Here is a 1,150,972-nt window from a genome sequence, read left to right on the forward strand (position 1 = left end):
TATCATTTGAAATGTTTATAAAATTGGCTCAACTCCAAAATCACATCCAATACCCTCCTCAATATTTCTGCAAATTCCTAGAGGCTTCTATTTTCATGGTTACCCCTCTCTCTGGTTTCATATTTCCAATGAACTCTTCATCTCATCCTTCATTTCTCACCCCTCTGCAGCTCCTCTCTCACCACAATATTGTTCTTCCTCTCTGGGTTGTTCCTCCATTTTTCTACTTTCCACTGTCCACAAATTCCTGGTCATTGTGTGAAACCATTTAGCCACAACTTTGGATTTTTTTCTGTTCACCTTTTATACCCAAAACAGATATTAAGATATTTTGCTAAACAGAAGGTTGCATACCGTGATGATAGTGCCATGTGATTTGGAATTGTTAGATGATTGGATTGGTATCACATTTGGATATACTTATCTGTCATTCTTACTCATAGTTTCTTCTCAAAACAGAAGTCAATCTTCCATCTTTTAAAAACAACTTCTGATTATGTGTTTTAGAAAATGCAAATGAAAGAGACAGCATTAAAGAAGCTTGGCAAAAGGCCATTTTATCAGGTTCTGCAGAATATTTTCCTATCAATTCAAGATTTTAGAATTATTCTGAAATTTGGGGTAAAATTAGAATTCCTGAAGATAGTACTGGACTTCCCAGGAACAATGTTAGAATTCCCAGAAATAATGTCAGTACCATAGGGTTAATGTTGGAATTCCCATGGATAATCCTGAAGTACACAGAGGCAATGCTGAAGTTCCTCATAAGTAATGTTGAGGTTCCTATGAATAATGCTGGGGTTCCCAGAGGCAATGCTGGAGTGCTCATGTGTAATCTTGAAGTTCCTAGAGGCAATGGTTGTGTTCCCAAGAGCAGTGGTGTTGGAGTTCCCATGGGCAATGTTGAAACTCTCAGGCATAATGTTGGAACTTCCAGCAGACACACTGTATCCTCTCACCTCCTGAGCTTTCAAAGATAGGTGATCTCCAATTATAAAAACTGACATCTTACAAAGTAGTCCTAATAGTTAAATAAACCCATCACAACACTTAACATCTAAACAGAGATGTACCAAGTCTTACAACCCAAAATAGTAAATGTAATATTTAAATTCAAAATGAATAAATAACTATATAAATACACTGATTATGATTGTCTTTTTTGGCATTGGATTGGGTTTATTTGCTAGTTTATTCTGAATGGGAACCATCAATTATCTATGAGATAATTTGGTTACGGGTTGAGTTGTGAAGGAGTAAGATGCTTAATTCCTCAAGCCTAGATTTCTACTTGCTAAAGAGATACAGTGTCTATATCACTAAACAAAATAGCAACTAACCTTCAAATAATATTGTGTATCTCATATTCCCAATAATGACAGGTCTTCTTGGATATTTTGATGGGCAAATGAAAGCAATCTCATAGTTATTAACTGTTATCCATATGAGTCTAGCTTAATATCCAAGAAATTTATTGACTGAAAGCTAAGGAAACAGGAAATTTGGCAAAAGATTATTGAATACAGTGCTTCTCTGAAATGTCCAGATAGAACCTCTGAAGAAAGCTCATTAACAAGAGTATTTAAATACGTGTATTTATTTTTGTGAAACATATCTGAAAAAAGTATAAACACTTACTGGAATTCTTTCTCTCTTTTTTTTTTTTTTTTGAGACAGAGTCTTGCTCTGTCACCCAGGCTGGAGTGCAATGGCGCGATCTCGGCTCACTGCAACCTCTGCCTCCCGGATTCAAGCAATTCTCCTGCCTCAGCCTCCTGAGTAGCTGGGATTACAGGCACCCGCCACCATGCCTGGCTAATTTTTGTATTTTTAGTAGAGACGGGGTTTCACCATGTTGGTCAGGCTGGTCTCGAACCCCTGACCTCGTGATCTGCCCTCCTTGATCTCCCAAAGTGCTGGGATTCCAGGCGTGAGCCACCGCACCCGGCTCATTAACTGGAGTTCTTAAAAATATTAGAAGAAAAACAACTGTAGAACTGTAAATATTACATGTAGTGTTAATGTAAATAATATAAATAAGACAACACTAACAACACCACAGGATGCCTAAAATATTGCATGTTAAAACAATACTTTTGTTTTGAAAATTAATTTAGTTTATTCCTCTCAACTACCAAATTAGTTTGGTGTAAAAAGACACAAGGCATAAGGGGGAAATTATTGAAATATTTTACTAAATCACTGAGTAGTATGCCCTTCTCAGAGAGAAGAGGACCACTTTTTAATGGCCAGATGATCATCATGGTATTCAAATTACACAACCATAGTTACCTGTAAAATTTGGTTTTAAAAAACATTTATTTCGGCCAGGCATGGTGGCTTATGCCTGTAATCCCAGCACTTTGGGAGGCCGAGGCGGGTGGATCACCTGAAATTGGGAGTTCGAGACCAGCCTGACCAATATGGAGAAACCCTGTCTCTAATAAAAATACAAAAAATTAGCCAGGCATCGTGGTGCATACCTGTAAACCCAGCTACTCGGGAGGCTGAGGCAGGAGAATTGCTTGAAGCCGGGAGGCAGAGGTTGTGGTGAGCCGAGATCGTGCCATTGTGCTCCAGCCTGGGCAACAAGAGCGAAACTCTGTCTCAAAACAAAAACAAAAACAAAAACAAACAAACAAACAAAAAAAAAAGCAAAAAAAAAATTATTTCACAAAAACCGTTAAGATAGGTAAGATATGACTGGAAGGTAATGAGGCTAGCTCATAAACTACAGGGGGGAGATAATCTCATTATATTCAAGCATAATCTATTTTTTTCCAAAGTTTTGGGGTGTGTGGGCCATTATTCAATTTGTACATTTAAATTTTCAACTATGCTGAATAATGGTAGCTGTTGTTTTTACAAAACCAAGGGCAATTTAAATTTTAGGTTACCACCTAACCCCTAATTATGTGTCTTACCACGTAATGCGAGGGGTGGTAATCTGTAGTCTAATGGCAAACTCCTGCCCACTCACATGATCCATTTGGTCTTTGAGGAAGAAGGTAAAGAGGATAGCCCTCTCTTCACTACCCCCTGGTTCAGTGTGTGCTTACTGAACCATGGCTTTGGCATCAGAAGAAAAGGACAAGTAGTGAGATTTCTTTCCCCTATTTCTTACCAGCCCAGAAGACAGGATACCACTTCAGACTTGAGTTCTGAAGGATACAGGAAGGATACAGGCTGCCATACTTCAGGTACTGCCAATGCCTGACTCAGAAAAAAACAAACTGACAATTCACCTTGTTTAACAGAGAGTCTATATATACACGATCTTGTCACACTGACTTTGTGAAACAGAACTATTACATTTCTGATCTTCAGAGGGAACCACCTTGTGGGTGCGAAAACAGTAAAATAAGATGGAAACTGAGAAATGGCTTACTAAGAACTAACATTTACTACAAAGCAAGTGAAAAAAAAGTCAAACAAAATTGTGTTCAACCATATATAATAATGACATATAATTGAAAATGGTCACTAAAACACTACCACCATCAACAACAGCAGCAAAACCCTGCTATGTCAGTGTTATTTCTCATCCTTTATGATCAATATTTTTTGGGGTACTGTATTTAGTGACTTTAAACATAAAAAATTATATGTGAAGTGGCCAGGTGCTTCTTTGCAAAATTTTAAGAAATTGAATGAAACTAAGGTAAAGAATCAAATGTGAAGATGGTCTAAGAAGATAATTCTGAATCTTATAAAGAAAATTACTTCCAAATATTGTTAGTTCAGAACTGAGCAATGCAAAAGTTTCAATGACACATCACTATCTTCCAAGAATGTCCCATGTCTTCTTAGGGCTCTCTATGTCAAGTAAATTATCTAAAGTCATTCAATAATCATCATAATTCTAGAGGAAAGAGAGAGTAAAGAACATGGAATATATGGAATAAGAAATTTTCCTCACAAATTTCACGTAAATTGAACCTGAGGCCTTCATGGAAAAAAAAATGTTAAAATTGAAAATCTAAAGGCATAGGATTGAAGAAGGAAAATGATGAGCCATTTCTAATTCTCTTGCGTTTTCCAAATAAATGACAGATTAAAATTACCTACATGTAATATTTCTATATTTTAATACGTTCCTATAAAATAAAAAGAAAATTACTTGCTAAAATTGATGATAGCATAGGATGGGAGAAAGAACTCTGAAAGTGTCCTGCATATTTTACTATGCAAGAAAGAACAGTTAATCAGAAAACAGCAATAAATAGTTATTGGTTAACCACCATAATTAGCCATATTGTTTCCTTCTAAGGCTCTAGAAAAATGTGAAGTGTGCACTGCTCAGTGTGAGTAACAGATGAATTCTTCTAATTTTACAGATGTTTTACATACATTCCCCTAATTATACTAAAATAATTTTAACTTGTAAATTAAATTTTACAATGTGCATTCAGATAAGTTGAAATAACTTTTAATTCACAAGTTACTTAGCAGAAGAATGAAAGAGTTTTCTTTACTAAATAATATTTCTTTTATGTCTGTTTAAGTCTTCAAAAATTAAGCAAATGAAAAAATATTTTCCTCAAAGGTTAATATGATGGAACTAAGGGGAAAAATATTTGACACAAAAACACTTATCTGAGAACCAACAAAATGTAGTATTCAAATATCATAACTGCTACTTTCATTTCAATAAACATAGTGTTAGAAAAATATTTCTCAAAGCATTTAATTCAATTCAAAATATTTTTGAAGCATTCTGAATAGGGAAATCATTCATACACAACCACGACCTGTACATTAGAATAAAGGGACTTCAACAGTTTGTAACATTAAAAAAATATATTTCAAATGGTCTGTTTGTCTATAATTAGAAGGCAAAATGAAGAATTGAGGCTTTACACATGCAGTGAAACCTTAATTTATTTCAGAAAACCACAATATCAGGAATCATTATAAAATTACAACACACAACTATAGAAGAAAATTTATCCAAAAAATCAAGCAAGGGCATTAATTTTGAACATTAAACTCATGGTAACTGAATGTACAACAGTATTTCTTTTTAAGAATGAGACAGTATAGACAGTGTGTATAATTTATATTAAAATCCATTAACTAGCAAGAAAGCTTCATTTATTGCATGTGGCGTTTCCACCTAATGATTAAACTTTAAGTATGTTTTAGAAGTGAAAACTCAAAATACAGCAAATTGCTTTTAGTAGATCATAGGGTATAAAGTACATATGTCTGTTCAATAAATCTTTTAAGAGCAAAGAACCTCATTGATGTGTGATAATCTTGTAGAAAGTGGGGGGATAAAAGAAGAGCAAAACAGAAATTAGAATAAAACTGTAGCAAACCACCATGACACACGTTTACCTATATAACAAACCTACACATCCTGAATATGTACCCCTGAACCTAAAAGTTGAAAATCAAAAAAGAAACTTAGAAATTAATGATAAAATATTGTGAGCAGTCCCAGATCATATTTTAGCATTCTTTTGCCAAGTGAATGGAATGATTATGAAACAGATATCTCATTTGCCATTAGAAAAGGAATTAGTTGCATAATAATAGACTTGATTATATTGTTTGTCTCACTGTCTTCCCACTTTTCATGTGGGCAGCATCTCATTTTTTTTTGTATCCTTTGCTGGTATGCAAAATAGATTGATACATTTGTTTTAAAAAAGGAAAAAAATAAAATGATGTATTTTGAAGGTTTTTACAAATTTTTTTGCACGTTTGAACTTGTCATTTTACTTTTTATTAATATGAACAAATAAGCCTTACAATAATTAAACTTTAGCACTAACATCCCTTAAGTTTATGCTACCCCTGGCCGGGTGCAGTGGCTCACGCCTATAATTCCAGCACTTTGGGAGGCTGAGATGGGTGGATCATGAGGTCAAGAGATGGAGATCATCCTGACCAACATGCTGAAACTCAGTGTCTATTAAAAATACAAAAATTAGCCAGGCGTGGTGGTGTGCGCCTGTAGTCCCAGCTACTCAGGAGGCTGAGGCAGGAGAGTCGCTTGAACCCGGGAGGCAGAGGTTGCAGTGAGCCGAGATCATGCCACTGTACTCCAGCCTGGGTGACAGAGCAAGACTCCATCTTAAAAAAAACAAAAAAGTTTATGCTATCACTGATTTCCTAATTCTTATGATATACATCATCAATTTATGAATTTGCCTAGAGCATATTTTTGCTATTAAAAAGTAATATTTAAGAGTTTATTTTTAAAGCCGACTTACCTCCAGTAGATTTGATTATCTTATGCGACTAGTATTTACCTACAAACTATGTTTTCTATTCTTATACATATACTAGAGTAAAATAAGAGCTCATCTTCAAAATAAAACTTTAGAAATGCAGTGACATTCAAAATTACAGCTAATATAATATTAAATTCTGTTTGAATTATTAACAGTTAATATTGCTGATTTTCCCCAAAGCCCAACAATACTGAAGATCATCATGAAAATACTAATTTTCATAATTCTTCCATAAGTGTATCTAGTCATTCAAAAATAAATATACATACATTTCAGAATTTTAAAGTTGCAGAATAATAATGGACAAAGTTCATTCCTGAAACTTAACATTTCAATACTATATAATAAGTGCTAATGGCAAGACATGTGCAGTACTCAGACGGATTAAAAAGTCTGTGAAGAAGAAAAGATCACAAAGATGTCGTATTGACTTGGAAATATCCATTATTGTCAAAATTCGGTAATAACACCTCCACACATTACACCTTCTCAAACCTTTAAGCCTGTCAAATTCTCAAACCAAGTGTTTGTTGGTTGTATCTGTGTGCAATATGTTTCAAGTAAGTGACTTTATATTTCTCTTTTTCTATATTTATCACCAGTGACTAGAGAACAAATTTGTCTGAACTTAAAAAACAAGCAAACAAACAAAAAAAAAACCCTTCCCGGATTCAAGAAAATGAGCAAGAGCTGATGCAGTGCTTAAAATTTTACTATTCATTATGAATTTAAACTTTCTACCTTTCGGAAATGAAAGGTACAACTTGAATTTATTTTCAAAGAAAAGGACAGTGAGTAAAGTACACTGGTATTATGAAACACCTTCCATTTTTACACTGATACTGTATTCAATTTTTTAAAATGTGTATTGCCATTAATTGCTGGCCATTGTTGACTTCTGTCTTATGTATGAAGTGTCTACTTGGATAGGCTTAAACAGTGTAGCATTCAAGGTGATATTTTAATACATATGTGGCATGTATACCTTGGCCTCTATTGTATCTTTAAATAAAATGCGGTATAGATTGATGTGATAGTTTTTTTTTTAAATTCTGGGGTTGAATTATCACAACACTGGGATATTAAACTGTTGGTGCTCAATCTGTACAATTATCCTAATCTTGCAAAGCTTACAACAGGTATTTTAATATCTTACTAAGTTAAAATTCTAATAAAGAATATTGCAGAGGGGTTATAACAATTTAAACGCGAAATTTTTACTAGATTAATTTTATTTCTGCAGCAAAATTTACCAATCATTTATTAGGATTGTTTGCAAAAATATACAAAATTAGGCTGGATGCGGTGGCTCACATCTGTACTCCCAGCACTTTGGGAGGTCGAGGTGGGAGGATTGCTTGAAGCCCAGGAGTTCAAGACCAGCCTAGGCAACAAAGTGAGACCACCCCACCCCCCGCCATCTCTACAAAAAATAAAAAAATTAGCCAGTCACGCTTGCAGTCCCTGCTACTAGGGAAGCTGAGACAGGAGGATCACTTGAGTCCAGGAGTTCCAGGTTACAGTAAGCCATGATCATGTCACTGTACTCCAGCCAGGATGACAGAGTGAGACCCTGTCTCAAAAAATAATAATAAAATCGAAATCACTTCTACACCTACTGATGCAGCTGCTACCATGGTCTTTTGTCCAAGTGTCGTGGTATGATGTAGGCACTATCGTCTTTTTGTTTTTCTCTGTGTGTGTGTGCATGAATGCACATATATGTGAAACACAGAGAAAGGAGACTTGGAAATAAATATATACACCATCATTCGCACTTATGTTTAATCACTGACAGTTTTAACACAGTTACTTTCTTAAGCACCTTAAGATTATTTTATATTTTACTGTAGAAAGATTCCAATATCACTTCATTTGTACTGGTAATATACACCTGTGGTTCTTATACTTTGCCTTGCTAAGCTGGCAAGCGGAGAAATAGGTATTTCAAATGTTACCTTTTGTGTCCGAAATTCGTAATTAAATATCATAAAAAAGTAGAAAAAATGTTATGATTAATTCTATGTAATAAAAAGAAGAGCTAAGCTACCGACGACTTTCTTTCTTTTTTTTTTTTTTGAGACGGAGTCTCTCTCTGTTGCCCAGGCTGGAGCGCAGTGGCGCACTCCTCCCGGGTTCACGCCATTCTCCTGCCTCAGCCTCTGGAGTAGCTGGGACTATAGGCGCCCGCCACTACGCCCGGCTAATTTTTTGTATTTTTAGTAGAGGCGGGGTTTCACTGTGTTAGCCAGGATGGTCTCGATCTCCTGACCTCATGATCCGCCCCCCTCTGCCTCCCAAAGTGCTGGGATTACAGGCATGAGCCACCTCACCCTGCCAGATTAACCTACCGACTTTCACACTGAAAATCTTGGTTGGTTCTATGTTTAACATGTTTCGTTTATATACAAAATCTCATTAAAAATTCAGTTTTTATTCAGAAAGTGAACTATTTTGTGAAATGCAAAAGATTAAGAAACACGAACTAAAACACTAGAAATGTTTGATGCTACAGGAATTAAAATTAACTCACTTCTGTCTTATATCTTAAAACTAAATTTCAACTGGTGGATAAGGTTGTTTCTCCTAAATATTTTAAATTTTGTATTTGTAACATGCTGAGACTTGTACTCTAAGTTATGTAACCTATAAGTGTTAGTTGTTTCTTTTCCTTCTTCTCATCAAGTAAATTATGAAACTTATTGTAATTGATGCCATTTTGCTATCAGATTTCTGCCAGATACCTTGTTAATATTTAGTGTCTGGTAAGATTTGTTGATGGTGAGTGTTACTGTGCAGTCCTTATTAGGCATATATTTTCCAATACATTACAATGATATGCAAGGTCCACTGCAAACATGTTTTAAAATGGTCTTTTTTCTAACATATTGATCTGCTGCAAATAATATATATTTGGCACAATAGTGAAAGGAACATATTTCTTCCTAAATTCAATTTTTTTCCCGCTTTTTTTTATTTTTTTATTTTTTATTTACTTTAAGTTCTGGGATACATGTGCTGAAAGTACAGGTTTGTTACATAGGTATACATGTGCCGTGGTGGTTTGCTACACCTATCAACCTGTCAGTTAGGTTTTAAGCCCTGCATACATTAGGTATTTGTCCTAATGCTCTCCCTCTCCTTTCCCCCCGACCCCCCGACAGCCCCTGGTGTGTGATGTTCCCCTCCCTGTGTCCATGTGTTCCCATTGTTCAACTCCAACTTATGAGTGAGAACACGCAGTGTTTGGTTTTCTGTTCCTGTGTTAGTTTGCTGAGGATGATAGTTTCCAGTTTCATCTACGTCCCTGCAAAGGACATGATCTCATTCCCTTTTATCTCTGAATAGTATTCCATGGTGTATATATACCACATTTTCTTTATCCAGTCTATCATTGATGGGCATTTGGGTTGGTTCCAAGTCTTTGCTTTTGTAAAGAGTGCTGCAAAAGACATATGTGTGCATGTGTCTTTATAGGAGAATGATTTATAATCCTTTGGGTATATACGCAGTAATGGGATTGCTGGGTCAGATGGTATTTCTGGTTCTAGATCCTTGAGGAATTGCCACTCCACAATGGTTGAACTAATTTACACTCTCACCAACAGTGTAAAAGTGTTTCTATTTCTCCACAGCTTTGCCAGCATCTGTTGTTTCTGGACTTTTTAATGATTGCCATTCTAACTGGTGTGAGATGGTATCTCATTGTGGTTTTGATTTGCATTTCTCTAATGACCAGTGATGAAGAGCTTTTCTTAAGAAAAAAAAATCCCACAAAAAAGTGGGTGAAGGATATGAACAGACACTTCTCAAAAGAAGACATTTATGTGCCCTAAATTCAAATTTATCTTTTGCTTAAAAACTTCATTTACAAATTTAGATTTCAATAAATGGTGTCACCTGCTCTCAAGTATTATATTTTTTCTTTTTATTTCTTTCAGATACAGTTTGCTTAGTGTTACAATCATCCCTTGGTATTTGTGTGGGATTGGTTCCAGGACCCCTTCAGATAACAAAATCCACAGATACTTAAGATTTTTATATAAAATGGCGTAGTATTTGTATATAGCCTACACACAACCTCTCATATACTTTAAATCATCTCTAGATCACTTATAATACCTAATACAATGTAAATGCTATGTAGACAGTTGTTATACTGTATTGTTAAGGGAATAGTGACAAAAAAATCTGTGCATGTTTAGTACAGACACAATCACCCATTTTTTTCCCCAAATATTTTTGATCCACAGATAATTGAATCCATGGATGTGGAATCTGTGGATATGGAGGGCCAACTGTACAAACATCCCTAATTCAGATATGTTGAATCTCAATCAAATAATAATAGAGCTAATTATTTGAATGCTTGAAGCCTCAAGCCATACTCCATAAAACAGTCCAGTAATTTAAAAAGCATTTGATGGTGCTACTTTAAATCTTGAGTGACTTATGGTTGAACCCAGTTGTGTGTAAACAAAACCTATTAAGCAACGTTAGAATTTGTGAAAAACACAAGCTTCCATCACATCCCAGGATTCTGACACACATAGGTCTCCAGCTAGAACTTTGCTAAAGGCTTCTCTTCCCAGTTCACGAATCTTTCAATAATGTTACTGATGTGCCCCAGGTGTAGATGGGGTGACTTTTCACTTTGGGGAACTTCAAGCATTTCAGAGGTCCAAACATGCTGAACATAACTTCAGAAGAGCACTATTTACTCCTTTCCACTATATAGATGTTGAGAAAATATTGATATGTTTAATGAGTATATATATTCATTAATATATGTATATGCTAATATGTATTGCACATATTAGAGTTTATTCTAACTACATTACATTGATGAGACAAAGATAATGAATAAGGCCAAACCAAATCAGCTATCGTTCTTTATTACCTGGTCCCAATTTTAATTTCTGGCTATTTTTATAACTTAAAAAGCTGGGGCCGGGCACGGTGGCTCACGCCTGTAATCCCAGCACTTTGGGAGGCTGAGGCGAGTAGATCACCTGAGGCCAGGAGTTTGAGACCAGCCTGGCCAACATGGCAAAACTCTGTCTCTGCTAAAAATACAAAAATCAGCTGAGCATTGTGGAGGGTGCCTGTAATCCCAGCTACTCAGGAGGCTGAGGCAGAAGAATCGCTTGAACCTGGGAGGCGGAGGTTGCAGTGAGCCGAGATCATGCCACTGCACTCCAGTCTGGATGACAGAGTGGGACTCTGTCTCAAAAAAAAAAATGAACATTTTATGTGGGATAAAATATTCTAACCAATGAATGAATGAACATCAGTATGCTAATAACAGTGTTTCATTGAGAAGAGAATTACCACAGAAAACTTGAGAAGAGAGAGCTATGGCATCCATTACTTTTATTCAACATACAGTTGAGCACCAACCCTATAACCTGTACTGAGCTAGGCACTAGGGAATATAATGATGGAAAAAACAATCTCATTCATACATACACTCTGGAAACATACAAGCTCATTGGGGATACAGAGTAAATAATTAGGGTGGTCATAAAAGGCCACTTTGGCAACAACTGGTAATTACTTTCACTTCATTTTTATAGGAAATAACTCTTAAAACCAGCTACAAATAAAGCATTCATACAGACAAAAAGGTCTGCTTCAGTCCTTACCGCGTTTTTATAACATAAAATAGCCTTGGACAAATATTGAGTGGTATCCTATAAGAATTCCAGAAAAGTATTCTCTCTCTGAAAATCAGCAAAGTCTTAGGCATGAAATCCTATAATAACTCAACACAACCACAGCAAAGAAATCAACTCACAAATGTTGCTCCTGTTTATCTTGTTGATAAGTTTTCTCCAATGCAATGACTCAGATTTGATGTGCAGCGAAATGTCTTGGAGACGTAGTTACAAGGACCAATTTTGAAGCCAGACCTTAATACTAAATAAGAATCTTTGAAGATAGGACATAGGAGCCTATATTTTTATTTTTATTTTGAAACAATTGCATACTTAGAATAAAAGTATAAGTGCAGTAGAAAACATTTTTATTTCGGAACCGTCTCAAACTAAGTTGCTCACCTGATGCAATAATTTAGCGTGTATTTCCTACAAGCAAGGACACCATCTATGTAACCACAATATAATCATCAAAACAAGACAATTAACAGACCCTATTGGAATTTTACCAAGAGTCTCAATAATGTACATTATGGCAAAAGAATCCAGTTCAGTATCACATGTTGTATTTAGATGCCATGATTCTTTAGTCTCCTTCAACCTGGAGCAGTCCTTCAGTCTGTCCTAGAGTTTCATGACCTTGACTTTTTTTGAGGATTACAAGCTAGTAAGTTTTTGTGTGTTTATTTGTTTGTTTAGAATGTTTATGAATTGGGTTTGTCTCATGCTTCGTCATCACTAGATTCAGGTTATGTATCTTCAGCAGGAATATCACAGGATGTTGTGATCTTATTGTGTCCTATTGGATGGCACACAATTTCAATTTGTCTTATTTAGCTATTCTGTTCTCCATCAAACTTTTAATTTGTCATTCATTTATTTATATCTCCAAGGACACACTAGTTTCTGATTTATTCAATGATTTATAATCTACTATTAATATTATTTTTATGCCCCAAATATCCTCCATTTAGTCAGTAGGATTTCCTTAAGACCTGACTTCTTATCCTTTCAACATGTCACCATTGTTCTTTTGTACTTCCTGGCTCTATGGCACAAGATGTCCCAGGTTCATCTAGTATTTTTCCTGTACCAGCCCAGGAATCACCATTTCTCCAAAGAACCATCATTCCTTTTAGTGGAGATTGGCATTTAGAGGCCTAAATCTAGGTATTAAGTGTTCAATACTATAGGGGTGTGGTGGCTTTTAGGGTTCATGGTCAAACAAAAACCACAGTGTGTATTCTCATTTTCTCCTTTTCCAAATTTGTAACGTCCTTCTCTAGCAGTGAGAAACCTGGCTTTAATTACACTTAATATACTTACTTCTTTGATTAAGAAACCAATCTCCCATTTATGCATCCACAACCCTCCCCCTTGCAGATACTATCTTATCTCTGTTCTCACTCTGAGTCCCCATTCTGAGCCAAACATATCCCCCAGCCTACCTGAATGCCCTCCTCATGCTACTTAAGATATGAGTTCCTGAGCCAGGCCACCCCTCTGTAGATATGCCATCCTTACCTTGCTAAGGCTTGGACTCAATATCTTTAGAACTGAATTGCTCAGGAATAGAATAAAAGAGAAGAGAGAGAAAAGAAGGGAAGGGAAGGGGAAGGGGAAGGGGAAGGGGAAGGGGAAGGGGAAAGGGTGCTAGTCTGGGACCTCTGAGGAGTAAACCCTAAGATGCAGTTAAATGTACAAGATTTTTATTAGGGGAGACACCAGTGACAGAAAATGGGAAGGGAGCTGGGAAAGACTGCAAAAGTCATCCGACCTAAAATGAAGGAGTGAGGGAAGAAAAGTTGGGTAGAAGTGTTCTAGACTACCTTGTGATTTCAGGAAGGTTTGTCAAGACTGTGGTGGAGTGCTCAAACCCATGACATTTGTCCAGAGGAGTTCCATGTCTCTTAGGAATTTGCCTGCCTTAATTTGCCTGCCATGCTCAATCATATGGCAGGAACAGTCCATAGGAGGCATGATTTTAGTCCAAATACAGCAGTGAATTTTGGAGTACTGTACCTGAGGCCCTTGATGAATTACACTTACTGTAGTTGGAAGCCTATAAGGAACTTTCTCAACGCGTCCACCTGAGAGAGAAAGGAAGGGATTAAAAAAGTAGAGAAGTATACCCAACAGAGCATCTCGAAGTCATTGTGCTGTTTGTTGAATATTATAAAAAAGTATTTATGGGAGGAAAAGGACTTCCTGGAGGTGGAGCAAGATGGCAGAATAGAAGGCTTAACCGATCATAAAGGACACGAATTTAACAACTATCTACATGAAAAAATAAAAAAAAACACCTTCATAAGAACTGAAAATCAGGCCAGCCTTCATAGTACCTGGTTTTAACTCTGTATCATTGAAAGAGGCACTGAAGAGATAGAAAAATCATGCACTTGGAAATATGAAAACAGTGTGTAGAGATTTACATTGTGAACTTCTATCCAAGAAGTAACATGGGAGCTCAGGATAAAAGCAAAAGAAACTTTGGATCCTCTGAAAAATATGATAGATGGCAGACTGCATGGTGGGTGCAGCAGAAGACTGTGAGTAAAGCCTCAGTTCTTGAGAGAGGTAGAGAAGGTTTCTATGATATACATTCCCACTGGGGAGTCAAGCAATCAAGGCTACCTGGGGGCTCCTTGAGCCCACCAAACACCGGATCTGATGTGGGGAGCAGTGGGGAGACCCTGGGAAAAAGTGTCAGCAGAAATTGCCTCATGCATGCTCCCAGTCCCTGGCAACAATAGAGGGAGCAGCAGTCACTGTTTTAAAGAGTGATTGCTGTCCATGATGTCACCAGAGTGGCCAGAGACACAGTTTCCTGACTGTGGATGGCGATCTACCCTCAAGTGGAGTGGTGAGTGTGGCATGGGTTCCAGCCACTGGCCTGGGAGTTGGGCACCTCCTCACACTGCAAGACCAGACTGGGAAAGCTATGGCCTGGGAGCCATGGTTTTTCACCTAGGCAGAGAGTTCCTTAACCTAGGATAGGTTTGCAATCTGAGGACAGACTGCTTGTGACGTGGCTGGCTGTTCTCACTTGCTGTGGCCAGCTATGGGCCACAGGAGGGAGTCTCAGTGGGCCAAGATCATAGGAGTGAGGTGGGTCCCACTGCAGCCTGCTAGTCTGTGGAGCCTTAGCCACCCCTCTTTCTTCATGCTGGCTCTTTGGTGTGGCAGTGGTTGCTCCACTCCTCCCTGGAGCATTGGCCCAGTGACCTGAGAACTGTCTTCTGACCCCCATCAGGGTAAGCCCTTGTGTGAGCTCTTAGGGATCCCAAGCATGGGCTTTCCTGGCTCAGCCCTGCTTGGCTTGCCCCCTATACCTGCCTCAGAAGCAGAGCATGGGACAAGGACCTCTGGGAGTTCCACAGTCAAATTCATTGCCTAAGACATCTGACATCTCCTGGTTAAAAAAGTTGAAGCATACATGGGATACTATGCAGCCATAAAAAAGGATGAGCTCATGTCCTTTATAGGGACATGGATGAAGCTGGAATCCATTATACTGAGCAAACTATCGGAAGGACAGAAAACCAAACACCGCATGTTCTCACTCATAGGTGGGAATTGAACAATGAGAACACATGGACACAGGGTGGGGAACATCACACACCAGGGCTTGTCATGGAGTGCGGGGAGGGATAGCATTAGGAGATACGCCTAATGTAAATGACGAGTTAACGGTTGCAGCACACCACCATGGCACATGTATACATAGGTAACAAACCTGCACGTTGTGCACATGTACCATAGAACTTTAAGTATAACAAAAAAAAAAAAGTTGAAGCATAAACTCTACTGTCACCACTGTGGCTGGCGCTCATATGAAAGTACCACCTACTGGCTGGGAGGTCAACCTGCACAGACCATTACAGCATCTGCTGATACAATTGCACAGTGCTTAGGAAGGAGATAAATTTGTGTAACCGCTGCTACCACCATTGTGCACACCACCCTAGCTACTCAGAAGGCCCTGAGTCCATTCACTTGCCCAGTACATTACTACTACAGCTGGCATTTGAGAAAGCCACCACATTTAGGCTATTTATGACCCAGGAAATCATACAGAGACTATGCCACTGAATGCACCCGTAATCAAAGCCAAATGACCCTACAAACCAGACATCATAAACACATCCTGAAGAAAAAAAGTCCTGCCCTAATAAAAGTAAACTCAAAAATCAGAAATGATTGTTACTTCAGATGCAAAGGAATCAGTGCAATAATACTAGAAACTTAAAAAAGAGCCAAGATGCAATGACACTCTTGAAGGAATACAGTAATTCTCTAGCAATAGATCCTAAACAAAGAGAAATCTTCAAAATAGCAGATAACGAATTAAAAATACAGATTGTAAAGGTCAATGAGATACAAGAGAAATCTGAAAACCAATACAAAAAAAATCAGAAAATCAACTCAGGATATGAATGAGAAATATATCGAAGAGATAGATTTTTTTTAAAGCCAACAGAACTTCTAGAAATGAAAAATTCATTGAAATAATTAAACATATAGTTGAAAGTTTCAACAATACACTTGACAAAGAAGAAGAAATCCTCTTGGAACTTGAAGACAGGTCTTTCAAATTAATCTGGTCAGACAAAAAGAAAAAAGAATTTAAAAAAATGAACAAAGCCTTTGAGAAGTATAGAATTATGCAAAATGACTGAACCTATGAATTAAAGATATTCACACAGAAGAAGAAAGAGCAAGAGCAAAAAGTTTGGAAAATTAATTTCAGGAAATAACTGAGGAAAACTTCCTAGTCTAGCAAAAGATATAGATATCCTGATACAAGAAGCTCAGTAAATACATTGCAAGAAGGACCTCACCATGACATATAGGCATCAGACTAAGATCATCAAGGAAAAAACCTAAAATCAGCAAAAGTATCTAGTCATCTATAAATGATACCCCACTAGACTAATAGCAGACTTCTTAGCAGAAACTCTATGAGCCAGAATGGAGTGGGACTCTTTTATCAAAAGTGGTTAAATTAAAAAAAAAAAAAAAAGCCAAACTCAAATTTTGTATTCTCTGAGAAGAGCTTCATAAATTAAGGAAAAATAAAGTCTTTCTCAGTCAAGCAAACACTGACAGAATTTGACACCTTTAGACTAATCCTAACAAAAATAAGCAAAGGAGTTCTAAACATAGAAACAAAAGATCGATACTCACTATACTAAAATCCCATGAAAGTATAAAACTCACAGACTTTATAAAACAATCACACAAATAAGAATGAGAAAGAAAGAAAATGGCAGCATGACAGAACTCCACCAAATCACAAAAAGACAGAGAAAAAAAGAAACAAAGAATCTACAAAGCAACTAGATAACAATATTATGACAGGAACAAAACCTCACATATCAATTTTAACTTTTAACAGAAATGGATGAAATGTTCCATTCAAATGATACAGATTTGCAGAATGGATAAAAACACGGATTAACTATATGCTACTTACAAGAAACTCACTCTTAAAGACACATAGACTGAAGGTAAAAGGGTGGAAAAATGATATTCCATGGAAACAGAAACCATAAAGCAAACAGGAGTCCAGGTGTGGTGGCTCACGCCTGTAATTCCAGCACTTTGGGAGGCTGAGGCAGGTGGATCACTTAAGGTCAGGGGTTTGAGCCCAGCCTGGCCAACGAGGTGAAACCCCATCTCTACTAAAAATACAAAAAAAAAAAAAATTATCCAGGCATGGTGGTGCGTGCCTGTAATCCCAGCTACTTGGGAGGCTGAGGCAGGAGAATTACTTGAACCTGGGAGGCGAAGGTTGAGGTGAGCCAAGATTGTGCCACTGCACTCCAGCCTGGGTGACAGATTGAGACTCCTTCTCAAAAGAAAAACAAAACACATACACACAAACAAGAGTAGCTATACTTATCTAAGATAAAACAGAATTTAAATCAACAGTAAAAAAAGTCAAAGAAAAGTGATTATATAATGATAAATGGATTCAACTAATAAGAAGATATAAAAATCCTGCATCTATCTGCACCCAATCCTGGAGCACCCAGATTCATAACACAAATATTACTAGACCTACCAAAAAGACGGAATGCAATATAAGAATAATGGGGGAATTGAACACTCCACTGACAGCACTATACAGATTATCAAGTCAGAAAATCAACAAGAAAACACTACTTATATTGGACTTTAGACCAAATTGATCTAATAGATATTTATAAAACATTCTATCCAACAACAACAGAATATACATTCTTATCATCAGCACACAGACTGTGTTCCAAGACAAACCATGTATTAGGCCACAAAAGAAGTCTCAATACATTTTTAAAAATTGAAATCATATCAAGTATCTTCTTGGACAAAAGTAGAATAAAACTACAAATCAATTCCAAGAGGAACTCTTGAAAAAATACATAGTAATTAAACAACACACTACTGAATAATATTTGGATCAATGATGAAATTAAGATAAAAACTTTAAACATTTTGGAAACAAATGAAAATGGAGACACAACATATTAAAACCCCTAGGATACAATAAAAACACTGCTAAGAGGAAAGTTTGTCGTGCTAAATGCCTACATCAAAAAACTCAGAACACAAATTAACAACCTAATGTCACACCTCAAGGAACTAGAAAAGTAAGAACCAAACATAAAGCTAGCAAAAGAAAATAAATAACAAACATCTCAGAAGACCTTAATGAAATTGAGGTAAAAAAAATACAAAGAATCAATTAAACAAAAAGTTGATTATTTCAAAAGATAAACAAAATTGGAAAAATTTTGCAATCTATCTATCTGACAAAGGGCTAATATCCAGGATCTACAAATAACTTAAACAAATTTACAAGAAAAAAAACAAACAACCCCATCGAAAAGTGGGCAAAAGATATGAACAGACACCTATCAAAAGAAGACATTTATGCAGCCAACAAACGCATGAAAAAATGCTCATCATCACTGGTCATTACAGAAATGCAAATCAAAACCACAATGTGATACCACCTCACACCAGTTAGAATGGCAATCATTAAAAAGTCAGGAAACAACAGATGCTGGAGAGGATGTGAAAAAATAGGAACGCTTTTACACTGTTGGTGGGAGTGTAAATTAGTTCAACCATTGTGGAAGACAGTGTGGTGATTCCTCATGGATCTGGAACTAGAAATACCATTTGACCCAGCAATCCCATTTCTGGGTATATACCCAATGGATTACAAATCATTCTACTAGAAAGACTTATGCACATGTATGTTTACTGTGGCACTGTTCACAATAGCAAAGACTTGGAACCAACCCAAGTGCCCATCAATGATAGACTGGATTAAGAAAATGTGGCACACATACACCATGGAATACTATGCAGCCATAAAAAAGGATGAGTTCATATCCTTTGCAGGGACAAGGATGAAGCTGGAAATCATCATTCTCAGCAAACTAACACAAGAACGGAAAACCAAACACTGCAGGTTCTCACTCATAAGTGGGAGCTGAACAATGAGAACACATGGATACAGGGAGGGGAACATCACACATCGGGGCCTGTCAGGGGTTGGGCGGCTAGGGGAGGGATAGCATTAGGAGAAATACCTAATGTTGATGATAGGTTGATGGGTGCAGTAAACCACCATGGCACATGTATACCTATGTAACAAACCTGTACGTTCTGCACATGTACTGCAGAACTTAAAGTATAATAAAAAATACAAATAAAAAAATAAAATAAAAGGCTGTTTATAAAAAAATACAAAGAATCTATTAAACAAAAAGTTTTTTATTTCAAAAGATAAAAAAAATTGAGGCCAAGTGCAGTGGCTCATGCTTATAATCCCAGCACTTTGGGAAGCTGAGGTGGGAAGATACTAATGATACTAATCAGCCATAAAAAAGAACAAAATCATATCTTTTGCAGTAACATGGATGGAACTGGAGGCCATTATCTTAAATGAAATAACTTAGAAACAGAAAGTCAAATATCACATGATCTCACTTATAAATAGGAGCTAAATAATGTTTATACATGAACATAGAGTGTGGGATAATAAACATTAGAGACTCAGAGGTGTGGGAGGTGGGAGAGGTGTGAGGGATGAGAAAATACTTAATGGATACAAAGTATACTATTTGGGTGATAGTTATACCAAAAGCTCAGACTTCACCACTACACAATATACCCATGTATAAAAATTGCACTTGTACCCCCTAAATTTATACAAATAAAAAATAATAAAATAACATAGCCACAATAGAGAAGAGGAGAATTAGCTGCCTAAGGTCAGGTATATTTATCCTGAATGTAGGGTTTTTTTCGAAGAGTAAAATGAAACTTTTCCAGTGAGACTGGGTAGATGAGTTTATTGGCAAAAAAGTGGTTGAAGAGATGTACCACAAGGTCTAGGCTGGTTAGAAAATAAAATGAGGCCAGAAGGGACTAACAGATAGTGAAAAAGGTGATGTGATGGTGGCTTTAAAATATGTATTTAAAGTCTTTGGTATTCCTGCATTTAAAGCTAGAGCCTACTAACTCTATGAGCTCTATGAGGACACTGAGTCAACCTTATGGAGTGATTCACATGGCATATCTGAAGGCTCCTATCAACAACCACCAAAGCGAATGAGCCATTTTGGAAGTGGATCCTTAAACCCCAATCAAGCCTTCTGATAACTGCAGCTCTGGCTGATATCTTGAGTACAACCTCACGAGAGATGAGTATAATCATCCAGGTAAACCACTTCAGAACTCTTGACCCACAGGAACTGTGAGACAATACATGCTTGTTTTTTATGTTGCTAAATTTGGGGTAAAGTGTTGTGCAGCCAAAGATAGCTAATATAGATATTAAGGTCTAGAGAGCTCAAGGAAAACAATAAAATGTGTGGGTCAAAGAGCTCAAGAGAAAATAGTTGAAGTCTGAAAAAATAATGTTTGAATTTAAAATTTCAGAGGTAATGGAGTTTTCTTAGTGATAACAGAGTCAAAACCATGGCCATTGTTGTGGATAGCTGAGGTGAAGTGAAAATAAAAGTCACTGGAGAAGAGGATTTCATGTGTGCACAAGAATACTGTTGTTGCCCAGGATCACCAAATACCATTAAATAAGAGCCCTTACATGATCCTAGGATGTCAGAGCTAGAAATAACATACCAGTGTTAAATTACGTAGTCCATATAAGTGTACTTGATTTGTTTCTCAATATGTGACTCCAGGAATATCCATATTAGAAACACCTGGGGTACTTTTCAGACACGCCCCTACATCAGAACAAATAAATACCAATATCTAAGGGAAGGGTGGGATCCAGGAATTCTCATTTTATCAAATTATCCAGGTGATTCCCAAATACACTAACTTTTGGAACATCTGGTCTGGCTCAGCTCCTTCAAGATTCTGCCTTTAGAGGCCAAGATTTTATTTTGATGCTAATACTTTCCATTATACAAAGCTGCCTTTTGTGCCCAAAGCAATTAGTGGCAATTGATAAACTTACAATAATAAATCAAGGAATATTTAAGAATAAATAGCCTAAAAGAAAATCCAAATTCTTTATATAGATCTGGTTCCTGCCAGACTCTTCTATCACTTTCTGCCTTACTTATGGTGCTCCAGTAAGTTTATTTTCACCTCACGGTCTTTGCATTAGTTGTTCCTTCTGCTTGGAGTGCTCAAATATTAACATGAGTAGACTCACGTTTTACTCAAGACTGCTGAAACATCTGCTCCTTCAAGAGGTATTCCCAATCTAAAGTAACTTTCACCCCAAACCAGAGACTAAATACTATAGTCACTCTCTATAGTATTTATCAGCATTTAAAATAATCTTAATTTACTTACTGTCTTAGTCAAAATATACTTAAGCTCCCTGGGACCAGGGATTGTGTCTGTGTTGTTCATTGCCTCAAGCCCAGTATATATTTTTTCTGACTTTTTAAATATTTCTGTCACTAATTGGGACATCACATAGACATATTCTGAGAATTACACTTCTTTTTATTCTCATACACAATAGTTCCGTGTCCTATAGATCATTCTTACGTAAAGTCAAAGCATTTAGTTGACAAAAACATGCCAATCATAAGCTTCCATATTTGTGGATAAGGTCATAAAAGCATTGAATGCATTCCATTGATTTATTCTTGATTGTTCATATAGGAAAAGATGAGTGTAAGGGAATTATAAATTTTTTTTCTATTTTTGGATTTAAAAAGTTAATATTGTTTTTATTTATTTATTTACTTTTTTAAAAACTTTTATTTTAGGTTCTTGGGTACATGTGCAGGTTTGTTATATAGGTAAAGTTGTGTTATAGGGGTTTGTTGTACAGATTATTTCATCACCCAGGTACTAAGCCTAGCACCAAATAGTTATTTTTCTGACCTTCTCCCTCCTCCCACCCTCTACCCTCAAGTGGGCCCCAATGTTTGTTGTTCCCCTCTTTGTGTTCACATGCTCTCATCATTTGGCTCCCACTTATAAGTGAGAGAATGGAATATTTGGTTTTCCGTTCCTGCATTAGTTTAAAATAAAAGCCTCCAGCTCCATCCATGTTGCTTCAAAGGACATGATATCATTCTTTTTTTGGCTGTGTAGTATTTCATGGCGTATATGTACCACATTTTCTTTACCCAGTCTGTAGTGATTGGGCATTTAGGTTGATTCCATGTCTGTTATTGGGAATAGTGCTGCAATAAACATATGTGTGCATGTGTCTTCATGATAGAACAATTTACATTCTTTTGTGTATTTACTCGGTAATGGGATTGCTCTGTTGAATGGTATTTCTGTTTCTAGCTCTTTGAGGAATTGCCACACTGCTTTCTATAATCGTTGAACTAATTTACACTCCCACCAACAGTGTATTATGTTCCCTTTTCTCTGCAACCTCACCAGCATCTGTTATTTTTTTGACTTTTTAATAATACCCATTCTGACTGGTATGAGATGGTATCTTATTGTGATTTTGATTTACATTTCTCTAATGATCACTGATATTTAACTTTTTTTCATATGCTTGTTGGCCGCATGTATATCTTCTTTTGAGAAGTGTCTGTTCATGTCCTTTGCCCACTTTTTAATGGGGTTGTTTGATTTTCTTGTAAATTTGTTTAAATTCCTTACAGAAGCTGGATATTATTTTCTCCCATTCTGTAGGCTATCTGTTTATTGATAGTTTCTTTTGCTGTGCAGAAGCTCTTTAGTTTAATTAGATCCCATTTGTCAGTTTTTGCTTTTGTTGCAATTATTTTGGTGTCTTTGTCATGAAATCTTTGCTAGTTCCTATGTCCAGAATGGCATTGCCTAGGTTGTCTTCCAGAGTTTTTATAGTTTTGAGTTTTACATTTAGGTCTCTAATCCATCTTGAGTTAATTTTTTATTATGGTATAAGGAAGTGGTCCAGTTTCAGTCTTCTGCCTATGGCTTGCCAGTTTTCCCAGCACCATTTATTGAATAGGGAGTCCATTATTGGGTATATACCCAAAGGAATATAAGTCATTCTACTATAAAGACACATGCATGGGTCTGTTCATTACAGCACTATTCTCACTAGCAAAAACATTGACTCAACCTAAATGCCCATCAACAGTAGACTGGATAAAGAAAATGTGATACATATATACCATGGAATACTATGCAGCCATCAAAAACATAAAAAAGAATAAGATCATATCCTTGGCAGCACCATGGGTGGAGCTGGAAGCCATTATCCTCAGTGAACTAGTGCAGGAACAGAAAACCAAATACTGCAGGCTCTGACTTATAAGTGGGAACTAAATGGTGAGTATGCATAGACATGGAAACAATAGACACTGGGGCCTACTTGACGGTGGAAGGTGGAAGGAATGTGAGGATTGAAAAACTACCTATCAAGTGCTATGCTTATTACCTGGGTGAGGAAATAATCTGTATGTCAAACCCACTTGACATGCAATTGTCCTGTATAACAAACGTGCACATGTACCCAAACTCAAAATAAAAGTTAAAGTTGGAAAAGCAATAACAACAACTACAACAACAAAACATGGGTGTTATTGAAATTCCTGAAATTTTTGGGAAATAAGATTGTTATAAATTTATTCTAAGCTTATTCACAATTTTAAGACTTTTCTTATTTGCCTGTTGATTATTGTGAAATAAACCTGACTGATATTAAAATCAATAAAAAGTGTGCATCAATCAGTTATGAACAAAGTTAGCTTGACAAATCTAGGTATACCATTTATTTAATATGCAGAAATGTTAAATTTGGATGAAATGATTGACAAATACACAGAGGTTAAGGCTCAAAAACAGAAACTGTAATATTATTATTCATTCCTGTGGTAGACCACTATGTAGATATAAGTATCTTTCCTTTGAAAAATACATTAATGCAATTAAAACACCTTGATCCATTTTTTTCCTTTTTGGTTCTGTACTATTTATTTTGCATTTTATTTTTATATTGGCATATATATGTATGTATATGTTTATATTAAGTTCAATAAAAGAAAATAGTCACTCAATGTTTCTTTTGTAGCCAGTATTATTAGTTTCATTTCATCATTATTTCTTAAAATAATTTTGTCATTTACAGGACAGTTCAGTTAAAAAGGATCTGTTTTGGGTAAGAAATGTGATAGGTATCAACTAATGCCTAGTATACAGTTTGCACTTAATAAATATTTGTTGACTGAATGAATGAATACATGAATTAATATTGGGACTGTTAATGGGCATATTATGAGCATCTTCTTTCCTCAGAATCCTTCATGGAGGCCTACGGCAGACCTTGCTCCTGTTGTGAATATTGCAATATGCCCTTAGTATATTCTCCTGATAGCACCAAAATCATCCTTTAAAAATGTAAATTAGATCACATCACACCTTTGCTCAAAATCCTCCAATGATTTCCCATCTTATTCAGCATAAAATCCAAATTTATTTTGGCGGCACGAAAGCCCCTACACTGTGTTACTTCGCTACCTCTGAAATTATTGCTCCAGCCTCACTGGACTTTTTCATTGCTGTTCCTTCCGTATGCAACCCTCTTCTCTAAATTCCTCCAGGACTTTTATCAAATGAGCTTATCAGAGTCTTTCTCTCATTGATATAAACCAGTAAACTCCCACCTCATTCCCATAATGTTTTATTTTCCTTCATAGCATTTGTCTCTTTTTTAAAATTTATTATTTATTTTTATTTATTTATTTATTTTTTTTTGAGACGGAGTCTCGCTCTGTCTCCCCGGCTGGAGTGCAGTGGCGCGATCTCGGCTTACTACAAGCTCCGCCTCCCGGGTTCACGCCATTCTCCTGCCTCAGCCTCCCGAGTAGGTAGTAATACAGGCGCCCGCTACTACGCCTGGCTAATTTTTTTTGTACTTTTAGTAGAGACGGGGTTTCACCGTGTTAGCCAGGATGGTCTCGATCTCCTGACCTCGTGATCCGCCCGTCTCGGCCTCCCAAAGTGCTGGGATTACAGGCGTGAGCCACCGCGCCGGCCTCATTTGTCTCTTTTACTCCTGTAATCATAAGCTCTGTGAGGAAGCCACTATGTTTTGTCTATGCCCCGAACAACTGCCCGGCATAGAGTACGCTCTCCGTGACTTAGTTTTAGAATGAATGAACTTACCCATGTTTCGCAGAGGTAATAAGTTGTTTTTCTGACTATATAATTAATTATTAAAGCAGCTACACTTGGGTATTAAGTCCTTATCTAGACATATCACATATGCCTGAAACAAAATAATTAAAAGTTCTGCACCCAGGAAAATAACTCCCAACTGGACTATGGATAATGTTCTGGAAGGCTTTATCTGGGACCGGGAGGGTCAACCACAGGGGTGAACAGTTTCTCCAGAAGACAGCTGACCGAAACCGCAGCAGTTGCCAAGGCAGCTGGAGGAGGGCGGAGAAAAGGCGGTAACTGGCAGGCAAGGGGCGTAACAGGGTGGGGCTGTCGTAAGGGAAGCCTAGTCGAACTGATTTGTCCCTCTCCGCTCTCCGTCTGAAAACCTTGGCCGAAAGGGTTGTAGACATGGCGGCCATCAGGGTAAGCGAAAACGAACTTGCTTAATTTCTGTGGGTGCCGATAGTATCCCGGTAACTGTAAAAGGGATCCTACTAACTTCTGAAGGAGCCCCGGAACAAGGGGCGGGGTGGAGGTGGGTTTTGAGATAATTGCAGTCTTTATCGTTTGAAGCCTCAAGACACCTGCCTTTCCCCATTAGGGTTTTATCAGCCTGGGACGCTGCTCCCTCAATCCCCTGTGGTTGTCGATTTACACAGTGGCACAGTACAAACTGGGAAACGGCTGGGTGAAAATGGCTGGCCAGGCGACGAGCCGCAGTAGACGTTTCGGTCTTCAGCTGCAATAAAGAGAAAAAAATATATATATATAAACTTGGCATTTGTCTCGGCGCACAGGGCAAGGCCTCATGACCCTATGGAAGGACTTTGTTGAAACATTTGGGGTGAAACTGACCAGGATAGAGAGGTCCCATAGTCTTTCAGCAGTGCGCTGGTTTACACATAGTGTTGTTGCTCTCTGCTCGAATAACCTGTTCCCTTCGAGTTTTACGCTTGGAAAATGTGCCTTTACTTGGTAGTCCGTGTACAGTGAGTGACTCAGCTGGCAGCTTGCTGCAGTTCCCTAAGTAGTGTTTAATAATGGTAGTCTACAGATATTTACGTAGTGGGTTTTAATTGTAAAATATTCTGTTAGGCTTGCAGGAGATACAGTATGAATAATTCAGTTCCTCTGAAGTTTAAGTTGGCAGCGTCTACAGTTCTGGTTCTCATACTTCATCTGAGTTCTTTGAACAACCTCGTACCTGAACTTGCTACCTCAAGCCTGGCTCTCATGTAATCTGTTTTCCTCTGTGTTGCCAAAGTACATCTACCAAAATGCAAATTTGATTTTTGCCTCCCCCCGCATTTAAAAAACTTTATGGGCATGTCATCATCTCCCCTCTGGGGTCAGGCCATACTCTTACGTCTAGAACGTCTGATTTTACCTAGACTTTCCAGCCTCATCTCTTGTCACTCAGGAACCCTCCTCCTGTTGATACTGAGCTACTTGCTTGATCCCTCCATGCTTTTTTACGTGCTCTTTCTCTGGGCCTAAAGTGCCTTTTCCCATGCTTATCTAGTTGTATTTATAGTTCATTCATTCATTCAACAGCTATTTGTGTACAGCCTCCCCATATGCAAAACACAAAAATGCCTTGTTTAATAGTGCCCTTGATCTCCCCAGTCTATTTTATTTTATTTTTGATTTTTGATTTTTGAGACGGAATCTCTCTCTGTCTCCCAGGCTTGAGTGCAGTGGCGCGATCTCAGCTCACTGAAACCTCCACCTCCCAGGTTCAAGCGATTCTCCTGCCTCAGCCTCCTGAGTAGCTGGGACTACAGGCGCATGCCAACCATGCCCGGCTAGTTGTTTTTATTTTTATGTTTTAGTCGAGACGGGGTTTCACCATGTTGGTCACGCTGGTCTCGAACTCCTGACCTCATGATGCACCCGCCTGGGCCTCCCAAAGTACTGGGATTACAGGCGTGAGCCACCGCGCCCGGTCTTCGCCAGTCTATTTTAAATAACTCTTGTCTGTGCTCCCAGAGGACTCTGGGCACACTCTTAACCAAGCATTTATTCCACTGCACATATAGACTACTTGTCTGTTCTAGCTACCTAAACTATAAGCTCCTTGAAGACAGTAATTATATTAACCTTTGTATCCGTAGTACCTAGCACAGGTCTGATGTATATTAGGTAGTCAACATGTTCTACATGAATAAAGTGCCAGGCAATGAGGACAAAAGTGATTAAGTGGTGGAGATATAACACAAATGACTGTGATTCAGAGTAAGGGAAGTTTCTTACCTCAAGAGAAGTACAAAGTGCTCTGAGGCTCAAAAGGAGAGAGAGCTCACACTTGGTTTGAAGAGAGTAAAGAGAGGCTTCATGGAGAAGATGCAGAGACAGAAGGAATGGTCAGTGGCAAAAAGCAAACCAGAATAGTGTGTTTTCATTGAAACTTAGAGAAGAAGAGAGTTGACCAGTCCTTTGATTTCACCATTAATAAGTTGCTGCGATTATCATTTATTAAGTGCTTACTCCAGGCCAGGCACTATGCTAAAACACGTTACATGTGTTAATTCACTAATTCTCAAGACAACTTTATGTGGTGGGTATTACCATTTTACACATGAAAATTAAGGTTTAGAGAAGTCAGATTATTCAAAACCATGCTAATAAGAGCTGAAGTGAGCTAAAGAGATAAATAGAGTGGTAGAGGAACAACCAAGATTGTACGGGGTTAGGAAAAGAATAAGGGATGGAGAACTGGCATTCATTTAGCACCTACTTTGGCCAGATGATTTACATATATTATTTTAGTTTAATCCTCCTGATGACCCTAAGAAGTGGATAATATATCCATTTTACAGATGAAAAAACGGAGGCTTAGAAAAACTGCTTGCTCCAGGTCATACAACCACTAAGTGGAAGAACTAGGTTCAAACAGTATATTTATCTCCAAAGTCTTTCCACTACTCCTTGCTTCCTCTGGAAAGGAGTTATACATTACTCTTTAGAGAAGTTTGGTGGTGAAAAGAAGGAACAAAATCTTGGAATGAGGGTAGCAAATTCCAGAAAAGGTGTCCTTTTTTTTTTTTTATTTAGCCATTAAGTTTCATTAAAATATTTTCTGCTAAAATCTACTAAATCACTAATATTCAAAATACAACAATATAGTTACCAAGTTTGACTCCATGAATGAGAATATTCATTCACCAAATGCATTAGGTAAGCTGTGTAAGAGGAGATTCCCTGCAAGATTGTTTATGAGTAAAAACATGGGTCAATCTAAACAGCCATCAATAGACATCTCGTTAAATAAACTATGATCCAATCATACAATGGGATACTACAGAAAAGGTTTCTTAATTAAAAGAAAAAAAAACTAAAAACAAAACAGGAGACAGAAGACTTGAGCTACTTTGGAGACAAGGGAAAATGTACCAGGAGGTATCTAGAGGGAAAGATAATAGTATTTACAGCTATTATGTTATTGAATATTGACTATGTGCCTAGGAATTTTGCTAAGCACTTTATGTGGATTCTCTCATTTATGTTTCACATTGGCCCTATGAGTAGGAACTGTTATTAATCACTTTTTACAGGTAGGGAAACAGAAGCTTAAAAAGGTTGAGTAACTCCAAGGTCACACAGGAGTAAAGTGGTAGAGCTGGATCTGAAATCACATGGTGTGAGTCCTGAACCTGGACTCTTAACCATACTTTGTAAGAAAGTGGTAAAATCAAGAGAACAAGTGGAGGGATTAACCTTGCAAAGAGGAGACACACTTTGCTTCAAAGGCCAGAGTTGGTCGAGATAGAAGGTGAAGATACAAAGTGATTTCGAAGAACAGGGGAAGTAGAGGTGGGAGCTCACATTGGAGGTCTGTATCTTCTGGGTGGAAGGTCATCTGCTGAGAGCGGAAAATGTGCCTTTAGGAGTTTAAGAATGGGATAGGCTTGGAAAAGGTGCTTTAGGAAATTCAGTAAAGTATCAGTAGACATTGAATAAAATATTAATAATTGCTGAGAAGTGAGGGCCTGGCTAATGTTGGCTCTAGTAGTGACTTTCTCCAGCAGTGCTCATAGCATAGGAGGGAAAGAGGAGACAGTGGGGTTGCTCAAGTGCTGAGTGTTATCAAAGTGAGAATGATAGAAGATCTAGGGAATTTATCCAAATAGTCATCCACTGTGGATAAGGAGACAAAGAAGAAGATTGAAGTGATGGACTAGGGTACTAGAAGATTTATGGCCATAGTGAGAAAGAAGAACTAGTTCAAAAAGAGTAGGAGAGTTGAAAGAGCATTCTATTTTAATGAGGGAAATTTCAAGCATTTAGGATCTTGAAGGTGAAACGATTTCTAATAATTGCAAGGTAGGGTAACTGTGTTAGAAATGGCTAAGATTTGTGGAGATCATGGTGCTTGAGAAGCAAGGACTGTGCTGATCTCTCGGGTCTTCTGGAATCAGGGGCAATTGCTGGGGGTCTGGCCTTCAATTAAGTGGATTGGGAGGAATGTATAATAGTAGTGTCAAAAAAAAGCCAAGTTTCATTTAATGCCAGAGGTTGAGAGTGAGTTTGAGAACAATTTGGGTATTGGCAGATAATTTGTTTTTAATGAATACTTAAAATCAAAATTTGTCTATGATTTATTGAGGACTTACTGTGTATCAGTTACTGTGCTAAGCTGTTGATACTCATTATTTCATTTAATTCTCACTAAAAGTCTTCTAAGGTAGGTAACTTTACCTGTAAGAACTGAAGTAGATCAGTAAGGAAATCGAAACTGTAATGATAGGAGGTTGTACTCAGAGAAAAGCTTGCTGAATTTATGATTTTAGCTATTAAGAAGTTCTAGGGAATGATAAATTCAAGATGTCCCCAGGGAATAGGTAGCTATAAGACCCTCTGGGTTTATGTATTTTTTTTTTCTTTTTTTTTCCCCAGCTTTATTGAGGTATAACTGACAAATAAAATTGTTTGATTTTAAGGTGTGCAGTGTGATGATTTGATATACATATATTTTGTGGAATGATTACCAGAATCAAATTAGTTTATATGTATCACTTCACCATGCTGTGTATTATATCCCTTGAACTTACCTGTCGTTGAAAGTTTGTGCCCTTTGGCCAACCTCCCAACCTCTCACCTTTCCTTTACCTTTGCCTGTGGGAACCACCATTCTACTCTCTAGTTCAGTAAGTTCAACTTCTTAAAATTCCACGTACAAATAAAATCAGGCAGAGTTTGTCTTTCTCTGTCTGACTTACTTTACTCAGCATAGTACCCTTGAGGGTTATCCATGTTGTTGCAAATGACAGGATTTCTTTCTTTTTTTTGTGGTTGAATGATAACCCGTTGTGTGTGTGTGTGTGTGTGTGTGTGTGTGTGTGTCTACCACAGTTTCTTCATCCGTTGATCTATTGGCAGACACTTCGATTAGACACTTAGGTTGTTTTCATGTTTTGGCTATTGCGAATAATACTGCAATGAATATGGGAGTGCAGTTATCTTTGCAATTGCTGATTTCATTTGCTTTGGTTGTACACCTACTTTGGCTATTCAGAGTCTTTTGTGATTCCATACAAATTTTGCAATTGTTTATTTTTTCTATGTCTGTGAAAAATGCCACTAGAATTGAATCTGTGGATTGCTTTGGGTAGTATGGATATTTTGACGACATTAATTCTTCCAGTTCATGAACACAGGATATCTTGCCATTCATTTGTATCTTCAGTTTTGTCCATTATGGTTTGATAGTTTTCAATATACAGCTCTTTGACCTCTTGGGTTAAGTTTATTCTCAAGTGTTTTATTCTTTCTGATGCTATTTTAAATGGGATTTCTTTCTTTCTTTCTTTTTTGGGTAGGTCATCTTCGATAGTGTATAGAAATGTAACTGCTTTTTTGTATGTTGACTTTGTATCCTGCAGTTCCCTGAGTTTATTTATTAGTTCTAACAGCTTTTTGGTGGCGTATTTAAGATCTTCTATGTATAATATCATGTAATCTGGGAAAAGAGACAATTTTACTTCTTTTCCAATTTGTATGTCTTTCATTTCTTTCTCTTGCCTAATTGCTTTGACTAGAACTTCCAGTGCTATGTTAAATAGAAGTGGCAAGAGACTTGTTCCTGATCTTAGAGGAAAAGCTTTTAGCTTTTCACCATTGGGTATGATATTAGTTGTGGCCTTATCATATATGGCTTTTATTATATTGAGGTACATACCTTGGATAATTAATTTGTTGAGAGTTTTTATCACAAAAGGATGTTGAATTTTGCCAAATGCTTTTTCCACATTCATTGAAATGATCGTGTTGTTTTTGTCTTTCATTCTCTTAATGTGGTGTATCATGTTTATTGATTTGGATATGTTGAACCATCCTTGCACCTCTGGGATAAAACTTATTGATCATGGTGAATGAGCCTTTTACTTTTATTTATTTATTTACTTTTTTTTCAACTTCTATTTTAGGTTCAGGTGTACATGTGAAGATTTGTTACACAGGTAAACTCGTATCACGGGCATTTGTTGTGCAGATTATTTCATCACCCAGCTGTTAAGCTTATTACCCAATAGTTATCTTTTCTGCTCCTCTCCTTGCTCCCACTCGTTACTCTCAGTGTCTGTGGTTTCCTTCTTTGTGTTTGTAAGTTCTCATCATTTAAGCTCTCATCATTTAAGTTCTCATCATTTAGCTCCCACTTATAAGTAAGAACATGTGGTATTTGGTTTTCTGTTTCTGCGTTTACTTGCTAAAGATAATAGCCTACAGCTCCATCCATGTTCGTGATGGAAGATATGATCTCATTTCTTTTTATGGCTGCATAGTATTCCATGGTGTATATGTACCAATTTTTTTTAATCCAATCTGTTATTGGTGAACATTTGGGTTGATTCCATATCTTTGCTATTGTGAATAGTGCTGTCAAGCTATTCTAAGTGGCTGTACCATTTTGCATTCCTACTAGCAATGAATGAGACTTCCTGTTTCTCCATGTTCTCCCCAGCATTTACCATCGTCAGTGTTTCAGATTTGCACCCTGCTAGTAGGTATACAGTGGTATCTCATTGTTGTTTTAATTTGTAATTCTCCAATGACATGCTGTTAAGCATCTTTTCATATGCTTATTTGCCATCTGTGTATCTTTGATGAAGTATCTGTTCAGATATTTTGCCCATTTAAAAAAATTTTAATAGTTTTTCAGGAACAGGTGGTTTTAGGTTAGATGGATGAGTTCTTTAGTGGTGATTACTGAGATTTTGGTGCACCTGTCACCTGAGCAGTTTACACTGTCTCCAGTGTGCAGTATTTTGTCCCTTACCCCCTCCCAGTATTCCCAAGTCCCCAAAGTGCATTATCTTATTTTTATGCCTTTGCATCCTCATAGCTTAGCCCCCACTTACTAGTGAAAACATGATAGTTGGTTTTCAATACCTGAGTTACTTCGCTTGGAATAATGTTCTCCAACTGCATCTGGGTTGCTGCAAATGCCATTATTTTGTTTCTTTTTATGTCTGAGTAGTATTCCATGTTGTATACATACCACATTTTCTTGATCTACTCATTGGTTGATGGGCATTTGGGTTGGTTACATATTTTCACAATTGTAAATTGTACTGCTGTAAACATGCATGTGCAAGTGACTTTTTTATATAATGACTTTTTTTCTTTGGGTAAATACCCTGTAGTGGGGTTGCTGGATCAAATAGTAGTTCTACTTTTAGTTCTTTAAGGAATCTCCATACTGTTTTCCATAGTGGTTGTACTAGCTTACATTCCCACCAGCAGTGTAAAAGTGTTCCCTTTTCACCACATCCACACCAACATCTATTATTTTTTTATTTTTAATTATGGCCATTCTTGCAGGAGTAAGATGGTATCGCATTGTGGTTTTAATTTCCATTTCCCTGATAATTAGTGATGTTAAGCATTTTTTCATATGTTTGTTGGACATTTGCATATTTTGAGAATTGTCTATTCATGACCTTCGCCTACTTTTTGATGCAATTATTTGTTCTTTTCTTGATTTGTTTGAGTTCCTTGTAGATACTGGATATTAGTCCTTTGTCAGATGCATAGTTTGTGAGTCTTTTCTCCCACTCTGTCGGTTGTCTGTTTTCTCTGCTATTGTGTTTGCTGTGTAGAAGCTTTTTAGTTTAATTAGGTCCCATCTATTTATTTTTGTTTTTGTTGAATTTGCTTTTGGGTTCTTGGTCATGAACTACTCTTTGCCTAAGCCAATGTCCAGAAGAGTTTTTCTGATGTTATCTTCTGGAATTTTTATGGTTTCAGGTCTTAGATTTAAGTCTTTGATCCATCTTGAGTTGATTTTTGTATAAGGTGAGAGATTAGGATCCAGTTTAATTCTTCTACATGTGGCTTGCCAGTTATTCCAACACGATTTGTTGAACAGGGTGTGTGTGCTTTTCCCACTCTGTTTTTATTTGCTTTGCCTAACATCAATTGGCTGTTAAGTATTTGGCTTTATTTCTTGGTTCTCTACTGTGTTCCATTGGTCTACGTGCCTACTTTTATACCAGTACCATGTTTTGATAACTGTAGCCTAGTTTGTTGTATAGTTTGAAGTTGGGTAATACGATGCCTTCAGATTTGTTCTTTTTGCTTACTATTACTTCAGCTATGTGGGCTCTTTTTTGGTTCCATATGAATTTAAGGATTGTTTTCTTCTAGTTCTGTGGAGAATGATGATGATATTTTATGTGAATTGTATTGAATCCGTAGATCACTTTTGGCAGTGTGGTCATTTTCACAATATTGATTGTACCCATCCACGAGCATGGGATATGATTGCATTTGTTTGTGTCATCTATAATTTCTTTCAGTAGTGTTTTATAGTTTTCTTGTAGAGATCTTCCACCTCCTGAGGTTTTTTTTGTTTGTTTATTTTTTTGTTTCTGTTTTGCAGCTGTCGTAAAAGGGATTGAATTATTGATTTGATTCTCAGCTTGGTCATTGTTGGTGTATAGCAGTCCTACTGATTTGTGTACATTGATTTTGTAACCTGAGACTTTACTGAATTATTTGTTAGATCTAGGAGCTTTTTGGATGAGTTCTTAGACTTTTCTAGGTATACTGTCATATCATTGGTGAACAGCAGTGGTTTGACTTCCTCTTTTCTGATTTGGGTGCCCTTTATTTCTTTCTCTTGTCTGATTTCTTTGGCTAGGACTTCCAGTATCATGTTGAATAGAAGTGGTGACAGTGGTTATCCTTGTCTTGTTTCAGTTCTCATTGGAATGCTTTCAATTTTTCCCCATTTAGTATGATATTGGCTGTGGGTTTGTCATAAATGGCTTTTATTACCTTGAGATCTGTCCCTTCTATGCCAGTTTTGCAGAAGGTTTTTATCATGAAGGGAGCCAGGAGTTTTTCAAATGCTTTTTCTGCTTCTGTTGAGGTGATCTTATGATCTTATGATTTTTAGTTTTAATTCCATTTATGTGATGTATCACATTTATTGACTTCTGTATGTTAAACCATCCCTGCATCCCTGGTATGAAACCCACTTGCTCATCTTTTTGATATGCTGTTTGGATTCAGTTAGCTAGTATTTTGTTGAGGATTTTTGCATCTATGTTCATCAGGGATATTGGTCTGTAGTTTTCTTTTTTTTGTTATGTCCTTTCCTGGTTTTGATATTTGGGTAATATTGGTTTCATAGAATGATCTAGGGAGGACTCCCTCTTTCTTTATTTTTTGTAATAGTTTCAGTAGGATTGGTACCAATTCTTCTTTGAATATCTGATGCAGTTTAGCTGTGAATCCATCTGGTCCTGGAATCTTTTTGTTGGCAGTTTTTAAATTACTGTTTTGATTTCGCTATTGGTCTGTTCAGTTTCTGTTTCTTCCTTATTTAATCTAGGAGGATTGTATATTTCCAGGAATGTATCCATCTATTCTAGGTTTTCTAGTTTGTGTGCACAAAGGTGTTCATAGTAGCCTTCAATGATCTTTTGCATTTCTGTAGTATCAGTTGTAATATCTCCCTTTTCATTTCTATGTGAGCTAATTTGGATATTCTCTCTTCTTTAATCTCTCTAATGGTCAATCAGTTTTCTTAATCATTTCAAATAAACAGATCTTTGTTTTATTTATCTGTTGTATTTTTTTTTTTCAATTTTATTTGGTCCTGCTCTGATTTTGTTATTTCTTTTCTTCTAGCTTTAGGTTTAGTTTGACCTTGTTTCTCCAGTTCCTAGAGGTGTGATATTTGATTGTCAATATTTGGGCTCTTTTACACTTCTTGATGTAGGCATTTAATGCCATGAACTTTCCTCTTAGCACTACTTTTGCTGTATCCCAGAGGTTTTGATAAGTTGTGTTACTGTTATTCAGGTGAAAGACTTTTTAAATTTCCATCTTGATTTCATTGTTGGCCCAAAGATCATTCAGTAGTAGATTATTTAATTTACATGTATTTGTATAGTTTTGAGGGTTCCCTTTGGAGTTGATTTCAGTTTTATTCTACAGTGGTCTGAAAAGATGCTTAATATGATTTTGATTTTCTTAAATTTATTCAGGAGTGTTTTGTGTCCTATCATGTGGTCTGTCTTAGAGAGTGTTCCATGTCCTGATGAAAAGAATGTATATTCTGCAGTTTTGGGGTAGTAAGTTCTGTAAATATCTAAGTCCATTTGTTCTAGGATGTAGTTTAAATCCATTGTTTCTTTGTTGACTTTCTGTCTTGATGACCTGTCTAGTGCTGTCAGTGTAGTATTGAAGTCCCCTACTATTATTGTGTTGCTGTCTATCTCATTTCTTAGGTCTAGTAGTAATTGTTCTATGAATTTTGGAGCTCCCGTGTTAGGTACATATGTGTTTAGGACTGTGATATTTTCCTGTTGGAGTAGTCCTCTTATCACTGTATAATATCCCTCTTTGTCTTTTTAAACTTGTTATTTTAAAGTGTGTTTTTTCTGATATAAGAGTAGCTACTCCTGCTCACTTTTGGTGTCCGTTTGCATGGACTATCTTTTTCCACCCCTTTACCTTAAGTATATGTGAGTCCTTATGTGTTAAGTGAGTCTCAGCAATTACTTGGTTGGTGGATTTTTATTCATTCTGCCATTCTTTAAGTGGAGCATTTAGGCCATTTACTATCAGCGTTAGTATTGAGACGTGAGGTACTGTTCTATTTATCATGCTAGTTGTTGCCTGAATACCTTTTTTAAAATTGCATTATTGTTTTATAGGCCTTGTGAGATTTATGCTTTTAGTTGGCTGTATTTTGGTGTATTTTGAGGTTTTCTTTCAAGATTTAGAACTGCTTTTAGCAGTTCTTGTAGTGCTGGCTTGGTAGTGGCAAATTCTCAGCATTTTTTTTTTTTTTTTTTTGTCTGGAAACGACTTTATCTCTCCTTTATTTATGAAGTTTAGGTTTGCTGGAAACAAAATTACTGTCTGACAATTATTTTATTTAAGGAGGTTAAAGATAGGACCCCAATTCCTTCTGGCTATAAAGTTTCTGCTAGGAAATTTGCTGTTAGTCTGATAGGTTTTTCTTTATAGTTTACCTGATGCTTTTGTCTCACAGCTCTTAAGATTCTTTCCTTCACCTTGAGTTTAGATAACCCGATGACTGTGTGTCTAGGTGATGATCTTTTTTGTGATGAATTTCCCAGAAGTTCTTTGAGCTTCTTTTAGTTGGATGTCTAGATCTCTAGCAAGACCAGGGAATTTTTTCTCAATTATTCCTTCAAACGAGTTTTCCAAACTTTTAGATTTGTCTTCTTCCTCAGGAACACCAATTATTCTTAGATTTGCCCATTTAACATAATCCTCAGTTTATTGGAAGCTTTGTTCATTTTTTTAGATTACTTTTTCCTTGTCTTTTTTTGATTGGGTTAATTCGAAAGCCTTGTCTTCGAGCTCTGAAATTCTTTCTTCTACTGGTTCTAGTCTATTTTTGAAAATTTCCACTATATTTTATATTTCACTAAGCATGTCTTTCATTTCCAGAAGTTGTGATTGGTTTTTCTTTATGATACCTATTTCTATGGAAAACGTTTCATTCATATCCTGTATTTTTTAAAAAAATTATCTAAGGTCTTTTTCACCTTTCTGTGGTATCTCCTTGAGTAGTTTAATAATCAGCCTTCTAAAGTCTTTATCTGGCAATTCAGAGATTTCTTCTTGGTTTGGATCCACTGCTCGGGAGCTGGTGTGATTATTTGGGGGTGTTATAGAACCCTGTATTGTCATTACCAGAATTACTTTTCTGGTTTCTTCTCATTTATGTAGACTATTTCTTAAAATTGTTCTTGAATCTTTTTTTGATTGGACTTCTTTTTTATTTTAAATTTCTCTTTTTCCTTCTTAAGGATCAGACTTTAATATTTATTTATTTATTTATGAGATGGAGTTTCACTCTTGTGGCCCAGGCTGGAGTGCAATGGCGTGATCTCTGTTCACTGCAACCTCCGCCTCCCTGGTTTAAGTGATTCTTCTGCCTCAGCCTCCCGAGTAGCTGGGATTATAGGTGTGTGCCACCATGCACGGCTAATTTTGTATTTTTATTAGAGATGGGGTTTCACCATGTTGGCCAGGCTGGTCTCAAACTCCTGACCTCAGGTGATCCACCCGCCTCGGCCTCCCAAAGTGCTGGGATTACCGGCATGAGCCACCATGCCTGGCCCAGACTTTAATGTTTATTTTAGCCTAATTTGGTTCTTTGTGCTTGCAGGGGTGATGACTCTGTATGAGATCCTTAGTTTTAAAGAGAGCCTTTGTGTGCTGGCTTTCCCTGATGCTGGTTGTAGTAGTTATATTTGTGGTGTGTGGGTGAGTTCACTGTCTCCTATGGAGTTGGAATGGCAGGGATCTTTTGAAGGTTGTCTCATTCTCTCATGGCATACAATTTATTTATTTACTTAATTTTTTCCATTTTTTTATTTACTAAATTGATGATTCAGTCTTCAGTCTAATAGGGAAAGTATCCCTGGATAGTCACCACTTGTGGCTAAGATAGGGTTGGTGCAAAAGTAATTGAGGTTTTTGCCATTGATGGCAAAAACCTCAATTACTTTTGCACCAACCTTATAATGCCCAACTGTGGGCCAAGGTCCCAACCTTGATGAGGGTTGCTGGGGGAGCTCTCAGTGAGATCTACTGAGGTTTTATCAGAGTGAAGAGTAGGAGCTACCTCAGCTCCCCTGCCAGGCCAGCAGGAAAGTTATTCACATCATAGCCTCACTCCTGTCTTTGTGTTTCAGCTACTTGGATCATACAGGCACATCTTTTCATGTATAGGAATGTTGATCTTCCAGGTAGGGAGGAATTGTGACTCTGCCTCTCTTGCTGGCCTGAACCTGGAGTGTGCTCCTCTTATGGGGATACACTCACCCTGGATTGTTCCAGCAAGTCTGTCTATACATTCCTCTAGGCTGCGTTCCTGTTGGGGAAGCCCCTGCTGTGTCTTCAGTGGAGTGCCGGGGGGAACAAGGTCCCCTTCTCCAAGACCTTTTATGATCACAGAGGCTGCCTGCCTGTTGGGGTATAGGTGTAGACTTTCTCTACTGTGCCCAGCATTGCAATTGTGTCTCTGCTGTGAGAAACTACCCACCAACAGAAAGATCTAGAACTCAAGTCCTGCTGTTCAGATTCTTTTATCCCATGGGGTGATCACCTGACGTGGTGCTCTCCCCCTTCTTAGGAGCAGGGTTATTCTGTCATGGGTTGCTGTAATGGCCTGAGGTAATTGGCCTCCAGTCAGGAGGTAACACATTCAAGATAACACCAGCTGTGGTAGCAGCAGTGAGATATAAGCTTGCCCTAAGTTTGCCAGAGGAAGTGTTCTGTTTTCTCAGGTAATGGGCAGGGCCATAAAGCTCCCAAGAGTTCATGTCTTTTGTACTTGGTTACCAGGGCAGGTTGGAAAATACCACCACGTGGGGGCAGGGTTATTAGGTGGATCTGAGCTTAGACTCTTCTTGCACGGGGCTTGCATAGGCCTCTTTAGGGGTTGAGGGGGGTGGTTCTCAGGCCAATGGGGTTATGTTCCAGAGGGGATTATGGCTGCCTCTGCTGCGCAGTATAGTTCTCCAGGGATTTGGAATATAGCCAGTAGTGAAAGGACTCACCCAGCTCCCATGCATTTGGCGAGGCCAATCTTGATTCTGCAGTGCCCTGCTAACAGTTTAGATCCAGGCAGCCTGTGCACAGAGCTCAGACCTGCCCTGGGCCATAATTTGCCTTGCTAAGAACACAAGCATGGCTTTCAGGCCCTCTTCCCTCTCTGTGTACTCACAATGTTGGTGATTCCTATGCTCGTATTTGCAGCAGTTCCCGTTCACCCCCTATATTCTGCTCAAGAATGTTTGTGCCCAGTCAAAATTATTACAAAATTCAGTTGGAAGTTTCTTTCACCCTTTGACCCCTCCCTAATTCTGCTGGCTGTCTTCTCTGAGGGCCCCTGTGAGATATAGTTAGGGATGGCTTCCCTGGGCTTGAGCTGGAGACTCTGAGTGCCTACAAGGTCCTTCCCCACTGCTGCTTTTACCTTTATATTTCATGCGGCTCCTGAAATCTATTCCAGCTCTAGGCAAGGTTAAATCCTTCTCCCGTGATCTGGATTTTTAGATTCCCCAGTGGAATGTGTGTTTGGAGGCAGGTTTTCACCCTCTCTCACTATGGGAACTCACCCATCTCATGGAATTTGCAGCAGCGCTCCACTACCATCAAAGGATCTGTGAATTCTTTTGGTTTTCCTGGTATGTTCCTGCAGTGGTTCTTGGAACAAAAGTTCATGGTATGAGTCTCCATACACTGTTCTGTCTGTCCAAGTGGGAGATGCTTGTTAGCCCTGCTTCCTATTTGCTATTTTCCTCCCATCCATGAATGAGTCTTTTAATGTGCTGTTGAATTTAGTTTGCTAGTATTTTGTTGAGGACTTTAGCATCTATATTGTATTAGACCATTTTTGTATTGCTATAAAGGAATATCTGAAGCTAGCTAATTTGTGAAAAGAGGTTTTATTTTTGGCTTACAGTACTGCAGGCTGTACAGGAAGCATGATGCTGACATGTTTATGGTGAGGGCCTCAGGAAGCTAACTATCATGCCAGAAGACAATGAGGAGCCAGTATGTCATATGGTGAGAGTGGGAGCAAGAAAGTAAGTGGGGAGGTGCCACAAAATTTTAAACAACCAGATCTTGCAAAAACTCACTCACAATTATGAGGACAGCACCAAGTTATTTATGAGGGACTGCTCCCATGATCCAGTAACCTCCCACTGGGCCCCACCTTCAAATTTGAGATGACATTTCAACATGAGATTTGAAGGGGACAAACATCCAAATGTGATCAGTGATTCAGTTGATAGTGTCCCGTAAGTTCCTCAGGTTTTCTTCACTATTTTTCATTCTTTTTTTTTATCTTCTCAATGGATAATTTCATAAGATCTGCCTTCAAGTTTGCAGATTCTTTCTTCTGTTTGATCATGTTTGCTGTTTGAAGCTCTCTTTTACATTTTTATTTCATTCATTATATTCTTCAGTTCTAAAATTTTTGTTTGGTTCTTTTTGATAATTTCTGTTTCTTTGTTGAACTTGTTTTGTTTATTACTCTCCTGAGTTCATTGAGCTGTATGTGTTCTCTTGTATCTCATTGATCTTCCTTAAAATAATTATTTTTAATTCTTTTTCAGATAACATAGATCTCTGTTTCTTTGAGATCACTTACTGCATAGTTACTGTGTTTCTTTAGTGGTATCATATTTCCTTGATGTTTTCATTTTTCTGGCAGGCTTATGTTTATATGTGTGCAGTCTGTGGTGGCTATAGTGGCTAGGGCTCTTGTGGTCTTTGGTAGTGGTGGCTGCTGGGTTCCTCCTGCACTCCTTTTCTCTCATGGGGGGATATTCTAGCCAAGGTTATTCCTCTTGGCACTGGCTGTGGCATGCTGGCATTCACACAACCGCAGCTGTGGTGATGCTGGGATTGGGGCAGGCGCATGATCAGTGGCTGCTATGGTTTGAATGTGGGCATTCCCTTCAATTTTATATGTTGGAAACTAATACCGTATGTGACAGTTTTAATAAGTGAGGCCTATCTGAAAGATATTAAGTCATGAGGGCTCTGCCCTCACAAATGGGATTAGTGCCCCCATAATAGAGACTGAAGGGAATGCACTTACTTCTTCTGCCATGTAAGGATGCTGGAAGAAGTTACCATCTTTGAAACACAGAGCAAGCCCTCATTAGAGACTGTATCTTCTGTTGCCTTGATATGTGACTTTCTAGCCTCCAGAACTGTAAGCAATACATTTCTATAATTTATAAATAATCCAGCTTAAGGCATTTTGTTATAGCAGCCCAAAGAGGCTAAGACAGTGATGGTGGTACCAGTGCTTAAGGCACAGGTATTTGGAGTAGCAGCTGATGTGAGGATCTGTGGTTAAGTGTGCACAGAACTGCTGTGGCATTTGGGGACTGGGGCACAGACGTACTTGCTGGGGTAGTAGTGCCAGTGATTAAGACATGGTCTTGTGCAGATCATCTACAGAGTTCAGGGTGGGTCTCTAGGACATTCCACAATGACTTGACCTCATGGGGAAGGGATATAACAGTAACACAGATCCAGCAATGACAGGACCAAGAAGAGGACTGGGCTGTGGATCTATGGTGCAAGTGTAGTGTGGCCCAAGGGGTAGCTGGTTGTAGCCAAAACTCAGGCCCCAGGGAGTGGGGCAAACAGCAGTGATAGCTGTGACTTAAGCCCCAGAGTGTAGAGTCTAGAGCAGTGGCAGCGTAACCCCAGTGATGGTTATCAAAGCCCTGGCTCAAGACCCATGGGCTAGGGCACAGAGTAGTGGGAATGCATCCTCAGTAAGGACATGTGAAAGCCCTGATTCCGGACCTAGGGGTGGGGTGCTGAACAGAGGCATTGTCAGCAGGATCGGTGATGATGATATGACTCGTCAAAACCCTGACTCAGAGAAAAGCATCAGCAAGATGGCAGAATAGGAAGCTCCAGCAGTCATTCCCTTGCAGAAACATCAATTCGAAGATCCCTCCATATACGAAATGACCTTTATAGGAGCTAAGGAAACCAAGTGAGAAATTACAGCTCCTGGGTGTAGCACAAAATTATGAAAAGATGCATTGATGAGGGCAGGAGGGACGGTCAGTTTTACATTGCCCATGTCACCCCTCCCTCAACACCAGGCAGTGTAGTGTGGAGAGAAAGAGGTCAGTGGACACCGGACTTTGCCTTGGACACCAGCAACAGGCTTGTCTCAGTAAAACACAATGCAGCGTAGGCCCCCACAGCTCCAGACTCCAGGTCAGTATCTATGGACTAAGCCTCTAAGCCCACCTGTTCTAGCACCAGGCTGCATCCCACAGCCCCAGGCTCCAGACCTATGCAGCAGACTTGGTCTCCAGGCTGCTTTACTGTCAGGACAACCTCAGGACCCTCAGGTTCTGGACTGTCCTCAATGTTGAGCTGACCTTAGTGGTCCTAAGCTCTAGGCTACCCCCAGCACCAGGCTGGCTCCTGCAGCCTTAGTCATCAGGCTAGCATGTGTGGATACAGGTTCCAGGTCTGCTCAGTACCAGGCTAGCCCCTTTACTCCAGGTTCAAGTTAATACCTGCAGATACAGCCTGAAAGCCCACCCTGGTATCAGGCAGGAACCTCTAGCCCCAAGCTCCAGGCCTCCCTAGTGCTAGGCCAACATCGGTAGCTCCGGGCTCTAGACTATCCCCAGCCCCAGACAGGTCCTTGCAGTTTTAGGCTCCAGAGCCACCCCAGGGCAAGGCCACCCCTAGTGACACTAGGATCAGGATTGTCCCCAGCAATGGGCCAGTTCTCATGGCCATAGGCTTGAGGTCCACTCCTTAGCACTCTTAGCCTCTGACACTAGGCAGGAACTCAGAGACACAGGCTCTAGGCCTGCCCAGTGTTAGGCCAGTCCCTGTGGCCCCATGCCCCAGCAGACCCAGGGTCCAGGCCTGTCCCAGTAGATACCGCTAGTGGATTGGCCTCAATGGACCCAGGCTCCGGGAACACCCATGTATACCCAGGACCCAGGCTGGCCCCAGAACCCAGGCCAGTCCTTTCAGACTTAGCCTCTAGACAAGCACCTATACACTCAGCCTCCAGCCAACACCAGCAGACACAGGCTCCAGGCCTGTCTCCACAGCCCTAGGATCCTGGCCATTTCCAGTGGCTCCAGGTACCAGGCCAGTGCCATAATCCTAGGCTTCAGACCAGCCCCTACAGTACCAAGCTCCATGCTGGCCCCAGGCTCTAGAGAACCCAGAGTTCAGGCCCACTCCAGCAGACCCAGGGTCCATTCTCACTCCAATACTGGGACAGAGCCTATGGACTGAGATGCTAAGACAACCCAGACCCAGGTTCTAGGTCCATCCCAGTGGTCCCAGGTGCCAAGCCTCTCTCAGCGCCAGGCCAGTTCCTGTGGATTCAGGCTCCAGGTTCCAAATATAAAACCTAATGTTACACCTCAAGAAGCTAGGAAAAAAAAACAAACAAACAAAAACTAAGCCCAAAGTTAGCAGAAAGAAGGAAATAATAAAGATCAGAGCACAAATAAATGAAATAGAAACCAGAAAAACAATATAAAAGATCAGTGAAACTAAGAGTTGGTTTTTGCGGAAAGGTAACATAGATAAACCTTTAGCTAGACTCAGTTCTAAAAAAGAGAGAAGACAAATCAGAAATGAAAGAAGAGACGTTACAAATGATACCACAGAAATACTAAAACTCTTGAGACTACTGTGAACAATTATATGCCAACAAACTGGATAACCTAGAAAAAAAACTGATAAATTGCTGGACACATACAATTTACCAAGACTGAATTACAAAGAAATAGAAAATCTGAACAGAGCGCTAATGGATAAGGAGATTGAGTCACTTGTAAAAAGTCTGTCAAAGAAAAGCCGAGGACACGATGGCTTCACTGCTGAATTCTACCAAACATTTAAAGAAGGCGTAATACCAGTTCTTCTCAAACTCTTCAAAAACTGAACAACAGGCAATACTTTCAAATGCATTTTACAAGGCCAGCATTACTATGATACAAAAGCCAGACAAGGATACAACAAGAAAAGAAAATTCCAGGTCAGTATTCCTGATGAACTTAGATGCAAAAGTCTTCAACAAAATACTAGTAAACTGAACTCAATAGCACATTAAAATAATCATTTACCCTGATCAGTGGGATTTATCCAAGGGATGGAAGGATGGTTCAAAATATGCAGATCAATAAATGTGACATATGACATTAACAAAAGGAAGGACAAAAGCCATATGATCATGTCAATAGATGCAGAAAAGGCATTTGACAAAATTCAACATCCTTTGATGATAAAAACTTCAAAAATTAGTTATACAAGGAATATACCTAAACATGGTAAAGGCCATATATGAGAATCCTACATTTAACATCATACTCAATGGTGAAAAGCTAAAAGCTTTTCCTCTAAGACCAAGCACAAGACAAGGATGCCCACTCTTGCCATTTCTATTTAATATAGTACTGGAAGTCCTACCTAGAGCAATTAGGCAAGAGAAAGAAATAAAACATATCTCAATTGAGAAGGAAGAAGTTAAATTGTGCTTATGCTATAATCTGGATGTATTTTTCCCCAAACCTCATATTGAAATTTGTTTCCCAATGTTGGAGGTGGGTCCTCATGGTAGATGTTTGGGCCACAGGGCCAGATCCCCCATGAATGGTTTGGTGCAGTCCTTACTATAATGAGGGAGTTTACACTCCATATTTCCTGCAAGAGCTGGTGGTTACAAAGAGCCTGGGACCTCCACTCTCTCTCTTGCTTCCTCTCTTGCCATGTATCTAGCCTTCCAGCCAGCTGAATCGTGAGCCAAATAAACGTTTTTTCTTTATAAATTACCCAGTCTCAGATATTCCTTCATAACAACACAAAAGGACTAAGACCCTGTTTGAAACAACATGATCTTTATATACAGAAAACCCTAGACTACACAAAAATCTTTTAAAAGTAATAAATAAATTTAGTAAAGTTGAAGAATACAAAACCAGCATACAAAATCAGTGTTTCTATATACTAACAGTGAACTATCCAAAAAAATCAAGAAAATTATTTCTTTTAAAATAGCTACTATAAAAAATACTTAGAAATAAATTTAGCCAAGTAAGTGAAAGATCTGCACACTGAAAACTTTAAAACACTGATGAAATGGAAGACAGAAAGAAATTGAAAGCTATCCCATGGTTATGAATTGAGAGAATTCATATTATTAAAATGTCTGTACTACCCAAAACAGTCTACATATTCAGTGCAACCCCTATCAAAATTTCAATGACACTTTCCCCAGAAACAGAAAAACAATCTTAAAATCCATATGCAACCAGAAGAGACTCCGAACAGCCAGAACAATATTGGCAAAAAGAAGAAAGCCAGAGGCATCACATTGCATGATTTGAAAATCTATTCCAACGCTATAATAATAAAAAAGCTTGGCACTGGCATAAATACATACACACAGATTAAGGCAACAGAGTAGAGTCCAGAGTAAGTCCACTAGACAAAATAGCTTTCAAGACAAAAATATAAGAAGAAAGAGAATATCACTGCATCCATCTGGATTTTCTCTAAGATAATTTCTATTGGGTCAAAACTTCCCGTTTATTTGCATGTTTTATATTTTTGTGTTGTAAATGGGACATTTTAGATAATATATTGTAGCAACTCTGGTTTCCAATAGCACCCTTCATCCCACCCCAGGCTTCTTGTTGTTGTTGTTTGTTCCCTTATTTGTTTAGTGACTTTCTTGGACTTACTCTGTGAAGTCTATTTGTAACATGGTATGAAGTCTCAGGTATCCCTGCCTAGATACCTTTTTTCTGTTTTTATCTTTAGGCCTAGATTTCTAGGGATTGCCTCTGTGTCAGCATGCTTAGTGATCAGTGGTTGGCCAGAGGTTGTGATTAAGCATTTTAAACCAGCAAGGTGTTTACCCTTTACTGTTGATTCTGTTTGTGGCTTGGAGAGTGCTTTCACAGTTCAAGGAGCTTGAGGTTGCCTCATATTCAGCCAAAAACTAGATAATCATTTTTCTCTTCAAGCATTCCTTGGAGTATGCAGCCTTGGGTATGTGCCTAGTATTCTGGGCCACTAGTGATGACTGGTATTTGTGGAGTTCTCTTTGTCTCTTTTTCTGATCTCCCCAATAATGGCTCTTGGCTTCTATTTATATCATACCAAACTTTTAGTCTCCACTGATTGCTGTTAGTTCTGTTGTTTTCGATAACAATCCAGAGCATAGATTGCCCTGCAGTTTGATCCAGATAAAGTCTAGTTGCTTGGCAAAGTTAGGGTGTTGCCAGTTTTCACACTTGATCCAGTTTTCCCCTGGGAAGAACCCCTGCCATATCTAACTGGGATACCACTTTTGCACCATAAAGTTGGGAGATATGCAAGATTCCACATGGGTGTTTTAACTCCTAGACCAGCTCTTCAGTCACACAGAGCTATGAGGGACTAGGGAACTGGACTTTTCACCAGCAGCCGTCTTTTCTGAATCCTCTATGGGGCAGAAGCTTTGGCTGAGAAAGCAGCATATTTCCCAGTTTTCACCATCTGTCAAATCCATCTGGAATATCTCTTTTAGTGCAGGGAATTGGAAAAGATGAGAGTTGCCAGTCTGCTGGTGAGCTCTTTGAAATAGCTCTTTCAAAACAGAGCTCTGAATGGGTATGGGTACAGACCATTGTTGTAAACTGGACTGTGTTAGGCCATTTGTGCATTGCTATAAAGAAATACCTGAGACTGGGTAATTTATAAGCAAAAGAGGTTTAATTGGCTCACGATTGTTTAGGCTTTACAGGAAGCATGGTGGCATCTGCTTCTGGGGAGGCCTCACAAAGCCTCCAATCATGGCAGACTACAAAAGGGGGAGTAGGCATCTCCCATGACAAGAGAAAGGGCAAGAGAGAGAGACAGAGAGTATGTGGGGAGGGGAGGTTCCACACAGTTTTAAATGACCAGGTCTCGCAACAGCTCACTCACTGTCATGAAGACAACACCAAGCCATAAGGGATCTGCTACCATAATGCAAACACCTCCCACTAGGTCTCACCTTCAGCGTTGGGGATTATAATTCAACATGAGATTTGGGCAGGGACAAATATCCAAATTACATCATTCCACCTCTGGCCCCTCCTAAATCTCATGTCCTTCCCACATTGCAAAATACAATCGTACCTTCCCAACAGTCCCCAAAAGTCTTAACTCCTTCCAGTGTTAACTCAAAATTGCAAAGTCCAAAGTCTTATCTGAGACAAGGCAAGTCCCTTCCACCTATAAGCCTGTCAGATAAAAAACAGGTTTTTTATTTGTTGGGTATAGGCATTAGGTAAACATTCTCTTTCCAAAAGGGAGAAATCAGCTAAAATAAATGGGCTACAGGCCCCATGTACATTCAGCACCCAGCAGGGCAGTCATTAAATCTTAAAGCTCCAAAATAATCTCCTTTGACTCTATGTTCCATGCCCAGGGCACACTGCTGCAAAGGGTGGGCTTCCAAGGCCTTGGGCAGCTCCGCCCCTGTGTCTTTGCAGGATTCATCCCCCAGGGCTGCTCTTATGGATTGGATTTGAATGACTGTAGCTTTTCTAGGTGCAGGGTGCAAGCAGCTGGTGAATCTACCATTCTGGGGTCTGGAGGTTGGTATCCCCTTTCTCACAGCTCCACTAGGCAGTGCTCTATTGGGGACCAACACTTGGCACTGCCATAGTGTGTGGGGGCTCCAACCCTTGGCACTGCCATAGTAGAGGTTCTCTGTGAGGGCTCCACCTCTGCAGTAGGCTCCTGCCTCAGTACCGAGGCTTTCTCATATATCCTCAATATCCTCATGTATCCTCAGGGAAGAGACTGCCAAGTATTCATCACTGTTGGATTTTGCACCCGTACAGGCTGAACACTACATAGAAGCTACCAAGGCTTATATCTTGCATTCTCCAGAGTGGTAGCCTGAACTCTACCAGGGCCCCTTTGGGCCATGGCTGGAGCTAGAATGGCTGGGATATGGGAAACAGTGTTCTGAGGCTGTGCAGGGCTATGGGGCCCTGAGCCTGGCCTACAAAACCCTTCTATCCTCCTAGGCCCCTGGGCCTGTGATGGGAGGGGCCGCTGCAAAGGTGTTTGAAATACCTTCAAGGCCTTTTCCCCATTGTCTTGGATATTAGTCCTTGGCTCCCTTTTAGTTATATGACTATCTCTAGCAGGTGGTTGCTCAGCAGCCTGTTTGAAGAAGCTTTTTCTTTGTCTGCCACATGGCCAGGCTGCAAATATTTCAAACTTTTATGCTGCCTTCTGTTTAAATATAATTTCTAACTTTAAGTCATTTATTGGTTCTTGCATCTCAGTGTGGGCTGTTATAAGCAGCCACATCACTTCTTGAATGCTTTGCTACTTAGAATTTTTTTTTTTCTATCGGATACGCTAGGTCATCAGATCCCTAGGGCATGGACACAATATAGCCAAGTTCTTTACTAAGGCATAGCAAGGTTGACCTTCTCTCCAATTCCCAAAATATCCTCGTTTCCATCTCAGACCTCAGCAGCCTAGAGTTCATTGTCCATATCACTGTCAGCATTTTGGTCAAAACCATTTAACCAGTCTCTAAGAAGTTCCAGACTTTCCCTCATCTTCCTATTTTCTGAGCCCTCCACACTTTTCCAACCTCTGTCCATTACCCAGTTGCAGAGTCACTTTCAAATTTTCAGGTGTCTTTATAGCAATGCCCCACTCCTGATACCAATTTTCTGTGTTAGGCATTCTGGCATTGCTATAAGGAAATACCTGACACTGGGTAATTTATAAAGAAAAGAGGTTTAATTGGCTCACAGTTTTGCAGGCTTTACAGGAAGCATGGTGGCATCTGCTTCTGTGAAGATTCTCAGGAAGCTTCTAATTATAGTGGAAAGTGAAGCTGGAGCAAGCATCTTACATGGCAGAAGCAAGAGAAGTGGGGGGAGGGAAGGAGAAAGGGAGAAGGGAAGGTACCACAGACTTTTAAACAAGATTTCACGAACTCACTGTCGTGAAGACAGCACCAAGCCATGAGGGATCTGCCACCATGAGCCAAACACCTCCCACCGCCAGGCCCCACTTCCAATATCGGGGATTAATATTCAACATGTGATTTGGGAAGGGATAAATATCCAAACTATATCACAGACATTTTAGATAATATATTGGAGCAACTCTGGTTTCTGATAACACTTCACAACCCCACCTCACACTTGTTATTGGTGTTGCATGTTTGTTCACTTATTTGTTTGGTGGCTTTCCTGGACTAACTGTGATGTCTCTTTCCCATATAGCATGAAGTCTCAGCTATCTGATATGTGTTCCGGATACTAATGCTCTGTTAGATGAATAGCTTGGGTCAGTATTTTTCATCCACTCTGCCAATATCTGCCTTAATTAGTATATTTAAACAATTTACATGTAATTCAGTTATTGATATGTTAGGGTTTAAGTCGCCATGAATGCCATTGCCTCCCACTCTTCTTACCAAATTCTATAGATTTTGTTGAATAAATGCATCTCAATTTGTTGTGAGTGATTTGATCAATATTCAGAGAACTTGCTAATTTTTACTAGTTTGATAGGTGTCTCCCCGAGGGAGAAGTTTCATCAAGCTTTTCATACTGCCACTCAAGAACCAAGTGAATGTTTCCAGTTTGGGCTGTTGCAAATAAAGCTGCTACAAACAATTGTGTACAGGATTTTTTGTGGATATAAATTTCATTTTACTGGTATAAATGCCCAGCAGTATGATTGCTGAGTCCTATGGTAATTACATTTAGTTGTTTTAAAAAATGATTCTTGGTGGTTTGACACTTCTATTAAGTTTTTATAGCTGCTGTAACAGATTACCACAGCCTCAGTGGCCAAAAACAACAAAAATTTGTTTCCTCACAGTTCTGGAGGTCATAAGTCTAAAATAAGGTGTTGGCAGGCATGTGTTCCTTCTGGGAGTTTTAGGGGAGAATCCATTTCTTTGCCTTTTGTATTTGCTAGAGACCATCAGCATTCCTAGTCTCATGATGACTTCTTCCATTTTGAAAGCCAATAATGGCTATGCAAATCCTACACATTCTGCCTCACTATGATACTCTTCTGTAATCAAATCTCTCTCTTTTTTATTTTCATGCTTTTTAAAAGTTTTGTAGGTACATAGTACATGTATATATTTATGGGACACATGAGATATTATGATGTAGGCATGCAATGTGAAATAAGTACATTATGGAGAATGGGGTATCCATTCCCTCAAGCATTTATCCTTTGAGTTACAAGCAGTCCAGTTGCACTCTTTAAGTTCTTTTAAAATGAACAAGTTATTATTGACTCTAGTCACACTATTGTGCTACCAAATAGTAGGTCTGATTGATTTTTTTTTTTTTTTTTTTTTGTAGTAACTAACCATTCCCACATCTCCCCTTACCCCTATCACTATCCTTCCCAGCCTCTGGTAATCATCCTTCTACTCCCTATGTCCATGAATTCAATTGTTTTGATTTTTAGATCTCACAAGTAAGTGAAAACATACGATCTTTGTCTTTCTGTGCCTGACTTATTTCATTTAACATAATGACCTCCAGTTTCATCCTTGTTGTTGAAAATACTGGATCTCATACTTTTTTGTGGCTGAATAGTACTTAATCGTGTATAGGTACCACATTTTCTTTATTCATTGATCTGTTGATGGACACTTAGGTTGTTTCCAAATCTTAGCTATTGTGAACAGTGCTGCAACAAACAGAGTGCAGATATCTGTTGGCTATACTGATTTCCTTTCTTTTGGGTATATATCCAGCAGTGAGATTGCTGGATTATATGATAGCTCAATTTTTAGTTTTTTTGAGGAACCTCCAAAGTGTTCTCCATAGTAATTGTACTAACTTACATTCCCAGAAACAATATACAAGGGTTCCCTTTTCTCCACATCCTTGCCAGCATTTATTACTGCCTGTCTTTTGGGTATAAGCCATTTTAACTGGACTCACATGAGAATTTCCCTGCCCTATCATATAAAAGCTGTATAACTTTGGGCAGATCACATAAATGATCTAAGTGTGTTTTCTTATCTGAGTAGTTAAAATAAGAATTGTACTTGTTTCCCAGGGTTTTTATACTGGAAAATACTAAATTGATAATAGGTAATGTGCACAACACTATGCTAGGGCTATTTCAAATGTTCAGTAATTGCTAGCTTCTGCTGTTATTTTGTTTTAGAAGAATTCTTTTTTTCCCAGTACCTAGTGTAGTGCAATATTTCTTCTGATCTTCAGATCTCAGTTTAATTCTCACTTTCTTCATGCCAGTGGACTAATAACCTGTTTCTCATCACAGTGAACATCAAAAGTCTCAAGCAATTATAATGGAAATTTGTTGTGTAGTATTATCAAACAGAATCTATAAGGAACTCAAATCACCAAGAAAAACAAATAATCCCATCAAAAAGTGGGCAAAGAACATAAACAGGCATTTCTCAAAAGATGTACAAACAGTCATCAAACATATTACAAAATTCTTAACATCACTAATCATCAGGGTAATACAAATTAAAACCACAATGAAATACCACTTACTTCTGCAAGAATGGCCATAATTAAAAAGCCAAAAAGCAGTAGCTGTTCATGTGGATGTGGTGAAAAGGGAACACTTTTACACTGCTGGAGTGTAAATTAGTACAACCACTATGGAAAACAGTATGAGGATTCTTTAAATAACTAAAAGTATATGTACCACTTGATCCAGCAGTCCCACTACTGGGTGTCTACCCAAAGGAGAAGAAGTCATGATATGAAAAAGACATGCACATGCATGTTTATAGCAGCACAATTCACAATTGCAAAAACATGGAACCAACCTAAATTCCCATCAACCAATGAGTAGATCAAGAAAATATGGTATATATACAGCATGGAGTACTACTGAGCCATTAAAAGGAATGAAATAATGTCTTTTGTGGCATCTTGGATGGAGCTGGCAGTCATTATTCTAAGTGAAGTAACACAGGAGTGGAAAACCAAAAAACATATGTTCTCACTTATAAGTAGGAGCTAAGCTATGAGTACACAAAGGCATACAGAGTGATATAACAGACTTTAAGAGAGTCAGAATGGGTATACTGGGAGGTGGGTCAGGGATTAAAAAAAAACACTACACCTTAGGTATAATGTTTACTGTTCAGGTGACAGGTGCACTAAAATTTCTACTACATAATTCATCCATGTGACCAAAAACCACTTGTACCCCAAAAGCTATTGAATTAAAAATAAATAAGTAGATAAATAAATACAATGTAATGTTGTGTATACACCACGGAGTACTACTTATCCACAAATAACAGTGAAAGAATGTCTTTTGTAGCAACTTGGATGGGACTGGCAGCCATTCTTCTAAATGAAGTAACTCAGGAATGGAAAGCCAAATACCCTCTGTTCTCACTTATAAGTGGGAGTTAAGCTATAGGTATGCAAAGACATACAGAGTAGTGTAATGGAATTTGGGGACTCAGAAAGGGCAGAGTGGAAGGAGGACTCAAGATGAAAAAGTACTTATTAGGTTAAAATGTATACTATTTGGGTTATGGGTGCACTAAAATCTCATAGTTTACCTCTATACAATTCACCCATGTACACAAAAACCACTTGTACTCTAAAAACTATTGAAATAGTAGATATATAGAAATTAAAAATAATAAAATAATTTTTCAGAGTTCACCAGAATTGTATTTGATTCTTAGAGCACTCCTGAGGGAATTTTGTATCTACATATCAAGATAAAATGTACTTGTGATAAATTTCATTTGTGTTGGAGCCAGATTCATTGGGTCCTCAAATGCCTCAGAGTGTGTTGGCCTGCAAGCATATGCAAAAATTTCAGAGTAAGTACATGTTGAGCTAAGATAGTTAATAACTTTCATTAGATTTTCAGAAAGTTAAGATTGCTGAATCAGTCTTACAATTTCAGTTTCGCTTTAGGGCCTTTAGTTGTTTGCCTCCACAAATGCTTGGTATATAGGCATCTCATAAATGTTATTACATAAAATGACTTAGTAGATTCTCTGTGTGTACTGCCCTATTTAAACCTGCGTGTCATTTTATTATTTAGTTTTAAGGTCCTTAGTCGTGCAAAGTCTTTTGGATACGAGAGGTGTAAGACTACTCACAGGAGTCTATATTTAATAGAAAAATAGGCTGCATATATTTCAAAAAGATAAATAATAATATAATGTTATATTTGTTAAACACCAGATTAGTGCCTCACAAAAATATGAACTGTGTGAATTCAGAGAGATGTCTTTGAGTGAACTAGTGGGAATTGAGCCAGTCCTTCAGTGAAGGGCAGGGTTTTGGTAAGTGTGTTCATTCAATAATTATTTTTTTGAGTACCTGCTGTGTGTCAAGTACTGTTAGGTACAGGAGAGGAGAGGGCATTCTAGTACAACACATGCAGTGTGTGAAGGCACTGAGGGAGGAATGTGCTTGACATGTTTGGGGCCTAGGAAGATTAATTTGGCTAGGGCCAGAGGAAGGCGGTAAAGGTTTGTAGAGCTGAGAGAACAAACAGTATTTTAGAAAGATCAGTTCAGCATTTCTGTGTAGCTTATTTAATCCTGTTTTGAAATTTTGTAACGTCTGAATTCTAAACTGACAACAACTTTAAAATCATCTTTTATTGGAGTGCTACAATCTTTTCAAGTAAATAGAATGCTCTCAATATTCCTCTCCCAAATTTCCACCAGGGAGATACAGCCTAATTTTTTTCCCCAGATATAGCATATGTGTATATATGTGTGTATCAAAGGAGGCTGTTAGGTGTTTTTCAAAATCTGGTTACTGAGTTTGACAGTATTTGGTATTTGTCAATGTACTGATTAAAATATCTAAAAAAAAAATACTCATAAAATACTTTAGCCTGATTAACAAACTGGCTAAAGTGGAATTTTGCTGATCTGTTGTGCCATTTCTGGAGGATTTTTAAGATGTTTAGTTGTGGCTGGGCACGGTGGCTCATGCCTGTAATCCCAGCACTTTGGGAGGCCGAGGCGGGCCGATCAACTGAGGTCGGGAGTTCAAGACTAGCCTGACCAACATGGAGAAACCCCGTCTCTACTAAAAATACAAAATTAGCCGGGCATGGTGGCACATGCCTGTAATCCCAGCTACTTGGGAGGCTGAGGCAGTAGAATCACTTGAACCTGGGTGGCGGAGGTTGCAGTGAGCCGAGATCGCACCATGGCACTCCAGCCTGGGCAACAAGAGTGAAATTCCTTCTCAAAAAAAAAAAAAAAAGTTTTAAAAAAGATGTTTAATTGTGTAAATATACTCCCTATGTATGTTTTTATTTTTAATTTTCTAGTTAGATTTTTATTTAAGATAAACTTTTGATACTTTCAAATATTACCCAGTAATAATTGCAACACAATTATTGAATGATTAATATGTTCAGAAATTTCAGAATAATTCTTTCATACATCATAATTAAAGTAACTTAGTGCTTGAAATGCTTTACGATTAATATTGTGTAATTTCGTAATACAACCACACTGATCTAGACGCTTATTTGTTGTAGGAAACTTAAGATTGGTCTTTTAAGTGCTAGAGCTCTAATTTTGATGAACGTTGTATCTTGAATGTACTACGTGACTCCCACCTATGTTAAACCAGACAGTTGAACCCTTTCTTCGTAACTCAGTATCTTTAGTTTTTAACTTTGCCAATTGTAATATGTTGTATTTGTTATCTAAGTGAAGGCATAGATAGTGGACCTGAATGGGTATTGAGCCCGGAAGTAGTCTTAGAAAGTGCTATATTGAAAAAGTGGCTGGTGTCATTTGCTTTTTCTTCCATAATTGTGAATTGAAATCTTGGCTTTGTGGGCAGGGTGACATGCTCAGTGAATCAAAGGCAGCCTTTTTCCAAGTATTTTTCTGTTCTCCAAAGACCACTGCTGGTATTTGTGTTCTTTACTTGTATCCAAATACTTTCTGGTGCATAGTAGGCGTTCAGCAAATGTTAATTACCCCTTTTCCATTGCTATTATATTAGACCACAGGTGTTATTTTGTCAGCACATTCATCTTCAGAGTATTTGACTTTTAGAGCTGTGTTACAGGTCACTCCTTTCTCTTAGTATTCTTAATATTTAGTTTTCAAGAAAACACCAGATGCTATGCATCATTTTAAATGGCAGTTTGATGTGGGCAACAGAGAAAAATGGAAGAACCTGGATTCTCAGTAAGCTAGTGAATTAACCAATCCTTATGTCTGCCCGCTCCTAGACTTTGTTATATGGAGAATAAGTTTTTTTCATTGTTGAAGCCAGTTTAAGTTGGAGATTCCAGAATTTTAGCCAAAAGCATCTTAAATAAGACCCACTATATTGGATTATTGTGAAGATTAAAAAGACTAGATCTGTATAAAGCACCTGGCACATAGTATGCACTCATTAAATACAGAACAAACACACTGTCATCAGAGATCTCTTTTCTTTTCAGGGACATTATAATGAGGTGTGGCACAGGTACCATAACACTACCAGATTGTAGAGCTTTTCCATCATGCATTTGTAGCTTTGTTGCTGGTTCTTTTCCTTTGCCAGCCATACTGTGCCTCTGGTACTTTTATTCTCTTTTTATTATTTCTTAACTCTTCTATTCCTTGTTACTTCTCCCATTTTGTGACTTTTGGTAGGTATAATCTTAACTTTTATAATCAGAAGTGGCCAACTGGAGTAACCTTACCTCTAATACTCAGCGGTTTTTCTCCCTTTGTGTTGGTTGCTGGATGTTCCAGGACAGGTTTTTGGCCACAAGAGATTTTGAAAATGTCTTGTTTCTTTTCCCCCTTTGCTGGTTGAGGAACTCCTCTAGAAGCTGAAAAGTTCTAGATAGCTGAGTCACACAATATATATTTTCTAAATAAAAAAAAAATACCATTAGTCAAGATAGGTGTTATTGGGGAAAAGTATATTTTCTTGCAGAATGACTTTTTTCTCCTCTTTTATTTTAGAATCAGGTTGTATTTGATCATGTTTCCCCATAATGTTGTTAGACTAGAAGTAATAAAACAGATTATTGAAATGTTTTATAAATATTATTTTAGAAAAATGCTACATGATAGAGAATAATTACGGAAATCAGCCCTATGTTTTTAGTAAAAGTAATAGGCTTCATAATTAAATTCTAGTTGGCACCTTTTTGGTTTTTTTTTTTAATAATTTCAACTTTTATTCTAGGTTTGGGGTACATGTGCAGGTTTGTTACAAGAGTATATTGAATGATGCTGATGTATGGGGTTTGATCCCATCACCCAGGTAGTGAGCATATTACCCAATAGTTTTTCAATTCTTTTCTCCCTCCCTCCCCCATCTACTAGTCCTCAGTGTCTATTGTTCCCATCTATATGTCCATGTGTACCAAATGTTTAGTTTTCACTTATAAGTGAGAACATGCAGTATTTGATTTTCTGTTCCTGCATTAATTCAGTTAGGATAATGACTTCCAGCTGCATCCATGTTGCTGTAAAGGACATGCTTTCTTCTTTTTTATGGATGCATAGTATTCCATGGTGTATATGTATCTCATTTTCTATATTCAGTACACCACTGATGGGCACCTAGGTTTATTCCATGTATTTGGTATTGTGAATAGTGCTGTGATGAACACATGAGTGCATGTATATATGTTAAAATAATTTATATTCCTTTGGATATATACCCAGTAGTGGAATTGCTGAGTCAAATGATAGTTCTGTTTTAATTTCTCTGAGAAATATCCAAACTGCTTTCCACAGTGGCTGAACTAATCTGTATTCCCACCATCAGTGTATAATGTTCCCTTTTCTCAGCAGCCTCACCAGCATCTGCTGTTTTTTGATTTTTTATAGTAGCCATTCTGACTGGTGTGAGATGGTATCTCACTGTGGTTTTGATTTGCATTTCTGTGATAATTAGTGATGTTGAGCTTATTTTCATATATTTGTTGGCCACTTTTGACAAGTGTCTGTTCAGATCTTTTCCCCATTTTTTAATGGGGTAAATTGTTTTCTGCTTGTTCAATTCTCTAAGTTTTGTGTAGATTCTGGATATGAGACCTTTTTAGATGCATAGTTTGTGAATATTTCCTCATGTTCAGTAAGTTATCTGTTTAATAGTTTCTTTTGCTGTGCACATGCTCTTTAGTTTAATTAGGTTCCATTTGTCAATTTTTGCTTTTGTTGGAATTGCTTTTGGTGTCTTTGCCGGGAAACCTTTGCCAGGGCCGATGTCCAGAATGGTATTTTCTAGCTTATCTTCAGGGTTTTTATTTTTTTAGGCTTTACATTTAAGTCTTTAAACCATCTTGAGTTGATTTTCGTGTATGGTGAAAGGCAGAAGTTTAGTTTTAATCTTCTGCATAGGGCTCACCGGTTATCCCAGCACCACTTGTTGAATAGGGAATTCTTTACCCATTACTTGTTTTTGTTGAGTTTGTCAAAGATCAGATGGTTATAGTTGTGTGGCTTTATTTCTGGGTTCTCCAACGTCTGACCTGGGTTCTCTAACCTCTAACCTGTTACATTGGTCTATGTGTCTGTTTTTGTACCAGTACCATGCTGTGTTGGTTACTATAGCCTTGTACTATAGTTTGAAGTCAGGAAGTGTGATGACACCAGCTTTGTTCTTTTTACTTAGGATAGTTTTGGCTATTTGGGCTTGTTTTTGGTTCCATATTAATTTTAGAATAGTTGTTTCTACTTCTGTGACAAATGTCGTTGGTAGTTTGATAGGAATAACTTGAATCTGTAAATTGCTTTGGGCAGTGTGACCATTTAAAAAATATTGATTCTTCCTATCCATGAGCATGGAATGTTTTCCCATTTGTTTGTGTGATCTCTGATTTCTTTCAGCAGTGTTTTATAGTTCTGATTGTAGAGATCTTTCACCTCTGTGGTTAGCTGTATTCCTAGGTATTTTATTCTATTCATGGCTAATGTGAATGAGATTGTATTCTTAAGTTGGCTCTCAACTTGGATGTTGATAATTTATGGAAATGCTCCTGATTTTTCAAATATTTATTTTGTATCCTAAAACTTTGCTGGAGTTGTTTATTAGAACCACAACCTATTGGACAGAGACTATGGGGTTTTCTAGGTATAAGATCATATCTTCTTTGAAGAGACTTTGTCTTTTCATATTTGGATCAATTTTATATATTTCTTTTGCCTGACTCCTGGCTAGGACTTTCAGTACTGTATTGACTAGGCATGAAAAGAGTGCACGTCCTTGTCTTATTATAGTTGTCAAAGGGAATGCTTCCAGGTTTTGCCCATTCAGTTAGATGTTGGCTGTGAGTTTGTCATAGATGGCTGTTATTATTTTGAGGTATGTTCCTTTGATGCCTAATTTGTTGAGGGTTTTTAAAATGAAGGGTTCTTGAATTTTATTTTATTTTTAAAATTTTGTTTCAATAGTTTTGGGGGAGCAAGTGGTTTTTGGTTACATGGATAAGTTCTTTAGTAGTGATTTCTGAGATTTGGTGTACACGTCACCTGAGCAGTGTACACTGTACCCAGTATGTAGTCTTTTTTCCCTCGCATCCCTCTCATCCTTCCCCTTGAGTCCCCAGAGCCCATTATATTATTATTATGTCTTGCATCCTCATGTGTTAGCTCTCCTCCAGCTTAGCTCTCATGTATAAGTGAAAACATACAATATTTGGTTTTCCATTTCTGAGTTACATCACTTAGAATAATGGCCTCCAACTCCATCCAAGTTGCTGCAGAGGCCATTATTTCATTCTGTTTCATGGCTGAGTAGTATTCTATGGTGTATATATCACACATTTTCTTTATCCACTCCTTGGATGATGGTTGTTTAGGTTGGATCCATATTTTTGCAGTTGCAAAAGGTGCTGCTATAAACGTGTGTGTATGTGTCTTTTTCAAATCTGGAGGCATCACATTACTTGATGATATGGGTTGGCTGTGTTCCCACCCAAATCTCATCTTGTATTGTAGCTCCCATAATTTGCTCATGTTGTGGGAGATAACTGAGTCACTGGGGCGGTTTCCCCCATACTGTTCTCTTGGTAGTGAATAAGTCTCATGAGATCTGATGGTTTTATAAGGGGAAACCCCTTTTGCTTTGCTGTCATTCTTCTCTTGTGTGCTGCCATATGAGACATGGCTTTTACCTTCTGCCATGATTTTGAGGCCTCCCTAGCCATGTGGAACTGTGAGTCCATTAAACCTCTTTCTTTGGCAAATTGCCCAGTCTCAGATATGTCTTTATCAGCAGTGTGAAAACAGACTAGTACACCTGACTTCAAACTATACTATAAGGCTATAGTTACCAAAGCAGCATGGTACTGGTGTAAAACTAGGCACATAGACCAATGGAACAGAATAGAGAACCCAGAAATAAAGCCAAATACAGCCAACTGATCTTCGACAAAGCATACAAAAACATAAAGTAGGGAAAGCACACCCTATTGAACAAGTGGTGCTGGGATAACTGGTAAGCTGCACATAGAAGAATGAAAATGGATCCCTATCTGACACCATATACAAACATCAACTCAAGATTGATCAAAGCCTTAAATATAAGGCTTGAAACTATAAAAATTCTAGAAGACAACATTGTAAAAACTCTTGTAGACATCAGTCTAGGCAAAGAATTCATGACTAAGACCCCCAAAACAAATACAACAAAAACAAAAATAAACGAATGGCACCTAATTAAACTAAAAAGCTTCTGCACAGCAAAAGAAATCATCAGCAGAGAAAACAGACAACCTACAGAGTGGGAGAAAATATTTGCAAACTATGCATTTGACAAAGGTTGTTGAATTTTACTGAAATCCTTTTCTGCATCTATTAAGAGGATCATAGGGTCTTGTTTTTAGTTCTGTTTATGTGATTAATTACATTTCTTAATTTGCATCTATTAAACCACCCTTGCATCCCAGGTTTAAAGCCTTCTTGGTCGTGGTGTTTTCCTAGATTTGGCTTTCTAGTATTTTGTTTAGAATTTTTACATCTATGTTTATCAGAGTATTGGCCGGAAGTTTTCGTCTTTTGTTGTGTTTCTGTGGAGTTTTGTATTACAATGATGCTATAGCCTCATAGAATGAGTTAGGGAGGAGTCCCTCCTCCTCAATTTTTGGAATACTTTTAGTAGGATTGGTACCAGCTCTTCTTTATACATCTGGTAGAACTAAGCTGTGAATCTATCTGGTCCAAGTTTGTTTTTTTTTTTTTTTTTTTTTCGTGGTTGGTAGGCTTTTTGTTACTGATTAAATTTCTGAACTCATTATTTCTCTGTTCCAAGTTTTAATTTCTTCATGGTTCAATCTTGGGTGGTATATATTTCTAGGAATTTATTTGTTTCTTCCAGGTTTTCTAGCTCGTGTTCACAGAGGATTTCATAATAGTTTCTAGGGGTTGTTTGTATTTCCATGTAGTTGGTAGTAATGTTCCATTTGTCATTTCTGATTGTGTTTATTTGGATCTTCTTTTATTCATTATTAGTCTAGCTAGTTGTCTCTCAATCTTATTTCTTCAAAAAACCAACTTTTTTTATCTTTTGTATCGTTTTTCACATCTCTACTATATTGAGTTGCTCTATGATTTTGGTTATTATTTTTCTTCTGCTACCTTTTTGGTTGGTTGGTTCTTGTTTTTCAAGTTCCTCTAGGTGTGATGTTAGGTGATGTTAATTTGAGATCTGTCAAGCTTTTTGATGTGGATTTTCAGTGCTATAAACTTTCCTCTTAATAGTGCTTTAGCTGTGTCCCAGGGCTTCTGGTATGTTGTATCTTTGTTTTCATTAGTTTCAAATAATTTTTTGGTTTCTGCCCTAATTTCATTGTGTACCCAAAAGTAATTCAGGAGCATATTGTTTAATTTCCATGTAATTGTATGGTTTTGAGAGATTTTGGTATAGACTTCTTTTTTTTTTTAATTGCACTGTCATCTGAGAATGTGATTGGTATGATTTCAGTTTTTTTGGTGTGTGTATTTTTTGAGAACTGCTTTAGGGCTGATTGTGTGGTCAATTTTAGAGTATGTGCCATGTGCAGATGAGATTAATGTATATTCTGTTTTTGTTGGGTGGAGTGTTATGTAGATGTCTGTTAGATCCATATGGTCATGTGTCAAGTTCAGGTCCTGGTATCTGTGTTAATTTTCTGTCTTGATATTTCTAGTACTGCCAGTGGGGTGTTGAAGTTTCCCACTGTTATTGTGTATTTATGTAAGTCTCCTTGTAGGTCTCTGAGAACTAGAACTTACTTTATGAATCTGGGCACTCCAGTATTGGGTGCATATATATTTAGGATTGTTAAGTCTTCTTGAATTGAACTCCTTATTATATAATGTACTTCTTTGTCCTTTTTTGATCGTTGGTTTAAAGTCTTTTTTGTGTGAAATTAGATTAGCACCCCCTGCCCTTTTTCATATTGTGTTTCCTTGGTGAATTTTTCTCCATCCATTTAATTTGAGCCTATGGATGTCACTGCATGTGAGAGATGGGTCTCTTGAAGACAGCATACAATTGGTTTTTTACTTCTTTATCTAACTTGCCACTGCATGCCTTTCAAATGGGGCATTTAGCCTGTTTACATTCAAGTTTAACATTGATATATGCAAATTTGGTCCTGTCATCATGTTGTTAGCGGGTTAATATGCAGATTTGATTGTATGGTTGCTTTGTAGTATCAATAGTCTATGTACTTAAGGGGATTTTTGTGGTGCCACTAACAGTCTTTCATTTCCATGTTTAGCCCTCCTTTAAGGACCTCTTGTAAGGCAGATCTGGTGGTAACAAATTTCCTTAGCATTTGTTTGTCTGACAAGAATCTTATTTCTCATTAGCTTATGAAGCATATTTTGGCTGGATATGATATTCTTGTTTGGAATTTGTTTTATTTAAGAATGCTGCATATAGGCCCCAAATCTCTTCTGGCTTATAGCATTTCTGCTGGAAGGCCACTCTTAGCCTGATGGAGCTCCCTTTACCAATGACCTGCTTCTTCTCTCTAGCTGCCTTTAATATTTTTTCACATTGACCCTGAAGAATATGATGAGTATGTGTCTTGGGGATGGTCATCTTATATACTGTCTCACATGGCTTCTATTCATTTCTTAAATTTGAACGTTGACCTTTCTAGTGAGGTTGGGGACATTTTCATGGACAATACTCAAATATGTTTTCCAAGTTACTGTCTCTTTCTCTCTGTGTTTTAGGGATGCCAGTGAGTCATTGGTTTGGTCTCTTTACATAATTCCACATTTCCAGAGGTTTTGTTCCTTTTTTATTCTCTTTGTTTTTGTCTAACTGAGTTGATTGGACTGATCTTCAAGCTCAGATTCTTCCCTCAGGTTGGTCTTTTCTGCTGTTAGTACTTCTGATTATATTATGAAATTTTTACAGTGCATTTTTTCAGCTCTTTCTATTGGTTTTGGTTCTTAAAATGGCAATTTTATCTTTCAACTCTTGTATTGTTTTATTTAATTCTTTAGATTCTTTGGATTTGGTTCAACTTTCTTCTGAATCTTGATGTTCTTCATTCCTATCTATATTCTAAAACTTTTGTCTTTCATTTCCACCACTTTAGTCTGGTTAAGTACCATTGCTGTGGAGGTAGTGCAGTTGTTTGGAGGTAAGAAGACACTGGCTTTTCCAGTTGCCTGAGTTCTTGCACTCATTCTTTTTCATGTGTGGGCTGATGTTCCTTTAATGTTTGATGTTACTGTCCTTTGGATTTGTTGTTGTTATTGTTTTGTTTTGCTGCATTAATTGTAAAAGTGGTGTGTCTCTTGATTACTTCTGGGAGCTCCATCCCAGGGAAATGCAGAGCTGCTGCCAGCCCAAGTGCTCAGATTGGGGTAGGGTGGCTGTACTGGGGACCCTGGTAGGGAAGCTCTGCTCAGTGAGGAGTAGCACTGGCAGAGACCTGCATGGAAAATAATCTGGCCGCTTTTCTGTAAGGCTGCTGCAGTGTGCTGGAGGCCAGCAATATTTTGGGCTCTTCTCTCCCTTCTCAGCCTGAATGTAGTAGAGGTGGGGGCTGAGGCATTGGCAAAAATGTCAGTCCTGTCAGTTACCTCTGGGAGGTTTATCCCATAAGAATTGCAGAGCTGCTATTGGCCTGAATTCTTAGGTGGGGTTGGTGTGGTTGTGTTAGGATCCCAGGCCAGTGGGTTTTGCCTAGACAGGTATAGCAGAGGCAAAACCTACAGTCCATCCATTCCTCAGCACCATGAATATGGCCCCTATCCTGGGGGCATGTGAGAGAGTCTGGCCTCCCTTGTTGGTGGAGCTATGTAGGTGGTGCAAGAGTGCTCAGGAGACCAAGGCCCTTGGGCATCCTTATGTGCCTGAGTGGCAACTCTGCCCACCCAGAAAACTCCAGGCAACCTGTGTCAGTCTGGAGGCCTTGGGAATAGAGGGTCTATGGGGATCTCCTGTGTCCAGGACTGCAAAGGTTCATGGCATAAGTGTGAGTGTCTGGGGGCTTTTGCCGACTTACCATTTCCCTGTGGTGGGGAGCCCCTGCTTGTCTTCCTGCCAGTCCTGGGTGGGCAGCTGTCCTGTCTTGCACTTCTGTGCTCTCTGTGGGTCATGGTGCTCCCTTGATGAATTCCAGCATGTCCTCCTGGATGATTCAGTGGAAGAGCTTGTGTTCACTGGCTACTGTGTATCTTCTCCTTGAGAGCAGCACACACTGGCTGCTTCTAATCAGCCATCTTCACACCTCCCAAAACAGAAATTCTTAATAGCAAGAGCTAACCAAATACAAAATCAGTAGAAGAAAAGAAATAATAAAGATCAGAACAGAAATAAATGAAATTGAAATGAAGAAAATAATATAAAAGATCAATGAAACAAAAAGTTGGTTGTTTTAAAAGATGAAATTTACAAACCTTTAGCTAGACTAACAAAACAAAAGAGAGAGAACACCCAAATAAATAAAATCAGAGATGAAAAAGGAGACATTCAACCAACACTGCAGACATTCAGAGGATCATTAGTGGCTGCTGTGATCAACTATATGCCAATAAATTGGAAAATCTAGAAGAAATGGATAAATTCCCAGACACACACAACCTACCAACATTGAACCATGAAGAAATCCAAAATCTGAACAGACATAACAATGAGATGGAAGATGCAGTAAAAATCTCCCCAGAAGGAAAAGCCTGGGACTTGATGGATTCACTGCTGGATTTTACCAAATATTTAAAGAAGAAATACCAGTTCTACTGAAAGTATTCTGAAAAACAGAGAAGAGGGGAATACTTCCAAACTCATTCTACAAGGCTAATATTACCCTGATATTAAAACACATCAATAAAGAAAACTATAGACCAATATCCCTGATGAATATTGATGCAAAAATCCTCAACAAAATACCAGCAAACCAAATTCCAAAACACATTCAAAAGATCATTCATCATGACCAAGTGGGATTTATCCCAGCGATGCAAGGATGGTTCAGCATATGCAAATCAGTTAGTGTGGTACATCATATCAACAGAATGAAGGATCAAAATCATATAATCATTTCAACTGATGCTGAAAAAGCATTTGATAAAATTCAACATCAGTTCATGATAAAAAAAAAACCTTCAAAAAACTTGCTATCACAGGAAGCTCACCCTGTATTTTTCCCTGGAGAAACGGTACAGTATTCTGTAAATCAGTATTCACATCTACTTTATAGAATCTAACTGCTGGAAATAACAAGAATCAGCTATATTTTTATTTCAGGCACAGTTGGAGGGGCTGAGTCTTACAGGTAAATTACCTCATGCTCATCTTTTAGCCCTGCTGTTTGTAAATTTCCATGTGAGAGAATTCTGTTTTAGGACCTGTTATATTTTGTAGAGAGCCAGTTTTTAATCTTTCATTGATTTTAAGTAAGTCGTAATTTTGACTTGACGAGTTATTATTTCGAGTTACAAATAGTTTTAAGTCAAGGTCTTTCCTCTTGTGAAAACTCGATTATCTCTGCTCACTTTTAATGCTGTTTGATTAATGACAGCCTCATGAGGCTGTAAGTTTTTTATAACACCCCAAACTCTAATAACTTTTTGAATATCTTATTTGGTTTTCTAAATGGGAGGCTGGCAATTTTTTTTTTTTTTTTTGTAAATGGCCACATAGTAAATGTTTTAGGCTTTACAGGATGCATAAGATTTCTTGTCACATATTCTTCTTTGTTTTTACAAATCTTTAAATATGTTTTTTAAAAACATTTTAAGCTTAGAGTCCAGGCCAGATTTAGCCCAGAGTTGTAGCTTGCCAATCTTTGTTCAAAAATTTTCGATGTGCTGTACCATTAGCTTTCCCTCTTTAAGATAGTGACATGTACTTCACCAGTATAACTTAGACTTGTAGATACCGTAGTGTGCCAGTCTTCCTGATTTCTTTTGACAAAAATTGCAACCTTTTTTTGTTTGGAGGTAATAAATATGTTGGATAGATTTTATTGTTATCACTGTTCTCACTAGAGCCTGATTAGCATGAAATACATGTGAAAAGAAAAATGAGGAATAAGCAGAGCCACTTAATTTTTTTATTCAGCAAACAGAAGGAATGGGAAACTAAACTTAGTTGCCTATGTACCAAGTGTAAGCCATTTTAATATAACTCCTTATTTAATCCTTGTGATAATCAACAGGATGGCATACACATTTTTTCAGATATTTAACCTAATAATAATTAGTTAACCTAATTAAGACATCACTGTCCACTAGAATTTTCTGCAATGATGGGCTTGTTTTATATCTGTGCTCTACATTATGGCTGTTGAGCACTTGAAATGGGACTAATGTGACTGAAGTTATTTATTAATATTTTTAATTTCAATTTAAATAACCACATGTGGCTAGTAGTTACCATACTGGGCAGCATAACTTGAAGAGCTTCAATAATTGATTCAAGTTTAGACAGTAAGTTCTGTGTAACTCCTAAGCTCATATTTATATGTGTGTATATATATATATGTATTTTTTTGTTGAGACAGAGTTTTGCTCTTGTTGCCCAGGCTGGAGTGCAGTGGTGCTATTTCGGCTCACTGCAACCTCCACCTCCTGGGTTCAAGTGATTCTCCTGCCTCAGCCTCCCAAGTAGCTGGGATTACAGGCATGCACCACCACACTCAGCTAATTTTGTATTTTCAGTAGAGACAGGGTTTCACCATGTTGGTCAGGCTGGTCTTGAACTCCTGACCTCAGGTGATCCACCCACCTCTGCCTCCCAAAGTGCTGGGATTACAGGCGTGAGCCACCACTCCCGGCCCTAAGCTCATATTTTTTTTCCATTGTGCCATACTGCCTCCTCAATAAAAGTCAAGGAATCTATGAAGACAGTAGGAAAGAACGGGTGGACCTTTATTACCTTACAGAGTAAAAAATGTGGAGAAAGTACTTAGGCAATTTTCAAGGTATATTAACTTTTAGGCCATGAGCTCAATTAGTAAATCCATAATCTGGAATATTAGATCATAATTATCAGCAATATCTATGAAATTCTTTTATAGTCTACATATTATTATTGCATTATATGAAGTAACACGAGTATACTCTGTGATCATTAGTGTGTTGAAAAAATTCAGATATTAGCATACTTTGAAAGTATTTGTCTTATATCCAGGGAGTAGTCTCTTAAGAAGAAGTAAAGTCTAGTCAGGTATTTCAAAAAAAGCTTTTCAATGTCATAAAATTTTGCGTCCTTCCTATAATATAGAGTTTTTATTAACAAAATTTCCCTGGTTCATGGGGACCACACTTGCTGGCATCAGTTTTAATATACATTTAAATTATACCTGACATAGGTATGGTGTGGAAATCTTGTTATTTTATTAATGAATACCAACTGGGTATAAGAAATAAAAAAAGTGATGTCTTTAAGGGAAGCATGTGCAGATAAATCATTCTATGATGCTGTTTCCTGTACTAGAAGGAGGCATGGGGGAGGAGAATAAAAAAAATTTATCTTAGTGTTGACTCTTAATTTTACCCTGTATTTTTACAGCCCCAATCTAAATCAGAGTCCTGCCCAGTTTAAACAGGAAATTACTTAACTGATTGATGCTTTTGAGTAGCTTCCCTTGCTCTTCTCAGAAAATATTAAAAACAGTGTCAGAAATGAAGTATTACTGTCACTGGAGAACGTTTAGAATCCTTTAGCCAATGATTCTTCCAGGTGTTGCACAATTTTATTTGTGTGTAAAACAAGGAGACTGCTTCCCTCATAATGTCCTTTGTCAAATTCAGGAAGCTTCTTTCCCATCTAAAGAATCAGAGTGTTAATATATTTGTACCTTGGAAAGCTTTACAATTGGCCTTGTTGAATGGATAATCTTTGGGAATTATTTTGGTACCTGAATAATACTAGAAGACTTTATTCTTAGAGCCAGTACTTTTCCTCATTCTTAATTCAAATCAAGTTATAGCTAAAACAAAGATCACTTTTTGCTTTAGATTTAGCAAGAAACAGGTAAAAGGGAATGCATTGGGAAAATCAGGGGCAAAGGATTTATAATAGAAAGAGTTCATTTTTTATGGATAATGTTAATATAAATTGTATTTCAAGATGCAGCCTGCGTCACTCAGTACTCCAGACCACTCTTATCCTTTACTTTCTCCAGAGCATTTATCAACTTATAATATAACATATAGTTTATTGTGTTTATTGCCTGTCTCCTCTCTACTAGAATGTCATTTGTATGAGAACAGGAATCTTTGTTTTGTTCACTGATATATTCTAAGCACTAAGACCAGAGTCTGGCACATAGTAGGTGTTCAGTTGATGTTTGTGGACTGAATGAATATCAAGACCAATCCCACTCCATTCCTCAGATTTTAGTAATTATTGCATTGCTATATTATTATATAATAATATTCCAGATAAATATTATATTGCTATATTTCTTATGAAGTAGTTAACAAACAGGTAAAAATAGTGCTCTGCCATCCAATATGAGAAGATAATTTTATGAACTATGTCTTAAAAATGTATGAGGTAATTTGGAGTGTTTGAGTATTTAATATATTAAAGTGAAACCAATAGATTTCCTGAGATTCCTCCAGAATTTATTAGGAAATGGAAGATGGAAAGCTTTTCCACTAAAAAGATGTTTTTGATATATCTTTCTTAGATGGGAAAACTGACAACCATGCCTGCAGGTCTGATATATGCATCTGTAAGTGTACATGCAGCCAAAGAAGAGGAATCCAAAAAGCAGCTAGTGAAACCAGAGCAGGTAATTTGCCTACAAAGGTTTATGAACTTTGTATAATATCAAGATGACACAAAAGCTATATTTTTTAAAATTATCTTTGCTCATCAAAAATGTCTTAGAAGTCTTTGTTAGGTAGATATTAAAAGTTGAGAGAAATAGTTATGAAGTATCTCAAAAGACAATATGTAACTCAAACATCTAAAATTCTAACTCCAATGAAAAACAACTAGTGATTTTTCTTAATGAATAATCAATAAGTAGTGGAGGGTGTTAGAGTTCTAGGCAGTCTGATTTTTCTTTCTTGAAAAACTTACACAGGTACATTCAGTATTAGGAAACTTCAGTTTAAGAAATTCATTAAGATCTCAGTTTTGGAAGTGACCTTAGATGTTTTCTAGATCAACCTTTCTGTATGGTACTGTAATTCCCTCTATAGTAGGCACATTTAGTGGCCATATATCTTCTACATGAATAAAACTCTAGGTAAAGGAGCCTAAGGAGCCCATTCCATTTTCTAAATCCTCTCATTTAACTTAAGGTCCTTTCTTATATCAGACAGAAATTTGTCTCATAATAACATCTACCTGTTGGTGCTGTATCTCTTGCATTGGTGCCATACAGAAAACTCTCTTAAAAAAAACAAGCCTTTAAATATCAGTTATACTTTAAGTAATTTTGCTTCCAGGATAAACATTTTAAAGCATTTAGTAGCTTCAACTATTTCTCATACATCACAGCTTTGAGTTCCTCACTATCATGATCAGCCTCTGCCAAGCATGTTCAGGATAGTTAGTGTTTTCTTCAGGTGTAAGTAGTTTGTTTTTCTTTTTAAAAAACATTTTGGTTTTTGGTGCCATGACTTGGATGTATGAACCACAGCGTTTTGACTGCTACAGGATAGTCAGTCTCTGACTTCTTCTCTTCTAGATGTTATATTTCTATTAATGCTGCCTAAGATCACATTAGTTTTTATATTTGAGCGCTCAAAATCAACCATGCTCATAAGCAGCCTTTGACCATGACATAGTAAGCATGTGGTTCTCTAAAATTCATTAAGCCTTTTTACATGGACTACTGGTAAAGTATGCCTCATCCCAGTCTGTACTTAGGCATTTGAACTTTTTGGACTCTGTTGAAGGTATGTTTATACCTGTTTAAATTTTACCTTGTTGATCTGGCTTATCATGCCAGCCTGTTGAGCTGTAATTGTGGTTACTAATTCTATTCATCATTGTGCTTTTTATCTCTTCCCACTTTAAGTCACCCTTAAGATTTATCTACACTTAATAATATGTTTTTGAATCAGGCCTGAATTTGAATCCTGATTCCACGACTGACTAGTTAGATGACATTGGGCAGAATTCTTAATGGTGTCATAAGTATTCTGTTGTATGAATGTACTACCATCAAATAAATATAAAATTTTCATAAATTTTTTGAAATGTGGACTATTTCCAGCTATTGCTATTGTAATCAGTACTTGTTGAACCACTTTGTATTGAATCTATATATACATCTATAACCATTTCCTTAGAATGAATTTCTATAAGCAGAAGTGTAGGTCAAAAGGCACAAAAAATTGATAATATTGCCAAACTAACATGCATAAAGGTAATATTCATAAATTCAACCAAAAATATTTTCTAAGCTCCTCTTATATATTTGTGAGGCACTGTTCTAATTACTAGATAAGGTTTATTTTCATTAATGGTCTAGGGTAGAGTCATTTCCCTACCCGCTAACTGATTCTAAGTATTTTTTTATTTTTTCTTTTTATTAATCTTAGGAGGATGTTGATTTTAAGGCTTCCTTGACACTCCCATATCTGGACAGCTCAAATCTAGGTAGGAAGATAAATCCCTAATGGCTGAATTTAATTTTTGAAATTGTAAAATAAAGTAGTGCTGTTTATTATGGAATACGCAGTATTCCTTGGTATTTATTGTATTCCCCAAGTACATTTAAATATCATTTAATTGAATTACTTATTAAACAAAGTTGGTTGCCAGCTATGTGCTAGGGACTATACACAAAGTCAGGATCTAGTCCTTGAGGAATGTAGAATTTCTGAAGGGATTAAAATGTGATTTATGCGCAACATTTCTAGCTACTTTTATTGTGTAAAGTGAGCTATACTTCTGTTTAAATCTGTAATAACACTTCTACTAAATCAGAATACTTTATGAATGAAGTGTTCTGGTTATTTGGTTATTTGAATCTTTTGGTAAACTTGTAGCTAAACAGAAAATCTGTTGTAGTTCAACTCTTCTCACTAAACATCTTTTTAAATATTCTCAATGTATTCCTGCCTTATATGCCATCTAGTGAACATAATTAAATCTCTCTTTAATAGAAAACTGTAGGACCATGAGACAATCATTTTTTTTTAACCATGAAATCTGTAATATTCAGATCAGTAAAATGACTGGCAATTGGAATGCATGTATACAGCCAGCCCTAGACATCCCTGGACATTTCTTTTTAAAATCCCTCTATGAGATGAATTATACTTATTTTCTTGTCATTTGCTTGTTGTCACTGAGAAATAACAGAAAAATACTGATTTGAGAGTTTTAGTTACTTTGGTTCAATTTAATTTTAAATGTGGTTTTACAGCTTACTCAATGTAATCATAATTTCTAAATGAGAACATACAAGTTCTGTCTATACAATAAGTGGCATTTAAGCACCAAGGCCTCTAAAATTTATAGTGAGAATGCTCTTCTCAATGGAGACTATAGTAACATGCTACTGGCTAGCTCTTAAAATTCTTAAAGTAGAGCTGAAATCCTATCATCATAAATCTTTCAACTATGCCTGTGCCTTAGAAGGAAAATACTTTAAAACACTGGTTCTTAACCATTCTGACCCCTTTGAGAGTCTGATAAAAACTTTGAATGCTCTTCCTAGAAAACTACATATACAAAATTTTGTTTATAATAGGCAACAAACAGATAAAGAACCTGAATCCGTGAGGCACAGTGCCTCACGCTTGTAATCCCAGCACTTTAGGATGCCAAGGCGGGCGGATTGCTTGAGCTCAAGAATTGGAGACCAGTCTGGGCAACAGGGTGAAACCCCATCTCTGCAAAAAAATACAAAAATTAGCTGGGTTTGTTGAGGGTGTGCCTGTAGTCCCAGCTACTCGGGATGCTGAGGTGGGAGGATTGCTTGAGCCCGGGAGGTTGAGGCTACAGTGAGCTGTGTTCATGCCACTGTACTCTAGACTGGATGACAAAGCAAGACCCTGTCTCAAAAAACAAACAAACCAACAAAAAAACAACTTAATCAGCAGGTTTTAATGGGGACAGAGGAGAGAGAATAAGAACAATGAGTGTAATAAAGTTTGGAATTGGGATGCGTAAATAATAAAGAGGATAGAAACATGATGGACAAACATGTAAGTAAATAACGTTGCCCACTCTGACACCAGTACATCCACATATATCTCTCCATTCTAGGGGAGAGAAGAAACTTGCCTACTTGCAGTGCACCTGCTTTTTATATATAAATGCATCTTTAATAAGATATGCATCTGTCACCTTCCTAATTATACATAGTTGCCAGTGTGGTGAATTTAATCTAAGCATTAGTCCAGAAAGATAAACACTAACTCTTTAATCCTGGTATGAGTAGTAAAGAGTCATTTAATGGTAAAACAAGACTTTTCTGACTTATTACTGGAAAAGCTTTACCAAACTCACACTGTCTTATGTTTTATATATTTTTAAATTTAAATAAAAAAACTGACATAAAATTGTATGCATTTACCTTGTACAGCATGATGCTTTGAAGTATATATACATTGTGGAATGACTAAATCTGTCTAATTTACATATGTATTACCTTGAATAGTTATCATTTTTGTGATGAGGACATTTTATACCCACTCTTAGCATTGTTCAAGAATACAATATAGTGTTAACTATAGTTTCATGTTTATTGTTGGTAGAGGACCAAATTCAAAGTCATTAATCATCTAGTTCCCTTGATGTTGATTTGTAAACTTGATTCTTCCCAGTTCTATCTTCCTCAAACACCAAGCTTCATAGGAGGATTTATACCTTAAATATAAAAGCAAAAAAAAAAAAAATTTTTTTTTTAAAGGAATTAAGTCCCTCCCTGGTTAAGTTTTTCATTGTTCTTTTGTGTATGTTTGTTTTTATTAAATACTAATTAGAATCAAAAGGCTGTTCAAAATATGAAAGGTATGAATAATAATATGATGATGATAATGATGTACAACCATATACCTAGCACCCAATTTAAAGGAAAGGAAAATCCTCTGTGTTTCCATTTCATTCCATTCAGAGGTTACCATTACCCTGAATTTTTACTATTATTCCCCTCCTTTACTTTTTAATTTTACCTTATATGTCTGTATTGCTAAGCAATATGTTTTTTTTAAGTAACCTTATATTCCTGAAATTCATCCAAATTTTTCCATGTTGCTGTAATTTTTATATTTACCCCCTAATTTCTAATATTTCTTTGTACGAATATACCCCAAAGGATCCATTTTACTGTGGATGGACATTGGGTTGGTTGTAATTAAAATGTTGCTGTGAACGTTATTATACTAACTCTGGGTGTGCAAAGACAGTAGTTTCTATAAATATACATAGGAGTAGAACCATTGGATTATATTATATTTGGCATCTTTTAATTTCTGGGTTTTAAACAGTCTTTATGAACAGTTTACCACATCATTCCTGTATTTAAGATGGTTTTTTAAAAGTATTTTATCAGCATTTTTAGTTGTTTTTGGAAAGAAGGCTGATGAGGATTCCTGTTCTGCCATACTGCTGTTATGGACAGTCCAGCTATTTTATGTTTTTGACATGAACATTTTTTGCCTGTAGCTCCCCATATATACTGCACCACCGCTCCAGTCTAAATATGTTGAAGAGCAGCCTGGTCATTTACAAATGGGCTTTGCTTCCATCCGCACTGCAACCGGTTGTTATATTGGCTGGTGCAAGGTAAGTCAATTCTGATAGTGGTTTAATATCAGAGATTTTTGATTAATTGTTCCAGTTACCTATTGATGTGTAGAAAACTAATCCAAAACTTAATGGTTTAAAACCACAACCATTATATTACATCTTATGATCTTGTAAGTCATGAATTTGATCTGAGTTCAGACATGTGATTTGTCTGTTGCATGTGGCATTGACAGAGGTGGCCCAGTGGTGTTCATCTGGCAAATGAGCTGATCTAGACAGTTCAAGACAGCTTTATTTGCATCTCTGGCACCTTGTTAAGGATGGCTGGATGGCTGGGTTCAGCTGGGATTATTGACTAGAACACCTACACATGGCCTCTCAAGCATGGTGATCTCAAATAGGTCAGATATAACTTACATGGGTAATTCAGGGCTCCTAAAGACAATGTTACAAGTGGCCCTAGGCAGAATTTGCCAGGCTTTTTGCCTGTCATCAGATGTCCAAGAAAGTCACTTCTACAGCATTCTATTGTTAAGTCACTAAGGCCAGCTCAGTTTTAAAGGGAAGGGAATTAGATGCCAACTCTCAGTAGAAGTAGCAGCAAATAATTTGTGGCTATGTTGAACCTACTCTACCACTACTGCATAGATTAAAGTAGTTCAGCAAGGATTTATGTCACCTAGCATGTACACAGTATCACTCACTTTTTATGTGAAGTTCTGAGATTACTTCTGAATATTTTCTTCTTTGGCTAAGCTAAGTGTTATTTACTTGTTGGGGTTAGCTCATAAGACCATTCTAACTACAGTAAGCTATTGGGCAAAGTAGAATACACGTGACTTTAATGCTTAGCCTTCAATCAGAGATATCCATCAGCAGAGTGGTGGAGTAAGCCGATGCAACACTAATGTTTCATTATCATCACATAAACATCATTGTGTTAGCATCAGTATCTCCAGTGTCAGTATCTTAATGTTGGTACCAGTGTTTTCATCATTCTGACCTAGTAACCATGCGACTTTTCCCCAAATATAGCCTGATGGTGGACCATTGTTCTTTTTTAGTTTCTATCCATTATCTTTAAAAAGAAATCTAATGAGCTTATGAAAAATAATTTGTGCTTAGGTGAAATACCAAATCAATGAACTCTGGTAATTCCAGATAATATTTCAAATATCTGATAAATACATGATGTTATTTTTGAAAACTTGTGTTTGTCATACAATTCTTATGGTACTAGTTGTACTACACACTATTAATAGTTCGATCTAGGAGGGAAATACCTTAACCAATTATGGTCTGAATCGTGCCCCTATGACTATGTGCCAATAGCTAGATGATTCAGACTTAAGCCTCCTGAGATATAATTTTCCATAATGTTCTGAAATTTTTCTTCAGTGAGATAAAATGTTCCTGAGAGGTCTTTAAATTGCTATTGTAACTGTCATCCAATTTAAGATTCGAAAGAATGTTTTATTCCATTAATATGCTCAAACAAATAGGTTGAAGAAAGGCAATTTCCAATGCATTTTGTCCTAAATGTAAACAACTATTTTTCCCTAATTTTCCCCTAAAAATGTAATCTATTCTTTAAAAATTACGTCTGACTCAAATTCGTTCCACATTAAACCTTGAATCATGTAGAGCAAATTCAATTTCTACTCCTGCTAGCTTAGTGTTTTGAAATTTAGGTAGCACTGACCCCATGTGGTAAAAATGAATTCCTTAGCAGAGCTAAGAAAAATTTTTTTTGAAAGATGACTAATTTTCTTCCTTAATGGTTAAATGATTCCCAATCGACTGGTCAATAGGTATTTTAACTTTGAAGGTGAAATATTCTCAAGACAGTCCCTACAGAAAAGTAGTTCAATAGCAGTTAGCATTTATGCTGATTTGTACAATTTTAAACCAAGATGAACCTCTGCATCTCTCTGATAACCATTAAAATATGTAAGACAAAATTACAAAACCAAGCTATCTCTATAACAAAAACTTATTTCTTCCCTGTCCAATATAATAATCTCTGTTTTCTCTGCTTTGAAAGTCTCTTTTGTTCTTGTTTTTATCCCATGGTTTCATAGCAGCTAGTTCAGAGAAGGATTGTGTTTTCTGGTTCCATCGACAGAGTACAATATGACCACGAGTAAATCATTTTGTGACTTCCTTTTTTTTCTTATCTAAGTGAGGTAATACCTAGCACTCAATAAATATATTTAACACTCTTTTGCACTAAAATGAATCAGTTAGAAACAGGTAAAGTTAAAGATTTGCTTTAAAACTTTAGTTCCTCTGATGTATTAACATAGTTTTGATTTCTAGAGAATTTATGTTCCGATTTAAAAACAGGATAAACACTGGTCTATGTAGGATGATTTCTGTCCTGAGGTAATTTAGATTTTTTTTCTCATTCTAATGCACACTAAGAAAAGGGAGGAAGATGAAGCCCTTTGCTTTAGGCTTTTTGCTCTTTTTTTCCCTCCACAAATCATTATGTTGTTGCTGTTGCATCTTTATTAATCAGATGTTGGTTCGAAACTGAAATATACCTCCCTTCTTCTTTATTTAAATTCCATTTATTTTTCTAGGTCATCATAAAATAAGATGATAAATCTTTATTTTTTTCAGTATCATTTCTGCTCTGATTATTTCATAGGCACATTATCCATTTATATGAGAAAAATGGTATAAATGTTATCCATGTTAAATAGAATGAAAAGCAGGAAATGAAAACAAGCTGGTAGTGAATACATAGGAAAGTTGGATTTAGATTTGGGCATAATGTTAAGTCACCCTTTTAATATAATCTTAGAGATGCAGGCAATTTTATCTCATTATCAACAGCTTCAAAAATGCAGATGTCTTCCCCCCCTTTTTTTTGCTTAGGGTGTTTATGTCTTTGTGAAAAATGGGATAATGGATACAGTACAATTTGGAAAAGGTAGGTGAGTAAATAATTAGAAATGTTTTATTGTGTTTTTAAATTGCATTGTTTAAATGTGAGAAAAATAAACTTGGTATGTTACCCATTATCATGCATTTACCAACTCAGAAGGTACTCTCTGTAGCAATTTATTGATTAGTTTATTTATTATTTGTTGATTACTGATTAATAGCAAAGCAGTAATATTCATTATTCAGCAGTTATTATTGGCTAAGGTGTTGTACTTAGCATTTTACATAATTTTTGTCACAATTATGTTAGTATTGGTATTATAATTATTCCTATTTTACAGATGAGGGCAACTGAGGTTTAGGAAGGTTAAGTAGGTTTATCGAGGTTACATAACTGTAAGTGGTAGTGCTAGGATACAAACTGAGGTCTGTTTTAACTACAAAGTCTATATTATATATCATAAAGCATAAATTAAAAACATGTCTCCATTGTTGCTAATTAGTTTAAGTGCTACTTGCTGTTAAAATACATTGTATTTTGCTGTCAATTGCTGGGAAATGTTATAGCAATCACTAACCCTGGAATATTTAAGCTAATGGTTAAAAAGCAATTATACTTGACTCTTTAGCTTGTTAATGGTGTTTGGCAACAGATATAGCTTTGTAATATTCTTGGCTTATGCCAGTTGTCATAATAAATATGTATAGGAGATAGAAAGATGAGCTAAAATGTTGAAAGTTTCCATGAAGTTGATGACCTGTATTTGAATTGTCATTATTTAATGTATTAGGAATAAATTCAAAATTATATTCCGCATCAATCATGAGGAATAGGATTAAATATGTGATTGCCATTAAATAATGAACTGTGATAGAAAAGTATACTTTTGGAACCAGAAACAAATTCAACATATAGAAAGCCAAGAACTACTCTTCATCTACTTTTTGTCTAGGCTCACTGATGATTGAGTTTAACCAACAGCAGTGGCTGTCCTGAGGTTATTAGGGAGTAGTGGCAAGCAAGGTCTAGTAGCTGTGTATATCCTTAAACTATTATTCAAAACTCCTTAATAAAATATCTATTTCAGTTCTTACTGGAGGCTACCAGTGTTTGAACAGATAAGGGCAGAAGTTCATTATAGAGATATAATACATATGCAGTCAGAAATTTACCTTATGGTAACCCATATTAAGATGTGCCCTCTAGCATTACATTTCTTTATAGTAATAACCATCAGTATCATTAAGAAAAGGAATATTAAATCAGCTACGGAAGGAAAATTTTATTTTGTAAAAAGTAAATATATCTAGTTTTTTAGCTTGCTACTCATATTGTCATTATATATAGCTCTTTTGAAGAATGTTTAAACCTCATTATTATCTTAGCAAATCTCTTTAACCTTCCTGCATTATAACTGTATAGAATATCCAGTAGAATTCAGTTATTTATGTTAATTTTTAACTGATTTCTTGAGATGCTTATGTCTATATGAAGAATCCTCCTCGAGATTTTCTTCCGAAAATGGGAGTTATTACAGTTTCAGGATTGGCGGGCTTGGTTTCAGCGAGAAAAGGTAGGGTTTTAAAAAATATATTCTCTCTTAATGCCATGATATTAGTTTCTGAATTTTGCAGTCATGAGAAAACCTCATTTGCTTTATTGAATATTATCTGGATAGGCTACTGTAAAGATTTTTAGATTCTGTATTACAGCATGCTTACTTTTATAAGGACTTTGTGTTTTCAAAGCTATAGCTATTCCAAAGGCTGTTCAACGTCATTAGTCATTAGGGAAATGCAGATGAAAACTAGAATGAGATACCATGTCAGTCCCAACAACATTGGTCAGGATGAGACCAAGAGAAAATCAAATTTTATCTCATATATCAGTATCTCTGTCTCAAATCTTTAAAGTAGCTGCCAGAATATGGGGGTCATGACTGAGAAAAGTAGTTTGAGTGATTAGTATATATTTTTACATTAAGATAAAACTCTCAAGAAATTTTTTCGGTAGTTAGTGACTCTTAAGGCCTTAAAAAAAAGTTACCTAGAAAACAAAATGACAAATTATAATTTTAATAGAAATAGCTATATATTTAAAAAAATTTTTGGCCGGGTGTGGTGGCTCACGCCTATAATCCCAGCACTTTGGGAGGCCGAGGTGGGTGGATCACCTGAGGTCGGGAGTTTGAGACCAGCCTTACCAACATGGAGAAACCCTGTCTCTACTAAAAATACAAAATTAGCCAGGCGTGGTGGCATATGCCTGTAATCCCAGCTACTCGGGAGGCTGAGGCAGGAGAATCACTTGAACCCGGGAGGCAGAGGTTGTGATGAGCCAAGATCATGCCATTACACTCCAGTCTGGGCAACAAGAGCGAAACTCCATCTCAAAAAAAAAAAAAAAATTTTAAATTATCACACAGTAAATTCATACAATTCTATCAGTTTTAATATATACATAGAGTCATGTAACCATCACCACAGCCAGGATACAGAACAGTTATATCATTCCCAAAAAGTACCTCATGCTGTCTGTCTGCAGTCAGACCTTCTTCCCACTTCTAACTCCCAGAAACACTCATCTGTTCTCTGTCACTATAGCTCTGTCTTTTTGAGAATGCCATCTAAATGGAATCATACATAGACTGGCTTCTTTCACTTAGATTATCAAGATTGTTGCATGTGTCAATAGCTTGTTCCTTTTTGTTACTAAGTAGTATTCCTTCATATGGATGTGCCACAGTTTACTTTATCACTTAACCTGTTGGACATTTGGGTTGTTTCCAGCTTTTGGTGATTAGGAATAGAGCTACTATGAAAATTTGTATACAGGTTTTTCATTTCTCCACGCCCTTATTACTAAGCTGGTGTAGTTCTCTAGTCACTAGCCATTTTGGTCACCTTTCATCCATCCTTTGTCCACATTCCAGTTGCCAGACATTGTCCCCAAACTAAATTACTTATATTGGAAGGCACAGTTCTGAGCCAGTCTGGAATCTGATGTCAGGTACTTTGTAGTTTGTTTTTCCGGCTATAGTCCTAAAAGCCTCAAATCAAGGCATAATTAGGTACAAAACTGCTGTGCAATTATAAGAACATTCTAGTATCCTAACTCATATATATATATATAAAATATATATATAAAACATATATATATAACATATATATAATGTAGATATATAACATATATATAATATATATATGAGAGGATGCTAGAATGTTCTTATTGTATATATATCTCATCTGAATGGATGATATACATATATCTCATCTGAATGGATGATATACATGTATCTCATCTGAATGGATGATATATATATATATCTCTCATCTGAATGGATGATATACATATATCTCATCTGAATGGATGATATATATATATATCTCCCTATAGCTAATATTAATGCTTCCCTATATCCTATTTCTTATTATAGTAGGTAAGCAGCTTCTAATTGAATAGGTATTATAAATTATTCAGTAAGAAATAATTACAAACCAAGATCACCATATAAAACAATAAGACTCAAAGAATTAAATTTTGAAGGAAATTGTCCAAAATGTATTACTCAGTTTCTCAGTAAAAAACTTATACCATTCTTGTAAGAGAAAATGTTCGTTAGGTCATTCACCGTGTTTTCAAATGTCAGGGCTAGAATAATCTAAGCCAGTGTTTTTCAAATTGGAGATCTCAACCTATTAGTAGGTAGTGACATAAATATAATGAATCTCAGGAGACATTTTACCTTTTTTTAAAAAATTATATTTTAAGTTCCAGGGTACATGTACAGCATGTTTAGATTTGTTACATAGGTAAATGTGCGCCATGATGGTTTTGTGCACCTATCAACTCATCACCTAGATGTAAGCCCAGCATGCATCAGCTATTTTTCCTGATGTTCTTCCCCCACCACCCTCCCACAACAGGCCCCAGTGTGTGTTGTTCCCCTCCCTGTGTCCATGTCTTCTCATTGTTGAGCTCCCACTTATAAGTGAGAACGTGCAGTGTTTGGTTTTCTGTTCCTGTGTTGGTTTGCTGAGGATAATGGCTTTCCAGCTTCATCCATGTGCCTGCAAAGGACATTGATCTCATTCCTTTTTATGGCTACATAGTATTCCATGGTGTATATGTACCACATTTTCTTTATCCAGTCTATCATTGATGGACATTTGGGTTGATTTCATGTTTTTGCTATTGTGAATAGTGCTGCAATGAACATATGCATGCATGTATCTTTATAATAGAATGATTTATGTTCCTTTGGGTATATACCTAGTAATGGGATTGCTGGGTCAAATGGTATTTCCAGTTCTAAATCTTTGAGGAATCACCACATTATCTTCCACAATGGTTGAACTAATTTACATCCCCACCAACAGTGTAAAAGTGTTCGCTTCTCTCCACAACTTCACCAACATCTGTTATTTTATGACTTTAGTAATAGACGTTCTGACTGGTGTGAGAGATTATCTCATTATGGTTTTGATTTGCATTTCTCTGATGGCCAGTGATGATGAGCATTTTTTCATGTGTTTTTTGGCTGCATAAATGTCTTCTTTTGAGATGTGTCTGTTCATATCCTTTGCCCACTTTTTGATGGGGTTGTTTGTTTTTTTGTTGTAAATTTGTTTGAGTTCATTGTAGAGTCTGGATATTAGCTCTTTGTCAGATGAGTAGGTTACAAAAATTTTCTCCGATTCTGTAGGTTGCCTGTTCACTCTGATGGTAGTTTCTTTTGCTGTGCAGAAGCTCTTTAGTTTAATTAGATCCCATTTGTCAATTTTGGCTTTTGTTGCCATTGCTTTTGTTGTTTGAGACATGAAGTCCTTGCCCATGCATGTGTCCTGAATGGTATTGCCTAGGTTTTCTTTTAGGGTTTTTATGGTTTTAGGTCTAACATGTAAGTCTTTAATCCATCTTGAATTAATTTTTGTATAAGGTGTAAGGAAGGGATCCAGTTTCAGCTTTCTACATATGGCTATCCAGTTTTCCCAGCACCATTTATTAAATAGGGAATCCTTTCCCCATTGCTTGTTTTTGTCAGGTTTGTCAAAGATCAGATAGTTGTAGATATGCGGCATTATTTCTGAGGGCTCTGTTCTGTTCCATTGTTCTATATCTCTGTTTTGGTACCAGTACCATGCTGTTTTGGTTACTGTAGCCTTGTAGTATAGTTTGAAGTCAGGTAGCGTGATGCCTCCGGCTTTGTTCTTTTGGCTTAGGATTGACTTGGCGATGTGGGCTCTTTTTTGGTTCCGTATGAACTTTAAAGTAGTTTTTTCCAATTCTGTGAAGAAAGTCATTGGTAGCTTGATGGGGATGGCATTGAATCTATAAATTACCTTGGGCAGGGTGGCCATTTTCATGATATTGATTCTTCCTACCCATGAGCATGGAATGTTCTTCCACTTGTTTGTATCCTCTTTTATTTCATTGAGCAGTGGTTTGTAGTTTTCCTTGAAGAGGTCCTTCACATCCCTTGTAAGTTGGATTCCTAGGTATTTTATTCTCTTTGAAGCAACTGTGAATGGCAGTTCACTCATGATTTGGCTCTCTGTTTGTCTGTTATTGGTGTCTAAGAATGCTTGTGATTTTTGTACATTGATTTTGTATCCTGAGACTTTGCTGAAGTTGCTTCTCAGCTTAAGGAGATTTTGGGCTGAGATGATGGGGTTTTCTAGATATACAATCATGTCATCTGCAAACAGGGACAATTTGACTTCCTCTTTTCCTAATTGAATACCCTTTATTTCCTTCTCCTGCCTGATTGGCCTTGCCAGAACTTCCAACACTATGTTGAACAGGAGTGGTGAGAGAGGACATCCCTGTCTTGTGCCAGTTTTCAGAGGGAATGCTTCCAGTTTTTGCCTGTTCAGTATGATATTGGCTGTGGGTTTGTCATAGATAGCTCTTATTATTTTGAGATACGTCCCATCAATACCTAATTTATTGAGAATTTTTAGCATGAAGGGTTGTTGAATTTTGTTAAAGGCCTTTTCTGCATCTCTTGAGATGATCATGTGGTTTTTGTCTTTGGTTCTGTTTATACGCTGGATTACATTTATTGATTTGCGTATATTGAACCAGCCTTGCATCCCAGGGATGAAGCCCACTTGATCATGGTGGATAAGCTTTTTGATGTGCTGCTGGATTTGGTTTGCCAGTATTTTATTGAGGATTTTTACATCGATGTTCATCAAGGATATTGGTCTAAAATTATCTTTTTTGGTTGTGTCTCTGCCAGGCTTTGGTATCAGGATGATGCTGGCCTCATAAAATGAGTTAAGGAGGACTCCCTCTTTTTCTATTGATTGGAATGGTTTCAGAAGGAATGGTACCAGCTCCTCTTTGTACCTCTGGTAGAATTCGGCTGTGAATCCATCTGGTCCTGGACTTTTTTTGGTTGGTAAGCTGTTCATTATTGCCTCAATTTCAGAGCCTATTATTGGTCTATTCAGAGATTCAGCTTCTTCCTGGTTTAGTCTTGGGAGGATGTATGTGTCCAGGAATTTATCCATTTCTTCTAGATTTTCGAGTTTATTTGCATAGAGGTGTTTATAGTATTCTCTGATGGTAGTTTGTATTTCTGTGAGATCAGTGGTGATATCCCCTTTATCATTTTTTATTGTGTCTATTTGATTCTTCTCTCTTTTATTCTTTATTAGTCTTGCTAGCAGTCTATCAATTTTGTTGGTCTTTTTAAAAAACCAGCTCCTGGATTCATTTATTTTTTGAAGGGTTTTTTGTGTCTCTATTTCCTTCAGTTCTGCTCTGATCTTAGTTATTTCTTGCCTTCTGCTAGCTTTTGAATGTGTTTGCTCTTGCTTTTCTAGTTCTTTTAATTGTGATGTTAGGGTGTCAATTTTAGATCTTTCCTGCTTTCTCTTGTGGGCATTTAGTGCTATAAATTTCCCTCTTCACACTGCTTTGAATGTGTCCCAGAGATTCTGGTATGTTGTGTCTTTGTTCTCATTGGTTTCAAACAACATCTTTATTTCTGCTTTCATTTCATTATTTACCCAGTAGTCATTCAGGAGCAGGTGTTCTTTTGAGAAGTGTTTGTTCATGTCCTTTGCCTATTTTTAAATGGGGTTCTTAGTTTTTTTTCTTATAAATTTGCTTAAGTTCCTTGTAGATTCTGGATATTAGACCTTTGTCAGATGGATAGATTGCAAAATTTTTCTCCCATTCTGTAGGTTGTGTGTTCACTCTGATGATGGTTTCTTTTGCTATGCAGAAGCTCTTTAGTTTAATTAGATCTCATTTGTCAATTTTTGCTTTTGTTGTGATTGCTTTTGGTGATTTCATCATAAAATGTTTGCCCGTGCCTATGTCAGAATGGTATTGCCTATATTTTCTTCTAGGTTTTTATAGTTTTGGGTTTTACATTTTAAGTCTTTAATCCATCATGAGTTACTTTTTGTATAAGGTGTAAGGAAGGGATCAAATTTCAGTTTTCCTGCATATGGCTAGCCAGTTTTCCCAGCACCATTTATTAAATAGTGAATCCTTTCCCCATTGCTTGATTTTGTCAGGTTTGTCAAAGATCAGATGGTTGTAGATGGGCGGTTTTAGTTCTCTATTCTGTTCCATTGGTCTATGTGCCCGTTTTTGTAGCAATACCTTGCTGTTTTGGCTACTGTAGCCTTGTGGTATAGTTTGAAGTCAGGTAGCATGATGGCTCCAACTTTTTTCTTTTTCGCTTAGGGTTGTCCTGGCTATATGAGCTCTTTTTTGGTTCCATGTGAATTTTAAAATAGTTTTTTCTAATTCTGTGAAGAATGTCAGTGATAACTGAATGGGAATAGCATTGAATCTTTAAATTCCTTTGGGCAGTGTGGCCATTTTCACGATATTGTTTCTTCCTATCCATGAGCATGGAAAGTTTTTCCATTTGTTTGTGTCTTCTCTGATTTCCTCGAGCAATGGTTTGTAGTTCTCCTTGAAGAGGTCCGTCACTTCCCGTTAGCTGTATTCCTAGGTATTTTATTCTTTTGTGGCAATTGTGAATGGGAATTCATTTATGATTTGGCTCTCTTCTTGCCTGTTGTTGGTGTATACAAATGCTAGCAAATTTTGCACATTGATTTTTGTATCTTGAGGCTTAGCTGAAGTTGCTTATCAGCTTAAGAAGCTTTTGGGCTGAGTTGAGGGGGTTTTCTAGATATAGGGATCATATCATCTGCAAATAAAGACAATTTGACTTCCTCTCTTGCTCTTTCAATACCCTTTATTTTTTTTTATCTTGCCTAATTGCCCTGGCAAGAACTTCCAACACTATGTTGAATAAGAGTGGTGAGAGAGGGCATCCTTGTCTTGTGCCAGTTTTCAAGGGGAATGCTTCCAGCCTTTGCCCGTTCATTATGATATTGGCTGTGGGTTTGTCATAAATGGCTCTTATTATTTTGAGACATGTTCCTTCGATACCTAGTTTATTGAGAGTTTTTAACATGAAGGGATGTTGAATTTTATCAAAGGCCTTTTCTGTGTCTATTCAGATAATCATGTGGTTTTTGTCTTTAGTTCTTTTTACGTGATGAATTACATTTATTGATTTTGCGTATGTTGAACCAGCCTTGCATCCCAGGGATGAAGCCAACTTGATCATGGTGGATAAGATTTTTGATGTGCTTCTGGATTTGATTTGCCAGTATTTTATTGAGGATTTTTGCATCGATGGTCATCAGGAATATTGGCCTGAAGTTTTCTTTTCTTTTCTTTTTTTTTTTTTTTTTTTTGTTGTATCTCTGCCAGGTTTTGGTATCAGGATGATGCTGGCCTCATACAATGAGTTAGGGAGGAGTCCCTCCTTTTCAGTTGTTTGAAATAGTTTCAGAAGAAATGGTACCAGCTCCTCTTTCTATCTCTGGTAGAATTAAGCTGTAAATGCATCTGGTCCTGAGCTTTTTTTGGATAGTAGGCTATTCATTACTGCCTCAATTTCAGAACGTTTTTCTGGCCTATTCAGGGATTCAACTTTTTCCTGGTTCAGTCTTGGGAGGGTCCAGAAATTTATTCATTTTTAGATTTTATAGTGTATTTGCATAGAAGTGTTTATAGTATTCTCTGATGGTGTTTTGTATTTCTGTGGGATCAGTGGTGGTATCTTCTTTATCATTTCAGATTGTGTTTGTTTGAATCTTCTCTCTTTTTTTTTCTTTATTAGTGTAGCTAGCAGTCTATTTTATTGTTGTTGTTTTTTGTTTTTTGTTTTCAAAAAAACAGCTCCTGGATTTTTTTTTTTTTTTTTTTTGAGGGGATTTTTGTGCCTTTGTCACCTTCAGCTCTGAAGCTTGGTTATTTCTTGTCTTCTGCTAGGTCTGTGGTTTGTTGGCTCTTGGTTCTCTAGTTATTTTAGTTGTCATGTTAGGATGTCAATTTGAGATCTTTCTAGCTTTTCGATGTGGGCATTTAGTGCTATAAATTTCCCTCTTTATGCCACTTTAGCTGTGTCGCAGAGATTCTGGCATGTTGTCTCTTTGTTCTCATTAGTTTCAAAGAACATCTTGATCTCTGCCTTAATTTCATTATTTACCCAGAAGTCATTCAAGAACAGCTTGTACAATTTCCATGTAGTCATGTGGTTTTGAGTGAGTTTCTTAATCTTGAGTTCTAATTTGATTGTGCTGTGGTCTGAGAGACTATTATGATTTCAGGTTTTTTACATTTGCTGAGGAGTGTTTTACTTCCAATTATGTGATCAATTTTAGAGTAAGTGCCACATGGCACTGAGAAAAATGTATATTCTGTTTTTTTTTGGAGGGGTGGAGAGTTCTATAGATATCTATCAGGTCCACTTGATCTAGAGCTGAGTTCAAGTCCGAGTATCTTTGGTAATTTTCTATCTCGATGATCTTTCTGATATTGACAGTGGGGTATTAAAGTCTCCCACTATTATTATGTGGAGGTCTGTGTCTCTTGGTAGGTCTTTAGTACTTGCTTTATGAATCTGGGTGCTCCTGTATTGGGTACATATATATTTAGGATAGTTAGCTCTTCTTGTTGAATTGAGCCCTTTACCATTATGTAATGACCTTCTTTGTGTTTTTTGACATCTGTTGGTTTAAAGTCTATTTTGTCAGACACTGGGATTGCAACCTCTGTTTTTTTCTGCTTTCCATTTGCTTGGTAAATTTTCCTCCATCCCTTTATTTTGAGCCTATGTGTGTCTTTGCACATGAGGTGTGTCTCTTGAATACAGCACACCAATGGGTCTTGTCTTTTTGTCCAGCTTACCATCCTGTGTCTTTAATTAGGGCATTTAGTCCATTTTCATTTAAGGTTAATATTGTTATGTGTGAATTTGATCCTGTCATAATGATGCTGGCTAGTTAATTTGCAGACTTGTTAATGTAGTTGCTTCATAGTGTCATTGGTCTGTGTACTTTAGTGTGTTTTTGTAGTGGCTGGTAATGGTTTTTCCTTTCCATGTTTAGTGCACAACACAGGTATGGTGGTGATGAAATCCCTCAGTATTTGCTTGTCAGGATGCATTTCATTTAAAAATAGAGGAGAATAGCAAATATCAGAGTAGTTTGTTCTTGCAGACTGGCCTTTCTTATCAGGTAAAGAGAGGATGACTATGAGTCTTTTTAATCTTTAAAATGACACATAAGGAAAAACTGCCACCTACTATGTTTAGGAGCAGCACAATTAGGGGAATTTGATTAAGTCAAGGGAACTTATCTCAAGAGATACTAGGATTATAAAATAAGAAATTTAACTGTAGGTAATAGAATAATAGCAAGCAGGACTAGAGTAAAGGAGCAATTTAGGACATTTTAATATACTTAAACCCTCTTTCTGCATACCACAAAAGTCTAAATCTAACGAAAAGCTAAACTAGTTTGAATCAGCCTGGCCATCCACCACCCCCCACCTCAGTCCATTATAGACATGACTATAGAAAGCTTCCTTAATAATAGTTAAACCAGACCGAGATAGACCTCTTGTTTTTCCCTTCCCTAAACTGCAAATTTGCCTGCAAACATTCATTTTCATTTGTATAATGTACCAGATAGGCTGTTCCCTTTTTAGATTAGGGATTGTATAAGCTGCTTCAGATCGTAAAAGTACTTATCCCAATTAAAAAACCCATCATCTGGTTACCTGGATCATACATACAGTATAAGATACTCAGACAAGCGTTTAACATACATATTATTTTGAACCAACAATCTGTTGGAACTAAGCTATGGCTTAAAGTGGTGGATTTCAAACTATTCTGTAGAACCCTTAGTTTCATGGAAGTGTTTAGTGGTGCTATCAGGATAAAGGAAAAGCTACACAGCTAGGGTTTGATACAGAGCTTCCCACCCCCAAGTTAGAGCAGCATCAAGTTTATAGGTTTTATATATTGAAGTTCCTAGGGAGATTCTATTTGAAAGATATTTTGAAAGGATTTTGTTATCAAAAAAAGATATGAAAATAACTTAAATGATGCATAGTTAAGGCACTTATTGATATGCATTACTTATGTCAGGTTACTTGCAATTATTATTCAGTATTGTAAGTCAGTGACATGAAGGAGTTTTGTACCTGTTAAAGTCCTTAGTTGATGATTTAGTTGAGTCATTCACCTTTCCAAATACTTAATCAAAAAAGAACATGTAAGAGAGAGTCCATTTCACTTTTACATGGTGTCACAAACACAGTAGTTAATGAATTATCTATATTATCATGCTTTATTAGATACTTGCAAAATTGTGGTTATAAATTTGGGTTTCATAGGACATGAAAAATACCTAGCTTTCAAGCAGAAGAAAATCATCAATTCCTTTTGTGTAGGTAATTGTGAATATTAGATTGAGAATACTTTTGTTAAATTGGACATGACAGCTAAGGGGTTATTGGCTTGAGATCCTTAAGGGCATTTTAGCTTCCATCTTGATTGGTGTAATTACCTAAAAAGTAATTTAACAGAGGGTGATGGCTTACCAGGGGAGCAAAGAAAGCATTACAGTATAAGAACATCAAGTCTCTGGTGGTATATATTTGGAGTTTAATAATTTATTTGCATTTTATAGGTTCCAAGTTTAAGAAAATTACTTATCCTCTGGGACTGGCCACTTTAGGAGCAACTGTTTGCTACCCAGTTCAGTCCGTAATAATTGCTAAGGTAAGTTCTTTTTAAATAATAGCAACATTTCAGTATTTGTTTAAACTCTCAATGTGACAATATTTAAATGTTACACAGCACCTGCAACATTTAATTTTAAGAGACATAGTTGGTATCAACTCTTACGTTGGCCAAATCACCTTAGCATCTCAGCATGGTAAATGCCATTGTTAATAGGATGAATTTGTGTAAATATAATTCAACAATGTAAAGGCAGATTTGAGGATTACATTCAGAGACACTGTATTAGAATTTATGGGGAGAAATACTGCTCCATTGTTGAGGTATATAAACTTCAATTTTTATTTAAAAGAAGATTAAAATGCTAGCAGCTGTTTGGTTCAGCAGATTAACCTGACATAAGAAACAACCAGTTGATAGATTGGCTTCAGTGGTTTCTGAAGGTAAAACACACATACACACACACACACACACACACACACACACACAGGAACTCAGTATTGAAACCACTTAGAATTAAGAAACACCTGTATAAATGCTTATTATAGTTGTTTTGTCTTTTTCTTGTGAGCTTAAGTACAAATCCAGATTCTCTTAATGATTTGAACAGTTTTTTTCAGTATTTTATTTTTAACACATGTTCAGATGGAGAAGGAAAACTTTGGGTTCTGCACTTTTTCCCCTCTTTTCCTTCTCTTAATTACCAACAGTTAACATTTTCCCCTCATGCTTGAAACAATGTGTAATGTTACCAGAAGGACTTTCTGTACTTGTATTCCCATTACATCATCCCTTTAACTATTGATGTAGAGAAAGTTGCCTATCAATATTTTGAGAATGTCAAGGATATGGTGTACTATGTAGTTTGTAATGTGATCAAACTATAAAAGCTCATAACAAAGGAAGAGAGCATTATTCATTAAGTCTACTTATACCTGAAATAATTGATAACATGGTAAACTTATTTTTAAAACTCTTTCTTAATAATTTACATAGGAATTAACCACTTAAGTTAATAAAATGCTAGTATTGAAAGAAACTGTTAAGCTCATTTAATTCAACTTTGATCTTTTCTCATTTATCTATAGGGAAACTCTAGCTCAGGAGTTTCACAGTGACTGACTTGCCCAGCATCATACTGACATTCAGATTTTTTGGCCTCCATGTTCATTACTCCTCCCAGTGGACGATGCTTCTACTGATTCTTCTTCTGTTTTTCTTTTTCCTTTTTTTTTGAGATGGGGTCTTGCTCTGTCGCCCAGGCTGGAGTGCAATGGCCCAATCTTGGCTAACTGCAGCCTCCACCTCCTGGGTTCAAGTGATTCTCCTGCCTCAGCCTCCCGAGTAGCTGGGATTACAGGCGCCCACCACCACGTCCAGCTAATTTTTGTATTTTTAGTAGAGACGGGGTTTCACCAGGCTGGCCAGGCTGGTCTTGAACTCCTGACCTCAAGTGATCCATCCGCCTCGGCTTCTCAAAGTGCTGGGATTACAGGTGTGAGCCATCGTGCCCGGTCCTGATTCTTCTTTTTTCTAAGAGTAATGACATCATGGTTGCTTTTAAAAATTAAACCTGCTTATCTTTAGATAATCTAAATATTTCAGAAAAGTTTAGGAAAAAAAACAACAACCCAAAATGCATCTATCCATACAAATATCCATGTCCACATTTGGATAGAATGTTCTTCTAGACATCTTAACATGCATACACAGAGATAGAAAAACAGATTATGAATAGGCAGATAAGAATGAGATCATAGTATGTGTCTTATTTTTATTTTTTAAAATAAAGTGTTTAACTGAATTTTACTTTACAAAAGGAAAAACAAAATAATTGCTGAACTTCAAATGAAAATTTTTCTAATATAAGAGATTAATTTTTAAATGTTCTTCTAGGGTAAATAATAATTGTTACTTTAATTCTTAGAGTTGAAATCCTTGCTTTTCTTTTGACTATAATAATATCATATTTAATATTTTACAAATTCAAATACATGATTTTTTTTTAACCTGAGATCCGTGATGGACTTTAGAGAGTCTGTAGCACACCCTCCTATCCAAAACTTTATGAAAAGTCATGTATGTACAAGAAAAACTTTCTTATTTGACATAATCAGGACCAGTAGTTAACAATTAATCAAAAATGTTAAAGCAGCGAGTTGTAAAAATATATATATAAATATATACCCACAATTTTACTTCAAATTAAACATAAATGTCTTTCTTCACCCTGGCCAATGTGTTGAAACCCCATCTCTAGTAAAAATACAAAAATTAGCCAGGCCTGGTGGTGGACACCTGCAATTCCAGCTACTCGGGAGGCTGAGGCACGAGAATCACATGAACCCAGGTGGCGGAGGTTGCAGTGAGCCGAGATTACACCACTGCACTCCAGCCTGGGTGCCAGAGTGAGACGTCATCTCAAAAAAAAAAAAAAAAAAAAAAAAAAAAAAGTCTTTCCTTCTTCTCTATTTTGAAGTAGGGCTTTTCTTTGAGTATTGGTCTCCTGGTTAAAGATCTATAACATCTTTCCAACCATAAGCCATATCTGTAGTATGTCTTCTACAATTTCCAGATTAGATTCCTTTAAAACAGAATGAACAGTTAAAAACATTAAAAAAAAATTGATGCAGAATCCTTTTAGATGTTTATTATTTCTCCCAGCTGTTATAATTGTCTTGCTCACCTCTAATTTCATAGCAGTTATTTTTTTAGCCATTCACATTTGCGTCTTTACGAAGCATTTAACTTAATTTTCCTAGAAACAATAATTCTTTTTATACTCATTTTATCATATTAAGTTACATTTAGACTGTTTAATTTCAAGTAAAACTGATGCAGCAACTTGGGGAAAAAAGGAACTTACTCTTAATAAGCATACTAATCAACTTGTGAAAGATAGTACCTTCGCATATTGGAGAGCACCTGATAGGGATGAATATTCAGCATTCTACAAACATCATTTATAATAAATTAAAAAAACATTTTATTAATCAGTCAAGTCTCCTAAAAGGATGTCAGGTGAGAGCTTTTTACTGTATCTGTATTTTTCTGAGGGAAAGGGCCTATAGCTTTCAAGAGCTTCTCCAAGGTATCTGTGATATTAAAAAGTTTAAGAAATGATAGTCTAGAAGGTCCTTTGAGAAACGAAAGACTCACTCCAGTTATTCATCATTTTGAAAATACACTTCAAGATGGAATTACTCTTTGCTTTTTATAATTTTCCTCACAATATTTTTATTAACTTATGTAAAGAGTAGCAAGTAGTCTGTCTTTGAAAGCTATAAAATATCTAGGAATAGAACCAAATAATGTTTTAATGCCTGTTTAAAAGAAAAATAAACTATCAAACTTTACTGAAGGGTATTTTTAAATTTTCACAATATTTAATTGATGAATAAAGATTGAATATATTCAAGGTGTACAACACGGTGATTTGACATACATATACATTGTGTAATGATTATTACAATCAAATTAACATATCCATCACCACCCATGCAGCACATTATATACCCAGAACTTGTTCATCATATGACTGAAAGTTTGTACCCTTTGACCAACATCTCATTTACCTCACTGCTATCCCCTGGCAACCTCCATTCTACTCTCTGCTTCTATTCTGCGTATATATCCAAAAAAAAAAAAAATGAAATCAGTATCTTGAAGAGGTATATGCACCTCCATGTTCACTGCAGCATTATTCACAATAGTCAAGATTAGAAACAACCTAAGTGTCTCTCAGTAGATAAAGGGATAAAGATAATTTGGCACATATATACAACAGAATGCTATTTAACCATCAAAAATGGAAATTCTGCCATTTGCAATGGCATGGATAACCCAGAGGACATTATACTCAGTGAAATAAGATAGACACAGAAAGACAAATACTGTTTGATCTCACTTATATGTGAAGGATATTTAACAAAAAATCTTGAATGTCTTTGGACATATATCCTGTTTCTAGATGAAAGACTAAATGTTGAAATACGGCGAGTATTTCAAAGTCTAGAAATTTAATTCAGTTCTTACAAAAGCTCTGGATTTGAATGGAGTGTGACATTCATTCACCTAGTATTTGTTGTCTGTCTACTGTGTATTGGTTACTATAGTATACACAATAAAATAGATCAAGAGGACAAAAGAGAATATCCAAACAATTATATTGAGTGTATTTTTGTACACATGAGGGTAGGGGATTGATCTGTGGTACAGGTGACATTTCAAATCAGTGTGTAATGGAAAGCATGGATTTTTTTTTTTCCAAGAAATGTGTTGGGATAATTGGCTGTTTGGAAAATTACTCAGACCTTTACCAACTATCATGGGAAAACTAATTCTAGGTGGAATACAGATCTAATCATAAACTAGAATACTATAAAAGGTATGAGAAGAAATAAGAGGAATACCTGTTTAATCTTGAGATAGGAAAAGCTTTGTTAAGCAAAATACAATCTATAAGCCGTCAAAGAAAAAGTTGACATATTTGACTACATCAAAATTAATACATTTCTGTAGATTACAATATACCATACACAAAGTTAATGGATACATGAAAAACTGGGAAAACTATTTGTAACATATATGACAAAGTACTAATATCCTTCATGTATTAAGAACTCCTGGCCAGGCGTGGTGGCTCACGCCTGTAATCCCAGCACTTTGGGAAGCCGAGGCAGACGGATCACGAGGTCAGGAGATCGAGACCATCCTGGCTAACACGGTGAAACCCCGTCTCTACTAAAAATACAAAAAATTAGCCGGGCATGGTGGCGTGCGCCTGTAGTCCCAGCTACTTGGGAGGCTGAGACAGGAGAATGGGCGTGAACCTGGGAGGCAGAGCTTGCAGCTGAGATCACGCCACTGCACTCCAGCCTGGATGACAGAGAGAGACTCCATCTCAAAAAAAAAATAAAAATAATAAGAAAATAAAGAAGTCCTATAAATCAATGAGCAAAAGATGAATGTGCCCTCTGGGAAAATGAAAAAAGCAGTCTACAAAATAAGAAAGATAAATGGCCTAATATATGTAAGATACTTGATTTCATCAACAAATAAATGGAAATTTGAAAAATCATTTAGGTATTGGTTTTTAGCCTTTAAATTTGACAAAGATTTAAAAGACTTAAATATCACTGCTGGTAAATAGGGTAGGAAAACAGACATATACTCTTCGTGGTAGTGTAAATTGCTGCAGTATATTGCTGACTTACTGGAGAGCAACATGGTAATACTGTCAAAAATTAATATGTGTATACTCTTCAGTGCAGAAATTTCAGCTCTAGGAATTTATCCTGAGGAAATACTATAAGGGTTATGGTCCCAGTTATATGTATAAGGATGCTAATTTCATCATTGCTTATACTTGCCATCTCCCTGCCCCCAAAAAGGAAAACAGCCCATATGCTCACCAATGGGATTTGTTAAATCATCGTGCCTCAATAGGGAATTTGTTAAACAAATTGTGGTGCATACATTATAGAATACTAAACTAAGCAGCAAATTTAAAAAGTAGATTTACGGTATATAAAGTAATATAGAACCGTGCCTTTGAAATACTGTCAAGCTTTTAAAAAAATCATATCTCAGAATAATATGTTTACTGTGATCTCAAGTATTTGAAAAGGAAATCAAACTAAATACGTATGTAATTTATTTTAAAATTTAATTGAAAACATAATTGAGATTGGATTGTATAATCTATTCTGTAACTTTTTCAAATTAGTGGTTCATCGTGCACTTCCATTCATGCCAGTACATATAGATCTACTTCATCTTTTTTGAAAGATCTGTAAATATTAACATTACGTTTGTTTTAAAATTTGTGTATGTATAATGTATATATGAGTAAAAATTCAGGAAGGATATATGTATAACTATTAACAAAGGTTATATTTGGGGAGGAAGAGGAATTTCTTTATATTAGTGTATTACTTAACTTTTCAACTGTAGGTATATACTTAGTAAAAACAATAAAAATATTTCTATTTGAGGATGGAAACATAATTTTTAAAATATTTATGTTTGTAGAAATTATAATCCTGAAAAACACCTCAAAACATCTTCAAAACTTGAAAAATCAATGGCTGTTGAAATTACTTTAACTATAATGAACAAAAGGATTGGAGAAGAATAGGAAAAAGAAGAAATCTGAAGTAGATTTTCAAAGAGAAATAGAGATGAATGAAAATAACGGTAACTTTAGGAATTCAGCCAGCATCCTGGCCTCTGCTTGAGTGTATTTATCAGTCATTGTTTATTTTACCTTTCTACCAAAAAAGAATATTATTCTTTGGAGGAATTAGTTGATGCCTTTTATTTCTTTATGAATGGAGAAAGCACCATCAAATTTTAAGCAAAAGCATTAACTTTGTAGCATGTTAAAAATCTCATTTTCTCAGTCAGCAGTTTATTATCTCAAACTATATTCCGTAAACTCCTGTTAATAGACACAGTTTTCACTTATATCAAATCACCATGTTATATACCTTAAATAGATAACAATTTTATATATGTCAATCTAATCTCACTAAAGCTGAAAAAAATTTGAAAAATAGACATAGTTTTAAATTTATGTGTTACAATGTGAATGCAGATTATACATTTCTTATAACCCTTTGCGTGACACAAAAAATTTTTCATATAAGATTTTAGAAATGGTGCTTTGTGTTATATGATTTAGAGATTTATATCTTTATTGATTCTGACTTGAGTGTTCATGTAAAATACCTGACAAATCTAAAATACATTTTCAATTTTAACTTTTAAAAATATGTTATTTGACTTACTTTTTGTTTTAATTAGGTAACAGCAAAAAAGATATATGCTACAAGCCAGCAAATTTTTGGAGCAGTTAAATCATTGTGGACAAAAAGCAGCAAAGAAGAGTCACTCCCTAAACCTAAAGAAAAAACTAAGGTAGAGTTTACATGGAGCAAGATGGTCAACATTGAGTTTTGTTTGGGTGGGTGTTGGCTTGTAATGAGAGTACTGGACAGAGGTCGAGGATAAAATGAGAAAGTAGATGAAGGAATTAGTAAAATGATTTACTTATGAAGGAAAAATCTGTTTGGTAAACAGCTAGGATCCTCTTCCGAAATAGAAGTACCTGCAAAAACAACTCACGTCTTGAAACACTCAGTGCCCTTGCCAACAGAACTCAGCTCTGAAGCAAAGACCAAATCAGAATCCACCTCAGGTTTGTTGGGTATAAGTCAATTTTGTTTTCATTCTTTTCTTAAATAATTTGATAGCATTATCATTAGTGGTTTGAACTTAAGATGTGTTCTCCCCATAAATATTTTGTCTTTCTCATATCTGTGGTTTCTGTTTCTTTTTAGGTTATGAGGTACTTAGGTACCTGCAATTGCTTTAAATGATCACATAGTTCATAATATAGATCTTTGTATGTGAGTATATAGAGTAACACTGACAGGTTGATTAGTGAAGCATTTAATATAACTTTATAAATATGAGCTGTTAGGTGGGGGAAAATGGGCCTTTCTAGATTCTGTAATTTTAAAGGGATGAGTCACACCTACATAAAGAAATGTCAGCTTCCATTTTTTGTGCTATTTACCTATCAGTCTCCCTGTCAATCTTAAGACTATTTTATTTTTATTAAGTTTAGTTTTACTAACTTTAGGCACCAAAAGAACTTTCAGCATCAAATAGTAGAAATATCATCAATTATAATACTTATAACATTGCTAGTATTCCATACTGGCAATAAATACTTTGTGGGACCAAGCAGTGACAATTATACTTTCTAAACAAATACTGCTGTGATTTTACTGTGATCAAAAAGAAGGTGACAAAGTGTTTAATACCATTTTGACAATGTATTCATATTGATTTGCGTAGGTTTATCTATATGTACAATGTGAATTATAAAACCCGCTAAGTTGTCTTATTGCAAAGGAAGGTGGCTAATTCAGAGGTTGGGGAATAATAATAATATCCACCCTTTATCGAGCACCTACTGTGATGCAGAGAGCTAGAAGTTTATTATGTTATTCAGCCCTTACCCACAAAGCAAAACAAAAACCTCTGCTGGATCGGTAATTATTCCCATTTTATGATGAAGAGACTGAGACTCAGGGAGCTAAAATAAGTTGCCCCAAATCATATAGCTTGTGAGTAGCAGAGTTCTGTTTATGGCCTAGATCTTCTTGACATCAAAGTCTAAGCTCTTTCCATTGTCTATAGATTATCTAATTTAAAACTGGAAGTTAGTCTCTAATTTCAGCCTCCTCCTCTCACTTAATCTTTATAAAAACTGTCATTGAATAACAAACCTGATTTGAGTTTTACTATTTTCCTCTGTCCTCTCTCTTTTCTAATCAAGAGGTGCTATACAGTTTTTAGACTCTGAATAATCTACAGGTGACCATATTCTCACAAGAATATAATGTATGGTCATTTTCCCAATGCCTGTTAATTCCAGAGTATCTTTATGAAGATGAAACATACTACAGCTTAACAGTGGGACCAAAACCTTCCCAAGCTAATGTCTTTTCCTCACACATCTAGATTCTGGAGCCCTTTATTTGCCTGTCTTGGGTGATGTGGTATATGAAAAGCATTCTATGGAGACAATGCAGAGGGAGAAAGAGATGCCAGTGCTACTCATTCTTATCAGATGTCTTGGTCAGTTTGAGCTGCTGTAAAAAATACCATAGACTGGGTGGCTTATAAACAACAGAAATTTATTTCTCATAGTTCTAGAGACTGAAATTCTGAGATCAGGGTGCCAACATGGTCAGATTCTGGTGAAGACCCTCTTCTGGCTTGTAGACAGCCTACTTCTCATTGTATTCTCACATGGCAGAGAACAGAGGGAAGCAAACTCTCTCAAGATTCATAAGGGCACTACTGATCGCATTCACGAAGACTGTACCCTCATCACCTCCTCTAATTCTTACCACTTCCCAAAGCTCTCCATCTCCTAATACCATCACAATGGGGGAGATAGGGTCTCAACATGTGAATTTTGGGGGGACACCAACACCCAGTACATAACAATATATCATTTGGAGTTTATTATACAGTATAACCTTGGGATTCACCATTTCCACATTTCATATGTAGAATAAAACTTTTTTTTTATTTTTTTTTTTTTTGGCCATGGGAAACAGTAGTGATTGTGAGCACAGGTTATAGAATAAGACTTGAATCGAAATCCCAGATCCAGCATTTACTAGTTCTGTTACCTGGGGCAAGTTGTCAAACACCTCAAGCCTCAGTCTCCTCATTCAACAAAAAGGGGACAATAATAGTTCTCACATGGTTATGAGGATTAAGTGAGATATTGCATGTAAAGCACTAACTACAATGCCAGGGACATACTAAGGGGTATCAGTGGGTATTAAAATATATCATCATTATTATTTGCCTGGAACAATTAGCCATTTTGATGAGAAACAGATTTTCATTGAGCATACTTAAGGAGCAAGTCACTTACCTAGTGAGCCTAGCCATGGCTATAACTTATCACCATACAGAACAGATAGGGTGTACTGTCCAACTATATGTTGTGGCTCTGAATATGAGTTTGGTTGTTCTCTACCATCTCATGTACATTAATGGAGAAAATTGCTATTTTGGGAATCACAAATTTAGAATTTGGTGTCATAGACCTCTTCAAGAATCTGATGAAAGCAGAATGAAATCTCTCACAGTCTTGCAAGATTAATGTCTCTCTAAAGCAGAAGGTGACAAACTGTGGCCCGTATGCCAATTCTGACTATGTTTTTTTTTAGGTGATAAATTTGCTAAACCTATATATATATATATATATTTTTTTTTTTTAATTATACTTTAAGTTCTAGGGTACATGTGCACAACATGCAGGTTTGTTACATAGGTATACATGTGCCATTGTTGGTTTGCTGCACCCATTAACTCGTCATTTACATGAGGTATTTCTCCTAATGCTATCCCTCCCCCTGCCCCCCACCCCACAACAGACCCCTGTGTATGATGTTCCCCGCCCTGTGTCCAAGTGTTCTCATCGTTCAATTCCCACCTATAAGTGAGAATATGCGGTGTTTGGTTTTCTTTCCTTTTGATAGTCTGCTCAGAATGATGGTTTCCAGCTTCATCCATGTCCCTGCAAAGGACATGAACTCATCATTTTTTATGGCTGCATGGTATTCCATGGTGTATATGTGCCACATTTTCTTAATCCAGTCTATCATTGATGGACATTTGGGTTGGATCCATGTTTTTGCTATTGTGAATAGTGCCACAATAAACATATGTGTGCATGTGTGTTTATAGTAGCATGATTTATAATCCTTTGGGTATATGGTATTTCTAGCTCTAGATCCTTGAGGAATCGCCACACTGTCTTCCAGAATGGTTGAACTAATTTACACTCCCACCAACAGTGTAAAAGCATTCCTATTTCTCCACATCCTCTCCAGCATCTGTTTTTTCTTGACTTTTTAATGATCGCCATTCTAACTGGTGTGAGATGGTATCTCATTGTGGTTTTGATTTGCAGTGATGATGAGCATTTTTTCATGTGTCTGTTGGCTGCATAAATGTCTTCTTTTGAGAAGTGTCTGTTCATATCCTTCACCCACTTTTTGATGGGGTTGTTTGTTTTTTTCTTGTAAATTTGTTTAAGTTCTTTGTAGATTCTGGATATTAACCCTTTGTCAGATGGGTAGATTGCAAAAATTTTCTCCCATTTTGTAGGTTGCCTGTTCACTCTGATGGTAGTTTCTTTTGCTGTGCAGAAGCTCTTTAGTTTAATTAGATGCCATTTGTCAATTTTGGCTTTTGTTGCCATTGCTTTTGGTGTTTTACTCATGAAGTCCTTTCCCATGCCTATGTCCTGAATGGTATTGCCTAAGTTTTCTTCTAGGGTTTTTATGGTTTTGAGTCTAACATTTAAGTCTGTAATCCATCTTGAATTAATTTTTGTATAAGGTGTAAGGAAGGGATCCAGTTTCAGCTTTCTACATATGGCTATCCAGTTTTCCCAGCACCATTTATTAAATAGGGAATCCTTTCCCCATTTCTTGTTTTTGTCAGGTTTGTCAAAGATCAGATGGTTGTAGATGTGTGGTATTACTTCTGAGGTGCCTGTTCTGTTCCATTGGTCTATCTCTCTGTTTTGGTACCAGTACCATGCTATTTTGGTTAGTGTAGCCTTGTAGTATAGTTTGAAGTCAGGTAGCATGATGCCTCCAGCTTCGTTCTTTTTGCTTAGGATTGTCTTGGCAATGCGGGCTCTTTTTTGGTTCCATATGAACTTTAGATTTTTTCCAATTCTGTGAAGAAAGTCATTGGTAGCTTGATGGGGATGGCATTGAAACTATGAATTACCTTGGGCAGTATGGCCATTTTCACGATATTGATTGTTCCTATCCATGAGCATGGAATGTTCTTCCATTTGTTTGTGTCCTCTTTTATTTTGTTGAGCAGTGGCTTGTAGTTCTGTTGAAGAGGTCCTTCACATCCCTTGTAAGTTGGATTCCTAGGTATTTTATTCTCTTTGTAGCAACTGTGAATGGGAGTTCACTCATGATTTGGCTCTCTGTTTGTCTGTTATTGGTGTCTAAGAATGCTTGTGATTTTTGCACATTGATTTTGTATCCTGAGACTTTGCTGAAGTTGCTTCTCAGCTTAAGGAGATTTTGGGCCGAGACGATGGGGTTTTCTAAATATACAATCATGTCATCTGCAAACAGGGACAATTTGACTTCCTCTTTTCCTAATTGAATACCCTTTATTTCTTTCTCTTGCCTGATTGCCCTGGCTGGAACTTCCAACACTATGTTGAATAGGAGTGGTGAGAGAGGGCATCCCTGTCTTGTGCCAGTTTTCAAAGGGAATGCTTCCAGTTTTTGCCCATTCAGTATGACACTGGCTGTGGGTTTGTCATAAATAGCTCTTATTATATTTAGATATGTTCCATCAATACCTAGTTTATTGAGAGTTTTTAACATGAAGGGCAGTTGAATTTTGTCGAAGGGTTTTCTGCATCTATTGAGATAATCATGTTGTTTTTGTCGTTGGTTCTGTTTATGTGATGGATTACATTTATTGATTTGCATATGTTGAACCAGTCTTGCATCCCAGGGAGGAAGCCGACTTAATCGTGGCGGATAAGCTTTTTGATGTGCTGCTTGATTCGGTTTGCCAGTATTTTATTGAGGATTTTCACATCAATGTTCATCAGAGATATTGGTCTAAAATTCTCTTTTTTTTGTTGTGTCTCTGCCAGGGTTTGGTATCAGGATGATGCTGGCCTCAGAAAATGAGTTAGGGAGAATTCCCTCTTTTTCTATTGATTTGAATAGTTTCAGAAGGAATGGTACCAGCTCCTCTTTGTACCTCTGGTAGAGGTACCTCTTTGTACCTCTGGCTGTGAATGTGTCTCGTCTTGGACTTTTTTTGGTTAGTAGGCTATTAATTATTGCCTCAATTTCAGAGCCTGTTATTGGTCTATTCAGAGATTCAACTTCTTCCTGGTTTAGTCTTGGGAGGGTCTATGTGTCCAGGAATTTATCCACTTCTAGATTTTCTAGTTTATTTGTGTAGAGGTGTTTATAGTATTCTCTGATGGTAGTTTGTATTTCTGTGGGATCGGTGGTGATATCCCCTTTATCATTTTTTATTGCGTCTATTTGATTCTTCTCTCTTTTCTTCTTTATTAGTCTTGCTGGCAGTCTATCAATTTTGTTGATCTTTTCAAATAATCAGCTCCTGGATTCATTGATTTTTTGAAGGGTTTTTTGTGTCTCTATCTTTTTCATTTCTGCTCTGATCTTAGTTATTTCTTGCCTTCTGCTAGCTTTTGAATGTGTTTGCTCTTGCTTCTCTAGTTCTTTTAATTGTGATGTTAGGGTGTCAATTTTACATCTTTCCTGCTTTCTCTTGTGGGCATTTAGTGCTATAAATTTCCCTCTACACACTGCCTTAAATGTGTCCCAGAGGTTCTGGTACGTTGTGTCTTTGTTCTCGTTGGTTTCAAAGAACATCTTTATTTCTGCCTTCATTTTGTTCTGTACCCAGTAGTCATTCAGGAGCAGGTTATTCAGTTTCCATGTAGTTGAGCGGTTTTGAGTGAGTTTCTTAATCCTGAGTTCTAATTTGATTGCACTGTTGTCTGAGAGACAGTTTGTTGTGATTTCTGTTCTTTTACATTTGCTGAGTGCTTTACTTCCAACTATGTGGTCAGTTTTGGAATAAGTATAATGTGGTGCTGAGAAGAATGTATATTCTGTTGATTTGGGGTGGAACGTTCTGTAGATGTCTATTAGATCTGCTTGGTGCAGAGCTGAGTTCAAGTCCTGGATATCCTTGTTAACCTTCTGTGTCATTGATCTGTCTAATATTGACAGTGGGGTGTTAAAGTCTCCCATTATTATTGTGTGGGAGTCTAAAGTCTCTTTGTAGGTCATTAAGGACTTGATTTATGAATCTGGGTGCTCCTGTATTGGGTGCATGTATATTTAGGATAGTTAGCACTTCTTGTTGATTTGTTCCCTTTACCATTATGTAATTGGCCTTCTTTGTCTCTTTTGATGTTTGTTGGTTTAAAGTCTGTTTTTTCGGAGACTAGGATTGCAACCCCTGCTTTTTTTTGCTCTCCATCTGTTTGTTAGATCTTCCTCCTCCCCTTTGTTTTGAGCCTATGTGTGTCTCTGCATGTGAGATGGGTCTCCTGAATACAGCACACTGATGGGTCTTGACTCTTTATCCAATTTGCCAGTCTGTGTCTTTTAATTAGGGCATTTAGCCCATTTACATTTAAGGTTAATATTGTTATGTGTGAATTTGATCCTGTCGTTATGATGTTAGCTGGTTATTTTGCCAGTTAGTTGATGCAGTTTTTTCCTAGCATCGATGGTCTTTACAATTTGGCATGTTTTTGCAGTGGTTGGTACCGGTTGTTCCTTTCCATGTTTAGTGCTTCCTTCAGGAGCTCTTTTAAGACAGGCCTGATGTTGACAAAATCTCTCAGCATTTGCTTGTCTGTAAAGTATTTTATTTCTCCTTCACTTATAAAGCTTAGTTTGGCTGGATATGAAATTCTGGGTTGAAAATTCTTTTCTTTAAGAAAGTTGAATATCGGCCCCCACTCTCTTCTGGCTTGTAGAGTTTCTGCCGAGAGATCCGCTGTTAGTCTGATAGGCTTCCCTTTGTGGGTAACCTGACCTTTCTCTCTGGCTGCCCTTAACATTTTTTCCTTCATTTCAACTTTGGTGAATCTGACAGTTATGTGTCTTGGGGTTATTCTTCTCGATTAGTATCTTTGTGGTGTTCTCTGTATTTCCTGAATTTAAATGTTGGCATGCCTTGCTAGGTTGGGGAAGTTCTCCTGGATAATATCCTGCAGAGTGTTTTCCAACTTGGTTCCATTCTCCCCGTCACTTTCAGGTACACCAATCAAATGTAGATTTGGTCTTTTCTCATAGTCCCATATTTCTTGGAGGCTTTCTTCCTTTCTTTTTACTCTTTTGTCTCTAAACTTCTCTTCTCGCTTTATTTCATTAATTTTTCATTAATTCAATCACTAATACCCTTTCTTCACTTAATCGAATCAGCTGTTGAAGCTTGTGCATGAGTCATGTAGCTCTCGTGCCATGATTTTCAGCTCCATCAGGTCATTTAAGGTCTTCTCTACACTGTTCTAGTTAGCCATTCATCTAATCTTTTTTCAAGGTTTTTAACTTCCTTGCGGTGGGTTCAAACATTCTCCTTTAGTTTGGAGAAGTTTGTTATTACCGACCTTCTGAAGCCTACTTCTGTCAGTTCGTCAAAGTCATTCTCCATCCAGCTTTGTTCCATTGATGGCGAGGAGCTGTGATCCTTTGGAGGAGAAGAGGTGCTCTGGTTTTTAGAATTTTCAGATTTTCTACTCTGGTTTTTCCCCATCTTTGCGGTTTTATCTACCTTTGGTCTTTGATGCTGGTGACCTACAGATGGGGTTTTGGTGTGGATGTCGTTTTTGTTGATGTTGATGCTATTCCTTTCTGTTTGTTAGTTTTCCTTCTAACACTCAGGATCCTCAGCTGCAGGTCTGTTGGAATTTGCTAAAGGTCCACTCCAGACCGTGTTTGCTTGGGTATACTGAGCGGAGGCTACAGAACAGCAAATATTGCAGAACAGAAAATATTGCTGCCTGATCCTTCTTCCGTAAGCTTTGTCCCAGAGGGGCACCTGCATGTATGAGGTGTCCTGACTCACTATTTTTGTATATTCTGCAAGCTAACCATGATGATTGAAAAAAAATCAAAAGAATAATATTTCATAGCAGGTAAAAATTACATGAAATTCGGATCTCAATGTCCAGAAATAATGTTTTATTAGAACATACCCACACACATTGATCTATGTATTGTCTATGGCTGCTTTTAAACTACAGTGGCAGAGTCGAGCACTTGTGACAGAGACCATATGGTTCACAAAGTCAAAAATATTTACTACTGACCTTTTGCAGAAAAGTTTGCCAATTCTTCTTCTAGAGAGAGGGCATGTGCCACATATGCATGACTCATGTCCCCCTCATGGTAGTTGCCAGATTTTTTGTGGATTCAGAGACTAAATAGCCAAACTCAAAACCTCTTCAGGGCAAAATCGAATTTCCTACAGTTTTTTGGTGCTGTGGAGACAGAAGCTAGTCAGTCTGTCAGTCAGAAGCTTGGGAGTGCCATAGGTGAACTGGGAGGAACCAGAGGTTAACTGACTCTTACTAAAATTAGAACGCAGCCCAGACCCAGCTCAATGCCTGACTAGATTGAGATGATAAGTGTTTCACCCTTTGTAAAGAGAGTAAGGGCACCCCTGTCTGGTGCCCTTTATCTTCTGGAGCTTCTACCTTTCTTTTATACCTAATGTCCAGTATACAAACAAACAAAATACTAGTTATGCAAAAAGGCAGGAAGATGTGACTGACAGTCAAAAGAAAAAATACATAAATATAACAATAACAACAGACCCACAGATGACCTAAATATTGAAGTTAACTGAAAAGGACTTTACAATAACTATAATTAATATATTAAATAAAAAAAAAAGATGGACAAAATGGATGAAAAGATGGAGAATGTCACAGGGACTTGGAGTCTGTTAAAAAAATTCTAGTGGATATTCTAGAAGTGAAAAATACAGTACCCGAAATTAAGAACTCATTGGATGGGTTTAACAGCAGAATATTTACCAGAAAGCACAGAATTAATGAATTCAAAGACAAGTCAATAAAAAATAGCCAAACTGAAGCACACAGAGAAAAAAGGGATGGAAAAGTTTGAGAAAGTACTTTATAGTGACTAGTGTCTTTAAGTATTTGAGTTGCTAAGAAGCTGAATGCTGAATGTCATCCTGATTTTATACACAAACCAAAAGAGAATTTGTAACAATCCTAACTTCACTCAGCAATTTATTAGTTATCTGTCCTTTTTTTGGTAACTAACTTGCTTAAAATATCAATGAGATAACATGTGAACTAAATTATCAGTTATGTGATATTATCAGATACCACATAAGGGCTATTTGAGACTATAATTCATTGCTGTCTTATAACTTTAAACATATTTCTTTCCTATTTGTAATAACACCAACTTTTTGAATAGTCTGCTAAAAAGCTTTAAGCAGAAAATGTTCTTATTAGAGAGCAAACATATAAAATTGCAAAGGAATGCATCATGATGATTAGGGCATTCAGATTCAAGAAGAGTTTTATGACAGCTTATTCTTTGGGAGTGTAAGAGAGCCCTTAATCCATTCAAGAGATGAAGAAATTTCTAAGAAAGATATAATTCTTAGTTGCTTATAAGAGCATGAGATGAAGCTTTTTTTTTTTTTTGAGATGGAGTCTCGCTCTGTTACCCAGGCTGGAGTGCAGTGGTGCGATCTCGGCTCACTGTAACCTCTGCCTCCTGGGTTCAAGCGATTCTCCTGTCTCAGCCTCCCAAGTAACTGAGACTCCAGGCACCTGCCACCATGCCCAGCTAATTTTTTGTATTTTTGGTAGAGACGGGCTTTCACTGTGTTAGCCAGGATGGGCTTGATTTCCTGAGCTTGTGATCCTCCCACCTCAGCCTCCCAAAGTGCTGGGATTACATGCTTGAGCTACCATGCCCGGCCTTTGAGATGAAGCTTTTTAAAAAGATGAATCAAATGACAGGCTAAGTGGTTCTGAACCAGAGAGATCCATATCACAATTACTTGAGGGTTTTTTTTTTTTCCCTCAAAATTCTTAGGTCCAGACTCTACCAAGAATTATAAATCTGAATCTCCAGAGGTGAAGCCTCTAAGCAGGTGGATTTTAGGAAGAGCTTTACAGGGGATTCTGATACATATTACTCTCGCTAATAATCTCTGTTTTAAGCTGTGAATAAATTAAAATCTTGAAGCCTTTTAAGAAATTTTGAGGGGTGATCTAATGGCAAAAGAATCTTTCTAATTCAGGAAATTGGGGTAAGCTGAATCTTTCACCAAACTTTGAACAAGAATATAAATTAAGGAAGTATATACAAGTGCTAGAGAACTTAGTCAGTTGATGGACATTGTTTAGCAAATTTGACACACTGAGATTTACATAAAATAATTATTTGTCACATGCCTACTATATAGTGTTTTCTGCTTGATAAAACTTGTTGCACACTTTTCACTTGTACTGAGCAATGGTTCCCACCAGATGGCAGTAGAGATGTAGCAGAACCACCAGTGGATTCCTAACCATTTTTTGTGCTACAGCCTCTTCTCAGAATAATGTTTTCAAATGCAGAAAATAAAATACATAGTAATGTATGAACTTACTTAAGTGTATTAAACAACAATATCTAACAATAGGTCTAATAACTTAATTTTTAAGTAGCGATGAGTGTGAATATTTTGAGATAATCTGCAACTATAATGTAATAAGATATCTGTGATTTCTGTTGGTGACAAAGAAATCTAAGGTACTGCTGATACTATTGTGCTTTGTTGCCTGTATACATTATTGAAGACAATGTCCATTTAAGTCAGAGGTAAGTGAAAATAATGACACATTTTCCTCATCCAAGTTAATAGATCACATGAGTTCTATAACATACCCCCAGAGACACGAGATTAAGAATTTATTCTATGGAGAGCTGCATTACCTGTACCATCATGAATACTAATTACTTATGAATCTGGTTGTTTTGTTAATATATTTGGTGATGAAGTTACACATAGGTGTGTCACACTGTAAAATACGTTTCAGAAAAGATAGGTATAAGATAAATCATTGTATTCCAATTTCTCTCCTTTGTTTTCATTATAAAACTGGAAATTAAATTCTTTTATGCAAAAAAGGTATGGTTCCCAAATGTAATAAAATTAATTTTAAAATGAATCCGATTTTGAACATATTTAAAATAAAAACAAATTTTTGAAAAAATGTTTGTAGTATTGTGTCACAAAGTAAATATAAAATAGTTGTCTCTTGCCTACGTACCATGCACAAGGTATTATATGCAGCAGTTTGTGTGCATTATCATGTTTAGTACTAAAACTAGTTGTATGAGATTTTTACTGCTATAAACATCATTTTAAGAAGAGCCTGGGTTGTTATGTTGTGGTCAGACAAATGTGAATTCATTCCTGGATCCACCACTTATCAGCTGAATGACTTTGGTCAAGTTAGTTAACCTCTACAAATTAAAATTTTCTTATCTGTAAAATAAAGACAATGTAAAAATAGTATCTGCTTCATGGTGGGATTATGAGATAATTCGTGAAAATAACTTAGCTACTTGCCGGGGACACAGGAAGCTTGTCAAGATCAACAGTGATCCACACATTGCCAAATCCAGGAGTCGATTCTCAATCTCCATCTTATGCAATCCATCAGTAACCTTTGACACAGGTTAAATTCCTTCCTCCTTCAATCTCTTCACTTGGCCTGTGGGATATCTCTTGCTCTTGGTTCTCTTTCCTCATTCACTGGCTTTCCACCTTAGTCTTCTTTCCTACATTCTCCTAACCCTCTTAACATCTTCTAATCTTAACCCAAAAGACTCATTTGTACTCAGATGTCTAGTAAGCAATTCAAATTTAACACATCCAACATTTAATGATTCATTTGTTTTCCCCTAAACCTGCTTCTCCCACATTTTCCCCTATCTCAATAAATGTCACCTCCATTCTTCCAGTTTCTCAAGTTGAAGAGTCTCTCTCACAAGACATAGTCAGTCCATTTAGGAAATCTTGTCTATTCTACCTTCAACATTATCCAGAAATCTGGTACCTTTTCACCACTTCTACTGCTACCATCCTAACTAAAGCCCTCAGCATGTCTTCTGGAGTATTGTAATTGCTTTCTAACTGGTCTCCCTGCTTTTATCCCTTGTTTCCCTATAGTTTCTTTTCCCCATAGCCAAGAGTGATCTTTTTAAAAACATAGCATCATTCACTCCTCTACTCAAAATTGTCCAGTAGCTTCTCATCTCACTTAAAGCCAAAATCTTTACCATGGCCCTATGTGACCTAGCTTTCCATTGTCTTTTTGATCACATCTCCTATCATCTCACTGCCTTGCCGCCACCCCTACATACACCACATTTGTCTTCTGTGTTTCAACCATATTGGTTCCTCAGACATACCTCAGGTCCATTACACTTGCCATCTGCTCATCCTGGAAGGCATTGCCTGCTGGTATCTATAGGGTGCACACCCTCAACTCCTTCAGTTCTCAGCTCATGTATCACCTTTCCAGAAGGCTTTCCCTGGCTGCCCTATTTAAAATTACAAATCACCTAAGCACTCCATATATCCTTCCTTGTTTCATTTTTTCACATAGCACTTAACCACCATCTGATATATATTTAATTAGTTTGTCTGTCTCACCTAACTCAAGTGTTAGGTCTATGTCACCAGAGATTTTTATCTGGTTTGTTCACTGCTGTCTTCCCAGTATCAAAAATAAATTTGTTAAGTGACTAATTTTTCTTTTCATTTTAATACTTTATCAGGTGGAACACAGTTTATGCCTGACCCCAAGCTCATGGATCACGGGCAGTCCCACCCAGAAGATATAGATATGTACAGCACTAGAAGCTGAAGCAGACTGCATGCAGAGACTACACAGAAAACTACAAGATGTGTGACGTTGCAAATAATGATGAAAAAAAATCATGTAATGGGTAACTGATACGTAGAGTATTACCTAAACCAAGTTTCTCCCTTACATCTCCAAATGTGCAATTTGATAAATTACATAAGTGGTTAACACACAAACTGTGAATGCAATGTAAACAATATTAAATGATTGATGAGGAGACTTAGGTAGAAGTATTAGCTTGCATTTGATGACCTTTAAGGGCACTTAAAAAAAAAATGAAGACATGAATTCTAGTGAGATTAAAATCTAAAAATACATATATATACATATATGTATAAAGACACACATATTTATACATATAAACATATATTTCTGCTCTAGCTTTCCCAGATTAATGCCAACTAAATTAGAATGGTGTATGGAAAGGTGTGTTTCCCTCTGTGTTTTTTTTCCATTTCCTAGTGCTGGAATAAAATATCCATGTTTTATGGGACTTGAGCTTGGCTTTGTCCCTTGGTTTTGTTAATGTTAATTCCTCTTAAATATCTAAAAACATCTCTACCTATTTGAGGGGGCATATGCTACACAGGCTTCCTAATACTGCTTAGCAATCCTTCTACTGGTTCCTAGGTGGTTTACTATTGTGTTCCCTGGAAGAGGTATTACAAACGTTTTATTCTCCTCAAGCCTCTTATAACTGTCAAAGTTGACTGTGCCTCCTATTTCATAGAGAAAAAAGTAAATTATTAGATATGACCATTCCCAAAACTTCTTCCCATCTACCTTCAAGACTCACCTCTTTTCAGCCATGCATCCCCCTTTTCTAAGACATGCTTCTCTTTGTGTTCTTGACCTATTTCCTTCCCATCTAAGACCATATTCCACCCTGTTTAATTTCTAGTCTTTGGTTTCTCTTTTTACTAGTTTCTTTCCTCCACCTCTACATAGCTGCAGGTCTTCTCTGTCTTAAATAAACAATAACAGAACAAGACAAAAACCTTTCCTTAACTCGGCCTCTTCCCTTGAACTGTTTTTTCTCTCTCCTTCCTATAATTGTTATACTTCTTTAAAAAGTAATTGTTACTTTTTGACAAAAGTAAATATTGTCCCTTTTTTCCCTACTTTCAAGTCCTCTCTATCTTGTGACATTCTGGCATCCATACCTGCTTAATTTTTTTTGAGATGAGGTCTTGCTCTGTTGCCCAGGCTGGAGTGCAGTGGCACAAACACAGCTCACTGCAACCTCCACCTCCCAGGATCAAGCAATCCTCCCATCTCACCCTCCCAAGTAGCTGGGACTATAGGCACCCGCCACCATATACAAAATACACCAAATACACCAAATACACAAATACACCAAATACACAAAATACCACCAAATACAAAAAATACTAATTTTTTGTATTTTTGGTAGTGACAGGGTTTCACCATGTTGTCTAGGCTGGTCTCGAACTTCTGAGCTCAAGCATCTGTCCGACTCAGCCTCCCACAGTGTTGGGATTACAGGCGTGAGCCACCGCACCCAGCCCCTACTTGAATTTTTATGTCATTATTGACTCCTCACTACTCTCTCCTTGAAACTCACTTATCCCTTTGCTTTCTATTTTTCCTGCTTTTGTTATTCTTCATTTTTCTTCTCTTGGTCTGAATCCCTTAAATGCTGAGGCTGCTCAAGTTTCATCCCTAGTCCTATTTTCTCATTCTATATGCACTCTCATTTTTCATTTAACAGACTTCACTGGCTTCAGGCACCATTTGTTTTATTATTCATATTTTCAACCCCCATATCTCTCTAGTGCTGTAGACCTTTATTTCTACTTACTAGTTATATTCACCTAACATCCCATAGATATGCCAGTGTCAATGTGCCTGAAACAAAATTGTCTCTACCTCCCGCTCCTTCAAATCTATTCTGTCTTCTCTAATCCTATAATTACTCTCCCTCAAGTCATCGTCATCACTTTTCTGGGTTACTGTAATAGCCTTCAGGCCAATTTGCTCACTGTCAGTCTTGCTGTCTCTCATTTCAGAGTATGTTCTGCTTGCAGGTGACAGTAAACTAGTTAAACAAATATTTAATATTAGCTTAAGCAAAAAAAAAAAAAAAAAAAAAAAAAGGCCTGTCCTATTTATAGCCTAGAATTAGGCAGTATAGGGTTGGGACAGTGGCTCATTGGTGCTATCAAAGACGTAGACTTTTTCTCTTTCCACTCTGTCCTCTACAGCATGCTGGTTTGTCACCTCATGGTCACAAGATGTCTGCTGTACCTCCAGGGAGCAGATACACATTCAAAGTAGGAAATAGCAGATAAAAATTTACACAAGATGCGTCTGACTCCCTTTTATCAGAAAAGTAAATGCTTTCTTAGAATCTCCTCAGAAGACCTCTGTGTATATCACAACCAGTACTTGTCATGTAGCCACACACTTAGCTCAAGGAAGATAGGGAATAGAGAAATCATGTTTCTTATCCCCTGTGGTGAGGAAGGCAAGGGGTAAGGGGTTGGGAACAGGTGCTGAATTAAAGCTAACATACAGTATCTGCTACCCTATTCTTCTAACCCATTTGTCTATTATGACATAGTTGTCTTCCTGACAACTATAATGAATAGTTGTCTTTCTGAAATCTTTAGTGGCTCATCATTGCCCACAGAATCAAAACCCCTTAGTTTGATATACAAGGCCCTTCATATCTGATTCCAGCTTACCTTCTAATCCTATCTTCCCTCTCCTTACCCACCCTACTGCTGATGTGTATTATATTGTCTTTATGACATACCATTTGTTTCTTGAACATGCTTTGCTCATTATTGCCTCTTTCTCTGCCTGTGCTAGTGTGTCCTCTTAGAATGTTCTTCCATCTTATCCTGCTCTACATTCTATCTTCTACCCATCCTACAAGTCCAATTCCAGTGTCGTGTTCCCTTTCTCAATCCTCCAGGGTAGAATTTAGATGTTACCTCTTTTAGAGATAGGTCTTGCTATGTTGCCCAGGCTGGTCTCAAACTCATGGCCTCAAGCGATCCTCCCACCTCAGCCAACCAGACGTGAGTGACTGTGCTCAGCCTTTTTTAAAAAAATGAAGGTATTTGATATGGCCGGGTATGGTGGCTCACACCTATAATCCCAGCACTTTGGGAGGCCAAGGTGGGTGAATCACCTGAGGTCAGGAGTTCGAGACCAGCCTGACCAACATAGTGAAACCCTGTCTCTACTAAAAACACACACAAAAAGTACAAAATTAGCTAGGCGTGTTGGCTCATGCCTGTAATTCCAGCTACTTGGGAGGCTGAGGCAGGAGAATCACTTGAACCCGGGAGGTGGAGGCTGCAGTGAGCCGAGATCGTGCCATTGCACTTCAGCCTGGGCACAAGAACAAAACTCAATCTCAAAAAATAAATAATAAAAAATAAAGGTATATAATATGTCTTAGATTTGATGAAATATGAGTGTGTGTGAGATCTGATCCAAGGTTTTAAAAAATTCATTTCAAATACTGGAGATAAATTCTGAGGAGCTTACTTATGAAAAACTAGCAAGTGATAGCTGGTATTTACAGATACGGTACTTTACACAATTTATGTAATTAATATTTTCTCTCAGACAAGGTTCCTTGTGGATATCACTGAATAATTTTTGTGTAGTTTCTATGCCCATGAAGTGCCTGGTAGGTAGTAGGAACTCACATGTTCTGCTATGCTGGTTGCAGCACAGGCACAAAAGTTAGAATTATTTCAAAGGACTTATACTCTACTAGGAAAGAGAGAAACATAGAAGTATAGTGTTGTATGTGGTATCTTCCCTAAGATAAGTACAACCAAAGAGCTATGGATGTTCAGAGATAGAATGTAGTACTGGGATGATGTCAAGGAGGCAGTGGTACTTAAGCTGCTCAAGGTAGGGAAGCAGTTTACTTGCTAGTTTTTCATAAGTAAGCTCTTCAGAATTTATCTCCAGTATTTGAAATGAATTTTTTAAACCTCAGATCTGAATATATTCAAACACCCATATTTCATCAAATCTAAGGCATATCATATACCTTTAATTTAAAAAAAAAATGCTGAGCAGAGTTGCTTATGTCTGGGAGGCTGAAGTGGGAGGATTGCTTGAGGCCAAAAGTTTGAGACCAGCCTGAGCAACATAGCAAGATCCTGCCTCTAAAAACAAACAAACAAAAAATGCTGCCAGTTGATCATTACATTTATCCCAACATCAGATATGTCAAATTGTGAAAAAAGAAGCATCTTAATTTTGATGAAATATGGTAGGTAAAAAATAGCGCAAAGCTAAGTATAAGTGACTTTTAAATTATCTGCTCTTTTGGATTATCACTACTGCTACTAGCCATTAGAATACTGGTTTGGATAATGGAAAGTTGACTAGAGCTACAAAATCTGTTTCAAAATAAAAGATCTGCTCAAACAAGAATGTGATGATCACTTGCTGTATTGTACAACAAAGTCAAACTGCTGTTAGACTCAGGTGACAGTCAAATGTTGGAGGCTGTGTTGGGATGAGTTGTTACAAGGCCTCTTTCATTCTTCCCATGCCATGTCCAGGAGTTCTTCTCTGTTAAACCTGAAGAGATGCCAGCCCTCCTCAGAGGAAAGGTCTAAAGCCCCTCGACTAGTATAGTAGTTGATAGAAGCTTGGTTCCAAATGACGACAAGAAAGCGCATGCAGTTACATTGAGTTGTGATGGCTATCTGTTTAAAAACAAACAAGCAAATATTACTTTCATTTGAAAGTATAATCTTCATTAACACATACATTTTATTGAAGGTCTACTCTATGCAAGACACTATGTGTGAATAATACTTCCAAATATAGTAGTTACCTTTTGAACTTTTCTATAGCTGTAAAAAGAAAAAAGTCACTGTTCTGAGCTTTAAAGCCCTCTTTAAAATCCCAAAACTGATTTGCAAAGCCTTTATCGTACAGAAAAGGTGTACCTAAAAGAACACATGTTCTCATATGTTTCCAAAATACAAGAAGATCTTGCTTTTATAGTCTTGTAATATTCATACTGTGAGCCTGTTTTTTTGAATAAAAATGCTTTCTAATCTCCCTCCTCCTTACTTTCACTTGATAGCAAAAGGGGTGTATAGTGTGGTTGTGGATTATATATAAATCAATTTTAATTGACTATAACTCATATACTCTATATGATCATCTGATTTGAAAATCCAGTTTAATTTGGGTAGAAATTTGAAGTATATGTTGGGGTTATGTTCAAATGGTGAGATTAATGATTTAATTTATGCCCTGTGAATATTTATTGAAGAAAAGGTTAATGTATAGAATATCAATACTAATTGTAATACATACCTGACTTAGCCTCTTCAGCATTTCAGCTCCAATACCTAGGCCTTTTAAATAGACAATGCAAAATGAAAACTGCAAATTTCACTTAACTAGTTATTTGCTTTAGTTTAAAATAAATAATATCTAAAATTCTGTATCTGCTTTTTGTATATTATTAATAGCTTCTGGAAACACAACTCATGAATGCTTTCATATCCCTTTTTCCTAATTGGAATGAGATACCAAAGGTCATAGAAGAGTTTGGGTTTATTTTAAAGATCAGTGAAGAAGTGAGTCTCTGCCACTATTGTCTTATAACGGTATATTTCTTATCTATTTTTACTGAAAACCACCTAAAATGTAAAAGCATTTTTTAAAGATAAAAGTATAGCTGTGTGGCCAGGCACGATGGCTCACACCTGTAATCCCAGCACTTTGGGAGGCCAAGGCAGGAGGATCACTTGAGCCCAGGAGTTTGAGACCAGCCTGGGCAACACAGACCCTGTTTCTCCAAAAAATAAAGAATTAGCTGGGTGCTGTGGCACATGCCTGTAGCTCCAACTACTTGGGAGGCTGAGGTGGGAGGATTGCTTGAGTGTAGAAGGTTGAGGTTGCAATGAGACATGATCACACCACTGCACTCTAGCCTGGGTGACAGAAAACCCTGTCTCAAAAACAAAATAAAAAATATATAGCTATGTGATAGCTTGGCTTATTCAAACCTTGAGAAGAACTAATAAAATGTTTTTCTCATCTGTGACTGAGTCTTCACAGTCACAGATTAGAGCAAACTCATTAGGATAGTGATCAAACTCATTAAGTAGCAATAAGTTACATTAACTAAAACACCGTATGTAAAGCCCTATCTCCTTAAAATATGTCATTTTAATTTTTAAAGTATTTAAAAGTAATATCATAAATTTTAGTTTTACCTTGGTAAGCTTGTGTGACATAAAAGTCCTCTAGGTAAAGTACCTTGCCAGTCCGTGAGTCATATGTAAAGTAGTACATGGCAAATCCAACAGTCAGTTTGCCTAGGAAGGGAGAAGAAAGGGTGTAGAAAGGTTGTGTTGAATCTTAGCCAGTTCTTTACCCCCAAATTGAATGTCTTTTGGCGTTTGTTTAACTATTAAAGTAATAAATGCTCACTGGAAAAAAATAACAATACAAAAACATATAGTGTAGAGGACTTAAGTCCCTTAAAATACAACCTTTAAGATATAAGCCCTCTTTTTATAGTGTGGTGTACGGTCTTCCAAAAAATTTTAACTGGGCGCAGTGGCTCATGGCTGTAATCCCTGTGCTTTGGGAGGCCAAGGCAGGAGGGTCGCTTGAGCTCAGGAGTTTGAGACCAGTCTGGGCAACATAGTGACACCCTGTCTCTACAAAAAATAATATTAAATTAGTTGGACATAGTGGCACATGTCTGTAGTCCCAGCTACTCGGGAGTCTGAGACACTTGTGCACAGGAGTTTAGTTGGAGGCTGCAGTGAGTCATGATCATGCCACTGCACTCCAGCCTGGGTGACAGAGCGAGACCCTGTCTCTTAATAATAATGCTTATACAAACATAAGTACATACCATGCATTTTCTTTAAAAAAAACTGGGTTTATACACATTCTCTTCTCTTCTGCTTAATAGTAATTATATGCTACAAAACTGTACTATTTTTCAGCATGGAAAAAATATACTCCAGATTAAACTGGAGAAGAAAGATTTACTCTACCTGATGGTTTTTGTTGATCGTTTACTTCTGCAATCAGGCAGTAGAAAAGGGGATTGTCCCCAAAGCCATCTCTGAGTAAATCTGAAATATCAATTCATATATAGGATGTCAGAAAGTTTATAGCAGAGAGAAGGAGATGGTGGATAGGAAGCACTAGGAATTTCTCTCTCCACCTGGATAGCAATTGTATTGGTGGAATCTGAAGTGAATATTTTGGAACTCTGGTGTTTATCTGAACATTTGCAACTTACAGGAGACAGCCTGGCTGGTCAACTGCAGTTAATTTGGATCAAATTCAGCCATCAGTGAGGTGGCAGCTACCCAGCACTCAGCACCCTCTACTCCATGGGAACAGCAACCTGTATTTCTGTAGCAGCTTGCTGGAGCAAGGGTGACCAATAAACATCTTGTCCTCAAAATACTGAAGTTCTGTGTTTTGACTGTGTATTGTTACTCTGATCACTCAGGTGAGGACTTGGAGGTTAACTGCCATTGTTCCAACCCCCACGAGCTGAAGTGGCTTCCAGGAGATTTAAAGGAGCTGCCCTGTTTTATGAGACATTTGGGAATTAAAAACATATATACAGGGGAATTTAGAAAGTTACCATGTGTGACTAGATAAAGATACAGAGGGGACCTGAGAACACATTAAGCTTTCAACTCAGGCTGATCCCTGACACAGAGACACCCTGTAATGCTTTAAAATAAACTCCATCAAATCCTGGGGAAAAAGGAGAATCTGATTTCCAAAGTTACCATAGTATAAGTTTCAAATGTCTAGCTTTCAACAAAAATCACAAGAAACGATGGTCATTCAAAGGAATAAAATACATTAACAAAAAACACACCTGAAGAAAGCCAGATGTTTGACTTACTAAACAACTTAAAACATCTGTCTTAAAGATGCCCAGAGAGATAAGACATGCACAAATACAGGAAAATATATATAAACAAAATAATATAGATTTAAAAAATTCCACCCCCTAACATTCTGAAGCTTAAAAGTTCAATAACTGAAATGAAAAAAAAAAAATGCACTGCACTGGAGGGGTTCAAAGGCACATTTGAATAAGTTGAAGAAAGAATCTGTGAACCTGAAACTAGGCCAGGTGAAATTATTGAGTCTGAGACACAGAAAAGGGATGAGGAAAAGTGAACAAAGCCAAAAGTGTCTGTAGAACATCATCATCAAGTGGAACAGGATATATCTTGTGGGACTTAGGAGAGAGAGAGAGAATTTGAAAAAACAGCTGCTGAAAACCAAATTTGACATAAAACATGAATCTACAAATACAAGAAGCTCAACAAACTCTAAGTAGGATACACCCAAAGAAATCCACACCAAGACACATTATAATGAAAGTCTCAAAAACCAAAGACAGAATCTTACACAGCAAGAGAAGCAATCTGTCATATATGAGGGATCCTGAATTAGATTACCATCTGATTTCCCATCAGAAACCTTGGAAGCCAAAAAGCAGTGGATTGATATTTAAAGTCTTGGGGGCGGGGGGAGCAGGGACTGTCAACTAAGAATTTTATATCCACCAAAACTGTCCTTCAAAATGAGGGATAAATTAAGACATTCCCAAACACCCCCCACCACGGCCCCCTCAAAAAAAAGAAACTGAAGGAATTCATTACCGTTAGACCTGCCCAGCAAGAAATGCCAAAAGGAGTCTTTCAGGTTGAAATGAAAGTAATCTAAACAGTAACTCAAAGTTGTATGAATAAAGATTTCTGGTAAAGACAGATATATGAGCAATTATAAGAGGTGGTATTGTAATTATGTTTATACAGTCGACCCTTGAACAACATGGTTTGCAACTGTGCAAGTACACTTACACGTGGATTTTCAAACACAGATCAAGAACGATATTCATTGGAGGAGAAACCCACATATACAGAGGACTGACTTTTCATATATGTGAGTTCAGTAGGACTCACTGCGGGACTTGAGTATGCATGGATTTGGGTATATGCAGTGGGTCCTGGAACCAATCTCCTGCATATACTGAGAGATGACCCTAACTCCACGTTTTGTTTTCTACATTGTCTAAAAGACAAATGGATAAAAATATTAATTTTTATTTTTTTGAAACAGTCTTGCTCACCCAGGTTGGAGTGCAGTGGCATGATCTCAGCTCGCTGCAACCTCTGCCTCCTGGGTTCAGGTAGTTCTCATGCCTCAGCCTCCCATGTAGCTGGGACTACAGACACCTGCCATCATGCCCAGCTAATTTTTTAAAGTATTTTTAGTAGAGATGGGGTTTTGCCATGTTGGCCAGGCTAGTCTCGAACTCCTGGCCTCAAGTGATCCACCCACCTCAGCCTTCCAAAGTGCTGGGGTTACAGGCGTGAGCCACCATGCCCAGCCTAATGTATGTTATGGGGCACACAATGTATAAAGATGTAATCCCTGACATCAATAACAGAAGAGGGGGACAGAGATATATATAAGAAGAATTTTGTATGCTATTGAAGTTAAGTTGGTTTAAATCAAAATTAGATTGTTATAACCATCAAATATAATCCCCATGGTAAACACAAAATATCTATAAAATACACACATAAGGAAATGAGAAGGAATCAAAATGTTTCACTACAAAAATAAAACACACAAAAAAAGGTCTAATGGAGGAAAGTAGGAACAACCAAAAGCTTTAAGGCGTATGGAAGACAGTTAAATAGTACAGGTGAGTCTTTCCTCATCAGTAATTACATGTAAATGGATTAAAGACTCCTGCCAAAACACAGAGATAGGCAGAATAGATTAAGGAAAACAAACAAACAAAAACATGATCCAAGTATATACTGTCTACAAGAGACATACTGTAGATCCAAAGTCACAAATATGTTGAAAATGAAATGATGGAAAAAGGTATTTCATGCAAATAGTAACTAAAAGAGAGCTAGGATGGCTATACTAGTATCAGACAAAATAGACTTTAAGTCAAAAACAGTTACAAGAGACAAAGTACATTATGAAATGATAAAGGAGTTAATTCACCAAGAACATATAGCATTTATAAATATACATGCATTGAACGTCACAGCTCCAAAATACATGAAGCAAACACTGACAGAACTGAGAGAAGTACACAGCAAGACAATAATAGGAGATTCAGTACCCCACTTTCAGTAATATATAGGACAACCAGACAGAAAAGTAGATGACTTGAACACTATAGACCAATTGTATCTAACAGACATATACAGAAGCCTCTAGCCAACTACAACAGAACACACATTTTTTTCCCTCAAGTACACATGGAACTTTCTTTATGATAGATACATTAGGTCACATACCAAGTCTTAATAAATTTTAAAATATGAAAATCACACACAGTATTTTTTTCTAATGACAGTACAATGATACTAGAAATCAGCGGGGAAAAAACTTGAGAAATTTACAACTATGTGGAAATTAAACAACGCACTGTACACAACCAATGGGTCAAAGAGGAAAGTATAAGGGAAATAGGAAAACACTTAGAGAGATGAACGAAAATGAAAACACAACAAACAAAAGCTTACGAGATGCAGTGAAAGTAGTGCTCAGAGGGAAAATTATAGCTGTAAATGCCATTTAAAAAATTATCTAAAACAATAATCTAACTTTATGCCTTAAGGAACTAGAAAAAGAAGAGCAAACTAAGCCCAAAGCTTGCAGAAGTAAGGTAATAATAAAAATTGGATAGACATAAAACAGAGGATAGAAAAACATGGAGAAAATCAATGAAGGTTGATTATTGGAAAACATCAACAAAATTGACAGCTAGACTGACAAAGAAGATGCAAATAATTAAAATCAGAAATGAAAATAAGGACATTACTGCCAACACTACAACGTTAAAAGGGAGTATAAAAATATTATGATTTATATAACAACAAATTAGATAACCTAGAAGAAATGGACACATTCCTTCAAACATACAAATTACCTAAACCTACTTAAGAAACAGAAAATCTCAACAGACCTGCAAGAGTTTGAATCAGTAATCAAAGATCTCCCAACAAAAAAAAGTAAGGAACCAAATGGCCTCGTCACTGGTGAATTCTACCAAACATTTACAGAAGAATTAATACCAGTCATTCTCTAACTCTCCCCAAAAAATGAAGAGACGGGAACACTTTGTAATTAATTCTGTGAGGTCAGCATTACTCTGATTCCAAAGGTAGTCAAAGATATTAGAAGAAAGTTACAGGCCAATATTCCTTAATAATATAGGTTAAAAAATTCTCCACAAAATTGGAAATTGAACTCAACAGCATATTAAAGGGATTATTCACCATAATCAAGTGTGATTTATCCTAGGAATGTAAGGGTGCACCAACATAAGAATATCAATTTAATACATCATATTAATGAAACAAAGGGGGAAAAACCCACATAATCAAATCAATGAATGCCGAAAAAGGCGTTTGACTAAAGCACAACACTTTCATGATAAAAGCTTTTATAAAACTAGGAAGGGACATTCCTCAACATGATACAGTGTACTCATGAAAACATTATACTCAATGGTGAATGACTGAAAACATTCCCCCTAAGATTAGGAAGAAGACAAAGATGCCCATTTTCACCACTGGTATTCAACATTGTACTGGAAGTTATGGCCAGAGCTATTAGACAAGAAAAATAAATAAAAACCATCCATAGGCCAGGCCCAGTGTCTCACGCCTGTAATCCCAACACTTTGGGAGGCCAAGGCGAGTGGATCACCTGATGTCAGGAGTTTGTGAACAGCCTGGCCAACATGGTGAAATCCCATCTCTACTAAAAATACAAAAATTAGCCAGGTGTGGTGGCATGCACCTGTAATCCCAGCTACTCGGGAGGCTGAGGCAGGAGAATCGCTTTAACGTGGGACGTGGAGGTTGCAGTGAGCCGAGATCGTGCCAATGCACAACAGAGCAAGACTCTGTCTCAAAACAAAACAAAACAAAACAAAACAAAACAAAAAAACCAAAAAAAATCCATAGTAGAAAGGAAAAGGTAAAACTATCTCTATTTGCAGATCACATGATTCTATATAGAGAAAATTCCAAAGAATCTAAGAGAAAGCTTCTAGAGCTGTAAACAAATTCAGCAAAGTTGCAGGGTACAAGATCAACAAACAAAAATAAGTTGTGTTTCTATATAGCAGCAAAAAACAAACCAAAAAATAAATTAGGAAAGCAGTACCACTTACAATAACCTCTAAAAGAATTGAATACCTAGGAATAAATCTAATCAAGGAGGTTAAAAACTTGTATACTGAAAGCTGTAAAACATTGCTGAAAGAAACTGGAAAATATCCAAAGAAATTAAAAAAAAAAACAACAACAACCCTTTGTATGCATAGGAATACAACATTTGGTAGGATGCCAATACTATTCAAAATGATCTACATATTTAATGCAGTCCCTATTACAATTCCAACAGCCTTTTTCACAGAAATAGAAAAGCTGATCCTCACATTCCTATGGAATTCCAAGGGGCCCCAAATAGCCAAAACAATCTTGAAAACAAAGAGTAATATTGGAGGACTCACACTTCCTGACTTTGAAACTTATTACAAAGCTACAGCAGTTAATACTGTAGGGTAGTGACAAAAGGACAGACATATAGACCAATGGAACAGAATAGAGACCTCAGAAACAAACCCTTACATATCTGATCCATTGATTTTTGACAAGGGTTCTATGACCATTCATGGGGAAAAGGACTGTCTTTTCAACAAACAGTACTAGGGAAACTGAATATCCATATGCAAAATAATGAAGTTGGACCTTAACTTCACACCATGTACAAAATGTAACTCAAAATAGATCAAATACCTCAACATAAGTGCTAAACCTATAAAACTCTTAGAAGAAACATGGGAAATCTTCAAGACATTGGATTTGGCAATGATTTCTTGGATATAACACCAAAAGCACAAGTGACAAAAGAATGAATAAATTGGACTTTATCAAAAATAAAATCTTTTGTATGTGAAAGGATAATATCAAGAGTAAAAAGGCAACCCATGGAATGGGAGAAAGTATTTGGAAATAACATCTGATAAGGGATTAATATCCAGACTATATAAAGGACTCCTACAACTCAACAACAAAAAGCAACTCAATTCCAAAATGTGGAAATATCATAAATAGACACTTCTCAAAGAAGATATACAAAGGGTCAATAAGCACATGAAAAGGTGTTCAACATCACTAATCATTAGTGCAATGCACATCAAAACACAATGAGATATCACTTCATACCGACTAGGATGGGTATTACAAAAAAACAAAAATAAGTGTTGGTGAGGATGTGGAGAAATTAGAACCCTTGTGCTTTGCTAATGAGTATGTAACATGATGCAGCTGTTGTGGAAAACAGTATGAAGGCTCCTCAGAAAAACCCCAAAATTATCATATGATCCAGCTATTCCACTTTTAGGTACATGCCCAAAATAATGAAAGCAGCTACTCAGACAGATACTTGTACACCAATGTTTCACAGCAGCATTATTCACAATAGCCAAAATTTGGAAACAGCCAAAATAAACAAAATGATATATATATCTATCTCACATTTTATATATACACAATGGAATGTTATTCAGCTTTGAAAAGGAAAGAAATTCAGATACAGGCTACAACTTGGATGAAACCTGAAACATTATGCTAAGTGAAATAAGGCAGACACACAAGGACAAATATATGTTTCCAGTCATATGAGGTACCTAGAATAGACAAATTTGTAGAGATAGAAAGTAGAATAGTAGTTATGAGAGCCTAGGGGGAGGGAGGTCGGCAATGGGGATTTATTGTTTAATGATTACAGAGTTTCAGCTGGGTGATGAAAAGGTCTGGAGATGGATAGTGGTGCTGATTGCACAACAATGGATGTATTGAATGTCACAGAAATATACAGTTACAAATAGTTAAAATGATATGTGTATTTAATCACATTTTTTAAAAGTTTACGACAATAGGTAAGAGTAAACAAAAATCAAATATCTCAAATATCTCACCGGCCTCTATACAAGTACATAAGGACATTTTAAGATGAAAACAGGACTGGGGACATTATGAAATTACTGCAATTTAAATATATACTGAAATCCTAAGGCAGGATGCTGGAGTATACAAAGTATTCTGTTGTTTGTTGTTTATGATTGTTACATATTACCCTGAGCAGTATTTTTCTAACTACAATGAAATAGTGTAGGGGCATTATCTCAACATAGTACAGATTGAGTATTTCTTATCCAAAATTCTTGGGACCAGAAGTGTTTTGAATGTCTGATTTTTTTTTTGATTTTTAAAATATGTCATTATATACTCAACAGTTGAGCATCCCTAATCTGAAATCTGAAATGCTCCAATGAACATTTCCTTTGAGTGTAATGCCAGTGCTCAAAAAGTTTCTGATTTTGGAGCATTTCAGATTTCAGATTATCAGGTTAGGGATGCTCATTTTGTTATGCTGTTTCAGTTTGAGTACTGCTTTCATAGAGTGTACATTACTTTCAACTTTGTATTTCTTACTATTTATTTTAAGCCAACAAAATTACTATTTAGTTAACATTCTAGTGGTGTTAATTATCAAGTATAAGAACATAAGTATCATCACATAAGACGACTGATCCATGATCTATGCAGTTCAGAATTCTATTTCTGACCAAGGCACTAAGACTAGTTTGTTAGGGCATGGCGCAAAAGACTCCACAAAACATCCCATAACTTCCTTCTGAATCTGTCACCCAGTATTATAGTGAAACCATTTATCTCCTTGGTAGAATGTTCTCAGTTTATTACATGCATTCTGAAGTATTCAACTTCAAGGAGTTATCCTTCATCGATTCTTCTAGATTTTGATAACTGTCTTCACCTAGTCTTTGCCATTTGTAATTTTATATACATTAATAATCTTTTCATCTTCATATTTACTGCCTAAAATGTTCTAATTCAGAAATCACTAGCCTATCCTATTAATCTTGATGACTATCAAAATGTAGTAAATACTTTGAAAATATTTTAAATCATTTTGCTTTTATCAATTTCCTTGTATCAAGTTACTACCAACATACTGGGTGTTAAATTATACTTTTTTGACTAGTAACACTCCTCATTTTACATTCTGAAAACCAGCTGAAGTCTATTGGAGCTGTAAAGGTGTAAGAGCTCTTAAGTATCACTTTTGTACTAAAAATAAGGAAAATAAAATAGTGGAGCACTGCCAAAGCTATCAAATTTATGTCCTGTACATGTTAGTAATGGTGTCATCTTTATGTACCAAGAACAATAGCTTCCACATATCTAAGTAGTACTGTGTGTTTCTTTTTCTTGCTCTGAAAATACCACAAAACTTCTTACCAGCTGCTGTTAACTCCATTGCATCTAGCATGTTTTCACAGGCAGCCAATTCCTGTCAAAGTAGATAAAACCTTCAGTTTATGATTTAGCAATAAATTATTAAGATGATAAACATCATAAAATTTGTATTAAACATTTATTGACACGTGATGTCCTGGGCAGTGTTAAAAGTGAGTCAGACTTAATCCCAGTCATCTAGAAACAAAATCTAAAACAGTAATGCAACAAAAAGATATATAAATATTATTAGAGAGAGAGATTAACTATGTTTATACCTCACACATATGAATGTCAATTATCCAGATTAGTAACCTTGAATGCAGCCAGAAACTGGGAAGTAAAGCAAAAAAAGTTACTGAGCATTCAAGGCAGCTGTCATAAAGTTTATGTACTATGAAGCTCATAGGGTTTACAGAGAAGTCTCTCAGATGTTTGCCTGTGAGATGTTTTTGCCAGTTTAATTTGAGGCTTTTTTATTGTGGCTTTTTACTATATCATTTTATTTTACATACTCAGGTTCTTTCCTTCACGGTTTATATCTCATGCTTGGAAAGCAAAAAATATTCACTCGTTTTCTTTTTAAGATTATAATATTAACAAATTGATTTGTTCAACTTTTTTTGGCGTAAGAAGTTAGGTACAGTTTCACCTTTATCTTTTCCTCCCAATTGTCCCAACAGCACTTACTGAATAACCCATCTTGGCTGACTTGACATGTCCTTTTATCATATACTACATCCTCATTTACAGTCATCCCTTTGTATCCATGGGAGATTAGTTTCAGGACCTGCTCCCTCAGCCCCAGGATACCAAAATCTGAGAGTGTTCAAGCCCCTTATATAGCAGACTATTTGCATGTACCCTATGTACATCCTCTCATATACTGTAAATCATCTCTGGATTACTTACAATATCTAATACAATGTAAATATTATGTAAATAGTTATACTGTATTGTATAGGGAATAATGACAAGAAAAAAGTCTGTACATGTTCAGTACAGTTGCAATTTTTACAAATCTTTTCAATCCATGGTTGTTTGAATCTACAGATGCAGAAGCCATGGATACAGAAGGCTGACTGCATACTTAGGAGAACTTCTGGACTCTTCATTCTGTCCCATTGATCTATCTTTCCACTAGTTACCATAGTATTTTAATTACTTACAGTTTTGTAATATCTGGTATAGATCATCTCCCCTCATTACTCTTCTTTTTTGAATTTTTAAAATGTTTCTATGTGAAAATTTGGAGATTTTGACCGGAATTGCATTAAACTTTTAATGGAAAAAAGCTTTTAAAATACAGGAGAACCCCAAGGGCCAGATTACATAGAGCATTAGTAAGAAGTTTGGATTTTATTCTCAAGACAACCAGAAGCTCAATGGAGTTTTAAGCATTTTGGCTGCTGTGTAGAGAATGGATTGGTCAGGGAGGACAATATTTATGTCGATACCTCCCCTAAGACACTGTAAACTCCTTGAGGGTAGAGACTGTAATCCAAGAATCCTTATATCTTTTATACTACTTGGTATATAATCTTCCCCTAATATGCATTCAATGTTTGTATAATGAACAAAAATAAAATATTAATATGACCCAGCACCACTCCTTAAGGACCACCGCAATAAAAAGCTTTAGAAATTCTGGTAAGCAAGAAGTATGGCTGCCTGGCAATGAAATGACTAGGCTCCCAAATAATGCTGTGATGTGGTGATTGAGAATCGTATAAAATGAGTTCATACAGAGGATACTTGGAATGGGACAGTCAATAAAACCTGCAATATATTCAGCTAAGCAATTACTGTGATTGCAAACTCTAATAAACTCCTCTGCAAAGAGAATGTTTTGCAAACTTAGCAATGAACAGGAGTTAGGACAAATGGACATAAAATATTAAGAAGAGCATAAAACTCAAAGCCAATTAATCATTATATACATGTATGTGAGAGAGTAATTTAGCTTTTCTATTATTTTTCCACAGTGAATACTCATTAAAATTACTCCCAATAAACATCTTATGTATTATCAGATACATGTGGCAAATTAAAAAGTAAATGTGGCCGGAAATCCTTCAGATAGTTTCATTGAAATGGGGTAATCTAGTGATGTATTATTCCCTTGGTGATGACAATGGGCATTGCTTGGAAAGCTAGGAAAAGTGCATTTGTCCAGGTAAAGAGATTAATTGTCATTCAACAATAAATTTATTAATTGCCGACCGAGTGTCAGATGCTAGAACTACAAAAAACTCTTTAAAAAATGTTTTCTACCACCTGGAAGAATGTGGATCTGTAATAATCTGTTGGGCATAGTATTTTGATAGGTTATCTAATCATTCAGATTAATGCCAGTTATAGAAATGATGTGAGAATTTGTGGAAATGGAATAGAATGTAAGCCATAAAAGGATAGATAACCCAATTCTTACAGATCTGTAACCAGGCCTAGAATCACTTCAACAGGTGGATTTCCCTAGAAAACTATGGGTATTTTATTTTGGCCATTAAAACACACTCTCCAAAGGGAACACAAACTTGGCCTGATTTAGATAAGATTTAAATATATTAGTGAGGATATTATTAAAACATTTTCATTACAAAACACTTATGAGGGCTGCATATCTATAATCTATGCCTTGCTCCAGCCACATATTTACTCCATAAAGAACCTGGTCTACAGCTTTATATGGAATTGTGTAGGTTGTCCATCACATAAATGAGTGCTTTCAGCACCACAGAACTTCAGCACAGTAACTGTGACTACTAGATAGCTTGTCCCTTTAATTAACTGGAATGATTTCCAAGGGAGCCATTAAAATAAATATTTAAATGAGAAATATGTAACCCAGCTCCTTGGCTCCTGGGGCTGTCTGTGGATGGGCTTCAGTGATCAATGAACTGTCTGAAAACGTATGGAAAATTTGTTGCATGTGAATATTGTTTTTTAGGTAGCTGATCATCAGTTTCTACAAGTAGGTGTGGCCTTAGAAGCAATGCGACTCCCTACCGCAAAATCTTAGCCACTAAAATATGAAATTCTATCATTGGTCGGTCATTTGTTTAAGGTAAGCATTTCTTTTCTCTAAGACACTCTTTTAAAGTTAAAATTTCCCCAGGAAAGAGAACACATTCAGTCCCTAAAATTTCCAGGAATTGGTTCCCCTATAACTTTTTGAGCCCCTTACTATATGCCAAGCAATTTATGTGTAATCATTTTATGTTATTGTTTCATAACAACAATCTTTTGAGATATATATTGTTATAATCTTGATTTTAGATGCAGAAAATGAAGAGTAAAGAGGTTAAGTAACTACCAGAGGTTATGTACACATAACTAGCAGAGGCAGAATTCGAACCCCAACTATGCCTCCCTTACTCTTTCAGCCCTACACCAATGCCATGAGGCTCCATGTAATAAAAATAGGCTTACTTTAATCAGTCGCAAAATTTCTGGGCAGTCTCTAGCCTCTGCACGTCTTATTTGAAAGTAATCCATGCTTGTTTGCCTCATGCCCATTTGGATCACACTTGGTTGGCTCCTGCCTGGTTGACTCAGGCCTGGTTGGCTCAGCACTAATTGGTTCAGGTCTTGTTGGCTCAGGCCTGGGTGACTCGGCCCCGGTTCCCATATGCCTGGTTGACCCCTGCCTGGATGGCTCATGCCTGTTTGGTTCTTACTTGATTGTCTAGTGCCTGGTTGTCTCATGCCCAGTTGGCTGGGGACTTGCTGGCTTATGCCTGGTTGCCACATGCCTGATTGCCACATGCCTGGTTGCCACATGCCTGGTGGACTCTTGTTTGGTTGCCTCGGGACTGGTTGGCTCAGGCCTGTTTGCCATGTGCCTGGTTGGCTCATGCCTATTTGGCTTGTGCCTGATTGGCTGGTGCCTACTTGTCTCATGCTTGGTTGGCTCCTACCTGACTGTCTCATGTCTAGTTGCCACATCAGTGGTTGGCTTATACCTGATTGGTTTGTGCCTGCTTGGCTCGTGCTTGATTGTCTGGGGCCTGATTGGCTTGGGCCTGGTTGCGATGGACCTGGTTGGCTTATGCCTGCTTCACTCAGGACTAGTTGGCTCAGGCTTTGTGGCCACATGCGTGGTTGGCTCCTACCTAATTGCCATGTGCCTGGTTGTTTCATGCCAGGTTGGTTTATGTCTGGTAGGTTTGTACCTGATTGCCTCGTGCCATCTTGGCTCATGCTTGGTTGTTTCATGTCCACTTGGTTCATTTCATATAGGCTTGCACTCCATTGGTTCATGTCCAGTTGCTTCATACCAACTAAGCTTGGGCTTGGCTGGTTTATACCTGTTTGGTTGGAATCTGATAAACTTGATTGGTTTGTGTCTGGTTGGCTCATGTCTGTTTGGTTCTTACATGATTGGCTAGTGTCTGGTTGCCTTATGCCTGGTTGGCTGGGGACTTGCTGGCTCATGCCTGGTTGCCATATGCCTGGTTGACTCATGTCTGGGTGGCTTGGGACTTGCTGGCTGATGCCTGGTTGTCGCATGCCTGGTTGCCACATGCCTGGTGGACTCATGTTTGGTTGCCTCGGGACTGGTTGGCTCAGGCCTGTTTGCCATGTGCCTGGTTGGCTCATGCCTATTTGGCTTGTGCCTGATTGGCTGGTGCCTACTTGTCTCATGCTTGGTTGGCTCCCACCTGACTGGCTGTCTAGTTGCTGCATCACTGGTTGGCTCATACCTGATTGGTTCGTGCCTATTTGCCTCATGCTTGATTGGCTAGGGCCTGATTGGCTTGGGCCTGGTTGCGATGGGTCTGGTTGGCTTATGCCTGCTTTGCTCAGGACTAGTTGGCTCAGTTCTTGTTGCAGCATGCCTGGTTGGCTCCTACCTAATTGCCATGTGCCTGGTTGTTTCATGTCGGGTTGGTTTATGTCTGGTAGGTTTGTACCTGATTGCCTCATGCCAGCTTGGCTCATGCTTGGTTGTTTCATGTCCACTTGGTTCATTTCATATAGGCTTGCACTCCGTTGGTTCATGTCCATTTGGTTCATACCAAGTGAGCTTGTGCTTGGCTGGTTTATGCCTGCTTGGCTCGAGTCTGATAAACTTGATTGGTTCGTGCCTGATTGGTTCATGCCCAGTTGATTCCTGCTTGGTTGACTAAGGGTGGGATGGCAGATGATGGGTTGGCAGACAACTGATTGGCTGATGGCTAACTGTCTTGATGGAACAGGATCCCTTAACTGTAGTGCTGTGGTGGAAGGTTGTTGGCTGTTCTCAGTTCTTCTCAATTTGATTCGCCGACTTTGAGATACCCCTCTATCAAGGTGGGAATTGGAAAAAGAGAGGACCACCTCAGGAAGGTTATTAATGCCTCCGATTTGCTGGAGTTGACTTCACCAGCGACCACAGCTGCAAGCTTGGCTGAGTTTCAGGTTGTCATCTGGCCTTTCCCTGCCAAAAGGGGGGAAGTAAAGGGAAGAAGAAAATGATCCTGGTGGAGTATAACTACCAGCCCGCCCCTGCGTGGTCACTGCATCATAATGGCGAAGTCACAATGCAGGTATCAAAGTGCCTACGTGCTCCCCCGTGTGGTGAGGGTGGGGCAAAGCAGGGCTCGCTTGACCACTTTATTTCATCCTCTCTTAAGAGCTTAAAATGGTGAAGCAAGAGGCTGTAATGAGTCTCAGAGCTTATGCTTGGCACTCCCAAGAGTCCCTGCTGTTTTAGCCAATTCAAATAAACTTGCCCCAACTCCCCTCCCTTTCCCTACATCCCATTCCTCAAATAATTCAATTCCTATTTCCTTCCTCATTTTTCACTTACACTGGAAACTAGTTGTCCCGATGAAGTGCTCAAGTCTCGAATGCAGATACTACGTCTTTAAAAATAATAATAGCTGGGCTGGACGTGGTGACTCACACCTGTAATCCCAGCACTTTGGAAAGCCATGGCGGGTGGATGGCCTGGGGTCAGGAGTTACAGACCAGCCTGGCCAATATAATGAAACCTCATGTCTACTAAAAATACAAAAAATTAGCTGGCCATGGTGGCGGGCACCTGTAATCCCAGCTACTCGGGAGGCTGAGGCAGGAGAATCGCTTGAACCCAGGAGGTGGAGGTTGCAGTGAGCTGAGATCGCACTATTGCACTCCAGCCTGGGCAACAAGAGTGAAACTCCGTCTCAAAAATAATATTAATAATAATAGCTACAGCTAACATTTACTGAGTTCCTTTATGGCCTAGGCTCAGTGGAATGTACATTTCATTTTCTTATTCAATCCACATCAACACTATTATCCCCAATTCTGAGGAAACTGACTCAAAAGATTTGGTTACCTCCCCAAGGCTTCGTAAAAGTTGGTGGAGAGCCTGAATTCAGACCCAGATCTATCTTTCGAGGCTTTTTATTATTACTCCGTCCTGCCTCTTAAACACATTCCACTCGTTCTCCATCCTCATATCTGTGAGGTCAGGCATTTTGTCCTTTTACCTCTCCCCTCTGCAGGATTCATTCTCCCATCATTTTAACTGCTGGCTTACTTCCTCAACAATGTATATTATATAACTGGTTCTAATATTGTTTCAGATGGAATATTGTTTATTTTTTAAATATACCAGAGAACTTTGGTTGAGGCTGTTCTAAGTCTCACGCTGTGATAAGGGCTTTACATATGTATTATCTCACTTAATCATCAAAATAACCCCGTGATGCATGTACTGTTGTTCCCCATTTTATCAATAAACTGGAAGTTAAGTTAACTCAGTTCCCCAAGTGTAGTAAACGGAGGAATGGGGATGGGTATCCAAGGCCCATCCCATAGATAGAAGCTTTCAATTTAAATTGGAGAGCCCAATCACTATTAGGCCTATGCTAGCTATAAATTGTACCTAGAGAGCCCATCTTAGCATGACAAGCAAATCAAGTCACATCGCAGAACTATGTCAAGCCTAATACAAATTAGATGTATGTGTGTTGCTGCTTTCCATCTACCTTATGGTAAAAACAAGAGCTAATATTTAGTGAATTATTTCTGTAGCGTCAGGCATGGTTCTAAGGAACACTTGTATTAACCCAATCCTCATAACAATCCAATGAGGTAGGAGATAGTCTCATCCCCATTTTTCAAGTAAAGAAACAGATTGAGAGAGGTTAAGTAACTTGACATAGGTCACACAGCTAAAAATCCAGACAAAACAAGGAAAACCCAGTTATTTTGTTTTCTTCTGAAATGCAGGCAAAGAGATGAGATAATTTTGCTGTTTACTTTACAAAATCAAGCAATTTGCATAATTTGTTGTGAGAATGGATGAAGTTTGTCTTTTGCTTTCTTAGAGGAAGAGGCAAGTAATAGGTTTCTGGTTGATGTCTTTAATAAGTAAAGTTAGAAAAATGCAGTTTCATAATCTAGAATTGGTTAATGAGTTTATTTTGCATTTTCTTTACATGAGTTGAAGACTATTTAGATATTTGTTTTTTGTTATTTTTAAATAATATTGGGTTTGAACATAATGTATTTGTGTTTTTAAGGGAACATACACAAAATACATTTTTGCTTAAAGTTACTTATTAGAATAATTTGTCCCATCTTGGAAACTCAGAATAAGACTGGCTCCATCAAACATTCAAAAATCCACTTTAATTGGTACACCATCAGGGAAAACAGTTTTTAATAGACTATTTTTAAAAGAGCTTCAGTGGTCAATCTTTGCCACAAGGCGGCAGTGTTATCCAGTTTAGGAACCAAAAATCTAAGAAATATTGTAAGCTTGTTTATTTGAATTTGAAGTTTTCTTTTATTCCAGATATTAACAGAAAATTTCTAAAAGCCTAATTTTAGTTTCAACATACTATTTTATTAAAGATCTAGTTTAGGTAGTGAGTTTTGTAGGCCAAGACTTCCAAAATTCTTTTTCTAAAACTTCAAAATGTACATGCATTGTCCACTCTACCAAAATGTTTTGAATTAATGTAACATATGAAGCCACCCGTCAGAGATCTATAATACATACAATCCCCTTTTCTGTAGGTGCTAAGTAAAATCCAGACACTTTTAGTAGCAGAATGTATCCAAATCATGAGACAACAAAGTATATTACCTGCAGCAAATTTGTAAGGGTCTGTAGCAACCTCAATTCTTGCTGCCCCAGAAGAAAGAATTAGACTGAGGGGCATAAGGTGGAAGAAGAGACCAAGGCAAGTTTTAGAGCAGTAGTGAAAGTTTATTAAAAAGTTTTAGAGGCCAGGTGCGGTGGCTCAGGCCTGTAATCCCAGCACTGTGGGAGGCCGAAGTGGGTGGATCAGTTGAGGTCAGGAGTTTGAGAACAGCTTGGCCAACATTGTGAAACCCTGTCTGTATTAAAAATACAAAAAATTAGCCAGGCATAGTGGTGAGTGCGTGTAATCCCAGCTACTCAGGAGGCTGAGGCAAGAGAATCGCTTAAACCTGGGAGGTGGAGGTTGCAGTGAGCTGAGATCGTGCCATTGCACTCCAGCCTGGGTAACAGAGTGAGACTCTGTCTCAAAAAAACAGCTTTAGAGCAGGAAGAAAAGGAAGTAAAGTACACTTGGAAGAGCGCCAAGCAGGTGACTTGCGGGATGAAGCGCACGGTTTGACCTTTGACTTAGGGCTATATATGTTGGCTTACTTCCGGGGTCTTATGTTCCTTTTCCACCAATTCTTCCCTTGGGCAGGGCTGTCTACATGCACAGTGGCCTGCTACCGCTTGGGAGGGGTGTGTTTACTGGAGTTGTATGCATGCTCACTTGAGGCATTCTTCCCTTACCAGACGAATAATCCTAGAGGGTCACATACCTGTTGGACTCTGCCATTTTGCCTTTTAATGCGCATGCTTGAGTCCACTCACCCAACTCCTGAGATCTTATTGGGAAGATGCTGACCACCAGTTTCAGGTTTTTATATCTAAGGGAGACTGCCTTTCCTGGTGCCAGCTGTGACCAATTATTATGTTAGCAAAACAGTTAACAACTGCCTGACCATCATCTGATGGTCGCCTGACATTCCTGGTCAGGGGGGCTCTCCTGCCCTGCTCATGTCTGCCTGACTAACTACTGTAACATTTCCCCCATCAAGAGTTCAAGACCCTAATTCTTTGGGGAAAATGAATGAAAGTAAGTCTTCTGTAACTGCTTCCTTTTTCCTTCTGACAGTGCGGGGCTGGTGATGGTGGTTCTGTGGGTCTTGGACTCTTGCTACCTGTCAGGGCAGAGTGGCTCCATGGGTTAGTGAAAGTGGTATTTAGCTAGGTCCAAGGGAGTCAGGGGCCGAATTATGCCTCTGTTGTGTCCCACTGATGGGTAGTCTAGGGTTTCTCGGTAAAAGGGTGACTCTTGAATATTGAGAGGATGATATCCCTCACTGAGGATCATTTGGAGCGTGATGGCCTGAAGGCAAGAGGAGACAAATCAGGTTATTTTTTAGAAGAATGTCAAACCAAAATAATAGGCTGCAGATAGCTCCAGAAAATCCTGAGGCTACTGACATGCTGCAGTAATGCCTGCTAAGAGTTAGATGCATGGGGTTGTTAGCTGATTTCAATATGTGCCCGGAATTAGAGTGTTGATCCACATTTTTGCATTATCCATCCCTTTTGTTTCCTCTGAGCTGCAGGCAGAGATCACTAGTTGGTTCAGAGGAAAAAGCAGGGTTAGTCTACATTGCAGACAAAAACTCAAAAACAACTGATGAATCTAGAGCCTAATAACATGTATACTATATTTTTTTAAACATAATTTTTCTGTCTCCAGTCCTCATTTGTATTAAAAACAAATCATGATAAGACTGATTTGTTTTGCAAAATAAGCTTTAGTTTTATTATACTTGGCTTGATCATTTGCATAAAGCACAGCAAGAATAATTATTTGCCATATAAGCTCCTTTTAAAATTGGTTTTGATGGAACTTTGTTCCATAAGAAATCTCAGGTAAGACTTTTTAAAACCTTAAGCCCAGCCATAGGTGGGTGCTATCAAATACCATATGAATTGGGTAAATTCTTCTCCTCTTGAGATCCCAAGATAACTTGGGATCCCTGGGCCTGTCAGAAAGTGACATTCTTTACTTACCACAGGTTAGTAACCATGTACAGGGACTGTGTATAAAAGGTATGAGGCCAGTTTTCACAAGAGACTTTTATTGGCTCTCTAAGTTACATTTGATTCCTTAAAAGAAAGCATGCTGTTCCAGTCAAAGATTTGGTAAAATAACTAGTGGCTCTAATTGTGTCCTATTACAAAAGGAAACAGATTTTTATTGCACTTATAAAAATAACTGAATTGTTATAAGTTAAGAATATTCACAAATAGTTTCCAAATTACTGAGAAACCAGGTAGAGAGGAACTAATATGCTCCAAATTTTATTTATAAGAGTATACTGTACTCAATTGTTAAAAGTTCTAAATAGCTCAAAAGAAATGTTTTCTTGACTCTGAAAAAAAGGATTAGCAACATTTTAAGCAAAAAGTCATTGAAGGATTATTTCAGTCCTCTATTTGTTCACTGCATGCAGTCCTGCTCTGCTTGATATTCATGAACATTTTAGCTCTCCATGAGAGTTCTGAAAGTGTTTTCCTCTATTCTAATGTCACAATCTCCAAAGTTATCAGAAACCTGCTTTTGAGAGCAACTGTTAAAGTTCTATAGCTGATTATAAAACCACATTTTTAAGAGGATTAAAACAAGACAACAATTGTCTGTGGATAACAAAAAGTCTTAGGGCAGCGAGAGTCAAAGACAAAATTGAAAAGGAAATGTGTTACCTCTGTGGGACACAATAATTTAACATAACATATACTAAGTTATATCAGAATTACAGGAGGTTTGCATAACTTTGAAACGCATACCAATAACACATTTATAGAAATACGTCTAAAGAAAGCCAGATTTTACCTTTGCATTAGTATACTATTGATGTCAAACCCAGTTCTTAATAAAATCTTATAGACAAATCTATACAATCTTAATCAGTTTGACCATAAGGTAGGATTCTTATAAAACTTTTATAACCCTTTACAATTTTCTGTCAAAGAGCAGAATTACCTGTCTGATTCCCATATCTTATGATCTTTAAGGAGATGAGTAGCCTATTTTTTAAATAACTGCCACAAGGGGGCTGGACTTCCCTCCCTTTGAATATGAACTTGAAGGTCTTGATGCATATTGAGAAGGGCTTGGAATTGATTAGAGAAATGGAGGCTACAGGAGGAAGTGGAAGGAAGTGAGAGGAATATTCATGGAAAGCCTTCAAATGCTTGAAAAAACAGCAGCCTTTGGATTCCAGAGGGTAAAGTTTATTTGCCCTCTTGACCTAATGGAGGGAAATTTGCAGTACTTGGGGCTTGAGGTAAGAACTTGCAAATGGCAAAGGAAGGATTTCTCCTCCTCCCAAAGGGGAGCTAACTCAAAAAAAAGCAAATAGGTGAGTTCCTCAAAGGGCAACAGAGTGAGGCCCTATGCAGGCAGAAAAAGTGCTTCAAACGCCACTGGAATAGTTGGCCCTGTGGCATAACAGGAATGAAAAGTATATGGTAAGTCATAAAGAGCTGGGACAGCTGGGGTTCCAATTAGTGTCTGTCCTGGCAATGTGCCAGAAGACAGGAGAAGGGTTGGAGGTCATCTGAGCTGGTAGGTTAAAAACAGGTATAAATCTCAGGGGATATCCACAGAGGAGCCCATGTTTTTGCTGCCAAGAAAATGTGGCAAGAGCTCTGGGTGCAAAAATAACAGGGAATGTGTGTTTAAGAAGTCACATGGCATGTGAAGTCTAACTAGAGAAAAGGCAGACTTGCCCCCAAGGTGTACATTCTGGCAGGTGCACAAGGCCATTTCAAAACACACACAGAGAGAACAGGAAAATAGGCAGTGTGAGTTCTTTGGAAAGAGCCAATTTTAGTTGAACAAGCTGAAGAAACCTCAGACATTGCACAGTTTTAGGCTTTCGCTCTGCCACTGTCATGAGCGTCCTGTCCAGGAGGGCCATTAATGTTTCAGTTCTAATCAGTGTGGACCCCAGGATCCTTCCCACCACCCCTGAAAGCCACCCATCAGGGTGAGCTGAGAGATCAGCCACGGAGAGCAGAGCCATTTGTGGCTGAGAGGAATCATTCTAGGGGTTGGTTAGTAAGCAGGAGAGTGAATAGGGAGAAGAAAAGTGCATATGGGGGTTGAACACCTCTAGCCAAAGAACGAAAAGTATAGAGGTTACACGCCTCTATAAAGTGAAGTGGAGAGGTGTGTTACCACTGGGAAATGTATCTAAGTCACATGGCACCAAAGTATGTTAGCAGCAGGTTATATCCCAGTCACATGGCATCAACGTATGCTACTGGTGGTGAATCCATGTGGGTCTGCAGAACAAAGAATTTGATTGAGAGGCATAAGGCAGAAGGAGAGACTGAGGCAAATTTTAGAGCAGCAGTGAAAGTTTATTAAAAAGCTTTAGCGCAGGAACAAAAGGAATTAACGTACACTTGGAAGAGGGCCAAGCAGGCAACTTGAGAGATCAAGTACAGAGTTTGACTTTTGACTTGGGGTTTTCTATGTTGGCATACTTCCGGGGTCTTATGACCCTTCTCCCATGACTCTTCCCTTAGGGTGGGCTCTCTCTCTGCATGTGCAGTGGCCTGTTAGCACTCGGGAGGGGCTGCATGTGCAGTGGAGTCCTATGCATGCTCACTTGAGGCATTTCTTCCCTTACCAGCCAAATGTTACTAGAAGGTCATATACCAGTTAGACTCCACCATTTTGCCTCATAATGTGTATGCTTGAGCCCGCTCACCCAACTTCTGAGAGACAGGAGAGACAGTATTTCAGAGAAACAGTTAACAACCAACTGACCATCACCTGATGGTCGCCAGACATTCCTGGTGGGCTGGGGGGTCTCTACTGCCCTGCTCATGTCTGTCTACCTACCTACTCCAATAGTAGGTAGTCTCTAAAACGATAATTGGTCACAGCTAGCACCAGGGAAAGGCAGTCTCCCAATAGATAGAAAAACCCAAAACTGACAATCAGCAGCTTCCCAATAAGATCGCAGGAGTTGGGCATGTGGGCTCAAGCATGTGCACTAAGAGGCAAAATAGTAGAGTCTAACTGGCATATGACCTTCCAGGAACATTTGGTTGGTAAGGGAAGAATGCCTCAAGTGAGCATGTGTATAACTCTAGTAAACATACCGCATGTGCTCCCTTCCCAACCGGTAGTAGGCCACTGCACATGCGGGCAGCCCAGCCCAAGGGAAGAATCAGGGGATAAGGGACACAAGGCCCCAGAAGTATGCCAACATATAAAACCCTAAGTCAAAGGTCAAACCATGTGCTTGATCTTTCAAGTTGCCCACTTGGCCATCTTCCAGGTGTACTTTACTTTCTTTCATTCTCACGTTAAAGCTTTATAATAAACTTTCCCTCCTGTTCTAAAACTTGCCTCAGTCTCTCCTTCTGCCTTATTTTCCTCAGTCGAATTATTTCTTCTGAGGAGGCAAGAACTGAGGTTGTTGCAGACCCACGTGGATTTGCTACTGGTAACAACTCCAGCTTGGTTTCATCTAAATAAATACTTGTGATTAAGAAAGGCATTTGTATAATCTTCATCTACAGCAAGCAGAGTTTAAATTTGTGAGAATCTCCTTACCTCAGAGCCAATATTGTTTTTTCTCTCCCTTTTAAGTTCATAGGCTTTTTTGGTACCCCTGTAAGATTCAAACAGAAAGGAAGAGAGAGAGAAAGGGAGAGAAAAGGAAAGGTTAGGGGAAGGAGACCTTAAAGCAAGGAGCCAGACTGGAACAGAGCTGACAAATGGGATAGGTTCTGAAATAAGAACTTGAAGTGCTTTGGAGATATTCATCCATAAGCAACACTTACTTTTTAAAGTAATATTTACTGTATTATATTTTATTAAAGAATGCATGTTCATTGTAGAAAATGTCTATGACAGGTAGACAGAAAATTACCTCTAGAGTTTGTTGTAATTGAAAAAAAGCACACTCAAGAATTTGAATTTTCTTCTTTTCCAGATATCATCAGCAAATTTCCAATTAAGGGAAAATCTCTCTCTTTGTTTTTGCTGTCTCTTTGCTTAGCTAAGGGTGGAGATCAGGGACAAAAGAATTTTTTTGTTTATAAAAGTTATCCAGCAGTAAGTAACCTTTTGTGAAAGGCAAGATGGATCTGGGGGCTAGTCTGGGATAGGGGCTGATAATGAAACTGCTTTGCAAAAAAAAAAAAAAAAACTTAGCTTTTTTTTTTTTTTTTTTTTTTTTTTCCAGAGTGCAGTCTAGAGAAAGAGGCTGAGAAGAGGGGTTAAATGTAAGGTCAGAGCTCTTGGCATGAGGAGCAGAACCTGGCAAAACGGGTAGTAGGCTGAGGCCTAGGGCACAAAACAGCCAGTAAAAGGTTATCTTTAAGATGTCAATATTCAGTTTTAAATGTTTTCCTATTTGGTGCTATATGGAAATATGTCTACCTTTTCCCCAATACTTTAGTTAAAGCTGCTTACCACACACCAGTCTTGTATTTGCGGTAGTGCATTTGGGAGGCATGAAAGTGAAGGGATGAGGAGCGCATGTGAGCCGAGGTGCTGAAAGAGGACAACAGCCACAGGAGCTGAACCCAGGGACTGTAGCCTGGACTGAGTCATGAACAGGTTTATAAGAAGAAGGTAACCCTTGAGAAGGAAGGCTGAGTAAAGAGAATAAATCCTGTTACCTGGGATGGAAACTCAAGACATTTTGTTATTACAAAAATAAGTGACTCCAGAAGACTGGAAGACATTTAGGTCACTTACAAAACACATAAAATAGAAATGAAAAATTGCTTAGAATCCTATCTGGAGATAACTACTATTTACATTTCAGTGACTATCCTTCTACTCTTTTCTTTTTAAATACACAGAATGAATTTTTAAATAAAATTGAAGTCATAGTTGCTTTTTTTCACTGAAAAATATACTGTACTCTTGAAAATCACTGGGAGTAGATTTTAAGTGTTCTTATCACAAAAATGATAAGTATCTGAGGTAATACGTATGTTAATTAGCTTGATTTAGCCATTTCACAATGGATACATACTTCAACACAGCATGTTGTACACGATAAATATATACAAGTTTTGTCAACTAAAGTTAATTAAATAAATTTTTATAAGCAAACAAATATACACATATATATATATATCATTAGTCTTCCACAGATCCATAGCATTACATATATTTCAAAAAATTATTATCATTCAACAAATACTTATTAAACATTAACTATGTGCCAAGCTGTTTGAGGCAATGCCAAACATTAATCAAGTGCCAGGTAGTGTGGCAAATACTTTTTATACATAATCCCATTTATTCATCACAATGAATTAGGCCATAAGGACCCCAATTTCACAGGTAAGTAAACTGAGGCTTAGAAAAGCTACAGTCCCTGGGTTCAGCTCCTGTCACTGTTGTCCTCTTTCAGCACCTCTGCTCACATGTGATCCTCATCCCTTCACTTTCATGCCCCCAAATGCACTACCGCAAATACAAGACTGGTGTGTGGTAAGCAACTTTAAATTATTGGAGAAAAAGTAGACATCGTGTGCCCATGATTACAAAGCTTCAAAATGATTGAGCCAGATTCCAGATCCAGAGCTAGTGTGACTCCAGAGCCCACTGCTCTCAATCAAATGCTGTCACTTCACTGCTTAAGTATATGTTTTCATTTATTTAACCAATCTCATATTTGATGTGCATTTTAATTGTTTCCTATTTTGTGGCATTAAACAATGTTCCAGGAAACATATTTGTATAATACATTTTAAAATAAATATCTCTTTAAATATTTCTTGGAAACTCTGGAGACTTTTTGTAAAAATATCAGTTGACAATGCCTAGAAAAAGGCCCTATTTAAGATGCTTAAATACCTTGCATTTGATATATAAGTCAGGGAATGCCAACTTAGAGCCTACTTTTTATGTTAAAAAAATCTGGCTTTACTTTAGCTCCTCAAATATTTTAAGGAGAATCAGAGGAAATTGGTGGAGAAAAGCTATCCTTAAAAGGGATTTCGGATACCATTAGTAACAATTAATGATACTTAAAATATCTAGGTATTTTTATTTTAATAACCAAGAATAAAATGAAGTTTAGTGTTTTCTTAAATTAAGTGAGTAAAAGGCTAAAATAAAAAAATGTTCAAGTACTAGAATAGGATAATTCAGCATATATTTATGAAGTAACTTGTTCTCACTTTGAGTCTTAATTATGAAGAACTTTAAATCCCGCTTTTTCTCCTTCAAATAGTCCTCCTTTTAAACTGCCTAGTAACCCAACTAAATATTACTATAATCTTGTTGTTTTAGTCTCTTCAAATATCCCTGTTCCTGGGCTAGTACTTTGAGAAAGCTTGTCTCTCCAGGGCATGGTTGAGGTGAAATGGGGCAGATACTACAGCTGTGACCCCAGAGAAATTTTTATATTCCCTTTATTTGTACCACAAATCTTACTAACCTTTGACTATTTACTTACTGTCTTTCTGGAATGTCCCCAGTTTAGAAGGAAATCCCAGCTCCAAAAGAGGAAAAATACCAGTCTTTCTGTACTTCCAATGAAGAAGTGATATTTGTGGAAAAATTGAGAGGTAAATTTAAAAACTGTTCAGAGGAACATAATTTTGGGATGAAAGGGACCAAAAAGAGCTAACAAGTTTGATGAAATTGAGAAATTGGTTTACTTTGGGATTATTGGGAAACATCCAACATAGCAGGAAACAAAGTTAGAGGAACTGCATTTCCAGAAATTGAGTTTATGTTAATGGTGGTTGATGAGAGAATCCTGCTTCATTTAAACTTTGGAAATTGTAAAATCATAGCCATAAACTATCTTATGTAATATCTTGAAACATTATCGAAAAGGTTTTTACAATAAATATTGTGCTTAGTTAATAAGTACTCATTAGATGCTAGTGATTTAGCAACGTATACTTGAAGACATTCCTTTTCATCTATGAGCCTTTCTATTACAAAAAATATTTAGAATTGTCTGTCATAGCAAGGCGTGAAAGACAAATGGGGTCCTGCTTAAATTGACCTGAGACCTTTTGAATCATCACCTATGGTGATGATACTCCCAACATTGTAATGGCCTTCAGTTGGCTGGAGTATATAAAATCTTGGAGGATAATCTCAGAATTCAAGATGCTGTCAAATATGGAAAGAGGTAGTAGAAGAACAATGAACTGGGCAAAAGCAAAATAAAAAGCAAAACATAACAAACATAAAAAATTCTACTGAATTAGCTCTGTGCTTCTTAGTAACTTTGAGACCTTAAGAACCTTAACCTCCATGAGCTTCAGATGTTTTATCTGTAAAATGGAAGTGATAACACTTGCCCAACCTACCTCATAGATTTTTTGTGGGGATCCATTCAGATGAAAAAATGTATAAGAAAGTGCAAATGTAAGGGACTGTTATATTATTTATTTTATTTTTATTTTTTGTGGGTACACAGTAGATGAATTATTATATTTAGAGAGAGAATAATATGTATATATAAATATAAGTATGTATATAAATATACAAATATATACTATATATAAATATATGTATTTCTTGTTATTAGCTATTTCTTGTTAGTATATAGTAAATATTTATATATATAGTATATATAGTATATATAGTATATATAAAGAGTATATATCATATATATAGTATATATAAATGGTATATATAGTATATATAAATAGTATAGTAAATATAATATAGTGTATATAAATATATATACTATATTTATATAGTATATATATTAATACCTACTGTACTTATACAGTATATAATATATACTGTATAAATACAGTATATAAAATATATATACTGTATAAATACAGTATATAAAATATATACACTGTATAAATACAGTATATAACAATATATACACTGTATAAATACAGTATATAAAATATATACACTGTATAAATACAGTATATAAAAATATATACACCGTATAAATACAGTATATAAAATATATACACCGTATAAATACAGAGTGTAAAATATATACAGTATATAGATGAATATGTACACTGTATTTATACAGTATATAGATGAATATGTACACCGTATTTATACAGTATATAGATGAATATGTACACCATATTTATACAGTAGATAGAAATAAGTATACTTATTTATACAGTAGATAGAAATAAGCATACTTATTTATACAGTATATAGAAATAAGCATACTTATTTATACAGTATGTAGAAATAAGCATACTGTATTTATACAGTATGTAGAAATAAGCATACTGTATTTATACAGTATATAGTATATAACTATATCTACTGTATTTGTATAGTATAGAAATATATCTACTGTATTTATATAGTATATAAATGTATCTACTGTATTTATATAGTATATAAATATATCTACTGTCTTTATATAGTATATATAAATATATCTACTGTCTTTATATAGTATATAGAAATATATCTACTGTCTTTATATAGTATATATAAATATATCTACTGTCTTTATATAGTATATATAAATATATCTATACTGTCTTTATATAGTATATATAAATATATCTATACTGTCTTTATATAGTATATATAAATATATCTATACTGTCTTTATATAGTATATATAAATATATCTATACTGTCTTTATATAGTATATATAAATATATATACTGTATTTATATAGTATATATAAATATATATACTGTATTTATATAGTATATATAAATATATGTATACTGTATTTATATAGTATATATAAATATATACACTGTATTCATATAGTATATATACTATCTAAATATATATAGTATATTATAACATATATATAACTTATACATATAAATTATATATAATTTATATATTATATATACCATATATACTATATATTATATAGTATATATACTATATTTATATTATATAGTATATATACTATATAATATAATACTATATAGTATATATACTGTAATATATAATATATAATAAATAATATATGTTATATATAAGATATATATAATATATAATACATAATATAGAATATGTAATATATATGATATATACTATATTATATATACCATATAATATATATACTATATAATATAGTATATTTATTATATGGTATATATAATATACTATATACACTATATAATGTGTATATATATTATATAGTATATATACTATAGTATATATACTATATACTATAATATTTATTATATAGTATATATACTATAATATATATATTATATAGTATATATATTATATAGTATATACACTATATATAATATATACTATGTAGTATATATAGTGTATATATAGTATATATATAGTATAATATATTATACTATATATATACTATATATAGTATATACTATAATACTATATATACTATATACATATAAATATAGTATATATACACTATATAAATATAATATATATACTATATATAGTAGATATAGTTTATATAGTAGATATAGTATATATAGTGTATATATATAGTATTATATATACTATATCTACTATATATACTATATCTACTATATATAGTATATATATACTATAGTATAATATATATATGAATATATATACTATATATACTATATATAGTTCATATATATATACTATATATAGTATGTTTATATATAGTATGTGTATATATAGTATATATATACATAGTATATATATAGTATATATAGTATATATAGTATATATATAATATGGTATATATAGTATATATATAGTATATATACTATGTATAGTATATATATAGTATATATACTATGTATAGTATATATACTATGTATAGTATATATATAGTATATATACTATGTATAGTATATATATAGTATATATACTATGTATAGTATATATATAATCTACTATATAATATATATACAATATATATAATATATATACCATATTGTATATATATACTATATATATAGTATATATATAGTATATATTATATAGTATATACATTATATAGTAGATATTATATGGTATATATACTATGTTTCATAGTATATATATTATATAATATAGTATATATATTATATTTATATAGTGTATATATACTATATTTATATATAGTATATACTATATATACTATATAGTATATATATTTATATAGTATATATACAACATATATATTTATATATACTATATATAAATATATATATAGTATATATACTATATAAATATATATACTATATAGTATATATAAAATATATAGATAAAAAATATATTTAAATATATATGTAAATCTATACTATATATACTATATAAATATATATATACTATATAAATAAATTTTTGTTTAGACAGTAGGAATAAGTTCTGGGGATCTATTGTACAGCATGCTAACTATAAATAATAATAACGTATAGTATACTTGAAAATTGCTAAGAGAGTAGATTTTAAATGTTCTCACCACAAAAAATAAGAAGGATATAAGATGCTGGATATGTTAATTAGCATGATTTAATCATTCCAATGTATACATATATCAGAACATCGTGTTGTACACCAGAGATACATACAAATTGTCATTTGTCAGTTTAAAAATAACTAAATAGGTAAAAAAAAACAACCCTCAACTCTTTAGACATATTGAACTTCTTTCAATTTCTTAGTGCAGGCATTGTCTCTTGCTCTCATATTCAGGCAAGTCTTTCTTCTTGTTATGCTCTTATTTACTTCCCAACCCCCAACTTTCCACTGTCTAGTTAATTCTTACTCATTGTTCATCTCAATTTAGACGTAACTTTTTGCAGACATCTTCCCTGACGTCCTTTAAACAAAGCTGCCCACCATACACTTTCCTTTGCACCCTGTTCTTCTATAAACTGCCAAAAGAAAACATCCACATTAGAATCACCTATGGAGCTTATTAAAATGTAGATTCCTGGGATCCACCCTCCAGGTATTCTGATTCAGTGGATTTGGTGTAGGGCCAGTCTGCAAATTTAACACGCATCCCAACACTCTGAAGTTTAAGAATCACATTCTATCATACTACTTATCACCATGAGTTAAAATTGTATACTTCTGTCTTCCCTCTAACCTATAATGAGAGCTAGGACCCTGCCTGTTTTGCTCACCACTGTATTCCCAGAGCCCGGCATATTGTAAGCACTCGATTCATATTGGAACAAATAAATAAATATACAAAAAGAAGAAAAGAAGAAGAAATAAAGTTTTCTTTTTCCTTACAACTTTTATTTTAGGTTTGTGGGGGTACCTGTGCAGGTTTGTTACATGGGTAAGCTGTATGTTGCAGGAGTTGGGTGTACAGACTATTTTGTCACCCAGGTGATAAGTGTAGTACTTGATAGGTAGTTTTTTAATCCTCACCCACTCCCCACACTTTGCCCTCAGGTAGGCCCCAGTGTCTATTGTTTACTTGTTTGTGCTTGTGTGTATTCAATGTTTAGCCCCCACTGATAAGTGAGATCATGAGGTATTTGGTTTTCTGTTCCTGCATTAATTTGCTTAGGATAATGGCCTCCAGCTACATCAATGTTGCTGTAGAGGGCATGATTCCATTGTTTTTTATGACTGCATAGAATTCCGTGATGCGTATATATCACATTTTCTTTATCCAGTCCACCATTGATGGGCATTTTGGTTGATTCCATGCCTTTGCTATTGTGAATAGTGCTACAATGAACATATGTGTGCACATGTCTTTATGGTAGAATAATTTATATTATTTTGGGTATATACCCAATAATGGGATTGCTGGATCAAACAGAAATTCTGTTTTAAAATCTTTGAGAAATCTCAAAACTGCTTTCTACAGTGGCTAAGCTAACTTACACTCCCATCAGGAGTGTGTGTTTCCTTTCCCCCACAACCTCACCAGTATCTGTTATTTTTTGACTTTTTAATTATAGCCATTCTGACTGGTGTGAGATGGTATCTCATTGTGGTTTTGATTTGTATTTTTCTAATGATCAGTGATATCAAGCATGTTTTCATATGCTTGTTGCCCATATGTATGTCTTCTTTTGAAAAGTGTCTGTTCACGTCCTTTGCCCACTTTTTAATGGGGGTGTTGTTTGTTTTTTAGTTGTTAATTTGTTTAAGTTCCTTATGGATTCTGGATGTTAGACCTTTGCTGGATGCATAGTTTGCAAATATTTTCTCCCATTCTGTAGGTTGTCTGTTTACTCTGTTGATAGTTTCTTTTGCTGTGCAGAAACTCTTTAAGAAAGAGTCTTCTAAAGTTGGAAGGACCACATGAACTCTGCATGACCCTTTGAACCCTGAATATCAATGATTACAAAGAAACATCCTCTAAGAACACAAACACTAAATGAAAACATTTACCTACTCCTGGTTTCCCTGTCATAGTAATTGTCAACTATGATTTCATATCAGTCTTTTAATAAAAACAGCTGATGATTTTTCAGAAACAATAAAAGCATGGACACAACACAGCAAACTGTTAACTCTGGTTACCACTGAAGAGTAGGATGGTGGGAGGGTAAATGATTTGGGGTTTTACTTTATATACTTCTGTATTTTTTAAGTTAGAAGTATATATTACATTAAAATTTTTTAATTATGAAAAATAAAATAATTGTTTTAAAAAGTCAAGGACTGTGTTATTGACTCCATGATTTATATATATGCTAGCCTACAAAATGCATTTGGATAATTGTTTACAATCCAACTTTCTTTGTGATAATTAGATATTAGAAATTGATGTGGAGCTATTTAGCTTTGAATATTTGCTTCATTCCTTTGTTTTGTCACTTTTTAATATTACCCCCAGGCATATCTTTTACATTATAGATTAAATGGAGAAGTTACATTAAGCAGATATTGAAACTATGGAGTAGAGTGAAGAGCATTAGCTTTGAAGTCAAACAGTCCTCAGTTTGAATTCTGGCATTGCCATTTAATAATTCTGTGACATTAGAAATGTTACTTAATCTTTCTGAACTTCAGTTTCCTCATCTTTAAAATGATGGTAATAATACCTTCCTCACAGAACTATTGTGAAGAATAAATGTGAGTTTACATATAAAGTGTTTAGCATAGGGCTAGGTGATCAATAAATGCTAGCTTTCCTCTCCATTTTGTTCATTAAACAAATATGTACTTAGCACCTATGTGTTGTGAAGCAGGTTCACTAATAAGTAACCCTAAGAGAAGACTCCCACTGTGTGGAGGGTAGCAAAGATCATCACTATGCCAACCATCAGGAATAGGAGTCCAAATCTTTCTGCCCACTGCATTTTGGGCTGCAGCTTTATTTATTGCCTGAGTTCAATGAGAGAACACACATAAAACAAGTTATATGAAGCAGATTTATTACTTATAGATAGTAAGCAAGGGACAGGAGAAGCCTTTGGATCCATTGTGAGCTGGTGCCCCAAGGCTCAATAAATCTACCCAGGGCGGATGGAGTCTTGACTGCACGTGCCCCATTTGTACCACAGCTAAGGGACCCCTAAAGGATGTCTACTCTGGGTTTTATACCTCAGGAGTAATATGAGTCATTGAGAAAAGTTTTTAAGGACATTCTGCTTCCAGAGGTGAAAGGAACCAAAGCCCAGACTGTCCCAGGCAGTTTCTCTCTCACTCAAGGAGAGACAGGAATAAGACCCAGGCTGTTTCAGGCAGTTCTTCCTTATCTTAGGATATTGCATACCCAGGGTACTTTATAGTTATTTTGAGAACTATAGGCAAGAAAAAGAATAGACTGGGTTGGCCAAGGCTATCCAGGGACCATCCAGCTCATGCCAGACATCATTTTATGCATTGGAGATACATGGTACACAGACATTAAATTATATATACCTATCTATTTAGTGAAAAAGTACAATAAGTACCATGAAGAAGAATCACAGGATGGTATGAGAGAGTGTTACAAAGATATCTAATTTATTTTTGTTTTAGTTTTAACGTGGAAATGTGGGTACCTTCCTTGGGAAGTGACAATTACACTGAGTAGTACTGGGCCAGGCAAAATGTGCAATCAAAAGCAAAAAGTACACTGTATTGCTTTAATCTTAAGTATGTCCCTTTTTTTCTTCCACTTGAAGGTAAAAACACATAGGAAAGTGTGTGTGTGTGTGTGTGTGTGTGTGTAAGAGACAGAGAAGAGTGATAGAATTGTCCATTGCCTTATGTAAATGGTGTAAATGGTAGATACAACTTATAAACTCTGAACACATGAGAACATATCTCAAGTCAATCTATGATGAGCCCATAGGAATTTGCTTAAACAAACATCTACAGCACCATACCATTCACTGTTAGATATCAGATGAAAAAAAATTTTAAATATATATGTATAGCTAATCCATTATTGAATCATTCAATTAAAATCCTTACCAAATATGTGATCCATTGCAAGCAGTGTCTTAAATTTCCACATTTAACTTTTTATGAATTATGATCTGTCTTCTAAGAGTACTTAGTCAATTTCAGGGTAAAGAATTCCCTGGCCAGTGATGGATGCCAGGGAATTCAAATTATGCTTTACTCATTGTAATCCTGTGTTACCCTTGATCCAGAAGATCTCTTTAGGGCCAAAAAGGATTTCAGGTCTTTTTCATTACAGGCCCAGGGAACCCTAAATGATCTTGAAGATCCCAGAATTGACCTACCCTCACAAGAGTTAATCTGAGGATAAATGCAGACCACAATACATTTCAGGCTCTTCCTCCCCTTCTGTATCTCCAATCCGCTTCCAAAGGAGCCCATCTTTCCTTTGAGCTTTTTATCTGTTACATCTTCCCTATCCTTCAACACTCCAGCCTAGATTACTGCAACAGCTTCTCATTTGGTCTCCCTAGCTTCAGCCTTTCCTACTTTTGTCAGTCCTTCTTGTGGATCCAGATTATTAATCATTTTATTTATGTTTTACTCACATGTAAAGCATTGGGTACTTGGAATTTTTCTAAACATTACAAACATATTAATTCATTTAATCCTACCAATAATCCTATAATATTGGTGAGGAACCTGAGGCACAGGAGAGGTTAAAGTAAGTTGCCTAAGGCCACACAATAAGTAGTAAAAATCAAATTGAAATTAGACAATCTAGCACCAGAGTTTGTGCATTTTACCACTACTGCTGCTTTCAGTATAATGAGACAATCTCTAGCTACTCTAGCCCTACTGATTTTCTTTTCTGTGGATTATAAACTGTACCACTTTAGTATTTTTTGTATAATTTTTTATGCCTATTGATTTGGACAGTCCAACCAGGGTGTAAAATTCTCAAGGAGCAGCAACCACATCTTATCAAAATTTTGTAGCCCTCAGAACCCTTAGCACAAATTAGGTACCTAGTAAATTGCCCAGGACTTGAACCAGCCTCCAGGGATTGAAGCACCAAATGATGGCCTTTATTCCTTTCACAAGTTTTACCCCCACCACCACACCCCTCCCACCCCATTTTGGGTAAGCTGATATATACCATTATAGGAAATGTATTCACTGTAGTTAGAATGATTCATGTATCAAAATTCAAAGTTACTTTGAAACACTGGTAAACTGACTCAGGGAACATTTTCATTTATTAACTTCCTTGCAGTCGGTCACCATATAATTTTAATGTATTATTTTTCAAAAAGGAAAGAATAAAAATAAACAGTTAAATTCTTGTCACTAACTTGCTGATTCAGAGTCCTATGCAATATACTGTGATCTAGTGTGCAATTTATAGTCAAAAGACTTGAATCCTATTCCCTATTCGATACTTTACTAGTTATATGTTTTTAAGAGGTTACTTAATCTCTCTGAGCCTGACACTCTACCACCTCACTTCACCCCACTCCTGTTTTCTCATCTATAAGTCAGGGATAATATTTGCCTTACCTCAAAGATAACTTTGAGGATCAAAGAAGATAATGTATCTGAAAGTCCTTTTTAAACTCTAAAGCACTATATAAATGTAGGTTGTATTATTATTCATAGTATCAGATCCAAGAACCAAGGAATGTTAGTTTAGATTTAGTTTTGTCTCTATTCCAAGCCATGTGATCCGGATGAAGGCATTAACTTCTCTGTACCTCATTCTTTCCATTTGTAAAATGAAACAGCTTACAATTTTAACCCTTTGTGATCTAATTCTCTTAACTTGCTCCATATCCTGTTGGCAAATAACACAAAATCTGCTTTGTTACTGGACTTTTTCAATCCAAATGACTACCAATCCATGAAGTGAATTATTATTATTTTTATTATACTTTAAGTTCTAGGTTACATGTGCACAACATGCAGGTTTGTTACTTATGTATACATGTGCCATGTTGGTGTGCTGCACCCATTAACTCATCATTTACATTAGGTATTTCTCCTAATGCTATCCCTCCCCAATCCCCCCACCCCACAACAGGCCCCAGTGTGTGATGTTCCCTGCCCTATGTCCAAGTGTTCTCATTGTTCAATTCCCACCTATGAGTGAGAACATGCGGTGTTCGGTTTTCTGTCCTTGTGATAGTCTGCTCAGAATTATGGTTTCCAGTTTCATCCATGACGCTACAAAGGACATGAACTTACCCTTTTTTATGGCAGCATAGTATTCCATGGTGTATATGTGCCACATTTTCTTAATCCAGTCTGTCATTGATGGACATTAGGGTTGGTTCCAAGTCTCTGCTATTGTGAATAGTGCCACAATAAACATACGTGTGCATGTGTCTTTATAGTAGCATAATTTATAATCCTTTGGGTACATACCCAGTAATGGGATTGCTGGGTCAAATGGTATTTCTAGTTCTAGATCCTTGAGGAATTGCCACACTGTCTTCCACAATGGTTGAACAAATTTACACTCCCACCAACAGTGTAAAAGCCTTCCTATTTCTCCACATCCTCTCCAGCACCTGTTGTTTCCTGACTTTTTAATGATCACCATTCTAAATCGTGTGAGATGTTATCTCATTGTGGTTTTGATTTGCATTTCTCTGATGACCAGTGATGATGAGCATTTTTTCATGTGTCTGTTGGCTGCATAAGTGTCTTCTTTTGAGAAGTGTCTGTTCATATCCTTTACCCACTTTTTGATGGGGTTGTTTGATTTTTTCTTGTAAATTTGTTTAAGTTCTTTGTAGATTCTGGATATTAGCCCTTTGTCAGATGGGTAGATTGCAAAAATGTTCTCCCATTCTTTAGATTGCCTGTTCACTCTGATGTTAGTTTCTTTTGCTGTGCAGAAGCTCTTTAGTTTAATTAGATCCCATTTGTCTATTTTGGCTTTTGTTGCCATTGCTTTTGGGGTTTTAGACATGAAGCCCTTGCCCATGCCTGTGTCCCTGAATGGTATTGCCTAGGTTTTCTTCTAGGGTTTTTATGGTTTTAGGTCTAATATTTAAGTCCTTAATCAATCTTGAATTAATTTTTGTATAAAGTGTAAGGAAGGGATCCAGTTTCAGCTTTCTACATATGGCTAGCCAGTTTTCCCAGCACCATTTATTAAAAAGGGAATCTTTTCCCCATTTCTTATTTTTGTCAGGTTTGTCAAAGATCAGATGGTTGTAGATGTGTGGTGTTATTTCTGAGGGCTCTATTCTGTTCCATTGGTCTATATCTCTGTTTTGGTATCAGTGCCATGCTGTTTTGGTTACTGTAGCCTTGTAGTATAGCTTGAAGTCAGGTAGCATGATGCCTCCAGCTTTGTTCTTTTGGCTTAGGATTGTCTTGGCAATGCAGGCTCTTTTTTGGTTCCACATGAACTTCAAAGTAGTTTTTTCCAATTCTGTGAAGAAAATTATTGGTAGCTTGATGGGGATGGCATTAAATCTATAAATTACCTTGGGCAGAATGGCCATTTTCATGATACTGACTCTTCCTATCCATGAGTATGGAATGTTCTTCCATTTGTTTGTGTCCTCTTTTATTTTGTTGAGCAGTGGTTTGTAGTTCTCTTGAAGAGGTCCTTCGCATCCCTTGTAAGTTGGATTCCTAGGTATTTTATTCTCTTTGTAGCAATTGTGAATGGGAGTTCACTCATGATTTGGCTCTCTGTTTGTCTGTTATTGGTGTCTAAGAATGCTTGTGATTTTTACATCGTGATTTTGTATCCTGAGACTTTGCTGAAGTTGCTTCTCAGCTTAAGGAGATTTTAGGCTGAGGTGATGGGGTTTTCTAGATATACAATCATGTCATCTGCAAACAGGGACAATTTGACTTCCTCTTTTCCTAATTGAATACGCTTTATTTCTTTCTCTTGCCTGATTGCCCTGGCCAGAACTTCCAACACTATGTTGAATAGGAGTGGTGAGAGAGGGCATCCCTGTCTTGTGCCAGTTTTCAAAGGGAATGCTTCCAGTTTTTGCCCATTCAGTATGATATCAGCTGTGGGTTTGTCATAAATAGTCTTATTATTTTGAGATACGTTCCATCAGTACCTAGTTTATTGAGAGTTTTTAGCATGAAGGGTTGTTGAATTTTGTCAAAGGTCTTTTCTGCATCTATTGAGATAATCATGTTGTTTTTGTCTTTGGTTCTGTTTATGTGATGGATTATGTTTATTGATTTGTGTATGTTGAACCAGGCGTGCATCCTAGGGTTGAAGCCAACTTGATCATGGTGGATAAGCTTTTTGATGTGCTGCTGGATTCGTTTTGCCAGTATTTTATTGAGGATTTTCACATCGATGTTCATCAGGGATATTCATCTAAAATTCTCTTTTTTTGTTGTATCTCTGCCAGGCTTTGGAATCAGGATAATGCTGGCCTCATAAAATGAGTTAAGGAGGATTCCCTCTTTTTCTATTGATGGGAATAGTTTCAGAAGGAATGGTGCCAGCTCCTCTTTGTACATCTGGTAGAATTTGGCTGTGAATCCATCTGGTCCTGGACTTTTTTTGGTTAGTAGGCTATTAATTATCGCCTCAATTTCAGAGCCTGTTATTGGTCTATTCAGAGATTCAGCTTCTTCCTGGTTTAGTCTTGGGAGAGTGTATGTGTCCAGGAATTTATCCATTTCTTCTAGATTTTCGAGTTTATTTGCATAGAGGTGTTTATAGTATTCTCTGATGGTAGTTTGTATTTCTGTGGGATCAGTGGTGATATCCCCTTTATCATTTTTTATTGCATCTATTTGATTCTTCTCCCTTATATTCTTTATTAGTCTTGCTAGCAGTCTATCAATTTTGTTGATGTTTTCAAAAAACCAGCTCCTAGATTCATTGATTTTTTGAAGGTTTTTTTGTGTCTCTATCTCCTTCAGTTCTGCTCTGATCTTAGTTATTCTTGCCTTCTGCTAGCTTTTGAATGTGTTTGCTCTTGCTTCTCTAGTTCTTTTAATTGTAATGTTAGGGTGTCAATTTTAGATCTTTCCTGCTTTCTCTTGGGGGCGTTTAGTACTGTAAATTTCCCTCTACACACTGCTTTAAATGTGTCCCAGAGATTCTGCTACATTGTGTCTTTGTTCTCATTGGTTTCATAGAACATCTTTATTTCTGCCTTTATTTCGTTATGTACCCAGTAGTCATTTAGGAGCAGGTTGTTCAGTTTCCATGTAGTTGTGCGGTTTTGAGTGAGTTTCTTAATCCTGAGTTCTAATTTGATTGCACTGTGGTCTGAGAGACAGTTTGTTGTGATTTCTGTTCTTTTACATTTGCTGAGGAGTGCTTTACTTCCAACTATGTGGTCAATTTTGGAATAAGTGCGATGTGGTGCTGAGAAGAATGTATATTTTGTTGATTTGGGATAGAGAGTTCTGTAGATGTCTATTAGGTCTTCTTGGTGCAGAGCTGAGTTCAATTCTTGGATATCCTTGTTAACTTTTTGTCTTGTTGATCTGTCTAATGTTGACAGTGGGATGTTAAAGTCTCCTACTATTATTGTGTGGGGGTCTAAGTCTCTTTGTAAGTCTCTAAGAACTTGCTTTATGAATCTGGGTGCTCCTGTATTGGGTGCATATATATTTAGGATAGTTAGCTCTTCTTGTTGAATTGATCCCCCTACCATTATGTAATGGCCTTCTTTGTCTCTTTTGGTCTTTGCTGGTTTAAAGTCTGTTTTATCAGAGACTAGGATTGCAACCTCTGCTTTTTTTTTTCTTTCCATTTGCTTGTTAGATCGTCCTCCATCCCTTTATTTTGAGCCCATGTGTGTATCTGCACGTGAGATGGGTCTCCTGAATACAGCACACTGATGGGTCTTGACTCTTTATCCAATTTGCCAGTTTGTGTCTTTTAATTGGGGCATTTAGCCCATTTACATTTAAGGTTAATATTGTTATGCATGAATTTGATCCTGTCATTGTGGTGTTAGCTGGTTATTTTGCCCATTAGTTGATGCAGTTTTTTCCTAGCATCGATGGTCTTTACAATTTGGCATGTTTTTGCAGTGGTTGGTACCGGTTGTTCCTTTCCATGTTTAGTGCTTCCTTCAGGAGCTCTTGTAAGGCAGGCCTGATGGTGACAAAATCTCTCAGCATTTGCTAGTCTGTAAAGTATTGTATTTCTCCTTCACTTATGAAGCTTAGTTTGGCTGGATATGAAATTCTGTGTTGAAAATTCTTTTCTTTAAGACTACTGAATATTGGCCCCCACTCTCTTCTGGCTTGTAAGGTTTCTACCGAGAGATCTTCTGTTAGTCTGATGGGCTTCCCTTTGTGGGTAACCCGACTTTTCTCTCTGGCTGCCCTTAACATTTTTTCCTTCATTTCAGCCTTGGTGTATCTGACAATTATGTGTCTTGGGGTTGCTCTTCTCGATGTGTATCTTTGTGGCATTCTCTGTATTTCCTGAATTTGAATGTTGGCCTGCCTTGCTAGGTTGGGGAAGTTCTCCTGGATAATATCCTGAAGAGTGTTTTCCAGCTTGGTTCCATTCTCCTCATCACTTTCAGGTGCACCAATCAAATGAAGACTTGGTCTTTTCACATACTCCCATATTTCTTGGAGGCTTTGTTCATTTCTTTTTATTCTTTTTTTTTCTAAACTTCTCTTCTCGCTTCATTTCATTAATTTGATCTTCAATCACTGGTACCCTTTCTTCCACTTGACTGATTCGGCTATTGAAGCTTGTGCATGCGTCACGTAGTCCTCATGCTGTGGTTTTCAGCTCCATCAGGTCATTTAAGGTCTTTTCTACACTGTTTATTCTAGTTAGCCATTCATCTAATCTTTTTTCAAGGTTTTTAGCTTCCTTGCAATGGATTCGAACGTCCTCCTTTAGCTCAGAGAAGTTTGTTATTACTAACCTTCTAAAGTCTACTTCTGTCAACTTGTCAAAGTCATTCTCTGTCCAGCTTTGTTCCGTTGCTGGCATGGAGCTGCTATCCTTTGGAGGAGAAGGGGCGCTCTGGTTTTTAGAATTTTCAGCTTTTCCGCTCTGGTTTCTCCCCATCTTTGTGGTTTTATCTATGTTTCGGCTTTGATGATGGTGACCTACAGATGGAGTTTTGGTGTGGATGTCCTTTTTGTTGATGTTGATGCTATTCCCTTCTGTTTGTTAGTTTTCCTTCTAACAGTCAGGTCCCTCAGCTGCAGGTCTGCTGGAGTTTGCTGGAGGTCCACTCCAGACCCTGTTTGCCTGGGTATCACCAGCAGAGGTTGCAGAACAGCAAATATTGCAGAACAGCAAATATTGCTGCCTGATCCTTCCTCTGGGAGCTTCATCTCAGAGGGGCACCCGGCTGTATGAGGTGCCAGTTGGCCCCTACAGGGAGTTGTCTCCAAGTTAGGCTACATGAGGGTCAGGGACCCACTTGAGGAGGCAGTCTGTCCATTCTCAGAGCTAAAACACCATGGTGGGAGAACGACTACTCTCTTCAGAGCTGTCAGACAGGACATTTAAGTTGGCAGAAGTTTCTGCTGCCTTTTGTTCAGCTATGCTGTGCCCCCAGAGGTGGGGCCTACAGAGGCAGGTGGGCCTCCTTGAGCTGCGGTGGGCTCCACCCAGTTCAAGCTTCCTGGCGGCTTTGTATACCTACTCAAGCCTCAGCAATGGTGGACACCCCTCCCCCAGCCAGGCTTGCTGCCTCACAGTACGATCTCAGACTAGCAGTGAGCAAGGCTCCATGGGTGTGGGACCCGCTGAGCCAAGCGCAGGATATAATCTCCTGGTGTGCCATTTGCTAAGACCATTGGAAAAGTGCGGTGTTTAGGTGGCAGTGTCCTGATTTTCCCAGTACAGTCTGTCACAGCTTCCCTTGGCTAGGAAAGGGAAATCCCTTGACCCCTTGCACCTCCCAGCTGAGGTGATGCCCCACCCTGCTTCGTCTTGCCCTCTGTGGGCTGCACCCACTGTCCGACCAGTCCCAGTGAAATGAACCAGGTACCTCATTTGGAAATGCAGAAATCACCCGTCTTCTGTGTCAATCATGCTGGGAACTGCAGACCAGAGCTATTCCTATTTGGCCATCTTGGACCAGTCCTCTGAAGTGAATTATTTTATATTGTTGCCTTATATTGCCACTTAGAATTTACATAAATCTTTTGCATGATTAAATTATTTTAATGTCTCCTGTTTTATACAATTATCAATTATGATACAGAAAATGCTATATTCACATTGTTTTACATAGAAAAGATTAAATTTCTTTCTTTTCATTGTTCAAAAAGAAACTGAAAGAAATACACATTTTAGAGTGCTCTTGAAGGAAATAAATGAATTTTGCACCAGGAAGAAGAACATTTCTTCCCTGCTCAGAATTAAAGCTTCAAAAGCATATGTGAACTCCCAATTAATGAGTGTTTCAATAATAACATAAAGCATCTACAAATATATATGTATGTGTGTATGTATATATATATGTGTGTGTGTGTGTGTATAGTGTGTGTGTTTGTGTGTGTGTATACTATTATGTTTATTGTTAATGGAAAGCTTCAAGATGGAAGTATTTAAAAAGAGACATTAAACCTAAAATGAGAAATGTCTGACTCATGAGAAAGGGAAGGTATGAAAGGAGGAGAATGTACAACCTTGCAGATTAAATTGAAGGTAGGGGCGAAGCTCTCATTTACTTAACCATTCATTCAAAAAATTTGATTACCTTCTATGTGCCAGGTAGGTATAATGCTAGGCACTAGGGAGACAAGAAAATGAACAGACAAATCTCTGTTTTCAAGAGTCTCAGTATTGTTGGAGAGGCAGTCCTATATATAGATATAAGTCAATGTAAGTGCTGTGCTAGAGATATGCAGAGGGTGCCAAAGGAGCAACAGAAAGAACATCTATCTCAAAGTAAAGATCAAGTAAAGCTTCCTGGAAGAAGCTTCCTGAGCTGAGTTTTAAGTGGGAAATAGAAGTTATTCATGTTAAATGAGAATGGTATGTATTCCAGGTAGTAAAAGAAGCTTTTATGAAAGTCTGGAGATAACAAAATGCGAGAAGGATGCCAGGGGTCTGTAAGGTTTTCAGTGCTTAGAGTATGAGGAAGGAGTAGCAACAGATGAAGTTGAAGAGGTAGGCGGTAGCTAGATCTTAAAAGGACTTGGTATGCCATACTCAAATGTTTGGATTTATCCTGAAGGTGACTGAGAATCATCAAAATAATTTAAAAGTAACAGTGACATGATAAGTTTTATCTTTTAGAGAGATAACCCATGGAATACTATGCAGCCATAAAAAGGAACAAGATCATGTCCTTTGCAGGGACATGGATGGAGCTGGGAGCTGTTATCCTCAGCAAACTAATGCAGGAAGAGAAAACCAAATGCTGCATGTTCTCACTTCTAAGTGGGAGCTGAACAATGAGAGCACATGGACACATGACAGGAAACAACACACACTGGGGCCTGTCGATGGGGGATGGGGGTAGGGAGAGCACCAGGAAGAATAGCTAATGAATGCTGGGCTTAATTCCTGGCTGATGGGTTGATCTGTGAAGCAAACAACCATGGCACACATTTACCTATGTAACAAACCTGCACATCCTGCACGTGTACCCCGGAACTTAAAAGTTGAAGAAAAAAAAACTTCAAATATTTTCTAAGTGATAGTCTTGTGCTGCAGAAGTGAAATGTGAAATGATGGGTGTGTTATACTGCCTTACAATTTTGTTGGGAAAATTACAACAAAAATCAATACTTGATTCACTCTCCTTGGTTCTGAGAAGTACTGCATTTAATTATAAATTATATTTTGTTACTTATAAAATAAAATGCATTTGCTTTCATTAAAAAAAAAAGAGTGAGATAAATCCTGTGTGTGTGTGTGTGTGTGAGACAGGGCCTCACTTTGTCACCCAGGCTGGAGTGCAGTGACATGATCTCGGCTCACTACAGACTCGACCTCCCAGGCTCAAGCGATCCTCCCCCCTCAACCCCCCAACCTGAAGTAGCTGAGACTATAGGCACTCACCACCGTGCTTGAGTAATTTTTTTGTACTTTTCATAGAGATAGGGTTTCACCATGTTGCTCAGGCTGGTCTCAAACTCCTGAGCGCAAGCGTTCCATCTGCCTTGGCCTCGCAAAATGCTAGGATTACAGGCATGAGCTACTGTGCCCAGCCTAGAGAGATAAATCTAATGAAAAAAGGAAAGATCCAAAACCAGTTAGGAGTTGTTGTTTTAATCTAGGTAAGTAATAATAATAATAATAATGAGTTCCCGAAATAAAGCAGTAGAGGTAGGGAAGAAAAAGGACACAATTCAAGAGTTATTTAGGAGGTAGAAGTGAGGAGAGTTGGTGACCGACTATTAATACATGTGAGGATGAGGGGGATCGTAGGGCAGAGGAAGACCCCTGGATTTTGGGCTTTCATGAATAGTTGAGAGTGCAATTTAATGAAACATGGCATATAGGAGAAAGAATAGGTAGGGAGACAAGATTATGAGTTCAGCTTCAGTCATATAAAATTTTAGGTGTCTGAAATTTTCAAGCAGAGATGTTCATTAAGCAGTTGGATATCTACACTGGAGATAGATTTGAGAATATTTTTATAGAGAGTATAGATGAAGACATAATCACAGTGAGATTACTCAACAAAGAGTACAAAAACTTAGATCAGAACCCCAATGGTATAGTCCTAAGAAGTCCCAATGTTTATGGACTAAATGGAAGAAGATGAGCACCTGAAGACTGAAAATATTATCTATAGAGGTATGGGGAAAGTCTGGAAGACAGTAATGTCACAGAATCTAAGGGAGCACAGAGTTTCCAGAAGGGAGTTGTCACCAGTGTCAAAGGCTGCAAATGTTCACAGAAGATCAGGTTGGAAAAGTGCCTGCTAGATTTAGCAACTAGTAAGTTATATATAACCTTGATGTATACAGTTTCAATTTCAGTGGCCTGAAGGGAATGGAATAAAAATGCAGTAGGCTGAGGAGTAGTAAGAAGTGAGGAAGCCCAAGGACATTTTCTTTGGCAGCCCCACAAATATTTTCTTTTGGGAGCGCATAGCAAATAGTAAAGTGTACCTGCATCCTCGTTATATATAATTTCTCTCTGTAGCATTTATTAAAAGATTTTCAGCAAAAATAAGTGAGCATAGGCAATGAGTGATTATTACTCTTCCAACAGGCTGTGCTATAAAGAAAAGGCAATAAATAGTGATAACTCTCCCCTCTCCCCATCTCTGTCTGTTTCTCTGTCACTGAAAATACTCGAACATGTTTAAATACTAATGGGAAGGAGCCAATGGAAAGGAAGAGGTTGAGGATTCAGAAACAAGGGGAATAATCGATGGAAAAGGAACCAGAAAGAGGCAGAAAAGGGTGGGATCAGGAACACATATGGAAGAATGGGATTCGTTAGGATTGGGAAACACCTCTTCCATTGAGATGGGAATGGAAGAGTTAAGGATGAACGCCAATGCAGAGAAGTTTATAGGTGGGGGCTGAATGGTAAGGACCAGGGAGTGGAACTGTTCTTACATCATAACCCCAATTTTACCCCATGAAAATTTTTATTTGGAGTAGTGAAAGTATGAAATAGTAGGTGAATGTAATAATTGAAAGAGATGACTAAGATAAAGAATTCCTCATGAGACTGACGCTAGGGGGCAATGAATATTTCATGCTGTTCATCTCTATTCTTATATCCCATTTCCAATCCATCAGGAAATTCTACAGCTTTATCTTCAAAATATACCCCAAATCCAACCACTTTTCTCCACTTACACTGCCACCACCCTAGTTTGAACCATCACAGTCTCTCTTTGATTACTGTAATAGCTTTTCCCACTCCACTCCACCCCACCTCTACCCCACTCTGGCTTCTTTCAAGATTTTCTCTTTGTCTTTGGTTTTTAGCAGTTTAAATTATATATCTAGGTATAGAGTTTTTGGTATTTATCCTGGTTAGTATTCTCTGAGATTCCTGGATCTGTGGTTTGGTGTCTGCTATTAACTTCAGAAAATTATCAGCCATTATCACTTCAAATATTTCTTCTGTTCTTTTCTTTCTTTCTTCTCCTTCCGGTATTCCCATTATGCATACATCATAGCTTTTTAATTGTCCGACAGTTCTTAGGTATTCTACTTTTTTAATTCTTTTTTTCTCTTTGCATTTCAGTTTGGGAAGTTTCTACTGAGATATTTTTCAGCTCAGATTCTTTCCTCAGCCATGTTCAGTCTACTAATAAGCGCATCAAAGACATTCTTCACTTCTGTCACAGTGTTTTGATTTCTAGCATTTCATTTTGATTCTTTCTTAGGGTTTCCATCTCTGCTAACATTACCTATCTATTCCTGTATATTGTCCACTTTTTCCATTAAAATCTTTAGCATATTAATCATGCTTATTTTAAATTTCCTGTCTGAAAATTCCAAAGTCTCTGCCACATTTGAGTCTGGTTCTGGTGCTTTGTCTCTTCAGACTATTTTCCCTGCCTTTTAGCATGCTTTGTAATTTTTTACATGATGTATCGGATAAAAGGAGTGTGAGGTTTTATGTTTATCTGGCTAGGAGTTAGGTTCTTAGTGTTTGCTGTAGTTGTGGTGCCAACAGCTAAAATTTTCCCTAGTGACCTTGGTTTTGTCTCCCCTGTTGGGAGTTTTCCTGGAGCCTCCTTAAATACAGTCTGAGTCTTGCAGCTCTCACAGTTGTGATCCACTATTATTATACTGCAGCCCTGTTGATTTGGTAGTAAGGTATTGAAAGTGTGAGAGTCCCCCTAAGAATGTGACTCGGGAGTTTTTTTTTTTTTTTTAACTCCTAAGCAGGTCCATTCTCAGCTTATAGCAATTTGTCAATCACCATTTAGGTGTTCCTACCAGTTATTGACTCCAGTGGTTTCTGCTCCAGCTAAATTAATCTGGACTTTTATTTCTTTGCATAACAGGAGCAGATTGGTAAGGAAAAAGTTGGACTGAAGTGGGTTCAAGATAGAATAGGGAAGAAATATTGGAAACAGCATTTCTTTTGAGGAGTTTTGCTGTGAATGGGAGTAGAGAAAAGAAAAATAGCTGAAGGAAGATATGGGGCAAATATTTTTTGTTTTGGAGATTAAGGAAATCAGAGCATATTTATTGATGAGAATGATCCAATGGAAAGCTGAAAATTCTAATGCAGGAGAGAAATGAAGATTTTCCGCAGCAAAGTCCTTAAGTAGGCAAGAAGAAATGAGATGGGAGCCAATGTACAAATTATTATTATCATTAAAAATATTATTGTTACTTTTTTACTACTATTCCTTTCAGTACAAATGTTCAAATGATCTTTGGCTTGCCTGATTCATGTGAATCTGTTTCTACTGTTCTATGCAGAATTTTCTAGCTGTTTGCTGACCACCATCATAACGAGCCTTTCACTTCGATAAATCACAGTTTGGAGGCCAGGATGGAGCCTTAATCCTACCAGAGTCCCTCAACATTTGGGATAAAGTTTTTAAACGGAGAGGAGCCTAGAATCTATAATAACAGCTAATACTTTTATAGCATCTATGTGCCAAGCACTGTGGTAAATACATACATGTATATATGTATATGTATTTATCATATACGTAAATTGGGTACATATATATATGCAACCTCATTGGGTCATTGTGATAAAAAATGAGTTGATATATATAACTCATATTATTATCACAGTAACCCACTGAGGTACATGCGCTGTTATTCTCATTTTACAGATGGAGAAACTGAAATACACAGCGAGTAAATGGGGGAGCCAAGAGATATGAACCCAAAGTCTTGGGCTCTGGAGTCTATATACTTAACTCCACCATAAATCTTTCCCTTTTCTGAGCAAGAATTCATTTAAGGCCATGATGGGATAATGTCAAGGTTCACTGAGCTTAGTTCAGTCTCTGAAGAGAGGAACACAAGCTTAGTTCCTCATTATACTGTCCTGAGAAATCTTCGTAAATCTCAGAAAGACCCCTCAGATTAATCTCATTTTCTTATGGCTTATTATTTATGAATTTGTCTTTGTCCATAAACAGGTAAAGTATACTATGCCTCTTTCAAGATAAGAATCTGACTTTATTTTACAGTAGATTTACACTATTTTTATGAACACCCAACCTGCCTTTTAAAAATATTTTTTACTAAAGTATTACATTCAGAAAAGTATCATAAATGCACAGTTAGATAAATCTTCACACAGTGAGCAAGCCCATGTAACTAGTACCTAGATCAAGAACCAGAATATTATTAGCACCCCAGTGTCCCCTTCTTGCCAACTTTCAGTCACTATCCTCCCAAAGGTAACTGCTATTAGTTATGTTTTTGAACTTAAATCCAAACTAGTAGATTGGTATATTAATGGCAAAAACCGCAATTACGTTTGAACCAATCTAATACTTTTAAATTAACCCCTACTTCCATTAACAATCTACACATTTCTTGCCTGATTTTTTCCAACTCATTCAAGGATGAAAGCTAAAATTGTGTCATGTCCTGCTCACCTAAATGACCACATTTTGTTCTGAGTTTTTATTTGAACTACGTTTATGTGATAAAATAATAAATAATAATAGTAGCCACACTTATTGAGCACTTACTATGTGCCAGGTAAGTGTTTTACTTGTCTAATCCCCATAACAACCCTAAGAGGGTGGTGTTATTATTTTAATTTCTACTTTTCAAAAGAGGAAACTGAAGCACAGAGAGATTAGGTAACCTTCCCAAGGCCACACAGTTAGCAAGTGGCAGAATTAAGGTAATTTTTTCTCCCTTTGAAATATGTTTGGCCATATGTAGATCAGGCAAATATATCCTAGTTCATCTAGATGGACTCTTGTTATTATAAGATTAGTTTTAATGAATTATTTAAATACAGTTATCTATTATATCTGATTATACTTTAATTGCAGTCCACACTGAATTCCCCTTTATACAATCAATTCAAAATTTAGAATCTATTGTTAACCTTCTTGGATTTAATTGTGTCCTGTTTCATGCATCAGATTAACAGGTTGCTAGCTACTGTTCCCAATGTGTAGAATACAGAATATTTACGTTATATCCCTAGAATTTTTTTCAAAGGCATTTTGGTTGATCCATATTATTGTCCCTTTAATTAACATGGTTTGTCAGTTAGAATACTTTTGGCTGCAAGTAAGAGAACACCCAACTAAACATATTTTAAACAGCAAAGATTTATTAATAAATCTCACATAACAAGAAGTCTTAGGTTAGGCAGTCCCAGGCTTGATTCATTAGTTCACTGAGGTTATCAAGGACCCTATTTTTTTTCCCTATCTTTCTGCTCTGGAACCTCCAGTTTATTAGGATGATTCTTCTCAGGGTTGCAAGATGACTGCAGCCATTCCAAGCATCACATCATGACACAGCTGTATGCAAAGCAGGAAGAAAGGGGCTGCAAGGGAAGGCTGCCCTTTCCTTTTTTACAGAAGAAACTTTCTGAGAAACCCCAGCAAACTTCCCCTTATGTCTCATTGGCTAGAATTGTTCCATGTGGCCACTCCTAGCTGCAAGGCAGGCTGAGATAACAATAATTAACACCCCCAGCCTCTGTTGGGAGAAGAAAGGTGTTTATTGGGCAATATGTTGTTACATAGGTAACCACCATTATGTGCTTCACATAGATAATTTACAGCTAACCTTAAGTCTTAGAAAGGATATAGATGAAGAAAGGCAATATTAACTACACCCATAGTATATTGGATGTGTAAGCTGAAATGTTGCCTTCCTATGACTTGTCAGTCTGATAGTCTTGATGCTACTGTATTTCTGAAGTCTCACCATATGGTAGGACTTTCTAAGTGTGTCACAGTGAATTTGCTCCATATTGGCTGGAAGTTTCAGGAAAATAGAATTTGGTTTAATAGAAAGAAGTATATTTCTGACAGAGCTGGTTGTTTCCAGAAGGTTTGAAACACATGTCACCAAAATGTTTAAGTAGAGTGCTTCAGTTTACAATAATAACAATAATAATTACAATAATAATATATAAATTCTGAATCAAGAGATACTCAGCCTCCTGTCAAAAACCAATGGATTTTTGTAGAGGGAATTCATGTGGAGCTTAGATAAAGAATTAGAGTCTATCTATGATGTATAACCTTTTGTATCTTATTTCTTACTAAATACTCAAATAATTATTTGTCTCTTACCATAATAAAAACAAATAAACAAAAATGCCTGTTTTCCAAAAATGTGCATGTATATTTTCATAATATTGTACTAATATTAGGTTGGTGCAAAAGTAATTGCTGTTTTGCCGTTAAAAATAATTGCAAAAACTGCAATTACTTTGGCACCAACCTAATAATATTAAGTACATACTTTATTGCTATGATATTATAAAACAAGGAGATCATTTTTTAAACATTGAAGTAGAGGCCAGGCGCGGTGGCTCACGTCTGTAATCCCAGCACTTTGGGAGGCCGAGGCGGGCGGATCACGAGGTTAGGAAATCGAGACCATCCTGGCTAACACGGTGAAACCCCGTCTCTACTAAAAATACAAAAAATTAGCCGGGCGTGGTGGCGGGCGCCTGTAGTCCCAGCTACTCAGGAGGCTGAGGCAGGAGAATGGCGTGAACCCGGGAGGCGGAGCTTGCAGTGAGCCGAGGTCGCGCCACTACAGTCCAGCCTGGGCAACACAGCGAGACTCCATCTCAAAAAAAAAAAAAAAAAAAAAAAAAATTGAAGTAGAGTTGTTGAGAGCAAACAAATTATACCAGGTCAAGGTAAGCTGGGTAGATAAAAAATTATCTGTATTAACAGGTGGCATGAAGGTTCAACCTGAAACTCCCATGAAACTGCAATTTTATTAGTGGCAAGAAAGGAAGAATGGTGAATAAAGTACAATAATAGATAATTCCAGCAGAAATACTTACATAAAAATAAATATACATGCCAGCAGGTGGGGAGAAGAGTGGATTCTGAGGCACACAGGGGCTACAAGGTTAACGATAGCTTGTCAAGGTGACTTAGATGGAAAATATATGGCAGATATGATTAGGTGAATTGGCATCCTGACAAATGTGGATCTAAGGAGAAAAAGAGAGAGAATATCCTAATGAAAGCCTGGTATCCCAACTGGATTACATCTGTATTTGTTTCCTTACCGGACACTTGCTTCTCTGTCTTCTCTTTATTTTCTCCTCCTGAAAACTCTCCTTACTTTTGTTTCTCTCTTTCTGCCCTCTTCCACTTTCATTTCTTTCTCTTATCTTTTCTTCATCTCTTCTCTTTGCCAGTGATACCCAATGATGTCCTCAGATGATTGTTCAGCATTCTTGGTGGCTGTAAGGTCAGAAATCTCTGGTTATGAGCAGGGTTGGAAAATGTATTAGTAGCAATATGTTTCAAGCAAAGGTTTAACTTTGGCAAATAATAAAACATGAATCTTAGTACAAAGATGAACAAATAGTTCTTGGAAATAATAAATGGCTATGACTGAACTCAAGTGGTATACAACTCATACACAATTCATGCATGTTCTATATACAGGAAGTATAGATATGGGGATCTGACAAGTGCACAACCAAAAAGTTAACTAGTAATTTACACATGCTGTAAGGAACAAGTTCAAAATCCATGGTCCCTTATCTCCTATATAAACCATTCACAATCTCTGCTGATTGCCTCTCCTAATTGCAGCAGTCTTTAAATGTAGTTGTCAGGACTGCCTTCTTCTGTCTTACTCTCATGATGGTGGATCGCTTGTTTATACTGTTTTGAATTCTGTTCCTCTCTTGGTGTTTTCTGACTGCACATTGTGAATAATGTAAGAAAAATTTTAGTTGCTTTATTTCTATAGGTTAAAGATATAAATAATTAATTATGGTTTAATTAGAGAGGGAATCAATGCTTTGTAGTATCTAAGGCTAAGGAACTAGACAGTATTACAAGCAAATGTTCTGTTGTTTAAAATTCACAAACCTGAAAGTATCTGTTTTTTTTAAAGGTGATTATTTTTAGAAGAGATAAATAATTATTTTCTCTTAAAGATAACATGTTTGTCTCTGATCTTTGAGATAAATATGAAAAATTCTATGGACCAGTAACTAAAATTTTTACTTGTGTCAATATTAGTAATTGTTTTAGGCTACTTATATTTAACACTGTTTCTTAGAATATCTAAAGGTTGTACTATATTTTTAAGAAAATTTTCAATCTGCAATGTGTTCAATACAAATGTGTACTTACATGATATAATAAAAACCGTGTGAATCCATGTAAAAGGAAAGAAATGCCCAAAGAAATAAGTGGCATAATCATACCTGTCTATGAAACAGCATAAAATCTTTGCCAAGCCAAGAAGTACAACTTTTTTTTCTAAATATTGGCTATTGAAAACAGATGTGACTTAAATTTCTCTAAACAGCACCATTTGACATAGTAATTCCGGTGGGCACTTTTGGAATGTTGGGTAGTTGAATGTTCAGTGGGTCATTTTGGCCCAGTGAAGTTGTTTCCATATTTAAAGGTGTAAATGAAACTTTTAAAGTACTGTACTATGTTTTTACCTAAAAACTGCGTTATGTTTTCTGATGTTGCCCTTTCACTCCTTTTAGCAATGTGTTTATGTAGTAGAATCAGTGTGTCATATTTTACATTATGAAAAAAATACGCTCTACAAAGGGCAAACAGCTTCCTTTTGGATTTTATGTACCTAATCTTATCAAAGAAACTTCCCCTTCTTGCCTATCACCTCCATCCCCAAACATACTCGGATACTCAGAGACCTGGGATTCAGACAATCTGAACTCTGACTCCATGGAATCTCTTCTTTGTGTTTAGGCTGGAGGAAGGTTAAAATAGTTCTTCTTTTCTTGGAATTGCAGTTTCTGTGCATGTTTATAGGTCCTGTGAATTGACTCGTGAGAAACGTTCCTACTGAGTTTCAGACTTTAGAAAACTTTTTCTCAGTTCAGATCAGGGAGGAGACACTGCAGCCATATCCTGGGCAAAATGACTCTCCACAGTTTTCTTGAAATTATCAAAACGTCACTAAGAGTTGGGGCTGTCTGGGTACAGTGGCATATGCCTGTAATCCCAGCTACTCAGGAGGCTGAGACGGCTGGGTCTCTTGAGCTCAGAAGTTCAAGACCAGCCTGGGCAACACAGTGAGACCCAGTCTCTTCAAAATATAAAATAATAATAATAAAAGAGCCAAGTGTGGTGGTGTACAACTATAATCCCAGGTACTTGGGAGCTGAGGTGGGAGGATTACTTGAGTCCAGGAGGTAGATGCTGCATGAGCTGTGATTGCACCATTGCAATCCAGCCTGGGTGACAGAGCTAGGCCCTGTCTCAAATAAAATAAAACAAAATAAAACAAAATAAAATAAAATAAAATAAAATAAAATAAAATAAAATAAAAAAGAGAGCGAGAGATGTGGCAGAGGTGCCTGCCACCCCTAGTGGCCTACTAGTAGAGTGACTATTTAATCTATCTGTCTAAATTAGTGCACATTGGGAATGAAGAGAGCATTACTAATAATTATTCTGGGACAACAGGCATAAACTGGAAATGTCCTAGCAACCCAGTATTTATGTTGACCCTATCTTTGGGTACTGTGCATCTTGTCAAATTTACTAATTATGCTTATTTTTATGTCTGTCTTTCTCTTGTATATTGTAAGCTATTTAAAAACGTAGATCTTTATTTTAACCATGATTACCTATGAAATGCCTGGAATAGTACTTGGTACCCAATAAATCTTATTGAATGAGTGAAATATTATTGTATAATAGGCCATTTTTTTGTGATTCATTCCTAGGCTAAACGAGAAATATACTCTTGTGAAAGTCCTTTTCCAGGAAGAAATCTATGAGTATGAATAAGATATATTTGAAAAATATACTTTGACCTCCAATAAATGACAGTGTATTACATATTAAAAGCCACATCCTTTTAAGTAGAGTACCACCTATTTGAAGCTGGTAGATGCATTTTCTTAGAGAATCCTAGACAGTCATAGCTATGAAAGATTATAGTAATCACCTAACCAATCTTTTCATGTCAGCTATGACAGTATGCCATAATATAGCAGTCCCCCTTATTTGCAGTTTCACTTCCTGTGGTTTCAGTTACCTGTGGTACCACGATCTGAAAATACTACATACAGTAAGATATCTTGTAAGAGACCACATTCACATAACATTTATTACAGTATATTCTTTTTTTTTTTTTGAGACGGCGTCTCGCTCTGTCGCCCGGGCTGGAGTGCAGTGGCGCGATCTCGGCTCACTGCAAGCTCCGCCTCCCAGGTTCACGCCATTCTCCTGCCTCAGCCTCCCGAGCAGCTGGGACTACAGGCGCCCGCCACCACGCCCGGCAATTTTTTTGTATTTTTAGTAGAGACGGGGTTTCACCGTGTGTTAGCCAGGCTGATCTCGATCTCCTGACCTCGTGATCCACCCGCCTCGGCCTCCCAAAGTGCTGGGATTACAGGCGTGAGCCACTGTGCCCGGCCTACAATATATTCTTATAATCACTCTATTTTACCAATTGTTATTCTTGTTAATCTCTTACTATGTCCAATTTATAAATTAACAGGATGACTACAGCCAAAGATAATTTATTGTCCATTTAAAAATAATTAAGAGTATAATTAGATTATTGGTAACACAAAGAAAGGATAAATGCTTGAGGTGATGGACACCCCATTTACCCTGATATGATGATTATGCATTGCATTCCTGTATCAGAATAGCTCATGTACTCTATAAATACATACACCTACTATGTGCCCACAAAAATTAAAAATTAAAAAAATAAACTTTATCATAGGTATGTATGTATAGGAAAAATCATAGTGCATATAGGGTTCAGTACTATCTGCAATTTCAAGTATCCACTGGGAGTCCTGGAATCTATCACCTGTGAATAAGTGGGGACTACTGTTTATTGGAATAACACATACTAGGAGTACCTTACTTAGGATCTGACATTTACTGTTCGATGGGGTAACCTGATAACAATTCTGCAGGAGGCAATGAAGCCCTCTCTAAAGATACTATATGAACAATTGTTGCCAGTAGTCACTCCCATTGGGGAATTTGGGAAAGTCATATTCTCCCTCTCCATAAATGCATCGACATTTCTATGTGATGTATGCCATCTCAGTTTTCAGTATATGCATCAGAGAACCACATTCACATTATTTGGCAGGGTCTCAAGATTTTATAAAAACACTAGAAGTTCATATATGAGTCATTTATTTCTATAAAATAGAGAAGGAAAATCTGGAATCATGGGAAAGATGGGGGCAGATAGATTTTGCTGGCAGTCTTTTCTCATCTTCTCATGTTTCTTCTTGCATTTGCTACAGAGGGGCCAAGTTAGTCTGTTAACCTACATTCATTGCTGTAGGAGTAGGTGCGAGGAAACACTCAGATTGCAGGTATGGAACTGGAAGCCTAGGCCGCTTCGACCTCTTCAGAGCAGTGATATAACTAGTGTAGCCAAAGTGAATACAGGTATAAGCCGTAGGCAAAATGCTGACAATTTTAAAAACAGTCTTGAGACAGCCCTTGTGGATGAGCTTTATTTTTCTTCATACGTGCCACATCTTCATTGCCTAATGATTGGGAAATCTTGACAGCCTTCTGCATGCTGACTCAGTGTGTTAAAACCTGTAGGCTTTAGAGTGTTTGCTCAGGTGGAAAATGGGACAACATAAAACTCTTGAAGGCCTTAAGGAGAAATGTGATGAATGAGTTACAATGAAATGTTTGATTCATTCAAGGGAGACCATTTGTTTTTTCCTAATATGTGAGCTTTTTCTATTTCTCTCTATGTAGATGTCCAAATTTCAGAAGTCGGTGGAAAAATTATTGGTACATGGGGACCAAATGTGACCAACTCTGGAGTACTCTGGATCTGATTTTAGTAGCGGCATTGCCTGGAATACGATTGGCTTTAATAGTTGGTGTAACAATCCAGACTATGTACTGCTGTAAAAAGAAGTCAAAGAAGAATATAGCTGACCACTAGTAAGAAATTTCTAAATACCTTGAGAATGATGGCAAATCTCTTGTTAGATCAGCAAATGAATCCAGAAATAATGAATATAATTTATCATGCATATTACATACAGGTAGTATGTTCTCTTTCACATTCATCAACATTATAATTAAATTCTAACAAAAGTCAGATTAACACTGCCACACCAGACATATTTTGTTGAGGATTTGGATAAAGCAATAACTGGAAAGTCACTTCCCCAGACAGAAGCCAAGTGTAATTCACAAAGTAACTGTCCTACTTCAGTGTTTTCCTTCCCACCAAGGGTCAGTATTTGTGTGCACCCCCATATACTGTCCTAATAGTGTGTGTTGGCCGGGGGTGGGAGATGGCATACCATTACCTCCCACTCACTCCCTAATCCCAGCAACAATGCCAGATAAATGGAAAGAGGAATCCAATAGACTTACTCTAATCTGAGTCTGTCTTGGGTAAATCTCTTCACCTCACTGGGCTTCATGTTCCTAATCTATAATACAGAAATTGTTATAATCAGATCTACCCACCTCACAGAGATGGTGGAATGATACTTAAAGCAGCAATCGTTTATTGAGAGTTTATTATGTGTATCAGGCTGAATTATAAATGTTTCACACCTATCAACTCATTTAATACTCACCACCCTATAAAGTCCGGATGAGATTACTGAGGCACAAAGAGATCAAATAACTTAGCCAAGGTTACAGGCCTAACTCTGAACCCAGGCAGTCTGGCCACCAGATCTAAACTCTTAACTCCAGACTATACTAATGGAATCTAATGAGATAAAATAGTGCTTAGAAAGCTGTAAAGCCATGCTATATTCCCTTCACTTATTTGTTTAAAAGCAAACTGTATTCTTTATACTTTGCACTGTCTCTGAATGAGAGGTATGAGGGGTAAATAACAGTATAGTAAAATCTCATAAATTTTATATCAGTAAATCGAATTAACATCTACATTAAATTATAATTCCCCAGTGACAAGATAATGTTACCCTCTATGCAGTATAAAGGTAGTTTGAAATATTACTTTAAAATTGGAAGTGGCTGATACTGTGAGCTGCATACTCCTAAGAATAGGCTTATAAATTGTAATAAAATCAGAAATTTGAACTGCCTCAGATATTTGTCTCTGGGAGGAATGAGATAAACTCTTCAACCTTTTTGTCATTTCAAAATCCTAAACTTTGCACCATAATTCCGTATCCTTTAAAGCATCATGTGGTATACATATATACATAGGCATACAATCAATGCTAAACATTAATTTTTAAAATTTAAATTACTGTGGAGAATTCCATATCACCATTTGACAGAGGTTGGAAACCCCCTGAGATGTTAATCATTATGATTAGAAATCACACCTGTAAATATGTCACTTTTGAACTATTCTCCATAGCTTTCCTACTCCAAGGTTTTCTAGAACACTGGATTTGTATTCCAATCTTTCTCTTCCTCTAATTGGGTATAACTTTGAGGTGATCACTTAGCCCCTATTTCCTCCTTTAGAAGTAGGGAGAGGGATAATACATATCTTACTTCCCTATACTTGTGAGATTCAAATGAAATAATTAATGAAAAATTGTATTGAGAAGCAAAAGTAAAACAGAAAGATTTATTATAAATCACAAGCACTTGGGGTTATTTACATGCTTTTTGGGTAAATAATTAAGCTGCTTTATTTTCTTCCAATTAAAATGCAGTTTAGTTTGAGCTCCATTTTATTCCCCCTCTGCCATTTCCTGATTTGTGAATTGACAAAGTAACTTTAAATATACTCTGGGAGATTCTTTAGTGTAGTGAAAAAAATAGGGGCCATGGTGCCAGACAGAATGAGACTCAATTCCCTGCCCCATAAATCACTGACTATGTGGCCTAGGGGAACTTTCTTAAAATTTCTTAGAGTTGGGTTTCTTATCCACAAAATGAAGTTAAAATTACCTATCTTGCAGGCTTTTTGTAAATATTTAAATAAAATAATGTAATATTTTTGTGAAATATACTGATGTCTGCAATTTACTTTTGAGTGTTTCAAAAAATAAGGTGTATTAATGGATAGACAAAGGAATGAATAGATGGACAGATATATATTAAAGCAAGTATATAAAATTTTAATGGTATTATTAAGTTGGTAGATAAATGGGCACTAACTGTAAAATTCTTTCAGCTTTGCTATATGTTTCAGTGTTTTTATAATAAAATGTTGGATGAATCAGACAATCTTAAGTAAACCACTCTGAACATGGAAAACATTAAAAAAGGTCGCCATTCTCATTGCTTTCTCTTGGGTATAGTCTGAAAATGGGAGCATTCATTCTATATTGTCACAAAACAGTTTATCAAAGAAAAAGATTTATAACCAATTAAGCAAATGCTCTATCCTATGTTGTTGTTGTTGTTTTTCAAATGTGCCAGAGAACAGAGGCGTTCATCAAGACTCCAACCTTAGCAGAATTCTACGTATGATTTTGATACTGATATGAGGCCTCCTCAACCTGATCAAGGCTGGGTAAACACTGGAACTCATTTGCCAGATAAACTAAGTTTACAGAAGGCACCATAAACAAAATGCCTCGGAGAAACAAAAAGAACCTTGGGAGATCAAAGGAGTAGTCAGAGACAACAAAATGAGATGTAATCAGAAGATCAAATTGCATAAATATGGGACGGTTGATGACAGGTAGAGTACAGGTTGATGATCAGTAGAGTACAGGCCAGGCCTGGGGCATTTACACTGGGAGTGCTGTCTACTATTCCTCCCCACCATTTGTTTCCAGGTAGCATCAAGTTAAAACACATATCTAAGGCAGCCTTGGGGAAAGTTAAAACATATCAAAGAGGCAAAGAAGTCCGCAAAAGAGGGCCAGAAAGATATGGATAACAGTACAAGGATTTGAACCATGTGGATATATATATATATATATATATATATATAAAATACGTATTTTATATATATATAAAATACGTATTTTATATATATATAAAATATGTAAATCTCTTCTCATCTAATGTTCCTAGTAGCACAGATTCTCTAACAGAGACTTGTGGGAATCTCTTCAATTCATTTCATTGTACTTTAGGAGCAGCTCTGAATGAAGAGTAAGAGGGGTCTGCGTGTCATATTAGGCCACAAGTATCAGAAACGGCAGCAATGCTTTTATTGTTTTAAATCGAACAAATCATATGTAAAACACTACAAAATCATCTTTTTGTTATGGCATACTAAGTCCTAGAATATGCCCAATTATGAGCTCTATATTTGAGGAAGTAATTCTACATATGTTTCTGATATGGCTCTGTCTTAATAACATCAAGGCCAGTTAAACACTGAAACTCATAAAAAGGTTAAATTAAAGGGTTGATGAATCAAGGAGAGTGGCAAGATACTTTCTAGTTGAAGTCAAAAAATTAAATATTGAAACAAATTATAGTATGAAGGGTTTGTTGTAATCTATAGTATTTTTCAAAAAAGAAGGTTAAAGTACTCTAGGTGAATATCCTACTATGAATATTGTTGATGTCTCCAAAAGGCTAAACTCTAGAACTGTCAAATGATTTTGGTTGCCCATTTTTCCCAATTATTTTCTAGATAAACCCTAAAAGTTAGAGAACTGTGCAGGTAGAAGGCACCTTTCTTTTTCTAAGGATTCACTTTTTCTTAGTCTCCCTAGTTACTTCTGTCACCCACCTATTTTTCAAATTTCCAAGTTGACATTCTCATCTTTTCTCCTCTATAATAATCTCTCTTTTTAACTTAATGCTATACAAGCTCTAATTGTGGATGAAATTCATGAGGAAAGCCAAGTATAATGCCCATCACTTAGGCTATGTTCAATAAATGTCACTCTCCTTTTCCCTGTCTCAAATTTCCTATGGCTAAATCTCTGCTATAGTTCTTGTTAAATATGAATACTTATGGATACTTTTTATTTAATGCTTTAACGATTTCCTAAAATTTCCTTGTCTAGGAAAGCCACAAGCGAACTACCATACCTGTCCCAATCTACATATTCTTCTCTTTCAGATTGTTTCCCAAAGTCTGGGGAATTAGGAAGCAGAAATGGACTACAGGTTAACAACTTAATAGAAAACTAAGAGACTTTTAAACCAACTTAAACTGTTTAGTAAGGTGTCCAGATGCACTTTGCTCTGAACGTACATTTGAAATATTCACTTTTGCAAGTAATGACTTCTCAGAAGCTAAGGATCAGAAGAAGTTTCCACAGAATTAATGTTTTTTCATGAAAATTCATTACTGTTTTTTTCTTTATTCAGCTAGCTCACACACACAACCAGGAACTAATAATCAGAGGTTGAATTCCTTCTTGAATTGTCTATGTTAACCTTTTCTAACTGATTTAGCAGTTAGATTTGAGTAAGTAGAGGTGAGACTACATATTTGCTACCTCTTATTCACCCCATCCCCACCTCCACTTTTACCTTTAGCACAAAGTAGCTTATAGCTTTCAAAGTTGTTACAATTGTAGCGTGAGCATATAATTAGAAATCCCAATACATTCTGTAAATCTTTGACAGAAAGAGGTGCTCCATAGTTTAGTCCTGTGAAAAAAATTCACCGTTGCCTTTGTTGGTTATTTTCGTTGTTGTTCTCATCATAAATACTTTTTAAAAATTTATCTACCTTTAAAACAAAGCTTTTATAGTTCAGCCTTTTCCATAGGAAAGGAATATGCTTGAATTAGTTTTACCTGGTGAAAATACACAACAATTATATTAGGAGAATAAAAACTACATTTCCTAGGAGATCCAGCTAATGGGCATATTCTTAAGAGTATAGAAATAAATACTGGTATGGTTTAACGAGCATAAAAAGAATACCAAGCCATATAATAGAAGCAACAAATATGGATAAATGCTCACTGAAAAGGAAGAATACTGAATAATAATCCGATTTTCTAAATGTGGCAGTGATAATCACAAACTTACCAGATTGTTGACTTTATTATATTTTCAAATGGAATAAATTGAAAGTAGGAGGAGACAAGCTAAGCTTTAAATTATCAAGTTTTTAAATCCAGGAAATTATTCTTCCTAGATAATAATATGAAAATAATATCTAATTATTTAAAGTATTCTTTACATACCTGAGAGTATTATCATAACTTAATAATTTGTCATTTGAAGTTGTTCATACCATCTTCAAATAGTTAAATATTATCAAGCACTCCATAACAGACAACACTGTACAAATTGTGATAATCTCCAGCCCTTCACTATAATTTCAATATGTAATATCACTGGATAAGTATAAGATTAACTCCACCCTATAAGTACCTGGTTAGTCACAGCTTTATGACTGTGCATATTTACATGGTTAAATCACTATGTCATATCACTTATGTAATTCATGAAATGAATATTTTTAGACAACCAGTTATATACAACAGGGGTCCCCACCCTCCTGGCCATGGACCCATACTGAGGGGGCATTAACACCTGAGTTCCACCTCCTGTCAGATTAGTGGCAGCATTAGATTCTCATAGGCATGCAAACCCTATCGTGAACTACACATGCGAGAGATTGAGGTTGCACGCTCCTTATGAGAATCTAATGCCTGATGATCTGAGATGGAACAGTTTCATCCTGAAACAATCCCCACCTGACTGCCCTACCCCCAATACACAGAAATATTGTCTTCCAGGAAACTGGTCCCTGGTGCCAAAAAGATTGGGGATCGCCGATCTAAAGTGTACTGGAAATAAGAAAGGTAGAAATAACATATTTTACCATGATTTTTTTTCCAAAATAAATAGTACAACGTTTTGCTTTAAAAAATATTAGCCCCCATGGTAACATCACCATGAACACAACTGCATGCAGTTGCTAGAGGGTCCCCCCGACCAAGCCGTATTGCCTCTGTGAATGCCCACATGGAAGCCAGCAACCTGGCACCTGCTAGCATCCTGCTGTAGCTGATAAGCATGAACCCTGCCATGCTGCCACTGCTGCTGCTGCTGAGACATGTGAACAAGGATGGATCCTGCTGCCACCACCCTATGTGAACAAGGATGGATCCTGCTGTCACCACCCTACGAAACACCTTGGCTGGCACCATCCATTGGCGTTCTGGGACCAGCAGGTTGGGAGCACATAGGCCCCCACCATCACAGTGTGTTCTTAAACTTGAAGAGCCAGAAAACAAAGTCGGGGCCCAATATCAGTCCCCCAGTGTTAGAGCATGCAGTTCAGGAGTTGTGAGCTGAGCCTTGGCCCCCTACAATCTTCCAGAAATGAAGTCAGTTGACTGAACCCACCTTACACCACAATCAAACTCTCAAAGTCACCAAATAGGAGAAAAGAAAAAAAAATCTAGAGGACAGCGACTTTAAAGATGGAAGGAATATCAGCCCATAAACATGAGAAAGAATCAGTGCAAGATCTCTGACAACTCAAAAAGCCAGAGTGCCTTCTTTCCTCCAAACAACCACACTAGCTCTCCAGCAAGGGTTCTGACCTGGGATGAGATGGCTGAAATTACAGAAATAGAATTCAGAATATGGATAGGAACAAAGATCATCAAGGTGCAGCAGTAAATTGAAACCCAATCCAAGAAAACTAAGGATCACAGTAAAACGATACAGGAGCTGACAGAAAAAATAGCCAGTATAGAAATGAATGAAACTGACCTGATAGAGCTGAAAAACACACTACAAGAATGTCATAATGCAATCCCAAGTAGAATACCAGAATAGACCAAGCTGAAGAAAGAATTCCAGAGCTTGAAGACTGGCTTTCTGAGATAAGACAGTCAGAAAAGAATAGAGAAAAAAGAATGAAAAGGAACAAATAAAACCTCGAGAAATATGACATTATGTAAAGCGATCAAATCTATGACTCATTGGTGTCCCTGAAAGATGGCAAGAATGGAAGCAACTTGGAAAACATATTTCGGGATGTCATACATGAGAACGTCTTCAACCTAGCAAGAGAAGCTAACATTGAAATTTAGGAAATGCAGAGAACCCTAGAAGGTACTTCACAAGATCTACCCGAGACACACATCATCAGTTTCTCCAAGGTTGAAATGAAAGAAAAAAATCTTAAAGGCAGCTAGAGAGAAAGGTCAGGCCACATACATAAGACTAACAGTGGAACTCTCAGCAGAAACCCTACAAGCCAGAAGAGATTGGGGGCCAATATTCAACATTCTTAAAGAAAAGTAATAAGAACCAAAAATCTCATATATGGCCAAACTAAGCTTAATAAGCAAAGGAAAAATAAGATTCTTTTCAGATAAGCAAATACTGAGGAAATTTGTTACCACCAGACATTCCTTAAAAGAGTTCCTGAGGGAAGCAGTAAGTGTAGAAAGGAAAGACCATTACCAGCCACCACAAAAACACACTGAAATACACAGACCAGTGACACTATAAAGGAACCACACGAACAAGTCTGCATAATAACATCTAACACATCATGATGACAGGATCAAATCCACACATATCAATACTAACCTTCAGTGCAAATGGGCGAAATGCCCCGATTTAAAAGGCACAGAGTGGCAAGCTCAATAAAGAAGCAAGATCCAATGGTATGCCATCTTCCAGAGTCCCATCTCACATGCAGTGACACACACAGGCTCAAAATAAAGCAATGGAAAAAATCTGCCAAGCAAATAAAAAAACAGAAAAAAGCAGGGGCTACAATCCTAATTTCAGACAAAACAGACTTTAAACCAACAGAGATCAAAACAGACAAAGAAGGGAACTACATAACAGTAAAGGGTTCAATTCAACAAGAAGACCTAACTATCCTAAATATATATGCAGCCAATACAGAAGCATCCAGATTCATAAAGCAAGTTCTTAGAGACCTACAAAGAGACTTAAACTCCCACATAATAATAATGGTAGACTACAATACCTACTGACAGAATTAGACAGACAATTGAGGCAGAAAATTGGATATTCAGGACCTGAATTCAGCACTGGACCAAATAGACCTCATAGACATCTACAGAACTCTCCATCCAAAACTAACAGAATATATATTTTTCTAATTGCCACATGTCACATTCTCTAAAATCGACCACACCATTGGACATAAAACAGTCCTCAGCAAATATAAAAGAACTGATATCGTACTAACCACTCTCTCAGACCACAGTATGATAAAATTAGAAATCGAGACTAAGAAAAATCACTTGAACCCATATAGTTATGTGGAAATTGAATAATCTCCTCCTGAATGGCTTTTGGGTCAATAATGAAATTAAGGCAAAAATCAAAAAGTTATTTGAAACTAATGAGAACAAAGATACAACATACCAGAATCTCTGAGATACAGCTAAGGCAGTGTTAAGAAAGAAATTATAGCACTAAATGCCCACGATAAAAAGTTAGAAAGGTCTCATGTTAAAAACCTAACATCACAACTAAAAAGAGAACCAGGAGCAAACCAACCCCAAAGCTAGCAGAAAACAGGAAATAACCAAAACCAGAGGTGAACTGAAGGAGACTGAGACATGAAAACCATTCAAAAGATCAATCAGTGCTACTGATTTGTGTACATTGATTTTGTATCTTGAAACTTTACTGAATTCATTTATCAGATCTAGGAGCTTTTTGGATGAGTCCTTAGAGTTTTGTAGGTATACTATCATATCATTGGTGAACAGCAACAGTTTGACTTCCTCATTTCCGATTTGGGTGCCCTTTATTTCTTTCTCTTGTCTGATTTCTCTGGCTAGGACTTTCAAGTACTATGTTGAATAGAAGTGGTGAAAGTGGTTATACTTGTCTTGTTTCAGTTCTCATTGGGAATGCTTTCAATTTTTCCCCATTTAGTATGATACTGGCTGTGAGTTTGTCATAAATGGCTTTTATTACCTTGAGGTCTGTTCCTCCTATGCCAATTTTGCTGGAGGTTTTTATCATGAAGGGATCCAGGATTTTTTCAAATACTTTTTCTGCTCCCATTGAGATGATCATATGATTTTTAGTTTTAATTCTTTTCATGTGGTGTATCACATTTGCTGACTTGCATATGTTAAACCATTCCTGCATCCCTGGTATGAAACCCACTTCACCATGGTGTATTATCTTTTTGATATGCTGTTGGATTCAGTTAGCTTGTATTTTGTTGAGGATTTTTACATCTATATTCATCAGAGGTATTGGTCTGTAGTTTTCTTTTTTTTTCGTTATGTCCTTTCCTGGTTTTGGTATTTGGGTGATACTGGCTTCATAGAATGATTTAGGGAGGATTCCCTCTTTCTCTACCTTTTGGAACAGTTTCAGTAGGATTGGTACCAATTCTTCTTTTAATGTCTGATAGAATTCAGCTGTGAATCCATCTGGTCCTGGAGTTTTTGTTGTTGTTGTTGTTGTTATTGTTGTTGGCAATTTCTTAATTACTGTTTCAATCTTGCTACTTGTTATTGGTCTGTTCAGTCTTTCTGTTTCTTCCTGGTTTAATCTTTTCTTCTGCTGGGTTTGGGTATAATTTATTCTTGTTTCCCTAATTCCTTGGCATGTGAGCTCAGATTTTCTATTTGTGCCCCTTCAGACTTTTTAATGTAGGCATTTAAGACTATGAACTTTTTTCTCAGCATGACTTTTTCTGTATCCCAGAGGTTTTGATAGGTTGTGTCATTATTATCGTGAAGTTCAATTAATTTTTAATTTCCATCTTTATTTCATTGTTGACCCAAAGTTCATTCAGAAGCAGATTATTTAATTTCCATGCATTTGTATAGTTTTGCAGGTTTCTTTTGGAGTTAACTTCCAATTTTGTTCCACTCTGGTCTGAGAGAGTGTTTCATATATTTTAGATTGTGTTAAATTTATTGAGACTTGTTTTGTGGCCTACAATATGGTCTAGGAGAATGTTCCATGTGCTGATGAAAAGAATGCATATTCTACAGTTGTTGGGTAGAATGTTCTGTAAATATATATTAAGTCCATTTGTTCTGGGGTATAGTTTAAGTCCATTGTTTCTTTGTTGACTTTCTGTCTTAATGACCTGTCTAATGCTGTCAGTGGAGTATTGAAGTCCCCTACTATTATTGTCTTGCAGTCTGTCTCATTTCTTAAGTCTAGTAGTAATCATTTTATAAATCTGGGACCTCCAGTGTTAGGCGGATATATATTTAGAACTGTGATATTTTCCTGTTGGACTAGTCCTTTTATCATTATATAATGTCCCTCTTTGTCTTTTTAAACTGTGGTTGTTTTAAAGTCTGTTTTGTCTGATATAAGAATCCTGTTTACTTTTGGTGTACATGTGCATGGAATATTTTTTCCATTTCCTTACCTTAAATTTATGTGAGTCCTTGTGTGTTAAGTGAGTCTCAGCAAATACTTGGTTGGTGGATTTTTATCCATTCTGTATCTTTTACGTACAACATTTAGGCCATTTACATTCAACATTAGTATTGAGATGTGAGGTACTGTTCTATTCATTGTGCTAGTTGTTGCCTGATTACCTTGTTTTTTTATTGTGTCATTATTTTATAGGCCTTGTGAGATTTATGCTTTAAAGAGGTTGTATTTTGGTGTATTTTGAGGTTCTGTTTCAAGATTTAGAACTGCTTTTAGCAACTCTTGTAGTGCTGGCTTGGTAGTGGCGAATGCTCTTAGCATTTGTTTGTCTGAAAAAGTCTTTATCTCTCCTTCATTTATAAAGCCTAGTTTTGCTGGATACAAAATTCTTGGTTGATAATTATTTTATTTAAGGAGGCTAAAGATAGGACCCCAATCTCTTCTAGCTTGTGGGGTTTCTGCTGAGAAATCTGCTGTTAATCTGATAGGGTTTTCTTTTTGGTTACCTGATACTTTTCCTCACAGCTCTTAAGATTCTTTCCTTAATCTTGACTTTAGCTAACTTAATGACTATGTGCCTAGGTGATGATTTTTTTTTCTTCTTTAGATGGAGTTTCACTCTTGTTACACAAGCTGGAGTTCAATGGTGCGATCTCAGCTCACGGCAACCTCCACCTCCCGGGTTCAAGCAATTCTCCTGCGTCAGCCTCCCGAGTAGCTGGGATTACAGGCATGCACCACCACACCTGGCTAATTTTGTATTTTTAATAGAGACGGGCTATCTCCATGTTGGTCAGGCTGGTCTTGAACTCCTGACCTCAGGTGATCTGCCCACCTCGGCCTCCCAAAGTGCTGGGATTGCAGGCGTGAGCCACTGCACCCGGCCTGATCTTTTTGTAATAAATTTTCTGGGTGTTCTTTGAGCTTCTTGTGTTTGGATGTCTAGATCTCTAACAAGGCCAGGGAAGTTTTCCTTGATTATTCCCTCAAATAAGTTTTCCAGACATTTAGATTTCTTTTCTCCCTCAGGAAAACTAATTATTCTTATGTCTAGTCATTTAACATAATCCTCAATTTCTTGGAGGCTTTGTTCATTTTTTAAAATTCTTTTTTCTTTGTCTTGGTTGGATTAGGTTAATTTGAAAGCCTTGTCTTCAAGCTCTGAAGTTCTTTCTTTTACTTGTTCTAGTCTATTGTTGGAATTTTCCAGTTAATTTTGTATTTCTCTAAGTGTGTCTTTCATTTCCAGAAGCTGTGATTTTTTTTTCTTTATGATCTCTATTTCTCTGGAGACTTTTTCAGCCATATGCTGTATTTTTTCTTTTTTTTCTTTAAGTTGATTTTCACCTTTCTCTGGTACCTAATTGAATAGCTTAATTATCAACCTTCTGAATGCTTTATCTGGCAATTTAGAGATTTCTTGTTGGTTTGGATCCATTGCTGAAGACCTAATGTAATCTTTGGGAGGTGTTAAGGACCTTGTTTTGTAATATTACCAGAATTTACTTTTCTGGTTTCTTCTCATTTGGGTAGACTGTTTCAGTGGAAATATCTGAAACTCAATGGCTGCTTTTCAGACTATTTTGTCCCACAGGGTGATCCCTTGATATGGTGCTATCCCCCGTTGAAAAAATAATTCTAAAATTCTTATGAAACCAAAAAAGAGCCCTCATAGCCAAAGGAAGACTAAACAAAAAGAACAAATCTAGAGGCATCACATTACCTGAGTTCAAACTATACTACCAGCCTATAGTTACCAAAGCAGCATGGTACTGGTATAATAGTAGGCAAGTAGATCAGTGGAACAGAATAGAAAACCAAAAAATAAAGCCAAATACCTATGGCCAACTGATCTTCAACAAGACATACAAAAACAAAAAGTGGGGAAAGGACACCCTATGTAATAAATGGTGCTGGGATAATTGGCAAGCCACATGTAGAAAAATGAAACTGGATCCTTATCTCTCACCTTGTTAAAAAATCAACTCAAGATGGATCAAAGACTTAAATCTAAGACCCCAAACCACAAAAATTCTAGAAGATAACACCAAAAAACTCTTCTGGACATTGGCTTAGGCAAAGAATTAATGACCAATAGCACAAAGGTACCTGCAACAACAACAAAAAAGATAAATAGCTGGGACTTAATTAAACTAAAAAGGTTCTGCACAGCAAGAGAAATAATCAGCAAACAGACAACCCACAGAGTGGGAGAAAATTTTCACAATCTGTGCATCCAACAAAGGACTAATATCCAGAATCTACAAGGAACTCAAACAAATCATCAATAAAAAATTCAAATAATTCCATCACAACTGAGCTAAGGACATGAATAGACAGTTCTCAAAAGAAGATATACAAATGGCCAATGAATATATTAAAAAATGCCCAAAATCACTAATTATCAGAGAAATACAAATCAAAACCACAATGTGATACCACCTTACTCCTACAAGAATGGCCATAACTAAAAAATCAAAAAATAATAAATGTTGGTGTGGATATGGTGAAAAGGGAACACTTTTACACTGCTGGTGGAAATGTAAACTAGTACAACCATTATGGAAAACAGTATGGAGACTCCTTAAAGAACTAAAAGTAGAACTACAATTTGATCCAGCAATCCCACTGCTGGGTATCTACCTGGAGGAAAAGAAGTCACTATATGAAAAAGATACCTGCACATGCATGTTTATACCAGCACAATCCACAATTGCAAAAATACGGAACCAGTCTAAGTGACCATCAACCAATGAGTGAATACAGAAAATGGGGTATATATATATACACAAATATATATATACATATATATGGGTATATATATATACACAAATATATATATACATATATGTGTATATATGTGTATATGTTTATATGTGTATATGTATATGTATATATGTGTATATGTATATGTGTATATGTGTATATGTATATATATATACATATATATGTGTGTGTGTATATATATACATGGTATACAGGTGTGTGTATATATATGTGGTATATATGTGTGTGTATATATATACATATCTCATGGAATACTACTCAGCCATAAAAAGGAACAAAATAATGGCATTCTCAGCTACCTGGGTGGAGTTGGAGACCATTATTCTATGTGAAGTAACTCAAGAATAGAAAACCAAACATCATATGTTCTCACTTGTAGGCTGGAGCTAAGCTGTGAGGACACAAAAGCATAAGGATGATATAATGAACTCTGGGGACTCAGAGAGATGGGTGGGGTGATGAGGGATAAAACACCACACATTGGGTACAGTGTACACTTGTTCAGTTGATGGGTGCACCAAAATCTCAGATATCACCACTAAATAACTTATACATGTAACCAAACACCACTTGTTCCCCCAAAACTATTGAAATAATAATAATAAAATGGAAATAAAAATAAACATAATTAAAAATGACAAATGGGATATTACCACTGATGCCACAGATATACAAATAACCATCAGAAAATATTATGAACACAACTATGCACACAAACTAGAAAATTTAGAGGAAATGGATAAATTCCTGGACACATACATCCTCCCAAGACTGAACCAGGAAGAAATTGAATCCCCAAACAGACCAATAATGAGTTCTGAAATTGAGGCAGTAATAAGTAGCTTAGCAACAACAAGAAAAAAGCCCAGGATCGGATGGATTCACACCCAAATTTTACCAGATGTACAAAGAAGAGCTGGTACCACTCCTATTGAAACTACTCCAAAAAATTGAGGAAGAGGGACTCATTCTATGAGGCTAGCATCATCCTGATACCAAAACTTGGTAGAGATAAAACAAAACCAGAAAACTTCAAGCCTATATCCTTGAACATCAATGGAAAAATCCTCAACAAAATACTAGCAAGCCTAACTGAGCAGCACATCAAAGCCTACTTGTCCATCACGATCAAGTAGGCTTTATCCCTGGGATGCAAGATTGGTTCAACATACACAAATCAATAAATGTGATTAATCACTTAAATAGAACTAAGAACAAAAAAAAAAACATGATTGTCTCAATAGATGCAGAAAGGCTTTTGATAAAATTCAACACCCTTTCATATTAAAAACTCTCAATAAACTAGCTATTGAAGGAATATACCTCAAAATAATAAGAGCCATCTATAACAAACCCATAGTCAACCTGATACTGAATGGGCAAAAGCTGGAAGCGTTCCCCTTGAAAAATCAGACAAGGATGCCCTCTCCCACCACTCCTATTCAACATAGTATCAGAAGTCCTGGCCAGAGCAATAAGGCAAGAGAAGAAATAAAGGAGATTCAAATAGGAAAAGAGGAAGTCAAACTATCCCTGTTTGCACACGACATGATCCTATATCTATAAAGTTCCATAGTCTCAGCCAAAAAGCTCATTAAGCTGATAAACAACTTCAGCAAAGTCTAGGATACAAAATCAATGTATAAAAGTCATTAGCATTCCTATACACCAAAAATGGTCAAGCTGAGAGCCAAATCAGGAATGAACTCTCATTTACAATTGCCACAAAAAGAATATGTAGGAATACAGCTAACCAGAGAGGTGAAATATTTCTACAATGAGAACTACAAAACACTGTTCAAAGAAATCGGAGATGACACAAAGAAGTGGAAAAACATTCCATGCTCATGGATATGAAAAATAAATGTTGTTAAAATGGCCATACTTCCCAAAACAATTTATAGGTTCAATGCTATTCCTATCAACCTAGCAATTACTTTCCTCACAGAACTAGAAAAAACTATTTTAAAATTCAAATGGAACCAAAAATGAGCCTGAATAGCCACAACAATCCTAAGCAGAAAGAACAAAGCTGGAGGTATCACATTACCCAACTTCAAACTATATTACAGGGCTACAATAACCGAAACAGCATACTACTTGTACAAAAACAGACTCATAGACCAATAGAACAGAATACAGAGCCCAGAAATAAGGCCATACACCTATAACCATCCGATCTTTGACAAAGATGACAAAAACAAGCAATGGGAAAAAGACTCCCTATTCAATAAATGGTGCTGGGTTAAGTGGCTAGCCATATGCAGAAGACTAACTGGATCCCACTCTTATACCATACACAAAAATAAACTCAAGATGGAGTAAAGACTTAAATGTAAAACCCAAAAGCATAAAAACCCTGGAAGACAACCTAGGCAATACCGTTCTGGACATAGGAATGGGCAAATATTTCATGACAAAGATGCCAGAACCAACTGCAACAAAAGCAAAAATTGACAAATAAGATGTAATTAAACTAAAGAGTTTCTTCACAGCAAAAGAAACTATCAACAAAGTAAGCAGATGACCTATAGAATGGGTGAAAATATTTGTAAGCTGCATCTGACAAAGGTCTAATATCCAGCATCTATAAGGAACTTTAACAAATTTACAAGAATAAAACAAGCAATCCCATTAAAAAGTGGGCAAAAGACAAGAAAAGACACTTTTCAAAAGAAAACATACATGCAGCCAACAAGAATATGCAAAAGCTCAACATCATTGATCATTAGAGAAATGCAAATCAAAACCACAATGAGATACTATCTCACACCACTCAGAATGTCTATTATTAAAAAGTCAAAAAGTAACAGATGCTGGTGAGGTTGTGGAGAAAAAGGAATGCTTATACACTGTTGGTTGGAGGTAAATTAATTCAACAATTGTGGAAAGTAGTGTTGTGATTCCCCAAATAGCTAAAAACAGAACTACCGTTAGATTCAGCAATCCCATTACTTGGTATATACTTAAAGAAATATAAATTGTTCTATCATAAAGACACATGTAGCACTATTCACAATGGCAAAGACATGAAATCAACCTAAATGCCCATCAATGGTAGATTGCATGAAGAAAATGTGATACATGTAAAGCATGGAATACTATGCAGCTATAAAAAAGAACAAGATTATCATCCAGGAATACGGATAGAGCTGGAGGTCATTATCCTTAGCAAACTAATGAAGAACAACAACAACAACAACAAAAAATACCACATGTTCTCACTTATGAGTGGGAGCTAAATGATGAGAACATATGGACACATAGAGGGGAACAATAGATACTGGGGCCTACCTAAGGGTGGAGGTTGGGACAAGGGAGAGGATCAGAAAAAATAACTAACGGGTACTAGGCTTAATACCTGGGTGACAAAATAATCTGTACAACAAACCCCCATGAGATGAGTTTTCCTCTATAACAAACCTGCACATGTACCTGTGAACTTAAAATAAAAGTTTAAAATACAAGAAAAGTAACAAAAATATTTAGTTGGGGGAGGGGGGAGGGATAACATTGGGAGATATACCTAATGCTAGATGACGAGTTGGTGGGTGCAGTGCACCAGCATGGCACATGTATACATATGTAACTTACTGCACATTGGGCACATGTACCATAAAACCTAAAGTATAATAATAATAATAATAATAATAATAATTACAATAAAAGAAAAAAAAAATATTTAGTTGTCCAGAAACACTAAAGGAATCTCAGTAATTGAACAGGAATATTTTTTCTGCGACATTTTATTTTGCCTTTCTCAGATCAACAGTGATATATGGAAAATATTAGTTTAATTGGTTTAAAAGATTATTCAAAGCAATCTATGTACCGATGAAAAGCAAACAGTATGTCTTACAATCTTAGGCTAATGTGCACAGCAGGAAAGAACAATTAGTAAAATCATGAATTATCCCTCTGTTTTTAGTTTCACTTAAAAGTCTGTCTTTTGGTTTGTATGTTTCATGGCTTGAGAAAATCAGGAATTTCAATATAAATGTGTTAACTGAGTTTGGATTCTAGTGTAAAATGCAAAACCTGTGTAAGTCAAACATTGATTTGGATAAATGAAATGGAAATGCGCTTAAAACAATAGTAGTCTTTAATGAAGAAACAATATATGAGACAAAAGGAAAGAAGTTAGCTCTTTTGTTAGAGGTCTAGACAAAGGATCATTTGTGAATTTGATATTTTTCATCCAGTTATTAACATTATCTGGTATAAGCATGAGACATACAACAGAAATTATATAAATGTTTGAACACATGAATTAATACATGAATGAACAAATACTCTCATGAGTTTTATTTTACTGTGTGAATAAATTTTCATAAAATATCATGTGTGTCATATCTGGATGATCTGATCACTAAAAAGGTCACCTCTAGAGTCAAGAAAATCTTGCATAACTGGTAATTTAAAAGTAAGAAATACTAATAGAATAATATGGTCATAAGCCATAAATGTCAGCCACTGATTACAAGAGAGCACATATGAGAACCGGCATAAATCAGGGTAAACTTATTCTCACTCCTGTATTGTGATCACAAGGCAAAAGTCTGTTTTAGGTGCCCTAGTGATCTAGTTAGAACTAAATATTTCTTTTATTGTTTGTTGTTTACTTTTTGAATCTCATAAGATTGAATCCATGGGAATATTAAAACTTAACTGTGAATATTTATTTTTATAATAGCATCAACACTCTAAGAACTGTACTTTCTTGTATCGTTATTTCAATTATGTTATTGAAGTATGGTTAATGAATACATAATTGCAATCTGCAATATCATTCTAATGCTTTCATGTTTAGAAAATCTCTCCTTTTCTGTTTCTGTTCAAATTATGATAAGAAAATCTAGCTTTCTTTTCCTATTCACATAAGTGTAAATACCCTCAACCTGAAAAGAGAAGATATAAAGTCTCTCTCACATTCAGGAAATTTGTCTTTGCTAAATACTCCTGAATCGAGTGGGTCATTAGAAAAGACATTACTCTTTGTCTAGTTTCTAAAAAATGGGGACAAAACTTACCCACCTTGTGGGAACTATATATAGCAACAAATCATTCACTATATGAGGCTATAGCTAGCATTCTTTAGTTTATGAAATGAAGGGTAAAGCCCCTTGTAAGTATTTCTGCATACTCTGCTCAAAAGAGCATTGTATTAAGTGAACAAGTCCTCTCTCATGTGTTTATGAGCATTAATGTCTAGATTGCAGGAATGATTTAAAGAGAATGCCAAGTCAAAGAAATTGTTCTACTAATGACAACTTCTAGCAGCGCCATGGCAGACTGACAAGAGATATAATTCAATACATAATTTGTTTCCCCCTGAAATCATATCACTCACACTGCTTTTGAAGTGATCACTGTGGCCACAATTTCCTGAATTCTTCACTAAGACATTAAAAAGCAAGAAAAGGAAAATTATCAACCAATTATCTTATATCTTCTTTCCTTCAATTATCTTATATCTTCTTTCCTTCTCCTTCAAACCCTCTGGAACTTTTACTGGGAGAAAAAGGAAATATTCATGTGGATATTTACATAAAGAGGATATACGCATGTATGTGGGGAATGTCTGTAAAGTGTTTAACCATAACATTCATTTACATAGACATTTATTAAAAAATGTTTATTGAGTACCTACTACATGTTAGACACTCTATTTGATACTGGAGATGTAATGTCAAATAACACAAACAGTTTTACCTATCATAGTGCTTCCAGTCTAGTAAAAAAAGATGACTATACATGAAATATTCATACAAATAAATGTGAAATTGTTACTGTGAGAAGTGTTTAGAAGAAAGACAATGTGGTGCTTAGAGAGTTCAAATAGCATGAATACTAGACCAGAGGTAAAGGAAAGTGCTTTCCTTTATTCTATACTTCAAATGTTCTACCATTCTTTCATCTTTCCTTCTGTTCTCCATGCTTCCTTGACAGACTGTCTTAACTTAGGGCTCATATAGGCACGTCTTATGCAATAATAAATACATAAATACATGGATCAACAATTTAAAAAATAGATAATTAAAATACAACTTTTAACCACTACCTTGTGTTAAACTACTGTTAATATATTGCCTAGATTCTATGGCATCATAGATAACATGAATCCTAAAAGTCCTACTTACAAAGAAAACAAAAACAAACAAATAGAAACCTGGTTACAGGGTTATTAGCTGATTTAGGAGCCATAAGATTAGATTAGTTTTGTACCTCTATAAGATGAGCATCTATATTAAAAAGAAAAGCCAAGAGAAAGAATGTTATATTTTGACTAAAGTCCTAAAATTTCTTAATTTTCATTCTGATTTTTCTTGCCATGTTAGTTAATATTATGATGCCCTCAAATTTTCTAGAATTATTTTTAAAATATGTTTTTATAAACAAATATCCACGCCATGAGAAAAAGCCACTAGATGAAATTCTCAATTTTTAAGAGTAGATGGTGATGGCAGTGATTAACTTTTATATCATTGTTCATGTTTTCCATGTCTTTGAGCAGGAGCCTCTTCTGTGAAAACTCAAAATAATAAAACCTGTAGTTAAGCATCCAGGGCCAAATTATTTACTGGACTGTACAAGTAGTATCAGATTATGCTGATTTTTATATCATTGTTCATGTTTTCCATGTCTTTGAGCAGGAGCCTCTTCTGTGAAAACTCAAAATAATAAAACCTATAGTTAAGGACCCAGGGCCAAATTATTTACTGGACTGTACAAGTAGTATCAGATTATGCTGATTTTCATAAAATTTTAAGTGATTTGCATTATACTAAAGCCATTTTAAAACAAGACTCCATCAAGTAAAAAATAGGAAAATATGAAACTGTAGATATTGAAGGATCAGTACTATCCTTTTTTCTAATGTATACATAAATTAAAGAAATACATTTACCAAAATATGGACCGCATTTTTCTTTATGGGTGAGACTACAGGTCTTTTTTTCTCCATTATTGAAATTTTTCCATAGTTTTCTTTTTTTATGGTAATTAAATGTTTTATTTTCTAATATACATTTTTAAGTTGTTGATTAATATTGACAGATTTTCAAAGCCATTATAGTTTTGAAGTTTTTCCCCTTCTACCCATATACAACTTTCCAAATTAGGAGATATAACTTTTAGAGGAAAGCATTTCAAACACTTAAACACACACATTAAAAAAAATTGTAAGGTTTTAAATGTAAACATGCATTTGATCTATATGTCCTACGTTTTCAATCTTTCAAATTGCCTCCAGAAGTCTTTTTTTAAAATTATTATTATACTTTAAGTTATAGGGTACACGTGCGCAACGTACAGGTTTGTTACATATGTATACATGTGCCATGTTGGTGTGCTGCACCCATTAACTCGTCATTTACATTAGGTATGTATCCTAATGCTATCCCTCCCCCCTCCCCCCACCCCACGACAGGCCCTGGTGTGTGATGTTCCCCACCCTGTGTCCAAGTGTTCTCATTGTTCAATTCCCACCTATGAGTGAGAACATGCGGTGTTTGGTTTTTCTGTCCTTGTGATAGTTTGCTCAGAATGATGGTTTCCAGCTTCATCAATGTCCCTAAAAAGGACATGAATTCATCCTTTTTTATGGCTGCATAGTATTCCATGGTGTATATGTGCCACATTTTCTTTATCCAGTCTATCATTGATGGACATTTGGGTTGGTTCCAAGTCTTTGCTACTGTGAATAGTGCCGCAACAAACATACATGTGCATGTTTCTTTATAGCAGCAATAAAAAGACCAAATACCTAAGCATATACTTAATAAAAGTATAAGACCTGTATGGATAAAACTTTCTTTTTTGAGATGGAGTCTCGCTTTTGTTGCCCAGGCTGGAGTGCAATGGCATAATCTCGGCTCACTGCAACCTCCACCTCCTGGGTTCAAGTGATTCTCCTGTTTCAGCCTCCCAAGTATTTGGGATTACAGGCAACTGCCACCACACCTGGCTAATTTTTGTATTTTTAGTAGAGATGGGGTTTCACCATATTGGTCAGGCTGGTCTCAAACCCCTGACCTCAGGTGATCTGCCTGCCTCAGCCTCCCAAAGTGGTGGGATTACAGGTGTAAGCCACTGCGTCTGGCAGATAAAACTTTTGAACACCGGAAATCTAAGAGAATAACTGAACAGATGGGGAAAGACATACTATTTTCAGGGACAATCAAAATCAAAATCAAATAGTATAAATTTTCTCTCAACTAATAACATTCCCATGATTGCAATAAAAATATAATAGATTTGTAATATTTGTTTTAGCTAGATGAACTGATTCTAAATTTCATATGAAAATAAATAGAGAATGAAACTGAAAAAGACAATGAGAAGATACTAGTCTTATCAGATATTAAAATATAAGGCTTTAATAACAAAACCTATATGGTACAGAGGCATTAATAAACAATCCAACAAAGCAAAAACGAATCTAGGCATTGACTAGACATCAGAATTAAGTATACTGTAGATGTGAAGGAGAGTTGGAATAATTAACTAGTGTTGTGACAACCAGGAAGCAATTTAGAAAAAACTAATATTGGATCTATGCCTTACAGAAATGATTTTCAGTGTGCTTCAGACCAGTGCATCAGCATCAACCACGGAACTTGTTAGTAATGAAATTTGTTGGGCCCCACTCCAGACTTAGTGAATTAGAACCTCTAGGGCACACCCCAGCAATCTGTTTTAAAAAGTTCTCTAGGTGATTTGAATGCACGCTCAGGTTTTAGACCACCTGCCTTACTCTATACACCAGAGTAATTCAAAATGAATCAAATATTTACCTATAAAGAATTGAAACCACATAACTACTAGAAGAAAATAGGAGATAAATCTTTTATAACATTGGAGTGGGAAAGTTCTTTCCAACTATGACTCAAAATACAGCAAACATAAAAATTACTAATAAAATTTTACCACATTGGAAACAAAACAAAACACTTCTAAATTGACAAATCACCCTGAGAAAAGACATGAGGAAACTGTAATAAAACATTTGCAACTCATATTGTATTAACCAGAATCCCAGGAAGAAACAGATGGCACAGGAAATCAGATTAATTAAAGGACAGTTTAATAAAGGGACTATTTGGAAAGGTGTGGACAGATTAAATAAAGGAACCACAAGAATAATGTAATACCCCAGAGCTAGAAATATTAAGGCTTTTGATGACCCTTGGCTTAAAAAAAAAATGAGGAGAGGGAATGGTTACTGGAACCTGGGAGGAAAGAACGTTATGGAGAAGACCACTTTAGTCAAGGGGGGCAGTCATTGCAAGGCAACCTGGTAAAGAAGGAGCTGGAGGAATAAATACTTCAATCTTACTCTCCTCCCTCCCTCTTATCTCCTGATATTACTTCCTATTGACCAAACTCAATCAGAAGCCAGAGGCCAAGGAAGCCCATTGATAATTATATGGGTCAGCATTCTGAGGGCAGAGAGCAAAGATGGAGATTACATCTAAAGCAGCAAACAAAAGATATCCAGGATAAATATTACAAAGGGCTAATTTTCCTTAATATATAAAGATATCTTCAAAATCTTGAAGTAAAGGATCAACAACTTATTTTTTTAAATGGGCAAATTAGATGAACAATTACTGAAAAGGAAACTCAAATGGATCTTAAACATATAAAAAGACTCCACTCATAATAAGAGAAATGTGACTATAATCACACTGAGGTACCATTTTTGTCTACCATTTTGGTAAAGATACAAAAGCGTGATAATATATTCTATTGGCAAGACTGCGAGGAAAATGGCTGGTGAAAAAGCAGTTTGGCAATTGCAAATGCATATATCATTTGACTCAGCTATATCACTTCTGGTAGTCTATCCTATAGAATATATTTCCACAGGTACAAACTGATGTATTCACACAACTTTTATTGCAGTATAAATTGCAATAGAAAAGGACTGGAAATCAGACAAATGCCTACTAAGAGAGCCTGGTTAAATAAATCTATCGTACATCTATACAATGGAATACTATGGAACTCTGCAAAAGAAGAATAGTTATCTCTGTACTGATCTGAATAGCTCTCCAAGATACGCTAAGTGAACAAAACAATGCACAAAAGAGTGTGTATAATATGTTTGCTTTTCTGTATGAAAGGGGAGGAAATTAGAATATATGTACATATTTGCTTACATTTATATAAATAAATTCTACACAAGCAACCATAAAATTGATTGCTGTTTAGGGGGTCAGAGGTTGGGAACTGAGTGGTTGGAGAAGATAAGTCGGAAAAAATTTTTCACTATTTAAATTAGTACTCATTCAGAAATTTTTCAGTGTTTTGCTTTTAATAATGGAATAAATAAAACTATGTTTTAAAAACAATCTGGCAGACACCACCTTAACTATGTAAACCAAGGTTAACATTACGAGTAATAAGATATATCAACATCATGTAATCCCTAATATGATGCACTATGAAGGGCAGGTCACTTCTGTGGTTTTCTTGCCAAAAATGAGTGGCCTCAATGTAATCATGAGAAAGCATCAAACTCATTGAAGGGACATTCTACAAAATAACTAACTAGCATTATTCAAGTATGTCAAGGTCATGTAAAACAAAGAAAGACTGGGTGTCTCTAAACAGAGTTGAAGAGACTAAGGAGAGATAAGTACAATGTGGGATTCTGAATTAGATCCTAGACCAGGAAAATTATATTAGTGGGAAAACTGTTGAAATTCACATAAGATCTAGAGTTTAGTTAATATTGTTCCTTTGCTATTTTCCTGATTTTGATAATGTACTATGGCTACATAAGGTATGAGAACTAGGAGAAGCTGAGTCAAAGTAATATCAGAACTCACTGTACTATTTTTGCAACTTTTTTGTAGGTCAAATTATATCAAACTTAAAAAGTTATTTTAAAATAAACTTTTGTTGCCAACCTCTTAGGTCCCCAGTCCTTTGCTGGGATGTGTGGGAATACAGACAAACATCATTATTCCTGATATCTGCGATATGACAAAAATCCATGAAACAATGGACAAGTCTAGGTCAAGTTCTTCTGTCATACACTCTTGTAGGAAGATGTTTCTCTCTTTTGTAACACATCTCACTGTGCACCTATATACCCAATTTGGGTGGTTATTTTTTAAATGTTTGCTTTCCTTCTAGACTCTAAGTGTAATAGGAGCAGGAAAAATATTCTGTACATATTGTACATGATTTATGTCATAAAGTATAGATAGGACATTTATGTGGAAGAGCAATTATACTAATTTTGCAAAGTTCCAAAAGGCAGAACCAAAACTCATGGTGGAGATTACAGGGTGGGGGAAATTTCAGCTCAATGTAATGCATTTAGTTTCTAACAATTGGGTCAATAAATAATTAAATGGATTGTTCCAGTGAGGTGGTTCACACCTAAAAAAAAATCCCTCAAAATTGGAAGCATTCCAGAAAACTAAGATGAGATAGAAGGAGCATCTTCAGATGGGAAAGCAGACTAGAGGTCAGCTAAGATTATATGATATTCCAGTGTAAGATTCTGTATCCTTTTCAGCATATCATATTTTAAATTTCCTTAAGCTTCCTTCATATCTGAAGAATCAAAGGAGCTTTTTTTGGCCATCCTTTAACTCTGTGATCTCAGTATGTCATATGTCAAGGTTACCCTTTGAAGCCCATTTACTAATAAATAACATTTAGCTCACAGAAGATTATCTGTTTCAGTTCTGCCTCTCATTCAGCCTTGGCAGATCCCTATGTAGATTATCCTCGTCAATTTGACAGTTCATTCCCAAGAATGCCAACAGCAAATATTAGTCTGGAAGAAATTCTGGAGACCATCTATTTAATGACAGATGCTCTCTCTAGCTCCATGCTGACATAAATTTTAAAGGTCCTTTGGTATGGAAACCTGTCAAAGGTTTTGTTTTTGTTTTTGTTTTAGAAACAGTCTCCCTATGTTTCCCAGGCAGGTCTTGAACTCTTGGGCCCAACTGATCCTCCTGCCTTAGCCTTCCAAGTAGCTGGAATTCTAGTAGTGCAACATAAGTGTCTGGCTTTTGTCAAAAGTTTTTGAAGGTCTAAATGAGTTATAACCACTTCAGCCGACACAAAATGCTCAAAAAAAAAAAAAACCTCTAGTTGATTTAGTCAGTCATAATTTTTCTTTACAGAAATCATGATTATTTTTACCTTTTAGGTTATGTTTTCTTAAGCATTTTATGATCTTTGTTAATCTACCACCTCACTCACCATGAAAGAACAAGAATTATTGGTCTATAGTTCTCATTATTCTATCTTTATGGAATGTAGTTAACGTGGTGATCATTTGTAACAAAATGCAACACTTCTCGGTCATTTGTCCCACATTTCAACTTTTACTTCCAGACTCTTCAGGAGATGCTCTCTGGCCCTTATGATTCTCCTATACTTAGTAAATTGATTAACTCTTGACCAATGATTTCAAATGGAACTTTCCATGATGATGTAAATGTTCTATAAATCTGTGCTATACAGGATGTTACCCACTAGGCACATGTGGCTATTGTGGACTTGAAATGTGGCAAGTATAACTAAGGAACAGATTTTTAGAATTTTCATTTTATTTTATTAAATTCAAATTTATACGTAAATAGCCACATCTGGCTAGTGGCTACTATATTGGACAGAACAGACATAGACCATTCTACATATTTAAAATAATTTACACAATACCTCTGACATATTTGATTTACTAAACCTTTTGAGACAAGTGCTATTCTTAATATTTTTCTCAGTAAAAACCAATGAAAATAATTCAAGTAGTCTGTTATCTAATTTTTTAAAAAAATATCAGAATAGTTTTTGTTTCTGTTTCGTCATTTTCCACTTTGGGTTATAGTGTACTAAGCTCCTAGTTTGGAAGCATGTGGTCAGCATCTGAGAAATCGTTCAGTGATCTTGATCTTTTCACTTATTTAATTTATTTAATCAGAACCTATTGAATCACAGTAATCCAGTAGTTCTAATGTTTTCTTTTTCTTTTCCCAATCAACTGTCCATTCAATATTCATTAGCCTTTACTGTGAGCTAGGTACTCTGGGATGTAATAGGAATAAGGTAATGGAGTAGAGAAGAACTAACATATATTGAGTGTCTACCATATACCATATTTTCCTATATATAGGATATCTATAAAATAGGACTTCTGTTTTAATTTTCAACACTGCCCTGCATAGTCTTACTACCTCTATTTTTACAAACAAGGAAATCAAGGGCAAGAAAGGTTAAGAGACTGCACAGGGCCACGGGACTAAGCAAGAGAACCAGGATTCAAAACCAGGTCTTTGAACTAGAAGTTCAATCTTCTTTCCACTAAATCACAGCTGACTCCTGAATAATTAAAAAGAAAACAATAATACCTAGCATAGTTTGAGTATTCATGTGCCAGGATGTATGCTGGGTACTTTATATACATTACCATTTAATTCTCACAATATCCTCAAAACTCATTTAATCCTCACAACATCCTCAAAACTCATAGGAATGAGTTTTACAGATAAGAAACTATAAAACACAGGTTAAATAACTTTAAGTTAGCAGGGTCAAATGCTTTAGCGAGGTCAAAAAGGATTTAAATAGCTCTTCTACCACGTTCAAAGCACTATATTAGGTTGGGACAGAGTAGGCAGATCACTGTCTTCAAAAGTCTTTTCCTCTTCCATTCTCTTCAGTATTCCTTCCCTCCCCTGTTCACTTTCTATATGCAGTCAGGCAATGGAGGTATGTTCTGAGAATGCACCATTAGGCACTTCTGTTATTATGAGAACATCATAGAGTGGACTTACACAAACCTAGATGATATAGCCTACTACATACCTAGGTTATATGGTATAGCCTATTGTTCCTAGGCTACACACATGTACAGTATGTAACTGTACTGAACACTGTAGGCAACCAACACAATGGTATTTGTGTATCTAAACATATTGTTTATATTGTGTTATAATCTTATGGAACCAGCATCATATATGCCATCCGTCATTGACAGAAATGCCCTTATGTGGCAAATGACTGTAATTTATCAAAGTATATTCAATCCGAAAATCAAGTTAATGATACATAATTTTCATTTATTGCAAATTTGATTCCTGTTACAAATTGTATTCCAATTATATTGGAGTAGGCAGAGAAAGGGTGGAATGTGCTTAAAATTAAGACTGGACTCAAAGTTAACAGCAGAGCAGTTGCTTCTAGTTTATAAGCTCCTGATTCAATTTTTTCCACCTTGTTTCATGACTTAGCTATTCTACCTTGTCTCACACATTTCAGATTTTGACTTTTTTATAACATTCAAAAATGTTATATATATTTTCAAGATGCATATAGTTAATTTCCTTATTCTCCTTATTTTAATTTCTCTTCTTTGCTTCAGGAGACATTAAGTACATTAAGACATTAAGTACAATCTAAGTGGAAAGATGAGAACTGCTGCTGGCCAAAATGGTATATATTTTCAAGAGGCGTATTGTTAATTTCCTTATTCTCCTTACTTAATTTCTCTTCTTTGCTTCAGGAGACATTAAGTACAATCTAAGTGGAAAGATGAGAACTGCTGCTGGCCAAGATTATAAAAATCGTTTAACAAGGGAAAAATGTGTCATTTGATAAAAAACCTCAACCTGAAAAACGTAAGTGAAAAACAGCTGAATGTAATGTGTGTGTGTGTATATCATACATGTGTGACAGAGTATATACACACACTCATACACACAGACATATATATATTCATTTCCCTCCTGGAACCAAATATTGAGAAAAATTCATCTAAGTGAATGCCCATGGAAATACTGCTTTCCTCTCTTTCTTTTTGGTAGTCCATTTCTGATTCAGTCTAAGGAGGAACCAGAGGATTATCTAAAGTCTAGAGCAATTCAAGATGCCTACTCCAAGAGACGTGAGGCAGTTCCCAGATTAACCTAGTATTTCAGTTTTATTTTGAGAGGAACTGCGGATTCAGTATGGATCAAAATCTCTGGGAGCATTCCAGACTACCTCAGAGCAGACTCAAATCCAACTTGCTAGTCGGGTGTGGATGGGTAGGAGTCAGATTTTTCTGAGTGTTAGTCACCAGTCCCTCTCCTTTAACTCTGAAAGCAAAACCTGAATGCAATCTGCAAAATCATACTCAAATTATTTCAAAGGTCCTTATCTCTCAGAAAGAGCATACATCTATGGGTTTGGCTAGTGCTCACAGTCAAATCACAGCTCTTTATATTTGTTTTCTCACCTCTAAAAAAGAAGAAAAAATTGGAATATGAGCCATCTCTGTCTTGCAGGCCTGTTTTAACTACTTAAAGGTAAAGTGCTTCAAATACCAAAATTGTAATACAAACTAGTAGATTATTATAGAGAAAGATACAAATTCTTTTTAGCATGAAGCACTAAAAACGACGTCTACATTTTTCTGTTTTTTTGTACATTTGAAACGTATACCTCTTAAAGCAAGATTTTTTTAATTAAAAAAATTTTAACTGGACACATAATAATTACACATATTTATGGAGTACACAGTGATATTGTTATACATATAATGTATATTAATCAGATCAGGGTAATTAGCATATCCATCACATCAAACATTTATCATTTCTTTGTATTGAAAATTTTTGATATCCTCTTTTATCTATTTGAAACTATATATTGTTGTTAACTATAGTCATCCTACAGTAGTACAGAACACTGCAAATTAATCCTCCTATCTAGCTGTAATTTTGTACCCTTTAACAAATATTTCCGTATCCTCTCCTTTCCCCTACTCTTCCCAATCCCTAATAACCATAATTCTTCTCTCTACTTTTATGAGGTCACCTTATTCTGCTCCCAAATATAAGTGAGAACATGCACTATTTATATTTCTATTCCTGGCTTATTTCATTAACATAATGTTCTCCAGTTCCATCCATGTTGCCAGGAATGACAGGATTTCATTCTGTTTTATGGCTGAATAGTATTCCATTGTGTATACATACCACATTTTCTTTATCCACTCATCTGTTGTTTGACACCTTGGTTGTTTCTATATCGTAGCTACCGTGAATAGTGCTTCAGTAAACGTGGTGCAGATACCTCTTTGATATCCTTTGATTTCCTTTCCTCGCATGGTAGTAGAATTGCTAAATCATATGTTAGTTCTATTTTTAGTTTTTTGAGGAACTTCCATACCGCTTCTCCATAGTGGCTGTACTAATTTACATTTCCACCAACAGTGTGTAAGAGTATCTTTTCTCCACCTCCTCACCAGCATTTGTTATTTTTTTTTGTCTTGTTGATAATATGCATCTTAACCAGGGTGAGAGGATACCTCATTGTGGTTTTGATATCAATTTCCCTGATGATAAGTGATGTTGAGCATTTTTTCATGTATTTGTTGGCCATTTGTATGTCTTCTTTTCAAAAATATGTTTAGACCAACTGCCCATTTTTAAATTGGATTGCTTGTTTTTTATTGAGATGCTTGAGTTCCTTGTGCATTTTGGATATTAATCTCTTGTTAGATGAATACTTTGCAAATATTTCTCCTATTCTTCATGTTGTTTTTATTCTATTGATTGTTTCCTTTGCTGTGCAGAAGCTTTTCAGTTTGATCCCATTTGTTTATTTTTGCTTTTGTTGCCTATGCTTTTGAGGTTGTAATCATAAAGTCTTTTCCCAGACCAATGTCTTGAAGGATTTCCCTTATTTTTTTAACTAGTATTTTTATAGTTTCGGGTTCTATATTTAGGTCTCTCTTCCATTTTGAGTTGATTTTTGTATAGGTTGAGAGGTGAGGATCTACTTTCATTCTTGTGTATATGAATATCCAGTTTCCCCAACACCTTCATTGAAGAGACTGTCCTTTCCCCAGTGTTCTGGGTGCCTTTGTCAAAAATCAGTTGGTTGTAGATATATGGATTAACTTCTGGGCTCTCTTTTCTATACCATTGGCCTATGTATCTGTGTTTATACTTGTACTATGCTCTTCTGGTTACTAAGGCTTTGTAGTATATTTTGAATTTGGTAGTATGATACCTGAAAGCTCTGTTCTTTTTGCTCAGAACTGCTTTGGCTACTTGGGGTCTTTTGTGCCACCATACAATTATAAGATATAAAAACAATTATGTGAAGAATGTCATGAGTATTTTGTTTTTTGTTTAGTTTTCCTTTTTTAAAAGAAGTTGTGTGGCACACAGTAGGAGTATATATTTATGGAGTACAGTAGATATTTTGATACAGGCACACAATGCATAATAATCACAACAGAATAAATCAGGTTATCCATCACCTCAATTATTGATCCTTTCTCTGTGATAAACAATCCAATTATATCTTTTTGTTATTTAAAAATATCCAATAAGTTATTGTTGACTGTAGCCATCCTGCTATGCTATCAAATACTAGATCTTATTCATTCTATCTAAGTATATTTTTAAATCCATTGGTCATCTCCTCTTTCCCCACCCCACTACCTTTCCCAGGCTCCAGTAACCGTCATTCTGCTATCATCATTAGTTCAGCTATTTTAATTTTTAGCTTTCACAAATAAGTGAGAACATGTGAAGTTTGTCTTTCTGCTCCTGGCTTATTTCACTTAATGCCCTCCAGTTCCATCTATATTGTTGCAAATGACAGTATCTCATTCTTTTTATGGCTGAATAGTTTTCCATTGAGTATAGGTGCCACATTTAATTTCTCCATTCATCTGCTGATGGACACTTAGGTTGCTTCCAAACCTATAAGGTTTCCACCGAAAAGTCTGCTACTTTTAGGATCTTTTATTTTTCCTTGACCTTTAGGGGCTTGATCACTATGTTTCTTGGGATAGCCTTATTTTGAGTTAAATCTTCTTGGTATGCTATAGTCTTCTTGTACTTGAATATTGATATCTTTCTCCAGGTTTGGGAAGTTCTTTGTTATTATCCTTTTGAATAAACTTTCTACCCCTATCTCTCTCTCTACCTCCTCTTTAAGGCTAGTAACTCTTAGATTTGTCCTTCTGAGACTATTTTCTAGATGTGTAGGTGTGCTTCATTCTTTTCTATTCATTTTTTATCTCCTCTGACTACATATTTTCAAATAGTCTGTCTTCAAGCTCAATAATTCTTTTTTTGCTGAATCAATTCTGAAGAGACTCTGATGCATTCTTCAGTGTGTCAATTGCATTTTTCAGATCCAGAATGTCTGCTTGATTCTTTTAAATTATTTCGATCACTTTGTTCATCTTATCTGATAGGAATATGAATTCCATCTCTGTGTTATTTTTGAATTTCTTTGTGTTTCCTCAACATGGATATTTTGAATTCTCTGTCTGAAAGGTGACGTATTTCTAACTTCCCATAATTGGTCACTGGTGCCTTATGTAGTTCATCTGGTGAAGTCTTGTTTACCTGAATGGTCTCTGCATGTGTATGTTTGTTGGTGTCTGGGTATTGAAAAGTTAGGTATTTATTGCAATATTCACAGTCTGGGCTTGTTTGTACCCATTCTTTTTGGTAAGATTTTCCAGGTATTTGAAGGGACTTAGATGTTTTGATCTAAGCCTTTGGTCACTGCACTTATATCTGCATTAGGGGTCAGCCCAAGCCCATAACATTGTGGATCTTGCAGCCCCATAGGTACCACCTTGTTGGTCTTGGGTAAAATCCAGGAGATTTCCCTGGATTACCAGGCAGACACTCTTTTCTCTCTTCTCTTACATTTCCCTCAGTCTCTCTCTGTGTGTGGAACTGCCTGGAGCTAGGGAATGGGTGACACAAGCACCCCTGTGGCCATCATCACTGGTAATCTGCAGGGTCAGACCTGAAGCCAGCACTGTATTTCACTCAAGGCTCATGGTGACCACTGCCTGGCAAGTGCCTAGTTTCACTCAGGGACCTACGGCTCTACAATCAGCAGGTGGCGAAGCCAGCCAGCTTGTGTCCTTACCTTCAGGGCAGTGAGTTCTCCCTGGCCCCTGTGGGTCCAGAGATGCCATCCAATAGCCAGGGCCTGAGGTAGGGAATCTTAGGAATCTACCTGGTGATCTATTCTACTGTAGCTGATCTGCCACCCAAGCCACAAGACAAAGTCCTTCCTACATTCCCTCACTTTTCCTCAAGCAGAGCAGTCTCTCCCTATGGCTATCACTACCCCAGGCCTGTGGCAAGTACTGCCTGGCTACCACTGATGTTCCCTCAAGTCTTAAGGGCTCTTCAGTCAGCTTTTAGTAAACACTACCAGGCCTGATTCTTTCCCTTTATGGTAATGGGCTCCCTTCTGGTCCAGGGCAGGACCAGAAATTCCATCCAGGAACCAAGGTCTTGAATCATGGATGCCAGGAGCCCACTTGGTGCTCTACCCCCTTGTGGCCAAGGTGGTACCTAAGCTGCAAGACTAAGTCCCCTTTACTCTTCCCTCTCCTCTCCTCAAGCAGGAATCTCTTCTCATGACCATCACAGCTGGGAATGTGCTGGGTCACACCTGAAGCTAGCCTAGTTCTGGGTCTCACCCAAGGCCCATGGCGAGTACCACCTGGTTACCACTGCTGGTTAAAAGGATTCTTTAGTTAGCAGGTGATAAATTCTGCCAGGACTGGGTCCTTTCCTTCAAGGCAGCAGTTTCACTTCTGGCCCTGGGCGTGCTTGGAAATGTCATCCCAGAGCTGGGGCTTGGAATGGGGGCCCCTCAGGACTCTGCCTGGTGCCCTAATCTACTGAGGCTGAGCTGGTATCCAAGTTGCAAGACAAAGTCCTCTTTACTCTACCCTGTCCTCTCCTCAAGCAGAAGGAAGGAGTCTCTCCCAGACCTGTGCACTGAGCTGCCTGGTGTTGGGGAAGGGGTGATGCAAGCACTCCCTTGGCTGCCCCAGCTGTTGTCTCACTAGGACACGTGCACCCCAAGTCTAAAGGCTCTTAGCCCAGCCTAGCACCAGGATTTCACCAGGAATTTCAGTCCTTTTGGCCTAGACTGCCTTTCAAGTTTATTTAGGCCCCCAGAGCACTTTGGCGCATGGTGGTATGGCTTGCTGGAACTCAGGCTTTTATGTGGCTGGGATGGACAATTCGCCTCTGTCTGGGTCTGGTCTAAATGCTCCCTCTGTGGACACAGTGGTGCTTTCTGCTGTGACAGGGCAATACTAAATTCCAGTAGGAAGTCCCACAATCACTGTGGTCTCTTTCCCCTAAGTATGCAGATTTTCTTTCTTCAGCATATGGTAGCTGCTGCAGGAATCCTGGAAGGACAAGACTGTCCTTCTTACCCTCTTCAGTGCCTCTTTCCTTAATATGATGTTAAAACCAGGCAGTGTGATTGCTCACCTGATTTCTGGGTGTTATGAAGGTGCTTTTTTGTGTTTGTGGATAGTTGTTCAATTTGGTGTTCTGGTGTGTATCTATTCAGCCATCTTGCTCCACCTTTTTCTGTCACATGTAGTTTGATATAGATTGCTTTGATTATATAGATTGTCTTGGGTAGCATGGTCTTTTTAACAATAGTAAGTTTTCTCATCCATGGGCATGGGCTATTTTTCCATTTGTTTGTATCCTCTTTGGTTTCTTTCATCAGTGTTTTGTAGTTTTGGTTTATTCCTAAATATTTTCTGTAGCTATTGTAAATGGGACTGAATTGATTTCTTTTTCAGATAGTTCATTGTTTGTGTACAGAAACATTAATAATTTTTTGAGTTTTGATTTTGGATACTGCTACTTTACTGTATAATTTTATTCATTCTAACATTTTTTGGTGGATTCTTTAGGTTTCTCTCTATATAAAAGACCATGTCATCTGCAAATAGGGACTTTCCAATTTGGATGCCCTTTATTTATTTTTTTCTCTTGCCTAAAATTGCTCTGGTTAGAATTTCCAGTATTATGTAGAGTAAGAGTGGTGAGAGTGGGCATCCTTACCTTGTTCTAGTTCTTAGAGAAAAATATTTCAGTTTTTCCCCATTCTGAGCAGTGTGTTTATCATATATAACCTTTATTGTGTTGAGGTACTTTCCTTCTATAACCAATTTATTGAGAGTTTTTGTCATAAAAGGACGTTGATCTTTATCAAATGCCTTTTCTGCAGCTATTGAGATGATCGTATGGTTTTTGTCCTTAATTCTGTTAATGTAATATATCACATTTATTGATTTCCATATCTTGAACCATCCTCACATTCCTGGGATAAATTCCATTTGATCATGGTGTATTACCTTTTTGATATGTTGTTGGTTTTCATTTGTTAGTATTTTCTTGAGGACTTTTGCATCTATGTTCATCAGAAATACTGGCCTGTAGTTTTGTTGTTATTGTTGTTGTGTCCTTGTCTGGTTTGGTATCAGAGTTATGCTGGCCTTGTAGAATCAGTTAGGAAGAGTTTCTGCCTTTTAAAAAATGTTTGGGGAATAGTTTGAGAAGAATTTTCATTAATTTCTCTTTAATGTTTTTTTTAAGTTCTAAACCTTTTAAATTCTCCTAGAAGCCTCTCATCCCTACTCTATAATTGTAAAAAGGAAACAAATTAGCACAGAAGTCAAAAAGTTTCTAATTTGTTCATCTAAAAATTACTATGATTCTGTGAAAGTTATCGGGTACATTTTTAGCATATTCTACCATTTATTATCTCTTTGCAAATAAATTTTTACCTTTCTTGCATGCAAAGAAATGCTGTACGTAAAAAGACAATTGGCCATAGCATACAAATGAAAATTCAAAAAATATATTTTAGCTGGGTGGAAATATGTTACCCTGTTTCTTTTTACTTTCCATGAAAATAATTAACTGCTAACTTTCAAGCTAATATGGGGTTTAAGGGTCCTTTTAGATATGTATGAGTGAGGTGAGACGTGCAGACATGTGGGGACTTAAAAAAGTTGGGAAGAGGTGTGTGGTGTGTATGTGTGTTAAGTTATGGTAAGAAGTAAAAATAGTTAAACCTATAAAAGGAAATCTGTAGATAAAAACAATTGTAATATCAATTAGCTACAACCGTTTTATGCAGAGATAGGTTTCTCAAAAATGTTTGCACCTGGGCGCAGTGGCTTCTATCTGTAGTCCCAGCTACTTGGGAGGCTGAGGTGAGAGGATCACTTGAGCCCAGGTGTCTGAGGCTATAGTGAGCTGTGATTGCACCACTGCACTCCAGTCTGGGCAACAGAGCAAGACTTCATCTCTCTAAAAAAAAAAATTGCATACCCAAAACTATACTTTTGAAAAAAGAGATCTAAAATATTTGCAAAAATATCTTCATTACTTTTCTATGTGGATTGCAAATTTCTTAACAATCAGGATACATTCATCTTGATATTTCTTCATACTTGTATGAGTGCTATGCACCTTGTGAATGCTCAATTAATATTATTGAATGTTGATAAAGAGCAATAGTATCTAGTAAACAGTGCTTCTTTTCCCTTCTCACTTCTAGTTCTCATACTGAATTAAAGACAAAGCATTATCTACATTGATATGTGGCTGCCAAATTGGCCACAATATTCTTGGATTTTGTATTTCAGTGAATAAAGTAAATTTTTGATCACAGAATTAGCTCACCCATACAGAAGTATAACTTAGCCATTAAAGTGATCAACTGATACTAAATTCTTTCATGCTGCAGATTTTTAGTTATATATGCCAAACACAGGAACTGTGAAGTTTTATTTGTTAAATTTGCTGGAATGTTCTCTTAAAACTTTCCTCTATCCCTGGTTATTTTATTTTTGTTTTAAGAGATGGGTTTCTCACTATGTTGCCATAGCAACAGTCAAACTCCTGGGCTCAATTGATCCTCCTACCTCATCCTTCCCAGTAGCTGAGACTACAGGTATGTGCCACTGTGCCAGGCTATCCTTGGTTCTATGAGCATGACTCCCAAAAAACTTGTTGCAGAGAAAGTCCCTGTTTGAAGCAGACAACATTTTGATGTGGCAATATGGTTGTATCAAAAAGTCTACATCCATGTTCCTGCATTGTAACGTGGTGAATTCTGAGTATGTGTGGAACAGTTTTGGGCTTCCCCACAGTTAAAGACTTAAACGTAATCACATAAGATTTCCTAACAGCTACGCGGCATCCCAAAAGGTAGCCACTTTGTGAATCTACTATTTTAAAACCTCCCCTCTCAGATAAAAATTCTCTGTGAAATTTATGCTAATATCCACTTGAATAATATATGGAGTTTTCAGAATTAGGCATAGCAAGACATCTGTAACACAAGACTATGAATACTACTTGGCAAGATTTGATATTCAATTGGTATTCATTGCTCTAATATGGATATTTCACAGTTGGAGCGAGACAACTGCTAGCAATACAGCATGGTCAGAATGGCTAATAGGAGCATTCAATAAGTAAATGCACAGAAAAAGAAACTTCTTGTCTCTTCTTTAATCATTTCTTTGCTAGTTAGTTCTAATTTATTCCAATACCAATCTATTACTAAATTGAAAAATATGATTGCCAAGCTCCTTTTTAGAAATATAAAAGCTTAAAAGTTTGAGCATTAATTCATGCTTAAACATATTCTTTTATAATGAACTTTCTCAGTCTGTATAGTTATTGCAGTTTGATATTTAATAAAATTATTTCAAAATGTATTTATTTGAATTTATGGTTATAACACAGCTACATTTGACCCATACTGCCTACATTTGTTATAATAAGCTAAGGAAAAAATAATGTAGGCTATAGGATACACAAAATTTGAAAAACTAGAAATAAAAATCAGTATATCAAAAACGTTTTTTCTCTAATAAAATTAGAAAGTTTTATTCTAATAAATAATGTCCTTATCCAATAGGATCTATCCTGTTTGAATAAGATAAAGTCAGTCATCTGACATAAAAATAAAATAGCAATAGTAATAATGCTAGAATCTCATGATTATCTACAGATGGTTAATCCACACACTTTGGCATCTAACTCAGCTAGATAAAGGCTATGGTCCTATTTTTCAAGGAACTCAATCTCGCTTTCTTTTTTCCCACTAATAGGCAAAATAACTGTGTTAAGATTAATCACTGGCAAATGTGCTATCAACAAACTATCAACATCGAAGGCAGAATATCTTAGATAATACCCACTAAAAGATATACTAGATGTTAAAACAACTATTCTTCTACTTAATAAAATAGGACTTATTCAGCTAGCAGTTTTACTTGTGTTGTCACCAGACCTGTCAATCTTTCAAAAGATAAGGAAATTCACAGTTCTATAAAATAACGAGGCCAATTCTTATAAGGTAAACAAAAAATTAGCCTCATTATGTTATTATCACAGTCCTATTGTGACTATGGTAAAGAGTTGATGCAAATAGTGTTATAACAAAAAAGGATGAGTTCATGTCCTTTGCACGGACATGGATGAAGCTGGAAACCATCATTCTCAGCAAACTATAGCAAGGACAGAAAACCAAACACCGCATGTTCTCACTCATAGGTGGGAATTGAACAATGAGAACACTTGGACACAGGATGGGGAACATCAGACACCCCGGGGCCTGTCGTGGTGTGGGGGGAGGGGGGAGGGATAGCATTAGGAGATATACCCTAATGTAAATGATGAGTTAATGGGTTCAGCACACCAACATGGCACACGTATACATATGTAACAAATCTGCATGTTGTGCACAAGTACCCTAGAACTTAAAGTATAATAATAATAATAATAAACGATACCTATTATTTATGCAATTGTGTAATATCATGCATTCTAGAAGGCAATACTTCTACACACATAATATTTAAATCATTCTGACATTATTTTCTCAAAGTTTTATTTCATTTTAAATTGACACATAATAATTGTGCATATTTATTGGATACATTTTGATATTTTGATACATGTATACACTGTATATGATCAAATCAGGGTACTTAGCTTATCCATCACCTCAAACAATTATCATTTCTTTTTTTTTCCTTGTTCCCACACTACACAGATGTAACAACGATCATTTCTTTGTGATGAGAACATTCAAAGTCCTCTTTTCTAGTTACAGTTGACCCTTGAACAACGTGGGGGTTAGGAGCACTGACACCATGTGCAATAGAAAATCCGTGTATAACTTTTGATTCCTCAAATACTTAACTACTAATAGCCTACTATTGACTAGAAGCCTTACTGATAACATAAACAGTTGATTAACACATATTCCATGTTATATGTATTATATACTGTATTATTACAGTAAACTAAGCCAGAGAAAAAAATGTTATTAAGAAAATCATAAGGAAGATAAAATGTATTTACTATTCATTAAGTGGAAATGGATCATCATAAAGGTCTTCATCCTTGTTGTCTTCATGTTGAGTAGGCTGAGGAGGAGGAAGAGAAGGGGTTGATCTTGCTGTCTCAGAGATAGCAGAGGTGGAAGAAAATCTGTGTAAAAGTGGACATGCACAGTTCAAACCTGCATTGTTCAAGGTTCAACTGTATATTTACTATAAATACTTAACAGTGTAATCCATTGAAACCTAATCTGTCTCAGTAAAAGAGACCATTACTCACCCAAGTTATACAAGACAGAAACATGGACTTGATCCTTGAGTATTCTCTCTTCCTCACTTGGTGTATCAATTATCACATCCCATCTGTTAGCTCTTCATATTTCTTAAAGCCATCAATTGTCTCCATCTCTACTGCTACTGTCATAGTCCAACCACCCTTCATCTTTTACCTTGTCTGTTACCATAGCCTTTTAGGTGGACTATAAGTTTCTATTTTTGCCCTGTCTCAACTTTCACCATTCATTCTCCATGGTGGATCCAGCATGACCTTTCCAAAACATAAATATAATCTTGTTACTTTCTTAAGTAAAAGCTTTTTAATTGTGCTCAGTAACCTACAGGATGAAAATTCTATTTTTTGGCATAAAGCCTTTCCTGGTTGGCCCCTGCCTTCTTTGCCAACCTCATTTTCCATGCCTTCTCTTCCCCTCCATTGTCCTGTATTCTAACCATTTCGAGGTACTTGGAGTTCCACAAACACTACCTACATTTTCACACTTTCCACATTTTACACATGTTCTTTTTTCTGTCTTTATGTCCTCACTTTTCTTTGGCCCCTACTCCCACATACCTGAAAAACTCATACTTGTTCTTCCAAGCTTAGATTAAAAAAACACATTCTTTGTAGAATACTTCACTGATGAAGCCAAGCAGTCACTTGTTTTGTCCACTTGCTTCCACAGCACCTCATATATACTCCCCCCATACTGCATACTACATTGAAGTATAAAAATATGTCAATCCATATTCCCCATTAGTTTTTGAGCTATTTAAGGGCAGAAACTGTGTCATATTCTTTTCTTTATCCCTAGTATTTAGCAGACTGCCTAGTACCTAATAAGGTATAAAAAATCATACATTATTTGACTACTTATAGATGACATTTGGTAAATGAATTACAGATAATATACTAGAAATAAAACATTTATGTGTATTTTAAAAATCACATACAGAAGTTTTAATCTTAAGTGTTTAACCTCACTCTACTCTACTCTAGATTCTTGCACTCTAAAAGTGGAAAAATCAAAGCTAGAAATACTACAACAGTTTTAGTTAAATGAAAGTTGTGGTTATGTCTTTAATGGGAGTTAAGTACTTTTAAGATATGCAAATGTCAGGGAATAATGGTACTATATATTCCATATCATTCATTCAACAGATATTGATTACCTAATTGATTCCTGTTACTGTACAAATTGCTAGAGATAAAACATATATGATTATATCACAGTACTCAAACTAACAGTCTAATGGGGAGGAAAAACGATGACAGTACAATGTGTTCAATACTGTAAGAGGGTAACTCACAGGATGCTATGTGAATTCATACATGCCTAACCCAGGAAATATTAAGGAAGGCTTTTCAAATATAAGTAGCAGCTAGCCAGGCGAAGAAGAAGGATAGATAATCCAGGCAATGGCAAGAGTCTGAAAAGCCATTAAAGTGAGTGCAAGTGTGTCTTATTTGAAGAGCTGCCCACTGTATATATTCATGTTTCAACATATCTAGAGCATAGGGGGCACAGTCCAGTCAAATACTTTTTTTATCTTATATTTTAGGTTCAGAGGTACCTGTGAAGGTTTGTTACATAGGTGAACTTGTGTCATGATGGTTTGTTGTACAGATTATTTCATCACTCAGGTACTAAGCCCAGCATTCAATAGTTATCTTTTCTGCTCCTCTCTGTCCTCCCAGCCTCCACCCTTAACTAGACTTCAGTATCTGTTGTTCCCTTCTTTGTGTTCATAGGTTATCATCATTTAGCTCCCACTTATAAGTGAGAACATGTGGTATTTGGCTTTCTGTTCCTGCATTAGTTTGCTAAGAATAATGGCCTTCAGCTCCATCCATGTTCCCGCAAAAGACAAATCTCAATCTTTTTATGACTGCATAGTATTCCATGGTGTATATATGCCACATTTTCTTTATACAATTTGTCATTGGTGGGCATTTAGGTTGATTCTATGTCTTTGCTATTGTGAACAGTGCTGCAATAAACGTTTGTGTCCATGGGTCTTTATGGTAGAATGATTTATATTCCTCTGGGTATATACCCAGAAATGGGACTGGTAGGTCAAATGGTAGTTCTGCTTTTAGCTCTTTGAGGAATAACCATACTGCTTTCCACAATGGTTGAACTAATTTATACTTCTACCAACAGTATATAAGTGTTCCCTTTTCTCTACAACCTTGCCAGCATCTGTTATTTCAAAGACTTTTCTAAGTCATGGTAAGAAATTTTATTATGAAGACAGTGGCAGGTGGTAGGCAGTTGGAGAGGAGAATTGAAGGATTTTAAAAAGAAGAGTGCTGTGATCAGATCTGCATTTTAGAAATATCACTGGTTACCTTGTACAAAATGTATGGGAGTGGAGGAAAGAGTTGTCAAGATTGGAGACACAGACACCAGTTACGGTCAAGGTAAGATGTGATCATGGCCTAGTAGTAATAACTTAGTAGTAACAGAGGTGAAAAAAATGTATTTAAAATATAGAACTGACAGGTATGAGAGACTGTGTAAAGGGGTGTCCAGAATAGAGTCTTAGTTCTCTGATTTGGATTACTGGGTGTTTGGTAACACCATTCACTATGTGTGGGCATAATAAAAGGACAGTATTCACAATAGCAAAGACTTGGAACCAACCCAAATGTCCATCAATGATAGACTGGATAAAGAAGATGTGGCACATATACACCATGGAATACCATGCAGCCATAAAAAAGGATGAGTTCATGTCCTTTGCAGGGACATGGATGAAGCTGGAAACCATCATTCTCAGCAAACTATCATAAGAACAGAAAACCAAACACTTCATGTTCTCACTCGTAAGTGGGAGTTGAACAATGAGAACACATGGACACAGGGAGGGGTACATCACACACTGGGGCCTATCGGGGGGTGGGAGGGTAGGGGACAGATAGCATTAGGAGAAATACCTAATGTAGTTGATGAGTTGATGGGTGCAGCAAACCCCCATGGCATGTGTATACCTATGTAACAAAACTGCACATTCTGCACATGTACCCCAGAACTTAAAGTGTATATATATACATAAAAAGACAACAGTTTTGACCCTGTTTGGAGAACCTGTGTGTCATAGGATGGAGAAATACAGTAGGTAGGTGGAGACATACAGTAGGTCTGCAGCTTAGGAAAAAGGCCTTAGCTATAAATACTGACCTAGAAGATATCATCATAGAAATGGTAGTTAAAACTATGGGAATAAATAACTCTCAAATCTCTGCTTTTGGCCAAGACTTTTGTTCTGGGCTCTAGACTGAGAATGAGCACATATTTTCAGTGGAATGGTGGAGGACAGAAAGCAGACAGTGGTAGACTGGGAAGAGAGTGAGTGGTAAAAAAATGGAAGTAGTGTAGTCCACATTTTTAGAAGATTGAGTGTTAAGAGTCTCCAAAATAGTGTTATTCATGGAGAAAATTTATGATCAAACAGTTGATGAGGGGAGGTGGGACTCAAAAAGAAGGACATATTTTGGATTAGAACTGGAAACAAACAATGAAGAATTAATCTGGATAAAAATAGGCTGGGCGCAGTGGCTCACGCCTGTAATCCCAGCACTTTGGGAGGCTGAGGTGGGTGGATCACCTGAGGTCAGGAGTTCAAGACCAGCCTGGCCAATGTGGTGAAACCTCGTCTCTACTGAAAATACAAAAATTAGCTGGGCGTGGTGGCAGGCGCCTGTAATCCCAGCTACTTGGGAGGCTGAGGCAGGAGAATTGCTTGAACCCAGGAGGTGGAGGTTGCAGTGAGCCAAAATTGCCTGGGCGACAAGAGTAAGACTCCGTCTTAAATAATAATAATATTATTAATAATAATAATAGTTTTGTCTATGGGGGTTCAAAACGTTGAGAGCACGTTCAGAACTGCATTTGACAAAAGATCACTGTGAGAACATGTGACAACTGAATTGCAGGTTGAATTAATTCATAAGTGTGTGCATTCTTCAAGGCTGGGGGGAAATCCCAAGGTTTCAGCTCTTAATGGAAGAAACAGAGCACACCAAAACACATTCCTACAAACCCACACCAGTCATGGAGTTGAATGTAACCTCAGGTTATACTGAGCCTGTTGTTGAAATTGAGCAGGATACAAGATCAATACACAAAAATAAATTTTATTTCTATACACTAACAATGAAGAATCCTAAAATGAAATTTAAAAATAGATTCATTTACAATGGTATCAAAATGGATTAACTACTTAGAAATAAATTTAACAAGAAAGCACAAAGCTACAAACTACAAAACATTGAAATAAATTAAGGAAAAAATAAAGTAAAATAAAATTGTCAAAATAAAGTAAAGAAGACCTTAATAAATGAAAAGACATCCCGTGTTTATGGATTAAAAGACAGTATTGTTAAGATGACAATACTCCCCAAATTGACATACAGATACAATATGCAAGCCCTATGAAAATCCCCACTGCATTTTTTTGCAGTACACTGTGATGCTAAAATTCATATGCAAATGCCAGAGTGCCAGAACAGCCAAAACAATCTTGAAAAAGAGGAACAAAAATGGAGGATGCATACATCACTACAAAGGATGTAATCGAGACAGTGAAGTACTTCAAAGCATGAAGTAGGCTAATTTCAAAAAAAGACAGTGAGGTGCTGATATAAGAATAGACATATTGATCAATGGAGTAGAACTGAGAGTTCAAAAATAAACCCTCACATTTATTGTCAAGTGATTTTTTTTTACAAGGGTGCCAATAAAATCCAATGGGAACAAGATTTGTCTTCTCAAAAAAATCATCCTGGGACAACTGGATATCCATATACAAAATAATGAAACTGGACATCTACTTCACACAATATATAAAATTAACTGAAAACAGATCAAAAACCTAAATGTAAGGAGCTAAAACTATACAACTCTTAGAAGAAAACAAGTGCAAATCTTTGTGACCTTGGGATAAGCAATGGTTTCTTAGATATGACACCAAAGGCATAACTGATAAAAGAAAAAATAAGTAGACTGGAAATGATCAAACTTTAAAATTTTGTGTTCAAAGGACATCACCAAGCAAGTAAAAAGAGAGTAAGAGAGTGAGAGAAAATGTTGGTACGTCATATGTCTGCTAAAGGACTTGTATCGAGAATATATTGAAGAGCTCCTACAACTCAAAAGTAAAAGGACAAATAACCCAATTAAATATTTGGCAAAGTATACGAATAGACATTTCTCTCATTTTAATTTTTTTAATTTTAATTTTTAATTTTTCTGGGTACACAGTAGATGTATATATATATGGAGTACATGAGCTATTTTGATACATGCATGCAATGCATAATAATCACATCAATGTAAATGGGGTATACATCACTTCAAGAATTTACCTTTCTTTGTGTTACAAAAAAATCCTTTTAGTTATTAATACCCTTTTAGTTATTTTTAAAAGTACAATAAATGATTGTTGGCTGTAGTCACTCTGTTATGCTACCAAATACTAGATCTTCTTCATTCTATCTAATTATATTTTTGAACCCAATACAAATCCCCACTCCTTGCCCCTGCCACTACTCTTCTCAGCCTCTGGTAGCCATCATTCTACTTTATATTACCATGAGTTCAAGTGTTTTAATTTTTAGCTCCCACAAATAAGTGAGAACATGTAAAATCTGGCTTTATGTGCCTGGCTTATTTTACTTAACATAATGTCCTCCGGTTCCATCTGTGTTTTTGTGCATGACTGAATCTCATTCTTTTTAATGGCTAAATAGTATTCCATTGTGCATATGTACTATATTTTCTTTCTCTATTCTGTTGATAGACATTTAGGTTGCTTCCAAATCTTGGCTATTGTGAATATTGCTGCAATAGACTTGAGAATGCAGACAACTCTTGGGTATCTTGATTTCCTTACTTTTGGGTACATAGCTAGCAGGGGGATGGCTGGATCCTATATTACTTCTATTTTTAGTTTCTTGAGGAATCTCCAAACTGTTCTCCATAGTGGTTGTACTAATTTACGTTCCCACTAACAGTGTAGAGGGTTCCCTTTTCTCCATATCTTCGTCAGCATTTGCCTGTCTTTTGAATTAAAAAGCCATTTTAACTCGGGTGAGATGCTATAACATTGTAGTTATGATATACATTTCTCTGATGGTCAATGATGTTGAGTACCTTTAAATTTTTTTATTTTAATTTTTGTGGGTACATAATAGGTATATATATATATATATATATATATGGGGCATCAAATGTTTTGATACAGGCATGGAATATATAATAATCACATCATGTAAAAATGGGGTATCCATCCCCTCAAGCATGTATCCTTTGTATTACAAACAATTCACTAATACTCTTTTAGTTATTTTAAAATGTACAATTAAATTATTACTGACTATAATCACCCTGTTGTCCTATCAAATACTAGATCTTATTCATTCTTTTTTTTTTTTTTGAGATGGAGTCTTGCTCTGTCACCAGGCTGGAGCGCAGTGACACAATCTCGGTTCACTGCAACCTCCGCCTCCCTGGTTCAAGTGATTCCTCTGCCTCAGCCTCCAAGTAGCTAGGACTATAGGCGCACACCACCATGCCCAGCTAATTTTTTTGTAATTTTTAGTAGAGACGGGGTTTCACCATGTTGGCCAGGATGGTCTCGATCTCCTAACCTCGTGATTAGCCCGCCTGGGCCTCCCAAAGTGCTAGGATTACAGGCTTATTCATTCTTTCTATATTTTTGTACCCATTAACCATCCCTACCTCCCCACACTCCCCCCACTACCCTTAGCAGTGTCTTGTAACCATTCCTCTGCTCTCTGCCTCCATGAGTTCAATTCTTTAGATTTTCAGGTCCCACAAATTAGTAAGAACATATTAAATTTGCTAGCAAGGATGCGGAGAAAAGGGAACCCTCATACACTGTTGGTGGGAACGTAAATTTGTATATCACTACGGAGAACGGTTTGGAAGCTCCTCAAAAAACTAAAAGTAGAGCTACCATATGATCCAGCAATCCCACTGCTGGGTATATACCCCAAAGAAAGAAAAGCAGTATATGGAAAGGATAGCTGCAGTCCCACATTTATTGTAGCAGTGTTTACAGTAGCCAAGATTTGGAAGCAACGTAAGTGTCCCTCAACAGATGGAGAAAGCAAGTGTGGTACCTATACACAAGGAAGTACGATTTAGCCATAAAAAGAATGAAGTTCTGTCATTTGCAACAACATGGGTGGAACTGGATATCATTATGTTAAGTGAAATAAACCAGGCACAGAAAGACAAACTTCACATGATCTCATTCACTCATGAGAGCTAAAAATTAAAACACTTGAACTCATGGAGATAGAGTGTAGAATAAGGTTGCCAGAGGCTGAGTATAGAATAAGGTTGCCAGAGGCTGTGAAAGGTAGTGGTTGGGGGATTGGACATGATTAATGGGTGTATAATTTAGTTAAACATATTGAATAAGATCTAATATTTGATAGCATAACAGGGTGATTACAGTCAACAATAATTTATTGTATATTTTAAAATAAGTAAGATTATAACTTGAATGTTTGTAACACAAAGAAAGGATAAATGCTTGAGGTGATGGATACCCCATTTACCCTGATGTGATTATTACATGTTGTATGCCTGTATCAAAATATATCACTTACCCCATAAATATATACACCTACTATGTACCTACAGAAATTAAAATTTAAAAATGAATAAGTATAAATGACCAGAAATCCCTCACTTTTGTTTTTCGTGCCTCATTTTTAAAGTAATTCATATGTGTCCTCTCACTTGTTCCTCTCATCATTCTTTAGAGACAAAGACTATTTACTTGTCTGTCTTCCCTTCCCCCGGAACTATAACATCTATGTCTTGTGTATCTCTGTGTCTAGATTCTAAAAAGAAAAAAAAATTGTAAATAAAAAAATAAAAAATAAAAAATAAAAAAAAATAAATTAAAAAAAAAAACAAAAGAAAGTACTCAATAAAAAATGACATAAATAATTGAAGAAGTAACATCCCTTTATTGACACACAATGAGCAGATATACCTTGCCAATCACTGGACTGAGCACTTCATACATATTATCTCATTTAGCATTCGTAACAGAAAACTATGAGGCAGACATTGTTATTATTAGTTCCACTTAAAAACTAAGGAACGTAAGGCTCCAATAGGTTAAAAAGTGTGAAGCTGGTACTGAAAACCTGTCAGTATATGTGATCACCCAAGGAGAGCACATGGATATAAATTAAAGGGACTGATGCTAGAAACTTGACCATGATCCCCAGGCTTATTCCACTAAATTTTGTGTTCACTTACTCATCACTAATTCACAAAGGAATTTCTTTAAAATAAGAGGTGATACATGTATAGTAATTATATTTTCTGATCTAAAAATTAGGACGTGGTATAAAAAAGTTTTTTTTAAATCCATTTATCTACATTAAAAGTTTTACACAGGCATAACATATCCAGGTAATACCGTTAGCAATTTATTATATATAATATTATATAATTAAAATTTATTGAAAAAATGTTACATAAAATCAGTGCTGTCCCTATAAAAACTTAAAACATATGGTCTTTATTAGGTGTACTGCCAATGAAGAAATCTGTGAGGAACATGAGTCAGATTCTCTCAGGATTTAAATTCTCTATAGTTGTAAAATGTGCACCTTTAGCAGACGCATTCACTCTTTCTTGTCTACAGTACTTCAGGGTACTATTTAATGGTGTTAAATAGAACTCAAGGAAGATGACTGCATTTTAATGCAGCTTCCAGCACGTTCACATAAATGTATATTCGTGTGTGCCTTTGTGCATGTGTGTGTGCACTCATGCATGTGTGTGGGGGTGACTTAGATCAGAAGTAGGGAAATGTTTTACTTAGAGATTTAAAATACTTAATTTCATTACATTTCTATGCTTCTGGCAATAGAGAATTTAAAGATAGTATAGGGGACTGTTAATTAACAATAATTTTAATTAATAGAGATTCTGGTTCTATTTTGCTGGCTTTTAAGGCCCAATTTTAAGATCGTATCTCGTTGTGGTTTTGATTTGCATTTCTCTGATGGCCAGTGACTGTGAGCATTTTTTCATGTGTTTTTTGGCTGCATAAATGTCTTCTTTTGAGAAGTGTCTGTTCATGTCCTTTGCCCACTTTTTGATGGGGTTGTTTGTTTTTTTCTTGTAAATTTGTTTGAGTTCATTGTAGATTCTGGATATTGTAGATTCTGGTTGCGAAAATTTTCTCCCATTTTGTAGGTTGCCTGTTCACTCTGATGGTAGTTTCTTTTGCTGTGCAGAAGCTCTTGAGTTTAATTAGATCCCATTTGTCAATTTTGGCTTTTGTTGCCATTGCTTTTGGTGTTTTAGACATGAAGTCCTTGCCCATGCCTATGTCCTGAATGGTATTGCCCAGGTTTTCTTCTAGGGTTTTTATGGTTTTAGGTCTAACGTTTAAGTCTTTAATCCATCTTGAATTAATTTTTGTATAAGGTGTAAGGAAGGGATCCAGTTTCAGCTTTCTACATATGGCTAGCCAGTTTTCCCAGCACCATTTATTAAATAGGGAATCCTTTCCCCATTGCTTGTTTTTCTCAGGTTTGTCAAAGATCAGATAGTTGTAGATATGCCGCGTTATTTCTGAGGGCTCTGTTCTGATCCATTGATCTGTATCTGTTTTGGTACCAGTACCATGCCAGTTACAATGGCAATCATTAAAAAGTCAGCAAACAACAGGTGCTGGAGAGGATGTGGAGAAATAGGAACACTTCTACACTGTTGGTGGGACTGTAAACTAGTTCAACCATTGTGGAAGTCAGTGTGGTGATTCCTCAGGGATCTAGAACTAGAAATACCATTTGACCCAGCCATCCCATTACTGGGTATATACCCAAAGAACTATAAATCATGCTGCTATAAAGACACACGCACACATATGTTTATTGCGGCACTATTCACAATAGCAAAGACTTGGAACCAACCCAAATGTCCAACAATGATAGACTGGATTAAGAAAATGTGGCACATATACACCATGGAATACTATGCAGCCATAAAAAATGATGAGTTCATGTCCTTTGTAGGGACATGGATGAAATTGGAAACAATCATTCTCAGTAAACTATGGCAAGAACAAAAAACCAAACACCGCATATTCTCACTCATAGGTGGGAACTGAACAATGAGAACACATGGACACAGGAAGGGGAACATCACACTCTCGGGACTGTTGTGGGGTGGGGGGAGGGGGGAGGGATAGCATTAGGAGATATACCTAATGCTAGATGACGAGTTAGTGGGTGCAGCACACCAGCATGGCACATGTATACATATGTAACAGACTTGCACATTGTGCACATGTACCCTAAAACTTAAAGTATGACAATAATAATAATAATAATAATAAAAAAGAATACCAGAGAAGAGATAAATGAAAGTAAAAAAAAAAAAAGATTGTATCGTGTGCCATTGTATACCCTGATCTATTGTAAGTTATGCTTTCAATGAGTTATTCTAACTCCATTTATGTATACTTTCTTTTTTGAATTTTAATTTTAGGTTTGGGGTACATGTGAAGGTTTGTTACACAGATAAATATGTGTCACGGGAGTTTGTTGTACATATTATTACATCACCCAGGTATTAAACTCAGTACCCAATAGTTATCTTTTCTGCTCCTCTCCCTCCTTCTACCCTCCCTTCTCAAGTAGATCCCAGTGTCTGCTGCTTCCTTGTGTTCATAAATTTTTATCATTGAACTCCCACTTATAAGTGGGAACATGCGGTATTTGGTTTTCTGTTCCTGTGTTAAGTTTGCTAAGGATGATAGCCTCCAGCTCCATCCATGTTCCACAAAAGAAATGACCTCCTTCTTTTATGGCTGTATAATGTTCCGTGGTGTATATGTACCACATTTTCTTTATCCAGTTTGTCATTGATGGGCATTTAGGTTGATTCCATGTCTTTGCTATTGTGAACAGTGCTGCAATGAACATTTGTGTACATGTGTCTTTATGGTAGAATGCTTTGTATTCCTCTGGCTATACACCCAGTAATGACATTGATGGGTTGAATGGTACTTCTGCTTTCAGCTCGTTGGGGAATCGCCACTACTTTCCACAATGGTTGAACTAATTTGCATTCCCACCACAGTGTATAAGGGTTCCCTTTTCTCCACAACCTCACCAGCATGTTATTTTTTGACTTTTTAATAATAGCTATTCTGGCTGGTGTGAGATGGTATCTCTTTTAATTTAAGTTCTCTATAGATGCTGGATATTAGACCTTTGTCAGATACATAGTTTGCAAACATTTTCTCCCATTCTGTAGGCTGTTTACTATGTTGATAGTTTATTTTGCTGTGCAGAAGCTTCAAAGTTTAATTATATCCCATTTGCCAATTTTTGCTTTTGTTGCAGTTGCTCTTGGTGTCTTTGAACAGTATTTCTGTCTTTACGTCTTTGGTAGAGTTTTGCTTGGTTATGTGGCTCCCCTGTGTTTCCTCACAGTTGCAGCTCTGTTCCCTCGCCGTGCTCTGAAAGTGTGGGTTCCTCTCCCTCTTGAGTGCTGGCTATAGTTTGTGACTTGGCACTCCAATGCTAGGCACTGAAGCTCTGGGGCAATCTCAGTGTTTATGTTCTTTCCCCAGCTTAGAGGCAGCAGAGAAAGAAATCCTAGTGGGGGTTGTTGCCAAGGGTCCTTCGCTAATTCCTAGAGGCTTCAATCCGTAGCGATGCAGGTCAGCAATCACTTAGTGCAGTCAGCCCAAGATGGAGGGTTTGTGCTGTGGGCCCAAGCCAGGCATTCCCTTTCTGGTGATGAGCCATGGAGGGTGTGCAGGGCCTATGGGAGATGGACTGGCCTCCTCTCCTTGGGTCAACTGCAGCTTGTTGGAGGGGTGGATAGGGCACTTAGGGTCTTTGCTCCTTCATTAGTCCAAGGGTGGCAAGGGCAGTTCCACTGTAGAGGCAGTGACCAAGCGGCTGTCAGTTGCCCCTGGGGCCTCTGTCCAGAGAGTTACTGATTTGGTACTGGCTCAGTAGCTCTGGTGGGGGGTGGCTGCAGGTCCAGGCCTGCAGGACCTGCCCAGTGAGGAGATATGGGAACGGGCACCCACGTAACAGTCTGGCCACTTTTCCATAGGGCTGCTGCGGTATGCTTGGGGCCTGTTCCAGTCCCTAGTCACCTCGGATTTTCCAGAACCTGGAGGTGTGTCACCAGTGAAGCCTGCAAAATAGCAAAGATGGCAGCCCGTCCTTCCCTGTGGGAGCTTTGTCCCAGGGAGGTATGGACCTGTTGCTGGACCAACGGCACCTTCAGGAAGTGGCTGGAGACCCCAGTTGAGAGGTCCCACCCAGTGAGGAAGAATGGGAAAGGCACCCACTTAAAAAAGCAGTCTGGCCACGTTTTGGTAATGCAGCCATGCTGTGCTAGGGGTCCACTTCAGCCTCCTGTCATCTCACACACTATGAAGGCCAAAGGCTGGAATGGCTAAGTCACCCAAAGAGCAAAGCACTTCGAAGGCCAAAGGCTGGAATGGCTAAGTCATCCAAACAGCAAAGATGGCATCCCACCCCTCTCTCTGGGAGTACCACCTCAGGGAGAATTCAGATCTCTGTCAGCTGGACAGCTCTACTGGGGAAGGCTGGAGACCCCAGTTGGGAGATCCTGCCCAGTGAGGAGGATCAGGACCAGGCACCTGCTTAAAGCAGCAGTCTGGCCACATTTTGGTAGAGCAGCTGTGCTGTGCTGGAGGATCCCTTCTGCCCCGGGTCACCTCAGACTCTCCAAAGCCTGAAGGCTGGAATGGCTAAGGTACCTGAACAGCAAAGATGGCGGCCCGCCCCTTTCCCCCGGAGCTCCTTCTTAGTGAGGTGCAATGCCGCCACTGGTAGCTGGCTGGAATTCCAAGCCAGTGGGTCTTATCTTGTGTAGTGCCGTGGAAGTGAGGCTTGTAGGCTGTTGCTGCTCAACCCCAAGGATTCAGCCTTTTTCCTAGGAGTATGTACAGGAGTGTAACTTTTCACTTTGCCAAAGCTGCAGTTACTTTTGCTGGAATGCCTGAGTATCTAAGTCTTCAAGGCCTTCACGCATGCCCGAGCAGCTGCTCTGCCAGGACTCCATGTAGCTCTGTCTGTCAGACTGAAGACTGAAGGCTCTGGTGGAGTGGGTTCACAAGGAGATCTCCTGACTTAAGGGTTGCAAAGATCTGTGGGAGAAGGGTAGTTTCCCAGGGTCGTTCATTCACTTACTGCTTCCCTCAGCTGGGGAGGATCCCCTGGCTCCCTGTTGCTCCCAGGTGGGTTGTTGTCCTGTCTTGCTTTTCTTCATTCTCTGTGCGTCAAGTTGTTTCTTTGATTAATCCCAATGTGAGTACCTGGATGTTTCAGTTGAAGGTATTATATTTATCACTGCTTCTGTTCCTCTCCATGACAGCCACGCACACTAGTTGCTTCTAGTCAGCCATTTTGGCCACTCCTCCCATTTATATATACTTGCTATACATTTATGGCTTTTTTTTTAAAATCCTGGGTGTGAAACTTTTCATTTCACAAGCCTATCTGGCATGCATTAAAGAACATTGAGAAAGTTAAAATTCACTTCACAGCTGATCCAGAAGAGCTCATAGGGTTCTGTGAGTCACTATGTTTTTGGATAAGGCTATTATTTGGAGCAAAGACAGGAAAAGAAACAATTCCTTTCTAATTGTTGGAGTAATCCTAGAGTAGGGGGTTGAAGACTAATTACCTCTTTGACTTTATTTTATTTCCTTGACTCACTGATCCCCTGTGAATACGCACAGGGGTTATGTGACCACTATTCATTCGCCAGATCTTAAATACCCAATGCTTAATTATCTTTAGCTCTGATCAAGAAGTGAGACTAAAGGAAATATGTATGTATTAAATCTTCAAACAAAAAAAAATTAATCCAATTTCCTTTTAGAACATTTTCTTCTACCAACCTTGGACTAAAGCTGATAATAGAAGCCAAATTGATTAGTTTGAGTAACAAATTGTATTTCTTGTTCTTATTCTTCTTATGAGGGCACAAAGATAACAAAAGGCAGTTAGCCAGAAGGATGGAAAATTAAAGGATCCTGGATAGTGGATTGGTTCTGATTGAGAGCTCACTTTGCCTTATTTATTGCTCAGATTACTCGTCATCTGTGCTTAGCATTATCTTGGATATTTCAAGAGACCATTAAAGTATAGGGTCACAGCATTGAGATTACAGACTCTATAGGAGAAGGAACCAATGTTATTCCTTTTGGTCTTTAGCATAAAAATGCACTCATCACTGTTCAGTAGATATCATTCATTGATTCATTCAACAAAATTTATTGAATGCCTACTATATGCCTAAAACCATTCTATACATTGGTGAAACAGTGGTATCTCATATTGAGTCTTGTCCTCATAGTATTTACATTCAAGAAGGGAGAGAAGGAAGACAATAAACAAATAAGCGAGTAAATAAAATAATTTCAGATTGTGATAAATTCTATAAATAAAATAAAACAGGATGATATAACAGTGACTTGGGAGTGGATAACATTAAATGGAAAAGTTAGGCAAGACTTTGAAGAGATATTTGAATTGAGAATAAAGGCTGAGGAAAACCCTTCCATATAAAAAGGGAAATAACTTTCTAAACAGAGAGAAGAACTACTACAAAAATCCTTAGGGAAAAACGGGCTTGATGTTTTCAAAGAAAGAAATTCAACATGGCTGAAATGTTGATAAGGTAGATATGTCATGCTGGGCTTTGTAGGATACAGTAAGATATTTGGTTTTGTTGTCAGTTCAGTGGAAAGTCATACAGGAGCACTGTCTCTATGGTAATAATTCTAAATGTTGTAAAGAGAATGGTTTGGAGGGGCCATGACTATAAGCAGGAAGAAGAGTCCAGAATCTGATAGAAGTCTAAGAAAGAGATGATGTCTTGAACCACAGTGGTGACAATGGGGATAGAGAGAAGTGGGCTTCGAGGTCTATTTTATAAATAGAACAAACAAAACTTGCTGACTGGCCAAACACGGGGCATGAAGGAAAGACAGAAATCAAGCATGACCATAAATATTTTGGTTTGAGTAACTGGATGGGTAAGGAACATGGGAGGCAGAGCAGGTTTGAGGCTGGTGGTGAGAAAGGATAAAAAATTTTGGTTTTGACATGTTTAACTGGAGATGCCTATCAGAAATCCAAGTGGAAATAGTGAATAGACAGTTGGATATGCAAATACAGATCTCAGGAGACAAGCATGGGCTGAAAAATATAAACTTATCAGGATATGGGTGCTATTTAAAGTCATGTTAATGGACTTACAGCCAGAGTATAGATTCAGAGGAAAAAAGAGCTTAGTAACAAGCCCTTAGGTGCTTCAACATTTAGAGGTCAGGTAGTGAAAGAGTAGCTGGGTTGGTAAAAGGAATTAGGGTAAATCAGAAATAGCAATAAGAGAAAAACCCAGAGAGTGTGGTGGCATACCAGAAAAGAGAAAGAAGAAAGTATTTCAAGAAATACAGAAAGGTCTACTGTATTAAGTGCTACTGAGAGATCAAATCAGAGGAGGACAGAGCAATTACTATTAGATTTGGCAACATGGAGGTGGTTGATAACCTTGACAAAAGCACTTTCAGCAAAGAGGTGGGAACAGAAGCAAGCCTGAAATAAATTGAAAACTGAAAGAGTGGTGAAGGAGTGTTGAAAATTAGGGTAGACAACTTTTTCTGAGATGTTTTATAATGATAGGCAGCAGAAAAATGAGGCAGTGGCTAAGAGAAAATATGGAATTAATGGTTTTTATGGAATTCACATCTATATGTTAATAGAAATGATCCAATAGAAAAGAAGAAAGTGTAAATATAAGACAAAATGCAAATTATTGCATGAGTAAAAGCTCTGGGGAGGCAAGAGGAGGAATCCTGAGAACATTTGGAAGGCTGCGCCTTTTATACAAGCAGAGAAAGTTTATTCACAGCAGAGTGTATTAATACAGATGCAGATAGGTTGGTAAATTTGGTGGTGAGAAGATGAAATAGTTCTCTTCTGATTGTTTCTACTTTATTTGTGAAATAAGAAGTGAGGTTATCTGGGAATAAACAACATGGAGAAGCTGGAGGTTTTAAGAGAGAGAAGATAGTGAAATATTTGTCTCAGAGAGTAGAAAAATAATTAATTAGGGAATTGTAGGATAGGTTGAGCAGTGCTGTTGAACTTCTGGAAATTCTTTATCATAAATTATAAAGCCTTCAATTCATCTGAGAAACCCAGATCTAGCCTTCCATTGTTCAGTGTACTCCTCGTTCTGAGCATTGCTTCCCTAGATACAGTCTTTATTCTGTAACAATTGGAAAAACTTCATTGGCATTAGGGAGGAGAATGAACAGCGCAACTCCTTTGCCTGTTACTTCAAATACAAAAGACTCCTACTCAGGCTGTTCCACATAGATTAGATGTAACTTCATATCTTCCTGTGCACAATATTTTTGATCTTTGGAATGTCATCAGTGAGTCCCACAAACTTCTCTTCATTTAGTTACTTTTCCCAGCCTGCAGATGATGTTTTGCAATTTGATCATAAATTTAAATGGGAATCTGCTCACTTTCCTACACTTATGTCCTAATGAGCCCCCTTCACGACTTCATATTTATACCTTGAAATTTGCAAGCTGAACCATGGCTTAATGGTGCATTGGACACATCTGTCCCAGATTCTCACAGCATCCCCCTCACTGTGGCTGTGGAAAAATGGAATCCCTGATTGTGCCTATACAATACCCAAAAGGGTGTGTCAAAGGTTTTTGAAATAAGACATGGAAGTTAAATTTCTTTTGATGAAGAAAGTGGAAGTCACATTGACTATGTTTCTGGAGAACATGGGGAGGCTCAGCTTTGGGTCCACCAATTGTGACTTCATAGTAGGGTGACCAGGACAGTCCCAGTATCTGTCTGTTATTATTAATTTTTTAAATTATACTTTAAGTTCTAGGGTACACGTGCACAATGTGCAGGTTTGATACATAGGTATACATGTGCCATGTTGGTTTGCAGCACCCATCAACTCATCATTTACATTAGGTGTTTCTCCTAATGCTATCCCTCCCCCAGCTCCCCACCCCCTAACAGGCCCCGGTGTGTGATGTTCCCTGCCCTGTGTCCAAGTGATCTCATTGTTCAATTCCCACCTATGAGTGAGAACATGTGGTGTTTGGTTTTCTGTCCTTATGACAGTCTGCTCAGAATGTTGGTTTCCAGCTGCATCTATGTCCCTGCAAAGGACATGAACTCATCCTTTTTTATGGCTGCATAGTATTCCATGGTGTATATGTACCATATTTTCTTAATTCAGTCTGTCACTGATGGACATTTGGGTTGGTTCCAAGTCTTTACTATTGTGAATAGTGCCGCAATAAACATATGTGTGCATATCTTTGTAGCAGCATGATTTATAATCCTTTGGGTATATACCCAGTAATAGGGTTGCTGGGCCAAACGGTAACTCTAGTTTTAGATCCTTGAGGAATCACCACACTGTCTTCCACAATGGTTGAACTAATTTACACTCCAACAGTGTAAAAGCATTCCTATTTCTCCACATCCTCTCCAGCATATGTTGTTTCCTGACTTTTTAATGATTGCCATTCTAACTGGTGTGAAATGGTATCTCATTGAGGTTTTGACTTGCATTTCTTTGATGACCAGTGATGATGAGCATCTTTTCTTGTGTCTGCTGGCTGCATAGATGTCTTCTTTTGAGAAGAGTCTGTTCATATCCTTTGCCCACTTTTTGACGGGCTTGTTTTTCTCTTGTAAATTTGTTTGAGTTCTTTGTAGATTCTGGATATTAGCCCTTTGTCAGATGGGTAGATTGTAAAATTTTTCTTCCATTCTGTAGGTTGCCTGTTCACTCTGATGGTAATTTCTTTTGCTGTGCAGAAGCTCTTTAGTTTAATTAGATCCCATTTGTCAATTTTGGCTTTTGTTGCCATTGCTTTTGGTGTTTTAGTCATGAAGTCCTTGCCCATGCCTATGTCCTGAATGGTGTTGCCTAGATTATCTTCTAGGGTTTTTATGGTTTCAGGTCTAACATTTAATCCATCTTGAATTAATTTTTGTATAAGGTGTAAGGAAGGGATCCAGTTTCAGCTTTCTGCATAGGCTAGCCAGTTTTCCCAGCACCATTTATTAAAAAGGGAATCCTTTCCCCATTTCTTGTTTTTGTCAGGTTTGTCAAAGATCAGATGGTTGTTGATGTGTGGTGTTATTTCTGTTCCATTGGTCTATCTCTCTGTTTTGGTACCAGTACCATGCTGTTTTGGTTACTGAAGCCTTGTAGTATAGTTTGAAGTCAGGTAGCGTGATGCCTCCAGCTTTGTTCTTTTGGCTTAGGATTGTCTTGGCAATGCAGGCTCTTTTTGGTTCCATATGAACTTTAAAGTAGCTTTTTCCAATTCTGTGAAGAAAGTCATTGGTAGCTTGATGGGGATGGCATTGAATCTATAAATTACCTTGGGCAGTATGACCATTTTCACAATATTGATTCTTCCTATCCATGAGCATGGAATATTCTTTCATTTGTTTGTGTCCTCTTTTATTTCCTTGAGCAGCGGTTTGTAGTTCTCCTTGAAGAGGTCCTTCACATCCCTTGTAAGTTGGATTCCTAGGTATTTTATTCTCTTTGTAGCAATTGTGAATGGGAGTTCACTCATGATTTGGCTGTTTGTCTGTTCTTCATCATTTTTTATTGTGTCTATTTGATTCTTCTCCCTTTTCTTCTTTATTAGTCTTGCTAACGGTCTACCAATTTTGTTGATGTTTTCAAAAAACCAGCTCCTGGATTCATTGGTGTTTTGAAGGTTTTTTTGTGTCTCCATCTCCTTCAGTTCTGCTTGATCTTAGTTATTTCTTGCCGTGTGCTAGCTTTTGAATGTGTTTGCTCTTGCTTCTCTAGTTCTTTTAATTGTAATGTTAGGGTGTCAATTTTAGATCTTTCCTGCTTTCTCTTGTGGACATTTAGTGCTATAAATTTCCCTCTACACACTTCTGCCTGTTATTTTAATGTAAACCTTAACAGCTGCCACTGCCACTCTCATAAGTGTTCTGGTTTGGGCAAGAGATTATATGGTTACCCTACCTCCAGAGTTTGATATGGTCACTACTTCCAGAGAAACCTGCCTTCACTAACTAGCTACTGTTTTTTTTTCTGTACCCTCATGTGCACATATGAGTGGAGTGCCACACTCTTATAGCCACTACCATCGCCACTCTTTCTGAGACCGGATCTCAAAAATAATCTCACCATTGCCGTTACTCTTTGGCCCTGCCATCTACTTTATAATTTTCTACTCCTTAAGTTTTGCTTAAAACAATTTTCTATATCTACCTAGTTGGATCGAGGACTGGGTTTGGATTAATAAGTTTAAATTCGGTCCAAACTGATAAAAAAAAAAAAAAAGGAGGCACACAGCCATCCCTCTATATTTGGAGACCCCTACTGCTTCCAAAGGAATCCTCCCTAACACATCCACACTGCTGAAGCTAAAGAGTCTGTGTTTAGCTCCACCAAATCCAAATTTTATATAGGCCTTGTTTCATCCCATCAGATATACTACTCTTTCTTGCCTGATAAGAGAAAGAACCAAAAATGGATAACTGGTATTTGTTAACATAATAAGTTGTGGTTCTTTTGAGAGGGGGACATTTTTGGTTGACCGCATAGCAAAATAACATTCCCCCAAAAAACCGCATTGTGAATTAATGAGTGACCTCACAGTGATAAATTAAGGAAACACAGATTTGCAGTTTTAAGGATTTTGATTATGCAGTAAGACAAAATGCCAGCTGTGTGATTGAATAAAAACAGGTTTTTCTAATGTACTTAGCATATATTAGGAAAGATATACCATCTATGAGGACAAGTGATGAAAGATAGAACTGAAAAAAAAGAACTTTCATGGGACATGTAAAATCATTAAGAGAATTAAATAAGAGAGAATGGCACTGAACTCATTTTGGGTCAATACATGTGGAAACTCAAAAAGAGAAAACCTCAGTAAGAAAAGAGGAAAGGGTAATATCGAGAATATAGAGGGGAAGCTGGCCAGTCTTAAATGTAGGTGACTTCAGAATCAGTTTTGATCTGTGTATTAGTTCCCTATTGCTGCATAACAAATTATCAGACTTGTCAACTTATAGAAACACATATTTATTATCTCACAGTTTCTGTGTGTCTTAGTCCATTTTGTGTTACTATAAAAAACCCTGGGGCTCAGTAATTTATAAAAATGAAAAGTTTATTTGTCTCATGGTTCTGCAGGCTGTACAAGAAACATGGCACCAACATCTATTTCTGGTGAGGACTTTAGGCTGCTTCCACTCATGGTGGAAGGCAAAAAGGAGCTGGCATGTGCAGAGATCACGTAGCAAGAGAGGATACAAGGAGGTTTCCAGGCTCTTTTTTAACAATCAGCTCTCATGAGAACTAATAGAGGAAGAAGTCACTTACTACTGAGAGAGTGGCTCCAAGCCATTCATAAGGAATCCACCACCATGACACACTAGGCCTCATCTCCAAAACTGGGAATCACATTTCAACATGAGATTTGGAAGGGTCAAATATCCAAACTATAGCATTCTACCCCTGAACCCCTAAGTATCATGTCCTTCTCACAAGCAAAATACAATAATTTTATCCCAATAGTTCCCGAAAACTTTAACTTTTCCAGCATCGACTCAGAAATCTAAAGTTCAAAGTTCTATCTGAGACTCAAGGCAATTTACTTACAACTGTGAGCCTGTATAATTAAAAAACAAGTTATTTAACTCCAAGGCACAATGGTGGTACAGGCATTCAGTAAATATTCCCATTCCAAAAGGGAGAAATTGGCCAAAAGAAAGGGGGAATAAGCCCTACACGATTCCAAAACCCAGCAGAGCAGACATCAAATCTTAAAGCTCCAAGATAATCTGCTTTGACTCCATGTCTTGCATCCTGGGCACACTGGTAGGCAGGGTGGGCTCTGAAGACCTCAAGAAGCCCCACTCCCATGGTTCTGCTAGGTGCACCCACGTGGCTGCTCTCATGGGTTGCAGTCCAATGCTTACAGTTTTATGAGGCTGCAGTTGCACACTTCCAGGGGCTCTATAATTCTGGAGTCTGGAAGGTGGTAGCACTGCCCTAGTAGGCACCATTTGTGGGGGCTCCAAACCCTATTGCATTCTGAGCACCTGTGGATATAACACCATATGCATGCCACCAAGGCTTACAGCTTGTGTCCTCTGGAGCAGTAGCTTGAGCAGTACCTGGGGCCTTTGAGCCACAGCTGGAGCCGAAGCAGTGGTGATGTAGGAAGGAACATCCTGAGACAGCACAGGACAGCAGAACCTGGGCCTGGCACCCAAAACCATTCTGTCTTCTTAGGCCTCTGGGCCTGTGATTGGGTCTTTTACCCATAGTCTTGACTATCAGTGCCTGGCTTCCATTTAGTCATGGTAATCTCTTTAGCAAGTGGTAGTTCCACAACATCCTTGGATTCCTCTCCTGAAAACACTCTTTTCTTCTCTATCACATGGCCAGGCTGAAAATTTTCCAGATTTTTACACTCTGCTTCCTTTCTAATCATAAATTTCAACTTTAGGTCATCCCTTTACTCCCAGATAATATTGTAAGTTGTTAAAAGTAGTCATGCCACTCTTGAATGCCTTGCTACTTAGAAATTTCTTTCACCAGATACCCTAGGTCATCACTCTTAAGTTCAGCCTTCCACAAAGCCCTAGCGCATGGACACAATGCAGCCAAGTTCTTTGCTACAGTGTCACACTGACCTTTCTCCAGTTACCATTAAGTTGCTCATTTCCATTTGAGACCTCATCAGCATGGCCTTTACTGTCTTTATTTCTATCAGCATTTTGCTCACAACCACAACCAATCTCTAAGAAGTTCCAAACTTTCACCTATCTCCCAGTCTTCTTCTGAGTGCTCCAAACTTTTATAACTTCTGCCCATTAGCCAGTTCCCAAGCTGCTTTCACGTTTTCAGGTATCTTTATAGCAATGCCCCACCCTTGGTACCAACTTTCTGTCTTGGTCTGTTTTTGTTTTGCTATAAAGGAATACCTAAAGCTAGGTAATATTAAGAAAAGAGGTTTACTTGGCTCATGATTCTGCAGGCTAGATGACCGGGAGTCTGGTGAAAGCCTCAATCTGTTTCCACTAATGGCAGAAAATGAAGGAAAACTGGCATGTACATAAATCACATGGTGAGAAAGGAAGCAAGAGCAGGGAGGTGACAGGCTCTTTTTAACAGCCAGCCCTCATGGGAATTAATGGACTGAGAACTCACTACTGAGAGAATGGCACCAAATCATTCATGAGGCATCTGCCCCCATGACCCAAACACTTCCCACTAGGACCCACCTCCAACACTGGAGATCAAATTTCAACATGAGATTTGGAGGGGTCAATTATCCAAACTATAGCACCATGAATCAGGAGTCTGAATATGGCTTATCTGGGTCCTCCACTCAGGGTCTTTCAATGCTGTGATCAAGGTGTCAAGCAGACTGCATTCTCATCTGGAGTTTGGGTCCTCTCCCAAGCTCATGCATTTGTTGGGAGAATCCACTTCCATGCAACTATAGAACTTCATTCTCTTTCCTACCCTTTTCCTTGCTAGCTGTCATCTAAAGGTCACTGTCAGCTCTTAGAAGTCACTTGCAGTTGCTACAGGGCCCTCTGATAGACCCTCTCACAACATTGCAGTTTATCTCTTCAAGGCCAGCAGAAGAATGGCTAGGATGGAGTCCTAAATAACAATGTATTCAAGAGAGTAACTATTGTATTGATATTCCGTATCATTTTCTCCCTATTGGCCAGATGCAAGTCACAGGTTCTTCCTATGCTCCAGAGAAGGGGTTTATGCAATCGATGTAGCTCATTGAGGGCATCATTCAATTTCAATGTGTGTCCACATAATCAACAATTTACCCTTTAAAGAGGACTAAAATTGAATAGCTCCGCTTTTTCCTAGAAGCCTAGGTGAACAGGGGAAAAATGGTGACCCTTGAAGGTTATAGAAAGCCTGGGACAGATAATCTTTTAAAACTGAATGAAACTAATTGAGGAATGTAACCTTTTCATTCATTCAACCAATTCGTTAAACCTACTGGTGCCTAGTATGTGCCAAGACCAGTGGTATTTAAACTGATGAAAAATGTTACTGTCTTGACCTATGGAACTATACTACAGTGGAGGGAAACATATATTAAACAGCTGAATATGTATATAATTAAAAATTGTGATAAGTACTACAAAATAAAAGCTCAGAGGGTAGTAAGAGAGAATGACAAGGGTGATGCAATCACCTGTGGTGCAGTGTGTGTATCAGTATTACCCTTAATTATAGCCACCAAAAGAAAAGCAGTAATGGTACAAGAGGTGGATAAGAGACTCAAAAAAGAAGTGAGTCAGAGCTGTTTTTTGTAGCTACCTCAGTCAAAAAGTAGTGGTAGTAACTTCCAAGAAGTAGGGGCAGGATTGGAGGTGGAAGAGGCAAAATAAGACAAAAAGTTGAAATGACATGGGTATTGATAAGAGAAAGATAGTGCCAAAGACAAGAAACAACGTGCCTAAAGTTCCTTAGGAAAAGCTGTGGAAAAGTTTCATCTCAGTCTCTGCTAACAAATTAAACTTTTCCTCAACAAAGCTCTCACTGTACTTTTTTTTCAAGGATACATGGTAACCAAGCTCAGCATTCTGTTAAAGCACATTGTTAAAGTTGCTCTCACTGAGTGTCCCAGTAATATGTTAGATATCAAATCCAAAAGCCTATTTTAAGACTTCACCTTATCTGATATCTCTATAGACATTTGATACTTAATGTTTCCTGAACACTTCCAGGCTAATACTCTCCTAGTGGTCTGCCTATCTCTCTGACTATAATTCCCCAAACTCCTTCTGAAACATCTTCTAATCTCTAATCAGAGGCAGTGCCTGCCACAAAATGTTGGGCAACAAATATATATATTTTAAACTTTTGAACCATTCTTGTATGAATGGAGAAGATAGCCAGTATAATGTTTTTCAGTAAACATAAAAAATTCTCACCATTATCCTAAGTAAACTAATGCAGGAATATAAAAACAAATACCGCATGTTCTCACTTATAAGTGGGAAGTAAACAATGAGACCGCATGGACACAAGGAGGGGAACAACAGACATTGGGGATCACTTTAGAGTGGAAAGTAGAAGGGAGAAGATAAAAAAAAAAAACCCGCCAATTGGGTACTATGCTTATTACCTGGGTGACAAAATAATCTGTACACCAAATCGCTGTAACACACAGTTTACCTATATAACAAACCTTCACATATAACCCTGAACTTAAAATAAAACTTAAAAAAATAAAATCTTCCATTCAGTAAAAAAAAAAAAAAATCCTAAAATAAAGGCCTACAGTATTCATACTTTCTCAGATCTGTTTTAAAATGACATTTTTAAATGTTCATGGACCTGTTTCCTTATGGTCCCTGGAATAGAAAAGTAAATTTATGAATGGAGATTTTTAATTGCCAAAAAGTAACATGTTATGCTGGGGAAATTAAGTTTTAGCATGAACCTCTATCATAAAACAATTCTATGCCAAGACGAAACTCTGGTTATGTGACACAAATAATGTTATGATAACATATGTTGTGAAAACAATTAGTCATGTATTTTAAAATGTGTGCATATGATCATACAAAAAAGACAAATGGAATATTTCATAAAAGCAACAAATTTAATTTTGTGTTAGTACAGTACTAACATTCATAATTGTGCAATACTAGAGTGTGGACCTTGGTACTATAGTATGATAAAAAAAGAAATATTTGCTTTTCTTATGTAAATTTTCTCCTGTAATGTTTGCTTTTTACTTTAGTATGGAAACTGGATTGCCTAATATCTAAACCAGTATAAAGGAACTATTTTACAAGTATTTAATGGTTATTTAAAAGCAGCCAGGAATTATTTTACTAAAATAAGATATTTTCATGTGTTGTTTTAAATCACTACAGATTTCTGAGAGTGATTAAATAGATTTCTAAAATAACTAAACATAAGCATATCTGAATGAGAATAAAAATTTTATTAAATGCCATTTAATTACATTTGATATTTTTCACTTATTTGCAGAGTTTTTCTACACCAGGAGTTCCAAAGTCAAGCTACATTCAAAGAGAGAAACAACACATTGGATACTCAAGTTATGAACAGTCAGAAGAGTCAGAAATTCCTTATAGGATAGAACATGTGCAATTGAAATCTAATATTTTCTGTGGAAAAAAACATATATGTGTACTATATGGCCATCTGATCATTTTAAAAACATACTCAGAATACTTTAATAAAACACTATGAGCATGAATTATCTATGCTCTAAACACTTTACTTCTCTTTCTGCGTTTATGCCATCACTTCTTATCTCTTTATACCTTGAATTTTTCTTTCCTCCCTCTCTCACTCTATGTCTCCTGAACAAAACTTTCATTTCCAATATCTAACTTCACTAACTAAGTAGGGATGGCAGATGTTATCACCAAAATGCAGCATAACACTTGCAAACTGGTTTATGACATGCATCTTTATAAAGTGCTCAGTGAAATTCATAAACGATTGATTGAAAATTGGTCAAAGAGAATATTGAGTACTTTATTAGTTACTGGCTAAAGCTAAGGAGTTACACAACAGCATCATATCTAAATAAGGAATTTTATTTGAAATATGTAATTTCATTATGAATAAATTCCATAAAATAAACTAAGAATTGCTAAATGATTTCTGTAAACTGATTGGTGCTACAGAATGATCCCATAACCTGGGCCCCTGACTCCTTCTTTCCTTTCTTCCTTCATTCCTTCTTCTCTTCCTTTATCCCTCCTTTATTTAAAGGGTACCCAGCGTGGAGCAAGATGGTGGAATAGAAGCCTCCACCAATCGCTGCACATTACCCCCAGCAAGGACACCAATTTAACAACTATCCACACAGAAAAAAAACACCCATATAAGAACCAAAATTCAGGTGAGCCCTCATAGTACCTGGTTTTTAACTCCATGTTACTGAAAGAAATACTGAAGAGATAGAAAAAAAAAACCACCTTGAATCACTGACACTACCTCTCCCCAACTCCCCAGCAGCAGTGTGGAGTGGAGCATCTCTGGGCATTGGGGAAGGGACAGCATAACAATTGTGAGGCATCAAACTCAGTGCTGTCCTGTTAAAGCAGAAAGGAAAACAGAATAAAACTCAGCTGACACCCACCCACAGAGGGAGCATTTAAACCAGTCCTAGCCAGAGGGGAATCTTGTAACCCAATGGGTGGAACTTGAGTTCCTGCAGACCTTGCCACCCAGGACCAAAGTGCTCTGGATTTCTAAGCAAACTTGATAGGCAGTGTAGGCCACAGGGACTACAACTTTTAAGTCCTAGTGCTGAACTGGGCCCAGAAACAGTGGTCTGAGGGTGCATATGACCTACTGAGACATCAGTGGGAGCAGCTAAGGGAGTGCTGGCATCACCCCTCCCCTAAACTCTCGGCTGTACAGCTTGTGGCTCCAAAAAGAGACCCCTTTCTTCCTCTTGAGGTGAAGAGAGGGAAGAATGTGGAGGACTTTGTTTTGCATTTTGGATACCAGCTCAGCCACAGCAGCATAGGGCACCGATCAGAGTCATAAGGACCCTGTTCCAGGCCCTAGCTCCCAGGCAGCACTTCTGTGTTAAAAAACAAAACAAAAAAACAAAACAAAACAAAACTCTCCTGAATCTAAGATGCATCACAAAGTGTCCTACACGATCTGTCAACTATTGGTCCTGTTCTTCAGTCATCTCTCCTTAATTCCCTGGGGTGTAAAAGAGGAAATTAGGAAAAGAAAAAAGAGAAAAAGAAATTGTTAAGTGCTCACCAGTCACTGTCCCTTCTACTTCCTAAACAGATCTCAAATATGTCCCCTCTCCTACCGTTATCTCTATTCATTCTGACACTATCATCATCTGAAATACCACCACGTTCTCCCTGGACAATTGTAACTGACACCCAATTGGTCCCCCCATATCTTACACTTGCCTCAGTCCAATCGTATTGCCACAGTACAGCTAGGGTAATATTTTAATATACATGCCTAGTCTTGTTATATTTCTCCTTAAACCTCTTCAATAGCTTCCAACTACCTTAGAATAAAATTTCAAGTTCTCACCATGGATCACAAGGCACTCTAAGACCCCAAGATATCGGGTCTCTGTCACTCTGTCTTTCTGTCTCCTTCTATCTATATTTACATCCATATCTACATCTATATCATGTATGTGTTTGTGTGTTACTGTGTAATATTCATAAGAATACTTACTATGATGTAAGCACAAAATACTTTACATGCAATCTTACGCCATCCTCCCATCACTATGAGGTAGGTACTGTTATTTTTCCCATGTACAAATGAGGAAATCGAGACTTTAAGTAGTTTAGTAACTTGTGCAAAGCCCCATAATTAGTGTCAGAGCCCAGGATTCAAACACAATCAGCCTGATTCAAAACTCTGTAACTAGGAACAGCATATTTTTTTCCAATTTCTTCACTTACTTCACTTACCACTCTCCATCTTGCTATGTGCTCTAGTCATACTTGACTTTCGGTTTCTCTTTTAGGGCCTTCCTACATGTCATTCTCTCTGCCTGGATAACCTGATTATAAATAAGTCCTTGGAATTCAGACACTTCTATGGAAAATGTGGCTATCCCAGAAAAAAACCTCTAAGTTAGGGTGCCCATGAAAGAGTTCCTGGTTGGTTGAAAGTTTTCTGTGAATGTCACATAGTCCAGAATAGAAACAAGCTTCCAGTTGTTGAAAGATTCCTTTATTCATACTGAGAATCATGTAGGGCCAGACCCTGGGTGGTAGGACTTCTGTAGATGTTTAATACAACACAAGACCAGGCTCTAACTGGCTCCTATCAGTCTAAGCAGGAATAGACATTGAGTATTCAGAGTTTTAGCCTCTTGATGCTGAGGCTGGCCTAAGAACAGGGTCTGGGTGGTTAGAGGTTTTGTTTGTATGCACTGAAAACTTCATAAATTGTCAGAGGCTGCTATTGTAAGTGCTAGAGTCAGAGTAGGAGAAGACCGAGGATGGTCAAGGGCATAGTTATATATAGGAGATAATCTAGCACAGTGGTTAACAGCTTAAACAACTCTGTAGTGAGCCTGCCGCATTGAAATTCCATATTCCACACTTCCTAGCTGTGGGACATTGGGCAAGTGACTTATCCTTTATCTCTGTTTCATCTTCTCTAAAGTGAGAATAACAGTCTGTACTCCATAGGGCTGTCATGAGGATTAAATAAGACATGTAAAGCACTTGAGACAGTGCCCAGCAAATAGTGATTAGTCAAGAAATCATAACTATTATCTGCTATAGCCTAGTACAGGAATAAGGCTAAAGTGGACAAAGGTTTCTTCTGTAGGTGCTCTCTGCACTCCAAGGAACAAATCTCATGTTTGAACTTATAGTCTATGTTTGAATATACCTGTCTTACCTGACTTTTCCAAACTTTGCCCAATATATATATATTTGAAATATATATATTTCGGGAAAGAGAGAGAGAGAAAGAATTTATTCTTTCCAATCCTGTCTACTCTGATGTATGCCACCTGGACTGCCTGATCTAACCACCTAAATACAATCAGGTCTGTTTGTTGATTCCTACATCTATCTCATAGTGACAAAGGTAATTTTGATTTTAATTGCTTCCTGCTAAGCTCAAAGATGTGTTTGGTTTGCCTTTCTAACGCTGCCAAGCAACAATCATAAGTCCTTATATCCTTTGCTTCTTACAAGTAGAGGAGAGTGACAAAAGGTAGTAACAAAGATAACAATATGCTAAGATGGTAAGTACTCCCATAAATAGGTTCTTCTCCACTAGGAGAGAATCTTTTTACTGAACTCTTAAAAAATGAAATGTTCCACTTGGTATTACTCTTCTAACTAGAAGTCACTAGTAGCTAAGATTATACGTTTATACACAGTAACTTTTCTTTTAGAATGGCCTTGATATAACTACAATGTTATAGTCTTGTACACAAAGTTGTTCAAGCTGTTTTCTGAAGGAATATTCATCCCTTCTGAGATTTTTAACAGTTTCAGAGGAATTTTCCCTCTTTCTTCTACTGCTAAGCTTTTATTTTAATAGATGTTTTCAGCATATTGTATATTTAGTTATGACTGGCCTAGTAGTATGTGTCCAAAATTTGTGCTTTTATATCATCTGTTTGAGATACTGTCCCAGTAAGAATGTTTTGTTAGGAATTATCCCATTTCCTTTATCACAAAGTTTTTGCTACTGACACTTGTAATTTAGAGACTTGGTAGTATTGGGTAAGTGCCTGGCTGTGAATTTCATTAGACTGGAAAAAGGATATGAGTATAGCAGAATTTTTTTTCTCATATGACCTCAAAAAAGATGGTAGTTAAGGCCAAGAGAAGACGGAAGATATGATAGAGCCAAGAAGAAAGATGAAGTCAAGTTTTCAGTTTCTGTCTCTAAAGTGAAGGGGTTAGATTAGATGACCTCTTGGTTCCCTTCCAGAAATGATATTGCATCATCCGAATCCTGGATGATGAGCCAAGATAAGAAGCCTAGGTTCAGAAAGTGGGTCAGATCTAGGAGGACAATTAGCAGAGACCAGAAACCCAGGCTTGCTGACTGGGAACAAAAATCCTAGACCAAAGTCAAGGCCACAAAAGGTTGCTATGTAATTATGGGATCCGTGTGATAGGCATAGGGATCAGCAGCAAGAGAGAAGCCTGGTACTGTGCCAAACTCCTTTACAGGCAGGAACTTTCTACAGGTTTCCTGCCCAGAGTAACTCAGAATAGTTTTCAACATGTGTGCAAGGCTTGAACCTATAGAGACAAAAATAGGAGTGACTGTTTGAAGTAATGGACTAGGGGAGCAGGGAAAAAAATACTTCTAGATAATGACCATCAGAGCAATTATTTTTGTCAGGAGTTGAGGAGGAGATCAAAAGGAACACTCCTAGCTCTGATAAGTGGCAAAGGAAGACCTTGAATTCAGATCTGACTCTAATGTCAGTGCTCTTAACTATTGTATTAGTTTCCTGTGGCTGCCATAACAAATTACCACAAATTGGGTTACATAAAACAGCAGCTATTTATTCTCTCACGGTTCTGGAGGCCAGAAGTTTTAAATCAAGGTGTCAGCAGGGTCACGCTCCCTCCAGAGGCTCTAGGGGAAAATCCATTCCTTACCTCTTCCAGCTTCTGATGGCTTTGGTATTTCTTGGCTTGTAGCCACACCACTGAGATCTCTGCCTCCCTTTTCACATCATCTTCTCCTCTATGTGTGTCTATGTCTCCTCTTCTGCCTGTATCTTAACAGATAAGCAAGATCTTTATTTAACTTAATCACATATTTTGTCACATAAGTAATGTTCACAGATCCCAGGAATTAGAGCATGGACATATGTTTTTGAGGACCACCATTCAGCCTACTATTATTCCTATGATAAAATTTTTTTCTATTCAGCTTCTTTCATTCTGAGACATTGACATTTTAGCAGGCACTGTTAATTTCATCACAAATATCCCTTTAATCTTTGCTAACAGAATCCAAATTTTGTTTGAAATATCTAAGGTTGTTCCTTTTTTACAGCCTCCATTGCCACTAGTTCTGGTCAATGAGATTGAAGGGGAAGTGTGATAGTGAGAGGATTTCAGGAAAGTTTTTGCCTTCCTGATAAGAGGAGATGGACTTACCCTTTAAGTCCCTGGTCCTTCCACTATATTCAGCAGTTCCACTCCTAAGTATATATCAAAAAAAAAAAAAAAAAAAAGAGGAAAACTTACATTCCCACAAAAACCTGCACTGTATACAAATAGAAGATTTCTTTGTAACAGCCAAAAACTGGAAAGGAGACACTTTGCCTTCAACTAGTGAATGAATAAACAAACCATGACACATGTTTCACTGTTCCATACAATGTTTCACTGTTCAACAGTAAAAGGAATGAACTATACATACATGCAACAACCTGAATGGATCCCCAAGGATTATGCTAAGTGAAAAAAAGACAATCCCCAAAGGTTCCATACTGTAACTCCATTTTTATAATACTTTGAAATGACTAAATTTTAGACAAAGAGGACAGATTAGTGGTTGTCAGAGATTGAGTTAGGGAGGTGGGAGAAAAGTAGGTGTGGTTACAAAAGGACAACAAAACGGATCCTTGTAGTGATGAAATTGTTCTGTATCTTGACTGTGGTAGTGGATACATGAACTTACACATATAACATTTTATAGAACAAATACACACACACAACTACAGATAAAACTAGGGAAATTGGAATAACATGGGTGAATTGTGTCAATGTCAATCTTATTGTAATACTGAACTAAAGTTCTACAAGATGTTCCATTGGGGGAAACCGGGTAAATGGTACATGGAATATTTCTGTATCATGTCTTACAATTGCATGTGAATCCACACTATCCCAGTAAAAATTCAATAAAAATTAAATGTCAAGATGATGACATATTTATGGAGTACTAAGGAATACAACAGGAGGAAGTCCCTAAATTTTCCTTAAATATGCAAAGGCAGAAAGACTGCATGGAAGAGACACTTAAGCTAAGTCGTGAAGAATGAATAGAAGCATTCTGGATAGATGGGGGATGGATGGGAGATAAACCAGGAAGAGGGATCAGCAGGCAAAAAGATATAAGAGAACATGGTGTACTGAGGGAACTTCAAGTAATTCAAGTATGGCTGAAGCACAAAGTTCATATGCAAGAAATATCTCTTTTTCTCTGATGTTCTCCTTTAGTAGTACTCAAAAGAGATTTCTGGCATTCAACCCTATGATACACAGGAATCAAAAAGGAATCCAGAGCCCCTTGTGCTCCAGGAATTAGGAGGGAGCTATCCCCTGTTCCCTGGTCTTGATCTTTATATTACACGAATGAAGAACTGGCCTCATAGCTTTCTGCATTCCTTGCAGGACCCCCATCTCTCTCTCCCCCAACCCCCACACTCATAGTCTCACAACCATTACCTGCTTTGATATTACTAGAATTATATAATTATGTCCTTTATCTCTGTTTACTTCAGTCAACTAAAGAAGTCCAGAAATCCCAAATCCCTACACTTTATTCCCCATGCAACTCTGCACATTATTTTTTGACCCTATTTCCCACCCTTCCCCATTTCCTGAAACTCTCCTGCAGTGTCTACTAGAACTTACAGTCCATCACCAGAAAAAATATTTATATCCTCAACCTCTTTTCCAAATATTCCTTTCACCTACTTGCTCTAAGAACTCTAGCTTTCCAGTGAAGACACTGCTTCCCTAAAGCCCAAATGGCAACTGCTTTTTTTCCCATATTCCTCAAATCAATGGTCCTAAAGTTGGGTTAGATGTCCTATTTGCACCTCATTACCACTTCCAGGCCATTATCCTTCTGTCTTCCTTAAACGCCACCCAGCTTTGAATTTCAAGTCATTCAGTCATTTAGTTGTTCATTCATAAAGCAATCATGTATTGAACACTCTACTATATGACAGTTATTATTCTAAGGGTTAGGGATACGATGATAAAACTGGACAAAATTCCCTGTCCACATGGAGCTTATATTTTACTGTTCCTTCTTATTGAGTTATACTACTCATTACTTGAGGAGTTTAGATTCTGGCCTAGTGACTGTCATAATACTTGGCGATCAATATATATTAATAAATGTTCAGATTTATTGGGTTCTCATTTCCTTGATCTCCTCTCTTCCAGGGAGCTATCCACCACTTTTCCTCAGCCCCTCTTATATTCATTCCCTGTCTATAATCTCAATTTTAAACATTCCACTATCTAATCAGCACCTTTCATCTCTTCAGCACACTCCTTTTAGCACCCTGGCTTTTATAATTCTTCAATGTTTACAAGATATGCATTCTTTGGACCCTATCAGCTTTTTACAGTAACTTATCATTCTCATGTCCCGTTTCCCCTCTACCTAATGCAAATTCCATAATCACTCCCTTGTATATGTCCTGAATATTCTTGCCTTTTTCTTGCTTGAGTTCAGCTGCCAAAACCAAAGCCTGCTTAAGGCCAGTCCTTTCCTTACTTTAACCTACCTCCATACAGGTGAAGGTGATTTTTAAAAAGCATACAACCACACTTATTGGTCTTAATTAAATTCTTGACCACGAACCTCATCTGTGCTCTTATTGCTACCTAGCAATCATACTAAATCTCTCTAGTCCAATCATGTTGCCTCTCATTTAGATGTCTATTTCACACCTTCTCTTCCTAAAATCTCTAATATTTCCTATCTCTCTTCATTCTACCTGATACCCTTACTTACTACTTCACCGAGAAAATTAAAGCAATCCAAACAAAACTTTGAACTGCACAAAAGTATAACTTAAAAGAAAAGAGGAAATGCTTTTCTTTTTACAAATATTCCTGCTAATTCCAGAAACACCCAATCAATTAATAGATCTAAACAAAAATTATCAATGGCTGCTAACATCCCAACAAAGGAAACAACTGGACATTATGTGCTTCTTGATAGAAGTATATACCACCATTTATAAAGTATTCTTGCAAACATTATACCCAGATCTCATCAAACCTCTGAATGAGGAATTACAGAGAACAGAAGAACATGTTGAAAGTCACCATGGGGATGCAATCGCAAAATACAGACTGGGGGGGACTCTACAGGACAAATAGTTCAGTTTTATCAAGAAATAAACTGGGTAATGTAGATGAAAAGAGCATCTATAGATTAAAAGTGACATAAGAGACACATCAATCAATCACAATACATGGTCTTTATGTGGGCCACAATTCAAACAAACATTATAAAAAGACAACTGGGGAATTTGGAACATGGTTTGGACATATAATAATATTAAGGAATTATTGTTAATATTTTAGGTATGGTGATGTGGTTATATTTTTTAAAGCACCATCTTTTAGAGGCATATAATAAAATACTTAGAGTTGTAATAATACGATACATGGGATTTACTTCAAAATAATCTGGGGAGGGGAAAGAGTGTAGAGGGGGCTATAGAACAAAATATAGGTCATGAACAGATAATTGTTAAAGTTGGGTGATGAGAGCATGAAGGTTCATTAATCTATTAGGTTCATTAATCTATTCTCTCTACTTTCATAAATTTTTGGAACTTCCATAATGATGAACTTCTTAAAGGAGAGATTTTCTACAAGCATCAGAAGATAACTTCCAACTGACCTAACTGCAAGAATGCACACATATCCTGCCTCTGCTCTTGTCCTTATCCATACTCCTAAGTAAGGCAGACTCCTTCATTGTGTACTAGAACACATACCTTCTCCCTATTCAAAGATGTCATTCCAGTAATTCTTTTCTTACCTGCCCTATTAATTTCCCCTTCTCTACTGGACCAGTTCCAATCAGCATAGAAATGTGCTATAATTTCTCACATTTAAAAAAAATGTCTATTGATGTCCCTGTAGCCCCCTCTAGCTATTGCCCAATTTCTCTGCCTCCTTTAGAAGAAAATCCCTCAAAGGAGTTTTCTTGATTTCTAGTTTCCAATTCCATTCATCCCATTCTTTATAGAGCTCATTACAACTAGGCTTTTATACCTACCACTCCACTGAAATTGCTCTTGTAAAGGTCACCAATGACCTCAATGTTGCAAAATCCAATGGTCAATTCTCAGTCCCCATCTTCTTTGAACTATCAGTACATTCCATGCAACTGGTCACTTCTTTAGGCTTCCAAAACATCATACTCTCCTAGTTTTCCTCCTACCTTGTTGGTCTCTTCTTCTCAGTGTTATTTGCTAGTTTATTCTCATTTTTATGATTTCTAACAATTCTCCAGAGTTCAGTCCTTCTCTTCTAAATATACACTCTTTCTTGATGATCTCCAAATTTTGTATTTCTATTCTGGACTTCTCTGCTGAAATCCAACTCAACTTGAATATTTAACAAACATCATGAACTTAGATCCACAGCTGAACTCGCTAAAAATTTGCTCCACTTTTACAGACTTCCCCATTTCAGATGGCAGCAACTCCATCCTTCCTCTTGCTCAGGCTGAAAACTTTGGAGTCATCCTTGACTTTTCTCTTTATCTCTACTCCACATCCAATCTACCAGTGAAATGCTAAATAGCATTTTTCAAGTCACAATGAAAAGGCACTAAACTGAAACAGGAAAGACACTGGATCATTAATCAACTACTCCCAGCAAAGAGAAGTCCAGGACCAGATGCCTTCACTGGTGAATTCTACCAAATATCTAAAAAAAGAATTAACACCAATCCTTCTCATACTTTTAAAAAACAGAAGAGGAAGAAATACTTCCAAATTCATGTTATGAGGCTAGCATTACCCTGATACCAGAGACATACAAAGATATTCCAAGAAAAGAAAACTGAAGAGCAATTAATCCTTGATTAACAAAGAGGCAAAAATTCTCAACAAAATACTAGCAAACCAAATTCAATACCATATTAAAAGTATCATACACCACAACTAAGTGGGATTCATCCCTCATATGCAAGGATGGTTAATATATGCAAATCTCAGAGTGTAATATAACAAATTAACATAAGTATAAAAACCACATTATAATCTCAATAGAAGCAGGAAAAGCATTTGACAGAATTCAACACCCATTCAGAATTTAAAAAAAAAAGTCTCAACAGATCAGTTATAGAAGAAATTTACCTTGAGATAATCTCATATCTAGAAAACTGTAAAGATTCCACAAAACAATTGTTTGAACTAATAAACTGATTCAGTAAAGTTGTGGGATACAGATTTAACATACAAAAACTGTTGTGTTTATATACAGTAACAATGAACTATTAGAAAAGGAAATAATTCCAATTACAATAGCATCTAAAAGAATAAAATACTTGAATACAAACTTAAAGTAGGTGAAAGACTTCTAAACTGAAAACCTCAAAACACTGATGAAAAAATTAAAGACACAAATACATAGAAAGGCATCCTATGTTCATGAGTTGGAAAACTTAATATTGTTAAAATGTTCATACTACCCAAAGAGATCTATGGATTCAATGCAATCCCTATCAAAATCCCAATGACATTTTTTACACAAATAAAAAACACAATCCTAAAATTCATATGGAACCACGAAAAGAACCCAAAAAGCCAAAGCAATCTTGAGAAACAACAAAGCTGGAGGCATCACATTTCCTGATTTCAATATATATTACAAAGCTATAGTAATAAAAACAATATGCACTGGCATAAAATCAGACATATAGACCAATGGAACAGAATAGATATCGCAGAAATAAAATCATGCATATACAACCAATTGATCTTCAATAAGGATGCCAAGAATACACAATGAGAACATGATAATCTCTTCAAGAAGAGGTGTTGGGAAAACTAGATATACACAAGCAAAATAACGAAATTGGTCATTTCTTTATTTTATGTCATACACAAAAATCAACTATAAATGAATTAAAGGTTTAAACATAAGACCTCAAACTGTAAAACGCCTATGAGAAAACATATGAGAAAAGCTTTATGATATTTGTCTTGGCATTTATTTCTTGGATATGAAACAAAAAGCAGAAGCAACAACAAAAACCAAGATAGACAAGTGGGAATACATCAAACTAAAAAGCTTCTACACAGCAAAGGAAACAGTCCACAGAGTGAAATGACAAACTATGGAATGAGAGAAAATATTTCTAAATCTGATAAGGGCTTAATATCCAAAATACATAACAAACTCTTACAAATAAAAAGCAAACAAAACAAAGCAAAAGAACCAAATAACCCAATTAAAAAATAGGCAAAAGAGTTGAATAGACATTTCTCCACAGAGGACATACATATGGCCAATAAATATATGAAATGATGCTCAATATCCTTAGTTATCAGGAAATGCATATCGAAACCACAGTAAGAAGTAACATCACATCTGTTAGAATGGCTATTATTAAAAAATAAAAACACAACAAATGTTGGCAAGTCTTGTACATTGCTGGTGGGAATGTATATTGGTATGGCCATTATGGAAAAAGTATGGAAGTTCCTTTAAAAACTAAAAATAGAGCTACCATATGATGCAGCAACCCCACTTCTGGGTATATATCCAAAAGAATTGAAATAAGGATCTCAAAGAGATACCTGCACTCCCATGTTCACTGAAACATTATTCATAGTAGCTAAGAGATGGAAACAAGCTAAATTTATACCCACAAATGAATGCATAAAGAAAATGTGGTATATGCATACAAAAGAATACTAGTCAACCTTGAATATAAAAGACATCCTGCCACTTGGATTAATACGGATGAAGCTGGAGGACATTATGCTAAAAGGAATAAACTAGTCACAGAAGGACAAATTTTGCATGATTCCACTTAAAGGCAGTATCTAAAATACTCAAACTCAGTGGGAGGTGGAGTAAGATGGCCAAATAGAAGATTCCAGTAATCATCCTCCCTGTGGGAACACCAAATTGAACAACTATCCACACAAAAAAGTACCTTCATTAGAACCAAATAATCAGGTAAGGGATCACAGTACTAGATTTAACTTCATATCACTGAAAGAGGTACTGAAGAAGGTAGGAAAAGCAGTCTTCAATTTCCAATGCCACCACTCCTCCATGCCAGGGCAGTGGCAGAGTGGTGCAAAGAGAGAACCTGTGTGCTTGGGGGAGGCAGAGTGCAAGGACTGTGAGACTTTGCATTAGAACTCAGTGCTCTCCTGCCACAGGGAAAAGCAACATCAGGCAGAACTCAGCTGGTGCCCACAGAGGGAATATTTAGACTAGCTCTAGCCAGAAGGCCATCCCAGTACTTGGAACCTGGGTTCCAGAAAGCCTTGCCACTGCGGGCTAAAGTGCTCTGGGAATCTAAATAAACTTGAAAGGCAGTCTAGGCCATAAGAACTGCAATTCCTATGCAAGTACTCCTGCTGTGCTGGGCTCAGAGTTAGTGGACTTGGGGGACATACAACCTAATAAGACACTAGCTGGGGCAGGCAAGGGAGTGCTTGCACCACCACTCCCACAACTCCAGGCACATAGCTCACAGCTCTGAAAGAAACTCCTTTCTTCTGCTTGAAGAGAGGAGAGGAAGAGTAAAGAAGACGTTGTCTTGCAACTTGGATACCAGCTCACCCACAGTAGGAGAGAGCACTGAGCCAAGTTGTGAGGCCCCATTACAAGACCTGGCTCCCAGACAAAAATCTAGACACAGCCTGGGCCAGAACAGAACTCACAAGCTTAAAGGGAAGAACCCAGTCCTGGCAAGATGAATCATCTGCTGAATAAACAGCGCTTGGGTCCTGAATGGTGCCCAGGCAACACTCAGTGTGGGTTTTGGGTGATACTCAGAGATGTGCTGGCTTAAGGTGGCGAGTGCTGGCTTAATCCAGTACATTCCCAGCTGGTGTGGCTATGGAGAGAGGTTCCTTTTGTTTGAGAAAAGAAGAGGAACGTGTAAAGGGGACTTTGCCTTGCAGCATGGCTACCAGTTCAGCCACAGGGAACAAGAGCACCAAGTAAGCTCTTGGGATCCCTGAATCCAGGCCTTGGCTCTTGGATGTCATTTCTAGACTTATATTGGGCTAGAGAAAAGCCCACTATCCTGTGGGGAGAGTCCCAGGCCTGGCAGCATTCACCACAACAGGCTGAATAGCCCTTGGGCCTTGAGTGAACATTGGTGGTGTCTAGGCAGTACTCGCCATGGCTCTGGGATGTTTGTGGCCACAGGAAGCAACTCCTTTGCTTGTGAAAAGAAAAGGGAAGAGTGTAAATGACTTTGACTTGTGGCTTGGGTCCCAGCTCTGCCACACTAGAATAGAGCACCAGGTACATTTCTAAGGTTTCTAACTCCAGGGCCTGGCTCCTGGATGACATCTCTGGACCTGCCTGTGGACAGGGGAAACTTGCCATCCTGAAGGGAAAAACACAAACCTGGCTGGCTTCACAACATCCAGATTGTAGAGCCATAGGGTCTTGAGTAAATATAGGCAGTAATCAGGTAGTGGTTACTGCAGGCCTTAGGTGAGACCCCCTTAACCTATTGGCTTTAGGTTTGGTCCAGCACAGTGTCAGTGGTGGTGGCCACAGGGTTGCTTGTGTCAGCCTTCCCTCAGCTCCAGGCAGCTCAGCACAGAAAGACAGATTCCAATATTTGGGAGAAAGTAAGGGAAGAGAAAAAGAGTCTCTGCCTGGTAATCCAGAGAATTCTTCCAGATCTTAACCAAGACAACCAAGTCAGTAGAACCACAGTGTTAGTGGTCTTGGGGTGTCTCCTAATGAAGATATGGCTGCAGTGAACAAAAACTTAGAACACGGAAGTCCCTTCAAACACCCAGAAAGCCTTGCCAAGAAGAAAGGCTCCAAACAAGCCCAGACTGTGAAGATTACAAGAAATACTTAACTCTTCAGTGTCCACACACCAATGAACATTCACAAACATCCACCTAGGAAAACATGACCTCACCAAACAAACTAAATAAGACACGAGTGACCAATCCCAGAGTGACAGAGGTATGTGACCTTTCAGACAGATAATTCAAAATAGCTGTATTGAAGAAACCCAAAGAAATTCAAGATAACACAAAGAAGGAATTCAGAATCCTATCAGATAAATTTAACAAAGAGGTTGAAATAATTAAAAAGAACAAAGCAGAAACTCTGGAATCCAAAAATGTGATGGACATACAGAAGAATGCATCAGTCTCTTAACTGCATAATTGATCAAACAGAAAAAAAGAATTATTGAGCTTTGAGATAGATTATTTGAAAATACACGGTGAGAAGAGACAAAAATAAAAAGAATAAAATGAATAAAACATGCATACAAGATCTAGAAAATAGCCTCAGTAAGGGCAAATCTAAGAATTATTGGTCTTAAAGAGGAAGTAGAGAGATAGAGATCAGGATAGACAGCTTGTTCAAAGGGATAATAACAGAGAATGTCCCAAACCTAGAGAAAGATGTCAATATTCAAGCACAAGGAGGTTATAAAACACCAAGCAAATGTAACCTAAATGAGACTACCTTAAGATATGTAATAAACAAATTTCCAAAGGTCACAGATAAAGAAAGGATACTAAACACAGCAAGATAAAAGAAATGAACATGCAAAAACACTCTAATACGTCTGGCAGAAGGCTTTTCAGTGGAAACTTTACAGGCCAGGAGAGAGTGGCATGACATATTTAAAGTGCTGAAGGAAAAAAAAAAACTTTTACCCTGGAATAGCATACCCAGTGATATTATACTTTGAACATGAAAGAAAAATAAAGACTTTCCAGACCAACAAAAGCTGAGGGATTTCAGCAATGCCAGGTCTGTCCTACAAGAAATGCTAAAAGGAGTTCATCAGTCTGAAAGAAAAGAGTGTTAATGCATAATAAGAAATCACCTGAAGGTACAAAATTCACTGGTAGTGGTAAATACACAGAAAAGCACAGAATATCATAGCACTGTAATTATGAATGTGTAAACTACTCATATCTTAAATAGAAAGACTAAAAGATAAATTGATCAAAAATAATAACTACAACTTTTCAACACATAAGACAGTACATTACGACATAAATAGAAATGACAAAAAGTTAAAATGGGGACACAAAGCTAAAGTGTAGTTTTCATTAGTTTTCTTTTTGCTTATTAGTTTGTTTACGCAATTAGTATTAGGCTGCCTTCAGTTTAAAGTAATGGATTACAAGATATTCTTTGTAAGCCTCATGTTAACCTCAAATCAAAAAACATACTACAGATTTACAAAAAATAAAAAGCAAGAAACTAAATCATGCTACCAGAGGAAATCACTTCCACTACAAGGAATACAGGAAGGGAGGAAAGAAGGACGATAAGACCACAAAACAACCAGAAAACAAAAAACAAAATGGCAGGAGTAAATCCTTACATATCAATAATGACACTGAATGTAAATGGACTTAACTCTCTAATCAAAAGACATAGAATGGCTGAATGGATTTAAAAAAACAATAACAAGACACAACAATCTGCTGCTTATAAGAATCACACTTCACCCATAAGGACACATATAGACTGAAAATAAAGGGATGAAAAAATATGTTCCATGCAAATAGAAACCGAAAAAGAGCAAGAGTAAGTATACTTATTTGAGACAAAATAGATTTTAAGACAAAAACTATAAAAAGAAACAAAGAACTTTTCTTAATGATAAAAGTGTCAATTCAGAAAGAGGTTATAACAATTATATGTGCAACCAACACTAGAGCACCCAGATACCTAAAGCAAATATTATTATTGCTAAGAGAGAGATACATCCCAATAAAATAATAGATGGAGACCTCCCATTTTAGCATGAGACAGATCATCCACACAAAAAATCAACAAAGAAACATTATACTTAATCTGCACTATAGACCAAATGAACTTAATAGATATTTACAGAACACTTCATTCAAAAGCTACAGAAGACACATTCTTCTCTTTAGCACATGAATTATTCTCCAAGATAGGACAATATAAGTCTTAAAAATTCAAAAACAATCAAATTACATCAAGTATCTTTTCTGACCACAATAGAATAAAACTAGAAATTAATTACAAGAAGAATTTTGGAAACTATACGAACACACAGAAATGAAACAACATGCTTCTGAATGATCAGTGGGGCAATGAAGAAATGAAGAAGGAAACTGAAAAATTTATTGAAACAAATGAAAATGGAAACACAATATACCAAAATCTGTGAGATATAGCCAAAGCAGTACTAAAAGGAAATTGTATAGCTATAAGCACCTACATCAAAAAAGTAGAAAAACTTTAAATAAACAACCTAATGATGCATCTTAAAGAACTACTAAAGCAAAAACAAACCAAACCCGAAAATAGTAGAAAAAATAACAATAAAGATCAGAGTAGAAATAAATGAAATTTAAACAAAAATACAATAAAAAGATTGATGAAATAAAAAGTTGGTTTTTAAAACAGATTTTAAAAATAGACCAACTTTTAGCCAGACTAATCAAGATAAAAAGAGAGAAGACACAAATAAATAAAATTAGAGATGAAAAAGACATTACTACTAATTCCACAGAAATTAAAGGAATCATTAGAGACTACTATGGGCAACTATATACCAATAAACTGGAAAACCTAGAAGAAATTGATAAATTCCTACACGTGTACAACCTACGAAGATTGAACCATGAAGAAATTCAAAAGCTGAACAAACCAATAACAAGTAACGAGACTCAAGCTGTAATAAAGTCTCCAGTAACAAAAATCCTGGGACCCGATGGCTTCACTGCTGAACTTTACCAAACATTTAAAGAATTAATACCAATCCTATTCAAGCTATTCTGAAAAATAGAGGAAGAGGAGGGAATGAATACTTCTGAACTCATTCTATGAAACCAGTATTACCATGATGCAAAAACCAAAGACATATCAAAAAAGTAAGGGTACAAGTTAATAAGTTAATATTCCTAATGAAAATTGATGCAAAAATCCTCAAAATTCTAGTAAACTGAATTCAACAACACATTAAAAATATTATTCGTCATGAACCAAGTGAGGTTATCCCAGAATGTAATTATGGTTCAACATATAAAAATCAATCGACGTGATACATCATACTAACAGAATGTAGGACAAAAAACATATGATCATTTCAATTGATGCTGAACAGGCATTTGATGAAGTTCAACAATCCTTCATGATGAAAACCCTCAAAAAACTGGTAATAGAAGGAATGTACCACAACACAGTAAAAGTCACACATGACAGACTCACAGCTAGTATCATAATGAATGGGGAAATACTGAAAGCCTTTCCTTTAAGATGTGGAACATGACAAGGATGCCCACTTTCATGAGTATCATTCAACATAGTACTGGAAGTCCTATTTAGACCAATAAGACAAAAGAAATAAAGGGCATCTGAATTTAAAAGGAAGAAGTCAAATTATCCTTGTTTGCAGATGCTATGATCTTATATTTGGAAAACTATGAGAACTGGTAAACAAATTCAGTAACATTACGGGATACGAAATCAGTAGCATTTCTATATGCCAAAGTGAACAATCTGAAAAAGAAATTTTTAAAAATCGCATTTAAAATATCCACACATAAAATTAAGTACCTAGGAATAAATGAACTAAATTAAAGGTCTATATAATTAAAACTATAAAACACTGATGAAATAGATTGAATAGGACAAAACAATGAAAAGATAATCCATGTTTGTTAGGATTGCTACAAGCAGCAATCCTAAAATTTATACAGAACCACAAAAGATGCAGAATAGCTAAAGCTATCTTAAGCAAAAAGAACAAAACTGGAGGAATCACATTACCTGACTTCAAATTATACTACAGAGCTATAGTAAACAAAACAGCATAGTAAACAAAGCATTTTGGCATTAAAATAGACACATAAATTAATGGAACGAATAGAGAACCAATTCTGAATGAATATCCAGAAACAAATCCACACGCCTACACTGAATTCATTTTCAACAAAGGTGCCAAGAACATACGCTGGGGTAAAGACAGTCTCTTTAATAAATGGTGCTGGGAAAACTGGATTTGTATATGCAGAGAATGAAACTAGATCCCTATTCATCACCATATACAAAAAGCAAATCCAAATAAATTAAGAACTCAAATATAAGACTTCAAGCTAATAAACTACTAATAGAAAACATTGGGGGAAACTCTCCAGTACATTTATCTGGGCAAAGGTTTCTTAAGTAATACCCCAGAAGCACAGGACCAAAGAAAAAATGGACAAATAGGATCATATCAAGTTAAACAGCTTATGCACAGCAAAGGAAATAATCAATAAAGTGTACAGACAATTCACAAAATGGGAGAATATATTTGCAAACTACCCATCTGACAAGGGATTAATAACCAGAATATATACGGAGCTCAAACAATAGGAAAAAAATCTAGTAATTCAATTTAAAAATGGGTCAAATATCTGAGTAGACATTTCTCAATAGAAGGCATACAAATTGCAAACAGGTGTATAAAAACATGCTCAACATAACTGATAATCAGAGAAATGCAAATCAAAACTATAGTGAGATATTATCTCACCCCAGAAAAATGGATTTTATCCAAAAGACAGGCAATAACAAATGCTGGTGAGTATGTGGAGGAAACAGAACTCTTGTACACTGTTGGTTGGAATGCAAATTAGTACAACCACCATAAAGAACACTTTGGAGGTTCCTCAAAAAACTAAAAGTAGAGCTACCATATAATCTAGCAATCTCACTGCTATATATATACCCCAAATAAAGGAATTCGGTATATTGAAGAGGTATCTGCATTCCCATGTTTGCTGCAGTACTGCTCACAATAGCCAAGATCTGGAAGCAACCTAAGTGTCCATCAACAAATGAACAGATAAAGAAAATGTGGTACATATACACAATGGAGTACTACTCAGCCATAGAAAAGAATGGCATCCTGTCATTTGCAACAACATGGATGGAACTGGAGGTCATTATGTTAAGTGAAATAAGCCAGGCACAGAAACAAACTTTGCATGCTCTCACTTATTTGTTGGAGCTAAAAATTAAAATAATTGAACTCATGGAAATAGAGACCAGAATGATGGTTACTAGAGTCTGGGACAGGTAGTGGGAGGTTGGGGGAAGTGGGGATAGTGAATGGGTACAAAAAATATAGTTCAATAGAATGAAAAAGAGCTGGTGTCTGGTAGCATAGCAGTGTGACTACAGTCAACAATAACTTATTGCACATTTAGAAATAACTAAAAGAATATAATTGGATTGTCACACAAAGAAATGACAAATGCTTGAGATGAGAGATACTCCATTTTCCCTGAGATGTGTTTATTACATATTGTATGCCTGTATTAAACTATCTCCTGTATCCCACAAATATATACATCTACTATGTACCCATAAATATTAAATACAAAAAAATACAATAAAATTGTCAAACTCATAGAATGAAAGAGTAAAGTGGTGATTCTTAGGGGCTGGGGGACTGGGAAATGTGCAGTTGTTTTTAATTTGTATAAAGTTTCAGTAGTCAAGATGATTAATATCTACAAATATGCTGTACAATATTGTGGCTTTAGTTAACAATACTGCATTGTACAACTAGATATTTGTTGAAAGGGTTGATTTCACGTTGTGTTCTTACCACAATTAATAAAATAAAATAAAATGAAATGAAATAAAATAAAATAAAATAAGCTGAGTGAACCCTAAAGAGGATAAACATAAAAAAGTCCAAGCCCAGACATATTATATTCAAACTGCTTATAACTAAATACAGAGAAAAATTTGAAACTGCAATTTTAAAAATGCCATTTACAATAGCTCCTAAAACTGAAAATGTTTGGTACAAACCTAACAAAGCATGTGCAGAATGTATATACTGAAAATGACAAAACACTGATGAAACAAATCCAAGAAGACCTAAATAAATGGACATACTGTGTTCATGAACAGAAGAGTCATTATAGTAATGATGTCAATTCTCCCTCAAAGAGATCTATAGATTAACACAATATCAACCTAAATCCCAGCAGAAATTTGTATAGATATAGACATGCTAATATTCAAATTTACATGTAAAGACACAAGAACTAGAATAGCTCATTACATTTTGACAAAGAAAAACAAAGTTAGAGGAATCACACTACTTAATTTTAAAAGTTACTATAAAGCTAGAGTAATCAAGTCAGAGCAGTGTTTGTAAAGGGATAGATACACAAATCAATGGAATCTAACAAATAGGACAGATATGCACCTACATGAATATGGCCATTTGATATTTTTACAAAGATACACAGGCAATTCAGTGGAGAAAAGGTTGTCTTTTGAACAAATATTGCTGGAACCTTTGAAAATGAATCTTAACCTGAATTTCACACCTTATATAAAGACCAACTCAAAATAATTAATATATGTAAATGTAAAAACTAAAACATTAAACTTTTAGGGAAAAAAAAAACCTTAAAACTGACACCAAAGCACAACACATGCAAGAAAAAAAAATGACAAATTTGACTTCATCAAATTTGAAAACTTTTTTCTGCCCAAGGCACTGTAAAGTGAATGAAAAGACCCAGTAATGATGTACAGAAAATATTTTCAAATCACGTATCTGATAAAGGACTAGTATCCAGAAAATGTATTTTTTTTTTAAACTCTGAAAACTCAATAGTAAGGAAACAACCACATTAAAAGATGGGCAAAGAACTTAAACGGATGCTTCATCAAAGAAGTTATGGCAAATAAGGACACAAACAGGTGTTAATTATTAGCTATTAGACAAATTATTAGCTGTCAGACAATGAGATATCACTATACAACTATCTGATCAGCTGAAATAAAGAATAATGACAATACCAAATGTTGTCAATGATAAAATTATTACAGGGTTCAGGTGATGACGGCCTGAACTCCTTAATAAACTTTTTCATCTCATGTTTCACCCACTGATGATCCTTGCCTGGATCTGTTACATCATTGGAGGTTGTAAAATAGTGATTTTCTACATTTATTTCTGGAATTTTTTCTACATTTACCAACTGTATTTCTTGCAAAAAGAACTTTCTCTTATCAAACTAGGGCTTTCTTGTTGTTCTGAAAGTTTGTACAAAAAAAGCAGAATAAAATACTGATTTTTTTTTCTTTTGACTGCTAATTGTCAGAATAAGGAGTCGATGTTCTATTTACCTTAAATGGTATTCAACGAGGTTTCATTCTTTGGTAGTAGGGGGATCCCTCTCTATCGGTATCATTAATCAACTCATGCATTTTTATATAGTCAATGTGTTTTCATCATTCAAAGTTACTATTATTGTTTGACGCTCCTGTGTACTTTTTTTTTTTTTTGTATTTTTGATAGAGAGGGGGTTTCACCGTGTTAGCCAGGATGGTCTCGATCTCCTGACCTCGTGATCCGCCCACCTCGGCCTCCCAAAGTGCTGGGATTACAGGCGTGAGCCACCACACCTGGCCTCCTGTGTACTTTTGACATTAGACTTTGATGGTACCCCTGCTCTCTGACACAGTATGTCACAATCTCATCTTATTTGTTTTTTTATCTCAAACTTGGAATTAGCTATTCCCCCCAAGGAGTCCTGGTACCTTTTACGTGGGATAGTATTTACAGACTTTTTGTGTGTCATTTTGTATTTTTTATTAGACTATTTTAAAGGAAAAATTGTACTCTCAATGTTCATTTAAATTATGGAAGTTTTATTATAATGTTACTTAAATATGAACAACAGTAGAGCCATATATATATGAATGCTTTGTTTAGGTACACATGGACATAAAGATGAGAACAGACACTGAGGACTACTGGAGAGGAGAGAGAAGGAGGGCGGGCAAGTGCTAAAAAACTACCTGTTAGGTACTATGTTCACTACCTGAGGGATGGGATCATTCATACACCAAACTTCAGCATCACGCAATATACCCAGGTGACAAGCCCCCATATGTATCTCCTGAATATAAAACAAAAGTTGAAATTTTAAAATAAAATAGAAAAAAATGAATGCTTTGGGCTTATGATGCCTATATAATTATAAAACCACACAATAAACAACAAAACCAATAATTTAACAGCATGAATTTCATGTTATGCATTATATTGTTTTGCTGAAATTAAATTGCAGCTCACAACATGAACATGACTCCGTATTGGCATATTGAATGTGGTTTGCCTTATTGTACACTATAGGCTGACTCGCTTCCCCCACCACTCTATTCTAACTACCAAGAAATTGTATTATGTATAGTGAACCTGATAGAATCACGTAATTTAAAAACAAAGTATGACACCTTCACTTCAAATCAGCTCAAAACAATTAAAATACTACTATCTGTTGTCAATGTGCTGTAAATACAAATGTGAGTGTTGATAATGTATGACAGTATTTAGTTATAAGGAGGTTTTCTAGATAACCCAGAATATCCTCATGTTAATTTACTTTAGATTATCTCCTTGGGAGTTGCCCAGGTTACAGTGAAAGCAGGGTATGAGTTTTCCTAGATGAGGCTGAGATTGAAGATAATATAGTTGACGACAAACTGTGAGTCCAGAGGCAGAAGGGACAGCAATTTTTAAATGTACCATAGCAAAACACTATTAGTTGGCCAGGATTACCAAGGCTAGTAGAGGGAGTGAAGTGAACCACCTACACAACAAAGAAGCTACAAATTACAAAGTTTATAGCACCTAATTAACATTATTGGTCTTGAGACTAATATGAAACTTCAAAAATGTTAACACATGCATATAAAAACAATACTATTTTCCAAAATAGCATAAACAGCCAGCTCTAACAGTTTTTTTTTTCCCATTTATTAGTCAGTTTCTTCCTTTAAATAAGTATTGGCCAAATATCTAAAGGACATATGTTGGATGGTCTCCCCATTGTTCCCCAGCCGGGATTACCAAAACTCTCTTTTTGTACTTGTCTGGGTGTTATCCTTGACTTCTAGTGGAAACTGATAGCAATGTTTAAGCAGGCGAGTAAAATAATCAGTTTTGTTTGTTTTGTTATGCAAGTGAATTCAGTGATGATGTAGACTCTACACTGTAAAAGATACCAAGTGGAGCAGAGAAATAAGTCAGAAGACTATTACTACTGTCTCATTGGTGAGGGCCTCAACTGAAGTGAAAATGGAATGGGGAGAATCGACTTGATATATTTTTCTGATTTTGTCATTTTTGATTTGGGAATTTGGTGAGTAAATGGACACAGAGGAACTAGTTAGCAAGGTGTTGCAATAATCCAGTTAAGAAGACATGTGAACCTGAACAAGGTAATGATATTAGGTAAAAGGGGGATTAATTCCACGGATATTAAAGAGGAAGAATTCTCAGGATATTTTCATTGACTAGATGTTTGGATAAAGAGGGAAGAGCAAGGATGGCCTTCAGGTTTTAAAAATTATCTCCCACAGTGTACCATTCACAAAGGTGATTGATGTAAAAACCCCACATCTTTCTCAGCTTTCTTCTTTGAGTGTCCTGTTGGAATTGCCATGGGACAAGACCATTATTTGCCAGGCTATCCAACACAGAAAAATATCATGTATGAGGACACACTCATAAAAACATCTTTCTTCTTCTAGAATGGAAAATAAAAGCTTAAGTAAATGAAACCTACAGAGGTGGGCAAACTATGGCCCACAAGCCAAATCTGGACTGCTGCCTGTTATTCTATGGCCTATGACTAAGATGATTTTTACATTTTTAATTGTAGAAAAAATTCAAAGAAGAATAATTTTTCACTGAGCATTAAGATGAAATAAAATTCAAATGTCAGCGTTCATAAATAAAGTTCTACTGGAACACAGCCATGCTCACTTATCTCTCCCTGGAACTCAAAAGTAAGGAAAACAAATATTTTACCATCATTACACATGCACATACACATACATACCACATGTGCGCACACGAGCATGCTCCTTCTCTGTGCCCACTGTGTACGGGCTTTGCAGAAATTGCATTTCTTGCAGAGAAACTTTGAACCTCATACTGGAAGGTAATTTACCAATCTCTTATCTATCTATTTATCATACTTCACGTTTTAGTAATAACTGAATTTCACCCTTTTCAAGCTTGGAAATTGTATCTCCTCATTCTGCTGAACGTGTCTATGGCCACTTTGGGGCTACAATGGCAGAGCAGAGTAGTTGTGACAGAGACGCTATAGCCCTCAAAAAATATTTTGCTTACTACTATTTATTTACAAAAATAAAATATTTACTATCCGGCCCTTTATAGGGAAAGTTTGCCGACTCCTGGTCTACTATGAGCCAGGTACTGTGCTAGGACTTTCACATCTTCTATAATTTTATCAAAAACTTTAGTGGTATATTAGGTTATAGAGACCTGAAGAATGTATCTAGAATCGAGAATAATAACATGCTTTATTTGTAAATATTCAAATGATTTGCAAAGATAAAGAGTTACTTTCTTTAGGATCCTATCCTTTCCCTGCTTAAACACTGTTATTGATTCCAAATGCTTATAGAATTAAAGCTAAAATAGGCAAAACATAAGACCCTTTGCTTACGCAATCTAGTCCCCACCTACCTTTCATTACATCTCATCACTGTTTTCCCCATCCCTCACCCAACAAATTTCTCACTGTCCTCCCACTTTTTGCAGACAGAAGCTGAAAGTGACACATTCATGAGATATTTAGTGTCCACTTCATTGAGGTCCCTTGTTCATCTTTTCCTTTCTATACCTTTCTTCACTCTCCTTCACTTTCTTCATCGAATTGTCTACCATTACAAAATAGAAAAGAAATGAAGGGAGGGAGGAAGGGAAACTGCAACACACACAGGTTTTATTGGGGTGAGGCATACCTCTTATCACTCTGGTCAGTCTAATTTGTCAAATCCTCGAGGGTAGGGACGATACATTTTTTTTTTTTAACGTCGTCCAACATCTATTAGAGGTTCAGTCATTGATTATCCCCCTCCCTTTCTTCGTTTCCCTTGGGAAACCTGGAAAACAGAAAATCTTCCCACAGAAACTCCTCAGGGGCGCGCCGAGATCTGGGCTTGCGCACTTGGACTTGGCCGGCGCTCAGCCCCCGCCGCAAGCCGGCGGGGTCTCGCACTAACCTAGCGCGGGCGCCTCGATCTCCCGCGCGCGCGCGTGCGCGAGACCCCCCTTTGGCCCTCTACCCTGCAGCAAGGGTAGCGTGACGTAATGCAACCTCAGCATGTCAGCAGCAATATAAAGGAGAACGAGGCGGCGCGCCTCCCAGACGCAGAGTAGATTGTGATTGGCTCGGGCTGCGGAACCTCGGAAACCCGAATGTGAGGACCTTAAGGGATCCACAGCTGCCGCCCCCCGCAGCCATCCAGAGCGCGGTCACAGTCCGACTGGCGGCACGGAGGCGGCGGCGGCGGCGGCAGCGGCGGCGGCAGCTGTAGCTGCAGCAGCAGGTAAGGAGACTCCTGACGAGAAACTAGAGGGACGTGGATCCACCGCGTTCAGTGTCTCTTGTCTGAGGGGAGGAGAGGCTCACACCCAGCGTGTAGCGTAGGGCGAAGGGAACAATGGAAGTGGCGTCCAGTCCCTGAGCTTTCCTCCCGCCTCGGGCGGAGTTTTCTCTTCAGCCGCAGCCGCAGCCGTGGGCTGGAGGAATTGAGGGAAGTAAGGATTTTCCCCTTTAGCCAACCTCCTCTTTCCCTAGGCCAGAGCCCCAGGGAGCTAGAGCCGTCGTTGAGACCGTCGGTGGTTTAGGGTGACGGGAAAATGGCGGAAAACAAAACGGTGAAGTGAAGAATGCAGCGTCCCCCTGGCATTTTCTCTCAGCTATCCCTCCACCCCATATTCCTTTCACTGGCGCCCCAGTCGCCTCGCCCCCGCCCCCTGACCGAGCTAATAGTAACCTTTGGAATGCGCGAGGGATGGCGGCGTGTGCGAGGAAGTGGCACCGAATCGGCATTTTAGGGGATTGGGAGCCGTCAGAGCCTGGGAGTTGGGGGGAGGGGGGGGGCGTGTGCGACAACTGTCGCCTACACTAAAACACCACCATTTTGGTTCCCAACCGTCTCCCACGTAGCGGGGCAGAGGAAGCTGGAGGAGGCTGAGGGGCTGGGCAGCACGGCGTGGGTAGCAGCGGTGGCGACCGCTGCACCAAGTGAGAGGAGGGAGGAGGGGAAAGGGTATTCTTGTCTCATCGGTCTCTTCCTTTCTACTGCGAAGGTTCTCTTGTTAGGTTTAAGATCTAGTCAGATGGGTAATACCTCAGAGGGCACGTGTGTGCATTCTGCTCGAAATGATTGAAACTTGGCATGGTCGTGGGAAAGGGAGACTTATGCGGGAAGAGGGCTGCGTCCAAAGCTGCAATACTGCTACTTGCCAGGGCTCCTTTGTCTCCCATCTCTGCAAATACTACTTTCGCATTCTCTTGTTCTGCCGCCTTACCATTTCTCATCTATCCGTCACCCTATTGACATCACTAAGAAGCTAGGTCCTGAATGAGCTATGTTAGAAGAGACAGATTTTGTTTTTGTGATTTCTACTCCCCATGCATTAATGGAAAGATGTTTACTTGAAACGTACTTGGTGGGTTATCTCCATTCAATAAGGATATGAGATACACTCTAGAGAAGACCAAGAAGCCTAGCTATCTGTAATGGTTATTAAATGCTTAACACACTGCTGTTTTCATACCTCATTTATTATTGATTTTATTGAAACTTCCTATGTGGGGAAAGATACTCCGGTTTATTTTTTTGGTATTCACATAGTGTAATACTTTTATAATAGTTGCACTATGTGTTGTAATTTTTACACTTCATTGAGTGCTAGTGCAGACTTTTCAGTATGGATTTGGCAAGGATAAAGCTTGCCCTTGATTCTTTCACTTTCTAAAATAAGGTGTTGTTTGTGATTTCTAAGATGTGCTTTAGAGAAGATTTTGGTTTAATCAAGTGGTAGCATTCTAAGTATAATAATGTTGCTAACGTAGTCAGTAGTTGTTTTTGTTGGAATCCGTTGGGTTGCTTTTAAGATTACTACAGATTTAAGCATATGAACCCTTCCCAGCCTCACTATGCAAGTTCAGGTATAAAGAAAAATATTAAGTTGTGTAAGAAACTTAGTTTAAAATATTTTAAAGTATCTGATTTTGAATGTATTTTTATAATAGGTAAAGAGAGCGTTTTCCCAAAGAAAATAACATAGCACAGAAGGAAAAATAAAAAGAAATTACTGCAGATTTTACTTTATGTAAGAAAATCTACAATTTCTTCGAGACACTCATATAAAGGTGATTAACAAATTACTTATTGTTTTATCTTATTTAACAGTTAAATAAAATTAAGTTTTTAAAAACATTTTAAGACATTTGTAGTTGTTCTATTAGTTATGTGGTAAAGAAAGTAATTACTCTAATTAAAATCCAAATAGTACACTGTTTTAAATGTTAAGATCAAGTCCCTTTCAGATTTATTTTGTTAACACACAGGTAGTTTATTGTGAACTCTCTTGGCCTTGGACCTCATTTTGCATAATAGCAAAGCAGAAAACAATGTGGCATTTGAAAAAAGATACACAACTAAGAATTTCTAAAAATGTGAAGTTTTGCTCATACATAAAGTAATTCTGTCTGAATCGTTTGTTATACAGAAATGTCACCTACTTCTGTAGCATATTTATGTATACACCTAAACTAGTGATAGGGGTTCCTCTGAGACTCTCCTGCCTCCTGAATACCAATTTAGCCATCACTCTTTATTTAAGAATATATCAAGTTGTATTACGTGTCACCTTCTGAAACTTTCATTAAGGATGCAGCTTTATCTGTTGTGCAATATGGTACAATTTATTAAGCACTCCTATGTGAAAAGGAGATAAATGCCTTATAAAATTGACAGGTTTTTGTTGATTTACTTATAATCTTATGTTTGAAGAGAAAATGCACATATATACGTCTAAGAAATATATTGAGTGACAGCATCTGACTTTATGTTCCATACTATCAAATGATCGTAAATATAGGATAAGTCATTTGAAATGAAATAGATTGAGCCCTTGTTTTCAAAACCACCATGAAGCTAGCATAATTTTATTAATCACTAATAAAAAGTCAGTTGTACAATTACAAGTAAATGATATGCCGAGATAAATAATTTGTTAAATGTTTGTATGTGATCGATCTTATTTTTACCATATTTAGGAATCAGTCATGTTTCATGAGTCCTCAAAACTGACACAAGAGAATGTAGTAGAGTGAGGCCAGAAGTCCTTACTGGTTCAAAGAACTCCGGGGAAACTGGGATAGAACATTTTACATTATAAGTAGAACCCTGGGAGCCAGAGGTGAATACGAGTTTATCTGCAGAGCTCCGCTGCAGGGCTGATCTGGGTCTGGAAGAAATGGATGAGAGCCAGTGGATGAAATTCACTAATACTAGACATCTGAGTCCTCTAGTAATGTATAAATATCCTAACTATTGTTTGTTGTCATCTCGTTCTTCTTTTATAACCTATGTTTTAACTGGAACTTTAGCACTGCAGTTTTGTTGTTTTGCTTTCTTCTACCACTTCCCTATGGCTCATCAGCTTGACTGTGCCTTTGTCTCCATTATTTTTGGTTTACTTCCACTTGGCACTTCTTTTATTTATGGTTGTCACATAAAGCATCTAACCATGGTTTTTCTTTGTTTTGCTTTCTTTTGTAATGAGCTTTCCACACTTGGTTGAAAGGCATATTGTCAATTGCATTTTTTTCTCAAAACAACTAACTTTGGAGTAAATGTATTAAAACTATTTTAAAAGCCATTTCTTTTGCAGATATTGGTGAATGAACTTTGCTAAGTATGGATTCAGGTGGTGGAAGTCTTGGATTGCACACGCCAGACTCTAGAATGGCCCATACCATGATTATGCAAGATTTTGGTAAAGCATTTTCTTTGTTGTATTTTTCTCTTTTTTAAAAGTAAGGGGATAATAAAAATCAAAAATAAGTTGAGGAAGGGGAGAATTACAATGAAAACTTGTTCTTTTACTAGGAAAATATATTTGTAGAGCTTATTCTCATAAAGCTGTGTGTCAGTGGTCTACTTAACATCACTCTTACAATTTAGGGGAAGGTTGTGTTAGAGACACTTGAAATATAGTGGTAATATGTTACTGGAAATGAAAAACTCAATTTACATAAATAACTGCATAATTATATCACATTCTGTTCTGATAGTATATATCAGCTCTCATGTGTAGGAAATGTTAAACTGGCTTTCTAAAACATTTTAAGTTGCATTGTTAATAAAGTTGGAAAAAGAAGTGCTTACATCAACTAAAAAAATAAGATGTTTATATAGTGATATGCAAAATCATGCACTAGCTGATTATTATTGTGATGCTATTTCCTCAGAAAGTTGTTACCATTAGAATACATTTTTCTCTCTCTCTTTTTTTTTTTTTTTTAAAAAAAAGAGGCCGGGCTTGGTGGCTCATGCCTGTAATCCCAGCACTTTGGGAGGCAAAGGCGGGTGGATCACGAGGTCAAGAGATTGAGATCATTCTGGCCAGCATGGTGAAACCCCGTCTCTACTAAAAGTACAAAAAATTAGCCGAGCGTGGTGGAGCACGCCTGTAGTCCCAGCTACTCAGGAGGCTGAGGCAGGAGAATCGCTTGAGCCCATGAGGCGGAGGTTTCAGTGAGCTGAGCTGAGATGGTGCCACTGCACTCCAGCCTGGTGACAGAATGAGACTCAGTCTCAAAAAAAAAAAAAAAGACTCCTTACTCTTGTGGCCAGGTTGTTTGTAAGTAGCCTCTTAACAGTAGTCATTTTGATGAGGATGCCAAGACTCCATTGACATTCAACAAATAAACTGAATTTGGCCAGGGATGATCTGAATTACAGAGGAGATAGAGCTATTTGAAGTATAAAAGGCAGGGGTGAGATCAAAAGAGTTGAAGATAAGATTGGAGTGAAAGCAGAAAAGACAAATGGTGAACTGCGATAAAAGAACAGGAAACGAGGTAATAAGGAATTGTTGAAGCTGAAATTAGTGATGAGGGAATAGAACTGTGATACTTTGCTAAGTTAAGAAAATGCTACTATTGTTCGTTGATAATATGGTTGAATGTATCATTTGGTACCCTGTAGTAAATCCCACAGTAACGGAAGTCAGTAAAGCCGTATTCTAGTCATGGCAGTGCTGTTAACTAGCTGTGTAAACTTGGATAAATTACTGAATTCCCTTTTATAATGATTGCACGAGATAACATTTAAGGTCCTCTCCAGTTAAATAATTCTTTGACATTTCTTTCTGATGAATAAAGTTGAGTAGTCCAATATTGGATGTGAGTTAATTGATGAAATATAAAGAAATCATGGATGTATTCTTCTGAAAGCTAAGTGAATTGTGTTGACTACAGATGATTTAGAAATGACTTTGGGTGAAAAAAACTCATCAATAAATTCTAGAGGAAGGATAATAGGGCCAAAGAGTAAGAGATTAAAGATATTCCCATGAATTCTTTAGTAGAGAGTTGATAGTTTTTAGAATAATGGAACACTGGAATTTCAGTGTGGTAAATAAATTTTGGTTGAAATGTCAACTTTAATTTTTTACCTTTTAAAATAAGATATTTTTTTAAATGGAAGTATTATAGTAGTTTCTCCATTTAATACAAAATATTACCTCTCCTACAGCATTTGATAAAGTGCCAAAACTCACTTCATTCCTGAAGAGGTTGGCTATTAGCTAGTAAAGTGTGATTCCTTTCAAAAGATGAAAAAAAGATCTGATTGGTGCTGGTGAATATTTACATAATGTTCCTTTTAATCTTCCTTTCCATTGTTTATCCTCAATGTCTTTAGAATTAATTACTCCTTTATTACATCTACTACTTTTTTTCTTTAAGTTGTTAGGGGAATAGAATATGCATATTGAAATATTTAACATGTATGTTTTTTCTTCTTTACTTTTTATTCAGATACATTCACATACCATTCCATTCATCCATTTTTATAAAGTATACAATTCAATGGTTTTTAGCATATTCACAAAATTGTATAACCATCACTAGTACCTAGTTTTAGAACATTTTCGTATCCTAAAAAAAGACACCTCATACCCATTAGCAGTCATTCCCCATTCTGCCTCTCTCCACCAGCCCTAGGCAGCCACTAATCTTTCTGTCTGTGGATTTAATTATTCTGAACATTTTATATAAGTGGAATCATATATGGTCGTTGTGTCTGACTTCTTTCACTTAGCATGTTCTTAAGTGTCATCCATGTTATAGCATGTATCAGTACATACTTCATTCGTTTTCACTGCCAGTGATATTCCATTGTATGAGTACACCACATTTGGTTTATTTGTTTATCAGTTGATAGACATTTGGGTTGTTGAAATATTTTTAATCCACTAGAAATATTTTGTGTTTGACAAAATAAGCTTTGCATTTTAGATTGGAGTATGAGTGCCTTTGGAGGCGTGTGACAGTATGCCAAGGCATACCTGAAACCACAGAATAAATAGCACAGCCTCTTGGAATTTTTTTTTTCATCTGAATTGAGGAGAATATATATACACACATATACCTATACACAATTATAGCTGCATAAATATGTAGAAAGTAAGATTTTCATTCACTATCCCCTCCCTTTTTAGAAATAATAAAATTGAAAGGTTTGCGAACTACTTCTAATTTTTAATTAGTATTTTCATATTATCATTTAAAGCCCTCTCTAAAATGAATTTAATAGAGTAAACTGATTTATATCAGAAAAATGTTTAAAGGCACTTTTTGTTGTTTTTGTTGTTATATACCTGTTTATGATTTAACTGGTAGTATTTTGAGTTAGTGGTTTTTTCAAATGATGCATTCTTTTTAAATTTCATTTTTATGCTCTCTTAAATCAAGGTATATAACTCAATGGCAACTAAATTACTTTTGCATTTTTGGTGAGACTGTTTTTCTGAATTTGCTATTAGATCAAGAATAACTAATATGGGTAATGCTCACTCATTTGTGCTTAGGGATAATGTTGACCTGAAATATGTTAAGTTTCCATTTGTCCTTGGTAAATTCTGAACTCTTAAAAGGCAGTAACTCACTCTATTTTTGATATGTGGTTCCCAGCACAATTTCATTTATAGGCATTTTCATTTTTTGTATGATATTTTGTGAAATGCAAAGGTTGTCAAACAGACCTAAACCTAAAAAGACCTTTATTGGGGGACTTTAGGAAATTTTAGCCCTGATAACTTAGATTTCTTCTGAAAGCAGCCCCCCCATGCTTATTTTACCTACCTGTTAAAATTTCTAAATTCTAAAATTTCATTAGAAATTAGGTACATTCTCTTTAAATTCTGTTAGCGTCAAAACTTAGATATTTGCAGCCCCATAAATTATTGACATTTGTGAAACTTAGAGTTTAACATACACAGAGCTAACCAAATAGAAACACCGTGGCACAAAATCTCCAAATTCTGTAAGGTTCTTGGTTGATACAATACAGAAAATCTGAAACATTAATTTAATGCATAATTCATTGGACCAATTTATTTTGAAGAATATTTGAGACTTAGAAATCTACAACTTTGTTCAATAACCTTGCTGGTGTCTCAGTATAATAGCTGTCCTTGAAGTATGAGATTGAATTTAATAGTTGTTTAAGATTTTAATGCTACAAAAAGTCTGTGTTGTTTTAGGATATAAATAGCAAAACACCCTTAGATAGTGGCCCAAGACAGACCTGACACGTAACAGATTTTATGCTGTCATTCTGGTGATGTTCCAAGTATTCATATTTAAATGGAATAACTTTAATAAAATGGGAAATACTTGAAATCAGGACATGTTTCTTACTGTTGCCTGATTATTTAATTTTATACTTTTTAAATGATTTTTTCTTATTGTTTATAATTTTCTAAGCTAGTAAGATAAATTATTAATGCAATTTAATGCCGTTTACTAAATGATTTAAAATTTAAATGAGCGACCACATGATAGGCCATTTTACTGTTTATCTCAAGCTGTTCCTCTAGCTGTGCCTCACTTAGTTAATCTTACGCATCTCTTTAAAAAACAGTATCTAGGGTAAATATACTCTAATCTCTTCCCAGGCAAGTAGAAAAAAGGCAGTCTGGAGTCAAACAATGAGTTCAGTTTCCAGCTAGGACCTTGTGGCAACCTTATATAACATCTGTAAACCATAGTTCCTCCTTATTTAAAATGAGGATAATCGCACTCACCTTATACAGTTGTTCTGAGGATTAAATGAGATGATACTTGTATTAGCAGGTTGCTTGTTGGATAGTTAGTGCTCAATAAATATAGCTAATCTATAGCTAAGTGACTTTGTTTAGAAAGTCAGTAGAATCTAACAGATGAACTGATAAGAAGAACAAGCAAAATTTGATAAGAGATATCTTGGATCTTGGTCTAAGTAATCTGCTGGTACCCTGTGAGGGACTTAATCAGTTCTTGGTCTAGGATCCTTGAGAGCATTTGGTTCAGGGTAAACAAACATATTTGGATTTATTTATTTAGTTTTTTAGATCTGATCTATTTTGACTTGTAAGTTCCTGCTAGAGGCTAGGTGAACTAGCACTGTTCCTTCAGTCTGTCTTCTTAGAATCCACCCAACCAGGTTGATCTGAACCCAGGTCCCCACTAGCATTACTCTACCCTTCTTTCCTTCCCTGTGGTCTACTTTCAGGGACCAGACTAATCTTCAGCAGTGTTCTAAAATAAATGGAATTTCCCATATTTTAAATCTGGTTTGTGAAAAGATTTTTGTGAATTAGTAATTTAATTGTTTAGATATATAGAATTCCAGTACAGTTAATTTTACAGGATTAATATTTTAATTTTTTCCTTGCTAAAAAACCACATTTCCAGTCTGATTAAATGCTAAATTTGAACCGCCACCTCCTCCCCATTTCTGAAATGCCCAGTGGAGTAACAACTGAATTAAAAATACTTGTTTTATACATACTCCCTTTGTGTACCAGACTTCCAGGATTGTGGCTGTGTCCTTTTGGGGTAATTTAGTGGTTTAGGTGAGAGTTTGAGACGGTGAGAAGGATTTAAAAGGGTTGAAAGGAAAGTATCCCAAAAACGCTGTTGAAAGCTCGGCTTTCCCTTTTCACCTTGTTCTTTGATGTGTTAGTGTATTGATGGTGTCCATTGGTCTCTATCCTAACTTGGTAACTAACTTCCATAATGAATTGATTAAAAATAATGAACACTATATGACAAATAACACTCTTTCAGGTACTACTTTATAGAAAGTGATCAAAAGGTTTTGTACTGGATGATTTCTTGTGGATAATTTATTATAACCAGATCCACAAACCCTCTTAATTTGTTTTTGTACCACCTCAGGGAGCAGAACTTAGCAGAATTCCTCATGAAGGGATTTTACACTCGTACAATATTTACAGGGCAGGTAGGAGTTGGTGTTTACCATGCTGCTCAAGAAAAACATTAAAGCTTTATTCCTACAGATTTACTATTATCAAACCAAATGTTAGTCTAAGATGAGTAGAGAGTTTTTCCCCCTAAATCAGGTGTTGAAAGATGCCTTCCAATTTTGGATATAGTAATTATTATAAGTTAAAGAAGTTCAGACACTTTCATGTTTGTGATGCATATTTTATAATAGAATATTTTATTAACTCACTTAACATATTAGTATCCTTTTACGTTTTTGTGCCTTTTTAATTTTTTGAAACAATTATAGACTCACAAGCAATAGAGCAAAGGAGTACATACAGTCCATGTACCCTTTACTTACCTTCCTGTAATGGTGTCATCTTACATAACTGTAGTACAGTACAAAAACCAGGAAATTGACATTCACGCATTACTGTTAACTAGACTACAGACCTAATTCAGTTTTCACCATTTTTAACATACATTCGTGTGTATGTGAGTGTATATATTCTATGCAGTTTTATCCCACATATAGATTTGTGTAAATACCACCACAATGAAGATGCAGTTATTCTATCACTGTATATATGCTATCCCTGTGTGTTCACAGACACACACATACGCACACACACACACAGACACCCTTGGCAACCAATAATCTGTTCTCCATCTCTGTAGCTTTATTGTTTTGAGATAATAGAAATTATTCCATTTATACATTATACAGTATCATAACCTTTGGTGATTGTCTTTTTTTCCCTCAGCAAAATTTTCTGGAGGAAATTCAGGTTGTCGAATATATCAACAGTGTGTGCATTTTTATTGCCGGGTAGTATTCCATAGTAGGGATGTGCCAGAGTTGGTGGAACCAACATTCACCTGCTAAAGGACATTTGGGTTGTGTCTAATTTTTTGCTACTATGAGTAATAGCTACTATGAGCTGTTAGGAATATTTCTGTACAGTTTTTGGTATAAACATATATTTTCATTTTTCTGGGGAAAAATGCCCGAGATTGCAATGGTTGGATTGTATAGTAAGTGCATATTTAGTTTTGTAAGAAATTGCCAAACTACAGGTGGATCATGAGGTCAGGAGATTGAGACCATCCTGGCTAACACGGTGAAATCCCATCTCTACTAAAAATACAAAAAATTAGCCGGACGCGGTGGCGGGCGCCTGTAGTCCCAGCTACTCAGGAGGCTGAGGCAGGAGAATGACGTGAACCCGGGAGGTGGAGTTTGCAGTGAGCCGACATCACGCCACTGCACTCTAGCCTGGGCGACAGAGCGAGACTCTGTCTCAAAAAAAAGAAAAAAGAAATCGCCAAACTATTTTCGAGAGTGGCTGCTACTATTTTACGTTTGCACCAATAACATTTGAGAAATCCAGTTTCTCCACATCCTCACCAGCCTGTGGTGCTATCACTGTTTTTTATGTTAACTGTTTTAATTGGAATGTAGTGATATCTCATTATGGCTTTTATGTTTTACTTGAAAATAAAGTATATTATTTAAAGGTCTTCATGTAGATTTTACTAACATTGTTTTCACCCAGCTCTAACCCAATTCCTGGTTGTTGGTGATTTTAATTGCAGTTAAATTGTCAATGATTTTAAAAAATGATTTATTTGGCCAAGATTACTTAATATTTAAGAAATATTTATAGCATTTGATTTATTAAATACAGTACTCTAAATTAATAAAATAACTTTACCTTTTTTGGATAATTGTTTGTATTATAGTGGCTGGAATGGCTGGTACTGCACATATCGATGGAGACCATATTGTTGTTTCAGTTCCTGAAGCTGTATTAGTTTCTGATGTTGTCACAGATGATGGGATAACTCTTGATCATGGCCTTGCAGCTGAAGTTGTCCATGGACCTGATATCATCACAGAGACTGATGTAGTAACAGAAGGTGTGATTGTTCCTGAAGCGGTACTTGAAGCTGATGTTGCCATTGAAGAGGATTTAGAGGAAGATGATGGTGATCACATCTTGACTTCTGAACTAATTACAGAAACCGTTAGGGTACCAGAGCAGGTTTTCGTGGCTGACCTTGTTACTGGTCCTAATGGACACTTAGAACATGTGGTCCAAGATTGTGTTTCAGGGGTCGACTCCCCCACAATGGTATCAGAGGAGGTTCTTGTAACTAATTCAGATACAGAAACTGTGATTCAAGCAGCTGGAGGTGTTCCTGGTTCTACAGTTACTATAAAAACCGAAGATGATGATGATGATGATGATGTCAAGAGCACTTCTGAAGACTACTTAATGATATCTTGTAAGTGAAACATAAAGTCCATAATTACTCAGGAGATTGATTTATATAATCTGGAAAAGTTTTCTGGGATGAGGGATATATTCAATAAAAGTTATAGGGGAATCTTTTTGAAAAATAATTTTTTGAAGCAGTGTCATTAAGATGCTGTTTTGAGTTTACTGATGTTTTTAATTTATTCAATGAAAATTCATACCTGAAATGAAGTAAAATAATGCAGTTTATTAGTATTTTAAAATAGAGGTATAGATTTGGCAACAACAAGAACATTAACTGATACAAAATTTTAATGATAAATATATATATTTCAACATGGGAACTTTCTTATGTAGCCACTGCTTTTTTTTTAATGACAGGCACTGGAATTGTCAATTAAGTTTTTCTTAGGAACTTAAGCAGAATGTGTTAAGAAATGTTGTATTGATTTTTAAATTAAATACTTGAAAAGTAAATCATAAACTTAGATAATGTCCTACAGTTCTCCCTGTGTTTATATTGCATTTGCTGAAATATGTGCGTGTATATTCTATGCAAAGCTATTTAACATGTTTATTTTAGACTGCTTTGCAAGATTGCTAAAACATTCTGTCTGAAGCGGGAAGATAGAAATATTTTGTTCTCTATCGCTTCTCGGCCTTTTGGCTAAGATCATGTGTAGAAATATTTTGTTCTCATTTTAAATGATGGGTTTATGAGAGCAGCAACAAAAATAAAAAATATCTTGATAAGTTATTGATGGAGCTTAAAGAAGTAGGTATATTAGTTATTAAATTTGAAGGGATCATGCTACAAGCAGTTAAGATTAGACAAATTTTTTTGACTTTTCCAGGGAAGATTTTTATTCTTTTTAAAATACAGAAATGGTTGACTGGGAAGTGTATCGCCAGGTAGAGTGTGTGTGTGTGTGTATAAAGTGATCGTATGTGTATGTGTATTAGTGAATTTAAAACTGAAAATAAACTAAATTTATTTAATTTGTGAATTTAATTCTGAAGTTTAGCATGTTAACTTTTTTCTTCTATAAGCACTTTTGAAGGTGAATTTTTACATTGTTTTTAAGAAAATAATGTAAGCCACTAAAAGACTGCAAATATTGTTACCTATTTTTAAATAGATATAGATTACTAAGGCAACTCCATATTTACATCTTAACGTGGCATTTTTTAAAAGATTATAGTATGGTTATCATGTAAAATGGTGTGGCAAAAGTTTGTAGTCTATACTAAAATTCAGTATGTCTTCAAAAGAGTATTCATTAATTTAAACTGTTTGATGTTAAAGTAGTGCAAAATTTAGATGTCATGTATTGTGAATAGTCATACCTTGTGTTCTATGATTTAATTCTGCAAAAGTTTTTTTAAAAAGTTTCTGGAATATTCTAAGTTAGAATAATTATTTTGATAACTACCTCATATATCAAATACAAGGACTCCTTTGAAGAATATAATTTTATTTTTTGTTCATTTGTTTGGTTTCAACTTTTATTTTAGGATTTGTATGGGTATGAATGATCCCATCTCCCAGGTACTGAGCATAGTACCCAACAGTTAGTTTTTCGGTCCTCGCCCCACTCCCTCCCTCCCACCTCTAGTAATCCTCAATGTCTGTTGTTGCCATCTTTATGTCCATGAGGACCCCATGTTTAGACCCCACTTATAAGTGAGAACATGCAGTATTTGGTTTTCTGTTCTTGCATTAATTTGCTTAGAATAATGACCCACAGCAGCATCCATATTACTACAAAGGACGTGATTTCTTCTTTTCTTATGGCTGTGTAGTATTCTGTGGTGTATATGTACCACATTTCCTTTATCCAGTCCACTGTTGATGGGCACCTAGGTTGATTCCCTGTCTTTGCTATTGTAAATAATGCTGTGATGAACACACAAGTGCATGTGTCTTCATGGTAGAATGATTTGTTTTCCATTGGATGTATACCCAGAGTGGGACTGCTGAGTTGAATGGTAGTTCTGTTTTAAATTCTCTGATAAATTTCCAAACTGCTTTCCACAGTGGCTGAACTAATTTACATCCCACCAACAGTGTTTAAGTGTCCCTTTTTCTCCACAGCCTCACCAACATCTGTTGTTTTTTTGACATTTTAGTAGTGGCCATTCTGACCATAATAAAAAAATAGTAGATGTTGGCATGGATGCAGTGAAAAGGGAACACTTTTACACTGTTGGTGGGAATGTAAACTAGTACAACCACTATGGAAAACAGTGTGGAGATCCCCCTTAAGGAACTAAAAGTAGATCTACTGTTTGATCCAGCAATCCCACTACTAGGTATCTACCCAGAAGAAAATAAGTCATTATACAAAAAAGATACTTTCACATGCATGTTCATAGCAGCACAATTTGCAATTGCATAAAAATATGGAACCAGCCCAAATGCCCATCAATCAACGAGTGGATAAAGAAAATGTGGTATACTATGGAATACTACTCAGCCATAAAAAGGAATGATATAATGGCATTGCAGCAACCTAGATGGAATTGGAGACTGTTATTCTAAGTGAAGTAACTCAGGAACAGAAAACCAAATATCATATGTTTTTTCTCATATATGGGAGCTAAGCTATGAGGATGCAAAGCATAAGAATGATACATTAGACTTTCGGGACTCGGGAGAAAGGGTTGTGAGTGGTGAAGGATACAAGAGTAAACATTGGGTACAGTGTACGCTGCTCGGGATATGAGTGCACTAAAATCTCATAAATCACCACTAAAGAACTTATTCATGTAACCAAACACCACCTATTCCCCAAAAAGCTATTGAAATAAAAACATTTTAAAAAATAGCTTTGTCAGTATGAACAAGCAAAATAATAATAATAATAATAATAATAATAATAATAATAGTCATTCTCACTGGTGCAAGGTGATGTCTCATTGTGGTTTTGATTTGCATTTCTCTGATGATTAGTGATGTGGAACATTTTTTCCTATGTTTGTTGACCACTTGTATGTTTTCTTTTGGGAAGTGTCTATTCATGCCTTTTCCCCGTTTTTATTGGAGTTACTTGTTTTCTGCTTGCTGATTTGTTTAAGTTCTTTGTAGATTCTGGATATTAGACCTTTGTCAGATGCATAGTTTGTGAATACTTTTCTCCCATTCTGTAGGTTGTCTTTTTACTCCATTGATAGTTTCTGTTGCTGTGCAGAAGCTCTTTAGTTTAATTAGTTCCGACTTGTCAATTTTTGCTTTTGTTGCAATTGGTTTTAGGGACTTAGTCATAAATTCTTTCCCAAGGCCAATGTCCAGAATAGTGTTTACTAGGTTTTCTTCTAGGATTCTTATGGCTAGAGGTTTTATCTTTAAACTTTGGTCCATCTTGGCTAAATTTTGTATGCTGAAACATAGCGGTCCAGTTTCATTCTTCTGGATATGGCTTCCCAGTTCTCCCAGCACCATTTATTGAATAGGGGGTCCTTTCCCATTGCTTACTTTTGTTGATTTTGCCAAAGATTAGATGGTTGTAGTTATGTGGCTTTGTTTCTGGGTTCTCTTTTCTGTTCCTTTGGTCTATGTGTTTGTTTTTGTACTAGTAACATGCTGTTTATGTTACTGTAGCCTTGTAGTGTAGTTTCAAGTTGGGTAATTGATGCCTCTGGCTTTGTTCTTTTTGCTTAGGGTTATTTTGGCTATTTCTTTCTTGATTCCGTATGAATTTTAGTGTAGTTTTTTCCAACTCTGTGAAAATGACGTTAGTAGTTTGATAGGAATAGCATTGAATCTGTAGATTGCTTTGGGCAGTATGTCCATTTTAATGATATTGATTCTTCCAATCCTTGAGCATGGAATGTTTTTCCATTTGTTTGTGTCATCTGTGATTTCATTTATTAGTGTTTTATAGTACTCCTTGTAGAGGTTTTTCACCTCCTTGGTTAAATATATTCCTGGGTATATTTTTGAGGCTGTTGTACATGTAATTGCATTCTTGATTTGGCTCTCAGCTTGGATGTTGTTGGTGTGTAGAAATGCTACTGATTTTTGTACATTGATTTTGTATCCTGAAGCCTTAATTTGTTTATCGGTTCTAATAGCCTTTGGCAGAGTCCTTAGGGTTTTCTAAGTATAGAATCGTATCATCAGCAAGAGAGATAGTTTGACTTATTTTACTGTTTGGATGTCTTTTATTTCTTTCTCTTGCCTGATTTCTCTGGTTAGGATTTCCAGTGCTATGCTGAATAGGAGTGATGAGAGTAGGCATCCTTGTCTTATTCCAGTTCTCAAAAAGAATGCTTCCAGTTTTTGCTCATTCAGTTCGATATTGGCTGTGGGTTTGTCATAAATGGCTGTTATTATTTTGAGATATGTTCCTTTGATGCCTAGTTTCTTGAGGGTTTTTATCATGAAGGGTGAATACATTTTGATTTTATCAAAAGCTTTTCCCGTATCTACTGCAATGATCACATGGTTTTTGCTTGTAATTCTGTTTATGTGGTGAATCACATTTATTGATATGCATATGTTGAACCAACCTTTCATCCTTGGAATGAAACCTAGTTGATCATGGTGTTTTAACTTTTTGATGTGCTGTTGAATTTAGTTTACTAGTATTTTCTTGAGGATTCTTGCTTAAGGAACATAATTTTGTATAAAGCAAAATATCTTGTTAACATCATGATGGGAGATCTCATTCAAACCTCCCTAATTTCAGGGGTAAAAAAAGTTAACACCTTTATAATTTTAAAAACTATAATGGCTTTTTTGACACATAATTTACACATCCTTTCATTTACCCATTTGAAGTGTGCAAATAAGTGGTTTTTCATATATTCACAGGGTTGTACAACCATTACCACAATCAATTTTAGAACTTTTTCATCACCACAAAAAGAAACCCTATACCCTTTAGCTGTTACCCTCCCACTCCATCCACTCTGAGGCAACCATGCCTCTATAGATTTGCCTATCCTGGATATTTCATATAAATGGAGTTATACAATATGTGGCATTTTATGTCTGGCTTTTTTTACTTCACATAATGTTTTCAAGGGTCATTCATGTCATAGCATGTATCAGTACATTTGACCCTTGAGCAATGCAGGGGTTAGGGGTGCTGAACCCCGCCCCCCTGCCAACATACACACAGTTGAAAAGCCATATGTAAGTTTCAGCTTACCAAAAACATAACTACTAACAGCCTACTGTTGACCAGAAGTCTTACCAATAACAGTCAATTAACATGTTTTGTATGTTATATGTATCATATTCTGTATTCTTAACAATAAACTGGAGGAAAGAAAATGTTAAAATCATAAGGAAAATAAAATATATTTACTATTCATTAAGTGGAAGTGGGTCATCATAAAGGTCCTCATCCTTATTGTCCTCACATTGAGTAGGCTGAAGGAGAGGAAGAAGGGTTGGTCATGCTGTCTCAGAGGTAGCAGAGCAGAAGAAAATTCATGAATAAGCGGACCTGCACAATTCAAACCTATGTTATTCAAGGGTCAACTGTACTTCATTCAGTATTACTAATAACATTCCATTATATGGGTGTTATCACATTTTGTTTATCCATTCATCCATCAGTTAATGGACATTTAGGTTGTTTCCACTTTTTGGCTATTATGAATAATGCTCCATGAACATTTATGTACAAGTTTTTATGTGGGTGTATATTTTTAGTTTTCTTGGGTATATACATGGGAGTGGCATACCTCTGAAATCTAAAGGTGACTATCTTGTTGTTCACTTTTTCACTCTATTGTGAAATACAGGTTCTTTGTATATTGGCTAATCCCATCACTGTGGTATATCAGTATACTGTATAGTTTTTATACCATACTCACCATATGATTTTGGTAGATGTAAGTAACATGCAACAGGTAAAATAAAAAGCCTACCTAACTTTTAAAAAGGAATGTCATATTGTACATTTTACTAAAATGAAATTTTAATTAAATTGTGTGAGTGGGCCATAAAATAATATCGAATGTTACCAAACTTTGCAGTGTTGGCAAACAATGCACTTCACTTTCTTATATTATATTTAGTGCCAGAAGAATTCTGTGGTGGGTATTTTCTTACTTATTGCTGGATTGAGAAACAACACTATTGGACTTGAATATCGCATACCTTACAACAAGCAAAAAAGTTAAGCTTGAATTTAAGGTATTTTGAGTATTATCTGCATTAAGAAGGGCCTTTGGGGATTTATTTCTAAAGTCAGTTGATTGCCTATTAAGTCTTTGTTAATTTCGTACTTTTCATAACAAAGGATATAGAATAAATATTGGTCAAGTTGATGGTTTACCTCTTAAAACTGCGTGCCAACATCTTTAATAATTTTATCATCTTCTGTGAACTTAAAATACAGAATAAGTTCAGTTAGTACATTTCAAAATTGCCATTCTGAGGAATCTAAGTAAAAATTAATGGATGCATTAAACTTAAAAGTATGAACCTTAGGAAAAGGTAGAAATGGAATCAGAGAGAATAGTATTAGTAATTTCATACTTATTGCTAAAATTATGGTACAAAACTATTAAGAAGTGGTGAAAAAAATGTGACTTTCATTTCATGAACTTTAATTTTGTGAATTATAGTTTTAACTCAGCTTATCCCAGAAGGAACTGTGATCGCTTTAAACTATTCATGTATAATAAAGTAGAATTTATAAAATGAGAGTATTTTTATTATTTTATTAATTTACCATAAGTTATTTCAGCCTAAAAGTTTGTATTTTTGGACACTTTTTGAAGTTTTTTTATATTCTGTTTTTAATTAATGAGAATATAGTTTTTTTTCTGAAAACTTATAATTTTTTCTATGTCATTTTTATTCAACATTATAAGAGAAGCTATTAAGCCAGTAATATCAAATACTTAATCATTTTTTATTTTAATTTGTACCATTGTAAAAAATGTTGCCAAAAGTTTAGTAATATAATTAGGAGCTGTGATGGAATGAAAATATGTAGACTTTATTTTGATCATTTGGATGCTATCTTTCATAGACAGTAAGCTATTAAAATTTGTAAATAGGATAGAATCATTTATATTTAATCACAAAGTTAAAGTAGCTCTGCAATGTAAAAATAATTTTTGATATGTGTTGTTTTCCACTATTTTGAAAGGCCTAAGGAATATTTTTCAAGTTGTATGTATCAAGTTTGAAACTGAAGTAAGGAAAATCTAGACTTTGACCCATTTAGATCTTGCTAAAATTGTTTTTAGGAGTGCTGAATTAATAGCTTTTTAATGCCATTTTATTCTGTTTTTAATGGTTCTAGAATTGTTAGATGTATGTAGGGGCTTCAAAATTTGATGTTTCATATTTAGTACTGTGACATATATATAATAAGGAGCAGATTTTCAATTTAGATTACATTTGTGTTTTTATAGGAACAGCATTAAAAGAAAAAATTATAGGCATATAATATTTAGGAGGAATATATTGTTTGAATATTATTTATGGTCAGAGGAAAGAGTTTATTAATCTATTCATTGCATAGTTCATGCATAGTATTCATGTGAACTTAAATGTTATCCTAAAAGACTATACAGTGGAGAATCAAAAATTTTAAGTATATTTAAAATGTAAGCAATAGGTCCAAATACTGTTGCCTTATCTTTATATATGATTTTCTTTTGATAAGGAAAAAGAGGGGGAAATACCCATTTATTTCCCTTACATATAATTTTGAAATAAAGCATACATTGCATAATCTAGATATATACAAAATTCATGGCTTGAAGTTGTCTTCCATTGACCCTGCAGAAATTAGAGTATTTACTAAGATTTTATTTCCATGATTTATGAAAACCCGTTTTTATAGTCATTTAGGTGTTCTCTGTGTTTTTTTTTTTAATCCTAGATCTTGTATGCTAATTTGTTTTAGAAACAACCACTATTTAATTTGGGAACTGTTGTTTATGTGAACTCATTTTATGAGTAATATATGTTTTATGTTCTTAATTTTTCTGTTATTAAATTTGGTGTTAGGATTTACCTTAAAATGTTGAAAGTGATAGAATTTGAAGCCATTTTAATTAAAGCTATATGGTTAAGTATTTTGTATCTATTAATTTAAATCTGTAAATAGATTTTTATATAATTACGATTATGTAATATAACTGATCTTGTATACTGTTTTTCCATGAACCTTTATGCTTTTTTAAATTTTAAAAATAATTTTATTGTTATAGATTTATGTTGCACATGTACAGGTTTATTACATGGATGTAATATTGTGTAGTGGTGGGGTTTGGGCTTCTAGTGTACCTGTCACCTGAATAGTGAACATTGTATCCAATAGATAAATTTTCAGCCCTCATAATCTCCTCTCCCCCTACCTTTTTGAAGTCCCCAATGTCTATTATTCATGAATCATAATACTTTTCATGGCTTCATAATAGGTTATTAAGTGAATACAGTGGGTAGGTGGTTAACATTATTTCACGTTACACTTCAGCTTAACACCCACTAAATAGTGGTAATTTTTCTTGTTTTGTTTTTTGGTTTTTGTCAATGGTATTTTTTGACTGAAATAATTTTCTGTTTATATTTTATAGTGGATGATGTTGGAGAGAAATTAGAGCATATGGGGAATACACCATTAAAAATTGGCAGTGATGGTTCACAAGAAGATGCTAAAGAGGATGGGTTTGGTTCTGAAGTAATAAAAGTGTATATATTTAAAGCGGAGGCCGAAGATGATGTTGAAATAGGTACAAACACTAATTTTAATTTATTCCTCCAATAGGAGTTATAATTTATTATATTTTCTGGGGACTAGTCTAAAAATGTTCTCAAAGCATGGGGTTTTTTTTAATACGTTTTCTTTGAGAATAATCTACTTTTAAAAATTGTATATGAATATAAAGCAGGAATGCAGAATATGTCATTCTTTGATTCTTTCAAGCATGAGTAGAATACTGCAGCAGAAAATATCAAAACAAATGATTGGAGAGGATTTGGTTTAGATTAAGAAACTATAATGAGTTTTTACGAGCATGGATTCTAGAGGCAGGCTGCTTGAGTTTTAAATAGGTCCTGTCACTTAGCTGAGTGACCTTTGATAAGTTACTTAACCGCCTTCTGTCTATTTCCTCATCCATAAAATTCTCATAATAATAACAGCTGCCTATAGGGCTGTTGTGAAGGTTAAAGGGGTAAATATGTATAAAAAACTTATATACTGCTTGGCATATAAGCTTGATGTAAGGATTAACAATTGTCATTTCTCAGTGATAGCTGAAAATTTAAAGTATAATTTATATGAAAATGTTCTTGGCACTTTGAAATTTATTTTGGAATTTATTTTTTTTTTCTAAAGGGAACTATTTCTGTATATTCTCCTTATTGATTTAGGTGATTATTCCATGATACTTCTCTATTTTAATATGTGTTTTAATTTTTAAGGTGGAACAGAAATTGTCACAGAGAGTGAGTACACCAGTGGACATTCAGTAGCTGGAGTGCTTGACCAGAGCCGAATGCAGCGGGAGAAGATGGTTTACATGGCAGTTAAAGATTCTTCTCAAGAAGAAGATGATATCAGTAAGAAAATAAGGGCACTGTAGTGACTTATCAGTAGCCATCATGCATTATTTTAAAAAAATCTCAGAGATGCAAGCACTGTATAGGAACAAAGTTCAATAAAATAAGCCTGACCCCTTGACCCTTTGCTGTAAATAATTTAAAAGTGAAGGGTCCTTTTGACCATTCATTTGTACATGTATTGTTCAAATAACCAAACATTAAATAATATATCTTAGTATACTATACTAGAAATACAGAGATGAGCAACATACAGCTCCTGACATCAGTGAAGCTCAAAAATATGTAATTACTGAGTACCTACTTTCTGTGTGTTACTGAATATGTTGCAAGATATTATCTCGTTTAATTCTTACAACTCATATCTGAGGTAGGTGGTATTTTTCCTGTCTTATGGAAGGAAAAAAAAAGATTCAGGGAAAATAATTTATCCAAGATCATTCCAGTATTAAGTGTGAAGGGCAGGATTTTAATGGTTATCTAACTCCACTGCCAATGTTCTTTCCACATGGCAGTGGGCACTGTTGGCTTCTCTCTGGATTTAGCAATTGAAGGGCTGATGGTTTGTTCTGTCACTAAGGGGTTATCTTATGTAAGTATTCTTCCAAGCCAAGCTGTCAGGAGTTTGATTTCCTATGCTGTTGATGGTCTCTAAGCAGTTGCTGCTTAAGGTTTTGTGGGGCTAAGTACCACAGGACGATCAAACCTCCTCAGGTTTCCTTTCCTGCCATACGGCAGGTTTCCTTATGAAGTCATTTTGCTCTCTGCCTACTTTCTCCTCACCTCAGTATAGGAATGCAGCCCTTTCGTAAGGCTATTCCTGTCTTCTTACTATGCTGAGAAAAACACAATGTTGCCTTGCCCTAGAAGGGTAAGAGCCTCCATTTCACTGCATTAACTTGACAATATTGGGCTTTACCTGTGCTGCACTCTGATACCTACTCCAAGTTTCCTTCCCTAGAAGTTGTAGGGTGCTGAATTCCACCCCCAAACAGCTGAAAATATAAAAACAAATGAGTGGAGAAGATTCTGATGGATAGGAAAAGAGTTTAATCAAATAATTTCTATTTGGTCTCTAAATTCTTTATTTTTTTATTCATTGGTAAGGAAAGGGGCACAGTAGGAAATGGGAGATTGAAGTTTAAGTTAACTTATGCCAGAATTCTATGGGAATGTGGGAAACTTAGACCAGTGTCTCTTTTTGGTTAATAGAGAGAAGACAAACTTGGGAGACGAGGGATACTTTTTTCCCATGTTTTTCCCCACATTTCTTCTGTAGTCATCCAGGATCCCAGTATGTGAATCAAAGGAAAAGCAAAAATTCAAGACAATTTTCTATTTAACAAGTTAAATGTAAACAGATTATTTTATATAAAGTATATTGTGGCTCTCTAGGTTTAAATATTTTTTTTTCTTACCACAATATTGTTTTGTTAAATGAAGCTCATTTAATGCTTTCCCTCCTCAGTAGAATCTCTTAAAGTCTGGCCTATTGAAGAGTGTCCACATATTCTTGATCACTAACATTATATACATATATAATTTTTATTTTTATTTTTATTTTTTTTCAATTAGTATTTTTGATGGTTTTTATTATATGTATAGTACTGCATTTCATTTATAATACAGTATATGAGATAGTATGGACCACTTTCTAGTATTATTTCTATGAGAAATATTTTCTGAGTCCCCAAAGACTGTCAGCCAAATAAATGTATAATGCCTGATAGAATGTAAGATCATTCAGTGTATTTCAAGCGCACATGTTTTTATAAAATTTTTAAAAGCCATTTCTATAGAACTTGGTTCTAAGAGGAGAATAAGAATTTTGGTAAATGATTGTCTCCTAGTGGCACTAGCCTCCAAAAGTGCCTAATAAAAATTGAAATTAAATTTATAAATTTTTAAATTAACCAAACTGAAATTTGAAAGTTGAAAGATTTACATTGTTTGGAATTTTTACCCACTTATTAAATATTTGGGGTTATAAACAAGCAATTATTTCTAAAATTTAGGTTGCGCTGAAATAGCAGATGAAGTTTACATGGAAGTCATTGTAGGGGAAGAGGAAGGAACTTCTCTCCCTGAGATTCAGCTTGAGGACTCTGATGTTAATAAAACAGTTGTCCCTGTTGTCTGGGCTGCGGCATATGGTAGGATACTGGCATTTTTTCACCTGATAAGTACATAATATGTATTTACTCAGCCTTTAGGCCATTAAATAAGCTGTGTGAATGCCACCATGAATTGGCTAATATAATAAAATGTTTTACACTGTGGACTGATTCATCTCTAGTTACTTTAGATGATTTTTCTACCACATACCTTGTACTATTTAAAATGAACCTTGCTTAATGCATTATGTTTTTCAGTATGATCTATTTTAAATCCTACCTGTATAAGTGAGTGCCATAAAAAATTTTATTTTTCTAAAATAGGAATATCCTTTGAAAATCGATCCTTCCTCTTTTGGAAAAACTTATTTCATTTATTAACTCTACAGATGATAAGGTTTTGGGGTTTTGAAAAAGAAACAGAAACCCAGGTATGCTCTTTTAGAAAGCATATAATGAAAGGTAAATTTATCAACTTATTTTTTCCCTTTCAGTCTTATTTTATTTCATTCCTATGTAACGTACAAGATGGTCCAGGTATACTCTTTACTTTGAAAAATTTTGATGTTCAAATGCATTAATTTATCTAAACTTGGTTCTTCCAAAGGTTCATTCATTCAACAGTCATTTATTGAGCATCTTCAAAGTTGGGGGTACACTGCAGAAATATCTACCCAGTTTTCATTTAAAAAGTAAAATTGTTCTAGATGTTAACAATTCCAAGGATGCTGAACAGCAGCCCTTATTTTCAGTTTGTGACATTATCTAACCTATAGGAGTGGAAGAACACAACAATTTTTTTAACCCAAGGAATGGTGGGCAAAGTAAGATTTTGTAGATTAAGATGTGATCCACTAGTAGTCATTATAATTAGCACATCGGTTTGTAATTGGTCTTTTTTTTTTTTTTTTTTTTTTTTTTTTTTTTAGGAGATGAAAGAAGAGTTTCCCGAAGGTATGAAGATTGTCAAGCATCAGGTGAGAGAGCATTGTATATGAGATGTGAGTTAAAGGTCTGGCTTTATATACTGCTTGGTAAGTAACAAGTTTGTGTCTACAGACACATTTGTTGGACTCTTACTTGCTTAGTCATACCTAATCTAGTTAGTTAGATAGGAGTTTGCCTCTTTGAGGAATTAATTTATATGTGGACATAATGTGTGTTAATCTGTAAATGCAGTTCCATTTAGATTTCCCTCAAACTTTAAGCATCAGGCAGTTTATCAAATGGACCATAACAGGTTGCTATGGAAAAAATGAAATAGAAATTATTTGGACAGAAAAGTAAAAATTATTCATGATATCAACCCCTTGTTAATGTTCTTTTTGGGGCAGAACTGTTTTCTTAATTTCTATGGCAACCGGTGCATTTATATATAACTGTTATATAAAACCCATGTGTCAGCTTAATTTTTTTTAGTTTTAATACACTCTATATGGTGTTATTCTCTAGTTGATCTTCTTGTTAAGTTTTCTTAAGCAAGGAGATATTTTCTTATGATAACGTGTCATTGTTCTGTTTCTACCCTTGGGAAGTATTTGACTCTCTAAACTTAAGTGTTGATTTTGAGAAATTGACGAGAAGTATAGATCACAGCATATAAGTTAACCTGACAGTTTTGTAGGTCTACATTTTTTAGCTAAATTGCGTAAAACCACAACGGATTTTTGATAACTAGGATTTTATTAAGTACTTTTTAATGTATGCACTGATCACACTGAAATTGCAATAAATTGCCTACCATATGTTAACCCGTAAAATCAATCTTAATATGTAGTACTCTTTATATCGAGTACACTATTCTGAAGCATATCTACAAGAGATCTGTTTTGTTTTTTATGCGTTACACTTAGTCACCATAACTATAATGGTTCACTAATATGTCTACATTTCTTTTTCAATTAATTTCATCAGCCTTCATTGGTAAAAAAAAAATTGGTCTGATGCCAAGATTTTGTTTCTAATTCAGTTTCTTTTCTTTCTTTTTTTTTCTTTTTCTTTTTTTTTTCAAGAGACAGGGTCTTGCTCTGTTACCCAGACTGGTGTGCAGTAGCACAGTCATAGCTCACTGCAACCTTGGACTCCTGGGCTCAAGCAATCCTCCCATCTCAGGCTCCTGAGTAGCTGGGACTACAGGTGCATGCCACCATGCCTGGCCAGTTTGTTTTTTGTAGAGACAGGATCTTATTATGTTGCCTAGGGCGGACTGAAACTCCTGACCTCAAGCAATCCTCCTGCCTCAGCCTCCCAAAGTGCTGGGATTACAGGTGTGGGCCATCATGCCCACCCCAAATCCAGTTTCTTATATTACATTCATCTTATCAGTTTATTCCTGATAAAATTGAGATATTTTAAATTTAATTGATGATCAAATTGAGATATTTTAAAGTTAATTTCCTATTCATGATAACCTATTCAAAATATTTACACATACATGTCTTTACTTGTGAGTGAGAGAGAACAAGAGTGAGAGAGAGAAAGAGAATCATAAGATGGATATCTTTGTGAAGTTTACTACCACAGTGGTAACTTGGTGTCATGTCATCTGTAGTAACTCATCCAACAGAACCAAAAAAGTATAAATGTATGTGATTTAATGATGTTTCAATTTTTTTTTCCAGGAAATACTTTGGACTCAGCATTAGAAAGCAGAAGTAGTACAGCAGCACAGTACCTTCAAATTTGTGACGGCATTAATACAAATAAAGTACTTAAACAAAAAGCCAAGAAGAGGAGAAGGGGAGAAACCAGGCAGTGGCAAACAGGTAAATACTTTGCTTTATGAATATTATAATTATTTGAGATGTGGAAGTATTTTTTTGTCACCAAAGAAAAATATCTGTGGTTTACACAGCAGTTCTACTCTCCATGTACCTGTTTGTGTATACTATAGATATTTGTTTTTTTTTTTCACATTGTGTGACTGGTACTTAATAAAACTGTGCTTGTTTGCTGTTTATTCCAAAGATACTTTTACAGAGAATTTTCAGGTTGGTTTAACAATAAAGGGTACCTGTTTTTGGTATTCAAAGTATATATGATATTGCATTTTGGCATGTGAGTGTTTCATAGTAGAGTGCTTCTCATTACTTTTTAGTGAGCTACTTTGCCATTAATTGCTTTTATTATGTATTTTTTATATTACAGGATTTTATTCAACTAGTATAGTTTTCACATAGTGAATGCCAACTAGTTTTGGCACCTTTGTTATAAAATCCTTTAAAACAGTCTGACCAAATGTCACAACTTTCTCTTTTCTTTATCTAGCTGTTATAATAGGTCCTGATGGACAGCCCCTCACAGTGTACCCTTGCCATATTTGCACAAAAAAGTTTAAATCCAGGGGATTCTTAAAAAGACACATGAAGAATCATCCTGATCATTTAATGAGAAAAAAATATCAGTGTACAGATTGTGACTTTACAACTAACAAGAAAGTGAGTTTCCATAACCACTTAGAAAGCCATAAGCTTATAAACAAAGTCGACAAAACCCATGAATTTACAGAATACACACGAAGATACAGAGAGGCTAGTCCACTGAGTTCCAATAAACTTATTTTAAGAGACAAGGAGCCGAAGATGCACAAGTGCAAATACTGTGACTATGAAACTGCAGAACAAGGACTGTTAAACAGGCATTTGTTGGCCGTTCACAGCAAGAATTTTCCTCATGTTTGTGTTGAGTGTGGGAAGGGTTTTCGACATCCTTCTGAACTCAAGAAACATATGAGAACCCATACTGGTGAGAAGCCATATCAGTGTCAGTATTGTATTTTCAGGTGTGCAGATCAATCAAATCTGAAAACTCACATTAAGTCTAAACATGGTAACAATTTGCCATATAAATGTGAGCATTGTCCCCAAGCATTTGGTGATGAGAGGGAGCTTCAACGCCATCTGGATTTGTTTCAAGGACATAAGACACACCAGTGTCCTCATTGTGACCATAAGAGCACCAATTCAAGTGACCTTAAGCGGCACATCATATCTGTCCATACTAAGGATTTTCCTCACAAATGTGAGGTCTGTGATAAAGGTTTTCATCGTCCTTCTGAGCTCAAAAAGCATAGTGATATCCATAAGGGTAGGAAGATTCATCAGTGTAGGCACTGTGACTTTAAAACATCCGATCCATTTATTCTTAGTGGCCATATCCTTTCAGTTCATACTAAAGATCAGCCATTGAAATGTAAAAGGTGCAAGAGAGGATTCAGACAACAAAATGAGCTCAAAAAACATATGAAGACCCATACTGGAAGGAAGATTTACCAATGTGAGTATTGTGAATACAGCACTACAGATGCATCTGGCTTTAAACGACATGTGATATCAATACATACAAAAGACTATCCACACAGGTGTGAATTCTGCAAGAAGGGATTCCGAAGACCATCAGAAAAAAATCAGCATATTATGAGGCACCACAAAGAGGCTCTTATGTAATATGATCAATATAAAGAAAGAAGCTATTTAGGAGATATGATATGCTACTTGGGAGAAAACTCTCACTAACTGTCTCACCGGGTTTCAAAGCTTGATACTAAACCATGACTTTACATTCTTTGTATTAAAGATCTTAAAATATTTGAATTCACGGAGGATCCCATAGCCCTTTGAAAATTACTTAAAGAATTTAAGAAGCACTATAGAACGGTCACAGAAAAACTTCTTAAGTATCTGTGTAATAGTATTATATGCATATTTAAACTACAGAGAGGAAAAGCAAAGACAAATACTTCATTTGGCTGATTATGTTAGATAACAAATGTTTCTGAAAAGAGAATACATAATTGAGTTTAGCGATGCTTTGCTATAGCAAGCAAACCCACTTTTATGCAATTTTAGAAATGGGGCGGGGAAACAAAATGTGGTCATTCATCAGTCACTTGGTCATTGAGCCTTTTATATTGTACCTGGAAATTAAATTCCAGAAATGACAAAAGTTTTGTGTATTCATTAGAAGAAAACTAACTGGAAAACAGGTTAGATTAATTCAGTACTATTAAAAAAGAATTCAGAGCTGTTAATATTTTATCACAGGATAGGATACTTAAAATATAGCATTCTGTGCTGAGGTCTAAGGTGAAGTCTATAAAGATTAAAGTTCCCTTTTTTCTGATGTTCAAGTTGATTGTTGTTCAGTATGGCATATATGACAAAAGTATATTTGAGTCAAATGTGGCTTTCTAAAATGGATGCAACATTAGCGTTGCAAACAAAATCAGCACTATATTTCTTAATGATCTAAAGATTAAATTGAGAGAACACAGTTTTCTTAAATATTATAATGTCTAGAGTTTTTTTAGGACAGTCTTAGCAAGTATGATTGTTCTAGTCTTACTTGCTCTAATGTTTAAAGGTGCAATTTTATGCCATTATTGAAATTGATTTTTAAAATCTATATACCATATTATTAACATGCATTTTCAATATGAGGCATTGTTTATGCAGTATTTAATAGAGCAATCTGCTGCCAATAGAGTTTGGAGGTGGATATTTAGTTTACAGTGTATAAACTTAAAATATGCATCCCTTTAACAACGCTTTGTGTTAGCATGCTGCAAATCAAAATGGCACTTAATATTAAAAGCTGGTTTAGGGAAATTTTATGAAAATCCTGTTCATAAATGTAATGCATATGATATGTACTTTTAAGTTTTAGTTGCTTCATGTTTACATTCAGCTGTTCAACATAATTAAAATGTAATTTTACTTCATGCTATATTGTGGCTTTGTGTTTCAAATAATGTTCACCTTTCTGTTTTTGCACCAGATAAGAATCAGTTCCTTGAGAATAAATTTTTTATCTTTCTTAACTTCAGAATATTAAATTTGGAATATCTACTAAAATGGTGTGTTATGTGGCTGTAAATGATGTACACGCTGTAAAATAAGATCGCTACTGTTATGTGGGATTATTATTTCTAAATGTTACTCATTGAAATGAGCATACAATAAAAAGCATTTATTGCACTTCATGGTTTTATGAGTTTATTTAAAGTTGCAATATTTTTTATTAAAAGACTTTTCACTTCAGAGTTACTTAGGCAGATTGGTCCTTTCTTTAATGTCTTGTTGAATTTTGTTCATTAACAACAACATGAACTAGGAATTTAAACAGTTATGATAACTATGTAATGCATATTTCTTAAGAATATATGTTATTTGCTAAAATCATAATGAAATACTATAAATAAAAGTGTCCATTTTAAGATCTTAGATTTCATATTAGAGAGAAAACTAAAAGTTCTTAACTTGCTTAAATGACACAATCCTGAGCAGTGAATACATCTAATTATGTTTCCAATATACATTCAAAAGGAAAAGTATTGTTGTGTGTATTTGGCAAAGATTTCTGCAAATGAGCATAAAAATAACTTTCTATGTTCAAACCAGTGAGCATTTCATAGAATTCTATATATATGGCACTGTTAGTTAAGACTCTTTGTCAGTTGAATTATTAATTATTAATTAATCACTAGCAGAAAAGGAAAATATCAGCCTCACATGTTAGACCAGTGCTTCTTAAATTTAAAGTCTGTAGAGCTCACCTAGGGGACTTGCTGAAATGCATATTCTGATTCAATAGATTTGTGGTGGGGCCTACAATTCTGCATTCCTATTAAGTTCCCATGTGTTGCTACCATATGAGTAATAAGGTGGTAGACAAAAGCACCTGCTGTAATTCTGCCACATGTTAATTACTTTGCTTAAACAGATAGTTGTGGGTGAGTGGACAGAGGGAATTCTTACTGAGGACATGACATTAGAGCTGAGATATGAGTGGCAAGAAGGAGCCAGCCATATGAAGATCTTGTGGAAGAGCAAGGCAGAGAAACCTGCAGATGCAAACAACCTGAGATGCAACAAGCTTTGGCTGGACAATGGTTAGCAAGGGGGAGTGATAAGAGACGGTTGCAGTGATCCGAGATCGCGCCATCGCACTCCAGCCTGGGTGACAAGAGTGAAACTCCGTTTCAAAAAAAAAAAAAAAAGAGAGATGAGACCTATGAGAAGTTTGAAACGGGAAGTCCTTGGGAAAAGTTAAGGAAAACAGTACTGTTATGTTTTAAAAATCACTCTGGAGGCTCTAAGAAATGTAGAGGAGCTGAACGATGCAGCCATGTTAAGTGGTTATTCTAGTTGTCATGGTTACAGTGGAGCTGGAGAAAAGTATATGGATTTTCTTCTACTTGTATATTGGGCTTAGAAAATGCCAGCCCAGGTAGAGCAGACATGAATTTAGCCCATGTTACAAACAAAATATTGTCTTTAAAATACAGATTTTCCTGGCATAAGGCTTTCCTACATACCAGGACAGATTCCACCTAGAATGTAGGTCTATAAGTCAAAGTACCTTCACAAGACAAAGAAAAAATTGGGAATTACTGAAAAAGGATTTTTCCAGAACAGTTCAGGGTCATATGTGTAGATGGATTTATCCAATTGTCACTTTTAAATTGCTTATGCCATGATGGAGAAGATAGTATTTGGGAACTCTTACACAGATAGGGCTCTTAAGTTCAACTGCTCATGTCTCTTACATGACAACCACAAGTTTAGTTTGAACCTTGAACTTCCCTTAAAGATATATATCCCTTTAATTGCAGAAAACCATGTACAAAAATAGAAAAATATAATGAACCTCTACATAGCCATCACCCAGCTTCAACAATTACTACTTTATGGCCAATCTTGTTTCATTTGTATTCTTCCTCACTTATCCCTTCATCCACTTACACCTGATTAGCTTATTTTGATGCTTCCCTCCCCCACTGGTTTAATTTGTAGCAAATCCCAGACATGTTTGCAACAATTTTTGAAGGATATAGCACAACTCTTGACATGCCTACTTCCAAGGGGGAAATGACTCGTCCTCTATGAAGGCAGAGGAACAAAATAATCATCTCATTTAACTCTTTCAACTTCCCCTTGTGAGAACCAAGAAAAAGCTGACTAGGCTTGGAATTCTGTACAGTACAATTTTTTTGAACTAATAAGGCTTTAGAGAAGCTGCAGGACTAGATTAGAACCTTAGAATATAATTGGTTTGAGACCATTCCCAATCTCCCAACTTTGTTCAGCTCCACCCTGTCTTTCCAAAAGAATTATAACTTGTAAATTTGGAACTGATTGAGAAAGATCTCTCAGAGTCTTGGATCCTGGATAAGAACTGGATATTGTTATGAGGGGTCTTTAGATTCCTAAAGATCCTGCAGAAGAAATTGGCCAATTTGTAACTTCAAGGGTATAGCACTAGATGTCCCAAACTAAAAATGTGTCGCTTGCCTGTTTCAGTTATGTCTTTCTCTTTGAGCATTACTCCAAAGGGAACTCTCCTCCATTTTAAAATCTGGACCAATTGACAATATTGACACTATCTCATTTAACCTATAATGTAAGTCCTAGTCACTCCCATCTGATTCCAAAACCCTCTTATCCTAGATTCCAGCACCATTCACCCATCATGACATGGCTGGCTCATCAGACCCTTTCAGGGAACTAGAACAAAAAGTCTATATTTTCTCCCATTTAAAGAATTCATCTGTCTTATTGGATCTTGGCACATATGAATTATAAGTATTCAACACTGTTAGCAAACAAACTACAGAATCAAAGCATTACATTGGAAGCACTGTTCCTTAACATAAAGGATCTCTGGAACATATACTTCAATTTGAAAAAGAATTTTTTTAATGTGGTAGGATGGGAAACCAAACATAAAGGCTATGAACTTAACAACATCTCATTGTCTGTGTCAGGCCAGTCTAAGATTACCAAGACTGCCTATCTAATTTTCTCATAAAACAATTCTGAGGTATGTCTTCTTCAGGACTAAATATTGTTAAATGTTTTATTAAGAAAGATGCACTTGTTTATTACTTCCTTTATTTAAATGTTTTCTATATACTATTTCATATGTCCTAAGTTGTGAATGAAATACTTTGTATTTTTTTAACTGGACAAAAAGTACTATGGAAATCCAGTCAATTTAGTTTTGGCATGTGGTGGGGAAGATGTACCTCATAAGGAAACCTTTTCACAACATATTATTTACTTTCAAAAGAATCATTTTCAAAAGAAACATGTCATCTTTGTAGATTGCAATATGGGAAAGGTGTGATGATGGCTTTTTGTTAAGGTGATCTAAATTGGGTAGTGAGATGGAAAGTTTTTTAAAGCTTTATTTTGTTCCTTTTGTACTGTCTATGTTAAGAAGAGTAAGGCAGCAAAAGCACCATTACAAGGATGGGAAGAATGCTTTATGGAACAAATGAGTTATGGAACTTAGAAATCTAAGTTTGAAAGCAAAGAAATTCTAATTTAAAGAAGAAACTTGCTTCAACTGGAGGTTGAACTATGTTAAAGTAGTCCACATAAGGAAGTTTTCTGCTTTTGTTTGGTTTTTAATGAGAGTGATGCTTGTTAGCTCCAACATAAACATTCACATGATGATAATTTCCTGACAAAAATATACAGCTAAGCTAAAAATCCTTCTGCATATTTCCTACTTGGACTTTAACACAAACCATGTAAATACTTCACATATTTTATTTAGACACATAAACAGATTACTTTGCATGTCATTGCGCAGTCTCCATTTTATGTGACAAATCTAAAGTGAAAACATACTGGAATAGAAATTAGATAAATAGGCACTCCTCACCTGACAACTTTGAAGTTTTCAGAGATAAGCAGTGTGAAACTTATGAGAGGGAAATATATCACTACTACCTCTATTGATCTTAATCACAAATTGGAAAAGAAATATATATATTTAAATATTTAAATATATTTAAATATATATATTTATATCATCACATTTTGTATTACAATTTAAAAAATTGTTAAGTATGATAAGGACGTTGTTATGACCCCAATTCACTATCCATGGATCAAGTGAACCAATAAAGTGCTGACTTCTTACTTTTTAAAATCTTTGTGGATATATAATAGGTGTACATATTTATGAGGTACATGAGATATTTTGATTCAGGCATGCAATGTGAAATAATCACATCATGGAGAATTGGGTATCCATCCACTCAAGTATTTATTTGCGTTACAAACAATCCAATTATACTCTTAGTTATTTGTACAATTAAGCTATTATTGACTATACTCACCCGGTTGTGCTATCAAATACTAGGTCTTATTCATACTTTCTAACTACATAGTTTTTGTACACATTAAGCATCCCCAGTTCCCCTCACACACCCCTTTTCCCAGCCACTGGTAACCATCCTTCTACTCTCTATATCCATGAGTTCAATTGTTCTGACTTTTAGATCCCGCAAATAATTGAGAACATGCAATGTTTGTTTCTGGCTTATGTCACTTAATATAGTGACCTCTAGTTCCATCCATGACTCCCTAACTGCCCCCGAATTTTTGACACTATTATTTTTAAGTATTTTGGAAAACTCACACCTGTTCTCATTTTTAAACCTTAATAATAACAGTTTCCTACTAAGCTAATAAAACTTCCCCTTATATTATTTGTAATGTGTGCATAGCATAGTACACTTTTGTTACAGTTATATATATGAATAGTTAGCAGAGGAGAAACTCCTCTGTTGTTCCTACACCAAGGGAAAAAATGTAAGGACTGTATAGCTCATGAAGAATATTAACATTTTTCTATCACAAAATATTGATAAAATTGGAATTGTATCAATTCATGTTATGGAGCTTAACATTTTAGCCAAAATATTAAGATAATATAAATAAGGCTTTTAGCTTCATATCAAGACCTATTTGAACACTTCTAGAAAAGAACATTAAAAGTTTTTTCCTCATTTATGGTTTGATTTAGTGTAGTGCCTCAACTGTTCTTAATGGTGTCTTAGTATAATGCATAATTATTAGAATATAATTGTAAGGCATTACAGAATTTTATGTGGATACTTGCAAAGATATTTCAGTGCAAAACTTCAAATTATATACCCAAATATGTTTGTTGCCTTAATCTATACTTGGACAAAGGCAACATTTTAATTTTTCCTAAGTCTTAACTTTAGCCAGATGGGTTGAAATTTAAAATTTTCATCCTCATCTTGCATTGAAAAAATACTTGTGTTCACTTATGTTCACTTTGTAAGGTCATTAAAGCCCAATTGCTAAATCAACTTCTAAGTATACTAAATACTCTGCTACAAAATATTTCTCCCAAGTAGGATAAATCTATCAAGTATTTATTGTTGCTATTTTTATTCCCTAAGTCTTTATATCTATGTAATATTTCAATGATATGTTTGCATACCACTATGAAAAAACTTACCTTCCTTCCACCTACTACTACCATATTGTGTTATATGTTTTTTAAGAAGTAGGTAGGCTCATTTGGGGAAGGTATGCTTTGAAAGAACAGATTTGCCAAGGGACTAATATGTACTTAGAACCAGAATAGCATACTGTATAATTTAGTGGACTTAGTTATTTCAAAAGATATTATTCCACTTCCCTGCTAAATGAAATTAATCATCACCTTTGACTTAGCTATATCTTCAAGAGGTGAAAATAGCGTGTAATAAAGCATATCTTTTAGCCATCAGGCCTAGTGTGAAAAGCAAATACAGACTGCATATATTATATACTAGCTGTTATTTTTTACTTCAATTGTGTTTTATCTCTTTTGTTAAAAAATCATGATTTCATCTTGTAACTGAACTGCACATATAATATCAGAGAAAATCTTCTAATGGCATAACTTGTAAAATCTCTACCCCAACAAATTAGTTCGATATCTAGGAGGTACCCTATCTGAAACATAATGAGTTATGTTCTACAGTGTCTGCAATCAAACTTTAAACAATCAGGTCCCTCTTTCAGTTACTATGTTGTTATACTGAATACATGAGTGTTATGGAAAAGATTTAGGTCTCATAAATGGCTGAAGAAATTATCATCTACAGAACTAATTCATTCCATTAGATTTCTTGGGTAGCAGCATGGTTCCAAATTCTGATTGGCCTTTAGTGATGGAAAAATAACAAAGTACTAATGCAGAGACACACACACACAAAAATCGCCTTTGAATTGTAATACTTTAAAGTGGATCCATTCATGGCTAGAAAAGAAGAAAAAAGGTTATCTTACAACCGGTTCATAATTAAAGTCATTGTTACTGTATGCAAAGTTATGGAAAATTATTTAAATTGGTTTGTATAAAACCAAAGGACATGTATTGCACTTCTGTGGCACTCTTATATATATATATATTCAATGAAACAATGATTTGTCTTTCTTACTTTAGTCATGGTATGTTTCAAATGACTTTAAGCAAGAGTGAAGGACAATTAAGTAGATTTCCTTCTTAGTAATATTTAGAGTTTAAATATGTCCAATCATCTCTTAATAAATATGGATTTTCATCTGTGAATGCATTTAAATATATTCTGACCTTGCTATCAGTATCTATAGATTCTTCAAATATCAATTTTGATTTTTACTGCTGCACATTTTTAATGCAGAGAATAGTGGCTACTATTCTGTAGAAACTTTATTTGGCAGGTCTTCATATTGCCACCTCTGGGATACATGTGGTTAGGGTTAGTAGCAGCAATTGCTTCTCAGTTCTAACTTTGGGCATCAAATTATCTTTGAGTGGCCAATTTTAAATTCTATGGGTTGATAATTAGTAGTAAGTAATTTTCAGCTAACTAATGACCTAAAAAAAACAACATTTCAGAGTTTAAATGCAGTTATTTTTACTTTGGGATTACTAAACATTGGTTGTTTTCATTGATGATAACAACCATACTTAAAAGATTGATGGCTGTATTGTAGTTAAAGAAGAGCTTCAGTGCTAAAGAAACTTTTTGAATTTTTTTTGTTGACTCAAATATTTGAGCTTGTTCAACCAAAAGATGTTTCTAAAAGTTATTTAACAGATGTTTAGATGTTTAATTTTATTAACTATACATCTGAAGCGTAATTTTTAAATATTTTTCAAAAGGTTCTGCAGAATACTGGATTGATATTTGTATATTTGTCTATTGCTCACCACGGTACACTTAAGCATTTTAAGGCTTTTATTGAAGTATAATAAACATGTAGAAAAAAATGGAAATATTATATAAGTATTCAAATAAATGAATTTTCCCAAACTGAACACGCATATGCAACCATCTCCCAGACAAAGAAACAGAACATTATTAAGACCCTGAATCTCTCCTTATGCTTCCTTTTAATCAGTATCCACCCCACAAGGATAACCATTTCTTTATTTAATAGCCATAGATTTAGTTTTGCCTACTTTTATACCTCAGTAGTTTGACAGGTAGATAATTTTATCATAAGAAGTCAAAGGCTGTCATTTTCACAATGTTTTAAGTCAGATATGTATGATTTGAGAACTAGGATCCTCAAACATTTCTCTGTTCATTTCACCGGAAGGATATCACACATTCCTATGATCCCTACCAGTGGCTTACTATTAGAATCTCTTGCACCAGTATAGGAGTATATAATTAGGAAAAAAACCCAAGAGCATTCTGTTAGCAGAGTTTTTCAACCTCAACACTATTTATTAGGGGCTGGATAATTCTTTGTTATGGGAGACTGTCCTGCACATCGTAGTATGTTCAGAAGCATCCTAGTTCTCTAACCACTAGATGCCAATAATACCCACCCCTCTGGTTGTGAAAACCAAAAATGTCTCTAGACATTGCTAAATGTCCCGTAAGGTACAAAATTGCTGCTGTAGACAGCAACTATGCTAGGGAATATATAGTTGGTCCTTGGTATTCATGGGTTCCCCACCAATGATGGGTTGAAAATATTCAGGAAAAAAATCATTTCTGTACTGAACATGTACAGACTTTTTTTTTTACTGTTATTACCTCCTAAACAAGACAGTATAACACGTACTTAGAATTTACATTGAATTAGGTATTGTAAGCCAGAAATGACTTAAAGTATACAGTAAGATATGCATAGGTTATATGCAAATATTATGCCGATAAGGGACTTGAGCATCTACAGATTTTGATATCTATAGGGGATCCTGGAACCAATCTCTCATGGATATTGAGTGACAACTATATATCACCTGTTTGATGATCATTACTTTAAAAGTTAATAGAGCAATATGTAAAAGTTTTAGGGAAGTAGCTCTCAGTCCCTTATAAGAAGGTTTCAATAATCAGTCCCCTTAGCAATGGATTGGACCACTTAGAAAGATGCCAAGGTCCATGTCACCTGGCCATCTTGGAGGATGTTGTAGAAGGTAGAGTAAATATTGGAGTATATGATGTTTAAAGTACTCTTCAGCAACCTCACTATAACTGGGATTTAAAGCTGGAGGATGTTACAATCTAGTGAGGAAGCTAGAAACATCTCTTCTTTCTAAATCCTAATATATAATATATATATGTAAAATCCACAGGAATAAGTACCACATGCAAGATTGCAAGACAAATTCTATTGAAACATGCCTCTTCTCCGTTTTCCAGTTGCCTTCATAATTGTCTATGATACTTGCTACCTGCTTTAGAAAAAGGGAAACTGTTTTGGAAAATTTGAATGGAACCCATTCAATAACTACTGAGCTAGGCAAGAAAATAAATAAAATTATCATATCACTAATGTTAATCTTCTCCTTTTGAAGGGCAAAAATTATATTTATATTATAGCTTAAATAATCAATTATATTGCCACATGTATGAATCTTTCCAAAATTTCTTAATTCCCACTATATATCAATAATGGAAACAGAAAATCTCAAAAGAAAAAATACTCAAAGTTTTTAGTTCATTTGATATTTTACCTCAGTTTTAAAAGGCTGTACATATATAGTCAAAATAGGGCTAAAAATGCCCAAGTGAACTTACACAAGTGTATTTGTCTTCTGTTTTCTCAATCACAATAGTCTGTGTTTCACTACCTGGTGGTATATATTCGTAGTCATCATACAGGAGGCCTAGGATTGGATATTGTGTCCTGTACCTGTAGACAAGAAAAGAGTTAATTTACAGGCTGCATGAGAAAATAACTTTCATTCCTTTTTAGTCACTCCTAGTTTGATTGCCCTAATTAAGCCAATTCGGCTCTGAATGACTTTTTAACCGTTACTGAAAAAACAAAAAAATAAAAAACCCTATTTCAATGGACAAAGATGTACAACTATTATTTTCAAGAAAATAAAATAGAGGGACTTCTGTTTCTGGCCATGATGGACCACTGGCAGCACAGGACAGTGACCCCAGAAAAGGGAAGCAAATGATATGGGCCCTACAAGTGCCTAGCTCACGGCCTGGAGAGATTTTCTTGGTCACGGGATAAGGAAAAGGAAGCTAAACAGATCCCAGCAGTCTCACCAAGATGAGGTCATAAAGTTTAGAGTAAATATAGGCAAAGGCACCCAGAGTTTTTGGGGCAGAGTATCAGACAGAAGAGAGCTACATAGATAGAGAGAGGTCAGGACAGCTGTAGAGGTTTTCCCAAGAGACTTTGGGTGAGTACTGATCAGTGTGCCTGTATGTGAAGAAGCTACCAAGACTTAGGAAATAATGACTAGAAAGGAGCAGGCTGGCAATTTTTGGAGTTCTCATAGGGATGGTAATGTTTTGTGTTCCACTAACCAAACCAGAGTGAAAAGCTCTCCTGATATAGAGGCCATCAGATAGATACCACAGAATATTGCCTTAGTAGTGGGATAAAATTAGCCTCAAAGTACAGGTTATTCTCAAAGAGTTTAAAAGCAAGGCTTGAATGTATTAAATTGTTTCCAAATAATTTCATCTCAGAACAAAACTCCAAATATTTTGTCATACCCTAGCAAAAATCTAAAACTCAGCAATATAAAATCACAATTCATGGCATTCACTGAAAAATGAATAGTCATGCAATGGACGATATGACTAATAATGAAGAGAAATATAAATTAGTAGAAACAGACCAAGAGACAATACTGATAAAAAAATTAGTAGGCAAATGTGCATCTATTAGAAACATACAAAATATACAAGGTATATTCAAGAAGTTAGAGGAAAGCATGAACACAGTGAGGAGAGAAATAGAGAATATAAAAAAGATCCACATTGGACTACTAAAGATTAAAAAAATTAGATGGAATTAACAGCAGATTAGGCACTGCATTAAAAAAAAACCAACAAATTAACAGCAGATTAGGCACTGCATTAAAAAAAGACCAATAAATTTGAATACATCAAGATAAATAATCTAAAATAAAACATAAAAGAAACGGAAAAAAATGAATGCAGCATGAAATAACTGTGGAAAATATCAAATGTCCTTATATATGTATAATTAAAGTCCTGCAGGATTGGTGGCAGAAAAAAATAATTGAAGACATAATGACCAAATTATTTCCAAGTGTGATGTAAAGCTATAAACACACGTATCCAAGAAGCTCAGTGAACGCGAAAAAAAGAAACATTAAGAAAACTACAGAGAGGCACATCATTGTCAAATTGCTGAAAACCAGTGAAAGAGAATCTTAAACACAGCCTCAGAGAAGAAAGGACATTATTGAAAGAACAAAAATCATACGATTAACAAAAAACTTCTCAGTCACAATGAAAGTCAGAAGACAGAAGAGCAATATTGTTAAAAGTACTTTTTAAAAAAAAAATGTAAAAAAATCTCCTTAAGCTGATAAGTAACTTCAGCAAAGTCTCAGGATACAAAATCAATGTGCAAAAATCACAAGCATTCCTATACACCAATAACAGACAGAGAGCCAAATCACGAGTGAACTCCCACTCACAATTGCTTCAAAGAGCATAAAATACCTAGGAATCCAACTTACAAGGGATGTGAAGGACCTCTTCCAGAACTACAAACAACTGCTCAAGGAAATAAAAGAGGACACAAACAAGTGGAAGAACAGTCCATGCTGATGGGTAGGAAGAATCAATATCGTGAAAATGGCCATACTGCCCAGGGTAATTTATAGATTCAATGCCATCCCCGTCAAGCTACCAATGACTTTTTTCACAGAATTGGAAAAAACTACTTTAAAGTTCATATGGAACCAAAAAAGAGCCCACATTGCCAAGAAAAACCCAGCCAAAAGAAAAAAGCTGGAGGCATCACGCTACCTGACTTCAAACTATACTACAATGCTACAGTAACCAAAACAGCATGGTACTGGTACCAAAACAGAAATATAGACCAATGGAACAGAACAGAGCCCTCAGAAATAATACCACACATCTACAATCACCTGATCTTTGACAAACCTGACAAAAACAAGAAATGGGGAAAGGATTCCCTTTTTAATAAATGGTGCTGGGATAACTGGCTAGCCATATGTAGAAAGCTGAAACTGGATCCCTTCCTTACACCTTATATAAAATTAATTCAAGATGGATTAAAGACTTAAATGTTAGACCTAAAACCATAAAAACCCTAGAAGAAAACCTAGGCAATACCATTCAGGACATAGGCATGGGCAAAGACTTCATGACTAAAACACCAAAAGCAATGGCAACAAAAGCCAAAATTGACAAATGGGATCTAATTAAACTCAAGAGCTTCTGCACAGCAAAAGAAACTACCATCAGAGTGAACGGGCAACCTACAGAATGGGAGAACATTTTTACAATCTACCCATCTGACAAAGGGCTAATATCCAGAATCTACAAAGAACTCAAACAAATTTACAAGAAAAAATCAAACATCCCCATCAAAAAGTGGGCAAAGGATATGAACAGACACTTCTCAAAAGAAGACATTTATGCAGCCAACAGACACATGAAAAAAATGCTCATCATCACTGGCCATCAGAGAAATGCAAATTAAAACCACAATGATCTCAGGCCACTTACAATGGCGATCATTAAAAAGTCAGGAAACAACATGTGCTGGAGAGGATGTGGAGAAATAGGAACACTTTTACACTGTTGGTAGGACTGTAAACTAGTTCAGCCATTGTGGAAGGTAGTGTGGTGATTCCTCAAGGATCTAGAACTAGAAATACCATTTGACCCAGCCATCCCATTACTGGGTATATACCCAAAGGATTATAAATCATGCTGCTATAAAGACACATGCATACGTATGTTTATTGTGGCACTATTCACAATAGCAAAGACTTAGAACCAACCCAAATGTCCATCAATGATAGACTGGATTAAGAAAATGTGGCACATATGCACCATGGAATAACTATGCAGCCATAAAAAAGGATGAGTTCATGTCCTTTGTAGGGACATGGATGAAGCTGGAAACCATCATTCTCAGCAAACTATTGCAAGGTCAGAAAACCAAACACCACATGTTCTCACTCATAGGTGGGAATTGAACAATGAGAACACTTGGACACAGGTTGGGGAACATCACACACTGGGGCCTGTTGTGGGGTTGGGGGAGGGGGAAGAGATAGCATTAGGAGATATACCTAATACAAATGATGAGTTAATGGGTGCAGCACACCAACATGGCACATGTATACATATGTAACAATCCTGCACATTGTGCACACGTACCCTAGAAGTTAAAGTATAATAAAAACTTTTTAAAAATGACCAGCTTACTCTCCTATACACAACAAAAATATTTTTGAATAACAAAGAATTGATAAAGACTGTTTTCAGACTTAAAAGGCCAAAAGAAGTCTTCACCACAAAAGAAGCATGATAAAAAATGTTAAAAGAAGTTTTTAAGGCAAAGGGAAAATGATACAAGATAGAAATTTGAATTTGATCAAAGTAATACATAGCACCAGAAAAGATAAATTTGTAGGTAAATTTACATTGTTTTTCTTAATGTTAACATTTCTTTAAAAGATAGTTGGCTGTTGAAAACAAAAATAATAATGTATTTAGGGGCTAATAATATATGTAAAAGAAGTATATATGATAAAAATAGTAAAAGTCATATTAGTCATATGAAGGGGAAATGGAAGTTGATTATTACAGAGTTGTTATGCTACATGTGATGGGATATAATATTACTGGAAGTAGGCAGTGATCACTTAAAGAAGAATATTATGAACCCTACAGCAATCAAAAGAAAGAAGTATACCTAATAAGCTAATAAAAGAGGTTAAATGAAACATGAAGAAATAATTCATCCAAAAGAAAAGAGGAGAAGAGAAAGAAAGAAAATGTGAGGTAACTAGAAAACAAATAGCAAGATAGTACCTTTAAATCTATCCATATAGATATGTATGGCCTAAACACTCCAATTAAAAAACAAAGATTGTTAAATTAGATAAAAACTCAAGACCCAACTACATATGCTATTTACAAAAACCACACAATCCTTAACACTTTAAATACAAACAAACTAATAGAGTAAAAGGATGGAAACATATGTACCATGCAATTTCTAATCAAAAGAAAGTTGGAGTAGTTATATAAATATCAGATGAAGTAGCCTTCAGAATAAGAAGCATTAGTGCAGATAAAGGGTGATTTTATAATGATAAAGGTGTCAATTCATCAACAAAATGTAGCAGTCCTAAATGTTCATTCATCAATAAAACATAACAATCCTAAATGTTTATGTACCCTCCCAGCAGAAATTCAAAATATATGAAGCAAATACTGATAGAACTGAAAAGAGAAATAAACAAATCCACAATCAGAGTTGGAGATTTTGGCATGCCTTTCAAGGTAATTGATATAAGTAGAAAGAAATTAGTCAATATATAGATGAAATCCCCAAATATGTGGAAACCAAAAAATTTAAATCTAAAAAACCTGTAGATCCAAGTACAAATTAAAAGGGAAATTAGAAAATATTTTGAACTGAATGCAAATGAAAATATAACTTATCAAAATTGTGGGATGCAGGTAAAATAGTGCTTAAGTAGAAATTTACAGCATTCAAATTTTACATTACGAAAGAAGAATGGTCTAAAATCAATGACCTATGTTTCCATGTTTTGAAACTGGAAAAGAAACAGAAAAGTAAGTGGAAAATAACATAAGAAAAAACAAAGATAGGAGAAGAAATTAGTGAAATAGGAAAGAGAGAAACAGTATAGGAAAATCAATTAAATTGAAAGTTGGTTCTTCAAGTATATCACTAAAATTGACACAACTCTAGTCAGACTGGTTAGCAAAGAAAGAGAACATACAGTTTACCAATATCAAGAAAGAAAGAAGGGATATCCCTATAGGTCCTACAGTCTTTGAAAGAATAATAAAGAAATATTGTGGCAATTTTATGCCAAAAACTTGGCAATTTAGATGAAATGCACAAATTCCTCAAGAGACAGAAACTACAAAAGCTCACTCAAGAAGCAATAGATAATCTGAATAAGTATGGGTCAATTTTTAAAATTGAATTTACAATTAGATGCTTTCACACAAAGTCAACTCCAGTCCAGGATGACTTTACTAGTTAACTCTACCAAAAAATTAACAAATAAATAATATCAATCTTACATAAACTCTTCCAAAATATAAAATAGTAGGGCATACTTCTCAACTCGTTCTATGAGGTCAGCATTACTCTGGTGACAAAGCAGTCAGAGGCATCATGAGAAAAGAAATGTATAGGCTAATATCACTAGTAGAATACAGGTGTCAGATCCTTAACAAAATTTTAGCAAATTGGATCTAGCAATATATAAAAAGGATACTACATTAATCCAGCATAATTTATCCCAGTAACAAAAGTTTGGTTTAATATTCAAAAATCAACAATTCATCATTTTAACAGATCAAACAATAAAAACTTATGTTCGGGTTTGGGATTTTAAGAATGGAGAAATAAGGATTTTGACAGACACTCTCTACGATAAAACAATGATTCAATGATTTCACTGGTGAAAATTACATATTTTTAAAAAATTAATCATTTTAAGTCTCTGGAACTCATTTAAGGGAGGACAGCAAATAGAAAAATATTCAAGAAAATCTACTAAATCTTGTTAAGAACATTGAAAGTCTATGATATTTGAGCCATGACTTGCTTCATCCAACTACCTCCTGCCCCTCAGCTCCTGTTTCGGGCAAGAGTGGTTGAGAAGTCGTACTCTCTTCCTCTACCCTGTCCCCGACTTGTAGAATGGAAACTCTATACCAGACATTGCAGGCTGAAAATATTGGGTTCCTGATCAACTCCATCCAACATACTCCTTGGTCAGAGATTCTACAATGAGAGGAGCAAGCCAAGGAGACCATAGACTGCCACCTCCCCTCAATGCCCACTGACAGAACAGAGATTGTCACTGGAAAAAGTGGGTACCTGCCCCAGTTCTGGTGCAGTGGCACAGGGATTCTTCCCAGGTTGAAAGGCAGTGATATGGTTTGGCTGCCTCTCCACCAAAATCTCAACTTGAATTGTATCTCCCAGAATTCCCGTGTGTTGTGGGAGAGACCCAGGGGGAGGTAATCAAATCATGGGGGCGGGTCTTTCCCATGCTTTTCTCTTGATATTGAGTAAACCTCATGAAATCTTATGGGTTTATCAGGGATTTCCATTTTTGCATCTTTCTCATTTTCTCTTGCCACCGCCATGTTAAGAAGTGCCTTTCACCTCTCGCCATAATTCTGAGGCCTCCCCAGCTATGTGGAACTGTTAAGTTCAATTAAACCTCTTTTTGTTCTCAGTTTCAGATATGTGTTCATCAGCAGCATGAAAACGAACTAATACAGGCAGTCTATAAGTACAAATGCTATGCAGCTCTGTGTGATGGGACTGACTTCATTTGGAAGAGATAATGTAAAAATCCACATCTAAGAATGTTGCTGAAAATAACGGTGGACTTGGTGGAGAGCAATTAAGAGGAGGCTGGAGGCTCTAGAATACAAGCAAAATGGCAGAACAGCCTGAAGATAAATAGGGAAAGAGATGGCTAAAAAGAGTCCTCCTGGGACTCTTTTATGGGAGTCAAGAAAGCTATGCACATGTGCTAGGCCGCAACCACTCAGGCGCATGTAGAACAGAAAGTGGGGGAAGAAATGAAAGCATATCACAAGCTGGACAGACCATCAACACAGGTCACATGACTCACTGGCGCAAGGGGCTTAAATGTAACCTCTAACAAATTGTTGAACAAAAAGTTGCTCTGGTCCAGGGGCAATTCCTAGGAAACCAAGCTAAAAATAAAATCAGGTTCATACATGGCAGTCTGGACAACCACGTGCATGCCCAAGGCTGCACGCTCTCATGTGCAATCACGGAGGGAGCTTCCAATACACTAGTCTCTGGCCGAATGTGGGTCAAAAAAATGCAAATATCCTGAACTGCAATGGCAGCTCCCAAGCCACACATATATCCAATAGTGTAAAAATATAACTGGGTAAGGTGTCATAAGCACAACTTTTTACCACTAGTTGGCTTATTCAAGCCCGGGGGCATTCCCTGGGTAGTTCAGTCAGAAGGGAAAAAACAAACAAACAAAAAAACTAAAACCAAAACAAACAAACAAAAAACCAAGAGAAAAAAATCTGAACAGGGACAACATTAGAAGATAAACAATTTGGAGAAAACAAAAGACTTTGAAGAATTAGTTTAGAGAAAGTACTAAGTACATAATCACGCAAACAACCCCTAGCAAGAGGTGGGGGTATGGGAACAGGGATCAGTATCCAGAGTTGCTACAGCATATTATTCAAAATGTCTAATTTTCAACAGAAAATTATAAAACTTGCAAATAAAGAAGAAATGCTGACACATAAAGGGAGGGAGGAAAGCAGGCAATATAAAATAATTTTTGTATTTTATTTATTTTTCAACTTATATTTCAGAATAAGGCAGTACAAGCGCAGGTTTGTTACAAAGGTTTACATGATGCTGAGGTTTGTGGTATGAATGATCCTATCACCCAAGTAGTGAATATGGTACCCATAGTTTTTCAGCCCTTGCCTGCCGCCATCTCTCCACCCTTCAATAGTCCCCAGTGTCTACTGTTCCAATCTTTATGCTCATGAGTATCCCATGTTTAGCTCCCACATTTAAGTGAGAAAATGCACTATCTGGTTTTCTGCTTCTGTTCGTTTTATATAGGATAATAGCCTCCAGCTACATCCATTTTGCTTCAAAAGACATGATTTTTTTTTATGGCTGCACAGTATTACATGGTGTATATGTACCACATTTTCTTTTTCCAGTCCAACACTGATGGGCACCTGGGTTGATTCCATGTTTTTGCTATTTTGAAATAACACTGCAATGAACATGCAGGTGCATGTGTCTTTGGGTAGAATGATTTTTTTTTTACTTTGGGTATATACCCAGAAATGAGAATGCTGGGTCAAATGGTAAACTCGTAGTTCTTTGAGGAATCTCCAAACCGCTTTCCACAGTGGCTGAACTAATTTACATTCCTACCAACAGTGCGTAAGCATTCCCTTTGATCTGCACCCTCACCAGCATCTGTTGTTTATTGACTTTTTAATAATAGCCATTCTAACTGGTGTGAAATGGTTATCTCATTGTGGTTTTAATTTTCATTTCTCTGATCACTAGTGATGATGAGCATTTTATTCATGTTTGGTGGTTGCTTGTATGTCTTCATTTGAGAAGTGTATGTTCATATCCATTGCCCACTTTTTAATGATTTTTTTGCTTGTTGATTTAAGTTCCTTACAGATTCTGCATATTAGAACTTTGTCAGATACAGAGTTTGTGCATATTTTCTCCTATTTTGTAGGTTGTCTGTTTACTCCCTTGATATTTTCTCTTGCTCAGCAGAAGCTCTTTGGTTTAATTAGATACCATTTGTCAGTTTTCGCTTTTGTTGCCGTTGCTTTTGACATCTTCATCATTAAATCTTTGTCCATGCCTATGTCCTGAATGGTAATGCCTAGATTGTCTTCCAGGAATTTTATAGTTTTGGAGTTTACATTTAAGTCTTTAGTTCATCTTTAGTTTATTTTTGCATATAGTGTAAGGAGGGGTCCAGTTTCAATCTTCTGCATATGGCTAGCCAGTTATCCTGGCACCATTTATTCAATAGGGAATTCTTTCCCCATTACTTGTTTTTGAAAGCTTGGTCAAAGATCAGATAGTTATAGGTGTGTGGCCTTATTTCTGGGTTCTCTATTCTGTTCCATTGGTCTATGTGTCTGTTTTTGTACAAGTACCATGCTGTTTTGGTTAGTGTAGCCCTGTAGTATAAATTAAAGTTAAGTAGTGTGATGCCCCCAAGCTTTGTTCTTTTTGCTTTGTATTGCCTTAGCTATACAGCTCTTTTTTCATTCCATATGATTTTGAAAAGTTTTTTTGTAGTTCTGTGAAGAATGTCAAAGATAGTTAAGTGGAAATAGCATTGAATCTGTAAATTGCTTTGTGCAGTATGGTCATTTTAACAATATCGATTCTTCCTATCCATAAGCATGGAATCATTTTCCATTTCTTTGTGTCATCTCTGATTTTTTTTTTTTGAACAGTGTTTTGTAGTTCTACTTGTAGAAATCTTTCACCTCCCTAATTAGCTGTATTCCTTTTTGTGGCAATTGTGAATAGGAGGTCATTTCTGATTTGGCTCTCTGCTTGACTTTTGTTGGTGGATAGGAATGCTAGTGATTTTTGCACATTGATTTTGTATCCTGAGACTTTGCTGAAGTTGTTTATCAGCTTAAGAAACTTTTGGACTGAGATTGTGGAGTTTTCTAGATATAGGATCATGTCATCTGCAAACAGGGATAGTTTGACTTCCTCTCTTCCTATTTGGATGCCTTTATTTCTTTCTCTTGCCTGATTGCCCTGTTCAGTACTTGAATGTTCAACATTCAATACTATGTTCAGTAGGAGTGGTGAGAGAGGGCATCCTTTTCTTGTGCTGGTTTTCAATGGGAATGCTTCCAGCTTTTGCCCATTCAGTATGATGTTGGCTGTGGGTTTTTCACACATGGCTCTTATCATTTTGAGGTATGTTCCTTCCATACCTAGTTTATTGAGAGATTTTGACATAAATGGGTGTTGAATTTTATGGAAAGCCTTTTTTGCATCTATTGAGATAATCATGTGTTTTTTTGTCTTTAGTTGTGTTTATGTGATAAATCACAGTTATTAATTTGTATATGTCTAACCAACCTTGCATTCCAGGGATGAAGCCTACTTGATTGTGGTGGATAAGCTTTTTGATGAGCTGCTGGATTTGGTTTGCCAGTATTTGTTGAGGATTTTTGCAATGATGTTCATCAAGGGTATTGACCTGAAGTTTTCATTTTTTGTTGTATCTCTGCCAGGTTTTGATATCAGGATGATGCTGGCCTCATAGAATGAGCTAGGGAGGAGTCCCTCTTCCTCTATCTTGTGGAATAGTTTCAGCAGGAATGGTCCCAGCTCTTCTTTGTACATTTGGTAGAATTCAGCTGCGAATCTGCCTAGTCCTGGCCTTTTTGTTGTTGTTGTTTGGCAGGCTATTTATTACTGCCTCAATTTCAAAACTCATTATTAGTCTGTTAAAGGATTAAATTTCTTCCTGGTTCACTCTTGGGAGGGTGTATGTGTCCAGGAATTAATCCTGGACACAGCAAAGGAAACTGTCAACAGAGTAAACAGACAACCTACAGAATGGGCAAAATGTTTTTGCAAACTGTGCATCTGACAGAGGTCTAATATCCAGCTTCTGTAAGGAACTTAACAAGTTTACAAGAAAAAAAAACAAACAACCCCTTAAAAAAAAAAAAAGACAGCAAAGGACATGAATAGATACTTTTCAAAAGAAGACATATATGTGACCAACAAGCATATGATAAAAAGCTCAACATCACTGATCATTAGAGAAATGCAAATCAAAACAACAATGAGATACCGTCTCACACCAGATTGACTATTATTAAAAAACCAAAAATGACAGATGCTGGTGAGGTTGTGGAGTAAAATGAACACTTATACACTGTTGGAGGTGTGTAAATTAGTTCAGCCATTATGAAAGTGTGGCAATTCCTCAAAGACCTAAAGACAGAGATACCATTCAACACAGCAATCTCATTACTGGGTATATACCTAAAGCAAAATAAATCATTCAATTGTAAAGATGCATGCATGTGTATGTTTGCTGCAGCACTATTCACAATAGCAGACATGGAATCAACCTAATGCCCATCAATGATAGGCTGGATAAAGAAAACATGGTACATGTACACCATGGAATACTATGCACCCATAAAAAGAACAAGATCATATCCTTTTCAGGGACATGCATGGAGCTGGAGGCCATTATTCTTAGCAAACTAACACAGGACCAGAAAATCAAATACTGCATGTTCTCACTTAGAAGTGGGAGCTAAATGATGAGAACACATGGACATGTAGAGAGGAGCAACACACACTTGGCCTTTTAGAAGGTGGAAGGTGGGAGGAGGGAGAGGATCAGGAAGAATAACTAATGGATACTAAGCTTAGTACATGGGTTACAAAATAATCTGTACAACAAACCTCTGTGACTCATTTACCTATGTAACATATCTGCACTTGCACCACTGAACATAAAATAAAAGTTAAAGAAGAAAAAACAGGCCAGGCATGGTGGCTCATGCCTGTAATCCCAGCACTTTGGGAGGCCAAGAGGCAGATCACTTGAGGTCAGGAGTTCAAGACCAGCCTGGCCAACATGGTGAAACCCTGTCTGTACTAAAAATACAAAAAATTAGCCGGGAGTGGTGGTGCATGCCTGTAATCCCAGCTACACTGGAGGCTGAGGCAGGAGAATCGCTTGAATCTGGGAATCAGTGGCTGCAGTGATCCAGGATCATGCCACTGCACTCCAGTCTGGGTGACAGAGCAAGACTCTGTCAAAAAAAAAAAAAAAAAAAATGAAGAAGAAGAAGAAGAAGAAGGAGACAGAGAAGGAGGAGGAGAGGAACATTTAAAAAGAATTAAAGAAAATGCTACTGAATTTTTACATTAGTTTTGTATTCTGAAACTTTACTGAAGTCATTTACTAGGTCTAGGAGGCTTTTGGTGGAGTCTTTAGTCTTTTCTAAGTATAGAATCCTATCAGCAAGGAGAGACAGTTTGACTTCTTTTCTTAATTGGATGCCTTTTATTTCTTGTTCTTGTCTGATTGCTCTGTCTAGGACTTCCCATACTATGTTGAATGGGAGGGTTAGAGAGAACATCTTTGTCTTGTTCCAGTTCTGAAGAAGAATGTTTCCAGCTTTTGTGTGTTCAGTATGCTATTGGCTGTGGGTTTCTCATAGATGGCTATTATTATTTTGAGGTATGTTTCTTTGATGCCTAGTTTCTTGAGGATTTTTATCATGAAGGGATGTTGGACTTTATTGATAGCTATTTCTGCATCACTTAAGATAATCACATGTTCTTTTGTTTTCAATTCTGCTTATGTGGTGAATCACATTTATTGATTTGCATAAGTTGAACCAACCTGGAATCCCAGGAATAAAGCCTACTTGAATGTGGTGAATTAACTTTTTGTTGTACTGCTGGATTGAGCTTGCAAGTATTTTGTTGATGATTTTTGTGTTTATGTTCGTCATGGTTATTGGCATGAAATTTTCTTTTTTCATTGTGTTTATGCCAGATTTTGGTATCAGGATAATGCTGGCTTCACAGAATGAGTTAAAGAGGACTCCTTCCTCCTCTATTTTTGGAATAGCTATGGTAGGATTGATAGCAATTCTTCCTTGTATGTCTGGTAGTATTTACCTGTGAATCCTTCTGATCCAGGGCTTTTGTTGTTGTTGTTTCGTAGGAGTTTTTCAATTACTAATTCAATTTTAGAATTCATTATTTGTCAGTTCAAGTTTTCACTTTCTTCCTGGTTCAATCTTGGAAGGGTATGTGTTTTTATGAATTTATCCATTTCCTCTATATTTTCCAATTTGTGTTATAGAGGTTTTCATAATAGTCTGAGGACCTTTTGTATTTCTGTGGGATTGGTTGTAAAGCCATCTTTTTTATTTCTGATTATGCTTAGTTGAAACTTATCTTTTTCTTTGTTAATCTAGCTAGTGTTCAATTTGTCTTTTTTATTCTTTTGAAATACCAACTTTTGGTTTCATTGATCTTTGGTATGAACTTTGCATCTCAATTTCGTTCAGTTTTTTTCTAATTTTAGTTATTTATTTTCATCTGCTATCTTTGGATTTGGTTTGTTCTTGTTTTTCTAGTTCCGTTAGGTGCAATATTAGATTGTTAACTTGAGATCTTTCTAACTTTTGTTGTAGGTGTTGAGTGATGTAAACTTCCTCTTAACACTGCTTTGGATGCATCCCAAATATTTTGATATGTTATTTCTCTATTTTCATTAATCTCAAAGAAATTATTTTTTATTTCTTTCTTGATTTTGTTGTTCACCCAAAAGTCATTTGGGAGCAAGTTGTTTAATTTCCATGTAATTGTGCAGTTTTGAGATATCTTCTTGGTATTGATTTCTATTTTCATTGCACTGTGGTCTGAGCATATGCTTGGTATAATTTTGATTTTTTAAAATATATTGAGGCTTACTTTATGGTCAAGCATATGCTCAATATTAGAATATGTTCTGTGTGCAGCGAAAGTGTGTTTTGTGGTTGTAGGGTGGATGATTCTGTAGATGTCTATTAGGTCCAGTTGGTTGAGTGTCAAATTTAAGCCCCAAATTCCTTTGTCAGTTTCCTGCCTCAGTGATCTCTCTTATGCTGTCAGTGGGGTGTTGCAGTCTCCCATTGTTATTTTGTGGTTGCCTAAATCTTTTCATAGGTCCAAAAGAACTTCTTTTACAAATCTGTTTGTATGCAGATGTTATGCTCCAATGTTGGATGCATACATATTTAGGACAGTTAAGTCTTCTTGTTAAATTGAACCCATTATCATTATGTAATGCCTTTCTTTGTCTTTCTTGATTGTTGTGGGTTTAAACTGTTTTATATGATATGAGAAGAGTAACCCCTACTCTTTTTTTGTTTGCCATTTGCATGATAGATCTTTCTCTATCCCTTTACTTTGAGTCTGTGGGTGTCACTGCCTGGGAGATGGGTCTCTTGAAGACAGCAGACAGTTGCCTCTTGTCTTTTTATTGAACTTACCACTCTATGTCTTTTAAGTGGGGCATTTTGACTTTTTTACATTCAAGGTTAGTATTGATACGTAAGATTTTGATCATGTCATCTTGTTGTTAGCCGTTTGTTGTGTAGCTTTGGTTGTGTAGTTGCTTCATAGTGTCTGTGGGATATGTGCTTAAGTGTGTTTTCATGGTAGAAGATTTAATTATTTCATTTCCATGTTTATCATTTCCGTAAGAACCTCTTGTATAGCTGGTTTAGTGATAATAAATTCCCTTAGTGTTTGCTTGCTTTGGAAGTTTATTTCTTCTTTGCTTATGAAGCATAGTTTGGTGGGATATGAAATTCTTGGTTGGAATTTATTTTCTTTAAGAATGCTGAATATAGAACCACAATCTTTTCTGGCTTGTAAGTTTTCTGATGAGAGGTCTTCTTCTAGCCTGATGGGGTTTCCTTTGTAAGTGACTAGAGCCTTCTCTCTTGTTGCCTTTAACAATTTTTTCTTTCACATTGACCTTCGTGAATCTGATGACTATGTGTCTTGGGAATGTTTGTCTTGTATAGTATCTCACAGAGGTTCTCTATATTTCTTGAATTTGCATGTCAACCACTCTAATGAGATTGAGGAAATTTTCATGGACCATATCCTCAAATATGTTTTCCAAGTTATTTCTTCTCTCTCCTGTCAGGAATATCAATTAGTTTTAGATTAGTCTTGTTACATAATCCCATATTTCTCAGAGGTTTTGTCACAATTTAATTTTTTTTATTTTTGTCTAAGTTGATTATAAGATTCTGTCTTCAAGCTCCAAGATTCTTTCTTTGGCTTGGTCTATTCTGTTGTTAATGCTTCAAAATGTATTAGGTAATTTTTGTAGTAATTTTTTCAATTCCAGAAGTTCCATTTGGTTCTTTCTTAAAGTGGCTATTTTGTCTTCTTTCTACTTTTGGATAGTTTTACTGGATACCTTGGATTGGGTTTCAACTTTTACCTGTATCTTGATCAGCTTCCTTGCCATCCAGATTCTGAACTTTATGGCTTTCATTTAAGTCATTTCAATTTGGTTAAGAACCATTGCAGAAGAGTTGCCTTGTTTGAAGATAAAGGGAAACTCTGACTTTTTGAATTGCCAGAGTTCTAGCACTGATTCTTTCTCATCTGAGCAGGCATGTGCTCCTTTGTGTTTTGGATTTGCTGTAATTTCTATGAGGATTTTTGTGTTGATATTCTTTATTTCCCTTTAGGGTTTAACTGTGATGCAAGTTGAGTATAGTTAATTAGCTTTGTTTCTAGGTGCTTCCAGAGGGCCAAGGCTCTGTATGGGATCTTTATTTGTGGCTAGATTCTTACCTTGGGTTTCACCGGCAATGTGTATTGGCAGAATACTTTTGGTATTGTAATTTGGGCAGTGATCGAGTAGATGAGTAATGGTTGGCAGAGAGTCTTACTCTGCTCTGTGGTTCTTTTATATTTCTGCACATTTGCAGTGGTACTCTGTGGGGACCAGGGGAGAGAGATGACACCCTAGCCAGGTCCATTCCCAGGCCTTAGGGTAGCCCCCCTTGATCACTGGCACTGCATCCACATTTCATTTGTTAGATGTTCTAGGCCGTGGGGCTCTCTCAGGCAGAGATTGTGTCTAGCAGACAGGCCTCACCCTTCCTGGACAGGCCCTGGAGACAGAGGTGTGCCCTGCTTCTGCACTGGCCTATGAACTCACACCTAACACTCAGTGTATTGAGACTGGGGGCTCCTCCCCAGATTGAGTTCTGGCAAAAATCTCAACTCAGAACTCCTGAGTGTGTGCTGCAAACTTGGGGCATCGGAACCATGCCTGTGGCTTTGTCCTCTACCTCCTTGGGATCAGGCACCTGTTGTGCTGGGAGAGCTGAAGTGTTCCCAGGCTGTGGGGAAAGCACTCCAGCAGGGCCACTGGCAAGACTGTCAGGCCAGTCAGTGGAGGCTGTGCTGTGTGAACACAGTTGCAGAATCAGCAGGCAAGAGCCTTGTAGGGATTGTGGACAGGAAGACATGCAGAACAGATGTGTTCAGAGACCCTTGGGGGAATGGGTGCCTATGGCCACATTTTGTTGCAGCTGCTCCACATGTAAAACCCCCTGGGGTCCATGCAGGCTAGAGCTCTGTCTTTGTCTATTCTTTGGGCAGATCCTCCTGACAATTGAAATGACTGCAAGAGTCCTGAGATCTCTTGTAGCTAGGATGCCAGAGGTACATGGTGAGAGTGGTTTGCCCTGCTGTCACTTCACTCACCCGTTCCTTAGGAGGTGTTCAGGACCAGGAACTAATCCTGGTGCTGGGCACACCAATGCAGTTTTCCCAGCTTTCTCCCTATTCAGCCTTAGTATCTGTGTTACCTATCAAATCTCAGTGTTTTCTCTCCAAAGATCTGTTTGAAGTACAAACAGATAGTGGAGTATTTGCTGGTTTGTTTATTGGATATTTTGGTCTTTTGTGGTGGGAGAAGTGCTTCCTGAATGTGTCTACTTGGCCATCTTTTCTCTCCCTCCAGAAACTACTTTTAAAGAGGACCAGATGGTGTATTTAGAAGATAAAGACTTCAAAGAAGCTATAATAAATATGTTTATAGGGCTGGGCTCAGTGGCTCATGCCTGTAACCCCAACACTTTGAGACGTCATCATGGGATGATTGCTTGAGACCAGGAATTTGAGGCCAGCCTGGGCAACATAGTGAGAATACAAAGAACTAAAAAAAAAACATGCTTAAGGAAGTAATGGAAGACAATGTCAGTGAAAATATATAACAACCTCCAGAAATGCTCTATGCCATAAAAGAAAAAGGAAATCTGGCCAAAAAAAAATCAAAATTAACTTTATCAGAACTCTCAAAATTAATAAACTTTTACAGCCATCAGAGAGCATTTATTTAGGAAAAAAAGTTAAATCAGCAAGCTTTGTGGCATTTGAAATTGTTCTATTCTCATCTCTGTCTCTCCAACTATGTAATAGAATTTTAAAACAATCTTTTTTTTTTGAGACGGAGTCTTGCTCAGTCACCCAGGCTGTAGTGCAGTGGCGCAATCTCAGCTCACTGCAAGCTCCAACTCCTGTTTTCACACCATTCTCCTGCCTCAGCCTCCCGAGTAGCTGGGACTACAGGTGCCCGCCACCATGCCTGGCTAATTTTTTTTTGTATTTTTAGTAGAGACGGGGTTTCACCATGTTAGCCAGGATGGTCTCAATTTCCTGACCTCGTGATCCACCCACCTAGGCCTCCCAAAATGCTGGGATTACAGGCATGAGCCACCGTGCCTGGCCCTTAAAACAATCTTGGTAAAACCCAGGAGCCTGGCAGCCACTAGAAGACAAAACAAGGTTAGAGCTCCTTCAAAGTCACATTGTCGTTATTATAATTGTCATTGTTTGATTTGAATGTTGATTCTGTGGAAAACTCCACTTGCAAGGATGCCTTTTAAAACTTGACTTGTAACTCAACCAATTTGCAAATCCTTTTTCCTGGGAACATTTGTCGAAAATAATGTGTGGAAATTGTTTAATATCACAACTACCTGAGGTGGCTATAATAGTTCAGGCAGACAAGAAATTGACCAAAAATGATAAAAGGAAAAACTGAGGAATAAATTGTCCATAGTGGGCTTTGAAAAGTTGTTATATGTTCCTGGGAATCTAGAAAGCCACAAGCATGTGTAGGGCTTTGTATATGCCCAAGGATGTATGCATGTGAAGGAAAGACCTGAGAAAACCCTGAGCCCTTAGTACTGGCTAACCTTAAAACTCTGTGTAAGCAGGAACTGGGAGCTAAGGATGAGCTATAAATTGCCTACCAGAACATTGAAGAGGTGTCCAAACACAGACAAAGAGCCTCTCAGTGAAAACTAGGAGACTTACTAGTTTCATGTTTGTAACGAAACCTCTGTTTAAATGTTAACTGACCACTAAGATAAATGAGCAGAGACTTCAGTGACCACATATGAAAAGAATACAGACTTTATAGAATTAAATCAGAAAAGCCACTAAACAAAAGACAATAACATCAACAGCAAACAATAGCAACAATGAACACCTTGGCAAGAGGGAGTATCTAATTTCCAGAGTTACCACATTATATTATTTTCAATGTCACGTTTTCAATAAAACATTATAAGACATGCAAAGAAACAAGAAAATATTGCCTATCATGGAAAAAATCACTTGAAACTGTCCATTAAGAAGCCAGATGTTGCATTTACATAGCCTTTAAATTGGCTATTTTAAGTATGCTCAAAGAACTAAAGAACTAAAGGAAAGGATGAGAGTTGTGCTTTATGGAATAAAAAACATTATTAAAGAAAGAGAAATTACTTTTAAGAGAAACTACAGTAATTCTGAGGTAAAAAAGATAATAACTAGATTTAAATTTCTCAACAGCCGATGTATGCAAACGGAAGAAAGAATCAACAAATTGCAAAGAAGGTCCGTTGAGTTTATCTAGTCTGAGGAACAGAAAGAAAAAAGAATGAAGAAAAATGAACAGAGCCTCAGATAACTGTGAGATACCATAAACAGAACATTCTGTTCTGTTTATGGGGACTCCACAAGGAGAGGGAGGAAAGTGGCAGGAATAATAGCTGAAGAAATGTCTGAAAACTTCCCAGATTTGATTAAAAATATCAATCTGCACATCAAAGAAGCTCAGCAAATGCCAAATAGTGAAAAATAAGAGATCCAAACCTTGACACATAATAATCAAACTGTCAAGGGCCATAGAAAAAAAGAATCTTGAAAGCAGTAAAAAAGAAACATATCAGGGGGATCCTCAATTAAAAATTATCAACTGATTTCTCATCAGAAATTATAGAGGCCAGAAGGCAATGGGATGACATATTCCAAGTAACAAAAAAACACTGTCAACTGAGAATTATTTTATCCAGCAAAACCATTCTTCAAAAATGAAGGAAAACAATATATTCCCATGCAAGCAAAAACTCAAAGAATTTGTCACTACAAAACCTGTTCTACAAGAAATGCTAAAGGGAGTCCTACAAGAAATACTAAAGGAGTCCTTCAGGCTGAAATTTAAGGACTGTATACAGCATCCCAAATCCATTTGAAGAAATAAAGATCACCAGTAAAGGTAACTATACAGGTAAATATTAATTAAATTTCTGGGGGAAACCTAAGGGGAAAAACTCAGAAAATATAGTAAAAGTAACTAAAATGGAATTAAAATGTTACTGTAGAAAATATTTTACACAGAAGAAGGCAGGAATGGAGGAACAGAAGAACAAAAAACATAAGACATAGAAACAAATAACAAAATAGCTAATGTAAATTCTAACTTATAAATTACATTAAATGTAAGTGCATTAAATATTCCAACTAAAAGCAGAGACTGGCAGAATGTATAAAAAGATACAACTATGTGTGGTTTACAAGAGTCACAATTTAGACATGAAGTCCTTGCCCATGCCTATGTCCTGAATGGTAATGCCTAGGTTTTCTTCTAGGGTTTTTATGGTTTTAGGTCTAACATTTAAGTCTTGAATCCATCTTGAATTGATTTTTGTATAAGGTGTAAGGAAGGGATCCAGTTTCAGCTTTCTACATATGGCTAGCCAGTTTTCCCAGCACCATTTATTAAATAGGGAATCCTTTCCCCATTTCTTGTTTTTGTCAGGTTTGTCAAAGATCAGATACTTGTAGATACGTGGCATTATTTCTGACGGCTCTGTTCTGTTCCATTGATCTATATCTCTGTTTTGGTACCAGTACCATGCTGTTTTGGTTACTGTAGCCTTGTAGTATAGTTTGAAGTCAGGTAGTGTGATGCCTCCAGCTTTGTTCTTTTGGCTTAGGATTGACTTGGCGATGCGGGCTCTTTTTTGGTTCCATATGAACTTTAAAGTAGTTTTTTCCAATTCTGTGAAGAAAGTCATTGGTAGCTTGATGGGGATGGCATTGAATCTGTAAATTACCTTGGGAAGGATGGCCATTTTCATGATATTGATTCTTCCTACCCATGAAACACCAAAAGCAATGGCAACAAAAGCCAAAATTGACAAATGGGATCTAATTAAACTAAAGAGCTTCTGCACAGCAAAGGAAACTACCATCAGAGTGAACAGGCAACCTACAAAATGGGAGAAAATTTTCGCAACCTACTCATCTGACAAAGGGCTACTATCCAGAATCTACAATGAACTCCAACAAATTTACAAGAAAAAAACAAACAACCCCATCAAAAAGTGGGCGAAGGACATGAACAGACGGTTCTCAAAAGAAGACATTTATGCAGCCAAAAAACACATGAAAAAATGCTCACCATCACTGGCCATCAGAGAAATGCAAATCAAAACCACAATGAGATACCATCTCACACCAGTTAGAATGGCAATCATTAAAAAGTCAGGAAACAACAGGTGCTGGAGAGGATGTGGAGAAATAGGAACACTTTTACACTGTTGGTGGGACTGTAAACTAGTTCAACCCTTGTGGAAGTCAGTGTGGCGATTCCTCAGGGATCTAGAACTAGAAATTCCATTCGACCCAGCCATCCCATTACTGGGTATATACCCAAAGGACTATAAATCATGCTGCTATAAAGACACATGCACACGTATGTTTATTGCCGCATTATTCACAATAGCAAAGACTTGGAACCAACCCAAATGTCCAGCAATGATAGACTGGATTAAGAAAATGTGGCACATATACACCATGGAATACTATGCAGCCATAAAAAATGATGAGTTCATGTCCTTTGTAGGGACATGGATGAAACTGGAAATCATCATTCTCAGTAAACTATCGCAAGAACAGGAAACCAAACACCGCATATTCTCACTCATAGGTGGGAATTGAACAATGAGAACACATGGACACAGGAAGGGGAACATCACACTTTGGGGACTGTTGTGGGGTGGGGGGAGGGGGAGGGATAGCACTGGGAGATATACCTAATGCTAGATGACAAGTTGGTGGGTGCAGCGCACCAGCATGGCACATGTATACATATGTAACTTACCTGCACATTGCGCACATGTACCATAAAACCTAAAGTATAATAATGATAATAATAATAATAATAATAAAAGAAAAAAAAAAGAAAAAAAAAAATAAATAAATAAATAAAAGAGTCACAATTTAGAATCAAATACACAAATAGGTCAAAAATGAAAGGACAGAAAAAGATATTTCATACAATTGGTAACCAGAAGACAGTTTATATTGATATAAGACAAAATACATATGAATGTAAAAATTTATGATCTTGGGTTAGTCAACAGTTTCTTGTATATAATACCAAAAGCACAAGCAAGAAAAAATATAGATGAATTAGATTTTTTTCTATATTAAATACTTATGCTGCATATTGTACTCTCAAGATAGTGAAAAGACAACCCATGGAATTGATGAAAATATTTGCAAATCTTGTCTCTGATAAGGGACTTGTGAACATGTGAAAATCTCTTGCAATTCAACTATAAAAAGACAACCCACTTAAAAAATGGAAAAAAAATTGGATGGACATTTCTTCAAACAAGATGTATAAATGGCCAATAAGCACATAAAAATTGCTTAAAAACATTAGTTATTAGGGAAATACAAATCAAAACTCCAATTGGATACCACTTTCCACCACCTAGGATGGCCATAATCCAAGAGATGAACAATAACAAATGGCAATGAGGATGGGGAGAAAGTGGAACCCTCATACACTACTAGGAATGCATGATGGTGCTTTTGCTTTAGAACACAGTATGGCAATTCCTTAAGCATAGAGTTATCATGTGACCTATCAATTCCACTCCTAGGTATATACTCAAAATAAATGAATACATGTACCTTACACACTTGTACATACATGTTCACAGCAGCGTTATTCACAATAGCCAAAAATTGAAAACAACCCAAATGTCCAACTGATTAATCAATAAATAAAATGTATATCCATACAACTGGATATTATTTAGCAACCAAAAGGAATGAAGTCTTGACTCATGCCAAATCATGCTTGCATCCTGCAAACATTATACAAAATGAAAAATTCAGACACAAAAGACTACATATTGTATTATTTCATTTATATGAAATATCCAAAATAGACTTCTGCTGAAGCTATTCATAATTACTCTATATTTGGTTTTGCTAAATGGCTGGAATGTAATTTGTGGTCATATTGCTACCATGAGGGTAGACCTTACCTGATTAAGATGTCTACACAGGAAAGAGCAGAGCCAAGATATACAGAAAGACATATTATAAAGGCATATTTTGAACACACAAATCCATCTGGATACCAAGTAACCCCATTTAAGTGAATTTAAAAAGTCCCAGTTTACATTGGGTCTCTTGTCACATGAAACAGAAAGAGTCCTAACTAATGTGGTTGGTTAAAAAAACAATTATTTGTTTTTCACTTCCAAGGTAATTAATATATTGTAAATTCAGGAAAGATGTGCTTCAGGATTTTTTTGACCACAATAGTGATGTCTTTTTGTGAATATTCATTCTTCAGTAGAATAATTGGCCAGCAGAAAACACCAAACTCTGTCTAGCTTGTATATACCAATTAAACATGAAATAACTTGGATTATATCATCATAATTTTTATATTCAAATTTCATTTAAAAATACATTACTTTTTAGTGGTAATAGTAGTCCTTCCACCAGTGGAGGGTTGGTTATGAGAGGAATATATTTCTTGCCGCAACTTTGAGAGTTCCTTACAAATAAAAGATAATATAATCATTTGATGGAAAGTAGAAACATGAGATAATAAATATATTTAATCATTTAGAAGGGTTACTAACAATGATTACACCCCCTCTCTTTTACCCCTTTTTAGCCTTGAGGTAATAATGTTCTAATCCCACTTGTTGAATATCACCTAGTGTTGCTTCACAGTACCTAATAAGTTATATTATATGCCTGTGCAGGAACCTGCAACTGATACAGGATATCTAAATTTGGAGGATAACTTAAGATTGAATGGGCGTGGTTCTCAAGATGAGGATGTGAAAGTTTTTGCTCTGAAAAGCCTGAAAAGTATATCCATAGAAGAAAAGTATTGAAACTTCAATATATAAGCAGATATAGTTTCTTAACAGAGAGTTTATCAATGAATGTTACTACAAGCACCATTTGCTCCATAACAGCAATACAATATTACCCATAATTTTTGACAATTCCTTCAGTACCTATTGAATGCCAGGTCGTGGGCTACATGCTACAGATACAAGGAGGAATATAACACATGCTTTAATGAAGCAGCTCATAATGTAGTAAGGAGGTCACAGTCTACTGGGAATTTCACTGCTAATGAAATATAAAATCAATGTCTTAAAAATATTAAATGTATAACAGCACTTATTTTTTGCTTCAATTCTAACTTTCATTTGAATTGTTTCTCCTGAAATATGTATATTCTACTTCCTCACTTGCACCTACATTTTATTTTGTGAAATAAAGTGACTCTTGGATATGTGTCCTTTTCTAGTCCATGGGAAGTATTTAACCTACAGTACTACAGTACTAAGTTGTATAACTTTTCTCCATCCCCACCCCTTCCTTTTATACCTCTGACTGACGCTTTATAAGGGAATCCTTCTCTTCCAGCAAGCTTGTCAGTTCATGAAGCTTAAATTGGAAGTCACTACAACTTCCTTCTCTCTTTGAAACATCTTTATGGTACTGGTTTAATTGGGACTAAGGATTTAAAAAGAAATAAATATTATTATAATCTTCATATAGAAAATGTGTAACTGAGTTCCAGGGAGGTTAAGTGACACAAACTCACACAGTTAGTTATGAAATGAAAGTAAAATACCAATAGTCATAAACGTTCGAAGAATTTCATGAGTATGTAATGTGAAATGAAATGCCAATTACAAATTTCTCCTTTTTTTAAGGTGTCTTTGCTATGTAGGACTAAACATTATCTACGTAACAGTCTTAGGCCACAAGATTTAAAGTAAAGCTAAGAAAACAGGCACTTCAGAGTCCTTGAAATAATAATTAAGGAAATTGCAATACCAAATTACTACTATTATATTCTGATTTTCAGTTCACAAAATATTCCTCCTGCATGAATTATCTCAGTTCTCACAGCAGTCCCATGAAATAAGCATTATTATAATCTTCATTTACAAAACAGATAATGGGCTCCAGAGAGGTTAAATGACACAGTGACGCAGTAACATAGCTGCAACTCCAAAGCAGGTCTTCTGACTACGAATCTTGTCAATTTCCCTCTTTACCTCATATGTGTGTAGCTTAGATAGAAGTGCTATTAGTAATGTTGGGATGGAAAAGAAATCAGTGGAGGAAATCTGCTAGAAATATTGGTAGGTTTTTAAAACAAATTATATTTTGTTTCATTTTGATTTTTGGTAAAAATTATACAGTGATGTTTGGAGAGACAAATTTGTGGTTATTTTGTTTATTAAAATATTTAAGTATATTTTACTACATTTAGGAATCAGTAAAATAAGGGTTAGATTAAGTAAATTCAACCTAGAATTACAAGATAAGGCAATATATACTTACAAATATCACCTTAATTTTGATGTCAACTATAGGTACATAAAACTTAACACTGTTTTCCTCCTCATGCTTGGCAAAGTCCTTGCTCTTCATCATCCCTCGAAATTAAGTGAGAATTTTTACAAATCTAACTGTGGCTCTGTTGAGTAATCTCATATATTGCTTTTGCCTACATAAGCATGCTTTAGGCAAGATCATGAAGAGTCCTCCACCTATCCCAAAAAATAAATTAATAAAAACCAAAACCAAAACACTGAAATGAATATCTTCTTTTACTTTCCTAGAAGAAATTGAGCTAAATTAGAAAATCATTTAACAGTTATATTTTAGATACAGTAATGTATTTAAAACAAATGAATACATGACATATTTCTAAAACTCTAACTTCAGCTAATTTTTTCTGGTAGCTTTAAACTTGAAGCCATCATTATCTTGCTAGAAAGTTTGTGCTGACCTGTGTATTTATGCAATGTAGGATCAACATACCCTCAGTCTGCAGATCTCTCTATCTTTCTCCATTCTCAAGTTTTTTACCATCTCCGTGTAGTGGTTGCCAATCTCATCCATTTTAGCCTGCAGCATTGGGCCTGTGCAAGTCTCAGAAACCTACAGAAGGCAAAATAACTATCTGTAATTGGATTGTTTTGAAGAAAATACATGTTATGTTACAAGGATTGTTATTAGATGAAAACCACATGATTAAGACATCGAAATAATGAAAGTGATTTTCAGGAACTGCATTATAAAGCTCAAATGTCAGTGATTAAGATCTAACAGTATGTGAGGGAAAGCAGTCCATATATTTTCTAAATGCTAGGATTACAATGATGTAACTAAGGTAATACTGTATATTTAAAAGGAAGTTTTAATACCTGCATTCTAAGGTTTTGATTCTCTTGCTCTAAATTACGTTTACAATATTCCAGTTCTTTTAGTCTGTATTCCATGTCTGATAGTGTATGTCGAAGAGAGAGATTGTTTTCTTCCAATGCCTGGCATTTTGAACTTGAGTCTTGAAGTCCTTGCTGTAAAGAAGAGACAAGTACATAAGACAAATGCATTTTGTTTTTGGTGAGGGAGTGTTCTTTTTATTGATTCATTAAATTGAATCAAGTAAATATTTTCCTATGCCCAGTTTTCTTATACTCTTGGTCTTAGATGGTACATTAAGTCACCCATGTAAGATATTATAGTGTTGCCTCTAGTCTCACTTGTCTATTTTGTGAGAGAGGGAATCATGACTAGATGAATTTATAATGTCTCAATTTAACAATCAGACTCTTGCTACTCTGTGACAATACTGTACCCTGCTTTCTAGTAGGCACAGAAACGACCATATGCCTGATTATTTACATGACAACTAGTAACTGAGCAAGAATTTGGGACAGCCATAGGAGTAAAGATCAGGAAGAGGGTAATCCTTAGAGACTACTTACAATTTCCTAGGAATTCTCTCTGCTCAGACAACCAGAGAATTCATCTAGAGTTTTTTCAATCATTTATTTATTGCACAAACATGTGTTAAGGTCTACAACAGCTTTTTTCATTGACATGTTAGTAGATTAAATAAATGCATGAACCTAGATTTTTAGTATTTATACAATTGTGGTCACCCAACGAGACAAATAATTGTGTCCCATATGTACTTTATATCTAAAATAGATAAGATTGTCTGTTTTTCTGAGAGGGCTTTCAGCCATTGGAAATACCCAAAGCCACTCAAGTCTCATATGAACAAATTTTTCCATCATATTTTAATTCTGTCTTGATTATATCTCATAACTCCAATGTGCCAGTAATTGTGCATATGAAAAGCTATCAATCTAGATTAACACCAATAAAAGCATCAATTTACCTGCTGCTGGTGATTATTTGCTCTCACTGATGCCAAGAGTTCTTCGTACTCTTTTAATTGAGTTTCTTTGAATGATAAATCTTTCTCAAGTCTCATCTTGTCATTTTCCAGTGACTAGAAGCATAAATTATTTGTTATGATTCAGAATTACAAAAACTTAACAGTCACATAATACAAAGACTTGTTTACCTTGAAAGATTTAAATAAGCACTTGTTTCATTTGTACTTGCTTAATAAAGCAGAATTCTTAAAAGTTAAGACAATACGGGATAGGAAATGATTGAAACTTCTAAAACCTTCATTGAAAGAGACATTTTGATGGACTAACTATACATGAAATGAAGCACAACCGTCTGAAATGTTTTAATGTTTTCCTCCAATCTACAAAGAGTCCTTGTTAATCCCAGCAAGTGGTAAATTTTTAAATTAGAGTCTAAATATGTTCATCATAACCCAGAAACAACAAAACTACTCCAAAGTCCTCAAGGCATTATTCAACGTGTGGAAAGCATTCTGAATGTATCTAGCTGATGGCACCAAGAACACCAATTAAAATAGAAAATGGAAAAAAATTAATTTTCTAGAGAAAAATGTTTTCAAGTTATTATATTTGAATGGAAATTCAGAGTATGCTTTATAATTATGAAAAAGGGGGAATTTACCTCCAATGAGTCAGATTATTTTAACTTTGCAGACTACTCTCTGGCTTTAAGCATTAAATTGCCTTAGTGGTAAACTAAATGATAAGTGCACATCCAACATTCTTTCATTTATACTTTGGATACTTCTTTTCTTCTCTCTCAATGCCAATTAACTGTTTGAAGAAAATAATTTCGCTTTGTCTGAATAAGCATAATATTGTGCTATATTAAATTTTAAAAACATGTACTGGACATCTTTATTTCTGTATTAGGAAGCTAGGAACTAGAAAGGCTTTGGAAAAAATCAAAATAAATCTTACTGTCAAGTCATTTTGAAGATGTCCAAGCTCCTCCCGTATGTTGCTAAATGTGGACAGCACTAGTCGGAGTGACTTATCAGACATACCCCTCATCTGCAGGAAGAAAGGATTAATGGTTTAGTTTTATTAACATTTGAAAATAGGCAATATAAGTGAAAGTTATCTTTTTTTTGTTCCTACTAGCAAACTTATTAATAATTTTACTTTGATATGGCAAATTAGAAAGGTGATATAAGGCATTTTGTCAATAGTGTGTTTAAGTAATCCAGATAATATTCCTGAAGATAGCATAGCTAGTATTTATAACAAATATTTATTATTTTTTCCATGACAAAGTATCATCTTTGTCACAAAGTGGAATTCTATCAGCAAAATTTAATTTTTACATTATTCTTTATTTAAAAGATTAGAAGAGATGAGACAGTCAATCATCAAATAATGAAATGAATCTCCCTAAGTGTATTGCCAACTGCCTGAATTTTGCCTGAGGTGAGAAGAATATAATTATAATTAAGTTTAACTTTAAAGTATAGAGCTATCTCAATTTTTTTTTTTTTTTTTTTTTTTTTTTTTTTTTTTACCAGAGTCTCACTCTGTCACCTAGGCTGGAGTGTAGTGGCATGATCTCAGTTCACTGCAATCTCTGCCCTCTGGGTTTAAGCAATTCTTCCACCTCAGCCTCCCAAGTAGCTGGGACTACAGGCATGCACCAACACACCTGGTGAATTTTTGTATTCTGAGTAGAGAACGGATTTCACTGTGTTGGCCAGGCTGGTCTCGAACTCCTGACCTCAAGTGATCCACCAGCCTTGACCTCCTAAAGTGCTGGGATTACAGATGTGAGCCACTGCACCTGGCTTATCTCAAATTTTAAAGAGAGGGGAAACTCTTTTACTAGATTATTCTTATTTCTTTAAAGAAAAATGGTTTAAAAAAACAGACAACTTCAGCTTCTGGGAAGACAGTAAAAATACTTTCCACAACCAATCAGACGTTGTTTAAGGTGTAACTTTGTAACTTCAGCCTCTGATTGGTCACTTTCTGCAACCAATCTGACTGATAATGGGCCACTACTTCATTTACATAGAGTGTACCCCAAGTTACCAATGCGAAACCTCTAGAGGGCATTTAAACCACATAAAATTCTCTAACTGTGCACTTGAGCCAATTGCTCACCCCACTCCCACCCTGTGGAGTGTGCTTTCATTTTCAATAAATCTCTACTTTTGTTGCTTCACAAAAAAAAGAAAGAAAAAAGAAAAAAAAATACTTTTCCCTAGCCTTCCTGTTAATTGCAGCTAAAAACCCTGGACATTGTATATAAAACAAATATAAAAAGACTCAAATTGGTGAAAAGAGAAATGATTGGTTAGGAATCTTGGGACCTGAGAAATGACACAGCAGTGAGTTCCTGGATTTTCTTTTTGCTTCATATATTAGATCAGTGTTGGGGAAGCTGGTGATCTAGTTACATCAATGGACAACAAAAGTCCTGAGAAAAGCCTTCTCTCTCTAGCCAAAGGACCATGAAAGGGTCAGCCTAGGAGGACAGAAAACTTTTAGATAGTAACCACTCTATCTTAGCCAAACACCACAGAAGAAACTGCAACTCTACTTCCACACGGACCATCAAAGGCCAAGAAGAGAGCTTAGACTGCCCCCTTGTCAGGCTCTAGGGAGGAACACAACACCATTCACTGGGGTGGTGTCAGAAAAGACAGAGTGAAGAATGGTGCTTTCATTCCTACTGGCCAAAAATGAAATTCCATGCACTGTGATGTCAGTTGAGACTGTGAAGGGAGCTTGGGCTTTCACCCTATTGCATCAAGAGAAGCTGAGTGGGGGAACCTCAACTTCTACCACCAGCTGGCAGTAATAGGTAGTGCACACACTTTCTCTGATATTTGAATATTTGAATGAGACCCAAAGAGTCACAACATAAAAATGGCCAGGTCTCACATCCAAGTACTAGCCAGGCTCAATCCTGTTTAGCTTCTGAGATCAAACAAGATCAGGCATGTTCAGGGTCAATTGAAAATCACTCATAATTCCAAGAACAACAAAAATCTCAACTCAATAAGAAAAAACACTTAATTGATGACAACATCAAGATAATAGAAATGTTAGAATTATCTGATAAAGTGTATAAAACAACCATCATAAATACTTCAACAAGAAGTTGCAAGGAGACTGTAAAAACACATTGTCTCAATGACAAAATAGAAAGTCTCAGCAAATAAATAGAAGACATAAAGAATACCTAAATGGAAATTTTAGAACTGAAAAGGACAGTAAAAAGACAAAGAAACAAAAACCAAACCAAAACAACAAAACTCTCAAGGAGTGGGCTAAAAAGCAGAATGGAGAGAACAGAGGAAAGAATTAATGAACTTAAAGATAGAATAAAATAAAGTATATAATCTGAATATCAGAAACAAATAGATTAGAAAAAATTAAACAGAGCTTAAGGGTCTGTGGGTGTACACCGCCTATCTAGCTTTCATATTCAGAGTCCTGGAAGGAGAGGAGAAAGAGGATGGAGCTGAAAAAATATTCAAAAAAATTATGGCTGAGAAGTTTCCTAAATTAGTAAAACCTGGTAACATACATATTCAAGAAGCTGAGCATATCCCAAATAGTATAAACCCAAAGAAATCCATTACCAGACAAATCAGAGTCAAACTTCTTAAAACTAAAGACAAACTAAAAATTTTCAAAGCAGCAAGAAAAACATTAATTATTGGGAATAACAATTAAAATGACAACAGATTTCTCATTACAAATCATGAAGCCCAGAAGGAACTAGGATACTATTTTTTAAGTACTAAAAGAAAATAATTGTCAACTGTAAATTCTATACGCAGTGAAATTATCCTTTAGGAATGGAGGGAAATTCACGTTTTCAGATGAGGGAAAATGAAAATAATTTGTCACTAGCAGACCTACCCTTAAAGAATAGCTAAAAGAAGTTGTCTAAAGAGAAGAAAATGATAAAAGAAAAAATTTGGAATATTAAGAAGGAAGATATAGCATGGTAAGCAAAAATATGGTAAATACAATAAGTTTTCCTTCTTTTCTAGAGTTTTCTTTTTTTATTATACTTTAAGTTCTGGAATACATGTGCAGAACGTGCAGGTTTGTTACATAGGTATACACGTGCCATGGTGGTTTCCTGCACCCTTCAACCTGTCATCTACATTAGGTATTTCTCCTAATGCTATCCCTCCCCTAACCCCCCACCCCCTGACAGGTCCCAGTGTGTGATGCTCCCATGTGTTCTCACTGTTCAGCTCCCACTTATGAGTGAGAACATGAGGTGTTTGGTTTTCTGTTTCTGCGTCAGTTTGCTGAGAATGATGGTTTTCAGCTTCATCCATGTCCCTGCAAAGGACATGAACTCATCCTTTTTAATGGCTGCATAGTATTCCATGGTGCATATGTCCCACATTTTCTTTATCTAGTCTATCATTGATGGGCAATTTGGGTTGATTCCAAGTCTTTGCTATTGTGAATAGTGCTGCAATAAACATACGTGTGCATGTGTCTTTATAGTAGAATGATTTATAATCTTTGGGTATATACCCAGTAATGGGATTGCTGAGTCAAATGGTATTTCTAGTTCTAGATCCTTGAGGAAGCGCCACACTGGTTGAACTAATTTACACTCCCACCAATAATCTAAAAGCGTTCCTATTTCTCCACATCCACTCCAGCATCTGTTTTTTCCTGACTTTTTGATGATCGCCATTTTAACTCACATGAGATGGTATCTCATTGTGGTTTTGATTTGCATTTCTCTAATGACCAGTGATGATGAGCATTTTTTCATGTTTGTTGGCTGCATTAATGTCTTATTTTGAGAAATGTCTGTTCATACCCTTTGGCCACTTTTTGATGGGGTGGGTTGTTTGATTCTTGTAAATTTGTTTAAATTCTTTGCAGATTCTGGGTATTAGCCCTTTGTCAGATGGATAGATTGCAGATATTTTCTCCCATTCTGTAGGGTGCCTGTTCACTCTGATGATAGTTTCTTTTGCTGTGCAGAAGCTCTTTAGTTTAGTTAGATCCCATTTGTCAATTTTTGCTTTTGTTGCCGTTGCTTTTGGTGTTTTAGTCATGAAGTCTTCCCCATGCCTATGTCCTGAATGGTACTGCCTAGGTTTTCTTCTAGAGTTTTTATGGTTTTAGGTCTTACCTTTAAGTCTTTAATCCATCCTGAGTTAATTTTTGTATAAAGTGTAAGGAAGGGGTCCAGTTTCAGTTTTCAGCATACGGCTAGCCAGTTTCCCCAGCATTATTTATTAAATAGGGAATCCTTTCCCCATTGCTTGTTTTTGTCAGGTTTGTCAAAGATCCAATAGTTGTAAATGTGTGGCATTATTTCTGAGGTCTCTGTTCTGTTCCATTGGTCTATCTCTCTGTTTTGGTACTGGTACCATGCTGTTTTCGTTACTGAAACCTTGTAGTATAGTTTGAAGTCAGGTAGCGTGATGCCTCCAGCTTTGTTCTTTTGGCTTAGGATTGTCTTGGATATATGGGCTCTTTTTTTGGTTCCATATGTAATTTAAAGTATTTTTTCTAATTCTGTGAAGAAAGTCAATGGTAGCTTGATGGGGTTAGCATTGAATCTATAAATTATTTTCAGTTGTATGGCCATTTTCACGATATTGATTCTTCCTATCCATAACAATGGAATGTTTCTCCATTTGTTTGTGTCCTCTCTTATTTCCTTGAGCAGTGGTTTGTAGCTCTCCTTGAAGAAGTCCTTCACATCACTTATAAGTTACATTCCTAGGTATTTTATTCTCTTTGTAGAAATTGTGAATGTGAGTTCACTCAAGATTTGGCCCTCTGTTTGTCTATTATTGGTGTGTAGGAATGTTTGTGATTTTTGCACATTGATTTTGTATCTTGAGACTTTGCTGAAGTTGCTTATCAGCTTAAGGAGATTTTGGGTTGAGACGATGGGGTTTTCTAAATATACAATCATGTCATCTGCAAACAGAGACAATTTGACTTCCTCTCTTGCTGTTTGAATCCCCTTTATTTCTTTCACTTGCCTTGTTGCCCTGGCCAGAACTTCCAATACTATGTTGAATAGGAGTAGTGAGAGAGGGCATCCTTGTCTTGTGCCGGTTTTCAAAGACAATGCTTCCAGCTTTTGTCCATTCAGTATGATATTGGCTGTTGGTTTGTCATAAATAGCTCTTATTATTTTGAGATACATCCCATCAATACCCAGTTTATTGAGAGTTTTTAGCATGAAGCGGTGTTGAATTTTATCAAAGGTCTTTTCTGCCTCTATTGAGATAATCATGTGGTTTTTGTCATTGGTTCTGTTTATGTAATGGATTATGTTTATTGATTTGCATATGTTGAATCAGCCTTGCATTCCAGCGATGAAGCTGATTTGATCATGGTGGATAAGCTTTTTGATATGCTGCTGGATTCAGTTTCCCTGTATTTTATTGAGGATTTTTGCATCGATGTTCATCAGGGATATTGGCCTGAAATTTTCCTTTTTTGTTCTGTCTCTGCCAGGTTTTGGTATCAGGATGATGCTGGCCTCATAAAACGAGTTAGAGGGGAGTCTCTCTTTTACTATTGTTTGGAATAGTTTCAGAAGGAATGTTACCAGCTCCTCTTTGTACCCCTGGTAGAATTTGGCTGTGAATCCATCTGGTCCTGGACTTTTTCTTTTTCTTTTGTTTTTTTGGTTGGTAGGCTATTAATTACTGCCTCAATTTCAGAACTTGTTATTGGTCTTTTCAAGGATTCAACTTCTTCCTGGTTTAGCCTTGGGAGGGTGTATGTTTCTAGGATTTTTTCCATTTCTTCTAGTTTTTCTGGTTTATTTGCGTAGATGTGTTTATAGTATTCTCTGATGGTAGTTTGTATTTCTGTGGGATCAGTGGTGATATCCCCTTTATCATTTTTTATTGTGTCTATTTGATTTTTCTCTCTTTTCTTCTTTATCAGTCTGGCTAGTGGTAGGGAAGAGGGTGGAATGGAGAAGAGGAAGGCAAAAAATATGAGATAGAGTCAGATTGTACTAAAGTGCTGAGGAGTGAATAAGGGCATTCTACAGAAGGGAACAATATTTCAAGAATGTTTTCCCAAATGCTAGTCATTCAATATAATTTTTGGTGATCTCACTAAACTGAAATATAACCCTTGTCTAACCAAAGAATCCTCAACTCTTAGGAAAGATGATTTTAATTTGGGACTTTCTGTTCTTAATTAAGGGAAGCAACCTAGGAAGCTGTTTGTTAGTGTTGATTTCACACATCCACTCTTGACCCCATCTCACCTGCAGAATGTAGCGTATTTGCTGTTTTGTAAACTCTGATAATCCTTTAGGAATCAATGATTCAATGTCTTCCGACTGTAAGAAAAAAAGGCTTATCCATGGAACAGATACATATCAATCTTAAGATCAGCAATCCACAGACTTTTGTGTAATGGGACATATTTTAGGAATATTAAAAGACAAATTCACTTTTTGAGAAACAGTTTCTATGAATTTAATTTCTAGCCTTATCAGTTCTTATTTTAAAAAAACAATTATATTACAAACAGTATAAAAATAATCCTGAATTCCATGCATTTTAGGGAAAACCTTTGGGCAACCAATGAGAAGTTCCATTTCTATTTTTAAAAAGATGAAATTAAAAGCAAAATGGTCTATTAAATTCCTTTACACACTTTATTCATTGTATATTTTTAAAAACTGGAAGTTTTGTTGGGTGATAGATATAACATTCTAGAAGCTGATTTTTGAAATAATGAAAACTTTGGGAAATAAAAATTAAAGGAGTTACAGGTTTTACTGAGAATTTACATAGAGCTGTGGTGACTTTTGGAAGATTATGATGTTGCCACCACAACACTGAAACAGCTTCAACTAATTTTAAGTGAGGAGCTGAAGTGAAGTATTTCTCAAAGGCAATTTAGGAATTACTGCGTAATTGTAATGAATGCAGTATACCAGTACACTGGAAAAAACGATTAAAAACACAAAAAAGGAATTGTGCTTTTTATCGCATTGAAATAGGTTTTTCTCTCTCTGATTACTCTATTAAAAGCAATTAAGATAATATGCATATGTAATAGATTAATACTTGAAAATATTTTTACTTTAACTTGCTGACTGGCATGGCACATATAAGGTTTTGAAGCATATTAAAACTAAATTTGTTATTTAATTAATCATATAGATTTCAGTTTTCTAAAGCAGAGAATATGTGGTCAGTGAAACATCTCTTGTACCCCATAAATAAATACACCTACTATGTACACACAAAAATTAAAAATGGAACATTTCAAATAAACATTGCAAAAAGCATAGACAAATTAAATCATAAAGTGACAGCTGATAACAATTTTTTTGTGAATAATTACTAGCTTTATAGCTATTATAAATATGTAGTGTTTATATAATTTTAAAGGCAAAATGGCCATAAATTTTTTCACTTACCTGCATTTTCAGTCTAGTAAGGTACTTAACTGAAAGAATATTATTATTGCAAATATCAGAATCGACTTCGTTATTATACTATATTCGATTTTCAACTATCTTTGCACTTACCTCATCTGTAGACTCAAAGTCCTGTTTGCTGCAACAACAAAAAAAAGATAGACAACTTTAGGAAAATATATTCACTGATCATATATAAATGCTAGTTTTCTATTAATTTTATCTTACTTTTTGAAATATAAGAGGACTTATTCAATTTATAAGCACAAGTGAAAATGTTAAAACTAAAATGGCACTTTTACTTAGTTTGACTAAATTTTTTTTCTGGAATTAGCAGATCTATTAAAAAATAGATCTGAATAACAAAATAATAAAATATGCAGAAGTGGTTAGTACCATCTGTTAGCACCAGTTTAATTGTGGCTGGATTAGAAGTCCTCAGTGCTTGGCAATAAATGCTTCTTGGGTGAATAAACAACAAAAATAGCTTTTATCTCTCTATTTCCACCTTCATTTTCTCCTTGTATGTTTCAGTGCTGATTCCATCTTCTCTCCACAGTGTTTTCAAGTTCTTCATACCCTCTTTAACAAAATCAAAGCTTGCAAGACAAGCCTGAACAACTCATTTAATCTATACTAGAGTATATTTGGTAATGACTGGCTTGAAGGATATTTGAATCTTTACATAGGGACAAAGCATTAAGCAAAATGATCAAAATTCTAGTGGGGTAAGAATTTCCAGCATCATAATGAGGATTTGGTCACAGGGGTCGAAAGACCCTTTGTGGAGCCGTGATAGGTAGGAAAATGCTGAAGGAGAATTGTTACTGGTTATATCAGACTGGCACTTACTCCTTTGGGAATGTTGAAAACTGGAAAGGATACATTGATAGTCTTGTCTGGGGCAAGACATAGGCCTTCATTTTTGCCAACTTGTTCCCGCTGCACTTGATGGAAGAATTAGGCCCAAAATATATATGGTAATCATACTTCTCAAACAAACAAATGAAGAAAAAACAGTAAACATGGGTTCTGACAGCAAGACAGAATATTTATTTCATTTAAAGTAATTAACTTGACTTTATCATGAAAACATTCCAAGATTGATTTGTCTATTCATTTTTTTTAACTTTTATTTTAGGTTGAGGGGTACCTGTACAGGTTTGTTATATAGGTAAATTGCATTTTGTGGTGGTTTGGTGTACAAATGATTTCATCAATGAGGTAATAAGCACAGTAACCAATAGGTAGTTTTTTGATCCTCATCCTCCTCCCACCCTCCACTCTCAAGTAGGTCCCAGTGTCTGTTGTTCCCTTCTTTGTGTCTATATGTACTCAATGTTTAGCTCCCACTTATAAGTAATAACATGCAGTATTTGGCTTTCTGTTCCTACATTAGTTTGCTAAGAATAATAGCCTCCAGCTCTGTCTATGTCCCTGCAAAGAACATGATCTCATTCTTTTATATGGCTATATACTATTCCATGGTGTAGATGTACCACATTTCCTTTATCCAGTCTATCATCAGTGGGCATTTAGGTTGATTCCATGTCGTTGCTATTGTGAATAGTGCTGCGATGAACATAGGTGTGCAAGTGTCTGTATGGTAGAATGATTTATATTCCTTTGGGTATTGTTGAAAACAGTTTGGCAATTAGTCCAAGAACTTAAAACAGAATCAGCATTTCATTCAATGGAATTGCTGGGTCAAATGCTGATTCTATTTTAAGTTCTTGGACAAATTGGCCAAACTGTTTTTCAAAATGGCTGAACTAGTTTAGATTCCCACCACCAGTGCATAAGCATTACCTTTTCTCCACAACCATACCAGAATCTGTCATTTTTTTGACTTTTTAATAACAACCATTCTGACTGGTGTGAGAAGGTATTTCATTGTGGTTTTGATTTGCATTTCTCTAATGTTCAGTGATGTTGAGATTTTTTCATATGCTTGTCAGCCACATGTATGTCTTCTTTTGAAAAGTGTCTGTTCATGTCATTTGCCCACTTTTTAATGAGGTTGTTTGTTTTTTGCTTGTAAATTGTCAAAAAGAAGTGTGGCAATTTTTCAAAGACCTAAAGACAGAGATACCATTTGACCCAGCAATCCCATTACTGTGTATATACCCAGAAGAATATAAATAATTCTACTGTAAAGACACATGCTTGTGTAAGTTCATTGCAGCACTATTCACAATAGCAAAGACATGGAATCAATCTAAATGCCCAGCAGTGATAGACTGGATAAAGAAAATGTGGTACATATACACCATGGAATACTACGTACCCATAAAAAACAACAAGATCATGCCCTTTGCAGGGACATGGATGGGAGCTGGAGGCCGTGATTCTTAGCAAACTAACACAGGAACAGAAAACCAAAGACTGCATGTTCTCACTTATAAGTGGGAGCTAAATGATGAGAACATATGGACACATAGAGGGGGAACAACACATACTGGGGCCTATTAAAAGGTAGAGGGTGGGAGGAGGAAGAGGATCAGAAAAAATAACTAATGGGTACTAAGCTTAATACCTGGGTGATGAAATAATCTGTACAACAAACCCCCATGACACAAGTTTACCTGTGTAACAAGCCTGTACTTGTACTCCTGAACTTTAAAAAAATGTTTAAATTCCTTATAGATTCTGGATATTAGACCTGTGTTGGATGTATAGTTTGCAAATATTTTCTTCTCTTATTCTGTAGATTGTCTTTTAAGTCGGTTAAGTCTGTTGATAGTTTATTTTGCTGTGCAGAAGGTCTTTAGTTCAATTAGGTCCCATTTGTCCATTTTTGTTTTTGTTGTCATTGCTTTTGGCATCTTTGTCATGAAGTCTTTGTCAGGTCTTATGTCTAGAATGATATTTCCTAGGTTATCTTCCAGAGTTTTTATAGATTTTGGTTTCAGGTTTAAGACTTTAATCCAACTTGAGTTAATTTTTGTATATCGTATAAGGAGAGTTCCACTTTCAATATTCTGCATATGGCTAACCAGTTATCCCAGCACCATCTATTGAATAGGGAATCCTTTCCCCATTGCTTAGTTTTGTAGATTTTGTCAAAGGTCAGATAGTTGTAGGTGTTTGGCATTATTTCTGGGATCTCTATTCTGTTCCATGGGTCTATGTGTCTGTTTTTGTAGAAATACCATGCTGTTTTGGTTATTGTTGCCTTGTAGTAGAGTTTTAAGTTGGGTAATTTGATGCCTTCAACTTTGTTCTTTTTGCTTAGGATTGTCTTGCTATTCCAGTCTTTTATGGTTCCATATGAATTTCAAAATAGTTTTCTTTAATTCTGTGAAGAATGACATTGCTAGTTTGATAGGAATAGCATTGAATCTGTAAACGGCTTTGGGCAGTATTGCCATTTTGATAATACTGATTATTCCCATCCATTAGCATGGGATGTTTTTCCATTTGTTGGCGTCGTCTCTGATTTCTTTGAGCAGTGTTTTCTAATTCGTATTGTAGAGGTCTTTTACTTCCTGGGTTAGCTGTATTCCTAAGTATTTTACTCTTTTTGTGGCAATTGTGAATGGGATTGTGTTTCTGATTTGGCTTTCAGCTTGGATATTGTTGGTGTATCGAAATGTAACTGATTTTTGTACATTGATTTCATATCCTAAAACTTTGTTTAAGTGGTGTATCAAATCAAGGAGCTTTTGGGCAGAGACTATGGAGTTTTCTAGGTATAGAATCATACTGTCTGCAAACAGGGATAGTTTGACTTCCTTTCTTCCTGCTTGAATGCCCTTTCTTTCTTTCTCTTCCCTGACAGCTCTGGCTGGGACTTCCAGTGCTATGTTGCATAGAAGTGGTGAGAGAGAACATTCTTATCTTGTTCTGGTTTCAGAAGAATGCTTCTATCTTTTGCCCATTTAGTATGATGTTGCCCAAGGGCTTGTTAGAGATGGCTCTTATTATTCTGAAGTATGTTTCTCCAATTCCTAGTTTCTTGAGAGTTTTTAACATAAAGCAATCTTACATTTCATCAAAAAACCTTTTCCGTATCTATTGAGTGATCATGTGGTTTTTGTTTTCAGTTCTGTACATGTAGTAAGTAGCATTTATTGATTTGCATATGTTAAACCAATCTTGCCTCCCAGAAATAAAGCCTACTTGACTGTGGTGTGGATTAGCTTTTTGATGTGCTGCTTAATTTGGTTTGCTAGTATTTTATTGGGGATTTTTGCATCAATGTTCATCAAGCATATTGGCCTTAAGTTTTATTTTTTGTTGTGTCCATGCCAGGTTTTGGTATCAGGATGATGCTGGTCTTATAGAATGAGTTAGAAAGGAGTACCTCTTTCTTATTTTTTCAGAAGAGTTTCAGCAGAAATGATACCAACTCTTCCTTATACATTTGGTAGAATTTCATTGTGAATCCATCTGGTTTTGGGCTTTTTCTATTTGCTAGGCTCTTTATTACTGACTCAGTTTCAGAACTCATTATTGGTCTGTTCAGGGATTCAGTCTCTTCCTGGTTCAATCTTCAGAAGTTGTATGTTTTCAGGAATGTATTTCTTTTAGGTTTTCTAGCTTGTGTGCATAAGGGTGTTTGTAATAATCTCTGAGGGATTTTTGTATTTCTATCCCCTTTTCATTTCTGATTTCATTTATTTGTATCTTCTCACTTTTCCTCTTTATTAGTCTAGCTAAAGGTCTATCTTTCTCATTCATTCTTTCAAAGAACCAGCTTCTGGATTCATTGCTCTTTTGTATGGTTTTTTTATGTCTCAATTTCCTTCAGTTCAGCTTGAACTTGGTTATTTCTTGTCTTCTACTGTCTTTGGGGTTAGTTTTCTCTTGTTTCTATAGTTCCTCTACATGTGGTTTTGGGTTGTTAATTTGAGATCTTTCTAACTTTTTGATATGGGAGGTTAGTACTATAAACTTCTCTTATAACATTGCTTTGTCTATATCCTAGAGATTCTGATATGTTGTATCTTTGTTATCATTCGTTTCAAAGAATTTCTTGATTTCTGGCTTAATTTCATTATTTACCCAGAAGTCATTCAGGAGCAGGTTGTTTCATTTCCATTTAATTATATGGTTTTGAGTGATTCTCTTAGCATCAATTTCTATTTTTATTGCACTGTGGTTCAAGAGTATAGTTCTTGTTATTTCATGTTTTTGTATTTGCTGATGATTGTTTTATGCTCAATTTTTGGGTCAATTTTGGAATATGTGCCATGTGCAGATGAGAAGAATGTATAGTCTGTTGTTTTGAGGTGGAGAGTTTTGTAGCTATCTATTAGGTCCATTTTGTCAAGTGTTGATTTAAGGTTCCAAATATCTTTGTTAGTGTTCTGTCTTGCTGATATGTCTAATACTGTCAGTGGAGTGTAACAGTCTCCCACTGTTATAGTGTTGTTATCTAAATCTCTTCATAGCTCTCTATGAACTTTCTTTATGTATCTTGGTGTGCCTGTGTTGGGTGCATATGTATGTAGGATTGTTAGGTCTTGAATTGAGCCCTTTACCATTATGTAATGCCCTTCGTCTTATTTGATTTTTGTTAGTTTAAAATCTGTTTTTTTTCTGAAATTAGGGTTGCAACCCCTGCTTTTTTCTGTTTTCCATTTGCTTGGTCGATTTTTCTCCATCTCTTTACTTTGGGCCTATGGGTGTCATTTTATGTCACATGAGTCTCTTGAAGATAGGATACCTTTGAGTTTTGCTTCTTTATCCAACTTGCCACCCTGTGCCTTTTTATTGGAGTATTTAGCTCATTTGTATTCAAGGTTGGTATTGATCCTGTCATCATGTTGTTAGCTGAGTATTATGTAGACTTGTTGATGTGGTTGCTTTATAGTATCACTGGCCTATGTACTTAAGTGTGTTTTTATGGTGTTTAATAAAGGTCTTCCTTTCCATATTTAGCAATTCTTTCAGGACTTCTTGTAAGGTATGTTTGGTGGTACCAAATTCCCTAAGCATTTGCTTCTCTGAAAAGGATCTTATTTCTCCTTTGCTTGTAAAGCTTAGTTTGGCCAGATGTGAAATTCTTGGTTGAAAATTATTTTCTTTAAGAGTGCTGAACACAGGCCCCTATTCTCTTTTGGCCTGTAGGATTTCTGACAGGTCTGCTGCTGGCCCAATGAGATTTCCTTTGTAGGTGACCTGCCCTTTCTGTCTAGTTGCCTTTTACATTTTTTCTTTCATTTCGAGAATCTGATGACAATGTGTCTTGCGTGGTCTTCTTGTGTAGTATTTTGCAGGGGTTCTCTGCATTTCCTGAATTTTAATATTGGCTTCTCTAGCGAGGTTGGGGCAATTTTCATGGACGAGATCCTGAAATATGTTTTCCAAGTTGCTTCATTTTTCTGTCTCTCAGGCATGCCCGGGAGTCATAGATTGGGTCTCTTTACATAATCCCTTATTTCTCACATGTTTTGTTCATCCTTCTTTATTGTTTGTTCTTTTTCTCTGAGTTATTTTGGTGAGCCAGTCTTCAAGCTCTGAGATTTTTTGCCCACCTTTGTCAATTCTGCTGTTAAAACTTGCAATTACATTATGAAATTCTTACAGCGCGTTTTTCAGCTCTATTAAATCAGTTTGGTTCTTTCTTATAATAGCCATTTTGTCTATCAGCTCCTGCATTGTTTTATTGTAATCCTTAAATTCCTTGGATTGGGTTTCAACTTTCTCCTCCATGTCGATGATCTTTGTTCCTATCCGTATTCTGAATTCTATTTCTGTCATTTCAGCCATCTCATCCTGGTTAGGAACCATTGCTGGGGTACTAGTGCAATCCTTTTGAGGTAGAAAGGCACTCTGGCTTTTTGAGTTGCCCAGAGTTCTTGCACTGGTTATCTCTAATCTTTGTGGGCTGATGTTCCTTCAGTCTTTGAAGTTGCTGACCTTTGGTTGGTTGTTTTTTTTCTTTTATCCTGTTTGGTGTCCTTGGAGGTTTGGTTGTAGTATAAGGTGAGTACAGTCGACTGGCTTCGTTTCTGGAGGATTTTAGGGGGCCAAGACTCAGCTAAGGACTCCTGGAAATGCATGCTCTAATTCCGGGGAGTCATATTGGGCCAGGCTTTGATATGTGGCCCCTGAATGTTAGGAACTTGCCACACTGGAGAGGCTGAATTCTTCCTGGACCGCTGGTCACAACACTCCTACGGGTGGTGCCAGCCACCATACTCCGTAGAGTGGTGGCAGTGTGATCCACCCTCGTTTGCACATGCCAACAGCAGTGGCAGTATTGTGGGGTGCACATTCATTGGCTGCAACATGGAGATTGCAGGTGCAGGCGTGCCGGCCTCTGTGGTGGTGTTCACAGTGGCAGCGGTGGCAGCATGGTGGTGGGGGGGGAGGCATCAGGCTCCGCCAGTGTCCCTGCATGCGTTTGCCCGGCAGTGGTGTTAGCAAAGGGGTGGGGCACTGGTAGCACTGGACTGTGCGTGCCCTTTATGTGCGCATTCACACAGGCGGCAGCTACTGCTGGGGGTGGGGGCGGGTCCACTGCTCTCCCCACATATTTTCACACAGGCAGCAGTGTCAGTGCAAGTGCGGGGCGCTGGTGGGTGTTGGACTAGTGGTCTCTGAGCCGGCGAATGCTCTGATGACAATGGCGGCATAGCAGGGGATTGGGGGGGCGGGATGCACGGACGCTGGCAGCTGTGGCACAGGAAGATGCATGCGCACATTCACGCTAGCGGGAAAGGGGAGGCAAGGCCCGTCTGCACACACGCACTGTCAAAACGATGTGGCGGATTAGGGGTGGCCATGAGAGAGTGCGTGCAAGCAAAGTGGCACGAGGGAGGCTGTTATGGGGAGGACACGGGCAGACTGCTGCATGCCCACGGGGGCTGCTTCCCCTCCCACTTGAGCTCTTCACTGATCAAGTACTGTCTGCCAGTGGAGGAGGTATAATGAGGGCCCCCAGGAGGCACCCCACCTGGGCATCTGAGGCTGCACTACAAGCAGGCAGAGCCAGTCTGGGGCCGCGGGAGAAGGCAGTAGACTGAGGGGTGTTCTGGCCTCTTCTCATGAGCAAGGCTACCCTGCAACGTTTAGGTCCAACAGTTTCCCTAGGGCTAAAGTGTCCTAGGGATGGGCATCTTTGGCCATGCTCCACCACAGAGGCTCCCACACCAACCCTCTGGGCTCCGCACTGACTGGAGTTCTGCCCCTACCACTTCTCTAAGCATCTCTCCCTGCCAACTCACATGTTCATGGGAGTTGTGGAGTCTCCTGCTGGCAGGTTTCCAGAGGCCCACGGCAAGTGCAGGTTGCTCCTTACCTGCTCAACTCACTCCTTCCCGAGGAGTTGTTGGGGCCTAGAAAGGAGCCCCAGTATGTGGTAGCCCCTTTCAGGGTTCCCAGATTCTTCCCTCTTCAGCCCCCATAATATTTATTTTAAAGTAAAATAGTTGTAGTGTGTTAACTCCTACCACTACCTTCTTTATAATTGCTTATGAGTAATATATTGCCTACAGAGACAAATGGGTCACTTGCTGTGCAAAACCTATTACACACACTTATAAAACTATATGAACTAGTGAGTAGAAAGAGAACTGAAGGTTCCCTTTTCCAAGGCATGAGTACATATGTGCAATTGTCTGCATGTACCTGTGTGGTATTTCCTGTGTTGCCCAAAATAGAATTTATAGGGAGGCCCTAGCAAAAGTAGAAATATCTTCTTGTTTTTTAATGCTTTACTAAAGTAACTACATGTATAGATGCAAAGCTAAAGCAAGTTAAAAACTGTGAATCACAATGCAGTTTTTGTAGCTTTGCATTACTCTTAACTGGAATTATGATAGTATTAATAGAGCTTTTGCATTTAAAAGATACTAATCCTTACTTCTCCCAATTCAAATGCCAACCTGGTATACATGTCCCTAGTCACTTTTCTTTCTATAAATAAGAAAACAAAACAAAGAAACAAAACAAGGAACAATAAATAGCACTTAATATCAGAATTTTAAAAAGTAACCAGAATGGTTTCATGTGACAAACTTCCTTAATTTTTACCTTGCAGCCCACTAATTGCTGAATTGCATTTTGGAAAAATATGAAAAGTGGATACAAAAGGGGAGGGAGAGATGGAGAACGTGGAAGCAAAGAGAGCAGATTAGGGAGGTGGAAAGGTCAGTGTGAAGTATATCTCTATTCAACACTGGAAGATGGTGGCTAGAACTACATTGGGCAGAAAAAGGAACAGAGTGACACTGCCTGTATACAATATCTTTTTTATTTATTTATTTATTTATTTTTTGAGACGGAGTCTGGCTCTGTCGCCCAGACTGGAGTGCAGTGGCGCGATCTCGGCTCACTGCAAGCTCCGCCTCCCGGGTTCACGCCATTCTCCTGCCTCAGCCTCCTGAGTAGCTGGGACTACAGGCGCCCGCCACTACGCCCGGCTAATTTTTTGTATTTTTAGTAGAGACGGGGTTTCACCATGTTAGCCAGGATGGTCTCGATCTCCTGATCTCGTGATCTGCCCGCCTTGGCCTCTCAAAGTGCTGGGATTACAGGCGTGAGCCACTACAAAATCTTAAACAATTTGCCTGATATTACACATCTAGTGTTGCAAGGTTAAGTGATTTTCCTAAGGAAAATTGGTTCTCAGAGTGTGGGTTCTAGTCCCAGATTTTGCCACTTTTGCAACCTTAGCTTAGTGGTTCTCAAACTTGATCATGTATCAGAATCCTCTGAAGAGCGTGTTGCTGAGCCCTCCCCACAGAATTTCTAATTCTTTAGGTCTATTTCTAAATGTTCACATGATGCGGATGCCACTTGTAACTACATGTCTTGACTCATTTATTGCTTTAACAAACGAATAAGTATTTTTACTTTCCTGATACTATACATTTAGTATGTAAAAAAAAAAAAAAAAAAAAAAAACTGTGACATGAACCCAGGATATGAACTCTGGATCTAGAATAAGGGTACTTAAGACTATGTCCTATATACTTCTGAATTTTACAATGTGATACTTTGATAGAAATATTCACAGGGCATGGTTAATGCACCGAAGTAGAGCACCTAGGACAAACTGAAGATTTAGGGAAGGCTTTGCAGAAAAGTTCATAGATTATAGATAAAGGAGTACTCAAAAATGTCTGAATCCATCTCAGGCACTTAGTAGCTGTGTGATCTTAATAACTTATTTTCTTTGGGTCTTCATCTGAAATTTTGTAAGGTTATCATGCAAATTAGGTAATATAGATAATGCCTGGCGCATGGTGGCTGCTTAACATATAGCTGATTATTACATTAAGGGAAATATTTTAAAATAATGAACATGTGTAAAGAGATGAAATAGTTGTTTGGGTAATGGGAAACAGGGAGACTTGTTTGTGTAATGGGTAATGGCGATGGTGTTGATTAGGATAAAACTATGATGAAGGCCAAGTTGAAGATAGAAATCATGCATTTATAATGGCACCAGCTCAAATAAATGGCTCTGCTTTTCTCTAGCAGTGATCAGCCGCATGGACATAACAGTAATGAAGGCATTTGTTCATTCAGCAATTATCTATTGAGCACCACAGTAAACCAGCCACCACACTATACACCAAGGACATCAGGGTAAATAAAGCAGCCCTCACGGAGCCCTCTGCATTCTAAAGATAGTGGGTTTTGGATGAAGGAGGTGGTGGGTTTTTTTTTTTCTTTTTTTAAAAAAGAATAAGGCAGAGAGTTAGAGTAATCCAGAGTTGGGGTTTTGCTAAGTGGGAAGGGCAGTTCAATAAGGAGGCAAAGCAGTTGAGGGTGACAGTAAGATAATGGTTGTAGTCATTAATATGAAAGCAAGAAAAATCAAGTGGGAGGGAGCTAATACATGGAGAAAAGACAAGATATACAAGAAATTAAAAGAGAATACATTACAGACACCAAAATATTGACATGGAAAAATATATACTATATATATTTGAGTGAGAAAACGTACAAAATAGTATATATGGTGTCATCCCATTTACTTTAACCTATATATTATATAAAATTATATATTATTTAAAATCTAAGAATTAGAAGAATCTAGTTAGTGAAAAGTCTGAATTAGAAAATATTCTATTGACTTTCCTTTATCTTCCAAATTATTTTGAATTTGTGGAGCTTTCCTAGATTTTGCCTGACAGATGGCCACAGATATGCTGTAACTATATAGTAGAAGGCACCTTTTGGGGTGTAGCTTATAGAATTCATTTCATGACAAAATATGGTCTCATCCACACATGAACAGTTGATAAATTTTTAATGAATATCTATTTAAATCTGTATAATTTTATATTGTGTTATATAAAGTTATGTTTATGTTTATATCTATTGATATATTTTTAATTTAATATAATAGATAATATAATATACAAAGTTTATATATAATATATGACATATCAAATATATTTTAAACTCTGGCCTACATATGTTAAAATCACATAAGTGGAAGACAAACAGTGGTGTGTTGGCAGTAGGACGGTACCTAATATCATCAGTGTAATATCTTAAAACAAGTTATAGTATGCCATGCATTTTTGAGCTCCTTGCCCAAGATGTTGCTTGTGCCATGAAAGTACATCACAAAGGAAGGTACATGGAATTCTTTACTAATCCTAAAAGGGCTTGTGTTTTTTGTTTTTTGTCTGATGATTTTCATAATATACATTAACTCTTAAAATGAGACATTTGCTCATATCCGCCCTGTTACCTGGGGGGAGGGAGGAGGGATAGCATTAGGAGATATACCTAATGTAAATGACGAGTTAATGGATGCAGCACACCAACATGGCGCATGTATACATATGTAAGAAACCTGCACGTTGTGCACATGTACCCTAGAACTTAAAGTATAATAAAAAAAAAATAGAAAGTACTAGAGTTTTTGCTGTAAACCTAAAACTGAAGTCTATTTTTAAAGTACTAGAATGTTGTAAAATGTTTGATAGCTACAACATCAAGGCAAATAATATGTTTACAGTACCTTCCTCCAATTCTCTGCAAGTGTTCTAATAAGCAGTGATATAGATCCGTATTCTTACGGCTCAGATCAGCAAGCAACTCTCCAAAATATCTGGGGTCCAATTTTTCAGGGCCATCATCCTGAATTATCACCTGAAGCAAACATCAATCACAATTGTAAGCAATATTAAGTTTTTCTAAGTTCATAGATATTTTTATGTGAAGCGAAAGAAAGATAACCTATTAAAGTCATCACATAAATCAAGCCATTTTTTTCAGGGATACATTTTTTAATGTGGGAGAAATTTAAAGAAAAATCAACATTGCAATGGCAATTTCAACTTCATTTCACTCGATTCTAAGTGTTCGAATGAAAGCGAAACTTGAATAGCATAAACATTCTTGAATATAGGCACTTAAATAAAACACCAAAATGAGTAAATTAAATCACATGGCTTATTCATATGTCTCCTGTGGAAAAAGAAAATGTGAATTATATTTTTTATTAATTTTTAAAATTAAAAAATTAATTGAAACATAGTAAAAGTACATATTTATGAGTTTTAGTGTGCTACTTCAATACCTGCATACAATCTGTAATAATCAAATCAGGATAATAGCATATCCATCACCTCAAACAATAATCATTTCTTCATGGTGAGAACATTTAAAATCCTCTCTGCTAGATATTTGAAAATATAGAGTAAATTTCTGTTAGCTATAGTCTCCCTACAGTGTTATAGAACACTGGAACTTATTTTTTCTACGTAGTGGTAGTTTTGGATTTGTTAACCAATCTCTTCCTATACTTTCTTCCCCCTCCTTTCTAAGCCTCTTGCTACCACTATTCTACTTTCTACTTGCATGACATCAATATATTTATATATTTAGCTCCCCCATATAAGTGAGAACATGTGATATTTATCTTTCTGTGCTCTGCTTATTTCAGTTTACATAATGTCCTCCAGGCTTATCAATGTTGCCTCAAATGACAGGATTTTATTCCTTTTTATGGCTGAATATACTCCATTGTGTACATTGTGTATACACATACCATATTTTCTTTATCCACTTATCCATTGATGGACGCTTAGGTTGATTTCATATCTTGGATATTGTTAATAGTGCTGCAATCAACATGGGAGTGTAGATATATCTGCGCCATACTGATTTTTGAATTATACTGACTATAGAAGAATTACTTCCAGTTGGACTCACATATTCTAAGTGAAAGTCAGCCTGATTTGTTAGTATATCTTAAAGGTAGATAAACCTACTCAATTCAATGTGTTTTAACGTATTTCTTGTTTGACTTCCCCCGTTTACTATTTAAAGCCAATATTTAGTCAATCTCACATGGGAAAGAGTAGCTCAGGGCCAACTGTAGAGAGCTCATAGACTTCAGAGACATTTGAAATCCTAGACGCAAATTACTATGAACAGTGTCCTAAATAAGACACATTCTATTGGCTTCCTATTCTTGGGTATCAATCTTTTCAATATTATTGGGCACTGTGGCTCCCATCCCCAAAATGCACGGTCTGGAGGATAATAACTTAGGTTACACTCCATACTACTTTCAACATTGCATGTAAAACCAAGTGCCCTAAAAACACATTTATTCTTAAGCATATAGATGGTAAATGGGTTTGAATTTGACTACTGATACTTCCTTTTCAACCTCTCCTCTGAATGCAGACCTTAAAAAACTGTACATTCTAAGGCAAATGGAATAATTGCAAAGTAAGCAAAGATAAGTTTTCATAATTACATCTGTGACACAAAAATCAGTTTATAAAATACTGGTCAGTTAAAAAAAGTGAGACACACAAAAAAGTGCAGTATCATCACATTTTTGTTCAGTCTAGATGAATATACCACAATGTTAGTTATCTTGTCCATGTACCCTTTGGAGTTGCTTTCCTGAGTAAATAATGATTATTTCTTAAAAAGAATAAACTCTCATATGTGAAGGCATGAGTAGATGGGTAAACCTGTAAAGTCAATATCATCACATAGTATGTCTAAATATCATAGAATTAACAAGTAGTGTATATTTAGAGATGTAGATAACATGAAAATAGATATAGATTCATATGTCTATATCTACATATTCCATATAAAACCTTTAAATACTTACATAAACATAAATTTATTTTTTTCCCAGTACATTCTCTCCTTCAGCCATAGTAGATTTCACTCTTTGGGGCACACACCATACATTCCTGCCTCTAGGATTTTACTCACATTGTTTTCTGCTTAAATACCCTCTGTCCTTCTTGTTGTGTATCCAAATCTTACCCATCCTTTGAAACTCATCTCAAAATCTACCATATCCATGAAAACTAAAACTATGCCAGCCAACAAGCTAATTGAATTCAGCTCTTTGTGCTCAATTATTTTGAATTGTTTTATTTTATTATACAGATGTAAGTCTTGTTTTCTCAGCACCCTCTTGTTACCACAAAAGAAATAAACAAGAATGAGTCATACTTTTTGATATATTTGATAGTATCTAATACAATACTGATTAAATACTCTACAGCTGCTCACTAAAACTTGTTGCATTGAAAGAAATCATCTACCTGATTAGAACTGCCCCCAAGTGCTAGTAATTCTGGGAAGAATTTTTTTACAGGGTTCTCTCTTAAAGCCTCCAACAACAACAACAAACGGTTAACAAAGTCAGCAAAAGTATAGGCAGCCCTTCCTTAGGAATATCATGGTGATCCCTTGAGCCTTCCTTACTAGGAAGAGTCAGTATCATCACACAGTCTAATTGGAGCAACTAAACTGAACTCCTTGTAGAGTTGGAGGCTGGTATTTGAGTTCTACGTAGACTTCTGGATAATGTCCATCAGATTCTCAGTGATTGATTCCTCTCAGGAAATGAAAGTCAAAAGCAGGTAAGTCGTTATTCAGAATTATGTCACATTTAAAGAGTCAATGTGTTTAGGAAAATCATAAGATAGGGACCAAACCAGCCCTTTTGGAATCCATAATCCATCTGGGTTCAAATTTGGGAGGAGAGAGGACTGAGGGAATTAAAATTCTCATCTATTGTTAAGTCAGGACTATTGCTCAAGACCAAGGTGAAATCTCCTAACCATAAACTGTGTTGTGCTAGTTAGCAATATTTTCCATTACTAAATCACAGCTCTTTGGAGCTTCTTAATTTTAATGGAACTATTTGTGGGTGTGTTTTGACATAGCTTTTAGAGTTGGCTCAAAGCTATCTTTTTTGTTGCCTTGAGAAAGCCAAGATAGAAGTCGTCCCAAGGATACATGAGTGCCTTGGGCCAGAATAATGGTAGCAGTAATGGATAGAAGTTTTCTCCCTGTTACAATACTGACTTGAAATATGGCTGCACCTCATATATACTCATCTGCCTGATGAATGAGAGCTATCTCAAATGTTAATCTTGGATAATTAATTTAGTTGTTTATCTATAATCAAGGAAGGAATACAGGCTGTGCTGAAGAATATAAACATATATGGATATACAAAACATGATAATTTTCTAAAAAATTACAAAAATTGTTAGATTCGTGAGCATGCATCAATGAAGTACGTTTAATCAGATCACTATTTGACTATAATAATTGCCAAACAGTCTAATTTCTTGTCTCTAATTATAGATGAGAAGCCCATGATGATAATTGCTCCAGCAAACTCAAGGCAAGGCAACAATGCTTAAGTGTGCAACCAGAGGCAAATTAGTGTCCATTTTCCAGAAAAATCTGTAGAAAGGAAGTAATTTCAAAAAGAAGTCATTTCTAAAGAGAAATTACAGACCTCACCTCACTACTGCCTTGGAAGTTCTTGACCTGGTTCCGATTTGGGGTGCTGTTTCATATTTGTGGTCTATAAGTAGTAGGTGGACTTTTCTTACTAGCCTCTACACTTTATAAACTTTCATATTCAAAGGCAACACACTTAACCAACCATATTTACATAGTTCAGTGGTAGTGATTATAAGGCACAATCAATAGTTGCTGATTTCAGCTGAGCTATCTATATTCTCTTGCCTGGTTTCCCTTCAGCTTAAGAACAAACATTTGTGAGAATGCTTCTCAGGGGTAGGGATAGTTTGTAGTCAAGGAACAAATGACAATCCAGTAGAACAGTCTTGGCTTAATTAAATTTATTCCTACCAGGTAACTGGCTTAAATGTGTGCATGTTTCACCTATTTAGAAGGGTTGTTTAGAGATTATAAAGTGCTTAAGATGCCATGTTATATAAATACAATTATATCTAAGTAACTAAACTCCTAAAAGGTCATGAAAATATTAAGTAATAAGATCTGCTGTATTAAGATCCAACTGGGTAGTAAGTTTTGAACTGTTGCATGGCAATGGAAAACCTCACTATTAGTAAAAGGTTATAATATATAGATTATACATATCTGTCCAGCAAAAATTATAAGGATGTGGTGACAGTTTTGGATGTATAAGATTACTACTTGATTTTGCTCCGCTTTGGAACATTTAATATCTGTTAGACTGATTCAAACATAGTTAATCCAGTGGGCATTAATCCCTGACAAAATTAAATGCATTTGAGATACAATGTCATTTGGCTAATGAGGTAAAAATAAATAATTGGTCTCTCCCTATTTTATACCAGGAGTAGCAATTCTAACAAGCGAAAAAGTAAAAGAATTTTAGGTTCTGAAAATCCTCACTATTATTTTAATCTATATAGATATTTTAATAAAGAAATGATGCTACCTAGTGCATATTAGATTATCTTTTATATTTTTTCTTTTTCTTTAATTTTTAATTTTTGTGTGTATATAGTAGATGTACATATTTATGGGATATATGAGATATTTTCATACAGGCATACAATATGTAATAATCACATCAGGGTAAATGGGGTATCCATCACCTTAAGTAGTTATGCTTTCTCTGTGTTACAAACAATTCATAATGCTCTTTTAGTCATTTTTAAATGTACAATTAAATTATTGTTGATTATAGTTACACTGTTTTTCTATCAAATACTAGGTCTTATTCTTTCTAATTCTTTATTGTGCCCATTAACAATCCCTAATACTCTCTCACCCCCGCCCCACTACCCTTCTCAACCTCTGGTAACCAAACTCTACTCTCTATCTCCATGAGTTCTAATGTTTTATATTTTAGTTTCCACAAATAAGTGAAAACATGTGATATTTGTTTTTCTGTGCCTGGCTTATTTCACTTAACATAATGTCCTCCTTTTCCACCCATGTTATTGTAACTGACAGGATATCATTCTTTTTATGGCTGAATAGTACTTCATTGTGTATATGTACCAAATTTTCTTTATCCATTAGACTGTTGGATAAAGAAAATTTTTAGATTCCTTCCAAATGTTGGTTATTTCCTTTCTTTTATGTATCTACCCAGCAGTGGAATTGCTGGATCATATGGTAGCTCTATTTTTAGTTTTTTGAGGAACCTCCAAACTGTTCTCCATAGTAGTTGCACTAATTTACATTCCCACAAACAGTGTACTATGGGTCCCTTTTCTCCACATACTCACCAGCATGTGTTATTGCCTGTCTTTTAGATAAAATCCATTTTAACTGGGGTGAGACAATCTCTCACTGTAGTTTTGATTTGCATTTCTCTGATGATCAATGATGTTGAGCACATTTTTACACCTCCCGTTTGCCATTTGTACACCTTCTATTGAGAAATCTCTACTCAGATATTTGGCCCATTTTAAAAAATTAAATTATTAGATTTTTTTCCTATTGTTTGAGCTCCTCATATATTCTGGTTATTACCTCCTTGTCAGATGGGTAGTATGCAAATATTTTCTTTCACTCTGTGGGTTGTCTCTTCACAAGTTAAAAGCTGTACAGAAGATTTTAACTTGATGTAATCCCATTTGTTCATTTTTGCTTCGGTTGTTGGTGCTTCTGGGTTATTACTCAAGAAATCTTTGCCCAGTCCAATGTCCTGGATAGTTTCCTCAATGTTTTCTTGTAGTAGTTTCATAGTTTGAGGTATTAGATTTATGTCTTTAGTCCATTTTGATTTTATTCTTGTATATGGTGAGAGATAGAGGTTTAATTTCATCCTTTGCATATGGATACCCAGTTTTCCCAGCACAGTTTGTGGAAAAGACTGTCCTTTTCCCAATGCGTGTTCATGGCACCTTGGTTGAAAATGAGTTCACTATAGATACATGAATTTGTTTCTGGGTTCTCTATTCTATTCCATTCATCTATGTGTCTGTTTTATGCCATTACCAGGCTATTTTACCAGGTTACTGTAGCTCTGCAGTATAATTTGAAGTCAGTTGAGTTCTGCCCAATTTTGGCAACACTGAGTTCCAATGCAAAGTCCCACACTCACCTTGCTCTCCCTCCCTCAAGCACACAGATTCTCTCTCCCTGCCACACAGCCTCTGTCAGGTTATGAGGGATGGGTGGCATCAGCAATTCAAGACTGTTTTTCCTACCCTTATCAGTGCCTCTTTCAGTGATACGAAGTTATATTCAGGTACTGTGATCACTCACCTAATTTTTGGTTCTTATGAAGATGCTTTTTTTTGTATGTAGCTAGTTGTTAATTCTGGTGTTCCTGCAGGGAGGACAATCGGTGGAAGCTTCTCTTTGTCCATCTTGCCCCACCTCCTGGTTCATATTAGATTTTCAACACATGTTGTCGCTGAATTGAATGTACTGTACAATAGCCACAATTCTAAAATGAAGACTTCTTTAACTATAACAGTTCTGTACTTGAAATAAAGAACTAATTTAACTTTCTATGTGAAAAAACATAGATAGCAAAGTGTTGCAATGAAAAAAGAATTGAATTTGAGAACAAATGTGGAGCTTCCATTTCCCATTTGTGAGTTAAGTAAATTGCTTAACTTCTCTGTGCCTGCATTTCTCAACTGTATTATGTAGGCAATTTAGTACTTATTTTATAAAATTGCAGAAGGCATCAAATAAAATTAAATGGGGGGGGGACGTGCTCAGTAAATTGTTAAACAATTGTGCAAATAATTTTCTTTAATTTAAGGCATGTGTACAGTTTGCTACTGAAATGACAGAAGAAATGAAAGACAATTGCCTCATTTTCTATAAGACTCTCAGCTGCCTGGGAGTAGAGATACTGTTGTTTTTTAAGTTCTAGTGCTTAGCATGGTGTCTGAATATAATAAGTCCTAAGTAAACATTTGTTGAATAAAAATATTTTTACCACCATAAAAATAATAATAATGCTGATTCTGCATCAACTCATCTTGTTCACCAAAAGAAATATTAAGGGCATCCCTTTTAATAGCCTAATCTTTCAAGGTAAGTAAGTAGTGAGAAAGTTGATTATAATAAAGGATAAAATTGGAGCTACATATTAAGCAGAACAGAGGGAAAAGCATTGGTTGTAAGAGGTGCTTTAACAAATCACACTGAAATGGATTTAGTGAAACTTATTCAAAGCTCTTCTCACTTCCTTTTGGTGTGTGAGTGTGTGTTTCCAGTTTGCCATTCTTCTTTTCCAAACCAATTAAAAACAATGTAGGTGGTTTGGGTTGTAATTTTATAATGAGTATAAGTGACTGAATAATAACATTTGTAACAGCGTAAATTATTCTTTCTCATGGGAAAATAAAATGTATGATATTTTCTTGTACTACAAAGTGAGTATCAAGAATTTGCAAACCTTTTTCTCATAAACAATGGGAATTCTGCAACAAGAGCTCTAACGAGAGCTATAGATCAAATGCTAAGAGTTCCAAGAAGAAAACCTAACTTTCAGCTGTGTGAGAGAGGTTGTATGAAGAAAGAATCATCAAACTATGACAACTGATTAGGTGTGGAGTGGCAAAGTAGACAGAACAGTAAAAAAATGATGTTAAATATTAAGACTAGTAAATAAAGCACTGGATATATCATTATTAGATGAGAGAGAGTGAAAAACTGATATGATTCATTTGAGATGACTGTGGGACAGTCAAATAGAGATGTCAGGTAGGCAATTAAAAATGACGCATTGGAGCTGAGAAAGTTTTGGGTATTGTCCATACGAAAGTAGTAGCAAAAGTCAAGATTTCATATCATGTTGTCAAGGGATAGAGGGTAGAGAAAAAAGAAGGGTGGCTGTATTAGTCTGTTCTCATGCTGTTGATAAAGACATACTTGAGAATGGACAATTTATAAAAGGAAGAGATTTAATGGACTTACAGTTCCACATGGCTTGGGAGGCCTCACAATCATGGTGGGAGATAAGGAAGACCAAGCCATGTCTTACATGGATGGCAGCAGGCAAAAAGAGAGAGCTTGTGCAGGGAAACTCCCTCTTATAAAACCATCAGATCTCATGAGACTTACTCACTATCACAAGAATAGCACGGGAAAGACCTGTCCCCATGATACAGTTACCTCCCACTGGGTCCCTCCCACAACACATGATCATTCAAGATGAGATTTTGGTGGGTACTCAGCCAAACTATATCAGGGGCCAAGAACGGGTCCTTGGAGAAGAGTCCAGATGAAAGAAGGAAGAAGTGCCTGAGAAGAAGTCATAGAAGCTGCAGTACAGTATAATGGAAAGAAAGATATCAAGACTAGAATAGATTAGCAGTGCTAAATGCAGTAGAACTGAAACAAAATGAGGGTCAAGAAAAGTAAGTGGGATTGGGCAACTTGGAGGTCAATAAAAGCAGTTTCGGGAACATAGTGAAGCTAGAATCTGGTTTGCAATGTTGAGGAATGTGTGAGTAGTGAGAATATAGCATCTGAGAGTATGCCTCCCTCTTTTGGAAATTTTTCAGATGAAGGGAACAAAAGAGATGAGATCATAAGTCAATAGAATGGTAGGGTCACAAAGGGAGTCACCCTGATCACAAAGTTAGAGTCTTAATTCTTGAAGATCAAAAGAATCAGAAGTTTGCTGAAGGTATAGAAAATTTTTTCGGTAAAGTGGGGCATTGAAGGAATTCATGTGGTGAACCAAAATCGTGGTCCCTGGGCCAGTAAAGGCAGGGAACTTGAAAATGCAGATTATCAGGCCCCAGCAATCTCTCCTTAAATAATTCTTCCAATTGATTCTGGTGCCCACTAAAGTTTGAGTTCCACCATCCATTGTTAGTAGAAGGCAAGGCTACCTGCAGAGAGGGAGACATCAGCAGTGAGACTTGGAGTATGAGCAGGGTGGGACGGATAAGAATCAGACATTGAAGACTGGTAATGAGTTGATTAGAATCAATTAAAAAGGCTGTTTAACAATGGTGGGAGTCCAGAAAGACCAAGACAATCTGTACTAGACTAAATTGGTTTAGTCTGAAGACTTTCTCTAGTATATAAAGAAGTCAAAATCTAGGGGCACAGAAGGTGGATGGCAGTCTACACAAAGCAAAGGATCACCAAAGTGATGCCAATAAAAGGAGAAGGGCTTCTAGCAAGATCATTGCTGAACTGGCTGACAATGGAAACCAGTGTGGCTTAGAATTGAGGGCTGGAGAGTTTGGTGAAGGTGACGTTAAACAGAAATGAGAGAGTAAGAGATAAAATAAGAATGTGATGGCAAGAGAAAGAGACATTCAGAATCCCAGGTTAAACAGTTTCAAGTGAAGATATAAATTCAAGTACTGGCCAAAGGCTATGTGAACTGAAGATGTAGAAATGAAGAAATTGAGAGCGAGGAAGAACCGTGAAGACAGTGTGGGAAAGGGTACTGATGTGGGTGGTGAAGTTCTTATAGATGATTCTAGATTCAGTAGGAAGTGAAGAGTGTAAGTTGGCTGATGAAACTGCTGAAGGACAGGGAGAGTGACCAAAATGTCAGTAAAGAGTGATAATTCAAACCAAGGCTGGTGGTGTATACGGATTACAGAGTTCCAAGGAGAGTAGAAAGCTGATAAGGGATAATTGATCAATAGGAGCCAGAAGATTTGTGTATTGAGAAAAGAATTAACAATAGATACACAAAAACCAAGCAAATGAAAAAAAAAATAGAGAATTATTAACACCAGCAAAAAGTTGTGCGAAGAAAAGAAGCAAAATAACACACAATTTGGTTCATCAGTAAATGATATTTTATAGCAACAATAATATAAACACTGAACACTGATTTACCAAAAATAAATGGAGATTTAACTATATTGGGATGATGGAAGGGATGAAAACAGTTGGATGAGAGATTAAGAGAATTAAACCTTTGTGTGTCAGAATTATCAACAGATAATATGTAATACTGATAAATCAAGACATAGCAGCATAAGTATATCCATACTATAAGTTTATGCTTACTAAAAATACATGCATGCCATTTAGCTTTATATATAGCTATTTGGCTAAATGCAAGTAAATATCACAAGACGAAGCTAACAATTGAAAATGATTGCCTCTGGGGATCAGCTCTGGGTGGTGAAGAGGGTAGGGACAGGGAGTTGCTGTTTGTTATATGCCTTTTACTACTATTTGGCCTTTTAAACTATGTACATATATTACTTTAACTAAAAAAAACTAATTTATAAAAAAGCAAATAAGTAACAATGTGTTAAAAATAAAGTTGAGTTTGCCATAAAACAATAGTTCTAAAAGGTTTCATAGTAAGAGGTTGCAGAGGTTGCAGAAGACAGATAAGGTAGTGTTGGGAAAAGATAGGCCCCAAATGGACACTAATTAAATTTGTGGAAGCAGCAGCAGGGGATACAAGTTTACATAAAAGGCACTCATTTTCAATAATGGGATTGAAGAGGGCAATAAACATGGAGAGGAACTTGAGCCACCTGTTAATGAGCGAGGGGATAGACAGAACTGCTGAGTTTATTGAACTAACCAGCCCCGAAATTCTATCATTGGTGAATGACATGTTAAATAAACATTATAGCGAGCTTCGCAGAGACCTGCCAGAAAAAGCACCTGACACTAAGATCTGATTTTTTTTGTCAATTCATTAAAGGCATCACATCACAAATTGGAGTATTTTTCATTGGCAATAGCACTATCCAGGTGATCAGGACTGTTCCCTTTACATCTTCCCATGACTACAAAAGACTTCCCTGAATCCTTAAGCCAAGTGGAAGAGAGTTGCACACACACTATATACACTTATTTGAATATTTCTTACAAATGCCACCTATATGACAACTTGTAAAATGAGTTCAGCTGAGCTGTTCCCTGTCATCAACAGGTGTAAAATTATCTGTTCCTTGCTAATGACAGGAAAATGATCACAGCATGTTATCCTTAATTTCTTCAGGGAAGTATATGTAACTTGTAATATTTTGAATTTGAAATCAAAAGGGTGATATTAGTAGGGAGGACCATGGAAAAATGTACATAAATTAATTTTATAAAAATATTTTAAAGCCAGGGTTTTAGATATCTGATTTTGAAAAATATTTTTAATGCCTTTCACTTTGGGGAAAGTACTTTAAAGGTGATCTAGTTTCATCTAAAAATAGTCTTACAATCAAACTAATTTCTTACATTGGTGATTTGAAACATTTGCGACCCAGAGTTGGGGCAAGAAGATCAATAATCAAACATTAATTTCAGCATCTGCTATGTACTTGACACTAAGATAGGTGCTTTGCGTATTTTATCTTATTTAATCCTCTTGTAGGATATATTGTACATTAAAGTATGATTCTTCCCCTTTTAGAGATGTAGAAACTGAGGTTCAGTCCAGCTAAGTCTATTGCTGAAGGTCATACAGCTCAGCAGGATCAGGTTTTATAAATTCAGATAATTAAATTGAATGCCTGTGTTCTATTCCTCTTTACCACACTCCTTCCAAATTACAGTTTAACTCTAAACACAAACTGTGAAAATGGGTCCTACTTTAGTTTTAAAAGAGCCTAATCTATGTCTGCACATCACTCTTTAAAGATACTCTTCTACCCACATATCACTACAGGGGACATGTAAACACCAAGGTGCCTAGGTGGGAGAACTCCCTCCTTTGTCCATGTGATCCGCACAAGCAGGTTACCCTGTCATCACTCTGAGCAGGAATGGACCCAATCCAATGTAATCTATACAAGTGAAATTACTAACTCTAAGCTTGCAATAGACTGGTGCTTCCAAGGGCCTATTCTATTTTCAGCAGCACTTCAACTTTATCCTTATAAAATATTGAAAAAGCTGGGGTTGGGGGGCTGGGGAGGGATAGCACTGGGAGAAATACCTAATGTAGATGACAGGTTGATGAGTGCAGCAAACCGTCATGGCACATGTATACCTATGTAAACAAACCTGCACGTTCTGTACATGTATCCGAGAACTTAAAGTATAATGAAAAAAGAGATTATCTAAAATGGAAAAAAAGCAGAATTTAATAAAATTAAAGAAAAAAATCCTCCAGCCTTTACAGAAGCTACATAGAAATCTCAGACTACAGTATGAATAATAAAAAAGTGATACATTAGTTACCCAACTCTGCCCCTTTACTGAGTAGACAACATATAATCTAGTCAAATGTATTATTAGATGTACTAAGCTGGGGAAAGAATATCATAACATTACTGTTGCCACTGGACAAAACTCTTAATCCTGTCATACAGTTCCCATCTCTGATAATTGTCCCTCCTACCATTTCTATTGTCATTATTCTACTTTGTTTTACACCTAGACTATGGAAATAGCATCAAATAATCTTTTATTTGCAGTTTTCTCCACTGATTTTTTTCAAGTTGTAGACTTTGTAGTTTATAAAAAATTTCCAGCACATATTTTTATTTCGTATTTAATGGATGAGGATGTTGCTGAGAGATTTTGTATTACTAAGAACACATAGCTTGAGAGGAACAGAGTTAGGACAAGAACCCATGTCTCCATAAACTGAAACTAGTCTGCTTTCTGTCACCAATACCTTCCCTGTGGCAGACTCTTCTTAACCAAGTGCTTTCTTTATGTTTATACTATTGCTCAAGGACTCTGCACATAAGTGACCCAAATTCAAGGAGGAACTATCAATGGGCTCTGGAGTCAGCCTACATATGTATAAATCTTGGCTCTACCGCATGCTGGCTGTACAAGCCTTTGCAAATAATTTAAACTCTTTGCAACTCGGTTACCTTATATGAGCAATAAGGACAACAATAGCACCTTCCTAATCTGATCATTGTAAGAGGAAAATTAATCAATATGCTAGCCATATCTATTGGTATTTTCCTACTCGGCAACCTTCACTCACCCTCCATTGCCTACTAAAGAAAGCCCAAAGTTTTTAAATTAACACTTAAGAATCTCATGACCTGGCCTTAATGTATCATATTAACACTACACCATAATACTCCTTGTCACATGTCTTTCATGCCATACAAATCAAACCCCTAACTTTTTCTGAAAGCCAGAATTTACTTTCCCAAATCTATAACTTTGTTTATGTGATTCTCTCTTCCTAGGATATTATTTCCATGCAATATCACAATACCATATATGGAAATTCTGCCCATTTTTCTAAGCCCAGGTTAATTACTTCCTCAACATAGCCTTCCTTGATCTCTCAGCCAAAATTAATTTCTTCAGTCTTTTGTTCCCAAAGTGTGTTGTTTTTTCCTCTTTTATGACTGAAAACACTTTGGTTTGTATTATGCTTTTTTATGTGCCTGCCACTTTCCCCTATTAGAGGAAACTAAGGCAAAGCAAAGTTAAGGATTAGGTTGAACTGTATAAAATTGTTGCTATTATACCAGTTTCAACCTACAAAAATGACAATTTCAAATGATCTAATCTAATAAAATGGCTCTTTTATGATTATATCTAATGCACTTAAGGTAAATATTCAATACCTTCTGGACTGTATTCTATGAGTTATTCTAGAGGCCAATGTTTCTGTGCAGATATACAGAAGAAAGACAATTTTAGGCTTTTTTTTAAATTAGAAAATTTAAAAAAATGCAGAGATAAGGGTCTCACTATGTTGCCCAGGCTTGTCTTGAACTGCTGGCTTCAAGAGATCCTCCAGCCTTGGCCTACCAAAGTGCTGAGAATGCAGATGTGAGTCACCGAACCTGGCTCTAGGCTTTTCTTAGATTGAAAAATCATGGATTTTAAATCTTTTGTAGTTCTTTTTGATTAATGTGGCCAAAATGTGTATTTCAAAATTTCAGTTCTTAGAAATAATCTCATGTGTATTTAATATAAAATAATCAAATTCTTATGTGGGCTGGCTCTTTATTTTTTTTCTTGTTTTCTTTTGTCTTTTAGTAAGAGGTGCCTATGAAAGAGGTCAATTGGAGATCTAGAAAAATACAAGTGATGGTTGATTCCCCGTTGTTCCAGTTATTAATGTTAGTTTTACCAACATACAAGAAAATCTTTTTTCCTTCAACACTTGTATAGCAAATGTTTACAAGATTCCAAAGTTTTCATAACATAAATTAATTACCAAGAATTGTATTACATGAGATTTCTCCTTAGCAACTAAGTTCTAGTTTCTATTTTGTCAATGTGATACATAATAAAATCTATACATATTTTGACTTGATTCTCAAGTCAAATAATATATTCTCAAAGAAGACATGCAGAAAGTATGTATATATTCTCAAAGAAGACATACAGGAAGTAAATACCAGTTTGTGAAATGTGACCATTAAAATCATCTTAGATAATATAACTTCCAATTTATTGTTCATTTAAATACCATACCTCGTGAAAATATTTAACTTTGCACAACTGTTGGGCCCATTTTAGAACTGAAGATCAGCTACAAATTAGGTATTCATTAACCAGTTCATGACTAACCTCATAGATTTAATGACTTAATGGACCTAAATTGTTTTGTCTTCTGAGAGAAGATGGGAAGATTTGTTCTAAAAATGCTATGACAAGGCACAAATACCAGTGATATAACTTCTCAGTATTTTGACGAAAATTTAACGGGAGCACCTGCATAGTGGTATGAGAAGAGTTCAAGAACGTTATTTCAGTTTGTTAAGGAATCAGCTGATTGATCTTACCTGCTCATGAATCTGGCTTGATCCACTATGGCACAGTTCATTTCCAATATGTGTAGAAATTGGATCATTTCCTGTGATGGCTTGGATTTGCTGGCTAGAATCAGGTTGTTGCCAGTGTGCAGAGTGGATGACCTGGGGCTGTTGGACAATGTGATGATGGCATTGAGCCTGAGGATGGCACCCCTAAGACACATACACATGCCAAAAACAGTCACTTAGGATAAACATTACTAATCAAGAAAAACAACGGAAACCATTTTTTTAAGCTCAATGTTTTCTTTCACTATAATTCAAACCCTAGGATTTATAGATTTAACTAGCGATATTTTTTAATTTTTTTTCATTGGGAAAATTTGTATTGAATTTTGTTTTTATTTGATCAGGTTGTCATGACCATCCAAAAACTTACGTAGATTGGCCAAGGCATTGCATGTTCTAATTAAATTAATATTCCAGCTATACTTAACACTAAAACCATAATGAATATTAATATTAATATTACTTTGATGATTCAGTAGGCACTTCAGAATCTAATTACATAAAACACTATAATACCGAAGATATAGGTAAATTTAAAATAAAAAAAAATATAGTGATTTTCAATGTCAGGAAGCATATTAGAATCACAGTGGCTGAGGAGCAAAGTTCTTATCCTTATGAAACTTAAGGATAAATTTCTTAAAAAGATAAAAAAAAAAAACAGTGACTGAAACTTCAGACCTAGAAAACATAGATTCTAACTCTGATTTTATCACTAACTCTAATCTTGAGAAACTGTATATGCAACCTTTATGAGCCTCCGTTTTCCCATTTATAAAAGTGAAGATGGTACATATTCCATAGGGGTGCTATGAGGAGTAAATAAGCTAATGTCTGTAAGTTGATTACTACAAAGTAGGTGAGTAACAAACATTATTATTATGATCACATCATCAGCATTGTCATAGTCATAATCAACTTTATCATCATTTACCCTACTAATTTTGCAGATGGAAAAAAAAACTCTGAGGTCTAGAAAAGTAAGATAATTTGCTCATAGTAACGCAGCTAATTAATGACAAACTTGGGACTGGAACTCATGATTTCCAGCTTAGACTTCTTTTAGGATATTAGGCTGAATTTGCAATGACTTCAAGATATCCTGGAATTTGTTGTTTTTAAACTAAATCATTGTTATCTGCTTATTTGTCATGGCTTTTGCCTGGTAAGTATAGAGCACAGACTAAGAAAATATATCCAGTTATTTTAGTTTGGGGGATTTCAGGCATACTTGAATTTGCTTTCTTATCTTGTGATTATTCTACTTCGATAAGAGACATCTGGAAGCCTGTTTTCAAAAGAAACATACTGTATTTTGAATCACAGTGCTACATGTATGCACATACAATTAATTTTGAAAGTAAAAATGCAATGCACTATATCCTTTTGACTATGGAAGTTGACCTATATTAATACAGTAAAACACTTCATATTTTACATTTTTATATGAAACAATTTTCAAGCTGTATTAAATGGAAAAAAGTACAAAAGAATGAAATAGTATACTCTTTCTGCTGTAACATGTTTAAAAGTGACATATACATTTACAAACATATGTAACTGCTTTGATATGCATAGACCAAAATAGTTTTAAGAGTAGCTGCTTCTGGGAAGAGAAACTGGGGACAAAAGTGTCTGGATAAGGAGGTTTATTTGTCACTGTATACCTTTTAATGCTCTTTTTATTCCTTTCAATGTTTTTTATACTTTAAAATTTTTCCATGTATAAAAATTACCTTTTCTTGTATACAAAAAATATTTTGAAAAATGAAATATATATAAATAAACACGTTTTACAAATAGAAGTTGCCTTGGTAGATATAAAGATAATAAAGGTCGTAGAATAAGTTCCTGCTATCATTTTCTCTAGACTCTTTTCAAATATCACATTTTGTACATATACTAGCGCTAAAATCTTTACAGTTTAGGAATTTTGGGGGTGAATGTATGTTACATTATTATTATCTTTTATGTTACAAAATATCTTCATATACTGGAATGAGGTAAAATTACACTGATAGTCTGAGATGACTATCACTCATTGGAGAGCTTGTAGGCTATTGAAATAGAACCTCTCCTGAAGGAATAAAACAAAACAAAACAGTATGTTCCTCACAAAGCAAGTTAGGAAACTCTTGGAAGCACACATCACTAGAGGGCAATAAAGAAATCAAAACCTGTTTCTTAAAAATCTCCCTTTGCTAATGTATCAGTTGTCTCTTGAATAGAACACTGACATCTGGGGTGCCTTGCAGTCTACCTGAGCCCATTTGGCCTGTGAACCATTTACTGGTACCACTGAGGTCTTAGCAGGTTTTCAGTTTTCAATTCTTACACTAAAGTTCTGTTTCTAAAGCAAAATGTTCATATATTCATCATATTTTTAAAATATATAATAAGCTGAATTTTTAAAGTACAGAAAGATCAAACATTTCTGATTTGTCATATTGTTTTTCCTTTTTGATAGAGTAAAAAGAATTATGTGAGTACAAATCATATGAATTGGATAGTTATCTTGCACCTGGCACCACTTTACCACCCTTCCACTACAAAGATCTCTTTTTTCTTGAACATTTCTCATCTCCTAAGAGCTAGTCCTATTTGATTTGGTCACATGTGACGGTAAACAGGTTCATCCAGACTCTGGCTTTACTCAGATTGTCCTAGTTTATCTCCATCACTGAGGAAACTAGTAGGACAATGCAATTGCAGCTTGCTCTGTCTGCATGGTTCCTTTTACACTGGGCAGCTTTTGTATCGGTTCCCAAACTCCCAAATTGTTTAAGAAATTAATAAAAAAAAGTGGGCATAAACAAGTAAATATTCGAGTTAACAGTAAATAGCAGCAGTATTCTCTTAAAGGAGCTAGTCTTTAGTTGTTCCAGCTGTACAGCAACAGTGTACAAGATATTCAATCTTTTACCATAGAGTCCAAGAATTAGAAACACTATTTGTTCTCTTTAAAACAAGAAGCTCGAAGCAGCATGAAATGATTTGCCTCTAACATTCCTTACTATTTAAAACGTGTCAAACTTATTTTTGTAGCCCAGTTGGATAAAGGACAGATGTTATAATTTGATTTCTTATAAAGGAAAACACCCCTTGAAGAATAGGTACATTTCATGAAATTTTTTCTGCTTGGTATCATAATGTCCATAAATATTCTGCTGCTCCTCTGTAAGGTAAGTGTTCAATACATACCATAGCAAACCCTTCAGACTATATCCAGCTTTCCAAGAAAACCAAAATGTTAAAGATTTGCATGTTTATGATTCTGAAAGTTTGCTTCATTTTAACTGGACACGAATAAGTAATAATGCATTAGTTCCTATGAATCTGGTAACAAATGTCCACAAGTGCTCATAAAAAATAAAATGAGTTCTTATGCCAAAAAGTTCAAAAAGGAAAAGCTAGAATTTTTTAGTCAGTTTGATTTGCATATGAAAATGATTTTGTTATCGCAACTGATTTGATAGTGTTTAACTGCCTATTATGGGTCGAATTGTACCCTCTCATACCCAAGATATGGTGAAGTCCTAACCCCAGTAACTCAGAATGTGACCCTATTTAGAGATAGAGTCTTTATAGAGATAATCAAGTCATTAGGATGGCCCTAATAAAATATGACTGGTGTCCTTATAAAAACGCAAATTTGGACACAGAAACAAACATGCACAGAGGGAAGATGATGTGAAGACACACAGGAAAGTTACCATATGAAGACGAAGTATTGGAGTGATGCATCTACAAGCAAAGGAATGTCTGAGGCTACCAAAAGCAAGGAGACAGGATTGAAAGAGTTCCTTCTCTGGCAGCTTCAGAGAGAACACAGCCCTGCCAACACAGTAATTTCAGACTTCTGGCCTCCAGAACTGTGAGACAATAAATTTCTCTTGTTTTAAACCATACAGTCTGTGGTACTTTGTTGCAGCAGCCCTAAGAAACTAATACACTGCCCTAGTTCAAGAATGTCCAACAGACAAGTCCTGGACATTGGGCTGGACATGCTTGTATGAATTGAGAAGAGCAATATGAAACATCTGTTGGTTATAGTAACAACTCTGCATGAAGGACTTGTGGTCTGTCGATTTGAGCTTAACAGAATTTTTTAAATGTGCTAGAAGCTTTAGTTTTCTAGATCTTTTACAGTATATGGTATTTCACATATCTGTTCGTATGTATTGTATATTTCAAATTCATTCTATATTAAAAGAATTAGAACAAAATTATAATGTTTTAAATTATGATTTTTGTTGGACCAGTTTAAAGGAAAACATAAGAGGCATTAGGATATCTTTATTAAGTTCAGATTCTGCCATTAATTTTCAATGTGACTTCACATATCCTGGTTTCAATTTTCTTTCAGTAAAATGAGGACAATAATACTTCACATGAAAAATGGGTATGAAAGTATTAATGATGGTATGAAGGGCTGTAGATATCATAGCATATTATAAGTCATGGTGGTCTTGCCTTGCACTTCAGAGTTGAATGTCACTTGAGCTCTATTAAAATACTCACAATTCAAAATTATACACTTAAAAACAAGTTTTAAAACAAATATTACTTACCTGATCAGTATTTAGCTTCTCCACTTTTCTTATTGTTTTTTCATAAATAACGTTGTTTCCTGGGAAGAAATGGCTTCCTCTTAGGAATTGAGACAGTGGTTCCTAAAATGATAGTAAATTATATGTTTTGTTTCGAAAGTTATCTTTTCAGAGTAACCTTAAATTAGGCAAATATCCAGTGTCGAATAGGCTGTGAAGTACTGGCTGACCTTAGGAAGAGAGTGGAATGACATCCCAATAATGTTGGTAGATGCAAGGAAATAATAATAAAGGTAGTTCCCTTTATCAAAAAGAACAATCTGGATTTCTCCTATTACATTTTACTAAGCCTAATAACGTCTTTTGTGGAGATTGGTGGAGAGTGGGAAAGATAATTTTCTCTCTGTTCCTAAAGCAAGATATGATGAGTTTCCTTTGAGGTAGGCAAGCATGAGGTCAATCTCATTTAAATTGGGTTCACTGGAAGATTTCTTTCTATGCAAAAATATTGTTGGAGAAATGCAAAATAAACATATTTCAGCACGACTAGGCCACAAAGTAGGTAGAACTATATTAAAGATTTTTTTTCTGCAACTCAATTTGAGTGCCCTTGAATTGTACAATTCTTAATTGTAATTATAATCAAGGCTAAGACTCTCAGAACAACATATGTTTTGAATATTAAGAGCAGAGTAGAGGCTTTAAGAGCCACTTTATCTCCACATATTCAACTAAATTGCTGTAAGATTAGCTGAGTGCCTAGAAGGTGTCAGCCCATGAAATATAGGCTGGTGACATGTCTAAAATCTGAAAGAAACTGGGGAAGAGCTAATAAGAATCAGACCAGGAGTCTAAAATAAATGTCATGTGTACCATATTCTTTTCCCTTCCTTTGGTTTTCATTTGAAGTCTACTTGGGTAGGGAGATCTGCCGTTGTTTTGTTTGTTGTTTTTCTACAAAACAAAATTTTCATTCATTTATTTTGTGATATAGGGGAATACTATAGAAGACCATATAGGCAAGCCTGTTACTGGTTAATGTATTTAAGAACATTTCAAAATCAACAAAACGTACTAGGATTTTTGTAGTCTGCTATTGTAAATATCCATAGAGCAGCTGGACCAAAACACTGATTGTTTAAAAGGCAAGATGCTCTTGAATCAAAAGTTATATACTTATTGTATTCAAGTTTGAGCAAAAGGTGTTTCAACCAAATGTTCCTTGGGGACTTTGGTAAAACAAATATATAAGTGACCAAATCTGACTAGGTGATGAAGTATTAAATCTAAAGCTGGATATATTTAGAAAGACTTCCCTAGAAGCTATTTTGTGTTAGTTTGTTTTCGCAAAAGAGCCCCTATGGTAGTTATGTGCAAACATGGAACACATGCTTAAGTGCTTGCTATGCACAGTATAATTTGCTACATGCTTTGAGGCATGAAAATATAAGTCTGACTTATTTTATTACCAGGAGCATTTAATATTGATCAGGATTCATCAAACTATGGTAGATAGCCTGTTTTTATTCTGTTCTCAAGCTAAAAATGGTAGTTAGATTTTAAAGGACTATAAATAAAAAACAAAGGCCAAGGCCCTTTGTGGCCAGCAAAACCTAAAATATTTGTTATCTGTTTCTTTACAGAAAAATTATGCCAATCCCTGATCTAGATAATATATAAACATAAACATATATGCAAAGAAGAAAGAGACAAATGCCTTTACACGTACAGAGAAAGAACTTATGGGATGGAGTTCAGAGGAAAAAAACTGAGTTCCATCTGGCGGTGCTCTAGTAGAGTACCTGGATTAGGTGGCATTTGAAAGAAAGTTAAAGTGGTCTTTCGATATGAGAAAATTGAAGAAAATGGTATTCCAAGTGAAGGAAACAAGACAATTAAAGTCACCAAGTTTGGAAAAGTGTAAGTTATATGTATGGGACATACTTAGCAGATTGAGCTTGGTTCTTCAAGCAGTGAGAAGTCTTTACGTGCTTTTAAACAGGGGTATGAGGTGAAATTTACTTCAGGGAGATTAATTACAGGAAGAGTACAGATGAGGAGACTGGTAAGATTATCCCAATAATCAAAGACAGTACTGTTCAAAGATGACTCTGAGATCTTGAACCTGAGGAGTCTACTACATGGTACCAAAAATGAAAATGTTGAGACATTTTACGTGCTCCTAATAACAATCTAGGTCTGATTATGTTTTTACTCCCCAGAACACTCAGCAAACTACACAGTGCATAGTAATCCCTTTAACATGTCTCAAATGATTGCAAATAGCTCCCAAAGAGACTCTTTTACAAAAAAATGTCTGGGTAAACACTCAGATGTAGACTTTCAACACATAGGTGAAAACACAGGTCTGGAACTAAGTGGGGAGCACAAGGCTACAGATCTATTACATATATCAAGACCACCTGCTCACTAGTGCTAGATTAAACTAGCAATTGCTGAATAGTCAAATGAAGAGCAAATACAGAACTAGACATGTCTCAAGAGGTCTTAGAAGACAAAATATTGTAATTTAAAGGAAGACTAATTTTCAAGAAGCAGTAGGAAATCAAAGGTAAAAATGTTTCAGAGTGGCCAACATATGAGAATTATAAAGTAGATTGGATTTGGGTTACTACAAATCCATTGGGTTTGACTACTAAAATGAGTGGAAGAAAGTATAATGGGAAAAAAATTATGGAGTCATAAAACCTATATTTCAGTTTTTCCTTCTCCTATGTGCTGCAGAAAATCAGGAAGGCCATTAACCTTACTGGAGGCTCAGTTTTCTTAGCATAGGGAGGGTAATGCAGAATATCAAGTAAGATCATGTGTTTTAAAGTACCCTTAATCTATAATTTTAATGTACAAATGACATTTGTTTTAAATAATATTGTAATATAATATTTAAAATCCATACTGTGTTTTAAATAATATTGATAATTGCATTATAACTTTTCTAGAATATCAAATATAAAAATACACACAAGTAGGCTTACTGAGGGCAGGGACTTTGACTACCTTGAGTATCACATAGTGAATGAACTGATGATTGAGTGAGAAGGAACGATATGAACCTTCATCTTAGGAATGTAATCATCCTCTAAGAGAGGAAAACAAATTTAGCAAAAGCATGAAATTTTTTTTCTGTGAAATGAAGTTCACTATAAATGATGAGCAGTCATTCCCTGTTTGCAGATGACAAGATTGTAGAAAATCCCATCATCTCAGCCCAAAATATCCTTAAGCTGATAAGCAACTTCAGCAAAGTCTCAGGATACAAAATCAATGTACAAAAATCACAAGCATTCTTATACACCAATAACAGACAAACAGAGAGCCAAATCATGAGTGAACTCCCATTCACAATTGCTTCAAAGAGAATAAAATACCTAGGAATCCAACTTACAAGGGATGTGAAGGACCTCTTCAAGGAGAACTACAAACCACTGCTCAACGAAATAAAAGAGGACACAAACAAATGGAAGAACAGTCCATGATCATGGATAGGAAGAATCAATATCGTGAAAATGGCCATACTGCCCAAGGTAGTTTATAGATTCAATGCCATCCCCATCAAGCTACCAATGACTTTCTTCACAGAATTGGAAAAAACTACTTTAAAGTTCATATGGAACCAAAAAAGAGCCCACATTGCCAAGAGAATCCTAAGCCAAAAGAACAAGGCTGGAGGCATCACACTACCTGACTTCAAACTATACTACAAGGCTACAGTAACCAAAACAGCATGGTACTGGTACCAAAACAGAGATATAGACCAATGGAACAGAACAGAGCCCTCAGAAATAATACCACACATCTACAAACACCTGATCTTTGACAAACCTGTCAAAAACAAGAAATGGGGAAAGGATTCCCTATTTAATAAATGGTGCTGGGAAAACTGGCTAGCCATATGTAGAAAGCTGAAACTGGATCCCTTCCTTACACCTTATACAAAAATTAATTCAAGATGGATTAAAGACTTAAATGTTAGACCTAAAACCATAAAAACCCTAGAAGAAAACCTAGGCAATACCATTCAGGACATACGCATGGGCAAGGACTTCATGTCTAAAACACCAAAAGCAATGGCAACAAAAGCCAAAATTGACAAATGGGATCTAATTAAACTCAAGAGCTTCTGCACAGCAAAAGAAACTACCATCAGAGTGAACAGGCAACCTACAGAATGGGAGAAAATTTTTGCAATCTACTCATCTGACAAAGGGCTAATATCCAGAATCTACAAAGAACTCAGACAAATTTACAAGAAAAAACCAAACAACCCCATCAAAAAGTGGACGATGGACATGAACAGACACTTCTCAAAAGAAGACATTTATGCAGCCAACAGACACATGAAAAATGTTCATCATCACTGGCCATCAGAGAAATGCAAATAAAAACCACAATGAGATACCATCTCACACCAGTTAGAATGGCGATCATTAAAGAGTCAGGAAACAACAGGTGCTGGAGAGGATGTGGAGAAATAGGAACACTTCTACACTGTTGGTGGGACTGTAAACTAGTTCAACCATTGTGGAAGACAGTGTGGCGATTCCTCAGGTATCTAGAACTAGGAATACCATTTGACCCAGCCATCCCATTACTGGGTATATACCCAAAGGATGATAAATCATGCTGCTATAAAGACACATGCACACGTATGTTTATTGTGGCACTATTCACAATAGCAAAGGCTTGGAACCAACCCAAATGTCCATCAATTATAGACTGGATTAAGAAAATGTGGCACATATACACCGTAGAATACTATGCAGCCATAAAAAAAGATGAATTCATGTCCTTTGTAGGGACATGGATGAAGCTAGAAACCATCATTCTCAGCAAACTATTGCAAGGACAAAAAACCAAACACCACATGTTCTCACTCATAGGTGGGAATTGAACAATGAGAACGCTTGGACACAAGAAGGGGAACATCACACACTGGGGCCTGTTGTGGGGTGGAGGGAGTGGGGGGAGATATACCTAATGTTAAATGACGAGTTAATGGGTGCAGCACACCAACATGGCACATGTATACATATGTAACAAACCTGCACATTGTGCACATGTACCCTAGAACTTAAAGTATAATAAAAAGAAAAAGAAAAAAAGATTGTCTAGGCACTAACGATGTTGATTCTCTCTTGAATATTTTGGCCATATTACTTGAAATGACTTACTGAAAAAAAAACCTCCAAATTTAGGGCACTATTATTTTCCCCAAATCTGTAAGAAAGTAAATCAAAAATTGATATAAATAAACAATTCTGTCAAAATAAGTCAACAAAATAAATTTAATCAGGAGTTTTAGATGTCTCAACAAATGAGCTGCTAGACAATTCTATTATTTTGGCACCTTCTTTTTCTCAACCTGTCCATTTGAATTGGTGCTGGATCCACCCTAAAAATTAATAGGTGTTTTCAAAGTGGCAGATCTTATAATTTTAATTGTAAAAGCTAGAACCTCTGGTAGTAATTCTCACATCTAACAAAGTATATAATCCCCAACATCTGCTTTACTGTTCCCAGGCCCCAAAACCTTGGTGGAAAAAACTTTTTTAAAAAAGATTTGCTGATTTGGCTCATTACAATTTGAAGATATCCAACTTCAAGTGGACCCTCCAAACTTTGTGGTTATATTTGTATTCATCAAATTCTTTATAACGTTGCTTACAAATATTTTCATTTTCCTTAACTCCTGTGCTTATACTCCCTTTCTCCTCCTATTTACAGAGAAAACCAAGATAATCTATCCAGTGAGATCTCTCTATTTTCCTGCACATCTCAAAAGTCTCTCTTTTTTGCTCCTTCCATCCACTTAAGGAAAAAGATGCATTCTCTCTCTCTCTCTTTGTTTTTCCCGAAGTCATTTCTTCATCTGTACCTGGAATCCCATTCCTTCTTATCTCTTCCAGAATATTATCCCATTTGTCTCCTTTCTCTGTTGCATCTTTAGCCTTCCTTATTACTGGTTCTTTCTATCTGCAAGTTTCCCAGGTTCACAAGATTCTCATTTCTCCTTTAGCGACCATCCATCTCTCCTTCCTTTGACCAATACCCTTCCAGAAGAGTAATCTTCACTCATTTTTTTCAATTCATCTCATCTTCTCACCCATTAACTTCTTGCATCTGTATTTTGCCTCTTATATAAGTATACGAAAACTGCTCTATCAATGTCACTATCACTTTCTTAATGGTCAAACCCTATTCTCAAACCTCATCTTCTTAGGCCTTTTGGTCATTTGAGACGGTTGACCACCCCATGTTTGCATTTGCTTCAGTTATGGTGTGTTCACATCCCTCTCTGATAACCCCTCTGTCTGTGAAAGTGGCTCCTTCCTTCTGTTCACTTGAAGTAGACATTTCTCAAGGTTCTGACCCAATCTTCTCCATTACCTCTTAGTGATCTCACTCATTCCCATAGCTTCAATGATACCTTTAAGAGGAATGATTCCCACATCTCTGTTAAATGTGACCTTTCTTTGAGTCGTTTTTTTAACTGCCTGTTAGGTATCTTTCTGTTTCTATGCACCTAAAATGCTACTGGTTCAAATAAAACTCAAAATTTCACCCTTTTCTAAACCTACTTCTCCTCCCACTCACTTTTCAATCACTTTAAGTGGGTCACCTTACTCTCAGTGTCTCAAGCTAAAAAGCTTAGGGTCATATTGACTTTTCTCCATATCCAGTAACTCATCAAATCTTGTTAAAGCTACCATCTAAAATAGCTGTCAGAAAAGATAGAGAGTGATGAATTAGCGTCAGAAGACCTGAGCAAGTTACACTTATTCAAACTTTCATTTCCTTAGTAGTAAAACAATGCTAATATCAAGGTTAATCATACTAATACCTTAAATACCACAATAAATCCTTCCCTGATTTCCCCCAAACAAATGTATTATCTCCGACATCTGAACTCCAATAATAATTTATCTGTAGTCCTTTCATGGCATCTATCCTACATCTCACCATGTATTCTACATAGCTATTTGTGGACCTGTCTTATCTCTTTCCCTGAGAAGAGCTGTATGCTCCTTTAATTTGGGAAACATGCCTTATTTCCCTGTTTCTGTTGAGAGACTGTATAGTGTCTTCCCCATAGCAGGATCTTCACAACTGGAAAATTAATGAAATTGATTAGTTGATTGGAACAAATGTATTTCCTTCATTTCTGGATCAAATATTAACCAGAATGCATAAATCCTTAGATTAAATGATGACAAATGGAGAATAAGGAAGATCAGGAACAACAAAAAAATAAAAAGGCTTAACAGAGATAGAAAAAAATCATAATGAAACAAGTGGATTGAGATTATTTTAATTACAGGAAAAAGAAATAAAGATTAGACAAGCTGGGAGGTGAAAGAGGATGAAATTGCTATTTAGAAGGCTCAGCTTATTATAAATATTGTAATTAAACTAGAATCTTCTCCTGAGGGGATTTAAAAGAGCAAACAAAAAAGGAATCTACTTAGATAAATAAAATGGGGGGTATAGCTAAACAGGATTTTCAAGCTGCTTTGTAAAACAAGTTAGATTACTTTTCGTTTACAAAAGCATCATGAAACTTGAAATTTGTTTCATTCTTCAATAATGGAAAGAGTTAAATGATTTAAAATGACCATTTTCTTCAACCCTCTGCTGGGACTTTGTCCTGAGAGAAAAATCAATATGGCTGTGTCCAACTACAAGTTGAACAAGTTTGTAGTTGAACACAGCCACATTGATGAGGTCTTACAGGGGTAGGCTCAGTTTCTCCAATATGTTAGGTATTTGCATATATACTTCTAATTTCTCTGTTTTTGTAACTACATGTGGGTAAGGGGGTGCATAAGTATTAGATACTAATTCACTTCCATCACCAATTGTCCTTCATTTGCAAATATTTCACTCCCAGCTCTGCATTGTTCAATTTCAGTTCCAATTTTGCTCCTTCGTAATTGAATGGTTTTGCACTAGCTAAGAACTTAAGTTGAAGAAGGTTGGGACCTTGTTTTGTTTACTGCTTTATCCTCCAGTTCTTAGGGCAATTTCTGGAACATAATAGGCAATCAATAAATATTTATTGAGTAAATGACTGAATTTCTCTGTGCTTCCGTTTTTTTCACCTTTTTAGGATTAACCAGGATATAATATTTAAACTGCCTAGCATGGAGTATATACCCAATAGTTATTAATTCTTTCTTTTCCCTATTAACTAAAGAATAAGGATTCATCCAAAGTCATGTAAGAATTGCTGGCAAAGTGGATTGGAATCCAAATGATAGGACATTTTAAATCTCTCTGCATATATCCTAGGCAAGCATAGCAATTCTCATACTATGAAAATAATGGGTTATCTAGAACTAACTCTGAAAGCCAGGCGTATCAAGCGCAATATGCATCCAAATATGCATATCCCCCAGATTATGCGTAAAATGAAAGAAAAAGGGAGAGGGAAAGGAAGAACAGGAATGTGTAAAGTGACTGGCCAAGTAACAGAAAAAGACACACTCTCCTCTCCCAGGCCTTTCGCATCTCCCCCTCCATACCTCCCCTTCCCTACCTCCATCCTTTTCCAGATTTATTGCGTAAATATTTGATTCTGCAAAAGGAGTAACAGGCAACTGATTTAGCTGTAATAACATGCCTTTTCAATATTTACATGGATATATGAAAACTCAAGCAAATGTCCAAAACAATCACTCCTCAACTCAGAGCCTCAGGTTCATACCGAACACACATGTACAACTAGCAGCCTGCTTAGCTAAGGAGCCATGAGAAGATTATTTTTAATAAATAAGTAAATGAAGAAGAAAGGGTTTAGATACAGTAGAAGCTTAGTACATCTTCCCCACTCATCTAGAATTATAGCAAGCAGGACCCTAATCTAACCCTTTCCTTTCCACAGCTGAAGCAAATAGTTTATTTTATCTTAAAAGGGAAGGGCAGGATGGTTTCCCATCATGGCAGAGAAATAAAGAGCAAAGCAAAGAATTGTTGTAGTCCTATCTGGATCATACTGTTGCCAATTGTGAAACTGATGTCCTTACAAACTCATAGAGCCTCCTGTTGTAGCTAAAGAAGGGGTATGTGTGCATGAATGCAAATGCATATGTTGAGGACGGCTTATTATGGTGGAACCTTAGTTTGTGAAATGTAAGGATTTATATCTCAGTAAAAAAATAATAATGTAATTTTCTAAAAAACTCATTGCTGGGTACAAAAGTTCACACACCACAGGCAATAAAGGCATAGGGACACTTTTTAACTTTTGACCTTTAATTTTCATCTTCCTAGTCCATATCTCCATGGCAAAGGTAAATAGCCTGAAAACTCCAACCCCGGTGCAGCAGTTGACAGAGCTTTTATGTGAAGCTTGTAAAAGAACTTTGTCCCTTTTTTCTTTCGTTCCAAGTGCATAAAAGTCTTTTGTAGCATAAGGGTGGGGCTATAGAAGAGGAAAATCTTTACAACCCAAGAATTTCCAACCTGCTTGGAAGTATTGCATCTCTGTGTCAGAATATATAGACGCATGGTTGTCTGGCATTAAAGATGGCATTTATTGATACTGATAATCAGCAATTTACTTTGTAACTGTAAGAAAGTCCAACAATCTGATCTTAAGGATCTGGTAACTGATTAAGTCTTTTTGTTTAAGCAATTAACTTTTAAAGAATTACATGTTGGGAAAAGTTTGTGTCTTACCTGTTCAGGATTTTGTACTACATATTTCCTAATAGTGGTCTGTGGATATGTGGTAACTTTTACTGTTGGAGAATGAAGTTCCTGTGAAGAAAAGACAAAAGCTGGATATAATTATAATTATTTAATGAGCTTGGAGCTATCAATAATAATAGGGAACAATTTCCAGGGTTAAATTTTTAGTTATTTGCATGAATGATAATATATGATTTTATGATTTAGTTAATTTTAATTTCAGAAACATGTATAAAACATGTGTTCTGTGCCCAACATTTTACTGGGTACTTGTATTATACTCATTTCATGGTATTTCATCCACATTCCAAACTATATTTGACAAGCATTTTAAAATGCTTCTTTCATTGTAAATGATTACAAGAAAATAATACCTCAATAGTGATGAATTAAACCTCTGGTTTGGAAAAGACATGTTAAAAAAATGAAAAGAGACACAAAGAGAAAAACGTGTATGTGTGTGTAGTTAAACATATAAATCTTCAGTGTGCTGGAAAGAGAGGACCATAGATATCATTGTAAAATGTTGATGGGAAAAGAGTTCTTTTGGGGGGTTCATGTAGATTTATTTATTATTTTTAACTTTTATTATAGGTTGAGGAGAACATATGCAGGTTTGTTATATAGGTAATTTCATGTCACAGGGGTTTGTTATACAGATTATTTCATCACCCAGGGACTAAGCCTAGTACCCAGTAATTATTTTTACTAATCCTCTCCCTCCCCCCACCCTCCATCCTCAAGTGTGGGCCAGTGTGTATTGTTCCCCTTTTTGTGTCCATCATTTCTCATTATTTAGCTCCCACTTATAAGTGAGAACATGCGGTATTTGGTTTTCTGTTCCTGTGTAAGTTTGTTAAGTTTAATGGCCTACAGCTCCATCCATGTTCCCACAGAAGACATGATCTCATTCTATTTTATATATATATACCACATTTTCTTTATCCAATCTGTCATTAATAGGCATAGTGATTTCATATCTTTGCCTTTGTGAACAATGCTGCAATGAACATTCATGTACATGTGTCTTTATGGTAGAATGATTTATATTCCTTAGGATATATACCCAGTAATGGGATTGCTGGGTTGTATACCTCGTAAGGGGATTGCTGGTAAAAGGGTAGTTCTATTTTTGGCCCTTTGAGGAATTGCCACGCTGCTTTTCACAACGGTTGAGCTAATTTACACTCCCACCAACAATGTATAAGCTTTCCCTTTTCTCCACAGCCTCACCAGCATCTGTTAGGTTTTATTTTCTTCTGACTTTTTAATAATAGTCATTCTGACTGTTACGAGGTGGAATCTCATTGTGGTTTTGACTTGCATTTCTCTAATGATCAGTGATATTGAGTTTCTTTTCATATGCTTGTGGTTACATGTATGGCTTCTTTTGAGAAGTGTCTGTTCATGTCCTTTGCCCACTTTTTAATCAGGTTGTTTGTTTTTCTCTTGTAAATTTGTGCAAGTTCCTTATAGATGCTGGATATCAGACTTGTCAAATGTGCAGTTGACAAATATTTTATCCCATTCTGTAGGTTGTCGTTTCACTCTGTTGATAGTTTCCTTTAATGTGCAGAAGCTCTTTAGTTAAGTTAGATTTTATTTGTCAATTTTGCTTTTGTTGGGATTACTTTTGACATTTTGTTTCTATGTCCAGAATGGTATTGCTTAGGTTGTCTTCCAGGGTTTTTAGAGTTTGGGGTTTTACATTTAAGACTGTAATCAATCAATCTTGAGGTGATTTTTGTATATGGTATAAGGAAGGGGTCCAGTTTCAATCTTCTGCATGTGGCTAGCCAGTTATCCCAGCTCCATTTATTGAATAGGGAGTCCTTTCCCCATTGCTTGTTTTTGACAGCTTGGTCAAAGATCTGATAGTTGTAGGTGTGTGGCCTTATTTCTGCGCTCTCTATTCTGTTCCATTGGTCTACGTGTCTGTTCTTCTACCAGTACCATGCTGTTTTGGTTACTGTAGCTCTGCAGTAGTTTGAAGTTGGGTAGCGTGATGTCTCCAGCTTTGTTCTTTTTGCTTAGGATTGCCTTGGCTATTTGGCCTCTTTTTCTCATTCCATATGAATTTCAAAATAGTTTTATTTCTAGTCCTGTGAAGAATATCCTTGGTAGTTTAATAGGAATAGCATTGAATCTATAAATTGCTTTGGGCAGCATGGCGATTTTAACAATATTGATTCTTCCTATCCATGAGCATGGAATGTTTCTCCATATTTGTGTCATCTCTGATTTCTTTGAGCAGTGTTTTGTAATTCTCATTGTAGAGATCTTTCACCTCACTAGTTAGCTGTATCCCTAGGTATTGTGTGTGTGTGCGTGTGTGTATGTGTGTATGTGTGTGTGTGGCAATTGTGAAAGGGATTGCATTCCTGATTTTGCTCTCGGCATAATTGTTGTCCGTGTATAAGAATGTTAGTGATTTTGCATATTGATTTGGTATCCTGAAATTTGGCTGAAGTTGTTGATCAGCTTAAAGTAGTTTTTGGCCAAGACTATGGGAGTTTCTAGATATAGAATCATGTCAACTGCAAACAGGGATAGTTTGACTTCCTCTGTTTCTATTTTAAAGTTCTTTATTTCTTTCTCTTACCTGTTTGCTCTGACCAGGACTCCCAGTACTATGTTGAATAGGAGTGGGGAGAGAGGGCATCCTTGTCTTATGCTGGTTTGCAAGGGGAATGCTTCCAGCTTTTTCCCTTTCACTGTGATGTTGGCTATAGGTTTGTCACATATGGCTCTTATTATTTTAAAGTATGTTCCTTCAATACGTAGTTTATTGAGACTTTTTAACATGAAGCAATGTTAATTTTATCAAAAGCCTTTCTGCATTTATTGAGATAATCATGTGGTTTTGTCTTTATTTCTGTTTATGTGATGCATAGCATTTATTGATTTGTGAATGTTGAAACAGTGTTGCATCCCAGAAGTGAAACCTATCTAACAGTGGTGGATTGGTTTTTTGATGTGCTGCTGGATTAAGTTTGCAAGTATTTGGTGGAAGATTTTTGCATCAATGCTCATCAAGGATATTGGCCTGAAGCTTTCTCTTTTTTTTGTTGTGTCTCTGCCAGATTTTGGTATCAGGATGATACTGGCCTCATAAAATGATTTGGGGAGGAGTCCCACCTCTTCAATTTTTTGTAGTACTTTCAATATGAATGGTACCATCTCTCCTTTGTACATCTGGTAGAATTTGGCTGTGAATCCATCTGGTCCTGGGCTTTTTTTGGTTGTTAGGCTATTTATTACTGATTCAATTTTGGAGCTCATTATTGGTCTGCTCAGAGATTCAATTTTTTTCCTGCTTCAGTCTTGGGAGGAAAAATGTGTCCAGGAATTCATCCATCTGTACTAGGTTTTTCAGTTTCTATGCATAGAGGTGTTTGTAGCAGTTTCTAATGGTTATTTTTATTTCTCTGAGGTCAGTGGTAACATCCCCTTTGTCATTTCTAAGTGTGTTTATTTGGATCTTCTCTCTTTTCTTCTTTATTAGTCTTTCCAGCAGCATATCTGCCTTATTAATTTTTTTGAGAAAACGAACTCCTGGATTTGTTGATCTTTTGAAATTTTTTTGCATCTCAATTTCCTTTAGTTCAGCAATGATTTGGTTATTTCTTGTCTTCTGCTAGCTTTGGGGTGGGTTTGCTCTTCATTTTCTAATTCTTTCTGTTGTGATGTTAGGTTGTTAATTTGAGATCTTTCTAACTTCTAGTTGTGGGTGTTTAATGCTATAAATTTTCCCTCTTAACACTGCCTTAGCTGCATCCCAGAGATTCTGGTATGTTGTATCTTTGTTCTCATTAGTTTCAAAGAACTTCTTGATTTCTGCCTTATTGTCATTATTTACCCAAAAGTCACTCAAGAGCATGTTGTTTAATTTCCATGTAATTGCATGGTTTTCAGCGATTTTTAAAACTTTGACTTCTATTTTTATTGTGCTTTGGTCCAAGAAGGTGTTTGGTATGATTTCAGTTCTCTTGCATTTCCTGAGGATTGTTTTATATCTGACTGTTTGGTGGATTTTAGAGTGTGTGCTACGTGATGATGAGAAGAATGTATATTATGTTGTTTTGGGGAGGAGAGTTCCGTAGAGGTCTATCTGATATATTTGGTCAAATCTTGAATTCAGGACCTGAGTATCTTTGTTAATTTTCTGTCTTGATGAGCTGTCTGATCCTTTCAGTGGAGTGTTGATATCTCCCACTATTATCGCATGGGAGTCTACATCTCTTTGTAGGTCTCTAAGAACTTGCTTTACGAATCTTGGTACTCCTGTGATGGGTGCATATATATTTAGGATAGTTCAGTCTTCCTGTTAAATTGAAATCTTTACTATTATGTAATGCCCTTCTTTGTCTTCTTTTTAATCTTTCTTAAAGTCTGTTTTGTCTGAAATTAGAATTGCAACCCATGCTTTTTTATTTTTTTTTCATTTTCTTGGTAGATTTTTCTCCATCCCTTTATTTTTAGCCTATGGGTGTCATTGTATGTGAGCTGGGTCTCTTGAAGACAGCATTTTTTAGGGGGAGTCTTGGTTCTTCATCCAGCTTGCCATTCTGTGCCTTTTAACTGAGGCATTTAGTCCATTTACATTCAAGGTTGGTATTGAAATGTGTGCATTTGATTCTGTTATTATTTTGTTAACTGGTTATTATGCCGGCTTGTTTGTGTGGCTGCTTTATAATGTAACTGATCTGTGCACTTAAGTATGTTTTTCTATTGACTGGTAATGATCTTTACTTTCCATGTTTAGTGTTCCTTTCAAGATCTCTTGTAAGGCAGGTCTGATGGTAACAAACTCCCTTAGCATTTGCTTATCTGAAAATAATCTTATTTCTGCTTTGCATAAGAAGCTTAGTTTGGCTGGATATGAAATCCTTGTTTGATGATTTTTTTCTTTAATAATGTTGAATATAGGCCTCTACTCTCTCCTGGCTTGTAGGGTTTCTGCTGAGAGGTCCACTGTTAGCCCGATGGGGTTTCCTTTGTAAGTGACCTGCCCTTTCTCTCTAGCTGCTGTTAACATTCTTTCTTTCATTTCAACCTTGGAAAATCTGCTGTTTATGTGTCTTGAGGATGATCTTCTTGTGTAGAATCTTGCATGGTTCTCTGTATTTTCTAAATTTGACTGTTGGCCTCTCTAGCAAGGCTAGGGACGTTTTCATGGACCATATACTCAAATGTGTTTTCCAAGATTTTGCTTTCTCCCTGTCCCTTTCAGAGTTGCCAGTAATTCATAGATTTAGCTTGTTTACATAATCCCATATTCCTCAGAGATTTTGTTCATTCCTTTTCATTCTTCTTTTTCTTTATTTTTGTCTGACTGTCTTATTTCAGAGAGCCAGTCTTCAGTTCCTGAGATTCTTTCCTTGGCTTGATGTATTCTTCTTTTAATACTTGTGATTGCATTGTGAAATTCTTCTAGTGTGTTTTTTCAGCTCTATCAGATCAGTTAGGTTCTTTTTTTTTTTTTTTTTTTTTACTAGCTATTCCACATATTGGCTTTTGTATCATTTTATTGTGATTATTAGTTTTCTCAGATTGGGTTTTGCCATTCTCCTAAATCTCAATGATCTTTATTTCTATCCATATTCTGAATTCTATTTCTGTTATTTCAGCCAGTTCAGCCTGGTTAAGAACCCTTGTTGGAGAACAAGTGTGATCATTTGGAGGACATAAGCCACTCTGGCCTTTTGAGTTGCAAGAGTTCTTGCATTGGTTCTTTCTTATCTCTGTGTGTGGGTGTTCCTTTAACTGCAGTGTAGGTTGACTACAGTCAATAGACTTCTTCTTTGGATGTCTTCACAGGGCTGAGGTTTTGTGCAGGGTCTAAATAGCTGACTTCTTGTCTTTGGTTTCACAGGGGGTTATGTTAGTGAGGTACTGCTGTTGAAGCTTTGGGTTGTCATCCAATAGGTGGCGCTTAGGCATAGTGGTCTGTTGGTAGGCTCCTGCTCTGTCCGGTTGCTCCTCTGTTATTTCCTCACAGTTGCAGCTATGCTCCCTCTCAATGCCCTGAAAGTGTGGGCTCCTCTCCCACTTGAGTGCTGGCTATAGACTGTGGCTTGGCACTCCAGGGATGTCCATTACAGCTCTATGGCGATATCAGTGTTTGTTTTCTTCTCAACTTGGAGGCAGCAGAGAGGACCTTAGCAGTGGTTGTGGCCAAAGGTCTTTTACTTGTCTCCTTGGGGCTCCACCCAGGGAGATACAGGTCAGCAGTCACTCAGTGCTATCAGCCTGGGATGGGGGTTCTGTGCTGTAGGCCTAAGTCGGGGGTTCCCTGCCTGGTAATGAGCAGGTGAGTGGTTCCATGGCAGGGAAAAGAGTTAATATCATCCATATAAAGAGAGTTCTTATATATCAATGAGAACAAAATCACACTTACAGAAAAATGAGCAAATGACATGAACAATTTATAAAAAATAAAAGCAAATGGTTAATAAACTTAACAAAAAGTGTTCAGCCAAACTAGGAATCAAACATAGCAGAAGAATGCCATATTTTTACTGGAAAATTTAAAAAATAATGCTGATGAAGGTTCAGTAGGGCAGGTATTCTCTTATGGAGAGGGGAAAGATTGAATAATCATCCATAGGCTGGAATATGTAGCCATTAAATAATGATCTTGGATAATACAAATTTATATTAAAAGCTCATAATATCATATAAGTGAGAAAATGAGGATATAAAACTGTATATGTGGTATAAACTCAATTTTGTATTTGAACGGAAGAAAACACAACAAAATATAAAGAGTAGTAATCTCTAGGTGGGGGAAGGAATCATGAGTGATTTTTGTTTTTGCTTCTTTATATTCTTTTATAGTTCTAACATTTTCTACAACAAACACATATTTTCATTATCAGAAATAATATGTACAGTAAACCCAATTTTAAAGCCCTTAATTATGAAAAATAAAATAGTTAATACAATTTTTTGACTGGATTTGAGTGTAGTCAACACCCCTGTGATTTAAGTGAACCAATCTCACTTCATTGGTCCTGTAGGGCTGCATTTCTAAGTCAATTATAACCTTTATCCCACTGTCCAGTGGTTTGTTATGTATGTGGCCCATGCTAGTCTGTGAGCTCCTTGAAAATAGCGATTGTGTCTAATTTATCTTTGTGCAATATGTGGCACATACTTGGTGTTCAGCAAATGTAAGCTGAGTAAGTGCATTACTCTAATTGACCTAACTCTAATCTAGACCAAACTGAGAAGTGGTAGGGAAACTTTTCTTTGATAATCTTCTTATTTTTCTGCATAATATCATATTTTCCCTGCTGTGCTCAAGGACTAAAGACCAGTTTTTGTTCATTTGTCTCCTCACTGTCCAAGTTCACATCCTGACCCCGCATCTGGGTCAGATTGTTTCCTTAAAACAGCATCTCCCGCCTTCCTACCCTCTAAATCCCATAACCCCTTTACTCCTCTTTCGTGTAACAACAAACTTAGTGCGCTTTATATTTTGCTTTCTTCGAATTTACTTTTTGATACATGGCAATTACTTAATGAAACACATATTTCAATATGCTGTTTATTATTATAGCTACCTTTTGGATACACAATGCCTAGATTGAAGAATAATCCTAAAAGTGGGATTATTAGGCCATAAAGGCTAAGGAAATAGATCCTTGTGTGTCTTTCAAATCATACACCTATAAGAAGAGTTAGTCATGACTCTATAACTTATTCTCTCTGAATATGAACTCATAATACTATCACTCATAAAGCCAAGTCTTCAATCAATCTGAGATCTCGTTATTTCACCCATACTCACTTGGATAATTAAACTGCACTCAAACTAAAAGCAGTTAGATTGAATAGGCAATGAAACAGAAGAGTCTGATTCACAGCACTTGTTTCACATTACTTTTATGGGCTGAGGTGATTCTCATATATGAGAATCCTCTTTCATATTTATGATCCTCACATGGTGTGAATGTATAAACTCTTATGAGGGTCTAAAGATTGCTTGCATACATGAAGACTTCCATATAAAAAAGAGGAACAAATCTAATGTAATTCACAACTTCTTTTACCTGTTCAGTATTTTGGGTTATATGTAGAGTACTTGGGGCACATGTAGATATTTTTAAAGTTGGAGAATGGAGTTCCTGTTAAGAGAAACAAAAGGGAGTTCAGAAATTATTTGAAAGTCTTAAGTTCCCATGGTATTTTTTCTTTATTTTTATAATAATGCGGTTAGTCAGAAATAAGAGCATTATTTAGTGCTTTCTTAGATAATGTCCATCTTTCCAAAGAACTAAATTACTTTGTTGTCTTCTCACATAACCCAAAGATAAAAGAGTTTCTAGAGTGCTTTCATAGCAATACATTCTACTTGTACTGTTAGGTTGCATTCTTTTTGTTTCCGCTTCAAGAACTCTGCATTCATATACACCCCAACGTTATTGTATGCTTGCAATTAACAAGATATAATATTTTATCAAACAAAACTTTTCTTTCAGTATTTGTTTTATTTCTTTTTTAAAATTCTTATACATTTAAGGGGTACAAGTGCAGTTTTGTTACATGGATATTTTGCATAGTGGTGAAGTCTGGGCTTTTAGAGTAACCATCAGCCAAACAGTGTACATTGTACTCATTAAATAATTTCTCATCAAATGACATAAAATGTAATAATTATCAAACCAAGAGATAGACACCCCATTCTTCATGATGTGCTTATTTCACATTGCATGCCTGTATCAAAACATCTTATGCACCCCATAAATATATACATTTACTATGTGCCCAAAATTTTAAAAATAAAATAAAACTTAGAAAAAATAATTCTCAAACCAATATAAGAAACTCTCTTTGAAAACTCAACTAAGAGTAATTTTAAGAGTAAATTTTAAAATACCTTTGAAGAAGGTAGTTTGAAGAGAAAATTTAAGAGTAAATTTCAAACTACCTTTGAAAACGCAACTAAGAGTAATTAATTTTAAATCAATTCAAGCTAACTCTTAATTATGCTTTGTCTATTCTGCTTCTAGTCTAATTTCAAAGAGTAGGCTCTGTTGTTAAAATAACCTGTAAAAGTGAAAGAATATAATCTTTTAAAATGGTCCAATAAAATGATCAATCTATCCATCACGCTGGCATTGTTTACATATTTCCTCAAAACCGACAAAACTGCAATCACTTCATTAGTGTGCAAAGAATTGATGGCATTACTCAATCTCCCCATACCTTACCATAATTTACAATCAATTGGCACAACTCCAGTATATTTTCCTACAAAGGTATAAATATTTTTTCTTTAGAACAAGGGAACTATTAAAAATCGGAATCATTAATTTACAAGGGAAACACTGACAGACTCATACAGAACTATAGCTGTAATGTAGGTGTTACGTGTGTTCTTAAAACAGGACTATGCATTTACTCAAACTGCCAAATGTTCTGAATTCTTTCTTGTTGTTGTTGTTGTTGAACTTGTAACATTTTCATCCTCCGCCACCCTATATATCAACAACAATACTGCAGGCTCAGTATTTCTAGGAATCTTTTGCATATGTTCTCAGATTTTCTGCTAATAATTGAGAAGACTTGCTCAGACAAATGCAGAGAATTACAGATTATAGACAAAACAGGTACACATTATCCAGTTTAGGAAAATGGTTATAAATACAACCATGTGCAGGCAGGTTTGGCCCACAGACCCAAGAGGAGCAGATTCAAGAAGACAAGAAAAAAGAGGCGTGCTCTTTAGTTATGGAGTAACACATGAACACATTCTTAATATAAACATTTATATAGATAAGGTTAAAGACCTTCTCTTGACCATCTTCCCTCCACTCACTTACCTAGAAGTGACTATTGTTGTCAGTTAAGGTGTCTTTACATAAATACCTATGTATAAATAGTAATATGATTGCTTTTATTGTTCTACAACTTAAACCAAATAGTGTCTCTTGTATTATGTACTAGATACATATTTTAACTCACTATTTTCAATTAATAGTATTCCAGAATGCTTGTTTTATAGCTTGTTTTTATGTTTTCCTACCAGTTAACATTTATATTATTTCCAGGTTTCCACTGTGCTGCAATGAGCATCCTTGTACAACATGTTTCTTTAGAATCCCACACAGAATTGGGATTGCTGGGGCATGGAGTATGTGTGTTATTCATTTGAACAGATACTGCCCAATTAATTTCCCAAATTTGACTATGATAATTATACATCCACCAGCAGTGAGTGAAGGTATTCATGACTAGAGGATGTTTGGTCTGTTTAGGCTGGGGCTAATAATATTATACTAGTATCATTCTGAGAAGACAGCTATGCACATGGCTAGTATCTGATAGCTGTTGTAGAAATGATAGCTCTGTCCTTCTTGTAACCAATTCAAATATGATGGCATTAGCAAATGAAACATAGCAAACCTTACTAGCCAACTGGACTAGCTTTTAAGATACAAAAGAGTACTAAGAAGTTTTATAAATCTGCAGAAATTTAAACAAATAGGAATACACACACATCACACATCACAGATAAAGACATTTATTTATGCTAGTATAAGCAGTATTACTTTATTCAGATGTTAAGATAATAGACATTTAAATGGCAAACAGTTGTATTTGAGCAAAGACTAGTCTTGCCCTAAAATGAAGGCATTCTTTAATCTTCTTATATGTGGAAAGCTGGAACATTAATTCCATAGATTATAATGTACTCAATTATTTTTAGCCCTACTTCAGCCTTCATTATTAGAATTGATCATCTAGACAAATGTGGCTTTCCCACGCAACCCTCATGGAAACATTAGAGAACAAATGTAATAGGTTCAAAAATTACAACATTAAAATGTAGCTTAATATGAGTCAAACATATTTAGACATATGGTGTTGACCAGCATGAATTTAAATTGCATCAGTATGGATTTAGGCTGATCATAAGGGGGAAAACCTCTCTGAAAATAGGTTTATTAATTCCAGAAAGACTTGCTAAAGAAAACCCCTTTTCCCTGGAAGTCTACAAAATTAGGTAAGATGGTGTGAGTAAATGTCCAAAATGAACAAAATCTTGATGTTGAAAGGTACTTTCAATGGCATCAAGATCTAGGCAAGATTGCAGCAAGTCATCCCATAAATAGCCATTGACCATTCCATAGAAAGTGATCCAAAATATTTTTGAACGAATGAATGAAAGGAGATCTTAGTTTTAAAAGCACTCCAGGAATAACAATCCAAATCTCCCTCTTAATAATCTGTATCAGTCAGTGTTTAATTTTGTTACTCATCTGTATATAGCTTACCTAAATCCTTCATGTTGAAACTATTAAATTCAATGAACAGTCATGTTTTTTGTTTTTATGCCTTTTGTGCCACAGCCCCACATTCCTGATGACCAAATAATTGAAGGCGATAATGGGGTGGTGGTGGCTATCATGACATAGTGGAAAAAGTGCTAGACTTGGAGTCAGGAGCCCTGGATTTTATTCCCATTTATATTACTAGCCACTTTTGTAATACTGGTCAACTCATGTTCTCTCTCTGAGATTTGTTTCCTTATGTGAGAAATGAGAAATGGGATATGGGTGTGGGCGAGTGTGGATTAGAGGATCTTTAAGTTCGTTTCTATTTCTGACATTCTGTGAATATAAGAGACCATTCCCAACTTATTTTTCCATACAAACAAAACAATTTCAAATTTTTTAAACTTGTCAGTATTGTTTTCCTTTTGATGATGATTATAATGATAACTAACACCTATTAATAGCTTTCTATGCCAAACATGTTACATAGATCATTCTCTTTAACACGCAAAATAACCCCATAAAGAAGATACTATTATGACCCCATTACATACACAAGTAAAGTTAGACAGAGGTGGGATAGGTAACCAGATGGAGATTACACAGCTAATGCTAAGGTGCTGGAATTCCAACTCAGCATGACTCCAGAACTCATGCTCTTAATCACTATATTTTGCCACTTTTATTGTTGCCTCATTATGTTTTCTGTTTTTCAAGTTGTGTAACCTAATTATATGGTTAAGTTTGACTAGTCCTTATAACAGAAGGTCAAATACTGGGACTTTTAAAATTATTCACTGTCAAAAGCAACTTTGGAGGCCTGAAAATAAGACACCCACCCACAAGTGGCTGTGTGAGAGAACAGCCTTGATTAGATAATTTAAGCTTCCATAAACTCAATAGAATTTGTAAAACGTGTGATATATTTACAGAGTGTACTCACAAGCCTCTAAAACTCAATAAACCATTGAATTTTTGTTTAATACTCATATCATCTAATCTCTTCAATTTTGCAGGAAGACCTTACTTTTTCTGATAAAATATTCAGCATTTTGTTTAGTCACTTATTCCTGTGGGTCAGACTTGCTATATACACAAACATTATACTTTATTGGCAACTTTAAGTAGAGTCTGATGAAAAAGAATTTGGGGCCGGGCACAGTGGCTCACGCCTGTAATCCCAGCACTTTGGGAGGCCGAGGCGGGTGGATCACGAGGTCAGGAGATCGAGACCATCCTGGCTAACATGGTGAAAACCCGTCTCTACTAAAAATACAAAAAAATTAGCTGGGTGTGGTGGCGGGCGACTGTATTCCCAGCTACTCGGGAGGCTGAGGCAGGAGAATGGCGTGAACCCGGGAGGCGGAGCTTGCAGTGAGCCGAGATCTCGCCACTGCACTCCAGGCTGGGCGACAGAGCGAGACTCCGTCTCAAAAAAAAAAAAAAAAAAAAAAGAATTTGGTTTATAATTATGTGGGCTTGGTTCTAACATATACAGGTCCTTTTTTTTCCTGCACTGCTTCAAGTAATGATTTTCAATTTTGGGAAAGTTATAACAGCTCTCTTCCTCGTATTCTTTCTTTACTTTTTGTGAAGTACATAGGGCATTACCAATTTTAAGACCAGAGTAGATTAAAATCAGTCTGTTTTGGGGATAATTTCGTTACATCACTTGAGATAATTGTCCATACCTTTGTACACACTAAATCTGAGCTAGGAAACTCTGGTTTCCCTAGAGAATTCATTATTCACAAAAGTATATCTTATTTCCAATTATTTGTTAAAAAAGCTGTTTTCAGGGGAACATCACACACTGGGGCCTGTCAGAAGGTGGGGGCCTAGGGGACGGATAACATTAGGAGAAATACCTAATGTAGGTGACCGGTTGATGGGTGCAGCAAACCACCATTGCCCTTGTATACCTATGTAACAAAACTGCCCTTTCTGCACATGTACCCCAGAACTTAAAGTATATATACATGAATATATTTTATTTATATTTATATATATTATATTATATATACTTTATATTTGTTTATATATATACATATATATTTGTATATATACACACATATATATACATACATATATACACATATATATATACATATATATATACTTTAAGTTATATATATACTTTAAGTTCGGGGTAAATGTGCAGAAAGGGCAGTTTTATATATAAGCTGTTTTCAGAGTTAAATCAGATGATGTGCAAATGGCCTAAATGTCTCAGTTATTTACTTTAGTGAGAATGCTTTTGAGTAGCTCATTGCAGTAGAGAAAGAAGGGAAGGCAGAAGCTCAAAAGGTGTCATTCTCCTTTGATAAAAGGAAAACCTTAAAAACTTAATATATACCCTGAATTCTAGGATTATTTCAGAGCAAGACCTCGAAAACTAGAGGGAAAACTATTTTTGTCCTCTAATGTATTTTTGATATTTTCCATTCTGATAATGGAACATTAGAATGGGAAAATATACAGTAAGGGTAATCATCAAATGTTTTGTTGAAATAAAAAATGTGAACTAATTTAAACTGAAATCATGAATATCTAAAGTTAATTAAGGGAGATAGCTGATGTAATGAAAATATCAGGAGCTGGTTTCTAAACTCAGGGCATTCACTAACCAGCTGCACTAAATAGACAAGTTATTTTGAGCTATTCGAGTCTCAATTTCCTTATTTGTTTAACAGGTAAATAATACACAATGAATATTGTCTTTATTTGTACATTGTACAATTTGTACAATAAACATAATAATGCTTGTTTTATCTAATTTTTGAGGTTCTAGTAAGTTGTTTACTAGGTAATCATATACATGGAAGAGTTGTGAAAAACAAAAAACCCATGTATTAATATGAAATATTATTTTCACTGGATTGATTATATATGTGACTAAGTTACTAACTTGCAATTTCTTCACTACTTATTGTGTAGTGACATTGAAAGAGATACAAATGATGAGTAGAATATAAACTCTACGCTCTCATGGTTATAATCATGTAGGGGATAAACACTATGAGTACAAATAGGAATTAAGTAGACTATCATAAGACCTATAAGAAGTTCACCAGGTGAGTTTTGAGGGCTAAGAGATAACTTCAACCTGGGGCAATCAGAGGATCAGAAGGTTACACTTGAGGAAACGCTTGAAAAATTTGTATAATTTCAGGATGTCTAGATTGGTGAGGGTGAGGAGCAGGAGCAGTTCAGTTGTAAGAGCAACGGAGTGAAAGACATAGCTGTGGAAAATTGGGGACTTTATTTAGAGAACAATCATTTACACTTAGCTAAAACATAGGACACTGGAAGGAGAGTTCCAGGAAGTTCCATAGGAGCCCTATCATGGAGGGTCTTGAAAGTCAGACTAAGCAATTTATAGATACTTAGTGTCATTGAAGGTTTTTGCAGCAGAGGAGTGATATGGGATGTGTATAGGGAATTTAAGCAACTTTTCTAGAGAACATATTCTTAGGTGTAATTAAAGTTGTGGAGATTTTAAAATGAATATTCCTAGGGATTCCAACTAGACTGCTTCATAGTTCTATTCTGCCAAAGTTCACCTCATGATTGCATATTTATTTACAGCTCTTCCTGAGACATTCCACATAGACCTGTTTGGGCATTTTCTTCATACAGTTTTCTCTGCAATTCGTCTCTAGACTGCAAAATCTGAACCTCTTCAGTCAAGACCTGTTGGCTTCATTTTCCTGTTGATAGCTCTGGTCAAAGAGCTCAAAAGCCTGGTGTAAGACATACAAGAGAGACTGAAGGTAATGAGAATTAAATCATAGAGAATATTACATACGTAGTGCAGGCTTTGTTTCTAAATATTTGGAAACTTGTTAACATGAAAGTATCACTCTTTTATGTTGTCTAATTTGAATTTTCAAACTTTACATAGAGACTAATATACAGTATAATATTCCATGAAGGAAAACCATGCAAGGTTTGTGTATGCTCCTGTTACTCCCAATGACTATGAGAATCACTGAAGATAATAATAGTGAATTACAAATACTCTAGGCTGAACAGTTTCAAAAGAAGCAATATCTTTAAACACCACCTGACATTTATGCTGACAGAATTTGCCAAGGCAAACCTCCATTTGAATAAATTCCCTGAATAGTATGGGAGATGTTTTTGTTAGGATCTTTCAAAGCCATGTAACATAGTTAAACACCTGTCTCAGGTTATTGTTGAGATGTTATACTGAACTTATATAGCAAGAAACACGTTATTTATAATAATCTCTCTTTAGATGAAATAAACACTTCTTTTATTTAGGATAAAATCTGTGTTTCTGTTGTCATACAAAGAAAGCAACCGAATGTATAATAGAACTACTTCCTGTTCCTCCTTCTCTCCAACCCAAATCCCTCATTTAAGAGGTCCATATTGGGTTCTTTCTCTTCTTTTTTTGAAGAAAACTAGGAGATAGAGAAAAATAAAATATACAGTCTTTTTGCAGTGCATGCTTTTTGTCTTTAAAAATTATGAGTATATATACTTTATTGAAAATCAAAAAGGGACCTCCACTGGGATAGCTCCTGGTGTGAAGAAAAAGTTGGCTGAAATATATTTACTAATAAAAGTTTTAACTTTTAAATAGGGCTTAAGAGCATGGCAAATTCCCCATTTGTTTTGTCATGAACTGTCAAGAAAATAAACTTGAAAGGACAGTTTCCCTCTCTTCCACTTGCCACCCTCACATCTTGCCACACACACACCGTGACAGCTTATGAGTGCCTTTGACTGAAAACAGGCCCAGCAATTTATCAGACCTCCCTTAAACAAGATACAATTGCCATGGGCATTTTCACTCAGCAATTAGCTGCACTCTCCAATTTCTATAGCTTCATTTAATTGTAAGCACAAAAGAGGAGACCAAAGCTGAAAATGCAACCCCTTTATCCTATGACCTCATTCTTTTTTCAGGCAGCGTACTTCCTTGAACAATCATTCACTTTAGTGACTACGCCCTTGAACAACAATTTATCAAAGCAGCACACCCCTCCCCACAGAACGGGAAACTTTTCTGATAGTGTATAGAAATCCTGGAAGAGTAGAAGAGTTATCCACAATCTTTGCAACCAAAGAAAAAGCACAAAAAAATCATATAAACAATGGTAAGCCCCAGCTGAATAATTGTTGAGAACAGAGGTCATTCGTAAACACACATTTTCCCCCAGGCTGCTCTCTAGAGTTTGTTTGCAAGTTTCAAATTCAAAAGAATGGCAACCCTTATAACATATACACTAAAATAATCCTTCTCTCACAAAAGCATGTTTTACTTGATAAAATGCTGATGGTCACAACACAAAATAATCCTTTAAAATGAAATATAGATAGACACATAGGACACCTACAGACCAGGCTCTGTATGTCTGTCCTAAAAATGAACTCTCTCTGGACAGGTTAATGATATTTATCCAGAAAATCACAGTGTTTGCTAAAAAATAGGCACTTAATAAACATGTATTCAGTGAATGACTGGTATTTAAAAATATTTTATTTTAATCCATTTTTTCTCTCTCACAACAGAGCTGCTCTGTATACGTGAAAAATATCTTGAACTTCATGAAAACCTTAATTAGTGGAAGGAAAGAATGTTAGCACAATGAGTAATTCATATCAATGTTGCTCATTTAAGGCATTTCATTTTGAGTTAATGATGGTAAGGTTAACAGCTAAGCTTTGTAAAAGATTGAACTAAGAATTTTTGTTTTACTTTAAGCTTCTAGAACTCTATTTATTTGCAAGACCACATTCAGTTCTAAAATGCATCTGAGACCTTGATTATATCTGTGTTTGACTATACGTGTTCATGCAGATAAACCCAGTAATTTTAATTCTACCATTAATTTAGAAAATTTCACCAGCAACTGGTTTCTACACTTAATTTTCTCTGAGAAACACTCTATCAATCAAACAAAATAATAACCAAAAAACATAAAATATATGTTTAATTAAAGAAACAAAGTAACATTATATATCTAGAGAAATTTAAAATATATTTATATCCATAAACACCATTTTAGTGCACAAGAGGTTAAGAGAATAAAAGCATGTACTCAAAAGCTAGAAATGGAAAATAAAGTGCTACAAAAAACATTTGATTAAATCGAAAATGCCTACTACATGACCTAAAATTATGATTCAGGAACAAAAGCAGAGTAGCATCAATTTTGGTTTCTCAAAGGCAACATATTTTACTACTGGTAATATTTATTTTAAAATCTCATGAATTCCCTGAATGTCTTCCAAGAATGAAAAGGCAAAAAACAAAACAAAACAAAACAAAAACAAAGTAAAAGTTTAACTGAATTCATGATGATCAACCATTGATTGTAAGACCAATTTTTCTTGCTGTCATAGTCATAAACTCTGGTATTAGACTAATTGCTACACATCAACTCATCTGAAACATGGTTTATTAAGGATAGACTTTATTGAAACATAAAGTGAATTAAGGGTTTTTGAGTAATATGTACTGCTTGCTCATGCCTGTCATGGTACATTATACATACCATCACATTATACTCATTTCATTAGCATAAAGGTAATTTCAGATCAAATCTAGTTCCTACTTTACATGATGCCACAATGCCGTTCCATCAATAAACAGGGAGAAAGGAAAATAAAATAGAAGAGTTTCCTCGTCATATTCTTTGTGGCAGCTATCTAAAAGCTGTCTTGCCAAGTTCTCCTTTAGTGGATTTGTGAATGCCCTTTGATATCCAACTCAGTTTGAAAATTTATAGTCAAATATTCTTTCTTCTTGTTTCACTAAGGAATTAATACTTCTTTTTTCCCTTTACCACATAGCTTAACTTTCACCTTTCTCATTTTCTAACAGCACTTACTTTTCGTCCTTTTCCATCATAAATAACTTCAGACTTCACAGAGTCCTCCATTCTAATCTTTTATCCCAGTTTCTGCAGCTGCACTTTCTACCCCTAGGTTGTTTATAAACTCCTCTATGGCGAGCTACATTTTAGGATGGAGATAGTCCATTTTTAAGGATCACTTTGGCAAACGCCAGGTAAAATAAGGAAAATCTTGTAAAAAGCTCAACCAACTTGATCCTGAGTTATTAAAAGGGGAAGCTGAACCAAGGAGTAAATAATAAAAGATACTCCTAAAAATTGTTCGGTAGCCAATATTTATAATTTGTCAAATTTCAGCTTTTAAATATCTATTTACCTTTCTTTTACTAGCAAGTTGACAAAAAAGGGGTCTAAATATGTTTAAATAGCTATGGCAGATAGGATGATTTTAGGATTCCTAAGATAATAGTAATTGTTTTTAACCTTCACATTATTGTTTTTGAGCTACAATAAAACAAAGGTGTCATTCATTTTGTTCTGCATTAGCATGTCAATATGAATATTGGAATGCACATTTGCATTATTTTTATCACTCATGCAAACTAGTATTTATGACCTTTATATTTTTCTTCTCCTTGACCTCAGTATAAGTGGAGTTTTTCTCAACCAGTTGAGAAATGTTATTTTATATTCTACTTAAATTTGTGGGTTTTGGAAAAACAATATGTATTATTCCTAATTGGTAATAATAATGTAACATAGCATCATATCCCAATGACTGCTTTTTGAGATTTTTGTATCTTAAAAACATAATTTCAGTTTGGACAGAATTTTCCAGAAAGCTTAAAACATGCAAATTTAATGTAAAAGGAGTCAGAGGATAAAAATACACATAAAGCTGTTAATTTTATATAGTCTTGCAGTGTTACCTTGTATTTATTGGGAAGGTTATTAACACAGGTATTGGTGCTAAGAATAACTCTTAAGAAACAAACGTATTTCATTTTATGGGATGTCTTAGAGTTCCATCTTTTGTAGCTTTCATGTAACAATTGCTTACATCTTGCCTTCCTCAATCCTATATCCACTCTTTCAGTACTCTTTCTACAAGTATTCCATAACTTATTCACCTAGGCTGTACAATAAAAAGTGTGTCATTCTTAGAAGATGAAACACATATGACAATTCAGACATCTGCACCTCTCACTTATCCTGGAGCAGCTATACTATTTGCTGAGCACAAATAATTGCTTATCACTCAGACATGCCACAATACCTTTATCACCATATTTGATACCAAAAAAAAAAAACCCGTTTGCTTCTGATATGAAGTGAATAAGTAGGAACTTGTTCTAATAAAAATATACTGTACTCAAGTTGAGAACTGCTTTGCAGTAGGGGCAAAGGGATTCCTTGAATCAGATCTTTCAGTCAGATCAAACAGAAAATGAGCCTTCCTATACTATGGTTAGATTATGAAAATCAGTGAAACCCGGAAACAAACAACCACAGACACTAGTAAGTGAAATAACAGCCAAGAGATGAATTTGGGTGACTGTCCAAGGCATATATAACTGCAATCCACCAAAAGATATCCTGTGGAATAGAGGCAAAGAAGCAGAAAGGAAGAGAAATCAGGTTGAAGATTGCCCTTCTCCACTAGTCTGGCATAGCTTTCTTTGTTGTACCTGAGAATGGTCGCTCCAAACCAAATTTTGGTAGGAGGAGGTGGTTTTGAGAGGGGAGAGCACTTCCCGTGAGTTGAAGGGGTCCAAGGCCTGCACCACCTTGTTCATGGGTCCACTGTAGGTCCTCACTCGCTCATACACTACATTTTTTTCTGGAGGCTGCTGGGCTTGGCTTGACTGATGGTAGCAGTGATAATGCTGGGGCTGGCACTGCAGCACCTCTGGGAGCTGTGTTCCACAGCTGCTGCTGCTCGTCTCACTCCAATAGCTCGAGCTCATCTTCTTCCAGTGGTCAGCAAGGGACCTCCCAGATGTTCTACCTAAGGAACAAACAGAGAAATATAATGGAAAAAAACGGCAGGCAAGCAGGCAGGCAGGCAGGCAGACAGACACACGGCACACGTGTGGAAATCACTTATCAAAAACTTCTGCCAATAGTGGTGCCGAGAAGAGAAGAAAGCTACCTGAGCAGCAGCAAGAGCAGGTCTGGCAGCTACAGAGGAAGCAGCAAAATATTTGAGCTCAAATGGAAAATGGAGCCACCCTGTGACATTGCTCCAGGAAATGGTACTGACACGCCCTTAGGGGCGGATTCACTTAGCAGGTTTACATGCCAGTAGAGGCCCTGCCTTGCCACGGAGATAGCTACAAGGCTGCCCAGCAGGTAAAGGAGTCTGTGAAGAGCAGAAATGCAGAATGTCAGGGATGAAGCCAGAGTTTCCAAGCACATGGGCTTAAAAATTCACAAAGACATGAAAATGCAAAAAACTTGCTAGAGAAAAAAAGTCACACATGTTATATGAAAGTGTCTTTTTATGGTTCTTACGTTTAGCAAAGGTAGTTACCAGCATAAGTATTAGTATTCCAGATTCCCAGGCCAAAATAATGAGTATTAGTCTAGGAATACACCAATTTTCACAGATAAATTTGCATTCTTTGCAAAACCCATCTGATAATTGCAGTTAAGGAAGATTACTAAGGGGTCTCTTTCTAGCGACTTTGCCTAATACATGAACTTGTTTATCTTACTCAAAGCCTCGTATTCTTTTCTATCATTTGTTGAAGGAAATTTGTCTAAATGATTGAATTGCTGTATAGAAAGGTGGATGGTCAAGAAAAACCTAAAGATTCCACAAATGCTTTGCATTTTGGCATTCACATCTGTTGTTTTTCATTTATGCAAGGGAATTTCTCCTGCCCTTATATGTGCCCTAGGAAGCACTGAGTTTGATTGACTTTTTAATATCTAGTTATTAAGGGAGCTGCAAGTCCTGAGAGGTGCCTTAACTGACATAATGAGATTTAAATGTGTTTACGACTTACATTTATTACTGCTTGAAATTTTGATCATAATGCCTACTTACCCTCAGATTTTGCTGTGCCATATACTTCAGCACCACTTAAATCCAGAATACTCTCATTCAAAGTGACTTTAGTAAAAAGTATCTTCCTAATGTGTATATGTGCAATAGGACCTAGCATACTACCACCATTCTAGAGAGAAAGAGAATGTTATCCAGGAAGCTAGCAGTGTTTTTTTCTGCCCAGTGAACAAAGTGTTATTATTTACTATTCACTATGTGTCAGATATTGTTCAAGGGGTTTTATGTAGATTATAATTATTTCATCATTGAAGTGACTTTATGAGGTTTATAGGTGAGAAACTGAGACACAGACATGGAGAGTTTGAAAAACTTTCCAAAGTTAAATAACCTGTAAATGGTGGGCCTGGCATTTTAACATATGGAGATTCATGTTAGAGTCTAAGCTCTTATCTGGTATATTATACAGCTAGATAAATTCTCAAATTGTTCCATTTTACAGCTAGATAAATTCTCAAATTGTTCTGTATCCTGCCATCTAATAAATCTTCTAGATGTCAACATCAAAAAACACTTCAGAAATGCTAGCCATGAGTGACTTTAAAGGAATCTTTAGATTTTCTTTTATGGCTGAGGGGTGTGCAAAAAGCTGAAAATTACCCTTAAAAACTTTTAAATTAGTTATTACATATTTACATTTATATTTGTGTGCTGAGTGCAGACCTGTCAAATCTGATCCTTGCTCATTTTAATGATATTCCTCAATAATCAATTAAAATTTTATTAGAAATCTGTGACATGTTAAACAGCCTGATAAAATATCAGATCAATAACTTACTAATATCATTAGCAGTATCACTTTGAATAAACTTTATGTGTGAACAGAGAATAGGTGTTAAGTGGGATCATCCAGTCAGCTTTGATTCATGATAAAATATAAATTAAACACACACACACACACACACAAACACACATTCATGTGAGCACACACAGAATACTGTAAATATCTGCTGCAGCCAAGAAGTGATCTATTAAATAAAGCAAGAGATTGAGATGAAGAAAAAAATTTCCTTTATCCATAAACTGGTGACCATACCTGCCCTTCACATATCTTGGAATATATAGTGTTTTGAGCCAGCTTCCTTAATACAGTTTGGCAACAATTTGTGTGTAAAGCTGATACCTTCACCCAATATCTGAGCCTCATTCATCACTATTCTCCATCTCTGGGTATGAGGGACAGAGAGCTTGAAGCTTAGGCATAGTATATTAGAAATGAGATTAAGCACTATCTGGCAGGCAAATCACATCTAACTATGAAGCAGGTGTTGACTACAATTGTTCACTTCGGAAAGGCTTATTAATCATTGTCATCAAAATTTCTACTTCTCTGACAACTCACTTTTGCATCACATGATCGGTTTCTCCAATTGGTTTTTCTCCTTTATGAGGATGATGTTCATACCAACACATTTTCGATTAAGAAATAAATATAAATATGTCTTTCTAGGTAGTAATAACACTTGCCCTATTTTACACTTCAAAATCCAAGGGATTGACATTCTGTATTCTGCATCCTTCATGATTATACCACCCTTCTAACATTAGTGAATGGAGTAGTAAGAGTTGATTCCTTATTCTTAACTCCAGATTTTTTCAGATAATCTTTAATTAAATTTCCAACAGTTCTTTTGTTTCACACAGTAATGGAGATATTTTATGCTTACTACTGAAAAAGCCTCATTTACCATGACAGATTTGGGGGACACAATTGGTAACCCTTTAGAAGTTAATTCAGTTCTAACAGACTTAAGAAAATCTTTATTGCTTTTGATTACAAAAATAATTCATTTTTAAAAATTCAAATGAGTAAATACATGAACAAAGTAGAAAATTAAACTCATCATACTGATAATAGGAGTAAGGGATAGAGCAAGGAACAGAAATGTCTGCTGCACACTTTAATGGTAATTTTTTAAAAAACAATGATTTACATTTTGACTGAGTTGTCTTGAAGGCCATCTGAAAAAGTCCTGATTTGACCTACTGAGGCTGTTGGAAAAACACAGTTGCTCCTATATTCTCACAATACAGAACACTTCTGCGATCCCAGGTGTGTGAGGGTTATTTCCCTACCCAACTAGTAAGTGATCAGTTCTACAGTGGACACCAGCTGTGTGTCCTCTAATTCAATCCTGACACTATCTACTTGGAGATAGCATTAAAACTCACAGGTTGAGGACTTTCAGTCCCACAAGACTGTCCCCAACTTCAGACACCAGTCGCAAGCCCCAGGTTTTTGTACCTGTGCTCCTGACCAACCAGCTATCAATCAGAGTTCATATGACTCCCCTCCTTGGATTTAATTAATTTGCCAGAGCGCTCACAGAACTCAGGGAAATACATACTTACATTTACTGGTTTATTATAAAGGATATTACAAACGATTCAAATGAACACTGAATGGAACAGATGTATAGGGCAAGGCACAGAGCCTCCATGTCCTCTCGTTATGCTCCATTCTCTAACAACCTCCACATGTTCAGCCATCAGGAAGCTCTCTTTGAACCTAGTTCTTTTGGGGTTTACAGAAGCTTCATTATATAGGCATGATTGATTAAATCATTAGTCATAGGCTATCAGTTTCAACTTCTCTCCCCTAAAGAAAGGTGGGGCTTAAAGTCCCAACACTCTAATCCTGTCTTGGTCTTTCCAGTGACCAGCTGCCCTCCTGAAGCTACCTAGGGGATGCCAACCCTCAGTCAATTTATTTGCATATGAAAATATATTTATCACTTTGGAAATTTCAAATATTTTAAGAGTTGTACTCCAGAAAACAAGGAAGAAGACCAAATATCTATTTCACAATATCACACCTACTTCATAAAATTGTTATTAGAATCAAATGTGAAAGTGTTTGCTGATTGTAATATACTACCCAGGCATATGATTTTAAAATATGTTATTCACAGATAATGTGTTATAATTTTTGTCAAATAGTAGGCTTTGAAAAGAAAATATGAATGCCAGAGGAGGCTACAGGCCTGGTTTATAAAAAGCTTAGCTACCCGAAACTGTTAAGGTAAAACAAATCAGTAATTAATTTATCAAAAATGATATATATATAACTATCTTAAAATATTAAATAATAAAGGTAATTATAAACCTATCATCAAATATATTTCATCAGCATCAGTAGTTTTCATGTGTATAACTAATCCTGCACTCCACCTTCTATTTTATGGGGATGATGCTCAAGTCTATCTCTAGTCCAGCCTCACCCCCGGGGCTAATGATATAATGGCAAAAGATAGAGAGTTAAAGCAAAGTTACTCAAGTCTTTTTACTTCTGCATTCTCTATGATCAAGGAGAAGTACGTACACACTGGAAAGGATCAATAACCATTGGTCCATTCAGAGGAAACTGAAGCCCCAAAGTAGATGAGATGACTGTATGAAATCACTTACATTTTACTAAATGAGTCCAACTCATTTGATTCTGCAGAACTACATTCCAGCCTTCTGACAAAGTTGAGCTTGTTTAACTGCTGTTGAGAATCTTTAGACTGGGAAATGTTTCAGATTATAATATATGAAAAAATATCTGTCTTGATTTGGAAAAAAATGAATGGCGGAGTTTACAAAGTGAGTAAGTCTGACATCAATGCAAGTCAAAATTCTATATCAGACTATAAAGTGTACGATGATACATACACCAAGAATAGAGATGGGTGATCCCCGAAAAACTTTTGGTATCTCTGCTTCATGGTCTCTGAATATCTACCCTTAAAGTCAATTTTACCAGTGGCACAGTTTTGTTCAGAACTAACTGATCCCAGTGTTCCAAAAACCATAGTAGATAAAATTATATTTGGATTCTAGACAAAATAAATAAATCCTCAGTGTGATTTGAATGAAGTGGAACCAAGCCTCTATGATCCTGGAAAATCCCCAGGGATGACTGACCTCTCCTGTAAAAAAGATTAATTTAAAGCAGCATTTCTCAAAGCGTGTCCTGAATAACACCAGTTCTACAAGGTCCTATACCTGGGAAAAAATGTTTGTGATCAAATGAGTTTAAGAAATATTTGGAAATACTTGTTTAAATATAATTTGAGAATTTTTTTATTGCTATAATACTTCTATCCTTTCCTAAGCTGATGTGCACCATGATCTTCTAAATGGATCAGTGGTATGCAGTGTTTTTCAAGTTTTGTTGGTGATAAAATATATTTTGCGTGTCATATTTTGTGTTTTTCTGATTTTTTTTCTTTTTTATTATTTTTTTCTTCTGCATGTTTTTGGCTAGACTCATATAGTAAGAATTCATATCTAGTTTGTAATTCTACTTATATAATAAAAACATACCAAAGACCATTTGATCAGCCACATTACTATACTAGTGATACTCAAGTGAGATCCTTGAACCTCATCGGGAAAACTTTTAGAATTGCAAATTCTGAGGCCCCACCCCAGACCTACTGTGTAAGAAATTCTGGTGGTGAGGACCAAGGATCTGTTTTAAAAAGCTCTCCTGGTGATTCTGATGTACACTAAGGTTTGGATATCCCTGAATTATACGAATATATTGGAGGCAGGCTTCGACAAAAGAGGATGATGGTAGTGGCACGAAGATGAGACTTCCTATTAGGTAAGAAATTGTAAGCAGCTCAAGAATAGGTGACTAGAAGTCTGCATGCAAGTAGAAGTGAGCTATGACCCTGGATAAGAGTCAACATGTTCTACATATAGGGAGAAGTTAAAATGGGCGTGAACTATAGTGTAGTACATTAATTATAGCTACATAAGGTATTCTGGCAATAAAAATAAAAGAGGATAATATTAGAGTATACCAGAAAGCTGTACACTACAGTGTTAATTAATGTAGTTTTGCAGTCAGATAGGCCTGGATTTACATTCTGGTTCTACCATGAACTAGCTGTGTGGCCTAACAAACTATGTTACTTTCCTGACCTTCTGTTGCTTTTCCATGAAATGGACAACAGCCCCTAGCAAAGAATTTGGTGTGTCCATTAGATAAAATGCATGTGAAGTGTTTAGCATGGTGTGTGGTACCTAGTAGCTGAACAACAAATGGAAATTCTTAACATTATGCTCTAGATCTGACTTGAAGGAAAGGAAGAAAGGGCTTGCCATGATTTTGCAGATAGAAATATGTCTGTAGCAGAGCATATCACATAAGAAGGCCTTACTTGTGAAAAGGGAAAACAAACAGAGGTAGGGAAATGACCAATGGCATAGTCACAGAAAAGGCTCAATCAATTTACCAAAAAGGAAAAGGTAGAATGAAGCTTGAGTGAAAAGCAAAGCAGTCATTTATAATTTAATATGCTTAGCTATGATGGAAGACATTAGTTGGAGGCAAAGTCCTGTGATATCTCTTCTAGGTGTCTGTTTTGTAATGTACAAAAATTGTAAAGAGTAACTTAAATGTAATTCATTGATTTAGAATATATGTACAAAAGTACTCTAAGCAAGCAAGAAGAAAGGAAGTAATAAAAATAAGAACTGAAATAATTGAGATTGAGAACAGAAAAGTGATAGAGAAAATAAATAAAACCAAAAGATGGTTCTTTTAAAAAAATTAGTAAAATTGATAATCCTCTGACAAGATAGACCAAAAAAGAGAGAAAATACATATAACCAAATCATGAATGAAAGAAGGACTCCACAGACATTAAAATGATAATAGAGTATCTTATAAACAATTTTATGCACACACACCCTACAACTTAGATGAAAAGGACCCATTCCATTTTCATTAGGAAATGAACCAATTCATAGTGAGAAATAGACGAACTACCACAACTCACCCAAGAAGAAATAGATAAACTTAATAACCGTATATAAATAGAAGAGATTGAATTCACAGTTATAAACTTTCCAAGAAGAAAAATGCTGAATTCCACCAAATATTTAAGGAAAAACAATACATTTTCTTTTTAAAATGTGTATAAATTTAAGAGGTACAGGTGCAGTTTTGTTACATGGATATATTGCATAGTGGTGAAATCTGGGCTTTTAGTGTAATCATCACCCAAAGAATGTACATTGTATCCATTAAGTAATTTCTCATCCCTTACCTCCCTCCTACTCTCCCACCCTTCCAAGTCCCCAATGTCTATGTCCATGTGTATACATTATTTAGTTCCATTTATAAGTGGAAAACATGGGGCATTTGACTTTCTGCTTCTTTGTTGTTCACTATAGAACTCTCCATCCAAAAACAATGGAATACACATTCTTCTCATTGCCACATAGGGCACCCTCTAAAACTGATCACATAATCCGAAGTAAAACACTCCTCAGTGAATGCAAATTAACTGAAATCATAACAAACAATCTCTTGAACCACTGCACCATCAAATTAGAAATCAAGACTAAGAAATTCACTCAAAACCTTACAATTACATGGAACTTGAATAACCTTCTTCTGAATTACTTTTGGGTAAATAATGAAATTAAGGCAGAAATCAAGGAGATATTTGAAACTAATGAGAGGAAGCATACAACATGGCAGAATTTCTAGGACACATCTAAGGCAGTGATAAGTGGAAAATTTATAGCCCTAAATGCACACATCAAAATTTAGAAAGATCTCGAGTTAACAACCTAACATCACAACTAAAAGTACTAGAGAACCAAGGCCAAACAAATCCCAATGCTAGCAGAAGACAAGAAATAACCAAAACCAGAGTTGAACTGAAGGAGATTGAGAAACAAAAAAGCATTAAAAAGATCAACGAATCCAGGAGCTGGGGTTTTTTTTTTTTTTTAATTAATAGATCGCTAGCTAGACTAATAAAGAAGGAAAGAAAGAAGATTCAGATAAACACAATGAGAAATGACAAGGGAGATATTACCGCAGATGCCACAGAATAAAAATAACCGTCAGAGAATATTATAAACAACAACCACTATGCACATAAACTAGAAAATCTAGAATAAATGGATTATTTCCTGGACACATTTACCTTCCCAAGACTAAAGCAGGAAGAAATTGAATCCCTGAACAGACCAATAAAGAACTTTGAAATTGAGTTAGTAATAAATAGACTACAACCAAAAAACGCCCATGACCAAATGGATTCACAGCTGATTTCTACCAGATGTACAAAGAAGAGCTGGTAATATTCCAGCTGAAACTATATCAAAAATATTTCTAACTCATTCTATGAGGCCAACGTCATCCTCATACCAAAACCTGGCAGAGACACAACAAGGAAAGAAAACTTCAGGCCAATATCCTAGGTGAACATTGATGCAAAAATATTCAACACAATACTGGCAAACCAAAAACAACAGCACATCAAAAACCTTATTCATCATAATCAAATAGGATTTATCCCTGGAATACAAGTTTGGTTCAACATAAGCAAATCAATAAATGTGATTCATCAGGTAAACAGAACTGAAGACAAAAACCACATGATTATCTCAAGAGCTGCAGAAAAGGCTTTTGATAGAATTCAACACTTTTTCATGTTGAAAACTCTTAATAAATTAGGTATTGAAGGAACATACTTGAAAATAATAAGAGCTGTCTATGACAAGCCCACAGCCAGAATTATGCAGAATGGGCAAGAGCTGAAAGCATTTTCCTTGAAAACAGGCATAAGACAAGGATGCCCTGTCTCACCACTCCTATTCAACACAGTTTGGGAAGTTCTGGACAGGGCAATCAGGCAAGAGAAAGAAATAAAGAGCATTCAAATACTACAGGGGAAGTCAAACCATCTTTGTTTGGGGATAGCATAACCTTAAATCTAGAAAACCTCATAGTCTCAGCCCAAAAGTTCCTTAAGCTGATAAACAACTTCAGCAAAGTCTCAGGATACAAAATCAATGTGCAAAAATCACTAACATTTCTATACACCAACAACAGTCAAGTCAAGAGCCAAATCAGGAACACAATCCTATTCATAATTGACACACACACACAAAAAACCCTAGGGATACAGCTAACCAGGGAGGTGAAAAATCTCTACAAGTAGAACTACGAAGCACTGCTCAAAGAAATCAGAGATGACATGAAGAAATGGAAAAACATTCCATACTCATGGTTAGGAAGAACCAATATTGTTAAAATGGCCATACTGCCAAAAGCAATTTATAGATTCAATGCTATTCCCATTAAACTATCATTGACATTCCTCACAGAACTAAAAAAAACTATTTTAACATTCATATGAAACAAAAAATGAGCTGAATAGCCAAGGAAATCATAAGCAAAAAGAACAAAACTTGGAGGCATCACACTACTAGACTTCAGCCTATACTACAAGGCTACACTAACCAAAACAGCATGGTACTTGTACAACAACAGACACAAAGACTAATGGAACAGAACAGAGAGCCCAGAAATAAGGCCGCACACCTATAACTACCTGATATTTGACCAAGTTTTCAAAAGCAATCAATGGGGAAAGGACTTCCTATTGAATAAATCGTGCTGGGATAACTGGCTAGCCATATGCATAAGATTGAAACTGGAGCACTCCTTATGCTATATGCAAAACTCAACTCAAGATGGATTAAAGGCTTATATGTAAAACACAAAAGTATAAAAATCTTTGGAGACAACCTAGGCCATACCATTGTGAACACAGGAATGGGCAAAAATTTAATGAGGAAGATGCCAAACGCAATTGCAACAAAAACAAAAATTGGCAAAGCGGATCTAATTAAGCTAAAGAGCTTCTGCACAGCAAGGGAAACTATCAACAGAGTGAACAGGCAACCTACAGAATGGGAGAAAATTTTTTCAAACTATGCATTCAACAAAAATCTAATATGCAGCATCTATAAGGAAATTAAACAAATTTCAAAAGAAAAGCCATTAAAAAGTGGGCAAAGAACATGAACAGACCCTTTTCAAAAGAAGACATACAGGCAGATAAAAAGCATATGAAAAATGCTTATACTACTGATCATCAGAGAAATGCAAATCAAAATCATAGTGAGATAACATCTCAGTCAGGATGGCTATTATTAACACATTTATGCTTAGCGTTCCAATAATGGAACGCTAAGCATGTGGGAGTTATTTATATCCAACTGCTCAAGTCATCGCCAAGGTCTGACTGCAAAAATTCAAAAAATTGCAACCTCAGGCATAAATGGGTTAAAAAGTTAAAAAATAACAGATGCTGGTGAGGTTGTGGAGAAAAAGGAACACTTATTGACTGTTGGTGGGAGTGTAAATTAGTTCAGCCATTGTGGAAGACACTGTGGCAATTCCTCAAAGACCTAGAGGCAGAAATACCATTCGACTCAGCAATCCCATTACTAAGTATATAGCCAATGGAATATAAATCATTCTATTGTAGACACATGTACACATATGTTTATCACAACACTATTCACAATATCAAAGACGTGTAATCAACCTAAATGCCCATCAGTGGTAGACTGAATGAAGAAAACGTGATACACATACACCATGAAATATTATGTAGCCATAAAAAAGAATGAGATCATGTTCTTTGTAGGAACATGGATGGAGCTGGAAGCCATTGTCCTTAGCAAACTAACTCAGGAACAGAAAACCAAATACCACATGTTTTCACTTATAAGTGGCAGCTAAATGACGAGAACACATAGACGGGAACAAAACACATGGGGGTCTATCAGAGGGTGGAGGGTGGGAGGAGGTAGAGGATCAGGAAAAATAACTAATGAGTACTAGGTTTAATATCCTGGTGATGAAATAATCTGTACAACAAACGCCATGACACTAGTTTACTTATATAACAAACCGGCACATGTACTTAAAATAAAAGTTTTAAACTGATCTTGAACTTAAAAGCTTTTAAAAAGTAAGATAGATACACAATTTAAAAAAAAAATTTAAAACAGCAGATGGATGGTTAAAGAAAATATGCTAAATATTCACAATGGAGTACTATTCAGTCAGAGAAAAGAATGAAATTCTATCATTCACAACAATATGGAAGGAACTGGAGGAATTTATGTTAAGTGAAATGAGCCAGGCACTAAAAAACAAGTATAGTATGCTCTCACTCATATATGGAAGCTAATAAAATTGATCTCACGGAGATAGTGAACAGAATGGTGGTTACCAGAGACTGGGAATGTTAGGGGATCGGAGAATAACAAAGGGTTGGTTAATGGATCCATACATATAGTTAGATAGAAGGAATAAGTTCTAGTGTATGATAGAACAATAGGGTGACTATAGTTAGCAATAATTTATTGTATATTTCAAAATAGCCAGAAGAGATTTGGAAAGTTCCCAACAAAAAGACATGATAAATGTTTGAGGTGATGCATATCCCAATTACCCAGATTTGATAATTACACATTGTATGCTTGTGTCAAACTATTACATCTTCAGGGAAAGAGAAAAGCAATATAGCAAACTTGTAGAAGAACAAAATAGAGCTCTAAAAAAAACAAATGAAATTAAAAGTTTAGTGGATGACTTTAATAGCAGATTGGACACAGCTCAAGAGGGAACTAATAATCTAGGGTATATACAAGAAAATATTGCTCAGAACACATCAGAAAGAGACACAAATATGAAAAATATGGACAAAAGATTAAGTAATATGGTGGACAATGTAAGACATTTTAATCAACTTCTACTCTGAGTCCCAGAAGGAGAAGAGAGAATGGAATAGGAGTAATATTAAAAAGATGACTTAGCGTTCTCCAAAGCTGATTTAAGGCATGAATCTACTGCCTCAAAACACCTAGTGAATTTCATAGAAAAAAATAAATACTGAGACATAAAGTGAAAGTGAAGAAAACCTAAGAGATAGAACAATTAAAATCACTCAAAGACAGAACCACATAAAAGATCAACAGTTAGAATGACAGCTGACTTCTGTACAGCCACATAACAAAAGGAAAATGTCAGATACCTTTTCAATGTGCTCAGAGAAAAAAACTGTCAACCTGAAGTTTTATTCCCAGTGAAAATGCCTTTCGTGAATGAAAGATACTTGGTTTAATTGCTTACTGATGTGTAAAAAATTGCCTCAAAATTTTAGGACTTAAAATACCAATCATTTTATTATCTCTCACAGTTTCTGTAAGATGAACTGGGAGTATTTCTGTGTTGAGATTTCTCATGCAGTTGCAGAGTGGCTGGAACTGGAACAACGAGAGGTGGGAGCAGGTCAGAGCTGGCTCTGCATCTCTCTTCATGAAGTGTCAGGACCTCTACATGGGATTTTTTCACATAGGCCAGATTGTGCTTATTTATAGCAAAGAAGTTTCAGGGAAGTCAGACTGCTTCCCTAATGGCTGAGAGCTTCAAGAGTGAGAGTTATAGGGAACAAAATAAAGCTTCACCAAATTTTATCACTTAGCCTCAGAAATCACATAATATCACTTCTACCATATTCCTTAGGTCTGTAAATTTAAGTTAAAACTGCCTCCTTACGTATGTTAAGTTTGGCGTAAAGACTTCTCCATAGAATGAACTATAACCTAACTGGATATGTAAACAGACTATAACCTGATCTTGTAGCCAATCACATGCAGCCAACTATTAAAACCCTGTTCAAACAAGGCAAATGCCAAGATGTAACCAGTCCAGCTGTTTCTATACCTTATTTCTATTTCTGTATATCACTTTCCTTTTTCTGTTCATAAATATTGTCTGACCATGTGGCAGCCCCAGAGTCACTCTGAACCTATTGCAGTTCTGCGGGCTGCCTGAGTCATAAATTGTTCTTTGCTCCATTAAACTATTAAATTTAATTTGTCTAAAGTTTTTATTTTAATAGGTCACATAAAAGCCATCCAATGTTAAGGGGGAAGAAAAGTAGACTTTAATCTATGGGAAGAGTATCAAAATCACACTTTAACAGCAGAACGTGGGATGAGACATATTGTTACATCCATCTTTGAAAAATACAATCTGTGTAGCCGCATTTTCAGACAAAAACAGGTCATTGTCAACTAATAATAAACCATAATCTAAAGGAGGTGATGCCTGATGCAAGGAAAGAAGAGCAAATCAAGTAGGTATTTGAAGTTAATTTAAATGAACATTATATAAAGTAATGATAATGTCTAGCAGAGTTAATGAGTAATATATAAATATAATTAAATGCACGACAATAGTAATATATATTTCAGAAGGCAGAAATGAGTTCTCAAATATCTTACTGTCTAGGATAAGGGTAAATGTATCTATTAATTTTAAATTTTGACAAGTTGCCTGTGAATGCTGCAATTTCAAGAATAACCACAAAATGAATAGAAACACAGTAGTAGAGTGAAATAAGCTAGTAGAGGGAAAAATGAAGTCATAAAAATAATCTCAACACAAAGAACGAAATAAAATGAGATAAAACATAGAACAGTTAGAACATGTAAAAATTATAAAATAAGATGGTGGATTTAACCACAAAATATGGCAGTAATCATATTAAATGCAAATGTATTGAAATGTAGTTAAAAAGACAGTTTTTCCAAAAGAATTTTTTTTAAATCCAAGAGTATGCTGTTTACAAAAGAATTATATTAAACATGAGGATAGAGAAAGGTTACAAATACAAATCAGAAGAAAGCTGAAGTAATTATATTAATATAAGACAAAATTGATTTTTAAGATAAAAAGCATTGCTAGAGACCCAGTGATCACATGATGATAAAACTTCACAAAGTAGATAGACAATTTTAAATTTATATGCATTTAATACTGTTTAAAATTATGTAAAGCAAAAATTGATTAAGGCAAAATGGCATGGTCAAATACAAACTCATAGTGCAAGATACTTAAAACATCTCTCTGAATAACAGATACAGGAGGAAGAAATCAGCACAGACATAGATTATTTGAACAACACAATTAATAAACATGATGTCTTAACCTATTTTGTGTTACTATAAAATACTACATGAGGCCAGGTAGTTTATAAAGAAAAGAGATTTAGCTCACAGTTCTGTGGGCTGTACAAGAAGCATGGTGGAGAAAGTCAAAGGAGAAGTGGGCACCTGCAAGGAGAGGGACAAATGAGGAACATCCTGGTTTTATAACAACGCACTCCCATGGGAACTAAGCTGTTTCCACAAGAGTCAATCCAGCCTCCAGTTTCGTGAGAAAAAGAACTCACTACTTCTAGAACAGCACCAAGCCACTCATAAGGAATCTGCCCCATAACCCAAACACCTCCCAGTAGGCCTCACATTCTAACACTGTCACAATGATAATCAAATTTTAACATGAGCTTTGATGGGGACAAACAAATCATATCCAAACCCTAGCACCTGCTTAGTGCACATATTCAGAATACCACACTCCTAAAAGGCAGTAGATACATTATTTTAAAGGACATACATAATTTTAAAAATTTACTGTATATTGGGTCATAAAGAAAATAGCAATTATTTTTAAAAATTGAAATAATTTAGATTCTGTCCCGTGGCTAACATATGATTAGAAATCAGTGCAAAAAAGATGAATAAATGTCCACGTATACCTGGAAATCAAGAAAAACACTGATAAATAATCTTTGAATCAAAACAATCATATTAGGAAATAAAAAATTTGACCCAAATGATAACAAAATAAGTCTCTTCACAGCACAACTTATTGGTTTGCACTTAAAAGTATTACTCAGAGGGATTATTTTTCAAATCAGAAAGATTGAAATAGAATTTCTGTATAGTAAAACACACGTGTTGTGGTGTGTACTTATATGGAACTTGACAAAGGCATTGACTTGCGCATCTGCCACTACAGTTATGATGCTGAAGTGTACCACCACTCCAAAGATTCCCCATGTTGCCACTTTATAATCACTACTCCTCTCACTTTTAACCACTAAACTGTTTATATCTCTACAGTTTAGTCTCTTCCAAAATGTCATATGCATAAAATGACACATTATGTAGCTTTTTGAGTTTTGAGTCTGGCTTCTTTTATTTAGTAAAGTTCATTTAAAGTTCATTTATGTTGTTGCATATGAATATAAATAAATTCAATCCTTTTCACTGCTGAGTAGGATTCCACTTTACAGTTGAAGGGCATCTGGGCCATTTCCAAATTTTGCCAATTATGAATTAAGCTACAATAAATATTTGAATGCAAGCTTTTGAGTAAACATGTTTTTATTCCTCCAGTATAAATATCTGGAAGTGTGTTTGATGGGCTACATGGTAGGTATGTGCTTAATTTTTTTTTTTTTTTTTTTTTTCTGAGATGGAGTCTCGTTCTTGTCACCTAGGCTGGAGTGCAGTGGCACCATCTCAGCTCACTGCAACCTCTGTCTCCTGGGTTCAAGCGATTCTCCTGTCTCAGCCTCCTGAGTAGCTGGGATTGCAGGCACCTGCCACCACACCCAGCTAAGTTTTTGTACTTTTAATAGAGATGGGATTTCACCATATTGGCCAGGCTGGTCTCTAACTCCTGACATCAGGTGATCTGCTCCACTGGGCTTCCCAAAGTGCTGGGATTACAGGCGTGAGCCACCGTGCCCGGCTGTATTTAACTTTTTAAAATGCTGCCAAACTGTTTTCCAAAGTGGCTATACTCACAGTTAGCATTTCCACTGGCAATAATAGAGAGTTCCAGTTGCTCCTCTGCTGGCCAGCATTCGGTAGTGTCAGGTTTTTATTGCTATTTATTTATACCCTAATAGGTGTTTAATGTTATCTCATTGTGGTTTAATTTGAATTTCCCTAAAGAATCATGATGCTGAGCGTCTTTCATATGCTTACTTTCCATCCATTTTTCTTCTTTGGTGAACTATCTGTTGAAATCCTTTTTTTTTCTTTTTTTAATTATTGAGGCTTGAGGATTTTTTAAAAATGTTTTCTGGATATGTCTTTTATGAGATGTACATTTTGCAAATATTTCCCCCCATCATTGGCTTGTATTTTCACTTTCTTAACAATGACTTTTGACCAGGCACAGTGGCTCACGTCTGTAATCCCAGCACTTTGGGAGGCCGAGGTCGGTGGATTATCTGAGGTCAGGGGATCGAGATCATCCTGGCCAACATGGTGAAACCCCGTCTCTACTAAAAATACAAAAATTAGCCGGGCGTGGTGGCAGGAACCTGTAATCCCAGCTACTCGTGAGGCTGAGGCAGGAGAATCGCTTGAACCCGGGAGGCGGAGGTTGCAGTGAGCTGAGATCGTGGCATTGCACTCCAGCCTGGGAGACAAGAGCCAGACTTCATCTCAAAAAAAAAAAAAAAATAACAAAAACAAACAAACAAACAAAAAAATGACTTTCAAAGTACAGAAGATTTTAATTTTAACAAAGACCAATTTATTCTTTTCTTTTTTATATATTGTGCTTTTGGTGTCATGTATATATATATATATATATATATAAATAATATTTGTCTAACCCAATGTTGTAAGAATTTTATGTTTTCTTCTAATTAATTTTGTAGTTTTTAGTTCTATGTGTAGGTCCATAATCAATGATGAATTCATTTACTGTAACTTGTAAGAGGTCCATGTCAAGATTCTTTTTTTTTCTTTTTTCTTTTTTTGCACGTGGAAGTACAGTTGTCCTAGAATATTTGCAGAAAATTCCATTCTTTTCCGTTTAATTGCTTTTTCACCACTTTTGAATTCCAATTGACTGTGTATGTGTGTGCCTATTTCTGGGCTCTCAATTCTATTTTATCGTTCTGTATCCAATAGATATAGAACACGCTTTTCCAATAGAACACTGTCTTGATTACTGTAGCTTTATAGTAAATGTTCAAATCAGATAGTCTGAAGTAGAGATAAATTAACTTTAAACATAAATGATAGGAAAGAAGAATGGCTGAAAGTCAATGACTGCCTTTCTAGCTGTCAGAAAAAGAACAGCATTAAAAACAAAGAAAGGTAACAAAGAATAAAAATTACTGAAATAGAAAACAAAGTTCAGTAGAGAAGATCAACAATGCCAAAATTGAAAAGAGTAGAGCAAATAGTAACCAAGTAAAACAGCGTGAAGCCACAGATGTATCATATCACAAAAGAAAAACCCAAAATGAATATGTATATATTGCATCAATATGAAGATAATCATATTAAAAATAATTATTTTACATTATAAAAATAATATTTTAATAAAAAATATGAACTTGAAGAATAAATAACAAGTTTTTAATACATTAAACTTAACTTTTTATATTTATATTTTTAATTTTGTGGGTAGAAGTAAGTGTATATATTTATGGGGTATATGAGATGTTTTTGATACAGGCATGCAAAGTGAAATAAGCATATCATGAAGAATGAGGTATCCATACCCTCAAGCATTTATTTTTTGAGTTGCAAACAATCCAATTACACTCTTTTAGTTATTTTAAAATGTGCAATTAAGTTATTATTGCCAGGCACGGTGGCTGACATCTGTAATCCCAGCACTTTAGGAGGCGAAGGCAGGTGAATCACTTGATTTCAGGAGCTTGAGACCAGCCTGGCCAGCATGGTGAAACCCAATCTCTACCAAAAAGTACAAAAATTAGCCAGGTTGAGGCAGGAGAATTGCTTAAACCCAGGAGGCAGAGGTTGCAGTGAGCCGAGATTGCACCACTGCACTCCAGCCTGGGTGACAGAGTAAGAACTTGTTTCAGAAAAAAAAAAAAAAAAAAAGTTATTATTGACTATAGTCACCCTGGTGTGCTGCCAAACACAGCATTCTTTCTACTTGTTTTTGTAAACATTAACCAGCCCCACCGCTCCTCTACCCCCTCCTATAACTATATGCCATTTTAACTGGGGTGAGATGATATCTCATTGTAGTTGTGATTTACCTTTCTCTGAAAATCAGTGATGTTGAGCACATATGCCTGTTACATATGCCTGTTTGCAATTTTTATGCCTTCTTTTGAGAAATGTCTACTCAGAATGTTTGGTCCATTTTTTGATGGGATTATTACATTTTTTCCTATAGAGTTGTTTGAGTTCCTTATATATTCTTATTATTAATTCCTTGTCAGATGGATAGCTTCAAAATGTTTTCTTCCATTCTCTGGGTTGTTTCTTCACTTTGTTGATTGTACCCTTTGCTGTGCGGAAGCTTTTTAACTTGATATGATCCCATGTGTCCATTTTTGCTTTGGTTGCCTGTGCTTGTGGGGTATTGCCTAAGAAATTTTTGCCCAGACCAATGTCCTGGAGACATTTTCCGATGTTTTCTTATAGTAGTTTCATAGTTTGAGGTTTGGACTTAACTCTTTAATCCATTTTGATTTGATTTTTTTATATGGTGAGAGATAGTGGTCTAGTTTATTTCTTGCCTGTGGATATTCCGTTTTCCCAGCACTATTTATTCAAGAGACTGTCTTTTCCCCAGTGTATGTTCTTGGCAGCTTTGTTGAAAGTAAGTTCACTGTGGGTGTGTGGACTTGTTTCTCGCTGCTCTATTCAGCTCCTTTGGTGTATGTGCCTGTTTTTATGCCAGTATCATGTTGTTTTGGTTATTATAGCTATGTAATATAATTTTACATTAGGTAACGTGATTCCTCCAGTTTTGTTCTTTTTGCTTAGGATAGCTTAGGCTATCCTGGGTCTTTCATGGTTCCATATAAATTTTAGGATTCTTTGTCTATTTCTGTGAAGAATGTCATTGGTATTTTGACAGAAATTGCTTTGAATCTGAAGATTGCTTTGGGTAGTAAGGACATTTTAACAATATTGATTCTTACAATTCATCAACATGGAATTTTTTAAATTTATTGGTGTTCTCATCGATTTCTTTCACCAGTGTTGCATAATTTTTATTATAAAGAATTTTCACTTATTTAGTTAAGTCGAATCCCAGGTATTTAATTTTAGGTGTGGGTATTGTAAATGGAATTACTTTTTGAATTTCTTTTTCAGTTTGTTCACAGTTGGCATGTAGAAATGCAACTGAATTTTGCCAGGCACATTGGCTCCCACCTGTAATCTCAGCACTTTGGGAGGCTGAGGTGGGCGGATCACTTGAGGCCAGGAGTCTGAGATCAGCCTGGCCAACATGGTGAAACCCTGTCTCTACCCAAAATACAAAAATTAGCCAGACTTGGTGGCACACACCTGTAATCCCAGCTACTAGGGTGGCTGAGGTAGGAGAATCACTTGAACTGAGGAGGCGGAAGTTGCAGTGAGCTGAGATAGTGCCACTGCACTCCATCCTGGGTGACAGAGTGAGACTCTGTCTCAAAAAAAAAAGAAAAAGAAAAAGAAATGCAACTGAATTTTATATGTTGGTTTTCTATTCTACAACTTTACTGAATTCGTTTACCCATTCTAATAGTTTTCTTGTGAAGTCTTAATGTTTTTCCAAATATAAGATCATAGCATCTGCAAACAAGGATAATTTGACTTCTTCCTCCCCAATCTGGATGCCCGTTATATCTTTCTCTTGTCTGATTGCTCTAGCTAGGACCTCCAGTACTACGTTGAATAACAGTAGTGACAGTGGGCATTCTTATCTTGTTTCCAATCTCAGAGGAAAGGCTTTCAGTTATTTCCCATTCAGTATGATACTAGCTGTTGGTCTGTCACATATGGCTTTTGTTATGTTGAGGTAGGTTCCTTCTATTCTTGGTTTTTAAGGGTTTTCATCTTAAAGGGATGTTGAATTTATCAAATACATTTTCAGTATCAATTGAAATGATCATATGATTTTTATCTTTCATTCTGTTGATATGATGTATCACATTGATTGACTGCATATGTTGAACCATCCTGGCATCCCTGGTATAAATCCCACTTGGTCAAGATGAATTATCTTTGTAATGTATTGTTGAATTCTGTTTGCTAGTATTTTGTTGAAAAATTTTACATCACTATTCATCAGAGATATTGGTCTGTGGTTTTCTTTTCTTTCTTTCTTTTTTTTATGTGTCTTTGTCTGGTTTTTAGTATCAGGGTAATACTGGCCTCATAGAATGTGTTTGAAAATATTTCTTCCTTCTCTATTTTTTGGAATAGTTTGAGTAGGATTGACATTAGTTCTTTAAATGCTTATTAGAATTCAGCAGTGTAGACTTCAGGTCCTGGGCTTTCCTTTACTGGGGGGGGGGGGAGGATTTTTTATTACGGTGTTGATATCATTACTTGTTGTTGGTCTGTTCAGGTTTCGGACTTCTTCCTGATTAAATCTTGGTAGCTTGCATGTGTGAAGGAATTTGCTCATTTCTTCCAGATTTTCCAATTTATTGGCATACAGTTGCTTATAGTAGCCACTAATGATCCTTTGAATTTCTGCAGTATCTGCTGCAATGTCTCTTTTTTCATTTCTGGTTTTATTTATTTGTAACTTTTCTGATTTTTTCTTAGTGTGGCCAAAGGTTTGTCTATTTTATCTTTTCAAAAACCAAACTTTTTGTTTCATTGATTATTTTGTATATTTTTTCTTTGTTTTAATTTATCTTATTTCTGCTCTGATCCTTATTATTTCTTTTCTTCTACTAATTTTGGCTTTGATTTTCCCTTGCTCTTCTAGTTCCTTAAGATGCATCATTAGATTATTTATTTGAAGTTTTTCCTCTTTATGATGTAGACACTTATAGCTATAACCTTCTCTCTTCATACTGCTTTGGCTGTACCCAATGGGTTATAATATGTTGTGTTTTCATTATCATTTGTGTCAAGAAATGTTTCAATTTCCTTCTGAATTTCTTCACTGACACACCAGTCATTCAGGAGTATGTTGTTTAATTTGCATGTGTTTGTATAGTTTCCAAATTTCCTCTTGTTATTGACTTATAGTTTTATTCCATTGTGGCCAGAGAAGATGCTTGATATCATTTTAATATTTTTGAATGCTTTAATAGTTGTTTTGTGGCCTAACATATGATCTATCCTTGAGAATAATTCATGTGCTGCGGAAAATAATGTGCATTCTGCAGCTCGTTGATAAAATGTTCTGTAATTATCTGTTAGAGCCATTTGGTCTCTCGTGCAGATTAAGCCTGATGTTTCTTTGATCATTTTCTGTCTGAAAGATCTGTCTGAAAGACCTGCTCAGTGCTGAAAGCGGGTGTTGAAGTCTCCAGCTATTATTGTGTTGGGGCCTTTCTCTCTCTTTAGCTCTGTCTTTTTTATATCTGGGTGTTACGGCATTGGGTGCATATATATTTAAAATTGTTATAGCCTCTTGATGAATTGACCCCTTTATCATTATAGAGTGAACTTATAGAGTCTCTTGTAGTTTTTGTCTTGAAATCTACTTGTCTGATATAAGTATAGTGACTTCTGCTCTTTCATGATTTCTGTTGGCTTGAAATATCTTTTTTCATCCCTTTATTTTCAGTCTATGGGTGTCTTTATAGGTGAAGTGTGTTTCTTATATGCAACAGATAAATGGGTCCTGTCCTTTCATGCATTCAGCCAGTTTGTATCTTGATTGGAGAGTTTATTCAATTTACATTAAATGTTATTGTTGATAAGTCAGCACTTACTCCTATCATTTTGCTATTTGTTTTCTAGTTGTTTTGTGGTCTTCTCTTCCTTATTTCTTCTCTTCCTGTTTTCCTCTAGTGAAGGTGATTTTCTCTGGTGTATGATTTAGTTTCTTGCTTTTATTTTTTATGTAGCATGTTTTTTGGTTTAAGGTTACCATCAGGATTGCAAATACTATCTTATAACCTGTTATTTTAACTGGTAAATAACTTAACACTGTTTGCATAAACAAACAAACAAGAAGAAAACTAATGTAAATTCTACACCTTAACTTCATCCCCTTGCTTTTTAACTTTTTGTTGTCTCTATTTCTATCTTATTTTATGGATTATGTCTTGAAAAGTTGTTGTAGTTATTATTTTCCATTGGTTTAATTTTTAGTCTTTCTACTTGGGATAAGAGTAGTTTACACACCACAGACACAGTGCTATAATATTCTGTGTTTTTCTGTGTACTTACTATTACCAGTGAGTTTTTTTTTACCTGTAGGCAATTATTTATTGCTCATTAACACCCTTTTCTTTCAGACTGAAGGACTCCATTTAGCATTTCTTCTAGGACAGGTCTGCTGCTAATGAAATCCCTCAGCTTTTGTTTTTCTGGAAAAGTCTTTATTTCTCCATATTTGAAAGATATTTTCACTGGATGCACTATCCTAGTGTAAAAGTTTTTTTTTTTTCTTTAGTACTTTAAATATGTCATACCACTCACTCCAGGCTTATAAAGTTTGCACAGAAAAGTCTGCTGCCTGACATATGGAAGCTCCATTGTATGTTATTTGTTTCTTTTCTCCTACTGCATTTAAGATCCTTTTTCTATCCTTGAACTTTGGGAGTCTGATAATTAAATGCCTTGAGCCTTTTTTGGATTAAATCTCCTTGATGTTCTATAACCTTCTTGTACTTGGATATTTATATCTTTCTCTAGATTTGGGAAGTTCTCTATTATTATCCCTTTGAATAAACTTTCTACCCTTTTCTCTTTCTCTACCTCCTCTTTAAGGTCAATAACCTTAGATTTGCTCTTTTAAGGTTATATTTTTGATCCCGTAGGCATGCTTCATTGCTTTTTATTTTTTTGTAGAGAAAACTCAGGTTATTTATTTATTTATATATTTTCATTATTATACTTGAAGTTCTGGGACACATGTGCAGAACATGTAGGTTTGTTACATGGGTATACACATGCCATAGTGGTTTGCTACACCCATCAACCCGTCATGTACATTATGTATTTCTCCTAATGTTATACCTCTCCTAGCACCCCACTGCCTGACAGGCCCTGGTTTGTGATGTTCCCCTCCCTGTGTCCATGTGTTCTCATTGTTCAACTCCCACTTATGAGTGAGAATATGCGATGTTCGGTTTTCTGTTCCTGTGTTAGTTTGCTGAGAATGATGGTTTCCAGCTTCATCCATGTCCCTGCAAAGGACATGAACTCATCCTTTTTTATGGCTACATAGTATTCCATGGTGTATATGTGCCACATTTTCTTTATCCAGTCTATCATTGATGGGCATTTGGGTTGGTTCCAAGTCTTTGCTACTGTGAATAGTGCCACAGTAAAGACACGTGTGCATGCGTCTTTATAGTAGCATGATTTATAATCTTTTGGGTGTATACCCACTAATGGGATTGCTGGGTCTAATGGTATTTCTTGTTCTAGATCCTTGAGGAATCGCCACACTGTCTTCCACAATGGTTGAACTAGTTTACACGCTCACCAACAGTGTAAAAGCACTCCTATTTCTCCACATTCTCTCTAGCATCTATTGTTTCCTGACTTTTTAATGATCACCATTCTAATTGGCATGAGATGGTATCTCATTGTGGTTTTGATTTGCATTTCTCTGATGATCAGTGACATTGAGCTTTTTGTCATGTGTTTGTTGGCCGCATAAATGTCTTTTTTTGAGAAGTGTCTATTCATATCCTTTGCCCACTTTTTCATGGAGTTGTTTGTTTTTTTCTTGTAAATGTGTTTAAGTTCTTTGTAGATTCTGGGTATTAGCCCTTTGTCAGATGGATAAATTGCAAAAATTTTCTCCCATTCTGTAGGATGCCTGTTCACTCTGAAGATACTTTCTTTTGCTGTGCAGAAGCTCTTTAGTTTAATTAGATCCCATTTGTCAATTTTTGCTTTTGTTGCTATTGCTTTTGATGTTTTCATCATGAAGACTTTCCCCATGCCTATGTCCTGAATGGTATTGCCTAGGTTTTCTTCTAGGGTTTTTATGGTTTTAAGTCTTATGTTTAAGTCTTTAATCCATCTTAAGTTAATTTTTGTGTAAGGTATAAGGAAGGGGTCCAGTTTCAGTTTTCTGCATATGGCTAGCCAGTTTTCCCAACACCATTTATTAAATAGGGAATCCTCTCCCTGTTGTTTGTTTTTGTCAGGTTTGTCAAAGACCAAATGGTTGTAGAAGTGTGGTGTTATTTCTGAGGCCTCTGTTCTGTTGCATTGGTCTCATATCTGTTTTGGTACCAGTACCATGCTGTTTTGGTTACTGTAGCCTTGTAGTATTGCTTAAAGTCAGGTAGTGTGATCCCTCCAGCTTTGTTCTTTTTGCTTAGGATTGTCTTGGTTAAATGGCCTCTTTTTTGATTTCATATGAAATTTAAAGTAGTTTTCTTTTTTTCTGTGAAGAAAGTCAATGGTAGTTTGATGGGGTTAGCATTGAATCTATAAATTACTTGGGACGGTACGACTGTTTTCACGATACTGGCTCTTCCTATTCATGAGCATGGAATGTTTTTCCATTTGTTTGTGTCCTCTCTTATTTCCTTGAGCAGCAGTTTGTAGCACTCCTTGAAGAGGTCCTTCACATCCCTTGTAAGTTGTATTCCTAGGTATTTTATTTTCTTTGTAGCAATTGTGAATGGGAGTTTATTCATGATTTGGCTCTCTGTCTATTATTGGTGTATAGGAATGCTTGTGGTTTTGCACATTGATTTTGTATCCTGAGACTTTGCTGAAGTTGCTTATCAGCTTAAGGAGATTTTGGGCTGAGACAATGGGGTTTTCTAAATATACTATCATATCATCTGCAAACAGATAATTTGACTTCCTCTTTTCCTAATTGAATACCCTTTGTTTTTGTTTTTTGTTTTGTTTTGTTTGTTTTTGTTTGTTTTTGACAGAGTCTCACTCTGTTGCCCAGGCTGGAGTGCAGTGGCACAATCTCGGCTCACTGTAAGCTCCACCTCCTGGGTTCATGCCGTTCTCCTGCCTCAGCCTCCCGAATAGCTGGAAATACAGGCGCCTGCCACCATGGCTGGCTACTTTTTTGAATTTTTAGTAGAGACAGGGTTTCATGTGTTAGCCAGGATGGTCTTGATCTCCTGACCTCATGATACGCCTGCCTCAGCCTCCCAAAGTGCTGGGATTACAGGCGTGAGCCACCACGCCCAGCTGAATACCCTTTATTTCTTTCTCTTGCGTGATTGCCCTTGCCAGACCTTCCAATACTATGTTGAATGGGAGTGGTGAGAGAGGGCATCCTTGTCATGTGCCGGTTTTCAAACAGAATGCTTCCAGCTTTTGCCCATTCAGTATGATATTGGCTGTGGGTTTGTCATAAATAGCTCTTATTATTTTGAGATACTTTCCATCAATACCTAGTTTATTGAGAGTTTTTAGCATGAAGGGGTGTTGAATTTTATCAAAGTCCTTTTCTGCATCTATTGAGACAATCATGTGGTTTTTGTCATTGGTTCTATTTATGTGATGGATTATATTTTGTGATTTGTGTATGTTGAACCAGCCTTGCATCCCAGGGATGAAGCTGACTTGATCATGGTGGATAAGCTTTTTGATGTGCTGCTGGATTCAGTTTGCCAGTATTTTATTGAAGATTTTCACATCAATGTTTATCAGGGATATTGGCCTGAAATTTTCTTTTTTTGTTGTGTCTCTGCCAGGTTTTTGGTATTAGGATGATGGTGGCCTCATAAAATGAGTTCAGGAGGAGTCCCTCTTTTTCTAATGTTTGGAATAGTTTCAGAAGAAATGGTACCAGCTCCTCTTTGTACCTCTGGTATAATTCGGCTGTGAATCCATCTGGTCCTGGGCTTTTTTTAGTTGGTACGCTATTAATTACTGCCTCAATTTCAGAACTTGTTATTGGTCTATTCAGAGATTCAACTTCTTCCTGATTTAGTCTTGGGAGGGTGTATGTGTCCAGGAATTTATCCATTTCTTCTAGATTTTCTAGTTTATTTGCGTAGACGTGTTTATAGTATTCTCTTATGGTAATTTGTATTTCTGTGGGATCAGTGGTGATATCACCTTTATCATTTTGTATTGTGTCTGTTTGATTCTTCGCTCTTTTCTTCTTTATTAGTAAGGCTAGCAGTCTATCTATTTTGTTGATCTTAAAAAAATATAGCTCCAGTATTCATTGATTTTTTGAAGAGTTTTTCATGTTTCTATCTCCTTCAGTTCTGCTCTGATCTTAGTTATTTCTTGTCTTCTGCTAGCTTTTGAATTTGTTTGCTCTTGCTTCTCTAGTTCTTTTAATTGTGATGTTAGGGAGTCCATTTTAGATATTTCCTGCTTTCTCTTGTGGGCATTTAGTGCTATAAATTTCCCTCTAAACACTGCTTTAGCTGTGTCCAAGAGATTCTGGTACGTTGTGTCTTTGTCAACTTAATGAAATAAAGTATGAAGACAAGATTAGAGAAAAAAGAATAAAAAGAAAGGAACAAAGCCTCCAAGAAATATGGGACTATGTGAAAAGACCAAAGCTACATTTGATTGGTGTACCTGAAAGTAATGGGGATAATGGAACCAAGTTGGAAAACACTCTTCAGGATATTATCCAGGAGAATTTCCCCAACATAGCAAGACAGGCCAACATTCAAATTCAGGAAATACAGAGAACTCCACAAAGATACTCCTCAAGATGGGCAACCCCAAGACACGTAATCGTCAGACTCACCAAGGTTGAAATGAAGGAAAAAATGTTAAGGGCAGCCAGAGAGAAAGGTTGGGTTATCCACAAAGGGAAGCCCATCAGACTAATAGTGTATCTCTCTGCATAAAACCTACAAGCCAAAAGAGAGTTGGGGCCAATATTCAACATTCTTAAGGAATTTTCAACCCAGAATTTCATATCCAGCCAAACTAAGCTTCATAAGCAAAGGAGAAATAAAATCCTTTATAGACAAGCAAATGCTGAGAGATTTTGTCACAACCAGGCCTGTCTTACAAGAGCTCCTGGAGGAAGCACTAAACATGGAAAGGAACAACCAGTACCAGCCACTGCAAAAACATACAAAATTGTAAAGACCATCAACACTATGAAGAAACTGCATCAACTAATGGGCAAAATAACCAGCTAGCATCATAATGACAGGATCAAATTCACACATAACAATATTAAACTTAAAAGTAAATGGGCTAAATGCCCAATTAAAAGATGCAGACTGGCAAATTGGATAAAGAGTCAAGACCCATCAGTATGCTGTATTCAGGAGACCCATCTCACGTGCAAAGAAACACATAGGCTCAAAATAAAGGGATGGAGGAAGATTTACCAAGCAAATGGAAATAAAAAAAAAGCAGGGGTTGCAATGTTAGTCTCTGATAAAACAGACTTTAAACCAACAAAGAAAAAAAAGAAAAAGAAGGGAATTACATAATGCTAAAATGATCAATGCAACAAGAAGAGCTAACTATCTGAAATATATTTTCACTCAATACAGGAGCACCCAGATTCATAAAGCAAGTTCTTAAAGACCTGCAAAGACACTTAGATTCCCACACAATAATAGTGGGAGACTTTAACACCCCAATGCCAATATTAGACAGATCAATGAGACAGAAAATTAACAAGGATATTCAGGACTTAAACTCAGCTCTGAACCAAGCAGACCTAATAGACGTCTACAGAACTCTCTCCACACCAAATCAACAGAATATACATTCTTCTCATCACCACATCACACTTATTCTAAAATCGACCACATAATTGGAAGTAAAACACTCCTCAGCAAATGCAAAAGAACAGAAATAATAACAAACAGTCTCTCAGACCACAGCGCAATCAAATTAGAACTCAGGATTAAGGAACTCACTCAAAACCGCACAACTACATGGAAACTGAACAACCTGCTCCTGAGTGACTACTGGGTAAATAATGAAATCAAGGCAGAAATTAATAAGTTGTTTGAAACCAATGAGAAAATAGCTTTTTATTTTTTTGTCTCCTCTGACCATGTGGTTTCAAATAGCCTGTCTTCAAGCTCATTAATTCTTTCTTCTGCTTGATCAATTCTGCTATTAAAGGATTCTGATGCATTCTTCAGTATGCCAGTTGCATTTTTCATCTCCAGAATTTTTGCTTGATTCTATTTAATTATTTCAATTTCTTTGCTAAATTTATTTGATAGAATTCTGAATTCTTTCTCTGTGTTATCTTGAATGTCTTTGAGTTTCCTCAACACAGCTAATTTGAATTCTCTGTCTGAAAGGTCACATATCTTTGTTTCACCAGGATTGGTCCCTAGTGCCTTGGTTAGCTCATTTGGTGAGGTCATGTTTTCCTGGATGATGTTGATGCTAGTAGATGTTCATCTGTGTCTGGGCATTGAAGAGTTAGATATTCATAGTAGTCTTCATTGTCTGGACTTATTTGTAGCAGTCCTTCTTGGGAAGGCTTTCTAGATATTAGAACAGACATAGGTGTTGTGATCTAAGCTGTATCTGCTTCAGGGAGCATCCCAAGCCCAGTAATGCTGTGGTTCTTGCAGCCTCGTACAAGTACCACCTTGATGGTCTTGGACCAGATCTGAGAGAATTCCCTGGATTAACAGGCAGAGAATCTTGTTCTCTTCCCTTACTTTCTTCCAAATAGAGAATCTCTCTCTGTTCTGAGACACCTAAAGCTGGGAGAAGAGTATCCACAAGCACCCCTGTAGATACCACCACTTTGACTCTACTAGATGAGAACTGAAGCCAGCACAGCACTACCTGTTGCCCAAGGCCTGCCCTAACCACTCTCTGGCTACTGCCTACATTCACTCAAGGCCCTGCAGCTCTACAGTCAGCAGGTGGCAAAGCCAGCCAGTCCTATGTCCTTCCCTTCAGGATGGCGAGGTCCTTAGGCCCCGGGTGGGTCCAAAGTTGTCATCCAGGATTCAGGGCTAGAGTTAAGAACCTTAGAAGTCTACCTGGTGTTCTATTGTACTGCAGCTGAGCTGGCACTCAAACCACAAGATGCAGTCCTTCCCATTCTTTCCTCTCCTTTCTGAATGTAGAGGAGCCTTGCCCCATGTCCACCGCCACCCTAGGCCACAAGGCATACAGCCAAACTACCGCCAATGTTCCCTTAAGGTCCAAGCACTAAGTGAGCTTGTGGTGAATGCTGCCTGGCCTGGGAGTCAGCTTTCATGGCAGTGGTCTCCTCTCTGGCCCAGGGCAGGTCCAGAAATGACATCCAAGAGCCAAGTCCTCGAATTGAGGACCTCAAGAACCTGCTTGGTGCTCTACCCTGCTGTGGCTGAGCTGGTACCTAAGGTGCAGGACAAAGTCCCCTTTACATTTCCCTCCACCTTTTTTCAAGCAGAAGGAGTCTTCCCCATAGCCACCATAGTTAGGAATGTGCTGAGTCTCACCTGAGACCAGCAAATCTTAGCATCTCACCCAAGGCTTTTAACGTAGCACCTGGATTTTGTTGCTGGTTATTCAGGGCCCAAGAGCTGTTCAGTTAGCAGGCGATGAATGCTGCCAGGACAGGCTCCTTTCCTTCAAGGCACTAGGTTCCTTTCTGGCCCAGTGTGTGTCTAAAAATGTAATCTGGGAACTAGGGCCTAAAATGGGGGCCTCATGACTCTGACCTCTGTCCTAGCCTACTGTGGCTGAGCTGATATCCAAGATGCAAGACAAAGTCTTCTCCACTCTTCCCTCTCCTGCCCTCAAGAAGAAGGAAGGGGTCTCTTTTGGAGCTGCTAGCTATGCAGCCTGGAGTTAGGGGAGGGGTGGTGCCAGCAGCCCCTTGTCTGCCCCAGCTGGTGCCTCAATACGTCACATGCCCTCCCCCTACCCAGTCCACTGTGTCTGGGCCCAGTTCAGCACTAGGACTCACCTAAGAGTTTCAGTCCTTATGGCCTAGACTGCCTTTCAAGTTTACTTGGAGACCAAAAGCACTTTGAGCATTGGTAGCAAGGTTTGAGGAAACTCAAGTTTGGAACCCTGGGATCAGTGATTCCCCTCTGGCTAGGGCTAGTTTAAATGTTCCCTCCATAGGCAGGTGTCAGCTGAGTTCGATCCAGTTTTTCTTTTTGCTCTAACAGAACAGCACTGAGTTCAATGCCTCACAATTGCTGTGTTCTCGCTTCCTCAGTGCCCAGAAATGCTCTCTGCACCATGCCACCACTGCCAGGTGCTGGGGAAGGGTCACGTCAGTGATTCAAGACTGTTCTTTTTCTATTTTTCCAGTGCCTCTTTCAGGGATATGAAGTTACAACGAGGTACTATGAGTGCTCGCCTGATTTTTGGTACTTGTGAAGGTGTTTTTTCTGTGTAGATAGTTAGTAACTTGATGCCCTTGCAGGAGGGATGATTGATAGAGCCTTCTATTCTGCCATCTTGATCCACCCCCTTCAACAACTTCTACTGACTTAAGAAAAAATGGAAAATTTGACCTTTAAAAAATTTGATTCTGAATTTTTTTATACAATATTATAACCACAAAAAAAATTTCAGGTCACAATAGTTTCAATAGCAAGTTCTACCAGACATCAAAAAAGAAATAATTTAAATAATATGGAAGTTTTTTTTTTTTTTAGAAAATAGGAAGAGCATATCTTTTCAGCCACTTGTTTTAAGAGAGTAACATTACATAATTTAAAAATCTGAAAAAGACAGTATGGCAAAAAAATCTTATAGGCCAAGTTCATACTTCCATATAGATAAAAAATCCTAAGTCAAAAATCAGAAATCTAAATTAAACATTTTTTTTTGAGACAGCATCTCACTCTCACCCAGGCTGGAGTGCAGTGGTGCGATCTCGGCTCACTGCAGCCTCGACCCCCTGGGCTCAAGCGATCCTTCCAGCACAGCCCCCCAAGTAGCTGGGACTATAGGTGCACACCAACACGTCAGGCTAATTTTTTGTGTTTTTGGTAGAGACAGGGTTTTGCCATGTTGCCCAGGCTCATCTCAAACTCCTGAACTCAAAGATTACAGGCGTGAGCCACCATGCTTGGTCTAAATTAAACATAAATTAAACAGTTATAACAACATAATGCTTTATGACCAACTTTGATTAATCCCAGGAATGCAAGATTAATTTAACATTTTAAAAAGCAAGAAGTATAATTAATACATTGATCGATTCAAGCAGGATTTTGCAAACTGCAACTCATTGACCAAATCCAACCCATTATTTATTTTTACAAAATTGTACTGAAACACAGCCACACCCTTTAAATAATTTTTAATTGAAATATAATAACTAAACCTATTTATGGAGCACAATGTGATGTTTCAATACATGTATACATTGTGCAATGATCAAATCAGGGTAATTAGTATATCCATCACCTCAAACATTGTGCAATGATCCAATCAGGGTAATTAGTATATTCATCACCTGAAACATTTATCATTTATTTGTGATGAGAACATTTAAAATCCTCTCTTCCGGTTATTTCTAAATATACAATACATTACTCCGTATAGTCATTTTAGACTATAGTCACCCTATTGTGCAATAGGACACCAGAATGTATTCCTCTAAATGTAACTTATACCCCAGAACCAATAATCTTCATTGTCCCCTCCCTTTTACCCTCCCCATTCTCTGGTAAGCACTGCTGCTATACTTTCTACTTCTAAAAGATCAGCTTGTTTAGATTCCACATATGAGTGAGATCAGAGATCAGATGTTATTTATATTTCTCTGCCTGGCTTATTTCACTTAATATAATGTCCTCCAGGATTATCAATGTTGTCAAAATGACAGAATACCTTTTTTTTTTTTTTGCCTGAATAGTATTCCGTTCTGTATATATACCATATTTTCTTTATCTATTGATCCATTGATGGACATGAAGTTGATCCTGTATCTTGACTAGTGTGAACAATGCTGCAATTAACATGATAGTGCAGATATCAACACACTGATTCCATTTTTTAAAAATATATACCCAATAACGAGAATGATGGATCATGTGGTAAACCTATTTTTTTCACAGCACCTCAACATTTTTATTGGCTATTTAAAAAAATATTGTGGGTACATAATAGGTGTATAGGTTTATAGGGTATATGAGATATTTTGATACAAGCATACAATGTATAATAACCATATTTCAAGGTACATGGGGTATCCATCACTTCAGGCATTTATCTTTACTTTGTGTTACAAACCATCTAATTATACTCTTCTAATTTTTTTTACAATGGATGATAAATTATTGTTGATTGTAGTCACCCTGTTGTACCAGATCTTATTCATTCTAACAATATTTTTCCACCCATTAACAATCCCTATTTCCTCAACCCCCCGACTATTTTCAGCCTCAGGTAAACATCCTTCTACTCACAATCTCCATAAGATTTGTAGTTTTAATTTTCAGTTCCCACAAATAAGTGAAAACATGCAAAATTTGTCTTCCTTTGCCTGAATTATTTCATTTAACAAAATGTCCTCCAGTTCCATCTATGTTGTTTCAAATAAAGGGATCTAATTATTTCTATGACTTCATAGTACTTCAGTATGTATATGTACCACATTTTCTTTATACATTCATCTGTGGTGGACACGTAGGTTGCTTCCAAATCTTGGCTATTGTGAGCAGTGCTGCAATAAACATGGAAGTGCAGATATCACTTCTATATACTGATTCCCTTTCTTCCAGATATAAATCTATCAATTTGATTACTCGTTCATGTGGTAGTTACATATGTAGTTTTGTGAAGAACCCCTAAACATTGTCCAAGGAGTTGTACTAATTTACATTGCCACCAAGAGTGTATGAGGGCTCCCTTATCCTTGCTGGCATTTGTTACTACCTGTCTTTTGGATATAAGCCATTCTGACTGGGGTGGGATAACAGCTCATTGTAGTTTTGATTTGCATTTCTCTGGTGGTTAATAATGTTGAACACCTTTTCTTTTTCTTCTTTTTAGAAATGTCTATTAAGAACTATTGCCCATTTTTAAATCGGATTATTAGATTTATTCCTATTAAGTTGTTTGAGCTTCTTATATATTCTGGCTAGTAATCACTTGTCATATGGATAGTTTGCAAATATTTTCTCCCATCCTGTGAGTTACAACTTCACTTTGTAGATTGTTTCCTTTGCTATGCAGAAGCTTTCTAACTTGATATAATTTCATTTGTCCATTTTGCTTTGATTGCCTGTGCTTCTGGGGTATTATTCAAGAAATATTTTCCCATGTCAATGCCCTGGAGAGTTCTCTCAATATTTTATTTTAGGAATATCACAGTTTGAAGTTTTAGATTTAAGTATTTAGTCCATTTTTATTTGACTTTTTTATGGCTAGAGATAGGGGTCAAGTTTTATTCTTCTGCATATGGATATTCAGTTTCCTAGAACCATTTATTAAAGAGACTTTCCCCAATATATGTTCCTGGCACTTTTCTCAATAATGAGTTTACTGTAGATGTGTGGATTTATTTCTGGGTTCTCTATTCTATTCCTTTGGTCTATGTGTCTGTTTTTGTGCCAAGAGCATGCTGTTTTGGTTACTATGGCTCCATAGTATAATTTGAAGTCAGGTAATGTGATTCCTCTGATTTTATTCTGTTTGCTCAGGATAGCTTTGGTGATTATATGTCTTCTGTGGTTCCATATAAATTTTAGATTTTTTTTTATTTCTGTGAAGACTGTCATTTGTATCATTTTGACAGAGATTACATTGACTCTGTAGATTGCTTTAAGTAGTATGGACATTTTAGCAATATTGATTCTTCAATATTGTTGAATATCTTCCCATTCTTTGTGTCCTCTTCTATTTCTTACATCAATGTTCTATAGTTTTCATTGTAGAGATCTTTCAGTTCTTTGGTTAAGTTAATACCTTGGTATTTTATTTTCTTTGTAGCTATTGTGAATGGGATTACTTTCTCGATTTCCTTTTCAGATTGTTTACTGTTGGCATATAGAGATAGCACTGACTTTTGTATGTTGATTTTGTATCCTGCCACATTACTGAATTTGTCAGTTCTAATCATTTTTAGTGGAGTCCTTAGGGTTTTTTTTTTTTTCAAATATAAGAGCATCTGCAAACAAGGATAATTTGACTTCTTGCTTTCCAATTTGGATGTATTTTCTTTCTCTTGTCTGATTGCTCTAGTTTAGACTTTCAGTATGATTTTCAATGACAGTAGTAAAATGGGGCATACATGTTATGTTCCAGATCTTAGAGGAAAATCTTCCATTTTTTCCCATTGAATATGATACTAGCTGTGGGGCTGTTACATATGGATTTAAGTGTGTTGAGGTATGTTCTTTCTGTACCCAGTTTCTTTGAGGGTTTTTATTATAAAGAGATGTTGAATTTTATCAAATTCTTTATCAGCATCAATTATAATAATCACATGGCTTTTGTCTTTCTTTCTGTTGAAATGATATATCACATTGATTCATTTGCATATGTTTGACCATCCCTATGTCCCTGGCATAAATCTTACTAGGTCATGATAAATTATCTCCCTAATATGTTGTTGAATCTGGTTTGCCAGTATTTTGTTGGGGAATTTTGCATTAATATTCTTCAGGGATTTTTGACATATAATTTTGTTTTGTTTTTTAATGAGTCTTTGTTTTTTTGGTATCAGCATAATACTGGCCTCATAGAATGAATTTGGAAGTATGCCCTCCTCTATTTTTTGGAATAGTTTGAGTAGGATTGGTATCAGTTCTTCTTTAAATGTTTGGTAAAATTCAGTAGTGAACCCATCAGGTCCTGGACTTTTCATTGGTGGGATACTTTTTTTTAATTACTTTCATTTCATTACTTGCTATTTCTCTGGTCAGGTTTTTGATTTCTTCATGGTTCAATCTTGGTAAAGTGTATGTTTCTAAAAGTTTACTTCTTCTAGGCATTTTAATTTTTTGGCGTAATTGCTCATAGTAGCCTTTAATGGTCCTTTGAATTTCTTTGGTATCCGTTGTAAAGTGCCCTTTTTCATTTCTGATTATATTTATTTCGGTCTTCTGTTTCTTTTGTAGTTAGTCTGGCTAAAGATTTGTAGCTTTTGTTTATCATTTCAAAAACCCAACTTTTCATTTTGTTGGTCTTTCATATTGTTTTATTTCTTTCTATTTCATTTACTTTTGTTCTGATCTTTATTATTTGTTTTCTTCTACTAATTTGGGGTTTGGTTTTCTCTTGCTTTTCTAGTTTCTTAAGAGGTATCATTAGGTAGTCATTTCAAGTTTTCCCATTTTTTTGGTGTAGGTACTTATTGCTATGAATGTTCCTCTTAGTAATCCTTTTCTGTATCCCATAGGTTTTGGTTTGTTGTGTTTTCATTTTCAAAGGTTTCAAGAAATTTTTAAATTTCTTTCTTAGTTTCTTCATTGCCTCACTGGTCATTTGGGAGCATACTGTTTTATATCTGTGTGTTTGTATAGTTTCCAGTATTCCTCTTTTTATTGATTTCTAGATTTATTTCATTATGATTAGATAAGATACCTGCTATAAGTACAATTTTTTGAATTTTTAATTATTATTATACTTTAAGTTCTAGGGTACATGTGCATAATCTGCAGGTTTGTTACATATATATACATGTGCCATGTTGGTTTGCTGCAACCATCAACTTGTCATTTAAATTAGGTATTTCTCCCAACACTATCCCTCCCCTAGCACCCCACCCCCAATAGGTCCCAGTGTGGGATGTTCCCCTCCCTGTGTCCATGTGTTCTCATTGTTCAACTCCCACTTATGAGTGAGAATATGCGGTGTTTGGTTTTCTGTCCTTGTGATAGTTTGCTGAGAATGATGGTTTCCAGCTTCATTCATGTCCCTGCAAAGGACATAAACTCATCCTTTTTTATGGCTGCATAGTATTCCATGGTGTATATGTGCCACATTTTCTTAATCCAGTCTATTATGGATGGACATTTGGGTTGGTTCCAAGTCTTTGCTATTGTCAATAGTGCTGCAATAAATATACATGTGCATGTGTCTTTATAGTAGCATGATTTATAATCCTTTGGGTATATACCCAGTAATGGGATGGGTGGGTCAAGTGGTATTTCTAGTTCTAGATCCTTGAGGAATCACCACACTGTCTTCCACAATGGTTGAATTAATTTACACTCCCACCAACAGTGTAAAAGCATTCTTATTTCTCCACATCCTCTCCAGCATCTATTGTTTCCTGACTTTTTAATGATCGCCATTCTAACTGGCATGAAATGGTATCTTATTGTGGTTTTGATTTGCATTTCTCTGATGACCAGCGATGATGAGCATTTTTGCATATGTCTGTTGGCTGCATAAATGTCTTCTTTTGAGAAGTGTCTGTTCACATCCTTTGCCCACTTTTTGATGGGGTTGTTTGTTTTTTTCTTGTAAATTTGTTTATGTTCTTTGTAGATTCTGAATATTAGCCCTTTGTCAGATGAGTAGATTGCAAAAATTTTCTTCCATTCTGTAGGTTGCCTTTTCACTCTGATGATAGTTTCTTTTGTTGTGCAGAAGTTCTTTAGTTTAATTAGGTCCCATTTGTCAATTTTGGCTTTTGTTGCCATTGTTTTTGGTGTTTTAGACATGAAGTCTTTGCCCATGCCTATGTCCTGCATGGTATTGCCTAGGTTTTCTTCTAGGGTTTTTATGGTTTTAGGTCTTACATTTAAGTCTTTAGTCCATCTTGAATGAATTTTTGTGTAAGGTGTAAGGAATTTTTAAAGACCTTCTTTGGGCCTAACATATGGTCAATCTTTGAGAATGATCCGTATGTTGAGCATGTGTGTTCTGTAAATATCTATTAGGTTCACTTGGTCCATAGTGCAGAGTAAATATGATATTTCTTTCTTAATTTTTTTGTCTGTTGATCTGCCCCACGTTAAAAGTGGAACATTGAATTCTCCTGCTATTATCTTTTGGGTCTATCTCTCTCTTTAGCTGTAATATTTGCTTAATATAATTGGTTGCTACAATGTTGAGTGCATTTACATTTACAATTGTTATATCCTCTCCCTGAAGTGATCCCTTTGTCATTATATAATGACCTTTTTTGTCCCTTTTCATAACTTTTATCTTAAAATCTATTTTGTTTGTTATAAGGTTAGCTACTCCACTTTTTTTTTTGCTTTCCATTGGCATGAGATATCTTTTCCCTTTTTAAAATTTCAGTCTATTTGTGTCTTTATAGTTGAAGTGTGTTTCTTGCAGGACACAGATCATTAGTTTTGTTTTTTATTTATTCAGCTATTGCATGTCTTTTGATTGTAGAGCATAGTCCATTTACATTTAATCTCACCATTGATAAGGACTTACTCTTGCCATTTTGTTGTTTTATTTTTTTTGTCATCTTCTCTTTCTTCTTTTCTGTCTTCCTTTCAATGAAGGTGATATTTTCTCATTAAATGTTTTAATTTCTTGCTTTTTTGTGTGTGTATATGTTGTCTGATTTATTATTTTGGATTACCATGAGGCTTGCAAATAATATCTTATAAACCATTATTTTAAACAATTTAACACTGATTGCGTAAACAAAATTAAAAACAAACTAAGATAAAACTAATAAAACTCTAGGTTTTTTTCTTCCCATTTTTAACCAATTGTTGTTTCTATTTATATCTTATTATATCATTTATGTCTTGAAAGGTTGTAGTTATTATTATTTGTCAGTTCATCTTTTAGTCTTTCTGCTAAAGGTATGAGTAGTTTGCCCACCACAATTACAGTGTTCTGTAATTTTCTTTGTAGTTTCTATTACCAATAAATTTTGTACCATCAAATAATTTTGTTTTTGCTTTTTAGTGTCATTTTCTTTTAGATTGAAAAACTCCCTTCAGCATTTCTCGTGGGACAGATTTCATATTGATGAACTCCCTCAGCATTTGTTTCTCTGGGAAAATATTTCTCCTTTATGTTTGATGCATACTTTTGCTGGCTATACTATTCTAGGATAGAAGTTAAATTCCTTCAGCCCTTTAAATATGTCATGTCATTCTCTCCTGGACTTTCAGGTTTCCACTGAAAAGTCTGCTGCCAGACTTATTGGAGCTGCAATGTATTTTTTCTCTGATCTCTCTACTTCCTCTTTAAGGCCAATAACTCTTATATTTGCCATTTTGAGGTCATTTTCTACATCGTGTAGCCATGCCTCATTCTTTTATCTTTTGTCTCCTCTGTGTAGTTTCAAATAGACTGTGTTCAAGCTCACTAATTCTTTCTTCTCCCAGATCAATTCTGCTTTTAAGAGACTAATGCATTCTTTAGGTATGTCAGTTACATTTTTCAGCTCCAGAATTTCTGCTTTATTCTTTTTAATCATTTCAATCTCTTTGTTAAATTTAGCTAGTAAGGTTCTAAATTCCTTCTATGTGCTATTTTGAATTTAGAATGTGCTCCCTCAAAACAGCTATTTTGAATTATCTGTCTAAAATATCAGATATCTCTGGTTCCCTAGGATTGGTTTCTGATGCTTTATTTAGCTTGTTTGGTGAGGTCATTTTCCCGGATGGTCTGAATGGTTGCGGACATGCAACAGTTTCTGAGAATTGAAGTGTTAGCTATATATTGTAGTCTTCGCATTCTGGGCATTTGCAACCTTCCTTCTTGGGAAGGTTTTCTAGGTATTCAAAGGAACTTGGGTGATATGATTTAAGTCTGTGGTCACTGCAACCATATCTGCATTAGGGGGCACCCCAAGCCCAGTAAAGCGGTGGCTCCTGCAGACTCATGGAATTACCATCTTGGTGGTCTTGTGTCAGATCCTGAAGGGCTCTCTGGATTACCAGGCAGAGACTCTTGTTCTCTCTCCTGACTTTTCCCCATACTAACTGTGTGCATGTGTGTGTGTGTGTGTGTGTGTGTGTGTGTGTGCTGGTATTTAGGGAGGAATGAAATAAGTACCCTCATAGCCTCCACCAGTGAGACTGTGCTGGATCAGACCCAAAGCCAGCAGCACAACACTGGGTTGCACCCAAGGCCCTGCTGTTCACTGTCTGGCTACTACCTATATTCATTCAAGGCCCAAGGGCTCTACAACCATCAGGTGGTGAATTTAGCCAGACTTGTTTTCTTCCCTTCAGGGTGGTGAGTTCTCCCCAGTCCCAGGCTGGTCCAGAGATGCCATCCAGGAGCCAGTTTCTGAAGTTGGGTACCTTAGGAATCTACCTGGTGCTCAATTCTCCTACAGCTGAGCTGACATCTTGGCCACAAAACAAAATATTTCCCACTCATCCCTCCCTGTCCTCGAGCAGAAGAGTCTCACCTTGTGGCTACCACTGGCCCCAGGCATTTGGTGAATACTGCCTGGCTACCACCAGTTTTCACTCTAGGCCCAAGGGCTCTTCAGTCAGCTTGCAGTGAATGCTGCCAGGCCTGGATTTCTCCCTTCAGGGAAGTAGGTTTCCCTCTGGCTCCAAGCAGTTCCAGAAGTGCCACCAAGGAACCAAGGCAGCCTGGAATCAGGGACCCCAGGAACCTGCTTGGTGCTCTAGCCCACTGTTGCCAAACTGATACCCAAACTGCAAGACAAAGTCCCCTCTACTCTTCCCTCTCGTTTACTCAAACAGAAGAAGTGACTCCTCATAGCCACCAGAGCTGAGAATGTGCTCAGTCACCCCTATAGTCAGGATGGCTCTGAATCTCACTCGAGGCCAAAAATGAGTGTTGCCTGTCTATCACTGCTGATTATTTAGTACAGAAGGGCTCTTTAGTCAGAGATAATAAATCCTGCCAGGACTAAGTTCTTCCCTTCAAGGCAGTGTTTTCCTTTCTGGCCCAGAGTTTGTCTACAAATTTTGCCCAGGAGCTGTGGCCTGAAGTGGGGGTCTCAGAACTCAGCCTGGTGTGCTGTTCTATTGAGGCTGAAGTGGCATCCACTTTGCAAGACAAAGTATTCTTTACTCTCCCTTCTCTTCTCTTCAAGCAGAAGGAAGGAGTTTCTCCTGGAGTTGTGAGCTGTGATGCCTGGGGTTGGAGAAGGGATAACATAAGCAGCCTCGTAGCAACCCTGGCTGGTGTCTCACAAGGTTGTATGCACCCCAAGTCCACTGGCTCCAAGCCCAGCATAGCACCAGGACTTACCCAGAAATTGCAGTCCTTGTGGCCTAGACTGCCTTTCTAGTTTATTTAGGAACCCAGAGCAGTTTAGCCTGCAGTAGTGGGGCTTGCTGGAACTCAGATTCCAAGTATTTGATGGATGATTTACCTCTGGCTAGGGATAGTATAAATGTTTCCTCCATGGACTCCAGTTGAGTTCTGCCTGATGTTGCTTTCTGCTGTAACAGGGTACCACTGAGTTTCAATGCAAAGTCTCAAAATTACTATACTGTCCTTCCTACAAGTACACACATTCTCTCTCCTCTCCAGGTGGCTGCTGTCAGGATATGGAGGAGAGGTGATGTGATTAATAACTCTTTCTTAACCTGTCCAGGGTCTCTTTCCTTAGGTACTATGATTACTCACCTGATTTTTTATTCTTATGAAGGCTTTTTTGTGTAAATAGTTGTTCCATTTGGTGTTCCTGTTGCAGGGGGGAATCTCTGGAGGTTTCTATTTGGTCATCTTGCCCTGCCTCCTCAGTAGTTCTATTTTTAATTTTTTGAGAAACCTCCAGGCTCTTTTCCAGAATGGCTATACTAATTTACATTCCCTCCAGGAGAGTGTAAGCGTACATTTTTCTCTGCATTGTCACCAATATTTGTTATATTTTGTCATTCTAATAATAGCCATTCTAACTGAAATGAGGTGATATTTCATTGCCTATTTCATTTACATTTACCTGATGATTAGGAAAGTTGAGCATTTTTTTATAGACCCGGTGGCCATATGTTTGTGTTATTTTGAAAAATACCTATTAAGGTATTTTGCCCATTTTAAAAACAATCTTTTGTTTCTTGTGTGTATCTATTTTTTGCTATTGAGTTGCATTCCTTATATATTATGAATATTGACCCCTTGTCAGATGTATAGTTTGCAATTATTTTCCTCCATTCTGGAGATTTTCTCCACTGTTGATCCTTTCTTTTGATGTGCATACATTTTCTAGTTTAATGAAATCCCACTTGCCTATTTTTGCTTTTGTGCTCTTACCTTCTTGCTCAGTCCAATGCCATGAAGCATTTCCCCTATATTCTTCTAGTAGCATCATAGTTTAGTTCTTACCTCTAAGTCTTTAATCCATTTTGAGTTGATTTTTGTATATGGTAAAAGATAGGGGTCTAACCTCATTCTTCTATGTGAGGATATACAGTTTTCTTTCAGCCCCAGTTATTGAAGTGCTCGTTCTCTCCCCTGGTGTGTGTTCTTGGCCCCTTCGTGGAAAATCACTTGGCTGTAGATGTATTTACTTCTGTGTTCTCAATTCTTTTTCTTAGTTTATGTGACCGTTTTTATGCCAGTACTATGCCTTTTTTGTTACCAGAGAAATGTAGTATATTTTGAAGTCAAGTAGTGTGATGCCTCCAGCTTTTTCTTATTGCTTAAGATTGATTTGGCTATTCAGAGTCTTTTGTAGGTCCATATGATTTTAAGGATTTTTTGTTGCATATCTGTGAAGAAAGCCATTGGTATTTTGATAGGTATTGCCTTGAATCTGTAGATTACTTTGAGTAGTATGAACATTTTAACAATAACAATTCTTCCAATCCATGGACAAAGGATATCTTTCCATTTATTTGTGTCCTTTTCAATTTCTTTTATTAATATTTTCAAGTTTTTATAGTTTTTAGTGTAGAGATTTTTCACTTCCTTAAACTTATTCCAACTTGTCTTATGTTTTCACAGCTATTGAAAATGGGGTTGTTTCCTATATTTTTTTCATACAGTTCACTACTAATATATAGAAACACTATTAATTTATTTTGATTTTGTGTCTTGGAACTGTGCTACATTTGTATACTAGTTCCAAGGGTTCTTCTGGTGACGTCTTTAGGGATTTCTAAATATGAGATTATATCACCCACAAACAGGGACAATTTGACATCCTCCTTTCCAATTTGGATGCCTTTTCTTTCTTTCTCTTGCCTAATTTCTCTGGCAGGAATTTTCAGTATGATGTTGAACAGAAGTTGTGAAAATGGGTATCCTTGTCTTGTTCCAGATCTTAGGGAGAAAGCATTCAGCCTTTTTTCTATCTAATATAATGTTAGCTGTGGGTTTTTCATATGCAGTATTGGGTTAGGGTATATTTCTTCTATGCCTAATTTGTTGAGAGTCTTTATCATGAAGTGATGTCACATTTTGTCAAATGCTTTTTTTTTTGCGTTTTTGAAATTATCATATGTTTTTGTCCTTTTTTCTCTTAATGTAAATTATCACATTTATTGATATGCATATGTTGAACCATTCTTGCATCTCTGGGATGAATCCCACTTGATCATAACAAATGTTCTTTTTAATGTACTGTTGAATTTGGTTTGCTAGGATTTTGTTGAGGAATTTTGTATCAATGTTCATCAAGGATATTGGTCTATGGTTTTCTTTTGTGTGTGTGTCCTTGTCTGGTTCCGGTATTATGCTGTTTATTAGAGGGTATTGCTATAAACTTCCCTCTTAGAAGTAATTTTTGTGTATACCATAGGTTTTGGTATGTTGTTTTTGTTTTCATTTCCAGAAATTTTAAAATTTCTCTTTTTATTTCCTTATTGACCCATTGCTTATTCAGGAGCAAGTTTTTAATTTCTATGTATTGAAGTTCCTTCTTTTACTGATGTCTAGTTTTATAGCATTGTGTTCAGAAAAGATACTTGATATAATCTCTATCATCTTCTTAAATTAGGTAAGACTTGTAAGCTAGCATGTGATCTATACTGCAAAATGTTCTATATGCAGTTGGGGAGAATGTGTATTCCGCAGCTGTTTGATGGAATGTTTTGTAAAGGTCTGTTAGATCAATTTGGTCTAGAGTACAGTTTATTTTTTACTTTGTTTTATTTTTTTTTTTTTTTAGAGTGCAGTGTAAATCTGACATTCCTTTGTTGATTTTCTGTCTGTATGATATGTCCATTGCTGAAAGTGGGGTGTTGAAGCCCCCAGCTATTATTGTATTGCAGCCAATCTCTCCCTTTTGATCAAAAGCATTTGCCTTATGTAGTTAAGGTCTTCAGTTTTGGGTACATATATATTTATAATTGTTATATTCTCTCATTGAATTGACTTCTTTATTATTATATAATGATATAAAGACTTTCATCTCTTTTTACAGTTTTTGACTTAAAGTCCATTTTATCTAGTGTAAGTATAGCTTCATTAGTTCTCTTTTGGCTTCTATTTCCATGGAATATCTTTGTCCATCCTTTTACTTTCAATCTCTTTGTGTCCCGTAACATGAGTCTTTTGTAGACAATATATAGTTGCATGTTTTGTTTTTTTAAGTCCATTCAGCCACTCTATGTCTTTAGATTGCATTATTGAGTCCATTTACATAAAAAATAATTATTAATAGGTAATGACTTACTACTGCCATTTTGTTCATTGTTTTCTAGTTATTTTGTTGATTCTTTCTTCCTTTTTTTCTTTTTTTTCTGTCTCCTTTATGACTAGATATTCTTCATTGGTATGCTTTGATACCCTACTTTTTGTCTTTTGTGTATCTATTATAGATTTTTGCTTTGTGTTTACCTTGAAACAGCTGATATTTGCATAAAATATCTTATAGTTACAACAAGCTATATAAGGCTGATAACAAATGAACAGTGATGGTATTTAAAAAACTCTACACTTTTATTCCATCCTTCTCAGTTTTATGATACTGATATCAGCATTTACATCTTTTCATATTATGTATTTTTAATGAATTATTGTAGCTATTATTTTAATAATTTTGTTTTTAATCTTCATATAGGATATATATATATATATATGATTTACACACCAACATTACAGTATTAGAGTATTCTGAATTTAACTGTGTACTTACTTGTACTAGTGAGTTTTATACTTTCATGTGCTTTTGTGTTACCAATTCGGATATTTTTCTTTCAGTTTGAAGGACTTTCTTTAGCATTTCTTGGAGGTCAGATCTACTGGTGATGAACTTCCACAGCTTTTGTTTACCCAGTAGTCTTTATCCCTCCTTCATTTCTGAGGGATAGCTTTGCTGAGTAAAATATTATTTGTTCACAGTCTTTTTTTTTTCTTTAGGATTTTGAATATGTCATCTCACTCTCTCCTGGACTGTAAGGTTTCTACTGAGAAAATTTATGCTAGCCTTATTAAATATCCTTTATATGTGATCTGCTTTTTTTCTACTGCTCCTTTCAGAATCCTCTTTTTGTCTTTGAATTTTTACAGCTTGGTTATAATATGCCTTGTAGTTTTGTTTGGATTAATCCTCATTGAAGACTTTTGACTTTCCTATATCTGGATATTTGTATTTTCTCCCAGATTTGGAATGTTTTCAGCTTGCTATGGTAATGGCTACAGTGTTTAGGGTATGGGTAGGTTCAGTGAAGCTAAAGAGCCCAGGACTAGGTGGCAGCACTTGTGAGACAGCTGTGGTTTGGGGATTGGGGAAGATGTTCAGGGTTGGAAGAGGTAGAGGTTTCTTTCTTGAAACAGCTCAACAGCAGCTTCTTCTTGTGAGGGTGGGAGTGGTGTATAGCTGTGTCTCCGTCTCTGGATTTCTCCAAGTAAAATGGCTGTTGGTTATTTCAGAGGCAAAGGATGCCAGTGTCCACTGCAGAGCAGGATGCTGAGGACCACAGTGTTTCCTGCTGCATGTATGATACAGATAGCCTCTACCTTTCTTCTTTGTTCATAACCAATTCCTGGCATCTCAAGTATGCTAATCTTGCCAGCAATCATTTCTATGTGGATATTCTCCATTCTTTTGATCCACTGTCATTACAGATTATTTATTTGGCTTTTGAGCAGTTTCAGGGTTATTTTGGTTTGTGGATAGCTGTCTATATTTGTTTTCTTGTTGGGGAAATGAAGGCGGTATCTTCTCTGCCATCTTGGTGACATCCTTCCAACTCAGACTTCTGTGATTTTCTTTTGCAAAATTATTTTAAAATAATACCTGATAAAAGTTTGATGGTTTATTGAGGATGAGACCTTTGTCACATTCTACTTCTGTATCTGTCCCCCTTAGGACTCCCTAGCAGAGTACTGGTAGGTAGGATAGTTAAATCCAAGTGTTGGAAAGGGACCTAGACATTACCTCATTTTATGTTGCCATGTTCATGAGGTTTTCAAAAGTTTGATACTTTGCAAATGTCATTGAATGAGTTTTTGGTTGACTATTTAAGCTATTTAACTATCTCCTAAATTGAGAAGCTAGTGATTAGATTTTCAAATATCCCCACATGATGTGGCTGTAACTGTGTTTCTCATTCCCTACCTTCTTCCCTCCCTCTTTTCTTCCTTCTTTTCTTTCTATTTCAATATTCACATATTAAACTACATACTTGCATAAAAGCTCAAACTTTAGTGTTTAATGTAAAAACCGAAATCTTCTTCCTGACTCCCTCTGCATAGGTAAATAATGTTAGCAGTTATCTGAGTACTCCCCTACATGTTTTTCTATCTTTTTCTATCTATCTATCTATCTATCTATCTATCTATCTACCTACCTACCTACCTATCTATCATCTGTCTATCATCTTTCTATTTTTACATAAACACACATATACAAATATTCTAAAATGTGTTTTCACCACCAAACAATTCACCATGAGCAAATTTTAAATCAGCATATTGAAATTTCAATATATTGAGGCATTTAAATCAATCTCCACATCAATAAACTTTTAGAACCTTTCCCCCTATTTAAAGCAATGTTGCAACATATTTGCTAGTTATGGCTACATTTTTAATGTCTGTTATTATACTAAACATTTAAAACATAAAATTATATGCATGCAAGCCCTTGAAAACAGTATTGAAAATGGTTCTGAGGGATGCTTACAAAAAAGCATAAAGCCTAAAAATATTTACTGGGTACTATTAAGACTCATGAATAAGGTTTTGTTTAAAATAGAAATATGAAAGAATAAAAGTAAAACTAAGTAAGTTAGTATCATTCAAAACAGGTATTACTGAACAGAAAATGACCCAGTTACTAAAGGACAAACTGCACCGTGAAACTATAGTGTGGAGTATTCAAATTGCATGGAAGTAATAAACAGTCTGCAATTTACTGATAAAAGCTAGGATAAATAATTATAACAGTATAATATAAATATAAAGGAGGAGATAAGAATACTGAAAAAATTTGCCAACATATCCAAAGAAAATAGATTAACCATGTTTTTGTACTTTTATAACAATAGTTAATATTCATCAAATGGCAATGTGCCCAGCATTTTCCAAAAGAAAATGTAATGCTGGGTACAATTATGTTGTAGAGACCAATTGTCTTAAAATATCCTTTTCAAAAACAACAACAACCACTATAATGGAAGGTTGCCTTGATGATATAAGTGGACTGGAAACTCCTTGAAGGTAGCAGCTATGTCTAATTACATTTCCAGTTTCCAGAGGTATGGCTGGAAATAGGTCCTTTTTTTCTACCAATGAATGGAGATTTACCAAGAACATATTGACACACAAGATATAGTTAAACTACAAGCAATTTTAAATGGTTGCCTTCTATTCTCTCTAGACCCAATAAAGGAAGAAAGGGAAGAATCCGTAGTTCGGTTAAGGTTTATAGTCCTGCATAAATGTCTTCTTTCAAGAAGTGTCTGTTCATGTCCTTTGCCCACTTTTTGATGGGGTTGTTAGTTTTTTTCTTGTAAATTTGTTTGAGTTCTTTGCAGATTCTAGATATTAGCCCTTTGTCAGATGAGTAGGTTGCGAAAATTTTCTCCCATTTTGTAGGTTGCCTGTTCACTCTGATGGTAGTTTCTTTTGCTGTGCAGAAGCTCTGTAGTTTAATTAGATCCCATTTGTCAATTTTGGCTTTTGTTGTCATTGCTTTTGGTGTTTTAGACATGAAGCCCTTGCCCATGCCTATGTCCTGAATGGTAATGCCTAGGTTTTCTTCTAGGGTTTTTATGGTTTTAGGTCTAACATGTAAGTCTTTAATCCATCTTGAATTGATTTTTGTATAACGTGTACGGAAGGGATCCAGTTTCAGCTTTCTACATAGGGCTAGCCAGTTTTCCATGAAAAAATGCTCACCATCACTGGCCATCAGAGAAATGCAAATCAAAACCACAATGAGATACCATCTCACACCAGTTAGAATGGCAATCATTAAAAAGTCAGGAAACAACAGGTGCTGGAGAGAATGTGGAGAAATAGGAACACTTCTACACTGTTGGTGGGACTGTAAACTAGTTCAACCATTGTGGAAGTCAGTGTGGCGATTCCTCAGGGATCTAGAACGAGAAATACCATTTGACCCAGCCATCCCATTACTGGGTATATACCCAAAGGACTATAAATCATGCTGCTATAAAGACACATGCACATGTATGTTTATTGCGGCATTATTCACAATAGCAAAGACTTGGAACCAACCCAAATGTCCAACAATGATAGACTGGATTAAGAAAATGTGGCACATATACACCATGGAATACTATGCAGCCATAAAAAATGATGAGTTCACGTCCTTTGTAGGGACATGGATGAAATTGGAAATCATCATTCTCAGTAAACTATCGCAAGAACAAAAAACCAAACACTGCATGTTCTCACTCATAGGTGGGAATTGAACAATGAGAACACATGGACACAGGAAGGGGAACATCACACTTTGGGGACTGTTGTGGGATGGGGGCAGGGGGGAGGGATAGCATTGGGAGATATACCTAATGCTAGATGATGAGTTAGTGGGTGCAGTGCACCAGCATGGCACATGTATACATATGTAACTAACCTGCACATTGTGCACATGTACCCTAAAACTTAAAGTATAATAATAATAATAATAATAATAAAAGATTTATAGTCCTTACCACTCCAGATTGGATATAGGACGTCTTATATGAAAAACAATGGTGGAGGGATTTTTTTTTTTTCTGATAGCTGACAGTTTCCAAGGTGATTGAGCCCTTTCATATCCAGCTGGGAGAGAAATAGAACCTCCACTAGGGATATATAGCAGCCATACTAGATTCATTAGCTATTGCCCCAAGTTGACATAAAGCCATAAAAATTGAGCCCTTATGTTTACAGGGTCACTGGGGGAAGTCTTGACTGTTAGTGACTTTTAATGAGAGTGCCCAGGCAATAAGAGGCTAGGCTGCCAGAGTAAAATTACTTACTAACGTCTTAAGCCATATAGCTAGAAGTCAAGCACAAAGTTTGATCTCAAACTTAACGTCAGTGCTTAAATTCAAACTTCTGTATTTAAAACAAGTTGCCTGAGTGAGCTTTATATCTAAGGACCATACCTTAAATTAACTCATGGAAGAGTCTGATGACTAAATAAAGAAAATGACATTATGAAGTAACATTTACTTCAGGAAGCACAGGGCCCATAAAAGAAGTCTCAGGGATACCTTACTAAGATGTAATTCAAAACTGTTAGCTGCCTTCTCATATCAAGCAAACCATGGAACACATGAGAGACCAGTGGAGATTCAACTTTCTTATCTTATTCCACTCTTAAGGGAAGTATTTAATTTGTATATCCTGGATCCAATAATTGGAGATATGATCCAAGAGAATGGGAAGGAAATCAACATTCTTTGAAGGACTTACTGTGTGTTAAACTAGCCCTTTTCTAGCCAGGAAAAATATATTACCACTTTTTAAAATCTGCATGAATCCCGTTTTCACATGATCCTGAATTATTTCTCATAAGAACCTTAAATTGATCTCTCTACTTTTAAGTTCTAAATTCATTTATTCTTCACTCTTACCCCCTTACCCTCATTCTTCCCAACCATCCATTGTACCAAAACCAAATTAATCTTCTGAAACACTGTGTTTCTTTGGCTAGGCCTCTATTCCAAACACTTTAGTGTCTCACCAATCTTTTGTGTAATTAAGTCTGACCTTCTTAGCCTTACTTTCAAGTTCTTTGTACTTTGAAATCTATCTCCATCTTTACCCCCATATACCCACTTTACCTCAAAGTGAGGTAGTTGGCCTTCTCCACATGCACCCATACCCATTGAACTTTCCACCCTGTGGATGCCTTATTAGGGCCATTGAATGTTATTTAAAAATCTCATTACTTATTTCTAACATAGAATAATAATTAACCCTATCTCTTTTAAAGAGATTACCTGCTAATCAAATAAGAATATAGTGTTATTTTATTATGTATTTTATAAAAACATTGAAGCTTCGTTTTTTATAAAAGAAAAAAACTCATTTCTTCTTTTGGTTTCATAGCGTTAATAACACCAAAACGCTGACATCCTCCAACTTTATATCTCCAGCCTATCCTTTCTTCTGAGTTCAAGATTTACATTTCTACTGCCTCCTTAGCATCTTCACTTGGATCTAATAAGTATCTCAAACTGAACACAACCAAAACAAGATTTTGAGTTTCCCGTAAAAAATTTTATACATGCCCTAGTGTTCTATAACTCAGGAAATTCTACTGCCTTCATTACAATTGCTCAGGGCAGATTGTCCAGTCATTTATAACTTTACTCTTTCCTTCACAGCCCACATACATCCATCGGCAAGTCCCGTCAGCAATTTGTTAAAAAGATACTTTGAATTTATTTAATTTTCTCTATTTCCAACTCTATTGTCTTTGTTTAAGCACTATCATTTTTCATCTGAACCACCACAAAAATCTCCTAGTCTCTCAGTGTGTTATGAACTGAATTGTGTTCCCCCAAAATTCATACGTTGAAATTCTAATGCCCAGTATCTCAAAACATGACTGAAATTGGAGATAGGGTCTTTAAAGAGGTAAATTAAAATGAGGTCATTAGGGTAGGTTAATGACTAATATTCTCATAAGAAGAGGAGATAAGGACACACACACAGAGGGAGTATCGTGATGACACAGGGAAAAGGTAGTCATCTACAAACCAAGGAGAAACTTCTCAGAAGAAACCATTTTTGCCAAAATCTTAATCTCAGCTTCTAGCTTCCAGAATTTTGAGAAAATAACTTTATGTTGTTTAAACCACCCATTTTGTGGCACTTTGTTACAGCAGGCCTAGCAAACTAATACACTATATTTTATATTGCTGTGTAACAAATTACCACAAAATTAGCATCTTAATGCAACACCCATTTATTAGTTCACAGGTCTGTAAGTCAGAAGTCTGGCATGGTGTGACTGGATTCTATGCTCAGGATATCACTCTGCTCAGGGTATCACAAAGGGAGAAATTTAATTGTCAGCTGGACTGAGTTCTAGGAACCTCCAAACCTCAGAAAATCAATTTTCAAGCTGATTGTTGTTGTAAGCAGAATTCAGTTCCTTGCAGTTGTAAGAATGAGGTCCCAGTTACCTTGCTGGCTGTCCACTAGAAATGCTCTCAGACCCTAGAGGCCACCTACTTTTCTTGCTCTGTGCTCTCTCCATCTTCAGGCAAGCAATGGTGCCTAACCTATGTGCCTGATGCTTTGAATCTCTCTCTTTGGCTACCAGTAAGAGAAAACTCTTACTGTTAAAGAACTCACCTGATTAGATCATCTTCACCTATATAATCTCTTTATTTAAAGTCAACTGATATGGGACCTTAATACATCTGCAAAATCCCTTCACAAAATTAACTAGGTTTGTGTTTGATTGAATAATTGAGAAGAGGTGCATCTACACCAGAGGTCTGGTGGTCCCAGCAAACTTAGGGGAGCATCTTAGAATTCTGTCTAGCACATACTGCTTTTTTCTTGCTTTTGTATGATCCATTCAGCACATTTGTCCCCTAAGATTTTTTTAAAATGTAAATCATGTATTGCTCCCTTGCTTAAAACACTCAAACAGTTTTCTATTGCACTGGGAATAAAATTGACCTTTCCCTCAACTGGGCATGGATTTTTCTGTTAGTAAATCAACTCAGATGGAATTCCTTGATTTGAATTTGTAACAACTGCTTGAAATTGAGATGGATGCTTCTTTAGAATCATCCACTGTCACACCCTGTATCCACCAAACTGAATCTCATTTTTATCTATGATTTGCATATTAGTGACTCCTAAATTTATAGCCCCAACCTCCCTTCTGATTTCCAATCTAATATATTTGTCAGCTTGACATGCCTAGTTAGATGTCTAATAGGCACCTCTAATTGAAAACATTTAAAACAGAGCTCTTATTTCCACATACCTTGGTATAGTTTGGATGTTTTCCCTGCACAAATCTCATGTTTAATTGTAATCTCCAGTGTTGGAGGTGGGGCCTTGTGGGAGGTGATTGGTTCATGGGGGCAGATTCTTAATTAGTGGTTTAGTACCATCCCCTTGTCCTTGTGAAAATGAGTGAGTTCTCATGAGATCTGGTCATTTAAACATGTGTGTCATCTCCCCCAGCTCTCTTTTGCTCCTGATTTCACCATGTGAAGTTCCTGTTCCTGTTTTCCTTTCCACCATGTGTAAAAGTTCTCTGAGGCCTCCCTAGAAGCAGATGCCATCATGCTTCCTGTACAGTCTGCAGAACCACAAGCCAATTAATTCTTTTCTAAATTACCCAGTCTCAGGTATTTCTTGATAGCAATGCAAGAACAGCCTAATACAGAGAATTGGTACTGAGAGATGTAGCATTGCTGTAAAAATACCTGAAAATGTGGAAGCAGCTTTGGAACTGGGTAATGAGAAGAGGTTGGAAGAGTTTGGAAGGCTCATAACAAGATAGGAAGATGAGGGAAAGTTTAGAACTTTTTAGAGATAGTTAAATGGTTGTGACCAAAATGCTGATAGTGATATGAACAGTGAAGATGAGGTCTCAGGTGGAAATAAGGAACTTATTGGAAACTGGAGGAAATGTCATGTGTGCTATGCCTTAGCAAAGAGCTTGGCTGAATTGTGTCAGTGTCCTAGGGATATGTGAAAGTTTGAAGTTGAGAGTGATGATATAGAGTATCTGGCAGAAGAAATTTCTATGCAGCAAAGTGTTCAAGATGTGGTTGCTTCTAACAGCCTATGCTTGGATGTGGGAACAAAGAAATGACTTAAAGTTGGAACTTATATTTAAATGGGAAGCAGAGCATAAAAGTTTGGAAAATTTGCAGCCTGACCATGTGGCAGAGAAAGAAAAAGCTTTTTTTGGGAGAGAAGCTCAAGCAGGCTATTGAACAACCACTTGTTACAGATATTTGCATAACAAGAAGAATCCAAGTGCTGATAAATAAGATAATGGGAAAAATGCCTCAAAGGCATTTCAGAGACCTTCATGAAAGTTTCTCCCATTACAGGCCCCAAGGCTTAGTAGGAGAGAAGAATAGTTTTGTGGGCCAGATTCAGGGCCCTGCTGCCCTGTGCAACCTCGGTACACTGCTCCCCACATCCAGGTCACTCTGGCTCCAGCCTCAGCTCAGAAGGCTCTATATACAGCTTGGGCGGCTGCTTCAGAGGGTGCAAGCTGTAAGACTTTGCAGATAGCACGTGATATTAAGCCTGTGGGTGAACAGAGTGCAAGAGTTGAGGCATGAGATCCTCTGCCTAGATTTCAGAGGATGTATGGAAAAACCTGAGTGCTCAGGCAGAAGCCAGCTGGAGGGACAGAGCCCTCATGGAGAACCTCTACTAGGGGAGCTCAAAGGAAAAATGTGAGGTTGGAACTGCCACACAAGAGTTCCCACTGGGACACTGCCTAGTGGAACTGTGAGAGACAGTCACCATCCTCCAGACCCCAAAATGGTAAATCCATCAACACCCTGCACCCTGCACCTGGAAAAAATGCAGGCAGTCAATGCTAGCCTGTGAGAGCAGCTGCAGAGGCTGAACCCTGCAAGGCCACAGACAGAGCTGCACAAGGTCTTGAGAGTCCGTTCCTCACACCAGTATTCCCTGGATGTGGGGCATGGAGTCAAAGAAGATTATTTTGGACATTTAATATATAATGACTGCCCTTCTTAGTTTCAGACTTGCATGGAGCCTGTAGCTCTTTTCTTTTAGCTGATTTCTCCTTTTTGAAATAGGAATTTTTATACACTGCTGGTACTCCCACTGTATCTTGTGAGCAAATAACTTGTTTTGATTTTATAAGCTTATAAGCAGAAGGAAATCATCTCCAGGTGAGACTGGGGACTTGGGACTTTTGCGTTAATGCTGAAATGTGATGAGACTTTGGGGGACTATTTTGAAGGCAGTATTATATTTTGCAATGGGAGAACATGAGATTTGATGGAGGCTGGGGCAGAATAATATAGTTTGGATGTTGTCCCTGCCCAAATCTCAAGTTGTAATATAATCCCTAGTGTTGGAGGTGGAGCCTGGTTGGAGGTGATTGGATCATAGGAGCAGTTTCTCCTGAATGGTTTAGTGCCATATCCTTGTGCTTGCAATAATGAGTGAGTTCTCATGAGATCTGGGTCATTTAAAGGTGTGTGGCACCTCCCCCAACTCTCTCTTGCTCCCAATTTTGCCATGTGAAGTGCCTACTGTCTTTGCCTTCTGCCATGAGTAAAGGTCACTGAATCCTCCCTAGAAACTTAAGCCACAATGCTGCCTGTACAGCCTGCAGAACTGTAAGCCAACTAAAATTCTTTTCATATAAATTACCCACTCTCTGATATTTTTTATAGCAAGGCAAGAATGCTTAATACACACCTCAGTAAAAGAATCTGTACTTCCCCAACAATATAAAGGCTTCTTTTTTAAATTTCCAACTTGTATTTTGAGTTCGTGGATACATGCACAGGATGTGCAGGTTTGTTTAATAAAGTAATTGATTAATTTTCTATCTTTTCTTCATTAGTCCAGATAGTAGTCTATCAATTTTATTAATTTATTCTTTAAAAAGCTCCTGGATTCACTGATTTTTTTGAAGGGTTTTTCATGTCTCCGTTTTCTTCAGCTCAGCTCTGATTTTGGTTATTTCTTGTCTTCTGCTAGCTTTGGGGTTTGTTTGCTCTTGATTCTCTAGTTCTTTTAGTTGGGATGTTAGGTTGTTAACTTGAGATCTTTCTAGCTTTTTCATCTGGGCATTTAATGCTATAAATCTCCCTCTCAACACTGCATTAGTTGCATCCCACAGATTCTGATACATTGTATTTTTGTTCTCATTAGTTTCAAAGAACTTCTTGATTTCTGCCTTAATTTCGTTATTTACCCAAAAGTCATTCAGGAGCAGATTGTTCTATTTCCATGTAGTACTATGATGTTGAGTAAATTTATTAATATTGTGCTCTAATTTGATTGCACTGTGGTCTGAGTGACTGTTGATTACAATTTTAGTTCTGTGTTTGCTGAGGATTGTGTTACTTCTGATTATGTGATCAATTATAAAGTAAGTGCCATGTGCTGATGAGAAGAATGTATTTTTTTTGTTTTTGGGTGGAGAGTTCTGTACATATGTATCAGGTCCACTTGATCCAGAGCTGAGTTCAGGTCCTGAATATCTTTGTTAAATTTCTGTCTCAATGATCTGCCAAATGTCATCAGTGAGGTGTTCAAGTCTCCCACTATTATTGCATGTGAGTCCAAGTCTCTTTGAAGGTTTCTAAGAACTTGCTTTATGAATCTGGGTACTCCTGTACTGGGTGAATGTATATTTAGGACAGTTAGCTCTTCTTGTTGAATTGAAGCCTTTACCATTATGTAATGCCCTTCTTTGTCTTTTTTTTTTTTTTTTTTTTTAATCTTTGTTGGTTTAAAGTCTGTTTTGTCAGAAAGTAGCATTGAAACCCCTGGGTTTTTTTTTTTTCTGCTTTTCATTTGTTTGGTAAATTTTCCTCCATCCCTTTATTTTGAGCCTATTCATATCTTTGCATGTGAGATGAGTCTCTTAAAGACAGCATACCAATGGGTCTTGGTTCTTTATCCAGCTTGCCACTCTATTTCTTTTAATTAGGCCATTTAGCGCATTTACCTTTAAGGTTAGTATTGTTATGTGTTAATTTGATCCTGTCTTCATGATACTAGCTGGTTATTATGTGGACTTGTTTATGTAGTTTCTTTATAGTGTCACTGGTCTGTGTACTTCACTGTGTTTTTCTAGTGGCTGTTAACCATTTTTTCCTTTCTTTATTTAGGGTGTCCTTTTGGAGCTCTTGTATGGCAGGACTGGTGGTAACAAATTCCCTCCGTATTTGCTTGTTTTAAAAGGATCTTTTTTCTCCTTCACTTATGAAGCTTAGTTTGTTTGGACATGAAATTCTAGGTTGGAAATTCTTTCCTTTAAGGATGTTGAATATGACCTATCAATCTCTTCTGGCTTGTAAGGCTTTTGTGGAGAGTTGCGCTGTTAGTCTGGTGGGCTTCCCTATGTAGATTTCCTGGCCTTTCTTTCTAGCTGTATTTAACATTTTTTCTTTCATGCCCACCTTGGAGCATCTGATGATCATGTGTCTTGTGGATGATCATCTCAGGGAGTATCTTACTGGCGTTCTCTGCATTTCCTGAAATTGAATGTTGACCTATCTATGTTGGGACCGTTCTCCTGGATGATATCCTGAAATATGTTTTCCAAATCGGTTCCCTTCTCCCCATCTCTTTCAGGTACCACAATCAGTCATAGATTCAGTCTCTTTACATAATTCCAAATTTCTCAGACTTTTTTTTCATTCCTTTTCATTATTTTTCCTGTATTCTTGTCTGCCTCTCTTATTTCAGAAGACAGTTTTCAAGCTTTAAAATTCTTTGCTTGGTCTGTTCTGCTTTTAACACTCGTGATTACATTGTGTAGTTCTGGTAGTGTGTTTTTTAGCTTTATCAGGTCAGTTATGTTGCTCTTTATATTGGCTATTTTGTCTGTCAGCTCCAGCATTGTTTTACCCTGATTCTTAGCTTCTTTACACTGGGTTACAACATGCTCCTTTAGCTCAGTGAAGTTCATTTTCATCCATGTTCTGAAGCCTACTTCTGTCACTTCAGCCATCTCAGCCTCCGCTGAGTTCTGTACCCTTGCTTGAGCGGTGTTGCAGTCATTTGGAGGAAAGTGGACACTCAGGCTTTTTAAGTTTTCAGCATTTTTGCACTGATTCTTTCTCATCTTTTTGTGCTTATCTACCTTGGATCTTCGAGGTTGCTGACCTTTGGATCAGTTTTGTTGTTGTTGTTGTTTGTTTGTTTATTTGTTTATTTTAATAGTCTGGCCAGTCTTCCATAGGGCTGCTGTGGTTTGCTGGGGTTCCACTCCAGACAATTTTTGCCTTGGTTTTTCCAGTACCTAGAGGTATCACCAATAAAGGCTGTGAAACAGCAAAGATGGCAGCCTTCTTCTTCCTCTGGAAGCTGTGTCTCAGGAGCTACTTACTTGTTTCCAGCTCAAATGCACCCATAGGAGATGGCTGGAGGCCTTGGTTTGGAGGTCTCACCCAGTCAGGCAGAATGGGATCAGGGATTCACTTAAAGAAGCAGTCTGGCTGCTTTTTGGTAGAGCAGCTATGCTGTGTGGAGGATTCCTTCAACCCCTGATCAGTTTGGGCTCTCCAAAGCCCGCAGGCTGGACCAGCCAAGATGCCCAAGTAGCCAAGTGCTGACCCATTCCCCAACCCAGAGGATATCCCACACTTCATCTCAGGGATAAATTGGAACTCTGAAAGTCATAATACATGGGTGGGGCTTGCTGGAGAACCCAGCTGGAAGGACTCACCCAGCAAGGAGGAATGGATCTGGGTCCCATTTAAAGAAGCAGTCTGGCCATGCCTCAACAAAACAGCCATGTCATGCTGGGGAACTGCCTCTGTCTCAGTTGGTTTGGACTCTCCAAAGCCCATAGACTGGAATGCTGAGTCATCCAAACAGCAAAGATGGCAGCCTGCCCCTCCCCTTGGGCACTCAGTCCCAGGAAGTCAGAACTCTGTAGAATATGAGTAGGGGTAGCCAGAAGCCTTGGTTCAGAGGACCTACCCTGTGAGGAGGAGTGGATTGGGATCCCCCTTAAGAAGCAGTCTGTCCACATTCTGGCAAAGCAGCTGTGCTGCTCCCAGGTGATCCTTCCTCATCCAGACCATTTGGACTCTCCAAAGCCCACAGGCTGGAATGGCTAAGTCAACCAAACATCAGAGATGGCAGCCTACCTCTCCTTCTAAGGGCTCCATCCCATCTCAGGCAGGCTCCACCCTGTTGCTGATGTCTGGCTGGAATTCCAAACCAGTGGGTCTTATCTTGTAAGGTGCCATGGAAGTGGGGCCCACAGACTGATGCTGTTCAGCCCCATGGATTAAGCACCCTTCCTATGGATATATATGGACCTCCCACCTTGCCTGAGTTGCAGTCACCTTTGTCAGGGATTCTGAGGTTGGAGCATGTAAAACTTATGGGTGTCTGTGCATGCCTGAGCAGCTGGTCTACTGACATTCCACACGGCTCTGTGTGGTGGACCCAAGGCCCTGGTGGCATGGGCTTATAAGGGGATCTCTTGATATGGGGTCACAAAGATCCATGGGAGAAGCATGGCTTCCTGGGTCACACATTCACTCACCACTTCCTTTGGCTGGGAGTGGGGGCTCCCTTGGTTACATGTCACTCCAGGGTGGGTCGTTCTCCCCCGCCTTTTCTTCATTCTCATAGGTTGTTTCCCTGATCAGTCCCAATGCAAGTACCTGGATTTTTCAGTTGAAGTTGCTGTATTCACTCACGTATTTCTTTCCAGTGTGTGAGTGCCATGGACCACAGCTGCATCTAACTGGCCATCTTGGCCCCATCCTGTTGCACTACACATGCTTCTATCTTCAATACAGTTGCCCAAGGTACAAATTTAAGTCATTTTTTTATTCCTCTTTCTTTCATAGTCCAAGACAATCATCAAGTCTTGTCAGCAATATCTATGAATTGTATCCTGCATGCATTCACTTCCCTTTTTCTCTGCTTCCACTGGTCTTGTCCAAGGCACCAACTTTTATCTAGATTAGTGCAACATCCCTTTAACTGGTTTCCCTGATTCCACTCTTGTCCCTGTAAAACCTAATCTCTATACAGCCAAAGGGATTTTTTAAATAAATTAAACCATTTCCTCTTCATGTAAAATTATTCAATGGGTTCCCATTTTACCGATAATAAAATTTAAACTACTTGCCACATCCCCCACAATCTGTTTCCTCTCTGCCTACTTTTCTAATGTTCTAGCCACATTGGCCAAATTTGTTCTCATCTCAGGGTTCTTGCATTTGTTGTTTTTTCAGGCTAGATCTTCTCATGCCTCTCTCTTTCTTAACATTTAGGTCTCAGCTGAAATGTCCCCTTGATCTTCACATGTAAAGTAGCCACCTCAACCCCACCCCCAGTCCCATCCTCAGTCACTTTCTGTATTAGTTTGTCTTCACACTGCTGATAAAGACACACCTGAGACTGGGAAGAAAAAGAGGTTTAATTGAACTTACAGTTCCACATGACTGGGGGGGGTGGGCCTCAGAATCATGGCAGGTGGCAAAAGTCAATCCTTACATGGCAGCGGCAAGAGAAAATGAGGAAGAACAAAAGTGGAAACCCCTGATAAACCCATCATATTTCGTGAGACTTATTCACTATCATGAAAATAGCATGGGAAAGACTGGCACCCATGGTTCAATTACCTCCACCTGAGTCCCTCCCACAATATGTGGCAATTATGGGAGATATAATTCAAGTTGAGATCTGGGTGGGGACATAGCCAGACCATATAATTCTGCCCCAGCCCCTCCAAATCTCATGCCTTCACATTTCAAAACCAATTATGCCTTTCCAACAGTACCCCAAAGTCTTAACTCATTTCAGCATTAACCTAAAAGTCTGCAATCTGAAGTCTCATCTAAGACAAAGCAAGTCCCTTTTGCCTATGAGCCTGTAAAACCAAAAGAAAGCAAGTTACTTCCTAGATAAAGTGGGGTACAGGTATGGGGTAAATACAGCCATTCCAAGTGGGATAAATTGGCCAAGAAAAAGGGATTAAAGGGCCCATGCAAGTTCAAAATTCATCGAGGTAGTCAAATTTTAAAGCTCCAAAATGATCTCCTTTCATGCCAAGTCTTACATCCAGGTCATGCTGATGCAAAAGATAGGTTCCCATGATCTTGGACAGCTCTGCCCCTTTGGCTTTGCAGGGTACAGCTTCCCTCCAGGCTGCTTTCATGGGCTGGCACTGAGTGTCTGTGGCTTTTCCTGGTGCACGGTGCAAGCTGTCAGTGGATCTACCATTCTAGGGTCTGGAGGATGGTGTACCTTTTCTCACAGCTCCACTAGGCAGTGCCCCAGTAGAGACTCTGTGTGGGGGCTCTGACCCCACATTTCCTTTCTGCACTTCCTTAGAAGACGTTCTCCATGAGGGCACTGCCCTTGCAGCAAACTTTTGCCTGGGCATCCAGGCATTTCCATATAACTTCTGAAATCTAGGTAGAGGTTCCCAAACCTCAATTCTTGACTTCTGTGCACCCACAGGCTCAACACCACATGGAAGCTGCCAAGGCTTGGGGCTTCCACCCTCTGAAGCCACAGCCCAAGCTGTACATTGGCCCCTTTCAGCCATGGCTGGAGCAGCTGGAACACAGGGCACCAAGTTCCTAGGCTACACACAGAATGGGGACCCTAGGCCTGGCCCACGAGGTTACTTTATCCTCCTGGGCCTCCAGGCCTGTGATGGGAGGGGCTGCCATGAAGGTCTCTGACATGGCCTGGAGACATTTTCTCCACAGTCTTGGGGATTAAAATTAAGCTCCTTGCTACTAATGCTAATTTCTGCAGGCAGCTTGAATTTCTCCCCAGAAAATGGGGTTTTCTTTTCTATTGCATAATCAGGCTGCAAATTTTCCAAACTTTTATGCTCTGCTTCCCTTATAAAACTGAATGCCTGTAACAGCACCCAAGTCACCTCTTGAATGCTTTGCTGCTTAGAAATTTTTTCTGCCAGAAACCCTAAATCATCTCTCTCAAGTTTGAGTTTCCACAAATCTCTAGGGCAAGGCCAAAATTCTGCCAGTCTCTTTGCTAAAACATAAAAAGAGTCAACTTTGCTCCAGTTCCCAACAAGTTCCTCATCTCCATCTGAGACCATCTTAGCCTGGATTTCACTGTCCATATCACTTTCAGCATTTTAGGCAAAGCCATTCAACAAGTCTCCAGGAAGTTCCAAATTTTCCTACATTTTCCTGTCTTCTTCTGAGCCCTTCAAACTGTTCCAATCTCTTCCTGTTTCCCAGTTCCAAAGTTGCTTCCACATTTTGGGGTATCTTTTCAGCAATGCCCCACTCTACAGGTACAAATTTACTGTATCAGTCCGTTTTCATGCTTTTGATAAAGACATACCCGAGACTGGGAAGAAAAAGAGGTTTAATTGAACTTACAGTTCCACATGGCTGGGGAGGCCTCAGAATCATGGTGGGAGGCAAAAGGCACTTCTTACATGGCGGTGGCAAGAGAAAATGAGGAGGAAGCAAAAGCAGAAATCCCTGATAAACTCATCAGATCTTGTGAGACTTATTCACTATCACAAGAAGAGCACAGGAAAGACCGGCCCATATGATTCAATTACCTCCCTCTGAATCCCTCCTACAACATGTGGGAATTGTGGGAGATACAATTCAAGCTGAGATTTGGGTGGGGACACAGCCAACCCATATCACTCTCTATTATATTACTCTGTATCATTTCTTTGGTATTATTTATGGCTATTTGAAATGATCTTATCTACTTGTTTCATGTCTTTCTCCTCCCACTAAATTTATAAGCTCTATGAGAAGAAGAACTTTGGCTGTCTGGTTCACTGAAGTGTTTCCAGCACTTGAAACAGTGCAGGGCACACAGTAATCACTCAACAAATGTTTGTTTGCTGAAAAAATAAATGAATGATGATTTGAGAGGCAATTTATATCTTCACATTCCTGGGACTTGGTGATTTGGACTGTGTCCCTCTCTAAAGGCCGCTAGTCATTTTGCCCTGATTCTTCCTCCAGTCTCGTCTCCACCTTGGACTAGTGTCAAGTTCCATCAGTCTTTGCGCCTTCCCTGCTCCAGAATGAGAACTTCTGACACGCCAAAATGGTCAGGGCTGACACTTTTTATGGCATAGGCTTTTTATGAGCTTGGTTAAGTGGCTACATTAACCCAAACCAATAAGCCATTTATTATCAGTGCATTGGATAAGATAAGTCTGATGGCAGTTCCTGTTCTCAAACAGAAGTTTCAATGAAGGGGGCATTTTACTGTGGTGTTAAATATATACACATATTTTTTCAGCCAAAATGGTTTCTTTCTATTGATAAAGTAGAAATCCAGGACCGTTACTGAAAAAAAGACAGGGCAGTGAGATTATTTTAGTACCACAACCACAATTTTCTAGTAACTAGAAGCTATTGCAGACACAGCTGTCTCAGTAGAATCACTGGTAACCTTATTTACCATCTTTTTGCTTTCAGGTAAGGACCAAAAGAGAAAAGCTCTGTGTTTAGTTAAATGTCATAAATGCTGTCATTTAAGAGCAATACATCTGGGGCTTCCACCTGCCCATAAGCACAGGTTTCCATCACCTATCCCCATTTTAATAATCACCCATCTTAATGGCTGGAAAAGCACTAAATTCTACATAGCAGTTCTAATCATGCACTGAAATATAAATTTTTCCTTTATAGAGCTGATATGGATGATTTAATTATTTAATGAAAGCACATCAAACAGTGTATAATGTCCTGAAATTTTGAGGCTATTATCTCACCTATAGCTTGACTAGGAGTTAATATTTTTAGCAGGGAAGAATAATTAGGGAATTCATAACATTAATTATAGCTTGTAGTTTCATCATTTAAAAAGTCATTAGCTTAAGATTGTAAAGAAATGATGATTTTAAAATATCTTATTCAGAACCACTAACAGAGAAGTAAATATCAAGGTCATGTAAGTAGCAATTAACTGTTTGCTTACTATTGTTTTTATTTTGCAGTAAAAATGACTATTTTCCTTTTGGTGTACAGTTCTATAAATTTTAACTCATGTATATTTGTGTAACTACCACAACAATCACAATACAGAACTTTTTCATCACTCCCAATAACTTCATTGTATTATCTCTTTATAGTCACACTCTCCCCCAACTCCAAACCCTGACAACCACTAATTTGTTTTATGTTCTCATAGTTTTATTTTTTCAAGAATGTTATATAAATAAAATCATACAATATGTAATCTTTTGAGACTTACTTCTTTCATGCAAGATTGTGTTTTTAAGATTTACCTAAGTTGTTCTTTCTTTTTATTGTTGTATAGATCATTGTATGAATGGACCATAGTTTGTACAGCCATTTACTCATTGCAGTACCTCAGGACTGTTTCCAGTTTCTGATGATTATAAGCAGACCTGTTATAAACATTTTTGTACAGGTATTTATGTGAACGTTAGTTTACATTTCTCCAGAGTAAATACCCAGGATTATCTCAATTTAGGCCTACCATTTTATTACTCATTTTTTGTATCATCCATTTTTTTTCTCTGTCTGTTTCTCTGTTCTTGCAATGTTTTGGGTGATTTTGAGTAATTCTTGTTTTTTATTTTATTTTATCTATTATGATTCTGACTATATCTCTTTGTATTTTTTTGGTATTTACTTTAGGAATTTAAAAGTACTTATTTCGTAGTCTACTTAGAATTAATATTTTACTACTTAAAGTGGAATGTAGAAATCTTACCATCATGCAGATCCTTTATACTTTCCCCTTTTTGTTCTATATATATATTACATAAATATCCATCAACAACCCCATCAGAAAAATATTATACTCTTTATTTTAAACAGTCAAGCATATTTTAAAGAATTCAAAGGAGAAGAATATATTGTATTTACTCATCTTTACTTTTTACATTGTTCTTTCTATATGATGCTCTCAGTTTCTTTGTTTTATTATTTCTTTTCTGTTTCAAGAACTTGCTTTAGCCATTCTTTTAGACCAGGTGTGCTGGCTATGAATTCCCATAGTGTTTCTTCATCTGAGAATATCTTTATTTTACTGTCATTTCTGAATGACATTTTAGTTGGATAGAAAATCATGGGTTGACAGCTCTTTTCTTTTATTTCAGAACTTGAAAAATATTTATGCCACTTCTTTTTGGCCTCCATGGCTTTTAATGAGAAATCTACAGTCATTTAAATATTCCCCGACTATGCATAATGTATAATTTTTCTCTGACAGCTTTCTAGGTATCAGCAGTTTTATTGTGATATCTGGGCATAGATTTCTTCGGGTTTATGTTGTCTGAAGTTTGTTTAAGTTTTTGAATTTGTGGATTAATGTCTTTCATCAAACTTAGTAAATTGTCAGCCATTATTTCTTCAGGTGTTTTTTTCAGCACACACTCTTTTTCCACCATGTATTTTATAAGCCATATTATTACCATTTCAAGAGCAATTGATTGTTTTCCCCACATGCTGTGGTTGCATGTTATGATCACCTGGGGAACTTTTAAAAACTATTAATACCCAGAAATTACTCCCAACGATTCTTGTTTAATCAGTCTGGAAGGAGATCAGATGTTCATACATTATGTAAAAATAGTTTTATTGAGGCATACTTTACATAATAAAATTAACTTATTTGAATTGTACAATTTAGTAGTTTTTAATAAATTTACAGAGTTGTACAGCTATCACCAGTATCTAATTTTAGAACACTTCCATTAACTCCTCAAAAACCTCTTATCCATTTGCATTCATTTCCTATTTCTACTCACAGCCTCAGACAATGATCATTCTACCTTTCTCTATACATTTTCTTTTTATTGAGGTGTAATTCTCATAACATAGAGTTTACTCATTTAAAGTATACAACTAAGTGACTTTTATTATATTCATGGAGTTGTGCAACCATCATAACTATCAAATTCCAGAACATTTTTATCACCCTAAAAAAAACCCCTTACCTGTTTGTAGTCACTCTTCATTGCTTCCCCAGTCCCTGGCAACCACTAATCTACTTTCTGTATCTATGGATTTGCCTACTTGGACATTTCATACCAGTGGAATCTGACAAGCCTTTTGTGTTTGGCTTCTTTCACTTGCCATATTTTTGAGGTTTACCACATTGTAGTTTATATGAATACTTCATTCCTTTTTATGGTTTAAAAATAATCCATTGCATGTATGTAACAACATTTTGTTTATCCATTCATCAACTGATGAAAAATTGGGTTGTTTCCACTTGGGGGCTATTATGTATAATGCTACTATAAACATTTGTATATGCATTTTTGTGTGAACATTTGTGTTTTTATTGTTCTTGAGTAGGGTCTTAGGGATGAAATTTCTGAATTATATAGTAATTCTACATTTACATTTTTGAGGAGCCACCAAACTGCCTTCCAAAGTGGCTGCACCATTTTACATTCCCACCAGCAGTGTATGAGGGTTCCAATTTCCCAAAATTCTTGTCAACACTTATTATTTTCTGTTTCTTTTTCTTATTTTATTTTTGTATTATAGCCATTCTAATGGGTGTGAAGTAGTATCTCACTGTGGTTTTGATTCACAATTCTCTATTGACTAGTGATGTTGAGCATCTTTTATCATAGCTATTTAAAGTTTCAGAAATCTGTCTTCTGTGCAACTAGAAGTCAAGAATCACTTATTTAGAAAATGTGGTTCCAGGATCTTAGGAAAAGCACTGTGAGCTGCTGCGTCCCTCAACTGTAGTTTATTTAGACCAGAGCCAAGGATCATCATGTATGATAATAATTGGATGAGTTGGGGCTGATAGATGCCTCCATAGACTAAGGATACCTGACAGATAAGGGGAAAAATGTGACTCCTTGACTTGCACTCTTTCAGAATGTTGACTTAATGGTGGAGGCACTGACTTTGAGAAAAGTGAAAGTCAAGGTGTTCAAACTTGATTTGGAAACCAGGTGAAGATAATGTGTGAAAAATGATTCTAAGTGCAATAATGTGGGTGCCAGTGAAGGCCGTGTAATGGTAGTAACTTCTGATCATTTCCTGGAAAACTATGATAAATTCCTAGAGCAAAGTGTCCTGTAACTCATCAAGAGGTAAATAAAATGAAAGAGCAGCACCCAACCCATGTTCTTAAGTTATACTAGAAACAGAAAGCATGAGGTGCTTCTGCTTCATGGCCCTGTAATAGAGCAGATAAGAGGAGGAAGTTTTTTCCCTCACTTCAGTGTCATGACTGTTGAAATAATATCTTGGTTATCCATCTAAATGAGCCATAAGGAACAGTGTAAATGTATCAATAATCAGAAGAGGTGATTTAATGAGGGGTATTATAGAAGCGTCAAATGGCCAAGAAGCTGAGGTAGAGGTGGTAGACAGAATGGTGGGTATCAGCTGTAGAAATGGGCACTTGTGATTTGTGAGTACATGTAAAACACCTCAGAGTCTCCCTTAAGCCAGAAATAAGATACTTTCAACACTAGATTTTTAGTGAATTAGTCAGACTACTTTGTTACAAAGTCACACAAGCTTACTCCAATGTAAGCAATAGCAGTTAGGTTATCCTAAGCTTACTCTAACCGAAGTAATAGTGGTTAGGTTATCCTATTGCAGTTCATTCAGGCAAGGCAAATAGCCCGCCAATCAGTAAGACCCATTTTCCTTCTCTTTTCTTCTTTTCCCTTCCCTTCTTTTCTCGAATATACTGAGGTCAGTTTAAATTTGTTTTTAACTGATGGCCTTTATCTTCCTGTTGCCTATTGGGTCAATTTTAATTTGTCTTTGCCTGATGATCTATGTTCTTCTGGTGCCTGTTAGGTAATTCTTAACCATACACATTACTCCAGACTACCTGCCTCTCCAAATCCTGGCTTTAACTAACATTTGTTCTAATTTTGAATGACCTCTTCTGGACCATTCTTCAAGACTGTCCACTGTTACAATTTTTAAAGAAGATATTGATAATATACTTCAGGGACATCATGAATAAAATTGGCTTTTGTGTGCTAACCTGGAAATCAAGTCACTATTTATGCCATTGTTCTTATGAGGATGCACTGCTAATTCTAAAAACTGAGTAATAAGGGATGTTTTAGAACAATACTGTTCTAGGTTGAGATTTTCCAATATGGAAAATACAAGAGTAAACAATAAAAATAAATCTGATGTAGGTTGGGCGTGGTGGCTCACTCCTATAATCCCAGCACTTTGGGAGGCCGAGGTGGGCCAATCACAAGGTCAGGAGTCTGAGACCAGCCTGACCAACATGGTGAAACCCCATCTCTACAAAAATACAAAAATTAGCCTGGTGTGGTGGCACGTGCCTGTAATCTCAGCTACTGAAGAGGCTGAGGTGGCAGAATTGCTTGAACCCGGGAGGCGGAGGTTACAGTGAGCTGAGATTGCACCACTGCACTCCAGCCTGGGTGACAGAGACAGACACCATCTCAAAAAAAAAAAAAAACTGATGTAAATATTGCTGATGACCATGTGTCTGTCCAAGAAAATCAGAGACAACATTTTCAAATACAAAGGACAAACTTTCAGATAAAAATTTTTCTTTCTTTAGTTGATTTTAGTCCATCAGGATAAAAGTATACTTGGGTTGGTCTATGACATATTTGAAGTGAATAGGTATATTCTTGTGTATGTTTGGATTGGTTTAATCATTTCCATCCTGTTTTTCATGTTCTCTTTACAAAAAATCATGAGACTATGCATCCTGTCTCATGATTGGTTGTGATTCATTTTTTGAATTCTTTGTTGACTCTTATTTTATTTTGTAGCCAAAGACATGCACCCCACTCTGAAGGAGCCTTACTTTTTACCCATTAGGAGATTGAGAACTTCGGACTATCCAAGAAATGGAGACAGTGTTTAATACTATGTTTAATAATTTAATAAATAATATGGAAGAGAGAGTCCATGGTGAAATTACTCAACAGAAGAGGAAAGAGGTCCCAGGTGATTTCTTCAGTGACACACAGCTAGTTAGTAGCAGAGACATTGCTAAAAACTGTGACATCTTGAACCTTAATTAAGGTTTTCTTACACAATACATTGCCTCTGTTCTTCCATATTTGTGAGAGATACTTAACCTCTATCTGGGTGGTGTATTGAGAGGCTGATGGAGAAATCTTCAAAAAACTATCCCAAGGCTGAGAACATAGAAAAGTATGAATGAGTTTCATCATAACTAAGTTCAAATAAATGAATTTTCAGAAAAATTAACCAAAGTCTACAATGTTAGATATAATCCTGGTAAATAACTAAGAACTCATTATAGAGATGGACATAATCAAGAAAGGTATTAGACATTTTGTTCTAGATATGTACATTATGGTTTTGTGTTAGAAGATGTTAATATTTTGCACTTTTTTCTAATACACTTCTTGATTATGGGTGTCTAAGTTCCATCACTCTATCTCAAGGAAAATAGAAATGTTCAGAAAAAGTTATGGGAAAAATAAAATAAAATAATCTAAAAAATAGATACTTCCATAGAAAAGTTTTCCAGCCTACGAAAATATGAAGTGTGAAGACCTAACAAAAATATTTATTATATTTTATGAGTTTAAAGTTTAGGTGAATATATTCTGTTAGAACTGGAAACTTGAAAGATGTAGCTTTAGGATTCTTTTGCCAGAGATTTAATGCATTAAATAAATTATTTGTTAGCCCCATGTTACCTGTCATTGTTGCATTCTCCTAAGAGACCTTGGCACATGCATCAGAGACTTAAAAAGTAGACAGTCTTAAAGAACCACCATAATAATGAAAAGAGTAAAAGGAGATGTACAGATGTCATTTGGAGGGTCAGAAAGAGTGACAGACTTCCCTGATCTTCACATCAAACGCCTTCCCCAGGTTAGCACAATACATGATATGTGAGTAAAAACTTTATCATGAGAAATATGCATTGTGTGGCTAAAACGATTAGGCTTATTGATGACTGAAAAAGATTCTCTCCTTGACCAAACTCTAGCCAGGGTCTTCTGAGTCTTTTCTTTACAAGGGCTTAACTTTAGTCTATAAAGACTTGAATAAAACACTAACATTGTTGTCAAGTCAAGGCCAAAGTCGTAGGATGTCTCCCCACCCATAAAGTGCCTGCCTGAGAAAACTGAAGATTGCCCCCAAAATTTACTGTTTGTCCTAGCCAACAACTGAGGGTAAGGCCTCTGTTTCCCAGTCTCTGTGAGAGGATAGAATCCTGACTTCCATCATGGCCAGCTAGCAGACACAGCTGGCCTAATTACATTTATACTGATTAACCCATCGTAACTCTTCACCTTCTCGACTCTGCTGAGCCCCCTTTTACACTCCCTCACTATTCCCTCATTCTCCCTTTAAAATACTCAGTCACCTCTGTACAAATGGCAGTTGAGTTCAGTTCTCACCGAACTCTTTTCCCATTTGTAATAGTTATTACTGATTTTCTTTCTCAAGAGGGGATATGGAAAACAAAACAAAACAAAACGACAACTATCCTTACTACTTTAACTGATGTCCAGCTTTGTTTATCTTTGACATTACACAGATGCTACAGTGCTCTGTTTGTGTCATTTATCTTATTAAAAATGTGAGTTTCACATTCTCACCAAACAAAGAGAGGTGTGATTTACATTAAATAGCTGCTTTCAGGTACTTTTGATAAATTCATCACATTTTCAACAGTCACAAAACTTTTACTTTGGGAAATTTAGCAGGTGTGTGTGGTGTATGCTCCTCTCTCTCCCTCTTTGCTTATGGTAAGAGCAATAAAATCTTATAAAAGCTGTCTTCCTCTTCTACTTTCTTGGTTATTTCAGTGGCAATGCAGGAAGAGGTTAATCAGGTGGCCTGGGGCTATTTGTCTGTTAAGTGCCTTTAAATCTCCAGAGTCGGGAGGGAGGATCCAAGAGGGAAGAAAGTGAGGCTCTATAGTCAGAGCTGCCTTTAAGTTCTAAAGATTTTAGGAAGGGCAGTAGAAGGAATTTTACTGACCAGCACAGCTAATCAGGGCAGGAAAACTGTGAGGGCTGGAACCAGAATCTCTGTCCAGGAATAGATACTGCATTTGACAGAGCTGTAGCCAGTGATGCATTTCTTAGGAGCTGAAAGGAAGAAACCAGAGACAGGGTAGCAATCTGCCAGCAGACATATGGGAAAGCAAGTATCTTTAACCCACCCTCTCTCCCTAATGTCTTTTGGTACTTTTTCTAAAGGAAAGGAAGGAGAGTTGGAGAATCTTAAAGCTGGAGTAAGAGCTCTTCCAGGCATCTTCCATGCTCATACTTTTACTGATAAAAAGTATCAATTGTTATCTTTTTCCCCTTAATTTCTAAAATAATGCATGCTCACTGAAGAAAACCAGGAGAACGTAAGAAAATAAAGAGGTAACATAAATCACCCATAATCTCACTACTTGAAGAAAAATATCATTTCAGTCTCTCTTTTATGCTTGTGTATAGAGACTTATGAACAACTGGTATCATTTCTACAGACTGTCTTATTATTTGCTTTTTTGACTAGCAATGTTTCATAAATATTCCAATGCCAATATGTATTACACTTCAAGAAGATTTTAACAGCCATTTAATACACCTGTATCATACTTTAATCAGCATGCTTTATTGTTAAACATTTCATAAATATATCTTTGATAAATATTTTTGTAAAGAAGTCTTTCTGTATTTCATAATTATGCTCTTAGAAAAAATTAATTGAAGTAGGTCAGTTGGCAGGTATTATTATTTTGAAAATATTTTTATTTGCATTTTGGAAGTGTACAGAATTGCACATCTACCAGCAGTGTATAAGTGTGCCTGGTGCCTCACAGCACTTCCACCAGGAAAAAGAAACATAGGGCTGGGCGCGGTGGCTCACGCCTATAATCCCAGCACTTTGGGAGGCCAAGGTGGGAGGATCACGAGGCCAGGGGTTCGAAACCAGCCTGGCCAATATGGTGAAACCCTGTCTCTACTAAAAAAATACAAAAATTAGCCGGGGGTTGTGGCGCGTGCCTGTAGTGCCAGCTACTCAGGAGGCTGAGGCAGGAGAATTGCTTGAACCGGGAGGCAGAGGTTGCCGTGAGCCGAGATCCCACCACTGCACTCCAGCCTGGGCAACAGAGCGAGACTCAAAAAAAAAAAAAAAAAAGAAAGAAAGAAAAAGAAACATAGATGTTCGTTTTTGAGGAGAATATATAGAGTAATTGAACTGGACATTACTCTGTCAGGTGTAAGTACTACTAATAATAGCTACCATTTGTTAAATGTGTTTTATATAAAGTGTATCACTTCCTCTTAACTTTAAAAAATAATTCTAAAGGAGAAAACAGATTAATAAAATACTAATATGCACAGATGTGTAGCGAAAAACATATATAGTAATCTATATATTACTGCTAATTACATGAGTTCATTAGGATAAGTGGCCTAAGATGAAAATTGAGTTTGGGGATTAATGCAGGAAAAGTTTCCTGTGTAAGTAATAGTCATTATTACTATCATCTTTACTTAAGCAGCTACAAGGCACATGGCATTGAATTAAGCACTTCATGTATTTTTCTTAGTGGAAAAGGAAATAAATGACTACCTATTAATTTTTCTTCATGATGGCAGTTGCTGTATTTAGGTACCTCTGAAAGAATTCAATTCTAAAGATAGTATTTTTCTAGCCTTCCCCTTATTCCTAGTGCCCTATCTTTAGCATGATTTTATTAGCTTCTAAAAATCATTGCAAAGGCAATTATTTTGAAAGAGGTCAAGACCTATTTGATTCATTTCAGCACTCACACACAGATTAAAGGCACAAATGTAATCAAATGTTGTGCTTAGTCAGAAAGGGCTTGAAATAAATCTATTCTAAAAAATGAAATTCAACCTCACAGATGGATGAAAGGTGTTTTATATTTTAATTAGTGTTTCTGTTTGGTTTGAAAAAGGAAACTGGCTGGAGGCTATTTTGGAATGTCTTGTCTGTAACAGTAGCATAGATGGAATACAATGACTGCCCACAAGGATATTGAAAAATTGAACACTGAGACATTATCTTTGACTCAGATACTATTAAAGTTAACACTAAAGGTCATTTAATTTCTTCTGCATGTCTAGGCATTTTCTTATTTCCCTAAATTCTGAACTAAGACACAATGTGTCTTCAAAGTTTACAATAGTTCCTGGAGCATAGCTCACCAAATTTCAAGAAACTGGCACCTTCTTTAACTATTCAAAAGATTCCCTAACACATACCTTGCATACAAAATAGCAAATAAATCTTTTAGTAAGCAACTAGCTGAGACACTAATTTTCAGGCTGAATTTCTAAGTGTATGAACTGGCTTTGCCCTACCAAATACTTTATTAGAAATTCGTTTTCAACCATTATGTTCTACCACATTAAGGAAAATTTCCAGACAAAACTTTAGTAATTAGATGGCGATTTGCCACACCCAGGCATGTTCTCAGCCAGTTTTTTCTAGGTTCCTGCAAACAGACACACGTCAGATGTTTATCTCATATAGATACAACCACAATTATGTGTTTTCTAAAAGGTCATGCCAAGTTTCTCTTTTTAAAGATTATCAGATCTCAGGTCTTAGCAAAGAAATCTTATGAAAGTAGAGCCTTAGATGGGAGGAGATAAAGCTGACTTTGTACGTAAGTAGTACAGCGAGCTCTCAAATATTCACATTCATGGAAAAAATGATGTAGATTACAAAAAGAGCTTCCCTCAATTAGGGCAAATAACCTGGCATAAGACAATTTTAAGAAACGGTGAGAAGAGTAAACCTTAGCCAATTGGATGCGGGACCCTGCATCTGAGACCAAAAGGTGATGGGGTTCCTGGAAGTCAGAAAACAAGTAGTAGTAGTAGTAGTGTGTGTGTATTAGAAGGATTAAGATACCATGGTTTCAGTTTTCACTGGTAGTTTTAGGCCAAATGGAATAGAACTATCTGCTATCCAGCTTTGGGACCACTTTCTCACTATATACTTCTTTATGTTCTCAGCATTAATTCTTATGTTGCATTTATTAATCCCATTACATTCTTGATTGATTGCAACTCTTTTACCTTTGAATTAAGTAAAAAAATTTTTCAAATACAGGACATTATTTGCCACTTTAGAATTTGGAAAGGAAGATAATAGAGAAAAGAGAGACTAATATTATCTCTATGGAAACTGAATGCCCAAGAATTAACTTCTGTTTTTTTCTCAATTCTTGTAAAATTTTACCTCCATTGTCCCCAAATTCATCATTTTGATTCTGAAATGTCCAATTAATTCTTTTTTACTTTTAATTCATTAATTGCTCTTAAGTTTAGGCTCCTTCTAGTCTCCATTCATCATCAACTGTAAGATATTTAAGTTCATTATGCCTCACCTCTTTTTTCTTGCTTGCTTTTGAGATGTTTTATGATATTTTATTGGACTTACTTCATATAACTTTGGTTGCTTATTTTTCACTTTGGTGACTTCTTTCCTCTCCAAAACTTCTATCTCCTATAAACATAACACATTTTGATTTACAGTTGTTTACAGAATCTAATTTGTTTAATGTGTTTATGTGATTAGGTGACATTAGTCTTATGCTATCTTGATTGTAAATATAAGTGAGAAATGATGACAATAAGTCTCAATACCAAAAAAGAGCTGTTATATTGAGAATATCCTTGTTTAGAATACATTTTTGTTCAGGTAATTGCCAATGACATATTTATTTGTCTTTCACAGTAACAAACAAGACAGGACAGAAAAGAAACTGAGGATCAATACCAAAAATGAAACCATGTTATTGAAGTGAGGACAGAAGCAAAGCCCAAGATAGGAGAAATGATAGCAATATATCACTAAGTCTCTTTCTGCAGCTACAACTCTCCAACTCAGACAAATTAAAACTAAGGGACTTGAAAGAATTTGCTGATTGAGTTGTGGAACCACTGTCAGTAACTTTAAGCAAATTATGAAAGTCTGTAAAGATGTCAAAAAATTGGCGAGGTGGATTTCAGAAGTTGTAGGCAGGTAAGATTTAACCTCAATGCTTCTAAAAAATCAAGAATGTAATATTGTAAATGGTTTGTGTATACTTAGAAGAGATCTGGGAGGCAGCAAAGGCCTGTTGGAAACAACTCATACCAAAGGAGTCTCATTTCCATTCTGGATGGGGTAACTCGGTAGGTAGAAAAAGGAATGCTCCAGATATTACATCTCGACAAGTCATTTGACAAAGTGTCTCATAATATCTGAGTCAATAGGATGGGAAATGAGAGCTGAATACCAGAATTAGGTGGAATGAACAACAGAACCCAAACAGTGTTAATTTATGTTACTCTGGAAAGAGTTATTGAATGTTGCGCTATAGAGCTCTGTTCATGATCCTGTTCTCTTTTGCAATTTTATTATTTCTTTAGATGAAGATACAGAAGGCAAGTTTATCATATGTGTAAAAGGAAAAAGTTGGGAAAGGCAGTTAACATTCTGAATGATTAACTCAAAATTGTAAAAGATGTTGAATATTTATTTAGAACAAAATAGAATTTTACAAAAATGCTAGAAAAATGGTGGGAACTTTTGTAAGAGCAGAGTTAAAAAAATAGACTAAGCATCCCCACCCAGAAAAAAGAAGAAAAATAAAAATGGCGTGCAATGGATATGAAGAAACTTAATAGGTGCACATGTCAAGTTCTGTATTTAGTTTTGAAAATCAGAGACCTGAGAGGAAAACTTGATAGCACTTCATAGGGAAACAATCTACGAATTTTACTGATGAGAAGCAGCCTTTGAATCAACTAATAAAACAAAATGAAACAAAACAAAAAAGCTAATGCAATCTTAGGTGGCACTAGTAAAAGCCTAGTATCCAGATCTGTAAAATCAGGGTAATAATAATAATAATACCTTCCTCATAAGATTTTTGCAAGTATTAAATGAGAAAATTCCTGTAAAACACTTAGGAGTGGTTTAAGTGTATGCATTCAATGAATTTGTTACTATTACTAAAAAGATATATGATAGTCCTACTTTACTTGTGCAAAATCACATCTAGAAGAGTATGTCCATGTGGGGGATAATGAGGAGGGTAGAAATACCAGAACAAATGTGAGGACTAGAGAAAACTTGGATGGAGAAGATAAGATAATGGCAGTCTTCCAAAATATTAAGGGCTTGTAAAGAAGAATTAGATTTACCCTTCATGACTCTAAGCATTACCAATAGGAGAAATAAGCAAAATGCACAAAGAGACTCATTTTAGATCTATGAGAACAAATTTCCTAATAATCAGAGTTATTCAAAATTGAAATGTTCAGGAAGTGGTGAGTTTTTGTGACTTGTGGTGTTTGGACAGTGGCCTGGCAGGAAACTCCATAAAGGGCATTCTTGCATGGGATGTATCTATGCATGAATCCATTTATTAAGATTGTTATGAAACAATTAGTTAAGAGAAACCTACCATAGGTCAACACTCTGATAAACTCTAGTGGACATCTAAGGTTCTTTCCAACTCAGTGACTGCATGATTTTGAAGAAATGGGTATAAGCTGTTCCTGACATGGGATTTTTCGATTTCATAATGGTGCAAAAGCAATATGCATTCAGTAGAAATGGTACTTAGAATTTTGAATTCTGGCCTTTTTCCAGACTAGCAACATGAAGTAGGATATTCCTGTGGTGCTGGGCAGTGGCGGCCAGCCACAGCTCCCAATCAGTCACTCAATCATGAGAGTAAACAACCGATCTGTAGGCTAATGTAAGCTTTCTTGACATGTTTAACATAGTCTAGGTTTGATAGTTTAGGTGTATTAAATGCATTGACTTTCAATATTTTCAACTTACAATGGGTTTACTGAGATGTAACCTTATTAAAAATCAAGGAATAACTGTATCTTCAGCTTCTAGAGAAGATTGCTAAGCGCCATATAGAGGTTATTTTTCTTAGAACTTACCTCTGCTCCTTAGTCATAATAGCTCCTACATTGCTTACTGCAAAAGCAAACACCTGCTATACTATTCCATGCTCTGCCCTAGACACCAATGCCTCATGAATCACATCAAATACAAGTCTTTACCATTTGAGCAGCATGACTTTATTTATTTATTTTTCCTCAACTCAGCTGCAATGCTAGAGGGGCTGTCCACAGCTTCCAGTTCGGGCTTTGCTGCCACTGTGTGATGCTTCATGTTGAAGTGGCATTTTCTTTTCAATGTAAACATTTTTAGAAACACTGTGAGGGGATTTCAGTGTAACAAATGTACCAGAATAGCTATGTCTAGTCTGCTGGGTGAAATCCTTTTTTGAAATAATGCTGGAACAAAGAAATTCATTCCCTGTAAAGGGGGAGCTAGTTAGAAAATCATATAAACAGTATTCACACCCTGTGTTCCAGGCGAGGTGCTCTCCCTGCTGCTGTCAGCAACATTTGCTGCCAAGTCCACTAACTACTTTACCCTGACCTTCAGTGGATAAACAATATAATCTTCCATGCTGCATCTCATTAGCATCTGCTAGTCAAGAAAAGCATGTCTGTTTCATAATTACATCACGAAAGCATCTTGCTGTACTAGAACAGCAAAGCATTTGAATTAGAAAATGCACTTGTCCAAGATTTCCAAGCCAGTATAGAAGAATTACAATTGCCATCATTTTACTTGTTATGTATGTCTGGTATAGAACATGGTTTGACGGTAGAGTGGGAAGAGAAGGTATAAACTGGTCACAATCTTCCATATTTATTTTAATGTTTTACACTCATCTTGATTTTGACAAATGTATTATTTTTAAAATTTCTAACTTACCCTTTAAAAAAGAACATACACCAACATTTTAACTACTTTCCTTGGGAACAAAAAGTTGTCCCTTGCCCTAGTTGAATGACAATTTGCAAGTCTGTCCTAATAAATTTATCAAACTGGTTATACATTCATATCCATTTAGCAATATCTATAATGTCACCATTTCTAAAAGAGGCAGCAGTGTGAAAAGGTTATCAATTTATTTTTAAAATTATTTTTATTTTTAATTTTTGTGGGTACATGGTGTATATATTTATTGGGTACATGAGATGTTTTGATACAGGCATGCAATGTGAAATAATCACATCATGGAGAATGAAGTATCCATCTTCTCAAACGTTTGTACTTTGTGTTACAAACAATCCAATTATACTCTTTTAGTTATTGAAAGGGTAGTTGGGGGCAGGGGGTGGGGATGGTTAATGGGTACAAAAAATAGAAATAACTTATAGTCAAGGTTATCAATTTAGAAGAACTTAAGTCAACAAAGCAGAACTTCCTAATATAAAATCAAATGAGATGGCTTAACATTGCCCCTTATTCTGTCATTTGTATGAAGGTCTAGATAATGCCATCATTCTGTTTTAGGGGAAATATTAGGACGATATAATGGAGCTGTCTTTGGTGGGGGAGTGGAATGACTGGCATAATTTTGCCACCTGGAGTGAATGGTAAACAAACAGAAGGGAAAATAGTCACAGCTACTTAGAACTTCATGGCCAACAGGGATGAGAAAGATCAATGATTAAAAGGTTATAAAGTTGCATAGAACATGAGCAGAAGCATGTACTTTCTATCCATAGGAACTGTAGGATTAGCCAGTGAGTTTTAAAATGGTGGTGGATGAAATTTTTTCAAATGGGCCTTGATTCGAAACATTTAAAAAATGGGAACACTCACTTAAAAATGGGTGAAATACTTAAAATAATTCACAAAAATACATATAGCTAGAGTCTGGAAAAATTCATATGCACTAGAACTTAGAGGTAAAAACTGAATAAAAAATGGGATATTGTTTATCACCTATGAACTTAATAAAAATGACAAAGAATGATAATACTTAGTATTGGTGATTGTGGTGACAAATGGGCATCCTAATTCACTGCTGGCATATATATTTTCTGAAGAGCAAGCTGAAGGTCAATATACCAACATGCTAACTGACTTTTCTGAGAGGTGAAACTGTAAGTGATTTTACTTTATTTATTTACATTTCCTGCAGCCCCCAAATAATTTTTTTAATTTTTAATTTTTGTGAGTACACAATAGGTGTGCATATTTATGAGGTACATGAGATATTTTGATACAGGTATATAACACATAATAATCATATCAGGGTAAATGGAGGTATCCATCACCTCAAGCAATTATCATGACTGTGTTACAAATATTCAGATAGTACTGTTTTAGTTATATTTAAATGTACAATAAATTATTGTTTACTGTAATCACCTTGTTGTGCTTTCAAATACTAGATTGTATTCATTCTATCTAACTATATTTTTGTACCCATTAACCATTCCCACTTTCTCTCCCCCCGAGTACCCTTCTCAGCCTCTGGTAACCATCACTCTACTATCTACCTCCATGACTACAATTGTTTTAATTTTTAGCTCCCACATATGAGTGAAAACATATGAAGTTTGTATTTCTGAGCCTGAATTATTTCACTTAACACAATGTCCTCCAGTTCCAAAAATGTTGTTGCAAAAGACAGGATCTCATTCCTTTTTATGGCTGACTAGTACTCCATTGTCTATATAAACAATGTTTTCTTTATCCATTCATCTGTTGATGGATGCTTAGGTTGCTTCCTAATCTTGGCTATTGTGAATAGTGCTGCAATAAATAAGAGAAGACAGATAGCTCTTTGATATACTGATACCTACCAGTGGGGTTGTTGAATCATATGGTAGTTCTGTATTTAGGTATTTAAGGAACCTCCATACTGTTCTTCATATTGGTTGTACAAATTTACATTTCAAACAACAATGTGAGTGTTTCCTTTACTCTGTATCCTCACAAGCATTTGCTATTACCTGTCTTTTGGGTAGAAGCCATTTTAGAGCTTGGGGATGGAGTTTGATGGTGGAATAGAAGGCTCCACTCATTATCCCCCTCATAAGGACAACAATTTAAGTACTATCTACACAAAAATGGCCCCTTCATAAGAACCAAAAATCAGGTGGGCACTCACAGTACCTGGTTTTAGCTTTATGTTTCTGAAAGAGGCACTGAAGAGGTAGAAAAAAACGGTATTGAATCACTGATGTCACCCATCCCCATCTCCCAGCAGTGGTGGTGTATTGCAGAAAGCATTTCTGTGCAACGGTGAGAGGGAGAGTGCAGCAATTGAATTCATTGAGTTCACTGAGCATTGAACTCAGTGATGCCCTGTTATAGCAGGAAATAAAACTGGACCAAACTCAGCAGATACAAGCCCACAGAGGGAGAATTTAAACCAGCCCTAGCCAGAGGGGAATCACCAATCCCAGTGGTCTAAACTTTATTTCCAGCAAGCCTCACCAACATAGACTAAAGGGCTCTGGGACCCTAAATAAACTTGAAAGGCAGTCTAGGCCACAGGACTGGTACTCCTAGGTGAGTCCTAGTGCTGAACTGGATCCAGAGCCAATGGACTGGGAGGGGCACATGACCTACTGAGACATCAGCTGAAGTGACTACAAGAGGGCTGGTATCACTCCTCCTCTAACCTCAGGCTATGCAGCTCATGGCTCCAATAGTGACCCCTTCCTCTGCTTGAGGAGGGAAGAGGTAAGAGTAGGGAGGATTTTGTCTTGCATCTTGGATACCAGCTTAGCCACAGTAGGATAGGGCACTACTCAGAGTTGTGAGACCCCCCAACCCTTTCCAGGTCCTAGCTCCCAGATAACTCATATAGACACACCTGGGACAGAAGGGAGACTGCTGTCTTGAAGGGAAGGACCCAGTCCTGGCAGGATTTATCACATGCTATCTAAAGAACCCTTGAGTCCTGAATAATCAGCTGCAACACACAAGTACTACATCAAGTACCTTGGTTGAGACTCTGAGACTTGCTGGCTTCAGGTGAGACTTAGCACATTCCTAGCTGTGGTGGCTACAGGGCAGGACTCCTTCAGCCTGAGAAAAGTGGAGAGAAAAATAAAGGAGAGTTTGTCTTGCACCTTAGGTACAAACTTGGCCACAGGGATACAGAGCACCAAGTGGGATCTTAGGGTCCGTAATTCCAGGATGAGGCTCTTGGATGACATTTCTGAACCTGCTCTGGGCAAGAGGGGAGACCACTGTCCTATCTGACTGAAGTGCACTTGGGCCTCAAGGAAACATCAGAAGTAGTGTGGCAGTACTCCCCATGGGCCTGTGGTGGCAGTGGCCATGGGATGAGGCTCCTCTGCCTTTGCAGAGGGGAGGACAGAATCAGAATGGTTGTGTCTTGTCGTGTGAGTGCCAGCTCAGCTGTAGTACAATAAAACATAAAGTAGGCTTCTAAAGTTTTGTCTCTAGTCCCTGCCCCCCAGACCACACCTCTGGACCTGTATGGGACCTAGGGCAACTCGCCACCCTTAACGGAAAAACACAGGCCTGGCTGGCTTCACAATCTGCTAAATGTGGAGTACCAGGGCCATGAGCAAATATAGGCCATAGCCAGTATGTTATTACAGCAGGCCCTTGGTTAGACCCAGTTCTGTGCTGGCTTCAGGTCTGACCAAGTGCAGTCATAGTGGTGATAGCCACAGGGGTGGTTGTGTCACTCCACTGCCAGCTGCAGGTGGCTAAGAACAGAGAGAGAGGGAGAGATTCCATTGGTTTGGAGAAAGGGAGGGAAGTAAATAAGAGTCTCTGTCTGGTAATCCAGAGTATTCCTCTAGATCTTGTTCAAGACTATCAAGGTGGTGCCTCCATGAGTCTACAAGAATCACAACATTACTGGACTTGGGGTTACTCATAAAGTAGATACAGTTTAGATCACAACACCCGAGGTTTTTTGAATATCCAGAAAACCTTCCCAAGAAGGACAGATACAAACAAGCCCAGACTTGAGAAGTGATGCCGTTTGGCTGCGTCGCCACCCAAATCTCATCTTGAATTGTAGTTACCATACAAGTCATGGGAGTGACATGGTGGGAGGTAATTGAATCATGGGAGTGGTTACCCTCATTCTGTTCTCATGATAGTGAGTGAGTTCTCACGATGTCTGATGATTTTATAATGGGCTTTTCCCCCTTTGCTTGGCACTTCTTTCTCCTACTGCCATGTGAAGAAGGATGTGTTTGCTTTCACTTCCACCATGATAGTAAATTTCCTGAGGTCTTCCCAGCCATGCAGAACTGTGAGTCAGTTAAACCTCTTTTCTTTATAAATTAGTCTCAGGTATTTCTTCACAGCAGCATGAGAACAGGCTAATACAAGAAGACTATAATAAATATCTAACTCTTCAATGCCCATACACAGATGAACTTCTACAGATATCAAGACCATTCATGAAAACCTAACCTCATCAAATGAGCTCAATAAGTCACCAGGAACATATCTTGGAGAAATAGAGATATGTGACCTTTCAGAGAAATAATTAAAACTAGTTGTTTTGAAAAAACTCAAAGAAATTCAAGATAACACAGAGAAGGAATTCACAGTTCTATCAGACAAATTTAATAAAGAGATTAAAATAATTTTTTAAAAAATCAAGCAGAATTCTGGAGCTGAAAAATACAACTGGCATAATGAAGAATGCATCAGAGTCTCTTAACTGCAGAATTGATCAAGCAAAAGAAATATTTATTGAGCTTGAAGGCAGTCTATTTGAAAATACACAGAAAAGACAAAAGAAAAAAATTATAAAAAACTGGGAAGAATGCCAACAGAATCTACAAATGGCCTCAAATGGTGAAACTAAGAGTTTTGGGCCTTAAAGTGAAGGTAAAAAAGAAATAGGGGTAGAAAGTTTATTCAAAATGATAATAACAGAGAACTTCCCAAACCTAGAGGAAGATATCAATATCCAAGTACAAGAAGGTTATGGAACACAAAGCAGATTTAACCCCAAGAAAACTTCCTCAAGGTGTTTATTAATTAAAATCTCAAAGGTCAAAGATAAAGAAAGAATCCTAGAATCATCAAGAGAAAAGAAACAAATAACATGCAATAGAGTTCCAATGCATCTGGCAGCAGACTTTTCAGCAAAAACCTTACAGGTCAGGAGAGAGTAGCATGACATATTTAATGTTCTGCAGGAAAAATGATACCCTAGAATAGTATACCTGGTGAAAATATTCTTCAAACAAGAAGGATAAATAAAGACTTTCCCAGACAAACAAAAGCTGGGAAATTTCATCAACACCAGACCTGTCCTAAAAGAAATGCTAAAGGGAGTACTTCAATCAGAAAGAAAAAGGTGTTAATAAGCAGTAAGAAATCATGTGAAAGTACAAAACACATTGGTAATAGCAAGTATACAGAAAAGCACAGAATATTATAACACAGTAATTATGATGTGTAAACTACACTTAAGTAGAAATGCTGAACAATGAAACCATAAAAAAACTACAAATCTTTTCAAGACATAGACAGTACAATAAGATATAAGTAGAAACAACAAAAACTGAACAATTGAGAACTTAAGAAGTATTTTTTTGCTTGTTTGTTTAGCAAACAGTGTTAAGTTGTTATTGGATTAAGAAAATGGGTTATAAGATAGTATTTACAAGCCTTATTGTAACTTGATTCACCATACAACAGACACAAGAAATTAAAAGCAAAGAACTAAATCATATCAGTAGAGAAAATCACCTTCACTAAAAGGAAGATGGAAGGAAAAAAAGAAAAGAAAACACAAAACAATGGAAAACATATAACAAAATGGTGGGAATAAGTCCTTACTTATCATTAATAACATTGAGTGTAAATGAACTAAACTCTCCAATAAAAAGACATAGAGTGGCTCAATGCATTAAAAAAAAATAAGACCCTATGATCTGTTGCCTACAAGAAATACAATTAACATATGAAGACACACACAGAAAAACTGAAAATAAAACGAGATAAAAGATATCTCACATGAATAGGAAAAAAGAGAAGGAGTAGTATGCTTATATCAGACAAAATAGATTTAAAGACAAAAACTATAAGAAGAGACAAGGAACACCACTGTATAATGATAAGGGGGTCAATTCAGCAAGATGACATAACAATTTTTAATATATATGCACCCAACACTGGAGTACCCAGATATATAAATCAAACAATTTTTAATATATAACATAACAATTTTTAATATATATGCACCCAACACTGGAGCACCCAGATATATAAAGCAAATATTAGAGCTAAAGAGAGAGATAAGTCCCAATACAATAATACCTGGAGATTGCAACACCTCACTTTCAACACTGGACAGATCTTCTGACAGAAATTCAACAAAGAAACAAACAGAAACTGCACTATGGACCAAATAGACCTAATAGATATTTATAGAACATTTCATACAATGGCTGCAGGATACTCATTCTTCTCAGCACATAAATCATTCTCAAGGATAGACCATATGTTAGGCCACAAAACAAGCGTAAAAATATTGAAGAAACTAAAATAATATCAAGTATCTTCTCTGACCATAATGGAATTAAACTAAAAATCAATAACAAGGGGAATTTTGGAAACTATACAAATACATGGAAATTAAACAATATGTTCCTGAATGACCCCTGGGTCAATGAATAAATTAAGAAAGAAATAGAAAAATTCTTTTAAACAAATGATAATGGAAACACAACATATTAAAACCTGTGGGATACAGCAAAAGCAGTACTAAGAGGCAATCATAATACTTTGTATATAGTACTTTTGCCTTACTACTTTGAAACATCTTAGAGAACTAGAAAATCAAAGCAAACCAAATGTGAAATCAGTAGGATATAAGAAATAAAGGACAGAAACAAAGGAATTGAAATAAAGAAAATAAAAGAACAGAAATAAAGGAATTGAAGTGATACAAGGGACATATCAATGTAATAAAAGCTATCTATGACAAACCCACAGCCAACGTAATACTGAATGAGGAAAAGTTGAAGGCATTCCCCCTGAGAACGAGAACAAGACAAGGATGCCCACCCTCACCACTCCTCTTCAACATAGTACTGGAAGTCTTAGCCAGAGCAATCAGACAAAAGAAAGAGATAAAGGGCATCCGAATCAGTAAAGAGGAAGTCAAACTGTCCCTGTTTGCTGATGATATGATCGTTTACACTGAAAACCCCAAGGACTCTTCCAGAAAGCTCTTCGGACTGATTTAAAAATTCAGCAAAGTTTCTGGATACAAGATTAATGTACACAGATCAGTAGATCTTCTATACACCAATAGTGACCAAGCAGAGAATCAAATCAAGAAATCAACCCCTTTCACAATAGCTGCAAAAAATATATAAAATACTTATGAATATACCTAACAAAGGAATCAAAAGACATCTACAAGGAAAACTACAAAACACTGCTAAAAGAAATCATAAAATCATAGATGACACAAACAAATGGAAACACATCCCATGCTCATGAACGTGTAGAATCAATATTGCAAAAATCACCATACTGCCAAAAGCAATCTACAAATTCTAAGCAATCAATGGGATATATCATATGGACAAAATGATGATGAAAACAATATGATTATTTCAATTGATGCAAAAAACCGTTTTATAAAATATAACATCCTTCATGATAAAAAATGCTCAAAAAATTGGCTACAGAAGAAACATATGTCAACTTAATAAAAGGCCATACATGATAGATAAGCAGCTAGTATCATAATGAATGGGAAGAAAATTAAATCTTTCCTTTAAGATCTGGAAAACAACAGAGATGCTCACTTTCACCACTGTTATTCAACGTAGAACTGGAAGTCTTATCTAGAGCAATCAGACAAGAGAAAGAAATGAAGGGCATCTAAGTCTGAAAGGAAAAAGTCAAATTATCCCTGTTTGCAGATACTATGATCTTATATTTGGAAAAACCTGAAGACTCCACAAACAACAACAACCAAAAACTATTAGAACTGATAAACAAATTCAGTAAAGTTCCAGGATTAAAAAAAAAAAAAAATACAAAAATCAGTAGCATTTCTATATGCCAACACTGAACATCCTGAAAAAGAAATTTTAAAAGTAATCACATTTACAATAATTATAGATAAAATCAAGTACCTAAGAATTAACCAAAGAAGTGAAAGATCTCTATAATGAAAACTGTTAAATACTGATGAAAAAATTTGAAGAGGACACCAAAAAATGGAAAAATAACAAAACTGGAGAAATTATATTACCTGACTTTGAATTATACTACAGAGTTACAATAACCAAAACAGCATAGAACTGGCATAAAAACAGAAACATAGACCAATGGAACAGAATAGAGAACCCAGAAACAAATGCACACACCTATAGTGAATTCAATTTTGACTAAGGTGCCAATAACATATACTGGGGAAAAGACAGTCTCTTCAATAAATAGTGCTGGCAAAACTGGATATCCATGTGCAGAAGAGACTAGACCCCATCCCTAACCACATACAAAAATCAAAACCAAAAGAATTAAAGACTTAAATGGAAGATTTCAAACTACAATACTACTAAAAGAGAACTTTGGGCAAACTCTCCAGGACATTGGACTGGGCAAAGGTTTCATGAGTAATACTTCACAAGCACAGGCAACCAAAGCAAAAATGGACAAATGGGATCACATCAAGTTAAAAAGCATCTGCATAGCAAAGGATACAATCAACAAAGTGCAGAAACAACTCACAGAATAGGAGAAAATATTTGCAAACTACCCATCTGACAAGGAATTAATAACGAGACTATAAAAGGAGCTCAAACAACTCTACAGGAAAAAAATCTAAAAATCCAATCAAAAAATGGGCCAAACATCTGAGGAGACATTTCCCAAAAGAAGCCATAAAATTTGCAAACAGGTATATGTAACAAGCATATGTGCTCAACATCTTTGATTAGCAGAGAAATGCAAATCAGAACTACAATGAGATATTATCTCATCCCAGTTAAAACAGCTTATATAAAAAAGACAGGCAATGACAAATTCTGGTGAGGATGTGGCAAAAAGGAAACCCTTGTACGCTCTTGGTGGGAATGTAAATCAGTACAACCACTATGATGAACAATTTCAGGTTCCTTAATAAACTAAAAATAGAGCTACCACATGACCCAGCAATCCCCCTGCTGGTTTTATACCTGAAAGAAAGGACATTAGTGTATTGAGGAGATATCTGCACTCCCATGTTTGTTATAGCAATGTTCACAATAGCCAAGAATTGGAAGCCACATAAGTGCCCATCAGCAGATGAACACATAAAGAAAATATGGTACTTATACACAACAGAGTGCTACTCAGCCATAAAAAAGAATGAGATCCTGTTATTTGCAACAGCATGAGTGGAACTGGAGGTCATTATGCTAAGCTAAATAAGCCTAGCACAGAAAAACAAACATAACATGTTCTCACTTATTTGTGGGATCTAACATTCAAAGCAATTGAACTTATGGAAATAGATGTAGAAAGATGGTTACCAGAGGCTGGGAAGGTTAATGGAGCAGTAGGGTGAGATGTGTATGGTTAATGGGTACCAAAAATAGAATGAATGAATAAAGCCTACTACTTGATAGTACAACAGGATGACTGTAGTCAATAATAATTTAATTGTACATTTAAAAATATCTGAAAGAGTATAATTGAATTATTTGTAACACAATTGGTAGATGCTTGAGGAGATGGATACCTTATTTTACATGATATGATTATTAAGCATTACATGTTTATGTCAAAACATCTCACATATCCTATAAATATGTATACCTACTATGTGCCCACAGAAATTAAAATACAAAAATTTTAAAAGTCACTTTAACTGGGGTGAGAAAATATCTCATTGTAGTTATGATTTGCATTGAGCACCCTTACATCTGCCTGTTTGCCATTTGTATGCCTTCTTTTGAGAAAAATCTACTCGGGTGTTTGGCTCATTTTATTAGACTATAGAGTTGTTTGAGCTCCTTATATATTCTGCTTATTAATCTCTTGTCAGATACATACTTTGCAAACATTTTCTCCTGTTCTGTGAGTTGACTCTTCACTTTGTTGATTGATTTCTTTGCTGTGCAGGAGCTTACTAAGTTGATGTGATTCCATTTGTCCATTGTTGCTTCGGTTGCCTGTGCTTAGGGTATTGCTCAGAAATTTTTTCCTAGACAAACATCCTGGAGAGTTTCCCCAATGTTCTGTTTTAAAGTTTCATAGTTAGAGGAATTAGATTGAAGTCTTTAATCCATTTCAATTTGGTTTTTGTGTAAGTGGAGACATAGGGGTCTAGTTTCATTCTTCTGCATATGGATATCCAGTTTTCCCAGTACTATTTATTGAAGAGACTGTCCTTTCCCCAGTGTATTTTCTTGGCACCTGATATGGTTTGGCTCTGTCCCCACCAAAATCTCATCTTGAATTCCCACGTGTTGTCAGAGGGACCCAGTGAGAGGTAATTGAATCATGGGAACAGGTCTTTCCCATGCTGTTCTCATGATAGTGAATAAGTCTCATGAGATCTGATGGTTTTAAAAATGGGAGTTTCCCTGCACAAGCTCTCTCTCTTTTTGCCAGCTGCTATCCATGTAAGATGTTACCTGGACTCCTTGCCTTCTGCCATGATTGTGAGGCCTCCACAGCCATGTGGAACTGTAGGTCAATTAAACCCCTTTCTTTTGTTAATTGCTCAGTCTCAGGTATGTCTTTATCTGCAGCATGAATACAGACTAATACAGCACTTTTCTTAATAATGAGTTTACTGTATATGTATGGATTTATTTCTGGGTTTTCTATTATGTTCCATTGGTCTATGTGTCTGTTTTTATGTGAGGACCATGCTATTTTGTTAATATAGCTTCATGGTATAATTTGAAGTCAGGTAATGTGATTCCTCCAGTTTTGTTCTTTTTGCTTAAGATAGCTTTGGCTATTATGAATCTTTTGTGGTTCTATATACATTTTAAGATTGTGTTTTCTATTTCTGTAAAGAATGTCATTGGTGTTTTGATAGGGATTACATTGAATCTGTAGATTGCTTTGAGTAGTAAGAACATTTTTACAATATTAAATCTTCAGTCCATAAACATAAAATATGTTTTTGTTCCTTGTGTCCTCTTCAATTTCTTGAATCAATGTTTTATCGTTTTCATTATAGAGACCTTTCACTTCTTTGGTTAAGTTAATTCCTATGTATTTTATTTTATTTGCAGCTACGGTGAATTGGATTACTCTTTTGATCCCTTTTAAGACTTTTGTATGTTAATTTTGTATCCTGCCACTTGACTGAATTTGCTTATCAGTTTGAATAGTTTTTGGTGGAATCTTTAGGTTTTTCCAAATATAAGATCACAGCATCTGCAAACAAGGATAATTTGACTTCTTCTCAATTTGGATGCTCTTTGCATCTTTCTCTTGTCTGATGGCTCTGGCTAGGATGTCCAGTACTAGGTTGAATAACAGTGGTGTAAGTGGGCATCTTTGTCTTGTTCCAGGTCTTAGATGAAAGGCTTTCCATTTTTCCCCATTCAGTTATGATACTAACTATGGGTCTGTTGTATACAGCTTTTATTGTGTTTAGATACATTCCTTCTCTACCCAGTTTTTTGAAAGTTTTTGTCATGAAAGGATGTTGAATTTTATCAAATGCTTTTTTTGTATCAAATGAAATGATTATTATGGTTTTTGCCCTTCCTTCTGTTGATATAATGTATCACATCAATTGATTTGTATATGTTGTACTGTCCTTGCATCCCTGGGATAAATCCCACTTGGTCATGATGAGTCATCTTTTTAATTTATTGTTCAATTGGTTTGCCAGTATTTCGTTGAAAATGTTTGCATTAATGTTCATCAGGTTTATTGGTCTGTAATTGTCTTTTGTTGATGTGCCTTTTTATGGTTTTTGTATCAGGGTAATAATGGCCTCATAGAATGAGTTTTGAAGTATTTTCTACTCCTCTATTTTTCAGAATAGTTTGAATAGGATTGGTATTAATTCTTCTTTAAAGTTTGGTAAAATTTGGTAGTTAAATCACTAAGTCCTGTGCTTTTCTTTGCTTGGAGATTTTTCATTATGACTTTGATCATGTTACTTGCTATTACTCTAGTCAGGTTTTGGATTTCTTCATGGTTCAATCTTGGTAGGTTATTTGTGTTTAGGAATTTATCCATTTCTTCTAGGTTTTCCAATGTATTTGTATGTAATTGCTCATAGTTGCCTCTAATAATCCTTTGAATTTCTGTGGTATCAGTTATAACATCTCTTTTTTTTCTGATTTTATTTATTTGGGTCTTTTCTCTTTTGTTTGGTAGTTTTTCTGGCTAAAGCTTTGTAGATTTTATCTTTTCAAAAAACTTCGTTTCATTGATCTTTTGTATTGTTTTCTTCATTACAATTTCATTTGTTTCTTTTTAAAACTTTCATTTCTTTCTAATCTCACCTTTATCATTACTTTTCTTCTACTAATTTTGCGGGGTTTTTGCTCTTGCTTTTCTCATTCTTAAAGATGCATTGTTAGGTTGTTTATTTGAATTTTTTCCACTTTTTTGATGTAGACACTTATAGCTATATACTTTCCTCTTACTGCTGTTTCTGTTGTATCACATAGGTTTTGGTACATTTTGTTTCTGTTATCATTTGTTTCAAGACATTTTTCAATTTCTCTCTTAATTTCTTCTTTGGCCCACTGGTCATTCAAGAGCACATTGCTTAATTTCCATGTGCTTGAATAGTTTTCAAACTTTCTCTTGTTATTGATTTCTAATTTTATCTATTCTTGAGAATGAGACATGTGCCGAGGAGAAAAAATGTGTATTCTGCAACCCTTGGATGAAAAGTACAAAATCTAGTAATCCAATAAAAAATGAGCAAATCTGAATAGGCATTTCTCAAAGGAAGGCATGAAAGTGGCAAACAGGTATATGAAAAGGTGCTCAACATCATTGATTATCAGAGAAATGCAAATCAAAACTACAATGAGATATTACCTCACCCCAGCTAAAATGACTTTTATTTAAAAGACAGGTAATAACAAATGCTGATAAGGATGTGGAGAAAAGGGAACCCTCATACACAGCTGGTAGGAATGTAAATTAAAATAGTCACTGTAAAGAAGAGTATGGAGGTTCCCTAAATAACTAAAATAGAACTATCATTTAATCCAGCAATCCCACTGCTAAGTATATAACCAAAAGAAAGGAAACCAGTATATCAAAGAGTTATCTGCACTCCCATGTTTATTGCAGCATTATTCACAGTAGTCAAGATTTGGAAGCAACCTACATGTCCATCAACAAATTAATGGATAAAGAAAGTGGTTCATATACACTATGCAGCACTATTCAGCCATAAAAAGGAATGGTATTCTGTCATTTGCAACAAAATAGATGGAACTTGAGGCCACTATGTTAAGTAAAATAAGACAGGCACAGAAAAACAAACTTCTCATATCCTCACTTATTTGTAGGAGTTAAAAATTAAAGCAGTTCATGTCCTTCGCCCACTTTTTGATGGGGTTGTTTGTTTTTTTCTTGTAAATTTGTTGGAGTTCATTGTAGATTCTGGATATTAGCCCTTTGTCAGATGAGTAAGTTGCGAAAATTTTCTCCCATTTTGTAGGTTGCCTGTTCACTCTGATGGTAGTTTCCTTTGCTGTGCAGAAGCTCTTTAGTTTAATTAGATCCCATTTGTCAATTTTGGCTTTTGTTGCCATTGCTTTTGGTGTTTTAGACATGAAGACTAGTTCAACCCTTGTGGAAGTCAGTGTGGTGATTCCTCAGGGATCTAGAACTAGAAATTCCATTTGACCCAGCCATCCCATTACTGGGTATATACCCAAAGGACTATAAATCATGCTGCTATAAAGACACATGCACACGTATGTTTATTGCAGCATTATTCACAATAGCAAAGACTTGGAACCAACCCAAATGTCCAACAATGATAGACTGGATTAAGAAAATGTGGCACAAATACACCATGGAATACTATGCAGCCATAAAAAATGATGAGTTCATGTCCCTTGTAGGGACATGGATGAAATTGGAAATCATCATTCTCAGTAAATTATTGCAAGAACAAAAAACCAAACACCGCATATTCTCACTCATAGGTGGGAGTTGAACAATGAGAACACATGGACACAGGAAGGGGAACATCACACTTCGGAGACTGTTGTGGGGTGGGGGGAGGGGGCAGGGATAGCATTAGGAGATATACCTAATGCTAGGTGACGAGTTGGTGGGTGCAGCGCACCAGCATGGCACATGTATACATATGTAACTTACCTGCACATTGCGCACATGTACCATAGAGCCTAAAGTATAATAATAATAATAATAATAATAATAATAATAATAATAATAATAAAGAAAAAAAATTAAAGCAGTTGATTTCATGGAGGTAGAGAGTAGAATGATGGTTACTGGGAAAGGTAATGGAGGGGGTGTGAATGGGAAGTGGAGATGGTTAATGGGCACAAAAATATAGTTAGATAGGACGAATACAACTTGGTATTTGATAGCATATCAGGGTGGCTACAGTCAACAATAATTTATTGTGCATTTCAAAATAACTAAAAGAGTATAATTGGATTGTTTGTAACACAAAGAAATTATAAATACTAGAGGTAATAGATATTCCACTTACCCTGATGTGATTATTAGGCATTATATCCTTGTATCAAAATAACTCATGTACTCCATAAATATATTCAGCTACTATGAAAATCCATAAAAATAAAAAAGAGAAAAGAGAAAAAGGGTGAGTTCTGATAATAAGAAATACCTTCTGAATGCACCAATATGTTATATTCTTTCTTCCCAGGTTTTCTGGACTAAAAGTTTGGGTTTAGTGCCTTTTATTATTTTATGTATTAAGTGTTATTTACCTAACTAGATGAAAACTTTTTGTGGGTAGCACTGTTGTGTCTGTATCAGTCATAGCCTTAAAGCAATATGTAGTACAAATTTACACCCAATGAATATTAATTGTACTTTAAACAGCCAAATTAATCTTCTTTCTCCCAAATCCAGTGCCCTACCCCTCCCCACCTGTGAACCTGGCAATACAGTCAGTACCACTACATTATCTTATTCACTCAGTCTTAAAATTTTGGAGGTCCACTGAATTTTCTCTTTCATTTACTTCCAATATCTAATCACTGAGCCATTTAGACTCTTTGCAGTGTTTCATTATCCTTTTCAAATTCATAGTAATCATCATATTGAGAGCCCTAGCACTTCACTTGTGGACTACTCCAATTGCTTCCTAAATCTTCTTTGTGCGTATAAATCTATACGATACTACACTCCCACACCAATCTTCCTAAAGCAACATTTTACACGAGACACTACCTTGCTCAAAAAGCATTCAAGGAACTCCCTTTAACCAGGGGATAAAGTAAAAATTTCCCCCTTTAGCATTTATAGTAATCTAGAACATAGCTCCAACCTATATGCCCTTATCTCCCTGTCTTCTCTAATAACAACAAAAAGAGCATTTATTTAGTGCTTATAGTGGGTCAGACACACACACACACACATATATACACATACATATACATATATATACATATACATATACATACACATACATATCCATATTTCCCTCAACCATACATACAATTCCCCTCAACAATCCTATGTGTTATGAGATAGTTACCAATATTATCCCATTTTACTGGTAAGGAAGCTCAAGATGACACTGTGAGAAAGTGATAGAACATTTCACTCTTACTAGATGTTTCTATTCCCAGTCCCCTGAGCACAACTCATGCATTCCTATCTTAGCATCTTTGCTCATTCTACTTCTTCCACCCAAAATGACCACCCCTTCTCTCTAACAAAACTTTGTGGGTCTTTTAGAATCAAGGTCAAACTTTCTATGACCATTCCAGCACTAACTACTACTTTCTTCTTCATAGTCCTTTTTCATTCACTGTCCCATTGCACTTGTTCTTAACCCATTTGGCACTTACTGTAGACTACCCTGTGTTGTTATTTATTTGTGTGTCTGTTTTTTATTCTTTCTGTCACCTTAACTAGATTGGAGCTCCTTGAGGGCTAGAACCATGTCATATACTTTGATTTGCCCAGTACCTAGCACAGTGCCTGAGAAGAGTAGATCCTTAGTAAATGTTTATTGGTAATAATCATTAATTTATTCATTGAATATATACCAAACTTCACATGCAAACAGGAAATAAATATGTAATGATAAATAGAATATTGTTTCCCCCACCTCAGGATCTCACATTTACAAGTTGCAAGTGATGCAATTTGTGCTATATCTATGAGATGTTGTGGTAGTACAGAAGAGGAGGTGCTCATCTTTGACTAGAGAGATATGAGAAAGTTTCATCTAGTTTTCACATTTGAGTTTAGTCTTGAAACATAAATTCATCAGGTACACAAAAGATTTCCAAAAAGGTGAAATATCATATACAGAGGTGCTGAGGTGAAAAAAAATCATTACACATTCTTGAACTGCAAATAGTTGAACATGACTAGAGTGCAGGGTATGTAGAAGTAGATAAGGAGGTGAACCTTGAAATATGAGGACCACATTATCAAGGGCCTTGTACAATAGACAAAGGAAGTATGGTATTTATTTAGTAGCTAAACACTAAAATTTGACCATTCAGTTTGGCAATTGGAAAATCCACTCTGACCCTAGCAAAATAAATTTCAGTGAAGTGATAAAACAGAAGTCAAATCAAAGGGGGTTGAAGTGTAACTGGATAATAAGAGGCAATGGTGAATTTAAACTACCCTTTCCTCAAATGGCTATAGGAAAAGTGAGACATTATATGGTAGATAAAGAGGATAAAGGATTGATGGGGAAAGATTTTTGGAAAACTTGAGGTAGGCAATACATGATGGAGACTGGACTCTAAAGAGATGGGAGAATATCATGTACAGAGCATATACAAAGAGATTATTTAGAAATGAACAGGAAGAGTGAGCAAGAAGATGGAAAACAGGGAAAATTTGTATGGATATCTTAGTCTGTTTTGTTTTGATATGACAGAATATCTGAGGCTGGGTAATTATTTTTAAAAAAGCAGACTTATTTGGCTCATAATTCTGGTGACAGAAAAATCCAACAGCAGGGCACTTGCATTTGGTTGGCTTCTGGTGAGGGTTTTCATGATGCATCATAACATGGCAGAAGGTCAAAGGGGAAGCAGGCACATGTGAAGGGGCAAAACACAAGGGACATCCTTGCTTTATAACAATCCGCTTTTGTTGGAAGTAATCCATTTCTCCTGAGAACTAATCCAGTCTCTTAAGAATGAAAACACTACCTCAAGAATGGCACCAAGCCACTCATAAGGGTAGAGCTCCCATGAGCCAAACATCTGCCATTAGGCCCCACCTCTTAAAGGTTCCACCTCACAACATTACTGCTCTGGTGATTAAGGATCTAACATGAGTTTTTGTGGGGACACTCGAACCATAGCAATGGATATGGATAAGTTTATAAGTATGCAGTTATATGTTTAGGAATTCCAATTTGATGATTTGTGAAGTAGCAGGTGAGATAGTTTGCTGAGACTGAGGGCATGGGAGTCTCTAGGTGACGTGAAGAGAGAGAAAGAGGGAAGGATTGATCTGGTGGAGAGATAGTATATGATGATGGTGGATGATACAATCTGGGCTGACTGATAAATGAAGGAAAGAAAAAGGGATCTGGTTACTTGATAGAAAAGCAAGTGGGGGTCAAAAGACTGAGATGTCAATAAGGTGAAATATTAGTGCAGCAGAAGGAAGGCAAAAAGAAAACTGAAAGGATTAGAGGCTATTATAGTCAGAGAGTGGAATAATAAAGTTTAAAATTTCATTAGTCAAGCATTCTCAGGCCAAAAATGAGTTCATGGTTTGATCAGTAGATGGGGACATAATGAAGAAAGTTGGAAAATATGATATCTGGAAATCTAAGTAGATACAAGACAATTGTCAGTTCTACCTTTAAATTGTATCTCAAATCAGACCATTTATCATCAGTTTTTCTACAGCCACTTAGTCTAAGCCACTATTAGCTTTTACACTAGCCTCCTAATTGATCTTTCAGATTCTACTCATGCCCACTCCCTCCTACCCCAGGCACCTTCTCACACATTGGCCAGTATGTATATTAGATCAGATCATGTTCCTTCCCTCCTTTGCTCAAAAAGCTTCCCTCTTTGTTGGCTTCCTTAAAGTCCTTATGTAATTTGACCTCAACTTTTTGAGCCATTTTACCCAACTCTTTTCCTGTTCTCATTGTTCTTCAGCCACACTGGGCTCCCTGGTATTCCAAGAGCACACCAAGGTTGCCTTAGGCTTTAGGGCCCTTGGACTTTGGACTTGTTCCTTCTGCCTATAATGTAACCCCACCACCAATGCTACAGATCTCTAACTTCATTCAAGTTGATATTAAAATTTCATTCATGTCTATGGTAAAATTTCTTCTTTCCTTAACTATCCTACTTAAAAATGTAAGCCTCTGCCCTTCTCTACATCAACTTCCTGCATTGTTTTTCTTATAATTCTTTCACTAACAGAGATATTTTATATGTGTTTTTTTTTTTATTTTCCCTGCTCTACCTTCCACCTGGAATTTAAGCTCCATGGGAATAATGCCTTTGTCGGCCTTGTCTTGTGTTTTATCTTATAGCATCTAGAAAAAATTCTGACACAAAGCAGTACTCAAGACAAGTGCTAGAATACTTGGTGAAGGCTAAGCTCTACTAAAAGTGCTGGAGCTACAAACACAAATAAGGTATGGTCCCTGCTATAAGCAGCAGAAACTGTCAGACTAAGGATCCAAGAGGAACACAGAGCCAAGTACACTGCCTAGAGAATGACAGAAAATGAAGTAAACAGTGGAAGCTTAACTGTGTAAGTCTTTCTTTTGCTCCCTTTTCTGGCCTGACAACATTTTTAAAGTCTGCGATTTTGGTTTCTCAAAGATCACCCTAAACAGATCTTTGAAAACATGTAAAATTCAGGGCCATGGACTGGACAGTTGCCTTGCCGTTCAATAATAGCAACAGGTAAAGGAAACACAGATGGGCAATCAGATGATAAGAGTATTTCAAAATATTAGAAAATAATAACAAAAAATGCCTATGAGTTTGTACTTTATTTAAATATCACCTTTCCTTAAACAGTTAAAGCTGTAAAAAATGCTCTTCAAACTTACATAAAATAATCTTTTTACAAGATTTCTTTAATCCTTCCAGTAGAATGACTTAACCTTTCAAAGGTCTTTGCCCTAAGGAGTATATCTGCATTCTTAGTGTTCTTTTATCTGCATTCATTTCCCAAGCAAAAGAAACAAACAAAATCCCAAAGAACCCTAGAGTTAATTGCACATGTTTGCAGTCATCTGCAAGTTTTCTATTTTCATTAACTTTTTTTTCTCTCAGGTTTTGCTTAAGACTTTTGAGCCTTATTATTTAAGATAGTAATTAAAGACTAAGCCATGGCTACTGAGCTAATAATTGTCAAAGAAATAATTCACTGGTACCTAATGTTATTCCAGAATTTCTCAAGCTTTTAACCTTAATACCAACCACTTACCACCACCTTTCTAAGGAAAAAAAAGCCCCTGGTGCAGAGATGCTGTGACATCCTTCCCAACCTCAGTTTCTTAAAATGCATCTGTTACCCTCTGGTATCTGTAGCTAAATCCCAAGATATTTTCATTTCAACACATGAGAGTACTTTCTGGTGAACTTTACTTTTTATTTTTGTAATTTGTGCTAGTGATATCTTTGGGTAAGTTCATAATTGTCTAAACTGTGACATGAGTGAGGAAGAATGGAGGCCAAGTTACTGGAGTAAATTTTCTTCCCCTAGGAAACTAGTTAGTTAAGTTTCAGCTGAAGCCACTCTTAAGCACAACTGTGGAACAGCACTTAAAGTAAAGCATGCGCAGTAAAGGCAGAATGACAAAACAGAACAAAAATACCAAATGTACCGCTCACTTACTTCCTTGTTATGACCTTAAAAACATGATAGTGTGAATATTTAAGTTAAATCTACACTGTACAACCCTAGTTTTAAGGTATTTATCAAAAGGAAAAAGAATCATGTCTCTTCATTAGTCCTAGTTTCCCAGCTTCTTCAGGAAATGCTGTATAAGCCCCACATTATCTTCAACTAAATCTTCATTTTCTTACCCTCCTCGGGTATTTTGTCTGTATGTTAATTTATATTAATTTATAGTCACTGTACAAACCTCTACATTTGTAAATATTGCTAAGTTTGTTCTGCAGATATATGTTGTGTAAATTCCATTACAACTTTTTTTTTTGTTTTGTTTTGTTTTGTTTTGCTTTTGAGACAGAGTCTCTCTCTGTCACCCAGGCTGGAGTGCAGTGGTATAGTATCGGCTCACTGCAAACTCTGCCTCTCGGGTTCAAGCGATTCTCCTGCCTCAGCCTCCTGAGTAGCTGGGATTACAAGCGTGCACCACCATGCCCAGCTAATTTTTGTATTTTTAGTAGAAACAGGGTTTCACCAATGTCGACCAGGCTGGTCTCGAACTCCTGACCTCATGTGATCCACCCACCTCATCCTCCCAAAGTGCTGGGATCATAGGCATGAGAAACCACACCCGGCCCCATTATAGGTTTCTCAATGGGCATTCAACAATACCAACAATAATAATATCATTATATAATTATTAATAATAATAAAAATATAATAATATATTTTAGTACATGCTTCATGGTTCTTAATCTAGTGTTTATCACAAAGTGGTTGCTTAATACATATTCTGACCTCACTTCCTGTCTCCTAGACTCATATATACAACTGTCAACTTGAAAGTTCTGCGTGGACAGAGCTCATGCCTAATATGTGCAAAATAGAACTTTTGATCCTCCCTGTCCCAAACAGACTCCTCCCCCAGTTCTTCTCATCTCAATATATGTCACTACCATTCACTAAATTGATAGTGCCAAAAGCCAAGGAGACATTTTTGACCCTTCTCTTTCGACAACACCTGTCAGTTTTACCTTCAAAGTTTATCTGAAATCAAAACACTTTCTCATATTCTCCATTACTATATCCACGTAGTCCAAGCCACTATCAATTCTTGTCTAGACTTGTCTTGACACTTTCAGTATCACCAAACTGGCACCATACTTGTAGTTTTGACTCCCTACATTTTATCCTCCACACAGCAAGTAAATTGATCTTTGAAAAACGCACACCATATCATGCCACTCTCCTTCAAATACTCCAATGGATTCTCATTGCACTGAGAAGAAAATCCAAATTCATTTACTATGGTTTCTAAGACTTTACATTATTCAGGCTCTGTATTCCCCGCTCCACTCACTCTTCTCTAGCCATAGTGGCATTCTTACTATTCCAAGAACATAAAAACTCTGACTCACTTCTTTATACTCACTTTCCTTTACGTAGTGATGCTGCCTCCTCAGACTTTTGCCTGCATTGCTCGCTTTCTTCTTTCAGACTTCTGCTCAATTATTACCTCTTAAGAAAGGCCTTCCCTGACCACTATTTTTATTTTTTTTGTTTTTACTTTTAATTATGAGAAACTTCAAATGCATACAAAATAGAGAGAATATTATGTTGACCCTATATGTATTTAACACTCAGCCTAAACAATTATCAGCTGATTGCCAATTTCGTTTCATCTGTATCCTCATCTATTCCTCACCCATATCTAACCTCCTGAATTGTTTTGAAGTAAATCTCAGACAGCATATCATTTAATCTGTAAATATATTAGTATGTATTTAAAAGTAAAAATAAATCTTTAAAAATAGCCAAAATAGGCCGGGCACGGTGGCTCACGCCTGTAATCCCAGCACTTTGGGAGGCCGAGGCGGGCAGATTACCTGAGGTCAGGGGTTCGAGACCAGCCTGGCCAACACGGTGAAACCCTGTCTCTACTAAAAATACAAAAATTAGCCAGGCATGATAGCGGGCACCTGTAGTCCTAGCTACTCAGGAGACTGAGGCAGGAGAATTGCTTGAGCCTGGGAGGCGGAGGTTGCAGTGAGCCAAGATCATGCCATTGCACTCTAGCCTGGCCAACAGAGAGAGACTCTATCTAAAAAAAAACACACACACAAACAAACAAACAAACAAAATCCAAAATACCTTTATCACACCTAAAAGATTAACAATGATTCCTTATTTTTATCAAATATTTACTAAGTATTCACATTTCCCTTACTGTCTCATACATATTGACTTTTGAAAACAATTTTTCTTCTAATCAGGATACAAATAAGGCAATGCATTGCAATTGACTGATATATCTCTTAAGTCTCTTAATCTATACATTACCCCCTTTCATTATTTTTATGTCCTAGCACTTTATTTGTTGAAGAAAGTGGATTGTTTGCACTGTGGTATTTTCAATCATCTGGGTTTTGCTGGTTCCATCACTGAGGTGTCATTTAACACATTCCCTATATTTCCAGTAAATAGATTGTTACATACAAAGACTTGATTGGGTTTAGATTTTATATTTTGTAAGACTATTACATGAGTTTTGCCATGTTCTTCCATTAAGACATACACGATGTCACACTGTCTAGCTAACTCTCTCTCTCTATTTTTCTGGAAAGCAGCCAATGATTATTTACTGGATGCATTATGGGGTTACCATGATGGCTACCTAATCTTAAATAGAAACTTCACAGCATTCTCCATCACTCACAATTCCCCTAGCCTTTATTTTATTCATAGCAGTTCTAATTATCTGACAGAATATTATATCTATTTGTCTACTTGCTTATTATAAACTTCTGCCACAAGAATGTGAACTCCATGTAGGCAGAGGAGTTATTTTTGTTCTTTGTATCCAGCACCTAAAACAGCTTCCAGTGCATAATAAGTATTCAATAAATATGTACTGAATTGATTTGGATAAATGTCATTTATTGAAAAGGGAAAAAGAATGTATATGTCCAACATAGTAATAAGAGTCCTAGGAATGAAAACACTACATGAAAAATATGATTTTCAAGACCACAAGAATCAAAATTGAAACATTAGCAGAAATGTTCCTTCACATACTTGTTAATAAGACAATGCCAAGATGAAAGACCTACAGAGATGCACACACACAAATACTGCCCTAATTATTTTAAAAATCATTTTAAAATAAATTTACCATTTTATTTTTATTTATACAAATAGCCCATGCCCATTATAGAAAAGTTGAAAAATACAAGTAAGAAAACATTCGTCACATTCTAACAGATCACTTTCTCTCTCTCTTTTTCTCTGTTTGAATAACATATTTTCTTAAAAATGGAATTGTAGCATATATACTGTTGTGTAGGTTGCTTTTTTAAAATAATACAACATATTTTTAGCAATCTCATATCAAAATATGATATATCCTTCTACAATATTAATTTTAGAAAGCACCTTAATTTATTTAACCAGTACCCTATTTTTGAACATTTATGTTGTTTTCCCATTTTCTTTTTCTAATGCAATTTTTATTTATTTATTTATTTATTTATTTATTTTTTATTATACTTTAAGTTTTAGGGTACATGTGCACAACGTGCAGGTTAGTTATATATGTATACACGTGCCATGTTGGTGTGCTGCACCCATTAACTCATCATTTAATATTAGGTATTAATGCTGTCCCTCCCCACTCCCCCCACCCCACGACAGGCCCCGGTGTGTGATGTCCCCCTTCCTGTGTCCAAGTGTTCTCATTGTTCAATTCCCACATATGAATGAGAACATGCAGTGTTTGGTTTTTTATCCTTGCCCATTTTCATTATTATAAGTCATCTTCTGATTAATATTTTCAGTTAAATCTTTGTATATATTCTTTAATTTATAAATGAACTTGAAAAAAACAACTTCATTGAGATATAATCACATACCATACAATTTGCCTTTTTGACACATACAATTCAGTAGTTTTGCTATATTACTTATTGATTTTTTAAGATTGTGGTAAAATATACCATAAAATTTGCTGTTTTAACCATTTTAAAGAGTATGATTTAGTTACATTAATTACATTCACAATGTTGTATAGCCATCAGTACTATCTATTTTCAACATTTTATAACCCCAAACAGGAACTCAGTAAACTTTAAGCAATAATTTCCCATCACACTCTTCCCTCAGCCCTTGGTAATCTCTAATCTACTTTCTGCCTCTATGAATTTCTCTATTTTAGAAATTTCATATAAGTGAAGTCATACAATATTTGTCCTTTTGTGATTGGTTTTTTAATTTGGCATATTGTTTTCAAGGTTCGCCCATTTATAGCTAGCATGTGCCAGAACTTCATTACTTTTATGGCTGAGTAATATTCCTTTGTGTATACATACCACATTTTGTTTATTCAGTCATCTTTTTTTAACTTTTAAGTTCAGGGGTACAAGTGCAGGTTTGCCACATAGGTAAACTTGTGTCATGGTGGTTTGTTGTACAGATTGTGTCATCACCCAGGTATTAAGCCTAGTATCCATTAGTTGTTTTTCCTGATCCACTCCCTCCTCCAACCTTCCACCCTCCAAAAGACCCCAGTGTGTGTTGTTCCCCTCTATGTGTCCCTGTGTTCTCATCGTTTTGCTCCCACCTATACATGAGAATATGCAGTATTTGGTTTTCTGCTCTTGCATTAGTTTGCTAAGAATAATGGCCTCCAGCTCCATCTATGTCCCTGAAAAGGACATGCTCTTGTTCTTTTTTATGGCTGCATAGTATTTCATAGTGTGTATGTACCACATTTCTTTACCTAGTCTACCACTGATGGGCATTTAAGTTGATTCCATGTCTTTGCTATTGTGAATGGTGCTGCAATGAACATATGCATGCATGTGTATTTATGATAGAATGATTTATATTCCTTTGGGTATATACCCAGTAATGGGATTGCTGGGTCAAATATTTCTCTCTTTAGGTCTTTGAGGAATCACCACACTGTCTTGCACAATGGTTGAACTAATTTACACTCGCACCAACAGTGTATAAGCATTCCTTTTTCACCACAACTTTGCCAGCATCTGTTATTTTCTGTCTCTTTAATAGTAGCCATTCTGACTGGTGTTAGATGGAATCTCATTGCGATTTTGATTTGCATTTCTCTGATGATCAGTGATGTTGAGGTATTTTTCCTATGCTTGTTGGCTGCATGTATGTCTTCTTTTGAAAAACCTCTGTTCATGTCCTTTATCCACTTTTTATGTAGTCGTGTGTTCTTTTCTTATAAATTTAAGTTCCTTATAGATGCTGGATATTAGACCTTTGTAGAATGCATAGTTTACAAAAATTTTCTCTAATTCTGTAGTTTGTTTGTTCACTCTGTTGATAGTTTCTTTTGCTGTGCAGAAGCTCTTTAGCTGAACTAGATCCCATTTGCCAATTTTTGCTTTTGTTGCAATTGCTTTTGGTGTCTTCATCATGAAATCTTTGCCTGTGCCTATGTCCTGAATGGTATTGCCTAGGCTGTCTTCTAGGGTTTTTATAGTTTTGGGATTTACATTTTAAGTCTTTAATTAATTTTGAATTAATTATTTTACATAATGTAAGGAAGTAGTCCATTTTCAATCTTATGCATATGGCTAGCCAATTAACCCAGCACCATTTATTGACTAGGGAATCCTTTTCCCATTGCTTGTTTTTGTCAGGTTTGATGAAGATCAGATAGTGGTAGGTGTGCATTCTTATTTCTAGGTTCTCAATTCTGTTCCATTGGTCTATGTGTCTGTTCTTCTACTGGTACCATGTTGTTTTGGTTACTGTAGCCCTGTAGTATGTTTTGAAGTCAGTAGTGTGATGCCTCCAGCTTTGATCTTTTCACTTAGGATTGCCTTGGACATTCGGGCTCTGTTTGATTCCATATAAATTTTACTTCTCAAAAGAAGACATTTATGCAGCCAAAAAACACATGAAAAAATGCTCACCATCACTGGCCATCAGAGAAATGCAAATCAAAACCACAATGAGATACCATCTCACACCAGTTAGAATGGCAATCATTCAAAAGTCAGGAAACAACAGGTGCTGGAGAGGATGCGGAGAAATAGGAACATTTTTACACTGTTGGTGGGACTGTAAACTAGTTCAACCATTGTGGAAGTCAGTGTGGCGATTCCTCAGGGATCTAGAACTAGAAATACCATTTGACCCAGCCATCCCATTACTGGGTATATACCCAAAGGACTATATATCATGCTGCTATAAAGACACATGCACACATATGTTTATTGTGGCACTATTCACAATAGCAAAGACTTGGAACCAACCCAAATGTCCAACAATGATAGACTGGATTAAGAAAATGTGGCACATATACACCGTGGAATACTATGCAGCCATAAAAAATGATGAGTTCATGTCCTTTGAAGGGACATGGATGAAACTGGAAATCATCATTCTCAGTAAACTATCGCAAGGACAAAAAACCAAGCACCGCGTGTTCTCACTCACAGATGGGAGTTGAACAATGAGAACACATGGACACAGGAAGGGGAACATCACACTCTGGGGACTGTTGTGGGGTGGGGGGAAGGGGGAGGGATAGCATTAGGAGATATACCTAATGCTAAATGACGAGTGAAGGGGTGCAGCACACCAGCATGGCACATGTATACATATGTAACTAACCTGCACATTGTGCACATGTACCCTAAAAGTTAAAGTATAATAATAATAATAATAAAAAGAGAAAAAAATAAAATGAAACAAAGAAAACTTTAAAAAAATAGTTTTTTCTAATTCTGTGGAGAATGTCAATGGAAGTTTGATGGCAATAGCATTGAATCTATGAATTGCTTTGGGCAGTATAGCCATTCTAACTATGTTGAATCTTCCTTTCTATGAGCATGGAATGTTTTTCCATTTGTCTGTGTCATCTGTGATTTCTTTCAGCAGTGGTATGTAGTTTCTCTTGCAGAGATCTTTCACCTCCCTAATTAACAGTATTCCTAGATATTTTATTCTTTTTGTGGCAACTGTGGATGGGAGTTCGTTTGTAATTTGGTGCTCGGTTTGACTGTTGTTGGTGTATAGGAATGCTAGCAATTTTTGCACATTGATTTTGTATCCTGAGACTTTGCTGAACTTACTTATCAGCTTAAGAAGCTTTTGGGCTGAGACGATGCGGTTTTTTACATAAAAGATTATGTCATCTACAACCAGGGATAGTTTGAATTCCTCTCTTTCTATTTGGATGCCTTTATTTATTTCTCTTGCCTGATTACCCTGGCAAGAACTTCCAATTCTATGCTGAATAGAAGGGATGAGAGAGGGCATCCTTGTAATGTGCCAGTTTTCAAGGGAAATGCTTCCAGCTTCTGACCATTCAGTATGATATTGGCTGTGGGTTTATCATACATGGCTCTTATTATTTTGAGGTATGTTACATCAATACGTAGTTTATTGAGAGTTTTTAACATGAAGGGATGTTGATTTCTATCAGAAGCCTTTTCTACATCTATTCAGATAATCATGTGGTTTTTGTCTTTAGTTCTAGTTATGTGTTAAATCACATTTATTGATTTGTATACATTGAATCAACCTTACATCCCAAAGATGAAGCCTACTTGATAATGGGGGATAAGCTTTTCAATGTGTTGCCGGATTAAGTTTTCCAGTATTTTGTTGAGAATTTTTGCGTCGATATTCATCAAGAATATCAGCCTGAAGTTTTATTTTATTTTTATTGTTTTGTATCTCTGCCCGGTTTTGGTATCAGTATGATGCTGGCCTCATAGAATGAGTTAGGGAGGAGTCCCTCCTTTTCAATTTTGTGGAATAGTTTCAGTAGGGACGGTATCAGCTCCTTTTTGTACACCTAGTAGAATTCAGCAGTGAATTCATCTGGTATGAGGCTTTATTGATTGGCAGGCTATTTATTATTGCCTCAATTTCAGAACATTTTATTGGTCTGCTCAGGGATTAAGTTTCTTCCTGGTTCAGTTTTGGGAGGGTGTATGTGTCCAGGAATTAATTCTTTTATTCTAGATTTTCTAGTGTATGTGCAAAAAGATGTTTATAATTTTCTCTGGTGGTTGTTTGTATTTTTGTGGGGTCAGTGGTAATATCTCCTTTATTGTTACTTAGTGTATTTGTTTGAATTGATCTCTTTTCCTCTTTACTAATCTAGCTAGTTGTCAATCTATTTTATTATTTTTTCCAAAAAAAAAAAAACCCAGCTCCTGGATTCATTGGCCTTTTGAATGTTTTTTCTTGTCTCTATTTCCTTCAGCTTAGCTCCAATTTGGGTTATTTCTTGTCTTCTACTAGCTTTAAAGTTTGTTTGCTCTTGGTTCTCCAGTTCTTTAGTTGTGATGTTAGGTTGTTAACTTGAGATCTTTCTAACTTTTTGATGTGGTCATTTAGTTTTATAAATTCCTCTCTTAATTCTGCCTTAGCTGTGTCCCAGAGATTCTGGTACGTTGTATCTTTGTTCTCATTAGTTTCAAATAACTTCTTGATTTCTGCATTAATTTCATTATTTACCCAAGTCATTCCGGAGAAGGTTGTTCATTTTCCATGTAATAGTATGGTTTTGTGTGAAATTATTAATCTTGAGTTTTATTTGATTGCACTCTTGTCTGAGAAACTGTTATGATTTCAGTTGCTTTGCATTTGCTAAGGATTGTTTTACTTCCGATTATGTGATCAGTTTTAGAGTACGTGCCATGTGGTAATAAGAAGAATGTATATTCTGGTGTTTTGGGGTGGAGAGTTCTGTAGATATCTATCTGTTCCATTTGATACCATGCTGAATATCTTTGTTAATTTTCAGGTTCTGAATATCTTCGTTAATTTTCTTTCTCAATGATTTGTCTAATATTATCAGTGGGGTGTTAAAGTCTCCCACTATTATTGTGTGGGAGTCTAAGTCTCTTTGAAAATCTCTAAAATCTTTCTTTATGAATCTGGTTGTTCCTGTGTTGAGTAACTATATATTTAAGATAGTTAGATCTTCTTGCTGAATTGAACACTTTACCATTATGTAATGCCCTTCTTCGTCTTTTTTGATTTTTATTTGTTTAAAGTCTGTTTTTTCAGAAACTAGGATTGCAATCTCTGCTTTTTTGTTGTTGTTTTGTTTTCCATTTGCTTGGTAGATTTTCCTTCAACCCTTTATTTTGAGCCTATGGACCATTGCAGGTGAGGTGGGCATCTTGAAGACAGCATATCAATGGGTCTTGGTAATTTATTCAATTTACCACTCTTTCTTTTAAATGGGGGTATTTAGCACATTTACCTTTAAGGTTAGTATTGATATGTGTGGATTTGATCCTGTCATCATGATGTTAGCTGATAATTTTGCAGAACTGTTTATGTGGTTGCTTTATAGTGTCACTGGTCTGTGTACTTCAGTGTGTTTTTGTAGTTGCTGTTAACAGTCTTTTCTTTCCATATTAAGTGTTTTCTTTAGGAGCTCTTGTTAGGAAGGTCTGGTGGAAATGAACTCCCTTGGCATTTGCCAGTCTGAAAATGATGTTATTTCTTCTTTGATGAAACTTAGTTTTGGCCACATATGAAATTCTGGGTTGGAATTTCTTTTCTTTTCTTTTTTTTTTTTTTTTAAAGAATGTTGAATGTTGGCTTCAAATCTCTTATGGCTTGCAAGGTTTCTGCTAAGAGGTCCACTCTTAGTCTGATGGGCTTCCCTTTGTAAATGACCTGACCTTTCTTTCCAGCTGCCTTAACATTTTTTCTTTCATTTTGACCTTAGAAAATCTGATGATTACGTTTCTTGGAGATGATCTTCTCATGGAGGACCTTACTGGGGCTCTCTGCATTTTCTGAATTTGAATGTTGGCCTGCTATCTAGGTTGGGCAAGTTCTCATGTATGATATCCTGAAACATGTTTTCCAAATTGATTCCATTCTCCCCATCTCTTTCAGGTACCCCAACCAGTCATAGATTTGGTCTCTTGACATAATCCCATGTTTTCTGGAGTTTTTGTTCACTCCTTTTTATTCTTTTTTCTCTATTCTTGTCTACCTGTCTTATTTTAGAAAGACAGTATTCAAGCTCTGAGATTCTTTCCTCTGCTTGGTCTATTCTGCTATTATACTTGTGATTGCATTATGAAATTCTTGTAGTTGTTTTTTTTTTCAGTTCTATCAGGTCAGTTACATTCTTCTTTATACTGGCTATTTTGTCTGTCAGATCCTGCAATGTTTTATCATTATTTTTAGCTTCCTTGCATTGGGTTGCAATGTGCTCCTTTAGCTCAGTGAAGTTTATTTTTATCCACATTCTGAATTCTACTTCTCTCATTTCAGCCATCTCAGCCTCAGCTCAGTTCCAAACCCATGCTAGAGACGTGATGCAATCATTTAGAGGCAAGAGGGCACTCTGGCTTTTTGAATTTTCTGTGCTCTTGTGCTGATTCATTCTCATCTTTTTGGGCATATTTACCTTCAATCTTTGAGGTTGCTGACCCTTGAATGTTTGGATTTTTTTTTTCTTAGTCTGGCTACTCTTCCATAGGGCTGGTACAGTTTGCTGGGGGTCCACTCCAGTACCTAGTCACCTCAGATTTTCCAGTACCTGGAGGTATTCCCAGTAAAGGCTGTGAAAAAGCAAATATGGCAGCCTGCCTGTCTCTCTGGGAGCTCTGTCCCAGGGAAGTATGGACCTGTTGCCAGCCTGAATGCAGGAGGTGGCTAGAGACCCTGGTTGGAAGGTCTCACCCATTCAGGAGGAATGGTATTGGGGACCTGCTTAAAAAAGCAGTCTGGTCACAATTTTGTACAGCACTGTACTTATGCTGGGGTATTTTTTCTGTCCCTGGTTGGGTTGGGCTCTCCACAAGGTGGAGGCTGGAACAGCTAAGTTGCCCAAACGGCAATGATTCTTGTCCACCCCTTCTTCTGGGAGCTCTGACCCAGGAAGTTCTCAAATCTCTGTCAGCCAGAAAACACTGGTGGGTATGGCTGGAGGCCCTGGTTGGGAGGTTCTGCCCAGTGAGGGGCCATGGATCAGGGACCCACTTAAAGAAGCTATCTGGCCACATTTTTGTAGAGCAGGTGAGCTATGCTGGGGGATCCCCTCTGCCTCCTATTGATTTGGACTCTCCAAAGCCCACAGGCTGGAATGATTGAGTCACCCAAACGGCAAAGATGGAGGCTCATCCCATGCCCCAGGAACTCCATCCCAGGCAGGTGCAACACTGTTGGTGGTGGATGGCTGGAATTCCAAGCCAGTGGGTCTTATCCTGTGAGGCACTGTGGAAGTGGGGCCCGCAGGCCATCATTGTTCATCTCTTGGATTCAGCCTCTTTTCTAAGGGTATGTATGGAGGTGTCACCTCCCGCTTTGCCGGAGTTGCAGTTACTTTTGCCAGGAAGCCCAGAGCTGAAGTATGTAAACCTCCTAAATCTCCACGTGTGCCTGAGTAGCAGCTCTACTAAAACTCCACATAGCTCTGTGTGTCAGACTGAAGGCCCTGGTGGGAGGGGTTAATGAGGGAATCTCCTGACCCAAGGGTTGCAAAAGTCAATGGGAAAAGCATGGTTTCCCAAGGTCACACATTCACTCACCACTTCCCTGGGTGGGGGAGGCCCCCTTGGCTTCATGTCACTCCCTGGTGGGCCATTATTTTGCCTTGCTTTTCTCCATTTTCTTTGGGTTAAATTGTTTCCTTGATTAGTCCCAACGCAAGTAACTGAATGTTTCAGTTGAAGGTTCTGTATTTACTCACCCCTTTCATTCCTCTCTATGAGAGCCACGCACCACAGCTGCTTCTAGTCAGCCATCTTTGGAGAACTCCCCCTTGTACATATTCTTAATCATCCTCCTAGACCAAAGGTTGGCAAAATTATTCTGTAGATGGCCAGATAATAAATATTTAAGGCTTTGAAGGACGTACAGTCTCTGTAACAACTACTCAGCTCAGCTGTTAAAATGTAAAAGCAGCCACAATGTGTAAATGAATTAGCATGGCTGTATTACAATAACATTTATTTACAAAACAGGAAGAGGGTAGGATCTAGCATGCGGGCCATAGCTTGCTGACCCCTGCCCTCTAATAAATTCCTAGAAAGCTAATTGATAAGGTAAGACGTATATGTGTTTAAGGATTTTGATATATATTACAACATAGGCATTCAGAAAAAAGGTACCCATTTACACTCTTTCTGGTGATGAATGCGATCACCTGTTTTCCCATGTCATAATAATTTTTAAAGAGATAGGATGATAGGACCACAAGACCCAAGGAAAACTATCCCCCCCCAACTTAAAAAAATTAGACCACTACAATCTGAGCCTGGGATCTTGTAATAGTTTTCCTTATGAAGAGTCAAAATTGCCTATCTAGAATTGTGGTGAAAGTATCATTATTAAACATAAAGTGTTATCAATAGTGTTTGTGGTATCTGACATGCCCAAGCCAGCCACGGAAACATCTTAAGCAGTCATTTAGAGCTGACCCCCTAAGGTTGGCAGTTGGTGCTAAAGAAAAGATTTTGGGGAGTGTCAGAGCTATGGTAAATATAAATGCCTCCTCTGCCAATGCGCACACACATACATGGAGGCTCATTCCTGTAATCCCAGCACTTTGGGAGGCCAAGGCATGTGGATCACCTGAGGTCAGGAGTTCGAGAGCAGCCTGGCCAACACGGTGAAACCCCGCCTCTACTAAAAATACAAAAATCAGTCGGGCATGGTGGCAGGCACCTGTAATCCCAGCTACTCGGGAGGCTGAGGCTGGAGAATCGCTTGAACCCGGGAGGTGGAGGTTATAATGACTGGAGATTGTGCCATTGCACTCCAGTCTGGGCAACAAGAGCAGAACTCCATCTCAAAAAATAAACAAACAGAAAACAACAACAAACAGAAAACAGCAGCTGACACTTCAGAGCATGGGAAGGTGTTCTGCCCTGGGATTTTAAATAGCCAGTGTAAAGAAAGTTACACACAGCTGCATGTCCACAGATATTTCCCACTGGGTTTAGAGGCTGGTGTCATTCTGAGTCCCACATTCATTTGTCTTTTCAGCCTAGTGACTTCAGGCTTTCTCTCTCACTAAACAAAACTCTGGAGTGTGGTGGAGAGATGTTAGGAGAGATGCAGAGACATGTGGTGACAGAGGGAAACTGAGGAAGAGTCAAAGAGACAGAAAGAAAAAGTGATGGAAGAGAGAGAGAGTTTGGAAAATTGTCTGAAGACTTTGACATCAGAACTCTCAAAAAAAATGGATAAACTTTATACCATACGGAATGCTGAGAGAGAAAAATAAAGGGCATAAGAAGGATTTCTGAGGAAAAATTGGCTGGTTTATATTCCTGTGCATCCCTCACTCTGAGTCTTATACGCAGACCAGATTAATGCATTACTGTTTCCCAAAATCACAGTAATAGCAGAGTCGCTTAATAGTTTTGTAACTCTTGGTAAGTTTACTTAGTCTTCTTGAGCTTTAGCTTACTTATCTGTAAAATAAGGATATTACCATTTACCAGGTATGTTAGCATATTGACTAGCACATAACATTTGTTCAATAAGTGGTAACTGCTATCAGCTACATTACCACCACCATCATCACTAAGATATCTGGAGTACCTCCCCCGTCCACTACGACAGCCATCCTGTCCTTAAAACCACAATTGCCTTCCAACACGAAGTAAAAAGTAGATTAGATGAGAGTTGTCCAGGGCCAGTCTCCTACAGAACAGGTCTCAAGTATTTGTTAATTTGTATCCTAAGATATTTTTCTCACTACATTCATTGGCTATTGTGGTTCATATTTGTGAATGTGTTTGTGGGTGTGTGTGTATGTGTGGGTTGGTTTTGTGGGCTTTTTAATCAAGAGCCTCTATGAACTGAAGGTCATCATTTACTGAGGTGATGATATTATTTACTGAGGTGATAATATTATTTTACTCTGCACAGGAGTTGTCTGTTTTGCAAATTCATTTATTCAGAATATAAGTCCTGCTCACAATAGAAGTAATCTTTCAGTTCTTGATATTCCATTGTTTAATCTAGCCATTTACAAAGAGAGAGAGAGAAAAGAGAAAACTGGAAATTAAACCACAGTAAGCAAGTGAAGCAAACAAACGCTTGCAAATCATGGAATGTTAGAGTCTGAAGAAGCCATCGTGATTATCTAAAAACATCTAGTTATAGCAGAGAAATGTTGAGGTCCACAGACAAATGAAGAGTAAGGTCTTAAAAATCAAATACAGGGCTTCAAATTTGGGGTTTCTGATGTTTAATATTATGCTTTTCTTTCCTGCTTAAAGATATGAAACAGGCCGGGCAAGGTGGCTCAAGCCTGTAATCCCAGCACTTTGGGAGGCCGAGGCGGGCGGATCACAAGGTCAGGAGATTGAGACCATCCTGGCTAACACTGTGAAACCTCGTCTCTACTAAACATACAAAAAATTAGCCGGGCGTGGTGGCGGGTGCCTGTAGTCCAAGCTACTCAGAATGGCGTGAACCCGGGAGGCGGAGCTTGCAGTGAGCCAAGATCGCGCCACTGTACTCCAGCCTAGGCGACAGAGCGAGACTCCATCTCAAAAAAAAAAAAAAAGAAAAAAGAAAAAGAAAAAAAAAGATATGAAACAGGGCACTAACAAGAGCTCGGCAAAGGGAGTATTCATTGAGAGCACTTAGGCTCACTCCACACTGCAGAACAAATAAGCAGAAGAGAGCACTATGAGAAAACAGAAGGGAAAATAGGAGTGGAGATAGGGTGCATTCATACTCTGCATTGTCAGCAACTGGCTTTGGTTTGTTTAGTTTGAGGATTGGGGGAGGAGCAGAAGCTTATATACTTACGGTTAACTCTTTGATCTCTGCCAAAACTTATTAAGTTCTGGAGTTAAACTTGAACATGAGTAAGTGAACTTCTAATGTAAATTAAACCAATTCTATTGACCTTTGACTATTATCAGTTTCAGATTTAATATGTGTCTGCTAAAGTTGGAAAAATAGGTGCTAAGTATGGACTAAAAAGATTCTTCCCCTTTCATTATCACTGGGCTATGTAATAGTATGAAAGCCGTTGTGGGGAGTGGTGTGTGTGTGTGTGTGTGTGTGCGTGCGTAATAGACTTAGTAAACAAATTACAGTCCCTGACATAGTCTGAGGATAGTTTGTTTGATCTTACATGAGTGTTGAGTATTTTATTGAGAGGTACTGAAAAATACAATTTTGCAAAAAGCTCAGACTTTGGTTGCTTGTTTGCTTTTCCTTCCTTTTCTGATAGAATGAGCTCTAATGGTTGATTAGAGAGCTGATAAACCGTGATGATATAAAAGTTATGGCTATTTTGCAAGAAACAAGCTAAACAACAGAGGAGAAATTCTGTGGGTAAGGTGAGGAGGAAAATGTCCTTTTAACTTATTGGAGTTTTGCTAGTCACGACATGATGGCATTATTGGGAGATTGGAGAAATACAGAGGAATATGTTCACTTGATCTGAGGCAAAATATGGGATTTGGGGAAATGAATTTTTTACACAAAAATAAGCTGAGTTTCATCCTATTATTTTTGTGGTTTGAGTGGAGACAGGGTGCTGAGAAATAGTTGGATCTTCCAATTCCTTGATGGACCTGTAGTTTACAGTGAATGCAGACTTTTTCCAAGTCTCATTTTATAGTTATTAATATTTACGTTTACTACTATGGCAACTTACCAGCTTTGCCTATGTTTGATATTATTTGGTATAATTTTTTAAAAATAAATTTACCATGTATATTTAAGGTATACAACGTGATGTTATTGGATATATATAGATAGTCTAAAGGTTACCATAGTGAAACAAATTATTTAATGTAATTTATCCCAAGTCTCTATTCTTTAAAAAAGTTGTTTCAAGCCTTCGGAAGTTTATTACTACTGAATACTGAAAACATTCCCTTCAAAAGGAACATAAGTCATTAAAAAGTTACACATAAAATGAGTGACTCAACACTTGACAACTTTATTATAATTACAACATTTTATAGCTCTACTTACATCATTAATGGCACAATAGGAACCACAAAGTACAAAAGACTTAGTCTGGTTATACATGTTACACTCAATTAACAATTTGCAAATTAAGGCTAATACTTCATGTTCTGAGTCTTATTTTTCTCATTGAGATCATTTTTCTGTTATAGTTACAAAAATAATGTGGCTTTGGAAGAACCCAATACGTGGACAGATTCTGAGTCAATAACAATGTCATTTAAAACAACTACAATCAGAAGTGGCCTTCTTTCTTTGTGTAAGTTTTATTGCTAATAAACAGTCTAGAAGTTATAATATGTGAAAAAGTAAAAGAATTGAAAAAAGGAATCTGATAACACTGACAAACTAATGGAAACCACAGTAACTTGAAAAATCTGCAAATTGAGATAAATATTCAATAGATTATTATAAAACTGCATTGAATTAAGTACTTTCCCCAAGATATTTAAAATTTTCATTAAGGCTGGTAATTGAAATTTGCATTGCCCAGAGGAAAAGAAAAATGATTATATTGTCTACCCTCATCTGTAATCAAATTTTTGGCAATTATGGAAGGCATGGAATTAGGGCAATTTTAAATGTCACCAGATTCAAACATTTTTACCGCCCAGTGTTTCATCTTTTTCCCCCAAATGGAAAGTAATATCAATTAGCCCAACACAACTAATACAGGCTTAAATTATGAATTTATCCTTATAAATATTGAAATATAACAGTTAACACCCTCTTGATTAAAGCTGAGAAATTTGATTGAATCTGAAAAACTATGTAGTATGGGCTGAATACTAGGTAGACGGGATTCCAATATTTTCTGTGTTCCATCACTAACCCACCTGTTGAGTTGTCTACCCTATTTCAACTTGCATTTATCTGTCAGAATTACTATAATGTATTTTATTGCATAGTAATTGTGGCATGAGGATGGGGACTTGGGGAAGCAAAATAATTCTAATTATATAATAGCCATGTGTGAGATCTATACTATGAATATAAAGGGTTCTTTAGTTTTATATGGTGAGGTCTCTGGCAGAACTAAAGGGTTGCAGAGGGCAAATACGAATCATGTCAGTAGCTACATCCTTAGGAAAATGGTAGGGAGAAAACAGGCTTAAGTATCTCCCAAGTGGTACCAGGAAGGTTGAGGAATGTTCTAATAGCTCAAAAAGGCTGATGAATACTCAGGCACCATCTATAATAGAAAGTATGAATGACTCAAGAAATTTTATTTCAGTGACATCCTCACTGAGAATATAGCCTCTCTAGTAGCTTGCCACCACCTAAGAACTGCTCCTTTGATTTACAGCATTACTTTTTCTGGAAGTCACTTGTGACAAGTCATTATTCCCTCGATATATTCACAGTGGTTCTCAAACAGGGCTACGCATTAGACACATCTGGGAAATGTGTTTATAGTACAGACTTGTAGACCTTATTCTAAGAGCTTCTGATTCAGTATGTCTCCTCTGAGGCCCTGGAATCTACGTACTTGCCACACCATTCAGGTGATTTGATGCTGCAGATTAGTATTTAAGAATCATTTCATTAGTAGCCATTAATAATAACTGGTGATTGATTTCATTTTTCTCATTTACTAAGGTCTACAGGAATAAGAGAAAGAAAAGGTTAAGGATTTCTTTGACGGAAAGACGGAAAGAGGTTCAGAGCTGAGCGATACCTTGGGAAGAAAACACAATTCAGAAGAACAAACAGTGAGAAGGCTGCAAAAAGATATGGGCTACCTGAGGAAAAAAGTTTTCCAAAAGGAAATGAGAAGGCTATGAATTGTAACACAAAAGTTATTTGTGTCATAATTTTGTGCAGATCTCAAGTATTCTCAACCACCAAGCGGTGGACCGCCACATCCAGGGTTTCTTGCCTAGACCTCATTAGGAAATAAGATGCAGTGGAGAAAACAAGGACATTAGGGGTGTGTCTACATCAAGCATTGTGAAACACTTAATTATGGTTATTTTCTGTGATCATGAGAATTCCAGGTGACACTCCTGTCAACCCATTAAAATTTATGTTGTGACATTTAGAATATCTTAGCTATGACCTTTTTCCCAGGATCATTTCTCCCCATCTCTTCCCAAAATATCCAAAACTAATTATAAAAGGCCCTAACACACTTTTTTAAAGATTTGGAGTCTTCATTGGATTCTCCCACACCGATCATGGGTTTTTCATATTGAAATATAAACCTGGCCTAACTGCCAAAGATATTTAATGTGAATATCTGAAAAATATTGAATGGTGGCAACAATTGGGAACGTTGGGAATGTGTCTAATCATAACACTTTAATGTAAGCCCAGGTATAGGCATCAGAAAACACCAGCCAATTTACCTACTGCTTCATTTTCTGTGCTAAGTTGCTTGATTTTAGCACTTCCATCTTATAGGATCTTACTTTGTTTCAGAAGGAGTCTCTGTTTTGTAGAGAAAAGTTATGGGTTGAAGCTATGCTGACTCTTTTATGAATCTCTGGTCTCTGAAAACAGAAATGACAGAGATCACAGAGAAGAGGATGATATAAAAGCTAACAAAACTGATTGCTTACAATACTTTAGGCTCTGTGCTGTGATTTTGAAACACGGTGTCTCATTCCATCCTCAAAACAATTATGTGAGGTAGGTAATGTAATTATTTGCATTTTACAGATAAGGAAACTGAGGATAAGCCAGGCTAAATTAATTTTACAAGGTCACACAGTTTTAAGTGACAGAACTCGAACTCGAGCAAAGATCCATCTGAAGCTTGAAACAATATACTGAAAGAGTAGATCTCATAAGACAAAATAATTCAATTAAATTTTAGGACTTGGATATGGTACTGCTATAAGTGGACCACAAAGAGGTCATCTCCTAAAGCATACTAGCTACACCTAGTTATGTAAAACCCAACCTAGACTAACCAAACAGATGCTGAGTATGGCTGACAGTCATGATCCAGCTCTTCAGAGCACTACATAATGAAGTCGCAACCTCCTTCAGGAGCTTTTTTCCTTCCCTTACATGTTCCTATATTATATTTTTAAAGATACCTCATTGTAGGACTTTGCCTATTCCATATGTTCCCACCCATTAAGGATAAAAATCTGCCCATGAAAAAGTTAAGGAGTAAAACAAAAGAAATCTCAAATTCTTACACTAAAATTTCCAAATCAACAATATGTAATTTTCATTAAGCTAAGGACCTATTTACACTTCGTTTATCAGGTTGGTGCAAAAGTAATCCGGGTTTTTGCTATTATTTTTAAAAGCGTTATTAAGCATATTCTGCTTATATTCCTATTGCCAATTTTAATTATTGACTTGTACTAATCTCTCCTTGATTTCCTTTGAATCACTAATATTTATCAGGAAATGTTCAAGTGTTATTAAATTTGCACACATGACTAACTTTGTAATATTTTTATTTCTTACATATAGCAGAATGTCATAATTAATCTACAAGGTAATATTTATGTTAGTAAATGGTTACTTATCACAATAGATATACAGTAGTAAACCATGTAATTAATATTGCTGACAATACTTTCTGGTAGTTCTCTTGTCTTTTAGCTCTGACAGAATACATACTTATTAATAAAAACAGACAAAATTCTCCCAAACAAAGTTGAGCTCATTATGAAGGAGTTCTTAGACCTGATTAATCTAGTGATTCTGAGTCATCCATTTAGGGATAAATTATCACTATCATCATCATTGTGTAGGATAATTCCAGAAAAGTTTTTGATGAATGGTGCTCTATCAGTGTGGGCAAGTTCTTCAAACACCTTCTAATGCCTACCTGATGGATGCAATGAGTAGAGCCATGCAAGGCCACAGAAGAGCTGGGTTTTATTTTCTCTTTCTCTACTTATTCTGATAAAAGGCCTGGGTCAAATTTTGTCTTTTTGAAATAATTGCAACATGGAGTCTATATTCCACTGAAAGCAATGTGATTTAAATCATTTTTGTGTTTTCCTTTTCTTTACTAATTTTGATAAAAGACTTAATTTGGAACATTGAATTTTATTATAAAAGGATTATTTGGGGCTTTTGTTGAAATCAAATGGGCACCTTCATCATAGTTCTTGGTTTTATTTTGTTCTTCTATCATGGTGACAGCAAGTATATTTTTTAAACCTATCTATGCATGGCCTGATAAACACTCATTAGTAGGTGCCTGATAAACACTAATTGAATGAATAGATAAATAACCTAATCAATATTCAGAGGAAAAAATAAGTTTCGTGGACGTACCACTCCCTATAAATGGGCTGGTTTAGTTGGTCCATGTTGGTGTCCTGGGTCTTTTTTTTAATGCATCCTAGATGATCTCATATATTCTCATGATTCTAATAACTACCTCTGCTAATGATTCTCAGATTTTTATCACTACCCCAGTTATTTCTCCGCGGTTCCAGATGAAATATCTAGTTGCTTACTGAATATTTGTATCTGGATGTTTCTCAGCCATTTCTAGTACAACACATCTGTATCTGAACTCATCACTATCCTCACTCTCAAATCTGTTCTGTGTTCCATGTCTCAACAAATGGCATCACCACCACCTCTCCAACTGCCCAATTCAAAATCTGAGTGTCATCTTTGAGTCTTCCTTCTCATCTACATTAAATCAGCTGCTGAATCAAATTGATTCTCTCTTCTTAGTAAGTCCTTATTAATTTTTTTTCATACCCATTGCCACCATCTTGGATCAAATTGCCATTATTTCTTATTTGGACTACTACATAATCTATTAACAGGTCACCTTTGTTACAGTTTTGCCCTCCCCAAATTTATTCTCCACTTTGTAGCTAAATACAAGCATTCAGCCAAAAAGCATTTTTATCATACAACAATCTATAGACCAGTTCATATTCATTTTCAAAATTTAAGCTTTCATTTTTTTGTGGGGGGGAGGTGGATCAGATAAGCATAATTTTCTTGTTTATTCCATACTTCACATATCCTAGTACTTATCACATTCTACCATAATTATAGATATGCTGGTCTGGAAACTTCCATAAATTGTGTTTCACATCTCAGTCAGTACTTGACACATAATAAGTACTCAATAATTACTTGCTAGATGAAAGAGAAAGAGAGAAAGAAAGAAAAAGAAAGAGAGAGAGAGAAAGAGAGAAAGAAAGAAAGAGAGAAAGAAAGAAAGAAAGAGAAAGAAAAAGAAAGGTTAGAAAAAGTTAAATCCATCCATCCATCCAATTATTCTAGTTTAATGAGACCTGAGAGACAAAGCAGTAGAGTCCTTAAAAGGCATGTAATCAAGTAGGTGATTATTGAGAGTGTGTGCTTTATTTGAATCAATCAATTTGAGAAGAAGCAGGTGAATTATGAATGCCTTTAGGAGAGGTATATGTATGTGCTTTTTGTTCTAAATTGATGAGTGGCACTGGGATGAGGCATGGGTATTCTGGAGAAAAGAACAGCTTTTGTTGGGGACATAGGTTTATTCATTGTTGTTCTTGTTTTTGTTGTGTTTTGGATTTTATTCTTTTTTCGTGTCAGACAATAGCTGCAAGGTCTTAGTATATTGCAAGCAACGATGTGCTATGTGAGATGTACCACGATAGTCATTCTTCTGGTATGCAGAGAGGAGTGTGCCTGCTCTTTTTCTCCCTCCGGCAAAGTCTAGGGAGTCTTAGTTGCATTCCTCACTCTCTTAATAAAGGATGTCATTATGTTGATTGGTTTTGAAGTCTACTGAATGATTGATGTAGGCTATGATGATCTATATTTATAGTCTGTTCTATTATTTTACATGACTATTCTGTGATTGGAATTCCTGGCACAATATTAGTTTACATTTATGCAAACTAAATATATAGAGTAAGTTTTCTAAGCTAGGGGCCCTGATGATTGTATTAAACATGATTAAAGATTATATCCAAGAGCTTGACAAGAAAAGCCTATAATATGTCATGATATCTTTCATGAGCAGGACATAAACAAAGTGAGAAGCAGAAGGGAGGTAAATGCATGTTTTAACTCTTTCATTTCGTGAAAGCAAATAAGACAGAGTTGCTCATTATCTTATTTTTAAAAAGAGAAGTTAGAATCCTGTAGTTTTGCTGCAATAAGAATGGTCTTTTTTGTTGTTATTTCTGACCACATCATGTTCCTTGGAAAGAACAACTGAAAATAATCAACTTGCAGCCACAAGTTGGCTTTGTGCCCCAACTACGCTTGAAGACTTCACACAAAACCATGTACAATTCATCAGGCTAAAAAAAGGCAGATCCTATGTGTCTAAAAATAATTCAAGCAAAGAAAACCAATCAATATAAATAAGTAGGTCAAAAATAAAAACAATAGGAACTTGGCATCTTGATTACTCTGATAGTACAGATTTCTTCACCTTTTCTTTAACGTCAGGTAACGTAACTAGAAAGTGTTTTTCTTAAATTTTTGTTTGAAAACATTTCCGATTTCCTTTCCGACTGGTGGTGGTTGTCATCAAATTCTAAATTATTTAAATGCCAATTGTCAAACTCAAAAATATATTTTTTAGTTCTTTTTGTTCTCTAAAGTGTGAATAATCTGAGGGAAAGGACTTAGAAAAGGGAAGGTTGTTTAATGAAGAAAGTGTGTGTGTGTGTGTGTTTGTGTGTGTGTGTAAGAGAGAAAGTGAGAGAAAGAGAGAGAAGGAGAATGAGTTTGGTGGGGGAGCTGAGTTTAACTTCACTTATTCCTTGCAAAAATTCCTACCTACTCCTTTTCCCTGAAATATGTCAATTTAAAAAAAAATCACAAAGCTAGAAAATTTCTTTTTAACTAACTTTTTTTTAAAGTTACACAAATAATGTATGAACACATTCTTATTATAGAAATTTAAATAATACATAAATATAGACAAAGATGACAGGTCCATTAGACATGCCCATCCATACCCAATCCACACCCTAGAAGTTGCTGTTTAATGTGTATCTTTCACATCCATTTTAGGAAACATTTTTTATTAAATAATCTGAAAAAACAACAAACTCCCAAAAAGCAGGGAAAATGTTTACATTTTTAAAATTTTTACACAGAACTTTGTACAGTGCAACCTCATTGTAACACTTTTTGTTTCATTTTACAGATGAATTTTGCACAAGACCCGTTTATCTTAGTTTCTTAGGTAAAAAGTAGCAACAAGACAGCTCTAGAAGGCTGTTTCAGTCATTAAACCATCTCGTTTGGATCCAGAACAGTAGGATATTAAAGTTTTCAGCATACATTATTCTGCATGAAGTGGGCACAATACATATTTTATATTGATGCCAGAAGTATATTCTTCTCAGTAAATCGACTCAGGCACAGTATAGAAGAGTAATTATCTAATGAGTTTAATCAATGTCATTACTAAAGTTGGCACACTAATTAAAATTTTTAATCCCTCATTTGCTGAGCTTTTGGTATGAGGAATTTATAAAACTGCCTCAAGTCTCTAATATTCATATATGTGTAGCATATGTGTTCATGATAGCAAAATTTCCTAAAGAATCAATTAATAAACGTGTGTTTACTAAGCATGTGCTACTTCATGAGCTAAACATTGTGGAGGATACAAAAGAATGATGTATTCACATTCTCTTGTCTTCAGTGAGTCTGGCTGGTAAGATGATACACAAATACATGAAATAAGAGAATAACAAAACTGAGTACAGAGTATTAATGTGAAAGAGTTAGGAAAGGGGTACCTCGAAGATGACTTCACAGAGGTAGTGGTACATGAACTAGGTCTCAAAATTAGGTAGAATTTAATTAGCTTATGAGAAATGTTAAGAGCAAGGCTCCTGGAATCAAACTACCTAGATTATTAATTCCGGCTTCAAAACTTTCTGGCCATGTGATCTGAGAAGGTACTTATTATTGTTGCTTTAGTTATCTCATCTGTAAAACGAATATGCTATTAATACTATTTACCTCATAAAATATTGGTGAGTATAAATTGAGATAATACCTGTAAAGCATTTAGAACAGTACCAGGTATATGCTACTATGATCAATAACTCTTAGCTACTACTATTTAGATTATCACTGCAATGAAAAGAAATTTTTAAATGACCAATCTCTGTGTAGCATTGCATTATATAGAAATATTTCTTTTTAATTCTCTTCAAGGCTCTCATTTAGAATATTTATTCAGTAATTTGAAATTGTACCTTTTTTTTTTTACTCTGTATTCTTCTGTATAATTTGGATTTTTGTTTTTACATTCAATCCATTTTTTTATACAGATTGATGCAGGTATAATTTACATACCATAAATTTGCCCATTTTAAATACATGATTTCATGAGTTTTAGTACATTTATTTTGTTCAGTTATCATTGCAATCCAACTCTAAAACATTTCTATCACCCCAAAAGAAGCTTCATAACCACTTACAGTTAGAACTTAATGTACATGTTTTATTTGTTTTTAATTTTTTAAGTTTCAATAGAGAAAAAATATAATGAAAGAGGATATGGCAGCAAACCTAAGAGTCAACTAATAAATAATTACTGCTTCCTTTCCAAAACATGCTACAACTGAAAATTATACCTTCAGACATATCCTGCTGTGTCAAATCATGCTCTTTTGGTATTACATTCGCCCCTACCTTTTAAAATACGCTTGGGTAAGTTGCTCTAAAATATTTTCAGCCCATTGGCCCCTTTGATGGGGCAAAGATTTCAGGGACCACCTATATCATCTGCTCCTGCCTTTCTGCAAAAAACCCAAACAAGTCTCCCTAGAATTCGGGAAAGTCCCACGTTTGAAGAGATGCCAATGAGGTTATGTCTAGATTTGTATTAAAAGCATAAATTTTGAATGCATGATGGGTACAAAAGAATAGACATTGTTATGTTATTTTCATTAATGATATAAGAGAGTCTGTGGGCCACCTGGACCCATGTGGACCATTACTTGTGAACCAAAGTTCTGTGTCAGAGTTATCATAGAACTATGACATACTGAAATGGTCACATGGGCATGGTCAGGCAAACCTAGGCTTGAATTCTAACTCAGCCACTTAGTAGCTGCATGACCTTAGACAAATAACTTTTCACAGCCTCAGCTTCCCTCTCTGAAAATAAAGAAATAATATCTACCTTGTTGGGTTATTGAAAGTACTTCTAAGAATGTGTGTGTAAATCACTTAACACTTAGTAGAAAATAAAAATTATTTTCTTCCCTCTGCCTCCCTCTCTCTATTCCTTTCTCCCTTTCTTCATTTCCTCCTCCTTTTCTTCCCTTCTCTCCCTTTCACTCTAGCATTTGTATTCATTCTAATTAGCTCTGAAGAAAGCTGGTAAAATATCCCTTTTAGGGAATCTATACACAATAAATTCATTTCTGAACACAAAGAGTCACAAGAATGCAATTATAACATTCAAGCTAGCTCATTCCCTAGCCGGAACTTTTCTCAACATCTCCTGCCATCGCTTTTTTCCCTTAGGTATACCTGAGCTTTGATGATTCAAATCAAGTCTCGTGTAATAACAGGTTCTTTGTAGTCGCATTCTTCCATGTGTTCTGGGGTTTTCCAACCACTCCCTCTCAATTTCCCATTATTTCATATTGAATTATATTTTGTTTATCAGTTTTTACAAGGTGCTCTTTGCAATACCTTATTGAGTAAGTATAGCTCATTTGATATTTGATTACTTAATAGTTCTTCTCTGAGTTAAGGGTTTTGAACATGGAGAATAATTAAAACCTCTATTTTATTATGCGCATGATGGAAGCAAAAATGTTAATAGAAGAATGCTTCGTTGAGTTTGTTTCTCACACTTTATTGTGTGGTAGTAAATGTGATTTAGCATAAACCCACATTGTTCCTGGAGCTGTGCCTACAGAAACTGCTCTAGTAATGTGTTTGCATGACACATAATTAAGTGCATGTTGTAACTTGTTCCTAACTATTATACATGTCAGTTTGAACAATGTGCAATATTCAAGCATAAAATTAAGACCTATGCCTTCATTTTGTCTGTCAAGTCTCCCTGATTTTAAGAGTAGGGGTGACCCTCAAGTCATAAAACAGTAAAAGTCAACATAAAACACAAAAGTCAAAAATGCCTGGGAAATGCTAGATAAAACAAACAGATGAGATTGTTAGTTAATTTTGCCACTACTTTGTTACCTGAAAAATCAGATTCACTTCTTGTCAAGCCATAGCAAATAGAGTTTTCTTATTAAAATGGGAATGCCTTGCCTTGAAATATGAGCTCCTTTACTTGGCAAGTGCCCTCACTTATTCAGACAACTACAATTTATTGCAGGAGAGCCACAGAGAATGAATAACATAAAGCAACAACTATCTATCTCCTGGAACCTTTAATTCCAGAAGTGGAATTAAAGGCACAGCTGGAATAGAGCTACCAAGTGGAGGCAGAGAGTAATAGAAAAGAGAGGTACAGTGTGAAGGCAAATCATGTAGGGCATGTGACCATTTGAAAGACTTCAGTTTTTGCTTTGAAATATATGGGAAGTCACTGGAGAGTTGTGAGAAGGTTAATGACATGATCAGATTTATATTGTACAGCGATTACTCTGGCTGCTGTGTTCACAATACACTATAGAAGGGATTAGGACAGAAGCAAGGATACCAATTAGGAAGGTATTATAATATTACAGGCAAGAGATTACGGAGGATTGAGCCAGAGGAGGTGGTGAGAATTGGCCTTAATCTGGACACATTTCAAAAGGGATAGGGAAAGTAGTAGGATAATAAAGGTTTTATATTACAAGCCCCTAGAAGGCTAATACCAGTTTACTTAACTGTCCTTATTTCCCACACAATCCAGAATTGTAAGATAATAAATGTATATGAGACTTATGAATATAATGATATATTCCTTTTCTGAAACCATTATTCTCTCAAACCTCCCACCTACCCCTCTTTAATTAGTTTCTTAGATAAAAATGTACTTAGACTGGTTTTACATGACTAATCAGATCAATTGTGTTGTGGGTCAATCACTACATAGCCAGGTGGAAAACAAGTAACCAGTCCTAATCTGTCTTTTTAAAAAAATTGCAAAGATAGAGTCTCACTATGTTGCCTAGGCCAGTCTCAAACCTCTGGCCTCAAGTAATCCACCTGCTTTGGCTTCCCAAAGAACTGGAATTACAGGCATGAGCCACTGTGCTTGTCCCTTAATCTGTCTAATGACTGAAAAAAGCCTGATGTGAATGACAATTTAATAGAATTTTGAAGCTCAAAGCTGTCTTGGAGATCACTTAGTTTAGATATTCCCAACCTTTTCACATAGAGAAGCCCTTTTTAAAATTGCAAAATGTAGTTCTCCCAAGGTAAAGGTACCACTTTTAGTAGCTGTTGATTGAGAAAATACATAACAAACAGCAACAACAAATTCAGCATTGGTTTTAAATGAATATGTATTTTTTATTAATCTTAATGACATTTACACAAATATATGTGCAGTATATATTATTTATGTACTCTACAGACTGTGTCTCATGAACATGTAAATTAATGTACCCTTTGCAATATATTTGGGCCCTTCCTTTGAGGTAGGGATATAACCCCAAATAACCTTTGGTTCTTGGATTTGAACCACTGAGTTTCAATCCTTACTTTCCAAATCCCATGCCCAATTTGCAGGTGAAAAAAAAATAGATTCAAAGAAGCTAAGTGATTTGAGCAAGTCAGTATCAGTACTGGGAAAGGAAGGCAGAGCTATGGGATAGAGGACAAAGTCTTAGACTTAGTGTCAGGATACTTGAGCTTGCAGCATAGGTCTCAAGCTAGTCTCTTCTCTTTGAGCTTTGGTTTCTTTATACATAAGGGGAAGATAATGAAACGAATCTTATATAATTATGGTGAGGACTAAGAGATTATGCACACAAATGCTTTCTTTTTATTGATCCTGATATAGAATGGAAAGGTTTTACCATTATTAGAACCTGACTCCTAGTTCAGAACATCCCATGAATTATTTTCATCCTTTTTATGACAACATTTGACCATGTTATTTTCATGATTCTGATGCTAAAATCAGGTGAAAGACACAGCATCAATTTGCTCAACACAAGATAACAATAGCCCAAGCCACTATTCAAAATACAGGAATGAATGAGTGTCATAAAGGAAACATTGTCTCAGTTAAAGGCCACATTTGTATTTTATTGTTTTCTCTGCTTTTCTATGTTTCTGAATTCAAGAAGATTCTATTGTGTTTCTCTCATAATCTGAATGGTTCTTCTTGGGAGTTTACGGTAGTTTCTTTTACAAATTGGTTATTAAATTATATGAGCTTTAGAATCAAGCTAGTAGTTCAATGGAGTCCTCAGAAATCCAGTATTGTGGGCATCTCTACTGATAAATAACTTACGGTAAAAGCAATTTCAAGCAGGTTCTTCTCCAGTGATGGTTACTTGGCATGATATTATATTAATAGCCATTGCTATTAGAATATATGAGCCAAATCACCATATCATTTCCCTGCTTTTTTTCTAAGGTGAATTTAAAACATTTCTGTAATTTAGAGCAGATAATATGAAATATAGACACTTTTTTTTAGTCATCCTCTCAAAATAGGCACATCAAGTCTTCCTAGCTATTACATTCAACTGTGCAAACAGATTTCAAATGCATGCGTATGAAATCTAATGACTTGCTGGTGGATGTGAATATTGAAAGGAATTAAAGTGGGAATTAATGGCCCAATCGTTTAAAATTATTCCTTAGGTGTGTTTACAGACTGTGATGCACATACACATGTATGGCTTTGTAACAAGTGAATTGAGTCATTAAATGCTGTCATAGCACTCAAAAGCTATTCTCTGACCTATGAGCAAGAAGTTTGAAGAAGGAGCATGTGGGGAGTAGTTTAGAGAACACGCTGAGTGAGCACAGGGTTGGACAAAAGTAGCTAAGGAACTTATAGGGGACAACTTCTGTTGCTTATAACTTGACTGCTGTTCCAACATTTTATTCTGATAGAGCACGAGGGCTATGCATATTCTTTTGAGATTTTTGCTAAATTAAAGATTAGTGAGTGTGGAGAATGAAGCTCCCTGGAATATGTGTTCCTAAGAGACAGCAATCTTTCCTTGGGCATGCCTTGACATTAACTATTAAGCAATCAACCCTTTGACTTTCATCTCATATTTCTTACGCTATCCATAAGCTGAAATGAGAAGATTCTTTGGACCACTGTGTGTGTGTGGTGGAGCGGAGTGATGTAGAAGGGAGGATTTTTACAGCAATTTCCCTGAAAAGTTAGTCTAAACTACAGTAGATAGTTCTTAGATGATTTCTGATTGGCCTGTATTTCCTGATATCTACCACAAAGTGTCCATACAATGTGTTATTGAAAATGTCATTGTTAGAGCATCATTTCTTTAATTTCGCTTTAAAGGGGAAATTTTCTAAGATGAGATAGCATTTTAAATTGTTGATTGCCATTTATACTTTGGTATTTTAGGTACTGGAGCCTGAAGAGACATTGATATCTAGAAGAACAAAAGGCAAAATGGCATTAAAGTTAGAGATTCTCCTTTACAATTTTATTCTGCAATATGTTGTAATTTGACATTATTTCTCCTTTGCCTGCTGCCATAGACCTGTAATTAAATAGCCATCTCATAGAGCCATCGTGGAAATAAATGAGATAATGCATGTAAACCACCAAGCACAGAACTTGGCAAATAGTAAGTTCTCAGTAAATGTTAGCTGTAGAAATCCCCTAGCCATTTACAAACCAATGGCGACTGTGAGTTAACTGTCTGTGCCTAATGAAGTTGAGAGAAAGAGAAAAATAATACTTACTCTATGCATTAATAGGGCGCATTTTCGAAAGACCTTTGCAGCACTTTATATTTAATTATTAAGGCATCATGTTAGGTAGGTAAGAGGAATTTCACTTTTAAGCTACTAAAATAAACTAGGCGTGTTTTTTTTTTTTTAAAGGTCATAGAAAAAATCATTGACAAAGTCTGCAGGTACTCAAGTCTTGTAACTGTAATTCAAATGATCTATTATCTATGCTAAGCTACTTTACTGAGGCTTAAATACGGAAGATATATGGACTTCTACTTCGTGTCAATTTTATGAAAATAAACAGGACATTATAATACAACCAGACAAATGATTTTATGGACTGTTAGTATGAAAGTAATAGCAATAATAAATAGACTGGATTGACAGTCAAATCTAAGGAATATAATTTTATTATTTTTATTTTTTATTTTTTTGAGACGGAGTCTCACTCTGTCGCCCAGGCTGGAGTGCAGTGGCGCGATCTCAGCTCACTGCAAGCTCCGCCTCCCGGGTTCACGCCATTCTCCTGCCTCCGCCTCCCAAGTAGATGGGACTAAAGTTGCCCGCCACCACGCCCGGCTGTTTTTTTGTATTTTTTTAGTAGAGACGGGGTTTCACCGTGTTGGTCAGGATAGTCTCGATCTCCTGACCCCGTCATCCGCCCATTTCTGCCTCCCAAAGTGCTGGGATTACAGGCGTGAGCCACGGCTCCAGGCCAGAATATAATTTTAAAAGGCAAAAATAAAAATAACACATTACCACTGTATCAAGGATTTGATGCAATCAAACACTGAAGTTGGGAATACTGCACAGTAAAGGAGAATGGGTATTAATCTTTTGGTTACCTGTGACTGTCACTAGAAATGCCTGATTTTGTAGGAACCCTTATCTTGTTTTTTTTTTTTTTTTTTTTTCAAGCATCATTACGCATAAATACCATGTAGCCTGATTTAACACAGTGGTCTCAGAAAAAGGACTTTCTGTTTCCCAACCATGATGTTTTACCATGGACGAACTGGACATAATGCCAAGTTACTATCTCACTGTAGTAATGTCAGGTGATCTCAGCATTGGAAAGGTCACTACGACCAATCACTATATGGAGATTGGGCTTTTCAGAGTTATATGTTAACTTTAAAAAATATTTTCCCCCAGTTTTAGTTATAGAGGAATGTGCAACACTAGATGGAAATTTTAGTAATGTTTTCCAAAGGTCAAATGTTCTAAATAATACTGCTAATGTTCGGGTAAGGACTTTGTGCAGACCAGTTGTTATGGATTTAGGACTGTAATGATAGCATCAAATCAGATAGTTAGTTAATTCATGTTCCTAGACACTTGCCAATTACTACTCTTGAAAAAAAGAAGTATTTACTAAGCAAAGGGTCACTCTTTGAACCAGAATGCTTCCTATACAGGGAAACCCAATGAATTATCAATGTATTGGATCACATCATTCACTCACCATTTCACCGAAGTCTTTTAGACATTGAGACCCACTCCCAGCTCAGTTTTTACCAACTGATGCATTTTGTTCTTTTCCGAACATATTCATAATAGTTATAAAGTGCTATTTTTTTATTTTAATTTATCACTGTCATCTTTCTTTAAGGCACCTTTTTTGAGACCACAAAGTTAACAATCCTAATTAAGGGTGAATAAAATGACTGATGAATTCCTGTGTTTGTTTTTAGCCTGCTCAGTGAATCAAAAGTGTCATTTCAAAATAAATATATGGGTTATACTCACAAAGAGATACTGTATATGCATATATCCTGAAAAAGGAGACACAATTAAAATGCCTTTTTCAAATCAAACCCCATCCTAGGTTTTAGCTAATTTTAACTGAAATGTTATCCAGATGCCTAGATGTAGTAATTGAGCAAAGTGCTTAAGATTTGATATTTTGTTGAAGAGCTAGTTCAGAAGGAAAAAATCTTTTTAGTTAGTGACATTATATTCTACATGCCTATTGCTTGATCAGATTACTCTAACAAGGGCTTAAGGTAGTACTATAATAAAACAATATTACTACATCAGCTACAAACTTTCAAAACACAATAAAAGTATACATTATTTTATAGTCCTCAAATTCAAAACCTGTATTGATTCATGTGGATGTTGGACTAAAATTTTTATGAAGAAAGGATTTGCCTGGAAAAACAGATGAACAGAATATGAATTTCAAATTCATTTTTACTGTTTTCAAGAAATCATTTGTTCACATTTAATTTAAAATACTTGACTGTCCCAGCCTGGCGTGGTGGCTCATGCCTGTAATCCCAGCACTTTGGGAGGATAAGGCGGGCGGATCACGAGGTCAGGAGATCGAGACCACCCTGGCTAACATGGCGAAACCCCGTCTTTACTAAAAATACAAAAAAAAAAAAAATTAGCCAGGCGTGGTGGCACACGCCTATACTCTCAGTTACTCGGGAGGCAGAGGCAGGAGAATCGCTTGAACCCGTGAGGAGGCGGAGGTTGCAGTGAGCCGAGATTGCACCACTGCACTCCAGCCTGGGCGACAGAGTGAGTCAAAAAACAAACAAACAAACAAACAAACAAAAACTTGACTGTCCCTCCCTACTCCCCTAGAACTTTATGTTATTTAAACTATCACTTTTATTTTGTTGTCTTTTTATTTTGTTGTGAAAACACTGTTTTCACAAATGTCTTCCTACTAGATTGTGAGCTCTTTCTCAACAGATATCTGCTCTTTGTTTTTATCTTTTATTTTAAATTTTTAGTTAAAAATTATTGTGTGCTCACAATGTGCCAGACACAATCCTAAATGTTTTTACATCTATCATCTCATTTTTAAGCCTAACAAAAATTCTGTCCAGTAGATATTTTCAAGCTCTTTATTTTGCAGATAGGGAAATTGAAGTTTGAAGAAGTTACATGAAGAGCTGGTTTGAATCCTCAGCAGTGTGACCCTGGTGCCAAAGGGTCACATACCAAAACTTTTATCCATGCTAACTTTCCCATGCTTTGCAGCCTCTCTTAATTGTTTGGGTACCACTTAGAGAAAAGGATGAGTTGAGAGAAAGTACAGCCTATTACAGCAGCACTCAGATAACAGCCACCCAAGTTTACAGTAGGGGTCTTGTGTAGCCAAAAAGAATCTTATCCTCATTTAACAGGTATTGATTCATCTTAATTCGCTTGCAAACAGCTGCAGGTAGAGGAAACAAGAAGCATAAATAACTTAGATGGACAGAACAAAGTCTTAGGATTAAAGTTGTTAGGATGCTAACAGAAACATAAGGGGAATGAAGAGGACAATTTCCATTTCTGTTGCCCTCGAATATAGGAGGTAATAGGGACAGCTTTACCATTAACATCTTCTAATCTTAGGCATGCAAGTGGATAGATTGTTTAGCAAGAGGTTGCTAGGCAGAGGTTCTCTAGGTCCCATTTTTGTTTTTAAAATCTTATATTTTATAATGTATTTTTTCTTGCAATGTGCTTTATCGCACATTAGTTCATTTAACTTAATTGAATAAATAAATGAGAACATTTTATAATTAGCACAAATATTGTATGTGTGAATGCTTTTAACATTCTTGAATATTTTGTGTTCTTAATATGCATAATTAAGATTGCGAGGGGTAAAATTTTCTCTGTTAATTTTGTTTTTTTCTCTTATACTGTAATTAAAGGTCAATGTAAAAGATCATAGATTCTACATATGTGGGACTTGAGGTTCTCTGTATTTCTTGTCTCGATGTTTTCAAGTGTCTGGTGCTTTCGTTTAGCTTACTTCACTAAATAAGACTAAATATTGTAAATTACCTTGGGAAGGATGGCCATTTTCATGATATTGATTCTTCCTACCCATGAGCATGGAATGTTCTTCCATTTGTTTGTATCCTCTTTTATTTCCTTGAGCAGTGGTTTGTAGTTCTCCTTGAAGAGGTCTTTCACATCCCTTGTAACTTGGATTCCTAGGTATTTTATTCTCTTTGAAGCAATTGTGAATGGGAGTTCACTCATGATTTGGCTCTCTGTTTGTCTGTTATTGATGTATAAGAATGCTTGTGATTTTTGCACATTGATTTTGTATCCTGAGACTTTGCTGAAGTTGCTTATCAGCTTAAGGAGATTTTGGGCTGAGACAATGGGGTTTTCTAGATATACTATCATGTCATCTGCAAACAGGGACAATTTGACTTCCTCTTTTCCTAATTGAATACCCTTGATTTCCTTCTCTTGCCTAATTGCCCTGGCCAGAACTTCCAACACTATGTTGAATAGAAGTGGTGAGAGAGGGCATCCCTGTCTTGTGCCAGTTTTCAAAGGGAATGCTTCCAGTTTTTGCCCATTCAGTATGATATTGGCTGTGGGTTTGTCATAAATAGCTCTTATTATTTTGAGATACGTCCCATCAATTCCTAATTTATTGAGAGTTTTTAGCATGAAGGGTTGTTGAATTTTGTCAAAGGCCTTTTCTGCATCTATTGAGATAATCATGTGGTTTTTGTCTTTGGTTCTGTTTATATGCTGGATTACATTTATTGATTTGCGTATATTGAACCAGCCTTGCATCCCAGGGATGAAGCCCACTTGATCATGGTGGATAAGCTTTTTGATGTGCTGCTGGATTCTGTTTGCCAGTATTTTATTGAGGATTTTTGCATCAATGTTCATCAAGGATATTGGTCTAAAATTCTCTTTTTTTGTTGTGTCTCTGCCAGGCTTTGGTATCAGGATGATGCTGGCCTCATAAAATGAGTTAGGGAGGATTCCCTCTTTTTCTATTGATTGGAATAGTTTCAGAAGGAATGGTACCAGCTCCTCCTTGTACCTCTGGTAGAATTCGGCTGTGAATCCATCTGGACCTGGACTTTTTTTGGTTGGTAAGCTATTGATTATTGCCACAATTTCAGCTCCTGTTATTGGTCTATTCAGAGATTCAACTTCTTCCTGGTTTAGTCTTGGGAGGGTGTATGTGTTGAGGAATTTATCCATTTCTTCTAGATTTTCTAGTTTATTTGCATAGAGGTGTTTGTAATATTCTCTGATGGTAGTTTGTATTTCTGTGGGATCGGTGGTGATATCCCCTTTATCATTTTTTATTGCATCTATTTGATTCTTCTCTCTTTTTTTCTTTATTAATCTTGCTAGCGGTCTATCAATTTTGTTGATCCTTTCAAAAAACCAGCTCCTGGATTCATTTATTTTTTGAAGGGTTTTTTGTGTCTCTATTTCCTTCAGTTCTGCTCTGATTTTAGTTATTTCTTGCCTTCTGCTAGCTTTTGAATGTGTTTGCTCTTGCTTTTCTAGTTCTTTTAATTGTGATGTTAGGGTGTCAATTTTGGATCTTTCCTGCTTTCTCGTGGGCATTTAGTGCTATAAATTTCCCTCTACACACTGCTTTGAATGCATCCCAGAGATTCTGGTATGTTGTGTCTTGGTTCTCGTTGGTTTCAAAGAACATCTTTATTTCTGCCTTCATTTCGTTATGTACCCAGTAGTCATTCAGGAGCAGGTTGTTCAGTTTCCACGTAGTTGAGCGGTTTTGAGTGAGATTCTTAATCCTGAGTTCTAGCTTGATTGCACTGTGATCTGAGAGACAGTTTGTTACAATTTCTGTTCTTTTACATTTATTGAGGAGAGCTTTACTTCCAAGTATATGGTCAATTTTGGAATAGGTGTGGTGTGGTGCTGAAAAAAATGTATATTCTGTTGATTTGGGGTGGAGAGTTCTGTAGATGTCTATTAGGTCTGCTTGGTGCAGAGCTGAGTTCAATTCCTGGGTATCCTTGTTGACTTTCTGTCTCGTTGATCTGTCTAATGTTGATAGTGGGGTGTTAAAGTCTCCCATTATTAATGTGTGGGAGTCTAAGTCTCTTTGTAGGTCACTCAGGACTTGCTTTATGAATCTGAATTTACAGATTCAATGCCATCCCCATCAAGCTACCAATGACTTTCTTCACAGAATTGGAAAAAACTACTTTAAAGTTCATATGGAACCAAAAAAGAGCCCGCATCGCCAAGTCAATCCTAAGCCAAAAGAACAAAGCTGGAGGCATCACACTACCTGACTTCAAACTATACTACAAGGCTACAGTAACCAAAACAGCATGGTACTGGTACCAAAACAGAGATACAGATCAATGGAACAGAACAGAGCCGTCAGAAATAATGCCACATATCTACAAGTATCTGATCTTTGACAAACCTGACAAAAACAAGAAATGGGGAAAGGATTCCCTATTTAATAAATGGTGCTGGGAAAACTGGCTAGCCATATGTAGAAAGCTGAAACTGGATCCCTTCCTTACACCTTATACAAAAATCAATTCAAGATGGATTAAAGACTTAAATGTTAGACCTAAAACCATAAAAACCCTAGAAGAAAACCTAGGCATTACCATTCAGGACATAGGCATGGGCAAGGACTTCATGTCTAAAACACCAAAAGCAATGGCAACAAAAGCCAAAATTGACAAATGGGATCTAATTAAACTCAAGAGCTTCTGCACAGCAAAAGAAACTACCATCAGAGTGAACAGGCAACCTACAAAATGGGAGAAAATTTTCGCAACCTACTCATCTGACAAAGGGCTAATATCCAGAATCTACAATGAACTCCAACAAATTTACAAGAGAAAAACAAACAACCCCATCAAAAAGTGGGCGAAGGACATGAACAGACACTTCTCAAAAGAAGACATTTATGCAGCCAAAAAACACATGAAAAAATGCTCACCATCACTGGCCATCAGAGAAATGCAAATCAAAACCACAATGAGATACCATCTCACACCAGTTAGAATGGCAATCATTAAAAAGTCAGGAAACAACAGGTGCTGGAGAGGATGTGGAGAAATAGGAACACTTTTACACTGTTGGTGAGACTGTAAACTAGTTCAACCATTGTGGAAGTCAGTGTGGCGATTCCTTAGGGATCTAGAACTAGAAATTCCATTCGACCCAGCCATCCCATTACTGGGTATATACCCAAAGGACTATAAATCATGCTGCTATAAAGACACATGCACACGTATGTTTATTGCCGCATTATTCACAATAGCAAAGACTTGGAACCAACCCAAATGTCCAACAATGATAGACTGGATTAAGAGAATGTGGCACATATACACCATGGAATACTATGCAGCCATAAAAAATGATGAGTTCACGTCCTTTGTAGGGACATGGATGAAATTGGAAATCATCATTCTCAGTAAACTATCGCAAGAACAAAAAACCAAACACCGCATATTCTCACTCATAGGTGGGAATTGAACAATGAGAACACATGGACACAGGAAGGGGAACATCACAGTCTGGGGACTGTTGTGGGGTGGGGGGAGGGGGGAGGGATAGCATTGGGAGATATACCTAATGCTAGATGACGAGTTGGTGGGTGCAGCGCACCAGCATGGCACATGTATACATATGTAACTTACCTGCACATTGCACACATGTACCATAAAACCTAAAGTATTATAATAATAATAATAATAATAAAAGAAAAAAAAAAGACTAAATATTGAATTATTTCACCTTATTCTTCCCATTTAAACGAATAAATATTTTTTTAAATGAAAATATTTCTGCTTTAGAAACTTTGATATTCATAGTAGGTTAAGGGATTAATGTCTTGCTTTTAAAAATATACAATTTTACTCTTTCCATGATAAAATATCACTTGTGGGGAAGATAATATTTCTCTTTAATTATAAATCTTTACTGTTTCACAATATAAAATATAAATGAACATTTACATATAAATGTGCTTCTTTCTTAGTTTATAAAAACTCAGCATACTAGGAGGTGAACAGAAAATAAAGACTCGTTTCTATTCACCTCTACTTTATTCACATAAATGACTAAATGTGGAAGAACTGGAGACAGACTGCTCTGAGCAGTTCACTAGTAATGAACTGTGCAACTGGACAAATTATTCTTTCTGTGCCTCAATTTACTCATCTGCAATAACAGGCTGACAACGTTCAGGACCTCAGAACCAATGTTTGGGTAAATGCTAAGTAATTTTTAGTCCTTCTCTCCCCATCTTTTCTTAGGGCTCAAAGCTTTGGTTATTGATTTAAAATAGAATTACATAAGCAAAGCAAAATTTGTAACAGTTAATAAAAAGATATACTCCAATTTTGCAGCCTAATTTTATTGCTTTCATTTCTAGTTTAAGAAAAAAGTTTTGTTTTAGATTTGCCTTGACTGGCCTCAAGTACATTCATTCTCTCTCTCTTTAAGGAATTCTCACTAGAAAGCACTTATCCTTATAATTATATAATTGCATTAGTGGGTTCTTTTGTAGCAAGGCTCTTTAGAACTTCCCATAATTATAGCATATACCTATTAATTATATAATCTTCTTTTAGAACCAATATTGATAGAAAATGCCTTTGACATCTTTTACATAAGAAACATATTTTGTGAACTTACTCATAGTTATACAACCCTTTGGAACTCACTCTCCGAACCTCAGTTACCCTATTTGTTAAATGAGAAAATTTGAATTAGACTAGACTCTTTAATTATTTTTTCAACTTCTAAACTTCTAAAATTTAATCATTCCATCAACTAATACACATCTGAGAGCCCACTGGAAGCAAGGAATTTTTCTGGTTGCTATACATACATTTTTTCAAGATTTACTATCTACATTTTACTTAAAGTTGTGGGAATCAAGCTTTTCAGCAAACCTGTTTAAAAACTGTCAGTACCATCTTAATCAAAATATTATCTGAGATTTAATAAAGAACTCTACTCATTCCCTCTCACCACCAGACATTCAAAATAAGCCCAGTCTTAAATAAAGAGAAAAATTTCCTAGCTCCTCTTAGACTAGATTATTTTCAGAAGGAACACTCAGTTTTTCCTTTGATATATTTTAGTTAGAGTAACTAATTCTTTTCAACTTGTGCTGTTTTGCTATTTTGAAGAACCAAATATTTCATTTTGTTTCTTGTAATTTACCAACTGTTGTAAAAGAGGGGCAATTTTTGTTTCTACAGACACTCATCATCAAGTTCTAAACGTGCTTAAGGGCATCCTCAAATCAGATAGCAGAATGACTAATCTGAAGGCATTACTCCCCTGTTGTTTAATCAGTAAACTGTTTCCATAGGGGCTTACCCTTCCCCCTCACCAGATCTAATGTTGACCTATGAGAAAGATGGGGTAAAAGGACAGAGATGAAGGAAAGAAAATAGGAGGAAGAGAGGAAAGTTTATCATTCAAATATGGGTGTCAAAGTATGTGTGTGTGTGTGTGTGTGTGTGTGTGTGTGTGTGTAGGGCATAAATCTGGAGTGACACTAGCTTTTCCCTAGTAATTGCTGGTTGCTGGAGGAAGGGGCTAGACATGCTGTTTAACTAAAAAACTAGGAATAGGTTTTCCTTCACCATTAATCCTTTCACTCACATCTGCAATAGCAAGGGGTTTAAATGAGCCAAACTGGTGTGGAAATTCTACATAGAATTATATTGCAATGCAGTGTTTCATATAAATTGAATAAAGCAGTATACCTGAGACTGTCCTTGGCCTCAGTGCCCATTCTCAGGTCAGAAACACCCTCTGAGGCTTTATAAAATGTGGAGGCAAATAGAGCCCTATTAATTTGACATTTCAAGAATTAGAACCATCTCAAGCACTCAAAAAAATAAAAATAAATTGATCAAAGCCTGCTAGATCTGAAAGGGACCGTAGAGAACATTCATTCCATCTCTGCTGTTATATAGTGGACAGACATCAACAGAAGTTGAGTGGGTTGCCCAAGTTCACCCAGCTGATTAGTAGCAATGCCAGGACTTGAAACCAGCTTTCTTGGCTCCCATTTAGCGGTCTTTCTACCATTGGCTGCCTCATTGGCTTCTTCATTGCTATTCAGTTTTGAGGTTTGAAGTGTCTCCTAAAATTTATTTTCCTATGTTTTTTTCTCAACTCCCCTTTCTGTTTATGAAAGCTACACAAAAAGTTATTTGACCTTTAACTCCTAGGTGCTCACTATGTCAATAGAGTTTTCAAATTTTAAATTAGATAATGTCAGTAAAGTCTAGGAGAATGTCTGTATAATTATAGTAGAAGGTGTTATTATAATAATTTGTGGAGAGGCAGCAACATGATTACTTGTTCATGTTATTAAACTCATGATCAAAGTTCACATAAAGAAACAAATGTTCTTGTCTGTTTTGTAGATAAGACTGATTCCAACTAAATTCATTTTACTCTAACTGTCCCTGCAAACAATCCCTCCAAAAAACAAGTGGTATTTTTTCTTTCATCTTGCCTCAGCATTTAGTGCTGTGTTAAAACTGCTTGAGGAATGTGAAGACCAAATTAACTGCACACACCCATAATATAAATACAACATTAGGAACCAAGATGAAAAATAACTCACATAAAAACTTGGATTTTATCAAGCATCCTCAAAATAACCACAGGCCCTTCCCAGATGGTCCTACTTAATGGCGAAAATTTTCTATTTATAGCATCTACTTCTCTCTTAGGATATTTCAAACCATTCAGAATGAGATTTTTTAATTGTAAGTAAATGAAGTAGCTGAAGTTTAATTACCAAACAAGGAGGTGTTTTGTGGGTAGATGCTTGGAGGATAAAGGATTATCTTGTTGCAATAGAACCATTGATGCAGCTTTCACTCCAGTCACTCAGAGTTATAAATTATGTGGCAGAAATATTCAAGATTTAGGGGTGCAATTAATCATATTAAGTTGGTGCCCCCACATTGATGCTGACATTTAACGAGTATGATTCATATAAAAACATACTACATGATTTTTTTGATTAAGGAGAAAGTCCATGGAATATTTCATTTTCCAATAAAAACATCTATGGATACTACAATGATACACCTGATGAAATGACTCAAATATAAATATTGACTACATCGGTGTCTGCTCCTTTCTCTCTTCCCTCTCCTCTCAGCCTCCTCTCTAAAGCCATTCTAGATGACAGCCACCATGGCTGAAAATGTAAATCCTTAGATTACTTAGACAAGTGAGATAAGTTATCACTTGAAATTTGTTTGAAGAAGTACTAGACAATGGAATCAAGAGCATTAAAATGATCTGGTTAATATCTGGTCTAATAAGTCAGCTTCTCTGTTTAACCAACTTTTCTCACACTCGGGTTACTGTGTATACCACATTGTTAATTGGATTGGGGGACCCTGTGAAGAAACACATATTTCATAATTGCTGGTTCTCTCTCGTAAAACTGCACATTCCCTGGATTTTGTATTTACAGGCATTTTGTTGCAATTGCATTTTCATCTTAATTAAGAAAAACCAGCAAACTGAGTTCCGCCACAAGAAGAGAAGGGGAGGAGAACTTTTGTGTTATAGGGGATATAATAATGTAATGAAAACTCAGAGAACAATGGATTCTAGGCTTTGAAATCATTTCTTCCAGTCTTTTGAACACATTGCCTGCTCACTTCATCTGAAATACTCGACCACTTTATTTATCTGGGCTTCACATGTAAGCTTATAAGTCATTATCCTTAAAATGCCTTTTCTGGGTGGATTAAATTCTCCTCTTGCATGCTTCAATAGTGTCCTAAGCTGAAACCTATTATAACATTTATCACACTGCATTGTAACAGTGTTGAGTTTTTATTATCATGATGTTCCCAAAACCTAGCATAGGGACTCACACAGAGATGGAGCACACAATAAGTTGGCTGCAAAAACAAATAAATGAATAAACAAATAAACAAATAGATGAATGAATTAATGGAATGTGCCCAGACCTTTGAGAAAGCTTATCCCCTTATCTTGTGCTTTTTCCCCAGGAAAAGTCAATGGATAATCATTTCATTGATGTGCTCCAAGCCATTTTTATTTGCAAAACAATTCATTGAGCAAAAACTTGGGAAGTGCTAACAATTTTTCAAATCATCTTGCTTCTGTGTGGTTATCCTGTACTCACCATGCCTTAAAGAATTAACCCAAACTCAGTAGTTTGGAGGATTTTGGCTTCAAAATTGGCTGCTTAGTTTAACTGTGTAATATATATATATATATATATTTTGTACAGGCAAAGAGTGACAGCTGTCTACTATTGAAATCAACTATTCCACTGATTAGCAAAACCATTTTGCTCTACAGGATACAAAAAGGCATTTCGTTTCTCCTGGGCCAGCACACTTGAAGTAGCATAACTGATGATAAAGATGGGATACAATTTTAAGTAGACCTACTTGCAAATAAGTCAGTTACATTTCTTTTCCAATTATCATCAGTGTTGACAAGGTTGATTTCAAGAAGTCCAACAATGATAGACTGGATTAAGAAAATGTGGCACATATACACCATGGAATACTATGCAGCCATAAAAAATGATGAGTTCATGTCCTTTGTAGGGACATGGATGAAATTGGAAATCATCATTCTCAGTAAACTATCACAAGAACAAAAAACCAAACACTGCATATTCTCACTTATAGGTGGGAATTGAACAATGAGAACACATGGACACAGGAAGGGGAACATCACACTCTGGGGACTGTTGTGGGGTGGGGGGAGGGGGGAGGGATAGCATTGGGAGATATACCTAATGCTATGACGAGTTAGTGGGTGCAGCGCACCAGCATGGCACACGTATACATATGTAACTAACCTGCACATTGTGCACATGTACCCTAAAACCTAAAGTATAATAATAAATAAATAAATAAATAAATAAGAAAAAAAAATTAATGACTCATGAATGTCCTAGAGACTAGATTATGCTGCGATTTGCCAATCTGAGCAATGTAATGTGTACAAATTTAAAACTGGTTTAGTTGGGTGTGTCTCACATTCATAAAAACTTAGTGTTACTCACCTGATGAGCAATGAAATTAAGATGTTTAGTTTGAATGTCCTGTGATGGGAACTGGCCTGGGAGTTAGGTTTTAGTAAGGCATCTTCATTGAAAATAACAAGCTTCTTCTTTTACCCATAATAACTTAAATTTTGTTTGAATATAGAAGTGAAAATATATATATTTAGAGAAAAGGATAAAGAGGGAGAGAGAGAAGAAAACTGTGAATGTGACTTCTTATGAAATATCTCAAGATTTATAAAAATTCAAACTTTACCACTTCATCTAACCAAAAAATAATAGACAAGATCCACTATAACATTTTATTGAATTCATGACTTTCTACTTATGGCATTGTTAAATCAGAACACAAAGGGGGACTTAGGTCAGGGCATTATACATCAAATCACCAAGCTAAAATATTTTAACACCTGAACCCAATGGCACAGATTCAAAATCCTAATTTATAAATAATGTGTAATACCTCAGAGAGAAAAAATAGCATAATGAGTTAAGTGAACAACTTTTAATATAGAATACACTGGTATAGTCTACAATTCTGTAAGGTTTAATTAGAGGTATTAAATTGCTGTAAGAAAAGGTAAATTCTTTCACAGAATTTAGATGTCTTCATTAAGGAGATTAAAATAATGATTCCTAAAATCTCGTGATGTGTATTTAATTTTAGGCTTTATCTGCCTAGAAAATAATATGTGGAGGAAATCCAGAGAATAATAAATGTTCTCTCTGGCAAATTTCATATATACACATACATGTATATACACATATAAATGTATGTATGTATGTGTGTGTGTATATATATATATATATAGAGAGAGAGAGAATCTTGAAACAATACAGCTCTTTTAAATTTGATTGTTCCTAACATAATTGATATGTGTGCACACCTACAGAAATGCATCTTGACATTTCCAGTAAACCAGGCATGAAAAATGTAATACTGTGGTCTTTCTTCAATGCTAAGCAGGGTGTGCTGACCCACAAAAATTACAATCTTGAGACAAACCATTCTGAAATGTTTTCATGTGTGGGCTTTCCTTATCTTTTTTGGTAATGTTTCTAGAGTCAGTTAAGGGTTCATGGTAGGTGTTTTATTGACTGATTCAGTAACTCTATTTGGACTGTTTCTAGTTTGGCCCCAGTAGAAGGGAATAGTTTGGTCTTAAGTAATCTGTCTATGTAAATATCAGAAAATCCTCATGGATCATAAATGATTAGATACTTCATATTTCTCTCAATTGTCTGCTCATACCAAGCACTGCCTAAAAGTTGTTGACTGAAGCTCCTCATTCATACAAGTAAATATTGATCAAAATCCAGTTTTTGTTTGCCAAAAAAAATGCAATTTAGAAACTTTCAAAATAGATCCCCTTGTTTTCTTCTGGGAGGCCAAATAAAAACATTTTAAATAAATGAATAGATGAATAAATGGAATGGAGGAAGAAAGACTGGTCCCCTCAAATAAGATGTATGTCAGAGACAGCTGGTAGACTTGTGTCAGGATATCTCGTCACATCTTTCATTTTAAGTATTAAGAGTGTACAGTAAATATCTATGAAATTCAAGAGGGCAGTGAGAGATGTGTATAAAATTAACATGAAATTCTACTTTTTATAATTCCACCTACCTGAATATTTACCCTAAGTGATACTTCAAAACTGGAGGAAAGAGACTTGGTCATTATGGGAGATGCTGTAAAATGCCATATAGATATTTCATAGCACAATAAAAAAAAAACTTATCAGTAATAACAACAACGTAATGGCAGAGCCAGCTCCACCTTAGCCGAAACCAACCCTAACCAGTTGGGGAGGTTCAAGAGAATGATCTCTGTTACAAAAGTTTATTTCAGTGTTATTTCTGCTGCTACTTATTTTCTGCTATAATTAGGGGAACCTCCCTGTTCCTCCCCATTTACACTCTTGTAATAGCCAACTGCAATTCTATTTCAAACTCCCTTATCTTTGTTAATCCTTTATAATAGGGCACTTTTTTTGGCATTGGGATAAAGAGATAGAAAGAGTCTAGTCAAATAAAATAAAAAATAAAGGCTGAAAAACTTAACATAAAACATCCATTTCAAACACTACACTATAAAATATGTTCCACAGTAGGATATTTGTTCTACATAATCTCAGAGAACATAACACGACATGTATTCAGGAACATAGATGTTGCAAAACTTCAGCAGTCTATGCTGTACTTGAGAGCCCTAAAAACATTTTAGGGAGTATGGAAAAAAATATTTCTAGGGTCTGGAGGGACACCTCTTTGTAAAATTCTATTGGAGACTTGATTTAGACTTACTTAGATGTTTCAGATTTAAATATCTGGACTGAGCAATGTAGATGGAAATCAATAGCTATATTTAGAAAGTCACAAGTTCTTACAGTGTTATGCATTACTGAGTACTCCTCTCACCCTTCCCACCTGTCATTACAAAGAAGGTTTGTAATTGTTTTAGTGGGGAGTCAGCTCCAAGTTTTCTGATGTTACTATTAATATTTGGAACACTATAGCTTTGAGAGTCCCGATTCTCACTGAATAAAAGGATGGCTTTGAGGTCCTTTAGAATTACTCTTAGGTTTTGGGAGAAGATGGTAAAATAACTGGGAGATTCAATAAGGAAAACATTGACTTATTCAAATAGACATGTTGGTGCTTATTAGCAAAGCATACTAATTTATTGGCTGAATTTTTTAATGTTTCTTTTGTATTTTGCAATGGATAGAAACAGATCCACTGAAGAGATCAAAACTATACATGTGCTTTAATTTTCCACTTGTTTTCATTTGTTCCTTACCAAAATATTTATTGAACACTTACTATATACATAGCACTCTGGTGAATGTTGTGATTCTCTGTGTTTACTGAGATTATGTTCTAGTAAGAGAGATAAAACTAGTTCAAACATAAATACACTACACACAGTATGAGATAACTACCCTAAAATAGTACTAACAAAAGCCACAAAATGAGAGATGATTTTTGTCCAAATATAGTCAGATAGGGTTTATAAGTGTTTGATCTAGGTATTAAAGGGTAAGCAGGATTGCAACAGAAGGGGAAAGAACAACACTTTCCAGAGAGAGGAAATGGCATGAACAAAGTTGTAAAGAAAGGAAAAAATATCAGGAATGAATCAGGAGAAGATAAGTGGAACAGTTTAGCTTAGAGCATGTACTAAAGTACAGAGAAATAAATCTGTAAAGTATGTCAGGACTATACAGAGAAGCAGCAGCTTTGTAGTGGACATTTATTGTTTAGGGCTATCCAGCATACATTCATTCCCTCTTTTGGAAATTCTAGAGATGAATAAACTTTTCTCTCACATGGATAGTCTTGATAAGCATCTAATTAAAGTATTCTGCTCTCTCTAAGGGATAGACATGTGATCCAAGCTAGGTCATTTCAATGTTCTCCTGGACTTTGGGTTTTGAGCAGAGAGAAATAATGAGGAAAATAATTTCTTGATTTATCCATTTTCTCCTTCTACTTGGATCACCAGATCTCTCCTAGTTCTCTCCTAGTTTATGTTCTTTTTAAGTGTGGCTCTCTTCAGCTGGTCCTTCAATTCTGTGAGCTACCTTGTGTTCTTCCAATAATATTTTATTATTTTTTCTTTTCTTTTTTGAGTTTTCAGTTAGCCAGGTGGTTTTGTTGCTTACACCAAAGAACCTGATTAAACCTTCAATGCAAGCCTGTTTTACATTGATAAAATTTTGAAGAAAAAGTTAAGGAGAAGAATAATGTTGTCAAGTTAGTGAACTAGAAAAGTATTCTGGAAACACTGTGTTAAATGGATTGGAAGCAGAGAGACTGAAGTGAGGGGGACCCCTTAGGGGGCTGTTGTAGGAGTTTTAGAACTGGGAATTGAGGACACGGGCTATGGTGGTGGCAGTAACAATGAGAAGTAAGAGACGTATAAGAGACATTTTTAAGAAAAAAGAAGTAAAAGGTCTTAGAAACTGACTTGGTGTTGACTTTGGAGGAGATTTTTTTAAAAGTCAGAGATCTCTCAGAGATTTCAAAACTAAAGGATAGGGAGATGAATGAGAAATCTATATGAGAGACTGAGGAAAAACAACTAAAGAAGTATGATAAGAATCAGGGTTTTGCAACAGCACATGAGACAATGGAGGAGAGATTGACTACTTGTAGAGGATAATCAAAAGTGTCAGAAGTTGTGGGAAAAACCTAGAAATCAGGAAAGAAAAGAAAAAGTTCTCATAATCCTTCAGTTTAGCTGAAATCTCAGAAGAAGAACAGTTTTCACTGTTGACTGGAAGAAAAAGCCATTGAATATAGCATTATTTGTGACCCTCTAGAAGAATGGTTCTTAAACAATTTTTGTTCCATGGGTCCTTCTAGCAGTCTTGTGAGGCCTACAGACTCTTTCTCATAATGATGTGTTTAAACGTATTAAACAAAACATAAAGGAGCTTTAAAAGAAACCAATTTTGGAGAATTTCAGTTATCAAACTATTTTAAACTTGGTCAAATAGTAAAGCATATGCCATTTATTGATGTATTGAATAATAAGACAATACATTTATTTATTTTCTACTGCTAAAACATCTCTGATTTTTAATTGTATTTATTTCCATCATTCATTAGTTTTTGATAATGATGATGACGATGAAAGTGACAAGAAAGATTATGACTAACATTTGTTTTTCCTAATTTTTACTTTTTGTGGATACATAGTAGATGCATATATTTGTGAGGTACAAGAGATATATTGATCCAGGCATACAAGGAATCACAGTCACGTCAGGGTAAATGGGGGTATCCATCATCTCAAGCATTTATTCTTTCTTTCTGTTACAAGCAGTACAACTATACTCTTACTTATTATAAAATGTGCAATAAATTATTGTTGACTCTAGTTACCTGTGGTTGTATTGAATACTAGATATTATTCATTCTTTCTCACTATTTTTTGTACCCACTAACCATGTCCCCTTAAAACTCCCACTACCCTTCTCACCTTCTGATCACCATCCTTTTACTCTCTGTCTCCATGAGTTCAATTGTTTTATATTTAGCTCCCACAAATAAGTGAGAACATGTGATGTTTGTCTTTCTGTGCCTGGCTTATATCATTTAACATAATGACCACCAGTTCTATCCATGTTGTTGCAAATGACAGGATCTCATTCTTTTTTATGGCTGAATAGCATCCCATTGTGTGTATGTACCACATTTCTTTACACATTCATTTGTTGATGCACACTTAGGTTGCTTCCAAATCTTGACTGCGAATAATGCTGCAATAAACATGGAAGTTCATATATACTTTCAATTTGCTGATTTCATTTCTTTTGGGTGTATACTTAGCAGTGGTATTACTGGATCATATAGTAGCTCTATTTTCAGTTTTCTGAGGAATCTCCAAACTGATTTTCATAGTGGTTGTGTTAATTTACATTCCCATTAACAGTGTACAAGCTTTCCTCATATGGTTTACCTTTGTGTCCCCACCAAAATCTCATCTCGAATTGTAATACCCATAATCCCCATGCGCCTGGGGAAGGGTCTGGTGGGAGGTGATTGGATCATGGGGGCAGTTTCCCCCATGCTGTTCTTGTGATAGTGAGTGAGCTCTCACGAGATCTGATGGTTTTACAAGTGTTTGGCAGTTCCTCCTTCACGCACTCTCTCTCTCCTGCCATCTTGTGAAGAAGGTGACTGCTTCCCCTTCTGTCATGATTTTAAGTTTCTCTATTGAGGCCTCCCCAGCCACGTGGAGCTGTGAGTCAATTAGGTCTCCTTTGTTTTATAAGTTACTCAGTTCTGAGTAGTATTTTTATAGCAGTGTGAAAACAGACTAATACAGTTCCCTTACCTCCACATCCTCACCAGCATTTGTTATTGCCTGACTTTTGGATAAAAGCAATTTTAACTGGGGTGAGATGATATCTTATTGTAGTTTTGATTTGCATTTCTCTGATGGTCAATGATATTGAGTATCTTTTAATACATCTGTTTGCCATTTGTATGTCTTCTTTTGAGAAATGTCTATTCAGATATCTTGCCCATTTTTAATCAAATTATTAAATGCATTATTAAATTTATTCCTACAGATCCCTTTGAGCCCTTATATATTATGCATATTAATTCCTTATCAGATGGATAAGGGATATCAGAGAAAAATATTTTCTTCTATTCTGTTGGTTTTCTCTTCACTTTACTGATTGTCTCCTTTGCTGTGCAGAAGCTTTTTAACTTGATGTGATCCCATCTGTTGAATTTTGCTTTGGTTGCCTGTGCTTGTGTGGTATAACTCAAGAAATCTTTGCTCAGTGCAATGTCCTGGAGAGTTCCCCTAATGTACTCTTTTAGTAGTTTCATACTTTAAGTCTTAGATTTAAGTCTTTAATGCACTTTGAACTGATATAGCAAGACATAGGGGTCTGGTGTCATTCTTCTGCATACGGATATCCAGTTTTTCCAGCACCATTTGTTGAAGAGACAATTCTTTCTGCAATGCAGTTTCTTGGCAGCTTTGTTGAAAATGAATTCACTGTAGAAGTGTGGATCTTTTTTCTGGGTTCTTCTGTTCCATTCATCTATCTGTCTATTTTTACAGCAGGACCATCCTGTTTCGATTACTATACCTTTGTAGTATAATTTGTAGTCAGATAATGTGATTTCTCCAGTTTTGTACATTTGCTCAGGACAGCTTTGGCTATTCTGGGTCTTCTGTGGTTCCATATAAATTTTAGGATTGTGTTTTCTATTTCTGTGAAGAATGTCATTGGCATTTTCATAGGGATTTCATTGAATTTGTAGATTAGTTTGGGTAGTATGGACATTTTAAGAATATTGGTTCTACAATCCACAATCATGAAGTATCTTTCCACTTTTTGTGTCCTCTTTAATTTTTTCATAAGTGTTTTATTCTTTTTATTGTAGAACTCTTTCACTTCCTTGGTTAAGTTCACTCTTAGGTATTTTATTTGTAGCTACTGTAAATAGGATTACTTCTTTGATTTCTTTTTTCAGGTTGTTCACTGTTGATGGTATATACAAATGCTATCGATTTTCGAATGTAGATTTTTTTATTCTGCCACTTTACTGAATTTATCAGTTCAAATAGTTTTTGGTGGAGTCTTTAGGTTTTTTCAAATACAAGATCACAGCATCTGCAAACAAGAATACTTTGACTTCCTCCTTCCCAATTTAAATGCCCTTTATGTCTTTCTCTTGTTTGATTGCTCTAGCTAGAACTTCCAGTACTGTGTTGAATAACAGTGGTGAAAATGAGCATTCTTGTCATGTTGCAGATCTCAGAGGAAAGGCTTTCAATTTTTCCCCATTCATTATGATACTGGTAATTGATCTGTCATATGTGGCTTTTATTATGTTAAGGTATGTTCCTTTTGTCCCAGGTTTTTTGAGGGTTTTTAACATTAAGGGATGTTGAATTTTATCTAATGTTTTTTCAGCTTCAACCAAAATGATGGTTATTGTTTTTGTCCTTCATTCTGTTGATAAGATGTACCACACTGATTGATTTGCATATGTTGAACTATCTTTGTACCCCTGGGATGAATTTCACTTGGTGGTAGTGAATGATCTTTTTAATGTGTTGTTGAATTTGATTTGCTAGTATTTTGTTGAGGGTTTTTGCATCAATGTTCATCAGGGATATTGGCCTGTAGTTTTCCTTTCTTGATGTGTCTTTGTCTGGTTTTGGTATCAGGGTAATACTGTGCCCATAGAATAAATTCGGAAGTTTGCCCTACTCCCTATTTTTCAAAATAGTTTGGGTAGGATTGGTATTAGTTACTTTTTAAATGTTTGGTAAAATTCAGCAGTGAACCCATCAGATTCCAGGCTTTTCTTTGCTGACAGAGTATTTATTACAGCTTCCATCTCATTATTTGTTATTGGTGTGTTCAGGTTTTGTATTTCTTCATTGTTCAATCTTAGTAGGCTGTGTGTGTCTAGGAATTTATCAATTTTTTAGGCTTTCTAGTTTATTGGCATATCATTGCTCATACTATCTGCTAATGATACTTTGAATTTCTGTGGTATCAATTATAATGTCTCCTTTTTCATCTCTGACTTTATTTATTTGGGTCTTCTCTCATTTTTCATATTTAGTCTGGCTAAAGGTTTGTCCATTCTGTTTATGTTTTCAAAAACAAACTTTTCATTTTGTTGATCTTTTGTATTGATTTCTTCATTTCAATTTCATGTATTTCTCTTCTGATCTTGATTATTCTTTTTTCTACTAATTTTGAGTTTCGTTTGCTCTTCCTTTTCTATTTCTTTAAGATGCACCATTTGGTTGTTTATTTAAAATTTGTTTAACATTATGATGTACCCACTTATTGCTATAAACTTTCCTCTTAGTAGCCCTTTGGCTCTACTCTATATGTTTTAGAATGTGACATTTCCATTATCATTTGTTCAAGGAATATTGTAATTTCCTTCTTAGTTTCTTCATTGGCCCACTTGTCATTCAGGGGCATCATGTTTTACTTTCATGTGTTCATATAGTTTACAAAATTACCCTTGTTATTTTTTAAAACCTTTTGTAATTATATTTCAGGTTATTTTAATTTTTAACTTTTGTGGGTACAACAGAAGGTATATATATTTATGTGGTACATGAGATGTTCTAATACAGGAATGCTATGGATTTTTACTTTTATTTCATTGTGGTCAGAAATGATACTTGATGTTATTTTAATTTTTTCAATTTTTTGAAATGAAAATGAAAATGTTTTGTAGCCTAACAGTTGAACTATCCTTGAGAAAGATCCATGTGCTGAGGAGAATGTGTATTCTACAGCCGTTGGATAAAATGTTCTGTAAATATCTATTAGGTCCATTTGGTCCATAGTACAGATTAAGTCCAATGTTTCCTTTTTGATTTTTTTCTCTGGATGACCTGTATAAAGCTGAAAGTGAAGTGTTGAAATCTCCAGCTATTGTTGTATAGGGGTTTATTACTCTCTTAAGCTCTAATACTATTTGCTTTATATATTTGGGTGCTTCAGTGTTGGGTACATTTATATTTACAATTTTTATATCCTCTTGCTGGCTGAATGGAGCCTTTTAGCATTATAAGATGATCTTCTTTGTCTTTTTTAAAGTTTTCATCTCAAAATCTATTTTTTCTGATATAGGCATAGCTATTCCTGCTATTTTCTGGTTTTCATTTGCATGGTATATCTTTTTACATCTCTTTATTTTCAGTCTATGCGTGTCTGTATAGGTGAAGTGTCTGTATAGGTGAAGTGTGTTTTTGGTAGGCAACAGATCTGAGTCTTGTCTTTTTATGCATTCAGCCACTCAATTTCTTTTTATTAGAGAGGTTAGTCCATTGAAATTTCAACTTCATTGTTGATAAGTTATTACACATTCCTTCCATTTTATTATTTGTTTTCTGGCTATTTGTAGTCTTCTCTTGTTTTTTTTTCTCCTTCTTTCCAGTCTTCCTTTTTGTGAAGGTGATTTTCTCTGATGGTATATTTTAATTTCTTCCTTATTATTTTTGTGTAACTGTTGTAGGTTTTTTGAGTTTACCATGAAGCTTGGAAATAATATCTTATAACCCATTATTATAAACTGATGACAACTTAACACTGATTGCATAAACAAACTAACAAGCAAGCAAAGGAAAAACTACACTTTAACTTCATCCCCTCACTTTTTAACTTTTTGCTCTTTCTATTTATATCTTATTGTACTACCTATGTCTTAAAAAGCAGTTGTAATTATTTTTGATGGGTTCATCTTTTAGTCTTTTTATTGAAGGTATGAGTAGTTTACACACCACAATTACAGTGTTCTGTAATTTTCTGTGTACTTACTATTACCAGTGAGTTTTGTACCTTCAGATGATTTCTTCTTGCTCATTAACACCCCTTTCTTTCAGAATGAAGAACTCCCTTTAGTATTTCTTGTAGGATATGTCTGGTGTTGATGAAATCCCTCCGCTTCTGTTTGCCTGGAAAAATATTTATTTCTCCTTCATGTTTGAAGGATATTTTCACCAGATTTACTATTCTAGAGTGAAAGGATTTTTTCCCCCCTTTCAGCACTTTAAGCACCTCGTGCCACTCTCTCCTGGCCTATAAGGTTTCCACTGAAAAGTCTGCTGCTAAACATATTGGAGCTCCATTGTATGTTGTTTCTTTCTTCTTGCTGTCTTGCTGCTTCTAGAATTCTTTGTTTATCTTTAACTTTGGGGAGTTTGATTATTAAATGTCTTGATGTTATCTTCTTGAGGTTAAATATGCTTGGCATTCCATAACCTTCTTGTACTTGGATGTTGATATCATTCTCTAGGTTTGGAAAGTTTTCTGTTATTATCCCTTTGAATAAGCTTTCTACCCCTATCTTTTTCTCTGCCTTCTCGTTAAAGCCAATAACTCTTAGATTTTCTTCTTAGGGGCTGTTTTCTAGATCTGGTAGGTATGCGTCATTTGTTTTTATTCTTTCTTTTGTCTCCTTCAACTGTGTATTTTTAAATATCCTTTATTCAAGTTCAGTAATTCTTTTGCTTGGTCACTTCTGCAATTAAGAGACTCTGATGCATTCTTCAGGATGTCAGTTACATTTCTCAACTTCAGAATTTCTGCGTGATTCTTTTTAATTATTTCAATCTCTTTGTTAAATTTATCTAACAGGATTCTTAATTCCTTCTGTGTTATTTTGAATTTCATTGAGTGTCCTTAAAACAGCTGTTTTGAATTATCTGTCTGAATGATCACATATCTTTTTCTCCAGGATTGGTCCCTGGTGCTTTGTTCAGTTCATTTGGTGAGGTCAAGTTTTCCTGGATGGTCTAGAGGCTTGCAGGTGTTCATCAGTGTGTGGGCATCGAAGAGTTAAGTATTTCTTGAAATCTTCACAGTCTAGGTTGGTTTGTACCTGTCCTTCTTAGGGAGGCTTTGCAGGTATTTGAAGAGACTTGAGTATTGTGATCTAAGACTTCGGTCACTGCAGCCATATCTGCATTACAGGGCATCCCAAACCCAGTAATGCTGTGGCTCTTGAATACTCATAGAGCTACTGCCTTGGTGGTCTTGGGTAAGATCCGGAAAAATTCCCCGCATTATCAGGCAGAGACTCATTTTCTTCCCTTTCTTTTAAATGAATGGAGTGACTCTTTCTGTACTGAGCTGCCTGTAGCTAGGGGAAGTGTGACACAAGCACCCCTGTGATCACTACCACTGGGAATGTGCTGGGTCAGACCTGAAGTCAACACGTTAGTGGGTCCTACCCAAGGCCCACAGTAACCACTCACTGGCTACCACCTATATTCACTTAAGGCCCTGTAACTTCTACAGTTAGCAGGTGGTGAGGCCAGAAAGGCTTGTGTCAGTTTCTGCTTTCCCCTGGCAGGTTCAGAGATGCTGTCCCGGAGCCAGGGCCTGAAGTCAAAAACCTTAGGAATCTACCTGGTGTTCTATTTTACTGTGGTTGAGCTGGCACCCCAGCCACAAGTCAAAGTTCTTCCCACTCTTTCCTCCCATTTTCATAAGCAGAGCAGTCGCATCCTGTGGTCACCATCTCCCCAGGCCTGTGGCAAATACTGCCTAGTTATCACCAATGTTTCCTTAAGGCGCAAGGGCTCTTCAGTCATTTTGTGGTGAATGCTGCCAGGCCTGGGACTCTCCCTTCAGGACTGTGGGCTCCCATCTGGCCCAGCGTGGGTCCCTAAATGCCATTTAAGAGTCAAGCCCTGGAATCCTGGACCCCGAGGACCCTCTTCATACTGTTCCCCATTGTGGCTGTGCTGGTAGCCAAGCTGCAGGACAAAGTCCCCTTTATATTTTCCTTTGCTTTTATCAAGAAGAAAGAGTCTCTCCCTGTATCTATAGCCACTACAGCTGGGAATGTGCTGGGTTCTACCTGAATCCGGCATGTCTCTGATTCTCATCCAAGGCCCATGGCAACTACTTCCTTGGTACTCCTACTGATTATTCAGGGACGAAGGGCTTTTTAATCAGTAGGTAATAAATCCTGCTAGGACTAGGTCTTTCTTTTCAAGGCAGCAGGTTCCCTTCTGGCCCAGAGTGTGTCTAGATATGCCATCGAGGTGCTAGGGCCTGGAAAGGGGACCTCATGACTTTGCCCAGTGCTCCACCTTACTGTGGCTGATCTGGCATTCTGGTGACAAGATAAAGTTCTCAGTACTATTTCCTCTCTTCTGCTCAAGCAGAAGGAAGGATTCTCTCTTATAGCTATGAGCTGAACTTCCTGGGTTTGGGGCAGGGGTGGTGGTGCAAGCACTCTCTTGGCCACCCCAGCTAGTGTCCCACTAGGTGACAAGTCCATTGAACCAAACACCATACCAGGACTTGCCCACTAATTGCTGTTCTTATGACCTAGACTGCCTTTCTAGTTTATTTAGGACCCCAGAGCACTTTAGCCTGCATTGATGGGGCTTGCCAGAACTCAGACTCCAACCACTGAAATGGGTGAATCCCCACTGGCTAGGGCTGCTCTAAATGTTCCATCCATGGGTGCCAGCTGAGTTCTGCATGGTGTTGCTTTCTACTGTGATAGGACATCACTGAATTTCAATGCAAAGTCCTCTAGTCAGTGCATTCTCCCCCCCTCAAGCACACAGATTGTCTCTGCATGCCATGAGGCCACTGCTGGAGGATGGGGGAGGCATGGCTTCAGCAATTGAAGTCTTTCTTTCCTAATTTCTTCAGTGCCTCTTTTGTTGATATGAAGTTAAAATTAGGTACTGTAATCATACACTTGATTTTTGCTTTTCATGAAGATGCTCTTTTGCATGGACAGTTGTTTAATTTGGTGTTCTTGTTGGGAGGATAATCTGTGAAGTGAAGACTTATATTCAGCCATTTTGCTACACCCCCAAGGGCTATCAACAATACATGTAAAAGATAGTCAATTTAAATGGCCAGATGATTGAGGTAGAAAATCAGTAAGAAAACACTGGACTTAACCTACACTCTAGAACAAATGTACCTAGCAGGCATATGTAGAACAACCCATCTAACAGCTAAAGAATACACATTTTTTAACTGGACATGGAACATTCTGCAGGATAGATAATATGTTAGACCACAACACAAGTATTAACAAATTTAATAAGATTTAAATCATATTAAGTATATTTTATGACCACAATGGTATAAAACTAGAAATCAATAACAGAAGGTGCTTCAGAAAATACATAAAAACATGAAAATTAAGCAACACGCTCAGAAACAACCAGTTAGTCAATGAAGAAATTTAAAAGGACATTTAAAAATGTCTTGAGACAAAGATGGAAACAGAACATACTAAACTTATGGGATACAGCAAAAGCAGTTTTAAAAACAGTCTATAGCAATAATACTTACATTATAAAAGAAGAAAGATCTCAAATAACCTAACATTGTACCTCAAGGAATCAGAAAAGTAGGAACAAACTAAGCCCCAAATTAGTAGAAGGAAGGAAATAATAAAAATCAAAGTAGTAATAAGTAAAATAGGGACCAGAAAAATAATAGAAAAGATCAATGAAATTAAGAGATGATTTTTTGAAAAGATAAGAAAAATCAACAAATTTTTACCTAGATGAAGAAAGAGAGAAAACTCAAATAAATAATAAAACCAGAAATGAAAGAAGAGACATTACAAATGATATGACACAAATATAAAAAGTCATAAGAGGGTATTATGAAAAATTACATACCAAAAAAATGAATAACCTATTAGAAATGGATAAATTCCTGGGCACATAAAATTATGAATATTAAATTATGAAAAAATAGAATATTTGAATGGACCTATAATGAATAAGAAAATTGAACCAGTAATAATAAGTCATGTATCAAAGAAAAGCCCAGTGTCTGATGGCTTCACTGCTGAATTCTATCAAATATTTAAAAAAGAACTTATATCAATTTGTTTCAAACTGTTACAAAAAATGGAAGAGGACAGAATACTTCCAAACTTGTTTTATAAGACTACCATTGCCCTGATATGAAAGCCAAACAGGACAGTACAAAAAGAAAAGAAAAGAAAGCAAAGCAAAGAAACCCAAACAAAGAAAACTACAGAGCAATACCCCTGATAAAAATAGAGGCAAAAATCCTCAACAAAACACTAGCAAGCAAAATTCAACAGCACATTAAAGAGATCATTCACCATGATCCAGTGATATTCCTCCCTGGGATGAAAAGATGGCTCCACATGTGCAAACCAACAAATACAATACATCACATTAATAGAATAAAGGACAAAAACCATATGCTCATTGCAATTGATGCAGAAAAAGCATTTGACAAAATTCAACATCCTTTCATAATAGAAACCTGCAAAAATTAAATATAAATGTTTTGCAACAAAATAAAGGCCATGTGTGACAAACCTACAGCTAACATCATACCTAATGGGAACAGTTCAAAGCTTTTTCTTTAAGATCCAGAATAAGAAAAGGATACTCACTCTTGCCATGTCTATGCAACAGAGTATTGGAAGTCCAAGCCAGAGCTATTAAGCAAGACAAAGAAATAAAGGACATCCAAATTGGAACGGAAGAAGTTAAATTACAGGTGACATGATCTTATATATAGAAAACTCTGAAGAATTCACCAAAAAGCTGTTAGAACTAATAAAAGGATTCCAGTTGCAAGATACAAAATCAACATACAAAAATCAGTAACATTTCTATACACTGATAATAAACTACGTCAAAAAGAAATCAATAAAACAATCCCATTTATAATATCTATGAAAACATACTTAGGAAGAAACTTAACCAAGGAAGTGAAACATCTCTACACTGAAAACTATAAAACATTGACGAAAGAAATTGAAGACACTAATAAATGGAAAGATATCCCACATTCATGGATTAGAGGAGTCAATATTGTTAAAATGTCCATACTATCCAAGCAATCTACAAATTTGATGCAATCGCTATGAAAATATGAAGGATATTCTTCATAGAAATAAAACATCCTAAACTTCATATGGAACCACAAAAGACCCTGAATACCCACAGCAATCTTGAACAAAAAAAACAAGAGTTGTCGCACTACATTACTTCAAAATATGCTACAAAGCTATAGTAACAAAAACAGCGTGATACTGGCATAGGAACAGACACAGAGACCACTGGAGCAGAATAGAGAACTCAGAAATAAATCTACATATTTACAGCCAACTGATTTTCCACAAAAGTGTCAAGAACACACACTGGGGAAAGAACAGTCTCTTTAATAAATGCTGTTGGAACAACTGGATATCCACATGTAGGAGAATGAAACTAGACCCTTATCTTATCTCATGTACAAACGTTAACTCAAAATGGATTAAATTCTAAAATATAAAAGCCAAAATTATAAAACTTCTAGAAGAAAACATAGGAGAAAAACTATACGACATTAGTCATGTTAATGATTTTTTGGATATAACACCGAAAGCAAAGGAAATAAAAACAAAAATAAACACGTTAAACTACATCAAACTAAAAAGCTCTACAAGGCCAAGAAACCAATTAATAAAGTAGAAAGACAATCTATAGAATAGGAGAATATATTTGCAAACTATCCCTCTGATAAGGAGTTAATATACAAATTATATAAAGAACTTAAAGAATTCACTAGCAAGAAAACAATCCAGTTTTAAAATGGGAAAAGGACCTGAATAGATATTTCTCAAAAGAAGACATGCAAATTCCAAGAGGTATATGAAAAAACGCTGAGCATCACTGATCATGAGGGAAATGCAATTTAAATCCACAAGGAGATATCACCTCACACCTGTTAGAATGGCCATTGTGAAAAAGACAAAAGATAAATGTTGACGAAGAGGTGGAGAAAAGGGAGCATTTGAAAACTGTTGGTGGGAATATTAGTCAATAGGGTCCTTAAGGAAAACAGTATAAAGGTTCCTCAAAAAACTAAAAATAGAACTATCATATAATCTTGCAATCTCATTCCTGGGTATATATCAAAAGGAAATGAAATCAGTATGCCAATTAGATATTTGCACTCTCATGTTCATTGCAGCATTATTCACAATGTCTATCAATGAATGAATGGATAAAGAAAATGTGGCATAAATACACAACGGAATACTATTCAGCTATAAAAGAAGAAAATCCTGCCTTTTCTGACAACTTGAATGAACCCGGAGGACAAGTACAGAAATGCAAATACTGTATGATCTCACTCATATGTGGAATAAAAATATTAAATCTTAGAATTATAGAGTGGTGGCTATGATGGGCTGGAGTATTTGAAGGGGGGTGTTGTGGAGATGTTAGCTAAAGGATAAAAAATCTCAGAAGGAATAAGTTCAAGAAATTGTACACCATGATGACTATAGTTAATAAAAATATTCTTGAAAAATGCTAAGAGCAGATCTTAAGTGTTCTCATCACAAAAATGATAACTACGTGAGGTAATACATATGTTAACTAGCTAGATTTAGTCACTCCACACTGCATATATACATAAAACATTATGTTCTACATAAAAATACATACAATTTTACTCATCAATTAAAAACTAAAATAAAAATAAATAAAATACAATATGGAAAATTTAAAATTAGGCTTTACTTTTCAAAAGACATGTCAGTGTCAAGATCATTGTTACTTGAATAAATGTATTTAGTAAAAACATTAAACTCTGGAGTGGTCTTTGAATCACCTCCTGACTTGTATTGATCAATGATCAATTATAGGTAGAGAATATCAGAAAGCAACTTTTATGCCTGGGTAACCAATGTGATAACATATGACTTCATTGTTTGGTGACTGAACAACAAGTAGATGCAAAGTTGCTGAATAGTTAGCTGTCTATGTGACATAAGCTTCTGTAGATAGGAAGACTGAAATCACGTACAAGCTAATAGCTATCATAATTCTAAAGTTCTGATGTATGTAAATAACATTTTAAGACATCTGCAATGACAGTTATGTGATATAAAAATATCTGTGATTTCTATTGTTGACAGTCACAGGTACTGCTAATCCTATTGCGGTTTGTTGTCTATTATCATAATATAAGATAATGTCAGATTTTAGTTAGGTTAGTGAAAATCGAGATTTATTTTTTTTCTGATGTACATTCTGAGAATCCTCCATTGCTGTAGGCTGGTGCCTGGTTATGAACCCTGCTTAGAGTGTAGTTTCAGTTGCATGGAGAGAATGTAAGCAAATGAAGTGGAATCATAGCCAAACTGCAAAACTGGGCTAAAGAGCACAAGTCAAAAAAGACTGAAAGGGGAAACACCTCTTCCTCAGGTGTAGAAAAGAAAGGAGAAGATGGTTTTCTGTATATTTAGAAGACGAAATGTTCATTTTCCTGCAGTGTCCTTTGCAAAGAAGTCTTCTTTCTTTATGAGATGTCCTTTAAAATCAGCTTTAGAAAAATATTGTGCATAATTGATTATTTTGTGGCACACTAGGACTTTAAAATAATATCATTCTTATATAATAGCTTTTTTAAAGTCTCATTTTTATCATTAAAAATGAACATCAGACTTTTCCCTAATATTTACAATGCAGCAAGACCTTTTAAACTCAGGTGCTGCTTACTTCCCAAGAATGGCATTTTCTCCTACAGCTATTCTTTCCTCATGATATATTTCTGTTTCCCACACATATCAAGTTTCGCTCATGTGAGCTTTCCTTGATTTATAAATGCTATTTTTGTATTTTTCTATTAAAGAAGACTCTTTGATTATTAGAATTTTTGTATCACATACTAAAGTAACACCATAATCTATTACCATCTCATACAATCTTTATGACAAATATTTTTATAATGGTAATGGGCCATCTTCAATAAGGATCGACGTCTTGCAAAATTTGGTTCAAATTTGGCTGTTTCTAATAAGCCTTATGTGAAAAATCCCTCTAATTCCTCTGCTCAATTGACAGAGATGAAATGGATTTACAGCATTGATGATTAGATGTTTGAAGAAGGGAATTAGAGCTCACGCTCTTGCCATTTGTTTCATTTACCTAGGTTTTGACCTCACTATGCAGCATGAGTAGTAGTTTCTAGAACATTGTTTTTGCTGTGATATTTATCATTTATTAAAAATAAATACAATGTTGACATTTTTCTTACTAAAAGAGTAGAGTATAGGCTTTTAGTTTTCTGAAATTTTTCTGAGAATTACCCTTGCTCTGATAATTCTCTTCGAAGTTGTTAAACCTAACATACTGCCTAATTACAGATAATCTGCTTAGAGGGCTGGAATAAATGTTTGGTTGTATTTATGTAATATGTGTTATTATTTGAGGAGGCTGACTCCTAGAGGGCAGCATCCTTGAAGGATCTCTAGCACTTACATATCGAAATATTAGGTCACTTAACTCAGTAAAAGGGTTATTGTCCATTCTCTCAAGGTTCGTGATCATCCAACTGCTTCTCATTGTGTTTTAAGTCATCTTAACCCTTCAGAGCCGGTATTTTCATCAACATATGTTTATTGCACATACACTTAGCGCAGATTACTATGTTAGGCAAAATGGAGCTACAGACCACAAATTAGGAATGGCCCTTGCCCTTGAGGAGCTTATAGTTCATAGAAATGACACTTGTCTCTGTTGGTTTTTACTTTCCATTACTTTCTCATGCCCTAAAACATCTCAGTGCTACCCTTCCTACTACAGGCTGGAGCCAAGAATTCATACAAATAAGGGGTGTTACACATTTTGCTTTTGTAATGCTATTTTCTGTCAAAGGCACCTGCCATTACTCCTTTGTTAGGAGTAGGGCTGGCACATACTGGGCCAGCCCTGGCTTTTCTAGTAAAACATTTATCCCGGGCATAAACCAGGTATCAGTCACAATTGTTACATTCTCTACTTGTTATTTCAATTTCAAAATGAGAGGCTCTGCCCAGCATCAGCTTTAGTTCAATAAACAATGCCCTTAGGACTTATCGTCTTATGGTTAAGAAAGGATGAGACATAATTTCATAACTAATGTGGTATCTAAATTGTGACTCGACTACATGAGAATGTTATTTCTTGTCATCTCCACCCATGTTTAACTATATGCCCAAGTGTGCATAGGAACACGGAGGCCAAAACGAAATTTTGAATTTTATGTATTTCTGTTTTACTTAGACTCATTGAACCAGCTTAAACTTATAAGCTACATTAAAATGGCCCTTACGTAAAATGTTCCCCTAAGAACAAAAATAAAGTCTTTATTTTTTCTATCCCCTTTCACCAATTAAACCCAGCTCAACAGCACTTTCATTAAAGACATTGTGGTATTTTTCTTTAACACCATTTGCTTTGGTTAAATTCTGTTTTGCATTTCAGAGACTGTAAGAGAGAGTATTGTTTGCTGCAGTGTTGTCATAAGATTTTATAACACTGGTTGATGATGGCAAAGATTTCTTTCCATGAAGGACAGACACTCATGTGTAAATAATTAATATCCAAGAAAATATCCAGTCTATACTAAGCATGCCTATCTCTTCAAAGTCTTGGACAAGCAGAAGATGTACCTTTTAGACTTGACATCTATAAAACCTATAATTCACCACAGGGGTTATTTTCTGATCTTAAACTATAGCTATTTCAAACTCCGGATTAGCTCTTTGGATATACTTGTTTTTTTGTAGATTCCACTTCTCCCATATCCTATCAGTATTTGAGGTTCTTGTTTAAAACACAAACATACAGTATCAAAACATCTCATGTACAGCCATGCGCGGTGGCTCAAGCCTGTAATCCCAACACTTTGGGAGGATGAGGTGGGTGGATCACGAGGTCAGGAGATTGAGACTATCCTGGCTAACGTGGTGAAGCCATGTATCTACTAAAAATACAAAAATTATCCCGGCGTGGTGGCACGCGCATGTAGTCCCAGCTACTCCGGAGGCTGAGGCAGGAGAATCGCTTGAACCCAGGAGGCGGAGACTGCAGCCGGCCGAGATCGCGCCACTGCACTCCAGCCTGGGTGTCGGAGTGAGACTCCGTCTCAAAACAAACAAACAAACAAAAAATCTCATGTACCTTACAAATATATATGTACCCACAAAATTTAAAATTCAAAATTTTTAAAATACAAACATAAAAATCAATAATCTCAAACTCTTTCGGGGGTTTTCCACTAATAACACCCATAAATATCTATAAATTAGATAATAGGTATAAAGCAGCTATTGACAAGTGTGGCATACAGTAGGTACCCCAATATATTTATTCCCTCTGTTTCTTTAATGAGGATCCCCATAGTATAAGCAATTATTATCTATATTTACAAATGAAAGTAAAGAAATAAGTTTAACGTGCTATATTAAATGGAAAGGCTTATCAAAATGAGTCCAGGTAAAAATGTGCTTTTTACTTTTCTCCACCTCCCCTTTTCAAAAATTTTCACATTAATAGTGTAATGATAATATTTAACGAGAATGTGCTTCCTATGTGATGTTCATGTTAAAACAATGACATTCAGCTATTTTTTTTCTGTTTAAAAATGCGCAGGCCAGAAATGTAAATTCTTACTATTATTATGTTTAACACTTAAAGTAAATAATTATCTACTGAAGTCTGACAATTTTCACAGTTCTTAACACCTGGCCAAAACAGTACAGTGTCTGCACTAAGCTCCACATGATAGCAGTTGGCCTAAATCTTATTCCCTCTGGGTTACATTTTCATTGTGAACTTTCAGAGAATAAACAGATTCATAATACTATGAAATAAATGAGGCTTTACCACTTTAAACACAATAGTCAGTTGTGCATGTTTGTAAAAATTCTGATAGAATACTCACATGAAATATTACACTGTTTCTAATAGCAGGAAGAATTGTATAGATACTTCATTACGTGTTATAATTCAGGGCAATTTCAAGAATTGGTCTGGAACCAGAGGTTTTAGGTAAAGGAGTTAGAAAAACACAAGATCCAAAAAACCCTGTATTCTAATTAAATCATTATAGTGGTTTCTATAATGGTGAACTGAAATAAATGATATGCAACGCCTCTAAAATGCGTGATGCATTATCATATGGGCTCAGTGGATTATTCACAAAAGTGTCTGAGAACAGAGCTTACATTTTCCAAATAATTCAAAATGCTTAGGAAGAAAACATGGCATTCTCCCCAGTTTTACAAAGTTTAATGCTTCTGTTTACTAGTATAAAAGAAAGTCTTAGGGTCCCATGGGTGCTGACAAATTATGTCCTTATGGCTCCTCTTATTATGTGAAAAAGCTTTAGTGATTTCTCACAAAATAAGGTGGGCTATAGAGTCTAAATATCTTCGAGTGCCTAAACTTGTTTGATTAAAAAATTGAATCAGTGAAACTGAAACCGTCTTTGCAAAGATTATAACTGAGAAAATTATTACAGTGGAAGAGGTCTGACCTAACCCACTCCGTCTTGCTTCTAACCTCCAAGCTATCTTTGTTCATTCCTAGGCATAATCAAACTAACTTTGGGAGGAACTTAGTTTATAGTTTAGTTCATACAAAGACTATAAGAGCCCTTTCACAAAACAAACTCTTTTCCTGGCTGGGGACTAGACTGCCTTTGCAGGACTAACAAATTAGCCACAAGATTAGAAATCATGGTTTCGCAATCATGCAATTGGAGGCTACAAGATTCTAATCCTCCTCCCCCAAATTTCTTCTGGGGATAATATCACTATTGTAAAACCTAAGATCAGGGCTTGAGATATTTTGCAGCCTCTACACACAATGGATCAGCTGGTACCACCCAGATCGATAAACTGGCTCACCTGGGTCTTGTGGCCCCAACCCAGGAACTGACTCAGGATAAAAGGATAGCTTCCACTCCCTGTGATTTCATCTCTGACCCAACCAATCAGCACTCCTGATTCACTGGCCCCCTACCCGCCAAGTTATCCTTAAAATCTCTGGTCCCCAAATTCTTGCGAGACTGATTTGAGTAATAATAAAACTGTTCTGCCACACAGCCAGCTCTGCATGAGTTACTCTTTCTGTATTGCAATCCCCTGTCTTGGTAAATCGGCTCTGTATAGGCAGCGGGCAAGGTGAGGCCATTGGGCAGTTACAAAGCAACTGGTTTTTGGCAGAGGAGTAACTAGTTGATTTTTTTTTTTTTTGAGATGGAGTCTTGCTTTGTCGCCCAGGCTGGAGTGCAACGGCGTGATCTCGGCTCACTGCAAGCTCTGCCTCCCGGGTTCACACCATTCTCCTGCCTCAGCCTCCCGAGTAGCTGAGACTACAGGCGCCCGCCACCACGCCCGGCTAATTTTTTGTATTTTTAGTAGAGCCGGGGTTTCACCATGTTAGCCAGGATGGTCTTGATCTCCTGACCTCGTGATCCGCCCGCCTCGGCCTCCCAATTAGTTGATTTTAATAAACTGTATAAACTCATTCTCTCATTTTTCTTCTCGAAATGGGTATATATTTGCAGATAGGAACGAATCTACTTATAATTTTGTGTGTGTACCTTATTGAGACACGGACAGGATTTTGATGGACTATGATTATTTTAAAAGGTATATGCTTTAAACATTGGCTTTTTAAAAGCTTCACTAGATTGTTTTGACATGATTCGCGTTCTACTACTTCCATGAAGCCATGTTATTTTAGTTCTTTCTAGGGAGGACAAAAACAGTTTAACATTTAAATGCTGACAAACACTGGAACAAAATAATAAGCCATATAGTGTCTCTCCACTTCCTCCAGTCTGGTCCAACTCAGATGTCCCTAGGACCATATGTGTATAATTTTAGAACTGCTTTGGGAAATTCAGTTTCCAAGAATAAGAATAAAAATAAAGTGGGAAGAATGAGACTAGTTATAACTTATGACCTTATTATAATATATCTCTGCCAAAAATATTTTCAGAAGCACAATCACTTCACTTCTATTATTACATTATCACACAAACTAAGTGCATTCTAAATCTCAAAGGTTTTTTTTTTTTTTTTTTCTCACATGGTTCATTTCCATGTAAATCTCACAATTTTTAAAGTTTGTTCCTAGGAATAACAATATAATAAACAGGCTAACTTTTTGTTAGAAATTTAACATAAAAAATAACTTGTTTATTTCTCAGGGCAACACAAACTGCCAAGGTTTGTGACCCACATGTGTTATTTCTTCTATTCAGAGCAATGCTAATGATTTGAATGTACCCTTTTCAATATGCCACAAAGTATCCTTTTGGGAGTTACTTGAGCAATATTCTAAGGGCTCTTTTCTCTATAAAGAGTCAGGAGTGTTCATTTAGATCCATGTTTTATCTGAAAAGTATTTTCCTGGCATTTCCATGTATAAAACAACCCTGAAGTCAGAGAAAAGAGATTTGGTATGGTATAGTTTGTTGCACTTCAAGTGAGACATGTAGATGTTTTAACAAATTAGTCTTTTAACCTTAACTCCTTTTAAAATCCAAAAACTTTGGACATTTGTTCAAGCTTTGACTCATCCATTTATACTTTCGTTTTTTAGTAAATTTAAGGGCGAAAATTATTTTGTTAGAAAATCACTGGCACCATCTACTGTTGCTTTTTGGAACTACCTCAAAATACTTTTTTTTTTTTTTTTTTTTTTTTTTTTTTTTTTTCATTTTTTTATTATTATTATTATTATTATTATTATACTTTAGGTTTTATGGTACATGTGCGCAATGTGCAGGTAAGTTACATATATATACATGTGCCATGCTGGTGCGCTGCACCCACCAACTCGTCATCTAGCATTAGGTATATCTTCCAATGCTATCCCTCCCCCCTCCCCCCACCCTTCGCAACCTACTCATCTGACAAAGGGCTAATATCCAGAATCTACAATGAACTCCAACAAATTTACAAGAAAAAAACAAACAACCCCATCAAAAAGTGGGTGAAGGACATGAACAGACACTTCTCAAAAGAAGACATTTATGCAGCCAAAAAACACATGAAAAAATGCTCACCATCACTGGCCATCAGAGAAATGCAAATCAAAACCACAATGAGATACCATCTCACACCAGTTAGAATGGCAATCATTAAAAAGTCAGGAAACAACAGGTGCTGGAGAGGATGTGGAGAAATAGGAACACTTTTACACTGTTGGTGGGACTGTAAACAAAATACTTTTTAAAAAATTATATCTACATATTTGAATTTTAAATATTTTTATCTTTTATTATAGATATAGAAGGTACATGTATGGATTTGTTTCATGGGTATGTTGCACTCAGGTATTGAGCACAGTAACCAATAGATAGTTTTTAAATCCATTCCTCCCCTCCTCCCTCTAGGAATCGGCCATGTCCGTTGTTCCTATGTTTAAGTCCATGGGTGTTCAATGCTTAGCTATCACTTATAAGTAAAAACATGCAGTATTTGGTTTTCAGTTTCTGCATTAATTTCCTTAGGATTATGGTCTCTAGTTCCATCCATGTTGTTGCAAAGGACATGGTTTCAGTTTTTTTATGACTGCATAGTATTCCATGATGCATATGTACCACATTTTCTTTATCCAATCCACCTAGGTTGATCCCATGTCTTTGCTATCATGCATAGTGCAGGAATAAAAATACAAGTGCATGTGTCTTTTTGGTACGATGATCTATTTTCCTTTGGGTATATACCCAGTAATAGGATTGCTGGGTCAAATGGTAATTCTGTTTTAAGTTCCTTGAGAAATCTCCAAACTGCTTTCCACAGTGGCTAAACTAATTTTTATTCCCACCAGCGGTGTATACGCATTCCCTTTTCTCTGTAGCTTCACCAGCATCTGTTGTTTTTTGAATTTTTAATAATAGCCATTCTAACTGGTGTGAGATGGTAGTTCATTGTATCTTGTATTTGTCTTTTCATGTTTGTTGGCCACATGTATGTCTTCTTTTGAAAAGTGTTTATGTCCTTTGCCCATTTTTAACGGGGTTATTTGTTTTTGCCTATTGATTTGTTGGAGTTCCTTATAGATCCTGGATATTAGACCTTTGTAGGATGCAGTTTGTGAATATTTTCTTTCATTCAGTAAGTTTTCTATTTACTCTATTGATAGTTTTTTTTTTTTTTTTCTGTGAAGGAACTCTTTAGTTTAATTAGGTTCTACTTGTCAAGTTTTGTTTTTTGCAATTGCTTTTAAGAACTTAGCCAAAAGTTCGTCACTAAGGCTGATGTCAAGAAGGGTTCCTAGGTTTACTTCTAGGATTCTCATACTTTGAGGTCTTACATTTAAGTCTTCAAATCACATTGACTTAATTTTTATATATGTTTAAAGGCAAGGGTCCAGTTTCAATCTTCTGCATATGGCTATCCAGCTATATCCCAGCACCATTTATCGAATTGAGAATCCTTTCCCCATTGCTTGTTTTTGTTGGCCTTGTCAATGACCAGATGGTTGTAAGTATGAGGCTTTATTTCTGAGTTTACTATTCTGTTCCATTGGTCTATGTGCCTAATTTTGTGCTAGTACCATGATGTTTTGGTTACTGTAGCCTTATAATATAGTTTGAAGTTAGGTAGTGTGATGCCTCTGGCTTTGTTCTTTCTTGCTTAGGATTTCTTTAGCTCTTCAGTTTCTTTTTTGGTTCTATATGAATTTTAGAACTTTTTTTCTAATTCTCTAAAGAGTGGCAATGTTAGTTTGATAAGAATATTGTTGAATCTGTAAATTGCTTTGGGCGGTATGCCATTTTAACGATATTGATGCATCCAATCTGTAAGCATGAGATGTTTTTTCATTTATTTGTGTCATCTCTGTTTTTTTCTTTTCAGCTGTCTTTGGTCATTCTCCTTATAGAGATCTTTCACTTCCTTAAGTAGCTGTATTCCTAGGTATTTCATATATATATATATATATATATACCAATTGAAAAATGATTGCAAGAGATTTGGACTTTATAATGATTGAAAAAGATTTAGAATCTTACCAAACAAAATTTAAATGTTAAATATTACTATGCGTGCCTTCAAAGTCTGAGTGGGTAAAAACTAACTATGTATTTGGACATTAGAGGTTAGGTAAAAAGAAATAAGTGATAAAAACATTATCACTATCCTCAGGAGTCCTAAGGAATGAAATAAAATCACATTCTCAAAAACCATATAAATGTAATTTTCTGAAGTGTTTTTGAGATTCGTGGATGTCATGGACCAGTAAAATGTCTCCCCAATTTTAGGGACCAACATAAGGTTGCCAGCTTTTTATTTTGCTTGTTGTAACCATTAAAATTTTAGTTCACTTTTAGGATAATTTCACACACATAAAACTAACACAATTTTAGAATAAAAGGCAGTCTATTAAAAAACGTAATACATGCTGCGGCCTGCTGGAGGGTGGAGGGTGGGAAGAGGGAGAGGATCAGCAAAAATAACTAACGGATACTAGGCTTAATACCTGGGTGATGAAATAATCTATATAACGAACTCCCATGACACACGTTTACCTATGTAAAAATGTAATACATTTAGTGTTACGACAAATTCAATGTTGTTTTTATTTTTCTCATTTGTCTGGAATGGCACTGGTCAAATAATAAACTGTTATTTGGGGACAACAATTTTACAGCATTCCAGATGAAGACTAGATAATGAAGTTTCAAGAAGAAAAAGAGTAGGCCACGGTATTTTAAAGTATTTTAAAGGTATTATAGGAGGATATTATAGAGAGAATGGCTTGCACTCTGTGTTGGTGGGAAGGTGCTATGGAATTGATTAGTTCTCATTCACAACATTTTTTTTCCTGTCACTTAGAAAATTTGGCATCAATTGAGATCTAGAAATACATAAAGAAAATAAATGGTATTGACGGTTTTGTTGGTTACCGGAAGTATTAACAGAAAACGAAGAGCACATTAATAAAGTGATTTATGGGAAAATATTATGTGACTTAGGAGAAATAAAAATGTATATTCAATTATGCCAAAAATATCCTGAACTAAATAAGTTCTTCTTTGCTTTTTATTGACACAATTAAAATTTCTGTCAAAGGAAACAAGCATTTCCATGTGGTTTAATTATGTGCTCTAACTAGACTTTCTCTAAATCTTCTGGCATCACTGGACCGTATTCTAATCAGATTCTGTTATGTTATGTTAAATCTGTGGTTCTTTTTAATGCCCTAAAGAATTTGATAACATAAAAAAGATAATTAAATAAAGAAGGAATTGTAGCTACCCTAGAGAAAAATAATTATGAAGAAGACATAGGATGAAAATATTTGCCAAACAGTCTAATCACTACATGATTTCTAATACATATTTCCAAATGAAGTAATCCACTTCCTATGAAATACCAAAATAAGCTCCCATGGTAAGCAGTCTGAGTATGGGCTTTGGCACAAGTAAATTATTTCTCTCCTTACAGTTATTAATAATTAGTACCTGCAGAATGGTTGCAAATTTGCAATTTTCATGGACCCAATAGCAACAAAATTGTAAATTATAGGATTGGAAAAAAACTTGATGAAAGCAAGAAAGCCAATGGTTTAGGGGAAATAATACAGTTCCAATTGAATAACCAATTCTGAATTGTTAAGAGGAAATCATGAGACAATGTTGATCGATAGAAGCTTCTTGTATCAATGGGGCATTGTTGAAAGGAATATTCACTTACAATAATCACGATTTGTTAAATACTACCTGGTTTTGGAAGAGACCTTCAGAGCAGAACACCAAAAAAGAATAATACTTAGATTAGGAATCCCATAATCACACCATTATATTTATGTACAAATTTACAAATGAGCATTATTTTTAAAAAATATGTACCCAGTTTTAGATCTGGAGTTTCCAATTGTATAGTGGCACACAGAGAGGGTTTTGATAAGACTCAAAGACTGTTTGGGATTAGTCTGTCCATCTTCCTCTTGACTAACTTGAAAAAGAATATAATAATTTCTACCAAGGAGGTGAGATTAAAAATAATAAATGGAGAGGAGACTTTTTTAAAATTTCTTATTTTTTGCTAATCACAACAAAACAGGTAAAAATGTAAGAACTTGGTTAGAGAGGGAATTCCCCATATTAAACAAGTATGTGTTAAGTGAAATTGTGGTTGTTAGGCTGCCTGGTGTATGGTGTGATGTGAGGAATTTGAGAAGGTTTCTCATTCTTTAACTCTCTCCTTTCCTGAAGACTTCTTGTTGGTACCTAAAATTAAATCATTAACAAATCTTTCCTTTAATTAACTAAAGTTCCTGGAGAGTCCTTTCAAATATTAAGTTTATGTACTGCTCCTGAGTAAGTGGTAACGCTAACAATATGAATTAATTTTGCCAGTTGTGAAAAGACATGATACTGTAAATAGTAGGTAGCAATGGAGTAGGTGGGGTTGGGGACTTGAAAAGGAGGAAACAGCCCACAAAAAGAAGGAAGACAGAAACAAAATTACATTTCTGACTATTTTACAATTTGGCCTAGGGACAGTTCTTGGTACTAGGTAAACTTCTTAGTGAATTATTTAAATTAGACAGAATGCATGAGGCGATGATTTAAAAACAAACAAAAACTAATTTTATCTTTACATTTTTTAATCTTGTGCAGGTCTTTACCAATTTATTTGATGTAAAATTTGCTGAGTAGAGTAAGAAACTTTCCTAGTTGATACAAGTTAGTTTATTTGAAAAGGAGGATATTTAACATTAATGAAAATACTTTGCAATTGGCAGAGAAATCATTGTTTAGCTTTTGACGTGCTTGCTAGACAATTTTGGACCCAAGCCATACACTACTTTTTCAGAGAATGTTTCACTTCAAAAACAAGATCTGTAGAGTTGGAAATAGCAAGTGGTTTTCACTGGGAAATCCTAATTGGCATCTGTCAATTCTGACCTGCTGCTGAAAGACATAAAATGTCAATTTCCATTTCAGCTGAGATAGGCTTCTCATCAGTAACTTTTAGAGCATTAAGTGGCTCTAATACAAGTGGCATCATTTGAATCTGGTGGCAAAAGAGGTCCTGTCTTTCTCATCCCCTTATTAACCCCACTTCCACCTGCCACTATTCAGGAACGTCCACCCTGCAAAGAAATTTAAATTTACATGCAGTTCCGGAAACTTCAAGGACTAAAACTAGCAGTTGCATTCCAGAGAGAGAAACAAAGTAAGCAGAGGATTTAAGATATTGGCTGGGGACAAAATCATGAAGGAGACTAATTAAGCAAGTCTATTAACAAATAAGTTGTGAAAATTTAAGACCAGAGACAGAAGTAGACAGGATTCCAGAGATAGAAAGGCAGAAATCCTAAGTGACTGGGATCATGGTCAGAACCCAAAGTTGGGATTCAAATGCCAGAGTCCAGGAAACAAAGCAGCCTAGATAACAGACCAATTTGCCAACTGATTATCACTAACTTTTCACCAACATCAGTGACTGTGGAAAGGGAGAAAATGGACTTATACTACATAGTATATGGATTTTAAAATGCTTGGGTTTGAGAATAGTAAAAAATGACAATGGGCTTGCAGCACTTTTAGAGATCATGGAACATAGGAACACTCAATAGACATTCGCTATCATTATGCTGTAGAATAGATGTAAGAATTTTTAAGAGAGCAGGGTTCTTCTATTGTTCTATTTCTGGCATTAGGCCACACATATGCATTTATAGCAAAGACCATTCACAGTTTGAGAATGTTTCTTGCCAAATAACCAATGAATAGTCAATATCTAGCAAGGAATTATGGAAACAGTGAAGATTCATATTCCTGCTCATCTTGGGAGTGGCCATTTTATTTTACCATCTTATTTTACAGGTTCTTAAATTTCTGAGGAGAGAGAATTTAAGGGAGATAACTCTAGAGTAGTGATTCCTAAATTGGCTACTTGAGAATCCTACAAGGAGTTTTGTTTTTCTTTGTTTGCTTATTTGTACCATTTTAACCTTTTTTTTTTTTTTTTTTTTTTTTTGAGACAGAGTCTCGCTCTGTCGCCCAGGCTGGAGTGCAGGGGCAGAATCTTGGCTCACTGCGACCTCTGACTCCTGGGTTCAAGCAATTCTCCTATCTCAGCCTCACGAGTAGCTGGGACCACAGGTGCCCGCCACCACGCCTGGCTAATTTTTGTATATATATATATATATATATATATATTTTTTTTTTTTTAGTAGAGACGGGGTTTCACCATATTGGTCAGGTTGGTCTCGGACTCCTGAACTCAGGTGATCCACCCACCTCGGGCTCCCAAAGTGCTGGGATTACAGATGTCAGCCACCACACCCGGCCCATTTTAACCATTTTTAAGTGCCCAGTTCAATGGTGTTAAGTACATTTACATTGTTGTACAACCATCACCACTGTCTGTCTCCAGAACTTTTTATCCTCCTCAAATAAAACTCTATACCCATTAAAAAGTAACTTCCCATTTTCCCCTCCCCTCAGCCCATGGCAACTACCATTCTATTTTTTGTCTCTGAATTTGACTAATCTAAGTACTTCATATAAGTGAAATCATACAGTAGTTGTCATTATGTAGTGGTCTTATTTCACTCAGCATAACGTCTTTCAAGGTTCATCCATGTTGTAGCATATGTGAGAATTTCTTTCCTATTTAAGGCATACACACTATACATAGAATATTTGGTTTATTCATTCATCTATCTATGAACAATTGAGTTACTTCCACCTTTTGGCTATTGTGAATAATGCTGCTGTGAACATGAAAGTACAAATATCTATCCAAGTCCCTGTTTTCAATTTTTTTGAGTATATACCTGGAGTAGGTATATAATTTATATGCACTAAAAATAATTATATTTTGAATTTTTGAGGCACCACCAAACTTTTTTCTGTAGTGTCTCCAGCATTTTGTATTCACTCCAGCAGTACACAAATGTTACAATTTGTCCATACCTCATCAACATTTGTTATTTTCTGTTTTTCTATTCATAGTAGCTATTCTACTATGCAGTGGTGTGCAGTGGCATCTCACTGTGGTTTTGACTTGCATTAATACTAATGATTAGTGATGTTGAGTATCTTCTCATGTGTTTGTTAGCGATTTTTGCATCTTCTCTGGAAAAATGCCTAAGTCCTTTGTCCATTTTTGAAATTAGGTTGTTTTCTATTGTTGAGTTGTAGAAGTTCTTTATATTCTAGATATTAACCTCTTAACATATACATAATTTGGAAATATTTTCTCTCACAATCTTGGTGGTTTTTTCACCCTATTGATTGTTTCCTTTGATGCACAGAAGTTTTAAATTTTAATGTAGTCCAATTTACATTTTCATGTTGTTGTCTACATTTTTGTTGTTGTATCCAAGAAATCACTGCCAAATCCATTGTTGTGAAGCTTTTCATTTATGCTCCTTCTGAGAGGGCTATTGTTTTAGAGCTTACATTTAGGTGTTTTGATTAAATTTGACTTAATATTTTTATAATTTTAGTTTTGCATGTGTATATCAAGTTTTTCCAGGACCATGTGAGAAAGTCTGATTTTCCTCATTGAATGGTCTTTGCACTTGTGTAAAAATTCGTTTGATCATATATGTGAAGATTTATTTCTGGAAACTCTCTTCAGTTACATTAGACTATATGTTGGTATTTATGCGAGCACCATACTCTTTTGATTACTATAGCTTTTTGGTAACTTTTGAAATTAGGAAATGTGCTTCCTTCAACTTTGTTCTTTGTCAAGATTGTTTTGGTCATTTAGGGTTCTTTGAGGTTCCATATGAATTTTAGGATGAATTTTGTAATTTATGCAAAAACATCTTAGGGATTTTGATTTTGTTAGGGGTTGCAATGAATATGTAGACCACTTTGAGTAGTATCAAAATCTTGACAATATTAAGTGTTTCAATCAAATGGAAAGGTGTCTTTCTATTTATTTGTATTTTCTTTAATTTCTTTTAGTAACATTTTAGACTTTTCAGTGTAAGGGTCTTCACCTTCTTGCTTTAAACTTGTACATAAGTATTTTATTCATTTGATATCGTTATAAATGGAATAGTTTTGTTAAATTATTTTGCAGGTTATTAATTGTTAACATATAGAAACACAACTGTTTTTTGCATGTTTATTTTTTATCCTAAAATTTTGCTGAATTCATTTATTACTTCCAATGGTTTGGAGTAGAATCTTTAGGGCTTTCTACATATAAGATTATGTCATCTGCAAACAAAGATAATTTTACTTTTTCTGTCCAATTTGGATGCTTTTTATATATATATTTTCTTATTTGCTCTGGCTAGCACTTCCAGTAGTATGTTGAATAGAAGTGGCTAAATCAGACATTCTTGCCTTGTTCCTAATTTTAGAGAAAACATTTTTAGCCTTTCACCATTTAGTATGATGTTAGCTGTAGGTTTTTCATATATGGCCCTTATTATGTTGAGATAATTTCCTTTAATTCCTAATTAGTTGAGTTTTTTTCTATCATGAAAAGGTGTTCAATTTTGTCAAATGCTTTGCCTGTACCCATTGAGATAATCATGTATTTATTAATAAATGTATTTGCTAATGTATTGCACTACATTGATTGCTTTTTGTATAGCCAACCATCCTTGCATTCCAAGAGTAAATCCCACTTGGTCATGGAGTATAATCCTTTTAATATGTTGTTGAATATGAGTTGCTAGTGTTTTGTTGAGAGTTTTTGCATCAATATTCATAAGGGATATTGGTCCATAGTTTTCTTTTCATGTAGTGAATTTGTCTGGCTTTGTTATCAGGGTAAGACTGGTGTCATAGAATGAGTTTGGAAGTATTATTTCCTCTCTGATTTTTGGAACAGTTTGAGGTGTATTGATTTTAATTCTTTTAATTGTTGATACAGTTTACCAGAGCAGCCATCTGGTCCTAGGCTTTTTTTTCCTTCTATGAGTTTTTTAAATTATTGTTTTTATCTTCATACTACTTACAAGTATATTAAGATTTACTGTTTCTTCTTGACATGATTCAGTTTTGATGGGTTGTGAGTTTCTAGAAATGTGTTCATTTCATTTAGGTGATCCAACTTGTTACTGTATAATCGCTCATAAAACTCTCATAATTTTTTTTATTTCTATAAAATTAGTAGTTATGTCCCCCTTTTCCTTTCTGATTTTAAGTATTTGAGTCCTCTCTCTTTTTCTTTGTCAATCTACCTAAACGTTTGTCAATTTTGTTGATCTTTTCAAATAACAAATTCTTGATTTTGTTGACTTTCTCTGTTGTTTGTCTATACTGTTTTATTTCTGCTCTAATCTTTATTATTTATCTCTTTCTTCTAGCTTTGTTTAGTTTGTTGTTCTTATAGTTCTCAAGACATAAAGTTAGATTGTTAAATTGAGATCTTCCTTCATTTTTAATGAAAGCATTTACAGGTATAAATTTTCCTCTCAGTACTGCTTTCACTACATCCCATAAGTTTTGGTATGTTTTGTTTTCATTTTCATTTGTCTCTGAGCATTATCTAATTTTACATTTTATTTTTTCTTTGACTGATTGGTTATTTGAGTGTGTTGATTAATTTTCATACATTTGCATATTTTCCAATTCTCCCTCTGTTATTGGTTTCTAGTTTCATTCCACTGGGAATGAAAAAGTACTTTGTATTATTTCAGTAATTTTAAATTTATGAAGACTTGTTTTATGGTATAACACATGATCTTTCTTGGAGAATATTCTATGTGTAAGTAATATATATGCAGAAAAATGTATGTTCTACTCTTCTTGGGTGGAATGTTTTGTATATGTCTGTTAGATCTGATAGGCCTATGCTGTTCAAGTTCTCTATTTCCTTGTTAATCTTCTGTCTGATTATTTTATCCTTTGTTGAAAGTGAGGTACTGGTCTCCAACTATTATTATAAAACTGTCTATTTCTCCCTTTAATTCTGTCAAGGTTTGCCACATATATTTAGGAGTTCTGGTGATTTGTGCATATATGTTTACAATTTAGATATCTTATTGGTGGATGATTATTATATAGTGTTCTTCTTTGTCTCTTGTAAATTTTTGTCTAAAAATCTATTTTATCTGATATTAGTATAACCAACCTTGCTCTCTCTTTGTTGTTATTTGCACAAAATGTCTTTTTCTATCCTTTCACTTTTAACCTATGCACATTCTTAGATCCAAAGTGAGTCCCCTACAGACAACATACAGTTGGATCCTGCATTTTAATCCACTTTGCTAATCTATGTCTCTTGGGGACATAGATTAAATTGGAGAATTTATCTACTTACACTTAAAGTAATTACATATAGAGGAGGACTTACTATTGCTATTTTTGTTGGCTTTTTTGTTTGTTTGTTTGTTTGTTTCTTTTCTTTTATTGAGATGGGGTCTCACTCTGTAACCCACGCTTGAGTGCAGTGGTGCAATCTTGGCTCACTGCAACCTCCACCTCCCAGGGCAAGTGATCCTCCCACCTCAGCCTCCCAAGTAGCTGGGACCACAGGCATGTACCACCACATCTCGCTAATTTTCATTGTATTTTTGGTAGAGACAGGGTTTCACCATGTTGCCCAGGCTGGTGTCAAACTCCTGAGCCCAAGTGATCCACCCACCTTGGCCTCCTAAACTGCCAGAATTACAGGCATGAGCCACCACACCTGGCCTATTTTTAAAAAATTTTTTACTTTAAGTTCTGGGATACATGTGCAGAATCTGCAGGTTTGTTACATAGGTATACACATGGCATGGTGGTTTGCTACACCTATTGACCCATCCTCTAATTTCCTTGGTGTGTGTTGTTCCCCTTCCTGTGTCCATGTGTTCTCATTGTTCGGCTCCCACTTATGAGTGAGAACAAGCAGTGTTTGGTTTTTTGTTCCTATGTTAGTTTGCTGAGGATGATGGTTTCCAGTTTCCTTTATGTCCCTGCAAGGGACATGATCTCATTCCTTTTTATGGTTGTGTAGTATTCCATGGTGTATATGTACCACATTTTCTTTATCCGGTCTATTATTGATGGGAATTTGGGTTGGTTCCATGACTGCACTATGGGAAATAGTGCTGCAATAAACATGCATGTGCATCATCTTTATGGTATAATGATTTATATTCCTTTGGATATATATCCAGTAATGGGATTGCTGGGTCAAATGGTATTTTTGGTTCCAGATCCCTGAGGAATCACCATTCTGTCTTCCACAATGGTTGAACTGATTTGCATTCCCACCAACAGTGTAAAAGTGTTCCTATTTCTCCACAGCCTCACCAGCATCTATTGTTTCTTGCCTTTTTAATAATCACCATTCTGACTGGTGTGAGATGGTATCTCATTGTGGTTTTGATTTGCATTTCTCTAACGATCAGTGATGTTGAGCTTGTTTTCATATGTTTGTTGGCTGTGAAAATGTCTTCTTTTGAGAAGTGTCTGTTCATATCCTTTGCCCCCCTTTTTTTATGGGGTTCTGTTTTTTTTGTAAATATGTTTAAGTTCCTTGTGAATTCTGGATATTAGCCCTTTGTCAGATGGGTAGATTGCAAAAATTTTCCCCCATTCTGTAGCTTGCCTGTTCACTCTGATGATAGTTTCTTTTGCTGTGCAGAAGCTCTTTAGTTTAATTACATCTCATTTGTCAATTTTGGCTTTTGTGCCAATTGCTTTTGGCATTTTTATCATGAAGTCTTTGCCCATGCCTATGTCCTGAATGGTATTGCATAGGTTTTCTTCTAGGGTTTTTATGGTTTGGGGGCTTTACATTTAAGTCTTTAATCCATCTTGAGTTAATTTTTGTATAAGGTGTAAGGAAGGGGTCCAATTTCAGTTTTCTGCATATGGTTAACCAGTTTTCCCAGCACCATTTACTGAATAGGAGATCCTTTCCCCATTGCTTGTTTTTGTCAGGTTTGTAGAAAATCAGATGGTTGTAGATTTGTGATGTTATTTCTGAGGTCTGTTCCATTAGTCTATATGTTTGTTTTGATACTAGTAACGTGCTATTTTGGTTATTGTAGCCTTGTAGTATAGTTTGAAGTCAGGTAGCATGAGGCCTCCAGCTTTGTTCTTTTTGCTTAGGATTGTCTTTGCTATACAGGCTCTTTTTTGTTTCCATATGAAATTTAAAGTAGTTTTTTTCTAATTCTGGGAAGAATGTCAGTGATAGTTTGATTAGAATAGAATTGAACTTATAAATTACTTTGGGCACTGTGATCATTTTTGTGATATTGATATGGATAAGAAGAATCAGTATCTATGAGGATGAAATATTTTTCCACTTGTTTACTTGCTCTCTTATTTCCTTGTACAGTGGTTTGTAGTCCTCCTTGAAAAGCTCTTTCACATCCCTTGTTAGCTCTATTCCTAGGTATTTTCTTCTGTTTATAGCGATGTGAATGGGAGTTCATTCATGATTTGGCTCCCTGCTTGTCTGCTGTTGGTATGAATGAATGCTTGTGAGTTTTGCACATTGATTTTGTATCTGGGGACTTTGCTGAAGTTGCTTATTAGTTTGAGGAGTTTTGGGGCTGAGATGATGGGGTTTTCTAAATATAAAATCATGTTGTCTGCAAAAAGAGACAATTTGACTTCCTCTCTTCCTATTTGAATATGCTTTATTTCCTTCTCTTGCCTGATTGCCCTGGCTAGAACATCCAATACTATGTTGAATAGGAGTGGTGAGAGAGGGCATCCTTGTCTTGTATCAGTTTTCAAAGGGAATGCATCCAGCTTTTGCCCATTCAATATGATATTGGCTGTGGTTTTGTCATAAATAGCTCTTATTATTTTGAGAAATGTTCCATCAATACTTAGTTTATTGAGAGTTTTTAACAGAAAGGATGTTGAATTTTATCAAAGGCTTTTTCTGCATCTATTGAGATAATTATGTGGTTTTTATCTTTGGTTCTGTTTATACAATGGATTACATTTATTGATTTGCATATGTTGAACTAGCCTTGCATCCCCGGGATGAAGCTGACTTGATCATAGTGGATAAGTTTTTTGATGTGCTGCTGGATTCGGTTTGCCAGTATTTTACTCAGAATTTTTACATTAATGTTCATCAGGGATATTGGCCTGAAGTTTTCTTTTTTTGTTGTGTCTTTTACCAGTTTTGGTATCAGGATAATGCTGGCTTCATAAAATGATTCAGGGAAGATTTCCTCCTTTTCAATTCTTTGGAATAGTTTCAGAAAGAATGGTACCAGCTCCTCTTTGTACCTCTGGTAGAATTTGGCTGTGAATCAATCTGGTCCTAGGGTTTTTTGGTTGGTAGGCTAGTAATTGCTGCCTCAATTTCAGAACTTGTTATTGGTCCATTCAGGGATTTGACTTCTTCCTGGTTTAGTCTTGGGAGGGTGTATGTGTCCAGAAATTTATCCATTTCCTCTAGATTTTCCAGTTTATTTGCATAGAGGTGTTTATAGTATTTTTTGATGGTAGTTTGTATTTCTGTGGGGTCTGTGGTGACATCTCACTTATCATTTTTTATTGTGTCTATTTGATCTCTCTTTTCTTTTTTATTAGTTTAGCTAATGGTAATTTTGTTAATTATTTCAAAAAAACAAGCTTCTGGATTCATTGATTTTTTTGGAGCGTTTTTCGTGTCTCTATCTCCTTTAATTCTGTTCTGATCTTAGTTTTTTCTTGTCTTCTGCCAGCTTTTGGATTAGTTTGCTCCTGACTCTCTAGGTATCTTAATTGTGATGTTAGGGTGTTGATTTGAGATCTTTCTAGCTTTCTGATATGTCCATTTAGTGTTATAAATTTCCCTCTTAACACTGCTTTAGCTGTGTCCCAGATTCTGGTATGTTGTCTCTTTGTTCTCATTGGTTTCAAATAACTTCTTTATTTATGCATTAATTTCATTATTTACCCAGGAGTTACTCAGGAGCAGGTTGTTCAATTTCCATGTAATTTTGTGGTTTTGAGTGAGTTTCTTAATCCTGAGTTGTAATTTGATTGCACTGTGGTCTGAGAGACTTTTTGTTATGATTTTAGTTCTTTTGCCTTTACTGAGGAGTGTTTTACTTCCAATTATGTTGTTGATTTTTGAATAAGTGCCATCTGGCACTGAGAAGAATGTATAGTCTGTTGATTTGGAGTGGAGAGTTCTGTAGATTGCAATTAGGTCCACTTGATCCAGAGCTGAGTTCAAGTCCTGAATATCCTTGTTAATTTTCTGTCTCATTGATCTGTCTAATTTTGACAGTGGGGTGTTAAAGTCTCCTACTCTTATTGTCTGGAAATCTAATTATCTTTGTAGGCCTCTAAGAACTTGTTTTATAAATCTGGGTGTTCCTGTATTGCATGCATATATATTTAGAATAGGTAGCTCTTCTTGTTGAATTGTTCCCTTAACCATTGTGTAATGCCCTTTTGGTCTTTTTTGATCTTTGTTTGTTTAAAGTCTGTTTTATAAGATATTAGGATTGTAGTTTCTGCTTTATTTTATTGTATTTTATTTTGCTTTTCATTTGCTTGGTAAATATTCCTCCATCCTTTTATTTTGAGCCTATGGGTGTCTTTGCACCTGAGATGGTCTCCTTAATACAGCACACCGATGAGTGTTGACTCTTTATCCAATTTGCCAGTCTGTGTCTTTTAATTGGGGCATTTAGCCCATTTACATTTAATGTTAGTATTGTTATATGTGAATTTCATCCTGTCGTCATGATGCTATCTGGTTATTTTGCACACTAGTTGATGCAGTTTCTTCAAAGTGTCATTGGTCTTTAAAAGTTGGTGTGTTTTGCAGTGACTGATGCTGGTTTTTCCTTTCCATATTTAGTGCTTCTTTCAGTAGCTTTTGCAACGCAGGCTTAGTGGTATGAAATTCCTCAGCATTTGCTTGTCTGGAAAGGATTTTATTTCTCCTTGGCTTATGAAGCTTAGTTTGGCTGGATATGAAATTCTGGGTTGAAAATTATTTTCTTTAAGAATGTTGAATATTGGCCCCCAATCTTTTCTGGCTTTAGAGTTTCTGCTGAGAGGTCCTTTGTTAGTCTGATGGGTTCCCTTTGTAGGTGACCTGGCCTTTCTGTCCGGCTGCCCTTAACATTTTTCCTTCATTTCAACCTTGGAGAATCTAATGATCATGTGTTTTGGGATTGATGTTCTTGTGAAGTACTTAGTGGTGTCTCTGTATTTTCTGAATTTGCATGTTGGTCTGTCTTGCTAGGCTGGGTAAGTTCTTCTGGATAATATCCTAAAGTGTGTTTTCCAGCTTGTTTCCATTCTCCTTGTCTCCTCCAGGCACTCCAATCAATTTTAGGTTCAGTCTCTTTTATGAAGTCCCATATTTCTTGGAGAATTTGTTCATTCCTTTTCATTCTTTTTTCTCTAATCTTGTCTGCATGCCTTATTTCAGCAAGGTGGTCTTCAAATTCTGATATCCTTTCTTCTCCTTTGTTGATTTGGCTATTGATACTTGTGCATGCTTCATGAAGTTCTTGTGCTATGTTTTTCAGCTCTGTCAGGTCGTTTATGTTCCTCTCTAAATCGGTTATTCCAGCTAGCAATTCCTCTAACCTTTTATCAATGTTCTTAGCTTCTCTGCATTGGGATAGAACATGCTTCTTTAGCTTAGTGTAGTTTTTTATTACCCATCTTCTGAAGCCTACCTCTGTCAATCCATCCATCTAATCCTTTATCCAGTTCTGTGCCCTCATGGAGAGACGTTGCAATCATTTGGAGGAGAAAAAGCACTTTGGCCTTTTGGGTTTTCAGCATTTTTTCATTGACTCTTTCTTATCTTCATGTTTGTCTAATTTCAGTCTTTGAGGCTGCTGACCCTTGGATGGAGTTTTTGTGGGGGGTTTTGTGTTGTTGTTGATGATGCTGTTGTTGTCACTTTCTGATTGTTTGCTTTTCTTTCAATAGTGAGGTCCGACTTCTGTAGGCCTGCTGCAGTTTGCTGGGGGTTCACTTCAGGCCCCATTCATCTGATTTGCTCCTGTGCCTGGAGATGTCACTCAAGGAGTCTGGAGAAAAGCAAAGATGAGTACCTCCTCTTTTTTCTGGGATATCTGACCTTGAGGGGCACCACCCTGATGCCAGTAGGATCACTCCTATATAGGGTGTCTGACAACCCCTGTTGGAGGATATCATTCAGTTGAATGGTAAAGGGAACAGGACCAATTTAATGAAGCACTTTGTCCCTTGGTGGAGGGGGTGTGCTTTGCTGGGGGGGAACACACTCATCTGGGCTGCCCAGATTCCTCAGAACTACCTGGAGGAAATGCTAAGTCTCCTGGTCCATAGAGACTGTAGCTACCCCTCGCCCTAGTGGCTCAGCCCCAGGGAGATCCAGGCTCTGTCTCTGAGCCTCTGGATGGAGTTATTGGAGTTCCTGCAGAAAAGCCTCACACACCGAGGAAGAATGAATCAGGGTCTAGCCTGAAGAGGCATTCTGGCTGCAGTCTGCCACACCAGTGTGTTGAGCTGTGGAGGACAGTCTCGGGACCAAGCTGTCCAGCCTCCCTGGTTCCAGCAGAGGAAATGCACAGCCTGGAGCTATGGAGATAGATATCACCCTTCCCCTGCCCAGATTGCTCAGTGTGTTAGGCAGTTGTGAGTCCCAGTGCTGACTGCTGCCCCTCCCACAAGGAGCTCAAATGGCTTAGACAGCAAGCAGCTGCAGCTGTCAATCATCCTCCCACCGGGGTCCCAGTAGGCTTAAGCAGATTCCAGCTGAGAGGCTGTTGAGAATCTGAGCAGCTCTGGGGTTTGAACGCTAGGCCCCGGTGGCATGGGATCGCTAGTGGGATCTTCCGATCCATGGGTTGCACAGTTCCATGGAAGAAGCACAGTTTCCCCAGGTGGGTAGCATGCTCACTCACCACCTCCCTTGGTCGGAGGGTGGAGACTCCCCTGTCCCATGTGGCTCTCAGGTGGGCTACTGCACCACACTGCTCTTCCTTCCTCTCTGTGTATCACGCCAGCTTCCTAGTCAGTTCTGATGAGAGAACATGGATACCTTGCTGGTGAAGGATTCACAAGCTTATTATGGTTCTTTTGGATGGGAGCCTCTGATCGCCACTGTTTCTAGCTGGCCATCTTTGTCCCACCACCTGTTATTTTTTTTTTAATATGTCATAACTTTTTATCCCTTATTTCCTCCCTCACTGTTTTCTTTTACACTTAGCTGGGTTTTGTAGTGACACGTTTTTATGCATTTCTCATATTCTTTTGTGTATATCCTATAGATATTTTCTCTGTGGTTACCATGGGAATGACATGTAATAACCTAAAGTTATAACAATCTATTTTAATCTGATATCAATTTGACTTCAAGTACATAACAAACTCTATACCTTTACAGCTCTGCCACCCCTTACACTTTATGTTATTAATGTCATCTATTATATCTATATATAGTATACATATTAATATATATTTAAAATTATTTTTATATCTTTAGTCCTGTAGAGGAATAAAAAGTATAAGTTTTAGTCAAAATTATAATTCATGTTTTTATATTTGTCCATATATTAACCTTTACCAGATAACTTTATATTTTCATATGATTTCGAGTTACTGTCTAGCAACCTTTCATTTCAACTTGAAGGGTAACCCTTAGCATTTCTTGCAGCGCAGATCCAGTCATCACAAATTCCCTTAGCTTTTGTTTATTTGGGTATGTCTTACTTTCTCACTCATTTTTAAAGCACAGAATTGTCATTCAACCATTTTTTTTTTAGGCATTTTAAATATAGCACTTCACTGCCTTCTGGCCTAAAAAATTCTGTTGAGAAATCCACTGATAATCTTATGAAGGATTTATTGATCATGGGCCACTTTTCTTTTTCAAAATTCTCTCTGTCTTCAGATTTGGAGAGTTTGATTATAATATGTCTCAGTGTGGATCACTTTGATTTTATCCTACTTAGAGTTTATTGAGCTCCGTACATTTGTATATCCATGTCTTTTTTCAAATTTGGGAAGTTTTCTGCCGTTATTTCTTCAAATAATCTCTCTGCCTGTTTCTATTCTCCTTTTTGAACTCCTATAACATTTGTTTGTCTGCTTAATGGTGTTCTGTAAGTCCCTTAGACTCTGTTTACTCATCTTCATTTTTTTTTCTTTTTGCTTACAGCTCCTAGAATCTCTATTTGGTTCTTTTTTTTTTTTTCTTTTTGACAAGGTCTTACTTTACAACCCAGGCTGGAGTGCAGTTGTGTGATCACAACTTGACCAACCAGGCTCAAGCAATCCACTCCAGCCTCCAGAGTAGCTGGGACTACAGGTGAATACCACCACTCCCAGCTAATGTTTTTATTTTTTGTAGAGATGGAATCTCACTATGTTGCCCAGGCTGGTCTTGAACTCCTGAGCTCAAGCAATCTGCTTACCTTGGCCTCCAAAAGTGTTGTGGCTGCAGGTGCAAGCCACAGTGCCTAGCCTGATTCATTTTTTTTTAATTACCTGTTATCTCTTTGCTGATATTCTCATTTTGTTCATATATGGTTTTTCTGATTTTCTTTAGTTCTTTGCCTATGTTTTCTTTTTGCTCGTTTAGCATATTTGAGACAGTTGTTTAAAGTCTTTGTCTTTTAGCATATTTGAGACAGTTGTTTAAAGTAATTCCAAAATCTGTTTTTCTTCAGGGATAGTTTTCCACAGATTTATTTTCTTTCTATCAGTGGGCCATGCTTTCCTAATTCTTCGTAGGCCTTGTGTTCTTTTATTAAAAATTGGGCACTTGAAAAAAAGAGACACCCCTCTCATCTTTTCAGACTGGCACCTTGCAGAAAGATACCTTTGCTAATACATTGTGTGAAGTCTTAAGATTTCTAGACACAGTTTCTGGGCATGTATCTTTCACGGACCTGTGTATGTGCTTTTCCTCAGCTTCTTGGTATACAAAGCTTTTTTTCTTGTTCTGTTTTTAAAATTATTTTTAAACTTTAAGGTGTGAAATACATGTGTAGAATGTGCAGGTTTGTTACATAGGTATACACATACCATGGTGGTTTGCTGCACCCATCAACCTCTCATCTACATTAAGTATTTCGTCTAATGCTATCCCTCCCCCAACCCCTCATCCCCTGACAGGCCCTGGTGTGTGATGTTCACCTCCCTGTGTCCATGTGTTTTCACTGTTCAGCTCCCACTTATGAGTGAGAACATGTGGTATTTGGTTTTCTGTTCCTGTGTTAGTTTGCTGAGAAATGCTATGGTTGGATAGTATTCCATGGTGTATATGTGCCACATTTTCTTTATCCATTCTATCATTAATGGGCATTTGATTTGGTTCCAAGTCTTTGCTATAGTGAACAGTGCTGCAATAAACATACATGTGTATGTGTCTTAATAGCAGAAAGGTTTATAATCCTTTGGGTATATACCCAGTAATGGGATTGCTGAGTCAAATGGTATTTCTGGTTGTAGATCCTTGAGAAATTGCCACACTGTCTTCCACAATAATTGAACGAATTTACACTCCCACCGACAGTGGTGGAATCTGTTTCCTGACTTTTTAATGATCACCATTCTAACTGGTATGAGATGGTGTTTCATTGTGGTTTTGATTTGCATTTCTCTAATGACCAGTGATGATGAGCTTTTTCTCATATGTTTGTTGGCCACATAAAGTCTTCTTTTGAGAAGTGTCTGTTCATATCCTTTGCCCAATTATTGATGGGTTTTTTTTTGTAAATTTGTTTAAGTTATTTCTATATTCTGGATATTAGCCCTTTGTCAGATGGATAGATTGCAAAAATTTTCTCCCATTCTGTAGGTTGCCTATTCACTCTGATGATAGTTTCTTTTGCTGTGCAGAAGCTCTATAGTTTAATTAGATACCATTTATCAATTTTGTCTTTTGTTGCCATTGCTTTTGGTATTTTAGTCATGAAGTCCTCGTCCATGCCTATGTCCTGAATGATATTGCCTAGGTTTTGTTCTAGAGTTTTTATGGTTTTAGGTCTTATGTTTAAGTCTTTAATCCATCTTGAGTTAATTTTTGTATAAGGTGTAAGGAAGGGATCCAGTTTCAGTTTCCTGCATATGGCTAGCCAGTTTTCCCAACACCATTTATTAAATAGGGAATGCTTTCCCCATTGCTTGTTTTTGTCAGGTTTGCCAAAGATCAGATGGTTGTACATGTGTGGCATTATTTCTGAGGTCTCTGTTCTGTTCCATTGTTCTATATCTCTGTTTTGGTACCAGTACCATGCTGTTTTGGTTACTGTAACCTTGTAGTACAGTTTGACGTCAGGTAGCATGATGCCTCCAGCTTTGTTCTTTTTGCTTAGGATTGTCTTAGCTATACGGGCTCTTTTTTGTTTCCATATGAAACTTAAAGTTTTTTCTAATTCTGTGAAGAAAGTCAATGGTAGCTTGATGGAGCTAGCATTGAATCTATAAATTACTTTTGGCAGTAGGGCCATTTTCATGATATTGATTCTTCCTATTGATGAGCATGGAATCTTTTTCCATTTGTTTGTGTCCTCTCTTATTTCCTTGAGCAGTGATTTGTAGTTCTCCTTGAAGAAGTCCTTCATATCCCTTGTAAGTTGTATTCCTTGGTATTTTATTCTCTTTGTAGCAATTGTGAATGGGAGTTCACTCATGATTTGGCTCTCTGTTTGTCAGTTATTGGTGTATAGGAATGCTTGTGATTTTTGCACATTCATTTTGTATCCTGAGACTTTGCTTAAGTTGTTAATCAGCTTAAGGATATTTGGGGCTGAGACGATGGGGTTTTGTAAATATACAATCACGTCATCTGCAAACAGAGACAATTTGACTATCTCTTTTCCTAACCAAATACCCTTTATTTCTTTCTCTTGCCTGATTGCACTGGCTAGACCTTCAAATAATATGTTGAATAGGAATGGTGAGAGTGGGCATCCTTGTCTTGTGCTAGTTTTCAAAGAGAATGCTTCCAGCTTTTGCCCATTTAGTATGATATTGGCTGTGGGTTTGTCATAAATAGCTCTTGCTATTTTGAGATATATTTCATCGATACCTAGTTTGTTGAGAGTTTTTAGCATGAAGGATATTGATTTTTATCAAAGGCCTTTTCGGCATCTATTGAGATAATTATGGGGTTTTTGTCATTGGTTCTGTTTATGTGATGGATTACGTTTAGTGATTTGTGTATGTTGAACCAGCCTTGCATCCCAGGGATGAAGCCATCTTGATCGTGATGGATAAGCTTTTTGATGTGCTGCTGGATTTGGTTTGCCAGTATTTTATTGAGGATTTTTGCATCAATATTCATCAGGAATATTGGCCTGAAATTTTCTTTTTTTGTTGTGTTTCTGCCAGGTTTTGGTATCAGGATGATGCTGGCCTCATAAAATGAGTTGAGGAGGAGTCCCTCTTTTTCTATTGTCTGGAATAGTTTCAGAAGTAATGGTACCAGCTCCTCTTTGTTCCTCTGGTAGAATTCGGCTGTGAATCCATCTGGTCTTGGATTTTTCTTTGTTGGTAGGCTATTAATTACTGCCTCAATTTCAGAACTTGTTATTGGTATATTCAGAGATTCCACTTCTTTGCAGTTTAGTCTTGGAATGGTGTATGTGTCCAGGAATTTATTCACTTCTTCTAGATTTTCTAGTTTATTTGCATAGAGATGTTTATATTATTCTCTGTTGGTAGTTTGCATTTCTGCGGGATCAGTGGTGATATCCCTTTTATCATTTTTATTGTGTGCACTTGATTCTTCTCTCTTTTCTTCTGTATTAGTCTGGCTTGCAGTCTATTTTATTAATCTTTTCAAAAAACCAGGTCCTGGATTCATTGATTTCTTGAAGGGTTTTTCATGTCTGTATCTCCTTCAGTTCTGCTCTGATCTTAGTTATTTCTTGTCTTCTGCTAGCTTTTGAATTCATTTGCTCTTGCTTCTCTAGTTCTTTTAAGTGTGATGTCAGGGTGTCGATTTTAGATCTTTCCTGCTTTATCCTGTGGGCATTTAATGTTATAAATTTCCCTCTAAAAACTGCTTTAGCTGTGTCCCAGAGATTCTGGTATGTTGTGTCTTTGTTCTCATCAGTTTCAAAGAACTTATTTATTTCTTTCTTAATTTTGTTATTTACCCAGTAGTCATTCAGGAGCAGGTTGTTCAGTTTCCCTGTAGTTGTGTGGTTTTGAGTGAGTTTCTTAATCTTGAGTTCTAATTTGATTGCACTCTTGTCTGAGAGACTGTTTGTTATGATTTCCATTCTTTTGCATTTGCTGAGGAGTGTTTTACTTCTAATTATGTGGTCAATTTTAGAATAAGTGTGATGTGGTGTTGAGAAGAATGTGTATTCTGTTGATTTGGGGTAGAGAGTTCTGTAGATGTCTATTAGGTTTGCTTGCTCCAGAGCTGAGTTCAAGTCCTAAATATCCTTGTTAATTTTCTGTCTCATTGATCTATCTAATATTGACAGTGAGGTGTTAAATTCTCCCACTATTATTGTGTTGGAGTCTAAGTCTCTTTGTAGGTCTCTAAGAACTTGTTTTATGAATCTGGGTGCTCCTGTATTGGGTGCATATATATTTAGGGTAGTTAGTTCTTCTTGTTGCATTGATCCCTTTACCATTATGTAATGCCCTTTTTTGTCTCATTTGATCTTTGTTGGTTTAAAGTCTGTTTTATCAGAGACTAGGATTGCAACCTCTGCTTTTTTTGCTTTCCAATTTGCTTGGTAAATCTTCCCTCATTCATTTATTTTGAACCTATGTGTCTTTACACTTGAGATGGGTCTCCTGAATAGAGCACATCAATGGGTCTTCACTCTTTATCCAATTTGCCAGTCTGTGTCTTTTAATTGGGACATTTAGCCCATTTACATTTAAGGTTAATATTGTTATGTGTGAATTTGATCCAGTTGTTATGACGCTAACTGGTTATTTTGCCCATTAATTGATGCAGTTTCTTGGTGTCGATGGTCTTTATAATTCAGTATGTTTTTGCAGTGGCTGGTACCAGTTTTTCCTTTCCATATTTCGTGCTTCCTTCAGTAGTTATTGTAAGGCAGGCCTGGTGGTTACAAAATCTCTCGACATTTGCTTGTCTGTAAAGGATGTTATTTCTCCTTTGCTTATGAAGCTTAGTTTGGGTGGATATGAAATTCCAGGCTGAAAATTCTTTTCTTTAAGAATGTTGAATATTGCCCCCTACTGTCTTCTTGCTTGCAGAGTTTCTGCAGAGAGATCTGCTATTAGTCTGATGGACTTCCCTTGGTTGGTAATTAGATCTTTCTTACTGGCTGTCCTTAACATTTTTTCCTTCATTTCAACCTTGGTAAATCTGACAGTTATGTCTTGGAGTTGCTGTTTTCGAGGAGTATCTTTGTGGTGTTCTTTGTATTTCCTGAATTTGAATATTGGCCTGTCTTGCTCAGTTGAGGAAGTTCTCCTGGATAATATCCTGATGAATGTTTTGCAACTTAGTTCCATTCTCCCTGTCACTTTCAGGTACACCAATCAAAAATCGGATTGGTCTTTTCACATAGTCCCATATTTCTTGGAGGCTTTGTTTGTTCCTTTTTATTCTTTTTTCTCTAATCCTGTCTTCATGCTTTGTTTCATTAAGTTGATCTTCAATCTCTAATGTCCTTTCTTCCACTTGATCGATTTGGCTATTGATACTTGTGTATCCCTCATGAAGTTCTCGTGCTGTGTTTTTCAGCTCCATTAGGTCATTTATGTTCTTCTCTAAACTGGTTATTCTAGTTAGCAATTCCTCTAACCTTTTTTCAAGGTTCTCAGCTTCCTTGCCTTGAGTTAGAACATGCTCTTTAGCTCAGAGGAGTTTGTTATTAGCCACCTTCTGAAGCCTACTTCTGTCAATTCATCAAACTCATTCTCCATCCAGTTTTGTTCCCTTGCTGGCAAAGAGTTGTGATTCTTTGGAGGAGAAGAGGCGTTATAGTTTTTGGAATTTTCAGCTTTTTTCTGCTGGTTTTTCCTCATCTTTGTGGATTTATCTACCTTTGTTCTTTGATGTTGGTGACCTTTGAATGGGGTTTCTGTGTGGACATCCTTTTTGTTGATGTTGATGCTATTTCTTTCTCTTTGTTAGTTTTCCTTCTGATAGTCAGGCCCCTCTGGTGCAGGTCTGCTGGAGTTTGCTGGAGGTCCACTCCAGACACTGTTTGCCTGGGTATCACCAGTGGAGGCTGCAGAACAGCAAAGATTACTGCCTGTTTCTTCCTCTGGAAGCTTTGTCCCAGAGTGGCACCCACTCGGTGCCAGCCAGAGCTCTCCTGTATGAGGTGTCTGTTGACCCCTGCTGGTAGGTGTCTCCCAGTTAAGATGCACAGGGGTCAGGTACCTACTTGAGGAGGCAATCTGTCCTTTAGCAGAGCTCAAGTGCTGTGCTGGGAGATCCACTGCTCTCTTCAGAGCTGGCAGGCAGGACCGTTTAGGTCTGCTGAAGCTGCACCCACAGCCATCCCTTCCCCCAGGTGCTCTGTTCCAGGGAGATGGGAGTTTTATCTATAAGCCCCTGACTGGGGCTGATGCTTTTCTTTCAGAGATGTCCTACCCAGAGAGAAGGAATATAAAGAGGCTATCTGGCTGCAGCAGCTTTGCAGAGCTGTGGTGGGCTCCGCCCAGTTGGAACTTCTTGGTGACTTTGTTTCCAGTGTGAGGGGAAAACCACCTACTCAAGCCTCAATAAAGGCAGACCCCCCTCCCCCGCACCAGGTCATCTTCAGACTGCTGTGCTGACAGCAAGAATTTCAAGCCAGTGGATCTTAGCTTGCTGTGCTCCATGGGGGTGGGATCTACTGAGCTAGACCACTCGGCTCCCTGGCTTCAGCCTCCTTTCCAGGAGAGTGAATTGTTCTGTCTCACTGGTGTTCCAGGTGCCACTGGGGTATGAAAAAATACTCTTGCAACTAGCTTGATGTCTGCACAAATGGCGCCCAGTGTTTTGCTTAAATCCCAGACCCCTAGTGGTATAGGCACCCAAGGGAATCTCCTGGTCTGTGGGTTGTGAAGACCATGGGATAAGCGTAGTATCTGGGCCAGAGTGCACCATTCCTCATGGCACATCCCCTCACGGCACATCCCCTCACGGCTTCCCTTGGCTTGGGGAGGGAGTTTCCTGACCCCTTGCACTTCCTGGGTGAGGCAACACCCCACCCTGCTTCAGCTCACCCTCCATAGGCTGCACCCACTGTCTAACCAGTCCCAATGAGATGAGCTAGGTACCTCAGTTGGAAATGCAGAAATCACCCATCTTCTGCATTGATCTCACTGGAAGCTGCAGACCAGGGCTGTTGCTGTTTGACCATCTTGCCAGCCACCCCCACAAAGCTTTTAAACATCTTATTTCCCTAAGAGTTTTACCCCTGCTTCTTCTTGGGCCTTAACTGTTCTGTTGTATTACTGTGCCTGTACTTTTTTGCTTCTGGAAATCTATGGTTCTGTCATCTCTTGTGGTTTCCAGGAGCCATGCATGCTACTTTCCTTAGTATTTTCTAGTCTGAGATTTGAGCTAGGTTACCTGGAGACCAATCTCACAGACAGCCTTCAGGCAGGTTATAAAGTTGAAAATTTGGTCTGCTCTGCATTCTCCAGTTCATGGAAGGGAACTGGGAATCTGGTCACTGTTTTCACCAAACTATGCCATGCCATGGAGGGGGTAGGGCAATGGGAAGTAAAAATGCCACGAAATTTTAATGTTTTAATGTGGCTTTTTCTGTATTAGTCATTTGCTTGATAACTATAGATCTTTGATTTTAAGAGCTGCTATAAAGTTAGTTTAGTCAGTTATCTAGTTGTTTTTTTTTTTTTAATACTATTTCTGTAGAATAGAAGCCTTGAGCTTCCCTCTGCCATTTTGTTGATGTCACTCCCAAGTCTGGTTTGTGTAAGTTTTTTAAATGCATATTCTGTTCAGTAGGGCTGGAGTGGGATCTGAAAATATGCATTTTTATAATTTCCTAGGGGGTTCTGCTGTGTAGCCAGATTATAAACCTCTGTTTTGGAGAGTAGACATTTATTACAATAGTTTCAAATCAGTACAAGACCAAATGTCAGCCCTGGGCCTAAATGGAATTAGTAGGCACAGGCACAATATATAGGCATTATGAAGAGAAGAGCATTTATGCAAGCACCTACAACATACCCTTTCAGAAATCTCTTCCACAACTTGTGTGGATCTCTGGGGTCTATATCCTTAACAGAAGTAACTATGATTCAGAGGGCTACTTTGTGAGGAATATGTGTTAACTGAGGAATAGCACTTATGAGAGGAAAAGCCTCTGTCTGGCAGTTAAAGGAAAAAACTAAAAAATCCTAGTAAAGACCAAATTCTAGCTGGAGCAGCTCTGGCTCAGTAGTGCCTAGTATCAGCATATGAAAAGAGCAGTTGTGGTGGTGTTAAGGCTCTTAACTTCATTGATCTGAGGAAACAAGGTCAGTGGAGAAGGTAGCAACTGCCCTAGAAGCCTGGAGGTATAAGGGAATGACAGTCTCAATGGCATACAATGGACCAAATATGGTGGTCTTAAGTCAAGCAGCAGCAGTGGCCCTGACTGTGGTAGCTTCTGAGCAATCTTTTCTTTAGCAGTGTTAAGATGGATTTAATCTTTGCAGATACATTAGAAGTGGCTTTAAAACTTGTTTTAGGTGAAACTTGGCTGATAGGGGCTGTATCCTTTCAGTGAAATATGGATTTTTGCAAGAAAAAGTAAGAACTGAGCCTCATTATTTTTTATTATAACAAGGAACATTTCCTTAGACAAATGCTACATTTGTTAGAAATTATAAATGCAAACAACTCCCACATAATCCTTTTGGTTAGCTTCTGTATTATTAACTGATTGCTTTGATGTGCGTGTGTGTGTGTGTGTGTGTGTGTGTGAGAGAGAGAGAGAGAGGGACAAAGAGAGAGAGACAGTCAGACAGAGAGAGAGAGAGAGAAGATTGTTCCATGCTTTAGAATCCTTTCTGTGCTAAATATGCATATAATCTGTTCTCTGGTTAGCAGCTGTGCATGCCATGTGCAAGGCCTCTTGTTGCTGGCTTTGTTTGCCCTGCTCACTGCACAAAGTGATGGAAAATGAAATTATTTACTATGGTAACCCTGTCTCTATTATGGTTAAGTCATTTGCATAAGAAGCATAAGACTGGGACATATCATCAAGTGTTTGTGACATCTCTTTATATGGAGATTTGTTTTAAAGAAAGAAGAAACAATTGCTTTAGCTTTGTAAGATTTTCTGTATGGCTAGAGATAGAAAGGTGAACTAAATGCCCTCACAAAGTCCATATTACCATTTAAAGCCTTTCATTTTATACGCTTGGAAAATCACTCGTATACTCATTTGCATGGATCTACATAAATAATAAATCTCTCTCTGCTTTTGTGTAAGCACTGATTGTGCTGCTCACTCCAGAGTGTGTTTGGACCCAGAGAGGTCCAGGTTAACCTCCCAAAAACTACCATGCTGCAGCTTCGGTGTTAGCCCTACTTGTTATGTACTTACTATGTCTTGGCAGACAGCAAGTTTTCTCTACCATTTCCAACATTTGTACAGAGCTTTATCAAAACATTTATCCTGAGGTAAGGGCCCCTTTTGGCAGAAAGTCAAACGTCACTTTTTAAACAATAAGAACTAAGACCTTTCCAATACCATCTTCCACCTCCACCTCCGCCAACCCCAAAACCACAGGCTATCTTAGATTGATTGTAAGGTGTTTGTGTTGGGTTAGCTAGTGGTTACAAGCAAAGGCTGGGGAAGCAAGCAAAGAGATGCAGGTTTTGAACAAATTGTCCTTCAATTGAACTGAAACTGTGATAGGTTAAACCCATCTTAAAGCACAACAAAGCGTGTGTGAGGAGGGGTGGGGGTTAGCAGAGAATTAGAGTATCCCCTGATACACATAATTTAGGCTAGGTGTGGCTAGCTTTAGATTCAAACCAGATTAATGAATGAATGACAAGTTCCAATAGTTCTTGTTACTTGTGATAATGCCCTTTCCTCAAAAAACAGAGGAATTTTAAACCTTATGATAGTGTCAAAATGATACATAATCAGTAGAAACAATACTTCAAGTACTCATACAACCATTCTGCTTTTCACTTTCAGTACGTTATTCAATAAATTACATAAGATATTCAACACTTTGTAACTTTGCATTAGATGATTTTGCCTAGTTGTAGGCTAATGTAAGTGTTCTGAGCATGTTTAAGTTACGTTTGGCTAAGCTATCATGTTCAGTAGGTTAAGTGTATTAAAAGCATTTTCAACTTAGTATATTTTCAACTTACAAAGAGTTTATTGGGACATAACCCCATAGTGAGTCCAAGAGCATCTGTACAATACTACTGAATATAGTAACTCCTGGCCTCACTTGCTTGCCTTATACAAGGTAATAGGAACAGCTAAGAGCTGTTACCCTACGAATCTCCCAGATGACAATTTGTGATTATGGGTATAATTAAAGGAGATTGATTTGAGCCGACTATATCACTTTGGTAAAGTTTATGGGGAAAATTCGAAATAGTTTTATTAAGTTTAAAATGAAACCACAGCATTACTAACTCCTGTTGGAGTTAACTTGTGTTGGAATTATTAACTTTATTGTTTTAATTGTCTTCTTTATCTCTACAACTTCTTATAAATATATACTTGCTTACTTCTCAGGTTGCAGTGTAAGGTGGAAGAGAATGGATTTGGAAGCACTTTGAACTCTCAGGAGGAAAAGTGCTTAATAAATATAAAACATTATGTATTTATTACCTCATTTTTATCTGTCAGAAAATTTTGCTTGTGAATGGAATTAATCTTGGAGGAAGACTACATTAACATCTGAGGCTACAGCTCTCTCTTCTCATCTTTTGATGTTATCAATTCCTTTTTATTTTTATTTTTTAAAATTTTATTTCTGTGCGTACCCACTGGCATGCATGCAAATATGAACCTGAAGCTGCCCCACCAGCATGCACACATGCGGGGGCCCATCACCACCCTGCTGGAGTATTTTTGCCAGTAGCCTCATGGTAGTGTTGGTGCCAGTGAACTGGGGACCCCTTGGCCTCCCCAGCACAGTGGTGCTTAAACTCATGGGGCCAGACAACAAAACTCTAGGCCTGGTCACAGCCCTCTACCCAGGGTTAGAACATTCAGTCCAGGAATGCTGAGCTGAGCCTTAGGCCACTAAAATAATACAGAAAGGAAGCCAATGGACTACACTCAACTTGTGCCACAGTCAAACCCTCAATAGTATCAAAGAAAATGAAAGCAAAAAAGCCCATCCAAAAGACAACAATATCAAAGATCAAAGGAACATCAGCCCACACAGATGAGAAAGAACTAGTGCACGAACTCTGGCAACTCTAAAAGCATGAGCTTTTACCTTCTTACCTCCAAACTACCACATTAGCTCCCTAGCAATGATTCTTAATATGAGTAAGATAGCTGAAATGACAGACATAGAATTAAGAATCTAGATGGCAAAGAAGCTCATCAAGATACAGGAGAAGGTTGAAAGCCAATCCAAGGAAAACAGTAAAACAGTACAAGAGCTGAAAGATGACATAGCCATTTTAAGAAAGAACCAAACAATTTCTGGAAATAAAAAGTTCACTACAGAAATTTCAGAATGCAATTGGAAGGATTAATAACAGAATAGGCTAAGCTGAGGAAAGAATCTCTTACCTGAAAAACCAATCCTTTGATTCAATGCAGACAAACAAAAATAGAGAAAGCAGAATACAAAAAAATGAATAAAAACTTTGAGAAATACAGTATTATGTAAAAAGACAAAACCTACAACTCACTGACATTCTTGAGAGAGATTGAAAGAGAGTAAGGAACTTGGAAAACATATGAAAGGATATTGTCCATCAAAATGTCCCCAACCTCACTAGAGAGGTCAACATGCAAATTCAGGAAATTCAGAGAACTCTTGTGAGATACTATACAAGATGACTATCCCCAAGACATAGTTTTCAGATTCTCCAATGTCAGTGCAAAAGAAAAAAAATTTTAAAGGCAGCTAGAGAGAAGGGGCAGGTCACCTACAAAGTAAAACCCACAGGCTAATAGCGGTTTTTTCAGCAGAAACCTTACAAGCCAGAAGAGACTTGGGACCTGTATTCAGCATCCTTAAAGAAAAGAAATTCCAGCCAGGCATGGCGGTTTGTGCCTGTTGTCCCAGCTATGCTGGAGGCTGAGACAGGAGGAATGCTTGAGCCCAGGAGTTTGAGGTTGCAGTAAGCTATGATCACACCACTGTCCTCCAGCTTGGGCAACAGAGCAAGACCCTGTCTCCAAAAATGTAAAGAAAAGAAAATAAAAGAAAAAAAGGAAAATAAAACAAAAGAAAGGAAATTCCCACCAAGAATTTCATATGTAGCCAAACTAAACTTCACAAGCAAAGAAGAAATAGTATTCTTTTCAGACAATGAAATACTAAGAGAGTTCATTATCACCAGACCTGCCTTACAAGAGGTCCTGAAGGGAGTGCTAAACTCGGAAACACAAGCTGTAGCTGGCCACCACAAAAACACATGTAACTGCATAACCCATTAACACTATAAAGCAACTGTAGGAGCTTCTGAATAGCTGAACACATGGAGATTTCTGGGGGTGGCATGCCCAGGGAGAGCATGACACCTCCACACCTCACCCTATATATCTCTGCATCTGTATCCTTCTCAATGTACTTTACAATAAACCAGTAAATATGTGTCCCCCTGAATTCTGTGAGTCACTCTAGCAAATTAATCAAACCCAAAAAGGGGATTATGGGAACCCCAACTTGAAGCTGATTAGTCAGAATTTCTGGGGATCTGGGCATGTGACTGGTGTGAGGGGGAGACAGTCTTGGGGACTGAGCCCTTGATCTGTGGGATCTGACACTATCTTTAGGTACATAGTGTCAGTGAAGCAGTATTTGCTGGAAAGGCCTTGGCTCACAGAAGCATGTGATTTGGATATAGAAAGGACAAAAGCGTGGGGAGATGAGGAACCTTTGATTCCTGAGTGTCCATGTTATCACTCATGGTATGAAGACACAGTTGCATTGAGATCAGTTACTAAAAGTGAAAGTTACCAGTGTAATTTAGAGATGAATCCAACTCCCCAGGAATTGGTATGTTAGATGTGTAAGGAAATGTGAATGAATATGAGAAAGGTGAAACATTCAATCCTTCAATTGTTGTTATTTGTAATAGTTAAAATGAAACTAAGAGAGAATGCTCGGTCTGACTTTGATGTTAGATGAAGCTCACATTTTAGTAAGTCTGAGCTTAGGCCACCAGCCTCAAAGCCACCACCCAAGTATGCAGGGGCAACACAATGTACCTCTAAGATCTGTGGTTACAAAATAGATAGTCAATGTGGGGGAAGGGAAAAGCCAAGTAACTATTGAAATCAGAGCATATAGTTTGAAGGAATTCTTTCATTGTATAAATCAGTATTATCAGCTTCCTGAAGAACCTTTGCTAACATGCATTAGAAGATCGACTAATGTAGGGGAAGTACCTTCAGAGTGGTAGAGCATGTTTGGGTTGATGCAGGACCCACAGCTCACTACCGAATAATTGCAAATGGGTGTATGTGATCCAGATACGCAGGAGGTTATTCCCGAGGAGACAGCCAGCCTGGCAGACTGGGAAAAAGCCACTGTAAGTCTGTTTACCCTGAAAAGTGGACTATCCAAATCCACCTATAAATGTAAGTAAAACACCACAGATGAGGTAGCTGCTATGCTTTGTATGCAAGCCATGTGAAACTGGCTTTGTGATGACAGGGATATTCACTCCCTGAATATACCTGTTATCCAGGTCATAGTAAATGCTGTTTTAAGTGGGGGGCCATTCTACGTGGGCACCCCATGTGATGTTACTCCTGCATAATCAAACAGTTTGAGAAGTTGTATCAAATTTGTGATATCAGCTTCCCCTCATGGGTCTCACAGGTGCTAATATAAGCATCAGGTTAATTAACAAGAGAATGAGGAAAGGCAAAAGGGACCTTCAAAGGACTTATACTAGGAATGTGGAAATTTTAAAATAATTATTAGGAAACAAGGCGAATAAAGAAAATATTGATGGGGTGAAGCTAAGAATAAAAAGAAGGGAGAGAGTTATGGGACTCATCCCATCAGGGTGGAAATCTTTATATGGTTCTAAGAAATGAAATGAATACAATAAAATTTGATGGGGTTAAAACAAAGGTCTTAATAGAATACTATCCAAAGTTGGGTGGATCAAAGGGAGCCCCTTCTTGTTCCCCAACATTAAAGGGCTTCAAACCAGTTTGCTGCATTTCTCCCAGTTTGGAGAAATTTTAAAGGCTGGAAGGCAGAGATTACAATGAAAAACCTGATCTGAAATTACCTGGGTCAATAGTAGGGCAGGCTAATCAAGATAAAGATTGACAAAAAGGCCAGGGTCCTTTGGCTCAACCCTTGCTTGGGGACCCAAAGCCTTTTGCACAAGAGAGGGTAAAACAGTCTGGGAATGGAGAAAGAAGTTCCTGAAACTAAAACATAAAAATGCAAGGCCTGATAGGAGTATGAAAGTTGGCATATTTAAACATACTTCATTTGAAGTGGTTGCATCTCTTTTACCTGTTGTATCATGAGAATGAACATTGTATCTGATTAGGGAATATTTCCTCTACTTGGTACTATAAAACAGAAGGCATGTAAATCTGCTCTTCAAGCAATATTAATTGGACATGCTAAATGTGAACCAGTAAGACTGCTCAAGCCCACACATTGCAAAGTAGAGGCTAGAGTGCAAGTAGGGACAAATGCTCCCCTTGATGACCCTCTGTGGAGCACTTCCTGGGGCTTATGGTGAAAACCTTGAGCACCTCCCAGCAACAACTATTGGGATTTTGAACTAGAGAATTTCCACTTGAGGGGCATGTACTCCCTTGCTATGAAATGTTATGTGTTTCTTTTCCCATAGGACTGAATGTGGAACTGTGTAAAAAGCTGCTGGATTCTTCAGTGTTCAGGAAACAGCTCTCAAATGACTGAACATGAGTTGCTTGATTTGGGAAGGGTAATTCCAAGGTAAATGGATACCATTTTCTGCTACTTTGATAAAAGAAGGTAAAAACAGATTTGCTCAATGGGATGAATTGCATGCTGTTTTTCTAACAGTGATGGAAAAAATTGAACAATGATAGAAGCCCATGTGTTCGGGTTTTTACTGGCTCATGGGCAGTGACCAATGGCCTGGCCACACACTCAGGCAAGAGGGTGATAGAAACCTGTCCTATTAGAAGAATGCTTCCATAGAGCAAGGCCCTATGGAGATTTAAGGGGTGAATTAAAGCAGAACAAGTCAATGACCAACAAGTCAATGACCAACAGAAGAACTCCCTTCTGGATTCAGAAGGTGATTGGAATTGAAAAGCAGATATCCCCATGTGCTCCCTTGACATGGCCACCTGCATCAGTGAAACAGTTGGATATGGGAGTATTGTAGCAGTACAGAAATGGGATGAATCAAGACAGGTTCCTTCTTCACTTTCTTAGGCACAAAATCCCACAAAGAATTGTTCTGTTTTTCATCAAGAGAGACAGAGACTGCTGATGGCTATGGGGCAGATTCTCTGGTTGAAAGGCCCTGAACATAGCTGGCAAGTGAGACTAATGCCAGTAGCCCTAGAGGGCTAAAAATGGGTCTTGACAGGAATAGACAGACTCTAAAGTGGGCTTTGCTTATCCAGCTGAAAATGATAATGTTCAGAGTGCCATAAAAAGTATAGAACAGAAGATATTGCATGGATTTGCATGACCACTCATCATTTCTTCAGATCAAGTAACACACTGTACAGCCCATAATGTCCAACAGTGGGTAGAGTGATATCCTGCTGAGAGTAATAGCTTGACAGAGAAGTGGAACAGGCAATTGAAATGTTGGTTGTCTAAAACAGGCAAAGATAAAAGCATGAAGGGCTGGCTTACATGGTTATATAACAACTATAATTCTTTCTTTCTTTCTCAAATTACCTCAGAAATAAAATATTTTATTTTTTCTACCTGATGCAGTAGTCCTAGAACCTGGAAAGCAACTACAAGTTTAAATAGCAGGGGTGATTTCTAAGCAAAATGTATAACTGTATTTTTAAACCTTATGTCAAAATTCCTAAGGGCACTATGGAGGTGGGTTGTGCCTTCACCCCATCTAGAAAAATTGGGGCTAACAGTGAATGCAGCTATATTGCCAGATGGTAAAAATAACTCACTAGTTCTGCACCTATATAACCTTACTCTATCTGAATGGAAGTGGATTGAGGAGGAGCTACTTGCCAGACTTGTATTGCTACCTGCAATCTAGACTAGCACAGTGGCAATTCTGATGTCTCTTCCAAAGTTGAAAAAGGTTTGGGTATTAATGGAGAGAAGGAGAAATACCAGCTGAGATTAAAGAAATGAATAACTGGGTATTTAACTGAGGTAAAATTCAAAATTACATTAACAACTCAAAATAGTCTCAAAGCAAGAGATGACATTGTCTCTTAGTGCAATTATTCCAGATGCCAGAAAGTGTAATGCTGTATATTTACTGAGGCCACTCCTGCTATTGGAAGCTGACAAGATTGAGAGGAAACCTACAAACCTGAGTGGCCTCATCCTGGGAGACATTTATACAACATGATGGACTGGAATAATTAATAATGATTTTATATAATATATGTATTTTAATGTAAATGATCTGTGGTTGAAAGCCAGGGGGTGGCCTGTGGTGTTATGATGTATATTGGTTTTCATCATTGGTTTGTGGCTTATAACTCTTATTACACTTATTAAAGTATTTTGTTATAATGTTGAGAGTGTTAGGCCTCAGGAGTAGGCCACTGAACGTCTCCTTCACTCCTTCCCCCACCTTTCTGACTGTGGGTGTTAAGACCAGCCCATGAGAGGGTTCCACCCTATACCCTGAGACAAGTAATGCTTGTATAATGAAGCTTCCACAAAAACCCAAGATAATAAGGTTCAATGAGTTGTAAAAGCTGAAAACATGGAGCTTCCTGGATGGTGACATGACCAGGAAGGGCATAGAAAGTTCACATCCCTTTCCACGTACCTCACCCTATGTATATCTTCATCTGTATCCTTTGTGATATCCTTTATAATAAACCAGTAAATGTAAACAAAAAATAAAACAACTGTACAATCAAGTCTACATAACAACCAGCTAACAGTGTGATGACAAGATCAAATCTTCAAATACTAATATCAACCTTGAATATAAATGGGCTAAACACCCCACTTAAAAGACACAGAATGGCAAGTTGGGTAAAGAAGAAAGACCCAACTGTATGCCATCTTCAAAAAGCCTGTCTGTCCTCCAATGACACTCATAGGCTCAAAGTAAAGGGAAGGAAAAAAATCTGTCAAACAAAAGAAAACCCCCAAAAAGCAGGGATTGCTATTCTTATTTCAGAAAAAACAGACGTTAGTCCAACAATAATCAAAAAGGACAAAGAAGGCCATTAAATAATGATAAAAGACTTGAGTCAACAAGAAGATTTAATATACTAAATATATATGCACCCAACATGGGAACACCCAGATTCATAAAACAACTTCCTAGAGACCTATAAAGAAACTGAGATAGTGGCACAGTAATAGTGGAAGACTGCAATACCCCCCTAACAGATGGTGTTAGGGGGATCTTGTCATCACACTGTTAGCTTTGTTAAGTTGTCATGTAGACTTGATTGTATAGTTGATTTATTTTTTGTTTACATTTACTGGTTTATTATAAAGGATATAATAAAGGATACAGAAGAAGATATACATAGGGTGAGGTATGTGGGAAGGGATGTGAACCTTTTATGCTCTTCCTGGTCATGTCACCATCCTAGTGTAAAACAGATCATCAAGGCAGAAAACTATCAAAGCTATTCAGGGCCTAAACTTAATGGTTGACCAAATGGACCTAAAAGACATCTATAGAATACTCTACCCAACAACAACAAAATATATGCTTTTCTTAACTGTACATAGCATATACTCTAAGATCAACCGCACACTTGGCCATAAAATAACAGATTCTGGTGATGTTGCAGAGAAAAGGGAATGCTTATACACTGCTGGTGGGAATGTAAATTAGTTCAGTCACTGTGGAAAGCAGTATGGAAATTTCTGAAAATACTTAAAACAGAACTACCATTCAACCCAGGAATCTAATTACTGGGTATATACCCAAAACAATATAAATCATTGTAACAAAAAGACACATACACTTGTACGTTCTTTGCAGCACCATTCACAATAGCAAAGATATGGAGCCAGCCTAGATGTCCATCAACAGCATATGGGATAAAAAATATGTGGTACATACACTCCATGAAATACTATGCAGCCATAAAAAATAATGAAAGAATGTCATTTGCAGGAACATGAATTCAGCTGGAGGCCATTATCCCAAGAGTATTTAAAAAAAGAACAGAAAATAAAATATTGCATGTTCTCACTTATAAGTGGAAGCTAAAACTTGAGTACACATGGATACAAAGTGGAAAACAATAGACACTGGGGCCTATTGTGGATGAAGGGTGGAAAGATGGTGGGAGGAGGGTGAGGGTAAAAAAACTACCCATAGGGTACTATACTCACTACCTGAGTGACAGAATCATTTGTGTATCAAACCCCGGGAACACACAGTTTGCCCACATACAAATCTGCATATGTACCCACTGAACCTAGAATAAAAGTTGAAAAAGAAAAATATATATATTTTATTTTATGTATTAATTGTATTCTTTCTTCTTTTATTTTATTTATCCAGTGACTTAGCCTATGTTATAATTTCTAACCTGAAAATTAGAAAAAAAATTACCTACCTCAATAGCCTGATTTTGAAGATAAAGCATGTACATTTATTTTATATCTCAGAATTTATTTTTCTTCCTATTTATATTTGGTTGTTTCCAGAAAACTTGCTACAGACTTTGCAAAGTGAAATTTGACCCTGTGTGTTTCTCTGTTTGCATTGCTATAAAGAAACATCTGAGATTGTGTAATTTATAAAGAAAAGAGGTTTATTTGGCTCACAGTTCTGCAGGCTGTACAAGAAGCATGGTGCCAGTATCTACTTCAGGTGAGGGCCTCAGGAAGCTTCCATTTATGCCAGAAAGTGAAGGGGGAGCATGTATGTTACATGGTAAGAGATGGAGTAAGAGAGAGAAGGAGTAGGTTCCAGGCTCCTTAAACAACCAGTTCTCACATGATCCCAGAGTGAGAACTCACTCATTGCCATGAAGAAGGCACCAAGCCATTAAGGAGGAATCCACCCCCAGGACCAAAACACCTCCTATGAGGCCCCACTTCCAACACTGGAGGTCTAATTTCAACATAAGATTTGGAGGAGACAAACATCCAAACAATATCATTTCGTCCTGGCCCTGGACATCTCATGTCTTTCTCACACTGCAAAATATAATCATGCCTTCCCAATACTCTCCAAAAGTTTTAACTCATTTCAGCATCAACTCAATCAAAAGTCCAAAATACAAAGTCTCTTCTGATCTCAAGGCATGTTCCTTCTACCTATGAGACTGTATAATCAAAACCAAGTTGTTTACTTTCAAGATTCCAACAATGGTGTTACAGGCAGTCAGTAAATATTCCGATCCAAAAAATGTAAAATTGGTCAAAAGAAAGGAGCAAGAGTCCCCACACAAGTCTGAACCCCAGCTGGACAGTCATTAAGTCTTGAAGCTTCATAATCTCCTTTTACTGCAGGGCACACTAGTGTGAAGGCTGGGCTCCCAAGGCCTTGGGTAGCTCTGCTTCTGTGGCTTTGCATGGTGCTGCCCCTATGGCTGCTCTCAGAGGTTGCATCTGAGTGCCTGCAGCTTTTCCAGGCTCAGGGTGCAAGCTGCCAGTGGCTCTACAGTTCTGGGGTCTGGAGGGTAGCAGCTCCCTTCCCACAGCTCTACTAGGCAATGCCCCAGTAAGAACTCCATTTATGGGGTCCAATCTCCACATTTCCCTTCCATGCTGCCCTAGTAGAGGCTCTTTGTGAAGGCTCTGCTCCTGCAGCAGCCTTTTGCCTAGACACCAGGCTTTTTCATACATCCCCTGAAATGTAGGTGGAAGATGCCAAACCTTCAGTCTTGCATTCTGCACACCTTCAGGCTTAACATCTCCTGGAAGCCAACAAGGCTTACAGCTTACACTCTCTGTAGTAGCACCCTGAGCTGTACCTGGGGCTCTTTGAGCCACAGCTGTAGCCAGAGCAGCAGGGATGTGGGCAGCAGTGTCCCAAGACTGAGCAGGGCAGTGGTATACCAGGCCTGGCCACTGAAACCATCCTTTTCTCTGAGGCCTGTGGACCTTTGATGGGAGGAGCTGCCTCAGAGATTTCTGAAATGCCTTCAAGGCCTTTTCCCATTGTCCTGGATGTTAGCGCCTGGCTTCCTTTCAGTCATGCAAATCTCTCCAGGAAGTGGTTATTCCTCAACCTGCTTGTATTCCTCCTCTGAAAGTGCTCTTTCCTTCTACACTCTGTTTCCTTTTTAAATATAAGTTTCAACTTTAATTCATTTCTTTGCTCCTGTATCTTATAATAGGTTGTTAGAAGCAGCCAGATCACTTCATGAATGCTTTTCTGATTATAAATTTTTTCCACTAGATACCCTAGGTCATCTCCCTTAAGTTCAAACTTTCTTAAACACTTAGGGCAAGGACAATGCAGCCAAATCCTTTGCTAAGGTGTAAGAAGAGTCACATTTACTCCTGTCCCCAATAACTTCCTCATTTCCATCTGAGATCTCATCAGCCTGGCCTTCATTGTCCATATTTCTATTAGCTTGATCACAACCATTTAACCAGTCTCTAAGAAGTTTCAAACTTTCCCTCATCTTCCTGTCTTCTTCCAAGCCCTCAATACACTTCCAAACTCTGCTCATTACCCAGTTCCAAATCTGCATCCATATTTTCAGTTATCTTTATGACAATAGTACCAATTTCACTCCATGGTATCAATTTTCTTTGTTAGTTTATTTGTGTTTTTATAATATATGTTTATATATATGTTAGAGATGGGGTTTCACTCTCATCACCTAAGCTGGAGTGCAATGGCATGATCTTGGTCCACTACAACCTCCCCCTCCCAGGTTCAAGTTTATATATATATATATATATATGGCATGTAATATATGTAATATAGCAACTTGTCAGGCACTGTTCTAAGCACGTTATATAAGTTAACCTATTAGTTAGGTATTGATGGGACATATCTCAAAATAATAAGAGCTATTTATGACAAACCCACAGCCAATATCATACTGAATGGGCAAAAACTGGAAGAATTCCCTTTGAAAACTGGCACAAGACAGAGATGCCCTCTCTCATCACTCCTATTCAACATAGTGTTGGAAGTTCTCGCCAGGGCAATCAGGCAGGAGAAGGAAATAAAGAGTATTTAATCAGGAAAAGAGGAAGTGAAATTGTCCCTCTTTGCAGATGACATGATTGTATATTTTGAAAACCCCATCATCTCAGCCCAAAATCTCCTTAAGCTGATAAGCAACTTCAGCAAAGTCAAAGGATACAAAATCAATGTGCAAAGATCACAAGCATTCATATACACCAATAACAGACAAACAGAGAGCCAAACCATGAGTGAACTCCCATTCACAATTGCTTCAAAGAGAACAAAATACCTAGGAATCCAACTTACAAGGGATGTGAAGGACCTCTTCAAGGAGAACTACAAACCACTGCTCAATGAAATAAAAGAGGACACAAACAAATGGAAGAACATTCCATGCTCTTGGATAGAAACAATCAGTATCATGAAAATGGCCATACTGCCCAAGGTAATTTATAGATTGAATGCCATCCCCATCAAGCTACCAATGACTTTCTTCACAGAATTGGAAAAAACTACTTTAAAGCTCATATGGAACCAAAAAAGAGGCCGCATTGCCAAGTCAATCCTAAGCCAAAAGAACAAAGCTGGAGGCATCATGCTACCTGACTTCAAACTATACTACAAGGCTACAGTAACCAAAACAACATGGTACTGGTACCAAAACAGAGATATAGACCAAAGGAACAAAACAGAGCCCTCAGAAATAATACCACACATCTACAACCACCTGATCTTTGAAAAACCTAACAAAAACAAGCAGTGGGGAAAGGATTACCTATTTAGTAAATGGTGCTGGGAAAACTGGCTAGCCATATGTAGAAAGCTGAAACTGGATCCCTTCCTTACACCTTGTACAAAAATTAATTCAAGATGGATTAAAGACTTAAACGTTAGACCCAAAACCATAAAAACCCTAGAAGAAAGCCTAGGCAACACCATTCAGGACATAGGCATGGGCAAGGACTTCATTTCTAAAACACCAAAAGCAATGGCAACAAAAGCCAACATTGACAAATGGGATCTGATTTAACTAAAGAGCTTCTGCACAGCAAAAGAAACTACCATCAGAGTGAACAGGCAACCCACAGAATGGGAGAAAATTTTTGCAATCTACTCATCTGACAGTGGGCTGATATCCAGAATCTACAAAGAACTTAAACAAATTTACAAGACAAAAACAAACAACCCCATCAAAAAGTGGGCAAAGGACATGAACAGATGCTTCTCAAAAGAAGTCATTTATGCAGCCAACAGACACATGAAAAAATGTTCATCATCACTGGCCATCAGAGAAATGCAAATCAAAACCACAATGAGATACCATCTCACACCAGTTAGAATGGCAATCATTAGAAAGTCAGGAAACAACAGGTGCTGGAGAGGATGTGGAGAAATAAAAACACTTTTACACTGTTGTTGGGACTGTAAACTAGTTCAACCATTGTGGAAGATAGTGTGGCAATTCCTCAAGGATCTAGAACTAGAAATACCATTTGACCCAGCCATCCCATTACTGGGTATATACCCAAAAGATTATAAATCATGCTGCTATAAAGACACATGCACACATGTTTATTGTGACACTATTCACAATAGCAAAGACTTGGAACCAACCCAAATGTCCATCAATGATAGACTGGATTAAGAAAATGTGGCACATATACACCATGGAATACTATGCAGCCATAAAAAAGGATGAGTTCATGTCCTTTGTAGGGACATGGATGAAGCTGGAAACCATAATTCTGAGCAAACTATTGCAAGGACGGAAAAACAAACACCACATATTCTTACTCATAGGTGGGAATTAAACAATGAGAACACAGACACAAGGAGGGGAATATCACACAGTGGGGCATGTTGTGGGCTGGGGGAATGGGGGAGGGATAGCATTAGGAGATATACCTAATGTAAATGACGAGTTAATGGGTGCAGCACACCAACATGACACATGTATACATATGTAACAAACCTGCACGTTGTGAACGTGTACCCTAGGACTTAGTATAATAAAAAAAAATAAGTTAAAAAATAAAATCTGTGTTGGAGTCCCAAGTTCCCCCATTTGCTAATTGTGTCAATTTAGACAAGTGACTTAATCTCTCTAAACCATAATTCCTAATCTAGAAAATAGGAAAGATTGCATTTACCTCAATAGCATTATTTGCAGGATTATATAAGATAAACCATAAAACGTTCCTGGCACATGGTAGATGTTCAATTAATGTTACTTATCATTATTCAAAGACATCATTCCATTATTTTGAAAATTAAAAATTCTAGTCAAATTTCTAGACAAAGGCTAGATTTTTTTTTGAAATTCTAGTCAAAATTCGAAGTCAAAAACTAGTTCAAAATTCTAGCTGAACATTTTCTTCTAGAGACTGAGACAACAACTCTCAAAGTATTTAGTGCACAGCCCTAAACTACTGACAAAAGGAAGTTCTCATTTTAAAACTTTCCATTTTTAAGGCAATGAGAGTAGGGGAGTTACTCTATATTTTGGACCAAGATTGTAGACTGGGTCCTCAGTGAATATTTTTGGACTGACCACCCACATTTATTTTTTAAAGCAGTGAAAGGAGCCAAGAGTTGGAAAAATGTGGTGTTCTGTAAAAAAAGATATACAAATCTTATAAAAAATAGTCATAAATTTGTGGTATTAATAAAACCCTGAACCTGAAATTGAAAATGGATTTGAATAACTGGATTTCTTTCTCTCTTTAAAGACATTATTATGATTCTGTTATTACGTGTATAATCCGTATTTATTATTGAAAATATACAACATACAAATAAGCGCAAACAAGTTCCTTGACCAAGCGCTTACCCCTATCAGCAGTTTGGTATATGTACTTCCAGGCATTGTATGTATGCACTTGTGTGTGTTTATGATGAATAAATAAATACATATAAATATATTTTAACAAAATGGGATATATTATTCATGTTTCTATGTTATTTTTCACTTATATCTAGAATACCTTTTTATGATAAAATTTTTAAGCATCTTTAAAGCTTACTTTAATAAATTTACTTTCCAATGCAACTTTTTTTCATGCGGCATTTTAATGTGGAGTATTCTCTTCCTAATGCCTACGTATGTCAAGCATTCTTGCATCAGCTGCAATATCTGCAATCAGCCAATTATGCTACTTAACTAGGGGGCCACTATAGAGCTGATTTTTATCAAATTAGAAATCTAACTATTGAGAGAGTATGAGCCCCCTAAGTTTAAGTGATCTTTATGCTGCCCTCAGCAATCGTAAAATAACTTTCAAAAGTAAGCATAAAGAAATAAAATTTGCTTTGCCGCTTCAATGGCAGTTAAGAAACATGTTTTTCATCAGTAGTTATGTTGGAGGTGCTCATTATAATTTTCTGCTCTGTAATAAGACTTCACTTTGAAATAGCTAGAAGAATTTGCACTTCTGTGGGGATGGAGGTAGGGAGAAGCCCGAGCCTCTGAAATGTCTGAAGTGCTGAGTGACAACCATGTAACTGCCCACAGAAGACCTAGGCTCTTTTGGAGGAGTTAATTACCTGTACTGACATGATTCAGGGTTCTGGTATGCTGGCTATTATTGCCTGGGGCTTTGCTAGAGAAACATTCCCCAAATCACAGACTGTCTTTCTTTGTATGACATACTTCAAATGTCTTCCAATTCAAAAGAACTCTAGAGAAGACCTAAGGCTTCTGGAATCTATTAACTTCCACAATCAGTAAGTTTGGGGTGCTTTCATGGCTGCTGAACTTCAAAGAGCTTAATGTATGTAACTGATTTATATCATATTTGAAGATGCTTCAAGTTTTTCCAAATTATAAAAAGACACATTCCTATTTCTTCTCCTGTGGCATGGAGCTGGGCTATTAAAGACAGAGAAAATTGGGAGAATTTACCAGTGACAGACCTTCATTTTATGGTTTTTGAGTGGCTTCTAAATTTGGGATTCTTAATTAACATGCCAAAATGAAGAGTATTTGTTTTCTTTTGCTGGCTTTCATAAAATCCATAAAAGTTTATCTACTTAGCTTACACACTGCTGTTTTAGGGCTTCTGTGCCTCACTATTTTTATATACAATATTCTTTCTTCTTTCTGAACACCAGAGTAGTGGAGAGTCTACAAAGGATTCAGCTGAATATTAATTCATTCATGCCTTACTGAAAAGTTTGTTTTATTTTATCTCACACACACCCACCTCCCCTTACCAGTAGTAAAAGAAGAGAAGGTTAAAATTATTTTGTGGGTGGATATCAAATATCAGGCATTACACTCAGCAATGTTTATATGTTTCCCAGATGTCAGCTAATGTTACCTTGCGTTTTGAGATTTAAAAAAATATGGCTCAAACTCTCTAGCCCACATTGTGAAGAATTTCAGTGTTCTCCATATGATTTATGAATCCTCAGGGAATTATGATCTTGTAATTACATCTGGTTTTGAGTTCACGTTTCCACTAATCTATGTCACAGTTTTTCTCTTTTTCTGTCTGACACCCACTCAGCCAGGGAACTCTGTTCCTTTTCCTTAGTTTTGTCCCAAAGTGCTCATACAAGCAATGAGTAGCAGAGAGAACACTCTACTTGCAATTTGGAACCAAGGAAAGATTGTATGCTGACACAAAATGTGCAACTTAGAACTGAATTTTGGACATGGTTCTTCTTGCAAATCTTTTGGCCATACTACCATATGGAATTTTTTGCTGATCATCTTCTTCAGTATGCTCCAACGTGCTTCTAGATTGCTTAGGCCTCTCTCCCTCAAGGCTCTCCTTATAACTCCCTGCTCCTCTGTTTGCCGGATCCCTCCATTGTTACTTTCCCCAAATGTAATTCTTCTCATTCTATTATACAAAGCAATCTAGTTCCCTTTCCCTTTATTGACTGTATTAGTCTGCTCAGGCTGCAATAACAAAATGTCACAGAATGGGTGGCTTATAAAACAGTCGCTTATTTCTCACTGTCTGGAGGACTGAAGTACAAGATCGAGGTGCTGGCATTGTTGATTTTCTTGAGGCCTCTCTCCTTGGTTTGCTGACAGCCTCTTTGTCACTGTATCTTCAGTGGCTTTTTCTCTGTGCACATGCTCCTGAAGTCTCTTTCTCTTCTAATATGGACGCCAGTCCCATTCAATTAGGACCTCGCCCTTATGACTTCATTTAACCTTAATTACCCCCTTGAAGGCCCTATCTCAAAATGGAATGACTTTATCAGTTAGGGATTAAAATATATAAATATAATTCATTCCATGACACTCATTTTAAGGCCTACTATTTTGTATTTAAATTCAAATTAATGTACTCTGCAAAACATAGGTTCATGTACGCTGGGGGCTGACCTTTCAGAAGCACAGATTAGTAGGCACTTTGAGATTTCAATTTCTTCGTTATCTCTCTATCTCCCTCTCTTTTACTCTCTCTCTGTCTCTCTCTCCTCATTTTGGATATAGCATAATAGGCTGAATAATGGTCACCCAAAAATACCAATCATTAACCTCACTGAGGAGCCTGAAAATCCAGATCACAGGAGAAGGATTTAACTTTACCTAGAGCTGAAACAAATGTAGACAGCCAAATGAAATATAAAAGTAGAAGAAGCCATGGGAAGAGCCCTTTAGGCACTCCTGGCCTCCAAGGAAGCCCAAGGAACTATTTCTGACTTTATCTCACAGGGGTCCTTGAGGAGGGCGGCCACTGGAATTGGGAAAAGACCACAGAAAGAAGGAAAATTCCAGCTGAACTTTGTAGTAATTTTGACTGAGCATAAATTTTCCAGGGCAGAATCTGGGAGTATGGGGGCAAACAGTACAGATAGGAGCATAGAAGCTACGACCAGGAGGGGCAAAACCTGAAAGCTCTGCTTGCTTTCTTGAAGGTAAGTTTGTAGCCTGGGGCAAGTTCCCAGCCCGGCTCACCAGCTGCCTGGATATAAACTCAGTGCTGTTTGGGGAGCACAGTGGGAGTGAGACTGGCCTTGTTGGCTGTGTGTGAGCTGGGTGAGGTCTGTCACTGCCATCTTTACCCCATTTCCCTGGTGACCTGTATGATGCAGCAGAGGTAGCCATAATTCCCCTGGGAACGTAACTCCATTGGCCTGAGAAACACACTCCCATCCCCCACAGTGGCCACAGCTAGACTCACCCAAGGAGAATCTGAGCTCAGGCACACCTAAACCTGCCCCCACCTAATGTTCTTTCTCTATGCACCCTGGTAGCCAAAGAAAAAAGACATAATTTCTTGGTAGCTCTATGGCTCCACCCACTGCCTGAGAAACCAGAGTACTTATCCAGGTGACCCTAAGGCAAGCTTGTATCTTCCCTATGCTACCTCAGCTGATGCTCTCTTGAAAGTGCCACCCCCTGGTTACAGGCCAGCCAGTACAAACCATTACAGCAACTTGTGAAAGAGCAAGCTTGCCACAAGAAAGGAGAAAACAACAGCTAACTCCTCTGCTTGTAACATCCTGGCTAACCAGAGGTCCTGAGTCTGTCCGTCAATGTGACAACTTTACTGCCAGCACAACCAGCATTCAAGAAAACCAGCACACTAAATAGAACAACAACCAAGATCCTACACACAGTCTACCTCAGTCCCATTACCTCCACTGGAGCAGGTGCTGGTATCCACAGCTGAGAGACCTGAAGACGGATCACATCACAGGACTTTTTGCAGACACTCCCCAGGACCAGCCCAGAGCCCATAGACTCTGCTGGATGGCTAGACCCAGGAGAGAAATAATGATCACTGCAGTCCTGCTTGTAGGAAGCCACATCCCTAGGGGAAGGGGGAGAACACCACATCAAGGGAACACCCCTGTGACAAAAGAATCTAAATAGCAGCCCTTGATCCTCAGATGTTTCCTCTGACATAGTCTACCCAAATTAGAAGGAACCAGAAATACAATTCTGAAAATATTACAAAACAAGATTATTTAACACCACCGAAATATTACACTAGCTCACTAGCAATGGATCCAAGTCAAGAAGACATCTCTCAATGGTTAGAAAAAAATTCAGAAGGTCAATTATTAAACTACTTAAGGAGACAGCAGAGAAAGGTAAATACCAAGTTAAATAAATTTTTTAAATGTTACAGGATATGAATGGAAAAATCTCCAGAGAAATAGATAACATAAATAAAAAATAATTAAAAACCTCTGGAAAAGAAGGACACACTTAGAGAAATGTAAAATACACTGGAAAGTCTCAACAATAGAATTAAACAAGTAGAAGAAAGAACTTCCCAGCTCAAAGACAGGACTTTCAAATTAACCCAATTCAAAACAGAGAAAGAAAAAAAGATTTTTTTTTTTAAATGAAAAAAGCCTCCCAAAAGCTTGGGATTATGATAATGACCAAGCCAGAATAATTGGTGTCCCTGAGGAGGAAGAAAAATCTAAATGTTTGAAAAATATTTGAGGAAATAATTGAGGAAAACGTCCCTGGCTTTGCTAGAGATGTAGACAACTAAATACAAGAATCTCAAAGAACACCTTAGAAATTTGTCACAAAAAGATCATCGCCTAGGCACATAGTCATCAGGTTATCCAAAGTCAAGATGAAGGAAAGAATCTTAAAAGCTGTGAGACAAATGCATCAGGTAACCTATTAAAAAAATCGATCAGATTAACAGCAGATTTTTCAGCAGAAACCCTATAAACTAGAAGGGATTGGAGGTCCTATCTTTTTTTAAAAATTATTTATTTTATATATTTACCTTTTTAGCAGAGTCTTGCTCTGTTGCCCAAGCTGGAGTGCAGTGGCATGATCTTGGCTCACTGCATCCTCTACCTCCTGGATTCAAGGGATTCTTATGCCTCTGCCTCCAGAGTAGCTGGGATTGCAAGTGTGCACCACCACGCCTGGCTGATTTTTGTATTTTTTAGCAGAGATATGTTTTCAACATGCTGGCCAGGCTGGTCTTGAATTTCTGGCCTCAAGTGATCCATCTGCCTCAGCCTCCCAAAGTGCTGAGATTACAGGCATGAGCCACCATGCCTGGTTTGGGATCTTATCTTTAGCCTCCTTAAACTAAACAATTATCAGCTAGGAATTTTCTATCAAGTGAAAGTAAGCTTCATAAATAAAGAAGAAAATATACAGTCTTTTTAGACAAATAAATACTGAGAGAATTCACCACTACCAAGTTAGCACTACAAGAGCTAATAAAAGGAGCTTTAAGTCTTGAAACAAAACTTTGAAATACACCAAAACAAAATCTTCTTAGAGTATAAATCTCATGGGACCTATAAAACAATAACACAATTTAAAAAAACAAGGTTTTCAGGTAACAAATAGCAAGATGAATAGAATAGTACCTCACTTCTCAATACTAATGCCGAATGTAAATGGCCCAAATACTCTACTTAAAATATACATAATGGCAGAATAGATAAAAATTTACCAACTAAGTATCTGTTATCTTCAAGAGCCTCACTTGACACATATAACCTTAAAGTGGTGGAAAAAGATATTCCATGAAAATAGACACCAAAAGTGAGCAGGAGTAGGTATTCTTATATCAGACAAAACAGATTTTAAAGCAACAGCAGTTAAAAAAGACAAAGAGAGACATTATATAATAATAAAATATCTAGTCCAACAGGAAAATATCACAATTCTAAATATATACACACCAAACACTGGAGCTCCCAAATTTATAAAACAATTACTACTAGACTTAGGAAATGAGATAGATGGCAACACAATGATAGTGGGAGACTTCAATATTCCACTGACAGCACTTGACAAGTCATCAAGACAGAAACTCAACAAAGAAATCATAGACGTAAACTATACCCTAGAACAAATGGACTTAACAGATATTTACACGGCATTCTATCCAACAACTACAGAATATGCATTCTATTCATCAGCACATGAAACAGTCTCCAAGATAGACCATATGATAGGCCACAAAACAAATCTCAACAAATTTAAGAAAATCGAAATTATAGCAAGTACTCTCTCAGACCACAGTGGAATAAAACTGGAAATCAACTCTAAAAGGAATGCTCAAAACCATATAAACAGATGGAAATTAAATAACCTGCTCCTGAGTGATCATTGGGTCAACAATGAAATCAAGATGAAAATTAAAAATTATTTGGAATGAATGATAACAGTGACACAACATATCAAAACCTTAGGGATACAGCAAAAACAGTACTAAGAGGAGAGTTCATAGCATCAAATGCTTACATCAAAAAGTCTGAAGAGCATAAATTGATAATCTAAGGTCACACCTCAAGGATCTAGAGAAACAAGAACAAACCAAATCCAATCTCAGCAGAAGAAAAGAAATAACCAAGATCAGAGCAGAACTAAATAAAATTAAAACTAAAAAAGAAGATAAATGAAGCAAAAAGCTTGTTCTTTGAAAAGGTAAATAAAATTGATAGATCATTAGCAAGATTAACTAAGAAAAGAAGAGAGTAAATCCAAATAAACTCAATTAGAAATAAAACAGGAGATATTACAACTGATACCACAGAAATACAAAAGATCATCCAAGGCTACTATTAACAACTTAATGCACACAAACTAGAAAACCTAGAGGAGATGAATAAATTCATGGAAACATACAACTCTCCTAGATTAAACCAGAAAGAAATAGAAACTGAAGAAACCAATAGCAAGCAGTGAGAATGTAGTGCTAATAAAAAAAATTGCCAACAACAAAAAAGTCCAAGACAAGATGGATTAACAGCTGAATTCTATCAGACATTAAAAAAAAATTGGTACCAATCCTGTTGACACCATTCCAAAAGACAGAGTAAGAGGGACTTCTCCCTAAATCATTCTATGAAGCCAGTATCACACTAATACCAAAACCAGGAAAAGACATAAAAAAAGAAAACTACAAACAAATATCCCTGATGAACATAAGTGCAAAAATTCTCAATAAAATACTAGCTAACTGAATCCAACAGCATATTAAAAAGATAATCCACCATGATCAAGTGGGTTTCATACAAGGGATGCAGGGATGGCTTAACACATACAAGTCAATAAATGTGATACACCACATAAAGAGAATTTAAAACAAATATCATATGATTATTTCAATACATTCAGGAAAGGCATTTGACAAAAATTCAGCATCCCTTTATGATTAAAACCCTTAGAAAAATCTGTGATGAAGGGGCATACCTTAAGGTAATAAAAGCCATCTATGGCAAACCCACAGCAAAAATACTGAATAGGGAAAAGTTGAAAGCATTCCCCCTGACAGCTGGAACAAGACAAGGATGCCCACTTTCACCACTTCTATTCAACATAGTACTGGAAGTCCTAGCTAAAGCAATCAGACAGGAGAAAGAAATAAAGGACATCCAAATCAGTAAAGAGGAAGTCAAACTGTCGCTGTTCACTGATGATATGATTGTATACCTAGAAAACCCTAAAGACTCATCCAAAAAACTCCTATAACTGATAAAGTGAATTCAGCATAGTTTCAGGATACACAATTAACGTAAAAAAATCAGTAGCCCTGCTATACACCAACAGTGACCAAGCTGAGACTTAAATTAATAACTCAACCTCTTGGCCAGGTGTGGTGGCTCATGCCTGTAATCCCAGCACTTTGTGAGGCTGAGGCAGGTAGATCATGAGGTCAGGAGATTGAGACCATCCTGGCTAACACGGTGAAACCCCGTCTCTACTAAAAATACAAAAAATTAGCCAGGTGTGGGGGTGGGCACCTGTAGTCCCAGTTACTTGGGAGGCTGAGGCAGGAGAATGGCATGAACCCAGGAGGTGGAGCTTGCAGTGAGCCAAGATTGCACCACTGCACTCCAGCCTGGGTGACAGAGTGAGACTCCATCTCAATAAACAAATAAATGCAAACTCAACTCTTTTACAATGGCTACAAAGAATATAATAAAATACTTAAAAATATACGTAACCAAGGAGGTGAAAGACCTCTAAAAGAAAAACTACAAAACGCTGCTAAAAGAAATTATAGATGGTACAAACAAAGGAAACACATCCCATGCTCATAAAAGGGTAGAATCAATATTGTGAAAATGGTCATACTGCCAAAACCAGCTACAAATTTAAAGCAATTCCCATCAAAATAGCATCTTCATTCTTCACAGAACTAGACAAAAATATCCTCAAATTCATGTGGAACCCTAATAGAGCCACTGTAGCCAAGGCAATTCTAAACAAAATGAATAAATCTAGAAGCATCACATTACCAGACTTCAAACTATACTACAAGGCTATAGTCACCAAAACAGCATGGCACTGCATAAAAATAAGCACATAGATCAATGGAACAGAATACAGAACGCAGAAATAAAGCCATATACTTAACACCTAACTGATTGTTGACAAAGCAAACAAAAACACAAAGTGGGGAAAGAACACCCTATTCAACAAATGGTGCTTGGATAATTGGCAAGCCACATGTGGAAGAATGAAATTAGATCCTCATCTCTCACTTTATACAAAAATCAAGATGCATCAAAAACTTAAATCTAAGACCTGGAACCATAAAAATTCTAGAAGACGACATCAGAAAAGCCCTTCTAGACATTGGCTAAGGCAAAGACTTTATGACCAAAAACCCAAAAGTAAATTCAACAAAAACAAAAATAAATAGATAGAACTTAGTTAAACTAAAAACTTCTGTACAGCAAAAGAAATAATCAGCAGAATAAGCAGACAACCCACAGAGTGGGAGAAAATCTTTGCAAACTATGCATCCAACAAAGGAGTAATATCCATAATCTACAAGGAACTCAAACAAATTAGCAAGAAAAAAAATCCCATCAAATGTGGGATAAGGACACGAATAGACAATTCTCAAAAGCAGATATACAAATGACCATTAAACATATGAAAAAAATGCTCAACATCACTAATTATCAAGAAAACGTAAATGAAAACCAGAATGTGATACCACCTTACTCCCACAGGAGTGACCATAATTTAAAAACATCAAAAAGTAGTAGATGTTGGCGTGGATGTGGTAAAAAGGGAACACTTTTACATTACTTGTGGTAAGTAAACCAGTACAACTACTATGGAAAACAGTGTGGAGATTTCTTAAAGAACTAAAAGTAGACCTACCATTTGTTCCAGCAATCCCACTCTTGGATATTTACCCAGAGGAAAAGAAATCAATATATGAAAAAGTTATAGCAGCACAATTCACAGTTGCAGACATATGGAACCAGCCCAAATGCCCATCAGTCAACCAGTGGATATATACAGCATGGAATACTACTTAGTCATTAAAAGGAATGAATTAATGGCATTCACAGCAACCTGGATGGAGTAGGAAACCATTATTCTACATGAAGTAATTCAGAAATGGAAAACCAAACATTGTATGTTCTCACTTATGAGTGGGAGATAAACTATGAGAATGCAAAGGCATAAGAATGATACAATGGATTGTGGGGACTCGGGGGGGAAGGGTGGGGGAGGAGAGAAGGATAAAAGATTACACATTGGGTACAGTGTACACTGCTCCGGTGATGGGCGCACAAAAATTCCAGAAATAGCCACTAAAGAACTTATCCATGTAAGCAAACACCACCTGTTCCCCAAAATCCTATTGAAATAAATGAAAAAAAATTGAAGATTGAAGTGATATAGCCACATTCAAAAGAATACCAACAGCCACAAGAAACTGAAAGAGCCAAGAAAAGAGTTCTCTCCTGCAGCCTGCGAAAGGAGCAAGCCCTGCTAACACCTTGATTGCAGCCCAGAGATACTGATTTTGGACTTCTCATCTCCAGAATTGCAAGAGAATAAATGTGTGTTGTTTTAATCTACCAAGTTTGTGATAATTTGTTACAGAAGTAACAGGAAACTAATACCGATGGGAAGAGAATAAAAATAAAATCTGTAACTGATACAAACTTATACTACCACCAACCTCTCCCCCACCATACATACCTTAGGAGGCAGAGGCTATATTCGGGGTGGAGGTTAAATAATTTGTTTAAATAATTTGCTCACTCTGCTACACATACATTATCTCATTCAATTATTATCACAATATTTTGAGGGAAGAAGTATGATACCACTTAAATTGATAAAGAAACTGGCATTGGGAAAGTATAAGTAATTTGCCAGAGAGCGCACAGCTGGTAAGTGACAGAACCAGGATTTAAATTTAGAAGAAGGAAGGTCAAGGTATTACATTAATCTGTAAGCATATATTAAGGTAGTATCATCAAGTAGAAACTTTCCTAAAGCTTTATGAAACACCTTGGATTTTTTTTTAGTGACTTTCTTTCATGATTGTTGACATTGCCACTTGTACAGCAGACATAATAGTATTGAAACTTCCAGACTGAAAGCTTGCATCCAATTTTTAAACTGTAAACTCAAAGAATCACGTAGAAATTAAATTATCTTAGAAGCATGTTCAGGAATGAAATAATTCCATAACAGTGATTATGACACAATATTGCAACTCAAGCATTGTAAATTCTACTGTGTGTGGGGAGTCGGGGTGTGCAATTAACATTAAAATAACTTACTATATTACAAAGTAGTTTATACGTTATATGATGCAAGATTATAATCCATGTGATAGATTTCTATCCCCTCTTTCTGTCTCTCAAGGTGTTTTCTCTTAATGTCTCCTGTGGGTATGGGCAGGGGTAGGAGTAGGAATATAAGCATGTTGTCTCCTAATTAGTGTACAACATATTTGACACCTTAGAATGAACCATTTTTTCCTAAGTTCCACTTGGCTTATATGACATATTTGAATATTTTAAACATTAGGTGAACTATTAGTTCTGACTTTGTTATACTAAAAGATCTTTGTCTATTCCTGCTCTGTAATTGACAGTGAGAGAAGCCAGGAGCAATTGCTTCTCCCAAATCCCTCATTTTATTTCCAAAACTACAGAAAAAAATGTCAGGGACAATACCATTTTACCTCATCATAATAGGTGAAATAAGGGATCAAATTCTTGAAAGCATTCAGGGAGGAAGTTGAATTTTGAACAATAATTTTGAATTTTTAACTGAGTTTTATTGACAGGGGGAACAGTGTTTAAAAAAAGGCACAAATATGAGGCATTGTTGGGAAAACATGATCTTCCCTGTGTTTAGAAATAGATGAGAGAGACTCCAATGAGAATAAAATGTGGAAAAGCAACGTAGAATAAGGGTGACAAATTTAGAGGTCAATAAAACATCATTTCCTTTTTGACAGGGTCACTCCACAGGTTGGTGATACAAATGCTATAGATAAAGAATACCTAGATTTCATCAAGGTGTTTGATAAGGTCCTGGGATAACCTGATCTGGATAATATCATTGCCTAGTAGGTTAATAACTGGAAGACCATTACCAAAAAGTGATGATTCATGGATTGGTTAAATCTAGAGTAAGGTCTACTAGAAGGCATAGAGGTCAGACTTATGAAAGACTTGGAAAGAAAGCCGAAAGGCAGAATGAAAGAATTAGGATTCAAAAAGCTACTCTACAGGTGGAACAGATGAAGTTTAATGAAATTAAGCAAAGCATGCTACATTTTCCTTGATGTATTCATGTTTTTAAACATTTATGGATCATGTATTATATATTAGGCACTAGGCTAAGTGGTGGGGATACAAAGGAAAAAAAAGACCCAGTTCCCCAAGGAGCTCACAGTCTCACTAAGGGAAGCAGATAAATAAATTTTGTCAGTACAGTAAGATGAACATTATGATAGAGGTAAACACAGAGTGCTACAGGAAGACAGAGAAAGGACAACTAAATGAGAATGTTTTTTGTGAGGATGTGATGTTTCAGTTGAATTTTAAAGAAAATAAACAGGATCTGAAGAAACAGAGATGATATTTTAGGTAGAGAAAAGCTAAAGTCATTGAAACAGCAAGATACACTTTAAGAACCCCAAGTAATAAGGTCTGACTATAAGAATTTATGGGTATTCAAGAGTAATACAGAAATAAAAGTGGGTTATGAGAACCCTGAAGATGACATCAAGATGTACCTACTTCAGTGCCCTCAGCAACCAATATAGAACCTGGAGCAGAATGGGGCCCCAGGAAATATTTTTGAATGGATAAATTAATGAACAGCATGTGTTACACATAAAGGACCTTAGATGTTAAATTTGAGAGCTTATATACCCAAATAAAAAGAAATCATTATATCAAAAAGATACCTGTACTCATATGTTTATAGCAGTACTATTCACAATGCAAAGATGTGGAATCAATGTACATGTCCGTAAACAGATGACTGGAAATGTAATGTACACACACACACACATAAATGTATACATATATATGTTTATATATAAATAAATATATATATATATACACACACACACATAAATACCATGGAATACTACTTAGCCATAAAAAAAGAATAAAATAATATCTTTTGCAGCAACATTGATGGAACTGGAGCCCATTGTCTTAAGTAAAATAACTCAGACAGAGAAAGTCAGATAATGCATATTCTCACTTATAAGTGGGAGCTAAATAATGTGTACACATGGATATAGAGTGTAGAATAATAGACATTGGAAATTCAGAAGGATGAGCAGGTGGGAGGATGAGGGATGAGAAATTACTTAATGGATACAATGTACATTATTTTGGTGTTGGTTACACTAAAAGCCCAGACTTCACCACTATGCAATACATTCATGTAACAAAACTTCACCGTACACCCTAAATTTATAAAAAAAAAACAAACCATAGAGTGATATGATTACATTTGTGTTTTAGAAATCCCACTCTGGCAGCAGTGGGACAAATGCATTACAGAGGAGATAAACTAAAGGCAGATAGGTTACTGTTATAATTCAATTAACAAACTAGGGCCATAGGAGTTAAAAAGAAATTATTTAGGCAGATAGTGAGGGTAAGAAAGTCCTTGGTAAGGTTTTCCTTTTAATGAAAAGCAGTCCCCAAATCATTTTCTTTTCTAACAAAGAGAAATCTGTAAAATCGAGCTGCAGACATACACAAACAAGCTGGAAGCTTGCACAGATGAATGCCGGCAGTTGTGCCAATAGGAAAAGACTACCTGGAGCTAGGCAAGATAAAAATGGTGGCTCCATCTTCCTTTCTCTTTGCTAGCCATGTGTACAGTAAGGAGCAGACAAATTGGCACTGGCCAAGTGGAAAGCCCATTTGCATAATAAGATTAGGGTGGGGCAACCAGCCTCCCCAACATGCTATGTAAACGTCACACCTGGTTGAACCAATCTGTAGGCCCTACATAAATCAGACACCACCTCCTGAAGCCTGCCTATAGAATCTGCTGCAGTATGCCGCAGGCTGGCTCTTCCCTTTCAGACACCTCTCCATTGCAAGAGAAAGCTGCTCTCCTCTCTCCTTTCTTCTGCCTATTAAACTTTTTGCTCCTTAACCACCTACATGTGTTCATGTCCTTAATATTCTTGGCCTGAGAATATGAACCCTGGATATTTACCCCAGACAAGTATGTCACTTCATTAGCATGATCTAACTCATTAAAGAGGTGACGATGGAGCTGTAATTGTTGAATCAACAATATTTGGTAATTGATTACTTATGGGAATTAAGTGAGAGTGGAAAATCAAGATTGGGGGAGTTGGAAAGAAAAAGTAAAATTTCATGTGAGTAAAAACTGTTTAGGTTGTGCATAAAGGATGCCTTGATGTGTTTGGGGCCCAGTTAAAGTTGAAGACCATGAATATCTGGTGGTATCAATCAGCATGACCGCATGCGTTCCTCCAATGGGGTCTAGCAGCTCAAGAATAAGAACAGAGTTTGAATAGTTTGATTTTTTTCAAGATTTTAGTTTTTTCATTGGGGAAAATGGAAAAGAATGGTGGTATAAAAGAAGTAGTCCTATTTCTCTGCTCCTGTTTCAGCAAAAATTCTTGAATGAATTGTCTATACTCACTGTCTTCATTTCCTCTCTTTCAATTCTCCCTTAAACCTTCTCCAATAGGCCTTTTGTCCCTACCCACTAACTGAACTGCTCTTGTCAAGGTCACCATATGGTTAAACCCAATAATCAATTTTCATTCCTCAATTTACATAACAAGTTAATACCATTTGATATATTTGTTCAATCCCTCCTTTTTGACATACTTTCTTCATGTTGCTCCCAGCCTCTCCCAGAAAATAGGTTCTCCTGGTTTTCCTTCAACTTTACTAGACACTCTTATTTATGACCCTGACCTCTAAATTTTTCAGAGTCCTAGGGATCAGTCCTGGAACATCTTCTCTTTTCTATTTATATCTGTTTCCTTGGAGAGCTCATCCAGTTGCATGGCTTTAAATATCATCTATATCCTTATGATTCTCAAATTTATATCTGTAGCCTACACCTCTTCCCTGAATTCCAGACTTAAATATCCAGTTTACCATTAAACATCTCCACTTGGATATATTATAGGTGCGTTAGGGCATTTTTGAATTGCTATAAAAAATAACTGAGGCTGATAACCTATAAGGAAAAAAGGTTAAGTTTAGTTCATGGTTCTGCAGGCTGTACAGGAAGCATGATGCCAGCATCTGCTTCTGGTGAGGACCTCAGGAAGCTTAACATCATAGTGGCAGGCAAAGAGGAACCAGCATGTCACACAATGAGAGAAGGAGGAAGAGAGAGAAGAGGAGGTCCCAGACTCATTTAAACAACCAGATCTCATGTGAACTGAGTGAGAACTCACTTATCACCAAATGGATGGTGCTAAGCAATTCATGAGGGATCTACCCCCATGATCCAATAACCTCCCACTAGGCCTCAGCTCCAACAGTGGGAATCATATTTCAACATGAGATTTGGAGAGGACAAACATCCTGCCTCTGGCTCCCCAAATCTCATGTCCTTCTCATATTGCAAAATACAATCATGCCTTCTCAATAGACCTCCAAAGTCTTAACTCATCCAAGCATTAACTCAAATGTTTCAAGTCTAGAGTCTCATCTAAAGATTATTTCCTTCCACCTGAGAACCTATGAGATCGAAAACAAGTTATTTATTCCCAAGATACAATGGTGGTATAGGCTTTGGGTAAATATTCCCATTCCAAAAAGGATAAATCAGTCAAGAGAAATGAGAAATAGGCCTCACACAAGTCTGAAACCTAGCAGAGAAGTCATTAAATCATAAAGCTCCAAAGTAACTTTTTATTCCATGTCCCACATCCAGGGCACACTGGTGCAAGTGCTGGGCTCCCAAGGCATTGGGCAGCTCCACCCCCATGGCTTTGCTGGATGCAGCCTATGCAGCTGCTATTATGGGTTGGAGTCCAGTGCCTGTAACTTTTCCAGGCTGAGGATGCACGCTGCCATTGGCTCTACCATTCTTGGGCCTAGATCATGGCAGCCCTCTACCCATAGCTCCACTAGGCAGTGCCCTGGTTGGGACACTGTATATGGGCTCAAACACCTTTCCCCTCCACATTGTCCTAGTAGAGGCTCTCTGTGGAGGCTCTGCCCCTGAGACAGGCTTCTGCCTGGGCATGCAGGCTTTCCAATACATCCTTGAAATCTAGGTGGAAGCTGTCAAGCCTGTTTTACTCCCACATTCTGTGTAACTGAAGGTTTAACACCACGTGGAAGCCACCAAGGCTTATGGCTTGCACCCTCCAGAGTAATGGCCAAACCTATACTTGGGCTCCTTTGAGCCAAGGCTGGAACCAGAGTGGTCAGGGTGTGGGAAGTAGTGTCCTGAGGCTGCACAAGAATGGAGGGACCTTGGCCTTGCCTCTGAAACAATTATTTCCTTCTAGGCCTCTGAGTGTGTAATGGGAGGGGTTGTCCCAGAGATTTCTGAAATGGCTTTGAGGTCTTTTCCAATTTTCCTGGATATTAGTATTTGGCTCCCTTTTAGTCATACTAATCTTTCCAGCAAGTGGTTGCTCCACAGGATGCTTGAATTCTTTCCCTACCACAGAGCCAGGCTGCAAATCTTTCAAGCTTTTATGCTCTGCTTATCTTTTAAATATAAGTTCCAAATTTAAGTCATTATTTGCTCTCATATCGGATCTAGGTTGTTAGAATCATCCAGGCCACATCTTGAATGCTTTGCTGCTTAGAAATTTCTTCTGTCAGATACCCTAGGTCATCACTCTTAAGTTCAAACTTCACAGGCCCCTACAATATAAACACAATGAAGCCAAGTTCTTTGATAGGGCATAACAAAGGTGACCTTTACTCCCATTTCCAATAACTTCCTCATTTCCATCTGAGACTTCTTTAGTCTGGCCTTCACTGTCCATATCTCTATTAGCATTTTGGTCACAACCATTTAACCAGTCTCTAAGAAGTTCCTTACTTTCCCTCATGTTCCTGTATTCTTCTGTGAACTGTAAACTCTTCCAGCCTCTGCACCTTATCCAGTTCCAAAGCTGCTTCTACATTTTCAGGTAACTTTATAGCCATGCTTCACTTCTTGGTATGAATTTTCTGTGTTAGGCAATTTTGTGTTGCTATAAAGACATACCTGAGCCTGGGTAATTTATAAGAAAAAAAGGTTTATTTTGGCTCATGGTTCTGCAAGCTATATGGAAAGCATGGTGCCAGCATATGATTCTGGTGATGGCCTCAGGAAGGTTTCAATCATGGCAGAAGATGAAGGGGAACTAGCATGTTACATGGCAAGAGAGGGAGCAAGACAGAGAGGGGTAAGGTCTCAGACTCTTTTAAGCAACCAGATCTCATGTTAACTGAGTGAGAATTCACTTGTCACTAAGGGGATAGTGCTAAGCCATTCATGAGGGATCCACCCCATGATCCAATCACTTCCTACCAATCCCCACCTCCAATATTGGTAATCACATTTCAACATGAGATTTGGAGGGGACAAACATCCAAACTATATAAGTAAGTATTTTAAAATTAACGTGCTCTAAAACAGTTCCAGAGGCTCTTAACACTTTTATCTTCCCTCAAATTCTTGCTCCATCAACAGTCTTTTGCATCTCAGTTAATGGCAATGCTGTTATTCCTGTTCCAGACTAAAACCTATTTATAGTTCTTGACTACATTTTCCCACAACCCAAATTTATATTCTCTGTCTCCCTCCCTTCCTTTCTCCCTCATACATTCTCTTTATGATTAAGTCTCTAGGTTTCTGTCACATACATTATGTCTCTAATACCATCTCCCACTATTCTCCCTCTTACTTACTACACTCCAGCTAAAATATCTTTTCTCTGTTCTTTGAACATGCTAGGAATGTTCCTATTGCAGTACCTTTAAACTTTCTGTTCCCTCTTGCAGGAACACTCTTCCCACAGACATGCTCATGGATTGCTCCCTCATAGCGTTTCCATATAGCAATTCCTTCTCTTAATGTCTCAGGATATTTGCATGTTTTTTCAAAATTCTTAATTCTGAGAAAAAAATAGTCAAGAAGTTGAGAAGGGTGAGAAAATATTTAATTCCCCTGTGACAATTAAAGCTTAATGAAATAAAGAGACATAACTGGTAGGGAGAAATACACTGATATCAAGGCAAAAGCAGGAAATGCTGATATTTGGAGTTGAAGGTTAATGCTGACATTTCTCAGTACAGGACAAGAGCACATAAGAGAAAAAAAAGCCACAGTCTAATCAGTCAGTCTTACTTATGGCTGTTGTCATAATTGTGTTTGTGGCCCTGTCTACAGCAAATGGTTAGTCATTCCAGCAAATAAAATAAATATTAATAAGTTTAAACATGTACAGATCCTATTGGTGGAATTCCAATAAATAACTAGTCTTACAAGCAACATAAGTTTATAACTGGCAATTTCAACATGTGATTCTGTGTAGTGCTGCTAACCTTTCTAGGTGGACCTGAATGCCATGCCATTCGACTATTACCCAATAATCTTCACTGGCATTTTCCAGTATTGGAATATTTGCCACAGAGTATAGGTGTTTTGGTCAATACTTCAACAGAAGAGATACAGGGAGAGGAAACTTGACTAAAATCTGAAATAGCAAAAATAATGTTGATCTCAATGGCAAAACCAAAATCAGGCAAACAGACAAAATACACTGGTCATTGAAAAAGGAAATGAGTTTATATGAATCAACATGTATCCGATGCCTACTTGAAGATCTTTTTAGATGCACACTTAAAAATTTGACCAATATCAAAGCATGACATTTTTCTATTTCTAGAATATTTGTCATAAAACAAAAATCAATATAGGGTAGTTAATGTAATCTATGTTTGTAATTTATTTTAAAAATGCTATCTTTAAAGTACTAAATATTTGTGTCATCGTCTTTCAAGCTTTTAAATATTTTTTATTTGACATTTTTTGTGTTAATGGTCCCTTCTTTTAATATTACCAATTATCTATTTGAAATATATAAACTTTACACAATATATTGGTTCATAATAATAATAACCCGTGCATGTATGATTATATTGGTTTTTATTTTGCAGAAAGGCTCTGAAATTTTTAGTATCAGAGAAAAATGATTTATACGTTATTATGGTAATTCATAAAAAACAGACAAGAAAAGTGTTATGAAAAATACTATCTTATGATTTTTTGAATTTCTGAGAATCCCCAGGAATTCCAATTTATTCATCTGGACTCCAAAGACTAATATGTATCAGGAATTTGAAATCACTACTCTCTTACTTCCTTTAAGTCATCCTTAAATGTCACCTTATCAAAAATCTCTTTTTAGGAGTACATTCTCCCAGTACCGGCACTCCATATACCTCTGTCTCTGTTTGGTTTTCTCCACGGCACTTAGCATTTCCTGATACATTGTCATTTGTTTATGTTTTAATTGTTTGTTTCTTTTCATAACAGTGCAAGCTCTATGAAGGTGTGGATTTTTACCTTCACTGCTATGTACAAACAGTGCTTACCACATAGATAGTAGTCACACTTAAAATATTTGTTTAATCAATAAATAATAGATTATTGGATTTAGACCAGATAGAGAAGGAAGTGAATGTGTAAGTGAGCTGATCAATAGTGACCCACGTCCAGGGAAAGGGGGTCCCAGTAGAAGTTTAGATGAGGTGATAATAAATGAAGGAGATGATCAGAAGAATAAAAAATCGTAGTCCGAACATGGAGTACTGGAGCTTAAATTTCCAGAGATGAATTTTCAAGATTTAAGGTATAGTAATAGAAATTTATGACTTTGAAAATGAAAATCTTTGGTGTTGAGGTGATCAAGGATACTGGTAAAGCTAAATTGTTAATTGGAATAATTACATAAATATTGAGTTTGTCCTGGATGATGTCTAGAAAAGATGTAGAGAGAGATTTGATGATCCCAAGTACTAATGTCTTCAGTGAATGTGGAAATTGCCCAGGAAGTCTAAGGAAGACAGTAATGAGGAGAGATTAGAGGTAGTATAATTAGATAACATGATCGTCAGAGGGAGTTTTTTAATACAAAAGTAGAGAAACAATAACAGCTTTAAAATGACTATTTGTTTCATTTCTACCATGTGCGCAAAGTAAGGTACTAGGTGTTTTATATCCATTATGTCATAAAACCCTTAAAATAGCCTCTAATAGTATCCAAGACTTTCTTCTAGACTGCTGAATAGCTACAGCTTTCTTAGGTACTGACTAGCTGCTTGGGTGTAAATATGGTCAGGAACATGGAGGAAGCAGTGGGAATGAAATCCATGGTTATTGCAGTAGGAGGTCATCTAGGTGGAGAAATACAGGCAAGTCTTAGCCATGAATTTTTCTGCAGTTAGAATAGATAAAGACAACAGCAGTGTTTTCAGCAAGAGATGGCACATAGGAAGTATTTCTCAAGTATACATTCTGTTTGAGCATAGGTCTGTGGGTTATCGGTGGACTTTATGTGTACTTGGACTTTAGGAACTTAAATCATGCCCTCCAAAACTAGAATACAAATGGTGGCAATGTATCGAGAAGTAGGATGGTGGTGGCTAATGAAGACCAGGAGTTGGTGAGGGGATGAAGTTTGCCTTTTGTGTGAGGGCATCAACCACCCTTAATGGAGAGTTTTGTATACAAGTATGTGGGGAAAATGGGTGGGTTGATGAGGCCAAGCTGACAAGTCAGGCATCAAATCTAGACCCACAATATGTTCCCAAAACACTGAGAGTCCAGTAGATGAAGAAGCCAATCTTTTTCTGCAAATAGTCTCCTATTGCAAAGTACCTTGTTTGATGGAGGGTGTTAGGGATTGAATTGTGTCCCTCAAAAAGATATCTTGAAATCCTAAACCTTAGTAACTCAGAGTGTGATCTTATTAGAAAATAAGGTCATTGCAAACGTAATTAGTTAAGATGAGGTCATACTGGAGTATGGTAGACACTTAATACAGTATGATTGGTGTCCTTATTAGAGGAGAAGACACAGAGAAAGGTACATATGGAGAATGTCATGTGATGACAGACAGAGATTGGAGTGATGCAGCTGCAAGCCAAGGAACACAGATGATTGATCCTATCACCAGAAAATAGGAAGAGGCAAAAAGGAATTCTATCTGGATTCTTAAAGGGAGCATATCCCTGCAGTCCCTTTGATTTTGAACATTTACCCTTCAGAATTGTAATAGAATAGTTTTGTTGTTTTAAGCTACCCAGTTTGTGGTACTTTGTTATAGCTGCTCTAGGAAACTATTGATATAGGTTGAGTATCTCTCATCCAAAATGCTTGTGACCAGAAATGTTTAGAATTTGAATTTTTTTGGATATTGGAATAATTTCTATTACACTGGTTGAGCATTACTAATCCAAATATCTGAAATCCAAAATGTTCCAATGAGCATTTCCTTTGAGCATCATGTTGGTGCTCCAAAAATTCCAGATTTTGGAGCATTTCAGATTTCAGATTTTTGAATTAGAAATACCTAATCTGTACATAGAGCCATCAAAAGTCCCGATGGATTATATTCCATTCTTCGAATGCAGTGCAGTGTCCAAAGGCAGTGACTGCACTTCCTAGTGGCTATACTCAGCTGCAGATCTGGCTAGCTTGGACACAAAGCAGCCTGCTAACATCCAGCAGACGTCTTCTCAGTGCTGACCTCTGGTGATTGAATCTCAGCTATGTAGTCTTACATAGATTTATTGGTCTCCTGCCCAGGTTACATTGTGGGGTTGGATGACTGTAAAGATCTTAGGGCCTGATGACTTTAAAAATTGGGGCCATCTCTATTGTTCCTGATACTCTGGTTTCTCTTTCACTTAACATTCAAGCTTCATGAAATGATAATTGCATGCACAATTTTTACTTCTCCAAACCTCTACATCTGACTGATTGTGGTCATTTTTTTCCTCAATGGCCGAGTACCTTGGACCTCCCTTGTCTTCTTGTATCTCACGGTCCAATGTCCCAATTCCTTTAAAAATCTGCTCTACTAGAGAAATTATAAACGATCTAAAATTAAGGTTTTATTTACTGAAAAAGACTTCATGTACATGTTAGCAAGCATGTTTTATCATGATTTAACAATGTTTCAAACCACAGGTCTCTTGGATCTGATACCCCCAAATCCAGCTTCCTAGTTGGCTACTAATGTGTAAAGCTGACCTGTGTTCAAATAGCATGACTGGAGCTTCTAATACTAGAATACAACAAAAGGGTAGAAACACTGAAAGAGAATCAGAAAACTTGTATTTGACATAAAACATAGCCACAGTCAAGTTTCATACACAGATTCATTATTATCAATATATTGTCTTTCAGTAGCAGTCATGGGCAAACCTTTATGGGTAACTTTGCCCATCTCAGTAAGGCTCCGCAATACCATTTTGATAAAACAGCCTACTTTCACTGGATAGGATTAATCACAATGTCATCTTTACCTTTCAGAAAACTACAGAATGTGAGAGTCTGTAGTGAACTTATAGATCACCTAGTTCTGCTCTCTTATTTTACATATGTGGAAGCTGAGGCCCAGAGAGAATTGGTTTGTACAGGGCTACACAGTTAACATAAGACTTAAAAGCCCTGTCTCTGGACTCCCGGACTTGATATTCTTCTACTTTGCCACACTGCTAGGGGCTATCATCTAAAACCAAGCCTGAAGAAATGAATATTTATTTTCCCGTTTTCATTGAGTTTTTCCTCTATGATCCTCTAAGAAAATTATTTATCAGATTTTAGCTGCATTATGTTTGACAGTACATAAAATTATGTCTACTTCATTTAGCCTTATAACATGGTTATAACCAGTCTCGAAATGACTATAGGAAAAAAAAAAGGTAAATATTGGTCATTTTCTTTCACAATGCCTCTGTTGATCCCACTGCCCAAAGATGAAGTCATGAGGCACTATAGAAAATCTGCATGCTTTTTGACAGGTGATTACTCAGAGTGTAGTCTATAAGAAAAGACACTGGGGAGGGCAAAACTTACACCTAGAAACTCATCACTAACAGACTAGCAAGACATGACTAAATAAATTGAGAAGTTGTTCAAGACCAGACATTTCCAGGAGATGGCAGTATAAGGAAGGTCTGAATTCAAAGGGAATTGAAAATTAGATTTAAAAATGCAATGTTTCATTGCATAAGTCTAGTTTTAAGACAGAACCATGCAACCAAAACTTGTATAAAAACAACAGGCATTGATGTGACAAATTAACATAGATCACCACTGTGAGATTTAGTAGGCAATGGCTATATAGCATTTTAAAAGAAATAGTGATACAATATACACCCTGTAAACTTTGTTGTAAACACTTCTGAGAAGTCAATAGTGTGTGGTTAAATTAACACTGAGGTGATTTAAATTTTCAGAGGAAGGCTCTAAAGTTATTATATGTGAGTAGACATGCACAGAGTTCATAATGACATCCAACTTTTTTCTTTGCAGTATTTCTAAAAATAATTCCAGTTGTATTTTAGATTCAGAGGATACATGTACAGGTTTGCTACATTGGTATATTGTGTAATGCTGAGGTTTGGGATACGAATGATTCCATCACCCAGAGAGTGAGCACAGACCCAACAGTTAATTTTTTTACCCTTGCCCCCTTCTTTATTTCCCCCTCTATTAGTTCCTAGTGTCTATTGTTGCCATTGTTATGTCCATGAGTAATTAACATTTAGCTCCCACTTATAAGTGGGAATATGTGGTATTTAGATTTCTTTTCCTCTGTTAAGGTGCATCCATGTTGCTGCAAAGGACATGGTTTTGTTCTTTTTATGGCTGCATAGTATTCCATGGTGTATATGTACCACATTTTCTTTACTCAATCCAGTATTGATGGGCCCCTAGGTTAATTCCATGTATTTGCTATTGTGAATAGTGCTGCAATGAACATACAAGTTTATGTGTCTTTTTGGTAGACTGATTTATTTTCCTTTGGGCATATATGTAGCAACGGGATTGTTGGGTCAAATGGTAGTTCTCCTATAAGTTCTTTGAGAAATTTCTAAACTGCTTTCCACGGTGGCTGAACTAATTCACATTCCAACCAACAGTGCATAAGTGTTCCATTATCTTTGCATCCCCACAAACATCTTTTTTTGTCTTTTTCTTTTACTATTTAATAGTAGCCGTTCTGACAGGTGTGAGATGGTATTTCATTGTGGCTTTGATTTGCATTTCTCTGATGATTAGCAATGGTAAAGCATTGTTTTCATGTGTTTTTTGGCCACTTGTATGTGTTCTTCAGAGAAGTGTCTATTCATGTCTTTTGCCCATTTTTAATGGGGTTATTGGGGTTTTTTGATTGTTGAATTAAGTTCCTTATAGATTCTGGATATTAGACCTTTGTCAGATGGACAGTTTAAAAACATTTTCTCCCATTATGTAGGTTGTCTGTTTGTTCTGTTGATTGTTTCTTTTGCGGTGAGAAGCTCTTTAGTTTAATTAGGTCTCACTTGCCAATTTTTGTTTTTCTTGCAATTGCTTTTGAGTATTTAGTTATAAATTCTTTCCCAAGGCCAATGTCTGGAATGGTGTCTCCTAGATTTTCACTAGAATTGTTATAGTTCGAGGTCTTATGTTTAAATCATTAATCCATATTGAGTTAATTTTTGTACATGGTGAAAGATAAGGATCCAGTTTTATTCTTCTTCATATGACCAGCTAGCTATCCCAGCACCATTTATTAAATGGAGAGTCCTTTCCCCATGGCTTACTTTTTCCCAACTTTGTCTACGATCATGTGGCTATAGGTATTCAGCTTTATTTCTGGGTTCTCTATTCTGTTTCATTGGTCTATGTGTCTATTTTTATAGCAGGATCATGCTGAGTTGGTTATTCTGGCCTTATAGTATAGTTTGAAGTCATGTAATGGGATGCCTCTGGCTTTGTTCTCTTTGCTGAGCACTGCTTTGGCTTTTCAGGCTCTTTTTTTGGTTCTGTATGAATTATAGACCAGGTTTTTCTGATTCTGTGAAAATAATGTTGGTGGTTTGATAAAAATAGCATTAAATCTGTAGATTGGGCAATGTTGTTATTTTAACGATATTGATTCTTCATATCCATGATCACGGAATGCTTTTCTATTTGTGCCATCTATAATTTTCTTCAGCAGTTTTCTTTGGTTCAGCTTGTACAGTCCCTTCAATTCCTTGGTTAGATGTATTCCTAGGCTTTTTTTTGTGGCTACTATAAATGGGATTGCTTTCATTGTTATCAATTTCAGTCTCAGCTTGAATGTTGTTGGTGTATAAAAATACTACTGATTTTTGTACATTGATCTTGCGTTCCAAAATTTTACAGAGGTCATTTATCTGTTCCATCAGTTCCAGGAGTCTTCTGGCAGTCATTAGTGTTTTCTAGGCATAGAATGAGATCTTCAGTGAAGAGATATTAGATTACTTCTTTTTTTCTCCCCAGTTAGGATGCTTTCATTTTTTTCTCTTCAGATGCCAGTAGGCTTTCACCATATTAACATTTATTGCTTTTTTCTGTGATTATTGTATATGGTTGGTTTGTTCTTTTCTTTCTTTTTTTAACTTCTAAATTTAGATGTCAGAGTTACATGTGCAGGTTTGTTACATAGGTAAACATGTGTCATGAGTTTTTTTTGTACAGATTATTACATCACCCAGGTATTATGACTAGTACCCATTAGTTATTTTTCCTGATCCTCTATCTCCTCCCACCTTCCACCCTCTGATAGGACCCACTGTGTGTTGTTGCCCTCTATGTGTTCTCATCATTTAGCTCCCACTTATAAGTGAGAACATGCGGTATTTGGTTTTCTGTTGCTGCGGTAGTTTGTGGAAGGTAATGGCCTCCAGCTTCATCCATGTCCCTGAAAAGGACATGATTTCATTCTTTTTTATATCTGCATACTATCCCATGGTGTATATATGCCACAATTTCTTTATCCAGTCTATCACTGGTGGACAGTTAGGTTGATTCCATGTCTTTGTTATTGTGAATAGTGCTGCAATGAGCATATGCAAGCATGTGTTTTCATAATAGAACAACTTATATTCCTTTGGATATATACCCAGTAATTGGGTTGCTGGGTTGAATGGTATTTCTGCCTCTAAGGTCTTTGAGGAATCATCACACTATATTTTACAATGGCTGTACTAATTTACACTCCCACCAACAGTGTATAAGTGTTCCTTTTTCTCCACAACCTTACTAGCAGCTGTTATTTTTTGACTTTTTAATAACAGTCATTCTGACTGATGTGAGATGGTATCTCATTATGGTTTTGACTTGCATTTCTCTAATGATGAGTGATGTTGAGCTTTTTTTCATATGCTTGTTTGCCTCATGTACGTCTTCTTTTGAGAAGTGTCTGTTCATACCATTTGCCCACTTTTTAAAGGGGTGGTTTGTTTTTTTCTTGTAAATGTGGTGAAGTCCCTTATCGATAATGGATATTAGACCTCTCTCAGATGCATAGTTTGAAAAACTTTTTTCCCATTCTGTAGGTTGTCTGTTTACTCTGTTGAGAGTTTCTTTTGCTGTGCAGAAGCTTGTTAGCTTTAACTATATTCCATTTTTCAATGTTTGCTTTTGTTGCATTTGCTTTTGGCGTCTTCATCATGAAATAATTGCCTGTGCCTGCATCCTGAATGGTATTGTCTAGTTTGTTTTCAGAATTTTTATAGTTTGGGATTTATATTGAAGTCATTAATACATTTTGAGTTAATTTTTGTATATGGTGTAAGGAAGGGGTCTGGGTTCAACCTTCTGCACATGGCTAGTCAGTTACTCCAGCACCATTTATTGAATAGGGAATCTTTTCCCCATTGCTTGTTTTTGTAACGTTTGTTGAAGATCAGATTCTTGTAGGTGTGTGGTCTTATTTTTGGTTTCTCTATACTGCTCCATTGGTCTATGTGTCTGTTCTTGTACCAGTATCATGTCGTTTTGGTTACTGTGGCCTGTAGTATAGTTTGAAGTCAGGTAGAGTGGTGCTTCCAGCTTTGTTCTTTTTACTTAGGATTGCCTTGGATATTCTGGCTCTTTTTGGTTTCATGTGAATTTTAAAATAGTTTTTCTAGTTGTGTGAAGAATGTCAATGGTAGTTTAATAGAAATAGCATTGAATCTATAAATTAATTTGGGCTGTATGACCATTTTCATGATATTGATTCTTCACATCCGTGAGCATGGAATGTTTTTCCATTTGTTTGTGTATCTCTGATTTCTCTGAGCAGTGGTTTGTAGTTCTCCTTGTAGAGATCTTTCACCTCCCTTGTTAGCTGTATTCTTAAGTATTTTATTCTTTCTGTGTCGGTTGTGAATGGGAGTTCATTCCTAATTTTGTGCTCAGCTTGGCTGTTGTTGGTGTATAGGAATGCTAGCAATTTATGCACATTGATTTTGTATCCTGAGACTTTACTGAAGTTGCTTATTAGCTTAAGAAGATTTTGGGCTCAGATGATGGGATTTTCTAGGTATGGAATCATGTTGTCTACAAATAGGGATAGTTTGAATTCCTCTCTTTGTATTTGGATGCCTTTTATTTCTTTCTCTTGCCTGATTGCCCTGATGAGAACTTCTAATACTATGTTGAATAGGAATGGTGAGAAAGGGCATCCCTGTCTTGTGCCAGTTTTCAAAGGGAATGCTTCCACCTTCTGACCATTCAGTATAATGTGGGCTGTGGGTTTGTCATACATGACTCTTATTATTTTGAGGTATTTCAATACCTAGTTTATTGGGAATTTTTAACATAAAGGAATGCTGAAATTTTTAGAAAGCCTTTTCCGCATCTATTGAGATAATCACGTGGTTTTTGTCTTTAGTTCTGTTTATGTGATGAATCACATTTATTGATTTGTGTATGTTGAACGAACCTTGCATCTCAAGAATGAAGCCTACTTTATCATGGTGGATAAGCTTTTTGATGTGTGGCTGGATTCAATTTGCCAGTATTTTGTTGAGGATTTTTGCATCAATGTTCATCAATGATATTGGCTTGGAGATATTCTTTTCTGTTGTATCTCTGCCAGGTTAGGGAAGAGTCCCTGCTTTTCAATTTTTTGGAATAGTTTCAGTAGGAATGGTGCCGTCTCTTCTCTCTACGTATGGTAGAATTCAGCTGTGACTCTGTGTGGTCCTAGGCTTTTGTTCATTGGTAAGCTATTTATCACCACATAAATTTCAGAACTGGTCTGGTCAGGGATTCAATTTTTTCCTGGTTCAGTCTTGGAAGGGTGTATTTGTCCAGGTTTATCAATATCTTGTAGATTTTCTAGTTTATGTGCATAGAAGTGTTTATAATATTCTCTGATGATTGTATTTTTTTGTGTATCAGTGGTGATATCTGTTTTATCATTTCTGATTGTGCTTATTTGGATCTTCTCTCTTTTTTATTAGCCTAACTACAGTCTATGTATTTTATTAATTTTCTCAAAATGCCAGCTCCTGGATTTCTTCAATTTTTGAATAGTTTTTTTGTGTGGGTCTCTATCTCCTTCAGTTCAGCTCTGATTTTGGTTATTTCTTGTGTTCTGCTAGCTTTGGTGTTTGTTTTGTCTTGGTTCTCTGGTTCTTTTTGTTGTCACATTAGGCTGTTAACTTGAAATCTTTCTAACATTTTCTGCTAGCTTTGAAATCAGGTTTTTGTTTGTTCTTGTTCCTCTAGGTGGGATGTTAGATGGTTAACGGTTAATTTGAGACTTATCCAACTTCTTTAGGTAGGCTTTTACACTATAAACTTTCACCTTAACATGCTTTTGCTGACTTTCAGAGATTTTGGTATGTTGTGTCTCTGTTTTCATTTATTTTAAAGATTTTTTTATTTCTACCTTAATTTTATTGTTTACCCAAAAGTCATTCAGCAGCAAGTTGTTTAATTTCTATGTAATTGTGGGATTTTGAGAGATATTTTTGGAACTGAATTCTATTTTTATTCCACTGCAGACTGAAAATATAGTTGGTATGATTAAACATTTTTTAAAATTTTTTGGACTTCCTTTATGGCTGAGCATGTGGTTGATCTTGGAGTATATTCTGTGTGCAGATGAGAAAAATGTATATTCTGTGGTTGATAGGTGGTGTATTCTGTAGCTGTCTATTATGTCCAATTGATCAAGTGTCATAGTTTTGTCCAGAAATTTTTGGTAGTTTTCTACCTCAACAATCTGTGCTACCCTATCAGTGGAGTGTTGAAGCCCCCACTATTATTGTTCTACCCTCTTGATTGTCTGTTTTATAGGTATAGAAGTACTTGTTTTATGAATCTGGGTGACCAAATGTTGGCTGCATTTATACCTTATCTTATATAAGAGTGGAAACTCTTGCTCCTTTTTGTTTTTGGTTAGCATGATAGATCTTTTTCCATCTCTTTAGTTTGACCTTATGGGTGTTGTAACTCGTGAGATGAGTCTCTTGATGATAATAGACAAATAAGTATTGTTTTTTGTCTAATTTACCACTGTGTCTTTTAACTGGGTCATTAGACTCTTTAAAATAAGGGTTATTACTGATATGTGAGGTTTTGATCCTATTGTGAAGTTGCTGGATGATTGCTTTGGGTTCCTATTAGTGGTTGCTTTATAGGGTCTGTGGGCTATGTACATAAGTGTGCTTTTGTAGTAGCAGGGATCTTTCTTTCAATTCCATGTTAGAACTCCCTTAAGGTTCTTTTGTAAGGCTGGATTAATGGTAACAAATTCCCTTAGTGTTTGCTTGTCTAGAGCAGGTTTTCTTTATCCTTTGCTTATGCAGCTTAGTTTGCAAGGATATTAAATTCTGGCTTGAAATTTCTTCTTTTTAAGAATGCTGAAAATCGGCCCACAATCTCTTCTAGCTTGTAAGTATTCTGCTGAATCAACCTCTGTTTGCCTTATCAGATTCCCTTTGTATGTAATCTGACCTTTTTCTCTAGCTGCCTTTAAGATTTTGTCTTTGGCATTGACCTTAGACAGTATACTGACTATATGTCTTGGTGATAATAGATTTTTATAATATCTCAAAGGGGTTCTCTTTATTTCTTATATCTGAATGTCTATCACTCTGTAAAGATTAGGAAAATGTTCTTGAATTATTTCCTCAAATATGTTTTCCAATTTGTTTACCTTTTCTCCTTCTCTTTCAGGAATGTAAATAATTCATGGGTTTGGTCACTTTACATAATCCCATATTGCACAAAGACTTTGTGTATGTTTATTATTATTATTATTATTAGTATACTTTAAGTTTTAGGGTACATGTGCACAATGTGCAGGTTAGTTACATATGTATACATGTGCCATGCTGGTGTGCTGCACCCATTAACTTGCCATTTAGCATTAGGTATATCTCCTAATGCTATCCCTCCCCACTCCCCTCACCCCACAACAGTCCCCAGAGTGTGATCTTACCCTTCCTGTGTCCATGCGTTCTCATTGTTCAATTCCCACCTATGAGTGAGAACATGCGGTGTTTGGTTTTTGTCCTTGCGATAGTTTACTGAGAATGATGATTTCCAATTTCATCCATGTCCCTACAAAGGACATGAACTCATCATTTTTTATTGCTGCATAGTATTCCATGGTGTATATGTGCCACATTTTCTTAATCCAGTCTATCATTGTATCATTGTTGGACATTTTGGTTTGTTCCAAGGCTTTGCTATTGTGAATAGTGCCACAATAAACATACGTGTGCATGTGTCTTTATAGCAGCATGATTTATAGTCCTTTGGGTATATACCCAGTAATGGGATGGCTGGGTCAAATGGTATTTCTAGTTCTAGATCCCTGAGGAATCTCCACACTGACTTCCACAATGGTTGAACTAGTTTACAGTCCCACCAACAGTGTAAAAGTGTTCCTATTTCTCCACATCCTCTCCAGCACCTGTTGTTTCCTGACTTTCTAATGATTGCCATTCTAACTGGTGTGAGATGGTATCTCATTGTGGTTTTGATTTGCATTTCTCTGATGGCCAGTGATGATGAGCATTTTTTCATGTGTCTTTTGGCTGCATAAATGTCTTCTTTTGAGAAGTGTCTGTTCTCATCCTTTGCCTACTTTTTGATGGGGTTGTTTTTTCTTGTAAATTTGTTTGAGTTTATTGTCGATTCTGGATATTAGCCCTTTGTCAGATGAGTAGGTTGTGAAAATTTTCTCCCATTTTGTAGGTTGCCTGTTCACTCTGATGGTAGTTTCTTTTGCTGTGCAGAAGCTCTTTAGTTTAATTAGATCCCATTTGTCAATTTTGGCTTTTGTTGCCATTGCTTTTGGTGTTTTAGACATGAAGTCCTTGCCCATGCCTATGTCCTGAATGGTAATGCCTAGGTTTTCTTCTAGGGTTTTTATGGTTTTAGGTCTAACGTTTAAGTCTTTAATCCATCTTGAATTGATTTTTGTATAAGGTGTAAGGAAGGGATCCAGTTTCAGCTTTCTACATATGGCTAGCCAGTTTTCCCAGCACCATTTATTCAATAGGGAATCCTTTCCCCATTGCTTGTTCTTCTCAGGTTTGTCAAAGATCAGATAGTTGTAGATATGCAGCATTATTTCTGAGGGTTCTGTTCTGTTCCATTGATCTACATCTCTGTTTTGGTACCAGTACCATGCTGTTTTGGTTACTGTAGCCTTGTAGTATAGTTTGAAGTCAGGTAGCGTGATGCCTCCAGCTTTGTTCTTTTGGCTTAGGATTGACTTGGTGATGAGGGCTCTTCTTTGGTTCCATTTGAACTTTAAAGTAGTTTTTTCCAATTCTGTGAAGAAAGTCATTGGTAGCTTGATGGGGATGGCATTGAATCTATAAATTATCTTGGGCAGTATGGCCATTTTCATGATATTGATTCTTCCTACCCATGAGCATGGAATGTTCTTCCATTTGTTTGTATCTTCTTTTATTTCATTGAGCATTGGTTTGTAGTTCTCCTTGAAGAGGTCCTTCACATCCCTTGTAAGTTGGATTCCTAAGTATTTTATTCTCTTTGAAGCAATTGTGAATGGGAGTTCACTCATGATTTGGCTCTCTGTTTGTCTGTTATTGGTGTATAAGAATGCTTGTGATTTTTGTACATTGATTTTGTATCCTGAGACTTTCCTGAAGTTGCTTATCAGCTTAAGGAGATTTTGGGCTGAGACAATGGGGTTTTCTAGATATACAATCATGTCGTCTGCAAACAGGGACAATTTGACTTCCTCTTTTCCTAATTGAATACTCTTTATTTCCTTTTCCTGCCTAATTGCCCTGGCCAGAACTTCCAACACTATGTTGAATAGGAGTGGTGAGAGAGGGCATCCCTGTCTTGTGCCAGTTTTCAAAGGGAATGCTTCCAGTTTTTGCCCATTCAGTATGATATTGGCTGTGGGTTTGTCATAGATAGCTCTTATTATTTTGAGATACATCCCATCAATACCTAATTTATTGAGAGTTTTTAGCATGAAGGGTTGTTGAATTTTGTCAAAGGCCTTTTCTGCATCTATTGAGATAATCATGTGGTTTTTGTCTTTGGTTCTGTTTATATGCTGGATTACATTTATTGATTTGTGTATATTGAACCAGCCTTGCATCCCAGGGATGAAGCCCACTTGATCATGGTGGATAAGCTTTTTGATGTGCTGCTGGATTCGGTTTGCCAGTATTTTATTGAGGATTTTTGCATCAATGTTCATCAAGGATATTGATCTAAAATTCTCTTTTTTGGTTTTGTCTCTGCCCGGCTTTGGTATCAGGATGATGCTGGCCTCATAAAATGAGTTAGGGAGGATTTCCTCTTTTTCTATTGATTGGAATAGTTTCAGAAGGAATGGTTCCAGTTCCTCATTGCACCTCTGGTAGAATTCGGCTGTGAATCCATCTGGTCCTGGACTCTTTTTGGTTGGTAAGCTATTGATTATTGCCACAATTTCAGAGCCTGTTATTGGTCTATTCAGAGATTCAACTTCTTCCTGGTTTAGTCTTGGGAGAGTGTATGTGTCGAGGAATTTATCCATTTCTTCTAGATTTCCTAGTTTATTTGCATAGAGGTGTTTGTAGTATTTTCTGATGGTAGTTTGTATTTCTGTGGGATCGGTGGTGATATCCCCTTTATCATTTTTTATTGCATCTATTTGATTCTTCTCTTTTTTTTTCTTTATTAGTCTTGCTAGTGGTCTATCAATTTTGTTGATCCTTTCAAAAAACCAGCTCCTGGATTCATTAATTTTTTGAAGGGTTTTTTGTGTCTCTATTTCCTTCAGTTCTGCTCTGATCTTAGTTATTTCTTGCCTTCTGCTAGCTTTTAAATGTGTTTGCTCTTGCTTCTCTAGTTCTTTTAATTGTGATGTTAGGGTGTCAATTTTGGATCTTTCCTGCTTTCTCTTGTGGGCATTTAGTGCTATAAATTTCCCTCTACACACTGCTTTGAAAGTGTCCCAGAGATTCTGGTACATTGTATTTTTGTTCTCGTTGGTTTCAAAGAATATCTTTATTTCTGCCTTCATTTCTTTATGTACCCAGTAGTCATTCAGGATCAGGTTGTTCAGTTCCCATGTAGTTGAGCGGTTTTGAGTGAGTTTCTTAATCCTGAGTTCTAGTTCGATTGCACTATGGTCTGAGAGACAGTTTGTTATAATTTCTGATCTTTTACATTTGCTGAGGAGAGCTTTACTTCCAACTATGTGGTCAATTTTGGAATAGGTGTGGTGTGGTGCTGAAAAAAATGTATATTCTGTTGATTTGGGGTGGAGAGTTCTGTAGATATCTATTAGGTCTGCTTGGTGCAGAGCTGAGTTCAATTCCTGGGTATCCTTGTTAACTTTCTGTCTCATTGATCTGTCTAATGTTGACAGTGGGGTGTTAAAGTCTCCCATTATTATTGTGTGGACGTCTAAGTCTCTTTGTAGGTCACTCAGGACTTGCTTTATGAATCTGGGTGCTCCTGTATTGGGTGCATATATATTTAAGATAGTTAGCTCTTCTTGTTGAATTGATCCCTTTACCATTATGTAATGGCCTTCTTTGTCTCTTTTGATCTTTATTGGTTTAAAGTCTGTTTTATCCGAGACTAGGATTGCAACCCCTGCCTTTTTTTGTTTTCCATTTGCTTGGTAGATCTTCCTCCATCCCTTTATTTTGAGCCCATTTGTGTCTCTGCAGGTGAGATGGGTTTCCTGAATACAGCACACTGATGGGTCTTGAGTCTTTATCCAATTTGCCAGTCTGTCTTTTAATTGGAGCATTTAGTCCATTTACATTTAAAGTTAATATTGTTATGTGTGAATTTGATCCTGTCATTATGATGTTAGCTGGTTATTTTGCTTGTTAGTTGATGCAGTTTCTTCCTAGTCTCGACGGTCTTTGCATTTTGGCATGATTTTGCAGCAGCTGGTACTGGTTGTGCCTTTCCATGTTTAGCGCTTCCTTCCAGAGCTCTTTTAGGGCAGGCCTGGTGGTGACAAAATCTCTCAGCATTTGCTTGTCTGTAAAGGATTTTATTTCTCCTTCACTTATGAAGGTTAGTTTGGCTGGATATGAAATTCTGGGTTGAAAATTCTTTTCTTTAAGAATGTTGAATATTGGCCCCGACTCTCTTCTGGCTTGTAGAGTTTCTGCCAAGAGATCCGCTGTTAGTCTGATGGGCTTCCCTTTGTGGGTAACCCGACCTTTCTCTCTGGCTGCCCTTAACATTTTTTCCTTCATTTCAACTTTGGTGAATCTGACAATTATGTGTCTTGGAGTTGCTCTTCTCGAGGAGTATCTTTGTGGTGTTCTCTGTATTTCCTGAATCTGAATGTTGGCCTGTCTTGCTAGATTGGGGAAATTCTCCTGGATAATACCCTGCAGAGTGTTTTCCAACTTGGTTCCATTCTCCCCGTAACTTTCAGGTACACCAATCAGACGTAGATTTGGTCTTTTCACATAGTCCCACATTTCTTGGAGGCTTTGTTCGTTTCTTTTCATTCTTTTTTCTCTAAACTTCCCTTCTCACTTCATTTCATTCATTTCATCTTCCATCACTGATACCCTTTCTTCCAGTTCGTTGCATCAGCTCCTGAGGCTTCTGCATTCTTCCCATAGTTCTCGAGCCTTGGCTTTCAGCTCCATCAGCTACTTTAAGCACTTCTCTGTATTGGTTATTCTAGTTATACATTCATCTAAATTTTTTTCAAAGTTTTCAACTTCTTTGCTTTTGGTTTGAATTTCCTCCTGTAGCTCAGAGTAGTTTGATTGTCTGAAGTCATGTTTTAAAGTCTTTTCTCAGGCTCCACTCCTGCTTACCTCAAGCTTAGGAAGAAGTGAGGAGCTTAGGGACAATCATGGGCCTCCAGCACAGTGTACCTGCCTTATGGAAAAGTAATCAGACTATTTTCCACATGGGTCCCTGCCTCCACTACTTCTCACTGGGTGGGACCTCCTGGCCTGGGAGCCCAGACACCTCACCCCCACTTGAGCTCTTGAGCCAGTATAAGCTCTGCATTTCCCTGGGACAGAGATCCCAGAGGTAGCAAGCAGGCCTGCTATTTTTACCACTCTATAGCCCCCATCCCTGCTTCCGTTAGGCTCAGGAGGGAGCAAAGAGCTTAGAACTACTGTAGGCCTCCAGCACAGTACAGCTGCCCTATGGAAAAGTTGCCAGACTGCTTTCCATATGATTTCCTGCCTTTTTTATTCCTCACTAGGCGTGACCTCTCTACCTGGGCCCCCAGCACAACTACCCTGTCCCCACCTGAACATTTCTGTTGGTGGGAGCTCTGCATTTCTATGAAAATGAAATACCAGAGACAACCCATAGCCCCTCTGCCATTGCAGCTGCAGCAGTACCACCCTTACTGCTATTAGCCTGGGGAAGAAACAAAGGGTCCTGTTGCTTTTCTGGCACATCCAGCATGCCACAACCTCCCATGGAGAGTATCTCCATTTTTCTTCTCTGTGAGTCCCCACCCCCTACACATCAGCAGGCAGAGCTCCTGGTTCCAACCCACAGAGCAGCTGCCCCACTCTCAGCTAAACATTCCTACTGGCCATGGCTCTGTGTTTCCCTGTAGTGGAGCTTCCAGAGGCAACTGACAACCCCTCTGACACTACCACTGCAGTGGTACTGCCTTTGCTGTACTCAGACTGAAGAAGGAACAAGGAGCCTGAGTGCCTTACTCACACCTCCAGCATACCACAGAGGTGAGCTCACTCATCCTCTCTGCCCCGTGAGTCCCTGACCCCCTGCTCATTATCAGGCAGGGCCCCAGGCTTCAGCCCACAGTGCAGCTGCCCCATCCCCCAACTGAAAATTCTCACAGGCAGCAACTTTGCATTTCTCTTTGGTAGAGTTCCCAAAAGCAACTGAAACTCCTCTGCCACTGCCACTGCAGTGGTACTGTCCTTGTTGCCCTCAGATTTGGGAAAGAACAAATAGCCTGGTTTCTTTATTCACACCTCCAACATGCTACAGCCACCTTAAGGAAAAGAGGTCAGTTTGTCTCTTTGTAAGCCTGCCCCCTGCTCCCTGCTAGTCACCAGGCAAGGTCTCCCCCATCCCCTAGCTTGGGCCAGCAATACAGCTGCTCCACCCTGGGATGATCATTGTGATTGGCCATGGCTCTGTATTTCTCCTGGGTAGATCACCAAGAAACAAATAAAAGGCCATCTGCCATTGTCATTGCCAAGGTTTCTGCCCCTGCTGCTCCCAAGTGTGGGTGGTAACGTAAAGCCTGAGCACACCCTAAGGCTACAATGTGCAGCCCAGGAGTGCCAAGCCATGATCTGCAGCCAACATTTGAGTGGGAGAAGAGCCCACACTCTCAGAGTACCGAGAGGGAGCACAGCTGTAATTGTGAGGAAATACAGAGGAGTGACATGACTCAGCAAGTCTGCCTAGCAGCCATTATGCTTAAGTGTCATCTACTGGATCACACCCCAAACTTCAACACCAAAAATACTTTCTTAATATAACCCCCTGTGAAGCCAAGGACAAGAATTAAGCCACAAATAATGACCTCACACAAAGCCAAAGCCCTCTGAAAACATCCAGAAATGAAGTCAATTGACTATACTCAAATTACACCACAGTTAAAGGAAAATCACCCCACATATATGAGAAAGAACCAGTGCAAAAATTCTAGCAACCGTAAACACCAGAGAATCTCCTTACCTCCTAATGACCACACTACCTCCACAGCAATGCATCCTAACCAGAATAAAATGGCTGAAGTGAAAGACAGAATTCAGAATTTAGGTGGCAAGGAAGATTATTGAGTTGCAGGAGAAAGTTGTAACCCATTCTAGGGAATCTAGTAAAACAATTCAAGAAATGAAAGCTGAAATGGCCATTTTAAGAAAGAACCAAACCAAGCTGATAGAGATGAATAACTCACTATGCGGAAGTATCAACAGCTGAATAGACAAGGCTGAGAAAAGAATCTCAGAGCTTGAGGACTGGTTCTTTGAATTAGTAAGACAAAAATAAATACTTTTTAAAAAATGAACAAAGCCTCTGTGAAATATGAGATTATTTAAAGATAGCATATATATGACTTATTGGCATCCCTGAAAGAGAAGTAGAGAGAGCAAGCCACTTGGAAAACATACTTGAGTTATACTGTTCACAAAAATTTCCCCAACCTTGCTAGAGAGGTCGACATACAAATTCAAGAAATTCAAAGAACTCCTGTGACATACTTTGCAAGATGACCATCCCCAAGACACATAGTCATCAGATTTTCCAAAGTCAACATGAAATAAAAAATATTAAAGGCAGCTAGAGAGAAAGGGCAGGTCGCATACAAAGGGAACTCCATCAGGCTAACAGTAGACATTTCAGCAGAAACCCTACAAGCCAGAAGAGATTAGGAGCATACATTCAGCATCTTTCAAGAAAAGAAGTGCCAACCAAGAATTTCATATCCAGCCAAACTAAGTTTCAGAAGAAAGGAAGAAACAGTATCCTTTTCAGACAAGCAAATGCTAAGAGAATTCATTACCACCAGGCCTGCCTTACAAGAGGTTCTTAAGGGATTGCTAAACATGGAAACAAAAGATCGTTATCTGGCACCACGAAAATACACTTAAGTACATAGTATACCCACACTATAAAGCAAAAGACACAACAAGAAAAGAAAACTTCAGGCCAGGTTGCTGGCAAGATGGCTGAATAGGAACACCTCCGGTCTGTAGCTCCCAACGAGATTGACGCAGAAGGTGAGTGATTTCTGCATTTCCAACTGAGGTACCCACTTCATCTCATTGGGACTGGTTGGACAGTGGATATAGCCCAAGGAGGGTGAGCTGAAGCAGGGTGGGGCATCGCCTCACCTGGGAAGCACAAGGGGTCGAGGAACTCCATCTCTGAGCCAAGGGAAGCCATTAGGGACTGTACCGTGCACCCCAGCCCAGATACTGCGATTTGCCCACAGTCTTCTCAACCCACAGACCAGGAGATTCCTTCTGGTGCCCACAACACCAGGGCCTTGGGTTTCCAGCACAAAACTGGGTGGCTGTTTGGGCAGACACCAAGCTAGCAGCAGGAGTTTTTTTTTTTTTTTTTTTTCATAACCCAGTGGGGTCTGGAATGTCAGTGAGGCAGAACCATTCACTCCCCTGAAAAGGAGGCTGAAACCAGGGAGCCAAGTAGTCTGGCTCTGTGGGCCCCACCCCCACAGGGCCCAGAAAGCTAAGATCCACTGGCTTGAAATCCTTGCTGCCAGCACAGCAGCAATCTGAGCTCTACCTGGGATGCTCGAGCTTGGTGGGGTGAGGGGCGTCTACCGTTGCTGAGGCTTGAGTAGGCAGTCTTACCCTCACAGTGTAAACAAAGCCACTGGGAAGTTCAAACTGGGCAGAGCCCACCCCAGCTCAGCAAGACCACTGCAGCCAGACTGTCTCCTCTCTGGGCAGGGCATCTCTGAAAAAAAAGGAATAGTCCCAGTCACTTAGAGATAAAACCCCTACCTCCTTGGAACAGAGCACCTGGGGGAAGGAGCGGTTGTGGGTGCAGCTTCAGCAGACTTAAATGTCCCTACCTGGCAGCTCTGAAGAGAGCAGCAGATCTACCAGCACACCGTTCAAACTCTGATAAGGGACATACTGCCTCCTCAAGTGGATCCCTGACCCCCGTGTATCTTGACTGGGAGATACCTCCCAGTAGGGGCCGACAGACCCCTTATACAAGAGAGCTGGGCTGGCATCTGGCAGGTGACCCTCTGGGATGAAGCTCCCAGAGGAAGAAACAGGCAGCAATCTTTGTTGGTCTGCAGCCTCCTCTGGTGACACCCAAGCAAACAGGGTGTGGAGCAGACCTCCAGCAAACTCCAGCAGACCTGCAGCAGAGGGTCCTGACTGTTAGAAGGAAAGCTAACAAACAGAAAGGCATAGTATCAACATCAACAAAAAGGACATCCACTCGGAGTCCCCATTTGAAGGTCACTGACTTCAAAGACCAAAGGTAGATAAATCCACGAAGATGGGGAGAAACCGGTGCAAAAAGGCTGAAAATTCCAAAAACCAGAAAACTTCAGGCCAATATTCCTGATGAATATAGTTGCAAAAATCTTCAACAAAATACTAGCAAACTGAATCCAGCAACCCATTAAAAATCTGATCTACTGTTAAGGGAAGAGACCACCCCTCATATTGTCTTATGCCCAATTTCTGCCTCCAAAGAAAGAAAAAGTAAAAACTAAAAGGCAGAAATGAAATCCACAAGCAGACAGCCGGGCGCCACACCCTGGGCCTGGTAGTTAAAGATCGACCCCAACCTAATCGGTTATGTTATCTACAGATTAGATATTGTATAGAAAAGCACTGTGAAAATCCTTACCCTGTTTTGTTCCGATCTAATCACCAGTGCATGCAGCCCCCAGTCACTTATCCCCTGCTTGCTCAATGGATCACAATCCTGTCACGTGCACCCCCTTAGAGTTGTGAGCCCTTAAAACAGACAGGAACTGTTCACTCTGGGAGCTCGGCTCTTGAGACAGGAGTCTTGCCAATGCCCCCGGCCGAATAAACCCCTTTCTTCTTTAACTTGGTGTCTGAGGAGTTTTGTCTGCAGCTTGTCCTGCTACGCTGTGATCAAGTAGATTTTATTCCTGGGATGCAAGGTTGGTTCAACATATACAAATCAATAAATATGATTCATCATCTCAACAGAATTAAAAACAAAAACTACATGATCTTCTCAATAGACATAGAAAAGGCTTTTTACAAAATTCAACTTCCCTTCATGTTAAAACCTCTGGACAAATTAGGCATCAAAGGTACATACCTCAAAATAATAAGAGCCTTATACAAGAAATCCACAGCCAACCTCATGCTGAACTGGCGAAATCTGGAAGTATTGTCCTTGAGAACCAGAACAAGACAAGGATGCCCACTATCAGCATTCTTATTTAACTCTTATTTAACATAGTACTGGAAGTCCTAGCCAGAAAAATCAGGCAAGAAAAAGCAATTAAAGACATTCAAATAGGGAAGAAAGGAAGTCAAACTATCTCTCTTCACAGACAATATGGTACTATACCTAGAAACCCCACGGTCTTTGCTCGAAGGCTTCTAGATTTGATAAACAATTTCAGCAAAGTTTCAGGATACAAAATCGATGTACAAAAATCAGTAGCATTTTATACACCAACAATGTCCAAGTTGAGTGCTAAATCAAGAACACAATCCTATTCACAATAGCTACAAACACAAAAATACATAGTAATACAGCTAACCGCAGAGGAGAAAGATTTCTACAGCAAGAATTACAAAACACTGCTGAAATAATTCAGAGATGACACAAGCAAATGGAAGAACATTCTATGCTCATGAATAGGTAGAATTGATATTGTTAAAGTTGACATACTGCCCAAAGCTATTTACAGATTCAATGCTATTTCTATCAAACTACCAATAACATTTTGTTGCTTTTTTTTTTTTTTTTTGAGATGGAGTCTTGCTCTGTCGCCCATGCTAGAGTGCAGTGGCATGATCTCAGCTCACTGCAAGCTCTGCCTCCAAGCTTCATGCCATTCTCCTGCCTCAGCCTCCTGAGTAGCTGGGACTACAGGCACCCACCACCACACCTGGCTAATTTTTTGTATCTTTAGTAGAGACAGGTTTTCACCGTGTTATCCAGGATGGTCTTGATCTCCTGACCTCGTGATTCACCCACCTCGGCCTCCCAATAACATTTTTTAAAGGACTAAAAAATAATATTCTATAATTCATTTGGAACAAAAAAGTAGCTCAAATAGTCAAATCAATCCTAAGCAAAAAGAACAAAGCTGGAGGCATCACACTACCAAACTTCAAACTATCTTGCAAGGCTACATTAACTAATACAGCATGATACTAGTACAAATACAGACACATAGACCAGTGTAACAAGTTAGAGAACCCGGAGATAAAGCTGCACACCTACAACCATCTGATCTCTGACAAAGTCAATAATAATAAATAATAAAGGGCTCCCTATTCAATAAGTGGTGCTGGGATAATTGGCTGGCCATATGCAGAAGATTGAAATTGGACCCCTACCTTTCATTATATACAAAAACCAACTCAAGATGGATTAAAAACTTAAATGTAAACCTAAAGTTATAAAGACTTTACAAGTAAATCTAAGAAATACCATTCTCGACATCAGTGCAGGCAATGATGAAGACTCCAAAAGCAATTGCAACAAAAACAAAAATTGACAAGTCAGATCTAATTAAACTAAAGAGCTTATGCATAGAAAAAGAAATTATCAACAGAGTAAACAAATAATATACAGAATGGAAGAAAGTATTTGTAAACTATGCATCCAACAAAGGTTTAATATCCAGAAAATCAAAAAGCAAAAAACAACCCCATTTAAAAAATGGGCAAAGGACATGAACCAATACTTCTCAAAAGAAGACATATATGTGGCCAACGAGCATAAGAAAATATACTCTCCATCACTAATCATTAGAGATATGCAAATCAAAACCACAATAAGATACCATCTCATACCTATCAGAATGGCTATTACTAAAACGTCAAAAATTAACAGGTGCTGATGAAGTTGCAGAGAAAAGGAAATGCTTATACACTGTTGGTGGGAATATAAACTAGTTTAGACACTGTGAAAATCAGTCTGGAGATTTCTCAAAGAATTTAAAATAGAACTGCCATTACATCCAATGATTCCATTACTGGGTATATACCCAAAGGAATAGAAATTATTCCATCATAAAGACACATGCACACATATGTTTATCGCAGCACTCTTCACAATAGCAAAGACAGGGAATTAACCTAGACACCTATCAGCAGTGGACTGGAATGTGGTACATATACACCATGAAATACTACACAGCTATTTAAAAATGAGATTATCTCCTCTGCAGTAACATGGATGGAGCCAGAGGCCATAATCCTAAGCAAATTAATGCAGAAACAGAAAACCAAACACCATATGTTCTCACTTATAAGTAGGAACTAAATATTGAGTACACATGGACACAAAGAAGGAAACAGTAGCCACTGGGGCCTATTTGATGGTGGAGTGTGGGAGGAGGGTGAGGATTGCTACCCGGGCGACAAAATTATCTGTACACCAAACCTCCATGACACAATTTACCCATATAACAGTCCTGAACATGTATCCCTTGATCCTAAAATAAATGCATGAAGGTGGTATAAACACTTCTTAACTACCTGTCACCTATTCATGTCAGTATCTAAAAGTCAACAGATGTGGTTTTCTTGTGATGCCTATAGGTTTATTGGTTAAAGTGATGGAGAGAAACCAGGCCCAACTGAATGTAGAAAACCAATGTGAGGGCCTTATGTAATGTACCTAACTTTAATGTAGAGATACTAATGGATATGTGGGAACATGGTATCAGACAGTAGAGGTTCATAACCCAAGCCTTTGTGTGGTTTGTGGATGGAAGAGAAGCAGGCACAAGAGGTAACAAAAATAAACAAATAAATACTTTTTTCTTTATTTTTGTCTGACTGGGTTAGTTTGAAAAACCAGTCTTCAAGTTTGGAAATTCTTTCTTCTGATTGTTTGAGTCTATTAATAAACTTTTCCACTGTATTTAGAAATTTAATAAGTGAGTTTTTCAATTCCCGAAGCTCTGATTGATTTCCTTTTAAGATGTTCATCTCTTCCTTTATTTCTTTTAGAGGTTTCTTTTGTTGATTTTCAACCTTGTCTTGGATCTCATTGAGTTCGTTGAAATTCATGCTTTGAATTCTCTTTGGAATTTCCATTTTGGTTAAGGACCATTTCTGGAGAGCTAGTGTGATCCTTTGGTGGCATCACTACATTCAGGTATTTCATGGTGCCAGAATTCTCGTGCTGGTTATTTCTCATCTGGGGACACTGGTACTTCTAATTTTCATAAATATTTCTATGGGGGTAGGATTTTTTTCTTTTTCTATATAACTTTTTTTTTTTTAATTTCTTCTGTCCCTTTCCATTACCCACCCTCCCTAGCAGGTGTGATTGTAGAGAATGTTGGGTAGGGTCTTTTGACTTTTCTTCTATAGCTCTATTGGACTTCTGTCAGCAGGTTTTATATTGGGCTGTGCAGTTTGACCTACCATCCAGTAGATGGTGCTTATGAGTAAGAGCCGGCTGTAGCCAACAAGGCTTGGTATATACTTTAAAAAGAAGAAAGCACACACACACTTTATTGAAGTACACATTGACATGAACAACACATGTAAAGCATATAGTTTACAGTGTAGGTGAAAACACTGTAAACTGTACACTTTACATGTGTTGTTCATGTCAATGTGTACCTCAATAACATTGATGGAGTTGGAAGCCATTATCCTCAACAAAGTAAAGCAGTAACAGAAAACCATACACCGCATGTTCTCACTTATAAGTGGGAGCTGAATGATGAGAACACATGGACACAAGGGGGGAACAACACACTCTGGAGCCTGCCGGAGAATGGGTCAGGAGAGGGAGAGCATCAGGAAGAATAGCTAATGAAAGCTGGGCTTAATACCTAAATGATAGGAAGATCTGTGCAGCAAACCACCATGGCACACATCTACCTACGTAACAAACCTGCACATATTAAAATAAAAGTTGAAGGAGAAGAAAGGCTTGGTATATACTTAATCCTTGTTTACTGGGAGGTACTCTCTGTTGCCTTTGGCAATGGTTTGATCTGTGAAGTGCGTGGTGGTCTGAGCTCCCTCCTCAACCTGGGGATGATGGGGAGGAAGTTAGGCAGGGCCTGACCAGGCAAGTCTGCCTACAGGCTCCCTGATGGCAGGCACACACATCAGCACCAAGGGAGAATCCACTGGGCAACCACCAAGAGCCCAGAGGTGTGCCTAGGCATGAAGCTGGGAAACCTCTTTATCCCCGAGTTATCCCCTGCATGGGGATGGCAGGCAGCCTAAACTCTTAATCTAAGAGAGTGAGTGCTACTGATGCTTGGAGATCTGCCTGGATGTCAAGAGGAGGTGGCCCACTTCACCATGATCTCTGAAGAGGAAGGGTGAGGCAAGTCAAGCTGCCACTCCAGGTGAACTGGTGGCTTGAATGCCTGGAGATATGCCTCAGTGTCAAACAGAGAGGGCCCCACTACACCATGATCTATGCACCGCAAGGGCAAGACATCTCAGGCTGCTGGATCCAGGCAATGAGGTGCTGTGAATGCCTGGAGAACTACCTGAATGTTGAGCAGAGATGGCCCTGCTGCACCATTATCTATGTTTGAGAAGGGTAGGGCAGCACAGGCTGCTGGTCCTTGCAAGTGGGTGCTCCAAATGCCTGAAGTTCTGCCTGAGGGTGGAGTAGAAAGGGCCCTCTCCACCTTTACCTCTGGGGAGTAGGCTGGAGCACTCAGCAATGACACACACAGACTTGTTCCAGGTCAGCAAGCTGGCCCCACCTGCAAGTCTCATTGCCCAGCAGAAACTATAGCTGTGGTGGCTCCAAAACAACCTCAAGTCTGTGGGACTTGAGTACAGGGGAGAGTAGAGTTCCAGCGTCCACTGCTGAGGTGCTTTTTGCAATTCTGGTTGTGGAGGCCCCTACCCTGCTCCAGAACATGTGCTCTAATTTCTGGCCTGAAACTAAAATGCCTGAATGGCCATGCTGTCAGGTCACCAAAGAATGACCGAGTTTGTATGCACCTGGATTTAGAATGGCATCCTGCTCTTGGTCCCAGATCTGGAAAAATGCCTGCAGCTTTTCCCAGTGTCTTTCCCTCTCTGCACCTCCAATCCTCTCCTCAAGTTAGCTCCAGGGCTTGGGTGAAACAAAGTGCTCTCCCTTGAGCTGGGTTGCTTAGATCTCCAGTGTAAAGGTGAGTAACAGAGAGATCTCTGCCTCTCTCTGGTACTGAGGCTTCATTCAGTTTTATCAGCTGGACACTGTCATGGGGGCTATTTGCCACTCACATTCTTCTCCCCATGATTTGGGATTTCCTTCATGTTTCCAATGGATTCAAGTTTTCCATCTTGAATTAGAGCTTAGGTAGTTGATTTTTATGCACTGTGTTGCTATTTTCAAAGGACTGAGGCATACTTAAAAAGCCTCTTCTTATCTGTCATCTTGAAAAAAACAGCTTTTGTTGTTTGTTTGACATGTTTCAGGTACTGTGTGCTTGATACTTATATCCATAAAATATTTCATTCAATCTCTAGGCTGTGAAGTAACTACCATTTTCCCAATTTTATAGAGGAGAAAACAAAGGGTTAGAAAGTCTAAGTTTCCAAACAGTCAATATTTATAAATAAGAAACAAAATCTCATTTAACATTCCTTTGTTTTTCTTAATAACTTTAGATCTTTTCCCTTGGTACTTTTGTTTTTGATTCTTGATTACTTGAAAGTATGTTTACTTAAGAAAACATAATAGAGATGGCATAGTGTTTTGCAGCATTGCTTGCCAAGAGAAAGCTATCCTCTTCATTCTCTGATGAAAAGAAAAACAACTCTGAGCTACTCAATTCTCCAATCAACAGTGACATTTTCTTCTGAGATTCAATCCTTTGTGGTTTACCTTTCTCTGACCTGGGCTCCTGACTTTTCAACCTGAATGGGGGCTAATTGACAGAGCAAATAAAGAAAATGCAAACTATGTTTGCCAACACTGAGTTTGCTCTTTGTCACCACACATGGTTGGCTCTAAATGCAGTAATTGTAGTATAAAACAGTTAGCTTTATTTACTGAACCAAAGCCTGACTTCTTCCTCACCTTGTGTAAATCCTCGTGAGCAAAATCATTGTATCCAATGAGTTCCACATGTAGAAAGCTGCACCCATATCTCTTTCATTGACTGTTTTTTTCTTTATACTGCTTCTGCAGTAAGAAGTTCAAAAAAATTATATCAAGATATCAGGACCTACCAGAAGAAGCCTTTTTGCTGCCTAGAGGCATCACCAGGTAGGATTCATGCTGAGAGTTATCACAGTATAGGAACATGCAGTCACCATTTTAAGGCCAAATGTTCAATCCTATCTGTATTTAAAAGCTGGTTAGTCTCCAAAAAACTGACTTATACTCTCCAATCTCACCAAAGACTGGCATCTAAACAAGAATGTTGGCTCATTATTTTATAAGGATAACTGTAATTGTCAAAAGAATTATAATCCTCAATCCTCTGACCAGCTGATTTTCTCCCAGTCGCTTATGTGGAAAGTCAAACATAATCAGAAATTTGCCTGGTGAGCACAGATATAGAACAAGCGGAGTAGGCTGCATGATTTGACTGGTTAATAACATCAAGCTCTGCTTTTTCTTCTTACTAGCTAAGGGACTTTGGGTGAGCTACTTAACCTCTTGGTACTTCAGTTCCCTGATCCATAAAATGGTGATAACAAAATGCCTACTATTTTGTAAGATTGGTTTTAGGATTGAATTAGTTAATAAATTCAAAGTTCCTAGAACAGTGCCTGGCACATAACAAATCTCCAAAATGTTAGCTATTGGTTATCTTTTATAGTTCTTCTAAGGTTTGTACTTATATATTCAGCAGGCAACTAAGCACCATCCCTTAGACTGGTCTTTCCCAAAATTTTTTATGGCATGGAACACATAGAAAATAAAAATAATTATACAACATTCTGGGGTTAGTGGATAAGGCTGTGTGCAGCCTGAAGTGTGAGCCTGACCAGCAGAGGACTCTAGTTGCCTCAGGAAATGCCCAGCCATCTTGAGGGCTGGGAAGATAAATATCTTCCTACTTAGTATTCCATTTGGGTCAGGAAAATCTCTAACCTAGATGTCTCACCAGGAAACTCACACTCAACATATCCAACATAAATTTATTATCTTTTTCTTAAAGCCAAAGGTATTTATTATACTCTACCTACCCAAGTATTCAAGGAAGAAACTGAAGATTTGTTTTAGATTTCTCTTTTCCTAAGCTCCCATATTTAGTCACTAAATTCTGCCTATCTTACCTACAAAACTTTTCTGATTTCTGTGCCCTTCTCTCTATCTACTGCGACCCTAGTTTAATCCTATATCACCCTTGCTGTAAAAGCTTCCTAACCTATTGTGCTACCCCACTCTGCCCTCCTCCTTAAATCCATCCTTCACACAACTGCCATGGTGATCCAAAATACAAGTCTTTTTGTAGAGGCCTTTCAATTCCTTTGTTAGGTATATTTCTAATATATACCTATATAGAAATATATTTCTACTATATACCTATATAGAAATATAAGTATATTTCTAATATATACCTATATAGAAATATAAGTATATTTCTTTTTTTTTTTTTTTGCAGTTATTGTAAAAGGGGTTGAGTTCTTGGTTTGGTTCTTCACTTGGCCACTGTTGGTGTATAGAAGAGCTACTGATTTGTGTACATTAATCTTGTATCCAGAAACTTTGCTGAATTCTTTTATCAGTACTAGGAGCTTTCTGGATTAGTACCAATCCTTTTGAGACTATTCCACAAGACAGAGAAAGAGGGAATCCTCCCTAGTTCATCCTAGGAAGCCAGCATTACCCTAATACTAAAACCAGGAAAGGATATAACCAAAAAAGAAAACTACAGACTGATATCTGTAGTAAGTGTGGCATGGTAACAAAGACTACAAGTTTGAAAATTCTTTAAAGTCTTATGTTTTGTCTTAAACTTGTTCACTGGCAATTTTCAATTGTAAATGATGATATATATTTGTTTTGACTAAGAAATAATGTTTCAATTTATATACCATCAAGTTAAAAATGGTGCCTCAGAAATATACACCATGTTTGTCCTGTCCCTTGACACACTTAGCACATCTTGGAAAACCCCAGTGTGAGTATTACCGAAAGATAAAGTCCAAACTTCACAGTCTGGCCTTCAGACCTTCATTATCTGGCGCCTGCTTGTCTATCCATTTCCTGACATTTTGCTCTGGGAGCACTGACTTAGGTGTAGTTCCATGACCACACCATGCTATTTCTGAACTATCTGCTAAGAAACTCTCCATCTGGTTCTTTTCACAACCCCTTCTGTTAAACCACCTGGATAATTCTAACTCTTCATTTATGTTCCTGTGCACATGTCTTATCTGTCACATCCTTCAGGAATCCTCCCCTGCTGTATCTCAGGCTGAGATAGATGCTCCTTCTTGGTGCTCTTACAGTGCTGTGGGCTTACATTGATTTTAACATTCAAACCATTGCAATGAAATTCTTCTTCTTACTGTTTTGCATTCCTAAAGAACAGATTCTGTGTATAAATCACCTACTAGGTTATCAATACATTTTTTTAATATAACTGAATTTGAATATTTTTGGCATCCATTGTGGACCATCTCCTCTTTGATTAACAAATTCTTTTCATATATATAGTAATACTGTCAATCATTTTATAACTTTAAAACACAATTGCATGTCTCTGATCAATTATGTGTTTATTGCTTACTGTATCTCTTTGAGCAAAACTCCTGAATTATTTAGACACACTCCTTCTGTAATGTATACACATCATTCCCTTTCAGTTATATACTGGTTATTTTTTTATCAAAGCCATTTATTTGATGGTCTAGTATAAATAGAAAGAAAACAGTAATATCACAGGCAACAAAGAGAAATACTAAGTAAAGACATATCACACAATGGTAGAGGAGAAAAGTACAAATAATAGTTTAGGAATATCAGACTAAAACTAGTTATATCAGTGAATGGGCTAATTTTTTATACACTAGACATCTTCTGGTGATCAGTCTTGTTTGAATATCATTTCTAAAAGAGGTACTTCTATACAGTTGTCAAATTGTAAAGAGATTTCTATATAAATACTAGATTATTATAATGTATTTAGCCATTTGTTGTACTGTTAAGACTCAATTCATATATAAATAAAGAATGATGATGGTAATGATGTTTTAAAATCAGGAACTCCAGAGCTGTCTGTTTCCTTGGAAATTTAAACTTCTTTCTTGTAGTTCTGTTTTATCTCGTCTTTTAGCTGTTTGGCATGTTTGTGATATAGAATGGATTTAAAAAAACAGGATCTCTACTCGTATCTTTGAACTCTAATCTCTCTCAAATGTAATCTATATGAAAGGTATCTTAAAAATAAATCCGTGTTGTTGCCTGTAATTGAATATTAATCTGCTAATTTTAGGCTACTTCAAGTCAAAATTTTATCCACACAAACGAGATTTTTTTTTTCATTTATAGTGGCATGTTGCAGAATGCCATTAAATTCATCCTCTTTTGCCTGTAGGCAATAGTTGGAAGAAATGATCCCAGCTCAGCAGGACTTCTCAGTTTCCAAGGTATGTTACAAGCTACATTTTTAAAGGTGGCTGGGTAATAAGATTTCTGGCATATTTATTGATTTGTAAATGCAAATCTGTGTACCATGTAATGAACATATCCTGAAACAATAAATTAGCTCTGAGAGTTGAAAGTGGAAACATTAGGTAAGTCATACGTATTTTTATTGGGGAAAGCATTTGGAGAGTATTATTGAGGGCCTCATTTAAGAAGAAATACCATATACATTACAAATACTATTATTGTTTGCAAACATAGTCCATACTCACCTTATTTCATCATATAGTACTGTTGGTGTTTTCAAATGACAAAGACTAACATAATGTCTTTCCAAATTTCTTTAGGGAATCGAAAATGAATACTCATAGCCATTTTGCAAGAATTTCAAATCATCAATTTCCCCCCAGACACTCTGATTTTTTGTAGAGGATGAAAGGTGGGGAGAATGGGTGGCGTATTACATGTTCTTCACAAATGAGAACATTTGGGAGCTCAGTGGCAGCTTTCATTAGCCTGTGCATTAATTAAGAATATGATCAGATACAAGTTACAAAAAAAAAAAAAACTAATGAGGCTTAGGAAATAAAGGTTTATTTTTGGCATAAAAACAAACTTAATAGTTAACAATAATCTACTGTATAGTTTCAAATGCCTAGAAGGAGGATATTGAATGTTCCCAACACAATGAAATTATAAAAATTTGAGATGGTGGATATGCTCATTATCCTGATTTCATCACTATCCATGACGTATATCAAAACATCACTATGTACTTCCTAAATATATACAATTATAGTATGTCGATTTAAAAATAAATCTTTAAAATTAGGTTTTTCCAAGTTTGCATAAAAGAGGCTTTTAGCATTCCATGTCAAGGAAGAGCACTTTGCTTCTCCCAAGCTAACTTGGGGAGAGGCTTGGATGTGCTGAGAGGAAAAGAAACCTGGAAAAGCTGCAGGCATTTTCCCAGACCTGGGGATCGAGAGCAGGATGCATTTTTAATCCAGGCACATACAAAGTCAGCCACTCTTTGATGACCCAGCAGCAAGGCCACACAGGTATTTTAGTCTTGGTCCAGAGATTGGAGCACTTGCTTTGGAGTAGGGGAGAGGCCTCCGCAGCCAAAACTGTGGAAGGTGCCTCAGCAGTAGATGCTCGAACTGTGCTCATCCACTTGACAAGCCTGAGGTGGGAGAAGAACTACTACAACTGGTTTCTCTTGAGCAATGAGACTTGCAGCCATGGCTAGCTTGGCAACCTGGAACTAATCTGCATGTGCCATTGGTGGGTTCCCCACCTTACTGCACTAAGATTATTGTGCTGAGAGGGCTCTCTTTGCTCCATCTGAGGCAGGAATCCAGGCAATCGAAGTACCTCCTCACCAGTATTCGAAGCCTGAACTGCCCCACTCTTCTTATGCAGAGATTGTGGTGCAGTGGAGTCTTCTATACCTCATGCCCAGATAAAGTTTGATGCATCTGGAACATCCACTCTCCTGTATTAGGAGTTTAGGCCACCCTCCAAACCCATGCAGATAACTTGGGGCCAAGGAGGTTTCCCATCTGCACACAAAGGCACACATCTAGGTGCTTGGTATTTTCCCACTGGATTCTGCCTCAGTGCTGGTGCTTGTGTGTACCACTGGGGGACACATAGGCAGGTCTGTCTGGTGCAGCCCTGCTAAACTTGTCCCTGAGCACCCTGGGGCTGAGTAGAGAGTTCCAAACCCTGTGCACTCCATGGATCAGCTCATTGTCTGAGGCAACATATAACTTCTCTCTGTAAACAGAAACCAAGTATATACCCAGCCACTTTGACCACAGCCAGCTCTTACCCATAAACACAATCTATTGACTTCTAAATCAAACCACACAGCCCAATATAAAAGCTGCCATCAGTAGCACATAAAGCTATAGAAGAAAAGCCAAAAGTCACTACCCAACATTTTCTACAGTCACACTTCCTGCAGAGGGGGAAAAGGAATGGGAAAAAAAAAAAAACAATAAAATTATAGTGAAAGAAATAAAAAAATTCCTACCCCACAAAAATGTGTATAAAAATTAGAAGTGCCAGCATCCCCAAATGAGAAGGAATCAGCACAAGAATTCTGACACCATAAAAAATCTGAACGTAGTGATACCATTAAAGGATTACACTAGCTCTCCAGCAATGGTCCCTAACCAAAAGGGAAATTTAGAAATGACAGATAAATAATTCAAAGCGTGGATTTCAAGCAAGCTCAATGATACAAAAGACAAGGTTGAAAATCAACACAAAGGCAGGTCTAAATGAATCTAGAAAATTAAGGAAAAGATGAGCATCTTAAAGAGAAATTTATCAAAGCTTTGGAAAATAAAAACAAATACTTGAGGAATATCAAAATACAATTGAGAGTGTTATCAATAGACTAGACCAAGTAGAAGACAGAATTTCTTTTTTATGATAAAGAGATAATTGTATTTATATGTTTCTTCAACTTTTATTTTAAGTTCCAGGGTACATTTGCAGGATGTGCAGGTTTGTTACATAGGTAAATATGTGCCATGGTGATTTGCTAGACAGATCAACCCATCACCTAGGATTTTTTTTTATTTCAATAGGTTTTTGGGGAACAGGTGGTGTTTGGCTACATAAGTAAGTTCTTTGGTGGTAATTATAGATATTTTGGTGCACCTGTAACCCAAGCAGTGTACACTGTAACCAATGGGTAGTCTTTTATTCCTCACCCCCTCCCACCCTTTCCCCCAAGAACAATGTTTGGTTTTCCATTCCTGAGTTTCTTCACTTAGAATAATGGTCTCTAATTCCATCCAGGTTGCAGCAAATGCCATTTTTTTCCTTTTTATGGCTGAGTAGTATTTTATTATACACACACACACACACACACACCACGCACACACACATTTTCTGTATCCACTCATTGATTGATGAGCATTTGGGCTGGTTCCATATTTTTGCAATTGTGAATTGTCCTACTATAAACATACTGGTGCAAGTATCTTTTTCATAAAATGACTTCTTTTCCTCTGGGTAAATACCTAGGAGTTGGACTACTGGATCAAATGATAGGTCTACTTTTACTTCTTTAAGGAATCTCCATACTGTTTTCCATAGTGGTTGTACTAGTTTACATTAGCACCAATAGTGTAAAAATGTTCCCTTTTCACCACATCCACACCAATATCTATTATTATTATTATGGCCATTCTTGCAGGAGTGAGGTGGTATTGCATTTGTGGCTTTCATTTGCATTTCCCTAATAATTAGTAATTTGAGCATTTTTCACATGTTTGGTGGCCATTTGTATATCTTCTTTTGAGAATTGTCTATTTATGCCCTTAGCTCACTTTTTGATGGAATTGTTAGTTTTTTTCTTGCTGATTTTTTTTTAGTTCCTTGTAGATTCTGTTGGATGTAAAGAGTCCTTTGTTGGATGTAAAGAGTGTGAAGAATTATTCCCACTCTGTGGGTTGTCTGTTTATTCTGCTGATTATTCCTTTTGCTGTGCAGAAGCTTTTTAGTTTAATTAAGTCCCATCTATTTATCTTTGTTTTTGTTGCATTTGCTTTTGGGTTCTTGGTCATAAAGTCTTTGCCTAAGCCAATGTCTAGAAGGGTTTTTCCAATGTTATCTTCTATAATTTTTAGGTTTTGGTTTTAGATTTAATTCTTTGATCCATCTTGAGTTGATTTTTGTAAAATATGAGATATGAGGATTCAGTTTCATTCTTCTACATGTGGCTTGCCAATTATCTCAGCACTGTTTGTTAAAAAGGGTGTCCTTTCCCCACTTTATATTTTTGTTTGCTTTGTCAAAGGTCAGTTGACTCTAAGTATTTAGGTTCATTTCTGGGTTCTCAATTCTGTTCTATTGGTCTAAATGCCACTTTTATACCAGTACCATGCTGTTTTGGTGACTATGATCTTAAAGTATAGTTTGAAGTCTGGTAATGTGATGCCTCCAGATTTGTTCTTTTTACTTAGTCTTGCTTTGGTTATTCTGGCTCTTTTTTGGTTTTATATTAATTTTGAGATTGTGTTTTGTAGTTCCATGAAGAATGATGGTAGTATTTTGATGGGAATTGCATTGAATTTGTAGATTGCTTTTGGCAGTATGGTGATTTTCACAATACCAATTCTACCCATCCATGAGCATGGGATGTGTTTGTATTTGTTTGTGTCATCTATGATTTCTTTCAGCAGTGTTTTGTTGTTTTCCTTGCAGAGGTCTTTCACCTTTTAGGTTAAGTATATTCCTACATATATTTTTTTTTTTTTTGCAGCTATCAGGGGTTGAATTCCTGATTTGATTCTCAGCTTGGTGAATGTTGGTGTATATCAGAGCTACTGATTTGTGTATATTAATTTTGCATTCTGAAACTTTGCTGAAACATTTATCAGTTCTGGGAGCTTTTTGCATGAGTCTTTCAGATTTTTTATGTATGCTACCATGTCATCAGGAAATAGTGACAGTCTGACTTTCTCTTTATTGATTTGGATGCCTTGTATTTCTTTCTCTTGTCTGATTGCACTGGCTAGGACTTCCAGTACTATGTTGAATAAAAGTGGTGAAAGTGGGCATTCTTGTCTTGTTCCAGTTCTCAGGGGGAATGCTTTCAACTTTTCCCTGGTCAGTACTATGTTGGCTGTTAGTTTGTTTTATATGTGTGTGTGTGTGTATATATATATATATATATGGTAAGTTATTACCTTAAGGTATGGCCCTTCTAAGGCAATTTTGCTGATGGTTTTAATCATAAATGGATGTTGGATTTTGTGAAATGCTTTTTCTCCATCTATTGAGATAATCGTGTGATTTTTAATTCTGTTTATGTGGTGCATCACATTTATTGACTTGTGTATGTTAAACCATCCCTGCATCCCTTGTATGAAACTGACTTGATCATGGTGGATTATCTTTTTGATATCTTGTTGGATTTGGTTAGCTAGTATTTTGTTGAGGATTCTTGTATCTATGTTGATCAAGGATATTGGTCTGTAGTTTCCTTTTTTTGTTATGTCCTTTTCTGGTTTTGCTATTAGGGTGATACTGGCTTCATAGAATGATTTAGGGAAGATTCCCTCTTTCTCTATCTATTGGAATAGAGTCAGTGGGATTGGTACCAGTTCTTCTTTGAATGTCTGATAGAATTCAGCTGTGAATCCATTTGGCCCTGGACTTTTTTATGTTGGTAACTTTCTAATTACCATTTCAATCTTGCTGCTGGTTATTGGTCTGTTTAGAGTTTCTATTTCTTTCTTGTTTAATCTAGGATGTTTGTGTAATTACAGGAATTTATCTATTTCCTCTAGGTTTTCTAGTTTATGTGCATGCATAAAGGTGTTCATAGTAACCTTGAATGATCTTTTATATTTTGTGGTATTGGTTATAATGTGTTCTGTTTCCTTTCTAATTGAGCTTGTTTGAATCTTCTGTTTTTTTCTTAGTTAGTCTAACTAATGGTGTATCAATTTTGTTTATCTTTTCAAAGAACAATCTTTTTATTTCATTTATTTTTGTATTTTTTTTGGTTTCAATTTCATTTAGTTCTGCTCTGATCTTGGTTATTCCTTTTCTTCTGCTGGGTTTTGGTTTGGTTTGTTCTTATTTCTCTAGTTCCTTGAGGTGTGACCTTAGATTGTTTATCTGTGCCCTTTCAGACTTTTTGATGTAGACATTTAATGCTATGAACTTTCCTCTTAGCACCACTTTTGCCGTATCTGAGAAGTTTTTATATGTTATGTCACAATTATCATTCAGTTCAAAAAACTTTTAATTTCCATCTTGATTTCATTGTTGACTCAATGATCATTCAGGAGCAGGTTAAATTTCTATGTATTTGCATAGTTTTGAGGGTTCCTTTTGGAGTTGATTTTTAATTTTATTCCACTGTAGTCTGAGAAAGTTTTTGCTATAAGATCGATTTTCTTAAATTTGTTAAAACTTGTTTTCTTTGCTGTGCAGAAGCTCTTTAGTTTAATTAGATCCCATTTGTCAATTTTGGCTTTTGTTGCCATTGCTTTTGGTGTTTTAGACATGAAGTCCTTGCCCATGCCTATGTCCTGAATGGTATTGCCTAGGTTTTCTTCTAGGGTTTTTATGGTTTTAGGTCTAACATTTAAGTCTTTAATCCATCTTGAATTGATTTTTGTATAAGGTGTAAGGAAGGGATCCAGTTTCAGCTTTCTACATATGGCTAGCCAGTTTTCCCAGCACCATTTATTAAATAGGGAATCCTTTCCCCATTTCTTGTTTTTGTCAGGTTTGTCAAAGATCAGATACTTGTAGATATGTGGCATTATTTCTGATGACTCTGTTCTGTTCCATTGATCTATATCTCTATTTTGGTACCAGTACCATGCTGTTTTGGTTACTGTAGCCTTGTAGTATAGTTTGAAGTCAGGTAGCGTGATGCCTCCAGCTTTGTTCTTTTGGCTTAGGATTGACTTGGCGATGCGGGCTCTTTTTTGGTTCCATATGAACTTTAAAGTAGTTTTTCCCAATTCTGTGAAGAAAGTCATTGGTAAGGAAACTACCATCAGAGTGAACAGGCAACCTACAAAATGGGAGAAAATTTTCGCAACCTACTCATCTGACAAAGGGCTGATATCCAGAATCTACAATGAACTCCAACAAATTTACAAGAAAAAAACAAACAACCCCATCAAAAAGTGGGCGAAGGACATGAACAGACACTTCTCAAAAGAAGACATTTATGCAGCCAAAAAACACATGAAAAAATGCTCACCATCACTGGCCATCAGAGAAATGCAAATCAAAACCACAATGAGATACCATCTCACTCCAGTTAGAATGGCAATCATTAAAAAGTCAGGAAACAACAGGTGCTGGAGAGGATGTGGAGAAATAGGAACACTTTTACGCTGTTGGTGGGACTGTAAACTAGTTCCACCATTGTGGAAGTCAGTGTGGCGATTCCTCAGGGATCTAGAACTAGAAATTCCATTTGACCCAGCCATCCCATTACTGGGTATATACCCAAAGGACTATAAATCATGCTGCTATAAAGACACATGCACACGTATGTTTATTGCGGCATTATTCACAATAGCAAAGACTTGGAACCAACCCAAATGTCCAACAATGATAGACTGGATTAAGAAAATGTGGCACATATACACCATGGAATACTATGCAGCCATAAAAAATGATGAGTTCACGTCCTTTGTAGGGACATGGATGAAATTGGAAATCATCATTCTCAGTAAACTATCACAAGAACAAAAAACCAAACACCGCATCTTCTCACTCATAGGTGGGAATTGAACAATGAGAACACATGGACACAGGAAGGGGAACATCACACTTTGGGGACTGTTGTGGGGTGGGGGGAGGGGGGAGGGATAGCATTGGGAGATATACCTAATGCTAGATGACGAGTTGGTGGGTGCAGCGCACCAGCATGGCACACGTATACATATGTAACTTACCTGCATGTTGCGCACATGTACCATAGAGCCTAAAGTATAATAATAATAATAATAATAATAATAATAATAATAAGAAAAAAAATAAAGTATAGGTCATTAAATATAAAAAAAAAACAAAAAACTTGTTTTGTGGCCTATTGTGTGGTCTGTCTTGGAGAATGTTCCATGTGCTGATGAATAGAATGTATAGTCTGCAGTTCTGTAAATATCTGTTAAGTCCATTTGTTCTAGGGTATAGTTTAAGTACATTGTTTCTTTGCTGACTTTCTTTTTGATGACCTGTCTAGTGCTGTTAGTGGAATATTGAGGTTCTCCACTATTATTGTGTTGCTGTCTATCTCATTTTAAGTCTAGTAGTAAGTGTTTTATAAATTTGGGAGCTCCAATGTTATATATATACACACACACACACACACACATATTTAGGATTGTGATATTTTCCTGTTGGACTATACCTTTTATCATTGCATAATGTCCCCCTTTGTCTTTTTAAATTGCTGTTGCTTTAATGTTTTTCTTGTCGTATATAAGAATAGCTACTTTTGCTCACTTTTGGTGTCTGTTTTCATATATTTTGCATCCCTTTACCTTAAGTTTATGTGAGTCCTTATGTGTCAGGTGAGTCTATTGAAGACAGAAGATACTTGGTTGGTGAATGTTTGTCCATTTTGCCATTTTTTATCTTTTAAGTTGAGCATTTAGGCCATTTACATTCAATGTTAGTATTGAGATCTGAGGTACTATTTTATTCATCATGCTATTTGTTGCCTGAAAAACCTTGTTTTTTTAAAAAAATGTGCTGTTGTTTTATAGGTCCTATGAGATTTATGCTTTAAGGAGATAAATTTTTTCAATATTTAGAACTCCTTTTAGCAGTTCTTGTAGTGCTGGCTTGGTAAGTGGTAAATTCTCTCAGCATTTGTTTGTCTGAAAAAGACTGTATCTTTCCTTCATTTATGAAGCTTAGTTTTACTGGGTACAAAATTCCTGGCTGATAATTGTTTTGCTTAAGGAGGCTAAAGATAGGACCCCAAACCCTTCTAATTTTTAGGGTTTCTGTTCAGAAAGTGTTTTTTTAAAAAGGTTACCTGATGTTTTTGCCTCACAGCTCTTAAGATTCTTTTCATTGTCTTGACTTTAAACAATCTGATTACTATATGCCTAGGCAATGGTGTTTTTGCAATGAATTTCTCAGGTGTTCTGTGAGCTTCTTGTATTTGGGTGTCTAGATCTCTAGCAAGGTTGGGGAAGTTTTCCTCAATTATTCCCTCAAATATTTTTTCCAAACTTTTAGATTTCTTCCTCAGGAACACCAATTATACTTCAGTTTGGTCACTTAACATAATCCCAAACTTCTTGGAGGCTCTTTAAATTTTTAAATTTCTTTTTACTTTGTCATTGTCAGATTGGGTCAATTTGAAAAACTTGTCTTCAAGCTCTAAAATTCTTCCTCCTCCTTGTTCAATTATGCTGCTGAGACTTTTCAGTGCATTTTTCAATTTTCTAGGTGTGTCCTTCATTTCCAGAAGTTGTGATTGTATTTTAATTATGCTATCTATTTCACTAGAGATTTTTTCCTTTCGTATCTTACAGTGTATTTTTTTTTTCATTTCTTTAATTTGGACTTCACCTTTCTCTGGTGCATTTTTTGATTGTCTTAATAGTCGACCTCCTGAATTATTTCTCTGGAAATTCAGAGATATTGTCTTCATTTAGATCCATTGCTGGTTAGCTAGTGCGATCTTCTGAGGGTGTTATAAAACCTTGCTTTGTCATATTAGCAGAATTGTCTTTCTGGTTCCTTCTCATTTGGGTAGACTATGACAGAGGGAAAATCTGGGCCTCAAAGGCTGCTGTTCAGATTCTTTTTTCCCATGGGATACTCCCTTGATATGGTTTTCTCCCCTTTTTCTTAGGGTTAGGGCTGTCTGAGAGCTGAACTGCAATGATTGTTATTTCTCTTGCAGATCTAGCCACCTAGTGGAGCTACCGGGCTCTGGGCTGGTACTGGGGAGTGTCTGCAAAGAAGCCTGTGATGTGATCTAACTTCACACCTCTCAGCACTTTCAAGAGCACATCAGCTGTGGTAGTTTAGGGAGGATCAGGTGGTAGGCAGGGCCATAGAGCTCCCAAGATATTATGTTCTTTGTCTTCAGCTAACAGGGTAGGTAGACAAAGACCATCAGGTAGGTGCAAGGTAAGGTAAGCCTGAGCTCACACTCTCATTGGGCTGGGCTTCCTGTGGCTGTTGTGGGGGATGGGGTCGTGGCTCCCATGCCAATGGAATTATGTTCCCAGGGGGATTATGACTGCCTCTGTTATGTCACACAGGTCACCAGGGCAGTGGGGAAAAGCTGGAAGCCACAGGCCTCACCCAGCTCCAATGCAACCCACAGCTCAAAAGGTGGTCTCACACCCACCATGCACCCACCCAACAGCACCAAGTTGATTTCCAGGCAGCCAGTTAGCAGGGCTGAGAAATTTCTCACCCCATCACCTAGGTATTAAGCCATGCAACCATTAGCTATTCTTCCTGATGCTCTCCTTTTCCCTAGCCCCCTCAATGCTCCCAGTGGGTGTTGTTCCCCTCCCTGTTTCCATGTGTTTTCATCATTCAGCTCCCATTTATAAGTAAGAACATGAGGTGTGTGGTTTTCTGTTCCTGCATTAGTTTGCTGAGGATAATGGCTTTCAGCTTCATCCATGTCCCTGCAAAGGACATGATCTTGTTCCTTTTTAACGCTGCATCGTATTTCATGGTGTACCACATTTTAAAAAATCCATTCTATCATTGATGGGCATTTGGGTTTATTCCATGTCTTTGCTATTGTGAATAGTGCTGCAATGAACATACATGTGCATGTATCTTTATAATAGAATGATTTATATTTTTTGGATACATACCCAGTAATGGAATTGCTGGGTCAAATGATAATTCTGCTTTTAGATCTTTGAGAATTGCCGCACTGTCTTCCATGATGGTTGACCTAATTTACACTCCCACCAACAGTGTAAAAGTGTTCCTCTTTTTCTCTGCATCCTTACCAGCACCTGTTGTTTCTTGACTTTTTAATAATTGCCATTCTGACTGGTGTGAAATGGTAACTCGTTGTGGTTTTAATTTGCATTTCTCTAATGATCAGTGATGTTGAGCTTTTTTATATATGTTTGTTGGCCGCATGAATGTTGTCTTTTGAAAAGTGTCTGTTCATGTATTTTGCCACTTTCTAATGGGGTTGTTTGTTTTTTTCTTGTAAATTTGTTTGTTTCTTGTAGACTCTGGATATTAGACTTTTGTCAGATGAATAGATTGTAAAAATTTTATCCCATTCTGTAGATTGTCTGTTCACCCTGATGATAGTTTGTTTTGTTGTGCAGCAGCTCTTTCAGCTCTTTAGTTTAATTAATTACCATTTGTCAATTTTTTCTTTTGCTGCAATTGCTTTTGGCAATTTTGTCATGAAATATTTGCCCGTGCCTATGTCCTGAATGGTATTGCCTAGATTTTCTTCTAAGACTTTTATAGTTTTGGATTTTACATTTAAGTCTTTAATCCATCTTAAGTCAATTTTTATATAAGGTGGTAAGAAGGGATCCAGTTTCAATTTTCTGCATATGGCTAGCCTGTTCCCCCAGCACCATTTATTAAATAGAAAATATTTCCCTATTGTTTGTTTTTGCCAGGCTTGTTGAAAATCTCATATTTGAAAACATAATTTCTGAGCTTGAAGCTCAGTCTTTTGAACTAACCCAATCAGACAAATATAAAGAAGAAAAAAATTAAAACATGAACAATGTCTTTGGGAAATATGACATTGTGGAAAGCAACCAAACCTGATGCCTGAGAGAGAAAGAGAAAAGGCAAACAAACTGAAAAATATATTTGAGGCAATAATCCAAGAAAACTTACCTAATCTTGCTAAATAGGTATACATCCAGATTCAAGAAATCAAGAGAACATCTGTGAAATACTATGCAAAATAAAATTCACCAACACATATAGCCACCAGACTGTCCAATGTCATCACTAAGAAAAATTCTTAAAGGTAGCCAGAGAAAAATGTCAGAACACATACAAAGGTACCCCAATCAGGCTAAGAGAGGACTACTTAGCAGGAACCTTTCAAGTCAGGAGTGATTGCGAGGCCCATTTTTAGCATTCTTAAAGAACAGAAATTTCAACCAAGAATTTCATATCCCTCCAAAGACATTTTATGTCTTTGCTATTGTGAATAGTGCTGCAATGAACATACATGTGCATGTATCTCTATAGTAGAATGATTTATATATATGCACTACATAAGCAAAGGATAAATAAAACCTACTCCAGACAAGCAAGTACTAAGGAAATTTATTATCACTAGATCAGCCTTGCAAGGGCTCCTTAAGGGAGTTCCACATATGGAAACAAGAGAAAGATACCTGCTACCACAAAAACATACTTAAGTACACAGCCCACAGACCCTATAAAGTGACCACATAATAGAAACTACAAAGCAACCAGGTAACAACTTTGCAGTAGGATTATAACCTCACATATCAATATTAACCTTGAATGTAAATCATCTAAATGCCACAGTTACATGTCACAGGCTGGCAAATTGTATAAACAAACAAAGAAACAAAAAACAAGATCCATTCATCTGCTGTCTTCAAGAGACCATTTGACACAAGGCTCAATGTAAAGGATTGAAGAAAAATCTATCATGCAAAGTGAACACAGAAAAGAGCAGGGGTCAATATTGTTATAAGAGACAAAACAGACTTTAAAGCAACAACAGTTAAAAATAGGAAAAAGAAAAGCATTGCATAAAGATAAAGGGTTCAATTCAACAAGGAGACCTAACTATCCTAAATATGTATACACTAAATATTGGAGCACCCAGATTTATAAAACAAGTACTTCTAGACTTTAGAAAAAAAGACTTACACAGCCACACAATAATAACGGGGCACTTTAAAATCCCGCTGAAAGCACTGACAGATCATCAAGACAGAAAACTAACAAAGACATTCTGGACATAAATTCAAGTCTTGGCCAGTTGGTCAAAATAGACATCTACAGAATACTTCATCCATCAACCCCAGAAAAAACATTCTTCTCATCTGCACACAGAGCATACACCAAGATTGACCACATGCTTAGCCATAAAGCAAGTCTAAAATAAGTAGTAAAAATTGAAATTATACCAGCCATACTCTTAGATCACAGTGAAATTAAAACTAAAATCAATACCAAGAAGAGCTATGAAAACCACACAATTATAAGGAAAGTAAACAACTTGCTCTTAATGACTTTGGGGTAAACAATAAAATTAAGACAGAAATAAAAAATTATTTGAAATAAATGAAAACAGAGACATGACATACAAAAACTTTTTGGATGCAGCAAAAGTGGTATTAAAAGGGAAGTTTATAGTGCTAAGCACCTACCTCAAAAAGCTAGATTCAAATTAATAATCTAAAATCACACCCAGGGGAATTAGAAAAACAAAACAAAACAAAACAAAAACTAACCCCAAATTTAGCAGAAAAAAATTAATAACTAAAATCAGAAGACAACTAAATAAAAGTGAGACCAAAAATCCTATACAAAGAACCAATGTAACCAAAAGTTGATTCATTAAAAGGATGAAAAAGACCAATAGACAGCTAGCTAGATTAAAAAGAAAAAAGAGAGAAGATATAAATGAGCACAATCAGAAATAACAATGGTGACATTAATACTGATTCCACAGAAATACAAAAGATCCTCAAATACTATTATGAACATGTCTATGCACAAAAACAGAAAATCTGGAGGAAATCAATAAATTCCCAGAAACACCCAGTCTCTCAAAATTGAATCAGGAAGAAATTGAAGCCCTCAACAGACCAATATTGAGTTCTTAAATTGTATTCATAATTGAAAAAACAAACAAACAAACAAACAAACAAAAAAACTACCAACCAAAAAGGCCTTGGGCCAGATGGTTTCACAGTCGAATTCTACCAGACATGCAAAGAAGAGGTGGTATCAATCCCACTGAAATTGTTCCAAAAAATCAAGGAAGAGGTAATTCTCCCTAACTTATTCTATAAAGTAAGCATCAACTTGATACCAAAACTTGGCAAAATCACACAGAAAAAAGACAATTATAGGCCAATATCCATGCTAAACATAGACGCAAAAATCCTCAACAAAATACTAGCAGACCAAAGCGAGCACATCAAAAAGTTAATTCACCAAGATTAACTATGATTCTTTCCCAGGATGCAAGGTTGGTTCAACATACACAATTCAATAAATGTAATTCATAAATACACAATTCAATAAATGTAATAAATGTTTTTGTAATTAAAAAAAACCATTGATCATTTCAATAGTTATGGGTAAAGCTTTTTATATAATCCAACATTCCTTCATGATAAAAATCCTCAGCAAACTAGGCATTGAAGGAATGCACCTCAAAATAATAAGTGCCGTTTATGAGAAACCCACAGCCAACATCATACTGAAGGGACAAAAGCTGGAAGTATTTTCCTTGAGAAAGGGAATAAGACAAGGGTGCCCACTCTCACCTCTCTTATTCAACATAGTATTGAAAATACTTTCCAGAATAATCAGGCAAGAGAAATAAATAAAAGTTATCCAAATATAAAATAAAAAAATTGGCCTGGTGTGGTGGCTCACGCCTGTTATCCCAGCACTTTGGGAGACCAAGGCAGGCAGATCACTAGATCAAGAGATCAAGACCATCCTAGCCAATATGGTGTAACCCTGTCTCTACTAAAAAATACAAAATTTAGCTGGGGGTGGTGGTACGCACCTGTGGTCCCAGCTACTCGGAAGGCTGAGCCAGGAGAATTGCTTGAACCTGGCAGGCAGAGGTTGCAGTGAGCCCAGATCATGCCACTGCACTCCAGCCTGGCAACAGAGTGAGACTCTGTCCAAAAAAAAAATAAAGAAAGAAAGAAAAAGAGAAGAAAAAAGAAAAAGTCAAACTATTTCTCTTCACAAATGTTATAATTATATACTAAAAAAAAATTATAACCCTAAAGACTCCAACAAAAGTCTCCTGGAACTGATAAATAACTTCAATAAAGTTTCAGGATGCAAAATAAATATAGAAAAATCAGTAGCATTTCTATACAACAATAATATTCAAATCAAAAATGCAATCCCACTTGAAATAGCAGCAAAAACTTTAATACCTACAAATATATCTAATCAAGGCAGTGAAAGATCTTTAAAGAAGAACTACAAAACACTGCTGAAAGAAATCACAGATGATAAAAACAATTGGAAAAACATCTCATGCTCATGGATTGACATAATCAATATTGTTAAAAGGACTATACTGCCCAGAGCAATCTACAGATTTAACTCTTTCTATCAAGCTATGAACATCATTTTTTCACAGAACTAGAAAAAACTATTCTACAATTCATATGAAGGCATAAAAGATCACAAGTAGCCAAAGTAATTGGCTAGAAAATTGCTCTTTTGCTTAGAACCAAAAGAAGAAAGCTGTAGGCATCATATTATCTGAGTTGAAACTATACTATAAGGATACAGTAACCCAAACAGCATGGTACTGGTAGAAAAAGAGACACATAGATAAATGAAACAGAATAGAGAACCCAGAAATAAAACTGTATACCTACCATCTAAACTTTGACAAACTTGATAAAAATAAGCAAGAGGAAAGGACTCCCTATTCAATAAATGGCATAAGGATAGCTAGAAAGCCATATGCAGAAGAATGAAACTAAACCCCTGCCTTTCACCAGACACAATAACTAACAAGATGTATTAAGACTTAAGTTTAAGACCTCAAACTATAATATTTCCAGAAGAAAATTTAGGAGATTGTATTCCAGACTTTGGCCTTGGGAAATAATTTATTACTAAATCTTCAAAAGCAATTGCAAGTGAAATAAAAATTGACAAAGGGGACCTAATCAAACTAAAGAGCTTCTGCATAGCAGAAGAAACTATTAACAGAGTATGAAGACAGCCTACAGAATTGGAGACATTATGCAGAATCTATGAATTCAACAAAGGTGTAATATCCAGAATTCATAAGGAATTTAAACAATTGAGCATGCAAAGAACAAGCAACCTTAATGAAAATGGGCAAAAGGCATGAACAGGCACTTCTCTAAAGAAGACATACAAACAACCAACAAACATAAAAAAATGCTCAACATCACTAGTCATTAGAGAAATGCAAATCAAAATGACAATGGGATACCATCTCACACCAGTCAGAATAGATATTATTCAAAAGTCAAAAAAAACAACAGATGCCAGCTGGCAAGACTGCAGAGAAAAGAGAACACTTATATGTTGTTGGTGGGAATATAAATTAGTTCACCAACTTTGGAAAGCAGTTTGGAGAGTTCTCAAAGAACTTAGAACTACCATTCAATACAGGAATCTCATTACTGGGTATGTATCCAGAAGAAAATAAATTGTTCTACCAAAGAGACACATGCACCCATATGTTCAGTGTAGCAGTATTCACAATAACAAACATATTGAATCAACTTAGTTACCTATCAATGGTGGATTTGCTAAAGAAACTGGGGTACATAAACACAATAGAATACTATGTAGCCATAAAAAAAAACTGTCTCATTTTCAGCAACATGGATGTAGTAGCTGGAGGTCGTTGTTGTAAGTGAATTAATGCAGAAACAGAAAACCAAATACTGCATGTTCTCACTTATAAATGGGAGCTAAACTTTAAATATATGTGGACTTAAAGATGGCAACAATAGACACTGGGGACTACTAGAGGGAGAACAGAGGGATGGGGACAAGGCCTGAAAAACTTACTATTTGGTGCTATGCTGAGTACCAAGGTGACAGGATCAATTTTACCCCAAACTTCAGCATCACACAATATAGCCAGGTAACAAGCCTGCACATGCACCCCCTGAATCCAAAAGAAAAGTTGAAATTACAAAACTATATATAATATATACATACACATATATATGTATATATTTATGTCTTTATCTGGAATTAAAGAAACTGTTAACAATGGTTACCTTTGGTGAGAAAGTTTGGAAGGTAAGACAGTAATTTTATTTTATATTATTCTGTACTGTTTAAACTTACTAACTTAATTCATGTGTTACATTAAAAATTGGTCAACGGAGTTAGCTTGGCAGAGAGATTATGGCCCATTTTGTTTGCTTCTTTTCTTTCTCTTTATTTTAAAATATTCTAATATATTGTGGAATTGTTTTTAATGCCCCAAAATATGTCAGGGATTTTCACCAAGAGAATACAGGGAAATCTCACCCCAATTTATCCAAGAAGGATTCATGGAGTAACAGACAATGTGGTCTCACTTCTGGCCCTTCAAATCAGGCTGATGTACCCACTAATCTTGCCTTTGCTGGACCCCAAAACAAAGCATCAAACATTAACTAACACTAGGTAATTGCTCAGGAACTCCACTGTTTGAGTTGGATCTGCCTGCACTTGCTGTCTTCTCTCTGTTGTCAGACTCTTGTCTCTGTCTTTATCCTGACTTCAAAACATCTTGTATTAGGGTTCTCTAGAGGGACATAAATAATAGGGTATATCTACATATGAAAGGGAGTTTATTTAGGAGAATTGACTCACATGATGACAAGGTAAAGTCCCACAATAGGCTGTCTGCAAGTTGAGGAGAAAGGAAGCCAGTAGTGCATCAGTCCAAGTTCCAAAACCCCAAAAGTAGTGAAGCCGAGGTGAAGCCTTCAGCCTGTGGTTGAAATTCCAAGAGCCCCTAGCAAGACACTAGTGTAAGTCCAAGAACCCCAAACCCAAAGAACTTGGAGTATGCTGTTCAAGGGCAGGAAGCATCCAGCATGGGAGAAAGACGAAGACCAAAAGATTCAGCAAGTCTGCTCATTTCACCTTCTGCCTGCTTTATTCTAGCCACGCTGGCAGCTGATTAGATGGTGCCCAATCAGACAGAGGGTGGGTCTGCCTCTCCCAGTCCACTGACTCGAATGTTAATTTCCTTTGGCAACACCCTCACAGACACACCCAGGAACAATACTTTGCATCCTTCAATCCAATCATGTTGACATTCAATACTAACCATCACACTTCTCTTTGGCCCCTCCTTGATACGGTATACTTTCTTATTCTCTTGGACTGCAGATTATTTTCTGTATGGTTTCAGGCTTAGCCTGCCCTTCTTACAAGGTCATCCACCACTGCTTTGGTTATGCCCTTCCATCCCAGGGCCGCTTTTCACAACAACCACTGTTTCTATCCTAACAAGATGTCTAAAGGGCTAACTCCAGCCCAACTACAAGAATGAGAGGAAACACAGACAAGATTTTAAAATTAAACTGCAATTCAGATTTTTCTGTTTATATTTGTTGAAATGGTGGGATGACCTGACGGAAATACATTTGCAGGGGATCTGTGGAGTGTATTTGGTAACTGTCTACCAGAAGAGAAAACTTGGCATGATTCCTCGACCTAGGGTGAATCCTTAATCCTTGGAAAGGAAGTTTAATTCTGAGTATAATATGGTGCTTCTAATTCTGATTTGTCTTTTAGCTTGGCCCCTAAAATACTCATTTCTGGGCCTATGGAATGCAGTAGGGATGCAAATAAAACTGAAAAGGCTGTTTCACTAAAACCCCTGAAAGTACTGGGGCAAAAGCAGCACTGTTTCTTCCTTTTGAAAGTATAACGTAGGAGGAAGAGAGACGCATTCTTTTCCACCTCATGGCAGACTTCTGTAAAGCTTTGGCACCAGGTGTGCTGCATTTTTTCAGTGATGGTGCTTAAGGGAAGCTTTGGTGCTTAATAGGGTAACAGTATCACCTAGCAGATACCACAGGGCACAGTAGAGACTGCAGTACTTAGCTCAGCTCATCAAAATGGCTAATTAGCAGTGGTGCTAAGAGGGAGCATATGCGCTTATGAGCACCATGTGAGACACGACTGACAGACTTCTAGAAATACTTGGAAGAGGTGGTGGTGGCACATTAGAGAGGACTGAGGCCATGCATGAGTGTATGGGAACAAAAGCCAGGAGATTCAAGTAGTGTTGTTAATATGAATTATTTATACCCGTAGGCCGGTGGGGCCTGTGTAAACTCAGGTTCTAATGGAAATTTCTTTCTCTCTGACCTTAATTCTTTGTTGTTCTAATTATTCTACTTACCCATTCCTACTGAATCTGTTCTTTGTCCTCATTATGACCTTTATTTCAATGCCCCCCTCCTACATCTCAAAATAATTCTGATTTTCAAACACCGCATGTTCTCACTCATAGGTGGGAATTGAACAATGAGAACACATGGACACAGGAAGGGGAACATCACACTCTGGGGACTGTTGTGGGGTGGGGGGAGTGGGGAGGGATAGCATTAGGAGATATACCTAATGCTAAATGACGAGTTAATGGGTGCAGCACACCAACATGGCACATGTATACATATGTAACAAACCTGCACGTTGTGCACATGTACCCTAAAACTTGAAGTATAATAATAATAAAACTAAAAAAAGTGTCAGAAACAAAAGCTACCACCAATTACTTACAATATGCCAAGCATATTTCATGCACTATTTTATTTAATCTTTACTATGACAGCAATAATAATAGGAACTATTTTTTGAGCACTGACAATGTATCGAGTCCTGTTAGGTGCTTTATGTACACTGTCTCATTTAATTATCTCAACACTATGAGGTATGTACTAATACTATTCTCATTTTAAAGATTAGGAAATTTAGATTCAGAAAGTTTAAGTAACTCCCTGCTGCCTCACTCCCACCATTATTATTATTTTCACCATAGAATATCCTTTAATTTCTGGCTCACTAACTTTCTAGGATGTAAATATGGATTTTCGTGACAGAGACAGTCAGTAACAGCATTCTAAACAAGATATGTGTATTTCACCTTTATGTAAATATTTAAGTTAGTATGTCTTCTTCTATAAAGTCATGATGGAGTTCAAATTATTTCTATTTTCATGGTCTACTGTCTTTAAGATATTCTTCTCATCCACATAGTCCAAAAATTTCCACCCTATGTCTGCATTCAATATAGTACCAGCTTGAAGTGGGAAAAAGGAGAAGGCGTAACTGTCCCCTTTAAGGACACAACTTGGACTTTGTGTGCATTACTTCTGCTCACATCTCATTAGTCAGAATGGAGTTACATGGTCATATCTAGTTGGAAAGGAAACTAGGAAATAAAACTTTATTCTGGGTACTCCTGTGTCCAGCTAAAAGTAATGGACTTTATTACTACAACAGAGAAGGAGACAACCAGTCATCTCTGCCAGATTTGCTCATTTCTAGCTGTGGATGATGTTTGCCATTCACTCTTATTTCTTAGGCAAAGGGCTTTGCTAGAAAAGTTGCAAAACCCATCCTGATTTTGTGCTCTTATCTCAGCTAGACTTTTCCTACTGGTTACAAGTTCCTTTGAGCATCTTTGGGAATTCTCTGTGGTCTCCTTCATTGTAATGGTTCCAAACATTCTCTATTTCCTTCAAAGTACCCAACCCCACCCTAGCCTTATTCTTTTCTTGCCTCTTTATTTATGAAAAAATTAAATATTTCCCATATGACGTCTCTCTCAATATCTTTCTCCCAATCTTAAAAATTACTCTGTATTCCTGCTTTCTTTTTCTTTTGTATTTGAGAAAGTGCACCCCCTTTGCCAAAGTTACCCCTCTACTTACGTCCTGATGCCACCTCTAACTGCATCCTCTATACCTTGTTCCAATGAGTTATTGATTCTCAAATCTAATCTTCAATCTCTTCTCTTCTGCTTGCAAACATTTTCAGTTTCTCTTAATTCCAAAACACATTTTGTAGATGCCGCAATACTTTCAAGTTATCATCCTTTTTCTTTTCTTTTCTGACATTTTTAAAAGTTTTTATTTTTTCTCAGTTTTGGTGAGGTATAATTGACAAATAAAAATTATGTGTATTTAAGGGGTATAACTTCATGTTTTGATATACATATACATTGTAAAATGATTACCACAATCAAGTCAATTAGCATATCTATCACCTCATGTAGTTACTTTTTTGGTGTGTGTGTGATTAGCGTACTTAAGATCTACTCTCCTAGCAAATTTCAAGTATACAATACAATATTATTTACTAAAGTCACCATGCTATACATTAGGTCTCCAGAACTTATTTACCTTATAACTGAGAGTTTGTTCCCTTTGACTAATACCTCATGTCCCTCACCCCCTAACCCCTGGTAGTTACCCTTCTACTCTTTTTTTCTGAGTTTGAGTTTTTCAGATTCCACATATAAATGAGATAATGTGTATTTGTCTTTCTGTCTGACTTATTTCACTTAGCATAATGTCATCCAGGTTCATCCATGTTTTTGCAAATGGCAGGATTTCATTGTTTTTAAAAGCTGAACAATATTTCATTGTGTATATATTCCATATTTTCTTTATCTGTTCATCTGTAAATAGGCACTTAGTTTGTAAGCTATTGTAAATAATGATGAAATGAACATGTCAGTGAAGGTATCTCTTTGAGATAGTGATTTTTGTTTCTTTTCAGTATGTAACCAGAAGTGGGATTGCTGCATTGTATAATAGTTCATTTTTATGTTTTTGAGAAGCCCCCATACTGTTTCCATAATGGCTGTACCAATTCAGATTCCCACCAGCAATGCATAAGAGTTCATTTTTCTCCACATCCTCACCAATACTTGTTATCTTTTTGTGGTAAAAGCCTTTCAAACAGGTGTGAAGTGATAGCTTGTGGTTTTGATATGCATTTTCTTGATGGTTAGTGATGTTCAGCACCTTTTCATACACCTGTTGGCCATTTGTATGTCTGCTTTGGAATAATGTCTATTCAGTGCCTTTGCCCATATAAAATCTGGCTATTTTGTTTTTGTTTTTGTTTTGCTTTGTTTGTTTTCTTGCTATTGAGTTGTAAGAGTTGCTTATATATTTTGGGCATTAACCTCTTATAAGATAAATAGTTTGCAAAGATTTTTCCTCTTCCATAGGTTGCTTTTTATTCTGTTTATTGTTTCACTTTTGTGCAGAAACTTCGTAGTTTGAAGTAGTTTCACTTGTTTATTTCAGCTTTTATTGTCTGTGTTTTTGCTGTCATATCCAAGAAATTATTGTTAAGATGAATGTTAGGGAACTTTTCCTCTATGTTTTTTTTCTAGAAGTTTTATGATTTCAAGTCTTTAATCCATTTTAGTTTATTTTTGTGTATGGAGTAAGAAAATGATCCAATTTTATTTTTCTTGCATGTGGATATTCAGTTTCCCCAGCATCATTTATGGGAGAGACTACTCTTGCCTCATTTTATATTCTCAGCACTTTTGTCAAAGATTAGTTAACTGAATATGCATGGATGTATTTCTGGATTTCCTATTGTGTTCCATTGGTCTATGTGTTTGTTTTTATGCTGGTATCATACTGTTTTATTGTTGTAGCTTTGTAATATAATTTGAAATAAGCAAGTATGATGCCACCTGCTTTGCTTTTCTTGCTCAAGATTTCTTTAGCTACTTGGAATCTTTTATGGTTTTAGATGAATTTTAGAATTGTTTTTTCTATTTCTGTAAAACATGCAATTGGAATTTTGATTAAGATTGAATTGACCTATAGATTGCTTTGGGTAGTATAAACATTTTGAAAATATTGATTCTTCTGATCTGTGGACACACAATATCTTTTCAATTATTGGTGTCTTTTTCAATTTATTTCATCAATGCTTTATAGTTTTCATTGTACAGATCTTCCACTTCCTTGGTTAAACCTGCTTCTAAAAGTATTTTATTTTTGTATGCTATTGTAAATGAGCTTGTTTGCTTAATTTTTTTCAATTAGTTTGTTATTAGTGTATAGAAACACAATTGATTTTGGTATGTTCATTTTGCATCTTGTATCTTTACTGAATTTGTTCATTAGTTCTAATAGTTTTAGATGGAGTCTTTAGAGTTATCTTTATATAAGATTAAGTAATCTGAAGATACAATTTCAATTATTTCCTTTATATTTAAGTGACTTTCATTTCTTTTCCTTTCCTAATTGCTCTGATTAAGATTTCTAGTTCTATGCTGAATAAAAGTTGTGAGAGTGGGTATCCTTGTTTTGTTCCTGATCTTAGAGCAAAGACTTTCAACTTTGCACTGTTAAATATTATGTTAGCTGTGAGTTTGTCATATATGGTGTCTATTATTTTGAGGTACGTTCCTTCTATACCTAATATTTTGAAACTTTTTATCATAAGAGTGCTGAATTTTGTTAAATTCTTCTTTCTGCACCTATTGATTTAATAATAAGGCTTTTGTCTTTCATTCTGTTTATGTGATGTATCACATTTACTGATTCGTGTATGTTAAAACATACTTACATCCCAGGAGTAAATTCAAATTTAACATGTTGTGTGATCCTTTTAATGTGTTGCTGAATTCACTTTGCTAGTATTTTGTTGAGGATCTTTTGCATCTATGTTTATCAGAGATATTGGCTTGTAATCCACTTTTCTTGGAATGTGCTTGTCTGGCTTTGGTATCAGAATAATAGTGGCCTTGTAAAATGAGTTTGTAAGTGTTCCCTCCTTTTCAATTTTTAGAAGAGTTTGAGAATCAATACTAGCTCTTATTTAAATGTTTGAGAGAATTCACCAGTGAAGCCATCAGGTCCTGAGCTTTCATTTGATAAGAAATTTTGGTTACTGAGTCAATCTCCTTACTTGATGTTGGTTTGTTGAGACTTTCTGTTTCTTCATGATTCAGCCTTGGTAAGTTGTATGTTTCTAAAAATTTATTCACTTCCACTAGGTTACATAATTTATTGGCAAATAATTGTTCATAGTAGTTTCTGGTGATACTTTGTATTTCCGTGCTATCAGTTGTAATGTTTTCTCTTTCATTTATGATCTCATTTATTTGAGTCCTTTTTTTCTTAATTTAGCTACAGGTTTATCAATTTTTTTCCTTATAAAATCAATGCTTAGATTTATTAATATTTTGTAAACTGTTTTTCTAGTCTTTCCTTTATTTTTGGCATTGATCTTTGTTAATTCCTTCTTTCTACTAACTTTAAGCTAAGCTTGTTCTTTTTTTAGTTCTCAGAAGTATAAAATTAGGTTGTTTATTTAAGGTCTCTATCTTTTCTTAATGTAACCATTTATCACTATCAACTTCCCTCTTAAGACTGCTTTCACTGCATTCCATAAGATTTGGTATGTTGTATTTCCATTTTCACCTGTTTCAGGATATCTTTTAACTTCCCTTTTTTTAATTTCTTCTTTGACCCATTGGTTGTTAAGGAGTGTGATTTTAATTTCCACATATTTGTTAATTTTCAGTTTGCTTCCTGTTATTAACTTCTAGTTTTACATACTTGTTGTTGAAAAAGATGTTTGATATGATTTCAAACTTCTTAAATTTGTTAAGACTTGTTGTGTGGCCTCACATGATCTAACATGAAGAATGTTCCATGTGTACTTGGGACATATGTGAATTCTGGTACTGTTGGATAGGATGTTCTGTATATGTGAAGTCCATTTGATCTAAAGTATAGTTCAAGTCCAATCTTTCCTCATTAATTTTTTGTATGGATGATCTATCCATTACTAAAAATAGTATTGATATGGTTTGGCTCTGTGTTCCCACCCAAATCTCATGTATCAGAGGAGGGGCCTGGTGGGAGGTAATTGGATCATGGGAGTGATTTCCTTCTTGTTTTTCTTGTGAAGGTGAGTGAGTTCTCACAATATCTAATGGTTTAAAAGTGTGTGGCACTTCCCCCTTCATTATCTCTCTCTCCTGCCCTGCCATGCTTGTTTCCCTTCACCTTCTGCTGTGATTGTAAGTTTTCTGAGGCCTCCCAGCCATTTTTCTATACAGCCTGCATAACTGTGAGTAAATTAAACTTCTTTTCTTCATAAATTACCCAGTCTCAAGTAGTTCTTTATGGCAATGTGAGAACAAACTAATACAGAAAATTGGGACCAAAAGAATGAGGCACTGCTATAAAGATACCTGAAAATGTGGAAGCCACTTTGGGAGTAGGGCAGAGACTGGTACAGTTTAGAGGGGTCAGAAGAAGACATGAAGATGTGGGAAAGTTTGGAACCTTGTAGAGACTTGTTGAATGGTTTTGAACAAAATGCTGATAGTGATGTGGACAATGAAATCCAGGCTGAGGTGGTCTCAGATGGAGATGATGAACTTATTGGGAACTGGAGTAAAGGTCACTCTTGCTATGTTTTACCGAAGAGACTGGTGGCATTTTTCCTCTGCTATAGAGATCTGTAGGAACTTTGAAGCTGAGAGAGATGATTTATGGTATCTGGCAGAAGAAATTTCTAAGCAGCAAAGTGTTCAAGATGTGGTCTGGTTGCTCCTTACATCATGTAGTAATATGCTCTCACAAAGAGATGGTCTGAAATTGGGACTTACATTTAAAAGGGAAGCAGAGCATAAAAGTTTGGAAAATTCACAGACTGACGATGTGGTAGAAAAGAAAAACCCATTATCTGGGAAGGAATTAAAGCCAGCTGCAGAAATTTGCATAAGTAAACAGGAGCCAAATGTTAATAGCCAAGACAGTGGGGGAAAGTTTCTTCAGGGCATGCCAGAGACCGTCATTGCAGCCCCTCCCATCACATGCCCTGAGGCCTAGGAGAAAAAAATGGTTTCATGGGCCACATTCTAGGTGCAGTTGATCTGTACAGCCTCATCATATGGTTCCCTGTGTCCCAGCTGCTCCATCTTGAGCCATAGGTAAAAGGGGTGAAGGTACAGCTTGGGCCATTGCTTCAGAGGGTGCAAGCCCTAAGCATTGGCAGCTTCCACATGGTGTTGGGCCTTCAGGTGCGCAGAAGACGGGAGTTGAGGTTTGGGAACCTCTGCCTAGGTTTCAGAGGATATATGGAAATGCCTGGATGTCCAGGCAGAAGTCTTCTGCAGAAGCAGACACCTCATGGAGACCCTCTGCTATGGCAGTGCAGAGGGTAAATATGAGCTTAGAGCCCCCATACAGAGTCCCCACTGGGGCACTGCCAAGTGGAGCTGTTAGAAGAGGTCCACCATCCTCCAGGCCGCCCCAGAATGGTAGATCTACCAACAGCTTGCACCATGCACCTGGAAAAGCCACAGGCACTCAACACCAGCCCATGAAAAGAGCTATGAGGGCTGTACCCTGCAGAACCACATAGGTGGTGCTGCCCAAGGCTTTAAGAGCCCACCCTTTGTATTGGCATGCTCTGGATGTGAGACATGAAGTCAAAGGGGATTATTTTGGAGCTTTGAGATTTAATGACTGCCCTGCTGGGTTTTGGACTTGAGTAGGGCCTGTAGCCCCTTTGTTTTGGCCAGTTTCTCTCTTTTGAAATGGGAGCATTTACCCAGTGCCTGTACCCCATTGTATCTTGGAATTAACTAACTTGTTTTTTGATTTTACAGGCTCATAGGTAGAAAAGAATTGCCTTGTCTCAGATGAGACTTTGGACTTGGACTTTTGAGTTAATGCTGGAATGAGTTAAGACTTTGGGTGATTATTGGGAAGACAAGGTTGATTTTAAAATGTGAGAAGAACATGACATTTTGGAGGGGCCAGAGGTGGAATGATATAGTTTGCCTCCATGTCCCCACCCAAACCTCATGTCAAATTGTAATTCTCATGTGTCAGGAGAGGGACTTGGTGGGAGGTGATTGGATCATGGTGGCAGATTTCTCCCTTGCTGTTCTCATGATAGTGAGTAAGTTCTCATGAGATCTGATGGTTTAAAAGTGTGTTGCACTTCCCCTTTTGCTCTCTTTCTCTCTTGCTTCACTATGGTAAGATGTGCTTGCTTCCTCTTCACCTCCTGCCATGACTGCAAGTTTCCTGAGGCCTGCCAGCCATGCATACTATACAGCCGGTAGAACTGTGTGTCAGTTAAACCTCTTTGATTTATAAATTTCACAGTCTCAGGTAGCTCTTTATAACAGCATGGGAACAGACTAATACGGGTATATTTGTTGTCTATTTCTCTCTTCAGATTTGTTAATATTTACTTTATATATTTAGATTGCCTGATATTGAGTGCACATCTATTTACAATTCTTTACTACCAATTTTTAAATACACATCTTGCAATCAATTTTCCTGAACACATCCTATGTTTGTTATCTCCTTCTCTATTACCCCACTTTCACTTGTGGAAAAACTACCTATACTTTCTCAAATACTATTATCCTTATGTCTGAAACCAAATACAAATTCTTTCTCTTTTGCATTATTACCCCTATGGCCAAAGTTAAAAATGTGCAAATATAAGCAAACATAATCCATCACGCATATAAAGTCACTGCAATATTTTGCTGTTTGTTATAGTTTTAAAAATACATTCTGTATTTATTCTTTTTTAATTACAAAAGCAGTATATGATCATGGTATCGTGCATAAAAAAGTATTCAATAAACAATAATCTTCTCCTAACTCCTGTTTACACCCATCTCCACTGAGTTAACCAATATCTCAAGTCTGGTATGTTCTTTGCCACACCTTTCTCCTACAAAAATAGCATCATACCAACTATACAAATGACTCTTCAAATTGCCTTTTGTACTTAATAAAATATTTTGGGGATTAAAGACATATGTACCACATCAAACTATGAAACTACTAGAAGAAAATATTAGATAATATCTAATATTAGAGACCACTGACTTCAAGTCAGTGGTCCGGGAAAACAATTCAAGTAAGACCTCAAAAGGAAAAATGAACAAATGGGATTACGTCAAACAGAAAAGCTTCTGAATATCAAAGGAAACAATATAAAGAGTGAAGAGACAACCTACAGAATGGGAGAAATATTTGCAAACTATTCATTTGACAAAGGATTAATAACCAGAATATTAACTCAATTCAAGTCAAACAACTCAACAGCAAGAAACAAATAATCCAATTTAAATGGGCAATTGATCTGAATGGATATTCATCAAAAGAAGACATACAAATGGCCAACAGATACATAAAAAAAAAACTACTGAGCATCACAATTCATCAGAGATATGCAAATCAAATGAAATTCAATTCATCCAAATCCAATTCATAACGAGATATCATGTTGCCCACTCAAAATGGATATTGTCAAAAAGTTAAAAAATAACAAATGCTGGAAAGGATGCAGAGAAAAGTGAACTCTCATACACTGTTGGTGGGAATGAAAATTAGTACAGCTATGATGAAAAGCCATATGGAGTTTCCTCAAAAAACTAAAAATAGAACTACCATATGATCTAGCAATCCCACTGCTGGTATATATACAAAAGAAAGAAAGGAAATCAGTATATCAAAGAGATATCAGCACTCCCATGTTTATTGCAGCACTATTCACAATAGCCAATATGTGGAATCAACTTTAATGTGTATTAATGGGTAAAGAAAAATTAAAAACTAACAAATGAGATCTAATTAAAGAGCTGCACAGCAAAAGAAACTATTAACAAACAGACAACCTACAGAATTAGAAAAAATATTTGCAAACAATACATCTAACAAAGGTCTAATATACAGCATCTATAAGGAGCTTAAACAAATTTACAAGCAATAACCAAACAACCTCATTAAAAAGTAGGCAAAGAACATAAACAGACACTTTTCAAAAGAAAACATACATGTGGCCAACAAACAGATGAAAAAATGCTCATTATCACTAATCATTAGAGAAATGCAAATTAAAATCACAATGAGATAGCATCTCACACCAGTCAGAATAGCTATTATTAAAAAGCCAAAAACAACAGATGCTGGTAAGGTTGTAGAGCAAAAGGAACGCTATACACTAAGGCTGGGATGTAAATTTGTTCTACCATTGTGGAAAGCAGTGTGGCGATTCCTCAAATAACTAAAACCAGAACTATCATTCAACAGAGCAATCCTATTACTTAGTATATACCCAAAGGAATATAAATCATTCCACCATAAAGAGACAGGCACATGTATGTTCATTGCAGCACTCTTCACAATAGCAAAGACATAGGATCAAGCTAAATGTCCATCAATGGTAGACTGGATTAAAAATGTGGTACATGTACACCATGGAATACTATGCAGCCATAAAAAAGCATGAGATCATGTCCTTTGCAGAATCACGGATGAAGCTGAAGGCCATTATCCTTAGCAAAGTAATGAAGAAACAGAAAATCAAATACCACATATTCTCACTTATAAGTGTGAGTTAAATAATGAGACACAATGGACACAAAAAGGGAAACAACAAACACCAGGGCCTGCTTGAGACAGGAGAGTGGAAGGAGGGAGAGAATCCAGAAAAATAACTATCAAGTTATATGCTTAGTCCTGGATGACAAAATAATCTGTACACCAAACCCCCATGACATGAGTTTGCCTGTATTAACAAAACTGCACATGTACCCCTGAACCTAAAATAAAAGTTTAAAATAACATAAAATGAGGGATATATACACAATAGAATATGTATGATTCAGTCTTAAAAAGAATAAAGTTCTGTCATTTACAGTAACGTGGATGGAACTGAAGATCATCATGTTAAGTGAAATAGACCAGGCACAGAAAGACAAACATCACATGTTCTCACTCATATTTGGGGGCTAAAATAGTTAATCTCATGGAGGTAGAGAGTAGAATGGTGGCTACTGGATGCTGGTAAGAGTGGTAAGGTGGGAGACGAAGAGAGGTCGTTTAATGGATACAAAAGCACAGTTAAATAGAAACAACAAGTTTTAGTGTTAGGTAACACAGTAAGGTGACTACAGTTATTGCTAATTTATTATATGTTTCAAAATAACTAGAAGAGAAGATGTGAAATGTTCTCAACAAAAATAAATGATAAAAGTTTGAGGTGATGGATATCTCACCTACCCTGACTTGATCATTACACACTGTATGCTTGTATCAAAATATCACATATCCACATCAATATGTACAAGTATTATGTAGCAATAAAAGTATTTTGAATATCCATCTAGGTCAAGAAATAGAGGTTTCATGCACTCTTTTCACTAGCATCACAAGAATCTGTAGTTTTAATACACCATGAAGTATTCAGTGATCCCATTATTTATGATCATTCAGATCACTTCCAATTTTTGTACTGTTGAAATTCAGGCTGCATATATATCAATCTTTATGTAGTGATATTCTTTCTCTATGCTAGCAATAACAGGTCAATACTTTTTAAGATTAGTCGAGTTCCAATCATAACTTAAATGTGGCTTTCCTTGAGACTGATCTAAATGAGTTTTAAAACTCACATGGCAGCGCACCAGCATGGCACATGTATACATATGTAACTCACCTGCACATTGCGCACATGTACCATAAAACCTAAAGTATAATAATAATAATAATAATAATAATAAAAGAAAAAAAAAAGAAGTACAAAACACTAAAAAAAAAAAAAAAAAAAAAAAAAACTCACATGGAAGAGTAAATGTCTGCAAATAACCACTGTTCCCTTATCTGTAAACTGAGAGTAATGTGGGTAAATAATATTCTGACCTCATAGGGCTAGCAGGAGCATTAAATATTATAATAATATAGTTACATCAACTGATCACTTACTTTCTGACTATAAAAAAGTATATGAAGTAGTTCCTTCCCTCAGAGTTTTCAACAGTCATTTTGTTTTTTACCTCAGCTTGGTCGTTTGCCTGCTTTACCTTCATAACCTGGTATACACGGTCCTAAAGTAGAACAATTTTAGAATATATTACTAATAAAAAAATGCAACTTTAGAGATTTTTACCTAAAAAGATGATAGGGACTTGGAAGCAAGAAGAAATAGGATCAATTTACTTGGAATTTAGAGAGATATAGAAAACATTCCATATAAAATCAATATTTGCTATTTAATTACACTAATTTGGAATAATAAATTTATCCAAACAGCAAATTTAGGTGCTTACATAATACGTAGATAATTGAAATAAATGTTTTTATTTTAAATTTGTTGACATATGGTCACTACATAGTCAACTTTTTTGTCTAAAATGTCCTGAAAAAGTTGTCCATAGTTATGAATTTATTGAAGCTCATAAGAACCTCACTTAACAATAATCTTGAAATGGTCTATTCTAGCCAGGTTGCATTGAAACCTTTTTATATGCCAAAATGTGTCCAGATAAAAGATGCATTTTTACAGGAAGCATATACAGCATAAAGTGAAGTGTTCTTAAATAACCCTTGCTTCCAAAATGATCAAGTACATAAACTTTCTCATGTATGTCATGATACTATTAAAATTTCTACTTTGGTTTTTTGTTCTTGCGATAGTTTACTGAGAATGATGATTTCCAATTTCATCCATGTCCCTACAAAGGACATGAACTCATCATTTTTTATGGCTGCATAGTATTCCATGGTGTATATGTGCCACATTTTCTTAATACACCAGGGCCTGTTGTGGGGTGGGGGGAGGGGAGAGGGATAGCATTAGGAGATATACCTAATGTAAATGACGAGTTTATTGGTGCAGCACAACAACATTGCACATGTATACATATGTAACAGACCCGCACATTGTGCACATGTACCCTAGAGCTTAAAGTATAATAAAAATAATAATAATAATAATAAAAGAAAAAAAAATTTCTACTTTGAACATCCTGTTGGTGGGACTGTAAACTAGTTCAACCATTGTGGAAGACAATGTGGTGATTCTTCAAGGATCTAAAACCAGAAATACCATTTGACCCAGCAATCCCATTACTGGGTATATAACTCCCAGAATTGTAAATCATTCTACTACAAAGACACATGCACACATATGTTTGGTGCAGCACTATTCACAATAGCAAAGACTTGGAACCACCCAAATGCCCACCAATGATAGACTGGATAAAGAAAATATGGCACATATACACCACGGAATGCTATGCAGCCATAAAAAAAGGATGAGTGCATGTCCTTTGCAGGGACATGGATGAAGCTGGAAACCATCATTCTCAGCAAACTAATAAAGGAATAGAAAACCAAACACCACATGTTCTTACTCATAAGTGGGAGCTGAACAATGAGAACATATGGAAACAGGGAGGGGAACATCACACACCAGGGCCTGTTGGGGGTTGAGGGGCTGGGGAAGGCATAGCATTAGGAGAAATACCTAATGTAGATGACGGGTTGATGGGTGCAGCAAACCACCATGGCACGTGTATACCTATGTAACAGACCTGCATGTTCTGCACATGTATCCCAGAACTTAAAGTATAGAATGATAATAATAATAATAATAGTAATAATATAATGGTTGTTTTGCACTAAGCATTGATGAAAAACAATTGAGAGTAACACATTTGTTTGGTGATCATGTAGAAATAACTTCTTTCATAATAAATCCATTATAATGATGTAAACTATTAGTAAATTATTACAGTAGTTAGGTTTTGCATAAATTAGAAACCATTGTGGGCTAATCTTGTATATAAATCTGGAATAATTTTATGCCACAACCAATTACTTCTATTGATGAGAATATTACTGTCATTATGAAATAGATATGTATATGACTGCCTCAATGGCTTTGGTCAGCATTGTTTTTATTAATGGCATTTTTGCAGTATATTGTTTGGGAGCTAATCCTTATTAAAGATAAGAAAAGACAAGATCAATTCAACATACATAAGAAAACGTACATATTTATCCTAGGGTTTTGGGTGCCTGTCACTGTAGTAGTTTTCTATTGTTAATGCAACATGTTCACACTTTTTTTTTTGGCTTAAAACAACACAAACTTACAATCTTATGGCTGTATAGGTCAGAAGTTGGACATGGGTCTCACCGACTTAAAGTCAAGATATTTACAGTATTTACAGCATTGTATTCCCTTCTGGAGGCCCTAGAAGAGACTCAATTTCCTTACCTTTTCAGCTTCTAGAGGCTTCCCACATTCCTTGGCTCATGACCTCTTCCTCCCCTTCAAAGCATGCAATAGTGAGTTGAGTCATTCCCACCTCACATTACCCACTTTCTCCTGCCCCAATTTCCACTTTTAAGAGTTTTTTTGTCCTTGTGATAGTTTGCTGAGAATGATGGTTTCCAGCTTCATCTATGTCCCTACAAAGGACATGAACTCATCATTTTTTATGGCTGCATAGTATTTCATGGTATATATGTGCCACATTTTCTTAATCCAGTCTATCATTATTGGACATTTGGGTTGGTTCCAAGTCTTTGCTGTTGTCAATAGTGCCACAATAAACATACGTGTGCATGTGTCTTTATAGAAGCATCATTTATAATCCTTTCGGTATATATCCAGTAATGGGATGGGTGGGTCAAATGGTATTTCTAGTTCTAGATCCCTGAGGAATCGCCACACTGACTTCCACAATGGTTGAACTAGTTTACAGTCCCACCAACAGCGTAAAAGTGTTCCTATTTCTCCACATCCTCTCCAGTGCCTGTTGTTTCCTGACTTTTTAAAGATCATCATTCTAACTGGTGTGAGATGGTATCTCATTGTGGTTTTGATTTGCATTTCTCTGATGGCCAGTGATGATGAGCATTTTTTCATGTGTTTTTTGGCTGCATAAATGTCTTCTTTTGAGAAGTGTCTGTTCATATCCTTCACCCACTTTTTGATGGGGTTGTTTTTTTCTTGTAAATTTGTTTGAGTTCATTGTAGATTCTAGATATTAGCCCTTTGTCAGATGAGTAGATTGCAAAAATTTTCTCCCATTCTGTAGGTTGCCTGTTCACTCTGATGGTGGTTTCTTTTGCTGTGCAGAAGCTCTTTAGTTTAATTAGATCCCATTTGTCAATTTTGGCTTTTGTTGCCATTCCTTTTGGTGTTTTAGACATGAAGTCCTTGCCCATACCAAACACCGCATGTTCTCACTCATAGGTAGGAATTGAACAATGAGAACACATGGACATAGGAAGGGGAACATCACACACCAGAGTTGGGGGAGGGGGAGGGGGAGGGGAGGGATAACATTAGGAGATATACCTAATGTTAAATGATGAGTTAATGGGTCCAGCACACTAACATCACATGTATACATATGTAACAAACCTGCACATTGTGCACATGTACCCCAAAACTTAAAGTATAATAATAATAATAAAAAGAGTTTTTTCGATTACATTAGACCCACCCAGACAGTTCTGAATCATCTCTTTATCTTAAGGTCAGCTCATTACCAACCTTAGTTTCATCTACAAGCTTAATTTCTCTTTACCATGTAACAATATAGTCACAGATTCAGGGGATTAGGACATGGACACTTTTGGGGGGCATTATTCTACCTACAATAGTTACTTTCTTTCTTTTAAAGTTAATATGTATTTTAAATCTGGAAATATGTGCACAATTAGTATTAAGTAATAATAATAAAGAACTCTTCCCAATTCTATAAAACCCCGATTTCTGCTCCCAAAACATAATCATTTTCTGCTATTTTACTTGTTTTTTCTAGATTCTAATTTCATATTTGTAAATGATGTACTATTTCTTAAAGTTTTCATTTCAACAGCTATCTGTCAATTTCCTGTTATAGTCGATGAAATTTCTTACAACACACACACACACACACACACACACACACACTCTTGCCCTGCCCTCACCCTCCCAAAATAGTTATATAACATTTCAAAAAATCAATGGCTAGTGTTAATATTATTATGACCATATAAGCATTTTCTGTGGAGCCAAGTTATGTACCATGATTATGTTTCTTATGTTTTAATTTTCCCCTGAAGATAGTACTTGCCCAATGTTTTCTCTTGTTTGGGGATCTGTGTATACATTCTTAATTACTTTCTCATGCTCTGTCAGGTTTGCTGTACATTAATATAATTTTCCAAGTGATCAAATACTTTGGGCAATACACCAATTCCAGTTTTTATGGGAAGCCTTCCTCCCAGAGACCACTGTTTTCCCTCTATCTGGACTGATTTCTCTCTGGACCTGCTACTCAGCCAAAATACTTGAACTCTTTGCCACCACATTGAAAATTATTTCACTTTTTTGTCATGTTAGAGCCCCTGCTTCCTGAGTCTTATGTCTTCCTCTTTCTTGATTTTTTAAGTGAGGTATAATTTATTTACAATAAAATTCATAGATAAATGTACAGTTTGGTGGGTTTTGGAAACTGTATACACACATATACTCACCACCCAAATTAAGATATAGAACATTCCAATAACCCCCAGAATGCTCCCATTTACCCATTTCCAGTTAATTATCCTTCACACCAGAGGCAATCATCACTGTGATTTCCATCACCATAGATGTATTTTGCCTGTTTTAGAAATGGAGTAATAGAGTGTGTATTCTTTTGTGTCCCACTTTTGTTCAACATGATATTGTGATTCATCCTTATCATTGGTCATCCTTTTTATTTTTAAGCAGTATTCCATTGAATGAATATACCACTGTCTGTTTATCCATCATCCTGCTGATGTACATTTGGATTATTTTTTTGGAGCATTTATGAATAAGCTGCAAGAACAGTCTTGTACAAGTCTTTTGTGGACATATGTTTTGATTTCTCTTGGGTAAGTGCCTAGGAATGGAATTGCTCAACATGGAGTAAGTATATGTTTGAACGTATTAAAAACTGCCAGTGTCCCAAAGTTGTGCCATTTTACATTCCCACCAGAAATATATGTGAGTCCTAGTTTCTCTATATCCTTGTCAACATTTGGTATTGCTAGTCTTTATTTCAGACATTTTTGTGGGTGTAAGATGGTATATCCTTATAGCTTTAATTTGCATTTTCCTGATGACTAATGATAAGCACATTCCTCGAGCTTATTGCCTATGTGTATCTTTTGTGAAGTGTCTGTTCAAATCTTTTGTCCACTTCTTAAATTGGTGGTGTGACTTTTACTAATGCTTTGCAGAAGTTCTTTAAATATCCTGGATGCAAATCCTTTATCAGATATATATATTGTGAATGTTTTCTCCAAGTTTATTTTTAGCCCATTAGTTTATTATTTTATTTTTAAATTGAGATATAACATACATATAGTAAGGGGCACAAATCTTAAGGTAAAATTTGATGAACTTATACATATGCATATACCTTCACTTCAAACAAGCTATCAAAGATTTCTAGTATCACAGACAACTTCATGCATTTCCTAGTCAACACATCCCCTCAGAGGGAACCACTCTTCTGATTTCCATTGCTTATTACCTCTCCTTTAAATTAATATAAATGGATTATATGTATTCTTTTGCATGTGTGTATGTATGTGTCTGAATTCTCTGGCACATTATGTCAGAGGGTCAGCTATGTTATTGCGTGAAGCATTAGTTAATTGTTTTTATTAATATATATTATTGCACTTTGTGTACATACCACAATTTATTTATGCTTTCCACTGTTGCTAAACTTTTATATTTTCTGGTTTGGAGCTATCATTAATAAAGCTGTTATTATTATACAAGTGTTTTGTTGGGCATATGATCAAACTTCTGTTGGGTACATAGTGAATTCTGGGTCATGAGGTATGCGTGTGTTTATCTTTACTAGCTACTACCAGTTTTCCAAAGTGATCATATGAATTTACACCATTAGCTGCAATGTATAATAGTCATCGGTTTTTCCTCATTCTCAACAGCGCTAGATATTGTTAGCCATTTTAATTTTAGCCATTCTGGTGGGTGTGTAGTTATTTTATATTGTATTTTTTCAAACTTTTTATTTTGAAATAATTGTAGACTTATAGGGAAGTTGTAAAAATAGTACGGACAACTCTTTTTTTTTTTTTTTTTGAGAAGGAGTCTCCCTCTATTGCCCAGGCCAGAGTGCAGTGGCGCGATCTCAGCTCACCGCAAGCTCCGCCTCCTGGGTTCACATCATTTGCCTGCCTCAGCCTCTCCAGCAGCTGGGACTACAGGCTCCCGCCACCATGCCCGGCTAATTTTTTTTTTTTTTTTTTTTTTTGTATTTTTAATAGAGACGGGGTTTCACCGTGTTAGCCAGGATGGTCTCGATATCCTGACCTCGTGATCCGCCCGCTTCGGCCTCCCAAGGTGACAACTCTGTTTTTTTCACCGTTTCCTTCCAGTCATAATATCTTATATAACTATAGTACAATAGCAAAACCGGGAAATTCACATCGATATAATACTGTCAACTAGAGACCTTACTCAGATTTCACCAGTTCTTATATGCATTCCTTTATGCATGTGTGTGTACGTGTGTATAGCTCTGTGCAATTTTATTCCATGTGTAGACTTGTGTAACCACCATCATAATCAATTATAAAACTGTTACATTGTGGCTTTAACTTTTTTTTCCTCTAATTAATGATACTGAGAACATTTTCAAATTCTTATTAGCCATTTAGAAATTTGTGAATGGTCTATTTAAATATTTTGCCAATTTTTAATTGGGTGGGTATTTTCTTTATTCATTTGTAGTAATTATTTGTACATTCTGCATATGAGTTTGTTATTAGATGTTATGTATTACAAGTATTTCCTTCATTATGTGGTTGCCATTTTACTCTCATAATAGTCTTTTGATGAAGAGAAATTCTTAATTTTAATGTATCAATCTCTTATGGTTAATTCTTTTCTATCATGTTTAATAAATTTTTAACTGCCTCAAGTTCATGAAAATATTTTCTTATAGTTTCCTCTAGAAGCTTTATATATTTTGTTTTCACAATTAGGTCTATTATCTATTTTGAATTAATTTTTGGTTCAGGGTGAAGCATGGGGTCAAGGCTCACTTCATCCCTATGGATATACAATTGATCCAAAAACATTAAGTAAAATGTGGCTGGAGGCAGTGGGTGATGCCTGCAATACCAACGCTTTGTGTGGCTGAGGCTGGAGTATTGCTTGAGGCCAGGAGTTTGAGACCTGCCTGGGCAACACAGAAAGATCATGTCTCCACAAATTTAAAAAAAAAAAAATAGACGGGCATGGCCAGGTGCGGTGGCTCACACCTGTAATCCCAGAACTTTGGGAGGCCAAGTCCGGTGGATCACGAGGTCAGGAGATCGAGACCATCCTGGCTAACACAGTGAAACCCTATCTCTATTAAAAACACAAAAAATTAGCCAGGCATGGTGGCGGGCGCCTGTAGTCCCAGCTACTCGGGAGGCTTAGGCAGGAGAATGGCGTGAACCCGGGAGGCGGAGCTTGCAGTGAGTCGAGATTGAGCCACTGCACTCCAGCCTGGGCGACAGAGCGAGACTCCGTCTCAAAAAAATAAATAAAATAAATAAATAAATAAATAAAAATAAAAAATAGACGGGCATGGTGGCACAAGCTAGTTTGCAGACTGACAGGAGGATTGCTTGAGCCCCAGGGATTAGAGGCTGCAGTGTGATCCCACCACTGCACTCCAGCCTGAGCGACAGAGTGAAACCCTGTCCCAAAATAAATAAATAAATAAATAAATAAATAAGAGAAATGGTCATCTTTTACTTTATTGAATTGTAGTAGAGATATATTATAAATCAGGACACTACATATGTGTAGATACATTTTTGAATTATCTTTTCTGTATAATTGGTTTATCTTCACACTAATACCACATTCTCTTAATTACTGTAACTCCATAAGAATTTTATTTTTTTTCTTCAAGAATTCTTGGCTATTCTAAATCCGTTGCTGTTCCCTGTAAATTTTAGAATTAGCTTGTCAGTTTTGCATGGAAAATGCTACTGGTATTTTTATTGGTATTGCATTGAACCTATTGCTCAATTTGGGGGAAACTGACATCTTAACATTATTGAGCTTACTGATCCATAATTATGACATATGTCTCAATTTGTTTAGGTCTTTTAAAATTCCCTCATCAATGTTTTATAGTTTTAGTATAAAGGTCTTGCACATTTTATCAGATATTTTATAGGTGCTTAAGTGGTTTGAAGCCATGGTAAAAGTTGTTTCATTTTCCAATTGTTTCTTGCTAAGATATACAATTGAATGTGTATATTAATTTTCTATACAGAGGTCTTGCTAAATTTGTTTAATAATTCCAAAAGTTTCTTTGTAGATTATTTTTGGTCTTTGTACGTAATTATGTCATTTGTGAATGAAGACAATTTTGTTTATCTTTTCTACTCTTTATACATTTTACTTATTTTTCTTGCTTATTAGGTTGACCAGATTTTACTTATTTACTTTGCCATGTTATAGCGAGCAGTATCTGAAGCACAATGTTGATTAGAAGTGGTAATAGTGGCCATCCATGTTTTGTTCTCGATGTCAAGAGGAAAGCATTCAATATTTTCCAACTGAGTGGTCTAGCTCTAAGTGTCCTTTATAAGAATAAGGTAGTTTGCACTTCTTCCTAGTTTGCTGAGAGTTGATATCATCAATAACTCTTCACCTTTATCAAATGCTTTTTCTGCATCTACTGAGATAAAGGAGTGATTTTTTTCTTATATAATCTGTTAATATCGTTAATTGATTAATTTTTATTGCTAAAAAAACCTTTTTACTACTGGGATAAACCTCACTTAGTAATTATCTATTCTTTTTATATATTGCTGGATTCCATTTGATAATATTTTGTTTGGGATTTTTAATTCATGTGTTTGTAGTTTTCCTTTTTTGTGGTTCTTTTCAGGTTTTGTTATCAGGTTTATGATGGACTCACAGAGTAAATTTTTTAATACTCTCCCTTTCTTGTATATTAAGAATTCTTGTAAAATTGGCATTGTTTCTTACTTAACTGTCCAGATGAATTCACCTGGTAAGGCATATGGATCTAGAATTTTCCTGCAGTAAGGTTTTTAATGATGAATTGAAGGATTTTAATACTCATAGAACATTACATTTTTAAATTTCTTCTTATTTCGTTTTGGCAAGTTGTATTTTAAAATAAATTTGTCCATTTCATTTAACTTATAAAATTCATTGGCCTTAGTTATTTAGAGCATCCTCTCATTTTCTTTACAATATCTTTAGGATCTGTATTGATGTTTCCTTTTCATTCCTGACAGCAATTTCTGTTGTGCTCCCTTTTTTTTGGAATTAGTCTTTGCTAGAGGCTTATTAATTTTGTGAAACACTTCAAAGGACCAATTTTTATTTTTTAATTGTCTCTATCTCATATCTGTGTTTTATTTCATTGATTTATTTTCTTATATATGTATTGTTCCATCACTTCTGCTTTCTTTTGGTTTAATTTGTCATTCTTTTCCTAGTCTTTGATATGGAAGTTTAGGTAATTGATTTTTAACACTTTATTTTTTCTCATATATGCATTTAAAGATATAAATAGCCCACCAGAGCTGCTTTATCTGCCTCCCACAGATTTTGATATACTGTATTTTTATTATTACTTAGTTCAAAATATCGTCTGCTTTCCATTATAATTTCTTATTTGACCCATGGGTTATTTGAAAGTGTATATCTTAATTTCTAAACATTTGAATATATTTTCTCTATCTTTCTGTTATTGTCTTCTATATTAATTCTACTGTATACAGAAAACATATTCCATATGATTTCAGTCCCTGAAATGTATGATCTTGCATTACACCCTAGTATTTGATTCAGCTTGGTAAATATTCCATATAAACTTGAAAAAAAGTATATTCTGCAGTTGCTTCGTGTAATGTTCTGTATACTCTAATTAGGTTGAGTTTTATAATTATATTGTTTGAATCTTCTATATCCTTACTTTGCTTTTTTTAGTAAAATTATTTTATTTAGTTGTAATATCCATCTCTAATTGTTTGAAATAAAAATTTCCATGGTCTTAATTGAACTGTACATTACTTGCTTTTAGAATGTCCTTTTTTTCATTAAAATAATTTCGAAACCACTCTATGGGCTCAACCTTCTGTTTAACACTGACATGAGTTTTTGGAAAGGCCACAAGTCATCAGCTCCATGAAGTGGTGAATTGGTCCTTGTTTTGGAAAGCCCTTCAGATGTTTCTCCAGAAATATATGTTCACGAAATTCTGAACCATCATCAAAACCTGCTTCATTGTTAATTGGGAACTCCCACAATTTCCCCTCTTTTGTCCACTGGATCAACTTTTCAAACCCATTCTGAAGGGGTTGTTCACTAACTGCTTAGCAAATTCCACATCCAAAAGTGAAGGTGATATGTCTGTTTCAGGTGCTTGTTTAGTAACTGCCGTCATGTCAAAAATATTAAGTCTTTTCCCCGTGAATATATTTTTCCTACATCTTTTTCTAAGATCATAGGTCTTCTCCTGGCCAGGATAATTGTCATAGCCTTTGTCAAACTGAATCTGATGCTCTGGTCTTGAACAAACTCTAGCTGTAGCAAGTCTGGCAACTTTCTTATCTATATTATGTTACTGAAACTAATTTTAGGTCTCTCTGCATCTCTCTATGCCCTTGACTCTTCCTAATGCTGCTGGAGCTGCCTCAGCAGCTCTGACTTGGTTGTTTGCTTGTCAAAAGGGAGAGAATCTGCCGCACCAGATTCAGCTGCCACCAACTCAAGACTCGGGCTCCAATTCTCTTCTTTGGAGCATGTTCTGTAGCTCTTTGAAGACTGCCAAGTGTAGCTTCCAAAGTTTTAAGTGGTCTTCTGTTGAGGGGCTTTGTTGTTGGTACGTTTACTGTGCTTAATTCAACTTTCATGCCCTTAATAATGTTTAACAAGTCTTTCTCGTATTTTCCTTTTCACTGCCTTGGCTCTCTGAAGTCTCCTTGGAAGTCTCATCGGTTTGAACAGACTGCTCATCTTTCTTGCTACAGATCATGCTGTTAGTGCCAAAATATCTTTGAATTTATTTTTTGTCCTAACCGCTCCGTGCTGAACAGCCAGTAGCACAATCGCAGCAGCTGATGTCTCCGGGCTTCCAGAGGACAAAGAGTGGCGGGAAAGGAGGCGAGGAGATAGGAATGTCGAGAGTCTAGGAAACATCGCCGAGACACAGATTGAACCAAAAACGCAACTGAAATGGTGTCCGCTGCCAAACACGTCCCCCACCCTCTCTTTTGCTTTTGGTCTGATTGTTCTATCATTTACTGGGAGATATGTGTTAACATCACCAACAATGACTCAGGATTTGCCTATGGTTCTTCCTGTTCTGTGGATTTTTGGTTTATATATTTTGAAGATACATACATAAATTTAGGACTATTGTGCTGCCTATTGGAACAGACATTTTGTCATGAAATGCAATTCTTTATTTCTAACTGTTAATTTGCATTTCTCTGATGATTAGTGATGTTAAGCTTTTTCTTCCCCCCCATATACCGGTTCGCCATTTGTTTCTTGGTTTTTGTTTTTGGAGGTCTTATGAGGTTTTATTCATCCTTTAGAATAGTGACTCTGTTGGTACAAAGGGGTGAAAGCAGTGAGGTTTCCAGAGCTGTGGGCGTTTGCTATTAGTTGCCCAGAATGCCTTCTTACCTGGACACAAACTCCTTTTTCTTGAGCAGAACCTGTTTCTTTTTTTCCGAATATCTATGCCTCTGGCCCAGTGATTAGTACAGAGTTGGGAGTATACCTCAAGCTAAGCTAATGAGAATGTTCCCCAGGACTTTTTTTTTTTTTTTTTTTGCCAGAGCTATGTCAACTCTTGTCTATTTCCACTGGGATTGTTCAGCTATTGGGATGTAAATTTGGACCTACTAGCAATCATCTTGCATAGCATGGCAGGCAAACTGAGGTCAAGCAGCGATAAGCAGAGCTGAGAGGTAGAGAAATTGAGCCCTGACAATATTATTTGCCGTCCGTGATCCAGTCGTGCCTGAAACTGCCACAAATCTCCATTACGCAAGTTGGTAAGTTCCCCTCTTAAGCCTAAGCCAATTGGAGCTACAACATTGTCCCATGTAATGGCAGTATAATCAATTAGGAGACTATTTCAAAAGTCTCCATGACAGCTACAACTTGACAGCAAGATAAGAAAACTTTGAAATCTACCACAGAGGCACTTTACTGAATATTTAATCAAGAAGCACTGTTTTAAGCAAAAGTCATAGTAAACTTAAAGGTATTTTCATTTACCCTATGTGTATATTTTTATAGCTGGTTTTTTTTTCTTGCAATTCCTTTACTTACTCCTCACTCATTTCTATCCCCATTTCCTTTTTTAATTTAAATTTTTTATTTTTAATATTTGTGTGTACCTAGTGATGTATGTATTTACGGGGTACATGAGATATTTCGATACAGACATGCAATGTGTAATAATCACATCATGGAATGGGATAGCCATCCTCTCAAGCACTTACACTTTGTGTTACAAACAAACCAATTATAGTATTTTAGTTATTTTAAAATGTACAATTCAGCTGTTATTGACTATAGCCACTCTGTTGTGCTATCAAATAGCAGGTCTTATTCATTCTTTCTATTTTTGTACCTGTTACCCATCCTCACTTCCCCCACTCCACCATCCCCCTACTCTTAGCAGCCTCTAGTACCCATCTTTCTACTCTCTATGTTCATGAGTTCAATTGTTTTAATTTTCAGATCTCAAAAATAAGTGAGAAACATGCGATGTTTGTCTTTCTGTGCCTGTCTTACTTCACTTAACATAATGACCTCTAGGTCCATTTATCTTGTTGCAAATGACAAGATATTATTATTTTTATGGCTGAGTAATCTTCCATTGTGTGTATGCATCATATTTTCTTTATCCATTCATCTGTTAATGAACACTTAGGTTGCTTCTAAATCTTGGCTATTGTATACAGTGCTGCAACAAACATGAGAGTGGAGGTATCTCTTTGATATACTGATTTTCTTTCTTTGGGGTATATACCCAGCAGTGGGATTGCTGGATCATATGGTAGCTCAATTTTTAGTTATTTTGAGGAACCTCCAAACTACTCTCCATAGTGGTTGTACTAACTTACATTCCCACCAACAGTGCACAAGGCTTCTTTTTTCTCTACATTCTCGCCAACATTTGTTATTGCCTGTCTACTGGATATAAGTCATTTTAACTGGAGTGTGGAATATCTTACCATAGTTTTTCTTTGCATTTCTGTGATGATCAATGTTGTTGAGCACCTTTTCATATGCCTGTTTGCCATTTGTATGTCTCCTTTTAAGAGATGTCTATTCAAATCTTTTGCACATTTTTAATCATATCATTAGATTTTTCCTATAGAGTTGTTTGAATCTCTTATACGTTCTTGTTATTAACCTTTTGTCAGATGAGTAGTTTGCAAATATTTTCTCCCATTCTGTGGGTTGTCTCTTATTTTTGTTTCTTGTTTCCCTTGCTGTGCAGTAGCTTTTTAATTTGTAATCCACAGAATATACATTTTTTTCAGCACCACACCACATCTATTCCAAAACTGACCACATAGTTGGAAGTAAAGCACTCCTCAGCAAATGTAAAAAACAGAAATTGTAACAAACTGTATCTCAGACCACAGTGCAATCAAACTAGAACTCAGGATTAAGAAACTCACTCAAAACTGCTCAACTACATGGAAACTGAACAACCTGCTCCTAAATGACTACTGGGTACATAACGAAATGAAGGCAGAAATAAAGATGTTCTTTGAAACCAACGAGAACCAAGACACAACATACCAGAATCTCTGGGACACATTCAAAGCAGTATGTAGAGGGAAATTTATAGCACTAAATGCCCACAAAAGAAAGCAGGAAAGATCTAAAATTGACATCCTAACATCACGATTAAAAGAACTAGAAAAGAAAGAGCAAACACATTCAAAAGCTAGCAGAAGGCAAGAAATAACTAAGATCAGAGCAGAACTGAAGGAAATATAGACACAAAAAACCTTTCAATGAATCCAGGAGCTGGTTTTTTGAAAAGATCAACAAAATCGATAGACCGCTAGCAAGACTAATAAAGAAGAAAAGAGAGAAGAATCAAATAGATGCAATAAAAAAATGACAAAGGGGATATCACCACCAATCCCACAGAAATACAAACTATCATCAGAGAATACTATAAACACCTCTATGCAAATAAACTAGAAAATCTAGAAGAAATGGATAAATTCCTTGACACATATACTCTCCCAAGACTAAACGAGGAAGAAGTTGAATCTCTGAATAGACCAATAACAGCCTCTGAAATTGAGGCAATAATTAATAGCTTACCAACCAAAAAAAGTCCAGGACCAGATGGATTCACAGCCGAATTCTACCAGAGGTACAAGGAGGAGCTGGTACCATTCCTTCTGAAACTATTCCAATCAATAGAAAAAGAAGGAATCCTCCCTAACTCATTTTATGAGGGCAGCATCATCTTGATACCAAAGCCTGGCAGAGACACAACAAAAAAAGAGAATTTTAGACCAATATCCTTGATGAACATTGATGCAAAAATCCTCAATAAAATACTGGCAAACCGCATCCAGCAGCACATCAAAAAGCTTATCCACCATGATCAAGTGGGCTTCATCCCTATGATGCAAGGCTGGTTCAACATACGCAAATTAATCAAAGTAATCCAGCATATAAACAGAACCAAAGACAAAAACCACATGATTATCTCAATAGATGCAGAAAAGGCTTTTGACAAAATTCAACAGCCCTTCATGCTAAAAACTCTCAATAAATTAGGTATTGATGGTATGTATCTCAAAATAATAAGAGCTATGTATGACAAACCCACAGCCAATATCATACTGAATGGGTAAAAACTGGAAGCATTCCCTCTGAAAACTGGCACAAGACAGGGATGCCCTCTCTCACCACTCCTATTCAACATAGTGTTGGAAGTTCTGGCCAGGGCAATCAGGCAGGAGAAGGAAATAAAGGATATTCAATTAGGAAAAGAGGAAGTCAAATTGTCCTTGTTTGCAGATGACATGATTGTATGTCTAGAAAATCCCATCATCTCAGCCCAAAATCTCCTTAAGCTGATAAGCAACTTCACCAAATTCTCAGGATACAAAATCAATGTGCAAAAATCACAAGCATTCTTATACATCAATCACAGACAAACAGAGAGCCAAATCATGAGTGAACTCCCATTCACAATTGCTTCAAAGAGAATAAAATACCTAGGAATCCAACTTACAAGGGATGTGAAGGAACTCTTCAAGGAGAACTACAAACCACTGCTCAAAGAAATAAAAGATGATACAAAGAAATGGAAGAACATTCCATGCTCATCGGTAGGAAGAATCAATATCATGAAAATGGCCATACTGTCCAAGGTAATTTATAGATTCAATGCCATCCCCATGAAGCTACCAATGACTTTCTTCACAGAATTGGAAAAAACTACTTTAAATTTCACATGGAACCAAAAAAGAGGCCACATTGCCAAGTCAATCCTAAGCCAAAAGAACAAAGCTGGAGGCATCACACTACCTGACTTCAAACTATACTACAAGGCTACAGTAATCAAAACAGCATGGTACTAGTACCAAAACAGAGATACAGACCAATGGCACAGAACAGAGCCCTCAGAAATAACACTGCATATCTACAACTATCTGATCTTTGACAAACCTGACAAAAACAAGCAATGGGGAAAGGATTCCCTATTTAATAAATGGTGCTGGGAAAACTGGCTAGCCATATGTAGAAAGCTGATACTGGATCCCTTCCTTACACCTTATACAAAAATTAATTCAAGATGGATTAAAGACTTAAATGTTAGACCTAAAACCATAAAAACCCTAGAAGAAAACCTAGGCAATACCATTCAGGACATAGGCATGGGCAAGGACTTCATGTCTAAAACACCAAAAGCAATGACAACAAAAGCCAAAATTGACAAATGGGATCTAATTAAACTAAAGAGCTTCTGCACAGCAAAAGAAACCACCATCAGAGTGAACAGGCAACCTACAGAATGGGAGAAAATTTTTGCAATCTACTCATCTGACAAAGGGCTAATATCCAGAATCTACAATGAACTCAAACAAATTTACAAGAAAAAAACAAGCAACCCCATCAACAAGTGGGTGAAGGATATGAACAGACACTTCTCAAAAGAAGACATTTATGCAGCCAAAAAACACATGAAAAAATGCTCATCATCACTGGCCTTCAGAGAAATGCAAATCAAAACCACAATGAGGTACCATCTCACACCAGTTAGAATGGTGATCATTAAAAAGTCAGGAAACAACAGGTGCTGGAGAGGATGTGGGGAAATAGGAACACTTTTACACTTTTGGTGGGACTGTAAATTAGTTCAACCATTGTGGAAGTCGGTGTGGCGATTCCTCAGGGATCTAGAACTAGAAATATCATTTGACCCAGCCATCCCATTACTGGGTATATACCCAAAGGATTATAAATGATGCTTCTATAAAGACACATGCACATGTATGCTTATTGGGGCACTATTCACCATAGCAAATACTTGGAACCAATCCAAATGTCCATCACTGATAGACTGGATTAAGAAAACGTGGCACATATACACCATGAAATACTATGCAGCCATAAAAAATGATGAGTTCATGTCCTTTGTAGGGACATGGATGAAGCTGGAAACCATCATTCTCAGCAAACTATCGCAAGGACAAAAAGCCAAACCCCGCATGTTCTCACTGATATGTGGGAATTGAACAATGAGAACACATGGACACAGGAAGGGGAGCATCACACACCGGGGACTGTTGTGGGGTGGTGGGAGGGGGGAGGTATAGCATTAGGAGATATACCTAATGCTAAATGACGAGTTAATGGGTGCAGCACACCAACATGGCACATGTATACATATGTAACTAACCTGCATATTGTGCACATGTACCCTAAAACTTAAAGTATAATAATAAAATAAAAAATAAAAAAATAAAAAATAAAAAATAAATAAATAATTTTAAAAAAATCAGATGACATCTTCCTTCAGAGAAGATTCTCGCTTTCCTTGACAGATAGCGTAAGAGGTTAATTTTGTAAATACTGTAAGAGGAAATTAATATCAATTGTGCTTGTGTTACCATTTTAGTAAGATCTAATGTATCTCTAATTCATCCCCATTCCTCAAGAGTTGCCCTGCTGACCTTTTGATTGAAAACCTGGAAAATCTCTGTCTTGTCAACCCTAAAAGACTGACGGGGATTTGGTTTTGTTCAATGAAGGATTTGAAGTTGGCTATTTAGTCTCCAGTACCATGAGATTTCAAAATCTATAAAATGTCTTGAAGGTGAGATTGGACATGTGTTTGCAGTAGACAGCTCCCATACAGGACTTTATTATTATTATTATTATACTTTAAGTTCTGGGGTACATGTGCAGAACGTGCAGGTTTGTTACATAAGTATAGACGTGCCATGGTGGTTTGCTGCACCCATCAATCCGTCATCTACATTAGGTATTTCTCCTAATGCTATCCCTCACCCAGCCTCCTATCCCCTGACAGGCCCCAGTGTGTGATGCCCCCCACCCTGTGTCCATGTGTTCTCATTGTTCACCTCCCACTTATGAGTGAGAACATGCAGTGTTTAGTTTTCTGTTCTTGTGTTAGTTTGCGGAGAATGATGGTTTCCAGCTTCATCCATGTCCCTGCAAAGGACATGAACTCACCCTTTTTTACAGCTGTGTAGTATTCCATGGTATATATGTACCACATTTTCTTTATCCAGTCTATCATTGATGGGCATTTGGGTTGGTTCCAAATATTTGCTATTGTGAACAGTACCACAATAAACATATGCCACACAGGACTCTGTCTCTTTTTTATTGATATGTAACATTTGTAACATTCTAGCTATTACAAATATGCAATACATTGTTGTTAAGTATAGTCACCCTACTCTGTTATGAAACACCAGAACTTATTCCTTCAATTTAATGCTATGTCTATTTCCATTAACAAAACTTTTTCATCTCCCCCAACTCATAAAACATTCCCAGCCTCTGTTATCTATCATTCTACTCAATACCTCCATGAGACCAAATATTTTAGCTTCCACATATGAGTAAGAGAATGTGATATTTGTCTTTGTTTGCCTAGGTTATTTAATTTAACATAGTGACTTCCAGTTCCATCCATGTTGCTGCAAATGACATAATTTTATTCTTGTTTATGGCCAAATAGTATTCCACTGTGTATATATACCACATTTTATTTATTCATTTGTCCATTGATGGACAAATAGGTTAAATGCATATATTTGCTACAGTGAATTGCACTTAATTAAACATTTATATACAAGACTTTGAAAATATGCCTTCATTTCTCTGGAGTACATGCCTTGGAATGAACTTGTTGAATCATATAGTAGATGTGTTTAAGTTTTTAGGTAATTACCAGAATATTTTTGAAAGATGTATTATTTTACATTCCAACTAGCAGTGTATGAGTTTCAGTTGCTCTACATCTTGGTTAGCATTTGATATTTCCAGTTTTTTGTTTGTTTGCTTTGCTTTTAGATCTTGCAATAGATATGTAGTGGTATCTCATTGATGTCTTTATTTGAATTTTTCTAATGGATAATGATGTTTAGCATCTTTTCATGTGCTTATTTGCCACTCATATATCTTCTGTATTTGTCAGTTCTTTTGTCCATTTTGTGATTGAGTGATTTGTTTCCTATTGTTGAGTTTTAAGAGTTATTTATATACTCTGTGTACAAGTCCTTTGTCAGAAATGTGATTTGCAAATATTTTCCCTGATTTTTGGCTTGTCCTTTTTTCTTTTTAATGTGAAAAGGTCTCAGGTTTGATCCAGAGTACAACCAGGCAGAATTTAGATTTATTGATAAAATTCAATTCAAGAGCAAGGGTATAGGTAATGGGGGCTATGGAGTTTTATTGTGATTGGGGAGGTGGGGTCAAGATAAAGAGGCCAAGTCTTGTGTAGTTTGAAATTTCTGCCAAAAGCAAGGGACAAAGGGAGTGTTCAGACTTTTTTATCTTGTTGTCTACATGTAAGGCAAAGGGATGTGGGGAGGGTTGGGGACCTAGAAGCTGTCATAGTCAAAAATAGTCTCTCCCTTTATACAGAATTTGTGCCCTTCTTGGGAAATCCTCTTGCTATTTCTGATGTGAGTAATAAGATTTATTTATTATCTATTAATGTACATATGTCATTTATCCCACATCTAGATAAATTCATGGGTTTGGTGGCCAGGCTGCCTGGTGTCAAGCAGGGGAGCCTAGACACCCAAATAAAACAATTGCCAAAGTAAGCAGAGAAGGATGCCTGGACAAAGACCATGAGTGCAATGGATTTTTCTTCTCTTGCTTGTGGCTTGCAAGCTGGGTCCATTTCACAGCTCAGTGGGTTTGGATAGACTCAGTCAATAGCTGATGTGCTTGTGCTTTGAGCTATACCACTCTATGTCGATTCTGCTGGATTCTACCAAGCCTTTGCCCCAAATTTAGCAGGTCTAAGCTTGACATTACATGTGGGGAAACAGGGTGGAGGAGCTTGATGCTAGATAGGGTTGGGAAAGAAAAAAGGGAATAAAGTCTAAGGAGCCTTACTCCTAACCACATCCTTAGAGATGCCAGGCCCATTTGTTGGAGAGAATAGGGCCACAGTCTGGTGTCTTGGCCAGGCACTGCTCTCTGCATTTCCTAAACATTTCCTGTAAAGGGACAAAGTATTCCCCAGGTGGTTCCTCTTATGATGAAGAGTTACTATAAGGCATTTAGAGTCCATGCTGCCAATTGCAGATGGTTAATTAGAGTGCTCCAAGGTCAAAAGTACTTCTGTTTCTGTAGCTGTCCTCAATTCTGTTGCAATATTTTGATCTACATTGGAATTCTCTAGAATGGAAATAGTTAAAATTAAAATCCCTTTAAAAATTCTAAATTACAAAAGATGAAGAAATTGCTAGGAATAAAGAAAGTAATAATTGTCATAATGACACATATTTTGTTCTGCCAAATAAAAATCCCTAGATTATAATTCAGAGCTTATCATAAGATTGCATAGTAAAGGAAAAGGGAAATAATTTGTTTTACATCTAAGGTCCCAAACAGATACAATAAATTATATACAATTAAATTCTCAGTTCTAATGGTCAGTCTCACTAAATCAGACCCTACATATTTGTCACAATTTTAACTAATAAGGATTACCAAATTAGATACCCATCTATTCAACTTATTGAAGGAAGGGCTCATTATTTCAGCGGTTTCCCCTTTGCTTGTCCCATTTGACCTATATTAAGACAAAATAAAAATGAGTGGCACCTGAATGAATCATTATAATACCTCCTATTATAGTGGCACCCATAAAACTCCAAATCCAAACGTTATTGAAATAACAAATTCAATACAACAAGGCTGCTGGAAAATAATTTGCTATTATAGATTTAACTGACATGTCCTATTCAGGACTTCTTTCAATAGCCTCCCAACCCCAAGTCACATATCTCTTCAAAAGGGAACAGTACACTTTACTCAGCTCCCCATGACATGTGAAAGGTCTAGCCATCACACATAGACTATGCAGACAAAACCTGAATCACATTTAGTTGCTGTCAAGATTTCAGCTATGACATTATATTGATGACACTCTTTCAATGGGGACATCTAAATACTCATTAAAGAGCTTTCTTAAGTCTATTTGGACTTTTCAGGGGCTGTATTTCCATTTACAAATTTTACTACTTGTGTGTCTGCTTGTTATAAATGTGGCCTGCCTCACCAACAAGCCCTCAAGGCTGTATCCTTAATCATCCAACAAGTACTTCCTTCAATGTTACCAGGCCCACTCCTTTCTAAATGAAGCATTAGCAACCCTTACTCATGCTGTTTGGGGTCTCTAGACTACTCAAGATGGGCATTGCTTGCCATCTTGGGTTTTCAGTTCAAAAAACAGTCAAACAAACAAACAAAAAACAAAAACAAGCAAAAACAAGACAAAATAAAACCTGCCTTCTTAAGCCTCCAGATATACTCTATAGGTAGGTCTTTTATTATTGATTCAATTTTGAAACTCAATATTGGTCTGTGCAGGGTTACAATTGCTTCCTGATTCAATCTTGGAAGATTGTATGTTTCCAGGAATTTATTCATTTTCTTTAGATTTTTTTTTCAGCATTTGTCTTCTCTTTATTTATGATCTTCTAATTTTTTTTATTATTATACTTTAAGTTTTAGGGTACATGAGCACAATGTGCATGTTTGTTACATATGTATACACGTGCCATGATGGTGTGCTGCACCCATTAACTCATCATTTAGCATTAGGTATATCTCCTAATGCTATCCCTCCCCCCTCCCCCCACCCCACAACAGTCCCCGGTGTGTGATGTTCGCCTTCCTGTGTCCATGTGTTCTCATTGTTCAATTCCCACCTATAAGTTAGAACGTGCGGTGTTTGTTTTTTTGTCCTTGAGATAGTTTGATGAGAATGATGGTTTCCAACTTCATCCATGTCCCTAGATTTTCTAGTTTGTGTGCATAGAGGTGTTCATAAGTCTTTGAGGATGGTATTACAACTGATCCCACAGAAATACTTCTGTGGAAATACAGAAGCATTTCTGTGGAATCAGTTGTAATACCACCCTTGTTTCTTCTGATTGTGCTTATTTGAATCTTCTCTCTCTTATTCATTGTTAATCTAGCTAGCAGTCAATTGATCTTGTTTATCCTTACCAAGAACCAACTTGTCATTTCATTGATTCTTTCTGTGGATCTCTGGATCTCAATTATGTTCAGTTCCAATCTGATCAGTTTTTGTTTTCTGCTGTAAGCTTTGAGGTTTTGTTTTCTAATTTTTCTAGGTGTGATGTTAGATTACTAATTACTAATTTGAGATTGTCCTAACTTCTTGAGGTAGGCAATTAACACTGTAAACTTTCCTCTTAACACCACTTTTGTTGCATCCCAGAGATTTTGGTATGTTGTATCCCTGTTTTTGTTTATTTCAAAGATTTTTTAAAAATTCCTTCCTTGATTTTGTTGTTACCCAAAAGTCATTCAGAATCAAGTTGTTTAACTTCCATGGAATTGTGTGGTTTTGAGAGATCTTCTCAGTATAGATTTCTATTTTTAGTCCACTGTGTTCTGACAGTATGGTTGGTATAATTTCATTTTTTTAAATTTATTAAGACTTGCTTTGCAACCAAGCATGTGGACAATCTTGGAGTATGTTTGATGTGCAGATGAGAAGAATGTATATTCTGTGGTTGATGGATGAAGTATTCTATGGATGTCTATTAGGTCCAATTGGTCAAGCATCAAGCTTAAGTCCAGAATTTCTTTGCTAGTTTTCTTCCTAATGATCTATTTACTTCTGTCAGTGGGGTGTTGCAGTTCATTGCTGTAATTGTGTATATGTCTAAGTCTTTTTGTATGTCTAAAAGTACTTGTTTTATGAATCTGGATGAGCAAATGTTGCATGTATATATCTTTAGAATCATTAAGTCATCTTCTTTAATTTGTCATTATATAATGCCCTCCTTTGACCTTTTTTACTGTTGTGGGTCTAAAGTCTGTTTTATCTGATATAAGATTAGTGACCCGTGCTCTTTTTGTTTTTTGTTTGCATTGGTGTTTCTTCATCCAATCCTTTACTTTGAGTCTGTGGGTTCCATTTTGTGTGAGATAGGTCTTTCAAAGACAGCAGATGAATGGATTTTGGTTTTTTATCCAACTTGCCATTCTTCACCTTTTACATGGGATGTTTAGACCATTTGTGTTCAAGGTTAATATTGATACTTGAGGTTTTGATTCTATTGTGAATTTGTTAGCTCTTTGCTTTGTAGTTTCTATTTGTTTATGCTTTTTATAGGATCTATGGGATATTAACTTAAGTGTGTTTTTGTGGTAGTCAGTATCATTCTTTTGTTTCCATGTTTAGAACTCCCTGAAAAAATCTCTTGTAATGCTGGTCTAGTGTTAATAAATTCCCTTAGCATTTGCTTGTCTGGAAAATATTTCATTTCTCCTTCACTTATGAAGCTTAGTTTGGCAAGATATAAATTCTTGGTTGAAATTAATTTTTTTAAACAATGCTGAAAATAGTCCCCCAATATCTCCTGGATTGTAAAGCTTCTGCTGAAAAATTTACTGTTAGCCTGATGTCACTCCCTTTGTATTTGATCTGTCCTTTCTCTACAGCAGTCTTTAAGACTTTTTTCTTTGGCATTGACCTTGGACAGTCTGGTGACTATATGCGTTGGTGAAGTTCGTTTTGTATAGTATCTCACAGGTGTACTCTGGATTTCTTGTATATGGATGTCTATTTTTCTAGCAAGATTGGGAAGTTTTCTTGAATTATTCCCTAAAATATATTTTTCCTGTTTGTTTGCTTTTCCCCTACCTCTCTCTGGATTGCCAATAATTTGTATGTTTTGTCACCTCACATATTATGATATTTCTTGAAGACCCTCCTCATTTATTAAAATTCTTTTCTCTTTATTTTTGTCAGACTGGTTTAGCTCAAAAAACCAGTCTTCAAACTCTAATATTATTTCTTCTACTTTACCCAGTTTACCAACAAAGTTTCAATTGTGTCTTAACAATTGTTAAGTGAGTTTTCAATTACAGAAACTCTGATTGATTTCTTTTTAAGATGTTTATCTCTTCCTTTCTTTCCTAGGTTGCTTTAGAAATTTAGTCATGTTGATTTTTAACTTTGTATTGAATTTCATTGAGCTTCTTTGCTATCCATACTTTGAATTCTTTATCTGTCATTTCTGAATTTCCATTTTGTTTAGGGATTATTGCTGGAGAGCTAGTGTGATCCTTCGGCGGTATAACTTCATTCAGATTTTTTATGGTACCAGAATTATTGTGCTGGTTCCTTCTCATTTGGAGATGCTGGCACTTCTAATTTCTGTAAATACTTCTGTGCAGGTAGGATTTTTTTCTTTTTCTTTGTTTTCTTATAATGTTGTTATTATTTCATTATTAATATTTTTTCTTTCCCTTTCACTCCCCTCCTATGGGGTGTGACTAGAGCATGCTCCGTAAAGTCTCTTGGCTTAGCTTCTATAGCACTATGCACTTCTTTTGGTACAGTTTATATTAGGCTGTGCAGTTTATCCAACAAGCCTGTAAATGACTTTTATAGTTACGAGCTGGCTGTGAGCAAAATATGTGGGTATATACTTGATCATTGTTACTGGCAGAAGCTCTCTGTTGCCTCAGGCAATGGGTTGATTTATAGAATGCACAGTGGTCAGAGCTCTTTCCTCAGGCATGGAAGAGCAGGAGCCACAAAAGGAGGGGCCAGACTGGGTATGTCCACCTGCAGGTCCTCTGATGGCAGGCACAAGCACCAGTGCCAAGGGATAATCCAGTGGGTGGTCACCAGGCACCCAATGGCATGCCTATGCTTGGAGCTGGCAAACCTCCTCAGCTCCAAGTTCTCTACACAGCGATGGGGGGCATCTTAAGCTTATAATCCAGGAGAGTGGGCACTCCAGATGCCTGGAGATATGCCTGGGTGTGGAGCAGAGAGGGCCCCCCTGCAACAAGATCTCTGCACAAAGGGGGTTGGGCATCTCAGGCTGCTGAAACAGGCAAACAAGTGCTCCATGTGCCTGGACATCTGCCTAGGTGTGGAGCAGAGATGACACCCTGCAAGATCTCTGCACAGAAGGGATGGGGCATCTCAGGCTGCTTGACCAAGCAAGCACATTCTCTGAATGCCTGGAAATCTGCTTGACTGTGTCAGAAAGGGTCCTCCTGCACCAAAATCTCTGCACAAGAGGGGTGGGGTTGGTCATGCTGCAGGTTCTGGTGACCAGGTGTTCCAAATATCTGGAGATCTGACTGGGCATGAAGTAGAGAGAACTGCACCAAGAACTATGTGCAGGAAGGGTGGGGTGGCTCAGGCTGCTGAACCAAGAGAACAGGTGCTCCAATGGCTGAAGGTCCGCCTGGGCATGGAGCAGAGAAAACTGCATCAAGAACTATGTGTGGCAAGGGTGGGGTGGCTCAGGCTGCTAAGCCAGGTGAATGGGTGCTCCAAATACTTGGAGATCTGCTTGAGTGTGGAGCAGAGAGCACACCCCTGCACCACAATATATGTCCAGGAAGGGTGGGTGGCTCAGGCTGCTGATCCAGACAAGTGGGTCCCCAATGCCTGGATTTCTGCTTCAGGGTGGAGCAGAAAGGGCCCCCCTGTACTGTGATATCAGAGAAGCAGGGTGGGGAACCCAGCAATGGTACATGCAGATCAGTTCAATGTTGCCAAGCTAGCCCTGGGTGCAAGACTTTTTGCCCAAAAGAAACTGCAGCTATAGCAGCTCTCATCCCACCCCAGGCATGGGAAGGGAATGAGCACAGTTATAGCACCTACTGTTGAGGCACTTTTCACAGTTCTGGCTATAGAGGCCACTACTCCACTCCAGAGCAGGAACTCCAATCTCTGACCCAAGACTAAATGCCTGCTTGGCCACACTTCCAGGTTGCCAAAGAATTGCTGACTTCGGATGCACCTGGGTTAAAGGTGGTATCCTGCTCTCAGTCCTGGGTTTGGGAAAATGCGTGAAGCTTTCCCTGGTTTCTTTCACTCACAGCATCTCCAAGCCTGTCCCCAGGTTAACTCCAGGACTTGGGAGAAGCAAAGTGCTCTCCATTGGCCTGGTTTGCTTGGACCTCTAATGGAAAAGTGAGTCACAGAGGGTGGATCTCTTCCTCTCTCATGTACTGGGGTTTCACTCACTTTTATCAGCCAAATGCCATTATGGGGGCAGTTTATCAGCATTCTCCTTTCCAAGATCTGGGGTATTCTTCACAATTCTGATGGATTCCCTTTTTTCTTTCTTGAATTAAAGCTTAGAGTCTATCTTTATACAGTATATTGTTATTTCCAGGTGCCTGAGGCATGCTGAAAGCCTCTAATTCACCAACTTGAAAAAAAAAAAGTTTTAGCTCTTATCTTTAGATCTTTAACACATTTTTAAAAATTAATTAATTAATTTTTTCCAAAAGTTATTGGGGTAAGGGTGGTATTTGGTTACATAAGTAAGTTCTTCAGTGCAGATTTGTGAGATTTTTGTGCATCCGTCACCCGAGCAGTATATGCTGCACCATATTTGTAGTCTTTTATCCCTCACTCTCTTCCCACTCTTCCCCCAAAGTCCCCAAAGTCCACTGTATCATTCTTATGCCTTTGTGTCCTCATAGCTTAGCTCCCCCATATCAGTGAGAACATACAATGTTTGGTTTTTCATTCCTGAGTTACTTCACTTAGAATAATAGTCTCCAATCTCATCCAGGTCACAGCAAATGCTGTTAATTCATTTCTTTTTATGGCTGCATAGTATTCCATTGTACATATATACCACAGTTTCTTTATCCACTCGTTGACTGATGGGCATATGGGTTGTTTCCATGATTTTGCTACTGCGAATTGTGCAATTCTAAACATGCGTGTACAAGTATCTTTTTTGAATAATGACTTATTTTCCTCTGGTTAGATACCCAGTAGTGGGATTGCTGGATCAAATAGTAGTTTTCTTTTTGGTTCCTTAAGGAATCTCCACACTGTTTCCATAGTGGCTGTACTAATTTACATTCCCACCTGTTCACTGTGTCCATGCCAACATCTACTGTTTTTAGATTTTTTGATTATGGCCATTCTTGCAAGAGTAAGGTGGTATCACATGGTGGTTTTGATTTGTGTTTCCCTTATCATTAGTGATGTTGAGCATTTTTTCATACGTTTTTTGGCTATTTGTATAACTTCTTTTGAGTATTGTCTATTCATGTCCTTGGCCCACTTTTTGATGAGATTGTTTGTTTTCTTCTTATTGATTTGTTTGAGTTCATTGTAAATTCTGGATATTAGTCCTTTGTCAGATGTATAGATTGGGAAGATTTTCTTCCACTCTGTGGGTTTTCTGTTTACTCTGTTGATTATTTCTTTTGCTATGAAGAAGCTTTTTGATTTAATCAAGTCTCATATATTTATCTCACTACCTGATTTCAAACTATACTATTATGTTATAGTCACTAAAACAGAATGGTAGTGGTATAAAAATAGGCACATGGGCCAATGGGACAGAATAGAGAACCCAGTAATAAACCCAAATACTTATAGCTAACTGATCTACAACAAAGCAAACAAAAACATAAAGTGGGGAAGGGACAACCTTTTCAACAAATGGTGCTGGGATAGTTGGCTAGCCACATGTTGGAGAATGTAACTGGATAGTCATCTCTCTCCTTATACAACAATCGACTCAAGATAGATTAAGGACTTAAACCTAAAATCTGAAACTATAAAAATTCTAGAAGATAACATTGGAAAAACCCTTGTAGACATTGGCTTAGGCAAAGATTTCATGACCAAGAACCCAAAAGCAAATGCAATAAAAACAAAGATAAAATAGCTGGGACCTAGGTAAATCAGGGATTTCTTCTTGGTTTGGATCCATTGCTGGTGAGCTAGCATGATTTTTGGGGGGTGTTAAAGAGCCTTGTTTTGTCACATTACCAGGGCTGGTTTTCTGATTCCTTCTCATTTGGGTAGGCTCTGTCAGAGGGAAAGTCTAGGGCTGAAGGTGTTGTTCTGAAGAGGATGTTCCCTTAATATAGTAGTCTCCCCATTTTCCTATGGATGTGGCTTCCTGTGAGCTGAACTGCAGTGATTGTTGTCTCTCTTCTGGGTCTAGCCACCCAGCAAGTCTACCGGCTCCAGGCTGGTACTGGGGATTGTCTGCAGAGTCCTGTGATGTGAACTATCTATGTGTCTCTCAGCCATGGATACCAGTGCCTGTTCTGGTGGAGGTGGCAGGGGAGTGCAATGGACTTCATGAGGGTTCTTAGCTTTGGTGTAATGCTCCATTTTTGTGCTGGTTGGCTTCCTGCCAGGAGGTGGCGCTTTCCAGAAAGCACCAGCTGTAGTAGTATAGAGAGGGACTGGTGGTGGACGGGGCCCTAGAACTCCCAAGATTATATGCCCGTTGTCTTCTGCTACCAGGGTGGATAGGGAAGGACCATCAAGTGGTGGTGGGGCTAGACGTGTCTGAGCTCAGAATCTCCTTAGGTGGGTCTTGCTGCAGCTGCTGTGGGGGATGGCGGTGAGATTCACAGATCATTGGAGTTGTGCACCTAGGAGGATTATAGTTACCTCTGCTGAGTCGTGCAGGTTGTCAGGGAAGTGGGCTAATGCCATCAGTCACAGGCCTCATCCAGCTCCCACACAAAATGAAGGGCTGGTCTCACTCCCACCATGCCCCCACAACAGCCCTGAGTCTGTTTCCAGGTGGAGGGCATGATGGGGTTGAAAATTTGCCCTGGGCTACCCTCCTCCCAGCTGTGAGAGAAAAGGGCTTGGTTCTTCCCCACTTATGTAGTCTGCACACCAGATTTGCACCCTCCCCTGAGATCTGGCCAGGAGGCATCTTGCTCTGTTCAAATTATTACAAAGTTCAGCTAGAGATTTCCTTCTCCCTGTGGAGTTATACCCCTTGCTCGTCTGGTCACCCACCCAATGGATCCCTGTGGTGCCAGGCAGGAATGGCCTGCTAGGAGATGCAGCAAGCTCCCAGGACCTTTCTGCTCCTTCCTCTACCCCTGTATTTCACTCAGCTCTCTAAATTGGCTCAGCTACAGGTAAGGTGGGAAACTTCTCCAGCAAACAAACCTTCAACTTCTCCAGTGGGGGTGTATGTGCAGGAGAGAAGGGTCTCCCTTTCCCACTAATGCAGTTGGGGCACTCACAGTACTTGGGGTGTCCCCCAGGTACTGCAGGAGCAGTCTGCTTCCTTCAGAGGGTCCGTGGATCTTGTTGGGATTGCTGGTTTGTTCTTGCAGTCTATCTGGAGCTAAAATTCACAATGTGAGCTTCCGCAAGCTGCTCTGTCCAGAGCTGCAATCTAGTCCTGCCTTCCACCTGCCATGATGATCTCTAAGCCTCCTTTAATACATTTTAAAATATTTTTTTGTATGTGATGTAAAGTAGCAGTCAAATTTATGCTTTTTCATGTGACTATCCAGTTTTCCCAACATCACTTTTTGGAGAAACTGCCTTTTTTCCATTGTGTGGTCTTGGCATTCTCCTCAAACATCATTTGACTCTATACTGAAGGGTTTATTTCTGGGCTGTCTATTCTTTTTCATTGGTCTATATGTCTGTCTTTATGCTATTACCACCCTGTATGTTTTGTTTACTATAGCTTTGTAGTAAATTTGAAACCAGGAAGCGTGAGGTCTCCAAATTTATTCTTCTTTTTCAAGACTGTTTTGGCTATTTGGGTCATTTGAGATTCCATATAAATTTTAAGTTAGTGTTTTTATTGCTGCAAAAAGTACATTGGAATTTTGATAGACATTGCATTGAATCTGTAGATTTCTTTGTGTAATATGATGGCTAATTTTATGTGTCAACTTGATTAGTCATTGGGTGCCCAGATATTTAGCCAAAGCATTATTCTGGATATGTCTAGGAGAGTCTTTCTGAATGAAAATTTGAATCTGTAGACTGAGTAAAGCAGATTGACTTCCCTAATTTGGATAGGCCTCATTGAATCAGTTGAAAGCCTGAATAGAAAAAAAAGGCTGAGTACGAGGGAATTTATCCGAACTGATTGCCTTCAAGCTGGGACATCTTTTTTTTTTTTCCTACCTTCAGACACAAACTGAAACATTGGCTCTTCCTGGGTCTTGAGCCTGTTGGACTCAGACTAGCTACATCATCAGCTTTCTTAGTTCTTAGGGCTTTGTACTACCATTGTCTCTCTTGGGTTTTTAGCTTGGCAACTGCAGATTTGGAGATTTCTAGGCCTCCATAATCATATGAGCCAATTCCACATAATAGTTAAATGTAGACAGGTATGTATTCTATTGGTTCTGTTTCTCTGGAAAACCCTAACACTGGTAGTATAAACATTTTAACAATATTAAGCTTTCTCTACTGTGAACAACTCTATGCTCACAAACTAGGAAACCTAGAGGAAATCTATAAATTTCTGGAAATATGCAAACTTCCAAAATTGAACCAGGAAGAAATAGAAATCCTGAACAGACCAATAATGAATGAGATTGAGTCAGCAATAAGAATCTCTCAACAAAAAAAGCCCAAGATCACATGAATTCACAGCCAAATGCTACCAAATGTATAAAAAAGAACTAATACCAATCCTACAGAAAATGTTCCAAAATCAAGGAAGAGGAAATCCTCCTTAACTCATTCTACAAAGCCAGCATCACCCTGATAACAAAGTCAAAGAATAACACAACAAAAAGGAAAACTACACACCAATATCCTGGATTAACATAGGTTGAAAAATTCTGAACAAAATACTAGCAAACCAAATTCAACACCCACATCAAAAAAATAATACACCGTGATCAAGTGGGATTTATTCCAGGGATGCAAGAATAGTTCAACCTACGCATATCAATAAATGTGATTCACCACATAAAGAGAATCAATAACAAAAAACCATGTTATCATCTCAACAGATGCAGAAAAAGCAGTTGGTAAAATTTAGCATCTCTTTATGACAAAAACCTCCAAAAAACTAGGTATAGGAGGGGCATATCTCAAAATAATAAAAACTATATATGAGAAACCCACAGCCAACATCATACCAAATGGGAAAAAGCTGAAAACATTCCTCTTAAGATGTTGAACAAGAGAAGGACACCCACTTTCACCATTTATATTCAACATAATACTGGAAGTCCTACCCAGAGCAAGGAAGAGAAAGAATAACAAGTATCCAAATTGGAAAAGAGGAAATTTTCTGTTTGTTGATAATACCTGTAAAATCCTAAAGAGTCCTCCAAAGAACTCCTAAATTTAAATTCAGTAAAGTCTAAGGATTCAAAGTAAGCACACAAAAATCAGCAGCATTTTGATACACCAATAATGATCAAGGCCACAGTTACCAAAATGGCATTGTAGTGGTATAAAAAAATAGATACGTCAAACAATGGAACAGAATAGAGAACCTGGATATAAAGCCACATACCTACAACCAACTGATCTTTGACAACATCAACAAAAATAAACCATAGGGCAGGACACCCTGATATGGTTTGGCACTTTGCCCACACCTGAATGTCATGTTGAATTTTAATTCCCAATGTTGGGGGAGGGACGTGGTTAAAGGTGATTGGATCATTGGGGCGGATTTTCCCCTTGATGTTCTTGTGATAGTGAGTGAGTCCTCATGAGATCTGACAGTTTAAAAGTGTGTGGCACTCCTGTCTTCACTCTCTCTCTCTCCTGCTCTGCCATGGTAAGATGTGCTTGCTTCCCCTTCACCTTTCCACCATGATTGTAAATTTCCTGAGGCCTCCCAGCCATGCTTCCTGTGCAGCCTGTGAAACTGTGAGTCAACTAAACGCCTTTTCTTCATAAATTACCCAGACTCAGGTAGTTCTTTATAGCAGTGTAAGACTGAACTAATACACACCCTCTCCAATAAATGATGCTGTGAAAACTGGCTAGCCATATGCAAATGAATAAGACTGGATCCCAATCTCTCACCATATACAAAAATTGACTCAAGATGAATTGAAGACTTAAATGTAAGACCTCAAACTATCAGAGTCTTAGAAGTAAACCTAGGAAAAACTATTCTGGACTTTGGCCTAGGCAAAGAATTTATGACGAAGACTTCAAAAGCCAATGCAATAAAAACATAAAATAGACAAATGGGACTTAAACTAATGAGCTTCTGCACAGCACTAGAAACTATCAAACAGACAACCTACAGAATGAGAGAAAATGTTTGCAAACTCTGCATCAGACAAAGTTATAATATCTAGAATCTATAAGGAACTTAATTCAACAAGCAAAACACAACCCCATTAAAAATGGGCAAAGGACATGAACAGACACTTCTTCAAAGAAGACATACATGTAGTCAATTAAGATATGAAAAAATAATCAGATAAAGAAAAAGAAGAAGAAAAATACCAATATCAGGTCTTTTCTCTAATGCTCAAATTCATGCAAGAGATTTACACACACGATCAACTGAGCAAACATTCACAATATAATTCAATTGTTAAAGCCAGTAATTAGGGAGGATAACAAACCACAGTGATGGCTGGGAAAGCCAGCACACTCACAGAAAACTGGAGTAGATCTGGAAATCCCTCAGTAGCTGGTCAGTGGGGGAATATCTGCTCCTATCAGACAGAACCTCTGGGTAGCAATTGTCAAAGCCTGGAGTAGGCTTCAGAAATCTTGCAGGCAGAAATTCTAAAGGTGCCTCGTGGATTGTCAGTTCTTTGCTGTTTTAATGATATTCTACAAGTGTGCCCATTATCATCATCTCATCAATCTTTTGGCTCAATTTTCTATTGGCTCATTCTGGCTCTCAGGTGGTATCATACCACAGCCGGTTTTATCTCACCTATTATGTATATGTTTCTTACTTTAAAGGAAACCAACTTTACTGTGAGATTAATGCTCAGCCTATTACACATATGTTTATAACTTCGAGGAAAAACAATTTTACTTGAACATAATGCTCGTTCAAGTACTCATATGCTTATCACTTTGAGCAGTAAACAACTTCAGTATGGGCTTTATAACACTTAACCTGAGTGACTCCATTATGAGATATTAGGATCCTCCCACTAGTAGTCCCCAGGGTCTACTGTTCCCATCTTTATGTCCATATGAACTCAATGTTGGCTGTTAGGATTCCATAATTATTCAGGACCTATATAATAGGTACAATGTCACAACCTAATATCTTAGACAATGCTGAAGTTATTTCTTCGTTATGGTTCTCACAACCTAACTTCCTAGGTTTGAGTTGCTTTGAGAGATACTATTGTTCCTCATAAGTCAAAGGCAGATAGATGCACCCTCTCCCAAAGGCCACCTTCTTTGGGGTGGGGTCATGGGATTTTATGGGTTCTCCTCCATGCTTGTGTTCAGTCTGAAGCAATGATGATGCTATTGCCAGAAGAAATATTGGGGTGGGGGTTCCTATGAATTTTGTCTTGCATTGTTTTATACAAGAAGTCCTAAACCAAAAAGAAAGAAATAATGAAAATATTTTCAGCCAGGTGGCAATAGTCTTTTTTGATTGAAGCACATTATCTACTATATAGCTAAATTCATCCTTTGGAATTTTAATTTTCTGTGAATGACACTGTACTCCTCCCCAAGATTAGAAAGCCAGAGCACATGTCAGTGTGCATGCAACTTTCAAATATCCTCTTTTTCATTGCTTTCTGAATAGCCTGGCTATTCTCTTCCAGAACGGAGAAAAATGATTCCCTAGAAATGAGATTTCCTCATCTCTATGCGGCAAAGAGCTCATATTCATTTTCTCAGCCTCTGATAGCTTCAGAAAGGATAGTTATTGTTAGCCTGGACTATTCTTAGAGCCAGAAATGCTGTGGTTGGGGCACTTCATCAACCAAATCACAGTTGTTCTGCCTTCCCATAAGTGATGCTCTGCCATCCTCACATCCTATTAGATTGCTCGAAGAAAAAAAGTTCACTATAACTAGATGGTTTCATACAGAATCTTTACTTGTCTGTGGCTTTGGCTTGTAACAAGTTTTCCTCTTTCAATATGGGGTTGCACAACATACCCAGAGCTGTAGGCGGTACCACAAAACATCCATGTTATTCATTTATTTGTTTATGTAAGAATTACACTGAAAAATATTTGTAAACATTTAAAATTGTACTTTTTCATTTGCTTTTGTCTTGTGTTCCTTTCCAAGTATTGAAATTTCTCCCATGCAATTTGGATAAAACAGGAAACAGCTTAATTTAACTGCTGTATTCTTGCATTATATACATTTATATATATATATATTTCTATTCAATAGGCATGCATACACAGTACTATACAGATACTGAAGATGGAAGTGAAATAGTCTTTCTCCATTTTGATACACCCAGCCTTGCACCCACAAATTAGATATGGTACTAATTATGTCTATTTAATATATTGGGAGAAGAGTTTTGGAGAGGAAGTTCCAATTTAATTTCTTTTTCCACCAGTGGGAGAGACTCATTCTTGCTTGAATGTCATCAAAATATAAAAAGATGAAAGAAAACAGACAATATAATAAGTAAATCCTAACCCTGCTCAAAACATGTAGCACAATTAGAGCAAAAAAAACCCTGATTCTTAGGGATATTTGGAGAAATTCCTGATGCCAGGGCTAGGGTAGGGAAGACACAAAATGAGCCTGAAATGTAACAAAACATATTATGTTTTGTTATACCAAAAACATAATAGAAATTTTTATTTTATTGGGAGCATGCCACAAAATGCAGTTAACAAATTGAAAAGAACTCCTGCTGGAAAAATCTGAGACAATATAAACACCAAAATTATTGAGTAAACCACTGAAAAAATAAGAATTCATGACTCCACACAGACATGTATAAATATATAAATAATATATAAATATATTTTATTTATATATTATTTATATATAAAATATATTTATAATTATAATATATATTATTTTATATAATATATAAATAAATATATATTTATTTATATATTATAAATATATATTTATCTATCTCTCCATATATAATATACAATATATAAATAAATATATATTTATTTATATAGAGATAGATAAATATATAAATAAACATGGGGGAAGGGTTCTTCCTTGAAATAGATTGCTGATAAGTATGAAGGAAGTACTGGAGCTAAAAAATAATTATTTAATAATCATCATAATAAAGACAAAATTAATAAAATATGATAAATGGAGGCTGAATCTTGGGGGAAATTATGCATAGTCTCCAAGTGACTTCCCACAGACTACTTATTAGTTACAAAAAAGTAATATAACCAGTAATTATACATCAAAGAATTTGGGCATCACCTTGACTGGATGATCAAAAGGCAAGAAAGGGCTGTGGACCTGTCCCAGATTAAAGAAGCCTAGTGAGATATGACAATTATATGTGCTACCAGGTTCTAGACTGGATTCTCAATTCAAGGAGAAAATGCTGTAAAGGACACTATTGAGTCAACTGACATAGTTGGAATATAAGAGATACATTAGATGAAAGTATTTTATCATATTCTTAGGATCATGATGCACATGGCTCACCCATGAATGGTTCAGAAAAATATTATAAAATTATATGTGTGTGTGTGAGGAGACAGAGAGCAAAAGGAGTAAAATATTTATTTTATTTTTATATTCTTTTTTATCTTCTAAAAAAAGGGGGATACATGTGCAGAAAGTGCAGGTTTGTTACATAGGTATACGTATGCCATGGCGGTTTGCTGCACCTATTGACCCATCCTCTAAGTTCCCTCCACTCACCCCACACCCCCCAAGAGGCCCTGGTGTGTGTTGTTCCCCTCTCTGTGTCCATGTGTTCTCAATGTTCAACCCCCACTTATGAGTGAGAACATGCAGTATTTGGTTTCCTATCCCTGTGTTAGTTTGCTGAAGATGATGGCTTCCAGCTTCATCCATGTCCATGCAAAGGACATGATCTCATTCCTTTTTATGGCTGCATAGTATTCCATGGTGTATATGTACAGCATTTTCTTTATCCAGCCTATAATTGATGGGCATTTGCGTCGGTTCCATGTTTTTGCTATTGCAAATAGTGCTGCAATAAACATACATGTGCATGTGTCTTTATAGTAGAATGATTTATATTCCTTTGGGTATATACTCAATAATGTGATTGTTGGGTCAAATGGTATTTCTGGTTCTAGATCCTTGAGGAATCGCCATACTGTCTTCTAAAATGGTTGAAATAATTTACATTCCCACCAACGGTAAAAAGTGTTCCTATTTCTCCACAGCCTCGCCAGTATCTATTGTTTCCTGACTTTTTAATAATTGCCATTCTGACTGGCATGAGATGTTATCTCATTGTGGTTTTGATTTGCATTTCTCTGATGATCAGTGATGTTGAGCTTTTTTTCATGTTTGTTCGTCATGTAAATGTCTTCCTTTGAAAAGTGTCTGTTCATATCCTTTGCCCACTTTGTGATGGGGTTGTTTGTCTTTTTCTTGTAAATATGTTTAAGTTCCTTGTAAATTCGGGATATTAGACCTTTGTCACATGGGTAGATTGCAAAAATTTTCTCTCATTCTGTAAGTTGCCTGTTCTCTCTGATGATAGTTTCTTTTGCTGTGCAGAAGCTCTTTAGTTAACTTTAGTTAACTAGATCCCATTTGTCAATTTTGGCTTTTGTTGGCATTGCTTTTGGCATCTTTGTCATAAAGTCTTTGCCCGTGCCTATGTCCTGAATGGTATTGCCTAGGTTTTCTTCTAGGGTTTCTATGGTTTTGGGTTTTATATTTAAGTCTTTAATCCATCTAGAGTTACTTTTTGTATAAGGCGTAAGGAAGGGGTGCAGTTTCAGTTTTCTGCATATGGCTAGCCAGTTTTCCCAACACCACTTACTGAATAGGAGATCCTTTACCGATTGCTTGTTATTGCCAGGTTTGTCAAAGATCTGATAGTTATAGATTTGTGGTGTTATTTCTGACGTCTCTGTTCTGCTCCATTGGTTTATATGTTTGCTTTGGTACAAGTACCATGCTGTTTTGGTTACTGCAGCCTTGTAGTATAGTTTGAAGCCAGGTAGCCTGATGCCTCCAGCTTTGTTCTTTTTGCTTAGGATTATCTTGACTATACAGGGTCTTCTTTGATTCCATATGAAATTTAAAATAATTTTTTCTAATTCTGTAAAAACTGTCAATGGTAGTTTTATTGGAATAGCATTGAATCTATAAATAACTTTGGGCAGTATGGGCACTTTCACAATATTGATTCTTCCTATCCATGAAGATGGAGTGTTTTTCCATTTGTTTAAATTTTCTCTTATTTCCTTTAGCAGTGCTTTGTAGTTCTCCTTGAAGAGGTCCTTCACATCCCTTGTTAGCTGTATTCCTAGGTATTTTATTCTCTTTGTAGCAATTGTGAATGGCAGTTCATTCATGATTTGGCTGTCTGCTTACCTATTGTTGTTGTCAAGAAATGCTTGTGATTTTTGCACATTGATTTTGTGTCCTGAGACTTTGCTGAAGTTGCGTATCAGTTCGATAAGTTTTTGGGCTGAGATCAAGGGAATTTCTAAATATAAAATCATGTTGTCTGCAAACAAAGACAACTTTACTTCATCTCTTCCATTTTAAATACCTTTATTTCTTTCTCTTCCCTGATTTCCCTGGCCAGTACTTCCAATACTATGTTGAATAGGAGTGCTGAGAGAGGGCATCCTTGTCTCGTACTGGTTTTCAAAGGGAATGCTTCCAGCTTTTGCCCATTCAATATGATATTGGCTGTGGGTTTGTCATAAATAGCTCTTATTATTTTGAGATATGTTCCATCAATACCCGGTTTATTGAGAGTTTTTAACATGAAGGGATGTTGAATTTTATCAAAGGCCTTTTCTGCATTTATTGAGATAATCGTGTAGTTTTTGTCCTTGATTCTGTTTATGTGATGGATTACATTTATATATTTGCATATGTTGAAACAGCCTTGCATCTCAGGAATAAAGCTGACTTGATCATGGTGGATAAGTTTTCTGATGTGCTGATGGATTTGGTTTGTGAGTATTTTATTGAGGATTTTCACATCGATGTTCATCAGGGATATTGGCCTGAAGTTTTCTTTTTTTGTTTGTCTCTTCCTGGTTTGGGTATCAGGATGATGCTGGCTTCATAAAATGAGTTAGGGAGAAGTCCCTCCTTTTCAATTGTTTGGAATAGTTTCAGAAGAAATAATACCAACTTCTCTTTGTATTTCTGGTAGAATTCAGCTGTGAATCCATCTGGTTCTGGGCTTTTTTTTTTTTTCCGTTGGTAGGCTACTAATTACTGCCTCAATTTCAGAGCTTGTCTATTCAGGGATTCAACTTCTTTCTGTTTTAGTCTTGGTAGGCTGTATGCATTCAGGAATTTATCAATTTCCTCTAGATTTTCTAGTTTTTCCATGTAGAGGTGTTTATAGTATTCTTTGATGGTAGTTTGTATTTCTGTGGGGTCAGTGGTGATATCCCCTTTATCATTTTTTATTGTGCCTATTTGATTCTTCTCTGTCTTCTTTATTAGTCTAGCTAGCAGTCTATTTGTTAATTTTTACAAAAAAACAGCTCCTGTGTTCACTGACTTTTTTGGAGGGTTTTTTGTGTCTCGATCTGCTTTGATTATTCTCTGATCTTAGTTATTTCTTGTCATCTGTTAGTTTTTGGATTAGGTTGCTCTTGCCCCTCTAGCTCTTTTAATTGTGATGCTAGCATGTCAATTTGAGATCTTTCTAGCTTTCTGATGTTCACATTTAGTGCTATAAATTTCCATCTTAACACTTCTTTAGCTGTGTCCCAGAGATACTGGTACATTGTCTCTTTATTCTCAATGGTTTCAAAGAACTTCTTGATTTTTGCCTTAATTTCATTATCTACCCAGGAGTCATTCATAAGTAGGTTGTTCATTTTCCAAGAAATCGTGTGGTTTTGAGTGAGTTTCTTAATCCTGAGTTCTAATTTGATTGCACTGTGGTCTGAGAGACTGTTTGTTATTATTTCAATTCTTTTGAATTTGCTGAGGAGCATTTTACTTACAATTATGTGCTCAATTTTAGAATAAGTGCCACGTGGCATTGAGAAGAATGTATATTATATTGATTTGGGGTAGAGAGTTCCGTAGACATATACCAGGTTCACTTGATCCAGAGCTGAGTTCAAGTCCTGAATATTCTTGTTAAGTTTCTGTGTCATTGATCTGTCTAATACCAACAGTTTGGTGTCAAAGTCTTCCACTATTATTGTGTGGGAGTCTACATCTCTGTATAGGTCTCTAAGAACTTGTTTTATGAATGTGGGTGCTCCTGTATTGGGTGCATACATATTTAGAATAGTTAGCTCTTCTTGTGGAATTGTTCCCTTTACCATTATGTAATGCCCTTTTTTGTCTTTTTTGATCTTTCTTGGTTTAAAGTCTGTTTTTTCAGCAACTAGGATTGCAACTCCTGCTTTCTTTTGCTTTCCACTTACTTGGGAAAATTTCTTCCATCCCTTTATTTTGAGCCTGTGTGTGTCTTTACACATAAGATGGTCTCCTGAATACAGCACACTGATAGGTCTTGACTCATTATCCAATTTGCCAGTCTGTGTCTTTTAATTGGGGCATTTAGCCTATTTACATTTAACACTAGTATTGTTATTTGTGAATTTGATCCTGTCACCATGATGCTATTTGATTATTTTGCACACTAGTAGATGCAATTTCTTCATAGTGTCATTGGTCTTTATATTTTGGTGTGTTTTTGCAGTGGATCATACCGGTTTTTCCTCTCCATATTTAGTGCTTCTTTCAGGAGCTTTTGCAGGGAAGGCCTGGTAGTAATGAAATCCCTCAGCATTTGCTTCTCTGGAAAGGATTTTATTTCTCCTTGGCTTATGGAGCTTAGTTTTGCTGGATATAAAATTCTGAGTTCAAAATTCTTTTCTTTAAGAATGTGGAATATTGGCTCCCCATCTCTTCTGGCTTGTAGAGTTTCTGCTGAAAGGTATGCTGTTACTCTGATGGGCTTCCCTTTGTAGGTGACCTGGCCTTTCTCTCTGACTGCCCTTAACAGTGTTTCCTTCATTTCAAACTCAGAAAATCTGATGATTATGTGCCTTGTGGTTGATCTTCTCATGAATTATCTTAATGGTGTTCTCTGTATTTCCTGAATTTACATTTTAGTCTGTCTTGCTAGGTTGGGGAATTTCTCCTGGATAATATCTTGAAGTGTGTTTTCCAGCTTGTTTCCATTCTCCCTGTCTCCTTCTGGTACTCTAATCAATCATAGGTTCAGTCTTTTTATGAAGGACCATATTTCTTGAAGACTTTTTTTTTCCTTTTCATTCTTTTTTCTCTATTCATGTATGCATGTCTTATTTCAGTAAGGAGGTCTTCAAACTCTGATATCCTTTCTTCTGCTTGGTTGATTTGCCTATTGATACTTGTGTATGCTTCATGAAGTTCTCGTGCTGTGTTTTTCAGCTCCATCAGGTCATTTATGTTCCTCTCTAAACTGGTTATTCTAGCTAGCAATTCCTCTAACTTTTTATCAAGGTTTTTAGCTTCTTGCATTGGGTTAGAACATACCTTTTTAGCTTAGTGTAGTTTTCTATTACACACTTTCTGAAGCCTAATTCTGTCCATTTGTCTATCTAATCCTTCATCCAGTTTTGTGCCCTTGATGGAGAGATGTTGCAATCATTTGGAGGAGAAGAAGCACTTTGGCATTTTGAGTTTTCAGCATTTTTTTTGTTGACTCTTTCTCATCTTCATGTTTGTCTAATTTTTGTTTTTGAGGCTGCTGATCCTTGGATGGGGTTTTTGTGTGGGCCTTTTCTGTTGTTGTTGTTTATATTGTTGTTGTCACTTTCTGATTGTTTTTCTTTCAATAGTCAGGTCCCACTTCTGTAGGGCTGCTGCAGTTTGCTGAGGGTTTACTTCAGGCTGTATTCATCTGATTCACTCCTGTGCCTGGAGATGTCTCTCAAGGAGACTGGAGAACAGCAAAGATGGGTGCCTGTTCCTTCTGGGACCTCTGACCTCTACAGGCACCAACCTGATGCCAGAATGATCACTCCTGCCTGACAACCCCTGTTGGAGCATCTCGCCCAGTTGGGTGGCATGAGGAAGAGGACCCATTTAATGAAGCACTTTGTCCCTTTGTGGAAGGGGTGTGCTTTGCTGTGGGGAAACTCACTTGTCTGGGCTGCCTGGATTCCTCAGAACTACCAGGAGAAAAGGCTAAGTCTGCTTGTCTGCAGAGACTGCAGCCATCCCTCTCCCTAGGGGCTCAGGCCCAGGGAGATCTGAATTCTGTCCCTGAGCCTCTGGCGGGAGTTATTGGAGATCCTGCAGGGAAGCCCCTCCCAATGAAGAAGGATGGTTCAGGTTTAGGCCTGAAGAGGCACTCTGGCTGAAGACTGCCACAGCCAGTGTGTTGGGCTGTGGGGACAAGTCTTGGGACCAAGTCGTCCATCCTACTTGGCTCCAGCAGGGGAAAAGTGCAGCCTGTAGCTATAGAAATGGGTGTCGTCTTTCCCCCACTCAGGGAGCTTAGCGTGTTAGGCAGTTGCCAGTCCCATTGCTGGCTGCTGCCCCTCCCCCAAGGAGCTCAAATGGCTTAAACAGCAGGCAGCTGTAGCTGGTGCTGGTCACCTTTCCCCCCAGGAGTTCAGCAGGCTTAAGCAGATTCCAGCTGAGAGGCTGTAAGAATCTGTGCATTCTGGGCTTGAAACACTAGGCCCTGGTGGCATGGGTTCACAAGTGGAATCATCCGGTCCATGGGTTGCACAGTACCGTGGAAAAATAACAGTTTCCCTAGCTGGATAGCACACTCACTCACCACCTCCCTTGGCTAGGGGGAGGAAGCTTTCCTTTCCCATGCAGCTCGTGGCTATCAGGTGGGCCGCTGCACCACACTGTTCTTCCTTCTCTCCATGAATCACGCCAGCCTTCTAGACAACTTTGATGAGAGAACCCGGATCCTTCGGTTGCTGGTGAAAGATTCACACACTTACGTTGTTTTCTTTTTCAATAGGAGCTTTCAAAAGCTGCTGCTTCTAGTCAGCCATCTTGACTCCACCCCCAGGAGTAAAATATTAACAATAGATATAGCTGCATAAAAGGTATACAAAAGTTCTTTGTACTATTTTTATTTTTTATTATATTTAAATGTGAATTTATTTTCAAATAAAAATGGGTTCCTAATAGGAAACTCTAGTAAGCCAATATAATTTCCCCTTCCATTTTGATGATTGGTTTGCCCTAATAGAAAAATCCAGTAAGCAAATATAATTTTGCCTTCCATTTTGATGGTTGGTTTGCCACTTAGGTATAAATGGATGAAGGCCAATAAGATCTGCAGTGGCTTAGCACTGTGGCCTGAGGATAAGTCAAAGATGATTTCACATCCGAAGTTGCAAAGGCTTGGGTAGCCTCTGGAAGCCTTGGAATTTATCTGAATGAAATGTTGATAGGTTTTAATTTATTGTTGAAAATTCAAAACTATGGTTAACAAGATATTGCTTAGAAATCATTGCAGGATATATATATATCACAAGTTATGTGAATGTGGTCCCTCTCTCAAATATCTTATTGTACTGTACTTACTTATTTTCAGAACATGACTGACTATGGATAAATGAAACTGTGGAAAATGAAACCACAGACAAGGGGGACTACTATTTGATACAAATAGGAAATCATAAATGTGTATGTAATGTTAGTATATTCATCTGGTAAATGCCTGGCAACCAAAAAATGAAGTGCAATACAGTAACTACTTCTGAAAACTAAACTTGCTGATAATGTCCCAGGTGAGAAGCAAAACTGAGAGAAAACTGTTGCAATTGCATGTTCAAATAGTGTTATGTATGGAAAAAAAAGTAGTGATTTGCCACTATATATTAGTGTGGCATCTATTTCAGTTGCTCATGAAGCCCGGTGGTTTTCCACCTTATATAGAGAGAAATACTCTAGCTGCTACTGCTGCTACTATTAGTAGTAATAATAATAATAATCTAGCAGTTGATGATTCTCAGCCATAAATTCAGGTGTGCAAACTACTCCTTTCATTTGCTACAACTCATTTTAAGGACTCTGGACTTTTATTCTGCCTGAGGGAAAAATCATCATCATCATTATCATCATCATCATCATCATCATCATCATCATCTAGTCATTACCAAGCTCATTCGATTTAGGATTTAAACATAATCAGCTAAGGTTGCTGCCCTCCTACTTCTCCCTGAGAGATGTTATAAAGTGTAGAAGTGGTAGAACTTACATATTATGGTGGGTGAGGACAGCTGGTTGTCTGTGGATTTCTGTGTAATGCTGGCTTCCACTGAGAAGCTTGAGGGCCTATTCCTGAGGTATATTCACACATACACCCTGTCATTACTATGGTCTGGGATGCCAGTGGTGACACCATTTTCTTTTGCTGACAGTCCTGTTCACTCTTCATCTTTCTCTCCCCAACTGTGAGTCCCTTTAAGGTTCATTGGCTCTCTCTTGGGCCTTATATGTCTCATGTGTGTATGTGCTGGGTAAGTAGAACATATGATCTCTCAGTCCCTCTCCCTGCTACTGGAGTAAATAGGACTCTGTCCTTAGGATAATCAGGTAAGGTAATTCACTAAATCATTATTACTCTACTGTTCCTATTCCAAGCTGAACCTGGGCCCTCTCTACAAGACTTGCAGTCCCCTTGGGTTACATTCTATGAAGCAACACATAGCTGTCTTCTGACCTGAGTTCTCTCCTACCCCAAATATATTTTTTTCCCTATTTTATTCCACTATGGCCACAAACACTCCCAAGCAAGGTTTCAACCCAGAAGGGGGAGATAAGGCAAAGAACCTCTTGTGAGAGACTAAGACCAGTATTAATTTGTTAATCTCTTTTTATAGACTGAAGCTTTGTGTTTCCCCACAATTCATATGTTGAAGCCCCAAACCCCAATGTGACTGTATTTGAAGATAGCCTTTATGGAGGTAGTCAAGGATAATTAGGTTATAAGAGTGAGACCCAATATCCCTGATGAACATCGATGTGAAAATTCTCAATAAAATACTGGCAAACTGAATCCAGCAGCACATGAAAAAGCTTATCCACCACGGTCAAGTCAGCTTCATCTCTGGGATGCAAGGCTGGGACAACATACACAAATCAGTAAATGTAGTCCATCACATAAACAGAACCAATGACAAAAACCAAATGATTATCTCAACAGATGCAGAAAAGGCCTTTGACAAAATTCAACAACACTTCATGCTAAAAACTCTCAATAAACTAGGTACTGATGGAATGTATCTCAAAATAATAAGAGATATTTATGACAAATCCACAGCCAATATCATACTGAATGGGCAAAAACCAGAAGCATTCCCTTTGAAAACCAGCACAAGACAAGGATGCCCTCTGTCACCACTCCTATTCAACATAGTATTGGAAGTTCTGGCCAGGGCAATCAGTCAAGAGAAAGAAATAAATAAAGGGTATTCAATTAGGAAAATAGGAGACCTAATTGTCTCTGTTTGCAGATGATGTGATTGTATATTTAGAAAACTCCATCATCGCAGCCCAAAATCTCTTTAAGCTGATAAGCAACTTCGCAAGTCTCAGGATACAAAATCAATGTGCAAAAATCACACGCATTCCTATACACCAAGAACAGACAAACAGAGCCAAATCATGAGTGAACTCCCATTCACAATTGCTACAAAGTCAATAAAATACCTAGGAATCCAACTTACAAGGAATGTGAAGAACCTCTTTAAGGAGAACTACAAACCATAGCTCAATGAAATAAAAGAGGACACAAACAAATGAAAGAACATTCTATGCACATTGATAGGAAGAATCAATATCATGAAAATGGCCATACTGCCCAAGGTAATTTATAGATTCAATGCCATACCCATCAAGCTACCAATGACTTTCTTCACAGAGTTGGAAAAAACTACTTTAAATTTCATATGGAACCAAAAAGAGCCTGCATAGTCAAGACAATCCAAAGCAAAAAGAACAAAGCTGGAGGCATCACACTACCTGTCTTCAAACTATAGTACAAGGCTACAGTAACCAAAACAGCATGGCACTGATACAAAAACACATATGTAGACCAATGGAACAGAACAGAGGCCTCAGAAATAACACCACACATCTACCACCATCTGGTCTTTGACAAACGTGACAAAAACAAGCACTGGGGAAAAGATTCCCTATTTATTAAATGGTGCTTGGAAAACTGGCCAGCCATATGTAGAAAGCTGAAGCTGGATCCCTTCCTTACACATTATACAAAAATTAACCCAAGAAGGATTAAAGACTTAAATATAAGACCTAAAACCATAAAAACCCTAGAAGAAAACCTAGGCAATACTATTCAGGACATAGGCATGGACAAAGACTTCATCACTAAAACACCAAAAGCAATGGCAACAAAAGCCAAAATTGACAAATGGGATCTAATTAAACTAAAGAACTTCTGCACAACAAAAGAAGCTATCATTAGAGTGAAAAGGCAACCTACAGAATGAGAGAAAATTTTTGCAATCTACCCATCTGACAAAGGGCTAATATCCAGAATCTACAAATAACTTAAACAAATTTACAAGAAAAAAACAAACAACCCCATCAAAAAGTGGGCAAAGGATATGAACAAAAGAAGACATTTATGCAACCAATAGACACATGAAAAAGTGCTCATCATCACTGGTCATCAGAGAAATGCAAATCAAAACCACACTGAAATACCATCTCACACCAGTTAGAATGGTGATCATTAAAAAGTCAGGAAACAATACCTGCTGGAGAGGATGTGGAGAAATAGGAATGTTTTTACACTGTTGGTGGGACTGTAAACTAGTTCAACCCTTGTGGAAGACTGTGGCGATTCCTCAAGGATCTAGAACTAGAAATACCATTTGACCCACCCATCCCATTACTGGGTATATACCCAAAGGATTATAAATCATGCTACTGTAAAGACACATGCACACGTATGTTTATTGTGGCACTATTCACAATAGCAAAGACTTGGAACCAACCCAAATGTCCACCAATGATAGACTGGATAAAGAAAATGTGGCACATATACACCATGGAATACTATGCAGCCATAAAAAGGGATGAGTTCATGTCCTTTGTAGGGACATGGATGAAGCTGGAAACCATTATTCTCAGCAAAATATCGCTATGACAGAAAACCAAACACCGCATGGTCTCACTCATAAGTGGAAGTTAAACAATGAGAACACATGGACACAGAGAGGGGAATATCATGCACCGGGGCATTATGGGGGAGGGATAGCATTCGGAGAAATACCTAATGTAAATGACGAGTTGATGGGTGCAGCAAACCAACATGGCACATGTATACCTATGTAAAAAACCAGCACATTGTGCACATGTACCCTAGAACTTAAAGTATAATAGTAATAATAAGAGTGAGGCCATAATCCAGTAGACTTAGTGTCCCTGTAAGAAGAGACACAAGGGAGCTCACTCTTTGTCTCTCCATGCTTTCTCAGAAGAAGGATCATATGAGAACAAATCTGCTATCTACAAAACAGGAAGCAAGACCAAACCACAAATAGAACCCTGCATGAACCTTGACCTTAGGCTTTTCCAGCTTCCAGAACTGTGAGAAAATAAATTCCTGTTGTTTAAGTCATGCAAGCTTTGGTACTTTGTTATCACAAGTAGAGTAAGACATCTCTCAATTCTGTATTTGCCAGCTTTGGCTCATTGTAGTTTGAAAAGCTAGCTCTAAGTTTATCATGCAGGCCTCCCTAATCTATACTAATACTATATACCGGTATATCTCAAACTTGAGCATGCATGAGAAAAATCTGGAGGACTTGTTCAAAGTCAGATTGTTGGGCCATACCACAGTTTCTGATTCAGTGTCTTAGGAACTAAGATGTTATACTTCTAAGAAACTCTCAGGTGATACTAATACCTCTAGTACAGGAACCACGCTTTGTGAACCACTGCTATACACTACAGTATATTAGTGTAAAATACTTACACTTTAGAATAAACTTTTACTGCATTAGCCTGCAAGTATCTGTAGACTTTTAATTCAAAATCATGTTTTTAAGACTAAAATAAAAAGAAAACAACTCTCTTCTCAGAAAGTTTAACTTTTGCAATTCAAAAGTGCCTTCACTTTCAAAATTATTATCTTTTCTGAGTTTTTAAAAATCTGTTTAGACAGATGCTTGAAGGCAGCATGCTCTTTAAGAGTCATCACCACTCCCTAATCTCAAGTACCCAGGGACACAAACACTGCAGAAGGCCGCAGGGACCTCTGCCTAGGAAAACCAGAGACCTTTGTTCATGTGTTTATCTCCTGACCTTCTCTCCACTATTATCCTATGACCCTGCCATATCCCCCTCTCTGAGAAACACCCAAGAATGATCAATAAATACTTAATAAAAAATAAATAAATAAAAAATAAAAATCTGTTTAGAAACGCAAGTGATTTTGTTCTTGAGGGATTCCTTTGGGTGAAAACTTTCTCCAGATAATTTGAAAGCCAATGATTCAGTAGATGAAGGGTCTCACAGAAGCAGGAAAATGCACGAAAGAAAAACTTTAGTTGTCTTCAAATTTGATCCTCCCACAAAAATAACTACCACTTATTTAGAGTTATTGCCAGGCACTATACTGTGTAATTATTTCTATTTTATCATTTATTTCTCACAATAAATTTCTTCAATATATATGACATTTTTGTTATTGTTATTGAAGTTGTTGTTCCCAGTTACAGATGAACAAAATGAGGCTTAGAGAAGTTAAGAGACTTACCTAAGTTTTCACAAGTAAGTGGCAGAGCTGGAATTCTCAGGCTTGACTGACTACAATTCACTCTTAACCACTGCTAGAAAGCCTTTCTGACAGAATTGGTTGTTGTTTTCTTTAAAGAAAATTTGTTATGACTAAAAAGGAATTACCTACACTTATTCAAACTTACTTACTATGTCATTTTCCTTTTGTAAGACACATTCAGGCTAAATATTAGGAAAAATGCTCAAGTCAGATCTATTAGACTGTGAAATTACCTCTCACTGGATGTGGTCACAACTTCATGCCCTTGGTATTTTAAGTGGAGGATACAGAGCACTGGGTCACGTACCATCTGAAACAATTTAATATGAGCAAGGAGATTGACCTCATAATCGTTCGATTAACTTTTAATAGTACCTTAACATTTGATTTCTTTTGATTCTAGTTTCACATTTGTTTAGTCATTTCCAGTATTTCTTCAATGGCAAACAAATGTTTGCTTTGGTCTGACCCATTATTCATGGGAGATTCACACTAGAAAATGTGGTTATGGGAGCCCCACCCAAATGCCAATAAGATGTATCTGCATATCTTCCTCATTCTCCTTGATGAACACTATGGACACTGGCCACAACATAGCCATCTGGCAGTGGGGAGAGAAACAGCATAAAAATGAGATATGCATTTGTAGACAAAATATCGATGAATGAATCTCTGAAAGCTAAGATGAAGATGAAGCTGAACAGGCAGGTAAATCATTCTGATACTTGTGTTAGTGCTAAAATTATGTTCCCCCACTTTCTTTTTTTTTTTTTCTGATGACAGCAGTGCAGGTGACAAAAAATACTTTCAATTTTGCTGCTGAAACAAATACTGAAGCACAGAAAGCAGGTTCCATTTTGCTGCTGAGAAAGCAACCTGCCCTCCAGATAAAAGAGAGAATACAATGATATTCGCCTGTTTATGGTACAATCTGTAGTTTATACTCAGACTAGGGTAAGGGGGTTTGGAAAACAACTAAATGGAAATTCAATAAATGAAATGTGAGTAATGTGAACTTTACTCCATTCTTTTGTTGAGTTTTCTCACCCTTTGCACTGATTTTGATCTGTAAGTCTAGTGTAAGAATAGGAGGAGAAAATTCTTGAATCTCTGGTTACTAAACTTCATATATATATATATGTTATATATATATGTTATATATATAATAGAAAAAAGTCAACATATATAGAGTGCTTACTACATACCAAACACTTTGTTAAACATCTTTCTCATTTATTTCTCACAACCACCCCATGAGATAGATACCATTATCGTCTCCACTTTTACAGATGAGGGCACAGGTTTAGAGAAGTTGAATGACTTTTCTAAGGTCACACGGCCAGTAGGTAGTGATGCTAGGATTCAAACAGGCAATCTGATTTCAGAATCTGTGCTTTTAATAATCATGTTCTATTGCGTCTCACCTACAGTGTTTAAACAAAAAATAAAGAGCAGTAACTTGATCACTGTTATGTAGTAAGGACTGGAAAAGTTTACCAAAAAAATTATCTGTGGTGTGGATCTACCCATTTGTAGTTTATTAAGTGCCTTTACTCAAATTTACAAATTTTAGATTTACATACTCCCTTATTTGATTTCACAACAATCTTAAGCATTGGCAAGGCAAGCAAATTTACTTCCATTTATTAGATAAAGAAACTGAATTTCAGAGAAATTAAGTAAATATATTAAATCTACACAGCTAATAAGACAAAAATAAGATTTGAACTCCAAAACGAGTGTACTTTCTGCTCTGACATACTGCTGCTAGATATCTGCTAGATATGAAGGAATTAAGAAGGAAAGTGAAAAATGTTTTGAAACAAATGATAATAGAAACACAACATACCAAAACCTATGGGATTCAGCAAAAGCAGTAGTAAGAGGGAAGTTTATAGCTATAAGTGCCTACATCAAAAAAAGTGGAAAAATTTAAAGTGAACAATCTAATGATACATCTTAAAGAATTAGAAAAGCAAGAGCAAACCAAACCCAAAATTAGTAGAAAAAAATTATATATATAAAAGCAGAGATAAATAAAATTGAAATAAAAAATACCAAAAAAATTGGATCCCATCCTTACACAATATACAAAAATCATCTCGAGATGAATTAAAGTCTTAAATGTAAAACCCAAAACTAAAAAAACCCTGGAAGACAACCTAGATAATACTATTCAGGAGATAGGCATGGGCAAAGATTTCATGATGAAGATGCCAAAAGCAGTTGCAACAAAAGCAAAAATTGACAAATGGGATCTGATTAAACTTAAGAGCTTCTGCACAGCAAAAGATATTATCAACAGAATAAACAGACAACCTACAGAATAGGTGAAAATTTTTGCAAACTATGCATCTGACAAAGGTCTAATATCCAGCATCTATAGGACTTTAAACAAATTTAAAAGAAAAAAACTACTAAAAAGTGAGCAAATTACATGAACAGACACTTCTCAAAAGAAGACATACATGTGACCAACAATCATATGAATAAAGCTGAACATCACAGATCATTAGAGAAATGCAAATCAAAACCACAATGAGATACCATCTCCCACCCATCAGAATAGCTATTATTAAAAAGAAACACTTTTACACTGTTGGTGGGACTGTAAATTCATTCAATCATTGTGAAAGGCAGCGTGGAAATTTCTCAAAGACCTAAGGACAGAACTACCATTTGACCCAGCAATCCCATTACTGGGTATATACCCAAAGGAATATAAATCGTTATTATAAAAACACATGCATGCATATGTTCGTTGCAACACTATTCACAATAGTAAAGACATGGAATCAACCCAAATGCCCATCAATAATAGACTGGATAAAGAAAATGTGGTACATATACACCATGGAATATTGTGCAGTCATAAAAATAATAAGTTTATGTCCTTTGCAGGGACATGGATGCAACTGGAGGTCATTACCTTTACCAAGCTAATGCAGGAACAGAAAACCAAATACCTCATGTTCTTACTTACAAGTGGGAGCTAAATGATGAGAACACAGGAACACATAGAGGGGAACAACACACACTGGGGCCTATTGGAGTGTTGGAGGTGGGAGAAGAGAGAGAAGCAGAAAAAAATTACTAATGGTCACTAGTCTTAATACCTGGGTGATAAAATAATCTGTACAATGAACCCTCATGACACACATTTACCTATGTAACAAACCTGCTCATCCTGCAAATGTGCTCCCAAACTTAAAGTAAAAGTTAAAAAAAATTTAAAACAAAATATTTGCTACTAAGAAAAAGCAATACAAAAAAATCAATGAAACAATAAGTTGTTTTTTTCAAAATGTAAGCAAAATTGACAAACCTTTAGCCAGAGCAACTATGAAAAAAAAGGACAAGATCCAAATAAATAAAATCAGAAATGAAAAAGGAGACATTACGACAGATATTGCAGAAATTCAAAAAAATCATTAGTGGCCACTATGAGCAACTTTATGCCAATAAATTGGAAAATCTAGACAAAATGCATAAATTGCTACACACATACAAACTACCAAGATTGAATAAGGAGGAAATCCAAAACCTGAACAAACCAATAACAAGTAACGAGATCAATGCCATAAGAAACAGTCTCCCAGTAAAGTCCGGGACCTGATGGCTTCACTGTTGAGGTCTACAAAATAATTAAAGATGAACTAATACCAATCCTACTCAAACTCCTCTGGAAAAAAAGAGGAGGGGAGAATACTCGCAAACTCCTAAAAGGCCATTATTACCCTGACACAAAACCAGATAAAGATATGTCAAAAAATTTGTAACTACAGGCTAATATCTCAGATGAATAGTGATGTGTAAATTCTCAACAAAATACTAGCAAACTCAATTCAACAATACATTAGAAAAATCCTTGATTATGACCTTTTAGGATTTATTTATTGGAAGCTAGGATGATTCAAAATATGCAAATAAATCAATGTGATATATCATATCAGCAGAAGGAAGGATAAAAACCATATGATCATTTTAATTGGTGCAGCAAAAGCACTTGATAGAACTCAACATCCCTTCATAATAAAAACCTTCAAAAATTAGGCATAGAAGAAGCATATCTCAACATGATAAAAGCTGTATATGACAGAACCACAGCTAATATCATACTGAATGGGGAAAAACTGACAGCCTTTCCTCTAAGATCTGGAACACAGCCAAGTTGCCCACGGTCACTAGTGTTATTCAATATAGTACTGGAAGTTCCAGCTAAAGCAATCAGATAAGAGAAAGATATAAAAATAACCACATTGGAAAGGAATAAATCAAATTATTCATGTTTGCAGATGATATGATCTTATATTTAGAAAAACATGACTCCACAAGAAAACTATTAGAATTTAGGAACAGGTTCAGTAAATTTGCAGGATACAAAATCAACATTAAAAAATTAGTTGCATTTTTATACATCAACAGTGAACAATGTGAAAAATAAATTTAAAAAGTAATTTATTTACAATACCCGGGGGGAGGAGCCAAGATGGCCGAATAGGAACAGCTCCGGTCTACAGCTCCCAGCGTGAGCGACGCAGAAGACGGGTGATTTCTGCATTTCCATCTGAGGTACCGTGTTCATCTCACTAGGGAGTGCCAGACAGTGGGTGCAGGTCAGTGGGTGAGTGCACCGTGCACCAGCCGAAGCAGGGGCGAGGCATTGCCTCACTCGGGAAGCACAAGGGGTCAGGGAGTTTCCTTTCCAGGGCTGACAGACGGCACCTGGAAAATCGGGCCACTCCCACCCGAATACTGTGCTTTTCCGATGGGCTTAGGAAACGGTGCCCCAGGAGAGTATAGCCCACACCTGGCTCAGAGGGTCCTACGCCCACAGAGTCTCGCTGATTGCTAGCACAGCAGTCTGAGATCAAACAGCAAGTCAGCAGCGAGGCTGGGGGAGGGGCGCCCGCCATTGCCCAGGCTCGCTTAGGTAAACAAAGCAGCCTGGAAGCTTGAACTGGGTGGAGCCCACCACAGCTCAAGGAGGCCTGCCTGCCTCTGTAGGCTCCACCTCTGGGGGCAGGGCACAGACAGACAAAAAGACAGCAGTAACCTCTGCAGACTTAAATGTCCCTGTCTGACAGCTTTGAGGAGAGCAGTGGTTCTCCCAGCACGCAGCTGGAGATCTGAGAACGGGCAGACTGCCTCCTCAAGTGGGTCCCTGACCCCTGACCCCCGAGCAGCCTAACTGGGAGGCACCCCCCAGCAGGGGCAGACTGCAGCTGGAGATCTGAGAACAGGCAGACTGCCTCCTCAAGTGGGTCCCTGACCCCCGAGCAGCCTAACTGGGAGGCACCCCCAGCAGGGGCAGACTGACACCTCACACGGCCGGCCAGGTACTCCAACAGACGTGCAGCTGAGGGTCCTGTCTGTTAGAAGGAAAACTAACAGAAAGGACATCCACACGAAAAACCCATCTGTACATCACCATCATCAAAGACCAAAAGTGGATAAAACCACAAAGATGGGGAAAAAACAGAGCAGACAAAATGGAAACTCTAAAAAGCAGAGTACCTCTCCTCCTCCAAAGGAACGCAGTTCCTCATGAGCAACGGAACAAAGCTGGACGGAGAATGACTTTGACGAGTTGAGAGAAGAAGGCTTCAGACGATCAAATTACTCCGAGCTATGGGAGGATATTCAAACCAAAGGCAAAGAAGTTGAAAACTTTGAAAAAAATTTAGAAGAATGTATAACTAGAATAACCAATACAGAGAAGTGCTTAAAGGAGCTGATGGAGCTGAAAACCAAGGCTCGAGAACTACGGGAAGAATGCAGAAGCCTCAGGAGCCGATACGATCAAATGGAAGAAAGGGTATCAGCCCTAGAAGATGAAATGAATGAAATGAAGCGAGAAGGGAAGTTTAGAGAAAAAAGAATAAAAAGAAACGAGCAAAGCATCCAAGAAATGTGGGACTATGTGAAAAGACCAAATCTACGTCTGATTGGTGTACCTGAAAGTGACGGGGAGAATGGAAACAAGTTGGAAAACACTCTGCAGGATATAATCCAGGAGAACTTCCCCAATCTAGCAAGGCAGGCCAACATTCAGATTCAGGAAATACAGAGAACGCCACAAAGATACTCCTCGAGAAGAGCAACTCCAAGACACATAATTGTCAGATTCACCAAAGTTGAAATGAAGGAAAAAATGTTAAGGGCAGCCAGAGAGAAAGGTCGGGTTACCATCAAAGGGAAACCCATCAGACTAACAGCGGATCTCTCGGCAGAAACCCTACAAGCCAGAAGAGAGTGGGGGCCAATATTCAACATTCTTAAAGAAAAGAATTTTCAACCCAGAATTTCATCTCCAGCCAAACTAAGCTTCATAAGTGAAGGAGAAATAAAATCCTTTACAGACAAGCAAATGCTGAGAGATTTTGTCACCACCAGGCCTGTCCTAAAAGAGTTCCTGAAGGAAGTGCTAAACATGGAAAGGCACAACCGGTACCAGCCACTGCAAAATCATACCATAATGTAAAGACCATCGAGACTAGGAAGAGACTGCATCAACTAACGAGCAAAATAACCAGCTAACATCATAATGACAGGATCAAATGCACACATAACACTATTAACTTTAAATGTAAATGGACTAAATGCTCCAATTAAAAGACACAGACTGGCAAATTGGATAAAGACTCAAGACCCATCAGTGTGCTGTATTCAGGAAACCCATCTCACGTACAGAGACACACATAGGCTCAAAATAAAAGGATGGAGGAAGATCTACCAAGCAAATGGAAAACAAAAAAAGGCAGGGGTTGCAATCCTAGTCTCTGATAAAACAGACTTTAAGCCAACAAAGATCAAAAGAGACAAAGAAGGCCATTACATAATGGTAAAGGGATTAATTCAACAAGAAGAGCTAACTATCCTAAATATATATGCACCCAATACAGGAGCACCCAGATTCATAAAGCAAGTCCTAAGTGACCTACAAAGAGACTTAGACTCCCACACATTAATAATGGGAGACTTTAACACCCCACTGTCAACATTAGACAGATCAACGAGACAGAAAGTCAACAAGGATACCCAGGAATTGAACTCAGCTCAGCACCAAGCGGACCTAATAGACATCTACAGAACTCTCCACCCCAAATCAACAGAATATACATTTTTTTCAGCACCACACCACACCTATTCCAAAATTGACCACATACTTGGAAGTAAAGCTCTCCTCAATAAATGTAAAAGAACCGAAATTATAACAAACTATCTCTCAGATCACAGTGCAATCAAGCTAGAACTCAGGATTAAGAATCTCACTCAAAACCGCTCAACTACATGGAAACTGAACAACCTGCTCCTGAATGACTACTGGGTACATAACGAAATGAAGGCAGAAATAAAGATGTTCTTTGAAACCAACGAGAACCAAGACACAACATACCAGAATCTCTGGGATGCATTCAAAGCAGTGTGTAGAGGGAAACTGAGAGCACTAAATGCCCACAAGAGAAAGCAGGAAAGATCCAAAATTGACACCCTAACATCACAATTAAAAGATCTAGAAAAGCAAGAGCAAACACATTCAAAAGCTAGCAGAAGGCAAGAAATAACTAAAATCAGAGCAGAACTGAAGGAAATAGAGACACAAAAAACCCTTCAAAAAATAAATGAATCCAGGAGCTGGTTCTTTGAAAGGATCAACAAAATTGATAGACTGCTAGCAAGATTAATAAAGAAAAAAAGAGAGAAGAATCAAATAGATGCAATAAAAAATGATAAAGGGGATATGACCACCAATCCCACAGAAATACAAGCTACCATCAGAGAATATTACAAACACCTCTATGCAAATAAACTAGAAAATCTAGAAGAAATGGATAAATTCCTCAACACATACACCCTCCCAAGACTAAACCAGGAAGAAGTTGAATCTCTGAATAGACCAATAACAGGAGCTGAAATTGTGACAATAATCAATAGCTTACCAACCAAAAAAAGTCCAGGACCAGATGGGTTCACAACCGAATTCTACCAGAGGTACAAGGAGGAGCTGGTACCATTCCTTCTGAAACTATTCCAATCAATAGAAAAAGAGGGAATCCTCCCTAACTCATTTTGTGAGGCCAGCATCATCCTGATACCAAAGCCTGGCAGAGACACAACAAAAAAAGAGAATTTTAGACCAATATCCTTGATGAACATTGATGCAAAAATCCTCAATAAAATACTGGCAAACCGAATCCAGCAGCACATCAAAAAGCTTATCCACCATGATCAAGTGGGCTTCATCCCTGGGATGCAAGGCTGGTTCAATATACGCAAATCAATAAATGTAATCCAGCATATAAACAGAACCAAAGACAAAAACCACATGATTATCTCAATAGATGCAGAAAAGGCCTTTGACAAAATTCAACAACCCTTCATGCTAAAAACTCTCAATAAATTAGGTATTGATGGGACGTATCTCAAAATAATAAGAGCTATCTATGACAAACCCACAGCCAATATCATACTGAATGGGCAAAAACTGGAAGCATTCCCTCTGAAAACTGGCACAAGAAAGGGATGCCCTCTCTCACCACTTCTATTCAACATAGTGTTGGAAGTTCTGGCCAGGGCAATTAGGCAGGAGAAGGAAATAAAGGGTATTCAATTAGGAAAAGAGGAAGTCAAATTGTCCCTGTTTGCAGATGACATGATTGTGTATCTAGAAAACCCCATTGTCTCAGCCCAAAATCTCCTTAAGCTGATAAGCAACTTCAGCAAAGTCTCAGGATACAAAATCAATGTGCAAAAATCACAAGCATTCTTATACATCAATCACAGACAAACAGAGAGCCAAATCGTGAGTGAACTCCCATTCACAATTGCTTCAAAGAGAATAAAATACCTAGGAATCCAACTTACAAGGGATGTGAAGGACCTCTTCAAGGAGAACTACAAACCACTGCTCAAGGAAATAAAAGAGGATACAAACAAATGGAAGAACATTCCATGCTCATGGGTAGGAAGAATCAATATCGTGAAAATGGCCATCCTTCCCAAGGTAATTTACAGATTCAATGCCATCCCCATCAAGCTACCAATGACTTTCTTCACAGAATTGGAAAAAACTACTTTGAAGTTCATATGGAACCAAAAAAGAGCCCGCATCGCCAAGTCAATCCTAAGCCAAAAGAACAAAGCTGGAGGCATCACACTACCTGACTTCAAACTATACTACAAGGTTACAGTAACCAAAACAGCATGGTACTGGTACCAAAACAGAGATATAGATCAATGTAACAGAACAGAGCTGTCAGAAATAATGCCACATATGTACAACTATCTGATCTTTGACAAACCTGACAAAAACAAGAAATGGGGAAAGGATTCCCTTTTTAATAAATGGTGCTGGGAAAACTGGCTAGCCATATGTAGACAGCTGAAACTGGATCCCTTCCTTACACCTTATACAAAAATCAATTCAAGATGGATTAAAGACTTAAATGTTAGACCTAAAACCATAAAAACCCTAGAAGAAAACCTAAGCATTACCATTCAGGACATAGGAATGGGCAAGGACTTCATGTCTAAAACACCAAAAGCAATGGCAAGAAAAGCCAAAATTGACAAATGGGATCTAATCAAACTAAAGAGCTTCTGCACAGCAAAGGAAACTACCATCAGAGTGAACAGGCAACCTACAAAATGGGAGAAAATTTTCACAACCTACTCATCTGACAAAGGGCTAATATCCAGAATCTACAATGAACTCCAACAAATTTACAAGAAAAAAACAAACAACCCCATCAAAAAGTGGGTGAAGGAGATGAACAGACACTTCTCAAAAGAAGACATTTATGCAGCCAAAGAACACATGAAAAAATGCTCACCATCACTGGCCATCAGAGAAACGCAAATCAAAGCCACAATGAGATACCATCTCACACCAATTAGAATGGCAATCATTAAAAAGTCAGGAAACAACAGATGCTGGAGAGGATGTGGAGAAATAGGACTACTTTTACACTGTTGGTGGGACTGTAAACTAGTTCAACCCTTGTGGAAGTCAGTGTGGCGATTCCTCAGGGATCTAGAACTAGAAATTCCATTTGACCCAGCCATCCCATTACTGGGTATATACCCAAAGGACTATAAATCATGCTGCTGTAAAGACACATGCACACGTATGTTTATTGCGGCATTATTCACAATAGCAAAGACTTGGAACCAACCCAAATGTCCAACAATGATAGACTGGATGAAGAAAATGTGACACATATGCACCATGGAATACTATGCAGCCATAAAAAATGATGAGTTCATGACCTTTGTAGGGATATGGATGAAATTGGAAATCATCATTCTCAGTAAACTGTCACCAAAACAAAAAACCAAACACCGCATATTCTCACTCATAGGTGGGAATTGAACAATGAGAACACATGGACACAGGAAGGGGAACACCACACTTCGGGGACTGTTGTGGGGTGTGGGGAGGGGGGAGGGATAGCACTGGGAGGTATACCTAATGCTAAATGACGAGTTAGTGGGTGCAGCGCACCAGCGTGGCACATGTATACATATGTAACTTACCTGCACATTACGCACATGTACCATAAAACCTAAAGTATAATAATAATAATAATAATAAAATAAAAAATGAAAAATAATAAAAAAAATACAATACCCACACATAAAATTAAATACCTAGGAACTAACCAAAGAAGTAAAAGAACTCTATAATGAAAAGTATAAAACACTGATGCAGAAAATTGAAGGGGACATAAAAGAAATGAAAAGAAATTTCCATGTTCATGGATTGGAAGAATCAATATTATTAAAAGGTCCATACCACACAAAGTAATCTACAGATTCAATGCAATCCCTATCAATAAATCAATGATGCTCTTCACAGAAATAGAAAGTAAAATCTAGAATTCTTATGGAACCACAAAAGATCCAGAATAGCCATCACTATCATAAGCAAAAAGAACAAAACTAGAGGAATAACATTACCTGACTTGAAATTATACTACAGAGCTATAAAACCAAAGCAGCATGATACTGACATAAAAACAGACATATAGATTAATTAAACAGAATGAAGAACTCAGAAGCAAATTCACATACCTACAGCGAACTCATTTTTGACAAAGGTGGCAAGAAAATACATTGTGGGAAAAGACACCCTCTTTAAAAAATTATGCTGGGAAAACTAAATATCCATGTGCAGAAGAAAGAAACTACACCCCTATATCACCATATACATAAATCAAATCAAAATGGATTAAAGACTTAAATCTCACACCTCAAACTACGAAACTTCTACAAGAAAACATTGGAGAAACTCTGGGATATTGGTCTGGGCAAAAATTTCTTGAGCATTGCCCCACAAGCACAGACAACCAAAGCAAAAATGGACAAATGGGATCATATCAAGTTAAAAATCTTCTGTCCAGTGCAGGATACAATAAATAAAGTGAAGAGACAACCCACAGAATGGGAGAAAGTATTTTCAAACTACCCATCTGACAAGGGATTAATAACCAGAATATATGAGTCTTGAACAACACTATAGGAAAAATATAATAATCTGATCAAAAATAGGTAAAAGATCTGAACAGTCATTTCTCTAATGAAGATATAAAAATGGTAAATAGGCATATGAAAAGGTGTTCAACATCATTAATCACCTGAGAAATGCAAATCAAAGCTACAATGAGATATAATCTCACTCCAGTTAAAATGACTTTCATCCATAATACAGGCAATAACAAATGCTGGCAAGAATGTGGAGTAAAGGGAACCCTCCTTCACTGTTGGTGGTAATGTAAATTAGTACAACCACCATAGAGAACAGTTTGGAGGTTCCTCAAAAAGTAAAAATTGAGCAACCATATGATCCTGAAATCCCACTGCTGGGTATATGTCCAAAAGAAAGAAAATTAGTATGTTGTAGAGATATCTGCAGTCCTATGTTTGTTGCAGCACTGTAAGACTTGGAAGCAATGTAAGTTTTCAACAGATAAATGGATACAGAAAAACTGGTAGCCATAAAAAAATGAGATGCATTCATTTGCAACAACATGGATGGAACTGGAGATCATAATGTTACGTGAAATAAGCCAGGCACAGAAAGACAAACATCACATATTCTCACATATTTGTGGGATCTAAAAATGAAAACAATTGAACCCGTGGACATAGAGAGATGTGTATCAGAGGCTGATAAAAGTAGCTGGGGGCTGGGGGGAGGTAGAGATAGTTAATGGGTACAAATAATAGAAATAATGAATAAGACCTGCTCTTTGATAGCACAATAGGGGGACTATAGTCAGTAATAATTGTACACTTTAAAATAACTTAAAGAACATACTTGGATTCTTTGTAACTCAAAAGATAAATCCTTGAGGGGATGGATACCCAATTCATTATGATGTGCTTATTTCACATTTCAAGCATTTATTAAAACAACCCACCTATCCCATAAGGATATCCCTACTATGTACTGACAAAATTAAAAATATAAAACAATACAGTATTGTTAAATTAGTTACTATGCTGTACAACAGATTATAAGACTTAATTTATCTTGCATAAACTGAAATATCCTACCGTTGAACAAGAACTCCTCTTCCACCAGTCTCTGGAAACCACTAGTGTACTTTTCATTTCTGAATTTGGCTATTTTAGATACTTCCTATAAGTGGAATCATGTAATATTTGCCCGTAACTGACTTATTTCATCTAGTGTAATGTCTTCCAGGTTAACCACAATGTCAGATATAGCAAGATTTTCTTCTTTTTAAAATTTGAATGATATTCCATCATATATATATAATGCATTTTCGTTATCCACTCATCCATCAGTGGACTGTTAGATTGATTCCATATCTTGGCTACCATAAATACTGTGAATAATGTTTTAATGACCTTGGAGGTGCAGATATCTCTTCAACATGTTGATGTCAGACCCTTTGGATATATACCCAGAAGTGGGATTGCTGGATTATACGGTGGTTCCATTTTTAATTTTTTGAAGAACCTCCATATGTTTTTCATAGTGGCTGCACCATTTCACCATCCCACCAACAGTGCACAAGGGTTCCAATTTCTCCATGTCCTCTTCAACGATTGTTATTTCCTAGTTTTGTTTTCCTTTTCCCTAATAGTTGCCACCTTAATGGGTGTGAAGTAATACCTGATTGTGGTTTTATTTGCATTTCCCTGATGATTAGTGATGTTGAGCACCTTTTCATATATCTTATTATTATTATTATTATACTTTAAGTTTTAGGGTACATGTGCACAATGTGCAGGTTTGTTACATATGTACACGTGTGCCATGTTGGTGTGCTGCACCCATTAACTCATCATTTACATTAGGTATATCTCCTAATGCTATCCCTCCCCCCTCCCCCCACCCCACAACAGGCCCCAGTGTGTGATGTTCCCCACCCTGTGTCCAAGTGTTCTCATTGTTCAGTTCCCACCTAAGAGTAAGAACATGTGGTGTTTGATTTTCTGTCCTTGGCGTTATTTTGCTCAGAATGATGGTTTCCAGCTTCATCTGTGTCCCTCCAAAGACATGAACTTATCCTTTTTTATGGCTGCATAGTATTCCATGGTGTATATGTGCCACATTTTCTCAATCCAGTCTATCATTGATGCACATTTGGGTTGGTTCCAAGTCTTTGCTATTATGAATAGTGCCACAATAAACATACATCTGCATGTGTCTTTATAGCAGCATGATTTATAATCCTTTGGGTATATACGCAATAATGTGATGGCTGCATCAAATGGTATTTCTAGTTCTAGATCCTTGAGGAATCGCCACATTGTCTTCCACAATGGTTGAAGTAGTTTACAGTCCCACCAACAGTGCAAAAGTGTTCCTATTTCTCCACATCCTCTGCAGCATCTGTTGTTTCCCAATGTTTTAATGATCGCCATTCTAACTGGTGTGAGATGGTATCTCATTGTGGTTTTGATTTGCATTTCTCTGATGGCCAGTGATAATGAACATTTTTTCATGTGTCTGTTGGCTGCACAAATGTCTTCTTTTGAGAAGTGTCTGTTCATATCCTTTTCCCACCTTTTGATGGGGTTGTTTGATTTATTCTTGTAAATTTGTTTAAGTTCTTTGTAGATTCTGGATATTAGCCCTTTGTCAGATGGGTAGATTGTAAAAATATTCTCCCATTCTGTAGGCTGCCTGTTCACTCTGATGGCAGTTTCTTTTGCTGTGCAGAAGCTCTTTAGTTTAATTAGATCCGATTTGTCAATTTTGGCTTCTGTTGCCATTGCTTTTGGTGTCTTAGTCATGAAGTCCTTGCCCATGCCTATGTCCTGAAGATGTATCTCAAAATAGTAAGAGCTATTTATGACAAATCCACAGCCAATATCATACTGAATGGGCAAAAACTGGAAGCATTCCCTCTGAAAACTGCCACAAGACAGAGATGTCCTCTCTCACCACTCCTATTCAACATAGTGTTGGAAGTTCTGGCCAAGGCAGTCAGGCAGGAGAAAGAAATAAAGGGTATTCAATTAGAAAAGAGGAAGTCAAATTGTCCCTGTTTGCAGACGACATGATTGTATATTTTGAAAACCCCATCGTCTCAGCCCAAAATCTCCTTAAGCTGATAAGCAACTTCAGCAAAGTCTCAGGATACAAAATCAATGTGCAAAAATCACAAGCATTCTTAGACACCAATAACAGACAAACAGAGAGCCAAATCATGAGTGAACTCCCATTCACAATTGCTTCAAAGAGAATAAAATACCTAGGAATCCAACTTACAAGGGATGTGAAGGACCTCTTCAAGGAGAACTACAAACCACTGCTCAATGAAATAAAAGAAGATACCAACAAATGGAAGAACATTCCATGCTCATGGATAGGAAAAATCAATATTGTGAAAATGGCCATACTGCCCAAAGTAATTTATAGATTCAATGCCATCCCCATCAAGCTACCAATGACTTTCTTCATAGAATTGGAAAAAACTACTTTAAAGTTCATATGGAACCAAAAAAGAGCCCACATTGCCAAGAGAATCCTAAGCCAAAAGAACTAAGCTGGAGGCATCATGCTACCTGACTTCAAACTATACTACAAGGCTACAGTAATCAAAACAGCATGGTACCGGTACCACAACAGAGATATAGACAAATGGAACAGAACAGAGCCCTCAGAAATAATACCACACGTCTACAACCAACTAATCTTTGACAAACCTGACAAAAACAAGAAATAGGGAAAGGATTCTCTATTTAATAAATTGTGCTGGGAAAACTGGCTAGCCATATATAGAAAGCTGAAACTGGATCCCTTCCTTACACCTTATACAAAAATTAATTCAAGATGGATTAAAGACTTAAATGATAGACCTAAAACCATGAAAACCCTAGAAGAAAACCTATGCAATACCATTCAGAAACTTTTCTTATTCTGTTGGTGATATGTATTTCTTCTTTGGAGAAATGTCTGTTCAAGTCCTTTGCCCGCTTTTTAGTCATGTTTATTTTTTCTTTTGCTATTGAGTTATAGCAACTCCATATATAGGTTACATATTAACCACTCATCAGTTATATATTTTGCAAATATTTTCTCCCATTCCATTAGTTACCTTCTCACTCTGTTTATTGCTTCTTTTACTGTGTAGAAGTTTTAGTTCATGTTGTCCCACTTGTTTTTTTTGTTTTTGTTTTTGTTGCTTGTGCTTTTGGTGTCATATCCAAATAAAACACTGCTAAGACCAAGGTCAAGATGATTTTTCCCTGTTTTCTTGTAAAACTTTTAGTTTCAGGTTACAAGTTTAAGTTTTTAATCCATTTTGAGTTGATTTTTGTGTATGTATGTGATAAGGGTTGACTTTTATCCTTTTGCATGTTGATATCCAATTTTCCCAGCACTACTTGTTCAAGAGACTATCCTTTGCCCATTGTGCAGTTACCCTGGCACTCTTATCAAGTTTTAGTTGATTGTACATGTGTTGGTTTATTTCTGGGCTCTTTAACTTGTTTCATTTTTCTATATGTCTGTTTTTATGTCTGTATCATATGGTTTTAGTTACTGTATGTTTGTAATATGTTTGACAATTAGGAAGTATGTTACCTCCAGCTTTATTCTTCTTTCTCAAGATTGCTTTTGCTATTTGAGATCGTTTTTGAATTTATACAATTTGTAATATTGTTTGTTCTATTTCTGTTTAAAAATGCTTTTAGAATATTGATGGAGACAACATTGAACGTGTACACTGCTTTTGGTAATATGGCTATTTTAATAATATCATTTCAATTTATGAGCAAGATACGTCTTTGCATTTATTTATGTATTCTGTAATTTATTTCATCTTCGTTTTGTAATTTTTATTGTACAAGTCTTTCACCTCCTTGGTTGTTTAGTCCTGTGTATTTTGCTTCTTTGGATGCTATAGTAAATTGGACTATTTACTGAATTTCTATTTGGGGAGTTTATTTTTAGTGTGTAGAAACACTACTGATTTTTCCATGTTGATTTTGTATCCTCCAACTTTACCAAGTTCATTTATTAGTTTGAATAACTTGTTGTTTGGGGATCTTTAGAGTTGTCTACATATAAGATCATGTCCTCTGCAAACAGAGATAATTTCATTTCTGACTTTTTACTTTAGATAGCTTTTATTTCTTTTCCCTGCCTTATGGCTCTGTCAGGGATTTTCAGTAGTATATTTAATAGAAGTGGCAAGAGTGGGCATCTTTGCTTTGTTCCTGATCTTAGAGGAAAACTTTCAGCTTTTCATTGTGAGTATGATGTTAGATGTGGGCTTCTCATATATGGACTTTATTGTGTTGAGATACTTATTTTTCTATACCTAATTTATTGAAAGTTTTTAACATGAAAGGATGTTAAATTTTGTTAAATGCTTTTTCAGCAACTTTTGAGATGATTATATATTTTTTATTCTTCTGTTAATGTAATGTATTACATATGTTGACTTGCATATTTTAAACCATCCTTGTATCTCTGGGATAAATCCCACTACATCTTGGTGTATGATCCTTTTAATGTGCTGAAGAATTCGATTTGCAAATATTTTGCTGATTTTCAAAGGGAATGATTCCAGCTTTTGCCCATTCAGTATGATATTGGCTGTGAGTTTGTCATAAATAGCTCTTATTATTTTGAGATACATTCCATCAATAACTAGTTTATTGAGAGTTTTTAGCATGAAGGGATGTAGAATTTTATCAAAGGCATGTTCTGCATCTATTGAAATAATCATGTGGTTTTTGTCATTGGTTCTGTTTATGCAATGGATTATGTTTATTGATTTGCATATGTTGAACCAGCCTTGTATCCCAGGGATGAAGCCACTTGATCATGGTAGATAAGCTTTTTCATGTGCTGCTGGATTCGATTTGCCAGTATTTTACTGAGGATATTTGCATTGATATTCATCAGGGATGTTGGCCTGAAATTTTCTTTTTTTGATGTGTCTCTGCCAGGTTTTGGTATCAGGATGATGCTGACCTCATAAAAAGAGTTAGGGAGGATTCCCTCTTTTTCTATTGCTTGGCATGTTTTCAGAAGGAATGTACCAACTCCTATTTGTACCTCTGGTAGAACTCCACTGTGAATCCATCTGGTCCTCGGCTTTTTTTGTTGGTAGACTATTAATTGCTGCCTCAATTTCAGAGCTTGTTATTGGTCTATTCAGGGATTCCACTTCTTCCTAGTATATTCTTGGGAGGGTGTATGTGTTCAGGAATTTATGCATTTCTTCCATATTTTCTAGTTTATTTGCATAGAGGTGTTTACAGCATTTTCTGATGATGGTTTGTATTTCTGTGTGATCCGTGGTGATATCCTCTTTATCATTTTTTATTGTGTCTATTTTATTCTTCTCTCTTTTTTATTAGTCTGGCTAGTGATCTATTTTGTTAATCTTTTCAAAAAACAAGCTCCTCACTTCATTGATTTTTTGAAGGGTTTTTCGTGTCTCTATCTTCTTCAGTTTTGCTTTGGTCTTACTTATTTCTTGTCTTCTGCTAGCTTTTGAATTTGTTTGCTCTTGCTTCTCTAGTTCTTTTAATTGTGATATTAGGGTGTCAATTTGAGATCTTTTCCACTTTCTCCTGTGGGCATTTAGTGCTATAAATTTCCCTCTAAACACTGCTTTAGCTGTGTCTCAGAAATTCTGGTACATTGTGTCTTTGCTCTCACTGGTTTCAAAGAACTTATTTATTTCTGCCTTAATTTCATTATTTACCCAGTAGTCATTCAGGAGCAGTTTTTTTCAGTTTCTATGTAGTTGTGTGCTTTTGAGTGAGTTTCTTAATCTTGAGTTTTAATTTGATTGCACTGTGGTCTGAGAGACTATTATGATTTCTGTTCTTTTGCATTTGCTAAGGAGTGTTTTATCTTTAATTATGTGGTCTATTTTAGAATAAGTGTGATGTGGTGCTGAGAAGAATGTATATTCTGTTGATTAGGGTGGAGAGTTCTGTAGATGTCTATTAGTTCTGCTTGGTCCAGAGCTGAGTTCAAGTCCTGAATATCCTTGTTAATTTTCTGTCTTGTTGATCTGTCTAATACTGACGGTGCAGTGTTAAAGTCTCCCACTATTATTGTGTGGGAGTCTAAGTCTCTTTGTAGGTCTCTAAGAACTTGCTTTATGAATCTGGGTCCTCCTGTATTGGGTACATATATATTTAGGATAGTTAGGTCTTCTTGCTGCTTTGATCCCTTTACCATTATGTAATGTCCCCCTTTGTCTTTTTTGCTCTTTGTTTGTTTAAAGTCTGTTTTATCAGAGACAAGGATTGAAACCCCTGCCTTTGTTGCTTTCCATTTGCTCAGTAAATATTCCTCCATCCTTTTATTTTGAGCCTATGTGGGTCTTTGCACGTGAGATGGGTCTCCTGAACACAGCACACCAACAGGTCTTGAATCTTTGTCCAATTTGCCAGTCTGTATCTTTTAATTGGGACACTTAACCCATTTACATTTAAGGTTAATATTGTTATGTGTGAATTTGATCCTGTGATTATGATGCTAGCTGGTTATTTTGCCCATGAGTTGATGCAGTTTCTTCATAGCATCCATGGTCTTTACAATTTGGTATGTTTTTGTAGTGGCTGGTACCAGTTTTCCTTTCCATATTTAGTGCTTCCTTCAGGAATTCTTGTAAGGGAGGCCTGATTGTGACAAAATCTCTCAACATTTACTTGTCTGTAAAGGATTTTATTTCTCCTTCACTTATGAAGCTTAGTTTGGCTGGATATGAAATACTGGCTTGAAAACTCTTTTGTTTAAGAATGTTGAATATTGGCCCCCGCTCTCTTCTGACTTGTAGGGTTTCTGCAGAGAGATCTGTCATTAGTCTGATGGTCTTTGCTTTGTGGGTAACCCAACCTTTCTCTCTGGATGCACAAGACAAGGATGCCCTCTCTCACCACTCCTATTCAACGTAGTATTGGAAGTTCTGACCAGGACAATCAGGCAAGAGAAAGAAATAAAGGGAATTCAAATAGGAAAAGAGGAAGTCAAATTGTCTCTGTTTGCAGATGACATGATTTTATATTTAGAAAACCCCATCATCTCTGCCCAAAATCTCCTTAAGCTGATAAGCAACTTCAGCAAAGTCTCAGGATACAAAATCTATTTAAAAATTACAAGCACTCCTATACACCAAGAACAGACAAACAGAGAGCCAAATCTTGAGTGAACTCCCATTCACAACTGCTACAAAGTCAATAAAATACCTAGGAATACAACTTACAAGAAATAGGAAGGACCTCCTCAAGGAAAACTACTAACCACTGCTTAAGGAAATAAGAGAGGACACAAACAAATGAAAAAACATTCCATGCTCATGGATAGAAATAATCAGTATCATGAAAATGGCCATACTGTTCAAAGTAATTTATAGATTCAATGCTATCCCCATGAAGCTACCATTGATTTTCTTCACAGAACTAGAAAAAAAGCACTTCTTTATATTTCATATGGAATCAAAAAAAGAGCCTCTATAGCCAAGACAATCCAAAGCAAAAATAACAAAGTGGAGACATCACACTACCTGACTTCAAACTATACTACAAGGCTACAGTAGCCAAAACAGCATGGTACTGGTACCAAAACACATATATAGACCAATGGAACAGAACGGAGGTCTCAGAAATAATGCCACACATCTACAACCATCTGATCTTTGACAAACCTAACAAAAACAAGCAATGGGGAAAGGGTTCTCTATTTAATAAATGGTGTTGGGAAAAGTGGCTAGCCATAAGCAGAAAAATGAAACTTGACCCCTTCCTTACACCTTATACAAAAATTAACCCAAGATGGATTAAAGACTTAAATATAAGACCTAAAACCATATAAACCTTAGAAGAAAACCTAGGCAATACCATTGAGGACATGAAAGACTTGATGACTAAAACACCAAAAGCAATGGCAACAAAAGCCAAAATTGACAAATGGGATCTAATTAAACTAAACAGCTTCTGCACAGCAAAAGAAACTATCATCAGAGTTAATAGGCAACCTACGGAATGGGAGAAAATTTTTGCAATCTATCCATCTGACAAAGGGCTAATATCCAGAATCTACAAGGCACTTAAAAAAAATTTACAAAAAAAATTAAAAAAAAAAGAACAACAACCCAATCAAAAGTGGGCAAAGGATATGGACAAACACTTCCTGAAATAAGACATATACATGGCCAACAAACATTTGAAAAAAAGCTCATCATCTCTGGTCATCAGAGAAATGCAAATCAAAACCACAATGAGATACCATGTCACGCCAGTTAAAAGGGTGATTATTCAAAAGTCAAGAAACAACAGATGCTGTAGAGGATGTGGACAAATAGGAATGCTTTTACACGTTGGTGGGAGTGTAAATTAGTTCAACCATTGTGGAAGATAGAGTGGCAATTCCTCAAGGATCTAGAGCCAGAAATACCATTTGACCCAGCAATCCCATTACAGAGTATATATACCCAAAGGATTATAAATCATTCTACTATAAAGACACAGGCACACATATGTTTATTGCAGCACTATTCAAAATAGCAAAGACTTGGAACCAACCCAAATGCCCATCAATGATAGACTGGATAAAGAAAATGTGGCACATATACACCATGGAATACTATGCAGCCATAAAAAGGATGAGTTTATGTCCTTTGCAGGGACATGGATGAAGCTGGAAACCATCATTCTCAGCAAACTAACACAGGAACAGAAAACCAAACACCACATGTTCTCATTCATAAGTGGGAGTCGAAAAATGAGAACACATGGATGCAGGGAGGGGAACATCACACACTGAACCATGTCAGAGGGTGAGGGGCTAGGGGGAGGATAGCATTAGGAGAAATACCTAATGTAAATGAGGGGTTGATGGGTGCAGCAAACCACCATGGCACGTATATACCTATGTAACAAACCTGCACAATCTGCACATGTATCCTATGACTTAAATTATAATTTAAAAAATATTTTGTTGAGAATGTTCCCATCTATGTTCATCAGGGATATTGGCCTGCACAGTGTGGTTATGTCCTGATAAACCAATCATAAATTGAAGATATCACAAGTGAAAAATACATTTAATACACTTGACCTACTGAACATTATAGCTTCATCTAGCTTAGTTTAAATGTGCTCAGAATAATTATATTAGCCTACAGTTGAGCAAAATTTCTGGCAACACACTATACTGTAGAGGATAAGCTATTTTACCTTCATGATCGTGTGGCTGACTGGGAGCTGTGGCTCACTGATGCAGCACAAGAAAGTATTGTGCTGCATATCACTAGCCCAGGAAAAGATAAAACTTCAAATTTTGAAGTATGACTTCTACTGAATGCACATCATTTTGCAATATTGTAAAGTCCAAAAATTGTAAGTTGAACTATTGTAAATCAATGACTATCTACATTTTTCTTGTGGTGTCTTTGTCTGGCTTTGATATCAAGGTAATGCTGACCTCATAAAATGAGTTTGAAGTGCTTCCTCCTCTTATGTTATTTGAAAGTATAAGTATTAATGTTCACTCTTTGTTTAAATGTTTAGTAGAATTCACCAGTGAAGCCATCTGGTCCTGCATTTTTTTTTTTTTTTTGCTGGAATTAGTTGACTATCGATTCACTTTCATTAATTTTTATTGGTCTGTTCCAGGAGGAGGAGGAGGAGGAGGAGGAAAGAATGGGAAGAAGAAGAAGGAGCAGGAGAGGAGGAAGAAAGAAGAAGAAGAAGAAAGAAGAAGAAAGAAGAAGAAGAAGAAGAAGAAGAAGAAGAAGAAGAAGAAGAAGAAGAAGAAGAAGAAGAGGAAGAGGAAGAGGAAGAGGAAGAGGAAGAGGGAGAAGGAAAAGAAGATGAGGGGGAGGAAGAAGAAAAATAAGAGACATAAAGTTTATTCTTTCTATAATCTTGATATCGTCTACTGCAAAGCCTTCCCAATGGAAGTCAGGATGAATTATGAAACACTTAATGTTGGCCATACACAGTGGCTCACGCCTGTAATCCCAGCAATTTGGAAGGCCAAGGCAAGAGGGTCACTTGAGCCTAGGAGTTGGGGACCAGCCTGAGCATCAAAATGAGACCATACCTCTATTTAAAAAAACAAACAAACAAAAAAACAAAAAAACCTTAGCCAGGTGTAATAAAATAAAATAACTTACTAGAATTAGTAAATGTTAATATGAAGCCCAAGGAGTGGGTACCATCCTATCTTAGTGCCCATGCCTCAAGCCATCAGCCCTCTAATAGGAGATCCTGGCTTTAATGTAATAACTTTGATTTGAATCAGTCAGAGGCTCAGAATCTGGGTTCAGTCTCTTTTTTTAATGCTATAATATTTGTTAAATGCCTTTGATTCTTTAAAGTTGGCACTATGAGATCAGTGGGTGAATGAACAAAGCTTTTCTGGCTCTGTGCTCTTTACTGAGACAATATGTATCCTTATTAGAAACTTGAAGCAAAATTGACATTTATCAAGGAGTATTTTTAAATCTATCTCCTTACAATGATATCTACCATCTGAAGGATTTAATTATAATCTCCTTTCAAAGTCCTTCCAAATTCAATTAGATATGTGATGATCTCTAAGTAATTTTAATTCTCAATTACCCTTTCTATCATACTCTAAAGATGACCGAGGCTTTGGAAAGATCCTACAGAGTACTCTTGAAGTGGAAAAATCCTGTCTTCTTATTCTTCTCAACTATATGTAATAATGGAGCATTGTTAAATCTAATGGTTATAACCACTAATTTCACCCAAAACTGTCCAGAGCTTTTTGAAGTTGAGGAATAATATATTTGTTCACCTTAGAAATTTCTTCAGATCCATATACAAACTACAAATACATACATACTACAAATATGTGATATTATGTTACATATATGAGATATGGAATGATTAAGTCAGAGTATTTGAGGTATTCATCACCTGGACTGTTTATCATGTCTATATGTTGGGAACTTTTCAAGTTCTTTCTCCTAGCTTCTATGAAATGTGCAATACATTGTTGCTAACCTATAGTCACCCTACTCTGCTATTGAACATTATAACTTACACCTTCCATCTAACTGTATGTTTGTGTCCATTGACCAACCTCTCTTCACCCCCCCTCCCCCGCCACCTAAACACACTTCTCAGCCTCTCTTATCTATCATTCTACTCTCTACCTCCATTAGATCACCTTTTTAAGCTCCTCCGTATAAGTGAGAACATGCAATGTTTGTCTTTCTATGGCCAGCATATTTCACTTAACATAACAACCTCTAGTTGCTGTGAATGCCATGATTTCATTCCTTTTCTGGCAGAATAGTATTTCATTGCATATATATGTATATGTATATATAGTTTTTGTATATTATATATAAATCTATTGCATATATATATATATAATTTTCTTTATCCATTCGTCTGGTGATGGACTCTTAGGTTGATTTCACATATTTGCTACTGTAAATGTGCTGCAATAAACATGTGAGTACAGATAAAACTTTGATATACTCATTTTTTATCCTTTGGATTTATACCCAGTAGTGGGATTGTTGGATGGTATGGTAGTTCTATTTTTAGTTTTTTAAAAAATATTAATATTGTCTTCCATAGTGGCTGTACTAACTTAAATTTATACCAAAGGGAGTAAGAGTTCCCTTTTCTCCACATCCTCACCACCTTGTCATTTTTGTCTTTATAATAATAGACATTTCTAAGATAATATCTCATCATAGTTTTGACTTGCATTTCTCAGATGATTAGTAATGTTGAGCATTTTTTCATACACCTGTTGGCCATTTGTATGTCTTTTTTTTTTTTTTTTTTTTGAGAAATGTCTATTCATGACCTTTGCCCACTTTTTAATCAAACTATTTGGGCTTTTTTTTTTTTTTTAATGTTGAGTTGTTTGAATTTCGTGTATATTCTGGATATTTGTCTCTTGTTAGATAAATAGCTTGCAAATATTTTCTCCCTTTTTACAGATTGTCTTTTCACTCTGTTAGTGTTTCCTTTGTGATACAGAAGCTTTTTAGTTTAAGATAGTCTCATTTGTCTATTTTGATGTTGTCTGTGCTTTTGAGGTATTACCCATAAAATCTTTGCCTAGACCAATGTCCAAAAATCTTTCCCCTGTGTTTTCTTCTAGTGGTTTTAGTTTTGGGTCTTATATTTATGTTTTTAATCTATCGAGGTGACTTTTGTATATGGTGAGAGACAGGAGTCCAGGTTAATTCTTCCATATATGGATATCCAATTGTCCCAGCACCATCTATTGAAGAGGGTGTTGCTTCCCCAATGTATGTTTTGGCATACTTGTCAACAATCAGTTCGCTATAAATGCATGGATTTATTTATGGATTATTTATTCTGTTTCATTGGTCTATGTGTTTGTTGCTATATCAATACAATGCTGTTTTGGTTATTTTGAAGTCAGGTAGTATGATGCCTTCAGCTTTGTTCTTTTTGATCAAGATTACTTTGGCTATTCAGGCTCATTTTTACTTACAAATTTTAGAATTTTTTTTCTATTTCTTTGAAAAATGACGTTGATAGGGATTTCATTGAATCTGTAGATTGCTTTGGGCAGTATGGTCATTCTAATAATGTTAATTCTTCTGATCCATTAGCATGGGATGAATTTTTATTAGTTTGTGTCCTCTTTAATTTACTTTATCAATGCTTTGTAGATTTCCTTATAGACATCTTTCACCTTCTTGGTTGAATTTATTCCTAGGTATTTTATTTTGTTGTAGCTATTGTAAATGAGATTGCCTTCTTAATTTCCTTCTCAGCTAGTTTGTTATTGGTGAATGGAACCACTCCTGATTTTTGTACATTGGTTTTGTATTTTGAAACTTTACTCAATTAATTTATCAGTTCTAAGAGGTTTTTTTGTTGGACTTTTTAGGTTTTTCTATATATGAGATTGTGTAAGCTGCAAATAAGACAACATGACTTCTTTTTTTCTGATTTGCATGCCTTTTATTGCTCTCTTTTATTTAATTGCTTTGGCTAGGACTTCCAGTAGTAGGTTGAATATGAGTGGTGAAAATGGGCATTCTTGTCTTGTTCCAATTCAGTATGACATCAGCCATGGGTTTGCCATATATAGCCTTTATGATATTTAAGTATGTTCCTTCTACGCCTAGTTTGTCAAGAGTTTTATCATAAAAGAATGTTGAAATTTGCTAAATGCTTTTTCCATGCCTGTTGAGATTATCATATATGTTTTATCTTCATATTGTTGATGTGATGTATCACATTTATTGATTTGTGTATGTTGAACAATTCTTCCATCCTGTGTAGAAATTCCACTTGATTATGGTGTATTATTTTTTGATGTGGTGTACTTGGTTTGCTAGTATTTTGTTGATAATTATTGTGTTTATGTTTATCAGGTATACTGGCCATAGTTTTCTTTTTTTGCTCTGTCCTTGTGTGTTTTTGTATAAAGATAATGCTGGCTTTATAGAATAATTTAGAAAAAAATCCCTCCTCTACACTTTTTTGGAAAAGTTTAAGGATAATTAGTATTACTTCTCTGAAAATATAGTAGAATTGGTAGTGAAGCCATTTGGTCCTGGACTTTCCTTTGTTGGGAGATGTTTTATCACTGATTTATTCTCATTACTTATTATTGGTCTGTACCAATTCCTACTTCTTTCTGAATCAATCATGGGAGGTTGTATGTGTCCAGGAATTTATCAATTTCCTCCATTCTCTAGCTTGTTAGTGTACAGTTGCTCATAATAGTCTTCGGTGATCTTTTTTATTTCTGTGGTATCATTTTTACTGCCTCCTTTATTTCTGATTTTGAGTCTTCTTTTATTCTTGATGGGTATAACTACTAGTTTTTTACTTTGTTTATCTTTTCAGAAAGCCAACATTTTATCTTGTTGATCCTTCATTTTTATTTTTTTCATCTCTACTACATTTAGTCCTGCTCTGATATTTATCATTTCTTTCCTTCTACTAATTTTGGATTTGGTTTGTTGCTGCTTGTCTAGTTCTTGAGATGCATTGTTGGGTTTTTTATTTGTAATCTTTCTACTTTTTGACGTAGGTGTTTATTGCTATAGACTTCCTTTTACTGCTTTGGCTTTATATTACTGGTTTTGGTGTGCTGTGTTTCCATTTTCATTTGTTTCAAAAAATTATTTGATTTCCTTCTTCATTTACTCAATGATCATTCAGGAGCATGTTGTTTAATTTCCATGTATTTGTACAGTTTCCAAAGGTTTTCTTGTCATTGATTTCTAATTTTACTCCACTGTGGTCTAAGAAGATACTTGATTTGATGTTAATTTTTAAATTGTTGAGATTTATTTTGTGTTCTAAACTATTGTCTATCCTGCATACAGTTGGGCCTTTTTTTAGATCTAATCAGCTAGTCAATGTATTTTAAGTAGAAAGTTTAAACCATTTATCTTCAAGGTTATTAAAGATATGTGAGGGCTTATGCCTGCCATTTTATTAATAACATATGGTTGTTGGCCAGGCACAGTGAATTATACCTGCAATCCCAGCACTTTGAGAGGCTGGGGCGGGCAGATCACCTGAGGTCACAAGTTCTAAATCAGCCTGGACAACATGGTGAAACCCCATATCTACTAAAAATACAAAAAAAATTAGCTGGACATGGTGGCGGGCACCTGTAATCCCAGCTACTTGGGAGGCTGAGGCAGGAGAATCACTTGAACCCAGGAGGCAGAGGTAGTGAGTTGAGATCGCACCATTGGACTGCAGCCTGGGCAATGAAACTCTATCTCAAAAAAATAATAAGATAAATAATAATAACAACAATATATGATTGTTTTGTACCTCCTTTGTCCCTTTCTTTCCATCTTATTGTTTATCATTGTGGTTTGGTGATATTCTGTAGTGGTAACATTTGAGTTTTGCTCATACTCATTTGTGTGTTTGCTTTACCAATGGGTTTTATATTTCCGTATGTTTTCATTATGGTAGTTATTCTTTTACTTCTAGATATAGAACTTCCTAACCTTTTTCTATAAAGCCTGTCTAGTAGTGATGAATTCCCTCAGCTTTGGTTTGTCTGGTAAAGGCTTTATTTGTCTATTATATATAAAGGACAACTTTGCTGGGCATAGCGTCCTTGACTGGCAGTTTTTCTTTTTCTTTCAGCACTTTGATATATTATCCTATTCTGTCCCGCACTGAAAGTTTCTGCTGAAAAATCCACCATTAGTCTTATGGGAATTATTTTATAAGTGACCACATGCTTTTCTGTTGCTCTTCTTAGAATATTCTCTTTGTCTGACTTTGAACAGTTTTACTATAATGTGCTACAGAGCAGATCTTTTTAAAGTATATCTACTTTGATGTATCCTCCAATATCTGGATGTTTAAATCTCTTGCTAGACTGAGGTAGTTTTCATCTATTATTTCGTTAAATAGGTTTTCTCACCCTTTATTTTTCTCTTCACCTTCTGGAGCACTGAAAATTCAAGTATTTGCTCCCTTTATGGTTTCCCATATGTTGCCTAGTTTCTACTCATTCTTTTAAATTTTTTTTGTCTTACTGGGTTATTTCTAAAGATCTGTCTTCAGGTTCTGAGATATTTATTTATTTATTTTTGCTTGATGTAGTCTGTTTTAGGTTTTTGATTGTATTTTGTATTTCATTCAATGAATTATTGAGTTCCAGAATTTCTATCTGGTTCTTTTTCATATCCATGTCTTTGGTAAATTTCTCATTCATATCCTGAATTGCATTTTAATTTTTATGTGTTATTATTCAGAATTACATTGTATCTTGCTGAGCTTCTTTAGTATTAATATTTTGAATTCCTTTTCTGAAATTTCATAAATTTCTTTTTGATTGAGTTCTGTTGCTGGATAATTACCACATTTTTGGGGGGAGAGTGTTATACCTCCTTGCTTTTTCATGTTTCTGTGTCCTTAAGTTGTTGTTTTTCCTGTGTCCTTAAGTTGATATCTGCCCATTTCGATTTTTTGAATTTGCTTGTGTAGGGGAAGATGTTTTTCTAAGATGCATCTATGGTGTTGGTTGGGTAGAGTACTTTAGCTTTGATCCTGGGCACATGCAGTAGTGCAGTCTCTGTATGATTTATGTGGCTCTGAACAGAATTTGTGGTGTATGTAATTTCCTCAGTGGCTTAGGCTGTGGTTGTTAATAGAGACTGTGGTGAAATTTCACTGGAGACTGGGATGGCAGGTGAGCCAGTCATCAGGTTCCAGTGGTTGGCAGCAGTGGACCAAGCATGCTGACCTTTGGTGCCATTGTGGCAAACAGTGGCACCAGTGTTTTCAGGTCCGTGCAGGGTGATTCTTTGGCCTCCAGGTTGCTTGCTTGGGTTCCAGGAATGGCAGTAGTGGAAAGATTTTTGAGCCCCTGGGCAGCAGACATGCATGAGCAATGGCAGGAGCTGTGATGGGACAATGCTCTGGGGCCCCAACAATCTATAGTGGTTTTGCCAGAGGCTGCAATGGACTGAACAGTCCAATCCCCAGTTTTATAGTTGGTGCAGGGAAGTGGGTGCCAGCTGTGGTTGTAGTGGCAGATTGAGTGGGCCCTACCTCAGATCTCTGACAGGAGTGCTTAGTTACAAATATTGTGAACTGAGCTGGGCTACTGGATGACATGCTTGGGTACTAGGATGAGTGCAGCAAGCCTAGGCAGCCTACCCTCTTTCCTCCTAGGGGTACATGAAGGCACTGGCTGTTATAGGTACAAGTGAGATGATCCCCAGGCTTTTGGCAGAATGTTTAGTTAAGGGAAGGAGTGGCTGCACTGCAGTCTTGTTATTGAGGAGGGTAGAGCTGCTTTCAATGGGATCAGCTGTAGGTAGGTGGCTGGGAAGGGGGACTTGCTTTGCTCATGCCTTGGCCCCAGAGTAGCTGGCAATGGCAGTGGCTGTGGGCAGTAAAATTTGTCCTTGAGGCAGGTGGAAATGCAGGGCTGTTCCTTTGCTGTGATAGAGGGCATAGTCACTGCCAGTGGCTCCTGCCTTGTTTCTGGCAGATTATCTGTTTGTGGGGAACGTTAATGGGGATTCAGGGATGTGAAGATGAAGAGGCTACTGAGCTCCAGGGAAGGATGCAGTACGGTGGGGGCTGGTCTGCCAAAAATGGCAACATGCTGCAGTGTGATTATATGCTATTTTTTTTCCTGTGGGAGAAGGGAGTATCAAATACATCTAGACAGCCGGCTTTAAGTCCTTCACCAAGAATTCTTTATTTTTAACTTCAATTTCTTCCATGTCACCCAAATTTAATGTGTTAGGAATGAACATAAAGCATGAGGCAGGTTAGTGGCTTTAGTGATTTTTTTTTTCTTTTAATGAGACAAGGTCTCACTCTGTTGCCCAGGCTGAACTGCAGTGGTGTGATCATAGCTCACTGTACTCACTGTAACCTCATACTCCTCAGCTTAAGTGATCCTCCTGCCTCAGCTTCTTGGGAAACTGTCACTACACGTACAAATCATCAGGCTGGATCTTTTGTTTTTATGTTTTGCAGAGATGATATCTTGCTATGTTGCCCAGGCTGGTCTTGAATTCCTGGCCTCAAGCAATTCTCCCACCTTGGCACCCCAAATGCTAGGAATATAGGCATGAGCCTCTGTGCCTAGCCCAGTTAGTAGCTTTTGATGAACACTTAGTTGAGTTGTATCCAATTTGGGGGAGCATAAATGGTTTCTGAATTCTTGGGAAAGCTGGAACTTTCTTGAGGGAATTGGAATTAGTCTTTTTCGTGAGAGAGGGATCTTTGTTGAACCTTTTCAGTCAGACAGATGTAATGTAACTACTGCTTTCTTATTTTTCTTGAAGAAGTCCTGGATTATGAAACGAAACCAAATTCAGAAACTTTAGATCATTATCCTGATTAATAATGTAAATTGGTTTTATTTTTAAGGAGACTGTTCCATTGTAGAGGTTTTATTTTCTTTTCTAAATATATATTTAGCCAGAACTGCATATGTAAAGTTTTTTTTCCCCTTAGGAGGTAGGATATCTTTTTTGCCCTGTTTATTTGCTAATAAGAGATAGAAAGACCAGACCTGACCCTAGAGTGAGAGGAGTGCAGGTCTGGTATTTTATTCATCTAATGTTGGAGACAATGGTGCAAAGAAACTGGATTGTTTGATGTCTAGACAGTGTCTTACACATAATATTATTTAAGATATGACTATTTTATTGCTTTGTTTGGATCAAGAGGGCAGGACAATTGAAGAAAGCAGATATTAACACTCTCAATTATCCTGGAGAAGGAATTTAGATAGAGCTTAGACTGGGGTACATCTCCCTTTTCTGGAGTCAGGAATAGTTATATTTGGATAACTAGTAGAGAGGATTGGTCAAAACAGACTCCTGTTTGTGAAAGGGCACATGGCAGCTGACAAAAGGCTAAAAGAGAGATAGTCATTGTGGGACTCTTATAAATGGGGTATTGATAACTGATATCCAGTTGTATGTTTTCTTTTTCTATATAGTATTTTCCACCTGTTACCTCTAAGCTTATAGTAAAATTTAGCTAAAGCTACAGCCTTGTGTTAGCTGTAAATTAAGGAATGGTCCACTTTTGAGTGAGAATATTTTAGCGAAGAAGTATTTATCGATCAAAGAAAAAACCTAAAGCAGCCATCTGAAGAAATATGTAATAAATGTCTATTAAAACATATTTTTGGAACTTGCAGGCAGAAGCTAATAAACGATGAGAAATTCCTACAAACATTCAGATAATAGATAAAAGAAAAAGTAACCTACTGAAGGTTGGGGAGTTCAAGGATATGCAGCTAACATGATATTTACTGAATAATGTGTGCTTCTGTTAAAAACGTAAGGTGGGAAAGTAACTCAAACAATATTTCTTCTTGCTTTAACCCAAATTACATTCAGCCTTTATATACCCAAAATTAATGTAGTTTATCTTTAATACCTCCTGTAATGACCTATATTACCCACTAGGTGTCTTCATTAATGTTCTACATTTTAAAATTATGTGCAGAGATGGGACTTCAAGAATGGTGGTGTGAAGAAGAGTTTATTCTCTATATCCTTGGAAACACTTGTTATCATTCATCTTTTTTGAAATAGTCATTTTAACCAATGCGAGGTGATATCTCATTTTGGTTTCAATTTGCATTTCCATGGTGATTAGAGATGTTGAGCATTTTTTGATATATCTGTTGGACAAAAATTCTCACCACAGAAATATATGTATAAGTTGGTGAGGTAATGGATATGTTAAGTAGCTTGACTGAATCTTTCTACAATGTATACAAAGGTCAGCACATAACATTGTGCTCCATTAATACACACAATTATTATTTGTTATTAAAATTAATTTTAAAAAAGAATGTTAGTGTGAGAAGTTGGGGAGTGGAGAACTATATCATGGAGAGTCATCTCCTAAGCCAGTCAAAATTAGCAAAGAGAATAATTTATGATCTCTGCAGATTGAGAAAATGGCTTAGAATACATTGAAAATCATTTTTCAACAAAATATATGGAAAATTGGCAAGAACAGTGGGAAGCTATGGCATTTGAAGTAGAGGCTTCACTCATCCTTCCATAGCTCTTCTTGGTGGCAGAACTATTTAAGAGAGCATAAAAGCAGAGTGAAAATCCTCATCTTGCTCAGATCTCTAGGATGGAAGAAATATCCTGGAACGTTTCCATAAATAATGGACATCAGAAGATTCCTTTTTCCTCAGCTCTGGCGAAGAAGGTCAATATCCAAAAGACTGTGGCAGGCAGATAGTGCCCATTTTCCCACCTCTAACTCCCACCATGTGGGACATATGCAATCTCATAAAGTCCCTCTCTCCCACACAGCGTGTGCTGTAGGAGAGCTGCTACCTTGAGTTTGTTAGCTGTGTGGCAGCTGCCATCTCCACAAGCCTCTGCAAAATTAGTTTAGCTAACTCACTAAATAAATAAGCAAACAACCAAAGGGAGAAATCAATATGCAGAGCTGCTACAAAGTATTCTCTGAAAGATCCTGTTTCGTTGAAAACTGGACCTTTTAGAAAATTGATTTCTTTTAATGTCTTATATGAAGATATAGGAAACTATGGCTCAAATACACACACAAAAGCAGCCAATGTAAACTGCCTGTGAGAGGCTCCAGGTTCCAAACTTATCAGTAAAAGACTTAAAAGCAGGTATAATAACTTCAAAAAACTAAAGGAAACTATCTTTAAATAATTAAAGTATAATGACAATTATATTTCAAATATAGAATATAAAGAAAAATAAATTATAAAAAGAATGAAATAGAAAATTTGGAATTTAAAAGTAAAATAACCAAAGTGAATACAATCACTAAAGGACCTCAACAGTAGATATGAGCTTCAGAAGAAAGAATCAGAGGATTTATACAATCCAAAGAACAGGAAGAAAGGGAGTGAAAAAATGGACAGAGACACAGAGAAATGTAAGATGCAATTAAGTGCACCTATATACACATAATTTGAATAAACAAAGGAGAGAAGGAAGCAAAAAAAAATAAAGACAAAAAGGCAGAAAACTTCCTCAATTTGATGAAGAACATTAATCTACGCATCTAAAAGATCTGCAAGTGCAAGTAGGTAAAATTCAAGGAGATCTTCACCCAAACACATCATAATGAAAGCTTTCAAGGGCAAAGAAAAAGTGAAAATTTTGAAAGGAACAAGAGAAAAATAACTCATTACAAGAAGATTAACAGCTGATTTCTAAAAAGAAACAATGGAGACCAGAAGGCAATAAGGCATATTAATAATGCAAAGACATGAAACATACATCAAACAAAAGGCAAAATGGCAAAAATGAATCCAACCATATCAATTACAAATGTGAGTGAATTAAACATTCCACTCAAAAGGCATTGATTGTCCAACAAGATTAAAAAAATCAAGGTTCAACTATATGGGTTCTATAGTTGATACTCTATATTCAAACACATAGATAGGTTGAAAATAAAAATATGGAAAAATATATACCATGCAAGCAGAAACCGTAAGGAGATTGTGTGTCTATAGACTTTAAAGCGGCAATTGTTATCACCTCCACTGGTGATACTCAGGCAAACGGTATGGAGTGGACCTCCAGCAAACTGCAGCAGACCTGCAGAAGAGGGGCCTAAATGTTAGAAGAAAAACTAACAAACTGAAAGCAACAACAACAAAAAATACTCCCACAAAAAACTCCATCGAAAGTTCATCAGCCCCAAACATCAAAGGTAGATAAATCCATGAAGATGAGAAAAAAACAGCACAAAATGCTGAAAATTCCAAAAACCAGAATGCCTCTTCTCCTACAAGTGATCTCAACTCCTCTCCAGCAAGGGCACAAAACTGGACAGAGAATGAGATTGATGAATTGACAGAAGTAGGTTTCAGAAGGTGGGTAATAACAAACTCATTTGAGCTAAAGGAGTATGTTCTAACCCAATGTAAGGAAGCTAGGAACCTTGATTAAAGGTTGCAGGAACTGCTAACTAGAATAACCAGTTTATAGAGAAACATAAATGACCTGATGGAGCTGAAAAACACAGCACGAGAACTTTGTGAAGCATACACAAGTATTAATAGCTGAATCGATCATGCAGAAGAAAGGATATCAGAGATTGAAGATCACCTTGCTGAAATAAAGTGTGAAGACAAGATTACAGAAAAAATAATAAAAAGGAATAAACAAAGCCTCCAAGAAATATGGGACTATGTGAAAAGACCAAACCTATGATTGATTGGTGTACCTGAAACTGATGGAGAGAATGGAACCAAGTTGGAAAACACACTTCAGGATATTATTCGGGAGAACTTTTTCTATACATTTCTTTTCGCTTTTATTTTAGTTTCAGGGGTACATATGCACTTTTGTTATATAGGTAAATTGCGTGTCATGGAAGTTTGATGGACAGATTTCTTTATCATCTGGGTAATAAGCAAATAAGCATAGTATCTAATAGGTAGTTTCTTGATCCTCAGCCTCCCCCTACCCTCCACCTTCAGGTAGGCCCTGGTGTCTATTGTTATCTTCTTTGTGCCCATACATACTCAGTATTTAGCTCCTACTCATAAGTAAGAACATGCAGTATTTGGTTTTCTGTTCCTGTGCTAGTTTGCTGAGGATGATGGCTTCCAGCTTCATCCATGTCCCTGCAAAGGGCATGATATCATTTCTTTCTATGGCAGCATAGTGTTCCATTGTGTATATGTACCACATTTTCTTTATCCAGTCTATCTTTGATGGGCATTTGGGTTGGTTCCATGTCTTTGCTATCGTAAATAGTGCTGCAATAAACACGTGCACATATGTCTTTATAGTAGAACGATTTATATTCCTTTGGGTATATATCCAATAATGGAATTGCTGGATCAAATGGTATTTCTGGTTCTAGATCCTTGAAAAATCGCCACACTGTCTTCCACAATGGTTGAATTAATTTACATTCCCACCAATGGTGTAAAAGCATTCTTATTTCTCCATAGCCTCGCCACATTTATTGTTTCCTAACTTTTTAATAATCACCATTCTGAATGGCATGAGATGGTATCTCATTGTGGTTTTGATTTGTGTTTTTCTGATGATCAGTGATGTTGAGTTTTTTTTATGTTTGTTGGCTGCATGAATGTCTTCTCTTGAGAAGTGTCTGTTCATGCTCTTCACTCACTTTTTTATGGGTTTTTTTTCTGTAAATTTGTTTAAGTTTCTTATAAATTCTAGATATTGACCTTTGTCAGATGGATAGATTGCAAAAAATTTCTCCCATTCTGTAGGTTGCCTATTAACTCTGATGATAGTTTCTTTTGCTCTGCAGAAGCTCTTTAGTTTAACTAGATTCCATTTGTCAATTTTGGCTTTTGGAGTTTTTGTCATGAAGTCTTTGCCCATGCCTATGTCCTGAATGGTATTGCCTAGATTTTCTTCTAGGGTTTTTATGGTTTGGGGCTTTACATTTAAGTCTTTAATCTATCTTGAGTTAAGTTTTATATAAGGTGTAAGGAAGGGGTCCAGTTTCAGTTTTCTGCATATGGCTAGCCAGTTTTCCCAGCACCATTTACTGAATAAAAGATCCTTTCCCCATTGCTTGTTTTTGTTAGGTTTGTCAAAGATCAGATGGTTGTAGATGTGTGGTGGTATTTCTGAGCTCTCTGTTCTGCTCTTTTGGTCTATATGTCTGTTTTGGTACCGGTACCATGCTGTTTTGGTTACTGTAGCCTTGTAGTATAGTTTGAAGTCAGGTAGCGTGATGTCTCCAGCTTTGTTTTTTTTTTGCTTAGGATTGTCTTGGCTATATGGGGTTCTCTTTGATTCCACATGAAATTTAAAATAGTTTTTTTCTAATTCTGTACCACTTTATTTATTTATTTATTTATACTTTTCCATAGGTTATTGGGGCACAGGTGGTATTTGGTTATGTGAGTAAGTTCTTTAGTAGTTATTAGTGAGATTTTAATGCACCCATCATCCTATTTGCAGTCTTTTATTCCTCATCCCTCTCCCACACTTCCCCCCAAGACCCCAAAGTCCATTGTGTCATTCTTATGCCTTTGCATCCTCATAGCTTAGCTCCCACATATCAGTGAGAACATATGATGTTTGGTTTTCCATTCCTGAGTTACTTCACTTAGAATAATACTCTCCAATCACATCCCGGTCACCACAAATGTCATTAATTCATTCCTTTTTATGGCTGAGTAGTATTCCATCTTATATATCACAGGTTCTTTATCCATTCATTGATTGATGAGCATTTGGATTGGTTTCACAATTTTGCAATTGCAAATTGTGCTGCTATAAACATGCATGTGAGAGTGTCTTTTTCGTATAATGACTTCTTTTTCTCTGGCTAACTACCCAGTAGTGGAATTTCTGGGTCAAATGGTAGTTCTACTTTTAGTTCTTTAAGGAATCTCCACACTGTTTTCCATAGTGGTTGTACTAGTTTACATTCCCACCAGCAGTGTAGAAGTGTTCCATGATCACCACATCCATGACAACGTGTACTGTTTTTAGATTTTTTATTATGGCCATTCTTGCAGGTATCGCATTGGTATCGCATTGTGCTTTTGATTTGCATTTCCCTGATCATTAGTGATGTTGAGCATTTTTTCATATGTTTGTGGGCCATTTGTATCTACTTTTGAGAGTTGTCTATTCATGTCTTTAGCCCATTTTTGATGGATTTGTGTTCATTGTAGCTTCTGGATATTAGTCCTTTGTCAGATGTATAGATTGTGAAGATTTTCTCCCACTCTGTGGGTTGTCTGTTTACTCTGCTGACTGTTCCTTTTGCTGTGAAAAGCTCAGTAGTTTAATTAAGTTCCATCTATTTATCTTTGTTTATTGCACTTGCTTTTTGGTTCCTGGTCATGAAATCCTAACCTAAGCCAGTGTCTAGAAGGGTTTTCCCATGTTATCTTCTAGAATTTTTATAGTTTCAAATATTAGATTTAAGTCCTTAGTCCATCTTGAGTTGATGTTTGAATAAGGTGAGAGATGATGATCCAGTTTCATTCTTCTACATGTGGCTAGCCAATTATCCCAACACCATTTGTTGGAAAGGGTGTCCTTTCCCCGCTTTATGTTTTTGTTTGCTTTGTCAAAGACCAGTTGGTTATAAGTATTTGGGTTCATTTCTGGGTTCTCTATTCTGTACCATTGGTCTATATGCCTATTTTCATAGGTTAATTTGTAGATTGCTTTTGGCAGTATGGTTATTTTCACAATATTGATTCTACCCATTTATGAGCATGGGATGTGTTTCCATTTGTTTGTGTCATCTATGATTTCTGTCAGCAGTGTTTTGTAGTTTTCCTTTTAGAGGTCTTTTGCCTCCTTGTTTAGGTATAATCCTAAGGATTTTTGCTGTTGTTGTTTTGTTTTTGTTTTTGTTTTTTGTTTTGTTTTGTTTTGTTTTGAGACAGAGTCTCGCTCTGTCACCCAGGCTGGAGCACAGTGATGCGATCTTGGCTCACCGCAACTCCACCTCCCGATTTCAAGCAATTCTCCCGCCTCAGCCTCCTGAGTAGCTGGGAATACAGGTGTGGGCCACTATGCCCAGCTAATTTTTTTTTTTGTATTTTTAGTAGAGACGGGGTTTCACCATGTTGGCCAGGCTGGTCTCAATCTCCTGACCTCATGATCCACCCACCTCAGCCTCCCAAAGTGCTGGGATTACAGGCGTGAGCCACCGCACCCAGCCTGAGTTCTTGATTTGATTCTCAGCTTGGTTGCTGTTGGTACATAAAAGAGCTACTGATTTGTGTACATTAATCTTGTATCCAGAAACTCTGCTGAATTTTTTTAACAATTCTAGGAGTTTTCTGGAGGAGTCTTTAGGGCTTTCAAGTTTAACGATCATATTATCAGCAAACAATGATTGTTTTACTTCCACGTTACTGACTAGTATGCCCTTTATTTCTTTCTCTTGTCTGACTGCTCTGGCTAGGACTTCCAGTACTAAGTTGAAGAGGAGTGGTGAGAGTGGGCATTCTTGTCTTATTCCAGTTCTCAGAGGGAATGCTTTCAACTTTTCCCCATTCAGTATTATGTTGGCTGTGGGTTTGTCACAGATGGCTTTTATTACATTGAGGTATGACCCTTGTATGCCAATTTTGCTGAGAGTTTTAATGCTGAAATGATGCTGGAGTTTGTCAAGTGCTTTATCTGCATCTATTGAGATGATCATGTGATTTTTGTTTTAAATTCTGTTTATCTTGTATATCACATTTATTCACTTAGGTATTTTAAGCCATCCCTGCATTCCTGGCATGAAAACCACTTGATCATGGTGGATTATCTTTTTGATATGTTGTTGGATTCAGTCAGCTAGTATTTTGTTAAGGATTTTGGCATGTTCATTAAGGATATCAATCTATAATTTTCTTTTTTGGTTATGTCCTTTCCTAGTTTTGGTATTAGGGTGATGCTGGCTTCATAGAATGAATTAGAGAGGATTCTCTCTTTCTCTGTCTTGTAGAATAGTGTCAAAAAGATTGGTACTAATTCTTCTTTGAATGCCTGGTAGAATTCTGCTGTGAATCCATCTGGTCCTGGACTTTTTTTTGTTAGTAATTTTTTAGTTACCATTTCCATCTCTCTGCTTATTATTGGTCTGTTCACATTATCTAATTCTTCCTGATTTAAGCTAGGAGGGTTGTATTTTTTAAGGAATTTATTCATCACTTCTAGGTTTTTCAGTTTATGTTTGAAAAGGTGTTCATAGTAGCCTTGAATGATCTTTTGTATTCAGTGTTGTCAGTTGTAATATCTCCCATTTCATGTCTTATTGAGGCTATTTGGATTTCTCTCTTCTTTTCTTGATTAATCTTGCTAATGGTCCATCAATTTTATTTATTTTTTTAAAGAGCCAGCTTTCTGTTTCATTCACCTTTGTATTTTTTTTTCAATTCCATTTACTTCTGCTCCAATTTTGGTTATTTCCTTTCTTCTGCTGGATTTGGGTTTGGTTTGTTCTTGTTTCTCTAGTTCCTTGAGGTGTTGCCTTAGAATGTCAGTTTGTGCTCTTTCAGTCTTTTTGATGTAGTCATTTAAGGCTGTGAACTTTTCTCTTAGCACCACCATTGCTGTATCCCAGAGGTTTTGTCAGGTTTTTTCTTTATTCTCATTCAGTTCAAAGAATATCTAAATTTCCATTTTGATTTCGTTTTTGACCCAATGCTCATTCAGGAGCTGGTTATATAATTTCCATGTATTTGCATGATTTTGAAGGTTCGTTTTGGAGTTGATTTCCAGTTTTATTCCACTGTTGTTTGAGAGAGTGCTTGATATGATTTCAATTTTCTTAAATTTATTGAGGCTTGTTTTATGGCGTATTATATGGTCTGTCTTGGAGAAAGTTTCATGCACTGTTTAATATAATGTGTATTCAGCAGTTGTTGGATAAAATGTTCTATATTTTGTTAAGTACCTTTGTTACAAGGTATAGTTTAAGTCCATTGTTTCTTTGTTGACTTTCTGTCTTGATGACCTATCTAGTGCTATCAGTGGGGTAATGAAGTCTCCCACTATTATTGTGTTGCTGTCGACCTCATTTCTTATGTCTATTAGTAATTGTTTAATTAATTTGGGAGTTCCAGTTTTAGGTGCATATATGTTTAGGATTGTGATATTTTCCTGTTGGACAAGGCCTTTTACCGTTATATAATGTTTCTCTTTGTCTCTTTTAAATGCTGTTGCTTTAAAGTTTGTTTTGTCTGATATAAGAATAGCTACCCCTGCTTGCTTTTGATATCCATTTGCATGAAATGCTTTTTTCAACCCCTTTACCTTAAGGGTATGTGAGTCCTTATGTGTTAGGGAAGTCTCCTGAAGACAGCGGATAGTTGGTTGGTGAGTTCTTATCCATTCTGGAGTTCTGTGTCTTTTAATTGGAACATTTAGGCCATTTACATTCAATGTTAGTATTGAGATGTGAGGTAACATTGCATTCATCATGCTATTTGTTGCCTCTGTACCTTGTTTTTTGCTGTTGTTGATGTTTGTTTTTGCTTTTTAAATTGTATTTTTGTTTTATGGATCCTGTGTGATTTATGCTTTAAAAAGGTTATTTTGATATGTTTCCAGGATTTGTTTCAAGATTTAGTGCTCCTGTTAGCAGTTCTTGTAGTGATGGCTTGGTAGTGATGAATTGTCTCAGCATTTGTTCATCTGAAAAAGACTGTATCTTTTCTTTATATATGATGCTTAGTTTCACTGGATAAAAAATTCTTGGATGATAATTGTTTTGTTTGAGGAGGCTGAAGATAGAGCCCCCATCCCTTCTAGCTTCTATGGCTTCTGCTGAGAAATCTGCAGTTAATTTGATAGGTTTTCCTTCATAGGTTACCTAGTGCATTTGTCTCACAGCTCTTAAGATTCTTTCCTTTTCTTAACTTTAGATAACCTGATGACAACGCTCCTAGGCGATGATCTTTTTGTGATGAATTTTCCAGGTGTTCACTGTGCTTCTTGTATTTGAATGTCTAGGTCTCTAACAAGGTCAGGGAGGTTTTCTTTGATTATTCCCCCAAATATTTTTTCCAGAGTTTTAGATTTCTTTTCATCCTCAGGAACACTGATCATTCTTAGGTTTGGTCATTCAACATAATTCCAGACTTCTTGGAGGCTTTGTTCATATTTTCTTATTATTTTTTCTTTGTCTTTGTTGGACTGGGTTAATTTGAAGACCTTGTATTCTAGCTCTGAATTTCTTTTTTCTACTGGTTCAATTCTATTGCTGAGACTTTCCAGAGCATTTTGCATTTCTATAAATGTGTCCAATGTTTCCTGATGTTTTGATTGTTTTTACTTCATGCTATCTATTTCCTTGAATATTTCTCCCTTCACTTCTTATCATTTTTTGGATATCCTTGCACTGGGTTTTGCCTTTCTCTTGTGTCTCCCTGATTAGATTAATAACTAACCCCCTGAATTATTTTTCAGGTAAATCAGGGACTTCTTGGTTTGCATCCATTGCTGGTGATCTAGTGTGATTTTTGGAGGGTGCTAAACAGCCTTGTTTTGTCATATTACCAGAGTTGGTTTTCCAGTTTCTTCTCATTTTGGTAGGCTCTGTCAGAGGGAATGTCTAGGGCTGAAGACTGTTGTTCAGATTCTTTTGTCCCACGGGGTGTTCCCTTGATGTAGTAGTCTCCCCCTTTTCCTATGGATGTGACTTCCTGTGAGCTGAGCTGCAGTGATTGCTGTCTCTCTTCTGGGTCTAGCCACTCAGAAATTCTACCCAGTTCTGAGCTGGTACTGGGGTTGTCTGTACAGAGTCCTGTGATGTGAACCATCTGTAGGTCTCTCAGCTATGGATACCAGCACCTGTTCTGGTGGACGTGGCAAGGGGGTGAAATGGTCTCTGTGAGGGTTCTTTGTTTTGGTGGTTTAACGTTAAACTTTTGTGCTGGTTGGCCTCCTGCCATGAGGTGGTGCTTTCCAGAGAGCATCAGCTGTGGCAGTATGGAGAGGAACTGGTGATGGGTGGGGCCCTAGAACTCCCATGAGTATATACCCTTTGTCTTCAGCTACCAGGGTGGATAGGGAAGGCCCATCAGGTTGGTGCAGGACTGGTGTGTCTGAGCCCAGACTCTGCTTGTGTAGTTTTTGTTGCTGCTACTGTGGTGGAAGGGGGTGAGTTTCCCAGGTCAATGGAGTTGTGTACCTTGGAGGATTATGGCTGCCTCTGCTGTGTCATGCAGGTTGTCAGGGAAGTGGGGAAAGCTGGCAGTTACAGGCCTCACACAGCTCCCATGTAATTTGAAGGACTGGTCTCACTACCACCGTGCCCCCTCCCAACAGCCTTCAGTCTGTTTTCATGCAGTGGGTGAGCAGGGCTACCCACCTCCCAACTGCAAAAGTAAAGGGCTTTGGTTCTTCCCCCACCTGTGGAGCCTGCACAGTGGATTTGCACCCTCCCCTGAGTTCTGGCCAGGAGGCTTCTATCCTGGTTCAAGTTGTTACAAAATTCAACCAGAGGCTTTTTCTTTTCCCTGTGGCATTTTCCCTCACACCTCTGGCCTCCCTCCCAAAGGATCCCTGTGGTGCCAGTCAGGAGTGGCCCACTTGGGGACTCAGTGAGCTCCCAGGGCCTTTCCTGCTGCTTTCTCTTCCCCTGTATTTCAGTTGGCTCTCTAAATTGACTCAGCTCCATGTAAGGTCAGAAACTTCTCCTGCAAATTAGACCTTCAGTTTTCCCTGTGGTGATGTGTGTTCAGGAGCAGAATATCTCCCTTTCCCACTTCCACAGTTTGGGTATTCATAGTGTGTGGGATGTCTTCTGGGTCTTGAAGTAACAGTCCACTTCTTTCAGAGGGTCTGTGGGTCCTCTTGGGATTCCAGGTTTGTTCTTGCAGTCCTTCTGGAGCTAAAATTCACAATGCAAGCCTCCACACTAGGCTTTGTCCATGTGAGTTGGAGCTGCAATCTAGTTCTGCCTCTCATCCGCCATCATGATCCAGAATAAAGTTTCATGTGGCTGAGGAGGCCTCATGATCATGGCAGGAGGCAAGGAAGGAGGCAAGGAAGCAAGTCACATCTTACATGGATGAGGCAGGCAAAGAGAGAGAGACTACCACTGCATTTATGATGCTATGCTTCCTATGAGTTGCTCCCAGCCAAAGACTAAGCACTGGAGAGATAAAATAACAAGATAATTCTTGAGAGATGTGAGACTTTTTCAGTGGGAGACTTAGGCTTGAGGACTTCCCATTGGCTTGCTCTGCTGCATTTCAAGACTCTTTTCAGCCAATCTTTCTTCCTTTCATCTCTTCTTCCATTAGTGTCATATCTGAACTGTGGTCTAAAATTTCTCTCCTTCTTCTCCTGCTCCCTCTCCCAATAAATCTCTTGTACATCTAGTTCCATTTTGGTGGAACTAGACATATCTGAACTACACATGAGGGAAAAATAGTACCAGCGTACCTAATTTGTGAATTGTTTTTTGGTAGTGAGAAAATTTTCAGACAAAGAATTACTTGGATGATTTAAAATAAAAATAAAATCATATAGTCAAATAGCCAAACTGCAAGCACATACACACAGATAGACAGACGTTTTGGGGGGAAAATAATAACTATCAGATTTCAAGTGATTTTTGGAATGTTTAATTATAGGCAATATTTTATTTCTTCTTTGTGTGTCATTGCTTTAAGACAGTTTGTAACTGAAGAGTATGAACATTCACATAGTTAAATGGTATTTGAGACTCAATCTTTAATTAACCACTCTAGTAATGTGCAAGTTCTGCCCTGGGCCCTTTTCTTTTCCTACACACCTATTAACTGTCTTATTCATTCCCTTTGTTTAAATGATTGTTTACCATGCTGACAACTCCCAGCTCTAGCTCAGACTTTTTCCCTGAACTCCAGATCTATCTATCTAATCTAAATCTATCTATATCTACAATAGTTTGATCTCTTCTTTTCCCCCAAAGTTGCTTCATCACCTTCTACTCTTACTTGTCTTAGAGCATGGCATCACCAACAATCTAGTGACCACAGCCAGAAACTATGTGTACTTTCCTCCCTTTGATGCTATATACAATCCATCGTAGGTTGGCTTCCTAAATGGTTTTTGAAGTCATCCCTCTTTGCTATCCTCTGATAGCTGCACAGTCCTAGTTAACAGAGTTTCTCATTTTATTACTTTAATAATCTTCTAAGTTATCTTCCTGCTTCACTTTTTCCAGAAATTTGATTTGCTGTTTCTTTTCTATTCATTATTCAGAGCTCAGTCTAAAGTTTAACTCTTTAGTGAGTATTTTATTGATTTAATATATCTCACCAAGCAAGTTGTTTTCAAATTTTATTTATTTATTTTTATTTATTTATTTCTTTATTTATTTTATAATTTCAGTTTCTACTTTACATTCAGGGGGTACAGGTGTAGGTTTGTTACATGGGTACATTGTGTGATGCTGAGGTATGGATTATGATTGAGCCCCTCACCCAGGTATTTAGTACAGTACCAAATAGTTACATTTTCAATCTTTATCCCTCTCTCCCTCCCTCCTTTAGTGGTCCCCAGTATCCACTGTTGCCTTCTTTGTGTACATGTGTACTCAAAATTTAGCCCACACTCATAAGTGAAAACATGTGGTATTTAGTATTCTGTTCCTGTGTTAACTCACTCTTATGAATCACTTTTTCTTAGTCCATTGTAGTACTTAAAACCAGTTAATATTTTGTTGTTTATTTGTGTGTGTGTATTTCAATGTAAGTTCCACAAGAGCAGGGACTTTGTCTATTTTTCAACACTTTTTCTCAGCAGATAAAAATGTCTGCCACATATAATATACTTAATAATTTTTGTTGATAAAAATACTGATTGATTAGCTACTGAGTAAATGTATAAATAAATAACATTTCACCTAGCAAACATTGTTTTGCTTAGAGTAATTCCACCCCTACTCCTGGCAGATTTTCTCAGCCAGATACCTGAGTATATTTCCAGACTCTGGAATGTATCCACTGAGACATAATAAAGATACTCTATAAGAGATTCATGTGTCTGATATTGTTTGTTGTATTTTAGGGTTTGGGGGTAGAACAGCTATTCATTTTCTTACAGGTGTTCTGAACCAATTAAGAAGAGTCAGAATATGGGAGTCTAAAATATTGCCTGTACTAATAAAGCTCATATTGAAGCATGTGATAAATCTGCAGGCAAACAGGCCTCCTAATACTAACCCTGGAAATAAAATTAGCAGCTCAGTCATCAACAGCAGTGAACTGAGACAGACTTCCTCCAACAGGGATAGAGCCTGCACTTGTAAATTTTAGAGCATGAAGTTTACAGGGCAGGATGCTCTTAGGCATTTGCGATTAGGATGGTGGTTCTCAAAGTGTGTTCCTCCCACACTCCTCCAAAGGAGCACAAGCATCATTGGCATCACCTGGAAACTTGTTAGAAATGCTAATACTCAGGCCCTGCTCCAGAACTACTCAAGCAGAAACTCTGCAGTTGGGGTCCAGACATCTGTATTTTAACAAGCCCTTCAGTGATTCTGATGCATGCACAAGTTGAAAATCACTGGCATAGGACTTAGAGGAGAGAAAGATCTCCTTTTAGTCCTTAGAGTTAAGCTTAGCTCACAGGTGAAACCAGGACTGGAAATAGGGTGAAGCAAGTGTGATCCTAGGGTACAAAATTTAAAGAAACACTTATTCTTATGTTTGTCAAAATACCATGGTGTTTCTGCTGTTGAACAAACAGTTACCATTGTTTAATTTAGCAAAGCAGTGATTAAACATTTTCATTATTAATATATTGATAATATAAAACTTTGATGTATATTTTAAAGGTGATATTCAAGTATAGTTAAATCCCCATGGAATTGGCAAAAATCAAACAACTAAGATTGTAATTGGCTTAATTTTTATGTTAAAAGCATGTTTACAAATGTGGTTTCTCCATAAAGGAGTTAGGAATCACAGAGAGTTAGAACTGAATAATACCTTAGAAATTATCTAATCCAGAGCCAGCCTTCAAAGGCCAACAGTTACAAATAAACCAGACAAGAGCTAGTCTAATGATGTTTAAGAGATTCTGAGGTGACCCTCCAGATACTTGTATTTGATTTACTTGATTTATTCAGATTATTTGATTTGATTTATTCACATTAATTTTCAATTTAAATCCTTGGAAATTCATCTCTGATTTTTAAAGTCTTCTTTTAAAATGCAAACATATCTAACTGGATTACAAGATGATGTATGATTGATCATTAGTGTCATTTGGTTAATCAGACTATTTTCTTTATGACACATAGCAATTCATATAAGCAGTCTGAGGAAACAAATCTAGTATTTATGGAGCACTTGTTGAGAGATACTATGCTATAAATGTAATTGTAAAATTAGAAAAAGGATATTTCTACTAAAGATAAGAAAATTTGGGGCAGAAAATACAGAATTTTGACCACCCAGAGAGCAGAAAAAAGCACTGAATGCCTTTGGGGCCAAGAAGAGTGAGGAAGAAAAAGAAGATCCCAGTGGTACAATATGAATTCTTTGAATGAAGCTTATATATCTACCATCAGAGGGACTGGTTAAATGAATTGTGATATATTGTTAATGAATATCATGCAGCCATCAAAAAGATGATGCAGCTCTCTACTGATATTCAACAATCCCCTTGATAGTTTTAATTAAGGAAGCAAGGCATTATATTACCTTACTATTTGTATAAAAAGAATTTAAATATGCATAAAATATGTCAGAAACTATACTCAAAGAATTGTTAACAATTGCCTATGAAGAGGGAAACTGGGTGTCTAAGTTAAAGGGAGACTTAATTTTAATTGTATACCCATTTATTTGTTTTGTATTTTATACCATGTATATATATTAGCTATTTCAAAAAATGAATGTAGTTTAGTTTTAAAAAATGTATTCCAGTATGGGCCCTATACTTTTGAGTAGGAAGAGGATATTATTGACTCTCTGTGAGTGTGCTCTGCATCTCAGTTATTTTTTTTTTCCATTAGGGAAGTTGTACTTGAATAGGAGAGTAAGCTTGTTGTCACGTTTGCCATTCCATTGATCATTAGGATTAATTTAGCAAACCCATCTCTCTCTACCCTCCTTGCTCCCAAAGCTGATTTAAGTCAAAGAGGATGATTTTGCCAGAGAGAACTATCAATGGTACCAAAATAGCTATGCTCGTCTACTAGAACCTCAAAGTAACCCACATAATCCATATGGAGAAGTTGGCATTTACCTATCTTTATCTCAATAGAGAGCAGTTAGAGAATATCCGATCAATAAGGAGTCAAAATAGAACACAAGGGAGGACAGAAATTGTGGTGCAGGGTGAATGAATTATCAGGGTGTCATACAAAGGTCACCAAAGCCATGATGTGTTGTATAAGAAACAGGAATGCCTCCAGTGATCTGGGGCAATATTGGAGGTCAATGGAGAGCATTTTCCTCTGGTCTTGACTGAGCTACACCCAACCTCTAAAGTGCTATGCAATACCACTTTCCAGGACACAACTGCCTTTGTTTGGAAGGATTTTGGAATTATAGGCCTAACAAGAAGGTATTATTACAATAGAACCAGAGGAGGAAAAAGGCAATCATTGTCTTTTATGTTTTAATATAGACATTTGAAACTCAGGGCAGATTCAAATAGTTCTTTGATTAAAATATTTTTGAATTAGAAGTCTAGAACTCAGGGCATAGGGTTTATGTCATACACAATAGCATAGAAACACAGCCATTTGATACCTTTGATGGCACTCATCTCTGGGAAAATTATCCTCTTTGACTGAAAACAGCTTTGGGAGCAGAGAGGACAGAGAGAGATGGGTTTGCTAAATTGATGTAGCTTTTTAGGGCTAGAAACTGAGTCTTGATACTACCTCTAAGATAATAAAAGCTTTTGGGAATAGTTCTTGCCCAACAAATTCACAAAAATACTGAGATATGAAATAGAATACCGATTTACTAAGTTACTCTTAGAGTACAATTGTCACAAGGGCTGGAATAGATAGATGCATTTATTCTCTTACATACATACATTCTCTTCTCTATAGGAAAGTTTACGTGGAAAGCCACATATAATCAGAAGGTGATCAAATAAACCCTGTAATACAGCAAGGGAATGAGCTGGATGATTTTCAAGGCTCCTGTCTTCCAGCTAGGAGAGTAATTAATCCATCTCCACTGGAAAGATAGACCAACTGAACAAACACTCATGTTACTTCCCTGACACATTTTCCCCTGGATCATGCCCCTATAATACCCACCCTGAATAAATGTATTTTATTTCAAAATTGACAAATTCTTTTCTGTTATTAGAATATTTGGCCTTGTCAATACCATTGATTAGGCTGCAGTCTAGCACTCTCTTCCAATTTTTGGGTTGGAAGACACTCTTTCTCTTGTGATATTTGCATGTACCTGATTCCATCCATTGTCTTTTGCCTTTTTTTTTCTTAAAAAACTTTTGATAATGAGTTTTATTAAATTTAATCAACTGCTTTTTTATTATACTTTAAGATTTAGGGTACATGTGCACAACGTGCAGATTTGTTACATATATATACATGTGCCATGTTGGTGTGCTGCACCCATTAACTCGTCATTTAGCATTAGGTATATCTCCTAAAGCTGTCACTCTCCCCTCCCCCCACCCCACAACAGTCCCCAGAGTGTGACGTTCCCCTTCCTGTGTCCATGTGTTCTCATTGTTCAATTCCCACATATGAGTGAGAATATGCAGTGTTTGGTTTTTTGTCTTTGCGATAGTTGGCTGAGAATGATGGTTGCCAGCTTCATCCATGTCCCTACAAAGGACATGAATTCATCATTTTTTATGGCTGCATAGTATTCCATGGTGTATATTTGCCACATTTTCTTAATCCAGTCTATCATTGTTGGACATTTGGGTTGGTTCCAAGTCTTTGCTATTGTGAATAGTGTCCCAATAAACATACATGTGCATGTGTCTTTATAGCAGCATGATTTATAATCCTTTGGGTATATACCCAGTAATGGGATGGCTGGGTCAAATGGTATTTCTAGTTCTAGATCCCTGAAGAATTGCCACACTGACTTCCACAATGGTTGAACTAGTTTACAGTCCCACCAACAGTGTAAAAGTGTTCCTATTTCTCCACATCCTCTCCAGCACCTGTTGTTTCCTGACTTTTTAATGATCGCCATTCTAACCGGTATGAGATGGTATCTCATTGTGGTTTTGATTTGCATTTCTCTGATGGCCTGTGATGATGAGCATTTTTTCATATGTCTGTTGGCTGCATAAATGTCTTCTTTTGAGAAGTGTCTGAGTTCTTTGTAGATTCTGGATATTAGCCCTTTGTCAGATGAGTAGATTGCAAAAATGTTTTCCCATTCTATAGGTTGCCTGTTCAGTCTGAGGATAGTTTCTTTTGCTGTGCAGAAGCTCTTGAGTTTAATTAGATCCCATTTGTCAATTTTGGCTTTTGTTGCCATTGCTTTTGGTGTTTGAGACATGAAGTCTTTGCCCATGCCTATGTCCTGAATGCCATTGCCTAGGTTTCCTTCTAGGGTTTTTATGATTTTTGATCTAACATTTAAGTCTTTAATCCATCTTGAATTAATTTATGTATAAGGTGTAAGGAAGGGATCCAGTTTCAGCTTTCTACATATGGCTAACCAGTTTTCCCAGCACCATTTATTAAATAGGGAATCCTTTCCCCATTGCTTGTTTTTGTCAGGTTTATCAAAGATCAGATAGTTGTAGAAATGCAGCATTATTTCTGAGGGCTCTGTTCTGATCCATTGGGCTACATCTCTGTTTTGTACCAGTACCATGATGTTTTGGTTACTGTAGCCTTGTAGTATAGTTTGAAGTCAGGTAGTGTGATGCCTCCAGCTTTGTTCTTTTGGCTTAGGATTGACTTGGCAGTGTGGCCTCTTTTTTGGTTGCATATGAAATTTAAAGTAGTTTTTTCCAACTCTGTGAAGAAAGTCATTGGTAGCTTGATGGGGATAGCATTGTATCTATAAATTACCTTGGGCAGTATGGCCATTTTCATGATATTGATTCTTCCTATCCATGAGCATGGAATGTTCTTCCATTTGTTTGTATCCTCCTTTATTTCGTTGAGCAGTGTTTGTAGTTCTCCTTGAAGAGGTCCTTCACATCCCTTGTAAGTTGAATTCCTAGGTGTTTTATTCTCTTTGAAGCAATTGTGAATGGGAGTTCACTCATGATTTGGCTCTCTGTTTGTCTGTGATTGATGTATAAGAATGCTTGTGATTTTTGCAAATTGATTTTGTATCCTGAGACTTTGCTGAAGGTGCTTATCAGCTTAAGGAGATTTTGGGCTGAGATGATGGGGATTTCTAGATATACAATCATGTCATCTGCAAAAAGGGACAATTTGACTTCCTCTTTTCCTAATTGAATACCCTTTATTTCCTTCTCCTGCCTGATTGCCCTGGCCAGAACTTCCAACACTATGTTGAATAGGAGTGGTGAGAGAGGGCATCCCTATCTTGTGCCAGTTTTCAGCGGGAATGCTTCCAGTTTTGCCCATTCAGTATGATACTGGCTGTCGATTTGTCATAGATAGCTCTTATTATTTTGAGATACGTCTCATCAATACCTAATTTATTGAGAGTTTTTAGCATGAAAGGCTGTTGAATTTTGTCAAAGGCCTTTTCTGCATCTTTTGAGATAATCATGTGGTTTTTGTTGTTGGTTCTGTTTGTATGCTGCATTATGCTTATTGATTTGCATACGTTGAACCAGCCTTGCATCATAGGGATGAAGCCCACTTGATCATGGTGGATAAGCTTTTTGATGTGCTGCTGGATTCGGTTTGTCAGTATTTTATTGAGGATTTTTGCATCGATGTTCACCAGGGACATTAGTCTAAAATTCTCTTTTTTTTTTTTTGTGCCTCTGCCAGTCTTTGGTATCAGGATGATGCTGGCCTCATAAAATGAGTTAGGGAGGATTCCCTCTTTTTCTATTGATTGTATTAGTTTTAGAAGGAATGGTAGCAGCTCCTCCTTGTACCTCTGGTAGAATTTGGCTGTGAATGCATCTGGTCCTGGACTTTTTTTGGTTGTTAAGCTATTAATTATTGCCTCAATTTCAGAGCTGTTATTGGTCTATTCAGAGATTCAACTTCTTCCTGGTTTAGTCTTGGGAGAGTATATGTGTCGAGGAATTTATCCATTTCTTCTAGATTTTCTGGTTTATTTGCATAGAGGTGTTTATAGTATTCTCTGATGGTAGTTTGCATTTCTATAGGATCGGTGTTGTTATCCCCTTTATCATTTTTTATTGCATCTATTTGATTCTTCTCTCTTTTCTTCTTTAATAGTCTTGCTAGCAGTCTATCAATTTTGTTGATCTTTTCAAAACACCAGCTCCTGGATTCACTGATTTTTTTGAAGGGTTTTTTGTGTCTCTATTTCCTTCAGTTCTGCTCTGATCTTAGTTATTTCTTGCCTTCTGCTAGCTTCTGAATGTGTTTGCTCTTGCTTCTCTAGTTCTTTTAATTGTGATGTTAGGGTGTCCATTTTAGATCTTTTCTGCTTTCTCCTGTGGGCATTTAGTGCTATAATTTTCCATCTACACACTGCTTTGAATGTGTCCCAGGGAGTCTGGTATGTTGTGTCTTTGTTCTCGTTGGTATCAAATAATATTTTTATTTCTGCCTTCATTTCGTTATGTACCCAGTAGTCATTCAGGAGCAGGTTGTTCAGTTTCCATGTAGTTGAGTGTTTTTGAGTGAGTTTTTTAATCCTGAGTTCTAGTTTGATTGCACTGTGGTCTGAGAGACAGTTTGTTATAATTTCTGTTCTTTTACATTTGCTGAGGAGTGCTTTACTTCCAATTATGTGGTCAATTTTGGAATAGGTGTGGTGTGGTGCTGAAAAGAATGTATATTCTGTTGATTTGGGGTGGAGAGTTCTGTAGATGTCTATTAGGTCCGCTTGGTGCAGAGCTGAATTCAATTCCTGGATATCCTTGTTAACTTTCTGTCTTGTTAATCTGTCTAATGTTGACAGTGTGGTGTTAAAGTCTCCGATTATTATTGTGTGGGAGTCTAAGTCTCTTTGCAGGTCACTAAGGACTTGCTTTATGAATCTGGGTGCTCCTGTATTGGGTGCATATATATTTAGGATAGTTAGCTCTTCTTGTTGAATTAATCCCTTTACCATTATGTAATGGCCTTCTTTGTCTCTTTTGATCTTTGTTGGTTTAAAGTCTGTTTTGTCCGAGACTAGGATTGCAACCCCTGCCTTTTTTTGTTTTGCACTTGCTTGGTAGGTCTTCCTCCATCCTTTTATTTTGAGCCTATGTGTGTCTCTGCACGTGAGATGGGTTTCCTGAATACAACACATTGATGGGTCTTGACTCTTTATCCAATTTGCCGGTCTGTGTCTTTTAATTGAAGCATTTAGCCCATTTACATTTAAGGTTAATATTGTGATGTGTGAATATGATCCTGTCATTAGATGTTAGCTGGTTATTTTGCTCATTAGTTGATGCAGTTTCTTCCTAGCCTTGATGGTCTTTACAATTTGGCATGTTTTTGCAGTGGCTGGTACCAGTTGTTTCTTTCCATGTTTAGTGCTTCCTTCAGGAGCTCTTTTAGGGCAGGCCTGGTGGTGACAAAATCTCTCAGCATTTGCTTGTCTGTAAAGGATTTTATTTCTCCTTCGCTTATGAAGCTTAGTTTGGCTGGATATGAAATTCTGGGTTGAAAATTCTTTTCTTTAAGAATGTTGAATATTGGCCCCCACTGTCTTCTGGCTTAGAGTTTCTGCTGAAAGATCAGCTGTTAGTCTGATGGGCTTCCCTTTGTGGGTAACCTGACCTTTCTCACTGTCTGTCCTTAACATTTTTTCCTTCATTTCAACTTTGGTGAATCTGACAATTATGTGTCTTGGAGTTGCCCTTCTCGAGGAGTATCTTTGTGGCGTTCTCTGTATTTCCTGAATCTGAATGTTGGCCTGCCTTGCTAGATTGGGGAAGTTCTCCTGGATCATATCCTGCAGAGTGTTTTCCAACTTGGTTCCATTCTCCCCGTCACTTTCAGGTACACCAATCAGATGTTGATTTGTTCTTTTCACATAGTCCCATATTTCTTGGAGGCTTTGTTCATTTCTTTTTATTCTTTTTTCTCTAAACTTCTCTTCTTGCTTCACTTCATTCATTTCATCTTCCATCACTGATACCCTTTCTTCCAGTTGATGAAATTGGCTACTGAGGCTTGTGCATTCATCATGCAGTTCTCATGCCATGGTTTTCAGCTCCAACAGGTCCTTTAAGGACTGCTCTGCATTGCTTATTCTAATTAGCCATTCATCTAATCTTTTTTCAAGGTTTTTAACTTCTTTGCCATAGATTCAAACTTCCTCCTTTAGCTCGGAGAAGTTTGATGTTCTAAAGCCTTCTCTCAACTCGTCAAAGTCATTCCCTGTCCAGCTTTGTTCTGTTGCTGGTTAGGAGCTGCATTCCTTTGGAGGAGGAGAGGTGCTCTGATATTTAGAATTTTCAGTTTTTCTGCTCTGTTTTTTCCCCATCTTTGTGGTTTTATCTACCTTTTGTCTTTGATGATGGTGACGACAGATGGGGTTTTTTTGTGGATGTCCTTTCTGTTTGTTAGTTTTCCTTCTAACAGTCAGGACCCTCAGCTGCAGGTCTGTTGGAGTTTGCTGGAGTTCCACTCCAGACCCTGTTTGCCTGGGTATCAGCAGCAGAGGCTGCAGAACAGCAGATATTGGGGAACAGCAAATGTTGCTGCCTGATCTTTCCTCTGGAAGTTTTGTCTCAGAGGAGTACCCAGCCATGTGAGGTATTAGTCTGCCCCTACTGGGGGGTGCCTCCCTGTTAGGCTCCTCAGGGTTCAGGGACCCACTTGAGGAGGCAGTCTGTCCATTCTCAGATCTCAAACTCCATGCTGTGAGAACCATTACTCTCTTCAAAGCTGTCAGACAGGGACATTTAAGTCTGCAGAGGTTTCTGCTGCCTTTTGTTTGGCGATGCCCTGCCCCCAGAGGTGGAGTCTACAGAGACATGCAGACCTCCTTGAGCTGCAGTGGGCTTCACCCAGTTCAAGTTTCCCATCTGCTTTGTTTACCTACTCAAGACTTGGCAATGGTGGGCGCCCCTCCCCCAGCCTCACTGCTGCCTTGCAGTTTGATTTCAGACTGCCATGCTAGCAATGAGCGAGGCTCTGTGGGTGTAGGACCCTCTGAGCCAGGCACAGGATACAGTCTCCTGGTGTGCCATTTGCTAAGAGTGTTGGAAAAGTGCAGTATTAGGGTGGGAGTGACCTGATTTTCTAGGTGCCATCTGTCACCCCTTTCCTTGGCTAGGAAAGGGAATTCCCTGACCCCTTGTGCTTCCCAGGCGAGGCGATGCCTCACCATGCTTCGGCTCAGGCTCAGTGTGCTGCACACACTGTTCTGCACCCACTGTCTGACAATCCCCAGTGAGACGAACCAGGTACCTCAGTTGGAAATGCAGAAATCATTCATTTTCTGCGTCGCTCACGCTGGGAGTTGTAGACTGGAGCTGTTCTTCTTTGGCCATCTTGCCCCCACCCCCCTGTGTGTTGCCTTTATTAGCATAACTCAGAACTGTGAAGGGGCCTCGTTGTTACTTCTACGACCACTTGCATTATAGTGTTTATTATGGCTTATGTTGAATAATATATACAGCTTAAATATATTAACATATATTTCAACAAGTCTTACTATATGCCTGGCACTTTGCTGAGCAGTTCACATAAATTTAGGTGCTGGAATTCTAATTCATGCCTTTCTGATTCCAGGTACCACAATGACATTCCTCTTTATTTATGTACACCTTACCACCTTACATAACTTTTGGTTCAGGAATCTCTCCCCAACAACTTATGTAAAGAAAATTATATAGGATGGATAGAAAATCTACTTAAAAGTATGTATACTACTGTGCCTTTTTTGATAGTGAAAAATGAAAATAAACTAAATGTACAACAATAAAACTGTTGAATAAATTATGGTATTTTCATACAACAGAATACTATATACCTAAAATGTAACAGTGTAACCCTGTATTTATTGACATGGGAATATGTTCAATATTTTGTATTAAGTAAAACATTCAAGTTTAAATTAGTATATGGAGTTGGATCTTATTTTTATTTAAAAGATTATATATGAGTTGAAAAAAACTGTGAAGCTATGCATAAAGGTAAATAGTGGTTATCTGTGGGTTTTAGGAGCTCATGTGTCATTCTTACTTTGTCTCTGCTTACCTGAAATTTATAATTTTCAACAGTGGAAATGTAGTTCTGATGAAATAAGAAAAAATGATTTTAGAATACTCAGATGCATTGAAGTTTATATTAATAAACAAAAATACATTTTTATTGTTTTGATTTAATAGAATCTTCAATTGCATGGAGCCACAGCCTTAAACTATAATATTTCTTCTGTTAATGTTTTCTAAACTTTCTCATGAGCATTCTTTCTTCATCAATTACATTAACAGAGCCAGTCCATATCAAAATGGAAAGATGAGCTTAGTTTCATCTGAAGCAATTTCTCACCTATGCCCCTCTGTCTTTCCTTTAAGAGTCCCAGGCCTTTTATCCTATTACAGTTCTTCAGAAAAATAGAAGGATGATGATAATAATGGATATAAGAATAATTACAACAATCAAAACAAAGTTAACCATTGTGTTTTGCCGAGACCAGCTCAGTCGGGGAGACCCTAACCCTGTGGTGCTAGAGGAATTGAAGACACACACACACACAAATATCACATGTGGAGTGGGAAATCAGGGGTCTCACAGCCTTCAGAGTTGAGAGCCTTGAACAGAGACTTATCCACATATTTGTTGACAGCAAGCCAGTCATAAGATTTACTAAAAGTTTTCCTTACAGGAAATAAAGGGATGGGCCGAAATAAAGGGATGGGCTCTGGCTAGTTATCTGCAGCAGGAGCATGTCCTTACGGCACAGATTGTTCATGCTATTGTTTGTGGTTTAAGAACGCCTTAAGTGGTTTTCTGCCCTGGGTGGGCCAGGTGTTCCTTGCCCTCATTTGGTAAACTGACAACCTTCCAGCGTGGGTGTCAAGGCCATCATGAGCGTGTCACAGTGCTGCAAAGATTTTGTTTATGGCCAGTTTTAGGGCCAGTTTATGGCCAGATTTTGGGGCCTGTTCCCAAAAGTGTTGAGTATTGACAATGTATTCAGCACTTAACTGCATCTAACAATGTAATTGCTTTGGAGTCACACACTTCCTTCAGGTAGGTCTTATCATTGTTATTTCACAGTTGAAAAAATAAGTTCCAAAAGTTTAGCCACAGGACTACACTGATGGTAAGTGGTAGAAACATGATTCAATTCTCTTTTTGTTAGAAGCCAAAATTTTATAAGGGAAACAATTCTTCTATATTGCCTTTATTAGATAATCATGATCTAATAGAAAGCAGATATTCTAAGGCTTTTACAGTACCTTCTTGATGAAATCTCTCCATACCCAGATCACCTCCCAGTTTTGAGTTGCCTACATCTTTCTTCAGTCACCACAGGAAACCTAGGTTCCCAGGTCATCTCTCGACCACTTACCTCTTGTCTCTGTGCTGCTCCCAGTATGTACAAATCTCACACCCCTTTCCCACCCTGAGTTTATTCAGCATATCCTCTGGCAACTCACAATCTATAATCAGGAAAAAAAAAATGTACATTTCAAATTAAAATTAAAAACTATTTTTTGTCTTTAAATTTTTATTCTTTACTGTTGTAAAATATACATAATATGAAAATTATCATTTGTGTAATTTTTAAAAGTACAGTTCAGTGGCATTAATTACATTCACATTGTTGTGCAACCATCACCACTACCTCCAGGGTATTTTCATCCTCCAAAACTAAAAATTCTATACCCATTAAACAGTAAGTCTCCATTTACCCCTCCCTTCATGCCTTGGAAATCACCATTCTACTTTTGGTCTTTATGGATAACTATCATAGGTGCCCGGTATAACTGGAATCTTAAAGTACTTGTCCTTTGTGTCTGTCTTATATCACCATAATGTTTTCAAGGTTCATCTATGTTATAGCATTGGTCAGAATTTCATTCCTTTTCAAGGTTGAATATTATTCCATTTTATGTATTGTCATATTTTGTTTATCCATTTATCTGTGGTGGAAAATTAGGTCATTTCTACATTTTGGCTATTGTGAATAATGCTGCTATAAACGTTGTACAGATGTCTATTCAAGTCACTGCTTTTAAATGTTTTTGCTATATATATATATATATATATATACACACACATAGAGAAACAGAGAATGAGAGAGATAGAAAGAGGGAGAAGGAGATGTAGAAATGCTGGATCACATGAAAATTATGTTTAATTTTTTGAGGAATTACTGTACTATTTTCCATAGTAGCTGCACCATTTTACATTCCCAGCAGCAATGTACAAGGGTTTCCATTTATTTACATTCTTAAAAATGTCTGTTATTTTTTGTTGTTGTTTTGTTTTTTTAAATAGCAGTTCTAATCCTTCTGAGGTGGTATCTTATTGTGGCTTTGATTTGCATTTTCCTAAGGATTAGTGATGTTGAGCATTGTTTTGTATGCTTATTGGTCATTTGCATATCTTCTTCAGAAAAATGTCTATCAAAATCCCTTGCCCATTTCCAATGGGCAGTTTTTGTTGTTGAGTTGTAGGCATTATTTATATTGATGTATTCCAGACTTTAATCCCTTAACAGATATATTTTCTCACATTCTACGTGTTGCCTTAGTTCATTCTCTTGATATTGTCTGTATTAGTCCACTCTTACATTGCTATATAGAAATATCTGAAACTGGGTAACTTATTTTTTTAAAAAGGTTTAATCAGCTTATAGTTCTGTAGGCTGTACAGGCTTCTCCTTGGGAGGCCTCATGAAACTTACAATTATGGTGAAAGTTTAAGGGGAAGCAGGAACATATAAGATTTGTCCTTATTTTTTGTCTAAGTGTTTTACAATTTTAGCACTTACGTTTAGGTCTTCAATTAATTTTCTCTTAATATTTGTATATGGTATAAGGTAAGAATCCAGTTTTATTCTTTTCCATATAGATATCCAGTTTTCCCACCACCATTTGTTGAAAACACTATCTTCTTCTCCATTGGATAGTCTTAGCATCCCCATTGAAAATCATTTGACCATATATAGAAAAGTTTATTTTTGAATTTTTTATTATATTCCATTAGTCTATATTCCTGTGCTTTTGTCAATACCACACGTTTTTTATTACTGTAGTTTTGTAATAAGTTTTGAAGTCAGGAAATGTGAGTCATCCAATTTTGTTTTTCTTTATAAAAAATGTTTTATATATTCAGCATCCCTTGAAATTTCATGTAAGTTTTAGGATAGGTTTTTCTATTTCTGCTCCCACAAAAATGTCATTGGAATTTTGATAGTGATTAATTGAACCTATGGATTGTTTTCAGTCATATTGTCATAGTAACAAAAAATATTTCTTCCAATCCAATGATGTTTGGCTCCTTTTTATAATTTTTATCTTTTGTCATTAGTTTCATTTTAACATATTATCATTCTCCTTATTTAGTTCAGTTCTTTGTGTTTTTCTTTAGCACATTGAGGATATTTGAAATAGTTGTTTTCATGTATTTGTCTGGTAAATCTGATGCCTGTCATTCTTCTGGGATGGTTTTTGACATTTTTTTTTCCTTTCAATGGGCTACATTTTTCTATTTCTTTTATGCATTGTAAACTTTTTATTAAAAACTTAGCATTTAAAAAAAGTCATCTTTCTCAGTCTTTGCAGACTGGCTCTGTGCCAAAGCAGTCCTTCACTAATTAGCTGAGTGTATTATGAGTCTTGCAATTATTCTGAGGTGAAAACTTAAGTTCTTCTCAGGTCTTTTCTGAGCATGCATTCTGCCTGGGCCTGTGTATGGCTTTTTTGAGTCTCACATACATGTGGTTGCTTTTCAATGTGTTAATTTCCCAGAAGTCTCACCCTAGCTTCTTTTCAGGGCCTTAGATGGTCTATTAGATGTTTCCATCAATAATTATTTGCCCTGGGGGTCTGCACATTTACAGTCCATCTACACATTTCCCAAACTGTGCCTGCTGCTTTTCCCACCTGAGATCTGAGATGGTGAAACAGAAACGGGTCTTTCATGTAGCCCCTAGAGTGGTTAAAATTTCACATATAAAGTCAGATAAACTCCCTTCAGTCAAAAGATGGAACTGAGAGTTGGGCTGCCTCCTCCACCAAATCAAGACTGTGCTGTACCTGGGATGGGGTGGGATAAATGAGGTAAAAATGCCACAAAATATCTTACCATTTTGAATATGGCTTTTTTTATTGGACATTTACTTAGTTGCTGTTGCTCCTTGACTATTTTCCAACAATCCTATAAGTTTATTTTAGTCAGTTTCTTATTATTTCCTGATGTTTCTGTGGTGGAACAAGAGCCTAGAACTTCTTAGTCTGACATTTTTTGATATTACTCTTCACAGTGTTTTAAAATTCTTAACATTCCTTTCACCTTCTTGCTCTAACCTAAACCTAGATATCCAATGGGGATACTACTTTCCCTGAAGTCCTTTCAAATGGTGATTATTTTAACTTTCACACCCATGTAACCTAGAGTCTGAGGTAAAATATATATCTTCCTCGCTCCACATTGCCGCTTCAAAACCATTTCTCCTTTTTCCTTTGAATATCCTATGGAGTTTATGCTAATAGCCATGCCATCTGCTGCATTTCCTTATCATTGTTAACCACTAAAATGCTGTTTACTTCTCACCATTCATTTCCATCTTCAGCACTTGGCTCATGGTCTTCCTCCCTCTCCATCATGAATACTATTAGCATTATTGATAACTGCAACATTCATTTAGCTAATATTTACAAAATTCTTGCTTTTAAGTGTTGACATATTCTCCCTTTAATGATTTCTTCCTCCCGTCCACCTTAACCACTAAACCCCATTGTTACATTCTACCCATCAACAATCATCGCATTGCCTCCAAAGTATTAAGTTTAAGCATTCTATTCTAACCCCAAATTCCTTACTTTTTTGTTCAATTGCTGAATTACCCCCACACCATTAGTTCTTCAAACTCGTCGAGCCTCTACACTAAGTACCTAACCATTTTTTCACTAAACAGTCCTCCCTATTTCTGTTCATCCCTACTCACTCAGCTTAAATTCATTGACATCCCTATAGTCTCTCCTTTGCAAATATTCTTAAGCCCCATGTGACACCTGGATAAAATAGAAACAGTCTCATTCAGACTACACAGAGAGCATATACTGAGATTTCTCATACTGTCAGCATCAAAGCAACTGGTAATGTCTGAGACTAATAATACTGGCAATTTTATTAATTAGGACCTCTAGTGTTTTCTTTTGTTGCCTTAAGGCTTGGTTTAAAAAGATCATATGTAAGTTTATCTAAGACACAGGAGAGAAAGAATAAATTTTAAATGTAAGAAAGGAAGTTTTAAATGATCTATTTTGTGAAAGAGGAAAAGATAGGGGCAGTATAGCCAAAGCATCATAGCAAAGAATTTAAAATAATTTATCCACAAACAAAATCCACTGGTGTAATGACAGAGCAGAGGGACATTTTTAGTTTACCTCATTTGGTTTTGTCAAAGCAGTTCTGTAATCTGCAAAAAGTGGAAAAGTTTGGTGTGTGTTCCCTTTCCCTTGATTCCTTCAGTTATTATTGCCTCATTATACAGTCATTTGTACAATGTTTTGGCAGACATTTGCTGTTGCATAAATTAAAGTCATGGAATCTCGTTTTGCCTACAGGTCTTTATGAAAATAGCAGCAACATTTTTATTTGAATGTCAAAGTTTGTCAACCATTAAACTGATTGATTTTTCATTATACAATCCAATAGAATAGGCAATCTTCAGTTTGTATGCAACATTACTCTGAGAAAAAGACTCATCTTTGAAAAATCCTTCATGCTTATACTTTAAAAATGATATTCCTTTCACAAGACAGCCTCATGTTTTAAAGCTATCTTTATACATGAATTGCTCTATTCATATGCGTAGTACAGGTACAGCATGGTAATTCACCTCACTGGAAAGAAAGAGCTTTTCTATTTTGTAGCAGCAACACCAGCCTTTAAAAATTATATTATATTTTATTTTAAGCTCTCTCAGAAAGAACCTATTGTTCATGCCATGTAGATTGTGACGCTCAAAAAATGATCAAATTAACTGTCTTGGAAATAGGAGAGGCTTTACACAGAACTAACAGGTCTCAGCAGCTGTGTTGTATTTTCTACACAAATCCTTTAAAATGATTCTGAATTTCTTTTGTAGGCACACCTGTCATGGAAACAGTCTAGGCTAAATTGTAGGTTCATTTACCCTTTGGCTATGCCTCTAAAAATGTCAGCAAGGATGTCAATTTGTGCCAACTACTGCTGGAGCAGCTGTTGGTTGGTTAGGAATGGGAGAGCAACCTTTATATTGGCTTATTTATTTGGAGCAAACAAAGAAAGATGTAAATTTTCCACAGTCACATCTTTGCTTCATTAAGGCAGATGTGTATCTGCTGTTTGTTTGTCATATAATCCCAAAGCAGAACTAGGAATAAAAATTGTCCTTTGTTTAAAAACCTCATTAAAAATGTCAAGAAGAGAGAATTGTCTAGCAGTAGGAAACTTCATGAGGTAGGACGTCTTTTCCTAAATATTTAAGATATATAACTTCTAAGAAGATGAAGTGATCAATGAAAAATAACTTATATTGAAAAGGAAATGCTGAAAGAAAAGTAAAACAGTTCAGCTTGTAGAATCAATACTATAAAATGAGAAATCATGAAAGGAAGTAAGTGAGAAATTGGTTCTCATACCTTGCTAGGTTAGTAGCCTTGAACTTCTAAAAGTGTTGGTGAAGAGACCTCAAAGAAACACTGAATTATTATACAATAGATCTTGAAAAAAAATTTACCAACTTAATAGACATGATGAATTTTCAGATATTGTGTGTTGAAGATCAATGGCAAACTCTAGAGTTAAAATTATGACACATGCACTAAAATGAGCTTTCTGAAATGACCATCTTAAAAGTGGAAAGTCTGAGCTAAAAATGCTCTTGCATGCTTTCAGAGAACACTAGCCCTGCTTACAAATGACAGAAAAACAAAGTCTGGCTCATTAAGACAAGATCAATAGTAATACAAATAAGAATACGTAAAAATGGTTCTAATAAAAATTAATATCATTTCAGTGATCTGTCAGGTAACGTAAGCTTTATGCTAAGTTACAAAATTCTCGAGGGTATTTTGAGTTATGGTCACCTCATTGCTTCTCTACATTTGCTTTATTACAAGCTTCTCCCAGATCTATATTTAGATGCCAATAAGCATCATTATTTATTTTTTAAAATGCCAATTTAAAATGTATTTTATTTTATTTTTTAAGGAATTTAATCAAATTTACAAGAAAAAAAACAAACAACCCTGTTAAAAATTGGGCAAAGAACATGAACAGACACTTCTCAAAAGAAGGCATACATGCAACCAACTAACATATGAAGAAAGTTCAACATCACTAATCATTAGAGAAATGCAGATCAAAACCACAATGAGATAACATCTGAAACAGTTTGGCTCTATGTCCCCACCGAAATCTCACCTTGAATTGTAATAATCCCCATGTGTCAAGGGCTGGACTAGGTGGAGCTAACTGAATCATGGGGGTGGTTTCGCGCATGCTGTTGTCATGATAGCAAGTGAATTCCCATGAGATCTGATTGTTTTATAAGGGGCTTCCTCCATCACTCAGCACTCATTAGCTCTCCTTCTCCCCTGGGAAATGGTGCCTTCTGCCATATTTGTAAGTTTCCTGAGGACTTTCCAGCCGTGCAGAATTTGTGAGTTAATGAAACCTCTTTTCTGTATAAAATACCCAGTCTCAAGTATTTCTTCATAGCAGCATGAGAATGGACTCATACACCACCTCACATCAATCAGAATGGCTATTATTAAAAAGTCAAAAAAAAAAAAAAGATGCTGGCAAGGTTGTGGAGAAAAACGAACTTTTACACTGTTGGTGGGAATGTAAATTAGTTCAACCATTGTAGAAGACAATGTGGCAATTCCTCAAAGACCTAGAGGCAGAAATACCATTTGACTCAGCAATTTCATTATTGGATAGATACCCAAAGGAATGTAAATCTTTCTATTATAAAGATACATGCACATGTATGTTCATTGCAGCATTATTTGCAATAGCAAAGTCATGGAATCAATCGAAATGCCCATCAATTATGGACTGGATAAAGACAATGTGATACATATACACCATGGCATACTATGCAGTCATAAAAAGGAATGAGATCATGTCCTTTGCAGGGACATGAATGGAGTCGGAAGGCATTAGTCTCAGCAAACTAATGCAGGAACAGGCAACCAAACACCGCGTGTTGTCACTTATAATGGAAGCTGATCGATGAGAACACATGGACTTATGTGTGGGGAAACAACACACACTGGCACCTGCAGGAGGTGTGTGGGGAGCGAGAGCATCAGGAAGAATAGCTAATGGATACTGGCCTTAATATCTGGGTGATGGGATGATCTGTGCAGTAAACCACCATGGCATACAATTATCTATGTAACAAACCTGCACATCCTGCACATGTACCCTTGAACTTAAAAGTTAAAAAACAATAATTAACTCTTCAACTAGGAGACTTTAATTTTATAAGAAAAAAGTAAAATAAAATGTATTTTAAAATGAAAAACACGCCTTTACATGTAGGAATTTGTAATTCAATGAAAAAGTCAAATAATGCTCCCATGAAGAAATCAGTCACACAAACAGGTTCCTACCTCACTAGGAAAAACAATATCAGAGCAACATAATAAATTATACAAAAAGGGGTATCCCATTCAGGTAGTGATGTATCAAACATGGTCATAAATTGTTAAAAGTGTTAAAATTGTTGATGTTAAATAATTTATGTTAAAAGTGTTGTGTTCCAGGTTCCTCATTTAGATTCTATTCTGACTTCTGGCATTCTGGGTCATTTTCTATTAAGAAAAGGAGAAACATGTATTTTTCAAGAAATGCAAATACTTATCAAAATATAAAGCATATTCAAAGCAATGTTTCTAAGAATTACACATTGAATACATAATAAAAACATTATTTACAGTCATAAAGTATGTATCCAACAAAGGTCTAATATCTAGAATCTATAAGGAATTCAAACAGTTCAGCAAGCCAAAAACAAATTACCCTTTTGAAAAGAGACAAAAGACATGAACAGACATTTCTCAAAAGAAGATATATAAGTGGCCAATGGACACATGAAAAAACGTTCATCATCACTAATCATCAGAGAAATGCAAATCAAAACAAAAATGAAATACCATCTCACAACAGTCAGAATGGGTATTTTTAAAAGTCAAATAATGACAGAGGCTGGCGTGGCTTTGGAGAAAAGAAAATGTTTATGCACTGTTGGTTCTAATGTAAATTAGTTCAGCACAGTGGAAAGCAGTCTGGTGATTTCTCAAAGAACTTAAAGCAGAACTACCATTCAACCCAGCAATCCCATTACTGGGCATATAACCAAAAGAAAATAAGTCTACCAAAAAGACACATGCACACATATGTCCATCACAGAACTATTCACAGTAGAAAAGACATGGAACCATCCCAGGTGCACATCAATCATGGATTGGATAAAGGAAATGTGGTATATATATTAGGGAATACTACACAGCCATAAAAAAGACCAAATCATCATGTCCTTTGCCAAACATGGATGCAGCTGGAGGACCTTATTCTAAGCAAATTAATGCAGGAACATAAAACCAAATACGACATGTTCTCATTTGCAAGTGGGGCTAAACAATGGGTATTTTTGGACATAAAAATGGCAATAAGTAGACACTGGAGACTACTGAGGAGGGAGGTAGGGAGAGGGACAAAGGTTGAAAAACTATTGGGTACTGTGCTCACTACTTGGGTGATAGAATCAATCATACCCCAAACATCAGCATCATGCAGCATGCCCAGGTAGCAAACTTGCACATGTACCCCTTGAATCTAAAGTAAAATATATAAAATAATTAATGAATAAAAAGGCAGTGTCCTGAGCTCCTGGAGGGTGAGTGTGACTGTGGCTACCCCAAGCAGACTGTGAGAAGAACCTGGCCTTTTGCTGGTCAGTAAGAAATCAAAATGCGATACAAGTCAGGAAGCTGGTATCTCGTGTAGATACGGTGTCACAATTACAGGATGGTCAATTAGATGCAGCCGGGAAGTGCCACTCGCATGGACAGAGACCACAATTTTAACTACACCAGTCTAATTTGAACAGATCTTTGGAGAAAAGTGCTGAATGTGGATGGAGAAAAGACACAGTTGCTGAGGCTGGAGAGAGAGGAAGCTGGGAACCCCACGTGGAGTGCCTAAACGTTAGGGCAGGTTTCCATTTCTGACCAGTGCCTGGGGAAGAGAACACAGCTGCAAACACAAAGAAATCACTTGTAGGTAAAACCAAACACCGCATGTTCTCACTCATAGGTGGGAATTGAACAATGAGAACACATGGACACAGGAAGGGGAACATCACACTCTGGGGACTGTTGTGGGGTGGGGGGAGGGGGGAGGGATAGCATTGGGAGATATACCTAATGCTAGATGACGAGTTGGTGGGTGCAGCGCACCAGCATGGCACATGTATACATATGTAACTTACCTGCACATTGCGCACATGTACCATAAAACCTAAAGTATAATAATAATAATAATAAAAGAAAAAAAAATAAAAATAAATAAATAAATAAATAAATAAAAAAAAAAAAGAAATCACTTGTAGGAATTTGTCTACGGCTCATTGCTCTCAAATGCCATCTACTGGATTGCAGCCCAAACTACAACACAAGTAATTACTAATTCTGCCCCCTGCAAAACCAAGAGCAAGCCTTGAACAACAAAGACCCTGTACAGACCTTAATCTTCTGAAAACTAGAAACGAAGCCAATGAATATACTCAATTTACACCAAAATTAAAAGAATACCAGCCCTCAGGCCTGGCGCGGTGGCTTACGCCTGTAATCCCATCCCAGCACTTTGGGAGGCCGGGGCGGGCCGATCTGGTCAGTAGATCGAGATCATCCTGGCTAACACGGTGAAACCCCATCTCTACTAACAATACAAATAATAATAATGATAATTAGCCGGGCGTGGTGGTGGGCGCCTGTACTCCCAGTTACTCGGGAGGCTGAGGCAGGAGCATGAACCCGGAGGAGGATCTTGCAGTGAGCCGAGATCATGCCACTGCACTCCAGCCTGGACGACAAAGCGAGACTCCCTCAAAAAAAAAAACAACAAAAAAAAAAACACTGCCCTCTAAGATGAAAAAGAATCAGTGCAAGAACTCTGGCTATTCAAAAAGTCAGTGTCCCCATACCTCCACATGAGCCCACAGCTTCCCCAGCAATGATTCTTAACCAGTGTGAATTGTCTGAAATGACAGAAATGGAATTCACAATCTGGATGGCAAGGAAGCTCATTGAGATCTAGGAAAAATTGAGACTCAATCCCAGGAAGCCAAGCAATCTAGTAAAATTATTCGAGAGCTAAAAGATTAAATGCTCATTTTAAGAAAGACTACTTACCGAGCTGAAAAATTTACTATAAGAATTTTATAATACAATCAGAAGGGTTAGCAGAATAGACCAAGCTGAGGAAAGAATCTTAGAACTAGAAGACTGGTTCTTTCAAACAACACAGACAAACTAAAGAAAAAAGAATTAAGAAAAAATGAACAAAACCTCCAAGAAATATGATTCCATAAAGAGAGCTGATCTACAACTAATTAGCATCCCTGCGAGAAAGGAAGAGAGAATGAGCAACTTGGAAAATATATTTGAGGATATATCCATGACAATTTCCCTAATGTCATTAGAGAGGTAAATATGCAAATGCAAGGAATACAGAGAACCCCAGCCAGATACTATACAAGACAATCATTCACAAGGCACATAGTAATCAGATTCGCCAAGGTCAACACAAAAGAAAACATCTTAAAGTCAGCTAGAGAGAAGGGTAAGGTCACCTACAGAGAGAACCCCATCAGGCTAGCAGCAGACTTGTCAGCAGAAACCTTAGAAGCCAGAAAAGTTTGGGGCCTATTTTCAGTGTCCATAAAAAAGATATTTCAACCAAGCATTTTATATCCTGTCAAACTAAGCTTCATATGTGAAGGAAAAATAAAATTATTCTCTGACAAACAAATGCTGAGGGAATACTTTTCAACTAGACCAACCTCACAAGAGGTCCTTAAGGGAATGCTGAATATGGATGCAAAAGAATGACACCTGCTACCACAAAAGTACATGTAAGCATATAGCCTACCGACACTATAAAACAACAGTGCAGTTAAGTCTACATAACAACCAGCTAACAACATGATGCCAGGATAAAAATCTCAAATATCAATACTAACCTTGACTGTAAATGGGCTAACTACCCCATGTAAAAGACACAGGGTCTCAGACTGGACAAAAACATAAGACTGAACCATCTGTTGTCTTCAAGGGACCCAGCTCACATGTAAAAACACCCACACACTCAAAGTAAAAGGGTGAAGTAAGATCTACCATGCAAATGAAAAAAAAAAAAAAAGAGCAGGAGTCACTATTCTTATGTCAGATAAAAGAGACTTTAACCCAATAAAAAATGAGAAGGACAATGAAGGGCATTACATAATGATTAAGGGTACAATCCAACAAGAAGCCATAACTATTCTAAAGATTCGTGCACCCACATTGGAGCAGCTAGATTCATAAAACAACTTCTTGGCCTATAAAAAGACTTAGACAACCACACAATAATAATGGGAGACTTCAACATGCTACTGACAGTGTTAGATCATCAAAGCAAAAAAACTAATAAAAAAATGATGGACTTAACTTCAAAACTTGACTAATTGGACCTAATAGACATCTATAGAACACTTCACCCCCAAACCACAGAATGTACATTCTTCTTATCTGCACACAGAACATCCTCCAAGATCAACCACATGCTTGGCCATAAAACAAGTCTCAATAACTTAAAAAAATTAAAATCATACCAAGCACACTCTTGAACCACAGTACAATGAAAATAGAAATCAATACCAAGAACATCTCTCAAAACTACTCAAATACATGGAAATTAAACAACTTACTTCTGAATAACTCCTTGGTGAACATTGAAATTAATACAGAAAAAATTATATTAAATTAATGAAAATAGGGACACAACTTACCAAAATATCTGGAATGCAGCCAAAGTAGTGTTAGGAGGAAAGTTTATACCCCTAAACACCTTCATCAAGAAGTCAGAAAGGTCTCAAATTTACAATCTAACTTTTCACCTAAAAGAACTAGGAAAAGAAGAACAAACCAAACCCAAAGCTAGCAAAATAAAATAAATAAAGAAAATTAGAGAACTTAATAAAATGGAGATGTAAACATTTATTCTAAAGATCAATAAAACAAAGAGCTGGTTTTTAACATAACTGATAAACCCCTAGCTAGCTTAACAAAGAAAAAGAAAGAGAAAATCCAAATAAACAGAATCAGAAGTTACAACCGATCCCACAGAAATAAAAAAGATCCTCAGAGACTACTAGAAAAAATTCTATGCACACAAACTAGAAAAAGTAGAGGAAATGAATAAATTCCCAGAAACACACAACCTACCAAGATTGAATCAGAAAGAAATTGAAATTTTGAATAGACATTTCAACTTTTGAAGTTGAGTTAGTGATAAAGAGCCTACCAACCAAAAAATCCCTGGACCAGATGGATTCCCAGCTGAATTATACCAGACATACAAACAAAAAATTAATACCAATCCTACTGAAACTATTCCAACAAGTTGACGAAGAAGGGCTTCTCTCTAACTTATTCCACGAAGCCAATCCAATACCAAAATCTGGCAGAGATGCAATTAAAAAGAAAATCAGAGGCCAATATCTTTCATGAATATAGATGCAAGAAGCCTCAACAAAATACTAGAAAATTGAAACCAGCAGAACATCCAAAAGTTAATACCACAATCAGATAGGCTTTATTCAAAGGATGCAAGGCCGGTTGAACATATGCAAATCAGTAAATGTGATTCATCACATAAACATTCAGAACCAAAAGCAAAATCTATAGGATTATCTCAATAAATGCAGAACAAGCTTCTGATAAAATCCAACATTCCTTCATGATAAAAATCTTCAACAGACTAGGCATAGAAGAACATACCTTAAAATAATAAGAGAAATATATAACAAACTCACAGCCAACAGCATACTGAATGAGCAAAAGATGGAAGCCTTCCCCCAGAGAACTGGATCCAAGCAAGGATGCCCACTCTCACCACTCCTATTCAACATGTTACTGGAATTTCAAGCCAGAGCAATCAGGGAAGAGAAAGAAATAAAAGGCATCCACATAGGAAAACAAGAATCCACACTGATTATATGATTCTGTACCTAGAAAACCCTAAAGACTCTGTCAAAAGGCTCCTAGAATTGATAAATGATGTTAGTAAAGTTTCAGGATACAAAATCAATATACAAATATCAGTAGCATTTCTGAACAGCAACAATGTCCATGCTGAGAGTGAAATCAAGAACAAAATCCCACTTCCAAGAGCCATAAAAAAATGAAACACCCATGAATACAGCTAACTAAGGAGGTGAAAGAACTCTTCAAGGAGAACTAAAAAACACTGCTGAAAGTAAATCAGAGATGACATAAATAAATGGAAAAACATTCCATGCTCATAAATTGGAAGAATTAATATCGTAAAAATGGTCATACTGCCCAAAGAAATCTACAGATTCAATGCTACTCCTATCAAACTACCAAAGTAATTCTCAAAACTAGAAAAAAGAACTGTTCCAAAATTCATATAAAACCAAAAAAAAAAAAAAAAAGAGCCCAAATATCCAAAGCAATCCTAAGCAAAAAGAACAAAGCTGGAGACATCACACTACCTGACTTCAGACTATAATATAAAGCCACATTAACCAAAACAGTTTAGTACTGATACAAAAACAGACACATAGACCAACGGAACAGAATAGAAAACCCAGAAATAAACTCAGAAAACTCAGAAATAAAGCCACACATCTATCACTATTTGATATTTGACATGTGCAACAAAAACAAGGAATGGGGAAAGGACTCTATTCAATAAATGGTGTTGGGATAACTGGCCAACCATATGCAGATTGAAGGTGGACCCCTATGTTTTATCATATATTAAAATTAACTCAAGATCGATTAAAGATTTAAATATAAGACCTCAAACTAAATTCCAGGATAAAAATCCTGGAATATAACCTAGGAAATTATCTTCTGGACATTGGTCTTGGTAAAGATTTTTGGCTAAGCCCCCAAAAGCAATTACAACAAAACCAAAAATAGACAAATGGGACCTAATTAAACTAAAGAGCTTCTGCACAGCAAAGGAAACTATCAACAGAGCAAACAGACAATCTACAGAGTGGGAGAAGATATTTGCAAACTATGCATCTGACAAAGGCCTAATATGCAGGATCTATGGGGAACTTAAGCAAATCAATAACAAAAAAACAAATAACCCTATTATGAACATATACATCTCAAAAGAAGACATGCAACCAGTCAACAAACATATAAAAAATTCTCCACATTACTAATTACTAGAGAAATGCAAATCAGAGCCATAATGAGTTACCGTTTCATACCAGTCAGAATGGGCATCACTAAAAAGTCAAAAAACAAGAGATATTTGTGAGGCTGCACTTACACACTGTTGGTGGGAATGTAAATTAGTCAAGCGACTGTGGAAAGCAGACTGGAGATTCCTATGTGTCTGATTTCTCAAAGAACTTAAAACAGGCCAAGTGTGGTGGCTCACACCTGCAATCCTAGCACGTTGGGAGGCTGAAAGCAGGTGGATCACTTGAGTCCAGGAGTTCAAGACCAGCCTGGACACCAAGACAAAGCCCTGTCTCTACCAAAAATACAAAAAACAAAAAACTAGCTAGGAATGGTGGTGCGTACCTGTAATCACAGCTACTCGAAAGGCTAAGGTGGGAGGATCACTTGAGCTTGGGAAGTCAAAGCTTCAATGAACCATAAGCACAACACTGCATTCCAGCCTGGGTAATGGGAGTGAGACTGTCAAAACAAAACAAAACAAAAACAAACAAACAAAAAAACAAAAAAACAGAAGTACCATTCAACCTAGCAATCCCATTACTGGGTATATACCCCAAAGAAAATGAATCATTCTACCAAAAATACACATGCATGTGTATTTTCATCACAGAGCAATTCACAATAACAAATACATGGAATCAACCTAAATGTCCATCAACAGCAGACTGGATAAAGAAAATGTGGTACACGTATACCGTGGAATACTACATGACAATAAAAAAGAATCGGATTATGTTCTCTGCAGCAACATGGATGGAGCTTGAGGCTATAACCCTAAGCAAATTAACACAGGAACAGAAAATCAAATACTGCGTGTTTTCACTTATGAGTGAGAGCTAAACCCTGAGTACACATGGACATAAATATGGGAATATTAGATACCGTGGACTACTAGAGGGTAGAGGGAGGGGGAGTGCTAAAAACCTACCTATGAGGTACTATGCTCACTACCTAGATAGTAGGATCTGTGCTCCAAACCTCAGCAACATGCAATATTCCCATGTAACAAATCTGTGCATAATACTTCCTGTATCTGAAAGAAAAATTGAAATAAATAATAAAAATACAGAAAAATACTTTATTTACATTATCTGAAAAATTCATATTTGTTCAAAAAATTAATGGAAAAATAGAAATTTCAGATTTTTCTTAATACTAAAGCTTTTAATACACAAATATAATTCTAATGGTTGCCCACATCAATAAGCATACTGCTACATTGGTATTTCCATAACATTTTAGGATTAAACATTGTTACATTATAAGATCACTATATTTGCAAGAGGGCCAACAAACAGAAGTGTAACATAAAATTTCTTTCTTAAAGTATATCTAATAAAACCCAACCCAACTGCTTGAAGAGACAACTGCATAAAGACAAGGTACACTCAGATAAGAAGCAGGTTAAACATAAGATGAAAAACAAAAGGTATTTTTTTAGGTGAACTGGGATACTGATTTCTTATGTTGCCTAAGCAATTGATTTAAGATTTATAATTTTGGGAACTCTGTAAATTGAAGCTATTTGTATTCTGCGATATGTAAGCACTTTTTTAATAGAAGTGGCAAAGGAGAGTTCCATAATCTGCCTCCAGTTCATGGCTGTGTTTTGTTGGCCCATACAGTGTTTCATAATTTTTAAAACTGAATTACTTGCCAACAGTTAAAACTCAGGAGAGTTCATATTAAAATTTGAATGTCTAGCTACTCTTACAAAGTCAGAGCATTTAGCAACTATGAGCATTCATCTCTGCATGTGAAAACCATATTACCTGAAGTGGCAGTAGTTTAATAGCAGCTGCTTAGTTTTGCTCTGTGTTGTTTTAAAATATATTTAGGAAGTACAAACGCAGATTTTGTGAATCTATCTGGTCCTGGGCTTTTATTTCTTGGTATTTTTTCATTGCTGATTCAATTTCATTACTCGTTATTGCTCTGTTCAGTATTTTTATTTTGTTCTGGTTCAATCTTGGGAGGTTGTATGTTTCCAGGAATTTATGCATTTTCTCTAGGTTTTCTGGCTGTGCACATAGAGATGTTCTTAGTAATCTTTGATGATCTGTTGTGTTTCTGTGGTATCAGTCGTAATGTTGCCTTTATCATTTCTAATTATGTTTATTTGAATCTTCTCTCTTTTATTCTTTCTTTTAACTTTTTGGGTTTGAGGGTACATGTGAAGATTTGATACATAGGTAAACTCATGTCATGGGGGTTTATTGTACAGATTATTTCATCACCCAGGAATTAAGCCCTGCACCCAGTAGTTATCTTTTCTGTTCTTTTTCTCTCCCTCCTTCCAACCTCCATCCTCAAGTAGATGCCAGGTCTGTTGTTCCCTTCTTTGTGTTCATAGGTTCTTATCATTTAGCTCCTGCTTACAAGTAAAAACACGTGGTATTTGATTTTCTGTCCCTGTGTTTGTTTGAGGAGGATAATAGCCTCCGGCTGCATCCATGTTCCTGAAAAAGACATGATCTCACTATTTTTTTTATGGCTGCCTAGTATTCCATGGGTAAATGTACCACATTTTCTTTATCCAATCTGTCAATGATGGGCATTTAGGTTGATTCATTGTCTTTGCTATTGTGAATAGTGCTGTAATGAACATATACATGCATGTGTCTTTATGGTGGAATAACTTATATTCCTCTGGGTATGTACACAATACTGGGATTGCTGGGTGGAAGGGTAGTTCTGCTTTTAGCTCTTTGAGGAATCACCATACTGCTTTCCACAATGGTTAAACTGATTTACACTCCCACCAACTGTGTACACGTGTTCCCTTTTCTCTGAAAACTTGCCAGTATCTGTTATTTTTTGACTTTTAAATAATAGCCATTCTGACTGGTGTGAGATGGTATCTCATCATGGTTTTGATTTGCATTTCTTTAACAATCAGTGATGTTGAGCTTTTTTTCATATGCTTGTTGGCCACATTTATGCCTTCTTTTAAAAACTCTGCTCATGCCTCACTTCTTAATGGGGTTGTTTTTCTCTTGTAAATTTGTTGAAGTTCTTTATAGGTTCTACATATTAAACCTTTGTCAAATGCATAATTTGAAAAAATTTTCTCCCATTCTGTAGGTTTCCTTTGCTGTGCAGAAACTCCTAAGTTTAATTAGATTCTACTTGTCAATTATTGCTTTTGTTATTATTGGTTTTGGTGTCTTTATCATATAATATTTGCCTGTTTCTATGTCCAGAATGGTATTGCCTAGATTGTTTTCCAGAGCTTTAATAGTTTTGGGTGTTACATTTAAGTGTTTAATCTATCTTGAGTTGATATTTTATATGCTATAAGGGAGGAGTTCAGCTTCAACCTTCTGCATATGGCTAGACAGTTATCCCACCACCATTTATTGAATGAGTCCTTTCCCCATTGCTTGTTTTTGTCAGCTTTGTCGAAGATCACGTGGTTATAGATGTGCAGCCTTATTTTTGGGCTCTGTATTCTGTTCCATTGGTCTATGTGCCTGTTTTTGTAGCAATGGCATGATGTTTTGGTTTCTGCAGCCCTGTAGTATAGTTTGAAGTTGGGTAACAATGGCTCTAGCTTTGTTCTTTTTGCTTAAGATTGCCTTAACTATTCAGGATCCTTTTTGGTTCCATGTGGATTTTTAAGAGTTTATTTTACTTCTGTGAAGAATGTCATTGATAGTTTAATAGGAATAGCATTGACTCTGTCAATTGCTTTGGGGAGTGTGGCCATTTTAATGATATTGATTCTTTCTATCCATGAGCATGGAATAATTTTCAGTTTATTTGTGCCTTTCCTGATTTCTTTGAGTAGTGTTTTGTAATTCTCATTGCAGAAATATTTTACCTCCCTGGTTAGCTCTATTCCTAGGTATTTTATTCATCTTTGTGGCAATTGTGAATGGTTCTGCCTTTCTGATTTGGTTCTTGGCTTGGCTGCTATTGGTGCATATAAATGCTATGAACTTTTATACATTGATTTTGTATCCTGAAACTTTGCTGAAGTTGTTTACCAGCTAATGGAGCTTTTAGGCCAAGACTACAAGATTACGAGATATAGAATCATGTCATCTGCAAACAGAGATAATTTGACTTCCTCTCTTCCTATTTGGATAACCTTTATTTCTTTCTCTTGCTTGATTAGCTAGGACTTCCAATACTATGTTGAATAGGAGTGGTAAGAGAGGGCAACATTGTGTTTTACCAGTTTTCAAGGCAAATGCTTCCAGCTTTTTCTCATTCAGTATGATGTTGGCTGTGGGAGTGTCATCAATGTCTCTTATTATTTTGAAATATATTTTTTCAATATCCAGTTTATTGAGAATTTTTAACATGAAAGGGTGTTGAATTTTATTGAAAGCTTTTTCTGCCTCTATTGAGATAATCATGTAGTTTTTGTCTTTAGTTCTGTTTATGTGATGAATCACATTTATTGATTTGTGTATGCTGAACCAACTCTGCATCTTGGGGATGAAGCTGACTTGATCTTGGTGGGTAAGCTTTTTGATTTTTGATGTGTTGCTGGATTCAGTTTGCAAGTATTTTATTGAGGATTTTCGCATCAATGTTCATCAAGGATATTGGCCTAAAGTTTTGTGGGGTTTTTTTGTTTTTGTTTTTGTTTTGCATTTCTCTGACAGGTTTTAGTATCAGGATAATGCTGGCCTCATAGAATGAGTTGGCAAGGAGTCCCTCCTCCTCAATTTTTTTGGAATAGTTTTAGTAGGAATGGTATCAACTCTTCTTTGCACATCTGGCAGAATTTGGCTGTGAATCCATCTGGTCTTGGGCATTTTGTTGATTGGTAGACTATTTATTACTGGTTCAATTTTGGAGCTCATTATTAATCTGTTTGGGGAATCAGTTTCTTCCTGGTTCAGTCTTGGGAGGATGTATGTGCCAGGAATCTATACATCTCTTCTTGGTTTTCTAGTTTATGTGCATAAAGTTGTTCATAGTAGTTTCTGGTGGTTATTTTTATTTCTGTGGAGTCAGTGGTAACATTCCCTTCCTCAGTTCTAATTGTGTTTATTTGCATCTTCTTTCTTTTCTTCTTTATTAGTCTAGCTAGTGACCTATCTTATTAATTTCTTCTAAAAAAACAACTGGTTTCATTGATCTTTTGAATGTTGTTTTGTGTCTTGATTTCCTTCAGTTCAGCTCTGATTTTGGTTATTTCTTGTCTTCGGCTAGCATTGGGGCTGATTTGTTCTTGCTTGTCTAATTCATTCAGTTGTGAAATTAGGTTGTTAATTTGAGATCTTTCTAGCTTTTTAATGTGATCATTTAGTGCTAGGAAGTCCCCTCCTAACACTGCCATAACTGTGTCTAAGAGATACTGGTATGTTGTATCTTTGTTCTCATTAGTTTCAAAGAACTTCCTGATTTCTGCCTCAATGTCATTATTTACCCAAAAGTCATTTAGGAGCATGTTGTTTAATTTCCATTTAATTGCATAGTTTTGAGTGAATTTCTTAGTCTTGACTTCTATTTTTATTGCATGTTGGTTTGAGAGTATGCTTGGTATAATTTCAGTTTTTTTACCTCTGCTGAGGATTGTTATATGTCCAAGTATGTGCTCAATTTTAGAGTATGTGCCATGTGGCAATGTGAAAAATGTAAATTCTGTTGTTTTTGTGTGGTGAGTTTCTAGAAGTTTATCAGATTCATTTGGTCCAATGTTGAGTTCAGGTCCTGAGTATCTTTGTTAATTTTCTGCCTCAATGTTCTGTCTAATGCTGTCAGTGGAGTGTTGAAGTCTCCCACTATTATTGTGTGGGTGTCTATGTCTCTTTGTAGGTCTCCAAGAACTTGCTCTGTAACTCTGGGTGCTCCTGTGTTGGGTGCATATATATTTAAAATAGTTAGAGCTTCTTGTTGAATTGAACCTTTTACCATTATGTAATGTCCTTCTTTGTCCTTCTTGATTTTTGTTGGTTTAAAGACTATTTTGTCTGAAGCTAGAATTGCAACCCCTGCTGTTTTCTTTTTTTCATTTGCTTCATAGATTTTCCTCCATTCCTTTATTTTGAGTCCATGGGTTTCATTCCGTGTAAGACGGTTCTCTCAAAGGAAGCACACCATTGGGTCTTGCTTTTTTATCCAGCTTGCCACTCTGTGCCTTTTAAGTGGGACATTTAGACCAGATGCCGTGGCTTACATATATAATCCCAGCAGTTTGGGAGGCCAAGTGCTGATGGGAGTCCAAGCTCAGGAGTTTTGAGACCAGACTGGGCAACAGGGTATAACCCCTTCTCTACAAAAAATACAAAAATTAGCCAGGCATGGTGGTGGTGCATGCCTGTAGTCCCAATTACTCAGGAGGCTGAGGTGGGAGGATGGCTTGAGCCTGGGAGGCAGAGGTTGGAGTGAGCTGAGATTGCACACTGCACTCCAGCCTCAGTAACAGAGTTAGATCCTGTCTCAAAAAAAAAAAAAAAAAGTGGGACATTTAGTCTGTTTAAATTCAAGGTTATTATTGATACCTGTGGATTTGATCCTATCATTGTGCTGTTAGCTGGTTATTATGTTGGTTTGTTTGTGTGGTTGCTTTATAGTTACACTGGTCTGTGTGTTTGAGTGTGTTTTTATATTAACAGGTAGCAGTCTTTCCTTTATGTATTTAATGCTTCTTTCAAGATCTTTTGTATGGCAAGTCTGGTGATAACAAACTCCCTCAAAATTTTATTATTTAGGAGGATCTTATTTCTCCTTTGCTTAGGAAGGTTAGTTTGACTGGATATGAAATTCTTGGTTGAATTTTATTTTCATTAAGAATGTTGAATATAGGCCCCCAGTCTCTTGTGGCTTGTAGGGTTTTAGCTAAGAGGTTCACTGTCAGCCTAATAATCTTCCCTCTATAGATGACATGTCCTTTCTCTCTAGCTGCCTTTAACATTCTTTCTTTCATTTCAAACTTGGAAAATCTGGCAATTATGTATGTTGGAAATGATCTTGTGTAGAATCTTGCAAGAGATGTCTGTATGACCCGAATTTGACTGTTGGCCTCTCAAGCAAGTTTGGGGAAGTTTTCATGGACAATATGCTGAAATATGTTTTCTAAGTAGTTCACTTTCTCCCCTCTCTTTCAGGGATGCCAATGATTCATATATTTGGCTTCTTTACATAATCCTATACATCTTGGAGGTTTTGTTTATTCCTTTTTATTTATTTTTTTCTTTATTTTTGTCTGACTGTCTTATTTCAGAGAACTAGCCCTCAAGTTCTGAGATTCTTTCCTAAGCTTGGTCTATTCTGTTGTTAATACTTGTGATTGCATTGTGAAATTCTTGTACTGTGCTAGTCAATTCTGTCAGATTTGCTAAATTCTTTTTTATACTGGCTATTTCATCCTCAACTCCTGTATTGTTTTATTGTGATTCTTATTTTCCTTGGATTTGGTTTTGTCATCCTTCTGAATCTTGATGATCTTCATTCCTATTCATATTCTTAATTCTATTTCTGCCATTCCAGCCAGTTCAGCCTGGTTAAGAACTCTTGTTGGAGAACTAGTGCTGTTGTTCAAAGGACACATGACATTGTGGCCATTTAAGTTACTATAGTTCTTTCTCATCTCTGCATGTGGGTATTCCTTTAACTGCAGTGTAGATTGAGTACAGTCAATAGATTTATTTTCTACATGTTTTCACTGGGGCAAGGCTTAGTGCTGGGTCTCTATTTGAAACTTACTTCTTGTCTCTAATTTCAGAGGGGAGAATGTTAGTGAGGTATTTTTAGTGTTAAAGCTTTGGGGTAAGATTCAGTAGGTAGCACTTAAGCTTATTGGTTAGTTGGTAGATTCTTGCTTGGTTGTGTGGCTCCCCTATGTTTCCTCAAAGTTACAGCTATGTTTTCTCTCAATGCTCTGAAAGTGTGTGGGTTTCTCTCCCTCTTGAGTACTGGCTGTAGATTGTGGCTTGGCACTCTGGAGCTGCCTACTGCAGCTCTGGGGAGATCTCAGTGTTTTTATTCCTTCCCCAGCTTGGCAGTGCAGAGAAAGGGACCTTAATATTGGTTGTGGCCAAGGACATTTTGCTTGTCTCCTGTGGGGTCCACCCAAGACAGATGCAGGTCAGCAATTGCTCAATGCAATCAACCCAGGATAGTTGGCCTGTGCTTTGGGCCCAAGCCAGAAGTTCTCTGTCTGGTGACAAGCTGTGTGGACTGTGTGGGACCTGTGGGAGATGGATTGGCCTCCTCTCTTTGGGTCAACTTCAGCTTTCTGGAGGTATGGATAAAGCATTTAGGGTCTTTACTTCTTCATTAGTCTGATGGTAGCAAGGGCAGTTCCTTCCACTGCAGAGGCAGTAACAGAGAGGCTTTCAGTTGCCCCTGGAAGCTCTGTCCAGGGGGTTGCTGCGTTGCTAGTGGCTCAATATCTCTGGTGGAAGGTGGCTGGAGACCCAGGCCTGGAGGACCTTCTCAGTGAGGAGATTTGGGAATGGGCACCCACATAAAAGTCTGGTCACTTTTCCATAAGGCTGCTGTGGTATGCTAGGGGCCCATTTCAGTCCCTAGTTGCCTCAAATTTTCCAGTATCTGGAGGTATCACCAGTGAAGACTGTGGAACAGCAAAGATGGCAACCTGGCCCTGCCCCTCCCTCTGGGAGCTCCATTTCAGAGAGGTATAGATCTGTTGTCCAGTCAAACGCACCTGCAGTATGTGGCTGGATCCCACATTGGGAGGTATCTGTATCTTTGTGTGGTTTTGAGAGTTCCTCTTGCTATTGATCTCTAATTTTATTCCACTATGGTCTAAGAAGACATTTGATATGATTTTGATTTTTTTGAATTTATTGAGACTTGCTTTATGGCAAATTATATGGTCAATTTTAGAGAATGTTACATAAGCAGATGAGAAAAATGTATATTCTGCCTTTGTTGAGTGCTATGTTCCGTGTATGTCTATTAGCTCCATTCAGTCAAGAGCTCCACTTAAGTCCAGAGTTTGTTAGTTTTCTCCCTTAATGATCTGTCCATGCTGTCAGCGGAGTACTGAAGTTCCCTACTATTACTTTATGGCTGCTATCTACTTTCTTAGGTCTAGTAATATTTGTTTTATAAATATGAATGCTCTGGTGTTACATGCATATATATATGTGTATATATATATATATGATAGTTAAGCCGCCTTTTGGAATTAAACTCTTTATCATTATATAATGCCCTTCTTTGTCTTTTTTTTTTTTTAACTGTTTTTGATTTAAAATCTGCTTTATCTGATATAAGAATAGTAAACTGTGTTCCCTTTTGTTTTTTATTTGATGAGATATCTTTTCGTGTTCTTTTACTTTGAGCTTCTGGGTGTCTTTACACATTAGGTGGGTTTCTCGTAGGCAGTAGATGGTCTTGTTTTTTCATTCAATTTGCCAACCTATATTTTAACTGGAGCATTTAGGCAGTTTACGTTCAAGGTTAATATTAATATGTGAGGGTTTTTATTCCTGTCATGGTGTTGCTAGCTATTTGCTTTGTATTCGCAATTGTGCTTGTTTTATAGGACCTATACACTTCATATTTATGTGTACTTTTATGGTAGCAAGTATCATCCTTTTGTTTCTATCTTTAGAACTTCTTTGATTATTTCTTTTAGGACTGGTATAGTGATGACAAATTCTCTTAGCATTTGCTTATCTGGAAAGACTATTTCTCCTTTGTTTATCAAGCTTAGTTTGGTAGAATGTAAAATTCTTAGCTGGCTTATGTTTTGCTTTGGAAGACTAAAAATAGGCTCCCAGTATTTTCTGGCTTGTAAGATTTCTGCTGAGATATCTGCTGTTAGTCTGATAGGTTTTCTCTTATTGGTAATTTGGCCCATTTCTTTAGCTGACTTTAAGATTTTTTCTTTAGTGTTGACCTTGGATAGTCTCATGAGTATATGCCTTGGTGATGCTCATCTTGTATAGTGCCTTGTAGGTGTTCTCTGAATTCCTTTTATGTGGATGCAGATTTCTTTGGCCTCTCTAGCAAGGTTAAGAAAATTTTCCTGAATTATTCCCCCACATATGTTTTCCAGATTGATTACTTTTTTCTTCTCTTATTTCAGGAATGCCTATAAATCATAATCCCTATTTCTCAAAGGTTTTGTTCATTTTTAAAAAATTCTTTATTTCTGTCTGACTGGGTTAATTCAAAAGACTAGTCTTCAAGCTCTTAAATTCTGTCTTCTTAGAAAAGTTAAAAGCTTTACCGCTAGACTAGACCAAGAAGAAGAAATAATTTTGAAATTCCTTTAGCGAAGTTTACATTTCCAGAAGTTCTGTTTTTTTTTTTTTTTTTAATATAGCTATCTAGTATTTTACATACTGAATTGTTTTTCTGGTTTCTTTGCATTGGTTTTCAACTTTCTCTGGGATTTCATTGAACGTCTTTGCCATCAATATTTTGATTCTTTTTCTGTCACTTCAGAATTTTCACTTTGGTTAGGATCCATTGCTAGAAACCTAGTGTCATCCTTTGGAGGTATCAAAACACTCTTTTTGTAATGCCAGAGTTTTTGCCCTGATTCCTTTTCATATGAAGGAGCTGTCACTTCTTATATTTGAATTTTGTTTGTTTGTTTGTTTGTTTGAGATGGAGTCTTACTCTGTCACCAGGCTGGAGTACAGTGGAGCGATCTCGGCTCACTGCAACCTCCACCTCCCGTGTTCAAGCAATTCTCCTGCCTCAGCCTCCCAAGAAGGTGGGACTACAGGTGTGCACCACCACGTCCAGCTAATTTTTGTATTTTTAGTAGAGACGGGGTTTCACCATGTTGGCCAGGATGGTCTCAATCTCTTGACCTCTTGATCCGCCCACCTCGGCCTCCCAAAGTGCTGGGATTACAGGTGTGAGCCACTGCGCCCGGCCATATTTGAATTTTCTATCATTTGGATGAGACTTTAAAATTTTCTATTCCTGTTTCCCTTGAGGGTTTGACTGTGGTGTATGATTGTTCAGCTTCCTTTCTTGGTGCTTTCAGAGGGCCAAGGCTCTGTGTTGATTCCTTGGTTACAGACAGCTCTTGTGTGGTGGCTTTCTCAAATGCTGCTTGTTGTTGCATTGTGCTGAGTATATGAACCAACACACTATCATCTGCAGGGCTGGGAGTGTGGAGGTCTCAGTAAGGTTATTTCCTGCACCACTAGCACCTTGCCTTTCTAACGGCAGGTTTTTGTTCTTTTTTTGCAGGTACAGTTCAGTCTCCAGTCCAGTAGGTAGCACTTAAGGGTAAGAGCTAGATTGCTCTCAGGTAGCACAGAAATGAGGGGAGTCAACCAATTGTTGATGATGGGGTGGTGGGAACAATAATGTTGGGGTGCACTGAGGTCTCTGGTGTGGGGAGGGAGGCTGCACCAGCTCCTTGTCCTCTGCAGGCAGGAATGTGGTCAGCTTGCCTATCATGCCTCTGTCTCAGTGCTGATAAACTTCAGTTCATAAAGACATTGTCCTTTGGCTCCTGGTGCAATGAAGCCTGCAGAAACGTCCCTCCGGCAGCAACCATCAAAATGGACTTAGAGCAAAACCTTTTCTCCCAGTTTAGAGCAGAGAGCTCTATGGCTTGTGTCTTCCCTTCATTGTCAAGACATTGGCACTCTATGTAAGGAGCAGGAAATGGGCCCCACTTTTAATGCAAGACTGAGAGTCATGAGCTCACTTTTCACAGGGGTGCAGCTACTACAAAAATGCTGGAAAGGCTCTCTCCAAGTGCATTCACAACAGTCCCCAGTGGGGAAAGCCTCTGCTGTATCCACAATGGTAGATGGGGGAGTTAGAGATGACAAACTCTCAATGTCTATGCCTGGCCACTGGTGCCACCCCCTTTAGCAATTGCCACTGTACCTACATTTTCTTTGTCTCAATAGGGGCCTTGGCAAGCTGTGCTTCCCCTTCTCCCAGGGTTGATCTGCACCAGGGCTAGATTTCCAGGACCCTGCAGTTCCCCAGGGAACCACTGGTCTCTTGTGGTTGCCAAAGTCAGAAGAGGTTCTTGGGTATGTTTGTGGGAGATCAGGTAGTTTGGCAACACAAGGGCTAAGGTTCGCTGGGCAAAATAGTAGCCCACAACAAGTGCATAATCAGTATGGCACCAGCCATCTCAGTTCAGGCCTAAAGGGAGTTGCAGGTGCACCAGCACAAGCTGGCCGTTCAGTGTTCTGTCCTTGGGAAGTTCTCAGATTGCCACCAACAGCATTGTCCCAGGGTCACAAGGGCAGAGGGTCTCCCTGAGAATTTGGAAGTCAGCATGATGTTGCAGGGGTGAGGGGAGCAGAGAAGCACCACCACCTATCCTATACATGAGACTCTGTTTCTTGGTGGCAAATTTCTGCCTTACTCTTACTGCATTACTTTTTTGTGTCCCAGCTTCTTCCTATGGACTCATCAACTCCTGACCTTCTTCCTTCAGCTTTCCATTCAGATCGTGACCATTCACCTGTAACTTTGATCTTCTTTCTGAGGAGAACTGGCATTTAATATCCTTAGTCAGCCGTGACTACTCAGCTTCTGGGGTGTCCAAATACCCTCCCTCTGAATCTCCAAGTACCTGCAGGTCATAGGGCAACAGAGGCTGTGACAGAGACTCTTGGAGCTCCTCAAAGCAGAGAAGACTAGTAGGGAAGGCAGGACCATGAGCTCAGTGGCAGAGAGACAAGGCCTTTTGTAATCTTTAATTTTTTATTTTTAACCTGGCTTCCTAGGGGTCACCCTTGTGTTTACACAATTTAATGGTCAGTAAATGATTGGTCAGCAAATGATGGTAAGAGGTTCTACTCCAATAACTTGAGTCAGGAAAGCATTGACTTAATGTTAGTGTTGCTATAAAGAAATATCTGTGGCTGGGTAATTTATAAATAAAAAATATTTATTTGGCTCATGATTCTGCTGACTGGAAGATCAGGTATCTGGTGAAAGCCTCATACTGTTTCCACTCATGGCGGAAGCAAATGTGAAGTTGGCATGTGCAGAGATCACATGGTGAGAGAGGAAGCAAGAGAGAGGAGGAGGAGATACTAGGCTATTTTTAAGAACCAGCTCTCATGGGAAGTAATATTGAGAACTCCATCTTCTTAGCCCCCTCCAAGGTGGGAATAAATCTATTCATGAGGGATCTGCCCCCATGACCCAAACACCTCCCATTAGTCCTCACCTCCAACATTTGGAAACAAATTTCAGCATATTTGGGGAACAAAAATATCCAAACAACAGAAAGCATCCACCCATTTCTGATGAATTTGTGTGTGGTTTTCAGGCAATTCTCAAATACTCCCAGCTTTTACTGTCCACCAGGCAGTTTTAGATCTCCCTGTACATCCACACAGCCTTCTAAATGCCAAGAATAGCTCCTCTATTGTTCTTTCATACCCAGAACTTCCTGTTAAATTTTAGATAATTGGTTCATCATTTTAGATAATTGGTTGGTCTACCAGGATTTTTGCATCAATGTTCAAGAATATTGGCCTGAACTTTTCTTTTCCTGTTGTGTCTCTGCCAGTTTTTTTTTTTTTTAACTCAGCATGGGGCTGGACTCATAAAATGTATTAGGGAGGAGTCCTTCCTCCTCAATTTTTTGTAATAGTTTCGGTAGAAATGGTATCAGTTCTTCTTTGTAAGTCTGGTAGAATTCAGCTGTGAATCTGTCTGGTCCTGGGCTTTTTTTGGTTGGTCAGCTATTTATTACTGATTCAATTTTGGGGCTCATTATTGGTGTATTTAGGGATTCAATTTATTCATGGTTCAGTCTTGGGAGGGTGTGTATGTCCAGGAATTTATTGATTTCTCCTAGATTTTCTAGTTTATGTGCATAGAGGTGTTCATAATATATTCTGATGGTTATTTGTATTTCTGTGGGGTCATTGGTAATATCCTCTTTGTCATTACTAATTGTGTTTATTTGGATCTTCTCTCTCTTCTTCTGTATTATTAGTCTAGCAGTGGTCTACTTTATTAATTTTTTCTAAAAACCAGCTCCTGGATTTATTGAACTTTTGGTTTTCTGTGCCTCAACCTCCTATAGTTCAGCTCTCATTTTGGTTATTTCCTTTCTTCTGATAGCTTTGAGGTTGGTTTGCTCTTTGTTCTCTAGGGTTTTTTTTGTTTTTTTTTTTTTTTTTGGTTGTGATGTTACTTTGTCAAATTGAGATCTTTCTAACTTTTTTATGTGGGCATTTAGTGCTATAAGTTTCCCTCTTAACACTGCCTTAGCTATGTCCTAGAGATTCTGATACATTCTATCTTTTTCTCATTAGTTTCAAAGAATTTCTTGATTTCTGCCTTAATTTCATTATTTACCCAAAGGTAATTTAGGAGGGGGTTATTCAATTTTCGTGTAATTGTATAATTTTTAGCCAGTTTCTTAGTCTTGATATCTAATAATATTGCACTGTGTTCTGAAAGAGAGATTGTTATGATTTCAGTTCTTTTGCTTTGCTGAGGAGTGTTTTGTGTCTGATTATGTGGTCAATTTTAGAGTATGTGTCATGTGGTGGGGAGAAGAATGTATATTCTGTTGCTTTTGGATAGAGAGTTCTGTAGATGTCTATCAGGTCCATTTGATACAGTGCTGGGTTGAGGTACTGAATATCTTTGTTAATTTTCTGCCTGGATGATCTATCTAATACTGTCAGTGGAATCTTGAAGTCTCCCATTATTATTGTATGGAATCTAAGTCTCTTTGAAGATCTCTAAAGACCTACTTTATGAATCTGAATGCTCCTATGTTGGCACATATATATTTAGGATAGTTAGGTCTTGTCAAATGGAATTATTTACCATTATACAATGCTCTCCTTTGTCCTTTTTGATCTTTGTTGGCTTGAAGTCTGTTTTGTCTGAAATTAGGATTGCAACCCCTGTTTTTTTCTGTTTTCTATTTGCTTTGTAGTTTTTTCTCTATTCCTTTATTTTGAGTCTATGGGCGTCATTACACATGAGATGGGTCTCTTAAAGACAGCATAACAATGGGTCTTTGTTCTTTATCAAGCTAGCCATTCTGTGCCTTTTAATTGGGGGCATTTAGCCCATTTTCATTCAAGGTTAGTATTGACATGTGTGGATTTGATCCTGTCATCATGATGTTAGCTGGGGATTATGCAGACTTGTTTGTGTGGTTGCTTTATAGTGTCACTGGTCTGTGTATTTTATTGTGTTTTGTAGTGGCTGGTAATGATCTTTTCTTTCCATATTTAGTGCTTCCTTCAGGAGTTCTTGTAAGTCAGGTCTGGTGGTAATGGATTCCCTCAGAATTTGCTTGTCTGAAAAGAATCTTATTTCTCCTTCACTTATGAAGCTTAGTTGGGCCTGATATGAGATTCTGGGTTGGAATTTCTTTTCTTTAAAAATGTTGAATATAGGCCCCAATCTATTCTGGCTTGTATGATTTCTTCTGAAAGGTCCACTATTAGTCTGAGGTGCTTCCTTTGTAAGTGACCTGACCTATCTATCTAGCTGCCTTTAACATTTTTTCTATCATTTTGACTTTGGAGAATCTGTTGACTTTGTGTCTTAGGGATGATCTTTTTGTGAAGTGTCTTACTTGGGTTCTCTGCATTTCCTGAATTTGAATGTTGGCCTCTCTAGCTAAGTTGGGGATGTTCTTATGGATGATATTCTTAAATGTTTCTTAAGTTGGTTCCATTCTCCCTATCTCTCTCAGGAATACCAATGAGTCCTAGATGTACATAATATCATATTTCTTGGAGGTTCTGTTTGTTCATTTTCATTATTTTTTCTCTATTCATGTTTGACTGTCTTATGTCAGAAAGCCAGTCTTCAGTCTCTGAGATTCTTTACTTAGCTTGGTCTATTCTCCTATTAATACTTGTGATTGCATTGTGAACTTCTTGTAGCATGTTTCCCAGCTCCATGAGGTTGGTTACATTCTTTTCAATACTGGTTATCTTGCCTGTCATCTCCTGTATCATTATATTGTGATTATTAGCTTTCTTGGATTATGTTTCAACATATTGCTGCATCTCAATGATCATCATTCCTATCCGTATCATGAATTCTATTTCTGTCATTTCAGCCATCTCAGCCTGATTCGGAACCCTTGCTGGAGAGGTGGTGTGGTTGTTTGGAGGAAAGAAGGTATCCTGGTTTTTTGAGTTGTCAGAGTTCTTGTGTCAGTTTTATCATCTTTGTGGGCTGCAGTTTCTTCAATCTTTAACGTTGTTGAGCTTCAGACTTTTTTTCTTTTATCCTGTTTAGTGACCTTGAGGGTTTTATTGTGGTATAAGGTGGATTCAGCCAACTGGCTTCATTTCTGGACGACTTTGAATGGGGTGGCGGGGGGAGGCAATGCTCCACTTCCAACTCCTGAACTGTTTTCTCTAATACTGAGAGACTTGTATTGGTCCTCAACTTTGTTCTCTGTCTCTCAAGTTTAGGAAACCACTGTGTTGGAGTGGCCAAGTTGCTCCTGAACCATTAATCACTACACTCTGATGGGTGTTGTCAGTCAAACCATTTCATAGTAGGGTGGCAGCAAAATCCATCCTGTATTCACATGTGCCAGCAGCAGTAGGAGCGGCAGCCCAGCAGGGTACATACTCTTCAGCTGCAGGAAGGTGCTATTGGGTGCCAGGGTGCCTGCCTCTTTCCCAGAATTCACCATGGTGGCAGAGGCAGCACAGCTTGGGGGTGCTGAGAAGGGGCTGCTGTCAAGTGTGCACACAGTCACCCTGGTGGTGGTGTTAGCACAGAGGTGAAGCACTGGTGGGCACAGTTCTGTGTGCACTCTCTGTGCCACAGGCAGGGGTGGTTGCTCAGGGTGGGGGAGTGTCTGCTGTTCTCTGTGCCCAGTTTCACTGCCATGGCAGTGTTGATGCAAGGGAGTAGCACCGGAGGGGGCAGGGCTGGCTGTCTCTGTGCCTGCCAAGGCTGTGACTGTAATAATGGTTCAGCCGGGGTAGGGGGAAGTGGAGTGAATCCACCACAGCAGTGGCAAGGGAAAGTGATCACACATATGCATGCTGGTGGGGCAAGGAAGGCAAAACCTGCCTGTGGACACATGCACCAGCAAAGTGATGTGGGGAATTCCTGTGAGCTCAGAGGAAGCTGTAGTGTGGGAAATGAGTGGGCAGGCTGGCATATGGCTGTGGGGGCCATCCTGCTGGAGCTCTTCACTAGTCAGAAACAGTCCACCAGCACAGAAGCTATGATACAGGCCCCGCAGGCACCCAAGGCTTTCCTGCAAGCAGGCCCAGCCAGGCTAGGGCCCAGGGAGAGGCCAGCAGATCAACGGGTACTCAGGTGGGACTGACCTCACAAGATGGCCCTGAAGAGTTCAGGCGTAACAATTCCCCTAAAGCTAAACGAGCAAATAGAGCCTAGGGAGATGGGCTTTCCTGGCCTTACACCACTACAGATGCTCCCACACAAAACCCTCTGGGCTCAACCTCAACTGGCACGCTGCCCCTACCACTTCTCTAAGCACCTCTCCCTGCCAACTCAAGTGTTCGTGGTGGTTGAGGGGTCTCCTACTGCTGAAATTCCAGAGGCCCATGGCAAGATTGGATTGCTCCTTGCCAGTTCAACTCACCCATTCCCCAGGGGTCATTGGGGGCCAGAAACAAGTCCTGGTGTGGGGTAGCCCCATGCACAGTTCCCAGCTTCCTCTCCCTTCAGACCAGCTGCTATGTCTTCCCTCTATTTATTCTCCATGCCTTCTCTCTGAATATCTGTTAGGAGTGCACCAGTCATCTTGGTCTCTCGGTGGCAGCTTTTCTACCTGGCTGTATCTAGTCAGCCATCTCCCATTTCTTTTTTAAAATGACTTATGCTTTGAATTTTCAATAAGTCTTGGGGCTTCCAACTAATTAGTCTAAACTACTAGGATGAGATTATTCAATAAATCAAGTATCTGTTGAGCAACGACAATGATATTGACTGGATTACAACCCAATTACAAACCCAAACATAATGGCTTCTCCTGGTATTAAAATTCAAGATGTCGGCCAGGCATGGTGGCACATGCCTGTAATCCTAGCACTATGAGAAGCCAAAGCAGGAGAATTGCCTGAGCTCAGGAGTCGGAGGCCAGCCTGGGAAACATGGTGAAACCCCATCTCTACAGAAATACAAAAATTAGCCAGCCTGTATTTCCACCTACTTGGGGGGCTGAGGCAGGAGGATCGTTTGGGTCTGTGAGGTGGAGGCAATGAGCCAAGATCACACCACTGCACTCCAGCCTGGGTCACAAAGTAAGACCATGTCTCAAAAAAAAAAAAAAAATTCAATGTGTCTTAATAAAAAATGGACATTATTCTGGAACTTTAGTGCACTTAATAATTACCTAAGGTGGTGTAGATTCCTAGCCAACAATCCAGGTTCTGCTTCAAGAGGTTTAGGGTAGAGCCCAGGAAATTACATTATTAAACAAGCATCCTAAAATAATTCTGATACAGTTTGTCCAAAGACTACAATGAAGAAAGCTTAATATAAGAAAGAAGGCTGTTTTCTTTAAAAATGGGCAAACATCCCAGCTATACTTTTACACCAAATATCCAGACAATTATAATTGAAGTTATTTACTTTGGGTTTTGCCACATTCATGTGTGCCCTCATATCATCAGTTTGAAAATGTTGCTGGTAGTCTTTGTGTTAGCTATAGTTTTGTCTGCTTAACTTGCTCCTCTCCCACCCCATTCCCCCTCTGGTAACCGAAAATTGTTGTTGGGCTAACTGCTCTCTGTGACAATAGGAGTAGTAAGATGACTTAGACTTTTCAAATAGGAGTGTCCAATCTTCTTGGACAAAATGTTTAGTCCAGGAATGAGCAAGTGACCTAAGTTTCTCAATGAGGGAAGATTCTAGGACTTTTGTTGGACCTTAATAAATTTATTCCTATCTTTGCAATCTGAGAGATATAATGTAAGCCTGTACCTGCTACTACTGTGGGAAGAGATTTTTCCAGAGGATGAAGCACACACAGAGGGAATCAGAATAAAGAAGAGAAAGAGAAAGCCATTCCTTGAGGGTCTGGCATCAGTTCTGCTTGAAGCTCTGAACTTTCCAACTCCACATAACAAGATTTCTCTCTTCTTTAAATAGTCTGAGTTTGTTTATCTTTCATGAAACTGAAATTGTCATAACATACCTTACCTTTGACTAACATTTCTATCTGCTTCACTCACACTGCCAGACCTATGCTCCTGGACACACACACACACACACGCACGCACACATGCACACACACAAACACCCCTTTCAGCAGTTCTGGAAATAGCTTCTATTTAAAAAAGACATATTGAATCTCCCTTTCTTAGCTCTTAATACACATTTATAAAAAATATAATTTTAACAAAAATAAGTTATAACAAGTAATGTCCACATATAATTTATGAAAGATTAAAATTCCACATTTTAATCCAAACCCTACCCTTTTGAATGCTCATTATCTCAACTTTAATAACTGAAAAGTTAGGGAACACATTTGTTTAAGCTCCCCAACATTCTATACTGTTTCTAGTGTTCCAAACTCTCTCACCTTTCTTAAAGCTCTAGTTGTTTTTGTTTCCAGCAGCCATTTCAGAACCTGAGGATATCCTTCTGAATCCTGGCACATCTTCATCTATTCTGAGTGCCTTAGTTCACACTATGATACTCTGCTTACAATACCCTAACTCTGGAAGAGAAGAAACAAAATTGTAATTTCTTTCTTCTTGTATTGCTTCCTTATTAAAAAGGCATGACTCCTCCCTAATCCCAGAACCTGGGAAGGCTTCTCCCATTCATCCATAAAAAAACCTTCTTAATGGTAGCATGCTGATTACAGAACCAGTGTCCCTTCTTCACCAATCCTACCTCTTTGCAGTTATACATTTACATACCCATGTGCTTCATTTCACTTACTCTTCCTCCATTCTTATAGACACAAAGTTTTAGAAATAAGACCATTTGTCTGTAAGATTCGCTATTTTGCATGTTTACAATAATAGAAAAATAAATGTGATTCAGTAGCATTCATTCTCATGTGAATTTCAGTTCATCATACTTCAAATTAATGAGAGCCATCTATGACAAACCCACAACAATAATCATACTGAATAGGCAAAAGCTGGAGGAATTCCCCTTGAAAGCTAGCAAAAGACAAGATTGCCCTCTCTCACCAGTCCTATTCAACATAATACTGGAAGTCCTAGCCAGAGAAATCAGGCAAGAGAAAGAAATAAAACACATCCAAATTGGAATACAGGAAGTCAAAATATCTCTGCAGATTATATGATTATATACTTAGAAAACCCCATAATCTCTTCCCAAAAGCTCCTTGATCTAATAAACAAGTTTAGCAAAGTTTCAGGATAGAAAGTTAATGTACAGAAATCAGTAGCACATCTATATAGCAACAATATCCAAGCTGGGAAAGCCAAATCAAGAATACAATTCCATTCAAAAAAGACACAAAAAGGATAAAATACCTAGGAATACAGTTAAACAGGAAAATGAAATATCTCATGAGAATTAGAAAACACTGCTACAAGAAATCAGAGTTGACACAAATGGAAAACCATTCCCTGCTCATTGGTAAAAGAATCAATATTCTTAAAATGACCATACGGCCAAAAGCAATCTACAGATTCAATGCTACTTGTATCAAACTACTGATAAAAGACTTAAGAAAAAATTACTTAGGCAGATAGTGAGGGTACAAATGTCCTCAGTAATGTTTTCCTTTTAATGAAAAGCAGCCACAAATCATTTTCTTTTCTAACAAAGAGCAGCCTGTAAAATCGAGCTGCAGCCATAGATGCCAGTAGCTGTGCTAATCATGTTCAAAATGGTGGCCCCAACTTCCCTTCTCTTTATCAGCCACATGTACAGTAAGGAGCAGAATAGATATCACTGGTCAATGGGAGAGTTCATTTGCATAATAAGAGTAGGGTGGGGCAGCCAGCCTTCCCCATGCACTATGTAAATGTCATACCTGATCAGACCAATCTGTGAGTCCTATGTAAATCAGACATTACCTCCTCAAACCTAACTATAAGATCCAGCACATCCATGGACCACTGGTCCTTTCTGCTTGGAGACCTCTCTCTACAGACAGAGCTGTTTCTCTTTCTCTTCTCTTATGACTATTAAACCTCTGCTCCTAAACTCCTAATGTGTCTCTGTGTCCTAAATTTTCCTGGTGAGAGACAACAAACCCAGGGTATATACCCCAGATAACATAGCCGCTTCATACTGGGGGCTCGTCCAGGATACCAAGGTACAACATTCATAATAACAGTGAGTAGAGGAGTAGACTCCAACTCTGTCCTTTCACTTTGAGATTCTTGGCCTCCATTTTAGAACCAAATCAAACCAAATACTAGTCCCCTTTCAGTTATTTAAAAATGATTAGTGTGGCTGCCAGCCTTACAAGATTTGGGGGACAGGCTTACTGGGGAGATCACGGAGAATTCTCCAGCACCCATGGATTGCTGGGCATGTTGGCCATGTTTGAACCAGCTTCCTTTCATAGAGGAATTAGCTGTCATGTGGAACTGGAAGAAGTCCTGGGGTAACTGAGGATTTCTGGCTGAGGCTACCCCTGGTGTTATCCAAAGGCTTCTGGACTGACCCCTGCCTCCAACTGCCTGATGGGATGTTGGCAATAGGATCTCCAACTTTCCTATTGTAATTACCTCCTTTCCTGTTTGCAACTGCCATATCTCTTATCCTCTCTGTGTATGCAATGTGCAAGAAGTTTTACAGTTCAGGGAGGTAATCTTGTTTGGCACGATCAGGGAATGTCATAGTAACTGGGGATATAGCTCAAGGGAAGGCACCTTTGTGATTTTCTAGGAACAGAGGGTCCCCACCCACACAGTGAGCATCACTCTCTGCCCTTTGTCTGGAGAGCACATGGCATTTCAAGGTCAACAGCCCCACCTAGTGGAATAGAGATCCTCTCCATGAGGCACATTTTTGGTCCTTTCCTGAAACACTCTAGCTTCCCAATTCTCCCTTTATTCACCCCTCTACCAGAGACCACGTTTTATGTTGCTTCTGTGAACAGGAAAACTTTACCTTCAACAATTAGGAGTAAAATGTTCTCTGGAACCAAATTTTAGTCTTGATACTGTCCCATCAGCAGGAAAATGGCCATTCAGCCCCTACATTTTTAATGCATCTATTCTGCCTCCAATTTAAATGGTACTTAATTAGTAAGGGGATTTAAAGTTCAGAAGTTAACCAGGACCATTCTCTAAGGGTAAATGCTTTAGCATGGGCCATAAAAGCAGGATATAGAGCTCAAACCAGCACACTTCCTCCATTAAGGAGGGAAATGCAACTGTCACATAGTCTCTCCTGAGATCCATTTATCAGGGAGTCAGGCAGGTCACACAAGTCTAAGAAGTCAAAGGGAGATCACAGGCAGATGACCAGAGCCACATGGGTGAGCATGACTAATCTTAATCACTTAATTATTCTGGTTCCCCGGCTGGAGTTCATGCCTGCCGCCATGGACAGCACATTTAACAAAGTGCCAGTACCCGGGAACCGTGGAGGGGAAACAGCATGGAGGATGCCCCTGCTGTCTTCCTCAACACCCTGGGTCACACTAAAAGGAAGGAGACTAAAAGGACGCCTTTTTCTCACTTCTCCTTCAAGATGGGTAACAGACCATCTTCAGCTTGCACTCCTAGAGTGCATTCTGAAGCACAGGAGCTCCTTTGACCCTGAGACTTTGAAGAAAAAGTGGCTCATTTTCTTTTGCACAAGGGCATGGCCTTCTTACTACACCTTTGTAAGCATTGCACAATCAACCCAGCTCTTTTAGCAGCCATATCAGGCAGGCTTATAAAGAATGATTCTCCCAAATTAGAGAAACAACTTCCAGGGGCACCATCTGAGGATCCCCCTTATTTGGGGCCCCCTTGAGTTCTCTTCTCACTACAGGGCCTTGTTCAAATAAAGGGAGATTTAGGCCAATTTTCTATTGATGCTGATAAGTATATAGAAGCTTTCCAAAATTTAACTCAGGTTTTTGATCTCTCATGAAAGGATGTTAGGATGCTCCTAAGCCAAACCCTAACTGCAGCTGAAAAACAGGCAGCTCTGCAATCAGAAGAGAATTTTGGAGATGAGCAATATCTCTCCTATAGTAGGCCAAAAGGGAAAAGAAAAAATAAGGAAGGCAAAGAAATAGGGGAAACACATTCCCAATAGGAAGAGAGGCAGTCTTGATGACCCTAATTGAAACCCCCAAACTTTTCTACGGTATTTTTCATTCTTTCATGGTTTAAATGGCTTTATATCTTTTCATAATGCTCTTCCAAACTTGGAAAGGTTAAATTTCCAAACATTTAAATGCTTGGCTTAGAGTTGAGCTATGGAGAAGGGAACCCAGAAGCCTGACAGGTGAGCAAAAGGGTAAAAATTTCTTACCAGTTGGCCTTTTGGTTTCTCTCTCCCTGTGAAAACTGGTAAAAGAAATAATAAGGATCATTGTTTATATTCTTAAGTTTTAATTGATGAAAAACTGTTTGTGAGGTTGTTCTTAAGCTGTAGCCAATCTGGTGTACTTTATGTGTCTTTCTGCATGATTCTGTCAAAAGAAAGGATACCTTAGGTTAGGATACAGGCATGGGACCCCATAAACCTGCTGTTCAAGCCAGCCCAACAAAATAGTCAATAACAAACATGGCAACAGGTCTCCATCTTGTTACATGCTCTTGGCAAAATGACCTGTAACCACTTGGCAATACTTTATTTTAGTCTCCGCTATTTTACAATGGTGGCTGTCTTCTTGTGCTAAGTCAGTTCCTGGGTGAGGACCATAAAATCAGATAAGCCAGTTTATCAATAGGGGAAGGGCCAGCTAATCCATCAAAGGCAGGGTTTACAAAATACCTTAAGCACTGATCTTGAGAGCAGTTAAGGGAGAGTCAAAATCTTGTAGCCTCCACCTACGTGATTCCTAAGCCATGGTTTCTAATCTTGTGGTGAGTTTCTTGGTCTGTTCCCCAGGCAAAAGGGAAGCTGTCTTAGGAAGGGGCTGTTATCACATTTGTTTTGGACTATAAACTGTAAACCAGGCTCCTCCCAATGTTGGTTTGGCCTATGTCCAGGGATGGGCAAGCTTGGGGGCTGAAAACAAAATGGAATTGGTTGGGTCAAATCTCTTTCACTTTCTCAGCCACAAATTTGCAATGATGGTTTCAAAAGCTGCTTATCACCCCTTTGAAAATACCTCATACATTCATGGTTAAGTCATAACCTAATTATGGCTTGTTAATTTCACCTGTTAGGTTACTTTTTGTGAAACTCAAAAGCCAAAAATCTTAACTCTTGGCATGGCTAGAGTAACAAGGGATTTAAAAGGATTTTCTTAAAGAGGGCTCAGCTTAATTAAAAGTGTATGTTCAAGTTGTAGGTATATTTAAAAGGTCTTTATGTTTTTCTCTTCTTGGATCTTGTTTTTCTGGAAAAAGTGGTTGTTTTTTTTAATTTTCAGTCAATTGAATTATTTTTCTCCATTTTTTTGTCTTGCCACTCATAATGCACACAAGAGAGGCCCTAAGATAACTTCTGGTAGCCTGGGACTCCTTGGGAAACAAAACCCTATTTTCCTCATGAAACCCCAGGAATTAGAAGCAGATAGTTCATTCTCAAATTTAAAGGCTCTGTTCTGTTTTGCATTGTGTTATCTGACAGTTTTGAGTTTTGGGGGTACCAAATTACTTCATATTATGAGAGAGCTTTGGTGTGTAATAACTAGGTAGGAAATACACTTTAAGGGAGGCTAATAGTAGTTATGGAGGAATACTTAACTCTTTGCACATTTAAATCAGAGAAGCATGCTCTTGGTCACCAGAAGATATGGAAACATCCCCACCCCACATTAAGAGATGAGACTCCCACAGGGGATGGGCTGATTACAAAATAAGCCAAACTGGCTTTGGGTTGCCTTGCAATGAAATGCATGGTAGAAGCACTGCACTGTCTTCTCTCATGGTATCTCCCTCCTTTTGGGGATCCAAGATCCAGTATAGAGTAGCACCCTTAATTTTGGGGATCTGTCTTTTGCTTTCAGCTATGCCTGCTTATTAGGCCCTAAAAATGCATGATATTCTGACCCTGTTCCTCCAAGGGCTCCACCCTTAAGCCAGTAATCCAATTAAGAAACTGGCAAATGAAACATCTTACAAGTGCTGAATCTTCTGTTTGTGTTGCTATATATGTGTTGTGTGTAATGTCTATAAAAAGAGCTCTAATTGATTGGCTTAAAGAAAAAATAAGTGCTTAAATCAAATATATTTTAGTTCCCATTACTTTAATCTTTAAGAAATAAAAATAGTCTTAAGCATTATTTGTAAAATTCAAGTGTTGTCAAACTGCAAATTGGTGGTCTAAATCATACAACTTAGATACTAGGTTTGCTAAATGTTCCAAGGTTGTATACTGCCTATTTTACAGATAGGTAAGGCCTGGGACATGTGGGGTTAGACGTTGGAAAGAGTCAGACCTTACCTGCACTTCTGTCTGGGTTCTAGACTCCACACCTGGTACATAATTGAAATAGCTTACTAACCATGTTTTTAATCAAAAGTAAAAGTCGCTAAGAGTTAATAGTGCAACATGTATTTGAGACCACTAAACAGGTTTACATGCAAGGCATATAAAAACAGGAAAATGTGGTTTTTTAGTAAAAGATTATAAGAAAGCATGGAAATGTAAATTTTTCCAAGGGATGAGGGATTATCTTAGATTTAATAAGATAAAGCTAGAGGCTTAAGCAAGTTACAGAAAGATTATAAAAATTAATCTCACAAAATCCCATTTTTAAACATCAAACTCAAACGGGTATTATATGGTCTTTTCATAAATTAAGTATTGAAATAAAAACACAGCAAGGTTGTCTTAAGATGCTAATCTGCCCTTTAGCAAAAGGGGTTATAATAGGTTTGTAAACATTTCACCTCATGGTCAAATTGGTTAAGATTAGATGGAATTTTCTATGAGGTGTCATTAAAAATTGGGGTTAACATTAATAAACTAATGCAAGGATAAAATGTGGCTTTAAGCAGGATTTTTACATAATAGTAAAGGCTAATAAAAGGTTTTTTCTCTTGAGTCATCACTTTGGCAAAATAAATAATTTATGGAAATCTGGAATTCTATTTCATAACATCAAGTGTTTTAAACCTCTAACATTTAACAGGCTCCCCAAAATCAAACTTCAAAATTGTCTTTCCTGATGTCTGGCTTTCTAGATTGTTCAGAGGGCCCCTGAAACATCCAGAAAAGAGGTGAACAGGATTATTTGACATGTTTAGTTACATGGGATTGTCAAAATGATGTTCAAACTTAAGTTATATTTTAGTGAATAATACTAATATATGTTCCAAAATTAAATTGTATGGGACTTCTAAAATTCTAATGTCTAAGTATATACTATCATCAATCATAATTAATGGTAAAGTTATTGTAAACCACGGAGATAATTAAACTTCTTTGTCTGTCATATTTTTAACTGTAACTATCCTGGGAATTTTGTCATTCACATACGATTGTTGTCTCTCTTTGTTCCTTCTCAAAAGATGGTTAATAATCAAGCTGTAAGACTTTAAAGGTGTTCTCAAATGCTGGTTTCTAATAGCTTTGAAGATTGTAATATTGGAATAGAGAAAACATACAAGACTCCTGAAGAGCTGAAATGTTCATGAATGTAGAGCAAAACAAGAGTTAACTGAATAGACTGCACTCAAAAAGTTAAAGCAACCTCTTTTGACTTTTCATTGGAATATTGCTGATCCTTATTTTGTTTTTCAGAGTCAAGGAAACTTATTTTGATCTATTTAAAGCCTTTAATAATTAAGTAAACTATTCTTATGTGAACAAAATTTGGAGCATGTTTATTTCACTTTGCCTAGTTCCTCTAGAATTTGGAAACTATCTGTGAGTATTCTTAACTTATGGCAATATAATTTTTGCATCAGTGCAATAAGAATACATTTTTCTTTTGCAACAGGACACAGTTGGAAAGAGAAACTGGATATTTTACCAAGGCTTTGACTGGAAGTGTGTGTTTCCCTTTAAGGAATCAATCTTGACATGTAGAGCCAATAAAATCCCCTTGGGGAAGACTGGCACCATACCTTATCTACACAGTCCCTGTACAGAGTTTCTGACCTGTGGTCAGTAAAGAATGTCACTTTCTAACAGGTCCAGGAGCTCCAAGTTTATCTTGGGATCTTAAGAGAAAAGGCTCACGCATCTCACAGGTATTTGAGGATACAAACTCATGGCTGAGCTCCACTTTAAAAGGTTTTATCTGAGATTCCTTGTGGAACAGAGTTCCATGAAAGCCAAGCCAAAAAGCCCATTTAGAGTTAATTATTCCTGCTGCACATTATGCAAATAACCAGACCAAGTATGAGACTGAAGTTTATTCTGTGAACAACACGATCCTATCATAATTGTTCTTTTACCAAAAATGAGGACTTGAGAGAGAAATTATGCTCCAAAAGTTATCATACATTTGTCATTAAATCCTAGTCTCATTAATTGTTTTTAAGCTTTTTGCCTACATTTTAGACTAACCTTCTTATTCCTGTGAATTAAGTGGTGATCTCCTGCAGCTTGGGAGAAACAAAACAGGGTTGGGTAATGTAAATATCTGGATCAATATGCTAATTCTGAGCAATTATCTTGCAAGTTCTGCCAGGTAATGATGTCACACTTGTGGGAATGGCTATACTCACTCTATTTGCAGTGAGATGATATACTGTTGCATCTTCTAACTGGAATATCAAACAAAGAGTTTCCATTGCTGTAGTATTTTGCTTAATTATCATCTTAATAGCAGGGATAATAGTTACCAACATAAAGGAAGCGTGAAAGTTTTTCTATCACTGAGCCTCCTAGGACTTTTTATTGGGTTTGGTAATATGTCACACCCTGGCTATGCAAACAAGGTTACAAAGGAAACAGAGTTTATATAAGAAAGAATCTTGTATGGCAGATACTTGCCCCAAACAGAATAGTTGGTTGTTTAAAAAGAAGGATGTTTAGGACAAGTCGGAAAGTTTAAGCATGTTTTCAATGGTCTATGGAGGTCATGAAGGGATTAATAATTGTAGGAAAGATTTAGCCAAGGTTAACGCTAAAGTTACTTTAGCCACCCAAATTCAATGCCACTTATCCTAAAAGAAAAGTTACTTTTATATTAATGTTTCAGCAACATCTGGTGGAGGCACACTAGTGTTACAACTTATTGGAATGGCTGACAGCAATCAAACTCCAAATGGTGCTGCAGACAGAACCACACATGACCATGCCTTTCTCCTTAGGACCCTTAGATTGACCACAGGAGGAGCAATTAGCTGCTGTTCCCCACATAATGTCTCTTTTCAGCAGGAAGTAGGCAGAAAGAGTTGTCATCCAATACCTCTCACAGCAGTTAGAGTTAGCACTCCACAGGGGGCAATGATACAGGAGTTAAGAAGAAATTACTTAGGCAGATACTGAGGGTATGTATGTCCTCATAAGGTTTTCCTCTTAATGAAAAGCAGCCCCAAATCATTCTCCTTTCTAACAAAGAGCAGCCTATAAAATTGAGCTGCTGACATAGATGCTGGCAGCCGTGGTAATCATGTTCAAAATGGTGGCTCCATCTTCCCTTCTCTTTATCAGTCATGTGTACAGTAAGGAGCAGATAAGGTGGTGCCAGTCAATGGGACAGTTCATTTGCATAATAATATTAGGCTGGAGCAGCCAGCCTTCCCCACATGCTATGTAAATGTCATACCTGATCAAACCAATCTACGAATCCTATGTAAATCAGACACCACCTCCTCAAATCTGACTATAAAATTCAGTGCATCCACTGTCTGCTGGTCCTTTCCATTTGGAGACCCCCTCTCTCTAGAAAGAGCTGTTTATCGTTCTCTTCTCTTCTGCTTATTAAACCTCTGCTCCTAAATTCCTCGTGCATCTCTGTGTCCTAAGTTTTCCTGGCACGAGACGATGAACCCCATGGTATACACCCTAGAAAATGAAGCCACTTTACTACCAATGACATTATTCACAGAATTAGAAAGAAACTATGTTAAAATTCATATAGAATCAAAAGAAAGTCAGAATAGACAAGGGAATAATCCTAAGTAAAAAGAACAAATCTGAAGGCATTGCATTACTCAACTTCAAACTATACTACAAAGCTTCAGTAACCGAAACAACATAGTATGGTACTGGTACAAAAACAGACACATAGACCAATGGAATAGAATAGAGAGGCCAGAAATAATTCCATACACCTACAATCATCTTTCCTTTGACAAAATTGACAAAAGCAAGCAATGTTTAAAAGATTCTATATTCAATCAAAGGTGTTGGGATAACTGGCATTAGCCATAGGCAGAAAAGTGAAACTGGACTCCTTCCTTATACCATATACAAAAATCAACTCAAAATGAATTAAAGACTTAAATGTAAAACCTAAATCTATAAAGCCCTTGGAAGATAACCTAGGAAACACTATTCTGGACATAAGACCTCTCAAAGATTTCATGATGAAAACCCCAAAGAAAGCAATCACAACAGAAACAAAAATTGACAAGTGAAAGCTAATTACATTGAAAAGCTTCTTCACAGCAAAAGAAACTATCAGCAGAGTAAACAGACACCTTACAGAAAGGGAGAATATATTTGCAAACTATACATCTGACAAAGATCTAATATCAATAATCTATAAGGAACTTTAATATACAAGACAATAGAGTCCTGAAGATCATGACAGACAGGAGGCAGGACTAAATTGCAGCTCCTACTCAGATGGAAAGAGCAGCTTATGGAGCCTCGCATCATGAACTCTTGCTCCAGGACTACTGCAGGAAAAATTCAGGAAAGCCAAGAGAACCCACAGACTCTCTGAAAAAAGTGGATTGCTCCTGCAGGACCTGAGAGATAACCCAAATACTGTGAGTGCCCAAACTATGGAAATAAGAAAGGAGGATTATCTGCCCCTGAACACACACCCTCGCTGGGAAACTTGAAGGTCTAGATCACAGGAGAAGATTCTGACCTTACCTGGAGCTAAGTCAATTTAGACAGCCAAGTGAAATACAGGGGGTAGAGAAACCAGCAGGAAAAGCCCTGTGGGATCTCTGGGTTCCCAGAGAAGCCATTTCTGACTTGTCTCACAGAGCTACTTAGGGAGGGCTGCCAGTGGAACTGGGAAAAGGCTACAAGGAGAAGGAAACCTCCAGCTGAACTTTGTAACAATTCCAACCATATGAGAAGTCTCCTGGCCAGAACCTGGGGGAGGGCATGAATCCGGTGTGCAGTCTCCACTGGCAGGGAAGCACAAAGCCCTACTTGCTTTTGCAGTTGGGAGGCAGGTAGCCTGGGACAAGTTATCAGCCCTGCTTGCCCACTGCCTGGAAACAGACTTGATGCTGTTGGGGGGAAGCATGGTGAGACTGGCCTTCAGGTTCTTGTGGGAGCTGGGTGAGACCTGTGACTGTCAGTTTTCCCCCATTTCTCTGACAATCTAAATGACACAGCAGAGGCAGCCATAATCCTCCTAGAAATATAACTCCATTGACCTCAGAACCACACCCCCATCCCCCACAGCAGCCACACCAAGTCCTGCCCAAGGAGAGTCTGAGCTCAGACATGCCTATCCCTGCCCCAACCTGATGGTCCTTCCCTACCCACTCTGGCAGATGAAGACAAAAGGCATATACTCTTGGGAGTTTTAGGGCCCTGTCCACCATCTAATCCTTCCCATAGTACCACAGCTGATGGTCTCCTGAAAGTGCCACCTCCCAGCAGGAGGCCAACAAGCACAAAGATAGTGCATTAAGCAACCAAAAACTAAGGACCCTCACAGAGTCAATTTCACCTCCCTGCCACCTCCACTGTAGCAGGTGCTGGTATCTACAGCTGAGAGACCCTCAGACAGTTCACATCACAAGACTCTGTGCAGACAACCACCCGTACCAGCCCAGGGCCTGGTAGACCTACTGGGTGGCTAGATCCTGAATAGAGATAACAATCACTACAGCTCATCTCTCAGGAAACCATATCCCTAGGAAAAGGAGAAGAGTACTATATCAAGGGAACACCCCATCGGACAAAAGAATCTGACAATAGCCTTGAGCCCTATAGCTTTCCTCTGACAGAGTTTCCCCAAATGAGAAGGAACCAGAAAACCAACTCTGGTAATATGACAAAACAAGGTTCTTTAACACCCCCAAAATATCACATTAGCTCACAAGCAATGGATCCAAACCAAGAAGAAATCCCTTATTTACCTGAAAGAGAATTCAGAATGTCAGTTATGAAGATAATCAAGGAGGCACCAGAGAAAAGTGAAGCCCAATTTAAGGAAATAACAATTTATAATACAAGAAATGAGGGGGGAAATCTTAAGTGAAATAAATAGCATAAATTTAAAAAACAATAAAAACTTCAGGAAACAAAGGACACACTTATAGAAATGCAAAATGCTCTGAAAAGCCTCAGTAATAGAATTGAACAAACAGAAGAAAGAAATTCAGAACTTGAAGACAAGGTGTTTGAATTAATCCAATCCAACAAAGACAAATAAAAAAGAATAAGAAAATATGAACAAAGCCTCCAAAAAGGCTGGGATTATATTAAACCACTAAACCTAGGAATAATTTGTGTTCCTGAGGAAGAAGAGAAATCTAAAAGTTTGGAAAACATATTTGTGGAAACAATCGAGGAAAACTTCCCTGGCATTGCTAGAGACCTACACATCCAAATACAAGAAGCTCAAAGAACACCTGGGAAATTCATCACAAAAAGATCATCACATAGGCACATTTTTATCAGGTTATCTAAAGTTAAGATGAAGGAAAGAATCTTAAGAGATGTGAGGCAAAAGCACCAGGTAACCTGTAAGAAAAACCTATCAGATTGGCAGCAGATTTCTCAGCAGAAACATTACAATCTAGAAGGGATTGGGGCCCTACCTTCAGCCTTCTTAAAAAAAAAATTATCAGCCAAGAATTTTGTATCCAGTGAAACTATGTTTTATAAATGAAGGAAAGATACAGTCTTTATCAGACAAACAAATACAGAGAGAATTTGCCACTACCAAGCAAGCACTAAAAGACCTGCTAAAAGGAGCTCTAAATCTTGAAACAAATCTTGGAAACACATTAAAATGGAACCTCTTTCAAGCATAAATCTCACAGAACTTATAAAACAAAAATAAAAATTAAAAAACCACACACAAAAAAAACAAGGTATACAGTCAACAAATAGCAGGATGAATGAAATAGTACCTCACATCTCAATACTAACATTAAATGTGAATGTCCTAAATGCTTCACTTAAAAGATACAGAATTGCAGAATGAATAAGAATTCATGAACCAACTATCTGCTTCCTTCAAGAGACTCAGCTAACACATATAGACTCACACAAACTTAAGGTAAAGGGGTGGAAAAAGACATTGCATGCAAATGGACACCAAAATCAAGGAGGAGTAGCTATTCTTATACCAGGCAAAACAAACTTCAAGGCAACAGCAATAAAAAAAAACAAAGAGGGACATTACATAATGATAAAAGACCTCGTCCAACAGCAAAATATCACAATCCTAAATGTATATGCACCTAACACTGGAGCTGTCAAATTTATTTAAAAAATTACTACTAGACCTAAGAAATGAGATAGACAGAAACACAGTAATACTGGGGAACTTCGATACCCCACTGACAGCACTAGACAGGTAATCAAGACAGAAAGTCAATAAAGAATCAATGGACTTAAACTATACCCTAGAACAAATGAACATAACAGATACTTACAGAACACTCTACCCAACAACTGCAGAATATACATTCTATCCATCAGTGCATAAAACATTCTCCAAGATAGACCATATGATAGGCCACAAAACAAGCCTCAATAAATTTAAGAAAATTGAAATTATATCAGGCACTTTCTCAGACCACAGTGGAATAAAACTGGAAATCAACTCCAAAAGGAACCTTCAGAACCACACAAGTACATGGAAAATAAATAACCTGCTCCTGAATGATTATTGGGTCAACAATGAAATGAAGATGAAAATTAGAAAAATTCTTTGAACTGAATGGCAATAGCCACACAACCTATCAAAACCTCTGGAATATAGCAAAGGCAGTGCTAACAGGAAAGTTCATAGCCCTAAATGCCTACATCAAACAGTCTGAAAGAACACAAACTATCTAAGGTCACACCTCAAGAACTAGAGAAACAAGAACAAACCAAACTCAACCCTGGCAGAAGAAAGGAGATAACCAAGATCAGAGCAGAACTAAATGAAATTGAAACAAACAAAAAACAACAATGCAAAAAACAAATGAAACAAAAAGCTGGTTCTTGGAAAGGATAAATAAAGTTGATAGAACATTATTAGCAAGATTAACCAAGAAAAGAAGAGAGAAAATCCAAATAACCTCATTAAGAAATGAAACAGGAAATAATACAACTGACACCACTGAGCTACAAAAGATCATTCAAGGCTACTATGAACACCTTTATGCACATAAACTAGAAAAGCTAGACGAGATGAATAAATTCGTGGAAAGATTTACAACCTTCCTAGCTTAAATCAGAAAGAATTAGATACCCTGAACAGACCAATAATAAGCAGCAAGATTGAAATAGTACTAAAAAAAATTACCAACAAAAAAATTCTAGAACCAGCTGGATTCACAGCTGAATTCTAACAGACATTCAAAGAAAATTGGTTCCAATCCTACTGACACTATTCCACAAGATAGAAAAAGAGAGAATCCTCCCTAAATCATTCTATGAAGCCAGTGTTACCCTAATACCAAAACCAAGAAAAGACATAGCCAAAAAGGAGAACTACAGACCAATATCCCTGATGAACATAGATGTAAAAATCCTTAACAAAATACTAGCCAACTGAATCCAACAACATATCAAAAAGATAATCCACCATGATCAAGTGGGTTTCATATCAGGGATGCAGGGATGGTTTAACATACACAAGTCAATAAATGTGATACACCACATAAACAGAATTAAAAACAAAAATCACATGATCATCTCAATAGATGCAGAAAAACCATTCAACAGAATCCAGCATCGCTTTATGATTAAAACTCTCAGCAAAATCAGCATACAAGGGACATAACTCAATGTAATAAAATCATCTATGACAAACCCACAGCCAACATAATATTGAATGGGGAAGAGTTGAAGCATTCCCTCTGAGAACTGCAACAACACAAGGATGCCCACTCTCACCACTTCTCTTCACCATAGTACCAGAAATCCTAGCCAGAGCAATCAGACAAGAGAAAGAAATAAAGGGCATCCAAATTGGTAAAGAAGAAGTCAAACTTTTGCTGTTTGCTGATGATATGATTGTATACCTAGAAAACCCTAAAGACTCCTCCAAAAAGCTCCTAGAACTGATAAAATAATTTGGCAAAGTTTCCAGATACAAAATTAATGTACACAAATCAGTAGCTCTGCTATACACCAACAGTGACCAAGTGCAGAATCAAATTGAGAACTCAACCTCTTTTACAATAGCTGCAAAAAAAAAAAACTTAGAAATATACCTAACCAAGGAGATGAAAGACCTCTACAAGGAAAACTACAAAACACTGCTAAAAGAAATCACCAATGACACAAACAAATGGAAACACATTCCATGCTCATGGATCAGTAGAATCAGTATTGTGAAAATGATCATACTGCCAAAAGCAATCTACAAATTCAATGCAATTGTCATCAAAATATCACCATCATCCTTCACAGAACTAGAAAAACCAATCCTAGAAATCATATGGAACCAAATAAGAGCCCACATAGCCAAAGCAAGACTAAGTAAAAAGAACAAATCTGGAGGCATCACATCACCTGATTTCAAACAATACTATAAGGCCATAGTCACAAAAACAGCATGGTACTGATATAAAAATAGGCACATAGACCAATGGAACAGAATAAAGAACCTAGACATAAACCCATATACTTACAGCCAACTGATTTTTGACAAAGCAAACAAAAACATAAAGTGAGGAAAGGACACTCTATTCAACGAATGGTGCTGGGAAAAATTGGCTAGCCACATTTAGGGGAATAAAACTGGATCCTCATCTCTCACCTTATACAAAAATCAACACAAGATGGATCAAGGACTTAAATCTAAGACCAGGAACTATAAAAACTCTAGAAGATAACATCAGAAAACCCCTCTAGACATTGGCTTAGGCAAGGATTTCATGACCAAGAACCCAAAAGCAAATGCAATAAAAACAAAGATAAATAGCTGGGACTTGATTAAACTAAAGAGCTTTTGCATGGCAAAAGCAACAGTCAGCAGAGTAAACAGACAGCCCACAGAGTGAGAGAAAATCTTCACAATCTATACATCTGACAAAAAAACTAATATCCAGAACCTACAACTAACTCAAATAAATTAGCAAGAAAAAAACAAACAATCCTATCAAAAAGTGGGCTAAGGACATGAATAGACAATTCTCAAAAGAAAATATACAAATGGCCAACAAGCATATGAAAAAATGCTCAACATCACTAATGACTAGGGAAATGCAAATCAAAACCACAATGCAATACCATCTTACCCCTATAAGAATGGCCATAGTCAAAAAATAAAAAAATAATAGATGTGGGCATGGACACAGTGATCAGGGAACACTTCTACACTGTTGGTGGGAGTGTAAACTAGTACAGCCACTATGGAAAACAGTGTGGAGATTCTTTAAAGAACTAAAAGTAGAACTACCATTTGATCCAGCAATCCTACTACCAGGTATCTACCCAGAGAAAAATAAGTCATTACACGAAAATGATACTTGCATACATGTTTATAGCAGCACAATTCACAATTGCAAAAATGTGGAACCAACACAAATGCCCATCAATTAATGAGTGTATAAAGAAACTGTGATATATATGATGGAATACTGCTCAGCCATAAAAAGGAATAAATTAATGGCATTCACAGCAACCTGAATGAGATTGGAGACTATTATTCTAAGTGAAGTAACTCAGGAATGGAAAACCAAACATCGCATGTTCTAACTCGTAAGTGGGAGCTAAGCTATGAGGATGCAAAGTATAACAATGACACAGTGGACTTCGGGGACTCAGGGGGAAAGGATGGGAAGGGGTTAAGGAATAAAAGACTATAAATTGAGTCCAGTGTATGTACTGCTCGGGTGATGGGTGCACCAAAATCTCACAAATCACCACTAAAGAACTTACTCATGTAACCAAACACCATCTGTTCCCCAATAACCTATGAAAATATAAAAAATTTAAAAAGACAATAACTCCATTAAAATGCACAAAGGACATGGACAGACACTTTTCAAAAGAAGACATACATTGGACAACAAGTAAATCAAAAACAATATCACTGATCATTAGAGAAATGCAAATCAAAACCACAATGTAATACCATCTCACACCCATCAGAATGTCTATTATTTAAAAGTCAAAAAATAACAGGGGCTGGCGAGGCTGTGGAGAAAAAGGAAGACTTTTATACACTGTTGGTGGGAGTATAAGTTACTTCAGCCGTTGTGGAAAACAGCATGGCAATTCCTCAAATACATAATAACAAAACAACCATTTAACCCAGCAATCCCATTACTGGGTATATAAACAAAGGAACATAAATCACTCTGTCGTAAAGACATATGCACACATACATTCTTTACAGCACTAATCACGATACCGAAGACATGGAATCAACCTAAATGCCCATCAGTGGTAGACTGGATAAAGAAAATGTGGTACATATATATCCTGGAATATTATGCAGCCATAGAAAGGATGAAATCATGCCCTTTGCAACAACATGGATGCAGGAGAAGGCCATTATTCTAAGCAAACTAACACAGGAACAGAAAATCAAATACTACATGTTCTCACTTAAAGCCTAAACACTGAGTACACATAGACACAAAGAACGAAACAACAGTCACTGGGGCCTACTTGAGGGTGAAGTGCGAAAGAAGGGTGAGGATCAAATATCTACCTATCAGGTACTATGCTTATTACCAGGGTGGTGATATAATCTGTAAACCAAACCCCCGTGACATGCAATTTGCCTATATAACAAACCTGCACATGTATTCCTGAACCTAAAAGTTAGAAAGAAAAAAATTATAAAACATAAAAAGAATGCCAATTCATTTGAAATATGCATAAAATGAATATTTTTGAAAAACTTAAAATATGTATTTTAGAGTTGGAAAAATGTTAGTTTGTAAATATGACCTTTTTCAGCACCTGGTCATAAAAGAAAAGTTCACAGCCTTATCAAGCAAGAATATAATGACATTAACATTTACTCTGCTAGCAAATCATGTGCAGAAGTAAAATATATTTTAATAAAATGTCATTTTGTGTTATACTTTGATTGCTTCTGTTTTGATTAAACTCCAAACAAAGCAATGTTTTGTGGGTCAATAAAAGTGACTCAAAAAAAATAAATATTAGTGATGGAAGTCGTACTTGGTCTGGGAAACATCTGCTGTTCCATCACGTATTATTACAACTATATTTGATTTTCCACACAGAAAATTGTTTGCACCTGTCGTTAGCATTTTTTTCCAGCACATATTCTTGGCTTATCATTAACACTCCCTATTTTCTCTGCTAAACAACACTTCACACTGTGCTGCTGTACATGTCAGAAGAAGATTATTTAGCCATTTATCACTGTTCTGGCAGCGCCTATGAACCTGCACGCAGGTATTGCAGTCAAAAGGCATTAGAATGGACTGTTTGCACTTAGTGTTGTCAATCAGGCTATATAATTAAATCAGGCAGAATAAATAATTTGAGTTGCATACTGAGACAATACACTTTCAAGGATACACTGACAGCAATGGCTGCATTTTATTGCCACATTATATCTGATTAAAATTTAGAGCCATTTGAAAAACATGATCTTCATACAATTGTTTTAACACCACCAATTAAGTTTGAGCAGTGCCACTTAGCTCAAATTTTATTTTTTGCTCACTGCCTAGTGTCTTTTAAGAATTGAACAGGGCCATATCTCTTGCATTAGGTGAGGAAGAGTGTAATCTGTCTTTCACATCTTGGATATAATCCAGTCTCCTTAGCAAACAACTTGGGCCTGATTGATCCAGCTTTCCTGTCAGGGCCCAGTTTTCCTGGGCAAGATGGCCTGCTTAAGATGAGATTCATTTAATTTTGTTGAAATATTAGACCAGGCATTCATTTATCTGATGGTGTAGTAAACTCTGCACTTCTCTCTGCTAGTGAAAACTATGCCCATAAAACTATTTCTCAGCAGACTACATTATTAGACTAGAAGATTCTAAATATGAAATATGTTACTTTCTCTTAATGGAGGTCAAATAAGAAAACTCTGCCATGGTGAGGTTATAGATGGCCTATCATGGAATTTCTACTCTAAAGTTGTTGGGTAAAAAATTCTACAGAAATTGAGCTACTAAAATTGTCCAGTATGTTGTACTTTAAATAAGTGAGAGATTTGCATCAGAATCAAACATTTGGCTACTGCTCTCTTTTTTTAATTTAACCCCCTAAACCACCATCAAATGAAAGAGACAATGCAAAGTTAGTAGGGGAAAGGGGGTAGGGAATGTCGCTACTATGCATTCAGATTTATTTATTGCTTTTACAAGATCCGAATAACCAAAACCCCACGGGTTTTAATTGCCCTAGCTTCGGAATCAGATTGCTTGGGTTTACACCTTGGCTTTGCCACTGAATATGTGATATCGGGCAATTTATTTAACCTCTCTGTGACTCAGTTTCCTCATCTATAAAAATGAGGATTAATAGTGTCTGCATTCCTGGCCGAGCTAATGTATATAAAGCATCTAAAACAATGCCTGTTCCAGAGTATGTGCTATGTGGGTGTTAACTATTAGCTAATTATTAATTAGTCTTAGTCAATGATAAAATCTAATTAATAAAAGTTAAGCCTGTTTTTTAAACACACACACACTTGCCATTCTAAGAAGTTTCTTTTGCTTGTTGTGCTTTTCCTATTGATCTCATTTATTCAATTGTTCAATATTTCTTCTGACCCCTTTCGTGCTCTCAGATTGAGATTGTCCAGAAAACAAAACTCCCATTTTAACAGGTATCTTGTATCTACCTCTGAGCATGTTAAAGCAGAATGAGAGCAGCATTCGTAACATCCTGCCCTTGACTCATTAACTTGGGTCCATGCTGAAAGCTCCAAGTGCAATTTGGAAGCACTTTGATGTTCAATTTTAAGCAGCTGTCTTCTTCTTAAAGCCTTTCAGTCTTAACAATACAGCAGAAACAGAAAGCAGAATAAGTAGACATTTCCTAGCTGACAAAATGTATGAGTTAGAATCCTGTAATTTTCCAAATTGTAAATATATGTAATTTTTTTTTGCCACCACACCAATCCTGAAACGGTTATCTGAAAAAAGAATATTTTTATTAGTCCTATAATTCTAAAATTTCTTAATCAAAAAACGTTATGCTAGATATTTCAAATCAGGCCCTGTATAGCATAAATAAACTTCATTTCTATTCAAACCATTTTAATTTAACAAAATAATTTTTATTTTATTATAATTACTTAATTTTGGACTGAATTCTGAATGCACAATTTAATTACTACCAAATGTGTTTTGTGCTTTAGAGAAAATAATAGAGAATTTTGACCTGCTTTAGGATAATAAAGAAGTCAAAACTGAGAATCTCTCAAGGCTTTTCTCATAGTAGCAGTTTATTTTCCTTAAGTGGCATCTCTATTCTATCACAAAGTCATTTATTGACATATGAATTTGGGTTTGTTCTCATAGCTTGTAGACATTTTCTCTTTCTCATTCCAAGAAAGGAGACAAACTTCTGTATTCTGAGTTCTGAGCAACGTTTTTCAGAGAATGGTAGTTTTTAACTGATTTTGTGTTGCCATAGAAGGAAAATTGCAGGATGCAAGATATTGAAAAAACCTGAAACTGAAGCTTTGCTGAGAAGAGCAGATATATTATTGTAAAACATGCATAACCAAAGACTTAAAAGAACAAAATTCTGAAACTCTGAGATGACCGAGACACAGTTTCTGCTCTCAAATAGCTCACCAGTCTATTAGAGTAACCTGTAAAACTAGGCAATGCCAATGTTAAGCAATGTAATGGAGGTGTGGAGAATGTACCCTAATTTGGCACTTAACCTGGACTGGGGGTAACAAGGAAGGCTTTTGGGAGAGGTGATACTTGAGAGGTTTTGTTTTTGTTGTTGTTTTTGTTGTTTTGGTTTTGTTTGTTTGTTTGCTTGTTCGTTTTTGAGACAAGGTTTACTCTGTTGCCCAGGCTGGAGTGCAGTGGTGCAATCATAACTCACTATAACCTCAAACTCCTGGGCTCAAGCAATCTCCCCACCTCAGCCTCCTGAGTAGCTAGGACTGCAGGCACATTCCATCATGCTCAGCTAATTTTTTAATTTTAATTTTTTGTAGAGACAGGGCTTCACTATGTTGCTCAGGCTGAACTCAAACTACTGGCCTCATACAATCCTCCTGCCTTAGCCTCTCAAAGTATTAGGATTACAGGCATGAGTCACCGTGCCTGGCTAACCTGTGAGTGTCTATGTAAGAGATATCCAGGCAGAGAAGGGCATTCAAGAAAGTAAGAATAGGATGTGCAAACACACAGGTAAGACAGAGCATGGCATCTTCAATGAACTGCAAATAATTCTAAATGATTGGAGCACAGGCTGCAGTGGGGTAGGGTACCTAGTGTACCCTAGGTGGAGTAGTGATTGAAAAGACATTAAAACATTTTTAGTAGAGAAATGATGTGATTATATTTACATATCATTTTAAGAAAGATTGTTCTGATTGTACTGTGTTAAAAGGATTATAGGGAACCAAAAGTGGAGGCAAGGAAAGCAGACCAGTTAGCAAGCTATTCTAGGGGTCAAGCTGAGTGATGATAATGTCTTGGACCAAAGAGTTGAGATGGAAATAGGGAGATATATTCAAGAGAAATTTCAGAAGTAGAAATCACAAGGATTGGTTACTAAAAATTGATAAAGGGTAGGGAAAGATACAAAGAATGACAGGATGATTCCTAGGATTCTGGTTCTGGTCAATAGGTTGGCTTCATGTGGGTGTCATTTGTTAAAAAATAAGGAGTAACTGAAGGAAGAGAAAATCTGAAAGTAGGAAGCTGTGAGATGTTGCTTTCTATTTTGGATGAGTTAAGTGTGAGTGCTCCCCAGGGACATTTAAGTGGAGATGTTCCATAGACACTAAAATATGAGTCCTGAGCAAAGAGAGGATACTGAAGCCATGGGAGAAGATGCAATTACCCCAGGAGAGTGTGTAGATTGAGAAGAGGGCGTAGGGTAGAAGAACAGAGATGAAGAGATCTAACATTATGTATAATTGTCACCCTTCCAATTCCTTGTTTGTAGAGTGGGCTGATTTCTGGATTTGTAGGTTAGCCATGGCGTTTAAAATTATCTTGGGAAAATATGACTTTTGAAACACTGGTTCTGGTGTAGGCCTGTTACTTACCCAATGAGTGATCATATAGGGATTTCAAAAAACTTTCACACATGGTGTCCTATTGTATATTAATACACAATAATTCCAAGAGACTTAAACACATAACCCTTCACATTAAGATACACATAAAATCTAAATTAAAAGCATTAACTCATTATAGGAAAGATTAAAATGTATGTTTTTACAATGACAAAATTAATAAGACTTATTTTTTTATTTTTATTTTTTTCCTTTAGGTTTTTTGGCATTTCCCAAGCTTTTACTTTGTTTTGTTTTTTTTTTGTTTTGTTTATTATTATTATTATTATTATTATTATTATTATACTTTAGGTTTTATGGTACATGAAGACTTATTTTTAATATATGTTAAATGTAAAAAGTATTAGCAAAATGTGCCTGTCAATGGATGAGTGGATAAAGATAATGTGGTATATATGTACAATGGAATACTATTTGGCCTTAAAACAGAGGAAATTTTGTCATTTTCAACAACATGTATGAACCTGGAGGATATTATGCTAAGTGAAATGAGCCAGGCACAGAAAGACAAATACTGCATGATTCCACTTATATGTGGAATCTAAAGAAGTCAAACTCATAGAAGTAAAAGAGTGGAATGGTGGTTGCCAGGGCCTCGGGAGGTGGGTGAGAGGGGAATGGAGACATGTTGGTGAGAGGGTACAAAATTTCAGTTAGATAAGAGGACTAAGTTCTTGAGATCTAATGCACAGAATGGCGACAACCATTATTAATAACATAATGAATATTTCAGAATTCCTAAGAGAATAGATTTTAAATGCTGGCACCATGATATGGTTTGGCTGTGTCCCCACAGAGATCATTGAATCATGGGAGCGGTTTCCCTCATCCTGTTCTCCTGATAATGAGTTAGTTCTCAGGAGATCCGATGGTTTTATAAGGGGATTCCCTGTTCACTGGGCACTCATTCATTCTCCTTCCCACAGCCCTGTGAAGAAGGAAGTGTTTGCTTCCCCTTTCACCGCAATTGTGAGTTTCCTGAGGCCTCCCCAGCCATGCTAAACTGTGAGTCAATTAAACCTCTTTCCTTTATAATTACCTGGTCTTGCATAGTATCTTTGCAGCAACATGAGAATGGACTAATACACACCACAAAAAAAAAAAGTTAAGATGAGGTGACAAATAAAGGAATCAGCTTGATTTCAACATTGCATAATGTGTACAAGTATCAAAACATCACATTGTACTCCATAAATATATATAATTATTTGTCAATTAAAAATTTTCTAATTAACAAAATAAAAATCACTTCAAATCCTACCTTGAGTTTACTACTTTAATATGTTTCCTATAAGCCTCATTTCCATCAAGTATTTTTTCTTTGCTCATGTGTACGTGAACAAAATTGGGAGATATATACTAATAATTTTTTATTCTGATTTTTTGTATTTAACATTAAAGTATGTACATTGTCATTTTGATTGGCTTTCTTTGATTTGCTTACAGGGACCAATTTGGAAAACAGCACTTACGGACTGTAAAGACTTTTTCCAGGAACAAACAAGACAAGAGCTTTGTGCTAATATATTACAATGAACCTAGAAACATTTTTCATATCACCAAAGGAAATTGCAACTGGGAGCAAAGAATACTCAGTATTGGCTACTTTCATGTCACATAATCACTCTTATCTGCATGTGAGACAGCGTCCATAGTAGATGAAGGCAAGGGAGAAGTGGATTCTGAATGGCTTTTGAGTAGTAAATATTCAGTGTCTGTCATGTTAGCTCACATGATCTCACAGGCCTTCACTAAAAAAGTGTTTAAGATTTTAAAATACTGGGCCATTGCATTGTCATCTTTATTTATGAACTGTAAGCCTGTCACTTGGGAGCATTTTCAATGAAAACTTCTCATACCTTCAATAAGTTAGCCTTCAGTGACAGTTTTTGTTATTGCTTTATTTTGAAAATTATTTGGGGATAAGGACTACCATTAAATTTTTTCTGTGGTGGGTGTGTTATGTAAAATTAAAGGGTTTAATGCAGTTTATCTCAGTTGGTTTAACTCAACATAGATTGAATCCCTACCAATTGACAAGAACTGTGCAAATCAATCTAGAAATGTAGTGTCTAATGCCACTAAGGAGTGCCAAATGACATATTTTCCAAGTAATATAGAGACCACATATCTTCTAACCTCATTCCACTCACTGAAAATGATGGTTCTAATAATAAAAATTTTCAGGGGTAGACCACTGAAGTTTAGCAACTCCCTAGATTTGGCAGCAGACAGGAAACTGAGGGGCACACATTACACTTGAGTTACTTAATTGAAACCTTGCTTCTCCTCCTCCGTCTTCTCCTCCTTTTCCTTTTTCATCCTTTCTCTATACTCTCCTCTTTATGCTTCATCTTCTCTATAGAGACCTTGGTTCCAGTGCTTTACTCTCATGTAAAAGTTTGGGAAACTCATATTTATTTATTAGAACATTATTATTCCAAACACATTTGAGAACATCAAGTTTCTCCCCCAAAATGAAAATTCTATCACTTCAAAAATGAGCAACAGAGAAGGAGAGGGGGAGAGAAGAGAGAGAGAGAGAGAGAGAAAGAGAGCGCACGCGCGCGCGAGAGAGAGAGAATGCCTAAACATATAGTGGATTAGAATAACTATTTATTTGGAGGGAAAATGTAGAGTAATGTAATTAAACCCTGAACAACATTTACTGATAGTTTTGTTATATAAATATTTGAAAATAGAGCTAAGATACCTATTTGGGATTAACAATAGTTCTAAAGGTAAGAATATATAGACTGATAACATAAATTTCACAAATTGCTGCCTTGTGACATTAGTAATATATTTCTAAATGGGAACAACTATCAACTACTGATAAACAGCCACCAACAAAGAAACCCAATTTATTCAGAGATGTATAAAGCTGGGCACACTTCATTCATAGATTTTCTATTTTTAGAATTCTCAGCACATTAAATTTTTCTGAGAAAAAAATGTGTATTCATTTATTCATACTCATTTTTGAACTAACATTTATTTAAGGTCCACAATATGCTAGATATTTTATATTAATTTTTGATTACTTAATGCAAATATAGCAACACTAAGAAGCCAGTATTATTATTCCTGATTTACAAATAAGGAAATAAACTCAGGGAGGTGAATGTGTTCAAAGATACATAGTTAAGAAAGTTAAAGAGAGAGGATTCAAGCCTAAGTCTGTCTGACTTCAAAATCTCTCTTCTTCCCACTATATATTGCTCCCTATGAGTTTATATTAATGAAATCTAAAATCCCACTTCAAGTGGTATAATGAAGAAATTAAGAAAACCACCTGCGATAGTGATATAATTTTTCTAATCACTAAATATTTTTTCTTAGCTCTTCTTGTGGAACAATATACAATATGATTCTTGGGACTGGTTGAACATATCTGCCTTATTTTAACTCAAATTTATTTAAGATATGTGTTTTATAGTATTCTGCCGCTGGAAATATTACAAATACAGTAATAAAATATATCATTTATTAAATAAAATAATAAGGAACATGAGTAAAACATTTTGCCTATATTATGCCAGCAGCTATGCTATGCACTGGCAACACACACAGGCTTACAATGAACCCAGAGGTGGGAGCATCTATGTCACTAGGAGAAATTTAGGGAAGATTTAACATTTAAAAACTATTAATATAGTTTATTACATTAATAGATGAATGGAGTGAAAAACGTGATCAGTGCTTAGCCCATAATAGGCAATCAATAAATAGATGCAGAAAAGGCTTTGGTCAAAATTTTAGACCCATTCATGATAAAAGCTCCTTAGCAAACTAGAAATAGAAGTCAACTCCCTTAACTTACTAAGACCTACAATAAACATACACCTAATGGTGAACTGTTTTAACCTTTCCTTTTTCACAGCCAGGAAAATTAGAAGTACGTCTAGTATCACCACTTCTGTTTAGCATTGTATTGGAGGTCCTTGGCCGTTCAGTAAGACAAGATAAAGAGTTAAAATGTATAGGACTGACAAGGAAAAATAAAACTGTCATTGATCACAGATTATATATTTATCAACATAGAAAACTGAAAAGATTTATAGATATATTATTACTAAGAGAGTTTAGCAAGGTTATTAGCTACAAGATCAACATATAACATTAATTTTTTTCCTATACATCAACAACAAATTATTATAAAAGAAAAGTTTAAGAAACAGTATATGATGTCTTGGAGTATATAAAAGATGGTCAAGACTTTTTAATTAGTCAGGGTAATGTTCGCTATGCTGTGATAACACATAATCCCTGAAATATCCATGTTGTAACACAACACCAATTTATTTCTTGCTCCAGTTACAGTTAATGTGAGTCAGGTGGCTCTCTGGCACAGCTTCCCTTTAAGAGCTGACTCAAGATTCCTGGAAGCTTCCAAACTGTGGCAATGCCATCTGGACTACTAGTTAGTTATAGAAAGGAGAAAAAGGAATGCAAGAGGCAAACTGGCTCTTAGCTGCCCAACTACCTGAACTTATCTTCAAAACAGAGTGGGAAATATAGATCTGAACATGGATATTTGGTGGACACTATCACTGTCTGCCAAAAAGTATAATATTATTTAGAAAACATGGTAAAAAATTAAATAAAAGGAGTGATATACCCTCCCATTCATGGATGGGAAAGTGAAATAATATTGAATGCAATTCCAATCAAACTTGCAACAAGGATTTGCGTGTGTATGTGTGTGGAACTTGACAAAATGATTCCAAAATGTATATGAAAGAGCAAAGGGCCAAGCATAACTAAGACAAAAAAAAAAAAAAATGAGGCAGAAAGGCTGACTCTACCAGGTATCAAAACGTGTTCCAAAGTTACAGTAATTAAAATAACATCATATTAGTATAGGAATGGACAAAATAGCAATAACATTGAATATAGTCCAGAAACAGATCTCATGTATAAGAATTTAATAATTGATAATGGTAATATTTCAGATTAGTGTGAAAAAGATGATCTCAAAAAATGGCATGAGGAAAATTGGATATTCATATATGAAAAGTTATGGTAGATTTCTATCTCACATAAATCCCCCAAATAAATTTCAGGTCAATTAAAAAAAAAAAACCTATAAAAGTATTGTATTAGGGTTCTATAAAGGAACAGAACTATTAGCATATATGTATATGTATATGAAGGGGAGTTTATTAGGAAAATTGATTCACACGATCACAAGGCAAAGTTCCACAATAGGCCATCTGCAAGCTGAGGAGCAAGGAAGTCAGTCGGAGTCCCAAAACCTCAAAAGTAGGGAAGCCGACAGTGCAGCCTTTGGTCTGTGGCCAAAGGCCTGAGAGCCGCAAATCACTGGTGTAAGTCCAAGAGCCCAAAAGCCGAAGAACTTGGAGTCTGATGTTCAAGGGCAGGAAGCATCCAGCACAGGAGAAAGATGAAGGCCAGAAGACTCAGCAAGTTTCCTCATTCCACTTTCTTCTGCCTGCTTTATTCTAGCCATGCTGGCAGCTGATCAGATGGTGCCCACCCAGATTGAGGGTGGGTTTGCCTCTCCCAGTCCACTGACTCAAATGTTAATCTCCTTTGGCAACACTCTCACAGACAGACCCAGGAATAATACTCTGCATCCTTCAATCTAATCAAGTTGACACTCAATATTAACCATCACAGGTGTTTTAGCAACATATGGGACATATTTTCCTACTAATGAATTGAGAAAGACTCTTCTAGACAAGACGCAAAGTCCAGAGCCATTAAAGAAAATACTAAGTGAATTGTCTACATCAAAATTTAAAATTTCTAGGTAATGAATCACACCATAAAAGTTAAAATCTAGAATGAAAAAAAGATTTGCAATATGTGTAATGAAGTATTAATATGAAAATATAAAAAGAATTTTTTCAAGTTATAATAGTGGCAAGGCCATAAACTGAGAAATCATAGAAGAGGTAACTCAAAATTGGCAGTGAACATATGCTTCGACATATAAGGAGGGAAATACATAGTATAACAATATGATACCATATTTTTTAGCTCATTAGATTGGCAGACATTTAAAAAGTAATAATATCTAGTATCAATGAGTGGAAATCAGCTTTTTTAAAGTACCATTTGGCAGTCTATCAAAATGTAAAGTGTACATACCCTTTAAACCAGTAATTCAACCACTAAGACTCTATCTACCAGAGATATGCATGTGAACAGAGATATATGTACGAGATGTTTGTTGAATCATTACTTAAAAGAACAATAAAACTGAAAACAACCAAATATTCATTAATAATTGTTGGATAAATAGATTTCATACCATGGAATGCTATGCAGCAATAAATAAGAGGGAAGAACATTCTTATGTGCTGGTATTTTATGATGTCTAAGATATAGTTGTTGAAATAAGCCAATTACGGAACTATGATGTGAGCCAACTTATGTTTTTAGAAAACATTTAAAAAGACCCTATACCCTTATACTCAGTGTGTGTGTGTGTGTGTGTGTGTGTGTGTTTGTATACACATGCATATGTGGAGAAAAATATCTGAAAGAACACACCAAACAGCAGTTTTACATCTGGGAAGAAGTTATATTATAAATGGTGGTAAAGGAATATTTCAAAAAATGTAGAAAATTCAAAAGTAGAAAGAAAAAAGACTGTTCACAAATTCCCTCAATTCAAAACTAACTATTGTTACCCTTCTGTGTACACACACATACATATATGCAAGTAGATATCTCTAGCTCTCTTTTACACAACGTGGGATCCCACATACATGCTACTTTCATAACTTGCTCTTTTGTTTAACCATACACTGTGGATTTTTTTCATGACATTAATTGCCTATTTTATTTATTTAACAATAACTTATAGTGCATACTATATTCCAGGCACTTTCCAAAATACCATATGTATACATAAATCTGAATTCTTTCAATGCTTTTTAAAGGTATTATTGTTACTGCTGTAAAAGCATTATCATTTGTGTATGTAACATCAACATTAATCATTCAGATGAAGGAGAAATAAGGAAAGAGTGCCTATCACTGTAGTGGAACTGAGATAATTTTCAGAGGACCTTCCATTCACAGGTTGAGGACTTTCTAGAGAATACCTGGAAAATGTTATTTGGATCTGGACTGCAACATGAAGAGAGAAGCAAGTTAATGACTCTTTTTACAAAACTCTATTCATATACACAGCACATTTTTGTTATACATCCAAGTAATTTTTTTTAAACCACAAAGAGAATTACCAGTCAAGTAGCTCTGACACAAGCTTCCTTTGATTAGACCTCCCATGCTGGTAGCCACTGCAACTGCTTGGATCTTTTTTTTTTTTTTTTTTAAGACAAGTCCCATTTGCCACAGAGATTTATAGTATTTCCATTTCAGCCTGTATAGCACTAATCACTATTAGAATATGGGCAAAAAGCCTGTCAATAAATATAGTGATGGAATCCATAACAGATGTTTTTCTCACAATAAAAGCTTGAATTTCACACACCTCCTAAATTTCCTGTGTCTCATGACCAAATTTCAGGTAATTGGAAATTTATTTGATAAAGTGTCACTTGGAGATAAGAGATGGACCATTTCTCTCAGAATTAAACCTGAATATTTAGACTTCATTGCCTCTTTGAATGTACTCTTATAGATGCCACTTTTCAACTTGCAGGTTTAAGTATCTAAAACCACTAACACCAAGTAATGAGAAGGACTCTAGTCTGATTATACTAGAAAATCTCAGTTCAAGTTCACTAAAAATTCTCCAGCACATCTGCTGTTACAATCATGGTGGAGAGAAGAGTGACCTGGTAATTAGAAAACCTGGCTCCTAACCCTGGCTCTGTCCTTAGTCATGCAAACAGTAATGCTATCTTTTATTGAGTTCTATTCTACATGTCAGGTACTTTGCTGAGTGCTTCACATGGATTTTGACATATTGGCTCTTACAAACACCCTATGAAGTAGGTACTATCATTATTCTTGTTTAACAAACAAGGAAACTGATAACTAGAAAGACTGAAATGATTTGCTAAGAGTTACAGGTAACAGCCCAGCACCACACCCATGAGTGCCCATGCATGTGGACAAGGGGCCTGAGGATCGACCCACTAGCTCAATGCCATCAGTGTCCACCCACATGTTTCAGAAACCTGAGGACAAGCCATTCCAGCCTGCTGGTGCCTATGCACATCAGCTGAGAGCCTGGAGATTACCCAGCCACACCTGCCACAGCCTGCATCTGTGTGCACCATCAGGAGCCTGAGTACAGGCCAGCTCTCCCTGGCACCACCTCCTCTAGTGCCCATATATGTCTTTGGGGGTTCTGGGGATTGGATTGCCTCACTTGCTGCCAGTGGTATCCAGAAACTCCTCCTGGGGGTCTGAGGATGTGCCCACCTGTCCTGCTACCACCACCACTGCCAGCACCTACTTGCATAAACCACCTGGTAACCTGGGGATTGGCCCACCCAGTTTGCAGCTGTCACTGCTGATGTCTGTGCACACCACATGAAGGGCCAAGAGCTGGCCTGCCACAGCTACTGCCACCATTGTCAATTGCTACACACACCAATTGCTACATACACCATCAATTGCTACACACACATTTGGGGTGACCCAAAGACACACTTGACTTACTGTTACCACTCCACTGCTGGCACATGAACAAGATACCTGGAGGCCCAAGGATCAACCTGCCTTGACCCACTACCACCAGATCTTACATACATCTCCTTGGGGGCCCAATGACTGGCATGTTTGGCCCACTGCTGCCACCACTAGGGCCCAAGGATCAACCCATCTGGCATCCCTGTCTCCAGTAAGGCCCTACCACAGCCTCCACTAACAACTTCAGCCTAAGCCACTGAAGAACTCACAGACACCATTTATGCTCATTGCAGTCAAATAAATCACACAGAGACTGCAGAAAAGCATGCACCCAGAATCAATGGAAAATCACCCAATCCAACCAGAGCTATAGATACATCTACAAGAAACAGTCTTTACCTACAAAATACTATCCATAAAATAAGTGACTGCTACATCAGACATGCAAATATCAACATAAGAACACAAGAAACATGAAAAAACAAGGAACTATGACACCTCCAAAGAACATAATTCTCCCGCAATAGATTCCACTGAAAAAGAAATCCATAAAATGCCTGAAAAAATGCAAAATGATATTAGAGAAGCTCAGTGAGATGCAAAAGAACACAGATAAACAATACAAAGAAATCAGAAAAAAATTATTTATAATCTCAATGAGAAATTCAACAAAGATAGCTATCATAAAAAAGAATCAAACAGAAGTCTTGGAACTGAGGAATTCAATGGACGAAATGAAATACAACATATAACTGAGTTTCAACAATAGACTAGATCAAGCAAAAGAAGGAATTTTTAAACTTGAAGGCAGGTCTTTTGAAATAACCCAATCAGACAAAAAAGAGGAAAAATAATTTTAAAAAAGAATAAAGAAAGCCTATGTGGCATATGGAACATCATAAAGCAACCAAATATTGAAATTGTGGGTGTTCCAGAAGAAGACATGCCAAAGGCACAGAAATCTATTTAATGAAATAATAGCTGAAAACTTTGAAGTCTTGCAAGAGATACAGACATCTAGTCACAGGAAGCTCAAAGATCCCCAAAGAGATTCAACCTAGACTGGTCTTTTCCAAGGCATATTATAGCCAAACTGTCAAAAGTCAAAGACAAAGAGAATTCTAAAAACAGTAAGAGAAAAGTGTCAAGTCACATATGAGTGAATCTCCATCAGTGTAAGAACGGATTTCTCAACAGAAACCTTATAGGAAAGGAGAGGATGGGATGAGGTACTCAAAGTGCTGAAAAGAAAAAAAAAAAGAGGCCAGTCAAGGGTAATACAACAAGCAAAATTCGTCTTCAAAAATGGAGATATAAACTCTTTCCTCCACAGGCAAAAACTGAGGGAATTCATCAACACTAGACCAGCCATCCAAGAAATACTTAAGGGAGTCCTACATCTGGAAGCAAAAGGACAATACCTATTATCACAAAAACACACAAAAAAGTATAAAGGAGACACACAAATGAGAAAGAGAAACAACTCAAATATTACCACTACAGAAAACCACAAAACCATAATGATAAATGGATGGAAGGAAGGAAGAAACGAAGGAAGGAAGGAAGGAAGGAAGGAAGGAAGGAAAGACTCAGACACCACTTATGCTGATTACAGCCAAATAAATCACACAGAGACTACACAAAAGCATGCACCCAGAATCAAAGCAAAAGTGCCTTACCCAACCAGCACTATAGATACATCCATAAGAAACAGTATTTACCTACAAAATCCAATCCATAGAATAAAAGAGGTGACTGTTACATGAGACATGCAGATATCAACATAAGGACAGTTGATATCCTTTGATGAATTTCTCATTGAGATTATAAATCATTTTTTCTGATTTCTTTGCATTATTTGTGTTATTTTGCATATTATTGAGCTTCTGTAATATCATTATTTTACATTCTTTTCAGGAATTTTATGGATTTTTCATAGGAATCTATTGCTAGAAAATTATTAAGTTCTTTGGAGCTGTCACGGTTCCTTGTTTTTTCATGTTTCTTATAGGTTGTACAAAACAATCAGAAAATAATTAGCAAAATGACAGAAATAAGTCCCCACCTATCAATAATAACCATGAATGTAAACAAATTAAATTCCCCTAAAAGATATAGACAGGTTAAAATGGATTTTTAAAAATATGACCCAATTATATGCTACCTACAAAAAACTTAGTTCCCTGTAAAGACATGCATACACTGAAAGTAAAGGGATAGAAAAAGATATTCCACGCAAACAGAAACAAAGGTAAGCAGGAATAGCTATACTTCTATCATATAAAAGAAACTTCAAGTCAAAAATAGTAAATAGAGATAAAGAAGGTCACTATATAATGATAAAGGGATCAATTCATGAAAAGAATATAAGAATTCTAAATATGTTTGCACCAAAACTCAGATAACCCAGATATATATAGCAAATATTTTTAGATATAAAGGGAGAGATTCATTCAAATACAATAATAGTTGGGGACTTCAACACCACACACTCAGGATTGGACAGGTCATCTATAGACAAAATTAACAAGGAAACAATCGCACTTTAGACTAAAATGGATGTAACAAATACTTGCAGAACATTTCATTCAATAACTGCAAGATACACATTCTTCTCATTAACACATGGAACATTCTCCAAGATAGACCATACATTAGGACACAAAACAAGCCTCAACACATTTTTAAAAATTAAAATCATATCCTGGTCAGGTGCGGTGGCTCATGCCTATAATTTCAGCACTTTGGGAGACTGAGGTGTGATTGCTTGAGGATTGCTTGAAGCCAGGAGTTTGAGAAGAGCCTGGGCAACAAAGCAAGACCCTGTTGCTACACAAAAATTAATAAATAAATCAGGTGTGGCAGCATGCACCTGTAGTCCCAGCTACTTAGGAGGCTGAGGTAGGAAGATTGCTTGAGCCCAGGAGGTTGAGGCTGCAGTGAACCACACTCACACCACTGCTCTCCAGCCTGAGCAACAAAGCAAGACTCCCTTCTCTTTCTCTCTCTCTCAAAAAAAAATTATGTATCTTCTCAGGCCACGATTACATAAAAGTAGAAATCAATAACAAGAGGAACTCTGGAAACACTACAAATACATGGAAATTAAACAACATGCTCTTGAATAACCATTGTGTCAAGGAAGAAATAAAGAAGGAAATCAAAAATGTCTTGAAATAAATGAAAATGGAGGCTAATCAACAGAATGAAGAACAAAACAATGTGACTATATAAATCGATGCACAAAAAGCATTTGACAAAATTCAGCATCCCTCCATGGTAAAAACTCACAACAAGTTACACACTGAAGGATCATACCTCAACAGTATAAAGGCCATTTATGACAAAACCACAGCTAACAACATACTGAATGAGGAAAACCTGAAAGCCTTTCCTCTAAAATTGGGAGCAAGACAAGGATACCCACTTTCACCAGTCCTATTCAACATACTACTAGAAGTCCTGGCCAGAGCAATCAGGAAATAGAAAGAAATGAAAGGTATCCAAATAGGAAAAAAAGGAAGTCACACTGTCCCTCTCTGTGGATGACATAATTGTATATATAGCAAAACCTGAAGGTTCCACAAAAAGCTCTTAGGTTAGAGAAAGAAACTGAGTAAAATTTCAGATACAGAATAAACATACAAAAATCAACAGCATTTCTACACAACAATAAGAAACTAACTGAAAAAGCAATACCAAAGACAGGCAATAACAAATGCTCAGTATCACCAGCAGAGGCTGCAGAACAGCAAAGATTGCTATCTGTTCCTTCCTCTGGAAGCTTCGTCCCAGAAAGGCACCCACCAGATGCCAGCTGGAACTCTCCTGTATATCTGTCAACCGCTGCCGGGAGGTGTCTCCCAGTCAGGAGGCACAGGGGTCAGGGACCCACTTGAGGAGGCAGTCTGTCCCTTAGCAGAACTCCAGCGCTGTGCTGGGAGATCCACTGCTCTCTTCAGAGCCAGCAGGCAGGAACATTTAAGTCTGCTGAAGCTGTGCCCACAGCTGCCGCTTCCCCCAAGTGCTCTGTCCCAGGGAGATGGGAGTTTTATCTATAAGCCCCTGACTAGCCATACACAAAAAACTGAAACTGGACGCCTTCCTTACATCTTATACAAAAATTAACTAAAGATGGATTAAAGACTTAAATGTAAGACCTAAAACCATAAAAATCCTAAAAGAAAACCTAGGCAATACCATTCAGGACATAGGCATGGGCAAATAGTTCATGACTAAAACACCAAAAGCAATGGAAACAAAAGCCAAAATTGACAATGGTATCTAATTAAACTAAAGAGCTACTGCACAGCAAAAGAAACTATCATCAGGATGAATAGACAACCTAGAGAATGGGAGAAAAATTTTGCAATCCATCCATCTGACAAAGGGCTTATATCCAGAATCTATAAGGAACTTAAACCAATTTACAAGAAAAAAACAACCCCATCAGAAAGTGGGCGAAGGATATGAACAGACACTTCTCAAAAGAAGACATTTATGTGGCCAACAAACATATGAAAAAAAGCTCATCATCACTGGTCATTAGAGAAATGCAAATCAAAACCACAATGAGATACCATCTCACACCAGTTAGAATGGCAATCATTAAAAAGTCAGGAAACAATAAATGCTGGAGAGGATGTGGAGAAATAGGAACGCTTTTATACTGTTGGTGGGAGTGTAAATTAGTTCAACCATTGTGGAAGACAGTGTGGCGATTCCTCAAGGATCTAGAACCAGAAATACCATTTGATCCAGCCATCGCATTACTGGGTATATACCCAAAGGAATATAAATCATTCTACTATAAAGACACATGCACATGTATGTTTATTGCAGCACTATTCACAATAGCAAAGACTTGCAACCAACTCAAATGCCCATCAATGATAGACTGGATAAAGAAAATATGGCACACATATACCATGGAATACTATGGAATACTATGCAGCCATAAAAAAGGATGAGTTCATGTTCTTTGCAGGGACATGGATGAAGCTGGAAACCATCACTCTCAGCAAACTAACACAGGAACAGAAAACCAAGCATCGCATGTTCTCACTCATAAGTGGCAGTTGAACAATGAGAACACATGGACACAGGGAGGGGAACATCACACACTGGGGCCTGTCATGGGGAGGCTAAGGGAGGGATAGCATTAAGAAAAATACCTAATGTAGATGACGGGTTGATGGGTGCAGCAAACCACCATGACACATGTATACCTATGTAACAAACCTGCATGTTCTGCACATGTACCCCAGAACTTAAAGTATAATAAAACAAAACACACAAACAAACAAACAAATGCTGGCAAGGAGGTGGAGTAAAGGAAATACTCGTATACTGTTGGTGGGAATGTAAATTAGTACAACCACTATGGAGAACAATTTAGAGGTTCCTCAAAAAAATAAAAATAGAGCTACCATATGATCCAGCAATCCCACTGCTGGGTATATATCCAAAAACATGGTAATCAGTATATTGAAGAGATATCTGTACTCCAATGTTTATTTTAGCATTATTCACAATAGCCATGATACAGAATCAACCTAAGTGTCCATCAGCAGATAAATGGATAAAGAAAATGTGGTACACAATGGAATATTGTTCAGCCATAAAAAGAATGAAATCCTGTCATTTGCAGCAACATGGATGGAACTGAAGGTCATTATGTTAACTGAAATTAGCCAGGCACAGAAAGACAAACATCATATGTTCTCACTTATTTATGAAATCTAAAAATGTAAACAATTGAACTCATGGACATAGAGAGTAGAAGGATGGTTACCAGAGGCTGGGAAGGGTAATGGGGGTGTGGGAAGGAGGTGGGGACGAAAAATAGAATGAATAAGACCTAGTATTTGATAGCACAACAGGGTGACTAGAGCCAATAATAATTTATTTTTATTTTTTAAAAAATCTGGACATATGAGTTTAATTACCTGCTAGGTCATCAGATGGAAATATGTAGTAGTAAATGGATGGAAAAAAGGTTTATAAACTTAGGAGAGAGGCGGGCATTTTTAGACCACTTGAAATTTAGACATTCACCAGATTGGACAATTTTGGGCATTTAAAATAAATCGTTTTGCCATAAAAAACACAAAGCAATGTATTAAAACTGGTTTAGAGAATTGCCCAAATGATTTTTTCAACATGATTTGAATTTTTTACATATTACATTAAACGTCAAATTTTCTTCGGCAAATCTATCCAAATACTACATTTTCATTCTACAACTTAATTTATATTAACATAGTAGAGTGTCCTAAATTGATGTTCATCAGGATACGTTCCTCTAAGCCCTAACGGTTTCTATCTTCCATTTAAAATGTATAAGTATCTTTTAATTAAGTTGTTATTCTCAAAGATATTCTGGAGAAATGATTAGGAATTAAACACCTATAAATTCTTCTTCACTTCTGTTACAGTGTAGCAATTTATTATCCAACCCATAGTGGGCTATCAATAGAGTAGGTTTACTTTCTTGTTGTCTTCAGACATAGCTGACTACAACTCATAAAGCAACGGCTGGCTACAGCTTCTCCACTTCTTTATTAACAACTGTAACTGAGACGGATCAACATTCTTTGATCTATACATTTGGACAAGATTTTGCCTCCAAAGAAAGTCTTCTTTCTCCTGAACCTGCTTCACCAATTTTGCTTTTTCTTCGTTTAATTCTTGTTTAGGAAGATTCTAATTCACAATCTTATTTTGGAGAGCACTGCATGACACAGAATCAAGTGACTGAGATTCACTCACATTGATATTCTTGAAGGTATTTTTCAAATATGTGATTTCTTCAAATTCACTTGTCTATGTGTTGAAAATTTTCTTGAAATTCCAAACAGTTTTCCTCTGTGGAAGATGCTGGTTTCTCCGAAAAGTTCTGATTGTTTTCTTCATTCTCTACTTTAAGACGTTTTATCACATTGTAACAGGAATTAAATGAAGATCTTGTTTTCCTTAATCTTTCTTTAAGTGTCGCACTCATAGGTTGTTTTCATGAACTAGATGTATGGGGAGACGATGGATTCACAAAGCCCTGTGGAGTACTAGGCAAAACCACAGCTGAGTCTGACTGACTTTCCATCTTGAAAATGAGATCTTGGTTTACCTCTCTGCTCTCCCCAGCATAAGCAGAAAGCACATGCAGTTGCAGCCATAAATCTATCCTGTGCCCAAGGTGGGGCCATGCGAGAGAGCTATAGTCAATAATAATTTAATTGTACATTTAAAAATAACTCAAGGAGTATAATTGGATTGTTTGTAACACAAAGGATAAATGCCTGAGGGGAAGGATACCCCATTCTCTATTATGCAATTATTATGCATTGCATGCCCGTATCAAAACACCTCATATTCCCCATAAATATATACACCTACTATGTACCTACCAAAATTTTGAGAAAAAGCAATCCCATTTGAAATAGCTACAAAAAGGTACCTGGGAATAAACTCAACTAAGGAGTTGAAAGCCCTCTCCAAGGATAACTAAAAAAACTCTAATGATTTTTGTTCTTGCGATAGTTTACTGAGAATGATGATTTCCAATTTCATCCATGTCCCTAAAAAGGACATGAACTCATCATTTTTTATGGCTGCATAGTATTAATCCATGGTGTATATGGACACAGGAAGGGGAACATCACACTTCGGGGACTGTTGTGGGGTGGAGGGAGGGGGGAGGGATAGCATTGGGAGATATACCTAATGCTAGATGACGAGTTAGTGGGTGCAGCGCACCAGCATGGCACATGTGTACATATGTAACTTACCTGCACATTGCACACATGTACCATAAAACCTAAAGTATAATAATAATAATAAAAAAAAATAAAAATAAAAATAAAAATAAAAAAAATTAAAAAAAAAAAAAACTCTAATGACACAAAATGAAGAGGATGCAAACTAATGGAAAGACATCCCAGGCTCACAGATCAGAAGAATTAACATCATTAAAATAAGAAGACTGCCCAAAGCAGATTCAGTGCAATACTTATCAAAATACAAATCTAACTGACACCTGATCATCAGAGGTGACGTTTTTTACAGAAATAGAAATAATAATCCTCAAATCCATATGGAAACACAAAAGACCCTCAATAGGCAAAGTAATCCTGAACAAAAGAACAAAGCTGGAGGCATCATACTACCTGACTTCAAAATATACTGTATCAAGCTATAGAAACCAAAACATCATGGCATTGATATAAAAAGACACATAGACTAATGGAAAACAACAGGAAACCCAGAAATAAAACCACATATTTACAGCCAACTGATTTTTTGACAAAGGTGACAAGAATATACATAGGGAAAAGGATACCTTCCTCAATAAATGGTGCTGGTGTTTTACTGTCCCTTCTGTATGGAGCTTTGGACCTGAATCTTTTATGACCCTTCCTAATCAGTATAAATGTAAATTTGCATAGTACACAAATAGATTCACAGACATACACATATAGATATGCATGAATAATAACAGAGACCATTGATCAGCATGTTTCATGTTGGCCACTGTGGACAGTGATTTCATCCAAAAAGAACATACGTTTTAAACATCTGAGTAGTTTAAGTTAGAAAAAAATGATGAAAAGAAAACAAGAAAACAGGATAAGTGTCCTCCAAAGAGCAGTAGCTGATGACCATACGTTGTAAACAGCCTGACTTCGACAGTGAGTGATAGGGGACATGTAATAAAGCCTGGTAGAACCCAAGAAATCCAGTGTGTCCACAGGCAGACAGGTTTATAGTATGGACCAATGTTTCTACAATTTAGGGTGAATCTTTCTGTCCCCAGTTAGTTGTGAAAATAGTTTTTAAAAACAGTTTTATCCTTTTAAGAGTAATTTTCTAGTCCCTTCTGTGCTTTGAAATGTTAAGGATCAAGTTTAGGGGCAAGTTCCCTGTTGGAAGATCCTTGTTTTCAGGATTTGAACATGTGCGCGACTTGCACCACATACTGCCGGCAGATGGGGCACGTGCTCATGCGCTTGCTACACTTGGTGCAGGTGATCATGTGCCTGCACTCAAGCAGGTAGAGGCATTTTCAGAGGTTCTAATAAATGACATTTCCCAGAAGTGTGTATTTCGTTTAAACATTTTGTGTGCAAGTGTCAGAAATCCAGTGGTGTTTTCTGAACATCAAAGCAGGGGATTTGATTATAAGGATACAGGAGTGTATCACAAACCCCCAGGGCAGGAATGATACTGGACCTCCAGTATCATTAGAGTTAGAAAGCTCTCAGAAACCAATTCTAGGTTCCCCTGGCAGTTCTGTGTCTCTCATCTCTGTTTTTTTTTTTCTTTACAAACAGATTTTCTCTGCTCTGCTGTCCACCTAGTGGAAAATATGGCTGCCTATAGCTAAAGAGGTTTCATGGTACATATCAGCCACACAGAGAATTTAAAACTCATTATGGATCTCAATTTCAAAGTGGGTCAGGGGCCTGTCCCCACCCTAGGTCGAGTCTACTGTGGCCAGAAGAGCACGGTTATGCAGGTGATGCATGGCAATGAGTCAGGCATTGTCATGTGCTGAGGACACAAGGATGAATGGCAGAGTCCCTGCACTCAAGTTGTTCACTGTCTAGAAGACAGAAACAAAATCAGAAAACTTAGAATCCAACGAAGTAAGTACTTTATGAACAGTACTGTGGGTTCCACAGAGGGAAAAGTAATTTTGCCAAAGTATTAGCAGTCGAAGTAACACTACATCTGCATTTTAAAGGCAGAATATAAATTTGTTGGAATAAAAGGGGTGTGGTAGTAGCAGAGAGAGGTTAGAGGTTAGGGCAGGGGTCCCCAACCACTGGGTCACAGACCTGTACCAGTCCGCGGCCTGTTAGAAACTGGGCAGCACAACAGGAGGTGAGTGGCGGGCAAGCAAGCATTAGTGCCTGAGCTCTGTCACCTGTCAGATCAGCAGCTGCATTAGATTCTCATAGGAGCACAAACCCTATTGTGAATTGGCATGCGTGGGATCTAGGTTGTGCGCTCCTTTTGAGAATCTAACTGATCCCTAATGATCACAGGTGAAGCAGTTTCATCCTGAAACCATCCCTGCACTGCCTCCCGTCTGTGGAAAAATTGTCTTCCACAAAATTGGTCCTTGGTGCCAAAATGGTTGGGGACCGCTGAGTTAGGGCATTTTAGAAAAAGAAATGATATGTGCAATGGGCCAGAGTCTGAGGATAGTGGGAAGTTCATTGTGATTGAAGAATAGAGTGAGAGGTAAGAAGAGAGGTAGAATGACAGATGCAGCAAGAGAGGAATATTTTGTATTTTGGGGAGGTGAATTCACATGTATACTGAAGAGGTCAGATTGTATTTTATAGGCAACAGTTTTAAAGGACTGACATGATCAGGGCTCTTATGTGTATTTAATTTTTAGGTGAAACTCTGCCACTGGTAGGGCAGGCAGATATAGTTCATTATGATGAGAAAGAATAGAATCTTACTATTTACTAGTTCATAAACATGTTTTGATGTGTACCAATTCAGAGGAGCAATCCAAGCCTTTCCAACTATGACCTTGGATGTCATTCTATCTCTCGGCGCTTCAGTTTCCTCATCAATGTCCTCATCTATAAAATGGAGGATAATTACTTACAAGTTATTATGAGATTAACAGAAGAGAGCCGAGTACATAGTAGGCACTACAAGTGTTACCTGTAATTTTTTTCCTATCCTCTGAGCTATGCTCAGGGTCCCAAGCTCTACCTTGTCACAATCACATATGGTGCAGGCTGGGGATACCTACTGAACGGCTTCATTCTTACATATCTGTGGTGTGTTCCTGTGCTAAATGACCTCCTTCTCATAATGCATAAGCAGAAGAAGGAACCAATGCGGTGATTTCTACCTCAATAGGTATTGGAGTAGACAGAAGAGCCTGGTGTCAGGATAACTCATTAGAATAGTCTGAAAGAGAATGATAACAGTGGGTCGTGGGAATAAAGAGAAGGTGGCTGTGATCAGGAAGATATTCTGAGATAAAAGATCAGTAAGATTGTGTGCCCAAATGCATGCGGAAATTGAGGAAAAGTGATGAATTGTAATTTACCATGTGTGTAAGCAAGATGAATAGATCTTTTGACTCTACTGGATCAACTACTTTGATTTTTAAAAATCCTGCAGATTTCAGTTGGTTTATTCACTTGTTCCATTGATAGCATGAGTTAGACAAAAATAACTGGCATGATCTCCACTCAACCCTTAAGAATAGGAAAAGAAAAACTAGCCAGGTGTGATGGTGTCTGCCTGTTTTCCCAGCTACTCAGGAGGCTGAGGTGGGAAGATTGCTTGGGGCTAAGATGTCAAGGTTGCAGTGAGCTATGATTGTGCCTTTGAACTCCAGCCTCAGGGACATGGCGAGACCCTGTCTCTAAAAAAAATAAAAATAAATTTAAAAACACAATAGATCTACTGCCCCATCACTGACAATTGTTGAAGGCAACAGCTAGTAACAGTGAAACTATATTTATTTCTTCCAGTTTTACTAATATAACTGACAAACAAAATTGTACCCAAAGGATTATAAATCATTCTACCATAAAAACACAGGCACATGTATGTTTATTGTGGCACTGTTCACAATAGCAAACACTTGGAACTAACCCAAATGCCCATCAATCATAGACTGGATAAAGAAAATGTGGCATGTATACATCATAGAATACTATGCAGCCGTAAAAAAAGGATGAGTTTATGTCCTTTGTGGGGACACGGATGAAGCTGGAAACCATCATTCTCAGCAAACTAACACAAGAACAGAAAACCAAACACCGTATGTTCTCACTCATAAGTGGGAGTTGAACAATGAGAACACATGGACACAGGGAGGGGAACATCACACACCAGGGCCTGTCAGGGGGTGGGAGGCTAGGGGAGGGAGAGCATTAGGAGAAATACCTAATGTAGATGACGGGTTGATGGGTGCAGCAAACCACCATGGCACGTGTATACCTATGTAACAAACCTGCACGTTCTGCACATGTATCCCAGAACTTAAAGTATGTTAAAAAAATTAAGAAAAACCACAATAGATCTACTGTCCCATCACTGACAATTGTTGAAGGCAACAGCTAGTCACAGTGAAACTGTATTTATATCCTTCCAGTTCTACTGAGCTATAACTGACAAAATTATACATATTTATGGTTTACACGTTTTGATACATGTATATATTGTGAAATGATCTAATGTACAGCGTGGTGACTATCGTTAATAATACTGTATTGTATATTTGAAATTTGGTAAGAAAGTGGAACTTAAGTGTTCTCACCACAAACGTACAAACATAAAGGTAACTGTGGATAAATGAATGTGCTAATTAGCTTGATTGTGGTAATCATTTCACAATGTATACATATATCATTTCACAATAAATTATATTTTTAATATAGGGCAAAGATTGAATTTTTGACTGGATAATTAGGGCGAAGATTGAATTTTTGACTGGTAATTGGGGCATACATTATACAGTATATATTTTCGGCTGTTTCTGAAAAAAAAATATTCAACAGATTCTCATAGAATAGTGTCACAAGTCCAAATGTGAGGCATCAAAAAGGTTTCATGTGTGGAAATTAGTAGCAGGCTCCACGTTGCAACGTCTAAAAACTGCCTAGATAGAAACATTTTAGAAGTTAAAAAGCATTAACAATTTTATCATTGATTGGTGATAATAAAGTAGGCAATCTAAGTTGTAAGATTATAAATTCCCTCCACTCCATGGTACTCAATAATGCCATTTTCATTTTTAAATTTTTAACTAAGACAGGGGAAGAGAGAGGGAGGAGGGGCTGACTCTGTAAACATGTTTATTCTTCCTGACTTTGCCCTGTGCCAGTGTTGCTCAGCCACACTACCTCTTTCTCTTTTTTTCTCTGGCCTGGGAAGACATCAATCAAAGGTAATAAATTTAAACAGGTGATTTTTAGAGTCCCTGGTTTCAAAACATTATAAAACAAAGTATATAGGACTGAACTGAATCCTATAAGACCTCCTTTTCAGAAATAGTGGGGGGTAGTTATGTTGTAAAGGAAGAAACAACGTACAGGTAGGTTATTATTATTATTAACCTATATATTATTATTAACCTTTATCTGTCATTTAAAAAATTTACTATGAAAAATTTTAAACACAATAGAAAATACATAATAGAAATAACTCCCCATATATCATGTATTTAACCATTGTTAACATTTTGTTATACTTATTTCATCTATTTTTAAAATCTCTAAGAGATATCTTTTAAAAATTAAAATTACTTCATTCAACACTATTAATAAGAATTCCTTATAACAACTATCATCCAGTAAATGTTCAATTCCCTCTGATTGCCTCAAAACGGTCTGGATTTTGCTTTAAAAAAAAAAAAAAAGATGTCAGTTTGGGTGCTGTGGCTAACGCCTGTAATCCCAGCACTTTGGGAGGCTGAGGTGGGTGTATCATTTGAGGTCAGGAGTTCCAGACCAGCCTGACCAACATGGTAAAACCCCGTTTCTACTAAAAATACAAAAAAATTAGCTGAAAAAAATTAGCTGGGCGTGGTGGCCTGCACCTGTAATCCCAGCTACTTGGGAGGCTGAGGCAGGAGAATCACTTGAACCCGGGAAGCAGAGGTTGCAATAAGCCCAGATCACATCACTGCACTCCAGCCTGGGCAACAGAGCAGGGCTCCATCTTAAAAAAAAAAAAAAAAAAGTTGTCATTTGTTCAAAACAAGGTCAGCATGTTGCAGTTGTTTGATATCTCTAAAATCTCCTTTAGTCTGTAATAATGCTTCCTCTATTTTCTTTTCCTGTGCCAGTTAATTGTTGATAAAATTGGGTCATTTGTCCTGTAGAATTTTACACGTTGTATCCTCATGGTGTCACTTAGCATGCTTTCCTGTCCCCCTCAGGCCTGTAAGCTGGTAGTTCGAGCTAAAGGCTTGATTAGATTTGGGTTCATTTTATTTTTTTATTTTGGCAAGAATTCTTCCTAGGCAATGCTGTATACTTTCTATTTCAACACACAAGGAAACTTATAATGTCTGCCTTTCTACTTGTAGTAATTTTAAGATTGATCAGTAGGTTCGAGAGATGCCTTTCAACTACAGGTTTTAGCAGTCATTGATAATCATTGCCTAGGTACATTATTATACTATATTGAGTTTACAAAACAGTGATTTTTCTAATTCTATCATTCCTCATGCATTTATTAATTGTGATTCTTCTACAAGAACTTTAACAACTATTTGGATATCCTGAAATACAGTCTTTACAGGATATATATGATAATTGCTTTCTTCTCTTTATTTATTAGTTTCTAGAACAAAGAGTGCCTTAGCAATCTTCATGGCTGGTCAACGAGGTTCGTTTGCTTTTTGGAGTATCATTATTCACGCTTGATGTTCAAATGACCTTATCTATGACCAATGGGAGTTCCTTCACATCGGTTCTTATGTTCTTTTGACATGACACCAGTAGACTTTGCTAATTTTCTAGCTAGAAAATATATATTTTTTTAGAATGAAGTAACTGCATCTTGAATGTATATTGATTTTTTGGGGTGGGGTTATAATTGAAATCCAAACACTGCACATATTTAATCTGTACAATTTGATGAATTTGAACATATGCATACATTGATCTGATTCAAATTAAAGAGCACAGGGTTTTTTGCTTATCTTTTATATTATTTTCTTGTTCTAAATGTTAATAATTCCATCAACATTATCTATCACAATAAATATTAGCACTATCATCAAGTCCACTCAATAAAGTTTAAGATTTCTTTGTGTTCTCTACCCATCTCCATATCTTACAATATATACTTAAATACTATGCTTGTATTAGTCCACTTTTGCATTGCCATAAAGAAATGCCTGAGACTGGGCAATTTATAAAGAAAACGGGTTTTATTGTTTCACAGTCCTGCAGGCTGTACAGGAAGCATGATGCTGGAATCTACTTGGCTTCTGGGGAGGCCTCAGGAAACTTACAATCACGGTGAAAGCAGAAGCAAAAGAGAACTTTTAAATGACTAGGTCTTGTGAGAATTCACTCTCTATGGTGAGGTGGGTGCCAAGAGGACTGTACTAAACTATTCATGAGAAATATGCCCTTATGATCCAATCACTTCCCACCAGGCCCCATCTCCAACATTAGGGATTACAACTCAACATGAGATTTGGGTGGGGACATAGATCCAAACTACACCAATGCTTTAAAGTCACTTAATTCTACATATAGTTATGCCAACAACTCAATACATGGTTATTAATGGTTTCACATTTTACGGATTGCTTTTGGTTTCAAAGTCAAAACTATAAAACAAGGTACAAAGAGGTCTAGCTTCCATTCCTCCACACTGCCTCCTCCCTTTCACAATAGGTGACTATTTAAATATGTGTTTTGGAATGCCCCTACCTTTCTTACACAAAATGAAGATATACACGCACATTTGTGTATATTCTTCTGTCACTTAAAAGTGTATTCTGGTGATCACATAAGCAGTAGTTTCCTAATTCCATCTTACAACTGCATAGTACTCATTGTAAGAGATGAATCACAGTTTATGTAACTAGTCACCCATTGATTATTACCTTTCATATCTGAACTGCACTTTATAAAACATCAATGTAACCCAAAGTCTGAAGTCACTATTTTTGGAGGTCCCACATGCCACCTAAGAACTTGGTGTTGGATTACTAAACAGATTCAAATTTTAAATACAACAATACATGAATACTTGTTAGCTATAAAAAACTGGAAAACTAAAACAATTGTGTAGAATTAGAAGTCTTTTCATTCTCCCCCTACGAATACTAATCTCTTCCCAACATAACCAGTTACCATTTTAGTATGTAACTTCCTAAAAATTTTCTATGATAGGCATATATATGTAATAAACACAGGGTTTTGATTTTTACACATATATACTTACCATTCTGTGACTTGGTTTTTAAACATGTTGGACATATATTTTATACAGATGCACCTCACTTTTCGCAGCTGCATAGTATTCTATACTATTAAATGCATATATTAACAATTCAAGCCAGTCTCCATTTAATGAACATATAGGTTATTTCAAAAATTAAATAAAACCACAAAGCTATAGTGTGGAACCTTGTATTTTGTGCACATGTACAAAACATTCTATAAGCTGGGTTTTTAGAAATGAAAGTGTTTGGCCAAAGGCTATCTGCATTTAAAGTTTTGATAGGTTTTGATTTGCATTTCTGATGCCAAATAAATCATTCTACCAAAAAGACACATGCACTCATATATTCATCAATGTGCTATTCACAATAGCAAAGACCTGGAATCAATCCAGGTGCCCATCAATGGTAGACTGGATAAAGAAAATGTGGTACTTACACACCTTGAAATGCTATGCAGTCATAAAAAAAAAAAAGACGAGATCATGGCCTTTGCAGCAATGTGGATGGAGATGGAGGCCACAATCCTAAACAAATACAGGAACAGAAAACCCAAATCCAGCATGTTCTCACTTGTAAGTGGGAGCTAACCACTGAGCACATGTAGACATAAACATGGTAATAACACACAATGCAGCCTACTAGAGGAGGGAGGGAGGGAGGGAGGGGGACACGCGTTGTAAAACTACTTACTGGGGTGCAGCACACCAACATGTCACATATATACATATGTAACTAACCTGCACGTTGTGCACATGTACCCTAAAACTTAAGTATAATAATAAAAAAAAAAAAAAACTACTTACTGGGTACTATGTTATCTGGGTGATGGGATTCATATCCCAAACCTCAGCATCATGCAATATTCCCATGTAATACTCCTTCATATGTACTACCTGAAGCTAAAAGTGGCAATGAAAAAATGTGTAAATATTAAAAATAATGTCATTTTAATAATCTGCAAAAAAAAGTTTTGACAGGTTCTGCCAAATTGCCCTTTAAATAGGCTGTAACCTACTTATGTACTTTCTTACAATGTATGAGTGTCTTTTCCCCTACATCCTTACCACTCTGGCTATTATCAGTCTTTGGGATTCTGCCAACTTGATAAACAAAACATATCTCCTGGGTTTGTCTGCATTTCCTTGATTGTTATGAGACTGGATTTTATTATATAGCTTTAAGATGTTAATTTCCAGAACTTTCAGGATGGTATTGACATATTAAAATGTGATTTCCACACAACCTTGGGCAAACTTATTTTACTTTTAAAAATAAGAGAAAAAATGCTATATTAATAGTACACATAGAGCAGTAGTTTCTAACATATTTTAGAAATGGAAATGGAAAAATTAAGTGCTAGTATTTCATCTTTTCAAGCTCTGGAGAAAATGCTCGGCTAAGTTGGTACACTCATTCTATTTTTTTCCCCACACATAAAAATTCTGAATAGGACAATTCACCGAGGCTTCTAGATCAGTTACAGTGTCCACCTCTAAAGAATGTTTCTTTTAGGAGTCAACTGTCTCATTGACAGGAGGAAGATTTACACATGCAAGTCCTATTAACATTAATAGGAGTTACAAGCATAAATCCCCCTGCAACGATAGACCAAAAAGACCCTACAGTCTACCAGGATCCAGGTTCTAATAATTACCTGTCATACTGTCCTAGGAGTCATCACCAGAAAGAGCAGACGTGGCAACTTATACCACAAGGGTATCTCATTGCAGCCCCAAAGCTAAATTGTGCATCAATGGAAAGAAAAGTGGCCTTCAAAATGTGACTTGGGATACTAAGTGTTAAACCACTTAACCAGTATTTTTAAACAGCCGTCATTAAAGAAAATTCAAACATTTGGAACCATTTTTTTTTAAAGTGTGACTATTGTATGAGTTTCAAGGTACTTGAAGGATAATACAGCTATTTATTTAAAAATTCAATTAATCTTATCTTTCTTAAAATTGATTAATAATCTCACAGATAAGCTGCCAGTTTTGAGAGTCCTGTTATCTTTTTAATGTCTCCTTACTGAGGAACTTTAGAAACTACTTGAAATTGACAGAAAGTGTCAGTCTGCTTTAATTATTTGACTCAATAGCAAATCATAGTTTAGTGAATAATTTCTGCATAAAAAGAACATCAGCAGTCTCTTGTCTGTTGCAAATGAGTTGCTGGGGACTCAAACCCCTTAAAGAAAAACATTTCAGGTTCTCATTTACCAAGCAGATATGAAAAACCTTTCAGATTCTCATCATGTAAGTGAGATGTGAAAACAGTCTGTAGGCAATCAATCTTCTATAAATTCACAGCCCATGCCGCACAGCCTCTACAGCACTGATTCCAAACAGAAAAAGGTCTCATCCACGTTTGTTTGATATTGGCACTAATGTTGGCATCTAGAACAGTTTACAAAGTAGCTCATGCCCCTATATTATTTCATTGCTTTTCTCACAAACTTAGCACAGTTGGCAGATGCCTAAAAACAAAACCAAATATACAGCTTGACAATTAACTATTTACATACTAGACTAATATTAAAACATAAATCAGGTTAAAGGCAATCTTCAAATTCTTGGCATATATAAAAGATGCAAGTACTACAAAATATGACACCATGACTGAAAAGGATTTAAAAGTCTTTTATTTCCTCTGAAAACTTACTGTTAAAGTGTACAATTTGTGAATAATCATATATTCATGCTTTTTGAAATACATCTGAGTAAAAGACAAATTATTCAATATCAATAGCAGTAAATAACTTATTTGCAAGAAAATTATTACAATTCCTACTGTAAAGAATCACCAACCACTATTTAGCAATTAAATTTCAACAAATTTTCTTTGGAACTCTTTAGGACTTTAGACAAAGGCTACCAAGGCTGCCAATCCAGGTAACTATGGCAGTGACAGAAGTCAATCATTAATATTGCCATTATTTTAGACAAAGGGCTGACAATCTCAGAAACTAGTTCTAGAAATTATCATCAATGTGGCCATTTTACTGTGGACAAATAAATATTATGGGAGATAGGGAACTTGTTACTCCATTTTCCTATAGAAAAATATATAAATTGACCTTTTATATATACACAGGTATGTATACACACACAGTATATGTTTTTCTGAGCAGGCACACCAACTAGGAAACAATACAATAGCAACATAGGATTAGGTATTGGTTCTCATACTGGTCACTAAACTGAATGGTATTAATCATTTTTGGTTAATAAGAAGCATGCATAACTAAACAGTTTAAATACACGAATCAAAATTCTTTAATAGCATTTTTTGAAATTTTAAATTAGCTACTGAAAAATTTTATTAATATGACTTCAAGCTTAAGGTTTTATAACAAAAGATGTTTCTTTTTGATTTAAAACTATAAGAACAAATATTTATTTGCAGTAATTAGGATAGCTAAAAACAAAGCTCTAAGAATAATTTGTTACATTTTGAGGCAACAAGAAATATATAAAGTTCTTAAAGTCTTTTATCAGTTGTATGATATTTTAATCATCATGAATCATGTTCAGGAACTTTTAAACATTTCAATCATATTTAATAAATGACCTGAAAGAGAGATTCTGATGCTGGCTAATGGATGAAACAGGGTACAATAATGGACCACAAACTATCTCCTCCATTGTTCTACATATAGGCGGCTGCAGTAAGGCCAATAGAATTTTTGTGGTTATTCTAGGCCTACCCTGATTGTCTGTTTACATGAATGTGCATGCTGCATTCAAGCGGCCTTAACTCTAAGACCGTAACAGTACAATATCTTTATTGGCACGATTTACTGCAATTGTATTCAGACTCAATCGTCTCATCTACTGGAACCTTTTATAATATATTGCTGATATCCAGGGGCAAGGCCAATACCCGGTACATTAATAGGTATGTATTAGACATTGAGTGCATATGCCTCAGCTGGGTTTCAGGAAACATGATTTGATGTAAGAAAAATCGAATCCCTGTGACAAAGTAGGTTATAATGTGATCCTACTGTCCCTGATTTATGTGACATTATAAAAGGGGACGCGAGGGAAAGGGGACTAAAGAGATGGGGAGGGGCTGTACACTGGGAGGTAGGGATATGAGCAGCCTGAGAGGCCAGTAAGTTAAGTTCTTCCATTATTCTGGCTTGAACTATATCTGCAGTGGGTAGAAAGGTGAGGCAAGAGCTATATTCCTTGGTTCTTTCCATTTCCCATGAATCTGTGACCTCCCACAGCTGGCTTCCTTTAAGAACATCTCTGAAACCTGGTGAGGTCAGGGACCAGCTGCAGCTGAAGTATGTAAGAACTATGTACTTTACACTGGAGCCATGGCTTCCTGACAGACAATACAGGCCAGATGTTGTGGAAAAAAAAAAAAAAAAAAAAAAACCTAAATAGTTCATTTGTTTGTTTATTTACAGGCAATTATAAGTCTAAATTATTGCTCAAATAAAGTAGACCATCAGAGCTTGGCCATTTGAGAAAATTTAAATATAGGCAACGTCACTGCAGCTTGGTTTGCTGCCTATGTACAGCCCTAACTTTTTTTTTTTTTTTTTTTTTGAGACAGAGTCTTGCTCTGTCACCCAGGCTGGAGTGCAGTGGCAAAATCTTGGCTCACTGCAACCTCCGCCTCCCTGGTTCAAGTGAGTCTGCTACCTCAGCCTCCAAAGTAGCTGGGATTACAGGTACCCACCATAACACCCAGCTAAAATTTTGTATTTTTAGTAGAGACAGGGTTTCGCCATGTTGGCCAGGCTGGTCTCGAACTCCTGACCTCAAGTGATCTACCCACCTCAGCCTCCCAAAGTGCTGGGATTACAGGCAGCCCTAACGTTTTTATGTAGAGTACATAATAGGGCTTACCAACTGTCATACACAATTTGGAGTCCTTGGTGGTTGCAGGTTTACCTACCAGAAAAGGAATAAAACAATTTATAGAGTGTTTTCCTTAGTAATATTTCAAAACCACAATTCTACTTGTTACTATTTTTACTGGTCTGTAAGACTATAAAATACTACTTTAAAAAAGAAATTTTCATTTAAAAAGCTTAATGCAATAAAAACACTGTGATCTATTTTGTTTGGAAGTTGACTGATAGCAAGCAATTATTTCCTGCGTGAGACTTTTGAGATTCATCAAGTCAATGGGAAAATTCTAAAACAATTTTCTTCTGGCAAACCCATTCTAAATATGGCATTGCATTTGTCTTCATAACCATTCTCATATAGTAGGCATAGTAATACTATTTCCACTTTATATATGGAGAAACATAGGCTCAGAAGTTAAACAATTTACCAAATATCATCAGTAGGACAGCCAGGATTAAATTAGGTCTGTAGACAATTAGCCTAATGCTCTAGTTACTTGACAGACAGAACATCCAAATACCAATGAGCCTATCCACACCTTTCCTTCCATTCTTTCATTTCTTCATTACTGACCTTTCCCAATATGTAAATAATTTACAAACAAATAATCACTACTGATACTAAAAAACACTACTGACTTGTTCGTAAAAATGTCTAAACACCTTTATATTAGCATTTTCAATGATTCTCAACATAGAAAGCAAAACAAACCTGTATTCCAAATACAGGCTTCTATGTAGATCATGATACTTTAAGTTTTTCTATCTGTTTTTATCATTATGTTATGATGCTCTTGTCCATAAAGAAAATATAATTCAAATAACCAAAGAAAATACGTGAGCTGGTTCTGAAAATGTGACTTTCAAACAAAGATCCAAAGTGGTAAGCAAAATTGTCCTAAGACCATGGAATTATTAACAATGCATAGGATCACTTTCATATCCACAGTTACATTCCTGAGAATCAACTGATTTATAATTTTCATCTGCTAGTCACGTGAGTTTGGTATTTAAAATGAGCAAGTCAATGTGCTTTATAAGTGTTGTGTGTTCTTGGAATGTCCTCTATAAGGAAAATCCCCTTTTGGATTTCTATTACCTATTTTGCCTTATAATTGCTGCTGCTTTCTAACATTTCTCAAACAGTCCTTCTATCAAGTAGACTCTGAGACCAGTCGAAATTTCCAAAGTTGGGTATCCAGTTTGGTGTATATCCATTATTCAGAGGACTCCTCTAGGTTTCCAAGGTTTGTGCTTTCCTCGAAAGTCTCTGAGTTAGCCTCTGGTATGGCAATGGATTCTGAAGTCTCTGGCTGTAAACCGTCTCCATCAAGGACAATGTCTTCAGGATTTGGTGGAGGGGGACAGAAATCTTCATTGGGGCAGATTTCCTGGAAAAGTGTTTCAGCCTGGCCAAGGAGGAAAAGATAAAATCGTTTTTGGAAATCGGTTTAAAATGTGTGTGCATTTCTGGCATTAACTAAAAAAAATTAAGTGTTTTATCCTTAAAAATTTGCTTAAACAGGTTACAGTACTTTATCAGAATACACGAACTTCTGTAAGTCTGTTTTCAGAATTCTATGACTTCTCCCTTTAATTCTATACATGTATTCAGGTCCACTCTTCAAGGATGGCAGTACCTCATCAGGTTCATTATCAAGTGTTCAGATTGTTGAGAACTGAAACACATTCATTCTATATATCAATAGAAATACAATTTCCTTAATATTGTTTATATGATTTCTTATAGAGCCTTGATATGGTTTGGTTCTGAGTCCTCACCCAAATCTCATCTCAAATTGTTATCCCCACGTGTTAGGGGGTGATTAGATTATGGGGGCAGCTGTTCCCATGTTGTTCTTGTGATAGTGAGTTCTCAGAATATCTGATGGTTTAAAAGTATTTAGCAGTTCCCCCTTTTCTCTTTCTCCTGCCACCATGTAAGATGTGCCTTGCTTCCCCTTCACCCTCCGCTATGATTGTAACTTTCCTGAGGCCTCCCCAGCCATGTGGCCTTGTGAGTCAATTAAACCTTTTTTGTTTACAAATTACCTAGTCTCAGGTAGTATCTTTACGGCAGTGTAAGAGGCACTAACACTAAGAATTGGTACCAGGAGTGGGGTACTGCTAAAAGATAACCTGAAAATGTGGAAGTGACTATGGAATTGGGTAACAGGCAGAGGTTAGAACAGTTTGGAGGGCTCAGAAGACAGGTAAATGTGGGAAAATTTGGAACTTTCTAGAGACTTGTTGAATGGTTTTGGCCAAAATGCTGATAGTGATATGAACAATGATGTCCAGACTGAGGTGGCCTCAGATGGAGATGAGGAACTTATTGGGAACTGGAGCAAAGGTGACTCTTGCTATGCTTTAGCAAAGAGACTAGTGGCATTTTCTCCCTGCCCTAGAGATCTGTGAAACTTTGAACTTGAGAAAGATGATTTAGGGTATGTGGCAGAAACAATTTCTAAGCAGCAAAGCATTCAAGAGGTGACCCGGCTGATTCTGAAAGCACTCAGTCATGTGTGTTCACAAAGAGATGGCTTCACATTGGAACTTACGTTTAAAAGGGAAGCAGAGCATAAAGGTTTGGAAAATTTGCAGTCTGACCATGTGGGAGAAAAGAAAAACCCATTTTCTGGGGAGGAATTCAAGCTGGCTATAGCAATTTGCATAAGCAATGATAAGCCAAATGTCAATAGACAAGACAATGGGGAAAATGTCTCCAGGGCATGTCAGAGATCTTCCCTAGGAGGAAAAATGGTTTCGTGGGCTGGGTGGGCCCCACTGCTTTGTGCAGCCCTGGAACATGGTACCCTACATCCCAGCTGCTCCAGCTCCAGCCATGGCTAAAAGGAATAAAGGTACAGCTTGGGCTGTTGCTTCAGAGGGTGCAAGCCCCGAGCGTTGCCAGCTTCCGTGTGATGTTGGGTCTGAGGGTGCACAAAAGACAAGAGTTGAGGTTTGGGAGCTTCTGCATAGATTTCAGAGGATGTTAGGAAACGCCTAGATGGCCAGGCAGAAGTCTGCTGCAGGGGTAGAGCCCTCATGGAGAACCTCTGCTAGGGCAGTGCTGAAGGGAAATGTGGGCTTGGAGCCCCCACAAAGAGTCACTAGTAGGGAACTGTTTAGTGGAGCTGTAAGAAGAGGGCCACTGTCCTCTAGACCCCAGAATGGTAGCTCCACTGACAGGTTGCACCATGCACCTAGAAAAGTCACAGGCACTCAATGCCAGCCCGTGAAAGCAGGCACAGTGCCTATGCCCTGTAGAGCCACAGGGTTGGAACTGCCCAAGGCTGTGGGAGCCTAGCCCTGGTATCAGCATGGCCTGGATGTGAGACATGGAGTCAAAGGAGATTTTGGAGCTTTAAGATTTAATGACTGCCCGGCTGGGTTTTGGACTTGCATGGGGCCTATGGCCCCTTTGTTTTGTCTTCTCCCATTTGGAATGGGGACATTTACCCAATGCCTATACCCCATCGCATCTTGGAAGTAACCAACTTGCTTTTGATTTTGCAGGTTCATAGGCAGAAGGGACTTGACTTGTCTCAGATGAGACTTTGGACATGGACTTTTGAGTTAATGCTGGAATGAGTTTTAAGACTTTGGAGGGCTGTTGGGAAGGGATGATTGGTTTTGAAATGTGAAAAGAACATGAGATTTGGGAAAGGTCACGGGCAGAATGATATGGGTTGGCTCTATGTCCCCACCCAAATCTCATTTGCAATTGTAATCCACAAGTATTAGGGAGGGACTGGTGGGAGGTGAATGGATTATGGGGGCAGTTTTCCCCATGCTGTCCTCGTGATAGTGACTTCTCACAAGACCTGATGGTTTAAAAGTGTTTGGCAGTTCCCTCTTCGCCTTCTCTCTCCTGCTGCCATATAAGACATGCCTTGCTTCCCCTTTGCCTTCCACCATGATTTTACATTTCCTTAGGCCTCCCCAGCTATGAGGAACTATCAGTCAATTAAACCTCTTTTGTTTATAAATTACACAGTCTCAGGTGGTATTTTTATAGCAGTGTGAGGACAGACTAATACAAGCCTACATGTGATACTGGTATAGTCTAATTTAGCATATAGTAATTTTAACAAGTCACTGTTCAAATGAAGAAAACTCTTCACTGTTTGTTCAACTATTTGCTTTTTGATATAATTCCTATTCCCTGGACTTTAAGGACTATAGCACTTGTTTAAGCTCATGGGTTTTGAAAAATACTGACTCAGTAAAATACTCAGTAAAAATACTGGCTCTACAATTTAGCAGCTATGTGATTTGGGGAATGCTTTCTCAATTTCTGAGCTTTGGCTTCCTTATCTATAAAATATCAGAGATTAAGCTGACATATATGATAGCTATTTTCATTATTACTAATAATAACATAAGTAAAAATGTCAAGATTTAAGCTGAACTTATTAGTATGACAGGGTAACAGAATAAAAAAACTTCAAGGGTATGTTTCTGGACACGCCAATTACTATAGACAATTTAAGTTTTTAAATACTTAATTGACAAAAATTATATATATTTAAGGTGTACAAGGTCACTTGATATACACTGTGTAATGATTACCACAATTAAGTTAACACGTCCATCACCACTAATAGTTACCACTGTGTGGGTGTGTGTGTTTGTAGTAAGAATACTTAAAATCTGCTCTCTTGTCAAATTTGAATTGAAGAATCCTGTCATTTATGACAAGATAAATGAACCTGAAGGACATTATGCTAAGTGAAATAAGCCAAGCACAGAAAGATAAATACCACATGATCTCACTTACATGTAGAATCTAAAAAAGTTGAGGGTGGTTGCCAGGGGCTGGGGAGTGAAGAGCTGTTGGTTTAAGGGTATGAACTTTCAGCTATAAGTTCTGGGGATCTAATGTACAGCATGGTAACTATAACTAACTGCATTTTTTATTATGGCTATTTGGAAATTAAACATTACAGATGCCTGTCTTTGCTCTCCATCCCGGGAACTCACCATACTCCTTTGCTAGAGACACGCAACCCCTGTAGAAGCAGGACCTAGGTCAGACAAAGCCATTACCTCATACTTCTGTTCCCCTAATGGTCTTTTTGTCTTACATCTCTATCTTTACTATCTGTAAAAGTTCTCCCTCCCTCCCTTTTAGCCTTGGCATGCAAACAATCATCAAATTCTATCAATTTTATCTTCTATCTCTTAACTTCATCTGTTCCTTCCCCACTGACATAGCCCAGACATGCACCATCTTTCAACTAGACAACTACAATAGCCTCAGAATTGGACTGGTCTCCTTGCCTCTAGAGTTCCCCCATATAATCCATCTCCATGCCATCCTCAGATGGGTCAATGGAAAATAAAATTCTGTTTATTCCATTTTTGGGTTAAAATTCTTCAATGACTCCCCATCACCAATAGGATAAAATCCAAGATCCCTACTATAGAAAATAAAACCCTTCAGGCCTACCTTCTCTGATCTTATCATATACCACTTCATCTAGCCTCCATCTCTCAGACTTCTTGATTTACTAATACCTGTTTATTTGTATGAAACAACACACCATGATATTTATCTTTTACATCCTGGGCTGGTACCAGTGTTATTCTTCACACCCAGAATGTTTCAATTCTACTGTCTTTGATTTAGATGGAGAATTGCTACTCTTCTATTATACCCCTCTCTGTGAGGTTCTCTGACTCCTAGATTGGGCTCATTGCTCCTTTGTGTTATTTCTAGACTTTGGATATATTAGTACATATACCACACTACACTGTCATTTGTTTACATGCTTTTCTCCTTTACCTGACAGTGATTCCTCCAGGATGACAAATACTTTTAGTCAACTCTGGATCCTTAGTGCCTTGGCATAAAATAGAATGTCAGTAACATTTAATACAAATATTAAGTATGAATATAATAATAATTATTATTACTACTAATTCTTTTACTTCTTCTATGCTAGTTCCTCTGTGTTTGACAGCTTGTTTCCCTTTTGCCTCCTCCCCATAGAATAGCTTTTACCCTGAACTCCAGTCTCTGTGGCTGGATCCCACACCATATACTTCCATATATCTTGTCATGCACCGCCTACCTCCTAAGATTAGCAGCAGTTGCAGGTTGTCACACCACTCTTCCTTGTGTTCTACCTGCTTATGAAACTCCCACCTACAGCCCATCTGCCCTGGCCCTTGTTGATGCCAATTTCCAATAGCCGGACTCCAGCCCTTCCCAAATCTCTCCTCTCTCTAACTCCTGGAACCTCTTAGGGTCAACTGCCATGCTCTGGAAAGTGTATCTAATGCTTCTTAGTCTGCTACATTTTGTTTGCCAACTAAACCTAGTTCTAAGCACAGAATAGTTGATTGGCAACTTTTCATCCTCTTCACCTTTTTTAAGCCAGAAGTTAGCTCAAAGGGCAAAAAATTTCAGGTGGTTAAAACATTGGAAAGGGCTAATTATATTGTGACTTGGTGTCCTCACACTGGGAAGTACAGAGAGAACAAAGTGAATTATTTAAAATATTTCTATGTTTAGTTAACATACATCAACACAAAACAAAAATAAACATTTCATCAATATAGTACTTTAATGTTTTTAGGATGTATGCCTACTCATAAACCGAAAGTAGCATATAACACTGGGTGAGTGTACAAGCACTGGGATCCAAAAGAGTTGAGTTTAATTCTTGGCTCAAGAACTTACTAGCTATGGGACCTCTGGACAAGTTATTTAGCCCCTTCAGGACTTAGCTTCCTTATCTATAAATGGGGATATCATAAATACTTATCTCGTAAGATTGTTTTGAGGACCAAATAAGATAATATATATGAGATGCTAAGGATAGAATCTGACACACAGAAAGTGCTCAAATGAATGGCAGCTACAGAAAATATGACATCTAAAATTGCCCTCTCTCTCTCAAAGGCATGAGAAAACAAATGGCACTACAGTATGTGACCAACCTGATAGTTCAATCTATACAGCTAGCTCTCAACTTAATAATGGGCTGTATATCAAACGTCGTAAGTGACTGGCTAATCTGTCCATAAAACAATGCTCTAAATGGTGGTTAAGTTGCCTGCCCAGCCCAACATCACCCAATTTAACTCATTTTATACTTGAAATAAAATACAAAGAGTATGGTACTATTTATTCTTATTCCCATGGTAGTGACATCTCCTAGAGGGTGGGGCTCCTGAAGGAGTGAGCTATCAATGTCTTGGGAATGAGGACTATGGAACTGTCCAGCAGTACGTTTGGGTAAATGGTACACAACATCTACCAAGAAAAGAGATATATCAGATGTCAGTTTCAGAAAAATAAAAACAAAACTGAAATACAAAAATGAGCAAGTCATAGAAAGAATCACAACTATCACTTAGGTTGGTATTGCGGTGGCAATAGAGAATGTCTTGGAGGCCAGGAGCACACAATTTGAACTTGTGGGTATTAAAGACAGATCACTTTACGTTTTCGGTGCATCTTCAAATCATAAATAGTTCCCTATGAACACAAGAGTGTCAAGTTTACATTACTCAACCTCTATACATTTTACAAATAAGAAAAGATGTAAACCTGCCAACTGGTAAAATGAAGTATTTAATTTGTTTTATAAAAATGAAGAAATCGGGCTGGGCGCGGTGGCTCACGCCTGTAATCCCAGCACTTTGGGAGGCCGAGGCGGGTGGATCTTGAGGTCAGGAGATTGAGACCATCCTGGCTAACACGGTGAAACCTCATCTCTACTAAAAATACAAAAAATTAGCTGGGCGTGGTGGCAGGCGCCTCCCAGCTACCTGGGAGGCTGAGGCAGGAGAATGGTGTGAACCCAGGAGGCGGAGTTTGCAGTGAGCCGAGACTGCGCCACTGCACTCCAGCCTGGGTGACAGAGCGAGACCCTATCTCAAAAAAAAAAAAAAAAAGAAGAAGAAATCTGCATGGGCTTGTGTTGTCTACACAAGCAAAGTCTAGGTGATATTCTGAGAGCTTTTATGGATAATCTTCATTTGGAAAATACCAATCACCAGAAATCACCAATTAGTGATTGACATTAATTACAGGCTGATACACAGGAATTAGCATGCAGTTTATCTGAATACACAAGCTATTCATAAATATTGTCAATGCTCTTTGAAGTAGGCATTATAATATTTCCCCCAAAATTGATGAGATTAAAAGCTATACAACAAATTTAAAACTGCTTACATTTAATAGCATATATTAATTAGCACCAAAATTAGCACTATACTGTTTTCTACTGTATAGCATGTTACCTCTGAAGATTATCTTCTTGAGAAGCAAATTACCTCATGATAAAATTATCCCTCAATTATCTTCTAGCATGCAGTTTAGATGTTTAGATTACATTAGTACTTGTATTATAAGACCTTACTTAAATTTTTTTGGTTAAAAAATACCAAAAGTTCATTCAGGGATAAAAATGACCTAAGCTACCTTGCTAAAAACTTGTTGGCAATTTCTACTTGCAAAAAATTAGAACATCAAAGTAAAAATGACTTGATCATTTCAAGCTATAAATGTAGATCTTCAGCCATCTTGGGTTCTCATTAAACTAACAGAATGAATGATGGATGAGAGATGTGACTTCCTACTTTTGTTTGGTGTCACTGGCTGAATATGATTATCCAGGATCACCATCAGGCACTGAAAAAAATACACAAGAATTCTAGAAAAAAACTGCAGATGTCTGTATCCTCATGATAGACATAGCTTTGCTACTATGACTCAAAATTAGATTACAGGCTCAACCAGGACATTTGCTACTATAAGATCCTTGCCACTGGCGGGAATGAAAGTTCCATCTGTGGTCTTAGAACAATGTTAAATTACCCATTTATTGACTTAATGGACAGATGTGCCAGTTCTACCTGTGAAAAGTTTAGAAATGTGTCTCAAAAAATATTTTCTGTTTGTTTTTGTCCTGTCCAGGGCAAAGACGTATATTTATATATACATATCAATATTCAGCTTAATGGAATCATGGCTCACTTTCAGCAGCTCGTATCAAACTGTGCCTCTTCATAGCCCTGACCAGGATGGCTATCACAAACTTCCACCTTACTTTACAATAGACCTCAGCAGCAGTAATGGTAGCTCCTGGGACAGGAATTTGTGTCAAAACATAAATGGAATCAAGTTAACTATGTAAAACTACGCTATAACTTATTTTCTATGATTAAAAAATGCATTAAGACTACTGTAAAATTAATTTTATAAGCCTTAGTAGTTACAACCTTCTTGAAATGACTGTTTACCAAGAAAAATAATTTATGTATTTCAAAATAATATAGCAATCGTCCAACTGTTTAAGTTAGAAACAATGTTTCTTTAAAATATTGGCATTATAAATTCTTATTTATGAATATGTATTTTTAGCATCTTCTATCCTCATTCCCACGATGGAACTCATAAAAAATCCCTGTAACTCAACATTTTATTCAAGAAAGTGAAAATACCTGATCCTGTATTTAAAGTATATTTAAAGTAGCTTTGTAGGTCATAGAAAAAACTTTTAGGGCAAATTACAGAAATGGTATTACTGAGAGATGCTTTTCTAGACTTTTCTCTCCTCCCAGAGGAAAAAATATTTCCCAACCACACCAACATTTTAATACAAAACTGAGAAACATCAAGAGCCTTACCTGTTTGACTGCGTTATCATTTCCTAAACCACAATCTGGGCCAGAGCAGACATAAACGTTGGATGGTAAATCATTATAACAGCTCCTGCTGATGTCTGACGAATCTCTCATATTGAAGTAAAGAGCCCACAGAATTCTTGGCTTTTCTACTTGTTCATTTTCTAAATATAGAAATAAATTTTATTTACATTCTAAAATACAATATGCTTGTCAATTACTACACTGTGTAGCCTATTACCGATTAAGCCATGACTAGACATTGTAGTAAATCAGAGCTTCGTATGTAAACAATTAGTAAATTTGCATCTACACACTCTATTTTGATTAGTAAGTTAATTAGATTTTACTCCAATCATGCTCCTTTGGACTTCTATTACTTCTTCTCACTAGTATCAAAGGGTTTATGATCACATTTATCCTTAAATTTTCCCTATAAAGAGAGAAGATAACATAAATTGATTTCCTTATGTTTCAAATGGACAAACCAACTTGATAAATTATATAGTAATTCAATAGTATATACACATGAAATATCCAGGATAAGCAGGAAGTGAGTTAGTAGGTTACCTAGGGCTGAAGGAAATTGGGGGCAAATGGGAGGTGATCACTAATTGGTATGACATTTCTTTTGGGGGGATGGAAATGTTCTAAAACTGATGGTGGTGATGTTTGGACAATTCTACAAATATGCTAAGAGACAATGAATTGTACACTTCAAATGGGTGAATCATAAGGTATATGAATGATATCTCAATAAAGTTATTATTAAAAAAATAGTAAATACAGGGTTAAAACTTTGTTGTCCTAACTCACATCCTAATGTTTTGTCTTACTGGATTAAAAAATTAATGACAACCAACAAATATCAAAAATGAAGTCATAACAGTGAATGCCATTTTGAGCACATGTTCTCTCATTTAGGAGCATGTGTCTATTATGCATGTTAGGCATTGAGCTAGGAGCTGGGGATATACACATGAAGTAGACTTAGTTCTTACTCTCCTTCCTTGTTTTTGGTTCCCTAATATAGGGCCTAGCACACGACAGATGCTCAGTAAATAACTTCTGAATTGATGTTATTGTATTTTCAGGTATGATCAAAGTACGATGTGCTTATAAAAAGGTCCAACATTATTAATCTCAATGCATAAAGCCTATTTCTTGCTAATTTGATAATCATTTATTTGCCTCTCCTCTTTAAAATTGTTATAATTAAATTTTCTTTGTTTGAAAACATAAAATATTGCTGCTGATACATTTCATTGACTAGATAGAGATTTCTTTAGCCTGAATCTGAACAAAAGTTCAAATTTTGTACAATAATAATGAATGTTTATGAAGATTTCCCAAGACCATGAGGCACCTCATGAATAATAAAGGAAATGCTAAAGGCATAATTATCTCATTAATTACTATTATTTAATTGGTAATCAATGTAGAGAAATCTTCACCTAATAGCAGTATTCAATTAACAAGAAAGCCCTATTTCCCACATCAGGATAAACAGGATTTTATTATATTTAATTTACAGTATCTCCACTATAAGAACACCAAATAAGTTATTTTCCTAGTTCAGCCTGAATAATCCATAATTATTAGTGGAACAGGATGAAGAAACTGAGTGGAAGAAGTGATCTCCTAAGATGCCCCTTTCTAGTGCTAAGATCTACGAATCATCTAAGATATCACCAACTTCACGTAGGAACATATTAGGTGGCTAAATCTATTGACAAAATAAAGGAACATAAGGAATTCATATTTTATAGCTAACATCATATGGCTCTTAGTAAACTGATTAATGAGTTTAGTTACATGAATCTTATGGGAAGATACTTAAATGTATCTCCTATGATTTGGGATACCAGACTTGGGGAGCACTGCTAACAAGTGGGCTAAGGTCTGGAAAGTCTTTAATATTGCCCAGCCCATTTCTAAGCATATACTAGGAGAGCTTATCTTGTATCTCATTAAACATCCAGCTCAAAGGAACACTTCACTTAATAAACGTTGGAGGAAATGAATAATCCAATAGATTTAAACTAATTTCATAGAGGTTGCGCCTTTGAAAAGAAACCATGAGGAAGGTGAAAAACTGACATAGGCTGAAGATAAATGCTCTGGATACAAGGGCATTATCAGGCTTTGACCTTAAAACTTTAAAGAGATATATAATTGCTTCATCTTTCTTTGAGGTCAGCTGGAAGGCAAAGAGATAGCTAGAAAAATAATATGCAGTTGTGAAGTACAAAACTGTCAAAAAATATTAAAATTGCTGAGCTTTGGCTAGGAGTGCATCACAAGTTGCCAGGGGTAGAACTGGTTTTCTGTAGTAGCTGATTTCATTCAATTTGATAGTAAGAAGGACTAAAGATGTAATAGGTAATTTAGAATAGGATCTTGGGCAAATTAAACTGGAGTAAGTGTAGAATCGGGTAGGTAGAAGAAAAGCAACTATAGCACAACAATAACAAGAAAGCAAGAAATGGTGTCTACAGCTGCATGCCATGTTTAGGGATAGAGTAAACTATGTTAGTAATACCAGCAGAGTGGTGGAGACTGTCATAGCCCTGACTGAGTCTGGATACAGCACACACAGAAAGGAATTAAGACATTTGCTTTCACAGCCCAACAATTACTTAACACACTAGCTATGGACTTTAAACTACACCTATAAGGGAAATTTCTGTTTTTTTAGGCAGTGTTGCTCTTTGAGATAGAAAATGAGTGAGACGCTTCACTGACAATATGATTCTATACCTAGAAAATCCTAAAGACACCATCAAAAGGCTCCTTGAATTGATAAACGACTTCAGTAAAGTTTTAGGACACAAAAATCAGTAGGATTTCTATACACTAATAACAATCAAGCAGAGAGCTAAGTCAAGAATGCAGTCCCATTTACAATGCCACAACAAATTTTTACAAGTCATGTATCTGATAAGGGATTAATATTCAGAATATGTAAAGAACTCCAACTCAACAACAACAAAAAATCCAATTAAAAAATGTGCGAAGGAAATGAATAGATATTTCTCCAGAGAAGACAGACAGATGGCCAATAAGCTCTTGAAAAGATGTTGAACATCACTAATCGCTGGGGGAGAAGCAAAGCAAGACTACAATGAGATACTACTTCACACGTACTAGGATGGCTACTATATAGATTTTTTTTAAAAGGTGACTAGGCTGACTTTCACTGAGGATTATGAAGCACAGAGAATGTAGAATTCAAATACAAACAAAAAGAAAAAAGCCCAAATAATGTTATTCCTTTGGTACATGTTTTAAACTAAAATATTTACAATGCAGTAAAGCGTAAGGTATTATATGAATGTCAAATAATCAAAACATAATACTAAAAGCCATCAATCTGTGAAAACAGGGGCTTCTCCTACAGAGAAGAATGTGCTTTAATGTATTAAAAGTTCATATTGCTCATAAAGTTCCTTCTTCCTCATTTAGGCAGGAAAATGAATTGAGTTCTCTTCTCCAGGTGACTTTGCCTCTTTGACCTGCCATGGCCCAGTGCTCACTTTATCTGGTGATTCATTTTCAATAACTCCAACAGTATTTGTTCTGACATTTTAATTAAAATATGACCACTACCTCATCCTGATGATAAAAAGGCCTATGTGTCAGTGAAAACTAGCTTTTCAGTGCCTCAGTGCACCTGAGGACCCTTCTGAGCACATAGTTCTTACCAAAGAATTCCTCTCAGGTTCTAAACAATACATCATTTCAAAATGGGATCACTTTAACTATTAAGATTAATGTTTAAAAATCTAAAATGGATAGAGGATGCTAAGTAATGAACATGTAATTTCCCCCAGCTTGATTTTTTTTAAAGAAAATTAAATGCATTTAAAAAGTGAAGAGTAATGATATGATTCATATTTAGTGCATTGAGACTACTACACAATGAAATTACAACATAAGAATTATTTAAAATTTCAGAAATAATTAAGAAACTCAGGGTTTCTACACAAAGTATAGTTGTAGTTAAAGCCAAAAGAAAAAACTATGACTCCATATTAGATTTAGGAATATTATCATGTATTTTACCTTGGCAATCAAATTTTTAATAATCTAAACATTTATATGATACTTTCCAATAAAGAAAATACATAACTTACAAATTAATACATTATAACTAAAATAATTTAATTTGTAAAATAACTCCCAAACTAAAGTGAAGTTTTCAAAGACTTTATTTGGGTAGCTCCCAAAAAATATAATTGATATTAGCCTCTGAGAACATAATAGGTTCATTATGTTAAGTGAAATAAGCCAGGCACAGAAAGACAAACTTAACGTGTTCTCACTCATTTGTGGGAGCTAAAAATTAAAACAATGTAATTCATGGAGACAGAGTGTACAATGATGGTTATCAGAGGCTGGGATGGGTAATGGAGAAGGAAGAGGGAAAAGTGGGGATGGTTAAAGGGTGCAGAACATAAATAGAATGAATAAGATCTAGCATTTGATAGCACAACAGGGTGAGTATAGTGAACTTTAAAAATAACTAAAAGAGTATAACTGGAATGATCGTAACACTGAGAAATGATAAATGCTTAAAGTGATGGGTATCCCATTTACCATGATGTGATTACTCCACATTGTATGCCTGTATCAATATATCTCATGTACCCAATAAATATATACACCTAGTATGTATCCATAAAATTAAAAAAAATTAAAGAACAGTTTGCCTTCTTATGTAAATAAACTCCCCTCTATGCACTATCTCTGCATTAAGAAAATAAGCAACCCACATAGGAAATGAGCTGCAAGGAAACAGAATAGGTATGAGTAAATAAATGGTTGCATGAACAAAAGTAACATGCAAAGAAAATAAAGATATATAAATCAATGGAAGAAAATGATCAAGATTCAAGTGCACATGCAAATCCTACAATAAAAATCACCTTCACTTCATATAAAAGAAAATGCAAAAGGCTTCTTTTATCATTTACACAGAAAATATGCCAAATTTTCTCCATTCACAGCTGCAAGTGCTACCCTATTATGTAGGGGGAAAGTTTTAAAATGTGTTTCCCCCATGAATAAGTAGCATATACACTTTTGGGAGTTAAATATTAAATCACTAGCACACTATGTATTAAAAGACTATCAGAGGCTGGATGCAGTGGCTCACGCCTTTAATTCCAGCACTTTGGGAGGCTGAGGTGCGTGGATCACCTGAGGTCAGGCGTTCCAGACTACCCTGGCCAACACGGGAAAACCCCGTCTCTACTACAAATACAAAAATCAGCTGGGTGTGGTGGCACTCGCCTGTAGTCCCAGCTACTCAGGAGGCTGAGGCAGGAGAATTGCTTGAACCTGGGAGATGGAGGCTGCAGTGAGCCGAGACCCCACCACTGCACTCCAACCTGGGCGACAGAGTGAGACTCTGTCTCAAAAAAAAAAAAAAAAAAGACTATTAGATAGGAAAGGATTTCTACATCTGCCAATTAATATTTTGTTAGTTGAATCTTTTTTCCTTAAAGGAAGATACATTTTTCTGATAAAGGAATATACGCTTTTTGTACAACACTTGTAAAATAAAGAAAATTATAAGGAAAATTGCCCATAATCCCACCAAAATTAACTGATTTTCTAACAATCCTTTTTCGGTGTAACTATACATATAAATGTATATTTTTGTGCTTTTTTTTTGTGTGTGTGTATGATGTATATATTTCCTTTAACATTGTAGAGTGAACATTTTCCCACATGTTTAGGCAGACACTGTGCTCAACCATCTTACCAAAACATGTGAATTGTTGAATACATCCCATTTCAGTTCAGGTTGCAGAAACTTTCATGATATATCTAAGAAGATTATGATGGTTACATTACCTTTCCATCATGACTCATCAATTATTTTTCTTACCTATCTCCATTTCAGTATATGGAATAAACAATTTCTGCACAACTGGTTCTAAATCTTCTCTTGCTGTTTTAGAAGATGTGCAAGTCAAATGAACCAAATCTGTTAAAAAAAAAATGTTTGAGTTCCTTCTCATCACAAATCTATTTTACTCATACTTAAGGCATTAAGCTGGTATTATGGATCATGGTAGTTACAACATTTGTTAACTAACAGCTAAAGGAAGTACCCAACAAGTACCCAATAAGTACCAGTTGATGTTAATTTGATAAAACAGAATAGAAAATCTTAGACAATCATTTATTCACAGAAAAGAGTTTGTTATACTTATGACATTCCTAAAGAATAACTGGGTAAAAAAAGGCTGAAAGTGAGGTATGTATTTACCTAAGAGAACACACTTCATATACTGCAGACAGAAAAACCCATTTATACATGTTTTGCTGATAAGTTAACAACAAATTATCTACTAATTACAGGGTTCTCTAAAAACCTTTTGGGAGAATCCTGCTGACTTAGTTAGAATCACACATACACTTGAAAGCACATAAAACAGCATAGGTTAAAACAGTCTATAATATTTTCAGGAATTTCAAATTACTTTCCTTTTGCATTTACAGAGTTATGGGGCCTGAATCTTGGAGAATGTTTATGTTGGAGAAAATCATGTACAAACAAGGCCCTTCATGGAAGTAAAATACTGTAGCCTAACTCCATTAAAACTCCTAAAGGCCTATGCACAAAGGTGAAGAAAGCTTAAAGAGTTCCGTGTTTTGCAATAAAGGAGTAAAGGGATCTCCAAATGAGAGAAGTTCTTATGGTCCTGTTATTTGGGATGAGATACAATAATGGCAGAAAGAATATATTAGAGAACAGTAAGTACCAGTACCGAGAAATTCCCCCCCCCATTATATTAGTAGGGGGAGAAAGATACACCCACTTCTCTTCCAATAGTTTATTTCAGACTACTAGAATTTTTTTTTTTTTAACTCCAGGAAGATAGTTCAAATTTTATCATGAAAGCCAATATCAGAATAAGATTCTCATTATCAAAATTTATTCTAAATTCAACTACTCTAAAATATATCTAAGCATAAATTGAGGGACTCTAATAACCATGGAACTAAAATCAAATGTTGTAGCTTTTTCCCTCCCAGGTCCACTAAAGGAAGTGTATTTTCGGATGGTTCCTGAATTACTTATGGACCAATAATAGGTCTACCTTATTTAAGCATTGTTTTTACATGAATTTAACAATGATTCTCATTGGTTCTGGGATACTGTAGGATGTATGGTACTAATTATTTCCAAAGATATAATGAGCTTCATAACAAAAATTATTTTGGTTAACTTTTTTCAAATGCTGTATAGCACTAGTTGGGATGAGACTTAATCCTCCTAGAAAATTACTGAAGTATACAGGGTATGCAATTACAAAGGTCAGTAATCCACAGGAGAGAATCTATCCTGTCTCTTATTTCAAAATCTCGTGAAATACCAATGCCCAAAGTTCTCAATTTTCCAGTTTTTTGTTTGTTTGTTAATGTTTATTAGGGAAAAGCAGATGAACCTGGATATAAATAAGTATATTTTGAAAAATATCTTAATGGGTAAACTATTGGTTCTTTTAAACAGGACATATATTTTAAAGAGATACGCTTAAGTTAGTATATCATTATATTTCTTAGCAATATAACAGAGAGTTCAGGTTATGCTAGGAAAAATGTCTAGCAGTGAAGTAAGATTATCATCTCATGATTAATGAGTTTTATAACAATTCTTACAAAGACATTCATAAGCTGAATTAGAATCCCTATACCTTGACTTTGCTTAGAGGCTACATTGTTAATTGATCTATTAATACAAATTTAAGGTATGAATAACTACTTTTTCCCCTTACCCTTCCTGCTTTTCCTGTTACCTAGGTCACCTTCTAGTATAGATTACTGAATTCATTTTGGTTCTCTTCAAATCAGAGATTGCTGATTGTGCTATTTTTAAAATTCATTGATTCTCAACATTTGTTTATTAATCTTAATATATCTTGTAAGTCCTTTCCAGGGGCAAGCTTTAGAGTCGATTTTTCTCCTTTTTGTTAAATACAACTTTTACTTAGAGTGGGTATTCAATAAATGTTTGTTAATTATAATTTGTCTCACTGTCACAGACAAACATTAAGTATTCCTGCGTATAAACAAATATGCATTCCCATACCAATAAATCTATGTGTACATATTCATGGGGAAATTCTGATTAGTTTCTTGTATAAAATGTGGGAAATCATCTGATTTACCAGGAAAGAGGAAATGGAAGTACCAACTGATAATCTCAAATTATTTAAATCTGTCTGAGAAATGCTTATAAACACATTAAGATATATCTATAAAATTCTCAAAATACATTTAAGAGAATATCTAGAGTTGACTGTACAACTAACATGCATGTGTTAGACACTATTTTAAGCATGCTACAAGTATTATTTCACTTTACTTGTGCAACAGCAAACTGTTATTCTCATTTTACAGATGAGAAAACAGGGATGGGGGGCTACGCAGATTTCCTAAAGTCATGCAATTAGTAGAAGGAAGAGCTGGGACTCAGAGCTCTAACTGAAGCCCATATGGCCTGCCTGCAGAGTGTCTGCCTTTAGTCACTAAATTATATTATGTGATTCTAATAATCTCCTGCAGAAGGCACAGTCAGTCACTTAAGTCAGCAGCATTCAAACTGGGATGTGTGTGAGGATACAAGAGGACTTTTCACAAGTTATATCACCTACAAGGGGGTTCTCATACAGATGCTCAGCTCCACCTCTCCTACTTCATTCAGTGACACATTTCAATAAATTTTACTTATTCTGTTTAATATTTACCAAAACTGTAATGTATTTATGACAGTTAGATTAATTCTGTAGAAATAATAATTGCATTAATTACTAAATCCAGAAGAAAATTTTAGATAATTAGAAGCTTATTGCCCTAGAAAGTTTCAAAAAAATTATATTTCCATTTATTTTTTTAAATGGGTGATGGGTATCAAATATCCCTGGTACTTAGATTCCACTGAATACATTTAAATGACTGATGTTATAGTTTTACTATAAGTCAATATTTAAGATGTTACAAATTATATTCTTTGCAATTATTTGACTCTTCTGATGAAAAACTGTGTATGTCAACTTGTAAAGGGTTCAAGGGATAAATGAACAAAAAGTCTGAAGACCTTAAGGGTGTAAGGTAAACTCAAAACCAAACATGTAGAACATGCTATCACATTTCTACTAAAATTCAATTATGTAAAATACTTCTTTGCATCTATGACTTTAATTCTTCTCCAAATAATGAACTTGCTCAATACAGGCCAACAACGAGCACAAATTAGATCATACAGGGCAAATGCTTTCCTAAAAGTATTACATTTCATTAGTACCAACTGACAACTATTACTAAGATTGTGGAAGACGCAACACAAGTGGAAACATTTCCCACAGGCACCATGTGAGATTATAACTGAACAAAAAAAAATTTAATATCTTTTTATAAACTATGCTCCTTTGACTTCATTTAGCAACTGCTTAAAGGCTTAATGAGCTAAAAATGGCCAAAGACTTAATGAAAAAATGTGTTTTCTATCACAATCCCTCTTTTGGCAATACACTTAGATTTGTATTGGCATTAAAGAAATCTTAGTGCAAAATAAGTTTTAATTTAGAAGTGAGAAGCAACTCAACACAAAACTAGAAATAACAACACACTTTCAGTTCTCCAAAACTGCCTTTGGAATGATGATCGCTCTTACGACTTGTTTTGAAACACATGAGAAGTAGGATTTCTACTCAGAATGTGCACAATAATGAGCACATTTAAAAGTAACAAGTCCAATGTACAGTAGCAGAGTGACATAGTATAGGATGATTACGTGGGTCTGGTATTACTTCAGCTCTCTATATCTACTTGGCCAAGTCAGTTTTTTTCTCCGGCTTCAGTGTCCTCATAATTAAAATGAAGGGGTGCAATTAGTCCATCTATAAGACCTCTTCTAGTCTCAAATTTACGAAGCTAATTCCTTACTCACCAGCTACAATTCTTTCAATGATGACAGATTTTAAATCAAAACGGATGGCATTACAAATGTGAATGTAAAACCTAAGTAAATGCTTGCTGTAAAAGGTAGGAAATCTATTCCTGAAACTTCTGAGGTTACCACATACAGCAGTCATTCACTCTATACAAGCAGGCAAAATTGTTCCAAATGCATTTAAAGAATCTTTATTTATAGGCTAGTCAGCAAGTAGGCTTTGCTGTATAACCTAACTAGAAATATGTAATTAATTTACATAGAGATCAATGTGGCTGGTAATGTATCTTTCATATAACAATAAGGCCACATGTAATTTATGTAATATAGCACAAATGAGGATATGACTGTATCAACAAAACAGAGAACCTCAGAGACACACTTTCCCTATGGTAGCAAGTAAGGAACTGAGTTTGATGATATATGACACACAATTTAATTTTTTAATTCAACTATGAAAAAGTCTATAGTCGGCTTATACTTTCTCAGTAGAATTTAAGAAAAAAACTCCAGAATGTCACCTTAAGATCAGGAAGGAAAATCAGTTTACATATAATAAAATCAAATCTTTGTTTTGTGATAATACTAATAATAATAATTTGAAATGTCACATTTTCAAAAAGCAAATGAAAAAGGCACTGATAATTGTTTTAAATCAATATCTAACTCATTTTTATAAAAGGTATATAGCATTTTAAAACTAGGGTCACAAAAGCAGAAAAAGTATATAAACCAGTACCTACATGAAATTCTAGATTATTACATATATCATATATATATTTCACATTATATATTCACAAATATATAATCATATCACAGATAAATAACATCCTGTAACGTCAAATCCCAGAATAAAACACCTGTTATTGCCTGATTAGTATGTACGAAAAAAATTAAAAATGTCTAGTGTATGAGTAAGTACTGCAAAGAACATGAAAATGAATGTCGAATGGAAGGGCTGCAAAGATAATGTTTTGTTCATTTACAAATGACTTTAAAAGAAAGTAAATCTCATATTAAATTCACTTAGGATATAAGATGAATAGAAATAAATATATTAGGTATGTCCTGAAAGATGAACTCTGTGAAAAAAAAATATGGCTTGTTTAGCTTTGAAAAACACAATAAACAAATACATTTCAGTTATTTAACAATCTCAGTAACTTGAACCAAATTAGCTGAGGGGAGGAAAATTTAAGAGGACTTATAGATTTTACAAAACATAACTCTACTACTTTAAAAAAAGATGCAATAACGATGCTAACCCAAAGTTGCTTAGAAAAACCCCTGCATTACTGGATAATCATGATTTCCTATCAGTCTATCAAAATATCAGCTTAAGTAACATTGATACTAATAACAGTCCTGAGGTAGATAGTATCATTATTCCTATTTCACAGATAGGAAAGCTGAGGCACAGAGAAATTAAGTAACTTGCCTAAAGTTAGTCAAGTAGTTAGTAAAAATTGGGATTTGAACCTAGCCTATGTTCTCCACCACTATATGGTAGTATGTTAATGAAATGTATCTCCCTTGTTTACTGAACTATTTATTTGCCTTTCAAGAACCTTTCATACATACTATTCCCATATGATGTGAAGGTAAATTTCAGTGGCATACGTATGGTTTTACAAATTCTAAATCAAACCAAATTTAAGGCAATGTGACATCTATGAAAAGTCATTAAAGAGAATAAAAAGTATAAGTGAACTCTGAGGTAGTTTTATGTCTTAAGCACATTCTTGAGCACACACTTAAGACTACATACAGTATAGCATTTGCATAGCACAGGATTAAAAATAAAAAGTGTAAAAAGTGTGATTTGTATAAAGAAAAAAGTGGTTGAGAAGTTGAAAACACTGAGAATTATACATTTTATCTTATTACACGACATCTAAAACATTAACATTTAATGTTTTATATATTATACACCACTGAAAGTGACACAGTAATTAAATAATATTTAATATAAAGTGCCACAGTATTAGTCAAACCTGATTAGTTGACACTAAAAATTCGCAAATTTCTACCCCATGCTCAATGGGAAGTAAAAGCTTGTGCTGATTTAAGAATGGATGAATTTGAGTAGCAGATACTGAAAAGAAGTGAAGATAAAATGAGTATCAGAATTAGTTAACAAGTGAATACTTAATATGTACTTAAAGACAACAACATAAAACCTTCACTAGTTAAGAGTAGAGTACCCGTGACAAATTTAAACTTCCTCATCTGCTTGGATTTATCTATGTGGGGAAAATACCTTTAAAATCAGTAATATTTTTCAAAGAAAAATACATCTTCACATATAGATGCTTATGGCTAATGAATAATGGACACACTAGATTAGACATAAATGAAATCCAGTGTTTAAAACTACAAAAAGGCTTAAATTTTTACTGAAGAATTCCCATAATTTCTCTAAAAGCCATAATTTTGTAATAAGTATGTCCAAGTTAATTTGCTCATGAATAATATATCTTTAAAATACATTCTTTGTTAAACAATTGAACTCTAATTAAATCACCAAAGTTTACATCATTTACTTTCTATAAAATTCATTTTACAAACTTTGAGGTATGGGTACAAGTCACAAAGTCTCATTGGTCTATATTTTGATTATATTTGATTTATTCAAGTATAACTAAATCAGTTACAGTACTTGCCAATATTTGTCAAATGATTCTTCCAACAGGAAGAACAATAAGTTTATTTCATGATTTCATTATTACAGCATCAAGTTTTAGGGCAAGGGAAGGCACTTGGTTCCACTCATTTAGCAATACTGATTACATGTCTGTCACTTATACAATGGAACCAAAGTTTAAATGTAGATGTGTTTGTCCACTTGTATAGATGTGTTTGTCCACTTATTTTAAGTAATTGTTTGAAGGGAAAATAAGTCACAACAAAATCCATTTAGAGTTAATGATTTTTTAAAAATATAAAATTTACATTTAAAATTTATTCTTCTTAAACACGATTTTATTGTTTGATTTCTACAAAACCATGATCAAATGGATGATCACAAACATTTCAACATCATAATTACTACAAATATGAGAATTCCACCACATAGCTAATGTAGACATATATAAATAACAACATTCAGATAGAATGGTAAAAAGCCTTCCACCAAGAATTCTATTTGAAACAAATTCTTCTGAATATACATTTCTTTCCAATTATGAGTAATGTCAAATTCCACACATCCTTCCCCCCAAAAGTGGGATGTTATGGCACAATAAGCATATGTAGCATTTTCAGTTTTTGGTGCTTGACCTAGAAAATAATGAAATTATGTTTCTAAGTTATTCTGTAAAGAAACAATTATGTGAATTTTAAAACATGTTCTATTGTGCTCAGGATATGCTTTATTCAAAAGGTATAGGAAAGTCAAAACCCTTAAAAGAGATTTGGAAGTAAAAGTAGTTAGGAAAGAGAATGACTGTGTAACATTCTAAACTACATAATTTGCCCATAATTGGGGAGCTTAAAAAGAGAAAAATAAATGAGTTACAAACAGGTTTGGATACATAAAATAAACACAGGGTATATTTGCTTCTTTTTCTTTTTTCTGACTTGAAACAGAAAGAAAACAATAGAAAAGTAAAAGGTGGTTTAAAGCCTTCTATGAGATTATAAGGCTAGTTGTTTCAGAAGACAGACTGAGAACAGAACAACTTGCAACTATTTGTGACGTCAATGACTCTCAATTAGGGCGGCAGCAGGAAAATATACCATTAAAGTCCTTTAATGTCCAAGTTACAAATTGCTCCTGAATGTCTATGAACAGGCCAAAAGCATTAAAAAAGAAGGAGAAAAAAGAATGTAAGCTTTAATAAGAACAAGTGAATGATAAAAATATCAGTTTCTATCTCAGTGTATTTCTTAAGCCTTGTTATATATTACACATTAACTCTATTATAGCACTACTACAGTAATGAATGTTATTTTAAAAAGAATGCATACAAGATTTTTAAATGAAGATCAACTTCTCTTTTTATTGAGAACAAGGCATAGTATAAATAATAAATTGAAACTTAACTTTCTCAGTCAACCTTCCTGGTGTAAGCCTTACTATTAAGACTAAAAAACCCAAACCCAGTCCATTTGTCTAGTTTTGTGCTGATAAACTGATTAAACTACGGTGATATGGTTTGGCTGTGTCCCCACTCAAATCTCATCTTGAATTCTCACATGTTGTGGGACGGACCCAGTGGGAGGTAACTGAATAATGGTGACAGGTCTTTCCCATGCTGTTCTTGTGACAGTGAATAAGTCTCACGAGATCTGATGGTTTTATAAGAGGGAGTTTCCCTGCACAAGCTCTCTCTCTTTGCCTGCTGTCATCCATGTAACACACGACTTGCCCCTCCTTGATTCCTGCCATGACTGTGAGGCTTCTCCAGCCACGTAGAACTGTAAGTCCATTATAAACCTCTTTCTTTGGTAAATTGCCCGGTTTCTGGTATGTCATTATCAGCAGCATGAAAATGAACTAATACAGTAAACTGGTACCATTAGAGTGGGGTGCTGCTGAAAAGACACCTGAAAACGTGGAAGCGACTTTGGAACTGGGTAACAGGGAGAGGTTGGAACAGTTTGGCGGGTTCAGAAGAAGACAGGAAAATGTGGGAGAGTTTGGAACTCCATAGATAGTTGTTTAATGGCTTTGACCAAAATGTTGATAATGATATGGACAATGAAATCCAGGCTGAGGTGGTCTCAGACGGAGATGATGAACTTGTTGGGAACTGGAGTAAAGGTGACTCTTGTTATGTTTTAGCAAAGAGACTGGCAGCATTCTGCCCGTCCTACAGATCTGTGGAACTCTGAACTTAAGGGAGATGATTTACGGTATCTGGTGGAAGAAATTTCTAAGCAGCAAAGCATTCAAGAGGTGACTTGGGTGCTGTTAAAGGCATCCAGTTTTGAAAGGGAAACAGTGCATAAAAGTTTGGAACATTTGCAGCCTGACAATGAGATTAAAAAGAAAAACCTATTTCCTGAGGAGAAATTCAAGCTGGTTGTAGAAATCTGTATATATAATGAGGAGCCAAATGTTAATCACCAAGACAACGGTGAAAATGTCTCTAGGACATGTCAGAGACCTTTGCAGCAGCCCCTCCCATCACATGCCTGGAGGCCTAAGAGGAAAAAATGGCTTCATGGGCCAGGCCCAGGGCCCCCCTGCTGTGTGAAGCCTAAGGATGTGGTGCCCTGCATCCCAGCTGCTCTAGCCATGGCTAAAAGGGGCCAAGGTACAGCTCATAACTCACAACGTTATGAGTTATTAAATGCAAGTTTAAACACAATATTTCAATTTTCAAATTGGCAAAAGAGTTTTGATAAGATAATATTCAGTGCTCTTGAGGCTTTGAAGAAAACAGACATGCTTGTTTATAAACTGCCATTGGATGTGTAAGTTGGTATAACTTTGGGGGCACTTTGAGACTTTCACATCCAGAAAGAATAAAGGAGGTTATCCCGGTTTTTCCTGAGTACAGCTAAAAATCTTAGACATAATATATAAAACCAACATAGCAACACTCTGAAAGCTGGAAAGAAGAAAGCAGACTGGCTAGAGAACTTGGGACCAAAAGAGCAAAATGGCAGAGTCCCCTGGGTTTTCTTTTTGTATCATATATCTCCAAGTAAGAGCCATAGAAACTGACAACTGGAAACACCAATGAACTCAGATTTTAAAAGCCCCAACAAAAACCTACACTCTCTAGCAAAAGACCGTATCTTAGCAAGATAGAAAACTTTGAGACAATAATTGCTCTACTCCTTCCAAGCATTACTGAAAAAACAGGTCTCACTTCAGTTTAAATGGCATAACCAAAATCACTGAAAATGCTATCACAGACATGCAAAAACATTTTTGTACTACATTTATTAAAAAACATATTAGAAAACAGTATATAAAACAATATTGCATTTTATGAAAATACATGTGCATGCCCATACAAAGAAAAAAGGACAAAGAATCATACACCAAGGGTATTTATCATTATTTGGTAGAGGGATTATAGTAACTTTTCTTTTTTATATCTTCCAAATTGTCAACAGTGAACATGAATTATTAGACTGGGGATATTAAAATATGACAAATGGAAAAATAATTTACAAAACAATTTATGAAGACTATTTACAATTTATGACCAAGTCCTCAAAAGCAATTGCAACAAAAACAAAAATTGACAAATGGGACCTCATTAAACTAAAGAGCATGTACACAGCAAAAGAAACTATCAACAGAGTGAACAAACAAACTATAGAATGGGAGAGAATATTCACAAACTATGCATCTAAAAAACAACTAATATCCAAAATCTATAAAAAACTTAAATCAACAAGAATAAAACCATCCCATTAAAAAGCAGGCAAAGATTTGAACAGATGCTTCTCAAAAGAAGATACATAAGTAGCCAACAAACATATGAAAAAATGCTCAACATCACTAATCAAAAAAATTCAAATCAAACCACAAAGAGACACCATCTCACCCCAGTCAGAATGGCTATTATTAAAAATTCAAAAAATAACAGATGCTGTCCAGGCTGCAGAGAAAAGGGAATGCTTCTACACTGTTGGCAGGAATGTGAATTAGTTCAGCCACTGTGGAAAGCAGTTTGGAGATTTCTCTAAAAACTTAGAACAGAGCTACCATTCAACCAAGCAATCCCATTACTGAGTATATATCCAAAAGAAAAGAAATCATTGTACAAAGAAAACAAAATGCACTCCCATGTTCATCACAGCACTATTCATGATAGCAAAGACATGGAACCTAGGTGCCAATCAACAGCGGACTGGATTAAAAAAATGCGGTACATATACAGCATGGGATACTATGCAGCCATAAAATCAAAGAAAATCATGTCATTTGCAGCAACATGGATGCAGCTGGAGGCCATTATCCTAAGTGAATTAACACAGAAATAGAAATCCAAATATTACATGAACTCACTTACAAGTGGGAGCTAAATCTGGCATACACAAGGACATAAAGATGGGAACAATCGACACTGGAGACTCTAAAAGGAGGGAGGGAGGGAGGAAATGGCTGAAAAACTTCCTATGGGGTACTATGTTCACTATCTGAGTGACAGGATAAATAGAAGACCAAACCTCAGCATCATGCAACATACCCTTGTAACGAACCTGTGCATATAGTCCGTGAATCTAAACTAAAAATGGAAATTTGAAAAAGAATATTCATAAACATAAAATAAATACAAATTACAAAAACCATAATAGGTGCAGTTTTATTTTATATCTAAGAAGCTAACACAGATAAAAAGACATGAAAAATAGTTAAAGTGATAATAGAAAATAACAACAACTGTCATGGTCAAGATTTTCCTGTAGTACAAATCACTATATGATATGGTTTGGCTGTGTCCACAGCCAAATCTCAACTTGAATTGTATCCCCCAGAATTCCCACGTGTTGTGGGAAGGACCCAGTGGGAGGTAATTGAATCACGGGGGTTGGTCTTTCCCATGCTATTCTCATGATAGTGAATAAGTCTCAAGAGATCTGATGGGTTTATTAGGGGTTTCTGCTTTTGCTTCTTCCTCATTTTTCTCTTGCTGCTGCCACGTAAGAAGTGCCTTTTGCCTCCTGCCATGATTCTGAAGCATCCTCAGCCTATGGAACTGTAAGTCCAATTAAACCTCTTTTTCTTTCCAGTTTCGGGTATGTCTTTATCAGCAGCATGAAAACAGACCAATACAGTAAATCAGTCCCCGTAGAGTGGGGCATTGTTGAAAAGATACCCAAAAATGTGAGAGCGACTTTGGAACTGGTTAACAGGCAGAGGGTTGGAACAATTTGGAGGGCTCAGAAGAAGACAGGAAAATGTGGGAAAGTTTGGAACCTCCTAGAGACCTGTTGAATGGCATTGACAAAAATGCTGATAGTGATACGAACAATAAGGTCCAGGCTGAGGTGGTCTCAGACGGAGCTGAGGAACTTGTTGGGAACTGGAGTAAAGGTGACTCTTATTATGTTTTAGCAAAGAGACTGGCAGCACTTTGGCCCTGTCCTAGAGATTTGTAGAACTTTGAACTTGAGAGAGATTATTTAAGGTATCTGGTGGAAGAAATTTCTAAGCAGCAAAGCATTCAAAAGGTGACTTGGGTGCTGTTAAAAGCATTCCATTTTAAAAGGGAAACAGAGCATAAAACTTCAGAAAATTTGCAGCTTGACGATGCAGTAGAAAAGAAAACACATTTTTTGAGGAGAAATTCAAGCCTGTTGCAGAAATTTGCATAAGTAGCAAGGAATCTAATGTTAATCCCCAAGACCATGAGGAAAATGTCTCCAGGCCACGTCAGAGACCTTCACTGCAGCCTCTCTCATCATAAGCCTAGAGGCCCAGGAGGAAAAAGTGGTTTCATGGGCCAGTCCCCCCATGTTGTGTGCAGCCTAGGAACTTGGTGCCCTGTGTCCCAGCCACTCCAGCAGTGGCTCAAAGGGCCCAACATAGAGCTCAGGCTGTGGCTTCAGAGATGCAAGCCCCAAGCCTTGGCAGCTTCCACGTGGTGTTGACCCTGTGGGTGCATAGAAGTTAAGAACTGGGGTTTGGGAACCTCTACCTAGATTTCAGAAGAAGTATGGAAATGCCTGGATGCCCAGGCAAAAGACTGCTGCAGGGGTGGGGCCCCCATGGAGAACCTCTGCTAGGGCACTGTGGAAGGGAAATGTGGGATTGGAGGCCCCATACAGAGTCCCTATTCTGGCACTGCCTAGTGGAGCTGTGAAAAGAGGGTCACCGTCCTCCAGACCCCAGAATGATGACAGATCCACCAACAGGTTGCGCCAGGAAAAGCTGCAGACACTCAACATCAGCCTGTGAAAGCAGCTGGGAGGCAGGATATACCCTGCAAAGCCACAAGGGCGGAGCTGCCCAAGACCATGGGAACCCACTTCTTGTATCAGTGTGACCTGGATGTGAGACCTGGAGTCAAAGGAGATCATTTTGGAGCTTTAAAATTTGACTGCCCCGCTGGATTTTGGACTTGCATGGGGCCTGTAAACCCTTTGTTTTGGCCAATTTCTCCCATTTGGAATGGCTGTATTTATCCAATACCTGGACCCCCATTGTATCTAGAAGTTAATTAACTTGCTTTTGATTTTACAGGCTCACAGGCAGATGGGACTTGCCTTGTTTCAGATGAGACTTTGGACTGTGGACTTTTGGGTTAATGCTGAAATAAGACTTTGGGGGACTGTTGGGAAGGCATGATTGCTTTTGAAATGTGAGGACATGAGATTTGGAGGGGCCGGGGGCAGAATGATATGGTTTGGCTGTGTCCCCACTGAAATCTCAACTTGAATTGTATCTCCCAGAATTCCCACGTGTTGTGGGAGGGACCCAGGGGGAGGTAACTGAATCATGGGGGCCGGTCTTTCTTGTGCTAGTCTCATGATAGTGTGTAAGTCTTACAAGATCTGATGGGTTTATCAGGGGTTTCCGCTTTTGCTTCTTCCTCATTTTTTTCTTGCCACCGCCATGTTAAGAAGTGCCTTTTGCCTCCTGCCATGATTCTGAGACCTCCCCAGCCATGTGGAACTGTGATTCCAATTAAACCTCTTTTCCTTCTCAATTTCGGGTATGCTTTTATTAACAGCATGAAAACGGACTAATACACTATAAAAGGAGAAATGGTCCTCTGAGCTACTTTTCCAAAGGAAATTTAGGATTATAGCAATGTTGAAAAGTTTTCTTAACCCTCTCTGCTGGCATCAGACTTCCCACTTTTCTGCCTGACCACATGTTCCCATTTTTAAGTAGTAGCTCTACATTTCCCCACTGAAGTTTTCCTTGTGACAACGCAAAATCATTATTAGTTTTTTTGCTTCTCAGAACTCACATAACAATCTGAGTAACACTTAACGTTTACGCAAATATTTCTTTACAAAAAATATTTTTCTAGTTAATGATATTATGTCTCCCTCCTATGAATCCCTAGAGTACACTGTTTGTTACCTCTCATATTTTGCATCTTCCAGCTACTTCTGTGCTTGTTTTATCTGTTCAACTAGACTGTGAATCTCCTACGGTCAGGGGATATCTTATTCATCTTTACATACCATGAAATGCCTAGCACAATATGTTGTACTTGGTTAATAAATAGTCTTGTTCCATTAGGTGAGCAGTAAGATTATGAGCATTTCAAATCAGGCATCTCACCTTCTGCTTCTAATACTTATAGTACAGAGCTTAGGTCTAGGCACAGTGATGTATAATGTATACTTATTGACTCTTATTTACTGAAATATCCTCAAGAAATATGTTGTAGAATGCATGATATCTAATGCTGGAAACAAAAAATTTGAAACATATAAGTGAAAGAGCAGGTAAAGTAGTCCTTAACTTTAGTCTCATAAATAAACAAAATAAATTGAAAATTTATACATGAAAAAAGTTCAGTAATTGGATTTAGAATTTAGAATTCAAGGTGCTATGGTTTCAATGTTTGTGTCTCCCCACAATTCATATGTTGACATATGCAATACAAAAGTATTACCTCTTAATACCTCAAGTAGGCCCACAATGCAAAAGTTATTAAGAGGTAGGGGCTTTGGAAGATGGTTAGGTCACAAGAGCTCTGCCCTCATAAATGGGATTAGTGCTCTTAAAAAAGGGTTCAAGGAAGCTTTTTTATCCCCTTGCCTGTATGAGGACACACAGAAGGTGCCACTTATGAGGAACAGGTCCTCATCAGACACTGAATCTGCTGGCACCTTGATTTTGGACTTTCCAGCCTCTAGAATTGTGAGCAATAAATTTCTATTGTTTATTATAAGTTACCCAGTCTAAGGTATTTTTTCATAGCAGCCCAAACGGACTAAGAAAGTAGAGAAAAAAAAATTAGCAATAAAAAAAAAAATGTTATGCAACCAGGTTTTCAATAAGCTAAATAAAAATTAGAATTGAAAGTCATAAAATTCCTTAACTGGAGAACTAAAACATTATGCTTGTGAAGATTTAGCCACTGAAATGTTTATAGGTAAGGGGATGGTATGAAATGACTTACTCTATAACCATATTTTACATAAACAAAAACTGTGAATAATAAAACAGTAAGAAATCTCTACAAATACAACCTTGACAACTGTAATAACTGCCCCCTTTACCCCCTAAACAAACACAAAATACAAATACCACTCTACTATGCTTACAGGTGCCTTTCATGCATGTCATCGTTGAAGAACATAACTCAATGACCCGAACAGCAAAAGTTCCTGGTTCCTCTGCTGGCACTGTCAAAATGGAAATCTAAAAAGCAAAAATAAAGTATCAGACACAGCTGTTAGATCTCATTTTCATTCTTCTAACATTAAAATGCTGTTAACTTCTAAACTGAGTATCTTTTTCAAACATCTCTTGATGTCTGAAAAACCTATGGCTTGTTAAGGATTTAATTTTGGAACAGAATTTGAAACATATTTATGTATCATTTTCATTATTCTCATAGATAATAACTATTTTAAATATCTTTAATATTTATTAAATCCTTACTTACTATAGGTTTCTTACTATAAACTTACTATAGGTTGAGTAACCATTATCTAAATTCCAAAATACTCCAAAATCCAAAATTTAGCACCGACACGATGCTCTAAGGAAATGCTCATTGGAGCATGCTAGATTTTAGATTTTCAGATTAGGGACATTCAACCGGTACACTCCAAAATCCGAAAAAATCTGAAATCCCAAACACTTCTGGTTTCAGGCATTTCAGATAAGGGATACTCAATCTGTAGTTTCAAAGGATACAATTATGACTTCTTAGTTCTGAAATATGTGTATTTTGCTGTTTGAAATCAGACCATATTAAATCAATCTTGATTACTCATAATGGCTAAAAACAGCAGTTAGCACTAATAATTAAAGATGTTACCCATTCCAATTATATTGAAGCAAGCAGTCAAACTAAATATATATCAAAACATTTGAAAACAAACAATTTTTAAAGACTCCATTAATAAAACTAGAAATTCAGAATCAAAAGTAAAATGTAAAATTATTCTTAAGTACTATTTATTTATATGTAGTATGCTATCCTAGGCATTAATGATATGCTAGATGGCTTTATATTTAAAAACTTTAAATGATCTTCAGGTCAATGTTTTTTTTTTTTTTGAGGCGGAGTCTCACTCTGTTGCCCAGGCTGGTGTACAGTGGTGCAATCTCGGCTCACTGCAACCCCCGCCTCCTGGGTTGAAGTGATTCTCGTGCCTCAGCCTCCCAAGTAGCTAGGATTACAGGCATGCATTACCACACCTGGCTATTTTTTTTTTTTTTTTGTATTTTTTATAGAGATGGGGCTTCACCATGTTGGCCAGGCTGATCTCCAACTCATGACCTCAAGCAATCCAGCCACCTTGGCTTCCCAAAGTATTGAGATTATAGGCGTGAGCCACTGCGCCCGACCCAGGTCAATGTTTCTTTGTAGATCCTAAAGTTTCAATACTAATCCTCAATCTAATATTCATCTGAGGAAATTTTATCCTCTCACATAGAAAATACTTGTCAAAAGGGAAAAGTCCATTTGCACTTTGCCCTATAAGTGCTATGCTACGTTTTGACTGAGAATGTCACAGTGATGGCCCAAAGAGGAAACACCTAAAACAAATTTTACAATAGAAATTATTTTGATAAACATGACTATCCTACTTTTATATGCATTTCTGGCCTCAAAATGTCTCAAAAATTTATTTCTCCATGTTCCTCTTAATTCCCTTTGTTCATGACAGACAATGTACTTTGGCATTAAAGAGACAGAAGCCACTAAGACATTGAAAGTTGAACAATAGTTAAATGAGTACAACTAAAAACAGGACCATAATTGGAAAAGTACCTTAATGACTACAATAACATGTAAGGACGTCTTTTGATTTCTACGACTATCACCTTTTCTTTTTTTTAACTGAGATGCAATTAGTAACCTCCTATTACAGTACCTCCGTCACCTGAACTCTGAAAAGTTAACTGTCTCATAGAGATGATAAAAACCATCAAAAAAGAACTCCCTCAACCCTCTACTATCACTTCCATAAAATTTACCTGGACCCACACCTATTCTTCCCTCTAAGTCTCATCATTCTATCTATACCGCACAACTCAAAAAAAAAAAAAAAAGAAAAAGAAAAAAGGAGAGAAGATGAAAGAAGAAAACTCTCTACAGGGAACAAAGAAAGACAAGCAGGACACACACTTTAGACTGATCACTCTGAAGGATATGTAAAAGGCAGATTTGAAGTAGACAAGATGAGAGGCAGGGTGACCAATTACAAGTCAGAGGTGATGAGTCCCGTAACTGGAACAGTCAGAAAAGGCAGATCAAAGCAACTTTTAGGAAGTACATTGAAGGACGTGAAGTGATGAGATGTCAGAGAGGGAAGGAAGAAGTTGCCATTGAAAGTATGTCAGAACTGTTCCCAGAAGTAGGGAACACTGGATGAGGAGCAGTTTGCAGAGGGAAGATGGTGAGTTCAGTTTTGAGTGTATTCCATTTGACAGATATCCAGCAGGAAGCTTAGCATGTGGGCCAGACACTCCTGGGAGATACAGAAGTGTCTGTCACCAAGATTTATGCAGAATTGATACCATGAGACTACACCGAGTCATCTAGTGAGTATGCCCAGAGCAAGACATACTGTGGGATGAGGGAAAAACACTGAGGAGCCCTGATATTTAAGGACTCGGTAAAGGAACAAGAGCCCACTAAAGAAGTAGAGAGGAAACAGCCAGAGTCATGAGGGGAACCACAAGAGCAGTTTCATGGAAGCCAAGAGTACGACTTTCAAGAGAAAGGGAATAATAACATTGTCAAATGTACCAGAAAAGTCCCAGTAGACAAGAACCAAAAAATATCCCCTAGCTCTGACTTTTGAGAAGTTATTAATGAACTTAGCAAGAAAAAAAAGTGGCAGAAATATGAGGGTAGAAGCCAGGTTGGAGTGTTACAGAAATGAATGAGAGGTAAGGAACTGGTAGCAGCAAGTATAGACACTGTCTTGAAAATGTTGATAAGAAAAGGGAAGATAGCTAGAGATGGGGACAGAATCAAGGGAGTGGTTCCTTTTCGTTTCTATTTTTAGAACAGAAAATGCTAGTACGTATATATATATATATATATACACACACATATATACATTTTCTATTTCATATATGCTAGCATATATATACTTTCATATATGCTAGTATATATATAAAATACATATTATATATAGTATATATAATATATAATATATAACATATAAATAATATATAAGTATTATATATTATATATAACATATATAATACATATCATATGATATATAAAATACATATTACATATATTATAATATGTAATACGTATTATATATAATATACATATATAATACGTATTACATATAATATATAATACGTATTATATATTAATTATGTAATATATATTAATTACATAATATATTATATATACCAGCATATATGAGGTATATATATAATATATGTATATATGTATAATATATAGTATATATAATATGTAATATATAATATATATACTATATATTATATAGTATATATAATATGTAATATATAATATATATACTATATATATTATATAGTATATATATAATATATATACCAGCATATATGAAAGTATATATATACTAGCATATATGAAATAGTAGTATATATATATATACTAGCATATATGAAATAGGAAATGCTTGTGTGTGTGTCTGTGTCTGTTTAAAAAAAAATGGTGCCAGCAGCAGTGGGGAGAGGCTGAAGATACAGGAGAGCAGGCAATAAAGGGTGGTGTGTGTGTGTGTCAAGGGCACTTGTCAAAAGGGCTGGCTTTGAACAAGGAGGGGAGCCTCCTGATTCCTTCCTGGGCTGAAGCACACACGTGGTGGTGGGGCAGGAAGTCAAGGACTACCGTGCGTGGTGGACAGCCTCACTATTTTCAGTGAAGCAAGGTTGGTGGGGGAGGGGCAGCAGGTTGAGAGGAGCAGGGGATAAGCAGGGTGGGTAAAATCATGAAGACTTGGATTAGGCACTGAGGGAAAAGGGAAAGGGGCTGTCTGAGGCCAGTGGAAGAACTGACTGGTGGTGTGTGCTGAAGGTCCAGCTGAATAACGCTGGCACCCTCGGGTCTGTGGCATGGTTAGTGTCTGGTTGCATGGTTTTCTTAAGCAGCCATCAGTGATCCAGATGAAGATTACAGCCTGACTCAGGGATGGGATCTTCCTCTGTGGGTGTAGTGGAAGGACATGACAACATGGGTACTGAGAGTGTCAGAGAAAGAGCAATTCAGAAGATTTACTATGGGGTCTAACACAGGGAAAAGGAAAAGGGCAGAAGAGAGATGATAAACTGAAAAGAAACAGGGAATGAAGAATTGTACGTCTTAACAGACTGGGTGGGGGTAAGAGAATGAAAGAGCTGGAAGGATAGGAGCAGATTAATGCCACTATAGATTCATGACCTTCAGACTCAACTGGGCCATTAATATTGCCCAGCAATTTGACCATGAGACAGTACACTCTCCAACTCCTTATGGTGATTATTTTACATCTTTCCTTGAGCTTCTACCCATCCACATTTGCACACCCCCATTCTCAAAAGATGACCTCACCTTGTTTATAATTTAAAGAATAAATGTAACCCATAAGATGGGAATTCCCAAATCTACAAATGCATTCACCCTCTGATTTCAACGTGTCTCCTATCCCATCCAAGGGCAACATTTTTGCCTGTTCTCTGAATTTTAGCCTCCCCAGTCTTTGCCTGGACCTTGATCTATCAATTATCCTCCTCCTTACTTCGGTATCTTCACCCTCTCCCTCTCTACTGGCCTCATCCCATCAGCTGAAATATATACTAATCTTTTAAAGTAAAGAAACACCCTCTTCATCTCCACATCCCTCTTCAAAGACCAGTTCCTCTCTCTCACTCTTCACAGCTTAGCTTCCTCCAAGAGTTATCTCTATTTGCTCTCTTCACTCTTCTGCCTCCCTGGCACTCTTTGATCCACTCACAAACCTCATAGCTTACTGGGAGATACAGACAATAAACCAGTAATTGTAGGACAGTGGAGTAAGTAATATAATAGCTGCTGTACTATTTCTTCTACACGCCCATGCTCATACTTGTCACACTGAACTACAGTTGCTACTTATCAGTATCTGTATTATCCAGACTGTAAGCTATTTGAGAGCAGAGATGCTATCATAGTGACCACTATCTCCTTAGAACCCAGCAACACTGGCTGGAAGGTAAAAGGCACTCATTGTTTGCTGAATGGCTTAATGAAAGTATTTATACTTACACATATAACAAGTATATCTGGGGGACTTTTTTGTATGTAACGTTCATTTATTAGCAATAAAAATTGTTACAAATGAATTGACTTTATCCACTCACATATTTCTTTTATATAAGAAGCAGCTTTCAACTTAAAGAACTATAGGAGCCTACTTTTAGCAGTGGCATACAGAACCGACAGTCACACCTACTGAGTAAGGTGATTTTATCAATCACTATAAAATATGGTCAGAAGGAGAACTGGTACCCTGGAATTTAAAAGGTCTGACTGAGGAAAAATCAGAGGCATAATGACATTCCTCTATGGAACTGGGGGTAAGGAGAAAGAAGAGGGTACTGAAATGAACAACGGTGGTAAGGAAATACCATAACCGGGGATATGTGTGGAAATACATTCAAACCAGGCCTAACAGTGGACTTACAGTCATTGCCATAGGGTTGGCTACTGTCTTTTCCTACCAGATTTTTAAATGTATTCTCTGGGGATTCTCTTTTTCTCCCCATAACAATGTATTTTCAATTTCACAGAAATAATCGTCAAAATCTAGTATTTAGTCTGATTTTCCTAAAATAAATCTGTTATATAAGATGCAACTATTTGTTCCACTGGATGGAAATCCTTAAGAAACCAATGCCATTACATTATTGCCATCATGTATTTTTTAAAAACACATTTAAAAAATACGACAAGCTGAGTACCCTAATCCAAAATCCAAAATGCTCTAAACCGCGCCCCCCGCCAAAAAAAACCCTAAAATCCAAGCACTTCTGATCCCAAGCATTTCGCAGAAGGGATACTCAAACTTTATTACATATAGCTTAATACGCTGTATTTTGCCAGTACTGATTTATACATATTACCATGTAGATTAAGTTAGTAACAATGTTATTAGCACAGGACTCAATGAGGTTTCATCTCACACCTATTATTAACAAGACAAGAGATAACAAGTGTTGACGACGATGTAGAAAAAAGCAGACCCTTTACACTGTCGGTTGGAATGCAAATCAAATCTATACAAACATTATGGAAAACAGTATGGAGGTTCCACACAAAAATTAAAAATAGAATTATCCTATGATCCACCACTCCCATGTTCAATGCAGCATTATTCATTGCAGCGAAGATTTGGAAACAACCTAAGTGTTCATCAATGGAAGAATGGGTTTTTTAAAAATGGGGTGTGTGTATGTGTAAACAATGGAATATTATTCAATCTTTAAAAAAGAAGAAAGTCCTACCATTTGCAACAATATAGATGAACCTGGAGGACATTATGCTAAGTGAAACAAGCCAGACACAAAAAGGAAAATACTGTATGATTGTACTTATACATGAAATACAAAAAGCTTCAAATTCATAGAAGCAGAGAGTAAAACGGTGCTTGCCAGGAGCTAGGCAAAATGGGGAGACGTTGGTCAAAGGGTACAAACTTTCAGTGACACAAAAAGAATAAGTTTTAGAGATCCAATGTACAGCACAAGACTACAGTTAATATGGTATTATATATTTAAAATTTGCTGAAAGTAGATCTTAAGTGTTCTCACCACAAAAAAAAGGTAACTATGTAAAGACATATGTTAATTAGCTTGAGTGTAGTGATTAGTTCACCATGTATATATATACCGAAACATCTTCATATATACAACTTTTATTAAAAATATATAGGACTGAATTTACCTGTTGATCTGAATCTGTTTTTAGGACAGATCTATCTGTAATCAGCACTGCCCTGGAGATCTGCCTGTAATGCACAAAACAGTGAAGCAGTAATTCTGATTCCATGGATAAGTTTCGTTTATAGTTATATAACCACCAGAAGGCACATTTCAAAGATTTAAGTCAGGATAAAAGTGTCACCTCCCAAAACCAAGTCAAGTTCGGCTTTAATCTTTTCTTGGCTCATGAAAGAAGAATGCCTGACCTACAGACAAACCCCAGCTGAAGCAAAGGAGTTGAAATTATGCTAGGCTTCCCTAAAACCAGACCCTGTAAGTGAAGTAAGATATTGAATATATCTTTGGTTTGGCATTTATTTGCATGTTACCTGAAGAACAGAATTATACAGGAATGTCAATAAAATTACCTTCGCTTGCTAATGGGTGGAGGGGGCCTTACCTGTATTGCACACGTGAGCACATGTTCTCAGAAAAGTAACTGTCCTCCACGAGGAAATGCTCAGAGATTATTCTCTGACCAAACTGATCTATAATTGCTTTACATCTATAAAGAAGATAAGCATACCATAAAAGTTCATATTAATGATTAAATAATTGAGAAAAACAACGTAATCGGCTACCAATTTTGAATCTAAAATGAATTTCTCGTGAAGACAAGATTTAAAACTTGCCTACAATTCCACGTTTTCTGACACAAAACTGACACTAAATGACAGAATATATATTCTTATTGCTGTTTTGAGGGCTTTTAAAGTACAAAATGAACATGGAATGCAACTTAAACATGTATTTTGAATGCCATTAATAAGAATAAAGTCAGGATAAGAATTATAGTAAACCATAAGTTTCCTAATATTTAGGAACATAAAAGCATTTCCTTTGTTTAGAAAACAGGCTTTTTTTCTCCCCCTTCACAGCTCTAAGAAAAGAAAGAGAGAAAAATTGATTAAATACCTTGCTATACCATTCAGAGCCTGTAAAGGCCTTTTACAGGGTTTTTATTTTTCTGTTAAATGTTGGTTTCTCTTTTGTCCAAGAATAGCTATATGGTCACGTGTTGGATAATGTTTGAAGGAGAAAAATGTGATAGAGCTTCTTTTAATATCTGTTTCCACTTTACTTCAAAGGATGATCATAGAAAGATTTCTTTGAAGTGCTGTTTCCAAATAAGGAAAACACTTATGCACGGACATTATCAGGTCTCTGTCATCTGATATGTGTTGGGACAATGAATCATATAGAACCCTCCATTGACCTTCTTTCAATGTGTCTAGATAAAAGGATGAAAATTAGAATCCATCTCCTTGCAGTGCCACAAGTTATAAATGTACTTTATAGGGCTCATTATCCAAACTAATGGACTAAGGGCAACATCCTTGAAATGGACTTACCAGCACTGACAAAGCCAGTATGCAATATTTCAGGAACTATATGCAAATGACTGTGTGTTTGCTATATCTTTTGATTATGGAAATATCAATTTATTTGTGTCACAGCTTCTCCTTCAGGGAACAGAATTATTTTATTAGAAATGAACTTATGTGTTGCCCCTCATAAAATGCAAGCAAATTAATTCCAAAAGCATACTGTAAAATACACTGGTATAAGTTAAAATCTGTTCAATCACTCTAAAAATAAGCCATATAAGTGATATTTTCCAGGAATAAAGGCATTAAAAATAAAATGACTAACACTCAAGACCAATAGTGAGAGGAATTTAATTTGTATTTCCTAAATGCAGATTATAATATGCTGGTATTTTTTAATAAATGGCATCCCACTGTTGTAAGGATAGTCTATGATGTCTAGTGATGTTACATGTACATAATAGATATTTTAACCAATTAACCACCTTTTAATATAACATTTGTTATATTACGTTAATATTTACATGATTTTTTTCCATCTCATCTCCACCTTCTTTCTCTTCTACACTTCTGTTTCTATATATACCTCCTCATATTTCATTGAACTAGAGCTCTTGCCTTATAAAATACTTAACAAAATAGATCTGAAGTACTTATATCTGATATTCTCCAAAATAATGTTTTAAAAACTGAAAATATAAATAATTCACTCAGTCTTCTATTTTAAAACACTCATATACCATTTGAAACACAAAGTACTTCAGGCAATTGAGAAGAGAAATCTGTCATTAAACATCAATCTCTATTTGTCCTGTAAGCACTGACGAGTCTTTTTCTTACCTTTAATTCAGAGACTATGTAAAGTCAAGAGGAAATAACTGGGCAGAAAAAAGAGGTTGTTAAATTTCTATATCTTGATAGGGGCTTAGGTTATACAGATTTATCATTTGTTAAAACTCAGTTAAGAAGCACTTAAGATTTGGACCCTTCACTGTATATAAATTTACATCAAAAGAAAAACACTTAACAAATATTGAGCTCCAGGTAATAATATGCAAGCTGAAGTATTTAGGGGAAATTTTACTGACATCTGCAATTTACAGTCAAATGCATTAAAAAGATGACTCAATACATGGATAGAAGGGTTAATATTTGGGTAGACATGTGACTAAACAAGTTTATTAAAATGTTAATTATAGACTCCAGGAGGTGGATATACAGGTGTTCTCTTGAATTCCTTCCATGTCAGTATAAGTTTGAAAATGTTCATTATAAAATGTTAAAATAAAACTGGGGGAGGGGGTCAGTGTTAATATAAATCTCAGACCGGAGTAAGTCTTTACAAAGGGTTCCCATTTAAACTGTATTATTAAACCTGGCCCTCAAGCTTTGTAGGCTTCTAAACATGAACAAGGTTGTTTTGGTGGTAGCCATACCTTTGGTGACAGACATTTGTTTCAAAAGTTATGATATTAGAAAGAACTAACGGAGATCACTCAAAAGGCAAGTATGGGGGTTTGGGAGTTACGGAGCTCAACCATACCAGGAGAAGATACTAATACATGTGCCTATTTATGCTGAGGCTTCTAATGAAACGGTGATTCTCAGAGCAGGAGGAGGAAAAGGAAGCAAATCAGAATCACACCTGGGGGACTTTTTGAAATTATAAAGTACCCCTGGAGATTCTGATAAGCTCCCAAATCCCAGGAAAAAAATCACTGTCAAGCGTGCCACTGCTACTGTTGTATCTCTTATGTTGTGCTAGGTGGAGAAAAGCCAAGGGCTATTGGTACAGATAAAATATTTGTTTCTGCAGAAATTGAGGTGATGGTCACATATGCCCAATTCTCAGTCTGGTAGATCATAATAACATGACTCACCCGATAATATCACGCTGAAGTACTAAGGCTCTAGGCTTAAGCAAAGCTGCTCAAATGAAGACATGTTTAAGCAAGTGATAAGATATGTTTTCCTCTCAGACATTTAACTTACTGTCATATATTCAGCGTAATTGGGAAAACAATGAATAAAAAAACATTGATTTTTAGATCTAAATTTAGTCTTTGTATTATAAAGATTCATATAAAAAATTAGATGACATTTAATTAACAGAAAGCAGCAAAATAAAACAGTGCTGCCAGAGTCATGAAAATACCCCACCCACATAAACCTGAGGAAGCCAGGAAAGATTAAACCACGTAAGATTTAGTTGAGGGCCTTGCTGAGCCTCATAAATAGTAACGTGAGGAAGAACATAATAGGTGTCCCCAGTTACAGGGACACAATGACCAAGCTGATCATACAAAACACTCAAGCCAGACAGAACATTTCTAGAGCTAAGCTTTCTAAATCAACAAATCACAAGTTATTCAGTTATTGGTCCAACGATATAAGTGTGTAGATAGCAAAATGATGATGAGGAAGAAAATAGCAAGATGAAAACTCAATATCTGGAATTTGGCCCAGAAGAGAAAAATAACACTAAAACAAGTATTCAATCTCTGTGATCAGCTAAGCTTTCTAAATCAACAAATCACAAGTTATTCAGTTCTTGGTTCAACGATATAAGTGTGCAGATAGCAAAATGATGATGAGGAAGAAAATAGTAAAATGAAAACTCAAAATCTGGAATTTGGCCCAGAAGAGAAAAATAACTCTAAAACAAGTATTCAATCTCTGTGATCTTCAGAATGAATATACCAAATAATTTTATGATAAAGAAAGCAGAAATCACATATGGAATAATTTAAAGGAAAATGTACTAAGGAAATTAGAAGATTCTCAATCACTGAAGAAAACAAAATAATTTTCCCTAGTCACTGCCCTTCTGAGCTTTCTCAAACACATTAGTTCAAATGCCACCTCATCCATAAAACCATTTCAAATGCTTCCCACTCATTTTTCTTGGGTGAAAAACACTCTCCTAGTTCTAAACACCATTAACAGGCAAATAACTTCAAATCTACAGTTTTAGGCTCTGACCTCTGCTAAGCTCTGTATCCATATTTGTAATTGTCTATTATCTACTACTTTCTGGATAGACTCCAAGCTCCCTTTTAATAAATACTTAATTGAAAAACAAAAATTGTATATAGTCAATGTGTATAATGTAATGACTTGATATAACACTGTGTAATGATTACCACAAATTAATTAACACATCTATTGCCACCCATCGTTACCATCTGTGGGTGTCATGAGGAACTTAAAACCTGCTCTTACCAAATCTCAAGGAAATAATATAGTATTATTAGCCAAGCGTTTTTTAAAACTAGCATGCTGCAAACTGAGTTTATTATGGCTCCTCACCTGCTCCCACTCCCTTGGAATCCCTATGTCAGGCAATGGCATAATCAGCAGTTTTCCTACCTCAAATCTCTTTTTATATCTAGTCTGCTATAACATTTTGATTCCACTTTATAAATACTTCCTGAAACTAGCCTCTTCTCTCCATCTCCACTGATACTGCCTTAGACTCTTATAATGTCTAATACGATAATGACCTGCTAGCAAATTGGTAGTTCATTTGTTCAACATAAATGCATAGCATAACAACCATGTGCCAAGCACTGTTCTAAGAGGTAAGAATAAAAATGTTTTGCCCTAAAGGACAAGATTCAGACAGAGACAATTTTTGAAGATTCAGGCAGAGACAATTTTAAGACAATAGCAAAGTCCAGTGATAAAAGATAAGGATAGGGAATTACACAGTACTAGAAGAGGTACCTAACTCATCTTATGGTGGAGGGGTGGAGTATCAGGGAACGCTCTTTGGAAGAAGTGACACGTTTGTTGCTTTTAAAGGATAACATACAGTTAAGCAAGCAAATAAGGATACAGATATCTCAGGTAGAAGGGCAGAATTTGCAGGGTTACAAAGGCAAGTAAGAGAAGAGCAGGTACAGAGACCCATGAACAGTTCAGTATTATGTGACAATAAAATGAAAAGCAAGTAGGGAAGAGAGATGAGCCTAGACAAGGAGACAGAGGCCAGATTACAGAGTCTCACCCGTCATATGTCATGTAAAAAGGTCTTACACTTTATTCTGAGATTATATAAAGGCACTGAAGCTTTTTAAATAAGGAGGGGGCCAGATCTGCATACCGAACAGATCTCAATGTGCAATTATCCTATAAATTTAGTTGTTCTGTAATGTCCCCCAGTAGACTGTAAGTTCCTTAGAACAAAGACCCTGACTGTCTTATTCTCTGCTGTATCCCCAGTGCCTGGCAAAAAGAAAACAAATAATACTTGTTGCATGGATGGGTGAATGGATGGATGGTTAATGAAGTATTCTGTACTTTGTGACTAGTGTAGAGACAGGAAAAAAACGATACAGAATCTCTGATTTAGGAGGAAAAGAATCACTTTCCATCACAGTGCTTTTTCCAAATCACTGCCAGAATTACTAACTTAAAAGTAGCAAATTTAATCTTGTTTAAAACTACCTCTGATTATAGTCCAAATTCCTTATTAGCATAACACAGAAGAATCTTCACAATAGGTCTCCCCCACACTGGATTCCAAGGTCTCCAATTATATTAATAGTTATTGTTAGCTAACATAGGTAGCACTTACAATGTGTAACAAATGGTTCTACAACTTTTATCTATTTAGTTAATACTTATAATAACCCTATGAGGTAGGTGTAGTCAATTGTCCCAGTTTCTAGATAAAGAAACTGGGTCATAGAGAGTTAAACAATTGCTCAAGTACACACAGCTAGTGACAAAGTCAGGATCCAAATCCAATCTATCTAACTTTAGAGCTGTACTCTTTACTGAAGTCTCCTTGTATACAAGGGCAGGGTCCATGTTTCATTCACTTCTTTATCCCCATAACAACTAGCACGGGGGTTGGCAGACATTAAGTATCTAGAATATGACCACTACCATTTTGCAAGCAGGCCATGCTAAAATCAGTGCTTCAGCAATGACTATTGGTATTAACAGTCAGTCACCTCAAACTTGGTCTAACATTCAATTCATTACTAACTTCCAAGTATCTAGAAAAGGCATAGACAGCCAGACGTGGTGGCTCACGCCTGTAATCCCAGCACTCTGGGAGGCCGAGGCCAGCTGATCAACTGAGGTCAGGAGTTCGAGACCAGCCTGGCAACATGGCGAAACCCCGTCTCTACTAAAACTACAAAAATTAGCCAAGCGTGGTCACGTGCCTGTAATCCCAGCTACTAGGGGGGCTGAGGCAGGAGAATCACTTGAACCTGGGAGGCAGAGGTTGCAGTGAGCCAAGACTGCACCACTGCACTCCAGCCTGGGCAACAAAGTGAGACTCTGTCTCAAAAATAGAAAAAAAGAAAAGAAAAGAAAAGGCATAGACATCAGAAAAATATATTCCTGACATCAAGAAAGAGTCATAGTAGGAAAGCTGGTAAGTGAGACAGGTGAAGTACACAGGAAACAGCAGCTGAAGTAATTAATTACAACTATTGGTTATAGATGTATCTGGTCCTGGTCCAAGGTCATCTCTACCCTACCGAAATATCAAATACTATACTACTAAATGGCCAGATCAAATTTACAAGAGTTTTACCTGGTCAGCATAGCTGCAAAGGAAAAGACAACTGTTCAACTAGGACATTCAGTTTTTCTAAAAACAGTCAATGGAAGCATGCAGTATTAAAATTTAGTGAAAAGGTTTAGAAAAGAACCACTGATGCATACCTATATCCTCTCAAATAAGAAAGCAGAACCAATCAAACAAAAATGAAAAATAAAATCTGGCTGAAAATAGGTATGTATTTGGTTACATATTCCATATACCATGATTTAATGTGCCTCCTCAATGCCCTATTTCTTCTGTCAAAGTTTGTACAGTGTTTTGATGTATAATCACCACATTAAACTCAATGCTGTGATCACTTATACCTCTCTCAGTTTTCCTAAATGGAGAGTGCAAAGAAAAGCACAAAAAGGGTTATAGTCATTCTTTAATCTTTAATCATTTATTTAACTCAAAGTTATTCAGTATAATGGCTACCAGGAACCTGCCTTGGTTCTGAAGATACAACAGTGAGATCCTGCCTTTTCTTACAGAGAACTTATAAAATGATCGTACGAGGGGACGTGACAGTGGGGAGTGGAGACTGACAGAGTAGTCTGTGGGATCACAGAATAAACTCAGAACGTTGACTCAAAGTGTAAGTAGTTCTTAACCGTCCTAAAGAGGACAGAGGATGTCAAGTGTTCCATATAGAAAACTAGGAAAAGAAAGGCAAACTAAAACCATAAGGAGACAAATGCAAATCTTTGCAGATTCCTTAGTTAGTACCCTAATTATACTTAGAATATAACAATTGTTTAAGCCAGCCTTGAATTCTTAAAAAGAAATGTATGTTGGATTTGCCTAATACAATGTCAAGGTTTTTCCCCCAAAAAACTATCCCTCACTTTATATTCAAGTCCTAACAAAACATCTCCTATTACTGGTTATCTCTCTTGTATATTTGATTTTGAATGGCAAAGCTGTGTTTGGTAAAGATATACTGACCTGAGCCAACTTTAGTCAATGCTAGCTTTAGGTATTTATAGAGACTATTTGACTTGCTAGTTTAAAGAGGAAAAATTTAATATAAATATGGTAATTATTACTGAAGGTATAAATATGAACTTACACTTTTCAAGTATTGCTTGAGTCTTAAAACTTTTAAAGATCACTTAAGCAATTTAGTATAGTGAGAATATTGTAGATGACAGTAGTATTATGATTACAGGTTAAGTTTTAAAAACTGTCAAGTTACAGAAATAAATAATTATAGCTTAGAATAAATTTTCCAGGAAGAGATTCATATACAGAATCCAAAATTGTTGCATTCTGAAAAAACAAAATGGACAAGATGATGTTCACTGGAAAACTGGGGTTCTAGTAATATAACAATATAATTAATAGCACAAGACTGTGTGCTATTTAATTTATATTCATAAAAGCAGGCACATCCAAGTTGTTCAACTTTTTAAAATTTCTCACCGGGACTGAAGATTATGCATTATGTGAGAATGGCTTACATTTGAGCATATAAAATATTTTAAGATAATTTATTTCTAAATAAGGAAAAGCCAAGTACTTTCTAAGAACATTACCAAAGAACTATCTAAGAACTCAACCAAGGCATGTCAAATCTAGAAACAGATCCAGAGATTACTGCAGAGTCCATGTCATTCATCTTACAGATAAAGGATCCGGTCCAGAGGAAAGGATTTGCCCACTGTCATTCATGACACTAGTGGAAATCCAAGTCTCCTCTCATTCAAGGGCTACACAACCTTTACTCATGCCTTAGAAGCTACAAAACAAGACATGTCTTTCTTAGAAGCAGTCTGCCTGCTATTTAAAATTCACATTTGATTGTCGGTATATCTGGCAGTTTCATATTGATACGGCCTTAGACTGAATTAAGACCTAGAAACCCCAGTTTGTCATGGAACGCAGTACCCTTTACTAAACCCTCAATTTTACTTTACAGATAAGTGTTTCTCAGTGTCATCTAAGGACTTCCTATACTAGATTCACTTGGGGTTTTCTTTAAAACTGCAAATTACTGCATTCTCCCTAAGCATATTAACCAATTTCACTTTCTGAGGGTGAAGAACAGAAATTTGCATTTTTGCCAAGATTACCTGGTAATTTTTAGGCACATTCAAGTTTGAAAACCACCAATCTAGAGATTCATTTGGTCTCTAGACCATTAGCTTTCAGCTATCTGTTGCAACTGGAATCTGTACCGGATCATAAAAAAGAGCTCCTCTGTTTAGACCATGTCATAAAAACTAAGTCAAAGGTAAGGAAAAGGTAGCCTTTAGTTCAACAAAGGCAATTACTATACTAGCATACCTTTAAAAAACAAACAAACAAACAAACATGAGCTATGCAAATTATTCATGTCACATGGGACTGAAATGGGACCCCAAGGGTAAAAGAATCTAAGCAAATAAACACCAAATAAGCAATTCATTATCTGGCTTTCTGTCATGGGAACATACTCTTGTAGCAAAATGAATGCACAAAGAAACATGATTCTAGAAGTCTAAAGACAACTATTCCTTAACTTCCATAGAGTTCTTCATGAATCAAGATGTTAACATCCTGGGCCTTTAGGGATTAATTTTTCTCTGCATACTATCATGTTTCATTTTGTACTATCCTTCTATAAAAGTGCTAAAGGTACTTTACAAGCCTTTTAAAATATGTATCAATGTTATCTTATACTACAGAATTACTCTTCTAAAGCAAATTTACTATCTAAGCATTACATATTTCTAGAGTTGAGGATTTTCTTCACCATAACTCAAAATACTATTTTTTCACTACAATTAGTCTATAAGAAGTTAATAGACATTGTATGCCACTTAAACGATACAAAACTTTTGGAAAATGAAAGAAACTGCTTAAAATTTATATTAGTTAAGCTTCCAGTTCAAATATTAAAATGTTTTATAACCTCAAAAATACTATTTAACTATATACTCCTAAAAACAATCATCTAAGAAATACAGGTCAGTAGATTGTTGAGAACATGTAACAAAAAAGAAAAACACATTGCAATTTAGATAGTTTCTAAAACTGGATCTAAAATATTTAAGTTTCAGTGTAGAAGGCAGAAATCAGAATATTTTATCCAGTGTAATTCAGACCAGTGATTATAACTGAAATATAAAATACACAGTAAACAGATGGTGTTCAGCTCTTTTAAGGAACAGGTAAATTCTTATTTCAATCCTAAAGCAGCCTATAGGCCTGATACTATTGTAAAAAATTTATCCTCAGATAAGAGGGCAGCATAGTTTATGACAACAATCTACCTAAAAACTCATTAAAGTCTTTTCTCTTGGGGTGACATGCATTATCAGCAGAGATTAATCTGATGAGTCTTTAGGTGAATTCCATTTTTAAAAATGCAATAACAGAGGGCTTTGTTGTCATCTGATGAAAATCAATTAGAGGAGGTAAGGCCACAAGGAAAACTAACATCACTCATCACCCACCCCCTGGCAGCTGAAATGATTTGTCTTCCAAGCTTGGATGACCAGGAGCTATAGGCATATTGCAGGGAAATTAATTTAGTTTCTATATTCTGAACTCACTATTCTTGTTCTGGAGGACCTAAACACAAATTACTTTTAATCAAGGTTGATATGTTATTAATACCAAGGAGGATCTTTGAAGAATCTTTTTCTTAAAACTGACTTCAGCATTTTTCACTTGTGTTTGGGAGATATATCTATATCTATATAGATATATAGATATATATATATATGAAGGTTACTTATATCATCCTTACTTTCTGGATTCTTTGTCCACTACAAGGCACTGTACTGAATGGCGAAGACAATAAATTCCACCAAACACAGCACACATCCTAGAAAGAGAACAGGAAAATAAGAATTAGGGTAATTGGGTTGAAAATAAAGGTAAAAGTATTTTCTTTTAAGTATTTTACACTTCATAACTGGTATTACAGAAAAAACATTTTGATAATGTATTATTTTCTCTATCATAATATTAAAAATCTCTCAGAGGTAAGATTAGTAATATCTTGACACAGTAGAGGTGCTACTGATAATAATACAATGCTGACACTTAGAACTGTGACCAAACCGAAAGTGTCCCTAAGCAAGAGCCAATTATCCCCCGAAAATCAGCTCCTGCCTACCTAAGGTACAAAGAACACAAACAGCTTCAAGAGGTAATGCATGTATGACACATCCAAGAGAAATCACCATTGAGAAGTGTTAAAGAGGAATTAAGCAGGGAAGACTCTGGAAGACTCCTAGATATTTTACTTACAATAAATGTAAACAAAATCTCCAGTAGCCAAAACTAAACTGGGAACTGAAAGCTAGAGCAGTAAACATGAGTAAATGCAGCAGAAGCCCTAGGGAGTGTGTCTATCTCAGTAGTAATCTAAGTGCATAAGTTTTAATGCACACATAAGGAGAGGAGAGGCCTTAAGATCCAAACAAGGCAGTAAGTAGGAAAGGAGATATTTTCTTATAATATCTGGATTATTAAAGAGCTATGCCTCAGTTAAAGGGTAACCAAGAAAAGAAATCCATGTACAAAAAGAGGGAGAAAACAAGCAAAAAAAAAAACCCATTTCTGTTTGGGTGGATCTCTGAATGGAGGAAGATTACACTGTGTATTTATTAATATTATCAGTAGTCTGCCCTCATACATGTTAGGGGTTTGAAATTATACCACTATATGATAAAAGAAACTCTCAGCCAATAAAATATAAAATATCATGAGAAGTGGCTCTGGGTCAGTGAGTAGACTCCTGGACACTTAGGGGAAGCAATGGCTAAAGCTTTCTGGTGGAATAAGACTAACCAAGGCCACATGAGATTGCCACAGATAGAGTCCCTAGATGATGAGTTTATAATCTAAAATTATACAACACATGAGGAAACACATCTTACTTTGAGTGAGCAGACAAAAGAAATAGGATTAAACTCCCCAAAATGTTATTTGGATAGTATAACTATCTGATTGAGATTATAAAATGGGTATGCTTAGGGTGAATGAATAAAAAACACAGAAAAATAATAATGGAATGTCCAGAAAGACGACCATGATAGGCTGAAAAATGCACTCTCCCATTAAGATGCTCACATTTTAATCTCTGGCTCCTGTGAATACATTACCATACCTGGCAAGAAGGACTTTACAGTGGTGATTAATGCACTGATCTTGAGACTGGGAGATTATTCTAGTGGGTGCAACATAATCACAAGTGTCTTTAAAAGAAAGAGGTGGCCAGGGAGCAGAGGCTCACACCTGTAATCCCAGCACTTTGGGAGGCCGAGGCAGGCGGATCACCTGAGGTCAGGAGTTCTAAGACCAGCCTGGCTAACATGGTGAAACCCCGTCTCTACTAAAAATACAAAATTAGCCAGGTACGGTGGTGCATGCCTGTCATCCCAGCTACACGGGAGGCTGAGGCAGGAGAATTGCTTGAATCTGGGAAGCAGAGATTGCAGTGAGCCAAGATCGCGCCACTGCACTCCAGCCTGGGTGACAGAGTGAGACTCCGTATCAAAAAAAAAAAAAAAGGGAAGAAAGAGGCAGGGCCGGGAGCGGTGGCTCACGCCTGTAATCCTAGCACTTTGGCAGGCAAGGCAGGCAGACCACCAGAGGTCAGCAGTTCAAGACCAGCCGGGCCAACATGGTGAAACCTTGTCTCTACTAAAACTACAAAAATTAGCTGGGCATGGTGGCACACGCCTGTAATCCCAGGTACTCGGGAGGCTGAGGCAGGAGAATCACTTGAACCTGGAAGGTGGAGGTTGCAGTGAGCTGAGATTGTGCCACTGCACTCCAGCCTGGGCGAGAGCAAGACTCTGTCAAAAAAAAAAAAAAAGAAAGAAAGAAAGAAAAAAAGAAAAGGAAAGGAGAAAGGAGACGGGAGGGGAGGGGAGGGGAGGGGAGGGGAGGACAGGAGTCAGGAAGGCCAAAGTCAAAGAAGATGATGTGAAGACAGGAGTAGACGTCAGAATGATCCCACTGTTGGGAGTGGGGCACATGCCAAGGAATGCAGGCAGCTTCTATATGCTAGAAAAGACAAGGAACAGATTCTCCCCTAGCAGCCCGAGAAGAGATGCAGCCCTGCCAACCAGTTTTAAACTTCTGACCTCCAGGATGGTAAGATAATACATTTGTGTTGTTAAAAGCTACTAAGTTTGTTATGGCACCAATAGGAAAGTAATAAAAAGATCCATGTATGTATGGAAATGATGACAGAAGTGGCATTACAAAACAGTGGGGAAAGAATGGAACCTTGAAAAAATGATTTGGAAGGAGAAGAGCCAAGATGGCACACTAGACACAGCCAATAAAAGCTTCTCCCACCAAGAGAGACCAGACAATCAAGTAGACAAGCATACTGCATCTTCAGGAAGAAGGCACTGAGAGTGGATATAGAGAGAAAGAATGCAGGCCCCAGGGCTGAAAAGAGAGGAGGCCGAGAATACTCCATGGGGTTGCCAAACACCAAAACTTGTTCCTGGCCACTAGCGGCTCCTAAAGAAGGGGTGAGTGAAATAGGCATAGAATGGTTCACCTTTGTCATGGACCTCTGGAATGCTAGATGCAGGAGCCCCTATGAGCCCCATGGACATTTGAGATGGCAAGGAGAATTGCTTGGAGAGTTGGTAGAGACAGAAATCCAGTATACTTGGAGCCCAGAAGGTTTGGCATGGGAAGAGTTGCAGTGGAGCACAACCAAGGGAGCCCATCCCCCAAGGCTCACCATGCTCCTCTAGGTGGTTTTATCCTTTGTGAACAACTGGACCTGGAGACTGCAAGGCTATCTTACCTGCAGGATTGGGCCGGTGTGATCTAAACAAACCCCCATGTGCTGATATCTCCTCTGGCCACACCTGCTTGCAGCACAGCCTCAGCTGCCCTGACAAAATCCTTGCCAGAGTTCACTATCATAGATCATTGACTGACAGTCTCCACCTTCCCATCAGAGTATTTTTGAAGACAAACCTCCACCAGTGAGCATCCACTTGCAGCCTCCCTTCAACGGTGCGTACTCAGCTACAGCCTCCCCAAGCCACGCTGCCAGGGCCCACATGCATAAGAATCCACCACCACCACATCAGCGCCCATGCACACACAAACCAACCACAGTCCCACTGACACACTGGGAGCCCTTCCCTCAGCGATACCATTGCTGCAGTCACCCATGGAGCCCAACACTGCCCTGCTAGTGTACATTTGCCTGTGCCCCAGCTGCCACAACACCCATTCTGTGCCTCCCACGCCCAATTGCAGCACTTCTGCTGGCAGCCCCTGTTGAAGAATTGTTGCCATTGGAATGGGAACACCTCACCTTCTCCAGCACAGCAGGTGCTTGACCTCAATAAACCAGAACAAAGCAGCAGGCCTGGTCCCAGCCACCTAGGGTTAGAGCATGCAGCCCAGGACAGGTGAGCTGAGCCTTGGCCACCTAAAAGTACCCAGAAAGGAAGCCAATGAAATAAACCCAACTTATACCACAAACAAACCTTCAAGGAAATAAAAAAATATAAAAGCAAAAAACCCATATAAAAAAACTCCCAGCAACTTCAGAGGTTAAACACCAGCTCACACAGACGAGAAAGAACTACCGTAAGAATTCTGGAAACCCTGGCATCATCCAGATACCAAAATCTGGCAGAGATATAACAGAAGAAGAAAACCTCGGGCCAATATCCTTGATTATTTCAATAGATGTAGAAAAGACTTTCAATAAAATTCAAAATCCATTCATGTTTAAAATGCTCAATAAGTTAGGTATTGAAGGAACATACCTCAAAATAATAAGAGCCATCTCTGACACAACCACAGTCAATATCATGCTGAATGGGCAAAAGCTGGAAGTATTCCCCTTGAATACTGGCACAAGACAAGGATGCCCTCTCTCACCACTCCTATTCAACACAGTATTGGAAATTCTGGCCAGGGCAATCAGGCAAGAGAAAGAAATAAAGTGCATCAAAATAGAAACAGAGGAAGTCAAACTATCTTGTCTGCAGATGACATGATCCTATATCTAGAAACCCCATAGTCTCAGCCAAAAGTTTCTTAAGCTAATAAACAACTTGAGCAAAGTCTCAGGATACAAAATCAATGTGCAAAAATCACTAGCATTCCTATACACCAACAACTGTCAAGCCGAGAGGCAAATCAGGAAAGACCACCCATACACAATTGCCACAAAATGAATAAACTACCTAGGAATACAGCTAACTGAAGAGGTGAAAGATCTCTCCAAGGAGAACTACAAACCACTGCTGAAAGAAATCAGAGATGACACAAACAAATGGAAAAACATTCATGCTCATGAATATGAAAAATCAATATTGTTAAAATGGCCATACTGCTCAAAGCAATTTATAGATTCAATGCTATTTCCATTAAACTACCACTGATATTCTTCAAAGGACTACAGAAAAAAACTATTTTAAAATTTACATGGAACCGTAAAACAGCCTGAATAGCCAAGGCAATCCTATGCAAAAAGAACTAGGCTGGAGGTATCAGGCTACCTGACCTCAAACTATACTACAGGGTTACACTAACCAAAGCAGTATGGTACTGGTACAAAAACAGACACATAGACCAATGGAACAGAATACAGAACCCAGAAAAAAGACCACACACCTACAACTATCTGACCTTTGACAAACCTGACAAAAACAAGCAATGGGGAAAGGATTCCCTATTCAATAAATGGTGCTAGGATAACTGGCTTAGCCACATGCAGAAGATCAAAACTGGATCCCTTCCTTACACCATATATATACCTAAATTAACTCAAGATAGATTAACAACTTAAATGTAAAACCCCAAACTATAAAAACCCTGGAAGACAATCTAGGAAATACCATTCTGGACATAGGCATGGGCAAAGATTTCATGACGAAGATGCCAAAAGCAATTGCAACAAAAGCAAACATTGAAAAATGGGATCTAATTAAACTAAAGAGCTTCTGTACAGCAAAAGAAACTATCAACAGAGTAGCCAACCTACAGAATGGGAGAAAATTTTTACACTCTATCTATCTGACAAAGGTCTAATATCCAGCATCTATAAGGAACTTAAAGTAATTTAAAAGAAAAAAATCACCCCATTAAAAAAGTGGGCGAAGAATATGAACACACGCTTTTCAAAAGAAGACATACACGCAGCCAACAAGCATATGGAAAAAAGTTCAACATCAGTGATCATTAAAGAAATGTAAATCAAAACCACAATGAGATACCATCTAGCACCAGTCAGAATGGCTATTATTAAAACATCAAAAAATAACAGATGCTGGCAAGGTGGTGGTGAAAAAGGAATGCTTATACACTGTTGGTGGGAGTGTAAATTAGTTCAACCATTATGGATGACTGTGGATATTCCTCAAGGACCTAAAGACAGAAATATCATTCAACTCTGCAATCCCATCACTGGGTATATAACCAAAGGAATATAAATCATTCTATTGTAAAGACAACAAACACATGAATGTTTATTGCAGCACTCTTCACAACAGCAAAGACACAGAATCAACCTAAATGTCCATCAATGACAGAAGGGATAAAGAAAATGTGGTACATATATACTGTGGAATACTATGCAGCCATAAAGAAAGATGAGTTCATGTCCTTCACAGGGACACGGATGGAGCTGGGGGCCATTATCGTTAGCAAACTAACACAGGAACAGAAAACCAAATACCACTTGTTTTCACTTATAAGTGGGAGCTAAATGATGAGAATATATGGTCATATAGAGGGGAACAACATACACTGGGGCCTATGGGTCAAAGGAGGCTGGGAGGAGGGAGAGGATCAGGAAAACTAACTATTGGGTACTAGGCTTAATACCTGGGTGATGAAATAATTTATACAACAAGTCACCATGACACAAGTTTAGCTATGTAACAAACCTGCAAATGTAGCCCTGAACTTAAAATCAGTTTTTTAAAAAAGAAAAAAACAAACAAAATACAATTCTGGCGACCCTAAAAGGCAGAGTGCCTTCTTACCTCCACACAACCACACTAGCTCTATAGCAGTGGTTCTTAACCAGATTGAAATGGCTGAAATGACAGACATATATTTCAGAACCTGGATGGGAAGAAAGCTCAATGAGATACAGGAGAAGGTTGAAAGGCACCCAAGTAAAGCAGTAAAATGATCCAAGAGTTGAAAGATGATTTAGCCATTTTAAGAAAGAACCAAACAGAGCTCTGGAAATAAAAAAAAAAATCACTACAGGAATTTCATAATGCAACTGGAAGCATAAATAACAAAATAAACCAATCTGAGGGGAAAAAAAACCCCTCAGAATTTGAGGACTGATGCTTCGAATCAACACAAACAAAAATTTTTCAAAGAACTGAAAAACTGAACAAAACCTCTGAGAAATATGGGACTACAAAAAGAGACCAAACCTATAACACATTGGCATTCCTGAAAGAGATGGAGATAGAGCAAGCAACTTGGTAAACATATTTGAGGATATTATCCATAAAAATTTCCCCAACCTTGCTAGGGAGGTCAACACACAAATTCAGGAAATCCAAGAACCCCTGTGAGATAATATGCAAGATGACAATCCCCAAAACACAGTCATCAGATTCTCCAAGGTCAACTCAAAAGAAAAAGTCTTGAGAGCTGCTAGAGAGAAGGGGCAGATCAGGTACAAAGGGAACCCCATCAGGCTAACAACAGACCTTTCAGCAGAAACATTACAAGCCAGAAGAGATTAGGGGCCTATATACAGCATTCTTAAAAAAAGAAATCCCAACACAAAATTTCATATCTAGCCTAAGTGTCACAAGCAAAGGAGAAATAAAATACTTTTAGACAAGCAAATGCTAAGCGAATTCGTTACCACCACACCTACCTTAAAAGAGGTCCTCTGTTCTCACTCATAGGTGGGAATTGAACAATGAGAACACATGGACACAGGAAGGGGAACATCACACTCTGGGGACTGTTGTGGGGTGGGGGTAGGGGGGAGGGATAGCATTCGGAGATACACCTAATGCTAAATGATGAGTTAATGGGTGCAGCACACCAGCATGGCACATGTATACATATGTAACTAACCTGTACATTGTGCACATGTACCCTAAAACTTAAAGTATAATAATAATAAAATAAAAAAATAAAAAAAGAGGTCCTCAAGGGACCTAAATATGGAAAAGAAAGATATTTGCCAGCAGAAAAACATGCTAAAGTACATAGACCACTGCCACTATAAAGCAACCACACAACCAAGTCTACAAAACAACCAGCTAACAATATGATGACAGGATCAAATCTTCACATATCAATACTGACCTTGAAAGTAAACAAGATAAACGTCCCACTTAAAAGGCATAGAGTGGCAAGTTGGATAAAGAAGCAAGACCCAACAGTATGCTGTCTTCAAGAGGCTCATCTAACATGCTGTGACACCCATAGGCTCAAAGTAAACAGTTGGAAAAAGATCCATCAAGCAAATGGAAAACAACAAAGAGCAGGGGATGCTATTCTTATTTCAGACAAAACAGACTTTAAGCCAAAAATGATCAAAAAAGACAAAGAAGGGCATTACATAATGATAAAGGTTTCAATTCAATAAAAAGACTTAACTATCCTAAATGAACCCAACACAGGAGCACCCAGATTCATAAAACAAGTTCTTAGTGACCTACAAAGAGACTTAGATAACCACACAATAATAGTGGGAGACTTCAATACCCCACTGATAGTGTTAGATTACTGAGGCAGAAAAATAACCAAGATATTGAGGACCTGAATTCAGAATACCCTACCCAACAACGACAGAATATACAATATTCTCATCTGCACATAGCAAATCCTCTAAAATCGATCACATGTTCAACCATAAAGCAACTCTCAACAATTTTTTAATCAAACCAACGAAACTCAGAATACAGAACAATAAAAATAGAAGTCAATACCAAAAATATCACTCAAAACCACACAATTACATGGAAATTAAACAACCTGCTACTGAATGACTTTTAGGGAAATAATGAAATTAAGGCAGAAATTTTTAAAAAATGCTTTGAAATGAACAAAAACGAAGATATGACATACCAGAATCTCTTGGACATAGCTAACACAGAATTAAGAGGAAAGCTTATAGCGCTAAATGCCTTTCTCAAGAAGTTAGAAATGCCTCAATTTAATGACATAACATCACACCTAAAAGAACTAAAAAAAACAAAAAACAAAAGCAAATCAACTCCAAAGCTAGCAAGACAAGAAATAACCAGAATCAGAGCTAAACTGAACAAAACTGAGGTGCAAAAATCCACACGAAATATCAATGAAACCAAAAGGTGGGTCTTTGAAAGAATAAACAGATTGGTAGACGACTAGCTAGACTAATAAAGAAAAAAAACGGAGAAGGTCCAAATAAACACAATCACAAATGACAAGGTGACATATAACCGACCCCACTAAAATACAAAACACCCTCGGAGACTATTACAAACACCTGCATGTACACAAACTAGAAATTCTAGAAGAAATGGATAAATTCCTAGAAACCTACAATCCCCAAGACTGAACAAGGAAGAAACTGAAATACTGAACAGACTAATAATAAGTTCTAAAATTGAATCAGTAATAAAGTCTACCAACCAGAAAATGCCCTGGGCCACACAGAGTCACAGCCCAAATCCTACTAGACGTACAAAGAGCTGGTACCAATCCCACTGAAACTACCCCAAAAAATCGAGGAGGAGGGTCTTTTCCCTAACTAATTCTATGAAGCCAGTGTCTTTCTGATACCAAAACTTGTCAGAGACACAATGAAAAAAGAAAACTTCCGGCCAATATTCTTCACGAACACAGATGCAAAAATCTTCAAAAAAATACTAGTAAACTGAATCCAGCAGCATAAAAACTAATCCACCATAATCAAGTAGACTTTATTCCTGGGATGCAAGGTTGGTTCAACATATGCAAATCAATAAATGTGATTAATAAATATGCCCAAGTGGCAGTCTGCCTCCTGTTGTTGATAGGGGAATACTGATATAGGGGAAACTGATGTAATCGAGACAATCAGCCCAATCTTCATCGTCAATTTTCTATTGATACTGAAAGAGCCCATATGAACATGAAATATTACAGGCCCATTCCACATCAATAGGCTGAATTAGGTTAAGTCCCCCAAAAAGACAAGGAAAAAAACCTGTCAGTTGGGCATAAGATACATGAAGAAAATACAGAGGTGAGAGAGGGAACAAACGCCACCATTGTGAGCTACACATATCTCCCCTTTCTAACAGTCAAGACTGGTATGGAGAAAAAAAACAATCAGAAGCAGTATGAAAAATGCATACGCATATGTAGCTATACACCTTTGCAATTGCAGAAATGTATAGTAGACCACATAATCAGTGTTCCAAATTTGCCTGAGGATATCTTATGCCACGTGAATGGTAGCACCTGTGTTTCCAAGCTCTTCGTAAGCAGCTATACATGAGTTATTACCTATCAACCTACTGAATTTTCCATTTCAGTCAGATGGACCATGTTTACATATACACATACACACACAGAAAAAGAGCATTAGATAAAACTTAATATTATTGAATCAATTCTCCGCTGGAGAAAAATAACTTTTAAATGTCTTTCCACATTACAAGAAATACAAAGGAATAAATTCAGAACCCACTGGAAGCTGTATAAGGTTAAAAATAAATAAAACAATATGCCACAGGCTATTACATTATCAAAAGCCTAAATAATCCACTTAACCAAAATTAAACGTAATTTTCTATAAAGACCTCCTTTTATGAAATAGTATAATGTTTATGAAATATACTATTACTTTATAATATTAAGTATCCTTTTCTTTGAAAATTAATTTTATAAAGTATTTTTAGGCTAAATGGGACCTCAAATACATTTAAATATAGTTATAGATGCCGAGATATAGGGACATCTATAACTACTTATAGTAAATCATCAAAAAATTACCTGATTTTCAACAATATGATTTATTAACAGTGGATATATACTATATGGAAAAAAACAGAAGAATGTAAAGAATGTTAAGAACTAGTTAGTGTGAATGATGGGAAATATTATAGAAGTTTAATAATGAGACAGAATTGTAATAATTCATTTAAATATCCTCTTAATTTTAAATGAGAACATAAGAAGTATTTTGTGCTCTTGGAAAGGTATATGGTTACATGTGCACATACATTTTTCATACTGCTTCTCATTGCTTTTTCCCCCATACCAGTCTTTGTTAGAAAGGGAAGCTATGTGTAGCTCATAATGGCAGCATTTGCTCTCTGTCACCTCTGTATTTTCTTCACGTACCTTATACCCAAGTGAAAAAAAAAAAAAAAACAGTGATTTGTAAGAAGTGCCACACAAAATGAGTATTGATATGAAGACTCCTCTGTATGCTATTCTTATCAGTCATTCCGATAGTCTTTAAAAAAATAAGTTTTGGTTGGGCGTGTGAGGATTACTTGGTGTCAATGAGCAATAGCGGAAATCTTTTTTTTTTTTTTTTTTTGAGATGGAGTCTCGTTCTGTCACCCAGGCTGGAGTGCAGTGGCACGATCTCGGCTCACCGCAAGCTCTGCCTCCCAGGTTCATGCCATTCTCCCGCTTCAGCCTCCTGAGTAGCTGGGACTACAGGTGCCCACCACCACACCCGGCTAATTTTTTCTATTTTTTAGTAGAGACGGGGTTTCACCGTGTTAGCCAGGATGGTCTCGATCTCCTGACCTCGTGATCCGCCTGCCTCAGCCTCCCAAAGTGCTGGGATTACAGGCGTGAGCCACCGCGCCTGGCCCAATAGTGGAAATCTTTTATAAGTGGGTAAGAAGCACAACAGTAGGGAGTTCTTGAGAGCTGTATTCAAAACCCAAATAGGAGGCATTTACATGAGAAGTAGGGAATTACATGTGGGGAAATAACTATTGGCTACATACTGTTCTTTGGGGCACACAGCCAACAACAACCACCATACAAATAATAATCACAACTAGCATTGAGTGCTTACTACACAACAGATGTTTTACATGTATTAACACACTATATCCTACAATAATCCTATAAGCCAGGGTTTCACAGATTTGGAAACTGAGGAAGACGTCAAGTGAATTGCTTGAGGTCATTTAGGAAATGGTATTGCTGGGGTAAAAATCCAAGTGATTTGGTCTCAGAGGTTTCTCTGTTAACCATCATACCAACCTGGCCCATTGTCAGTATTATCTTTCTTGGGATTATGAAGGAAAGCAACAGAATCAGATGACCAAATTTACTCTAAGACTTGTTCTAATTCCTGTTGAATTGCAAAAATTATTACAAAGAGTAAAATAATCCCTCAACTTCTACACATTATTTTCTCTCAAGAAAGTACATGTTTATTCTGTCTGTACATGTTAAATGGATTATGTGTGACTTCATTTTAGATAGTGCAAAAACTCAAAGGAAGTATAACCATGGGAATAGTGGTCTTCAGAGTACCTAGCAAATTATGACTATCTTGTAATCCGTATTTTAAAAAGTGATATATAAAGTATACTGGTAAGCTAGAAATTTTTAAATAAAGAAAATGCTGTGAGTAGAATGTAAATACTTTACCATGATTTTGGGGGAGGTAATAAGTTTCCACATGACACGTTTTCTTCCAGTGCATTAAATGGCAGCCTAACAACCCAAAGGTTAACACGCCTTAGTGAAGGACAATTAAGCAACCAAAGATGACAAACAACTCTGAGATGTCAGGCAGGCTCCAGCTTTGGTGCAGTTTATAGCAGCCATCCTAAGGCCTAACATAACGCCTGGCGAGACAGCTCTGTACACCTCCCTTCCAAAGGGTAGTATGCAGGCCAGCGGCAAGCAAGTATAAATTTTGCAGGACTTATCTAAAAAAGAAATCTACTAAACACAGTAGGTAGGACTGTCCCTACACTACAAAAATACATTTGAACTCTTTATCTTTATCGAATTCCATTAAAAACAAACCAAACAAAAAGGTCTGTTACAAGAGAAAAATTAGAGTGACCATTGATCATCAATGTGCTTTAGTGACACCCCAGCTAAAACCATAAACTGAAAAGCAGAAGTTCCATTCCAACAGTAAGTGTAGGCATGTCTACATGTCACGAGACACTACAAGGCTTCAGTGATTGCATCTATCTATAAAAAGTTCAACTTTGTTTCTTGTAACTATATTCATACATATGCATTTATCATAACACTATATTTAAAACAACATACTGAGTTTTCTGTCAGGTTGTAATGTTGACCTGATTGGTGGCTGCCAGTCTGAAAAAATACATGTAGGGAAACCTAAATGCATATATTTATTTTTATATACACACACACACGGGAAGGGGATCCCAAAAGTCTTAGTGGTATTTACACACATGTGCATGAACTATAAATGCAGTTTTTACACAGGATGGTCTTAGTGCTGTTTACACACATGTTCATGCACTATAAATGCAGTTTTACTATATACTGTAGATCAGATAGCATGTTTGTGGGTTACATACTTATATTGCATATTTATGCTACTAAATCATGTAGTAGTAATATAAATGATATAAATATGCAATATAAGTATGTAACCCACAAACATGCTATCTGATCTACAGTATAAAGTAAATTATCAGAGTGTTCACTTATGCTAACGTCCCCCAATTTTTTTTCTTCCTTTTTTGGTATTTGGTATCTTTCTTTGAGCAGGAAGTAGAGGGAAGGAGAATATTTGTATGGTGGGTGTCAGAAGGTAAATGCTGCATTTTGCTGTAGTGGGTCTGGCTCCTGGGAAGGCAAAATTGGACGGCATATGCCATAGCATCATCTCTCCCCAAGATCCCTGCTAAGACTCAAGCTATTGGAATCCAACTCAGCATACATAGACAACTGGCCTGAAACAGAATGCTTCCTCAAGAGCAGTAGCTAAATACAGATGCTCCTTGCCTTGTAAATTGAAAATATCAATGGGTATAATGGGACACAACTCCATCATAAGTTGAGGAGTGTACTGAATGTGTATCACTTTCATACCATTTTAATGTCAAAAAAACCTTAAATCAAACCAAGTTGGGGATGATCTGTCATAGGCAATGACTCCTGCAGCCTCAGGAAACAGTTACCTTCAAAACAATCCCAAGCCAGGCCTCATCCTCTGCTATAAGCTCTTGAAACTCATTATCTATAAGGTTTTACTCTATTCAGCAAGGCCATCAAAAAAGCCTTCAAATGAATGTTCCACTACAACATAGCCTCATTCACAATGATCCAGTATTGCCAAAACAGCAAGCATGACCTGATACGAGTCATGATGACAGAAGTTGAGTGGGCTTGTTTAGCAAGCAGTGATCACCAAAATCAAAATTACTAGGTCACTAGAAGTCAAGTGTATAACTTTAGTAATGATGTGCAAATTGCAAAGAGATCAACTCGTGGGGGTGATTGTGAAATTAATGTGGACATTCTAACTCTTGAGTCAGACTGCCTAGGTTCCTTTCCCGATTCCCCCCACTTACCAGCTGTGTGACAGTGCTTCAGTTCTCAAGACTATAAAATGGGGATAATGATATCTATTGCATAGACTTGCCACAAGGATTAAATGGGTTAATACATGTAAAGTGCTTACTATCCGCCTGGTGCATGGTAAATGTTAAATATATCATAGCTTTTGTTAGCTACTATCTTTTGTAGCAAAGGAGATAATAATTACAGATTGTACCACCAATGTGGGGTTTGTAGGCTACATTGCTCTTATTGACTGTGTGAGAGTCCACCTCCAGGTGTTCAAGCCCTGTAGTTTCTAACAGAATTCAAGCAACTTGGGGACCTGGTCAATTCAACTACCTTCTACAGAGGAACTTGTGACAGTTTTAAGAAAAGTGTTAATGCTGATGGCAACGAGCAACAACATTTATACCTTTATGCACAAATATTTGTAGAACTAGGCCTACTATGTACCAGGTATAATTCTGGGCACTGGGGATACAAAAGTATGTGAGACAAATGCTGTCCCTGCTGTCATATAACTTATCTAGTACAAGACAGAGACAACAAACAAGAAATAAGAGTAGATAGTGGTAAGTGTTCTGAAGATAATAAAACAGGATAAGGTGAAGGTGATATGGGGGTTGGAACATTAGACAGGGTATTCAGGGACAGTCTCTTTGAGGAACTGATATCTGAGCTGAGACCTGAATGATCAGAAAAAACTGACCACATGAAAGGGTGGAAGAACATTCCAAGCAGAAAGAAAATGAAATTTCAAAACTTGAAGTGCAAACTAGCTCAGTGTATTTGAGGAAGAAGAGAGATGGCTAATGGAGCTGGATCACAGTGAATAGGGAGGAATATAGCAGGAAATGAGGACGCATATAGTTGGGGGCCTAATCATGCAAGGCTTTCAAGGCCAGGGTAAAGATCTTAAACTTTACTCTTAAGTACAGTGAGTAGTACAACCAGCAAGTTTTGAGCAAGGCAGCAACACGATCAGATTTGTATTATTTTTAAAATGGGTCTGGCTGCTCTGTGGAGAATTCTCAAAGGGACAAGAGTGAAAGAGGGGAGGCCAGTTATGTCTGCCATAGACCAAGTAAGAGAAGATGGTGACCTAAAGCAAGGTAATGGCAGTGCAGATGAAGAAGTGGAGAGGCTGGGGACATATATAAGACATAAAGCTGACAAGAATTACTAATAGACTGGAGGTAGAAGGGAGGTGTCTTCCTCAGAACAAGTATAAGGTAATGTGCACATTCATGAAAGCAGTCTACCCCACGAAATGTGAAGCAATCAAATGCAACTGCTCAAGCTTGGTAGTCTTCCTATACAAGTACTGCTGTGAAGGAATACCCAGAAAGCACTCTTACTCCACCTGTGGGGTGATTATTAGAGAGAGCAAATTGTTACCAACCTCAAAAACCACTACTATCTCTTGGCCATTCATCAAGATTACAACTTAATACTCTGGGTACTAATTTCTGTATAGGAGGGCACAAGGAACAGGTTAGTTTCTGTGCCTTAAGGAGTCATCATGGACCTGGAATAACAGCACTGCTGCTAATTCAAGAAATTATTTAGTACAAGTATCTGAGTCTAGCGGGGCTTTTGGTGTAGATTTCCCACTCGAGGAAAAGGTTGTGGGCAGATGGACTGCCCTTTAGGAACTGCTGTCAATCTTGGAAGGCATAATCATCATGCTTAATTTAGAAAAAGCTGTCAAAAAAAACAACACATAGCCTTCAGAAAACTTGCTCCCAAAAAGTGCCTCCTTTTTATAAATCTTAGCCATTTATCTAGCTTCCTCTATTCTTGATGAGACTGTAGATGATATATTTATTATCTTTCAGTTTTTCCAGCTGTCCTTAAATTTAACCTTCTATAGGAAAGTCACAATAAAACTATGTATTGGATGACAAAAACAGATCTGTATTAGTAATTGCACCAGGGGTCCAGAATAAATTAGCACAAATTGTAGACCACAAGTGATCAATCTTTAAAACATAAAGCCTTCTAAAATATTCAGGGTCAACTTATATGTTTGGGTCAAAACCTAGCCTCCATGTCTATGTTTCATAAGTACAGTGACTACCTGGTTTGTACAAGGGCCAGAACCACCGAGCCAACTCAATGATTCGTCAATATAGCTTATCACAATGATGTCAATGGAACTTTTGGTGGAAAAGCACTGGTGTTTCCTGACTACTCTTTAAACATATCATAATTTAAACTAAGCTCTTAATAAAATTGAATTTTTCAGTCTGAACACTCATGCTATTTGCCCCATCTTTATTATCTGCCACAGAGATACCTAAGCAAATTCATTCAAAAATAGGTTTTTTAAATTCAACAGAAAGCCTTTGGTTCAAACTTTTGGGGTGTAGCAAACTAGCCTATAGCAATCCTACTTAGACTCTCTATAAGATTTCTTTTGCTCAATCTCCTTTCTTGGGCTCTTTCTCTGGTTTAATGTTCTGTATGATATATATTCATTTTTGTTTTGAATAATCCTTATTTAAATCATTGTTCCATTTTGCTGCCTAGTCTTGAAAATTCAAATTGTACAAATAACATAAAGGTAAAGAGACATCCATTTTGAATCCAGATAAGAATATACTTCTTTTACTTCTAATGCTCTTCATGGCTATGTCGGTTTTTCTGAATGTAGTAACAAAAATATCAAAAGTGAACGTCTTTAGGAAGCTCCACATAACAACTCCTAGATCTCTTTCATGGGTTGAAAAATGTACAGAGATCATCTTCTTAGAAACACGGTCACTCATGCCATTTTCCTGGTTTTTCACAGAGTCCTTGTGAAACAGTCTGTTAGCAAATACTCTTCAGCTTAGCATTTTATTTTACTATCTATAAGCTCTCAGCATCAACAATAAACTGGAAGGTGGGTTGGAAGTGTGTTACTATGCTGACTCTTAAATCATTTATAAAAATGTTAAAAAAAAAAACAAAAAACTAAACATTGATTCTTGGCAAAGCCTACTGTAAAAATCTCCCCATGCAAGTAAGAGCTCACATAAACCACCCCCTACCTTCCATATTGTGTTTAAACTAGATCTTTATGCATGACTAAACATTATTCCCAACCCCATGGTGGGAGAACATTTATTTTTTAAAGCAGTCTTTGGTATAAAATCTTCTCAGATTTGAATTTGGAAATTCAAATGTTCACTGGCTCCCCCTTGTTCATACCTTATTTACCTCTCTCAAAGAACTCTGTTAGATGGTTGAGATATAATTACCTCACAAAAACCATGTTCTTCCCTCCTGTGGGTTATATGTTCAAGAATTTCACCCTTTAGCTATTTTTCACAAAATTGACTGTCATGCCACGGTAATAGTTAGCCTTACTTCTCTGTGGTTTCTGGCCTGTTTCTGGAAACTTCAGAAGGGGAAAAAAAAGAAAAAAACTATAGAATACTATATATTTCCTCTGATGAGAAAAAATATATATATTTCAATGCATAGCAAAAGATCAAGAAAGATACACCACAAACTGGCAAGAGCTCTTACCTTCCAATAGAGGGTTAGAGGGCTAAGGATGAAATTGAGGAGGATAAAAGCCTTAAGGGCACTCTGGCCTTATTTGCAATACTTCCATTTTTAATAGAGATTTTTCAATAATTAAAATTTAATTTAAAATAAAAATATCTCTCTCTGAGATGAGAGCCAGTGATAAATGAAAGTTTAAGCCTTATTCTGAGTTATTCTTACATAGAATGCTCATACGTTTTACATAACAGTTATTTGCCATTCAATACCAAGATAATCTCCATACTTTTCAGAAGTTTTGGAGAGTTCTGAAATTAACACAATGGGAATACTAATTTGAAAAAATGGGCATTTATTTGAAATTAATACCTGGGTCTGACTACTGACTGAGAGTAAAGACAATTTTCCTCACTTGTAAGCATGGTTTTCTTTTGTAAAAAATTAGTTACAAAAAAAGAAAATGTCACTTTCACGTATACAAAATAAATTATACTGCCCAGTAATTTAAAAATTGTTTTCTAAGTTAATACAGTCTTGGATTTTTTTTAAAAAATAAATTTACTTTAATAGGCTCTGACAAGAGTATAACATTTGACTGTACAAAGCTGTGGCTAAAACTTGCAGTTAGTATCATCAGCTAGTATCACAATTCCTGTATATGCAACTGTAAAAAAATACAAAGCTCAGCAGCAAGGAATTTCCCATTTGTCCCATTTTAATTGAAGTTAAAAAGAATATGGGAATCCATGTAAATAGTTTCTGAGTAATGTGAAGTACTGAGTCTAATGAGATATTTTTCCTGCGTAAGTTTCAATTATTAAACTGCCACTTCAATTACTTGTTTACAAGCTCGAGAAACATTCACAAAAGCAACTTAATATCTTGACAGTATATTATTCAGATAATTGTGTATATCTGGAGTATAATCTAATTCTTTGATGTTATTAACCCCAAACAACAGACATTTAAATCAATATAACTCTAATTGAATATATTATATCCAACGAGTCAGATTTTACTGAAAGAGAGCGTACCAACATGTACTGAATTTCAACTTTGCCCTGGTGACATCAAATTGTACTATAGATAAACTAAAAGTTGTGAAAATTTTTGGCTGGTAGCCCCCCTTCTACATATGCTTTACAAAAGCAATTTTGGTTCCTATCAAGGTACAAATCAGCAGTTGTAATTTTCTTAATCATAGCTGCAAAACAGTATGACCCATTAATAGCTGAACTTTTGACGGCACTATTCAAGATGATTTATGAGTTTGTATATAATTTGATTATTCTATTAATTCTTCTGATTACTGCTTCAGCTAATAAAGTGAAGGTCACTTCCAAAATAAATCTTCATTTCACAGAAAGTAGCTGCATCCAACTAGTTTTCTTTAATTAAAAACTAATCTATATAACAAGAAAGAAGACAGGCTTCAGGTTAGTGAATCTGTTAAGACAGAAATATACTGCGTGGACACAATGAAAGTGTCTCTTTATTCAGTATCTTTATTGTCAAAACGTAAGAACTATTATATACATATGCATTCATACTAATTTTAAAATTATAAAAAATAGGGCCGGGCGCGATGGCTCAGGCCTGTAGTTCCAGCCCTTTGGGAGGCCAAGGCAGACGGATAATCTGAGGTCAGGAGTTTGAGACCATCCTGACCAACATGGTAAAACCCCATCTCTACTACAAATACAAAAATTAGCTGGGCGTGGTGGCGGGCGCCTGTAGTCCCAGCTACTCGAGAGGCTGAGGCAGGAGAATCTCTTGAACCCAAGAGGCAGAGGCTGCAGTGAGCCGAGATCACGCCACTACACTCCAGCCTGGCTGCACAGCGAGACTCCGTTTCAAAAAAAAAAAAAAAAAAAATTAAAAAAAATTATAATAACTGAATTGTATTAATGTTTTAGAAATTGAAAACATAAAAGCATCTTTGAAAATAGCTTCCAAATTCATAAGTGCAATATGTAAGGCAATGTTTTCATTTCTAAAATTATGTATGTGGGATTCTATATATGAAAAATGAACAGCAGGTCTTTGCCTTAACCGGAGTTTTTCCTAAAGGTGACAAGAGGCCATTTCTGCCCCTTAAGATAAACACTGGGCACAAGGCCATGACAGGTTGGAGGGAGATCAGAGGAAAAAATGTCAAGGGACATTGATATATTATTATTATTTAATCTATTTTTATACACAGAACATTCTGTGTCCTGAATTTAATGCTTCATTTTATTATGTTTTTTAAAGTTCTCCAGCCCTTCAGCTAAGGTTCTATCATCAAAGCTGTTGAGTCATACAACTATATAAAAGCAATAAAGCAAATTAAATATGATGCATATTTTCCAAAAGAAGTAAAAAGTCTCAAACTCAGAAAATCATATACCAAAAGACAGAAAGCTTGAACATAAGAAATTAGGGAAGCACAGTGATGCCGCAAAAAAGCAAGCAGCAATGATTTGTATGCTCACCAATGGCCTCCATTGGTTTTGTCACAAACACACTCCTGATTAACTCCCTCACTCAACCTTTCTGCATAACAAAAGATCCTCTGACACTCAACAGTTCCTTCTGACTAGACAGCTCTTCCCTCAAATATTCAAAAACTCATCCATTCCCATCATATTCTGGTATCATTACACACTCAAATGCCACCCTCCTTAGTGGCCTTCATTGACCACTATGCCCTCTAAAGAGGAATTCCTCCCTGTTCCTGCCAACTGTTACTCCTTGGCCTATCTATCACCCTATTTTTTTTTTTTTCTTTTCTTCACAGCACATTCACTCTCGCAAATTTTATTTGTCTACTGTCTCTCTGGGAATAGCCTTCAACATCTTCCACAACCAGAGTTTCTGTTTTCAGCAGTGTATTCCAAATATCTACAAAAGAGCTGCGATAAATACATTCAGTATATATTTACTAAATGAATCCTAATTTTTATTCTAAATATGCATATGATAAAACAGCCTGAATTTATAGTCAATTCCTCCATTTTCATTTAATAAAATATTAGTTTTAGGTCTTTTTATTCTAAATATGCATATGATAAAACAGCCCGAATTTACAGTCAATTCCTCCCTTAAGTTTCATTTAATAAACTATTAGTTTTAGGTCTTTGGTAAGAAATTCCATAACCAGGCCAGGTGTGGTGGCTCACACCTGTAATCCCAGCACTTTGGGAGGGCAAGGCAGGTGGATCACTTGAGGTCAGGAGTTCGAGACCAGCCTGGCCAACATGGTGAAACCCCGTCCCTACCAATAATACAAAAATTAGCCAGGTGTGGTGGCATGCACCTGTAGTCGGGAGGCTGAGGCATGAGAATCCCTTGAACCAGGGAGGCGGAGGTTGCAGTGAGCCGAGATCACACCATTGCACTCCAGCCTGGGGGCAACAGAGACTCTGTCTCAAAATAGAAAATTAAAAAAAAAAAAAGTTTTTTAAAAAAGAAAGAAATTCCATAACAATTAACCTATACCCAACATGCCTTAAAGCGTGTCTGTGTATGCATACATAGACAAAACTCATATGGCTATCAAAGAATGTTAGAAATTCACTAATGTACTGGTAGTAACAGACACATGAACCATTCCTACTCTTATGAGGTCCCTCTTGTGACCAAGAGTACATACTTGCAAGACAGGTTTAAGGCCTCAATCTTTGGACAGGGAAGCAGTCTGTTTTCAAAGAGGACACAGTCAATGGGTAGAAGAAAATGAGATCAAAACTAGTACAAGTCCCCAAGGTCAAAGTTCCTATTTAAATTTCTTTTACAGTTTTGTTTTTAAAAAACCTCTAATGTAGAAAAGGCTGATTTTATTGAAATGTCCAGTTTCTAATTTAACAGTCATAATAACTGGCATACTTCAGTCTTGCAAAAAGTAGCATATAAACATATATACTGTTTTTTATTCCTACATTCTAGGGAAAAATGCCTCAACTTTGATGGATGGACATCTGAAATCTACTCTCTTTTTCCCAGTCCTCACAGAAACTTTGTGATAATACTATTTTTAAAAAACACACAAAGAGACAGAGAGATGCTTTCCCATAACTTAATTTCCCCAACTTATGGATTCAAGTTTATTACGTCTTGTAACTCTTCCCCTCATGAGAAATTCAAGTCTTTATCGAGTTATTTGTAGGAGGATCAGAATTTCTTCCTTTGCCAATAGATCATGTAAATATTAAAAAGGCAAAACATATTTGCAACACTGGAAGCCACAGAAGAGCGAAAAAAGCCTGAGAATTTTCAAACTTTAACAACAAACTTGTTTACAAAATGATACCATATTGAGCAATATGAAAGAGCTCTTTTTCGTTTTCAAGTATTCTAGTAGTATTGACACTATGCATAAATTAAGGCTGGGATACTAAGTAGCAGGATGGTCAAAGTAAAGATAAGCCTATACAAGCCATTTTTAAAACAAACCAAAATGAATCAAGGTAATTCTGATAAAAATAATTATTAATTTAAATTTTATGTTCTTAATATCTTCTTTCCTATCCAAATTCCTAATCATAGGCATGCATTATTTTCATAAGAAAAAAATACTTTATTTCAGGGGAAAAAAAGGTCAACTTGCTATGAGCCACAACCAAAAACAGAACAGCAGTAAGTTAGGGAAAAAAAATAGCAAAAAAATAAACAGAACTCTATCCTTACCTAATATATGCACTGCCAAAAATAGACCAGTTCGATTTGCTTTATGGAACTAAAAATGCGTAAAAATCCAGACCCACAAAGAGATATAGTTCACATATCTTAGATACTATTTTTTCATCCAAACAAGAAATCTAAAATTGTGTTTTCTTTTTTCCTTAAAACATAAGGAAACACATATATCAGTTGTTAATAAGCCAACTTCCACCTAACAAGATCAATAAAAGCTATCACTCCTAGATGACTTATGGCTCTACTATGAATTTCATGCTTAGTTTTATAATATAGTGGTCTTAACCTTGATGGTCTGAGAGACAGTATTGTACCCCAATCCCATAGGAGAAAAAAATGGTGTCACAGTGGGACCCATGCAGAGACTATAGCCTCTCATCTATGCCAAAGCCTGTAAAAACTCCAGGTACATCCCTGGGAATGAGTCACATGTGAAAACACATCCACCATGTATGTTGACATATAAATGGGTTTAAAGAACTTATAATTATTTAAGTATTCAATTCTTAGCAGAACAAGAGGGCATCCTGCCAGAGAGGACCTCAAAGTACCTTACACTATGCTTTTGTGCTTTGCTGCTTTCAGTGTCCTCATTTTTACTAGCTTGATTTCTGATAGTATCTTTTCCTCATGCCATTTCAACATACAAACAATATGCTCCAAACTGACATTAAGGAATTAAATTCAATTTGGCAAACTTAGCTTTGTATCACTACGGAAAATATCCCTACTTATGGAGATATGTCACCCATAGCTCCTTTGATACCTTCCAGGGGGAGCAAACTGCACAGAAGCTCTAATTTAATCTGCAAGGTTGACAGATTCGTATTTCTTAACCTCACTATATAAGGGTACTCCTAAAACCTTTCTGAAGGCAATAGGCCAATTTTATTAGTACATTTCTAGGATTAAGACTATCTCTCTAAAGAATGGCTAAAGTGAACAGCAGAAATATTTGGTTTGTTCAATTGGCTGTGAATATCAACAAGCATCAATGTGTTTATTAGGGCCTTAAAATACCACTTTCAAAGTTTACATGTCCAAGGAAAATTATTTTCTACCCCAGAAACTATTCAGAAATAAAGCAATATTTCTTTTCTCATATAAGTTGTGATATTATTAAATCTATATTATAAAACAGAAACTGCACTGGACATGAGTAGTGCAGTCTCATCATGGCTAGAATACTGAACATATAAAAACATGTGACAAAACACTTCTGAGTTGCACTTGATTTATCTGTACAATACAGTGATTGCCTTAGTTTGCAGACATTAAAGAGCCCATTTCAAACATTAAAACTTTCATGTCCTAATTAGACATTAAACAGCACTTTTTATTTCTCCTTTTGGAGCACAAAGAAAACTAATGCTTGTTTTCATCTGTATATTCTAGGAAAGAAGTACATCATAGCATACACTACCGCCCCACCACAATGCATGGAAAAGAGTGAGGCCTAACCTCACAAAAAAAGACAAGCAAGAAAGTTCATTCAGTGAGGGACAAGTAGGTGCTACACAAGATGTGTGACAGTAGCAGCTCTGATCTTGGTACATTTACACTTGTTATAGGATCACTACAGCCTGGCAGTTAAGTGTTGATTATGAAAATATCACGGAAGGTAGAAACACTCCAGTCTGAAGTTTGTTTCTCAATTTGTTAGGCATTTGAGACCAGTCTACTATACCTAAGAACCTAAACTCAAAGCCAGGCACAGTGGTGTGCTTGCAGTCCCAGTTACTCGGGAGGCTAAGGCAGGAGGATCCCTTGAGCTCAGGAGTTTGAGGCTGCAGTGCACCAAGATCGCACCTCTGAATAGCCATTGCACTCCAGCATGGGATTTAGTGAGACTGTGTCTCAAAAAATAAAATAAAATAAATAAATAAATAAGAAAAAAAAATCTGAATTCATATATTCACAACTTAACAGAGTTTGGAAATTATTTTAACTAACTATGGCTCATATAGTGCTAATCATGTGCCACGTATTATTCTAAGAGCTTTGCAAATATCAATTTCCTAATCCTCATAATAACCCCATGATATAGGTACTATTCCTTTTTTATAAAGGAAGAAATTGTAAAACAGAGAGGTTAAACAGTAGGATTCTAACTCAGAAAGTCTGGCTTCAAAGTCTGTGCTCTTGACCACCACACTATGCCTATGTACACTTTGCAGACTTTTATAATACAAGAAGTTAAAACACAAAGTTAGGACCAAAGTTAATTATTTGTTCAATAAATGTGTGCTATTTAAAAGGGTTATTTTAGAGTTAATTTCTCCTTTAAATACACGTGAAGAATAAGATTCTATGCAGATATGACCACAATTAAAGACTGTGGGGATCAAGAAGGAATATTTTACATTCTAATAGAGTCAAAAGAGATTTACTTAAGAAAAACAGCCACACAGAATCATATTTTTCTTTTAAAAACTCCAGATGGAAAAGCAAAACATTTAATAGGTATGGCTGTTTACAAACACGTGTGTACCTGCATGGCAAAATTTAATTTCTATGAAATAATTGAAGGATGCATATTATAAAATACAGGTTTATTAAATCCAAGTGTTGTCACTCAGTACATGAATTCAAGATTGCAGGAATCATTTACAAAATGGTTGAAACTAGTTTTTGTTTTTTTTTTTCTTTGAGACGGAGTCTCACTCTGTTGCCCAGGCTGGAGTGCAGTAGCACAATCTTGGCTCACTGCAACCTCCGCCTCCCGGGTTCACGCCATTCTCCAGCCTCAGCCTCCTGAGTAGCTGGGACCACAAGCACCCGCCACTACACCAGTTTAATTTTTGGATTTTTAGTAGAGATGGGGTTTCACCGTGTTAGGCAGGATGGTCTCGATCTCCTGACCTTGTGATCTGCCCACCTCGGCCTCCCAAAGTGCTGGGATTACAGGCGTGAGCCACTGCACTCGGCCTTTTTTCTTTTTTTTTTTTTTTTTTATACTTTAAGTTCTAGGGCACATTTGCACAATGTGTAGGTTTGTTACATATGTATACATGTGCCATGGTAGTGTGCTGCATCCATCAACTCATCATTTACATTAGGTATTTCTCCTAATGTTATCCCTCCCCCCTCCCCCCACCCCATGACAGGTCCTGGTGTGATGTTCCCCATCCTGTGTCCATCCTGTGTCCAAGTGTTCTCATTGTTCAATTCCCACCTATGAGTGAGAACATGTGGTGTTTGGTTTTCTCTCCTTGCGATAGTTTGCTCAGAATGATGGTTTCCAGCTTCATCAATGTCCCTACAAAGGACATGAACTCATCCTTTTTTATGGCTGCATAGTATTCCACAGCGTATATGTGCCACATTTCCTTAATCCAGTCTATCACTGATGGACATTTGGGTTGGTTCCAAGTTTTGCTATTGTGAATAGTGCCGCAATAAACATACATGTGCATGTGTCTTTATAGCAGCATGGTTTATAACCCTTTGGGTATATACCCAGTAATGTTTGGTTTCTTGAGTAGGTATAATAAGAAGGTAATATACCTGCCTGTTCATGCTATTCATTTGTTCAGCAAACTGTTTACATACAGAGTAGGAGGTAAAAACATTAAAATTGTTATGAATGTTTTGTTATAAATTCTAATTTGGTGAGATTAAAATCAGAGAAGTTTTACCAAATAAAACTGTCTTAGTCTGTTTGCACTGATATAAAGGAATACCTCAGGCTGAGTAATTTATAAAGCAGTTTATTTGGCTCCCAGTTCCACAGGCTGTTCAAGAAACATGGTGCCAGCATCTACTTCTGGTGAGAGCTTCAGGAAGCTTCCAATAATGGTGGAAGACAAATAGGGAGTAGATGTGTCACATAGTAAAAGAGGACGAAGCAAGGGAGGGAGGAGAGGAGGCCAGGTTCTTTAACACTTTCCATGTGAAATAGAGTGAGAACTCACTTATGACCTCAAGGATCGCACCAAGCCATTCATAAGGAATCCACCCCCATGTGCCTAACACTTCCCACTAGGTCCCAATTCCAACACTGGGGGATCAAATTTCAACATGAGATTTGGAGGGGATAAATATCTAAACCACGTCACCAGCCATCCATCGCTTAACAACAGGTCTGAGAAATGCCCCATTAGGCAATTTCATTGCTGTGTGACCATCACAGAGTGTACTTACACAAACCTAGCTGATACGACCTATGACATGCCTAGGCTATATGCTATATAGCCTATTGTTCCTAGGCTACAAACCTGTGCAATGTGTGACTGTACTGAATACCGTAGACAAACGTAACACAATGGTATTTGTGTATCTCAACATATCTAAACAACATAGAAAAGGTACAGTCAAAATACAGTAATAGAATCTTATAGGAACACCATCATATATGTGGTCTGTTGTTGACTGAAATGCCATTATGCAGCACATGACTGTAAAAGTATTTGTCGAAACTTTCATACTATTTTATTATATTAAGCAAGCGTGAATCTACTGCCTAATTTGGAGGGAGGGCAGAGGATGGAGCATGAAGAGATCGAGAAATAAAAAGGAGGAAGAGTAAAAGCTACATTAATTATTTCAGTCCTAACAGAGTTCTTTTTACAAATTATTTCTCTAGCACATGAAAAGTTTCTGTCCCATAATATTTAATTTCTTTTTATGGTAATTGCTAATTAAATTTTAAAAAGCCAATTTACTAAGCACCTACTGTGTGCCTACCAAAGTTCTAGGCAATTAACTGTGTATGAGAAAAACACAGAATTTGATAAGAAAAAATTATGGAGTACCCATTTTGTAGAAGGCAATATGCTCAGAACTATGGGAGAGATGAAGATGACTTTTATAAAGCAAATACATCTATCAACAGACATAAATTATTAACTAATTTAATTACATAATTAAATGTTAATACCAAATCTAGTTTGTATAAACTGAATCATCTATAATGTATAAATTAATCTTTCAGTAATCACCAAAACATTCATTCTAAACACCAAGACCGCAAAGTCATGCAACTTTCATGTAATAATACTCCGCATTAGTGTGGGATAAAATTCAACACACTCTTCCTTACATTATCACATACAAGTCTCAAAGTAGCCAAGGGTAGGAGGTAAGACTAGATTATGGCCTTTTCCATAACACAGGTAAGACAACTGAGGCTTTGAGAATTTAAATGACACGTTCAAGTCCACCTAAATAACAACATGACAAAGCTAGAATCAAAACCCATTTCTGAGATTGATACTTCTGTAGCACATGGAAAACCTTATAAAGTTCATAAGATGTAATAAAGATTTTATAAAAAGACTCAGTTTTTGAGTATTCCCTTCCAAAGTAGAAGGTAAACTGATGAAGAATCAGAAATAGCTTTGCTACAATTTATACCAATCACATTAATTGGATTATTTTAATCTAGAACAAAAACAAATGTACACTGGGGAATAGTAGAGAACACAAGGAAACCCAGCAAGTAAAGCCTTAGATCTGGATGCCTTTGTTTTGTTTGTTTTTGTTTTGTGTTATACTTTTTATTGAATGGCAATCTTAAATTTAGCTAGCAAATAAACACATTTCACATATTATTTCTATCACAACTGGCTAACAGTATACTGGTTCCAAAGAGATGGGTCAAGAATTATCTTGAACAATCTTTAAAAAATTAGTCTGTGCAGGCCGGCTGCGGTGGCTCACGCCTGTAATCCCAGCACTTTGGGAGGCTGAGGCGGGTAGATCACGAGGTCAAGAGATCAAGACCATCCTGCCTAACACATTGAAACCCTGTCTCTACTAAAATTACAAAAAATTAGCCGGGTGTGGTGGCGGGCGCCTGTAGTCCCAGCTACTCAGGAGGCTGAGGCAGGAGAATCACTTGAACTCGGGAGGCAGAGGCTGCAGTGAGCCAAGATTGCGCCACTGCACTCCAGCCTGGTGACAGAGTGAGACTCTGTCAAAAGAAACAAAACAAAACAAAACAAAAAAACCAGTCTGTGTAATAATACTATCTTTCAGTTTAAACAAACTAAGATTTCATCTCCAAACACTTGCCTTAATTCAAATATCAGCCTTGCTCTATTATGAGTCAACCACCTTTTATTCTAATACAAACTATTAAAATTATTTTAAGAGCTGAAGTAGTATACATATACAACATACAGAGAAAACTGGACTGGGTAAGTTTTGTATCTACCTATGAGGGTAATCTAGTATCCAAGTTAGTTAGCACTGAAGGGAGCTATTATTAAAATAGAAAATCAGGCTGGGCATGGTGGCTCACGTCTCAAGCCTGTAATAACAGCACTTTGGGAAGCTGAGGTGGGTAGACCACTTGAGGTCAGGAGTTCGAGACCAGCCTGGGCAACATGGTAACATGGCGAAACCCCATCTCCACTAAAAATATAAAAATTAGCATGGCGTGGTGGTGCACACCTGTAATCCCAGCTACTCAGGAAGCTGAGGCAGGAGAATCACTTGAATCCCTGAGGCAGAGGTTACAGTGAGTCGAGATCCTGCTACTGCACTCCAGCCTGGGAAACAGAGCAAGACTCTGTCTCAAAAAAAAAAAAAAAAAAGGAAATTAAACTGTATCCGCACCATAGGAAAGGTTTAAAAAAGAAGGAAATCAAACTCTATGATCTGTATAGCCGATGTAATTCCAATATACTCATGAGAGTCACAATAATTCCTCCACAAAATATACTTAAATGTAAGTTTTGAAAGAGGTTATTCCCAAATGGGAAATATTTTTCTGTCAAAACGTAAGGAATAATGCAGGCAAGGACACAAAAGCATTCCATTGCTTTATTAACGACAATGTTCACTGATCTGTGAATAACCTGGAAAAAAAATGAAGATTATTGAGTTACTTTACCAATATATCCATCCATCACCAGAGAACAGGTTTCAAAATGATGGATTATCTCACCACCCCCTTCTGTTTATCCCAAGAAACACTCTTTCCTCAAGGGAAAAACAAATAAATGATCATACAAACATAATCATGTATCATCTCCATGCTAATATAAACTATCAACTAGAGAGGAAATTGTCTTTAAAATCATATACAAGTTATTCTGAAAATAAAGTATGTTGCTGTGCTTATTTTATCCTCCAAAATTCGATAGTTTGTAAGAATTCTATTCAAATAGTAACCTTCAAACTTTTGGGATAGAAGCTTTCTGTCAATCTACCGTACACTACTCTTCTAATTTAGTAAAGACAGTTCTCAATTGAGATAGTATATCTCAGTAGGTCCTAATCTTTTTTTTTTTTTTTTTTTTTTTTTTGGTGGTGGGGTTGCAGGGGGCAGTCACACACTCCTCTGAGACACTAACAGAGACACTATGAACTTCCTTCCTAGAAAAAGGTAGCTATGCACATTATACGCACAATATTTGGCATGCAATTTCAGGGTGTTTACCCCCTAAATTCCTGAAACCCAAGTAACTGATTACAGACACTGGATATCAGTTTAAGGCCTCCTGAATTTAAAGACCTCCTCTTAATCTACCCAGCCTTCCGTTGCTATTTTAAGCTAATATATGTGTGTATGTTTTTTTAATGATGGCTCTAAGTTTGCTTATTCTATAGTTGAAGATGCCCAAATACAAAAAATATTGAGATTATAACCATGCGCCACATAACAATATTTCAGAGAATAACAGACCACATATATGAGGAAAGTCCCATAAGATTCTAATACTGTATTTTTACTGTACCTTTCCTATGTTTAGGTATGTTTAGATACACAAATACTTATCATTATGTTACACAATTGCCTACAGTATTCAGTGCAGTCACACGCTGTACAGGTTTGTAGCTTAGAAGCAATAGGCTATATCATACAGTCTAGGCGTATGGTAGGTTGTATCATCTAGGTTTGTGTAAGAACACTTTATGATGTTTGCACAACCATGGAATCACCTAATGATGCATTTCTCAGAATGTATCCCTGTTGTTAAGTGATGCGTGAAGCTATATACTTTTTCAAATGTGTGGACTAAAAAAAGTAGAAGAAAATACACCAAAATATTCAGTGTGCTATTGTTAACAGGTGATGGGATTTCAGTTAATTCTTATAACAAAAAATAATACTTATGTTATTTTCTAAAATTTCTAGATATGAGATATTTCTTCCATATCAAAGACATCATTTTAACGCTTACACCAACAAGGAAAGTGATTAAATTATGGCATATACATCCTCATACCAGACAATACAGCCATCTAAATTTCTTTAAAGTATGCATATATGTACTCATTTATACACACTTACCTGTACAAGCATGCAAAATGTAGGAAGACATGCAACCAATTTAACAATGATTAAGGGTGGAATTTGAGGGTGGGGAATGGTGCTTCTATTTCTTTATAAAATTGAGGAGGATATGCATATGTGCACATTATTCCCCCCATATTCTTATTCTTTTTCTAACTACTAAGATATGGTGTACAAGAATTTGCTCATCAATGGCTACTCAGTATCTCCTATATGCTTTGGCACCTTGCTAAATAACCCTCACAAATTAGCCCATTGGTTCAAATGCCAACACATCTAAAACTGTCCTGTTCCTTAAATAGATTTTACTTTGTTCCAGACTACAGAATCAAAACAGGAGTAATAAGATTCAAAGAAAGGACTGCAAGAAAATTTTATTCCTCCTGCCTCTATTAGTCCATTTTCACACTACTATAAAGAACTACCTGAGACTGGGTAATTTATGAAGGAGGTTTAACTGTCTCACAGTTCTTCAGGCTATACAGGGAGTATAGCTGGGAGGCCTCAGGAAACTTTACAACCATGGCAGAAGGTGATAGGGAACAAGCACGTCTTACCATGACGAAGCAGGAAAGAGAGAGGAAAGGGGGAAGTGCTACACACTTTTAAACACCAGATCTCTTACAAACTCACTCACTATCACAAGAACAGCAAGGGGGAAATCCGCCCTCATCCAATCACCTCCTACCAGGTCCCTCCCCTAACACTGGGAATTACAATTTGACATGAGATTTGAGTGGGGACACAGAGCCAAACCACATCACTGCCTTTCAACATTGAACTAGTTTGAGGTTACTTGTTAAAGAGAAAGAAAATCATATATTTATCATATTATTGTAAAGACTACAACAATTCAATACATACTGAGTTGGAGCAAACCAGTATTTTTCAAGCGGTTATGGTTTTGCCTCTATAGGGCATTTGGCAATGTTTAGAGACATTTTTGTCTGTCACAAGTGGGTTGGGTGAAGGTAATGGCATCTAGTGGGTAGAATCCAGGTATGTTGCTAACATTTTACAATGCACAAGACAGCCCTTTCCCCAACACAGAGAAAATTATCCTGGCAAAAAAATGTAAATAGTGCTGAGATTGAGAAACTCTGGTCTAAACCATGAGTCTCTGGAACAATTAAGTATCTCAAACATATACGCACCATGTTAAAGATAGGTATGATCAGACCACTGATGGTTATTGGCTTAGAGTGGAACCCAATCTTGTTGCTCTTTTCTGAGAATGGATGGGTTAACAGTAGTCTGAGATTCCTATAACTTCAGCAAAGTAGTCAGCCTACTTTGATTAGTTTCATGTCACAACTGTTTAGGCCCCTTCTGATCATTTCTGAGTACCGATAGCATTCACACCTCTATTGAAAATTTTGGAACCCGATAAAATACATTTTCTAATTCTCTAATTGGTCCATAAGTGCATACCACCTGTCTTTAACTAGATGCTTCTTGACACTGATATCAAGGTCTATGTCATATTCTTTTTCATATACTGTACATCCACTATACCTAGAAGAGTATTATGCAGAGAATAGATGCTTTAAAAAGTTGTTGTCGAATTAAATGGAAAGAAATGAAAAAAATTACATTTACAATAAAGACACAGATGCTTCTTCAAAAGATTTTGGTCATTTTAACTAAACCCTTTCTTTCTTGTTCATCAGAATTAGGCCCAGAGAACAATTCTTGTGATTGCTTCTTCTACAGCAGTGTTCCCTAGACCAGCAGCATGAGCAACACCTGGGAATTTGTTAAAATTTCACATTTTCATGCTCCACCCAGATCTACAAGTAAGAAATGCTGGAGATGGAGCTCAGTAATCTTAATTTCTGACACACCTGAAAGCTTGGAAAAACACTGCTCTATCGTTTCCTTAACATACAATTTCCTCAGTTATACATCATCTGCTATTCATTCATTAATCTATCAAATACTTAGTGCATGAGTAATATACACTAGGCATTGCATTGAGACATTCCTGTATAATCTCTTAATACTGGGGTTTTTTAAAATTATTATTTTTTTGGAAAAAAAGACTATTCAACTGAAGTTGGAAAAACCTGCCACCTATTTTTAGAAATAAATTTTTTAGAATACAGCCATATCCATTTGTTAACATATTGTCTATGGCTACAAAAGATTTCAATGGAGACCATGTGGCCTGCAATAACTAAACTATGTACTGTAATATTTGTCTATTTATGAAAAAAAAAATTCGCTGATTCCTAATTTAGATTACTAAATCTAGCTAAGTCTCTAACTGCCTCATATTTGCCCTGCTGGCATTCTGTAACAGCAGCAGCAGCAGCAGCAATGGTTAAAAACAATCACAGTAACAACAGTAATAGTAATAACAGCTAACACTTACATAGTACTTGGGCAAGCAATATTAAAAGCACTTTCTTCTACATATTAGCTCATTTTAATCCTCACAACCTATGAAGTATGTACTATTATCCCCCCAAAAATGAGGAGCACAGAAAAGTTAAATAATTTGCCCAAGGATACACAGTTAATACATAGCAGAATCAGGAGATGATCACATTGGTCTGGCTCCAAAATATACTTTCTTATACACTATTCTACACTTATTATAATATTTCTGTCCCACATGACTAAGGCATAGATATCACCTGCTTGCATGTTATATGAAGAGGTGCCTATATATCATAGTACTAACGGCAACATTTTCCAACTTTTCCCCTTCGCTTAGCCCCCAACCCCCAACCCCCAACCCCCAACCCCGAGTCTTTACATCTCAGAAGCACTCTTGTATTCACTCTTTAGGACCTCTTCCTTTTATAAGCTCTTAAGGAATGCTTATCTGAGTTTAAAAAAACAATAAAAATTCCTAACAATGGTTCTCAATCCTTGTTTTTAAGTCATGGATGCCTGTGAAATGTGATGAAACTATGGACTCCTTTTATGAAGAAACATAAAACATTTTGTAAATAAATTTCAAGGTCTAATGGACGCTAGATCAAGAACTTTTCGCATATCTCAATGCAGTTCTCCTCAGCTGCAGTGCTGTAAAAGGACAGTATGTTGTGATTCAATAATCGAGCTTCACACACACACACACATTTGGACTAGTCAAATCTACCCATTTGACACAGGGTCAGTTTCTGCACCTAGATTTAGCTATATCACGTGGTTCTGTGACACTGTGGGACGAAACCAATGGGGATGGGGACATGAAACAGATCAATGCTTTCTTTTTTTTTTTTTTTATACTTTAAGTTTTAGGGTACATGTGCACAACATGCAGGTTTGTTACATATGTATACATGTGCCATGTTGGTGTGCTGCACCCATTAACTCATCATTTAACATTAGGTATATCTCCTAATGCTATCTCTCCCCCCTCCCGCCACCCCTCAACAGGCCCTGTTGTGTGATGTTCCCCTTCCTGTGTCCCTGTGTTCTCATTGTTCAATTCCCACCTATGAGTGAGAACATGCGGTGTTTGGTTTTTTGTCTTTGCGATAGTTTGCTGAGAATGATGGTTTCCAGCTTCATAAATTGACAAATGGGATCTAATTAAACTAAAGAGCTTCTGCACAGCAAAAGAAACTACCATCAGAGTGAACAGGCAACCTACAGAATGGGAGAAAATTTTTGCAATCTACTCATCTGACAAATGGCTAATATCCAGAATCTACAATGAACTCAAACAAATTTACAAGAAAAAAACAACCCCATCAAAAAGTGGGCGAAGGATATGAACAGACACTTCTTTTAAAAAGAAGACATTTATGCAGCCAAAAGACACATGAAAAAATGCTAACTATTCTAACCGCTACTGGGCTCCTCAGCATTAATGCTTATCAAATGCACAAATTCAAGTTATGGGGTAAGGAGGAGATAATTTGCTCATGGCTTGATTTTCCTTTTACCTTTATCAATTAATTAAAATATAGAAAGTTGAAATAAATTCTTTATTTATCTAAACTGGCATTTTGTATTGGGCACAGAATTGGAACATGTTTCTAGAATACTGTAAAAATGCCCCGTATTCTCTCCAATTTTTTCTGGAAGCTGAATATGCATCCATAATGAGAAAATAAATAAGTCATAGCAAATTACAAGTTGTTAAAAGTTAAGAAATACCACAAATATAACAAGTTCCAGAAAATAACACAATATTTTTGCAAGTTATGTGTTAATTATTTTCAGAAAAGTTGTTTAAAAATTATATAATAGGTGAGTCAAGAAAAATACATATTAGAAAATCTGGTTTCTAGACTCAGCCTTTTTATCTTAACTTTGTTCATTTGTAAAAATTAGACAACCAGTCAAAACAATATAAAAGAGTTCTACCAACTTTAATTTTTTCTTGTACTGCTACCAGAATAGTAGGTAGATTTTTACAAGAAAAGAGGTTAAGGAGAATACTATGGAAGAAAAAAAAAATAATGTACTGTTGAAGAATCTACATCTATAATCTAACTCCAACTTGTTAAGGTAGAGGAGCAACAACATCGGGGGCAGACACTAAAATTCCATCTCAGTGTTGCTCTGACCTCACATGCAGTTGAATATATAAACCCTTTAAATTTTCCAACAGTATACTCCTTGGCCAATTTTAAGACTTCTCTTGGTTTTCTAATAGGTTGATCCAGGATAGGAAATGTTTCTTAGATTTCTGAAAACTCTCTGAAGAAAAACACAATGGTTATCATAGAATAAAATAAGGTAGTTCCTTTGGTCTAAGAGATGCTTTATCTTATGATTTATCCAAAGAGAACTAAAAAAACATTCAGTAAAATGTATTGACTCTGCACTGAAGAAGGGGATTTTTAAAAGCAGGGGGAAAAGATAAAACAATATAAAATACCTTACAGTCTATACAAATGCACAAATTCCATGGTTATGACAAAATCACAGTAGCATGTTGTCCCATTTTGGGCATATTCTGTCATCACTGAATAAGTTCATTAAATGGGAGATTCCTTTTCCATTCCCTCCATGTTGCTCCTATAATTTTGAGCAAGCTGCTTAAAGATACATATATCCATTTATATATTTGTAACTTTTGGTCTTCTCTAAATCTCTTTTTAAAAGCTGTAAGTTAGACAGCTGCTGGTGAGGCTGCAGAGGAAAGGGAAGCTTATACACTGCTGGTGGGTATGTAAATTAGCTCAGCCACTAAGAAAAGCAGTTTGGTGATTTCTCAAAGAACTTAAAACAGAACTATCATTTGACCTAGCAATCCCATTATTGGTTACATACGCAAACAATACAAATCATTCTACCATAAAAACACATGCACCAGTATGTTCACTGCAGGACTATTTACAATAGCAAAGACATGGAATCAACCCAAATGCTCATCAATGGAAGACCTGATAAGGAAAACGTGGTATATCTACACCATGGAATACTATGCAGCCATAAAAAGGAACGAGATCACGTCCTTTGCAGGAACATGGATGGAGCTGGAGGACATTATCCTTAGCAAACTAATGCAGGAAGAGAAAACCAAATGCCACATGTTCTCACTTATAAGTGGGAGCTAAATGACAGGAACACATGGACACATAGAATGAAAAAATAGATGCTGGGACTTACCTGAAGGTGCAGGATGGGAGAAGGGTGAGGACTGAAAAACTAGAAAAACTACCTATCAGGTACTATGCTTATTACCTGGCTAACAAAATAATATGTACACCAAAGCCCCGTGATATAGTTTACATATTTGTCCCCGTCGAAATCTCAAGTTGAATTGTAATCCCCAGTATTGGTGGTAGGGCCTGGTGGGAGGTGACTGAATCATGAGTGTGGATTTCTCATGAATGGTTTAGCATCATCCTCCTGGTGCTGTTCTCACTATAGTGAGTTCTCACAAGATCTGGTTGTATAAAAATGTGTGGCATCTCTCTCTTTCTCTCTCTCTCTCTCTCTCTCTCTCGTTCCTGCTCTTGCCATGTGATATGCCTGCTCCACCTTCAGCTTCTGTCATAATTGTAAGCTTCCTGAGGCTTCCCCAGAAGCCAAGCAGATGATGGCACCATGCTTCCTATGGTGCTGCATCCTTCCTAAAGGCTGCAGAACTGTGAGCCAATTAAACCTCTTATTTTTATAAATAGCCCAGTGTCAGGTATTTCTTTATACGAGTGCAAGAACCGACTAATACAGAAAACTAGTACAGAGGAATGGGGCATTGCTATAAAGATATCTGAAAATATGGAAGCGACTTTGGAACTGCACAATGAGCAAAGGTTGGAAGAAATTAGAGGACCCAGAAGAAGATAGAAAGATGAGGGAAAGTTTAAAATTTCTCAGAGACAGGATAAATGGCTCTGATCAAAATGCTGACAGTTATATGGACAATGAAGTCCAGGCTGAGGAGGACTCAGATGGAAAGGAGGAACTTATTGGGAACTGGAGCAAAGGCCACCCATGTTACGCCTAAGCAAAGACCTTGGCTGCATTCTGTTCATGTCCAGGAGATCTGTGGAAGCTTGACTTGAGAGTGATGATTTAGGGTATCTGGTTAAAGAAATTTCTAAGCAGCAAAGCATTCCAGATGTGGCCTGGTTGCTTCTAATAGCCTATGCTCAATGAAGGAGCAAATAAATGACTTAAGTTGGAACTTATATTTAATGGGAAAGCAGAGTGTAAAAGTCTGGAAAATTTGTAGCCTGGCCATGTGGTAGAAAAGAAAAGCCCATTTTTAGGAGAAGAATCAAAGTGAGCTACAGAGCAACCTCTTTCTAGAGAAATGTGTATAACTAAAAAGGAGCCAAGTACTAACGGCCAAGACAATGGGAAAAAGGCTTAGAAGGCATTTCAGAGAACTTCGAGGCAGCCCCTCCCATCACAGGCCCTGTGGGCTAGAAAGAAATGGTTTCAGGAGCCAGGCCCAGGGCCCTGCTTCCCTGCACAACATGCTCCCCATATCCAGGCCACTCCAGCTCCAGCCTCAGCTCAGACGACCTCAGGTTTGGCTCTGGTCGCTACTTCAGAGGGTGTAAGCCATAAGCCTTGGTGGCTTCCACATTGTGTTAAGACTCCAGGCACACAGAGTATACGAGTGGAGGGGGCTTGGCAGCCTCCACCTGGATTTCAGAGAATATATGGGAAAGCCTGGGTGTCCAGGCAGAAACCTACTGCACAGATGGAACCCCCACAGAGAACCTGTATTAGGACAGTACACAGGGAAAATGTGGGGTCGGAGGCCCCATGCAGAGTCCCTACTGAGGCACTGCATAGTGGAGCTGTGGTAAGGGAGCCACAATACTCCAGGCCCCAGAATGGTAGAGGCACAGGCAGCTTGCACCCTGTACCTGAAAAAGCCACAGGCACTCAACAACCTGTGAGAGCAGCCACAGGGGCTGAACTCTACAAAGCCACAGGGGCAGAGCTGCCCAAGGCCTTGGGAGCCCACTCCTTACAGGACTTGAATGGGGCCTGTAGCCCTCCTTTTTTGGACAATCTCTCCCTTTTGGAATGGAAATGTTTACCCAATACTTAAACCCCCATTGTATCTTGGAAGTAAATAACTTGTTTTGATTTTATAGGCCCAGAGGTGGAAGGAACTCATTTCCAGAAAAGAATTTGAATTTGAGACTTGGGAATTTTGAGTTGATGCTGGAATGAGTTAAGATTTTGGTGGGGATTATTGAAAAGGGATGCTTGTATTTTGAAACGTGATAAGGAAATGAGATTTGGGAAGGGCCAGGGACAGAATAAGTTTGTACATTTGTCCCTATCCAAATATCATATTGAATTGCAGTTCCCAGTATTGGAAGTGTGAAGCCTATTTGGAGGTGATTGTATCATGGAGGTGAATTTCTCATGAATGGTTTAGCACCATCACCTTGGTGCTGCCCTCATGATAATGAGTGAGTTCTCATGAGTTCTGGCTGTTAAAAAGTGTGTGGCACCTCCCTCTATCTTGCGCCTGCTCTGGTCATGTGACATGTCTGCTGCCCTTTTGCCTTCCACCATGATTGTAAGCTTCTTGAGGCCTTCCCAGAAGTTGAGCAGATGCCAGTACCATGCTCCCTGTAAATCCTGCAGAACCATGAGCCAATTACACCTCTTTTCATTATAAATTACCCAGTCTCAGGTATTTCTTTATAGCAATGCAAGAATGGCCTACTACACACAGCAATTTATCTATAGAACAAACCTGCACATCTACCCCGAAACTAAAATTTAAAAATAAATAAATAAATAAATGAAAGCTATAAGCTAGAGATCAGCTTGTGTTACACAATTTCCTATAAATCTCACATCTTCAATTTTCCACATACAACAGTCAGGAAAATTTCATCTGAGGTTCAACAATTGGTAAAAAAGTGTTTGGTGGTGAGAATTTACATGATTTATTTATATACATAAATTTATTTATATACATAAATTTATATCACATGCTACAAGTGAAACATATTCATCCCTCATCTTTTAACAATTCTACCACATTAAAGGAAAAAATTAGATCAAATCTAGGCCACAGAATAACGAAAGGCTGAATAATCTAGAAGGCTGACAGTTAAATGCCCTCTTTTAACAAAATTAAGTAACAATCTCTGGGCAGTTCACATCTACACATAAAAAAAAATGTGAAGTTTGTTCCCACTGATACTGCTTCAATTAACAGGTTATAAATACCTGACGTAGTATATAAAACTTATTCCGAACTAGAATGTAGTTTATAAAGGCTACTATGTTACCAACCACACAGATAAACAAATAGGTCAGTTAAGGCTTAAAAAGGACTTCTGTTTGGAAGATCTATTGTGAGAGTTTTAAAGTCTGTAAACTGCATATATATCCTGTGCAATGTGCCAGAAAATGTATCAACCAATTAAGTTACATTAGGGAAAACTGTAAAGCTTGTTAGACTAGAAAAATATATAGGTTTTAATGACTTTTCTTCCAATATGTTCCAATTATTATATCCTGACATATTAATGGATACTAGGTAGCAACATAAATATGTTTCATTTTCTTTACTAAAAAAAAATTTACCTATTTAAATTGATAAAAGCCTCAAAGGACATTTATTCATGAAAGTTATCTCTAGTAGTTAAAATGTCACATGCAGAAATCATTTAGAATGCAAGGATATGACTTCCAAATGTCTTTGAATCCTTCACATAAATATGCATGCATACCATTTATAATAGTAGCCTTGATGAGAACATGCTGTAACTGGCTGTGAGAAATGCTTAAGAGGCTTATATTAAAACAGAATATAGAATGGTGGTTAGAAATCACAGAACAGGTGACACCTTATTCTGATAACCTGGTGATAAAAAGTGTAGGCTATGATGTATAGATGGTAATAGTGTTACTACTTTAGGATAAAAATAAAACAATATTTATATGGAATTATAAAGCATTATGGAGAGAATCTAATATAAAATTAAAAGTTAATATCTGTAGGTCAAGGAAATGCATGTTTATTATAATTCACAGACAGACTCTTGTATATAAAATGTAAGAACTCAAGAGAATTACCCAGAAGTTTAATATATTTAATCCCAAAGTGCTGGGATTACAGGCATGAGCCACCGCACCCAGCAGGATGAAGTATAATTTTTATAAAAAACATTCAATCTGAGCCACATGTAGGCCCTGCAGAGAATAAAAATATATGTAAGGCTGACAAATCTCAGCCTTAAGGTTACAACCATCTTTAGAGAAAAATGTTTTCTTTGTCTAAGATTCAATACATAAGATCACATTCTGAAATTTTATATCTGTACATGACAAACAAAACTTGTGAATGTCTTTTCCCTTCAAAAGAAATAAAAACAAAATGCATTTTTTAATGTATGAATTAGAAATAGAGGAATTTAGTGGAAAAAAGAGAAATAGGGCTAAACATTCCATTTTTGTAAAACACTAGTAAGGAGGCCAGTGAGCTTTAGATCACTTCCCGGTGATCTGTTCCTTCTGTTTCTGTTCCTTACGCTAAGCTCCATAGGAGTGAGTAGCAAGTGGCAACATAAGAGAAAACATGGTGTGTCTCCTTTGAATCAGGCAATGACAAAGGAAGAGGGAAAGAGTAACTAAGAAAACCACAGAACTCCCCTGCTTGTATTAAGTTGATAGAAGGACCTTTGGTTCCTGGGGGACATGGCACTCCCCATTTATTCCTACTTTGACAAGTAATCAGAAGAGGAAGAGCTTGTCTAGAAATACACAAATCTATCATATTCAGAAATAAGTTGCTTCCAAATTTATAACGTTCCCACCTAAAGTCATAAAATCACATATTTAGGAAATGTAAATTTGAGAATATCTACTTCCAGTGGTAAACTGAACTAGATACTATGAAGAGACTTCCAGTTAATACCAAAACTAAGTCTTGGATGAAATAATTGCTACTGAACCAGTGACACTGAAGGAAGGAGAATGTCCATGGGAAACACTGATCCCCATGTATATACAATACAAACCCTAACCTGAAATAAAAGCTTTGAGCAATAAACACTGAAATTAAATATATATATATATATATATCTTGTAACAGTATCACTATGTGGAGGTTGTATTGCATTATTAAGTGACCACCCCCAAAGGGAACTAAAATGATCCTAATTCTGCAGTGCCTTGAGGATGAAGCAAACACAAACAATCCCTGAAGAAAGGCACTCCCAATTTGGGTCCCCAGATTAAAATCAATCAAATATAAACTCTCAGCTAAGGAAAAGCATTGCGCGCACACACACACACACACACACACACACACACACACAAATCACTGAGATGAATCAGTAGAAACAATACATGGCAATATTATATCGTTATGAAGTTTAAATATTAGAGTTATCAGAAAGAGAATGCAAAATATCTATATATGAAATGAATAGAATAAAAAATTTCAAAAATGAACAAGTAAAAAAAAAATCAAGAATGACAAAGAAGATGGTGAGTAGAATTTCTAAAAATGAAAGATAATATTGAAGAAAGAAAATGAATGGGTTACAGGTGAAGAGAATTAATATGCTGGAATACAGATCTTAATTATGTACCCAGAATGCAGCCAGAAAGACAAGAAGATAGCAAATATGAAAAAGAGATTGGGAGATATAGAAGAGAGAATGCTAAGTTCTAAAACTTACCTACTTAGGGTTCCAAAAAGGCGAGAAGAGAAAAGGAAGAAAAAACAATACTTATAAAGATATTGGCTGATAAATTCCAAAACAATAAACATAAATTTACAGACAGAAAAAGCACAATGTATTTAGTTGAACCACAGGATAATGTAGGTGTAAAATGGTTGAATAATGTTAATTTCATATGGTTCAACCTATACTAAGCAAGATAAATACAAAGAAATTAACACCTAAGATTCACTGTAGTAAAAATATAGAATACAAAAGACAAACTATATTAAAAACAATGTGAGAGAAAAAAAGATATCTTTGTAACTTGTCATAATAAAAAATGACAAAGTAGGCTGACACTGAACTTTTCAGCAGCAAAAATGAAACACAAATGACAATGGAATAAAATTTTAAAGTATTAAAAAAAATTGTCAGCCTAGCATTGTTTACTCAGTAAACTTCCACTCAAGAGAAAAAAGAAGAAAAAGTTATTTTCAGATACACACAACTAGGAAGCATTTGCCTCCAGTAGATGTAAACTAGAGGAACTATTCTTAACTGCTTATATTAAAAAATATTTAAAAGATGAATACTTAATTCATGGAACTTCAGCCTAATAATTGCCAAGGGCAGGGGAGGGGAGAGATGATCTAAATATAATCCAGAGAAAGCAAAACAAAGGAGATAAAAATAATGAATTAGGACACAAAGCTACAACTGAATAAAAAAATCCCAAATTTGATTCCTGAAAAACAGAGAGAGGTCGTAAAACTTGCCCAAAGTTACATGGATAATAAACAGAAAAGTCAGGACCTAAATCTAAGCAGTCTTGTCTCTATACTTCAGGTATACTAAATGATCTCCCAAAAAAAGCTAAGCATAAAAAAAAAAGATTGCTCTATTTGACTATATTAATCTTCATGACCTTTATGTATCATAAAAACCATAAGACAAAATACATCCAACACATATAACTGAAAAAAGATCACTAATCAGAATATATTTTAAAACTCCTACAAATCAATAAGAAAAAGACAACAACCCAATAGACAAATGGGCAAAAGTCAACAATGAGAGGGTGGACCAAGATGGTCAAATAGATGCCTCTAGTGATCATCCCTCCCACAGGAATGCGAAATTTTAACAACTAACTACATACAAAAAAAGAACCATCATAAGAAGCAAAAATCAGGTAAGCAATCACGGTACCAGGCCGCAACTTCCTATCACTGAAGGAGGCACTGAAGACAGTCTTGAATCGTCAGTGCCACCCCTCCCCAATTCCACAGCAGTGGCCATGTGGTGTGGAAAGAGAAATCTATGCATTTGAGGGAGTGAGCGCATAGCAACTGGGGGATGTAGCATTGAACTCGGTGCTGCCCTGTCAATGGAGAGCAAAGCTATGCTAGGCTCAGTTGGCACTGAGAGAACATTTGGATGAGCCCTAGCAAGAAAGGAATGGCCCATCCCAGCAGCTGGAACTTGAGTGTCTCAGCAAGCCTTGTCACAATGGGCTAAAGTGCTCTGGAGTTCTAGGTAAACTTGAAAGGCAATCTAGGACACAAGGACTGTAATTCCCAGGCAAGTGCTAATGCTAGGCTGGGCTTAGAGCCCAGGGACTAGGGCAGCACATGACCTAGGGAGAAACCAGCCTGGGCAGCTAAGGGAGTGCTTGTGCCACCCCTCCCCAAACCCTAGGCCATGCAGCTCACAGCAACGAAGGTGACTAATTCCTTCTGCTTGAGAAGAGGAGAGCAAAGAGTAAAAGGACTTTGTCTTTCATCTTGGATAGCAGCTCAGCCACAATAAGATAGGACACCAGGCAGAGTCATGAGGCCACCATTCTAGACCCTAACTCCCAGAAAACATTTCTAGACATACCATGGACCATAAGGGAACCCACTGCCTTCAAAGGAAGGACCCAATCCTGGCAGGGCTCATCACCTGCTAGTTAAAAGCCCCTGGCTACAAAATAATCAACAGTAATACCCAGGTAGTATGCCGTGAGCCTTGGGTGAGATTCTGAGACATGCTGGCTTCAGGTGAGACCCAGTACATTCTCAGCTGTGGTATCTATGGCAAAAGACTTCTGCTTGAGAAAAGCAGAGAGAAAAGTAAAGGAGACTTTGTGTTGTGTGTTAAACACCAACTCAGCCACAGGGGTGCAGAGCACCAAGCAGGCTCTTGGGGACCCAAGTCGAGACCTAGGCTCTTAGAAAGCCTTTCTGGACCTACCCTCGGCCAGAGGGGAGCCCAGTGCCATGAAGAGTAAGGCCCAGGCCTGGAAGAATTCAACACAAGCTTACTGAAGAGTACTTGGGGTTTAAGTGAACATCAGGGGTGGCCTGGCAGAACTCCCAGTTGACCAGTGGCTGTGGTGGCCACTGGGAGACACTGAGAGAAGTCAAATTATCCTTGTTTGCAGATGATATAATTTTATATTTGGAGAAACCTAAAGACCCCATCAAAAAACTATTAGACTGACAAATTCAGTAAAGTTGCAGGGTATAAAATCAACATACAAAATTAATAGCATTTCTATATGTCAACACTGAAAAATCCAAAAAAGAAATTTTAAAAAGTAATCTCAATTAGAATACCCACAAATGCAATTAAATACCTAGGAATTAGCTTAATCAAAGAAGTGTACGATTCCTACAATGAAATCTATAAAACACTGATGAAAGATACTGAAGAGGACACAAAGAAATGGAAAACTATTCCATGTTCATGAACTGGAAGAATCAATATTGTTAAAATGTCCATACTATGCTAAGCAATCTACAGATTTAATACAATCTATATCAAAATATCTATGGCATTCTTCAGAGAAATAAAAAAAATCCTAAAATGTATATGGGGCCACAAAGGACCCAGAATAGCCAAAGCTATCCTGAGCAAAAATAATAAAACTGGAGGAATCACATTACCTTACTTCAAATTATACTACAGAACTATAGTCACCAAAACAGCATGGTACTGGCATAAAAACAGACACATTAACCAACAAAACAGAATAGAGAACCCAGAAACAAATCCACACACCTACAGTGAACTCATTTTTGACAAAGGTGCCAAGAATATACACTGGGTAAAAGACAGTCTTTTCCATAAAGGGCGTTGGGGTAACTGGATATCTGTATGCAGAAAAATGAAACTAGACCCCTATCTTTGCAGTATATGAAAAGCAAATCAAAATGGATTAAAGAATTACATCTAATGCCTCAAACTATGAAACTACTACAAGAAAACATTGGAGAAAACCTCCAAGACACTGGTCTGGGCAAAGATTTCTTAAGCAATGCCCCACAAGCACAGGCAACTAAAGCAAAAATGGACAAACAGGAACACATGAAGTTAAAAAGTTTCTGCACAGCAAAAGAAACCATAAACAAAGTGAAAAGACAACCCACAGAATGAAAGAGAATATTTGCAAACTACTCATCTAACAAGGAATTAATGACCAGAATATTTAAGTAGCTCAAACAACTCTACAGGAAGAAAATCTAATGATATAACTAAAAAATGGGCAAAAGATCTGAATAGACATTTTTCAAAAGAAGACATACAAGGAGACAGACAAGGAGACATATAAAAAGGTGCTCAACATCACTGATCATCAGAGAAATGCACATCAAAACTACAATGAGATATTTTATTATCCCAGTTACAGTAACTTTTATTCAAAAGAAAGGCACTAGCAAATGCTGGCAAAGATATGGAGAAAAGGGAACCCTTGAACACTGTGGGTGGGAATGTTAATTAGTACAACCACTGTGGAGAACAGTTTGGAAGTTCCTCAGAAAAGTAAAAATAGAGCTACCATACGATCCAGCAATCCCGCTGCTAGGTATATACCCAAAAGAAAGAAAATCAGTGTATCAAAGGGATATCTACATACCACATTTGTTGCAGCACTGTTCACAATAGCCAAGATTCAGAAGCAACCTAAGTGCCCAGCAACAGAGATAAATGGATAAAGAAAATGTAGTACAGTTACACCGTGGAGTAATATTCAGCCATAAAAAGAATGAGATCTTGGCTGGGCATGGTGGCTCACGCCTGTAATACCAGCACTTTGGGAGGCTGAGATGGGTGGATTACGAAGTCAGGAGTTCAAGACTAGCCTGGCCAAGATGCTGAAACTCCATCTCTACTAAAAATACAAAAATTAGCCAGGTGTGGTGGCACGCACCTGTAATCCCAGCTACTCAGGAGGCTGAGGCAGGAGAATCACTTGAACCCGGGTGGCAGAGGTTGCAGTGAGCTGAGATCGCACCACTGCACTCCATCCTGGGTGACAGAGCAAGACTCCATCTCCAAAAAAAAAAAAAAAAAAAAAAAAAAATGAGACTCTGACATTTGCAACAACATGACAACATGGATGAAACTGGAGGTCATTATATTAAGTGAAATGAGCCAGCCACAGAAAGACAAACAATGCATATCCTCACTTACTTATGGGAGCTAAAAATTAAAACAATTAAACATATGGAGACAGAGAGTAAAAGGATGGTTATCAGAGCCTGGGAGGTTTTTGAGGGGGCAGCGGGTAAGTAGGAATGGTTAATAGGTACAAAACGTAGTTAGAAAGAATGAATAAAATCTAGTATTTGATATCACAACAGAGTGACTACAGTCAATAATGATTTAATTGTACATGTTAAAATGAAGAGTATAATTGGATTGTTTTCAACACAAAGGATAAATGCGTGAAGGGATGGATACTCCATTTACCATGATGGATTACACTTTGCATGCCTGTATTAAAGTATCTCATGTACCCCACAAACACATATGCCTCCTATGTACCCACAAAAAATAAAAATTTTTAAAAATGTGTAAAACAAACAAAAAAAGACACAAACAAGTATTCCCTGAAGATAAAACATGAATGGCCAGTAAACATATGAGAAAAGGGTCAACTTCATAGGTAATTAGGGAAATGAAAAATAAAAATCCAATGCAATGATAATTTATGTGAGTTAGATTGACAAAAAAATTTTAAATGTTGGCAAACATGTAAAGCTTTGGGTATTTTTATGTATTGCTAAAAGGTTATAATTGGTACAGCCCTCTAGAGAAATAACTGAACACGATGTTGTAAAGTGTTAACATTCATGTATCTCAGGACTTGGGAATTCCACTCCTAGATATGTTCCCGAGAGAAATTCTTGAACATATATAACTTGAAGCATACACAAGGGTGTTAACCGCAAAAAACTGGAAACATCCTGTGTTCATCAACAGAAAAATGAAAAAATAGATTGTGCTGTATTCACAATAACATACTATATAGTAATAAAAATTAACTAAAATTATATGCAATGACAATACTTTCCATCATGCTATTGAGTGGAAAAAGCAATTTATAGTATTTTTATCAAGCTCAAAAACAGGCCACACTGAATATATCACTCAGGTGGGTAGATAGGCAGGTAAATAGATTATAAAAAATAAATAGAATAAAGTATATATCTGCATATACTAAACCTTGAATAAATCTCGTTTTTGCCTGCCTAATTTTCATCTGTTATTCAAGTATCACCTTTAGAAGGGACAAGAAAACCAATGGCAAACTTACCTGCAGAAACACTGGGGGAGTTCTCCTTGGCCATATAAAGGAAACAAAAATGGAGTGTTGCCATACCGCCCAAGACAGTGAAGAAAGTTTTTGGTAGCTTTGAGACCATCCATGGTACTGCTGGTTGTCTCTGATGTCATTGCAATTGAATGCAGGACAATATATTGGAGGTTGGGGGTTAATTTTTGAGTCTTTAAATATTCATAAAATGTAATCTCTTCATATCCTATGAAAAGATGAAATTTTATCACTTAAAACCAGAACTAAACTTCTATTTAAAACCACCCCACAAAAAGGAGATGAAGTGTGTTTCAAAGACCTCACAGAAGACATAGGTGGTATTACTACATTTTGGACACTGATGGTTGATCTTAGAAAAAAATGGAAACAATCTCACTCTCTTATTTGGAGTAATGGCACAATTTTTAAGCTTTAAATGATGAATTATGATTGAGCATTTCATGGATTTAAAAAAACTAGAAAATATTAAATAACTCAATGGGATGCCATAGTTGGCAATAATCTCACTTTATTGTCATGAAACCTGCAGGATAATGCCAATAATGGTACTGAAAATATTAAACAACTATGACAACATGGGAATGTATTGATTTAAAATGATAAATATGTGAGTTTTGTAAAACGTATACTTCTCACTAATACTCAGAAAATAAACTACAAAATAATGAAATGAATTTCCGTGTGGCTACTAGAATCAGTCTTATGGCCACATAACCACATCAAAACATATGGGACCTCTAAAAGTTACTCCTTTAAACCAAGAACAGAATATAATGTAATTGGACTGTTAGTGGTGGGAAATAAATCCCATGATAAAAGACAAAAACTTTACGGAAATAATTTACATAAATAAGAATTATGAAAATTTACTGAGAGAATTGAATTTTACACAGCCACTGTGGATAACAACATGACAGTACCTAGTAGACCTGAAGCTTTAAGAGCAAGGATTAGACTTTCATTATTTCACAGAGGAAAAAAAATATCGCTGCACTTCTCATTGTAACTTTATAAATAAATAATCAATAGTATATTCCAATTTTGGATAACATTTTCAGACCAATGGACTTAAAGTATATAGCTCTGACACTAAAATGGCATATTCAATTTTTAACAGACAGTGAAGTAACTGGCCCCAGATCACATAATGAAATAGGTCAAAGCCAAGAATAGAAACCATGCCTTTTCTGAATCTAGTGTTTTTCCCCATATACCATCTAGCCTTTTTTTTTCAAACAAAATAGTTCAAGATTCTATGCAAAAGCAATCCTGGAAAATGATAAAATACATAGTATTTTTACTTATGAGAAAAAACAATGGAATCATGAAAAGGGATCATCATCTATGAAGAGTCAGTTGACAGTCGTATTTAAATAATACAAATAAAAATTAAAATCTAGCATGCCACTCCAGCAATAATGAAAATATCTGCACTGTAGCCACATGGGGCTATGGAGCCCTTGAAATATAACTAATGAGACTGAGAAACTGAATTTTTTACTTTATTTCACTTTAATTAATTTAAATTTAAATAGCTACATGTTACTAATGGCTAACCTATTGATAGTGCAGAGTTAGAATGCATTTTAAAACAGTAATAAGTGGCTCACTAAATCAGAGCAAGCATATTAAAATGGTAAGAAATGTCAAATAATTGGAGAACATAATGAAAAAAATACCTTTATATTCATCAGGATATTTATCATATTCCATACAAAATGTAAGAAATTTCATTAGCATTCGCTTTTCTACCATAGTAAGTTGTTTGCTATTAAAGACATCTGCTCTGGAACACGGAACCTGAAAAATATTATGATTTTAAGTTAAGAAGCTGCTTCCTAATGATATAACTATTCTAAATTACACTTTTTTCCCCTTTACATATAACAGGATTATCGTTTCCATTCTAGCCAGGCTTTTTCACATCACCGTCCATCAGTACTAATGGCATCTCCGCTAACTTCAGAGCTAATTGTGAGCTTTCTTACTTAATTCTGCCAAGTTACTCCTCATGCCATTAAAAGGTCAATGACATGTCATCCTAACAGAGAAAAATTTAGCAGTGCTATCTAAAACAAACACTGTGGTTCTCCCCATCTACATGTTAGTACATTTTTATGCCTTTTCTCCAATTAATCTGCTTTTTGTGAGTTGATTTTTCAGTGAAACTTCAGAGGCTTAAGAGGGAGTGTTTCCCTTGGCCCCTGCAGTTTTGGTGCTGTGAGCAGGATAGCAAAGCTCTGCTCTTCTGGAAGCTGCAGTGAAGAACCCAGGATCTGATGAGCTGTCATAAGGGTAAGAATTTTTTCCCAACAAGGCTCCGGGCCTCCTCCTCTGTTTGGAATCTGATCAAGTGGACAGTAAAAATCACCATTTCTTTATTTTCCCTCTCCAAAACCTTGATTAATGGGAGAAAAGGATTTGTGTGACTAGTCTTGGGTATAGTGACTCTGGTGTGCTTTTTGGTTTTTTGTGTGCTGCTTGGTACCAACACCAAGCTGCAGAGTAAGCCATGAGAAAATTAGCACTCGAAATTTTAATTAAGCATTTACATTTGTAAATCACCATGGAGGACTGGAATTTACTGCTTTATAAGGAAAATAACAATCTTATTTGCTTATCTTTCCAAAACAAACCATAATAACTTAAGCTGATGCCCAGTTACAATTCTTGATCAGCACAGTACCTGTTCCACTCGTCCTTCTCGAAATGCAAGAATCCTGGTAATATTTTTAAACTCTGCATATCGACTAACATTAGATTTGATTAGAAGATCAATTAGTAATCCTCGAGAATACAGCAGCTGTACAAAGAAAATATTTTACAAGATAAAAGTTGAAATAGTAGAAAAATTGGAAAACAATAAAGATACATAATTTTGCTATATTTTTGATTATCTGTAGAAACAATCATACCTATAAATATTATAATACATAACACAATCTATTACAGGTTCAGAATTGATTAGCTGAAATTCAAAATTCAAAAAACTTTGCAATCCATAAGTTTTTACATAACATGTTTAGCAGCAAAACCTGATCCATACTGATAAGGCACTCTGGCTTTGTTTGTCCAAATTAACATAAATATTCATATATTTCACTGCAGAAATAATGTGTTTAGTTAGAGTTCCTCCTCAGACCCTGCTAATAATTTAACCTAACATATAACATATCAGCATATGTACTTCATTACTTTCTAAAATATTTTTTTTTAATCTTAATGACAGAACACACCAGGCCCTGAGGGTTTTGGATAAGAATCTATAGTCTTACATAAAGCCAGGTAGTTATAATAAGAAATCAGTCCAGTGAACCTCCCTACCCCATCAAAAAAAGAAAAAAATATTTGTGATGCATTTACACTGAAAGAGTCAAATTATAAGGTACCTCTGTAATTCTAGAAGTCTGGGTTTATATGAGATATGTCTTTCTCAAAAAGTGAAGATGATGGTTATTGCTGGCATGTATGGGAGAAATTGATTTAATCTTTCAACATCTCCTAAGTAATATCAGAGAGATAAAATCAATAATGTAAACAGTATTATCCAGCATGTTAACCGTATGGTTAAATGCAACAGATTTGACTATTTCCTATATTAAGATACTCTTAATGCCTATAACTCAATAGATATTAAAAATGAATATGTTACATCTATAATAAATAAATGGGAAAATTAGCTTTACTATACAAAGAAAAAGGAATCTCAAAAATCAATCTAAACCATTAGTCTGAGCAACTAATAAGTCAGTAAAGACTATCAGTAAATCAATACCATTCAAGTAAAATTTTATAAACTAATAGTTCAGCATTCTGCAAAACAAAATTGACATCACTTTTTTGAAGCTAATCTGATCATCCTGATTAAATATGGCATGTTACTTCATTACCCTCTTCCTAACATACTACATTACTAAAAGAGACCATGTTTTAAAGAATATATTGCCAATTCTTAACTCTATAATAAGGATAAAAAATAGTTACTTCAAAAATCACTTGTTTAAAAAGATACACATTTGAGATTCAAGGATCCCTGAAGAGCCATAATAATGTCACAAACATTAAGATATAAAATATGAAAATGCATTTTTATTGAATAAGATCCAATAAAGCTTAAGGTTTAATGCCAGCTTGAAAAATAATGCATTTAAGATATCACAGAAGAACAAAAACAAATTTCAATTAAAATTATACGAGATTTTTATTTCTGAAGCTCACAAACAATAAATGTGTACCATATTAGAATCTAAGCCTCTTTTTCTTTTTTTTTGTTGAGACAGTCTCACTCTGCTGCTCAGGCTGGAGTGCAGTGGCTCAATCTCAGCTCACTGCAACCTCCGTCTCCTAGGTTCAAGCGATTCTCCTGCCTCAGCCTCCCGAGTAGCTGGGATTACAGGAATGCACTGCCACGCCCAGCTAATTTTTTGTATTTTTAGTAGAACATGGGGTTTCACCATGTTGGTCAGGCTGGTCTCGAACTCCTGACCTTAGGCAATCCGCTCGCTTCAGCCTCTCAAAGTGTTGGGATTACAGGCGTGAGCCACCAAGCTCAGCCTAAGCCTCTTTTTCACTACCCTCTAAGTGATTTACCACAGTGATGAGGGGCTAAAGAGCAGTGCAATTTGATTACAATAATGGAAATTGGATTTAATAATTAACAATTTTTCCTTCACTTAGCATGTTGGTTCCATAATTATTAAGAGTAAGGACTTACTTAGAAATGAGCTTTCATTTTAAGAATTTCATCTTTGATCTTCTCTATTAGTCTGAGCAGTATGACACTATACGTATTTTATTTAACTAACCTACCTTGAGCTATTACTTTTTAAAAGGCTATATACATGAATGTGTATTGTCAACTGTAAAGCCCCACAGTATTTGTTAATTATATCATGATGTCTTTGAGGTCGAACGCATATAGAAATGTCAAGTAGTTTGGAGATACTGAGTTGGACTTTAGAAAAAGAGGTAGGTCTTTGGACGAGCACGGTGGCTCACGCCTGTAATCCCAGTACTTTAGAGAGCCGAGGCAGGCAGGTCACGGGGTCAAGAAATCGAGACCAGGATGGTGAAACCCCATCTCTACTAAAAATACAAAAATTAGCCAGGCGTAGTGGCACGCGCCTGTAGTCCTAGCTACTCGGGGGGCTGAGGCAGGAGAATCACTTGAACCCAGGAAGCGGAGGTTGCAGTGAGCCGAGATGGCGCCACTGCACTCCAGCCTGGCAACAGAGCAAGACCCCGTCTCAAAAAGAAAAAAAAAAAAAAAGAGGTAGGGCTTTAAGATAGATATTTGGCAATCATCCTAAACTTAGACGTTTATTAACTGCAATTATTAGAACAGATGAAATTTCTAAGGAGTGACCAATTGCCCCAATAACATGGAATATATTGATTTCCATCTAGTATGCACTGAATATGTATTAAATGACTTACATTTTAAAAACGGAAAATTAATCTCCTGTATTATATGTGATTAAGATACTTCTGGTTTTGAAAATGAGTACATTAAATGATTATTAGTTATCCTGTAGAACGTATGAACCCATGTAACTCTGCAGGACGCAGTCCCAACTGCCTAGTCCACTGCCTCTAGACATGTTTGGTTTTTACTTACTATAAGAGAACTGGTTATTACTAACCATTCAAACCGATGAAAATACCCAGATGTCTCCTTCAGGGTATCTTCAAATGTGTCAACTTCTAATTCAATTGTCTTTTTCCTCCCACAACCAGCATTCATTTTCTTATGCAACTGAATAATTTTCTATACCATTTCCTACAATTGAAACAGCACCGTCTTCTACCATTTCCCTTTGCAAGATACATACTAAACTTCAGCTAACATAAAAGTTACAGACTTTTATGAAATAGCCTTGATTCTTAACCACATTTATATCATCATTTATTTAGGTAAAACATTCCAAATTCCAAGTAACTACTTCAAAATGGAATTGTCACACAAAGCCCATTTGTTATTTCCTTTTTCAGTTTTTATGTTTTGTTTTACCTATTTCTTAGAGTACTGCTCATGGGACCAGGAAGGTTATTAGTGAGCTAGGATTACACTTCCATCCACAGATGAACAGCCAAGGTAATGTGGAAAAAATGCTAGATTTCAAATCATGACAGGGTCAAAGTAGATGGAGAAGGTGGGAGAGATAGTACGGAAGTATGAAGTAGAACCAATGCAATAGCCAACTATGCAAAATCAGACACAGAGTGCTACATGACAGACAAAGAAAAATGGGTAGTAAAAAGATATTTATATTTTCAGGCATCAAGTTCAAAGGCAGCAAGAGTATGAGGACATGGGATTTGCAGAAACAACTTGTCAAGGGAAATGTTTTGGTCCCTCTCTGTCCCCTATCACTTGGAACTCGAAGTACATTAAATTGAAAAGCCTAGTTCTGTGCTAGTTCTGTGGCAAGTCTTGTGCTATTCACTATCCTCTCCTACTTCTTTTCAATTACTTATTGTTAGCTCTCAACTTATAGGATTTAGTCTCTGTTTTTCTCTACTTTTACCCTGTCCTGTATCGTAACCCTTTAAGGCTATAATCCTTTATCTTACTGATTTTCTATTCTTTCGCACTAAAAATAGTCTTGCTTCCTATAAACCAAACGCAACATTGTACCCTCCTAAGATGGAGGGACCTCCTGTGAAGTTACAGTGAACTAATGTTCAAGTTAGTTATGTTCAGGAACATAACTGAAGACAATAGCTTTCTTCCCAGCCTTCCTGCCTCCATCACTATTAAATTTTCCTCTGAAGCTTTCAAACCTGAACACATGATTTTTTTGAGACTTTTTTTTTAAATTATACTTTAAGTTCTGGGATACATGTGCAGAAAGTACAGATCTGTTACATAGGTATACACACACCATGGTGTTTTGCTGCACCCATCAACCCGTCATCTACATACCCGTCATCTACATACCCATCATCTACATACCCATCATCTACATAGGTATTTCTCCTAATGCTATCCCTTCCCTAACCCCCAACCCCGACAGGCCCTGGTGTGTGATGTTCCCCTCCCTGTGTCCATGTGAACAGACGATTTTTAAAAGTGCATTGGTTTATTCTGAGTATTCATCATCATACAGTTGTGAAAATAGTTACTATACATAAAGGCTAAAAGAATTGATGGAAATTGACTGTAAATAAGATGGATTTCTAAACAGGTTCATTAGAATTTTTCTTTTGATAGAATTCATAGTGTCCAGAGAATATTAGGTTGTAGTATGTGCTTAAGCACAAAAGTATTCTTCAGGTATAGATTAAAAACATAATTAAAGCATTTTAATGTGAGCACTTTAAACGTGTTTTTAATTTGTACTTAAGGACTATTTTAAATGAATTACAAACATCTGGCTACCATCTCTTTACAAAACAAATGTTCTGCATCTCAGAGAATTACAAAAACTGGGTTTATGGGCCCAGATACTGTTTTCAATGCAAAGATGGGTAAAATTAGTACTTACCTTTGATACTAAATCAATATTAAATCTCCTGCCTTCTTTAATAATTTGTGAGTAAGTAATTATGTTTTTCTTTGGTTGCTCTGTGGTATCTTCTGCTATAGGCACATTTTCACTCATGTCTTCTGCTGAAGTTGATGGCACGCAAGTTTTATCATCACAATGGTTTTCTTTTTCCCCTGTCACTTCAGCACCATTTACTTCTAGCGCATTCTCTGGATCACTGCTTGGAGTTTGTTCTGTGAGCATTTCACAGCTCATAGTGCTTAATGACTCATCCTCCGTAGGCAGGAAGGCAGAATCTGAAGCTTCTGTGGAGTTTGCAGATGTTACAAGAGCATGATTTTTCTGCAGTGCACCAGCTTCTTCGACATCTTCATTCAAATCCTGACTAATAAGAAATATAATAATAAACACCAGGCTTTTGATAATTCTACCCTGCTACATTTTTATACTGCTTTAACTTTTCACAGCAACTTTTATTCCCTTACCCCTTTTATCAAGTTCAGTGTACGTTTTGCTTCTGTGACTCAGACATTAAACATTCATCTGTTAATGTTTCAGTAAAATACGAAACAAAATTAAGATTTGAAAAACATAAAGATTTCATGTCACATGCACATTTTTGAGAATTTAAGGCAGACAGGGGAATTGTATTGGAAGCAAATTACCACAGTGATGAAGAACACAGTCTTCAGAATAACAGATCTTGGTTCAAATCCTGACCGTATGACTAGTAAGCTCTGCGAACTTAGACTAGTTATGTATCCTCTCTGAGACCACCTAAATTACCCATCTATGACACAGAGATAATACCACCTACCACAAGGTTGTTTTGAAGATTAAATTAAGTACTGCATGCAAAGAGCCTGACACAGTGCCTGGGACATAGTAAATACTCAACAGTGGTAGTTATCAAAGATGATTATTACTGAGGAATTCCTGACTTGGTGATACGACAGAAGACCTTCAATAAAGGGAAAAATATCTGCCTTGAAAAGATTACATTGGCCTAACACAATGTGGTATCTAATAGGACCTTTCTGTATAATTTCTTGCCTATTTTAGTACTGATGTCTATTACTCTAGTCGAAGCCCCATTTCCAAATTTATTATTGGAGTTAACATTCTCAGTCCACCATTGTCTTGATTTATAGAACAGGCTCCCATTCAGTCTGCCTGCTTTATGAATTTCTGTATGATATTTTATCCTCCACAGAGCCCACTATTTTCACTGAGTTGCCACACTGCTCAATACCTGGCACAATGCCTTGTATGTGATTGGTCTTGGCAAGTAAAAATCTGCTAGTTGACTAATCAAGAACGAACAGTAGCCCTTCCTTATATCAAATACCCCACAAAAAAATCTTCCTCTTCCTGTCTCTAAACCAAACCACCTTCCTTATTTACTAATCTTCTGGTTTCATCTCCACCTACTTTCCAACATGGCATCTCTAACTCTGAATTTATCAATTCTAATTGTCAAATCATGACAGTTTGGTTCATATCATTTGTTTCTTCTGTCCTTTTCTTCCCACTCTGCATAATATCACAATACTTCCATTCTCAAACATAATCACATACTTTAACAAACTACTTTAAGAAAAAGTTTAAATTTAACTTCCAATTAGTCTTCCTTAGTCCAATTACACTCATCACTCTATTATATCATGCTCCCATAATACACATATGCAGTTTACCTTGCATGTATTTATCCATTCCTTTTTAATAGTCCTTTGGTTTTCCAGTATATCCTTTATCTTCCAAATCAGACTGTTAATTCCTTGAGGGAATACCTTAGCACCGCTCCTTCTGTGCCCCTCATGACACCTACCACACTGCTCTATAGATGTGATATCCGATAAATGCTTGATTAATAATGGTTTATACGTGCAAAGGCTATTTTTGTTTCAAATGTGAAACAAACTTGTTGCAAAAAACACAAAAAATAAGGCCAAGAAAAAAACACGGTATTGTAAATTAGAAAGTCTAAGTGAAAAAAAATAAGTGCCTTATTAAAAATAACACAATGAACACTACAAAAAAAAAAAAGAGGGACAATGAAAGAATAACACTCAAATGTCAAGAAATAAAATGCCATATTTACTGTTATAGTAATTCTAATAAAATCTAATGAAAAAACAAATTGATATCATTAATGTTACATGAATATTTTTGAGATCTAGGAAACCAAAGTGAGGAAAACACCCACGTTTTATCCTAGATTCATCACTTAGGAAATACTTGGCAAGTCATTTAATCTCTCTGATTTTCACCACATATAAAATGGGGATCAGTCCATCTGCCTTACCTTTTATGAAACCGTTGTGAGATAAGAAAGCTAACATATATGAAAAGTAGTTTATAAACTCTAAAAGGTTAATCAAATATAAGATACTAATCAGGCCGGGCACGGTGGCTCACACCTGTAATCCCAGCACTGTGGTAGGCCGAGGTGGGTGGATCACTTGAGGTCAAGAGTTCAAGACCAGCCTGACCAACATGGTAAAACCCGGTCTCTACTAAAATACAAAAATTAGCTGGGCGTGGTGGTGGGCACCTGTAATCTCAGCTACTTGGGAGGCTGAGGCCAGAGAATTGCTTGAACCCGGGAGGCGGAGGTAGCAGTGAGCCAAGATCGTCCCATTGCACTCCAGCCTGGGCAACAAGAGCAAAACTCCGTCTAAAAAAAAAAAAAAACTAATCAAAAATAAGATATTGCTAAACTGCCCACAGCTCAACAGTCAACTCAAAACCTGTATACCTAGGTTTTCTGCATTCACATGACGAAAGCTCACTGGCCATATAAGCACATAATAGCATCGCTATTAACAGCATTAAGAATGAAGAGTGATAATATGAAAGGTGATTTAATTATTTTCTACAGAATTGTTCACACTCTGTATTCACTTTTATTATTTTGAAAACCAACAAAACTAAAGTGTGTTCCATGAGGGATCTAAGGGGACAATTTTCAGCAAAAGTTCCATGCCTAATTTTTTTTTTCAGTAAAAGTTCCATGCCTAACTCTCAAAGCAAAAGTTCCATGCCTTTAATTTTAAGAAATGAAAGGATAATTAATTACACTTTACAGATAAGACAGAATATGGCAACTTCTCTTATTACAGACTATGATGATGACACTGAAAACTGAGCATAGCAAATGATCTAGTCAGTGGTTCTCTATTACATTCTGTGATGGGGGCCTTATAGAGTGAATGAAATACATTAACCAGTACTGGACAACCTGGAAGATATAAGTCAAAATACTTAATTAAAGGTATAAGCGAAGAGAAGAAATTATTCTTCGGAAATTTTTTCTACATCAATAAACTATCGTTTTACTGTTCTCAACATTATAATTTGGTGAGATTCCTAGCACTACAGAAAACACAAGCAATAAAAACACGACACTGTCCTCACTTTCCATTAAAAACAACCACAGTATTTTTGGAGTTCTGCCAAGGTTGAAGTTAATACCTAATGAGAAAATATAAAGACACCCAAAAGCTCCTAAAACTCCACTTACATCCTCAGAAAGCAAAATTCTGTTCATCTAAAAGGGTTATCTTCCCCCAAATTTAAAACTTTATACTGTGGTAAAAGACATTTTCTTAAAAAGATATTCAACCTTTCAGAGAAAACCTCAGAATCCAGTAATAGTTCAATTCTATTAATTTAAAAGTGTTTGAAAACTATAAAAACACATTTACCAACTACAAAACAATGTAGCTGCATTATAAGCCTTCAAATGAACCTCGGAGTTCTAAGACATTACAATGATATTAACATACACAGGTGCTCCCCGACTTATGACAGGGTTACGTCCTGATAAACCCAATATAGTAAGACAAAGTGCATTTAATACCCCAATAAAACCATTACAAAGTTGAGAAATCATTAAGTCGAACCATATTAAGCTGCAAACTGTTGATAAAGGAAAACAATCTGCACCATTAGTTCTTATAAAAATGTTCACTATCAAAATTGATTTCACAAATTCAATTTAGTGTCATTTACATTGCTAGCTTTAATTCCAAAGGTCATTTATAATATAACAATATTTTTGAGATAATTTTTCTTAATAAAAACTGCTTAACACTGCTTTTTGCAAATGCATTTTTCACTAATTGCCAAAATTCATATATTACTCTGAGAGTTTGGAGGTATAAATTCTGAGATCATCTAGTACTGCTTCCCAATTAATAGTAATAACAAAGAAACACCTCAAAGTAAATGTGTCTTATGAATACCTTGTAACAGCCTTTTAGAGGAATCAAATGAAAAACTGAGAAACAGGTGTTTAATTTATTCAGCACAGGTGTTCACCATTTATTTTTCAGCCATTTGCACCTTTTCTTACCCAATACGACTTGCTGCAGACATTGTATTCTTTTACTTTGATGTTTATACTTTGTTCTAAGGCCATTTATTTCTGATTTTCACAGTATATATTATACTGCTACCCAGCTGTTTATTCCTAAAATAAATGTTTAATGGCTATTCATAAGAATTACAAAAATCAGACTATTCAGAAATTGTTGTTCTACAAAATAGCAATATAAAAAGTGAAATCAATTTTGAATTGCTGCAATATGATACATTGGTAGATATATATTTCCCAGTTTGTTACCAACCTAAAACGTTAACACATACTATAGAATACAGGTGAAATATTAACCTCTTGTCACGTTTACCCAAGAACAAAACTTCATAAAATGGCGTACAGCAGGACTGTTGGTTGTCTACTCAACAACAAATACCCTTTTTCTCCTTGCTTTAAGAGCTCCAATTTTGTTCCAATATTAGAGAGAAGCTGCTCAGTCCTTGGGGATGGATCATGACAGATCAAAACCAATTATGATAATTTTACCTCCCTTTGCTGGTGATTGATTTAGAAGTGAGTATATTATCCAGTTTTAGCCAATAAGATAATGATGAGTCTGCTGGGGGCCCTTGTTGAAGACTTTCCGGTAAAATAAAAAAGCATAAACATGTTAAGAAAACCTCTTCCCCCTTTTCCTCATGTTTAGAGGTTTTTTTGTTATGTGAGAACCTCTTTGAAATCCTGGCAAACATCTTGTAACTCCAAATGGAAGGCTAAGAGAAGTGTGGAGTGCTGCCCCAGGGCTCTGATGGGCTGAAGCAGCACAATTACAAATCCTCTACCTATCCACCCACCCACTTACCTATGGACTTGTTTAAACCACATTTAGTTGGGCAGTGTTTCAATTCTGGCCTAAAACACACTTAACTGTAGACAGTGATGAGTAATTTCCCCTAAACTGTAAAAATCACAGGTGATTTTACATTTTATTTGTATTCCTTTCATCTAAATTAGAAGTATTAGTGTTCAAGAAGCTCCTGTTGCTTGTATAATTTTTAAGTGGAAATTTAAGAATTCAAAATAAATCAGTAGAATTTTAGATTCCTATTACAAAAAAATCTTTATTTTTGGTATGAATACATTAGAATTGGTTCATTTGAAGGTAACAAGTTTTCATCCTGCTTTAATATTATACCAGAAAAAGGGAAACAATGTTCAGTAAAATGCAGAAAATAGGGCAGAAAATGTATAAAGTTATTGTTAATATTTTAGAAAGACAAAATCTCTTCTCACTAAAGAAACTAGATGACTTTATGCAATTAACAAGCAACGTTATTTTACCTAAGAATAACTTGAGTTTGTGTGGCTTAAGTGTGAATTAATATATTGCACCTTTTTATAGTCTGTCCAAGATCTAAAACTAGAAACAATAGCTACTTTTATTTCCCCACATAAACTATGAAACTATTACATGGTAAGAAAGAAGAACTCTCATACACTGTTGGTAGGAATGCAAATCAGTACAGCCATTATGGTAAACAGTATAGAAGTTCCTCAAAAAATTAAAAATAAATCTATCATATGATCCAGCAATCTTCACCCTCACTACTGGGTATATAGCCAAAGGAAATGAAATCAGTAGGTTGAAGAGACATCTGCACTCCCATGTTTATTGGAGCACTATTCACAATTGCCAAAATAAAGTATCAACTTAAATGCCCATCAACAAATGAATTAATAACGAAAATGTGGCATATATACACAATAGAATACTACACAGCCATAAAAAAAATTAAATCCTGTCATTTGTGACAAAATGGATGACCCTGGAGAACATTATATTAAGTGAAATAAGCTGAGAACAGAAAGAAAAATACTGAATGATCTCACTCATATGTGAAATCTAAAAAACTTGATAGTGGTTACCAGAGACTGGGGAGAACAGGAGGGAGAGGAAGATGAGGAGAGGTTGGTCAATGGGTATAATGTTACAGTTAGGTAGGAGGAATACATTCCGGTACTCTATCACACAGTAAGGTGAGTATAGCTAACAATAATGCACTGTATATTTCAAATAGCTAGAAGAGATGATTCTGAATGTTCTCACAAAAAATAATAAAGGTTTCAGGTGATGGATATGCTAACTAGCCTATTTGATCATTTGATCATTCCACAATGTTTATATGTATCAAAACATATTGTATCCCATGAATATATACAATTATTATGTATCAATTTAAAAAATCCCATGGCATATAAACTGGTCTCAACAACTAAAGAATATTGTATTCTTCCCATAGCTTCCTAACACTGGGAGTTATGCACTTTAATTTCTCATTATAGATATAACTACATTACAATACTATATAGTATTCCAGTAAATTAAAGAAGTAAATGCACTTTCTTAGGTGCTAGTCTTCACAAAGGAAATACTTTATTCACTTGGTGGAACAGTTGGTTCCCTTGATGTGCATACATGTGTTTACCTGATGACTGAAATACAACATGATACAATGGAAACAGTACAGGTTTTTGAGTTAGAAAAACACAAGTTCAAATTTGGCTCTGCTATTTCTAGCATTCCTTGAGCTTCTGTTTGTCAGTAAGATGTACCTATAGCTCATGCACATGACTGCTGCACAGAATAAATGAAATTAATATGTAAAGCAACAGGGTACAGCAGTTGCCACAAAGATAATATCCAATAAACACTAGTCCGTTTTCATTTCCCTTCCATAACTCGATTGTGTAATCACAAAAAATCACTTCAATGAAAAACAATCTTTGTACAGCAAAAATATTTTAGGTCCAAAATATTAAGTAGCTCACTTATTGTAAGGAAGAATCAGGAAAACAAAGCTCTGATAAAACAATCTGGATAGTTCTTTACAGTCTATGATGCTTGAACCTAGCCTATGATAGAATAATTACTACAATTTACATTTTAGTATTTAGCCTGTTTTGCAATACCCAACGTATTAAATTTAATGTTGAAATGATCATGAAAACCTTTAAGTTGAATAATACTTCAGAATATCTTTTAAATAAGTCATGGTAATCAAAAAATAACTATCCTATATATTTATATTAGAATACATAATATATAAATACACCCTATATATTTATATTAGAATACATACATTAGAATTATATTGCCCAAATACTTTGACGTATTTTCCAAGCAGTGGTAATGGGTTTGCACTAATCCATCTGAATTCTCGCCCAGTCCTCCTTGCAATCAAAGATAAAATATTAGAAGGCTATCGGTATGGCTATAACATTGTTTATAACCAAGAAATACACATTTTACTCTTCCTTAATGTTAAATAATCAAGTGGCATATATGAAAATCAAACCATAGGCCGGGTGCGGTGGCTCATGCCTGTAATCCCAGCACTTTGGGAGGTCAAGGCGGGCAGATCATGAGGTCAAGAGATCGAAACCATCTTGGCCAACATGGTGAAACCCCGTTTCTACTAAAAATACAAAAATCAGCTGCGCATGGTGGCACGTGCCTGTAGTCCCCGCTACTCGGGAGGCTGAGGCAGGAGAATCGCTTGAACCCGGGAGGCAGACGTTGCAATGAACCAAGATCGCGCCACTGCACTCCAGTGTGGTGACAGAGTGAGACTCTGTCTCAACAAAAAAAAAGGAAAGAAAGAAAGAAATCAAACCATAGATTCTACCCTAATATACACCAACTCTATAAATAAGCTAAGTCATCTGGTCTAAAGTGACAAGACGTCATAATATTTTAGCCTTCATATCATTATAAAGTCATTTTTACATGATGTTTTAGAAATTTACAAAAACATTTAAAACAATATCCCACATATATAGTGCACCAATGATTCAAGTTTGACTTATATCTATTTACTTGCTTGATATAAGCAAATACAGTAAACTCTTGGCATGAATGATCATTTAAGGGTAGTACTTTTGGTAATTTGTCATTTGGCCAGATTATGGATTTGAATTGCATATGCTGAGACACCATGTGCAAGAACAATATATTCAGCAAATGAGAGACATGAAATGATTGCCCAGCATTAGCATATAATTAAAATGTCCTCAGGAAGTGATGAGAACTTCCTTTCCGGGAAAAAAGAACAAAGTAGGGCTTATTAAGTGAGCCTAAGGATAAGTAGAAAACACAATTAACCTGTTGCCATATGGCTGTGGATGGAAAACACATGACTCACAACAGAAAATAGATTTTTTTTTTATTATTATTATACTTTAAGTTTTAGGGTACATGTGCACAATGTGCAGGTTAGTTACATATGTATACACGTGCCATGCTCGTGTGCTGCACCCATTAACTCATCATTTAGCATTAGGTATATCTCCTAAAGCTATCCCTCCCCCCTCCTCCCACCCCACAACAGTCCCCAGAGTGTGATGTTCCCCTTCCTGTGTCCATGTGTTCTCACTGTTCAATTCCCACCTATGAGTGAGAATATGCGGTGTTTGGTTTTTTGTTCTTGCGATAGTTTACTGAGAATGATGATTTCCAATTTCATCCATTTCCCTACAAAGGACATGAATTCATCATTTTTTATGGCTGCATAGTATTCCATGGTGTATATGTGCCACCTTTTCTTAATCCAGTCTATCACTGTTGGACATTTGGGTTGGTTCCAAGTCTTTGCTATTGTGAATAGTGCCGCAATAAACATACGTGTGCATGTGTCTTTATAGCAGCATGATATATAGTCCTTTGGGTATATACCCAGTAATGGGATGGCAGAGTCAAATGGTATTTCTAGTTCTAGATCCCTGAGGAATCGCCACACTGACTTCCACAATGGTTGAACTAGTTTACAGTCCCACCAACAGTGTAAAAGTGTTCCTATTTCTCCACATCCTCTCCAGCACCTGTTGTTTCCTGACTTTTTAATGATTGCCATTCTAACTGGTGTGAGATGGTATTCTTAAAAACAAAACAAAACCAACAAACAAAAAAGCAGCCAGTGAAAAGAAAGGCATAAAACTCTTCCTCTTTACTGAACACATAATTATCTAGGTAGAAAATCCCAAGCAATCTACAAAAAAGCTTACAGAACTGGGAAGTAAATTCAGCAAGATTTCAAGAAATATCCAAACTCAAAACATAAAAGGCAAGTGCATTGCTAGATAGTAGCAATGAATATGTGAAAACCAAAATTAAAAGATAATATCACTTATAATTGTTCCAAAGAAAATTAAATATTTAGGTATGCAATTAATAAAACATGTACAGGATCAGTATGCTGAAAATTACAAAATTCTATTGAAGAAAATCAAAGATGAGCTTCACAAGTAGAGAGACATACCATGTTCATAGACTGGAATACTCAAAATAATAAAGAGGTCAATCCTCCCAAACTAATCTATAGTATTAAAGCAATTGTTATCAAAATCTCAGCAAGATTTTTCTTTAGACATAGACAAGCTTATTTAAACATTTATATGGAAAGGCACAAACTCTAGAATATCTAAAACAATCTTGACAAGGAAAAATAAATTGGGAGGAATTTATCTGATAGTAAAGCCTATCACATAGCTTCAGTAATAAAGATAATGTGGTATTGGTGGAGGAAAAAACATAAAGATCAAACAGAATAAAAAACCTCAAAATAGACCCATCCAAGTACAATCAACTGATTTTTGACCAAGGTATAAAAGTAATTCAATGGAGGAAGAATAGCCTTTTCAATAAATGGTGTTGAAGCAATTGGATATCCTTAGATCGAAAAACAAAAAAGAACACTGACCTAAACGTACAACATAAAACTATAATTAAAAAAAAAAAAAGAGAAAATCTATACCTATAGGTAGGCAAAAAGTTCTTAGACTTCACACCAAAATAATCAAAATAATCAAAATAATTGATAAATTAGACCTCATCAAGATTAAAAATATTTGCTCTGCAAAATATCCTACTTAAAGAGGATGAAAACACAAGCTAGAGACTTGGGGAAAATATTCTCCAACCACATATCTGACAAAGGACACATATTTAGAATGGATTTTTTTTTAACTCTGAAAACTCAACAGTAAAAAACTACTCCAATTTTAAAAACAAGCAAAAGACATGAACAGACACTTCACCAAAAATGGTATATGGATGGCAAATAAGAGAACATGAAAAAATATTCAAAATGAGCCATCAAAATGGCTAAAATAAGAAAGTGACAACATCAAATTAAGGTAAATATGTGGAGAAATTGAATTACTTACACATTTCTGGTGGGAATGTAAAATAGTACAGCTCCTCTGAAACAGCTCTGCAGTTTCTTTTAAAACTAAATATGCAATTACCATATGACCCAGCAATTATACACTTGGGTATTTATCCCAAAGAAATGAAAACTTTTATCCCAGAGAAAGTCACATTAAAACCCATGCACAAAATTGCATAACAGCTTTATTTATAATAGCAAAAACTAGAAACAGTCAGATGTCTTTCAATGGGTGAATGATTAAACAAACTGTGGTAAACCCATTACTGTGGAATACTATTCAGTGATGAAAAATGAACAAACTACTAATGTACACAACCACCTGGATGAATCTCCAGGGAATTATGCTGAGTAAAAAAAAAGCCCATGCCAAAACATTATATACTATACAGTTCCATTTACATAATATTCTTAAAATGACAAGATTATAGAGCTGGAAAACAGATTGGTGATTGTCAGGAGTTATGAATGGTAGGGGTGAGTAAGAAGTAGATCAGATATGCTTACAGAAAAATAATAGTAGGGGTCCTTGTGGTGATAGAACTGTTCTGCTCCGTAACTTCACTGTGATAGTGAATACATGAACCCACAAATGTGATAAAATTGTATGGAACTAAATACACACAAACTCCATATCTGCAAAATGTAACATTAGCATCACTAACACATGTTTCAAAAAGCAATGACAAAAAGCCAGAAACCTGTACCATATTTTTCATTATTTACAAAAGGGTATCCATGAAGATTTTGCAATGTATCCTTTAAGAATGTTAAAGATCTACTATATAGTGATACTCTTACTTACTCAAGAGGAAATAAGAGAATTTTCTAGATGACAAAACCTCGTCTCTTAAAAGGGTACAATTTTTATTCTAATCATTTTTAATACTCATCTTTCTAAAACATACTTCAAATCCTCTACTTTTTCAAGTGGAGGATAAAGAACATTATTTAACTTTTGCCTGAAGACACTGGGATACAACTGTGATCATCAACTGTTATACTGTACTATAATATAGTGACGGCCTTGAGGGATCTTCTGATATGAAAAGCCACTTACCCATACACTAAATGGCCCAAAGTCTGCTTTCAGCTTGCTGATGCTGTCTTCTCCTTTATTATTCTACCAAGCAGCACTTAAAATAGTAGCATGTTAGAGCCGGGCGCAGTGGCTCAGGCCTGTAATCCCAGCACTTTGGGAGGCCGAGGCAGGTGGATCACGAGGTCAGGAGATCGAGACTATCCTGCCTAACACGGTGAAACCCCCGTCTCTACTAAAAATACAAAAAATTAGCCGGGTGTGGTGGCAGGCACCTGCAGTCCCAGCTACTTGGGAGGCTGAGGCAGGAGAATGGCGTGAACCTGGGAGGTGGAGCTTGCAGTGAGCAGAGACCGCGCACCACTGCACTCCAGCTTGGGTAGCAGAGTGAGACTCCGTCTCAAAAAAAAAAAAAAAATAGTAGCATGTTAGAGCCCAGAGAGACTTCTGAGATCGCCTAGTCCAAACCCTTCCAAACACGTTTTATTAATGGCAAAACATAGACTCAAAATAGAGACATCTCTTGCTCAGTATCACATAGCAAGTTAAGGACTATAACCCTAGTCTCCATGTGGTTCTCAGTTTGCTTGCCTCTAGCAGGTACCCCTTTCCTATTTGCTGCTTTAAACTACAGTGCTAGGGGGAACACACACACACACACACACACACACACACACACACACACACACACACACACACACACACACACACACACACACACACACACACACACACACACACACACACACACACACACACACACACACACACACACACACACACACACACACACACACACACAGAGAGAAAGAAAATGAGGTTGTCAGAAATATGTATTAAATAAGGCTTTTAAGTCAGTGAGTGCTAATGATAACCTCCTGTATAATGTAAAACTTTGTGACAACTATTTTGGCCCTAGCCCCTTTCATATAATTTCAAGTTTGTGAACATGATCCAAAAGATTAAGGATGCCAGTCTTGCTGGGGCTAAGTGAGATATTGTTAGTCCTATTTACCCATGTTGCCAGCACTTGCTATAGATAGCCCTTACAAATGCATTTTCTGTATTTTCTCTACTTTCCTGATGTTCTCAAGGCTTTTCCTGCTTACTACTATGACATTAATAACCAGCTAACTTTTCCAAGTGAATTAAGACATATAAAACATTATCCCAGTTCACTTTATGCTCCACGCTCTAACTGCCAAGAGGAACATATAACAGAGTTCTATTTTGTCATCTTCAAACAAACCTTCCACCAACAACCATTTAGTTTCTCACTTTGAGAAGTTATACAAATGAAACTGAAAAGATCAGGAACTGAAAATGAGATAATTTTCTTTGCACTCAAAATGTATCAACTCGGCCATTAGAAACTATTAACCTCAATTATCATAAAAAGTAATCAATGGCCTTGAAGTAACAAAAGTATAATACCTCTCAGAAGGCCAGTGTGACTGTCACTATATTGTAGTCAAGTAATATTCATGGGCACACAAAAGCACAAAAGAAAGTTACCAAATATTTATTCCTCATTTCATTAAAGCATATGTCTTTTCAGTTGAAATCATCTTCTGTTTTAAATCTTTCAGCACTGGCTCTGAAGAATATCTAGTGAGCTGTACCTTTTCATACCAAATGGCATTTAGCATTATACAAATTATAATCTATACCAGACATTTCAAAGGCTGTGCTTTTACAGAAAATCACAGAACACAAACAGTATATTATGGGGAAAGAATGCTACTTACATGAAAGATATGAACATAGGTTAAGAAGTCAAGCACATGTTACCAAACTTTTCACAGGCTCGTGCTTAACACTCTGCCACAACAATGATATGTAAGATGACAAAGTGTATCCTGAAGAATCTCTGGTGTATTGAATTTTAAGTTTTAATTACTATTAAAGTGCCTGACAGACTGATGTTCTAAGCCTCTGGACTCTATAACTACTTGAATGGCTTAACTATGTGATTATTACCTTTCAACCTGTCAATCATATATCATTTGAAAAAGTAAACTAATCCAATTGTTTTCAAACAGTGAATCTCTCACTCAGAGAGAGATACTTAAAACATTATTACTTCCCACTGTTCTATCCTAATTTACCAAAATATGTACCCAAATATTATGCTCCCAAAACTTATTTATTCAAAAATTATAATCTTCCATTTTGCTACACTGAGTATTATCTAAGAAAGATGATATAGTTGGAAGAACACTGGAGCAGTAGGAAAAACTCTGGAATTTAATCTTGAGCTCTACCACTCTGGAGCTTAAGTGTGGCCCTGCCATTTACCAAGCCATGTGACCTTCTGCAACTACTTAATCTCCTTAAGTTCCATTGAGGATTCTGTAAAAACTCCAACTATTAATACTACTATCTGCCCTACCCTAGCACAGAATTGTTTTAATGATCAAATGAGACAATATATTTAAAACAGCTTGGTAAATTCGGAGGCATTAAGGTAAGATGTTATCATTATTACCTAAACAGAGAAAACCGAAAGTTCCATTTAAAAACAGGCAAAACCAGCATATTAATGTGACTTGTAGCAACCAATGCCACATAAATCTTTATTGTTGGCTTCTTCTGAAGAAGAGTGAAAAAGTCATTAACTTAGTTTACCTGCAGTAAATACTTTTCATACCTGGCATAACAAAATACTTCCACATGTTGAATAGTTTTGTCCTTCCTGCTAAGAGCAATGGCTTCTTCATTTTCAAGGATCTGGTCTTGCCACACTGGACTGTCACTTACAATGTCACTGTTTTCCTAAACAAAACACAGATATGAAGTTTTAATCAAAGTGGGCAGTGTGAAACATGTAATTTTCTGAGGAAATTTACCTCTTGTCTAAATTCATGCTCATTTCATCTTACCAAAACTCAAAGGATATCACCTCAGAGTCACCAAACGAAGTCCAACAAGTGTTTCAACTTCAAAGGAAGGAGAGAAAAACAATGTGTAAAATCTATACTATCAAAAACTAGATCTGATTTACAGATTTCTATCAGGGTATATGAAATTTTGAAAAAGTCATTCAGACATGGCTGGTTAGACATTGCTTAAGAACTAGGACAACTAACCCTCTGTCTGTTGAGAATCAAGTATATCTGTTATATACATTACTTATTAATAAAAACAGGGCTTTTTTAAAAATTTTTTGGTCAAAACAGCAGAGTCAAAATAACTTCATTCTATTTATTTTCAGATCTTTGAAGGTTGGTCGCTAGTCATATCAAATTTTGATTACATATAAAAGTACTTCTGAAAAATATTCAGCCCAGTATAACTAAGGGCTTTATAATAATTAGTCCCTGAATACCTTATAAAACAAGAAAGACAATAAAAAACAAGAATGTGTACTAAAGCATGTAAACTCTCACTAAGGGTTGAAAGCGGTCCATTAAAATGTTCAGTAATTCCTAATTATATTTTATGGAGTATTTGAATACAGAGTATTTTTGAAGGTGTCAAGATATACCTTTTTCAAATGTCAAGGATCAATTTTTAATCTGTTTAAAATCTTAAGCTGTTTAATACACATCTTTCTCAGAGAAAACTTTTTGAAATTGTATTATATATACTGAAGGAACTAGTAGGAAAATAGAATTATAATATCTTTTAAGTAAATTCATCTCAGAAAACTTTTAAACTTATAAATGTCATAAAGGCAATAAATATTTTTAAAAGGCTTTGTTGTCCTCAGTTTAACATTTTAAACTGAAGAGAAATAGTGACATACAGCTCTTATTATCAAGTATAATATTAGATAGTACTAAACATCCAAACATAAGTAGAAGAGAAGGTGAAATACAAGATTTTTGAATGTGTAGACATGAGGTTACCAGCCTAAGAAAAGAACTGTGGACCAGGGAAAGGGAGTGGAGAGACAAAGACAGCGGCAGGGTCAAGATTCTGGAGTAAAACAATCATTAAAATAAACTAAACTTCAAGAAAAACATTTTTATTTGAATAAATATTAAACATTACCAAACTTATTTTTTTTAATTTCCATTCAGACTATTGGGGTATATTTTGTTATTGTTGTTTTGAGAATCTACACTACATTTTCTCACGGAAGTACTAAATATGCCTAAATATAAGGTGACCCTCACATACACTTCCCAAAAATAAGGTGCAAAAAAGAGTTTCTGATCAAAGTAAATACATGAACATTTAAGCACAGACTAAACAGTTAAATATCTACTTATTTACTCTCTTGACTTACACAGTTTGAATTATTACATGAAATGCTACTTTATAAATATTGCTTGTTTCTCTATACTCATTTCATGCAACAATATTCAAACTGAATTTTCACTGCATCTTCAATATCAGTGTCTTTGTCATCATGAGAGGCACTTTTTGAGTCATGTATACTGATTAAGGCATGTACGTTGATTAAATCAGTCAATCAATGCAATGGTGCTTGGCACATGATAAATGCTTAATAAGTCTTAGCTAACTGAATACAAGTTTCTGGACTACATCATCCTCCTTTCCAAACATCTAAATTCTTTTGCAATACAGCAGTTTCTGATCTTCTGTATGATGCTCTCAGCAGAAATTTCATTTCAAGCCACATGCACCAATCTGCATAAGAGTAGGACAGTTGTTTTTAAATCTGTCTTATAAAAGTTGGCAAACTCCATAACTGACTCTCCATATTATGCTATACGTGATCCCTAAACAGTTTCTTTATAATGGTATTCAACAGCTAAGTATTGAGATCCTACTCTTAGAAAAAAAATTACTGAATTCATACTAAATTTCTTTGATTTTTCTTTTGGCTGATTCTGTCAGGTGACCCCTATAAAATACAAAATCACCACTGAGATCATTTCAAATTAATGTATATCCCCCAAACTGTTAGGTTTTTTTTTTTTTCTGGTTTTTGTTCAAAATATACTGACTCTAAGAGCAACCAGTAAATGTGAGATTTTATAAGGACTAGGATATTTTTTCTAAAGATGATTTTGGGGAAAAAATTATTATCTTATATTTGGGCACATAAATAATTAGGAAATAGTTATTAAGTACAAACAGTTTACTCTTTAGCCAACATTTCTATTTCTATATATATATATATATATATATTTTTTTTTTTTTCTTTTTTTTGAGACAGAGTCTTACTCTGTTGCCCAGGCTGGAGTGCAAAGGTGCAATCTCGGCTCACTGCAACCCCCACCTCCCAGGTTCAAGTGATTCTCCTGCCTCAGCCTCCTGAGTAGCTGGGACTACAGGCACGTGCCACCATGCCCAGCTAATTTTTGTATTTTTAGTAGAAATGGGATTTCGCCATGTTGGCCAGGCTGGTCTCGAACTCCTGACCTCAGGTGATCCGCCCACCTTGGCCTTCCAAAGCACTGGAATTACAGGCATGAGCCATCGCACCTGACCTCTATTTATATTTAAAAAGGGATAGAGACATTGGGAAAATATTAGCTGAAAAGGTGACTTTACATATTTTTTGTAAAATAAGTGAATAAAAATAAAGAATCAATCCTGTATTACAGGTGAAGCTTAGGGTTTTCTTCAATGCAGGGTTACTATGTAACATACAATAAAACAAAGCAAATTAAAAGGTCAGATACAAACTTTACCTGGTATTCCTTTAGCCAGGACAATAGTCCTGAAAAGCTAAAACTGGCCCAGTTTCCTCCATAGTAGCTTCTTCTGTAACAATTAAAAAAAAAAAAAAAAGAGTAAAGAAAATGGTATAAAAATCAATTCACTGATCATCAACAAACCATCTTTAACCCTTAAACTTACTTCACTTTTTAATATTACTGCCTCAAGAGTTCAAAAGTACACATAATTGGAAGGCTCACATAAGTGGAAGTGGTAGGCTAAAAGTGGGCCTCTCAGACCCCAAAAGAAATTTTTCATCACATAAGGAGTTAAAAAACATCTTTGGCTTCCTTAAAGCTTTCTCCACCGATTATGTGAACCGCCTGACATGGGCATTTAGCAGGTAACATCAATATATATGACTCTTGGGTTAACAAATGTGGCAAGGAAGAAAACCTTGATAGATCTCAAAGAAAGCTACTGAAAAACTGCTAAGTTTTCTGTAAGTACTTAAATTTCCTCCTCCTCCACCACCACCTCCGCCACCTCCACCATCACCACCACCAAACCCATCTCCAACACAAAACATACACATACATACAGACACACAATTGGCTACTCTAGATAAAGTGGAAGACCCTGTGCTATTCTTAGCCTTTAGGGCCAAAAAATAAAAGGAGATCCTGGGAAATAGTTATTCACATCACATCAAGACATTTGCAATAAGTATAATAGAAACAAAATTATCACTAATAACCGGGTGAGCTATTATTCTTCATTACTCAGTCCTGTGAAGATCGCTGTTTTGGACAACCCAGCGGTCTCCTAACTAGGATCAGGTAAACCTTGTAGACATTAGACCATTAAGTGGGGATTTTTTGCAACCAGAACTCTTTAATTCTTCACTGCATATTGGGCCTCTGGATCCTTGTAAAACGATTTGCACTTACTGACTCTGTATGATGAGCCCCCAAGTACACTTGATCCTACCTACAACACCCAGTCTGGTTCTGGTTGGGAGGGATTCTTGGTTTTGTTTCCATTTTCATTTTTGCTTCTCTGTTTCTCTAATAAAATAAAAATCCATGAAAGGTTTTTAAACAATTAAACAAAAAATAAAACCTATAATGTGATATCTAAAATTACTCTTCCAGCCAGGCACAGTGGCACACACCTGTAATCCCAGCTACTTGGGAGGCTGAAGAGAGAGGAGTCCTTGAGCTCAGGAGTTCAATACCAGCCTGTGCAAAATAGCAAGACCCTATCATAAAATAAAATAATGAAATGAAATAAAATAAAATATAAAATAACTCTTCCATAATGCTACTGGAGATCATCTCCCAATTCTGATTCATGTTTCCTAAATCAACTGTCAACATAGGTCTGAAAAGTAAGCAGATTTTAGGCTCAAGCATTTTACCAAACAAGTACTGCTTTTCTCTAACAGAGAAAAGGGTTAAATAAAATGCCTGTGAAAGTAGCTTTATTAATATAGATCATATCATACTTACATCTGACAGTCTCCTCGGAAATAATGTAAATTCATACACTGTCCAGAATCTCCAATGGTCTTTAAAATTTAGCTAGAATTTCAGCTATCGTAGCAATTCTAGATGGTCACCCTTTACCAAAATGTTGGAATCAGGAAACCTACAAGCAGTGACCCCTTGCATCAGAGAGAACAGTGAAAGGAAGGAGAAGGTGGGTGATGGCAGGCATAGAGAAGACAGAGGAATGTTAGAATTTGAGGTTTTCCCATAGCAATTTATACTTCCATCCCTTTTGCCTGAGAAGAATACAATTCTGCTATCTCTTCCCATCCTCCAAATAAATACTCAACAAAACTAGAAAATATCCTAGGTTTTGAAGGAGGGGAAAAAACCTGACACTACTGACACTATATTTATTCGTTGAGATATTTAGATTTATTTGCAATCAACATAAAGTCTTAAGTGAGCAGCACTGGCTAATGGGTGAAAGCTTCAAGATCAAAGTAAAATTTATTTGAATAGATATACCAATATGTAAGTAATAAATATATATCAAAAATCTAACATTGGGGACAGACAAAAGTTTCTTCGGACACAAAAAGCAATTAAAACTATTGATAAATTAGGTTTCCTCAAAATGAAAACTTCCCTACAAAATAAATTATTTTAATAAATGAATGGGCCAGACACAAATATTCACAAAACATATCTAATAAAGGCTTGGTATTGATCGGGCATGGTGGTTCACGCCTGTAATCCTAGCACTTTGGGAGGCCAAGGTGGGCAGATCACCTGAGGTGAGGAGGTCGAGACTAGACTGGCCAAAATGGTAGTGGCACACACCTGTAGCCCCAGCTACTCAGGAGGCTGAGGTAGGAGGCAGAGGCTGCAGTGAGCTGAGATCGTGCCACTGCACTCCAGCCTGGGTGACAAGAGCAAAACTCTGTCTCAAAAAAAAATAAAAAATAAAAAATAAAAATAAAACTAAAGGCTTGTTACCCAGGATATATAAAGAACTCTTTCAACTTAATAAGACAGATATTAAAAGGTAAAAATGGGCAAAGGGTTTGAAGAGACGCTTCACAAAAGAACATGGTTAATGAGCACATGAAAAAGTACACAATATCACTAGGTAAGTGCATATTATAATAGCATTACAAATGAGCATATGAGATACCAGTATGTAGACACCAAAATAATTAAAAAGATTGTCAATACCTGGTATTGATGTGGATGGCCAGAATGCTCATATATTTTGGTGAACATATAAAATGGTACAAGCACTTTCTAGTATCTGGTAGTTTTTTAATAGATAAATATATACCCACCTTATGATCGAGTAATTTCAATTTCTAGGCAATTACACATGAGAAAAGCATATACTGACAATACTTGTACAAGTCTTTCCACAGCAGCTTTATTAATAGCCCCAAACTGATAATAATCCAAGTATCCATCAACAGGAGAATGAATAAACAAACTGTCATATATCCATAAAATGGGATACTATTCACCAATAGAAAGGAATAATCACCTGCTATATACAACATAAATGAATCTCAAAAGCATTATGCTGAGTGAAAGCCTTAGCCAAAGAGTACATACTGTATGATACCATTTATATAAAATTATGGAAAAAGTTAATCTATGATGAAAAATATCACAAGACTGGGAGTGGGGTCAGGACTTGACTGTGACTTTCCAGGCAACCTGGCTAAAGAAGCTGCGACTCCAAAGAAGTGGGAGGTTAGACCCACATACATACCCCTAGGAAAGGGGCTGAATTCAGAGGACTGGGCAGCAACAATCTGCAGGCCCCACTTCCATGGCACCTCACAGGATAAGAACCACTGGCTTGGAAGTCTAGCCAGCCAAAGGGAGCAGCATTGCACACCTCTCTGAGACAGAGCTCCCAGCGGGAGAGGCGGGCTGCCATTTTTGCTATTTGAGCAACTTAGTCTTTCCAGCCTTTGGACTTTGGAGAGTCCAAGCCATCGCAGGTCAGAACCAGTCCCCCAAGCCCAGCACAGCGGCTCTACAAAAACATGACCAGACTGCTTTTATAAGTGGTCCCCGATTCCATTCCTCCTCACTGGGTGGGATGTCCCAACTGGGACCAGCAGCCCCTGCCAGTGTTCTCTGGCCAAAAGAGATTTGAAACCTCCCTGGAAGGAAGCTCCCAGAGGGAGGAGTGGGCCACCATCTTTGCTCTTTGGATGACATAGCCATTCCAGCCTTCAGGCTTCAGAGAGTCCAAGCCAACCAGGGACGGAAGTGGTCCGCCAGCACAGCACAGCTACTCTCCAAAAACATGGCCAGACAGCATTTCTTAAGTGGAACCTCAATCCCATTCCTCCTCATGAGGCAGGACCTCCCAACCAAAGTCTCCAGCCATATTCTACAGGTGCCTTAAGGCTGGCAACAAGTCCACATCTTCCTCGGATGGATCTCCCAGAGGGAGGGGCAAGCCACCATCTTTGCTGCTTCACAGCCTTCAATGTTGATACTTTGAGGTACTGGAAAATCCAAGGTCATCAGCAACTGGAGCAGGGACGCAGCATACCATAGCAGCCCTACAGAAAAGCAGCCAGACTGTTACATGGGAGCCCGTTCCCATAACTCCATACCAGGCAGGTCCTCCAGGCCTGGGTCACCAGCTACCCTCACCATAGCTATTAAGCCAGTAGCAGCTCGGTAACTCCCTGGACAGAGTCCCCAGGAGCAACTGAAAGCCTCTCTGCCACTGCCTCTGCAGCAGACTTCCCTTGCTACCCTCGGACTAACGAAGAAGCAAAGACCCTAAGTGCCTTACCCAAACCTCCAACTAACTGTAGTCAACAGAAAAAGGGGTCAGTCCATTTCCCATAGGTCACACCCACCCCCGACTGCTAGCCACTAGAGAACACTCAGGTTGGGCCCAGAGCACAGAACCTGAATCCTGGACTGCTCTCACTGAGCAACTGCTGACCTGCATCTCTCTGGGGTGGAACCCCCAGGATACAAGTAAAAGACCCTTGGCCAAAATCACTACTAAGGTCCCTTACTCTGCTGCCTCCAAGTTGTGGAAAAAACATAAATGCTGAGATCACCCCAGAGTTTCAGTGGGCAGCCCAGGAACACCAAGCTATGGTCTACAGCCAGCACTCAAGGGGGAGAGGAGCCCACACTTTCAGAGCATTGATAGGGAACATGGCTGCAACTGTGAGGAAACATAGCAGAGGCACACAACCAAGCAAGAATCTATCAACTAACTAGTACACTTAAGTGCCACCTACTGCATGACACGCCAAAGCTTCAAGACCAAAAATACTCACTAACATACGTACCTCTCTTAAACTAAAGACAAGAAGTCAGCTTCCAATAAAGACCCTGCACAAAGCCTCGGTCCTGTGAAAATAACCAGAAAAGAAGTCTACTGACTGTACTCACTCGACACTTTAGTTAAAGTAATACCCACAGGCAGATATGAGAAAGAATCAATGCACAAACTCTGGTAACTCAAATGGCCAGTGTTGTATGTCCTTCAAACAACCACACCAGTTCTCCAACAAGAGTTCTTGACCAGACTGAGCCGCCTGAAATGACAGAAATGCAATTCAGAATATGGAAAGAAATGAAAATCTTTGAGATTCAGGAGGATGGAGAAACCCAACCCAAAGAAGCTAAGAATCACAATAAAACAATACAAGAGCTGAAGGATGAAACAGCTGGGAAAAAAAAAAAAAAACTAACAAATCTGACAAAGCAGAATAACACAATACAAGGATATCACAATGCAATCACAAGTATTAACAGCAGAACAAACCAACCTGAAGAAAGAATCTCAGAACTTGAAAATTGGTTCTCTAAAATAAAACAGACAAAAATAAAAAAGAATAAAAAGATATAAACAATATGACTGAGAGGTATGGGATTCTGTAAACAGGCAAAATCTACAAATCACTGGCATCCCTGAAAGAGACAGGGGAAAAGCAAACAACTTGGAAAACATATTTCAGGATATCTTCCATGATAATTTTCCCAACCTTGCTAGAGAGGCCAACAGTCAAATACAGAAAATACATAAAACCCCTGCAAGATTCTACACAAGAAGATCATCCCCAAAACACATAATCTTCAGATGTTCCAAGGGCAAAATGAAAGAAACAACATTAAGGGCAGCTAGAAAGAAAGGGCACCCCATCAGGCTAAAAGTGGCCCTCTCAGCTGAAACCACCCAAGCAACAAAAGATTGGGAACCCATATTCAACATTCATAAAGAAAAAGATTTGCAACCAAGAATGTCAATGAAGACAGGGAAAACTATTCAAAAGATCCATGAATCCAGGAGTTGGCTTTTTGAAAAAAATTAGTAAGATGGATAGGACGTTAGCTAGACTTAAAGAAGAAAAGAAAGAAGACACAAATAAACACAATTACAAATGACGAAGGGAATGTTGCCACTGACCCCACAGAAATATAAATAACCATCAGAAGCTACTATTAACACCACTATGCATACAAACTAGAAAACATAAAAGAAATGGATAAATTCCTGGACACATACACCCTCCCAAGACTGAACTAGGAATAAACTGATTCTCTGAACAGACCAATAACAAGCTTTGAAATGGAATCAGAAATAAATAGCTTATCAACCAAAAAGGCCCAGGACCAGATGGATTCACAGCCGAATTCTACCAGATGCACAAAAGAAGAGCTGGTACCATTCCTACTGAAACTATTCCAAAAAACTGAGGGACTCTTCCCCAACTCATTCTATGAGGCCAGCATCATCCTGAAACAAAAACCTCACAGGGATACAACAGAAAAAGAAAACTTCGGGCCAATATCCTTGATTGAATATTGATGCAAAAATCCTCAACAAAATACTTGCAAATGGAATCCAGCAGCAAATCAAAAGGCTAATTCACCACGATCAAGCAGGCTTCATCCCCGGGATGCAAGGTTACTTCAACATACATAAATCAATAAATGTGATTCATCACATAAACGGAACTGAAGACAAAAACCATGTTTATCTCAATAGATGCAGAAAAGACTTCTGATAAAATTCAACACTCATTCATGTTAAAAACTCTCAGCACACTAAGTATTAAAGGAATACATCTCAAAATAATAAGAACCATCTATGACAAACCCACAGACAACATCATGCTGAATGGGCTAAAGCTAGGATTCACCTTGAAAACTGGCACAAGACAAGAATGCCCTCTCTCATCACTCCTATTCAACATAGTATTGGAAGTCCTAGCCAGATCAATTAGGCAAGAGAAAGAGATAAAGGGCATCCAAAAGAAAAAGAGGAAGTCAAACCGTCTTGGTTTGCAGACTACATGATTCTATATCTAGAAAACCCCACAGTCTCGGCCCAAAAGCTCCTTCAGCTGATAAACAACTTCAGCAAAGTTTCAGGATACAAAATCAATGTTCAAAAATCCCTACCATTCCCATGCATCGATAATAGGCAAGCTAAGAGCCAAATCAGAAAGCCAATCTCATTCACAATTGCCACAAAAAGAATAAAACACCAAGGAATACAGCTAACCAGGGAAGTAAAAGTTCTCTACAATAAGAATTAGAAACCACTGCTCAGAGAAATCAAAAGACACAAACAAATGTAAAAACATCCCATGCTCATGAATAGGAAGAATCAGTATCATTAAAATGGCCATAATGCCCAAAGCAATTTACAGGTTAAATGCAATCCCTATCAAACTACCAACAACACTGTTCACAGAACTAGAAAAGACTACTTGAAAATTTATATGTAACCAAAAAATACCCAAATAGCCAAGGCAATCCTAAGCAAAAAGAACAAAGCTGGAGGCATCACGTTACCAGATTTCAAACTATACTACAAGGCTACAGTGACCAAAACAGTATGGTACTGGTACAAAACCAGGCACATAGACCAACAGAACTGAATAGAGAGCCCAGAAATAAGGTTGCCCACCTATGACCACCTGATCTTCAACAAAGCTGACAAAAACAAGCAACGGGGAAAAGACTCCCTATTCAATAAATGGTGCTGGGGTAACAGGCTAGCCATATGTAGAAGACTGTATCTGGTGCCCTTCCTTATACCATATACAAAAATCAACTCAAGATGGATTAAAGACTTAGATGCAAAACCCAAAACTATTAAATCGTTGGAAGACTACCTAGGCAATACCATCCTGGACATAGGAATGGGCAAAGATTTCATAACAAAGATACCAAAAGCAATCACAACAAAAGCAAAAATTGACAAGTGGAATCTAACTAAACTTAAGAGTTTCTGCACAGCAAAAGAAACTGTCAACAGAGTAAACACACAACCTACAGAATGGGAGAAAATTTTTGCAAACCATGCATCTGACAAGGGTCTAACATCCAACATCTAAAAAGAACTTCAACAAATTTACAAGAGAAAAATAATCTCATTAAAAAGTGGACAAAGTACATGAACACTTTTCAAAAGAAAACATACATGTAGTCAATAGCATATGGAAAAAAAATTCAATATTACTAATCATTAGAGAAATGAAAATCAAAACCACAATGAGATACCATCTCACACTAGTCAAAATGGCCATTACTAAAAAGTGAAAAAATAACAGATGCTGGCAAGGTTGCAGAGAAAAGGGAACACTTGTACACTGTTGGTGGGAGTGTAAATTTAACCACTGTGGAAAGCATTATGGCAATTCTTCAAAGAGCTAAAAGCAGAGCTACCATCCAATCCAGCAATCCCAGCAGTGAGTATATACCCAAAGGAATATAAATAATTCTACCATAAAGACACATGCATGCAAATGTTCACTGTAGCACTATTCCCAATAGCTAAGACATAGAATCAACTTAAATGTGCATCAATGATGGACTGGATAAAGAAAATGTGGTACATATACACCACGGAATACTATGCAGCCATAAAAAAGAACAAGATTGTGTCTTTTGTGGGGACACAGATGGAGCTGGAGGTTATTATCCTTAGCAAACTAACACAGGAACAGAAAACCAAATACCAAGTGTTTTCACTTGTAAGTGGGAGCTAAATCATGAGAACTTATGAACACAAAGAAGGCAACAGCAAACACTGGGGTCTACTTGAGGGTGAGAGGAGGAAGAGAAGCAGAAAATATAACTTTTGGATACTGCGCTTAATACCTGATTGCTGAGATAATGTGTACAACGAACCCCCATCACACAAGTTTACCTATATAACAAACCTTCACATGTACCTGCAGACATAAAAGTTCAAAAAAAATTGTAGAAAACATGGCTGTAATCTTTTGAAAGCTTCGCATAGCTTATTCAGAGTGCCACCTAAGGTTTTCCAGAAACAATAAGGAAATAAGTTATACAACCCTCTCTTAACACTAATCAAGAAGATAATAGAAAAAAATAGTACTAAAACTAAATCAAGATCTTTCTCATCCTTCATATGGTGTTTAATGTTAAAGCAATATCAGTTTGCTTAACATCTCTTAACAGAAAAGAAATATTACAGGTAGACTCAAAGAAAGTTGAACTATATGAGAAGGCTGAGCATTAAACCCATTAACTGGAGCTTATTAATTAAATCCTAACAATCTTCTTTTCCATTGTGCATCATAATTATAATTCAGTGTTGAATATTCAGCAGCAGGCATAGCTAAATGCTACTAAACTACATATTGTATTGTGAAATGGCTTCTCTAAGCAAGTCCAAGAACAGTAACAAAAGATGAAGCTACTGACATTCAAGCATACTCATCTGGGAACCATTCTAATTATTAAGAAATTAGGAGTTGAAAATGTTTTCAGGCAGGTAGCTAATGGGATCCAAGGTTGCTCGATGGGAACAAGAGCAGCATAGCTCAACCTCAGACTGTCCTATTATTCATTCACTGCTCCTACAATTCCTTTTCCTAGAGTAGTAGTAATACCATCTTCCATTGACAGCAGTTTAAATTTCCCAACTTGTTTTTACAACTATTTTCTCATAGATTCTTCGGGCAATCTTGTGAGGCAGATAGAAAGGGTGTTATTTCATAGATGAGGACACTACGACTTGTCTGTGTAGAGTTTAGTCACTAGTCAGGGCCACACAGTTACAATTTGCAGAACTGCAATTGAAGCTCAGTTCTCCTGAACTCTAATCCTGTCCATTACAACATACAAATTCCCAAACTTTTAAGCTGGCTAGCACCATTTAGTCCACAAGATATAATGGTAGCTGTGGTTCAATGAGGTCAAACACTTAATTGAGTAGTGCCTGGTCCTCATTACTAAATTAACCTTTTCTAAAATGTACCCCATCAAAATGAGCTATTATTAATAGGTCTCCCAAGAAAAAAAAATGCACAGTGACAAAATAAACTTGGAAAATGCTAGGTTGAAAAATTTAAACAACAACAACAAAAAAAGATTTGTTTATATGATGGCTTCTCAGCACGATTAAATATGTTAATGTCTGTTATAGCTCTCCAAGAGGGAATTATAGCAGTAGGCAGAATTTCTCAAATTCAGTTAACCAACATGTTTTGTTTTTTTTTTTTTAAGTATATTGAAGGATTAGGGCTTAATAGAGCATCTGTTGAGAAACGCTGGCTTAATCCATGTTAAGTAGAACAAGAAAAATAGGTTACTAAATATGTTGAGTTTGGCATTTTATATTCACTATTCTCACAAGAATCCAGAGATTAGTGCTACAATTATCCCCGTTTTACAATCAGTGAGAAAACAACAACTGTGAAGCTGAATATTGTCTAACTCTCTCAGCTAGGAAATTGCAAAACCCAGATTTAAGACCAGGGACTATCAGGCACCAAAGCTTCTGCTCTTTCCACTAAATACACTGTCTCCTATAATTTACAAGATTAGAATATTTAAATTATAAACATAAGCATATAATACAAATCCTGGAATCTGACTTACTATAAGTAAAGACAGTGGCATCTATTCACAAACAGTAGATGGAATGAAATCTAGTTTTTATTTTGTTACCCCAATTCATCTGGATAATAATTCCATGGCTATGATTACTCTAATGTCAGAGCTGGGGAAACTATTCATTTCTAGGACCTAAAATACAACCAATTTTATTGCTTATCTCACATTTAATGTGCACAAATATCTTCACACATATGATAAGAATAGGAAAACAATAGTCTGGCATGTCTACTAGTATTGATTTGCCAGATATTATTGAGTACAATATACTATGGACATTAAAAGAGGCTCTATTTCATTTAAATTTGGTTGAAGTACTACAAAGAGTCATGACATCTCCCTGGTGACAAATAATAGAATAGGCTAGAAAATATACTGGACTTACTCCCTACACAAATTCTCATTTACTGTAAGTTCCACATACTTGCTACACAAGAAAGCTGAGCTCCTTTCACCATCTCCTTATTCCAAGACCAAGGAAACTGGGCCTCTATGATAGGGTATGCAGAAGCAATTCTAATGTCAGAGAGGAAGACCAGGATCTTATTTGCTTTTATTAATTGACAAGCAAAAAGTGTATATATATTTCTCACATACAACATGTTGTTTTGAAATGTTAACTTGGTTTTAAGACAGCCCTATGAATCTACAAGAAGTTGCTTTGGCAATCAGATCAGCCTGCCAGAAAGAAATAGCAGATCGTGTTCACAGTCATTAGGGCTGGAGAGAGATCTTCCTGTGTTTGAGTTATTAGTCATTCCACGTTAGTCCACCCATTCAAATCCATTTATAGACAACCAAGGCAGGTAGATGAACAAATAATACACAAAGGTTGCCCTCAATTTTTGTTTCCCTCTGTGATCTCATCTGTTTCCACTGATTCAATTATCACTTCTCTGTTGATGACTCACTAATTGGTATCTCCAATCTGGGCCCCTCTGGTGAGCTCCAGACTCAAATCTACTTCTAGTTGGTTGAAAACACAGATCATGAGTCATGAGCTTATTGGACACCTCCTTTCACTAAAAGTCCCAGATGTACTTTAATCTCTACATGTCCAAAAGACAAATTTATTATCTGTCCCACACCCCCAATTTGGTCATCCATTCAGTTTCCCTGTCTCAATAAATGGCAACACCATCCTTACAGCCTCCTATGCTGAAAAAAAAAAATCTTAAACTCATTCATCATTCCTTCCTCACATATCCATTCTAGTTAATTTCTTAAGCCCCTTCTATCCTTGCTATCCCTACCACTGCTGCATTATTTCAGGCCCTCACTCCTTCTTATCTATCTATTGCATTAGTCTTATCAAAGGTTTCCCTGCCTGTAGTTTCTTCCCCTTCCAATTCAATCTTCACACTACTGCCATTGTGATCAGGTGTTGGCAAACCATATTATGCCATTCCTGGCTTAAAGAAGTTTAATGGCTCACTAATGTTTCTACAGTAGAGTCCAAAATTCTTAGCATTGCTATAAGACCCTTCAAAACTTAGTGCCAACCTAACTCCCCAGTCTTATCTCTGGACATTGCCTTTCTCTGCCATGCATCAGCCACAACTGCACACTCAACATTGCTTGAGTGAGCCAAGTGCCTGCATATCTCTCTGCTTTTATTAGTGCTATTGCCTATGCCCCAAATGCTATTCCACCATAAAACTAATGATGGAACTAGTAAAAACAGACAGAACTACTCAAATCCAGTATCATCTCTTCTGTGAAGCCTTCAACTCTTCAAAAAGAACCGATCCCTGTGCTTCCATAGCTTTGCACATACTTCCATTAGAGTTTTGTCATGCTGTCTTATAATCAGATTACATGAATGCTTCCTGTGACTAGACTGAGAGCAACTTAAGGGCAAGGACAGTAGCTTAGTCATCTCTGAATCCTTAATGCATAATAATTATAGTTAACTAAGGGAATTATTACGATTAATGCAATGATATTAATCAAGCCTTTGGCACCAGACAAATCTGGATTCAAATTGTAGTTGTGCCTTTTACTAGCAGCATGACCTCAGTCAGTAATTTTACAGAAGTTACTCTAAAACTCATTTTCTTTACCTGTAACATAGAAATGAAAGTATTTAAAGCAATGCCTAGCACATAATAAGTTATCAACAGCATCATCACCATCCTCCTCTCCTTGCAAAATGCGAACACAGAAGAATGTATCCACAGCCAGCACCCTTCTGCAAGCAATTAACACAGTCCAGTGCCAGTCAGGCATTGCTACATTCACTGACAACCCTGGGAAGGAAGAAGACAAACAGAAACAAGAATGGGGACACAGATGAGAGGACAGAAATGACGGATCAAAGGGTTAAGGACTGCTGATTCCCTCTTCCTTTCTCCCTATCCTCTACTTCAGAGTATTCATGGGTCCTTAAATTTAACCCTTCCTTTGTCTTGGAAGGGAAAATTAAACTCTATTTTCATTAATAGGAAAAATAGCAAAATTAGAATGTCAGAAAAAAGCTTAAAGCTTTATTGTTGCAGAGCACACTTTCAGCTGTGAAACTGACTGACATTCTTCAACTACCACCCCCACTCAATGGTTGTAGGGTTAGTTGCCATTTCAAAGTCAAAGCAAGCCAACAAAACAATAAAACTAAAACCAAACAAAAAAATAAGTAGGAAAAATGTAAGAGAAAAATCTTTCTCTTTATTTTTGAAAGAGGAAGGATAGTAAAGAAATTGCTCAAGGGGATAAGAGAGTTGTATGTAGAAGCAGTACATTTCAATTATCTTTGCTTGTATTTTTCTAGTCATATGAAAGCTGTCCTAATTCAAATCCACTGAATAAACAAGTCAAAGTAGTATGTAGAGAGAAGCTGATGTTTCACAATTTCTACATTAAGAGCTGTCTCAATCTAGCCTCTGTTTGAGCTCTATGGGAAAAAAAAATTCTCTCCTCATGCAAAAACTATAATATCATTTGCAAATGAAGCTCCTGAAATTTGCAAATGTCAATACGGATTTCAGTGACCTAAAAATATAATGACATTTGGTTTAAGACCATACACATACATAAATTACTTTTTAATATTTTTTCCCATTCTGCCCTCCAAAGTAAAGGGTGAAAACATTCCTTATTATTCAGAAAAAAAAAAAAAAAAAAACGTTTTTGTGGAACCTGCTACATTTTATTATCAGGCCTTGGCAGCCACCCCTCAACTTTATACAGGTAACTCACTGGACCCTCACAGTGACTCTTCAAATGAGGTTTTGCACTAGACCCATTTCACAGTTGAGGAAAACAAGACAAGTCACATAACTAATCAGTGACAGAGTCATAACTTGAACCAGATCTCCTGACCATCAAACCCAGTATTTGTGTCTTTTCCAACCCTACAGCTTATCTTAGAGAAAAGAGCACAAGCTTTGTTGTCAAATGGACCTAGATTTAAAACCTGGTTCTTTCCCTTAATATGCATGTGACATTGGACAAGTTATTTCAATTCTCTGAGTTTGTTTCCTCATCTGCAAAAGGAGGGAAATTATACTTATTTTAGAGAAATGTAATAATTAAATGTTAAAACACTTGTAAAATACCTAGTAGAGCACCAAGTAACTGTTCAGTAAATGGTAGCTATTATTACATCATGTTGGCTTCAACAGCTTACATCTTGAATACTAGATTAGTTTGAACAAATGACAATCACTTTCATTCATAAATTAGTTCCACAGACATCATAAAATCTGTCTTCAACATGGGGGAAAAAGGAAAGGAGAAAACTAGGGTAACACTTATTCTTTGATACTTGTTCATTTTTCTCACTCTTACAGGTTGGCACTGTTTTATTTATCTAAATAGATAATTTCTTCTAAGTGAAGTTACGTTTACTTTATTCCCCTATCCCTTTATGGTAGTCTTGAATCTAAAACCTTTAAAATACTTATCTTTGAGTTACCTTATTCACATATGTATGATTATTTTGGTAGAAGAGAAAGAGCCATTTTATTTTACTTTTGCTGTAAAGAAAATATAAACTAACCAACCTTAATTTCCAAACAAGCCACTAAAAAGAAACCTCACATGAATAACTGTTGAATCAATACTGTTTTCTTAAGAGCAAATAATAATTGAGCATCTACACAAAGTATTTTTGTCCTTTCACTACTGAAGCAGGGCATCACAACTAAATTTCTCACCTAATTCTACATATGTACAGTTAATTTCCAAGGCAGAAAAAATAGCATAAAATTGACTTGACGAATATAGATGCAATTTCTGAAATAAGTCAATGAGGCGGAGCTTTTTCAAGCCACAAAAATCCGGCTCTACCAAAAAATCAACTATTTCTATAAAAGGATTACAGAGGAAAATAATGCTGGCTCCCTGTGAAAGGAAAATATATCTTGGGACCCCAAACTCACTAAGCCCAAGGGAAAAGTCAAGCTGGGAACTGGGTCATGCAGATCTGTTTCCCATTTGGTTGCTAAATAAGATGGCTATGAAGATAAAAAGCAACATACCTCCCTCACAATTTGCCCACAAGGAAATTCCTTATATATAGAGCTTATCTTCACAGGTGCTGGACAAAGGAAAGAGAACTCAAAGTCACCCTTCTGCTCACCTAAGACAAATGAGTATCTGATTGCTTCCTCCGCCCTATTGTCTACACTATCTTATGTAAAAATGCAGATTCACTGAGCCAGATGAAGGTATGAGTGGCTATTTCCTCTACCCCGACTCACATGAAAATTGTGTATTCAGTGAAGGCTGACCAAAGATTCAAAAGGATGCAATCCTTTTGTCTTTTTATCTATCGACACAGTTTTTAAAGATTTTTCTTCCCTCAACATCTGCCCTTTCCCTTTCAAATACTGAAGCCCTCAAAAACATCTTTGGAGAAAGGCATAGACCTGCCTCCCAGGCACATGTCCTTAATGTTCGCAAATAAACCTAATATGATTAAGACTTGCCTCTGTCATTTTCTTTCATTTATATTTCAAATATGTTCAGAGTATCATATCCACAGTGAGAAGTCAATACGGGATTATTGCATTGTGGCCACTCCAATTCACTCCAACCTCCTACCACCAAATCTAAATGATGCCCCTATTATTCTTTAGTAGTACTCCCCTTTTTCCTTTCATAGTACAGTTTATAATATAAAATTTGAGCATGTTTAATGTCTATACCCCCTAGGGTCCAAGGTCCATCACAAGCGCAGGGGTCATAGTCTGTTTTATTGTTCACCTCGATACCCAGGAACTAGAAAAGAATATAACCTCAATCAGTTTTACAACTGCTTTCTAATTATATTATAACTTCTATATTTCTTGAGAAGTGACAATTATTGACAAGTTTTAGGGTATCCCACTTGAGTGCCACAACATAGCCAACAATGACATGTAGGAAAACAGATGCCAATACAATGTCAAGTCAATGCTGGAGAAAAAGTGAGCACAAAAAGCCCCTACTCCACTTTCCTCACCACTACTACCTACCCTACCTTACAAAGCCCTGAAGGAAGAAATTCTAACTCTCCCTTAAAAGTAAAGAAGCTGGCTGGGGGCAGTGGCTCACACCTGTAATCCCAGCACTTTGGCCGATGGGTAAATCACTTGAGATCAGGAGTTTGAGACCAGGCTGGCCAACATGGTGAAATCCCGTCTCTACTAAAAATACAAATTTTAGCCAGGCGTGGTGGCGCATGCTTGTAATCCTAGCTACTAGGGAGGCTGAGGCAGGAGAATTGCTTGAACCCAAGAGACAGAGGTTGCAGTGAGCTGAGATGGCGCCACTGCATTCCAGCTTGGGCAACAGAGCGAGACTCCGTCTAAAAAAAAAAAGTGAAGAAGCTACAAGAAATCCTGATAATCTTCAGTAGCACAATAGAGATTTCAAGCTACACTTTGAAATGACTGTTGGCCATAGCTCTACAGCTCCCAAGAAATCTATTGGGATGAATTTTCTTTATACATTCCTATATGGTCTCATTTCGTTTTGTAGCTTTTGTCAAATATTTATTTGTAAAAAAAAAATTAATTTTTTATTGTTCTTTCACTATTAGTACTACAGCATAATATTACTAAATAATATTCTCAAACGTGAAAAGAATGAGTAAATACACAGAGGTGATGGTGAGATACTATCATGGCATATTTTCACTACATTGATTCACTCCATTTTATCCTTTCACTCATACTCTCCTTCATCTGTCATGAAACCTTCTCTCTTAAGTCCCCCAGACAGAACATAAAAAACTATGAGTCTCTTGAGAGTGGTATGTGGGAAGGATAACGTGTATTTTTCATTTTTCATGTATACAGATGTGCCTTGACTTATGATACAACATCCTGATGAACCCACAATAAGTTAAAAATATCATAAATAAAAAATGCATTTAATATACTTAGCCTACCTAACACCATAGCTTAGCCTAGCCTACCTTAAACATGTAAGCATACCTTACATTGGACTACAGTTGGACAAAATCATCAGGCAACACTGTAGAGTATCAGCTATTTACCCTCAAGATCACATGACTGCCTGGAAGCTGTGACTGGCTGTCACTGCCCAGCATCACAGGAGAGTATCCTATCGCATACTGTTAGCCCAAGATCAAATTTTAAAATTTGAGATATGATTTCTACTGAATGAGTATGGCTTCTGTACCATCATAAAGTTGAAAAACTGTAAGCTAAACCATCAGAAGTTGGGAACAATCTATATTGATGGTCTATTGGGAGTGGTATATGGGAAGGATGACATGTATATCTTTCATCTATGTATGCATATATGCTTTTAATATATAGATATATATGTTGCTTAAATTCTTATGACAAGCATATGTATATTTTTATAATTACAGAAAAAAAGGTTTATTTCAAACCAAGAAACAAACAAAAAACAACTACAGAGACAAAGATAATTGGTCATTTTTCTTTCTCACAATTCCTAAATAGTCACAACTCCTACCTAGAAAAAAGAAATTCATTTGTCAGGCCAAAGAGAAATCTAGTCCAGGGACTGACAGACATATAACAATGACATCATCAATTCTTAATCTAAGATAATACTATTTAGATGAACATGCTTACTTGGTGAAATTATTAAAATATAACAACGTTTTCAGTGACATCATCAATTCTTAATCTAACATAATACTATTTAGATGAATATGCTTACTTGGTGAAATTATTAAAACATACCAATGTTTTCAACTTTTAGGAATAATATGGTTATTATATAAGATTTAAAAATCAACAACTGTATTTATGACAATTATTTGGACCCATGACATAAATTCACCAAACACTTAGTATAATGAGATTTAAAGATCCCAAATATTAAGTATTCTCTTTTTAATAATGACTAAGAAAAACTGAATCTAAATGAACTCAGTTGGCATATATATGAAGGTAGTATATAACAGAACATGAAGACTGATATTAAAAAAATATAAAACCAAATGACATAAATGATCAGAAAAAAGGATCAATTGAGGTCATGTAAAGGGACAATTATTGATAGAAGTAGATTTTGTTCAAGTATAAACTTCTGTGCTTACTACACCTCCCTTTAACAACTTCAAGTTTAAAGTAAGTGCCAATCTCTACATTTAAGAATTGCAAATTGCTCTTTTAAATCACATCTATTCTTTAAATTTCACGTGTCCGCAGCTCATTAATATTTACAGTAATTGTAGGTCTCTGAAAAAAACTACAGATTTTACATTTACTGAGACAGATAGCTGGCACACAAAAATAGAGCTCCCTCAATTACAATATAGCAGAAGTTAACTTTAGTTTAAAATATGTCTACAGAAATTTATGGCAACACAACAATGAAGTGACTATTTTGAATAAGATTAGCTGCTCTTCATAATGACGGACAGTGTTTATAAATCAACAGAGGTTGTACTTGATATTTATAGTGGGGCACTTCAGAATCATCAACCAACATTACTTGAATGGAATATACAAGCAAACAATGGCAAACGATTACAAGTACTAAGATGATCTTCACAAAGTCATGAATGTAATACATGCACATAAAAAAGTCAAAGTGTATTTTTGTTTGCTGTTAGTCTTACAGTTTTTGTCTCATTTAATATTCAATGTTTCCAAGTAAGAAATATTTAATGAAAATAAGGAAGATAACCCTACTCAGCAGTTTTATCAGGATGAAATTACATTTCTTGAGTTCAGGTTACTATTCTACTAGCTACCTAAGTAAGTCTTCCTGAAAAAAAAAAAAAAAGTAAATTTCACCTAATTCCTTACTGTAACATTCAGTTTTATTGAGGCGCAGAAGTTATACAACTTCAATAAGTCAAACTGACTTTGTGACAGTTGTTTAAGTTAGAGAAATATTTAATGAAAATAAGGAAGATAACCCTACTCAGCAGTTTTATCAGGATGAAATTACATTTCTTGAGTTCAGGTTACTATTCTACTAGCTACCTAAGTAAGTCTTCCTGAAAAAAAAAAAAAAAAAGTAAATTTCACCTAATTCCTTACTGTAACATTCAGTTTTATTGAGGCGCAGAAGTTATACAACTTCAATAAGTCAAACTGACTTTGTGACAGTTAAGTTAGAGAAAAAGAAAAAGATCAGTAAAGTAGTATAGCCATTATGGAAAACAGTATGGAGGGTCCTCAAAAAACTACAAGTAGAACTAGCATATGATCCAGCAATCCCACTACTGGGAATATATTCAAAAAAAAAAAAAAGAGGAAATCAGTATATCGAAGAACTGCAGCACTACTTACAACAGCGAAGATATGGAATCAACTTTAATGTCCATTAATGGTTAAATGGATAAAGAAATATTGTATATATACATAATGGAATATATTCAGCCTTAAAAAGAATTAAGTCCTGTCATTTTCAGCAACATGGATGGAACTGGAGGTCATTATGTTTAGTGAAATAAGCCAAGCACAAAAAGACAAATATCTCATGTTCTCACTCATATGCCGGAGCTAAAACAGTGGATATCATGGTGGTAGAGAGCAGAATGATAGTTAACAGAGGCTGGGAAGGAAAGGGGAGCAAAGGGCATGAAGTAAAGTTGGTTAATGGGTATAAAAATACAGGTAGCTATAATAAGTTCTGGTATTTGATAGCATAGTAGGGAAATTACAGTTTAAAATAATTATGTATTTCAAAATAGCTAAAAGAGAAGAATTTTAATGTTTCCAACAAAAAGACAAATGTTTAGGATGATATATTTCCCAATTAGCTTGACTTGATCATTACACATTGTATACATGTATGAAAATATCACATATACCCCAAAAATATATACAACTATGGTGTATCAATTGCTTAAAAATACAAATAAATAAAAAAAAATCATAAGTCCATTTTACAAACACACAAATGTGATAAAGATGTGGGACAATGCCCTTTTACTAAATATTAGACAGTTATAAATAGAAATGACATGCATATATGAATGTTTACATTTTGTTCATAAGAAGAAATTGGGAACAGCTTAATATGCAACAGTAGAGAAATAGCTAAATAAATCATGACATGTTCATCTGCATAAAAAAAAATACTATACTGCCAGTATTAGGGAGTTCTTGCATTGCTATACAGAAATATCTGAGGCTGGGTAATTTATAAGGAAAAGAGGTTTAGTTGGCTCAAGGTTCTGCAGACAGGACAAAAAGTGAGGTGCTAACATCCGCTTCTGGAAAGGGTCTTAGTTAGGAAGCTAACAATCATGGCAGAAGGTGAAGGGAAAGCAGGCACCACGCATGATGAGATTGGAAGCAAAAGAACAAGGGGGAGGTGCCACACATTTTTAAACAACCAGAACTCACGTGAACTGAGTGAGAACTAACTTATCATCAAGGGGATGGTGCTAAACCATTCACGAGGGATGCACTGCCATGATCCAAACATCTCCCACTAGGCCCCACCTACTAAACTAGGGTTTACATTTCAACATGAAATTTGGAGGGGACAAATATCCGAGCCATATCACAGCCCATTACAATCAATTGAAAAACGATTTTTGACATGTTAAAGTGTTGTTTAAAAAAAAAACAACAAGTACATCTTCTGTAAGAAAACTGCATGCAATCAAGCCAGCCCCATGGTGTAATGGTCAACACTCTGGACTCTGAAAATTGCATGCAATTACAAGCAAAGACCACTACCTCTCTACCAAATCTCCCATCTCCCACAGGTGGATGTAGACATATGGCAATCAAGCTAGCGATGAGTTTTGTAACTCCATAAAACTGTATGTGGATTATGACTAGTTTTTGTCCAGGAACTATGAGCAAAGATGATATATGCCACTCCAGGCCCAGGACTTAAAAGAACAAAGGTCTATCCACTCTCCATCTCCTCTCTGAAAGCTGGAACCTGGGCAAACCTGTGACCCATTTTAGACTGTGCTAACAAAGAAAACCCTAGGGGGTGGTAAAGAAAATGAGATAAAAGGAACCAGAGTGCTCATGGACTCTTCACATTTGTTTTAACCACAAAATATTTTCAGTTATTGTTTTCAAGCCATCGTGTCTGGGTCTTTTTATTACAGCTTCTTATTCTTTCATTCTAACTAATGTAGTACAACATAGAAAAATGCCATAACTGTTCCAAGATGGCCGAATAGGAACAGCTCTGGTCTGCGGCTCCCAGTGTGATCAACATAGAAGACAGGTGATTTCTGCATTTTCAACTGAGGTACCTGGTTCATCTCACTGAGATGGGTTGGACAGTGGGTGCAGCCCACGGAGGGCGAGCTAAACCAGGGCGGGGCGTCGCATCACCTGGGAAGCGCAAGGGGTCGGGGTATTTCCCTTTCCTAGCCAAGGGAGAACTGCCAGGAGGCAGCCTGGCTGGGGGAGGGGCGTCGCCACTGCTGAAGCACGAGTAGGTAAACAAAGTGGCCAGGAAGCTTGAAATGGGCGGAGCTGACTGCAGCTCAGCAAGGCCTACTGCCTCTAGACTCCAACTCTGTGGGAAGGGCTTAGCTGAACAAAAGGCAGCAGACCACTTCTGCAGACTTAAACGTCCCTGTCTGACAGCACTGAAGAGAGCAGTGGCTCTCCCAACATGGGGTTTGAGCTCTGAGAACGAACAGACTGCCTCCTTTAGTGGGTCCCTGACCCCCGTATAGCCTAACTGGGAGACACCTCCCAGTAGGGGCCGACAGACACCTCATATAGGCAGGTGCTCCTCTGGGACGAAGCTTACAGAGGAAGGACCAGGCAGCAATATTTGCTGTTCTACAATAATTGCTGTTCTACAGCATCCACTGGTGATACCCAGGCAAACAGGGTCTGGAGTGGACCTCCAGCAAACTCCAACAGACCTGCAGCTGAGGGACCTGACTGTTAGAAGGAAAACTGACAAACAGAAAGGAATAGCATCAACATCAACAAAAAGGACATCTACACCAAAACCCCATCTGTAGGTCACCAATATCTAAGACCAAAGGTAGATAAAACCACAAAGATGGAGAGAAAGCAGAGGAGAAAAGCTGAAAATTCTAAAAATAACAGTGCCTCTTCTCCTCCAAAGGATTGCAGCTCCTCACCAGCAACGGAACAAAGCTGGACGGAGAATGACTTTGACGAGCTGACAGAAGTAGGCTTCAGAAGGTCGGTAATAACAAACTTCTCCCAGCTAAAGGAGCATGTTCGAACCCATCGCAAAGAAGCTAAAAACCTTGAAAACAGGTTAGACGAATGGCTAACTAGAATAAACAGTGTAGAGAAGACCTTAAATGACCCGATGGAGCTGCAAACCATGACACGAGAATTTCATGACGCATGCACAAGCTTCAATAACCGATTTGATCAAATGGAAGAAAGGGTATCAGTGACTGAAGATCAAATTAATGAAATAAAGCGAGAAGACAAGGTTAGAGAAAAAAGAGTAAAAAGAAACGAACAAAGCCTCCAAGAAATATGGGGCTATGTGAAAAGACCAAATCTACGTTTGACTGCTGTATCTGAAAGTGATGGGGAGAATGGAAACAAGTTGGAAAACACTCTTGAGGATATTACCCAGGAGAACTTCCCCAACCTAGAAAGACAGGCCAACATTCAAATTCAGGAAATAGAGAGAACGCCACAAAGATAATCCTCAAGAAGAGCAACCCCAAGACATGTAATTGTCAGATTCACCAAGGTTGAAATGAAAGAAAAAATGTTAAGGGCAGCCAGAGAGAAAGGTCAAGTTACCCACAAAGGGAAGCCCATCAGACTAACAGCGGATCTCTCGGCAGAAACCTTACAAGCCAGAAGAGCATGGGGGCCGATAATCAACATTCTTAAACGAAAGAATTTTCAACCCAGAATTTCATATCCAGCCAAAGTAAGCTTCATAAGTGAAGGAGAAATAAAATCCTTTACAGACAAGCAAATGCTGAGAGATTTTGTCACCACCAGGCCTGCCTTACAAGAGCTCCTGAAAGAAGCACTAAACATGGAAAGAAACTACCGGTACCAGCCACTGCAAAAACATGCCAAATTGTAAAGACCATCGATACCATAAAGAAACTGCATCAATTAGCAGGCAAAATAACCAGCGAACATCATAATGACAGGATCAAATTCACACATAACAATATTAACCTTAAATGTAAATAGGCTAAATGACCCAATTAAAAGACACAGACTGGCAAATTGGATAGAGTCAAGACCCATCAGTGTGCTGTATTCAGAAGACCAATTTCACATGCAAAGACACACACAGACTCGAAATAAAAGGATGGAGGAAGATCTACCAAGCAAATGGAAAGCATAAAAAAAAGCAGGGGTTGCAATTCTAGTCTCTGATAAAACAGACTTTAAACCAACAAAGATCAAAAGAGACAAAGAAGGCCATTACATAACAGTAAAGGGATCAATTCAACAAGAAGAGCTAACTATCCTAAATATATATGCACCAAACACAGGGAGACCCAGATGTATAAAGCAAGTCCATAGAGACCTACAAAGAGACTTAGACTTCCACACAATAATAATGAGAGACTTTAACACCCCACTGTCAACATTAGGCAGATCAATGAGACAAAAGGTTAACAAGGATATCCAGGAATTGAACTGAGCTCTGCATCAAGGAGACCTAATAGACATTTAAAGAACTCTCCACCCAAAATCAACAGAATATACATTCTTCTCAGCACCACATCGCACTTATTCTAAAACTGACCACATAACTGGAAGTAAAGCACTCCTCAGCAAATGTAAAAGAACAGAAATCACAACAAACTGTCTCTCAGACCACAGTGCAATCAAACTAGAAATCAGGATTTAAAAACTCACTCAAAACTGCATAACCACATGGAAACTGAACAACTTGCTCCTGAATGACTACTGGGTACATAACGAAATGAAGGCAGAAACAAACATGTTCTTTGAAACCAATGAGAACAAAGACACAACATACCAGAATCTCTGGGACACATTCAAAGCAGTGTGCAGAGGGAAATTTATAGCACTAAATGCCCACAAGAGAAAGCAGGAAAGATCTAAAATTGACACCCTAACATCACAATTAAAAGAACTAGAGAAGCAAGAGCAAACACGTTCGAAAGCTAGCAGAAGGCAAGAAATAACTAAGATCAGAGCAGAACTGAAAGAGACAGACACACAAAAAACCCTTCAAAAAATCAATGAATCCAGGAGCTGGTTTTTTGAAAAGATCAACAAAATTTATAGACCGCTAGCAAGACTAATAAAGAAGAAGAGAGAAGAATCAAATAGACACAATAAAAACTGATAAAGGGGATATCACCACCGATCCCACAGAAATACAAACTACCTTCAGAGAATACTATAAACACCTCTACGCAAATAAATTAGAAAATCTAGAAGAAATGGATAAATTCCTCGACACATACATTCTCTCAGGACTAAACCAGGAAGAAGTTGAATCTCTGAATAGACCAATAACAGCCTCTGAAATTGAGGCAATAATTAATAGCCTACCAACCAAAAAAAGTCCAGGACCAGATGGATTCACAGCCGAATTCTACCAGAGGTACGAAGAGGAGCTGGTAGCAATCCTTCTGAAACTATTCCAATCAACAGAAAAAGAGGGAATCCTCCCTAACTCATTTTGTGAGGCCAACATCATCCTGATACCAAAGCCTGGCAGAGACACAACAAAAAAAGAGAATATTAAACCAATATCCCTGATGAACATCGATGAAAAATCCTCAATAAAATACTGGGAAACCGAATCCAGCAGCACATCAAAAAGCTTATCCGCCACGATCAGGTCGGCTTCATTCCTGGGATGCAAGACTGGTTCAACATACACAAATCAATAAACGTAATCCAGCATATAAACAGGACCAATGACAAAAACCACATGATTATCTCAATAGATGCAGAAAAGGCCTTTGACAAAATTTAACAGCCCTTCATGCTAAAAACTCTCAATAAACTAGGTATTGACGGAACGTATTTCAAAATAATAAGAGCTATTTATGACAAACCCACAGCCAGTGTCATACTGAACGGGCACAAACTGGAAGCATTCCCTTTGAAAACTGGCACAAGACAGAGATGCCCTCTCTCACCACTCCTATTCAACATAGTGTTGGAAGTTCTCGCCAGGGCAATCAGTCATATACGATTATATTGAGTCATACATCCAGAAAGTATTTACTGAGTACTACTATGTGCCAATCATCTCAGAGCAGACAAAGTGTACACTAACACAAGGCTTCCAACATTTCCTTCAAAGCAGCTCTCATGGCTTAAGGGAAAGCTTATGCTAGGGGAAGCCAGGAGAGAGCTTACAGTCATCCCATATAAACACAAAATGTTTAATTTTCATGGGTCATCCTAACAAAAAAATCTGGTATATTTTGCATCTTATTCCATTATATATCCATGTTTTAAATAATATTCTTAAATGTATTCTATTTAATTGAAAGTATCAACACAGATTTATGGTTTTGTGTGTGTGTGTGTGTGTGTGTGTGTGTATATATATATATGTAGATAGGTACACAATGTAGATATATATGCATGAATAGGTCAATATACATAAATATATTAACCAGCTCAGAGGACCTAGAAACAATAACGCCTAGTAGAAATGAGCACACCCATTGCTCAGATCTTGGTTTCTAAATATCACTCTCAAATACATAGAGGCAAGGCTCTTGTAGAAATACCTAATGTAAACCTCTTTCATAGAGGTAAGTAGTTGATTCTATAGCAAGAGCAAGAAAAATAACAAATGAACATGGAGCATCTTGTGGTATCAGAAAGTACTCAAACAATGATGGGACATTCAAAAGTACATAGGAATCAAAAGGAAAGAACTCAGAGTGACCAAAGCTAGAATAATTTGAGCAACAAACTAAACAATGGTAGTACTGGATTATAAACAGTAGAACAATATAAATATCCATGAGCCCATATTGATATAAATAAGTAAATAAATAAATGGGGCACAAGGCTCAGCTCTTCTTTATAAAATAATTGCAATAAATATATGAAGCTGAGAAAGGAAAAATTGAAAATCAGCATAGGAAAACACCACAGTGTATCATGGGGAAGATGATCTGAGACTATTAACAACTAAATGCAAGGTAGTATCCTGGACCAGATCCTGGAACAGAATAATATTTTTTTAAAAATCCATCAATAATAATAATTTTAAAGTCCATCAATGATAGACTGGATAAAGAAAATGTGGCACATACACACCATGGAATACTATGCAGCCATAAAAAGGACGAGTTCATTTCCTTTGCAGGGACATGGATGAAGCTGGAAACCATCATTCTCAGCAAACTATCGTAAGGACAGAAAACCGAACACTGCATGTTCTCACTCATAAGTGGGAGTTGAACAATGAGAACACATGGACACAGGGAGGGGAACATCACACACCGGGGCTTGTAGGGGGGTGGGGGGGGTGGGGGAGGCTGGGGGAGGGATAGCGTTACGAGAAATACCTAATGTAAATGATGAGTTGATGGGTGCAGCAAACCAACATGGCACATGTATACCTATGTAACAAACCTGCATGTTGCGCACATGTACCCTAGAACTTAAAGGATAATTAAAAAAAAAGAAAGAAAGAAAAAAAACTGGTGAAATTCAAATAAGGTCTGTAGTTAATAGTATTCCACCAATATTAATTCCTGAGTTTTTATAATTATACTATGGATATATAAGATATTAGCATTAGGGAAAGTAAAATTAAGTATATTCAAAAACTACCTGTACCAATTTCACAACTTTTCTGTAAGTCTAAACTCAGACCAATAAAAACTTTAATGTTTTCAATTTAATAAAATGTATATACCAGACAGATGCTCCAGTGTTTACCCTGTGGCTTTATATTCCACCACCACCCCACCAAGTGCCAGAATACGACTACAGTTTCTTAGAAGCATGCTTCTAGCCTATTCAAAAGCAGAACTTAATTGAGGAATATCCAAAAATATAAGGTAATGATGTTGTATTCTGTCTATAAATTATAATTAGTTTGAGTAATACAAATCATCAACAGCAAAGTTAGTGTGGTATATTTCAAAGAATGCTGGAATAGGAACAAGAACATCTTAGTTTTGGCACCAGTCCTGCTGTGATCTGTCCATTTGACACTGGATCCACCTCAACTTTCTCATCAACAGATGACTTCCATCTGAACTACCATAAATTTATAAATCTACAGACGATCAGCAAGGGATCAATGCTTCCCTTATACTAGGCAACTGTACTAGGCAATTGTAAATTACTACCAACAGCACAGTGGCTTGGCACATATACATATTCTTAAACTTTATTCATTTATCAAAGGTTTATTGAGGGATTGTTATATTCCAGGCACTCTTAGGCACTGAGGATATACAGACGTATAAGACATGATCCCCGATCTTTAAGAGTCTAATAGGGCCAAGAGATCTATAAACAATAATACAGTATGAAAAATGTTACATTACAAAAACATGCATGGTACTTGAAAGCACAAAGAGAAAAATTGATACTACTGGGATTATCAAATAAGCCTCACTAGAAAGCAGTATTTTAGATGGGTCCTGAAGGAGGAGAAAGAATTGTTCACGTACAATGGGGACCAGCATAAAAAAGGCATAAAGGTATGAGAGAATATATATTCAGACAGCAAGGTGCATGGTGTCATGCTGCTGAAGCATGACTGTAGAGGGAGGGGAAATTTTCCTGAGAATCATATGTAACTGTAAACTTGGAGCACAAGTAAATATAGTGCTCTAATTTATACCACTCACATACAACAGGAACCCTCAATTCTAGAAATAAACATAAACATTGCTTTGGCCCAAGGTGGTAGACAATGGCTCCCCAAAGATGCTCAAGTCCTAATACCCAGAAGCTATGAATATATTATCTTATATGGCAAAAAGGATTTTGTTAATGCAATTAAGGATCTTCACATGGGAAGATTATCCTGGATTATCCAGGTAGGCCCTAATGTAATCACAAAGTTCCTTAAAATGGGGAGGTAAAAAATTCAAAGGCAGAAGAAGGAGATGGAATGAGAAGCAGAGTCTGAAGTGATGCACTCTGAAGTTGGAGGAAGGGCCATGAGCCAAAGGATTCAGGTGACCTCTAGAAACTGGAAAAGATAAGGAAACCGATTTTCCCCTGGAACCTCCAAAACTAACGCAGTACTGCCTACACCTTGACTTCGTCCCCGTAAGACTCATTTTGAACTTCTGACCTACAGAACTGTAAAAGAATAAGTCTGTATTGGTTTTAGCCACTACAATTGTAGTAATTTGTAACAGCAGTAATAGGAAACTAAGACCACTAGTAATAGCAGTAAGTGATGAGGCAAAAGAAAACGCAAAACCACTCAGCAGAAACATAGAGATCCTCCAGGCAAAGTGCCACTTAAGAGAAATTCAAAATTCAACATTTCAGGGGGAAAAGGAAGGAAAAATACTGACCCTAAAGCTGGGGAGAAAATAGCAAATCATATTAAACCCTCCAAAAACATTGTATGTAAGGAAAGTGAAAATCACCTGGTGGCAATTGAACAGGTCCCGGAGACAAAAACTCCTTATCTGAGGAATTTAAAAGGGAGCAAAGACCACCTGGTGGCCATCAAACAGGCCATTTGGAGGATAAACTCCTTATCTAGGGAATTTAGAAATAATTAAACTTCCCTGGTATATAAAGTTGACATCTGATTCCAGGCCTCTTTCAACTTTTATAAGTAACTAAAATTTCTATACATCTCTGGAATGCCATGTTGAAACTCATTTTACAACCCTAAGCTCCCACTTTAAGGTCCATAAATACCCCTAAGGAAAAAGCCACGGCTGAATGCTCAGTCCTCTCACTGAGGCACCCCGCTGAAACCTTTTGCAGAGTTCTTCCTAATAAACTTTCCTTTTTCAAACCTATACTGTTGTTGGCAAATTCTTTTTACCAACCCAGAAGTTGACCACTTCCCACTGCCGGGGCTCTGAAACCTTACCTGGCAATATAATAGAAATATGTGAAAGAGGCTACTGATAGTGGCAGGAGGCAGACAAAGGCCTAGGCAGACAGCGGCAGGTCCGCAGTGAAACCTCACCTCCAAGCTGAAGACAGTTTAAAGCCTGAAAGCCAAGCTAGAAGTCAAATCCACAGATCGGATTGAAAACCTGTCTTCCTGTCTGGCGTGCTTTCCTCTGACTGATCCCCACCCGTCACCTATTTCACTTATATCTACCCTTTCCTAATTGCTTTTCTACACTGCTATGCCCAACTTTGAGTGGTGCCTTTGCTTTAGCCTTTCTTTGCATACTCAGCAATCAGCACACAATCCCCTATTCAGAGCCCATAAAAAACCCTGGACGCAGCCATACTGAGAGAGACAGAAACCACCCGGAGTCCCCTCTCCTCTTCCATCGCTCAATAAAATTCTTCTCTGCCCATCCAGACCCTTCTAATTGTCAGTGTATCCTCATTCTTCCTGAACGTGGGAAAAGAGCTCAGGGAACCACCAAACTCGAGTACAATCTACAACACAGGCAGGCTGAGTGGGCGGGTCACCTCCAGTGGAAGGCCCAGGACCAGGTGAGGTCCAGGCAGTGGGGATGTTGCTGGCTGTGGAGGTCCCTGGTTGGCAAAGTGGCCAAGAAAAATCCTGCGTCACTATAAAACAAGTATGCTTTACATGTTTTAAAACAATGAAATAGGCCAGGGACGGTGGCTCACGCCTGTAATCCCAGCAATTTGGGTGGCCGAGACGGGCGGATTATGAGGTCAGGAGGTTGAGACCATCCTGGCCAAGATGTTTTGAAACCCTGTCTCTACTAAAAATACAAAAATTAGCTAGGCATGGTGGCACGTGCCTGTAGTCCCAGCTACTTGGGAGGCTGAGGCAGGAGAACTGCTTGAACCCGGGAGGCAGAGGTTGCAGTGAGCCGAGATTGTGCCACTGCACTCCAGCCTGGCAATGGAACGAGACTTTGTCTCAAAAAAAAAAGAAAAGAAAAACAATGTAATAAATTGAAACACAAAGAACATGACAGCTTTAAAAAACATAACCAAACAGAACTTCTAAAAGCCATTGAGATAAAAATGATAGCTAAGTTAAAATCAGACACATCTTAAGGGAGAATTGAAGAACCGGCAAAGAGGTCTGCAAACAATGTTTATAAAGGGCCAGACAGTAAATATTTTAGGCTTTGCAGGCCACACGGCCTCTGTTGCAGTTACTTAATTCTGCCTTTGTAGTGTGAAACCTGCCATAGTTAATGTGTAAATATGCGTTCCAATAAGATTTTACTTACAAAACCAAGTGGCCAGTGGGCCATAGTTTGCAAACTCAAAACCAGAAGATAAAGCTGAGGAAATTACTCAGAATACAGCATCAAAAATAAAAAGACAAGAAATGGGAAAGAGATGTTATGAGGAATAAAAGAATGAGAAGATCCAATATATTTCTAAGAATTTCCAAAAGGAAGAATAAGAGACAGGCAACATTAAAAAAAATATATCGGCACTTTCCTACTAATCAAAGGCATAAAATATCTGATTTCAAGTGGCAAAACAAGTCCTGAGCAGGATAAATAAAAACAAAGCCCAAACCTAGACAGCTAAGAGCAAGACTGCCTGACTATAAACACAAACAAGAGAATGTTAAAGTTATTAGAAGGAAAAGAGAATTCATCTACAAAAGAATGACAGACTAACAGCAGACTTCTCAAGAGCAATAAAAGAAGCCAGAGGACAAAATGCTGATGGAAAACACTATGAATTACAGAACTAACTAAACTGTAATTTGAGACTGAAGGTGAAATCAAGACACTGCCAGGACCAGGCGAGGCCCAGGCAGTGGGGGTATTCCCGGCTGTGGAGGTCCCTGGTTGGCAAAGTGGCCAAGAAAAATCCTGCGTCACTATAAAACAAGTATGCTTTACATGTTTTAAACAATGAAATAGGCCAGGCGCGGTGGCTCACACCTGTAATCCCAGCACTTTGTGTGGCCAAGAGGGGCGGATCACAAAGACAGAGTGTGAAACAACAGACTCAGGGTGAAAGAACTTCAGGAAGCAGGACATTAGTGCCAGAATGAAGAGCAAGCAAAGAAACTGGTACGAAAAGGCAAATCTAGATAAGCATTGACTTACAAAATCAAACATAATAACAATAAGGATTAAAAGAGGTATAAAGTCAAAGTGTCACCAAAATGCTACATAACAAAAAACATGAGAAGGGTGGGCCTTGCATTGCTTGAGAAAACACTTTGATTAGCTTAGAAGTTTAGTTTCAATATATACATGAAAAAGTTTTTTTTTGTTTTATTCTAAAGGAATAGAAACTTCTTCATGTATCACTCTGATGTGGTTTGACAGTGCCCCCACTCAAATCTCATCTTGAATTCCTGTGTGTTGTGGGAAGGACCCGGTGGGAGGTAAGTGAATCATGGGGGCAGGTTTTACCCGTGCTGTACTTGTGATAGTGAATAAGTCTCACAAGATCTGATGGTTTTATCAGGGGTTTCCACTTTTGTATCTTCCTCATTTTCTCTTGCTGCTGCCATGTAAGAAGTGCCTTTCACCTCCCACCATGATTTTGAGGCCTCCCCAGCCATGTGGAACTGTAAGTCCAATTAAACATCTTTTTCATCTCAATCTCGGATATGACTTTATCAGTAGCATGAAAATAGACCGATACAGTAAATTGGTACCAGTAGAGTGGGGCGTTGCTGAAAGATACTCGAAAATGTGGAAGTGACTTTGGAACAGGGTAACAGGCAGAGGTTGGAACAGTCTGGAGGGCTCAGAAGAAGACAGGAAAATGTGGGAAAGTTTGGAACTCTTAAGAGACTTGTTGAATGACTTTGATCAAAAGCCTGATAGTGATATGGACAATAAGGTCTGGGCGGAGTTGGTCTCAGATGGAGATGAGGAACTTGTTGGGAACTGGAACAAAAGTGATTCTTGTTATGTTTTAGCAAAGAGACTGGTGGCATTTTGCCCATGCCCTAGAGATCTGTGGAACTTTGAACTTGAGAAACATGATTTAGGGTATCTGGAAGAAGAAATGTCTAAGCGGCAAAGCATTCAGGAGGTGACTTGGGGCTGGGTGGGGTGGCTCACACCTGTAATCCCAGCACTTTGGGAGGCCAAGGCAGGTGGATCACCTCAGGTCAGGAGTTTGAGACCAGCCTGGCCAACATGGTGAAACCCCATCTCTACTGAAAATACAAAAATTAGCCAGGCATGGTGGCGGGCACCTGTAATCCTATCTACTCAGGAGGCTGAGGCACAAGAATCACTTGAACCCGAGAGGCAGAGTTTGCAGTGAGCTGAGATCGCACCACTGCACTCTGGCCTAGGAGACACAGTGAGCCTTTGTCTCAAAAAATAAAAATTAAAAAAAAGGTGACTCACGTGCCGTTAAAGGCATTCAGTTTTATAAGGGAAGCAGGGCATAAAAGTTCAGAAAATTTGCAGCCTGACAATGTGATAGAAAAAAAAAAAATTCTGAAGAAAAACTCAAGTCAGCTGCAGAAATTTGCATAAGTAACTAGGAGCCCAATGTTAATCCCCAAGACAATGGGGAAAATGTTTCCAGGGCATGTAGGAAGTCTTCACAGCAGCCCCACCCATCACAGGCCTGCAGGCCAAGGAGAAAATGGTTTCTTGGGCCAAGCCGGGGATCCCCCAGCTGTATGCAGCCTAGGGGCTTGGTGCCCTGAGCCCCAGCAGCTCCAGCCTTGGCTGAAAGGGGACAATGTAAAGCTCAGGCCGTGGCTTCACAGGGTGCAAGCCCAAAGCCTTGGCAGCTTCCATGTGTTGCTGAGCCTGCAAGTGTACAGAAGTCAAAAATTGGGGTTTAGGAACCTCCACCTATATTTCAGAGGATGTATGGAAATGCCGGGATACCCAGAGAGAAGTTTTCTGCAGGGGCGGGGTGCTCATGGAGAACCTCTGCTAGGACAGTGCAGTGGGGAAATTTGGGGTCAGAGCCCCCACACAGAGTCCCTACTGGCGTACTGCCTAGTGGAGCTGTGAGAAGAGGGCCACTGTCCTCCAGACCCTAGAATGGTAGATCCACTGACAGCTTGCACGTTCACCTGGAAAAGCTGCAGACACTCAACACCAGCTGGTAAAAGCAGCCAGGAGGGAGGCTGTACCCTGCAGAGTTACAGGGTCAGAGCTGCCCAAGACCATGGGAACCCACCTCTTGCATCAGGGTGACCTGGATGTGAGACCTGGAGTCAAAGGAGATCATTCTGGAGCTTTAAAATTTGACTGCTCCACTAGATTTCGGACTTGCATGGGCCCTATAGCCATTTTGCTATGGCACATTTCTCCCATTTAGAATGGCTTTATTTACACAATACCTGTACCCCTATTGTATCTAGGAAGTAACTAGCTTGCTTTTGATTTTACAGGCTCATAGGTAGAAGGGACTTGCCTTGTCTCAATGAGACTTTGGACTGTGGACTTTTGGATTAATGCTGAAATGAGTTAAGACTTTGGGAGACTGTTGGGAAGGCATGACTGCTTTTGAAATGGGAGGACATGAGATTTGGAGGGGCCAAGGGCGGAATGATATGGTTTGGCTCTGTGTCCCCACCCAAATCTCATCTTGAATTGTACTCCCATAATTCCTATATGTTGTGGGAGGGACCCAGTGGGAGACAATTTGAATTATGGGGATGGTTTCCCCCATACTGTTCTCATGGTAGTGAATAAGTCTCACGAGATTTGATGGTTTTATCAGGGGTTTCCACTTTTGCATCTTCCTCATTTTCTCTTGCTGCCACCATATAAGAAGTGTCTTTTGCCTCACGCCATGATTCTGAGGCTTCCCCCGCCATGTGGAACTGTAAGTCCAATTAAACCTCTTTTTCTTCCCAGTCTCAGGTATGTCTTTATCAGCAGTGTGAAAACAGACTAATACAACAAGGAAACCTAATGTCATTACATTAACATCACACAAAATAGTCTTTAAAGAAAAAAGCTACGAAAAAGCTAGAAAAAAGAAAAAATCTAGGCAAATGGAGTAATTACACAAGGATATCACAATTCTAAACCTGTATGCCCCTATCTATACTCAGAATATATAAAGCAAAAATTGGAATTGCAAGGAAAAATAAGAATTCCACAATCAGGATAGGAGATTTTAATATACTCCTCAATTAATAGATAACATACATTTCAAACAATAACATTAACAAATTTAATCTAACATATAAAGCTCCAACAATTAGAAAAAACACAACAAGCCACATGAAGCCATATACTTCCAAACCATGAAGCAATTCTAAAAAATGCCAAATAATTGATGTCATGCAGAGCTCATTCTCTGACAATAGTGTAATTAAATTGGAAACCAATTATCAAAAGAAAAACTAAAGTTAAAAATGTATTTGGTTAGAAGGCATAAAGAACTCAAAACCCAACAGTAAAACAAACAATCCAATTAGAAAATAGTCAAAATACATGAAGACATTTTATCATAGAAGATATACAGATGGCAAATAAGCACATGAAAAATGTTCAAGATCATTAGCCATTAAGAAAATGTGGATTAAAATAAGGAGATATCACTACACACCTATCAGAATTACCAAAAATACAAAAAAAGGTGACAACACCAAATTCTGGCAAAGATGCAGAGGAATTGGATCACTCATACACTGTTAATAAGAAATAGTATAGGAACTCTGCAAAATAGTTTGGCAATTTCTTAAAAAGCTAAATATATATAATTACCATACGACCCAGCAATTGTACTCCTAGAAATTTATCCCAGAGAAATAAAAACTTACGTTCACGCACACCAAAACAACTATATAAATGATCCCATAGCAATTTTATCTGTAATAGCCAAAAAATAGAATCACTCCAGGTACCCTTCAACAGAGGAATGCTTATACAAACTGTGATACATACATAATATGAAATACCACTCAGCAATAAAAACAAATGAACTACTGATACATGCAACAACCTGGATGGATCTCTGGGGAAATAGGCTGAGTGAAAAAGGCCAATGCCAAAAGTTTACAAACTGTACAGTTCTATACATGAAATGACAAAATAATAGAGATGAAAACAGATTAGTGGTCACTGGGGTTAGGAACTGAAGGCAGGGGAGTGGCAGAGGAGGGAGGTAGATACAGTTATAAAAAGGCAACATGAGAGATCCTTGGTGTTAACTGCTCACTATCTTATAATTTTTCTATACCAAATCTAACATACACATTATAAATACATATTTTTCTGTAACTTACTGCTCTGGAGAATGTATAAAAGGTAACAGTAGCTGCTTCTGGGAGGTGGGACCTACATATATATATATATTATATATATGACCTATATATATAATATATATATAGGTTTCTATACTTGCCTGTTTTGTGTTTCACTATATGCATTTTCAGGATGATTCTATTCACTTCTTAGGTTTTAACAGCCATTTATTCACAAATAATGCCCAAATCTCTTCAGCTCTAGATCTTCCACTCAGGCTCCTTATACACATACCCACATACACAAACACATACACATCCCTAGATGAATGGATCTCTTCACCAAGGTATGTCACTGGTACCTCAAACTCAACATCTTCAATTCTGAACACATTATCTTCCCTTCCCCAGTTCTATCCTTAAGTCTGAACATTCTCTTGAATTCCTCGCGTAAGTAAATGAAATTGTCACCACCATCCACCAAATGGCTCAAACCAGAATCTTTGGTGTCATCTGTAATTCCTTCCACTCCCTCACCTACTTTATCTGATCCACCACCAAAAATTCTTGCTATAACCTCAAATCCTTCTACCTTTTATTCATTCTGATTGCCAATAGCTTATTCAGTTCATCATCCGTAAACCAGACCATTGCAAACAGCCACCTAGCAAGTCTGCCTAGCTTTCTCCAACCAACTCTCTACTGTATAGTACTAAAACACACATCTGATCATTTAATTCCTCTGCTTAAGAGCATTTAATAGCTCTTTAATATCTATAAGATAAAGTAACTCTTTGACCTGAGCCCTACCTTTGTACCCTCAACTTTCCACCCCAACCTGTACTTAATTGTATATTCTCTGCACCTGTCATACTCAACTACGTGTAGTTTCCCAAACTCGTCATTCTCTTTCATCTCTCAAGCCTTTGTACATGTTGCTCCATCTGTCCAAAATGTTATTCCCAGCTCCAACCCCTACTAGTACATCTCATCCGATGAAATCCTACCTGTCCTTAGAACCTGAGATAAGGTACCTACTCATATGGGAAGCCCTCTCACTGAGTTAGTTGTCCCCCTATAGCACCTTATATATACCTCCATCAAATAGCATAGCATGTGTGTCTATTTCCTTACTTCCCTTACTAGATTGTGAGTCAGTGTATTTTTATTTATCTTTGCATTCTTAACATCTAGCACAATTCCTTGCACAAAGATTCTCAATAAAAATGAATGAATAGTGATAGTGTAAAAACTTGATGACACTAAAAGTCAAGGTTACTGACTGCATACTTTAATTTTTAGCCACAGATTACATCTCTAACAGCTATTTATCCAAAATGTGTGTGACATAAAGATTATACGTCACCAAACTAACCATTAACAAAAAAAAATCATACACACAAATATGTATTAGTACTTATCCATCCATCAAATATCTAATGTATACCAGCAACTGTGCTAGGTGCTGGAGATACAAAGATGAATAAGACCTATGATGTAAGAGCTTAAAGGGTAGTGGGGAAGACAGGGAAGTGAATGATTAAGAGTATGATAAATGCCATGGCACTCTTATACAGTGTTATAAAAACCTGGGCAGAGTTGTGACACATATCCAGTGGGGTTTAAGGAAGTGGGACTTCCCTGAGGAGGTGGTATGTAAGCTAAACATTGAAAGACAAATAGAAGTTAGCCAGGCTGAGGGGTAGAGACAGGCAATCCAGGCTGAGGGGATACCTATGCAAATCCCAGACAAAAAGTGAGAAGATGGAGTAAAGACTACAGTATGTTCAGCTATTGCAAATTTCAGCATTGCTGGTGTCTACACCTAAAGATTGAAGTGGCAAGAGATGAGGCTGAAGGTGTAAGCAAGGCCAACAAACTCAAGTGCAAGCTCAACAAACAATAACTTTTACTATCATTCTACCTTTGAGAAATGAGAAGCAAGTATTTTATTTTTAATTTTAGGTTAAATAAGGTCATGAAAAATATATCTGAATTAATATTTTAGAGCATACTGTCTCAGTACCTGGGCTTTCAAGGTAGCAGATTTTCTTTTTTTTTTTTTTTTTTTTTTTGAGACAGTCTTTCTCTGTCGCCCAGGTTGTAGTGCAGTAGCACAATCTCGGCTCACTGCAACCTCCACCACCGGACCAAGTTCAAGCAATTCTCCTGCCTCAGCCTCCCAAGAAGCTGGGATTACAAGCATGCACCACCAAGCCCAGCTAAGTTTTGTATTTTTAGTAGAGATGGAGTTTCACCATGTTGGCCAGGCTGGTCTCAAACTCCTGACTTCCTGACCTCAAGTGATCCGCCCACCTCAGCCTCCCAAAGTGCTGGGTTACAGGCATGAGCCACCACACCTGGCCCAAGGTAGCAGATTTTCTGACATGTAAATCCATGATATGTCAAAAAGACTGAACTGAGAGATTAACACAAGCAGTCGTGCATACAATAGTGAAATAGTAAAAGCAAATTACAAAGGTAGGACGTGTATGAAAACTGAATCCAATTTAGAAATTCCAACCAGTTGCTCCCAAATCTTAGCTATTATAACAGAGTATGCTTTCAAAATGAATTTAGAACAGGTTAAAAGAAGATGAACTCATGCTACTTTTTGGATTCCTACATATTTACAATGAGATAACCTATGGGAAGACACTATAAGCTATGACAAATCTAATTTTTTTATATTGTAGCATTCTGAAAAATATTGTAGTTAATATCTAACAGAAAATAAAAAGTGTGTTTCTTCTTTCTATTCCTATCCAATGAAGAATTAAAGTGCCAAGATATAATAGTCAAAAGCACTTAATAGAAAGGTGGGAGATTAGGGGTTTGTTGTGGGCGGATATAGAAATGGAGAGATTTAACCCATGCTTTATCTTAAACTTGAGTTTTCCATCAACCTCCTGTTTATCATCACATTTAAGAAAGAAAGGGAAAACATCATTGTAGATATTTTTCCTAGTTAAGACTTTCTAAGTTTAATTTTGATGAAGTTTAAGAAAATAATACTCAAAATCTATTGGCTGACTTTTACAACCATCGAATATGAAGCCTAAAATACAATAGCATATATAGGTTGTATATACCCACACACATATGTAGGAAAAGGGGCAGGCATGAGGTTTCCAAGCCTCTTGGAGAATTACTTGTTATTTTAAACAAAATCACTCATGAGAAAAATAAAATGATGCATTTGGTTTATTCTCAAAGGAAAGATCACTATTTCACAGAATAGTAAAACTTGTATGCTATATATTTCACATATTAGTGGTTAAAATTAAACAACTCCAATCTTTTTTCTAACTTAAGTTTATGTATGATATACACATACATGTACATATGTACAGACATATATGTGTTTATGTAAATTTTAATCTTGTATAGAGATATTTAGAAAGTATTAAATGCTATCGTTGATAAACTCACGAATCAACATGCAGAACTCTCCGGCCACTTCTTGAACATGCAGCTGCAGTGATGGATTCAGGCAAACCTACAAAAACACACACCTGTATCATTTAGAATGTAGAAATATATATATTTTACATAAAATGTTCAATTCATGCCATTGCTGTATAAAACAGTTTAACCAAAGAGACCCATCCTTGCTTGTATTCAGAATTATGAAGTTTATATTAATTATACTGTAAGATGTTTCTTAAACATATACCACTCATACTGAAAATTTTATTATGTGGAAGACATTTTTTTTTTTTTTTTGAGACGGAGTCTCACTCTGTCACCAGGCTGGAGTGCAGTGGCGCGATCTCGGCTCACTGCAACCTCCGACTCCCTGGTTCAAGTGATTCTCCTGCCTCAGCCTCCCAAGTAGCTGGGATTACAGGCATGCGCCGCACACCCAGCTAATTTTTGTATTTTTGGTAGAGACAGGGTTTCACCATGTTGGCCAGGATGGTCTCAATCTCCTGACCTTGTGATCCACCCACCTCGGCCTCCCAAAGTGCTGGGATTATAGGCATGAGCCACCGCGCCCAGCCAGAGATTTTTTTTAAAAAGCAGTTCTGCTTAATTTGGCAAGAAAAAATAATTTTTAAAAGTACTTACAATCTTTTTGTATGTAAATTACCATCAATGAGCAACTGTAACTACTATATATTGTTCAGTTAAAAACCATGTTCACACACTAGCTCATCTGAGTCTCCCAATTGCACTGAGAGATAACCATATGCATATGCATTTTAGAGAAGAAGAAAAAGAACTGGGACATGAATATCTTAACTTTCTGCCCAATGCTTAAAACAAAAAAAAAAAAAGATCTAGAGTTGAAATTTAAACCCAGATATAACTCCAAAGCCACAATGCCTCTGAGGGGGAATGGCACACATTTTTTAGCTTAAGAAATATGTCAGCTAGTTTAGAAAGGGGCCGCTTACAAGATACATTATTTTGCTTTTGACCAATATAGCAGTATAAAGACAAAACATTACTGCTTTGGAATCAAACTTAATCATACCATAAAGCTGATTATCATAAAAAGACATATATATATTACTTCTACCAGCACCAACAAAAAATTAAAAATTGCCAAAGATAATGATGTTTTATGATTTTAAAAATTCAAGTTTTCTATTTGATAGTTAATACCTTGTAAGTTCCAGACTCTTCAAAAATTTTTGTCATATGATCTACCATGTTGATAGAAGCTAGTATTTTTTATATTAGCTATAAAAATAAAGCATGCTTTAAAAGTTTAGTGCAATTCTATAGTGCTACTATGAACTTCTTCACCATGATGAAACATCCTGATCCTCTCGTGTTTTTACTTAGTGGAAAAAAAAACAGCACCAGTCTTTTGGCAAGGGTTTAAACTACACACTAAGCATCAAGGATTTCAAGAAAGGGGAAAGTCATCTTCTGTATATAAAAAGCAATATGCATATGGAAACAATTGATATAGTCAATCTCTAGCTAAAATCCATATTAAACACTAGCTCCAGCCTGCCTTCACAGAGGAACTAGTTTTCCAGTGTTGAACATTTTGTGGGCATATAATGCTTGGTTCAAAACAAAAGAAGTTCTAACAAATGTACTGAAAATAACCATTAAATATCAATCATTGAAAACAAGCCATCATAAAGTTCCAAGCTTAACTTTAGATATAATTCAAGTAAACAAAATAAGAATTTCTGGAGTAGAGAGAAAAGGAGAAAGTTTTAAATAGCTAAATGCAGTTTTTAAGTTAAAACCCTTATTGAACTCTCAAGACCATCTGAACTTTTTGCTACACTTAAAGAAATAACGTTCCTTTTTAGTGAAATGCAGTCATTATGGTACTTTAAAAGCTGATAAGCAGCTTAGTTAAAAGGATAATGGCAAAGAAATACTCAGGAAGCAGAATTAGTATGTTAAAGATTAATGCTGTTATGTGTAATAATCACAGCATTAATAACAATGCCACCAAATATTAGTATAGGGTTTTATCCTTCAAACTGTATTTTCACATACATCATCTTATTTATTCCTCATTATAATCCTAGGAGGCAAGCAGTATTATCTATGTGAGGAAATAGGTTAAGAAAGGTTAAATAACTTGCCAAATACCAAGTAATTTGGTAATTCCATACTCCCAATTCAAATTACCATGATAATTCACTATCTCCAACTTGGATGCAAGTTTGAAAATGAAGATTTAAGGACAACACAGCAACAAAATGAAACAGGCATGGTCTCAATCAGACAGACTTAGACTTGAATCTTGGTTTTGCTACTCACCTAGCTGCACAACCTCAGATAAGTCACTTGACTTCTCTGAGCCTTTGTTTCCTCATCTATCAATGAGAATATCATGATCTACCTCATAGAATTCAGTCCTGTTATTAGCAAGGGTACTTGCCCTATGAACACTATCTACTCTCACTATCCTTCAGAATGATACTTTAGAAGCATTATTTCCATCTAACACTACCCCAAACATACACCTATTTTCACCAGATGCCAACTCCAATGGTGAACAATAATAAAACTACTCGCCTCCATTTGGCCCAAAAATAACTGTTACTTAGGGTAGGCAGTTATACACGTGGTTATTTCCATGGCTGTGATCAACAATGTCAGAAGTCAAATCTCTGCTATTAAAGCAAAGCCAAGAATGGATTTCAATACTGAACATGATTTGAGTCCAAATTACATAAAGCCAAAATGACTATCATTTGTGTTTTTTCTTAATACTTCCATCCAAACATTCCCATAAGTGTGAAATTCATAAGCTGTTCTAATGTTAAATGGCAAGGGCCTATTATCTTCATGCTTAGAATGACTAAAATAGCAAACTAATAATACAGTTAACAATGTCTTCTTGGCCAAGATTTCGTATTTCTTCCCACCCATTCAATAAACAGAATTTCCAGGATACAGGAGGCATGTAGTAGGTTCTCTATAGATATTTGCTGAAGAAAAGAAAAAGAGAAAAAGAAAATGGGGAAAGGGGAGAGGAAGGGAGAGAGAAAACAAACTGTGCTAGGTAGTGAGAGGTTGCCATACGTTTTTTGCAAGATAATCCCTAGCCTGTTAGAGCTCAGAGTCTATGTAACAAGAATTTAAAGAGATTAAAATAATAAGTGTATTTAAAACTGTCATAGAAACACAATGGAAAGAAACATTCCCTCTGTAGAGAAGGTCATGGAAAGCTCCAAAGAACAGGAGAAATTAGCTGGGTCTTTCAGGGTCTCTAACAACCCTAACTGAGGAGTGCAGAAGTTGGAAAAAGGAAAGTGGAAAGGAGCATTCCTGGCAAAGTTCAAGGAAGGGAGAACCAAAAAGTGATGCTTTAAAAAAAGTGTTTGGACTGGCCTACTTCACTTAGCATGAAGTTTTCAAGGATTATCCATGTTGCAGCATGGATCAGTACTTCATTACTTTTTTTTATAACCAAGTAATATTCCCTTATATGGATATACCACATTTCTCTATCCATTCTTCTGTCGATGGACATTTAGGCTGTTTTCACATGTTACCCATTGTGAACATTGCTGCAACAAACATAAAGCCAGTCACAGAAGGACAAATGCTGCATGATTCCACCTATATGAGGTATTTAAAAATAGGCAAATTTACAGAATCAAAAAGTGGAATGGTGGTTGCCATGGGTTTGGGGGAGAGGGAAATGGGGAGTTGCTAATCAACTAGCATGAAGTATCAGTTATGAAAGAAGAATAATTTCTAAAGAACTGCTCTACAACATTGTACCTATAGTTAACAACACTGTATTGTACACTTAAAAATGTGTTAAGAGCAGAGATCTCATGTCAAGTCTTCTTACCAACATAAAACAAAATTTTTAAAAATTTCCAGAGGTGGAAGCCAAATTATAGTATCTGAACTTGAACCTCTGAGGAATAGGGAGTCTTGAAAGGACTTTAGCCAGATCATGGTCAAATCAGGGTTTCAAAAAATAAAAATAAAAACTGTAGTCAAAGCAAGGAGGATAAACTTGTATAAAACTGGAGCTTTATGCTTCATGGTTTTTAAAAATTATTTAGGGCTGGGCACGGTGGCTCACACCTGTAATCCCAGCACTTTGGGAGGCCGAGGTGGGCAGATCATCTGAGGTCGGGAGTTCGAGACCAGCCTGACCAACATGGAGAAACCCCATCTCTACTAAAAATGCAAAATTAGCCAGGCGTGGTGGCGCGTGCCCATAATCCCAGCTACTCGGGAGGCTGAGGCAGGAGAATCGCTTGAACCCGGAAGGCGAAGGTTGCGGTGAGCCGAGATCGCACCATTGCACTCCAGCCTGGGAGACAAGAGAAAAACTCCGTCTCAAAAAAAAAAAAAAAAAAAATTTTATTTAGGAAAAGTTTACATACTTAAAACTTTTGATCTTATTGCTAATTTGGTAAAATAATAAAATGACTGCTTGTTTTGTTTAAATTAATATTTCTAAGTGCATACTTAAAAGTTTTTGGTCTTATTGCTAATTGAGTAAAATAATGACTGTTTTGTTTAAATTAATATTTCTAAGCTCAATTTTAATAGCACTTAAAATCTTGATTAATTTCAAAATAACACCTGTTCAAATTCAACACTTAAAAAAGTGAATAACTACTCAAGATCACACAACATATTTGTGAGGCATTTAGATGAAACATGTATGTGCTTATTTTGAACTATACAGTCTCTCCCACGAGGAAAAGCCAGACATGAGCTAGAAACAGATAACCTAGATGAGGGTCAAATCATACAGCATTCCACTAGAAACACTCTGTAAAATGTGTGAGCACAAATATACAGGTACAATGTTTTCAGCTGTAAGATGGAGTTAATAATACATCTCATATGGGTGCAGGCAGGAACAGGTACAAAACGATATCAAACATTATACACAGTGGCTGTTGGCATGTCACTGACATTCAACAAATGCTGCTTCTCTTCCCTCCTCTTCCTTCTCCTTCAATAAGATTAGTTATTTGAAGGAAAAAAAAGATATCACTTGCTTACTATTTACTTAAGTTAACTTCAAAGATCTAGCAACTTAAAATCATTTTTTAAAAAGTCCAATAACCTTTTCTTTATGTAAACTATAGAGGTTCATCAACATTTAATACCATTTAAACATTTCGCATTATTAAATATAATTATTACATTCATTAGAGAGGCTGTACCAAACAACTTGCTCTGCCACAGTATTATAAGCAAGCATGTATAATTCTGATGCAAGACAACAACTTTGGCAAGTCATTTTTATTAAACACAGGTAAATATTAGGTATTAAATTACCATTTCATAACAGTTGTAGTGGGGGAAACTGAGGTTTCCTCCATCATGACTTTCACAGTTGAGGTTCTGTTACAAAGGTGGCAGCTAGAAAAAAAATTAGCAGCTTATGGAATGTTATATCATCATACACTAATATGTATGGTACCAGCTTTCTGCAATTTTCTAAAAACCTGTCTAGATGAAATAGAGATGTTTCATTATCAAATGAAGGAGCTAGGCTAAAATCAGGACCCAAGAACCTCACCTAAGATTTTTTACAGGGATGAAACCATTATTCATTCATTTTTCAAAATCCCCCTTTAATCCAAATTCTTAATGTCAAATCTCATCTTTACAACTATAACATTTAGGTTAGTTCCCCATGATATATTCTTAAAATGTATTAGTATCTGGGATTGATTTTTCCTAACACTATGCTTACACAAGATAAACATAAAATAAAGTACTTATACCACTCCCAGCATATCGAACAATAAATAATAGATTCCCCTGACAGGACTTTGATGACCTGGCAAAGCCCAAGTACTTTCAGCTCAAATCATATGAAACCATAAATCACTCTTTATTTTATAGAACATTTCAAAATGGATTTCTGCTTTCTACCTTGAAAGTCATTCCATGTGTTATTTATAACCAGTGAAGACCAGAATGGAAAGAAAATTACATAGAACTAGAAAATTTACTGTGACTGCTTTAGTAAAGAGTAAGTTCTTTTTTAGGAAAAACAGAATTGCTGGCAAGGAAAACTTGATTGAGCAATGAATGCAAAGGTGAAACTACATACTTAATTCATGTTGCAGCCACTCAAAATAATGACATCACAAAATTAAGCAGAAACTGAATTTCAACCCAGGTTTAAGTAGTTTTGTTGATCCCTATCTTAAATTCTATATTAAACATTTACATCTTAAGTCTACTTTTTAGTGGCTTCCATAAAAAGGGAAAAATTGCAAATGAAGTAGCCTAGGGAACTACCACAACATAAAGGTAAAAATATCATTTTTAAATTGACAATTATTTTTATTCACTCTAACCTCCCCACAAAATACTAAACATTAGTAAATGTAATTTAAAATCTCTGAACTCCTTCCTCATGGAACAAAATGTGTATTTATAGCCATGTAATTTTTAGAATTTTTTGAAAAATATACTACTCATTAAAACATTAACTTGGAAAATTTATTTTAATTTTTAAAAATTCACTATGGTGTGAGCCTTTAGGAATGGCTAATAAAAAGAGTTTCAGTATTCAAGAGTACTGAATTAAGAATCAGAAGGACTGGCTTCCTGTTTTTAGGTGGATACTAAATAGCTGTGACCTCACGCAAGTCACTTAACCTCTGGAATTCAGATTCCTTATAGATATCCTTATTAGATAAAATAAAGGGCTTGGAATAAGTGACCCAAAGGTTTGTTTCAAGTTCTGAAAAGTGAATGTTTATGCTAGGTCAACAACTTGACCTCTATTCTTGAGCAAATGATAAAGTGAAAGATAAAAAGAGGCTTCTGTAAAGATGGCAGCAGTTGTTGAATCTCCCCCATAACTCCCATAAAAACAGACAGTACAATCAGGATATCCAAACCGAACTCCCAGGGACAACGTCCATAACAAAGCAAGGTGATACAATATCATCATGAACCCCAAAATAGAAGTGGGTAGTTACAAGCCACCAATAGCTATAACACCCACATGGTATTAGAAAGTGTGCAGGCCGGGTGCGGTGGCTCACACCTGTAATCCCAGCACTTTGGGAGGCTGAGGTGGGCAGATCACCTGAGGTCAGAAGTTCGAGACTAGCCTGGCCAACATAGTGAAACCCCGTCTCTACTAAAAATACAAAAATTAGCCAGGCATGGTGGCAGGTGCCTGTAATCCCAGGTACTCGGGAGGCTGAGGCAGGAGGATCGCTTGAACCTGGCAGGCAGAGGTTGCAGTGAGCCGAGATCGCACCATTGCACTCCAACCTGGGCGACAAGAGCGAGACTTTGTCTCAAAACTAACAAAAAAAAAAAAAAAAAAGAAAGTGTGCAAAAGGAAATGAAGAGAAGATCAAAAAAACTGTTACAGCCCTGAGAGACAGAAAACCCCAAAAGTGCTATCAGGCACTCACTGGAAGCTTGGCAGACCATTCTGAGAACAGCAGCAGAAACTGGGAAGGGGTTTTGCAGATTTCACCTTATGAATGAGGGGATACTCCTGCACTGAGGAGTTAACTGCTGGGAACCTAATCCAAATTCAGTGGGGAAAATAGAGGCAAAGGAAAGAGAAGGTCTAGACAAAACTAGGGGAGGGTAACAGAGCCAGCAGATTTCAGGCTACATGTTTGATTACTTCCTGAAAACACAGAAGAGAGGTCTACAGCAAAACAGTTCGAATAGTTTTACTGGCCCCTCCTTCCTATTGAAAACAAAGGGAAAACATTTTTCACTTAAAAATGAGCAACACAAAAGGATGTCAGTTGAACCACATTCAATGTACATTGGAAAAAAGGGAATAAGGAACAAAAAAATATCCCAATAGACAATAAAAGTGTCAGAAAGCCTCACAAATTAGATGAAAAACATAGCTAATTATGGTATTATGTGCTAAAAGAAATTAACAAAATGGTGGCAGCTCTGAGAGAACAACATGAATCAAAATTAGAAAAACTCAAAAGTAAGGTGATTAGAGAACAGGAACACTTTGAAAAAATGGAGTTAAAAAATTAAAGAAAAAATCATTTCAGATGAGAAAACTAAACTAGGAAGAGCACAAGACCAAAGAAACAAAATGGATAGATGCCTTAGAAAAAACTGAAGATGCAAAGGAGGGCATGTGATGTAAGTGTTAAGCACGTGTTAAACAAAATAGTAGTTATGTTTAAAAAGGAGAGCCCTTACACTTTTTGATATATGTTGGAATATATACAGATAGAATGATATGATATTTAGGATTTGCTTCAAAATAACAGGGTTGGATGGTAAAATGAGAGAAACAGTGGAAGATACTGTCGACGAAAAGAGTTCAACTCTGTAAAATATATATACATATATATTTGTTTTGTTTTGTTTTGTTTTGTTTTGTTTTGAGATGGAGTCTCGCTCTGTCACCCAGGCTGGACTGCAGTAGCGCGATCTCGGCTCACTGCAACCTCCGCCTCCCAGGTTCACGCCATTCTCCTGCCTCAGCCTCCCAAAAAAGCTGGGACTACAGGTATTCGCCACCATGCCCGGCTAATTTTTTGTATTTTTAGTAAAGACGGGGTTTCACCGTGTTAACCAGGATGGTCTGGATCTCCTAACCTCATGATCCGCCCGCCTCGGCCTCCCAAAGTGCTGGGATTACAGGCATGAGACACCATGCCCGGCCAACTCTGTAAAATATTTGAAGGGATTTATTCTGAACCAAATATGAGTGACCACAGCCCGTGACACAGCCCTCAGGAGGTCCTGAGAACATGTGCCCAAGGTGGTTGGGGTACAGCTTGGTTTTACATATTTTAGGGAGGCATGAGACATCAATCAAATACATTTAAGAAATACATTGGTTTGGTTCAGAAAGGCAAGACAACTCAAAGCTGGTGGAGGGGGGGGAGGTGCTTCCAGGCTATAGGCAAATTTAAACACTTTCTGGCTGACAATTTGTTGAGTTTATCTCAAGACCTGGGATTAATGGAAAGGAAAGTTCAGGTTAAAATAAAGGATTGTGGGGACCAAATTTTATTGTGCAGAGGAATCTCTCAGGTAGCAGACCTCAGAGACACAGCAGGTTGTAAAATGTTTCCTATTGGACCTAGAACGGTGCCTGGCTCTTAATTGATTACCTCCTGGATCTGGAAAGAAAGGAAGCAAAATAAAGGGGGGAGGGGATTCTCTATAGAATGTGGATTTTTCCCACAAGAGACTTTGCAGGGCAATTTCAAGGTATGGCAAGGAAATATATTTTGGGGCTAAATATCTTTTCCTTGTCTCATAATGTTATGCCAGAGTCAGACTGAAAAATAAGTCACAATATATAGGGTCAAATAAAACCCATCTGATGAGAATTTACGGTTTGTAGGGCATGACTCCCTAGACCCCTTAGGTAGGAATTTGGGCAAGATAAAAAATCAGAGCTTAGTCCTCATTACAGAGAAAACAAGACTGGCCATGAGTTGATAACTGTTGAAACTGGGAGGCTGGTATGTAGAGGGTCACTTTATTCTACTTTTTTATGTTTGAAATTTTCCATTGTAAAAAGCTTAAAAAGGGACGTAGCATCCTGTTTTTTATCTAAATGGAGAAAACTACATCAACTCAAAATCTCTTAAAGTTTTGTTAAATAAATATAAATGTTTGCTGAAGACCTTATCATTGCCAGGAAATAATCTCTACTACAACTAATTTTTACTTTTCTTTTTTTTTTTTTTTTTTGAGACAGAGTTTCACTCTTGTCACCCAGGCTGGGGTACAATGGCATGGTCTCAGCTCACTGCAACCTCCGCCTCCCAGGTTCAAGTGATTCTCCTGCCTCAGCTTCCCAAGTAGCTGGGATTACAGGCACCTGCCACTACACCCAGATAATTTTTGTATTTTTAGTACAGACAGGGTTTCACCATGTTGGTCAGGCTGGTCTTGAACTCCTGACCTCAGGTGATCCACTTGCCTAGGCCTCCCAAAGTCCTGGAATTACAGGTGTGAGCCACTGTGCCCAGCCTAATTTTTACTTAATTTTCTTAACACAAATATTTCTATTGTAATTTAAGTGACCAAAATGATCTTTTCACAGCAAAGTATATGCCAGGCCAGTGCTCTTCAAACTTAACATAAAATTTAATTTGTGATAAGGAAAATAGTTTCTGTGTTCAGAACAAATTTTACTAATGTGCCACAGAAGAAACACGACCTTTACTGCATTACTCATAAAACTGTGAGTCTAAAATAGATGATGAAAGAGAATAAGTACTCATTTCAAAAATGTTACAAAAATGATACAAAAAAACCCTTCCCCTTTATATAAAATCCTATCATGAAAATCATTTTACAAAAAATAGAAATAAAAACTTTTCAGCTTTATAAACTACTTTTTTTAATGAGCGGGCCCTTGGACCAAAAAAGGTATTATCATACCCATCCTGTCAATTAAGATGCATGATGTATCCATTGTAAGCACTGACATTTGTTGAAGACTGTAGGAAACAAAAGAATAGTCAACCAAAAGAAAAAAAGCTCCATAAACAGGACAATGAGTCCCATATTTGATCTTGAAAATTTAATTTGGAAGAACACTAAAAAAGACACAAAATGGCAAACCCCAGCACATGCACAAATATTTCAGTGGGAAATTATGTACCTTGGGATTGTGAAAGGAAAACAAATCTCCCCAAAATCACTAAACCAAAATGAAAACTGAAGTTGGAAACTGTGGTGGGCAAACCTATCTCCCATTCTATTCCTAAATAAGATCGCTACAAAGATTTTTAAAAAGCTACATACCTCCCTCACAATTTGCCCATAAGGAAATTCCTTGTGGACAACCAAAGGACAGGCAGAACTCAAAGTCATTCCTCTGTTCCCATGAGACAAATGCGTATCTGATGGCTTCCTCTGCCCTACTGTTTCACTACAGACTAAGGCATAAGTGACTATTCCTCATTTGTCTCTTAACTAACTATGACCCAGAAGCCTCCTCCCCACTTCGAGTTGTCTGGCCTTTCCTGATGGAACCAATGAATTATACATCTTACAAACTTTGATTAATGTTTCATGTCTCCCTAAAACGTATAAAATCAAGCTGTGCCCCTACCACCTGGGGCATGTCATCAGGACCTGAGGCTGTGCCACAGGCGCATCCTTAACCTTGGTAAAATAAACTTTCTAAATTAATTGAGATATTTTGGTTTACAGGATCAATGAAGAATTCCTACTGAAGCAAATCATTTCTTAAAATGTAACTGTAATCTCTGATCCCATTTCTGGCCATTGCTTTAGTGGTTGATTCTCTCTTCAGTTTTAAGGGATAAACGCAACCAGGTCATTCTGTTCACCTTCATCAAAAGAAGGTTTGCAAGCTGACACAGATGTCATGATGCTGTCAATAATAAGAAGCTGACATCATGTGGCTACCACTGGAATCAGGATTTTAATGTCAACAATGATAACTCTCCAAAATAAAACAACTGCCAACCACAAACCCAGGTTAAAATAATCTAATCTTGATACTATGAGCTATTTTTTCAATTGAAAGATTCTAGCAAACTTAATCTAATACCTCAACCTTAGTCAGAAAAACTTTGGTCTTAACTGTTTCACCTACATCAAACTTAGCTAAGCCTCAGGCTTCACATTTGAAAAATGGAGATGATATAGTATCTACTGCAGGGTTACTGTGAAAATGAGACAATGCATTGTAGGGGCTTATCACAGTGCTTGGCATATAACAAATGTTACACAATATTTTTCATGTGCTTGACAGTGTGTTGTAGGTACTAAAAACAATTTTCTAAATTGATTTTGCTTACATAGCATAAACCAAAGTAACACAGGTGTAGAAAATAAGGATTTGAACTCACAGCTCAGCATCTTCTTAATATGCCTGATACCCATGTGTAAAACTTTATTTTCTCTATACTTTGGCTTGTGTAAATTTTCTCATTATGATTTTAAATCCACATAAATAAGACTAGTTTAACAAATGTGCAAAGTCAGATCACAGAAACATGATTCAAAACATTTCAAAGCAATATAAAATGATTAAAACCGCCATTAACTAATAGCCATAATAACTCAATGAGAACACTGGCCTGGACCAAAAAAAAAAGACAGGTGAGAATACTCAAAAGAAAGAGTAGAAGTTAGTGATAGGGACAGGAGGCAGGGAAATTCTAGGCAGAAAAGGGCAGGTCCCTGAGAAAACCCCACCCTCAAGCCCGAAACCATGGCGCAAAGTGAGAACTTATATCCCCGTTTTCCCGTGCGAATGTTGCCTTTTCCGAAACCACTTACGGCCCACCCCACACCCCATCCTGTTTACATAAAAACCCCAGGTTCAGCCAGCAGAGAGAAGAGAAGCAGTTGGACATTAGAGACTACAGCTGGACATCAGAGAGAAGTGGCTCAACTTCAGAGGGACACCTTGACAGCATAACTTCGAAGAAGAATCTGGCCGGAGACAGCTGGCATTCAGGGGAAGATTACCTTCCTGCCCCATCCCCTTTTCAGCTCCCCTTCCCACTGAGAGCCATCTCCATCAGCAATAAGATCCCCTACATTTACCATCCTTCAATTCATTCATGTGACCTCATTTCTCCTGGATGCCGGACCAGAGCTCGGGAACGATGAGTGTGGACACAAAAAGGCTGTCATACTTGCCCTTTGCCCTCACTGGTAGAAGGCAGCCGATTAACACAAAAAGGCAGAGGGCCTACTGAGCTGTTAACCCTTAAGCCGTCTGCAGACAGCAGAGCTAAAAGAGCACTGTAACATTCCCTCTGGAGCTTCAGGGGTTGCAGGCACCACCCCTCGAGATGCTACCATGGGGCCAGCACAGAGTTGACTCCTGCCAGTGCCCAAAAGCACTCGCCCCGGCTCCTGCACCCACTCAACTGCACATCCCCTCTTGTGAGGGGTGAAACACAGCAGGTCCGAGTGAGTGGAGTTCATTCCTCCTGGCACAAGAGCGGCAGGCTGACTCCAGCACTCATGTATTCCAGTTCCTGCCTTGTTCACTCACGTGCTCCCTCCTATGAGTTGAAAGCGGTGGGCTGAGTAAACAGGGTGCCCCCTTCACAAGTCCCGCAAAGGGGTCAGGAAAATATCCTGCTTCACCAGGACTTTTTAAAATGTGATAAAAACCAAATCAGTCAAGGAATACATTACCAACTTCAGCTCTTGATAAAATCCAGTATGAGATGAAACATTTATATTAAGCACCATACTGGCCAAGCTGCCTCTGGTCTCTTCTCCTGTCTATTTGCAAACTGTTCTTTTCAAAAACACCCTCAATATGATAACATGCTAGCTCTCATAATCATGCTCTAAAAAAGCAATATCTGTGATAAATTATCAACTCTTTTCACACTGAACCTTAAAAGAAATTATTAGAAAAGCAAAAACAAAACATCAACCTTTCAATGTATCCCTATTTTGCTGGCCACAACTAAACGCCCCCAAAATGTTTCCAATGAGCACCAACAGTGATTTTAGCCTATTTTACTTTTAAATATATTTACATACAGAACAGGCACAGACTAACTTTTTAGTTAAAGAATGCACTGAGACTGAATAGCAGATGATTTAGCATGAGTTAACAGGTCAATTATATGGAATTATAATTGTTTCTGTGCATTGGGATTTTATGTTAAACATGAAAATGTAATGGTGGGCTGCCATATTTGAATTTAATTCCTGTAGCCTGTTATCCAAAACATCATGAAAACACTGGAGAAAACGAGAAAAATGACATGAGGCATGGGAGATGAAAATGATGCTGCAGAGGAAATTATGCTAACAGATGTGGCTCTCTCTGAGGTATTGGCTCAAATTCATGATTTACAGAGAAGGGTAAGCATCTCCCAGAGAGTCTTCTCCAGAGTTAGATAACTCTTTACTTTTCTAGGTATTGGAAGCAAACAAAAACATACTTTTCCATCAATAAATGCCTGAAGAAGTGCAAAGCATTTTTCAGAACAGCAAAATCTGCAGGCTATCTTTCACTCCTATAGCATCTCTTACATTGACAACAGGGTGTTTCATACTATACCTCAAATAAGACCGATGCTAAATCTGTTCCAAAAACTATAAGGAAAACAAATGATAAATAATGCAAGCTGGTGAACAAAAGAGAAGACAACAAAGAAAGAAAGAAATAAAACCAGTAAGCCACTAGGTAAGAAATCTGATAGAAATAGTGATAATAGACACATAAAGGTCTTTCCCACCAAGCAGCCAATGAGAAGACAAGAAACATAAATCAGACAACTGAATCCTTCCACCATTCTTCATGAAAATCGTGACCCCTTCCTGGAAAGCATTCACGAAATAATAGTAGTAGTAAAAGCACCTCAGTATGGCATTACAACCACACAAATTAACTGCATTTTGTGAGCACCTACTAAGCTTTTTTATAGGAATTATTTCATTGAATCCTCAACAGTCTTGTGAAGTTTATCCTAGAGATAAGAAAATTGAAACATAAAGAGATTAAGGAAAATGTCTAAGATGACACAAGAGGAATAGCTGGAATTCAAACCCATGTCCGATTCCAGAGCCACACTGTCAATCGCTACACTATACTGCTCAAATGAGATAGACGTACATCAAAGTAAAAAAATATATATATGTAATGTACGGCATTTGTAAAACTAAAGAACTTTTGAAATACCATTTCACTCCTACTCACTACGTCATTCAGCTGATCAATATAGTCTACGCTTTAAATTTTTTGACCCTGCCCTCTCCAAAAACATATGTGTATGTGTGTGTAGGTATATGTATATATATGTTATATATATGGTGTGTGTATATATATATGTTATATATATGGTGTGTGTGTGTGTGTATATATATATATATACACATATATATAAAAAACAACATTCATCCTTACTACATGCATTCTGATATATTCTACCTCATTTTTATAATGCTGGAATTCACTCCATGATCCACTAATAGGTGGCATCTTACAATTTTTAAAAATCCACTGTAGACAATAGATGTGAAGATTTTGGAAATACACAGGGAGGACTATGGACATCCTGTGATGTGAGAACCACATTCAGGCATCCTGGGAGAAGATTAAGTTAGATATATAGGAAATCACTTGTGTTAAGGCTGGCACAAACAGATATTTGGTAAATATCAGTTTTCACAACTCCTCCTGCAATATTACCATCCCCCAAGGCTTACAGAAGTGATGCTATTCCAACATCATCATAAGTCAATGAGCTGCCAGTCAAGGTTAACTACCTTAATGTTTAAATTCACCAACATCAAGGAATGGGACTGTGCTACTTACGTGACCTTTTCTGAAAAAAGCAGCCTATCATTTTTAAGAAAATGCCTTTTCTAATCAGTCACTGTATTAGGCTGTTCCTGTGTTGCCATAAAGGAATGCCTGAAACTGGGTAATTTATAAAGAAAAGAGGTTTAATTGGCTCAGGGTTCTGCAGGCTGTACAAGCATGGTACACGCATCTGCTCGGCTTCTGGGAAGGCCTGAGGGAGCTTTTAGTCATAGCAGAAGGCAAAGGGGAAGCAGGCATCTCCCTTGGTGAGAGGCAAGGCAAGCGAGTGTAGGGAGATGCCACACACTTTTAAACAACCAGTCGACCAGGCACAGTGGCTCCCATCTGTAATCCCAGCAATTTGGGCCACCAAGGCAGGTAGATTGCTTGAGTTCAGAAGTGCAAAACCAGCCTGGGCAACATAGGGAGACCCCATCTCTACAAAAATAAAAAAAAAAAAAATTAGCCAGGCATGGTGATGCATGTCTGTGATCTCAGCTACTCGGGAGTCTGAGGTGGGAGGATTGCTTGGGCCCAGGAGGTTAAGGCTGCTGTGGGCCATGATTGTGCCACTGCACTCCAACTAGGGTGATAGAGCAAGACCCTGTCTCAAAAAAAAAAAAAATTAAAAAATAAACCACCAGATCCTGCAAGAACAAACTCACTATTACAAGAAGAGTACCAAGCCATGAGGGATCCACTCCCATGACCCAAACACCTCCCATCAGGCCCCACCTCCAACAATGAGGATAACATTTCAACATGAGATTTGGGCAGGACAAATATCTAAACCACATCAGCCATTTTTATAGGAAAATTTCTGAAGTATATGAAACACTGACTTTCCTTCTTAAAAAGACTACACAGAACAGAATTTAGCCTTTTCTCAAGGACATGGTGTCATAGATAGATATATACAATGGTAATTTTAGAGCTGGCAGATCCCTACCTTGGAGATCAACTATTAAATTTCTCACTTTACAGATGAACTAAATGATGTCATAAGAAATTCTGCAATTTTCCCAAAATCACACAATAGGATGATCATGTGATTATCATACACCACGCTGCCACATCTACTACTGTATGGTGCTAAACACTATCTAGCAAGATAATCAGGATTTAGGGGCAGTACTCCTTATAATTTCCATGTTTATCTTTGTTATCCCTTCTCTTTCCCCATAATCTTTAGCAATAAAACGTTTTTTTTTTTTGAGACAGGGTCTTGCTCTGTTGCCCAGGCTGAAGTGCAGTGACACAACTATAGCTCACTGCAGCCTCAAACTCCCAGTTTCAGGCAATCCTCCCACCTCAGCCTTCCAAGTAGCTGGGACTACAGGCACGTGTCACCATACCCAATTAATTTTTGTATTTTTTTTGTAGAAATACAGTTTTGCTATGTCGCCCATTTCAGCTACTTGGGAGGCTGAGGTTTCAAACTTCTGAGCTCAAGCAATCCTCCTGCCTCGGCTTCCCCCAGTGCTGGGATTACAGGCCTGAGCCACTGCACCTGGCCAATGAAACTTTTTTTTTTTTTTGAGACAGTCTCACTCTGTTTCTCTGACTAGAGTGCAGTGGCGCCATCTAAGCTCACTGCAACCTCCGCCTTCCAGGATCAAGGGATGACTGTGCCTTAGCCTAGGGAGTAATGGGGATTACAGGCCCACACCACCATGCTTGGCTAACAATAAAACTCTTAAATCAAAAGAATCTATGTGTTTATCCTATGCAGTAGAAAAATTAAGCTAACCTACTCTGCAGCCCATCTTAGGGGAAGAACTCCAAAAGATGTGAGCAGTGTGCTTTTAAAAAGAAAAAATGCAGGCTGAATCTCTACATGGTCTTCAAAAAGAAAGAAGGATGCAATGAAAAGCCTACATTGTCTTAAGAACAGCTTTGGGGATATGACTGTTAGGAAGGCCAGAAAGTTCCTGAAAATAGGTAATACAGTAAACTTCACAAGGGAAGGGACTAGGTTCTCCGTAAATGTGGGTTGAATGACCTGAAAAATGAGTATTTGTCACTACACTAAATGTTATCAGGCCTTTGTGATGTTTGATGTAAGTTTGCATTTTAGGTGTTTTTCTATTCCCTTTCCTATACAGATATAAACTGTCATTTATATCTCTAATAGCAACCCCCACCAAACATAGTCTTTGCAGAAGCTGATAACATTCCTTGTATCTTCTAAGGGGGTGGTTCTAATATGCTGAGCTTGCTAGAATTATTTTTAAAATGAGGATGAATATGTTCTAAGTGATGATCTCAGGGATTCCCCTATGTATGAAGCATGTCAATATTATCATACAGATCTTATAACTTCCATCTTGACTGCTCTCCTGTTGAGTTCTTGGCTCTGCTGTGCTGCAGATTACACAGGCTTCCAGATAAGTCACCTCCAGTGAGATGTAATGTTACTGAGACTATTTTTAACCTGAAACCAATGGTACTTGTCTATAATCCACAAAACTGTCATTTAAATGACTTTTTAAATGGCAAAAATACCCTGAAAATGACAGTTCTGTACCCAAGCTGAAGAGCACTTTCTAGACCCTTACCACATATATCTATTTTTATCCTCTCCCTTGAGACTCCAGTTGGCCCTCCTTCTTTATTCCATTTTCTTCTATTTTTTCCACAATTCACTTTATCTTACTCTTCTGTCTTTGGATGTTCAAGAGATATTTACTGTATTTTCTAATCAGAAGGAAATGGGCTTAACTAAGAAAATACAAAGTTTATTTTTTTCCATAATCCCCCGGAAATATGATCTTAAGGAAAAATTTCCATCTTGCATTACAGAAAATGAGAATGCAAGTTAATCAAGGTCAAAGGGATTATAAAATATTATCTTCACATGATTATACTTGAAGCAATTGTTCCTTTATGACATTTTAACTAGGACTAAATCTGCTAAAAAGTATATCTAATAGCCTATTTCTTCATGTTTCTGATGCATGCATTATTGCTTCTACTTTTGTTAATACAACTGCATCTATGAAACACTACTTTTTCTATGATTTGCTCAGTGTAATACATTTAATAAAGCAAACATTTTAAGGGCTACTTTCAGCAAACTATTTCACAAGAGAAATATCCCAAGCACACTAAAAAATAAATCAAATTAAATCATGATTGGAATTGTTGGAATCATTTATTTGAGGAATGACTCTTTTATTCAATTTTTACACTTTTGATGTACCTAAAAACAAAATTACATATCATAAATTTAAGCAATGTGCTTGATAAAACCTAGAATGTGTCACCAATAAACAATATGAAAAATTTAAGTTTTAAGATTAACTTCAAATAAGTTCTTCCCAAACACTGAAAAATAACATTGCACTCACTGGGATAAGTATAAAATGAGTATTTTTCCAAATACAAGCGATGTCATCTGATGCAATTCTCTGGCTCACTCACTGTAACTTCCTACCTCTACCATAACAGACTCCATCAGGATGGATGTATTCCAATTCTGAACTGTACAGAAGGCAAAATATTTATGAAAAGCATTAGCATCATTCATAAGAAACCCAGACCTGAAAAAAAAAGTTGTTGATTAAAAAAATTGTTAAAAACACCTCAAGTTCCTACACAAAAAAAGCAAGATTATAAAACTCAAGTATGGTATAACAACTATTCCAAAATGGATGCTGTTCTCAGTTTTAGTATAGACTGAAAAGAAAAAATGAATAGTCCATTGCCTCTTTCCAGCTCTCATCCAACATCTGTTCATAGCAACTACAACCAGGTTATTTGCAGCCATGCAGTTATTTTCAGGCTAAGAATAAACATGTCCATGCTGTTCTGAGAACTGTTACCCAGGCATTTTTTGTTAGACAACATAAAGACCATCTATTTTACCTTCCCTATATTCAAAAACAAGGAAACTGAGGCTCAGAGAGATTTAGTGTCTGGCCCTCCCAATTCAAGCAATTCATACTAGCACTAAGCAAGGCCTAAAACCAAGTTTTCTCAATTGTTTCTACGAATATGGGTCAACTCTGAGGATCAGAACCACTGACTGTTTTTCTGGGATGGAATGGGCCTTTGGAAATTTACCAGCTGTGTGATCCCGAGGAAATTACAACTTTTCCAAGTCCCCTTTTCCTCTTCTACAAAATGCAGAGAGTACCTACTACTCTAACAAGGTTGTGAGGATTATGTTTGGCTTGTAAAGTGCTTAGCATAGTGATTAGGAAATTTTAAGCATTCGAAAACAGGTAGCTATTATTTTTACTCCCAACCTGAAAACATGGCTGCTCCTAATCATGGCTGTATGAGAAGACAACGAACTGAATTCATTAACACAATGGACAGGGTCCCATCCACCAGAGCTTCTCTGGCCTACCACATTCTACAAACAGTAAAAAAAACCCCATCAAACAACCTATTTCATTCCATCTAAAATGATCATCCCTTACACTACTAAAAAAAAAATTGAAATTGCTGCCACATGTCTTCTGCTACGTGTTGTACACTGAATATGTCAACTAGAAATTGCAGAGGAGTTTCTGGTTCCACCCAAAACATGAAGAACAAACGACGGGAAAACAAGAGTTAGATAAGGTCACACACCTGAACTGGAACTCAGGACCTTATTCTCAGCACATTTAGTTATTGATGGTAGAAAGCAAGATGCTTTGAGCACCATAAAGCAGGAATAATGGCTACCTCAACAAAATACAATTCCCTAGGTTTCCCAACAAAATAGAATCCGTTTGCTTTCCCTAGTAAATTCATACGCACATGGGCAATAATTGAGCATCTTTCCTGTAAAACTGAGGATTAAGCTGTGTCTGAGCTGCGATGTACACTAAGATCATACAAATCTATGAAAAAGTCCTATGAAATGGCGAGACAAAATGATGGGGAATATCACCTTGAAATCAATAAGGAAGGAATCATAATGTCTTGCCAAAGTCGTCTCCGTTGATAAAATCCCGACCCTCCATTTCATGACACTGCACATCCACTTCCCTCTAAGGAAATTAACAGGAATCACCGCAGCAACCAACCTCAGCAATCAGCATCGACCAGATCAACCCCTACTCAAATGGCGATAAGCACTGCGGGTCCAAGCCCCTCCCTGTAACTGCCAATTCCCGCGCTGACTCCGGACTACCTCACTTCCTTTCTGTTCTCCCTCCCACGCTCGACCCACGATGTTTGTCCCAAAACTCGCCACTGACAGAAAAAACAGAAACAAGACAGTCTTCCTAAACTTTGTCCAGGAAGTACCAGGCTACACATACCCGTCCCTATTACGATCACATCAAACTCCGAAGGGAGAGTATCCGCCATCTTGACGGGAAACGTGTCATGTGACTATTACTTGTGGAAATGAGATCAAGTTAGGCATTCCCTCGGTGGAAGGCGGAAAGGAAAACAATGCATTCTGGGTGTTGTAGTTCTTGGGTGGAAGGTCCAGGCAGGCGACTACAGTATCATATTTAAAATGTTTACACGTAAGTTAAAAGCTCGACTCATTTTCCAGGCTGAATGCTGTAGCTCATTTTGCCTGGAGGGTTGAAGTAGGAAAGAAATGTAGATTTTTATTCCGTTAGCTAGGATGAATGTGGGAGACTTGAATACCCCTTGACAATACTGAAGCAAGAACTGTTAGGAGACACGGAGAGCGGAGTGAAATTGAAAGGGGTTTGCTCTGTGAACAAAGAAGACTTTCATTCCAGCCTAAAAAACTGTTTCCCGCCAACGTGTCTGTACTTTCGTGTTGGCCCTCGAGGCACGGTTTTTCACACCAATACTTTCAGAATATATTCCATATCTTTTTCGTTTCCATGTCTCCTCAATGAAAACCCACAAAAAACCTCTCACCCTAGTTTCGCCAGAATGGAACTCTCACCGCGTCCGTATTTGTTCCAATTAGTCCAGGCACCACTCGGGCAATAAATTAGCCTTGGGCAATAAATTAGCCTTGCTTTACGGGAGGGAAAAAATATATGAAAGCATAGTTGCGCTGGATAAGCGTTTGTTGAGTCTGAATTTGATTTTCCGCACCAACTAGATAAGTTCATGTAAGAATCTCCTTAGTTTACATTTAGTTTCCAATCTATTAGTTTCCATAAGCTACCGTAGAAATAATTAAGGTAAAATGGCCTTTATATTAAAGTGATTGTATCTGATGAGGGGCTTTAGGTCGTCTATGTCTAACAGCTAACATAGTTCTCATAAGTATCTTCAAGGTCTGTCGCCTCCCACAGCTTCCCTCCATCCGCCTCCCATGGGAAGGATGCTGGGAATGAAGGAGGATACTTTTTTGACCACAGAAATTTCTTGTGTAGTTATTTTACAAGAGTTTCAAAATAAATCAAAGATAGTGTGCAGTAGTGGGCCTTCCCTGACACCACCTATCCTCTAAGATGCTTGTGGTTGCCCAGACATTGTTTTCTTTCCAGTCTCTGACCACGCTCATGCTGTTCTTTCAGCATGGAATGATCTTCCCATTCTCTAGCTAACAGTTATTCCCAGGATGTCGTTGGGCTTCCACCTCCTCCTCCTTTCATCTCAGTGTGTGGGCTGTTTCCCTACATGGTGCTAGACTTTGTCTTAACCCGCCATACTGCATTTATGTCGATTCCTATAGAGTACACATATCCCCATATATCCACACAAAAATACACACCCAGACATCCAATACCATAATTATAAACCCCTGTACAGCATGACAGACACCAAGTCTCGTTTATCTTTTTCACTCCTGCACCTAACCTAAGCCCGGTGCATAGTAGGAATTTAATAAATGTTTGCTAAACCAAACTTGATTTTGACTCCCCTAATAGATGGATGAGACGAGTCCCTGTCCTCATAGTGCTTACAATCTTTGCCTTTATATCTGCCGACCACTATCATGTGTCTTATATTTAGAAGATGTTCAGTGTCCATTAATTGTAAATATTTACATGAAAATGCTTTAAAATGTATTTTGATAGGCTTTTTACTGCATTTCTCTTGCATTTTACCATAATCATTAGCAACACTGTACATGTTTCATTAATTTCTTTTATAGATCATCCAGTTGTATTACAAAACTCTCTTGTGATATGGTCTTTGATTAGTATTTCCTGTAAAAGAGATTCCCCTGAGAAGTATAATGTACTGTTCAGTAAACCACTTTGTCATTTGCCTTGGTATGTAAAGCAAGTTTTTAGTATTATCAGAAGTGAAATAGATATTATTTGTGAGACTCTTGATACGACAGTAGAAAATGGAAACAAATGGATTTCTCAGAGTAAACACAGGAAACTTTCCAAAATCTTCTCTAATAATGAGAAGCCACAGATGGATGGTTAAAAACCTGATAAATAAAAGTTTTTCTACCATACTTTGGATATATATTTATATACATTTGTTCACGTATACGAGATATATAAACCACATACATATACTTTTCAATATGAGTATCACTGACTTTCTAGGGATTCAGAAATTTTCTGACAATCACACCATGAAGATGCAATTCATTAATTTGTTTATTCCTCAAATATTCATTCAGCACCTACTATGTGCGAGACACTATTTTGGATGCTGAGATTAGAGCAATGACCAGACAGGAACCCCTGTTGTCATGAAGTTTACATTTAGTAGGGTAAAACAAAATAAACAAGTAATTACTCTGTAGCATAGATTTTCCAATCTGTGCTGCCCTTAGTTTGAAACCTTCTTTTTTTACCCTAAGGATAGAAAGCACAATCCTCAGAAGGATAATATTACCCACTTATATTTTGCTGTCCTTTCTCTAAAGTTATTATGGGACTCATTCATACCCTTTTCTAGGCATGGAAAAGATTACTACATTAGGAAAATTTCAATCTTGTGCATGGAGAAAATGCTCCAAATACCTTTTATTTCAAATGTATTTTTGTAGACTTTACGCAAAGTAAAGATGAATACAGGAGTTAATAATTGCAGTAAAAAAGCGTAAAGCAAAACAGCTGAATTGCATCTATTCTGTTATTCTAAGGACATCTTTTTTTTTTTTTTTGAAACGGAGTCTCGCTCTGTCGCCCAGACTGGAGTGCAGTGGCGCGGTCTCCACTCACTGCAAGCTCTGCCTCCTGGGTTCACGCCATTCTCCTGCCTCAGCCTCCCGAGTTGCTGGGACTACAGGCGCCTACCACCACACGTGGCTAATTTTTTGTATTTTTAGTAGAAACGGGGTTTCACCATGTTAGCCAAGCTGGTCTCCATCTCCTGACCTCGTGATCCGCCCGCCTCGGCCTCCCAAAGTGCTGGGATTACAGGCGTGAGCCACCCCACTGGGCCAAGGACATCTATTATTGAGAGCTTAAATATTTTATTTGGATAAGTCACAGTACAATGAGATAATAGACACCTAAAAATTGACCACCCTATTAAAATCACTATGGCACTAATTCTGTACTTAATTATTTCCTGAGTTGAAAAACCATGACTCAGGGAGGAGCCAAGATGGCCGAATAGGAACAGCTCCGGTCTACAGCTCCCAGCGTGAGCGACACAGAAGACGGGTGATTTCTGCATTTCCATCTGAGGTACCGTGTTCATCTCACTAGGGAGTGCCAAACAGTGGGCGCAGGTCAGTGGGTGAGTGCACCGTGCGCCAGCCGAAGCAGGGACTAGGCATTGCCTCACTCGGAAAGTGCAAGGGGTCCGGGAGTTCCCTTTCCAGGGGTGACAGATGGCACCTGGAAAATCGGGCCACTCCCACCCGAATACTGTGCTTTTCTGACGGGCTTAGGAAACGGTGCCCCAGGAGATTATAGCACGCACCTGGCTCAGAGGGTCCTACGCCCACGGAGTCTCGCTGATTGCTAGCACAGCAGTCTGAGATCAAACAGCAAGTCGGCAGCAAGGCTGGGGGAGGGGCGCCCGCCATTGCCCAGGCTCGCTTAGATAAACAAAGCAGCCTGGAAGCTTGAACTGGGTGGAGCCCACCACAGCTCAAGGAGGCCTGCCTGCCTCTGTAGGCTCCACCTCTGGGGGCAGGGCACAGACAAACAAAATGACAGCAGTAACCTCTGCAGACTTAAATGTCCCTGTCTGACAGCTTTGAGGAGAGCAGTGGTTCTCCCAGCACGCAGCTGGAGATCTGAGAACGGGCAGACTGCCTCCTCAAGTGGGTCCCTGACCCCTGACCCCCGAGCAGCCTAACTGGGAGGCACCCCCCAGCAGGGGCAGACTGACACCTCACACGGCCGGCCAGGTACTCCAACAGACCTGCAGCTGAGGGTCCTGTCTGTTACAAGGAAAACTAACAGAAAGGACATCCACACCAAAAACCCATCTGTACATCACCATCATCAAAGACCTAAAGTAGATAAAACCACAAAGATGGGGAAAAAACAGAGCAGAAAAACTGGAAACTCTAAAAAGCAGAGTACCTCTCCTCCTCCAAAGGAACGCAGTTCCTCACCAGCAACGGAACAAAGCTGGACGGAGAATGACTTTGACGAGCTGAGAGAAGAAGGCTTCAGACGATCAAATTACTCTGAGCTATGGGAGGATATTCAAACCAAAGGCAAAGAAGTTGAAAACTTTGAAAAAAATTTAGAAGAATGTATAACTAGAATAACCAATACAGAGAAGTGCTTAAAGGAGCTGATGGAGCTGAAAACCAAGGCTCGAGAACTACATGAAGAACGCAGAAGCCTCAGGAGCCGATGCGATCAAATGGAAGAAGGGGTATCAGCCCTTGAAGATGAAATGAATGAAATGAAGCGAGAAGGGAAGTTTAGAGAAAAAAGAATAAAAAGAAACGAGCAAAGCCTCCAAGAAATGTGGGACTATGTGAAAAGACCAAATCTACGTCTGATTGGTGTACCTGAAAGTGACGGGGAGAATGGAAACAAGTTGGAAAACACTCTGCAGGATATTATCCAGGAGAACTTCCCCAATCTAACAAGGCAGGCCAACATTCAGATTCAGGAAATACAGAGAATGCCACAAAGATACTCCTCGAGAAGAGCAACTCCAAGACACATAATTGTCAGATTCACCAAAGTTGAAATGAAGGAAAAAATGTTAAGGGCAGCCAGAGAGAAAGGTCAAGTTACCCACAAAGGAAAGCTCATCAGACTAACAGCGGATCTCTCGGCAGAAACCCTACAAGCCAGAAGAGAGTGGGGGCCAATATTCAACATTCTTAAAGAAAAGAATTTTCAACCCAGAATTTCATATCCAGCCAAACTAAGCTTCATAAGTGAAGGAGAAATAAAATACTTTACAGAAAAGCAAATGCTGAGAGATTTTGTCACCACCAGGCCTGCCCTAAAAGAGCTCCTGAAGGAAGCGCTAAACATGGAAAGGCACAACCGGTACCAGCCACTGCAAAATCATGCCTAAATGTAAAGACCATCGAGACTAGGAAGAGACTGCATCAACTAACGAGCAAAATAACCAGCTAACATCATAATGACAGGATCAAATTCACACATAACAATATTAACTTTAAATGTAAATGGACTAAATGCTCCAATTAAAAGACACAGACTGGCAAATTGGATAAAGACTCAAGACCCATCAGTGTGCTGTATTCAGGAAACCCATCTCATGTGCAGAGACACACATAGGCTCAAAATAAAAGGATGGAGGAAGATCTACCAAGCAAATGGAAAACAAAAAAAGGCAGGGGTTGCAATCCTAGTCTCTGATAAAACAGACTTTAAACCAACAAAGATCAAAAGAGACAAAGAAGGCCGTTACATAATGGTAAAGGGATTAATTCAACAAGAAGAGCTAACTATCATAAATATATATGCACCAAATACAGGAGCACCCAGATTCATAAAGCAAGTCCTGAGTGACCTACAAAGAGACTTAGACTCCCACACATTAATAATGGGAGACTTTAACACCCCACTGTCAACATTAGACAGATCAACGAGACAGAAAGTCAACAAGGATACCCAGGAATTGAACTCAGCTCTGCACCAAGGGGACCTAATAGACATCTACAGAACTCTCCACCCCAAATCAACAGAATATACATTTTTTGCAGCACCACACCACACCTATTCCAAAATTGACCACATACTTGGAAGTAAAGCTCTCCTCAATAAATGTAAAAGAACCGAAATTATAACAAACTATCTCTCAGATCACAGTGCAATCAAGCTAGAACTCAGGATTAAGAATCTCACTCAAAAACACTCAACTACATGGAAACTGAACAACCCGCTCCTGAATGACTACTGGGTACACAACAAAATGAAGGCAGAAATAAAGATGTTCTTTGAAACCAACAAGAACCAAGACACAACATACCAGAATCTCTGGGATGCATTCAAAGCAGTGTGTAGAGGGAAATTTATAGCACTAAATGCCCACAAGAGAAAGCAGGAAAGATCCAAAATTGACACCTTAACATCACAATTAAAAGAACTAGAAAAGCAAGAGCAAACACATTCAAAAGCTAGCAGAAGGCAAGAAATAACTAAAATCAGGGCAGAACTGAAGGAAATAGAGACACAAAAAACCCTTCAAAAAATTAATGAATCCAGGAGCTGGTTTTTTAAAAGGATCAACAAAATTGATAGACCGCTAGCAAGATTAATAAAGAAAAAAAGAGAGAAGAAACAAATAGATGCAATAAAAAATTATAAAGGGGATATCACCACTGATCCCACAGAAATACAAACTACCATCAGAGAATATTACAAACACCTCTACGCAAATAAACTAGAAAATCTAGAAGAAATGGATAAATTCCTCAACACATACACCCTCCCAAGACTAAACAAGGAAGAAGTTGAATCTCTGAATAGACCAATAACAGGAGCTGAAATTGTGGCAATAATCAATAGCTTACCAACCAAAAAAAGTCCAGGACCAGATGGGTTCACAGCCGAATTCTACCAGAGGTACAAGGAGGAGCTGGTACCATTCCTTCTGAAACTATTCCAATCAATAGAAAAAGAGGGAATCCTCCCTAACTCATTTTATGAGGCCAGCATCATCTTGATACCAAAGACTGGCAGAGACACAACAAAAAAAGAGAATTTTAGACCAATATCCTTGATGAACATTGATGCAAAAATCCTCAATAAAATACTGGCAAACCGCCTCCGGCAGCACATCAAAAAGCTTATCCACCATGATCAAGTGGGCTTCATCCCTGGGATGCAAGGCTGGTTCAATATACGCAAATCAATAAATGTAATCCAGCATATAAACAGAACCAAAGACAAAAACCACATGATTATCTCAATAGATGCAGAAAAGGCCTTTGACAAAATTCAACAACCCTTCATGCTAAAAACTCTCAATAAATTAGGTATTGATGGGACGTATCTCAAAATAATAAGAGCTATCTATGACAAACCCACAGCCAATATCATACTGCATGGGCAAAAACTGGAAGCATTCCTTTTGAAAACTGGCACAAGACAGGGATGCCCTCTCTCACCACCTCTATTCAACATAGTGTTGGAAGTTCTGGCCAGGGCAATTAGGCAAGAGAAGGAAATCAAGGGTATTCAAGTAGGAAAAGAGGAAGTCAAATTGTCCCTGTTTGCAGATGACATGATTGTATATCTAGAAAACCCCACTGTCTCAGCCCAAAATCTCCTTAAGCTGATAAGCAACTTCAGCAAAGTCTCAGGATACAAAATCAATGTACAAACATCACAAGCATTCTTATACATCAATAACAGACAAACAGAGAGCCAAATCATGAGTGAACTCCCATTCACAATTGCTTCAAAGAGAATAAAATACCTAGGAATCCAACTTACAAGGGATGTGAAGGACCTCTTCAAGGAGAACTACAAACCACTGCTCAAGGAAATAAAAGAGGATACAAACAAATGGAAGAACATTCCATGCTCATGGGTAGGAAGAATCAATATCGTGAAAATGGCCATCCTTCCCAAGGTAATTTATAGATTCAATGCCATCCCCATCAAGCTATCAATGACTTTCTTCACAGAGTTGGAAAAAACTACTTTAAAGTTCATATGGAACCAAAAAAGAGCCCACATCGCCAAGTCAATCCTAAGCCAAAAGAACAAAGCTGGAGGCATCACACTACCTGACTTCAAACTATACTACAAGGCTACAGTAACCAAAACAGCATGGTACTGGTACCAAAACAGAGACATAGATCAATGGAACAGAACAGAGCCGTCAGAAATAATGCCACATATCTACAACTATCTGATCTTTGACAAACCTGAGAAAAAGAAGAAATGGGGAAAGGATTCCCTATTTAATAAATGGTGCTGGGAAAACTGGCTAGCCATATGTAGAAAGCTGAAATTGGATCCCTTCCTTACACCTTATACAAAAATCAATTCAAGATGGATTAAAGACTTAAATGTTAGACCTAAAACCATAAAAACCCTAGAAGAAAACCTAGGCATTACCATTCAGGACATAGGCATGGGCAAGGACTTCATGTCTAAAACACCAAAAGCAATGGCAACAAAAGCCAAAATTGACAAATGGGATCTAATTAAACTCAAGAGCTTCTGCACAACAAAGGAAACTACCATCAGAGTGAACAGGCAACCTACAAAATGGGAGAAAATTTTCGCAACCTACTCATCTGACAAAGGGCTAATATCCAGATTCTACAATGAACTCCAAGAAATTTACAAGAAAAAAACGAACAACCCCATCAAAAAGTGGGCAAAGGACATGAACAGACACTTCTCAAAAGAAGACATGTATGCAGCCAAAAAACACATGAAAAAATGCTCACCATCACTGGCCATCAGAGAAATGCAAATCAAAACCACAGTGAGATACCATCTCACACCAGTTAGAATGGCAATCATTAAAAAGTCAGGAAACAACAGGTGCTGGAGAGGATGTGGAGAAATAGGAACACTTTTACACTGTTGGTGGGATTGTAAACTAGTTCAACCCTTGTGGAAGTCAGTGTGGCGATTCCTCAGGGATCTAGAACTAGAAATTCCATTCGACCCAGCCATCCCATTACTGGGTATATACCCAAAGGACTATAAATCATGCTGCTATAAAGACACATGCACACGTATGTTTATTGCGGCATTATTCACAATAGCAAAGACTTGGAACCAACCCAAATGTCCAACAATGATAGACTGGATTCAGAAAATGTGGCACATATACACCATGGAATACTATGCAGCCATAAAAAATGATGAGTTCATGTCCTCTGTAGGGACATGGATGAAATTGGAAATCATCATTCTCAGTAAACTATCGCAAGAACAAAAAACCAGACACCGCATATTCTCACTCATAGGTGGGAATTGAACAATGAGAACACATGGACACAGGAAGGGGAACATCACACTTTGGGGACTGTTGTGGGGTGGGGGGAGGAGGGAGGGATAGCACTGGGAGATATACCTAATGCTAGATGACGAGTTAGTGGGTGCAGCGCACCAGCATGGCACATGTATACATATGTAACTTACCTGCATGTTGTGCACATGTACCATAAAACCTAAAGTATAATAATAATAATAATAATTAAATAAATAAATAAATAAAAAAGAAAAAGCATGACTCCTTGAACACTTCCCTGGTATTCAGACAGTTACTCAACTATGAAATCTGACTGTTATCTTTATAGAAACCATAATTTAATGGTCTCTATCCCTGGGGCCTTTCCTTTGTGTTCCAGACCCATATAACCAACCTCTTACTCAACATCTCTTCCAAACATGTCCAGTGCTGAACTACTGAACATCTGAATCCCACTCCCAAATCTTCTCTTCATCCAGCATTCCCTATCTTGGAAATAGTACCACCTTTTACTCTGCTATTCAAGTCAAAAACCCAAGAATCATCCTTGACACATCACTGTCTTTCACCTTTAAACCAATCCATCAGCAACACTTGCCATATTTACCTCAAAAATATATTGTAACTATATTAATTAATCTGAATATGGAATGCCCACATAATCTCTTGCCTAAACTACTACAATTGGTTGTAGGTGGACCCCTCATTAATGCTTGCTTCTCTCCAGTCCACTCTCCACACTGAAGGCAGAGTAAACATTTTAAAACTCAAATCTGATTATGCCTTTCTCTACCTACAACACTTCATGACTTCTCATTGTTTTTAAAATACACTCCAAAATTATAAACATAGCCTAAAAGGCCCTGCCTAACTCTTCAGTCTCATCTCATGCCTCTTAACCTTCTCTCTCTAGGATCCAGCCATATTAGCTCTCCTTCATTTCCTCGGGTGCTCATGCTTCTCCCCACTTCAGGGCCTTCACTGATGCCCTTCCGTGTGCCTGAATTGCACCTTTATCCTTCTGCCCCCCTTTAGTGTAGCTTCTCATCCTTTACAGTTAATTTGAAACGTCACATAATGTGGCAAGTCTTTGTTGAGTCATCAATCTAGCTTAGATCCCCTATCACCCTATATTCCCTCTTTGTTGAACTTATGATTGGAAATATCCAATTACTTATGGAATTACTTGTTTCATCTTGTTAGAAGGTAAGATCCACAAAGGCAAGGACTATGCCCATATTGGTCATCATTATATTCCCAGAACCCAGTCCAATATCTGGTACAAATAGTCACTCAAAAATGTCTGCTGAGAGTTTCTCTTGGTATTGATTTCTATTTTTATTCCACTGTGGTCCAAGAATATGCTTGGTATGATTTCCATTTTTAAAAAATTTATTGAGACTTGCCTTATAGCCAAGCATGTGGTCATTCTTAGAGTATGTATCATGTGCAGATGAGAAGGACATATATTCTGTGGTTGTTCAGTGGAGTATTCTGTAGGTTTTTATTGAGTCAAATTGGTCAAGTGTCAAATTCACATCCAGAATTTCTTCATTAGTGTTTTGCCTTGATGTTCTATCTAATGCTATCAGCGTGGTATTGAAGTCTTCCACTATTATTGTGTGGCTGTCTAAGTCTTTTCGTGGGTCTGGAAGTACTCATTTTATGAATCTGGGTGCATTTATATTTAGGAGAGTTAAGTCTTCGTGCTGAATTGAACCATTTGTTATTATATGATGGCCCACTTTGTCCTTTTTTACTGTTATTGGATTAAAGTCTGTTTTATCTAATACAAGAATAGCAAGCCCTGCTCTTTTTTTTTTTCATTTGCATAATAGATCCTTCTCTGTCTCTTTACTTTGAGCCTATGGGTGTCACTACATGTGAGATGAGTCTCTTAAAGACAGCAGAATGTTGGATCTTGTTTTTTTTATCCAACGTGCCACCCTGTGTCTTTTAAGTGGGCTGTTTACACCATTTACATTCAAGATTAATATTGATAAGTGAGGTTTTGTTTCTGTTGTGATGATGTTCGCTGGTTTCTTTGTAGTCTTGATAGTTTAGTTGCTTTATGAGGTCTGTGGGTTATGCGTTTAAGTGTGTTTTTGTGATAGCAGGTATGTTTCTTTTGTTTCCAAGTTTAGAGCTCCTTAAGTATCTCTTGTAAGTTTAGTCACAACAAATTCTTTTAGTTCTGGGAAATATTTTATTTCTCCGTTGCTTATGAAACTTCGTTTAGCAGGATATGAAATACTCAACTGGAATTTCTTTTCTTTAAGAATGCTAAAAATAGACCCCTAATCTTTCCTGGCTTGTAAGGTTTCTGCTGAGAAGTCTGCTGTTAGCCTGAAGAGATTCCCTTTATAGGTGATATACCTCTTTTTGTTAGCTGCCTTTAAGATTTTTTCTTGCACTGGAAAGTCCGAAGACTATGTACATTGGAGATAGTCATCTTGTATAATATCTCTCAGAGATTCTCTGAATTTCTTGAATTTGCATGTCGACCTCTCTTGCAAGGTTGGGAATTTTTCATGTATTATATCCTGAAATATGTTTTCCAAGTTGCTTACTGTCACTTCTTTTCTCTCAGGAATGCCAATGAGTTGTAGGTTTGGTCATTTTACATAATCCCATATCTCTCCGAGCCTTCATTCATTTTTTTGAAACTCTTTTTTCTTTTTCTTTGTCTGTGTAGGTTGATTAGAATAACCAGTCCTCAAGCACCAAAATTCTTTCCTCTGCTTTGTCTAGTCTGTTGTTAAGGCATTCAACTGTATTTTGAAATTCCTATAGTGAATTTTCCAATTTCAGAAGTTCGGTTTGGTTATTTATTAATATGACTACTTCATCTGTCAAGTCTTGGATCATTTTTCTGGCTTCCTTGAATTGAATTTCAACTTTCTGTTGGGTCTCACTGAGCATCCTTGACATCCAGTTTCTGAATTCTTTGTCTCATTTCAGACATTTCAATTTAAAAGAGATTCTTACAAAATACTTGTGTTTGTATGAATGTGTATCTCTTAACACCATGAAAAATAAGCAATAATAATTCAGGAAGTAGATTATTACATCTTATTATAAGTTCCAGACTTATAAAGAATTTTTTTCAATTCAGAACTAGTATTAAAGCTAATTTTGAATTAAAAAATTTGTCTCCAAGCCTGTAGTTGTAGTGGTGGTAAAAATTCACCAGTACAAATACTCTGGACAATAAAACATAGCTAAAAATAAAGAAAGTCCAGTCTACTAGAGAATATCCTCAAATTACATGAAGTAGTGCTGTTGTGAGTATACAACCCCCTTGAGGAGTTTTACAATATATCCAGATGAAGTTAACTTAAAGTTTTCCATTTCAAATGTGTATAAATACTATTCTATCATACCATTTTTGTTTATCAAATTGAGGTCTTTGAGTTCATGTTCAATTCCATCTTTAAAAGATAATCAATGTCATGACAGCAATTATTTCCATATATTAGAAATATTTTTAAGTGTTAGTTTTAGTAACAAAATGATTATTTGTACTATTGTATTTGTCAGCTTCTTCAATATAGAAATATTCAGAACACATTTACATTTTTCATAGTCCCTGCAAAACAAAACAAAACAAAACAAAACAAAGAGGCTGAATAATTTTGTGGGAATTTCATCAACCTTTATAGAAAGTCTTGCTATTCTTCTTTTAGCTGTTTAATTGTAATGTCATAGTAACAGAAAGCAGCATACCCAATTTTGCATGGATGAATAAACACATTCAATAAGGAAGATTTAACAGAGTAAATCAAACACTGGATTAAACATTTTCTGCATAACAGACCACAAAATGGGCATTTATTTTACCAATGGATCCTTGGCATTAGAAGCAAATAGAAGTGCATACCGACATAATTAAACTGAATATTCAGTGGCCTGATTGCAAAGTTTCCCAATATTTTATCAAACTAACATCCAGTTAATTAAAATTGCCTATACATATTCAAGCACACACGTAGAAAAGATTAAGTATAGATACTACTCATTTAAATTTATAATTCAATAGATTAATTTGTTTTCTTCTATTTTTTTATCCCCAAAGTTTGAATATAGTAAATTTTCAGTATGATTGCACAAATGAAAAGTTCAAACACATTGAAATTGGCAATACTGTGTTGTTTTGCATTTAATTGTATTTAATTTTTTATTTTTGATATAAGAATCTTATTTAAAGACATATTTTAATCCCAAAGGGTGAGCTATTTCCACTAAATTTGCTGACAAAACTTCACCCCAGAATTTATTACATGGCTATTCATAGTCAAATTTTAAAATAGTTTACTATTTTTGTACAAGTAGTTTCTCCTATTATTTATGTCTTATTATTCAGTTTGTTTTTACTGTAAGGTTTTATTTCAATGCAAAAGCATTTTTACATTTATTTTTATCAAGAAATGGCTGAATAACCCAAGATTCAGGGCTTTCTATTCTCTCTAATCCTCAAAAATAATGTTTTATTAATTCTATATATGACTCAAAGCATTAAGAATAGAAAGAACCACTTCATATTTGGACTAACTTTGTGATAATTTTGAATATAATGAGGTCACTTCAACTGTATTTTTTTTCTACATAGGTACTAAATAGGAGTTTGGAAAGAAATAGATGGCATGCCTACTAAAAACAGGGATTGTCTCTGTATTTCTGTAATATCAATGTCTACCATTGCCACAATACCTTCTTACAGCCATGCCAAAAGGAGAGCAAAAAAGAAAGCTGATCCAAGGGAGTCCATGGCTTGTCCAAATTTATGCCTAGACTTGTGGCCTGTTTTAAAAAGATAACCTGGGCCAATCAGATTTCCTTTCCAGGAAATTCTTTAAAAATGACATAGATAAAAGATGCAGTATAACAGAAGCTGAAAGAAATGAATTGAGACTTGTCGATGTAAAGTAGGGTAGAGCAGCCATTATATGCAGCATCCATCTGGTGTATGGGCCACAGTCAAGATGACTACCAGAGAAAGTCAACTGGTAGAGAGAAAGGATAATACAGTAGACCTGCAGAGACATGTATATTTGTCATGAGTGCAAAAGCAAGTTTATACTTGTGAAAAAAAGAGTTGTGGTCTCAGTTCATGAAATCTGCTTGTGTTTTATTTTCTGTGCTTTAATTCGTGCAAACTCTGAGTGTCCTTATAACAACACCTCCTTTTCTTAGCTAGCCAGGGTGAGCATTGCAAGCAAAGGAATTTTGATTAAAAGGTTTTAAAACATGCATATAGCCAGGCACACAGATGCTTCTCTACAAACTGTTGCTCTACCTAAAAATTAAAACTGTAAAAGATTTTAAGAAATTACTATTCAAATACTAGAAATATTGATTCAAATCTAAATATTTATCTGGAAATCATAGATTGAGGACAGATTTTTTTTTTAATTATACTTTAAGTTCTAGGGTACATGTGCACAACGTGCAGGTTTGTTACATATGTATACATGTGCCATGTTGATGTGCTGCACCCATTAACTCGTCATTTACATTAGGTATATCTCCTAATACTATCCCTCCCCACTCCTCCCACTCCATGACAGGCCCCAGTGTGTGATGTTCCCCTTCCTGTGTCCAAGTGTTCTCATTGTTCAATTCCCACCTATGAGTGAGAACATGTGGTGTTTGGTTTTCTGTCCTTGCAATAGTTTGCTGAGAATGATGGTTTCCAGCTTCATCCATGTCCCGACAAAGGACATGAACTCATCCTTTTTTATGGCTGCATAGTATTCCATGGTGTATATGTGCCACATTTTCTTAATCCAGTCTGTCGCTGATGGACATTTGGGTTGGTTCTAAGTGTTTGCTATTGTGAATAGTGCCACAATAAACATACATGTGCATGCGTCTTTATAGCAGCGTGATTTATAATCCTTTGGGTATATACCCAGTAATGGGATGGCTGGGTCAAACAGTATTTCTAGTTCTAGATCCTTGAGGGATCGCCACACTGTCTTCCACAATGATTGAACTAGTTTACGGTCCCACCAACAGTGTAAAGGTGTTCCTATTTCTCCACATCCTCTCCAGCTTCTGTTGTTTCCTGACTTTTTAATGATCACCATTCTAACTGGCGTGAGGTGGTATCTCATTGTGGTTTTGATTTGCATTTCTCTGATGACCAGTGATGATGAGCATTTGCTCAGCTGTGCCCTGCCTGCAAAGGTGGAGTCTACAGAGGCAGGCAGGCCTCCTTGAGCTGCAGTGGGCTCCACCCAATTTGAGCTTCCAGGCCGCTTTGTTTACCTACTCAAGCCTCAGCAATGGTGGAACGCCCCTCCCCCAGCCTCGCTACCACCTTGCAGTTCGATCTCAGACTGCTGTGCTAGCAGTGAGCGAGGCTCCGTGGGCGTGGGACCCTCCAAGCAAGGGGCAGGATATAATCTCCTCGTGTGCCGTTTGCTAAGACAGTTGTAAAAGCGCAGTATTAGAGTGGGAGTGTCCCAATTTTCCAGGTACCGTCTATCATGGCTTCCCTTGGCTAGGAAAGGGAATTCCCTGACCCCTTGCGCTTCCCATGTGAGGTGATGCCCTGCCCTGCTTCGGTTCATGCTCCGAGGGCTGCACCCACTGTCCAACAATCCCCAGTGAAATGAACCCTGTACCTCAGTTGGAAATGCAGAAATCATCCATCTTCTGCATCGCTCATGCTGGGAGCTGTAGACTGGAGCTGTTCCTATTTGGCCATCTTGGAACCTCCTCGAGGACAGATCTTAAGAAGTGATCTGTCTATACCTTGCCTTCAGTCCATTTCATAGCCAAATTATTCCAGGCAGTTAGAAAAATCTACCTTATTTTGAAGACCTCTGGAGAAGTATATTTTATTCTTTTTTGCCCATTTCTTCACTGTTAGGAAACTCTACCACTGAAATATTGGTTTCTATAATGTTTATTATTAAATGTAGAGTTCTAAGTGACACAGTATTATATTAATATTGCATCGTGAAATTAAAAATTATGCTGTCATAAGGAGCCAACTAAGGAGAAATCATGGGCTCCCTTGGCTTTGCAGAGAGGAAAAGAAAATGTCAATGTGAGAAATGTTATAGGAGTATCAAAACACGGAAAACACAAAACACATTAATAGTAAAACCTCAGTTGTAGTCTTAATTTCCCTACAGCAGTATATGAATTAGAAATTCTCATTAAGATAGAAAAATAGAAACTGTGACAGCCAGTGTCCATGGTCCACACATCCTGGCATTAATGCCTTTACATAGTCCCTTCCCATATCAAACCAGCTGACCTGTGTACAAATAAGATTTCATGGAAATGATGGAGTGAGCCTTCAGAGGGCATGTAACTTAAGACATTGCAGTTTCCACCTTGCTCATTCTGGGACCATTTACTCCAGAAAAAGCCAGCTGCCAGCTCATGAGGACACTGAAGTAACTCTTCAGAGAGGTTTGTGTGGCAAGACCTTCTATCTACATGCAGCAAAGAACCAAGGCTTTCTGCCAACAGCCAGACATGTGAGCCATCTTGGAAGCAGATCGTCCAGCCACAGTTAAGCCTTCAGATGATTGCAGCTTTAGCCGACATCTTGGCTGTAACTTCATGAGAGACCCTAAGACAGAACCATTCAGCTGAGTTGCTCCTAAATTTCTGACCCACATAAACTGAGATAATAAATGTTTATTATTTTAAGACACTAAGTTTTAGAATGATTTCTTATTCAGCAACAGATAACTTGTAGAAAAATAAAACCATTATAATCCATCTGAAGCAGACATTCCAATCATGTTGTTTCAAGTAGAGAATAGCCACTGCCATATCCAAGAAATCTATGTCCCTACATCATCTCAACTGTTTTAATTAAGTCAAGGCTTAATCTCACCTTTCCAGCTTTATTTACCACTACTACTCCCTTACCTATACTCTATGGTCCAGCAAAACTGAGCTTTCACCATTCCCTGATTATTTGTATGTCTCCATATCTTTGTTCAAATTGTTTCTTCTGACTGAAAAGCATTCCTTTCCGTGCAAAAATCATATACTTCCTTCAAAATCCCCCTTAGCTGCCATTTTTTTTTATGCGAGCTTTACTGATCTCCCAAACTGTATACTTCTTCTTCGTTTTAAGCCCATTATTTGCTAGGACTATTTTCACTGCAAGTGACAATCCCAACTCAAACTAGCTCAAACAAAAAGGGAATTTATTTTATTGGATCACATAACTGGGATATCCAGGTGTAGAGATGGCTTAAGCCCGACTGCATTCTGAGTCTCAAACATTGTCTTCATCTCATAGGCTTCATCCTATAGGCTTCATTCCATAGGCAGTCTCTCTATTTGTCAGAGAAAATAGCTGCTGGAAACACACACTACAGTTTGTTCTTCAATAACTAGAGAGCCTCTCTTCCCAGGTCCATATATCAGGGAACACTAATTGATCCTATCAAGGTCCCAGCAGGAATTGAGGGCCCACTCAACCTGAGTAATTTGTTGGCAGAGTTTGGGGAATCCAACAGAGAGTTGTGCATCAATAACAACAAAAGAGAACTGTTATCACCCCTAGGCCAGAAGGGGAAGGGGTGGAAACACTTATCTGAGCCCAGAGAGGGTAGCTTTGTGGAGGAGGAGGCCACCTGATAGGTGTTGTGACTTCAGTAAAAGGGCGTAAACAATTCACAGCAGCTGTGCAAGAAAATAACTGCAGAAATAAATTACCTGGCCTTATTGTCCTCCCTTCTTTTATTCTCTCTCCAAGGCTCCCCATTGGCCAAACCCAACAAGAAAGCAGAGAAAAGGAACCCACTGATGTATTTTGTAAAGGTCAGCCTCCCAGAGATCAGAGTAGAAAAGGGTAGGTAATAGATCTGGAAGAACAAAGATGAGAAGTGACAATGGAAAAGATGGACACACAGAGATGTTTTATAATACCAGAAATAAAATGAGTATGATAAAACATATAAATAAAATAGTATGAGTCTACAGAATAAAAAGTGATTTATTCTGCCAGAAAGGATAGGAGAAGGCATCTAGGAGATAGTGGCATTTGGGCTGTAACACACAGGCTAAATGCATGGTAGAAATAATGTCTAATTTTGAATGTACATTAATTTTTAAAACTAAATGCAATGAAGTATATTAATAATATTATAACTGACACCATTTCTTAGGGGGTTATTGTGTTAGACTCTATGTTAGGTATTTTAAATATATTATCGCTAATCCTTTGAACAACTTTGCAAGGAAAATATCTTCATTTTACAGATTAGGTAGTTGAGATTCAGAGAGGTCCAAAGACATTTGAAATATGTTTTCTATATTGAACTCCATCATATATAACTAACGTTTAAAAGGTTGTTTATTTACTACCCACCCCATCTGTACAGTTTGAATATATTTTGGCCTCCCAAAACATTTGATGCAAAACTCAACTCTTGCACTGGCTTTCACAGAATTCCAATTATACAACACATATCGTTGTTCGTCTTTGTTTACTTTTTTGGTTTTGAATTTTACTGTGCATTTATGGAAACACAGGAAGGTTCACATTATACATTGCATAACATGTAGTGACAAAAATCCCCAGTGGGCATGTGTCTCCTTACAAGCTTCCCTGGTTGCACCATCAATGTGTGTGCATGTGAGGAGGGGAGCATGGGGTGGGGGAGGGTTCTTATATTCCCTCTTTCCATCTCACTTTCAGTCTTTCTTCTTAGTGTCTACTCTTACTGACTTGGATCTCCTTCGATCCAAGATCTTTAGCCTTGGACCTTTAAATCTCACTTCTTTCTTAAGCAGTACGTCTGAAGTCAGCCTCAGTTCTTCCAAACTTTTGCAACAGATATAAGCTGCATTGTCCCAAAAGTCAGGTATGAAACTTCAAAACTTTTATTTTACTGTAACTCAAATTAGCTCATCAATCACATTTTTTTCACCTGGCAAAAAACTGAAACCAGTCAATTCGATGTAACTCAATCACCACTAGTTTGTAAATGTGACCAGTGTAAGATTTGAACTTATCACTTTCTCCTTCCCCTTTTATCTTCAAAACTGATTCCATTAGCATTGTCTTGACACCTTCTTGGGGGTTCTGGAGTACTTAGCTGCTTTCCATGCACCATGTTGAGGTATGCATGACATATTCAGACTACTTTGAGGTCCGCCTTCCTAAATATCTCCCACTGCCATTGCTAATCTGCCAAGGTACATCGCTATGAGACTTAGTTTTCAGGATAGCACACCTTGGGAAGCTAGACAGTGGTCTCCTGTGCTCTGGGTCCTACCCTCCAAAAAATCCCTTACTTAATGGATGAAGATACAAACTTATGTTCTCAGTTTTGGTTTCATATAGAAATTTTAGAATTCCAAGAAAACTTATCTTCAGCAATCATACTTGGCTCTTATAAATTGAAATGCATAGACCCTGAGATTATTGTGTCTGCTATGTTTTAAAATCCATTCAGCAACTCACTTGACTTCTTTGTTCTAAAATAAGGCCAACCTGCAAGCAAAGGCAGGGCATGTAGACATATAGAAAGCTATTTCTGTTGCCTGGTTATTGGGAAAGAATAATGAATAAAGAAAGAGGGGCAGTGAAGATGAAACATCTCAAAATATTAGCTCACAATATTTCACATGCACATACTCAGGAGCTCAACAAATAAAGATCCCTAAATTCAGTATTCACCCTCCCTAGAAAGGAGTGGAAACTTAGAAAAAATAATCATCATTCCTGTTTACACAATAATATAATAATAATATTGAGACATAACTTGAAGTGATATTTATTTACTGGAGAAAACAAAAATTATATGTGTGGAAATGCATGTACATTTCCATATATGTTCCATTGAAACTGTCTATATTTGTCCACTTTTATGAACAAGGCCTTGAGAAACATTAGTATAAATTGTGTTGCCTATTCTATGCTCCTAGAATGTAAGCTCCATGAGGGCAAATATTTTGTCTGTTTTTTTTTACTGTTTTTAATCCTTGTTGATTAGAATAGGGTCTGGAAATAGTAAGAAGTCAATAAATATTTGTTGCATGTGTTAATACTGGAATTTAAATTGATAACTAATAACCTGGATTATATTTTGTTTGCCCCACACAGTTTAGACAACAACAGCAACACTACCACTACCAACGACAAAAGAATAGTTGCCAATAATATTAAATTTGGGTATTTCATGTAAATATATAGATTTTGTTGCCTTATTGAAAACTTGGGGCGGGGGGTATGGCAACACTGGATCTATATTCCCATGTGATATCTGAATTGAATAGCATATTTGCTTTCCAGTTCATCACAGTCCCCACTGGTCCTTTGTCTCAAATAGCCCACTTCCTTCATTTATATTACCTGACAGACCTCTGTAGTGTTTGAGTTTATAATTTCTTCTTTACACACACACACATACACGCAAACCTTATGTTGAGATAGCTATCTATTCTTTGACAGAATGAAACAAATAGCTCATCAAGAAATGTACATTTTGTCTATTTTGTGATTATTTTTGAAATTTGGACGTACAAAACTTGTCTCCAAAAAGCAAAAATAAACCTCTCACATAGGTTTATAAAATTCACAAAAATATTCTCTATTATTTACCAATAGGACTTCCTAATTGTTTGAATCCTTCCCAAAGCGCTTTGCTTTCCAAAATCTTCAAGAAAGAGGAAAACATGATGTCCACTTACGTCCCCTGAAAATCTTCCTCATAAGAAGAGTCATTTTTCACTTGCCCCTAATGTCTTTCAGCTCTTAAATCTGTCAGCTTATTTATTCAGCATGTTCTGTGGAGACATCTTATTTTGTTCTGCACACTTTACAGAGTGCCCTTGTAGTTTTCTAGGACTTTTCCTTCAGAACATTATGTTGAAAAAGAAAAAGAACATTATGGTGAGTGGAGTAAGATGTAAACTCACAACTTACTGTTCCTCACAGACTTTATGATGATGCATTTCTATTAGACAGAAAATCAAACTCAGACTCCTTGAAGTCTAAAGGAGAATTTATTGACTTGTATAACCAAATCAATGTCAACGTCATTAGAAGTCCACAAACAATGTCATTAGAAGTCCACTTCACTCTATTTTTCACCTCTACCTTCTGCTGTGTCCACTCCTTTTCAGTCTGTGGTGGCCCCCAGTAATTCTGGGCTCTCCCCTTCTACTGGTGAGATGGTTGGAGCAGCTTGACCCTCTCAGGCAAACAAACTTCCAACAAGGTGGATTACTTGCTTTTCTTCCAATCAACTCAGTGAATCTTACTAGCTCTAACTGGGTCATGTGCCCATCTCTGAACTGATCATTGTGGAGATGTAAAGTTCTGGATGGCAAGGATCAAGTGGCATAAGTCTCTTCCCCTGGAGTTTGGTATAGGCTCAACTCCGCCCTAAGCACATAAACTGAGAGTAGAATAAAGGATAGTTCCCCAAGAGAAATTATTGTACATTTTGTCACAAACCAAGTGTTGAATGATTCTTCAGCAACATAAGTCATAGATATCCACTAAAACATTTTGATAGTAGGAAAATATGTTGGGTTACATTTTTATCATTACTTTAAAGTTACATATAATTTCTTTCACATCTCAGAATTCAAGGTCTTTATTAATTTACATTATTTTTGTGGTTTCTGATGATTTAGAAAGAACCTTGTTTTCTTTTTTCTCAGTGCTTTATATTCACACTTTCCGTGACATATTTTCTATACTCCTGTGGTAGACCTGGATAGGATAAAGGAAGGAGCCCTTGGGAAGGGCCTTTCCCAGGAAGAAGGCCTAGGACTTAGTGCTTAAATAACATGACAAATAAGAAAGTCATAATTGGAGGTTGGCTTCTTATATTTTACTATTTCTACAGCTGCCTTAGGGTACACTTTTAAAGCCTACATTTTGCTTTAGAGGTTCTCAAAACTAAAATCATACCTAAACCACATTTTTATGGTGTTTGTGAGAAAAAGTAGAGAACAGGAAAAAAAATACTATCATGCTTATCATTTAAATTTTCCATATCTTTGAGCCTAAAACCAAAATCTGTGGGGTTTAGGCAGAAAGCTTGCTGGAGGGCTACTGGAGAAAGAGTTACAACTGAGCTACGATGACTAACATTGCTCTCCTGGGTATGGGTAACTGGTTCCAACTCAGCTAGAATCTGTATCTAATTCTCAAGGGTTCTATTTGTAGTTGTAGGCCAGGATGCTAGTTTCTTCAGAAAAGTGGAATAAGATTCAGAAAAGGAGGCAGAAACCAAGTCAAACTGAAATTACATGTGGATTTAAGAGAAAAAGAATGCAGCTGATAAAATGAAAATGCAGGTACCTGTGAATCTTGCTTCAGGCCTGCTGAACTCTGGTTTTAGGGTAAGAGTGCTCAAGCTTAAGCACACATCAAAATCACCTGGAGAACTTGTTAAAACAAAGATTCCTTCTATAAAGAAAATGTAGTGTGTATACACAGTGGAATACTATTTAGCCATGAAAAAGAATGAAATTCTGTCATTTGTGGCAACATGGAAGAGTTTGGAGGATATTATGTTAAATGAAATAAGTCAGGAACAGAAAGATGTAAATAGTGCATGCTCTCACTCGTATCTTGGAGCTAAAAAAGTTGAGCTCATAGAAGTAGAGAATAGAATAGAATTCTGGTTATTAGAGGCTGGGAAGGGTAAAGGGGAAGAGAGGATAGGGAGAAGTTGGTTAATGTATACAAAATTACAATAATTTATTGTATATTTCAAATAGCTAGAAGAGAGGATTTTGAACGTTCACAATACAAAGAAATGATAAATGTTTCAGGTGATGGATATGCTAATTACTCTGATTTGATCATTACGTATTGCATACACCTGTTGAAATATCACTCTATACTCCATAAATATGTGCAATTATTATACGTGAATTTAAAAATTATTAAATTAAAAAATACATAAAGATTCCTCATTTGGTAAATCTGGGGTGGGGACTAATAATTTGCCTGAAATTTTTTCTACAAAGTTCCCAAGTAATGTTGATACTGCTGTTCTTGGGTCTTCACTTTGAGAACTAATAGATTATGGCAACAAGACTAGTTACAAACTCCCATCTTCTGGTAGAAATACAGCCCCCGGTAAAATGCCAGGCTTGGTCTCCCCCTCCTGTTTTAGGAGGGGGAGAGATTAAATCTACAGTTTGAAGGTCACAAAATCTAAAACTTGATAGGGCAGAGTAAGTGGGAACTGACATCTGAGCAGTGGTGTGCTGGAGCCTGCTCATACTAGCTCCCATAAGCCAATGTCCACATCTCTTCCCAGCTCCAAGTTCAGTGATATCAAGTGGGTAACTTGAATTCAGCCTTGGTGGGAGATTTAAACCACACTTATTTACCAGCACACCGCTGCCTACAAGTGATATTGAGTGCTGATATGTGCATAATATAAGATACTCTACATACCCTAAAACCCACAGACCGCATCTTTTAAGAACGGACATTCCAAATACAATTATAGTCATCGCAGGAAAATTATGCGGTATTATTCATTCAATAACTATTTTTTAAGTACTTGCTGTATATCAAGAACTGTGACAGATGCAGAGGATACAGCGGTGAACCAGAAAAACACATTCCTTGCCTTCTTGGAGCTTACACAATTTTAAATAAAAGAAGTAACTGTAATGTGAATAATTTAACTTAAGTGATTCTGTAAATACATTAGCAGCAAATATCATAATTGTTTTAAAAACTCAAATAATGAAAAAAATCCTAATAATTATCTTTATAAGCCCTGGAGCACAGTGGAATATTGTAATTATCAAAATTATTTATATCTGTTGACATTTACAATATATTTACTATGTTTACTGCAAGTATTTAGTGTAGTTATAATTACTGTCTATCTGGCTCTCTCCTATACCATATGTCTTCAAATTTAGAAATAGTGTGGGCATGTACTGCTCCTTAGGTTAATGTTTCCTCATTTCTGGATACGGAGTTCATTGGCTTCACTTTGTGTGTGTTTTTAAAGAAGAAAAACTTTTGCCATCTGGGAGAAAACAGACTTCAAGGAAAGAGGTCAAAAGGTGCTTAAAATATTTACGTTTTAGCAGAAAGAGTAAATACATGTTAATGTCAAGAAGAAAGCTTTTTAACATAGCTTAGTTTAGTCAACTATCCTGGTTTCTTTTATACAGAGTGACACATTTTAAAGAAGCAACTATTTAATAAGCAATTAGCCTTAGATATAGTAGGTATTTCGGAAGTAGGCAATGGAGATGAGGATGGATGGGATTTTAAGGAAGCTTGACATGAACATCAATGTTGCCCCTGGGCTGTAACCAAGGCACCTCTCTGTCTCCACTCCCTTGTCTGCCAGCACTTGCCAGGTTCCAACAGGGATGTGGGAATGGGCAAGAGTCTGTGTGTTTTGGTTGGTGGGTGGGTGAGGACATGTAAAAGTAATATCCTTTTGTTAGTGGTGGAAGGTATCCAGGTTACCAGTGGCGAATCCGTATGGGTCTGTAGCAACCTCAATTCTTGCCTCCTCAGAAGAAAGAATTCAACTGAGGGGCATAAGGCAGAAAAACAGACTGAGGCAAGTTTCAGAGCAGGAGTGGAAATTTATTAAAAAGCTTTAGAATTTTCAGTTTTTCCCCATCTTTGTGGTTTTATCTATCTTTGGTCTTTCATGGCACATGTATACATATGTAACAAGCCTGCACGTTTTGCACATGTACCCTAGAACTTAAAGCATAATAAATATATATATATATAAGTCATGAAACATATTCAAAAAAGAAAAAAAAAAGCTTTACAGCAGGAAAGAAAGGAAAGTACACTTGGATGAGACCCAAGCCGGCATCTTGGAGGTCATGTGCGGTGTTTGACCTTTGACTTACAGTTTTATGTGTTGGCATACTTCTAGGGTCCTGCATCCCTTTTCCTTGATTCTTTCCTTAGGGTGACCTGCCTGCATGTGCGGTGACTTTCTAGCACTTGGGAGATGAGCACGCGCAGTGGGTTTACTGGAGTCATATGCATGCTCACCTGAGGTGTTCTTCCCTTTTCTGGTGGAGTGCCCCATGCTCGAGCCCACTCACCCAATTCCTGAGGTCTTATTGAGAAGCTATCGATCACCGATTTCAAGTGTTTTCTATCTACAGGGATACTACGTTTTCCTGGTGCTGGCTGCAACCAATGATTATTTTAGAGAGGCAGTGTGACAGATCATCACCTGATGATCTCCTGACTTTCCTGGTAGGGTGTGGTGGGGAGCCCTCTCCTAACCTGCTCATGGCTGACTAGCTACCTACCATAACAATTTTACACTCTTCTCAGGGTCTTACTACTAATTTTTAAACTGCATAATTTACATTACTTCCTCTAAGTTCTTGCCATTATATTCTAGGACTACTCACAGTAAGGTCCCCAGACTATTCCTGGTCTCAGTACAGAAACTGACTGTAAACATTTAGAAACTTTTATAGCAATTTAACAGAGTAATTTTATGTATGTTGAATATAATAATAAAAGCTGGAACTTGACCAACGTCTTCCCATTTCCCCCACCCCCTAACTCCTGGCAACCACCATTCTTCTCTGTGCTTCTGTGGGTTCTATTTTAGATTCCATATTTAAGTGAGATCATAGAGTATTTGTCTTTCTATGTCTGACTTATTTCACTTGGTATAATGTCCTTCATTTTCATCCATGCTGTGGCAAATGGCAGGATTTCCTTCTTTTTTAAGGTTGAATTACATTCCATTATATATGTAATGGAATATTCTAAGTTTTGAGTAGTCTTAGAAGATAATAGCTTATATACATATATAACATTTTCTTTATCCATTCATCTGTCAATGGAAATTTAAGATATTTCCGTATCTTGCCTATTATAAATAATGCTCCAATGAATTTGAGAACACAAATCTCTTTGAAATACTGATTTCATTTCCTACTTTCAGTTATCTAAGACAAATACATGTGGAAGATCTAATATATGACATAGTAGCTACAGTTAACAATACCATATTGTATACTTGCAATTTGCTAAGAGAGTAAATCCTGCGTTCTTACCAAAAAACAAAAGCAAAACCCAAATGGTAACTGTGTGAGTTAGTTGACGGATATGTTAATTAGCTTGATGGTGGTGATCATTTCACAATGTATACATGTATCAAAAAATGAAGTTGTATATCTTAAATATATACAATCCTTATTTGTCAGTTATACCTTAATAAAGCTAAAATAAACAAAAACAAAAAAACTGGAGCCTGTATTTCATGTCTTTTTTCATTTCATTTTTCTAGTAATCAATCTTATTACACTTTACAAAGTATCAATCTGCAATTGATTCCAAAATTTTTAAAAAGTTATTTCGTAACAGATAGCTTGAGAATCACTGGTCTAAGCGATATTTAGACCACCTTTAAAAGTGTTGATAAGGTGCTACTTTGGAGGACAAAGCTCAAGCAAAAGCAACCACTTACCCTGCTTCCTCTCTAGCCATGCTTCTACTTTGAGGCAATTGTGGGATAGTAAGAGGCCAGTAAAGAAAATGATATTGATTGCTACAAATGCTTGTCCTTCTCCTGCCATTCATTTCCCCCACATAATGATTGATGCCTATGGCACACTGAATGCTGACAGCTAGAATACTCTGTGACACCTATATAGCCCTGCTCTAGAAGTTCTATATTTACCAAGAGTCAGTTGTATTTGTTCCCAATTCCACTCTTGTCATCCAGGCTGGAGTGCAGTGGCACAATCTCGGCTCACTGAAACCTCTGCCTCCCAGTTCAAGCGATTCTCCTGCCTCAGCCTCCTGAGTAGCTGGGATTACAGGCATGTGCCACCATGCCCAGCTAATTTTTTTGTATTTTTAGTACAGACAGTGTTTCCCCATGTTGGCCAGACTGGTCTCAAACTCCTGACCTCAGGTGATCCGCCCGCCTCAGCCTCCCGAAGTGCTGGGATTACAGGCATGAGCCACTGTGCCAGGCCCAAAATATTTTTAATATAACAGAACATTTAATTACATCAGTTTCCCATCAACCCACCACGGTCATTTAATGACGATGATTTTGTCTATTTCCACTAATTGTCAGGAGGCTCTTCCACTAACAGTGCCCATGGTTACCTTTGCACAATTTTTCTCACCAGACTTAGTTCATCTTCAAATTTTCTCACCTCTTTTATTTGGCCACCCTGAAGTCATCAAATATTGGTCTTCTATATGTGGCATTTTTAGGCATTTTCTCAGGAACATGAAAAATCTTTGTGTACAATATTCTTAACCTCTCTTGTGAACTCTCACATACAGTCAATCATTCTTTTACTAATTTTTAAAAGTAAATTCTCAATTATGTTTTCTAATCACATTTTTAGAGACAGCTTCTACAGTATAGACAAAAAGCACAAACGGTGTTCAGAGAAGGGAGATACCATTTTGTACTGGAATGGCAGATAATACATTATAAAGGACTTGGGGAGACCCTGAAAGATAGGTACTATTGAAAGGTATGAGAGTTCAGGGAGAGCTGTAGGAGAAAAGGCATCGAGAGAGGAAGGCATGAGCCTATTAACAGAGGGAACAGTGGTGCCTGGTCCACCTTAGAGGAAGGTTAATACTGGCAATCACGGACTGTTAGATTACCTACGAGGAAGTTTATGACCTTATAGCAGCCATTCTGGTTGAATGCTCTCAGCTGGGCTCTAGGCACAGTTGCTTTCAGACATTTGTTTGGCAGCAATACACAGTAAGAAATGGATTTTAAATAGCCACACAATACACACATGATGTATTATGTCTACATTTCAAGAAACAGGCTTACTCTAATTACAGTCTAAGTGCTCTGATACTTTCTATTGAATTCAATTTCATTTAAGAATGCTGTTACCCACTGAACTTATTTCAGTACCCGATACCCCAGTAACCGGCGTGACCTTCAGTTTGAAAAATACTGTCCACGGAAGTGGTTCTTAAAAAGAGGTGATTTTGCCCCCCAGTGGACATTTGGCAATATCTAGAAGCATTTTTGGTTCTCACAAATGGTGGGGACTGCGGTGGGGGAGGGCAGAGAGCTACTGGCATCTAGTGGGCAGAGGCCATGGATGCTATTAAACCTCAACGCACAAGTCAGCCCATGTCTCCTTCACCCCCCAACAACAAAAAATTATCCAGACCCAGTTATCAATAGTCTCAGGTTAAGAAAGTCTGTCCTATTCAACACAGTATTGGAAGTTCTGGCCAGAGAAATCAGGCAAGAGAAAGAAATAAAGCGTATTCAAATAGGAAGAGAAGACATCAAACTATCTTTGTTTGCAGATGACATGATCCTATATGCAGAAAATCCCATCATCTCTGCCCAAAAGCTTCTTAAGCTGATAAGCAACTTCAGCAAAGTCTCAGGATACAAAATCATTGTGCAGAAATTGCTAGCATTCCTATACACCAACAACAGGCAAGCTGAGAGCCAAATCAGAATGATCTCTCCTTCACAATTGCCACAAAATAATTAAGTGCCTAGGAATACAGCTAACAAGGGAAGTGAAGGAGGACCTCTTCAAGGAGAACTATAAACCGCTGTTCAATCAAATCAGAGATGACACAAACAAATGGAAAAAACATTCCATGCTCTTGAATACAAAGAATCAATATCATGAAAACGGCCATACTGCCCAAAGCAACTTATAGATTCAATGCTATTCCCGTTAAACTACCATTGACATTCTTCACATAACCAGAAAAAAAAAAAACTATTTTAAAATTCGTATGGAACAATAAAAACAAGCCTAAATAGCCAAGACAATCCTAAGCGAAAGAACAAAGCTGGAGACATTATGCTACCTGACTTCAAACTATATACTACCTGGCCACAGTAACCAAAATAGCATGGTACTGGTACAAGAACAGACACATAGACCAACGGAACAGAATACAGAACCCAGAAATAAGACTGCACACCTACAACCATCTGACCTTTGACAAACATGATAAAACAAGCAATGGGGAAAGGATTCCTTGTGTAATAAATGGTGCTGGGAGAACTGGCTAGCTATATGCAGAAAATTGAAACTGGACCCCTTCCTTACACCATATACAAAAATTAACTCAAGATGGATTAAAGACTTAAATGTGTAAAAAGTAAAGTAGAGGTTCCTCTTCAAAGACTTTCCTCCCCATCTAGGAATAAACAGTAACTTGTCTTAGAAGCAAAATTTATTCAAAGACCTGTGCTAACATTCTTTTTTTTTTTTTTGAGATGGAGTCTCGCTCTGTCACCCAGGCTGGAGTGCAGTGGCATGATCTCTGCTCACTGCAAGTTCCGCCTCCTGGGTTCATGCCATTCTCCTGCCTCAGCCTGCCAAGTGTCTGGGACTACAGGCGCCTGCCACCACGCCCAGCTAATTTTTTTGTATTTTTAGTAGAGACGGGGTTTCACCGTATCAGCCAGGATGGTCTCGATCTCCTGACCTCGTGATCCTCCCGCCTCGCCCTCCCAAAGCGCTGGGATTACAGGCGTGAGCCACCGCGACCGGCGACCTGTGCTAACATTCTTAAATATCTGCGTACTTTATGTTATTTCCCCCCAGAATTTAGCCTAAATATTTGCCCTGGCATGCTTATACTGGTCCAAGCAAGCATTAGGTCATAGCCTGTTCCTCTTCCTTATTTGAAGGTGTTTTTACCTTTCTCAGCATTCCACAAGTTACTTCCTCCTTCCTTTGTTCTCCTCTGCCTATGCCTCTTTTAAAACGTTCTAAGTTGCTAGCCAATCGGGACAAATACAGAATGTGAGGTCCTGTTCCAGCCAATGGAAACTGGACACAGCAGTAGGATGGACGCATCAGGTTATAAATGACCCTGTCTCCTTTGTTCGGTGTACTCTCATGGGAAAACTGCTGGGGAGTGTACCCTTTATGCAGAAAGTATAAAAATGGCCTTGCTGAGGAAATTAAATTTATGTTCAAGTGCTATTTCTTTATGGCACTGGGGAACAAGCATTTCAAACAAATGCAAAACCCCAAACTGTAAAAAACCCAGAAGAAAATCTAGGCAATGCCTTTCAGGACATAGACATGGGCAAAGATTTCATAATGAAGATGCCAAAAGCAATTGCAAGAAAAGCAAAAATTAACAAATGAGATCTAATTAAACTAAAGAGCACAGCAAAAGAAACTATCATCAGCGTGAACAGACAACCTACAGAATGGGAGAAAATTTTTGCAATCTATCCATCTGACGAAGGGCTAATATCCAGGATCTACAAGGAACTTAAACAAATTTACAAGAAAAAAAACAAAAAACTCCATTAAAAAGTGGGCAAAGGACATGAACAGACACTTCTCAAAAGAAGACATACATGCAGCCAACAAACATGTGAAAAAAATCACAACATCACTGATCATTAGAGAAATGCAAATCAAAACCACAATGAGATACCATCTCACACCAGTCAGAAAGGTGATTATTATTATTTTTTTTACCTTTTTTAAAAATGTATTTATTTATTTACTTTTATTATACTTTAAGTTCTAGGGTACATGTTCACAACATGCAGGTTTGTTACATATGTATACATGCACCATGCTGATGTGCTGCACCCATTAACTCGTCATTTACATTAGGTATAGCTCCTAATACTATCCCTCCCCACTCTTCCTACCCCATGACAGGCCCCAGTGTGTGATGTTCCCCTTCCTGTCTCCAAATGTTCTCATTGTTCAATTCCCACCTATGAGTGAGAACATGTGGTGCTTGGTTTTTTGTCCTTGCGATGATTTGCTGAGAATGATGGTTTCCAGCTTCATCCATGTCCCTACAAAGGACATGAACTCATCATTTTTTATGGCTGCATAGTATTCCATGGTGTATATGTGCCACATTTTCTTAATCCAGTCTATCAGTGATGGACATTTGGGCTGGTTCCAAGTCTTTGCCATTGTGAATAGTGCCGCAATAAACATACGTGTGCATGTGTCTTTATAGCAGTGTGATTTATAATCCTTTGGGTATATACCCAGTAATGGGATGGCTGGGTCAAATGGTATTTCTAGTTCTATATCCTTGAGGAATCGTCACACTGTCTTCCACAATAGGTGAACTAGTTTACAGTCCCACCAACAGTGTAAAAGTGTTCCTATTTCCCCACATCCTCTCCAGCACCTGTTGTTTCCTGACTTTTTAATGATTGCCATTCTAACTGGCATGAGGTGGTATCTCATTGTGGTTTTGATTTGCATTTCTCTGATGGCTAGTGATGATGAACATTTTTTCATGTGTCTGTTGGCTGCATAAATGTCTTCTTTTGAGAAGTGTCTGTTCATATCCTTTGCCCACTTTTTGATGGGGTTGTTTTTTTCTTGTAAATTTGTTTGAGTTCATTGTAGAATCTGGATATTAGCCCTTTGTCAGATGAATAGATTGCAAAAATTTTCTCCCATTCTGTAGGTTGCCTGCTCACTCTGATGGTAGTTTCTTTTGCTGTGCAGAAGCTCTTTAGTTTAATTAGATCCCATTTGTCAATTTTGGCTTTTGTTGCTATTGCTTTTGCTGTTTTAGACATGAAGTCCTTGCCCATGCCTGTGTCCTGAATGGCATTGCCTAGGTTTTCTTCTAGGGTTTTTATGGCTTTAGGTCTAACATTTAAGTCTTTAATCCATCTTGAATTGATTTTTGTATAAGGTGTAAGGAAGGGATCCAGTTTCAGCTTTCTACATATGGCTAGCCAGTTTTCCCAACACCATTTATTAAATAGGGAATGCTTTCCCCATTTCTTGTTTTTGTCAGGTTTGTCAAAGATCAGATGGTTGTAGATGTGTGGTATTATTTCCGAGGGCTCTGTTCTGTTCCATTGGTCTGTATCTCTGTTTTGTACCAGTACCATGCTGTTTTGGTTACTGTAGCCTTGTAGTATAGTTTGAAGTCAGGTAGCATGATGCCTCCGGCTTTGTTCTTTTGGCTTAGGATTGACTTGGTGATGCGGGCTCTTTTTTGGTTCCATATGAACTTTAAAGTAGTTCTTTTCCAATTCTTTGAAGAAAGTCATTGCTAGCTTGATGGGGATGGCATTGAATCTATAAATTACCTTGGGCAGTATGGCCATTTTCATGATATTGATTCTTCATATCCATGAGCATGGAATGTTCTTCCATTTGTTTGTGTCCTCTTTTATTTCATTGAGCAGTGGTTTGTAGTTCGCCTTGAAGAGATCCTTCACATGCCTTGTAAGTTGGATTCCTAGGTATTTTATTCTCTTTGAAGCAATTGTGAATGGGAGTTCACTCATGATTTGGCTCTCTGTTTGTCTATTATTGATGTATAGGAATGCTTGTGATTTTTGCACATTGATTTTGTATCCTGAGTCTTTGCTGAAGTTGCTTATCAGCTTAAGGAGATTTTGGGCTGAGATGATGGGGTTTTCTAAATATACAGTCATGTCATCTGCAAAAAGGAACAATTTGACTTCCTGTTTTCCTAATTGAATACCCTTTATTTCTTTCTCCTGCCTGATTGCCCTGGCCAGAACTTCCAACACTATGTTGAACAGGAGTGGTGAGAGAGGGCATCCCTGTCTTGTGAGAATGGTGATTATTAAAAAGTAAAGAAACAACAGACGCTGGAAAGGTTGTGGAGAAAAAGGAATTTTTTTTATTATACTTTAAGTTTTAGGGTACATGTGCACAACATGCAGGTTTGTTACATATGTATACATGTGTCATGTTGGTGTGCTGCACCCATTAACTCATCATTTATATTAGGTATATCTCCTAATGCTATCCCTCCCCACCCCACAATAGGCCCCAGTGTGTGATGTTGGCCTTCCTGTGTCCAAGTGTTCTCACTGTTCAATTCCCACCTGTGAGTGAGAACATGCAGTGTTTGGTTTTTTGTCCTTGTGATAGTTTGCTGAGAATGATGGCTTCCAGCTTCATCCATGTCCCTACAAAGGACATGAACTCATCTGAAAAAGGAATGCTTTTACACTGTTGGTGGGAGTGTAAATTAGTTCAACCACTGTCAAAGACAGTGTGGCGACTCCTCAAAGACGTAGAGGCAGAAATACCATTTGATCCAGCAATCCCATTACTGGGTATATACTCAAAAGAATAGGAATTATTCTATTATAAAGGTATAGAGACACATGTGTTCGTTGCAGGACTATTCCCAATAGCAAAGACATGGAATCAACCTAAATGCCCACCAATGATAGACTGGATAAAAAAAATGTGGTACATATACACCATGGAATACTATGTACCCATAAAAAGAATAAGATCATTTCCTTTCTAGGGACATGGATAGAGCTGGAAGCCATTATCCTCAGCAAACTAATGAAGAAACAGAAAACCAAATACCGCATGTTCTCACTTATAAGTGAGAGCTGAATGTTGAGAACACATGGACACATGGTGGGGAACAATACACACTGAGGCCTGTTAGAGGGTGGGGCTGGGAGGAGGGAGAGCATCAAGAGGAATAGCTAATGGATACTGGGCTTAATACCTAGGTGATGGGATGATCTGTACAGCAAACCACCATGGCACATATTTACCTATGTAACAAACCTGCACATCCTGCACAGGTACCCCTAAACTTAAAATAAAAGTTGGAAATTAAAAAAAAAGAAATTCTGTTAGAGAGAACCCATTAATAGAATGGAGGGGTTAGCTCCAGAAATTGTATTTCTGTTTTCCTTAGCAACCGAGACTCAAGTAGCTTTGTATTGCCATTCTCCAACTTCCAATGAGTAGAGCTGGATAAGAATTTACTACCTTTTTTAAAATTACTAGGTGCCCTTAGTTCCCTTCCATAACACAAATGTACAAAGACAAGAAGTTAAAAATCCAGGAGCTGTTAATTCAAATACCACTTCCTATATTATTCTTAGAAATATATCCTAAGATGGTTAAGCTATCACTGTACAAATTCTAAACTTCATGAACTGGCTATACAATGATTAGCTATGTGTAGTCGACATTTTTTAAAAATTCCTCATTGGTGTTCTATTTGGATGGCTTTGCACATACCAGTATGCCCTTCCTGAGGCCATGAGTAACACTAAACATGTTAACTGCTATACATTTTGTGACATTGTAGAACCATGAAGTTAACACTGGAGGATAGAACAGGGAAATGGATGTAATAAAGAAAAGGCCATGGTTTCTTCTATTGAGGAATTTACAATATGGAAAGACAAAAATTTGGAAAGCCAAAATACATTCAAAGGAAATAATTCATTCACAGAGCAGCATATGAAGAAGTGCTCATTAAGTACTTCTCTCTTTCTCTCTCTCTCCCCTTGCACTTGAGAAAGCAAGCTAACATATTGTGAATAGCCTTTAGAGAGGCACATGTAGCAAGAAACAAATGTTTTTAGTGACCTACAGCCATCAGAGACCTAAGGCCTGCCAATAGCCACATAAGTGAACTTTGACCTGGAACTTCTAATGCCTGTCAACAGCCACGTGAGTGAGCTTAGAACTGGATCTTCTTCCAGTGAAACATTGTGAGGGCTGTAGCCCCAAGCAATACCTTGAGTGCAGCCTTATGAGAGACCCAGAGCCAGAGGATCTAGTTAAGCTGGGCCTAGAAACTGAAATAAATGTTTGTGGTTTTAAGTCAATTATTGTGAGGTAATTTGTTACATAGAATAGATAACTAATACAGACTATTAAATTCTCCAACTATGCTTGTGGAATTATCTATTTTGCCATTAAATTTTGTCAACTACTGCCTCATGTATTTTGAAGCTCTCTCGTGGGACACACATTTATGATTGTTACATCTTCCTGACGAATTTTTATCATTATGAAATGTTCCTCTTTATCTCTTATAATATATTTCATCTTGAAATCTCTTTCATCTGATCAATATGACCATTCTCATCTTCTTATGCTTATTATTTGTAAAGCATATTTTTATATCCATTTACTTTCAACCTATACCTTTTTTTTAAAGTGCATCTCTTTTAGACGGTATACAGTTGAGTCTTGTTTTCTTTTTACCCATTTTGGCAATTTATTTGGAATATTTAGATAAGTAATTTTTAAGGCAAAATTATTGACATATGTTTGAGTCCACCAATTTTTTGTGTTTTTAGTTTGCATCCTCTGCTTTTTGTTCCTCTTTTCTTCCCTTTTATCGACTTATTTGATTTTATTAGAATTACATTATTATTTCCTGATAAATATTTACTTAAAATTCTTTGCATTTTATTTATTTTTAATTTCATTTGTTTGTTTGTTTATTTATTTATAGAGATGAGGTCTCACTCGGTTACCCAGGCCAGGCTGGAATGCAGTGGTGAAATAATAGCTCACTGCAGCCTCTACCTCCTGGGTTCACGTGATCCTCCCACCTCAGCTCCCAAGTAGCTGGGACTGCAGGTGCATGCCACCACACACTGCTAATTTTTTTTTTTTTTTTTTTTTTTTTTTTTTGTAGAGATGGGGGTCTCACTTTGTTGCCCATGCTGGTCTTGCAGTCCCTTAAGTTCTCACCTTGGCCTCCCAGAAGTGTTGGGATTACTGGTGTGACCTGCCTGCATTTTATTTCTTAATGATTTCCCTAGAGCTTATGTTATTAATCTCTAATTCTATAGTCTGTTTATAGTTAATAATGTATTCTCTGCTATCATTGTCATATGTATTATATGTATGTACATTACAATATAAGACAATGTTATTTTGCACTGAACAGTTATGTGGTTTATAAAGCAATTAAGAAGAAAAGAGCAAATTTTTTTTTAAATAGTCCTTGTATTTAGCCAGATAGTTACTGTTCTGATGCAGTTGATTCTTTTCTAATGATCTAAATTTCCATCTGGAATTATTTCCCTTTAACCTGAAGAACCACCTTCAGCATTTCTTGTAATGCAGACCTGGCATTATCTTTGTTTTCTTTTACCTGAAAATGTCTTTATTTTCCTTTTACCTGAAAATGTCTTTATTTTCCTTTCATTTTTAAAGAGTTGTTTTGCTGAATATAGAACTATAGGTTTATAGTTTTATTTTAACACTTAAATATTTCTGCTTCATTATCTTGTGGCCTCCCTTGTTTCTGATGAAATTGGGTGTTAAGTAGATCTGTCCCCCATTGTTTCTGTCCCCCACCCCCGCTGTCTCCCATCCCCAGCAGCCCCGGCCCCTGTTTCTTCCCATTGCATCTTGCTCTTTTTGCTTTCAAGATTTGCTCTTTATCTTTGAATTTCTTTTTTTCTTTCCAACTCATATTTAGGTGCAGGGGGTACATATGCAGGATTATCATATGGGTATATTGAGTGTTGTAAAGGCTTGGTGTACAGATTACTTTGCCACCCAGCTAATAAGCATAGTACCTGATAGGTAGATTTTCGATTCTCACCCTTTTCCCACCTTCACCATCAAGTAGGCCCCAGTGTCTGTTGTTCCTGTGTTTGTGTCCATGTGTTCTCATTGTTTAGCTCCCACTTACACGTGAGAACACACGGTATTTGTTTTTTGTTCCTGTGTTAGTTCTCTTAAGATAATGGACTCCACCTCATTCATATTGCTGCAAAGAACATGATCTCATTCTTTTTTTACGGCTACATAGTATTCCTAGAAACATCTTTGACTTTCAATAGTTTGACTGTGATACTCCTTGGCATGAACTTCTTTTTTGTTTACTCTGCATGGTATTCATTGAGTATCTCGAATCTTCCAGTTTCTGTTTTTCATCAAATTTGGAAAATTTTGAGCTACTATTTCTGAAGATTTTTTTCTGCCCCATTCTTTCTCATCATCTTTTGATATTCCATTTACACATATGTCAAATCATTTGATAACACCTAAGAGTTATCTGTCTCAGTCTATTGTTTTTCTCTCTGCATATCACATAAGGTTTTTTTTTTTTTTTTGAAACGGAGTTTCGCTCTTGTTGCCCAGACTGGAGTGCAATGGTGCATTCTTGGCTCACTGCAACCTCTGCCTCCCATGTTCAAGCGATTCTTCTGCCTCAGCCTCCCGAGTAGCTGGAATTTTAGGCACATACCACCGCGCTAATTTTGTGTTTTCAGTAGAGACGGGGTTTCTCCTTGTTGGTCAGGCTGGTCTCGAACTCCTGACCTCAGGTGATCTGCTCGCCTTGGCCTCCCAAAGTGCTGGGAATACAGGCATGAGCCACCGTGTCTGGCCTCACATAAGGTTATTTTGATTGATCTGTCTTCAAGTATATTTACTTGTTCCTCTGTCGTTTCATTTGGCTTAGTCTATTGTGAACTTTTAATTTCAGAAAGTATATCTTTTAATTTTAGAATTTCCATTTAATTTGATTTTATTGTTTCTCATTCTCTATTGAGATTTCTTATATTTTTGCTGAGACTTTTACTTATTAAAACCATATTTTGTTTATTTCATTGAGGGTGGTCATTATAACCACTTTAAAATATTTGTTTAATAATTCCAACAACTGCTTTATCTTGGGGTCAGGCTCAACTGATTATTTTTTCTCTTTAGGCTATGTTCTATTTTCTTAGTTCTTTATATGCCTAGCAATTTTCTGCTATATCCTGGATACAATGAATGTTAAATTATGAAGATTTGGGATTCTCTTATTTTTCTCTGATGAGCGTTGTTTCTTTTGTTTTAGCAGGTGATTTTTTTCGGTGGGAGGTGGGGCTGGGCTTGAACTTCAAACGTTACTTTTTGGGCAGCATCTCCATTATCTGCTCAGATTGAATTTAAATATGTCTGTGTGCAGGAATTGCCCATGAGTTGTCAGTTTGCAACCTCTATATTAGAATGTTATGGTCTTTAATTGAGATGCCTTTAGTCTGTTCTACAAATGCCTGATTCAGAGATCACTAAAAAATGTGGGTAGACAGAATTTGGATATGTGTTCTCTGGTTCTTTCTCAGGTAGGATTCTCCCCATGGCTTCAGCACTCAGTTTATTGGATTCAATTTTTTGGTTTCACAAGTCAGAAGACAAATCCCAGCCAATTCATACACCAAGCCTGAGCCACACAGAATTTACACATGTAACAAACCTGCACATGGACTGCCTGAACTTAAAATAAAAGTAGGGAAAAAGAGTAGGGAACAAATGATCAAAATAAAATAAAACATTCAGAACACACGCAAGAAGGAAAGTGATCACATCTGTCATGCATCAACTTATGTTTTCCCTTTGAAACTTTGCATACATTGATTACAGAGCATACCTATCTGGTTGGCTCAGGAGAGGAAGGTTGGGCTGATTTAGTCTTTTCCAGACAGAGGCATGAAAGTCTCTTTCTCTCTTGTGAAGCAGACATCAACCCAACTGCATATGAGAAGAGCGCATAGAGGGAGCCAAGTTGGGGAGATCTGACTGTCTCCTCCTGTTCTGGCCCACGATCTGTACCTCACACCTTTACCCACTGCTAATCTCGATTATGGAATAGGAACCATAGCATGGCACAGATAACAATCCTTGTGCACCAGGAACTAATTCACATGGATCAGAAAAGCCCAGGGATATGGGGATTGTGCTAAAAGGAGCAGCAGTGGCATTCCTGAACACTGAGAAGAATGTTTCCAACATCTGAAGAGATGCTACATTTTCCAGCCTACTAGGCTGAAAGATAAAAACAACTTTTGTTGACTCCTCTGAAAACTTGAGAATTTAACTGAAATATGTAAATGAAATTTTGAATACATATGAAATGTGAGGCCTTCTCCTGATATTTGGTCCATAAATTATGTTCCACCAGAGTTTAGATCATAAAATTTTTCCATTGCAGACAAACTACTGGTCTTTCTGTTCCCATAAATTATAAACCTAAGATGTGTCAAATTATGTAATGAAAACCAAATAGAAATTTGTTCTTTAAGGAACTTCATAATAAAAAACAAAACAAACAAACAAATGAGCCAAGCATGGTGTGCACACCTGTAGTCCTAGCTACTTGAGAGGCTGAGGTGGGATGATTGCTTGAGCCCAAGAGCTATGATCATGCCACTGCACTCCAGCCTTGGTGACAGAGCAAGACCTCATCTCTAAAAGAAAACAAAAGTATAATAAACTTATGAGTCCCTCTATTCAGCATAAAAAAATTACCATAACTTCCCAATTATGTTCCATTTTTCTTTTTTTTTACTGGAATATTTCTAGAGAAATCCAAGCTATCATATCACTTTATCCTAAATACTTTAGACTCCTATATGTCTATAACCAATAAACATTTTTTCTTGTTTATCTTACTATTTATCCATTATTACAAATAAATAAATTAATAATTATTCTCCGTCATCATTTAATATATGTTTTATATTCTAAATTTCCTACACTATATCAAAAATAGCTTTTAATTGTTGTGTTTGTTTCAGGATCCAAACAAAGTCCACTTCTGACTTTCAGAGATTCTACCACAAAAATATCTTATTTCTACAATTGCCACCTTCCCTCACCTAGTTTTCATGTCATTTCATTAAGTTATTGGAGAAATTAGATCAATTGACTTGTAGAATGTCCTACACTGTTGACTTGGTATCATCTAACTTGTTTCTCTATCCGCCATATTTCCTATTAAACTGAAAGTCAGATCCAGAGGCTTGCTTAAATTCAGCTTGAATTCCTTGGGCATGATGCTTCAGAGGGAGTGCTGTGTATTTCCTCTGCATTGTGCTATGATATCTCGTAGTCCCCTGTTAATTATGGTAATTAAAATTGATGAGTGAGTTCCTGTGTTATCAGTCCAATTCGTTCATTGCATAATCCCCATAGCCTTTCTCCTAATGGTTTTAGCATCCGCTGATGATTGTTACCAAGATCCATTATTTCACTAGATGTTGCAAAATGAAACATAATAAAACAAAACAAAATGATTTCTTAATTCTATCATTCTTCTACTTTTAAAAGCTTGTATTTGTCTACAAAGAAAGAATTTCTCCAGTCAACTATTTGTGTTCCCTGAAATAAGGTTTATTCAGAAAAAAAAGTGTTTTTTTGAATATCAATTTTCAAAATAAAAGGTTGGTAGTCGAGTCAGAAAAATCTAAGTGTGGAGTGCACTTAGCTGCTGACTAACAATTGCAGAGATGGGAATGTACTTATCTCCCTTCCACCAGGTAAACATGTACTTCCCATCCAACAGACACTTTTGACCACTCTCCACTACATTCAAGTATTCACTTTTTGTTTTACGCCTGAGTTTTATATTTGTTTTCTTCAGTGGGATGGAGGAGAGAGTTGTCAGGCAGGGTAATAATATACCATACCTAGAAGTGAAATTCTCTGTAGTTTAAATTTTTTAAATGAATACTTCCAAACATAAACAAAAATAGAAAATTGTACAATGGACCCACATATACTAATCACCAGACTCAGTCATTATCAAGATTTGCCTCACTTGCCACATCTATCTCTTTTTGTTGTTTCTCATTTTTCATAAGTATTTAAGACAAGTCTCAGACATCACATAATTTCACCTCTACATACAATCATGGATACTCTGTTACAAAACCCTTATTTATGGTTAGTGAGAATGTGAATGAGTACAGTCATTATGGAAAACAGTATGGAAGGCTCTCTAAAACTAAAAATAGAACTACCATACAATACAGTGCTTCACCCACATTTGTTGCAGCAGTATTCCCATGGCCAAGATATGGAATTAATTTAAGTGTCCATCAATAGATGAATGGATAAAGGAAATTTTGTATACATACACTGGAATCTATTCAGCCATTAGAAAACAATGAAATCCTGTCATTTGCAGCAATATTGATGGAACTAGAGGTCATTATGTTAAGTAAAATAAGCCAGGAATAAAAAGACAAATATCACACATTTTCACTCATATGTGGGAGCTAGAAAAGTTGATCTCATGGAGTTAGAATGTAGAGTGATAGTTGTCAGAGGCTGGGAAGGGTAGGGTAGATGAAAAAAGTTTGGTTAATGGGTACAAACAGTTAGATAAAAGGAATACATTCTAACTTTTAACAGCACAGCAGGATTACTATCATTAATAATAATTTATTGTATATTTCAAAACAGCTAGAAGAGAAGATTTAAGTGTTCCCAACACACACACACACAAAGATAAATGTTTGAGGTGATGGATAGCGTAAATACCCTGATTTGATCATTACATATTGTATGCATGTATCAAAATATCACATATACCTCACAAGTATGTATTATTATTTTGTATCAATAAATAATCTAATATCTTGTCTACAAGTAAATGTTCCTGGTTATTTAAAAATGTGTGCTCTAATTAGGATTGAAACAAAATTTATAAATTCCACTTAATTGATACCTCTTTGGTCTTTGTGAATCTAGAACAGTATTTTCTCTCACCTTTATTTTCCCTGCCATTGACTAGTTAGAGAAACCACAACAGTTGTTCTTATGGAATATCCCACTTTCTGGATTTGTCTATGTCCTTAGTTTCTCTGTCTTCCTTATTTTTATAAATGAAAGTTAACTCTGGGGACTTAATTACACTCAGCTTCAACTTCCTGGGAACAGTACTTCACAGATGGTGCTGTGTGCCTGACGTCGCAATGTCTGGATAACCTAACAATTTTTACATTTCACTCTAAACCAGAAGTCACAAACTGACAACACACAGCCAAATTTTTCACATAAACACATTTGAATTTAAGTGTCAGTTGTTAATTCTTGTTTTTCTTGCACAATTGTTTTTCCTATAGTAATTGAAAGGAAAATAAAAAATAATAACTTTCTGTAGCTGTATCTCAGTCAAAAGCAGGAAAATGGAAGATCACATTCATAGTAGTCCATTTTCATGCTGCTGAGAAAGACATACCCGAGACTGGGAAGAAAAAGAGGTTTAATTGGACTTACAGTTCCACATGGCTGGGGAAGCCTCAGAATCATGGTGACATCTTTCGGGTTCCTTTTGATGGCTTCTGTATAATGCTTCATGGCGTGGGGATAGTCCCCTTTCTGAAAACACTCGTTGCCTTTGTTCTTCTCCTCCAAAGCCAGGTCAGGGTTTATGTAGGCCAGCCGTTCTTGCTCCTTCAGGATTTTCTCTGCCTGCTGGCATTTCTTGAGCACATCTGGAGTTCGGTGCTCTGCCAAAGACTTGTTATAGAAATGGATGGCATCCTTGTACTTTTCTTCTTTGAAGCAGGAGTTGCCAATTCGAGCACACACTTCGGCAATCTGTAGATAGTCTCTGTTTTCTCTCCCCCCTTCAATGGACTTCTCACAAAGCTCCTGGCATTTATTGCAGTAGCCCTTTTCAAATTATACCGCTGCTTGATTGGTAATGTAAGTCATGACGCTGGGGTCCAGCTCCTTGGCTTTGTCGTAATGCTTCAAGGCTGTCAGTCTTTCTTCTTGTAGGCATTGTTCCTCAGCTCTTTTTCTTTCAGTGCCTGCTTCTTATTCTCTGGAAGATCTTCCATTGGCTCTGGCTTGGTCTCCTTTTTGGGAAGGGGTGGTGGTGAAGATGTTGCAACCTCTTCCTCCTCATCCATACTGCCCGGAGCGACCTCAAGGAGGACACTGAGAGTGGTCATGATCCGGGGATCTTGTAGTTTTGTGCCCAGATCAGAAGGCTTGTTTTGTAGTTGCTCTATCAGCTCCCGGTAGGTAGGATCACTGATCAGTGTCCTTGTCCTGGGATCACTCTCCAACTTCTGATACAGATTGGGCATGTTGAAAGCATTCATAAATTTTCTCTCTGCCAACCTGGCCTCCATATTCTGTAAACCCTTTTTCAGTTGAGGGTTATTTACCTCGTGTTTTAAGCGCTCCTCGTAGGTTCACTTGGTTTCTTCAAATCGGTTTAAGAACCCTAGAGCTGCTGGTTTTCGTGAATAGTCCTTGCCCCAGTCAAGCTTTTAGGTCGACGGTCTTGCAGCCGTCCTTGTAAGCCTTCTGTTAGTCTCTTTTCTTGGCATAGGTGGCAGAACCGTTGCTGTAGAGCACTTGGTTGTGGGGATCCAGCTTAATGGCTTCGGAGTAGTACTGTAAGGCATTGTCGATGTTGCCCATGCCCAGGGCCTTGTTGCCCTTGTCTTTCAGCTCATTGACCTGCTTCATAGCACAGCGCGGCCAGGAACCCCGTTGAATCAAATCTGTCTACTCCACGTTCCCAACCCAGTCTCTGGTATTTCTTCATAGCAGTGTGAGAAGGAACTAATACAGTAAATTGGTTCTGAGGTAGTGGGGTGCTGCTATATGGATACCTGAAATGTGGAAGCAACTTTGCAAGTGGGTAACAGGCAGAGGTTGGAACAGTTTGGAGGGCTCAGAGGAAGACAGGAAAGTGCGGGAAAGTTTGGAACTTCCTAGAGACTTGGAGGGCTCCAAAGACAGGAAGATGTGGGAAAGTTTGGAACTTCCCAGAGATTTGTTGAATGGCTTTGACCAAAATGCTGATAGTGATATGGACAATTAAGTCCAAGCTGAATTGGTCTCAGATGGAGATGAGGAACTTATGGGAAACTGGAGTAAAGGTCACTCTTGCTATGCTTTAGCAAAGAGACTGGTGGCATTTTGCCCCTGATCTAGAGATCTCTGGAACTTTGAACTTGAAAGAGATGATTTAGGGTATTGGTGAAAGAAATGTCTTAAGTGGTAAAGCATTCAAGAGGAAGAAGAACATATAAGCTTGAAAAATTTGCAGCCTGACAATACAACAGAAAAGAAAAACCCATGCAGATCACGAGGTCAGCAGATAAAGACCATCCTAGCCAAAATGGTGAAACCTCGTCTTTACTAAAAATACAAAAATTAGCTGGGCATGGTGGTTCGCGCCTGTAGTCCCAGCTACTTGGGAGGCTGAGGCAGGAGAATTGCTTGAACCTGGGAGGCGGAGGCTGCAGTGAGCCGAGATCATGCCACTGCACTCCAGCCTGGGTGACAGAGCAAGACTCTGTCTTAATAATAATAATAATAATAATAATGTAGTAATAATAAATAATAATTTAATAATAATAAATTCCTGGAAATAGATAAACCAAGAAGAAATAGAAACTCAGAACAGACCAGTAACAAGCAGCGAGATTGAAATTGTAATTAAAATAAACTGCTAAAAAAAAATCCAGGACCAGATGCATTCCCAGCTGCAGTCTATCAGACATTCAATTAAAGATTGGTACCAATAGTACTGAAACCATTTCAAAAGATACAGATTTAGGGAGTCCTCTCCAAATCAGTCTATGAAGCCAGTATCATCCTAATACCAAAACCAGGAAAGACATAACAAGGAAAGGAAACTATAGACCAATATCTCTGATGAACATAGATACAGAAATCCTCAACAAAATACTAGCTAACTGATTCCAACAGCGTATCCAAAATATATTCCAACGTAATCAAGTGGGTTTTACACTAGGGATGCAGGAATGGTTTAAAATGCAAAAGCCAGTAAATGTGATAAACCACATAAACAGAATTAAAACAAATATCATATAATCATCTCAACATATGCAGAAAATGCATTTGACAAAATCTGGCATCGCTTTATGCTTAAAACCCTCAGCAAAATTGGCATAGAAGGGACACACCTTAAAGTAATAAAAGCCACCTATGGTAAACCCACAGCCAACATTATACTGAATGGGGAAAAGTTGAAAGCATCCCCTGTGAGAACTGGAACAAGATAAGGATGCTCACTTTCACCACTTATATTTAACATAGTACTGGGATTCCTCAGACAAAAGAAAGAAATAAAGAGCATCCAAATTGGTAAAGAGATAAACTGTCACTGTCTGCTGATGATATGATCATATACCTGAAAAACCCTAAAGACTCATCCAAAAAGCTTCTAGGCATGATAAATGAATTCAGTAAAGTTTCAGGATAAAAAATCAATGTACACAAATTACTAGCACTGCTATACACCAATAGCAACCAAGCTGAGAATCAAATCAAGAACTAACTCCCTTTTACAATAGCTGCAAAAAATATATAAAATACTTAGGAATACACCTAACCAAGGAGGTGAAAGATTTCTGTAAGGAAAACTGCAAAACACTGCTGAAAGAAATCATAGATGACACAAACAAATGAAAATGCATCCCATGCTCATGAATGGGTAGAATCAATGCTGTGAAAATAACTATACTGCCAAAATCAATCTACAAACTTAATGCAATTTCCATCACAATACCATCATCATTCTTCACAGAACTAGAAAAAAATCCTAAAATACATATGGAACCAAAAAAAGAGCCTGTATAGCCAAAGCAAGGCTAAGCACTAAGAACAAATCTGGAGGCATCACATTACCTGACTTCAAACTATACTACAAGGCTCTAGTCACCAAAACAACATGGTATTGGTATAAAAATAGGCACATAGACCAATGGAACAGAACAGAGAATCCAGAAATAAAGCCAAATACTTACAGCCAACTGATCTTTGATAAAGCAAACCAAAGCATAAAGTGGGAAAAGGACTACCCTTTCAACAAATGATGCTGGGATAATTGGCAAGCCACATGTAGGAGAATGAAACTGCAGGGTCATCTCTCACCTTAAAAAAAAAAACAACTCAAGATGTATTAAAGACTCAAATCTGCGACCTCAAATCATCTAAATTCTAGAATATAACATAGAAAAAACTCTTCTAGACATTCGTTTAGGCAGAGTTCATGACCAACAACCCAAAAGCAAATGCAACCAAAACAAAGATAAATAGATAAGACCTTATTAAATTAAAAAGCTTCTTCACAGCAAAAGAAATATCAACAGAGTAAACAGACAACCCACAGAGTGGGAGAAATTATTCACAAAGTATGCATCTGACAAAGGACTAATAATATCCAGAATCTACAAGGAAGTCAAATGAGCAAGAAAAAATAATAATCACATCAAAAAATGGGCTGAGGACATGAATAGACAATTCTCAAAAGAAGATATACAAATGGCCAACAAAGATATAAAAAATGCTTAACATTACTAATGACCAGGAAAATGCACATCAGAACCACAATGTGATACCACCTTACTCCTGTAAGAATGGCCATAATTAAAAAATAAAAAAAAATAGATGTTGGTATGGATGTGGTGAAAAGGGAACACTTTTACACTGCTGATGAGAATGTAAACTAGTACAACCATTATGGAAAACAGTATCAACATTCCTTAAAGAACTAAAAGTAGATCTACAGTTTGATCCAGCAATCCCACTACTGGGTATCTACCCAGAGAAAAAGAAGCCATTATATGAAAAAGCCACTTGCACATGCATATTTATAGCAGCACAATTTACAATTGCAAAAATTCGGAACCAGTCCAAATTCCCATCATTCAATGAGTGGATAAAGAAATTGTGATATATATATATATATATACCATACTATATATATATGTATAAACACACACCATACTATATATACACACACACACCATACCATATACATATATATACACCATACTATATATATATATACACACACACGCACACCCACACACACAGACACCATGGAATACTACTCAGCTATAAAGAGGAAAGAAATAATAGCAGTCACAGCAACCTGGATGGGGTTGGAGACCATTATTCTAAGTGAAGTAACTCAGGTTGGAAAACCAAATATTGTATCTTCTCACTTATAGATGGGAGCTAAGCTATGAGGACGCAAAGGCATAAGAATAATGCAATAGCTGTTGGGGACTCGGGGGAAAGAGTGGAAGGGGTGTATTAGTCTGTTCTCACACTGCTATAAAGAACTGCCTGAGACTGGGTAATTTATAAAGAAAAGAAGTTTAATTGACTCTCAGTTCCACATGACTGGGGAGGCCTCAGGAAACTTACAATCAGGGTGGAAGGGGAAGCAGGCACATCTTATGTGGCAGCAGGCAAGAGAGAGAGAGAGAGAGAGTATGTGAGAGAGAGCAGGGAAAACTGCCTTATAAACCATCAGATCTTGTGAGAACTTACTTGCTATCATGAGAACAGCATTGGGGAAACTGACCTTATGATTCAATCAACCCCCTCCCTCGACACATGGGGATTACAAGTCCCTTGCTCAACATCTGGGGATTACAATTTGAAATGAGATTTGGGTGGGGACACAGACCCAAGACAATCAAGGGGGCCGAGGGATAAAATGCTACACATTGGGTACAGTGTACACTGCTTGGGTGATGGGTACACCAAAGTCTCAGAAATCACCACTAAAGAATTATCTATGTAACCAAACACCGCCTACTTTCCAAAAATGATAGAAATAATATTTTTAAAAAATTAAATAGGCTGGGCATGGCGGCTCATGCCTGTAATCCCAGCACTTTGGGAGGCTGAGGTGGGCAGATCACGTGAAGTCAGGAGTTTGAGACTAGCCTGGCCAACATGGTGAAACGCTGTGTTTAACAAAAATATAAAAATTAGCTGGGCGTGGGCGCCTGTAATCCCAGCTACTTGGGAGGCTGAGGCAGAAGAATCACTTGAACCCAGGAGGCAGAGGTTGCAGTGAGCTGAGATTGCGCCATTGCACTCCAGCCTGGGTGACAAGAATGGAACTCTGTCTCAAAAAAAAAAATAATAATAATAAATAATTCAATAAACTTGTGATTGCATTATGAAGTTATTGTAGTGAGTTTTTCAGCTCTGTCAGATCAGTTTGGGTCATTCCCAAAATGGCTATTTCATCTTTCAGCTCCTGTATCATTTTATTGGATTCCTTAGAATCCTTGTATTGGGTTTCGACTTTCTCCTAACTCTCGATGATCTTTGTTCCTATGCAAATTCTAAGTTCTATGTCTTTCATTTCAGCTATTTCAGCCTGGTTAAGAACTATTGTTGGGGACCAGTGTGGTCATTTGGAGGTAAGAAGACACTCTGGATTTTTGAGTTGCCAGAGGTCTTGTGCTGGATCATTGTCATCTGTGTGGGGTGATGTTCCTTTAATCTTTGAATGTGCTCTCCTTCGGATGGTGTTTTTTGGTTTTATCTTCCTTGCTGCCCTTGAGGGTTTGATTGTGGTATAAGGTGGATTCAGTCAACTGGCTTTATTTTTATTTTTTTGAAGATTTCAGGGGCCCAAGGCTCAGCTCAGCAGTCCTGGCCTTCATGTTGTAACCCTGGGTGGGTTACGACTGGGCCCCTGGCTTTGTTCTCTGGCCCCTCAAGATTAGGAACCTGCTGTGCTGGAAGGGCCTAGGTGTTCCTGGTCCACTGGCAAGAACACTCTGATGGGGTAATGGCACAGAGTTTCATCCTTGCTTGTGCATACCACCAGCAGTGGTGTTGGCTCTGTTTTCTAACACATGAAAAAATTAGGGGAAATTTGTTTAAAAATACAACCTTTCTATAATCTTGAAAATTAAAATTAAAATTAACAAAAAGAATTGACAATTTCCAAACTTTTAAAATTAGCAAAACTCCTTTAGGAATTTTACCATACATTTTATCACAATGTTTCATAAAGCTAAAGCATTAATGTCTCCCATATGCAATATTTTAACTTGCACTTTTTAAAGAGAAACAACTTTAAAAAAGCCATAAAGACATCATATGAACTGAGCTCTTACAAATATGGATTGTTGAAGAAGATAGTTATTTTAAACTCATAAGGGATATAAATAAATATAAAACTTTAGTACCCAGGACATGCAAACCAGAATGATGATAAACGTAGGTTCCATATTAAACATCATGTTTCCAGTTCTTTCAGGAACAATATATTTATCTAGTTTCTAAATCGAGACAAAGGAAGTAAAAAGGAGAGGTGAATTACCAAAAAAGCATGTTATCAGTGTTCTCCTTTAGATTGTTTTTGAAAGCTTTTAAATACTGGGTGTGTAAGTTAAAGCTGCTTTTAGCACTTCCTCAACAGATCACCTTAGATTTTGCTAAACTTGGCACCATTATACGGGTCATATTTTCACACGGACGCACTCTTCCTGAACAGAGTGTATTTGACAGAAACAAGTTTTTCTTTCATGCCAGGCATTTGTGTGTTTGCTTTTTATAACAAACAGTAAGACAAAGCTCACCATTTTGGACTCTCTCCCAATATTTCCAATTTAGCTATGAAAACAAGATTTTTATTTCATGGTTTGGAGAACTGCACTTTAAAAGTTAACTCTTTGAGAGCACACAGGATTTTTTCCTCAAAATTCATTTTATATTCTTTGATTTGAATTTTGTTTGCATTTCTTTGGATATCACAAAGTCTATCCTCTCATCACATGAGTCGGTAAGGGAGATATTTTCATAAGTAGTCTTTTTTTTAACCTTACATGATTTAACATTTTACTATAGTTCTTTTTTTAACATATATTTTTGTTTGAGATGCTAAATCTGGTCTCCATAATCAGATTTGGGAGCAGCCTTTATTTTGTTGTTAGGTTTTTGGCAGAGTCTAGAAGTTCCCAAGCTGCCAAAGTTTTGTCTGAAAGCCTTTCAAGTTCAGCAGTTTTCATACTCTATCCTGTCACAATGAATAACATCTGCCCCCCAAAAAAGGCCAAGTTATTATGATAGGTTAGAATCTTAATAGTATTAGGAAAAAATCTTGCAAGGTTATATCTAGAATATGTATTCATATAAACCACAAGCCTAATTCCAGTAGTTGCAAGGACAGCATGTCATGCAGCCTGTATTCTCAGTCTTCCATAGAAGTCAAAGCATCCAGTGAAAATTCTGACACTGAAAGAATGTCTATTGAATTCTTCATTCTGAAGCAGGTTATAAGAAGGAGATTTGCTGGGCATGGTGGCTTACACCTGTAATCCCAGCACTTTGGGAGGCCGAGGTGGGTGGATTGCTTGAGCCCAGGAGTTCAAGACCAGTCTAGGCAACATGGAAAAACGCCATCTCTACAAAGCATACAAAATTAGCCAGGCACAGTGATATACACCTGTAGTCCCAGCCAATTGGGTAGCTGAGGTGGGAGGATCAACTGAGCCCAGCAGCCATGATCGCGCCACCGCACTCCAACCTGGGTGACAGAATGAGACCCTGTCTCAAAAAAAATAAATAAATAAAAATAAAAAAGGAGTCTGGCAAGAAGACCTATTTTTAAATGGATACCTTTCTTTTAGGAAGAGAAAGAAATATGATTTTTTTTACTTGTAAAAGAAAATGGGTAAATTAAAATGTGACTGTACTTGAAATTTTCACTGAATGTAATTATTGTCGTCATCATCACCATGATCTTTGTAAGCCTAAATGACTTATTTGGAAGAGAATGTTAGTATATTTTACGTGTCATCTTGGTTCTTTATTGTCATGCTTTCCTTTTTAAAATTTGCTTTCTTTAACCTCTGAACCATTCAAATATCCTATTATCATTCTTTTCAGTTCACAGGCCTACATTATTTACTGTTCAAATATAATATGACACTAGAACAGCTATTTGTGCTGAAATATATTTCACCATTTTTAATGGGAGAAAAGATTATCAACTTTCTTATAAACAGAGAACTGATATACAGAGGTATTAGTTCATTCCATAGCACATAGGAGTGCTGCTCGTACACAAAATGAAATATCAGGAAATGTTAATGCATGTACTGTTCTGTGTAACTTCAGACTTCATCACTAAACTAATGAAAGAGTATCTTGAATAGTCGTTCAAGCTAGATACAAATCAGTTGCTGAAAATAAGAGGACAATAAATGAAATATCAGATGGAGATTTGCAAAAGCACCATAATAATTTACATTACTGGAATATGAGTAGAAATGTATTTTTAGTCTCTTATTCTCAAGGTTTGATATGCTAATTATAAAGCAAGGATGACACTTCATGAACTGGGGCTTCTTAGTGTTCACAAATGTGTGTGTGTGTGTAGCTTTCAATTTTTAGTTTGAATACAAAACTGAACTTTGTTGCACATGTATAAAAACTCTACAGTTTTTAGGTCATTCAGCCTGAGGAAAGAAGTCATATCAACAGAAGAGCAACAAAACTAAATTTTTCTGACACTTCTTGTATCACTATTACAGGACCTCTCTATTTAATTCAAGAAGTTCAGAAAGAAAGGAAAGAGGTGGTGTCTCTTAAACAGAAATGCCTTTTATTTCTATTTTTGTCTAGCTAACTCCTATTCATGTATCAATGCCTAGATCAAGAGACGGTTTCTTTGGAAAGCCTTTCTTAACCCACATTCTGCTTATATAGCCCATCTCTACACATTCATGAAACCCTATGCCTGTTTCCTGCTTTTCACAGTACTGATTATGGAATTGTAACCATTGGGTTACTCATTAGCTGTCTTGTGATCTTTCTATCATTTCGCTCCTCTATTTCCTCCTCTCTTCCTTTTTTCTCACTCCCAATCTCACACCCGTACACAAGACCATGAGTTCCTCATGAACAAAGACTATGCTTTACTGGGCTTTGAATTTCTAGCACTTAGCACAATGTCTGGCACATAGTAATGACCAACCAATATTTATTGAATTAACATATATAAGTGAATGAATGCTTAGGAACTAGTTATATCAGCTATGACGATTTTTGTCTTTTCCTCTAGATTGGTAGGATAATATACTCTGTTGCAGCTAATGATCACTGTGTTAGTTTGATAGGGCTGCATAACAAAGTACAACAGACTGGTTGTTTTTAAAAAATAAATAGAAATTTATTTCCTCACTGCTCTGGAAACTAGAAGTCTGAGATGAAGGTGTTGGCAGGATTGGTTCCTTCTGAAGGCCGTGTAGAAAGAATCTGTTTCAGACCTCTTTCCTTGTTTTGTAGAAGTCTGTCTTCTCCCTGTGTCATCATCTTCCCTTTGGACATGTCTATGTCCAAATTTCCTCTTCTTGCAGTGACATCAGCTATATTGGATTGGGGCCCACCCTAGCGAACCCAATTTTACTTGATTACCTCTTTAAAGAGTCTATCTTCAAATACAGTCACATTCTGAGATACTAGGAGTTAGGAGTTCAACATATAAATTTTGGGGAAGACATAATCCAGCTCATAACTCCTAAGGGTGCTGCTCTTAGTAATAACCATATTAGTAAGCAACCATTTTTGAGCACATATTTTATGCTCAAAAACAGTGTTAGAAACAGTGTTAGTTTTGTGTCAGAAACAGTATTAAGTATTTTATATGCACATCTCCGACACGTAAGGTTGCCCTGATGTGTGCCACAGGCTCCTGCACTCATGAACCCATCGAAGCACCAATATTTTGTCACCCATCCTGTGGTTCAGTAGTTAACTGCAATGGAGAAAATTTCTCTTTACATCCACTGGTGTGACACCTTACTAAGTGGGATGCTAAGTAGTGCTACTTTTTTTTTTTTTTTTTTAACGTGGAGTCTCAGTCTGCTGCCCAGGCTGGAGTGCAGTGGCGAGATCTCGGCTCAGTGCAACCTCCGTCTCCCGGGTTCAAGCGATTCTCCTGCCTCAGCATCCCGAATAGCTGGGATTACAGGCGCCCTCCATCACGCTGGCTTATTTTTCAGTATTTTTAGTAGAGACGGGATTTCACCATGTTGGCCAGGCTAGTCTCATACTCCTGGCCTCGAGTGATCCACCGGCCTCAGCCTCCCAAAGTTCTGGGATTACAGGCATGAGCCTCTGCACCCGGCCTTAGTAGTGTTACTCTTAAGGATCTACAAAAAGTTTACTGAAGCAGTTCTTTTACTTTTTATTATTTTATTGCATTCTCCATGTATGAAACTTCAACCATGGGTCCACAGGAGTTGAGTTGGGGGACCAAGTTGAATGGCAAGTTACAGGCTCTATTCAGAATTATGCCATTTTATCCATGCCCTAGTACTGCCCTTGTGTGTTTTGATTCCCTCTTCTTTTGGTTTAAATTTTCCCCTCCCCGCAGGACTTACATATAATAGATGCAGAGCCAATCCACCTCCATCATCCCTCCAGACCTGCATGGTTTCTAGAAAATATACAAGTTCTCAACTGAGATCTCAGCTAAATTTAGCTGCAAACTAAGTTTTCACTATGCTTTTCTAAGAAATTTTACTCATGTAATTGTTTCTTGTTGTCTTCTTTCTTTTTTATTTACAAATATTTAATTGACAAATAAGGATTATATATATTCAAAGTGTGTGACAGGAGTATCCAATCTTTTGGCCTCTGTGGGCCACATTGGAAGAAGAGTTCTCTTGGGCCACAGATAAAATACACTAACCATAGCTGATGAGCTAAAAAAAAATCCCATAAATGTTTTAAGAAAGTTTATGAATTTGTATTGGGCTGCATTCAAAGCCATCCTGGGCCGCATGTGGCCCAAGGGCCATGGGTTGGACAAGCTTGGTGTACGATGTGATGATTTGATATATGTAAATATTGCATAATGAAAGAGAGACAGTGAAAAGAGAAAGAACCTCAAGAATTCATGTCGTCCATTTTTTTTAGCAAGATTATGCAAGTGTCTATATTTTAGGCATCTAAGAGCATTAGTAATGCCTATTTTTCCTCCTTTTGTGAAAAAAAGAGCACAGGAGTAGTGGAAAAAGAAAGGAGTTGACACATGAGGTAAAATAATCCATACTCTTCTCTCTTTTAGAGGTGTTAGAAAGATCTATAGCTGTATCTTCTCCAAGGTCAAGTCAGGGCTTGTGGTGGAATACGTTCTACCTCAGCTTCTTCATACACTGATGACAGTATCCTGCATTCAGGGCCATGGAAAGGTTGACTTACTCAATCTCACCACGTAGTAGCGATAGACTTCCCCAGCAATTTTATTCATCTAGCTGAATTCTTTCTAAAGACTATTTTGGAAATTCAATTTCTAGAGTTTTGAAAAATGAATTCCAAATATACCCTGAAGGCTTTGTTTATTTTAACAACTTGAGATCAATAGGGAAAAGGTAGAGTTTAAAATGATTTCCCATTCTATGAATGTTCCTCCACATGATTCAATTAGCACCTAGTATTTATCATAATTTTAAATTTAACTGGCAACATATTTTATTGTCCTTTAGTATTGTGGTTCATTAATACTATCAAAACTTTTCAAGCCAGATTACCAAAATCTTGGTGACTTTTATTGCCAGAATTTGAGAGTTTGTTTCCTCCAATCTTCAATAATTTCACCCTCTATTTAGTTTACCAAAGCCTGTTAAATTGCTGTTCCCGTAATGTCAGGAGGAATTTCACATCTCTTTGCAGAATTAAACTTAATGAGTTAGTGTTTCACATGCCAGATCTATATATATATATTTATCCCTGGGGATTGCCTATTCACATTAGTAGGAGCTGAGTAGACATATCAAGCAAACAACAGCCCTCTCTTCACTTGACAACCAGGTAGCAAGGATACAGTTATCAGTGCTAGTAATATTACATCTCCAGAAGAATTTAAAGGATCACTTTTAATTATGGGTAGAGCTCTAAGCTTGATAGGATATTACAGAGCTGAACTATTTATAGAATCACAAATCCCTTCACCAACATTTTGGAAATTGCTGTTTACATGTTAGCACTATTATAAAAATGTATTTTTTAAATGTACGCAATTAAATTTTTTGCCAACAATGTTAAAAACTTGAAATCATTGTGGAGAGCAAAAAAGTCCATAGTACGTGTTCCTTAATAGAAGGCAACACAGCACTTTTTTGCCTGGAATTTTGATTTGCAAATCCAATATCTCTCTCCAGATAAATGCAATGTAATATAACTCATACCAGTATGTAATATGCCAGTTAGGTGCCCCCCAAAAGATCTAGATCCATAAATAGTGCTTGAGGACCAACAGGATTTCTTTGTGGTTTTATGCTTGACACTATTAGCATTTTTCTTAGATTGAAAATGCTTTATTAGATCTTAAATCTTTCTAACAATATTACCTAATATCTATAGGTAAATTGTCATGTTTCCCAAGTGACAAAAAAGGGGGGCATTATTAGAAAGAAAGCATTACCAAATTTTCTGTTTTGGATAGATTCATATATATTATATGAATAATCAATAATATATAATTAAATACATTATAATTACATAAAGAAATCAATACAAATATATATATTTTCATCATAGTCTTAATTTTTTTCTAAACAATAAGCCAAACCCTATATATGCCAGGTTGAAAGCATAATTTGGAAATTTCACCAGTCAGTGCTTTTCCATGCCATTATTGGGAGGATTATGCTTCTAGCTATAAAACAAATAATTAAAATCCAAGAAGGGTTATGTAATGAGAGTATACTCAAAGTGTCTGATGGGAAAGAAAATGACATGTAAAACCCTATGTAAGTAAAGTAATCCTTTAATACTCTATGTAGATACTCATTTGAGACAAATAACTTTGTACAAAGATCTATTTTTTCAAATGCTGTCTGCTTGAATGGCTTTTGATGATCCCAAAAGGAAACGATAGATAGACCTTTCTTGCAAGTGGGCTACTGCTTCTGCCGTACTGAGAGTCTGGATAGATGAACAGTTATTACCGATAAGAATTAAATCTAAAAGGGGCTGCCAACTAGCAAGGTTCTACTTTGATCACGTGCTGAGTACATATGAAGCCATTGAAATAATCATTAGTCTTGAAATAAGGATGTTGTGCCTGCCTTCCTTCACCCCAACATAGGCATAGCTGAATATTTGTAAGATTGTTTTAATATAGCAAGCCATAGAGCTGCAAATCATTATTTTTGTGGTGACCTGAATCTCTTTACATCATTGTCCTTGAGACATTTATTTTTAGTATCTTGTATGTTCTTAAATAAGGTGCAATAGCTTCAGTAAGTAATCTAAAATGTTGTCATTTATTGACTTTTTGTAATGAAAATAACTAAAATTCCCCCAAATAATTTCTTTTACATGTTTACAGGGAGATATGAAAAATAAACACTTAAATAGCTTCTTATTAACATTTAAAGAAAATTAATATTTCTTATTTGACTCAGAATTAAACAAATTCATTATTCTTTTTTTTTTTTTTTTTTTTGAGATGAAGTTTCGCTCTTGTTGCCCAGGCTGGAGTGCAATGGCACGATCTTGGCTCACTACAACCTCTGCCTCCTGGGTTCAAGCGATTTTCCTTCCTTAGCCTCCCTAGTAGCTGGTGTTACAGGTGCCTGCCACCATGCCCAGCTAAGTTTTTGTATTTTTAGTAGAGACAGGGTTTCACTATGTTGGCCAAGCTGGTCTTGAACTCCTGACCTCAGGATCCACCCGCCTTAGCCTCCCAAAGTGTTGGGATTACAGGCATGAGCCACCATGCCCAGCTCCAAATTCATTATTCTTGAAAAATATAGAGAATATAGTAATTGTCAAATTCCTTTTTTAAAATGTGAAATTGATGACAATGACAGTAATTCCTTTTATTTGCTCAGTTTCTATCCAAATGTTAATTTAAGGAATGTAGATAACTTTGGTTTATAAGAGCATTGAACACCGACCAGCAATCCAGTGGAATGCATTTGTTACTTTTACGAGTTTCCTTTTTTTTCTTTCTTTTTTTTTGCAGACAGTGTCTTGCTCTGTTGCCCATGCTGGAGTGCAGTGGCATGATCTTGGCTTACTGCAACTTCTACCTCCTAGGCTCTAGCAATCTTCCCACCTCAGCCTCCTGAGTAGCTGGGACTACAGGTGCTGCCACCATGCCCAGCTGATTTTTCTATTCTTTGTAGGACGGGGTTTCATCATGTTGCCCAGGCTGGTCTTGAACTCCTGGACTCAAGCAATCCATATGCCTTGGCCTCTCAAAGTGCTGGGATTACAGGTGTCAGCCACCATACCCAGCCAACTTTTATAAGTTTTCTGACATAAAAAATTGCTTAGTTTATCATCTGTTTTCTCATCAAAATCATTCCTAACCATGCTGAGCAAAAGAGTATAGAGCTCTGTGGCACAATACAGAGACTTTATTTGTAGTTGATATTGATCCATTAATTAGTATTCACCCAATATTTCAGCTACTATTCTTCATTTTATCTATAAAAATGTACCTAGAAATGTGGATTTGTGCTAATTCATCTGATTTATAAAAATTCAGATAATCTATGCCTTCAATATTCCTGTTTTTACCACTTGGTAGCTTCCTGTTAATCTTTCTAGAGCTTTTATGTGCACATACAGAATATGCACATATGTGTATATCTGCCTTCCTTTGTTTTTACACACATAATAGCACACTATGTAAATAGTAGCATGCTATGAAACTGCTTTGCATGTTGCCTTTTCCACAAAATATATCTTGGACATTATTCTGGAAAATCTAGATCTGCCACATTTTTAAATGGCTTCACAACATTGTGATTGCACAGATGTATCATAACTTATTTTGTCAGTTTCCTATTGATAGACATTTACATTGTTTCCAGCTGTTTGGTAATGCAAGCAATCTTTAGTAACTATCCTTGTACATACTTCTTGGTGCACATTTATAATAAGACTTATGCAAGAAAACTCTAAAAGTAGAATTGTTGAGTGAAATAGTACTTTAAATTCTGAGAGATCTTGTTAAAATGTGTTCAAACCAAAAATTTTTGAGAGTGCCTGATTTTCTATACTTTGTCTCTTCTACATTTGTTGGCCTCTCATTGTTATAAGTTTTTTCTTATATTGAGTTATAATCTATTTTTCTATAATTTCCCCCATTTATACTAGTACTGACCTCTGGATTTATACATAAAATATTAAGTCCCTCTCACATATAACAAGTCTTTAAGCAGTTAAAGAGCATCCTCAAGGTTTGCCCAAGGTTTATCTCCAGATTTTACGCTCTGTAGTGGAAGTTTGCCAGTTGGTTGTCAGATCTATCCCTTGACCTTCCTCTGTTTTGCTCTGAAATGGAAGGGGGCTAACACATGAGGTTATGTTTTCTAGGCTCATGTTGGCTGACTTCTGACTGAGCTTGCCAAAGTGAGACACTGCAGGAAATTGGACAGAGGAAGGATCTAGTGATATAAGTATTTATCTCAAGAAACTAGGAACGGACCCTGGGCAGATCAACATGGCCAAATAGAAGGCTCCACTGATTGTGTCCCCACCCCTGCCCCCTCCCCGGCAATGACACCAATTTAACAACTATCTACACAGGAAAAACATTTTCATAAGATCCAAAAATCACCTGTAATCACAGCACTTTGGGAGGTCGAGGCAGGCAGATCACGAGGTCAGGAGATCGAGACCATCCTGGCTAACATGATGAAACCCCGTCTCTACTAAAAATACAAAAAATTAGCCGGGCGTGGTGATGTGCGCCTGTAGTCCCAGCTACTTGGGAGGCTGAGGCAGGAGAATGGTGTGAACCCGGGAGGCGGAGCTTGCAGTGGACCGAGATTGTGCCACTGCACTCCAGCCTGGGTGACAGAGCCAGACTCCGTCACAAAAAAAAAAAGAAAAAGAAAAAGAAAAAAAAAGAACCAAAAATCAGGTAACCAATCATAGCACCTGGTTATAACTTTATATTGCTGAAATAGGCACTGAAGGGATAGAAAAAATAATCTTGAATCCTTAATGCCACCCCTCCCCCAGCCTAGGCAGCTGTGGCTTGGTGCAGGGAGCCTCCTTGACCACTGTGAGAGAGAGACACAGCAATTGTGAAGCACTGAACTCACTGCTGTCCTGTTAGAGCACAGAGGAAAACCAGGCCAAACTCAGCTGATGCCTGTCCATGAAGGAAGCATTTAAACCAGCCCTAGCCAAAATGGTTTTGCCAATCCCAGTGATCTGAACTTGAGGACTCACAAACCTTGCTGCTACCAAGGACCAAAGTGCTCTCAGACTCTAAGTAAACTTGAAAGGCAGTCTAGGCCATAAGGACTGCAACTCTTAGGTAGTCCTAGAGCTGAACTAGGCCCAGAGACAGTGGATTGGTGGGAAAGGAAGGTGAGACATACTGAGACACCAGCTGGGGCAGCCAAGAGAGTGCTGGCATCACCCCTTCTTTAACTCCAGTTTGCGTACCTCACGGCTCCAAAAAGGCCCCTTCCTTCCACTTGGGGGCATCTTGGATGGCAGATCAGCTACAGTAGGATAGGACACTGGTTAGAGTCATGAGGCCCCCATTCTAGGCTGTAGCTCTCAGATGACATTGTTAGACACACCCTAGGCCAGAAGGGAACTTGCTGCCTTGAAAGAAAGGACACCGTCCTGAAAGCATTAATCACCTGCAAATTGAAGAGACTTTAGGACTCAAATAACAAGCAGCAATACTCAGGTACTACACTGAGGGCCTTGGGGGATCCTCTGAGACCTGCTGGCTTCAGATAAGACTAAGCCTGTTATCAGCTGTGTTGGCTATCGGGCAAAACTCCTTCTGCTTGAGAAAACCAGAAGGAAAGCAAAGGGGACTTTGTCTTGCACCTAAGTACAAACACGACCACAGGGATGTAGAGCACAAAGTGGGCTTTTGGGGGTCCCCAATTCCAGAACTTTGCTCTTAGATGGCATTTCTAGACCTGCCCTGGGGGAGAGGGGAGCCCACTGCCCTGAAGGGTGAGTTCCAGTCAGTCAGCATTCACCACAAGCTAACTTAAGAGCCCTAAGGCCTTAAAGGAACATCAGTGGTAGTCTGGCAGTACTCCTTGTGGCATGGGGTGGTGGTGGCTATGGGGTGAGGCTTCTATGCCTTTGGAAAGGGGAAGAAAGAGTGGGAAGGATAGTGTCTTGTGATTTGAGTGCCAGTTCAGCCACAGTACAATAGAACACCGGGTATATTATTAAGGTTTTTGACTCCTCTTCCTGAATCCCAGGACAGCAACTCTGAACCCACGTAAGCCTGGGGGACCTCGCCACCCTGAAGTGAAAGACCCAGACCTTGATGGTTTTGCCATCTGCTGATTGTACAGCCTCAGGCCCTTGAGTGAACATAGGCAATATCTAGGGAGTTATTACAGCAGGGCTTACAGCCAGTGGTTACAACACTGGGCAAGACCCAGTGCTGTGCTGGCTTCACATATGACCCAGTGCAGTCATAGTGGTAGTAGCCTCAGGGGTGCTTATGTCGCTCCACCCACAGCATTACATGGCTCAGAACAGAGAGAGACTCTGTTTGAAAGAAAATAAGGAACGAGGACAAGAGTCTGCCTGGTAATCCATATAATTCATTCAGACGTTGTCCAAGAAAATCAAAGTGGCATCTCTATGAGTCTACAAGAACCACAATATTACTGTGCTTGGGGTACACCCTAAAGTATATACAGCTTAGATCCCAATACACAAGTCTCTTCAAATATCTGGAAAGCCTTAGCAAGAAGGAGGACTACAAATAAGTTCAGACAGTGAGGACTACAATAAATACCTTATACTTCAATGCCCAAACACCAAAGAATATCTACCAGTATCAATACCATCTGGGAAAACATAAACTCACAAAAGGAACTAAATAAGGCACCAAGGATCAATCCTGGAGAAAGACAGATATGTGACTATTTGGACAGAGAATTCAAAATAGCTGTGCTGAAGAAACTCAAGAAAATTCAAGATAACATACAGAAGGAACTCAGAATTCTATCAAATTAATTTAACAAATAGATGACAATAATTTAAAAGAATTAAGCAGAAATTCTACAGCTGAAAAATGCAAGTGACACAATGAAGAATGCATCAGAGTCTTTAAGTAGCAGAATTAATCAAGAAGAAAAAAGAATTAGTGAGCTTCAAGACAGTATAATTGAAAAGCACTTTCTAGATCCTGTTGATGTTCTTCTTTGTTTTTTCTTATTTCTTTCATATCAGGAGAAAAACAAAGAAGCACACCAACAGGATCTAGAAAACGGCCTCATAAAGGCAAATCTAAGAGCTATCAGCCTTAATGAGGAGGTAGAGAAAGAAATAGGGGTAGAAAATTTATTCAAAGGATAATAGAGAATTTCCCAAACCTACAGAAAGATATCAATATCCAAGTACAAGAAGATTATAGAACAGCAAGCAGATTTAACCCAAAGAAGACTACATCAAGGTGTTGAATAATCAAACTCCCCAAGATCAATGATAAAGAAAGGATACTAAAAACAGCAAGAGAAAAGAAACAAATAACATACAATAGAGCTCCAATATATCTGGCAGCAGACTTTTTGTTGGAAAACTTACAGGCCAGGAGACAGTGGCATAACATATTTAAAGTGCTGAAGAAAAACAACTTTTAGCCTACAGTAGTATATCTGGCAAAAATATCCTTCAAACATGAAGGAGAAATAAAAACTTTCCCAGACAGAGAAAAGCTGAGGGATTTCATCAATACCAGGCAGGTCTTACAAGAAATGCTAAAGGGAGTACTTCAATCAGAAAGAAAAGGATATTAATGAGTAATAAATGATCACCTGAAGGTACAAAACTCACTGGTAATAGTAAGTATGCAGATAAACATGGAATATTATAACACTGTAGCTGTGGTGTGTAAACTGCTCTTATCCTAAGTAGGAAGACTAAATGACTCAGCAATAAAAAAATAATAACTGCAACAAATTTTCAAGACATAGTACAATAATTTGTAAATAGAAACAATAAAAAGTTAAAAGTAGGGGGACAAAGTTAAGGTATACAATTTTTATTAATTTTCTTTTTGCTTGTATGTTTGTTTATGCAAAGAGTGTTAAGTTGTTATTAGCTAAAAACAATGGTTTATATGATAGTATTTGAAACCTTCGTGGTAACCACAAACCAAAAAACATACAGTGAATACACAAATAATGTAAAGCAAGAAAGTGAATCATATCACCAGATAAAATCAACTTTACTAAAGGAAGACAGAAAAAAAAAGAAAAGAAAACAATTAACAAAATGGCAGGAGTAAGACCTAGTCAGTACAATAATATATAAATGCAAACAACAAAACATTAAAAAGTTACTGGGAGTGGTGGCTCATGCCTTTAATCTCTGCACTTAGGGAGGCCGAGGCAGGCAAATTGCTTAACCCTAGGAGTTTGAGACCATCTTGGGTAACATGGCGAAAATCCGTCCCTACAAAAAATACAGTTATCCAGGTGTGATGGTGTGTATCTGTGATGCCAGCTATTTGAGAGGCTGAGGTGAAAGGATCAATTGAGCCCAGATGGTGAAGGTTGCAGTGAGCCAATATTCTGCCACTACACTTCAGTCTGGGAGACAGAGCAAAACCCTGTCTCACAAAAAAAAAAAAAAAAGAAAGAAAAAGAAAAAAAGAAACGGTAAAAAGCAAGTGGACAAAGAAGTTAAGCCATAGAGTTTTTATTAGTTTGTTTTTTACTTGTTTGTTTGTTTTCTTATGCAGACAGTGTTGTTATAAGGTTAAAATATGGGTTATTGGTAGTATTTCCAAGCCTCATGATAAACTCAAACCATAAAATATACAATGGATACACAGAAAATATAAAGCAAAAAACTAAATTACATCACCAGAGAAAATAGCCTTCAATAAAGCATATATACAAGGAAAATATTATTGGAGCTAAATAGAGAGGTCACAATTAAATAATAACTGGAGACTTCATCACACCATTTTCACCATTGGACAGATCCTCCAGACAGAAAATCACCAAAAAAAAAATCAGACTTAATCTGCACTATAGACCAAATGCATCTAGATAATTACAGAACATTTCATCCAAGAACTTCAGAATACATATTCTTTTCTTCAGCACATGGATCATTCTCAAAAATTGACCATATGTTAGGGCACAAAACAAGTCTTAAAATGTTCAAAAAATTGAAATAATATCAAGCATCTTCTCTGACCACAATGGAATAAAACTAGTAAGTAATAACAAGGGGAATTTTGGAAACTATACAAATATATGGAAACTAAACAATATACTCCTGAGTGGCCAGTGGGTCAATGAAGAAATTAAGAAGGAAATTGAAAAATTCCTTGAAACAAATGACATATCAACAGAATGAAGGATAAAAACTATGTGATCATTTCAATTGATGCTGAAAAAGCATTTGATAAAATTCAACATTCCTTCAGGATAAAAATTCTCAAAAACCTGGGGATGGAAGGAATGTGCACCAGCATAATTAAAACCATATACAACAGAGCCATAGCTAGTATCATACTGAATGTGGAGAAACTGAAAACCTTTCCTCTAAGATCTAGAATATGACAAGGATGCCCACTGTATTAGTCCATTTTCACGCTGCCATAAAAAACTGCTCAAGACTGGGTAATTTACAAACGAAGTAGGTTTAATTGACTCACAGATCTGCATGACTGGAGAGACCTCAGGAAACTTACAATCATAGCATAAGGTACCTCTTCACAGGATGGCAGGAGAGGGAATGAGAGCTGAGTGAAGGAGGAAGCCCCTTATAAAACCATCAGATCTTATGAGAACTCAGTCACTATCATGAGAACAGCATGGGGAAAACTGCCCCCATGATTCAATTATCTCCACCTGGTCCTGCCCTTGACACATTGGGATTATTACAATTCAAGGTGAAATTTGGGTGAGGACACAGGCAAAGCACATAATTTTGCCCCTGGCCCTGCCCAAATCTCATGTCCTTCTCACATTTCAAAACACAATCATGCCTTCCCAACAGTCCCTCAAAGTCTTAACTCATTCCAGCATTAACTCAAAAGTTCAAGTCCAATGTCTCATCTGAGACAAGGAAAGTCCCTTCTGCCTATGAGCCTGTAAAATCAAAAGCAGGTCAGTTACTTTCTAGTTACAATGGGGGTACCGGCATTGAGTAAATACACTCAATTCAAATGGGAGAAATTGGCCAAAACAAAAGGGTTACAGGCCCCATGCAATCTGAAATCCAATAGGGCAGTCATTAAACCTTAAAGTTCCAAAGTAATCTTCTTTGACTCCATGTCTCACATTCAGGCCACATGGATGCAAAAGGTGGGATCCCAGAGTCTTGGGCAGCTCTGACTCTATGGCTTTGCAAGATACAGCTCCACTCCTGGCTTCTTTCATGGGCTGGCCTTGAGTGTCTGTGGCTTTTCCAGGCACACTATGCAAACTGTCGGTGGATCTACTGTTCTGGGGTCTGGAGGATGGTGGCCCTCTTCTCAAAGCTGCACAAAGCAGTGCCCCAGTGGGGACTCTGTGTAGGGGCTCCGACCCCACATTTCCCTTCTGCACTGCCCTAGCAGAGGTTCTCCATGAGGACTCTGCCCTGCAGCAAACTTCTGCCTGGACATCCAGGCCTTTCATAAATCCTCTGAAATCTAGCCAGAGGTTCCCAAACCTCAACTCTTGACTTCTGTGCACCTGCAGGCCCAACACCATGTGGAAGCTGCCAAGGTTTGGGGCCTGAACCCTGTGAAGCAATGGCATGAGCTGTATGTTGGCTTCTTTTTTTTTTTTTTTTATTAAGAAAATTAATTTATTTCTGATAGTTTTGGAAGCTGGGAAGTCCAACAGTATGGCACCAGTAGCTAGCAAAGGTCTTTCCATGGTAGAAGGGCAAAAGGCAAAAGCAAGAAGGCAAGACAGAGAGAGGAAAGTGGGCCAAACTCACTTTTATAACAGGTCTCACAGTAACTAACCCACACCAGTGATAACAGCATTAATCCATTCATGACAGCAGAGCCCTCATAACCTCACTTCTTAGAGGCCCCACCTCTTAATACTGTTACAATGGCAGTTAAATTCAACATGAGTTTTAGAGGAAGCATTCAAACCACTGCAAGTACAAAGACCAACCCCACCTAGATTTGGCACAATTCTGAAGGGCCATCCCAGCTCCAAACTCCATGGAATCATCTAAAACCTCTATTGCAAGTGCACTAACTTCTCCATCTGACCAGTTATGTTTTCCTCATTCCCTATTAAATGTTGTTGCAAAAACTACTCCTCAGTAAACTCCCTACATATACATCTTGATCTCAGAGAATTTCCCAAGGAACCCGGAGATAGTTAGTGCTAGGAGTAGTCTAAAGAATAGATTTTTTTTAAATTTTTGTTTTAAGTTCTGGAGTACATGTACAGGATGTATAGTTTGTTATACAGGTAAATGTGTGCCATGGTGGTTTGCTGCACCTATCAACCCATCACCTAGGTATTAGGTATGCATTAGCCAGCATGCATTGGCTATTTTTTCCTAATACTATCTTTCCCCACACCCCACCCCTCAGATAGGCCCCAGTGTGTGCTGTTCCCCTCCCTGTGTCCATGTGTTCTCATTGTAAAGAGCAGATTTTTAAATGGGATTTTGGAGCTATATCACCTGCCAGCTGGTTGACACTATGGACTTCATCACAAGTGATAGATGAAGTGCTAATAGCCCATGAGTATTACTTCCCAATGCTAGTCAATATTTTATTTTCTTATTTAAATTAGTTCAGATTTCTTGGCTTTTTTCTTTACAAAACATAATCTTTTCTATTATTTAAAAATAATCAAATAAATGAATAGGGCGAAACATTTAAATAGTCCAAATTTCTTTTTCTTTTCTTCTTTTTGAGACAGAGTCTTGCTCTGTCACCCAGGCTGGAGTGCAGTGGTGCGATCTCGGCTCACTGCAACCTCCACCTCCTGGGCTCAAGTGATCCTTCCACCTCAGCCTTCCAGGTAGCTGAGACTACAGGTTCATGCCACCACGCCTGGCTAATTTTTGTATTTTTAGTAGAGACCGGGTTTCGCCACGTTGCCTAGGCTGGTGTCAACCTCCCTGGTAGCTGGGACTACAGGCATGTGCCACCATGTCTGGCTAATTTTTGTATTTTTAGTAGAGACTGGGTTTCCCTATGTTGCCCAGGCTGGTCTTGAACTCCTGAGCTCAAGTGAGCCATCCCTCTCAGCCTCTCAGAGTGCTGGGATTACAGGTATGAGCCACTGTGCCCAGCCCCAAATGGTACAAAATTCTGAAAGCTAAAATATGAGTCTTCTTTATATTTGAGAAGTGCATTTTCCCCCTACCCGTGGCCCCCAGAGAAGAGCTAAATACTAAAAGTTTATTTTGTATTCTACCAGAAACTTTTTGTGTGTTCATTTATGCAAAAAAACAAAGTTGGTGGTTCCCATGTTTGATAGTTTACTAAAATGGCTCCCAGAACTCAGGAAAGGACTTTACTTGTTCCTCTCAGTTTATTACAAAGGGTACAACTCAGGAATCACCAAATGGAAGAGATGCATAGGGTAAGGCATAGGGGAAGAACTGCAGAGCTTCCATGCCCTCTCTGGGCACACCACCCTTCTAGCACCTCCACGTCTTCACCAATTGGGAAGCTCTCTAAACTTTAATTTTTAGACTTTTAATGGAGGCTCCATTGCTATAAGCATGATTGGTAAAATCACGGGCCATTGGTAATTAACTTAATCTTCATCCCCTCTCTCCTCACTGGAAGTTGGGGAGTGGGACTGAAAGTTCTAACATTTTAATCTCATGGTTGGCTCCTCTGGCAACCAGACCTGATCTTGAAGCTCTCTAGGGGCTCAGCAAGAGTCCCCTCATTAACACAGACTCAGATATGTTGGAAATGATGCAAGACAGGGGCTTCTGCATCATTTTTAATCAAGGGGAGGAGAGCTGGGAATATGGAGGAATAAGACGCTTCTCCAGGCCTGGAGTGGTCAGGAGAATCTGGAAGTTCAAGATTTCTGAGTGTATTGACCTGAGTCTTTTTATCCCACATCTCCTTTCTAATCAGAGCTCTCACCTAAGAGGAGCAGACTTGCTGGGGTTGAGAATTCAATCTTCTCGGGATCTCCGTTACCACTATGCTTAAATGCTGGGTCTGGGCTCTAGTTTTTTTCTGTCCTCTAGCTATAGAAGTAGGAGAGTCTCGTTACATGCTGCCAGGGAGGCCTTTTGTCTTTGGTACTCTGTCTTACATTTGTGATTGATCATCTTAGCCTTTCATTGTATTTCTTTAGTGCATCAATATTCCCCACCCCCAACCTGCAAAATCTACTTACTTTTATAATCCTTGAAATTATTGCATTTTCTGAACATCTGCAACACTTGAGATATTGCCCCAACTTGTTTATTTTCGTCCACCAATATTCCATCTCAGTTTTCCACTAGTGAAAACTGTAACAATTGTTGGCTTCTTTTAGCCATGGCTGGTGCTGCTGGGATGCAGGGCACCAAGTCCCAAGGCTGCACATAGCTGGGGGGCCTGGATCTTGACCAGAAAACAATTTTTCCTTCCTAGGCCTCTAGGCTTGTGATCGGAAGGTCTCTGACATGTCCTGGAGGCATTTCCCCATTGTCTTGATGATTAGCATTTAGCACCTCATTACTTATGCAAATTTCTGCAGCCAGCTTGACTTTCTAGCCAGAAAATAGGTTTTTCTTTTCTATCCCATTGCCAGGCTGAACATTTTTGAAACTTTTATGCTATGCTTCTCTTGAACATTTTGCTGCTTAGAAATTTCTTCTGCTGCATACCCTAAATCATCTCTCTCAAGTCCAAAGTTCCACAGATCTTAGGGCAGGGGCAAAAAGCCACCAGACTATTTGCTAAAGCATAGCAATGGTGACCTTTACTCTGTTTTCCAACAAGTTTCTCATGTCCATCTGAGACCACCTCAGCCTGGACTTCATTGTTGATATCACTATTGGTATTTTGGTCAAAGCCATTCAACTAGTCTCAAGGAAGTTCCAAACCTTCCCACATCTTTCTGGCTTCTGAGCCCTCCAAGTCTCTAGGAAACTCCAAACTATCCCACATTTTCCTTTCTTCTTCTGAGCTCTCCAAACTGTTCCAACCTCTGCCTGTTACCCAGTTCCAAAGTCACTTCCACGTTTTTGGGTATCTGCATAGCAGCATGCCACTCTCTATGGTATCAATTTACTGTATTAGTTTGTTCTCATGCAGCTGTGAAGAAATGCCTGAGACTGGGTAATTTATAAAGAAAAGATGTTTAATTGACACACAGTTCTGCCTGGCTGGGATAGCCCCAGGAAACTTAAAATCATGGCAGAAGGCACCTTTTCACAGGGCGGCAGGAAAGAGAATGAGAGCCAAATGAAAGAGGAAGCTCCTTATAAAACTATCAGATCTCATTGGAACTCACTCACTATTGAGTACAGTATGGGGAAATCATCCCCATGATTCACTTATCTCCACCTGGCCCCACCCTTGACATGTGGGGATTATTACAATTCAAGGTGAGATTTGATTGGGGAGACAGAGCCAAACCATATCACCCACTGTCACCACTATTATTTAACATAGTACTGGAAGTCCTAGCTGCAGCAATTAGACAAGGGAAAGACATAAATGGCCTCCAAATTAGAAAGGAAGAAGTCAAATTATCCTTGTTTACAGGTGATATAATCTTGTATTTGGCAAAACCTAAAGACTCCACAAGAAAGCTGTTAGAACTAATAAATTCAGTAATGTTTCAGGATACAAAACCAACATACAAAAATCAGTAGCATTTTTATATGCCAATAGTGAATAATATGAAAAAATGTAATCTCATTTACAATAGCCATACATAAAATTGGATACCTAGAAATTAACTTAACCAAAGAAATGAAAGATCTCTATAATGAAAACTATAAAGCACTGATGAAAAAAACTGAAGAGAAAAAGAAAAAAAAATCGAAGAGAAGACCAAAAAATGGAAAAATAATCCATGTACATGGATTGGAAGAATGAATATTGTTAAAATGTCCATAGTATCAAAACCAATCTACATGTTCAATGCAATCCTTATCAATATATCAGTGACATTCTTCACAGAAATAGAAAAACAATTTTAAATTTATATGGAACCACAAAATATCCAGAACAGCTAAAGCTATCCAAATTAAAAAGAAATGGAGGAATCACATTACCTGACTGCAAATTACACTGCAGAGCTATAGGAACTGAAACAGCATGGTACTGGCATAAAACAGACACATAGGCCAATGGAACAGAATAGAGAAGACAGAAAAAAATACACACAACTACAGTGAACTCATTTTTGACAAAATTGCTAAGAAGATCCACTGGGGGAAAAGATAGCTCCTTCAATAAATGATACTAGAAAAACAGGATATTCATATTCAGAAAAATTAAACTGGACCCCTCTCTCTCACCTCATACAAAAATCAAATTAAAGTGAATTAGACTTACATCTAACACCTCAAACTATAAAAGTACTACAAGAAAACATTGGGGAAAATCTCCAATTCATTGATCTGGGCAAAAATATATTAAATACCCCACAAGCACAGGCAACCAAAGCAGAAATGGCCAAATGGAATCACATCAGGTTAAAAAGCTTCTGCACTGTAAAGGATACAATCAACGAAGTGAAGAGACAACTCACAGAATGGGAAAAATATATGCAAACTGCTCATCTGACAAGGGATTAATAACCAGGATATAGAGAGAGTTCAAAAAGCTCTGTAGGAAAAAAATCTAGTAAGCTGAACAAAAATTGGGCAAAAGATTTGAATAGACCTTTCTCAAAAGAAGACATACAAATGGCCAAGGTGCTCAAGACCAGTGATCATCAGAGAAATGCAAATCAAAACTGCAATGAGATATCATTGCACCCCAGTTCAAATGGCTTATATCCAAAAAGTGGGCAATGATACATGCTGGTGAGAATGTGGGGAAAAAGGAACCCTTGGACAATGTTGGTGGGAATGTAAATTACTACAACCACTATGGAAAACAGATTCCTCAAAACACTATAAACTGAGCTACCATGTGATCCAGCTATTTCTTTGCTGGGTATATACCCAGAAGTAAGGAAATCAGTATATTGAAGAGATATCTGCACTCCTGTGTTTGTTGCAGCACTATTTACAATAGCTAAGCTTGGGAAGCAACCTACATGTCTATCAAGAGATGAATGGACAAAGAAAATGTGGTACATATACACAATGGGGTACTCTTGAGCCATAAAAGAGTATAAGTGAATAAATAATAAATGAAAAAGCGGATAAGAGAATACGCGAAATAATCCAGGCACAGAAAGATAAACATCACATATTCTTACTTAAGTATGGGATCTAAAAATAAAAACAATTGAATTCATGAACAGAGAGAGTTGAAGGGTGGTTACTGGAGGCTGGGAAAGGTAGTAGGGGCTGAGGGAGATGGGAATGGTTAATAGAAAATAGAAATAGAAAGTTAATAGAAAATAAAAAATAGAAAGAATGAATAAGACCTACTTTGCGGTAGCTCAACAGGGTGACTATAGTCAACAATATTTAATTGTACATTTTAAAATAAGGTACGTAATAGGATTGTTCAAAACACAAAGGATAAGTGCTTGAGGGGATGGATATCCCATTCTCCATGATGTGCTTGTTTCACATTGCATTTTTGTATGAAAACATCTTATGTACCCCATAAATATATACACCTGTCTATCCTCATAAATAAATAAATAAAAATAAATAAATAAACTAGGAGAAGAACAAATTCTACCTAATTAAAGGTGATGGAAAATAATAAGGATAAAGGCAGAAATTAATTAAAGAGAAGGAAAACATTTAATAGAGCAAGTGTACAAGCTTAAATTTAGTTCTTTGGAAAGACTAATATAATTGATTAACTCTTGGCAAAACTGATCAAGACAAAAAAAGATAAGACACAAATTGCCAACATCTTGGGTGAAAAGAGGGATACCACTGAGATTCTACAGATATAAAAAAGATAAGAGATTGATTTAATCTTATGACAATAAATTCAATTTTAGATAAAATAGAAAAACACAATTTACCAAAACTATCACAAGAAGTATAACATTTGAATAATATTATATCTATTAAAGAAATCAAATTTGTAATTAAAAACTTTCTCACAAAGAATAATTTAGCCTCAGATGATAGTAAATTTCTCAAAATATTTAAGAGAGAAATAACATCCATGTCACACAAATTCTTTCAGAGGATAGAAAAGGAAGGAATGTTTCTGAACTCATTTTATGTGATTATAATAACACTTATGAGAAAATCTGACAAGGACATAATAAGAAAATTAAAGGCCAATCTCCTTAGTGGACATAAATAAAAATTTTTATTATTTATTATAAAATTGAATCCAGTAATAAAATGAACAATTGTCATGATCAAGTTTGGTTTCTTCTATGAATTCAAAGGTGATATGATATTTTTGAAAATCATTGAATTATTATATCAAAGTTTTGATAGCGTTAATTTCATGAGTACTCTCTCATCCTATGGTATATTTAAAATATTTTTTAAGAAAATACCTTAACATGGCTGGGTGTGGTGGCTCATACCTGTAATCCCAGCATTTTGGGAGGCCAAGGTGGGTGGATCACTTGAGGTCAGGAGTTTGAGACCTGCCTGGCCAACATGATGAAACCTCATCCCTACTAAAAATACAAAAATTAGCCAGTCGTAGTGGCGGGCGCCTGTAATCCCAACTACTCGGGAGGCTGAGACACAAGAATTGCTTGAATCCGGGAGGCAGACGTTGTAGTGAGCCGAGATCATACCACTGCACTCCAGCCTGGGCGGCAGAGCAAGACTCTTAGAAAAAATAATAATAATTGACTTGTCAGTTTCTACATAAAATCTGCTGAAGTTTTCATAGGGGTCAAAATATACCAATTTGCAGCTAATTGACGTCTTTATAATATTGAGTTTTTCAATTAGCATGGCATATCCCTCCATTTATTTTGGTCCTCCTTAATTTCTCTCAATAATGTCTGATAGTTTCCTGTATAGGGCTCTTGCACATGTTTTGTTAAATTTGTTTTTAGGTATTTGATGCTATCATAAAAAGTATCTTTTTTTTCTCAAATTTTAATACTGATTGATTTTTGTGTATTGACTTTGTATCCAGTGAACTTTCCTAATACACTTACTATTTCTAACAGATGTGTACACATTATTTTAATCTTTTCAATACATAACAGTGTCATAAGCAAATAATAAATCTCTTGTTTTTTCACTTCTAATCCTTTTACCTTTTATTTATTTTTCTTACTCTATTTCACTGGTTAGGACTTTCATTACAGTGTTGAATGTAAGTGATGACAACAGGTGTTCTTGTTTTATTGCCACTCTAAGGAGGAAAACTTTTAGTATTTCACCACTAAATATGACGTTTGCTATAAAGTTTTGTTTCATATGCTAAGGATGTGTTCCTCTATTCCTGGTTTGCTAGAAATGTTTTTCTTATTACAAACTGGTATAGAATTTTAACCCTCATCCTAACTCATTTATTGAGACTATCATAGACTTTTTCTAATTTATACCTCTTTTCTCATTTTTCCTTGATGTCTATCCATTCAAATAATTGATGATAAATTGATTGATTTTTCTTGACAAAAGTTAATTTATTATTATTATAATGAATGCAATATTTATTAAGCTCATATTAAGGATTTTTGTTTGTGTGTTTTTTGTAGAGATAGGGTTTCACCATGTTGGCCAGGTTGGCGTTGAACTCCTGGCCTCTAGTACTCAACCCGCCTTGGCCTACCAAAATGCTGGGATTACAGGCATGAGCCACCACACCCAGCCATATTAAGGTATTTTCTTAAAAAATGTCAAATGTACCACAGGAAGAGAGAATACTCATAAAATTAAAACTATCAAAACTTTGATATAATAATTAAATAATTTTGAAAAATATCATATCACCTTTGAATTCATAGAGTAAACCAAACTTGATCATTACAATTGTTTATTTTATCACTGGATTCAATTTTATAATATATAATAACATTTTTATTTATGTTCATTAGGGAGATTGGCCTTTAAATTTTTACAGGCGTGAGCCACTGTGCCCGGCCTGACAAGTCAATTCTAAAAATTATATTGGGACTGCAAAAGCATGAGAATATTCAGAGCAATCTTAGTGAGGAAGAATAAAACAAAACCACCAGGTATGAAAGCCTATCATTAATATATGTTGACTAGTTCAGAATGGTATTATCAGTGCATCTGTAAATAGAATAATGGAATCGAGAATCCAGAAACAGATCGACACGTGTATGTTCACAAGATTTATAACATAGTTTAAATGCAATGGAGAAGAAATGTTTTGCTTAGATAAATGGGTCATTTTTATATTAGTATGAAGAAAAGACCCTTCACACCACAAAAAAAGCAAATTCTCAATGGATTGAAAATCTAAACATGTATGAAACTTGTAGAATCTAACGTATCTTCATGACCAATAGAATAAACATAGATTTATTTTTTTGCAAATTATTATGTATTTATTTTACATAATTTGCCTTCCCTTAATTTCAGAATAGTCATTAAGTATTTTTTAAAGTCCAGCTTTTCACATAAATTGTGTTTAATCAAGAGTAACAACAAATTAGACAGTCTTGAGTGATTGCATCTCTTAGATAATATTTATTGATTTCAATTTGGAGTAACATTATTTACTAAGAAGTCACAATTAGAATGGCCAATTCATTTTTAAACTTTTATTTTATGTTTAGGGGTATATGTGCAGGTTTTTTATATAGGTAAGCTCATGTCACGGGGGTTTGTTGTACAGATTATTTTGTCACCCAGGTGTTAAGCCTACTACTCATCAGTTATTTTTCCTGATCCTCTCCCTCCTGCCACTCCCCACCGTCAGGTAGGTGCCAGAGTCTATTGTTTCCCTCTATGCATCCTTGTATTTTCATCATTTAGCTCCCACTTGTAAGTGAGAACATGCGGCAATTGGTTTTCTGTTTCTGTGTTAGTTTGCTAAGAATAATGGTCTCCAGCACTATACGAGTTCCTGCGAAGGACATGATCTTGTTCTTTTTTATGGCTGCATAGTATTCCACAGTGTATATGTACCATATTCTCTTTATCCAGTTGACTATTGATGGGTATTTTAATTGACTCCATGTCTTTGTTATTGTGAATAGTGCTGCAATGAATATATATGTGCATGTGTATTTATGATAGAACGATTTATATTCCTTTGGGCATATACCCAGTAATGGGATTGCTGGGTTGAATGGTATCTCTGGATTTAGCTCTTTGAGGAATTGCCACACTGTTTTCCACAATGGTTGAACTAATGAACACTTATCTCAACAGTGAATAAGCATTCCGTTTTCTCCACAAGTTTGCCAGCACCTGTTACCTTTTGACTTTTTAGTAATAGCCATTCTGACTGGTATGAGATGGCATCTCATTGTGTTTTGATTTGTATTTCTCTAATGATCAGTGATGTTGAGCTTTTCTTCATATGCTTGTGGGCTGCATGTATGTCTTCTTTTGAAAAGTGTGTTCATGTCCTTTGCCCACATTGTAATGGAGTTTTTTTTTCTGGTAAACTTGTTTAAGTTCTTTATAGATGCTGAATATTAGACTTTTGTCAGACGCATAGTTTGCAAATATTTTCTCCTATTCTATAGGTTGTCTGTTTACTGTGTTGATAGTTTATTTTGCTGTGCAGAAGCTCTTAAGTTTAATTAGGTCTCATTTGCCAATTTTTGCTTTTGTTGCAATTGCTTTTGACATTTTTGCCATAAAATCTTTGCCCATCCCTATTTCCAGAATGGTAGTTCCTAGATTGTCTTCCAGTGTTTTTATAGTTTTGGGTTTTACACTTAAGTCTACACCATCGTGAGCTGATTTTTATATATGGTGTAAGGAAGGGGTCCGGTTTCAATCTTCTGCATGGCTAGTCAGTTATCCCAGCACCATTTGTTGAATAGTGAGTCTTTTCCCCATTGCTTGTTTTTCTCAGCTTTGTCGAAGATCAGATGGTTGTAGGTGTACAGCCTTATTTCTCGGCTCTCTATTCTGTTACATTGGTCTCTGTGTGTTTTTGTACCAGTATCATGCTGTTTTGTTATTGTAGCCCTGTAATACTGTTTGAAGTCTGGTAACATGATGCCTCCAGCTTTCTTCTTTTTGCTTAGGATTGCCCTGGCTATTCAGGCTCTTTTTTGGTTCCATATGAAGTTTTAAGTAGTTTTTCCTAGATCTGTGAAGAACCTCATTAGTAGTTTGATATGAATAGCATTGAGTCAATAAATTGTTTTGTGCAGTATGGCCATTTTAATGATATTGATTCTTCCTATCCATGAGCATAGAATGTTTTTACAATTGTTTGTGTCATCTTTGATTTTTCTTGAGCAGCTCCTTGTAGCTTTTTTGTAGCTCTCCTTGTAGAGATCTTTCACTTTTCTGGTTAGCTGTGTTCCTATTCTTTTTGTGGCAGTTGGGAATGGGATTGCATTCCTGATTTGGCTCTTGGCTTGACTCTTGTTATTTTATAGGGATGCTGGTGATGTTTCTACATTGATTTTGTATGCCAAGATTTTGCTGAAGCTTAAGAAGCTTTTGGTCTGAGATTATGGGGTTTTCTAGATATAAGATCATGTTGTCTGCCAAAAGGGATAGTTTGACTTCCTCTTTCTATTTGATGCCTTTCATTTCTTTCTCTTGACTGACTGTTCTGGCCAGGACTTCCCATACTATGTTGAATAGGAGTGGTGAGAGGATACATACTTGACTTGTGCTGCTTTTCAAAGGGAATGCTTCCAGCTTTTGCCTATTCAGTGTAATGTTGGCTGTGGGTTTGTCATAAATGGCTCTTATTATTTTGAGGTGTATTCCTTTAATAACTAGTTTATTGAGAGTTTTTAACATGAAGGGGTGTTGAATTTTATTGAAAGCCTTTTATGCCTCTATTGAGATAATCATGTGGATTTTTTTCTTTTCCTTTTTAAAAAAATTTTATTTTTTTATTTCTATAGGTTTTTGGGGAACAGGTGATATTTGGTTACATAAGTTCTTTACTGGTGATTTCTGAGATTTTGGTGCACCCATCACCCGAGAAGTGTACACTGTACCCAATGTGTAGTCTTTTATCCCTCACCACCTGTGACCCTTTCCCCCGAGTCCCCAAAGTCCAATATATCATTCTTATGCCTTTACATCCTCATAGCATAGCTCTCACATATGAGTGAGAACATACGATGTTTGGTTTTCCATTTCTGAGTTACTTCACTTAGAATAATAGTCTCCAATTCCAGTCAGGTTGCTGCGAATGTCATTTTCTCCTTTATTTTTATGGCTGAGTAGTATTCCATGGTATATATATATGAGATATATATATGATATATATATGTGACATATATATGTGAGAGAGAGAGATATATATATATATCACATTTTCTTTATCCATTCATTGATTGATGGGCATTTGGGCTGTTTGCATGTTTTTGCAATTGCAAATTGTGCTGCTATAAACATGTGTGTGGAAGTATCTTTTTAATATAATGACTTCTTTTCCTCTGGGTAGTTACCTAATAGTGGAATTGCTGGATCAAATGGTAGATCTACTTTTTGTTCTGTAAGGAATCTCCACACTGTTTTCCATAGTGGTGGTACTAATTTACATTCTCACCAGCAGTGTAAAACTGTTCCCTTTTCACAACATCCATTCCAACATCTATTATTTTTTAAATTTTTTGATTATGTCAATTCTTGCAGGAGTGAGATGGTATCACATTGTTGTTTGATTTGCATTTTTCTGATAATTAATGATGTTGAGCATTTTTTCATATGCTTGTTGGCCATTTGTGTATCTTCTTTTGAGAATTTCCTATTCATGTCCTTAGCCCACTTTTTGATGGGATTGTTTGTTTTCTTCTTGCTGATTTGTTTGAGTTCTTTGTAGAACTGGATTCTGGGTATTAGTCCTTTTTCGAATGTATAGATTGTGAAGATCTTCTGCCACTCTGTGGGTTGTGTCTTAACTCTTCTGATAATTTCTTTTGCTGTGTACAAGCTTTATAGTTTAATTAAGTCCCATCTGTTTATCTTCAATTTTATTGCATTTGTTTTTGGGTTCTTGGTAATGAACTCTTTGCCTAAGCCAATGTCTAGAAGGGTTTATCTGATGTTATCTTCTAGAATCTGTATGGTTTTGGGTCTTAGATTTCAGTCTTTTATCTATCTTGAGTTAACTTTTGTATAAGGTGAGACATGAGAATTCAGTTTCATTCTTCTACATGTGATTTGCCAATTATCCCAACACCATTTGTTCAATAGGGTGTACTTTCCCCACTTTGTTTTTTTGTTTGCTTCATCGAATATCAGTTGACTGTAAGTATTTGGGTTTAGTTCTGGGTTCTGTATTCTGTTCCTTTGGTCTATGTGCCTGTTTTTATACCAGTACTATGCTGTTTTGGTGACTATGGTCGTATAGCATAATTTGAAGTCTGATAATGTGATGTCTCCAGATTTTTTTTTTTTTTTTGGCTTAGTCTTGCTTTGGCTATGTGGGCTCTTTATTGGTTCCATATTTATTTATTTTTAGTATTGTTTTTTCTAGTTCTGTGAAGAATGATGGTGCCATTTTGATGGGAATTGCATTGAGTTTGTAGATTGTTTTTGGCAGTAGGGTCATTTTTACAATATTGATTCTACCCATTTATGAGCATGGGATGTATTTCCATTTGTCTGTGTCATTGGTGATTTCTTTCAGCAGGAAGCTACAAGCTTTCCTTGTAGTGGTCTTTCACCTCCTTGGTTAGACATATTCCTAAATATTTGATTTTTTGCGGCTATTGTGAAGGGGTTTGAGGTCTTGATTTAATTCTCAGCTTGGTCACTGATGGTGTATAGCAGAGCTACAGATTTGTGAACACTAATTTTGTATACTGAAACTTTACTGAATTCATTTCCCAGTTCCAGGAGCTTTTTGGATGAGTCTTCAGGGTTTTCTGGGTATACAAGCATATCAACAGCAAACAGTGACAGTTTGACTTCCTCTTTACCAGTTTGGATGCCCTTTATTTCTTTCTCTTGTCTGATTATTCTGGTTAGGACTTTCAGTACTATGTTGAATAGAAGTGGTGAAAATGGCTATCCTTATCTTGTTCCAGTTCTCAGGGGGAATGCTTTCAACTTTTCCCCATTCAGTACAATGTTGGCTGTGAGTTTGTCTTAGATGGCTATTATTAACTTAAGGTATGTCCCTTCTATGCCAATTTTGCTGAGGGTTTTAGTCATAAAGGGATGCTGGATTTTTGTCAAATGCTTCTTCTGCACCCATTGAGATGATCATGTGGCTTTTGTTTTAAATTCTACTTGTGTGGTGTATCATGTTTATTGACTCATATGTGTTAAACCATCCCTGCATCCCTGGTATGAAACCCACTTGATTATGATAGATTATCTTCTTGCTATGTTGTTGGATTTTGTTTGCTAGTATTTTGTTGAAGATTTTTGCATCTATATTCATCAGGGATATTGGTCTGTAGTTTTCTTTCCTTGTTATGTCCTTCCCTGGTTTTGGTATTAGGGTGATACTGGCTTTATAGAACGATTTAGAAAGGATTCCCCCTTTCTTTATCTTTTGGAATAGTATCAATAGGATTGGTACCAATTCTTCTTTGAATGTTTGATAGAATTCGGCTGTCAATCTTTCTGGTCCTGGACTTTCTTTTTTGACAATTTCAAAATTACTATTTCAATCTCGCTCCTTGTTATTGGTCTTTTCAGAGACTCTGTATCTTCCTGGTTTAATCTAGTAGGGTTGTATATTTCCAGGAATTTATCCATCTCTTCTAGGTTTTCTAGTTTATGCAGTAAAGGTGTGCATAGTAGCCTTGAATAGTCTTTTGTATTTCTGTGGTATCAGTTGTAATATCTTTCCTTCCTTTTCTAGTTGAGCTTATTTGGATCTTCTCTCTTCTTTTCTTGGTTAACCTCATTAATGGTCTACCAATTTTATTTATATTTTCAAAAAAACAGTTTTTTTTCATTTCTATTTTGTATTTTGTTGTTGTTGTTTTAATTTCATTTAGTTCTGCTCTGATCTTCATTATTTCTTTTCTTCTGAGGGGTTTGGGTTTGGATTGTTCTTGTTTCTCCAGTTCCATAAGGTGTGACCTTAGATTGTCTATTTGTGCTCTTTCAGACATTTAGATATAGGCATTTAATGCTATGAACTTTCATATTAACACTACTTTCGCTGTATCCCAGAGGCTTTGATAGGGTGTGTCACTATTATCATTCAGTTCAAAGAATGTTTTAATTTTTATCTTGATTTCATTGTTGATCCAATGATCACTCAGGAGCAGGTTATTTAATTTCCATGTATTTGCATGTGTTAGAGAGTTCTTTTTGGAGTTGATTTTCAATTTTATCCCACTGTGGTCTGAGACAGTACTTGATATAATTTTGATTTTCTGAAATTTACTGAGACATGTTTTGTGTCCTATCATATGGTCCATCTTGGAGAATGTTCCGTGTGCTGATGAATAGAATGTATATTCTGTAGTTGTTTGGTAGAATGTTCTATAAATATCTGTTAAGTCCATTTGTTGTAGGGCATAGTTTAAGTCCATTGTTTCTTTGTTTACCTTCTGTCTTGATTACCTGTCTAGTGCTGTCAGTGGAGTATTAAAGTCCTACACTTTTGCTGTGTTGCCATCTATCTCATTTCTTGGGTCTACTAGTAAGTGTTTTATAAATTTGGGAGCTCCAGTGTTGGGTGCATATATATTTAAAATTATGACATTTTCCTGTTGAACTAGTTGTTTTATCATTATATAATGTCCTTCTTTGTCTTTTTAAACTGCTGTTGCTTTAAAGTTAGTTTTGTCTGATATAAGAATAGCTTCTCCTGCTCACTTTTGGTGTCTACTTGCATGGAATATCTTTTTCCATCCCTTCACCTTAAGTTTATATGAGTCCTTATGTGTTAGGTGAGTCTCCTGAGGACAGCAGAAACTTGGTTGGCAAATTCTTACCCATTCTGTCATTCTGTATCCTTTAAGCAAAGCATTTAGGCTATTTACGTTCAATGTTAGTACTGAGATGTGAGGTACTCTTCTATTCATTGTGCTATTTGTTGCCCAAATACCTTGGTTTCTTTTTCACTGTGCTATTGTTATATAGAGCCTATGAAATTCATGCTTTAAAGAGGTTCTATTTTGGTGTATTTTGAGGATTCATTTTAAGATTTAGAGTTCCTTTTAGCAATTCTTGTAGTGCTGGCTTGGTTGTGGTGAATTAATTCTCTCAGCATTTGTTTGTCTGGAAAAGACTGTAACTTTCCTTCATTTATGAAGCTTAGTTTTGCTGGATACAAAATTCTTGGCTGATAATTGTTTTGTTTAAGGAGGCTAAAAATAGGGCCCCATCCATTTTAACCTGAAGGGTTTCTGCTGAGAAATCTGCTGTTATTCTGATGGGTTTTCCTTTAGAGGTTACCTAATACTTTTGCCTCACAGCTCTTAAAATTCTTTCCTTCATCTTGACTTTAGATAACCTGATGACTATGTGCATAAGCGGTGATCTTTTTGTGATAAATTTCTCAGGTGTTCTTTGAGCTTTTTGTATTTGGATGTCTAGGTCTCTAGCAAGGCTGGGGGAAATTTTCCTCGATTATTCCCTTAAATATGTTTTACACTTTTAGATTCCTCTTCTTCATCAGGAACACCAATTATTCTTAGGTTTGGACGTTTAACACAGTCCCAAAGTTTTTGGAGGCTTTGTTCATTTTTAAATTTTTTTTTCTGTCATTGATGGATTGAGTTAATTTGAAAGCCTTGTCTTCAAGCTCTGACCTTCTTTTTTCTGCTTGTTCAACTCTATTGCTGAGACTCTTCAGTTCATTTTGCATTTCTCTAAATGTATCCTTGATTTCCAGAAGTTGTGATTGTTTTTTCTTTATGCGATCTATTTCACTGAAGTATTTTTCTTTCATATCCTGTATTATGTTTTTCATTTCTTTAAGTTGGACTTCACCTTTCTCTGGTGCCTCCTTGATTAGCTTAATAATCAACCTTCTGAGTTATTTTTCTGGCAATTCAGATATTTCATCTTGGTTTGGATCCATTGCTGGTGAGCTGGTATGATCTTTTGGAGTTGTTAAAAAACCTTGTTTTGTCATATTATCAGAATTGTTTTTCTGGTTCCTTCTCATTTGGGTAGACTATGTTAGAGGGAAGATCTGGGATTCAAGAGCTGCAGTTCAGATTCTTTTGTCCCACGGGGTGCTCCCTTGATGTGATGTTCTTCTTCTTTCCCTAGGAACGGGGCTTCCTGAGAGTTGATCTGTAGTGACTGTTTTTGATCTTCTGGGTCTAGACACTCAGCAGAGTTACTAGGATTTAAGCTGGTACTGGAGAGTATCTGCAAAGACTCCTGTGATGTGATCCATCTTCAGGTCTCTCAGCTGTGCATATCAGCACCTGCTGCAGTAGAGGTAACAGGGGAGTGAGGTAGACTGTGTGTTGGACCTTGGTTGTGTTTTTGTTCAGTGTGTTGTTTTGGTTGTGTTGGTTGGCCTCTAGCCAGGAAGTGGCCTACTTTCAAGAGTGTATTAGATGTGGTCCTATAGGGAGGATGTAAACTTGCTGTAGGGACACCTGCTTTAGTATTCATATTTCTCAGTTGGTGGCCAGGGCCATGGAGTTTGCAAGAGATTATGACCTTTGTCTTTGGCTACCAGGGCAGGTAGAGAAGGACCACCAGGTGGGGCCAGGGATAGGTATGTCTCAGCTCAGCCTCTCCTTGTACAGGGTTTGCTATGGCTGCTGTGGGGGATGGAGGTGTAATTCCCAGTGCAATGGAGTTATATTCCCAAGGGGGATTATGGTTGCCTCTGCTGAGTCATGGAGGTTGCCAGGGAGTGGGGGAAAACTGGCAGTCCCTGGCCTTACCCTGCTCTCACACAGCCCACAGTCCCAAAGGCCAGTCTCACTCCCACTGTGCCCCTCCAACAGCCTGAGTCTATTTCCAGGCAGCCAGTGACCAGGGCTGAGAACTTGCCCCAGACCATGAGCTTCCCCATTGAGAAAGCAAGCAGACTTGCAGTTTTTTGCCATCTCATGGAGCTTGCAGTGGTGATTCAGTTCCTTCAAAGGGTCTGTGGATTCTCTTGGCTTTCCTGGTATATTTCTGTGACCATTCTTGGAGCAAAAATTCACAGTGTAATAGTCTCCACATGCTGTTCTGTGCATCTGAGCGGGAGCTGCAAGCCAGTCCTGCCTTCTACCATTTTAATCTTGATAATGTGGATTTTGTCTTTAGTTTTGTTTATGTGATGAATCATATTTATTGATTTGCATATGTGGAACCAGCCTTGAATCTCAGAGATAAAGCCTACTTGATCATGGCAGATAAGCTTTTTGATGTGATGCTTGATTTGGTTTGCCAGTATTGTGTTGAGGATTCTTGTATCGATGTTCATCAAGGATATTGACCTGAAGTTGTCCTTTTTTTTTTTTTTTTGTATTGTCTCTGCCATGTCTCTGCCATGTTTTGGTATAAGGATGATGCTGGCCTCACAGAATACGTTGAGGAAGAGTCCCTTCTTCTCGATTTTTTGGAATAGTTTCTGTAGGTATGGTACCAGCTCTTCTTTGTACATCTGGTATAATTCAGCTGTGAATCTCTCTGGTCCTTTTATTTGGTTGATAATCTACTTATTACTGATTCAATGTCAAAGATTGTTGGTCTGTGCAATGATTCAATTTCTTCCTGGTTCAGTCTTGGGAGGGTGTGTGTGTCCAGGAGTTTATCCATTTATTCTAGATTTTCTAGTTTGTGTGCACAGAGGTGTTCATAAGAGTCTCTGATGGTTATTTATAGTTCTGTGGATTCAGTATTAATATCTTCTTTGTTGTTTCTAATTGTTTATTTGAATTGTATCTCTTTTCTTTTTTATTATTATAGTTAGTGGTCTATTTTATTTATTTGTTTTCAGAAAACAAACTCCTAGATTTGTTACTATTTTGAGTGGCTTTGCATGTTTTAATCTCCCTCAGTTCAGCTCTGATTTTGGTTATTTCTTGTCTTCTGCTTCTTTTGGGCTTGGTTTCCTCTTGGTTATGTGGTTCTTTTAGTTGGGATGTTAGGTTGTTACATTGAGATATTTCTGCTTTTTGATGTGGGTGTCAAGTGCTATAAATTTGCCTCTTAACACTGTCTTAGCTCTGTCCCAGATATTCTAGTATGTTGTATCTTTGTTTTCATTAGTTTCAAATAATTTCTTGGTTTATGCTTTAATTATTATTTAAATTACTTATTTAATTATTTACTCAAAAGTCATTCAGGAGCAGGTTATTTAATTTTAATAAACTTGTATGATTTTGAGCAATTTTCTTGGTCTTGATTTTCAATTTTATGGCCCTGTGGTCCAAGAGAGTATTTGGTATGATTTCAGTTCTTTTGTATTTGCTGAGGATTGTTTTATGTCTGATTATGTGGTAGATTTTAGAGTATGTGCCATTTGGTGATGACATTCTGTTGATTTTTGGTGGAGAGTTATGTAGGTGTCTATCAGGTCCATTTGATCCAGTGCTGCATTCAGAACCTAAATATCTCTGTCAATTTTCTGCCTTGATGATCTTTCTAACACTGTCAGTGGGGAGTTAAAGTCTCCCACTATTATTGTGTGGGAGTCTGTCTCTTTGAAGGGCTCTGAGCACTTGCTTTATGAATCTAGGTGATCCTGTGTTGGTTGCATATATATTTAGGATAGTTAGGTGTTCTTGTTGAGTTTGACCCTTTATCATTATGTAATGCTCTTTTTTGTCTTTTTTGATCTTTGTTGCTTTAAAGTCTATTTTGTCTGAAACGAGGACTGCAACTCCTGCTTTTTTCTGTTTTTCATTTACTATGTAGATTTTTCTCTGTCACCTTAGTTTGAGCCTATGGGTGTCATCTCATGTGAGATGGGTCTTTTGAAGACAATATACCATTGGTTCTTGGTTCTTTATCCAGCTTTCCACTCTGTGCCTGTTAATTAGGGCATTTGGCCCATTTACATTCAAGGTTAATATTGATATATGTGGATTTGATCCTGCCATCATGATGTTAGCTGGTGATTATGCAAACTTGTTTGTGTGGTTGCTTTATAGTGTTACTGGTCTGCGTACTTAAGTATGTTTTTGTATCGGCTGGTAATGGTGTTTCCTTATATTTAGTGCTTCTTTCAGGAGGTCTTGAAAGGCAGGTCTGGTGATAATAACTTTCCTTAGGATTTGCTTGTATGAAAATGATCTTATTTTTGCTTCACTTATGAAGTTTAGTTTGGCTAGATATGAAATTCTTGGTTGGAATTTCTTTTCTTTAAGGATGCCATGTATAAGCCCCCAATCTCTTCTGGCTTGTAGGGTTTCTTCTGAAAGGTGTGCTGTTAGTCTGATGTGCTTCCTTTTGTAGGTAATGTGATCTGTCTCTCTGGCTGCCTTTAACATTTTTTTCTTTCATTTCAATACAGAGAACCCCTGCAAAATTGTATACGATGAGATCATCCCCAAATGAGGATGATAGCAATGAAATACATGCTACACTTCTATACAAGAAGATCATCCCTAAGTGGGGATGGTGGAGCTGAAAAGCACAAGTGAGGATGATCTCCTTGTATAAAATCTTGCAAGGGTTCTCTGTATTCCCTGAATTTGACCATTGGCTTCTTTAGCAAGTTTGGGGAAGTTTTAATGAACAATATCCTGAAATATGCTTTCCAAGTTGTTTGCTTTCTTTCTGTTCCTTTCAGGGATGCCAATGATTCATAGATTTGGCCTCTTTACATAATCTCATGTTTATTGGAGGTTTTATTTATTGTTTTTCATGTTTTTGTTTTTATTTTTGTCTGGCTGTCTTATTTCAGAGAGCCAGTCTTCATGTTCTAAGATTCTTTCCTCAGCCTCATATATTCTGCCGTTAATACTTGTGATAGCATTGTGAAATTCCTGTAGTGTGTTTTTCAGCTCTATTAAGTCAGTTAGATTCTTTTTCATACGGCCTATTTTGCCTGTCAGCTCCTGTATTCTTTTACTGTGCTTCTTGGTGATGAGTGGGGGTTGGAGATTCCCAGAGAAGAGGGGCTAGACTCATCTTTGTAAGGTGGTTGCTGTGTGCTGGAGGTGGCAGCATAGTGACTGGGTCCTTTGTTACTTCCCCAGTCTGAGGGTTGTTAGGTGGTACCCCTACAAGTGCAGCGGCAGCAGGGTTGTGGGTTAACTCTGGAATTTTCTCCTTGGAGAAATACTGGGATGCCTCTGATTGAAGTAGTCAGGTGGGGGCAGGGTGGTTGTGCTGGAGTCCCAGGTTGGGCAGCTCTGGCCAGTGAGGAAAATCGAGGACTGGGACCCGCATGGAGAAGAGCCCAGCCACTTTTCCTTGAGGTTGGTACTTGGTGCTGGGAGCCCAGACCAGCCCCTGGTCCCTGCAGACTCTCCAGAGCCTGGAGACAGCAAGGGCAAAGGCTGCGGGACAGTAAATATGGCAACCCACGCCTTCCACTGGGACCTCTGACTCAGGAACTTGCAGAGCTGCTACTGGCTCAGCCCTGGTGGGAGATTGCTGGAGATCCAGGTCAGGAGGACCTGCCCAGTGAGAAGATACAGGATTGGAGACCCATGTAACAAACAGTCTGGCCACTTTTGCATAGAACTGCTGCAGTATGCTGGAGGTCCGCTCCAGACCCTAATCACCTTGGCATTTCCATTATCTGTTGCCAGCCCAAACATACCAGCAAGAAGTCCTGGTTGGGAGGTCCCTCCCAGTGAGGAGGAATGGGATTAGGGGCCTGTATAAAAAAGCATTCTGGTTGCTTTTCTGTAGAGCAGTTGTGCTGTGCTATGCTGGGTTTCCACTCCAGCCCCCGGTTGCCTCAGACTCTCCTAAGCCTGAAGGCAACAATGACAAAGGCTGTGAAATAGTGAAGATGGTGGCCCACCCCTCCCTCTGGGAGTTCCATCCCAGGGAGGCCTAGAGCTGCTGCTAGCCGGGAAATAGCAGTGGGGGAGGCTGAAGACCCAGGTGGGAAGATCTATCCCACTGAGCAGAAACAGGATCCAGGACCCACATAAAAAAGCAGTCTGGTCACTTTTTCATAAGGTAGCTACACTGTGCCGGCTTCAGCCCCTAGCTGGATTGGACTTTCTAAGGTCTGAAGCCAACAATGGCTAAGGCTGCAAAATAGCAAAGATGGTGGCCACTCCTCCCTCTGGGGGTTATGTCTCAGGGAGGTGTAATGCTACTACTGGTGGCTGACTGTGGTTCCAAGCCAGTGGGATTTATCCTGCAAGGTACCATAGGAGCAGGGCCTGCAGCTAGTCACTGCTCAGTACCCGGGATTCAGCCCTTTTCCTGGGTTACGTATGGGGGTCTAATCTCCTGCTTTGCTAGAGTTGCAGCTGCTTTGCTGGTGAGCCTGGGTATCTAAGACTCCTGGGGCTCTATGTGTGCCTGAGCAGCTGTTCTGCCAAGACTCCATGTAGCTCTCTGCGTGTCAGACTGCAGGCCCTGGTGGAGTGGGTACACGAGGGGATCTCCTGACCTGGGGTTCCAAATATCCGTGGGGGAAATGTGGGTTCCTCGGGGTCCCTTACCCTTTCAGCACTTCCCTGGGTAGGAGAAGCCCCCCGACTCCATGTCACTCCCAGATGGGGGGTCATCCTGCATTTTCTTTGTTTCCTTGATGAATTCCAATATGTGTACCTGGATGTTTCAGTTGAAGGTGCTGCATTTACTTATCCCTTCTATTTCTCTCCGTGAGTGCAGCACACATTAGATGCTTCTAGTCGACTATCTTGGCCAGCCTCCAGCATACATTTCTTAAGCAGAAAACAAAAGGCACTAATCATAAAGGAAAAAAATTAATAAATTAAACCATCAATGTTAAGATTTCTGTTCTTCAAGAACTCTAAATGCTGACATTTAGGGATCTGCTTGCCTTACTGCCCAATCAGCTGATATTGAAGCTTATGAGTCTACAAGCCTTAAGACCCTTAACAGATGAACACAGAACAAATGAACATGAATAGATGAACATGGAACAGATTAGAGATGTCACCAAGCATTTGTTGAAGGCTAAAATGACTGTGTAGGAGTAGTCCAATGAGAAGTGAACCTATGCGCATCTTTCTGTGACATGAGCTAAGTCAGTTGGCCATGCCTCTATCCACTTTCCGTCTTCTCTTATTTTTCTAAGGATAGCAATTCTAATTTTTGTGAGTTATTTTTTTCTGTTCATAGCCTTGTGTTTGTTTTCTCATATGTCCTTTTCTTTGTTTGTTTGTGTCTCTGTCACAATAAAGGCTTAAAAACATCCCTTACTATTATTTTAAGGGGGTTTCAGGAGAGGGAGTGGGTAAATGTCTGTGTGTATCCTTCCAAGCTCAGCCTACAGTCTTCAGGTGATTTGGGGGTAGACTAAACCTTGAGAACACTAGGCTATATCCACCAATGTGATATTAACCAACAAGAGAGAATACGAGACTGATTCTTTTTTATGTCATTTTAAATTTCCAGGATCTATGTCTTGTGCGCTGATAGTTATTTTTATAATATATTTTAAAAAAACTGTTAAAAAATTTATTCTTACAGTTTGGGAATAATATTTTGTTCCATATAGATTGATTTGTTCAATTAAAATTTATTTCTTGATTATGTTACACGTATAATTACATATGGAGAAAGCGTAAAAAGGGATGCCAGGATTTGAGTAAAAGATAAAGATTTATAATAAAAGCAAATCTTTTACATAATTTTTGGGACCACTTTGAACCTTATTATGTGTTACATTTCTTCAATCATTCTAAATTTCATAAAGAATGTCAGTTTTTCTATGTCTATTATAGATAAGTAATATGCATTACATTTTTATTTTTTAATTACAGAAGTAATACATGCTGATTGATAAAAAATCTTGCAATCTGTCAGTAAGACACACTGGTTTAATCTTTCACCTTTCACGCATCATACTCTCCTCCAAAGGCACTATTTTAACTTTTTTAGTATGTGTTCCTTTTTTCTAAAAAGTTATATGCATTTTTGAGCAAAGATCTATGGTATGATTTATAAACAAGTTTTAAAAATTCATCTATTACATTTTCAGGCCTTAGAATAATTTTCTTTTCTTTCTTTTTTTTCTTTTTTCTTTTTTTGAGACAGCTTCTTGCTCTGTCACCCAGGCTGGAGTGCAGTGGCGCAGTCAGGCTCACCGCACCCTCAACGTCCCAGGGTCAAGTGATCCTCCAACTTCAGCCCCCCGAGTAGCTGGAACTACAGGCACATGCCACCATGCTAGGCTAATTTTTTATTTTTGTATTTTGTAGACATGAAGCCTCACTGTATTCCCCAGGCTGGCCTCCAACTCTTGATCTCAAGCAGTCCTCCCTCCCTGGCTTCCCAAAGTGATGGATTATAGGCATGAGCCACTGTGCCCAGTCTCAGCATAATTTTCAATTGCTCAAAATCATGGTGATGTTACTTGATTTTATTTATGTCTCATTTACTTTTCTGTAAGTAGATCTATCTTTCCAAAAATGTAGTCAATTCCCCAACTTTTATGTTGTTCTTCAAAAGCATCAGCATTTCCAGGACAATAAATACTGCATGTTGTACCAAACAACCTTTCAATTTAAGCATGTGGAACATAAAAATGGTGGGCTGCATGTTTTTACTTGAATCATAAGAAAGAACACACATGAGGTACTGAAACCGTTTTCTCAGGAGGAACGACATTATACTTGCAGAGCATTCACAATCCACCTGGATTAATGGTAACTAATGCTCCTCTATTCCAAATCCTGTCAAATTTGTCAATATTTGTTCTGGGAAGATAAAAAATGCTGCAACAGTACAATGAAATATTCCCTGAAGAACTCTTATATATTTGGTTTCAGGAATTTTAGTGATTGACTCTTCTGAGTAAGAAAGATTTGCTCTGTAAAACATTCTTGTATCTCAAGTTAACTGATTTTCACACCAACTGCACTGTGTCCCTGGTATGGAAACCATTTCATCTCAACTATTAATACTTTTCCATATAGAGGAAAAAACATCATCAGTCCACTCTCACCTTTATGAAAAGTATCCAAATGCTTTAATAAGCTTGTCTTGCCATGCTTCCAGACTTAGTACTTGGTGTTTCTGTACCTCAGTATCGGAATACTCTTCAATATCAACTGAAGTTCTTGTATTATTCATAGTTTCAGTGGCATCCATCTCTCAAGCATATGTTTTCAATGCATTTGTTGGTTTACTATAAAAGATATCACAAAGAATACAGTTAAAGAGATGTGTACGGCTATGTGGGCATGCCACATTCCAGGAAGCTGCACGTGTTCAGCATCAGCAAGTTCATATAGTATCTTGTTCTTGATTCACAGATGCAGCATCTGTCATCTGTCTGAGGATATTATTTACCTATTTTGAAAGTTTTATTGTTAGCTTTGGCTCTATGCTTTTCCTCTCCAAGTCCTGTTTATTTTGCCTTTTTTAAAGATATATCAGAGGACTTCTTCAAATATATGATGATATTTGGCTTCCTATTCATATTAAAATGAGGCACTACAAAGTGCATTAGTAGCTCTAAAGATGTTTTCAAACATGTTAGGACTCAAAAAGTGCCTTCTATGCAGCACTGGGAAAGTGACTGGAGGACGTGGTCTACCAAAACAAGGGAGCAAATAGAGAAAAAGGAAGATTAAAGGAGTAGGGAATCCAACACAGGATGATGGCAAAGGGAATATCCAGGACAGCAGGTATGCAACAGGCCTGAAGAGAAACTAGCCCAAAGCAGAGCAAAGAGGTAAAAGACTCCAAGAGGGAATACTTCTGGGAAAACAGGAATTGAGGAATTACCTGATATGTTTGCTCATGTGGAAAACAGGATGGAAACAATGACGGAATGTTTGGGTGCAATTAGTAGTAGGTTCATTAAAATCTCAGAATATAAGGAAAAGAGTCAATTATTAATGCCTGGAAAAAGAAGAAATTATAAGAGAAAAGAAAAGCAATAACAGTATACTAGTCAGTTCAACTACAAACAAAATGTATATGGTCATACCAATGTAAATGCTGAGTTCAATTTTCCCTAAATTATGATACAACTATGTTGAGAGCATGGGGAGGGGAAGTTTAGGAGTGGAAGTGTAAGAGGTCTAAATCCTTATCTACTGTCATAGGAAGTCAAAAGGTAGAATTTAGGAGTGACTAATCAAGAAATAGCAATATAAGCATATTGTTTAGAAAAGTGGAGGTAAATGCCAGTAGAGATAACTAAAACATTTGAAAGTTGTCTCCTTTGAGGAGCAAGTTTGGGAGTTTGGGAATAAATTGACCAAGAGAACTATTATTTAGTGGTTGTCTTTTTAGCATTCTTTTTTTTTTGAGAAGGAGTCTCTCACTCTGTCACCCAGGCTGGAGTGCAGTGACTAGATCTCAACTCAATGCAACTTCCGCCTCCTGGGTTCAAGCAATTCTCCTGTCTCAGCCTCCCGAGTAACTGAAATTACAGGTGCTCGCCACTATGCCCAGCTAATTTTTTTGTATTTTTAGTGGAGACGAGGTTTCATCATGTTGGCCAGTCTGGTCAAACCACTGATCTCAGGTGATCCACCCTCCTTCGCCTCCCAAAGTGCTAGGATTACAGGTGTGATCCACTGCGCCTAGACCATTATTTGACTTTCTAAACTATATTCACTTTCTACTTAAAAAAATAAATTTACTTGAAATTAAAATGCAGATACATGGGCCCATCCCTGGAGATTTGTACTTAGTAGGGGAAGAATCTGCATTTTAAATTAACTTCCCAAATTTGAGAAACAAATCAACGTAGTCCTTTTCTGTGCTTATTCTAAATATAATTTTTTCAAAGACACTTTTGGGGGTTTTAAATTTTTCTTCTAATTTTACTGTTCTCATTTCTTCCTTGGCTTCAAGCTTCTTGATAATGTATAAATAGGTATATATGTGAAATTTAAAACATTTGTCCTTGAGTGTGTCTATTTTTCCATCTTTTATGTGCCTTCTTTTATAACATAAGCTCATTTGAGAACTCCCTATAAGGTCACATCATCTTTAGATTCATCCTCCTTCTATTTTACTTGGGGATTATTTTTAGTTGTAGGGTAAAAATTTTATTTTTGAGAACTTCCCACTTCTTAATACAAGCTTCTCTACTAGGGTCTCAGTCCACAGGTTCATAACAACATTTTCTCTGAACTTAATTGCCTCAGATTACTTATACATCAAGAGTTGCTTGATTTTAAATTTCTTGTCTTTGTCCTAAATTTAGGAAATGCCTCTCAGTCTAATTCTTGCCTTACGATGCCACAGGACACAATAATATAGTGTTTTACTGATTCTCCAGGGTGTTACAACTTTAAAGTTCTGACAAAGGAGAGTGCCCTCTGACAGGTTACTGTAGCCTAACCTGTGACCTACATGCTGATTTCAAAAAAGAAGTGCTAAATCAATCTAAAACATTCATTTAAAATTGGAAGCAAAATATCTAGCTCAGAATTAAAGGAATTTACCTGAATATTTGGAAAAATATAAATCTTTTACTTAATGAATGTTCTTTAAATTTCTACTATAAAATTCTCACTGATGATTGTTGGACACACAAAAAGAAATATTTCATGTCTATCTAGCTAAAGGAAAATATTACTTCTGATGATTCCTGTTGCTCTATTAATATTTTATTTGGTTAGTATATTTTATTATTTTTTGTAAATTCAAGATTCCTGTAATACAGATAAAGCAATGGGCACACATGAAATCAAGCTGAGAAAATGTACTTCTGATGTTTGAGGTATTTTTGTTTTAGTTTAATCAATTTGATCATTTTTTAATGCTAAATCATTATCGCCCAGGATAGAGTGAAGTGGTGTAATCGTGACTCACTGCAACCTCCATCCAACGGGTTCAAGTGATTCTCCTGCCTCAGCCTCCCGAGTAGCTGGGACTATAGGTGCCCGTCACAATGCCCAGCTAACTTTTGTATTTTTAGTAGTATTTTTATTTTTAGTAGAGATGAGGTTTCTCCATGTTGGCTAGGCTGGCCTCGAACTCCTGACCTCAGGTGATCCACCTGCCTCAGCTTCCTGTAATCCTAACGGCCACATTTTTTGTTTTCCTAATATTGAAACAACTACATAATTTCTATCACATTATTTGTATACATTAAAACAATATTATATAATATGTATCTAAAGTATCAGCTGAATTGAATCTTTACCTTCCTATTATTATGACACAGTAACATTACTGTGACATTTCTTGAATTCAAGTCTGATATTAAATTATGGAAGATCTAAGCCTCAGAATTTTACTTTTGTTTCCTTTTCAAGCACAGATAAACTGTTATATCAAACACATTTTAATGTGACCTCTATAACTTTTTAGAAGACATAGATTAATGAGATTTGGTTCCAGTGACTGTGGGAAACAAAAAGTGTTGCTAACCTGGAGACCCAGAGCCTACCCATTCATATTTGAGGGTTTTCTTTACTATCAACACCAAAAAAACTAGCTTAAGCCTCCCAGCAGTTCTTCAACTGGACAAACTGATTACATTGCCCATTTGGAGTGTTCAGTATCCACCGTGTATATTTTCATCCTGCTTCTGAGGAAAAAGTGAACCAATTCAAAACATTATACATAATTCTTTGTACTTTAAAACTCAGAAGAGATGATTTTTAAATAAATGCTATTTGACCCTAAATGGTAGTTCTTCATAAAATTTGGACATTTACATGGAAGTTCCCATTTGCAGCCAGTAGGGCTGCATTTGATTCTTAAGACAATTCAACTAAAATTATGCAGTACTCCTATGTTTCCTACTTTAAACAATAGGTCACTTTCCAGACTAAAGTTACTATGTGTGTGACCCTGAAAGATGATAGTAGGGCACCGTTTAAAGAAAACCAACTTTCTAACTTCTACACAGCTAATTGTACAGATATATTTAGCATAATTTATTTAATACCATATATCTGAAAGAATTCTAAAATATGTTGGCCAAATGTTAACATTTTTTCTTTTGAAGCAATATTTATGTAATCATGAATGTAGGGAAATAATTTGTGACAACATCTCAGGAACGTGTACACACAGAAACTTCTCAAGCCAAGAGCTACAGATATAAGCATATTCTATAAAACAGCAAATTGTTATTGAAAACAATTAGTAAGCTAATAAAAAGGAAATTTTATTTTAGCATAGAATTTCAGTAAGTTCAAGATGCAGAGGAATACATAATCTGTATAGTTTACATTTTCATCCCAAAGTAAAACATTAACATGCTGGAAAACTGGAAGAAGTCTGATTTATTTGAAAACACAAAAATAATTATGTTTATTTATAGTCAAACAATGGTGTGGCAGCTATATTGTGGACTAAAAGGTTCTTTCAGAATTTTACATTTATTTTATTATGTCTACTTTTTTTACTTTTCTAAATTTTGAGCTATAGAGATTTCAAAAATAAAAGGATTAAATACTCTTACTTGTCACTAGATGGCGGTAACTCCAGGATGGGTCTCAGGAGGAAAAGCAGTAAAATGGAAATTTTTGCTTGTTTGCACCAAAGATAAAGATATGTAGTAACCTTGACTGAAATTTTGGCAGAGGTGGTAAAATGAGTATATTTGTGAGGAGTAGAGGACAGAGAGCTGTGCGTGTCTGACTTTTTTGTGTTGAGGACATGGTCCATTGCTTACAAGAGAATTGAAATAAAATTAAAACCAAATGAGGAATGAGAAAAAGGTAAACATGTTATATGATAAAACACAGAACATTTTCATTTTCACATATTGCCCTTATATACAGACATTTACTATTTATAGTTCAAACAGAATGATGTATGAGTCCTTGTTAATGGTGATTAGAGCAGCTGTTGTTGATACACAGCCATGACACATAATTTTAACATGAGAGCAGGTCACATCTTCCACATGATGTTTTCTTTCTTTTCAGACATTTTTGACTCAAAATGCAACATTTGACTCTGTTTTAAGTTGAGAGATTGGATAAATTATTTGAAAATACACGTCTTATTGAGTTTGAAATGAATTTTTGAGACACTGAGTAATGATGACTGGTATCAATGGAAATTTATACTTTGTATGAAAAGCCTTCCCAAGACAATAGAGACCAGTGTGGTTGGCCAGAGTAAAGGCCTCATATTGAAAGACTTTAGTGAATAGCTTGGTGAGTCACAGTTCATTCTTAGAACAAAACTTTTCAGAAGTTAGCATCCGAACAGGATACAAACATCAGTTTACATGAAAGGTATTTGGTTCTTTCATCAACCATCAGTTATCAGTGAAAAATTACCTGTTGAAGCACTCAGATTTCTCTAGCTGTAAAATTACATTGAGACCTGACGTCCTGACAGGTAGAAACAGTTGCATTGCATGAGGAATGTGACATGTTCAAAGAAAAGAGAAGTGATCAGATTTCTTATTGGAGAAAATCAAAGGCTGATTAGCCCTCACAGAGCAAGGTGAAACTTGTTGAAGGTTCTGAAAAAAGAAATACAATTTTGGACAGAGCAGAGCTTTGTATTCTTTTAAGCAACTGTTTTAGACAACTGCTGCTGTGTTTATACCTGTCAGACTTTGCTATGAACTTGGAGAGAAGGGATGGAGATTCAAGTAGTGTTTTTTTTCTTAATTTGTTATTGTGAAGTTAGAAGTTAGTTTTCTAGATGAACTGAAGGGCTCACTCCTACTTCTCATCACTCTCTCACACTCCTACTCTCCAGCCATATTTACTATTATCTCCATGTCTCAGCGTCAAAGGCCATCCTTGCCCCAACTTTCTACTCCTTTCACCTGGATAACTTCAACTGATCCTTGATGGCTCAAGTGTCACCTATCTTGAGAAGCCTTCCCTGATTCTCCCTGTTAGGGTTGTCAGATTTAGCAAATTAGGATACAGGAAGCCCAGTTAAATTTGAATTTCAGATCAACAACGAACAATCTTTTGTATAAGTATATTCTAAATATTGCATCTTGTATTTTTATTTGCTAAATGTGGCACCTTACCTTAGTTAAGAACTTTTTAGTCATTTCCAAAATACAGTATTTCATTGACCATATCAAATAGTTTCATGTGAGAATGTCTTCATAATTGTTTGCTTTGCATACTTACAAAATAAATGAATATGACTTTCATGAAAGGACTGATTACAAAATATAGTTAAATTAATACAAATTGGCTTTCAACATAAAATTCTCCAATGTTTGACTTTTTTTTGACCCAATTACACTATATTTACATGTTTACTCTCTGCAAAAGTGTGGTTGAGGAACAGCCTATCATTGCTAATTGATAAGTATTCATTGTTATAAAGCAATGTAACAAAAGAGATCCATAATTTATTTCCACAGAAAGGAAGAGTTTATGTCTACATATTGTTACTCATAATTGACAGTGGATTAAAATGTAGTAATTGGAGGAAATATAAATGACTTTATTAGATCTTTTTGAAGATACTGCCATAATCACCAATCACTGAAAACATTTCCAGTAACTCCCTATTTTACTTAATAAGGGATAGCCTATTTTTAAAACATTAAAAACAGACGTTACTGCATTATTTGACTGCTGATGTATGTAATAGAAATGACACACTAATTAATTTAGTGCAGTATAAACATTCAGATTTTTTATCATGGCTGACAATAAAGTTATAAAAAAAGAAAACATTCAATTACAATCAGTAGCAGTTAATTATTTATTGATTCTACATTATGTACACATTAATACAATACTCTTAATTATGCAGAAGGTGGGATCATTTTCATGTTGATATGCAGACATTTGAATTCATCCTTTTTATTTAAAAACAAAAAAATTAAGTTTGAGTAAAAAGTGTTGTTCCACACTGAAGTACAATCCTCTTGGGATATTAATATCACACTGATTTGAAGTCCTCTTTAAAAGACTGCCTAAGAAATATGAGCTTTTGAGCAAAATTGCATTAATTTAAATATGCTGTTTAATTATATATTTCTGAGGTGGCCAGTCATTTTTTACTTCTTAGAACTGCACAGCTTTCAGCACTTAATCACATACTCTGTACAATGCTGATGAATGTCTCATATGTAGTAGGAATGCAACAAATATTTGCTGTCTAATTGTTGATCTTGAAAAACATATGACATTTTTATCAGGGAAATGTATTCTCTGGGTTTCTGGGGAAGGTAAGGTCACCTCTGCTTATAGCAGTCAGTGAAACTTGAAGGCATACTAAGTATTTTGGAAGATAGCTTTTTATTTATTTATTTTTTTTGAGATGGAGTCTACCTCTGTTGCCCAGACTGGAGTTCAGTGGCGCTATCTCGGCTCACTGCAACCTCCGCCTGCCAGGTTCAAGTGATTCTCCTGCTTCAGCCTCCCGAGTAGCTGGGATTACAGGCGCATGCCACCACGCTAATTTTTTATGTTTTTAGTAGAGACGGGGTTTCACCATGTTAGCCAGGATGGTCTCTATCTCCTGACCTCATGATTCGCCCGCCTCGGCCTCCCACAGTGCTGGGATTACAGGCATGAGCCACCGCACCCGGCCAAGATAGCTTTTGATAAGCTGAGAGAGAGAGAATTTTAGGCAGAGGGGATTCTAGGTAGAGAAACAGCACACACAAAGGCTTGGAAATGCAGGATTAGAGGACATAGACTGTAATAGTTTGACTGGAGCGGAGGTGATTTGTAGAACAGTAGTGAGAAGAAAATATGATGATTCGTTGGGGTCAGGCCTGGGAGCAGGCTGGAGTAAGGATGTTGGTCTGGAAGCAGGATGTCAGTCTAGAAGCAGGATGTCTCAGAAAGAAAACACATTCCTTAACTTAGCATCACTACTTTAGATAATCATTCTTTCTGCCTTCTCATAGGCCCCACGTAGTGCCCTGGCTTGGTATCTGGCTCAACTCAGTATTATATAGATGAATCAATTTTTAAACACAAATCATTCTATTCAGTGTAGGTCAGTGGAGGTGACAAGGAACATATTTCTTAAAATGTAAGACACTATTTCTCCTACCTTGAAGGCTTCCACTAAACCGGATTTGATTTCAATAATATTAGGAAAGCCAAAGCTACAGTCAAATTGCTTTCAATACCATCATCCAAACTCCATACCATAACCCATGGTTTTCTTTTTGGTTCTGAGAGGAATTTATCTTCATAATCACTTTTAGAAAGAGAAAATGAATGGTCTAAGTGTAGGGAAAGAAGAAATTAGCATTCTAGTTGGCAAAAGGAGGGGGCTCACTTTCTTATCTTTTTCTCTACTTGTTTTTGGGAGTATAAAATTCACCTAATTGTAAAGGTGCAAAGATCAGCTTTCCATTATTTAAACCACCTTCTTTCTGGAGTCCTATTTCCTATTAATTGTCCTACTTCTCTTACAATCTATTATAAATTACTATACCCAGAAACATGTGCTGTATATAATTTACAGAAAATTCTAGTGAAGAATATACTACAATTTATGTAATTTATATATGCCAGGCTCTCCTTGGCTTTCTAATCCACTCTCAATATTATCTGTTCTACTTCTTCAGCACCCGGGCAAGTTAAGACATTAAACAATATTCCATGTGCTACATTTAACTTTGAAATTTATTGACTATTGAATTCTTTTATGGACCAGGCATATGTATTGCTTTTTTGCATCTTCAAATAGATTTATACACTTGATGGAGATGACTGGAATATTGGAACTGGGTAGAGGAGAAGCAGAATTTTAGGTAAAAGCTCTCTCTGACAAATAATTTTCCTATCTCTATTGCCTATTTCGCTAGGGGTCTCCAGGTGGCTGTTGGGTTAAATTCGTTTGTGAGAACAAATAGTGGATAGGAACCGGGGAAAACTAATGTGTGGGTGGAATTTCACAGACAAAATTGATCATTCTGTTATGTCTATAAAATCAGCACTATTCTGGAATACAGACAGTGTGGAGGAGTACAGCACAAATTAAGGCTACGTGTTTATTTTCATGCATAGGACCAATTAAAACCAAGTAGTTGAAGGGTAGATGAACAAGATGAGACCTAGTCAACAAGCAAGTGCTCAGGTGATGGATCTACGTAGGCCTCCTTTTTGATATAATGTGTTTCTGGAGAAGATATTTTTAAAAATTCTTTACCATAAATTAAAAGCCAAGCAACATGTTTATTTTATCCTGAATATGTACGCAGTGATAACATCATGTCTTCTGACATCACTGGAAATCATCGATATGCGATAAAGTAGGTAAGGAGTGAAGTTAAGTAAGTCCTTGTTCAATCATGAAGGTAAAGTTCCTCAAAATTTCTAATAGGAGAAGTCGTTTGCGAGAAACTTACAGTTTTAGGGATCCAGATTTGGAAGGATTGAGCCCATGAGTGTACCTACGAAGCCATTATCTTTTTTTTTTTTAAATGCACTAAACTGAGACAATGACTCTGGCACATTAACAGACTTACCATGGCTTTTCCCCAACATTTTAAATGACCAACACATAGAACTGTACAATCAGTGTTTATTTGTCATACTTTGTCATAAGAAACTGCTCAGGATTTCCTTCTTTTTCCCCTCTCCTTTTCAAGGAGAGGCTTATCACCTTGTTTCACTTTAATGCTGGTTGTATGCACATTAGTAGGTGGTAGCAGTGCTCCTCTGTGTCTAGTCCACCATTCAAATACTCAAGACCTTTCATGTGTTATGACACAGAGTTGTTTTCTCAAGCCAAAGATCCCAGAGAGGCATAGATCCCTGGAAGTTAAAGATGAAACAATGTTTGTGCTAACTTTTAAAAAGTGATCCTATTTAGCTGTTATGAAACATGTTTGTCAGGTATTCTTGCCAGCATCTTGGTTCTCTCTCTACTCCCAGACATCTGAATATGATTCTAAGGCCTGGGCTACTTTCCCTCTATTTCTTGTATCTCCCCAAGCCTGCATTGCAGAAATGTATACGCTGGCTTTTTCCTCCTACGCTCTTCCCTTTTCTACTACTACTTGTCAGCATCCTCCTTCCTTTTATAATTATTTCCAGTTGACAGAGTTACAATTTGTATATACTGAAACTAAAATTTGAAAAACCCACTAAAAGGTAAGTGATACTAGTTAACGGGAATAGCCCTTATCCTGCGACAGGTACTATTTTAAGCAATTTACATATGTTCGACTGTATACATTTACTCTTGCAATCTCACAGAACCCTATGAGGAAGATACTATTATCATTTATTCCAATTTTATAAATCAGAAAACTGAGGCATGAAGAGGTTAAATATTTTGCCCAAGATCACCCAGCTGATAAACTGGGGAGACAGACTTTGAACACAGGCAGTCTGGCCAGTTTCCACTTCCTTAACCAATGGGCTAGACTGCTTTCTCAGAGAGGAATAACTAAATGTTGGCCCAAAGGGATCTTGTGGTTGTGAAGAGATTACTGTAGTGTGTGAGTCCTAATTGGGCAGCAATCAATGAATAAAGCATTGAACTGTAAAGAAACAAAAAGTACAAGTACTGCTCATACTGCAATGGTATGTCTTCAGTTTATTTTCATTTTCGTCAAGCACTCCTCTTCATTAGTTGAATGTAAGGCAAGTTTCGGACATGTCACAAGTTTCTCAATAGTTTGGAATGTACAGATATGTTTTTGTGTCATTTTCTCTCAACTCAGAATTTTGATATTATAAATGTAAACATTGAAAGTTGTTTTATTAACATTTCCAAAAACCTTAAACCTGCAATTTATGATTTGTGCCACCATATGGAGACTGAGTCAATCATATGGCTCTAAAGCCAAAATAATTGTTTTGTCTAAGATTCAGACAAACAGGTTTTTTTTTTCCTAATGATACAACCCTTCCCCAATTTATTAATTTTCCTGTCTTCTTTATTAAAGATACAACTTTATATTTAAAACATCAAATTTTTAAAAAATACTTTAGGCTGGGCGCGGTGGCTCATGCCTGTAATCCCAGCACTTTGGGGGGCCGAGGTGGGTGGATCATGAGGCCAGGAGATCGAGACCATCCTGATAAACATGGTGAAACCCCGTCTCTACTAAAAATACAAAACATTAGCCAGGCGTGGTGGCGGGCGCCAGTAGTCCTAGCTACTCGGGAGGCTGAGGCAGGAGAATAGGGTGAACCTGGGAGGCAGAGCTTGCAGTGAGCAGAGATTGTGCCACTGCACTCCAGCCTGGGCAACAGAGCGAGACTCTGTCTCAAAAAAAAAAAAAAAACCACCAAACTTTAGAAATTTAGTGTAGAGCAGTTTTTTTTCGTTTTTTTTTTTTTTTAAAAGAAAGTATACATATAGTGTAGTGGTTAAGATTTGGCTTCTAAATTCATATTTGAATGTATTTCCAGCTCAGCTATTTTATATCTGTATGAACTTGGACATATTAAGCCTTAATTTCTTCATCTCAGAAATGAGGATAATAATGGAATCTACTTCACAGAACTATCATGAAAATTAAATAAGAAGGTGTTTAGAAAGTCTTCAGCATAATGCCTGCACAAAGTAAGCATTCAACAGATGTCAGTTATATAAATACTCTTACAGTAACTTTATTATAAATATTTAACATTTTACACAACTCAACCCTCAGGTGGCCTGTACACATATTACTGGAAGTTTATTGTCAACTTTTTGTTGGCTTGGTGATGAAATGTTGCTTATCTATATGAATTCAGCCAAATGGTTCAGTCGTTCTATCTGGATTATTCCAGCAAAACTAAGAGAAGTCCTTACCTATATTTTCAACTACACAATCATTAACTTTCTTGCTTTCTTTACCCAACTTTTGTAGGGGAAAAACAATAACAACAACAAAAAGCAAAAATTGCCTAGTGTTCTGATCGCACTGACAGTGTATTTTGCCTATCAGAGAAAAGTACCTATTTTTCTCCTATCCATAATCAGAAGGGTTATAATTTCTCCCTGTTTCCTCAAGTCAGAGCTGGTTATTCTGCAAACAATAGTAAATTTACACATTAGCTGTGTGCAGTTTTATCAGCTCCCAGCAATGATTTGAAATAATTATCTCAATGACATACTTCCTCTATTGAGATACCCTTACCTAAAACAAAACATGTAGAATAAAAAAAATTAATGAGATTTCAAACAGAGATGTAAATATGTTTCATTATAATTTTGTAATATATTCATTGCAGATTGGTAACAAGTAAATTCCTTAGGGTTCATGGGAAGCAAACATAATATAATATAAATATATCACACTTAAGTTTTGTAAGGAAATGAATGCTTAAATAAAAATTAAAATAATTATTAATCTGAGAAGCCAGTCATCACTAAAAAGATCCAGAAACTACCAATAAGCACAAATCATCATTGTTTTAACAAAAAATAAATGTTTTATGCACACCAACCTCTTAGGACCTGCCTCATAATTAATGATAAACATTTATGTAGAACAACAGGTTATAGATCATAATCATATATTTATTCATTAGATAAACATGTATGGGCACATACTATGAGTCAGTAACAGTGGTTGGCACTTGAAGTATCATATTGACTGAGATATGCATAATCTCTTACCTGACTAAACCTTATTCTAGGAGAGAGCCTACAACTAAGTTGCAAACAACTTGCACTACAAGGAAGCATGTTTCAACTACCTTAAGAGAGGCATGATGTGCAATAAGAGATCAGAAGAGTGAAAGCCCATTTCCGGCTGAAAAAAGGAAATGAGGGAGGTCTTCCTGGAGCTGAATTAGACTTCCTTTTTAAAGTGTGGTTAGGATTTGGGTGGGTGGAGATGAGGAGGTGTGCACCAACATATCCTGTGGTAAAAGAATGACATGAGCATTAGCACTCAGATGGGAAGGTATAAGAAGTTTAAGAATAGTAGAAAGTAATACTCATTTATTGGTGCACAGGCAACATGTCAAAGAGTACTGGAGGAAAGGATAAAAAGGTAAATCACTGGCCGGGCGTGGTGGCTCATGCCTGTAATCCCAGCACTTTGGGAGGCCAAGGTGGGCAGATCACGAGGTCAGGAGTTCGAGACCAGCCTGACCAACATAGTGAAACCCCGTCTCCACTAAAAATACAAAAATTAGCCGGGTATGGTAGCACACGCCTGTAGTCCCAGCTACTTGGGAGGCTGGGGCAGGAGAATTGCTGGAACCTGGGAGGTGGAGGTTGTGGTGAGCCGAGATCATGACACTTTACTCCAGCCTGAGCAACAGAGTGAGACTCTGTCAAAAAAAAAAAAAAAAAAAAAAATCAAAGAAGAATTAAAGGTCAGTCTAAGGAGTTTGGAATTTATCTGGTAGCCAGTGGGGTAGTAATGAGTATTTCTAATAAATAGAGTGAAACATTAGAAAAAATAATCTATATAGACTGGTATACAGACTGGAAGAGGAAATGCCAGAAAGTGGGGAGATTAAGAGGCAAATATTGTAATGGTATCCAAAGAACACATAATGAACAAACTCAAAGTGGTGGCATTGGGAATGGAAAGGAATGGAAGGGAGTGATATTGCTGAGAGAGAAATCGCAAAACTTAGTGATTAATTGAATGGGAGTATAATGGATAGAGAGAAATCAAAGAGGTCTCCCCAGTTTCCATTTCAGGTGACTTGCTGCATGGAAAAAGCATTTAGAAATATCAGAAATGAAAAATAAAGACCAGATTTCAAGAGGATAAGATAAGGATTAATTCAAAACTGAATTAATTCAGTTTTGGGCATGTTGAGTTTGAGGTGATGATAGGACATCAAAGTGGAGACGTCCAATTCTACAGGAGAGTTTCAAAAGAGCTAGAAATAATATTTGAGGTAATTTGTAAAAGAGTTGGTGGTGGTGCTATAGACTGGAAAGTTCATGAAATTGCCACAAGTAAGAGTGTAGACACTAGGATTTTTGACATTTCAGGGTCAAGATCAAGGGCATGAAAAAGAAAAGCTGCGTAAGAAAGAGGAGAAACAGATTGTTAGAAAGTCATTAAAACAAAAATTAGGGGTTCAAAAATGATGTCAGTAGTGTAAAAAGCTTCAGAATATCAAAGGATGAAGATTTAGAAAACAACTTTGTATTCAGCATTTAGGAGGTCAGTAATCACCTCTGGTAGATTAGTTTCAGCCAAGTGGCAAGCAGAAATAAAATTGCTAAAGGTAAAGACACAAGAGAAACAATTGTAGATTTTCAAAAAGTTTGTGCAAAGATGGTAACTTCAGGGCAAGTGGATCTCAAATTTCCACCTACAACAGAATCACTTAGGGGCTTTGTTTAATGCAGGTTGCTGAGCCTCACCCCGAGGTTCTAATTCAGCAGGTCTTGGGTAGGGCCAAACTGTTAGCATGTCTATCAAGCATCCAGGTAATGCTGATGCCGGTGATCTAGGGACCACACTCTGAGAACTGTTTTTAGAGTAGAAAGTTTTGATTTGTCTTAAGGATTCATAGCCTTGAACATTTTATATAGTAAAAGGTGAAAAGAGCAAGTAGAGAGGGAGAGACTGGAGATGCAAAAGAGAGAGGTGGGAATAAAACAGATTTGTCACTTGGATGATGTGAAAGAAAGGAATGAAGAACATCAATGGAAGCAGTGGAGGAGGCTTTTTATTTTTTAAGACAGAAGATGCAAAAATCCTTTTAGGAGGGGAAAAGGGAGGCGGAGGGAACGCCTGTCAAATAACTTTGTGGTAAAATCATAGAGAAGTGGGAGGCAGTAGCTAATGAGAGTGAGGGGTAGGGTGACTTGCAAAGAGTAGAAAAGGTTTGGAGTAGCTGCTACAGGGAATTCAATAGGGAGTCAACGAAATGAATAAAAGGACACTAAGTAGCAGTGGGAGACCAACTGAAGTTAAAATAGCTTGAATTTGAACAGTTAAAAGCCCAAGATTTAAAAGGGAACAATACATTGAGAGACATAGGTGGAATTTAAGACGACATGTTTCCTTCTCCTTTAGGAGAGTGCAGTATGAAATAGCATATGTTAAAAGTTGGTAAGCGCTTATCCTTTATAAGGTATTTTAAAAGCTTATTTTTAATATTTCAGTTAGAAAATGTTCATCTTTCCTTTAAGTATCGGATTTTAACTGTTACTCTTTGGGTTTTGACCAATTCTCTTGATGCTCTGCTGGTCCCCTTTCTCCACCTTTGCCTCCCTTGGAATTCATCTTCAATTTAACATTGTAACTGAATGAAAAAAATGATGTTATAGATAATTGTATAACCAGTTTCCTAATGGGGTATACATGCATACATAGCTATAGGCTTTCATCACTTAAATTCTCAGTTATATGAATGCTTTCATTTTACATTTATTGTCTTGCCCAATTTCCTTTTATTGTTTACCTAAAAGTGAACCTTAGAGGTCTCCTGGGAGGTTGTGATTCACGGCCACATTCGAGGTTGTAACTTCAGTTGGCTGAGGGTTTCAAATAATTCCATTTATGACCTTGGGATTTACTTGAATGCCTGATCTGAAAATCCGTCCCTTCTAATAGTTCTGGATATTTTGCAGTGCTGCATAAGCTTGCCGATACATGTATTTTTAATTTTTAATTAAAATGGTACCTGCATTTTACTGACAGTGTCAAAGTGGAATATTTTGCCTGAAATCACAGATGAGCACCCTCCCCTCCAAACTGAGTATGAATTAAGATAAAATGTAAATTGTTAATTAAGTCATGGAAGTTTACAGCATTTCAGTGTATGGGAAACTACACTTAGGCCCCAAATCATTCCACTGGAATTAGAACTTCTTCTGATGAGATATGGTACCTGCTTATACTAATTTTGTCGTTATTTGTTGTGGTGGTTGGCTCCTGTCTTGTATTAATTCACAAACCTTGAGTATCTTCTTAGTTTTAATGCAGTGCCTCTCTCCATAGAGAGTCATCTCCCAAGGGTACTCTGTTTACTGCCACCTTTTTATGATTTTATATTGCATCAAGCAATTCCAAACTTACAGGGTGTTGATGTGAAAGGCTTCCTCTGGTCTTGTAGAAACCTAGCCCTCTTTAGAAGTATGTTTGGCTTATGGAAGACATTAAAATCAGAAAGGGACAAAAACAAACCCTCTGTGTAAAACTGATTGTCTCAATCTCAAAGCACTGATAGTAATAGTAGAAATAGTAGTGATAAAAATAGAATAATCAAAAAGTCAAGAAAAAAACAAGGAGACAAAACCTGCTCTCTTAGATCTAAACGACTAAATGTTTAAATTGCATGTGTTACTTAAGAACGCTACCAAGTTTATCTAGAAGACTGCAATGAGAAGGAATTCAAATAATGAAACCGAGGGTCTTTTGCGTAGTGAAAGCTTCCAAAGAACTTTAACCTTTCAATGATCAATGGCCAATTTGAGTCTCTAGTATTTCTGCTAGAAATAGAACCGCAATCTCTAGTAATAATTAAAATATTACTGTAAACCTGATACATCTCATTAAACACATGACTTTTAATTTGTGCCTTTTCTAAAGTTGTCAAAGTATGTCTGTTCTTCAATTTCACAATTACTGATTACAGCATGAATGAATAATCTGCCTTTCTTTTTTTATATTTCAGATTTCTTAAATTTGAAACATCACAATATCTGTGCAATGTTTTATTGCTGGAAACCCCAAATTGCTCTGTGAATAAAAAGGCCTTGATAATGTGGGCACAGCTACATACAAGGGGTAGCTTGGCCTTAGGATTTTTAAAGTAATTAGAGCCATTTGAAAATAAAACATCCTTTACAGCCAAACTTATTCACCTGGAAATTTCAATCACAATAAGTTATCAGAGGTAAGTTATTTCAACTGATAGTTTAACAGCCATTTCAGTCAAAACACCTGTTGAATACAATTTGGGATTTCTGTTTTTAAAAACTGGTAAATACGAACATTTCTGTCAGTGCTGTTTTATTCTTTTTTGATACTTCTATTTTTGGTTGAGGCGTTTTCTGCGTCTGCTATTTCTTCTCAATTGTCCTTTTTTTTGCCCCTAATTACTTTCTTCCCACAACAGTATCCATGTAGCAAAAACATTTTGATGCCTTTTAAAAATGTCTTGTGGCTGTCTATATCCCAATCTATTATGTTAGAGTCATATAACTGCATTTTGAAAGCAATGATCATCACAACTTCTTAGCATTTTAACCCTGTACAATTTGAAATTGAAACAGTATGAAGAGATTCAAAGGGCAGTTCTTAAACCTGGTTGATGAAATGAGAAAAGAAGAAAATATGTTGTAGAAAGAGGCAGAAAAATCCAATTTAGGTTATCTGTAACTAAATAAGGGAGCAAAAAGAACCCACACATTTCTCGTTGATCCTGCTAAGTACAACTAGGGCTGAATAAAATTCAGTAGGTTTCCAACATTATTTATATTTTAGAAGAATATCAGAGAAGTTGCCATAAGCCATGTAGTTGGTAACGTTTTGTAAAGAAACGAAGCCTAGATTTCACTTTCTGAATAACAGCCTCTAGAGAAGAGGAGCACAGGAAAGGAAATATCTTGGTTTTAGAGAATGAATAGCTTGACAAGGAGTCTTAAAACAACTTTGCTAGGCCAGGAGCGGTGGCTCACGCCTGTAATCCCAGCACTTTGGGAGGCCGAGGAGGGCGGATCACGAGGTCAGGAGTTGGAGACCAGCCTGGCCAATATGGTGAAACCCTGTCTCTACTAAAAAAAAAAAAAATATATATACATATATATATATATATATGTATATATAAATTATCCAGGCGCGGTGGCGCGCACCTGTTGTCCCAGTTACTCGGCCGAGGCAGGAGAATCGCTTGATCCCCGGAGGTGGAGGCTGCAGTGAGCCGAGATTGTGCCACTGCACTCTAGTCTGGGCGACAGAGTCAGAATCTGTCTCAAAACAAACAAAAACAACTTTGCTAAGGCGATCTAACCACCATATGCTGTGTGGAAAAGACCATTCCTTTTCCCTGGAATGTACCCTGCTTAGACATTTTGTTCTATAAGCTCTTAGTACGTTTGGAACACTTGATGAGTGGGGGAAGTGGAATCTTGTTTAGGACTGGAGCTCTAATCACTGGACCTTCAAAGCCAATGGAAGAGGAAGGAAAATGCACGTTCAAGAGTGCAAACCCTCGCCCTTTCCTCATATTCCGCGATGACTCTTTTGAGTCCTAAACAAACATTTCCTATCAATTTTAGCGGGGAGTAGGGCCAGGGCAATCTCGACACTAAGGGATGGGGACACAGACAAGTCTGTTCCAGGACAGTGGCGGAAGTGCCATAAAATGAGGCGTCCATCTGCCACCCACAAAGCAAGTCTCTCTGTTTCCCAAAGTGTTCACAGGCTCACTACGCTTCCTGAATGTCAGTGCGAGTTAGCAACCAGAACTCTGATGTGAGTATGATCTCGGACGCTTGTTCCTCTGCGCGCTGGGTAGGGGAAAATTTACACCAAGCGCGCTTAGGTGGGCTAAAGGGCTGAGCTGTTTACTTCTGAACTCGCTAGCGTCTTTCTCCCGGAAGCTAGGCGAAGCCACCTATTAGCCCCCGCAGAGTTTGAGAGCGATGCGCAAGTGGAATTGGAGCTGCCACCTCACTTTCCACGATCTAACCCGGTGTAAGGTGGCGGAAGGGGCATGGGGAGGCACGTTCAGGAGTCGCGCTTTGCGTTTCCATCCCGACACCAGCGGAGCGCGGAGC

General features: G+C 36.8%; 5 protein-coding genes and 5 pseudogenes across 24 annotated transcripts; 3 read left to right on the top strand and 7 right to left on the bottom strand.

Annotated features, from left to right (window-relative positions):
* The first annotated feature begins 25,830 nt into the window (after positions 1-25,830).
* On the top strand, positions 25,831-114,167 carry APOOL (apolipoprotein O like). 3 transcript variants are annotated; one of them, XM_054470645.2, is made up of 10 exons: positions 25,881-25,924; positions 31,927-31,959; positions 68,654-68,758; positions 73,600-73,719; positions 76,567-76,621; positions 78,051-78,149; positions 88,603-88,694; positions 95,463-95,576; positions 95,739-95,856; positions 108,620-114,167. In XM_054470645.2, exons 3-10 carry the CDS (start codon positions 68,654-68,656, stop codon positions 108,706-108,708), a joined length of 792 nt encoding a protein of 263 aa, XP_054326620.1. In that variant the 5' UTR covers positions 25,881-25,924; positions 31,927-31,959; the 3' UTR covers positions 108,709-114,167. The 3 variants fall into 3 exon arrangements, with proteins under 3 accessions (XP_054326619.1, XP_063516769.1, XP_054326620.1); XM_054470644.2 differs by lacking the exon at positions 31,927-31,959 and having other exon boundaries at positions 25,831-25,924; XM_063660699.1 differs by lacking the exons at positions 31,927-31,959; positions 95,739-95,856 and having other exon boundaries at positions 25,831-25,924.
* On the bottom strand, positions 113,139-256,413 carry SATL1 (spermidine/spermine N1-acetyl transferase like 1). Of its 2 annotated transcripts, XM_054470643.1 has the most exons (11): positions 256,371-256,413; positions 239,698-239,741; positions 239,191-239,312; positions 208,636-208,764; positions 165,469-165,646; positions 127,521-129,510; positions 124,092-124,143; positions 115,740-115,820; positions 114,945-115,046; positions 114,037-114,077; positions 113,139-113,414 (listed from the first exon to the last, which is right to left on the bottom strand). In XM_054470643.1, the coding sequence occupies exons 6-11, from the start codon at positions 129,189-129,191 to the stop codon at positions 113,244-113,246; spliced, it is 2,118 nt and encodes a 705-aa protein (XP_054326618.1). In that variant the 5' UTR covers positions 129,192-129,510; positions 165,469-165,646; positions 208,636-208,764; positions 239,191-239,312; positions 239,698-239,741; positions 256,371-256,413; the 3' UTR covers positions 113,139-113,243. The 2 variants fall into 2 exon arrangements, with proteins under 2 accessions (XP_054326618.1, XP_063516768.1); XM_063660698.1 differs by lacking the exons at positions 114,037-114,077; positions 165,469-165,646; positions 208,636-208,764; ... (1 more) ...; positions 239,698-239,741; positions 256,371-256,413 and having other exon boundaries at positions 127,521-129,581.
* Positions 256,414-259,650: 3,237 nt separating this feature from the next.
* Positions 259,651-288,777, top strand: ZNF711 (zinc finger protein 711). 11 transcript variants are annotated; one of them, XM_054470649.2, is made up of 11 exons: positions 259,662-259,917; positions 261,633-261,752; positions 262,662-262,920; positions 263,279-263,383; positions 270,630-271,175; positions 279,701-279,856; positions 280,551-280,688; positions 282,704-282,841; positions 283,732-283,779; positions 285,424-285,567; positions 286,070-288,777. In XM_054470649.2, exons 4-11 carry the CDS (start codon positions 263,305-263,307, stop codon positions 287,245-287,247), a joined length of 2,427 nt encoding a protein of 808 aa, XP_054326624.1. In that variant the 5' UTR covers positions 259,662-259,917; positions 261,633-261,752; positions 262,662-262,920; positions 263,279-263,304; the 3' UTR covers positions 287,248-288,777. The 11 variants fall into 11 exon arrangements, with proteins under 11 accessions (XP_054326631.1, XP_054326624.1, XP_054326621.1 ...); XM_054470646.2 differs by having other exon boundaries at positions 262,662-262,804; XM_054470647.2 differs by having other exon boundaries at positions 259,663-259,917; positions 262,662-262,915.
* LOC129025612 (U2 spliceosomal RNA) lies at positions 271,795-271,918 on the top strand (annotated as a pseudogene).
* A 3,895-nt stretch (positions 288,778-292,672) lies between the features above and the next one.
* POF1B (POF1B actin binding protein) lies at positions 292,673-728,741 on the bottom strand. Of its 3 annotated transcripts, XM_054470659.2 has the most exons (17): positions 393,898-393,984; positions 393,434-393,753; positions 381,688-381,762; positions 373,619-373,699; positions 363,941-364,042; positions 359,331-359,513; positions 344,438-344,568; positions 332,614-332,641; positions 331,336-331,410; positions 325,026-325,118; positions 324,065-324,178; positions 323,082-323,234; positions 322,696-322,815; positions 321,244-321,372; positions 320,307-320,389; positions 297,639-297,753; positions 292,673-294,874 (listed from the first exon to the last, which is right to left on the bottom strand). In XM_054470659.2, the coding sequence occupies exons 2-17, from the start codon at positions 393,710-393,712 to the stop codon at positions 294,869-294,871; spliced, it is 1,767 nt and encodes a 588-aa protein (XP_054326634.1). In that variant the 5' UTR covers positions 393,713-393,753; positions 393,898-393,984; the 3' UTR covers positions 292,673-294,868. The 3 variants fall into 3 exon arrangements, with proteins under 3 accessions (XP_054326634.1, XP_063516820.1, XP_054326633.1); XM_063660750.1 differs by lacking the exons at positions 292,673-294,874; positions 393,898-393,984 and adding an exon at positions 728,593-728,741 and having other exon boundaries at positions 297,615-297,753; XM_054470658.1 differs by lacking the exon at positions 292,673-294,874 and having other exon boundaries at positions 297,615-297,753.
* LOC129023825 (small ribosomal subunit protein mS31-like) lies at positions 686,742-687,889 on the bottom strand (annotated as a pseudogene).
* A 122,035-nt stretch (positions 728,742-850,776) lies between the features above and the next one.
* LOC129023826 (swi5-dependent recombination DNA repair protein 1 homolog) lies at positions 850,777-851,499 on the bottom strand (annotated as a pseudogene).
* Positions 851,500-862,944: 11,445 nt separating this feature from the next.
* On the bottom strand, positions 862,945-1,044,070 carry CHM (CHM Rab escort protein). Of its 5 annotated transcripts, none has more exons than XM_063660583.1 (16): positions 1,043,616-1,043,796; positions 1,042,081-1,042,213; positions 1,023,457-1,023,523; positions 985,009-985,081; positions 982,050-982,174; positions 967,813-968,200; positions 963,012-963,128; positions 962,005-962,125; positions 960,305-960,530; positions 913,493-913,570; positions 903,266-903,370; positions 902,828-902,891; positions 896,010-896,106; positions 880,740-880,838; positions 874,847-875,007; positions 862,945-866,604 (listed from the first exon to the last, which is right to left on the bottom strand). In XM_063660583.1, exons 6-16 carry the CDS (start codon positions 968,068-968,070, stop codon positions 866,413-866,415), a joined length of 1,518 nt encoding a protein of 505 aa, XP_063516653.1. In that variant the 5' UTR covers positions 968,071-968,200; positions 982,050-982,174; positions 985,009-985,081; positions 1,023,457-1,023,523; positions 1,042,081-1,042,213; positions 1,043,616-1,043,796; the 3' UTR covers positions 862,945-866,412. The 5 variants fall into 5 exon arrangements, with proteins under 5 accessions (XP_063516653.1, XP_063516655.1, XP_054326635.1 ...); XM_063660585.1 differs by having other exon boundaries at positions 1,043,752-1,043,782; XM_054470660.2 differs by lacking the exons at positions 1,042,081-1,042,213; positions 1,043,616-1,043,796 and adding an exon at positions 1,043,989-1,044,070.
* A 39,693-nt stretch (positions 1,044,071-1,083,763) lies between these two features.
* Positions 1,083,764-1,086,946, bottom strand: LOC129024138 (stress-induced-phosphoprotein 1-like; annotated as a pseudogene).
* Positions 1,086,947-1,131,824: 44,878 nt separating this feature from the next.
* Positions 1,131,825-1,132,522, bottom strand: LOC129023829 (thiopurine S-methyltransferase-like; annotated as a pseudogene).
* Positions 1,132,523-1,150,972: the final 18,450 nt, after the last annotated feature.

The sequence above is a fragment of the Pongo pygmaeus genome, chromosome X (genome assembly GCF_028885625.2).
Source record: "Pongo pygmaeus isolate AG05252 chromosome X, NHGRI_mPonPyg2-v2.0_pri, whole genome shotgun sequence".
Classification (NCBI taxonomy): Eukaryota; Metazoa; Chordata; class Mammalia; order Primates; family Hominidae; genus Pongo; species Pongo pygmaeus.

Bases quoted from the DNA above. Each gene is read 5' to 3' on its own strand.
- APOOL (XM_054470644.2), top strand. The intron at 73,720-76,566 runs GTAAGTCAATTC...TTTTTTGCTTAG, and splicing joins GTTATATTGGCTGGTGCAAG to GGTGTTTATGTCTTTGTGAA. The intron at 78,150-88,602 runs GTAGGGTTTTAA...TGCATTTTATAG, and splicing joins CTTGGTTTCAGCGAGAAAAG to GTTCCAAGTTTAAGAAAATT.
- SATL1 (XM_054470643.1), bottom strand. From the start codon at position 129,191: ATGAACCAATCAGGCACGAACCAATCAAGTTTATCAGACTCGAGCCAA. The intron at 115,821-124,091 runs GTAAGAAGTTTT...TTGATATTTCAG, and splicing joins AATGGAGTTAACAGCAGCTG to ATTTACTCAGAGATGGCTTT. The intron at 114,078-114,944 runs GTAAAACTAAAA...TCTATTTAAAAG, and splicing joins TGTCACACAAGCTTACCAAG to GCCTAGGTATTGGAGCTGAA.
- ZNF711 (XM_054470649.2), top strand. From the start codon at position 263,305: ATGGATTCAGGTGGTGGAAGTCTTGGATTGCACACGCCAGACTCTAGA. The intron at 282,842-283,731 runs GTAGGATACTGG...TTTTTTTTTTAG, and splicing joins TGTCTGGGCTGCGGCATATG to GAGATGAAAGAAGAGTTTCC. The intron at 285,568-286,069 runs GTAAATACTTTG...TTCTTTATCTAG, and splicing joins AACCAGGCAGTGGCAAACAG to CTGTTATAATAGGTCCTGAT.
- POF1B (XM_063660750.1), bottom strand. From the start codon at position 393,712: ATGAGCTCGAGCTATTGGAGTGAGACGAGCAGCAGCAGCTGTGGAACA. The intron at 359,514-363,940 runs GTAAGTAATATT...TATGTGTCTTAG, and splicing joins AGAAGCTAAATACTGATCAG to GGGTGCCATCCTCAGGCTCA. The intron at 321,373-322,695 runs GTATGTTGATCC...TTAAATCCTTAG, and splicing joins GAGAGATCTGCAGACTGAGG to TCCCAATTAAACCAGTACCA.
- CHM (XM_054470660.2), bottom strand. From the start codon at position 1,044,037: ATGGCGGATACTCTCCCTTCGGAGTTTGATGTGATCGTAATAGGGACG. The intron at 1,023,524-1,043,988 runs GTATGTGTAGCC...GTGTTTTTGTAG, and splicing joins TGTGATCGTAATAGGGACGG to GTTTGCCTGAATCCATCACT. The intron at 875,008-880,739 runs GTAAGAAAAATA...TTCTATATTTAG, and splicing joins ATATACTGAAATGGAGATAG to AAAATGAACAAGTAGAAAAG.